The 1,153,433-nt window shown below is 43.3% G+C and overlaps 2 protein-coding genes and 1 pseudogene across 2 annotated transcripts; 1 reads left to right on the forward strand and 2 right to left on the reverse strand.

Moving 5' to 3' along the window:
• Positions 1-34,644: 34,644 nt before the first annotated feature.
• Positions 34,645-924,791, reverse strand: GABRB1 (gamma-aminobutyric acid type A receptor subunit beta1). Its single transcript, XM_069744511.1, has 9 exons — positions 924,207-924,791; positions 923,973-924,064; positions 923,748-923,815; positions 632,670-632,890; positions 264,723-264,805; positions 109,852-109,989; positions 109,419-109,571; positions 86,795-87,045; positions 34,645-35,457 (listed from the first exon to the last, which is right to left on the reverse strand). The coding sequence occupies exons 1-9, from the start codon at positions 924,287-924,289 to the stop codon at positions 35,110-35,112; spliced, it is 1,437 nt and encodes a 478-aa protein (XP_069600612.1). The 5' UTR covers positions 924,290-924,791; the 3' UTR covers positions 34,645-35,109.
• A 58-nt stretch (positions 924,792-924,849) lies between these two features.
• LOC138656891 (uncharacterized) lies at positions 924,850-925,671 on the forward strand. The gene has a single exon (XM_069744232.1). The coding sequence runs from the start codon at positions 924,850-924,852 to the stop codon at positions 925,669-925,671; it is 822 nt and encodes a 273-aa protein (XP_069600333.1).
• A 174,816-nt stretch (positions 925,672-1,100,487) lies between these two features.
• Positions 1,100,488-1,104,417, reverse strand: LOC138656899 (uncharacterized; annotated as a pseudogene).
• Between the last annotated feature and the right edge of the window lie 49,016 nt (positions 1,104,418-1,153,433).

Consider the following 1,153,433-nt stretch of genomic DNA (forward strand, 5'->3'; position numbering starts at 1 on the left):
AAGGATTATGGAGGCCACTGTGCTCTTAGGAACCTTAAGTACTGCAGAAATTCTTTTGTAACCTTGGCCAGATCTGTGCCTTGCCACAATTCTGTCTCTGAGCTCCTTGGTCAGTTACTTTGACCTCATGATTTCTCATTTGTGAGGTCTTATATAGACAGGTGTGCGCCTTTCCAAATCAAGCCCTATCAGATTAATTATACACAGCTGGACTCCAATCAAGGAGTAAAACCATCTCATAGAGGATGAAATTTCAAAAATTTGCAAACATGTCTACATTTCTGTTTTTATCAGTCAAGATGGGATTTAGAGTGTACATTAATGGAAAAAATGAACTTCTTTGAATTTACCAATGGCTACTATGAAACAAAGAGTGAAAAAATTAAAGGGGTCTGAATACATTCCGTACCCACTGTACATGCATGTTGCTTGACAAACGGTAAGGTTACTAACATTGGAGTTAGGACTGTCCCAACTATGGTTGCCCTGGTGACGTGGGATGGCTTTCACATTTTTTTTAATAAAAAACATTTAATCATTATGTTTCTGTCTTTGTTTTTTTCTGTTTAGAGGCTAGTGTGAACATGTGCTTACATGCTGCTTGCACACCAGTTTATATCCCAGTTCATACTTCTGTCTGTTTGCATCATGTGCGTATAAAGGTGTAGCCTGACTTTATTTTGAGCTGGGCATTATTGATGTGGTCTCCCTTGGCTGTGTGTTGGGCTCAGTTCATCTCAGCCCCTATTTACATTCATGTCACTTGACAAATGGTAAGTTTTTTAATATTAGAGTTAGGACTGTCCAAACTACGGTCACCGTGATGAGGCGGGATGGCTTTTGCATTTTTTTTTTAGCAAAAAGCATATTAACTAAGTATCGTTTATTATTTTCATGCACCCTATTAATTTACTGGTGGGTATTTAATCATGATGTTTCTGTCTTTTTTTATTTTAAGTATTTCAAACCTAGAGGCCTGTTGGGACCTCTTTTTTGCTTGGTATGACTTCTCTGTGATATATCTTCCTGATACTAAGTGTCTGTAAGTGCAGTGCTTTTGCCAAGTCTAAAGCTTCTCACTGGGCCCCAGCAGAGTTTCTTTTGCCTAACAAGGTTCTATCTCAACCTTGGAATCATTTGTCCATGGACTTTAAGACAGATTTGCCTAATTCTGGTGGTAAAACTGTATACTATGGGTGGTGGTGGACAGTTTCAGAAAGATGGTTCACTTGGTTTCTGTATTAAAATTGCCTAAGGCTAAGCGTTTGACTACATTATTTATGTAGAGGGGTTCAGTTTATGGCTAGCTTTTGGTGTAGCTTTTGCTCCAGATTAGGAATTAAGATTTTATCCTCCCTAGGTTATTATCCTGAGACTAATGGTCAGACAGAGAGAACTAATCAAGAATTAGAACAATATTTAAATGTTTTGTTTCATCTAATCATGACGACTGGGTGGCTTTTCTTCTTCTGGGTGAGTTCACTCTCAATAACTGCACCTCTTCTGCTACCGGTACCTTTGATATGCCCACCAGGGCAGTGGCGTACTCAGAACTGGGTCAGACAGTTGTTTGGGGAAGTCTCGGGGCCATGACCCGACTCCGTAGCTCTGGCTGTGCCGTAAAATGGGGAATATGTATATGGGATTTAACGTGACGCCACCTGTGGTGTTCACCACAGATGGCCGACGCTGCTAAAGGAGACCGATGGGGCTGATGGTAACGCAGTTGGGATAGTTCTGCTCCCCACAGGTGGAGTGGGGCCCCAGGGCTATCAGTTCTGTTTATGTCAGGCTTCGTGTAACTTGTAGTGCAGGACTCAGGATGCAAGAGATCATTGGAGGACACAAGTACTGTAGTTTTCCTTTACTTGATGGTTGATAGTTAGTGATGAGCGAATATACTCGTTACTCAAAATTTCTCGAGCATGCTCTGGGTCCTCCAAGTATTTTTTAGTGCTCGGAGATTTCGTTTTTCTTGCCCCAGCTGAATGATTTACATCTGTTAGCCAGCATAAGTACATGTAGGGACTCCCTAGCAACCAGGCAACCCCCACTTGTACTTATGCTGGCTAACAGATGTAAATCATTCAGCTGTGGCAAGAAAAACTAAATCTCCGAGCACTAAAAAATACTCGGAGGACCCCCGAGCATGCTCGAGAAATCTCGAGTAACGAGTATATTCGCTCATCACTATTGATAGTACAGACCGGGGTACTGGTAACAGATTGTAATGGAGAGCGGGCAGCCTGGAAGCAATTTTTGGTTACACCTGGCCAGGTAGGTATGGAGGCCTTCCTTCTGCGCTGTCCTACCTTTTTTCTTGCCTAACAGCTCACCCTCCTGCTGCTAACTGTCTCTCTCTGTTTTTAAAAACTAACCATTGCCCGCATGGCAGGCACCTCGAGCGTATCACAGGTGCCGCTCCTTTGTGTCGGCTCCAGGCTCTGGTATGCTGCTGTGGCGCCGGGTATTAGATCAGGCCAGGAAACATGCAGTCCCCTGCCCTCCGGACTTCGGTATCTGGTTCCTAGCGCTCAGCTTTTGGGCGAGTTTTATCACAGCTCCACTTCCCAGGTTCTGTTCTACTTCTCTCCTACTGACACCTGGTAAGGGGACCCCTCCTTGCTTCCAGGCATGACATTACTCCCTGTGGCAACCGGACTCCTAGGGTGCAACATTCAACCTAGTGAAATTCAGTACTCCTGGACTGAGGAAACAAATATTAAACAAATTAACAAGTGAACACTCATAACTATTGTGATGCAGTGAACCATGATATAGCCAGCGAGTGCTGTATGTGCTCCACAGGATACGCATGGAGGCGTATCTGTAATGGTGATGGTGAAACAGTGACATCAGGATTGTAAATGGCCAATATGTGTCACACAGGGAGTCTGCGCTGTAAGCCTGAAGTAAGGTTGTTCTCAGACCTGTAGTCCCACAAGTATTTGCATTAGTTTATTTAAAAGGGAGGCTTGCAGAGTTAGTCAGAGAGCTGGGTGGGACTGGCTAACCACACACACCTCCCACCCAGGGGGTGGGGTTACAGGTTTATAATGTGACCATGGTGTGGTCACATGGTTGAGAGAGTATGGATCTGTTTGGTCCATGTGCAAGGTCCTGGAAGCCTATGTGTTGGGAGTGATATCTCCCTGAATAGCACACGGTTGGGTTTTGGCACTTAGCATCCTGTGTGTCGGACGGTCTCAGCTGGGGACGGACATACTGAAGAGCACACGGAGAGGTCACCTACAGAGCCTGGGACGACTTCTGTGTTGGCAAAGCCAGGACTGACAAGGAGTCAGCGGGAAGAGATTAGCTCCTGGAAGGTAACCCCAGACAAGGGGGGTTGTAATATACGGCAGGGAGGTTTATCTGCTACATGCACAGACTGGTGGTCCTGATATGTTCAAGGATGTAATGAAATAGACTTTATGTTATGTGGTTTATGCAGAGTTAATAAACTAAATAGACTGATTATGTGAGAAAACGTTCCTGTGTGCTTTAATCCTGTTGCCAAGCGCGTGTCCCCCAATGCACTCAGAGCTATCTCACATATGGTGGAGAATGCGGGCAATGGTCCAGAAGGCACGTGTGGAGGTGATTGCTGTAACTCCGCGGGGTTACGAAGTTTGCTGTGGATTGACAAGTCCATGAAGCTTACAAGCGTCTGGCTGGAACTCGGCGGGGTTACGAAGAGTTGCTCTGGATTGGCAGGTCCACGAAGTCTGCGGTGCGGAGCTATGCAGAGCCTTGCAGAGAAGAGCTACAGTTGCAGCAAGAGTTTCTGCAGCAGCAGCAGCTTGTGATCAGCACTCTGAGGTGCTGGCGGTTTGTAACTACAGCAGGAGCTGTGGTAGTGCCAGCAGAAGCTGGTGAGGTGTTGTGAGAGGACATTGGTCCAGATTGTGCAGACTCTTAAAGGGCCAGTGCCAACCTAAAGAGACTTTTTTGTACTGTGCCTGAGAGTACCGTGGGGAGTCCAAACAGGCAGTAACCCAAACAGGACAGGCAGTAATCCAAACAGGGATGGTTGCCAAAAAAGGGGTGGAGTCCCAAAAGGGAGTAATTGCCCAAAAGGTGGTGGAGTCCCAAAAGGTGGTAGTGGCCCTAAAGGTGGTGGAGTCCCAAAAGCGAGCGGTAACCCAAATAGGGGTGGTGGCATAAAATGAGGCAGCAGCGAATGCACCATTGGACTGTGGCCAGGAACAATGTAGTTCATGCTATGTAGGTCCATGCTGTTCTGTGGATTGCTAGGCCAATAAGGAGTCCCGGGAAGTGGTAGTTAACCAAAAAGGGGCGGAGCCTCCCAAAGTTAAAGGGGTGGTACAGACGGACATTTGCCAGGGACAATTGTACTATGCATGTCCAATCTGCCATAAGAACTACCCTCCCGGCCAGAGGCTATATGGGTGTGTTCTGGAGTTGAACGTAGAGGTAGAGGCTGTATTTGGTCTGGCCAATTTGGGGAGCTCGGTGACCCTAGTAAGGGCTGTGGAAGATAAATTTGTAATGTCCAAAAGGAAGATTGAGGTCACCTGCATCCATGGGGACACTAAGGTGTATTCAGTAGCCTGGGTGCAACGCGAGATGGTCAGGGGCAATACAAGTCTTGAGGCCGCCATAGTCTCAAAATTAGTCTGTCTGGTGATAGTGGGCTGAGACTCTAGGCTGTTCTCAGTCTTCTGAGAGGAGTGTGTTCTTCTACACATTAAGGCAGTAATACGTCCCAAAATTGATGGGTCAAACGTTGGGTTGACCAGTGGGAAGGGTGCCGCTGCCCAACTTACCTACATGATGCCACCTGACGTGTGCCATAAGATGACTGTCAGTGATGTGGTACATAAAACCTGTGACACCCATTAAGAGAGCAACTGGTGAGTTCACCATGTTGTGGGGTGTGAGACTGTCACCATCTGAAGGAAACGCCTCCTGCTGACTGGAGCCGCCTGTGATAGTGTAGACATTTGTGGCGGGGACACAAAACTTTGCCACAGTTGGGCCATGCTGGTCTTGCCTTGTGCTGAGGTGCTACTTCTGCTCCCTCTTTGTGGAGAGCTTTCTCCACTGCCTCAACACACTGAGCTGCTTTGTAAAGCACTAGCAGCACTGCTCTGGGGGGAATGGAGAACATGATGGAATGCACCAGTGTGTCTTGGTACTCCCGCATTTTACGCTCCCGGTTCAACTGTGTTATGAGTCTTTGTAAGTTGTCCTGGTAGCAATAATCAGCCGTGTTGAGAATGTGGGCAATGCGGTGGTCATTTCTCAGGCACTGCAGCATGAAATCAACCATGTGCTGCAGACTGCCAACTGGCCAAGAAACGCTGTCCACTGCTTGAGGCGTCATCTCTGCCTGCTCTGCATCGCCCCACTTTCGCTCTACATACTGAGTACTAAAGCATTGTGTACCTCCCTCCTCTGGACAGATGTCTTCCTCCTCCATTGACTCCTCATTCTCCTCGCAAAGTGTCCCCTGCCTAGGCTTTTGTGAGGAACCACATTGCGCAGACTGTCCAGAAGCAGATGGCATTTGTAACTCCTCATCCTCCACCTCTTGCACAACCTCCTCCCTTAGCGCTTGCAGTGTTTTTTCAAGCAGGCAGATAAGGGGAATAGTTATGCTGACTAGTGCATCATCTGCACTCGCCATCCACGTGGAATCGAAGGCACGCAAAACGTGGCAGATGTCCTTTATAGAGGCCCACTCAGTGGTGGTGAAGTGTGAACGGAGCGCAGGGCTACTTGTTTGCACCTGATGCAGCTGGTACTCTATTACTGCTGCCTGCTGCTCACACAACCTCTCCAACATATGTAACATTGAATTCCACCTGGTGAGTAGGTCACATATGATGCGATGTTCCGGAAGGCGGAATCGGTGTTGCAGAGCTGCAATGCGCGATCTTGCCATGCTGGAGTGCCGCAAGAGAGCACACTCTATGCGGACCTTGTGCAGCAGTGCATCAAGATCCGGATAGTCACTCAAAAAACTCTGCACAACCAAGTTGAGCACATGTGCCAGACAGGGGATGTGAGTGAGGTTGCCTAGGCCCAGAGCTGCCACCAGATTTCGGCCATTGTCACACACTACCATGCCTGGCTGGAGATTCGCTGGCACAAACCCCACGTCGGTCTCCTGCTTGATGGCATTCCAGAGCTCCTGCACTGTGTGGCTTCGATTACCCAAAGAAATTAATTTCAATACGGCCTGTTGACGTTTGGCCACGGCTGTGATCATATCGGTTGTAACAGGTAAGCGTTCACGGGTCCATGTGGAGGTAGACTGTGATGGCTCTTGCAGCGCTGATTCAGAGGAACTGGAGTATGAGGAGGAGTCAATGTGTACAGACTGGATTCCTGCAACCCTTGGAGTTGGCAGAACACGTACAGTGCCACTCTAAAGATCTGTACCCGGCTCCACAACTGTTGTGAATTCTGCTCTTGGGTTCCCTCCAGTGGTTGTAGGTGGGAATGCAGTTCTCTCCGAGTCACAGTCCTGGCCAGGTGTATCTGCTAATTGCTGTTCTGACTGGGATATTTAAGTGTGCAGGATTCATTAGCCCTTGCCAGTTGTCAATGTTTCTTTGGAAGTATTGGATCTCTGCCTGGCCTCACCTGCCTAGCTGCCAGTTCAGCAAAGATAAGTGTTTATTTCTTTTTCTGAAGCACACTTGCTGTGTGCTTATTTTCAGTGCTGATCTTTTGTTTCTATTTGCTCCAGATTTGACTGTGTTAGTTGATTTTCTCAGTCTGGTTGGATTCTCTGGAGTTGCAGTTATACTCTCCACATCTTTAGTTAGGTGGTGGAGTTTTGTATTTTCTGCTGTGGATATTTTTGTAGTATTTTTATGCTGACCGCTTAGTATCCTGTCCTGTCCTTTTCTATTTAGCTAGAAGTGGCCTCCTTTGCTAAGCCTGTTTTCTGCCTGCGTGTGTCTTTTCCTCTCCAACTCACAGTCATTATTTGTGGGGGGCTGCCTATCCTTTGGGGGTCTACTCTGAGGCAAGATAGTTTTCCTATTTCCATCTTTAGGGGTATTTAGTTCTCCGGCGGTGTCGAGGTGTCTAGGTTTTGTTAGGCACACCCCACGGCTACTTCTAGTTGCGGTGTTAAGATCAGGGTTTGCGGTCCATATAGTTACCACCTACTCCAGAGAAAGTTTTCATGCTGCTCCAAGGCCACCTGATCATAACAGTACAACTGGCCAATAATGAGTTAAATGCATCTCAGAAGAAAGGAGGAAAGGTCTTGAGCCATTTTTTTTTCTTCAGTCTACTTTGTCTTTTCCTCCCTCTTAATCTCTGGGTGGCTGAAGAGCCTTGTGCTAGCATGAATGTTCAGGAATTAGCTTCTCGTGTAGACCAGCTTGCTGCTAGGGTACAGGGTATTTCTGATTTCATTGTTCAGACTCCGGCTTTAGAACCGAAGATTCCTACTCCTGATTTGTTTTTTGGTGACAGGTCCAAATTTTTGAGTTTTAAAAACAACTATAAACTGTTTTTTGCATTGAAACCTCGATCCTCCAGATCCATTCAACAAGTTAAAATCATTATCTCCCTGCTCGGTGGTGATCCACAGGATTGGGCATTTTCCCTGGAATCTGGGGATCCTGCTTTGCTTAATGTAGACTCTTTCTTTCAGGCGTTAGGATTACTGTATGATGAACCTAATTCGGTGGATCAAGCGGAGAAGACCTTGTTGGCCCTGTCTCAGGGTCAAGAGGCGGCAGAATTGTATTGACAGAAATTCAGAAAATGGTCGGTGTTGACTAAATGGATGCTTTGGCGGCAATTTTCAGAAAGGGTCTTTCTGAATCCGTTAAAGATGTTATGGTGGGGTTTCCCTCCAATCTGAGTGATTCTATGTCTCTGGCCATTCAGATTGACCGGCGCTTGCGGGAGCGCAGAACTGTGTGCGCTATGGCGTTTTCCTCAGAGCAAATTCCTGAGCCTATGCAGTGTGATAGGATTCTGTCTAAAACAGAACGAAAAGGTTTCAGACGTCTCAATAGGTTGTGTTATTATTGTGGCGACGCTTCCCATGTCATTTCTGTCTGCCCTAAGCAGACAAAGAGGATCGCCAGTTCATTTACCATCAGTACTGTACAACCTAAATTTCTGTTATCTCTGTCCTTGATCTGTTCATTGTCATCATTTTCTGTCATGGCGTTTGTGGATTCAGGTGCTGCCTTGAACTTAATGGACTTTGACTTTGCTAGGCGTTGTGGTTTTCCCTTGCAGCCTTTGCAGAACCCTATTCCTTTAAGGGGCATTGATGCTACACCCTTGGCTAAAAATAAGCCCCAGTTTTGGACACAGGTGACCATGTGCATGGCGCCAGCCAGATTGTCGATTTCTGGTGTTGCATAATTTGCATGATGCTATCATGCTGGGTTTTCCGTGGTTGCAGGTACATAATCCTGTGTTGGATTGGAAGTCCATGTCTGTGACTAGTTGGGGTTGTCAGGGGATTCATAATGATGTTCCTCTGATGTCTATCGCCCCTTCTTCCTCTTCTGAAATTCCGGAGTTTTTGTCTGATTTTCAGGATGTATTCGATGAGCCCAAGTCCAGTTTCCTTCCACCGCACAGGGACTGCGATTGTGCTATTGACTTGATTCCAGGCTGTAAGTTTCCTAAGGGCCGACTTTTCAACCTGTCTGTACCTGAACATACCGCCATGCGGAGCTATATTTAGGAGTCTTTGGAGAAAGGGCATATTCGGCCATCTTCTTCACCGTTAGGAGCGTTTTTTTTTTGTTGTTGCTAAAAAAGATGGTTCCTTAAGACCCTGTATTGATTATCGCCTCTTGAATAAGATTACGGTCAAGTTTCAATACCCGTTACCTTTGCTTTCCGATCTGTTTGCTAGGATTAAGGGAGCTAGTTGGTTTACTAAGATTGACCTTCGGGGGGCGTATAATCTTGTTCGTTTTAAGCAGGGTGATGAATGGAAAACTACGTTTAACACACCCGAAGGCCATTTTGAATACCTTGTGATGCCATTCGGACTCTCTAATGCTCCATCTGTTTTTCAGTCCTTCATGCATGATATCTTCCGGAATTATCTTGATAAATTCTTAATTGTATATTTGGACGATATTTTGATTTTTTCCGATGATTGGGAGTCTCATGTGCAGCAGGTCAGGATGGTATTTCAGATCCTTCGTGACAATGCTTTGTTTTTGAAAGGGTCTAAGTGTCTTTTTGGGGTGCAGAAGGTCTCCTTTTTGGGCTTTATTTTTTTTCCCTCGTCTATAGAGATGGATCCGGTTAAGGTTCAGGCCATTCATGATTGGATTCAGCCCACATCCGTGAAGAGCCTTCAGAAATTTTTGGGTTTTGCTAATTTTTATCGCCGTTTCATTGCTAATTTTTCCAGCGTGGTTAAACCCTTGACTGATTTGACGAAGAAGGGCGCTGATGTGGCGAATTGGTCCCCTGCGGCTGTCTCTGCCTTTCAGGAACTTAAATGTCATTTTACTTCTGCTCCAGTGTTGCGTCAACCAGATGTTTCTCTTCCGTTTCAGGTTGAGGTTGACGCTTCTGAGATTGGGGCAGGGGCTGTTTTGTCTCAGAGGGATCCTGTTGGTTCCTTAATGGAACCGTGTGCCTTCTTTTCCCGTAAGTTTTCACCTGCTGAACGTAATTATGATGCCGGCAATCGGGAGTTGTTAGCTATGAAGTGGGCGTTTGAGGAGTGGCCACATTGGCTTGAGGGTGCTAAGTACCGTATTGTGGTCTTGACCGATCATAAGAATCTGATTTACCTCGAGTCTGCCAAACGGTTGAATCCTAGACAGGCTCAATGGTCCTTGTTTTTCTCTCGTTTTGATTTCGTGGTCTCGTACCTTCCGGGTTCTAAGAATATTAAGGCTGATGCCCTCTCTAGGAGTTTTTTGCCTGATTCTCCTGAGGTCTTGGAACCGGTCGGTATTCTGAAAGAAGGGGTGGTCCTTTCTGCCATTTCTCCTGATTTACGACGGGTTCTTCAGGAATTTCAGGCTGACAAACCTGACCGTTGTCCTGTGGGGAAATTGTTTGTTCCTGACAGATGGACTAGTAGAGTGATTTCTGAGGTTCATTGTTCCGTGTTGGCTGGTCATCCTGGCATTTTTGGTACCAGAGACTTGGTTGGTAGGTCCTTTTGGTGGCCTTCTTTGTCGCGTGATGTGCGTTCTTTTGTGAAGTCCTGTGGGACTTGTGCGTGGGCCAAGCCTTGTTGCTCCCGTGCTAGTGGGTTGCTTTTGCCTTTGCCGGTCCCTGAGAGGCCCTGGACGCATATTTCTATGGATTTTATTTCCGATCTTCCTGTTTCCCAGAGGATGTCGGTTATCTGGGTTGTTTGTGACCGATTCTCTAAGATGGTTCATTTGGTGCCTTTGCCTAAATTGCCATCTTCTTCTGATTTGGTTCGGTTGTTTTTTCAGCATGTGGTCCGTTTGCATGGTATTCCGGAGAATATTGTGTCCGACAGAGGTTCCCAGTTTGTTTCTAGGTTTTGGCGGGCCTTTTGTGCCAAGCTGGGCATTGATTTGTCTTTTTCTTCTGCATTTCATCCTCAGACAAATGGCCAGACCGAGCGAACTAATCAGACTTTGGAGACTTATTTGAGATGCTTTGTGTCTGCTGATCAGGATGATTGGGTGGCTTTTTTGCCATTGGCCGAGTTTGCCCTTAATAATCGGGCTAGTTCGGCTACTTTGGTTTCGCTTTTCTTTTGTAATTTTGGTTTTCATCCTCGTTTTTCTTCTGGGCAGGTTGAGCCTTCTGACTGTCCTGGTGTGGATTCTGTGGTTGACAGGTTGCAGCAGATTTGGGCTCATGTGATGGACAATTTGGTGTTGTCTCAGGAGGAGGCTCAACATTTTGCTAACCGTCGTCGGTGTGTTGGTTCCCGCCTTCGGGTTGGGGATCTGGTTTGGTTGTCTTCCTGTCATGTTCCTATGAAGGTCTCTTCTCCTAAGTTTAAGCCTCGGTTTATTGGTCCTTATAGAATTTCTGAGATTATTAATCCGGTGTCTTTTCGACTGGCGCTTCCGGCCTCTTTTGATATCCATAATGTCTTCCATAGATCTTTGTTGCGGAAATATGTGGAGCCCGTGGTTCCCTCTGTTGATCCTCCGGCCCCTGTGTTGGTTGATGGGGAGTTGGAATATGTTATTGAGAAGATTTTGGATTCTCGTTTTTCGAGGTGGAGGCTTCAGTACCTTGTCAAATGGAAGGGTTATGGCCAGGAGGATAATTCTTGGGTTTTTGCCTCCGATGTCCATGCTGCTGATTTGGTCCGTGCCTTTCATCTGGCTCATCCTGATCATCCTGGAGGTCCTGGTGAGGGTTCGGTGACCCCTCCTCGAGAAGGGGTACTGTTGTGAATTCTGCTCTTGGGTTCCCTCCAGTGGTTGTAGCTGGGAATGCAGTTGTCTCCGAGTCACAGTCCTGGCCAGGTGTATCTGCTAATTGCTGTTCTGACTGGGATATTTAAGTGTGCAGGATTCATTAGCCCTTTCCAGTTGTCAATGTTTCTTTGGAAGTATTGGATCTCTGCCTGGCCTCACCTGCCTAGCTGCCAGTTCAGCAAAGATAAGTGTTTATTTCTTTTTCTGAAGCACACTTGCTGTGTGCTTATTTTCAGTGCTGATCTTTTGTTTCTATTTGCTCCAGCTTTGACTGTGTCAGTTGCTTTTCTCAGTCTGGTTGGATTCTCTGGACTTGTAGTTATACTCTCCACATCTTTAGTTAGGTGGTGGAGTTTTGTATTTTCTGCTGTGGATATTTTTGTAGTATTTTTATGCTGACCGCTTAGTATCCTGTCCTGTCCTTTTCTATTTAGCTAGAAGTGGCCTCCTTTGCTAAGCCTGTTTTCTGCCTGCGTGTGTCTTTTCCTCTCCAACTCACAGTCATTATTTGTGGGGGGCTGCCTATCCTTTGGAGGTCTACTCTGAGGCAAGAGTTTTCCTATTTCCATCTTTAGGGGTATTTAGTTCTCCGGCTGTGTCGAGGTGTCTAGGTTTTGTTAGGCACACCCCACGGCTACTTCTAGTTGCGTGTTAAGATCAGGGTTTGCGGTCCGTATAGTTACCACCTACTCCAGAGAAAGTTTTCATGCTGCTCTAAGGCCACCTGATCATAACACACAACATTTACCCAATCTGCAGTGAGGGAAAGATATCGTCCCTCTCCATGGTTACTGGTTCACGCACCGGTGGTCAGGTGGAACTTGCTACTGACGGCGTTTAGTAGCGCATGTTTAATTTTTCCCTCCACATGCTTTTGCAGGGCAGGGACGGCTTGCCTGCTGAAATAAAAGCGGCTGGGCACATTGTATTGTGGGACTGCCAATGCCATGAAGTTATGGAAGGTGTCAGTCTCCACCAGCCTGAATGAGAGCATTTCAAGGGACAGTAGTTTTGCAATGCCAGCATTCAGAGCCTGTGCTCCGGGGTGGTTTGCCAAGTATGGGTGCCTTTCCTCCCATGCCTGTGCTACCGATGGCTGTAGACTGGCCTGGGAGTGTGAGGATGACAGGGAACATGGTGCTGTGGGTGGAATGACACTGTGTGTCTGTACAACAGTGCCAGAGGTTCTTCCATGGCGATCCTGTGAGGAAGCTGAACCAACTGTGTGTGAGCTGGAGGAAGAGGCTACAACACGAGCTGAAGAGGTGGTAGGTGGCGCTGTAAGTCGGCCTGGGTCTTCAGTGTGTCTTTGTAACTCCACCACGTGCTTGGTCTGCACATATTTCCACATATTTGTGGTACTGAGGTTGCTGACACTTTTCCCTCTTTTCACTTTCTGATTACACAGCTTGCATTTGACAAAGCAAATGTCATCTGCAACTGTGTCAAAAAAGGACCAGGCATTGCAAGTCTTGGGAGCGCCCATTTTGGGTTTTGGAAGAGGCATGCTCCTTATGGGTGCCGAAGTGGAGGCTACAGGCAACGGAGTCTGCCCCCTCCCTCTCCCTCCTTTTTTGGCTGTTCAGAGAATCTCTTCCTCAGAGTTGCTCCCACCACCTTCCTGTACCTCACGCCATGATGGGTCAAGGACCTCATCATCTACACTACCCTCTTCAAATGACTGCTTCTCCTGGGTATTCTCAACAGCACAGTACGCACCAGAAAGTGGCACCTGAGTCTCATCATCAGATGCGTACTGAGGTGTGCTGACCATAGGCACTAGCCCACCCGCCTCTTCAGATTCAGAGAGACAAAGCTGTTGTGCATCACTGCATACTACCTCTTCTTCAAATTCTCGAATGCTGCTTGGCTGGTCCCCTCTTTCCAAGCCAACAGATTCAGAGAGCAGAAGTAGAGATGACTCCTGTCCAGGGCTCTCTGACTGGCTGGGCAATTTGGCAGGGGGTGAAGGGACAGATGGGTGCTCTTCAGTGCTCTGGACCTGAGAGGATCTGGAACTAATTGAAGTCGATGCATTAGCTGCCATCCATCCGACAATGGCTTCAATTTGTTCGCCCCGCAGCAGTGGGGTACGTGAGCTCCTACAAAGCTGCGCATAAAGGACTGTTACCTGGTAAAACTGGGGGATGCTGAGTCACTGGTGCCCGTCTCAGGCACAGAATCACCACGTCCTCTCCCTACAGAAACTCCACGACCAAGTGCCTTACTCCGTGCCTTCTTCATCTTGGTATACTGATAAAGATAGGCTTAAAAGTAGTAAGGGCTTAGTGTGCTTATTCCTGAACAGCTGCTAGCAGGTATAAGACACACTAATTTTATAAAGTGTGGACTAGACTTTAATATGAGCTGATGTGGCCTACACAACTGTAAAGTGGAGTGTTTGGTGAACTTTAATAACTTTTTGTTTTTTTCACAAAAATACACTGGATGTGCCCAAAGATGTAAAACCGATAGTATCATAAACTTTTTGTAGCTAGTACAATGCAGGAAGGTAACCTACAATGCAATAGATGAGGCTCCAAAAAAATAGGCTAATACTAATCTGGCTGGGGCTGCAGCGCACAAGCCAGCAGAAAGGCTCCTCTATCTACTCCTATATAGTGTTTTCAAGCAATCTAGCTGGATACGGATGGAACCACACTAATAGGAGAAATCAGGAAAAATGAACTGCACTAATGCAAAAAAGGACAATGTATGAGGCAGTGACGCATGCCGAGCGGACTACAACCGGAGGTGGCTGCAGAACACACTACAGCGTGAGCTGCACTCAAACACAGAGACCTCGCAGACAGCCATGAACAGCGCTGCAAGCCTGCAGAAAAGCTCGTCTATCTACTCCTATATAGTGTTTTCAAGCAATCTAGCTGGATACGGATGGAACCACACTAATAGGAGAAATCAGGAAAAATGAGCTGCTCTAATGCAAAAAAGGACAATGTATGAGGCAGTGACGTACGCTGAACGGACTACAACCGGAGGTGGCTGCAGAACACACTACATCGTGAGCTGCACTCTCACACAGAGACCTCACAGACAGCCGTGAACAGCGCTGCAAGACAAAAGAAAGCTTCTCAATTCTCACACAGCGGTTGCTAAAGTAGCCTGGGTAAAGCACAATAAAGCAAATCGCTAGCTCAAACTGTCCCTATAAGTCAGAACAGCAGTGTCCTGTCCCTAAGTATTTTCACAGCAGAGTGAACCCAAAATGGCGGCGGCGGCTTTTATAGTGCATTATGACATCATTTCAGCACCCAATCACAGCCATGCCATTAGTTAACATGCCTATCGTGCATAACAGGATGTGCCCACACTTCTTAGGATTCCTCATTGGCTGAATAAAATCAAACTGGCTCATTGCATTATGGGAACTTCCGATATCGGTATTCAATGTTCTAAAAGTATCGGAACTCAGTATCGGAACTCCGATACCGCGAATATCGGCCGATACCCGATACCCGATATTGCAGTATCGGAATGCTCAACACTACTTCAGAGTCCTAGTAGTCTTCATATTTTTCTACACGGACCCTGGCATATTGTAGGCAGGCTTTTTGTGTGCTGGGGTTTAGGAGATGCTTTTTTATGGACGGCACTCATACATGTCAGTTCTCTGCAGTGTATGCCATATTGCATCACAGGGAACACTCAATCCAGTTTGGTTTTCTACTTCTTTAGCAGTAGTTTACTGGCAAGTCAATTTTCTTCAACCCCTTCTCATCAAAGGATGTTCTGTTTAGTTATTGACTTCCATGGTCCGCCTGGATATCTCTGTGAGATAGTTGCAATTCCATATTTTTGTATCACTTTTTAACTAGTATCCTGACTGATAAGTAAAGCTATTCAGATTTTCTTGTAGTATTTACATTCCTTGAGCTAAAAAAAATCTTTCTCAGGACATTTCTCTTGCATGTGGTGGCATTGATGACAGCTTGAAATGGGAAGGGGTTTTCTTGTTAGTCAGCTGTCTTCAATTTAATGAATAATTGGACTTACCTGTAGTTGAATTCTTGTTAATTTTATTTTGTAGTCTAAACTTTGACTTTGCTTATAAAACTTTAATTGGGGTACACGCATGTTTTCAACATGGTCTTGAATGAATTTTTTAGGAAAATTACGTTATTGGTTATGCAAAATAAGATATCTCATTTGCAATTAATTTGTTGAAATATTTTGTAGTATGGTATGCCATAGAAAATGCAAACTGTTGGAGTGTACTCATTTTTTCTGAGCACTACAAGTGGAAGGAAAATGTTCCGAAATTGAATACAAAAACAAACCCTCACTTGTATTACCAGATTCTGAGACCCGTAACATTTCCATTTTTGTGGTTGCTGGAGCTAGGCGAGTGCTTGTTTTTGTGCCCTAAGTAACATTTTTATTGATACCATTTTTGGAAAAATACAAAGTTTTGATTGCTTATTACATTTTTTTGCGGTGTTGCATCAACCAAAACCTTGAAATTTTGGCGTTTCAATTCCCATTCTTGTTACATTATTTTCTGATTGGGTTAATTAATTTTTATATTTTGATAAAGCATATTCATATAGATGTGTAGATAGCAAAATATGTTTGTTTTATGTCTTTATATTTAATGTGAGAAAAGGGGTGTGATTTGAATTTGATTTTTGTTAATGTTTTTAAAATCTTGTCTCACTTTGTTTTGTTGTGCCCTTAGGGAACTTAATCCTGCTATCATCTGATTGCTTGTACTGTATACTGCATTAGTATTGCAGTATTGTAATGACAGGTAGAGGTCTGCCGTAGATCCCGGCTGTCATTGCAACCCAATGGGACCCCTCAATGGTGTCATGGTAGGGTTGATAAGCACTTAGAATGACACAGCCCCTACCCGGGCAGTATGCTTGTTAGAGATTGACAGTGGCATTTAACAGTTAACAGCAGTGGGCAAAGCTCAGGTCCACACGCTGCTGTTAGTGGCAGATGATGCCTAACTAACACAGCCATCGTATAATGCAGGCTCAAGTTCTGAGCCTGCTTCAATCACAGGGACCTGATATATGACAGAATAGCATGTCATATGCCAGGAACGGATTAAAGTGGATATTTTTTTCCCAGGGCACAGATACATTTATAGTTTGATGCAAGAAACGCAGCAGAGTAACAACATGATTTTATCCTTGCCTTCTTTGGATATCCTGTGTTAATATGAAAGAATAAAGATTACATTTTTTTACTTATTTATGTGCTCATCTAGTTTTTTAAGTTTTTTACGCCATTTACAGTTTGTCAGAGGTCCTGGATTTATGCATATGTTTATGGGTCGAGCTCTTTATCCACACGGTGAGGCTTTTCTACCTTTTTTTGTACATTTATAGTCACGGTAATTGTTGCACGTTTTCCAGGAAAATATTATAACCATTAATAATCATTTTGAAAACTGCATTGACCGCAGAGTGGGAAGGTTGGCTCCCTGTTCATTTTAATAACTAAGCCAGCACTCTAAATGCCTATACATTGGACATGACTGAAAAGGGGGCTAGTTTTTATATTAAAATGAGAAGAAAAGGCTTTTAGCATTGTTCTGTTGTCTAGGAAAATGGTCTCTCTCTTAAGGTACCGTCACACTAAGCGACGCTGCAGCGATATAGACAACGAGCCGATTGCTGCAGCATCGCTGTTTAGGTCGCTAGGAGACGTCAAACACCGGCAACAGCTGAGCGATGCAGGAGCGATCCAGTGACTCACTTATCGTTCTCGCTGGTTGTTGCTCCATGAAAAACCATTGCAGGCATCGTTGCTTTTGCTGTCAAACATGACGAATCACGCCGACCTGACGACCAAATAAAGTTCCGGACTTTCAGCGACGACCAGCGATGTCACAGCAGGATCCTGATCGCTGCTGCGTGTCAAACACAACGAGATCGCTATCCAGGACGCTGCATCATCACGGATCGTTGTCGTTCTCGTTGAAAAGTTGTTCAGTGTGAAGGTACCTTTAGGATTGCTAATTCCATTAAAGGTACCTTCACACTGAACAACTTTCCAACGAGAATGACAACAATCCGTGATGTTGCAGCGTCCTGGATAGCGATATCGTTGTGTTAGACACACAGCAGCGATCAGGATCCTGCTGTGACATTGCTGGTCATCGCTGAAAGTCCGGAACTTTATTTGGTTGTCAGGTCGGCGTGATTCGTCATGTTTGACAGCAAAAGCAACGATGCCTGCAATGGTTTTTCATGGAGCAACAACCAGCGAGAACGATAAGTACGTCACTGGATCGCTCCTGCATCGCTCAGCTGTTGCCGGTGTTTGACGTCTCCTAGTGACCTAAACAGCGACGCTGCAGCGATTGGCTCGTTGTCTATATCGCTGCAGCACCGCTTAATGTGACGGTACCTTAAGTGGCACTATAGCTAAACTCCTCATCCTTGATGAAGAGGCAATTGGCATATTTAATTTCCTAGGCCTATAAGCCTCCTCACATTGGCATGTCAGGCATGTCAATCTCCACTAGGAGAAAGGTTACTCCTTATATTTTTCTTTTCCACAAATTGACTGCAGACTTGTATCCTAGAGCCCAACAGCCCCTTTAACAAAGTAACAACACAGACAACTGCAGCAATATCTATGAGGTCAACTAACGAAATAAAATAACAAGAACATTCGGACTCAGTCCGTTTCATTAAGTAAAGCAGTTTTAATTCCTTTTTTTGTATGTACAATATTAATACCCTATAGACAAAATGCATTTAAAATCTCTGAACAACCCCCATAATAACAACATTGTAGTGAAATATGTACAGAATTTACAGGAATGTGTACACGACTGACTGCTCGTCATCAAAGCCGCAGCGGCTTGCAGTCCATACATTGCATGTCCCTCTGGGAATGATTGGTTATTCATAGACGTAGAACGTTTCTTTTCTTCACAGAACTCCTGTCCTGTTACAAAGTTCTAGCAATCTTACAATCCATTAAAAAAACATTCCCCATTAAATGATTTACAATTTTCATAACATAGCCGATTTTTACAAAGAAATTCAATTTTGCAATAATGACCTTCAATGTGTAAAACCATCACATTCTGAGGAACGAAGAAAAAAAAAATAGAGGAAACTTTATTACATATTTGTTCCGACATTACCTTTTTCATAGAATACTTTATTCTTTGAAACTCAATTTAAGTGGATATAATTCGCTAAATTGTTTTTATATGTAGTCAGTTCTCTTGGGTTGTATTTCCCCCTTAGCCAGCAAACACCTTTCGTTTTCAGATTGCTCAATGTTTTTCCCTTACATAGAACTATCTATTTTAGTCTTTGCAAAAAAAAAGAAGGTATCTCAGCATTTTACGCAAAACGTTGTCCTCGTTCACCTCGTAGTGAACAAGTTCTTTAGACGTAATATTGTAATCTCTATTCTCTGTTCACCACTGTTCCCATTAAGTTGTGCACACTGGTAAGAGAGAGTTATAACCACACACTGATAAGTGTGAACACGCCCAATAGTAGATCGAAGATCTGCAAAAATTTGAGCTTTTAAAGGGTTGTCCGGCCTTAGGCTACAAATCTGCAGTCACTCTATATGACTGCAGACTTGTGAATCCTCACATCGCGTGCACTGCACACTGTGAGGATTCTCCAGTGCTGGCGTCGAAAGCAGCGGGAGCACGCGTCTATACATGCAGTCACATGCCGACTAGAGGTCTATAGCTTCGCTCAATGCAAGTGTATTGCGCAAGGTCAGACAAAGTCTAGTCAGACTGTGACCGTAAGTACGCTAATCAACTACTTGCAGTCACATTACCACCTACTTCTTGCACTGGATTTATAAATCTGACAAATCTGCAGTCACATAGTGTCTAAGGCCAAACAACATTTTTAACTTTATCATTTCCAGAGCTCACAAGTTAGACTGGCGCCACATGTCCAAGATTCAAAGTCCAAGTGCAGAATCTGATGTCCAGACTGAAAGAGGGTCTCCTGCCCTGAACTCTATAAAGTTGTTGTGACCATACATGTCATCGTCTGCTCTCAGACTGTGAATGTCGGATGTATGAAGCTGGCCTAACAGGGAACAATCCTGTTCACATCAGCACTTTTCGCAGTTCTGTCACAGTTCTGCCTTTATGCCAATAATAGTGTAGTTTGCAGAAATATTTTTACCAAATTTTGCAAAGGACTCATTATACCGATCCCATCATGCCTTTTTGCTAATTTTTACGCAAAGCCAGGACACAAAATCTGAAATAAAAATGTTCCTTGGTTAAGAACTCCAACATATTACAATCAAAAAGAGTAAAAAAAAAAAAAAAAGCAAACAATTCCCCAGATTCTGAAGGTTACTTTAGCATTTAAAAGATGTAAAAGAATACAAAATCTATGAGCAAAAAAATATGCAACTGATCTGGTGTGCAAATGTGCAAATGTAAATTAGAGTAATCTCGATCAACTAAGAACGTGTCTGCGGATTATGTAATAGCAGAAAAAAGTGATTGGAAGAAAATATTAAAAAACCTTGTTTGATATGATATCACTCCATGCTATGTCCAATTTACAATTTTTCAATTTTGTTTTTCTGTATTTTAAAATTTCCTGCATACCAGTAACTGTAGTTGTAGTAGTAGTAGTAGTAGTAGTGTAAATGTTCCTACCCGTGCTTTTTTTTTTACTTACCTGTTAATACTACAATTATTTGATCATTTTCAATACATTATGGTATTTTTTAATTTTTTGGATAAACTTCCCATATCCAATACAAGGCAGAAGAAAGGCATAACTCGGGGCGCATAGATTTTTAAATCTTCTATGTGTAAGTGTACAAGATTAAACATTACTCATCATATTAAACTACATCAAGCCTCAGAAAAATATATTTGAGCACATATATCTGAGCACATAAAATGACGGAGATATGAACAGCCATATAGGCTATAATGGGTATGTGTTCTATTTATGAAAACCCGGATAGAACAGGTATGTGAAGCATCTATAAAAATAAAAAAAGGATCAATTCAGCCTCTGTCTCCTGTGTTAGGCTACTTTTACACTCGTTGTGAAAATTTGGCATGATGTGGGCAGCTGATGCAGTTTTTCAACGCATCCGCTGCCCATTCTAAAGTCCGGGGAGGAGGGGGCGGAGTTCCGGCTGCACATACGCGGTAGGAAATGGCAGACGCGATGTTCGAAAAAACGTTCCCTTTAACGTTTTTTCATGCTGACGGTGCGCCAAAACATGACGCATCCAGTGCATGACGGACACGACGTATGGCAATACGTCGCGATCCATTGGCAATACAAGTCTTTGGGCAAAAAACGCATCCTGCGGGCACATTTGCAGGATCCGTTTTTCCACCAAAATGACGCATTGCGACGGACGTCACATGACGCAAGTGTGAAAGTAGCCTTAGAGATAAGTATCCCAGGAGACTTCAAGGGTGGACAGTATGTGGCCTGGGTGTGTTTTACGGAGTGTGCACTGGTCTGGCTTCAAGGTGAAATAATTTGCAATAGTTCAAATGGGGAAGTTCTTCAGCACCAAAGGAAAGCGGTTATTTTGCCCAAACAATTACTTTTAATGTTCATAAGGGACCCTATAAAAAAATTAAAAAAATTAGACACCTTTTACTTGCTGTTGATACCAACACTTCTTGGTGCCCAGCATTGTATTTTTATGACTTTATACATTTTCTAATGCTGTCAGTGTATGATCTCGGGAAACTGCGTCCATTTATAGGGTCTAGTTACACCTTTAAATGAAGGAATTAGATTTATGGTGCATTTAGCCCATATAATAAACTATATAGTCATGCTCGTGACCTATAATATTCCTGCACTTCACTGTAACTACCACTACTTCTAGCACTGCTACTACTTCTACTACTACTAGTACTAGTACCACTACTACTACATCTACTACAACTACAAAATTAATAGCATGAGGTGGTATCATCTTTTTCAAAGCAGCACTGCCATATATGTAAGGTGTAAACCTCGCTTCTCTCCAGAAATTGTCAAAAATTCCACGTCAACACAGAAAAAACTTTATATGCCCTTAGTTGTCCGGCGTCAGTCTCCACTCACCCTGACCTTATTTTAGCAGTCAGTGAAACAACACTTAGATTGTCATTGTCTGATGTCCTGATGCTGCCGTATGATAATGTTCACACTGAGACATGGAGCATTTCCAGCACTGTGATCACAGCAACACTGAGCACATATATCATTGGATGTGTTCTTGTACAAAACCCAAATGAAATGCATACGGGTCATTAGGTTTCTGACACTGCCGTGATATGACTGTAAGACATATTGTCTATTTGCTGTGGTCGATCTTGGCAGAATAATGCCTTGGATTGCATGGGTAATAGAGGGCTTTAGAAAACACACGGCTCTATGATATTCTGCTATTCTTCATAGAACTATTATAATAGATAGTAATGGCATCCTTAGAATCTCATATATTTGGGACTTGAATTTTGGATATTTTGGGGGAAATAATAGGTTACAAAATTAAACTATTCAAGGTTACATTGTAATTCCACCCATTATTTTTCACAAAGCAAATTCCTTGAAGCACATCTGTGACTAAGCATGTACAAGAAGCTTTATTTCACAATACTTGTGGGTGCAGCCCACCCAATGGTAGCGGCAGAGCGATGCCTGGGCTATATGTGAATGCACCTCAAAGCCAGAGGCCAACATATCTTTACAAGAAAGTACTTGTATTCCAAGGAAATAACAATTCTGAAATGTATTTTCTCATAAAACTAGTTCTGATGTTCCTCTGTTATTAATCCTGGAGATTAATAGCTGCATTGACAACTGGGTGTTATCATTTCAATGGTCCTGTCAGCATTGATATGACAATGTCAGATTGTGTAGGGTCACTTCCCCAAGTGGTAGCACCTACTTGTCAATTTATTCATACATTTCTAGGCCAAATAACAGAGGAACACCACAATGTAGACTTCTAAGTAAAATGCTCCAGAATTGTTATTTCATAAGTAATATACGTATTTACTAAAATAGACATGTCGAAAGAGATGACGGTCCTCTGTAATGTTACAGTATATGCACATGGCAAACAATAGCATGGGCTATATGTAGATAAGCCTCAAGGCTAGAAGTTGTTATTTTCTGTGAGCTTTGAGCAAAGCAATGTGCATAGAACCAGCATAAAGCCATAAAGCCACCATGTGCTGCCATAAAGGAACAGGCCAGGTTTTGTTTTCCATCATATTGATACTGAACCAATACAGGTCTCATGGACTTTGATAGCAGGCCTGTATGGCTTTGCATGGCATAAATTGCGGTCACGTGCATTAGCCTGAAGAATCGCAATGTATACTGTTTAACTGTGTTAAAATACATATGTTATTAAAAGGAATGTCTGTAATAAAGTCAGAGCACTGTTTACTTCACTAACAAATAAAATACTAGACTTAAAATGATCAAAACAAGGCAGTGATATTGCGCTGGCCCACAGGTTTGTTTTGACCGTGCTGAACAAACCACCAAATTCTATGCTATGCTGGCACAAGAACCATGTTTTGGAGGTTTGGTTCATAACCCGCCATTATGGATCTCATGCTGGTGCCCAATACTACTGTGACAACCACAATGTATGTATAACATCTAGGAAGTCTCCAACTGGGAGTTTGACATCCACATCTTGGTCAAGTCACTGGTTGGGAGACATTACTGTAGACCTGTGTTTCTCAAACTCCAGTCCTCACGGCCCCAACAGATCAGGTTTTCAGGATTTCCTTAGTATTGCACATGTGAGAGGACATGTGGAAATTTCTGATGCCTTGATAATAATTCCATCACCTGTGCAATGCTAAGGAAATCCTGAAAACATGATCTGTTGGAGGCCATGAGGACTGGAGTTTGGGAAACACTGCTGTAGACTAATCTGCAACACCGATTGGTCAAGGGGTCCATTTTATAGGCATATCCTGTACCTCCTCCTATAGCACAGTTAGAATATTTCACACATTATTTCATTACAAAATGTTAGCCCAATAACAATTATTTCATTGGTGGAATGGCGTGAATTTACGAGAGACTACATGTTTTCCTCCTTCTCTGTACTCAGCAGAATTCTAATCTACAACGCTTTGAGCTGAAGAGTTGACTAAATTGTTATAGGCAGGTTGATAGCAGTTGTCAAGCAGTTTGCCCCAGGTCTACAGCTCAAGGCTTGATTAAAACTCCATATACCAATTATAATACCTGTGTGTGACCAGTTATGAACAAGTTAGCAATGTCTTCTTTCCCTAGTGTTAGTATACTTGGGTATGCTAACTAGAGATTAAGTTTATTTCAATAGAATGAGGAGAATAAGCAGCTGCCCAACAAATCTGGCAGTAGCTTATCTCCGGTGTGTTGCAATTTACCATGCCTGATCCCTTCTTCCACGATTGTATACTGCGGGGTTACAGTTGCAAATTCATGACATTTATTGCCCATCCCATCCAAATTGGCTGGTTGAACTGTATCTGAATTTTATTGCCAGTTAACATGGGAACCAAATTGCCTGTCAATGTTGTAAATCTATGGTCAGTGAGTGTGGAAATGCACAAGAAGTGGAATTTCTCTGCCAATATTAGCAGTCAGTATATCCATTGTCATGCTTCGCTGACACAATGCCTTTTCTCACCAATTCTGTCTGAGACTGGATGCAAAAAGGAGGAGATTCATAAAATTTTCATGAATACTTCTACTTACTCATAAAAAACTGCATGAAAATACAGTGTATACGGAACCATCTTTTGTTCTGCTCCCTCTTTTTTGGACTCTTTAATGTTCCTCATACATTTAGCTTACTTAAATGTATCGGACTAAATTTAATTCAGACAAACTTGTAATTTGAAAGCTACCTCCACATAGGATTGATCCACTGCAGACTTTTCACAGTGGAAAATAAATCTACAATGGCTTAAATAGTTGCCGATTTTATTTTGGAAGTTAGGATTTATTTCAGATTCCTTTTTTTTACATCAAAAAGGGTAAAATCAGCTGTGAAAATCTACTAAAGAAATTGCCTTGTTGTGCAATTCAAATCCAATTTCCACTGCAGATTTTCTCGCGTGTGGATGAGGTTTTGTAAAATCTAATCCACAATGCTGGTATTATAATACACTGCAGTTTTTCCACCCAAAAAGTATATAGAGAAAATTCGCCATGTGTTATCGTCATATGCACACCTTCTGGATGGAGTTGTCTTTGAAAGAACATAAACAATGGGGTTCTGGTCCTGGTTCAAGTTCGGGTACAGTTCTGGTATCTGAACCGAAATTTGAAATCTAGTTCGGGTCGGGTACCAGAACACAAACTTCCTTGGATCTGCTCATCCCTAGTTATATGTTACCATTTTAAACAGATCTGTTTCTAGGTCAAAAGTTTTCCATTTTTGCTCCTATCTTCTCCCACTGCTCCCCTGAGCATCCCTTTTTTTTCATGCACCATACGATGACAGAGATATTAGGCATTTTAATTTTACGCATTTTTTTTAATCTTTATCAAGGATAATGATGCAGAGCAGCCTAAAGACTTGCCCCCCCATGAACATAAAAAGGATCACTACTTATGATCTCTGGAACTGTATGTCGGATATAAACAAGAAAAAAACTCAACATAATACTCAGGGAGCAGTGGGAATAAAACAAGATAAAAAATCTGGTCACTTTTGACTTGGGACAGGTCTTCTTTAAGTCTTATCTACATGGTACAATATTCACAGCTTGTTAATGCCCTGTAGTACATGGAAGCCTCCTTTGTTCTGATTGCATCTAATCTCCTTCTTGCCACTTAAAATATAACTCCTTTGACTCCTCTACAGAATTCTGTGCCAAGCTGTTTCCATAATTCATTCATTTTTGCACGTACGGCGAGTTACCTGAATTTTCGGCATGAAAATGAACAATTTATAGAATAACATTATAAGGAAACATTTTTGGATCCAAGCCTGGATTTTGGCTAGAAAACATAAAAAATTGCATTGTGTCTGCTCTGCATGGAACGGTCTCATGCAGTTCCCCCTTACTATGAATGGTAGCTTCAAGATAGAATCTTCCTTGGCAATTGTCCCCCATTTTCTTGTGAGGAGAGGTTTAGCAAAGCTGCACCCAAAGGCAGTGTCGTAACTTGAAGCTCGTGAACCCCTGTGCAAAATCTCCAATGGGGCCTCCAGTTATGCCCCCGCTCAAAGGGTTTGGTCTTAAATGTCATGAATTTTGCTGTCTAAATGTTGATAAGTATGAAACATTAGACAATAAAGTTTAATCCTTCCAATGCTTAGTGCAATTAAAAAGGGTTACACTGTATTTTCATTTTTCATGGAAATGTATTACTGCTGTATAAGGCACTATATTCAGCCATGATGTGCAACAAGGGTGAGATATCTAGTGTATTGGAGTTAGACATAGTATTAGATTCTTATTGTTTTCCATTAACTGATCTAATCTAAGCTGGTGCTAGTTATTCTAAAGGATCTATCTAAACGATTAACATATATTTACAAAAATAGCAGCTGTGGAAAATCTGGGAGGTAATAATTCATTATTGTAGCACAGTGGATAGGGTAAGAATATACACAGTATTATTGTGTCTTGATATTCAATTTCTAAGCTATAACAGAGGTCCCCTACCTGTGGCTTGGGAGCCACATGGGGATCGTGGGCCCATGATGTCTAGATAGTTTACGAGTTTGGTGCAGTAGCACCAAGTCTAGCAAGCAGCTATGAAGGAAGGTCTCCAGATGGTGATTTCTGTAAGTAGCCCTGCACAGAAGAAAAGATCTGGATGTGCTCAAGCTGGCCCAGAAGGGCATATGAATATGGTGGGCGGGAGATAGGATGATAATGCCAGTTAAAGGGTGGATGAAGGTGGATACTATAGTGTGGTGGGAGTGCTTGATGCAAAAATAAAGCGGGAACACTTGAATATAAGTATACTGTTTATAACAGTGTGTGGCACAAGGTCTCAGTGTGGCTTCTGTGGGGGAAATTTTACTGTTATACCAGTAATCCGGGACTTGGGGCATCACCCGTTTGGATGGGGGAAGAAGGGAGGTGGCACTGGATGTTGCTCACGGCCATTTCTTCGAGATTAATGTGGCTCTCAATGTAAGAAAGGTTGGGGACCACCGAGTTTAATATTGTTTGAGGGCTAGGGGAAATCAATCACCTTATGTTATTGACTTATCTACCAAAACATGTTATTTTCCTAATCTGTTTAATTTTCTGATTGTATATGCTTCTATTCTTAATTTTCCTTTTCGTGAGTATGGACATTGATGTCTTGCCAAAACTGCTGCGAGTTGCGAAAGTCCTAGAGATTTTTTTTTACAGTATGAACCTAATAGTATCAAGGATAAGAAAGAAAATGACTTGTGGACCCATGAGTGTTGTGAGCATGCTGGACTTCGGAGAGATTTGTGGACATGCTCTGTGATATGTGCTGAGGTCACTGTGCAGGGAAGGAATGGAGAAGTATCAACTATTGTCATTTGGTTTGTCTGCCTCCAGCTTTACAATTGAGGTATAAAGTATGCCCTCATCTGATGAAATGACTAATTTTACACCAACTGTGCAAAGCAAAAAATTATGTAAAACAAGAAGCGTTTACACCATGAATGCAATTATTTGCTTAAAATATTGCTAGAACGGCTTCACTGGAAAACCACATCACTGTTTCCCTGAAAAATGTAATCAAAGTTCAAACTTGTTTTTTCATGGCATGAACTTTCCTTAAATTTAGACTACAAATGAGAAAATCCACATCAAGCCTGTAAGGATTAGGGAGTATTGCTGCTATAGTGTGTGAAGAGGAGTCGTTAAAATCTTACTCGCTTTTATGTAACTTCTGGTCATTACACAAAAATATTCCAACAGGCAAAAGTGGTAAAATACTATTAAGAATTCAAAGTTAAATTGGGCTTACATATTCAAGATCCTAAAAAGACTGGTCATATATTTTAATATATGAATGACATTTTACCAGTTACTTTTAACACAATACAATAATTAATGGGATGAATCAAGAACATTATGTTTTAATAATTAAACCCAGATGTGATTACAATATGAGGATTTCAGTGCAAGAGCCAGGGGTGTGACGCGGACCTGGGCCGGACAGGTGAGTAATGAGGTATTATAAATTTCTTTATATTTACATATTATGTTCATTATGCTTTGGGGTGTAGAAGATGCGATAGGGAACAGACGAGTGACAGTGAGGAGTGGAGCGGCCGCTGAGGTGAGCAGTAAGGTGAGTACAAGGATTTTTTAAAATTTTTGATGGCCTTCACTGTTCATTGGCCGCCATTTTGCTGAATCTGTACTAAAAGGAATTACAGATTTGGAAAAAAAACATTTAAGTAAAATTCAATCCAACTCGAACTTATATTCTCATCTCTAGTAGATATCTTAGATGAATATCCTAGAACCATCTAAGCCGTCAGTGGAGCAGTGAATATACATTTGTTCTCTAAACTATAAGTGTTGAAATAAATGTGCTACAGTCTACAGTATATGGATATTGGGCCGGCTGCTGTGTGTCACATAGATTATTCCCCACTGCTGCTATGAGGCCTCTGACACCACTGAATTTGTGCTTTATATCAGTTCTCTAATCGGTGACCTTTACAACAGCTACAGCATTGTGTCTGCGGGACTCTTATTCATATGACACATCCACAGAGTGAAATCTATGGTGCTGCGAATATGTCACTCTATTAATCCTCATCCTGTATTTCCTTTTACTGTCTAGTTTTAAGACTAAAATCATGAAATTCCTAGATCTTGCCAAGTTTTTGTTTTTTTATGGTAAGGTGACCAGACCACATCCCGGAGATCACTTAAGCCCTGCATTTACAAACAATTATAGATTTGGGCCCTTGGTCTATGTTACCATGTTGAGCTTTTGGTGAGTTTTTGATGCTACAGAAGTTCTGCACCATTTCTGCATCTATTATTAAAATTAGGTTACTTGTGTTTTTCCATTGTATTTGTTTTCCTAAACTTGCGTTTTTATCACGTTTTTGATGCTGCCTTATTTGTCTCTGTTGGGTGTGTCATGCTGTAAATAAAGTTTATTTGCAGTAACTTCTATGATGTTACCGCTCGACACTGAAGCTGCGCTCAGATGCTCGGATCAGTGTCTCCTGGATGCTAGGCTGAACGGTCGCAACATGCCACCATTCAGCAAGGAATCCAGATAAAGCAGAGATGGATTACGGTGTGGGACAAATGGATTATCGTTGGACAGGTGACGAAAATTTATTTTATTATTTTTAGTTTTACAGTAATAAATGGGAAAATGAGGGTGGGGTGTGTTTATTTCAATTAAAGGACATTATTCTCGCAGTGGTTATTTTTACGATATGATTATGGGGTTAGTAATGGGGGCATCCTACAGATGCCTCTCCATTACTAATCCCAGGGTTTGAAGTCAGATGACAATGCAAAGTTCAGATCAATCCCAACCTTATTACCCTACTTGCCACTGAACCATGGCAAGTGGGAAGGGCAAGGCTAAGCACCAGATTTGGTGCATCTTATGGATGCGCCATTTCTGGGGCTGAGAGGGCTAGTATTAGTAACCTGGGAGGGGGCCAATATCCATGGCCCCTTCCCTGGCTATTAATATCAGCCCACAGTAGTCTGTTTAGCCTTTGCTGGTTAGAATTTATAGGGGGACTCTATGCCATTTTTATCCGGAGTTCCCATAAACTAACCAGTAAAGGCTAAGCAAACAGCTTATTAATAGCCTGGGAACCTTTCAGAAAATTGTCCCCTTTCCCAGATTAGTAACATCAGCCCCCAGTCATGAGCTTTTCTTCTGCTGGTTATAAAAATTACGTGAGATCACACACCAATTTTTTTATTTGATTCTTGATTTTACACACGATGTACACAGTGGGTGCTGAATACAACTCCCATTATTGCCATCTGGTCATGCTTAGCTCAAGGAGACAAAGCGACAATGGTCAGAGCTGTCTTCAGTACCTGGCTCCTGGGAACTGCGCAAATTATACCACTTTTTTGCAGGTGTGTCACACTGATGACACACGGATGTCACCAATGTGGACATGTGCAGTACGTTTTGAGGCTCGAGATGCTGATAAAAAATGGATATGCCTGCAGGTCCATGTGAAAACTTGACATGTGAGCACGACCATTGAATACAATGGGTGTGCGTGTGTCCGTATTTGTGGTCCTTATTAAACGGACCACATGCGAACATGAAAAACTGAAGCTTGAAGAATAAAGCATGCATGCTTTTCTAATCCTGGAGAACCATAAAGTGAATTGGATTGAAAAGTAAGAACAATGTAAATTTATTTCTGCAAAAGATTAGTTAAGATTTTTATGCCATTAATTTTCCATTATCCAAATGTTATTTATTTTTTCATAAAATTAGCCAACCATTACTACATTACTACTACTAAAGTATTGATTAATGTAATGTAATATGATAATACAACATGTAATCAATTTATTTTTAATTGAATGTTTCATGAATATATAATTTTATTACCATTTTTGATACATACAATTATAGATTATATTATGCACCATTACATTTTTGTATTATCACATTGCATTTACGCTATTATTATTAGGACTATTAGTTACAATACCATGCACATAGTATAATATTTTATTTATTTTCTGGATTTTTTTAAATTATGGCAGATTTATTGCAGTTAGAGTACACTCACTAGAATTTAAAACAGCCTTGACTGTGTTTTAATGGGGTGCAGAGATAGCCCTGGTGCTAAAATGCCCCTCTGCCATATATGACAATTAGTAGGTGCAGCCCCTTACAGATATTGCTGTCTAGAACCGCCCATTTTCTACAACTTCCTTTTCATACTACAGTATGCTGTATGCCACTTATTTAGGTAGGTATCTTTTTTAATTGTGTCTAATGGGGAAAAGAGCTGATGTTAATATAGCCATAAAAACTGTGATTGTTGTTTTCCATAGAAGCATTTCTAGAATATTTTACCCAAATAAATAAAAAGAAACAATCTTAGCAAAATGATAATTACTACATGGAAAAGATAGTAAGGAGCGTTTTTTCTGAGCAGAGTAAATCAGTAATAGTGTAAAGTTAGAAGGAAAGCTTCTCACTTGCTAGGTGACAGGCATTCCTAAAAATAAATAAAAATAAATAAATAATTGGATAAATCACAGGGATTGATAGAAAAAAATGTATTAAAAACAAAACACGTTTCAGCTGTATCCAGCCTTCCTCAGGTGTCTCTCTTTTTGACTTAGACACCTGAGGAAGGCTGCATACAGCCGAAACGCGTTGTATTTTTCATAATTTATTTGTTCATCAATTCTTTTTGGGAGCGCCTGTTAACTGGATCTTCTTTTAGCAAAATGATAATAAAATATGTTGTTTGCTGCATATGTTATATGTTTGGTCTTGTAGCAGCATTGTGCTGCACCAACTATAAAATAACAACTTTGCCTAAAATGGGTTGGATTTGTGTCTCCCCATAATCAATGTAGATGCATTCTTTATGTCCGATTTGAGTGGAGGGTTACCGATGTGATTTTTTTATGTTGACATCACAATCCAGGTTTCAGTACTGCATATGACTTGCAAATTGGCATTGAAGAATTAGTAACAAAAATTTGCAGGAACCTACAGTGCAGTGCATATGAAAAGGATCTTACAAAACCTCATTTAAATGCAGTTGACAAATTTTTGATGGAAATGGTATAGGTTATGGCGACATTCAAAGTAATGTCCATAGTTTTAGTTTTTGCTATGTGTTTTAATAGTAATGCATAACTTGCTTATTATTTGCGCAAATAAAGGTAAAAAAATCAGGCTGGGACAAAGGGTAGGCAAAACTAGGCAATTGCCTATACCTTTTACCTAGGGAGCCATGGTAGAGAACAAAATTATTAAGTTATTTAAAAAAAAATCCTCAACTATATTTTTACTCATAAATGTACTCTTTTATGCTGTGAAGTCAAAATATGTTTGTCTATGGGACTTCTTGTAGATGACAATGTAATTTTTGGGGTTCACATTTACATTTTTGAGGTGCAGCAATCTAGGACAAGGCTGTAGGAATAATTCTAAACCGAATGTGGTACCAATTTATATAAGAGCTATAAACAAAAGTAGAAAATTTGTGAAATCAGTCATTTACATTTACAATACCGGTATTGGGCAAAATATAGTCTTTAAAATAAATGGTTCTACAAATTGAGCGATATTTATCGATACAGAAACCTAACTTATGATACCAGGTCTGTTAAAACTGTAAAATCTTCAGTACAGGTACTGATGGCTTATACATTAGGTACATTTGTTCCTGCTGTATAGCAAACACATTTGTCATTTAAATGTGTCAGTGACCCTGCAAAATATCGGCACCGTGTACATATTAAAAAAATAACAAATAACTGTAACCCTAATATCAGCTCAAATTTGCCTTTATGTCTTATTGATAAAAACAAATATATAAAAATGAGTTTTCTCTTGACTATATTACATTTTTACATTTTATATGTATGTGAAATGTGACACTACTGATAAAAAAAAGTCTACACACCTTTAGTAAAATTACAGGTTCTCATGTAAGAGCCAGAAAACAAAAACATATCTGCTCTAACCTTTTTCCAATGTTGAAGTGACTTGACAACCAATAAAACTACAGAGTTAAACAAATGTATGGTGAGATTTTTATTGGGGAAAATTTTTAGATAAAATTAAAATTATCCCTCTACAGGTGCATACAGTATTTGTGCACAAGGTTCCCTAAATTTCATTTTTTTTAAATAACTCTTTGCAAACTTTTCATTCATGGACTTCACACTTAAAAAAAAAATGACTTCAGAGGTCATTTTACGACATATTCATTGAGGTCGTCCATTATGTATTCCATGTCAGAGAGGTCAGGAATTTGAGTGCAAACAAAAACCCAAACGAGATAACAGGTTTGGTATAAATGTGTGAAAACCAAAACAAAGCAGACCTAAAAATTAGGTTTTAGTTATGTATTAATCTAAAAAAGCTCAAATATATAAAAATAAATTGGTGAGTGGATCAAACATAGGTGCAAAATAGTCATAGGTCAGGTGAAATATTACAATAAACAAGAAAAAGATAACCAGGGAATAGAAAGCTAATACTCAGTTTCCCTACCTGGCAACGGAGGTTGGCATCCTAAGGGGAATCGAAGGGTCCCAACCTCCGATGCCAGGTAGGGAAACGGAGTATCAGATTTCTATTCCCTAGTTATCTTTTCCTTGTTTAATGTAATATTTAACCTGACCTATGACTATTTTGCACCTATGTTTGATCCACTCACCGATTTGTTTTTATATATTTCTTAGCTTTTTTAGATTAATACATAAAGCTAATTTTTAGTTCCGTTTTGGTTTTAACGAGTACAAAACAAGACTTTGGCTACACTTCTCTTAGCTACTCTTCTGTTCTGATTGGGACTTACTTTTGGTTCATGTAAATTCTAAAGGTGAAATTTATCTTAATTTTTGATTTTCTAAGATTGACAAAAATTTGGCTAAAATAAAAAAATGGTATATAATATAAAAAACATTATCTACTTGAAGAATCCTATGTTTCCCCAGTGCTGCTGATCTCTGGTTCCCTGCCGGTCTCCGTTTATTTAATCGCATCAATCAAATGCCCAATACCCATGTCATGTACCCATTCAACCCATGGGCCTGGGTGATCTCATACCAGCCACCTCTAGACCAGGTTGGAGAACCCATGGAATTTACTAGGTCTGTAATGTTTTTCATATTTCCTTTCATTTACTTTGTGTAGGCCTCATTCAGAAGTCTGTGTATTGGATCTGAGTTTCATCAGTGATTGGTCAGTGTGTCAGATTTTACCATTAGTGTGTCATCAGTGATTTTCTGGTATGGAAAAAAAATACATTGCAAAGTTCGTCCTATGCATTACAATGTTAATCAAGGACAGCACACAAACTGCAAACTGATGCCATTCATTTGCTTTCCGTGATCTTTTAAAGAAACGTCTGCGTGTTTTTTTTGCAGATACAAGGAATAGCACCATAGACATTACCGGATACATGTTCTATCCATGAAAAACATGAATAGAACACGTACATGAAAAAAGCACATCTGAATGAGGCCTTGAACAACCTTTTATCAACCCATAAAAAAATCCTTTTAATAAAGGATAAAAATTTGAGTTATCACACAAATAGTGTCAAATCCACCAACAACTCAACAGAAAAAACAGCACTGTGAAAAATACAAGTTGGAGCAAGCCACTTGCATCTTGATCTTGACCAACCAGTCTCACCAACAATCCTTAAAGAAGAGAGGCAGCCATCCAAAATTGAAGTGTTTTTTACATTCACCTGTTGTTGCAACATTTCAACTTCTGTTGAAATCTTTTTCAAATCCTGATATACTTGGCAAGAAAGTGAATAAACAGAGCTGCCTGACTTCTGTTTGGATATCCTGCACCCATTTCTGAAATCAAGAACACATTTTGTGCGGACAACCGACAATAATACAAATACTGGATTGTGGTAATGAATAATTGGTTGGTGTGAAAAGGTGTGTGTATATATATATATATATATATATATATATTTATTTAATCTGCATGGGAGAACATCAGTTACCAGAGTTTTTTCTCGCTTTACAGTGGGCTATTGTGGTAAGGAATGTAAATCTTCAGCAATTAATCCAGCTGTGGCTCCTATCAACTATTCCCTCCTTGTTTCACCTGACCACAACAAGCTTGGAAAATTTAGCTTTTTCCCATGGCTTGTCATTTTCATTTAAGGCTGTCAGAATGTACAATTAAAGCTCCACCACAGTTATGCTACAACACTGTAAGTATACCAATATATTGGATATGTTTACGGGACAGACTCGAAAATGCATATTTTCCTTGGGTGCCAAAACTATTGATCCCACAACTCATTATTAACTCTGTTACTTGTTTCATCATTCTGAGTGCTCTTTAGGCTCTTTTGTAGTGTACTGCGATGGCATTTCAGTCATTTAAACTGACTTTGTCAATCAAAGAGTTTAAAGGGGTTTTGGCAGTGAACATTCATTTTTTAGCATAGAATATATTCCCTTCTACGTTAGATAATGATGAACCCATCTAAGATAAGTTTATACCCTTCGTATGCTTACCTGGTATATTGTATTGACCGTGACAATGATATGTCTTTGCATTTGGTGTCCAGTTACCAAAAGTGTTGAAAAGTAGCTGTAAACCTCAACTTGACTTTAATGGCATTTTCTGTATTCGTAAAAAACAATGACTTGATGTGTAAAAAAGGCTTTTCAGATAAATCTATTGAAAGTATAAAATGTGTGCAGACTGGTGTCCTAATCTTTTCACTGCAACGTGTTGCTGAGATTTTCCTTTTTGCAGTCAAGAGGTTAGGACTGAAAGACAATGTTTAATATATGTATAAAGCTTTTTCTCACCATAATGTATTGGAGTCATTTCTGTCTTCCAGTTCAGAAGACAACAAATTATTTTCAGTAAAAGCTAAGATCTTGCTTTCTAAAGAACCTACTGGTTGAAAATTAAATGTAGTGTGCAAACACCAAAATCATTTTAATGGCTGAATATCTTACCTTGAATTTGCAGCACTATTGCTAATGCAGTCCCTTCAGGATCAGAAAAATAGAACTAATGTCTTCAAAAGGGTGATCTAACTGCATAAGTTAGTGTACATAATAGAGCCAATACACAACATTAAAGAAAGTAAATGCAACAGGGAATATCATTCTCGACCATCTGTCTATACCATTGACATCAGTCAAATCAGGAATTTTAATTTTCATTTGGGAGGCGCTTCTCCTTAAGCGCCCTTTTTTGTGAACTATGTGCCTATCCAGAGTGCTTCTGCTGTACATATCTCTATTGGCGATTGGCTTGCGATACTGGATGCTTGCACTGTCGTAGGAGAACATGGTGGCTCGTGGATCAATGGTACTAGTTAAGACTTCTGACCCGCTGACTTCATTTCGGATCTCGAGAGTTGTGAGCAGAATGTTTCCATGTGAATCAACCTGTGAACAAATAAGCAATCAATATAGTAATCAATATAGAAAAGCATTTTATATATTAATGCATGCTATTCTATTCTTACTTTTACAAACATTTATCTCTTCATGAAGCTAATTACAAATTACATAGAAAAACATTCTTGTAATTTAAGTACACTAATTAACCGTATCTGTTCATAATATTCTATTGTACATGTTGTAGCATGGCTAAAGGGTTTGTAGTCGATGGGAGGTATGTGCCACATAAGTGCCTGGTTGCTGTAATGTAGCCCGGAGTATTCCTTTCTTGCACATAATCTTGTATATGTGTTTCAGGACCTGTGGTAATGTCAGACCACATGGCTAATCATGTGATGGGTTACTGGGTGGGGTTAGCTCTTTATAAGACTGGCTAATTCCTTTACACAGCAGATATGTGTGGAGGTGAAACCCTCCTGAGTGTGTTACGGCTTCAGGACTGAGCCGGATGAACTGGACACTTGCTTTTCTTTGCCTGAACCAAAGGCCCATTTTGCTTTCTGTTATTTGCCACATGGTTTATGAAGCAATAAACCCAGTCAACTTTAAAGGAACACGTCTCCTGAGTGTCAGCCGTCGCAGCTGAGTGAGTGAAATCCTTACAATTGGTGGTAGACGTGCGAGCAGCGTTCCCAGCGGAGACGTGAGTTTATTTTTGAATGTCCTGGGTCAAGGCTGTTGCAAGCCAGCAAGCATTGCCGGAGAAAATGGAGGACCTGCTGAAACACTTGGTCCAGATGCAGTCACAGCAGGAGAAAAGGCAGAGCCAGCAGGAGCAAAGGCAGCAAGAGACCAACAGGCTGTTGATGCAGCAGATACAACAGAGCCAGCAGGAGCAACGGCAGAGTCAGCAGGAGCAACGGCAGCAGATGCAGCAGAGCCAGCAGGAGCATCAGCAGCAGATGCAGCTTCTGGCAACCGCCATCCAGGGCAAGGCGAGCGCCCCAACCCCAGGTTTGGCTGATGACACCAACGTCCGGAAGACGGTAAGACGCGCATTGCAGAAAATGACTCCCGGGGATGATGTTGAGGCCTTCCTGACGGTGTTTGAGAGGGTCGCTGAGAGGGAAAAACTTCCGCCAGAGCAGTGGGCAGAGGTACTTGCGCCATACCTGACGGGAGAACCTCAGAAGGCGTACTATGATTTGACCTTGCAGGATGCCAAAGAGTATCACAAATTGAAAGCCGAGATTCTCGCACGTTTGGGGGTGACACTGACTGTCAGGGCACAGCGAGTTCACTCCTGGGGCTATCACCAGGACAAACCACCTCGTTCCCAAATGTTTGATCTGTTGCACCTGGTCCAGAAATGGCTGCAGCCAGAATCCTCTGCGCCTGCACAGATGGTAGAACGGGTGATGATGGATCGGTTTGTCCATTCCCTCCCGAGGCCTATACAGTCTTGGGTTGCCCAGGGTGATCCCCAGAATGCCGACGAGCTGATCGGACTGGTTGAGAGATACCAAGGGTTGGAAGGCTCCTTCGGGAGGCAGCCCATGCCGTACTGGGGGTCCCAAAAGGCAGCTGAGTCCCAAAAAGGGGTGGTGCGTCCAAGGTCACAAAGGGCGGGGGAGGTGGTGCCCAAGGTCCCCACGGGTGATATTATTTGTTGGAGGTGCCAAAAGCCAGGACATATAGCTGCCCGTTGTTCCCAAACCACTGAGCAGATGGACTGCAGCATGGGACGCCGTTGTTCATACTATGCGTATCCAGCCTGTAGTGTGAACTCTCCATCCAACGAGGGACCTCAAGCGTGTCCCGTAAAGGTGAACGGTCGAGCAGTATCGGCACTGTTAGACTCGGGGAGCCTAGTGACCCTGGTGAGGGCCACTTTTCCTCTCCACCTGCTCCCAGGAAAGAAGGTCGGAGTGCGGTGCATACATGGTGATGCAAAGGACTACCCTATGGCCAGGGTGGACATTGAAACGGCATGTGGCACTGAGTCCCACATAGTCGGCGTGGTTCAGGACTTGTTGCACCCTATAATTATTGGCCGGGATTTCTGTTTGTTTTGGGATTTGTGGGGAAATGGTTCTGAGCTCCCTGACAGGGAACCAGTGAACCCTGGAAGGGTATCGCCACACCCAGAGGCAGACAGTTTTCCTTTTTGTGTTCTGGTTGGGGACGAGGAGGAAGCATCCCCTACATCTGACATTCTGGAGTTAGAAGTTACCGGTGAAAATTTTGGGACTGCCCAACATAGGGACCCCACTCTGAGGGAAGCCTTTAATAATGTCACAGTTATTGACGGGGTGGTACAGGAGCCGGGGGCAGACACAAGATTTCCCCATTTTCTGTTGAGGGGGGAGTTGTTGTACCGTGTCACGAAAATACGGGAGGAGTTGGTAGAGCAGTTGATAGTGCCGGGTCCGTATAGACGGAAAGTGTTGGACATGGCCCATTCACACATCTTGGGTGGACACCTGGGGGTGGAAAAAACGCAGGAACGGGTTGTGCAGAGGTTCTATTGGCCTGGGTGTCACCGGGAAATAGTGAACTATTGCAGGTCCTGCCCTACATGTCAGCTAACTGCTCCTACTCCTCATTTCCGGAACCCCCTTGTGCCACTGCCCATTATTGAGGTACCGTTCGAGAGAATTGCCATGGACTTGGTCGGTCCCTTAGTTAAATCAGCTTGGGGCCATCAGTATATATTAGTCATCCTGGACTATGCCACACGCTATCCTGAGGCAATTCCCTTGAGAAATTCTTCCTCAAAAAGCATAGCCCGCGAGTTGGTCCATGTCTTTTCCCGGACAGGTCTGCCAAAGGAGATCCTGACTGACCAGGGTACACCTTTCATGAGCAAGGTGATGAGGGAGTTATGCAAAGCCCTGAAGATCTCCCAGTTGAGGACCTCGGTGTACCATCCCCAGTCAGATGGCCTTGTTGAGAGGTTTAACAAGACCCTAAAGAGCATGCTGAGAAAAGCTATAGAGAAAGACGGTAGAGACTGGGATTGTCTCTTACCCTATCTGATGTTTTCCATTCGTGAAGTTCCACAGGCCTCCACAGGGTTCTCACCGTTTGAGCTTCTATATGGCCGACATCCACGAGGACTCCTGGATATAGCCAAGGAAACCTGGGAGGCCGAAGTCACACCCCACAGAAGCGTCATTGAGCATGTGGCCCTGATGCAGCAGAGGATTGCAAAGGTGATGCCTATCGTGAAAGAACACCTTCTCCAAGCACAAGAAGCTCAAGCCAGGGTCTACAACCGGTCTGCAAGAGTGAGGCAGTTCAATCCGGGAGACCGAGTTCTTGTGTTAGTTCCAACGGTGGAAAGCAAGTTCTTGGCCAAATGGCAAGGGCCATATGAGGTTGTCGAGAAACTTGGTGAGGTAAATTATAAAATTCACCAACCAGGAAGACGGAAACCATTCCAAGTTTACCATGTCAACCTCATCAAGCCATGGCAAGATAGAGAGCCGACAGCAACTCCATCATTGTTAAGCAACCCAGAAGGTGAGGTTGGAGCGGTTACTATAGCAGAGACGCTATCAAAGACCCAGAAACAGCAGTGCCGGGAGTTACTCCAGAAAAACAGGGACCTGTTTTCAGAATTGCCAGGATACACGAAGGTCATAGAGCACGAGGTCCAAATGCTTTTTTTGGAAGTGCATTTGAACAGCAAGGTTGATTGCTGTTGAGGGGAACTAGGAAAAAAAAAAAAAAAAAAAAAAATCTCTATAAATCTTCAGCATAGCGAGTGTGAGCGAGCTGAGTGTGACCAGAGCGTAAGTGTGGACGGCGGTAAGTGTGACTTGTGATTCAGTGAAGAGGTATTTGGAAAGCCTTTAACAAATACCTGTGTGAATTGGTGTGAGTTGCTGAATTGGGGGTAGCTATATTCATAAGGGTTAACTTAGGGTGGGGGCTCATAGTTAAGGGTTTATAAGGGGCAGCTGTTTGGGGCTCAAGTCCTTTTTGGAAGTGCATTTGAACAGCAAGGTTGATTGCTGTTGAGGGGAACTAGGAAAAAAAAAAAAAAAAAAATCTCTATAAATCTTCAGCATAGCGAGTGTGAGCGAGCTGAGTGTGACCAGAGCGTAAGTGTGGACGGCGGTAAGTGTGACTTGTGATTCAGTGAAGAGGTATTTGGAAAGCCTTTAACAAATACCTGTGTGAATTGGTGTGAGTTGCTGAATTGGGGGTAGCTATATTCATAAGGGTTAACTTAGGGTGGGGGCTCATAGTTAAGGGTTTATAAGGGGCAGCTGTTTGGGGCTCAAGTCCTTTTTGGAAGTGCATTTGAACAGCAAGGTTGATTGCTGTTGAGGGGAACTAGGAAAAAAAAAAAATCTCTATAAATCTTCAGCAGAGCGAGTGTGAGCGAGCTGAGTGTGAGCTGAGTGTAAGTGTGGACGGCGGTAAGTGTGACTTGTGATTCAGTGACTTTGGAGTCAGGGAGTTTTCAGGGGAGGAATTACTGAATTGCTGTCTGATTTTTATTAATACTTTGTATTTATTTTTTTTTTTTTTATTGAACTGTTCTGTCTGGTGCAATCCCCATTAGGAAATGTGCTCCACGATTGTTAATGCCATCCAGTGCACATCTTGCCACATGTATGCAGTCCTTGAGCAGCCGATCGAGGGTGCATACTGCTGTGCGAGATGTGAGCACGTTGTGCATTTGGAAACCCAGATTCTGACTCTAAATGTGCAGCTGGCAACACTGAGATCCATAGACAACATGGAGAGGAGTCTTCTGCTCACGGAGCAGACGCTCAATGGGACAGATGAGGGGGGGATGGTGGGATGGAGCTGCAGGACAATGAAGTAGCAAGCTGGGTGACAGTTAGGAAGCGGGGTAGAGGGAAGAGTGCCAGGGAGGCTAGTCCTGATCTGGAACACCCCAATAAGTTTGCTAAGTTGGCAGATGAGGGGGGTGCCAGTACAGGGGTAGCACTGCTGCAGCCAGGCATGTCCTCTGAAAGCCGGAGGAGTGACTGCTCCAGTAAGGAGGGAAATAGGAGAGCAGGGCAGGCCAGACAGGTGCTGGTAGTGGGCGACTCAATTATTAGGGGAACAGATAGGGCAATCTGTCACAAAGACAGGGATCGTCGAACGGTGTGCTGCCTACCTGGCGCTCGAGTCCGACACATCGCTGATCGGGTGGACAGATTATTGGGAGGGGCTGGTGAGGACCCAGCGGTCATGGTGCACATTGGCACTAATGACAAAGTTAGAGGTAGGTAGAAGGTCCTTAAAGATGATTTCAGGGAATTAGGCTGCAAGCTGAAAGCAAGGACCTCCAACGTGGTATTTTCCGAAATACTGCCGGTACCACGTGCCACGCCAGAGAGGCAACGGGAGATTAGGGAGGTTAATAAGTGGCTCAAGAATTGGTGTAGGAAAGAGGGGTTTGGGTTCCTGCAGAACTGGGCCGACTTCTCAGTTGGCTACAGGCTCTACGCTAGGGACGGGCTGCACCTCAATGGGGAGGGTGCAGCTGTGCTGGGGGAGAGAATGGCTAGAAGGTTGGAGGAGTGTTTAAACTAGGAATTGGGGGGGAGGGTATTCATTTTATAGGAGGGGAAGATAGTGCAGACAGAGTCCTGGGCACAAATAAGGAAGTTGGGGGTGGCGGTGGCATGGGGGGTGGGGTCAGAACAGTTAATAATTTAAGAAATAGAAGTACAGAGAGGAACATAAAGTGCATGTATACTAATGCCAGAAGCCTCGCCAACAAAATGGATGAATTAGAACTAATGTTGTTGGAGCATAATTATGACATGGTGGGGATATCTGAAACGTGGCTGGATGAGAGCCATGACTGGGCTGTTAACTTGCAGGGCTATAGCCTGTTCAGAAATGACCGTACAGATAAGCGAGGGGGAGGGGTGTGTCTATATGTAAAATCATCCTTAAAACCCATCCTGCGCGATAATATAGGTGAATTTAATGAAAATGTAGAATCCCTGTGGGTGGAGATAAGGGGAGGGGGAAAAAATAATAAATTACTGATAGGGGTTTGTTATAAATCTCCAAAAATAATGGAAGCAATGGAGAATATCCTCGTAAAGCAAATAGATGAAGCTGCGACTCAAGGAGAAGTCATTATTATGGGGGACTTCAACTACCCTGAAATAGATTGGGGAACAGAAACCTGCAGTTCCAGCAAAGGTAATCGGTTTTTGACAATTATGAGAGACAATTACCTTTCACAACTGGTTCAGGACCCAACAAGAAGGGGGGCACTGCTAGACCTAATATTAACCAACAGGCCAGACCGCATATCAAATATAAGGGTTGGGGGTTACTTGGGAAATAGCGATCACAAAATAATACGTTTTCATGTATCCTTTAAAAAGATGTGTAGTAGAGGGGTTACAAGGACACTAAACTTCAGGAGGGCAAATTTCCAACGGATGAGAGAGGATCTTGGTGCAATTAACTGGGACGATATCCTGAGACACAAAAATACACAGAGAAAATGGGAGACGTTTATTAGCATCCTGGATAGGACCTGTGCACAGTATATACCGTATGGGAATAAACATACTAGAAATAGGAGGAAACCAATATGGCTAAATAGAGCTGTAAGGGGCGCAATAAGGGACAAAAAGAAAGCATTTAGAGAATTAAAGGAAGTAGGTAGTGAGGAGGCATTAAATAAATACAGAAAATTAAATAAATTCTGTAAAAAGCAAATCAAGGCAGCAAAGATTGAGACAGAGAGACTCATTGCCAGAGAGAGTAAAAATAATCCTAAAATATTCTTTAACTACATAAATAGTAAGAAACTAAAAAATGATAGTGTTGGCCCCCTTAAAAATAGTCTGGGTGAGATGGTGGATGAGGATGAGGAAAAAGCCAATATGCTAAATGACTTTTTTTCATCAGTATTTACACAAGAAAATCCCATGGCAGACAAAATGTCTAGTGATAAAAATTCCCAATTAAATGTCACCTGCTTAACCCAGCAGGAAGTGCGGCGGCGTCTAAAAATCACTAAAATTGACAAATCTCCGGGCCCGGATGGGATACACCCTCGAGTACTGCAGGAATTAAGTACAGTCATTGATAGACCATTATTTTTAATCTTTAAAGACTCCATAATAACAGGGTCTGTGCCACAGGACTGGCGTATAGCAAATGTGGTGCCAATATTCAAAAAGGGAACAAAAACTGAACTCGGAAACTATAGGCCAGTAAGCTTAACCTCTACTGTGGGTAAAATCCTGGAGGGCATTCTAAGGGACGCTATACTGGAGTATCTGAAGAGGAATAACCTCATGACCCAGTATCAGCACGGGTTTACTAGGGACCGTTCATGTCAGACTAATTTGATCAGTTTCTATGAAGAGGTAAGTTCCGGATTGGACCAAGGGAACCCAGTGGATGTAGTGTATATGGACTTTTCAAAAGCTTTTGATACGGTGCCACACAAAAGGTTGATACATAAAATGAGAATAATGGGGATAGGGGAAAATATGTGCAAGTGGGTTGAGAGCTGGCTCAGGGATAGGAAACAAAGGGTGGTTATTAATGGAGCACACTCGGACTGGGTAGCGGTTAGCAGTGGGGTACCACAGGGGTCAGTATTGGGCCCTCTTCTTTTTAACATATTTATTAATGACCTTGTAGGGGGCATTCAGAGTAGAATTTCAATATTTGCAGATGACACTAAACTCTGCAGGGTAATCAATACAGAGGAGGACAATTTTATATTACAGGATGATTTATGTAAACTAGAAGCTTGGGCTGATAAATGGCAAATGAGCTTTAATGGGGATAAATGTAAGGTCATGCACTTGGGTAGAAGTAATAAGATGTATAATTATGTGCTTAATTCTAAAACTCTGGGCAAAACCGTCAATGAAAAAGACCTGGGTGTATGGGTGGATGACAAACTTAAATTCAGTGGCCAGTGTCAGGCAGCTGCTACAAAGGCAAATAAAATAATGGGATGCATTAAAAGAGGCATAGATGCTCATGAGGAGAATATAATTTTACCTCTATACAAGTCACTAGTTCGACCACACTTAGAATACTGTGCACAGTTCTGGTCTCCGGTGTATAAGAAAGACATAGCTGAACTGGAGCGGGTGCAGAGAAGAGCGACCAAGGTTATTAGAGGACTGGGGGGTCTGCAATACCAAGATAGGTTATTACACTTGGGGCTATTTAGTTTGGAAAAACGAAGACTAAGGGGTGATCTCATTTTAATGTATAAATATATGAGGGGACAGTACAAAGACCTTTCTGATGATCTTTTTAATCATAGACCTGAAACAGGGACAAGGGGGCATCCTCTGCGGTTGGAGGAAAAAAGGTTTAAGCATAATAACAGACACGGATTCTTTACTGTAAGAGCAGTGAGACTATGGAACTCTCTGCCGTGTGATGTTGTAATGAGTGATTCATTACTTAAATTTAAGAGGGGACTGGATACCTTTCTGGAAAAGTATAATGTTACAGGGTATATACACTAGATTCCTTGATAGGGCGTTGATCCAGGGAACTAGTCTGATTGCCGTATGTGGAGTCGGGAAGGAATTTTTTTCCCCAATGTGGAGCTTACTCTTTGCACATGGGTTTTTTTTGCCTTCCTCTGGATCAACATGTTAGGGCATGTTAGGTTAGGCTATGGGTTGAACTAGATGGACATATAGTCTTCCTTCAACCTTAATAACTATGTAACTATGTAACTAACAGAGCCACATGTGCGGGTGAATGTGAAACCTTATCGTATTCCTGAGGCTCGTCGAGAAGTTATCTCCAAGGAAGTGGAGCGTATGTTGAGGCTTGGGGTCATTGAGGAATCCAAGAGCGGTTGGTCGAGCCCAATTGTCCTGGTCCCAAAACCTGATGGAGAGTGGAGGTTTTGCAACGACTATCGGAAGTTGAATGAAGTCTCCAAGTTCGACGCTTATCCCATGCCCCGTATTGATGAGCTCATCGAAAGGCTTGGGCACGCCAGATATATATCCACCTTGGATTTGACAAAGGGGTATTGGCAGATCCCCATGGCACAGGAAGCCAAGGAGAAGACGGCCTTTTCGACACCTGATGGATGCTTCCAATATGCCCGGATGCCGTTTGGCCTACAGGGAGCTCCGGCGACCTTCCAGAGGGCTATGGATAGAGTCCTTGCACCCCATAAGGCCTACGCTGCTGCGTACCTAGATGATATCGTCATCTTTAGCCCGGACTGGGAGAGTCATCTGGAGAAAGTCCAAGCGGTGTTGGATGCTATAAGAGAGGCCGGATTTACTATAAACCCGAAGAAGTGCGCCTTGGGTAAAGAAGAAGCTAAGTACCTTGGATACATAGTGGGTCATGGAGAAATAAAACCCCAAATCAATAAAGTGGAGGCAATCCAAACATGGCCAAAACCAGTTTCCAAGAAACAAGTTAAAGCCTTCCTGGGAATCGTGGGATATTACAGGAGGTTCATCCCAAACTTCGCCACGATGGCTGCGCCTCTGTCTGACCTGCTAAAAGGGACAAAATCAGTAATGGTTAAGTGGTCCGAAGAAACAGAGTCAGCCTTCCAAGAAATGAAAAACGCTTTGTGTAAGCAACCCGTTCTGATGGCCCCAAACTTCAAGAAAGAGTTTATTCTTCAGACAGATGCCTCAGATGTTGGGGTGGGAGCAGTCCTTTCCCAAGAACTACATGGGGAGGAGCATCCTGTTCTCTATCTGAGTAGGAAGCTGTCCTCATCTGAAAAGAACTACTCAGTCGTCGAGAAGGAGTGCTTAGCCATAAAATGGGCAGTGGACACATTGCGGTACTATCTGCTGGGACGTAAATTTAGACTGGTATCTGACCATGCCCCGCTTAGGTGGATGAGAGAAACGAAAGGAAGAAATGCTAGAGTCACCCGTTGGTTCTTAGCCCTGCAGGACTTCAGTTTCCATGTGGAACATAGGGCCGGAAAGCTGCACGGTAATGCGGATGCCCTATCGAGAATCCCTTGTTTAGTGGGGGAAAGTGCCAAGCCCCACGGCTTTAGGCAGAGGGGGGAGGTATGTAGCATGGCTAAAGGGTTTGTAGTCGATGGGAGGTATGTGCCACATAAGTGCCTGGTTGCTGTAATGTAGCCCGGAGTATTCCTTTCTTGCACATAATCTTGTATATGTGTTTCAGGACCTGTGGTAATGTCAGACCACATGGCTAATCATGTGATGGGTTACTGGGTGGGGTTAGCTCTTTATAAGACTGGCTAATTCCTTTACACAGCAGATATGTGTGGAGGTGAAACCCTCCTGAGTGTGTTACGGCTTCAGGACTGAGCCGGATGAACTGGACACTTGCTTTTCTTTGCCTGAACCAAAGGCCCATTTTGCTTTCTGTTATTTGCCACATGGTTTATGAAGCAATAAACCCAGTCAACTTTAAAGGAACACGTCTCCTGAGTGTCAGCCGTCGCAGCTGAGTGAGTGAAATCCTTACAATGTAGAACAAAAAAAATAATAAAATGAGTAATACTCACCTTCACTGATCCTCCGTTGCTCGTATATTGACACTTAACGTGACCCAAATGGACTCAATGTCCAAGACCTATTTCAATATACCATAAGTGATCTGAAATACTCACTGAGCCAGGCACTAGCTGAGCCGGATCCCCTCTCTGAACAGTGACTAGTTGAATGTAACTTTTCCTGTGTAGCAACATGAGACCAGCAGCAACCAGCTAAATATTGAAATGGCAGCTTTAGGAGATCAGTAAGGGTGAATATTACTGCTATTTTTTAACAGCCTAAGCCCTGTTAAAAAAATATATGTAATCTGCTGGACATTAGAGTTTGTTATCTTCCTGAAATACTGTATAAATTCCAAAATAATTGATACTTTTGCTTATCAAGGCACTGTTGAATTAAGGATAGGCAAATGAGCAGCTTATCCATCCACAATGTATAAAAATTAGTTCATATCTTATGACTAAAGGCAATTGGACGCCAGAAACATGTCAAGTTTTTATAAATACTGAATCTTTAATAAAGCATGGACTCATTTTTATACATTGTGGACAGATGTGCAGCTCATTTCCCTATCCTTGAATCTTCGGCTGAACTTCACCAGCAGGACCGACAGCCGACACACAGATTCTAACCTCAAATATTCCCCCCTCTCTCCACTGTTGAAATACTGTATTTTTGGAATATAAGGTGCACTCTTTAGCAAGTAAAAATCTTGCTGAAAAGTGTGTATTCTTATTGACCGTAGGCAAATTCCAATGACTAAACAGAAAACTGTCAGCGTCCTCCCAAGCACTGAATGAAGTGTCATCTCACTCTACTTTCTCAGGACTGATCTATTTGATCAGTACAAGGCAAGGGAGAAAACTGAAATGATCTGCACTTCACAGATGCTGCAGGTCCTGATTAGTTGAAGGACCTTTTAGGTCACGTAATCACTCACATGCTTAGAAGGAATTTGAAGATGTGTGTGTACATCCAGCAGAGCTGTGTGTGTATATAGATGCAGCAGAACTGTGTGCCTATAATGCAGCAGGGCTGTGTGTGCAATTACGGTAAATGCAGTAAAGCTATGAGTGTGGGTTTGCATCAGTGCAGATGAGGTGGGAGATTTACATATCCTGCTTTATGAAAGATCAAGTACCATACACTAAATTAGAATAGCTACAAAAGTTGAGGAACACCAAACATCTGCAAAGGCTTGAAGACTCAAAAAGAAGGATTATTTAACACATATTCAGTATGATGTACAGAAGACTTTATTAAAATAAATTACTAGTGGCATTAGTTCCTTGGGAACAGAAAAACATTTTTTTTTGTGATTTCAAACTTTGAATGCTAGGGTAGTATTTAGTAGTTCTTAAAAACGTTTTATTAGACTACACTCCTTTAACCCCCCACTCTTTGTCCCCATTCACCTATCCTCTTGATCTCCCACCTTTTGTAATCTTGTCTCTGTTTTCACTGCTGGCCTACATCACTTTTTTCTAACTTATCCAAACAGTTGGAGTTCTACAATGAATTTGACTTGTGAAACACTCTCTCTTCTTTGTTAAGGTACCTTCACACATAACGATATTGTTAACGATATCGTTGCTTTTTGTGACGTAGCAACGATATCGTTAATAAAATCGTTATGTGTGACAGCGACCAACGATCAGGCCCCTGCTGGGAGATCGTTGGTCACTGAAGAAAGTCCAGAACTTTATTTCGTCGCTGGACTCCCTGCTGACATCGCTGGATCAGCGTGTGTGACACCGATCCAGCGATGTCTTCACTGGTAACCAGGGTAAACATCGGGTAACTAAGCGCAGGGCCGCGCTTAGTAACCCGATGTTTACCCTGGTTACCATCCTAAAAGTAAAAAAAACAAACACTACATACTTACCTACCGCTGTCTGTCCCCGGCGCTGTGACGTCACCGCTCTGCTTTCCGGCCGCTGTGCTCACACAGACAGTACAGGAGGAATGCAGAGCACAGCGCTGGAGGACAGACAGTGGTAGGTAAGTATGTACTGTTTGTTTTTTTTACTTTTAGGATGGTAACCAGGGTAAACATCGGGTTACTAAGCGCGGCCCTGCGCTTAGTTACCCGATGTTTACCCTGGTTACCGGCATCGTTGGTCGCTGGAGAGCGGTCTGTGTGACAGCTCTCCAGCGACCAAACAGCGACGCTGCAGCGATCCGGATCGTTGTCGGTATCGCTGCAGCATCGCTTAATGTGAAGGGGCCTTTAGATCACATAATTTACAGATTGGATTCTAACTGCACCATTCACGGCTGGACTGGGACTAAAATTCAGCCCTGGCATTTGAAGTTACACAGGCCCACTTGTCACATGGTGACTGTATAATATCTTTGTACACTTGTAAGCAGGGCCGGTTTTAGGCAAAGTGGGGCCCTAGGCAAAGTTTAAAATGGGGCCCCAAATACTAACATATCACACATCACACAAAAGTATTTTGGTTGTATTTATAAGCGCTGAGTTCAGGCCGCTAAATGAGTTTGATCGACAATACTGAAGTTGTTCAACGCTTGTTTCCTGGCCTCTTTCCACCAGCTGAGGAATAATGATGGGACAGAACGATCACTAATAGATCACTAACAGATCACCATACAGTATCATGTTATCATCAGCACATCTACAGTTTACACCGGCGATGTGCTGTTGAGAACAATGATTTTTGTTCCAGGAAAAACAATCTGAATATGCAGCATTTTACTTGTTTAGTAAAATACACCCCATAGTCCTCCATATATTAGAATGTGCACCACAGTCCTCCATATAGTATAATACATTCCCTATAGTCCTCCATATATTAAAATACACTGCTCAGTCCTCCATATAGCATAATACACTCCTCATAGTGCTCCATATAGTATAATGCAGGCCTGCACAACCATATAATATATCACAACATTTTATTGAACACCACAAAAATAGTTAAAATACAACAAAGTGTAAAACACCCCTATACATCCAAATAGGTATGCAGCAAAAAACATAGAATATACACCTATCGGCTAATGTAAACACATACACCACATGCTAACAAATATATATGTGCCCAGAACAATAAAAAGATCGACATAGTACATGGTATATTCAATAAAGAAAGAACTGTAAGAATGTAAATACAATTCCTAGAAGCTTCCCCTGACGAAGCCGCCGTGGCGGCGATACACGTGGGGCTTTCTCCTCACCCCCCTCCTTGGTATATGCCAGTCACTTATGACAAACATATTTGCAGCATCACTCTAGCCTTTTGGCTTTCAGGCCCCCTTCTACTCTACTCTAGATTCAGCTGAGTATTTGGTTAGCGTGATGTCGCTTCTATTATCAATAGGGGAGCTCTGATCCTTTTATCCGGACTACATCCCACATGTGCTGTATTCTGTCAGCTTCGCTTAGACACTTATGTGTCAATAGCCTTAATAACATATATGTTCTTGTGCCATCTAGGGTATATTTGTTCACCATTAGGTGATCTAGGAATTGTATTTACATTCTTACAGTTCTTTCTTTATTCAATATACCACGTACTATGTCGATCTTTTTATTGTTCTGGGCACATATATATTTGTTAGAATGTGGTGTATGTGTTTACATTAGCCGATAGGTGTATATTCTATGTTTTTTGCTGCATACCTATTTGGATGTATAAGGGTGTTTTACACTTTGTTGTATTTTAAGTGTTTTTATGTCTATTTTTGTGGTGTTCAATAAAAAGTTGTGTTATATTTTCTATATTATATGGTTGTGCAGGCCTGGTTTAGTCCATTCTTTTTTCTCTCTCTTTAGGTCATATATATTAGTGGACTAGGCATTGCACCCTCTTTATACTTGAGATACAGCTAGAGTGCACCCTTAACCTATATACTTTATGGCATATAGTATAATGCACCGCCATAGTCATCCATGTAGTACAATTCACTTCCCATAGTATAATGCACCCCATAGTTCTTCATATAGTATAACGTATTAGGATAACGAAATTAGGATTATTTAGTCTAGAAAAAAGACGACTGAGGGGCGATCTAATAACCATGTATAAGTATATAAGGGGACAATACAAATATCTCGCTGAGGATCTGTTTATACCAAGGAAGGTGACGGGCACAAGGGGGCATTCTTTGCGTCTGGAGGAGAGAAGGTTTTTCCACCAACATAGAAGAGGATTCTTTACTGTTAGGGCAGTGAGAATCTGGAATTGCTTGCCTGAGGAGGTGGTGATGGCGAACTCAGTCGAGGGGTTCAAGAGAGGCCTGGATGTCTTCCTGGAGCAGAACAATATTGTATCATACAATTATTAGGTTCTGTAGAAGGACGTAGATCTGGGTATTTATTTTGATGGAATATAGGCTGAACTGGATGGACAAATGTCTTTTTTCGGCCTTACTAACTATGTTATGTATTCCCTATAGTCCTCGATACAGTATAATGCAGCCCACATATAGTATAATGCAGCCACCACCCTACAGAATATAATGCAGCCACCCCAGAATATAATGCAGCCACCTCAGAATATAATGCCGCCACCCCAGAGTATAATGCAGCCAACCCATAGAATATAATACAGCCCACCTCCCCATAATATATAATGTAGCCCCCATAGAATATAATGCAGCCCCCCATAGTATATAACACGGCCTCCCCCATAGAATATAATATACCCCCCATAGTATATATATCACAACCCGCATAGCAGATAACACAGCCCACATAGCAGTATACAGCACAGCCCACGTAGCAGTATACAGCACTGCCCACATAGCAGTATACAACACAGCCCACATAGTACTATACAGCAGAGCCCACACAGTAGTATATAGCACAGCTACATAGTAGTATACAGCACAGCCCACATAGTAGCATACAGCAGAGCCCACATAGTAGTATACAGCAGAGCCCACATAGTAGTATACAGCAGAGCTCACATAGTAGTATACAGCACAGCCCACATAGTAGTATACAGCACAGTCCATCATTTCTTAAGGACACCACAGATGTCCTGAAGAAATTGGATGGTTTACATTTGGAGAAGAATATGTCTCTGGTCACCTGTGATGTCGAATCGCTATATACTTCGATTCGACACCAGGATGGCCTAGATGCAACATCTTTTTTTTCTTGCAAATAGTGGTTTGGATCATGATTTGTGTAGTTTTTTGGTTAAGGCTTTGGATTTTGTTTTTACACACAATTTTTTTATGTTTCGGGATTCTTTTTTTCTTCAATTACAGGGCACCGCAATGGGGGCGTCTTGTGCGCCCTTTTACTATAATTTGTTTTTGGGTTTATGGGAGAGGGAATTTTTTCAGACTAGTTCACACCTTTTGAGCCATAAGGTGGTCTCATGGTGGAGATACATCGATGATGTTTTGATGGTTTGGCAGGGAACACAGGAAGAACTGGATGTATTCATCAATGTATTAAATTCTAATGTCAAGAACATTAAGTTGACATACAAGTATGAGACCAGAAAAATTGACTGGATATCTCTATTATGGTCGGAAATGATGGTACTGTTTATACAGACTTATTTAGTAAGGAAACGTCTGTTAATTCCCTTCTGCATTCGTCTTCACAGCACCCATACCATTTAATCAAAAACATCCCTACTGGACAATTTCTGCGTGCCAGAAGAATTTGCTCTAGCGATGAATTATTTGAGAAACAGGCCCAGGATTTGTGCACACGGTTTAAGGATCGTGACTATGTGAAGAAGACCATTTGTCGCTCCTACCAAAGGGCACATTGTAGTCAAAGGAACACTCTATTGCAGAAACAAAAGAAGGACAAAAATCTCGATCAGGTACGTTTTGTGTTGGACTTCCATTCCAGGAGTGATGATGTGAGGAGGGCCATTAATAAATACTGGTCGGTCCTTATGACAGACAAACTTCTGGCTAAATGTGTGGGACCACGCCCCTTTATTTCCTTTAGGCGTTTTCCTAGCTTAAGAGATCAGCTGGTGCATAGTCACCACAAAGGTCCTGGCCCAAATTTCATTTATGGTGCTCAGGGTCCCAAGTGGGGATGTACTAGTTTCGGCAAATATTTAGCATGCTCTAACATTGATACGGCCTCTGATTTCTCTGATTCAAAAGGTGATAAGGTTTACCAGATTACCCACACCATCACATGCACAACCAAAGCTGTGGTGTATCACGCAACCTGCCCGTGCGGTCTCATTTATGTTGGGATGACCACACGTGAGTTTCGTAGAAGGGCAAGTGAACACGTTTTAGACATTGAGGGGGCATTGGCTGTGGACGACCCTCAAAGATTAAAATCCATCCCGAGGCACTTTAAGGCCCTGCATGGGTGTGACCCTAATGGGTGGTGGTAATTGGAAGAGGATGCTGGCCCAGGGCGAGGCTAGGTGGATTTACTAGCTGGATACTATCATGCCCCTGGGTCTTCCTACCGGTATAGCCCTTGGGGTTGGATTCAGTATACAGGTCTTCATATTTAGTAATGGGTTGTTACTAGAATATTAGGTTTTGCATTCTTTGGTTCCTGGTTTTTAGCTGGTTTTTATTTTCATTTATTTTTAATTTTTTTTGTTTGTTATATTATTTTGTTTTTACTCTATAGGACCTTGGTGTTGGTACTTGATATTGAATTTGGAGAATTGGAACAGAGCGTTATCGGTGTTGGATTTATCATCGCTATACATTGGACTTTTTGATCTTCAATAAACTCTTTTAACTATTTGATGTTTATGGCTATTTCTATATGTATGTGTTGTGTGTTTGTGCCCATGTACTTACCATGCAACTTTTATTAATCATATGTATCTTTTCACATTTTGCACTTAATATATTGTTCTATCGCTGGTATTTATCGGCGTATATGTAATGTACATTGTTATATATAGTGCACTATATTTGTGTCAATATATGATTTAGGGTGTTCTTAATGATTTTTTATATTTGGGTATAATCTATGTCTTTTTATGTATCTGTCTTTATTTGTTCTGTTTTAACAGTATTTCATTACAGATTCACATTTTTAGTCGGGTCACCGCGCACTTTATAGTTCACTTGCTACGCACTGTTGCATTGTCGCTGCCTCCAGTAATTTTGACTGGTTGGTGCGATTTAATTGCTATAGACTTGGGTCTTTTTAGCCGCGATCAATCACCTTGCTGTTATCTGTTTTAGCCAGTCCAGCGCATGCGCGGGTTACATTGTATATGTTAACTACAGATGGTGTATGCGCGCTGTCGGCAGCGTGGTGGTGACCATGGTTACGTGCTGGGGCGTACCGGATGCTGCGTGGGCTGTGTGTTATAGTGACTTACAGACGGAACTTGGAGGAGGTGGCGCCCGACATAGACACCGGAAGTTATTGCCGGATCATGTGTGCTGGATGTCACGTCAGCAGGCACTCCAGGTTAATGATAGTTGGTATATGCGTGCCGTCAGCGGCGCTTGGTGGCCATGGTTACCTTGCGAGGCGCACCGGATGTTGCGTCTGCTGTGTGCTATAGTGGCTTGCAGCCGGAACATAGAAGGTATGCGCTCTGCATGGATACCGGAAGTGATTGCCGGATTATGTGCGGTGGATGTTACATCAGCAGGCACCCCAAGTACGTAGTGCCTTTGTGATCGAATCCATGGTTTCTGATCACTGGCGCTTGCTCTGTTCCTCCCCTTCTCGTCTTCTGTTGATAGATGTTTCTGTGTCGGTCGCCTTAGGATCTCATTGCGCATGTGGACACAGGAGCATTTTATTATCTAATCAATCCAAGTACCATTCCTATTGGTCCTTAGGGACATACAGTGGGGCAAAAAAGTATTTAGTCAGTCAGCAATAGTGCAAGTTCCACCACTTAAAAAGATGAGAGGCGTCTGTAATTTACATCATAGGTAGACCTCAACTATGGGAGACAAACTGAGAAAAAAAAATCCAGAAAATCACATTGTCTGTTTTTTTATCATTTTATTTGCATATTATGGTGGAAAATAAGTATTTGGTCAGAAACAAACAATCAAGATTTCTGGCTCTCACAGACCTGTAACTTCTTCTTTAAGAGTTTCCTCTTTCCTCCACTCATTACCTGTAGTAATGGCACCTGTTTAAACTTGTTATCAGTATAAAAAGACACCTGTGCACACCCTCAAACAGTCTGACTCCAAACTCCACTAAGGTGAAGACCAAAGAGCTGTCAAAGGACACCAGAAACAAAATTGTAGCCCTGCACCAGGCTGGGAAGACTGAATCTGCAATAGCCAACCAGCTTGGAGTGAAGAAATCAACAGTGGGAGCAATAATTAGAAAATGGAAGACATACAAGACCACTGATAATCTCCCTCGATCTGGGGCTCCACGCAAAATCCCACCCCGTGGGGTCAGAATGATCACAAGAACGGTGAGCAAAAATCCCAGAACCACGCGGGGGGACCTAGTGAATGAACTGCAGAGAGCTGGGACCAATGTAACAAGGCCTACCATAAGTAACACACTACGCCACCATGGACTCAGATCCTGCAGTACCAGACGTGTCCCACTGCTTAAGCCAGTACATGTCCGGGCCCATCTGAAGTTTGCTAGAGAGCATTTGGATGATCCAGAGGAGTTTTGGGAGAATGTCCCATGGTCTGATGAAACCAAACTGGAACTGTTTGGTAGAAACACAACTTGTCGTGTTTGGAGGAAAAAGAATACTGAGTTGCATCCATCAAACACCATACCTACTGTAAAGCATGGTGGTGGAAACATCATGCTTTGGGGCTGTTTCTCTGCAAAGGGGCCAGGACGACTGATCCGGGTACATGAAAGAATGAATGGGGCCATGTATCGTGAGATTTTGAGTGCAAACCTCCTTCCATCAGCAAGGGCATTGAAGATGAAACGTGGCTGGGTCTTTCAACATGACAATGATCCAAAGCACACCGCCAGGGCAACGAAGGAGTGGCTTCGTAAGAAGCATTTCAAGGTCCTGGAGTGGCCTAGCCAGTCTCCAGATCTCAACCCTATAGAAAACCTTTGGAGGGAGTTGAAAGTCCGTGTTGCCAAGCGAAAAGCCAAAAACATCACTGCTCTAGAGGAGATCTGCATGGAGGAATGGGCCAACATACCAACAACAGTGTGTGGCAACCTTGTGAAGACTTACAGAAAACGTTTGACCTCTGTCATTGCCAACAAAGGATATATTACAAAGTATTGAGATGAAATTTTGTTTCTGACCAAATACTTATTTTCCACCATAATATGCAAATAAAATGTTAAAAAAACAGACAATGTGATTTTCTGGATTTTTTTTTCTCAGTTTGTCTCCCATAGTTGAGGTCTACCTATGATGTAAATTACAGACGCCTCTCATCTTTTTAAGTGGTGGAACTTGCACTATTGCTGACTGACTAAATACTTTTTTGCCCCACTGTATATACCTTTACTGGCCAGTACCCAACCACCCCTGGAGGAAGCATTTCATTGCGAAATGCGCGTCGGGAGTGGTGGGTCTCCAGGAGCGCTCCTTAGGTAATTATTGTTTATTACTATTTACACTGGTATTTATTTGCATGTTTGTACATGGTCACTTGGCACGACTATATGTTATGGTTTGCATTGTGATATAATTTGTCACTATATTTGGAGTTGTTTCCCTGGTTAGCCCACCTCTTTGCCTGTGCTGTGGTTTTTTACCTGTTACTACTTACCACTTTTTAAACCATTTATTAATAAAGTATATATGGATTTTATTGGCCTTGTGTGAAGGATGTTTTCTTCGGTGTTTGTAGCTGTTATTCCCTTCATGGTATATATATAGGATACATATAGGTGTTTACAGCCCACATAGTAGTATACAGCACAACCCACATAGTAGTATACAGCAGAGCCCACATAGTAGTATACAGCACAGCCCACATAGTAGTAGTATACAGCAGAGCCCACATAGTAGTATACAGCACAGCCCACATAGTAGTAGTATACAGCACAGCCCACATAGTAGTGTATAGCAGAGCCCACATAGTAGTATACAGCAGAGCCCACACAGTCGTATACAGCAGAGCCCACACAGTAGTATACAGCACTGCCCACATAGTAGTATATAGCACAGCCCACATAGTAGTATACAGCTACAGTAGAGCCCACACAGTAGTATACAGCAGAGCCCTCATCTCCCCCCGAGAATTGCCCCACAGTCCAGTAAAAAAAAAAAAAACACACTCCTCACCTCACCTCATGCCCACGTTGCTCTCTGCTCATGTCTCGGCGGCTGCCGCTGCACTGCCTGGGACACAGTGAGTGCACGTGTCAGAGGCAGAGCGGGGAATGATGGGAGAGGAAGCGTCAGCAGACGCTCTCTCCTCCATCATTGCATTGAACTGTACCGGCGTCATAGAGTCATAGATGCCGGAATAGTTGAATACGGCGGCGCTGGGGGGGAAGGGTGAGTCGGCGTGCAGCGGCCCACTACTGGCACTGGCCCTTCTGGCATTTGCCAGAACTGCCCGATGGCCAGTCCGGCCCTGGCACCATTACACTCAAACTATACTCACTAAAATAACAAATGACCAACAAACTGCTAACTCTGAAGGCCACGTTTGTCACTTGTTGCATTGTTATTTTTATTTAATAGAATCTTGGTGCCTCAGACGCACGTTCAGTAAAAAATCTGTTGCTGTGCAGGAGATTCCTCCCACACGGCAACAGTTAACAGCCACCAGCCAATCACAGGCCGGCAGCTCACGTCAGTGTGCACGTTACCGGCGTATGACGTCACTATCATACGCCGGTTTGTGCCTCAGCTGAATCGAACAGAGGGCACTGCTGGATCTTGGCCAGGTAAGGAGAAACTTTTTTTGTAAAGCCACAGTATGTGGAGCATTATACTACTATGGGAGCGCATTATACTGCTATGGGGGTGCATTATACTGCTATGTGTGTGCATTATACTGCTATGGGGGTTCATTATACTGTTATGGGGGTGCATTATACTACTATGGGGGAGCATTATACTGCTATGGGGGTGCATTATACTGCTATGGGGGTGCATTATAATGCTATGGGAGTGCATTATACTACTATGTGGGAGCATTATACTGCTATGGGGCTGCATTATACCGCTATGGGGGTGAATTATACAGCTATGGGGGTGAATTATACAGCTATGGGGTAGCATTATACTACTATGGGGGTGCATTATACTGCTATGGGGGTGCATTATAGCTATGTGAGTGCATTATACTACTATGGGTGAGCATTATACTGCTATGAGGCTGCATTATACTGCTATGGGGTGAATTATACAGCTATGGCGGTGAATTATACAGCTATGGGGTTGCATTATACTACTATGGGGGTGCATTATACTGCTATGGGGGTGCATTATACTGCTATGGGGCTGCATTACACTATCTACCACTTTGGGGATGCAGTATACTACTTTGGGGTGCATTATAATACTATGGGGGTGCATTATACTACTATTGGGTGCATTATACTGTTTTGGGGTGCATTATACTATATATGACTATGGGGTGCATTATACTACTATGGGGCTGCATTATACTGCTATATATGACTATGAGGTGCATGATACTATTATATATGACTATGGGGGTGCATTATACTTTATGTATGACTATGGGGGTGCATTATACTACTATATATGACTATGGGATACATTATACTATTATGGATAACTATGGGGGCAATGTGGAGAGACATGAGGCAGAGTTGGAGGACACTTGGGGTCCAGAATGTGGGACATTATTACTGTAGGGGCTAATTAAAGAATATTATTTTTGAGGATACTGTTTTCATTGTGGTGGACGAAGAGGTTCTGTTATTGTGCAGGGCAACATTGTCGCTTTTTTTCTTTAACTGGCGTAGTGTAGAGGTTGGGGAAGAATTGGAGAATATGCTCTAGATAACTGTGTTATTTTCTGTAGAGATGAGTCCTGGCTGGAAGAAGTGATGGTGGTTTGCACTGGATGATGATGAAAAGCGAAGATGAAGGACTTCAACTAGAGATGTCACCAGTGAGTCAGTGTGTTACCTTTACACTGACACTATACGCTGTAAACTTTATACAGAACTAATGTGTTTAATGAAACTGGCGATCATTGTAGTAGTGTAGTGTCATACACTGACACTATATACAGAGCTCCTATGTATAATGTCACTGGTTATCACTGTATTATCTGTACAGTATACACTATATACAGAGCTCCTATGTATAATGTCACTGGTGATCACTGTATTGCCTGTACACTATAGACTATATACAGAGCTCCTGTGTACCATGTCACTGCTGATCACTATATTACATGTACACTAACAATATATGCTGTGTACTATATACAATTATATATTTATTAATGATTGGTATTGTAGTATTCGGTTGGTATGTGGTAGTAATATTTGGTCCGGCCATGGTGTGGCCATATTTGTCCCTTGTATGTGCTATTATTCGGTAACTATGTTGTTGTAATATGTGGTCCGGATGTGGTGTGGTGGTATTTGTCTCTTGTATATAGTATTATAAAGTAGGTCACCATGTGGTAATATGTGGACCGGCCATGGTGTGGCCATATATGTCCCTTGGATGTGGTATTATTCGGTCTCTATGTGGTGGTAATATGTGGTCTGGTCACAGTGTGACAGTATTTGTCCATTGTATGTGGTATTATTGTTCATTTTAAAAAATGTATCTGACACATTCCCATAAAGAAATATAAATAAAAATATACCAAAAAAAGAGTATTGGATATTTTAACAAATATTTAATATGTTAGAGTAGAGTAGGGTCTGGCCAAAATAGTCTAACCAAGTTGTGGTGGAGGCTTTAAAAAAAATCTTTTAGCCAAAACAAAAGCTGCTGGCTATGTATATGATCCGATGTTAGATGGGAACTGATAATGTGTGATTGGTGAGGATGTGGTGCAGGTGTGGAGTTTTCCTATGAGTGGGCGGTGGGACTGTGGAAGGTCGAGGGTTGGAGGTGGAGCTTGGGCGGAGTCTCAAGGGGGCCCGAAAATTTTGCCAGTATAGGGCTCCGAAATTCCTGGTGGCAGCCCTGCATGTAGCAATAGCATTATTTATATATTTTTAATTTCCAATTAAAGAATGTTACACAACTCTCCCGAATCTGGGCTTTGCTTCCCTCACCCCTTTCTGCTGAACTCTGTTGTACTCCTTGTTCGGCTTTGTAGATGGCCCAGCATGTTACCATGTTATACCACATCTACCTGGGCCTATATAAGGCCTACTAAGACACACACCTAACTTTTAGTGTTCTTGAGTCCTGTCTACCTGCTGCCTCCAGTACCTTTGCTACCCTCTTCCCAGTCTCCTGTCTACCTATGGCCTCCAATGCTTCTACTACATGTTTCCTGGGTGCTTCACCTGCCTGCTGCACTGAAGCTTGTGACTCATGTGCCCTCCTGGACATTGGGCTTGGAGGATCCACCTCACAAGGTAAGCCAAATCACATTATTAGACAAAATAGGATTGAAGGGAGAAATGGAAGAGATTTTTTCAAGTTTAAATTTCCTTTAATTCATAACAGTCTGAGTTCAGTTTTTACTTTATAATTTCATTTAAAAATGTTCTTTTCGCACTTATAATAATAATAATAATTTTTATTTATGTTTTTATTGATTTGTTCACCATGGACATTTAGATTATAAGTCAGAGAAGTGAGCTATTACAAACCAGAGAAAAGTAGTGTGATATTTCGAGGTAAACCTGTTATTTTCTTGGCTGGAAGAATATCTCGAGTAGGTGAAGGTGATATTTTGTCTAATAAATACTACATTGATTTTAAAAGAGTCAGCAGAAACATAATAGAGATGAATAGACAATCAGTTGAAGACTGAATTTATAGTAGAGTGTCAGGTGTAGCACCCCTAAAGACTGAGAAATAACTTTGGCTACAAAATGTACTGCATTGCAATGATAATTGAGGAAACCTACTACTGGTGGACCAAGAGCATGAGTTTAATTAACTTTATATTTTGATGTGTCATATTTTATATCATGTTAAGGCCTCGATCACACCTGCGTTTAAAAAATTGCTTTGGTTTTCATCCAGAAAAGTTGGATGAGTGAAATCCATTTTGTATTCTACATGTCATGCGAGTGCTATGGGAGTGTATGATTTTTTTCTCACTTAGCATTCGTATGACATGTATTCAATGCATTTTTTTCTCTGTAACTATTATTCTACAATCATTTAAAGACCATTTACAGTATTCTATGCTGCAGAATGCGAATATATGCGTAAAAATTGTCTGTCATACAGAAGGTCCATGTGCCATCCATTTTTTTTCTCACACCGATTGACTTGCATTGGCCAGTCTTGTCCGATATATGCGGCTACTCGTAGCATGCTGTGATTTTTTCTTATCCAGATTCCAGCTGACAAAAAGAAATGCAGAACAGCACTGACTCATTGAATAACATTGGTACAAGTGCAATCCGATTTTTTTATCGGAGTGCACTTGTCCGATTTATACACAGATGAGAGCGAGCTCTAAAGGTGTTTTCCATCCCTTTCTGCTATTTAACATGTAGCCCTGTAAGATAGAAAAGTAATAACATAATGATCCATCAATCCTCCATCACACTCAACCACTAGCTAGGTCACTGTTGTCTTCCCTCCTTCTCTTCATGCATAGTCAGCATTTGACTGCTGCAGCCAATCAGTAGCTGGATTGGTGACCAACTCTCTGGTTGGGGTACCCTGCCAGTCATGTGGAGAAGCACAAATTAGCTAGGAGAATATATGTTATTTATTATTTTTATAGCACACTTGGGTGGAAAATCCATTTAAGGTTGCATATGTCTATAGAAGTAGAACAAAACATTAGATTACACAAAGGATAATTTTAATTATCAGGGTAAGCTAAAGGACAATGTGCTATATCAAAATTCAAATTTCATAGCCAATATCATCTGTCTTTTTCTAAAAATGTTTCTGGACGGATCATTCAATATGACTGATACTGAGACAAAGGGGCTGGCTTGACTTGTGAAGTGGTTGAGGCCAATAGCCGGGCTCCTTATTATGTGCCAACACACACAAAGTGGTTGGGAGCTCTGTGAATATAGAAGTGGAACTACTGGGAGACAGATAGCAGATTCAAAATTGGGAAAATGGGACAAATTGATGTATAATATTAATTCAATAATTTTCAATTTGCAAAACATAACATTCTAGATCCCTAAACAACCACTTTAATACACCCAGAATTAGCTATGATGTACGGCAAATGTTTCTCAATTGCTTAGATGGGTATGCTCAAATTATCTAATTGCTTTAATTAGTAAGACAGCATGAAAATAAGCAAATTTGCAATTGACTTGTTTTTTTCTATCTGCTGTCATTCTCCTGCAATGAGAGCTTTCATCTCTTGTACTGTACAGCTTGTTTCCATGGAGATTGGACTCCAAACCCTTGCAAGAGTGCACAAAAGTTACATTCCTGATTTCTATATAGCAAATAGCAGCTCCCCCTTCTTCTCAGCTCCTGACAAGTGCTACTATAAATCTTGCAAAATCACCAGCCCCGCAGCTTTCAAAACAGGCTTCCCAGTCACCACTTTCAGCTCTTGCTGTCTGAAGCTGTGGGCTTGTTCAAATGCCTTGTATCTCTATGTGTAAGTAAAGTGATAGCAGTATAAACTTAGAACAAACCACTAATAGCTGAATGTGTTATGGCAGAACTTGTGCTGGGTTTTATAATTCAACTAATACTACAGTTCTACTGTTCACCAGAGCTGCAATTAACAGAAGACTGCCCATCCTGCTAGAAACCAGTAAGTAAGAGGACTGTAAGGATTTGAACCCAGGACCTTAGTGCTGCAAGGCTGCAGTGCTAACCACAGAGCCACTGTGCTGCACTATTTCTAATCCTAACAATATGGGCACCATGTTGCAGTTAGTGCAGCAAGAATGCGTTCATGTTTCGGGTGCTTCCATGAGATCCAAGGCCATGGTGTGCTGGTAGCGAGGTAACACTCAAGTTTGCTTCCTCCATCCCCTTCCACCAACCATGGACAGATAGGGGATCACTATCCTTTACATCTCCTGACTGTTGCGTGCCCATCATCTCTTCCTCCTCATCCTCCTCCATATGTTCCTCGGTTCCTGCATGTTCACTAACAGTTTGTCTGGTACCATGAGCCCCCCTCGCTCACCGTAATCCACTCTCCCATGGCACCCGCCTGTGCAATGACAGTTTGAAACTTAGAGATATCATTATCCTCCTCTGCTTCCTCCTCTTCCTCTGGGACCACTGACTCCTCCAGCAGACTATTCAAAGTGTGCTCCACCATGTACATGACCGGAATACTGATGGTAATGAAGGCATTGTCAGCACTAACCATCTTATTAGCCATGTTGAAACTGTGCAGAAGGGTACAGAGATCAGCAAGCGTGATTTGCACCATATCTGTACTGTGTTGGCCCAGGCTATGCAAAATGACATACTGCACCAGGGCTCGTTGCTGCTGCAATATGTGCAGAGTGGAATTCCACTGTGTCGGCACATCATATATCAACTTGTTAACAAATAGGCCGAAAGACCTCTGTAGTGTTGCAAGTTGATGATCTGCTGGGTGTTAACGGTGGAAGTGAGCACACTGTGACCATGTTTTCTGCAGCAGCACATCCAGGCTGGGATAGTGACAGAGAAATTGCTGTATCACCAGGTTGAGGACGTGAGCCATGCAAGGCATGTGTATGAGGTTGCCCCGGTGTAGGGCCGCCACCAGGTTTGCACATTTATCACACAAGGTCTTCCTTGGCTCCAGGTTCAGTGGAGACAGCCATTGCTCTACGTTCACCTGGATATCTGTCCACAACTCTTGAGCTGTTTGACTGCAATCTCCAAGGCATATTCATTTAAGCACTGCTTAAATAGAATTTTAGAGTTTGAAGGGACCTCAAGAGTCATCGTGTCCAACCCCTTGCTCAATGCAGGATTCACTAAACTATCTCAGACATATGTCTGTCCAGCCTCTGTTTGAAGACTTCCCTTGAAGAACTCACCACCTCTCATGGCAGCCTGTTACTCTCATTGATCACCCTCACTGTTAAAAAGTTTTTTCTAATATCTAATCTGTATCTTCTCCCTTCCAGTTTGATTCCATTGCTTCTCATGTTTCCATGTGCAAATGAGAATAATGATGATCCCTCTACACTCTGACAGCCCTTCAGATATTTGTAGACAGCTATTAAGTCTCCGCTTAGCCTTCTTTTTTGCAAGCTAAACATTCCCAGATCCTTTAACCGTTCCTCATAGGACATACTTTGCAGTCCGCTTATCATCTTGGTAGCTCTTCTCTGAGCTTGCTCCAGTTTTTCATTTTAAAATGTGGTGCCCAGAACTGGACAGAGTATTCCTGATGAGTTCTGATCAAGGAGGAGTAGAGGGGGATAATTACTTCACGTGACCTAGACAGCATGCTTCTCTCATCCTAGCACTGTTTTTTTTTTTTTTTTGCTGCTGCATGTTGACTCATGTGCAGTTTGTGATCTATTAGTATACCCAAGTCTTTTTCACATGTGCTGTTGCTTAGGTCTATTCCAACAATTCTATAGATGTAATTTTCGTTTTTCTTGCCTAGATGTAGGATCTCCCTGTTAACACATTAAAGACCAGAGGTATTTTTGTTTTTGCATTTTCGTTTCTTGCTCCACTTCTTCCCAGAGCCATAACTTTTTACTTTTTTGGTCAAAATGGCCATTTGAGGGCTTATTCTTTGCGGAACAATTTGTACTTTTGGACAACCATGTTGATGTTCACATATCACGTACTGGAAAACGGGAAAAAAAATTCTAAGTGCGGTCAAATTGCAATCCCACAGTTTTTTTACCATGTTCACTAAATGCTAAAACTGTCCAGTCATTATGAATCTCCAGGACAATACAAATTCATAGACACTAAATATGTATAGGTTATTTTTTATTTAAGTAAACGCCAAAATTTTGAAATAACAATAATTACATAACACATAAAATCAGTACATGTAAATGGGAATACAGACACAAAAAGCTGAAAACACAATTCATATATCAAATGCCAACAGAATGGAAGAAGCTACCGCGAAACGTGCGTCGGGGCCCGATCTGCTCTCACAGGTCATGTATCATGCTACTTCTCAGCCTTTTCCTTGTTCCAATTACATGTGTTAGTATGTCATGCAGCTAAACCTGCCCATTTGTGTATTTAATTAAGCACTTGGCACTTTAATCTTGCATCACTGTATACATTCATCTTTATTTACTGCAGTCCCAGGCTTGGATATTTTATCTACAGTAAATATAGCATTTATTTGCATTAGCTGGAGACTTTAAATTGATATATTGGTACATAGTAAGCACACTAGTGCATGAGTATTACTATGGTTTGCACAAATTGATTTTGAATAATACTACATGCGCTTTGTTGAAATGTATTTCTAATGGGGCTACTATATATTGAATTAGGGATCTCAATTAATTTAGGATGGTGTATTAATTGAATATTGTGTCTTTTTTAAGTGATCTATTTATGGGTACACATAAATCCAATGGAAATTGTTAATTTATTGACTTTATAAACTTTATAGGAGTATAGTACCCATATTGACTAAAATTCTACCTGTCTTATTGACCCATTCTATTGGCATTTGATATATGAATTGTGTTTGCAGCTTTTTGTGTCTGTATTCCCTTTTACATGTACTGATTTTATGTGTTACGCAATTTTTGTTAAATAAAACTTATATATAGTTATTTCAAAATTTTGGCGTTTACTTGAAATTGTAGGATGCATTGATATTGGAAGTGCCAGCAATCTAGGCCTAGTATTTTTGACATTTGGTCTTTTTTATTTAAGTGGTGAAAATAATCCCAAAGTTTGTAAAAAGCAAAATTGTGCCATTTTCTGATACCCAGAGTGTCTCCATTTTTCGTGTTCTGGGGTTGGGTGAGGGCTTATTTTTTGCGTGCTGAGCTGACTTTTTTAATGATACCATTTTGGTGCAGATACAATATTTTGATCTCCCGTTATTGCATTTTAATGCAATGTTGTGGCGACTAAAAAAACTTAATTCTGGTGTTTTGACTTTTTTCTCGTTACACCGTTTAACGATCAGGTTAATTTTTTTTTATCTTGATAGATCGGGCGATTCTGAATGCGGTGATACCAAATATGTGTATATTTGAATTTTTTTATTGTTTTATTTTGAATGGGGCGAAAGGGGGGTGATTTGAACTTTTATATATACAGAGTGGGCCATTTATATGGATACACCTAAGTAAGATGGGAATAGTTGATGATATCAACTTCCTGTTTGTGGCACATTAGTATATGGGAGGAGGAAAAATTTTCATGATGGGTGGTGACCATGGCGGCAACTTTGAAGTTGGCCATTTTGGATCCAACTTTATTTTTTTCAATGGAAAGAGGTTCATATGACGCATCGAACTTATTGAGAATTTCACAAGAAAAACAATGGTGTGCTTGGATTTAATGCAACTTTATTCTTTCGTGAGTTATTTACAAGTTTATGACCACTTATAAAATGTGTTCAAAGTGCTGCCCATTGTGTTGGATTGTCAATGCAACCCTCTTCTCCCACTCTTGACACACTGATAGCAACACCGCAGAAGAAATGCTAGCACAGGCTTCAAGTAGCCATTGTTTCAGATGCTGCACATCTCGTATCTTCACATCATAGACAATTGCCTTCAGATGACCCCAAAGATAAAAGTCTAAGGGGGTTAGATCGGGAGACCTTCTTGATCATTCAACTGGCCCACGATGACAAATCCACTTTCCAGGATACTGTTCATGTAGGAATGATCGGACCTGACACCCATAATGCTCCAGACCTCTGGTTGTCATGCCGACCCATCGGTGAACCGCGATCATGTGACGGGGTCGCCAATGGGCAGATTTAATAATGCGCTTCTGGTAAGGGTGAGTTAAATGCCGCTCTCAGAGATCGCGATTCCACCCACGGCTGTTGCGGGCACATGTCAGCTGTATATATGAGATGTTATGTGACTGGATAGATGTGGGCCCAGCACTGGAGCCCACACCAAAGAGGGGTAGTTCAACATCGGTGTACTATTACGCCCGATGTCAGAAAGGGGTTATATACCATTCTATTAGTTGCTGCCCATTGTTCAAGCTTATCTAGATCCTTCTGAATCCATTCTTTGTCTTCTCTAGTGTTAAGGTACCGTCACACTCAGCAACTTTGGAACGATAACGATAGCGATCCGTGACATTGCAGTGTCCTGGATAGCGATCTCGTTGTGTTCTGACACGCAGCAGCGATCTGGATCCTGCTGTGACATCACTGGTCATAGCTAGAAGGCCAGAACTTTATTTCGTCGCTGGATCTCCCGCTGTCATCGCTGGATCGGCGTGTGTGACGCCGATCCAGTGATGTGGTAACTGGTAACCATGCTAAATATCGGGTTACTAAGCGCAGGGAAGCGCTTAGTACCCCGATATTTACCCTGGTTACCATTGTAAATGTAAAAAAAAAACACTACATACTCACATTCCGGTGTCTGTCACGTCCCTCGCCATCAGCTTCCCGCACTGACTGTGAGCGCCGGCCGTAAAGCACAGCGGTGACGTCACCGCTGTGCTCTGCTTTACGGCCGGCCGGCTCTTACAGTCAGTGCGGGAAGCTGACGCCGGGGGACGTGACAGACACCGGAATGTAAGTATATAGTGTTTTTTTTTAACATTTACAATGGTAACCAGGGTAAACATCGGGTTACTAAGCACGGCCCTGCGCTTAGTAACCCGATGTTTACCCTGGTTACCCGGGGACTTCGGCATCGTTGGTCGCTGGAGAGCTGTCTGTGTGACAGCTCTCCAGCGACCACACAAGGACTTTCCAACGATCACGGCCAGGTCGTATCGCTGGTCATGATCGTTGGAAAGTTGCTGAGTGTGACGGTACCTTAAGCTATCCCTCCTAGCTTTTTGTCGCCTGTAAATTTGATTAGTTTACCTTCAATTCCCTTATCTAGATCATTCACAAAAATGTTGAATGACACTGGGGCCAGGACAGAGCCTTGTAATACCTCACTTTAAACACTCTTCCAATTGGATGTGCAACTATTTATTACCACTCTTAGTAGGATCACTGAGCCAGTTATGAATCCACCTAATCGTAGCCTTGTCAATCCCATACTTGGAATGCGTGTCTCATTAAGGGAAAGTTTGAAGGCGCACGTGGAGGCCCTAGAGGAGGTAGTAGAGGCAGAAGCATTGGAGAAAGTTTAAGATACAGAAGTTTGTCCCACAAGCCTTGGAAATTTCAAGACTTCTGGATCAGCCCCTTCGCTGCCTGCCTTTGCAGCCACCAGACACCCAGCGCCCAGTCGGCGAGATGTAACGCCCCTTGCCATGCTTGCTCATCCACGTGTCAATGGTGTAATGCACCCTGTCAGACATAGATTTTTCAAGGAACAGGTGATGATGTCTGAAACATGCTGGTGTAGCGCAGGCACAGCTTTCTGAGAGATGTAATGGTGACTGGGAAACTGATACTGAGAGACTACAATGGTCATCAGCTTTCTGAAACCATCTGTATTCACCAGACAGAAAGGCAGCATTTCCATAGCCAACAGACTGGAGATGGTGAAGCTCAAGCTCTTAGTTCTGGCATGTGTAGTAGGTAAAAATCTTTTACGTGACCACAACTGTGGGAAAGAGGGATGGCTGCTGTGCTGAGAGAGGGGGGAGTACTGTGTACATGACAAACTGCTGGTGTCGCTAATTCTTAAGGGATTTATGGAAGCTCAGGGTCTGCTGAAATTTATTTATTTTTTCCTTTGGTCCAGCAAGAGTTAATGTCAGTCTCTTGCTGGCAGTCTCTTTTAGGTTTATCGGCTGATGTTCGTTGGTAACTACTCCCACCTCCATTTAAATTGGGACATGACCCATCAGCTGATGGTTGGTTATAGAGTTTTCTTCTTTGCATATCAGCTAGGTGTGTGGAGCCCACCAGTGACTGTGGTATTGCTGCTACTGTAGTTCTGTTATCCTGTTGATGTTTACTCTGCTGTTGGGGAGTTTATCAGATTCTGAGCTGAGTAGAATCCTTTTTGTCTGTCCCTTTTGTCTCTTATATCATCTGCAGTGGTGAAGCTAGCATCCTTGCCGACCAGTTCACTAGCCAGGGTTAGTAGAGGTGATAGTCAGGGACTAGGCATGTGGTGGCAGAGGGGGGGAAGGACCCACATTGGGCATAAGGAAAGCTTAGGGACAAGCACATGTTTATGTCAGGAGGAGTCCCATCCCCCACTCCTGATCATTAGGGCCTTCCTCTCTATTTTCCATCCCGTTGTACTCAAATGCTGTGTCGTTCGCCGTACATACCCCTGTCCCAGCCTGACAGCTGGACTGTGAGTGAGGTACAGGTGGAGATGTTATGGTGAATTGAGAAAGATGTGATGTATTTGGTGTCTGCGTGCCTGTGGGTTCACACCAAGTGGGATGATGAGTGAGAACCTCATCATCATCCTCTCTGCTCTTTCCACTCCTCACCCTATGGTCTCACTCTGAGTCTCATCAGAATCACCTCCACCTCCGGGGGTTAAATTAAATGGTGACGAGGATCTAGATTCTGCTCGGACTCTGCTTTATCCCTTCCCAGATCCACTTAAAATATTTTGGGCATTGGTGCAGATGCTTTTTTCCTCTTGCGTCTCTGAATCTTTGGAGCAGACCTCTGATACCCTTGTGAAAATCTTTGCAGATTCGCCCATCTGTGGTTCCCCATAGTCAGTTAGGTGGTTGGAGAGTTGTGACGACAGGGAAATCAAGAGTAATTGGGATGCCACCTCTGAGGACTGTTCTGTGTGTGAAGCAGTGCTTGCCGTCTACTGGAGCACATGCTCTTTCTGCCCCTCATCTATAAGGTGTGCCATTGTGCAGCTTCCAAAGGAAAGGAGTTGAGTAGTCCATCCAGTAACTAAAGTTGTCAGTTGCCTTTGGATAGGACAAACCAGTGTTTGCTTAGTAGAGCTTTAAGTAACATTACCACCTACCCAACGTACACCTTGAATACCGCGCCTATTCCCCCTCCACCACTTTTTACCACTCATGTTGGATTTACCCTTCCTTTAATTTAACCAGCTGTTTCAGAACCCTAGGCCCAGACCTGTCAGTCATTTGTCACTAAATTAACAATCAGTATTTATTTGCTGAGATAGTATGACTGGACCACAGAGTTAGCACAAAGTATTTATATGCTGAAATGTGGACTGGTGGCTGGACCACACAATTAGCACAAAGTATTTAGATGCTAAAATCTGGACTTTTGGCTGGACCAGACAATTAGCACAAAGTATTTAGATGCTAAAATCTGGACTGGTGGCTGGACCAGACAAGTAGCACAAAAGATTGATATGCTGAAATGTGGACTGGTGGCTGGATCACATAATTAGCACAAAGGATTTATATGCAGGAGGTGGCGACAAGTTGCTCTACCACAGAATCAGCACTCCAGATTTATATGCTGGAAGGTCGATATGACATAGGATCCTATCTAGCTGAGAATAAACTGCTTAGCTAACTATCTGACTACTTGCAGCAGTCTCACTGTGCTGTTACGCTTACAAAATGGCACCAAAGTCACATATCCACTTTTTATATGGAGAGGGACATGTGACTTCGACAGCCAATGACACAAGCCCTTATGTTTGGACATTGTGGATGGTTTCTGCTCCCAGATTGGCTGCCAAAATCCCCACACATTAATTTGATTAAAAAAAAAGAATAACAGTCTGAGGCTCCTCTGTCCTCTTCCCACACACTCCCTTCATTAAACATGTCCTCCCCCGATCATCATACAGCACCACTATCCTAGCAAAAGTCGTAACAAAGCATTAGAGGAAACTTGATCATTTACTGAACTTGGCCTGAATGTTGCCTAATTTGAGGAAAATGTTCGGGAACGTGAACATGAATCCGAATGTGCAATGTTCATGCCGTATTTGAGATTGGCCAACATTTTCAGAACAACTTCGCTCATCTCTAATTGTTAGCCTCAATAGGGACAGTGATGATGATGTTTATAAAGCGTTGAGGAAGCAATAGCGCTATATAAGTGAGTAAAATAATAAATAAATTTGACTAAAATTTGACTTTAATTTTATGTAGAACCAAAGCCTAACCTGTTAAAAGGTTGTCTTATCAGATCAACACCTCATTCAAATCAAACTTTCCGAGTACCGAGTACCGATCAACTACATAAAAATTAATTGATGCTCATTTATTGGCCTGTTTACACAGGCCGACGAATTTTGATGATGACAGACTAATCTTTAAGACTGCCAAAAGTGTAGATATTTATGTGGACAGTGTGATGCAGTGACCCCTGTGACAGCTAGGGGGCGCTGTGAGTGCTCCTTGGGATGTGCATGGAGGCATATCTATTGTGATAATCGTGGTGAAACAGTGACTGGCTGTGTTGTGAATGGCCGATATGTGTCGCAGAGGGAGTCTGCATGGTAAGTCTGATGCAATGTTGTTGTTCTGGGACCTGTAGTCCCTCAAGAGTTTATATGTATGGTGTAGTTGTAAGGGAGACTTACTAGGCTAGTTGTGTGAGATGGGCGGGACAAACTAGCCACACATCCACACTCCCACCCAGGGGAGTGTTTAAGGGTATATGCAGCTCCCCAGAGTCCTGGTCGTTGCAGTAATGTCGCTCTGCCACTAAGGGGTGTGATGTTACGTCTGATTGCACTAAAGGAGTTCATCTGACCAGGTATCACAGTCACACACTACACTTCACACTCCGGCCACCAGGGGGAGCAAAGGGCTCTATGTATTAGGCCACTCCTCACACTTGGGTAAAACTGGGGGTTGGATAGGAAGTTAGTCAGAAAGCAGCCTGGGAGAGTTCCAGGGAGGATCTGTCAGGGGTGGGATCCTGGCAGTGACCTAGCGAAAAGGACAGATCGTTACTACCTTGCGGCGGCATCTTAAGGAAGGACACGAAGCGAAGTATATTGTGGAGAAGTGAGAAACGAGATCACAGCAAAAAGGCGATAGAACCAGTAGGAGTCATGCCTCGAGATCGGCAACATCCTACTGAGGCACGTAGCCGATGGCCGGAACGCCGAGGAAGTATTGGGCTCCAAGCATTACTTCAAACAGCGGCAGGACAGTTAATTATAGGTTGGCTGTCTCACCTAAATCACCTAAGCAGACATAGGAGGCAATTGTGGGAGAGGGGCATCTCTAGGGTCCCAGAATAACTCCAGGCCTACCTGTCATACGGGTGCGTCCTGGCCATATCATCTGGGGGACGGAGAGAGAAAGAACATCAGAACAAGTACGACAGTTGTGAGGACTATCCCGTGGTGCTCAGCAGGGAAGGACTACAACACCCAGGCGCTAGTAGGTAGGCACTGATTTCCACGTGCAAAGGGAACTCTGGATGTGCCTTCGGACCAGCCGGTCTCAGCCAGCCCTGTTAGCAGTGCTCTGGGTTGCGGATCCCGAAGTCTTCAGTAAAGAGGTAAAGAGACTGCACCCTCTGTGTCCTCGTTATTGACTGCACCTCACATCATCACCATCTATACTACTGGTAAGCCCTGGGGAAACACTTCACCTGTGGGAAGGTATTCCATCCAGCTGCCATAACATCACCCCAGTGGACCCATAAGCAGCGTCAGTCACTCTGACCGAATACCACAGGTGGTGTCATGAACACTTGACAAACTTACATTGGACGCCCCTTAGCAGGGTCACGGACTGGGTCTAGCCACCGTGACAACCCCAGGACCGAGACAGAGAGGCCCGGTACCGAGTATCCCGCGGCCCTGCATCTGGGGGCGATCCATATATAATGTGACCAGGGTGTGGGTCACATATTCCTGTGTGGTTCCAGTGGAAGGTCCTGGAGAGCCTGTGTGTTGGGAGGTCCTGGGAGTAGGACCGGATCCCTGAATAGCACACTGAACCACCTATGTTGGATTTTCTGGGAGTATGAGTCCTGAATAGAACATGGTGGTGCTTTGGACCTGGTGGCCTGGGGTGTTGGACAGAGGTCCTGAATAGCACCTGGACAGGTCACATGCTGGAAGTATGTGTTGGATTTCCTGGGAGTAGGAGTCCTGAATAGCGCATGCTGGTGTGTTGGATTTCCTGGGAGTAGGAGTCCTGAATAGCACACTGAACAACCTGTGTTGGATTTCCTGGGAGTAAGAGTCCTGAAGAGCACATGGTGGGACTTTGGACTTGCTAGTGGTCTGGGGTGTTGGTCTGACATCCTGAATAGCACCCGGACAGGTCATATGCTTGGGGTATTGGACTGATGTCCTGAATAGCACCTGGACGGGTTATATGCCTGGGGTGTTGGACGAGGTCCTGAATAGTACCTGGACAGGTCATATGCCTGGGGTGTTGGACGAGGTCCTGAAGAGCACCTGGACAGGTCACATGTGCGGTTCATGTGAGGAGGAGACTTCCTGAAGAGCACATGCTGGAGTGTTGGGAGGTTCTGTGAGTAGGACCGGATCCCTGAATAGCACACAGTGACTGTGGTTCTGGATGGTCTATGTTGGGGGAAGCTACCGTCCTTTGGTGGGTCTGGACTGACTAAGATATGCCGCCCAGGTAAGTTGGTGATCCCTGTGAGGCAGCTTTCCTGGAGGAGTGGACTGACGAGGAGTCAGCAGGTGGAGCAGGAGCTCCTGTCAGGTACCTATACAGACTGTTCATGCTTGTGATGTTCCATGATCTGTGTGGTCTCCCACAGTGACTGAACGGAGTGAGGTTCGGCGTGTTTAGAGACCGCGACCCAGTGTCATATGCGCTGTATGTGAATTGGGACATTGGTGAAGTGTACGGCGTACGGACACCCATGGTAACTGGGCGAACGAGAGGTCCAGCATGTTTAGTGTCCATGAAAAAAAGCCGTAAATGAAGTGTTTAAGACAAAGCTGCAAGTTAATATCACCAGTTGGTGCCTATTGTGTTTGATGAAATGTATAATGTGAACTGTGCATAACCCGGTTTATGACCCTTTAATAAACCATATTGACTGTTTAGTGTTCAAAAATCATGCCTGACTACGTCAATCCCGTGCCAAGCGAGTGTCCCCCAATACACTTAGTGAGAGCAATCTTACAACAGAAAAAATGGACCCCTCTACTATGTCCCTTTGGTCTAAATTAGAATATGGGAAGGTGTTCTCCCATGTAGAAAACACCTATAATTATACTACAATGTACTCACAGGTTCCATTTTTTTGTTTATTATAGTTCACCAGGCTAATAAAATGCACTCATGGAAAAAGCTTTTTGTCATAAGGACATAGTAACATAGTAACATAATTAGTAAGGCCGAAAAAAGACATTTGTCCATCCAGTTCAGCCTATATTCCATCATAATAAATCCCCAGATCTACGTCCTTCTACAGAACCTAATAATTGTATGATACAATATTGTTCTGCTCCAGGAAGACATCCAGGCCTCTCTTGAACCCCTCGACTGAGTTAGCCATCACCACCTCCTCAGGCAAGCAATTCCAGATTCTCACTGCCCTAACAGTAAAGAATCCTCTTCTATGTTGGTGGAAAAACCTTCTCTCTTCCAGACGCAAAGAATGCCCCCTTGTGCCCGTCACCTTCCTTGGTATAAACAGATCCTCAGCGAGATATTTGTATTGTCCCCTTATATACTTATACATGGTTATTAGATCGCCCCTCAGTCGTCTTTTTTCTAGACTAAATAATCCTAATTTCGCTAATCTATCTTGGTATTGTAGTTCTCCCATCCCCTTTATTAATTTTGTTGCCCTCCTCTGTACTCTCTCTAGTTCCATTATATCCTTCTTGAGCACCGGTGCCCAAAACTGGACACAGTACTCCATGTGCGGTCTAACTAGGGATTTGTACAGAGGCAGTATGATGCTCTCATCATGTGTATCCAGACCTCTTTTAATGCACCCCATGATCCTGTTTGCCTTGGCAGCTGCTGCCTGGCACTGGCTGCTCCGGGTAAGTTTATCATTAACTAGGATCACCAAGTCCTTCTCCCTGTCAGATTTACCCAGTGGTTTCCCGTTCAGTGTGTAATGGTGATATTGATTCCTTCTTCCCATGTGTATAACCTTACATTTATCATTGTTAAACCTCATCTGCCACCTTTCAGCCCAAGTTTCCAACTTATCCAGATCCATCTGTAGCAGAATACTATCTTCTCTTGTATTAACTGCTTTACATAGTTTTGTATAATCTGCAAATATCGATATTTTACTGTGTAAAATACCACATGTTTTTATCTCAAAAGACCCTGCATCCAGTCTAAGAGCAGAAAAGAATAATGTGTGCCAAAGATGCACCTGCAGAAACCACTCATCAAAAATGAGTGCTTGAATGGAACAAATGTATGTATAAGCATCACTGATTACATCCTGAGCTAGGCATGAAGAGGTAAGATCAAAGGCAAACAATCATTAAAATATATAAAAACAATTAATTTAAGAATATATGCTCAAAAGAGATGTTAGTGGGTTATGTTTCACCACAGCTAAAGCTAAACCCTATTATTTTCTGAGGCCATTCTCCAGGAATGTAATATAAGATTGCTATGACTTTTTATTTATGACTCAATATACAGAATTTAGAGTATCTCCGCAGTTCTTGACTAGGAAATATTATCTATTAATATTTCCACAGTTCTCTCAGCTGGCTTAGTTTTATGGTTTAGTAAATTAATTTTCAAATATATAAGTGGATACAAGAAGAAGAGGAGAGTCCCTCATTTAGCACCTCCAACATTTAGACAAAGTGTTGAGTACAGTACCAGCAGAGCTATTGTTAATATACAGACTAAGCCCAACATTAGGTTTCTTACTTGTACCTTTGTTTCTCTTTTTGTCTGCTTTTGCCCCTCTGTGCTTCCAACTGCTCAGAGCAGATTGAACAAACATGCTGTTATATGCTGTATATAGATAGAGCAAGTGAAGTAAGTGTTGAACACGTCACCAATTTTCTAAGCAATATATTTCTGAAAGTGCTATTGACATGAAATTCTCCCCAGATGTCGCTTACAACCCATCCAATCCACACAGTCAAAGCAATCAAACCTTAGATGTCCATAAATTAAGCCATGTGTAACAATGAGAAATGACACAGGGAAGAAGTATTGAACACAAAAAGAAAGAGAGGTGCAAAAAGCCATGGAAAATCAAGACACCAACTGAAATCTATCAGTAATTACAGTAATTATAACACAGTCCTGCCACTTATTGAAACATAAAATCAGCTGGTTTAACTGACAGCCTATAAAAAGGTGTCTAATTACCAAGGTGCCACACAAGAAACATCTCATGATGGGTAAAACAAATGAGGTTCCTCAAGAAATTTGCAACCTTATTGTTGTAAAACATACTGATGACATTGTTTACATTAGAATTTCTAAACTACTGTAGGTTACAGTGAGCACTGTTGGGGTCATAATCCGAAAGTGGAAAGAACATAATTTAACCATAAACCGTCCATGACCAGGTGCTCCCCGAAGGATTTCTGACATAGGAGTGAAAATAATTATCAACAGAGTTGTCCAAGAACCAAGGACCACCTGTGAAAACCTACAGAAAGATATGGAATCAGCAGATACAATTGTTTCAAAGAAAGCAATAAGTACTGCACTCAACCTCAATGGCCTGTATGCACGCTCACCACGCAAGACTCCATTGCTGAACAAAAAGCATGTTCAAGGGCATTTAAAGTTTGCTGAACAACATTTAGACAAGACAGTGAAATACTGGAAGAATATAGTCTGGTCAGGTGAGACCAAAATTGAACTCTTTGGCTGCCATAATACACACCATGTTTGGAATCCAAAAGGTACTGCATATCACCCCAAAAAACTAAAAACAGCTTACCAACAGTGAAGTTTTGATGTGGGAAAATCATTGCATGGACCTGTTTTCACAAACAGTACTTCCAAACTTCATTTAATTGAAGGAAGGATGAATGGACAAATGTACCAAGATATTCTTAATAAAAATCTGCAGCCATCTACCAGGATGATGAAGATGAAATGGGCATGGACATTTCAGCAAGACACTGATCCATAACACACAGCCAAAAAAACTCTCAATTGGTTTCAGAGAAAGAAAATAATGCTGCTAGAATGGCCCAGCCAATCACTTGACCTGAATCCAATAGAAAATTTATGGAAAGAAGTAATGCCCAGCGTTCATAGAAGGATCCCACAGAACCTTCAGAATTTAAAGATTGTTTATGTGGAAGAATCACATCTGAGCAACGCATGTGACTAGTTTCTCCATATAGGAGTCGTCTTAAAGCTATCATCAACAAAGGCTTTTATATTAAGTATTAAATAGATTTCAGTACGTTTTGAATACTTAACTTATGGATATCCACAGTTTGATTTCTTTGCCTGTGTGGATCATATGTGTTGTTACAGACATCTAGTGAGAATTTCATGTCAATAACAACTCAATAAATATATTTACTTGGAGAATTGGTAATGCATTCAATACTTATTTCACCCGCTGTGTACTTACTGTATATATATATATATATATATATATATATATATATATATACATATATACAGTATATATACACTGCTCAAAAAAATAAAGGGAACACTAAAATCCCACATCCTATATATCACTGAATTAAATATTCAAGTTGTATATCTTTACTCATTACATAGAGGAATGTGTTGAGAACAATAAAACCTAAAAATGATCATCGTAAATCACAACTAATATCCCACGGAGGTCTGGAGTTGGAATGATGCTCAAAATCAAAGTGGAAAATGAAGTTACAGACTGATCAAAATTCAGTGGAAATGCCTCAAGACAAGGAAATGATGCTCAGTAGTGTGTGTGGCCTCCACGTGCCTGTATGATCTTCCTACAGCGTCTGAGCATGTTCCTGATGAGGCAGCGGATGCTCTCCTGAGGGATCTCCTCCCAGACCTGGACTAAAGCATCTGCCAACTCCTGGACAGTCTGTGGTGCAACGTGACGTTGGTGGATGGTGCGAGACATGATGTCCCAGATGTGTTCAATCGGATTCAGGTCTGGGTAACAGGCGGGCGAGTCCATAGCTTCAATGCCTTCATCTTGCAGGAACTGCTGACACACTCCAACCACATGAGATCTGGCATTGTCCTGCATTAGGAGGAACCCAGGGCCAACCGCACCAGCATATGGTCTCACAAGGGGTCTGAGGATCTCATCTCAGTACTTAATGGCAGTCAGGCAACCTCTGGCAAGCACATGGAGGGCTGTGCGGCCCTCCAAATGCCACCCCACACCATTACTGACCCACTGTCAAACCGGTAACATAGTAACATAGTAACATAGTTAGTAAGGCCGAAAAAAGACATTTGTCCATCCAGTTCAGCCTATATTCCATCATAATAAATCCCCAGATCTACGTCCTTCTACAGAACCTAATTGTATGATACAATATTGTTCTGCTCCAGGAAGACATCCAGGCCTCTCTTGAACCCCTCGACTGAGTTCGCCATCACCACCTCCTCAGGCAAGCAATTCCAGATTCTCTCTGCCCTAACAGTAAAGAATCCTCTTCTATGTTGGTGGAAAAACCTTCTCTTCTCCAGACGCAAAGAATGCCCCCCTGTGCCCGTCACCTTCCTTGGTATAAACAGATCCTCAGCGAGATATTTGTATTGTCCCCTTATATACTTATACATGGTTATTAGATCGCCCCTCAGTCGTCTTTTTTCTAGACTAAATAATCCTAATTTCGCTAATCTATCTGGGTATTGTAGTTCTCCCATCCCCTTTATTAATTTTGTTGCCCTCCTTTGTACTCTCTCTAGTTCCATTATATCCTTCCTGAGAACCGGTGCCCAAAACTGGACACAGTACTCCATGTGCGGTCTAACTAGGGATTTGTACAGAGGCAGTATAATGCTCTCATCATGTGTATCCAGACCTCTTTTAATGCACCCCATGATCCTGTTTGCCTTGGCAGCTGCTGCCTGGCACTGGCTGCTCCAGGTAAGTTTATCATTAACTAGGATCCCCAAGTCCTTCTCCCTGTCACATTTACCCAGTGGTTTCCCATTCAGTGTGTAATGGTGATATTGATTCCTTCTTCCCATGTGTATAACCTTACATTTATCATTGTTAAACCTCATCTGCCACCTTTCAGCCCAAGTTTCCAACTTATCCAGATCCATCTGTAGCAGAATACTATCTTCTCTTGTATTAACTGCTTTACATAGTTTTGTGTCATCTGCAAATATCGATATTTTACTGTGTAAACCTTCTACCACATCATTAATGAATATGTTGAAGAGAACAGGTCCCAATACTGACCCCTGCGGTACCCCACAGGTCACAGTGACCCAGTTGGAGACTATACCATTTATAACCACCCTCTGCTTTCTATCACTAAGCCAGTTACTAACTCATTTACACACATTTTCCCCCAGACCAAGCATTCTCATTTTGTGTACTAACCTCTTGTGCAGCACGGTATCAAACGCTTTGGAAAAATCGAGATATACCACGTCCAATGACTCACCGTGGTCCAGCCTATAGCTTACCTCTTCATAAAAACTGATTAGATTGGTTTGACAGGAGCGATTTCTCATAAACCCATGCTGATATGGAGTTAAACAGTTATTCTCATTGAGATAATCCAGAATAACATCCCTCAGAAACCCTTCAAATATTTTACCAACAATAGAGGTTAGACTTACTGGCCTATAATTTCCAGGTTCACTTTTAGAGCCCTTTTTGAATATTGGCACCACATTTGCTATGCGCCAATCCTGCGGAACAGACCCTGTCGCTATAGAGTCCCTAAAAATAAGAAATAATGGTTTATCTATTACATTACCTAGTTCTCTTAGTACTCGTGGGTGTATGCCATCCGGACCCGGAGATTTATCTATTTTAATCTTATTTAGCCGGTTTCGCACCTCTTCTTGGGTTAGATTGGTGACCCTTAATATAGGGTTTTCATTGTTTCTTGGGATTTCACCTAGCATTTCATTTTCCACCGTGAATACCGTGGAGAAGAAGGTGTTTAATATGTTAGCTTTTTCCTCGTCATCTACAACCATTCTTTCCTCACTATTTTTTAAGGGGCCTACATTTTCAGTTTTTATTATTTTACTATTGATATAGTTGAAGAACAGTTTGGGATTAGTTTTACTCTCCTTAGCAATGTGCTTCTCTGTTTCCTTTTTGGCAGCTTTAATTAGTTTTTTAGATGAAGTATTTTTCTCCCTATAGTTTTTTAGAGCTTCAATGGTGCCATCCTGCTTTAGTAGTGCAAATGCTTTCTTTTTACTGTTAATTGCCTGTTAAATGCTGAAGGATGCTGCAGGCAGCAGATCACTCTCCACGGCATCTCCAAACTCTGTCACGTCTGTCACATGTGCTCAGGGTGAACCTGCTTTCATCTGTGAAGAGCACAGGGCGCCAGTGGCGAATTTGCCAATCCTGGTGTTCTGTGGCAAATGCCAAGCATCCTGCATGGTGTTGGGCTGTGAGCACAACCCCCATCTGTGGACGCCGGACACTCAGACCATCCTCATGGAGTTGGTTTCTAACAATTTGTGCAGACACATGCACATTTGTGGCCTGCTGGAGGTTATTTTGCAGGGCTCTGGCAGTGCTCCTCCTGTTCCTCCTTGCACAAAGGCTGCGGTAACGGTCTTGCTGGGTTGTTGCCCTCCTACAGCCCCCTCCACGTCTTCTGGTGTACTGGCCTGCCTCCTGGTAGCATCTCCAGCCTCTGGACACTACGCTGACAGACACAGCAAACCTTCTTTCCACAGCTCGCAATGATGTGCCATCCTGGATGTGCTGTAATACCTGAGCCACTTGTGTGGGTTGTAGAGTCTGTCTCATGCTACCATGAGTGTGAAAGCACAACCAACATTCAAAAGTGACCAAACCATCAGCCAGAAAGCATTGGTACTGAGATGTGGTCCCCACCTGCAGAACCACTCCTTTATTGAGTGTGTCTTGATAATTGCCAATAATTTCCATTTGTCGTCTATTCCATTTGCACAACAACATGTGAAATTGATTGTCAATCAGTGTTGCTTTCTAAGTGAACAGTTTGATTTCACAGAAGTTTGATTTACTTGGAGTTATATTCTGTTGTTTAAGTGTTCCCTTTATTTTTTTAAGCAGTGTATATATATATACAAGTATATATATATATATATATATATATATATATTTGTATATATATATATATATATATATATATATATATCTACATATATAATTGTCTAAGGGTTTTTCTGTCTGTCTGTCCTGGAAATCCTGGCGGCCTCGACCAATCAGAGACGGGCACAGCATGGCGACAATGATGTCATAAAGGTTGCCTCGACCAATCAGCGACGGGTACAGTCTGCCGCGAATTCGCCTCGACCAATCAGCGACGGGCACAGTATCGACGTAGATGTCATAATGGTTGCCATGGCGACGATGATGTCATGAAGGTTGCCTTGATCAATCAGCGACGGGCACAGTCTGCCGCGAATTCTGGAATCATCATTGTCCATATACTACGGGGACATGCATATTTTAGAATACCCGATGCGTTAGAATCGGGCCACAATCTAGTCTACTATATAATTATTTAAGGGTCACTTCCATCTGTCTGTCTGTCCAGGATATTCATTGGTCGCAGCCTCTGTCTGTGATGGAAATCCAAGTCGCTGATTTGTCTCGCCAGCTGCCTGTCATGGCTGCTGCGACCAATCAGCGACGGTCACAGTCCGATTAGTCCCTCCCTATACCCTGCAGTCAGTGCCCGGCACCCGCTCCATACTCCCCGCAGTCAGTGCCCGGCGCCCGCTCCATACTCCCCACAGTCAGTGCCCGGCACCCGCTCCATACTCCCCTCAGTCAGTGCCCGGCACCCGCTCCATACTCCCCGCAGTCAGTGCCCGGCGCCCGCTCCATACTCCCCGCAATCAGTGCCCCGCACCCACTCCATACTCCCCGCAGTCAGTGCCCGGTGCCCACTCCATACTCCCCGAAGTCAGCGCCCGCTCCATACTCCCCTCCGGTCACTGCTCACACAGGGTTAATGCCAGCGGTAACAGACCGCATTATGACGCGGGTAACTCACTCCATTACCGCCGCTACTATTGATGCTGCCTATGCAGCATCAATAGTAAAAAGATCTAATGTTAAAAATAATAAAAAAACAAAAAACCTGCTATTCTCACCTTCGGTAGTCCAACGATGCCGCCAGCTTCCGGTCCCAGAAATGCATTGCGAAATTACCCAAAAAACGTAGCGGTCTCGCGAGACCGCTAAGTGATCTGGGTAATTTCGCAATGCATCCTGGGAACGCAAGATGGCGGCAACCGCGCGCATCACCAGAGGTTCGCTGCATCTACGCTGGATCCCGCCGGGTGAGTATATAACTATTTTTTATTTTAATTATTTTTTTAACAGGGATATGGTGCCCACACTGCTGTATACTACGTAGGCTGTGTTAGATACCGCGTGGCTTCTATATACTACCTGGCCAGTGTTAGATACTATGTGGGCTGTGTTCTATACTGCGTGGGCTGTGCTATATATTACGTGGTCAGTGTTATATACTGCTTGGGCTGTGTTATATACTACATGGCTGCTATATACTACGTGGGCAGTGTTATATACTACATGGCTGTGTTCTGTACTGCGTGCTATATACTACGTGGCCACTGTTAGATACTATGTGGGCTGTGCTATATATTACATGGGCTGTGTTATATATTACATGGCCAGTGTTACATACTACATGGGCTGTGTTATATACTGCGTGGCTGCTATATACTGCGTGGCTGCTATATACTGTGTGGGCTGTGTTATATACTACATGGGCTGTGTTATTTACTGCATGGCCTATATTAACTGAAGACACAAAAGAGAATAGTAAAACCAAAAACACTCAGTTTGAAAAAATGTTGCAGTAATCCGCAAGTGCTAGTAAAAGATGTAAAAAACAGGGTATTTGGTTGATACGTTTTTTGCAAAAAATGTATACTAAGCTGCTCTACCAATCTTCACGGTATACCCTTATCAGAGCAGTCCTAACTAATGTATGCAATCCCTATCTGATGTATTTAAAAACCTGATCATCTGTATATAACCTGTGTGAACAGGGTTCAGAGAGGAAAAATCCATGTGTGCATACAGGGTAGAACAGCTTTTGTGCAGATAGCCCAAGAGGAGTGGTGGAACTCCCCAGTCTTGTAGACACAAGAGAACAATTATGGAAACAGGAACACATGGGCTACTTGCACAGTGAACAAGTCTGTATGATCATGTTCACACACCACCAAGAAACCTGAAGACACAAAAGAGAATAGTAAAACCAAAAACACTCAGTTTGAAAAAATGTTGCAGTAATCCGCAAGTGCTAGTAAAAGATGTAAAAAACAGGGTATTTGGTTGATACGTTTTTTGCAAAAAATGTATACTAAGCTGCTCTACCAATCTTCACGGTATACCCTTATCAGAGCAGTCCTAACTAATGTATGCAATCCCTATCTGATGTATTTAAAAACCTGATCATCTGTATATAACCTGTGTGAACAGGGTTCAGAGAGGAAAAATCCATGTGTGCATACAGGGTAGAACAGCTTTTGTGCAGATAGCCCAAGAGGAGTGGTGGAACTCCCCAGTCTTGTAGACACAAGAGAACAATTATGGAAACAGGAACACATGGGCTACTTGCACAGTGAACAAGTCTGTATGATCATGTTCACACACCACCAAGAAACCTGAAGACACAAAAGAGAATAGTAAAACCAAAAACACTCAGTTTGAAAAAATGTTGCAGTAATCCGCAAATACCCTGTTTTTTACATCTTTTACTAGCACTTGCGGATTACTGCAACATTTTTTCAAACTGAGTGTTTTTGGTTTTACTATTCTCTTTTGTGTCTTCAGGTTTCTTGGTGGTGTGTGAACATGATCATACAGACTTGTTCACTGTGCAAGTAGCCCATGTGTTCCTGTTTCCATAATTGTTCTCTTGTGTCTACAAGACTGGGGAGTTCCACCACTCCTCTTGGGCTATCTGCACAAAAGCTGTTCTACCCTGTATGCACACATGGATTTTTCCTCTCTGAACCCTGTTCACACAGGTTATATACAGATGATCAGGTTTTTAAATACATCAGATAGGGATTGCATACATTAGTTAGGACTGCTCTGATAAGGGTATACCGTGAAGATTGGTAGAGCAGCTTAGTATACATTTTTTACAAAAAACGTATCAACCAAATACCCTGTTTTTTACATCTTTTACTAGCACTTGCGAATTACTGCAACATTTTTTCAAACTGAGTGTTTTTGGTTTTACTATTCTCTTTTGTGTCTTCAGGTTTCTTGGTGGTGTGTGAACATGATCATACAGACTTGTTCACTGTGCAAGTAGCCCATGTGTTCCTGTTTCCATAATTGTTCTCTTGTGTCTACAAGACTGGGGAGTTCCACCACTCCTCTTGGGCTATCTGCACAAAAGCTGTTCTACCCTGTATGCACACATGGATTTTTCCTCTCTGAACCCTGTTCACACAGGTTATATACAGATGATCAGGTTTTTAAATACATCAGATAGGGATTGCATACATTAGTTAGGACTGCTCTGATAAGGGTATACCATGAAGATTGGTAGAGCAGCTTAGTATACATTTTTTGCAAAAAACGTATCAACCAAATACCCTGTTTTTTACATCTTTTCCTAGCACTTGCGGATTACTGCAACATTTTTTCAAACTGAGTGTTTTTGGTTTTACTATTCTCTTTTGTGTCTTCAGGTTTCTTGGTGGTGTGTGAACATGATCATACAGACTTGTTCACTGTGCAAGTAGCCCATGTGTTCCTGTTTCCATAATTGTTCTCTTGTGTCTACAAGACTGGGGAGTTCCACCACTCCTCTTGGGCTATCTGCACAAAAGCTGTTCTACCCTGTATGCACACATGGATTTTTCCTCTCTGAACCCTGTTCACACAGGTTATATACAGATGATCAGGTTTTTAAATACATCAGATAGGGATTGCATACATTAGTTAGGACTGCTCTGATAAGGGTATACCGTGAAGATTGGTAGAGCAGCTTAGTATACATTTTTTGCAAAAAACGTATCAACCAAATACCCTGTTTTTTACATCTTTTACTAGCACTTGCGGATTACTGCAACATTTTTTCAAACTGAGTGTTTTTGGTTTTACTATTCTCTTTTGTGTCTTCAGGTTTCTTGGTGGTGTGTGAACATGATCATACAGACTTGTTCACTGTGCAAGTAGCCCATGTGTTCCTGTTTCCATAATTGTTCTCTTGTGTCTACAAGACTGGGGAGTTCCACCACTCCTCTTGGGCTATCTGCACAAAAGCTGTTCTACCCTGTATGCGCACATGGATTTTTCCTCTCTGAACCCTGTTCACACAGGTTATATACAGATGATCAGGTTTTTAAATACATCAGATAGGGATTGCATACATTAGTTAGGACTGCTCTGATAAGGGTATACCGTGAAGATTGGTAGAGCAGCTTAGTATACATTTTTTGCAAAAAACGTATCAACCAAATACCCTGTTTTTTACATCTTTTACTAGCACTTGCGGATTACTGCAACATTTTTTCAAACTGAGTGTTTTTGGTTTTACTATTCTCTTTTGTGTCTTCAGGTTTCTTGGTGGTGTGTGAACATGATCATACAGACTTGTTCACTGTGCAAGTAGCCCATGTGTTCCTATGGCCTATATTAACGCATCGGGTATTCTACAATATGTATGTATGTTTATAGCAGCCACATGGTATATACCACAGGCCACGTAGTACTCCTATATACTACGTGGCCTGTACTATATACTATGTGGCTGCTATATACATACATACATATTCTAGAATACCCGATGCATTAGAATCGGGCCACCATCTAATATATATATATATATGTATATATATATATATATATATATATATATATATATATATATATATATATACACACACTGCTAAAAAATAAAGGGAACACTAAAATCCTACATTCTAAATATCACTGAATGAAATATTTCAGTTGCAAATCTTTATTCATTACATAGTGGACAGCATTGAGAGCAATAAAACATAAGAATGATCAATGAAAATTAAAATTAATATCCCATAGAAGTCTGAATTTGGAATGATACTCAAAATCAAAGTAGAAAATAAAATTGCAGGCTTATCCAACTTCAGTGGGAATTCTGCAAGACAAGGAAATGATGCTCAATAGTGTGTGTGACCTACACATGCCTGTATGACCCCCCTATAACTCTATAACCCTATAACTGGGCATACTCCTAATGGGGTGGCGCATGTTCTCTTGAGGGATCTCCTCCCAGACCTGGATTAAAGCTACAGTCGACTCCTGGACAGTCTGTGGTGCAATGAGACATGATGTCCCAGATGTGCTCTATTGGATTCAAGTCTGGGAAATGGGCAGGACAGTCCATAGCATCAATGCCTTGGTCATGCAGGAACTGCTGCCACACTTCAAACACATGAGACCTAGCATTGTCATGCATCAGAAGGAACTCAGGGCAAACTGCACCTGCAAATGGTCTCACAATGGGTCTGAGGATCTCATACCAGTACCAATTGGCAATCAGGGTACCTCTGTCTAATACATGGAGGGCTCCAATTAAATGCCTCCCCACACCATTACTGCCCCACTGTCAAACCATTCATGGTGGGGGATGGATGTTGCAGGCTGAACATCTCCAGACTCTCACGTCTGTCACATGTGCTCAGTGTGAACCTGCTCTCAACCATGAAGAGCACATGATACCAATGTTGAATCTGCCAGTCTTGGTGTTCTCTAGCAAATGCCATCACCCTGCACAGTGTTGTGCTGTAAGCACAAACCCCACTTGTGGACGTTGGTCCCATATACCATCTTCATGGAGTCTGTTTCTGACAGTTTGAGCACACATATGGAGTTAATGGCGTCCTGGAGGTCATTTTGCATGGCTCTGGCACTGCTTCTCATGTTCCTTCTTGCACAAAGGAGGAGATAGCGGTACTGCTGCTAGGTTATGGCCCTCCTACGACCCCCTCCTTGTTTCCTGGTGTATTGACCTGTTTCTTGGTATCTGCTCCATGCTCTGGATACTGTGCTGAGAGGCACAGCTACCCGTCTTGCCACAGCTCGCATTGATGAGCCATCCTGGATGAGCTGCACTACCTGATCAACTTCTGTGGGTTGTAGACACAAATATATAGTGTATGTAAACTTCTGGTTTCAACTATATCTATATAGTCATATGTTTTAGATTTCTGGGAGCATAGTCACTACCATAAGCACTGTTGTCGAGTGTGAGCACAACACAGTTGATGTCAGCGCTACACGTGCAACAGAGTGGCGACAGCATGCATGGTTTTCTCTGCCACGTGAAGGCGGCTCACCACAGCACAGTTAAACTGAGGTTTTAGCTGACTCAAAAATCACTTCAATCAACATTGCATGCATAGTTCCATGAATCACTGAAAGAGAACACAGCTGTTAGCGAGCATGAGAGTGAGAGCATGCTCAGCTAAGGATGACAGGATACCTGCACTGTCCAAGATAGAACTCAGACATTGGAACCTACCGAAGGATGGCTCCAATGGCAACAGATGGTAAATACAGCTTGAGGGGATTCATCTCTAGGCATTCAGTACTACTCAACTATAAAAATTTGTAAAATACTTAATTTGGCACACTTTATTAACAATTTATATAGATTATTGTGAAACCTATATAGAAAGATTACAGCAGTTATGCATGTTCATATTTTTAAATATCTATGTATGTACACATATGCTTTCGTCACCATTCATTGATAACCATGAACCGTAAAAATTCAATTTAAAGTTTCTTATCACCTGAACTTTGTTCATTTCCAGTTTGTTTTTTTCATTAGTCGCTTTTTCCGCCTTCTCTGCTGCTTTCTTCTGAAGTTGTGGGCCTTTTCCAAAGAAGATGTAGTTCACAAAAGCGTATTCCAGCAATGCCAAAAATACAAATACAAAACAACCCATCAAATAGATGTCAATAGCTTTGACGTAAGGGATCTTTGGTAGGGTCTCTCTGAGATGGGTGCTGATGGTTGTCATTGTCAGCACAGTGGTTATTCCTGGAAAACAAGTTTTACAATGTGTAATAAATTCATATATTTCTCTAGGTGAAGTTCTAGTTTAAAGCCAATTATCCCCCTATGTCCTCCTGATTGTGTTTTCTTAAATATACAAAACCTGTAAAATGTTATCCATCAAAGCTATGACGCCATGTGCACACGTTGCGCATTAGGCTTAGGAAATTTTGGTGCGGATTGTGCATCTCTTGGCAGAAAACGCAGGTGCGGATTTGACGTGTTTTTTGTGCAGATTTTGTGCGGATTTTCTGCAGATTTTTTGCCAATTTACTGCGTTTTTTACCCCTGCGGATTTCTATAATGGAATGGGTACAAAAATGTTGCAGATCTGCAAAAAAGAAGTGACATGCTACTTCTTTTAATCCGCAGCGTTTCCGCACGGAATTTTGCGCACCATTAGCACAGCATTTTTTTTACCATTGATTTACATTGTACTGTAAATCACTTGCGGATCTGCAGTGTTTCTGCACTGCAAAAAACGCTGCGGATCCGCAGGAAATCCGCAACGTGTGCACATACCCTTAGTTAGTTAACATGCATATGTAAATTCATACACATATAAGTACTAAATTGGTACTTTGTGAAATGTTTCAAGTGAACATGTTAACTCACCTAACATAGTTGTTTTATTAAACATTTTAATAAAATTTTCCTCAAACTTTTTTCTTATAACTCTGTATTGTGCGTTTTCTCTGCTGTTCCTCCACCATACATGTATGAATATAATGACTAAAAGGCATTAATTAGGTGGCTCCTTGCACACCCCAGTCAGTAATGACATTATAGGAGAGGGCCATAGATTATTTATACATATTCAGAAAAGATAACAGAGGAATTGCACAATTCAGAGGTTTAAGAATATTAGCGTGAGACCTTAAAAATAAGGTCTGTTTAACACGGAGGAGAATCGCAGAAATGTTCCCTGAACAGTGATCCGTATGTCATCCATGTGCAATGCGAGGATGTGATTTTCTCACATGTAAGCATCCGTGTGACATCCGAATGGCATCTGTATGGCGAGATTTTCTCGCCGGCTTGCAAAATGGATATATAATGGATCCATGGCCTCAAATACTCGTGAAAACATATACAGTATATATATATATATATATATATATATGTATATATATATATATATATATATATATATATATATATATATATATATATATATATATACACACCGTATATACTCGAGTATAAGCCGAGATTTTCAGCCCAAATTTTTGGGCTGAAAGTGCCCCTCTCGGCTTATACTCGAGTCACGGTCGGCGGTGGGGTCGGCGGGTGAGGGGGAGAGGGCGCTGAGGCATACTCACCTAGTCCCGGCGGTCCTGACGCTCCCCCTGCCTGTCACACGGTCTCCGGGTGCCGCAGCTCTTCCCCTGTTCAGTGGTCATGTGGGACCGGTCATTAGAGAAATGAAAATGGACTTCACTCCCATAGATGTGGAGCCGCATATTAATTTCTCTAATGAGCGGTAACGGTGAGGAAGAGGCTGCGGCACCGAAGACCAGCTGTCCGGGGGAAGGAGCGGGACGCCGGGAGCAGGTAAGTATTTCATATTTACCTATCCCCGTTCCACACACTGGGCGCCGCTCTGTCTTCGCGTCCTCTAGCACTGACTGTTCAGGTCAGAGGGCGCGATGATGCATATAGTGTGCGCGCCGCCCTCTGCCTGATCAGTCAGTGCGGAGAGACTGCGAGATGGGACGCTGGGAGCTGCAAGCAAGAGAGGTGAGTATGGCATTTTTTTTTATTGCAGCAGCAGCAATGGTACAGATTTGTACATCTATGGGGCAATAATGAATGGTGCAGAGCACTATATGGCACAACTATGGGGCAATAATGAATGGTGCAGAGCACTATATGGCACAGCTATGGGGCAATAATGAACGGTGCAGAGCACTATATGGCACAGCTATGGGGCAATAATGAACGGTGCAGAGCACTATATGGCACAGCTATGGGGCAATAATGAACGGTGCAGAGCACTATATGGCACAGCTATGGGGCAATAATGAATGGTGCAGAGAACTGTATGGCACAGCTTTCTATGGTACATCTATGGGGCAATAATGAACGGTGCAGAGCACTATATGGCACAGCTATGGGGCAATAATGAACGGTGCAGAGCACTATATTGCACAGCTATGGGGCAATAATGAACGGTGCAGAGCACTATATGGCACAGCTATGGGGCAATAATGAACGGTGCAGAGCACTATATGGCACAGCTATGGGGCAATAATAAATGGTGCAGAGCACTATATGGCACAGCTATGGGGCAATAATGAATGGTGCAGAGCACTATATGGCACAGCTATGGGGCAATAATGAACGGTGCAGAGCACTATATGGCACAGCTATGGGGCAATAATGAACGGTGCAGAGCACTATATGGCACAGCTATGGGGCAATAATGAACGGTGCAGAGCACTATATGGCACAGCTATGGGGCAATAATGAACGGTGCAGAGCACTGTATGGCACAGCTTTCTATGGTACATCTATGGGGCAATAATGAACGGTGCAGAGCACTATATGGCACAATATATGTAAAAATAGAGATAGAATGGCACCAGGTGTTTCCTCCACAGATAAAATATAACGTGGAGTTTGCCCAAACCTCAAATCAACAGCGCTGGAATATGGATCAAAGGAGGCTCAGTTTAGAACCACTGTGGCATGCAGTAAACAATAGCATTAGGGTGGTGCTCAACATTAAAGAGCAATGAAGATCCACAAAATGAAGAAAAATGAAGTGGCACTCACCCGATATTGCTGTATGGAAAATGTCCTTTATTCAGAGTATACACTCACAGACATCTGGTGGAGAGGCGGCTTGGTAGGAAGGAAGGTGCAAGGGGAGGCAAGAGGACGACGGCCGTTTCGCGCCTGCGCGCTTCAACGGGACCCGTTGAAGCGCGCAGGCGCGAAACGGCCGTCGTCCTCTTGCCTCCCCTTGCACCTTCCTTCCTACCAAGCCGCCTCTCCACCAGATGTCTGTGAGTGTATACTCTGAATAAAGGACATTTTCCATACAGCAATATCGGGTGAGTGCCATTTCATTTTTCTTCATTTTGTGGATCACTATATGGCACAGCTATTGGGCGATAATGAACGGTATGGAGCATCTATTTTTATTTTTGAAATTCACCGGTAGCTGCTGCATTTTCCACCCTAGACTTATACTCGAGTCAATAAGTTTTCTCAGCTTTTTGTGGCAAAATTAGGGGGGTTGGCTTATACTCGGGTCAGCTTATACTCGAGTATATACATATATATATATATATATATATATTAGTAAAGACCAAAAGTTTGGACACACCTTCTCATTTAAAGATTTTTCTGTATTTTCATGACTATGAAAATTGTACATTCACACTGAAGGCATCAAAGCTATGCATTAACACATGTGGAATTATATACTTAACAAAAAAGTTTGAAACAACTGAAAATATGTCTTATATTCTAGGTTCTTCAAAGTAGCCACCTTTTGCTTTGATGACTGCTTTTCACACTCTTTACATTCTCTTGATGAGCTTCAAGAGGTAGTCACCGGGAATGGTTTTCAATTCACAGGTGTGCCCTGTCAGGTTTAATAAGTGGGATTTCTTGCCTTATAAATGGGGTTGGGACCATCAATTGTGTTGTGCAGAAGTCTGGTGGATACACAGCTGACAGTCCTACGGAATAGACTGTTAGAATTTGTATTATGGCAAGAAAAAAACAGCTAAGTAAAGAAAAACGAGTGGCCATCATTACTTTAAGAAATGAAAGTCAGTCAGTCCGAAAAATTGGGAAAACTTTGAAAGTGTCCCCAAGTGCAGTGGCAAAAACCATGAAGAGCTACAAAGAAACTGGCTCACATGAGGACCGTCCCAGGAAAGGAAGACCAAGAGTCACCTCTGCTACTGAGGAGCACCTCGGATTAGAGACCAGGTCAATGCCACACAGAGTTCTAGCAGCAGACAAATCTCTACAACTGTTAAGAGGAGACTTTGTGCAGCAGGCCTTCATGGTAAAATAGCTGCTACGAAACCACTGCTAAGGACACGCAACAAGCAGAAGAGACTTGTTTGGGCTAAAGAACACAAGGAATAGACATTAGACCAGTGGAAATCTGTGCTTTGGTCTGATGAGTCCAAATTTGAGATCTTTGGTTCCAACCACTGTTACATGGTTACATAGTTACATAGTTAAGGTTGAAGGAAGACTATAAGTCCATCTAGTTCAACCCATAGCCTAACCTAACATGCCCTAACATGTTGATCCAGAGGAAGGCAAAAAAACCCATTTGGCAAAGAGTAAGCTCCACCTTGGTGAAAAAAATTCCTTCCCGACTCCACATACGGCAATCAGACTAGTTCCCTGGATCAACGCCCTATCAAGGAATCTAGTGTATATACCCTGTAACATTATACTTTTCCAGAAATGTATCCAGTCCCCTCTTAAATTTAAGTAATGAATCACTTATTACAACATCATACGGCAGAGAATTCCATAGTCTCACTGCTCTTACAGTAAAAAATCCGCGTCTGTTATTATGCTTAAACCTTTTTTCCTCCAGATGTAGAGGATGCCCCCTTGTCCCTGTTTCAGGTCTATGATTAAAAAGATCATCAGAAAGGTCTTTGTACTGTCCCCTCATATATTTATACATTAAAATAAGATCACCCCTTAGTCTTCGTTTTTCCAAACTAAATAGCCCCAAGTGTAATAACCTATCTTGGTATTGCAGACCCCAAGTCCTCTAATAACTTTGTGTTAGGGCTAGCGGAACGCACCAAATAATAAGACAGATAGAATATGGTGCGTTCGCAGCCCGGGGTCCACCGTGCAGAGATGGAACCTGCTGCCAAGTAATGACGGACTATATGGCGGTACTCATAAGTATACACACGTGGGTTAAACTTCACCCAGCGTGAAGGAAGCGATCCTGTTGCGTCACAGGACCGCGGTACCGCACATAGAGCGCGAGCAAGTAGTCAGCGAACTCAACCCTAACTAGGATTGAAGTCCGATTAGACCCTTGCTGGCACAACACCGCAACTGGGTGTGTAAGGAAACTAAATAGCCATATTAAGGCACAAGAGTGCATGCGGTGCCGCACTGACGAACACCACTAACCACCCAGGCTTGGGTAAGGAAAGCACAGAGGAAGTGCACGGCGCCGTACTGGCGGTCACAGCAACTGGACGCTGTAATGTGTGATTCGTGCTGTAGGATAAGTCGGGCGCTAGATAGCAACCATACACCTTCCGCGAATAGACATTCAATAGGGTAGGGGTATCCAAGGACGACTTGCACTCACAACATACACACATTAACAATTGTACACTAGCGCATGGCCGTGCAGTCATGCGCAGTTTATATAGTTGCAGCACAGGAAGTGGCCACAGAAACTTTGCCCTTCCAAGACCTGCCAAGAGGACCAATGGAATGGAATGTGCTGCAGAGCCTGAGCACATGACCCTCGATCTCCAACGGGAGATCTTGCCCTGGGCATGCTCAGTGTGTGCAGACAAGGACTTAGTCCCAGAGAAGTCCGCTCGCTGCTGACCAGCACTGACTTTAATGGCAGGAGCTGAAGAAGCAGCAGTAACTCTCTGTACAGAGTGAGACTGAGCAAGACGCTGGGACCGACGTCCCTGCTGAGCAGACTCCACTGCGGCTGGATAAGAATGGGAGACCGCAGCGGAGATGGCTCGAGATTCCCCCTGTGCAGAAGTGGAAACTCGAGACCTAACATTACCCCCCCTCCTTGGGCCCCCCCGTCCTTGGGCCTCGCTACGCTCGAAGGCAGCAATGAGCTGTGGGGCCCGAATGTTTTCAGCAGGCTCCCATGACCTGTCCTCTGGGCCATAACCCTTACAATCCACCAGATAGAACTTTTTGCCGCATACCACCTTGCACCCCAAAATAGCGTTCACCTCGTAATCGTCTGTAGACGAACCCGATGTCCCGGCAGATGACTCGGAAAACCGACACATGTATACGGGTTTCAAGAGGGACACATGAAAGGTGTCGGTGATACCCAAGCGTGGAGGAAGAGCCAAACGGTAGACCACAGGATTAACCTGTTCGAGAACCTTGAAGGGACCCAAGTAGCGAGGAGCAAACTTAATGGACTCAACTCGCAGCCTGATGTTACGGGCGGAGAGCCACACCAAGTCGCCAGGAGCAAAGGTCGGAGCGGGGCGCCGATGAACATCGGCGGAGAACCTCATTCTCTCCTTGGAGGCCCGAATGGCATCCTGCGTGCGGTCCCAAATGTCCCATGCCTCCACAGCCCAGTCTGCCACCCTGGAGTCAGCAGAAGACACAGGCATGGGCACAGGAACACGCGGATGCTGGCCGTAATTTAGGAGGAATGGAGTCTGACCGGTGGAGTCGGCTACGGCATTGTTAAGTGCAAACTCTGCCCATGGTAGCAAAAATGCCCAGTAATCCTGCCTGGCAGAAACAAAATGTCGTAAATATGTGACCAAGGTCTGGTTGGCCCTCTCTACCAACCCATTCGTCTCGGGATGATATGCCGAAGAGAGATTCAACTCAATACTGAGTAGACGACAAAGCTCTCTCCAGAATCGAGACGCAAACTGGGGACCCCGGTCACTAACAATTTTGTCTGGCATACCGTGTAGGGGAAAGATATGCTTGACGAACAAGACAGCCAACGCCCGTGCAGAAGGTAGCCGTGGAAGAGGCACCAAGTGCACCATTTTGGAAAAATGGTCGGTGATCACCCAGATAATGGTGCAGTTACGAGACTTGGGTAAGCCCACCACAAAGTCCATCCCGACCATCTCCCAGGGCCTGTCCGCCACCGGCAGAGGATAAAGCAAACCAGATGGCCGTTGCCGAGGAGTCTTGTTCTTGGCGCAAGAGACACACGCCCGAACATACTCTGCGACATCACGAGCCATATGCGGCCACCAGTACATCCTCGCCAGTAATTCAGATGTCCTTTTGGTACCAAAATGTCCACCCACCCTGGACGAGTGTGCCCAAGAGAGAACCTCCGGTCGCAAATTGGATGGAACAAAAGTCTTGCCCGGGGGCACAGACTCTAGCGAAACCGGGGCCACAGTTCTCAAGCTCTCGGTGGGGACAATAAGCCGAGGCTCCTCCTCCGCAGATGACACAACAGAGCGAGAGAGAGCGTCGGCCCGAATGTTCTTCTCCCCAGAAAGAAAATGGAGGGTGAAATGAAACCGGGAGAAGAATAAGGACCATCTGGCCTGGCGAGAATTCAACCGCTGGGCTGTCTGCAGGTACACCAAATTTTTATGGTCTGTGAAGACTTGGAAGGGAAAACGTGCTCCCTCCAAGAGATGTCTCCACTCCGAGAAAGCCAACTTCATGGCTAGCAACTCCCTGTCCCCGATGGAATAATTCCTCTCTGCTGGTGAGAAGGTCTTGGAGAAAAAGAAGCAAGGATGCTTCCGACCTTGAGCATCCTTTTGGAAGAGGACTGCTCCAGCACCAACAGAAGAGGCATCCACCTCCATGATAAATGGCTTATCAACATCGGGGCGATGTAGGATGGGAGCGCTAGCGAAGTGTGACTTTATAGAGTTAAAGGCCTTGGAGACCTCCTCAGACCACAATTTGGGATTCGCCCCCTTCTTGGTGAGGGCAACCAAGGGAGCTACCAAAGTTGAGAAGTGCGGAATGAACTGGCGATAATAATTAATGAACCCCATAAAGCGCTGCACCGCTTTAAGAGAATGGGGTTCCTGCCAGTCCATCACAGCCTGTAGTTTGGCAGGATCCATAGCCAATCCCTGGGCAGAGATGATGTAGCCTAGGAAAGGTAAGGACTCCTGCTCAAACATACACTTCTCCAACTTGGCATAGAGGGAGTTTGCCCGTAGGAGGTCGAAGACTTTGCAAACATCTCTCCGGTGGGAGTCAATATCTGGAGAGTAGATGAGAATATCATCCAGATAGACTATGACCGAGGTGAAAAGCATATCCCGGAAGATATCGTTCACAAAGTCTTGGAAAACGGCTGGGGCATTACAGAGCCCGAAGGGCATCACCAGATATTCATAGTGCCCATCCCTGGTGTTAAAAGCCGTCTTCCATTCGTCCCCCTCACGGATGCGAATCAGGTTGTAAGCACCCCGCAGATCTAGTTTAGTAAATACCCTTGCTCCCCGAAGCCTATCGAAGAGCTCAGATATCAAGGGCAAAGGATACTTGTTCTTAACGGTGATGGCGTTAAGACCCCTGTAGTCTATGCATGGACGCAATTCCCCATTCTTCTTCTGCACGAAGAAGAACCCTGCCCCAGCAGGTGACACTGACTTCCTAATGAATCCTCTTGCCAGATTTTCCTGGATGTACTGTGACATTGCCTCCGTCTCCGGGAGAGATAGCGGATAGACTCGACCCCGGGGAGGCTCAGCACCAGGCAAGAGATCAATAGGACAGTCATAGGGGCGATGGGGCGGAAGGATCTCCGCCGCCTTTTTGGAGAACACGTCTGCATAAGACCAATACTGCTTGGGGAGAGAGGAAAGATCTGCGGGTACCTCTGTAGTTGAAACCTGAACGCACTCCCTCTGACACCTACCCCCACAAGATTCGCCCCATCCCAGGATTCTGCCAGAGGACCACTCGATATGAGGAGAGTGGTACCGTAGCCAAGGTATTCCCAACAGGACCTCATCAATTCCCTCAGGAATGACGAGCAGAGATATAATCTCCTGATGAGATGGCGACATGGACAGAGAAAAAGGGATGGTCTGGTGTGTTATCTGTGAGGGCAGTGCCGACCCATTCACCACTCGTACCGTTACTGGTTGAGCTAGCATAACCAGGGGTATTGCGTGACGTTGGGCGAAGGCAGAAGACATAAAATTGCCCTCCGCCCCAGAATCCACGCAGAGCTCTACCGAGTGGTAGAATGAGCCTATAGTAATTGTCCCCTTAAATGACAATTTAGAGGCAAACGTCGCCGTGTCTAGTGTACCTCCACCTACTACCACTAGACGCTGACGTTTCCTCGACCGCTGAGAACATCTGGTGGCTAGATGTCCTGACTGCTGGCAAACATGACAGACCTTGAGTGCACAAGCGGTCCGGGACTTAGATCCCGCTTGTGACACTTCCCTGGCCTCATGTGACTCAGGAACCAGGACCGGAGATTCCAGAGGTTTGGCGAAGGTAGGAGCCAGCCGAAACCTCTGCCTACACTGGGCTCGCTCTAACCTCCGCTCGTTAAAACGGAGGTCAATTCGAGTGGAGACAGTTATTAACTCCTCCAGTGTGGCAGGAATCTCCCTAGTGGCCAGAGCGTCCTTAACGTGGTCAGCCAGGCCCCTCCAAAATATGGGGATAAGAGCTTTATCCGACCAATCCAGCTCAGAAGCTAAAGTGCGGAATTGGACGGCAAAATGACTGACCAAGGACTCACCCTGAGTTAATGCCAGCAGTTGGAGCGCAGTATCATGGGTGACTTGAGGTCCTAAAAAGACCTGTTTCAGAGTGCTCAGAAACAGCGGAGCACTCTGCACCACATGATCACCACGCTCCCACAGCGGCGTAGCCCATTCCAACGCCCTGTCCGACAAGAGAGACACTATAAATCCCACCTTTGCCCGCTCTGTGGGAAAACGTGCAGCCAGGAGCTCGAGGTGAATAGAGCACTGACTCACAAATCCCCTACAAAACTTGCTATCACCGGAAAATTTTTCTGGCAGCGGGAGGCGAGATAATGTCGGAGCAGGGGTGGCAATGGACAGGGTTGCTGCAGCCACGATAGCAGCCTGTACAGCAACTGCGGTAACATCCACAGCTGAGGTTGCGCTCTCAAGAGCCGCCAACCTACCCTCCAGCTGCTGGATATACCGCAAGGATTGCTGTTTGTCCGTCATTACTAGCCAGACCCTGGCGCTAGTGTAATGTTAGGGCTAGCGGAACGCACCAAATAATAAGACAGATAGAATATGGTGCGTTCGCAGCCCGGGGTCCACCGTGCAGAGATGGAACCTGCTGCCAAGTAATGACGGACTATATGGCGGCACTCATAAGTATACACACGTGGGTTAAACTTCACCCAGCGTGAAGGAAGCGATCCTGTTGCGTCACAGGACCGCGGTACCGCACATAGAGCGCGAGCAAGTAGTCAGCGAACTCAACCCCAACTAGGATTGAAGTCCGATTAGACCCTTGCTGGCACAACACCGCAACTGGGTGTGTAAGGAAACTAAATAACCATATTAAGGCACAAGAGTGCATGCGGTGCCGCACTGACGAACGCCACTAACCACCCAGGCTTGGGTAAGGAAAGCACAGAGGAAGTGCACGGCGCCGTACTGGCGGTCACAGCAACTGGACGCTGTAATGTGTGATTCGTGCTGTAGGATAAGTCGGGCGCTAGATAGCAACCATACACCTTCCGTGAATAGACATTCAATAGGGTAGGGGTATCCAAGGACGACTTGCACTCACAACATACACACATTAACAATTGTACACTAGCGCATGGCCGTGCGGTCATGCGCAGTTTATATAGTTGCAGCACAGGAAGTGGCCACAGAAACTTTGCCCTTCCAAGACCTGCCAAGAGGACCAATGGAATATGCTGCAGAGCCTGAGCACATGACCCTCGATCTCCAACGGGAGATCTTGCCCTGGGCATGCTCAGTGTGTGCAGACAAGGACTTAGTCCCAGAGAAGTCCGCTCGCTGCTGACCAGCACTGACTTTAATGGCAGGAGCTGAAGAAGCAGCAGTAACTCTCTGTACAGAGTGAGACTGAGCAAGACGCTGGGACCGACGTCCCTGCTGAGCATACTCCACTGCGGCTGGATAAGAATGGGAGACCGCAGTGGAGATGGCTCGAGATTCCCCCTGTGCAGAAGCGGGAACTCGAGACCTAACATTTTGGTTGCTCTTTTCTGCACCCGCTCTACTTCAGCTATGTCTTTCTTATACACCGGAGACCAGAACTGTGCACAGTATTCTAAGTGTGGTCGAACTAGTGACTTGTATAGAGGTAAAATTATGTTCTCCTCATGAGCATCTATGCCTCTTTTAATGCATCCCATTATTTTATTTGCCTTTGTAGCAGCTGCCTGACACTGGCCACTGAATATGAGTTTGTCATCCACCCATACACCCAGGTCTTTTTCATTGACGGTTTTGCCCAGAGTTTTAGAATTAAGCACATAATTATACATCTTATTACTTCTACCCAAGTGCATGACCTTACATTTATCCCCATTAAAGCTCATTTGCCATTTATCAGCCCAAGCTTCTAGTTTACATAAATCATCCTGTAATATAAAATTGTCCTCCCCTGTATTGATTACCCTGCAGAGTTTAGTGTCATCTGCAAATATTGAAATTCTGCTTTGAATGCCCCCTACAAGGTCATTAATAAATATGTTAAAAAGAAGAGGGCCCAATACTGACCCCTGTGGTACCCCACTGCTAACCGCTACCCAGTCCGAGTGTGCTCCATTAATAACCACCCTTTGTTTCCTATCCCTGAGCCAGCTCTCAACCCACTTACACATATTTTCCCCTATCCCCATTATTCTCATTTTATGTATCAACCTTTTGTGTGGCACCGTATCAGAAGCTTTTGAAAAGTCCATATACACTACATCCACTGAGTTTCCTTGGTCCAGTCCGGAACTTACCTTTTCACAGAAACTGATCAAATTAGTCTGACATGAACGGTCCCTAGTAAACCCGTGCTGATACTGGGTCATGAGGTTATTCCTCTTCAGATACTCCAGTATAGCATCCCTTAGAATGCCCTCCAGGATTTTACCCACAGTAGAGGTTAAGCTTACTGGCCTATAATTTCCGAGTTCAGTTTTTGTCCCCTTTTAGAATATTGGCACCACATTTGCTATACGCCAGTCCTGTGGTACAGACCCTGTTATTATGGAGTCTTTAAAGATTAAAAATAATGGTCTATCAATGACTGTACTTAATTCCTGCAGTACTCGAGGGTGTATCCCATCCGGGCCCGGAGATTTGTCAATTTTAGTGAATTTTAGACGCCGCTGCACTTCCTGCTGGGCTAAGCAGTTAATTGGGAATTTTTATCACTAGTCATTTTGTCTGCCATGGGATTTTCTTTTGTAAATACTGATGATACATCCACAATTTCACCCAGACTATTTTTAAGGGGGCCAACACTATCATTTTTTAGTTTCTTACTATTTCTGTAGTTAAAGAATATTTTATATTCTGTCTCAATCTTTGCTGCCTTGATTTGCTTTTTACAGAATTTATTTAATTTTTTGTATTTATTTAATGCCTCCTCACTACCTACTTCCTTTAATTCTCTATATGCTTTCTTTTCGTCACTTATTGTGCCCCTTACAGCTCTATTTAGCCATACTGTGTCTTTGTGCGATGCAGAAAAGGTGAACGGATGGACTCTACATGCCTAGTTCACACCGAGGAGCATGGAGGAGTTGTGATGGTGTGGGGGTGCTTTGCTGGTGACACTGTTGGGGATTTATTGAAAATTGAAGGCATACTGAACCAGCATGGCTACCATAGCATCTTGCAGCGGCATGCTATTCCATCCGGTTTGCGTTTAGTTGGACCATCATTTATTTTTCAACAGGACAATGACCCCAAACACACCTCCAGGCTGTGTAAGGGCTATTTGACCAAGAAGGAGAGTGATGGGGTGCTACGCCAGATGACCCGGCCTCCACAGTCACCAGACCTGAACCCAATCGAGATGGTTTGGGGTGAGCTGGACCTCAGAGTGAAGGCAAAAGGGCCAACAAGTGCTAAGCATCTCTGGGAGCTCATCAAGAGAATGCCAAGAGTGTGCAAAGCAGTCATCAAAGCAAAAGGTGGCTACTTTGAAGAACCTAGCATGTAAGACATATTTTCAGTTGTTTCAAACTTTTTTGTTAAGTATATAATTCCACATGTGTTAATTCATAGCTTTGATGCCCTCAGTGTGAATGTACAAGTTTCATAGTCATGAAAATACAGAAAAATCTTTAAATGAGAAGGTGTGTCCAAACTTTTGGTCTGTACTGTATATATATTTATATTTCATAGGGAGTTAGGTAGTAGGATAGCTGATAATTCAATTGCTGGGTTCTGTAAAATCATTGCAGAACCCGAGAGGATATGAGGCATGGTTGACATACAGTAAACCATTGCATATCTGTTAGATTTTTATATGTCCCTCACTAATAATGTTAGTAGTGTGTGTGTGTGTAAAATTTTTGAGCTGTAGGTGCTAAATTAAAGGATTAATTCACGGAAAAAACTGTCGTGGGCTCCCGCACAGTTTTCTTCACCAGAGAGAGAAAGCCAGTGAGTGAGGGCAGATATTAATAGCCTAGAGAGGGATCATGGTTATTGCCTCCCCCTGCTAAAAACATCTGCCCCCGGTCACCCCAGAAAAGGCGCATCTGTAATATTCGCCTATTCCAGCACTTAGCCTCTCTCTTCTCATTGCCCTGTAGCCGTGGCATATGAGTAATAATGGGTTAATGTCAACTTACTATTGTAAGGTGACATTAAGCCTGGTTAATAATGGAGAGGTCAATAAGACACCTCTCCATTATTAATCCAATAATATGAAAGAGTTAAAAAAAATACACACGTTAAGAATAAAGCCTTTTAATGAAATAATTAAACACACAGGTTTTCCATCGTTATTACACTCTCAATCTAAGCAAAGCCCTCGTTCTCCTGTAAAAAATACAAAATAAAAAAGCAACAATATCCCATACCTCTCTGCCGTACAGTCAAGTCCCACGCTGTAATCCATCTCAAGGGGTTAGTTTACAACCGGGATTGGTGCTAATGCTACCGCCCCGACTGTAAATAAACCACTGTGTAATGAATGAAAAGCTGCCTGCGCAGCCTCCCTGCGTAACTTTGACAAGACAAGACGTTAGCACTACTGAAAGGGGGTGCACAGGTAGGATTCCACGCCGTACATATAGATAAGAAGAACCTGGCACTCAACTTAAGTATATGATGCACTTAATTTATTCGTAGTACCAATAAAACGTTTCAGTCAAAAGGGACTGTGAGGTGCCAAGGGGAGAAGTACTAGAAAACAGATATGTTTCTCCCCGTTTCATTTCATATGTATCACGGTATTGATTGTGAAGCTGCTTATTTCTCTGTAATCCGGTCCTGGTTTCTTTAGTGATCAGCCTGAAAGCTCTGGTGCTTCCCTTCCACACATACGATCCAGCTTTTGCTTCAGCTGATATAATCAAGGAACTGCTGGGATCTCAGTCTCTCATCTGCTGGTCTGGGAGCTGACACAGTAAGGTTGCACAAACTTCTTTCTTGTTGTGTAGGTTTATTTTGCAGTTAGTATCTTGTTGTTAGTTAGTGGCCAGACGGCCTTAGACATTTTATTTCATGTTTGGCACGTGTAACATTGTACGGCAAATGTGTACAATAAATACACCTGACACATACCTGTGTGGAACTCGCTAGCCTGCTATTGTTCGTTGTGACTGCATAGCCACCTGCTTGGGCCAAAGCAGAGATCCCTGATGAGCTATATTCCCACAAATGGTTTTGAGAATGCAGATAAAGTGCTCTGTGTATGTCCTGGCTGAAAGCTCATGTGCTTTTGAAGAGCCAAGAGTCCAGTAATATGGAGGAACTAGTGAAACAGTTATTGCAGGCAAATGTGCAACAACAGCAGACCAATACTTACTTCCAGCAAGCCCTGGACCAGCAAAACCAGATTCAGCAAGAGCAGTTGAATGCAATAAAGCAGGCTTTGATTCGGCAGCCCCGAGATGAGAGGCATCATGCACAAAGTGTTGCTGGTGCACGGAAAGCCGTACAAAAAACCCTGCTTAAAATGACTGCTGACGATGATGTAGAAGCGTATCTCACCGTATTTGAACGTATTGCAGAACGTGAGCATTTACCGGTGGACACGTGGGCTGAAGTGGTTGCGCCATTTCTGAGTGGAGATCCACAAAAGGCCTATTACGATTTAAGTGGAGTGGATGCTATGGACTATACCAAATTAAAAAGCGAAATCCTGGCAAGGCTGGGAGTAAACACATATGTATGAGCACAGAGGGTACATTTATGGACTTTTGTGGAAGATCAGCCAGCCCGCTCACAAATGCATGATCTTATCCATCTAGTAAAAAAATGGCTGCAACCAGAGATTTTGACATCTGCAGAGATGGTGGAACATGTTGTTCTAGACAAGTACCTGCGGTCCTTGCCCCCTAAGTTACAGAGGTGGGTTGGACAAGGTGACCCATATACAGCCGACCAGTTGGTGAATATGGTCGAACGCTACAATGCTTCCGAAAGCCTACTCCAAGGGACGTTATCACCTCGCTGGGCTCCCAAGAAATCGCCAGAAAATACTGCGAGACCTACTTCATCTTCAAAAGAAGAGAACGTTGCAATAAAGGGTAGCAGACCCACAAAGAACTATGGAGGCAGTACAGTCTCACAGCAATTCAGCAGACCCTATCAGGCGTCTCCGGCGAGGAAGCAAGGACCTATACAATGTTGGCGATGTCGCGGGCTTGGCCATGTAGCAGCTAACTGCCCAATGACTACAGAGCCAATGGACTGTAACGCTATGAGACGCCTTTCGTTATATGTACAGTCAGTCTGTGTTGCAGAGGTCCTCACAGGAAATGAACGACACGTGTGTTGCCTCGAGGTCGACGGCCATAGTGTGAATGCCGTCTTGGATTCCGGCAGTCAAGTAACTCTGGTACATGCCAGTTTGGTGGACCCTAGAGCCCTAACGAACTCAACCCTGGGCATTAGTTGCATCCATGGCGATATAAAAAACTACCCCACTGCCTGGGTCACCCTTGCCACGCCAGTAGGAACCAAAAGACATCAAGCGGCAGTCCTAAAGTCTATGGGACATGATGTAATATTGGGGAGAGACTTTCCCTTATTTTGGGACTTGTGGAACCTTAAAAATGGCATGAGCACTCTAGTTGAGGAGGGTTCCGTGGGGCTAACCCCTGAGCTATTGCAGCAAGAGGGGGGGGAGTCCATCTCAGAGGTAACTCCAGAATCTGTAGACTCACCTCTGGCTGTATATGCAGGCGACGCAAGTGAAGTAGAGGAGGCTATAGAAATGCCAGGTCTTGAGGTGGCCCGTGGTAAGTTCGGGACCGCTCAACACCAGGACCCTACTCTGGCAAGGGCATGGGAAAATGTAAAGGTCTCTGAGGGAAGACCATTGTACCCAGGGGCTCAAAATGAGTTCCCACACCTAGCTGTGCAACAGGGTATGCTGTATCATATAGACAAAGTGCTATAGACAAAGTGCGGGGGGTGGCGGTAGAGCAACTAGTGGTGCCCAAGTCCTTTCGCCAGGTAGTTTTGGAACTGGCACATAAACATCCCTTGGGGGGACACCTGGCCGGAGAAAAAACAAAACACCGTATTCTGCAGCGTTTCTTTTGGCCGGGTCTAGGGGGGGACGTGACCCGGTATTGTCAGTCCTGTCCTACGTGTCAATTGACCACACCTATGTCACATTTTAGAAGCCCCCTTGTGCCCTTACCAATAATAGAGGTGCCCTTCGAGAGGATAGCAATGGATATAGTGGGTCCATTAGTTAAATCTGCCAGGGAACATCAGTACATTTTGGTAGTACTAGATTATGCCACTCGTTACCCTGAAGCAGTGCCTCTGCGGAATGCCAATGCGAAAGCAATTTCAAAGGAGCTTGTTAATATGTTTTCTCGCATCGGCATTCCGAAAGAAATCCTAACAGATTAGGGAACCCCCTTTATGTCTCGAATACTTAAGGACTTGTGTAAGCTACTAAAAATCTCCCACTTGCGTACTTCAGTATATCACCCTCAGACTGACGGGTTGGTGGAGCGATTTAATAAAACCCTGAAGGGAATGTTGAAAAGGGTGGTAGATAAGGATGGGAGGGATTGGGATGCTCTCCTACCATATCTCCTGTTCGCTATACGGGAAGTACCCCAATCCTCCACAGGCTTTTCGCCTTTTGAGTTAGTTTACGGGCGATGTCCTAGAGGCCTGTTAGATATTGCTAAAGAGACTTGGGAACAAGAGGTGACTCCTTATCGCAGTGTAATTGAACACGTAATGCTTATGCAAGATAGAATTGAGGCGGTCATGCCAATAGTTAAAGAATGTTTAGAACGTGCGCAACAGGCCCAAAGCACGGTATATAACCGAGCGGCTAAAACACGAGTCTTTCAACCCAGAGACAGGGTGTTAGTATTAGTACCCACTGTAGAAAATAAATTTCTTGCGAAGTGGCAGGGCCCATACGAGGTGTTGGAGAGAATAGGTGAAGTGAATTATAAGATATATCAACCAGACAAGAGGAAAACCGAACAAATCTACCACATAAACTTGCTTAAGGCCTGGCGGGATAGGGAGAGTCTAATGACAAAAGCCACCCTTAATGATGGACCTAGTAGGGCACCCCCATCTGTGGTAAATGACCCCCAGGTAGCATTGCCAGAGGTGGGTATTGCAGAGACACTATCCGAAAGTCAGAAACGAGAGACTAAGGAATTTATACAGAAAAACGCAGAGGTTTTTTCAGAGCTTCCTGGTCGTACTCACTTAATTAAGCACGACATTGTTACTGATCCACAGGTCCGTGTACGACTAAAACCATATCGAATTTCGGAGGCTCGGAGACAAGCCATTGCCCAGGAAGTCGAGAAAATGTTAGAACTTGGAGTCATTGAAGAGTCCCGGAGTGATTGGGCTAGCCCAATCGTGCTAGTGCCCAAACCCGATGGGACTATTAGGTTTTGTAATGATTTTCGGAAATTAAATGAGGTATCAAAATTCGATGCCTACCCGATGCCGAGAGTTAATGAACTTATAGAGAGACTGGGTTCGGCCAGGTACATATCTACTATCGACTTAAGAAAAGGTTATTGGCAGATTCCCCTCACGGATTCAGCCAAAGAGGAAAAAGCCTTTGTAACGCCCCAGGGACTGTTCCAGTATGGTGATATGCCATTTGGGTTGCATGGTGCTGCAGCCACCTTCCAACGTCTAATAGATATTGTCCTTAAACCCCACGTCCGGTATGCGTCCGCATACTTGGACGATATCATTGTCTTTAGTGATGACTGGGACACACATTTGTCAAAAGTACAAGCCGTCTTAGACTCGATAAAAACTGCTGGGTTAACTGCCAATCCTAAGAAACGTACCTTGGGATTGGAAGAGGCTCGCTATCTGGGATATAGCATAGGGCGAGGAGTCGTAAAGCCACAGACCAATAAAGTGGACGCTATTCAGAATTGGCCACGACCGGTCAACAAGAAACAGGTCGGAGCCTTTTTAGGGATCGTTGGCTATTATAGGCGCTTCATTAAAAATTTTGCCACCATCGCGGCCCCTCTCACAGAGCTTACCAAGGGCTCAAAATCTATCACAATAAAGTGGAACGCAGAAGCAGAGAAGGCCTTTCAGTATTTGAAAACGGTCCTCTGTGACCAACCAGTGTTGGTTGCCCCTGACTTTAAACGGGAGTTTATTGTCCAAACGGACACCTCTGGTGTCGGCCTCGGTGCAGTGTTGTCACAGGAAGTGAATGGCGAGGAACACCCAGTAAGCTATCTGAGTAGGAAGCTTACCAGGGCAGAAAAGAATTATAGCGTGGTTGAGCGCGAAGCCCTGGCTGTGAAATGGGCCCTATTCACCTTACGCTATTATTTACTAGGTCGCCAATTTAGGCTAGTAATGGACCATTCACCCCTAACATGGATGTCCCGCGCAAAAGAGGGCAATACGAGGGTGACACGCTGGTTCTTGGCATTACAACCTTTTAACTTTTCCGTTGAGCACATGGCAGGCGCAGCGCACGGGAATGCAGATGCGTTATCCAGAACACACTGCTTAGTGACTCATCGTGTCCGACCCTACAGGCTCGAACAAAGGAAGGGGGTATGTGAGATGCCAAGGGGAGAAGTACTAGAAAACAGATATGTTTCTCTCCGTTTCATTTCATATGTATCACGGTATTGATTGTGAAGCTGTTTATTTCTCTGTAATCCGGTCTTGGTTTCTTTAGTGATCAGCTTGAAAGCTCTGGTGCTTTCCTTCCACACATACGATCCAGCTTTTGCTTCAGCTGATATAATCAAGGAACTGCTGGGATCTCAGTCTCTCATCTGCTGGTCTGGGAGCTGACACAGTAAGGTTGCACAAACTTCTTTCTTGTTGTGTAGGTTTATTTTGCAGTTAGTATCTTGTTGTTAGTTAGTGGCCAGACGGCCTTAGACATTTTATTTCATGTTTGGCACGTGTAACATTGTACGGCAAATGTGTACAATAAATACACCTGACACATACCTGTGTGGAACTCGCTAGCCTGCTATTGTTCGTTGTGACTCCATAGCCACCTGCTTGGGCCAAAGCAGAGATCCCTGATGAGCTATATTCCCACAGGGACCCTCATCAGTTATGTACTGACGTAGTCGATAGAAATATGCATCATAAACTTAAGATGAGTGCCGGGTTCTTCTTATCTATATCCCGGCCTGACCGGACATGAACTCTGTAGCATGGGAAAGTTTCTGAATATTTTCCCATGCTGTCAAGTTCACCGGGGCTCAAGCAGGGAGTCTGCGCAGCCTCAGTGACATCAGTTGAAGCCTGACCCGCGGTGAACTTGACAGCGTGGGAAAATGTTCAGAAACTTTCCCACGCTAATGATTTCATGTCCAGTCAGGCAGGGAGGCTGCGCTGGCAGCTTTTAATTTATTACACAGTGGTTTACAGTCAGGGCAGTAGCATTAGCACCGCTCCTGGTTGTAAACTATTTAACACCTTAAGATGGATTGCAGCGTGGGACTTGACTGTAAGGTGGTTAGGTATGGGATATTGTTGCTTTTTTTCATTGGAATTTTTACAGGAGAATGAGGGCTACGCTTTGATTCAGAGTGTAATAAAGATGGAAAACCTGTGTGTTTAATTATTTCATTAAAAGACTTTATTCTTAATGTGTGTGTATTTCTTTAACCCTTTCATACTATTGGTTTAATAATGGATAGGTGTCTTATTGACAACTCTCCATTATTAACCAGGCTTAATGTCACCTTAGAATAGCAAGGTGACATTAACCCTTTATTACTCCATATGCCACCTCTACAGGGCAATGGGAAGAGAGAGGCTAAGTGCCGGAATAGGCGCATCTTACAGATGCGCCTCTTCTGGGGTGGCTGGGGCAGATATTTTTAGCCAGGGGGGCCAATAACCATGGTCCCTCTCAAGGCTATTAATATCTGCCCTCACTCACTGGCTTTCCCTCTCTGGTGAAGAAAACTGTGCGGGAGCCCACAACAGTTTTTTCCGTGAATTAATCCTTTAATTTAGCACTTACAGCTCCAAAATTTTACACACACACACACACACACACTACTAACATTATTACTGAGGGACATATAAAAATCTAACGGATATGCAATAGTTTACTGTATGTAAACCATGTCTCATATCCTGTCAGTGACACACATATATATATATATATATATATATATATATATATATATATATATACATACACACCTTTACTATGTGTATATATCTATTCTATCTATTATATTTTAACCTGTCAGTGTGATTTTACATTACACTGCACTGAATTGCCGGGTTTTCTAAAGGACACCGGTGCGTATTTCTTGCAGGTCACACTGATGGTCCGTGTGGTGTGAAAGTTTTTCTCGCACCCACAGACTTTCATTGTCGAGTCTCGGCTGATATATGGTGCAAATAGCAGCATGCTGCGATTTCACTCACACGTATAATACGGCCGGGAAAAAATACAATGATGGGAGCTGCCCCCAAAATTTACATTGGTCCGAGTGCTATGCTATGTTTTATAGCATAGCATAGCACTCGTCCATATTATACTATAGTGTGGCTCCGGCCTCAGACTCTTACTCATGGATATGAGTATGAGTAAGACCACGTTCACACGTTCAGTATTTGTAAGCTAAAATCAGGTGTACAACAGTCAGAGTAAAAGTATAATAGAAACACGTCACCACTTCTGCATTTTTCAACCACTCCTGGTTTTGGCTTACAAATACTGTTGTTAAATACTGAACAAATGTTTGAATGTGGCCTATGGCTGGGTTCACATTGCGTTAACAGCAGCCCGATAAACTCACGCGTTAGCGGGCTGCTGTTAACGCAAGTGCCGATATGTCAGCTCGCTAGCGCAGATAGAGCTAGCAGATGCTCTATCTGCGCTAGCAGTGACGGACCCGGAAATGCTGCAGCCCGCGTCCCAGGGTCCGTCACTCAATGACGGCACATCGCTCTAGCGCACACCCATTGTGGGCGTGCGCTAGTGATGTGTCCACCATAGGACTTAATGGCGGTGTTAACGGACTGCATTACACTGCGTTACGCCACGGTATAACATAGTCTGTCTAACGGACGCCAAAGACGCAATGTGAACCCAGCCTAAGGGTTGAAGGGACTCAAAATGCATAAGATGAATATGCATGTAACACTTTTTTAATGGATTTACACAAAAAATATTAAAATAATAGATTTTTTAATTTGTGGTGGCAGTCCTGCAGGATTCCACTTTTGTCAACTAAAAAATGGCTTTGTTTGCTTGGAGCCCTACACTTGGCACTGGATTAATAAATGCCCACAAGCTGTGTCTGAGCAGTGGTGATGCATAACAGAATGGAGTGGCCTTATCCAGAATTTTTTTTATCATAGTAAATACAACGAACCAAGGATGTGATGAGAATTTTACCGGTTACATCAGGAATCCCTTTTTCAAACTAAACTTTGTCAAAAGTTTCGTTGATTTTATAAGATGAGATTTTAGCCTGTCATTGGCAAATGATATATAGCGCGCTTTCTAGCCAAAAGCTATTCCTTCCAATTTCCCATACACGTGCATGCTTGTCAGTCACTTCTAGTGACTGCTCATCTACGCTAAGAACATGAGGATGTGGCATGTTCCAACCCAACAGCTCAAATTATCCTTCCTTTTCTCAACAACTTAGGGCAAAGTTGGAACATCACTGTAAATATTAGTCATCTGGTCTTGCCACAATCACAGTTTTGGCTGACATTAATCTAATGTGTATGGCGCCCTTGTTCAGTCAGAAACTAAAACATTTTCTTTGCAAGATAATATTCAAGACTGTAAGTGAATATACCACATTAAATGACAATTTCACTTCGCACCTGTTGTCTTTACCACATTAGAGTTGTATTGTGCCTAAAGAAATGAGACTCCTCTCTATGGTGTATATCTATGCTAAATTATGGTATCCTCAATATGTGCGCATACATATTAGTTTTTATATATCACCATCTGTGCTTCATTTTTAATGCATAGAAAATTACCTAAAGCGACTCTTGCAGCTGATGCATCATAGTTGATCCAGAAAGATACCCAGGAAAGAATAGTAATCAGTGTAGAAGGCATGTATGTCTGCAGAATGAAGTAGCCAATGTTTCTTTTAAGACGAAAACTCAATGACAATCTAGGATAAGAACCTGAAAATAATAACAAGACATCAAGGGTGCAGCCAGAATTATTACATCCCCCAAAACAGCAAAGGATGCACAGTATTGCCATATAGCAGGTCTTCTGCGAGACGAAGGACCCACATTGTAGGTACTATGGTAGGTACTGTATAGTCTTCCTCTACAGAAATGAACACATCTAATGTTGGTTTCCTCAACCTCCGGCTGCTGCCACTATGGTTACACCCATGTAACACATAGGTGGGACTTGGCCTACCCCAATATTACTTCCAACGTGGTGAAATCTTACCAGTGGAGAACACAACTTTCTTTGACACCATCTTGTAATCAACAATTGAAAATTGAGGCAGCTCAATCTTTTCCACCCCTGTGATTGCTTTATCTCCTCCATTCCAGTAGAACTCTATGTCGTCTGTTGTATAACCATCTGTAAAAGAAAAGAAATATAAAGTTATAAGTATTCATAAAATAATAATGTTACTAATATATACAATCCTCAGCTTTATATATTCATTGTTAAAATTAGAGGATGTAATTGCCGAATAAACAAGGTACATAGAATACAAATAGATGCGGCTCAGAAATGTTTGCATTGTGCTCGAGTGGTTTCTGTCATGTGTGGTGATGTATGATGACATTTTGCACTACCAGGTTGAGGGAGACAGAAGTGCCCTGCAAGCTGTGGATGGCAATCTGTAACACTGGAGGCACAGATGGTCATCTTGCATTTCTCTGTCCTCTCTGCCTCATACCTTCCTTTGGGTCTAGCAGAACATACCATTTGCGCACTTGGAGCCACAAAAATAAATAAATGCCTTCTGTTGCTTGACTGTTTATTTGTTGATACAGGCAGTCAGTTCGTTCTGCTTAAACTAGGGTTTGCTGCATTGCGTGGAACAATTAGATTTGCGGACAGCCTGGTCTAACTGCTGATAACATCCAGCTCAATGGTAGCAGAAGGTCCCTTTCGTAATTTTTTCCTTTATTGAAATTGCTCCAGATTGTATGGGACTCTACTTAAGATAGATTGCTGTTGGCCTAAATTTACTTGAACTATGACTTCTTGATGAAAAGTTTTATAATTTCAATTGGTTCATTATAAAGAAAGTAAGTTGTATCCTTGCCCAGGTTCATTTATCCTTGCTGCTGATCAGCCTTGATTTGTGGAAAGCGCTCGTTTTTTAGCTGATTGGATTATGTTAGTATCAATGCAATCAAAACTAGCAGCGCTACTACCCTCTTACTGTTTAGGGCACTCTATGACAGGAACCCTACCCTCTTCTAGGTGCCTTCAAGGTATATACTAGGTATAGACTAGGAGGAGGTCATGTGACCAGGCTCAGCATGTAAGTTAAGTATGTGTATATATATATATTTATATATATATATATATATATATATATATATATATATATATATATTTTTATATATATATATATATATATATATATATTTTTATATATATATATATATATATATATATATATATATATATATATATATATATATATATATATATAGCACCCCAGGAATCCGGATGCCACAGTGGTATTGCCTGCCTCCCGGGGATGGTGATGCCATGCCTGAAAACGAGAAGGAATCCTCTTAGCAGGCAACACAAGCATGCAACACTTTCTTGACTCCAGGCCAGAAGGGGAGCTCTAAACTCGGTTTCAGGGTAGCTCTCTATAAGTTCTGGTCTGGAGGAGGAGTTAAGTCAGTCTGTGTGAGACAGTAAAGGGAAAGGAAGCATGAAAGGAGAGGAGCCTGGGAGTGGAGCTGCGATTGAGCTCACCCCCAGGACTGAGCGCAGGAAATCGGACACCGGAGGTTGTGTGGGAACTGTATGCCCCACAGCAGAAACCAGAGGACAGGAGATTGCAGGTCTCCTGGCCCATCTAACACCCAAAGGCACCGCAGCAGATTAGAGCCCGGAGTCACCATGAGAAAAGGACACCTGTAAAAAGGCTCGAGCTGCCTGCCATGCGGGTAGTGTTCCACCTGAGGGACAGATTGAGAGAGGAACTTGAGGAGAACTACAAGCATCAAGAATTGAGAATTCAGCGTAAAAAGGAGGCTTCTAACCCCACCTGGCTAGAGGGATTCCAAACCACTTCCAGGCTGCCCGGATTTCAAAGATCACCTGTAACCTGTGCCCTGGACTACAATTTTACCAGTAAAAGGTAAAGAGACTGCAAATCCTGTGTCCTTCAATTATTTCCTGCACCCAACATCTACAACCCTTCATAGACTGTCCTGGTAGCCCTGGGGCCTCCGCTCCGCCTGTGGGGAGCAACATCATCTAAACTGCATTACCATCGGCCCCAATGGATCCCTTTAAGCAGCGTCGGCCTTCCCTGGCTGAGAACCACTGGTGACATCACAAACATTACTACATTAGACTTTATTTCCACTTCCATTCATCTCATTTAACTGGACTCCCAGGGCCACGGACGGGACCACTGCCACAGTGATCACCCCTTTAAGTACCGTCGGCCCCGACCAGGGTATCCCATGGCCCTAGTGGGTGCTCCATATATCTTATATATACTTAACATGAATCCTTATAAAAAGTACAGTGACTAATAGAACAGCTTTGGTGACCAAAATATTAACAAACATTTCATGGTCCAGAGATGTCCTTCATTACTTACTAACCTTCATTCAATACAACTTGTATCATTCTTGTATAAAATAATACACCATTGAAACAAATTGTCCCATCCAACATATTTATTATGGTAGTCAACATATTTATTATGCTATAGCTACAGGATATGCTATACATATATGATAGATGCAGGTCTCACTAGAGGGACTAAGATTTACTGTATCTCAAAATATGAAATGAATATGCAAGATGGCATTATCCCTTTAAATGGGTTCTTCCTCTTCCATAGAGAAATACTGACAAAAGCCAGCTAATTTACATATTAAGAAAAATGTGGATTTCTCTGGAATAAGACATTGGATTGCAGATGTAAAGATATAATTTTTTTCAATTTTCTGTGAACCACATGCCCAATAAGGTCAATAAACGATGCGAGTCCCATGTCCACTATGCGTGCACCAACACCCGCGGTTTACCTGTGGTGACGGACATGGTCTTTCCATACTTCAGCATGTCAATTTATCTTGCAGAGACGCGAGGCTCCGGAAGATAAATCTCACCCATAGAATGGATTGGACGTGGTGATTCTGCACGATTCAAGGAACACATGCGGAATCACCTGCGTTCAAAAGCAGGGCTACAAAACCATAAGTAAGATGATGGGTAAGAAGGAGACAACTGTTGGTGGAATAGTAAGAAAATGAAAGAAATACAAAATGACTGTCAATCGACATCGTTCTGGGACACCATGCAAAATATCACCGCGTGGGCTACCCTTGATCATGAGGAAGGTGATAGATCAGCCTAAAACTACACGGGTGGAAATTTTTAATGATCTCAAAGCAACTGGGACCACAGTCACCAAGAAAACCATTGGTAACACATTACGCCGTAAAGGTTTAAAATCCTGCAGTGCCCACAAGGTCCCCCTGCTCAAGAAGGCACATGTGCAGGCCTGTCTGAAGTTTGCCAATGAACACCTGGATGATTCTGTGAGTGATTGGGAGAAGGTGCTGAGGTCAGATGAGACAAAAATTGAGGGTTGTGGCATTAACTCAACTCGCCATGTTTGAAGGAAGAGAAATGCTGCTTAAGACCCAAAGAACACCGTCCCCACTGTCAAGCATGGAGGTGGAAATAATATGTTTTGGGGGTGTTTCTCTGCTAAGGGCACAGGACTACTTTACCACATCAATGGGAGAATTGATGGAGCCATGTACTGTAAAATTCTGTGTGACAACCTCCTTCCCTCCACCAGAACATTAAAAATGTGTCGTGGCTTGGTCTTCTAGCATGATAATAACCCAAAAACATACAGCCAAAGCAACAAAGGAGTGGCTCAAGAAGAAGCACATTAAGGTCTCGGAGTGGCCTAGCCAGTCTCCAGACCTTAATCCCACAGAAAACGTATGGAGGGAGTTGATGATGAAGTCTTAATGATTTAGAGATGATCTGCAAATAGGAGTGGACCAAAATTCCTCCTGACATGTGTGCAAACCTCATCATCAACTACAAGAAACGTCTAAATGCTCTGGGCTGTGCTTGCCAACAAGGGTTTTGCCACCAAGCATTAAGTCTTGTTTGCCAGAGGAATCAAATGCTTATTTCTGACAGCAAAATGCAAATACATTTATATAATTTATTCAATGTGATTTTCAGGATTTTATTTTGATGTTCTATCTCTCAATGTTAAAATGAACCTACCGTTAAAATTATAGACTGTTCTTGTCTTTGTCATTGGGAAAACTTACAAAATCAGCAAAGGATCAAATACTTATTTCCCCCACTTTATGTGTGCATGTAGTAGAGCCCTCAATATTTATGAGCTGCCGCCTATCTGACACTAAATGACAGTTTTCTCCCTGTGCACTGTATTGCTGTTTTTTTCTTCATTGTAATGTGTCATGTACGGACTCAGTGTCAGACTGGGTTGCCAAAGGCCCACCAGTAACCAACTCCAGGGTCCTACTTTTCAACTACATGCAAATGTGATATTATCCTCATCTACAAATTATTTCTCACAGAAAATGATTGCAATTACACATATTTTGTTATACACATGTTTATTTCCTTTATGTGCATTGGAACAACACAAAAAAATTGAGAAAAAAAGGCAAATTGGCCATAATTTCACACAAAACTCCAAAAACAGGCAGGACAAAATTCTTGACACCTTTTCAAAATTGTAGTTAAATAGCTTTGTTTCAAGCATGTGATGCTCGTTTAAACCCACCTGTAGCGAGTAACTGCTGTGAGCAATATGAAAATCTCACCTGAAAAAGGTGAGAAATCGACTCAGTCTTTGCATTGTGTGTCTGTGTGTCCTGAACTAAGCATGGAGAACAGAGAAGACAAGACAAGAAAAAAATTGTTGAAAGTATCAAAAACTCAAGCTTATAAGTCCATCTCTAGAGATCTTGATGTTCCTTTTTACACAGTGCACAACATAATCAGGAAGTTTGCAACCCATGACACTGTAGCTAATCTCCTTGGACATGGACGACATAGAAAAATTAATAAAAGGTTGCAATATAGACTGTTTGCTGGATAAACAGCCTCAGTCAATTTCCATAGAAATTCAAGCTGTCTTGCTGTTATGATCAGGTGGCCTTGGAGCAGCATGAAATGACCTTCGCTGGAGCAGTGGTAACTATACTGACCGCAAACCCTGATCCTATCACCGCAACTAGAAGTAGCAGTGGGGTGTGCCTAACCAGAGCTAAACACCTCGACACAGCCGGAGAACTAAATATCCCTAAAGATGGAAATAGGAAAATTCTCTTGCCTCAGAGTAGACCCCCAAAGGATAGACAGCCCCCCACAAATAATGACTGTGAGTAGGAGAGGAAAAGACACACACAGACTGAAAACAGGGATAAGCAAAGGAGGCCACTTCTACCTAGAAAGGAAAGGAAAGTACAGGATACTATGCGGTCAGCATAAAACACTACACAATATCCACAGCAGAAAAATACAAAAACTCCACCACCTAACTAAAGATGTGGAGAGTATATCTGCGACTCCAGCGAATCCAACTAGACTGAGAAAAACATCAGGCACAGTCTAGCAGGAACAAAATAGAAACAAGATAGCACAGAAAATAAACACACAGAAGTGTGTCAAAAACAAAATGAAGCAAACACTTAACTTAGCTAAATTGGCAGCAAGCAGGAGAGGCCAGGCAGGACCAACACTTCCAAAGGAACAATGGACAACTGGCAGGGACTAAAGAGTCCTGCAAAGCTATATACCCCAGTCAGCTTTGCAATTAGCAGATACACCTGTCCAATCCTGCAGTCCAGGCACAACTGCATTACCCTCTACAACCACCGGAGGGAGCCCAAAAGCAGAATTCACAACAGTACCCCCCCCTTGAGGAGGGGTCACCGAACCCTCACCAGAGCCCTCAGGCCGATCAGGATGAGCCCGATGAAAGGTACGAACCAAATCAGCAGCATGGACATCAGAGGCAGAAACCCAAGAATTATCCTCCTGGCCATAACCCTTCCATTTGACAAGGTACTGAAGCTTCTGCCTCAAAAAACGAGAATCCAAAATCTTCACAACAACATATTCCAACTCCCCATCGACCAACACAGGGGCCGGAGGATCAACAGAGGGAACAATGGGCTCCACATATTTCCACAACAAAGATCTATGGAAGACATTATGAATAGCAAAAGAGGCCGGAAGCGCCAGGCGAAAGGACACCGGATTAATAATCTCAGAAATCCTATAAGGACCAATAAATCGAGGCTTAAACTTAGGGGAAGAAACCTTCATAGGAACATGACGGGAAGATAACCAAACCAGATCACCAACCCGAAGCCGGGAACCAACACACCGACGACGGTTAGCTCCTGAGACAGCACCAAATTGTCCACCACATGAGCCCAAATCTGCTGCAACCTGTCGACCACAGAATCCACAGCAGGAAGGTCAGAAGGCTCAACCTGCCCAGAAGAAAAACGAGGCTGAAAACCAAAATTACAAAAAAAAGACGAAACCAAAGTAGCCAAACTAGCCCGATTATTAAGGGCAAACTTGGCCAATGGCAAAAAAGCCACCCAATCATCCTGATCAGCAGACACAAAGCATCTCAAATAGGTCTCCAAGGTCTGATTAGTTTGTTCAGTCTGGCCATTTGTCTGAGGATGAAATGCAGAAGAAAAAGACAAATCAATGCCCAGCTTGGCACAAAAGGCCCGCCAAAACCTAGAAACAAACTGGGAACCTCTGTCGGACACAATATTCTCCGGAATACCATGCAAACGTACCACATGCTGAAAAAACAACGGAACCAAATCAGAAGAAGAAGGCAATTTAGGCAAAGGCACCAAATGAACCATCTTAGAAAATCGGTCACAGACAACCCAGATAACCGACATCCTTTGGGAAACAGGAAGATCGGAAATAAAATCCATAGAAATATGTGTCCAGGGCCTCTCGGGGACCGGCAATGGCAAAAGCAACCCACGAGCACGGGAGCAACAAGGCTTGGCCCGTGCACAAGTCCCACAGGACTGCACAAAAGACCGCACATCACGCGATAAAGAAGGCCACCAAAAGGACCTATGTTGTGAGTTCTGTTTTTGGGCTCCCTCTGGTGGTTACTTATGGTACTGGGTGACTTGTCTTTCCTGGGTTTCTGGGTTCCACCTGTTCCATCAGCATATGGGAGTTTCCTATTTAACCTGGCTTTGCTGGCATTTCCTCGCCGGTTATCAATGTATCCAGTGTGTCTTGTTACCTCTGCTCCCTGCTCCTAGAACCTTCTGGACAAGCTAAGTTTGGATTTTCCTGTTTTGTGTTTTGCTTAATTTGGTTTTTAGTCCAGCCTGCAGTTATGTGATTCTCTGCTGCTGGTTGCTCTAGTGGGCTGAAATTGCTTTTCATGTACCATGAGTTGGCACATGAGTTCAAGTAATTTCAGGATGGTTTTTTGAAGGGTTTTTCGCTGACCGCGCAGTTCACTTTTGTATCCTCTGCTATCTAGCTTTAGCGGGCCTCATTTTGCTGAAACTGTTTTCATACTACGTATGTGCTTTCCTCTCATTTCACCGTCATTATATGTGGGGGGCTGCTATTTGCTGTGGGGTATTTCTCTGGAGGCAAGAGAGGTCTGTGTTTCTTCTGATAGGGGAAGTTAGATCTTCGGCTGGAGCGAGACGTCTAGGATCATCGTAGGCACGTTCCCCGGCTACTTTTATTTGTGTGTTAGGTTTAGGGTCGCGGTCAGCTCAGGTTCCATCGCCCTAGAGCTTGTTTGTATCTGTGCTTGTCATTTTTGTGATCCCCTGCCATTGGGATCATGACAGACCTACCAACCAAGTCTCTGGTACCAAAAATACCAGGATGACCAGCCAACACAGAACAATGAACCTCAGAAATCACTCTACTAGTCCATCTGTCAGGAACAAACAGTTTCCCCACAGGACAACGGTCAGGTTTGTCAGCCTGAAATTTTTGAAGAACCCGTCGTAAATCAGGAGAAATGGCAGAAAGGACCACCCCTTTCTTCAAAATACCGACTGGTTCCAAAACCTCAGGAGAATCAGGCAAAAAAACTCCTAGAGAGGGCATCAGTCTTAGCATTCTTAGAACCAGGAAGGTACGAGACCACAAAATCAAAACGAGAAAAAAACAAGGACCATCGAGTCTGTCTAGGATTCAACCGTTTGGCAGACTCGAGGAAAATCAAATTCTTATGGTCAGTCAAGACCACAATACGGTGCTTAGCTCCCTCAAGCCAATGTCGCCACTCCTCAAACGCCCACTTCATAGCCAACAACTCCCGATTTCCGACATCATAATTGCGTTACGCAGGCGAAAATTTACGGGAAAAGAAGGCACACGGTTTCATCAAGGAACCAACAGGATCCCTCTGAGACAAAACGGCCCCTGCCCCAATCTCAGAAGCGTCAACCTTAACCTGAAAAGGAAGAGAAACATCCGGCTGGCGCAACACTGGAGCAGAAGAAAAACGACGTTTAAGTTCTTGAAAGGCAGAGACAGCCGCAGAGAGCCAATTCGCCACATCAGCGCCCTTCTTAGTCAAATCAGTCAAGGGTTTAACCATGCTGGAAAAATTAGCAATGAAACTATACTGACCGCAAACCCTGATCCTATCACCGCAACTAGAAGTAGCCGTGGGGTGTGCCTAACCAGACTAGACACCTCGACACAGCCGGAGAACTAAATATCCCTAAAGATGGAAATAGGAAAACTCTCTTGCCTCAGAGTAGACCCCCAAAGGATAGACAGCCCCCCACAAATAATGACTGTGAGTAGGAGAGGAAACGACACACACAGACTGAAAACAGGGATAAGCAAAGGAGGCCACTTCTACCTAGAAAGAAAAGGAAAGTACAGGATACTATGCGGTCAGCATAAAACACTACAAAATATCCACAGCAGAAAAATACAAAAACTCCACCACCTAACTAAAGATGTGGAGAGTATATCTGCGACTACAGCGAATCCAACTAGACTGAGAAAAACATCAGGCACAGTCTAGCAGGAACAAAATAGAAACAAGATAGCACAGAAAATAAACACACAGCAGTGTGTCTAAAACAAAATGAAGCAAACACAACTTAGCTGAATTGGCAGCAAGCAGGAGAGGCCAGGCAGGACCAACACTTCCAAAGGAACAATGGACAATTGGCAGGGACTAAAGAGTCCTGCAAAGCTATATACCCCAGTCAGCTTTGCAATTAGCAGATACACCTGTCCAATCCTGCAGTCCAGGCACAACTGCATTACCCTCTACAACCACCGGAGGGAGCCCAAAGTCAGAATTCACAACACTTGCAGGCTTAGGGTGCATCAGTGTCATCATGTCTTTGTCAGTGGGTAAACTTACAAAATCAGCAAGGGATCAAATAATTATTGCCTTCATGGCATTTCCATCATTTTCTGGGAAAAATACTTCATTTTCTGCAACGATTTTAAGGGTGCCAACACTTTTGGTCATGACTGTATAATGATGAACTGGCTAGATTGTTAAATTAATAAGATGCCGCCTTTGTGTGTATAGTACATAGTGATTCAAGTATATAGTGTCAAATACTGCTCATATTAGAAGATAGTGGTCCACTCTTGCACAGGGGCCCACCGGAGGATTCTCGAGTTCTCCTGAGGGCCAGTCCAAGCCTGTATGGTACTATACAATATTACTTATTTCCTACATTACATTCCCATTGTAAATATCTCCTCTTAGACTGCAAAGGTATTACATATTCAGATGTATGGTGAACAACTCCACCTATTTTCTATGTGAATTTGGAAATGGAAGATTTGAGAATTTTGTTCTTTGCCTCCTACTGTTTCTGTAAACTGTGTGAGAACCAATACGAGCCAAACAAAAGTATTTCACTACCCATTATATAATGGAATGCAGATGTAATTGTATAATCAGCTTTCATTTCATTTTAGCGGACGCCTATATTATTAATGACTGTAGGACAGGAATCTCGCCTTTCATGTGTCAGAAGTGAATTCTCCGGGCTCACAGCAGATTCTGCGCCTACAATGTGTTTTCCAGTCTGCTGCCAAAGCAGAGAGGAACGCTCAGGGTGTCATTAAATGTGACGTCCTGCTGGAAGTTTTGTTAGGAAACCAGAAAAGCAAAGCCCAATCCATTGGATATAGATTGTTTAATTGAGGATTTGACACCATTTTGTCACATTGGGTATAAAACATACCAGGGAAATACGTTCATAGAGAATAGAACAAAAAAAAAGGAAAACATTATCATAAAAAATCTATCTAATATATGAGGGGTAAATAAGAAAATATATAAGATCCAGTATTATTAAAAGTGCCCTACAGTTGCGGCAAATCAATGTACAGTAATTAGTTGTACATTGAAATATTATACTGTTCACCAATATTATGCATCGATCCCTCACTGTTCTCAAGATCTCTACTGTCATTTAGTGGGAACCTTTATTGTTCAATCAAGGGGACAAAAATCAGTGAAGGTCATGGGATAGATACATACTTGTAAGATTCGGTATGGGCAGTGATGAGAGGCAGGGGCACAACTATAATAGGTACAGGGGTTTGCAATCGCACCCAGCCCTGGAGCCTAGGAGGCCCAAAAGTCTGCTTTGGCCTATATAAAAAGACCACTATTAGTAAAGGTTTGCAATAATTGGGGGCCCCATTGGATGTTTTCCATTGGGGCTCATGAGCTTCACGTTACGCAACTGAAGAGATGTCTGTCCTGCAACAAAGAGGTCTGTCCTGCCACTCTGTTATCATCAAATAACCAGGACAGATACATAGCTTCTGGAAGCAAATAATGCATTTTTATATAAACTGCAAGCAGAGATTTTGGTAATGAATTGATATTAAAAGTATAACTTTGTACACCCTAAATAAGTTTCAACTGCTCAAACTGTAATTTCTCATTGCTTCTTGCTAGCTGCGCTGAAGGCAACCTGACTTTGGGTATGACTGCATTCTGCAGATCAAAGGGCAGTGCCTCTCTCTTCACTGGGCATTTGTCAGGTGCCCTTGGGGTCATCTCCAGTAAGTTATAGGATCTTTTACGTCTGATTGTTTTGACATAGGCATACTAAGAAAGCTAATCTTCGGTTGCATAATGATACGCTAGTGGTTTATGTCACCCAAAAACTATTGACAGGTTTCCATAAGAGCAGCATAAAACAGCACCCTGGACATAACAGCTCATGCCACAACATTTTGGATAAAACCTTATGAATACTTTATCAGTGCAATAAACTATCAGGCTACTCGTAGTCTGGCACTCAGAAATGGGAAACTACCAAAAGTCTGGTGAAACTTTTAATAAGCCATATGTGCAACAGCCAGGCAACATTTTGGCTCCACAGAGCCTTTGTCAAGCCTTTCTGTGGAGCCGAAATGTTGCCTGTTGCACAAGTGACTTATTAAAAGTGGACTTGTGATAGTTTCCCATTTTTGATTGCCACCTACTTTCTTTATCTTTATATTATCTGTTTTTTGTGCAGCAATCAGTGGGCAGGCACCTATCCTTAAGGCCTCCTTCACATATCCATGATTGCAGCATGTGACATCCATTTTTTTCACGGATACCACACGAACCCACTATAACCAATGCTGCAGTGCACGTCCGTTTTTTTCTGGCAGCATGGATGACAAGAGCCAATACAAGTCTATGGGTGACAGACTGATGGAAAACACTGAGGGCACTGGTAGGAGAGTATCGGTTTTTCACAAATATGTGAAGGAGGCCTAACTCTGTAGCTGTTGCTGCATTCTACCTATCTATCTATTTAGCTATCTATAGATATATCTATCTATCTATGTCTACCAATCTATACCCCATCAAAATGGGACAATTAGAAGAGGAAAAAGAGGTAAGATGGTCTCGTATCAGAGGTTTCTTCTGAAAATGGTCCTAGAGACTGTGGACTCATATACAACCCTTTCTTCTATCTCTAATGATTAATTCATGGGCATGCGTACATGTGCAACTTGTGCAGCCACACAGGAGCCCAAGGGTAAGCAGCCCACTTTCACCTCCAAAGCAGCAAACCGCTTCTGTCAAAAACACATGACTGGCCTGCAAAGGGTCCATCTACTGATCTTGCACAGAAGCCCTCCTCTGTCCGTGTCCACTCCTGGACTGATTATATATTTATTGGATATAGGACTAGCCCACCAGCATACCCGGGAATCCTCCAGGGTCTTGGATATTTATTTCGTAACGGCCCAACATAACACAACCCAGTTTGAACCTGACTTTGGAGCAAATGACCATCACTAGATTCTACTACTCAAATAGCCTATTAGATCCTACTGATCGGCATGTTCAGGGATAACGATGAAGATAACAGTGCAGATATAAGTGGGCGTGCTCATGTTATGTACAGATGGGCCCAATGATATTTAGTGATATTGATTGGATTTTCTTGGTCCTGATTTGATTAACTTACCGTAAATTTATTTAGTTGTACTAGCTAAAGAGCCCGGCGTTGCCTGGGCATAGTAAATATCTGTGGTTAGTTATAGCACCTCACTTCTCTTATTTTCCCATCACGCCTCTCATTTTCCCAATCACATCTTTCATTTTCCCCCTCACATCTCTCATTTTCTCCCTCACACCTCTCATTCCCCCCTAACACTTGTCATTTCAACCTCACATCTGTCATTTTCTGATCACTCCACTATTTTTCCTCACTCCTCTGATTTTGCACTCACACCTTTTCATTTTCACCTCACACCTCTCATTTTCACCTCATCACCTCAGTATATACATGTTTGTCATCTCCCTTATATAAAGTATACATCTGTATGTCATCTCCTGTATATAGTATATACCTGTACATCATCTCCCTTGTATATAGTATATACCTGCTGTGTGTCATCTCCCCTATATATAGTATATATCTGAATGTCATCTCCTTCTATATATAGTATATACCCGTATGTCATCTCGTCTTGTATATAGTATATACGTGTGTCATCTCCCCTGTATATAGTATATATCTGTGTGTCATCTCCTCCTGTATATAGTATATACCTGCATGTCATCTTCTATATATAGCATATACCTGTATGTCATCTCCTCCTGTATATAGTATATACCTTTAGGTCATCTGCTCCTGTATATAGTATATACCTGTGTGTCATCTTCTCCTGTATATAGTATATACCTGTATGTCATCTCCTCCTGTATATATATGTACCTGTATGTCATCTCCTCCTCTATATAGTATATACCTGTGTGTCATCTCTCCTGTATATAGTATATATCTGTGTGTCATCTCCCCTGTATATAGTATATACCTGTGTGTCATCTCCTCCTGTATTAGACCTCGTTCACACGTTATTTGCCCAGTATTTTTACCTCAGTATTTGTCAGCTAAATTGGCAGCCTGATAAATCCCCAGCCAACAGGAAGAACTCCCCCTGGCAGTATATATTAGCTCACACATACACATAATAGACAGGTCATGTGACTGACAGCTGCCGTATTTCCTATATGGTACATTTGTTGTAGTTTGTCTGCTTATTAATCAGATTTTTATTTTTGAAGGATAATACCAGACTTGAGTGTGTTTTAGGGCGAGTTTTGTTTGTCAAGTTGTGTGTGTTGAGTTGCGTGTGGCGACATGCATGTAGCGACTTTTGTTAGATGAGTTTTGTGTGGCAACATGCGTGTAGCAACTTTTTGTGTGTCGAGTTGCATGTGACAGGTTAGTGTAGCAAGTTGTGTGCAGCAAGTTTTGCGCATGGCGAGTGTTGTGAATTACAGGAAGCCAAAAGTACTAATGATTCTCAATAGAGGGAAAAAAGAAGTTCTGAGACCATTTTTTTTTTTTTGCACTGTGTTTTGCCTTTTTTTTCCCCTAGATATTTGGGTGGTTCAGTACACAGGTGTAGCGATGGACATTAGAAGTCTGTCTTCATTTGTGGATCAGCTCTCGGCAAGAGTACAAAAGATTCAAGACACTATTGATCAGAAAGCTATGTTGGAACCAAGAATTCCTATTCCTGATTTGTTTTTTGGAGATAGAACTAAGTTTCTGAGTTTCAAAAATAATTGTAAATTATTTCTGGCCTTGAAACCTCGCTCCTCTGGTGATCCAGTTCAACAGGTTTTGATTGTTATTTCTTTTTTGCGCGGCAACCCTCAGGACTGGGCATTTTCTCTTGCGCCAGGAGATCCTGCATTGAGTAATATCGATGCATTTTTCCTGGCACTCGGATTGCTGTACGATGAACCTAATTCAGTGGATCAGTCAGAGAAAAATTTGCTGGCTCTTTGTCAGGGTCAGGATGAGATAGAGGTATATTGTCAGAAATTTAGAAAGTGGTCCGTGCTCACTCAATGGAATGAATCTGCGCTGGCAGCTATGTTCAGAAAGGGTCTCTCTGAAGCCCTTAAGGATGTCATGGTGGGATTTCCTATGCCTGCTGGTTTGAATGAGTCTGTCTTTGGCCATTCAAATCGGTCGACGCTTGCGTGAGCGTAAATCTGTGCACCATTTGGCGGTATTACCTGAGCTTAAACCTGAGCCTATGCAGTGCGATAGGACTTTGACCAGAGTTAAACGGCAAGAACACAGACGTCTGAATGGGCTGTGTTTCTACTGTGGTGATTCCACTCATGCTATCTCTGATTGTCCTAAGCGCACTAAGCGGTTCGCTAGGTCTGCCACCATTGGTACGGTACAGTCAAAATTTCTTCTGTCCGTTACCTTGATCTGCTCTTTGTCATCGTATTCTGTCATGGCATTTGTGGATTCAGGCGCTGCCCTGAATTTGATGGACTTGGAGTATGCTAAGCGTTGTGGGTTTCTCTTAGAGCCCTTGCAGTGTCCTATTCCATTGAGAGGAATTGATGCCACGCCTTTGGCCAAGAATAAGCCTCAATACTGGACCCAGCTGACCATGTGCATGGCTCCTGCACATCAGGAGGTTATTCGCTTTCTGGTGTTGCATAATCTGCATGATGTGGTCGTGTTGGGGTTGCCATGGCTACAAGCCCATAATCCAGTATTAGATTGGAAATCCATGTCGGTGTCCAGCTGGGGTTGTCAGGGGGTACATGGTGATGTTCCATTTCTGTCAATTTCGTCATCCACCCCTTCTGAGGTTCCAGAGTTCTTGTCTGATTACCGGGATGTATTTGATGAGCCCAAGTCCGATGCCGTACCTCCGCATAGGGATTGTGATTGTGCTATCAATTTGATTCCTGGTAGTAAATTCCCAAAAGGTCGACTGTTTAATTTATCCGTGCCTGAGCACGCCGCTATGCGCAGTTATGTGAAGGAATCCCTGGAGAAGGGGCATATTCGCCCGTCATCGTCACCATTAGGAGCAGGGTTCTTTTTTGTAGCCAAGAAGGATGGTTCGCTGAGACCTTGTATAGATTACCGCCTTCTAAATAAGATCACGGTTAAATTTCAGTACCCCTTGCCATTGTTATCTGATTTGTTTGCTCGGATTAAGGGGGCTAGTTGGTTCACCAAGATAGATCTTCGTGGTGCGTATAATCTGGTGCGAATCAGGCGAGGAGATGAATGGAAAACTGCATTTAATACGCCCGAGGGTCATTTTGAGTATCTAGTGATGCCATTCGGACTTGCCAATGCTCCATCAGTGTTTCAGTCCTTTATGCATGACATCTTCCGAGAGTACCTGGATAAATTCCTGATTGTGTACTTGGATGACATTTTGATCTTCTCGGATGATTGGGAGTCTCATGTGAAGCAGGTCAGAACAGTTTTTCAGGTCCTGCGTGCTAATTCTTTGTTTGTGAAGGGATCAAAGTGTCTCTTTGGTGTGCAGAAGGTTTCATTTTTGGGGGTTCATCTTTTCCCCTTCTACTATCGAGATGGATCCTGTTAAGGTCCAAGCCATCCATGATTGGACTCAGCCGACATCTCTGAAAAGTCTGCAAAAGTTCCTGGGCTTTGCTAATTTTTATCGTCGCTTCATCTGCAATTTTTCTAGTATTGCCAAACCATTGACCGATTTGATCAAGAAGGGTGCTGATTTGGTCAATTGGTCTTCTGCTGCTGTGGAAGCTTTTCAAGACTTGAAGCATCGTTTTTCTTCTGCCCCTGTGTTGTGTCAACCAGATGTTTCTCTTCCGTTCCAGGTCGAGGTTGATGCTTCTGAGATTGGAGCAGGGGCTGTTTTGTCGCAGAGAGGTTCTGATTGCTCAGTGATGAAACCATACGCTTTTTTTTCCAGGAAGTTTTCGCCTGCTGAGCGAAATTATGATGTGGGCAACCGAGAGTTGCTGGCCATGAAGTGGGCATTTGAGGAGTGGCGTCATTGGCTTGAAGGAGCTAAGCATCGCGTGGTGGTATTGACTGATCATAAGAACTTGACTTATCTTGAGTCTGCTAAGCGGTTGAATCCTAGACAGGCTCGTTGGTCGCTGTTTTTTGCCCGTTTTGACTTTGCGATTTCGCTCTAAAAATGTGAAGGCGGATGCTCTGTCTAGGAGTTTTGTGCCCGACTCTCCGGGTTTGTCTGAGCCGGCGGGTATCCTCAAGGAAGGAGTAATTGTGTCTGCCATCTCCCCTGATTTGCGGCGGGTGCTGCAAAAATTTCAGGCTAATAAACCTGATCGTTGTCCAGCGGAGAGACTGTTTGTCCCTGATAGGTGGACCAATAAAGTTATCTCTGAGGTTCATTGTTCCTTGTTGGCTGGTCATCCTGGAATCTTTGGTTCCAGAGAGTTGGTGGCTAGATCCTTTTGGTGGCCGTCTCTGTCGCGGGATGTGCGTGTTTTTGTGCAGTCCTGTGGGATTTGTGCTCGGGCTAAGCCCTGCTGTTCTCGTGCCAGTGGGTTGCTTTTGCCCTTGCCGGTCCCGAAGAGGCCTTGGACACATATCTCTATGGATTTTATTTCTGATCTTCCCGTTTCTCAAAAGATGTCAGTCATTTGGGTGGTCTGTGATCGCTTTTCTAAGATGGTCCATCTGGTACCCTTGTCTAAATTGCCTTCCTCCTCTGATTTGGTGCCATTGTTGTTCCAGCATGTGGTTCGTTTACATGGCATTCCAGAGAATATCGTTTCTGACAGAGGTTCCCAGTTTGTTTCAAGGTTTTGGCGAGCCTTTTGTGGTAGGATGGGCATTGACTTGTCTTTTTCCTCGGCTTTCCATCCTCAGACTAATGGCCAGACCGAACGAACCAATCAGACCTTGGAAACATATCTGATTATGTTATATCGCTACACTCATCAGGAGGGCGTTAAACTAGAAGAAGAGGGGACGGGAAGAAAAACATTAGACGCGAACAAAGAAGACCCAGGAAAACATACTCAGAAGGGAGGTAAGAACATTTCTAAAACAATCCACAGCGAGGAGATTGGAACAAAACAAAATCCTCTAAACTGCATGCTCGCAAACGCCAGAAGCCTGACAAACAAGATGGAAGAACTAGAAGCAGAAATATCTACAGGTAACTTTGACATAGTGGGAATAACCGAGACATGGTTAGATGAAAGCTATGACTGGGCAGTTAACTTACAGGGTTACAGTCTGTTTAGAAAGGATCGTAAAAATCGGAGAGGAGGAGGGGTTTGTCTCTATGTAAAGTCTTGTCTAAAGTCCACTTTAAGGGAGGATATTAGCGAAGGAAATGAGGATGTCGAGTCCATATGGGTCGAAATTCATGGAGGGAAAAATGGTAACAAAATTCTCATTGGGGTCTGTTACAAACCCCCAAATATAACAGAAACCATGGAAAATCTACTTCTAAAGCAGATAGATGAAGCTGCAACCCATAATGAGGTCCTGGTTATGGGGGACTTTAACTACCCGGATATTAACTGGGAAACAGAAACCTGTGAAACCCATAAAGGCAACAGGTTTCTGCTAATAACCAAGAAGAATTATCTTTCACAATTGGTGCAGAATCCAACCAGAGGAGCAGCACTTTTAGACCTAATACTATCTAATAGACCTGACAGAATAACAAATCTGCAGGTGGTTGGGCATCTAGGAAATAGCGACCACAATATTGTACAGTTTCACCTGTCTTTCACTAGGGGGACTTTTCAGGGAGTCACAAAAACACTGAACTTTAGGAAGGCAAAGTTTGACCAGCTTAGAGATGCCCTTAATCTGGTAGACTGGGACAATATCCTCAGAAATAAGAATACAGATAATAAATGGGAAATGTTTAAGAACATCCTAAATAGGCAGTGTAAGCGGTTTATACCTTGTGGGAATAAAAGGACTAGAAATAGGAAAAACCCAATGTGGCTAAACAAAGAAGTAAGACAGGCAATTAACAGTAAAAAAAGCATTTGCACTACTAAAGCAGGATGGCACCATTGAAGCTCTAAAAAACTATAGGGAGAAAAATACTTTATCTAAAAAACTAATTACAGCTGCCAAAAAGGAAACAGAGAAGCACATTGCTAAGGAGAGTAAAACTAATCCCAAACTGTTCTTCAACTATATCAATAGTAAAAGAATAAAAACTGAAAATGTAGGCCCCTTAAAAAATAGCGAGGAAAGAATGGTTGTAGATGACGAGGAAAAAGCTAACATATTAAACACCTTCTTCTCCACGGTATTCACGGTGGAAAATGAAATGCTAGGTGAAATCTCAAGAAACAATGAAAACCCTATATTAAGGGTCACCAATCTAACGCAATGGTTAGCACAGCAGCCTTGCAGCGCTGGGGTCCTGGGTTCGAATCCCACCCAGGAAAACATCTGCAAAGAGTTTGTATGTTCTCTCCGTGTTTGCGTGGGTTTCCTCCGGGCACTCCGGTTTCCTCCCACATTCCAAAGACATACTGATAGGGAATCTAGATTGTGAGCCCCATGAGGGACAGTGATGATAATGTGTGCAAAACTGTAAAGCGCTGCGGAATATGTTAACGCTATATAAAAAATAAAGATTATTATTATAAACCCAAGAAGAGGTGCGAAACCGGCTAAATAAGATTAAAATAGATAAATCTCCGTGTCCGGATGGCATACCCCCACGAGTACTAAGAGAACTAAGTAATGTAATAGATAAACCATTATTTCTTATTTTTAGGGACTCTATAGCGACAGGGTCTGTTCCCCAGGATTGGCGCATAGCAAATGTGGTGCCAATATTCAAAAAGGGCTCTAAAAGTGAACCTGGAAATTATAGGCCAGTAAGTCTAACCTCTATTGTTGGTAAAATATTTGAAGGGTTTCTGAGGGATGTTATTCTGGATTATCTCAATGAGAATAACTGTTTAACTCCATATCAACATGGGTTTATGAGAAATCGCTCCTGTCAAACCAATCTAATCAGTTTTTATGAAGAGGTAAGCTATAGGCTGGACCACGGTGAGTCATTGGACGTGGTATATCTCGATTTTTCCAAAGCGTTTGATACCGTGCCGCACAAGAGGTTGGTACACAAAATGAGAATGCTTGGTCTGGGGGAAAATGTGTGTAAATTTGTTAGTAACTGGCTTAGTGATAGAAAGCAGAGGGTGGTTATAAATGGTATAGTCTCTAACTAGGTCGCTGTGACCAGTGGGGTACCGCAGGGGTCAGTATTGGGACCTGTTCTCTTCAACATATTCATTAATGATCTGGTAGAAGGTTTACACAGTAAAATATCGATATTTGCAGATGATACAAAACTATGTAAAGCAGTTAATACAAGAGAAGATAGTATTCTGCTACAGATGGATCTGGATAAGTTGGAAACTTGGGCTGAAAGGTGGCAGATGAGGTTTAACAATGATAAATGTAAGGTTATACACATGGGAAGAAGGAATCAATATCACCATTACACACTGAATGGGAAACCACTGGGTAAATCTGACAGGGAGAAGGACTTGGGGATCCTAGTTAATAATAAACTTACCTGGAGCAGCCAGTGCCAGGCAGCAGCTGCCAAGGCAAACAGGATCATGGGGTGCATTAAAAGAGGTCTGGATACACATGATGAGAGCATTATACTGCCTCTGTACAAATCCCTAGTTAGACCGCACATGGAGTACTGTGTCCAGTTTTGGGCACCGGTGCTCAGGAAGGATATAATGGAACTAGAGAGAGTACAAAGGAGGGCAACAAAATTAATAAAGGGGATGGGAGAACTACAATACCCAGATAGATTAGCGAAATTAGGATTATTTAGTCTAGAATAAAGATGACTGAGGGGCGATCTAATAACCATGTATAAGTATATAAGGGGACAATACAAATATCTCGCTGAGGATCTGTTTATACCAAGGAAGGTGACGGGCACAAGGCGGCATTCTTTGCGTCTGGAGGAGAGAAGGTTTTTCCACCAACATAGAAGAGGATTCTTTACTGTTAGGGCAGTGAGAATCTGGAATTGCTTGCCTGAGGAGGTGGTGATGGCGAACTCAGTCGAGGGGTTCAAGAGAGGCCTGGATGTCTTCCTGGAGCAGAACAATATTGTATCATACAATTAGGTTCTGTAGAAGGATGTAGATCTGGGGATTTATTATGATGGAATATAGGCTGAACTGGATGGACAAATGTCTTTTTTCGGCCTTACTAACTATGTTACTATGTTACTATGAGATGCTTTGTTTCTGCTGATCGGGATGACTGGGTGTCCTTTTTGCCTTTGGCTGAGTTCGCCCTTAATAATCGGGCCAGCTCGGCTACCTTGGTTTCGCCATTTTTCTGCAATTCTGGGTTCCATCCTCGTTTCTCTTCAGGACAGGTTGAGTCTTCGGACTGTCCTGGTGTGGATACTGTGGTGGACAGGTTGCAGCAGATTTGGACTCATGTAGTGGACAATTTGACCTTGTCCCAGGAGAAGGCTCAACGTTTCGCTAATCGCAGACGCCGTGTGGGTCCCCGACTTCGTGTTGGGGATCTGGTTTGGTTATCTTCTCGTCATATTCCTATGAAGGTTTCCTCTCCTAAGTTTAAACCTTGTTTCATTGGTCCGTATAGGATTTCTGAGGTTCTTAATCCTGTGTCTTTTCGTCTGACCCTTCCAGATTCTTTTTCCATACATAACGTATTCCATAGGTCATTGTTGCGGAGATACGTGGCACCTATGGTTCCATCTGTTGATCCTCCTGCCCCGGTTTTGGTGGAGGGGAATTGGAGTATATTGTGGAGAAGATTTTGGATTCTCGTGTTTCTAGACGGAAACTCCAGTATCTGGTTAAATGGAAGGGTTATGCTCAGGAAGATAATTCCTGGGTTTTTGCCTCTGATGTCCATGCTCCCGATCTTGTTCGTGCCTTTCATGTGGCTCATCCTGGTCGGCCTGGGGGCTCTGGTGAGGGTTCAGTGACCCCTCCTCAAGGGGGGGTACTGTTGTGAATTCTGTGGCAGAGCTCCCTCCTGTGGTCACAAGTGGTACTTCGGCTGATTCTCTCTGTGAGCTTCTGTTGGTGGAGGGAAGTGGTACTGCGGCTTCTGAGTTTCCTCCCTCAGGTGATCTGGTGAGGTCGTTAGGTGCTTCTCTACTTAACTCCACCTAATGCTTTGATCCTGGCTTCCTGTCAATGTTCCACTGTTGGACTTGCTTTTCCCTGGATCATTCCTGTGGCCTGCTGCTCTGCATAGCTAAGTTCTTCTTTGCTATTTGTTTGCTATTTTTTCTGTCCAGCTTGTCTAATTTGTTGCTGGAAGCTCTGGGACGCAAAGGGTGTACCTCCGTGCCGTTAGTTCGGTACGGAGGGTCTTTTTGCCCCCTTTGCGTGGTTTTCTTTAGGGTTTTGTGTAGACCGCAAAGTTACCTTTTCTATCCTCGATCTGTTAAGAAGTCGGGCCTCACTTTGCTGAATCTATTTCATCTCTACGTTTGTCTTTTCATCTTAACTCACAGTCATTATATGTGGGGGGCTGCCTTTTCCTTTGGGGTATTTCTCTGAGGCAAGGTAGGCTTATTTTCTATCTTCAGGCTAGTTAGTTTCTCAGGCTGTGCCGAGTTGCATAGGCAGAGTTAGGCGCAATCCACGGCTGTCTCTAGTGTTGTTTGGAGAGGATTAGGGATTGCAGTCTGCAGAGTTCCCACGTCTCAGAGCTCGTTCTATGATTTTGGGTTATTGTCAGATCACTGTATGTGCTCTGACCGCTATGTCCATTGTAGTACTGAATTGCCTTTCATAACAGGCGAGTTTTGCGCGTGGCGAGTTTTATGTGTGGTGCCTTTTGAGTATGTGCAAGTTTTGTGTGAGGCAACTTTTGCATGTGTTGCAACTTTTGTGCATGTGGCAATTTTTCCGCGTGTGCAAGTTTTGCGTGTGGCGAGTTTTCCATGAGGTGAGTTTTGCACTTGTGGCGAGTTTGGCAAGAGCCTAGTTTTTGCATGTGGCGAGCTCTGCGCGTGGCGAGTTTTGAGTGGCGACTTTTGTGTTTAGACTTTTATGTGGTGAGGTTGGTGTATTTGTGGTGAAATGTGTGCTGAGGGTAATATGTGTTCAAGCACGTGGTAGTGTGTGGCGCATTTTGTGTGTGTTCATATCCCCATGTGTGGTGAGTATCCCATGTCGGGGCCCCACCTTAGCAACTGTACGGTATATACTCTTTGGCGCCATCGCTCTCATTCTTTAAGTCCCCCTTGTTCACATCTGGCAGCTGTCAATTTGCCTCCTACACTTTTCCTTTCATTTTTTCCCATTATGTAGATAGGGGCAAAATTGTTTGGTGAATTGGAAAGCGCCGGGTTAAAATTTCACCTCACAACATAGCCTATGACGCTCTCGGGGTCCAGACGTGTGACTGTGCAAAATTTTGTGGCTGTAGCTGCGACGCCTCCAACACTTTTCCTTTCACTTTTTCCCCATTATGTAGATAGGGGCAAAATTGTTTGGTGAATTGGAAAGCACGGGGTTAAAATTTCACCTCACAACATAGCCTATGATGCTTTCAGGGTCCAGACGTGTGACTGTGCAAAATTTTGTGGCTGTAGCTGCGACGCCTCCAACACTTTTCCTTTCACTTTTTCCCCATTATGTAGATAGGGGCAAAATTGTTTGGTGAATTGGAAAGCACGGGGTTAAAATTTCACCTCACAACATAGCCTATGACGCTCTCAGGGTCCAGACGTGTGACTGCAAAATTTTTTGGCTGTAGCTGCGACGGTGCAGATGCCAATCCCGGACATACACACACACATACACACACACATTCAGCTTTATATATTAGATAACGTGTTCTTTATATTGTCTCTATTTTTTTTTAGACTTAAATAGAGAAAAAAACCTCACATGGTAATCAACTCCCCAGGATGTTGAATCTTGGAAAATGTAGGAAAACTTGCTAAATACCAGACGATGCCAATCTGGGTAATCTCTAATTATACGTCCAGTGGACTTGTGAATGATAAAACCTATATTCTGTGTTGACTCAGAGGAAGCATTGCAGAGGGCTATGGTAAACGAATCCGCTCTTCCATGTCCTTAATATGCTAATGTTTAATTTCCTCTGACAGATTAATACAAGCCTCCGTATGCTTCACTGAGACTAATTGATGGGAATATTTCAGTTACCAAGAGAAGTGTTTTAAGTCTAGATCATTGATTTTAGAGATTAATTATTTAATAAAAAGCTAAATAGTAAAGCTTGAAAAAATTCACCTCCAGCTCCTGGGATAAAATTTCCAAATTTCTTTATTCGAAAAAACATTAAAATTCCATTAAGGACTCCGGGACAGAAAAACATCAGACAGATGAAAGAGCTCTTTCATCTGTCTGATGTTTTTCTGTCCCGGAGTCCTTAATGGAATTTTAATGTTTTTTCGAATAAAAAAATTTGGAAATTTTATCCCAGGAGCTGGAGGTGAATTTTTTCAAGCTTTACCATGTATTCACGTCTGACCAGGATGGCCCTCCGTGCACCGGTGTTTCATTAGGTGAGCTGGCTTTTTTTCTCTTTTTGTCCACAAAAAGCTAAATACATGTAGAAATTTCCTGTCCTGCATTATAGTTTTGTACAAAATGTAATTATTTTATTTTATTTTGCAGTTTAAAAACTAAAGGAAATTTGTTTTCCCCAAGGGGCAATTGGGATGGTTCCGGATATGAAATGTCTGTAATAGGGCCTTGATAAGTAGAATAGTTTGCTACCTGTTACATTACTTTTATTAAGGTAGATAGACTTTTGTTAATGTGATAATACTAATTATAGATACTTACAGTGGGGCAAAAATGTATTTAGTCAGTCAGCAATAGTGCAAGTTCCACCACTTAAAAAGATGAGAGGCGTCTGTAATTTACATCATAGATAGACCTCAACTATGGGAGACAAACTGAGAAAAAAAAATCCAGAAAATCACATTGTCTGTTTTTTTAACATTTTATTTGCATATTATGGTGGAAAATAAGTATTTGGTCAGAACCAAAATTTCATCTCAATACTTTGTAATATATCCTTTGTTGGCAATGACAGAGGTCAGCACTTTTAGACCTAATACTATCTAATAGACCTGACAGAATAACAAATCTGCAGGTGGTTGGGCATTTAGGAAATAGCGACCACAATATTGTGCAGTTTCACCTGTCTTTCACTAGGGGGACTTGTCAGGGAGTCACAAAAACATTGAACTTTAGGAAGGCAAAGTTTGAACAGCTTAGAGATGCCCTTAATCTGGTAGACTGGGACAATATCCTCAGAAATGAGAATACAGATAATAAATGGGAAATGTTTAAGAACATCCTAAATAGGCAGTGTAAGCGGTTTATACCTTGTGGGAATAAAAGGACTAGAAATAGGAAAAACCCAATGTGGCTAAACAAAGAAGTAAGACAGGCAATTAACAGTAAAAAGAAAGCATTTGCACTACTAAAGCAGGATGGCACCATTGAAGCTCTAAAAAACTATAGGGAGAAAAATACTATATCTAAAAAACTAATTAAAGCTGCCAAAAAGGAAACAGAGAAGCACATTGCTAAGGAGAGTAAAACTAATCCCAAACTGTTCTTCAACTATATCAATAGTAAAAGAATAAAAACTGAAAATGTAGGCCCCTTAAAAAATAGTGAGGAAAGAATGGTTGTAGATGACGAGGAAAAAGCTAACATATTAAACACCTTCTTCTCCACGGTATTCACGGTGGAAAATGAAATGCTAGGTGAAATCCCAAGAAACAATGAAAACCCTATATTAAGGGTCACCAATCTAACCCAAGAAGAGGTGCGAAACCGGCTAAATAAGATTAAAATAGATAAATCTCCGGGTCCGGATGGCATACACCCACGAGTACTAAGAGAACTAAGTAATGTAATAGATAAACCATTATTTCTTATTTTTAGTGACTCTATAGTGACAGGGTCTGTTCCGCAGGACTGGCGCATAGCAAATGTGGTGCCAATATTCAAAAAGGGCTCTAAAAGTGAACCTGGAAATTATAGGCCAGTAAGTCTAACCTCTATTGTTGGTAAAATATTTGAAGGGTTTCTGAGGGATGTTATTCTGGATTATCTCAATGAGAATAACTGTTTAACTCCAGATCAGCATGGGTTTATGAGAAATCGCTCCTGTCAAACCAATCTAATCAGTTTTTATGAAGAGGTAAGCTATAGGCTGGACCACGGTGAGTCATTGGACGTGGTATATCTCGATTTTTCCAAAGCGTTTGATACCGTGCCGCACAAGAGGTTGGTACACAAAATGAGAATGCTTGGTCTGGGGGAAAATGTGTGTAAATGGGTTAGTAACTGGCTTAGTGATAGAAAGCAGAGGGTGGTTATAAATGGTATAGTCTCTAACTGGGTCGCTGTGACCAGTGGGGTACCGCAGGGGTCAGTATTGGGACCTGTTCTCTTCAACATATTCATTAATGATCTGGTAGAAGGTTTACACAGTAAAATATCGATATTTGCAGATGATACAAAACTATGTAAAGCAGTTAATACAAGAGAAGATAGTATTCTGCTACAGATGGATCTGGATAAGTTGGAAACTTGGGCTGAAAGGTGGCAGATGAGGTTTAACAATGATAAATGTAAGGTTATACACATGGGAAGAGGGAATCAATATCACCATTACACACTGAACGGGAAACCACTGGGTAAATCTGACAGGGAGAAGGACTTGGGGATCCTAGTTAATGATAAACTTACCTGGAGCAGCCAGTGCCAGGCAGCAGCTGCCAAGGCAAACAGGATCATGGGGTGCATTAAAAGAGGTCTGGATACACATGATGAGAGCATTATACTGCCTCTGTACAAATCCCTAGTTAGACCGCACATGGAGTACTGTGTCCAGTTTTGGGCACCGGTGCTCAGGAAGGATATAATGGAACTAGAGAGAGTACAAAGGAGGGCAACAAAATTAATAAAGGGGATGGGAGAACTACAATACCCAGATAGATTAGCGAAATTAGGATTATTTAGTCTACAAAAAAGACGACTGAGGGGCGATCTAATAACCATGTATAAGTATATAAGGGGACAATACAAATATCTCGCTGAGGATCTGTTTATACCAAGGAAGGTGACGGGCACAAGGGGGCATTCTTTGCGTCTGGAGGAGAGAAGGTTTTTCCACCAACATAGAAGAGGATTCTTTACTGTTAGGGCAGTGAGAATCTGGAATTGCTTGCCTGAGGAGGTGGTGATGGCGAACTCAGTCGAGGGGTTCAAGAGAGGCCTGGATGTCTTCCTGGAGCAGAACAATATTGTATCATACAATTATTAGGTTCTGTAGAAGGACGTAGATCTGGGTATTTATTATGATGGAATATAGGCTGAACTGGATGGACAAATGTCTTTTTTCGGCCTTACTAACTATGTTACTATGTAAACGTTTTCTGTAAGTCTTCACAAGGTTGCCACACACTGTTGTTGGTATGTTGGCCCATTCCTCCATGCAGATCTCCTCTAGAGCAGTGATGTTTTTGGCTTTTCGCTTGGCAACACGGACTTTCAACTCCCTCCAAAGGTTTTCTATAGGGTTGAGATCTGGAGACTGGCTAGGCCACTCCAGGACCTTGAAATGCTTCTTACGAAGCCACTCCTTCGTTGCCCTGGCGGTGTGCTTTGGATCATTGTCATGTTGAAAGACCCAGCCACGTTACATCTTCAATGCCCTTGCTGATGGAAGGAGGTTTGCACTCAAAATCTCACGATACATGGCCACATTCATTCTTTCATGTACCCGGATCAGTCGTCCTGGCCCCTTTGCAGAGAAACAGCCCCAAAGCATGATGTTTCCACCACCATGCTTTACAGTAGGTATGGTGTTTGATGGATGCAACTCAGTATTCTTTTTCCTCCAAACACGACAAGTTGTGTTTCTACCAAACAGTTCCAGTTTGGTTTCATCAGACCATAGGACATTCTCCCAAAACTCCTCTGGATCATCCAAATGCTCTCTAGCAAACTTCAGACGGGCCCGGACATGTACTGGCTTAAGCAGTGGGACACGTCTGGCACTGCAGGATCTGAGTCCATGGTGGCGTAGTGTGTTACTTATGGTAGGCCTTGTTACATTGGTCCCAGCACTCTGCAGTTCGTTCACTAGGTCCCCCCGCGTGGTTCTGGGATTTTTGCTCACCGTTCTTGTGATCATTCTGACCCCACGGGGTGGGATTTTGCGTGGAGCCCCAGATCGAGGGAGATTATCAGTGGTCTTGTATGTCTTCCATTTTCTAATTATTGCTCCCACTGTTGATTTCTTCACTCCAAGCTGGTTGGCTATTGCAGATTCAGTCTTCCCAGCCTGGTGCAGTGCTACAATTTTGTTTCTGGTGTCCTTTGACAGCTCTTTGGTCTTTACCATAGTGGAGTTTGGAGTCAGACTGTTTGAGGGTGTGCACGGGTGTCTTTTTATACTGATAACAAGTTTAAACAGGTGCCATTACTACAGGTAATGAGTGGAGGAAAGAGGAGACTCTTAAAGAAGAAGTTACAGGTCTGTGAGAGCCAGAAATCTTGATTGTTTGTTTCTGACCAAATACTTATTTTCCACTATAATATGCAAATAAAATGATAAAAAAACAGACAATGATTTTCCGGATTTTTTTTTCTCAGTTTGTCTCCCATAGTTGAGGTCTACCTATGATGTAAATTACAGACGCCTCTCATCTTTTTAAGTGGGGGAACTTGCACTATTGCTGACTGACTAAATACTTTTTTGCCCCACTGTATATTTTGGGGTATTGTTTTAGTGCGCAATGTTAATTTTTTGCATTGTAGATTAATTGCTGTACTGTTCATCTTCAGGAAAAAAACAAGAATATACCTAAAGGGTAATCTGTTTAACAATAATGTGTGTTATTGTAATTAATATCTTCATATACTACATATTTCTCTACTTTTAAAATATTCTTGTCATTTCAAATATATCTTCAGAAAAAGCAACCACATAAGGAATGATACTATTGTAAGCATTATGTCTTGTTTTTACCGACTGCAGGCTATATATCTACTTTTATGTTCTCCCTGAACTAGTGGGAGAAGAATAGATGCTGTGATGTCTCCCATGTACAGTACCAAGAAACAGAGGGATTCCTGCTTTTCTTACCTGGGTTTAGGACTTATTCAGAACTAACAGCAGCTAATATACATCTGTCTGGAGGAATTCATACAGCAGTACTGAGCTGTGTGACTGTAATTCCAGCTCCTGGATTAGCTAATTAATTCACTAACTGCAGCATGGTTTACCTGTTTCTGTCTCTGCTTGTTTTGCCACCCTGCTCCACACTCCTCCACCCTCTCCTCTCCATAGGCTTTAATACTTAGTAGTAATATGACACTTCACTGTGCTGGTTGTCTGTCTTTCTTTGACCAAGAAGGATTTTAGTAAATTTTTTGGGGGTGAATGGTGAGTTCAGGACACATGGGGAGGGGAAGACATGTCTCATAAGTGGAGAAACAAGAACATTTCTCAGATAGGATATATGCAGAATATATTTCAAAATTGCTTGAACTATTGATTTATGCAAATTGTGTTGAAATGACAGTGACCATTTACATTAATATTGATGGCACATTATAAAGGTTGCATAATCATGACAATTCCATTTCGAAAATTAAGCAGGCAATTAAGCAACTAGCTGAGCAACGCAGAACTTATGTAACCCCTGGTGATCAGCTGTTTTGGCAGAGGGAAGCTGCGGCTCCGAGCACAAAGAAAATGTAAAAATAGAAAAAAAAAATCTAAATCAATTATTCCATTAAAATTTATTAAACGATCTCATTCTTTTTTAAGATATCTAAGATATTACAGCCCAGTTAACGTCAAGGACCCAGATATTTTTTGTCTTTGAGCACCAAAAAAAATACATTGTAATTTGCAGGTGAAATCGGTCTTAGCAGTGAAAATTGGTCACTCATTCTCTTATATGCAACCTAATAAACATCTGGCTTCTTATATATGAAGAAATTAGCATTCTTAAATATTGGATCCCTGTGCAGGTGCATAAGCAAAACATATAATATTTTTCCTCGATGAATGAATTTTCGAAATAATTGAAATTACCCCAAATATATATCATAATTAAAATAAAAAAAATCAAATATATAATGGGTGTTGATCATAAAAACAATGATTGAATAATAATAATAAACTAAGTCTATTGACCACCGATACCTATAAAAAGATGCACTTCCTACTAATAGTTTATGCTTTTACTATTTAACATTATTACTACGTGCTGCACCACTCTGCATTTGCTAGAAGTTCATGTACCTGTTTATATTTAATAGACAGCAAGCATTTAACATGTAACCGGGACGATGTGTGCGCAGTGTACTGATATAAAGTCCAAAAATCAGCAAGCATGAAGAATAAATTAGACCTCTTCCCGGGAGAGGGTGTTCCCTTCCACTGAATTGGCTTTCAGATATGGTTAGAGAGCTCTGATTTTCAGCTGCCATGCTGTTTCTGACTTAAAGATAACTCAACCATTTCACGTAATGCAGCTGGCTGACAATTTTGGCTCTTACAGACAGTTACAACAACAGAAAAATGAATGACCTACTAAAATCAACCATTGTCAATCCCATATAGAACCGACTAAGAGAAATCAATAAAAGTATCTGTGCTGTAAAATGCTTTTGCAGAAGCTGCTCTCTTCTCCTTTTTTGCTCTATTTGTCACGTTAACTCATTTATTTAGAGCAGCGCTGTCTTGACATCTTGTAATATATTGTACTGGTTTATTTAATGTGACAAGGCCTTGGTTTCACTTACTGGTCATAAGAGAGGTGTAGTTGTAATCTTTATCAAGGCAAGATAAAAGTTATTAGTCGTGTGCCTGCATATTTTATACGCGTCTATTACAACTATAGGGTGAGCGATAGTTGAACAATACTGAAAACAAGCAATTTTGCTGCAAACATTTGTGACGAGACTCAAGGAAGAGTTCCTGAGTTTTGTGTATACATAATGAAATTACACAATGTAAATGTAAATAACGCGATAGAACTAGGAAACTTACACCCAAGTGTTCCCAAAGAGATTAGGCCGGGTTAACATTAGTGTATGTGTGCGCAGCGTATATGTAACACCTCAGGGTCCTGGTTGTTACAGTGGCATTGCTTTCCTCACGGGGAGAGTGATGTCACGCTTGGAAGCGAAGGAAGATCTCATTTTATCAGGTAATCACAATGCACACAACATGTTCACACTCCAGGCCAGAAGGGGAGCTCACAGCCCGGACTAAGGGGAACTTCCCTAATATAGAGTCTGGTCTGGAGGGAAAGTGAGTTAGTTAGTGCCTGACAGTAGACTAGAGCAGTCTGAGGCAGAGAGACGTGTTTGGGGCCGTGCAGTCAGAGTTGCTGCAGCTCCAGGATTAAGAGATACCAAAGGAAGAACAGTGTTAGTGAGCATGCAGGAGAGTGGAGCACAGGAGAGTGACACCAGGGGAGAATAGCAGCATTTGGGCTACCTCCCTGGCCGAGCGCAGATTCCGGTAGCCGGAAGACCGAGGTTGTGTCGGACTCCAAGAGGCACAGCAGAAACTGGTAGGACAGCTGGATTATTATAAGTAACCTGTCCAACCTAATACCCAGGAGGCACAGTGGCACATAGTGCCTGGGTCGTGATAGAGACCCTGTAAAAAGGCTCGCGCCACCTGTTATATGGGTTTGTGTCCCAACCTTCATGGAGGACAGAGAGAATTGTGAGGATCTTGCCAGAAGCCAAAGGCAGTAAGGGACTACAAGATCATCATGCTAATAGAAAGGCTCCAAAAAAACTCCACCTAGTAAAGGGGACTCTGAATTTGCTTCCGAGCCGAACGGAATCTGCCTGTACCTGTGATCTGGTGCCCTGGACTGCGGTTGCCTGAAGCCTTCAGTAAACCAGGTAAAGAGACTGCAAGCCTGTGCCCTCCGTTCTTTACTGCACCACTCACCAACCTCATCTACACACCAGGAGTCCTGGGGACCTGCTTCATCTGTGGGAAGTTATACCATCTAGCTGCCATAACATCACCCCAGAGGACCCCTTTAAGCAGCGTCGGTCCCCACTGACCAAACACCACAGGTGACATCACGAACACAAACTTTGTTCCAAATTCGCTTTTAAAGACCTTCCCTTTTATTTGGGCACCCAGGGACATGGACCGGGTCGCAGCCACTGTGACATCCCCTTTAAGTACCCCTGGCGGGCGACTCATATACCTGTGTACGTCTTGCATACATATATTTAACATTGTGTATGCATGGCCATGCACTTGCATATGCTCGCATGCGGATGCATACACATGCGTTGTTTCGCGGTGTGCGGCGAACGCAACATGCTGCATTTTTTGAGGGGTCAATTTAGCGTAGACTTACGCATGAGGCTTAGTGCGTCAAAACAACGCATTACTGTCTATGGGAACACATTGGTACGCAAGGACATGCGTTCTTCACAATAATCATATCCAGGAAATGATGTCACCACCTGCAAAATCCCTGCTGTATTAAAGGGGGTCTGGAGACAGGAAGTCCATTACCCTCAAGACTCTAGATGCGAGCACAAGACTCTGGATGTAAGTATAGAAGCTTTGAAATGTCTGTCTGTCTCTCACTGCATTCTGTACTCTGTACTTATGTTTTGTTTTCTGTTCCTTCTAGACTGTGCGGATTTCCTGTCCTGGACTCTTTGCCTAGATTTCTCATTCCTGTCCATGATTACCTGTCGTGGATTGCTCCTGTGTCCCTGTGTAAGTATGAGTGTGTGTACTTTTACTATGTTGCTCTGCCCAGTCTCACACTCCACCCAGTTTCACATCCTTTGTCACTTTGTGTCTTATGTTTTCCTATTTTTTCCTTGTAGACTGTGCGGTGCTGCTGTCATGGTGCTGTGCTGCTGTTCTGGTGCTGTGCTGCTGTCATGGTGCTGTGCTGCTATCACGCTTCTGTGCTGTCTTAGGCTTGGTTCCCATTGCGTTAATGGGAAAGCGCTAACGGACAGCGTTGCACGGCGAAATTAACGCCGTGCAACGCGTCCGTTAGCGCGCCCATTCACGGCAATGGGAACTCGCAGCACTAGCGCGTGCCATGTTCGGCATGCGCTAGCGACGCGCCGGTGTTTCCTGGCGCGCCGCTGACGCTGCTTGCAGCGTCCGAGGCGCGCCCGCGGTCCGTTCCCCGCTCTCGCAGATCGGGGATCTGCGAGAGCGGGGACGTTACTGCGACCCCTAGCGCTAAACGGATTGCACTAACGCAATGTGACCCTAGCCTAATGTGCTGTTGCACTACTGCCTGTAATGTAAGTATTGGGCTTCAAATTTTTTTGTTTTTGCTTTGGCTACATTGTGTTTGGCTCTTTTATACAAGTTCAATTTTTCTCATCTGTTCTTTTCTGTAGTGTTTCACTGACTGCTGCCTGCTCTTCAAACATGTCCTCCAGTGAAGAACTGACCGCTTCCCAGGGTGGACATGACAATGATTATGTAATCACATTTGATATACTGATTGGTATGTATTGACTGGCAATACTACACATGTGGTAAATCATGTATTTTCTTTACAGCAACCTTCCAGTGTGGAAGAGCAGGAGCAGTCAAGTGGAAATGAATCTTCCCAGGGTCCTTGGGTTCAAATTCCTGAGGAGGAAAGATGGGGTGTAAGTATTCTTTTCATTATCACACCTGTAATTGTATTTTTTTTTTTCAGTTTTGTATCTTTAAAACTATATGACTTATTAATTTTTTTCTTATTTTATTTGATCTAAAGGTTCGACAACGTGAGGAAGGTCAACATGTCATTCACAGTGACCTACTCATTACACTGGTTCAAGAGCGTGTAGCGTTGTGGAACCCCCGTGATCGTAATCATTCCGACTCAGTATTGATTCGACGACTCTGGGAAGGAGTGGCCAGATCGCTGTTGAATGATTGAAACCATGCAAGGCCACAAGTTAGAAAGGATTTTCATAAGTATAGCAATGTGGTCTTATGTGTCTGTTTAGCTGTAAATGTTGGTGTCTTTTTTGTACAATTACTTTTTTTCCTTCCCCCTTCACAGTGAAGAGAGTAAAAGTTTGTTGGCCTTCAATGAAGGATCGCTTCAATAAGGATATCAGACAGGAGATTCAGGTTAAAAGTGGTGCTGCTCCAAAGCTCTCGAAATTTAAATACAACCATATGCTTTCTTTTCTTAGGTTTGTGTTTTCTCAGTTAACGTGAATATCTTTTCTGTTGTCTTACTAAAAATTTTTTATAATTTATATACCTAGTAATGTTTTTCTTTCATTTTCCACACAGAACCTGGAGCAGCACTATACAACCTGGATCTTCCTCTGTTGGAGCGGTCCCTCATCGACTAGCCAACGAACTGTCCCAATCATCCACCAGCGATGGAGCAACCAAGCAGGCTTCACAGTCTGGGGAACAGGCAGCAGGTTCATCAGGTTTTCCCCTCTCCCAGCCCTCTGCCACTACTTTTCTTGGGACTTCACGTCAGCGGCAGAGGGCCTGGGAGAGGTTAGTCATGCCCAAGTGTATTCACTTAAGCTCGATCTTCCAGGATGGGATGAAGGTGATTTAAGATATTCTGGTGTTGTGAATTCTGTTGTCGAACTCCCTCCTGTGGTCGTGAATGGTACTTCGGCGAGTTCTGTCCATGGACACCCTCTGGTGGCTGTGAGTGGAGCTGCTGCTTCTGAGGTTCCTTACACAGGTGACGTGGTTTATCCTTTGGTTGGCTGCTCTATTTAACTCCACTCAGATCGTTACTCCATGCCAGCTGTCAATGTTCCTGCATTGGTTCAGTTCGCTCTTGGATCTTTCTGGTGACCTGTCTTCTCCAGCAGAAGCTAAGTTCCTGATAGTTATTATTTGTTCATTGTTTCCTTGTCCAGCTGGTTATCATGATTTTGTCTTGCTAGCTGGAAGCTCTGGGATGCAGAGTGGCATCTCCGCACCGTTAGTCGGTGCGGAGGTCTTTTTGCACACTCTGCGTGGTCTTTTGTAGTTTTTGTGCTGACCGCAAAGATACCTTTCCTATCCTCTGTCTGTTTAGTAAGTCTGGCCTCCCTTTGCTGAAACCTGTTTCATTTCTGCGTTTGTGACTTTCATCTTAACTCACAGTCAATATATGTGGGGGGCTGCCTTTTCCTTTGGGGAATTTCTCTGAGGCAAGGTAGGCTTTATTTTCTATCTCTAGGGCTAGCTAGCTCTTAAGCTGTGAAGAGGCGTCTAGGGAGTGTCAGGAACGCTCCACGGCTATTTCTAGTTGTTGTGATAGGATTAGGGCCTACGGTCAGCAGAGCTCCCACATCCCAGAGCTTGTCCTGTGTGAGTTTAACTATCAGGTCGTGCCGGTTGCTCCTAACCACCAGGTCCATAACAGACTGGACAGTGGGTTCACTCAGGTGAACACACTTTTCCAGGATGTCCACAGACACCTTGACCACCTGGAAGCCGATCTTAAGAGACCGGCGAGACTTTTTTTTCAGCAATAGAGTGAGGCGTGTTGGAAAACCTTATGCCTGAACTCCAGCTGAATGTCATGCAGGCTTGCCAGGCTGCTTACAGTCAGGCATTACAGCAGCAGTCCAGAAGCTATCAGCCGCAGGCTGGATTTTGCGAGCATCAAAAAGCACAGCATCACTGGCCTGTTCCCCCAGTTCACAGTTACACCATGCTCCAGGGTGCAGCAGCCCTGCAGCAAGCAGCATCCACCATGCTCCAGATTGCAGCACCCCTGCAGCAAGCAGCATCCACCACGCTCCAGTGTTCAGAACCCCAGCAGCAAGCAGCATCCACCACGCTCCAGAATGCAGCAACCTTGCAGCAAGCAGCATCCACCATGCTCCAGAGTGCAGCACCCCTGTAGCAAGAAGCAACCACCATGCTCTAGAGGGTAGCACCACACCAGCACACTGATACAGAGGCCAAAACTCCCACTCATTCAACAAAGAAACACAGAAAGACTCCGACTATTGACTCAGCGCCGCACTGAAAAATGAAGACCCGGAGCAAGAAATCTTGCCTAAAAATGGTCCTACCACCTCCACCCTCACCTCCCAATGTGCCTCTGTCTAATATGTCACTACGTTCTCCTAGATCTGTCCCTTTCAATTTGTCTATCCCTTCCCACAGTTCAACTGCTAATGTGTCGTCTACTCCCAATGTGTCCAGTCCCATCCAGGAGCCAATACTTCATTTTATTGCCCCTTCCCCTGTAACCCCCTTCATCATTGAATGTTACCCAATCATCACAGCTCCACACCCCCAAGGTCCACAATATTTCACCGTCATACAGACATCGAACATAAAACTAATTGTTGTTTAATGCAAAGTAATCAGATAGTTATGGTTGTTGTTAAATAAAATGTTTATTTTGCTTGCACAATCCATGCGTTTTCTTTGTCTCTTTATGTGAAAACACACACATGTGTGAATTGTATTGTTGAGTCAAGCTGTAACGGGTGTTTAACTCAAGGTGTCTTATTAGTAGTAAAGTCAGCAAACATATAACATTTACTTAAAGTGTATTAAACCATATCGTCTTGCCATGCAAGTCGTCCAATATCTGAAACAAAGTAAGCAGCAAACTTAACCCTCATCTGGGCAACTTCCACTGTAGTCCTCAGAGGGTGATCACAGTAATCCTGCAAAGTGCTAGAAACTGGTTTGTCAAGTTCTAATTGTTGTCGCTCTTTTGCTAGGATGTAATTGTGCATAACAACACACACTTTGACCACATCATCAATTGTATGAGTTTTTAGATTAATTGCTGTTCCCAAAATGCGCCATTTAGATGCCAGCAAACCAAAGGCACACTTCACAGTTCTTCATGCCCATGTCAGTCGGTAGTTGAAAATCCTTTTGGTGTGATTCAAGTCCCGACTCGAGTATGGTTTTATGAGGTTGGCACACATTTGAAATGTCTCATCCCCAACCACAGCAAACGGCATTGGCGGTCCTTCAGTGCTTGGAAGAGGTTGTGGTGGTGGAAAATTAAAATTATTACCATACAAATATTGGCCTATGTCAGAGTTTTTGAAAGTCTGTGAGTCATTTCCTCATCCAAATGAGCCAACGTCAACGGCGACCAATCGACACTCAGCATCTGCAATCGCCATGAGAACAATCGAAGTGTATTTTTTGTAATTGAAATACTCGGATATACTTCCAGCAGGTTTCAGAATCCGAATGTGTTTGCCGTCCACAGCCCCCACAGCGTTTGGAAAATTACAAATTTCCTTGAAGTTTGCAGCATTTTCCAGCCAGAGTTCAGTTGTGGGTTGGGGGAGGAATTCTGCACGCAGCATGTCACATAAAGCACTAACAATCCCAGAAAGGGTGGACAATCCAATCCGGAATTGAAAATGTAGAGATCTTAAGGTCTCTCCGGTAGCCAGGAATCTGCTGAACAGAAAATGGAAAAAAAAAGGTACATGGCTGTTATAACAATAATACAAACGACATGTGTTTATTTTTCAAAATTATGCACCTCTGGTCACCAACAGACATTCCTCAGCAGAAATTGCTGGATGTAGTTGTGTGTCCTGCCTGGTGATGGATCCTCAGACACGTTGCAGCAATTCATCGAAGCTCTGTTCCGACATCCTTGTGAATTAGAAAAACTTCTCCGGGTTTTCACGCAGCTCCGTGTACAACGTGTGTTAGAGTGGTAGGCTCCACGGCTCTCTCGGACTTCAACAATGGGGTGTTGCCAGTAGCGACGACGACTTCTTCTCCGTCTTGCTCTTCTTCTTTCTTCTTCACAAGCCACAGCAAAGGCAAAAGCCAATTTCAATTCCAAATCCAGATTACGATAGCTCTCCATGCCAAGATCCATCTTGCAGCTGGATAAAGCAGCAAAAGATGAGGATTTCATCTCTGTAGGGTCTATATACCCAGATTCCCAATGAGACACGCCCATTGGGTGTTGCTTTTGTCATGGAAATTTCTGGGAACAGCATTTGCCGCATTACAAAACTCTTTGAAAATTCAAAAGCATGCGCTGAAAAAATACGAACGCATGCAAAAACGTATACAAACGCAAGCGCACGCAGCATTTTATTGGCATCATGCGTAAGCTGATGCGGATAAAAAAACGCAGCACAACCATGCGTTTGAATGCATTTTGGCATCCGTTTGCACATGCAGATGAGATGCTAATGTGAACTTAGACTTGTGTGCTGTTCAGTTTATTCTGATAGACTTTCAGCCATACATGGACATTTATGCAATGGTAATATACTTAGTTCTATCATCTATTGTATTTGTTATACTTTGCTGCCATCTACTGGCCATTACTGTATTACACTGTAATATTTTGTTATGGTACTTTCCTATAATACCTCTCTGTCTATAGCTCCTCCTATCTTTTTCCTTCTCTTCCTGTTCATACTCCGTGCCATCGTAGAACACACATGTGCTGCAGAGCCAGAGAAAGGATTCTCTTGTTACCTGGAGCTTCTATTATCTTTAATCTGGTGCTTCTATAACAGCTCTAACCTACAGTCCTCACTCCTACCTCATCTTCATTTCTTCATTTTCCCTGACGTCTCATCTCATCAAGGTACTGTAAATAAAGTCTGTTTGAACTCATCACTGCATCATCCTTTCGGACCACCACACGCAGCTGATAAGGACTAGGAGCACAGGTTGGCGAGTAGCGCTATCCGCCATTGTTTATACAGAGTATTGTGATCACATCCCTCACACACATCTCATCCACGTATATTGGTGGCAGAATAACTTGGTTTGGTTATATCTGCCTTCAGTGTAAAATAAATTTACACACTATGATCACACTCTATAAGTGTTGCTAATATTAGAAAAGTTCCACTGTAGATTTTCTCCTAAAAATATTGCCCTCTTTGATCAGTTGTAAGTTTGGTTTCAGAAGTGTATATTGAAAAATGGAACAATCGGGACCACAAACTGCAGAGATGATTGGCTCAGTGTGCAGCTCTTTGTACTCTTCCGCATTGCGGACATGTGCTGGAGTTGACTTTGCATTGCATATATTAGTCTGGTCTGTAAACTGGATCAGAATAGTGCTTGCTGTGATTTTTTTTTATCCTTGAAGACCATCTGTTCATGTGGAAAATCAACCATGCGCACTGTCAAATTGGCTTTAATGTGTCTTTTGTGCTCTCTGTGTGTGGTCTGTTATATGCTCGTCTGAACACGCCCTAAAGCAGGATAATAAAAGGAGCACTCCAAGAAAAAAAATATTGCATTAACTGCTTGCAATGCAGAAAAAGTAGTTATGGATTATTCTCAACATTGAAAGTTATTACCCATCCACAAAACAGGTATTTACACATTAAAACTCAAATGGATGAGACCCCCACTAATTGAACAAGGTCCTGATATGCCCTGCATGAATGAGACTGCTCCAATTATTGTCAATTATACTTGCGTAAAAAGCAGAGCGCTGCACAGGCCCACCGAGAAAATTACTAGTAGAGATGAGCGGATCAGGCAAAACTTTGAATTTGCCTGTTCTTGCATTTTTTGTTCCTGGGAAATTTGATTTGTGGAGAAGTTTTTGTATGTGAATTTAATATCCCCTATTACGATCTCAGATTCTTCAGTTCCCATAGCATTTTAAATATGATATGATAAAAAAAAAAAATAAATTGTTATACTTACTACTGACCTCTTCAGCCCATCTGCTACTCACTGCCAGCCATCCATTCCTCATCACATCTTCAGATCGACATTGGCAGGGGTGAAATTCTTGTACTCGGTGGCTAGGCTGAGGCTTCTGGGTTTGCTAGGCCCAGAAGGGTTCTGCCCATGTGCCCACAAACACAGCAGCATCATATGTCTCGACATGGGCCGCAACCGTTGTGGGCGCGTGCGCAGAGGCCTAAGGATTTCACCACTGCCGACATCGATTCAAAGATGCGATGAGGAACCACTAAGTGGTGGTGAAGAGAGGAGGAGCTGAAGAGGTGAGTCTAAGAATTATTTTTTGGTTCAGAATTTAATGCTTCAGAAAAATGTTGGCTGTCCTTTGCTGAATCCATGCGAATAAGAATTTTTGCAAAATTCAAGTACACTTTATTTTTTTACAATGGATGTATATGCATTATTTCTTTCTTTTTGCTCTCAAAATTTTGTTTATGCAGAACCATATTCAGTGGTAGCATTAGGTTCTTTTTTTGTGACTTGATAAATTGTTTCTATTGGTGAACATTACCCACAATCAGAGTTACTGAATTATTAAGTAACTTATGTGATTCGTTCTTATGAGAGCACTGATTTGAAGAATAAATAGAGACAGTGACTTTTGACGCCACCTTGGCAAATCCTTACCTAGATCTCTCACTAGTCTCTATACACCATGCCTGGGAGCACAGGGAATGGTGGAAGACGTAAACGTGTTGCCATTGAAAAATAATGGGTTGAGATAATGCTTTTTTTTATATACGAGACACTTGGATGCACAAAAAAATCTTTAACAAAAACTATACTACCGTATTTTTCGGACTATAAGATGCACCGGACCATAAGACGCACCCAAAATTTGTGGTGAAAATAGAAAAAAAGATTTTTATAAGATGGGGGTCCATCTTATTGTCCAAATTTAAGGTATCTTACCTGAGGGCTGGCGGTGGTACAGCAGGGTCACAGCAGGCATGGTCCCTTCCTCAGGATGAGTCCAGTCCGGTGTCGGCGGTGCTGATGTTTGGTGTGGGCTGTGAGGAGTGCACCTTAGCAGGGTCCTTTCCTGCTAAGGTGGGCGATGCCGTGACTTGGTGTCCAAGGGGGGTTGCGGCAGTGGTGTGGCGGCAGCAGAGGTGCGGCGATGCTGAGGAGTGGTGGGCAGTATGGCGTGCACCTGAGCAGGGTCCCTTCCTCAGGTGAGGTAACACTGCAGCCCGGTATCCAAGGCGAGCAGCAGAGCCAGGTTAATCAAGTGTTTCTCAGTGGCGGCAGTCAACTTCCTGAGGCCATGAGTGCGCAGATTGAGTACTCTGCTTACATTTTCCAGAAGCCGAGATCTCAATTTGCGAACTCAGCTTCAGAAAAATGGTGATCTCAATCTGTGCACAAGCATCCTCCCGTGGTCATTTTCCTGAAGCCCCAGGAGGCAGAGAACTCAATCTGCACATGCATGGCTGCCGCCATGGATAAACCTGTGATTCACCCTGCTCTGCTCACCGTTGACACCGTGCAGCGGTGTCACCTCACCTGAGGAAGGGACCCTGCTCAGGTGCATGCTGTACCGCCCACCGCGCCTCAGCATCACCGTACCTTTGCCATCGCACCACAGCACTGCTGCAACCAACCGGTAAGCCTGCGTTCGATCTATAAAACGCACACCCATTTTCCTCACCATTTTTCTGGGGAAAAAGTGCGTCTTATAGTCCAAAAAATACGGTAACTGGATCAGCTTTGTTATGGGAATAACCGTACATTATGAGTTTTTCCAGAATTTGCCCCAGCAAGTAAAATATGTGTGGAAGTATTATAAAGTACTGTTATTCAACAATAAGGTAACAGGATTAACTGGAGCTTATACAGCTTTTACATCCTTACGACCACCTCTATTAATATAGGAACTTCTTGCCAATTGAAAAAAACACACTATTGCATTACCCAGAATTTTCAACTGTAGATATAAATTGTGCCTTCATTTCTATGACAAGCAGAAAAATGATTTCTCACCAGGCAATACAATATAGTAGGTAACTAAATGTTCTTACTTGATGAGCATATTCTAAATTTAAATTAAACTGGCAAATTCCAATATTTCGTCTAATTTATTTCCTAAAATTAAGTCTTTTGTGCAAACTGTTTTTTTACAGAAAAAAATCAATGAAATTCTGTGATCTCATTTCTATAGTCTCCCCTGGACATGGCTGCCTGCTGACAACATGCCAAGAGAGCTGTTACTCACTGAGGAAACATGTTATCCGACAATTCTGGCTTTCTTTTTTCTCAATTGCTAAGCAAGGCACGATTATATAGACTAAAATCCATTTATCCATTTAAAGTGAACCTGTCACCAGGTGCACTTCTCTCAACATGGCAGAGAGAAGTACGCCTGTGCAGGAGCGCGATGCTGGACACTGTGTGGATGACATAAGATGCGTCATCCACATGAAGCAGGGAAGGAAAACGGCGATCGCAAGAAGAGAGAAGGTGTCTGACCAATACCAGCAATGCCCATCGGACCCAACTTCCCAGTAGGTGAGTATAATCAAAGGTCTTTTTCTTTTCTTGCAGTAGGTGAGTATAATTAAAGGTCTTTTTCTTTTCTTGCAGGCCAGATAGGGGGCAGATATACAGCATATTAGAATGCTACACATGTGGGCTTACAGGTACTGTCCTTACCTCATATGGAAAAAACTGGCGACAGGTTCCCTTTAAGGGCTTGCTTCCAGGTTTTATTATAGAACATATTTAAACCAGATTTAGCTTATGAACCTTTTTTTTTTTTAGAAAATATTATTAATGTCCTGTTTTGTCATTTTGTTTGTCCCAATCGATAAACATCAAAAATACATATAAAAGAAAAACAAGCCCTAGCCCATATCACATACTGTATGAGTCCAAGGCTACATTGTAGGAAAAATAGGGCTAGTAAAAATATGATTGTCAACGTGCTTTCACTGAAGTCATACTATAATCATGAGATACTTGAAAGTATCGGTATCGGATAGTATCGGCCGATACCCGAAAAGTATCGGATATCGCCGATACCGATACCCGATACCAATACAAGTCAATGGGACACCAAGTATCGGAAGGTATCCTGATGGTTCCCAGGGTCTGAAGGAGAGGAAACTCTCCTTCAGGCCCTGGGATCCATATTAATGTGTAAAATAAAGAATTAAAATAAAAAATATTGATATAATTACCTCTCCGGAGGCCCCTGGACATCATCGCTGGTAACCGGCAGGCTTCTTTGTTTAAAATGAGCGCGTTTAGGACCTGAGAATGACGTCGCGGCTTCTGATTGGTCGCGTGCCGCTCATGTGACCGCCACGCGACCAATCAGAAGCCGCGACGTCATTCGCACGTCCTAAATTCCTAGAATGAGGAGTTTAGGGCCTGAGAATGATGTCACGGCTTCTGATTGGTCGCGTGCCGCTCATGTGACCGCCACGCGACCAATCAGAAGCCACGACGTCATTCTCAGGTCCTAAACTCCTCATTCTAGGAATTTAAGACCTGAGAATGACGTTGCGGCTTCTGATTGGTCGCGCGGCGGTCACATTAGCGGCACGCGACCAATCAGAAGCCGTGACGTCATGGAAGTACCTAAACGCGCTCATTTTAAGCAAAGAAGGCTGCCGGTTACCAGCGGTGATGTCCAGGGGCCTCCGGAGAGGTGAGTATATCAATATTTTTTATTTTAATTCTTTATTTTACACATTAATATGGATCCGATACCGATTCCCGATATCGCAAAAATATCGGAACTCGGTATCGGAATTCCGATACCGCAAGTATCGGCCGATACCCGATACTTGCGGTATCGGAATGCTCAACACTAATGATGACCTAATGACCTTAATGTAATATAGTTTACATTTTTTATTATAATTTTTTTTCATTTTTTTTAATCATTATTTCTGTTTCCTTAACTTATTTAAGATTTACCGTATAACTTTTTCTAAAATTTAAAAGAACATTTTAGGACAAATGTTATAAATCTTTTACTAATAACAATTGTTTAATTTGGTAAAAGGATTCCAGTATTGTTTCTGATGCCAAGGATGGGCCATCAGCATGTTATGGTATGGTAGGGAGCTCCAACATGGACCACCAAAGATCAGAATTCGTTCATTTTCAGCTTTCTTATTATCCAAGAACTGTGTATGTGTTTGTTCCTGGTACTGTAGCTCCTGCACCCTTTCTTCCTTAGATCACCATGATTACACATTAATGGTTTGTCCTAGGTAGAAGTCATCAATGTTTTCTTCACGAGAAGATTTCAGCAAATTCATAACATTAAGAGACTATTATTCTTTTGATAAAAACTTCAATATCATAGATTTTTTTTGTTTATTACAATAGGTAAAGTTTTACTGGGTAAAGTAGCTTAGGCTCTGTTCACATCTCATTCTAAGTCTATGGGGACATCTAGCACTGTTGGTGACTGTCGTGTGGCAGATCCGACACTTCAATATTATAATTTTTCTATTTCTAAGATACAAAATAAAATCTGTAATTAACAACACAGATGTGAATTCATCCTTAGAGGTTAGTGCTGCTACTGTACAATATAAGAGCTTCATCAATTAAACCCAAGCATTTGTGTGCTCTTTGTGTTTGCATTGGCTTCCTTCCACTCTACGAGAACATTATTATCATAACCTTAGAGATTTAATTAACCACATCTTAAATATAAGATGGCTTTATTTCTACCGATATATTTGGTTTGTTTAAATTTTCAGGTGTTATGTAAAAAAAATCTTCACAGGGTTGATTGCTTTGGTAAGCCCATTGTCAGTTTACCTATCATGCAGTTCTGAATTAATAGAGGGAGCTATCTCTCTTTGGAGGCCCTAGTTCTTATGTAACTTACGGTAATTTCCCCAAAGGTGGCACTGCAGAGAAAGGGAAAACTTCCTATTAGGAATCTAGACATATTATGGCTTATTGCTTAGGTTCCTAACAATAGGACACCTGCGATTAGCCAATTCTTGAAGAACTGTTCTTACAAAGAATGAAGTTTGAGTACTTAATCTTTATAAATCCAGCATTAAAACAACATGGAGCATAATGTCCTTTGCATGTATTCCCATCACTCGCTGCATCGGATTTTCTATATGTGTATGCTGCTCCACTCCTTAACTAATATATTTGTGTGTTTTTACTAAAGAATATTATTATTAGAGCTTCTCTCTTTATTCCTTATTATCATTGTTTCCCTGGCCAAATTTCAGAACATGCACCCTGCTGAAATAATTATTATTTTACAACACATTTTAAATGAATGTCACCGCTGGATACACGTGCTTGCTGGCCAAACACTTGAAAAGATTTCATTCAAAGACTTCCGATGGTAATCCTTCACATTGCTATAGGAATGTTATTCAACCTACACACTTACTCTGGATGCTGCTGGGAAAATGTTTGAATTAGGACTAATTAATGGAATGATTCTGTCTGAAACATAATATTTTCTTGGCCATGGATACTGCCATTTATTTTTTTGCATATCTTTGTCTCCTTCTCTGAGAATTCTGTATACGGGTGGACTATTACTTTAAATGATGCCTCCTGCAAATGATCACATTTCTAGGTCTGTACTAGTTCCAGTACCCAGAGCATACTTACCAACCAACACTTTAAAGTAAAAATTTGGAACATTTAAGCCCTGCCTCAAGGACTATCCTCGAAAGAAACCCCAAATGACCAGGAATGCTTTAGATTTAATAATCATTTCTCTTTTACAGACTGGTTTTTGACACTATCCCAGTACCGTCCTTGAAATGCATTAGGCAAATAAGGGCCCCTACCATACTTCTTTATACCTCTGATATCAATGCGTTTTTTTTCTAGAATCTGCTTGGAAGAAAAAGAGTAAATTGTGCATTACATGTGGTATTACACAGGGATCCTGACTTGCTTTAAATGACAAATATATCTATCATAAGGCACTAAGGGCTCACTATGTTGCTGTATGTATCCAGGATTCTGACACGGTCTCCCTTGCTGCAATTTCCCTTGGTGGCTTACAATTCTCCCATTCCACGAGACCCACAAACAGACCTGGTGGTGGAGTCGGCATACTCCTGTCCCCACAATGCACTTTCCAGGTCATCCCCCCAGTTCCATCACTCTCATTTCCTTCTTTTGAGGTTCATAACATCAGGCTCGTCCGTCCCCTCTCCCTCAGAGTAGCGTTCATATATCGGCCCCCAGGCTCGCCCACCCACTTCCTTGACCACTTCTCAGCCTGGCTGCTGCACTTCATGTCCTCAGAACTCCCAACCCTTATCCTGGGAGACTTCAACATCCCCATAAATAGTCCCACCTCCACATCTGCATCCCAGCTTCTATCACTAATCACTAGTGTTGAGCGATACCGTCCGATACTTGAAAGTATCGGTATCGGATAGTATCGGCCGATACCCGAAAAATATCGGATATCGCCGATACCGATATCCGATACCAATACAAGTCAATGGGACACCAAGTATCGGAAGGTATTCTGATGGTTCACAGGGCCTGAAGGAGAGGAAACTCTCCTTCAGGCCCTGGGATCCATAGGGATGTGTAAAATAAAGAATTAAAATAAAAAATATTGATATATTCACCTCTCCGGCGGCCCCTGGACTTCACGCTGGTAACCGTCAGGCTTCTTTGTTTAAAATGAGCGCCTTTAGGACCTGCGAATGATGTCGCGGCTTCTGATTGGTCGCGTGCCACTCATGTGACCGCCACGCGACCAATCAGAAGCCGCGACGTCATTCGCAGGTCCTCAATTCCTAGAATTAGGAGTTTAGTGAATGAGAATGACGTCGCGGCTTCTGATTGGTCGCGTGGCGGTCACATGAGCGGCACGCGACCAATCAGAAGCCGCGACGTAATTCGCAGGTCCTAAAGGCGCTCATTTTAAACAAAGAAGCCTGCCGGTTACCAGCGTGAAGTCCAGGGGCCGCCGGAGAGGTGAATATATCAATATTTTTTATTTTAATTCTTTATTTTACACATCCCTATGGAACCGATACCGATACCCGATACCACAAAAGTATCGGATCTCGGTATCGGAATTCCGATACCGCAAGTATCGGCCGATACCCGATACTTGCAGTATCGGAATGCTCAACACTACTAATCACTTCTCTCGGCCTCTCACAGCTCTCAATCTCTGAAACACACAAGGATGGTAACACCCTTGACATGGTCTTTGTCCGGCTCTGTTCAATCTACTACCTAGAAAACTCACCACTTCCCCTCTCTGACCACAACATTCTTTCCTTCACGCTCACAATTCCTCCCCCACCCCAGCACACTCCTACCTACCACACATTCAGAAATCTACAAGCCATTAACTCTCATACACTTTCAGACTCCCTACACTCATCATTGTCCCCAATCTCCTCTTTTTCCTGTCCTGATCTGGTGGTACATCACTACAATGACAGTCTCAGAAGCACCCTGGACCAAGTAGCTCCCCTCACCTTCAGAACCTCCAAGCACAGAGTAAAAGAGCCCTGGCTCACATTGCCAACTTGACTTCTCCAGTGATGCTCTAGAAGTGCTGAACGCTTATGGAGGAAAACTCACACCCCAGATTATTTCATCCACTACAAATTTATGTTAACAACCTATAACTCTGCCCTTCACCTCGCCAAACAGACCTACTACACCACCCTGATATCCTCACTATCCAACAACCCCAAGAAACTTTTTGACACCTTTCACTCACTCCTCAGGCCAAAAGCACTAGAACCTATCACAGACGTTTGTACTGCTCCACAAGCTTGCTTCATTTGATTACTCAGATAGAGGTGCAATCCTCTAATTTTATTCACATAGCTACAAAGTTAACTCTCTGGATATGCTTTATTGAGTATATAATTTGAACTTCCTCCAAGGTACAGTAGGTTTCACTACTATTCAAAGCAACAAACTATTTTGGCTATATATAATAATGAGGCATAGGCTATTATTAAAGGGGTGGTTCAAAACCTAACAGTGAACCTAATATCTAACTATTTAATTTTGAAACCAGACTATTTTCGTAATGTTCACCAACCAAAAATTCCCTATTGTGCCCACAGTGTTTTAATTTACTGTGTTTTTTTTCCACTTACAATGTAGTTTCATTTGAGTCTTCCAGCATGCTCTGGAGATTCTGAAACAGAATGTAATCAGTGGGGCAGGGCTACTGTCACTCAAAACTGCTTTTGCCCTGAAATGGGTCATCATCAGGGGAATAGCGGTGCAGTCACTACTCACAGCTGCTATCATCGCCCTGAAAATGGACATCATCATTTATTGGGCTTAGTCTACTATTTTTCTACTGAGCATGAACTGGTTGTCAATTATGACACATGCTCAGTATGCTCTCCCTGCTTACAATGTTCTTTCCCTTTCAATGCACATAGGCAGTGTGTCGCAATATGCCTCTCTTTGGCTTTAAAAGTTGGTAGATATGCCTTTATGTGACTATCTCATGCACTATGACCCGACCTATTCCACCACATATTTTTTTCTTTTGAAGAGAGCGCTCAATTTATACTTCTGCCATGGGCCCCAATTATTTCTGTGTGCAATGCTGATGGTGATTACATTTCACAAAATACATCAGCTTAGGAAAGATGGTCTAGCCTCATGAAATTGAACTGACTCTGCTCCGCATCTTATCTAAGTGCAGCAAGTGAGGGATCACTAACGAAGAACTGCTGTGCACTAACACACAGTCTCCCTTGCCTTCTGCTTGTGATAGGTTCCTCTCTGTTAGCTCTCAGTAGGAGCAGGCAGGGTAGAATGATGTGGAACAACATTTTATAGGATACACTAGAGCAGGGGTCCCCAACCTGTAGTTCGGGAGCCACATGTGGCTCGCAGTCCCATTAATTTTGGTTCGCGGCTGTCTGTCAGCTTGATGAATTAGCTCCAGTTCTAGCAAACAGGTATGAAGAGCAAATCTGAAAATGGTGAATTTTGTGGGCAGCTCTGCACAGAAGAGCAGATCTGGACGCACACATCCTGGTCTTAGGGGTTTTGAGATGATTTAAATATGATACGCTGGAGACAAGATGATACCACCTGTCAGAGGAAATGTTTCAAGCTGGATGTGACAGTGTCTTGGGAGTGGTTTACAGGAGAATACTGAATGGGGGTATTGTGGGAACCCCTGGATCTTAGTATACTGCTTTGATGCAATTTTTGTGGAAAAGCTTTGGTTAACCATTATGCCTGTAATAGGGGCTGTTGTGAGGGGGGCGGGAGCTGAATGTGGCTCGCGACCCACTCTCAAGACTGGATGTGGCTCCCGACCCTCTCTGAGCTGAATGTTGCTCTCAAGGTCAGAAACGTTGGGGACCACTGCACTAGAGATACATACTGCAGTCAGCACGCACAGTGTATCAACTGATCAACAGTGTATCACACTAACTACTACTATTACTACTGGTGAGTTAGCACAATAAGTAAAAAAAAATATTGTAGTGTAACTTAAAGTTTACCTTAATATAGTTGATATTTCATTATATATGAATACTTTTTCTGTGTTCTGTTTAGCAATGATTCCGTTATATATATTTATTACTCTATTCAGTAATGTAAGAATCTTATATAAAAATCTTGTATAAAAACAATGGATTGAACTGCATTGGTTGGAATGATTCATGCAATGTTTAATAAATGTAGACTTGAAGCTGAAACTCTTATAATTTTATTTCTGTTTTATGATATTACTATCAAAATATAAAAGTCATGGTGCCCCTTGGTGATCTGTTTCAAGAAATTTCAAAGATATCTTTCAGGAACTTTACATTTAAAAGAGATGTATTTTTCTATAAAGAGCACCTGTAGAATCAGATAGCTGAGCAAACTCTGAATAGCAGAGTTTTACTTGTTTGAAATGTTTCATATTTGATGATCACTTTTGTCTAGTAGATGTGCCTTCATTTTCCTACATAGTTAACTCAAAGTATTCAAAATTGATTCAGCCATCTAATTGGGTCAGAGCTGAGAGTTCTGGCTGTTAATTATTTCATTATTAAAGGGCTGTGTTGTGAAGACAATTTTTTCTAAATTCTGATGATCAGCGATTATTGCTTAAATAATCCATAGCCAGCCACTAGTGATGAGTGAGTGTGCTTGTTACTCGAGTATTCCCGGGCATGCTCGGGTGTTCTTTGAGTATTTGGGTGTGCTCGTAAATTTAGTTTGTGTCGCTGCAGCTGCATGATTTGTGGCTGCTAGACAGCCTGGATACATGTGGGGATTTCCTAACAAACAGGCAGCCCCTGCATGTGTTCAGGCTGTCTAGCAGTCACAAATCATGCAGCTGTGGCGACAATTACGAGCACGCCCAAATACTCGGAGAACACTCGAGCATGCGTGGGAAAACTCGAGTAACGAGCATACTAACTGATCACTACCAACCACGTATTTCACCTCCAGTGAACTTGCTCCAAAAAAGTAGCATTACACGCTGGTTAGTTAATGAATGGTCTACAACTAAGCATAAATATCCATGAGCCATAACTGTAGAAAAAAAGACATCCAAAAATTTACCAAACTGAGGTTCTTAGTTTAACATTCTGATCAGACTGTATGAAGTGGGTCCCTAACCTAAAAGGTGTGGCGTCATATGCCGACCACTATGAAAAGTGACAGTGCACCAGGAGGGGGAATGACCTGGTGGTCCACAGCACCTATGATGCTATCCAAAGACCCGTTGGCACAATGCCACACCACCCAACAGGCACACCACCATAGCAGCATCAATATATGTTTTTAGGGTATGTGTTCCATGTATTTTTTCCTACAGGTATGACATATTGCTTGGATTAACACTCCACCCATTTGACCCATGTGTTTTTAAATTAGCAGGAGGCTGCCAGAATGGTTCGGCCTATTTTTGCTCTCAGATCACAGTCTGAGAACATGTGGGAGGTGAGTTTTGTATAGATTTATTCATTATTCACTCATATTGTTGCTGCGTGAAGGCCATTGCTGCTTTGATAATGTGTCTGTGGTATGGTATGGCCTGGAGCCAGGGCCACCATCATGGCACTACCACCCTTACTGGTGTATGGGGCCTGGTGAGCAGAATCAAAGAGGGGAGTCCAGACTGTGTGAGACACGCTGATGCCCCTCTTTTTCTTCTGCTCAGTGGACCCCGGATTATGAGTGCAGTGCCCCAAATCTCAGTTTAGATTTTTTTTAAAAAAAAAACCTTTACTTGTGAGTAGGGGTCGGATTGGTGAAGTCATTCAGTTGAAGTATATTGAGGAGCGACATGGAGGGACAAGGCTAAATGAGCTACAGATAACCAGGGAGAAGGAAATACAAGGAAAGAAAGAAAAGAGCGGGAGATAGAAAAGATGGAAAAAGTGCCAAGAGACAGAGAGGCAGGGCTCACCAGAGTTAGAGACAGAAGACAAGAGAAAGGCAGGAAACACAAGAGAGACAGGTGAGGGGTATGTATAGAAGACACTTGCTGACTCTTACTCGACGTACCCCCTTTTTTGCTGCACTGTAGTCCCTCTTGTCTGGCTGCAGTATATTGGCAATGCATGCCAGTACTGCTTGTCATTTATGATAAATTGAATGTATTATTGTGTGTCCTTTTCTTCAGCTTATGATGTTATAGGCTGTCAGAATAGGACGTAATCGCGTATTGGGGCTGTTGACTGCCTCATGCTAGTAGGACAACATAAGTAAGGATATGGATTAAGTGATATGTAATCTCCATATATGCACAGGGATGTTGCCTGGGATTTTGGTTTTCCCAGTATACCTTAACTCAGTTGTCTGATTGCCTATGATGAATTACCTTTTAACCTGTAACACCTTTTTGTACATTTGGTGTTTTTGAAATGCTGAGGCACTGGCACTTTATGAATAGAATTTTGAAAAACATTTTTCCATGATCCAGCCCCCATGTCTGCTATACACTTTTTTGGATGAGCTGGTTATCCTGTTCCCACCGAGCCTTTCATTTTTTTCCTTGCCTTTATTTATATAATGTCCCTTTTTTGTCAATATAAGTATTTTTTTAATAAACTTTGTACTAATTTTTGAAAGGATTGTTGCTCCTTGTTTTTGGTATTTAAATGGTTATGATGGAGTGTTCATAATACAGTTGGCCTATTTGAGACAGCAGGCCTCAACATTGATAATTTTATGCCACTGTTATATCTGCTCTAGGATTATTGTTTTCATAGAATGGGATTTGGCTGGTTCTAGCTGGTTCAGGGGAACCGATTGTTCAAACTGCAGCGTGTTCCACGATTCGGTTCTGTGTGCAACCTATTTGAACTCACATTCAGTTGAAGTATATTGTGGTACAAAAAAGCCACCAGCTTCAAGCACTGCAATAGTTAACATCCACCAGCCAATCAGAGGCCAGCAGCTGAAGTTCTGACCCTCCATTGATTTACATAGTAAAAGTCACTTACCGAGCACAAAGCACAGCACAATGCAGAGAGTCTGAAGAGTGGTGAAGTCAGTGAGAGGAGGAGTGGAATGGTGCGGGACATTGGAGAAGATGACGGTAGATGTTTTTTCATACAGAGGCACCACATGCACAGACACACGGTTTAACCTCTTGTCACTAATTCCACCCATCGGCGCCCTTGTCACATGACTGCGGGTTGCCAATGGGTTAGCATGACAACCCAGGGTCTGCAGCAGACCCCTGTGCTTATCATTGTCGGTTTGCTATTAGTGCCGCCCAGCAGTCTTCGCTCATAGCAAGTGAGCATCTCTGCTACATAGAACAGGGCTGAAGCCCCACAATAGTTAGCACAGGCAATCAGATGATCGCAGCTTCTAGTCTCCCATAAAGACTATTGAAGCAAATGAAAAGTTAAAAAAAAAATGTTTTTAAAAATATTAAAAAAGTAAAAACATAAAAGTTTAAACCACCCTCCATTCGCCCGATTCAAAATAAAACAATTAAAAAAAATTAAAAATACACATACCTGGCAACGCCATGTTCAGAATCGCCTGATCTATCAATACATAAAAAGAATTAATCCGATCGGTAAACGGCGTAGTGAGAAAAAAAGTCAAAATGTCAGAATTACGTTTTTTTGGTCGCCGCAAAATTATATTAAAATGGTCGATTAAAAGATCGTATCTACACCAAAATGGTATAAAAAAAAACGTCCGCTCGGCGCGCAAAAAATGAGCCCTCATAAACCCCAGATCATGAAAAATGGAGACACTATGAGTCTCGGAAAATCACACATTTTTTTTTTTAACAAACTTTAGATTTTTTTGTCATCAATTAAATAAAAAAGAACATTCAGCTCTGGCAAAAATTAAGAGACCATTGCAAACTTTTCTGTGAACAGAACCAGACCCCAATAAAACAATCCTTATCTAAGAACTGGCCCAATATTTATGGACATAACTGTTTATCACTCATGGTAATTCTGCTTCATGTCACCTGTCTTAGGTTAGGTTCACATTGCGTTAGTGCAGTCTGTTTAGCACATACGCTAACGGACTGCGTTAATGCAATTGCCAAAAAGGGATCGTGTTATGCTCTATCTGCGCTAGCGGGAACGGACCCAAAAACGCTGAAGGCAGCGTTCGAGGGTCCATCACAAAATAACGGCACATCACTAACGCATGCCAATAATGGCATGTGTTAGCGATGCGCTACATAATTGCGGTCAATAGGTGCGCTAACGGATCCGTTACATAGCGTTAGTGCCACTATGAAACGGATTCCGTCAGCGGACACCCACTAACACAATATGAACCTAGCCTTATCCATGCTTTTTCCCTATTTTTTCTCTATGCTATGTTGTGCATAAATATGTGATTCTTCAGAATTTGTTTTAGTCTTTGCCTGATGAAGAGACTTGTGTAGTGTCGAAAGCTTGCAATTTGTTACCATCTTTTCAGTTAGCCATTAAAAGGTATCAACCACTGAGGACTCTCAATTCTAAATATTTCTCCATTGTATCAGGCATTATTCTGAATTCAAACCTTGTGTCCAGGGTTGCCAACATGACTCTTTCTTTTTTTCTGGACAGCTTATCTAGGTTTATATAATTTTGGCTTTTCTGGCTCATTGTCTCTGCTTTATTATGTGATATATATATATATATATATATATATATATATATATATATATATATATATATATACACAGTATATATATTTATATAGAGAAGGAAATAATTATTTGAACCCTTGCTGATTTTGTAAGTTTGCCCACTGACAAAGATATGAACAGTCTATAATTTTAACGGTAGGTTAATTTTAACATTGAGAATATAGAATATCAAAAATAAAATCCAGAAAAAAAATCACATTGTATAAATTATATTAATTTATTTGCAATTTAATTCTAAGGAGCTTTCTAAGGATGTCAGGGACAAGATCATAGACCTGCACAAAGCTGGAATGGGCTACAAAACCATATGTAAGACGCTGGGTGAGAAGGAGACAACTGTTGGCGCAATAGTAAGAAAATGGAAGAAAAACAAAATGACTGTCAATCGACATTGATCTGGGGCACCATGCAAAATCTCAATCCCTTGGGGGGTATCCTTGATCATGAGGAAGGTGAGAAATCACCCTAAAACTACATGGGGGGAACTTGTTAATGATCTCAAGGCAAGTGGGACCACAGTCACCAAGAAAACCATTGCTTACACATTATGCCATAAAGGTTTAAAATCCTGCAGTGCCCGCAAGGTCCTCCTGCTCAAGAAGGCACATATGCAGGCCCATTGGAAGTTTGCCAATGAACACCTGAATGATTCCGTGAGTGATTTGGAGAAGGTGCTGTGGTCAGATGAGAAAAAAATTGAGGTCTTTGGCATTAACTCAACTCGCCGTGTTTGAAGGAAGAGAAATGCTGCCTATAACCCAAAGAGCACAATCCGCACTGTCAAGTATGGAGGTGGAAGCATTATGTTTTGGGGATATTTCTCTGCTAAGGGCACAGGACTACTTCACTGAATCAATGGGAGAATGGATGGAGATATGTACTGTAAAATCCTGAGTGACAACCTCCTTCCCTCTGCCAGGACATTAAAAATGGGTCATGGCTGGGTTTTCAAGCAAGACAATGACCCAAAACATACAGCCAAGGCAACAAAGGAGTGGCTCAAAAAGAAGCACATTAAGGTAATGGAGTGACCTAGCCAGTCACCAGACCATAATCCCATAGAAAACTTATGGAGGGGGTTGAAGCTCCGAGTTGCCAAGCGACAGCCTCAAAATCTTAATGATTTAGAGATGATCTGCAAAGAGGAGTGGACCAAAATTCTTCCTGACGTGTGCGCAAACCTCATCACCAACTACAAAAAACGTCTGACTAGACACAGAAAATCTGGAGCTAAACAACCACCAATTAGATCACAAAAAAGTTTTTTAATGGTACAATAGTATTAAAAATGTACAAAAAGATCACATTTATCACAGAACAATTGTGAGAAAACAGAGAAGTTCAAATGAGGTTCAGGTACACCCAGAAAGTGTCACATCAAGAACATCATGACATAGTAATCACAAGGATATAAGAAACCGCTTTAAAAAATATATAGTGCCATATAAAGTGGCAGATCAATGTTGCATAATATGGGGTAACAGAGTCCCCAATACTACATGCAAGAAATAGTGAAGGTATCATAAATTTTAAGAGTCAGTGACCACTAAATCACTATATGTAGTTAGGGGATTAGTATTTCTATCATCTATTCTCACCCATGTCAGTGACCATAGATGCAAGCACGCACCCCCTGAAGCATCCCTAGATCAACACCTTGTCGTCTAATGGTTAGACGGAGACCTGGAGAGGCGTACAAGCCACAGTGTCTTGCACCCACTGTGAAATTTGGTGGAGGATCGGTGTTGATCTGGGGATGCTTCAGCAAGGCTGGAATTGGGCAGGTTGTTCTTTGCGAAGGATGTATGAATCAAGCCGCATACAAGGTTATCCTGGAAAAACAGTTGATTCCTTCTGCTCAGGCAATGTTCCCCAACTCTGAGAACTGGTTTTTCCATCAGGAGAATGCACCATGCCACACAGCTAGGTCAATCAAGTTGTGGATGAAGAACCACCACATCAAATCCCTGCCATGGACAGCCCAATCTCCAGACCTGAACCCCAATGAAAACCTCTGGAATGTAATCAAGAGGAAGATGGATAGTCACAAGCCATCAAACAAAGAAGAACGGCTTACATTTTTTAGTGTGAAAGACTGATGGAAAGCATGCCAAGACGCATGATGAAAGTTGTGATTAAAAATCATGGTTATTCCACAAAATATTGATTTCTAAACTCTTCCTGAGTTAAAACATTAGTATTGTTGTTTCTAAATGATTAGAAACTTGTTTTGTTTTTTTGCATTAATTGAGGTCTGCAAGCAATGCATTTTTTTGTTTTTTTTGACCATTTCTCATTTTCAAAAAATAAATACAAAAGTTATTACTTGAAACTTCGGAGACATGTTGTCAGAAGTTTATAGAATAAAAGGCCAATTTACATTTTACTAAAAAATATACCTATAAAGAGAAAAATCAGACAAACTGAAAATTTTGCAGTGGTCTCTTAATTTTTGCCAGAGCTGTATATATGGTAAACTTTATTATTGCACCTTATATATATGATAAACTTTATTATTGCACCTTATTTGGCGTCGTTATATTTATTCCTTGATTCATAGTGTTAATTGCCACATCATTTGTGTTGATTACCATATTATTGCACTACTTTATTTTTTGGTGCCTATTACAGACTCCATATGTTGTATTTCCGCATGTACACCCATATAACTATTTAGGGCTATACTTATATGCCCCTTTTGTAGTGTGGTGGGTGTTATACTAATAGCAGTACACATTGTGTATGTCAGCTTTGTTTTTTCCTGTTTTTAATTGTTTTTAATAGTGCATGTTTTTTGTCTCAATAGAATATTATCTACTATATAATTGTCTAAGGGTCACTTCCGTCCGTCTGTCTGTCTGTCTGTCACGGATATTCATTGGTCACGGCCTCTGTCTGTCATGGAAATCCAGGTTGCTGATTGGTCGTGGCAAAACGCCCACGATCATTGCCACGATCAATCAGCGACGGGCACAGTCCGGCGGCAAAATGGCCGCTCCTTCCTCCCCGCAGTCAGTGCCCGCTCCATACTCCCCTCCAGTCAGCCCTCACAGAGGGTTAATGGCAGCGTTAATGGACCGCGGTGTAACGCACTCCATTACCACAGCTATTATCCCTGCATACGCAGCATCAATAGTAAAAAGTTGGTCACGCAGGGATAATAGCTGTGGTAATGGAGTGCGTTACACCGCGGTCCATTAACGCTGCCATTAACGGCGGCAGGTTCTGGTGCCAAGGATGCTATGTGAGAAGGACCTTCCATGACATCATGGTCATGTGACCGCGATGTCGTCACAGGTCCTGCGCTCATACCCACCCTGGGACTGAAAGCTGCCGCGTGCACTGCACACAGGTGTCAGGACTTCAAGGGGCCTTCGGAAGGTGAGTATATGTTTATTTTTTATTTTAAGTCTTTATTAACCACGCATATAGTGCCCACATGGCTATATACTACGTGGGCTGTGTTACATACTGCGTGGGCTGCGTTATATACTACATGGCTGCTATGTACTACATGGGCAGTGTTATATACTATGCGGGCAATATTATATACTGCGTGGGCTGCGTTATATACTACATGGCTGCTATATACTATGTGGGCAATGTTATATACTGCGTGGGCTGCGTTATATACTACATGGGTGCTATATACTACGTGGGCAGTGTTATATACTGTGTGGGCTGCGTTATATACTACATGGCTGCTATATACCACGTGGGCAGTCTTGTATACTATATGGGCAGTGTTATATACTGTGTGGGCTGCGTTATATACTGCATGGCTGCTAAATACTTCGTGACCAGTGTTATGTACTATGTGGGCAATGTTATATACTGCGTGGGCTGTGTTATATACTGTTTGGGCTGTGTTATATACTGCGTGGCCACTGTTATATACTGCATTGGCTGTATTAATGCATCTAGTGTTTATACTGTATATAGGCGTACTTATCCCTTTTTATGCTCTTTTCCATATTTTATATCAGTTTTTGCTTACGGATTTAGCACCTGTTTTTCATACGTGCTGTGAGTCTTTGTTTGTGTTATACAATATTTTTCACTGATACATTGTAAAACCATAATAAAGCATTCTGACTATAAGTGATACATGTCTGCAGTCTATAATTCTGATATGAAGACTGCATTCACTATAAACTTGTAACATGATGATAATTACAGTCAAAATAATCTGCTCAAGTTTCTTCAGTTTCAAACAAATTATGGCCGCCTTAAATTTTTTGTTACGTTCAGGTAAAAAAAGTGCCCTATTTTTATGGACTGTCTTGAAATTTCAGGACAGTTGTCAACCCTGCTTCTGTCATTCCTGTCCATACCAGTTCCCTCAGTAAACGGTGCTTGTGTAGTGACTCAGTCCAGACTGGGTATGCCCTTTTAAGTTAACCCTGGACCATGAGTAGCTTCTGTATACTGCAACTCATTCCTAAGTTATCCTCTTACTCTTCCTCAGGTATGTGTTTCAGTGTCCTATTAAGTGCACTTTTCATTTGTAGTGTTGCTTTATATATTAATCTCACAATGTGAAGTCTGACACAAGAATTGAGTAACCCCCGGAAGAAGCATGGAGGATCAGAAGTAGGGGGACATGACCGGTGCAGGTTGCCAGTGACCAGGTGATTGGGGATTTTGGGAAAAGGCAGGGAGAACAGCAAGGAAGGAGGAGGGAGGTAGTAAAGGATTGACAAAGGGGAAATGACATAGGGGAAGTGACCTAGGCATGGGGAGGAGGGAGATCAAGGGGGATAAAAGGACGCAGGGAGGAACCATAACCCTCTTTCACTCCCAGGACGGCTGGACAACAAGCCCCACCCACCCATCCCAGAGGAGGAGAAGAACGACTGGGTCGCAGTGGCCGGATCAAATATTCAAATAATGATATGAAGGATACTTATGCAAACGTGTTTAATTTGGCAGTTACCTTTAAGCCCAGGGGAAGGGCAATCAAACGCCATGGTTCCCTGGAGATTTCCCCCACAGGAGTTTTTTCCTCTCCTGACTGGTGGCGGATGGCTCTTCGTGAGCCTGAGGTTCTGTTATAATGAACGGAATAATGATTTGAGCACTGGTGCTGGTGGGTCCTCGAAGCTGGCAAAAAAGTTCGGTATGGGGGAGTTCTTGCACTGCGGTGCCCCCCCTACAGTGGATGGTTACAGGTTGTTGGTGGTTTGGTGAGACTTGGGTGATACTCGATGAGGCAAATCAGGGTCACATTATCATGGGACCCGGAGGGCCACCCGATGTTGGAGGTTGGGTGCGTGGTACCGATGGGTGGGTACCTGAAGATGGAAGTCAGGTACAGGTTTAATGGTGTGGAGGCAACCTCTTCCCTCAATTCATGGTGCTTCCGAGCCTGGAGGAAAACGCGGCTGGAAGTAAGGCTGGGAGGGAAGAGGCAATGCCGATGGTTTAATCACCAGACCAGGATTGGGTTAACTTTGAGGGCCCCACCAAGTGTCTTTAATTATTATTATTATTATTATTATTAATAATAATAATAATAAATTGGCTGCTGTGGCCATTATGATCCAAAAGTACTGGTGTGGCGTGTTTATTCAAGGGAAAAAGGGGGAAGGTCACGGAGAGTCAACCTTGCGAAGGTCAAGAGTTATACTATTGGTCAATGACCCTGTTACCAAGGTTCAATAGGAGGAGCTACCTCCACTCTCTGTGGAGACAAGACAGAGATCTGGAAAGATGTGACCCAGAGCAGATCTTTGGTGAGGGTTCTCCTAACCCCTCCAGACTCCAAGTCTGGAGGTTCATCCTTCTCTTCATCTCAAGACTTATAGCCAGGCCTAATACCTTGTGTCGTCCCCTGACTTCTACAGCCAAGACAGCTAAAGGCTTTTAACCCTCTTAACCCTGAATCCCCGCTGTCCGGTTTAAGGCGTGTTTCTCCAGCATTAGGTTACACTAAATGAGTACAGAAGAACCTATTGCTCTGCTTGTTGAGGAAATCAAGGGTCCTCCACCTCACTGCAAATTATCCGTTATTTACTTTAAGTATATTTCTGCACGTACCGTGACCAGCTGAGAAAAGGAATACGGGATTTCAGGTCTGTACATCGCGCATCACCCCTACTCTGGAACTCTCTACCACAACACATCAGACTCTCGCCTACCATCAAAACCTTCAAAAAGAACTTGAAGACCCACCTCATTCAACAAGCCTACAACCTGCAGTAACCACCGATCGACCAAACCGCTGCACGACCAGCTCTACGCTCACCTACTGTAATCTCACCCATCCCTTGTAGATTGTGAGCCATTGCGGTCAGGGTCCTCTCTCCTCCTGTACCAGTTGTGACTTGTATTGTTCAAGATTATTGTACTTGTTTTTATTATGTATACCCCTCCCCACATGTAAAGAGCCATGGAATAAATGGCGCTATAATAATAAATAATAATAATAATATATTCCCTCTTCTGCCTTTATACTACCATGAGACTTTGAACTCTCTTATAATTACCTGCAAGTACTGCTTCTAACTAAAACAGGTTCTTAAAGCTCCAGAACCTCAATTCTGTGTCAGAATCCAACCCTGAACTGCATTGGCCATGGAATCCCCACGTGAACTGTAAACTACTATTTCCATGTTATATCTCCCCGTTCTGCTGAAGTAAAGCAGCTGTTATCTCCGAGACCTGTTGTCTGTGGTTATTCAATCGGCTGTGGACACTGTGTGGGGGTGGATAACAGGGAACGGAATAGCTCAATACCAGGCTTTCATGAGTAAGTCTCTTCTGGACCCCAAAGAAGCTGCTGAAGGCTCATACTATGAGCTGGTGTATTCTCAGTCCACACTGACACAATAATTGCTCCTACGGTCCCACAGAATCTCTTCCAGCTAAACAGCTTTGCTTTCAGTGGAAACACTTAAGCTTAAAGGGAACCTGTCACCCCGAGAATCGCATTCTGTAATGCTGTAGATAAGCCCCCGATGTTACCTGAAAGAGGAGAAAAAGACGTTAGATTATACTCACCCAGGGGCGGTCCCGCTGCTGGTCCGGTCGGATGGGTGTCTATGGTCCGCTGCGGCACCTCCTGTTGTGAATTCTGTTGTCGAACTCCCTCCTGTGGTCATGAATGGTACTTCGTCGAGTTCTGTCTATGGGCTCCCTCTGGTGGCTTTGAGTGAAGCTGCTTCTTCTGAGGTTCCTTTCACAGGTGACGTGGGTTATCCTTTGGTTGGCTGCTCTATTTAACTCCTCTCAGATCGTTACTCCATGCCAGCTGTCAATGTTTTTGCATTCGTTCAGTTTGCTCCTGGATCTCTCTGGTGACCTGCCTTCTCCTGCAGAAGCTAAGTTCCTTATAGTCTTATTTTGTTCTCTGTTTTCTTGTCCAGCTGGTTTTCATGATTTTGTCTTGCTAGCTGGTAGCTCTGGGATGCAGAGTGGCCCCTCCGCACCGTGAGTCGGTGCGGAGGTCTTTTCTGCACACTCTGCGTGGTCTTTTGTAGGTTTTTGTGCTGATCGCAAAGTTACCTTTCCTATCCTCTGTCTATTTAGTAAGTCTGGCCTCCCTTTGCTGAAACCTGTTTCATCTCTGCGTTTGTGACTTTCATCTTACTCACAGTCAATATATGTGGGGGGCTTCCTTTACCTTTGGGGAATTTCTCTGAGGCAAGGTAGGCTTTATTTTCGATCTCTAGGGCTAGATAGTTCTTAGGCTGTGACGAGGCGCCTAGGTCTGGTCAGGAGCACTCCACGGCTATTTTTAGTGTGTGATAGGATTAGGGCTTGCGGTCAGCAGAGCTCCCACATCCCAGAGCTCGTCCTGTATGAGGTTTAATTATCAGGTCTTTCCGGGTGCTCCTAACCACCAGGTCATAACAGTACCACGCCTTTGGCCAAGAATAAGCCTCAGTACTGGACTCAATTGACCATGTGCATGGCTCCTGCACATCAGGAGGATATTCGCTTTTTGGTGTTGCATAATCTGCATGATGTGGTCGTTTTGGGGTTGCCATAGCTACAGGTCCATAATCCAGTGTTGGATTGGAAATCTATGTCTGTGTCCAGCTGGGGTTGTCAGGGGGTACATGGTGATGTTCCATTGCTGTCAATTTCGCCATCCACTCCTTCTGAAGTCCCTGAGTTTTTATCAGATTATCGGGATGTATTTGAAGAGCCCAAATCCGGTGTCCTACCTCCTCATAGGGATTGCGACTGTGCTATTAATTTGATTCCTGGTAGTAAGTTTCCTAAGGGCCGTCTGTTTAATTTATCTGTGCCAGAGCACGCCGCTATGCGGAGTTATATAAAGGAATCCTTGGAGAAGGGTCATATTCGTCCGTCGTCGTCACCATTGGGAGCAGGGTTCTTTTTTGTGGCCAAGAAGGATGGTTCTTTGAGACCTTGTATTGATTACCGCCTTCTTAATAAGATCACAGTCAAATTTCAGTATCCTTTGCCGCTGCTGTCTGATTTATTTGCTCGGATTAAGGGGGCTAGTTGGTTCACCAAGATAGATCTTCGTGGTGCGTATAATCTTGTGCGAATTAAACAGGGTGATGAATGGAAAACGGCATTTAATACGCCCGAGGGCCATTTTGAGTACCTGGTTATGCCATTCGGGCTTTCTAATGCTCCATCTGTGTTTCAGTCTTTTATGCATGGCATCTTCCGAGAGTACCTGGATAGATTCATGATTGTATATTTGGATGACATTTTGGTCTTTTCGGATGATTGGGAGTCTCATGTGAAGCAGGTCAGAATGGTGTTCCAGGTCCTTCGTGCGAATTCCTTGTTTGTGAAGGGGTCAAAGTGTCTCTTTGGAGTTCAGAAGGTTTCATTTTTGGGTTTCATTTTTTCCCCTTCTACTATCGAGATGGACCCTGTTAAAGTTCAGGCCATTTACGATTGGATTCAGCCGACATCTGTGAAGAGCTTACAGAAGTTCCTGGGCTTTGCTAATTTTTATCGTCGCTTCATCGCTAATTTTTCCAGTATTGCTAAACCGTTGACTGATTTGACCAAGAAAGGTGCTGATGTGGTCAATTGGCCCTCTGCGGCTGTAGAGGCTTTTCAGGAGTTGAAGCGTCGTTTTGCTTCTGCCCCTGTGTTGTGCCAGCCAGATGTTTCGCTCCCTTTTCAGGTTGAGGTTGATGCTTCTGAAATTGGAGCAGGGGCTGTTTTGTCGCAAAGAAGTTCTGATGGCTCGGTGATGAAACCCTGTGCCTTCTTTTCTAGAAAATTCTCGCCTGCTGAGCGCAATTATGATGTGGGCAATCGGGAGTTGTTGGCCATGAAGTGGGCATTCGAGGAGTGGTGACATTGGCTTGAAGGAGCTAAACATCGTGTGGTAGTCTTGACGGATCACAAGAATTTGACTTATCTCGAGTCTGCCAAACGGTTGAATCCTAGACAGGCTCGATGGTCGCTCTTTTTCTCCCATTTTGATTTTGTGGTTTCATACCTTCCGGCATCTAAGAATGTGAAGGCTGACGCCCAGTCAAGGAGTTTTGTGCCAGACTCTCCGGGTGTTCCGGAGCCGGCGGGTATTCTTAAAGAAGGGGTAATTTTGTCTGCCATTTCCCCTGATTTGCGGCGTGTGCTGCAAAAGTTTCAGGCTGATAGACCTGACCGTTGTCCTACGGAGAAACTGTTTGTCTCTGATAGATGGACTAGTAGAGTTATCTCTGAGATTCATTGTTCAGTGTTGGCTGGTCATCCTGGAATCTTTGGTACCAGAGATTTGGTGGCTAGATCCTTTTGGTGGCCTTCTTTGTCACGGGATGTGCGTTCTTTTGTGCAGTCCTGTGGGACCTGTGCTCGGGCTAAACCCTGCTGTTCTCGTGTCAGTGGGTTGCTTTTGCCCTTGCCGATCCCGAAGAGGCCCTGGACGCATATTTCCATGGATTTTATTTCTGATCTCCCTGTTTCTCAAAAGATGTCGGTCATTTGGGTGGTTTGTGATCGCTTCTCTAAGATGGTCCATTTGGTACTCTTGTCTAAATTGCCTTCCTCCTCTGATTTGGTGCCATTATTTTTCCAGCATGTGGTTAGTTTGCATGGCATTCCAGAGAACATCGTCTCGGACAGAGGTTCCCAGTTTGTTTCGAGGTTTTGGCGGTCCTTTTGCGCTAAGATGGGCATTGATTTGTCTTTTTCTTCGGCTTTCCATCCTCAGACTAATGGCCAAACCAAACGAACTAATCAGACTTGGAGACATATCTGAGATGCTTTGTTTCTGCTGATCAGGATGATTGGGTGTCCTTCTTGCCTTTGGCTGAGTTCGCCCTTAATAATCGGGCCAGCTCGGCTACTTTAGTTTCTCCTTTTTTCTGTAATTCTGGTTTCCATCCTCGTTTCTCTTCAGGGCAGGTTGAGCCATCGGACTGTCCTGGTGTGGATGCGGTGGTGGACAGGTTGCAGCAGATTTGGACTCATGTGGTGGACAATTTGACATTGTCCCAGGAGAAGGCTCAACGTTTCGCTAACCGCCGGAGTTGTGTTGGTCCCCGACTTCGTGTTGGGGATTTCGTTTGGTTGTCATCTCGTCACGTTCCTATGAAGGTTTCCTCTCCTAAGTTTAAGCCTCGTTTCATTGGGCCATACAAGATTTCTGAAGTTCTTAATCCTGTGTCATTTCGTTTGGACCCTCCAGCTTCTTTTGCCATCCATAATGTGTTCCATAGGTCGTTGTTGCGGATATACGTGGCGCCTATGGTTCCCTCCGTTGATCCTCCTGCCCTGGTGTTGGTCGAGGGGGAGTTGGAGTATGTGGTGGAGAAGATTTTGGATTCTCGTGTTTCGAGACGGAAACTCCAGTACCTGGTCAAGTGGAAGGGTTATGGTCAGGAAGATAATTCCTGGGTTTTTGCCTCTGATGTTCATGCTGCCGATCTGGTTCGTGCCTTTCATTTGGCTCATTCTGATCGGCCTGGGGACTCTGGTGAGGGTTCGGTGACCCCTCCTCAAGGGGGGGTACTGTTGTGAATTCTGTTGTCGAACTCCCTCCTGTGGTCGTGAATGGTACTTCGGTGAGTTCTGTCTATGGGCTCCCTCTGGTGGCTTTGAGTGAAGCTGCTTCTTCTGAGGTTCCTTTCACAGGTGACGTGGGTTATCCTTTGGTTGGCTGCTCTATTTAACTCCTCTCAGATCGTTACTCCATTCCAGCTGTCAATGTTTTTTGCATTCGTTCAGTTCGCTCCTGGATCTCTCTGGTGACCTGCCTTCTCCTGCAGAAGCTAAGTTCCTTATAGTCTTATTTTGTTCTCTGTTTTCTTGTCCAGCTGGTTTTCATGATTTTGTCTTGCTAGCTGGTAGCTCTGGGATGCAGAGTGGCCCCTCCGCACCGTGAGTCGGTGCGGAGGTCTTTTTTGCACACTCTGCGTGGTCTTTTGTAGGTTTTTGTGCTGATCGCAAAGTTACCTTTCCTATCCTCTGTCTATTTAGTAAGTCTGGCCTCCCTTTGCTGAAACCTGTTTCATCTCTGCGTTTGTGACTTTCATCTTACTCACAGTCAATATATGTGGGGGGCTTCCTTTACCTTTGGGGAATTTCTCTGAGGCAAGGTAGGCTTTATTTTCGATCTCTAGGGCTAGATAGTTCTTAGGCTGTGACGAGGCGCCTAGGTCTGGTCAGGAGCGCTCCACGGCTATTTTTAGTGTGTGATAGGATTAGGGCTTGCGGTCAGCAGAGCTCCCACATCCCAGAGCTCGTCCTGTATGAGGTTTAATTATCAGGTCTTTCCGGGTGCTCCTAACCACCAGTTCATAACAGCCTCCCATCTTCATTCCAAGACGTCTTCTTCTGATCTTCAGCCACGGCTCCAGCGCAGGCGTACTTTGTCTGCCCTGTTGAGGGCAGAACAAAGTACTGCAGTGCGCAGGCGCCGGAAAGGTCAGAGAGGCCCGGCGCCTGCGCACTGCAGTACTTTGCTCTGCCCTCAACAGGGCAGACAAAGTACGCCTGCGCCGGAGCCGTGGCTGAAGATCAGAAGAGGATGTCTTGGAATGAAGATGGGAGGTGCCGCAGCGGACCAGAGACACCCATTTGACCGTACCAGCAGCGGGACCGCCCCTGGGTGAGTATAATATAACGTCTTTTTCTCCTCTTTCAGGTAACATCGGGGGCTTATCTACAGCATTACAGAATGCTGTAGATAAGCCCCTGATGCCGGTGGGCTTACCTCACCCGCGATTTTCGGGGTGACAGGTTCCCTTTAATTGTGGAGAAATACTTGAGCATTCTGCATCTCCTGGCCTTTGACTTTGGCTGTACTCTTAAGACTGTTACCTTGCTCACTGACACACCTCGCATTGTTTATATATGACCCTACTTGCAATGAGCAGGTCCTTATGACAGTATATGTGGTCCTTCTACCCTCCCCAAACTCTCTACTGCCAAACTCTCTATTTTAACCACCTGTCCTGTCATGACCTCTCACCCTACTATTGTACTGGTGCAATAATGCCACAATTCTTACCAGCAAGTTAGCATTGGGCTCCTTGTGGATGTGCACTGACCCATGGCAGTTCCTCCCTCTCAAAGCTGACAACCAAGAATTGGTGGGACTGACTTATTTGGTGTTTGCATCCACCTGAACTGGAGATATTAGTTGGATGCTCTGAGAAATATAAAAATAATGCTGGGGTGTCAAAACTAGAGTAAAGCAGCGATATTCAGACAAAGGAGCTACACATGTATTATATAGTTCAATTGAAAAATTACAACAATTTGCCTGTTTGGAATCAATTATGGCATTTGAGTGGTTGAGAAGCAGGGATTGTAGATATCTATGCTTCCTCAGAAGCACACTCCAAGATGTTCTTTCCCCTGTGCAGTCTTACTGACGTTACTCTAGTCTACACCATAAAACCTTTAAACAAAGGTATAGTTACCTTGCAATGCACTACAGGGTTAAAGTATAGAAAATACTGCTTGCTTCATTGATTTAACACGGATAAGCTCAAAATTGTGCAAATTCAGCCAAAGCAAAAAACGCTGGGCTTTCTTGGACTAATTGTTTGAGCTCTTCACGCGATTTACAAGTCATGATTTATGTGATTGAGCTATGTTTTTGGGAGGGGTTAGCTCAGCAACTATAATCATCATAGGATTTTGATATTTTTGATATTTTTTCAGGAATATTCCATGGACAAATAATATTTGGTATGTGGCACTAGTCAGCAAATTCATTAAAATTCAAACTCTGCATACACCATTGTTAAAGCATTATTCTGAATTCATTAACCTTCTCGGTGTCCTGATTTGTGATGTGGCGATGCATTATATCTTAGACATGAATGTTTATTTAGTCATTTACACTACTCACTGTATAAGTTGCTGCTTTGTAATGCGGTGCTAAGGGCACGGGTGCTGCTGGCCATGCGCTTTCTGGAAGGACATATCTAATGCACTGTGGTGCACATTATTTAGTGCTGAACAGGCTTCGCCTCTGTTGTTGTGTACAAGCTGGTGTGACCTGCAGCTAAATAAAGGAAGCACAAGATGTTCGGTACCATTAGTTATTCTTTGTGGCATGCCTTTGTCACTGATAAAGGATGCAGGAGATGTTCAGAACCATTAGCTATTCTTCCTAGCATGCGTTTGTCACCAGGATAGAAAATGTGCCAACTGTGGAGTGTGAGTTCAATAACAATTTTCTTGCTTTTTATTTTTGACGGAGCAAACATTATATTAATCCTATTCTGCAATTATACAAAGCATATATATATTTTTCCTGATAGAGAAAAAATACAATTCCAGGTCTGACAGGGTTTTTGTGGATAAATGTATTGATTTGAAAACTTACGGTAATATTTCATATCACGCCATGATAAATGAAGCTCTTGGGCACATTCTATTGTGTTCTGATGCCATTGAAAACCAGAGGGCATTATATAATGAGAAACTATTGATGCGTCCTGTTGAGAAACCCTGACAAAGTGTCTAAAAAAATGTTTCTGCACCACAACATGTGGATTTGCCTATTATAATTTTGATATGTAAAATAAGAAGAAAAAGGGAGGGAATCGGCTCACCGAACCAGCAACGAATGTTAGGCGCAACAGGATTCCATTTTCTGTGTAGTGTATGGTATCTCGCCACCCAAAGAGAATATGAAAGACAATCCAGTACATAAATGGTAAAATCCAGCACCATGAGAGTTAAGAGTAAACGTCAGCACATTTCTGTATGGGTGTGTAGGCAATTGACCCTCAATACCAATGATATCTTTTCTTGTATAAATTAGAGAACTCTAGTGTAGAAGCCACATGCAGATTAGACTGAAGTCATTGTGGGTGTGACAGTGCACATCAGAGAGCCAGTCCAGGGAGTTGACACCCCCCCATTGCTCATCCAGCTAATTTGCATATGACTTCTAGAATAGATATCTTAGCACTGGCACATCAGATTTCTATAAAAAAAAAGGTATGACTTACTTTGGGTGACAAGTTTCTATACATCCATACCAATAATTCCATATCTAAACAGGTGCTCAAGGGTTCCCTGAGCAAATTTGTATTAGTCCATATAAAAAAATATGGAAATGTGCTGGAAGTTAGAAAAAAATGTTGGGTTTCATGTGTAACCAGTAACCACTTTTAGCTTTGGCCACAAGTGGCTACATCTGAAACGCATACTTTTTTTTTTAAGACTTCTAACACATTTCTAAATGTGTTTTTTATTTAGAAAAAAATAGAATTTGAGAGTTTTAACTCTTTTAACCCTAGAATTTACCATTTATTTTTTTGATGGTCTGATATGATTTTGACTTTGAGTGCTAAAATATTTGAACCAAAAGATTCATCAAGGATGTCCACTATCATGATAAAATAATAAAGCCTATACTCACCTCCTGTATCGGCTGTTGACACTCGCTCTCCTCGGGGCTCTCGTGCGGTGTTGTGACATGTGACGCAAGTGACCAATCAGCGCTGATGTCACTGTCTCCGCCTTCAGACATACTGAACATGAAGAAGAAGCCAGAGATCAGCTGCAGCCCGCACTTCCTCTTTGTGTTCATGTTATCGTACAGTGCTGATAATGAAAGCCTATTGCTTAGATCATTGAAAGTGGAATTAGAGGATTCCCCAGTGGGGCCAAGTTATGCCACAATAATGGATATTACTATTATTATAATAAATTTCTACATATCCTCTGGGCCATAGTATGCTGCAATGGTTCTATGGGTAAATACCTTCACAATATGGAGACTGATGCTGCTTGCTATTATTATTGCAATTAACGTGGTGGAAGTCTGAGAGTAAACCTCTGTGTGCACTAAAGTACATTACACATCCATAACAGGCTATGGAGTCTGAGCTATATAATAGGTATATTAACCTCCTTACACCTCAAGCCAGTGTTCACCTTCCTGACCAGGCCAAATTTTATAATTCTGACCAGTGTCAATTTATGTGATAATAACTCTGGAACTCTTCAACGGATCCCACTGATTCTGACCTATTGAATGTCATGAAAGTGGTAAAAATTTTTCAATGCAAAGACATTTGATATTGTACCACATAACAGCTTTAAGCCTACAACCTGCAGTGATCCTCAGTCTACTGAACCGCCGCAAGACCAGCTCTACCCTCTCCTACTGTATCCTCACCCATCCCCTGTAGACTGTGAGCCCTCGCGGGCAGGGTCCTCTCTCCCTCTGTACTTGTGTGTGCCTTGTATTGCTCATGTTTATTGTACTTGTCTATGTATGCCCCTTTTTCACATGTAAAGCACCATGGAAGAAATGGCGCTATGAAAATGAATAATAATGATAATTATAATTATACTGAAGGTACAGAAGCAAGGACTGGGAGAAACTATATGCAGATGGGTAAGGAATTGGCTAAAAGGCAGAAAACAAAGAGTCGTCATAAATAGTATCTTATCTAAATGGGATATAGTCAGCAGTGGGGATCGTAGTTATTTGTACTAGGACCGATTCTTTTGTAACCTCTATTAATGACCTAGTGGATGACATTTAGAGTAGCATGTCAGTCTTTGCAGATGACACCAAACTTTGTAGGATACTAAAATCTGACCTTGACATTACAATGTAACAATATGATCTGGATAAGATGTCTGAATTGGAAAACACTTGGCAAATGAGGTTTAATGATGATAAATGTAGAGTAACGTACCTAGAATGGAGTAATACTATTGCTGCATATACATTAAATGGGAATATACTCGAGACTACAGAACAGGAGAAGGACTTGGGTTTTCTGGTTACAAGTAAGCTGAACAGAAGTACTCAATGTCAAGCAGCAGCTGGAAAAGCAAACAAGATTTTAGGATGTATAAAAAGAGAGATAAAAGCCTGCAATCCCAACGTATTATTACCCCACTATAAATCACTGGTGAGGTCACATCCAGAATATGGGATCCAGTTTTGGGCTCCACAGTTTAAAAAGGATATTCGGATATTCAGAAGTTAGAGTCAGTTCAAAGGCGGCAATTAGATTATTACAATGGATAGAAGGCCTCTCATATGATGAGAGAGTGGAAAGGTTGCGCTTGTTTAGCTTAGAAAAAAAGACACCTCAGAGAAGATCTCATTTACATGTATAAATGTATGTGTGTGGTCAGTACAAAGGACTTGCACATAACTTATTCCCTCCAAAAATCATACTAAGGACCAGGGGGCACTCATTAGGGGTGGAAGAAAGGCAATTCCAGTGGCTAAATAGGAAAATGTTCTTTACAGTTAGAGCAGTCAGACTATGGAATGTCCTACCACAAGAGGTAGTAATGGCAGACACTACAACAGCTTTTAAAAAAGGGCTTGATGAGTTGGTGGAGAAAGGTTGAACTTGATGGCCCTACGTCTCTTTTCAACCTATGTAACTATGTAACTATGGAATATGACTTGCGTTTATTTGTGAAAATATCAGAAATTTGTCAAAAACATTGAAAATGTCCACAATTTTAAAACTTTTAATTCTTATGCCCTTAAACCAGAGAGCTATGTCACACAAAATAGTTAATACCATATACACTCGAGTATAAGCCGACCCGAGTATAAGCCGAGGTGCCTAATTTTGCCACAAAAAACTTGGCATACTTATTGACTCGTGTATAACACTAGGGTGGAAAATGCAGCAGCTACTGGTAAATTTCAAAAATAAAAATAGATACCAATAAAAGTAAAATTAATTAAGACATCAGTAGGTTAAATGTTTTTGAATATCCATATTGAATCAAGAACCCCATAAGATGATCCATACAAAATAAGCCCCATATAATGCTCCATAAAGTTCATGATGGGCCCCATAAGATGCTCCATACAAAAATATGCCCCATATAATCCTGCATAAAGGTTAATGATGGCCCCATAAGATGCTCCATAGAAAAATATGCCCCATATAATGCTGCACAAAGGTTAATGATGGCCCCATAAGATGCTCCATATTAAAATATGCCCCACATAATGCTCCATAAAGGTTAATGATGGCTCCATAAAGTGCTCCATATTAAAATATGCCCCATATAACGCTGCACAAAGGATAATGATGGCCCCATCTTATGATGCTCCATAGAAAATGTGCCCCATATCATGCTCATCGTATAAGTGCAGTTTATTATGATATGATTACTGTATATCTGCTGCTGCAATACAAAAGAAAAAAATTGCATACTCACCTCTCGTTGCTGCCCGCTGCTCCTCAGCGTAGCTGGGTCTCTGCAGTGACTGTTCAGGCAGAGGGCACACACTAACCACATCATCGCACCCTCTGATCTGAACGTCACAGCCAGACCAGGAAGACACAGCGTGGCGGTGGAACGGGGACATATGAATATCGCAAGTGTCAGTGTCCTGAGCAAGTGGAGGCACAGGCACCTGGCCCCCATAGCGCGCTGGTGTCCCCGCCTGCTCAGGACATCGGCACTTGCCCCGGTGCCAACGCTGACCCCTGGCCCTGTCAGCAGCCACCGGAACACTTACTGAGGCTGCAGGGAAGCGCGGACATGTTCTGGAGATGCCGGGGACCTTCTCACTGGGACCGTGATTCATGTATAAGCCGAGGGGGGTCTTTTTCAGCCAAAAAAGGGGCTGAAAAACTCAGCTTATACACAAGTATATGGAAGGGGATGAGGAAACCAGCCCTTTAAGAATTGGTTATGTTACATGTGTTGGACAAATTTATTATGCTACTGCTACATTATTATGTGTATTACCATTCCCCAGATGCGTGTTTGTTGGTACTGCTACACTACTTTGTGTATTACCATGTCATACATATTGCTAATGTTCTTTTTCCCTTCTTTGTGTCTGTTGAATAGAGAAACTGTAGTGATGGAGTTTGGCCACTAGATGGGGGCATCATGTAGTTAGTTACTAGTTAATGTAGGAGGGGTTGGCAGCAGGATAGAGAGGGGGAACTTCCTCATTTAGATCGTAGGAGCCTGGGTGCCCAGCAGTCCATACAGGCTTAATTGCCCTGGGACACTAGCTTCCACCGTGCAATGTTGTGCAAGGAAGAGCCCAGCTATTGATGGCATCGTTAGAGAACAGCGAGGTGTTATGATAGGCAATTCAGTACCACAATGGACATAGCGGTCAGAGCACATACAGTGATCTGACAATAACCCAAAATCATAGAACGAGCTCTGAGACGTGGGAACTCTGCAGACCGCAATCCCTAATCCTCTCCAAACAACACTAGAGGCAGCCGTGGATTGCGCCTAACTCTGCCTATGCAACTCGGCACAGCCTGAGAAACTAACTAGCCTGAAGATAGAAAATAAGCCTACCTTGCCTCAGAGAAATACCCCAAAGGAAAAGGCAGCCCCCCACATATAATGACTGTGAGTAAGATGAAAAGACAAACGTAGGGATGAAATAGATTCAGCAAAGTGAGGCCCGACTTTCTTAACAGAGCGAGGATAGGAAAGATAACTTTGCGGTCTACACAAAACCCTAAAGGAAACCACGCAAAGGGGGCAAAAAGACCCTCCGCACCGAACTAACGGCACGGAGGTACACCCTTTGCGTCCCAGAGCTTCCAGCAAAACAATTAGACAAGCTGGACAGAAAAAACAGCAAACAAATAGCAAAGAAGAACTTAGCTATGCAGAGCAGCAGGCCACAGGAATGATCCAGGGAAAAACAAGTCCAACACTGGAACATTGACAGGAAGCTAGGATCAAAGCATTAGGTGGAGTTAAGTAGAGCAGTACCTAACGACCTCACCACATCACCTGAGGTAGGAAACTCAGAAGCCGCAATACCACTTACCTCCACCAACAGAAGCTCACAGAGAGAATCAGCCAAAGTACCACTTGTGACCACAGGAGGGAGCTCTGCCACAGAATTCACAACATTACCCCCCCTTGAGGAGGGGTCACCGAACCCTCACCAGAGCCCCCAGGCCGACCAGGATGAGCCACATGAAAGGCACAAACAAGATCGGGAGCATGGACATCAGAGGCAAAGACCCAGGAATTATCTTCCTGAGCATAACCCTTCCACTTAACCAGATACTGGAGTTTCCGTCTTGAAACACGAGAATCCAAAATCTTCTCCACAATATACTCCAACTCCCCCTCCACCAAAACCGGGGCAGGAGGGTCAACAGATGGAACCATAGGTGCCACGTATCTCCGCAACAATGACCTATGGAATACATTATGTATGGAAAAGGAATCTGGAAGGGTCAGACGAAAAGACACAGGATTAAGAACCTCAGAAATCCTATACGGACCAATGAAACGAGGTTTAAACTTAGGAGAGGAAACCTTCATAGGAATATGACGAGAAGATAACCAAACCAGATCCCCAACACGAAGTCGGGGACCCACACAGCGTCTGCGATTAGCAAAACGTTGAGCCCTCTCCTAGGACAAGGTCAAATTGTCCACTACATGAGTCCAAATCTGCTGCAACCTGTCCACCACAGTATCCACACCAGGACAGTCCGAAGACTCAACCTGTCCTGAAGAGAAACGAGGATGGAACCCAGAGTTGCAGAAAAATGGCGAAACCAAGGTAGCCAAGCTGGCCCGGTTATTAAGGGCGAACTCAGCCAAAGGCAAAAGGACACCCAGTCATCCTGATCAGCAGAAACAAAACATCTCAGATATGTTTCCAAGGTCTGATTGGTTCGTTCGGTCTGGCCATTAGTCTGAGGATGGAAAGCCGAGGAAAAAGACAAGTCAATGCCCATCCTACCACGAAAGGCTCGCCAAATCCTCAAAACAAACTGGGAACCTCTGTCAGAAAGATATTCTCTGGAATACCATCTAAACGAACCACATGCTGGAAGAACAATGGCACCAAATCAGAGGAGGAAGGCAATTTAGACAAGGGTACCAGATGGACCATCTTAGAAAAGCGATCACAGACCACCCAAATGACTGACATCTTTTGAGAAACGGGAAGATCTGAAATAAAATCCATAGAGATATGTGTCCAAGGTCTCTTCGGGACCGGCAAGGGCAAAAGCAACCCACTGGCACGAGAACAGCAGGGCTTAGCCCGAGCACAAATCCCACAGGACTGCACAAAAGTACGCACATCCCGTGACAGAGATGGCCACCAAAAGGATCTAGCCACTAACTCTCTGGTACCAAAGATTCCAGGATGACCAGCCAACACCAAACAATGAACCTCAGAGATAACTTTATTCGTCCACCTATCAGGGACAAACAGTTTCTCCGCTGGACAACGATCAGGTTTATTAGCCTGAAATTTTTGCAGCACCCGCCGCAAATCAGGGGAGATGGCAGACACAATTACTCCCTCCTTGAGGATACCCGCCGGCTCGGACAAACCCCGGAGAGTCGGGCACAAAACTCCTAGACAGAGCATCCGCCTTCACATTTTTAGAGCCCGGAAGGTACGAAATCACAAAGTCAAAACGGGCAAAAAACAGCGACCAACGAGCCTGTCTAGGATTCAACCGCTTGGCAGACTCGAGATAAGTCAAGTTCTTATGATCAGTCAATACCACCACGCGATGCTTAGCTCCTTCAAGCCAATGACGCCACTCCTCGAATGCCCACTTCATGGCCAGCAACTCTCGGTTGCCCACATCATAATTACGCTCAGCAGGCGAAAACTTCCTGGAAAAAAAAGCGCATGGTTTCATCACTGAGCAATCAGAACCTCTCTGCGACAAAACAGCCCCTGCTCCAATCTCAGAAGCATCAACCTCGACCTGGAACGGAAGAGAAACATCTGGTTGACACAACACAGGGGCAGAAGAAAAACGACGCTTCAACTCCTGAAAGGCTTCCACAGCAGCAGAAGACCAATTGACCACATCAGCACCCTTCTTGGTCAAATTGGTCAATGGGTTAGCAATACTAGAAAAATTGCAGATGAAGCGACGATAAAAATTAGCAAAGCCCAGGAACTTTTGCAGACTTTTCAGAGATGTCGGCTGAGTCCAATCATGGATGGCTTGGACCTTAACAGGATCCATCTCGATAGTAGAAGGGGAAAAGATGAACCCCAAAAATGAAACCTTCTGCACACCAAAGAGACACTTTGATCCCTTCACAAACAAAGAATTAGCACGCAGGACCTGAAAAACCATTCTGACCTGCTTCACATGAGACTCCCAATCATCCGAGAAGATCAAAATGTCATCCAAGTACACAATCAGGAATTTATCCAGGTACTCTCGGAAGATGTCATGCATAAAGGACTGAAACACTGATGGAGCATTGGCAAGTCCGAATGGCGTCACTAGATACTCAAAATGACCCTCGGGCGTATTAAATGCAGTTTTCCATTCATCGCCTTGCTTAATTCGCACCAGATTATACGCACCACGAAGATCTATCTTGGTGAACCAACTAGCCCCCTTAATCCGAGCAAACAGATCAGATAACAATGGCAAGGGGTACTGAAATTTAACCGTGATCTTATTAAGAAGGCGGTAATCTATACAAGGTCTCAGCGAACCATCCTTCTTGGCTACAAAAAAGAACCCTGCTCCTAATGGCGATGATGACGGGTGAATATGCCCCTTTTCCAGGGATTCCTTCACATAACTGCGCATAGCGGTGTGCTCAGGCACGGATAAATTAAACAGTCGACCTTTTGGGAATTTACTACCAGGAATCAAATTGATAGCACAATCACAATCCTTATGCGGGGGTAGGGTATCGGACTTGGGCTCATCAAATACATCCCGGTAATCAGACAAGAACTCTGGTACCTCAGAAGGGGTGGATGACGAAATTGACAGAAATGGAACATCACCATGTACCCCCTGACAACCCCAGCTGGACACCGACATGGATTTCCAATCTAATACTGGATTATGGACTTGTAGCCATGGCAACCCCAACACGACCACATCATGCAGATTATGCAACACCAGAAAGCGAATATCCTCCTGATGTGCAGGAGCCATGCACATAGTCAGCTGGGTCCAGTACTAAGGCTTATTCTTGGCCAAAGGTGTAGCATCAATTCCTCTCAATGGAATAGGACACTGCAAGGGCTCCAAGAAAAACCCACAACGCTTAGCAAACTCCAAGTCCATCAAATTCAGGGCAGCGCCTGAATCCACAAATGCCATGACAGAATACGATGACAAAGAGCAGATCAAGGTAACGGACAGAAGAAATTTTGACTGTACCGTACCAATGGTGGCAGACCTAGCGAACCGCTTAGAGCGCTTAGGACAGTCAGAGATGGCATGAGTGGAATCACCACAGTAGAAACACAGACCATTCAGACGTCTGTGTTCTTGCCGTTCAACTCTGGTCAAAGTCCTATCGCACTGCATAGGCTTAGGTTTAATCTCAGGTAATACCGCCAAATGGTGCACAGATTTACGCTCACGCAAGCGTCGACCGATCTGAATGGCCAAAGACATAGACTCATTCAGACCAGCAGGCATAGGAAATCCCACCATGACATCCTTAAGGGCTTCAGAGAGACCCTTTCTGAAAATCGCTGCAAGCGCAGCTTCATTCCATTGAGTGAGTACGGACCACTTTCTAAATTTCTGACAATATACCTCTATCTCATCCTGACCCTGACACAAAGCCAGCAAATTTTTCTATGCCTGATCCACTGAATTAGGCTCATCGTACAGCAATCCGAGCGCCAGGAAAAACGCATCAATATTACTTAATGCAGGATCTCCTGGCGCAAGGGAAAATGCCCAGTCTTGAGAGTCGCCACGCAAAAAAGAAATAATAATTCTCACTTGTTGAGCTGGGTCACCAGGGGAGTGAGGTTTCAAGGCCAGAAACAGTTTGCAATTATTTTTGAAATTCACAAACTTGACTCTATCACCATAAAACAAATCAGGAATAGGAATTCTTGGTTCAAACATAGACTTCTGAACCACCAAATCTTGAATCTTTTGTACATGTATAACGAGATTATCCATTGAAGAGCACAGACCCTGAATGTCCATGTCCACACCTGTGTCCTGAACCACCCAAATGTCTAGGGGAAAAAAAGGCAAAACACAGTGCAAAGAAAAAAAAATGGTCTCAGAACTTCTTTTTTCCCTCTATTGAGAATCATTAGTACTTTAGGCTTCCTGTACTGTTATGATAGGCAATTCAGTACCACAATGGACATAGCGGTCAGAGCACATACAGTGATCTGACAATAACCCAAAATCATAGAACGAGCTCCGAGACGTGGGAACTCTGCAGACCGCAATCCCTAATCCTCTCCAAACAACACTAGAGGCAGCCGTGGATTGCGCCTAACTCTGCCTATGCAACTCGGCACAGCCTGAGAAACTAACTAGCCTGAAGATAGAAAATAAGCCTACCTTGCCTCAGAGAAATACCCCAAAGGAAAAGGCAGCCCCCCACATATAATGACTGTGAGTAAGATGAAAAGACAAACGTAGGGATGAAATAGATTCAGCAAAGTGAGGCCCGACTTTCTTAACAGAGCGAGGATAGGAAAGATAACTTTGCGGTCTACACAAAACCCTAAAGGAAACCACGCAAAGGGGGCAAAAAGACCCTCCGTACCGAACTAACGACACGGAGGTACACCCTTTGCGTCCCAGAGCTTCCAGCAAAATAATTAGACAAGCTGGACAGAAAAAACAGCAAACAAATAGCAAAGAAGAACTTAGCTATGCAGAGCAGCAGGCCACAGGAATGATCCAGGGAAAAACAAGTCCAACACTGGAACATTGACAGGAAGCCAGGATCAAAGCATTAGGTGGAGTTAAGTAGAGCAGTACCTAACGACCTCACCACATCACCTGAGGTAGGAAACTCAGAAGCCGCAATACCACTTTCCTCCACCAACAGAAGCTCACAGAGAGAATCAGCCGAAGTACCACTTGTGACCACAGGAGGGAGCTCTGCCACAGAATTCACAACAGCGAGGCAAGTAATACAGTGGGAAAGCACAAAGGCAGAGACAGTATGGGAGGCACAGTTGGCTTCATCATGTGGCAGCTTATAGCCTGGGTGGATGTCCTCAGCATTGGGGAGAAATGGTTGCAAAGTAAATCACTTGACATAGCGGACACAGAGCTGGAGTGTGCTGAGTCAAAGTGTAGTACTGGAGGACAGATCACTAACTAAATGTCAGCTAGCTGCGGAGACAGTAACTCCTTTGTCCAGTACAAAACAGTTCAAGAAGGGACTGACCGCTGTGGAGCTGGATTGGCAGGACTTAGAAGAGACCTGTGGTACGGTCCGTCTCGAGCACGTACAGAGTGAGGGGAAGGAGATGAAAGGGAAATAAGCTAATCAATCTAATGGCGTTCTCACTGATGATGCTGTAAGAATTGTAAATGTGCTGAAGAAAAGTAAAGTTATTTGTTTGAAAATTCAACCAGACTGTGTCTCCATTGTTATATGACCCACTGATACAGGCTCACAAGAAGAAAGGAGTGATCCTGATGGTGAGGAAGAGAGAGATGCAGGTACATGTGAAGAAGGACAGAGTGTGCATGTTTTGAGAGGCCAGGGCACCGAGGTACCAGAGAGTTTAGCCACGACGACAGCCCTGGCCCAGCTCTCTACATATATATGGTAAATAATATTATTTACCACATGTGTACTTTACATCTGCATAATTTTTGAAACATTATTTTTTTATTAGGGAGATAGAAGGCTTAAAAGTTGTTCAATATTTAGAAAATTATTTTTTTTAGGGACCAAATCACATTTGAAGTGACTTGGAGGGCCTATGTGACAGAAAATACCCAAAGTGACGCCATTCTAAAAACTGCATCCCTCAAAGTCCTCAAAACTACATTCAAGAAGTGTGTTAACCCTTCATGTGATTCACAAGAATTAATGCAATGTGAAAGGAAAAAATAAACATTTTACTTGTTTTCATAAAAAAGTATGATGAGCCTAAACAGAGAAAATCCCCCACAAGTGACCCCATTTTGGAAACTAGACCCCTCGAGGAATGCATCTAGATGTAAGTTGAGCACCTTCTACCCCTGGGTGCTTCACAGAAGTTTATAACATAAAGCCATGAACATAAAAAAGTCATATTTTTCCCACAAAAATGTTCTTTTTGCCCTAATTTTTTTTATTTTCACAAGGGTAACAGGAGAAATTGCACCATAAAATTTGTTGTGCATTTTCTCCTGAGTACGCCGATACCCATATGTGGGAGAAATCTACTGTTTAGGCGCATGGCAGGGCTCGGAACAGAAGTAGGACTATTTGATTTTTTTAACGCAAAATTGGCTAGAATAGTTAGCAGAAGCTATGTTGGGTTTTGCAGAGCCCTGTTGTGCCTAAACAGTAGAAACGCCCCACAAATGATGACATTTTGGAAATTAGACCCCTCAAGGAATTTATCTAGACATGTGGTGGCTTGGGTACTTTGAACCTGCAGGTGCTTCACACAAGTTTATGATGTTGAACTGTGAATATGAAAAAATATGTTTTTCCCGGAAAAATTTTGGTTTTGCACCAAATTTTTAATTTTTCACAAGGGTAACAGTAGCAAAATGTACCCTACAATTGGTTCAGCAATTTCTCCCGAGTACACCAATACCACATACTGTATGTGGTTGAAAACTACTTTTGAGACACAGTGCAAAGCTCAGGAAGCAAAAAATATCATGTTGGAGTTCAGATTTTGCTGGAATGGTTTGAGGGTGCCATATCACATTGGCAGAGCCCCTGAGGTGCCAGAACAGTGGAAACCCCCCATATGTGATTTAATTTTACAAGCTACATCTCTCAATGAATTCATCTAGGGGTGCAGTGAGCATGTTGACACCACATGTGTCTCACAGAAATTTATACCAATGGGCAGTGAAGAAAGAATAATTACATTTTTACCACTAAAATGTTGTTTAGCCCCAATTTTTTTATTTTTAGAAAGGCTAATAGGATAAAATTGAAGTCTAAGTTTGTTGTGCAATTTCTCCTGAGTACACCAATAACATTCATGTATTCGGGAACTACCTTCAAGTCACAGTACAAAACTCAGAAGGGAAGGAGCGCCATAACTTGGTGCAGAGTTTACTGCTATGGTTTGCAGGTGCCATGTCCCAATCGGAGAGCCCCTGAGGTGCCAGAACAGCATAAACAACCCCCCATAAGTGACCCAATTTTACAAACTACACCTCTCAATGAATTCATATAAGGGTTCAGTAATTACATTGACACCACAGTTGTTTTACAGAGTTTTATACCATTGGATACTGAAGAAAAAATAATTACATTTTTGACACAAACATATTGTTGTAGCCTCAGATTTTACATTTGCACATGGGGAGATTACAGCCAAATTTGTCAATTTCTGCTGAACATGGATATACCCCATATATGGCTGTACAATACTGCTTAGCCACATGGTGAGACTCGGGAAGGACGGAACGCCATTTGCTTCCTGGAGCGCATATTTTCCTACAACAGACTTCATATACAGAGCCCCTAAGTGCTAGAAGAGCAGGATATCCCCTCAAGTGACCCCATTTTGGAAATTATACCCCTTTGTGAACTTATCTACATGTGTAGTGATGATTTGACTCCATGGGTCTTTTGCAGAAATAAGCAGCAGTAGTGCCTATACATTGTAGTGTGCAGTACTTTGTAGTGCCCAGTACGTTATGCTATAGAAATGCCAAACATGTTGATGCTACACGTGGTTTAGTCACACTGTGGGGCGGCTCAGAAGTAAAAGGGGAATTTGGATTTGGGAGTGCAGAATTCTCTGGATTTCTTTTGGGGTGGTGAAGAGCCATAGCGCTTTTCCAGAACCTTTGTACTACCAGCAACGTGGAAGCCCCCTTAATTTCCATTAACAAATGACAGACCTGAGTGAGGACTTCCTTTTTGGGGAGACTGAGTTGAAGCTTTTATTGGGAACATTTTACATAACATTTGGGTTCATATTTATCCAGCCCTCTACGCTGAGCAATTACTTCAGGGTTTCCATTTAAATCCCCGAATGACATGATTCAGGAGAAACTACCCAGGGAGCCATTCACTATAATGGGGCAGCAGAGTTTTTCTGTGTCTGTCTGGCCTCTGTTCAGCAGTGTCCTTCTTTTCAGAGGTGCACAAAACTGTGTCTGACAGCACTTTTATGAAAGCCTAAAAAGACGGACACCGCTGGATTATAGACCAGACAACATCCAAAGTACAGTAACTCCATCTGCCTCATTATAGGGTATCTTCCATCAGTTTTTCTGTTTCAATAACTTAGAGATTCTCACAGAAACCCCGCTGTAAGAGCTCAGTGTGGAGCGCAGGATAAATGTGAGCCGAGCCTTACTGCGATCTTTGGGAAGTGGAACAAACCAATAGCAGGTCAAAACATGGTTTTATTTATCTTTATGCCATTCTTTGTATGGTATAAGTGGTTAGGTGACTTTATTCTTTGGGTCAGTGCGATTACAGGGATACCAGATTTATAGCTTTTTATGTTTGTCTGCTGTCACACAATAAAAAAACGTTTTTTTTTGCAAAAAATAGTTTTTGAATGGCCATGTTTTGAGAGCTACAATTTTTCAATATTTCTGTGAAAAAAGTCATGTGAGGGCTTGTTTTTTGTTGGACGAGATGAGGTTTGTATTGATACCATATTTGGGGACATGACTTTTTTTTATAGCTTTTTATTCTGATTTTTGGGAGTCAGAATGACAAAAAATAGCAATTTAGGAATTGTTTTTTAATTTTTTTATGCTGCTCTGCTTGTAGTAAAATTGATAAGGCAGCTCAATTCTTTGGGTCAGTACGATTACAGCGATACCACATGTATATAATGTTTTATGTTTTGGTGTTTTTACACAATAAAAACTTTTATAGAAAAAAATATTTTTGCATCACTTTAATCTACATTTTTTATTTTTCTGCTGATGGAGTTGTATGGTGGCTTGTTTTTTTTTGCAGGACAAGATTTCATTTTTAGTTATACTACCGTATATACTCGAGTATAAGCCGACCCGAGTATAAGCCGACCCCCCTAATTTTGCCACAAAAAACTGGGAAAACTTATTGACTCGAGTATAAGCCTAGGGTAGAAAATGCAGCATTTACCGGTGAATTTCAAAAATAAAAATAGATGCTCCATACCGTTCATTATTGCCCCATAGATGCTCCATATACAACTGTGCTATATAGAATGCTCTGCACCGTTGATTATGGCCCCATAGATGCTCCTTATAATGCTGTGCCATATATGCTCTGCACCTTTGATTATGGCCCCATAGGTGCTCCTTATAATGCTGTGCCCCATTTATGCTCTGCACCTTTATGGCCCCATAGGTGCTCCTTATAATGCTGTGCCCCATATATGCTGTGCACCTTTATGGCCCCATAGGTGCTCCTTATAATGCTGTGCCCCTTATATGCTCTGCACCTTTATGGCCCCATAGGTGCTCCTTATAATGCTGTGCCCCATATATGCTCTGCACCTTTATGGCCCCATAGATGCTCCTTATAATGCTGTGCCCCATTTATGCTCTGCACCTTTATGGCCCCATAGGTGCTCCTTATAATGCTGTGCCCCATATATGCTCTGCACCTTTATGGCCCCATAGGTGCTCCTTATAATGCTGTGCCCCTTATATGCTCTGCACCTTTATGGCCCCATAGGTGCTCCTTATAATGCTGTGCCCCATATATGCTGTGCACCTTTATGGCCCCATAGGTGCTCCTTATAATGCTGTGCCCCATTTATGCTCTGCACCTTTATGGCCCCATAGGTGCTCCTTATAATGCTGTGCCCCATTTATGCTCTGCACCTTTATGGCCCCATAGGTGCTCCTTATAATGCTGTGCCCCATATATGCTCTGCACCTTTATGGCCCCATAGGTGCTCCTTATAATGCTGTGCCCCATATATGCTCTGCACCTTTATGGCCCCATAGGTGCTCCTTATAATGCTGTGCCCCATTTATGCTCTGCACCTTTATGGCCCCATAGGTGCTCCTTATAATGCTGTGCCCCTTATATGCTCTGCACCTTTATGGCCCCATAGGTGCTCCTTATAATGCTGTGCCCCATATATGCTCTGCACCTTTATGGCCCCATAGGTGCTCCTTATAATGCTGTGCCCCATATATGCTCTGCACCTTTATGGCCCCATAGGTGCTCCTTATAATGCTGTGCCCCATATATGCTCTGCACCTTTATGGCCCCATAGGTGCTCCTTATAATGCTGTGCCCCATATATGCTCTGCACCTTTATGGCCCCATAGGTGCTCCTTATAATGCTGTGCCCCATTTATGCTCTGCACCTTTATGGCCCCATAGGTGCTCCTTATAATGCTGTGCCCCTTATATGCTCTGCACCTTTATGGCCCCATAGGTGCTCCTTATAATGCTGTGCCCCATATATGCTCTGCACCTTTATGGCCCCATAGGTGCTCCTTATAATGCTGTGCCCCATATATGCTCTGCACCTTTATGGCCCCATAGGTGCTCCTTATAATGCTGTGCCCCATTTATGCTCTGCACCTTTATGGCCCCATAGGTGCTCCTTATAATGCTGTGCCCCTTATATGCTCTGCACCTTTATGGCCCCATAGGTGCTCCTTATAATGCTGTGCCCCATATATGCTCTGCACCTTTATGGCCCCATAGGTGCTCCTTATAATGCTGTGCCCCATATATGCTCTGCACCTTTATGGCCCCATAGGTGCTCCTTATAATGCTGTGCCCCATATATGCTCTGCACCTTTATGGCCCCATAGGTGCTCCTTATAATGCTGTGCCCCATTTATGCTCTGCACCTTTATGGCCCCATAGGTGCTCCTTATAATGCTGTGCCCCTTATATGCTCTGCACCTTTATGGCCCCATAGGTGCTCCTTATAATGCTGTGCCCCATATATGCTCTGCACCTTTATGGCCCCATAGGTGCTCCTTATAATGCTGTGCCCCTTATATGCTCTGCACCTTTAGGGCCCCATAGGTGCTCCTTAGAATGCTGTGCCCCTTATATGCTCTGCACCTTTATGGCCCCATAGGTGCTCCTTATAATGCTGTGCCCCTTATATGCTCTGCACCTTTATGGCCCCATAGGTGCTCCTTAGAATGCTGCTGGTGCTGCCATAAAAAAAAAAAAAATCATATACTCACCTCTCTTCTCAGGACGCCGGCGCTTTCAATAATTACCTGCTCCTCTGCGGCTCCGTCTCCAGCACTGACGCTCAGCAGAGGGCGCGCACTGACTACGTCACAGCGCCCTCTAACCTGAGCGTCACTGCTAGAGGACGCTGCAGACGGAGTCGGAGCGAGGAGCAGGTAATTATAGCGCTGCGCTCCCCTTACCTGCTGCGGCGCGGTCCCTGCAGTCCCTGGCTTCTCCGGCGCTGCAGCTTCTTCCTGTAATCGAGCGGTCACATGGCACCGATCATTTACAGCAATGAATATGCGGCTCCTCCCCTATGGGGGTGGAGCTGCCTATTCATTTCTGTAATGAGCGGTGCCATGTGACCGCTCAGTGCAGGAAGAATCTGCAGCGCCGGAGAAGCCAGGGACTGCAGGGACCGCGCTGGGAGCAGGTAAGTATGATTACACAGCCCCCGCTCCCCCTCCCCTGCTGACACCCGGGTATATGACTCGAGTATAAGCCGAGAGGGGGACTTTCAGCCCAAAAAAATGGGCTGAAAATCTCGGCTTATACTCGAGTATATACGGTATTTTTATTTAGACTCGTCTTTTTGATTGCGATTCATTCCACTTTTTGTTCGGTGGTATGATGAAAAAGCATTTTTTTTGCCTTATTTTTATTTATAGTTATAATTTTTATTTAATTATTATTAGCATTTTGTAATTAGTTTTTTTTATTATTTTTACAATTTTTTTAAAAAAAGTCCTTAGTCACTCCTATGAGACTTTCACTTTTGCAGTCAGATCACAGTTGTAAAGAATCGCAATGCACGAGCATTGCAATGCTTTATAAACTGTCAGTGCTGCACTCACAAGCTTGTTAGACCAAGCTCTACGCATGGTATAACAAGCTTGTAAGCAAGAGGAAGTGAGGGCACAACAAATGGATAATGGGATCACCAACTGCACATTTAAGGGCTCATACTCACTTGGGCGAAACTCGGATGAGTCTCGCACGGCAATACCCGGTGCTGCTGTCGGCACTCAGATCAGTGTGCGGCCACATAGGAATACATGCGACCGCACGCTCCGCTCCTCTGTGCCGAGTACAGTGCCGGGTGTTGCCGTGCGAGACTCATCCGAGTTTCGATCAAGTGAGAAGGAGCCCCAAGTTAAATATGCAACTAAGAAATAAGTGTGGAAAACCATACAGATGGCACGACATAAGTCATATTTAGATCAAGAAGTGTTGTACAGAAACAGTATATATAAAAATCAACTCTATTATAACAATGTAAAACCAGACATTACATTAAAAAAGATGCCTCAAGCCAAACAGAGGGAAAACAGATGCAGTGAACACATATTGCATCATTAATATTGCAATTCAAGAATCATTACTCAAAGAGTAAAGCAACCAAAAAAATAAATACTAAACCAGTGATGTATAAGAGGAATCATCAAAGCATGGGAACAGCTCCAATACAGTATTATGATATCTACATAAGAAACTATTTAAGGCTACGTTCACATTAGCGTCGCGTCGCTGTTGCGTCGGCGACGCAGCGGCGACGCAGCGGCGACGCGCCCCTATGTTTAACATAGGGGACGCGTGCGTCTTTTTGCACGCGTTTTCCGACACGTGCGTCGTTTTAGACGCTAGCGTCGGACGCAAGAAAACGCTACAAGTTGCATTTTTCTTGCGTCCGATTTCGGCAAAAAACGACGCACGCGTCGCAAAACGCGCGCGTTTTTGCGCGCGTTTGCGCGCGTTTTTCCGTGCGTCGCCGCTGCGTCGCCGACGCAACAGCGACGCGATGCTAATGTGAACGTAGCCTAATAGGGTATTCACAATCCCCTTTGAAATTGAAGACCATAGGAGCCACAGTATTGGGGTAAAGGTTAATTTATTCACATAGACCCTATTGTGTCACTGATAACCTGTGAAACCATTGGCATTCAATATAAAAAATTGCCCACGACCTGCTGATTACTGGTGTTGCCCAGGATATAAATACAAAAGACAGATAAAGTGTATGTGCCAGTAGATGGTTATTGGAGGAAAATTCCCCTTCATACACTTTCTATCTGAGGAGTATTCTGATGCAACTTCTAATAGAGGATTGCACACTCAGTGGAAAAAATTAGATAATTTTTCAGCATACATATTACCTATGGCTAGAAATCACAGCTGATATGTGGATGGTAGCTACACATTGTCTGCCCCAGGAAGAAAAATCAGCGAAACATGCGTCGGGGTGAGTGTGCAATCCAGGCACAACCCTGTGGTAAATGTGTAAATCAATAGGGCTGCTGCAAAACCCACTGGAATCCCCAGAACATGTTGAAGGTCTTTTGTTGACGTGATTTTACAGCGCCGCCCACGAACATCCAGTACAGACCGAGAAAAGTAGGTTTTAAAAACTTTATTTGCTATGCGTTTCAGAGCAGTTCCTGTTCCTTCTTCAGGCGGGCACATATCATGTGTGATTGTTACAACCATTACATACAATGCAGTGATAGTTGACTAGCAAATCAAATGCTAGACACAACAGGTGGAAATCCAATTATACAAATGAACCTCGTCTCCAATCTTGGTCATCAGCAAATACCATAAGGCTGTATAAATATTACCGAACCTCTGACGAGGTGTACAAATTTCAAAGATTTGTAAGCAAGAACCGCAAAAATTCCAATCACAACACTTAAAAGCAACTGCTGGGCTATGGATTCCTTCTAAAAAGTTGGTAACTAAACCTTTCTTAAAGGGAGTATGTCAACTCAAGCTGTCAACCCAAGCTAAACCCGTAGACTCGTAGAGGATGTATCCCCTATAATAATTGCACCTTTTCATTCTAATCACCACTTCCATTCTACAGAAACTAAAGACTTACCAAGTAAGGTGATTACGGTGCTTTGGTGCTTAGAGAATCACTGCACTATTCCGCCTACTACTTTTACATGCCCCGCCTACCTGGTTGGTGATTGACAATGCTGGGGTGCCTGGAGAGAACACTTTCTGCAAAAAAACACTCCATTGCTTTTATACAGATACGGACTGAGACTAAATTTCAGCCCAGGCATTTGAAATCACACAGGCCCATGCTTTCACTGGCCCCATGCCCCAGATGGGATATATTACTAATATTACCCTGGATGGAGGAAAGCAAGATTTACTGCAAGGGGTAAGTGACGGAGTCAGCTACTTTGTGCTTCATCACAACTTTTAACACTATGGGTGTCTTGAGAACACCAATTCTGTTAACAAGGTAGCAGACAAGGCAGCTCACGACCAGACAGGCCCTTCTGGCATTTGCCAGAATTGCCAGTTGACCAGTCCAGCCCTGGCTCTTAATATGACCTTGGTTCTTCAAATCTCATTTATATTTTCACAACTAGCAATATAAATGGCTGCGCTAAATATATAAGTAAAGGCAAGATTATTTTTTTTTTCTCACAATCATTGGGTGACCTTGGTGAACTACAGAAAATCAGCCATTGTTGTGAGATGAAGGAATTTTAGTGCAATCACTCAGCTCATCTGTGCTACCAATTTCTCACTTGTCATTCACAGTTTATTTTGATGGAGCATTACATGTAATCTAGTTCCACTGTAGAACTGTAAATGGTGGCGGTAAAATAATAACATCTTTTTATTTATTGTGCCGGATTATGTTTCCTGCAAAATCACAATGCAGGGAATGTTCTTATCAATCTGATGCCGGCTACTTTTCAACAGAAATAAATTACAGTTACAACTTTACAAGCTTTTGTTTTCGGCTCACATAGATTTTTTTGGCTCTTGATTTTCATTTAGATTGTACATTATAACAAATTTGAAAAGTTTTCTGTTCATGCTTGTTTCAAGATTTATTTTTACATGCTTACATTTATTTCTGAAAGTTCAAGAGACCACATTAATATAATGACAAACTTCAAACAAGTACTTTTGAAGTATTAAAATTAACAGGTCTCTATATGACAATCAAAGACTTCTCTCTATCATCCCAACGCCTTCCCTGGGCAATAGGGCAAAAATAGGAAGTAGGTAATAGACAGCCATCAAAAGGAAAGATCCATCACCAGATTTTACAACACCAACTGTATATATCATTAATTAGAACTCGGACCTGATGATACTGTTGTGCTTACTTTGAAAATCAGAACGTGTGTATAACTATATTTGAAGATTTCTTGCTAGATATTAAAACTAGCATTTCGTAAGTATAAATTCAGGTCAACGATCTATATATAAATGTATGTAGTTTATATTGCGAAATCTGTAGACAAATTTACTTTAACCCCTTAGTGACAGAGCCAATTTGGTACTTAATGACCAAGCCAATTTTTACCATTCTGACCACTGTCACTTTATTAGGTTATACCTCTAGAAAGCTTCAACGTATCCCACTGATTCTGAGAATGTTTTTTCATGAGATATTGTACTTCATGTTAGTGGTTAAATTTCTTTGATATGACTTGCATTTATTTATGAAAAAAAATGGAAATTTGGCAAAAAAATTTAAAATTGAGCAATTTTCAAACTTTTAATTTTTGTACACTTAAATCAAAGAGAGATGTTACACAAAATAGTCAATAAGTAACACTTCCCACATGTCTACTTTATATCAGCACAATTTTTGAAGCATATTTTTTTTGTTAAGAGGTTATAAGGGTTAAAAGTTGACCAGTGATTTTTCACTTTTCCAACAAAATTTGCAAAACCATTTTTTTAGGGACCACCTCATATTTGAAGTGAGTTTGAAGTGAGTTTGGGGAGTCAATATAACAGAAAATACCCAAAAGAGACAATACCCAAAATGTACCCCTCAAGGTGCGCAAAACCACATTCAAGAAGTTTATTAACCCTTCAGGTGCTTCACGAGGACGAAAGCAATGTGGAAGGAAAAAATTAAACATTTTAATTTTTTCACAAAAAAGTTTACTTTGGAACCATGCTTTTTTATTTTCACAAGGGTATCAGGAAAAAATGAAACATAAAATTTGTTGTGCAATTTCTCCAGAGTATGCCGATACCCAACATGTGGTGGAAATCCACTGTTTGGGCACATAGCAGGGCTCAGAAAGGAGGGAGCACCGCTTGACGTTTTGAACATAAAATTGGCTGGAATCAATTGCGCGCTCCATGTCGCGTTTGGAGAACCCTGATGTACCTAAACAGTGGAAACTCCCCAATTCTAACTTAAGCCATAACACAGCCCTAACCCCAACCCTAACCCCAACACACCCCTAACCCTAACCACAACCCTAACCTCAACACAACTGTCAACCAAGACACAACCTTAACCTTAGCCCAACCCTAACCCTTGCTCTAACCCTAGCCCCAACCCTAACAGTAGCCCAATCCTAACCGTAGCTCTAACCCTAACCCAAGCACCGATCCTAACCCTTGCCCAACACTAATCCTAGCTCTAACCCTTGTCCAGCCCTAACCCTAGCTCTAACCCTAGCCCCAACACTAAACCTAGCCCATCCCTAACCCTAATTGAGAAATGGAAATATTTTTTACATTTTATTTTTACTTAACTAAGGGAGTGATAAAGGGGTTTGATTTACTATTTTTTTTTTATTTTGATCAATTTTATAGGGTCTATCACAGTGATCAAAATGAACCAATAGGAGGAATCTCCTATTGTTGCCAGGTGCCAGCTGGCAGATCTCGGTGGGCGCACTGCGCATGCTGCTGCCATTTTCTTCCCAGAAGAAGATGCCGAGGGCTAGGGGACATCACCGAGGGATGCATTGGTGCCAGGGGGCTTGGGGAACCCCATTTCTCTCTCCTCTGATGTGCTAGATCATATCAGAGGAGAGAGAAATAAATAGGAAATCAGACTTTTTTTCCGCTGTCGCCGTTATTCCACGAATAACGGTGATCGCAACATTGGGGACATAAAAACTGACCTGAATCATGTTCTCTGGGGTCTCAGATACCCCTGGTAGCCAAGATCCCAGAGAATTTCCAAAGCTGGGGGCGCTATAACCTTACTTCTCAACACCGTTAAAAAGCAGCGCTGAGGAATAAGTACCCTTAACTGCCGCCATTAAAAGACATATCGGCAGACGTTAAGGGGTTAATTACATTTGAGCTGCCAATAGAATAGAGAAGTCTAGGTGGTCCACACTTTACTCTGCACTGACGCTCTAAAATGTCAATGCAGAGTAAAGTGCTTGCACAAGATTGTGCAGCTTTGGAGGTGGGGAGATGGCTGTGAGACACAGCCAGACTCCCCAGAGAGATGATAAATATGGTTTATTGCCATCTTTATCTTCTTGATTGCTGAACTAGCACTTGTTTATACAGATTAGGAAGTACAGACAGTGCTTCCTCCTGCAGACCCAATGATCACATGATCGCTGGGTGTGAAGAGGGAATAGGAGCTGTTGGTTTCTAGGAAAACCAGTCAGGTCTGCTATGCAGGTAGGAGGCTGATTTTCATCTGTAAATGGGTCTTATATACTAGCCCCAGTTATAGGTGAAATCAGCAATAAAAATATTTATTAATATGTTTAAACACCCCCGAAAGTTCTATTGAGACCTTATGAAGAACACAAGGTGTGAAATCAATGAAAATAATAAATAAATAAAATAAAAAATAAAATAGAAAAAAAAGAATAAGTAAATATTAAAAAATGTTAAAAAAGATTTACTGTCCGAATTGCTGTTTCTACGTCAGTCTTCATAGAAAAACATATGTCCAACATAGAAAAATAGCTTTTACTGAAAGCAGAATGCAATATGCAAAATGTTTTAGTAGTCCTTTGTTGTCATAAATAAAATAAGCAATGAAAAAGTGCCAAAGAAAGACATATTTTCTATTTTTCTTTACATTTTCATCTGATATCAGACAGAAAAGGAACATAGAAATCAAGTCCCTTGTATTATAAAAAAAAGAGGCAAAAATTATTTTAATACCTGAATGACAATATTTATTAACCCCTTTCTGACCTTTGACGGGATAGTATGTCTGAGGTCAGATCACCTGCTTTGATGCAGGCTCCGGTGGTGAGCCCGCATCAAAGCCGGGACATGTCAGCTGTTCAAAACATGTGCCAGCCATAGTGGCGGGTGAAATCGTGAAACTGCTCAGTTATGGAGCTGCACAGCACTGCTCTGTCTACTAAGTAATCTTCGTGGCCATGTACTGGACATCTTCCCAATATTGATTTGAATAGAGGGCGGATGTGGAGTACCCAGCGTTGGCCACTGTACAGTCAATGGAGAAGTGCTGTGTAGCTCTGTAACTGAGCAGTTAGTCCACCTCCAACATTGGGAACAGATGATTGCCTGGGGTGCCAGGTGTAACATCCCCACATATCAGACATTGATGATTTCTCATAAGGATGAGCCATCAGTGTAAAATCCTTGGTAACCCCTTCATACAATTTATTCTTTTATTCAGCTGAAATCATAGAATCATAATGTTGGAAGTGACCTCCAGGGTCATCGTGTCCAACCCCCTGCTCAAAATAGGAGTCACTAACCCATCTCAGACAGTTGTCTGTCCAGCCTTTGTTTGAAGACTTCCATTGAAGGATAAGTCACCACCTCTCGTGGCAGCATGTTCCACTTATTGATCACCCTCACTGTCAAAAAGTTTTTGGTGGCGCAGTGGTTAGCACCACAGCCTTGCAGCGCTGGAGTCATGGGTTCTAATCCCACCCAGGACAACATATGCAAAAGAGTTTGTATGTTCTCTCCGTGTTTGCGTGGGTTTTCTCCGGGCACTCCGGATTCCTCCCACATTCCAAAGACATTCTGATAGGGAATTTAGATTGTGAGCCCCATTGGTGACAGCGATGAAAATGTGTGCAAACTGTAAAGCGCTGCGGAATATGATAGCGCTATATAAAAATAAAGATTTATTTATTTTATTTATTTTTTCTAATATCTAATCTGCATCTTCTCCCTTTCAGTTTCATTTCATTGCTTATCGTGTTTCCATGTACAAATGAGAATAAGGCAGGTGTCACACTTGCAACTGCAATGCGAGAAACTCGCACGAGTCTCTCGCCTCAATACCCGGCATTGCCGCCGGCACTCGGACCGGAGTGTGCGGCTGCATGTATTTTTATGCAGCTGAACGCTCCGGTCCTGAGTGCATTGAGGCGAGAGACTCGCGTGAGTTTCTCGCATTGCAGTTGCAAGTGTGACACCGGCCTAAGGATGATCCCTCTACACTGTGACATCCCTTCAGATATTTGTAGACAGCTATTAAGTCTCCTCTAAGCCTTCTTTTTTTGCAAGCTAAACATTCCCAGATCTTTTTCAAATGGAGAACCCTTTTAACTAGTAACTTCAATATTAGACATAACTAGATATATGGTACTTGATATTTATGGTTAAATATATCAGAGCAACCCATTATCGACCATCTAAAATATTACCATGCCACAATGGGAGAAACCTAACAATAGAAAGCAATTCTAACCCTTCACATTAGGGTGAGCAAAGTGCTGAGTCGATTGTAAGTTATGGTTCATAAAATAAGATTATTACCAGTTCTTCCCTTTCCTTTCGTCTCAGCAAACATAGATTTGTTAATGTCACCCCAAGGATAATGGTGGCTTAACGGTTATATCTGCAAACTTTAAAAGTCCAAAAATACTTTGGAGAAATTCAGGTAATGTGAAACTAATCATCTGAGTAGATTAGAGGATTTACTGGTACTTTAAACTTCCTTTGAGGCTTTCTCTCCATATCCAGGTTTTATAGAGTCTCTTTACTGCTAAGCAGCATGGTATTGTAGAAACGGAATAAGGACTTAAATAAGATTCAGTACAGCTGTGTATCGGGGGAAATTCACATGTATTCACTATATTCACTGCAATTATATTGAGTTGTAATAGATATACTTGTCTCTTATTATATGTCACATGCCAAAATAAATTTTTCCAAAATTATGTCTCTTTTAAAACATTTATAGGTCTAAATAATTTACATAACATGCTATGGATAGGTTGAAAAGCAGAGAAGAAATCCAGCTGCTGTGATCCAATAAAGGTAGAAAAGACTTTATTAAGTAATCCACAGATATGTGACAAAACACAAAAACAAAATACAACGCCTTTGGGATCAGTTGTGATCCTTCTTCATGGTAGGGGGAGTTAGCCGGATTTTTCTTTTTCCGTGTCTTCTTTCAACCTTAAAATTGAAACTGTATATTTGCAACGGCCAAGGAGTTAGACGTAAATAATGTTCTCCCGGATTTTCTATTCTATTTCTATTGGATGGCTTACTCTTCACTCACAGCGGTTTCCTTATCACTAGCATAGGTGATAATAGGTTGGTGTCCAAACTCAATGATCTCCAGCCAACTTGGTAAGGCTGGTTTCACATTTGCGGTTGTGTCCGCAGAGTTTGTGCCGCAATTTTCGGCATGCGTCGTGTATTCCTATCTTTAACATTAGAGACCCAGGTGTCTGAGATTGGTTGCGTTTTGCCGCGTTTGACGACACATGCATGGTTTCGCTGTCTGCGGTTTGGCGCGGTAAACGCTACATGTAGTAATTTTAGAGGCGTCAATTTGCTGCCTAGAAATGTATGCGGTTGTTAACAGAAGGAATGCGGCAAAAAAAACGCATTACGGTCAATGCGAACGCATGCGTTCGCAAACACATGCGTTTGCTTGCGTTTGTGAATGCATGCGCTGCACCACAGGAAAACATGTCTAGACACGGATTAGCCACCCCCACATACAAACTGATAAAAGGAGGGAGTGGGCATTGAAAGGTCACTATACAGCAGAATGGGAAGCAGACCAGACACAGGAAAGCACCTTGGAGGAAACAAGACTCTGAACAATGTGAGTATATCCTAGCCAATGCCTTTATTTTCTATTTTCTGTCTCTATATGTCCTAATTTCTGCCATTTTTTTCTTTCTGCATGCATCAGAATGTCATCTTCTTCTGAGGAGCAACGGCTTGGGCCTGCACAAGGTGGAAATGTCAGTGAAGTGAGTACTCGTCTCAGATTGGTAAGTATTCACTGTCACATCTACACATGTCAAATTTTTTTTTTCTTTTTTTTAGAGCAGTTCTTCCACAGCGGCAGAGGCAGCGTGGACATGGTCAATTCTTGAATGTTCATTTCTTTACTGTCCTCTTTCTTTACCTTTTTCTTCTTGACTCCTTTTTTTCTTGACTTTCAATATTCATGCCAGTTTTCTGTCTCTGTTTTCTTTCTTTTCCTTATGTTAATGTCTCCAACATAAATGTCTTTATTTATTTTTTAGGTTCCAGAACGGGATGAGGACCTCATTGAAAATGAACTGCTAATCTCTCTGGTCCATGAGCGAGTCCCGTTGTGGGACACCAGGGTTCCACAGCACTTGAACAACATGACGATCCGGCGGCTATGGAATGAGGTGGCCAAAGCAATGGGGGATGGCTGGGACAAAGCCCCGACTCGGGTCCAAAGTGCATTTTGTAAGTATTGCAATGCGGTGTGCTGCAGCAGTGACCTTGACCGGGATCACACAACTGTGTGTGATGAGAGAAACTCAGCTCAAAAAATCAGGAGTTTCTCTCATCACACACAGTTGTGTGATCACGGTCAAAAGTGCATTGTCTAACCATTATTTATATTTTTCAACAGTGCTCAAAGTCAAAACACGTTGGCGTTCGATGAAGGATCGCTTCAACAAGGACCTTCGTCAAGAGAGCCGTGTTCCTAGTGGTTCTGGAGCAAGGATCTGCAAATACAAATATCACCGGTCCTTGCACAGAGAACATAAGAATTTTTTGTGGTGTAATGGGTTGTGTTGGATTGCTTAATCTGTATTTTTCTATTGCACAGGAGTTGGCGCTTTACTATTGTAAATGTTTTGTATTAATGTGTTTTTTTTCTTCTTTTTTCACAGCACCTGGAGCAGCACTCTTGACCCTGGTTCTGGAGCGGTCCTTCATCAAACAGCCATGGACCCGTCCCAGCCTTCCAGCAGTGCTGCAGCAAGTGGGCCTGCCACACAGACTGGAGACCACGAAGCTGGTCCATCAGCTGTTCCCCTATCTCAGTCCGTTGCCTCTTTTTTGGGGGGCCCTTCCTGGCAGCGGCAGAGGGCCTTGGACAGGTCACTCATGCCCGAGTTTTTGCACTTGAGGTCGGTCTTTCATGATGGATTCAAGGCGATGGGTGACAGACTGGATAGTGCCATGAACCATATGAATACACTTATCCAGGAGGTCACCAAAAGCCTTGATCAAGTGAAAGCCGACCTTCAGAGGCCAGCACATCATTTTTTCAATCAAATAGAGAAGGGTATGTCGGAACACCTTACTCCTGATCTCCTGCTTAGTGTCATGCAGGCCTGCAATGCTGCTTACGTGCTATGCAGCAGAGTTGGTATATTCAGCAGACAGTGGTGGCATATCCACCTGTGCCAACACTGTCACGCTTGACCTCAATGCCAAGCTCTGTTGCATACCACTGCACGGCCACCTCCATTTCAAGCACTGCTGGACACCACTACAGCACCACCACCATGCTGAGTGCTGTTGAACAGCCCACCACCACCACCATGACAACTGCTGCTCCTGCTTGGACCTCCTCCACTGCCACCACCATGCAGCAGGACCCTGGCATGGCCTTCCGCTCCACCACCACCACGATGCAGTAGGAAACAGGCATGGCCTTCCCCACCACCATGTAGCAGCAGGACCCTGGCATGGCCTTCCACTCCACCACCACCATGATGTAGCAGGACCCTGGCATGGCCTTCCACTCTATGAACACAATGGACCCTGGCATGACTGTCCGCTCTATGAGCACAATGGACTCTGGCATGGCTGTCCGCTCTACGAGCACAATGGACTCTGGCATGGCTGTCCGCTCTATGAGCACAATGCAGCCGCCGTACCCTGACAGGTCGCCCACCATGACCAGGCAGCAACAAATGAACCCACCGAGGCTCCCCAGACAACGTAGATCCCAAAAAGGGCAAAAAATAAAAAGCAGCGTACTATCTGTATTCCTCCCCCATCACCTCCCAATGTGTCTGTAATGTCAGGTGTCTCACCCTTCCAGTGTGTCTCAGGCCTCTCATGTGTCAAGCCCCATCCCCAAACTCCCAGACCCCACTACTTCTGCCCCTTCTCCTGCCACCCCTGCGTTGTCCACACTTAGCCAGGCCTCACAGCTACACACTCCCCAGTTCTGTCACTCTACCCCAAGCAGGCACAGTTAAATTTTTTTTGTTAAAAAATAAATAATAATGTTTTTTGCCCCCAGTAATGTTTCCTTATTTGTGTTTTTCGCTGCCGGCAACACACACCGTGCGCCTAATAAAACACTGCGCCGCACATTATATTTTTTTGCCAACGCTTAGCTCCAGTAGTTATTAAGTACAACACTGCAGCTTTGTGTGTTTGATATAGAGCTATGAGATGGCAAAAAATATATAATTTGTATTTTCTCCATAATCTCTTCAGTCTGATTAATCTGTGTAGCAGAGAAAATGGCGGTAATACAAAGCAGAACTATACTCAACAGGTCATGTGTCATAAATAATGAGTTCATGATGCACAAAACTCTGCGTCTTGAACTCATTATTTATGATACCTGACCTGGTGAGTAGAGAACTACCTTGTATAAACTCCATTTTTTCTTCAGTGTACATAATCTATTTCACACAAACTGAAAAGATAATGGAGGTCATTCAAGGCATATCTATACTCACCTGGACATGTGTCAGAAATAGTGAATTCATGAGGCTGTTATATGTGCATCATGAACTTATTATCTATGACACCTGACCTGATGAGTGTAGATCTGCTTTGTATTATACCTTTATCGTCTCTTCAGTCTGCTTCCAATAGATACTGCAGAACAGAATCAGGACGTAATGACGTCAACTTTCTTATCACTAGCAACCTAAGTGGTTTTTAGAGGAAATGCATAGGAGACTCGGTCAAGATATCAAAACATGAAGTTTATTAACAAAAAATATTAGTAACATTTAAAACATAACTGGTACAGACCCAAACCCAACAGGACATTTTACACAATATTGTCTTGCTATGCCACACGTCCAATATCAGAATCAAAATAGGCAGCAAATTGGTCCTGCATGTGGCCAACTTCAACAGTTGACCGCAGCGGGTGATGCTGGTAATCTGGCAATGGGTTTGCAACTGGTTCATCCAGTTCAATGTTGGGTCGCTCCTTAGCTATTATGTAATTGTGGAGAACCACACAGGCTTTGACCACCTTTTCGACTGTCTCCATTTTTAGATTAATGGCTGTCACAAGAATGCGCCATTTTGAGACTAGAATCCCAAAGGTACACTCTACTGTTCTTCGGGCCCTGGTCAGTCCGTAGTTATAAATTCTTTTAGTGTGGTTCAAGTCCCGACTGGAATATGGCTTCAGTAGGTTTTCACACATCTGAAAGACCTCATCCCCAACCATATCAAATGGCATTGGCGGGCCTTGAGTGTTGTGGAGAGGTCGTGGCAGTGGAAAATTAAAATTTTTGCCATACACACGTCGGCCCATATCATATAGTTCTTGAAAGTCTGTGAGTCATTGCCACGACCAAAAGCTCCAATGTCCACGGCGATGAAGCGTCAGTCCGCATCTGCTATTGCCATGAGCACAACAGAAAAATATTTTTTGTAGTTGAAGTACTTTGATCCAGTTCTGGCGGGTTCAGTAATGAGTATGCGCTTTCCATCCACCGCTCCCAAACAGTTGGGGAAATCACACACACTCCAGAATTTTTCTGCAATTTCCATCCACATGTCCACCATGGGCAGGGGTATAAATTCATCCCGGAGAACGTTCCACAAAGCCAGGCAGGTGTCCGCAACTATTCCAGACAGAGTGGAAATTCCAAGCCGGTACTGAAAGTGGAGGGATGATAAGCTCTCTCCGGTTGCCAGAAATCTGAAATAAAAAAATAAAAAATTTCAATCAATTCCATTTGTGGTGGTGTTTAGCTAAAGACATAAAGGAAAATACAAATAATACATGGCAGACCAACAATAATTATGACTGGCATTTGTTTAGAATTATTACGTACCTTAATGTAACCAGGAGACGTTCCTCTGCTGGAATCGCTCTACGGAGCTGGGTGTCCTGTCTCCGGATGGCTCCTTGGACACGACCAAGCAAATCCCAAAAAGAGTCTCGAGACATCCTGGTATAGTATATTCCATTATTCCATTATTATGGCATTAAGCTCGCCATATAGTGTGTGATAGGCTCCACGGCTCTCCCGGAGTTCAATAATGGGGTGTCTCCAAAAACGCCTATGCCGTGTCCTTCTCCGTCGTTCTCTATTTCTTTGTTGCTACCAAGCAAACGCACAGGCATTTAAATCCAGGTTGAAATAAAAGCTCTCCATGTGAAGATCCATCATGAAACAGGATACAGTAGCAAACTGTTAAGATTTCAGCAGTCCAAGGATCTATATATTGAGATCCCATAATACACGCCCACTGTAGTCCCATTGGCGGTGTCTGTTTATCTAGATTTTTCTCCAGTTACATTTCCCACCATGCGCACAGAAAATGCAAATGCATGCAAAACGCATACAAAAGCGTGAAAACGCCACTTTTTTTTAACCGCATGCGTTACCTTATGCGTCTAAAAAACGCTGCGCTTGTACGCGTTTGCATGCGTTTTTTCGTAAATTTGAGGTTGCGGATTAAACACTGCGGATTGTAACACAAATGTGAAACTAGCCTAATTCAGCTCAATCTATTCAATGTGCTGAACTTGGCTTAGATACCATGCTAAACCAGTCACACTTATATGAAGCACTGCTGGTCCCTTCAGTTTAGTGATCAGTGGGGGTACTTGTAGGTGGACAAGGATCCATCATCACCTACCTTATTGATAGGTCTTCAAATGAAAGTCTTGGTATTCCCTTTTAGGTGGCTCACATTTGCCAATTTCTAGGAGAGGTTCTGAGGGAGATTCTGACATTATTTTGAATGACCACTCCTTTTTTTTAATCAACGACAGGCCTTTTCAAGCAAACTTCTCACCCATAAAGGTGTATCTCAATGCTTGGACTTTATAATGGGACTTTCCAGCATTTTAAAGAGGAAACCTTCCAGGAGTCCATACTTTCTGGGAGGTCTCAGGTGATTTTACAACTTGAGTCAAAAATGAAGTTAGGTAATATTTGAGGGACCTTTTCATGCGTGAAATTACACACTATTGTATTTATAGAGCTGTTGTGGTGACTACTTATGTAAATAGCTCAAAATTAGCCTTATTTTAAGTAAATCAGATTTTCCTGAGCAATATGAGCCAATAAGAATATTATTATCCAGGAAAGCAGTATTTAGAAAAAGTAGGAGCCAGGTCCTAAATAAACCCTTTTTTACCCAACAAGAAAACATCAGAAAACATAAATTATTCCTAACGTCACTGTCAAATGATTCATTTATTTTTTTCTCCGAAAAAGCCTTTTTGGAAAGCTACATAATAATCAAAGGTGTATATTTTATGTGCTCCCAGTTAAATTGTTGAATGCCTCATATATTCTACCTGCAGTGCCTCCTGTTTTTATTGGCACAATCTGTCATGAATGTTGAGTTGGAAAAGAAAGATCGTTATCTTAAAGGTTACATTACGTGTCTGGAAAACTGAATGATGCACAGTCTGAGATCATTACTAGATATTCTCCTCCACAGACTAAAATGTAGTGAGCAACGTCATGAAAAGATAATGTTTGAAAAGTCTGCATAGGTTCATCCACAATGCGCTGCCTGGCATTAGATCCTTCCCTGTGTCGGTGGATGTGCTAGGAATAATGCCAACGTTATGCCAACGTAAACCACACGGCCTAATGTAAGAACAGGGAAGATGCGTTGTCTTACTTGATAATGTATTTCCAAAGAATCATGTAATATGCTAGATTTAGATGCCTTGAAAGAATCAAAGTGTAACTGTAACAGTGGATCTGTAAATGGGAGCAATGCAAGATTTTAACACACACTTATCGGTCACAATCTATACGCTTTTAATAAAGTCCATACCAAATGCCTCCACAGTAATGGGAGTTTGACAGACCTCTTAAAAGGGTTGTTCCAGACTTGTCTATTGATGACCTGTACTTAGACTAACTCATCAATATCAGATTGCTGAGAGTCTGACACCTGTGACCCTAACTGAGTAGACATCAGCAGGTCCTGCAGCCGGCGGCGGTGCAGTGTATGGGCACATCTATGTACACCGCACAGAGGCCCTTCTCACTACTGCAGCTCAAATTCCAATTAATTTAATGAAGCACTTCCATCAAAGTTTTTATCCCCATAATATATTGCAAACATCACATTATATAGCACTGTGTACTTACAATTGCTCACTTTGCTCTTCTACCAAGCTAATTATTCTCTTTTCAATTTGGTCTATAACATCACAAGATTAAAAACTGACTAGCTAAATCCTTTTAAACTCTATTTAGAAACAAGAAGTCAATTTTCCCTGCATGGCTCATGAGTCATCACTGCAAAGGTCCCTTGCAGGAGGGGGGAGCAGCTAGATAAGGGGTTGAAGAGGGGAATGATTAGTGCAAGGACAAGAGACTTCCTGTTTCTACATAGAGCAGAGAAAATAGAAGAATTTCCTGTGTACAAAGGCAAAATGAACAATCGTAAGTACATAGTGCTATATAATATGATTATTGCAATTTATTAAGAAGATAACCACACTTAATGGACGTTTGTGTCACTAGACGAAGAGTGGCCTCGCTCCATACAAGTGTATGGAACAAGGCCATGCCCACTAGTTGGGTTCTGGCCAGGAGTATATATATATATATATATATATATATATATATATATATAAAGCATATGTACCTGCAGATCCCGGCTTAGAAATCGGCAAATCTCACACAGAGTGACTCCAGTGAAGGAAGGAAGAAGTGTGTGATAATGTACCATGTCATATCAGAGACGTCCATGAAAATGAAAGTCTACTCTCTGCTGTATATAGTCCCACAGAAGTTATTGTTCAGTAAAAATAGATTTATACAGTATATGAACCACATGACCTTTCTCATCTCAGTCTCAACACATTTCCCCCTAAAAATACAATGAAATGTAGTCAAAATGAAATAAAGGCTGTAAAATTGTATTAGCATGTAAATATAATTCCGACCACTCTCCCACTGTTTTGATCTCAGCTAATTACTAAAACTGGGGCTGGGTCCTAAGCTCCCCATTTTTCTTCACTGAAGACCTTGGTGAATAGGAGTTTTAATAAAATGGAAATCCAGGGTGTCAGTTGCTGTTCCAATCAGTGAGTATTCGACTGACAGAAATAGTTGACTACCTAGGGTGTCTCCTTAAGCCCAGCAGAAAGCCACCATGGTGGAGCTGCCTCCACAAATCTGGTGGTATAAAACGGCTGTCTTCTTATGCAGGGGTGTAGCTGGAGAGGCAACTGGAGCCTAAATAAGAGGGAGGAGGTCAATCAGTCAGGATATTTAGAAACAGGGCTGGGGCACTAAACCTTTGACCTTGGTTTTTGGGTAGCTAAGTAAGAGATAGGGGGCAAGGGCTGACTTTGGCCTTGAAATCAGGGCACAAGCAAAATTAAGCAAATAAACTACTTTATACACATCCCATGTAGTGGCCGCTTTGGCCTTAGTGAAGCTATTTCCAATATTTATCATTTACATTTGCGAAGAACACATTTGCTTTTGCTGTAGTAAAGGAACATTTAATTTTTTTTGGTTAGTTTATTAAATATTCATGGGATTGAGCAGCGAAAGAAGTGAAACGTATGTTGTAAAGTAAGTCAAAAAAATGTGTGGCAACATAAAAGTGTGCAGATTCCTGGCATTTTTCCTAGAACTAAAATTACACAGGAGTAACAAGATGTCAGCCACTTTTTCAGCATTCTGAGATCATTTATTTTTTTTACACAAAAAGAGATTGAAACTCCTCATAATTGTTTATCTTAATTAAATCAAAACAGTCTCTGAGCAGCAATAGCCTTACAAGAAGCAAATAACTGTTTTAAATTGTTTTGGCTTTATAAGACGGGATGTTTAGCTGCTGATGAGCATAATTTGTCCAGAAGCCAATTAGTATGTGATTTATTGTATTGTATTCCAAATTTGACATTTTCCATTTTTCAGAGTTTTCACATTTGACGGCTTCAATAGACCTGATTTGTGTAGTATTTAAGAATTTAAACACATATTGCTGTCCTGTGCTATCTGCGCTTTTCCGCAGCCACAGTTGGTCACATGAAAACCATCAGTGGGATGACTCATATGCAGCTTGCCATTAATTTCCACTGTGAACAAACTTACTGCAGTCATTATCACGCAGGATATGAGAATTGGTTTTCACTCCCAGGTAGCGAGGAGAGACAGAACACTTTCAGCCATCTGCAATTTACTTGCATTTAAGTAGAGGAAACAAGGTATAAAAGAAATACAGTTTGAGAAATTGGCTAAAAATACAATTTAGCTTTGCCGCTACATTTATATAAAAGAAAGTTGATTTCGGTGAATATGCCGCTCATAATATAATTGGAATTTGTAATATTATTCCAGATGGATCATTTTCTCATGTTTTTTTATATGATCTTTGCTTGTATTCATTAATATGAACCTTAAAGGGAATCTGGCAGTATTGCAGTCAATTGCACTGCCGGTGCCGGGAATGGTGGTCATGTGACATCAAGTATATGATAAGCATACTCCCGGCCACATTCTGACTAGATGTGCTCAATGCAAGTATACTGAGCGAGAAGGGTCATAGTCTAGGCGTGATGTGGCCAGGAGTATGCATATTACATACATATGGTAACATTACTGCCATTCCTGCAGGGGAATTCTCACAGCATGCAGTGCGTGCAAGGTGAAGATTCACTAGTCTGTAGTGACATAGGGTGACTGCAGATTTGTAGTTGAAGACCAGGCAACCCCTTAGGCTACATTCACACTAGCGTCGCTATGCGTCGTTTTGTAGAAAAAACGCATCCTGCAAAAGTGCTTGCAGGATGCGTTTTTTCTCCATTGACTTGCATTAGCATCGCATTGCGACGCTTTGCCACATGTCGCAACCGTCGTGCGACGGTTGCGCCGTGTTGTGGCAGACCATCGGCTGCAAAAAACGTTACATATAACGTTTTTTGCTGCCGACGGTCCGCCATTTCTGACCGCGCATGCGCGGCCGGAACTCCGCACCCACCACCCCGCACCTCACAATGGGGCAGCAGATGCGCTGGAAAAATGCATCCGCTGCCCCCGTTGTGCGGCGCTTTCACTGCTAGCGTCGGAACGTCGGCCCAACGCACTGCGACGGGCCGAGTACGACGCTAGTGTGAAAGTAGCCTTAAAGAATCTGGTCAGAACTAGTGACAAAACTAGTCCCTTATGTTTTTTAGCTTTATCTGAAAGTCTTGCCATATAGGCATCCTATAGTACTGCAGAGCGCGGACTTTTTTGATTGTGCTTTTAATATTAGTATAACTATACTATTTTATTCATAGTGGCCCATTATCTGTGATTTTATCTATATACTTTGATATTATTACAATTCTTTGTATTATTCCCCACTCTAGTCTCTACATACGAGCAATCCCAGCTGTGTTACGTACGCCCTAGACGGACTCCCTAGTATTCTCTCCACTTATCAGGTAACCACCCACCGTGTATGTTTACTATAGAACCCTGTTAGGTTAAGCGCAGGTACATATACTGTAGTATACAGTTCATTTGTGTATAATTCCCCATTCTTTCTCCTCTGTGTGGTGAGGGGAAGTACCCGCAGCTACCGTCATCCATCTCACTAGCGCCGCTAATACACTAGTGTATCTTTTTTAAACATGGGTCTAGGTGTTAAACACTATAGAGGGCTAGTTAGCCAGGGTATTTAGCAAGAAATAGTCTAATGCTGGTGGGCTGGAGGCAGAGGTGTATCTAGGTTTTCTGGCACCCAGGGAAAGAATTCAGTTTGGCGCCCCCCTTCAATGAAATATGCGATTTGCACAATTAATCCTGTATCGATGAGCCGCTCACCCTAATGATCTCAATGATCAGTGAAAAACTGAGAGAAACAGGAAGAGAAGCTCGATGTCACAGGACCATAAGTATGAAAGACGCATATGAGTGAAGTGTCCATGTGACGACTACTGGAACCTGCAGAGCTGAATCCTGACATTGCAGCTTCTGAATTCTCACAATGAATGCACTGCACAGTTTTAGGATTCTCCCTTGCCGGTGGACAATCATGTCAGCACAAGCATGCGATTTGTATACTTCTGACCACATTCCGACTAGACGTGCCCGGCCTCGCTCAGTTCATTGTCATTGACTGACGCCACACATGTCTAGTCGGCACGTGACCGCACGTATGTAAAATCGCCAGCACGAGAGAATTCTGACAGCGTGCAGTGCGCACTGTGAGAATTTAGAAGTCTGCAGTCACAAAGAATGACTACAGACTCATTACAAACCTGGACATCCCCTTTAATGCTCCTAACATAAATAAAAACATGAGAGTTAGTTGGTATCACAAATAACATTTACATCCAGGTACTTTATGGATGACATAGTCTCTGGAGTTGTTCTCCTTTTCTTCATCTTGTCCAGACCCCATGATGAGTTTTCTCAGCCACAGCCGTCTCTGCAGACTTCCATCTTCTCTGCTCTTTTGCAGAAAATCTCCACATGATGCCCTTAAAGATACAAGTGTCATTATAATGCTCCTGAATAAAAAAACTGCCCCTCACTATTTTGTCTGCACAAAATATGACCCCCACACTGTCACTCTTATGGTACATGCTCTTCACACTGACCTCTCCTTTTAATACTGGCCCCCTCTTCTCACTATCCTCTCATACTGTGTCCCCCCTATAGGGCCCAGTATTTATACTGTACTATCATCACACTCCCCCTCCTTGGTATACTGTCCCCTCCTGGCTGTGCCCTTACACGGTCCCCCCATGCTACGCATGCACACATCCCATCACCCTCAATCCCTGTACTCTGTCCACATATATTTTTCACATCGCTACTCACACTGTGTCCGCATATATTCTCCCACTCACTCCCCATACTGTCTGTACCCCTCACCCTTACTGTTTCCTCATATATGCCCACCATTTCCCCATACTGTTTCCTCATACATGTTCCCATTCTCCAGTACTGTTTCCTCATACATGCCCCCCATTCTCCTGTACTGTTTCCTCATACATGCCCCCCATTCCCCGTACTGTTTCCTCAAGCATGTTCCCATTCTCCAGTACTGTTTCCTCATACATGCCTCCCATTCCCCAATACTGTTTCCTCATACATGCCCCCATTCCCCTGTACTGTTTCCTCATACATGCCCCCATTCCCCTGTACTGTTTCCTCATACATTCCCCATCCTCCTGTACTGTTTCCTCATACATGCCCCCCATTCTCCTGTACAGTTTCCGCATATATGCCCCTCATTCTGTTTCCTCATATATGCCCCCCATTCCCCCATACTGTTTCCTCGTACATGCCTCCCATTCCCCCATACTGTTTCCTTGTACATGCCCCCCATTTCCCCATACTGTTTCCTCATACATGCCCCCCATTCCCCCATACTGTTTCCTCATACATGCCCCATTCCCCTGTACTGTTTCCTCATACATTTCCCCCATCCTCCTGTACTGTTTCCTCATACATGCTCCCCATTCTCCTGTACTGTTTCCTCATATATGCCCCCCATTCTGTTTCCTCATATATGCCTCTATTCCCCCATACTGTGTCCTCAAACATGCCCCCATTCCCCTGTACTGTTTCCTCATACATGCCCCATCTCCCCCTTTGCTACTCATTGTGTGTCCTCAAACCTTCCCCACACATTCAATCCCCCATCCCCACTACAAATCTCCCCACTCACAATAAATAACCCCACCCTCACTCCAAATCTCCCCCACACATTAAATCCACCATCCCCATGACAAATCTCTCCCCACACATTAAATCCCTCATTTCCACTCCAGATCACCCCACACACAATAAATACCCTCATCCCCACTCAAATTCTCCCCACACACATTGAACACACCCATCCCCACTCAAATTCTCCCCCCAGACAATAAATCCCCCTATCCCCACTCACATTAAATAACCCCCCTGCACCTTCGGCGTCTTCAGCTCCACTGGAGCACTTAACACCGATCTGCATCTCTGGCTCTGCAGTGCCGGCGAGTGACGTCAGCAGCCTGATCACATGACATGATCTGACCCGGCGGTCAGAGCCTCAATTGTACTTGCTTCTGTAAGATGCGAGTACAATTGATCGCTGGGAGTCGGCGCGCTGCAGCTTCTCTGTGCTGGCTGTCAGCTTGAAAGTCGGCACAGAGAACAGCTGACTTCCAGTCTGGGGGGCAGCAGACTGTAGCCACCGGGAGACACTGTGGATCGCCGCATTAGACGGTCTGACTGCACTCCCCTGCCAGCTCTGCCTGGGGCACATGCCCCAGGTGCCCCCCCCCCTAAGTACACCTCTGGCTGGAGGGCATGGGGGACCTATCGGGCTCCCTTTAAGGTAGTATTAATTTCTGATAAAGTTATGTCATACACTAGCAATATGCCATCACTGAAAGATATAAATATCTCTTTAAAGGGAATCTATCACCAGGTTTTTACCACATAAGGTAGATATAAAAACCCTGATGACAGCAAAGTGTAACTTACTAGGCTACTTGCTTCCAGTAACTGATACATCACTGGAATAAGGGACTCTGCCTCTATATGATGCTGCTCTCTGATGGGGTAGTAAAACCTGTTGGTGACAGATATTCTCTTTAAGGCTAGTTTCACATTTGCGTTAGAATCCACAGCGTTTAATCCGCATCCGCAAGTGCAGGAAAAAACGCATATAAATGCGTATAAACACGGCGTGTTCTCAGATGCATGCGTGAATGCATGCGGTTAAAAAAACGCAGCATTTGTACGCGTTTATATGCGTTTTTTCCTGCGTTTGCATTTTTGGAGCGCATGGTGACAAATTTTACAGGAGAAAAATCTAGATAACCAGACACCGCCAATGTGACTACAGAGGGCGTATATTATGTCTATATATCTTTATATAGACCCTTGAACAGCTGAAATCTTCAGATTTTGCTCCTGTATCCTGTGTCATGATGGATCTTCATATGGAGAGCTTTTATTTCAACCTGGATTTAAGCATCAAGCTGTTTCTTGCCTGTGCATTTGATTGGGAGCAAGACAGAAATCGCGAAAGATGGAGAAGGAGACGTCGTAGGCGTTTTTGGAGACACCCCATTATTGAATTACGTGAGATACGTAGAGCCTATCACACGCTGTATGGCGAGCTTAATGCCAACACGGACAAATTCCCGGAATATACAAGGATGTCACAAGACTTGTTCCGGGATTTGCTTGCTCGTGTCCAAGGAGCCATACGGAGACAGGACACCCAGCTACATAGAGCGATTCCACCAGAGGAAAGTCTGCTGGTTACATTAAGGTACGTAACAAATCTATACCAATGCCAGTGCTAATGTTGTGTGTTCAGACAGGTATTTTTTGGGGGTATTTTCATTTATGTCTTTAGCATGACAACACCATAAATAGAATTGATTGTAATTGTTTTTTATTTCTTTTTTTCTTCCAGATTTCTGGCAACCGGAGAGAGTTTATCATCCCTCCACTTCCAATACCGGCTTGGAATATTCACCCTGTCCGGAATAGTTGCGAACACCTGCCGGGCTCTGTGGAATGTACTCCGGGATGAGTTTATACCCCTACCCACCTTGGACATGTGGATTGGAATTGCAGACAAATTCTGGAGTGTGTGCGATTTCCCCAACTGTTTGGGAGCAGTGGATGGAAAGCACATCCGCATTATCAAACCAGCCAGAACAGGATCGGAGTACTTCAACTATAAGAAATATTTTTCAGTTGTGCTCATGGCAATAGCCGATGCGGACTGTCGCTTCGTCGCCGTGGACATTGGAGCTTTTGGCCGTGGGTACGATTCCCAGACTTTTAAGAATTCTGATATGGGCCGCCGTGTGTATGGCAAAAAATTTAATTTTCCACGGCCACGACCTCTCCCCAACACTCAAGGTCCACCAATGCCATTTGTTATGGTTGGGGATGAGGCCTTTCAGATGTGTGAAAACCTACTGAAGCCATATTCCAATCGGGACTTGAACTACACTTAAAGGATTTTTAACTACAGACTGACCAGGGCCCGAAGAACAGTTGAGTGTACCTGTGGTATTCTAGTCTCAAAATGGCGCATTCTTGCATCTGCCATTAATCTAAAAATGGAGACAGTCAACGAGGTGGTCAAAGCCTGTGTGGTTCTGCACAATTACATAATGGCTAAGGAATGGCCCAACATTGAACTGGATGAACCAGTTGCACACCCACTGCCCGATGACCAGCATCACCCACTGTGGTCAACAGCTGAAGTTGGCCACATGCGGAACCAATTTGCTGCCTTTTTTGATTCGGATATTGGACGTGTGTCATGGCAGGACAATGTTGTGTAAATGTCCTGTTGTGATTTTATCTGTACCAGTTATTTTCTTAATGTTACTAAGATTTTTCGTTAATAAACTTTAATTTTTGGTGTCTTGACCGTGTCTCCTATGTATATCCTTTACAAACCAAGACTGTCCTCACACTAGCAGTATTTGGTCTGTTTTTAATATCAGTATTTGTAATCCAAAACCTGGAGTGGGTGATAAAGGCTGAGGTGCTAGATATGTAAATATTACAATTTTCCTCTAATTGTTCCACTCCTTGTTTTGGCTTACAAATACTAATATAAAATACTGACCACATACTGCTAGTGTGACGGCAGCCATGTTGTTTTAGTGGTAAGGTTGTTGACGTCATTGTGTCCTGATTCTGTTCTGCAGTATCCATTGGACACAGACTGAAGAGAAATTGCCTGTCATACAAAACAGATCTATACTCATCAAGTCAGGTGTCAGAAATATTGAATTCATGATGCACATATAACAGCCTCATGAATTCACTATTTTTGACACATGTCCAGGTGACTATTGATATGACATGTATGACCACCATCGTCCCTTCACTTTGTGTCAAATAGATTACGTACACAGAAGAGAAAATGGAGGTTATACAAGGCAGTTCTCTACTCACCAGGTCAGGTGTCCTAACTAATTAGTTTTTGGACACATGACCTGTTGAGTATAGTTCTGCATTTGTATTGCCACCATTTTCTCTTCAGTCTGCAACACTAGTCACAGACTAAGCAGAAGGAAGAGATTATGGAGAAAATACAAGTATAAATTTTTGGCCCACCTCACATCTCTATACTAAAGACACACAAATCTGCAGTGTTGCATTTGCAAACTACTGGAGCTATGATGTGGCCAAAAAATAAAGTGTGCGGCGCAGTTTTTTATTTGGGGCATGGTGTGTGTTGCTGGCGGCGAAATACACAATTAACCAAACTTTTTTGAGGGCAAAAAACATTATTATTTATTTTTTTAACAACTATAAAAAAATTAACTGCGCCTGCTTGGGGTAGAGTGATGGAGACGGGGGGTATGTAGCTGTGAAGCTTGACTCACTGTGGACGACGCAAGGGTGGCAGGAGAAGGGGCAATTAAATTACTGGGGTCTGGCAGATCGGGGATGGGGCTCGACGCATGAGAGGGCTGAGAAACAATGGAAGGGTGAGACAAACATGACATTACAGACACATTGGGAGGTGAGGGGGGAGGAATAGAGATAGTCCGCTGTTTCGTTTTCCCTTTTTGGGATCAGTGCTGCAGTCTGGGGAGCTTCGGTGGGCTCTTTTCTTGCAGTCTTGTAATAGTAGCTGAACTGTCAGTCTCTTTGTCCCGCTGCTGCTGCAGCTGCATGGTTGCCGTTGGTGGTTGGAAGGCCATGCCAGGATCCTGCTACTGCATCGTGGTGGTGACGGTACAGAAGGCCATGCCAGGGTCCTGCAGCTGCATGGTTGCAGTTGGCGGTTGGAAGGCCATGCCAGGGTCCTGCTGCTGCATCATGGTGGTGGCGGTACGGAAGGTCATGCCAGGGTCCTGCTGCTGCATCGTGGTGGTGGCAGTACTTCGAAGGCCATGCCAGGGTCCTGCTGCTGCATCGTGGTGGTGGCGGTACGGAAGGTCATGCCAGGGTCCTGCTTCTGCATCGTGGTGGTGGCAGTATGGAAGGCCGTGCCAGGGTCCTGCTGCTGCATCGTGGTGGTGGCAGTACGGAAGGCCATGCCAGGGTCCTGCTGCTGCATCGTGGTGTCAGTGGAGGAGGTCCAAGCAGGAGCAGCGGTTGTCATGGTGGTGGCGGTGGGCTGTCCTACAGCACTCGTCATGGAGGTGGAGCTGTACTGGTGTCCGGCAGTGCTAGGAATAGAGGTGGCCGTGCAGTGGTATGCAGCAGAGGTCGGCATTGAGGTTATTCGTGACAGTGAAGGCACAGGTGGATATGTCGCCGCTGTCTGCTGAAAATACCGACTCTGCTGCGTAGCCTGCACGTAAGCAGCATTGCAGGCCTGCATGACACTAAGCTGGAGATCAGGAGTAAGGTGTTACGACATGCCCTGCTCAATTTGGTTAAAAAAATGATGTGCTGGCCTCTGGAGGTCAGCTTTTTCTTGGTCACGGCTTTTGTTGACCTCTTCGATACGTGTATTAATGTGGCTAAGGGAAATATCCATTCGGTCACCCAAAGCCTTGAGTCCGTGAAAAACCGAGCTCAAGTGCAAAAACTCGGGCATGATGCCTGACCTGCAACTGTCCACTCCCTCCCTTTATCACCTTGTATGTGGGGGGTGGCTTATCAGTGTCTAGACATGTTTTTCTCTGGTGCAACGCATGCGTTCATGAACGCAAGCAAACATGTGCTTGCGGCCGCATGCGTTCACATAGACAGCAATGCGGGTTTTTTTTGGCGCATTTGTGCTGCTAACAACCGCATACGTTTCTAGGTGGCAAATTGATGCCTCCAAAATTACTACATGTAGCGTTTACCGCGCCAAACCGCAGACTACGAAACAATGCATGCGTCGTCAAACGCGGCCAAACACAATTAAACACAGACCCTTGCCTTCCTAATGTTAAACATAGGAATACACAATGCATGCGGATTTTTGCAGATGAAATGCTGCGGACACAACCACAAATGTGAAACCGGCCTAAGTCAACTGAGTGTTTTAACATTTTAAGAAAGTCATTGGTGAAATAGATCTCTTCTAGAACTATTGCTACAATAACATATTCTGTTATATGGTAATTGAATTGTATGTGCACTTAAAATTCCCTATTCTCATTATTACTTGGTCATTCACCAATAAGCAGCGCACCTCTGACAGCTGGCTCTGCAATGAATCAGTAAAGAGTCAGCTGTCAGTCAGGGCTGGTGGTGTGGTTCCAGCCGCCGCTCTCTATACTGATCAGTCAGTGAAGCCTCTATGATTGAAAGCAGGGGGCTACCAGGAGGAATAAAGTTTATTTCCTCCCTGAAACCAAGCTTTTAGTGTGGCAGATGCACGGCTTTAGAATTCTATTACTTTACAGATTAAACCAATATTTACAGGTTAATATAATTTTTGACATGACAGGTTCAGTTTAAAGGTCCATATGCAGAATTCTATATTCGATCCAAAAATATATTTTTTGTATTGTAGACATGAGCTTTTACCCTACAGCGTACAGACGGTGGGAGCTGCTATTTTTGTGCTTAGGTGACACTCTTAAAACTTACTAACTTTAACTGTTCTGGAAGTTGAAGCCTTTGCCACTGTACAGGGTTGGTGCTGTGCAGTAACTACACAGAGTCTTTTTTCTGGAAGGCCCCCAGGGTAGATATGAAGGTTGAAAGACTTGAGGACAAGTTCATGATATCAAAGATCACTGAATTGAACAGAGAGAAATGTCACTTGGGGAAAGGAGATGCTGAGACACATTGAAAGATGCTTTACTTTTCTGATATTGATATTTATAGTGAAGTTTTATAGTACTACAAAGAATTATTAGATTTGTAAGGTTGACATGATATGAATAAACAAAGCTTGCAGGAATTATAAGTACTTGTTATAAGCCTTGATTTCAGAAAGTTCAAAAGAAATTGTGAATAATACTACATTTTAGAAAAAAAACACCTAATTATATTCTTCACTTAGAAATATATAAATAGATACAGTGGGGAAATAAGTATTTGATCCCTTGCTGATTTTGAAAGTTTGCCCACTGACAAAGACATAAACAGTCTATAATTTAAAGAGCAGGTTAATTTTAACATTAAGAAGTAGAATATCAAAAATAAAATCCAGAAAATGACATTGTATAAATTATATAAATTTATTTGCATTTTGCAGTGAGACATAATAATTTGATCCCCAAAAACCATTAAGATTTCTGGTTCCTACAGACCAGTTAGATGCTCCTAATCAACTCGTTACCTGCATTAAAGACCTCTGTCTTACATAGTCACCTTTATAAGAGACTACTATCAACAGACTCATTAATCAGTCAGACTGTAACCTCTACAACATGGGCAATACCAAAGAGCTTTATGAGGATGTCAGGGACAAGATCATAGACCTGCACAAAGCTGGAATGGGCTACAAAACCATAAGTAAGACACTGGGTGAGAAGTAGACAACTGTTGGTGCAATAGTAAGAAAATGGAAGAAATACAAAATGACTGTCAATCAACATCGATCTGGAGCACCATACAAAATCTCACCTCATGGGGTATACTTGATCATGAGGAAGGTGAGAGATCAGCCTAAAACCACACAGGGGGAACTTGTTAATGATCTCAAGGCAGCTGGGACCACAGTCACCAAGAAAACCATTTGTAACACATTACACCGTAAATGTCACAGGGCTACCGCGACAGAGAGGTTCCAGAGAAGCACAGCGCTCTGGGCCTCATTCACACACGATGAACAGAAGCTCTTCTCCTGAATTCTGACCTTGTTGTCTTGTGCCAGCAGGGCAGGAGTTAAACCTGGTTACTGAAGTTACTGAGATCTTGGTCTCTTAGCTGATTTGGTTTTTGTAATCTCCACTCCTATATAGACTAAGCTTTGACTACAACTGTTGTCAGTGATCAGTTCTGCCGCCTGGCTTGAAGTGGGAGGGAGCAGTGGTGTTTCGAGCTTGGAGGTTTATCTACAGAGATTGGTGTCTGCTGTTTTGGTTGCATGTTAAACCTGTTTTCCTTCCTTGTTTTTTCCTTCTCTTCCCTTCTCTGTGCTTCCTCTGTGGTAGTGTGAGCATTTGGTGAATTTTGAGATTTGAGTTACCTTGCCTGCATACCCCGTTTAATTGTTGTATTTATACACGGGTGCAGTCCACCTCCCTTGGGGGAGAAAGGGGGCCACTGATAGGGCCTGCACAGGAGAGAGGGATACGCTGGCGGCTCAGGCCTCCTAACCATTATAGGTACCCCTGAGATAAAGGAGAGTCAGGGCCCCTTTATAGTGGCAGGGACAGGCGCGGGTCCCAGTACGCTGTCCTGCCCCTTTATCGCCATTAACGGTGTGACAGTAATGGTTTAAAATCCTGCAGTGCCCACAAGGTCCCCCTGCTCAAGAAGGCACATGTGCAGGCCTGTCTGAAGTTTGCCAATGAACACCTGGATGGTTCCGTGAGTGATTTGGAGAAGGTGCTGTGGCCAGATGAGACACAAATTGAGCTCTTTGGCATTAACTCAATTCAATGTGTTTAGTGGAAGAGAAATGCTGCCTATGACCAAAAGAACACCGTCCCCACTTTCAAGCATGGAGGTGGAAACCTTATGTTTTTGGGTGTTTCTCTGCTAAGGACACAGAACTACTTCACTGCATCAATGGGAGAATGGATGGAGCCATGTACCTTAAAATCCTGAGAGACAACCTCCTTCCCTCTGCCAGGACGTTAAAAATGGATCGTGGATGGATCTTCCAGTAATACAATGACCCAAAACATACAGCCAAGGCAAGAAAGGAGTGGCTCAAAAAGAAGAACATTAAGGTCATGGAGTAGCCTAGCCAGTCTCCAGTCCTTAATCCCATAGAAAACTTATAGAGGGAGTTGAAGCTCCAAGTTGCCAAGCGACAGCCTCAAAATCTTAATGATTTAGAGATGATCTGCAAAGAGAAGTGGATCAGAATTCCTCCTGACTGCTGTGCTTGCCAACAAGGGTTTTGCCACCAAGTATTAAGTGAGAAATACTTATTTCTCACTGCGAAATGCAAATAAGTGTATATAATTTATACAATGTGATTTTCTGGATTTTATTTTTGACATTCTATATTCTCAATGTTAAAATTAATCTACTCTTAAAATTATTGACTTTTCCTGTCTTTGCCAGTGGGCAAATGTACAAAATAAGCAAGGGATCAAATACTTATTTCCCCCACTGTACATACAGTACAGATCAAAAGTTTGGACACACCTTCTCATTTCAAGATTTTTCTGTATTTTCATGACTATGAAAATTGTACATTCACACTGAAGGCATCAAAACTATGAATTAACACATGTGGAATTACATACTTAACAAAAATGTGAAACAACTGAAATTATGTCTTATATTCTAGGTTCTTCAAAGTAGCCACCTATTGCTTTGATGACTGCTTTGCACACTCTTGGCATTCTCTTGATGTGCTTCAAGAGGTAGTCTACGGGAATGGTTTTCACTTCACAGGTGTGCCCTGTCAAGTTTAATAAGTGGGATTTCTTGCCTTATAAATGGGGTTGGGACCATCAGTTGTGTTGTGCAGAAGTCTGGTGGATACACAACTGATAGTCCTACTGAATAGACTGTTAGAATTTGTATTATGGCAAGAAAAAAGCAGCTAAGTAAAGGAAAACGAGTGGCCATCATTACTTTAAGAAATGAATGTCAGTCAGTCCGAAAAATTGGGAAAACTTTGAAAGTGTCCCCAAGTACAGTTGCAAAAACCATCAAGCGCTACAAAGAAACTGGCTCACATGAGGACCGCCCCAGGAAAGGAAGACCAAGAGTCACCTCTGCTTCTGAGGATAAGTTTATCTGAGTCACCAGCCTCAGAAATCGCAGGTTAACAGCAGCTCAGATTAGAGACCAGGTCAATGCCACACAGAGCTCTAGCAGCAGACACATCTCTACAACAACTGTTCAGAGGAGACTTTGTGCAGCAGGCCTTCATGGGATAGCTGCTAGGAAACTACTGCTAAGGAGAGGCAACAAGCAGAAGAGACTTGTTTGGGCTAAAGAACACAAGGAGTGGAAATCAGTGCTTTGGTCTGATGAGTCCAAATTTGAGATCTTTGTTCCAACCATCGTGTCTTTGCGTGACGCAGAAAAGGTGAACGGATGGACTCTGCATGCCTGGTTCTCACCATGAAGCATGGAGGAGGAGGTGTGATGGTGTGGGGGTGCTTTGCTGGTGACACTGTTGGGGATTTATTCAAAAATTGAAGGCATACTGAACCAGCATGGCTACCACAGCATCTTGCAGCGGCATGCTAGTCCATCCGGTTTGCGTTTAGGTGGACCATCATTTATTTTTCAACAGGACAATGACCCCAAACACACCTCCAGGCTGTGTAAGGGCTATTTGACCAAAAAGGAGAGTAATGGGGTGCTGGTGAGATGGTTTGGGGTGACCTGGACCACAGAGTGAAGGCAAAAGGGCCAGAAGTGCTAAGCATATTTGGGAACTCCTTCAAGATTGTTGGAAGACCATTCCCAGTGACTACCTCTTGAAGATCATCAAGAGAATGCCAAGAGTGTGCAAAGCAGTCATCAAAGCAAAAGGTGGGTACTTTGAAGAACCTAGAATATAAGACATAATTTCAGTTGTTTCACACTTTTTTGCAAAGTATATCATTCCGCATGTGTTAATTCATAGTTTTGATGCCTTCAGTGTGATTATACAATTTTCATAGTTATGAAAATACAGAAAAATCTTTAAATGAGAAGGTGTGTCCAAACTTTTGGTCTGTACTGTATATATATATATATATATATTTTTACAATGATCTACATTAAAGAATAGCGAGTTATTCATAAAGAACTCGGCCCAGGGCAAACTCTTCCAGGTGTATTTTCAGTGCCCATTTTAATCCAGTCTTAGCTTCAAAATGGTATAGCATGGTTACACCGAATACTGAAGGTCATTAGAAAGCATTGATTGAAACCACAATGTTTCCTTGTAGATACATCCTTTACGGTAAACTTGGATAGGCATATAGGATGAAGAGGTACATGTAAGCTCAGAGAGACTGTCTGGAACACATTTTGTAGCTATGCACTAAAGAACGTAATAAAAGAAGATGGGATAAGTATTTAGGCAAGGGGTTGATGGGTCAATTTGGGGAGTATTTGTGAAAAAGGATAAAAATGCAAGAGTGATATCAGTTGGGAATGAATTTAAAGCTAAACACAACACAATAGTCCTCTTTATATAAAAGCTAAAAAGAAACCGTGAAGGAGAGCAATAGTAGTATGGTGGGAGGGATAGAAAATTCAATCTGCAGCATTAATAACATTTTTTTGCTAGTTTAGTTTTGGAAGCCACACAAGAGATAATTCTAATAGTAAAGGCAAAATCAATATGCGAAAGTTATCCATGTGATATGACCTAGTGCTGGCTGTTTTTTTCTCAAACAGCACACTGACCTATAGAGATTCATTCATCAGTTTTAAAACCAGGTCTCTGTCACCAATCCTTTTCTGATCTGTTTTTGGGGTTCAAATTCGGCCATTAAAGTCTATTGGCATGTGGGAAGGATAAGAAATGAGGCGCATTTTGCTCAATGGAGGTGAAAGCTGTACTTGGGTGTCAGTATTGGCATGTGAGACACACAAATGAAACTGAGAAGACTTACTTTGTACTCCAGAGACCCATTCAAATTTCAATGGATGTTACCCGATACATTTTTAAGAGTCAATGAATAAAATAAGTTCAAAGAGTCTACCTGCTTCAGTGGGAAAAAAAATTTGATGGGAAAAATTCTGAAGCAATGTGGATGCAACTAGGATGACACCGGAGAAAAAAAATCGGTCTGCCGTATGGATGGTAACACTAACATGGTATGTGTGAATTTAGCCTAAGAAAGAGACATAGGCACCAGAGAATCATATCTCAAACCTCCATTGATCCTAACCCAACCTTACCTCAGTACTATTGCAACTAGATAATCAAAAGTAGTATGTTTTACTTCATACCAGGAAAACCGCTAAGGACTAGTGACCATTATTCCTTTTTAGCCAATTCATACCTTACCAGCCATTCTCCAACATAAAAATGGTCAACCTAGCCCAACTATGCCCAAATGATTAAGTAGAACATTTGTAGGATGACCGGCTGAATACTTCCAGCTAAACACATATTTTTTTTGTTGCTGTTGTCATTTTGATGTCAAACTTGTTACTGTTTTCTTAAAAAACGCATGAAAAACGCATCCCTTGATTAAAACATCACTTCATCAACCTAAAAGCTGGTACCTGCTGTAAAGCGCTGCGGAATATGTTAGCACTATATAAATATTATTATTATTAGACTGTTATAATCTAATAATAATATTTATATAGTGCTAACATATTCCGCAGCGCTTCACATTTTTGCACACATTATCATCACTGTCCCTGATGGGGCTCACAATCTAAATTCCCTATCAGTATGTCTTTGGAATGTGGGAGGAAACCCACGCAAACATGGATAGAACATACAAACTCTTTGCAGATGTTGTCTTTGGTGGGGTTTGAACCCAGGACTCCAGCGCTGCAAGACTGAAGTGCTAACCACTGCGCCACCACAGTTACTAGTTACTAGTGATGAGCAAATATATTGTTACTCGAGATTTCCAGAGCACGCTCAGGTCTCCGAGTATTTTTTAGTGCTCGGAGATTTAGTTTTCATCGCCGCAGCTGAATGATTTACAGCTATTAGCCAGGCTGAGTACATGTGGGGGTTGCCTGGTTGCTAGGGAATCCCCACATGTACTCAGCCTGGCTAACAGCTGTAAATCATGCAGCTGCGGCGATGAAACCTAAATCTCCGAGCACTAACAAATACTTGGTGGTCACCCGAGCGTGCCCGGGAAATCTCAAGTAACGAGTATATTCGCTCATCACTAACTGTTATGTCAGCAAGACTGAAAAATCTGAGTCGTGAGGGGGTTAAACAACAACAAAAAATTATAACAACTTAGTTCACATGATCCATACAATGACTTTCATAAAAGGACGCCAGGTTACCTGGGGAATAAAATGTACTTGCGGCCAAAGGTAAATGTCTTTTTATACTCTAATATGACTCAGTGCAATTCAGTGCACAAGTTATATAACTGTTCTTGAGAAAAAAGCCTAAAGCAAAGTTAAAAGAGAATGGATTTTCAAAAACTTTTAATAACAGAGCCTTGAAACACATCCTGAATAAAAGAAAGGTTACAAAACAATCATTATTTTTAAAACGAGCTGGCGCTGCAATATGATCTCGGTGCGGCAGAGAAGAGCGACACGCTTTTTTGTATTTCTTTCTGTTAGTCTATCTGTTGTAAAATACATAAATAGAGAGGATTTGTCACAGCTCTGGCTGAACTTTATTATACTAGAACGCTTACATTGTATGCGTACTGCACTATTTGTACGAAATCAATAAAAATAAGGCAAAAATAGTCCTAAAAAGACATCCAGAGAGTCGCAAACATTTACAAGTCAACAATCTTAGAGCTTGTGATGGCGGTATATGCCATGTTCTTCCCTAAAAAGAAACGAAAAATGCTTAGTTTGTCACCACTAGATGGCTTCATAGACCACAGGATAGTTAAAGATCTTAGGTAGTTTGTCAGAACCTCATATTGTGTGCCTTGGTGAGCAAGTTAAAGGCTCTCAAATCAGAGAATGCTAGACTTGACTTACTATTTGGAAGGATGCCCTTGGCGGTTACAGATAATCTGTCAAGAAGCAATGGCTTTAACTCCTTCAAGCCGCAGCACTTTTTTTCGGTTTTGCGTTTCTGTTTTTCGCTCCCCTTCTTCCCAGAGCCATAACTTTTTATTTTTAGATCAATGTGAGCGCTTGTTTTTTGCGGGACGAGTTGTAGTTTTGAATGACACCATTGGTTTTACCATATTGTGTACTGGAAAATAGGAAAAAATTCCAAGTGCGGTGAAATTGCAAAAAAAGTGCAATGATCCCTCAGTGACCTGCCCCCTAGTTTACATAATGAATATATAAATATGAATATATATGCACATACGGAAAAAAAACCCTTCTGCGGGCAGTCACCGGCCATGTCGCCTGCGCTGCAGCATAGTCGCATGTTTATTGTGTTAATAATAAATGTGCTTGAGCTTATCCTGATAGTATGAAAAAAATCCATTTGAAAATGGCGCCCGCCGTGCCTGCGCAGAAGCAGCTATCGGTGTATATAGAGGTGATGCTAATACGCAGACGTCGGCGGCGCCATCTTGCTAGAGAAGTAGCAGCTATCCGATGACCTCTATACACTATTATAAATATATATACAGTATACACAGTAGAATGAAACTCCGCAAGGACAGGGTCCTCTCCCCTCTGTACCAGTCTGTCATTGTAAATTTGTTTACTGTAAACAATATCTACAACTCTGTAAGTACCGTATTTTCCGGCGTATAAGACGACTTTTTAACCCCTAAAAATTGTCCCAAAAGTCGGTGGTCGTCTTATACACTGGGTACGGGTGGACGGGAGCGATCCTGGATGGTTCCCAGGGTCTGGAGGAGAGGAGACTCTCCTTCAGGCCCTGGGATCCATATTCATGTAAAAAATAAAGAATAAAAATAAAAAATATGGATATACTCACCCCTCCGACGAACCCTGGCTCTCAGTGATGCAAGCATCTGCCTCCGTTCCTAAGAATGCAGTGAGTGAAGGACCTTCGATGACGTCGTGATCAGGTGACCGGTCACCTGACCGCTCACGTGACCGTGACGTCATCGAAGATCCTTCACTCTCTGCATTCTTAGGAACGGAGGCAGACGCTTGCATCACTGAGAGCCAGGGTTTGTCGGAGGGGTGAGTATATCCATATTTTTTATTTTTATTCTTTATTTTTTACATGAATATGGATCCCAGGGCCTGAAGGAGAGTCTCCTCTCCTCCAGACCCTGGAAACCACACGCCGTATAAGATGACTGGGTGTATAAGATGACCCCCATCTTATAATGCTGGTATATCCCAAATTCCATATTTTATATGGAAAAGTTGGGGGTCGTCTTATACGCCCAGTCGTCTTATACACCAGAAAATACGGTAACCCCTTTTCTCATGTACAGCACCATGGAATTTATGGTGCTATATAAATATATACTAATAATATATATATATATATATATATATATATATATATATATTTATACTATCAGGATAACCTTGAGCACATTTGTTATTAACACAGTAAACATGCGATTATGGTCCAGGCAGGTGCCGCGGATGACACCTGCTTTCAGAAGGGCTTTTTTTTCAGTATGTAAATATTCATTATGTAAACTAAGGGGCAGGTCAGTGAGGGATCAGTTATCTGTCATCAGTCTGAATTATGAATACCTAGTCAGAGCACCACATGAAGACCCCCACAGGCTGCCCCGGGGCACGAGCATATCATTAACTCAAAACTGTAAATAAAGATTAAACAACAACCACAAGACTGATTTCATCAACCCAGGTATCATATTAATTAGTATAACGGCACCAACATGATACTGTCTGTAGGTTACTGTGCACAATCCTGCTGTCAGGTTCCCTTTAAAGTTTGTAAAAACATAATTATACTTTCAACAAACCTTGCATGAATGCATTAATCAATACTACAGGCAATTTTAAGAAACTTTGCAATGTATCTTTTCAGAGTTCTCCGCTTATCAGACACTTCTTTCCTTCCCTCTGTCACCAAGGCTCATTATTCACTGTGAAAAAGCAGCTTAAGTTTGTCTTGCTTAGAGTAGACTGCAGGTGTCATGTGACAAAGTTCATTATCCTCTATGGAGAGTGTTGGGTGAGGAAGAGTGAAAATCAAGGAACGTAACAGACAGGGGCAGACAGAAAAAAATTGTGCAGAGCTCTGTAACAAGTGTTTTACCTCATATCAGAGGTTGATTCAGATCAAACCAGCTCAGCTCAGCTGTATAATGTCCATGTTGCCGATGCTCATCTCTGTGAGCTAAATTGAGAATAAAGAGCAGGCATTCTCCTTTTTGTGCTGTGTATGGGAGAAATCACTGCAGCTTGTCTCTTCCCCCAACAAACAATAGATTCCAAGCTAAAGATAGAGCACGTGGACAGGAAAGTGGTGAGAATGCAGGATAGGAGTCACATAATGGCCAGAAATGGTGTTATTACACATGTACACACAGGATACCTTATTCTTTAAAGCTAGCTCTACAAAGACATGTATGAAAAAATTGCATGCAAATGTAAAGTACGAAAGCAGGTGAAATAAGGATTGAACTCGTCACCAATTTTCTAAGTAAACATATTTCTAAAGTTGTTATTGACATTAAATTCTCACCAGATGTCAGTAACAACCCATCCAATCAGCACAGGCAAAGAAATCAAACCATTGATGTCCATAAATTAACCTATGTGTACTAATGAGAAATGGCACAAGGAAAAGTATTGAACACATGAAGAAAAAGAGGTGCAAAAAGCCATGGAAAATCAGACACCAGCTGACATCTATCAGTAATTAGAAAGCAGTCCTGCCACTATAAGCTGGCTCAACTGATCGCCTATAAAAAGGAGCCCCATTACCAAGGATCCACACAAGAAACAGCTCATGATAGGTAAAACCAGTGAGCTGTCTCCATATCTTCTCAACCTTATTGTTGCAAAACATACTGATGTCATTGGTTACAGAAGAATTTCTAAACTACTAAAGCTTCCAGTGAGCACTTTTGGGGCTATAATCTGGAAGTGGAATCATCACCAGCCATGACGAGGTGCTCCCCGCAACATTTAAGACATAGGAGTTAAACAAATTATCAGAAGAGTTGTCTAAGAGACAGGGACCACCTCTGGAGAGCTGCAGTAAAACTTGGAATTAGCAGGTTATTCTGCAGGATGCAATCTACCATGATGATGAAGATGAAACAATGGTAGACATTTCAGCAAGACAATGATTCCAAACACACAGTCAAGTAAACTCTCAATTGGTTTCAGAGAAATAAAATAAAGCTGTTAGAATGGCCCAGCCAATCACCTGACCTGAATCTCAGAGAAAATTTATGAAGAAAACTAAAGTTCAGAGTTCAAAGAAGGAGCCCACAGAACCTTCAGGATTTGAAGAATGTTTGTATGGGTTTAAGTCACACCTGAGCAATGCATGCCACTAGTTTCTCCATACAGAAGGCAACTTAACCCCTTCATGACCCAGCCTATTTTGACCTTAAAGACCTTGCCGTTTTTTGCAATTCTGACCAGTGTCCCTTTATGAGGTAATAACTCAGGAACGCTTCAATGGATCCTAGCGGTTCTGAGACTGTTTTTTCGTGACATATTGGGCTTCATGTTAGTGGTAAATTTAGGTCAATAAATTCTGCATTTATTTGTGATAAAAATGGAAATTTGGCGAAAATTTTGAAAATTTCGCAATTTTCACATTTTGAATTTTTATTCTGTTAAACCAGAGAGATATGTGACACAAAATAGTTAATAAATAACATTTCCCACATGTTTACTTTACATCAGCACAATTTTGGAAACAAAATTTTTTTTTGTTAGGAAGTTATAAGGGTTAAAATTTGACCAGCGATTTGTCATTTTTACAACGAAATTTACAAAACCATTTTTTTTAGGGACCACCTCACATTTGAAGTCAGTTTGAGGGGTCTATATGGCTGAAAATACCCAAAAGTGACACCATTCTAAAAACTGTACCCCTCAAGGTACTCAAAACCACATTCAAGAAGTTTATTAACCCTTCAGGTGCTTCACAGCAGCAGAAGCAACATGGAAGGAAAAAATGAACATTTAACTTTTTAGTCACAAAAATTATCTTTTAGCAACAATTTTTTTATTTTCCCAATGGTAAAAGGAGAAACTGAACCACGAAAGTTGTTGTCCAATTTGTCCTGAGTACGCTGATACCTCATATGTGGGGGTAAACCACTGTTTGGGCGCACGGCAGGGCTTGGAAGGGAAGGAGCGCCATTTGACTTTTTGAATCAAAAATTGGCTGCACTCTTTAGCGGACACCATGTCACGTTTGGAGAGCCCCCGTGTGCCTAAAAATTGGAGCTCCCCCACAAGTGACCCCATTTTGGAAACTAGACCCCCCAAGGAACTAATCTAGATGCATAGTGAGCACTTTGAACCCCCAGGTGCTTCACAAATTGATCCGTAAAAATGAAAAAGTACTTTTTTTTCACAAAAAAATTCTTTTAGCCTCAATTTTTTCATTTTCACATGGGCAACAGGATAAAATGGATCCTAAAATGTGTTGGGCAATTTCTCCTGAGTACGCCGATACCTCATATGTGGGGGTAAACCACTGTTTGGGCACATGGTAAGGCTCGGAAGGGAAGGAGCGCCATTTGACTTTTTGAATGAAAAATTATTTCCATCGTTAGCGGACACCATGTCGCGTTTGGAGAGCTCCTGTGTGCCTAAACATTGGCGCTCCCCCACAAGTGACCCCATTTTGGAAACTAGACCCCCCAAGGAACTTATTTAGATGCCTAGTGAGCACTTTAAACCCTCAGGTGCTTCACAAATTGATCTGTAAAAATGAAAAAGTACTTTTTTTTCACAAAAAAATTCTTTTCGCCTCAATTTTTTCATTTTCACATGGGCAGTAGGATAAGATGGATCATAAAATTTGTTGGGCAATTTCTCCCGAATACGCCGATACCTCATATGTGGGGGTAAACCACTGTTTGGGCACACGGCAGGGCTCGGAAGGGAAGGCGCGCCATTTGACTTTTTGAATGGAAAATTAGCTCCAATTGTTAGCGGACACCATGTCGCGTCTGGAGAGCCCCTGTGTGCCTATGCATTGGAGCTCCCCCACAAGTGACCCCATTTTGGAAACTAGACCCCCCAAGGAACTTATCTAGATGCATATTGAGCACTTTAAACCCCCAGGTGCTTCACAGAAGTTTATAACGCAGAGCCATGAAAATAAAAAATAATTTTTCTTTCCTCAAAAATGATTTTTTAGCCTGGAATTTCCTATTTTGCCAAGGATAATAGGAGAAATTGGACCCCAAATATTGTTGTCCAGTTTGTCCTGAGTACGCTGATACCCCATATGTGGGGGTAAACCACTGTTTGGGCGCATGGCAGGGCTCGGAAGGGATGGCACGCCATTTGGCTTTTTAAATGGAAAATTAGCTCCAATCATTAGCGGACACCATGTCACGTTTGGAGAGCCCCTGTGTGCCTAAACATTGGAGATCCCCCAGAAATGACCCCATTTTGGAAACTAGACCCCCAAAGGAACTAATCTAGATGTGTGGTGAGGACTTTGAACCCCCAAGTGCTTCACAGAAGTTTATAACGCAGAGCCATGAAAATAAAAAAAAAAAAATATTTTCTCAAAAATGATCTTTTAGCCTGCAATTTTTTATTTTACAAAGGGTAACAGGAGAAATTTGACCCCAAAAGTTGTTGTCCAGTTTCTCCTGAGTACGCTGATACCCCATATGTGGGGGTAAACCACTGTTTGGGCACATGCCGGGGCTCGGAAGTGAAGTAGTGACATTTTGAAATGCAGACTTTGATGGAATGCTCTGTGGGCGTCACGTTGCGTTTGCAGAGCCCCTGATGTGGCTTAACAGTAGAAACCCCCCACAAGTGACCCCATTTTGGAAACTAGACCCCGAAAGGAACTTATCTAGATGTGTGGTGAGCACTTTGAACCCCCAAGTGCTTCATAGAAGTTTATAATGCAGAGCCGTGAAAATAATAAATACGTTTTCTTTCCTCAAAAATAATTATTTAGCCCAGAATTTTTTATTTTCCCAAGGGTAACAGGAGAAATTGGATCCCAAAAGTTGTTGTCCAGTTTCTCCTGAGTACGCTGATACCCCATATGTGGGGGTAAACCACTGTTTGGGCACATGCCGAGGCTCGGAATTGAAGTAGTGACGTTTTGAAATGCAGACTTTGATGGAATGCTCTGCGGGCGTCACGTTGCGTTTGCAGAGCCCCTGATGTGCCTAAACAGTAGAAACCCCCCACAAGTGACCCCATTTTGGAAACTAGACCCCGAAAGGAACTTATCTAGATGTGTGGTGAGCACTTTGAACCCCCAAGTGCTTCACAGAAGTTTATAATGCAGAGCCGTGAAAATAATAAATACGTTTTCTTTCCTCAAAAATAATTATTTAGCCCAAAATCTTTTATTTTCCCAAGGGTTACAGGAGAAATTGGACCCCAAAATTTGTTGTCCAGTTTCTCCTGAGTACGCTGATACTCCATGTGTGGGGGTAAACCACTGTTTGGGCACACGTCGGGGCTCAGAAGGGAAGTAGTGACTTTTGAAATGCAGACTTTGATGGAATGGTCTGCGGGCGTCACATTTCGTTTGCAGAGCCCCTGGTGTGCCTAAACAGTAGAAACCCCCCACAAGTGACCCCATTTTAGAAACTAGACCCCCCAAGGAACTTATCGAGATATGTGGTGAGCACTTTGAACCCCCAAGTGCTTCACAGACGTTTACAACGCAGAGCCGTGAAAATAAAAAATCATTTTTCTTTCCTCAAAAATGTTTTAGCAAGCATTTCTTTATTTTCACAAGGGTAACAGGAGAAATTGGACCCCAGTAATTGTTGCGCAGTTTGTCCTGAGTATGCTGGTACCCCATATGTGGGGGTAAACCACTGTTTGGGTGCACGTCGGGGCTCGGAAGTGAGGGAGCACCATTTGACTTTTTGAATACAAGATTGGCTGGAATCAATGGTGGCGCCATGTTGCGTTTGGAGACCCCCTGATGTGCCTAAACAGTGGAAACCCCTCAATTCTAACTCCAACACACCCCTAACCCTTATCCCAACTGTAGCCGTAACCCTAATCACAGCCCTAACCCCAACACACCCGTAACCCCAACACACCCCTAACCCCAACACACCCCTAACCCTAACCACAACCCTAATTCCAACCCTAACCCTAAGGCTATGTGCCAACGTTGCGGATTCGTGTGAGATTTTTCAGCACCATTTTTGAAAAATCCGCGGGTAAAAGGCACTGCGTTTTACCTGCGGATTTACCGCGGATTTCCAGTGTTTTTTGTCCGGATTTCACCTGCGGATTCCTATTGAGGAACAGGTGTAAAACGCTGCGGAATCCGCACAAAGAATTGACATGCTGCGGAAAATACAACACAGCGTTCCCGCGTCGTATTTTCCGCACCATGGGCACAGCGGATTTGGCTTTCCATATGTTTACATGGTACTGTAAACCTGATGGAACACTGCTGCGAATCCGCAGCGGCCAATCCGCACCGTGTGCACATAGCCTAATTCTAAAGGTATGTGCACACGCTGCGGAAAACGCTGCGGATCCGCAGCAGTTTCCCGTGAGTTTACAGTTCAATGCAAACCTATGGAAAACAAAAATCGCTGTACACATGCTGCGGAAAAACTGCACGGAAACGCAGCGGTTTACATTCCGCAGCATGTCACTTCTTTCTGCGGATTCCGCAGCGGTTTTACAACTGCTCAAGTAGAAAATCGCTGTTGTAAAACCGCATTGAAATGCGCAGAAAAAACATGGTAAATCCGCCATAAATCCGCAGCGGTTTAGCACTGCGGATTTATCAAATCCGCAGCGGAAAAATCCGCAGAGGACCAGAATATGTGTGCACATACCGAAACCCTAACCCTACCCCTACCCCTACCCGTACCCCTAACCCTACCCCTAACCCTACCCCTAACCCTAGTTCTTACCCCAACCTTAGTGGAAAAAAAATTTTTTTAATTTTTTTTTATTGTCCCTACCTATGGGGGTGACAAAGGGGGGGGGGGGGTCATTTACTTTTTTTTTTATTTTGATCACTGAGATATAACCTATCTCAGTGATCAAAATTCACTCTGGAACGAATCTGCCGGCCGGCAGATTCGGCGGGCGCACTGCACATGCGCCCGCCATTTTGGAAGATGGCGGCGCCCAGGAAAGAAGACGGATGGTCCCCGGGAGGCCAGGTAAGTATAAGGGGGGGGAGATCAGGGCACGGGGGGGGCGTCGGAGCACGGGGGGGTGGATCGGAACACGGGAGGGTGGATTGGAGCACGGAGTGGGGGATCGCTGTGCGGGCGGGTGGATCGGAGCACGGGGGGGGAATCGCTGTGCGGGGGGGGATCGGAGTGCGGGGGGCTTTGATTGGAGCACGGGGGGTGTGATTGGAGCACGGGGGGAGCGGGCAGGAGGACGGGGGAGCGGAGCACAGGACCGAGGAGAGCAGACCACAGATCGGGGGGCTGGGGGGGCGATCGGAGGAGTGGGGTGGGTGCACATTAGTGTGTCCAGCCATGGCCGATGATATTGCAGCATCGGCCATGGCTGGATTGTAATATTTCACCATTTTTTTAGGTGAAATATTACAAATCGCTCTGATTGGCAGTTTCACTTTCAACAGCCAATCAGAGCGATCGTAGCCACGAGGGGGTGAAGCCACCCCCCCTGGGCTAAACTACCACTCCCCCTGTCCCTGCAGATCGGGTGAAATGGGAGTTAACCCTTTCACCCGATCTGCAGGGACGCGATCTTTCCATGACGCATATGCTGCATCATGGGTCGGAATGGCACCGACTTTCATGACGCAGCGTATGCGTCAAAGGTCGGGAAGGGGTTAAAGCTGTCATCACCAACCAAAGCTTTTGTACGAAGTATTAAATAAAGTTCAGTAAGTGTGTTCACCTATAGTTTGATTTATTTACCTGTGTGAATTGGATGGGCTGTTACCGATACCTGGTGAGAATTTTTTGATCAGGAGTTGATGCTTTTTGGTTGTTTTATGATAAATATTGAAGGCACTACCTCTGCTTATTTTATGATGCCTTCATTGCTTGCTGTTATTTGCCATAGGATTTAAAGTATTCTACGATTTTTAGATGCTCAAATTACAAACCCAATAATGTAGGGAGGGGGTAGTGATTTAGCTAGATTATATTTAACCCTTTAGCAACATATGATGTACAGGTACACCATGGTGATTATGGGGGTACAGCAACTGCAAAATGTAGAAGGTTGCAGGCGCAAATGCAGGGCGCAATTGTGGAGTGCTGAGAGCTACAGTGGCCTGTTAGGCCCTGCTATAAGCAGGATCTAGCTAGACTCTTGTCAATGTAAGACTGAGAGGTCTAAGAATTTCTACATTTCAGGCTATGTGCCTACGTTGCAGAATGTCTGCAGAATGTTCCTTAGCAAAACCGGATTCCCTGCGCATGAAATCCGCTTGCATTTTTTGCGCTGTTTTTTGTGCTGTTTTTTGCATTTTTCCTTGTTTTTTTCCGGAGCTTCCAAATGCAATAATATAGCGGCAAAACCACAAAAAATCCACAAAATTAATGAACATGCTGCGTTTTTTTTCCATGATGAGGAATGCATTAAAATGATGGGATGCTTAATATAAGCATTTTTAAGAGTTTTTCCAGCGGAAAACCACCATAAAAATGCGAAAAAAATGCTAAAAATCCTCAACGTGGGCACATAGCCTGAGTGTTACAATGCATTACAATAAACCAGTGGCCAGACTACTTAGTTATTCCCTTAACCCTGGAGGTATTTGCGTTTTCGTTTTTTGCTCCCCTTCTTCTCAGAGCCATAACTTTTTTATTTTTCAGACAATCTGGCAATCGGAGGGCTTGTTTTTTGTGGGATGAGTGGTACTTATGAACGACACTAATGGTTTTAACATATCATGTACTGGAAAAAGGGAAAAAATCTAAATGCCGTGAAATTGCAAAAAAAGTGCAATTCCGCAGTTGTTTTTTGTTTTGCTTTTTTTACCATGTACACTAAATGCTAATAGTGACCTGCCATTATGATTCTCCAGGTCATTACAAGTTCATAGATACCAAACATGTCTAGGTTCTTTTTTATCTAAGTGGTAAAAAATAATTCCAAAGTTTGTTAAAAAAAAATTTTTGCGACATTTTCCGATACCCATAGTGTCTCCATTTTTCGTGATCTCAGATTGAGTCAGCCTTATTTTTTGCGCACCAAGCTGATGATTTTAATGATACCATTTTGGTGCAGATACAATCTTTTATTTGCTTATAGTGATGAGCGAGTGTACTTGTTGCTCAGGTTTTCCAGAGCACGCTTGGGTGACCTCCGAGTATTTATGACTGCTCGGAGATTTAGTTTTCATCGAGGCAGCTGAATGATTTACAGCTACTAGCCAGGCTGAGTAAATGTCGGGTTCTTGGTTGCTAGGGAATCCCCACATGTAATCGAGCACGCTAGTAGCTGTAAATCATTCAGCTGCCATGATGAAAACTAAATCTCCGAGCAGTCATAAATACTTGGAGCTCACCATAGCGTGCTCGGGAAAACCCGAGCAAGGAGTACACTCGCTCATCACTAATCGCTTGTTATTGCATTTTAATGCAAAATTGCGGTAAAAAAACCCCGTAATTCTGGTGTTTTGACTTATTTTCTCGTTACGCTGTTTAGCGATCAGGTTAATTTTTTTATATTGATAGATCGGGTGATTCAGAATGCAGCGATACAAAATATGTGTATGTTTATTTTTTTTTTATTGCTTTATTTTGAATGGAGCAAAAGGGGGATGATTTGAACTTTTATATTTTTTTAATTTGTTTAATGTTTTTTAAAACTTTTTTTACTTTTGGCATGCTTCAATAGTCTCCATGGGAGACTAGAAGCTGCCATAACCTGATCGGCTCTGCTACATACATGCGATGATCAGATCACCTGTATGTATCAGAATTGCTCACTTGCTATGAGCGCTGACCACTGGGGGGTGCTCCTAACAATCCGGCAGTGACAACCATAGAGGTCTGCTGGAAACCTCTGGTTGTCATGCCAGCCCATCGAGGAACCGCATCCATGTGACATGGGTGCCGATGGCTGGGATTTCTAGTGCGCTTGCTGGAAGCGCATGTTAAATGCTGCTGTCAAGAATTTCACAACAGCATTTAACTAGTTAACAGCCGCGGGTGGATTGCGATTCTACCCGCGGCTGTTAGAGGCACATGTCAGCTGTTCAAAACAGCTGACGTTCCTGGAAAAGATGTGGGCTCAGTGCCGGAGCATACATCAAAGGGAGAGAGTCTGACATTGGCGTACTATTACGCCCGATGTCGGAAAGGGGTTAAATCTCATATTGGGACGAAGTGACAAAAAATTGCCAAAAAAAAATTTGAAAATAGTGTAAAAATTATAAAAGTGTAAAAATAAAAAAATAGATGCAAAAAAATGAAAGAATGTTTCATCTGTAAGTACATATTTTTTATGTGAAAAATAAATACAAAACTATACATTTTCGGTATCGCCGCACCTAGAACAACCCAAACTATAAGAATGTCACCTTGTTCCACCCATATTGTGCAAAACACAGAAAATAAATAATTGATGGAAAAACTGTTGTTTTTTCCTCATACTGCTGTAGAAAAGTGGAATAAAACTCATTAAAAAAGTTCTATGGAAAGAACAATAGCATTACTAAAAACAATATCTCAACCCCAAAAAAACATTCCCTGTCTCAGCTCTGTTGACAGAAAAATGTAAAACTTACAGCTCTCAAAATATACTGATGCAAATGGAAATAATTTTATATCAAAATTCTATTGAGTGTGCTAATGTACCAAGTCATAAAAAATAGCATAAATCTGGTAATGTTGTAATTGTACTGACCTGAAGAATAACCTTGTCTTATCTCATGCAGTGGGGAAAAAAGTAGTTAGTCAGCCACCAATTGTGCAAGTTCTCCCACTTAAAAATATGAAAGAGGCCTGTAATTGTCATCATAGGTAGACCACAACTATGAGAGTCAAAATGAGAAAACAATCCAGAAAATCACCTTGTCTGATTTGGCAAGATTTATTTTGCTAATTATGGTTGTAAATAAGTATTTGGTCACCTAAAAACATCCAAGATTTCTGGCTCTCACAGACCTTTAACTTCTTCTTTAAGAGGCTCCTCCACTCATTACCTGTAGTAATGGCACCTGTTTGAACTTGTTGTCAGTATAAAAGCTGATAATGTCCCTCGATCTGGTGCTCCACGCACGATTTCACCCTGTGGGGTCAAAATGTTCACAAGAAGAGTGAGAAAAAATCCCAGAACAACACAGGGGGACCTAGTGAATGACCTGTATCGAGCTGGGACCACCGTAACAAAGGCTACCATCAGTAACACACTATGACGCCAGGGACTCAGATCCTGCAGTGCCAGACATGTCCCCCCGTTTAAGCCAGTACATGTCCGGGCCCATCTGAAGTTGGCTAGAGAGCATTTGGATTATCCAGAAGAGTATTGGGAGAATGTCACATGATCTGATGAAACCAAAGTAGAACTGTTTGGTAGAAACAACACTCATCGAGGAGACAGAATGCTGAGTTGCATCCAAAGAAAACCATACCTACTGTGAAGCATGGGAGTGGCAACATCATGCTTTAGGGCTGTTTCTCTGCAAAGGGACCAGGACGACTGATCCATGTACATGAAAGAATGAATGGGGCCATGTATCGTGAGATTTTGAGTGAAAACCTCCTTCAATCAGCAAGGGCATTGAAGATGAAACGTGGATCGGTCTTTCAGCATGATAATGATTCCAAGCACACCGCCAGGGCAACAAAGGAGTGGCTTTTTAAGAAGCATGTCTAGGTCCTGGAGTGGCCTAGTCAGTCTCCAGATCTCAACCCCCTGGAAAACCTTTGGAGGGAGTTGAAAGTCCATGTTTCCTAGCGACAGGCCCAAAACATCACTGCTCTAGAGGAGATCTACATGGAGGAATGGGCCAACATACCACCAACAGTGTGTGCCAACCTTGTGAACACTTACAGAAAACGTTTGACCTGTCATTACCAAGAAAAGATATATAACAAAATATTGAGATGAACTTTTGTTAATGACCAAATACTTATTTTCCACCATAATTTGCAAAATAAATCTTGTCAAATCAGACAAGGTGATTTTCTGGATTTGTTTTCTCATTTTGACTCTCATATGACTCTACCTATGATGTCAATTACAGGCCTCTCTCAGCTTTTTAAGTGGGAGAACTTGCACATTTGGTGGCTGACTAAATACTTTTTTCCCCCACTATATATCACATTGTGAATTAGTGAAAAAAAAAGAATTCTTAAACTCACTTTTATTTTTTAATTTTCCCTCCCAAAAATTAGATTACGGCTAGTTTTACATTTATCTGATGTTCTACCTTGAGGTTCAGACTAACCCCCTGATGGAACCATTTACTATAGTGAGATAGACAGTCACTTTGGACTCTGTATGCCTTTACTGATTCTGTGTGCCTCTGTTCTGGCAGTGTCCCATATTTTTAGGCATACACAATAGCAAAGTTAACTACAAGTTCAAAGTAACTCTGCCTGTCTCATTGTAATGAATGGTTCTGTTAGGGGGTCCTTTTTCAATCCTTTAGACTAAAGCACTCAGACTAGAGAACAGAATAAATGTATGCCTAGCCATAAAGGCAATATAAAGATTGTTAATTCCTCTAAAATAGTACTAATAATAATTTTACTACATTCCATAAAAAGATATACCCCATTCAAGTCCACCATCGGTCAGTGAAAAATAGAGGGTTTTCACATTATTAATATCTCAAAGGCTCTGGAAAAGCGACATAGCTTTCCTTTATCCAACCCCCCCCCCAAAAAAAAAAATCTTCTCTCCTAAATAAAAGTAGCATCCCTCCCTTCTGAGCTTTTCAGTTTTGCCAAAACCACAGTTATCATATTCTTACATGGCACTGCTAAACTGGTAAGAACCCACTTACTAATTTACAGGGTATATGTGTGTCCAGAAGCACAAGCTTGGCACAATGTATTGGCCATTAGGCAGTCATATTTGCACTTTTCACTCTGTAACATCAACTACGATCTTATTTATAGAAAACGCTAGTGGGATCAAAATAGTTGTTGCAGCCATTGATGAGTTCCCAGAGTGCTATAATTTCCAAAATGGGGTCACTTGTGGAGAGGTTCTGCTGTTTTGGCACTTTAGGATTTCTGTAAACGACACTCGCAACCTACAAAACAAGAGAAAATACCAGCACCAGATTCCTTATTTCTCGCCACCATAATATATATATATATATATATATATATATATATATATATATATATAACCCTGTACGTAACCCCTTTTCTCATGTACAGCACCATGGAATTAATGGTGCTATATAAATAAATAATAATATTTCATCAGCCTGCATAAAAACACCGGTCAACAGCAGTAGTTTGGGTGCATGCCAGAAAAAGTTTTTAAGAAATTTTCCGTAAAGAGGAAAAAGGTGGCACTCACACTCCAAATAAAACATTCCTTTATTTCATAGCATAGGACCCGTTGAAATGCAGACAGCACGAAATAGCCGTCATTCCAAGAAGTGTTCCACTATTCTCCTGCTGCAACTTTTTTACAAGATGAAATAAAGGAATGTTTTTTTTGGAGGGTGAGTGCCACTTTTTTCTCTTTCTCGACAATGGCACTCACAAACTATTCCAGGAAAATCTGTTCTACAAAACTGAAATAACACTGTTTCCCATCTGAGACCTTCATCTCTTCTGAACCATTTTTTCCTACTACATTTGTGGAATTGCCACATTCAGATGAAATTGCATAACATATAGAGAGGTCCACTTATGTATATTAAACCTTTTTAAAATTAAGACTTTTGGACTAAAACTATATTTTCATGGAAAACATGCAATTTTTTTTGGTCCAATGGTATAACTTTCCATGAAATACATATGGTGCCAACATGCTCACTTCAGATGAATTTTTGGAGACATGTTGTTTTGTAAAATTAGGTACATTTTGAAGTGCTTTTCTGCTTTGGCACCTTAGGATTTTCCAACAACATACGAGGTATTGCAATGTACATGAGAAATTGTGTAAAAAACTGTGCCGTCCATTTTCTCGTACCCCTTAAGAAAATGAAAAATGTAGGGATAAATCAACATTTTGGTGGATAAACATAATTTTTTGAATTCAAAGCCCAATGTTATAAAATTCTGAAAAGCACTGTGAAGCAGTGAGGGGGATCACATGCAATGGTCGATATGTGTCCCCAGGATGTGAACGGAGTCTTATTAAAATCGCTGGAGTGCCTTGAAGTCACAGCACGACACCTGTGAATCACAAGGCAGAATAAAAGGAAGTGTGGATTGGGTCCAAGTAGTGACCCAGTCAGATTCTTAGGAAAACCTGTTAAGGTCTTTTATTTTTGGAGTGAACTACAAGATGGTAGTGTGGCGGTTCACTCTCTCCAGCTGAGTTTTGGCCACGATTCCATTTAAATCTATCAGTTTTTGCCTTGGGTGTGTCAGTTTGCAGTTTGCAAGCTGCAGAGCAGGTGTCTCTGTGCACCCAAGACTGTGTGAAGCTAACACAGAGGCAGGAATTTCAATGCGGCTGACGCACCCAAAAGACACAGTGATGCCAACATCCACGGCAACAGGTTTTGAGTTCTGGACTGTATATATATATGGAAACCCAAATGCGATCCACAGGATATCAGTCTTGCATGTGAGTCTGCAAATAAAGACATTGTTTATGTTGGTCATTTCTGTGGTCCCTGCCTATCTGTCACAATGCACCAACCCCGCTGCACTACAGCACCCATGTGATCAAGATGCTTACAACAAATTTTTAGAGGCATGTAGTTACCAAAATGGGGTCATTTGTGAGTAATTTATGTTTTAGCACTTAAGGGGCTTTGAAAATGGAATATAACGCCTACAATCTATTCTACCCAAAAAGACAAATAGCATTCCTTCCCTTCCAAGGCCAGCCACATTAGCAAACAGTAATTTCAGACCATTTCAGGCTACTTTCACACTAGAATTGTTTGGCCTCTGTCGCAATGCGTCGTTTTGGAGAAAAAAACGCATCCTGCAAAGTTGCCCGCAGGATGCGTTTTTTCTCCATAGACTTTCATTAGCGACGCATTGCAACGGATTGCCTGTGGGGTCTATAATTTCCTATTACCCTTTCCAAAAAAGGAAAAACATTGAGTCTACAACATTTTACTGAAAAAAAAATGTAATTTTTCATATTTTATTCCATTTTGTATTAATTACTGTGAAGCACTGACAGAGTTAACAAACTCCCTGAAAGCAGTTGTTAATTCTTTTGGGGGTGCCTTTTTTTTTTTAATAAAAATGGTGTATTGTTTTCTGACATATAGGCATCACAAAGTCACTTCAAAAGTGAAGCGATCCCTAAAAAATAGACAAAATAAAAATTAATCCAGCTCCAACGAACAAGCAAACTTCGTTATTCTCATAGCGCTGCCATTTAGCTATGGTAGCGTTATCCTAACATGAAGCTTTACTATATGTCCTTTGTATTCCATCCATGAGAATAAAGAAGATTGCATATTTGTTAGAGCCAGATTGTCTCCCTTATTTTCAACATTCACGTGCCAAGGCAGAGCCGTCATCTGAGCATCAAACAGAACAGAAGTAGTAATGGCGAGCTGGAACACCCCTCATTCCTAAAAAAAAAATAGGTTTTGTAAATTTGCAAAAAAAAAAAATGCAAGCCTTCCAACATTGTAAAAAAATAAATATAAATATGCTATTTATTAACCTTTTGTATGCTGCAGTATGTCTGCTTTAGTCACATAAAAATCCAAATTTTAAACAGTTAATTTTTTAAAATGTTTATTAAAAATCATATATATTTTTTAAAGCTATTTGTAGAGAATATTGACCTAAATTTACCAATAACATAATACTTTATTCAGTTAAAATGCTACAGTCATGGCAGAAAGTGTTGGCACCCATGAAATTGTTCCAGCAGATGACGTTTTTCTCCCAGAAAATGTTTGCAGCTACACATCTTTTGTTGTATACATGTTTATTTTATTGTGTGTACTGGAACAACACAAAATAAACTGAGATAAAAAGGCAAATTGGACATAATTTCACAGGAAGCCCCAAAAATGGTCCGGACAAAATTGCTGGCACCCTCCACTTAGTATTTGGTTGCACACCCTGGGGAATAAATAGCTGCAATCAATCACTTGCACCATGAAAATACAATTGCAGAATCAGGAGGACATAAAGAAGCATTTCAGAGTCATTAGCACATAAAGTGACACATGTCTGATTTTAACAGATTTGAACAACATGACCTGGTCAAGCAGGTGAAAACTGGCTAAGTGGTAAAGGAATACATAGTCTCAGTCATGTCAATAACCTTAAGAGCCATACAGTCAAAAGCAATAAGTGTACTGAAAAAGGTCTAGAATTGAGAGTCCTCAGTGGTTGATACCTTTTAATGGCTAACTGAAAAGATGGTAACAAATTGCAAGCTTTCGAGACTACACAGGTCTCTTCATCAGGCAAAGACTAAAACAGTCTTTGCCTGATGAAGAGACCTGTGTAGTCTCGAAAGCTTGCAATTTGTTACCATCTTTTCAGTTAGCCATTAAAAGGTATCAACCACTGAGGACTCTCAATTCTAAATATTTTTCTATCCACTGGCTAACACGGTACCAAGATATATTTCTTTCCTGAAAAAGGTCAACACCTTGTCTTTTGCCATCTTTTCACTTAAAAAAGTACAACCCCAGTTTTCTAAAAGTTGGGATGATGTATGAAATGTAGAGAAAACAAGAATGCAATGATTTGAAAATCTCTTATCATCATATTTTATTCACCACAGAACATAGATCAGAAAGTGAAAGTTAGACATTTTTCTATTTAGTTTGAAAACATTAACTCATTGAGAAATTGATGCATCATCTTGATGAAATATGCAAGGCCTCCCCTCACACAGATGTTGTCTGGATGGATCGAAAACCTTTACACACATGGTCAAAATTGTTGATACCCCTCGTTTAATGACAGAAAACCCCACAATGTTCACAGAAATATTTTGAATCTGACAAAAATAATAATAAATATAACATCTACACTATGAAAATGAACAAATGAAAGTCAGACATTGCTTATCAATCACTAAATGGTGGCCAGATTCTAACGCATTGGGTATTCTAGAATATGTATGTAGTTTATTTATGAAGTTTTCAGAATAATGCAATTTATACACAGGATTCGGCCGGCCGGGCACGACGAATTAGCGAAGCGTAGTTCAAATTTCGCACCAATTCGTGGGTGGACTGCAACTGTCACTGATTGTTCGCGGCTGGGCATGACAAATCAGTGAAGCCAGGGCCGGCTTCAGGTTTTTGAGGGCTTCGGGTGAAAGAGTCTTAGTGGGCCCCCCTCTTTACCACATACAATGATTCATGATGCACAGATATAGCAGAGAAAGTAGCATATAACACAGCCCACGTAGTATATAACACAGCCCATGTAGTATATAACAGAGCCACATAGTATATTGCCCAGCCACATAGTATATAGCACAGCCCACTTAGTAAATAGCACAGAGATGTAGTATATTGCCCAGCCACGTAGTATATTGCTGTTATGGACCTAGTGGTTAGGAGCACCCGGCACGACCTGATAGTTAAACTCACGCAGGACAAGCTCTGGGATGTGGGAGCTCTGCTGACCGCAGGCCCTAATCCTATCACAACAACTAGAAATAGCTGTGGAGCGTTCCTGACTCTCCCTAGATGCCTCTTCACAGCCTAAGAGCTAGCTAGCCCTAGAGATAGAAATTAAAGCCTACCTTGCCTCAGAGAAATTCCCCAAAGGAAAAGGCAGCCCCCCACATATATTGACTGTGAGTAAAGATGAAAGTCACAAACGCAGAAATGAAACAGGTTTCAGCAAAGGGAGGCCAGACTTACTAAACAGACAGAGGATAGGAAAGGTATCTTTGCGGTCAGCACAAAAAACTACAAAAGACCACGCAGAGTGTGCAAAAAGACCTCCGCACCGACTCACGGTGCAGAGGTGCCACTCTGCATCCCAGAGCTTCCAGCTAGCAAGACAAAATCATGATAACCAGCTGAACAAGGAAACAATGAACAAATAATAACTATCAGGAACTTAGCTTCTGCTGGAGAAGACAGGCCACCAGAAAGATCCAAGAGCGAACTGAACCAATGCAGGAACATTGACAGCTGGCATGGAGTAACGATCTGAGTGGAGTTAAATAGAGCAGCCAACCAAAGGATAAACCACGTCACCTGTGTAAGGAACATAAGAAGCAGCAGCTTCATTCACAGCCACCAGAGGGAGTCCATGGACAGAACTCGCCGAAGTACCATTCACGACCACAGGAGTGAGTTCGACAACAGAATTCACAACGGTACCCCCCCTTGAGGAGGGGTCACCGAACCCTCACCAGAGCCCCCAGGCCGATCAGGATGAGCCAAATGAAAGGCACAAACAAGATCGGCAGCATGAACATCAGAGGCAAAAACCCAGGAATTATTTTCCTGACCATAACCCTTCCACTTGACCAGGTACTGGAGTTTCCGTCTCGAAACACGAGAATCCAAAATCTTCTCCACCACATACTCCAACTCCCCCTCAACCAACACCGGTGCAGGAGGATCAACGGAGGGAACCATAGGCGCCACGTATCTCCGCAACAACGACCTATGGAACACATTATGGATGGCAAAAGAAGCTGGAAGGTCCAAACGAAATGAAACAGAATTAAGAACTTCAGAAATCTTATATGGCCCAATGAAACGAGGCTTAAACTTAGGAGAGGAAACCTTCATAGGAACATGACTAGATGACAACCAAACCAAATCCCCAACACGAAGTCGGGGACCAACACAGCGCCGGCGGTTAGCGAAACGTTGAGCCTTCTCCTGGGGCAATGTCAAATTGTCCACCACATGAGTCCAAATCTGCTGAAACCTGTCCACCACCGTATCCACACCAGGACAGTCAGAAGGCTCAACCTGCCCTGAAGAGAAACGAGGATGGAAACCAGAATTACAGAAAAAAGGAGAAACTAAAGTAGCCGAGCTGGCCCGATTATTAAGGGCGAACTCAGCCAAAGGCAAGAAGGACACCCAATCATCCTGATCAGCAGAAACAAAGCATCTCAGATATGTTTCCAAAGTCTGATAAGTTCGTTCGGTTTGGCCATTAGTCTGAGGATGGAAAGCCGAAGAAAAAGACAAATCAACGCCCATCTTAGCACAAAAGGACCGCCAAAACCTCGAAACAAACTGGGAACCTCTGTCCGAGACGATGTTCTCTGGAATGCCATGCAAACGAACCACATGCTGGAAAAACAATGGCACCAAATCAGAGGAGGAAGGCAATTTAGACAAGGGTACCAAATGGACCATCTTAGAGAAGCGATCACAAACCACCCAAATGACCGACATCCTTTGAGAAACAGGGAGATCAGAAATAAAATCCATGGAAATATGCGTCCAGGGCCTCGTTGGGACCGGCAAGGGCAAAAGCAACCCACTAGCACGAGAACAGCAGGGCTTAGCCCGAGCACAAGTCCCACAGGACTGCACAAAAGAACGCACATCCGGTGACAAAGAAGGCCACCAAAAGGATCTAGCCACCAAATCTCTGGTACCAAAGATTCCAGGATGACCAGCCATCACCGAACAATGAACCTCAGAGATAACTCTACTAGTCCATCTATCAGGGACAAACAGTTTCTCCGTAGGACAACGGTCAGGTCTATCAGCCTGAAACTTCTGCAGCACGCGCCGCAAATCAGGGGAGATGGCAGACAAAATTACCCCCTCTTTGAGAATACCCGCCGGCTCAGGAACATCCGGAGAGTCAGGCACAAAACTCCTTGACAGGGCATCAGCCTTCACATTCTTAGATCTCGGAAGGTATGAAACCACAAAATCAAAACGGGAGAAAAAGAGCGACCATCGAGCCTGTCTAGGATTCAACTGTTTGGCAGACTCGAGATAAGTCAAATTCTTGTGATCCGTCAAGACCACCACGCGATGTTTAGCTCCTTCAAGCCAATGTCGCCACTCCTCGAATGCCCACTTCATGGCCAACAACTCTCGATTGCCAACATCATAAATGCGCTCAGCAGGCGAGAATTTTCTAGAAAAGAAGGCACATGGTTTCATCACCGAGCCATCAGAACTTCTTTGCGACAAAACAGCCCCTGCTCCAATCTCAGAAGCATCAACCTCGACCTGAAACGGGAGCGAAACATCTGGCTGGCACAACACAGGGGCAGAAGAAAAACGACGCTTCAACTCCTGAAAAGCCTTTACAGCCGCAGAGGACCAATTGACCACATCAGCACCTTTCTTGGTCAAATCAGTCAACGGTTTAGCAATACTAGAAAAATTAGCGATGAAGCGATGGTAAAAATTAGCAAAGCCCAGGAACTTCTGCAGGCTCTTCACAGATGTCGGCTGAGTCCAATCATAAATGGCCTGAAGTTTAACAGGGTCCATCTCGATAGTAGAAGGGGAAAAAATGAAACCCAAAAATGAAACCTTCTGAACTCCAAAGAGACACTTTGACCCCTTCACAAACAAGGAATTCGCACGAAGGACCTGGAACACCATTCTGACCTGCTTCACATGAGACTCCCAATCATCCGAAAAGACCAAAATGTCATCCAAATATACAATCATGAATCTATCCAGGTACTCTCGGAAGATGTCATGCATAAAGGACTGAAACACAGATGGAGCATTAGAAAGCCCGAATGGCATAACCAGGTACTCAAAATGGCCCTCGGGCGTATTAAATGCTGTTTTCCATTCATCGCCCTGTTTAATTCGCACAAGATTATACGCCCCTCGAAGATCTATCTTGGTGAACCAACTAGCCCCCTTAATCCGAGCAAACAAATCAGACAGCAGCGGCAAAGGATACTGAAATTTGATTGTGATCTTATTAAGAAGGCGGTAATCAATACAAGGTCTCAAAGAGCCATCCTTCTTGGCCACAAAAAAGAACCCTGCTCCCAATGGTGACGACGACGGGCGAATATGACCCTTCTCCAAGGATTCCTTTATATAACTCCGCATAGCGGCGTGCTCTGGCACAGATAAATTAAACAGACTGCCCTTAGGAAACTTACTACCAGGAATCAAATTAATAGCACAATCGCAATCCCTATGAGGAGGTAGGGCACCGGATTTGGGCTCTTCAAATATATCCCAGTAATCTGATAGAAACTCAGGGACTTCAGAAGGAGTGGAAGGCGAAATTGACAACAATGGAACATCACCATGTACCCCCTGACAACCCCAGCCGGACACAGACATAGATTTCCAATCCAACACTGGATTATGGACCTGTAGCCATGGCAACCCCAAAACGACCACATCATGCAGATTATGCAACACCAAAAAGCGAATATCCTCATGATGTGCAGGAGCTATGCACATGGTCAATTGAGTCCAGTACTGAGGCTTATTCTTGGCCAAAGGCGTAGCATCAATTCCTCTCAATGGAATAGGATACTGCAAGGGCTCCAAGAAAAAACCACAGCGCCTGGCAAACTCCAAGTCCATCAAATTCAAGGCAGCGCCTGAATCCACAAATGCCATTACAGAATAGGATGACAGAGAGCAAATCAGAGTAACTGACAAAAGAAATTTAGACTGTACCGTACCAATGGTGGCAGACCTAGCGAACCGCTTAGTGCGCTTAGGACAATCGGAGATAGCATGAGTGGATTCACCACAGTAAAAACACAGCCCATTCCGACGTCTGTGTTCTTGCCGTTCAGCTCTGGTCAAAGTCCTATCACACTGCATAGGCTCAGGCCTATGCTCAGAGAATACCGCCAGATGGTGCACAGCTTTGCACTCACGCAAGCACCGATCGATCTGAATGGCCAAGGACATAGACTCATTCAGACCAGCAGGCGTGGGAAATCCCACCATGACATCCTTAAGGGCTTCAGAAAGACCCTTTCTGAAAATTGCTGCCAGGGCACACTCATTCCACTGAGTAAGCACAGACCACTTTCTAAACTTCTGACAGTACACCTCCGCTTCATCCTGACCCTGACACAAAGCCAGCAAGATTTTCTCTGCCTGATCCACTGAATTTGGTTCATCATAAAGCAATCCAAGCGCCAGAAAAAACGCATCAACATCACACAATGCAGGATCTCCTGGCGCAAGGGAAAATGCCCAGTCTTGAGGGTCACCATGCAACAAAGAAATAATGATTTTTACTTGTTGAACGGTGTCACCAGAGGAGCGGGGTTTCAAAGCTAGAAAACAGTTTACAATTATTTTTGAAATTCAAGAACTTAGATCTATCCCCAGAAAATAAATCAGGAATAGGAATTCTAGGCTCTAACATCGGATTCTGAACCACAAAATCTTGAATGTTTTGTACCCTTGCAGTGAGATGATCCACACAAGAGGACAGACCTTGAATGTCCATATCTACACCTGTGTCCTGAACCACCCAAAGGTTTAGCGGAAAAGAAAGACAAAACACAGTGCAAAGAAAAAAAAATGGTCTCAGAACTTCTCTTATCCCTCTATTGAGATGCATTAATACTTTGGGCCAGCTGTACTGTTATGGACCTAGTGGTTAGGAGTACCCGGCACGACCTGATAGTTAAACTCACGCAGGACAAGCTCTGGGATGTGGGAGCTCTGCTGACCGCAGGCCCTAATCCTATCACAACAACTAGAAATAGCTGTGGAGCGTTCCTGACTCTCCCTAGATGCCTCTTCACAGCCTAAGAGCTAGCTAGCCCTAGAGATAGAAAATAAAGCCTACCTTGCCTCAGAGAAATTCCCCAAAGGAAAAGGCAGCCCCCCACATATATTGACTGTGAGTAAAGATGAAAGTCACAAACGCAGGTATGAAACAGGTTTCAGCAAAGGGAGGCCAGACTTACTAAACAGACAGAGGATAGGAAAGGTATCTTTGCGGTCAGCACAAAAAACTACAAAAGACCACGCAGAGTGTGCAAAAAGACCTCCGCACCGACTCACGGTGCGGAGGTGCCACTCTGCATCCCAGAGCTTCCAGCTAGCAAGACAAAATCATGATAACCAGCTGGACAAGGAAACAATGAACAAATAATAACTATCAGGAACTTAGCTTCTGCTGGAGAAGACAGGCCACCAGAAAGATCCAAGAGCGACCTGAACCAATGCAGGAACATTGACAGCTGGCATGGAGTAACGATCTGAGTGGAGTTAAATAGAGCAGCCAACCAAAGGATAAACCACGTCACCTGTGTAAGGAACCTCAGAAGCAGCAGCTTCACTCACAGCTCACAGCCACCAGAGGGAGTCCATGGACAGAACTCGCCGAAGTACCATTCACGACCACAGGAGGGAGTTCGACAACAGAATTCACAACATATTGCCCAGCGACGTAGTATATTGCCCAGCCACATAGTATATTGCTCAGCCACGTAGTATATTGCTCAGCCACGTAGTATATTGCCCAGCCACGTAGTATATTGGCCAGCCACGTAGTATATTGCTCAGCCACGTAGTATATTGCCCAGCTATGTAGTATATAGCACAGACACATAGTATATAGCACAGACACATAGTATATAACACAGCCCACATAGTATATAGCAATGTGGGCACCATATCCCTGTTAAAAAAATAATTAAAATTAAAAAATAGTTATATACTCACCCTCCGTCGGCCCCCCGGATCCAGCCGAGGCGTTTACCGATGCTCCTTGTGACGCTCCGGTCCCAAGAGTGCATTGCAGTCTCGTGAGATGACTCGCGAGACCGCAATGCATGGACCGGTCACAAGAGCATCGCATGGAGCGGGAAAGCCCTCGGCTGGAAGGTAAGTATATAATGATTTTTTATTTTTTAAATTATTTTTAACATGAGATCTTTTTACTATTGATGCTGCATAGGCAGCATCAATAGTAAAAAGTTGGTCACACAGGGTTAGTACCAGCGTTAACCGAATGCATTACACCGTGGCATAACGCAGTCCGTTAACGCTGCCATTAACCCTGTGTGAGCGCTGACTGGAGGGGAGTATGGAGCGGGCACTGACTGCGGGGAGTAAGGAGCGGCCATTTTGCCGCCGGACTGTGCCCATCACTGAGTGGTCATGGCTGTTTTGCTGCGACCAATCAGCGACTTGGGATTTCCGTGACAGACAGAAAGAAAGACAGACAGACAGAAGGACAGACAGAAAGATGGAAGTGACCCTTAAACAATTATATAGTAGATGCTTCCACAGAATTAAAAAAAAAAAACTCATTAAATAGGCATGGACAGAAATGATGGTACCATTAACTTAATAATTTGTTGCACAACATTTTGAGGCAATCACTGCAATCAAATGATTCTTGTAACGGTCAATGAGACTTCTGCACCTCTTGACAGGTATTTTGGCCCACTCCTCAAGAGCAAGACCATGTGTGTATATAATGCTCAGCACTCATAATACCTTTCAAGATGTGTAAACTGCCTGTTCTAAATACACAAATTCAGCGGCATAACATCAGAGATTCAGGATATTGAATTATATGCTGATAACAAGCTGAATGTTACAACACAGCTGTCAGGTGACCTGGGACCAGGGGCTCCTTCCCTGTCCCTAACTCTAGGGGCACACTCTAGCTCATCCTATTCCCCGAGATACTTCTGAAGGTGAATATGGAATGGCCTCCACCCTTGCCTTATCTCCTGAATCAGCCCTCCGTCTGTTCTTTTCCCCCACCCATGGAAGAGGGGCGCTGCTGTGCATCACAGTACACCAACCCGACGAACAAGGCAACATGAACATGTAACTGAAAATACCAGGCATACAAATATTCACTCACATATAATAGAGGAATGCAGCAGGGAGTGGAGGATGGGGAAAAGCAAAGTAGGAGGAGAGAAGGGAATTATCACTCTTAAAAATCCACACAACAGTCACAGATAACTCCTCCAAACTCCTCAAATAACCACCAAAACACCTCTCCTCCAAGCCATGCAGCATAAGCTAACTCTGACGATGTGTCTCAATCAGGACCCAGATTATAAAGTGCATAGGAGTGGCTAACAGTGCACAGTTGATAGCTCAGACTCCCAGTGCTTCCAACATGGCCGATTAAGCCCTATTCTGCCAAAAGAAATTAACACAATTTAAAAACAAGGTGGAGTGCTTCTTTTCAGAGTAGGAGTAGGAGCAATCAGACAATTCTGACTCCTCTCTGTTGTGGTAACCCCATGAGACTGGATGGTCCCTCTCCTCTTAGGTCTGTAGGACACAGCATGCATGGTTTCCATAAAGAATCTCAAACTTTGATTAATCTGACCACAAAACAGTTTTACATTTTTCCTCAGTCTATTATACATGATCTTTGGGCCAGAGAAGATGGCAGCATTTCTGGATTTGGATGACTCCTGAAATCTTCTTTTGTATGATACAGCTGTAACTTGCATTTGTTGATGCGTGGCAAACTGTGTTCACAGACAATACTTTCTGACACTATTCCTTAGCCCAGTGTTCCCCAACTCCGGTCCTCAAGAGCCACCAACAGGTCATGTTTTCAGGATTTCCTTAGAATTGCACAGGTGATTGAATGCTTGCTTGTCCAGGTGATACAATTATCACCTTTGCAATACTAAAGAAATCCTGAAAACATGACCTGTTGGTGGCTCTTAAGGACCGGAGTTGGGGAACACTGCCTTAGCCCATGCAATGATTTGCTTGACAGAATCATGCCTGTTTAATGCATTGCCACCTGAAGGCCCATAGATCATGCACATGGATTCCTTCAGAATCTCTGATCTTTTGATGATATTATGTACTATACATTATGGAATATTTAACGTCTTTGCAAGTTTTCATTGCAAAACATTTTGCTAAAATTATTCCACAATTTTTAAATTGCAGTATTTCACAAATGAGTGAAACTCTGACTAGCTTTGCTTCTGAGCCTTTACCTCTCTAACATGCTCTTTTTATGCACAGTCATGTAATTTCTTTGAAAATTTACCTTTTAGCTGTTTTTCATTAGTACCACTTACTAATCCAGGCTTTTGTTAACGATGTCCCAACATTTATGAGATTTACTCTCTGTGTGTTTCTGCTTTCTCATTGTGGGCAAGTCGATCGAGTTCTGCCCTACCTTTAAAGATATATATTAATGGGTACCCTGCCTTTGTTACTAGTATATAGTATGTGTATATATCTGTGTAAATATATATACATGTACACTGCATGTGCTTAAACATAAATAAACTGAATATGTTTCTGTGTATTTATACTGTATACTTTATATACAGTACAGACCAAAAGTTTGGACACACGTCTCATTTAAAGATTTTTCTGTATTTTCATGACTAGCATTGACCTGGTCTCTAATCTGAGCTGCTGTTAACCTGTGATTTCTGAGGCTGGTGACTCGGATAAACTTATCTTCAGAAGCAGAGGTGACTCTTGGTCTTCCTTTCCTGGGGCGGTCCTCATGTGAGCCAGTTTCTTTGTAGCGCCTGATGGTTTTTGCCACTGCACTTGGGGACACTCAAAGTTTTCCCAATTTTTCAGACTGACACCTTCATTTTTTAAAGTAATGATGGCCACTCTTTTTCTTTATTTAGCTGCTTTTTTCTTGCCATAATACAAATTCTAACAGTCTATTCAGTAGGACTATCAGCTGTGTATCCACCAGACTTCTGCACAACACAACTGATGGTCCCAACCCCATTTATAAGGCAAGAAATCCCACTTATTAAACCTGACAGGGCACACCTATGAAGTGAAAACCATTCCCGGTGACTACCTCTTGAAGCTCATCAAGAGAATGCCAAGAGTGTGCAAAGCAGTCATCAAAGCGCAAAAGGTGGCTACTTTGGAGAACCTAAAATATAAGACATATTTTCAGTAGTCTCACACTTTTTTGCTAAGTATATAACTCCACATGTGTTAATTCATAGTTTTGATGCCTTCAGTGTGAATGTACAATTTTCATGGTCATGAAAATACAGGAAAATCTTTAAATGGGAAGGTGTATCCAAACTTTTGGTCTGTACTGTATATATATATATATATATATATATATATATATATATATATATATATATATATATATATATACATATACTGTATATTTATACACAGGTGTTTCTCACAAAATTGGAATATCATCAACAAGTTAATTTATTTCAGTTCTTCAATACAAAAAGTGAAACTCATATATTATATAGAGTCATTACAAGCAAAGTGATCTATTTCAAGTGTTTATTTCTGTTAATGTTAAATGATTATGGCTTACAGCCAATGAAAGTCATTATCTCAGTAAATTAGATTAACAAAAAACACCTGGAAAGGCTTCCTAAGCATTTAAAAATATCCCTTAGGGTACCGTCACACTATAACATTTCGATCGCTACGACGGTACGATTCGTGACGTTCCAGCGATATCGTTACGATATCGCTGTGTCTGACACGCAGCAGCGATCAGGGATCCTGCTGAGAATCGTACGTCGTAGCAGATCGTTTAGAACTTTCTTTCATCGCTGGATCTCCCACTGTCATCGCTAGATCGGTGTGTGTGACACCGATCTAGCGATCTAGCGATGCGATCCAGCGATGCGTTTGCTTGTAACCAGGGTAAACATCGGGTAAATAAGCGCAGGACCGCGCTTAGTTACCCGATGTTTACCCTGGTTACAAGCGTTAAACTAAAAAAAAAAAAACAGCACATACTTACATTCTGGTGTCCGTCAGGTCCCTTGCAGTCTGCTTCCAGCACTGTGACTGCCGGCCGTAAAGTGAAAGCAGAGCACAGCGGCTGTGCTTTCACTTTCACTTTACGGCCAGCAGTCACTGAGTGCGGGAAGCAGACTGCAAGGGACCTGACGGACACCAGAATGTAAGTATGTGCTGTTTGTTTTTTTTTAGTTTAACGCTTGTAACCAGGGTAAACATCGGGTAACTAAGCGCGGTCCTGCGCTTAGTTACCCGGTGTTTACCCTGGTTACCCAGGGACCTCGGCATCTTGGTCGCTGGAGAGCTGTCTGTGTGACAGCTCCCAGCGACCACACTACGATATACCTACGATCACGGCCAGGTCATATCGCTGGTCGTGATCGTAGGTAAATCGTATAGTGTGACGGTACCCTTAGTCTGTTTCAGTAGGCTCCACAATCATGGGGAAGACTGCTGACTTGACAGATGAAACACATACCATACAGATACAGACTTCCCAATCCCTGTCTGATGACAAATGCACTAGTAGGATGCAGCAGGCCTCCACTAATAAAGGCAAGAGGCAGCACAGGTGCAAGCTACTGATAAAAAGACAACCCCACACCTACCAGATTATGGAGGGGTTGGCTGCCTAGTAGAAAAAAAGTGCACACTAATTGGGCTTGCATAGGTTGCCAGTTACGCAGGTATGCAAAGTGTCTGGCTTGCAGCCTATTAATGGTGCCCATAGTATTATCAGGCGGGCTATCTAACACCATAATATGCACCACACAGGGACAGTTGCCCTAATGAATCAAGCCAACAAAAAGAGGCCTGGCTGCATCCTGCAAAAAATGATATGATAAAAAGTGCAAAAAATTAATGCATATGAAAAATACAATAAATTAGGTAGGTGAGGGGTTGTCTCTTTTATCAGTAGCTTACACATTTGCTGCCTCTTGCCTTTATTAGTGGAGGCCTGCTGCATCCCGCTAGTGCATTTGTCATCAGACAGGGTTTGGTAAGGCCGTACCTGTATGCTATGTGTTTCTTTCTATGTTAGCTGTTTTTGATATTAGTGTTAAAACTCGCAAGCATGAGGACCCTTGACGTTGGGTCGCGAGCTTATCTATTTTGGCCAAAATATTAACCAGTACCTCATTTAATGTATATATTATATTAATTTTTTGGAGTGTGGAAGGAAACTGGAGAACCTAGTGGAAACCCACCCAAACACAGGGAGAACATATAAACTCCTTGCAATAGTACTGTCACCATTAGTCTAATTGGAAGCAAAGTTTATTACTTATGTGTGCATTTTAAATTAGGGCCTGTTCACACTGTGTTTCTGCCTGTGGGTTCTGCCTGAATCCCCTATAGACCCATAGACTGCAATGACAGGAATGGAGTTTAAATGTGCTTCATGTGTGCTTTTATTTATTTTTTATGAAATTGTCCGTTTTATGGATACATTGCGATTTTGTAAGATAGGAAACTGTAAAGGGTTCTGTAAATGATTAATAGCTGCTACTCAAAGACAAGTTCTGTTAGGGTTGGCGGAACGCACCAAATATATAATTTATTAAATGGAATTGGTGCGTTCGCAACCCGGGATCCACCGTGCAGGAAAGCACCTGCTGCTAAATAATGGCGGCTCTATATGGCGGTATATACCAACTCTGTTAGCTTCACAGAGTAACTGCGAGAGGAAAGCTCTGTGCCCTGTTAGACTTTCACAGAGGCACAGGCCAACTACCCAGATGTGAGCAGTGAGTGGTCATGCATGCATACAAAACTCCTCGCCGGAGATGCCAGCATTCTAGGGGCTTATTTCAGCCGGGTCCCTGAACACATTCAAACACATGACCACATTGGCGCAAAGCATATAGCATAAGACGATACTAGCGCATGGCCGTGCGGTCATGCGCAGTTTATATAGTTGCAGCACAGGAAGCTGCTCATGAAGTTTTTGCCCTTTCAGGACCTTCCAGAAGGACCAATGGAAAGTGCTGCAGTACCTGAGCATGTTTTGCCCTTTCAGGACCTTCCAGAAGGACCAATGGAATGTACTGCAGCACCTGAGCATGTGACCGAACATGTGGCCCTCGACCTCCAATGGGAGACCCTGCCCTGGGCATGCTCAGTGTGAGTAAACAAGGACTTAGTCCCAGAGAGGCTCGCTCGCCGCAGATCAGTGCAGGGTACCATAGGAAAGCCAGAAAAGGCAGTAGTGACCCTATGCACCGAATCAGCCCCAGTGAGACGCTGGGAGCGACGTCTCCGCTGAGCAGAGCCAACTGCGGCCGATACCGAATGGGAGACCGCAGCAGACACGGATCGAGATTCCCCCTGTGCAGCAGAGGAAACTCGACTCCTAACATTACCCCCCCCTCCTAGGGCCCCCCCCTCCTTGAGCCTCACTACGCTCAAAAGCTGCGATAAGCAGCGGAGCCCGAATGTGCTCCACAGGCTCCCAGGTTCTATCCTCTGGGCCGTGACCCTTCCAGTCCACCAGATAATATTTCTTGCCACGTACCACCTTGCACCCCACAATAGCATTCACCTCAAACTCATCCGTGGATGAACCCGATGTCCCAGCAGATGACTCGGAAAACCGGGACAAATGAACGGGCTTTAAGAGGGAAACGTGGAAAGTATCGGTGATACCAAGGCGTGGAGGAATAGCCAAACGGTAGACCACAGGGTTGACCTGTTCCAGAACCTTAAACGGGCCAATGTAGCGAGGAGCAAACTTAGTGGACTCAACTCGCAGCCTGATGTTACGGGCGGAGAGCCACACTAAGTCACCAGGAGCAAAGACCGGAGCAGGGCGCCGGTGTGTATCAGCCGAAACCCTCATTCTCTCCTTGGAGGCCCGGATGGCATCCTGTGTGCGGTCCCAGATGTCACGTGCCTCCACCGCCCAGTCTGCCACCCTAGAATCGGTGGATGACACGGGCATGGGCACAGGGACATGCGGATGCTGGCCGTAATTAAGGAGAAAAGGAGTTTGACCAGTGGAATCGGCTACGGCGTTGTTCAGGGCAAATTCCGCCCAAGGTGGCAAAGATGCCCAGTCATCCTGCCTAGCAGAGACGAAATGTCGCAAATATGTCACCAGAGTCTGGTTGGTTCTCTCCACCAACCCATTTGTCTCGGGATGGTATGCAGAGGAGAGGTTTAACTCTATGCTGAGTAAACGGCAGAGCTCTCTCCAAAACCGAGATGCGAACTGGGGACCCCGATCGCTGACAATCTTATCAGGCATACCAAGCAAATGGAAAACGTGTTTAATGAACAACACCGCCAAGGCCCGTGCTGAGGGTAACCGAGGAAGCAGCACCAAATGCACCATCTTGGAGAAATGGTCGGTGACAACCCAAATAATGGAGCAGCCACGCGACTTGGGTAGACCCACCACAAAGTCCATCCCGACCATCTCCCAGGGCCTGTCTGCCACCGGTAGAGGGTAAAGCAACCCAGCAGGCCGTTGCTGAGGAGACCGATTCTGGGCGCAAGAAACGCACGCCTGAATATAGTCCTTGACATCTCGGGCCATATGGGGCCACCAGTATGTTCTCGCCAGAAGCTCAGATGTCTTCTTGGTCCCAAAATGCCCACCCACTCTGGAGGAGTGAGCCCAAGAGAGAACCTCCGGTCGCAAGTTAGCTGGTACGAAAGTCTTGCCTGGGGGCACAGACTCTAGCGAAACCGGAGCTACAGTTCTCAGGCTCTCAGAAGGGACAATAAGCCGAGGCTGCTCCTCCTCCTCCGATGACACCACGGAGCGGGAGAGAGCGTCAGCACGAACGTTCTTCTCCCCGGAGAGGAAATGGAGAGTAAAATGGAACCGGGAGAAGAACAGGGACCATCTAGCCTGGCGAGAATTCAGCCGCTGGGCCGTTTGCAGATACACCAAGTTCTTGTGGTCAGTGAAGACTTGGAAGGGAAAGCGAGCTCCCTCCAAGAGATGTCTCCACTCCGAAAAAGCCAACTTCATGGCCAGCAACTCCCTGTCCCCGATGGAATAATTCCTCTCCGCTGGTGTGAAGGTCTTGGAGAAGAAGAAGCAAGGATGCTTCCGACCTTGAGCATCCTTTTGGAAAAGGACTGCTCCAGCACCAACGGATGAGGCATCCACCTCCAAGATAAATGGCTTATCAACATCGGGGCGATGTAGGATGGGAGCGATAGAGAAGTGTGACTTGATCGAGAGAAAGACTTTGGAGACCTCCTCTGACCACAACTTGGAATTTGCTCCCTTCTTGGTGAGGGCAACCAATGGAGCTACCAAAGTTGAGAAGTGTGGAATGAACTGGCGATAGTAATTAATGAACCCCATAAAGCGCTGCACCGCTTTAAGAGAATGGGGTTCCTGCCAGTCCATTACAGCCTGTAGCTTGGCAGGATCCATAGCCAAACCCTGGGCAGAGATGATATAACCAAGGAAAGGCAAGGACTCCTGCTCAAACACACACTTCTCCAACTTGGCGTAGAGGGAGTTTGCCCGTAAGAGGTCGAAGACTTTGCGAACATCTCTCCGATGGGAGTCAATATCTGGAGAGAAGATGAGAATATCATCTAGATAGACTACGACCGAGGTGGTGAGCATATCCCGGAAGATGTCGTTCACAAAGTCTTGGAAAACGGCTGGGGCATTACAGAGCCCGAAGGGCATCACCAGATATTCATAGTGCCCATCCCTGGTGTTAAAAGCCGTCTTCCATTCATCCCCCTCACGGATGCGAATCAGGTTGTAAGCAGATCTAACTTTGTAAATACCCTCGCTCCCCGTAGCCTATCAAACAGCTCAGATATCAGGGGTAATGGGTACTTGTTCTTAACGGTGATGGCGTTAAGACCCCTGTAGTCTATGCATGGACGTAAGTCTCCAGTCTTCTTCTGTACGAAGAAGAACCCTGCCCCTGCCGGTGACACTGACTTCCTAATGAATCCTCTTGCCAGATTCTCCTGGATGTACTGGGACATTGCCTCCGTCTCCGGGAGAGATAATGGATAGACTCGACCCCGGGGAGGCTCAGCACCAGGCAAGAGGTCAATAGGACAGTCATAGGGGCGGTGAGGCGGAAGGGTCTCCGCAGCTCTTTTGGAGAACACGTCTGCATAGGGCCAATAGTGCTTGGGGAGAGAGGAAAGATCTGCGGGTACCTGTGTAGTAGCAACCTGAACGCACTCCCTCAGACATCTACCCTCGCAAGATTTACTCCAACCCAAAATTCTCCCAGAGGACCACTCAATATGAGGAGAATGGTAGCGAAGCCATGGTATCCCCAACAGGACCTCATCAATTCCCTCAGGAATGACTAATAGGGAGATTATCTCCTGATGTGATGGAGACACAGATAGCTTGAAAGGAATGGTTTGGTGGGTAATCTGTGAAGGTAGTGTTGACCCATTTACCACTCGAACGGTTACCGGCTTGGCGAGCATCACCAAGGGTATTGCGTGACGCTGGGCAAAAGCGGAAGACATAAAGTTACCCTCTGCCCCAGAATCCACGCATAGCTCGACCATAAGAGTGGATGGGCCTATGGTAATTGTCCCCTTGAAGGACAACTTTGAGGCAAACGTCGCCGTGTCTAGTGTACCTCCTCCAACTGCCACTAGACGCTGAAGTTTCCCCGACCGCTGAGGACCCTTGGAGGCAAGGTGTCCTGACTGCTGGCAAACATGACGGACCTTATGTGCACGGGCAGACAGACTTGGATCCCGCTCGTGTCACCTCTAAGGCCTCATGTGACTCGGATGCCTGGACTGGAGATTCCAAAGGTTTGGCGAAGGTGGGAGCCAGCCGAAACCTCTGCCTACACTGGGCTCGCTCCAACCTCCGCTCGTTAAAACGGAGGTCAATACGAGTAGATACGGCTATGAGCTCCTCCAGTGTGGCGGGAATCTCCCTAGTGGCCAAAGCGTCCTTCACATGGTCAGCCAGCCCCCTCCAAAATACGGGAATGAGGGTTTTATCTGGCCATTCCAACTCAGACGCTAATGTCCGGAAGTGAACAGCAAAATGGCTGACCATGGTTGAACCCTGAGTCAAAGCCAGCAGTTGGAGCGCTGTATCATGGGTGACTTGAGGTCCTAAAAAGACCTGTTTCAGAGTGTCCAGAAACCTAGGAACACTCCGCACCACATGATCGTTGCGCTCCCACAGCGGCGTAGCCCACTCCAACGCTCTGTCCGACAGGAGAGAGATTATGAATCCCACCTTTGCCCGCTCAGTAGGGAAAGGTGCAGCCAGAAGCTCGAGGTGTATACCACATTGGCTCACGAAACCCCTACAGGACTTACTGTCCCCAGAGTATCTCTCAGGCAAAGGAAGGTGAGATAGGGTCAGAACAGAGGTGGCAGTGGGTAAAGCTGCTGCAGCCACGCTAGCAGCCTGAACAGCTATTGCGGTAACATCCACCGCCGAGGTTGCACGCTCAAGAGACGCCAACCGGCCCTCCAGCAGCTGGATGTACCCCTGCAATCGCTGTTCATCCGCCATTACTTAGCCAGATCCTGGCGCTAGTATACTGTTAGGGTTGGCGGAACGCACCAAATATATAATTTATTAAATGGAATTGGTGCGTTCGCAACCCGGGATCCACCGTGCAGGAAAGCACCTGCTGCTAAATAATGGCGGCTCTATATGGCGGTATATACCAACTCTGTTAGCTTCACAGAGTAACCGCGAGAGGAAAGCTCTGTGCCCTGTTAGACTTTCACAGAGGCACAGGCCAACTACCCAGATGTGAGCAGTGAGTGGTCATGCATGCATACAAAACTCCTCGCCGGAGGTGCCAGCATTCTAGGGGCTTATTTCAGCCGGGTCCCTGAACACATTCAAACACATGACCACATTGGCGCAAAGCATATAGCATAAGACGATACTAGCGCATGGCCGTGCGGTCATGCGCAGTTTATATAGTTGCAGCACAGGAAGCTGCTCATGAAGTTTTTGCCCTTTCAGGACCTTCCAGAAGGACCAATGGAAAGTGCTGCAGTACCTGAGCATGTTTTGCCCTTTCAGGACCTTCCAGAAGGACCAATGGAATGTACTGCAGCACCTGAGCATGTGACCGAACATGTGGCCCTCGACCTCCAATGGGAGACCCTGCCCTGGGCATGCTCAGTGTGAGTAAACAAGGACTTAGTCCCAGAGAGGCTCGCTCGCCGCAGATCAGTGCAGGGTACCATAGGAAAGCCAGAAAAGGCAGTAGTGACCCTATGCACCAAATCAGCCCCAGTGAGACGCTGGGAGCGACGTCTCCGCTTAGCAGAGCCCACTGCGGCCGATACCGAATGGGAGACTGCAGCAGACACGGATCGAGATTCCCCCTGTGCAGCAGAGGAAACTCGACTCCTAACAAGTTCTTAGTTGCTAAACTTGAAATATGTGTATTAGAATTCTGTATATGAGGGATTACAGATGCTGGCCTTACTTCATATGGGAAAAACTTGGTGACCGGTTTAATGCTAAAGACAAAATACTAATTGGATTTCAATTTCTCTTTTGATCATTCGCTTTGCATTTAATTGATTGGTAAAAAAATTAAATAAATGAACACTTCTATCTTTGAAATTATTTTTACTTTGCAGTATTTTTTCCACACCTGCCTAAAACTTTTGCAAAGTACTGTAGTTAGCAAGCTTATTTCCATTTACACAGTGCTGCTCTTTAGATCACTCACCTTTTTACACTGTTGCTCTGCTTGTTCAAAATGGCCAAGAAAAAATCCAATAGGAATTTTCAATCACAGGAAAAAAGCAACACAAAAGCAACAGAAACACCAAAAAATCCAGGAAATCCCGACTGAAATGTGAAAAGAAAACAGAAATGTACTTACAGCTTTCAATTTCAAGTGTGCAGTTTTGTTCATCTAAGGGGTACCGGCGTAGATCCATCATGCATGCTGCTGTGGTTGTAATCCTAGAACAAAAATATAGAACATGTGAATGTGAATAATTTTAATATTCATTACAAGTGTATGTGCTGTAATTTGTCTAACATAGCATTGTCAAATGTCAAAATGTATCATCATTAGTGTTGAGCATTCCGATACCGCAAGTATCGGATATCGGCCGATACTTGCGGTATCGGAATTCCGATACCGAGATCCGATACTTTTGTGGTATCGGGTATCGGTATCGGATCCATAGGGATGTGTAAAATAAAGAATTAAAATAAAAAATATTGATATATCCACCTCTCCGGCGGCCCCTGGACATCACGCTGGTAACCGGCAGGCTTCTTTGTTTAAAATGAGCGCGTTTAGGACCTGCGAATGACGTCGCGGCTTCTGATTGGTCGCGTGCCGCTCATGTGACCGCCACGCGACCAATCAGAAGCCGCGACGTCATTCTCATTCCCTAAACTCCTAATTCTAGAAATTTAGGACCTGAGAATGACGTCGCGGCTTCTGATTGGTCGCGTGGCGGTCACATGAGCGGCACGCGACCAATCAGAAGCTGCGACGTCATTCGCAGGTCCTAAACGCGCTCATTTTAAACAAAGAAGCCTGCCGGTTACCAGCGTGATGTCCAGGGGCCGCCGGAGAGGTGAATATATCAATATTTTTTTTTTTAATTCTTTATTTTACGCGTTAATATGGATCCCAGGGCCTGAAGGAGAGTTTCCTCTCCTTTAGACCCTGGGAACCATCAGGATACCTTCCGATACTTGGTGTCCCATTGACTTGTATTGGTATCGGATATCGGTATCGATCATATCCGATATTTTTTTTTTTTTTTAAATTCTTTATTTATAATTTCAATAAACATAAGAAAGAACAAATTGAAATAAACAAACTCTCGTGTCATAAGTACATATGTTTTGTTGCATTACAACAAGTCGTAAGATAATCAAGAGAGATTTTATAATCGATATACACTCGTTAGATAATAACATTTGAGTATGCAAAACAAAGAACAAATTTCAGGTCCATGAAAATCAGCCTTAGATATCACAATGAGCTGTAAAAGAAAATTGTAAGGCTAGGGGGTGCAACAAAGGTGACTCACATCTTAAATGAAGTTGTTATTAAATGAGAGAGAGGAGGAGTGGACGGCAGAAAAAGTGGTTGGAGTGTGCTAAAAAGTTGGTGCAGACGCGGAGGCAGATCGGTCATCGCATCCTATTCAACAAGACCCAGAAGTGGGAGATGAAAAGGAGATCCAAGGGCGCCAAGTGGCACAAAATTTCTCATGGGATCGCGTTTCCCAACTGGACAGTTCCTCTAAGCGGTATAAGTCTTGGACTTTCAGGCTCCATTCATTAAACGATGGAGGGGTTGTTTTCTTCCAGTGTATTGATATCAAATGTTTTGCAGCTGCTAATAGAATAGGTAGTAAATCGTGCTTCTTTGGTGTAAAGGAGAAAGATGGAAGGGAGAGTAAGACATCTTGGGGCGTTAGGTCTCGATCCATTAGCTCCATGCTGTGTAGAGATTTGTTTATGTCCGTCCAGAATTGTTTTAAGTCCTGACAAAACCAGAATATATGAGCTAAGGAACCCATGGATCGAGAGCATCTCCAACACATCGGGGAATCCGTTAATCCCCAATGAAACAATCTTTCTGGGGTTCGATACCACCTAGAAAGGATTTTAAATGAGTTTTCTTGTAATAGGGTGCATCTGGAGAACCCGTGAGAATTGGCGAGTATCTGTTGGGCCTCCCGGGGGGACAATGTCACTCCTAACTCCGTTTCCCAAGAAGAGAGATATAAAGGTTTGAATTGAGTTGAGTTATTGAGGAGATTCGCATAAAGTTTAGAGACTATTTTGGTGATTGGGGATTTTAGCATCACCAGCAAATCGAGCCAGAGCCAGTCTGGAGAGTGACTAACCTTAGTTCTGAAATTTGTCAATATTCGATGTATGTGGTATTTTTGGAGGAAATTAGTGGGTTGTTTAGTAGCATTAATCGGCCAGTTATCTTTGCAGGGTGTTTGATTTGACAGGAAATGAGAAATTGGGGTGTCTGGGAGTGATGCCCAGAGTCCATAGATGTCTTCATATGTGGGGTCTACCAACCATGGAATGATCCCAATCGGAATGCTATCAAGAAAGTAACAGAATGGGAGCTGATTTGGTATAAGGGAGCGTCTTATAGATAAGGTGTTATGTAGGATCTCATCAAGTTTTTTACGTGGGCAATTGTAGGATGACCAGAGGTAAAGATCAACTTCCTCGCCTAACAGGGTAAGTTCTAGTTTTGTGTTAAAGTTTTCCGGATTAGGTTTTAGTAAGTTTAACCATCTAGCGAGGTGTATAGCTTTATAATAAGTTTTGACATCTGGGAGGCCGAGACCTCCCTTGCCTTTGGGAAGGGAGAGAATTTTAAAAGGGAGTCTGGCTTTTTTATATTTCCAAATAAATTGTGAGATCAGTTGGTTGGCTGAATGGAAAAATAAATTGGGAAGGTGTATGGGAACCATGTTCATGGTATAGAAAATTTTGGGAAATATGTAGGATTTAATGAAATTTATTCTTCCCATCCAAGATAAATAGGGTAGGTCATAAGTTTTTAGATCTGCTTGAAGCCGTGTCAGGAGGGGAGTGTAATTGCATTTGTATAGGGAAGAAGGGTTAGCTGTTAAATAAATTCCAAGATATTTTAGTTTTTCTGAAGACCAATTAAAGGGGGTGCTTTCTTTTAATTCAAGAATGTCTGAGAACCTTGCTGAGATATTTAGAGCTTCGGACTTATTTGCGTTTATTTTAAAATTAGAGATCTCACCAAAGTCCGCAAACAAGGACAATAATTTCGGAAAGGATGTTTTAGGGTTGGAGGTCAAAATTAAAAGTTCGTCTGCAAAAGCAGCTACTTTGACCTCCAATTTGCCCATCTCTAGGCCTTTGATCTCCTTATCCTGTCTAATCCTTTCCATTAAAGTTTCCATGACCATAATAAACAAGGAGGGTGAGAGAGGACAGCCCTGCCTGGTTCCATTAGTTATATTAAAGGGTTCAGAAAAAATACCATTTACCCCGACTTTAGCAGATGGGTCTACGTAGAGGGACATAATAGCGTCTATAAAGGCCACTGGGAAGGCAAATTTTTTTAGCGTGCAGACCATGTATCTCCAACTTATTCTGTCAAATGCTTTTTCAGCATCAGTCGACAGAATTGTCAATGGAGTCTTTGTTTTCTTTGCATATGAAATAGCGTGAAGAATTTTAGTGGAATTGTCTTTGCCTTCTCGGCCCCTCACGAACCCCACCTGGTCAGGGCAAATGACCCTGCTCAAAACACTACTCATCCTTGAAGCCAACACTTTAGCCCACAATCTCAGGTCCGTGTTGAGCAATGAGATAGGGCGGTAATTACTGCACAGGCTTTCATCTTTTCCCTCCTTTGGTATGATGGTAATGTAAGCCTCTAATGCTTGGCGAGGTGGGAGCTTCCCTTCTAAAAAGGAATTAAAAAGATTTACTAGGTGGGGAAGAAGGATATCAGAGAACATATCCGATATTTTTCGGGTATCGGCCGATACTATCCGATACCGATACTTTCAAGTATCGGACGGTATCGCTCAACACTAATCATCATGCAATGTGCATGAATGGAAGGAGATCTGGAATTCAGCAACATAACTGAACTGTATAACAATGTAGTAAGAATTGTTTGGAGATTGTACATTTTTTTTGAGCATCAAAAACTGTACGGAAGATTAAAAATATTAGATTCAAACATTAAGTCTTAGTTGGCCCAGATTAAGGCCGGGGTCACACTTGCGAGTGCAATGAGAGAAACTCGCATCAATATCCGGCACTGCCGCCGGCACTCGGGACCGGAGCGTTCAGCTGCATGTATTTCTATTAAGCTAAACGTTCCGGTCCAGAATGCCAGCGGCAGTGCCGTATATTGATGCGAGTTTCTCTCATTGCACTCGCCAATGTGACCCCCGCTTAACAGTAAGAAAGGTTCATCGGGGTCCCAAAGACAAGTAGCAAGCATGCTATAGATAAATATTATAAATACAGATAATACTTTATTTTGTAATTGCTTGAATAGATGTTTTTTATATGTTTTTGTCTATATTGTAGAATTTCCCTTGGGAATTCACAATCCCTGTCAGATTGGTTTATGATTTACTCATTATCTAAAAGCAACTGTGTAATCCAGTATACGAGTAGTAGTAAATTTAGAGTGCAAAGGAGGATTTTGAAAAAAAGTGTTAGAACACCCCTATAACTAAATTAGGCTACGTTCACACTAGCGTTCGGCTAGTGTGCGTCGCGCTAGCGTCGGGCGACGCAGCGGCGACGCACGCGTCATGTGCCCCTGTGTTTAACATGGGGGACGCATGCGTTTTTGCTTGTTGCGTTTTCCGACACGTGCGTCTTTTTTGACGCTAGCGTCGGACCAAGAAAATGCAACAAGTTGCATTTTTCTTGCGTCCGATTTTCGTCAAAAAACGACGCACGCGTCGAAAAACGCAGCGTTTTTGCGTGCGTTTGCACGCGTTTTTCGGTGTGTCGCGTCGCCGACGCACAACGCTAGTGTGAACGTAGCCTTACAAAATCTGATAATAACACAATTGCCACAGTGGGGAAAATAAGTATTTGATACACTGCCGATATTGAACGTTTTCCCACCTGCAAAGAATGGAAAGATCTTAAATTTTTATTGTAGGTACACTTTAAAAGTGAGTGACAGAATCTTTTAAAAAAAAAAAAAAAAAAATCGAGAAAATCACAATGTATGATTTTTACATAATTAATATACATTTTATTGTATGAAATAAGTATTTGATAGAATAGAAAAACAGAAATTAATATTTGGCACAGAAACCTTTGTTTGCAGTTACAGAGGTCAGATGTTTCCTGTAGTTCTTGACCAAGTTTGAACAGACTGCAGTAGGATATTTGGCCCACTCCTCCATACAGATCTTCTCCAGATCTTACAGGTTTCGGAGCTTTAGTTTCAGCTCCCTCCAAAGTATGATGTTTCCCATATATGCTTTAGGTGTAAGTGCAGAACTAACTATACATGGACATGCTCAGGTCAGTCCACAGCAAGTGTGTTCATGTGAAGGTGTTCATGCACTTATGGCCGATAGTTAACTCCATTTGCACATAGGTCAATGATTTGCATGTGCTTTATGGATCAGTAGAACATATGCTATTTTAGCTTGTCTCTATTTGCATTCAAACCAAAGGCTTATTTTGGAATGGAATTGTAACATGTTTTATGTGAGTTTGGAGAAGGAGTGAGGTTCTCTAGGGACAGATCCCCTCACTTTCTAAGGTATTTGCCACATTACACCTCGAAATGGTGAAGATCGTAAGGGATGGATTGAATGTAAATAGAATAAAAGGCTGTTCCTTCCGGAAGTCAACTTAGATATTGTGACATCACTCTTCTCAAGAAATTCTGACAGGCTTAGTAAAGATCTGCGCATCTGGAAGAACTCCATCAACGATATTCAATCAAGATTGCAGGAGAATTGTGGAATGGAATTCATGCCTGTATTGAAAGAAAGTCATTCCACCATCCATTGATCATATCAAGAAAAGAAGGAGGTGCTAAAAGAAAATCATGTGGAATGGCCCAACTATAGTTTGGGACACTGGTCAGTCCCATCACGCCAGATTTAATCTAAACTCTGTAGAAGTAAGCTGTGGGAGAGAAACGGAGAGACTGACAGGAGGAGGGGTGTACACAGGATAGTGACATGGGCCCACCTATGGACTGTGGGGGTGAAGCCATTCCAGAGTCTGAACAGTAAGATGACTTTGGGATAGATGGATACCATACCTTAAAATGTGCAATGAAATGAAAAGAGAATCCTGGGCCAAGAAAGAACCAAGAAAGATCAAGAAAAAAACAAGAAAGATCCAGAAAGAAGAAGATGGTGATTTCTGTGGATGGGGACGTTGGGTTATGGTAAATGGCAGGGAAGAGATGATGGCTACAATTGGAGATGTCTAGATACCTAAGTGCAGAATTAGACTTCATTCCTTCCTGAACTATTACCAGTTATGTTGGGGTTGAGTAGGCATATAAATCTCGGCACAACACTTCCCTCAAAGTTCATTGTCATGTTTTTGACAACAAAGGGATTGTAGAAGGGAATATCACACTGGGTGAGGAAGGAGAAAGCACAACAAAGGGGTGAGAGAGGCGGCAGCCTAAACACTAGTGAAGTGAGGAGTAAAGACCCCTAGGCAGATCTAAAATCACCCCATCTGCCCTAAAGGCTAGGGTCTGCACCTATCACGGAGCAGGAACCTCATCCCTGCCTGACCCTAGTGATATGCCCTGGTTAGGGAGAGGATGTGTGAAAAAATAGTCAGTGCCAACTACAACTAAAGACAGAAAGGGTACACAAGGGAACACTTAGCTTGAAGACCTCCAATATGTCACACCAGCAATCCTCCAAGTCTTCTGAGAAGGTACAAACCAACTATTAGTACTTCCAACTACACAGAGACAAGTAACAGTTAACACCAGCAACACACTGCAGAAACAGAATGAATATAAACCCTCAGCAAAGGTGTTTAATTAGTAGCAGAAGGTGTAGGTAACTGTTGGGTCCTAAATACAAAGGGATAACCACTTCACATAAGAGATACAAAAATGAAGTTCAGGGTCTGCGGTCAGTACAGGTACCACCTTCTCCAGAGTACGTCTCATGCTGCTCCTAGGCCACCAGATCATAACAGTACAACTGGCCAACAATGAGTTAAACGCATCTCAGAAGAAGGGAAGGAAAGTGCTGAGCCATTTTTTTTCTGTAGTCTGTTTTGTCTTTCCTTCCCTCTTTTCTTCTGGGTGGCTCAGGAGTTCTGCGCTGGCATGGAGGTTCAGGAATTGGTTTCTCGTGTGGACCAACTTGCTGCTAGAGTACAGGGTATTTCCGATTATATCGTTCAGACTCCGGCTTTAGAGCCTAGAATTCCAACTCCTGATTTATTTTTTGGGGACAGGTCCAAATTTTTGAGCTTTAAAAATAACTGTAAACTGTTTTTTGCTCTGAAACCCCGTTCTTCTGGTGATTCCATTCAGCAGGTTAAAATTGTTATTTCCCTGCTGCGTGGTGATCCTCAAAATTGGGCATTTTCCCTGGAATCTGGCAATCCTACTTTGCTTAATGTAGACACCTTTTTTCAGGCGCTAGGGTTATTGTAGGATGAACCTAATTCAGTGGATCATGCAGAGAAGACCTTGTTGGCCCTGTGTCAGGGTCAAGAAGCGGCAGAATCGTATTGCCAGAAATTTAGAAAATGGTCGGTGTTGACTAAATGGAATGAGGATGCCTTGGCGGCAATTTTCAGAAAGGGTCTTTCTGAATCCGTTAAAGATGTTATGGTGGGGTTCCCCACGCCTGCTGGTCTGAGTGATTCTATGTCTCTGGCCATTCAGATTGATCGGCGCTTGCGCGAGCGCAGAGTTGTGCACACTGTGGCATTGTCCTCCGAGCGGAGCCCTGAGCCTATGCAGTGTGATAGGATTTTGTCTAGAGCTGAACGACAAAGATTCAGGCGTCAGAATAGGTTGTGTTTTTACTGCGGCAATTCTGCTCATGTTATTTCTGATTGCCCTAAGCGTACAAAGAGAATCGCTAGTTCGGTTACCATCAGTACTGTATAACCTAAATTTCTGTTATCTGTGACCTTGATCTGCTCATTATCGTCATTTTCTGTCATGGCGTTTGTGGATTCAGGCGCCGCTCTGAACTTAATGGACTTGGAATTTGCCAGACGTTGTGGTTTCCCCTTGCAGCCTTTGCGGAACCCTATTCCTTTAAGGGGGATTGATGCTACACCGTTGGCTATAAATAAACCTCAGTTTTGGACACAGCTAACCATGCGCATGGCGCCAGCCCATCAGGAAGATTGTCGTTTTCTGGTGTTGCATAATTTGCATGATGATATTGTGCTGGGTTTTCCATGGTTACATGTACATAATCCAGTGTTAGATTGGAAATCTATGTCTGTGACTAGTTGGGGTTGTCAGGGGGTTCATGGTCACGTTCCTTTGATGTCAATTTCCTCTTCCCCCTCTTCTGAAATTCCTGAGTTTTTGTCAGATTTCCAGGATTTATTCGATGAGCCCAAATCCAGTTCCCTTCCACCGCATAGGGACTGTGATTGTGCTATTGACTTGATTCCAGGTTGTAAGTTCCCTAAGGGCCGACTTTTCAACCTGTCTGTGCCAGAACATGCCGCCATGCGGAGCTATATTAAGGAGTCTTTGGAGAAAGGGCATATTCGGCCATCTCCTTCACCATTGGGAGCAGGTTTTTTTTTGTTGCCAAGAAGGATGGCTCCTTGAGACCCTGTATTGATTATCGCCTCTTGAATAAGATCACGGTCAAATTTCAATACCCTTTGCCTTTGCTTACTGATTTGTTTGCTAGGATTAATGGGGCTAGTTGGTTTACTAAGATTGACCTTCGAGGGGCATATAATCTTATTCGTATTAAGCAGGGTGACGAATGGAAAACTGCATTTAATAAGCCCGAAGGCCATTTTGAATACCTTGTGATGCCATTCGGACTCTCTAATGCCCCATCTGTGTTCCAGTCCTTCATGCATGATATCTTTCAGAGTTATCTTGATAAATTCATGGTTGTATATTTGGATGATATTTTGATTTTTTCCGATGATTGGGAGTCTCATGTGAAACAGGTCAGGATGGTATTTCAGATCCTCCATAATAATGCTTTATTTGTGAAGGGGTCGAAGTGCCTCTGGAGTGCAGAAGGTTTCTTTTTTGGGCTTCATTTTTTCTCCCTCATCTATAGAAATGGATCCAGTTAAGGTTCAGGCCATTCATGATTGGATTCAGCCCACATCTGTGATGAGCCTTCAGAAATTCTTGGGCTTTGCTAATTTTTATCGTCGTTTCATTGCCAACTTCTCCAGTGTGGTTAAACCTCTGACCGATTTGATGAAGAAAGGCGCTGATGTGACGAATTGGTCCTCCGCGGCTGTTTCTGCCTTTCAGGAGCTTAAACGCTGATTTACTTCTGCCCCTGTGTTGCGCAGGCCAGATGTTTCTCTTCCATTTTAGGTTGAGGTTGACGCGTCTGAGATTGGGGCAGGGGCCGTTTTGTCTCAGAGGAATTCTGATGGTTCCTTGATGAAACCGTGTGCCTTCTTTTCTCGGAAGTTTTCGCCTGCGGAACGCAATTATGATGTCGGCAATCGGGAGTTGTTGGCTATGAAGTGGGCATTTGAGGAGTGGCGACATTGGCTTGAGGGGGCCAAGCACCGTATTGTGGTCCTGACCAATCATAAGAATCTGATTTACCTCGAGTCTGCCAAACGACTGAATCCTAGACAGGCTCGATGGTCCCTGTTTTTCTCTCCATTTTGATTTCGTGGTCTCGTATCTTCCAGGTTCTAAAATTGTTAAGGCTGATGCCCTCTCTAGGAGTTTTTTTCCTGATTCCCCTGGGGTTCTTGAGCCGGTCGGCATTCTGAAGGAAGGGGTGATTCTCTCTGCCATCTCCCCTGATTTACGACAGGTTCTTCAGGAATTTCAGGCTAATAAACCTGACCGCTGTCCAGTGGGGAAACTGTTTGTTCCTGATAGATGGACTAGTAAAGTGATTTCTGAGGTTCATTGTTCTGTGTTGGCTGGCCATCCTGGGATTTTTGGTACCAGAGATTTGGTTGGTAGGTCCTTTTGGTGGCCTTCTTTGTCACGGGATGTGCGTTTTTTTGTGCAGTCCTGTGGGATTTGTGCGCGGGCTAAGCCTTGCTGTTCCCGCGCTAGTGGGTTGCTTCTGCCTTTGCCGATCCCTGAGAGACCTTGGACGCATATTTCTATGGATTTTATTTCAGATCTTCCGGTTTCCCAGAGGATGTCTGGGTGGTTTGTGACCGGTTTTCTAAGATGGTTCATTTGGTACCTTTGCCTAAATTGCCTTCCTCTTCTGATTTGGTTCCGTTGTTTTTTCAGCATGTGGTTCGTTTGCATGGCATTCCGGAGAATATTGTGTCCGATAGAGGTTCCCAGTTTGTTTCTAGGTTTTGGCGGGCCTTATGTGCTAGGCTGGGCACTGATTTGTCTTTTTCTTCCGCATTTCATCCTCAGACAAATGGCCAAACCGAGCGAACTAATCAGACCTTGGAAACTTATTTGAGATGCTTTGTGTCTGCTGATCAGGATGATTGGGTGGCTTTCTTGCCATTGGCTGAGTTTGCCCTTAATAGTCGGGCTAGTTCTGCTACTTTGGTTTCGCCTTTTTTTGTAATTTTGGTTTTCATCCTTGTTTTTCTTCAGGGTAGGTTGAGCCTTCTGATTGTCCTAGTGTGGATTCTTTGGTTGACAGGCTGCAGCAAATTTGGGCTCATGTGGTGGAAAATTTGGTGTTGTCTCAGGAGGAGGCTCAGCGTTTTGCTAACCGTCATCGGTGTGTTGGTTCCCGGCTTCAGGTTGGGGATTTGGTCTGGTTGTCTTCCCGTCATGTTCCTATGAAGGTTTCTTCCCCTAAGTTCAAGCCTCGGTTTATTGGTCCTTATAGGATTTCTGAGATTATCAATCCAGTGTCTTTTCGTTTGGCCCTTCCAGCCTCTTTTTCCATCCATAATGTTTTCCATAGATCTTTGTTGCGGAAGTATGTGGTGCCCGTTGTTCCCTCTGTTGATCCTCCGGCCCCGGTGCTGATTGATGGGGAGTTGGAGTATGTGGTTGAGAAGGTTTTGGATTCTCAGTTTTCGAGGCGGAAGCTTCAGTATCTGGTCAAATAGAAGGGTTATGGCCAGGAGGATAATTCTTGGGTTGTTGCCTCCGATGTTCATGCTGACAATTTGGTTCGTGCCTTTCATTTGGCTCATTCTGATCGGCCTGGGGGCTCTGGTGAGGGTTCGGTGACCCCTCCTCAATGTTGTGAATTCTGCTCTCCGGCTCCCTCCGGTGGTTATGAGTGGTAGTGCTGCTGTCTTTGGATCGCAGCATTTATCAGGTGTGTTCACTTATTGCAATTTGGACTGGGCTATTTAGTCTTCCTTGATCTTTTAGTCAGTGCCACTTGTCCATTGTTTTTTGGAGGATTCACATCCATACCTGGTCTCTCCTGTTTTGCTGTTCATTTCAACAAAGATAAGTTCTGGCTTTGTTTTTGCTGTCCACAGGCTGTGGACCTTATAGTTCAGTGCATTTTCATGTTTTGACTTGTCCAGCTTGGTCTGTGAAGGATTTTTTGCAGCCAAGCTGTGTCTCTGGAGATGCAGATTTACCCTCCATGTCTTTAGTCAGATGTGGAGATTTGTATTTTCTGTGGTGGATATTTTCTAGTGTTTTAATACTGACCGCATAGTACTCTGTCCTATTCTTTCTTTTTAGCTAGAATGGCCTCCTTTGCTAAATCCTGATTTCAGTCTGCGTATGTCATTTCCCTCTCCTCTCACAGTCAATATTTGTGGGGGGCTGTCTATCCTTTGGGGATTTTCTCTGAGGCAAGATAGTTTTCCTGTTTCTATCTTTAGGGGAAGTTAGTTCTTAGGCTGTATCGAGGTGTCTAGGGAGTGTTAGGTACATCCCACGGCTACTTCTAGTTGCGGTGCTAAGTTCAGGGTCTGCGGTCAGTACAGGTACCACCTTCTCCAGAGTACGTCTCATGCTGCTCCTAGGCCACCAGATCATAACAGAGAGGCATGGAATGAATGAACCCATCTAAAGGCATTCACCTCTGATGCTGTAACCCACATCCTGTCCTCTGGACCATAACCCTTCCAGTGCACAAAGTACTACTGAAGATGGGAATCTCTCAACACAAAAGAAAAGAATATGCACACAGTGGGATCAACCTGATATAATAAATTTTAATTTATTTTAGAATAACACCTCACCACACAAAGGCAAAACAGAAAGGAACATATATTTAAAAACATCTAAAAACTAGACAGACCTACCCTCAACCCCCCACATATGAAAGCAAGGGTCTATAAATGAAAAAAATATACATATGCAAATACCGCAGAGAGCAGAACATACAAATTGGCAGATAAGAGACAATACATATATATAAGTTTAATTTCTGATGTAGCCAATTAGCATGCTGCCCCTACACAGACAAATATATTTGTAGAACCCTAAACAATAGCCTTACCTCCCAGTCCTGTCACAGGCCTGTGGCAAAAACGCAATACCATTCGCCAGGTTAATACCTGGTGTAGCCACAGCCTGTCCTAAGTGTAGCACCCCAAGCCATACGTTACCAAGCTAAATGTGAAGTCTCCTGCCACAAAAGATGATGATGTGTCTAAGTCCAAGAAGACCTTCCCCTGACGAAGACGCTCCAGTAGCGTCGATACGCGTGGGGCCTTCATCCCCCTTCCCCCCCCCTCCTCTATTTTGCCTTGGATTCGGTCCTGGACTCTTTCATCTATCCCAGCCGCACTTAGGTATATATACCTCCACCAGCTTGTTGTGCTCCTGCCCCATAGGCATTTCTTGGACTTAGACACATCATCATCTTTGGTGGCAGGAGACTTCACATTTAGCTTGGTAACGTATGGCTTGGGGTGCTACACTTAGGACAGGCTGTGGCTACACCAGGTATTAACCTGGCGTATGGTATTGCGTTTTTGCCACAGGCCTGTGACAGGACTGGGAGGTAGGGCTATTGTTTAGGGTTCTACAAATATATTTGTCTGTGTAGGGGCAGGATGCTAATTGGCTACATCAGAAATTAAACTTATATACATGTATTGTCTCTTATCTGCCAATTTGTATGTTCTGCTCTCTGCGGTATTTGCATATGTATATTTTTTTCATTTATAGACCCTTGCTTTCATATGTGGGGGGTAGGTCTGTAGTTTTTAGATGTTTTTAAATGTATGTTCCTTCCTGTTTTGCCTTTATGTGTGGTGAGGTGTTATTCTAAAATAAATTAAAATTTATTATATCAGGTTGATCCCACTGTGTGCATATTCTTTTCTTTTGTGTTGAGTGTGTACACTATATATGCACGTGGCTGATCCCTGTAGCTTACATATCTTTTGTGCGGTGCCCGCCTTTCTTTGCTTTTTAACTGAAGATGAGAATCAACAATCCTCGAAATCTGGAACTTATCATCATCAACGATTGGGGAAGGCAGCAGGGGAGAGGATTCAAGAGATTCAACATACTTCTTGAGCAGAGACCTGTGGAACACATTGTGGATTTTACGAGCTGGGGTAACTCAACATAATAATAATCTTTATTTTTATATAGCGCTAACATATTCCGCAGCGCTTCACAGTTTGCACACATTATCATCACTGTCCCCGATGGGGCTCACAATCTAAATTCCCTATCAGTATGTCTTTGGAATGTGGGAGGAAACCGGAGTGCCTGGAGGAAACCCACGCAAACACGGAGAGAACATACAAACTCTTTGCAGATGTTGTCCTTGGTGGGGTTTGAACCCAGGACTCCAGCGCTGCAAGACTGCAGTGCTAACCACTGCGCGCACCGTGCCACATGGAAAGCTGCAATGACAGCGGTTATTTTATAGGGGCCAATATACCTAGGTCCCAGTTTCCAGGAAGGGATCTTTAATTTCATATTCTTGGTAGATAACCACACAGTCATTCACATTTAGGTCCGGACCTGGTGAGCATTTTCTGTCAGCCATACCTTTGTACCTGTAATGACCTTCAAATTACTCTTAACCATAACCCCCCACCCCCACCCACCCCCCTCCTGGCACACTGAAGAGAGCAATGAAGCAAAATGTTCCTCTTCCGGAGCTCCTGAAGCCCCAACCCCGCTACAAGTACCAAATTGTGGATGGTAACTGTATGCGCCAAATAATATTGACCTGCTTGTGGATCATTTATGGTGATTATTAATAGCAAATTCTACCAGTGGCTAGTTGCCCAATCAATCTGGTTTTCAGAGAAAAAACACCTGAGGTAAGTCTCCAAATTCTGATTAGTGCGCTCGCTCTGTCCATTTGACTGAGGATGGAAAGCAAAGGAAAAGGACAGCTGCATCCCCAGTTGGGTACAGAATGCCTTCTAGAACTTAGAAACAAATTGGGTCCTCCGATCTGACACCACATTAGAGGGAGCCCCGTGAAACTTCACCATCTCATTAACAAAAATCTGACCAAGAGTCCTGGCATTCGGAAGTGCCAGCAAAATGATGAAATGTACCATTTTATTGAACCTATCCATAACCACCAAAACCACAGTCTTGCCTGCTGATAATAGTAGGTCAGTAATAAAATCCATGGACAAGTGTGTCCATGGTTTGCTAGGAATGGGTAGTGAGAGAAGAGGACAAGATAGACGGGTATGTGATACTTTAAAATGCATGCAAACACTGCAAGCCATCATCTGTTAAACCACATCCTGATGCAACTCTGGCCACCAAAAACAACGAGGTCAGGGTATAAGGCCGAGATGACTACCCACTTCTGCAAAATTGGGGCAGGGTCACTAGGACAGTCATATGCACAATGGGGGGCAAATACTGACACCTCTTCTCGGAAAATACAGCCTCAAAGCCAGACAAAAATGCTGGTCAGGTCCCCATAGATACTACAGAAAGTTAAATGTTTAGGCAGTTATCATGACAGTAATCTCCCCACTCCACAATTTCTCTGTATTGCCAATCCACAGATGGATTATGCTTCACCAACCAGGGTAAACCCAGAACAATTGGAGTGGGGAGACCCTCCAGGATAAAACAAGGAATTACTTCACAATTAAGAGACCCCACTATCAGTTTTATGTTATGTATAATCTGCATCAAGTGGTGATGAGTCAATGGCAAAAATAGGAATACGCTTAGCTAAACTAAAGCAAGCAAGCCCATGAGTTCTAGCAAACTCAGCATCAACCATACTCCAGCTCCACAAACACATACATTTTCTCATTCCTGCTCTCTATCACCACCTCTGCTGTCAGGACAAACTGAGAATTACAGGTTGAAGACGAACATACTCCACAATTATAAAACTCCTGTATCCCTATGATTAATCAAGTCTCTTTTTGTTTAGGAATCAATGGACAGGCCCCAATAAAATGTCCCTTTCTCCCACAAAAAACACATGGCCATTTTCTTGCAAATGTCAGGAGAGACATATGACACCTAACTGCATGGGTTCCTCTAACTCCACAAGTATATTTCACCCTGGACCGTCCCCATGACACAGGGGTATTGTCCCTGAAAGAGGGCTCAGTAGAGGGTGGTCTTACCTATCTATCCTGCAAGCATAGCCAAGGACATGGCAGCTTCCAATGACTCAGGAGTTTCATACACTGCCAATGCATCTTTAAGGGTATGTGCACACGTCAGGATTGCATCAGGATTTTGTCAGGATTTTTCATCAGTATTTGTAGCCAAAAGCAGGAGTGGGTGATAAATGCAGAAGTGGTGCATATGTTTCTATTATACTTTTCCTCTAATTGTTCCACTCCTGGTTTTGGCTACAAATACTGATGAAAAATCCTGACAAAATCCTGATGCAATCCTGACGTGTGCACATACCCTTAACCTTTCAGTAAGAGCTTGACAAAGTTGACTTCTAAGAGCCGGGTCATTCCATTTGGTATCGGTTGCCCACCTGCGGAATTCAGAACTACTGTATAAGTCTCCACTGAACGATTTCCTTGTTGAAGGTGATGGAGCCTGGATTCAGCCAAGGAAATACGGTCAGGATGCTTATAACGGTTTTCAGGGCTTTAGCCCTTATCTATAAGGACTGGAGACAAATAGAATCCTGTGGCAAAGAAAGACCCAGGATTGAGGATTCCTTGCAACAGTGAAATTACAATTCCCACTCGTTGCTCATCATCCCCAGAGGAGTGAGGACAAAGTTTGAAATACATTTTATATGTTTTTTTATATACAAAAACCTGTCCGTACCTCCTGAAAACCTGTCTGATAGGACAATTTTGGGTTCAAGATGGACCCACCTACTCGCAGAGTCCCCCATATTATGAGTCTGCAGTCGCTGCTATTGCTGCTGAACCTCAGAACGAAGGTTGGTCAAGTCCAGTGACAACTTCTGCAGCTGCTCTGCCAGCACAGAAACAGGATCCATGAAGGGGGTGTTCTCCATCAATGACATTCATTAGCCCTATTAGATAATATTTAGAGGGCTTATACCATTAGGAAAAACTCTTTAACCCCTTTCTGACATCGGACGTACTATCCTGTTGAGGTGGTATGGGCCTGTATGACCACCGACAGGATAGTACATCATCACCGATCAGCCGCGCTCACAGGGGGAGCACAGCCGAACGGGGCAGGGTGTCAGCTGACTATCCCAGCTGACATCCGGCACTATGTGCCAGGAGCGGTCACGGACCGCTCTTGCCACATTAACCCCCGACACACTGCGATCAAACATGATTGTAGCGTTTCGACAGCATAGGGAAGCATCGCGCAGGGAGGGGGCTCCCTGCGTGCTTCCCTGAGACCCTCGGAGCAATGCGATGTGATCGCGTTGCTCCGAGGGTCTATTACCTCCTCCTGCAGGGAGGTGGATTCCAAGCGTCTACTCAGAGCAGGTGCCAGGAAGCCTCCTGCAGTGCCTGTCAGATTGCTGATCTGACACAGTGCATTGCAAAGTGTCAGATCAGTGATCTGTCACTTAATTGTGATGTCCCCCCCGGGGCAATGTAAAAAAGAAAAAAAAAATTTACATAAAAAATCCTAAATAAAGAAAAAAAATATATATATATTGTTCCAATAAATACATTTCTTTATCTAAATAAAAAAAACAATAAAAGTACACATATTGAGTATCGCCGCATCCATAACAACCCGACCTATAAAATTGTCGCCCTTGTTAACCCCTTCAATGATCACCGTAAAAAAAAAAACAAGGCAAAAAATGACGCTTTACTATCATACCGCCAAATAAAAAGTGGAATAACACGCGATCAAAAAGACAGATATAAATAACCATGGTACCGCTGAAAACGTCATCTTGTCCTGCAAAAAACGAGCCACCATACAGCATCATCAGCAAAAAAATAAAAAATTTATAGTCCTCAGAATAAAGAGATGCAAAAATAATAATTTTTTATATAAAATATTTTTTATCGTATAAAAGCGCCAAAACATAAAAAAAGATATAAATGCGGTATCGCTGTAATCGTACTGACCCGAAGAATAAAATAGCTTTATCAATTTTACCAAACGTTTTTACCAAACGTGGAACGGTATAAGCACCCCCCCAAAGAAATTCATGAATAGCTGGTTTTTGTTCATTCTTCCTCACAAAAATCGGAATAAAAAGCGATCAAAAAATGTCACGTGCCCGAAAATGGTACCAATAAAAACATCAACTCGTCTCGCAAAAAACAAGACCTCACATAACTCTGTGAATCAAAATATGGAAAAATTATAGCTCTCAAAATGGGGAGACGCAAAAACTATTTTTTGCAATAAAAAGCGTCTTTTAGTGTGTGACGGCTGCCAATCATAAAAATCCACCAATAAAATGCTATCAAAGTAAATCAAACCCCCCTTCATGACTCCCTTAGTTAGGGAAAAATAATAAAATGTAAAAAAATGTATTTATTTCCATTTTACCGTTAGGGTTAGGGTTGGGGCTAAAGTTAGGGTTAAGGTTAGGGTTGGGGCTAAAGTTGAGGTTGGGGTTGGGGCTAAAGTTAAGGCTAGGGTTAGGGTTGAAGTTAGGGTTAGGGCTGGGGCTAAAGTTAGGGCTGGGGCTAAAGTTAGGGTTGGGATGGGGCTAAAGTTAGGGTTAGGGTTGGGGCTAAAGTTCCCTTCCAAGCTCTGCCATGCGCCCAAACGGTGGTTCCCCCCCAGATATGGGGTATCAGCATACTCAGGACAAATTGCACAACAACTTTTGGGGTCCAATTTCTCCTGTTACCCTTGGGAAATACAAAACTGGTGGCTAAAAAATAATTTTTGTGGAAAAAAAAATAATTTTTATTTTCATGGCTCTGCGTTATAAACTATAGTGAAACACTTGGAGGTTCAAAGTTTTCACAACACATCTAGATAAGTTCCTTAGGGGGTCTACTTTCCAAAATGGTGTCACTTTTGGGGGGTTTCAATGTTTAGGCACATCAGGGGCTCTCCAAACGCGACATGGCGTCCCATCTCAATTCCAGTCAATTTTGCATTGAAAAGTCAAATGGCGCTCCTTTCCTTTGAGCTCTGCCATGCGCACAAACAGTGGTTTACCCCCACATATGCGGTATTAGCGTATGCAGGACAAATTGCACAACAACTTTTGGGGTCCAGTTTCTTCTGATACCCTTGGGAAAATAAAAAAATGGGGGCGAAAATATCATTTTTGTGAAAAAATATGATTTTTTATTTTTACGGCCTCTACATTATAAACTTCTGTGAAGTACTTGGTGGGTCAACAACTTTTGGGGTCCAATTTCTCCTGTTACCCTTGGTAAAATAAAACAAATTGGACCTGAAGTAAATTTTTTGTGAATAAAAGTTAAATGTTCATTTTTTTTCAAACATTCCCAAAATTCCTGTGCAACACCTGAAGGGTTAATAAGCTTCTTGAATGTGGTTTTGAGCACCTTGAGATGTGCAGTTTTTAGAATGATGTCACACTTGGGTATTCTCTATCATATAGACCCCTCAAAGTGACTTCAAATGTGATGTGGTCCCTAAAAAAAATGGTGTTGTAAAAATGAGAAATTGCTGGTCAACTTTTAACCCTTATAACTCCCTAACAACAAAAATTGGTTCCAAAATTGTGCTGATGTAAAGTAGGCATGTGGGAAATGTTACATATTAAGTATTTTGTGTGACATATCTCTGTGATTTAAAGGCGTAAAAATTCAAATTTGGAAAATTGTGACATTTTCAAAATTTTCGCCAAATTTCCTTTTTTTTCACAAGTAAACGCGGGTAACATCAAAGAAATTTTACGACTATCATGAAGTGCAATATGTCATGAGAAAACAATGTCAGAATCATCAGGATCCGTTGAAGCGTTCCAGAGTTATAACCTCATAAAGGGACAGTGGTCAGAATTGTAACAATTGACCCGGTCATTAACGTGCAAACCACCCTTGGGGGTAAAGGGGTTAAAGACATAAAGGAATTAGAATGATAAAAAGGTATGGTGTAAGAAAAATAGCAAGAAAGCTCGGAGCATTTATGTCCCAGACACAATATGCTGTGCTTTTTGTTTAGCAGTAAGTAGTCATTTTCTGTTAACACGAGAATATCCAGTGTATGATGCACACATAGATTCAATGCTATTAAAGTTTGTAAAGTTTATCATGTGTCTGATGTTGGCCCTAAGGATGCAGTTCTATTATGAACGAGTAGAAGTGACTAGAACAAAAAGCTGTAGGCTATAAAGAAAGGCAACGCTTTCAAGTGCAGACTGCAAGAAAACAAAGCTGAAAAGGTTAGCAGGGGTTTGTGCAATGCAGATGCTGGAAAAAAAAAACTTTTATCTTATGTAACATTCACGCTCTTATCTCAGGCTGAATAATCTTGTCTTTTTAACTAATTAGTTCTGAAACAAATATGTACAAAATATCTGGGTTTTAGGTTGTGATAATGGAGAACGCAGAATATTTTCCTATGAAAGGCATGCTTTTATAAAATATAATGTTACAGACAAGGGCATTTTGGGCTACCGCCAAGGACCCAGAGCTCCTTTAGGTCTATAGCCAGATTGCACCCGTTATGAAAATGTTTTCCCCCAGCTTCCATGCCTGACATTGAAAATGACAGGGGAGCTGCAGGAATAAGTGTCACATTTTTTGCTGTCTACATGGCACAAATGGAATTCTTTTCATTCTATAATTAATATTATTTGTATACTTTACATCAAGGTGATATTTTACGCTAAGCCTTGCCCAGTTTTAAGGGTGACAACGAAGGTAAAACACTATTTTTTTGCACAAGCGATACCTACATTGAAGTACTTAACTTTTTTAATTCCACAATAATGACAAAGAGCAACATGGACGATACACCTTGCGCAGGCGTGTACTACGGAGGACATAGAATGAACTTCAATCCAATATTGCGGCCAGCATGCAGCCAGCGGGTAAGGAAAGGGTGAATCAAACACCTGAAAACTCCGCCCATATGACCAAAAACCGGTCCCGCCAAATTCAGGTGACAGGTTCCCTTTAAAGATTGATGCTGAACATTTGTTCCATGATAAATTTAGGCTGATGTTAGGTGCATACTAAAAGGAAACTAAAAATTGGTAGCAAATAAAGACGACATATTCATAAAAAATGGTTTCCTCCTTAGACATCTTGACATGTTTCAATAATGCTGTAATCACGGTGGATTTACTTAGATATTGAAAACATCAATGACAAAATAAAAGCTGATCCCAAAGGTTCACATTTTTGTACTGTAGTCGTTAAGGTTGAGACAAGATACAAGTTCTTTGGGTTCCACCTCCTTAAAAGTATGTACTGTATGCTCATCACAATTATTGACTTGCAAAGGTAGCTGTAAAGCAAGATTTATTTTATTACTCTTTATAAAACATGAGAAAACATAAAACATTTTATTTTTAGATTTTTTTTTCAGTGGTCTCATTTTTTATGCGTTTGCTTTGTTTCACATATATGAGAGATATGAGGGAAATACAAGATTGATTTAAAAAAAACAAACAAAAAACAAATCTACCTCTTTTGTAGCCCATGAGGGAAGTCTTGGAAAGGACATATTTCAGGGGTTTTACTAATAAGACAACCCCTTTGAAGGGAAACTATATTGTCAAAAACTTTTCAGAATACGGTATCATGTCCATATACGTGAGTAATAACCATATTTTAGGCCATTTCGTGACTTACATCCCGCATTTTCACCCACTTTCCCCACTGTGGGCCCTCTCTAATTTACAGTTGACTTGGAGCTGGTGGGTGGAGATGAACTGCTATGATCTCTTCCTAACGCAAGCCAGTGTTTCCCAAACTCCAGTCCTCATGGACCCCACGGGTCATGTTTTCAGGATTTCCTTAGTATTGCGCAAGTAGTGGAAGTATCATCAAGGCATCAGGAATTGTCTCACCTGGGCAACACTATGGAAATCCTGAAAACATGACCCGTGGGGTCCGTGAGGACTGGAGTTTGGGAAACACTGGTCTAGACAAACACAAAAAGGGATTCCTGATCTTTTTTCCTTTGGTAGCACACAGTCAGAAGCAGAAGAGGCATGGAGAAAATTATATAGTAGGACTGAGCAGTGTAGTGTGAATCCAGCACTCGGATAAGGTAGCTAGAATCTGTATGATCTGTTTTTCTGCTTCCCACTGTTTTTTTTCCACACTTGTAGCTTGACACCTCACTTTTCTGGCAGTTTACCTTATTTTGAGTAAGGGAGTTGAGTTTTTCAGAGTGACTGTTGAGATAAAAAACAGCTAACATAGAAAAACCTCAAAAAAACACATACCATAAGATACGGCCTTCCCAAAACCAAAACCCTGTCTTGATGACAATTGTATATCTAGCAGGATACAGCAGGCCTCCACAGATAAAGGCAAGGGACAGCACTGCTAGATGTGCATTTGTCATCAGACAGGGTTTTGGGAAGGCCGTATCTTGTGACTGTTGAGATCAACAGGTAGAGGGACACCGAAAAGCTGCTCATAAGTGGAGAAAGAAGCAGACCTCTCTGATAATGATATATTACAAAGTTTCTTATATTTGTCTGTACTATTGATTTATCTCATACAGTCATGGCCAAAAGTATTGACACCCCTGCAATTCTGTCAGATAATACTCAGTTTCTTCTTGAAAATGATTGCAAACACAAATTCTTTGTTATTATTATCTTCATTTAATTTATCTTAAATGAAAAAACACAAAAAGAAAGCCAAATTGGATATAATTCCACACCAAACATAAAAAAGGGGGTGGAAAAAAGTATTGGCACTGTTCGAAAAATCATGTGATGCTTCTCTAATTTGTGTAATTAACAGCACCTGTAACTTACCTGTGGCACCTAACAGGTGTTGGCAATAACTAAATCACACTTGCAGCCAGTTGACATGGATTAAAGTTGACTCAACCTCTGTCCTGTGTCCTTGTGTGTACCACATTGAGCATAAAGAAAAGAAAGAAGACCAAAGAACTGTCTGAGGACTTGAGAAACCAAATTGTGAGGAAGCATGAGCAATCTCAAGGCTACAAGTCCATCTCCAAAGACCTGAATGTTCCTGTGTCTACCGTGCGCAGTGTCATCAAGAAGCTTAAAGCCCATGGCACTGTGGCTAACCTCCCTAGATGTGGACGGAAAAGAAAAATTGACAAGAGATTTCAATGCAAAATTGTGCGGATGTTGGATAAAGAACCTCGACTAACATCCAAACAAGTTCAAGCTCCCCGAGGGTACAACAGTGTCAACCCGTACTATCTGTCGGCGTCTGAATGAAAAGGGACTGTATGGTAGGAGACCCAGGAAGACCCCACTTCTTACCCCGAGACATAAAAAAAGCCAGGCTGGAGTTTGCCAAAACTTACCTGAAAAAGCCTAAAACGTTTTGGAAGAATGTTCTCTGGTCAGATGAGACAAAAGTAGAGCTTTTTGGGCAAAAGCATCAACATAGAGTTTACAGGAGAAAAAAGGAGGCATTCAAAGAAAAGAACACGGTCCCTACAGTCAAACATGGCAGAGGTTCCCTGATGTTTTGGGGTTGCTTTGCTGCCTCTGGCACTGGACCGCTTGACTGTGTGCATGGCATTAAGAAGTCTGAAGACTACCAACAAATTTTGCAGCATAATGTAGGGCCCAGTGTGAGAAAGCTGGGTCTCTCTACGAGGTCATGGGTCTTCCAGCAGGACAATGACCCAAAACACACTTCAAAAAGCACTAAAAAATGGTTTGAGAGAAAGCACTGGAGACTTCTAAGGTGGCCAGCAATGAGTCCAGACCTGAATCCCATAAAACACCTGTGGAGAGATCTAAAAATGGCAGTTTGGAGAAGGCAGCCTTCAAATATCAGGGACCTGGAGCAGTTTGCCAAAGAAGAATGGTCTAAAATTCCAGCAGAGCATTGTAAGAAACTCATTGATGGTTACCGGAAGCGGTTGGTCGTAGTTATTTTGGCTAAAGGTTGTGCAACCAAGTATTTGGCTGAGGGTGCCAATACTTTTGTCTGGCCCATTTTTGGAGTTTTGTGTGAAATGATCAATGTTTTGCATTTTGCTTCATTCTCTTATGTGTTTTTTCATTTAAGACAAATTAAATGAAGATAATAATACCAAAGAATTTGTGTTTTCAATCATTTTCAGGAAGAAAATGAGTATTATCTGACAGAATTGCAGGGGTGGCAATACTTTTGGCCATGACTGTAGATACAGTAATATTAACAGAGGCAAAAAAGAAGGCAAAGGAGCATAAATTAACAAGGCAGCAATATATATATCACAATATTAACGCTCAATGTGGATCATGTAGAAACATGTGTAGATATGGAGTTAAACAGCATTTCCACATCAAATTATCGGAGTCAGGGCCAAACAAGTAAAGAAAATGTGGCTTAGGACCGTTCCCATAATAATCTTACTTAGATAAAACATGTATAGGAGAGACACTCATTCAATCCTTTTGGGGAGAGGGATTGTAATCTAAATATCCACACCACCTCCTGTTTCAGGATTGTTTTATCCAGGTCTCCTCCCCTTATTTTTGGTCGAACCAATTCAATCGTGGTGAAAGTGATGTCACCAGTGCGGTGGTCGTCCACCGGACTGGTACCATCACTTTCACTATGATTGAATTGCCACTTTTTCTTTACTTGTTTGGTCCTGACTCCAATAATTTGATGTGGATATGCTGTTTAACTCCATATTTACACATGTTTCTACATGATCCACATTGAGGGTTCACATTGTGATATATCTGTATTTTTGTATATATATATACACTGAGTGCAGAGTTATTAGGCAAGTTGTATTTTAGAGGATTATTTTTATTATTGATCAACAACTATGTTCTCAATCAACCCCAAAGACTCGTAACTATCAAAGCTTAATATTTTTGGAAGTTGGAGTGGTTTTTTTTTTAGATTTGGCTATCTCAGGAGGATATCTATTTGTGCAGGTAACTATTACTGTGCAGAATTATTAGGCAACTTAATAAAAACCAAATATATCCCCATCTCACTTGCTTATTTTCATCAGGTAAACCAATATAACTGCACAAAATTTAGAAATAAAAATTTCTAACATGCAAAAACAAAACCCCCCAAAATTAGTGACCAATATAGCTATCTTTCTTTATGATGACACTCAGCAGCCATCCATCCATAGATTCTGTCAGTTGCTTGATCTGTTTACGATCACCATTGCATGCAGCAGCCACCACAGCCTCCCAGACACTGTGCTGAGAGGTGGACTGTTTTCCCTCCCTGTAGATCTCACATTTTATGAGGGACTACAGATTCTCTATGGGGCTCAGATCAGGTGAGCAAGGGGGCCATGACATTATTTTTTCTTCTTTGAGATGTTTACTGGCCAGCCACGCTGTGGAGTAGTTATAGGCATCTTATGGAGCATTGTCCTGCATGAAAATCATGTTTTTATTGAACAATACCGACTTCTTCCTGTACCACTGCTTGAAGAAGTTGTCTTCCAGAAACTGGCAGTAGGTCTGGGAGTTGAGCTTCACTCCATCCTCAACCTGAAAAGGTCCCACAAGTTCATCTTTGCTGACACCAGCCCATACCAGTGCCCCACCTCCATCTTGCTGGCGTCTGAGTCGGAGTGGAGCTCTCTGCCCTTTACTGATCCAGCCTCTGGCCCATCAAGAGTCACTCTCATTTAATCAGTCCATAAAACCTTTGAAAAGTCAGTCTTAACATATTTCTTGGCCCAGTCTTGACATTTTATCTTATGTTTCTTGTTTAAAGGTGGTCGCTTTTCAGCCTTCCTTACCTTGTCCATGACCTGAGTATCGCACACCTTGTGCTTTTTGTTTCTCCAGTAACATTGCAGCTCTGAAATATGGGACAACTGGTGGCAAATGGCATCTTGGCAGCTTGATTTTCCTCAATTCATGGGCAGTTATTTTGCGCCTTTTTTGCCCAACACGCTTCTTGCCACCCTGTTGGCTATTTGCCATGAAACGCTTGATTGTTCGGTGATCAAGCTTCAAAAGTTTGGCAATTTCAAGACTGCTGCATCCCTCTGCAAGACATCTCACAATTTTGGACTTTTCAGAGCCCGTCAAATCTCTCTTCTGACCCATTTTGCCAAAGGAAAGTAAGTTGTCTAATAATTAAGCACACCTTATATAGGGTTTTGATGTCACCAGACAATACTCCGCTTCAGTACAGAGATACACATCACCTGTTTTACTTAATTGGTAGTTGGCTCTCAAGCCTGAACAGCTTGGAGTAGGACAACATGTATAAAAGTATCATGTGATCCAAAAAACAACTTGCCTAATAATTCTGCACGCAGTGTATATATTTTTTGCTACCGTATTGTTAATTTATGCTCCTTTGTCTTTTTGCCTCTATTAATATTACTGTATCTACAGTATGAGAGAGTAATAGAGTTTGAAATCTAGAATACTACCGATTTATGCAATGTTTGTTGATATTACAGTTCCAATATATATTGTTAAAGTACACAAAAAGTGCACATTATTCTGCAATAAACCTTCAAACCAACTTATTATGTATAGAAGTATCATAGCAATCCAGGATTATACTCTGGTCTCCCATGCAGCTGCCTAATATTTTTCTGGCCAATACCTTGGTTTTATATTACAGAAAAAGTTGGAGAGATTTTCACTTGAGCCAAAGCAAAGGCCTATGATAGACCAATGAGTGGCTGACCGAGCAACAAGAGTGTGTGGGAAGGAACAACTGTACAAAGTTGTTTGCACACAAATGCTGCTTATGAAATCAAATGATCACCGACCAACTTGCTCTATCATTCATCATCTTTCATTACAGGCAGATTATTGTCATCTGTAAATGAGCCTTAAGGCATCAACAAATCTTTAAACCCTTCATGACCTTGGGATTTTCCGTTTTTCCGTGTTCGTTTTTCACTCCCCTCCTTCCCAGAGCCATAACTTTTTTATTTTTCCATCAATATGGCCATGTGAGGGCTTATTTTGTGCAGGACGAGTTGTACTTTTGAATGACATCATTGGTTTTACCATGACATGTACTAGAAAATGGGAAAAAATTCCAAGTGCGGTGAAATTGCAAAAAAAGTGCAATCCCACACTAGTTTTTTGTTTGGCTTTTTTGCTAGGTTCACTAAATGCTAAACATGACCTGCCATTATGATTCTCCAGGTCAGTACGAGTTCATAGACACTAAACATGTCTAGGTTGTTTTTTTATCTAAGTGGTGAAAAAAAATTCCAAACTTTGCTAAAAAAAAAAAAAATTGTGCCTTTTTCCGATACCGGTAACGTCTACATTTTTCGTGATCTGTGGTCGAGTGAGGGCTTACTTTTTGCGTGCCGAGCTGACATTTTTATTGATACCACTTTTGTGCAGATACATTCTTTTGATCGCCCGTTATTGCATTTTAATGCAATGTTGCAGCGACCAAAAAAACGTAATTTTGGCGTTTCTAATTTTTTTCTCACTACATCATTTAGCGACCAGGTTAATGCTTTTTTTATTAATAGATCAGGCGATTCTGAACTCAGCGATACCAAATATGTGTATATTTTATTTTTATTGTTTTATTTTGAATGAGGCGAAAGGGGGGTGATTTAAACTTTTATATTTTTTTATTCATTTCATTTTTTTTAAACTTTCTTTTTTAATTTTGCCATGCTTCAACAGCCTCGATGGGAGGCTAGAAGCTGGCATAGCCTGATCGGCTCAGCTACATAGCAGTAATTATCAGATCGCTGCTATGTAGCTGAATTGCAGGCTTGCTATGAGCGCCGACCACAGGGTGACACAGCAATCCAGCATCAGTAACCATAGAGGTCCCAAGGACCTCTATGGTTACTATCCTGACGCATCGCTGACCCCCGATCATGTGACGGGGGTCAGCGATGCACACATTTCCGGCCACGCAGCCGGAAGCGGTAGTTAAATGCCGCTGTCAGCGTTTGACAGCAGCATTTAACTAGTTAATTCCACTTGTCGCTATTGCACGCACATGTCAGCTGTTCAAAACAGGTCAGGTCAGAAAGGGGTTAAGCCCTGTCTATTGAGCCCGATATCCTGCATCTTGAATTCGGAAACTCAATTTTAATAAATTAACAATTAATTTTAAAAAAACTACTCTCCTATGCTAAATTTTATCCATTTTGCTGTATATTTCAAATCTGATCATAGTAAAATGTCTCTCCAAATGTGTATATTTCTAGAACGAAAACAATTTTTATTGTTTAGTTCTTTTTATTTCATTTAAAATCTTGTCATATAAATTATTATACTTTTGTTACTAGACAGTAGACACTATACTTGTATATGGTGGTAAATAGTAATTGTCTTGCTATGCTTGCATCCATTTGAAAAACAAACACACAATTGTTTGTACCTTTAAGCGATATACCCGGTGTCTGTATTATTATCTTCCTTTTCATATGACCGCAGTGCTCGGTACTTAGTGAACAATTGGTCCAGACAAGCTGGAACACATGCAACATAATAGCAGCTAAAAGCTGAATCAAGCAGTCTGTGTTCTCTTCCTATGATTACTGAATAGTTGCAGAGTAGAATTTACTGTAGTAAACAAATTATTGTGCTGGAGAATGCATAGCAGGTAACTTTTTCACTGCTAGAACACGGATCTATCAAAGCATACATCCTCCATTCCATAGGCTTGTTGTTGGGGATAATAAAGCATTATCAAAGTGGTGCTGCTCAAAGGTTAATAAAATATAAATACCACCGCATCTTCCAGGATGGGATTAGGGTGCTTGGTGATAGACTGAAGAGTGGGTTCACCCATCAGTATCCACGACGTTGCCCATTCCAGCACCCCTGCAGCCATCAGTATCCGTGACGATGCCCATTCCAGCACCCTGCAGCCAGCAGTATCCATCACACTGCCCATTCCATCACCCCTGCAGCCAGCAGTATTCTCAACGCTGCCCATCCCAGCACCATGCCAGAACACTAGTACAGAGGCCATCACTCCCAGTCGGCCAAGAAAACAAAGAACAAGGAGTAAACCTCTTCCTGCCAGGACAAAGACCTGGAGTCACAAAAAACTTCCAAGATTGCACCCACCACCTCCACCCTCACCTTCCTTTGTGTCGGTGTCTGTCCCTTCCAGTTCGTATATCCATTCCCATGATTCCACTGTGTCATTTATCACCAATGTGTCCACTCCCATCCATGATCCAATCCTTCAATTTGTTGCCACTTCCCCTGTAACCCCTGCCTCATCAACTGCTACCCAATCCTCACATCTCCACACCCCAAAGGTCCACCCCATCTCACCCTCAGATAGACCCCGATCCTAAACCCAATCACCGCTGCAAACACACACAGGTGTGTATTGTATTGTTGATGGAACTTGTAAGTTTAACTGGAGGTATTTTATTATTTGAGTAAGCAAAAGTTACAGGTACATAGTAAAATTAAATGTAGATTTCAACATTAAAGGTACATTGTAAAATTACAGGTAAATTTTAAAATTACATGTACATTTGAGCAGGTACATTTTAACATTACATGGAAATTTTAACATTACAGAGACATTTTAACATTAAAGGAAAATTTTACTTGAAGGCTCAAACCATTTGGTTTTGCCAACTAAGCAGCAAACTTATCCCTCATCTGAGTAACTTCCACTGTATTCCTCAGCGGGGGATCTTGGTAATCATGCAATGAAACAGGTTCCTCAGGTTCTAAGTTTGGTCGCTTTTTTTTTACCAGGATGTAGTTGTGCAGAAGAACACAAACTTTCACAACTTCATCAATAGCCTCAATTTTTAGATTAATGGATGTTCCCAAAATGCGCCATTTAGAAACCAGCAATCCAAAGGCACACTCAACAGTTCTTCTTGACTTTGTCAGTCTGTAGTTGTAAATCTTTTTTGTGTGATTTAAGTCCCGACTTGAGTATGGTTTGATGAGGTTGGCACACATTTGGCATGCTTCATTCCCAGCCACAACAAATGGCATTGGCTGTCCTTCTGTGTTGGGAAGAGGTTGTGGCTGTGGAAAATTAAAATCATTCACATATAAACGTTGGCCCATATAAGAGTTTTTGAAAGTCTGTGAGTCATTTCCTTGTCCATAAGAGCCAATGTCCATGGTGACAAATCTACACTCAGCATCTGTAATCGCCATTAGAACAATGGAAAAGTATTTTTTAAAATTGAAATATTTGGTTCCACTTCCAGCAGGTTCCAGAATCCGAATGTGTTTGCCGTCCACAGCCACCACACAGTTAAGAAAATTACAAATTTCCTTGAATGTTTCTTCATTTTCAAGCCATATTTCAGTTGTGGGTTTGGGGAGGAATTCTTGCCGTAGAACCTGTCCTAAAGTATGGCAGGTATCTCCAATAATCCCAGAAAGTGTTGACACTCCAATTGAATTAAAACTGGAGGGATGACTAGGTCTCTTTGGTAGCAAGGACTCTGCAGAACAGAAAATGAGAAAAAAAATCAGTACATGGCTTTTACAAAAATCATATTCATGACAGGTGTTTCTTTTTCCAAATTACGTACCTCAGGGTGACCAAGAGACGTTCCTCAGCAGGAATTTCTTAACGGAGCCGTGTGTCCTGCCTGCGATGGTTCCTTGGACACATAGTAACAGGTCATAGAAACTCTGTTGTGACATCCTTGTGTAGTCATAAAACTTCTTAGGGTTTGCACGCAGCTCTGTGTACAAAGAGTGGTAGGCTCCACGGCTCTCTCGGAGTTCAAGGATGGGATGATGCCAATAACGACGACGTCTTCTCTGTCTTTCTCTTCTTCTTTGTTCTTGACAAGCCACAGCAAAGGCAGCAGCCAATTTTAATTGTAAATCCAGATCTTCATATAAGCTGTTCATGTCAAGATCCATCTTGCAGCTTGATACAGTAGCCAAAGAAAAGGATTTCATCAGTGCAATGTGTATATATATATATATATATATATATATATATATATATATATAATCACACACCTACTGGGTGTCTGATGTCAAGGAAAAGATACTGTGAAGTATTGGAAATATCTAAAAGCTCATAAGCAACGCAAACGGATGCCAAAACGCATACCAACACATGCAAACACAGCTACTTTTGGCGTCATGCGTAAGATGATGTGGATAAAAAATGTTGCATAAGCATGCATTTGCATGTGTTTTTGCATGCGTTTGTACATGCGGATGATACGCTGCAGACTCAAACTCTAATGTGAACCTAGCATAAGTGACTCTAGTTTGGCTCCATTGCTCACTGTAGTATTTTGGAATCAGAAATATAGCTGTCGTCTCATTTTTTTCCATGTAGGAAACTCATTTGAAGATCTGCTTGTTCATATTCACATTTCTGTATTAGGACACATTCATTAAAATCTAACACGCTCATCAGGAAGTGCATTAATCACTGATTTCCATTACATTAGAGATTAAATGACTTTGAACAGCAACAAAATAGCAAAGTTTGTCAGTTAATTTAGATGAGCTTTAAGCTATATTCACACATTTGTGTGTCAAGGACTGTTATGTATGGACTGTCTGGGGTCTCCTGACCCGAACCCCAACTTGACAGCCTCTTAGGCATATATGAGGATGTCAAGCTTGGGTCCGGAGATTTATTCTTGAACTGTGACACACTTGTGTGTGAATATAGCCTTAAAGGCGTTGTCCAGACGTTTTCTAAAAGTCTGCAAGTCTACAGACACTTTATGTGTCTGCAGAAATCTGAATCATCACAGTGCATGCAATGCACACTGTCATGATTCTCCATAATCACGTGACTGTAAGTATGTGATTTGCAATTGCTCAATATAAGTGAATTGAATTAGGCCAGGCATATCTATTTGGAATATGGCAGGAAGCATGCAAATTGCATACTGGCGATCATGTCACTGCCTGGTCTCGCCGCAGATACAGGAGAATCCTAACAATGGGCATTGTACACACAATGAGGATCCAGAATTCTGCAGTCTCAAAGAGTAACTTTATACTTTTAGCAAAAGACTGGACAACCCCTTTAACTTCAATGACTAAAAGGTCTGTGCACAAGTGTTCATAGCCCGAATGAATAGCTCCATGAACTTATATTCACTGTTTTACGATCACATTGCAAAATCTTGTTTTTCATTTGATCACATCTTTTAAGCAGATATCAAATTATAATATTAATTATCACTATATTATAATATAATCATTGGTCAGAAGCAAACCCCATCATGTAAATACTGGGTATAATTGTAGACGTAAAGAGGAACGAACAATTTTACGAACCATCTCACAATCATTGTTAAAATTGTTAAAGTGTAACAACTTTTTTTTTTATTTAAAGAGAATCTGTAATGCCACTGTAATACCGATTTCAATGATACATTTGCTGAAAAAAGTCACTTTGTGGTTCTTCTTTAATTACCATTTGACATTTTCTACTAATTAGATTTCGGTGCACAGGGGCCGGACTGTACACGGGGGTCTTCTTCTCCCAGTCTGTGATTTCCTCGGCCCCCTGTACCTGCCTCCAGTCTGTGAATAATTTGCCTCCTCTGTTTTAAATCTCAGCTGTGTTCTGTCATTCAAAGGCCGGTGGCAGATGAAGGGCGATGGGGAATCACAGACAGGGATAAAAAGACCCAGTGCACAGTCCGGCCCTTGTGCCCTGACATGTATTAAGCAGATAGCTTCAAATGGTGATTAAAGAACCACAAAGAAGATTTTTTAACCAACGGTATCAATCTGTATTATAGCCATGTCTTTACATTATAAAATCGTGCTGACAGGTTCACTTCAATAATTGATCATCCATTGAAATGTTGTGAATGTTTTTTCTTTAATCCATTGACTTATTTTGTTTCCTCCTCGTTCTTCTATGCTCCCTTTCCTTATGCACAGACATGGAAAGTATAAATATCATCTGAGCATGGCTCTGGGGAGCAGAGATGGTCTTAAAGTTATAAGGAAGTGGAATATATTACAACGATTCATAACTTTATACAGGCTGATCAAAAAGATGAGTTACTCTTTAAATGTAACAGTGTAAGCATTGAAAACTGATTGACTTCCTATTGGCAGTTTATCTGTCCATGTTAATAGAACCTTAGGCTTCTTTCACACTTCAGTTGTATGGCGTCAGTCTGCTCCGACATCGTGATGGATCGACAAATCCGTCAAAATTGTCAAGAAAACGGTTCTAACGGATCTGGTTTTTTTACGTATCCGTTACACAGATGCGTCAAAAAACGGATCCGTTAGAACCGTTGCGACCGTTTTTTACATCCGTTGTATGTTTTTTTGACGGATCCGTTTTTTTGAAATCTCAATCTCAATGTGATTGGCTATGCAAAGTACAGGGAAAATGTGACTGGCTACTGGAAACTGCTGGGAAACTATATATACAGTGTATTTACACCACATCTTTGAAAGGTTGTAGAGAAAGTGGCTTGTAGAGAAAGATGGAAGGAATACTGGCGACTATAGTGAAGATATGTGCGGATTTCAATTTTGAGGCTAATCGGTTGGCAGTCATCGTTCGGGACACGGAGGAAGAAAAACTGCGCATCCTGCGGCAGTGGCGGAAGAGAAGGCTGTGGATCCATCCTATCACAGCCCAACGCATGACCCGTGGCGTTTATTCTGCGCTGTATATCGAATTGAGGGAAAATCCTGAAAAATTTTTCAGCTATGTGCATATGAAAGCGGAAAATTTTGAAATTTTGTTGGGCCATGTTGGAGAATCAATACGGAGACGAGACACCCAGATGCGCTTCTCCATATCACCAGCGGAGCGTCTGATGGTGACTAGTCAGTAAGTTTTTCCTTTTTTTTTGATTCTCATTCATCAGACTTATAACTGTAATGTTGTTTTTGAATTTTTTTTAATTATTGTCTTTTCCTTTTGTTAACAGATTCCTTGCAACTGGAGAATCGTTTTCATCCCTACATTTCCAGTTCAGGCATGGGATATCCACCATCTCAGGGATTATCAGAGAGACCTGCCGGGCATTGTGGAATTGCTAACAGGCGGAATACATTCCAGAGCCATCACAGGAGAGGTGGCTGGAGATTGCCCACAATTTTGAAGAAATATGCCAGTTCCCAAATTGTGTTGGAGCAGTCAATGGAAAGCATATAAGGATTGTCAAACCTTATGGCTCTGGATCTGAATTTTACAATTACAAAAAGTACTTTTCTATTGTATTGATTGCCATAGCCGACGCACACTGCAAATTTATCCCTGTGGATATCGGTGCATATGGATGCGCAAATGACTCCCAGATATTTAAAACTTCACCAATGGGGAGTCGTTTGTATGGAGAGACATTTGACTTTCCGCTGCCTAGACCTCTCCCTGGAACCACCGGTCCACCACTGCCATTTGTGTGCGTTGGAGATGACGCCTTCCAGCTTTACTGACCCAGAGGAAGAAAATTTTTAATTATCGTTTAATATATATATAATAAGCGTGGTGTACTTATCCAAATGAAAATTAATACCGTATTTAGCAACTGGATAAAATTTAACCTTTATTAGGTATATACTAAAATGCCTATATGGCACATAAATATGAACCACAAAACAAAAAAAACATATATATACAAATGGGAACCTAGCGTGAAAAGTGCCCTGTTACCTACACAGAAAGGGGAAGGACAAGACAAGACTAACAATAAATACCGGACACTAAACAGCACCGACAAAATGTAATCACTGCCAATCTACATATGTTACCTTATGATCCCAGGAACATTTGTCTCCTTGGGATCACCAAATGTGGGCCAACGATAAGCAAGGTATGGGTATTAGACAACGGATGTGACCTTATGTTAGGTTAAACTCCTTGCAACCGTGTCTCTACAATCCCAAAATATTTTACCTTTGCTTATTGACTATAATAGGACAAAACAGTATCTATACTATATATCCCAAAACACTCCAAAGACACTTCACGTGTAAATACACAAATAAACGCTCCACATTTCGATTGGTGTCAGTGCAGTATAGCAGCCTATACAAGAAACACTAGACAAAAACCCATATGTAATGCAGTAATACATTTTAACACCAGGGTCAGGCATGAGGTGGACGGTGAGAGGGAAACGGCTTGTGACGGCAGCATTGAAAATGCGGTGAGATCCACCCATACATATGGGTTTTTGTCTATTGATTTTGGGTCTCATACAATGCAGCGTTTCTGAGCGAGTGCTCCACCGTCATTTAACCCTGTAAAGTGCCACAGGTTTACCCATAGGGAACACTCATGTATATCGTGAAATGAGTTATATGTATCCCAGTTTGACAGATGGGTAGTGTATTTAATTTTCTGTGGTATCTGTAAATGTGTTTCTTGTATAGGCTGCTATACTGCACTGACACCAATCGAAATGTGGAGCGTTTATTTGTGTATTTACACGTGAAGTGTCTTTGGAGTGTTTTGGGATATATAGTATAGATACTGTTTTGTCCTATTATAGTCAATAAGCAAAGGTAAAATATTTTGGGATTGTAGAGACACGGTTGCAAGGAGTTTAACCTAACATAAGGTCACATCCGTTGTCTAATACCCATACCTTGCTTATCGTTGGCCCACATTTGGTGATCCCAAGGAGACAAATGTTCCTGGGATCATAAGGTAACATATGTAGATTGGCAGTGATTACATTTTGTCGGTGCTGTTTAGTGTCCGGTATTTATTGTTAGTCTTGTCTTTTCCTTCCCCTTTCTGTGTAGGTAACAGGGCACTTTTCACGCTAGGTTCCCATTTGTATATATATGTTTTTTTTGTTTTGTGGTTCATATTTATGTGCCATATAGGCATTTTAGTATATACCTAATAAAGGTTAAATTTTATCCAGTTGCTAAATACGGTAATTATCGTTTAACCAGAGCACGAAGAGTTGTTGAATGTGCCTTTGGCATATTAACTGCTAAATGGAGAGTCCTGCTAACTGCAATTAAACTGCAGACTGAGACTGTTGATGATGTGGTGAAAGCGTGCGTGGTACTTCACAATTTTGTGTTATCCAAAGAACATGTTTCCCTGGAGGAAAATGTGTCAGAAACTACCTTGCGGGATTACCACAACACAAGTTTTCGCAGTCCAGTTGCAGTTTCCAGAATGCGGGACAATTTTGCAGACTACTTCATGTCTCCTCAAGGGTCAGTTGACTGGCAGTATGAAATGGTGTAAAATGTTTTTTTTTTTCACACTTGTAAATATACCATGTTTTTTGTTTTGGAACCAAACCTTTGTACTTTTACCTCGCAGTATTTTATGTTTTGTACTGGTACCCCTTTACACAATTTCTACTATTACCATAAGCTTGATGTTTTTTATACAGTTTAAAAAAAAAACAAGGAAAGACAATAAAAAAAATTTTCAACCAAAAAGTTTTATTTACAAGTTCTCATAATTTGGGGTGGAGATAGTAGCGGAGGGGCTGACAGGGCGGACCACGTCGATAGAGGGGGAGAGGACATCACAGGGTGGATCAGAAGTGGAATGGGTGGTGAAAACATGAGGTTGGGCATGGAGTTGAGGTACAGATGTGGACTGTGTGAGGTATGGTGAAGGTGTTGGTGGGATTGGGAATGGTGAAGTTAAAGGGGAAGAATGGAAAGGGGAAGGTAAAAACTGGGAAAGACTAAGGGGGAAGGAAGGAATGGCGAAGGAGGGTGGACGGGAGGATGGACGGGAGGAGGATGGACGGGAGAAGGATGGACGACAGGAGGATGGACGGCAGGAGGATGGACGGGAGGAGGATGGACGAGAGGATAGATGGCAGCTTGAGGGGGGAAAGGTTCTCATTTACCTAGAAATCCTTTAGTATCAGTTTATCACTGACTGCATGCATTTGTAAGCAAAATAATATACAGTATTACAGTGATGAAAATAAGTATTTGATATACTGTCGATTTTGCAAGTTTTCCCACCTACAAAGAATGGAGAGGTCTGTATTTGTATCGTAGGTACACTTCAACTGTGAGAGACAGAATCTAAAAATAAAAACTAGAAAATCATATGAATTCTAAATAATTAAATTGCATCATATTGCATGAAATATGTTTTTGATCACCTACAAACCAGCAAGAATTCTGGCTCACAGATCTGTTAGTTTTTATTTAAGAAGCCCTTCTACTCTGCACTCATTACCTATATTAATTGCACCTGTATAAAAGACACCTGTCCACACAATCAAAATTGTAGACCTGCACAAGGCTGGGATGGGCTGCAGGACAATAGTAAAACAGCTTGGTGAGGCGGTAACAACTGTTGGCTCAATTATTAGAAAATGGAAGAAACACAAGATGACTGTCAATCTTCCTCAGTCTGGGGCTCCTTTTAAGATCTTGCTTTGTGGATTAAGGATGATTCTGAAAAAAAGTCAGCCCAGAACGACCCAGGAGGACCTGACTATTGACCTGAAGAAAGCTGGGACCACAGTATCAGACATCATGGATTAAAATCCTGCAGGGCATGCAAGGTCCCCCTGCTCATGTCAGCACATGTCCAGGCCCTTTTGAAGTTCACCAATTACCAATTGGATGATCCAGAGGAGGCATGGAAGAAGGCCATGTGATCAGATGAGACCAAAATAGAGTTTTTTTGGCATCAACTCTACTTTCTGTGCTTGGAGGAAGAAGAAGGATGCGTATAACCCCAAGAACTCCATCTCAACCATGAAGCAACCGCAATACTTAGGGGGTGCTTTCTGCAAAGGGGACAGGACAACTGCACCATATTGAAAGGAGGAAGGATAGAGTCCTGTATCGCAAGATCTTGGCTAACAACCTCCTTCCCTCAGTAAGAGCAATGAAAATGGGTAGTGGCTGGGTTTTCCAGCATGACAATGAACCAAAAACACACAGCCAAGGCAACTAAGGAGTGGCTCCGTAAGAAGCATTTCAATGTCCTGGAGTGACATAGCCAGTCTCCAGACCTGAACCCAATAAAAAATCCTTGGAGGGAGCTGAAACTCAATATTGCTCAATTGCAAACAAAGGTTTCTGTATATAATATTAAGCTCTGTTTTTCTAAATGCTAATTTCATGCAATAAAAAGCAAATTAATTATGTAAAAATCATACAATGTGATTTTTTTTTAATTCTGTCTCTCACAGTTGAAGTGTACCTATGATAAAAAATTACAGACCTCTCCATTCTTTTTAGGTGGGAAGACTTGCAAAATCAGCAGTGTATTACATACTTATTTTCCCCACTGTATGAAGATGTGTATATACACAGATATAGATATATATTTATATATGCCATATTTTTCGGCCTAAGATGCACTTTTTTCCCTAAATTTTTTTTGGGGGAAATGGGGGTGAGTCTTATAGTTGGAACATGCTTACAAAATACTGTAGCGATGGTCCCGGTCCAATGCTGCAGGGCGATTCAGCCTCCCTTCCCAGGCTGGTGCTGAGTTTGTGCTCTGTGGTGCGGCGGTGGTGCTCTGTTGTGCGGGGAGCTCCGCCGGCAATTTCTGAAAGCCTGGGGGCCCTTCCAGATCCATTGCTGCGATGCGATGGCCTTTGGGAAAATGGCCACGGGGGGCTCCAGAGACGAGCTATTTTCCCAGAGGACACTGCATCACAGCAGATTGAGATCTCGGCAATGAGATCTCGTTCCGAGATCTTGGGACGAGATCTCATTGCCAAGATCTCAATCTGAGCATGCACTGCCACCTGTGGCCATTTTCCCAGAGGCCACCGCATTGCAGCAATGGATCTTTGGTGGCATCCGGGCTTTCACATAATGCCAGCGGAGCCCTGCTGCACCACAGAGCATCACCGCCGCACCTGTTGCAAAATGCCAGCAGAGCCCCACCGCACCACCGCCGAACCTGTCGCAAAATACTGGTGGAACAACCAGGAACCCCAGAGCACCACCACCGCAACAGCCTGGGATGGGATTTACCAGAGGCCACCGCCTAGACCACAGATGAACCCTTGTGACCACGCTCCTTATTGACCACTCCTCCTCCTTTGCCGATCCCCCGAGTAAGCTGAATTCAGACTGTAAGACGTACCCCCATTTGACACACTATTTTTTCTTCACCTATTTTCCTTCTGAAAATCTGGTGTGCATCTTATGGTCCAGTGCGTCTTATAGTCCAAAAAATACGATATATCTATATCTGTGTATATGTTATGCATATATTATTTATTATATGTTTTGATACCCCAGCCCCTAAAACGAGCCCCATTGATAATGCTTCATTTGAAGGCTTTGACAGTGACTGCTGCCTCTGCCCCTTGATGATGCATTGATTGAGTATGCCAGCATACACCATGATTCTCAATCAAAGAATCAATAAAAAGGAAGTAAAAAATAAAAAAAAGATGATAGTGTATTTGTGGTAGGATAGAAATTTAATATTTATAATAATATGTGGTATGTCTAAGTAGACCCCCCTTGTTGCAGAAATCATCATAAGTACAAAAAAAGCTACTTATTCAATGGTAATGTACCATTACCATTCGTCTGGACGAAGCATTCTCTGTGAAACGCGCATCGGGTGTGGTTGGACTCTACCAATGCCTTGTAAATTCCACTGGATTGTACTGGGTAACCTATGGCGGATATGGCTTTATAGATGCCAGGTCATAATAATATACAATAACCATAATATCCTCGTTCAACATACAATCCACAGTAATTAAACATTGGACGATCCTTCGGGGGCAACACTCACAAGCGTTAATTTTGCAACAGGGAACGGATGTATTGTAGTAGTGTTATTTAAGGTTTAATTATTTTTTTACATCCTCAATTTATGCAATTCTTAGTTATGTCACGGGGACGTAGCCAAAAGACTGCGTGACAGCAACGAGCATCTGTTCTCACCTTCTTGAATAAAATACTCTGTTATAACAATACTGGTAAAAATGTTTCCTATTCCTATGAGTTTAGTGTGGGAAGCAATATTTAACACAGCATGAATTGTTAATGCATGGCCTACACCGAATGATAGAAACCTTGTCATGAAATGTCCAATCCCTTGTGGCAAAAAAGGAAATTAAACTTTAATCTGTCTTCGCCTTTTCTTAACTGACATGATAGAATATAAATTCTAACCATGTACTAGGTTAGGAATTGGGAATAAGCCAACCTTTAAGAAATCTTAAATACACAGAAAGCGTAATACTACCAAAGTGAGTTTTCGAAATGCCAAGGAAAGATTGCTTACTTAACTTTTTATAGACTTGCACGGATAATCCTATTTTTGTTATTTACGTCTGACGGGGCTCAGATGCACCCGTTTATGTCTGATATGTTCTTAAAGATTCCTATCTTTGAGAAAGGATTTAAAATGTGTCATGGAAAAGTATTCCTGTGCCAACGGATTCTAAAAATTATCATTGCAGACCTCACAGGAGTTAACTCTAGGAAATTTTCATGCAAGATGTTCACTACTAGAAGAATCATTTCTTGATTTTATATCAATAAGTAAAGGCAATAGTGTTTACTATGTACTCTCTATTTTTTATATAAACTATTGCTTTTACTTATTTATTTACAACAGGGTATCTGCTAATTTTGTCTCTGTTTGGGGATTTGTCAGTTTAATGGTCAGCGTGAACATGCTTCTATTTTGGATGCATACCAACTTATACTCTAGTTCATTTTTTTCGGTTATGCTTCAGGTTTCTGTAGTTAGTACAGGTAAGGTTTGGGCTGACGTTTCTTTGAGCTGGACATAATGTTTATATGGCTTCCAATTTGCTAGATATCCATTCGGGACCCGGTCCTTCTCTGCCCTTAATCACACTGACGTCACTTTGATACATGGTAAGGTTTTAATTCTAAAGTTTAGGACTATCCTGATTGTGGTACACCTTGATGCCGGTGGGATGGCTTTTACGCTTTTTTTTTACCAAAAACGTTGTTATTTTTAAAGTTCAAAAACTTAGATTTGTCCCCAAAAAACAAATCAGGAGTAGGAATTCTAGGCTCTAAAGCCAGAGTCTGGACAACATAGTCTTGGATACTCTGTACTCTTGCAGCAAGATGATCCACACGAGAAAACAAACCCTTAACATCCATTGCAAAGCATATATCCTGAACCACCCAGATATCAAGAGGAAAAAAGAGACAAACCAGAGCACAGAAAAAAAAAATGGTTCAGAACTTTCTTTTCATTCTTTTGAGATGCATTTAATTCATTTTTGGCCACTTGTACTGTTATGATACGGTGGTTTAAGAGCAACATGGAGCGAGCTCTGAAGGAAGTGGTAACTGTACTGACCGCAGTCCCTAAGCTCAACACAACACTAGAAGCAGCCGTGGAATGCTCCTAACTCTTCCTAGGCATCTCGTCACAGCCTAAGAGCTAACTAACCCTAAAGATAGAAGCAGGAAAACTATCTTGCCTCAGAGAAAATCCCCAAAGGATAGATTAGCCCCCCACAAATAATGACTGTGGGTGGAGAGGGAAAAGACATACACAGAATGAAACCAGGATGAGCACAGGAGGCCAGTCTAGCTTGATAGATAGGACAGGATGGAATACTGTGCGGTCAGTATTAAACACTACAAAAATCCACGCAGAGTTTACTAAAAATCTCCACACTTGACTAAAGGTGTGGAGGGTAAATCTGCTTCCCAGAGCTTCCAGCAAGACAGAATTAATTCATACTGATAACGCTGGACAAAACATAGAAAGCACAGAACGGATAAGTCCACAATCTGTGAACAGAAAAGAGCAAGCAAGAACTTAGCTTTGCTGAACTGGTCAAGATAACAGGGAAATCCAAAGAGATGTGAATCCAACTAGGAACCATTTACAAGTGGCACTGGCTGAAGGACAGAGCCAGGCATAAATAGCCGAGCAGAAAAGACGATCAGTGGAAGCAGCTGAAGACAGCTAAATCCAAGGAGCAGCCATACCACTAGAAACCACAAGAGGGAGCCCAAGAGCAGAACTCACAAAAGTGCCACTTACAACCACCGGAGGGAGCCCAAGAGCGGAATTCACAACAGGTATCCATTCGGGACCCAGTCCTGCTCTGCCCTTATTCACGTTGATGTCCCTTTGACACATGGTAAGGTTTTAATTTTAAAGGTTAGGACCATCCTGATTGTGGTACACATTGACGCTGGTGGGATGGTTTTTATGCTTTTTTTTTTAACCAAAACGGTGTATACTAAGTACCCTACGTTATTTATATGCATATATATATATATATATATATATATATATACATACACATACATATACATATATATATATTGCTTCCACTTATTTACTTACTGCAGGGTATATGTTCATTTTATGTTAGGTTTTGCCTGTTTAATGACCACTGTGAACATGCTCCTATTTTGCATGCATACCAACTTATACTCCAGTTCATTTTTGTCTGTTGAGTTCCAGATCAGTGTGAAATAAAAAATGGTCATGTGCTCCATTTGAAGCTTTTATCCCCTAATATCATTTAGCAATACATCAGTATCACGGGACAAAATTGTGTGATTATACAGAGGTGTCTATGCCCCAGGACCGAACGCTGATGTGTTTATAAAGGCATTAAAAAATATTAGCCTTAAAAAAGGTTCCGTTTTTCTGTTCTGTGATCTGTAATGTTTTTCAATGAGGTTGTTACATGTAATTGATCTATAGTATAGTATAGTATTTTGATTACCTTTACTCACAACATGCTAATCTACTCACATTTCTTACCATATAATATAAAAAAATGAAAGCTTTTGACTTTTCCAGGTGCATTTTTTCCTCCCTCTTTAGTACAAAGAAATGAAACGCAAAATTACTGTAATTCACCTAAAGTCATAAGAATGCTAACCAGAACTCTGTGCTAATTCAGCCCTTGCAAAAGTAGTCATGCACACAGCGCTTTAACTAATAAAAGAAAGTTCGTTCATTTCAAGCTCACAGCAAGCTATTCATGAACAGGAGCTGAACTCGGGGGACTGGACGACCATAAAAAGACCAAAGCAATACTACGATTATCTGCAATTTAGTCAAATGCAGAGCACTGGAATTTTACATTAATAGAGGTACCGAATAGATTACCGAATTCTATCAGGTTATCATCCATCCTGTAGTGTTTCAACTGTTTAGGTAACTGTACTATTACTGTACTATTAACCCCTTTGTGACGAGCCAATTTTGACCTCAATGACCAGGTCAAATTTTTTAACTCTGACCATTGTAACTTCATGTGGTAATAACTCTGAAATGCTTCAACGTATCCCAGTGCTTCTTAGACTGTTTTTTTCGTGACACATTGTACTATATGTTAGAAATAAATTCAGGTTGATATGTTTTATGTTTATTTGTGAAAATATTGGTGAAAATATTGAAAAATATGCAATTTTTAAACTTTCCATTTTTATATCCTTAAACCAGTTAGTCACACTGTATACAATAATTAATAAATATCATTTCCCACATGTCTACTTTTCATCTGCATCTTTTCTCAAATAGCTTTTTATTTTGTTAAGATGTTAAATGGATTAAAACTTGAGAAGCAATTTCTCATTTTTTAACACTTTTACAAAACCTGTTTCTTCGGGGACCTATTCAGATTTTAATGGACTTTAAGGGGGGGCCTGTTATGATCCGGTGACCTTGGAGCAGCATGAAAACTTTCACTGGAGTAGGTGGTAACTATACTGACCGCAAATCCTGATCTTAACACCGCAACTAGAAGTAGCCGTGGGGTGTACCTAACAAGCCCTAGACATCTCGTCACAGCCGGAGGACTAAATACCCCTAAAGATGGAAATAGGAATACTACCTTGCCTCAGAGCAGAACCCCAAAGGATAGGCAGCCCCCCACAAATATTGGCTGTGAGTAGGAGAGGAAAGACACACACAGTCAGAAAACAGGATCTAGCACAAGAGGCCACTCTAGCTAAAATAGGAAAGGATAGGACAGAGTTCTGTGCGGTCAGTATTAAAACCCTTCCAAAAATATCCACAGCAGATTATACAAAAAATTCCTCCATCTAACTAAAGACGTGTAACGTATATCTGCAACTCCAGAGACTACTAAACTCAGAGCAGGAATACAATAAAAAAACAAGCACACAGCTTGTGTGCTATAGAAAAAGAAACAGACACTTATCTTTGCTGAATTGGCAGCTAAGCAGGAGAAGCCAGACAGGGATCCAACACTTCCCAAGAAACATTGACAACTGGTAAGGACTAATGAGTCCTGCAAACCTAAATACCCCAGTCAGAACTGCAATCAGCAGATATACCTGTCCAGGACTGCAGCCCAGAGACAACTGCATTACCACCTACATTCACAACAGTACCCCCCCCTTGAGGAGGGGTCACCAAACCCTCACCAGAGCCCCCAGTGTTGTGAATTCTGTGGCAGAGCTCCCTCTTGTGGTCACAAGTGGTACTTCGGCTGATTCTCTCTGTGAGCTTCCGTTGGTGGAGGAAAGTGGTACTGCGGCTTCTGAGTTTCCTTCCTCAGGTGATATGGTGAAGTCGTTAGGTGCTACCCTATTTAACTCCACCTAGTGCTTTGATCCTGGCTTCCAGTCAATGTTCTAGTATTGGACCTGTTTCCTCCTGGATCGTTCCTGTGGCCTGCTGCTCTGCATAGCTAAGTTCCTCTTTGCTATTTGTTTGCTGTTTTTTTTCTGTCCAGCTTGTTTATTTGTTTTTTCTGCTTGCTGGAAGCTCTGGGACGCAGAGGGTGTACCTCCGTGCCGTTAGTTCGGTACGGAGGGTCTTTTTGCCCCCTTTGCGTGGTTTTTGTAGGGTTTTGTGTTGACCGCAAAGTTACCTTTCCTATCCTCGCTCTGTTCAGAAAGTTGGGCCTCACTTTGCTAAGTCTATTTCATCTCTACGTTTGTCTTTTCATCTTAACTCACAGTCATTATATGTGGGGGCTGCCTTTTCCTTTGGGGTATTTCTCTGAGGCAAGGTAGGCTTATTTTCTATCTTCAGGCTAGCCAGTTTCTCAGGCCGTGCCGAGTTGCATAGGCAGTGTTAGGCGCAATCCACGGCTGCCTCTAGTGTGGTTGGTTAGGATTAGGGATTGCGGTCAACAGAGTTCCCACGTCTCAGAGCTCGTTCTTGTTTTTTGGGTTATTGCCAGGTCACTGTATGTGCACTGACCTCTATGTCCATTGTGGTACTGAATTACCTTTCATAACACCCCAGGCCGATCAGGATGAGCTAAATGAAAGGCACGAACCAAATCAGCGGCATGGACATCAGAGGCAAAAACCCAAGAATTATCCTCCTGGCCATAACCCTTCCATTTGACAAGGTACTGAAGCTTCCGCCTCAAAAAATGGGAATCCAAAATCTTCTCAACAACATATTCCAACTCCCCATCAACCAACACAGGGGCCGGAGGATCAACAGAGGGAACAACGGGCTCCACATATTTCCGCAATAAAGATCTATGGAAGACATTATACATAGCAAAAGAGGCCGGAAGCGCCAGTCGAAAAGACACCGGATTAATAATCTCAGAAATCCTATAAGGACCAATAAACCGAGGCTTAAACTTAGGAGAAGAAGCCTTCATAGGAACATGATGGGAAGACAACCAGACCAGATCCCCAACCCGAAGTCGGGAACAAACACACTGAAGACGGTTAGCAAAATGTTGAGCCTCCTCCTGAGACAACACCAAATTGTCCACCACATGAGCCCAAATCTGCTGCAACCTGTCAACCACAGAATCCACACCAGGACAGCCAGGAGGCTCAACCTGCCCAGAAGAAAAACGAGGATGAAAACCAAAATTACAAAAGAAAGGCGAAACCAAAGTAGCCGAACTAGCCCAATTATTAAGGGCAAACTCGGCCAATGGCAAGAAAGCCACCCAATCATCCTGATCAGCAGACACAAAGCATCTCAAATAAGTCTACAAAGTCTGATTAGTTCGCTCGGTCTGACCATTTGTCTGAGGATGAAATGCAGAAGAAAAAGACAAGTCAATGCCCAGCCTAGCACAAAAGGCCCGCCAAAACCTAGAAACAAACTGGGAACCTCTGTCGGACACAATATTCTCCGGAATACCATGCAAACGGACCACATGCTGAAAAAACAACGGAACCAAATCCGAAGAGGAAGGCAATTTAGGCAAAGGCACCAAATGAACCATCTTAGAGAACCGGTAACAAACAACCCAGATAACCGACATCCTCTGGGAAACCGGAAGATTGGAAATAAAATCCATAGAAATATGCGTCCAGGGCCTCTCAGGGACCGGCAATGGCAAAAGCAACCCACTAGCATGGGAACAACAAGGCTTGGCCCGCGCACAAGTCCCACAGGACTGCACAAAAGAACGTACATCACGCGACAAAGAAGGCCACCAAAAGGACCTACCAACCAAGTCTCTGGTACCAAAAATGCCAGGATGACCAGCCAACACGGAACAGTGAACCTCAGAAATCAATCTACTAATCCATCTGTCAGGAACAAACAGTTTCCCCACAGGACAGCGGTCAGGTTTGTCAGCCTGAAATTCCTGAAGAACCCATCGTAAATCAGGGGAAATGGCAGAAAGGACCACCCCTTCTTTCAGAATACCGACTGGTTCTAAGACCTCAGGAGAATCAGGCGAAAAACTCCTAGAGAGGGCATCAGCCTTAATGTTCTTAGAACCCGGAAGGTACGAGACCACAAAATCAAAACGGGAAAAAAACAAGGACCATCGAGCCGGTCTAGGATTCAGCCGTTTGGCAGACTCGAGGTAAATCAAATTCTTATGATCGGTCAAGACCACAATACGGTGCTTAGCTCCCTCAAGCCAATGTCGCCACTCCTTAAACGCCCACTTCATAGCCAACAACTCCCAATTGCCGACATCATAATTGCGTTCAGCAGGCGAAAACTTACGGGAAAAGAAGGCACACGGTTTCATTAAGGAACCAACAAGATCCCTCTGAGACAAAACGGCCCCTGCCCCAATCTCAGAAGCGTCAACCTCAACCTGAAACGGAAGAGAAACATCTGGTTGGCGCAACACCGGAGCAGAAGTAAATCGATGTTTAAGCTCCTGAAAGGCAGAGACAGCCGCAGAGGACCAATTCGCCACATCAGCGCCTTTCTTCGTCAAATCGCTCAAGGGTTTAACCACGCTGCAAAAATTAGCAATAAAACGGCGATAAAAATTTGCAAAACCCCCAAATTTCTGAAGGCTCTTCACGGATGTGGGCTGAATCCAATCATGAATGGCCTGAACCTTAACGGGATCCATCTCTATAGACGAGGGAGAAAAAATAAAGCCCAAAAAAGAAACCTTCTGCACCCCAAAGAGACACTTAGACCCTTTCACAAACAGGGCATTGTCACGAAGGATCTGAATTACCATCCTGACCTGTTCCACATGAGACTCCCAATCATCGGAAAAAATCAAAACATCGTCCAAATATACAATATAAGTCCGGAAAATATCATGCATGAAGGACTGAAAAAGAGATAGAGCATTAGTGAGCCCGAATGGCATCACAAGGTATTCAAAATGGCCTTTGGGCGTGTTAAACGCAGTTTTCCATTCATCACCCTGCTTAATACGAACAAGATTATATGCCCCCGAAGGTCAATCTTCGTAAACCAACTAGCTCCCTTAATCCTAGCAAACAAATCGGTAAGCAAAGGTAAAGGGTATTGAAACTTGGCCGTGATTTTATTCAAACGGCGATAATCAACACAGGGTCTCAAGGAACCATCTCTTTTAGCAACAAAAAAGAACCTCGCTCCCAATGGTGAAGAAGATGGCCGAATATGCCCTTTCTCCAAAGACTCCTTAATATAGCTCCGCATGGCGGTATGTTCAGGCACAGACAGGTTGAAAAGTCGACCCTTAGGAAACTTACAGCCTGGAATCAAGTCAATAGCACAATCGCAGTCCCTGTGCGGTGGAAGGAAACTGGACTTGGGCTCATCGAATACATCCTGAAAATCAGACAAAAACTCTGGAATTTCAGAAGAGGAAGAAGAGGAGATTGACATCAAAGGAACATCATTATGAACCCCCTGACAACCCCAACTAGTCACAGACATGGATTTCCAATCCAACACAGGATTATGTACCTGCAACCACGGAAAACCCAGCACGATAGCATCATGCAAATTATGCAACACCAGAAATCGACAATCTTCCTGATGGGCTGGCGCCATGCGCATGGTCACCTGTGTCCAAAACTGGGGCTTATTTTTAGCCAAGGGTGTAGCATCAATGCCCCTTAAAGGAATAAGGTTCTGCAAAGGCTGCAAGGGAAAACCACAACGCCTGGCAAACTCAAAGTCCATTAAGTTCAAGGCGGCGCCTGAATCCACAAACGCCATGACAGAAAATGATGACAATGAGCAGATCAAGGACACAGATAACAGAAATTAGGTTGTACAGTACTAATGGTAAATGAACTAGCGATCCTCTTTGTCCGCTTAGGGCAGACTGAAATTACATGAGAAGCATCGCCACAATAATAACACAACCTATTCTGACGTCTGAATCCTTGTCGTTCCGTTTTAGACAGAATCCTATCACACTGCATTGGCTCAGGAGTCTGCTCTGAGAACAACGCCACAGCGCACACAGTTCTGCGCTCCCGTAAGCGCCGGTCAATCTGAATGGCCAGAGACATAGAATCACTCAGACCGGAGGGCGTGGGAAACCGCACCATAACATCTTTAACGGATTCAGAAAGACCCTTTCTGAAAATTGCCGCCAAAGCATCATTATTCCATTTAGTCAGCACAGACCATTTCTGACAATACAATTCTGCCGCCTCTTGACCTTGAGACAGGGCCAACAAGGTCTTCTCAGCCTGATCCACAGAATTAGGTTCATCATATAATAATCCTAATGCCTGAAAAAAGGAGTCTACATTAAGCAAAGCCGGATTCCCAGATTCCAGGGAAAATGCCCAATCCTGTGTGTCGCCACGCAGCAGGGAGATGACGATTTTAATCTGCTGAATGGAATCACCAGAGGATCGAGGTCTCAGAGCAAAAAATAGTTTACAGTTGTTTTTAAACCTCAAAAATTTGGACCTGTCACCAAAAAATAAATCAGGAGTAGGAATCTTCGGCTCTAAAACAGGAGTTTGAACAATATAATCAGAAATACCCTGTACCCTAGCAGCAAGCTGGTCTACACGAGAAACTAATTCCTGAACATCCATGCTTGCACAAGGCTCCTCAGCCACCCAGAGATAAAGAGTGAAGAGAAGATAAAGCAGACAGAAGAAAAAAAAATGGCTCAACACCTTTCTTCCTTCTTCTGAGATGCATTTAACTCATTATGGGCCAGTTGTACTGTTATGATCCGGTGACCTTGGAGCAGCATGAAAATTTTCACTGGAGAAGGTGGTAACTATACTGACCGCAAATCCTGATCTTAACACCGAAACTATAAGTAGCCATGGGGTGTACCTAACAAGCCCTAGACACCTCGTCACAGCCGGAGGACTAAATACCCCTAAAGATGGAAATAGGAATACTACCTTGCCTCAGAGCAGAACCCCAAAGGATAGGCAGCCCCCCACAAATATTGGCTGTGAGTAGGAGAGGAAAGACACACACAGTCAGAAAACAGGATTTAGCACAAGAGGCCACTCTAGCTAAAATAGGAAAGGATAGGACAGAGTTCTATGCGGTCAGTATTAAAACCCTTCCAAAAATATCCACAGCAGATTATACAAAAAATTCCTCCATCTATCTAAAGACGTGGAACGTATATCTGCAACTCCAGAGACTACTAAACTCAGAGCAGGAATACAATAAAAAAACAAGCACACAGCTTGTGTGCTATAGAAAAAGAAACAGACACTTATCATTGCTGAATTGGCAGCTAAGCAGGAGAAGCCAGACAGGGATCCAACACTTCCCAAGAAACACTGACAACTAGCAAGGACTAATGAGTCCTGCAAACCTAAATACCCCAGTCAGAACTGCAATCATCAGATACACCTGTCCAGGACTGCAGCCCAGAGACAACCGCATTACTACCTACAACCACCGGAGGGAGCCCAAAAGCAGAATTCACAACAGGGGCCTATATATTGGAAACTCCCTAAAAGTGATGACATGTTAAAGACCCCACCATTTTTGTGCAATTTCTCCCGAATATCTTCATGTCCTATATGTCATCAGAAATGCCTATTTGGCAACACATCAGCGCTGAGAAGGCAGGAGCGCTATTTGTCTTTTGGAACACAGATTTTGGTTGAATAGTTTGCGGGTGACATTTGCAGAGTCCCTAAGGTGCATTGTAGAAATTGCACCTCTCAATGAATTGATATACAGCTGCAGTGACTATTTTATAACATTCGCACTACGCTTTACTTTGCAAATCTGTCAGTTTAGTGCCCATACATTGCACCCCCATACAGTGTAGCGTGTAGTGCCCCTATAGATTGTGCCTAGCTTGTGCTTTTGGAGACATGCATCCTGTAAATTGGGTGTCCCCCACTCTAATGCCAAACATGTCGACGCTTACTGCATTTTAGGCACAATGGGGCTCATAAAGAGGTAGGCATTTGGATTTGGGAGCACAGATTTCACTGGATTTTATCTGAGGGGGTGCCATGCCACTTTTCCTGTGTTCTACCAGTAACAGGGGATATTTAAAATGAGAGATGACTAGTGATGAGTGAATAGCGTTGTTGCTCAGGTCTCTCAGAGCATGCTCGGGTGATCTCCAAGTATTTGTTAGTGCTCAGAGATTTCTTTTTCGTGGCCTCAGCTGCATGATTTACGACTGCTAGCCAGGCTGAATATATGTGAGGATTGCCTGTTTGCTAGAGAATTCCCACATGTATTCAGGCTGTCCAGCAGCCATAAATCATGCAGCTGAGGCCACGAAAACGAAATCTCCGAGCACTAACAAATACTCGGAGATCACCCAAGCGTGATTGGGGAGACTCGAGCAACAATGCTATTCGCTCATCACTACAGATTATGGATCTGAGTGGAGGCTGGTTTTGTGCAATTCAGATAAAACCCATGACGGAACTTCTCACTGTCTTTTATACAGTAAAGTAATATGCTCTCATCATCATATGCTCCTTTATCTACACTATACATTTTGCTAGTATAAGATATATATTGAGGTGTATGTATTAGTGACTTGATATAAATTGAATAAGCTTTTATGCAGAACTATAAAGCACACAATTAAGAATACATTGGGATATTTTTGTTTCCAGTGGAACATTGTACGTGAGGTGCAGATGGTGCCGAGTTCATCTGCAGTGTTCAGTTTTGCATTTTCAAAGCTGTCAAGTTTTTTTACACCTCTTATCTACAAAGGTTCCCTTATCCAATAAAGGTCAAACACAGAGTATAGCAGTACCCAGTGGCGCTCGCTTTATTTACAAGCTTTTCAAAGGAACTAGATTTATTCAACCTAAATAAAAATAAAACTTTCTTTACTGGAGCACAATATAATCCACAGTCTTCTGATTAGGTGTGCAGCTAATTTAGTATACCCAAAAAGTAGAACAACGGCCTATCTGTATGACGCTTCCAAAACGAACCACAAAAATCCAACATATGCAAATACGGAAGCACTGGTCACAAATATAGTCCAAAAATACTTTATTAAGGATAATAAATTTATCCACAAATAGTGTAAAACAGTATATAAAAAATGGAGATGCACATGCAAAACCACAGTACTAGGTACAGGTACAGTATCACATCTATAGGTAAGTCTCTAACCTTGCATACACAGAGAATATATATAGAGCTATTGCACACACCATCTAGGTAATATCATTAAGGACAGCTGAACTAAATAAGATATACGGGCTACATTAGCAGCTACCAGTGAGACCAGAACAATGCTGCGCGTTCTATAACAAATGCCAGTGCACGCAAGTAAAGTTCTCATGACGCCCTATCAGACAATCCAACAGGTGATAGCCAAATGCTAGTGATTAGAAAGTGCTGCTGCATACACAGTACATATCTAAGCCCAACTCCATGTTGTATACAGATAATAGTAAGTAAAGGTGATACGTGACCTGTACGTGCTGTGAAGAGCCCCAACGCGCGTTTCGCGTTAGCTTTGTCCGAGGGTTGCTAGTATAGGTGTTAAAGTGTGGGGTTTTTATAGTCATACCTTCATTGGTGGGTGCGGCGTGTTAATGGCGCTCGCCACGCTGAGCCGAGTCCCAGCGCATGCGCAGGTCGGCGTCCTCGTCACTGTTCCACTTCCCCGTCTGACGCGTCAAGACGGGGGTGGAGCAAGCAACGTATTAGACGCGTTGCCATAGCAGCGCAAGGAATCAGTCAGCGGTGGAGCGCACTCACCACACTGTAATGTGCTGATTGTAACTGCGAAGGTGGGAAGACTGTGCAGACAGAGAGCACTAAAGGGCAAGTGTAGGGGGACGGGGACATCAGAATACTTCCAAGATGCCACTCACAAATTAAAAAGTGCACAGTGTTACTATATTAGATATACCTAACTAGTGGGTACATAGTCTGTGCGCCACCTACAGGTCACATATCACCCAACCCCAGCAAATATGCCATAGTTTATATAGGGGCAACTTAGACATATAAGTGTCGATTAATAAAAATATATAAATAAATAAGCTTACAAGAGTGAGTACTAGTGCAATTTGTTGCTAGTGCTTATGGAATTTAATCATTAATCATGTAAAATGTTATAAAAATTAAGTGCAAATGTAAACAGGGTCCTATGTGTGGAACCCAATTCTGTGAATGAATAAATATTATATTGAACATGAATTCCTGATATATTGATATAGTGACAACAAATGCTATGTAACATCAGACTTAATGTCCCCATAATTCTCTTATTTTCCATTGATGTAGATCAACTCTCTTCTTCTCCCTCATATACGACAAGATGTAGATATATAGTCCCTCTCCGGCCCGGACAGTACTTCTCCCAGGGATGCCAATGATCAAACCACTAGCAACAAATTGCACTAGTGTTCACTCTTGTAAGCTTATTTATTTATATATTTTTATTAATCGACACTTATATGTCTAAGTTGCCCCTATATAAACTATGGCATATTTGATGCGGTTGGGTGATATGTGACCTGTAGGTGGCGCACAGACTATGTACCCACTAGTTAGGTATATCTAATATAGTAACACTGTGCACTTTTTAATTTGTGAGTGGCATCTTGGAAGTATTCTGATGTCCCCGTCCCCCTACACTTGCCCTTTAGTGCTCTCTGTCTGCACAGTCTTCCCACCTTCGCAGTTACAATCAGCACATTACAGTAAACTTAAGCAACTCGTATTTGATTGTCAGAGGGATTATTAACATATGTCTCACAGATATCCACTCTATAATCTTAAAAAATAAACCTTTATTAAATCTTAATAAATATAAAAAACAACATACCAAACACCACAAGAAAGAAAAAACAACCAGGGGCGTGCCTACCCCTACACTGGCCTATCTATCCTTACCTATTTGCGGAGGTTGGCACCCTAAAAACCTGCGCAGTGGCGCCCCCGCTCCTCGACGGCTCTCCCTGCTCACCCTATGGGGCCCTATAGTGGCAGGGGGTGAGGAATATGGTGAATAGGCAGGTGAGAAAGAAAAGAGGCATGTATATAGTGTACAGATATTTAAACTGATTTTGCTATGTGCAATGGTAAACTTGGCCCTTAAGTGGGGATGCTAAATTCTACCTGTAGTTATCCTCAATCAGTATAGATGACTCAATGTAGTAGATAACTCGACCCTCCGATAGGTATGCTAAATAACAATTGCAATGTACTTAGTGGGCTTCATTGATATAACTTGCTATAATAGCTAAACTAATTTTCTGTTAGCACCCTTAGACTACAATTGTGGCTATCTATAGCTATATATTGTCAATATTTCTCCACATAGGGATATACTTATAAGGTAATATTTTTATCTCATAGATCTTAATATATCCATTATGTGCATATAGAGGTAAAGGACATGCACTCTATTAGACTAAACATACCTCACTCTAGGTGATGTAAATATGTATATACATAGGCCAGGAAGGTAAACTTATATCTATATATACAAAAAATGAAAAAAGAAACAGCAAAAAAAACCACACAAAAAAACACACCAACCACCCTAAAAATAGTATTAAACAGTCATGGTCATATGGCAACTTAGGATAACCATTATGTCCTTAATCCAAATTTTCAAGTCCACTGTCGACTTCCAGGGTATCTTGCCCATGTATACTCTGTACCAATTAGTAATAAATGAATCGTACCAGGTTAAAGTTAGTTACTCGACGCGTTTCCCCTCTTAGCCGAGGTTCATCAGGAGGAGGATATAAACTAGGTACTTATCTGCAAACACAGGTATGAGGTGCGTAGATTCAACACTGTGGTCGGGACAATCCCCTGTCTTGGTATGATGCCATAGAGCAGAACCCCCCGTGTCCCACTCTTATATAGAAGTGCTATCCCCAGTCTAAATCGTGTTACCCTCTGCATCACCATATTTCCGGTCTCCAGCAGCGCCTAAAAGTGACGAAAGCAAATCGGCGTGCGTGTCAGACCAACGTGTGTAGAGGATATGCGGTCCACGCCTCTTTGTGATGTATCCTGCCGTAAATACCTGAAGATGACGACACAGCGCAACGCCTAAGAATGACGAGGACAAATCCGCATGCGTGTCAGGCCAATGTGTGTAGAGGGCACGCGGTCCACACCTCGCTGTGATGCCTTCTGCCGGAGGCGCCCGAAGACGACGACACAAAACAGCCTGCGCGCCAAGCCACCGTGCATGGGAGGGGCGCACTCCACCCCCCGCTCTGCAGTGCTGCCGACACCCAAGCACAACATAGGTACCCGCCCACCACCGCCCACTATACAAAAATGGGGCGTATACCTAACGTAAGTTACATAGTTACATAGTTACATAGTTATTAAGGTTGAAGGAAGACTATATGTCCATCTAGTTCAACCCATAGCCTAACCTAACATGTTGATCCAGAGGAAGGCAAAAAAAACCCATGTGCAAAGAGTAAGCTCCACATTGGGGAAAAAAATTCCTTCCCGACTCCACATACGGCAATCAGACTAGTTCCCTGGATCAACGCCCTATCAAGGAATCTAGTGTATGTACCCTGTAACATTATACTTTTCCAGAAAGGTATCCAGTCCCCTCTTAAATTTAAGTAATGAATCACTCATTACAACATCATACGGCAGAGAGTTCCATAGTCTCACTGCTCTTACAGTAAAGAATCCGCGTCTGTTATTATGCTTAAACCTTTTTTCCTCCAACCGCAGAGGATGCCCCCTTGTCCCTGTTTCAGGTCTATGATTAAAAAGATCATCAGAAAGGTCTTTGTACTGTCCCCTCATATATTTATACATTAAAATAAGATCACCCCTTAGTCTTCGTTTTTCCAAACTAAATAGCCCCAAGTGTAATAACCTATCTTGGTATTGCAGACCCCCCAGTCCTCTAATAACCTTGGTCGCTCTTCTCTGCACCCGCTCCAGTTCAGCTATGTCTTTCTTAAACACCGGAGACCAGAACTGTGCACAGTATTCTAAGTGTGGTCGAACTAGTGACTTGTATAGAGGTAAAATTATATTCTCCTCATGAGCATCTATGCCTCTTTTAATGCATCCCATTATTTTATTTGCCTTTGTAGCAGCTGCCTGACACTGGCCACTGAATTTAAGTTTGTCATCCACCCATACACCCAGGTCTTTTTCATTGACGGTTTTGCCCAGAGTTTTAGAATTAAGCACATAATTATACATCTTATTACTTCTACCCAAGTGCATGACCTTACATTTATCCCCATTAAAGCTCATTTGCCATTTATCAGCCCAAGCTTCTAGTTTACATAAATCATCCTGTAATATAAAATTGTCCTCCTCTGTATTGATTACCCTGCAGAGTTTAGTGTCATCTGCAAATATTGAAATTCTACTCTGAATGCCCCCTACAAGGTCATTAATAAATATGTTAAAAAGAAGAGGGCCCAATACTGACCCCTGTGGTACCCCACTGCTAACCGCTACCCAGTCCGAGTGTGCTCCATTAATAACCACCCTTTGTTTCCTATCCCTGAGCCAGCTCTCAACCCACTTGCACATATTTTCCCCTATCCCCATTATTCTCATTTTATGTATCAACCTTTTGTGTGGCACCGTATCAAAAGCTTTTGAAAAGTCCATATACACTACATCCACTGGGTTCCCTTGGTCCAATCTGGAACTTACCTCTTCATAGAAACTGATCAAATTAGTCTGACATGAACGGTCCCTAGTAAACCCGTGCTGATACTGGGTCATGAGGTTATTCCTCTTCAGATACTCCAGTATAGCATCCCTTAGAATGCCCTCCAGTATTTTACCCACAGTAGAGGTTAAGCTTACTGGCCTATAATTTCCGAGTTCAGTTTTTGTCCCCTTTTTGAATATTGGCACCACATTTGCTATACGCCAGTCCTGTGGCACAGACCCTGTTATTATGGAGTCTTTAAAGATTAAAAATAATGGTCTATCAATGACTGTACTTAATTCCTGCAGTACTCGAGGGTGTATCCCATCCGGGCCCGGAGATTTGTCAATTTTAGTGATTTTTAGACGCAGCCGCACTTCCTGCTGGGTTAAGCAGGTGACATTTAATTGGGAATTTTTATCACTAGACATTTTGTCTGCCATGGGATTTTCTTGTGTAAATACTGATGAAAAAAAGTCATTTAGCATATTGGCTTTTTCCTCATCCTCATCCACCATCTCACCCAGACTATTTTTAAGGGGGCCAACACTATCATTTTTTAGTTTCTTACTATTTATGTAGTTAAAGAATATTTTAGGATTATTTTTACTCTCTCTGGCAATGAGTCTCTCTGTCTCAATCTTTGCTGCCTTGATTTGCTTTTTACAGAATTTATTTAATTTTCTGTAATTATTTAATGCCTCCTCACTACCTACTTCCTTTAATTCTCTAAATGCTTTCTTTTTGTCACTTATTGCGCCCCTTACAGCTCTATTTAGCCATATTGGTTTCCTCCTATTTCTAGTATGTTTATTCCCATACGGTATATACTGTGCACAGGTCCTATCCAGGATGCTAATAAACGTCTCCCATTTTCTTTGTGTATTTTTGTGTCTCAGGATATCGTCCCAGTTAATTGCACCAAGATCCTCTCTCATCCGTTGGAAATTTGCCCTCCTGAAGTTTAGTGTCCTTGTAACCCCTCTACTACACATCTTTTTAAAGGATACTTGAAAACTTATTATTTTGTGATCGCTATTTCCCAAGTGACCCCCAACCCTTATATTTGATATGCGGTCTGGCCTGTTGGTTAATATTAGGTCTAGCAGTGCCCCCCTTCTTGTTGGGTCCTGAACCAGTTGTGAAAGGTAATTGTCTCTCATAATTGTCAAAAACTGATTACCTTTGCTGGAACTGCAGGTTTCTATTCCCCAATCTATTTCAGGGTAGTTGAAGTCCCCCATAATAATGACTTCTCCTTGAGTCGCAGCTTCATCTATTTGCTTTACGAGGATATTCTCCATTGCTTCCATTATTTTTGGAGATTTATAACAAACCCCTATCAGTAATTTATTATTTTTTCCCCCTCCCCTTATCTCCACCCACAGGGATTCTACATTTTCATTAAATTCACCTATATTATCGCGCAGGATGGGTTTTAAGGATGATTTTACATATAGACACACCCCTCCCCCTCGCTTATCTGTACGGTCATTTCTGAACAGGCTATAGCCCTGCAAGTTAACAGCCCAGTCATGGCTCTCATCCAGCCACGTTTCAGATATCCCCACCATGTCATAATTATGCTCCAACAACATTAGTTCTAATTCGTCCATTTTGTTGGCGAGGCTTCTGGCATTAGTATACATGCACTTTATGTTCCTCTCTGTACTTCTATTTCTTAAATTATTAACTGTTCTGACCCCACCCCCCATGCCACCGCCACCCCCAACTTCCTTATTTGTGCCCAGGACTCTGTCTGCACTATCTTCCCCTCCTATAAAATGAATACCCTCCCCCCCAATTCCTAGTTTAAACACTCCTCCAACCTTCTAGCCATTCTCTCCCCCAGCACAGCTGCACCCTCCCCATTGAGGTAGCATGGGCAGCATGGTGGCGCAGTGGTTAGCACAGCAGCCTTGCAGCGCTGGGGTCCTGGGTTCTAATCCCACCCAGGACAACATCTGCAAAGAGTTTGTATGTTCTCTCCGTGTTTGCGTGGGTTTCCTCCGGGCACTCCGGTTTCCTCCCACATTCCAAAGACATACTGATAGGGAATCTAGATTGTGAGCCCCATCTGGGACAGTGATGATAATGTGTGCAAAATGTAAAGCGCTGCGGAATATGTTAGCGCTATATAAAAATAAAGATTATTTATTATTTTATTGAGGTGCAGCCCGTCCCTAGCGTAGAGCCTGTAGCCAACTGAGAAGTCGGCCCAGTTCTGCAGGAACCCAAACCCCTCTTTCCTACACCAATTCTTGAGCCACTTATTAACCTCCCTAATCTCCCGTTGCCTCTCTGGCGTGGCACGTGGTACCGGCAGTATTTCGGAAAATACCACGTTGGAGGTCCTTGCTTTCAGCTTGCAGCCTAATTCCCTGAAATCATCTTTAAGGACCTTCCACCTACCTCTAACTTTGTCATTAGTGCCAATGTGCACCATGACCGCTGGGTCCTCACCAGCCCCTCCCAATAATCTGTCCACCCGATCAGCGATGTGTCGGACTCGAGCGCCAGGTAGGCAGCACACCGTTCGACGATCCCTGTCTTTGTGACAGATTGCCCTATCTGTTCCCCTAATAATTGAGTCCCCCACTACCAGCACCTGTCTGGCCTGCCCTGCTCTCCTATTTCCCTCCTTACTGGAGCAGTCACTCCTCCGGCTTTCAGAGGACATGCCTGGCTGCAGCAGTGCTACCCCTGTACTGGCACCCCCCTCATCTGCCAACTTAGCAAACTTATTGGGGTGTTCCAGATCAGGACTAGCCTCCCTGGCACTCTTCCCTCTACCCCGCTTCCTAACTGTCACCCAGCTTGCTACTTCATTGTCCTGCAGCTCCATCCCACCATCACCCCCCTCATCTGTCCCATTGAGCGTCTGCTCCGTGAGCAGAAGACTCCTCTCCATATTGTCTATGGATCTCAGTGTTGCCAGCTGCACATTTAGAGTCAGAATCTGGGTTTCCAAATGCACAACGTGCTCACATCTCGCACAGCAGTATGCACCCTCGATCGGCTGCTCAAGGACTGCATACATGTGGCAAGATGTGCACTGGATGGCATTAACAATCGTGGAGCACATTTCCTAATGGGGATTGCACCAGACAGAACAGTTCAATTAAAAAAAAATAAAAATAAATAAATAAATACAAAGTTTTAATAAAAATCAGACAGCAATTCCTCCCCTGGAAACTCCCTGAATCCAAAGTCACTGAATCACAAGTCACACTTACCGCCGTCCACACTTACACTCAGCTCACACTCAGCTCGCTCACACTCGCTCTGCTGAAGATTTATAGATTTTTTTTTTTTTTCTAGTTCCCCTCAACAGCAATCAACCTTGCTGTTCAAATGCACTTCCAAAAAGGACTTGAGCCCCAAACAGCTGCCCCTTATAAACCCTTAACTATGAGCTCCCACCCTAAGTTAACCCTTATGAATATACCTACCCCCAATTCAGCAACTCACACCAATTCACACAGGTATTTGTTAAAGGCTTTCCAAATACCTCTTCACTGAATCACAAGTCACACTTACCGCCGTCCACACTTACGCTCAGGACACACTCAGCTCGCTCACACTCGCTCTGCTGAAGATTTATAGATTTTTTTTTTTCTAGTTATATGTCAAATGGACTTGGCCAAAGAAGTATACAATGCTCACCCATATTTGACATAGATAACTACTCCCCATTCAGGAGCATATATAGATAAACATATCTTAAACCGATGGGTATATAGAAGAATTTTACCGTCCCATCTCCTACTGTAATATACCGCCAAAAAGAGGCGTGTATATTAGCCCCTTGCTGCAAGATGTGCAGTAATAGAAAATATAACCGAACCAATACAATGTATATATATATAAGACCAAGATTCAGAGTAGAGCGGACATACATATGGGGAATATAAGGACAGAGGCACCAGAAGAGCATGCCAGTATAATACTTAGAGGCAAATACAAATACATATATTACCAAAATATAACTGGGAATTATGGATAGCTTAATTATCATTAACCCCTTAGTGACAGAGCCAATTTGGTACTTAATGACCAGGCCAATTTTTGCAATTCTGACCACTGTCACTTTATGAGGTTATAACTCTGGAACGCTTCAACGGATCCCGCTGATTCTGAGATTGTTTTTTTGTGACATATTGTACTTCATGTTAGTGGTAACATTTCTTCGATATTACTTGCGATTATTTATGAAAAAAACGGAAATATGGCGAAAATTTTTAAAATTTTGCAATTTTCAAACTTTGTATTTTTATGCCCTTAAATCAGAGAGATATGTCATGAAAAATAGTTAATAAATAATATTTCCCACATGTCTACTTTACATCAGCACAATTTTGGAAACAAAATTTTTTTTTGTTAGGGAGTTATAAGGGTTAAAAGTTGACCAGCAATTTCTCATTTTTACAACACCATTTTTTTTAGGGACCACATCACATTTGAAGTCATTTTGAGGGGTCTATATGATAGAAAATAATGAAGTGTGACACCATTCTAAAAACTACACCCCTCAAGGTTCTCAAAACCACATGCAAGAAGTTTATTAACCCTTTACGTGCTTCACAGGAACTGAAACAATGTGGAAGGAAAAAATGAACATTTAACTTTTTTTTGCAAACATCTTAATTCAGAACCATTTTTTTATTTTCACAAGTGTAAAAACAGAAATGTAACCATAAATTTTGTTATGAAATTTCTCCTGAATACGCCAATACCCCATATGTGGGGGTAAACCACTTTTTGGGCGCACCGCAGAACTTAGAAGTGAAGGAGCGCCGTTTGACTTTTTCAATGCAGAATTGGCTGGAATTGAGATCGGACGCCATGTCACGTTTAGAGAGCCCCTGATGTGCCTAAACAGTGGAAACTCCCCACAAGTGACACCATTTTGGAAACTAGACCCCTTAAGGAACTTATCTAGATGTGTGGTGAGCACTTTGAACCCCCAAGTGCTTCACAGAAGTTTATAACGTAGAGCCGTGAAAATAAAAAATCGCTTTTGTTTACACAAAAATGATCTTTTTGCCCACAAATTCTTATTTTCACAAGGGTAACAGGAGAAATTAGACCACAAAAGTTGTTGTGCAATTTCTCCTGAGTACGCTGATACCCAATATGTGGGGGTAAACAACTGTTAGGGCGCACCGCAGAGCTTGGAAGAGAAGGAGTGCCGTTTTACTTTTTCAATGTAGAATTGGCTGGAATTGAGATTGGACGCCATGTCGCGTTTGGAGAGCCCCTGATGTGCCTAAACAGTGGAAACCCCCCACAAGTGACACCATTTTGGAAACTAGACCCCTTAAGGAACTTATCTAGATGTGTGGCGAGCACTTTGAACCCCCATGTGCTTCACAGAAGTTTATAACGTAGAGCCGTGAAAAAAAAAAATTGCATTTTTTCTACAAAAATGATCTTTTTGCCCACAAATTTTTATTTTCACAAGGGTAACAGGAGAAATTAGACCACAAAAGTTGTTGTGCAATTTCTCCTGAGTACGTCGATACCCAATATGTGGGGGTAAACCACTGTTTGGGCGCACCGCAGAGCTTGGAAGAGAAAGAGTGCCGTTTTACTTTTTCAATGTAGAATTGGCTGGAATTGAGATCGGACACTAGAGTTGAGCGACCTTGACCTTTTTAGAGTCGAGCCGGGTTTTGCGAAACCCGACTATGTCCAAAGTCGGGTCGAGTGAAATCGGCCGATTATGACGTAAAGTCGGGATCGACCGAAACACGAAACCCAATGCAAGTCAATGGGGCAGCATAGTCGGCAGTGAGTGGGGGCCAGGAAAACACCTAGAGTGGCCATTTTAATGTCAAAACCATCCATTCTTCTTAATGAAGCTTGTCAAGCGTAATTTACCTTATAATAATTGGAAGGCATTTGAAATTGGGGGTCATTTGGCTAAAGTTGTGGGGGGTAGGGCTGGTTCAAGTAATTAGTGGGCCCAGGAAATCTGGACCACGTCACGGCAGTGGAGCAGGGAGAGGTAAGTATTTCAACTTTGCAAGTGCTGTGAACCTGAGCAAGCAGGGGGGGCCCACTCGTTGGCATTGGCACTGGCACAGGGCCCCTCAAAGTACAGCGGTGTGTTTGCACGGCGGGGGCGCCTCCCACCGGCAGCAACACTTTTGCGTACTATGAGAGGCCCTGTGCCAGTGACGTCGCCAACTAGTATTCCTCCCCCCACCTGATGAAGGAACCTGCACTTTCATCTGCACCTTCCTCTTTGTCCCCGTGTAAGGTGGTATGGTATGCGGGAAGAGCAACCTGACTTTCAGCAGGGTCACAATGTTGTTGTGTAGCGTGCACGGGGAATGTTGCGTTATGGGTCAATGTACCAGCAGACTCATCTATCACTGGCTGGGCAATGGGCACGATGAAGTGGAAACACAGATATAGGCCCAAAGAAGAAAGTGGGCTAAATGCAGTTCAAAATTGGTAACACAGGAATAACCAGGGGGCATTGCAGTGGAGGACAACTGGAATGAGAGGCTGACACAGAGAGTAGGGCCAAATCAGTAAGTAGTCGAAATGCAGTTCAAAATTGGCAACCGTAGTAAACAGGCGGCACAGCTTTGTTCAGTGGAGGAGAACAGCAAGGAGTGGCAGACACCGATAGTAGGCCCCAAACCAACTAGTACGCCAAATGCAGTTGTTCCATTTAACCACAATTTAATGAGAGCCTGAAGATAGAAGCTCAGGAAAGGCAACCTGGGGAACACCTTGGAGTGTAACACACCATCTCTCTCCACCCCATACCCATTTTGTATGGCCTAATGCAGTGTACTTTTCTACAACTACTAAACGAGAGTCGGAAGACCGAAGCAATGGCAAGGAAACCTGGGGAACACCTTAGAGTGTAACACACCCTCTCTCTACACCCCATACCCAATTTGAAGGCCTAATGCAGTGTAGTTTCCAAGAACTACTAAACGAGAGCCGGAAGATCGAAGCTCAGGAAAGGCAACCTGGGGAACACCTTGGAGTGTAACACACCCTCTCGCTACACCCCATACCCAATTTGAAGGCCTAATGCAGCGTAGTTTCCAACAACTACTAAACGAGAGCCGGAAGATCGAAGCTCAGGAAAGGCAACCTGGGGAACACCTTGGAGTGTAACAAACCCTCTCTCTACACCCCATACCCAATTTGTAGGCCTAATGCAGCGTAGTTTCCGACAACTACTAAACGAGAGCATGAAGATCGAAGCTCAGGAAAGGCAACCTGGGGAACACCTTGGAGTGTAACACACCCTCTCTCTACACCCCATACCCAATTTGTAGGCCTAATGCAGCGTAGTTTCCGACAACTACTAAACGAGAGCCGGAATATCGAAGCTCAGGAAAGGCAACCTGGGGAACACCTTGGAGTGTAACACACCCTCTCTCTACGCCCCATACCCAATTTGTAGGCCTAATGCAGCGTAGTTTCCGACAACTACTAAACGAGAGCCGGAATATCGAAGCTCAGGAAAGGCAACCTGGGGAACACCTTGGAGTGTAACACACCCTCTCTCTACACCCCATACCCAATTTGAAGGCCTAATGCAGTGTAGTTTCCAAGAACTACTAAACGAGAGCCGGAAGATCGAAGCTCAGGAAAGGCAACCTGGGGAACACCTTGGAGTGTAACACACCCTCTCGCTACACCCCATACCCAATTTGAAGGCCTAATGCAGCGTAGTTTCCAACAACTACTAAACGAGAGCCGGAAGATCGAAGCTCAGGAAAGGCAACCTGGGGAACACCTTGGAGTGGAACACACCATCTCTCTACACCCCATACACAATTTGAAGGCCTAATGCAGAGTAGTTTCCAAGAACTACTAAACGAGAGCCGGAAGATCGAAGCTCAGGAAAGGCAACCTGGGGAACACCTTGGAGTGTAACACAACGTCTCTCTACACGACGGAAGGGCTGATTCTTAGGAAGGAAGGCTGTTGGAAATAAGCATTGCGCGTCCGAGGGTGATTATATTCTTATTAGGTATATACTCACCCTCGGACGCGCCCTGCTTCTTTATTTGGAATGAATGTTTATTTGCAATGTGGTGTTGACTTTCTCTATTATTTTGGTAATTAATGATTTTATTATTTTCATTATTTTGCATCTTCTCGGCAATAATATAAAGAAGACGCGACAGGACAACACTCGGTGGATGCCATATGTGTGTTTTCAATTTAAAAAAACTTTCAGTTAACTACTTGCAGGAGAAAGTAATTGTAGCTGGTGGCCATTTTTAGTACTGTACCAGATTAGAGTTGTGTGTTTGTTTTTAATGTTAAAATGTCTGCATTTGATATCTCACCAGTATTTTCTTTTTTATAAGCAAAATACTTATTTTTATATTTTCTGATGTTGGTTCCAGGGGTACACGGCCAGCAGTGCCCTGGTCAGTGTAGTAGTAGTTGAAAGAATGGACCGCAGACAGGCATCGAAGGCCTAAAATAATAACACATGGCTGTAGGCAATTTTAAATTGGTTCCAGGGGTACACGGACAGCAGTGGTGTGGTCAGTGGAGGCCTAGTGGAAGGAGTGACCGCAGACAGGCATCGAAGGCCTAAAATAATAACACATGGCTGTAGGCAATTTTAAATTGGTTCCAGGGGTACACGGGCAGCAGTGACCTGGTCAGTGTAGTAGTAGTTGAAAGAATGGACCGCAGACAGGCATCGAAGGCCTAAAATAAAAAAATTGGGCTGGCTGTAGGCAATTTTAAATTGGTTCCAGGGGTACACGGGCAGCAGTGGTGTGGTCAGTGGAGGCCTAGTGGAAGGAGTGACCGCAGACAGGCATCGAAGGCCTAAAATAATAACACATGGCTGTAGGCAATTTTAAATTGGTTCCAGGGGTACACGGGCAGCAGTGACCTGGTCAGTGTAGTAGTAGTTGAAAAAATGGACCGCAGACAGGCATCGAAGGCCTAAAATAAAAAAATTGGGCTGGCTGTAGGCAATTTTAAATTGGTTCCAGGGGTACACGGGCAGCAGTGGTGTGGTCAGTGGAGGCCTAGTGGAAGGAGTGACCGCAGACAGGCATCGAAGGCCTAAAATAATAACACATGGCTGTAGGCAATTTTAAATTGGTTCCAGGGGTACACGGACAGCAGTGGTGTGGTCAGTGGAGGCCTAGTGGAAGGAGTGACCGCAGACAGGCATCGAAGGCCTAAAATAATAACACATGGCTGTAGGCAATTTTAAATTGGTTCCAGGGGTACACGGACAGCAGTGACCTGGTCAGTGTAGTAGTAGTTGAAAGAATGGACCGCAGACAGGCATCGAAGGCCTAAAATAAAAAAATTGGGCTGGCTGTAGGCAATTTTAAATTGGTTCCAGGGGTACACGGACAGCAGTGGTGTGGTCAGTGGAGGCCTAGTGGAAGGAGTGACCGCAGACAGGCATCGAAGGCCTAAAATAATAACACATGGCTGTAGGCAATTTTAAATTGGTTCCAGGGGTACACGGACAGCAGTGGTGTGGTCAGTGGAGGCCTAGTGGAAGGAGTGACCGCAGACAGGCATCGAAGGCCTAAAATAATAACACATGGCTGTAGGCAATTTTAAATTGGTTCCAGGGGTACACGGACAGCAGTGGTGTGGTCAGTGGAGGCCTAGTGGAAGGAGTGACCGCAGACAGGCATCGAAGGCCTAAAATAATAACACATGGCTGTAGGCAATTTTAAATTGGTTCCAGGGGTACACGGACAGCAGTGACCTGGTCAGTGTAGTAGTAGTTGAAAGAATGGACCGCAGACAGGCATCGAAGGCCTAAAATAAAAAAATTGGGCTGGCTGTAGGCAATTTTAAATTGGTTCCAGGGGTACACGGGCAGCAGTGGTGTGGTCAGTGGAGGCCTAGTGGAAGGAGTGACCGCAGACAGGCATCGAAGGCCTAAAATAATAACACATGGCTGTAGGCAATTTTAAATTGGTTCCAGGGGTACACGGACAGCAGTGGTGTGGTCAGTGGAGGCCTAGTGGAAGGAGTGACCGCAGACAGGCATCGAAGGCCTAAAATAATAACACATGGCTGTAGGCAATTTTAAATTGGTTCCAGGGGTACACGGGCAGCAGTGACCTGGTCAGTGTAGTAGTAGTTGAAAAAATGGACCGCAGACAGGCATCGAATGCCTAAAATAATAACACATGGCTGTAGGCAATTTTAAATTGGTTCCAGGGGTACACGGGCAGCAGTGACCTGGTCAGTGTAGTAGTAGTTGAAAGAATGGACCGCAGACAGGCATCGAAGGCCTAAAATAAAAAAATTGGGCTGGCTGTAGGCAATTTTAAATTGGTTCCAGGGGTACACGGACAGCAGTGGTGTGGTCAGTGGAGGCCTAGTGGAAGGAGTGACCGCAGACAGGCATCGAAGGCCTAAAATAATAACACATGGCTGTAGGCAATTTTAAATTGGTTCCAGGGGTACACGGACAGCAGTGGTGTGGTCAGTGGAGGCCTAGTGGAAGGAGTGACCGCAGACAGGCATCGAAGGCCTAAAATAATAACACATGGCTGTAGGCAATTTTAAATTGGTTCCAGGGGTACACGGACAGCAGTGGTGTGGTCAGTGGAGGCCTAGTGGAAGGAGTGACCGCAGACAGGCATCGAAGGCCTAAAATAATAACACATGGCTGTAGGCAATTTTAAATTGGTTCCAGGGGTACACGGGCAGCAGTGACCTGGTCAGTGTAGTAGTAGTTGAAAGAATGGACCGCAGACAGGCATCGAAGGCCTAAAATAAAAAAATTGGGCTGGCTGTAGGCAATTTTAAATTGGTTCCAGGGGTACACGGGCAGCAGTGGTGTGGTCAGTGGAGGCCTAGTGGAAGGAGTGACCGCAGACAGGCATCGAAGGCCTAAAATAATAACACATGGCTGTAGGCAATTTTAAATTGGTTCCAGGGGTACACGGGCAGCAGTGACCTGGTCAGTGTAGTAGTAGTTGAAAAAATGGACCGCAGACAGGCATCGAATGCCTAAAATAATAACACATGGCTGTAGGCAATTTTAAATTGGTTACAGGGGTACACGGACAGCAGTGACCTGGTCAGTGTAGTAGTAGTTGAAAGAATGGACCGCAGACAGGCATCGAAGGCCTAAAATAAAAAAATTGGGCTGGCTGTAGGCAATTTTAAATTGGTTCCAGGGGTACACGGACAGCAGTGGTGTGGTCAGTGGAGGCCTAGTGGAAGGAGTGACCGCAGACAGGCATCGAAGGCCTAAAATAATAACACATGGCTGTAGGCAATTTTAAATTGGTTCCAGGGGTACACGGACAGCAGTGACCTGGTCAGTGTAGTAGTAGTTGAAAGAATGGACCGCAGACAGGCATCGAAGGCCTAAAATAAAAAAATTGGGCTGGCTGTAGGCAATTTTAAATTGGTTCCAGGGGTACACGGGCAGCAGTGACCTGGTCAGTGTAGTAGTAGTTGAAAGAATGGACCGCAGACAGGCTTAGAAGGCCTAACATAACAAACTTGGGCTGGCTGTAGGCACTTTTAAATTGGTTCCAGGGGTACACGGGCAGCAGTGGTCTGGTCAGTGGAAGTCTAGTGGAAGGAGTGACCGCAGACAGGCTTCCAAGGCCTAACATAACAAACTTGGGCTGGCTGTAGGCACTTTTAAATTGGTTCCAGGGGTACACGGGCAGCAGTGGTCTGGTCAGTGGAAGTCTAGTGGAAGGAGTGACCGCAGACAGGCTTCCAAGGCCTAACATAACAAACTTGGGCTGGCTGTAGGCACTTTTAAATTGGTTCCAGGGGTACACGGGCAGCAGTGGTCTGGTCAGTGGAAGTCTAGTGGAAGGAGTGACCGCAGACAGGCTTCCAAGGCCTAACATAACAAACTTGGGCTGGCTGTAGGCACTTTTAAATTGGTTCCAGGGGTACACGGGCAGCAGTGGTCTGGTCAGTGGAAGTCTAGTGGAAGGAGTGACCGCAGACAGGCTTCCAAGGCCTAACATAACAAACTTGGGCTGGCTGTAGGCACTTTTAAATTGGTTCCAGGGGTACACGGGCAGCAGTGGTCTGGTCAGTGGAAGTCTAGTGGAAGGAGTGACCGCAGACAGGCTTCGAAGGCCTAACATAACAAAATTGGGCTGGCTGTAGGCACTTTAAATTGGTTCCAGGGGTACATGGGCAGCAGTGTATGGTCAGTGGAAGTCTAGTGGAAGGAGTGACGGCAGACAGTCTTCGAAGGCCTAACATAACAAAATTGGGCTGACTGTAGGCACTTTTAAATTGGTTCCAGGGTAACACGGCCAGCAGTGGCCTGGTCAGTGTAGTAGTTGTAGAAAGAAGGGACCGCAGACAGGCTTCGAAGGCCTAACATAACAAAAATGTCAAAACAATGGTATTGTCAGTGCCAGGCATTGAAGGATGTCAGCGGCTAGACTACACATTGGTGAAGCTGTGAGAGATAATTTTGCTAGTGGTAGAGCACTGTTTGAGCTGGGGGGGGGAACTGTCTTGTGGCCGGCGGTACAGGCACAGGGCCCCTCATATTACAACGGTGTGTCTGACGTTGGGTGCGCACCACCACCGCCAGAGACACTTTATTGTACTATGAGGGACCCAGTGGCAGTGCCGTCGACCAAAAGCGGCCACACCCACCTCTTCAGACAAACAGCACTCTCAAGGGTCCAAGCGCAAAGTGGCGATAGCACGGCCCCGTGTGGGGAGTTTGGCCATTTCGTGAGGTGGAAACATGTCGTATGCTGGACAATCAGGTGAAGAAAATTACGAGATTGGAAAAGTCATTCAGAATAGTCCACAGGCAAGACCTTTTCATAGGAAAGCTAGGTGTCAGCCGGGCAGGGTGGGGCAAAAGATTTTGAAATCCAGTTGTGGTTCATTTTAATGAAGGTTAGATCATCTACATTTTGGGTAGCCAGACGAGTCCTTTTTTCTGTTAGTATTGAACCTGCAGCACTGAATACTCTTTCTGATAGGACACTAGCTGCCGGGCAAGCAAGCTCCTGCAATGCATATTCTGCCAATTCTGGCCAGGTGTCTAATTTGGATGCCCAGTAATCAAATGGGAATGACGGTTGAGGGAGAACGTCGATAAGGGATGAAAAATAGTTTGTAACCATACTGGACAAATGTTGTCTCCTGTCACTTTGAATTGATGCTGCAGTACCTGTCCTGTCTGCGGTCATAGAAAAATCACTCCACAACCTGGTCAGAAAACCCCTCTGTCCAACGCCACTTCTGATTTCTGCCCCTCTAACACCTCTGGTCTGCTGGCCCCTGGAGCTCGTGTGAGAACGATCACGGGCGCTGTGTGCAGGGAATGCCAGAAGCAAACGGTCAACAAGAGTTGATTGTTTTGTTGCTAATATTAGTTCCAAGTTCTCATGTGGCATAATATTTTGCAATTTGCCTTTATAGCGAGGATCAAGGAGGCAGGCCAACCAGTAATCGTCATCGTTCATCATTTTTGTAATGCGTGTGTCCCTTTTGAGGATACGCAAGGCATAATCCGCCATGTGGGCCAAAGTTCCCGTTGTCAAATCTGCGGTTGTGCTTGGTTGAGGGGCAGTTGCAGGCAAATCTACGTCACTTGTGTCCCTCAAAAAACCAGAACCCGGCCTTGCCACGCCACCAATTTCCCGTGCCCCCGGGAAAGCTTCCTCATTAAAAATATACTCATCCCCATCATCCTCCTCATCCTCCACCTCCTCTTCGCCCGGTACCTCGTCATGTACACTGCCCTGACCAGACAATCGCTGACTGTCATCAAGGCTTTCCTCTTCCTCTGGTGCAGACGCCTGATCCTTTATGTGCGTCAAACTTTGCATCAGCAGACGCATTAGGGGGATGCTCATGCTTATTATGGCGTTGTCTGCACTAACCAGCCGTGTGCATTCCTCAAAACACTGAAGGACTTGACACATGTCTTGAATCTTCGACCACTGCACACCTGACAACTCCATGTCTGCCATCCTACTGCCTGCCCGTGTATGTGTATCCTCCCACAAAAACATAACAGCCCGCCTCTGTTCGCACAGTCTCTGAAGCATGTGCAGTGTTGAGTTCCACCTTGTTGCAACGTCTATGATTAGGCGATGCTGGGGAAGGTTCAAAGAACGCTGATAGGTCTGCATACGGCTGGAGTGTACAGGCGAACGGCGGATATGTGCGCAAAGTCCACGCACTTTGAGGAGCAGGTCGGATAACCCCGGATAACTTTTCAGGAAGCACTGCACCACCAGGTTTAAGGTGTGAGCCAGGCAAGGAATGTGTTTCAGTTGGGAAAGGGAGATGGCAGCCATGAAATTCCTTCCGTTATCACTCACTACCTTGCCTGCCTCAAGATCTACAGTGCCCAGCCACGACTGCGTTTCTTGCTGCAAGAACTCGGACAGAACTTCCGCGGTGTGTCTATTGTCGCCCAAACACTTCATAGCCAATACAGCCTGCTGACGTATGCCAGTAGCTGCCCCATAATGGGAGACCTGGTGTGCAACAGTGGCAGGTGCGGATGGAGTGTTTGTGCGACTGCGGTCTGTGGACGAGCTCTTGCTTCTGCAGGAGGACGAGGAGGAGGAGGAGGAGGGGGTGCGAACGGCTACAGACAACTGTTTACTAGACCGTGGGCTAGGCAGAACTGTCCCAAACTTGCTGTCCCCTGTGGACCCTGAATCCACCACATTTACCCAGTGTGCCGTGATGGACACGTAACGTCCCTGGCCATGCCTACTGGTCCATGCATCTGTTGTCAGGTGCACCTTTGTGCTCACAGATTGCCTGAGTGCATGGACGATGCGCTCTTTAACATGCTGGTGGAGGGCTGGGATGGCTTTTCTGGAAAAAAAGTGTCGACTGGGTAGCTCGTAGCGTGGTACAGCGTAGTCCATCAGGTCTTTGAAAGCTTCGCTTTCAACTAACCGGTAGGGCATCATCTCTAACGAGATTAGTCTAGCTATGTGGGCGTTCAAACCCTGTGTACGCGGATGCGAGGCTAAGTATTTCCTTTTTCTAACCATAGTCTCATGTAGGGTGAGCTGGACTGGAGAGCTGGAGATCGTGGAACTAGCGGGGGTGCCGGTGGACATGGCAGACTGAGAGACGGTGGGAGATGGTATTGTTGCCGCCGGTGCCCTAGATGCAGTGTTTCCTACTACGAAACTGGTGATTCCCTGACCCTGACTGCTTTGGCCTGGCAAAGATACCTGCACAGATACAGCAGGTGGTGCGCTAAATGGTGGTCCTACACTGCCGGAAGGGATGTTGCGTTGATGACTAGCTTCATTGGCCGAGGGTGCAACAACCTTAAGGGACGTTTGGTAGTTAGTCCAAGCTTTCAAATGCATGGTGGTTAAATGTCTATGCATGCAACTAGTATTGAGACTTTTCAGATTCTGACCTCTGCTTAAGGAAGTAGAACATTTTTGACAGATGACTTTGCGCTGATCAATTGGATGTTGTTTAAAAAAATGCCAGACTGCACTCTTTCTAGCATCGGATACCTTTTCAGGCATTGCAGACTGAGCTTTAACCGGATGGCCACGCTGTCCTCCACCAGGTTTTGGCTTTGCCACGCGTTTTGGGCAAGATACGGGCCCGGCAGATGGAACCTGTGGCGATGTTGATGCCTGCTGCGGCCCCTCCTCCTCCTCTGCTTCAGAACTGCTGCCGCCTGCACCCTGTTCCCCCAATGGCTGCCAATCGGGGTCAAGAACTGGGTCATCTAATAACTCTTCTTGTACCTCCTGCGCAACTTCGTCTGTGTCACCGTGTCGTTCGGTGGTATAGCGTTCGTGATGGGGCAACATAGTCTCATCAGGGTCTGATTCTTGATCAGCACCCTGCGAGGGCAATGTTGTGGTCTGAGTCAAAGGACCAGCATAGTAGTCTGGCTGTGGCTGTGCGTCAGTGCACTCCATGTCAGATTCAATTTGTAATGGGCATGGACTGTTAACTGCTTCACTTTCTAAGCCAGGGACGGTATGTGTAAAGAGCTCCATGGAGTAACCCGTTGTGTCGCCTGCTGCATTCTTCTCTGTTGTTGTTTTTGCTGAAGAGGACAAGGAAGTGACTTGTCCCTGACCGTGAACATCCACTAACGACGCGCTGCTTTTACTTTTACCAGTTTCACGAGATGAGGCAAAAGAGCTAGAGGCTGAGTCAGCAAGATAAGCCAAAACTTGCTCTTGCTGCTCCGGCTTTAAAAGCGGTTTTCCTAATCCCAGAAAAGGGAGCGTTCGAGGCCTTGTGTAGCCGGACGACGAACCTGGCTCCACAGCTCCAGACTTAGGTGCAATATTTTTTCCCCCACGACCACCTGATGCTCCACCACTACCACTACCCTCATTACCAGCTGACAATGAACGCCCCCGGCCACGACCTCTTCCACTAGACTTCCTCATTGTTTTAAAAACGTAACCAAACTAACGTTATTTGTTGCAGTCACACAACTTACACGGTGAGCTATAACTTCAGTATGATTTAGCTACCCCTTTACAGGTTGGTGAGACCACAGCGAAAATCAGGCCCAATGTTACACACTCTTTTTTTGGTGGCTGCAAATTAGAGAGATGCCCCACACGCAGGACTGTCACTGAAGCACAAATGTTAATATTAATGTCACACTATTATTTTTTTTTTATTTTTATTTTTTTCAGGAACACTTTAGAAACCCCCCCCAAAAAAAAAAATAGATTTTTGCAGGGAGAATTTAGAAAACAAATGTAACAAACTATATGCTTTCTATGGGCCACTGAGTGAGAGATGACGCACACAGGAATCAGGAGTGGCACACAAGCCCAGAGGCCAATATTTTTCTACCAATGATTGATGGAGTTATTTTCTCTGGTAGATTTTGGAACCCAAATCAAGGAAAAAAAATGTAGGCTTTCTATGGACCACAATTGGAGAGAGAGAGAGAGAGAGATGGCACACCCAGGAGTCAAGACTGGCACACAAGCAGAAAGGCCAATATTAATCTCCCACTGTTTTTTTTTTGTTTTTTTTTTTTTTTTTTTTTTTCAGGGAGACTTTAGAAAAAAAAATAATAAAAAAAATATGATTTTATCAGGAAGAATTTAGAAACCAAATAAAATAAAATGATTTTTTCAGGGAGAATTTATAAAACAAATAAAAACAAAAATAGGCGTTCTATGGCCCACTGACTGAGAGATGACGCACACAGGAGTCAGAAGTGGCACACAAACCCAGAGGCCAATATTTTTCTACCAATGATTGATGTAGTTATTTTCTCTGGTAGATTTTAGAACCCAAATCAAGGAAAAAAAATATAGGCTTTCTATGGACCACAATTGGAGAGAGAGAGAGAGAGAGAGAGAGAGAGAGAGAGAGAGAGAGAGAGAGAGAGATGGCACACCCAGGAGTCAAGACTGGCACACAAGCAGAAAGGCCAATATTAATCTCCCACTGTTTTTTTTGGTTGTTTTTTTTTTTTTTTTTTTCAGGGAGACTTTAGAAAAAAAAATAATAAAAAAAATATGATTTTATCAGGAAGAATTTAGAAACCAAATAAAATAAAATGATTTTTTCAGGGAGAATTTATAAAACAAATAAAACCAAAAATAGGCGTTCTATGGCCCACTGACTGAGAGATGACGCACCCAGGAGTCAAGACTGGCACACAAGCAGAAAGGCCAATATTAATCTCCCACTGTTTTTTTTGGTTGTTTTTTTTTTTTTTTTTTCAGGGAGACTTTAGAAAAAAAAATAATAAAAAAAATATGATTTTATCAGGAAGAATTTAGAAACCAAATAAAATAAAATGATTTTTTCAGGGAGAATTTATAAAACAAATAAAACCAAAAATAGGCGTTCTATGGCCCACTGACTGAGATGACGCACCCAGGAGTCAAGACTGGCACACAAGCAGAAAGGCCAATATTAATCTCCCACTGTTTTTTTTTTTTTTTTTCAGGGAGACTTTAGAAAAAAAAATAATAAAAAAAATATGATTTTATCAGGAAGAATTTAGAAACCAAATAAAATAAAATGATTTTTTCAGGGAGAATTTAGAAAACAAATAAAACCAAAAATAGGCGTTCTATGGCCCACTGACTGAGAGATGACGCACACAGGAGTCAGGAGTGGCACACAAACCCAGAGGCCAATATTTTTCTACCAATGATTGATGTAGTTATTTTCTCTGGTAGATTTTAGAACCCAAATCAAGGAAAAAAAATATAGGCTTTCTATGGACCACAATTGGAGAGAGAGAGAGAGAGAGAGAGAGAGAGAGAGATGGCACACCCAGGAGTCAAGACTGGCACACAAGCAGAAAGGCCAATATTAATCTCCCACTGTTTTTTTGGTTGTTTTTTTTTTTTTTTTTTCAGGGAGACTTTAGAAATAAAAATAATAAAAAAAATATGATTTTATCAGGAAGAATTTAGAAACCAAATAAAATAAAATGATTTTTTCAGGGAGAATTTAGAAAACAAATAAAACCAAAAATATGCGTTCTATGGCCCACTGACTGAGAGAGAGAGAGAGATGGAACGCTTAGTACTGGCACACAAGCCCAAAGGGCAATATTAATCTCCCTTTTTTTTTCCAGGGAGAATTTCTGAAACCCAAAAAAAAAATAAAATAGGCTTTCTATGGCCCACTATTTGTGAGAGAGATGGGACGCTCAGGACTGGCACAGATGGCACGCTCAGGACTGGCACAGAAGCCCAGAGGCCAATATTAATCTCCCTTTTTTTCTGGGAGAATTTATAAAACCAAAAAAATATTTAAATAGGCTTTCTATGGCCCACTATTTGTGAGAGAGATGGCACGCTCAGGACTGGCACAGATGGCACGCTCACAACTGGCACACAAGCCCAGAGGCCAATATTAATCTCCCTTTTTTCAGGGAGAATTTCTAAAACCCAAAAAAAAAATAAAATAGGCTTTCTATGGCCCACTATTTGTGAGAGAGATGGGACGCTCAGGACTGGCACAGATGGCACGCTCAGGACTGGCACAGAAGCCCAGAGGCCAATATTAATCTCCCTTTTTTTCTGGGAGAATTTATAAAACCAAAAAAATATTTAAATAGGCTTTCTATGGCCCACTATTTGTGAGAGAGATGGCACGCTCAGGACTGGCACAGATGGCACGCTCACAACTGGCACACAAGCCCAGAGGCCAATATTAATCTCCCTTTTTTCAGGGAAAATTGATAAAACAAAAAAAAAAATTAAATAGGCTTTCTATGGCCCACTATTTGTGAGAGAGATGGCACGCTCAGGGCTGGCTGGCACAGATGGCACGCTCAGGACTGGCACACAAGCCCAGAGGCCAATATTAATCTCCCTTTTTTTCTGGGAGAATTTATAAAACCAAAAAAATATTTAAATAGGCTTTCTATGGCCCACTATTTGTGAGAGAGATGGCACGCTCAGGACTGGCACAGATGGCACGCTCACAACTGGCACACAAGCCCAGAGGCCAATATTAATCTCCCTTTTTTCAGGGAAAATTTATAAAACAAAAAAAAAATTAAATAGGCTTTCTATGGCCCACTATTTGTGAGAGAGATGGCACGCTCAGGGCTGGCTGGCACAGATGGCACGCTCAGGACTGGCACACAAGCCCAGAGGCCAATATTAATCTCCCTTTTTTTCTGGGAGAATTTATAAAACCAAAAAAATATTTAAATAGGCTTTCTATGGCCCACTATTTGTGAGAGAGATGGCACGCTCAGGACTGGCACAGATGGCACGCTCACAACTGGCACACAAGCCCAGAGGCCAATATTAATCTCCCTTTTTTCAGGGAAAATTGATAAAACAAAAAAAAAAATTAAATAGGCTTTCTATGGCCCACTATTTGTGAGAGAGATGGCACGCTCAGGGCTGGCTGGCACAGATGGCACGCTCAGGACTGGCACACAAGCCCAGAGGCCAATATTAATCTCCCTTTTTTTCTGGGAGAATTTATAAAACCAAAAAAATATTTAAATAGGCTTTCTATGGCCCACTATTTGTGAGAGAGATGGCACGCTCAGGACTGGCACAGATGGCACGCTCACAACTGGCACACAAGCCCAGAGGCCAATATTAATCTCCCTTTTTTCAGGGAAAATTTATAAAACAAAAAAAAAAATTAAATAGGCTTTCTATGGCCCACTATTTGTGAGAGAGATGGCACGCTCAGGGCTGGCTGGCACAGATGGCACGCTCAGGACTGGCACACAAGCCCAGAGGCCAATATTAATCTCCCTTTTTTTCAGGGAGAATTTATAAAACCAAAAAAAAAAATAAATAGGCTTTCTATGGCCCACTATTTGTGAGAGAGATGGCACACTCAGGACTGGCACACAAGCCCAAAGGCCAATATTAATCTCCCACTGTATTTTTATCAGGGAGAATTTATACACCCCACAAAAAAAAATACAGAAAAATGAAAAGGCTTTCTATGGCCCACTATGTGAGAGAGATGGCACACACAGGGATGGCACTCTAGCAGAAATGCCAAATTGCCAATCTTAATCTCCCACCAAAAAAAAAAAAAAAAAAAAAACAGGGAATGTCCTACAATTACTATCTCCCTGCCTGCAGTAATCTCAGCCAGGTATGGCAGGCAGCTACTATCTCCCTGCCTGCAGTAATCTCAGCCAGGTATGGCAGGCAGCAATAAGGAGTGGACTGATGCACAAATGAAATAAAAAGTGTGGACAAACAAAAAAGATAGCTGTGCAGAAAGGAAGGAACAAGAGGATTTGTGCTTTGAAAAAAGCAGTTGGTTTGCACAGCGGCGTACACACAGCAATGCAGCTATCAGGGAGCCTTCTAGGGCAGCCCAATGAGCTACAGCGCTGAGGGGAAAAAAAAAAAAAAAAAAACTTCCACTGTCCCTGCACACCGAGGGTGGTGTTGGACAGTGCAAATCGCTGCAGCACAAGCGGTTTTGTGGTTAATGGACCCTGCCTAACGCTATCCCTGCTTCTGACAAAGCGGCAGCAACCTCTCCCTAAGCTCAGATCAGCAGCAGTAAGATGGCGGTCGGCGGGAACGCCTCTTTATAGCCCCTGTGACGTCGCAGACAGCAAGCCAATCACTGCAATGCCCTTCTCTAAGATGGTGGGGACCAGGACCTATGTCATCACGCTGCCCACACTCTGCGTTTACCTTCATTGGCTGAGAAATGGCGCTTTTCGCGTCATTGAAACGCGACTTTGGCGCGAAAGTCGCGTACCGCATGGCCGACCCCGCACAGGGGTCGGATCGGGTTTCATGAAACCCCGACTTAGCCAAAAGTCGGCGACTTTTGAAAATGTTCGACCCGTTTCGCTCAACCCTATCGGACACCATGTCGCGTTTGGAGAGCCCCTGATATGCCTAAACAGTAGAAATCCCCCACAAGTGACCCCATTTTGGAAACTAGACCCCCCATGGAACTTATCTAGATGTGTGGTGAGAACCTTGAATGCCCAAGTGCTTCACAGAAGTTTATAATGCAGAGCCGTGAAAATAAAAAAAATTTTTTTTTCCACAAAAAAGATTTTTTAGCCACCAAATTTTTATTTTCACAAGGGTAACAAGAGAAACTGGACCCCAAAAGTTGTTGTCCAATTTGTCCTGAGTATGCTGGTACCCCATATGTGGGGGTAAACCACTGTTTGGGCGCACGGCAGAGCTCGGAAGGAAGGAGCGCCGTTTTGGAATGCAGACTTTGATAGAATGGTCTGCGGGTATTATGTTGCGTTTGCAGAGCCCCTGATGTACCTAACCAGTAGAAACCCTGCACAAGTGACCCCATTTTGGAAACTAGACCCCCCAAGGAACTTATCTAGATGTGTGGTGAGAACTTTGAATGCCCAAGTGCTTCACAGAAGTTTAGAATGCAGAGTCGTGAAAATAAAAAATATTTTTTTTTCCACAAAAAAGATATTGTAGCCCCCAAGTTTTTATTTTCACAAGGGTAACAGGAGAAATTGGACTGCAATAGTTGTTGTCCAATTTATCCCGAGTACGCTGATGCGCCATATGTGGCGGTAAACCACTGTTTGGGCGCACGGCAGAGCTCGGAAGGGAAGGAGCGCTTTTGGAATGCAGACTTTGATAGAATGGTCTGTGGGCATTATGTTGCGATTGCAGAGCCCCTGATGTACCTAAACTGTAGTAACCCCCCACAAGTGACCCCATTTTGGAAACTAGACCCCCCAAGGAACTTATCTAGATGTGTGGTGAGAACTTTGAATGCCCAAGTGCTTCACAGAAGTTTAGAATGCAGAGTCGTGAAAATAAAAAATATTTTTTTTTTCACAAAAAAGATTTTGTAGCCCCCAAGTTTTTATTTTCACAAGGGTAACACGAGAAATTGGACCCTAGAAGTTGTTGTCCAATTTATCCCGAGTACGCTGATGCCCCATATGTGGGGGTAACCCACTGTTTGGGCGCACGGCAGAGCTCAGAAGGGAGGGAGCACCATTTGACTTTTTGAGCGCAAAATTGGCTGTCGTGTTTGGAGACCCCCTGATGTACCTAAACAGTGGAAACCCCCCAATTCTAGCTCCAACCCTAACCCCAACACACCCCTAACCCTAATCCCAACCTCATCCATAATCCTAATCACTAACCCTAACCATAATCACAACCCTTAACCCAAAACAACCCTAATGTCAACCCTAACCATAACCCTAATCAAAACCCTAAATCCAACACACTCCTAATCCTAATCTCAACCCTAACCTCAAACCTAACCCTAATCCCAATACACCCCTAATCACAACCCTAACCTTAACCCTAATCCCAAACCTAACCCTAATCCCAAGCGTAACCCTAATGCCAACCCTAACCCTAATACCAACCCTAATCCAAACCCTAACCCTAATCCCAGCTCTAACCCTAACTTTAGCCCCAACCCTAGCCCTAACTTTAGCCCCAACCCTAACCCTAGCCCTAGGGCTACTTTCACACTTGCGTCGTTTGGCATTCCGTCACAATCCGTCGTTTTGGACAAGAAACGGATCCTGCAAATGTGCCCGCAGGATGCGTTTTTTGCCCATAGACTTGTATTGCCGACGGATCGTGACGGATGGCCACACGTCGCGTCCGTCGTGCACTGGATCAGTTGTGTTTTGGCGGAGCGTCGGCACAAAAAAAGTTCAATGAAACGTTTTTTTGTACGTCGCATCCGCCATTTCTGACCGCGCATGCGTGGCCTTAACTCCGCCCCCTCCTCCCCAGGACATAGATTGGGCAGCGGATGTGTTGAAAAACTACAGCTGCTGCCCACGTTGTGCACAATTTTCACAACGTGCGTCGGTATGTCGGGCCGACGCATTGCGACGGCCCCGTACCGACGCAAGTGTGAAAGAAGCCTAACCCTAAGTTTAGCCCCAACCCTAACCCTGAATTTAGCCCCAACCCTAACCCTAAATTTAGCCCCAACCCTAGCCCTACCCCTAACCTAACCCTACCCCTAACCTAACCCTACCCCTAACCCTACCCCTAACCCTACCCCTAACCTAACCCTAACCAAACCCTAACCCTACCCCTAACCCTACCCCTACCCCTAACCCTACCCCTAACCCTACCCCTAACCCTAACCCTAACCCTACCCCTAACCCTACCCCTAACCTAACCCTAACCTAACCCTAACCCTACCCCTAACCTAACCCTACCCCTAACCCTACCCCTAACCCTACCCCTAACCTAACCCTAACCCTACCCCTAACCCTAACCCTAACCCTAACCCTACCCCTAATTTTAGCCCCAACTGCTGTTCTCCTGCCGGCCGGCAGATGGAGACAGATGGCGGGCGCACTGGGCATGCGTCCGCCATGTTCTGCTGCCGGCGGCCAGGAGGAGCAGCAAGAGGATCCAGGGACCTAGGTGAGTATGCTAGGGTCCCCGAATCCCCCTATTTCTCTGTCCTCTGATGTGCGATCACATCAGAGGACAGAGAATTACACTTTACTTTTTTTTTTTTTTTTTTTTTGCGGTCGCCGGTAAACAGTTAATTACCGGCGATCGCAAAACAGGGGTCGGTAATACCGTCCCCGATCGTGCTCTTTGGGGTCTCGGCTACCCCCGGCAGCCGAGACCCCAAAGATTCTCCCGGTGCCGGCCGGCGGGCGCACTGCGCATGCGCCCGCCATTTTGAAGATGGCGGCGCCCACCGGGAGACACGAGGAGCATCGGGGGAGCTAGGTGAGTATTGGGGGGCCACCTGGGACCCCTTTTCTCTGTCCTCCGATGTGCGATCACATCGGAGGACAGAGAAATTAAAAAGAGATTGCTTTTTTTTTTTTGTGATCGCCGGTAAACGGTTAATTACCGGCGATCGCAAATGCGGGGTGGGTTAAAAACCCCCCGAATCATGTTCTCTGGGGTCTCGGCTACCCTCGGCAGCCGAGACCCCGGAGAAAATCGGCCTCTGGGGGGCGCTATGGACTTTTTCCACAGCGCCGTTAATTAACGGAGCTGTGGTTTAAGTACCCTTATCGGCCGCCGTTAAAAGGCGTATCGGCGGTCGCTAAGGGGTTAAAGTACACATATGACATATTTAGAACAACATAAACATCAATGTTCTTTGCCCTTTTTGTATTTATTACCTTAGTAGTGAAAAATAAAGGGGGTTCATACAATATGGCTCCATTTGAATATCTCCCCACTCCAATGTAAAGGAAGAGAAAAGATAGATAGATACACTCTGCAATAAGAGCGGATAAATGGCAAATCCTGGTCTTTCCGACCGATATGAAATATAGGCTTTAGATATAACGGGCACATCGTAGACACATAGAAGAATATGGCCGAGCATGTGCTTGAACGAACATATTACAGGAAGCAACCAAAATGAGTCTGCTCATTAAGCCCCATGGGGGAGGTAGTGTCTAGTCTGTGGATCCAGCGTAGTTCTTTCTGCAGGATTCTTTTGTTCCAGTCTCCACGACGCACTGATGGTACTATCACCTCTATAACAGTGAATGATAGACAAGTCAAATCCCCCCCATGAATCTCTCTGACATGTCTAGAGATGGGTGTATCTCTCGCGTGGCGGATATCTCCTAGATGGTCACCAATACGCCTCCTTAGTTCTCTCTTAGTTTTACCTACATAACTCATCGGACACGTACATTGGAATAAATACACTACACCACTAGTTTTGCAGTTGGCAAAGTGTCTATTAAGATACACCTTCCCAGTGATAGTATTTGAGAAACTTTTGCCAGTCTTGATGTACCTACAGAATGAGCAATGGCCACATTTAAAAGTGCCAAGCTCCCTTCTGTCTAACCAGGTGCCCGTTCTAGGTGGTGGGGTGTACATGCTATGAACCAACTGGTCCCCGATAGATCTCCCCCTCCTGTAGGTTATTGCTGGGGTATCCGTAAGGAAGTCTTTAATCTCGCTATCCGCTTTTAAAATATCCCAGTATTTGGTGATAATAGCGCGGACCTCCCTTGAACAGCTATCAAAATTTCCAATGATACGTGTCTGCTTGTCATTCTTGGTCTCTCTGGGGGTCAAGAGGCTATTTCTGTTACATGCTTCTACTTTTTTGAAAGCCTCCTGAAGAACATTCCTGGGATATCCCCTGTCAAGAAATCTGTCCCTAAGATCTTTAGCCTCCCTATAAAAATTTGAGGGGTTGGAACAGTTTCTTTTAACCCTTAGGTACTGTCCCTTAGGAATCCCTCTGCGTAGACTGTGCGGATGACTACTGCCCCAGTCCAGCAGGTTGTTGGTTGCAGTTGGCTTTCTAAAGAGTGTGGTCTCCAAAAGACCCTCTGTACCTTTTTTAATGTTAATATCCAAGAAATTTATGGTTTGCCAATCAGTCTCGAAGGTGAACCTGAGGCCCAGATCATTTTTGTTAAGATCCTGGACAAACCTGCCAAATGATGACTCATCGCCTGCCCAGAAGACCAAAATATCATCTATGTAGCGCCCCCAGAAAATAATCTGGGGGCACCACCAGGCCGCACTGTCCTCCGTAAACACCATAGTCTCTTCCCACCAGCCCAGGAGCAAATTTGCGTAAGTGGGCGCACAAGGGCTGCCCATCGCAGTGCCCCTGAGCTGGTGGTAATAGATGCCATTGAAGAGAAAATAATTGTTTGTTAGTACAAATTCTAACAGTGTGCGGACAAAGTTGTTATGTGCATAAGTATGTAGTCCTCTAGATTTCAGAAAGAACTCCACTGCTTGTAGTCCCTTGTTATGGGGTATACTACTATATAAGGCCTCTACGTCAATCGAGGCCAATAGTATGTTTTCCTCCAATGACACCCCATCGATTTTCCTCAACAGGTCAGAGGTATCCCTGACATAAGATGGTAGTGCCGTAACAAACTGACGCAGTACCCTATCAATGTAGATTCCACAGTTCTGCGTGATTGAATCATTGCCCGACACAATGGGGCGTCCCTTCAAAGGGGATAGCCCCTTGTGCACCTTTGGCAATGCATAGAAAATAGGAACAGTAGGAGTTTTCTGAAACATGAAGTCCTTTTCACCTTTAGAGATAACACCAAATTCAAGTGCTTCAATCAGTATATCTTCAAGTTTTTTATTGAAGATATCTGTCGGGTCCCCTCGTAATATACCATAAGTTGTCCCGTCACTCAAGATGTCGTTACATATTTTTTTATACTTCTCATGATCCAGGATCACTATATTACCCCCCTTGTCGGAAGATTTAAATATCAACTCTTTATTTTTCGACAGATCTTCTAATGCTTTTCTCTCGAGATATGAAAGATTGTTATATCTTTTGTGTTTATCCTTATCTCGTAATGCCTTTAATTCAATAGTAACAAGCTTAGAGAAGATATCTATACTATTATTATCCGACAAGGGGGGCATTCTCGTGCTCCTAGGTTTCAGGTCTGTGAACGGGCCAAGACCCTCCGGTCTCTGGCCCTCCTCCAGAAGGTCAGCTAGGATCCTCACATCTGCCAAATCCTCCGTGTCTATCCCCATTGACAGACACTGTGCCTTATCATGTACCTTAAAAAAATCGCTTCCACTTTAGGTTTCTGCAGAACAAATTGACATCTTTGATCCACATAAAATCATCATAATGATTGGTGGGTACAAAAGAAAAACCTTTAATCAGGATTGATCTCTCAAGATCTGTTAGGACATATGAAGTTAAATTGATAATTCTATTATCCCCTTCAGATCTTTTCAATATTTGGAATTCCCGATACGATCTCTCAGATGGTAAGGAGTACCGAATTTCCTTCTCTCTAAAAAATGTCCACCTGATACTCCAAAAGAGGATCCAGAGGGCGCACCATCTGATGTTTGGAAATTGCTGCCCCCCCTTCCATGTCGTTTTTTTGATTTGACCCATCTCTCTCGTTGGGGTCTAATATTCAGAGGTCTTCTCTGATCCCCTCTCTCACTATCCGATATATCAGATGAGGAAATATCAGTACTCTCTGGTAGTTGGGGGTTCGTATCAGATGTTAAATTAGTAAATACTTTGTTGTTTTTAAAATCCCAATTATCTCTATTGAATTGTTTTTGTTTTCTATCCTTGATATCAGCTTGAAAGCGTTCTATATTTGTCTGCAGAATAGACTCTCTTCTATTAAAATCCGAATCACCTTTATGTTTAGAGATATTTTCTATCAATTCCGTCAGTTTTTTACTACTTTTTTCAAATGTTATTTTCTCTTCAACTAGTAATATCTGCATAAATCTGATAGAACTATCTATTAGTTCCTTTTCCCACGCCTGAATAAGTTCAGGGGTTCTGCTTCTACGTGCAGGCAGAATATTAATACGTAAACCTTTAGGTATGATTCGGTTTTTAATATAATTTTCGAGAGACTGAACCTCCCACCACGATTTAATATTGTCTCTATAGCAACCTGTAAGGTCGTGAAAGGATTCAGCCAGGTCCGATACCCTAGCCGATCCTCCACTCCCTGGATGTTCAGCAAACACATCCCTCGCATCCAAAGCCCATGTGTCTCTATTGATGGGACCCGACAAAAAGCCTGCCATCAAAAATCTGTAAACTTAAGCAACTTGTATTTGATTGTCAGAGGGATTATTAACATATGTCTCACAGATATCCACTCTATAATCTTAAAAAATAAACCTTTATTAAATCTTAATAAATATAAAAAACAACATACCAAACACCACAAGAAAGAAAGAACAACCAGGGGCGTGCCTACCCCTACACTGGCCTATCTATCCTTACCTATTTGCGGAGGTTGGCACCCTAAAAACCTGCGCAGTGGCGCCCCCGCTCCTCGACGGCTCTCCCTGCTCACCCTATAGGGCCCTATAGTGGCAGGGGGTGAGGAATATGGTGAATAGGCAGGTGAGAAAGAAAAGAGGCATGTATATAGTGTACAGATATTTAAACTGATTTTGCTATGTGCAATGGTAAACTTGGCCCTTAAGTGGGGATGCTAAATTCTACCTGTAGTTATCCTCAATCAGTATAGATGACTCAATGTAGTAGATAACTCGACCCTCCGATAGGTATGCTAAATAACAATTGCAATGTACTTAGTGGGCTTCATTGATATAACTTGCTATAATAGCTAAACTAATTTTCTGTTAGCACACTTAGACTACAATTGTGGCTATCTATAGCTATATATTGTCAATATTTCTCCACATAGGGATATACTTATAAGGTAATATTTTTATCTCATAGATAGTGTTGAGCATTCCGATACCGCAAGTATCGGTTATCGGCCGATACTTGCGGTATCGGAATTCCGATACCGAGATCCTATACTTTTGTGGTATCGGGTATCGGTATCGGATACATAGAGATGTGTAAAATAAAGAATTAAAATAAAAAATATTGATATATTTACCTCTCCGGCGGCCCCTGGTGAGTCCGCGGGTAACCGGCAGGCTTCGTTGTTCAAAATCAGCGCTTTTAGGACCTGAGAATCACGTCCCGGCTTCTGATTGGTCGCGGGCCGCCCATGTGACCGCCACGCGACCAATCACAAGCCGCTACGTCTTTGAAAGCCATTAACGCGCTCATTTTTAAAAATGAGCGCGTTAATAGCTTGCGGTGACGTCGCGGCTTGTGATTGGTCGCGTGGCCGCGACCAATCACAAGCCGCTACGTCTTTGAAAGTCATTAACGCGCTCATTTTTCAAAAATGAGCGCGCTAATAGCTTGCGGTGACGTCGCGGCTTGTGATTGGTCGCGTGGCGGTCACATGGGCGGCCCGCGACCAATCAGAAGCCGGGACGTGATTCTCAGGTCCTAAAAGCGCTGATTTTGAACAAAGAAGCCTGCCGGTTACCCGCGCTGAGTTCAGGGGCCGCCGGAGAGGTAAATATATCAATATTTTTTATTTTAATTCTTTATTTTACACATCCCTATGGATCCCAGGGCCTGAAGGAGAGTTTCCTCTCCTTCAGACCCTGGGAACCATGAGAATACCTTCCGATACTTGATGTCCCATTGACTTGTATTGGTATCGGATATCGGTATCGGCGATATCCGATATTTTTCGGGTATCGGCCGATACTATCCGATACCGATACTTTCAAGTATCGGACGGTATCGCTCAACACTACTCATAGATCTTAATATATCCATTATGTGCATATAGAGGTAAAGGACATGCACTCTATTAGACTAAACATACCTCACTCTAGGTGATGTAAATATGTATATACATAGGCCAGGAAGGTAAACTTATATCTATATATACAAAAAATGAAAAAAGAAACAGCAAAAAAAACACACAAAAAAACACACCAACCACCCTAAAAATAGTATTAAACAGTCATGGTCATATGGCAACTTAGGATAACCATTATGTCCTTAATCCAAATTTTCAAGTCCACTGTCGACTTCCAGGGTATCTTGCCCATGTATACTCTGTACCAATTAGTAATAAATGAATCGTACCAGGTTAAAGTTAGTTACTCGACGCGTTTCCCCTCTTAGCCGAGGTTCATCAGGAGGAGGATATAAACTAGGTACTTATCTGCAAACACAGGTATGAGGTGCGTAGATTCAACACTGTGGTCGGGACAATCCCCTGTCTTGGTATGATGCCATAGAGCAGAACCCCCCGTGTCCCACTCTTATATAGAAGTGCTATCCCCAGTCTAAATCGTGTTACCCTCTGCATCACCATATTTCCGGTCTCCAGCAGCGCCTAAAAGTGACAAAAGCAAATCGGCGTGCGTGTCAGACCAACGTGTGTAGAGGATATGCGGTCCACGCCTCTTTGTGATGTATCCTGCCGTAAATACCTGAAGATGACGACACAGCGCAACGCCTAAGAATGACGAGGACAAATCCGCATGCGTGTCAGGCCAATGTGTGTAGAGGGCACGCGGTCCACACCTCGCTGTGATGCCTTCTGCCGGAGGCGCCCGAAGACGACGACACAAAACAGCCTGCGCGCCAAGCCACCGTGCATGGGAGGGGCGCACTCCACCCCCCGCTCTGCAGTGCTGCCGACACCCAAGCACAACATAGGTACCCGCCCACCACCGCCCACTATACAAAAATGGGGCGTATACCTAACGTAAGTTATATGTCAAACGGACTTGGCCAAAGAAGTATACAATACTCACCCATATTTGACATAGATAACTACTCCCCATTCAGGAGCATATATAGATAAACATATCTTAAACCGATGGGTATATAGAAGAATTTTACCGTCCCATCTCCTACTGTAATATACCGCCAAAAAGAGGCGTGTATATTAGCCCCTTGCTGCAAGATGTGCAGTAATAGAAAATATAACCGAACCAATACAATGTATAAGATTTGCTTTCGTCACTTTTAGGCGCTGCTGGAGACCGGAAATATGGTGATGCAGAGGGTAACACGATTTAGACTGGGGATAGCACTTCTATATAAGAGTGGGACACGGGGGGTTCTGCTCTATGGCATCATACCAAGACAGGGGATTGTCCCGACCACAGTGTTGAATCTACGCACCTCATACCTGTGTTTGCAGATAAGTACCTAGTTTATATCCTCCTCCTGATGAACCTCAGCTGAGAGGGGAAACGCGTCGAGTAACTAACTTTAACCTGGTACGATTCATTTATTACTAATTGGTACAGAGTATATATGGGCAAGATACCCTGGAAGTCGACAGTGGACTTGAAAATTTGGATTAAGGACATAATGGTTATCCTAAGTTGCCATATGACCATGACTGTTTAATACTATTTTTAGGGTGGTTGGTGTGTTTTTTTGTGTGTTTTTTTTGCTGTTTCTTTTTTCATTTTTTGTATATATAGATATAAGTTTACCTTCCTGGCCTATGTATATACATATTTACATCACCTAGAGTGAGGTATGTTTAGTCTAATAGAGTGCATGTCCTTTACCTCTATATGCACATAATGGATATATTAAGATCTATGAGATAAAAATATTACCTTATAAGTATATCCCTATGTGGAGAAATATTGACAATATATAGCTATAGATAGCCACAATTGTAGTCTAAGGGTGCTAACAGAAAATTAGTTTAGCTATTATAGCAAGTTATATCAATGAAGCCCACTAAGTACATTGCAATTGTTATTTAGCATACCTATCGGAGGGTCGAGTTATCTACTACATTGAGTCATCTATACTGATTGAGGATAACTACAGGTAGAATTTAGCATCCCCACTTAAGGGCCAAGTTTACCATTGCACATAGCAAAATCAGTTTAAATATCTGTACACTATATACATGCCTCTTTTCTTTCTCACCTGCCTATTCACCATATTCCTCACCCCCTGCCACTATAGGGCCCTATAGGGTGAGCAGGGAGAGCCGTCGAGGAGCGGGGGCGCCACTGCGCAGGTTTTTAGGGTGCCAACCTCCGCAAATAGGTAAGGATAGATAGGCCAGTGTAGGGGTAGGCACGCCCCTGGTTGTTTTTTCTTTCTTGTGGTGTTTGGTATGTTGTTTTTTATATTTATTAAGATTTAATAAAGGTTTATTTTTTAAGATTATAGAGTGGATATCTGTGAGACATATGTTAATAATCCCTCTGACAATCAAATACGAGTTGCTTAAGTTTACAGATTTTTGATGGCAGGCTTTTTGTCGGGTCCCATCAATAGAGACACATGGGCTTTGGATGCGAGGGATGTGTTTGCTGAACATCCAGGGAGTGGAGGATCGGCTAGGGTATCGGACCTGGCTGAATCCTTTCACGACCTTACAGGTTGCTATAGAGACAATATTAAATCGTGGTGGGAGGTTCAGTCTCTCGAAAATTATATTAAAAACCGAATCACACCTAAAGGTTTACGTATTAATATTCTGCCTGCACGTAGAAGCAGAACCCCTGAACTTATTCAGGCGTGGGAAAAGGAACTAATAGATAGTTCTATCAGATTTATGCAGATATTACTAGTTGAAGAGAAAATAACATTTGAAAAAAGTAGTAAAAAACTGACGGAATTGATAGAAAATATCTCTAAACATAAAGGTGATTCGGATTTTAATAGAAGAGAGTCTATTCTGCAGACAAATATAGAACGCTTTCAAGCTGATATCAAGGATAGAAAACAAAAACAATTCAATAGAGATAATTGGGATTTTAAAAACAACAAAGTATTTACTAATTTAACATCTGATACGAACCCCCAACTACCAGAGAGTACTGATATTTCCTCATCTGATATATCGGATAGTGAGAGAGGGGATCAGAGAAGACCTCTGAATATTAGACCCCAACGAGAGAGATGGGTCAAATCAAAAAAACGACATGGAAGGGGGGGCAGCAATTTCCAAACATCAGATGGTGCGCCCTCTGGATCCTCTTTTGGAGTATCAGGTGGACATTTTTTAGAGAGAAGGAAATTCGGTACTCCTTACCATCTGAGAGATCGTATCGGGAATTCCAAATATTGAAAAGATCTGAAGGGGATAATAGAATTATCAATTTAACTTCATATGTCCTAACAGATCTTGAGAGATCAATCCTGATTAAAGGTTTTTCTTTTGTACCCACCAATCATTATGATGATTTTATGTGGATCAAAGATGTCAATTTGTTCTGCAGAAACCTAAAGTGGAAGTGATTTTTTAAGGTACATGATAAGGCACAGTGTCTGTCAATGGGGATAGACACGGAGGATTTGGCAGATGTGAGGATCCTAGCTGACCTTCTGGAGGAGGGCCAGAGACCGGAGCGTCTTGGCCCGTTCACAGACCTGAAACCTAGGAGCACGAGAATGCCCCCCTTGTCGGATAATAATAGTATAGATATCTTCTCTAAGCTTGTTACTATTGAATTAAAGGCATTACGAGATAAGGATAAACACAAAAGATATAACAATCTTTCATATCTCGAGAGAAAAGCATTAGAAGATCTGTCGAAAAATAAAGAGTTGATATTTAAATCTTCCGACAAGGGGGGTAATATAGTGATCTTCAATGGCATCTATTACCACCAGCTCAGGGGCACTGCGATGGGCAGCCCTTGTGCGCCCACTTACGCAAATTTGCTCCTGGGCTGGTGGGAAGAGACTATGGTGTTTACGGAGGACAGTGCGGCCTGGTGGTGCCCCCAGATTATTTTCTGGGGGCGCTACATAGATGATATTTTGGTCTTCTGGGCAGGCGATGAGTCATCATTTGGCAGGTTTGTCCAGGATCTTAACAAAAATGATCTGGGCCTCAGGTTCACCTTCGAGACTGATTGGCAAACCATAAATTTCTTGGATATTAACATTAAAAAAGGTACAGAGGGTCTTTTGGAGACCACACTCTTTAGAAAGCCAACTGCAACCAACAACCTGCTGGACTGGGGCAGTAGTCATCTGCACAGTCTACGCAGAGGGATTCCTAAGGGACAGTACCTAAGGGTTAAAAGAAACTGTTCCAACCCCTCAAATTTTTATAGGGAGGCTAAAGATCTTAGGGACAGATTTCTTGACAGGGGATATCCCAGGAATGTTCTTCAGGAGGCTTTCAAAAAAGTAGAAGCATGTGACAGAAATAGCCTCTTGACCCCCAGAGAGACCAAGAAAGACAAGCAGACACGTATCATTGGAAATTTTGATAGCTGTTCAAGGGAGGTCCGTGCTATTATCACCAAATACTGGGATATTTTAAAAGCGGATAGCGAGATTAAAGACTTCCTTACGGATACCCCAGCAATAACCTACAGGAGGGGGAGATCTATCGGGGACCAGTTGGTTCATAGCATGTACACCCCACCACCTAGAACGGGCACCTGGTTAGACAGAAGGGAGCTTGGCACTTTTAAATGTGGCCATTGCTCATTCTGTAGGTATATCAAGACTGGCAAAAGTTTCTCAAATACTATCACTGGGAAGGTGTATCTTAATAGACACTTTGCCAACTGCAAAACTAGTGGTGTAGTGTATTTATTCCAATGTACGTGTCCGATGAGTTATGTAGGTAAAACTAAGAGAGAACTAAGGAGGCGTATTGGTGACCATCTAGGAGATATCCGCCACGCGAGAGATACACCCATCTCTAGACATGTCAGAGAGATTCATGGGGGGGATTTGACTTGTCTATCATTCACTGTTATAGAGGTGATAGTACCATCAGTGCATCGTGGAGACTGGAACAAAAGAATCCTGCAGAAAGAACTACGCTGGATCCACAGACTAGACACTACCTCCCCCATGGGGCTTAATGAGCAGACTCATTTTGGTTGCTTCCTGTAATATGTTCGTTCAAGCACATGCTCGGCCATATTCTTCTATGTGTCTACGATGTGCCCGTTATATCTAAAGCCTATATTTCATATCGGTCGGAAAGACCAGGATTTGCCATTTATCCGCTCTTATTGCAGAGTGTATCTATCTATCTTTTCTCTTCCTTTACATTGGAGTGGGGAGATATTCAAATGGAGCCATATTGTATGAACCCCCTTTATTTTTCACTACTAAGGTAACAAATACAAAAAGGGCAAAGAACATTGATGTTTATGTTGTTCTAAATATGTCATATGTGTACTTTAATGATAATTAAGCTATCCATAATTCCCAGTTATATCTTGGTAATATATGTATTTGTATTTGCCTCTAAGTATTATACTGGCATGCTCTTCTGGTGCCTCTGTCCTTATATTCCCCATATGTATGTCCGCTCTACTCTGAATCTTGGTCTTACATATTGTGAGGTGCCAAGGGGAGAAGTACTAGAAAACAGATATGTTTCTCCCCGTTTCATTTCATATGTATCACGGTATTGATTGTGAAGCTGTTTATTTCTCTGTAATCCGGTCCTGGTTTCTTTAGTGATCAGCCTGAAAGCTCTGGTGCTTCCCTTCCACATACGATCCAGCTTTTGCTTCAGCTGATATAATCAAGGAACTGCTGGGATCTCAGTCTCTCATCTGCTGGTCTGGGAGCTGACACAGTAAGGTTGCACAAACTTCTTTCTTGTTGTGTAGGTTTATTTTGCAGTTAGTATCTTGTTGTTAGTTAGTGGCCAGACGGCCTTAGACATTTTATTTCATGTTTGGCACGTGTAACATTGTACGGCAAATGTGTACAATAAATACACCTGACACATACCTGTGTGGAACTCGCTAGCCTGCTATTGTTCGTTGTGACTCCATAGCCACCTGCTTGGGCCAAAGCAGAGATCCCTGATGAGCTATATTCCCACAAATGGTTTTGAGAATGCGGGCATAGTGGCTGTTGGACTGTGACTGCAGATAAAGTGCTCTGTGTATGTCCTGGCTGAAAGCTCATGTGCTTTTGAAGAGCCAAGAGTCCAGTAATATGGAGGAACTAGTGAAACAGTTATTGCAGGCAAATGTGCAACAACAGCAGACCAATACTTACTTCCAGCAAGCCCTGGACCAGCAAAACCAGATTCAGCAACAGCAGTTGAATGCAATAAAGCAGGCTTTGATTCGGCAGCCCCGAGATGAGAGGGATCATGCACAAAGTGTTGCTGGTGCACGGAAAGCCGTACAAAAAACCCTGCTTAAAATGACTGCTGACGATGATGTAGAAGCGTATCTCACCGTATTTGAACGTATTGCAGAATGTGAGCATTTACCGGTGGACATGTGGGCTGAAGTGGTTGCGCCATTTCTGAGTGGAGATCCACAAAAGGCCTATTACGATTTAAGTGGAATGGATGCTATGGACTATACCAAATTAAAAAGCGAAATCCTGGCAAGGCTGGGAGTAAACACATATGTATGAGCACAGAGGGTACATTTATGGACTTTTGTGGAAGATCAGCCAGCCCGCTCACAAATGCATGATCTTATCCATCTAGTAAAAAAATGGCTGCAACCAGAGATTTTGACATCTGCAGAGATGGTGGAACGTGTTGTTCTAGACAAGTACCTGCGGTCCTTGCTCCCTAAGTTACAGAGGTGGGTTGGACAAGGTGACCCATATACAGCCGACCAGTTGGTGAATATGGTCGAACGCTACAATGCTTCCGAAAGCCTACTCCAAGGGACGTTATCACCTTGCTGGGCTCCCAAGAAATCGCCAGAAAATACTGCGAGACCTACTTCATCTTCAAAAGAAGAGAACGTTGCAATAAAGGGTAGCAGACCCACAAAGAACTATGGAGGCAGTACAGTCTCACAGCAATTCAGCAGACCCTATCAGGCGTCTCCGGCGAGGAAGCAAGGACCTATACAATGTTGGCGATGTCGCGGGCTTGGCCATGTAGCAGCTAACTGCCCAATGACTACAGAGCCAATGGACTGTAACGCTATGAGACGTCTTTCGTTATATGTACAGTCAGTCTGTGTTGCAGAGGTCCTCACAGGAAATGAACGACACGTGTGTTGCCTCGAGGTCGACGGCCATAGTGTGAATGCCGTCTTGGATTCCGGCAGTCAAGTAACTCTGGTACATGCCAGTTTGGTGGACCCTAGAGCCCTAACGAACTCAACCCTGGGCATTAGTTGCATCCATGGCGATATAAAAAACTACCCCACTGCCTGGGTCACCCTTGCCACGCCAGTAGGAACCAAAAGACATCAAGCGGCGGTCCTAAAGTCTATGGGACATGATGTAATATTGGGGAGAGACTTTCCCTTATTTTGGGACTTGTGGAACCTTAAAAATGGCATGAGCACTCTAGTTGAGAAGGGTGCCGTGGGGCTAACCCCTGAGCTATTGCAGCAAGAGGGGGGGAGTCCATCTCAGAGGTAACTCCAGAATCTGTAGACTCACCTCTGGCTGTATATGCAGGCGACGCAAGTGAACTAGAGGAGGCTATAGAAATGCCAGGTCTTGAGGTGGCCCGTGGTAAGTTCGGGACCGCTCAACACCAGGACCCTACTCTGGCAAGGGCATGGGAAAATGTAAAGGTCTCTGAGGGAAGACCATTGTACCCAGGGGCTCAAAATGAGTTCCCACACCTAGCTGTGCAACAGGGTATGCTGTATCATATAGACAAAGTGCGGGGGGTGGCGGTAGAGCAACTAGTGGTGCCCAAGTCCTTTCGCCAGGTAGTTTTGGAACTGGCACATAAACATCCCTTGGGGGGACACCTGGCCGGAGAAAAAACAAAACACCGTATTCTGCAGCGTTTCTTTTGGCCGGGTCTAGGGGGGGACGTGACCCGGTATTGTCAGTCCTGTCCTACGTGTCAATTGACCACACCTATGTCACATTTTAGAAGGCCCCTTGTGCCCTTACCAATAATAGAGGTGCCCTTCGAGAGGATAGCAATGGATATAGTGGGTCCATTAGTTAAATCTGCCAGGGGACATCAGTACATTTTGGTAGTACTAGATTATGCCACTCGTTACCCTGAAGCAGTGCCTCTGCGGAATGCCAATGCGAAAGCAATTTCAAAGGAGCTTGTTAATATGTTTTCTCGCACCGGCATTCCGAAAGAAATACTAACAGATCAGGGAACCCCCTTTATGTCTCGAATACTTAAGGACTTGTGTAAGCTACTAAAAATCTCCCACTTGCGTACTTCAGTATATCACCCTCAGACTGACGGGTTGGTGGAGCGATTTAATAAAACCCTGAAGGGAATGTTGAAAAGGGTGGTAAATAAGGACGGGAGGGATTGGGATGCTCTCCTACCATATCTCCTGTTCGCTATACGGGAAGTACCCCAATCCTCCACAGGCTATTCGCCTTTTGAGTTAGTTTACGGGCGATGTCCTAGAGGCCTGTTAGATATTGCTAAAGAGACTTGGGAACAAGAGGTGACTCCTTATCGCAGTGTAATTGAACACGTAATGCTTATGCAAGATAGAATTGAGGCGGTCATGCCAATAGTTAAAGAATGTTTAGAACGTGCGCAACAGGCCCAAAGCACAGTATATAACCGAGCGGCTAAAACACGAGTCTTTCAACCCGGAGACAGGGTGTTAGTATTAGTACCCACTGTAGAAAATAAATTTCTTGCGAAGTGGCAGGGCCCATACGAGGTGCTGGAGAGAATAGGTGAAGTGAATTATAAGATATATCAACCAGACAAGAAGAAAACCGAACAAATCTACCACATAAACTTGCTTAAGGCCTGGCGGGATAGGGAGAGTCTAATGACAAAAGCCACTCTTAATGATGGACCTCGTAGGGCACCCCCATCTGTGGTAAATGACCCCCAGGTAGCATTGCCAGAGGTAGGTATTGCAGAGACACTATCCGAAAGTCAGAAACGAGAGACTAAGGAATTTATACAGAAAAACGCAGAGGTTTTTTCAGAGCTTCCTGGTCGTACTCACTTAATTAAACACGACATTGTTACTGATCCACAGGTCCGTGTACGACTAAAACCATATCGAATTCCGGAGGCTCGGAGACAAGCCATTGCCCAGGAAGTCGAGAAAATGTTAGAACTTGGAGTCATTGAAGAGTCCCGGAGTGATTGGGCTAGCCCAATCGTGCTAGTGCCCAAACCCGATGGGACTATTAGGTTTTGTAATGATTTTCGGAAATTAAATGAGGTATCAAAATTCGATGCCTACCCGATGCCGAGAGTTGATGAACTTATAGAGAGACTGGGTTCGGCCAGGTACATATCTACTATCGACTTAACAAAAGGTTATTGGCAGATTCCCCTCAAGGATTCAGCCAAAGAGAAAACGGCCTTTGTAACGCCCCAGGGACTGTTCCAGTACCGTGATATGCCATTTGGGTTGCATGGTGCTGCAGCCACCTTCCAACGTCTAATAGATATTGTCCTTAAACCCCACGTCCGGTATGCGTCCGCATACTTGGACGATATCATTGTCTTTAGTGATGACTGGGACACACATTTGTCAAAAGTACAAGCCGTCTTAGACTCGATAAAAACTGCTGGGTTAACTGCCAATCCTAAGAAATGTACCTTGGGATTGGAAGAGGCTCGCTATCTGGGATATAGCATACGGCGAGGAGTCGTAAAGCCACAGACCAATAAAGTGGACGCTATTCAGAATTGACCACGACCGGTCAACAAAAAACAGGTTGGAGCCTTTTTAGGGATCGTTGGCTATTATAGGCGCTTCATTAAAAATTTTGCCACCATCGCGGCCCCTCTCACAGAGCTTACCAAGGGCTCAAAATCTATCACAATAAAGTGGAACGCAGAAGCAGAGAAGGCCTTTCAGTATTTGAAAACGGTCCTCTGTGACCAACCAGTGTTGGTTGCCCGTGACTTTAAACGGGAGTTTATTGTCCAAACGGACGCCTCTGGTGTCGGCCTCGGTGCAGTGTTGTCACAGGAAGTGAATGGCGAGGAACACCCAGTAAGCTATCTGAGTAGGAAGCTTACCAGGGCAGAAAAGACTTATAGCGTGGTTGAGCGCGAAGCCCTGGCTGTGAAATGGGCCCTATTCACCTTACGCTATTATTTACTAGGTCGCCAATTTAGGCTAGTAACGGACCATTCACCCCTAACATTGATGTCCCGCGCAAAAGAGGGCAATGCGAAGGTGACACGCTGGTTCTTGGCATTACAACCTTTTAACTTTTCCGTTGAGCACAGGGCAGGCGCAGCGCACGTGAATGCAGATGCGTTATACAGAACACACTGCTTAGTGACTCATCGTGTCCGACCCTACAGGCTCGAACAAAGGAAGGGGGTATGTGAGGTGCCAAGGGGAGAAGTACTAGAAAACAGATATGTTTCTCCCCGTTTCATTTCATATGTATCACGGTATTGATTGTGAAGCTGTTTATTTCTCTGTAATCCGGTCCTGGTTTCTTTAGTGATCAGCCTGAAAGCTCTGGTGCTTCCCTTCCACATACGATCCAGCTTTTGCTTCAGCTGATATAATCAAGGAACTGCTGGGATCTCAGTCTCTCATCTGCTGGTCTGGGAGCTGACACAGTAAGGTTGCACAAACTTCTTTCTTGTTGTATATGTTTATTTTGCAGTTAGTATCTTGTTGTTAGTTAGTGGCCAGACGGCCTTAGACATTTTATTTCATGTTTGGCACGTGTAACATTGTACGGCAAATGTGTACAATAAAATACACCTGACACATACCTGTGTGAAACTCGCTAGCCTGCTATTGTTCGTTGTGACTCCATAGCCACCTGCTTGGGCCAAAGCAGAGATCCCTGATCAGCTATATTCCCACAATATATACATTGTATTGGTTCGGTTATATTTTCTATTACTGCACATCTTGCAGCAAGGGGCTAATATACACGCCTCTTTTTGGCGGTATATTACAGTAGGAGATGGGACGGTAAAATTCTTCTATATACCCATCGGTTTAAGATATGTTTATCTATATATGCTCCTGAATGGGGAGTAGTTATCTATGTCAAATATGGGTGAGCATTGTATACTTCTTTGGCCAAGTCCGTTTGACATATAACTTACGTTAGGTATACGCCCCATTTTTGTATAGTGGGCGGTGGTGGGCGGGTACCTATCTTGTGCTTGGGTGTCGGCAGCACTGCAGAGCGGGGGGTGGAGTGCGCCCCTCCCATGCACGGTGGCTTGGCGCGCAGGCTGTTTTGTGTCGTTGTCTTCGGGCGCCTCCGGCAGAAGGCATCACAGCGAGGTGTGGACCGCGTGCCCTCTACACACATTGGCCCGACACGCATGCGGATTTGTCCTCGTCATTCTTAGGCGTTGCGCTGTGTCGTCATCTTCAGGTATTTACGGCAGGATACATCACAAAGAGTCGTGGACTGCATATCCTCTACACACGTTGGTCTGACACGCACGCCGATTTGCTTTCGTCACTTTTAGGCGCTGCTGGAGACCGGAAATATGGTGATGCAGAGGGTAACACGATTTAGACTGGGGATAGCACTTCTATATAAGAGTGGGACACGGGGGGTTCTGCTCTATGGCATCATACCAAGACAGGGGATTGTCCCGACCACAGTGTTGAATCTACGCACCTCATACCTGTGTTTGCAGATAAGTACCTAGTTTATATCCTCCTCCTGATGAACCTCGGCTAAGAGGGGAAACGCGTCGAGTAACTAACTTTAACCTGGTACGATTCATTTATTACTAATTGGTACAGAGTATATATGGGCAAGATACCCTGGAAGTCGACAGTGGACTTGAAAATTTGGATTAAGGACATAATGGTTATCCTAAGTTGCCATATGACCATGACTGTTTAATACTATTTTTAGGGTGGTTGGTGTGTTTTTTTGTGTGTTTTTTTTGCTGTTTCTTTTTTCATTTTTTGTATATATAGATATAAGTTTACCTTCCTGGCCTATGTATATACATATTTACATCACCTAGAGTGAGGTATGTTTAGTCTAATAGTGCATGTCCTTTACCTCTATATGCACATAATGGATATATTAAGATCTATGAGATAAAAATATTACCTTATAAGTAGTGTTGAGCGATACCGTCCGATACTTGAAAGTATCGGTATCGGATAGTATCGGCCGATACCCGAAAAATATCGGATATCGCCGATACCGATATCCGATACCAATACAAGTCAATGGGACATCAAGTATCGGAAGGTATTCTCATGGTTCCCAGGGTCTGAAGGAGAGGAAACTCTCCTTCAGGCCCTGGGATCCATAGGGATGTGTAAAATAAAGAATTAAAATAAAAAATATTGATATGCTCACCTCTCCGGCGGCCCCTGGACATCACGCTGCTAACCGGGAGGCTTCTTTGTTTAAAATGCGCACCTTTAGGACCTGCGAATGACGTCCCGGCTTCTGATTGGTCGCGTGCCGCCCATGTGACCGGCACGCGACCAATCAGAAGCCGTGACGTCATTCGCAGGTCCTCAATTCCTAGAATTAGGAGTTTTTGTGAATGAGAATGACGTCGCGGCTTCTGATTGGTCGCGTGCCGGTCACATGGGCGGCACGCGACCAATCAGAAGCCGCGACGTCATTCTCATTCACTAAACTCCTAATTCTAGGAATTGAGGACCTGCGAATGACGTCACGGCTTCTGATTGGTCGCGTGCCGGTCACATGGGCGGCACGCGACCAATCAGAAGCCGGGACGTCATTCACAGGTCCTAAAGGCGCGCATTTTAAACAAAGAAGCCTCCCGGTTAGCAGCGTGATGTCCAGGGGCCGCCGGAGAGGTGAGCATATCAATATTTTTTATTTTAATTCTTTATTTTACACATCCCTATTGATCCGATACCGATACCCGATATCACAAAAGTATCGGATCTCGGTATCGGAATTCCGATACCGCAAGTATCGGCCGATACCCGATACTTGCGGTATCGGAATGCTCAACACTACTTATAAGTATATCCCTATGTGGAGAAATATTGACAATATATAGCTATAGATAGCCACAATTGTAGTCTAAGGGTGCTAACAGAAAATTAGTTTAGCTATTATAGCAAGTTATATCAATGAAGCCCACTAAGTACATTGCAATTGTTATTTAGCATACCTATCGGAGGGTCGAGTTATCTACTACATTGAGTCATCTATACTGATTGAGGATAACTACAGGTAGAATTTAGCATCCCCACTTAAGGGCCAAGTTTACCATTGCACATAGCAAAATCAGTTTAAATATCTGTACACTATATACATGCCTCTTTTCTTTCTCACCTGCCTATTCACCATATTCCTCACCCCCTGCCACTATAGGGCCCTATAGGGTGAGCAGGGAGAGCCGTCGAGGAGCGCGAGCGCCACTGCGCAGGTTTTTAGGGTGCCAACCTCCGCAAATAGGTAAGGATAGATAGGCCAGTGTAGGGGTAGGCACGCCCCTGGTTGTTTTTTCTTTCTTGTGGTGTTTGGTATGTTGTTTTTTATATTTATTAAGATTTAATAAAGGTTTATTTTTTAAGGTTATAGAGTGGACATCTGTGCAGCACATTACAGTGCGGTGAGTGCGCTCCACCGCTGACTGATTCCTTCGTGCTGCTGTGGCAACGCGTCTGATACGTTGCTGGCTCCGCCCCCCGTCTTGACGCTTCAGACGGGGAAGTGGAACAGTGACGAGAACGCCGACCTGCGCATGCGCTGGGACTCGGCTCAGCGTGGCGAGCGCCATTAACACGTCGCACCCACCAATGAAGGTATGACTATAAAAACCCCACACTTTAACACCTATACTAGCAACCCCCGGACGAAGCTAACGCGAAACGCGCGTTGGGGCTCTTCACAGCACGTACAGGTCACGTATCACCTTTACTTACTATTATCTGCATACAACATGGAGTTGGGCTTAGATATGTACTGTGTATGCGGCAGCACTTTCTAATCACTAGCATTTGGCTATCACCTGTTGGACTGTCTGATAGGGCGTCATGAGAACTTTACTTGCGTGCACTGGCATTTGTTATAGAACGCGCAGCATTGTTCTGGTCTCACTGGTAGCTGCTAATGTGGCCCGTATATCTTATTTAGTTCAGCTGTCCTTAATGATATTACCTAGACGGTGTGTGCAATAGCTCTATATATATTCTCTGTGTATGCAAGGTTAGAGACTTACCTATAGATGTGATACTGTACCTGTACCTAGTACTGTGGTTTTGCATGTGCATCTCCATTTTTTATATACTGTTTTATACTATTTGTGGATAAATTTATTATGTTTAATAAAGTATTTTTTGGACTATATTTGTGACCAGTGCTTCTGTATTTGCATATGTTGGATTTTTGTGCAGCTAATTTAGTATAGTACCTCTTAACTCTAACTACTGTATAGGTTAGTATTTAAAAAAAAAACAACACAAACAAACCAATGAAAAAGATAGTATGACTATAACATTTTACAGATGCAATATAGCTGAGATTGTTATTTTGCATATACCATGGGTGTCAAAAATATTGAAATCAAATTTTGAGGTGGACAGGTTTCTATTTAGCTGGAATTCCTGCACAGGTCTAAGAAAAAGCATCAATTATAAAAAATAAAAAAAAATCCCTGAATGTAGCACCTTTGGGTTTCTGAAGCATTTTTTCTGCAACCAAAACCTTCACTCTTGGTAGTTAAAACACTGAATATAAAATGCAGCTGTTTGCTACTTTTCTTGCTGCATTTTTTTTCAGGCAGATTACTCATATGAATTGTCTAAAGTACTTGTTAAAACACGATAAAGGGAAAATGCAAGCCTGTCTAAAATCATGATGCACTTTTATTAACTACATACAGACACATCTAAAATCACAGGTAATGAATGAGGTACACCTACCAAGGAAGTTATTTCATGGAGTAATAATAAATATGGGTAACTCAAATGGGAGATTAAACACAAATTTAATATATATAATAATATTTGGTATGTCTAAGTAAACCCCCCTTGTTGCAGAAATCATCATAGATAAGTACAAAAAAGCTAAATACTCAATGGTAATGTACCATTACCATTCGTCTGGACGAAGCATTCTCTGCGAAACGCGCATCGGGTGTGGTTGGGCTCTACAATGCCTTGTAAAGTCCATTGGATTGTACTGGGTAACCTATGACAGATATGGCTTTATATAGTCTTGCAGTGTTTTGTTAACCGCTTCATGACATGCGCCGTACATGTATTGCGCATTTCGTGTCTCCCCCTTTGATGTGGGCTCCGGCGGTGAATCATGATCCACCCGTGGCTGTTAACCCATTAAATGCCACTGTCAAACTCTGAGAGTGGCATTTAACACTCGCTTCTGGCAATCGTGACAGAAATTCCGCTCATCGGTGACCCCGTCACGTGATCGCGGGTCACCAATGGGTCGGCATGACAACCAGAGGTCTCTTGCAGACCTCTATGGTTGTCAATGCCAGATTGCTATGAGCGCCACCTGGTGGTCGGCACTCATAGCAAGTCAGCAATTATGCTACATACAGGCGATTTGATCATCGCCTGTAAGTAGCAAAGCCGATAGGGATTTGGCAGCTTCTAGTCTTCCATGGAGACTATTGAAACATGCCAAAAGTGAAAGAAATGTTTTTAAGAATATATATAAAAAAAGTATAAAGGTTCAGAGCACCCCCCTTTCGCCCCATTCAAAATAAAACAATAAAAAAATCAAACATACACATATTTGGTATCACCACATTCAGAATCGCTCGATCTATCAATTTAAAAAAAGAATTAAACTGATCGCTAAATGGCGTAATGAGAAAAAAATTCAAAACTCCAGAATTACGTTTTTTGGCTGCCACAACATAGCATTAATATGCGATAACCGGAGATCAAAAGATTGTATCTGCACCAACATGATATAATTAAAAACATCAGCTCAGCATGCAAAAAATAAGCCCTCAACCAACCCGAGATCATGAATAAAGGAGACGCTACGTGTCTTGGAAAATGACACAATTTTTTATTTTTCAACAAACTTTGTTGTTGTTGATTTTTTTCACAACTTAAAAAGCAACCAAGACATATTTGGTGTCTATAAACTCGTAATGACCTGGAGAATCATAATGGCAGGTCAGTTTTAGCATTTGGTGAGCTTGGTAAAAAAAATCCAAAAACTGTTGTGGAATTGCACTTTGTTTGCAATTTCACCGCACTTGGAATTTTTTTTCTTGTTTTTGAGTACGTAATATGGTAAAACCAATGGTGTTGTTCAAAAGTACAATGTGTCCTGCAAAAAACAAGCCCTCATGTGGCCATATTGACGGAAAAATAAAAAAGTTATGACTCTGGGAAAAATGGGAGCGACAAACAGAAATGCAAAAACAAAAATGGGCTTTGTCATGAAGGGGTTAATGTACATTACATTAAATATTTTGCTTGAGAGTGAGAGAGAGATTTTACTGCCCCCTAGCCCTTACTACAACCACTTTACAGCCACTTAACAGCATCAAAGTTCGGGTCACCATTGACTTATACTGGGTTTCAATTCAAATTTGGTTAGGGTTTTGGTACCCTAAACCAAACTTTGGATTAACGTTCCATGGGTCAGCTCATCTCTACCCACAACACAAGCAATTTTGCAGCTGTTCTGGCCAAGTATATTGTCTATATATCACGATTTGGCCATTGTCAAAATTGCTTGTACATTTTTGCTGCTTCCAACGTATCAGATACACCAAAAAGAACTAACTTCACAAAAGGGCGAATAGTAAAATATAACTTAATTTAATGGACAATAGTAATAAATCAAAGTCACATTGGTGAAGGGACACCTCAAACACAGAACAGAAGGTGGGTAGTCCAGAGACTAAGCATTTCAAGCGAAACGCGCGTCGGGTGTGGTGGGTCTCCAGGAGCGCTCCTAATTTGTAACTATACCTTGCTGTACCTATTGTTTATTAATTCTCATTAGTAGCTGTATATTATTATAGGTAGGTACATGACTAACTGCATATGGACACATGTCTGGATACTTGTTACTTACTATGTATTGACTCTTATCTTGGAGCCTCTCTGGACTACCCACCTTCTGTTCTGTGTTTGAGGTGTCCCTTCACCAATGTGACTTGTTTTATTACTATTGTCCATTAATAAAAGTTATATTTTACTATTGGCCCTTTTGTGAAGTTAGTTCTTTTTGGTGTATCTATATATTGCCCTTCATGGCCATTTATTTGGGATATTATTAGGTGTTATTCCAACATATCAGACTCAAGAACTGATTAGTCATTGGCTGCCTAATATATCTCAAATATTGTAAATTCTTGTCCCTTTAAAGATAATTTAAGGAAATAAAGACAATATAACTGGAAAAGGAAATAATTCTGAAAAGACCAAGGGACAAGGACTTGTGGTACAGTGAGAATCAGAATTCTGATTGTAGTTCATAACAACATTCACCACTTTTCTGTTCTCGTGCCCTTGAAAATTTCAAAAGATTTCAAAAGAAAGAACAGAATGTTGCTGGCTGTGAAGCAGTTTCCAGGCGAGAAGCTGGTAGAGGATTAAATAGTAGATTATGGATAATGTTTTCTTGCAGCTAAAGTCCATTTTCATTTTATTTCTACATCAGTGCGCTTACCTTGGGTTAAATCGGTTACCAAACCCAGAAAAAAAAAATCCAGCAGAACTTTAATAATCCGATTCACAGTGCAGAAGCTCTTGTGGTGTTCCAGATGTTTGATTACAAGCAGCTGTCATGAGACCACTATATCCAATCAGTGTCCATAGTGTTTACGTTCCTAACTACTAGTGTCATGGCCCCAAATTACTGAAGGGTGATGCCAGTAGTATGCACTTAGCTGCGAGGTCACTTGCTGCTGTGGCCATGTGTAGAACCCAAGATGAGAACGAAGACCAGGAAGACCAATGAGGCTTCAGCGCACTGATCGCTAATGTCAATCATTTAGATTCCACTGTCAATCACGGACAAAAACATTAAACCTCGTCACAGCCAGGCGACTTTTCAATTTTTAGTTTTTTTCCTCCCCTTCCTGAATGAGCCATACCTTTTTTATTTTTCCATCCACATAGCCATTTGAGGGCTTGTTTTTTACGGGACGAGTTGTACATTTAAATGGCATCATTCATTTAATCATGTGATGCACTAGAAAGTGGGAAAAAAATCCCAAGTGCGTTGAAAGTGCAAAATAGTGCAATTTCACAATTGTATTCTTGTTTTTTTATTTACCATGCTCATTATTTGATAAAACTGACCTGCCAAAATGATTCTCCAGGTGATTATGAATTCATAGACACTAAATATGTATAGATTTTTTTTATTTAAGTATTGAAAAAAAAATTGGAAATTTGCAAAAAAATAAAATCTGATTGTGTTACCGTTATTCAAGACCTGTAACACTTTCAATTTTCAGACTATGGGGCCAGGTGAGGGCTTGTTTTTTGCACCCTGAGCTGACACTTTTACTGATACCATTTTGAGGTAGATATGATGTTTTGAATGCCTCTTACTGAATTTTATTGCAATGTTATGGCGACCAATTGTGGAGTTTCAATTTTTTTATTCTTACGTTGTTTGCTAATTGTTTTAATTAACTTTATATTTTGAAACATTGGAATTTTACAAAACAAATGCAGCGATACGAACTATGTGCATTTTTTTTATTTGTTTAATTTTTAATGGGGGAAATAGAGAAGTGATTGGAACTTTCATGTTTTTCTATTTTTTTTTTAACCCCTTTACCCCCAAGGGTGGTTTGCACGTTAATGACCGAGCCAATTTTTACAATTCTGACCACTGTCCCTTTATGAGGTTATAACTCTGGAACGCTTCAACGGATCCCAGTGATTCTGACATTGTTTTCTCGTGACATATTGTACTTCATGACAATGGTAAAATTTCTTTGATATTACCTGCGTTTATTTGTGAAAAAAACGGAAATATGGCGAAAATTTTGAAAATTTCGCAATTTTCCAACTTTGAATTTTTATGCAATTAAATCACAGAGATATGTCACACAAAATACTTAATAAGTAACATTTCCCATATGTCTACTTTACATCAGCACAATTTTGGAACCAAAATTTTTTTTTGTTAGGGAGTTATAAGGGTTAAAAGTTGACCAGCAATTTCTCATTTCTACAACACCATTTTATTTTAGGGACCACATCTCATTTGAAGTCATTTTAAAGGGTCTATATGATAGAAAATACCCAAGTGTGACACCATTCTAAAAACTACACCCCTCAAGGTGCTCAAAACCATATTCAAGAAGTTTATTAACCCTTCTGGTGCTTCACAGGAATTTTTTGAATGTTTAAATAAAAATGAACATTTAACTTTTTTTCACAAAAAATTTAATTCAGCTCCAACTTGTTTAATTTTACCAAGGGTAACAGGAGAAAATAGACCCCAAACATTGTTGTACAATTTGTCCTGAGCACGACAATACCCCACATGTGGGGGTAAACCACTGTTTGGGCGCATGGCAGAGCTCGGAAGCGAAGGAGCGCCATTTGACTTTTCAATGCAAACTTGACTGGAATTGAGATGGGACGCCATGTTTCGTTTGGAGAGCCCCTGATGTGCCTAAACATTGAAACCCCCCACAAGTGACACCATTTTGGAAAGTAGACCCCTTAAGGAACTTATCTAGATGTGTGGTGAGCACTTTGACCCACCAAGTGCTTCACAGAAGTTTATAATGTAGAACCGTAAAGATAAAAAATCATATTTTTTCACAAAAATTTACTTTCCGCCCCCAATTATTTATTTTCCAAAGGGTAAGAGAAGAAATTGGACCCCAAAAGTTGTTATACAATTTGTCCTAAGTACGCTGATATCCCATATGTGGGGGTAAACCACTGTTTGGGCGGATGGGAGAGCTCGGAAGGGAAGGAGCGCCGTTTGACTTTTCAATGCAAAATTGACAGGAATTGAGATGGGACACCATGTTGCGTTTGCAGAGCCCCTAATGTACCTAAACAGTAGAAACCCCCAAGTGACACCATTTTGGAAAGTAGACCCCCTAAGGAACTTATCTACATGTGTGGTGAGCACTTTGACCCACCAAGGGCTTCACAGAAGTTTATAATGGAGAGCCGTAAAAATAAAACAAAAATTTTTTCCCCAAAAAATTATTTTTTAGCCCCCAGTTTTGTATTTTTCCGAGGGTAAGAGGAGAAATTGGACCCCAAAATTTGTTGTCCAATTTGTCCTGAGTACGCTGATACCCCATATGTTGGGGGGAACCACCGTTTGGGCGCATGGGAGGGCTCGGAAGGGAAGGAGTGCCATTTGGAATGCAGACTTAGATGGAATGGTCTGCAGGCGTCACATTGCGTTTGCAGAACCCCTAATGTACCTAAACAGTAGAAATCCCCCACAAGTGACCCCATATTGGAAACTAGACCCCCATGGAACTTATCTAGATGTGTTGTGAGAACTTTGAACCTCCAAGTGTTTCACTACAGTTTATAACGCAGAGCCGTGAAAATAAAAAATCTTTTTTTTCCCACGAAAATTATTTTTTAGCCCCCAGTTTTGTATTTTCCCAAGGGTCACAGGAGAAATTGGACCCCAAAAGTTGTTGTCCTATTTGTCCTGAGTACGCTGATACCCCATATGTTGGGGTAAACCCCTGTTTGGGCACACGGGAGAGCTTGGAAGGGAAGGAGCACTGTTTTACTTTTTCAACGCAGAATTGGCTGGAATTGAGATCGGACGCCATGTCGCGTTTGGAGAGCCCCTGATGTGCCTAAACAGTGGAAACCCCCCAAATTATAACTGAAATCCTAATGCAAACACACCCCTAACCCTAATTTCAACAGTAACCCTAACCACACCTCTAACCCTGACACACACCTAACCCAATCCCAACCCTATTCCCAACTGTAAATGTAATCTAAACCCTAACCGTAACTTTAGCCCCAACCCTTAACTGTAGCCTTAACCCAAACTGTAGCCCTAACCCTAGCCCTAACCATAGCCCTAACCCTAACTTTAGCCCCAACCCTAACTGTAGCCTTAACCCTAGCCCTAACCATAGCCCTAACCCTAGCCCTAACCCTAGCCCTAACCCTAGCCCTAACCCTAACCCTAACCCTAACCCTAGCCCTAACCCTAGCCCTAACCCTAGCCCTAATCCTAGCCCTAACCCTAGCCCTAGCCCTAGCCCTAGCCCTAACCCTAGCCCTAGCGGGAAAATGGAAATAAATACATTTTTTTAATTTTTCCCTAACGAAGGGGGTGATGAAGGGGGTTCGATTTACTTTTATAGCGGGTTTTTTGGCGGATTTTTATGATTGGCAGCCGTCACACACTGAAAGACGCTTTTTATTGCAAAAAATATTTTTTGCGTTACCACATTTTGAGAGCTATAATTTTTCCATATTTTGGTTCACAGAGTCATATGAGGTCTTGTTTTTTGCGGGACGAGTTGACGTTTTTAATGGTAACATTTTCGGGCACGTTACATTTTTTGATCGCTTTTTATTCCGATTTTTGCGAGGCAGAATGACCAAAAACCAGCTATTCATGAATTTCTTTTGGGGGAGGCGTTTATACCGTTCCGCGTTTGGTAAAATTGATAAAGCAGTTTTATTCTTCGGGTCAGTACGATTACAGCGACACCTCATTTATATCATTTTTTTATGTTTTGGCGCTTTTATACGATAAAAACTATTTTATAGAAAAAATAATTATTTTTGCATCGCTTTATTCTCAGGACTATAACTTTTTTTTTTTTTTGCTGATGATGCTGTATGGCAGCTCGTTTTTTGCGGGACAAGATGACGCTTTCAGCGGTATCATGGCTATTTATATCTGTCTTTTTGATCGCGTGTTATTCCACTTTTTGTTCGGTGGTATGATAATAAGGCGTTTTTTGCCTCGTTTTTTTTTTTTTCTTACGGTGTTTACTGAAGGGGTTAACTAGTGGGCCAGTTTTATAGGTCGGGTCGTTACGGACGCGGCGATACTAAATATGTGTACTTTTATTGTTTTTTTTTTATTTAGATAAAGAAATGTATTTAGGGGAAATAATATTTTTTTATTTTTTTTTCATTATTTAGGAATATTTTTTTTTACACATTTTGAAAATTTTTTTTTTACTTTTTTACATTGTCCCAGGGGGGGACATCACAGATCAGTGATCTGACAGTTTGCACAGCACTCTGAGCAGGCTCTGTGAAGCCACCTCCCTCCCTGCAGGACCCGGATCCGCGGCCATCTTGGATCCGGGGCTGGAGGAAGCAGGGAGGGAGGTGAGACCCTCGCAGCAACGCGATCACATCGCGTTGCTGCGGGGGGCTCAGGGAAGCCCGCAGGGAGCCCCCTCCCTGCGGGAAGCTTCCCTGCACCGCCGGCACATCGCGATCATCTTTGATCGCGGTGTGCCAGGGGTTAATGTGCCGGGGGCGGTCCGTGACCGCTCCTGGCACATAGTGCCGGATGTCAGCTGCGATAAACAGCTGACACCCGGCCACGATCGGCGGCGCTCCCCCCGTGAGCGCCGCCGATCGCGCTTGACGTACTATCCCGTCCGTGGTCATGGGGGCCCACCCCACCTCGACGGGATAGTACGTCCCATGTCAGAAAGGGGTTAAACTTTTTACTGTATTTAGTAGTTTCCTTAGGGGACTTGAAGCTGCATTGATGTGATCACTTGTGCTACACACAGCAGGGCATTAGCACTGCTACGTGTTGTGAAAATCATGATCTGTGGATGTCTGATAGACGTTGGCTTTCACATGAGTATCAAAATGACAGGCATGAGGGTCTTCAACAGACCCCTAGCTATCACAGCAACCCATAGGTGCCCTGCAGTCACATCAAGGGTGCACCGATGAGTGGTAGGAATGACGCGCAACCTGACGACGAATGTTAAATACTGTTGTCAGAGATTGTAAGCAACATTTAGAAGGTTAAAGGCACACGATGGCTGATTAAATCAGCCATCATTTGCTGGGAAGGATGCAGGCTTGGTGCATGTGCCTGCATCAAAGGCAGGGACACGACCTTGACATAACTGTACGCCAAATGTCTTGAAGGAGTTAAATGGATGGGTTGCTCTGCCACGATGCAACTACGGAGTGATAATTGGTTACTATTCTAGTTTGGGGAGTAGCTAAAGACCCTGTTACATCCATCTCAGTCTTCGTTCAGCCTTGGGCTGGGCTTAACAGGAGAACATAATTTTCCCTATATACGGCATTATTGTGGTATTGCAAACTGTTGTGTTTTGCAATGTGGTATTGCAAATTATAGAACCTGGGATAAAGATGTTACATGTTCATGTAGTCTAACTAGACTAACAAATAAAGTAAAAATAAAAAAAGTTTTAAAAAAATCACTCCGATTTTTAGAAATAAAAATTAGATATATTTAGTAATGCCACGTCTGTAACAGTCAGATCTATTAAAATATAAAATTAATTTACATTTATGATAACTATTGAAAAGAGAATAAAAATGTCAGAATTGTCTTTTTTTTTTGTCACTATGCCTCTCTATACACCTGCAATAAATAGCAATAAAACTGTCATATGTACTTCAAAATGGTATCAATAAAAACATCAGCTCACCCTTAACAAAAGCTCTCATACGGCTCCATGGAAAGAAAAATAAACATGTTATGGATCCCAGAAGATAGCAACAAAAAGCAAATTTTATTTTTAAAATTTCTGATTTTTTTTCACCACTTAAAGGGAACATATCAGCTCAGCAGGATTGTGCTGAGTAACCTACAGAAAGTGTGAGATTGGCGCCGTTATACTGATTAATATTATACCTTAGTTGATCTGTCTTGTGGTTGTTGCTTAATCTTTATTTTCAGTTTTGAGTTAATGATATGCTCGTGCTCCGGGGAGGGGCTGTGGGGGTCTTCATGTGGTGCTCTGATTACATATTCATCAGTATGGGCTTCTGACAGGTCACTGGTCCCTCAGTGACCTGCCCCTTATTTTACATAATGAATATTATATATATTGAAAAAAATCCTCTTTTGAAGGCAGGTGCTGGCGGCGTCACCTGCACTGCATCGTGATCAAATCTATAATGTGTATTTAATTATTTTCTTTGATGGTATCCCTAAATTCATAAAAAAATTAAATCAGTTTGAAAATGGTGCTGGCTGCTCCTGTGCAGTAGCAACTATCGGCGGCGCCATTTTGAGAAAAAAATTGCCTCCACCAATTTTAAAAATTACAAAGCGGAAAATGGTCTGATGCAAAGTTTGGACACTCTTGAGGATTTATGTGCTCCACAAACAGCAGCCATGGGTTTTTCATAGCAGCTGCCTAGCACTCTGAAAATGAAAATGGTGGAGGCCCACAAAGCAGGAGAAAGAAGAAGATAGCAAAGCTTTTTGATGTTGCCCTTTCCTCAGTTTGAAATGTAATTAAGAAATGGCAGTTAACAGGAAGAGTGGAGATTAAGAAAAGGGCTGGAAGACCAAGCAAAATTTCAGTGAGAGCTGCTTGTAGGATTGCTATAAAGGCAAATCAGAACCCCCTGCTTGATTGCAAAAGACCTTCATAAAGATTTATCAGACTCTGGAGTTGTGATACATTGTTCTACTTCTCAGAGACATCTGACAAATATAGCTTTCATGGAAGAGTCATCAGAAGAAAACCTCTCCTGCGTCATCATCATAAAAATCAGCTTCAGAAGTACGAAAAAGAACATCTAAACAAGACTGATGCATTTTGGAAACAAGTTCTGTGGACCGTTGAGGTTAAAATAGAACTGTTTGGCCACAATGAAGTATGTATGGAGATAAAAGGATACAGTATTTCAGGAAAAGAACATCTCGCCAACCATTAACCATCGGGGTGGACCAATCATGCTTTGGGGATGTGTTGCAGCCAATGGCACAGGGGAACATTTCACGAGTTGATACAAAAATAGGTTCAATGAAATTTTAACAAATTCTTGATGCGAACATAACATCACCTGTAAAATAGCTGAAATTAAAAGAGGATGGCTTTCACAAATGTATAATGATCCTAAACACATGTCAAAATCCACAAAACGCTACCTCAAAAAGCGCAAGCCAAAGGTTTTACAATGGACCTCACAGTCCCCTGATCTGAACATCTCTGGCTAGACCTCAAAATAGCAATACCTGCAAGACGACCCAGAAATCTCACCGATTCAAAATAACTATTAACATCTCTGTATTGTAATTATCTTCATTTCCCCGTATGAATGTCTTTTATGTGTTTTCCATGGTTTACAATATCTTCAGATTTTAGTCTATTTTTTATCATATAACAATCAATCAAGATAATACATGGGATCAGATCACCATTAATTTATAAATGTAGTGGTATTACACATACACATAGCCCTATTCCTCTGAACCAAGCAGAAATACAATTCCCACAGAAGCTAAAGTCAGCAGTGAAATGTTACCGTCCTTACATAATGCTGTAGTGAGGTTTCTGCAAAGCAGCGCTCATCATGAGACCCCTGACATAAGCTCTCCAGGGCAAACAAAAACTGCTGTACTAAAGCTGTGATAACATAAAACCAGCCATCAAAAAGTAAATGAACTGATGAGTAGTTAAAGGGACAAATAGGCCACTGATCTAAAAGTGTAAAAAGAAATAGCATAACAGCAGGAATATATAATGTCTACCTATAATGTCTACACTGTAAGGTTCAGGTTAATTTCTCGATGTAATTTTCTTTAAATATTTGCTAATAAAAAAAATGCTTGCAGGATAGAGTTCTAGAATTTAGATATTAAAGTTGAAAATACAAGTAAAAAATAAAAAATAAAATGTACACAAAAATAATTATTCTGAAAATCACCGCCAGTTGAAAAAATCTTTTACATGTTTTAATAATTTATATAGCCCACTATGGCTCAAGAGCTTTGCAGGCAAGATATTTAAAACACACCATCAGGGTATTTTTTTTCACTGCCGAGCTGGAGTGGTGCAACTAATCTAAGTTCCCTGCCCCTAGTCTCAGAGATGTATCTAGATTTTCTGGCACCTGGGGCAAGAATTCAATTTGCCGTCCCCCAAGCACATGCGTGATTTGCACACTTAAACCAGGGTCAGACTAACGTATAGCATCCGATGTGATAGCTTCGGATGCGATATGCTAAGGACCCTCGGCTCCTGCTCTGCTGCGAGTGGGAGCCGAGTATCATGTGTCTGTGTCTGTGAGAGGATCGGAGCACAGCTGTGGAGGAGGCAGAGAAAGTAATTTCTCTATGGCTGGTTTCACACTTGCGGTTCAAAACGCATGTGTTATGTAAACGCGTGCAAACGCTGCGTTTTTTTAAAACGCATGCGTTTTTGCATGTGGTGAAAAAACGCGGCGTTTTGACGAGTTTACATGCGTTTTTTCATGCGTTTGCGTTTTTTAAACGCATGCTGAGAAAAAAGTAAAAGTAAAAAACCCACTATAAACAGAAATAGTTAGGGTTAGGGGTAGGGGTAGGGGTAGGGTTAGGGGTAGGGATCATAACCCTAACCCTAACCCTAAAGGGATCCTAACCCTACCCCTAATCTTAAGCCTAAAGGGATTCTAACCCTAACCCTAAAGGGATTAGGGTTAGTGTTAGGGTTAGGGGTAGGGTTAGGATCCCTTTAGGGTTAGGGTTAGGGGTAGGGTAAGAATCCCTTTAGGGTTAGGGTTAGGGGTAGGGTTAGGATCCCTTTAGGGTTAGGGTTAGGGTTAGGATCCCTTTAGGGTTAGGGTTAGGATTCCTTTATCACCTTTATGGTGGGGGGTGGCATATTAGTGTGTTTTCTGGTTTTTTTTTAAAATAAAAACACATGCGTTTTTAACGCAAACAAACGCATGTGCTTAAAAACGTATGCGTTTACATAGACATTAATAGGTTTTTTTGCTGCGAAAAAACGCATGCTTCTACATACTTCCTCCTCACACATCTCCTGACTCCCCATACTGTCTGCACAAATCCCATCACCCTCGCTCCCCATACTGTGTCTGCAGACATCCCATCACCCTTGTTCACATACATTTTTCCCCTCACTACTTATGCTGTGTCTGCAAAGCTCCCCCCCACTCATCATACTGTGTCTGCACCCATACCTAACTCGCTCCCCATACTGTGTCCACATATATTCCCTGTTCCCTCCCCATGCTGTTTTTGCACCAATCTGTGGAGACACGGGGGTCAGTGAGCACCCCAGTCCGCTAGCCTAAACCGCATGAACCAGAGATCGTCCCACTGAATGACCGCTCTCCCTTTAACGTGGGCATATCGCTACTCAGACAACACAGGGTGAGGGTAAAACAGTGTGGTAATGCTTTATTGAACCACAAAACAGGCAGATAACAGTCCTAGCAAAATACCCCAAGATGGTGTACATTACAGTTTCTCACCCTTCCGCTAACTCACTGGGATAATGGCAGCTGTTACTTCAAAGCTTCCAGGGTTGACAACCCCACCTGTGGCATTTACATAGAGAGGAGGTAATGACAAGCGTATGAAGATTACAGTCCATTCAGGTACAAAAGCCTGTTGACCGGAGGGTCACAATCTGGCTTCATCTTCCAGGGTTGATTACCCCACCTGTGGCACACATACAGAGAGGAGGTAACGACAAGCATAGGAAGACGAAAGTCCATTAAGGTACAAGGCCAGTTCACTAATGGGTTACAACCTGGCTTTTCCAAACATCACCATGGAGCCAGGCGACCAGCAGGTCCCAATCCTGGCTTTCTCCAAATGTATCCATCATTCAGCGATGGTCAATGAAGCAGATGTGCATTCTTCCAACTGGGTCTGAGGTCCCCTAAGTTGGTATCCTGTAGAATAATAAATCTGTGATCCTCATGAAGGAGCCATGATGTATTGGCTGCTGTCCTGTCTCTGGTCCTTTGGATGTCTTGAGGTCTTGGCTGAATCTCTCTCTGTCTCACTCTCAGTCTCAGAGAGGTATATCACCTCTTTTTATGTTTAACAAGTGTAATTCAATCAGCATCACAGATAAGGGGAAGAATGGTGATGACCAAGTCGCATTGTTTGATTATGTAATCTATCTGCATAGATTTCTGCATAGATATCTGCTTTAAAAGTCAACAAACTATCTAGACAATGCATAATTAGCATATCAGTAAACATCAGTAGTCATTATGGTTAATAGCTGTGTCCTCAAATCTTCCCCATCACACTAAAGGTACTGTCACACTAGATGATATCGCTAGCGATCCGTGACGTTGCAGCGTCCTGGCTAGCGATATCGTCCAGTGTGACAGGCAGCAGCGATCAGGCCCCTGCTGTGATATTGCTGGTCGGGGAAGAAAGTCCAGAACTTTGTTTCGTCGCTGGACCTCCCGCAGACATCGCTGAATCGGCGTGTGTGACACCGATTCAGCGATGTCTTCGCTGGTAACCAGGGTAAACATCGGGTTACTAAGCGCGGGGCCGCGCTTAGTAACCCGATGTTTACCCTGGTTACCATCGTTAAAGTAAAAAAAACAACCACTACATACTTACCTACCGCTGTCTGTCCCCGGCGCTCTGCTTCTCTGCTCTGGCTGTGAGCACAGCGGCCGGAAAGCAGAGCGGTAATGTCACCGCTCTGCTTTCCGGCTGCCCGGCGCTCACAGCCAGAGCAGAGATGCAGAGCGCCGGGGACAGACAGCGGTAGGTAAGTATGTAGTTGTTGTTTTTTTTTACTTTAACGATGGTAACCAGGGAAAAAACTTCGGGTTACTAAGCGCGGCCCTTACACACAAAAAGTGTGACGTTGCAACGATATCGTTAACGAAATCGTTATGTGTGAAGGTACCTTAACACACACTAAATCTCTCCCCACACAATACATTCCCTCACCCTAATCTCCCCCACACACTAAATACCTCCACGTCACACTGAATCTTTGGTGTCTTCAGCTCTGGAGCAGTTACAATCCAATGTGCGCCTGTGCAGCAACAGAGAGTGATGTCAGGAGCATGATCACATGCCCTGATCACACTGCTGACATCACTTTGACCCAGCAATCAGAGCTTCAATTATACTTGCTTATGAAAGCCAGCTGGGAGTTCACTGGAAGCAGGCATGCTGCATCTTCTGTGAGCCAGCTGTCAGCTTGACAGATGGCTCAGATAAAGGCTGACACCCAGTCCGGGGGAGGCAGAATGCAGCTGCCGGAGGAGACACTTTGGACCACCGCATTACGTGGCTTGACGGCACCCCCTGCTGACTGTGCTCTGGTCAGATGCCCCCACTGTCCCACCCTGATATGACTCTGCCTAGTCTTATACCCACAGCCGCCGCCTTCATCTGTTATCGGCACTGCTCAGGTCATGCTTGAGCAGGTGGTGACCTACCGGATCACTCTAGTGTTTGCTGAAGCAATCCAGAAGTCACAATTCAATGTAAGTTCATGAAAGCAAGAACAAGGTCAGAACAAGACTCTTATAGACTTACACTGATAGCTTGTGACTGTTACCTCTAACTTCCTGTCAGTCAGAAGTTGTGGACGCAAGATGGCAGCATGGGACCAGAGCGATGATAGTGAGCAGCAGAAGGTGATGGTTGGTAAGTATATTACTAGGGTCAGGGAACTTAAATTAGTAGCACCTATTCTGGTGCTGAAATTAAAAAAAACACTAGAATGGTGCTTTAAAACTTTAGATATTTTCCAATATGATATGCAATCCTCATTTACACTGATACAATAAAACAAGGCACATGAAGTCAGTCTACAGGTTTATTCTGCATTAAAACACTCTTAGAGATACTGAGAATCAGAACACCACTGATCTATTATTGTAATCCTCAAAAATATGTAAAAAAAATACCAAATCCATGGTCCCGCAGTGGGATTTGAAGATAATTAGTCATAAAGAGTTTAACCCTTTCAGAATCTAGTTATTTTTCATTGTGTTCTTTTGTTTTTCTCCCTTTCCTTATCACAAGTGCAGTAGTTTTTTTGTTTTTCCATTGTCATAACCAATTGAGGATTTGTTCTTTGCAAAATGGATTGTAGTTGGGAAAAATAAAAACAATCCTCACATTACGATGTGTATTGTGAGGTAAAAATGACCTGACAGAATGATTCCAGGCCAGTATGATTACAGCGATACCAAACTTTCCTTATATACAGTATATCATGGATCCAAGTCAGAGAGTAGTTGTAGTAACAAGGACAAGTATGGCAGCAGGTTCAGCATTGGTGGATTAGCAGAATGGGGAATTTGTGTTGGCTGGAAATAGTTGTATACTGTGCTGGAAATGGGTGAAGTTAATGTAATATTGGTCTTGCATTTTGTTCATTGATTTTATGTTTCAGTAACAGCATTGTCATCTGCTGAGTTTCTTCCCAACCCACAATGGTTCTGGTGTGCCACCGTCCTTGTAAACATTGTTACTTATGTTGAGTACTGAAACCCTAGCATCAGCTCTGGCATCCAGCCTTTAAATCTACAATCTGCACAGATAATGCCCTTCCAGTATTATAAGTGCAGTTTACAAGGTTAGAAGTGCAGAAGAACTTTTCGTGACATGGTCATGTGACCAAAAGTTTTACACACCCTGCCGCAGCTTCAAATATCTGACAGAGAATGTGAAACCCTAGTAAGTCCTCTACAAAGTGTTTGTCTTATATAATGATGTGTATTTGTACGGTATATTTTGATGCATGTGTGTTATATACTGATGTGTATGAGTGTTATATACTGATGTGTATGAGTGTTATATACTGATGTGTGTGTCACTGAAGAAGAGGGCCCTTGTGCAAGAATATATTGGGCCCTTTGCAACCCAATAGCTCATTATAACACATCTTGCTTTAGAGGTGGAAATGGGTCTCCTTACCTCTTGGGCATCTGTGCGGCCACACAGGTTACACCAATGATATATCTGCCCTGGTGTGTGTTATATACTAATGTGAATGTTATATACTGATGTTTTTGTAGTATACTGATATGTGTGTCATATACTGATGTATGTGTTATATACTGAAATGTGCGTGTTATATACTGGTGTGTGTTATGTACTGATATTGTATGTGTGTGCTGTATACTGAGGTGTGTGTCATATACTGATGTATGTGTTATATACTGATACAGTATGTGCGTGTTATATACTGGTGTGTGTGTTATGTACTGATATTGTATGTGTGTGCTGTATACTGAGGTGTGTGTCATATACTGATGTATGTGTTATATACTGATATGTGCGTGTTATATACTGGTGTGTGTATTATATACTGATGTGTTATAAACTGATGTGTTATATACTGATGTGTGTGTTATATACTACATAGTAACATAGTAACATAGTTAGTAAGGCCGAAAAAAGACATTTGTCCATCCAGTTCAGCCTATATTCCATCATAATAAATACCCAGATCTACGTCCTTCTACAGAACCTAATAATTGTATGATACAATATTGTTCTGCTCCAGGAAGACATCCAGGCCTCTCTTGAACCCCTCGACTGAGTTCGCCATCACCACCTCCTCAGGCAAGCAATTCCAGATTCTCACTGCCCTAACAGTAAAGAATCCTCTTCTATGTTGGTGGAAAAACCTTCTCTCCTCCAGACGCAAAGAATGCCCCCTTGTGCCCGTCACCTTCCTTGGTATAAACAGATCCTCAGCGAGATATTTGTATTGTCCCCTTATATACTTATACATGGTTATTAGATCGCCCCTCAGTCGTCTTTTTTCTAGACTAAATAATCCTAATTTCGCTAATCTATCTGGGTATTGTAGTTCTCCTATCCCCTTTATTAATTTTGTTGCCCTCCTTTGTACTCTCTCTAGTTCCATTATATCCTTCCTGAGCACCGGTGCCCAAAACTGGACACAGTACTCCATGTGCGGTCTAACTAGGGATTTGTACAGAGGCAGTATAATGCTCTCATCATGTGTATCCAGACCTCTTTTAATGCACCCAAAGATCCTGTTTGCCTTGGCAGCTGCTGCCTGGCACTGGCTGCTCCAGGTAAGTTTATCATTAACTAGGATCCCCAAGTCCTTCTCCCTGTCAGATTTACCCAGTGGTTTCCCGTTCAGTGTGTAATGGTGATATTGATTCCCTCTTCCCATGTGTATAACCTTACATTTATCATTGTTAAACCTCATCTGCCACCTTTCAGCCCAAGTTTCCAACTTATCCAGATCCATCTGTAGCAGAATACTATCTTCTCTTGTATTAACTGCTTTACATAGTTTTGTATCATCTGCAAATATCGATATTTTACTGTGTAAACCTTCTACCAGATCATTAATGAATATGTTGAAGAGAACAGGTCCCAATACTGACCCCTGCGGTACCCCACTGGTCACAGCGACCCAGTTAGAGACTATACCATTTATAACCACCCTCTGCTTTCTATCACTAAGCCAGTTACTAACCCATTTACACACATTTTCCCCCAGACCAAGCATTCTCATTTTGTGTACCAACCTCTTGTGCGGCATGGTATCAAACGCTTTGGAAAAATCGAGATATACCACGTCCAATGACTCACCGTGGTCCAGTCTATAGCTTACCTCTTCATAAAAACTGATTAGATTGGTTTGACAGGAGCGATTTCTCATAAACCCATGCTGATATGGAGTTAAACAGTTATTCTCATTGAGATAATCCAGAATAACATCCCTCAGAAACCCTTCAAATATTTTACCAACAATAGAGGTTAGACTTACTGGCCTATAATTTCCAGGTTCACTTTTAGAGCCCTTTTTGAATATTGGCACCACATTTGCTATGCGCCAGTCCTGCGGAACAGACCCTGTCGCTATAGAGTCACTAAAAATAAGAAATACCGGATTACTCACCGGTAATGCTCTTTTATAGAGCCCACGACAGCACCCACTAGAGAGAGGGGATCCGCCCCTAGGAACAGGAAACCTACAGAGAGATAAAAGGGGCGGCCCCCCCTCGCTCCTCAGTTGTTTTACAGAGAATAGGAGGAACCGCCGCCAGGTTTTAGTTAACAGGTTCAGGTATATTCATATATATATATATATATATACATATTTACAACCTTATGCTACTTTCTTCTAATATTTACACCTCACCAAAGAAGCCCCACGTGCGACTATATACAGAAAAGGGAGGGATGTGAAAGGGTGCTGTCGTGGGCTCTATAAAAGAGCATTACCGGTGAGTAATCCGGTATTTTCTATTCGCCACGACAGCACCCACTAGAGAGAATTTCAGAGACTATAGACTGGGTGGGTTTACTGAGTCAAGGACCGATACCCCAAAAGTCAGATCAGAAGCAGAGGATAGATCTAATCTATAATGTTTATAGAAGGTATTAGGTGAAGACCAAGTTGCAGCCTTACATATAAGGTCTATTGGCACATTCGCCCTTTCTGCCCAGGAAGTCGACAAGGCTCTTGTAGAGTGTGCTCCTATATGCATTGGAGGATCTCTACCTCCAGCTTTATACGCCAGGATTATGGCCTCTCTGATCCAGCGAGATAATGTGTTCTTTGTCACTCTGGTACCTTTGGTTTTACCCTGGAAAGACACAAAGAGAGCCCTACTCTTCCTCCAGTCCCTGGTTCTCTCTAAATAGGCTAGCACAATTCTTTTTACATCTAGAGTATGAAGTTTTACTTCTTCTGGAGTTGAGTGGTTCTCATAAAAGGTAGGTAACAAGATCTCCTGGGCTCTATGAAAAGTAGTGGCTACTTTAGGAAGATAACAAGGGTCTGTTTTCAAAATTATCCTATCTGATGTTACAGATAAAAAGGGAGGATCTATAGATAATGCCTGGAGATCACTCACTCTTCTAGCAGAAACTAATGCCACTAACAATACCGTTTTCAAAGAAATATTTTTTAGTGAGGCTGTATGGAGAGGCTCAAACGGTGGCTGTGTCAATGCTTCCAGGACTATGGATAAATCCCACTGAGGAACCTGCGGTATGCTAATTGGTCTTGAACGCTCACAGGCAGATATAAATCGGGATATCCACCTATTACCCGCAACATCATAATTAAAAAGAGCTCCTAAAGCTGAAACCTGGACCTTCAGAGTGCTTACGGAGAGTCCTAATTCCAAACCTCTTTGTAGAAATTCCAACACTGGAAATATAGGAACTTCAGATGAAAGTTGTGCAGTATGGAATTGAAGAAATTTTCTCCAAATTCTAACATAAATTCTAGTAGTTGAAGGTTTTCTACTCTTCATAAGAGTGTTAATTAACCCACTAGAAAACCCCCTTATACTTAGTAACTGCCTCTCAAACTCCAGGCAGTCAGGTTCATGCCCTTTGCCTGAGGATGGAGGAATGGTCCCTGAGAGAGCAAGTCCTTGGACTGAGGCAGAATCCACGGGTCTGACACTGACATCGCCCTCAGCCATGAGAACCATGGCCTTTTGGGCCAGAATGGGGCTATTAACAGAACTCTTGCGCCTTCCTCCCTTATTTTTCTTATTACTATAGGTAATAGATTCCATGGGGGGGAAGCATAGGCCAGGTCGAATGTCCATGGTACCTGGAGGGCATCGAGTATGTCCGGCTTGTCCTCCCTGCATAGAGAGGCAAACCTCCTGACTTGATGGTTGGCTCTTGTGGAAAACAAGTCTATTTGAGGAACACCCCATCGAGCTGTTATTAATCTGAAAATCTTCCTGTTCAGCATCCATTCTCCCTGATGAAGAGTGTGACGGCTGAGGAAATCGGCATGAAAATTGTCTATGCCCCTGATGTGCACTGCTGACAAGGATAGCAGATGACCTTCTGCCAACTCCATGATGTCTGAAGCCACTTCTCTGAGTTTGTCCGACCTTGTACCTCCTTGATGGTTCAGATACGCCACCGCAGTGGTGTTGTCGGAGAATACTCTTGTGTGTGAGCCGCTGAGCTGAGGAAGAAAGTGAAGTAGGGAGTAGTATATAGCCCTCAACTCTTTGAAATTTGAGGAATTATTAAGTTCTGAACTGGACCAAAGACCCTGGACCCACTGATCCTGAAAATGTGCCCCCCAGCCTTCAGGACTAGCGTCTGTGGTCACTATACTAGAAGGGGTGATTACCCATAGAACCCCTCTCGAAAGATTTTTTCGATTCAACCACCACATAAGGGAGTGTACTACTTCTGACGTTAGGAAAACTGTTCTATCCAGACATCCTCTATTTTTAATGTCCTCATCCAATACAAATTTTTGTAGATGCCTAGTATGGAACTGCGCCCACTGGACCGCAGGAATGCACGATGTTAGAGAACCTAGTAGTGACATGACATTCCTTAATGACATACTACGCTTTCTGATCGCTAAGGACACTTTATCGAATATGGAAGTTTTCTTATCCTCAGGAAGCTTGCAAATCTGGTCAACTGAATCTAGAAGGAGCCCAAGGAATTTCTGACACGTTACTGGCTGGAGTCTAGATTTTTCCCAATTAACCAGCCAGCCCAGGTTTTGTAAGGATGACACTACCTCCTGTAACCTCTGCTCACACTGTAGGGAGTTCTTACCTACAATCAATAGGTCATCCAAATACGGAATGACCAAGGTATCTTTTACCCGTAAAAAGGACATTACTTCCAGTAGCAATTTAGTAAAAACCCTTGGGGCCATAGATAAACCGAAGGGCATTGCCCGGTATTGTAGATGACGAATTTGCCCTTCTATACAAACTGCTACTCGAAGAAATTGCTGATGTAAATGGTGTATAGGAATATGGTAATAAGCATCTTTAAGATCCAATACTACCATGTAACAGTTTGGAAATAGATTTTTTATGGCCGAACGTATGGATTCCATTTTAAATGTTTTGGGTCTTATGAAGGAGTTCAGTTTTCTCAAGTTAATTATAGTTCTGAAAGAGCCATCAGGCTTACTAATCAGAAATAAGGGAGAGTAAAATCCCCTCCCTATCTGGGAAGATGGAACCTCTACCAGCACTTGTTTGAGTAAGAGGGATTTAACTTCGGTTTCAAGTGCCTCTTGTTGAGGCCTGGATCTTAAGGTGGTAAGGAGGAAGGAGTCCGGAGGCCTTCTAATAAAGTCTAATGTGAGGCCTGAAGATATTAAATCAATGGCCCATGGATTAACCGTTATGTCTTTCCACTGCTTACTAAATTGTTTTAGTCTTCCTCCCACCGGTGAAATATAATCAGCGGAATTTATCTGCTGGCTTGAAGGGGCGCTTATTGAACAAATTTCCTCTTTGTTTGAAATCTTTGTTATTCCATCGGTCCCTGAAGCCTCCCTTCCTTCCGAATGGTGGTTTCTTGAACGCCCTTCTGTAAGAAGGAATAAAGGGATTAGGGAACCCCTTCTTCCTTTCACCTGCCTTAGTGAGAATTTCGTCTAAGACCGTTCCAAAGAGGTACTCACCCTGGCAGGGTATAGTACACAATTTAGCCCTGGACTGGGCATCCCCTTTCCAATTCTTTAACCATAAAGCGCGCCGTGCCGTATTAGTAAGGCTGGCTGTTCTGGCTGCTAGGCGGAGAGAGTCTATAGAGGCATCAGAAATGAAGGCTGCCGCCCCCTTAATCAAAGGAATAGAGGCACGTAGTTTCTCCCTAGATACACCACTCTTAATATTTTGGTCCAACTGCTCCAGCCAGACCAGCATAGATCTACTAGTGGACGTGGCTGAGATCGCCGGTTTAAATGCCGTGACACAAGCTTCCCATGACCTCTTAAGCAGAGCGTCTGATTTTCTATCCATGGGGTCAGGCAAGGAGCCCGCATCCTCTACGGGTAAGGAGGATCGGCGAGAAGTTGATGCTACAGCCGCATCCACTTTAGGAATTTTAGACCAGACTGCCAAGTCCTCATCATCAAAGGGGTACCGCCTCTTACATGATACCGGTACAAAGCCCTTCTGTCCTTTAGCCCATTCTTTTTTAACAAGGTCTTTAATGGCCTGATTCACAGGGAATACTTGGCCCTTTCGCTGCGATAAACCTGCGAACATGATGTCCTGTGGTGTCTGGGGATCTTTAGACTCTGACACCCCCATTGTTCCTCTTACAGCTTTAACCAAATTATTTACATTGTCTGTAGGAAAACAGACATAATCTTCCTCCTCCGAGGAATCCAATCTCTGAGAGATGTCTGAGTCCACCTCTCCACTTTCTGCTGATGTGTCGGCTATAGGTGAAAGAGTCCTTCTACTTCTCCTTTCCATATTAACCGCCGGACTACCCCTCAAGGACTGAAGCTCTTCCCGAATCATGAGACGTATGTCATTCATCCTGACCGAACTCTCCTGCTGTAAAGTGTTATCAATGCAATGTTGACATAGCTCCTTAACCCCTTTCTGCCATTAGACGTACTATTGCGTCCATGTGGGGTGGGCTTTACTTCCCAAGGACACAATAGTACGTCATATGCGCTCGGCAGCGCTCACGGGGGGAGCGCCGCCGATCGCGGCCGGGTGTCAGCTGTTTATCGCAGCTGACATCCGGCACTATGTGCCAGGAGCGGTCACGGACCGCCCCCGGCACATTAACCCCCGGCACACCGCGATCAAAGATGATCGCGATGTGCCGGCGGTACAGGGAAGCACCGCGCAGGGAGGGGGCTCCCTGCGGGCTTCCCTGAGCCCCCCGCAGCAACACGATGTGATCGCGTTGCTGCGAGGGTCTCACCTCCCTCCCTGCTCCCTCCAGCCCCGGATCCAAGATGGCCGCGGATCCGGGTCCTGCAGGGAGGGAGGTGGCTTCACAGAGCCTGCTCAGAGCAGGCACTGTGAAGCAGCCTGCACTCCTATCAGATCAGTGATCTGACAGAGTGCTGTGCAAACTGTCAGATCACTGATCTGTGATGTCCCCCCCTGGGACAAAGTAAAAAAGTAAAAAAAAAAAAATTTCAAATGTGTAAAAAAAATAAAAAAAAATATTCCAAAATAATGAAAAAAAAAAAAAAATATTATTCCCATAAATACATTTCTTTATCTAAATAAAAAAAAAAAAACAATAAAAGTACACATATTTAGTATCGCCGCGTCTGTAACGGCCCGATCTATAAAACTGGCCCACTAGTTAACCCCTTCAGTAAACACCGTAAGAAAAAAAAAAAAAAAAACGAGGCAAAAAACAACGCTTTATTATCATACCGCCGAACAAAAAGTGGAATAACACGCGATCAAAAAGACAGATATAACTAACCATGGTACCGCTGAAAGCGTCATCTTGTCCCGCAAAAAACGAGCCGCCATACAGCATCATCAGCAAAAAAATAAAAAAGTTATAGTCCTTAGAATAAAGTGATGCAAAAATAATTATTTTTTCTATAAAATAGTTTTTATCGTATAAAAGCGCCAAAACATAAAAAAATGATATAAATGAGGTATCGCTGTAATCGTACTGACCCGAAGAATAAAACTGCTTCATCAATTTTACCAAACGCGGAACGGTATAAACGCCTCCCCCAAAAGAAATTCATGAATAGCTGGTTTTTGGTCATTCTGCCTCACAAAAATCGGAATAAAAAGCGATTAAAAAATGTCACGTGCCCGAAAATGTTACCAATAAAAACATCAACTCGTCCCGCAAAAAACAAGACCTCACATGACTCTGTGGACCAAAATATAGAAAAATTATAGCTCTCAAAATGTGGTAACGCAAAAAATATTTTTTGCAATAAAAAGCGTCTTTCAGTGTGTGACGGCTGCCAATCATAAAAATCCGCTAGAAAACCCGCTATAAAAGTAAATCAAACCCCCCTTCATCACCCCCTTAGTTAGGGAAAAATTTAAAAAATGTATTTATTTCCATTTTCCCATTAGGGCTAGGGTTAGAGTTAGGGCTAGGGTTAGGGCTAGGGCTAGGGTTAGGGCTAGGGTTAGGGCTAGGGTTAGGGTTAGGGCTAGGGTTAGGGCTAGGGTTAGGGCTAGGGTTAGGGTTAGGGCTAGGGTTAGGGCTAGGGTTAGGGCTAGGGTTAGGGTTAGGGTTAGGGCTAGGGTTAGGGCTAGGGTTAGGGCTAGGGTTAGGGTTAGGGCTAGGGTTAGGGCTAGGGTTAGGGCTAGGGTTAGGGTTAGGGCTAGGGTTAGGGCTAGGGTTAGGATTAGGGTTAGGGCTAGGGCTAGGGCTACAGTTTGGGTTGGGGCTAAAGTTACAGTTAGGGTTTAGATTACATTTACGGTTGGGAATAGGGTTGGGATTAGGGTTAGGGGTGTGTCAGGGTTAGAGGTGTGGTTAGGGTTACTGTTGGGATTAGGGTTAGGGGTGTGTTTGGATTAGGGTTTCAGTTATAATTGGGGGGTTTCCACTGTTTAGGCACATCAGGGGCTCTCCAAACGCGACATGGCGTCCGATCTCAATTCCAGCCAATTCTGCGTTGAAAAAGTAAAACAGTGCTTCTTCCCTTCCGAGCTCTCCCGTGTGCCCAAACAGGGGTTTACCCCAACATATGGGGTATCAGCGTACTCAGGACAAATAGGACAACAACTTTTGGGGTCCAATTTCTCCTGTTACCCTTGGGAAAATACAAAACTCGGGGCTAAAACATATTTTTTGTGGGAAAAAAAAAGATTTTTTATTTTCACGGCTCTGCGTTATAAACTGTAGTGAAACACTTGGGGGTTCAAAGTTCTCACAACACATCTAGATTAGTTCCCTGGGGGGTCTAGTTTCCAATATGGGGTCACTTGTGGGGGGTTTCTACTGTTTAGGTACATTAGGGGTTCTGCAAACGCAATGTGACGTCTGCAGACCATTCCATCTAAGTCTGCATTCCAAATGGCGCTCCTTCCCTTCCGAGCTCTGCCATGCGCTCAAACGGTGGTTTCCCCCAACATACGGGGTATCAGCGTACTCAGGACAAATTGGAAAACAACTTTTGGGGTCGAATTTCTCCTCTTACCCTCGGGAAAATACAAAACTGGGGGCTAAAAAATAATTTTGGGGGGAAAGATTTTTTTTTTTAATTTTCACGGCTCTGCGTTACAAACTGTAGTGAAACACTTGGGGGTTCAAAGCTATCACAACACATCTAGATGAGTTCCTTAGGGGGTCTAGTTTCCAAAATGGTGTCACTTGTGGGAGGTTTCTACTGTTTAGGTACATTAGGGGCTCTGCAAATGCAATGTGACACCTGCAGACCATTCCATCTAAGTCCTCATTCCAAATGGAGCTCCTTCCCTTCCGAGCCCTCCCATGCGCCCAAACAGTGGTTCCCCCCCACATATGGGGTATCAGCGCACTCAGGACAAATTGGACAACAAATTGTGGGGTCGATTTTCTCCTGTTACCCTCGGGAAAATACAAAACTGGGGGCTAAAAAATAATTTTTGTGGGAAAAAATTTTTGTTTTATTTTTACGGCTCTCCATTATAAACTTCTGTGAAGCCCTTGGTGGGTCAAAGCGCTCAGCACACATCTAGATAAGTTCCTAAGGGGGTCTACTTTCCAAAATGGTGTCACTTGTGGGGGGTTTCTACTGTTTAGGTACATTAGGGGCTCTGCAAACGCAATGTGACACCTGCAGACCATTCCATCTAAGTCTGCATTCAAATGGCACTCCTTCCCTTCTGAGCCCTCCCATGTGCCCAAACAGTGGTTCCCCCCACATATGGTGTATCATCGCACTCAGGACAAATTGGGCAACAAATTTTGGGGTCCAATTTCTCCTGTTACCCTCAGGAAAATACAAAACTGGGGGCTAAAAAAATAATTTTTGTGGGAAAAAAATTTTGTTTTATTTTTACGGCTCTGCATTATAAACTTCTGTGAAGCACTTGGTGGGTCAAAGTGCTCACCACACCTCTAGATAAGTTCCTTAGGGGGTCTACTTTCCAAAATGGTGTCATTTGTGGGGGTTTCAATGTTTAGGCACATCAGTGGCTCTTCAAACGCAACATGGCGTCCCATCTCAATTCCTGTCAATTTTGCTTTGAAAAGTCAAACGGCGCTCCTTCCCTTCCGAGCTCTCCCATCCACCCAAACAGTGGTTTACCCCCACATATGGGGTATCAGCGTACTCAGGACAAATTGTACAACAACTTTTGGGGTCCAATTTCTTCTCTTACCCTTGGGAAAATAAAAAATTGGGGGCAAAAAGATAATTTTTGTGAAAAAATATGATTTTTTATTTTTACGGTTCTACATTATAAACTTCTGTGAAGCACTTGGTGGGTCAAAGTGCTCACCACACCTCTAGATAAGTTCCTTAGGGGGTCTACTTTCCAAAATGGTGTCACTTGTGGGGGGTTTCAATGTTTAGGCACATCAGTGGCTCTTCAAACGCAACATGAGGTTCCATCTCAATTCCTGTCAATTTTGCATTGAAAAGTCAAACGGCGCTCCTTCCCTTCCGAGCTCTCCCATCCGCCCAAACAGTGGTTTACCCCCACATATGGGCTATCAGCGTACTCAGGACAAATTGTACAACAACTTTTGGGGTCCAATTTCTTCTCTTACCCTTGGGAAAATAAAAAATTGGGGGCGAAAAGATAATTTTTGTGAAAAAATATGATTTTTTATTTTTACGGTTCTACATTATAAACTTCTGTGAAGCACTTGTTGGGTCAAAGTGCTCACCACACCTCTAGATAAGTTCCTTAGGGGGTCTACTTTCCAAAATGGTGTCACTTGTGGGGGGTTTCAATGTTTAGCCACATCAGGGGCTCTCCAAACGAAACATGGCGTCCCATCTCAATTCCAGTCAATTTTGCATTGAAAGTCAAATGGCACTCCTTCGCTTCCGAGCTCTGCCATGCGCCCAAACAGTGGTTTACCCCCACATGTGGGGTATTGGCATACTCAGGACAAATTGTACAACAATGTTTGGGGTCCATTTTCTCCTGTTACCCTTGGTAAAATAAAACAAATTGGAGCTGAATTAAATTTTTTGTGAAAAAAAGTTAAATGTTCATTTTTATTTAAACATTCAAAAAATTCCTGTGAAGCACCAGAAGGGTTAATAAACTTCTTGAATATGGTTTTGAGCACCTTGAGGGGTGTAGTTTTTAGAATGGTGTCACACTTGGGTATTTTCTATCATATAGACCCCTCAAAATGACTTCAAATGAGATGTGGTCCCTAAAATAAAATGGTGTTGTAGAAATGAGAAATTGCTGGTCAACTTTTAACCCTTATAACTCCCTAACAAAAAAAAATTTTGTTTCCAAAATTGTGCTGATGTAAAGTAGACATGTGGGAAATGTTATTTATTAAGTATTTTGTGTGACATATCTCTGTGATTTAATTGCATAAAAATTCAAAGTTGGAAAATTGCGAAATTTTCATAATTTTCGCCAAATTTCCGTTTTTTTCACAAATAAACGCAGGTACTATCAAATAATTTTTACCATTGTCATGAAGTACAATATGTCACGAGAAAACAATGTCAGAATCACCAGGATCCATTGAAGCGTTCCAGAGTTATAACCTCATAAAGGGACAGTGGTCAGAATTGTAAAAATTGGCCCGGTCATTAACGTGCAAACCACCCTTGGGGGTAAAGGGGTTAATATATGAGTCAGGTAGGGGCTCATTACATATCTTACACTGCTTATGTTTAGATTTTGACGTCCGCTTAGCCTATAAAAAAGACACAAGCAGAGGCGACTACTGTAAGAGATATGAAGCTATATATACACTTATCCGGAAAATAAAATATATACCGGCTGCAGAGTTGTCTGGTCGGCCTGGGGTTTGGAACGGGACGATTTTTTCCCTGATTTATCCGTGGAATCACTCATTTTTGAGTGTCCGCTGATTTTCTTATTAGCATCACCACTAGGCAGGATTACAACCTCCAGTGGGCGCTCAATATCTTCCTGAGACGACATGGTGCGCACAGTGCCATGTGTCTTCAGCCTTATATAGAGCCGTTCTTACAAGGGATACACGCCCCCATCTTTCCTCCCCCCTTTTTTTTTTACCTGACCAACTTTATTGGTCCTCTCCACCGCTGTTGAGCGCCAAGGCGTCCACGCCAGCACGCTCAGCTGACCCCGCATACCCGGAAGTTCCTCTTTACATCCGGGTACGCCGACCATACAGCGCCTGCATGTGCGCTCACGCGTCTTCCTTCTATGCTGCAGAGGAAGAGAAGCTCCTGCTACCGCGGCCGTTCATGCCCCACTGTGGCCGGAGGGTAAGCGCTTTCCATAGCGACACTTACTTGATGTGCTGACGGGGATTCTTTAGGCGGTGGAGCAAAAACCAACGGTCTCCCAACAGGGAGACTGTTGTGATCCCGGCATGCTGCTGATGTATCCAGATGAGGGGGGAACCAACAGGAACACCCGTCTCTGATGCTCGCTCTGGGGCCCCTGTCGCTTAACAGAGACGTACAGGCTGTGTTCCAGGCGAGCTTTTCCTCTTCTTAGCTGCAGAGATTCTCTCTGAGGGTTCCCTCCTTGGGAACAGGAAACCAACTGAGGAGCGAGGGGGGGCCGCCCCTTTTATCTCTCTGTAGGTTTCCTGTTCCTAGGGGCGGATCCCCTCTCTCTAGTGGGTGCTGTCGTGGCGAATAGAAAATAATGGTTTATCTATTACATTACTTAGTTCTCTTAGTACTCGTGGGTGTATGCCATCCGGACTCGGAGATTTATCTATTTTAATCTTATTTAGCCGGTTTCGCACCTCTTCTTGGGTTAGATTGGTGACCCTTAATATAGGGTTTTCATTGTTTCTTGGGATTTCACCTAGCATTTCATTTTCCACCGTGAATACCGTGGAGAAGAAGGTGTTTAATATGTTAGCTTTTTCCTCGTCATCTACAACCATTCTTTCCTCACTATTTTTTAAGGGGCCTACATTTTCAGTTTTTATTCTTTTACTATTGATATAGTTGAAGAACAGTTTGGGATTAGTTTTACTCTCCTTAGCAATGTGCTTCTGTTTCCTTTTTGGCAGCTTTAATTAGTTTTTTAGATAAAGTATTTTTCTCCCTATAGTTTTTTAGAGCTTCAATGGTGCCATCCTGCTTTAGTAGTGCAAATGCTTTCTTTTTACTGTTAATTGCCTGTCTTACTTCTTTGTTTAGCCACATTGGGTTTTTCCTATTTCTAGTCCTTTTATTCCCACAAGGTATAAACCGCTTACACTGCCTATTTAGGATGTTCTTAAACATTTCCCATTTATTATCTGATGTGTGTGTTATATACTGATATGTGCGTGTTATATACTGGTGTGTGTGTGTTATATACTGGTGTGTGTATTATATACTGATGTGTGTTATAAACTGATATGTGTGTTATAAACTGATATGTGTGTTATATACTGATGTGTGTGTTATATACTGATGTGTGTGTTATATACTGATGTGTGTGTTATACACTGATATGTGTTTGTTATATACTAATGTGCATGTGTTATATACTGATGGGTGTGTTATATACTGATATGTGCATGTTATACACTGGTGTGTATTATATACTGGTGTGTTATATACTGATGTGTGTTACATACTGATGTGTGTTTTATATACTGATATGTGTTATATACTGGTGTGTGTATTATATACTGATGTGTGTCATATACTGATGTGTGTTATAAACTGATATGTGTGCTATATACTGATGTGTGTTATATACTAATGTGTGTTATAGGTCTTCCACTACACCCAATCCAGTAGATGGACACCCAACCAGGAGTCCGTGTGAGACTCAGATAACTGAGTCTCTTCAGTATCACCTCTCCCCGGGGGTTAATGTCTGATGACGAGGGTCAGATGCTGTTTGGACAATACTTGTCCTGCCCCAGATCAAAGGTAAAACATTTTGGGTCATCTCTGCAAATTGCATCCTCTTGACTCTGTGAAGCTTTTGAGTACACTTCTGATGACCACAGCATAGAATGTGTGAACAGCTCTTGAGAATCACCCATGTATGGTTCCTTACAGTCAGTTGTACGGTTACAGAGTGGGGGAAGCAAGGTGAATTTGGGTGCTACCTCTGTGGACTGTACTGGGTGTGATATTGAAGTGGAGGAGAGGCCACTTGCAGCTGCGCTTGCCATCCACTTGAGCACATGCTCTTTCTGGGCCTCATCAACAAGGCGTACTGCTGTGTATCTTCCAAAGAATGGTAGTGGAGTAGCCCGTCCAGTAACAGAAGATTGTTGGTTCACTAGTGCTTTCACTAACCTTACCACCTACCCCACGTACACCTTGAACACCGATTCACAGGTTTGGCTAATTACCCCCATTAATAGTCAATGGAATGACTTCACTGACATTATTAACAAGCATTGGGGGATACCTTTGACTGGCAGAGTACTAAAAAATACTTTAGCAACGAAGCCTCTGATTACTGCGAAACAATCTGAAAATCTTTGTGATCTACTTGTCTGAAGTCACTACTCTCCTGAATCAAGGAATAGTCAATCGAGAAGTGAATCCTTACAAGGCTTTTTCCCTGTACATCTTGCAAAGCCTGTAAGAACCTTATCAAAAGTAAGGAATTTTACAGTTCAAATGGAAATCCTACATATAAATTCTGCCACTTACTAACCTGTGCCTCCAGAGGTGTGATTTGCCCTTGCTCAAAAATTTATATCGGAATGACCACATGGGAATTGAAGATCAGAACAAGGGAGCATATTCGGGATATAGAGAAGGCCAAAACCATACAAGATCTGGACTCCTTAAAGACTCAAGCCAAACACTTCCGTTTAGTTCACAACTGTGAGGCATGTAAGCTCAGAATAAAGGCTATTGATCAGGTCTCTCTTGGCCCAAGAGGTGGGGATTTGTCTACATCATTGGCCCATGTTGAAAGCCGCTGGATATATTGTTTAAACAGGATCGCCCCAGTGGGTCTCAATGAGAATTTTGCATTTAGTTCATTTCTTTAGGGTATCCCACACGTCTTTGAGGGGAGGGTTTTTCTTTAGTTTTCTCTTTTCTTTTCCTTTGGGTTGTGTTTTATTTTAAGTTACTGGGTGTTTTACTCAACTTATTTGTATTTTATATATTGATTACTGTTTCTTATTCCTAGATGTTATTCTTATGACTCATCCTGGCTCTACGTTGATGCTGTCCTGCTGAATTCCTGATACTACCTTTGAAAATTATAAAGATCAGAAGACGGCGTTTCCCGTCCTTTATTCCATTCCATATCATCTTGCAGCCAAATATATCTTGAACCCCTTCCTGACATGCGCCGTACTAGTACTGCTCTGCAGGAACGGATTCCCGCAAACCGCAGTACTAGTACGGCGGCACGATCGCGCAGCCTCACAGTGAGCGCCGCGGCGATTGCGTGTGGGTGTCAGCTGTATATAACAGTTGACACCCCGCAGCAATGCCCACGATCGGCGCTAGCGCCGATCATGGGCATTTAACCCCTCTGATGCCGCTGTCAGTAGTGACAGCAACATAGAGGAGCATCGCGCAGGGATGAAGGCTCCCTGCGCTCCCTACCAGAACAACGTGATGCGATCGCGTTGTTCCGGTGTTCCGGAAGGATTCCCCGTATCCAAGATGGCCATGGGGCTCCTTCCGGGTCCTAAAGTAAGGTGGCTAGCCGTCGCCTGCTCAAAGCAGGCGTCGGAAAGCCTCCTAAACTGCCTGTCAGATCGCTGATCTGACACAGTGCTATGCACAGTGTCAGATCAGCGATCTGATCTAATATAGTGATGTCCCACCCTGGGACAATGTTAGACAGTAAAAAAAAAAAAATCCCCAAATAAACAAAAAAAATATTTCCCAATAAATCCATTTATTTATGTAAATAAAAAAAAATAAAAGTACACATATTTGGTTTTGTCGTGTCCATAAAGACCCGCTCTATAAAACTATCCCACTAGTTAACCCCTTCAGTGAACACCCCCCAAAAAATAAATAAAAAACGAGGCAAAAAACAAAGCCTTATTATCATACCGGCGATCAAAATGTGGCATAACACGCGATCGAAAAGATGGATATAAATAAACATGGTACTGCTGAAAACATCATCTTATCCCACAAAAAAAAATCTGCCATGCAGCATCATCAGCAGAAAAATAAAAAAGTTATAGCTCTCAGAATAAAGCGATGCAAAAACATTTATTTTTTACATAAAATAGTTTTTATTGTGTAAAAGCGCCAAAACATAAAAAAAGATATAAATGAGGTATTGCTGTAATCGTACTGACCTGTAGAATAAAGCTGCTTTATCAATTTTACCACACGTGGAATAGTATAAACGCCCCCCCTGAAAGAAATTCAGAAATTGCTGGTTTTTGTTCATTCTGCCTCCCAAAAATCGGAATAAAAAGCGAGCAAAAAATGTCATGTGCCCAAAAATGGTATCAATAAAAACCTCAACTCATCCTGCAAAAAACAAGACCTCACATGACTCTGTGGGCCAAAATATGGATAAATTATAGCTCTCAAAATGTGGTGATGCAAAAACTATTTTTTTCAATAAAAAGCGTCTTTTAGTGTGTGACGGCTGCCAATCATAAAAATCCGCCAAAAAAATTCTAAAAAAGTAAATCAAACCCCCCTTCATCACCCCCTTAGTTAGGGAAAAATAATAAAATTTTAAAAAATGTATTTATTTCCATTTTCTCATTAGGGTTAGGACTAGGGTTAAGGTTAGGATTAGGGCTAGGGTTAGGTTTAGGGTTAGGGCTAGGGTTAGGGCTAGGGTTAGGGTTGGGGTTAGGGTTGGGGTTAAGGTTGAGGTTAGGGTTGGGGTGGAGTTTGGGGTTAGGGTGGGGCTAAAATTAGGGTTAGGGTTAAGGTTGGAGCTAAAGTTAGGGTTGGGGCTAAAGTTAGGGTTGGGGCTAAAGTTAGGGTTTGGATTACATTTACGGTTGGGATTAGGGTTGGGATTAGGGTTAGGGGTGTGTTTGGGTAAGGGTTTCAGTTAGAATTGGGTGGTTTCCACTGTTTAGGCACATCAGTGACTCTCCAAACGCGACATGGTGACCAATCTCAATTCCAGCCAATTCTGCGTTGAAAAACTAAAACAATGCTCCTTCCCTTCTGAGCTCTATCGTACACCCAAACAGGGGTTTACCCCCACATATGGAGTATCAGCGTACTCAGGACAAATTTGACAACAAATTTTGGGGTCCAATTTCTCCTGTTACCATTGGGAAAATACAAAACCGGGGGCTAAAAAATAATTTTTGTGGAAAAAAAAAGATTTTTTATTTTCACGGCTCTGCGTTATAAACTGTAGTGAAACACTTGGGGTTCGAAGTTCTCACAACACATCTAGATAAGTTCCTTGGGGGGTGTAGTTTCTAATATGGGGTCACAAGTGGGGGGGTTTCTACTGTTTAGGTACATCAGGGGCTCTGCAAATTCAACGTGATGCCTGCAGACCAATCCATCTAAGTCTGCATTCCAAATGGTGCTCCTTCCCTTCCGAGCTCTGCCATGTGCCCAAACGGTGGTTCCCCCCCCACATATGGGCTATCCGTGTACTCAGGACAAATTGGACAACAACATTTGGGGACTAATTTCTCCTGTTACACTTGGGAAAATACAAAACTGGGTGTTAAAGATAATTTTTGTGGAAAAAAAATGATTTTTTATTTTCACGGCTCTGCGTTATTAACTGTAGTGAAACACTTGGGGGTTCAAAGTTCACACAACACATCTAGATAAGTTCCTTGGGAAGTTTATTTTCCAAAATGGTGTCACTTGTGGGGAGTTTCAATGTTTAGGCACATCAGTGGCTCTCCAAACGCAACATGGCATCCCATCTCAATTCCAGCCAATTTTGCACTGAAAAGTCAAACGGCGCTCCTTCCCTTCCGAGCTCTGCCATGCGCCCAAACAGTGGTTTACCCCCACATATGGGGTAGCCGGGTACTAAGGACAAATAGTGCAACAACTTTTGGGGTCCATTTTCTCCTGTTACCCTTGGTAAAATAAAACAAATTGGAGCTGAAGTAAATTTTTTGTGAAAAAAAATTAAATGTTCATTTTTTTTAAACGTTCCAAAAATTCCTGTGAAACACCTGAAGGGTTAATAAACTTCTTGAATGTGGTTTTGAGCACCTTGAGGGGTGCCGTTTTTAGAATGGTGTCACACTTGGGTATTTTCTATCATATAGACCCCTCAAAATGATTTCAAATGTGATGTGGTCCCTAAAAAAAATGGTGTTGTAAAAATGAGAAATTGCTGGTCAACTTTTAACCCTTATGACTCCCTAACAAAAAAAAACGTTGCTTCCAAAATTGTGCTGATGTAAAATAGACGTGTGGGAAGTGTTACTTATTAAGTATTTTGTGTGACATATCTCTGTGATTTAATTGCATAAAAATTCACATTTTGAAAATTTCAAAATTTTCTAAATTTTCGCCAAATTTCCATTTTTTAAACAAATAAACGCAGGTAATATCAAATAAATTTTACCAGTATCATGAAGTACAATATGTCTTGAGAAAACAATGTCAGAATCACCGGGATCCGTTGAAGCGTTCCAGAGTTATAACCTCATAAAGGGACAGTGGTCAGAATTGTAAAAATTGGCCCTGTCATTAACGTGCAAACCACCCTCGGGGCTTAAGGGGTTAAGTATTTTTTACTAAATCTGCATTTTCCTTTTCCCAATCCACTTACTGTTATAGATTGCCTTAATTTATCTTTAATTCTTTCCCCATACTTTCAACATCACTTGTTTTCACTTTATGCCTTGTTGTTCTTTTTATTAATTTCATTATGGCTAATAGTGAATTTTTTGGCAGTTTCCTTGTGTCTCCAGTTCGCATGCGCCGCTTACCCAGTCTCGGATCTTGTGGCTTGCGGACCAGGGGGTGCATTGCGCATGTGCCTTCTCCATGACGGCAGCCGTGTGCTTTCGTTCCACGGAAGGTCCTCTCTGAGCGCCTGGACAGCTGTGCATGCGCCATACAAGTGGGGCATTTCCGGACTAATAGCGGTCACATGACCTATATGATTACACGCCCATCTTCACTTTTTCTTCTAATTGGACGAGTCACATATAAATAACTTGGTTAATCCGTCCCAACACAAGCCTCCTGAAGGACGGAACGTGCATTGGGGTGACAGGGACGCCTGGGTTACCTGATCATTTTGCAGTAAGTGTACTGTCTGCTTACTTTAGCATTTTTTAAGCGGTTAGATTTTTCATATTACCACTTTGGCTTGTATTTATTTTTATACGATCCTGTTCACATATTGATATGAAGTATACCACTTTGTTTACCAAACCTTGCTAGCAATACAAATGGATTATTTTTTTTCTCATTAATTCATATTTATGAATTTTTGCATTTTTTTTTCCTGAATTTATCAGGCTTTATTTATTAAAAAAAGGATCCGTCACATGTTTTTTATATGAACATTCCTATATTTGCATTATTTGTTTTGGCACATTGCACTTTAATCATATTGCAATGTCTTACTTTTTGCTCTTATAGATTGATGTTTTACTTGGAATTTGGTTGAAATTATTAACTGCATGTTCAAGTTATCTTGGTCCCTGCTATTTGGTTTCGAGCAGACTTTTAATATTTTATGTATGTCTAATAAAATTTAAGATTATTTTTGGATTCTACTCGTTTCATGGTGATTCAATCTCTCCCCCACATCTTGTGTTATACCTTGAACACCAAGCCTAAATTCCTTTCCACCACAGCTTCGCTTTTCCCAGGCATGTTGCTCAGATACTGTGGTAGGAGTACAGCATTTGCAACAAAAGATTAGATTTTAAACTTTGCACCACCTCTGCAAACAGTTACAGTAATTTCAGCTACAGTAAATTCCAAGGTGAAATTCGGCATGCTGTATCGCATTAGTAACAGAAGAAAGAATTGTTTGAGTGCGGATGAGGCCTGTATGACGAAGACTATACGCTACAAACAATTTGAAAGTCAGATGTCTCCAACTGTATGACATTACGAACAGAATAATTTTTTGTGGCCTCTGGATCAGGCCTCTATAACATACTAGATGCTACATATTATTTGAAAGTCAGGTCCCCTACTGAATGACACTAGGGACAGAAGAATTTTTGGTGGCCTCTGGATCAGGCCTCTATAACACACTAAATGCTGCAAACTATTTTAAAGTCAGGTTCCCTACTGTATGACGTTTAGCAACATAAAAAAATGTTTTGGTTATGTGCGTGAAATCTGCAGGCAGCTTAATTTCAACCCAACAAAATGACAAAGTGTGAGACGGCGGGCTGTCTAACTTTTTGCAACTGAAAAATTATATATTTTTTTAATGTGCCTTAGATCTGCAGACAGTTTCATATCACCACAGCACTAAATGACACGGTGGGATACAGCAGGCTGCTTCACATTTAGTGAAAAAATATTATTTAGAAAGCTATACTCATGCATGGATCACAATAGAAGCAGTGCACAATACACTTGTAGGACATGTGCCCTGCTAGGTTTTTCTGTGGGTATCAGTAATGGCAAAAAAAAATGCTTGAAGGTAAGTTTAACAGCCACACTGGACACTATCCAGCTACACTATCTGACTGATATACAAACACCTAGCTAATTAGCTAAAACTTTGTGGATTTTTCCTGTGCCCTAATTGGCTAGCCACAATGTGCACACAGACTGTTAGGAAAAAAAAAAAAGTTTACAATAACACTGCACCTCTAAGCACTGCAACACCCCTCCCCTCATCAAACACATGCAAAACGCTCATGATATACCACTATTATCGTTGCATAAGTGCTGAAAATACTTTTGTGGCAACGGAAATATTTTCTCGCATTTTTTACCGAATGTTACCGATTTTTACCAATTTTATAAAATTTTGCTGGTGCTTCCCATCACAAATCTGAATGTGCCATATTCCTGCCGAATTTATGTTTGGCGATCGTTTTACGAACAAATTTGCTCATCACTAGTTAATAGTTTTCTTCTTTGATCTCCCTAAAAATATGCATGATCGTCTGACCAACTTTTGTGCCATTGCCAGACATCCCTGGACTATGGCTAGATACCAATTGGTGGGTGGAACCAGACTGGCACAATTAGTTCTTGACTAATGAAGTGGATTAGCACAGCTTGGTTTGGTGTTTGCAATAGTGCAAAGTCTGGCAAGATATCTCTAGAAAATAACATACAGTATCTCTATAGAATATAACAAATTATATTAGCGCTACATCACTCATTCATCAACAAGGTTGGAGTGCAACTCGTTCTGGTGCCAACCTGGCAGGGTAACTCTTTTGTGCTAATTAGATTTAATTAAAAAGCGAGTCTTGAATGCTATATTTGTAACCGTTACTCACTCAGCGTAATTATTGGCATACAGTACATACCAGTGTGGGCATAATGTCAGTTTCAAAGTATGCCATTCAAAGCTTTTTTACACTGTATATTGCTGGAATTTCTTTGTTGACACCAAGTTATTTTGTGAAGGAACAAATTATGAAAGATTCTCCATTTTGTGCTTTGACTCCATTTTGTTGTTGGTTAAAGATAAATTCTGTTACTTACTTAGGTAGAAGGTTACAGCTGCTATGAAATAACTCTGTCCTGTTTCTCATTAAGATAACATTTTGTTATTCAGCTAGTCTATGGTTCATAATTGGTATAAAGACCTGGAGTATTCTAACTCGAGTGAGCCAGATAAGAGACTCGTGGGGGTATCGCTATACAAGACTGAGGCATCTGTTAATATGTTTTTCTATGCCAAAAAGACATGACCATATCTGTAGTTTCCATTTTTCCTGTATCCTCATGGGTTAAGTTTTTCCTGTATTCTTATAGGTTAAGAACTGTGAACGTGTTCTTATGCTGATTGGTTGAAGTATAATTTCTATGACTATGAAAAGTCAGACAATAAACGGGGGACCAGAGATCTGCTCGATCCCCCACACAGAGGCACGAGTCTCCGTCTGGTCATTTTCAGTTGCCGGCAACGCCCTTTAGATTAATTTGGAAATCACTGAGTCAACCGTGAAGGATCACTTTAGATCCTCCCTCAACAATTGCTTGGTAAATTCAGGAATAAAATGCACTACTTTATATCTATACAACATCTTGCACTATAACACTATCCCATAATATAGTACAATGTAGTACATTCAATTGATTTTACAAAATAAAATTCCATTGAATTTCTTCCAAAATTCCAATCCAAACTTCATGGAATCCCAATCCATATATTAGTTTCTTAAAAGTGTTTCCCGAAATTTAAATTCTCCTCTATTAATAGGTTAGTGGGTAACTGGATGACCATTGGGAATCTGATCACTGGGATTCCAGTGACCCTGGTAAATAGGACTCTTAACACTGTGGGACTATCAAAAATAGCCACAATCCCATAGACAATGAATTGAGCAGAGGATGAAAATTTGCACCTCAGTTTCACTAAAGACAAGACTCGACAGAGACATGTTCTTGGAACCAGTGGCTGTCGAATCCCTAGCGGCCAGCAAAACATCCTATTATTTAGTTGGGTAATTGGTTGATTTACGGAAAACCCCTTTAAACCCTCTATAATAAAAAACTATTCATAACTACCAGGGTAACAGGCATACAGTAGCAGCCGGTATGACTACACCAAATAAGGGAGGCAATCTCTGACATGTAGTGAATGATGGAAGATGAGAGTGGAAAAAATATTTCTAGACCACTAGTAAACTAAGGAAAAGAAGAAATTAAGCAAGAAACAAAGTGGAGAATAAAATAAATATTTTGCTATGGGGATCTATGATTACTTGCTATACCTCTACATGTATTACCTTAAATTTATGCTTTATGGAAGCTAGATCATTTCTTGTCTTAATTTGTTTTTGTATGATTTATTCTAAGCTTTAGTATACTTTTGGCTTTAATGGTCGTGCCTCAAGGGATTAGTCACATTCATCTCTGTACATTGTGATGCAAAATGTGAATGGAAAAAATGGCTATGCAAAAAGCAACCAAAAGAAAATGCTTTGCCTTTGGGTAAACAAATAGCACAAAAATGTTTTATTTAAAAGTGTCTAGTCAAATCAAGAAATCCGGAGGAAGTGACAGAGCAGCAGCTCTCACTTCCTCCAAAAGTCATATACGAAAGTGGTGTTCATTAAAGATTTCCCCCGACCCATTTATCACAGGACGCTGAAACTGCACATGTGTAGTGATACGAGTCTCTATAAGTTACCTGCCAATTCGAAACTCAGGACTGATAACGACCTTGATTTTACAGGTGCTGAAGTGATGTGAGTTTTGATAAGGGACCCAGTGGAATTCAGAGCAGGAATCAAGTTCCTTTACTTGAAAGGCCGCACACCAAAGGAGACGTTTGATGAGGTTTATGGTGATGATTCCTTATCATATGATGAAGTCAAGAACTGGCATCATCAATTCAAATGTTGTCAGACTTTGGTGCAAACAGCTTCAATTCCAGGGCAACCCCTCTCTGCAATTGATGAAGACACCATCCAGCAAGTGGAGGTCGCCATTTTGGAAAACAGCTGCGTAACCATTCGCCACCTAACCCAAAATATCAAGATTAGTGTGTGGTCCGAGAAAAAAATATCTAAGACTATCTTCACATGCATAAGGTATCCGCTCGCTGGGTTCCCGGCTGCTCACACCTTTCCAGAAGCAGGAATGAGTTGAATGCTCTCCGGCTCTATTCACAATGTGCCATGGAAACCAGGAGGACTTTTTCAACAGATTGATCACTCATGATGAAAGCTGGGTCCATCACTATGATCCTGAAACTAAAGTCCAGTCGATGCAACGGAAACATCATGACTCACCGCCTCCAAAGAAGGCAAGTTTGACCACATTCAAGCATACATTTTTTCTCGGATGTCTTTGGTCAGTGTGTCCATTTTTAACATCAGTGATTTTCTCGTATGGAATTAAAAAAAAAGAAAGAAAAATGTAAAAGTTTCTGTTTCCAATTACAACGCTAAAAACAGACCGCTCTCTACATCTGTGTGTCGTTTGTGATTTTTATGTACCAATCCACTTGTATAAGGTAATCATGATCCATAACTTAGATCAAAAGTGAAAATGTCTCCAAGATTTTTTGACAAACACAATGTCTGCAAAAACAAGTGGACATATAAAGAGCGGCATAGTCTATAATGGTTACATGTTCTATCTTTTAAAAACACAGATAGAACATATACATGAAAAATGGACGTCTGATTGAAGCCTTACCTGACATGGACAAATATTCCATTATTGCGAATATGCTTGGTACAAAAATACAGCTTGTCTATCAATCAGACGTGAATCTTTTGAATCATAAAGACAATTTATCATTTTGGTTTCTATTGTGAATGAGTCCTGAAATAAGTAACTTCTGAAGAAGAGTAGCATAATCGGACTTTTTAATATCAATACGCTAGTGTATTTTACATCAATTTAGACACATCAACCAATGGCTCAATACAGTTACATTGTAAAATATAATGTACCGTATATACTCGAGTATAAGCTGACCTGAGTATAAGCCGACCCCCCTAATTTTGCCACAAAAAACTGGGAAAACTTAATGACTCAAGTATAAGCCTAGGGTGGGAAATGCAGCAGCTACCGGTAAATTTCAAAAATAAAAATAGATACCAATAAAAGTAAAATTAATTGAGACATCAATAGGTTAAGTGTTTTTGAATATCCATATTGAATCAGGAGCCCCATATAATGCTCCATACAGTTTATGATGGCCCCATAAGATGCTCCATATTAAAATATGCCCAATATAATGCTGCAGAAATGTTGATTATGACCCCATAAGATGCTCCATACAGACATTTGCCCCCATATAATGCTGCACATGGCCGTATAAAATGCCCCATACAGACATTTGCCCCATATAATGCTGCACATAGCCGGATAAGATGCCCCATACAGACATTTGCCCCCAAATAATGCTGCACATGGCCACATAACATGCTCCATACAGATTTTTGGCCCAAAAGCTGTTGCTGCGATTAAAAAAATAAAAAAATTACATACCTTTCCCGTTCCACCGCTGACTGCCGCTGTGTCTTCCCATTCTCCGCACCGACGTTCAGGAAGAGGGCAGTGCGCACTAATTGCGTCACCGTGCCCTCTGACCTGAGCGTCATTGCAGAGGACGCGGAAGACACAGCGGCGCCGCCGATGGCATGAGGAGCAGGTGAGTATCGCGCACTGCCCCCCATCATACTTACCTGCTCCTGGCGCCGTCGCTGCAGATCTGTTCCCCGGCGCCGCATTTTCTTCCTGCACTGAGCGGTCACCGTTACCACTCATTACAGTAATGAATATGCGGCTCCACCTCTATGGGAGTTGGAGCCGCATATTCATTACTGTAATGAGCGGTACCATGTGACCGCTCAGTACAGGAAGAAACTGCAGCGCTGGAAGAAGCAGGGACGTGCAGGGACCGCACCAGGAGTAGGTAAGTATAATTACACAGCCCCCACTCCCCCTCCCGACCCTCGGGTGTGACTAGAGTTTAAGCCGAGAGGGGGACTTTCAGCCCAAAAAAGTGGTATATACGGTATATATGATATTTTGGTGAAAATAAAGTAAAGGTAATTTCATGGGATTACGGTATGCTCAGATTACAGCATAGTAAACAATTTATAGTAAAAATAGAATAAATTAAGCTGCAAGATTATGACTCATCCACCAAATAGCATGGGGTGCACCTGAAAGTACTCCCACGGGCAATATTAAATTAGCATATAATTTAAATATAGCTAACCATCTGGCTCTCAATAACACACTATCCTTTCAGTTCAAAAGGGAAATAATTATTCTATCACTGACATAGCATGAGTTGTCAGTGCCCAAAGCAAGGAAATAATTTGTACCTCCTAACCTGTAGACTGCTAGTGCTCGGAGTCTCTCCCTCCAGAACAATATTTGAGCCCCTTATTCGTCAAGTACATGCATTATATTTTAGAAAACACTGATGTCATTAAAGTAAGTCTAAGTTAACATGTCCATACATTCCCTTTCCCTGTTCCTATTAGAATAGTAAACTAAATTCATGTGCAAAAGTATCCATTTGCATTAGTGTCACCAATGTAAGCAGAGAGGACCCATGGATTATTTTGAGGCCCATTTACGTTCTCTTTTGCCCCAGTATTTAGAATGGGAGAAAAAGTTTTGTATGTTTGATTTTTTTTTCTGTTTTAAAAAATAACAAAACTGAACTCATATGGGAACTGTTATACTTGACCGCTTTATCACCTAGAGAGCAGCATCTGATGACAAAGTCATCTCTCTTGTTAGGTATTAGGCTAGGGTCACATTGCGTTAGTGCAATCCGTTTAGCGCTAGCGGATTGCGCTAACGCAATGTTTTCTATGGGGCTGCGGTCGGGGTCGCGGTAACGTCCCCACTCTCGCAGATCCCCGATCTGCGAGAGCGGGGAACGGACCGCGGGCGCACCTCGGACGCTGCAAGCAGCGTCCGCGGCGCGCCAGGAATCACCGGCGCGTCGCTAGCGCGTGCTGAACGTGGCACGCGCTAGTGAAGCGCGTTCCCATTGCCTTGAATGGGCGCGTTAACGGACGCGTTGCACGGCGTTAATTTCGCCGTGCAACGCTGTCCGTTAAACGCGGTCCCATAACGCAATGGGAACCCAGCCTTAAAGTTTGCAGTGAGCAGGCTCACTTACTGTCAGGGGATGCACAGCAGAAATTAAACAGATCCCACCGCTGGCACCTATTTGTCAGGAGAGCAATTCCTATTGTATAATTGACTGACGAGTGATGAATGTGGTGCCGGCAGTTTCCAGTTGTAGGCCAATTATTGGGAAACTCACAGTGAGCATATAGTATATACACTTTCGATTCCACTTTTGGTGTAGGTCTACTGTGTTTTATCAAGACTAAAGTCAGCATAGCCATTTAACAGGAAATTTTAGAGCACTTCATGCTTCCCTCTGCCAACAAGCTTTTTGGAGATGGAAATTTCATTCTCCAGCAGGACTTGGCACCTGTCCACACTGCCAAAAGTACCAATATCTGGTTTAAAAACAACAGTGTCACTGTGCTTGATTGGCCAGCAAACTCGCCTGACCTTAACCCCATAGAGAATCTATGGGGTATTGTCAAGAGGAAGATGAGAGACACCAGACCCAACAATGCAGATGAGCTGAAGGCTGCTATCAAAGCAACCTGGGCTTCCATAACACCTCAGCAGTGCCACAGGCTGATCGCCTCCATGCCACGCCGCATTGATGCAAAAGGAGCCCCAACCAAGTATTGAGTGCATTTACTGAACATACATTTCAGTAGGCCAACGTTTTGGATTTTAAAATAATTTTTCAAGCTAGTGTTATATAAAGTATTCTACTTTACTGAGATAATGCCTTTTGGGTTTTAATTGGCTGTAAGCCATAATCATCAACATTAACAGAAATAAACACTTGAAATAGATCACTCTGTTTGTAATGACTCCATCTAATATATGAGTTTCACTTTTATTTTTATTGAAGAGCTGAAATAAATTAACTTTTTTATGATATTCTAATTTTGTGAGAAGCACCTGTAAATGCACCATTTTTTGGTCTCATGCACTTAACTACGAATAAAACCAACAAGGACATGCTACATGAATGATACAACTGCCTCTACTAATAAAAATTTCCTTTCATAGCAAAATAATGTCATGGTGTTTTAATTTATGTATTAAAAACACTGAAACATACCAAAGTGGCATTTGAAAAAGACATACTGTACAGTAGTTCAATTCATCCATTATTTTCAAGAAAAGCTGAATACTATTAATTTTTGCAGGTTATTCAAAGGATACGGTTGTTATGCACATGCAAATGTAACAAATGAAAGATATGAATGCAAGAGTATAACTTATGTATTTCCTGTATAATTTTGTACAACTATTGTAAGGGCATTCCACAAAATGGGATTTTGACAATGCACCAATGTGGTCATCTAATATATAAAGCTGAATGTGTGTGTGTATGTGTGTGTATGACCGGGATTGGTATCTGCACCATCGCAGCTACAGCCACAAAATTTTGCACAGTCACACGTCTGGACCCCGAGAGCGTCATAAGCTATGTTGTGAGGCGAAATTTTAACCCCGCGCTTTCCAATTCACCAAACAATTTTGCCCCTATCTACATAATGGGGAAAAAGTGAAAGGAAAAGTGTTGGAGGCGTCGCAGCTACAGCCACAAAATTTTGCACAGTCACACATCTGGACCCCAAGAGCATCATAGGCTATGTTGTGAGGTGAAATTTTAACCCCGCCCTTTCCAATTCACCAAACAATTTTGCCCCTATCTACATAATGGGGAAAAAGTGAAAGGAAAAAAGTGTTGGAGGCGTCGCAGCTACAGCCACAAAATTTTGCACAGTCACACGTCTGGACCCCGAGAGCGTCATAGGCTATGTTGTGAGGCGAAATTTTAACCCCGCGCTTTCCAATTCACCAAACAATTTTGCCCCTATCTACATAATAGGGAAAAGTGAAAGGAAAAGTGTTGGAGCCAAATTGACAGCTGCCAGATGTGAACAAGGGGGACTTAAAGAATGAGAGCGATGGCGCCAAAGAGTATATACCGTACAGTTGCTAAGGTGGGGCCCCGACATGGGATACTCACCACACACGGGGATATGAACACACACACAAAATGTGCTTGAACACATATCACCCTCAGCACACATTTCACCACACATACACCAACCTCGCCACATAAAAGTCGCCGCTCAAAACTCGCCACATGGAAAAACTAGGCTCACGCAAAACTCGCCACAAGTGCAAAACTCACCTCATGGAAAACTCGCCACACGCAAAACTTGCACACGCGGAAAAATTGCCACATGCACAAAAGTTGCAACACATGCAAAGGTTGCCTCACACAAAACTTGCACATACTCAAAAGGTACTACACATAAAACTCACCACGCGCAAAACTCGCCATGCGCAAAACTTGCTGCACACAACTTGCTACACTAACCTGTTACATGCAACTCGACACACAAAAAGTTGCTACACGCATGTTGCCACACAAAACTCAACACACACAACTTGACAAACGAAACTCGCCCTAAAACACACACAAGTCTGGTATTATCCTTCAAAAATAAAAATCTGGTTAATAAGCAGGCAAACTACAAGAGCAACAAATGTACCATATAGGAAATACGGCAGCTGTCAGTCACATGACCTGTCTATTATGTGTATGTGTGAGCTAATATATACTGCCAGGGGGAGGGCTTCCTGTTGGCTGGGGATTTATCAGGCTGCCAATTTAGCTTACAAATACTAAGGTAAAAATACTGACCAAATAACGTGTGAATGCGGTCTAATACAGGAGGAGATGACACACAGGTATATACTATATAAAGGAGAGATGGCACACAGGTATATACTATATACAGGAGGAGATGACACACAGATATATACTATATACAGGAGGATATGACACACAGATATATACTATATACAGGAGGAGATGACATACAGGTATATACTATATACAGGGGAGATGACATACAGGTATATACTATATACAGGAGCAGATGACCTACAGGTATATACTATATACAGGAGGAGATGACACACAGGTATATACTATATACAGGTGCAGATGACATACAGGTATATACTATATACAGGAGATGACATACAGGTGTATACTATATATAAGGGAAATGACAAACATGTATATACTGAGGGGAAAATGAGAGGTGTGATGGAAAAATGAAAAGGTGTGAGCGCAAAATGAGAGGAGTGAGGGAAAATAGTGGAGTGATCGGAAAATGACATGTGAGGTCGAAATGACAAGTGTTAGGAGGGAATGAGAGGAGTGAGGGGGAAAATGAGAGGCGTGATGGGAAAATAAGAGAAGTGAGGTGCTATAACTAACCACCGATATTTACTATGCCCAGGCAACGCCGGGCTCTTCAGCTAGTAGACTATAAAGGTGTCAGCAGAATGAATATGCTCTGTCATGCATGATTTTTGGACATATAGTAGATTGCGTCTAGGTGTCTGCCTCCAGTTGGACGTATATGCCAAAAAATTATTCGCAGTATATACAATACTGTATATATGGGAGCTGTGAGGCCATCATACATTATATAGTGAGATGTGGGGGCAATCCCACTGTGTATAAGTAAATTTTGGGCATCATAATGTACAGTATATAGGAAGCTGTAGAGGCATCATATTTTATCTATGATAGCTGTGAGGGTCATCGTATTGCAAATAGTGAGATGGGGCAATCATATTGTATGTAAGGAGATTTTGGGAGCTGTGGGGGCCATCATACTTTATATAGTGAGATGTGGGGTCAATCACACTGTGTATAAGGAAATTTAGGGGCATCATAATGTACATAGAGAGCTGTAGAGGCCATCATACTGAAAATATGGGAGCGGTGGAGGCCATCATATTGTATATAGGGAGCTGTGAGGGGAATCATACTGTATATAGGGATATTCTGGGGCCATCATACTGTATATAGGGAGCTGTGGGGCCATCAAAGAGTTTATAGGGAGCTGTGGAGGCCATCATACTGTCATGCGTCTGGGTTTGAACGCTTGAGCCTGTGTTTTGCGGTTGGCTTCGCTATATGCCAATCCACAACTGATACTCCTCTTCTCTGGGTGTTTATTTCTGCTATCCTTGCTTCAGTCTTTTTAGGGTACCAGCTATTTTTCATTTACTAATTCGACTGCCTGATCATCTTTCGGGTGTGTTTATATACTTTCCACATGCTGGTGATAGTTTCAGTTGGATGTCCAGTCATACTGCTGTATCACACCTATCCTCAAAAAGCCCTCTCTTGACCCATCCTCTGTATCTAGCTATCACCCTAGATCACTTCTCCCCTATGCCTCAAAACTACTGGAACAACACGTCCATCTTGAACTGTTCTCCCATCTATCTTCCTGCTCCCTTTTCGACCACTTACAATCAGGCTTCCGGTCACACCACTCCAATGAAACTGCCCTAACTAAGGTCACCAATGACCTACTAACCACCAAGAGCAAGCGACACTACTCTATCCTCCTCCTCCTGGACCTGTCCTCTGCCTTTGACATAGTGGACCATTCCTTATTACTACAGACCCTCTCATCCCTTGGCATCACGGACTTGGCCCTATCCTGGATCTCGTCATACCTAACTGACCGAACATTCAGCGTCTCCCATTCACACACCACCTCCTCACCTCACCCCTATCTGTCGGAGTCCCGCAAGGTTCAGTTCTAGGGCCCCTGCTCTTGTTCATTTACACTTTTGGCCTGGGACATCTCATAGAATCTCACGGTTTTCAGTATCATCTCTATGCCGATGACACACAGATGTACATCTCTGGACCAGATATCACCACCCTATTAACCAGAATCCCTCAATGTCTATCCGCTATTTCATCCTTCTTCTCCGCTAGATTTCTAAAACTTAACATGGACAAAACAGAATTCATTGTCTTTCCCCATCTCACGTGACCCCCCCAACGAACCTATCCATTACAGTAAATGGCTGCCCACTCTCCCCAGTCCCACAAGCTCGCTGTCTCGGGGTATTCCTTGACACTGATCTCTCCTTCAAACCGCATATCCAAGCCCTTTCCACTTCCTGCCGCCTTCAACTCAAAAATATTTCACGGATCCATACATTCCTAAACCAAGAATCTGCAAAAACCCTAGTTCATGCCCTCATCATCTCCCGCCTCGACTACTGTAACCTCCTGCTCTGTGGCCTCCCCTCTTACACTCTCGCACCCCTCCAATCTATTCTAAACTCTGCTGCCCAACTAATCCACCTGTTCCCCCGCTATTCCCCGGCCTCTCCCCTCTGTCAATCCCTTCACTGGCTCCCCATTACCCAGAGACTTCAGTACAAAAGCCTAACCATGACATACAGAGCCATCCACAACCTGTCTCCTCCACACATCTGTGACCTCGTCTCCCGGCACTTTCCTGTACGCAACCTCCGATCCTCACAAGATCTCCTTCTCTACTCCCCTCTTATCTCCTCTTCCCAGATTCGCATACAAGATTTCTCTCGCGCATCACCCCTATTCTGGAACTCTCTACCACAACATATCAGACTCTTGCCTACCATCGAAACCTTCAAAAAGAACCTGAAGACTTACCTCTTCCGGCAAGCCTACAACCTGCAAGCCTACAACCGGCAAACCACTGCACCACCAGCTCTATCCTCACCTACTGTATCCTCACCCATCCCTTGTAGATTGTGAGACCTCGTGGGCAGAGTCCTCTCTCCTCCTGTACCAGTTGTGACTTGTATTGTTCAAGATTATTGTACCTGTTTTTATTATGTATACCCCTCCTCACATGTAAAGCGCCATAAAATAAATGGCGCTATAATAATATATAAATAATAATAATAATAATACTTTAAGCCAGTCAGTGAAAGGCCAGCTAGGATTTATCTCTCAGCTGTTTCTGTTCTTTACCCTGCACCTATCTTCATTTTCTTTATAGGAAGTAGACAACATATTCTCTAATAGTATGTACACTACCACGCAAAAGTCTAGAAATTTCCTTATTTTTTAAAGAAAAACACAGTTTTTTTCCAATTAAGCTAGCATTAAATGATTCAGAAATACACTATATCCATTGTTAATGTGGTAAATGACTATTCTAGCTGCAAACATCTGGTTTGTAATGCAATATCTTCATAGGTGTATAGAGGCCCATTTCCAACAACCATCACTCCAGTGTTCTTATGGTACTTTGTGTTTGCTAACTGTGTTAGAAGGCTAATGGATGGTTAGAATACCCTTGAGAACACTTGTGCAAGTACTGCATGTTAGCACAGCTGAAAACAGTTTGGCTGATTAGAAAATATATAAACCTGACCTTCCTTTGAGATTGTTGAGAATCTGGAGCATTACATTTGTTGGTTCCATTAAACTCTCAAAATGGCCAGAAAAAAAGAACTTTCATGTGAAACTCGACAGTCTATTCTTGTTCTTAGAAATGAAGGCTATTCCATGCGAGAAATTGCCAAGAAACTGAAGATTTCCTACAACGGTGTGTACTACTCCCTTCAGAGGAGAGCACAAACAGGCTCTTACCAGAGTAGAAAGAGAAGTCGGAGGCCCGGCTGCACAACTGTGCAACAAGACAGGTACATTAGAGTCTTTAGTTTGAGAAATCAACACCTCACAGGTCCTCAACTGGCAGCTTCATTAAATAGTACACGCAAAACGCCAGTGGCAACGTCTACAGTAAAGAGGCGACTCCGGGATGCTGGCCTTCAGGGCAGAGTGTCAAAGAAAAAGCCATATCTGAGACTGGCTAATAAAAGGAAAAGATTAATATGGGCAAAGAACACATACATTGGACAGAGGAAGATTGGAAAAAAGTGTCATGGACAGACGAATCCAAGTTTGAGGTATTTGGATCACACAGAACATTTGTGGGACGCAGAAAGACTCAAAAGATGCTGGAAGAGTGTCTGATGTCATCTGTCAAGCATGGTGGAGGTAATGTGATGGTCTGGGGTTGCTTTGGTGCTAGTAAAGTGGAAGATTTGTATAAGGTAAAAGGGATTTTGAATAAGGAAGGCTATCACTCCATTTTGCAATGCCATTCTATATCCTGTGGACAGCGCTTGGTTGGAGCCAATTTCATCCTACAACAGGACAATGAACCTAAGCACACCTCCAAATTATGCAAGAACTATTTAGGGAAGAAGCAGGCAGCTGGTATTCTATCTGTAATGGAGTGGCCAGCGCAGTAACCATATCTCAAACCCATTGAGCTGTTGTTGGAGCAGCTTGACCGTATGGTACCCAAAAAAGTGCCCATCAAGACAAATCAACTTATGGGAGAGGCTTCTGGAACCATGGGGTAAAATTTCTACAGATTACCTCAGCAAAATGACTGCTAGAATGACAAAGGTCTGCAATGCTGTAATTGCTGCAAAGGGAGCTTTCTTTGACGAAAGCAAAGTTTGAAGGAGAAAATTATTATTTCAAATAAAAATATTTTTTTTGAACCTTGTCAATGTCTGGACTAGATTGTAAATTCATTTGGCAACTCATTTGATTACTAAAAGTATGAGTTTTCATGGAAAACACAAAATTGTCTGGATGACCCCAAAATTTGGAACGGTAGTGAACTTAATCCTTTATTTTGTATTTTATGGTTTGTTTTACTCACTCTGAGATTTCTTTCTATTTCAGCACACAACTCTGCCCTCTGGTTCTTTAGGAGGAACATGAAGTGCTCAACACAGCCTTTCAGGCAGCATAGGTCCAAGTTGCCATGGTCTAGTCTGTGGTTAGTGCTTTTTTCTGCTCACACAGGAGCCACTAGTGACAAGATCTCCAGTCTGTACAGGAACTGGCAGGGTCAGTTGCAGTTTTTAATGTGTTACTTTTTTTTCCCAAGTGAGTTGCCACATAAGGCCGGAGTCACACTACAGCAAGATATGTCTGAGACTCGCAGGTTAAAAGCAAGCTCTGGCACCGGCACTCCGGAGCGGAGCATGCAACTCCATGTATTGCTATGCGGCCACACGCTCCGCTCCGGAGTGCCGGTGCCAGAGCTTGTTTTTAAATTGTGAGACTCGGCCATATCTCGCTCTGTGTGATCCCGGCCTAACACATACTGTTAATATGAGAGCTTTGGAAGCCGTCTTTATGTATATCAGAAGCTGTGAGACATCATACCGTATATAGGGAAGCTGTGAGTGCCATCATACCATATATAGGGGAGTTGTGGAACCATCATGCTATATAAAAGGAGCCGTGGGGCCTCATACTGTGTATAGGGAGCTGTGGGAGCCAACATACTATATATATATATTTTTATATATATATATATATATATATATATATATATATGCATATATATATATATATATATATATATATATATATTGCAAAACAATATTTGATGCCAGTCGTATTCAGAACCGAATCAGAACAAATTCTCTCAACTCTATTCTTAAGTTGCCCAGCAAACTCTTGTGGCGTCATTACTTTAGGACTTTTAAGGTCAACTCAGACAGCTGTATGTCTCTGAATATTAAGTAAGCTTTGTGTTCAGTTACCATGTGCTTTGGAGTTTGCCTCCCCATTCAGTTCTCTCAGCAGACTCATCATCTCTTCAGAAAACTCATATTTGTTTCTCTACTGTCTACATGTTTTTCCTGCCTCAGACCTGCTGGTTAACTATTCATCTGCTGCAACTATAAAAAAACTATTCCTTAGTGTATCTTCTCTACAAGCAAGTATTCAGTTTGCCTCATCATCACAAGGACCATTTTTCTGATGATAACGTACAACTCTATCTTTAACCATTTGTTTACTGAAAGTCATGGACTGAGTGAATATTTAGAAAATAACTGCAAATTTTGAATGCTTACTTATGCAAAAATCAGACAGCTATGGCAACATTTTGTGGCACATATTTTTTGATCACTTTCAGTATAAGACTAGGTACACATGTATTTTTTGCTGAGCCCTTGCATCGGTGTTTCCTTTTAAAACCCAACAAAATGTGATTGAGATGAAACCTGGGATGGAACTACTCACTATAATGAACCTGGTGGAGTCACTTTGAACTCCGTTTGGTCTCTGTTCCAGTGGTGTCTATCCCTTTTAGGCATCCACACAACTGGCATCAACGATACTTTTGTGAGCTACAAAAAAAGTTGCACGTCATATACAACCGACACCACTTAAATTTTCTCCGGTTGGGGGACATTATTCACTTATTCAAAGAGAATATAGCTCTTTAAAGACCTCTTTAAAACGTATTGATAGTTATGACAAGACTACTGATAACATGATGACTTGTAAAGTTGCTTCTTTTTTAGAAAGAGAAATCAACACCCAATTGCATATGGAAGTAGTGATCAAACTCTGCAGGTCCTTCTCAAAAAATTAGCATATAGTGTTAAATTTCATTATTTACCATAATGTAATGATTACAATTAAACTTTCATATATTATAGATTCATTATCCACCAACTGAAATTTGTCAGGTCTTTTATTGTTTTAATACTGATGATTTTGGCATACAACTCCTGATAACCCAAAAAACCTGTCTCAATAAATTAGCATATCAAGAAAAGGTTCTCTAAACGACCTATTACCCTAATCTTCTGAATCAACTAATTAACTCTAAACACATGCAAAAGATACCTGAGGCTTTTATAAACTCCCTGCCTGGTTCATTACTCAAAACCCCCATCATGGGTAAGACTAGCGACCTGACAGATGTCAAGAAGGCCATCATTGACACCCTCAAGCAAGAGTGTAAGACCCAGAAAGAAATTTCTCAACAAATAGGCTGTTCCCAGAGTGCTGTATCAAGGCACCTCAATGGTAAGTCTGTTGGAAGGAAACAATGTGGCAGAAAACGCTGTACAACGAGAAGAGGAGACCGGACCCTGAGGAAGATTGTGGAGAAGGACCGATTCCAGACCTTGGGGAACCTGAGGAAGCAGTGGACTGAGTCTGGTGTGGAAACATCCAGAGCCACCGTGCACAGGCGTGTGCAGGAAATGGGCTACAGGTGCCGCATTCCCCAGGTAAAGCCACTTTTGAGCTACAGAGAAGCAGCACTGGACTGTTGCTAAGTGGTCCCAAGTACTTTTTTCTGATGAAAGCAAATTTTGCATGTCATTCGAAAATCAAGGTGCCAGAGTCTGGAGGAAGACTGGGGAGAAGGAAATGCCAAAATGCCTGAAGTCCAGTGTCAAGTACCCACAGTCAGTGATGGTGTGGGGTGCCATGTCAGCTGCTGGTGTTGGTCCACTGTGTTTCATCAAGGGCAGGGTCAATGCAGCTAGCTATCAGGAGATTTTGGAGCACTTCATGCTTCCATCGGCTGAAATGCTTTATGGAGATGAAGATTTCATTTTTCAGCACGACCTGGCACCTGCTCACAGTGCCAAAACCACTGGTAAATGGTTTACTGACCATGGTATTACTGTGCTCAATTGGCCTGCCAACTCTCCTGACCTGAACCCCATAGAGAATCTGTGGGATATTGTGAAGAGAAAGTTGAGAGACGCAAGACCCAACACTCTGGATGAGCTTAAGGCCGCTATTGAAGCATCCTGGGCCTCCATAACATCTCAGCAGTGTCACAGGCTGATTGCCTCCATGCCACGCCGCATTGAAGCAGTCATTTCTGCCAAAGGATTCCCGACCAAGTATTGAGTGCATAACTGAACATTATTATTTGTTGGTTTTTTTGTTTGTTATTAAAAAACACTTTAATTTGATTGGATGGGTGAAATATGCTAATTTATTGAGACAGGTTTTTTGGGTTATCAGGAGTTGTATGCCAAAATCATCAGTATTAAAACAATAAAAGACCTGACAAATTTCAGTTGGTGGATAATGAATCTATAATATATGAAAGTTTAATTGTAATCATTACATTATGGTAAATAATGAAATTTAACACTATATGCTAATTTTTTGAGAAGGACCTGTATAGTCATAAAAATGACACCTTTTTGGTAGAGATCCAATATGCGAGTCATGAGACTTCTCGCCTTGAAGCAATATTCAAACCAGACTGGAAGTGCGGAGAAGGCGTGTCTTTGACAGGTTTTCAGCACACATCCAGCCTATAGATGATATACTAGAATTTTCATCACTGCCACATCGGATGTCTAGAAAAAATGTATAATTTTTATTGGGTTCAAATGTCTATACATATATACATACCCATATACCATTACTTTCTTCTGTAGTAACATTCTAACAGGTCCGTTTAATATGTATTGAATCAGTAATTCACATAGGGTGTGTAGACTTTAAAGTAGTTAGTTGTGTATTTGCTAGTTCTACTTAAAGAGAATCTGTCACCTAATTATGGCCCTATAAGCTTCAGCCACCGCCATCAGGCGCTTATCTACAGCATTCTGTAATGCTGTAGATAAGCCCCAGATGTAACCTGAAAGATAAGAAAACAAGTTATATTATACTCACCTGGGGGGGGGACCCCGGTCCGATGGGTGTAGTAGGTCCGGATCCGGAGCCTCCCATCTTCATGTGATGATGTCCTCTTCCTTGCTGCTGTCTCAGCTCCTGCGCAGGCATAATTTTCTGCCCTGTTGAGGGCAGAGCAAAGTACTGCAGTGTGCAGGCGCCGGGCCTCTCTGACCTTTCCCAGTGCCTGCACACTGCAGTACTTTGCTCTGCCCTCAATAGGGCCAAAATTTGGTGACAGATTCCCTTTAACCCCCTGTTTTCACCTTTCTGACCCTGCCAATTTTTACACTTCTGACCACTATTACCATTATGAGGTAATAACTCTGGAACGCTTCAACAGATCCTGATGGTTCTGACACTGTTTTCTCATGACATATTGTACTTCATGTTAGTGGTAAAATTTATTTGATATGACTTGCGTTTATTTGTGAAAAAAATGGAAATTTGGCAAAAAATTTAGAAAATTTTGCAATTTTCAAATTTTTTTTTTTGTTTTTTTTTCAAACTTTTATGCACTTAAATCAGAGAGTCATACCACACAAAGTAGTTAATAAATAATATTACCCACATTCATACTTTACATAAGCACAATTTTGGAATCAACATTTTTTTTCGTTAGAAAGTTATAAGGGTTAAAAGTTGACTAGTGATTTCCAATTTTTTCAACAAATTTTACGAAACCATTTTTTTTAGGGACCACATCACATTTGAAGTCACTTTGAGGGGTCAATATGAAAGAAAATTCCAAAAAGTGACACCATTCTAAAACCTGCACCCCTCAAGCTGATCAAAACCACATTTAAGAAGCTTATTAACCCTTCAGGTGCTTCACAGCAGCTAAAGGAACGTGGCAGGAAAAAATGAACATTTAACTCTTTAGTCGCAAAAATGATCTTTCAGCAACAATTTTTTTATTTTCACAATTGTAATAGGAGAAAATGGACCCCAAACTTTGTTGTGCAATTTCTCCTAAGTACACTAATACCCCATATATGGGGGAAAACCACTGTTTGGGCGCACGGCAGGGCTCGGAAGGGAAGGAGCACCTTTCGACTTTTTGAACGCAAAATTGGTTGGAATTGATAGCGGACACCATGTTGCATTTGAAGAGCACCTGATGTGCCTAAATATTGGAAAACCCCCACAAGTGACCCCATTTTGAAAACTAGACCCTTCAAGGAACTTATCTAGCTGTGTGGTAAGCACTTTAAACCCCCAGGTGCTTCACAGACGTTTAGAATGTAGTGCTGTGAAAATAAAAAAAATCACATTTTTTCCACAAAAATGATTTTTCAGAATTAATTTTTTATTTTCACCAGTGTAAAAGGAGAAAATGGACCACAAAAGTTATTGTGCAATTTCTTCTAAGTACACTGATACCCCATATGTGGGGGAAAACCTCTGTTTGGGCACACGGCAGGGCTCAGAAGGTAAGGAGCACCTTTTGACTTTTTGAATGCAAATTTGGTTGGAATTGATATCGGACGCCATGTCGCGTTTGAAGTGCCCCTGATGTGCCTAAACATTGGAAAACCCCCACAAGTGACCGCATTTTGAAAACTAGACCCTTCAAGGAACTTATCTAGCCATGTGGTGAGCACTTTGAACTCCCAGGTGCTTCACAGTAGTTTAGAACGTAGAGCCGTGAAAAAAAAATCACATTTTTTCCACAAAAATGATTTTTCAGCAATGATTTTTTTATTTTCACAAGTGTATAAGGAGAAAATGGACTACAAAAGTTATTGTGAAATTTCTCTTGAGTACACCAATACCCCATATGTGAGGGAAAACCACTGTTTGGGCGCACGGCAGGGCTCAGAAGGAAAGGAGCACCTTTTGACTTTTTGAACGCAAATTTGGTTGGAATTGATAGCGTACGCCATGTCACGTTTGAAGAGCCCCTGATGTGCCTAAACATTGGAAAACCCCCACAAGTGACCCAATTTTGAAAACTAGACCCATCAAGGAACTTATCTAGCCATGTGGTGAGCTCTTTGAACTCCCAGGTGCTTCACAGTAGTTTAGAAAGTAGAGTCGTGAAAAAAAAAATCACACGATTTTCTTTATTTTCACAAGTGTAAAAGGAGAAAATCGACCACAAAAGTTGTGCAATTTCTCATGAGTACCCGATTCCCCATATTTGGGGAAAACCATTGTTTGGGTGCATGGCAGGGCTCGAAATGGAAGGAGTGACGTTTTGGATTGCAGATTTTGATGAAATGGTCTGCAGGCGTCATGTTGCGTTTGCAGAGCCCCTGATGTGCTTAAACAGTGGAAACCCCTCACAAGTGACTCCATTTTGGAATCTACACCCCTGAATGAATTTATCTAGAGGCATAGTTTTATAGTATTAATTATAATGCTTTTTGTTTTACTGGTGTATGAATTTATAATGTGGTGTTATATGTAAGATGTGCGGGGTACATCAGATTTATAAAAGTGTGTTGTGCCAACAGGGTATAAACAAATTTTATTAATTTGTGGACGTGTGGTATGCTTTGAAGCAATCCTTAATGCAAAGGCCAGGTTTCTCAGGGAAGGTTTGACAATGGTAAATTGTGTCCATTCGGATTTCCCTCTTGGAGCATACTCTGCACCGTTTTTGTGATCGTCCTGTACTCGCTGTTTGGGGAACCTGTCCTGGGAAATATTGACCTGGGACAATATGGGCACTATCAGATTCAGAAGTACTGGGACCCTCACCTCCCTGAGTGCCAAACATTAGGGCCTTGATGACTACCTCTTGAAACTGAAGGAAGGTCCCCGTATTGCCTGCAGATCGGGACAGCACAAAAGCATTGTACAGTGCCATCTGTACAATGTGCACAGGCAATTTTTTGTACCATACTTTGGCTTTTTGCGTGGCAATGTATGGTTGGAGGACCTGATCTGAAAGATCCACACCCCCCAAGTACAGATTGTAATCAAAGATACAATCTGGCTTTGGGACTTGTGTTGTGGTCCCACGAACAGTGACAAGGGTGCTGTTGTCACGGTGTATGGTGGTCAGGATAAGGATATCCCTTTTGTCCTTATACTTGACCACCAGCATGTTGTTGCTGCATTGGGCTCTGCTTTCCCCTTTTCTCAGCATTTGCCCAATTAGCGGCTTAGGGAGGCCTCACTGATTTTTTCGCATGATGCCACATACACCTGTACCTCTGGCAGAGAGGGCCTTGAAGAGTGGGATGCTGGTGTAAAAGTTATCAATGTAGAGGTGATAACCCTTATCCAGCAGTGGGTGCAGCAATTCCCACACAATTTTCCCACTCACCCCCAGGACGGGGGGGGGGGGGGGCATTCAGGGGTGTTAATTTGGGTGTCCTTCCCCTAAATCTGTGGGTGTACCCTGAGGTACTTTCGCACAGTTTGTACAGCTTTATTCCGTACCTGGACCTCTTACTGGGCAGGTATTGTTGGAATTTTAGTCTCCCTTTGAAGCGAACGAGAGATTCATCAATAGCGATGTCCCTCTGTGGTGTGTATGCCTCAGCAAATTTTCTGCTGAAGTGTTCAACCACTGGCTGAATTTTATATGGACGATCAAAGTTAGGATCGTCTCGGGAAGGACACTGAGCATTATCATTATAATGCAAAAATTTATGGATCCCTTCAAAACGTTTCCTTGTCATGGCCATGCGGAATACAGGTGTACTGTAGAGAATATTAGTACTCCAGTATTGACAAATCTCTGTTTTTTTATTATGCCCATATGCAGCAAAATTCCCAAAAATGTCATCATCTTTACTGCATTTATAGGGGTCCATCTGGCGTATGGTGACGTTGGATTTTGGGTGAAAAATTATTGGGCATACAGGTTCGTCTGGGCCACCATAAGATTTATTATTTCATCACTGAAAAAGAATTTGAAGAAGTCAATTTCAGTGAGGCAAGTGGTGTCAAACTGGATTCCTGAGCTGCTGCTCAAATCCGGAATGACGGGCTGAAAATCTTCAGGGGTTGCAATCCATACAGGATCGATTGCTGCAGGAGGTGCCTGGGTCCTAGGGCACCTTGTTGGGGGTCCTTCTTCACTAGATGAGGAGGAGGAATAGAGGAATGTGGGATCTTCTTCACTGGCTGAATCCGTGTCGGACGCAAGGATGGCGTAAGCCTCCTCTGGTGAATAGCACCTTGTTGACGAATGGGCCATTTTTATTTTTTTTTCTCCAAACCCTGGGGATGTGTGTGTAAGTGGTGCTTTTACACGTGTAATGAGTGAGGCTTGTGAATAGGGTACTCTTTATTATAACAAAATGGAGAGAAAAAAGTAGAGAGATAAAATGTAGAAAAGAAAAAACTGAAAAGAAAAATCAGATGTTAAAAAAAAAAGTTTGTAAAAAAAAAATTAGATGTTCACTATTCACTACACTAATGCCCTCCCTATAAATTTACCCGCCGCAAATAATTATTTTTTACAAAAGAAAAACGGACGTCAGCAACAATGTGACGTACGCACCCCTAGTGCACTCGCTAAAAGGTTAATCGACGCAACTAATTCTTTTTTTTTTACAAAAGAAAAACGGACGTCAGCAACAATGTGACGTACGCTCCCCTAATGCACTTGCTAAAAAGTTAATCGACACAAATAATTATTTTTTTTTTACAAATGATAAACGGACGTCATCAACAATGTGACTTACGCTCCCCTAATGCACTAGAAATTACTCGGACGCTGACTAGACCTAATACACTACCTATAAAACTACTCTATACGATTTTGTTTGATAGGTCGTCACTAACGCTGTGACGCCAGCTATGCTACCTTGCTTCGTCTAAAACTACGCTGTACTAACTACTATAATTATTTTTTTCCCAAAAAATCAGACATCACTTAGACTGTGATGTCCGCTATACTAACTAGCTAAAAAGAGAAAAATCACGGTGGCGCAGCCTTTGATCAGCAGCGATACTGATCAGAGCACTGCAGACACAGGAAGAGCACAAATGCTCTGAGCAGGATGCAGCCCACACAAAAAAGCGCAAAAAAGTGCGCTAAAAATTCAATTGGAGGTGGGGGAGGGGGTACTGGAACAGGGAGGTGGGATGGGAAAGGGGGCGTCGCCAAACACTGACGTCGGCTACGCTACGTCTAAAACTACACTGCACTAACTACTATTATTATTTTCTAAAAAAAAGAAATCGGACGTCGCTTAGACTGCGAAGTCCGCTATGCTGACTATCTAAAAAAAGAAAAATTCCCATGGCGCAGTCTCTGATCAGCAGTGATACTTGTCAGAGCGCTGCAGACATGGTAAGAGCACAAATGCTCTGTGCGGGACGCCGCGCACGAGAAAAAAGCGCAAACAAAATGCACTAAAAATCAATTGGAGGGTGGTACTGGAACAGGGATGGGGGATGGGAAAGCGGTGGGGGAGATGCTACTGCTCTGCTGTGATCACAGGCCTCACACAGCAGGTAGGTGGCAAAAGAGAGCACACAGCACAGAGCACAAGCTGGAGCAGGACACTGCAGAAGGAGGCAGGAGATCGCTGGGTTGATCACACTGGCCACCAATGGATTCTTTCTCTCAAGGTACACAGAGGGGCTTAGAGTACCGTCACACAGTGGCACTTTGGTCGCTAGGACGGCACGATCCGTCATGTTCCAGCGATATCCTTCCGATCTCTCTGTGTCTGACACGCTACTGCGATCAGGGACCCCGCTGAGAATCGTACGTCGTAGCAGATCGTTTGAAACTTTCTTTTGTCGCTGGCTCTCCCGCTGACATCGCTGAATCGGCGTGTGTGACGCCGATTCAGCAATGTCTTCACTGGTAACCAGGGTAAACATCGGGTTACTAAGCACAGGGCCGCGCTTAGTAACCCGATGTTTACCCTGGTTACCAGCATAAATGTAAAAAAAACAAACACTACATACTTACCTTCCGTGTCTGTCCTCCGGCGCTCTGCTTCTCTGCACTGGCTGTGAGCGCCGGCCAGCCGGAAAGCACAGCGGTGACGTCACCGCTCTGCTTTACGGCTGACCGGCGCTGACAGTGCAGAGGAAAGCACAGCGCCGGAGGACAGACACGGAAGGTAAGTATGTAGTGTTTGTTTTTTTTATGTTTACGCTGGTAACCAGGGTAAACATCGGGTTACTAAGCGCGGCCCTGCGCTTAGTAACCCGATGTTTACCCTGGTTACCATTACCAGGGGACTTTGGGATCGTTGGTCGCTGGAGAGCGGTCTGTGTGACAGCTCTCCAGCGACCACATAGCGACACTGCAGCGATCGACATCGTTGACGTATTGTTGCAGCGTCGTTTCAGTGTGACGGTACCCTTAGATCACCGCTATGCACGTCAAATCTGAGGTAAAGATGGCGTGCAAGGCGGTGATCCCTATTTTAAATTAACCCCTTTGGCGCTGATTGGCTAGAAGCTATTGTTCAGCCAATCAGCGCCCTAGGGGTTAATCAGGTGAGGTGACATGGTGATCACCCCACCTACTGTGATGGCTGTGATTGGTGCTACGTCACTCAGCACAGATCACAGCCGGTCACATGCTTTTTTTTTCTTTTTTTTGAATAACTTTATTGTTTTATTGCTGTGATTGGCTGGTCAGAATTGGCCAGCCAATCACATGGATCGCAGATGTGGGGGGGCGGTGCAGCCCCACAGGGCTACGTGCGGAGATGGTCTGCTGTCATGGACAGCAGCCATCGGAACCCGGTCACCGCGCGATGCCGCGTGGTGACTGGAAAATGGCAGCGCCGTACTAGTATTGCGCTGGTCAGAAATGCACCTTCTGCAGCGCAGTACTAGTACGGCGGAGGTCGGGAAGGGGTTAAGCTAAGCACAGTAGTTTATCCTGTCTTTAGTTTTAGCAATAACATTTTATTTTTACTGTTTGTCAAATATCACGAAATTCTTTATCATAGACACTTCAGATTTCCAAGTAATGTTCCCTTGCAGACAAAGCTGTCTGACCTAATGATCCATTGACAGTAAAATATAATTTATATGGCCACTTGCGAGGTCAAATAATTTCATGTCCAGCTCATCCTTTTACATATGCCCCTAGTGTAAATGAGCAGCTCAAGGAAAGCAATTTTTGCTTTTTGCTTGTGGTTTGTGGCACACAGAGAAGTCATCTAGTTTTTTTGTAACACAAAATCAATTAGCTGTATATATGCACATCTCATTTTTACCACCTTGAAGACAAAACCATTTTGGCCATTAAAACCAATTTATTTGTAGGTCAACATAGTAGTATGAGGCCATTTTTTATATTAAAAGTTGTACTTTCTTCAGAGACACTCACTTACGCTGGTTTTGATTTTTTCGTCTTTGTGCTCAGCGTTTGATCCGCATGCGTCATGCATACATATATTTAACATGGTGTATGCATGGACATGCATTTGCATGCATTCGCGTACGCATGCATCATTTTGCAGTATGCGGCGGGGCGCGGTGAATGCAACATGTTGCATTTTTGGAGGCATGAAATATTGCGCAATTGTCCACATGTGGACGCTGGTGGATGATTGCATCAAAAAACACATTACTGTCTATGGGAACGCATTGGTACACAAGGACATATGTACACATGCGTTCAATACGCATACATACTTCACACTAATTATGTCCAGGAAATGATGTTACCACCCCCAAAAACCAAAGCTGATAAAAGGAATTGTGGAAATTGCAACGCCATTACTTTCAAAACTCTGGATCTGACAACAACACTAGCTATGTAAGTATAGAACCTTTGAAAATGTCTGTCTCACATTGTTGTGATTCAACGACTCTCGGAAGAAGTGGCCGGATCGCTGTTGCATGATTCGGACCGTGCCACACCATTTTTGTAAGTATTGCAATGTGGTGTGATGCGTCAGTGAAACTGTAAATGTAGGTGCATTGTTTTACAATTAATTTTTTCCTTTTTTTCCCCTTTCACAGTGAAGAGAACAAGAATGCGTTGGCACTCAATGAAGGATCGCTTCAACAATGACATGAGCCAGGAGAACCAGGTTAAAAGTGGTGCTGCTGAAAGCATAATAATAAGAAAATAAAAATACCACCGTAACCTTGCATTTCTGAGACCTGCGCATGCTACGTGAATGTGAGTATCTTTTGTGCTATTTTACTATTATTTAACCGTTTTTTTGTTTTTTACTAATGTTTTTCTTTTATTTTCACCACAGAATCTGGTGCAACACAACAAAACCTGGATCATCCTCTGTTGAAGCGGCCCATCATCGACCAGCCAACAAACAGACGCAGTCCCAATCATCCACCAGCGATGTAGCAACCTGTCAGGCCTCGCAGGCTGAGGAACAGGCAGCTGCTGGTCCATCAGGTTTTCCCCTCTCCCAGCTCTCTGCCACTGCTTTGGTTGGGTCTTCTCGTCAGCGGCTGAGGTCACTCATGCCCGAGTTTATGCACTTAAACTCGATCGTCCAGGATGGGATTAAGGTGCTTGGTGATAGACTGAACAGTGGGTTCACCCATGTGAACACACTTCTACAGGATGTCAACAAATGCCTTGACCACCAGGAAGCTGACCTTGAGAGACTGGAGTGACATTTTTTTTCTTCAATAGAGCAGGAAGTGTCAGAAAACCTTTCACCTCAATTCCAGCTCAACATCATGCAGGCCTGCCAGGCTGCTTACAGCCACGCATTGCAGCAGCAGCAGTCACAAACCTACAATCCACACGCCAAAGGATATTACCAGAAGCTGAACATTTACTTTCAAACTCCCACAGCACCAAACTATACTCCACCACCACCACCACCTCCAGTTCACAGATCCACTATGCTGCCGACTTCACCATCCCTGCAGCCAGCAGCATCCACCATGCTCCCAAGTTCAGCACCCCTGCAGCCAACAGCATCCACCACGCTCCCAATTTCAGCACCCCTGCACCAACAGCATCCACCACGCTCCCAAGTTCAGCACCCCTGCAGCCAGCAGCATCCACATGCTCCCAAGTTCAGCACCCCTGCAGCAAGCAGCATCCACGACGCTACCCAGTCCAGCACCATGCCAGAAGAATGCTACAGAGGCCACCACTCCCCTTCGGCCAAGAAAACAAAGTTCCAAAACTAAACAGTACCACCAGGACGAAGACCCAGGGGCAAAAAACCCTGCACCCTCACCTACCAATGTGTCTCTGTTGTCAAATGTATCACTACCTTCCCTTGTGTCTGTCCCTTCCAGTTTGTCTATCCATTCCCATGATTCCATCCATGATCCAATCCTTCAATTTGTTGCCCCTTCCCCTGTAACCAATTCCTCATCAACTACCACCCAATCCTCACAGCTCCACATTCCCAAGGTCCAGCCCATCTCACCCTCGGATAGATCCCGATCCTAAACCCCAATTTTTTTTTGTTAAATAGATGTTTATTTTCTTTGCACAATATCTGTGTTTTCTTTGCCTCCTTAAGTGCCGCCGCAAACACACACGTGTGTATTGTATAGTTGTGGGAACGTGTAATGGGTGTTTTACTAAAGGTATTTTATTATTTAATTCAGCAAACATTACAAGTATATTTATACATTACAGGTACATAAATCATTCAGCTACCGGGATGAAAACTAAATCTCCGAGCAGTTACAAATACTCGGAGGTCACCCGCGCTTGCTCGGGAAAACCCGAGCAACGAGTATACTAGCTCATAACTAGTGCTAATGTATCACACACAAATTAGATTACAAAAATACTTAAATACATATTGTAATGTTACAAAATAGGTAACAATGCAAGAGCGCTGAATACTTTTGCAAGAAACATTAGTGGCACCACCCCAGCAGTGAAATAAAAAACATTGGAGTGGTGATTTAAAATGACGGTCACGCTTTGATTAAAGCTTATTATAGAGTTGATTTATAAATAACCTGTTAATGATGTGACCTGTGTGCCCAACGATAACAGTATTGTTTAGGGTACAGTTACAATGGAGTTTTTGCATTGATGATTATGAGCTCTCAATATAATTTTCTCTTGTGGGACAAATGTTCCCCCAATACTAGTGTATACATGTGTCTTTATTACAATGCATTCTAAAATTTCACTCTTTAACGTCTGAAGGATTGGGTGATTTTTAATTTTTGCTTTTTCCGCAGTTTCTTTCAAGAGACATAACATTATTTTCTGTCGACATAGTTGTATGTTGGCTTGTTTTTTTGAGGAACAAATTGTAGTTTTAAATGACACTATTCACTTTACCACATATTGTACTTAAAAATAGGAAAAACATTCCAAGTGCTGTGAAATGGAGGAAAAAAAAGCAATTGTGCAATTTTTTTTTTTTTTGGGGGGGGAGGATTTTGCTTTGATAGCATTCATTGTGCTGTAAAATTATTTGGTAATATGATTTACCAGGTGATTAAGATTATTGTGATACAAAACTTGTATAGTTTTTATTTTTGAATTGATGAAAAATAATTTGTAAATTAAAAAAAAACATAAAATTGCTTATTGTCACCAATTTGTGAGACTCTAGAGGGCTAGACTATTGCAAGTCGTTTTTTTACTTATTTATTTTACTCACTTGTATATAGAGATGAGCGGTGTTCAAGTTGAACTGTTCCCCAATTTCAAATTTGAGCTGTTTTGGGCGGTGTTCGAGTCGTTCAACGAACCCGAACAATTTGCTTAAAATTCGGCTGTTCGAGTTTCTGTTCGATAACTGTTCGTTCACCAAAAGCCTAGCTTGATTTGCACATTAAAACTGTTTACCATTGTTAATAGACTGTTTCAGTGTATAGTGGGCGGGGTGGGGGATAGATCTGTGCTAAAATAATGCCGATCTCCATTTTTTTTTCTTTCCCGCATTTACAGTGGGGCGGTGCAGTCTCTCAGCCTATCAGCAGTGCACACACACAGCAATATGCATGTGATGCACACAAGCAAGGGCATGTGTCATTGGCTGTGTATGTCACATGTCCTTGCCCTATAAGAACCAGCCATTTGCCCCGTCACCACCATTTCCTTACTGCTGCAGCTTAGTGTTAGACGGCACCACTGCTGCTGTGGGCGCCATACAGACTAAGAGTGTTTTTTTGGAGCGAATTGTCAGAGAGATAGGTTTAGGGAGTCGGGAGGAGTCAGGACTAGTTGTAATATCAGCCTTTTTCAGGGTAGGTTACAGCAGTTCATAGCACTGTTTGCCAGGCAGGTCTGTGCCAGTGCTGTGCAAGTGTTTGTCTGTTGTCACAGCATTTGGTGTAATCTAACTCAGCCAATCCTTTTGGGCTAGTAGCATTGTCTGATCTGAGTAGCCCTCCTGTGAAGCTAGCTACACCGCCTGTGTATCTCAATTTTTACTGCATCTAACCCAGTTAATAGTTTTGGGCCTAGGAGCAGTGTCTGCACGTCAGCAGAGTAGCCCACCTGTGAAACTAACTACACCGCCTGTGTATCTCAATTTTCACTGCATCTAATCCAGTTAATAGTTTAGGGCCTAGGAGCAGCGTCTGCACGTCAGCAGAGTAGCCCACCTGTGAAACTAACTATACCGCCTGTGTGTCTCTATTTTCACTGCATCTAATCCAGTTAATAGTTTAAGGCCTAGGAGCAGTGTTTGCACATCAGCAGAGTAGCCCGCCTGTGAAACAAACTATACCGCCCGTGTATCTCAATTTTCACTGCCTCTAATCCAGTTATTAGTTTAGGGCCTAGGAGCAGTGTCTGCACGTCAGCAGAGTAGCCCGCCTGGGAAACTAACTATACCGCCTGTGTATCTCAATTTTCACTGCAGCTAATCCAGTTAATATTTAGGGCCTATGAGCAGTGTCTGCACGTCAGCAGAGTAGCCCGCCTGTGAAACTAACTACACCGCCTGTGTATCTCTATTTTCACTGCATCTAATCCAGTTAATAGTTAAGGGCCTAGGAGCAGTGTCTGCACGACAGCAGAGTAGCCCGCCTGTGAAACTAACTACACCGCCTGTGTATCTCAATTTTCACTGCATCTAATCCAGTTATTAGTTTTGGGCCTAGGAGCAGTGTCCGCACGTCAGCAGAGTAGCCCGCCTGTGAAACTAACTACACCGCCTGTGTATCTCTATTTTCACTGCATCTAATCCAGTTAATAGTTTAGGGCCTAGGAGCAGTGTCTGCACGTCAGCAGAGTAGCCCGCCTGTGAAACAAACTATACCGCCTGTGTATCACAATTTTCACTGCATCTAATCCAGTTATTAGTTTTGGGCCTAGTAGCAGTGTCTGCACGTCAGCAGAGTAGCCCGACTGGGAAACTAACTACACCGCCTGTGTATCTCAATTTTCACTGCATCTAATCCATATAATAGTTCAGGGCCTATGAGCAGTGTCTGCACGTCAGCAGAGTAGCCCGCCTGTGAAACAAACTATACCACCTGTGTATCTCTATTTTCACTGCATCTAATCCAGTTAATAGTTAAGGGCCTATGAGCAGTGTCTGCACATCAGCAGAGTAGCCCTCCTGTGAAACTAGCTACACCGCCTGTGTATCTCTATTTTCACTGCATCTAATCCAGTTAATAGTTAAGGGCCTATGAGCAGTGTCTGCACGTCAGCAGAGTAGCCCGCCTGTGAAACAAACTATACCGCCTGTGTATCTCAATTTTCACTGCATCTAATCCAGTTATTAGTTTTGGGCCTAGGAGCAGTGTCTGCACGTCAGCAGAGTAGCCCGCCTGGGAAACTAACTACACTGCCTGTGTTTCTCAATTTTCACTGTATCTAATCCAGTTATTAGTTTTGGGCCTAGGAGCAGTGTCTGCACGTCAGCAGAATAGCCCGCCTGGGAAACTAACTACACCACCTGTGTATCTCTATTTTCACTGCATCTAATCCAGTTAATATTTTAGGGCCTATGAGCAGTGTCTGCACGTCAGCAGAGTAGCCCGCCTGTGAAACTAACTACACCGCCTGTGTATCTCTATTTTCACTGCATCTAATCCAGTTAATAGTTAAGGGCCTAGGAGCAGTGTCTGCACGACAGCAGAGTAGCCCGCCTGTGAAACTAACTACACCGCCTGTGTATCTCTATTTTCACTGCATCTAATCCAGTTAATAGTTTAGGGCCTATGAGCAGTGTCTGCACGTCAGCAGAGTAGCCTGCCTGTGAAACAAACTATACCGCATGTGTATCTCAATTTTCACTGCATCTAATCCAGTTATTAGTTTTGGAACTAGGAGCAGTGTCTGCACGTCAGCAGAGTAGCCCGCCTGGGAAACTAACTACACCGGCTGTGTATCTCAATTTTCACTGCATCTAATCCAGTTATTAGTTTTGGGCCTAGGAGCAGTGTTTGCCCGTCAGCAGAGTAGCCCACCTGCGAAACTAACTACACCGGCTGTGTATCTCAATTTTCACTGCATCTAATCCAGTTATTAGTTTTGGGCCTAGGAGCAGTGTCTGCACGTCAGCAGAGTAGCCCGGCTGTGAAACTAACTACACCGCCTGTGTATCTCTATTTTCACTGCATCTAATCCAGTTAATAGTTAAGGGCCTAGGAGCAGTGTCTGCACGACAGCAGAGTAGCCCGCCTGTGAAACTAACTACACCGCCTGTGTATCTCTATTTTCACTGCATCTAATCCAGTTAATAGTTTAGGGCCTATGAGCAGTGTCTGCACGTCAGCAGAGTAGCCCGCCTGTGAAACAAACTATACCGCCTGTGTATCTCAATCTTCACTGCACCTAATCCAGTTATTAGTTTTGGGCCTAGGAGCAGTGTCTGCACGTCAGCAGAGTAGCCCACCTGCGAAACTAACTACACCGCCTGTGTATCTCAATTTTCACTGCATCTAATCCAGTTAATAGTTCAGGGCCTATGAGCAGTGTCTGCACGTCAGCAGAGTAGCCCGCCTGTGAAACAAACTATTCCGCCTGTGTATCTCAATTTTCACTGCATCTAATCCAGTTATTAGTTTTGGGCCTAGGAGCAGTGTCTGCACGTCAGCAGAGTAGCCCACCTGGGAAACTAACTACACCGCCTGTGTATATCAATTTTCACTGCATCTAATCCAGTTAATAGTTTTGGGCCTAGTACCACAGTTTGGCAACTCAGTTCTGCTCGGTTTTCATTCATCGGTTGTTGTGCCAACAACTACAGATGCAGAGTTGCCAATTAGTTAAGCACTAAAATGAGTGGCAAAAGGCCTGCTACTGGTGGAAAGGGGAATAGGCGTGTTGGAAAGGGAAAAAAAGGTTGTGTCCATGGGGTAGGTGGTAAAGCAACAGAAACATCTGCAGAAGAAAGACCATCTTCCAGCCAAAGTAAGATGTCTACTTATTTTCCTGGACAATCTGATATGATCCCTTTCTTACGACCATCGCTACAAGCATTGCCAAAAATTCCAGATGAGGCACAAAAACAGCAGGTGCTTGAACGGATATCAAGTGCTCCTTCAAGTGGGCTCTCCTCCATGTCAACTTCAAAATCATAACTACTCCAGTCCTCAGAGTTGTCACCCCAATCGCACTTGCTTCCTCACAGCTCCCAAGTCTCCAGCTGCCCGTCTGAGCATGGGGTAACACACATGGTTGAGTCTGTAGAGCTGTTTACGCATACTATAGCCTGGGAATCAGAGGTCTGCTGCAGAGATTCTGTGAATCCAGATGAGGAAATGATCTGCACTGATGCCCAGAATCTTTGTGAGTCTGATCCAGGCCCAGATGAAGAAGGTTCTCCTGTTGGTGGAGACAATGAGGAAGATGATGATGAGACTGAGATACCTGATTGGAACGAAAACTTGACTTTTCGGTCAGGGCAGGAAGAGGTTGGCTCTGAGGATGACGAGTGTGAGAACACACAGGATGATGATGATGAGGTTGTAGACCCCACTTACTGTCAACCCCCAGTCCGCCAGTGCATGAAGTCAGCAGAGGAGGTGGAGGAGGATGCTAGTGTCGAGTCTGACGACGAGGTAACGGTGCGCCTTCCTGGACAGAGATGGAGTATGGAAGCACGTCAACAACTGCATCCTCAACCCCAACTGTGCCTCAGACCAGAAGTCGTGGTGGCTCTTCAGGTCGCACGGGCTTTAAGCCTTGCATAGCCTGGGCATTTTTTGACATCGCAAAAGATGACCCAGCTCATGTTGTCTGTAAGATTTGTCAACAAAATCTCAGTAGAGGCCAAAAAAATCACTAGCTTGAGTACTTCATGCATGAACCATCACATGGAAATGAGGCATAAGTTGCAGTGGGAAGCTCAGTGTGCTATAATGCGGCCTAGTGGGCCGGGTCAACCACCGTCTGCACCATCAAGTGCATCCGCATCCTCTTAATCCTCTGTGACTGTGGGAACAGCAGTTGCACATGGTTTTGGATGCAGACCTTCCACCTCTTTACCCGCAACAGCCAGTGTGACTGGCAGGTCGTCAGGACATTTCCAAGTGGAAACATCTGCTGGTGTTGAGCGCTCTCCAACATCGACACCACATTTTGATCAAGGCAACATAACATCTCCACCTGCACCTTCCTCACAGACCAGCAGTTTGCCGGGGACACCGTACTCAACTCCATCTAAGCACGGCAGCCAGCCCTCAGTCCCTCAGATGTGGCCAAGTAAAAGACCATTTCCTCCTAGCCATGACAAAGCTAAGAGGTTGAATTTTTCCATCTGGAAGCTGTTGGCTACAGAAATGCTGCCTTTCCGCCTGGTGGACTCAGAGGATTTTCGAAACCTTATGTCCGTCGCAGTGCCCCAGTACCAGATGCCCAGTCGCCAATACTTCTCAAAGAAAGCTGTGCCTGTGCTACACCAGCATGTCGCACACAACATCACCGCTTCCTTGAGAAACTCTGTGTGTGACAGGGTGCATTTCACCACAGACACTTGGACGAGTAGACATGGACAGGGGCATTACATGTCAGTGACTGGGCACTGGGTAACTATGGCGACATCAGGAGAAGGGGCTGCTGTCCAAGTCTTGCCGTCCCCACGAGTTGCTTGTCGATCCTCTGTATCTAGAAGTTCCTCCACTGCTTCTGCCTCCTCAACCTCCTCTCGGTCCTCCACCTGCACCCAAAGCCTGTCTGGTAATGCCACCCGCGTTGTAACTGCGCAGAAGGAATCCTGCACACCTCCTCACTATGCTGTCACCAGGGCTCAACGGCATCAGGCAGTGTTTACATTGAAATGTCTGGGAAATGTGAGTCACACAGCTGAGGATTTGTGGTCAGCTCTGGAGACTGAGTTCCATCAATAGTTGTCTCCACTCAACCTGCAGCCAGGGAAGGCTGGGTGCGACAATGCTGCAAACCTGGGTGTGGCCCTTCGCCGGGGCAATGTCACACACATGCCTTGTATGGCTCACGTTTTGAACCTGGTTGTCCAGCAATTTTTATCCCACTGTCCCGGACTAGATGGGCTTCTGCGGAGGGCACGGTCGCTGTGTGCTCACTTCTGCCGTCCGCATCCTGCAGCTTGACGACTTGCATCTCTACAGAAGTCGTTGGGCCTGCCAGATCATCGGCTGAAATGTGATGTGCCCACACGGTGGAATTCAACTCTGCACATGTTGCAGCGACTGTGGCAGCACCGACGAGCCCTGGTGCAATACGTTATGACGTATAGCCTGGGCCAACGAGATCAAGAGGTGGGGCAAATCACACTGCAGGAGTTGTCTCAGATCAGGGACCTGTGCACCCTTCTGCACAGTTATGAAATAGCAATAAAGATGTTTAGTGCTGACGATGCCATTATCAGCATGACCATTCCGGTGATTTACATGCTGGAGCACACCCTACACAATGTTTGGAGTCAGGTGGTGGAACAAGAGGAGGAGGAGGAGGAGGAACAGGAGGAGTCGTATGCGGAGGGGATCATATCTCCAAAGTCAAGAAGTTTGGCAGCACCAAGGCGGCTGGCATTGGAGGCTGGGGGAGAGGGATTACCGAGGGCACATGGTAGCAGCCAAACTGTTGAGGAAGGTGCAGGAGGCGAGGAAGAAGTGGAGGACGAACTGGCGCTGGGCATGGAAGACTCATCAGATGAGGGAGGCCTTGATCAAATTTCTGTTGTGCGAGGTTGGGGGGAGAGGGCAGACGAAGGAAGCATGATTCTCACTTCACCACCACCAAGACAACAAGGACTTCATCCTCCTGGATGCGCAAGACACATGAGTACCTTCTTGCTGCACTACCTGCAACATGACCCTCGGATTGTCAGAATCCGAAGTAATGCCGACTACTGGGTTGCCACACTCTTATATCCCCGGTACAAAAGCAAATTTGGCAAAATAATTCCTGCCATAGAAAGGGATTCACGCATGCAGGAGTATCAGCAGAGACTGTTACAGAATCTAACATCTGCTTTTCCACAAAACACCAGTGGTGCACCTAGTGAATCTCTGAGTTCTAACTTGCCAAACGTGGGACTATCGAGTCATCACTCAAACCGTAACAGTAACATCGTATCTGGTGGTAACAGCAATTTTTTCCAATCGTTTCAAGATTTTTTTTAGACCATCCTTTGCAAGGCCACAGGAGACAAGAAGTCTGACGCACAGCCAACGCCTAGAGAGGATGGTACAAGAGTATCTCCAAGTTAACATCGATGCCATGACTGTGGAACTGGACCCTTGCTCATTTTGGGCTTCCAATCTTGAAAAATGGCCTGAGCTCGCCACTCACGCCTTGGAGATCTTGTCGTGCCCCGCAGCCAGCGTTCTCTCTGAACGTGTGTTTAGCGCAGCTGGTGGTGTGCTGACAGATAAGCGCATGCGGCTGTCCTGTGACAATGTAGACAGACTAACGTTCATCAAGATGAACAAATCCTGGATCTGCAAGGACTTTTCTACTCCTTTGTCATCTTGGGGAGACTAAAAGCTTGATGATTTTTGAAAATCACCTCACCAACAGTTTTAAAAAAAACTCTGGGGAAATTGATGGCACTTAAGTGGTGTCTGTGGCCGAATTTTTGGAAATAATGGAGACTCTTTTATTTAGTCCCCTTGCTGAGTTTTACATGACGTTGCCATCGTCAATTCCAGGTGGGAGGGGTCATCTGCAGAGTTGTTTCCTCATACTATGGCCTGGGATTCAGAGGTCTGCTCCAAAGCTTCAGTGTCTGCTAGTCAGCAGAGTAGCCCAGCCACCCACCGCCTGTTTACCTAAGTACTATTTTTAATGGCATCTGGCCCAGGAAATCCTTTTGGGCCTAGTAGAATTTGGTGCTACTCAGCAACATATACCACCCATGAAGCAAGCTACACCGCCTGTTTACCTAACTACTATTTTGTAATGGCATCTAGCCCAGGAAATCCTTTTGGGCCTAGTAGAATTTGGTGCAACTCAGCAGTGTACCCCACCCATGAAGCAAGCTACACCACCTGTTTTCCTAACTACTATTTTGTAACGGCATCTAGCCCAGGAAATCCTTTTGGGCCTAGTAGAATTTGGTGCAACTCAGCAGCGTACCCCACTCATGAAGCAAGCTACACCGCTTGTTTACCTAACTACTATTTTGTAACGGCATCTAGCCCAGGAAATCCTTTTGGGCCTAGTAGAATTTGGTGCTACTCAGCAGTGTACTTCACCCATGAAGCAAGCTACACCGCCTGTTTACCTAACTACTATTTTGTAACGGCATCTAGCCCAGGAAATCCTTTGGGGCCTAGTAGAATTTGGTGCTACTCAGCAGCGTACCCCACCCATGAAGCAAGCTACACTGCCTGTTGATCTAATTACTAATTTTTAACTGCATCTAGCCCAGGAAATCATTTTGTACCTAATAGCATTTTGTGCTACTCAGCACAGTACCCCACCCACTAAGCAAGCTACACCGCCTGTTTACCTAAGTACTATTTTTTAATGGCATCTAGCCCAGGAAATCCTTTTGGGCCTAGTAGAATTTAGTGCTGCTCAGCAGCGTACCCCACCCATGAAGCAAGCTAAACCGCCTGTTTACCTAAATACTATTTTTTAACGGCATTTGGTGCAGGAAATCCTTTTGGGCCTAGTAGCAATTTCTGCTACTCAGCACAGTACCCCACCCATGAAGCAAGCTACACCGCCTTCTTTCTTTCTCAATCTAACCCTCGGCTCTGGGGTGTCCACTCTCCCTCCAGCTCTCTCTCCAGCTCTCTCCTTCTCACAGGTGGACTACCGCGTGTTTTCACACTGTGGCGAATCTTTTTGGACCAGGCATAAGAAGTTGTCAAGGTAATGGATAATATGTGCCGCCTTACAAACGTCTATGAAGACACATTCGAGGAAGCAACTAAACACCTCAAATAATGAGAAGGATATGGAGCACCCCATGGGCAAACAGCGATCTATGTAGTATGCTCCTTCACAGAAGCAGCCCAATGGGAGGACACTATTCGGAGGCACAGGTAGTAACCGGAACACCCCCTCAATGTCTGTTTTGGCCATTAGGGTGCCCCTTACCAAATTCTTGACCCGCCTGATTGCCTTGTCAAAAGAGGTACAGTACATAGTACTGTACTTGGTTCCTCGTCGATGTTGTCGTTTACTGACCTGCCCCTTGGATATGACAAATAGTGGATTAGTCTGAATGTATTGGGTTTATTTTTTGGCACAACTCCCAATGGGGGTACCACTAGGTCTTCTAAGGAAAGTGTTCTGAATGGACCCGCCGCCATTCTACCTAAAGATATTTCTTTTTTTAGTCAAGACGTCTGGGTTTTGGTAGAGTGAGTTTAGATTTTTACTCCAGCCATTCTTGATTTTAGAAGGGCATGACATGCCTATATCTGTGTCTCCTCCTCCTTTTACTCCTCCACCTCTTTTCTTTTCACATGACTATATGTAGTTGTGACTTTTCCATGTATTTGTTGTGTCTTCTGAGCAGTTTGTCAGCTTATGGACACCTTTTAAGGTGTTTTCTATGTGTTTTCCATGTGTTTGTATGTGTTTGTATTTGCCTGCCATTAGTTTCAATGGGGTTCGACGGTATTCGTCGAACGTTCGACAAACATTTAGTCAAACACGTCCCTGTTCGATGAACCGAACCGAACCTGAACACTAGGGAGGTGGCTCAACACTACTTGTATAGTGTCATTAAATCCATAGTGCCTATTCAAACATTATCACTGTCCCCATTGAGACGCACAATCTAAATTCCCTATCAGTCTTTGGAGTGTGGGAGGAAACCAGAGAACCCAGAGGAACCCCCCCACAAACATGGAGAGAACATGCAAACTCCTTCCAGATATTGTACTTGGTGGTACAGTTGAAGAATTTTAATTGTCTTTTAATGTGTCAACATCCACCATTTCGGTACATATCTTTATATTTTATTTGTTCAATCAAGCAGTAATACAAAATGTTTTGTTTTTTTTACATTTTGCTATTTAAGTTTTTGAAAAAAGGTTCTGATTTAAACTTTTCTATATATTTGTCACGATTTCCCTGACCGCTGTCACCAATTGGTCAGGATTCACACCGTGACTGTCACCCCTACGTCACGGATTGAGGTGACTTTAGGCCAACAGACGGCTATCACATGTGCAGGGGGGCTTATCTTAGTTATCCCTCCACTCCACGATGTGATGAAAAACCACACACAAGGCTATTGACCTCTTAGTTTACAGCAGGGGCTTATTTTAGGTATCCCACTGCTTTTCTATATACCACGAACTGCAGGGATTTATGTATATCCCGCTTACAGTTCCACTTAACACTTGCAGCTCTCTGGCGCCCCCCTTACTCTCAGGTCAGATTAGGTACTGCACCTAGGGTAATTAGTCGCCAGACAGGCTGCCTGCTATGTACTGGCTATTGGGCACGCTGCAGCGACGCGATAAACTACTCCCACTTAGGCAGGAACAATAATTATCAACGCCGCAGTCGCTACAGCAGCACCCCAAAAGCCTGCACACGGTATCGCCGCCACCAGCTTCGATTAAACGGGTCCGAAGCTAACCCAACACAACAGTAGCATATTTCCCTTCAGAAGACTTAGGGTACGGTTTAGAACAGGAGAACGAACTAATATTAAATATTATATTCCATAAAAATTAGGCAGTGCTTTATCAAAAATATTTTATAAAGATGTTACAAATGAGACAATTGCAAATATGTACACGGGTAATTATAACATAAAGGGAATAAAGGAGAAAAGATAACACTCACATGTTCAAAGCATGGCAGGCACCCAGGCTAGGGCAGTTTTCCATACGTCCCAGCTCATGGGATGTACTCAGCTCTTCCAGGAAAATAGGACAAGAAAAAGCTGGGGATGCCTGCCAGACACTTAAAACCTGAAGGCTGTGACATCACAGAAAGGCTGTCTTATCCAGACCCTCCTCTCTCTACATTCTGAGTACTTCAATCTTAAATTTATCTACTTGCTATAACTTCGCTACAAAACATGTCATAGTCATAACGAACCCATAATTCATCTCGGATTAACGTGAGCATTCTAATGAGATTAAATATGTCCTATCTGGGATACATATTTACCAAGAAAACCCTACTTCTTTACCAGATGGAGTTAGAAGCCCGTGTTTCGGGGGATGGGTCGATACACCGAGTGAGAATACGAATATATATTTTTGTGGTCTTAACGTAAACCTGGTGCATACTATCGTACAAAACCCAAACAAAGAATCTTTCATGAATTTTGGAGCCATTTTTCCAGTTCCAGCTGGTGGAAGATTCTAACCTGGTCGTAAATACCGTTCGGCCATAAAACTTCTCTTCCCCCATACATTGGCAAAGCAGCTCTTGGCTGAGTGAAAGGGAAGGAATTTGAAGCTACAAACTGCTGCAGCATCACTCCAAGAAGGGGGGCTTAGCCCACGCAGGCTAGCAAGAAAACTACTTATGATATTTCATACCATATCGTGACAATATTTTTTATAAATATATCAATTTTTTTATTTTATTTTATTTAGTTTGTCCCCTAGGGGATTGGAACCTGTAATCTTTTGATCGCCTGTGCTATATACTGCATTATCATAGTATTGCACTCTATTATGAAATAGAGTATCTCATATGAAGACCAACCAGTAGCTGAGAGATCGGACATGGAAGATTTTGAGACCTTCAAAATGACCCTGACTCCTTTGGAAATCAATCGGCAACCCATGATAACACTGTCTGAGGTGTTGGTGGCCCCTGGAAGTGGTGGCTGCCATCTTGAAAACTTTTAAATGCAACTGTTATGATTGACAGCAACATTTAAAAGGTTAAACTGCTGCAATCGGAGCAACTAAGCTCCAATCGCATCAGTTATTGTGAAATGTCGACTATGTAACACAGCCAGTACTAGTGCTGCCTGGAGCAGTTACAGCTCTTGAGCCCGCTCCATACAGTGATAGTGTGCTCTGTACAGTTAAATTGGTCATTCCTAAGAGTTTTAAAGAAAGTTACCCCTCTTTGGACTCGACGGTGGGTCAGTGGTTAGCAAAGATATCTTGCAGCAGGCACGCTTAATTTTAATTTAAGCATTTTCGTTTTGTATTCTTCTTCCAAAAGCCATAACTCTTTTGCTTTTTTCATTGACATAAGTGTATGGGAGTTTGTTTGCTTTATATTACCTTTTTGGAGAGATATGGTGACAAAAAGGGCCAATTGTGTTGATTTGATTCTTTTTGCTTCACAGCATTTACCGTTCGAGCTAAATCATTTCAAATTTACATAGATCAGACTCTTACAGACTTTGCAAAATATGTTTTTTTTAAATTTCTTCACCTGATCGATACTAGAATATTGCCGAATATTGACAAAATGACAATTTCCTATTATGGTCTTCTGTGAAGCCCAGCTGCAGGTTGGGTGTTATAGGACAGCAAGGATGGCAGCCATAGCAATTGCAGCACAGTGACACTCTGCCATCGCTTTGCACAGGATGTCTGGTGTATCTGAAAAATAGCTGAAAGGGGTATTCCCATGTTATTAAATTGCTTTTGTTACAAAACATAAAAATAAGCAAGTTTGTAGTTGTTACCAACCATTTAATTTTTTTAGTATTTACTCTATTTAAGGTAAAAAAAATAAATCAACAATATATCAACATTATAAATGGCGGTTTATAATTTTTGTTTCATAAGACTTTGCAGTTGACTTGCTTTTTTATCTGCATTCATTTTCATGTTGTGAGTTCTTTTATCTTTAATAGTGTACAGCTGGCTTCCAGGGAGCACAGCCGCCAGACTCTGGCCGACTGTGCACAGTAGTTACATTCATGGAAAGAAGGTTAAGGGTTGGTCCGATACCTAAAATGTCTTTTCTAAATATCTATCTTTACACCCTAACCACTTTTGTAATTAGCTCTATTATAAAATACCGTACACTTTTCTCTACCTTATTTCAAAATGTGTTTTTCTTTTACTTTACTTTGTGATATTTTGTTTTGGGAGGACGTCACAGTAGGCTGGACCTGCACTCACTTCTCTACAACGTTTATTGTCCCAGCTGGAACAGGACATCATCATGGGGCAGAGCAGTAGTTACAGTACATACTACAGTTTCTTGCATTGCTGCCCTCTGGAGATGTCCTGGATCCATGGTCATGGTGATAAAATTCATTTGATATGTAACACAGGGCCAGCCCTCTGCTTTTGTCTCCAATTCTGCTGCCTCTAGAAGAAGACATAGTTGGGGGGTGGAGATAGAAGCACTAAGTGACCCCAACACCACCCCACAGATTCAAGCACCACATTTAGATTCTAGCAGATTCTAGCACTGCATTTAGCACTTCATTAATTTGTAGTAGCAGGATGTAGCTACTCAATAAAACTGAACTCAAGGAAGAGCTCCCACCCGCCAAACAACCAGGAAGTAAGGAGACTGCATAACTCTGAGCTGCTCAAGAGAAAACTTTATATTTAGCGTCATTATATTGTTGTATATATTTAAAAAAATAGGTTCTGAAGTGTAGTCAAATGAAGTTGACAGGATGTCTTATTGTGGACCCAACATATTTACGAACTCCCAATGTACTGTACTGCATGTAATATATTCTAAGTGAATACCAGGTAGACATTCCTTGAGGCATGCAATTACATAAGGAAATCTAATTTTAGATAAAAGAGGGTGTGCAGTGGAGTATTACACTGGATATAGGGGCTTTAGGGCAATTGTTCTGAGTGCTTCTTTTCGCTTGGATAACTTCTTACACAGCAACGAGAAGAAAATGTTAAGGAAAGCCTGAAATTGCTACAAAGAGTTCCATTAAAAATATTTCTACTGTGTGAGTCTCTTCTTCTTGTCTGTGTGCCATTTTGGGATGTCATCTTATAGAATGATAATAACCCTGGACATAAACTAATAGGACAAGCTGCAGATGAGTGGTGGAAACAATAATCTGACATTCTGAATACTTCCAAGTATTCTTAAAAGAGGTAAGATTGACTCTGTGAGTTAACATGAGGGCTGCATGAAAAATACAATGGAAACTGCCCACAGAGAACGCGAAGAAATATAATTGCACTTTAGACTTATAATTTAAAAGCTTCAAATGAATCCACAAATGTTTCTTTATGGTATACATTTTTCAGATCACGGTTTATAACTAATAATTTGTCGTGTTTGAGATGACGTTCCTGGATAACACCCTCCTTTTCTACCTTAGGAAAGTTTCTATGTTCTGGAGTTCACAGAAAGTTCAACTACGAGCAATTCAGCAAAACTGACTTTTTTTTCAGCATTTCTGGGTGAATTTCATTTTCACAGTAAAATAATTTACGTCTTTGCATATGAAATTTATATTTATCTGGACAAAGTCAAGGCTTAAAAGTACCGTAAGAGCATAGCTGGGATTTTTTTTTACTAGCTTCATTTTTTTAAAACCTATGGAATAACTTTGTTACTAACCATTTAAGTTTTTTTAGTATTTAATCCATCTAAGGTAAAAAATAAATCAATATTATAAATGTCAGTTTATAATTTTTGTTTCATAAGACTATATGGTTACCATGTGACACTATGAAGTTCCCAACATTGGAAAATTCCTCAACACTCATGGCCAATGTACTTATCCAAGACTTGGAAAATCCATTTATCCTGATTGGGGGGCTGTGCTAAGCGTCATCCCTTCAACCTCCTTAAAAAACTACTTTTCAATGCATGTTTTTAAAAAGACAGCTAAAATAGTTTCTATTTTACCCATAACTTTAAACTTATTTAACCCCTCACCAACATCTGCTGTACATGTAAGGCACAAGTTGGTAACGCTTCGTAGGTGACCCCGACCCATATCCAGCAGATAATGACTGTGATATACAGCCATTACCTGCCTCTAACAGCCACGGGTGGAGAAGAGCTCTGCCCGTGACTGTTAACTTGTAAAATACCACTATAAAACTCTGACAGTGGCACTATCAGTGTTCTGGCATGTGGGCACATCATTCTATTCGCCCATGATATGAACATAGGCATCAATGGGTTGCTATGACAGTCATGGTTCTGTCGAAGACCTCTGTGCCCGTGCCTGTTATTATGGACCTTCTTTAGAAATCCAGCCTGTGGTTGGGCTTCAAAGGAGACCGTGATGTTTAACTATATTCAGCAATATTGTGCCATTGCTGGATGTAGCACTAGTGGTCAGATCATTGCAAGTTCAAGTCAATTAAAAGGACTAATAAAAACAGCAATAAAAAAAAGGTTTCAGAAATAAGAAAAAAACACTAATAGTTAAAATCCCCCCTTTAACCGCATTAAAAATAAAGATAACAAAAATAAAAACTGTACATATGTGGTATCGCCGTATACATAAAAGTCTAATCTATTAACCCCTTGAACCAGGGTATTTTCGCTTTTTTTCGTTTTCATTTTTCACTCCCCTCCTTCCCAGAGCCATAACTTTTTTATTTTAACATCAATATGGCCATGTGAGGGCTTATTTTTTGTGGGACAAGTGGTACTTTTGAACGACATCATTGGGTTTAGCATGTCATGTACTAAAAAATGGGAAAAAAATTCCAAGTGTGGTGAAATTGCAAAAAATGTGCAATCCCACACTTGTTTTTTGTTTGGCTTTTTTGCTAGGTTCACTAAATGCTAAAACTGACCTACCATTGTGATTCTCCAGGTCATTCCGAGTTCATAGACACCAAATATATTTAGGTTCTTTTTTGTTTAAGTGGTAAAAAAAAATTCCAAACTTTGCTAAAAAAAAAAACAATTGTGCAATTTTCCGATATCCATAGCGTCTCAATTTTTCGTGATCTCGGGTTGGGTGAGGGCTTATTTTTTGCGCGCCAAGCTGATGTTTTTAATGATATCACTTTGGTGCAGATATATTCTTTTGATCGCCCTTTATTGCATTTTAATGCAATGTCTTGGCAACCAAAAAATTCTGGTGTGTCAATTTTTTTTCTCGCTACGCCGTTTAGCGATCAGGTTAATCCTTCTTTTTATTGATAGTTCAGGTGATTCTGAATGCGGAGATACCAAATATGGGTATATTTCATTTTTTATTGTTTTATTTTGAATGGGGCAAAAGGAGAGTGATTTAAACTTTTATTTTTTTAATTTTTTTCATACTTTTTGAAACATTTTTTTTACTTTTGCCATGCTTCAATAGCCTTCATGGGAGGCTAGAAACTGGCGCAACTCAATTGCCTCTACTACATAGAGGCGATGCTCAGATCGCCTCTATGTAGGAGAATTAAAGCATTGCTATGAGCGCCGTCCACAGGGTGTCGCTTACAGAAATTTGGCATCAACAACCACAGAGGTCTCAAGGAGACCTCTGGTTGTCATGCCGATGCATCACTGACCCCCGATCAGGGGACGGGGGTCAGCGATGCGCGCATTGCCAGCCCGATGGCCGGAAGCACTAGTTAAGTGCTGCTGTCAGCGTTTGACAGCGGCATTTAACTAGTTAATAGCAGCGGGTGAATCACGATTCCACCCGCCGCTATTGTAGGCACATGTCAGCTGTTCAAAACAGCTGACATGTCCCGGCTTTGAAGCGGGCTCACCGCCGGAGCCCACATCAAAGCAGGGGATCTGACCTCGGACCTACTATCCCATCTGAGGTCAGAAAGGGGTTAAAATATAAAAAGTTAGCCTGATCAGTAAACAGGAAAAGAATCAAAACATCAAGCTTGAATTTTTTGATGGCTGCAATACCTCATAAAATGCTGTGAGAAGCAAAATGTCATATCTGTCCCCAAATGGCCTCAAGAAAAATGTAATCTCACCCAACACAAAAAATAAGCCAGCACACGGTTCCATCACTGAAAAATAAAAATGCTATGGGTCTTAAAAAATGGCAATAGAATTTAAAAAAAATATGTTTTAAAAATTTCCAATTTTTTTGCCACTAAAATAAAAAAAAACTTTGCAATGGCTGTAATCTCACTGATGAGGGGCATCATACTGCCAGGGCTGTTTTACCAATCAATGTACACTGGAAAAACAATTACCAGAAAACTATGTCAGGATTGCAGTATTTTTGCAATTTCTCCGTGCTTGAAATTTTCCACTATAATATGTGGTAAAATGAATGGTGTCATTCAGAGGTAGATATCGTCCTGCAATAAACAAGCCCTTACATGTCTATGTGAAAATAAAAAAGTTATGGCTCTTGGATGGAGGGGAGGAAAAAAACAAAAAAGCAAAAAAACGGAAATTAGCCATGTCTGGAAGAGGTTATATAAAGGCAGCTATAAATAGTTTCTGTTTTACCCATAACTTTACACTTATTTCATTAATTGCATATGATCGTGATTGCATTTTACTATTATACTTGACATAGTTGTATTTTGCATATACTGTGGCTAAAATGCAGTTGTGTGTTGTCAACATTCATGAAGGGTAACTATGAAATCTTTCCCTCTGGTTGTATTTTACGAGTATAAAAAAGTGACTCAAAACACCCCACGACAAAAGCAGAAAAAGAATATAGAACACAAAACCATGGGAGACAGGAACATTTTATGCCTAATAAAAGGAACAACATTTACAGCTTCTGTAATCCAACTTCTGGAGCATGAGGCTCAAGGAGAACATTATTAACAAGGACAGACCTCAAGGGTAAAATAAAACTTCATAAGGTGACTTAATAGCGTTATACTACATCACAGTAACTTCTCTACTCTTGTTTTTAAGGCTTATACTGTAGTGAGGTTACTGAAATTTCTTTATAACTATTAATTCATGTCATATAGAGTTTCTGTATGAATGTTGCAGAATAAGTTCTTATGCGTGTGCCTGAGAAATAACACTGTTTATGGGATTACTGCTCTCATGTCTTGCTCTCGCACTTGTCTACAATCATGAGTACCTTTGAGACCATTATACAACACTACTGAGCCCTGCAGCTGTGAATCCAGCGCTAGGGTAAAATAAAACTCTTACTAAAAAGCAACTTTGCTGCATGTGTGTGTATGGGCCTTACTTTAGCTCCGTGCTCCTTCCTCCTCCTCCCATCTCCATAGATTAATAAGAAGTTGAATACTGATCTATCAGTAAGCTGCCAGTTTGGTCTGCATTTGCATTATTCGAGAAGGTCAATGAGAAGCAATCAGTAAAAAGGAGTCAGAAAGTGAAAGGGTTAAGTCAGTAAGTTTATCTGGTGGTTAGTCAGGAGAATTGTCAGGAATCCAGTTAAGACATCCAAAAGACTATATATTGGCTGACAGAAGTGACAGGACAATAGGAATTTAAATAGAACCATGGGTAGAAATTGGCCACTAAATCCGTTTACTTATTCGTTTACAGATTGGCTCTTGTGATTGGCTGGTTGACTAGACCCCCTAATTGGCATATAGCTCTTACAAAACAACTGAGAGGGTATGTGCACACGTCAGGATTTCTTGCAGAAATTTTCCTGAAAATGTTTTTCATGTGTTTTTGATGCGTTTTTGGTGCGTTTTTTCCCAAATGCATAGAATAGCGGGAAAAATGCAGAAAATTCTCAAAATTAATGAACATGCTGCTTTTTTTTACCGCGATGTGTTTTTTCCCCGGAAAAAAAACGCATCATGTGCACAAAACATGCAGAATGCATTCTAAATGATAGGATGCATAATGTATGCGTTTTTAATGAGTTTTTATAGTGTTTTTATTGCGAAAAAATGCGAAAAAAACACAAAAAAAACTGAACGTGTGCACATGGCATGAAGCAGCTGAGTTTGAGACACACGAGCAGAGACTGATGAGTATGTGACAAAAGCTTTGTGTGTACTTCTGTTTCAGTGGCTCTCGTTGCCTCATCTCTGGGTGCGTAGTCTCAACAGAGCTTTACCTCACTGGACAGTAAAGGCCCCGTCACACTTAGCGACGCTAAAGCGATCCCGACAACGATACGACCTGTCAGGGATCGTTGCTGCGTCGCTATGTGGTCGCTGGTGAGATGTCACACAGTGCGATCTCCCCAACGATGCAGCAGCGATGCGGCGACCTGTAGCGACCTGTACAACGATGTCACATCGCAGCTATTTCATGACGATTAACAGACCTCAATGAGGGACGTCCTGTCATGAGGTCGTTGGTAAGGTGTCAAACACAGCGATGTGTGCTACCCAGCGGGACCTCAATGATCAAAAAAAGGTCCAGGCCATTCCGACACGACCAGCGATCTCACAACAGGGGCCTGGTCGCTGCTACGTGTCACACATAGCGAGATCGCTACTGAGGTCGCTGTTGCGTCACAAAACTTGTGACTCAGCAGCGATCTCGCTAGCGATCTCGCTATGTGTGACGGAGGCTTAAGCCCTTGAATAAATATGAATGGCATTGTTCTTGCTAGTCTTGTTGAGAGGGGAGTGCTGGAGTCAAAGACGTCTGATTCATTGAGAGATGGGACCTAAGTAACATTTGGGGCATAAGGTACATCGCAGCTCATCATGAATTTAATGAGTTTGCCACTGCACATTCTGTATCAGCTTCACCAATTTTGGCAGAATCGATGAAAAATGTAATGGAAATTCCAAAAGTCACATCTTTGAAAAATTACATCTTTGTACAGTACAGAGTTATGCAAAATTGTGTCCTGATCACTTTCACAGCTGTAGGGCTCATTTAAAATAAAAAAAATTGCACTAAGTCTTAGGGTACCGTCACACAGTGGCATTTTGATCGCTACGATGGCACGATTTGTGACGTTCCAGCGATATATCTGTGATGTTCCAGCGATCTCGCTGTGTCTGACACGCTCCTGCGATCAGGGACCCCGCTGAGAATCGTACATCGTAGCAGATCGTTTGAAACTTTCTTTCGTCGTCTAGTGTCCCGCTGTGGCGGCATGATCGCATGGTGTAACAAAGGTGTGCACGATATTGTATACGATGTGCGCATAGTAACCAACGGCTTCTACATCGCACATACGTCATGAAATTATCGCTCCAGCGTCGTACATTGCAAAGTGTGACAGCAGTCTACGACGCTGGAGCGATATTCTTACGATGCTGGAGCGTCACAGATCGTGCCGTCGTAGCGATCAAAATGCCACTGTGTGACGGTACCCTTAGGCCGGCATCACACTAGCGAGTTTTACGGACGTATGAGCGCATTAAATAAGTCCGTAAAACAAGCATTACACACGGCCCAATTATTCTCTATGCCCCAGCTCCTATCTGCCGTATTTTACTGATCTGTATTATACGGCTTTCTACGGCCGTAGAAAATCGCAGCATGCTGCGTTTGTCACCGTATTGCGCAAAAAAATCGCCAATGCAAGTCTATGGAGGCCCGAGAAATATGGATTACACACGGACCAGCAGTGTGACTTGTGAGAAATACGCAGCGGTGTTAGAGAGAAAAGCCGGCAATTCAGTGCGGTGTACAGTAAAATCACACTGACAGGTTAGAATAGAATAGGTGGAATAAATGTCTACACATAGAATAGGTATATATATATATATATATATATATATATATATATATATATGTCATTGAGACACATATATGTATATATACTAATATTTCTTCCAGCGCGAGATAGCTTAAAAGCCGGTAATTCAATTACCGGCTTTTGCTATCTCCTTCCTAAACCCGACATGATATGAGACATGGTTTACATACAGTAAACCATCTCATATCCCCCTTTTTTTGCATATTCCACACTACTAATGTTAGTAGTGTGTATGTGCAAAATTTGGCCATTCTAGCTATTAAATTAAAGGGTTAAATGGCGGAAAAAATTGGCGTGGGCTCCCGCGCAATTTTCTCCGCCACCTTCATTCGCGGTGAGGCGCCCTCTGCTGGATGTCCTCATATGAACTCGAGCCTGGGAACTTTTCTGAATTTTTCCCACGCTCGAAGGACATCCAGCAGAGGGCACCTCACCGCGAATGAAGGTAACTACAGGTCATTGACCTAGTTTCCATTCATTCGCTAGGGTTTTACAGCCACAAGCATAGCTGCATTATAGCAGAGCTCCTGGCTGTAAAAAAAATTAACCCCTTCAGATGGATTTACAACGTGGGATGTTACAGATCTACGGAAGGTATGTATATTGTTGGTTTATTATTTTTTCTTTGTCACAGAGTGAGGGTCTTCAGCGAGTGGATTGAGCGTACAATAACATATTACAACAAACGGTGTGTTTATGTCATTAAAATACTTTTTAATAATGTGTGTGTGTGTTTTTTAACTCTTTCATACAATTGGATTAATAATGGATAGGTGTCATAATTGACGCCTCTCCATTATTAATCTGGCTTAATGTCACCTTACAATAGCAAAGTGGCATTAACCCTTCATTACCCCATATCCCACAGCTACACGGGAGTGGGAAGAGAGTGGCCAAGTGCCAGAATAGGCGCATCTTACAGATGTGCCTTTTCTTGGGTGGCTGGGGGCAGATGTTTTTAGCCAGGGGGGGGGGGCAATAACCATGGACCCTCTCCAGGCTATTAATATCTGCCCTCAGTCACTGGCTTTACTACTCTGGCGGAGAAAATTGCGTGGGAGCCCACGCCAATTTTTTCCGCCATTTAACCCTTTAATTTAATAGCTAGAACGGCCAAATTTTGCACATACACACTACTAACATTAGTAGTGTGGAATATGAAAAAAATGGGGATATGACATGGTTTACTGTATGTAAACCAGGTCTCAAATCATGTCGGGTTTTTGAAGGAGATAGCAAAAGCCGGTAATTGAATTACCGGCTTTAAAGCTATCTAGCGCTGGATGAAATATTATATATATATAGACAGTATATATGTTTTTATTATTTTTTGAGCACATGGATCCCTTGTATATCCGTATGTCGGCTTTGCAAGCCTGCGAGAAAATCTCGCAGTACGGATGCCATACGGATTACATACGGAGGATGCCATGCGCAAAATACGCTGACACACCCTGCCTACGGAGGAGCTACGGACCACTATTTTGGGGACTTTTCAGCGTATTACGGCCGTAAAATACGGACCGTATTGTCTTACGCCGAGTGTGACGCCGGCCTTAGAAGTACAGTTAGCAGATAGGTACAGATGAAATGGCATTTTACATCAGGTACTGCAGGATTTATGGTATGGATCTGAATTCCTGATCTTTATGCTGGGGACAATTTTAACCACTTCATGAGCAGGCCTTTTTTCCCCCAATCCTGACCAGCCGCGTTTTAAGGTTTTATTATAGATGCACTTTAAATAACTAAAACACTTTCTTGTTCAGATATTAAAATAATGTCTGCTTTTTTTTCATGATACATGGGGCTTAATGTTTACTTTATTTTTATATCCCCTTTTTTCTAATAACGGGGAAAATATAAAGAAAAAACTGAATACATAAACCACTTCACGACATATGATGTGCAGGTACGTTATATGCCATGTATCACCCTTTGATGCAGGCTCAGACCTTAGCCCGCATCTTTTCCGACACATGACAGCTGATCTGATCAACTGACATGTGCCCCTAACAGAAACTGATGGAATCACGAACCATCCATGGATATTAATATGTTAAATGCTGCTGTCAATCTCTGACAGCAGCATTTAACATGTTCACGCCGGAAACAAGCCACTAACCATGCCCATCGGCACCAATGTCATATGAATGAGGGGCGCGGAGATGGCATGACAATTATGGGTCTGCAGAAAATCCTTGTGCTTGTCATTGCTGATCTGTTATGAGCGCTGTCCAGTGGCTGACGTTCATAGCAGATGAGCATTTCTACTACACATAGTAGGGTTGAATATTCCTGTGCGGAGATAATCTTATAAATGTTTCCCTGCTGTGTGCTGTGTAAGGCCGGTTTCACACATCAGTGGCTCCGGTACGTGAGGTGACAGTTTCCTCACGTACCGGAGCCACTGACACACGTAGACACATTCAAATCAATGCATCTGTGCAGATGTCATTGAATTTTTGCGGACCGTGTCTCCGTGTGCCAAACACGGAGACATGTCAGTGTTCGTGGGAGCGCACGGATTACACGAACCCATTAAAGTCAATGGGTCCGTGTAAAACACGTACCGCACACGGACGTTGTCCGTGTGCAGTCTGTGTGCCGTGCAGGAGACAGCGCTACAGTAAGCGCTGTCACCCCCACTGGTGCTGAAGCTGCCATTCATATCTTCTCTGCAGCAGCGTTTGCTATAAAGAAGATATGAATAATCCTTTTTTTTTTTTTGTTTCTCGCGTTTAAAATAAAGGTCCATGTCCCCACCCCCCTCCCACCCCCTGTGCGTCACGTGGGGCCGCTCATTTACAGTGATGAATATGCGGCTCCACCCCTATGAGAGGTGGAGCCGCATATTCATGACTGTAAACGGTGGCCCCACGTGACCGCTCATACAGTATAAGGTGCGGCCAGGACAGGAAGCAGCGCCAGCCAGCGAGGGAGCCGGGTGAGTATTTTAAGAACAGCGGGCGGGCGCACAGGGGGTGGGAGGAAGTGGGGACATGGACCTTTATTTTAAACATGAGAAACAAAAAAAAAAGGATTTTTCATATCTTCTTTCCAGCAAACGCTGCTGCAGAGAAGATATGAATCGCGGCTTCAGCACCAGATGCAGGGGACAGCGCTAAACTTTAGCGCTGTCTCCTGCACGGTGCGTGTGGTACCCAGTGGGCACACGGGTGGCACACGTGCCACACTGATGTGCCACAGAAACGCACGGGCACAAGGACACGGATAATTCCGGTACCGATTTTTCCGGTACCGGAATTATCTGGACGTGTGGGACTGCCCTTATGGCCGTGTCTGACCATACAGGGACATGGACTGATCATACCACTGCTCTTGGGCAGGGGAGGAAGCAAAATAGAGTAGTCTATTAAACCCATAATAAAATGTAAAAAACTGTAAAGCTAAGGTCGTGTTCACATGTAAACGTAAATGCTGCGTTCTTTCTGCTACTTTTTTCCTCTACATTTTATGCAGGTTTCCGCGCCACACAACGCAATAATAATCTTCTCTGATCACTGAGTGTTTGCTTTGTTTCTTTTCTGCATTTTCCGCTTATTTGATACGATTTTGGGGCAGATATGAAGCACAGTTTTTAACATTTTCTAATAGTACAGAAACGCTTTGATTCTGCTCTTAGAAATGCAATAGTTTTTCTTTTCATGCTTTTTTTTGTCAGAAGAAGCCCATGGAGAAAAAACGCACCAAAACTGCAGAGTTCAGCAGCATCTTTAGACCACAGAGGGCGGAGATTTCTTGATATCACATTCAGTTTGCTTGGACATTCAGACCTTCTTTACATGTAGTGTAAATGCTCTGTATTTTCTGCTGCTTTTTTTTTGCACAAAAATTGCTGTGTTTAACTGTCAAAGTGGAAGTGATTTCATGAAAACTGCGCCCCCTGTGCACCCAAGGACGCTGCTGAACTGTGCGGTTTCGGTGCTTTTTTTCTCTCTTGTCCTCTATGTGGAGCCTAAAAAAAGTATGTAAAAAACTGCAGCTACTTTATGTGCAGAATCAAAAGTTTTCTGTACTAAAAAAAAACACATTAAAAACGCAACTTCACATCTGCACCAAAAACCCATCAAATAAGAGGGAGAAGATTGTTTTTGAGTAGTTTAGTGAGAACATCTGCTGAAAACAAAAAACACAGTATTCCTGCGACGTGTGACCACGGCCTAACAGGCACAAAAAAAAAACCCTGATGTCGTAAAGCGAAACTACGTAAAGATGAGAAAGTTCAGGAGATTCTGACTGTGAAAGAAGGAACAAAAAAAATCCATAGGTCCCAACCAGAGAAGAGCAGAATGCACAGATGAGATCCCGCCAGCCTTGGCTAATAAAAAGTCACCCCAGGGACTCTGGAAGGTTAGAGATTTGCGACCTCCTGTCAAGATGCCAGGTACCACTGACCTGGTTACTGGACCAGAGACCCGTGAATTGATCCGCTCATCTCATGCTGTACATATACACACTCACACAAATACACAGAAACATAAAAGTAATAGTATATATCTCCATTACATGAACTGAGACACTAAATCCCGTTGATGCAGACTCCTCCCATTTCCTCATTTTAGTTTTGCAGCTGGTAGTGCTGAGCGATACAGTCCAAAGTGCTCCAGCTTCCTCCAATCAGCTCTCAGTAGTTATCTATCTTTCTCAGTGATAGAAAAGTAGTTACTCTGCTTTACTGACATGATGGAAATGTTTTTTTTTTGTTAGCAGCATATAGTCATTTCCTTTGTAATAATGATGTAATTTCTATGCCTGCTGCCTCTGAATACATACAGCCATGTAATGAACGTCAGGTTAGGTGTCAGCAGAATTTATTGCATCAAATAACACAATACTAATTATATCACTATATTTATAGTATAAGCTACATGCAAGCCTCCGTATGGTATTTTATTGAGTTATTGTACTTTTCCTGCAATTAGCCTGATGTCCTGAGAAAAAGCCAGCACCCCAGGCAAATGATCACACACAGGCAATCAATGCACAGTGGTACGTTAGCACCACAATCTGTCACAGCATCTCAGAATGTGCCCTAACCGAAGCAGCGTGAAACAGCAATGACTGCCCGCCTGACATGTGATCATACTGCAGCTCAGGGTTAGTGGCAGCGCCAGAAGTGCTAACATGACTGATACTGTTAGCATTGTGTTTTTTCCTGCATCTATCTCTGTTGCTTCTTTTTTTTTTTTAGCTTGCTATTGTCTTCATGCTTTTTGGTGATTTTTTTATTAAATACTCTACTATCCTCCACTCTATCTACTGATTCTCCCTTTGTGTTCTTTTAACGCCCCTTTCTTTTTCGCAATTTTGTTTTCTCTTCCCTTTCTTCTAAGAGCTATAACTTTTTTTTTCACTTTTCTGTCATTATAACATAACAAAAGGTTTTTTTTTACGCAGGGCGAGTTGTAACTTTGAACAAATTCACCATGTAATGTACTGAAAAACGGGACAAAAAAAACTCCTAGTGGTTTGAAAAAGTGAATAAAAACGAAAAAACGCTATAGTTTTTTTATTTTGTTTTTATAGTGTTCATTGTGTGATAAATATGACCTGGCTCTCCATAACGGTGATACAATAACTGATTAGTTTTAATTTTATTTGTATTGAACAAGGTATAAAAAAAAATTGAAAAGTTGTAATAACAAAATTTGGTGTTGGTTTCTGTTGCCATATTCTGAACCCCTCGATGACAATATATACATCAAGGGGTTCAGAATATGGCAACAGAAACCAAATTTTGTTATTACAAATTTTCTGAACATATTCACTCATCTATATTTCCTTTGATTCCAAGGGCGTTCGGCTATGTTCAGTGAATATTGCAAATACTGCAATCGTAATCTGACCCGAATATTGAAATATTCCTTCATCTCTAAAGAATGTATTACTGGCCATCCAACCTTACAGAGGTGAAAAAGAATACAATTAAATTAATTGGTGGTGCTCAAGGAAGCTAATAGAAAAAACAGCTTATGGTCAATGTAGAAATGTAACAGCCATTGAAATATACTTACCTGGAGATTACAGTGGTATCTAAAACTAAAAAAAGTAAAAAAAAAATTCTTGATTCAATTAGTCATTGATACAGCTTAACATGCTTTGTGAAAAATTACGGTTGGTTAAAAATAAAAAAAAACACTTAGCCTGGTACAGTTTTCTATATATTCTAGAACCAGTTTTGTGAGAAATTTTGTTGGTTTGAAATAAAAACTAAAATTGACCTGCTACAGGTGTATAAATTTGGTTGTTCAGAAATTGACTATTGTAATATATACTATAGAACATGGTTTGTATGAAATTTCATTAGTTTGAAATACAAAAAAACTAAATTTTAATGCAACAGGTGTACAAATTTGGTTGTTCAAAATGTGACTATTGTCATATGTACTGTAGATCCATCTTTGTGTGTAATTTTGTTGGTTTGAAATAAAAACCAAAATTGGCCTGTTACAGGTGTACAAATTTGATAGTTCAAAAATTGACTATTGTCATATATTCTGTAGAACTTAGTTTGTGCGAAATTTTGTTGGTTTGAAAAAAAGCAAAACAAATTTGGCTTGCTGCAACCAATTTGGTCCCTCAGTACTTGGTCCCCAACCATCACTATTTCTCCTGGTGTGGCGTTACCACCTTGTACAAGCACATGTCCAGGAACATCACCCATGTCCTTACCAATGTGATTATTGGGATTGTCTACCTAACGACCGACATGTGGACAAGCGCTTGTGGCCAGGGATGCTACATTTCCCTCATGGCACACTGGAGAACATTTCATCTATCCTTCCTGAGGTGGACGGGTCTACTAAAATGGTGCTATAGCAGAAGGCCATTGTGGAAAATATGTTGGAAAAATTTCCATCAGACAACGCTAGTGGCAGAGGGCAAGCTTCATCCTTGCCTAACCAAGGAGGAGAGATGAGGGAGACATGCACCAGGTACAGCTGAGTCTGGAGTACACTGTCAAAGGCCTGGGTTAATTTCATGACACCCTCCCAACATCCAGGCCATTATCACTGGGTAGGAGTAAAAAGTTTTTAAAGATGGTCAAGCAATACCGGGCTGATTAAACAAGCCTTCTCCTTAACTCCACTGGGTCTCAAAGCTAAACACCTGGCATGAGTTATCCCTCTATGCCTTTAAGATTTTGTGCTGCCCTGCTCTTTTCTGAGCGGGATTGTGATTATTTTGCCGCCGGGTAGGTCAAAACAGATAGGCAGTTTGGCTTTCAAAAGAAAGTGCTGACAGGCTCACTCTGATAAAAATGAACAAAGCTTGGATTAGCCCCAACTTTTCCACACCACTAGATGACAGCAGCACATAAAGTATTTTTAGTCTTCAATATTTGAATGAGACCCTCCAGTTGTTGCCTTTAAGGGTTTATGGATGACTGGCTGACCCTACTTATAATTTTTTTCTGACTTTGCACTGAGCAGAAAGCCTTTATGAGTGTAGAAGTGCCACAACTACACGTTCTTAATTTTTTTTATGAGGGCCTCCAGTTGATGCCTTCAAGGGTGTATGGTTAACCCTGCTTGTAATTTTTGGAAGGCTTTGAACTGTGTTCAGAGCTTTTACTGTATGAGTGTAGAAGTACCGCAACTACACTTTATTCAGAATATTTGAATGAGGTACTACAGTTGGTGCCTTAAAGGGTGTATGAATGACCCTGCTTTTACTTTTTGGCAGGCTTTCCACTTAGTGCATAGCCTTTATAACTCTAGCAGTACCACTACTTGACAGTTTGAACATAATGCGTATGAGGCAGTCCTTTATGTCTAATACAGGGTTTACCTGAGTTCCTCTTCCATCATAGTTTGCAGTTCTTGCTTCCTTTATAAATTACAGTGAAATTTCCAATGTTTTAATAACCATGTCAATTTTGGTTTATTTAAATCATTCTTTTTTCTAATTCTTTTAAAAATTTCCTTTATATACAAGTCATTATTAGGGTTGAGCGACCTTGACTTTTTTAGGGTCGAGCCGGGTTTTGCGAAACCCGACTATCTCAAAAGTCGAGTCGAGTGAAATCGGCCGATTATGGCGAAAAGTCGAGGATCGACCGAAACACGAAACCCAATGCAAAGTCAATGGGAATTTTTTTTTCTCTCTCTCTCTCTCTCTCTCTCTCTCTCTCTCTCCATCCCTGAACTGAAAAGCTGGTGTTACACAGTGCAAATCGCTACAGCGCACAAGCAACAACATGACGATAGGCGTCCACGCCCCTAAGACCTCTGTCATCACTCTGCCCACGCTCCTTCATTGGCTGAAAAAAATGGCGACGAGCGCGTCATACGAAACGCGACTTTGGCGCGAAAGTCGCGTACCGCATGGCCGACCCCACACAGGAATCGGGTCGGGTTTCATGAAACCCGACTTTGCCAAAAGTCGGCGACTTTTGAAAATGAACGATCCGTTTCGCTCAACCCTAGTCATTATACAAGAAAGGGTTTACAAACATTTTTTTCCTGTAAACTCCAATTTCTCGTTGATTTTGAATGTTTTATTGACAGTGCTTAACCCCTTAACCCCCAAGGGTGGTTTGCGCGTTAATGACCCGGCAAATTTTTACAATTCTGACCACTGTCACTTTAGGAGGTTATAACTCTGGAACTCTTCAACGGATGCTGATGATTCTGACAAAGTTTTCTCATGACATATTGTACTTCATGATAGTGGTAAAATTTATTTGATATTACCTGCGTTTATTTGTGAAAAAAACTGAAATTTGGCGAAAATGTTGAAAATTTCGCAATTTTTATGCCCTTAAATCACAGAGATATGTCTCACAAAACACATAATAAGTAACATTTCCCACTTGTCTACTTTACATCAGTACAATTTTGGAACCCAAATGTTTTGTTAGGGAGTTATAAGGGTTAAAAGTTGACTAGCAAATTCTCATTTTTACAACACCTGTTATGATACGGTGGTCTAGGAGCAACATGGAACGAGCTCTGAAGGAAGTGGTAACTGTACTGACCGCAGTCCCTAAGCTCAACACAACACTAGAAGTAGCCGTGGAATGCTCCTAACTCTCCCTAGGCATCTCGTCACAGCCTAAGAGCTAACTACCCCTAAAGATAGAAGCAGGAAAGCTATCTTGCCTCAGAGAAAATCCCCAAAGGATAGATTAGCCCCCCACAAATAATGACTGTGAGTGGAGAGGGAAAAGACATACACAGAATGAAACCAGGATGAGCACAGGAGGCCAGTCTAGCTAAATAGATAGGACAGGATGGAATACTGTGCGGTCAGTATAAAACACTACAAAAATCCACGCAGAGTTTACAAAAAATCTCCACACCTGACTAAAGGTGTGGAGGGCAAATCTGCCTCCCAGAGCTTCCAGCAAGACAGAATTAATTCACACTGATAAGCTGGACAAACATAGAAAGCATGGAAAGGATAAGTCCACAATCTATGGACAGAAAAGGGCAAGCAAAAACTTAGCTGAACTGGTCAGTATAACAGGGAACTCCAAAGAGATGTGAAGCCAACCAGGAACCATTTACAAGTGGCACTGGCTGAAGATAGAGCCAGACTTAAATAGCCGAGCAGAAGAGACGATAAGTGGAGGCAGCTGATGACAGCTAACTCCAAGGAGCAGCCATACCACTAGAAACCACAAGAGGGAGCCCAAGAGCAGAACTCACAAAAGTGCCACTTACAACCACCGGAGGGAGCCCAAGAGCGGAATTCACAACCAACACCATTTATTTTAGGGACCAAATCACATTTGAAGTCACTTTGAGGGGTTTATATGATAGAAAATACCCAAGTGTGACATAATTTTAAAAACTGCACCCCTCAAGGTGCTCAAAACCACATTCAAGAAGTTTATTAACCCTTCAGGTGTTTTACCTCAACTGGATAGTACGTCATATGGCAGAAAGGGGTTAAAGTAGAGTAGAAATGTGACACCATTGTTCTCAGCAGCAATCTGGAAGTCAAAGATGCTTCCCGGGGTCTTCCCCATGCTGTTTTCTTTACATTCAGCTCTTTCTTCATCCATTTCCACATTTTCCCTGCTCCCAGACTTCCTTGTAGACAAAATGCTCAAAATTCTTCGATTTCCCATTGACACTCCCATTATACTCATTACTTCGCATCTGAATATCAGGAATTGCTGTGTTCGAATAACGTGCATCTGAAAATTTTAGCTCTCACTGATCTCTATTGCTAAGTAATATATAAATTACAGTTGTGCCATGTGACACAATGCTTCCCTATTGGGTGTTCAATTTGGTAACACGCCAAAACCCCCGGATGAAAATTGCTTCAAATGCCATACTGAGCAATATATTTAATATCTCTTTATTAATTTTTTTTTTTGTATTTATTTTTACATCTTAGGCTGCTTTCACACATCAGTTTTTGCCATTCGTCACAATCTGGTGAATTTAAAAAAAATGCCGCCGGATCCGTTTTTTCTCATAGACTTGTATTAGCGAAAGATTGTGACAGATGGCCGCATGTTTCATCCGTCGTTCGCTGGATCCATAGAGAATTGTTTATCCCGCGGCCGGAGAAAACGGACATAGTAATGTTTTTTGTGTTAGTTGAAAAAACAGACAGCGATGGCTCTGTCACCATCCGTCATTTGCTAGAATGGAAGCCTATGGCGCCAGATCGTCAAATGATGGAATCCGGCGATGGATTCTGTTTTTTTTTTTAAACTGAGCATGCTCTAATTTTTTTAGGATCCAATTAGCTGGATCAGCTGGTCGGAAACGGCGAAAGAACTGATCCGTTGCATCAGTTTTTCACAATCTGCGACGGATCCGTTTTTTTCAACATTCGACGGATTGTGACTAATGGCAAAAAACTGATGTGTGAAAGCAGTCTTAAGGTACCGTCACACATAACGATATCGTTAACGATATCGTTGCTTTTTGTGACATAGCAACAATATCGTTAAGGAAATCGTTATGTGTGACAGCGACCAACGATCAGGCCCCTGCTGGGAGATCGTTGGTCGCTGAGGAAAGTCCAGCACTTTATTTCTTTGCTATATCTCCCGCTGACATCGCTGGATCGGCGTGTGTGACGCCGATCCAGCGATGTCTTCACTGGTAACCAGGGTAAACATCGGGTTACTAAGGGCCGCGCTTAGTAACCCGATGTTTACCCTGGTTACCAGCGTAAACGTTAAAAAAACAAACACTACATACTTACCTTCAGCTGTCTGTCCCCGGCGCTCTGCTTCTCTGCACTCCTCCTGCATCCTGTGTCAGCGCCGGCCAGCCGGAAAGCACAGCGGTGATGTCACCGCTCTGCTTTCCGGCTGACCGGCGCTGACAGTGCAGAGGAAAGCAGAGCGCCGGAAGACAGACAGCTGAAGGTAAGTATGTAGTGTTTTTTTTTTTAACGTTTACGCTGGTAACCAGGGTAAACATCGGGTTACTAAGCGCGGCCCTGCGCTTAGTAACCCGATGTTTACCCTGGTTCCGGGCACCTCGGGATCGTTGGTCGCTGGAGAGCTGTCTGTGTGACAGCTCTCCAGCGACCAAACAGCGACGCTGCAGCGATCGACATCGTTGTCAGTATCGCTGCAGCGTCGCTTAGTGTGACGGTACCTTTAGTCCTGACCTTTGCTTTGCTCATCCTCTGTGCAGGATCTATTTCCAGATTTACAGCCACAGTCTTCTTTGTAATGCTATGCTCACTCTGTGTTTGTCTGCAAAAAGGATTGACATCTAAAAAATATGCATGGACTTCTGTAAATCCACTGATTGCAATGATTTCCTTGATGTAGGTGGAGTTAAGGATTTAAGGTAAAAGTGGAATATAAGCATTATACAATTAGTACTTTTTATGCAGAGGTGTATCTAGGTTTTCTGGCACTCATGGCAAGAATTCAGTTTGACGACCCCCCAAGGACATATGCGATTTGCACACTTAGTCATGTTCCAATGACCTCCTCTTCCTAATGCTCTCAATGTTCTGTGAAAAACTGAGAGAAGCAGAAGAGAAGCTCGTTGTCACAGGACCATAAGTATGAAAATCGCATATGAGTGAAGTGTCCATGTGATGACTACTGGAACCTGCAGAGCTGAATCCTGACATTGCAGGGCTTCTGAATTCTCACAACTCATGCACTGCACACTTTTAGGATTCTCCCTTGCCGGTGGACAGTCATGTCAGCACAAGCATGTGATTTGTATACTTCTGACCACATTCCGACTAGACGTGCCCGGCCTCGCTCAGTTCATTTTCATTGAGTGAGGCCACACATGTCTAGACAGCACGTGATCACACGCATATAAAATCACCAGACTCCTGACAGCGTGCAGTGCGCACAGTGAGAATTCAGAAGTCTGCAGTCATATAGAATGACTGCAGACTCATTACAAACCTGGACATCCCCTTTAATGCTCCTAACATAAATAAAAACATGAGAAATAGTTGGTATCACAAATAACATTTACTTCTAGTTACTTTATAGATGACGTCGCCTCTGTAGTCATTCTCCTTTTCTTCATCTTGTCCAGACCCCATGATGAGTTTACTCATCCACAGTTCGTCTCTGCAGACTTCCATCTTCTCCGCTCTTTTGCAGAAAATTTCCACATGATGCCCTTAAAGATACAAGTGTCATTATAATGCTCCTGAATAAAAAATTGCTCCTCACTATATTGTCTGCACAAAATATGATCCACACACTGTCCCTCTTATGGTACATGCTCTTCACACTGACCTCTCCTATCCATATCGGCCCCCTCTTCTGTCCTCTCACACTGTGTCCCCCTATAGGACCCAGTATTTATACTGTACTCTCATCACACTCCCCCTCATTGGTATACTGCCCCCTCCTGGCTGTGCCCTTACACTGTCCCCCCATGCTATGCATTCACACCTCCCATCACCCTTACTCCCCGTACTCTGTCCACATACATTTTTCACATCGCTTCTCATAATGTGTCCGCATACATTCCCCTGTTCGCTCCCCATACTGTCTGCACCCATCTGTTTCCTCATATATGCCCCCCATTCCCCTGTACTGTCTCCTCATACATTCCCCCATTCTTCTCTACTCATTCCTCATACATTCCCCCATTCTCCTGTACTGCTTCCTCATACATGCCCCCATTCCCTCGTACTGTTTCCTCATGTATGCTCACCATTCCCCCATACTGTTTCCTCATACATGCCTCTCATTCTCCTGTACTGTTTCCTTGTACACGCCCCCATTCCCCATACTATTTTCTCATATATGCCCCCCATTCCCTCATACTGTTTCCTCATACATGCCCCCATTCCCCAGTACTGTTTCCTCATACATGCCCCCCATTCCCCCTTACTGTTTCCTCATATATACCTCCCATTCCCCTGTACTGTTTCCTCATACATGCCCCATCTCCCCCATTGCTATTCATTTTGTGTCCTCAAATCTCCCCCACACATTAAATCCCCCATCCCCACTACAAATCTCCTCCCACACAATAAATAACCCCATCTCTACGCCAAATCTCTCCCACACAATAAATCCCCCATTCTCACTCCAAATCTCCCCCTCACACATTAAACACCCCCATCCCCATGACAAATCTCCCTCCACACACATTAAATCCCCCCAGACATTAAATCCCTCATCCCCACTTCAATTCTCCCCACATACAATAAATCCCCCCATCCCCACTCAAATTCTCCCCACACACATTAAACACACCCATCCCCACTTCATATCTCCCCCCACATTAAATCGACCAACCCCACTCCAAACCTCTCCCCCACACATTAAAAATTGCATCCCCATGACAAATCTCCCACCACACACATTAAATTCCCCCACACAATATATACCCCCATCCCCGCTCAAATTCTCCCCCCACACAATAAATCCCCCTATCCCCACTCACATTAAATCCCCCTTGCACCTTCGGTGTCTTCCGCTCCACTGGAGCACTTACCACTGAACTACGTCTCTGGCTCTGCAGCATCGGCAAGTGACGCAGCAGCCTGATCACATGACATGATCACGCTGCTGGCGTCGCTCTGACCCAGTGTTCAGAGCCTCAATTGTACTCACTTCTGTAAGATGCAAGTACAATTGATCCCTGGGAGCCGGCACGCTGCAGCTTCTTTGTGCCGGCTGTCAGCTTGACAGTCAGCACAGAGAACAGCTGACTCCCAGTCCAGGGAGCGGCAGAATGCAGCCACTGGGAAGACATTGCAGATCGCCGCATTAGGCGGCCTGACAGCACCCCCCTGCCGGATGCTCCTGGGGCACATGCCCCAGCTGCGCCCCCTAGATATGCCTCTGCTTTTATGAAGAATTTTATATTTTTTCAGCTGACTTATCCAACGGAGACACCATACAACAATATACAGTAAGGTCCAAGGTGGACAACGTACTGTACATACCAAAACTGATTCAGCAACAGATTGGTTAATACTAAAAGTAAAACCAGTTCTGTACGAATTCTTAATGCTAGTCATCTGTAAATAATTCTTCAGCTTACCAACTGTGAATAATTTCCAAACTCACCATGAAGTAGCAAAAAAAATGAGAGAAAAGGAGATTAAATGAACAAAAGAGAAATTCACACGTGAGTTATGTTCCTCTTGCTCATGAAATGCGTACATAATTTTAATCAATTTAACCTTTTCTGTAGTAACTATATTTGGATGACATGTTTACCGTATTGATGTGATAACTCATTTAAATACCATGAATAATCTTTACATTTTTGCTAGAGAAGCAATAAGCTGGACCTGTTTGACATATCAGAAATGTTACCTTTCCATTTTGATGCAAATAATTTCATGGTTTGGAGGTCTAGTTATTATGCTGCTAATGAACCATGCTTCTATTAAAGTCTGGTTTAAAACAGTGAAACGCATGGCACCATTATCACTGTACCAAAACACCTGTTGTCTAATTTTATAGAGGATGTTTTTTGAGGCAAAATAGTATAGATACAAATCAACTGCTTTCCATACTATAATACATGTTGACGACCCATTAGGGTGTCCACAATGATGCCCTAATACAGTGCTCCCCAACTCCAGTCCTCAAGAGCCACCAACAGGTCATGTTTTCAGGATTTCCTAACTATGACCCAGGTGATGGAATTGTTTCCTGTCTAGATGATGGAATTCTCACCTGGGCAATACTAAGGAAATCCTGAAAATATGACCCATTGGTGGCTCTTGAGGACCGAACTTGGGGAACACTGCCCTAATAGGTCCTAATTTGTGTCGAGAGGTCACAAACTGCTGGTGGACCTTAGCGGCAGCAAAACCAGATGAAAACACCTGAAGGTGAATATCTGATAGGGGACAGGGGACTTGGATTTTAAGCACCACTTCAGTGGAGAGGTGCTTAAAGCAGTGGTACAAGAAATTTCTGTATTTAAAAAAAAACAAAAACATGATTTTTTTATCATGAAAATGCTTCATTGCATGCATCCAAGACTCCACTGTTTGGCTACCCAGTAAAAGCATTAAAGATGAAAAAAATGACATGGCCCCTTCCTCATCTGACCTAAATGGGAGAATTACGATGACAGAAAACAGTTGCCTCTCTGAACAGTGTTTTGAAGGCTGTGGTTGATGATAACCAAAAAGTTGTTTGTCAAAAAATTAAGAAACTATGACAAACACCATGGATGGAAGGGATATGATGATGGGATTGACAAGGCTATGGATAGGTGGATTCATAACTGGCTCAGTGATCATAGTCAAAGAGTGGTCATAAATGGTTGCACATTCAGTTGGAAGAGTGTTTCAATTGGAGTACCACAAGGCTCTATACTGGCCTCATAATTGTTCATCATTTTTATAAATGATCTAGGTAAGGGAACTGAAGGTAAACTAATCAAAATTTGCAGATGATGAAAAGCTAGATGGAATAGCTAGCACTAGAGAAGACAGAGAAAGGATTCAGAAGGATCTAGATAAGCTTGAACAATGGGCAACAGCTAACAGAATGGTATTTAACAGGTAGAAATGCAAGATTCTTCATCTGGGCAAGAATCATTAAAATTACATCTACAGAATGGGAGGAATAGAACTAAGCAACAGTACGTGTGAAAAGACCTGGCTATATCAATAGATCACAAACTGCACAGGAGTCAACAGTGTGATGCAGCAGAAAGGCAACACACAGTTCTAGGATGTATTAAGAGAAGCATAGAGTATGGATCTCATGAATTAATTATTCCTCTCTATTCCTGCTTAGTCATGTCTCATCTGGAATACTGTGTCCATTTCTTGGCACCAATAGTGTACTTTCTGTTCTCTTTTTGTATTCTTACTCAAATAGTTTCTGCAGAGCTACCATTTTCTGAAGCTTGGATCTCCGAGGAGATACATGTTTTCTTAACATACAATGCAATACCTCCTCCCCCTCTTGTTATTTCTGTTTCTAGCAGCATATCAATGATCAGGCAGAAGAGGAGGCCTTACATGCCTTAGAGGAACTACTAAGTGAACAGGAGCCTGTTGCTACAGGTATGTTTCCTCGGACAATATACCCACGCTCCACCCTCCACCTCCACCTTGACAAGGTTTTCCTCCCTTGTCAGTCTGCCCAGCAGTTGACATATTTACCAGACTGGTCATGGATGATTTCAAACAGATATCTGAAACATGGGGAAAGGATAACCTTATGGCCTTACAACGAACTGCCTTGAGAGAACTTAAAAGCTATGATGATATAGTCATAAAGCCAGCTGACAAGGGGGGAAACATAGTAATATGGCCACAACATCTATATGAAAAGGAGGCTCTCAGGCAGTTAAGAGACAAAAAGACCTACCTCTGTTTAGATCGTAGCCCTTAGACAGCCTTCTCCTCAGAACTAGAGATGATATTACATCAAGCTTTTGAGAAGGGAATTATCCCCAAAAAGTTTTTGGAGGGGCTGTTAACTAAATTTCCTAGGGTTCCTACAATATATTTCATACCAAAGATCCACAAGGATCCACTTGATCCACCTGGCCGACCCATCGTGTCCGGCATTGGAGGGCTGTGCGAACCCATATGCAAATTTATAGATCATTACCTGAAGCCGTTAGTAGAGTCGCTGCCCTCCTATGCTCGGGACATGATGGATGTTTTCGCCAGGATTGATGGTATGACCCTTGATCATGGTATGCTGCTCGTTACAGCTGATGTCGAGTCCCTGTACACATGCATCCAACATCGTGATGGGCTGGAGGCGTGTCGCTTTTTCCTCTCCAACAGCACCTGGGATGGCCCTATGTGAGATTTCATACTGGAACTGCTTCAATATAGTTTGACTCACAACTTTTTTGTTTTTCAGTATGTTTTTTATTTTCAGAAGTGTGGCACTGCCATGGGGGTGGCCTGTGCGCCCTCCTTCGCTAACCTCTTTCTGGGTTATTGGGAGAGGGGGTTTTTTGGCGGGGAGGGTGCCCGGGCTGCGGACCATGTGCAGTGCTGGCTACGGTATATATATGACCTTTTCATCATCTGGCAGGGAAGTGAACAATTGCGGCTATTTATGGATAGTCTAAAATCTAACATATTCAATATTAAACTGACGTATAAATTTAGAAGGACCGAGGTGGACAAAAATATTTTGAGAACATCCACCTTTTCGTCGGCGGATGGTACCAGGAATTTTTCTATCAAGCAATATATCATGTGTGCCACCACACAGGTGATATATTACGCGACATGTGGATGCCCCAAAATATATATTGGGCTAACATCGCGCCAATTGAGGATACGCACACGTGAACATGTGCGAGACATTCAGGCAGCAGCTACAGTGACTGACCCGACCCTCTTAAAAACAATCCCACGGCACTATAAAATGTTCCATCAGAGTAACCCCAAATCATTTAAGGTGGGAGGTATACAACACATCCAGTACGGTATTCATGGCGGAGATATTAAGCATTTGTTAGCCCAAAAGGAGTGCAGATGGATTACTATTTTGGGGACTATGTCCCCAATGGACTCAATGACTCACAAGGATTTGCCTCATATTTATAGAATAATTAATATCCTTCTGTCCTTGTGTGTACATGCTACCTTCCTGCCACCAGTATGATTTTAATGGCTATTTTATTTTTAATCTGTCTTGTGCACTCACGTGTTGTCTTTTTCTTTCTATTAAGTGATGAATTTTATTGATTCCCTCTATTTAATGTGACTTCAAGTGGTATCTCCAGGATAGATGAAGAGTCCTTTGTCTTTCTTCCTCTGGATGGACACTATAAGGCTTGCCACAACATTGAAGAAATGAGGTGCTGCGGTTTGCATCTAAAAATGGACTTGATTATAGTGCAATACATGTAATATGTTATTTTGGTTCTTCTCTCTTTATTTTCTTATGTAGGTCTTTAATATATAGATTTATGCATTATACATGTCCGCGCATGGAATTGATATACAAAAGTGATGTACGGTATATAACTGGGCATTTGTACTTACAGATAGAAATGCTCACTCCATAATACGTCCAATATGTATCCATCCACGTAATGCAGCTAATATGCATCTTCACTTAGAATTAGCCTTGATGTGCTTGCGCTGTGTCCTCCCTGTCTGTTTTGGTCCTGCGCATCGGCACTGCGGTGTGTGTACCTCGTTGCGTGGTGACGGCTAGGCGCCGGCTGTCCCACGTGACCGGGTCTGGACTGGTGACGTCGGTGTGCAGCGGCGAACAGCTTCGCGGCCGCATGCATGCGCATCAGGCACTCTGTCAATTGGCGTTCCCTAATCACATGACTAGTAAGCCGGATATAAAGACAGGGACTCGTACCTCTCTAAGCCACGCTCCCTGAAGAAGGAGATCCATACCGAAACGTACGTTGGGGAGTGAATCCCAACTTACTCTGCTCAGCACCATGACGGGTAACAGTATATAACCATATCTATTTGATTTTGTTACTGTCTATGTATGTGTGGTACTTAGAAAATGTTGATGTAATATCTGAGGCTAAGTGGGCCGGTTTGTGATATTGATTGGTAGCCGGGTGCACCTGTGAGATTTATATGGCCCCCCCGACCTCCCAGTAGAATCAACTTATTAACCAGCAGTGAAATAATACCCATAGCAGCAACTTTACTCTATGCCTACCTTTGGTGCTCAGCATTGTTAGTGGCACTCATTATCTTGGATTTTTATCATTGACCCAGTATGTATACCTTTCCTTGATATTGCTCTATACGTTGCTTTTTTAAGCTTTTGTAATTAATTGATTTTTGTGTGATTTACGAGTTTAAATAAAATAATGTCCACTATATATGTCAAACTAGCATTGACTCAGTTTTTCTTTGTATATACTATGTAATTGTGAGTCGCTAACATCACAATATGCAATTAGCATAAAGATGCAAATGAGTGCATCGCTGTATATGTAGCTAAAATGGCTTGGAGAATGTTTTTATTACTAATAAATAAGTTGTAGCCTGCAAGGTTTGTATTTCAATCATGTGTATCATCCCACCAAGTTTTAGTGATGCCTATGACATCATATCTCTCTTGCTGTGTTAGCAGCTTCAATTCTCATTGCTTGTTTCCCATGCTCTGTGCATTTGTATAGACACATTTTAGTTTGTAGTTGTTTTTTCTTGCTACTCTACCTTGAGTGAGAATTTGTTGTTTTTGTTCTCTATTTCCAATTCTAATAGCAGGGTTTTCAAAAGAATTCATTAGCTCATATTTTTTCCAAGCCGTATGTATTTCCCATCCAAATTGCTTTAGTTTAAAGCTACGCTGATAAGTGTAGCAAGGCGTTGTCATTCCGGCTTCAGACTCTGTTCACACTTGGGAGTCTGTTGCTTAGCCTGAGTGTGGGTGTCGATGGTGGTTTGCTCTCTGATGTTTAGCTTTGCAGGAGTTAACTTTTGATTAGTGTCAATTGTAGGCTGAGGCTGCTGGAAAAAACCTTCTCCCTTTAAGTATGGCTCAGAACATTCCTGGATGCCGACTATGGCATATGCGTGCTTCTTGCTTACCGGTCCTGTGTTGGAGTAGCTGTTCATAGTTAAATCTTAGTTTGGAGAATGGTGAAGTATACTTTGTTGTTTGTTCATTTTCCTATTTGTATTGTGTTCTCTCCACATACTTATTGTGTTGTCCTGATAGTTTGCATTGTAGTGCAGTTCACTTTATCCCTGCTGGTTTTATCAGTGTTTTCCTTTATGGTTCACCTCCTGGGTTGGCGGTTGGGGGTTTAGCTCAGGGCTGAACAGGAGATAGGGATAAGTCGGTGACTCAGGACTCCCTATCATCAAGGGTACTCCTGAGTTATGGAAAGGCAGTTCAGGGGCCCAGGTTCCTTATTTACTGTTTTCCCATTGCTCCCCGTGACAGGCGTCTACCAAAAATAAGTTTCCCTATTTTCATAAGATGCAACATACCTATAGCAAGGAGTCCATCAAACAGGTAATCACTCCATGGTCAAGAAGCCCAAAACGTTGCTCACGGCACCATTGACGTAGCCACTTGTCCACCTGCAGAATACTGTTTAATCTCCTTGGTCATGTCCATCCACTGGGAGGATGAATGAGAAGACGACCTGCGCTCTTAGTTCCTGCACTCTCCAGCCTAGGTCTTCAAAGACTCTGCATATTGTTCCTATATGTAGTAGTGGGCATGGCTAGCACTGAAAAGTCTTGATATCCTATAAGACACTGTTATTCCTGCTGCACAGGGGGAATCTCAAACCATGTCCACTGCGGTCCCCCATTGTCCTCCTGCCACAGTGGAACTTGCTCAGCAAGACATCGATCTCAGCGTCTGGCTCAAGGTGATACTGTGCACTTGGGTACTGCTGCCTTTCCAGGCTCTGCCTTTGTAGCCAGCACTGTTCAGCAGCGAGCAGGTGTTTCAGGGACTAAGTCCTGCTTTTCCCACACTAAGCATGCCCACAGGACGAACTCCCATTGGAGGTCGGGGGTCACATGCTCAGGTCCTGTTGTGGCTCCTATTGGACCATCAGTATTCCCGGAGCGCTACTGCTATAAAAGGTTTGCATGCGCTAGTGTAAACCTATTAACTTGTGTGTGTGTGGATGAATGCCTGTTGATGGATGAAAGCTCCAAATCATTCCCATCCCTAGTGTTGTTGCCTGCTCGTGAATGGCTTAGCTACCTAGCCCCCGACAGTGCTATCCTGCACAATTGCACAAGTTGCTGAATCCAGTTAGTAGTGACTGCCAGAGCGGCGCCGTGAGCAGATAGTGCGCTTTCCTAGCCCTAGTTAGGGTGGTTTGTGACGTCCGCCAGAGTGTCGCTGCATGCACTCCTGTGCGGAAAATATTTACTTTAGTTTCCCTGGCACCGCAGTAGCGGTGATGAGCACAAGGGATCTAGAGGGACTCTTACCCTGAGTCTTAGGGCAGAGTTCTGTGTCGCCTTGCTTGCGCTTTCTGTGCGGTATCGCGGCTCTGTGATTCAACAGGGTTTGCTTCCTTCATATCGGGTGAAGCTAATCCATTTGTGTACTCACATTATACCGCCATATAGTCGGAAATCCTCATCTTGCACAAGCTTGCATTTCTGGCACGTAAAGTTTGTCTTTTCCTCTGGCAAGTCATATAGCACACATTACAGCACAGCATATGGGTAAACTCCTTCTCCATGTTGAACAAAACAAATTTCTGTGTAATCACCCCAAAGGTTGAAGATTTCTTTCAAGCAGCTCGATCCAGCTACACCCCAAGATCCTAAGACTTGCGGCAACTCTTCACTCTTCCCAGAATGCATCAGGAATATGCAAATTATCACCCTCTAGCTTCAATTCCTTTAAAAAGACATCGAAAAACTGGAGTAAGTTCAGAGAAGAGCTACCAAGATGGTGAGCGGACTGCAAAGTATGTCCTACAAGGCACGATTAAAAGACCTGGGAATGTTTAGCTTGCAAATAAGAAGGCTTACAGGAGACATAATAGCTGTTTTCAAATATCTGAAGGGATGTTGAGGGATAATCCTCATTCTCATTTGCACATGGAAACAAATGAAGCAATGGAATGAAACTGAAATGGAGAAGATACGTATTATATTAGAAAAACTTTATGACAGTGAGGGTGAGGAATCAGTGGAACAGGATGCCACGAGACGTGGTGAGTTCTCCTTCAATAGATGTCTTCAACCAGAGACTGGACAGACATCTGCTTGAGATGGTTTAGTGAATCCTGCATTGAGCAGGGGGTTGGACATGGTGACCATGGAGGTCTCTTCCAACTCTAACATTTTATGATTCTATGATTCTAAGGCTTGTGACTGTTACTGAAAAGAACAGGGGAATTTATTTTTCACTGATTTTTTTTAATGTCAGAAATGTATGTTTGCACATTGAAACATTGAATTGTTTGGCTATTATTCCCACTTTAACAGATGAAAGTAAACAATTGAGATAATATAAAACTGTATTTTTCACTTAGTTATCCAATAATTCTCATACACATAGATATTTTCCAAAGAAAAACAAAACCTCACTTTTACATTCTTAAATATTCAGATTTCTTCTTTAGTAATCTTTTGGATTGACTGACAGCACTGTAATTTTTCAATAATAAAATTAAACCCTTTCCGACATGTGGCATAATAGTATGGCGCTGATCCCGCACCTTTCCAGGCTAATGACAACTGATCTATACAGCTGATATGTGCCCGCAACAGCCGGGGGTGGAATTGCAATCCACCTGTGGCTGTTAGCTGGTTAAATAACACTGTTAATCTCTGACAGTGGCATTTAACTCGTGCTTTTTGGAAGTGAGTCGCTAATCCTGCCCATTGTTGACCCCATCACATGATTGCGAGTCCCTGATGGGTCGGCATGACAACCAGAGGTCTGCAGCAGACCTCTATGATTGTCATTGCCAAATTGCAATGAGCACCGCCCCATGGTCGGCGCTCATTGCTGGTGAGCATTTTTGCTACACACAGGCTATCTGATTATCGCCTGTGTGTAGCAGAGGCAATCAAAGTATTGCAGCTTCTAGTCTCCTATGGAGACTATTGAAGCTTGCGAAAAGTTTCTAAAAAGTTTTTAAAAATATTTAAAAAATAACATTTCATATCACCCTTTAAAATGGTGATGGAGCGACATGCAAGACAATGCAAGGCAGGTGAGTAAGATATGTTTACATGCATGTTTTATATTTATAAGTGCCATTCTTGTAACTGTATATGTATATTGGTATTAACCCTCCGTCACATACAATATTCGGACTAACGAGTTCACATACAATGTGCCTGTCAGGCGCCTGCTGGAAAAATACCTATAATATCTAATGTTTGCAATTTCAGTGCTCTAAAAGTGATCAGTGACCTTCATAGGGATGTAATAAAAGAGACTACACATAATCAGTTGCAAAAAAACCATTTACTAAACATAAAACTAATAACTATGAAATACAAACTTTTCAAAACTCCCGCCAAATAGTCCCCAGTTCGACTCTCTCAAAAAAATGTACAAAGAAAATTTTTGAACACAAACTTAATTTTAAGGTACCTTAAGTACTATTAAAAACATATTCAATCAGAAGTAGATGCTGAGGTTTCCCCAGAAAAGTCACACTTGCAGAGCAAATAGCAAGAATTACAGACCATTTTTGCATGTGTCAGGCAAATTGCTTTATGACATTTGAGACATTCATAATTTGAAAGCCTTCTGGTTCCGCTTTCCGTTTGGCAGGTGGTGCATCTCCTTCTTTTGTGAGGTGGTGCAGATGGTGACTTTTCACCATCTTCTGGGCGGAACCTTTTGAGCTGAACTTGAAGGCGAGAGGGGATACCGATTGTTTTCACGCTTCTCCTGCGTAGCTCTCCAAGTACTAGTTCATGGGCCAATTTTTTCAGATACAATCGTCTACGGAGTGGTTCAAGCTTGTTTTCAAGATAAATTACTTGTGAATTTATACCACCCAAATTCAACATAGCAAAAAATATGACCATTGGCCAGCGTTTGATGTTTCTGCTGACGTTGAAAGTGGAGCACATCTGATCTGCTGTATCCACACCCCCTTTGGTGGCATTGTAAAATGTAATTATCTCCGGTTTTTTTTCTGCCCCAGTCCCAGGATCGATGGCAGCATCATCATGAAGTGTTGATAGAAGAAGTACGATTTTTTTTGGCATGTGGTACATAGGAAACTAAAGCCTTTCCGTTATGGAATGCAAACATACTGCTGTACTGTTGTCTCTCTTTCACACTTACAAACTGTGGCGGCAATTCCCTTTTGTTTTTTCTTACAGTTCCCACATATGACAGCTTCTGAATTTTCAGATAATCAATCAGATCACAACTTGTAAACCAATTGTCAGCTGTAATATTGCGACCCGATCCAAATAAGGGTTCAGCCAGTCTTTTTACAACATCAATGGGTTTGTTGCTCACACAGTAAGGACCTTCTGGTTGTTTTCCTGCATAAACTTCCAGGTTGTAAGTGTAGGTCTTACTGGCATCAACAAGGGCATAAATTTTTATTCCATATTTGTTTGGCTTTGATGGAATATATTGACGAAAGGCACATCTACCACGAAAACCAGGGAGCATTTCGTCAATAGTGAGATTCTCTCCAGGGTAATAACTTTGTTTACAGTTTACAACAAATCTTTGAAATATATCACGAATTGGAGCAAGTCGGTCATGTGTTTTGCGTTCGGTTCGGGTAGTTCTGTCGTCAAACCGAAGGCAACGAATTAGAATCTTGAATCTGTTTATGGACATAACAAGGCTAAATTTTTCAACTCCATCCCCATCTTTACCCCAAAGTTCTTCCAAACTTTGTCTATTTGTCCTATAAGCTCCTGCAAGGTACAGTAATCCAAAAAAAAGCACGCAGTTCTATTTCATCTGTGGGCTTGATGGTTCTGTTGCAGATGTACTTGTCCTTTATAATGTCTATATATTGGTTGGTATATGTGACAATAGAGTCCAGAATGTCATCTGTAAATATACTGTTCCAGCATTCAACTGCAGTTTTTGCATTACGTGCAGTTCCTATTACTGCAGGAAGGTGAGTAATAATGTTTAAAGGTTCCCTACGTTTTTTCTGGAATGGCTTCTTGTTCCATTTAGTATTTTTATCTTTTCCAATATAATATGATCCAACTTCTTCATCCTCACCACTGTCACCATCTTGCTCTGCTTCAGAATCCAGGACACATTCTTCCACCTCATCATGAGAATCAATCTCACTTTCCTCTCCTAAATCCTCATTCAGTGTGAGGTCTCTATCATCTAACAGCATGTTTGTTACTTCCTCAACATCAAGTTGTTTGGATAAATTGTACATTTTCCTCTCCATTTCAGCAGATAATCTGAAGCAAGAGAAGGAATATGTTAGGGAACTACTGTATATGCCTGAGCAGCACACTTTCTTTTATAAAATCTCCCTTATTTCTATGAAATATCCTCACATTTTGTGCTATACATTCATAAAACAAGCTAAATAAACTATTGTGATGAATAAAAACATAAAATACCAACCTTACTGAATGTGACGTATTCACATACAATGAGCCTGAGAGATCTGTGCAGCTATATCCTCTCCCCTGAAACTCTGAAATCCAACTGTGATATCAGGTTTCACAGACCTTCAAGAGACAGGAGACTACCTGGAGGGAGGGGGTTTCCTCACAATCTGGTGAGGAAGGAGAAATGAAAGTATAAGAGAAGCGCCTGTCAGATCAGTTGTATGTGACGGAGGGTTAACTTCATACATGGCATTTTTTTGATTAGCAATTTATATATTTGTATATTTTTTGGCTCTTAGGAGTGTGCTCCCTGGTCCAGGACCTATAAATGATAGCTTTACTAGTGTAATATCACCATACACTTATTTTATGGTCCTGCACATTGGAGGCCACTTCCTTTTTGAGCTTTTTTTTATTATTATTTTTTTCTATTTATTATTCGTATTGTTTCTGCCATGTATGTGGTATGTGGACAGTCTCTGTGAACATTCAATATTTTTTGTATTGTTTGCACATTTCTTACTCACCTGCTCTGCATTGTCTTGCATGTCGCTCCATCACAATTTTAAATGTTTTTAATTGTATTTTGCTGTCTAACTTGGCATTGTTGTTAATAAAGCCGCTTTTTGATATATCATCGCCTTGTGTGCACTATACTTTGCGCTCTTTCTTCTCATCTTTTTACGTTTTGGTCGGGTACTGAGTAGCACCTGGCTAATTTGATTAATTTCATTGGATTAAGTGGTGCCCACTTTTTTCTTTCTATTTTCAAGTTCATATCAACCCCTATTCGTACCATTCACAATAAAGCAATAAAAAAATTAAATATACACATATTTGGTATAGCATTTAGAATCACCTGATCTACCAATATAAAAAAAGAATTAACCATCGCTAAAAAAATTAAAAAAGCCAGAATTATGTTTTTTGGTCTCCGCCACACTGCAGAAAAATGCAATAATGGGAGATGAAAACATCGTATCCATCTACAACAAAATGGTATCAATAAAAACATCAGGTCAGCATGCAAAAAATAAGCCCTCACCCATCCCAGATCACAAAAAATGGAGATGATACAGGTCTCTGAAAATGGCGCCATTTTTTTTTTTAACAAATTTTGGATTCTTTTTTTCATTACCTAAATAAAAAAGAACCTAGACATGTTTAATGTATGTGAACTCATAATGACCTGGAGAATCATAATGGCAGGTCAGTTTTAGCATTTAGCGAACATGGTAAAAAAAACAAAATAATAAAAAGCTGTGGAATTGCAGTTTTTTGCTATTTCACCACACTTGGAATTGTTTTCTCATTTTCCATGATATGTTAAAACCAATGGTGTTATTCAAAAGTACAACTTGTCCTGCAAAAAACAAGCCCTAACATGGCCACATTGACCGGAAATCAAAAAAAGTTATGGCTCTGGGAAGAAGGGGAGCAAAAAACGAAAATTCAAAAACTCAAATAACCCCGGTTCGTAAAAGGGTTAATAACACTGGTCAACACAAAAAAAATCATCAGCAAAGGTAATATGTCTGCTTTATGGAGTTTGATGTGCTGATTCCAAAAATATGCTTAGTTTTGCTCTATCACGTCAAGTTTCTAAGATAGAAGTATTTTTGTTATTACATTATTTTTGCATTTTCAATGTACTGTATTTTTTGCTTTGTAAGACACACTTTATTTCCCCCAAATTTGGGGGGGAAATGGGGATGCGTCTTACAAAGCGGATATACCACTTACAGGCTGGGATGAGGGGGTGTCCGCCGCCCGCCACCACTGTCACCTCGCCCGCCACCGCTGCTGCCCCATGTGATGCTGGAGGCTCCGATGCTGCGGGGGGCTCTGGCGACATTTTGTGAAAGACCAGAGCCCCCTGGCACTTCTTCCATGCGTTCCTGTATGACTGACTCCGGGAAAATGGCCGCCGGAATCTCGGGAGATGAGATTTCAGCGCTGAGATCTCATCTCTCGAGATTCCGGCGGCTATTTTCCCGGAGTCAGTCATACAGGAACGAATGGAAGATCTCATCTCCTGAGATTCCGGCAGCCATTTTCCCGGAGTCAGTCATACAGGAACGCAAAGAAGAAGTGCCGGGGGGCTCTGATTTTTCACAAAATGTCGCCAGAGCCCCCCGCAGCACCGGAGACAGCCCTGCAGCACCGGAGCCCCCCTGCAGACCCCCTCATCCCAGCCTGCAGCACAGGAGCCCCCTGCAGACCCCCTCATCCCAGCCTGCAGCACAGGAGCCTCCTGCAGCATCGGAGCCCCCCTGCAGACCCTGTCATCCCAGCCTGCAGCACAGGAGCCCCATGCAGCACAGAAGCCCCCCTGCAGACCCCCTCATCCCAGCCTGCAGCAATGCTCCACTCCTGCCTCCAGCAACGACCCCTGGACCCTGATCCACCGCAACCACAACCCCTGGTAAGTAATAAGACGCATGGATTATAAGACGCCCCACCAATTTATTAAAAAAAGTTTTGTCCTATTTTTCTCCTCAAAATTTGGGGTGCGTCTTATAATCCGGAGCGTCTTACAAAGCGAAAAATACGGTATGTGGTTTTTCCTATGTTATTCCCAGTTCTTTGCTTGTTTTACTTAATTGTGAATTTTCTTAGAGGGGCAATATCATTAAAAGTTTTAGTGAGTTTTATGGGAAGGAGTATTGACAATGCAGTCAACCAATGACTGCTTCTCGGAAAGTCACATGTTTTGTGGAGGAGCGAACTGTTATCAGGCGGTAAGATTTGAGTCAGTCAGGATGGTGATGGCAGCAAGGACTGGTATGTGAGACTCTGACAGGAGACAGGCCTCTACAGGGACAGGAGACCTGCCACAGGGAGATAGAAGGAAAGGCAGCAGACAGCCGCCATTGTGAGAGGGTTTTCACTGCATTTCTGGGAGGGCAAGTCACCACAGAGGGAAGAAAACAGCTCAGCCACTGAGGTGTAACTGAGTGAGGGTCTCCTGTTGTGAATTCTGTGGCCAAGCTCCCTCCTGTGGTCGTGAGTGGTACTGCGGCTGGTTCTGTCTATAAGCTTCCTTTGGTGGATGAGAGTGGTACTGCGGCTTCTGAGTTTCCTTCCTCTGGTGATGAGGTTAAGTCGTTAGGTGCTGCTCTATTTAACTCCACCTGGTGCTTTGATCCTGGCCTCCAGTCAATGTTCTAGTATTGGTCTTGCTTCCTCCTGGATCGTTCCTGTGGCCTCTCTATCATGCATAAGCTAAGTTCTGCTTGTGTTATTTTTGTTTGCTATATTTTCTGTCCAGCTTGCTATATTGGTTTTTTCTTGCTTGCTGGAAGCTCTGAGACGCAGAGGGAGCACCTCCATACCGTTAGTCGGTGCGGAGGGTCTTTTTGCCCCTCTGCGTGGTTGTTTGTAGGTTTTTGTGTTGACCGCAAAGCTATCTTTCCTATCCTCGGTCTATTCAGTAAGTCGGGCCTCACTTTGCTAAATCTATTTCATCTCTGTGTTTGTATTTCATCTTTACTCACAGTCATTATATGTGGGGGGCTGCCTTTTCCTTTGGGGAATTTCTCTGAGGCAAGGTAGGCTTATTTTTCTATCTTCAGGGCTAGTTAGTTTCTCAGGCTGTGCCAAGTTGCATAGGGAGCGTTAGGCGCAATCCACGGCTGCCTCTAGTGTGGTGTGTTAGGATTAGGGATTGCGGTCAGCAAAGTTTCCACGTCTCAGAGCTTGTCCTATGTTTTTGGTAAATGTCAGGTCACCTTGTGTGCTCTGAACTTCAAGGTCCATTGTGGTTCTGAATTACCTGTTCATAACAGTACTGGAGGCCCAATGTACTAATGCTTCTCAATAGAGGGAAAAGAGAAGTTCTGAGACCATTTTTTTTTCTTTGCACTGTGTTCTGTCTTTCTTTTCCCCTTTACATCAGGGTGGTTCAGAACACAGGTGTGGACATGGATATTCAGGGTCTGTCCTCTTTGATGGATAATCTCACTATAAGAGTACAGAACATTCAAGATTTAGTGGTTCAGAATCCTATGTTAGAACCTAAAATTCCTATTCCTGAGTTATTTTCTGGAGATAGAGCTAAGTTTTTGAATTTTAAAAATAATTGTAAACTGTTTCTGGCTTTGAAACCCCGCTCCTCTGGTGACCCAGTTCAACAAGTTAAAATCATTATTTCTTTATTACGTGGCGACCCTCAAGACTGGGCATTTTCCCTTGCGCCAGGAGATCCTGCATTATGTAATATTGATGCGTTTTTTCTGGCGCTCGGATTGCTGTACGACGAACCTAATTCAGTGGATCAAGCAGAGAAAAATTTGCTGGCTCTGTGTCAGGGTCAGGATGAGATAGAGATTTATTGTCAGAAGTTTAGAAAGTGGTCCGTGCTCACTCAATGGAATGAATGTGCGCTGGCAGCTATTTTCAGAAAGGGTCTCTCTGAAGCCCTTAAGGATGTCATGGTGGGATTTCCTATGCCTGCTGGTCTGAATGAGTCTATGTCTTTGGCCATTCAGATCGGTCGACGCTTGCGTGAGCGTAAATCTGTGCACCATTTGGCGGTATTATCTGAGCATAAACCTGAGCCTATGCAGTGCGATAGGACTTTGAACAGAGCTGAAAGGCAAGAACACAGACGTCAGAATGGGCTGTGTTTCTACTGTGGTGATTCCACTCATGCAATCTCCGATTGTCCTAAGCACACTAAGCGGTTCGCTAGGTCTGCCACCATTGGTACGGTACAGTCGAAATTTCTTTTGTCCGTTACTTTGATCTGCTCTTTGTCTTGCTATTCTGGCATGGCATTTGTGGATTCAGGCGCTGCCCTGAATTTGATGGACTTGGAGTATGCTAGGCGCTGTGGGTTTGTCTTGGAGCCCTTGCAGTGTCCTATTCCATTGAGAGGAATTGATGCTACGCCTTTGGCCAAGAATAAGCCTCAGTATTGGACCCAGCTGACCATGTGCATGGCTCCTGTGCACCAGGAGGATATTCGCTTTCTGGTGTTGCATAATCTGCATGATGTGGTCGTGTTGGGGTTGCCAAGTCCATAACCCAGTATTAGATTGGAAATCAATGTCTGTGTCCAGCTGGGGTTGTCAGGGGGTACATGGTGATGTTCCATTTCTGTCTATCTCATCATCCACCCCTTCTGAGGTCCCAGAGTTCTTGTCTGATTACCGTGATGTATTCGATGAGCCCAAGTCCAATGCCCTACCTCCGCATAGGCATTGTGATTGTGCTATCGATTTGATTCCTGGTAGTAAGTTTCCTATGGGTCGACTGTTTAATTTATCTGTACCTGAGCACGCCGCTATGCGGAGTTACGTGAAGGAGTCTTTGGAGAAGGGTCATATTCGCCCGTCATCGTCGCCATTGGGAGCGGGTTTCTTTTTTGTGGCCAAGAAGGATGGTTCGCTGAGACCTTGTATTGATTACCGCCTTCTAAATAAAATTATGGTCAAATTTCAGTACCCCTTGCCGCTGCTGTGTGATTTGTTTGCTCGGATTAAGGGGGCTAGTTGGTTCACCAAGATAGATCTTCGTGGTGCGTATAATCTTGTGCGTATCAAACGGGGCGATGAATGGAAAACAGCATTTAATACACCCGAGGGCCATTTTGAGTACCTGGTTATGCCATTCGGACTTTCTAATACTCCATCAGTGTTTCAGTCCTTTATGCATGACATCTTCCGAGAGTACCTGGATAAATTCCTGATTGTATACTTGGATGATATTTTGGTCTTCTCGGATGATTGGGAGTCTCATGTGAAGCAGGTCAGAATGGTGTTCCAGGTCCTGCGTGCTAATTATTTGTTTGTGAAGGGGTCAAAGTGTCTCTTTGGTGTTCAGAAGATTTCATTTTTGGGGTTCATTTTTTCTCCTTCTACTATCGAGATGGACCCTGTTAAAGTTCAGGCCATTTATGATTGGACTCAGCCAACATCTCTGAAGAGTCTGCAGAAGTTCCTGGGCTTTGCTAATTTTTATCGTCGCTTCATCGCTAATTTTTCTAGCATTGCTAAACCGTTGACTGATTTGACCAAGAAGGGTGCTGATGTGGTCAATTGGTCTTCTGCTGCTGTGGAAGCTTTTCAGGAGTTGAAGCGTCGTTTTTCTTCTGCCCCTGTGTTGTGCCAACCAGATGTTTCGCTTCCGTTCCAGGTCGAGGTTGATGCTTCCGAAATTGGAGCAGGGGCTGTTTTGTCGCAGAGAAGTTCTGATTGCTCAGTGATGAAACCTTGCGCCTTCTTTTCCAGGAAATTTTCGCCTGCTGAGCGAAATTATGATGTTGGCAATCGAGAGTTGCTAGCCATGAAGTGGGCATTCGAGGAGTGGCGTCATTGGCTTGAAGGAGCTAAGCATCGCGTGGTGGTCTTGACTGATCACAAAAACTTGACTTTTCTCGAGTCTGCCAAACGGTTGAATCCTAGACAGGCTCGTTGGTCGCTGTTTTTCTCCCGTTTTGACTTTGTGGTTTCGTACCTTCCGGGCTCTAAAAATGTGAAGGCGGATGCCCTGTCTAGGAGTTTTGTGCCCGATTCTCCGGGTTTGTCTGAGCCGGCGGGTATTCTCAAAGAGGGGGTAATTTTGTCTGCCATCTCCCCTGATTTGCGGCGGGTGCTGCAAAAATTTCAGGCTAATAGACCTGACCGTTGCCCAGCGGAGAAACTGTTTATCCCTGATAGGTGGACGAATAAAGTTATCTCTGAGGTTCATTGTTCGGTGTTGGCTGGTCATCCTGGAATCTTTGGTACCAGAGATCTGGTGGCTAGATCCTTTTGGTGGCCATCTCTGTCGCGGGATGTGCGTTCTTTTGTGCAGTCCTGTGGGATTTGTGCTCGGGCTAAGCCCTGCTGTTCTCGTGCCAGTGGGTTGCTTTTGCCCTTGCCGGTCCCGAAGAGGCCTTGGACACATATCTCTATGGATTTTATTTCGGATCTCCCCGTCTCTCAAAGAATGTCGGTCATTTGGGTGGTTTGTGATCGCTTCTCTAAGATGGTCCATTTGGTGCCCTTGTCTAAATTGCCTTCCTCCTCTGATTTGGTGCCATTGTTTTTTCAGCATGTGGTTCGTTTACATGGCATTCCAGAGAACATCGTTTCTGACAGAGGTTCCCAGTTAGTTTCGAGGTTTTGGCGAGCCTTTTGTGCTAGGATGGGCATTGATTTGTCTTTTTCCTCGGCTTTCCATCCTCAGACAAATGGCCAGACTGAACGAACCAATCAGACCTTGGAAACATATCTGAGATGTTTTGTTTCTGCTGATCAGGATGATTAGGTGTCCTTTTTGCCTTTGGCTGAGTTCGCCCTTAATAATCGGGCCAGCTCGGCTACTTTGGTTTCGCCGTTTTTCTGCAATTCTGGGTTCCACCCTCGTTTCTCTTCAGGGCAGGTTGAGTCTTCGGACTGTCCTGGTGTGGATACTGTGGTGGATAGGTTGCAGCAGATTTGGACTCATGTAGTGGACAATTTGACTTTGTCCCAGGAGAAGGCTCAACGTTTCGCTAACCGCAGGCGCTGTGTGGGTCCCCGACTTCGTGTTGGGGATTTGGTTTGGTTGTCATCTCGTTATATTCCTATGAAGGTTTCCTCTCCTAAATTTAAGCCTCGTTTCATTGGTCCATATAGGATTTCTGAGGTTCTTAATCCTGTGTCTTTTCGTTTGACTCTTCCGGCTTCTTTTTCCATCCATAACGTGTTCCATAGGTCATTGTTGCGGAGATACGTGGCACCTGTGGTTCCATCTATTGATCCTCCTGCTCCGGTTTTGGTTGAAGGGGAATTGGAGTATATTGTGAAGATTTTGGATTCTCGTGTTTCGAGACGGAAACTCCAGTATCTGGTTAAGTGGAAAGGTTATGGTCAGGAAGATAATTCCTGGGTCTTTGCCTCTGATGTCCATGCTGCTGATCTGGTTCGTGCCTTTCAGGTGGCTCATCCTGGTCGGCCTGGGGGCTCTGGTGAGGGTTCAGTGACCTCTCCTCAAGGGGGGGGTACTCTTGTGAATTCTGTGGCCAAGCTCCCTCCTGTGGTCGTGAGTGGTACTGCGGCTGGTTCTGTCTATAAGCTTCCTTTGGTGGATGAGAGTGGTACTGCGGCTTCTGAGTTTCCTTCCTCAGGTGATGAGGTTAAGTCGTTAGGTGATGCTCTATTTAACTCCACCTGGTGCTTTGATCCTGGCCTCCAGTCAATGTTCTAGTATTGGTCTTGCTTCTCCTGGATCGTTCCTGTGGCCTCTCTATCCTGCATAAGCTAAGTTCTGCTTGTGTTATTTTTGTTTGCTATATTTTCTGTCCAGCTTGCTATATTGGTTTTTTCTTGCTTGCTGGAAGCTCTGAGACGCAGAGGGAGCACCTCCGTACCGTTAGTCGGTTCAGAGGGTCTTTTTGCCCCTCTGCGTGGTTGTTTGTAGGTTTTTGTGTTGACCGCAAAGCTATCTTTCCTATCCTCGGTCTATTCAGTAAGTCGGGCCTCACTTTGCTAAATCTATTTCATCTCTGTGTTTGTATTTCATCTTTACTCACAGTCATTATATATGGGGGGCTGCCTTTTCCTTTGGGGAATTTCTCTGAGGCAAGGTAGGCTTATTTTTCAATCTTCAGGGCTAGTTAGTTTCTCAGGCTGTGCCGAGTTGCATAGGGAGCGTTAGGCGCAATCCACGGCTGCCTCTAGTGTGGTGTGTTAGGATTAGGGATTGCGGTCAGCAGAGTTTCCACGTCTCAGAGCTTGTCCTATGTTTTTGGTAAATGTCAGGTCACCTTGTGTGCTCTGAACTTCAAGGTCCATTGTGGTTCTGAATTACCTGTTCATAACAGTCTCCACAGGAAGAGAACCTGAAAGCAGCCAATACCACACTGAGAAACTGCCTGTCTGCAAATGTTCATCTGTAAGGAATATGTAATTAAATAGATAAACATGTGCACAGCTTGTGGAGTGTGGTGCCCAGGTAGGTTCCAACACCTTAGCAATATGAAATGAAACCTGGCACTCAACTTGTACGTGAACGCGGTTTTATTTACCAGCAACAAAAAAACGTTTCGGTCGTTAATCTGACCTTCATCAGTTACGTATAGATAGTGTTGTCTGTAGTGAGTGTACGCTCCTGTGGTGGACACCGTGTCACGTCACATCACAAGCCAGCGGTTACCGGTCACATGCCCGGTCTCTTCTCATAACAGGGAAAACATAGCCCTTCGCTCACAGGAGCGTACACTCACTATAGACAACACTATCTATACGTAACTGATGAAGGACAGATTAACGACCGAAACATTTTTTTGTTGCTGGTAAATAAAACCGCTTTCACGTACAAGTTGAGTGCCAGGTTTCATTTCATAATACATCTGTAAGGAATAGGCTGACAGTAAAATCAGTCCTAAACACAAGCTGCCTCTGTCATCTCTGGGGAAATAACTACATATAGCCGGTCGGCTCATCGCCTTTTTTTTAGTTTGTCACCACCATTGAACTGAATTTACTCTACTATTTGATCTGATTTAAAGGAGGAAAATGCCCTGACAGTGTACCAATCATCCGAACAGATTCTGCTATGTGTGTGGTTCTTTTACACCAAAAGGCCAAGTATGTTCAATCACTCATGATATATTGAAAACATGTACCAGATGTACTTTAAGTGTCTACTTGGTGATGAAGACAAAAGCTGGGCCCCTCATGTGATATGCTCAAGTTGTTCAAATGGTCTTCGTGACTGGTTGAATATGAGGAAAGTGGCTATGCCATTTGCTGTTCCCAGTATTTGGATAAAACTCAAAAATAATAGTAATTAATACTTCTCTTGTTTTGTCAAACTGAAGGGCATTTCTACAAAGAACAAACATAAGATTAATTACCCTGAATCTGAATCTGCGATTAGGCAAGTTCCACATAATGGTACCTTGCCAGTTCCTGTACCACCATTGTCTGGATTGGTTGAAAATGAAGTAGAATATGAAGACTATGGAGCTGAAGCAACTGGTGAAGACATGGAGACCGCAAGTCAATATGAATATGTACCTGATGGAGCAGTCGAGCAGCCAGAACGCTTTACTCAACATGAAATAAATGACCTCATCAGAGACCTTTCATTGTCAAAGGATAAAGCTGAACTTCTTGCATTTAGGTTGAAACAGAAGAATCTTCTTCATGATGATGTCAAAGTGTTTAGCACAATTTTTCACAGTTGATGAACCAACGGTGTACTGTAACAATGTGAATGGCCTCTTTGAAGAGCTGAATCAAGAGTATTTTGTTGCAGATTGGCAACTGTTAATTGACTTAGCCCAGAAAAGTTTGACAGCTGTGTTGCTTCACAATGCAAATATTAAATAATTAATCCCTATTGCTCATTCATGTCAGTTAAAGGAAAGTTATGAAAATCTGTCAGTTGTTTTGGATGCTATACAATATAAGCGCCATCAATGGAATATCTGTGGAGATTTGAAAATGATTGGTCTGCTAATGAGAATGCAAGGAGGTTTCAAAAAATATTGTCGCTTCTTGTGTTTATGGGACAGTAGATATACAGTAGAGCATTATGTTCGTCATGATTGGGGACAGAGAAACATCTATACTCCAGGTAGAGACGATGTTCAGCATAATCCTTTAGTTGCTCCAATAAAAATCTTTCTTCCTCCACTACATATAAAGTTGGGATTGATTAAAAACTTTTTGAAAGCCATGGCAAAGACAAATTCACAAGGGTTCCAGTACAAGTCACAGAAATTCTCCAGCATTTCACTAGCAAAACTGAAGGAAGGGGTATTTGTTGGTCCTCAGATCAGAGAGCTTATGAGAGATGATGTGTTTGAAGGAACTCTAAATGATAAGAAAAGCTTCTCTGAAGAGACAATTTGCATATTTCCCAAAGGACCATTGCAGGTTTGTCTCCTCACCTCGACATGCTTATCATGTCACTCTCCACAAGGAGAAACGATACTTCTTGGTTTCTTTTTGCATTAAAACATTGTAGAAAAATCTTAGTATAATAACATTTTGTCATGATCTTACGTAATTAATACAGTTATGTTAAATCTGAAGCTCCATGCTAGCTGAAAAATATTTCCTTTTCTTTATTGTGTCTTTGCACAATGTGCTCATGAGTTGACTGAGGATGCCCTGTGGAACAGTTAATGACCTTCAAGATGCCTAATATGAAGGTTACTTTTCTTGTCACTTTCTAGTTGATCTCTATATCGATTGTGACACTGGTGACCAATCTATGCCTGTAAAGATTCTTTACTTGCTATGCATTTACAACCCCTGGCAACAATTATGAAATCACAACATTTAGTGGATGTTCTCCAAGATTTTTTACTTTGTAGCAAAGACGCAAACACAGATATGACATGAAACAATGAATGTTTATTAGCCGAACATTCTGGCTGCATGAAACATGCTTTATTGAAATGAAAGTAAAATAATTATTTTATCTCTTTAATGATGCGGTCTACTTTGAACTAAGGGACTGACATGTGTCAATGTATGCAATAATTTTTTTCAGACAATTACGCAAACTTTCAGTTTTTGAAATTTGAACATTTTCCGCATCTAAAAAGGACAATAAAAAAGCCACATTCACACATTTAATATTTGTCAGTATTTTACATCGGTATTTATGTGCCAAAATGGGTGAAAAGGGAGTGGGTGAAAAATGCAGAAGTGGTGATGTGTTCTTAATACACTTTTCCTCTGATTATTCCACTCCTGACTTAGGCTTACAAATACTGATGTTAAATATTGACCGAATACTGATTGTGTGAATGCAACCTTACAGAGAAATATTGTAATTGAAAGATTGACACCTGTTCTTTGTTTTGGAGACACTAATGGTTTTGTTATACAAATGCTGATGAAATACTGATCAAAAATACTGATGTGTGAATAAAGCCTAAGGGTACCGTCACACAGTGCAATTTTCATCGCTACGACGGCACGATTCGTGACGTTCGAGCGATATAGTTACGATATCGCAGTGTCTGACACGCTCCTGCGATCAGGGACCCCGCTGAGAATCGTACGTCGTAGCAGATCGTTTGAAACTTTCTTTCGTCGTCTAGTGTCCCGCTGTGGCGGCATGATCGCATGGTGTAACATATATCGTATACGATGTGCGCATAGTAACCAACGGCTTCTACATCGCACATACGTCATGAAATTATCGCTCCAGCGTCGTGGATTGCAAAGTGTGACAGCAGTCTACGACGCTGGAGCGATATTGTTACGATGCTGGAGCGTCACAGATCGTACCGTTGTAGCGATGAAAATTGCACTGTGTGACGGTACCCTAAAGGTACCTTCACACATAACGATTTAGTTAATGATATCGTTGCTTTTTGTGACGTAGCAACGATATCGTTAACAAAATCGTTATGCGTGACAGCGACCAACGATCAGGCCCCTGCTGGGAGATCGTTGGTCGCTGGGAATGATCAGGACCTTTTTTTGGTCGCTGATCACCCGCTGTCATCGCTGAATCGGCGTGTGTGATGCTGATCCAGCGATGTGTTCACTGGTAACCAGGGTAAATATCGGGTTACTAAGCGCAGGGCCGCGCTTAGTAACCCGATATTTACCCTGGTTACCATTGTAAAAGTAAAAAAAAAAACAGTGCATACTCACATTCCTGTCACGTCTCCCGGCGTCAGCTTCCCGCACTGACTGTGTCAGTGCCGGCCAGCCGTAAAGCAGAGCACAGCGGTGACGTCACCGCTCTGCTTTACGGCCAGCGCTTACACAGTGCAGGGAAGCTGACGCTGGGGGACGTGACAGGAATGTGAGTATGTACTTTTTTTTTTTTTTTACTTTTACAATGGTAACCAGGGTAAATATCAGGTTACTAAGCGCGGCTCTGCACTTAGTAACCCGATGTCTACCCTGGTTACCCGGGGACTTCGGCATCGTTGAAGACAGTTTCCCCGGATCGTTGGTTGCGGGAGAGAGCTGTCTGTGTGACAGCTCCCCAGCGACCACACAACGACTTACCAACGATCACGGCCAGGTCGTATCGCTGGTCGTGATCGTTGGTAAATCGTTTAGCGTAACAGTACCATAACACAGAGTTAATTAATAATTTAGATAAATCAATATTTAAAATATGTCTTCTTTTTCAAGACATTTATTTTAAAATAGTGTATCCTATAGTTTAGGACATTACAAGAGTAATAACTACATTTTTAGTTCTTACAAATTTCAAGAACATTTTAGGGGACCAATTTAGTTTGGAAATTATTTTTAAAAGAACTATGTTAGAAATTGTACAAAATATCACCCAGTTTTTAAAAACAACAATCTTTAAAGTGTTCAAAAAGCCATCTGGAAGGTTTCTGTTAATCTTTTAAGATTAAATATTTTTTTCTTTAATAAAGCAGTTATATTATGTTATAAAGAAATCTAATATATAATTGCCTAGAATACTACTTCCTGCAATTTGTGCCAACTTCCGTGGCTTTGTCCGGAGATAATGTCCGGAGCTAATGTCCGGAGCTAATGTCCGGAGCTAATGTCCGGAGATAAGTGACGTCAACAGTGTCCAGTGTCTGATTGGTTGCCGCCTGCTGCGAGCGACCAATCAGAAACGTGCCGTACTGTGACACACTCCGCCCACCATTTTGGTGTGATTTTTGAATTTTTACCTCACAGCAAGTTTCTACTGCGTGGAGGCGGGCCCAGTGACGTTGCTCTTCAAGCTCCTGCCGAATTTCGTCAAAAAAATGATAATACCATTTACCAAAACTATATATATTTAGTTGTGAAGTGGTTCAGTGACATTTTCACACCAATTTTGAACTTTTGTTTGGTGTTTTCTCCATATACTGCCTATTATTTTTGTTCTTTCTTACTATTATTTATTAATTGTATTATTCTTACATTTGAATAAATAAAGTATATATGGATTCTAGACTCCCGATTCTTTAGAATCGGGCTGCCATCTAGTATAACATAATATAACATTAACATAAATTAACACTTGAAATAGATTACCCTATAATGACTGTATATAATATATGAGTTTCACTTATTGTATTGAAGAACTGAAATAAATTAACTTTTTGATGATATAATTTTGTGAGAAACACCTGTATACTACAACTGTTCTGTCATTTTTAGAAAAACTCCAAACATGGCCATTGGATCCATCTTGAAGCAGCATTCCCACTAACATTTTTATTGTTTAAATGTATGTGTACATGCATGTAATGTAGTGTGCTTGTATTAATATGCTCACCTACCGCTGCTATCGCCGGTGTCCAGCGCCGGTCTTCTCCTCATCTGAATGACATTACTGCTCTGCAGAATTCTCCAGGTCGACCCGGAAATAACTTCTACAATGTAAGCCTATGTAGCACCAGAACAAGGTTCCATAGGCTTTCATTGTAACGGCATCTTGAGGCTCACACATTTTTTTTGGAAACTCCTTTTTTTAAAGATGTTTTCAGGTACCATTTCAGGTTTGCCGAGATGTTAAAGTGCCAAATATAAGAAGCAACTCCCAAAACACTCAATTGTAGAATTTACAGCCTTGAAGATATACAGTATTTGAGTGGTGAAATGAGTATTTTGACCTTACAGGTATTAAAATGTAAAAGATTGTGGCTGAGAAAACAAAAACTCAATTTATTTTCTAATATGCAGACTTAATTAAAATTAGTTCTGTTTTCAAAAGCAATAACAGTGTTTTCACAAGAACTGAAAGCACCCCAAAATTTGCTACAGAATTTCTCCAAAATCAGAAAAAAACACTCATGAAATCATAAGGGTGTAGTTAGTGTTTGTGACCCTCTAAGGGTCACACAGGCCAAGATGTATTGCACCCCTGAAGGTGGCAGGAGTCAGGAGACCTAATTTTATGATCTACACCCATTAAGGCATTTATCAAGGTGGGTAGTTCATTTTTGACACTAGGCGTGTTTTAAAAAATGAATGTGCAGTGATTAGCGCAAAGAAAAAATTTCAATTTTTCCAAAGGTATGCTATTTCTTTCGAGAGAATCAATACTATAGGGGAAAGAATCCTGCACTGCTGCAACACCTGAGCCCAAATATCCACTGTGTGTGATTACCACGTCAAATACACCACCCTTTCAGATTCACGGATGCCAAACCCTGTAAGCAATTGCATAAATCCATGTACTGAAGAGAAAAAAGGGTGGCACTCACCGTTTTTAAAATTCAATCTTTATTGTGACGATTTAAAACATCTTTGCACTTTGCATAAGCCAAGTTTTCTAGGACAACTATGATAGGCGTTGTGATCCTCCCGCTATGCGGGATAGATCCCAAGCATTGTTTGGTGCTGTTGTCTCCCATTCGGGTCCGGTTGCTGCTTAGCACAGACGTCAGTCCCAGCATCTTGCTCAGGCTCGTGGTATATGTTTGGTTACTGCTGGCTCTCCAGCCAAGTCTATGGTAACCAGTGATATGCAGGTGCAGCTTTGTGCAATGGAGTTTAAATCCAGAGATCACCTTTCTGAGCATGTCCATGATGTCGCACCTTCTCATTGGTGGTCAGACGTTAGCTGCTCTGATGATGTGGCTGTTCCAGATTGGCCTGTGGGCAATGTCTGCGCGACTGGGCATGAGTGTTTGGGGTGGAGCTTAGTGTATAAAAGGCTCCCAGTGGCACACGCAGGCACGCTAGTGTCATCTATGTATTGGTGTGTGGGTGGATACTCTACCAAGCTGTCTGCACGTTTGTGTGTTTGCCTTTGCTTTTAGCCTGTACACATTGGCAGGCCGGTTGCATACTTATGCGGTTTTGTACCCATGGCTCTCCACCTGAGTTTCTAATCTGCTACATGCTTTGGGTGCCGGTCAGGCATGGGTTCAGTAGTGTCAGGACTGGGGTAACTAGCCACTTGGCTTAGCATCTGTTTCATTCTTGTGCGCGGTTAGCACAGCCCAGTTACAGAGCAAGCTCAACCCTTATGCTATACTACTTAGTGATGGTGACAAGGTATTTATTTGACCTAGCGTCATAAGAGTTCTTTCTATTGGCTCAGTATTAATTCGTGTGTGTGGTTCACACAGTTTAGTTGCAGATCAAGCCTAATCCACGTGCTAAAGTCCCTGTGACGTGAACAGGGTTTACCACTTAGCACACTAAGTGCAGTACCTCATGGTGAAGGAACTGAGCTTGGTACTCAGTGTTCCGATCACACTGTGTGGTGTTAATACAGTGTGTTTATGGTAACGCTCGCTGTTTTGGTCTATAATTATAATAGAACAAGCCCAAAATGAAAGATAAGTGTCTGATTTTCTCCAACATGCTCTCAACCACAGTGGGGGAGCCTACAAAGGAGAAGTGTATCTAGAAAATGCGCATAGGACACTCCCACAAACTAGATCCATAGAAAAAAACAATGGAGTACATGTCCATAGTTAAACACGTTACAATTTTAAGTCACAAATCACAACAATTAAATATATACAAATTAGTTCATGCAAAAATAAGAACTATTTCAGACAGAGAGAAACCAGGTAGCACAGACCAAAACACAGTGTGGATCACAGCCGATGGTATATACAAACGTAAGGTGCATAGTGCAAAAACAGACATGCATGAGACCGGGGGTATAATTAATCCGTATGAGAAGATCACTTAGCCCTGTACACAGGCTCCAAAAGTCACTAGATAAACAGTCACCGTCCACTGACGAAGCCGACGCGAAACGCGCATTGGGGCTACGGTGTGGATCCTCCTTGATGGGTTAGAACCCGGAGTGTGAGTGACTGTTTATCTAGTGACTTTTGGAGCCTGTGTACAGGGCTAAGTGATCTTCTCATACGGATTAATTATACCCCCGGTCTCATGCTTGTCTATTTTTGCACTGTGCACCTTACGTTTGTATATGGCATCAGCTGTGATCCACACTGTGTTTTGGTCTGTGCTACCTGGTTTCGCTATGTCTGAAATAGTTCTTATTTTTGCATGAACTAATTTGTATATATTTAATTGTTGTGATTTGTGACTTAATAAAATTGTAACGTGTTTAACTATGGACATGTACTCCATTGTTTTGTTCTATAAATATTCACACTAGCAGCAGGGTTCTACTCTGCATGGTGGACCCCGGGTTGCGATTGCACTTTATTTTTATATTTTATTTAGTGCAATCTGCCAACCCTAACAAAGTATCATAGTTTGTTTTCTTATCCTCAAGTTCTACAATTTTGGGGGTTTTGGTTGTATACTTTCTAGTACGGAATTCCCCGTACAGTATAAATGATATCTTAAATTAGTTCTCTGGGCCATGGCTGTTTATTGCTGTCTTTTTAGCATGCTGAATACTAATAGCATTTAACACTCGCACTGTTATCATTTTGCTTTGCTTGCCTGTTTGAGTGGCTGTCACATGATTGTTAATATGCGACTTGCGGCTACATTTAGACTAGCTTCTCTTCCTGCTTCGTGGAATGTATGTTGATTATTGAGAAGCAGAAAATTAAGCTAGTCGGCACTACAGCACACGTAAGCAAATCATATATGTGAAGTCAAGTGATGATCACTGGAACTTCCAGGCAGAGCGGATTACTAGCAGCATATTACTGTTAGAACTAGCAGACTACAGTGCCTGATCAATATTCGCCATGGTCAGGAAAACCTGTTTAACTTTATTTCTGTGGTTTTTATTTTCATTGCAATTCAAACTTTCTGGACAATAAAACCGTCCTAAGTAAAAAATAAAATATATATTACGCCTAATACTGCAAACAAAAAAATTGAGTATATATAATGTCCCGCAAAGCATGGTAAAAAAATTAGACAATTTTTATTTAGAAAATATCACATACAAATGTAAAATCCAAAGAACATTGTAATACAGACATAAAGAGGGAATATGGAGGAGAACTGAAGGTAGGCTAGGGAAAGTGAGGGAGACAATATACACGCAAAAGGGGCAGAATCAGAGTAACATTCATTATATGCAGTGCCCAATAACATAGGGAAGTTGTAAGTAACAGGAAAATGCACAAGGACAATGCCCAATAGCAACTACCAACACTGCAGTAAATCACTTCTGCTTACCCATTATCAAAGGATGGCTCCCCCTGCTTGCCCAGTGGCCAGTGATCTTTGGATTTTACATTTGTATGTGATTTTTTCTAAATAAAAGTTGTTTATTTTTTACCATGTTTTGAGGGACATTATACACTGCTCAAAAAAATAAAGGGAACACTTAAACAATAGAATATAATTCCAAGTAAATCAAACTTCAGTGAAATCAAACTGTCCACTCAGGAAGCAACACAGATTGACAATCAATTTCACATGCTGTTGTGCAAATGGAATAGACAACAGATGGAAATTATAGGCAATTATCAAGACACACTCAATAAAGGAGTGGTTCTGCAGGTGGGGACCACAGATGACATCTCAGTACCAATGCTTTCCGGCTGATGTTTTGGTCACTTTTGAATGTTGGTTGTGCTTTCACACTTGTGGTGGCATGAGACGGACTCTACAACCCACACAAGTGGTTCAGGTAGTGCAGCTCATCCAGGATGGCACATCAATGCGAGTAGTGGCAAGAAGGTTTGCTATGTCTGTCGGTGTAGTGTCCAAAGGCTGGAGGTGCTACAAGGAGACAGGTCAGTACACAGGAGATGCAGAGGGGGCCATAGAAGGGCAACAACCAAGCAGCAGGTCTGCTACCTCAGCCTTTGTGCAAGGAGGAACAGAAGGAGCACTGCCAGAACCCTGCAAAATGACCTCCAGCAGGCCACAAATGTGCATATGTCTGCACAAACAGTTAGAAACCAGCTTCATGAGGATGGTCTGAGTGCCCGACGTCCGCAGATGGGGGTTGTGCTCACAGCCCAACACTATGCATGACACTTGGCATTTGCCACAGAATGCCAGGATTGGCAAATTCACCACTGGCACCCTGTCCTCTTCACAGATAAAAGCAGGTTCACACTGAGCACATGTGACAGACGTGACAGAGTCTGGAGATGCCGTGGAGTGTGATCTGCTGCCTGCAACATCCTTCAGCATGACCGGTTTGGCAGTGGGTCAGTAATTTTGTGGGGTGGCATTTCTTTGCAGGGCTACACAGCCCTCCATGAGCTTGCCAGAGGTAGCCTGACTGCCATTAGGTACCGATATGAGATCCTCAGACCCCTTGTGAGACCATATGCTGGTGCGTTTGGCCCTGGGTTCCTCCTAATGCAGGACAATGCCAGACCTCATGTGGCTGGAGTGTGTCAGCAGTTCCTGCAAGATGAAGGCAATGAAGCTATGGACTGGCCCGCCTGTTCCCCAGATGTGAATATGATTGAACACACCTGGGAAATCATGTCTCGCACCATCCACCAACGTCACGTTGCACCACAGACTGTCCAGGAGTTGGCAGATGCTTTAGTCCAGGTCTGGGAAGTGATCCCTCAGGAGACATTCTGCCTCCTCATCAAGAGCAAGGCCAGGTGTTTTAGGGAGGTCATACAGGCACGTGGAGGCCACACACACTACTGAGCATAATTTCCTTGTCTTGAGGCATTTCCACTGAAGTTGGATCAGCACGTAACTTCATTTTCCACTTTGATTTTGAGCATCATTCCAACTCCAGACCTCCGTGGGATATTAGTTGTGATTTACATTGATAATAATAGGTTTTATTGTTATCAACACATTCCACTATGTAATGAATAAAGATTTACAACTGGAATATTTCATTCAGTGATTACTAGGATGTGGGATTTTAGTGTTCCCTTTACTTTTTTAAGCAGTGTATACTTCAATTTTTTTGTTTGCATTATATTTGGGAGTTGTTCATTTAATCCACCATTATTGCATGTTTACTCTGGGAAGGTGATATTTTTCCACTCTTGACCACAGTGTCACATTGTGCTTGATGATTGCATTGATTTTGCCTAATACTGCCTAGACCTCCTTCACACCTACTAAAGAACTCTGCCCTAAACATCTGAAGATGTTCTGTGCTATCTGAAACCAAGACTTGGGAGGCAGACAATTTAATTCCTATGAAGGGATTACCCATCTTTGGAAAATATTTTACCTTGCATACATGCATGAATTTTTGGCTAAAAATAGTTTATGCAATTTGCGTTTATTAAAAATATGAGCACTGTTTGCAATCTATAGCTTGTGTGTTGCATCTTTTGCTGGCTGCAGAATAACTTAAATGAGAATCTGTCAGCCAGCCGACAGACCACATCAAAGTTGAATGTGCAGGGAAACAAGGAGCCTCAAAAAACAAACGGTGCAAAATTTTTATTGCAGCGCAACTGAAAAAATGATTTTTAGCCTCCAAATCATGCATTTACAAAATGTTCCTAAAAGGTAGACAAGCCCTTCATGCTGTGAAATGGGATGTCTACTGGTTAGGCATGACTGAAAGGTTTGAGTGCCCATGACCTAGAGGAAAGTCCACCAATTGCCCTACAGTGGACCAATTTTGTTAGTTAACAACTGTTATATATTGGGATACCCTAAATGATCTGCTATTTTGGAAATTCTCAGTTGTCAAGCTTTCAGAGTTTAGCCTTTGTGAAAGTCAATGGAAGCCAATCCATTTACCAGATCCCAGGGGTTGCCCTGGCTTTCACTCTCTAACTCCTGTATGGGGATCAATATTTACACAGGGACCACAGCCCAAGAGTTAGCTGCTGTTTGATGGTGCAGACTGGCAGGATTGGTTAGATGACTGGGTCAGAACCAAGAGAGCAGATTAGGTACAAAATGAGAAGATGCAAGGATAGTCAGGAAAACAAGCCGAGGTCAAAACAGAAAGCAAATAATCTAGACAGGAGCTGAACAAACAGGATTAAACCAGAGGAGCACAAGGCTACAACTGGCAACTTCCAGCAGTAAGCTGGAAGCTTTAAGGTGTGGTGCTTTCCATTTGGCTGAAACAGTGAGTTATAACTTCAGCTGAACATCATACACACCTATATTTTCAGACTGGACAGCACTAGATGTACAAGCCACCGTAATCATAGTGGTTGGACAGTCCTTGCTTTAACCAGAGATTCTGGTTACGACTTCTCTGCCATCACCAGTGCTGCCCGTAGAATGAATATGAATATTCTTTCAATAACCAATTTCCAGAACTGACTTTTGACTTGTTGCTTAATATATCTCCCCATTGATATTTGTTCTTGCAATAATAATATTAGTGAATCAGTTTTAGTAAGTTCAGTGGTTTTAATGTTTTGGGTGATCAATGCCTCTATTTATCTATATCTTACTTACATATCTATGCATTATTTTTCATTTTTATTTTACATCACTGCCTTTCACTTCCTTTTGTTTTTCTAGTCTTTCCCAGTGCATATATAGATTTTGCTTTGAAATAACCGACATTAATTGATTCACTGCTGCTTGCCATGGGGGCAGCTTATTATATACACATATAAAAATTAGTATACAGTATTAGAAAAATACACCACTCCAGTATCTCACTGTAAATTGTCACACAGTAAAGGAATGGAAATGAGTTGCATCTGTGTCCCTGCTTGTATTATGGCTTGTACCTTAAGGCAGGTTCCCAGCAGGGGGCTCCCAGAATACATGGAGAGATTTTACATTCATTGATAAATATTTAACAGCAACTTCATTATCTTCTCCCATTTGAGGATATATTTAAAACTTCATTGCATTTGCAGCATTGTACACTTGGCAGATCTTGAAAAATTAATTTTAGTTATATCTACTGGGAAGCGACTCATTCCATTTCAGAACATTTTGCAATGATTCGCTTTTCTCTTTAAAATGTCATTTTCTCATTCAGCCCTAACTCCATCAAGCGTTCTCCATTTTAACACTGGCCATCTATTTTATGCCTGCAGTACCCGGTAGTGTATCTTTTTGTACATGTACAGCATGTACAAAAGCTGAAAAAACTTGACTAAATTTGAAGGCTATATTCACACATGCTATCTCATTACATGTTTACTGCATTTTTTCCAAAATCACACCTGCAAAAATAAAACGCTAAAACAGCTCAATACTATTACACCTAAGTGGAATCTTTTTTTGTAAAACATGATATTTTAAGAAAGCCTTTGATATACAGTATATGGACATTGCATAACATAAAGGTCCCTGCGTAACACATTTATCACAATCAGTAAAAAAACTGTTGGAATCCAGCAGATCTGTTTGTTTTGTTGTTTTCTTTCCCTTCTTCCAAAAGCCACGCATTTTTTATTTTTCCGTCAATATGGCTGTGTAAGATTAGCTTTTTGTGGAACGAGTTGTACTTTTGAATGACACTATTGACTTTACAATATAATGATATTTTTTTTATTTTTATAGCGCCAACATATTCCGCAGCACTTTACATTTTAAAGGGAACGTGTGTATAGAATAAAGACATTACAGAATAACGCATAAAATCAACAGATATCAAAAGGAGTGTGGACCCTGCTCTCAAGCTTACAATCTATGGTGCTCATGGTGATCTCATTAATGTCACTGCAGTTCATCATTACGGCTCACAGTGAAGTGTGGGAAAGCAACCTCAGTGACCAGCGATAAGCTCATTAACATCACCGTTAGTTACTGAAGCTGTGCTTGCAGCACCTCATTCTTTTGTGGTTTTCAGCATGGATGGTCACATCATGGCACCGTCCAGGTTGTAAAACACATATTGCAAGTACATATTGCCAGCATTGATTACGACATGGGACATCTTCACTTCGAATATGGATGGATATGGCTGTATAATATTTTCCATTTTTACAGGGGACAAGGACTTCTATGGAATGGGTGTAAGGGGAGTATTTTTGTTGTTTATTATTTTCTGTTTTTAACAGAGGACAAGGCCTTCAGTCTTATGGGTGTAAGGTGAGTATAACTTTGTTATTTTTAAATAAATTTGCAAAACAGGGTGTGAATTTTTATTTTAAATAAAGAACTTTGTTCTGTGTATTTTTTATTTAAAATATGACTTTGGGGTTAGTAATGGATAGGTGTCTTATAGACGCTTCTCCATTACTAACCTGTGGGCTTGATATCACCTGACAATACCAAGGTGACATCAACCTCACAAATATTACCCCACTTGCCACCGCCAGAAGAGCCAGGCTAAGCACAAGAATTGGCACATCTAATAGATGTGCCTTTTCTGGGTCAGTTTCGGGCTGCTATTTTTAGGCCGGGGGTCCAACATCCATTGCCCCTTACCAGTCTAAGAATACCAGCCCCAACTGTCTACTTTAGTTTTTTATTTATTTAAATAATTAACGCTTGGGGACCCCTCTATTCTCGATTACCAGCCATGATAAATCTGACAGCTGAGGGATGCAGCCTGTAGCTGTCAGTTTTGCCATACTGGTTATCAAAGATAAAAGAGACCCTATGTCATTCTTTTTATTTATTTATAGCGCAGGTGCTGGCTGATGAATACTCCCATCAGCGGAGCTTTTTCTCTGTTTTCAGTGACAGCAGGAAAAGGCTGATGGGAGTAGTATTCTCTCATCAGCCGATGCCTCTGACCAGAGGTAAACTTTTTACTACCGGTCAAAGCTGTTGGCTCACACTGTCATTGGCATGGCAATCACAGCTCTCTAACTGGTGGTAATGATCTTACCACCGATCACAGGCAGTGTTTGCTGCACTGTCATGCAGATGACATTATGGAAAACAACCGATGTTCAGGCCCCCCATTCATTGGAATGGAGTCCATATTTGGAAGAACTTGATGAACCTAAACATCCCGGGGTTCGTATATGACTAGTGGTGAAAAAAATTCAAACATTTGTATGAAGTAGAGTTTTGCGTTTGTCACCATTTTCCGAGACCCGTAACATTCTCATTTTTGACAGCGATTGACTGCAGCATTTAACATGTTAACAGCCATGGGTGGATTGCTCAGTGCTAGAGCCCACATCAAAGGGGGAGACCCGACATGAGTCATACATGTATGGCGCATGTCATGAAGGCGATAACATCCACCAGTGGGGGCTGATGGGGGATGCTCGTCATCTACAAAGGCACTACAAGAAGGCTGCAAAATTTTTCAGTAGCGATGTCATCTCCTTCATATTTATCTTGGAAAATATACTCACAAGGATGCAGTAGGAAATGTTGGAAGAACCGCAATCTGCACAACGTTCATCGCCACCCTGGGACCATTGAGGCACCTCAATTTCAATGTTATGTGCAGAAAGATATACACAAGGGGGATAAATCAGCAGCAGGTAGATGTGGAGTAGGTCATTATCCCAGGTATAGGCAAGAAATGAGGCTGAGTTAGTTAAATTCAAGTTGACGATGTTTGTCCCCCCAAAAAAAAAACCAAGCACTAATAGTGTTTGTAAAAGAAACCAAAAGGATATTCAATCATGATGGAGAACATGGCATGTTTGCTTGATTGCTTATGAGTCGACAGTTGTATTGTTAGCATCAAGTAAAGAGATGATTATTTATGATAATTCTTTCAGACCTTCTTTGTAAAAGGAAACTAGAGAAATGTTTTCTTACTTCTAAAAGGAAGTCAACATTGGCACATTACATTATGCTGGATTCCTTGCTCAATGAAGCCTTCACCAAGAAGATGTCTGCCGAATGCACAACTGACCAAGAGACCCCTCTCTTCACTCTTCCTTGGAGTCAACACTATGCCAGTGGTAGGGCTAGAACAATTATCCAAGGCTATAGCAGTGATTACAAAATATATGACATGACATGTTTCTGTTCTACTATGCTAACATAACGCACTTCGGCAAATAGATGCACTGCCTGAACAGCCAGGTTCAGTGATACCTGTTCTCCTTCCTTTAGAAGATACCCTGATCCCCGACCCCATAGATTGGGCAAGTTCAAGAACTGGCCAAGTTTGCTATGGGCATACTGTCATATACATCTTTCAATACACTGTCAGAAAGGGTATTCTGCACAGCAGTTGGCAGCGGACCGGATTGTTCTCAACAAGTGTGGAAAGCTGTCATGTGTCTGGGTTAAAATCAAAAGACCAGCTAGGATTTATCTTTCTGCTGTCTATGTTCTTTACGTTGCACCTATCTTCTGGCTGTTTTTTAGAAAGTAAGCAGTATATTCTCTACCAGTATGTTCTTAATCCTTTATTTTGTATTTCATGGTTTGTTTTACTCACTCTGGGTTCTCTTTCTATTTCAGCAAACTTTGCCTTCTGTGGGTAATTTGCACTCTGCTCTGCTCTCCGATTCTTTAGGAGGATCATGAAACACTCAAAAGCCTTTCAGGCTGCATAGAGCCAAGTTGCCATAGTCTGGTGTGTAGTAAGGGCTCTCAGCACAATAGCTCTGAGGAGAGCGAGTGCCAACACCACAGGAATGGCGCCCACAAAGGGAGATGAGTATAAGCATTTTAATTTTATTGGGGCCAAGCGTGCGTTATGAGAAGGGGTTGACCTAGTTATGTCTTGTTCATTATCATCATTAGGAAAGGCCAGGTGATGCAAATTTCCCTTCTTTATAAAAACCCAGCCTCCTCTAACCTTGTGAAAACAGCAGTCATGGGTTCTTCTAAGCAGCTGCCTAGAACTCTGAAACTGAAAGTGGTGGCGGCCCATAATAGCAGGTCCCGTGGACGATTGAGATTAAGATAGAACTCTTTGGCCACAATGATCAAAGGTAGATGTGGAGAAAAAAGGGCACATAATTTCAGGATAAGAACATCTTGGTAACCATTAGTCATGGGGGTGGATCAATCATGCGTTGGGGTTGTGTTGCAGCCAATGGCACATGGAACATTTCATAGGGTAGAGTAAACAATGTATTCAATGAAATTTCAACAAATTCTTGATGCATATATAACACCATCTGTAAAAAATTTGAAGCTGAAAAGAGGATGGCTTCTACAAATGGATAATGATCCTAAGCACACTTCAAAATCCACAATAGACTACCTCAAAAAGTGAAAGCTAAAGGTGATGGCCCTCACAGTCCCTTAATCTGAAAGTCTGTGACTAGACCTCAAAATAGCAGCACATGCAAAACGACCCAGGAATCTCACAGAACTGGAAGAATTTTCCAAGGAAGAAAGGATGTCCTGGATACGTCTGTGTGTGGAGGCTCTTGAAGCAATTACTCTAGCTGTCATTAACTCCTTGTGAATCTCCCCAAAATTTTTGAATTACTTTGTCTTAACAATCCTTTCTAGGCTATGGTTATCCTAGTTCCATGTGCACCTTTTTCTACCACATTTTTTCCATCCACTCAACTTTCCATAAATATGCTTGAATATAGCACTCTGTGAACAGCCAGCTTCTTTAGCAGTGACCTTTTGTGGCTTACCCACCTTGCGGAGTGTGTCACTGACTGACTTCTGGACATTTGTCAAGACAGCAGTCTTCCCCATGATTGTGGAGCCTACTGAAGCAGACTAAGTGTTAGGGCTGGCGGAAAGAACCGAGTATAGATAGGTAGCTGCAAGGTGCGTTCACAGCCCAGGGTCCATCACAGCCTGTAGCTTGGCAGGATCCATAGCCAATATCTGGGCAGAGATGATATAACCTAGGAAAGGCAAGGACTCCTGCTCAAACACACACTTCTCCAACTTGGTGTAGAGGTAGTTTGCTCATAAGAGGTTGAAGACTTTGCAAACATCTCTCTGGTGGGAGTCAATATCTGGAGAGTAGATGAGAATATCATCCAGATAGACTACGAACGAGGTGGTGAGCATATCCCGGAAGATGTCATTCACAAAGTCTTGGAAAACATCTGGGGCATTACAGAGCCCGAAGGGCATCACCAGATATTCATAGTGCCCATCCTGTTGTGAATTCTACTTTTGGGCTCCCTCCGGTGGTTGTAAGTGGTAATGCAGTGGTCTCTGGGCTGCAGTCCTGGACAGGTGTATCTGCTGATTGCAGTTCTGACTGGGGTATTTAGGTTTGCAGGACTCATTAGTCCTTGCCAGATGTCAATGTTTCTTGGGAAGTGTTGGATCACTGTCTGGCTTCTCCTGCTTAGCTGCCAATTCAGCAAAGATAAGTGTCTGTTTCTTTTTCTATGGCACACAAGCTGTGTGCTTGTTTTTTGATTGTATTCCTGCTCTGAGTTTAGTAGTCTCTGGAGTTGCAGATATACGTTCCACGTCTTTAGTTAGATGGAGGAATTTTTGTATAATCTGCTGTGGATATTTTTGGAAGGGTTTTAATACTGACCGCACAGAACTCTGTCCTATCCTTTCCTATTTTAGCTAGATTGGCCTCTTGTGCTAAATCCTGTTTTCTGACTGTGTGTGTCTTTCCTCTCCTACTCACAGCTAATATTTGTGGGGGGCTGCCTATCCTTTGGGGTTCTGCTCTGAGGCAAGGTAGTATTCCTATTTCCATCTTTAGGGGTATTTAGTCCTCTGGCTGTGACGAGGTGTCTAGGGCTTGTTAGGTACACCACACGGCTACTTCTAGTTGCGGTGTTAAGGTCAGTATAGTTACCACCTACTCCAGTGAAAGTTTTCATGCTGCTCCAAGGTCACCGGATCATAACACCATCCCTAGTGTTAAAAGCCGTCTTCCATTCGTCCCCCTCATGGATGGGAATCAGATTGTAAGCACCCCGCAGATCTAATTTAGTAAATAGGTAAACCACAACAAGAAAAGACCCTTAAATTCTTTTTATTAGATATACACTAAAATACTCATAATACCCAGGGCTGGGTAAAGCTGTACAAATTGGGTCAAAAATGTGAAAATAAGGGTATAAATTCCTAGAGTGACCCTGAAGGGCTCCTAGTAAACTAGCCCTTCCTGACAGTGGAGGTTGGTACCCTAGAATCAATATGGCGCCCGCACTCCTCGTCGGCTGTCCCTCCTGACCCTCAAGTGTCCCTAACAGCTATCCACACCCAAACCCAACACCATTCACACAAGGCTCTAACTAACTCAAAAAATTGCAAAAAAATGCGATAAGTATCGAACTGGAGCCTCAACATTTTTTTTTACTGTTTCGTGATTACATAAAGTCACCCTCAATACTCAGGCCAATATAAATGATAAGTTAGATAGATACTTACTGCATTAGCACCTGATAACCAAGACATAACCCAGTATCATTATGGTCCCATTAGATATTGAGGTCACCACTGATATCACAGACATGCATACTGGGTGAATCAAAATCAATATCAACAAATCATTGGTTTCATAGTCTCATCAAAGTGCCCTAAAATGGGGACAAATTAATACCGCACTGTTGTGGAAAAAGCTTGCTAAATAAGCCAAAATAGGTTAAAAGTCACAACCATATTAGGCTCAATGTCCACGTACCAACAACAGCACAACCTGGTGCCATAGTATTCAAGTCATGGTTCATAATGCAGTAAAATATCTTGCAAAGAACAGCATAATAGGTCACTTATTCGGATCATATAGAGTCATTTGTCACAGTGTTCTTGTCCCGTCCCTACGCGTTTCACCCTTTCCCATAGGGGCTCATCAGTAGACTGTAGATAGGAGCACGCGGAAGTGGCTGTAGTGATTAATGACATCTAATCAACCTTCGCTTGTTAAAATGAAGGTGGATGCGAGTTGATACTGCTATGAGCTCCTCCAGTGTGGCGGGAATCTCCCTAGTGGCCAAAGCGTCATTCACATGGTCAGCCAGCCCCCTCAAAAATTCCTGGGATGAGGGCTTTATCCAGCGACTCCAGCTTGGATGCTAAAGTCCGGAAGTGGACAGCAAAATGGCTGACCATGGACGAACCCTGAGTCAATGCCAGCAGTTGGAACGCCGTATCATGGGTGACTCGAGGTCCTAAAAATACCTGTTTCAGAGTGCTCAAAAACCAAGGAACACTCTGCATCACATGATCGTCGTGCTCCCACAGCGGCGTAGCCCACTCCAACGCCCTGTCCGACAGAAGAGAAATAATGAATCCCACCTTTGCCCGCTCTGTGGGAAAATGTGCAGCCAGCAGCTTGAGGTGTATACCGCACTGGCTCACGAAAACCCCTACATGATTTACTGTCACCAGAGAATTCCTCTGGCAGCAGGAGGTGAGATAAGGTCGGAAAGGGTGGCAGTGGTTAAAGTTGCTTCAGTAGCAGCATGAATAGCTATTGAGGTAACATCCACAGCTGAGGTTGCACGCTCAAGAGCCACCAACCTGCCCTCCAGCTGCTGGATGTACCCCTGCAATTGCTGTTCGTCTGCCATTACTTAGCCAGACCCTGGTGCTAGTATACTGTTAGGGCTGGCGGAACGCACCAAGTATAGATAGGTAGCTACAAGGTGCGTTCACAGCCTGGGTCCTCTGTGCAGAGATATCTGCTTGAAAGTAATGGCGGATAAACTCTGAGCTTACACGTGGGTTAAGCTTCACCCGTGTGAACTGGAAGCGATCTTTGTTGCCTCACAGAGTCGCTCTGTACACAAAACTATTACCCTAACAAGGGTTGTGCTTGCTCTGGAACTCTTCTGTGCTAACCGCACACATGAAGGAACCAGATGCTAAGACAAGGCTTATTGCCCCCACTGATGCTAGCTGCCTGCCTGAGTGTACAGTCCCAAAGCTACAGCCTCACACCACATATGCATAGAGTGGTATAGTATCCACTAGCATAAGACAAACACATTTGATACTAGCGCATGGCCGTGTGGCCATGCAAGCCTTTTATAGTTGCAGCTCTTCAGAACCTTCCTGGTGGACCAATAGGAGCTGCTACAGGGCCTGAGCGTGTGACCCCCGACCTGCTATGAGAGGTCCTCCCGTGGGCATGTTCAGTGCGTGAAAAGCAGGACTTAGTCCCAGAAAAGCCTGCTCGCCGCTGACCATTGCTGGCTACAAAGGCAGAGCCTGGAAAGGCAGCAGTAACCATTCACACAGTATCAGGCTGAGCCAGATGCTGGGACCGACATCTCCACTGAGCAGCTTCCACTGCGGCTGGAGGAGAATGGGAGTCCGCAGCAGACATGGTTCGAGATTCTCCCTGTGCAGTGGTGGGAACTTGACACCAAACACTAAGGGACCTTTTTAAATGCTTAGGAAGCCTTTGCAGGTATTTTTGTTAATTATTCTAATTTACAGAGGTAATGACTTTTGGGTTTTCATTGGCTGTAAGCCATAATCATCAACACTAACAGAAATAAACACTTGAAACAGATCACTCTATTTGGGTACACCTTGTCATAGTGGGATGGCTTTAACACGTTTTTGATCAAAAGAATGTCAACTAAGTACATTATGTTTTTTAAATGTATCACTATTGTTTATTTACTGCAGGGTATCTACTCATTGTTTTTATTTTAGGTTATATTTGTCTGTTAATGGTCACAGTGTGAATGTGCACCTACACATTACACTTATACCAACAGCAATGCTGGCCCATGTTTTCAGTTTTGCTTTAGCTCTCTGTACTTACTTTGCACATTGGGGGGGGGGTGTCCCCCACACCATTGGGCTGTGCACCTAGTCTACTTAGCTTTCCACAAGCAGGTGTAAAATACAGTGAGGCGCAGGTCATTCTTCTATTTTGAGGCCTACTGGCACATAGCGAGGTGAGATACTAGAGTTAGGGACCATCCTGATTGGTTACACCGTGTTGCAGTGGGGTGGCTTTCACTCTTTTTTGATTAGCACTGTTATTTTACATGTATTGTTACTATTTATTTACTTGTTGCAGGGTCTTTTGGTTACACTAATATGTGCAAGTCCATAAAATAGTTAGCATTTTTAATAATTTTTATTTTTTATTTAGTTTGCTGTAAAAAAAGTTATTTAAGTTATTTAATTCCAAACACTAATATTTGATAAATTTTGTTTCATTTTCAGTAACTTGTAGACAAACTGTATTGAAAATAAAGCTGTAAAAGTCTCAGCTAACATGTGAAAACATAATACAATGAATGTCAGGTATGCAATTGTTCATGGAAATTAAAGTAATAATTGTTTCTACGTCTGTACACAGTCAGAGATGAAAGGTACTGCAATTTATCATATTATCTTTATTTTAAAGCAGATTAAAACACAACACCCTGATTTAAACTGCCAAGCATTCGACAGGTCATATTTAATTTCTTTTCAGGGATGTAACTATAAAGTTTCCAAAAGTTGCAGTAAAACCTGGTCCTGGTCATAGAGGTGGCCAAATGGCAAATCTTCTGTTCAATCTGCATTCATACAACTGTATTTCACAGTCCATTTATGTACTGCAATGTCGGGGCTGATCTCAGGTTTCCTGAACCAAACTATCATATTATTTATCGAATTAAAATCTCATCAGATCTGCTCATCTTTAGAATAAAGTAAATGGTAAATAACCATTTTCTGCACTTCTCTTGGAAAATATAAATACAGTAGATATGAATTGCTTTGCAACTTAGAACTAACTAACAGAATCTGCAAAATGATTCAATCTTATAAAATTACATTCATGGCAGCAGGCTCTGAACATAATACAGAGATCTAAATATCTAATTTCATAATCACACATTTTATTTTACACTCGTATATGAATCTGTTCATTTCACAATAGAGCATTTCATCATAGGTTCCCAGAAGGTTGAGGGTGTACTTTGTCACCTACAGTATTACTCTAATGGAAGACTCCAATGTATGCCACTGGGCATATAGTGGCACATGTCCTCCATAGGCTGCCATTGGAAGAAATACACTTTTTTCTTGCCTGACTTTGTATGTAAAGCAATAGTGTAGTCTTTTATACCACAACATACAATAACACAAAAGTATGCTGAGGTGTACTTCCTCAATGAATTCCGAAAAGTCACTCTTTTTGCATACTTTGGGTTAACAGGTTCCTTTGAGTAAGTATTTTGCAGGTTAGGGCCCAATGTTGCAAGCAAATACTAGTAAATAAATAAAAAAAAATAAAAAATAAAAATAGTGTTGATACATTATGTAAATATAACTTTATTCAAAATCATCATTAAACAAGACTGGAGAAGCTAAAGACCAGAGTAGATGATACGAATTGATCAATTCAGCCCACACTGGATTAATAAGTCCACATACTAACTGGAAGAAATAGTGGGATGCTGCTGACATAGTGGACTTCCATAAGTAAGAAGAAATTATAGTTTTAACACTTTAAACTATATACATGCATGAGGGAACTTGTCTAAAAGTGTTCGAATTAGTTTTAAAATTCTTTATTGCTGTTGACCTTTTTAGTACCAATGAGACAGATAACAGATGTAAAACTAAATTGGGAAAATAAAAATTTGGCACTTGCTTCTGTATTTTGCTTTGTTTCCTTCATAACAAATACTATACTGTATATGTACAGTTGAAACCAGAAATTTACATACTCTACGATTACTATGCCTTTAAACAATTCTAAACTGCCCTTTATGATGATGATGTCATGTGTTTGGAAGCTTCTGATAAGAGACACACCCGTGGATGTATTTTAATGCACACCTGAAACACACTTCTTTGTAAAGCATCATGGGAAAGTCTAAAGAAATCAGCCAAGAGATCAGGAAAATAATTGCGGACTTGCACAAGTCTGGCTCATCTTTGGGTACATTTTCAAGATACCTGTAGATGCCTGGTTCATCTGTACAAACATTTGTATGCAAGTACAAACAAGATGGGAATGTCCAGACATCATACCGCTCAGGAAGGAGACAGGTTCTGTGTCCCAGAGATGAACTTGCTTTGGTCCAACACGTGCATATCAACCCAAGGACAAAAGCAAAAGACCTTGTGAAGATGATGGCAGAAGCTGGCAAGATTATGTCAATATCCACAGTGATACTGTATCAACAGTAGCTGAAAGGCCACTCTGCCAGGAAGAAGCCATTACTCCAAAAGAAACATAAAAAAGACAGGTCAATGTTTGCCAATGTACACAGGAACAAATACTTTAATTTATGAAGACATGTCCTGCTCTCTCATGAAACTAATATTTAACTTTTTGGATATAATTACCATCGTTACATTTGGAGTGAAAAGGGAGAAGCTTGGAAGCCTAAGAACACCATCCTAACTGTGAAACACGGGGGTGGCAGCATCATGTTGTGGGGTTGTTTTGCTGCAGGAGGGACTGGGGACTGGTGCCATTCACAAAATAGATGGCATCATGAGAAAAGAAGATTATGTGACAATAGTGAAGCAACATCTCAAGACATCAGCCAGGAAGTTAAAGCTTTGGCGGAAATGGGTCTTCCAAATGGACAATGGCCAATAGCATACTACCAAAATGGTAACAAAGTGGCTGAAGGATAACAAAGTCAATGTTTTGGAGTGGCCATCACAAAGTCCTGATCTCAATACTATTGAAAATTTATGGGCATAGCTGAAAAGGCAGGTGTGAGCAAGGCGACCTAGTATTGTCCGTAGGAATGGGCCCAAATTCTGACCAACTGTTGTGAGAAGCTTATGGAAGGACATCCCAAACGTTTGATCCAAGTGATTCAGTTTAAGGTCAATGGTACCAAATATTAATGAAATGTATGTAAACTTTTGACTTTGCAGTAAGTAATAAAAATGCCTTAAAACATTCTCCGTCTCTCATTATTCTGGCATGTGCAAATTATTAATAATTACGGTAATCCTAATTGATCTAAAACGGGAAAGGTTTATTCTGATTTTATGTCAGATATTGAGAATAACATGCATGTGTGTCTTTTTATGTAGTGTATGTAAACTTCTGGTTTCCACTTTTTTTTGGAAGTGCATTTGGACAGCAAGGTGGATTGCTGTTAAGGGAACTAGAGAAAAAAAAAATCTATAAATCTTCAGCAGAGCGAGTGTGAGCGAGCTGAGTGTGACCTGAGCGTAAGTGTGGACGGCGGTAAGTGTGACTTGTGATTCAAGGACTTTGGAGTCAGGGAGTTTCCAAGGGAGGAATTACTGAATTGCTGTCTGTTTTTATTAATACTTTGCATTTATTTATTTTTTATTATTTTAATTTAACTTTTCTGTCTGGTGCACTCCCCATTAGGAAATGTGCCCCACTCTTGTTAATGCCATCCAGTGCACATCTTGCCACATGTATGCAATCCTTGAGCAGCCGATCGAGGGTGCATACTGCTGTGCGAGATGTGAGCACGTTGTGCATTTGGAAAACCAGATTCTGGATCTAAATGTGCAGCTGGCAACACTGAGATCCATAGACAATTTGGAGAGGAGTCTTCTGCTCACGGAGCAGACGCTCAATGGGATAGATGAGGGATGGTAGGATGGAACTGCAGGACGGTGAAGTAGCAAGCTGGGTGACAGTTAGGAAGCGGGGTAGAGGGAAGAGTGCCAGGGAGGCTAGTCCTGATCTGGAAAACCCCAATAAGTTTGCTAAGTTGGCAGATGAGGGGGGTGCCAGTACAAGGGTAGCACTGCTGCAGCCAGGCATGTCCTCTGAAAGCCGGAGGAGTGACTGCTCCAGTAAGGAGGGAAATAGGAGAGCAGGGCAGGCCAGACAGGTGCTGGTAGTGGGGGACTCAATCATTAGGGGAACAGATAGGGCAATCTGTCACAAAGACAGGGATCATCGAACGGTGTGCTGCCTACCTGGGGGTATTCATTTTATAGGAGGGGAATATAGTGCAGATAGAGACCTGGGCACAAATAAGGAAGTTGGGGGTGGCGGTGGCATGGGGGGGGGGTTAGAACAGTTAATTTAAGAAAGAATAGAGGTGCAGAGAGATACATAAAATGTATGTATACCAATGCCAGAAGCCTCGCCAACAAAATGGACAAATTAGAACTAATGTTGTTGGAGCATAATTATGACATGGTGGGGATATCTGAGACATGGCTGGATGAGAGCCATGACCGGGCTGTTAACTTGCAGGGCTATAGCCTGCTCAGAAATGGCCGTACAGATAAGCGAGGGGGTGGGGTGTGTCTATATGTAAAATCGTCCTTAAAACCCATCCTGCGTGATAATATAGGTGAATTTAATGAAAATGTAGAATCCCTGTGGGCGGAGATAAGGGGAGGGGGAAAAAAATAATAAATTACTGATAGGGGTTTGTTATAAATCTCCAAAAATAATGGAAGCAATGGAGAATATCCTCGTAAAGCAAAAAGATGAAGCTGCGACTCAAGGAGAAGTCATTATTATGGGGGACTTCAACTACCCTGAAATAGATTGGGGAACAGAAACCTGCAGTTCCAGCAAAGGTAATCGGTTTTTGACAACTATGAGAGACAATTACCTTTCACAACTGGTTCAGGACCCAACAAGGAGGGGGGCACTGCTAGACCTAATATTAACCAACAGGCCAGACCGCATATCTATCTATATATATAATTGTCTAAGGGTTTTTCTGTCTGTCTGTCTGTCCTGGAAATCCCGCGTCTCTGATTGGTTGAGGCCACCAGGTCTCGACCAATCAGCAACGGGCACAGCATGGAAAACATTTGGGGCATTACAGAGCCCGAAGGGCATCACCAGATATTCATAGTGCCCATCCTGTTGTGAATTCTGCTTTTGGGCTCCCTCCGGTGGTTGTAAGTGGTAATGCAGTGGTCTCTGGGCTGCAGTCCTGGACAGGTGTATCTGCTGATTGCAGTTCTGACTGGGGTATTTAGGTTTGCAGGACTCATTAGTCCTTGCCAGATGTCAATGTTTCTTGGGAAGTGTTGGATCACTGTCTGGCTTCTCCTGCTTAGCTGCCAATTCAGCAAAGATAAGTGTCTGTTTCTTTTTCTATGGCACACAAGCTGTGTGCTTGTTTTTTGATTGTATTCCTGCTCTGAGTTTAGTAGTCTCTGGAGTTGCAGATATACGTTCCACGTCTTTAGTTAGATGGAGGAATTTTTGTATAATCTGCTGTGGATATTTTTGGAAGGGTTTTAATACTGACCGCACAGAACTCTGTCCTATCCTTTCCTATTTTAGCTAGATTGGCCTCTTGTGCTAAATCCTGTTTTCTGACTGTGTGTGTCTTTCCTCTCCTACTCACAGCCAATATTTGTGGGGGGCTGCCTATCCTTTGGGGTTCTGCTCTGAGGCAAGGTAGTATTCCTATTTCCATCTTTAGGGGTATTTAGTCCTCTGGCTGTGACGAGGTGTCTAGGGCTTGTTAGGTACACCACACGGCTACTTCTAGTTGCGGTGTTAAGATCAGGATTTGCGGTCAGTATAGTTACCACCTACTCCAGTGAAAGTTTTCATGCTGCTCCAAGGTCACCGGATCATAACACCATCCCTAGTGTCAAAAGCCGTCTTCCATTCGTCCCCCTCATGGATGGGAATCAGATTGTAAGCACCCCGCAGATCTAATTTAGTAAATAGGTAAACCACAACAAGAAAAGACCCTTAAAAATTCTTTTTATTAGATATACACTAAAATACTCATAATACCCAGGGCTGGGTAAAGCTGTACAAATTGGGTCAAAAATGTGAAAATAAGGGTATAAATTCCTAGAGTGACCCTGAAGGGCTCCTAGTAAACTAGCCCTTCCTGACAGTGGAGGTTGGTACCCTAGAATCAATATGGCGCCCGCACTCCTCGTCGGCTGTCCCTCCTGACCCTCAAGTGTCCCTAACAGCTATCCACACCCAAACCCAACACCATTCACACAAGGCTCTAACTGACTCAAAAAATTGCAAAAAAATGCGATAAGTATCGAACTGGAGCCTCAACATTTTTTTTTACTGTTTCGTGATTACATAAAGTCACCCTCAATACTCAGGCCAATATAAATGATAAGTTAGATAGATACTTACTGCATTAGCACCTGATAACCAAGACATAACCCAGTATCATTATGGTCTCATTAGATATTGAGGTCACCATTGATATCACAGACATGCATACTGGGTGAATCAAAATCAATATCAACAAATCATTGGTTTCATAGTCTCATCAAAGTGCCCTAAAATGGGGACAAATTAATACCGCACTGTTGTGGAAAAAGCTTGCTAAATAAGCCAAAATAGGTTAAAAGTCACAACCATATTAGGCTCAATGTCCACGTACCAACAACAGCACAACCTGGTGCCATAGTATTCAAGTCATGGTTCATAATGCAGTAAAATATCTTGCAAAGAACAGCATAATAGGTCACTTATTCGGATCATATAGAGTCATTTGTCACAGTGTTCTTGTCCCGTCCCTACGCGTTTCACCCTTTCCCATAGGGGCTCATCAGGGGACTGTAGATAGGAGCACGCGGAAGTGGCTGTAGTGATTAATGACATCTAATCAACCTTCGCTTGTTAAAATGAAGGTGGATGCGAGTTGATACTGCTATGAGCTCCTCCAGTGTGGCGGGAATCTCCCTAGTGGCCAAAGCGTCATTCACATGATCAGCCAGCCCCCTCAAAAATTCCTGGGATGAGGGCTTTATCCAGCGACTCCAGCTTGGATGCTAAAGTCCGGAAGTGGACAGCAAAATGGCTGACCATGGACGAACCCTGAGTCAATGCCAGCAGTTGGAACGCCGTATCATGGGTGACTCGAGGTCCTAAAAATACCTGTTTCAGAGTGCTCAAAAACCAAGGAACACTCTGCATCACATGATCGTCGTGCTCCCACAGCGGCGTAGCCCACTCCAACGCCCTGTCCGACAGAAGAGAAATAATGAATCCCACCTTTGCCCGCTCTGTGGGAAAATGTGCAGCCAGCAGCTCGAGGTGTATACCGCACTGGCTCACGAAAACCCCTACATGATTTACTGTCACCAGAGAATTCCTCTGGCAGCAGGAGGTGAGATAAGGTCGGAAAGGGTGGCAGTGGTTAAAGTTGCTTCAGTAGCAGCATGAATAGCTATTGAGGTAACATCCACAGCTGAGGTTGCACGCTCAAGAGCCACCAACCTGCCCTCCAGCTGCTGGATGTACCCCTGCAATTGCTGTTCGTCTGCCATTACTTAGCCAGACCCTGGTGCTAGTATACTGTTAGGGCTGGCGGAACGCACCAAGTATAGATAGGTAGCTACAAGGTGCGTTCACAGCCTGGGTCCTCTGTGCAGAGATATCTGCTTGAAAGTAATGGCGGATAAACTCTGAGCTTACACGTGGGTTAAGCTTCACCCGTGTGAACTGGAAGCGATCTTTGTTGCCTCACAGAGTCACTCTGTACACAAAACTATTACCCTAACAATGGTTGTGCTTGCTCTGGAACTCTTCTGTGCTAACCGCACACAGGAAGGAACCAGATGCTAAGACAAGGCTTATTGCCCCCACTGATGCTAGCTGCCTGCCTGAGTGTACAGTCCCAAAGCTACAGCCTCACACCACATATGCATAGAGTGGTATAGTATCCACTAGCATAAGACAAACACATTTGATACTAGCGCATGGCCGTGTGGCCATGCAAGCCTTTTATAGTTGCAGCTCTTCAGAACCTTCCTGGTGGACCAATAGGAGCTGCTACAGGGCCTGAGCGTGTGACCCCCGACCTGCTATGAGAGGTCCTCCCGTGGGCATGTTCAGTGCGTGAAAAGCAGGACTTAGTCCCAGAAAAGCCTGCTCGCCGCTGACCATTGCTGGCTACAAAGGCAGAGCCTGGAAAGGCAGCAGTAACCATTCACACAGTATCAGGCTGAGCCAGATGCTGGGACCGACATCTCCACTGAGCAGCTTCCACTGCGGCTGGAGGAGAATGGGAGTCCGCAGCAGACATGGTTCGAGATTCTCCCTGTACAGTGGTGGGAACTTGACACCAAACACTAAGGGACCTTTTTAAATGCTTAGGAAGCCTTTGCAGGTATTTTTGTTAATTATTCTAATTTACAGAGGTAATGACTTTTGGGTTTTCATTGGCTGTAAGCCATAATCATCAACACTAACAGAAATAAACACTTGAAACAGATCACTCTATTTGGGTACACCTTGTCATAGTGGGATGGCTTTAACGCGTTTTTGATCAAAAGAATGTCAACTAAGTACATTATGTTTTTTAAATGTATCACTATTGTTTATTTACTGCAGGGTATCCACTCATTGTTTTTATTTTAGGTTATATTTGTCTGTTAATGGTCACAGTGTGAATGTGCACCTACACATTACACTTATACCAACAGCAATGCTGGCCCATGTTTTCAGTTTTGCTTTAGCTCTCTGTACTTTGCACATTGGGGGGGGGGGTGTCCCCCACACCATTGGGCTGTGCACCTAGTCTACTTAGCTTTCCACAAGCAGGTGTAAAATACAGTGAGGCGCAGGTCATTCTTCTATTTTGAGGCCTACTGGCACATAGCGAGGTGAGATACTAGAGTTAGGGACCATCCTGATTGGTTACACCGTGTTGCAGTGGGGTGCAAGTCCATAAAATAGTTAGCATTTTTAATAATTTTTATTTTTTATTAAGTTTGCTGTAAAAAAAAATTATTTAAGTTATTTAATTCCAAACACTAATATTTGATAAATTTTGTTTCATTTTCAGTAACTTGTAGACAAACTGTATTGTGAAACATGTGAAAACATAATACAATGAATGTCAGGTATGCAATTGTTCATGGAAATTAAAGTAATAATTGTTTCTACGTCTGTACACAGTCAGAGATGAAAGGTACTGCAATTTATCATATTATCTTTATTTTAAAGCAGATTAAAACACAACACCCTGATTTAAACTGCCAAGCATTCGACAGGTCATATTTAATTTCTTTTCAGGGATGTAACTATAAAGTTTCCAAAAGTTGCAGTAAAACCTGGTCCTGGTCATAGAGGTGGCCAAATGGCAAATCTTCTGTTCAATCTGCATTCATACAACTGTATTTCACAGTCCATTTATGTACTGCAATGTCGGGGCTGATCTCAGGTTTCCTGAACCAAACTATCATATTATTTATCGAATTAAAATCTCATCAGATCTGCTCATCTTTAGAATAAAGTAAATGGTAAATAACCATTTTCTGCACTTCTCTTGGAAAATATAAATACAGTAGATATGAATTGCTTTGCAACTTAGAACTAACTAACAGAATCTGCAAAATGATTCAATCTTATAAAATTACATTCATGGCAGCAGGCTCTGAACATAATACAGAGATCTAAATATCTAATTTCATAATCACACATTTTATTTTACACTCGTATATGAATCTGTTCATTTCACAATAGAGCATTTCATCAAAGGTTCCCAGAAGGTTGAGGGTGTACTTTGTCACCTACAGTATTACTCCAATGGAAGACTCCAATGTATGCCACTGGGCATATAGTGGCACATGTCCTCCATAGGCTGCCATTGGAAGAAATACACTTTTTTCTTGCCTGACTTTGTATGTAAAGCAATAGTGTAGTCTTTTATACCACAACATACAATAACACAAAAGTATGCTGAGGTGTACTTCCTCAATGAATTCCGAAAAGTCACTCTTTTTGCATACTTTGGGTTAACAGGTTCCTTTGAGTAAGTATTTTGCAGGTTAGGGCCCAATGTTGCAAGCAAATACTAGTAAATAAATAAAAAAAAATAAAAAATAAAAATAGTGTTGATACATTATGTAAATATAACTTTATTCAAAATCATCATTAAACAAGACTGGAGAAGCTAAAGACCAGAGTAGATGATACGAATTGATCAATTCAGCCCACACTGGATTAATAAGTCCACATACTAACTGGAAGAAATAGTGGGATGCTGCTGACATAGTGGACTTCCATAAGTAAGAAGAAATTATAGTTTTAACACTTTAAACTATATACATGCATGAGGGAACTTGTCTAAAAGTGTTCGAATTAGTTTTAAAATTCTTTATTGCTGTTGACCTTTTTAGTACCAATGAGACAGATAACAGATGTAAAACTAAATTGGGAAAATAAAAATTTGGCACTTGCTTCTGTATTTTGCTTTGTTTCCTTCATAACAAATACTATACTGTATATGTACAGTTGAAACCAGAAATTTACATACTCTACGATTACTATGCCTTTAAACAATTCTAAACTGCCCTTTATGATGATGATGTCATGTGTTTGGAAGCTTCTGATAAGAGACACACCCGTGGATGTATTTTAATGCACACCTGAAACACACTTCTTTGTAAAGCATCATGGGAAAGTCTAAAGAAATCAGCCAAGAGATCAGGAAAATAATTGCGGACTTGCACAAGTCTGGCTCATCTTTGGGTACATTTTCAAGATACCTGTAGATGCCTGGTTCATCTGTACAAACATTTGTATGCAAGTACAAACAAGATGGGAATGTCCAGACATCATACCGCTCAGGAAGGAGACAGGTTCTGTGTCCCAGAGATGAACTTGCTTTGGTCCAACACGTGCATATCAACCCAAGGACAAAAGCAAAAGACCTTGTGAAGATGATGGCAGAAGCTGGCAAGATTATGTCAATATCCACAGTGATACTGTATCAACAGTAGCTGAAAGGCCACTCTGCCAGGAAGAAGCCATTACTCCAAAAGAAACATAAAAAAGACAGGTCAATGTTTGCCAATGTACACAGGAACAAATACTTTAATTTATGAAGACATGTCCTGCTCTCTCATGAAACTAATATTTAACTTTTTGGATATAATTACCATCGTTACATTTGGAGTGAAAAGGGAGAAGCTTGGAAGCCTAAGAACACCATCCTAACTGTGAAACACGGGGGTGGCAGCATCATGTTGTGGGGTTGTTTTGCTGCAGGAGGGACTGGGGACTGGTGCCATTCACAAAATAGATGGCATCATGAGAAAAGAAGATTATGTGACAATAGTGAAGCAACATCTCAAGACATCAGCCAGGAAGTTAAAGCTTTGGCGGAAATGGGTCTTCCAAATGGACAATGGCCAATAGCATACTACCAAAATGGTAACAAAGTGGCTGAAGGATAACAAAGTCAATGTTTTGGAGTGGCCATCACAAAGTCCTGATCTCAATACTATTGAAAATTTATGGGCATAGCTGAAAAGGCAGGTGTGAGCAAGGCGACCTACAAACATGGATCAGTTACGCTAGTATTGTCCGTAGGAATGGGCCCAAATTCTGACCAACTGTTGTGAGAAGCTTATGCAAGGACATCCCAAACGTTTGATCCAAGTGATTCAGTTTAAGGTCAATGGTACCAAATATTAATGAAATGTATGTAAACTTTTGACTTTGCAGTAAGTAATAAAAATGCCTTAAAACATTCTCCGTCTCTCATTATTCTGGCATGTGCAAATTATTAATAATTACGGTAATCCTAATTGATCTAAAACGGGAAAGGTTTATTCTGATTTTATGTCAGATATTGAGAATAACATGCATGTGTGTCTTTTTATGTAGTGTATGTAAACTTCTGGTTTCCACTTTTTTTTGGAAGTGCATTTGGACAGCAAGGTGGATTGCTGTTAAGGGAACTAGAGAAAAAAAAAATCTATAAATCTTCAGCAGAGCGAGTGTGAGCGAGCTGAGTGTGACCTGAGCGTAAGTGTGGACGGCGGTAAGTGTGACTTGTGATTCAAGGACTTTGGAGTCAGGGAGTTTCCAAGGGAGGAATTACTGAATTGCTGTCTGTTTTTATTAATACTTTGCATTTATTTATTTTTTATTATTTTAATTTAACTTTTCTGTCTGGTGCACTCCCCATTAGGAAATGTGCCCCACTCTTGTTAATGCCATCCAGTGCACATCTTGCCACATGTATGCAATCCTTGAGCAGCCGATCGAGGGTGCATACTGCTGTGCGAGATGTGAGCACGTTGTGCATTTGGAAAACCAGATTCTGGATCTAAATGTGCAGCTGGCAACACTGAGATCCATAGACAATATGGAGAGGAGTCTTCTGCTCACGGAGCAGACGCTCAATGGGATAGATGAGGGATGGTAGGATGGAACTGCAGGACGGTGAAGTAGCAAGCTGGGTGACAGTTAGGAAGCGGGGTACAGGGAAGAGTGCCAGGGAGGCTAGTCCTGATCTGGAAAACCCCAATAAGTTTGCTAAGTTGGCAGATGAGGGGGGTGCCAGTACAAGGGTAGCACTGCTGCAGCCAGGCATGTCCTCTGAAAGCCGGAGGAGTGACTGCTCCAGTAAGGAGGGAAATAGGAGAGCAGGGCAGGCCAGACAGGTGCTGGTAGTGGGGGACTCAATCATTAGGGGAACAGATAGGGCAATCTGTCACAAAGACAGGGATCATCGAACGGTGTGCTGCCTACCTGGGGGTATTCATTTTATAGGAGGGGAATATAGTGCAGATAGAGACCTGGGCACAAATAAGGAAGTTGGGGGTGGCGGTGGCATGGGGGGGGGTTAGAACAGTTAATTTAAGAAAGAATAGAGGTGCAGAGAGATACATAAAATGTATGTATACCAATGCCAGAAGCCTCGCCAACAAAATGGACGAATTAGAACTAATGTTGTTGGAGCATAATTATGACATGGTGGGGATATCTGAGACATGGCTGGATGAGAGCCATGACCGGGCTGTTAACTTGCAGGGCTATAGCCTGCTCAGAAATGGCCGTACAGATAAGCGAGGGGGGTGGGGTGTGTCTATATGTAAAATCGTCCTTAAAACCCATCCTGCGTGATAATATAGGTGAATTTAATGAAAATGTAGAATCCCTGTGGGCGGAGATAAGGGGAGGGGGAAAAAATAATAAATTACTGATAGGGGTTTGTTATAAATCTCCAAAAATAATGGAAGCAATGGAGAATATCCTCGTAAAGCAAAAAGATGAAGCTGCGACTCAAGGAGAAGTCATTATTATGGGGGACTTCAACTACCCTGAAATAGATTGGGGAACAGAAACCTGCAGTTCCAGCAAAGGTAATCGGTTTTTGACAACTATGAGAGACAATTACCTTTCACAACTGGTTCAGGACCCAACAAGGAGGGGGGCACTGCTAGACCTAATATTAACCAACAGGCCAGACCGCATATCTATCTATATATATAATTGTCTAAGGGTTTTTCTGTCTGTCTGTCTGTCCTGGAAATCCCGCGTCTCTGATTGGTTGAGGCCACCAGGTCTCGACCAATCAGCAACGGGCACAGCATGGCGACGATGATGTAATAAAGGTTGCCTCGACCAATCAGCGACGGGCACAGTCTGCCGTGAATTCGCCTCGACCAATCAGCGACGTGCACAGTATCGACGTAAATGTCATAATGGTTGCCATGGCGACGATGATGTCATAAAGGTTGCCTTGACCAATCAGTGACGGCACAGTCTGCCACGAATTCTGGAATCATCATTGTCCATATACTACGGGGACATGCATATTCTAGAATACCCGATGTGTTAGAATCGGGCCACAATCTAGTATATATATAATTGTCTAAGGGTTTTTCCGTCTGTCTGTCTGTCCTGGAAATCCCGCGTCTCTGATTGGTCGAGGCCGCCAGGCCTCAACCAATCAGCGACGGGCACAGTATCGACGTAGAAACCCGCGTCTCTGATTGGTCGAGGCCACCAGGCCTCGACCAATCAGCGATGGGCACAACGACGATGATGTCATAAAGGACGTAGACATCCCGTGTCTGATTGGTCGAGGCCTATCAGCAACGGGCACAGTATCGACGTAGATGTCATAATGGTTGCCTCCACCAATCAGCGATGGGCACAGTCTGCCGCGAATTCTGGAATCATCATTGTCCATATACTACGGGGACATGCATATTCTAGAATACCCGATGCGTTAGAATCGGGCCACAATCTAGTCAAATATAAGGGTTGGGGGTCACTTGGGAAATAGCGATCACAAAATAATAAGTTTTCATGTATCCTTTAAAAAGATGTGTAATAGAGGGGTTGCAAGGACACTAAACTTCAGGAGGTCAAATTTCCAACAGATGAGAGAGGAAGTTGGTGCAATTAACTGGGACGATATCCTGAGACACAAAAATACACAAAGAAAATGGGAGACATTTATTAGCACCCTGGATAGGACCTGTGCACAGTATATACCGTATGGGAATAAACATACTAGAAATAGGAGGAAACCAATATGGCTAAATAGAGCTGTAAGGGGCGCAATAAGTGACAAAAAGAAAGCATTTAGAGAATTAAAGGAAGTAGGTAGTGATGATGAATTAAATAAATACAGAAAATTAAATAAATTCTGTAAAAAACAAACCAAGGCAGCAAAGATTGAGACAGAGAGACTCATTGCCAGAGAGAGTAAAAATAATTCTAAAATATTCTTTAACTACATAAATAGTAAGAAACTAAAAAATGATAGTGTTGGCCCTCTTAAAAATAGTCTGGGTGAAATGGTGGATGAGGATGAGGAAAAAGCCAATATGCTGAATGACTTTTTTTCATCAGTATTTACACAAGAAAATCCCATGGCAGACAAAATGACTAGTGATAAAAATTCCCAATTAAATGTCACCTGCTTAACCCAGCAGGAAGTGCGTCGGCGGCTAAAAATCACTAAAATTGACAAATCTCCGGGCCCGGATAGGATACACCCTCGAGTACTGCAGGAATTAAGTACAGTCATTGATAGACCATTATTTTTTATCTTTAAAGACTCCATAATAACAGGGTCTGTACCACAGGACTGACGTATAGCAAATGTGGTGCCAATATTCAAAAAGGGGATAAAAACTGAACTCGGAAATTATAGGCCAGTAAGTTTAACCTCTACTGTGGGTAAAATCCTGGAGGGCATTCTAAGGGATGCTATACTGGAGTATCTGAAGAGGAATAACCTCATGACCCAGTATCAGCACAGGTTTACTAGGGACCGTTCATGTCAGACTAATTTGATTAGTTTCTATGAAGAGGTAAGTTCCGGACTGGACCAAGGGAACCCAGTGGATGTAGTGTATATGGACTTTTCAAAAGCTTTTGATACAGTGCCACACAAAAGGTTGATACATAAAATGAGAATAATGGGGATAGGGGAAAATATGTGCAAGTGGGTTGAGAGCTGGCTCAGGGATAGGAAACAAAGGGTGGTTATTAATGGAGCACACTCGGACTGGGTAGCGGTTAGCAGTGGGGTACCACAGGGGTCAGTATTGGGCCCTCTTCTTTTTAACATATTTATTAATGACCTTGTAGGGGGCATTCATTATAGAATTTCAATATTTGCAGATGACACTAAACTCTGCAGGGTAATCAATACAGAGGAGGACAATTTTATATTACAGGATGATTTATGTAAACTAGAAGCTTGGTCTGATAAATGGCAAATGAGCTTTAATGGGGATAAATGTAAGGTCATGCACTTGGGTAGAAGTAATAAGATGTATAATTATGTGCTTAATTCTAAAACTCTGGGCAAAACCGTCAATGAAAAAGACCTGGGTGTATGGGTGGATGACAAATTCATATTCAGTGGCCAGTGTCAGGCAGCTGCTACAAAGGCAAATAAAATAATGGGATGCATTAAAAGAGGCATAGATGCTCATGAGGAGAATATAATTTTACCTCTATACAAGTCACTAGTTTGACCACACTTAGAATACTGTGCACAGTTCTGGTCTCCGGTGTATAAGAAAGACATAGCTGAACTAGAGCGGGTGCAGAGAAGAGCGACCAAGGTTATTAGAGGACTGGGGGGTCTGCAATACCAAGATAGGTTAGTACACTTGGGGCTATTTAGTTTGGAAAAACGAAGACTAAGGGGTGATCTTATTTTAATGTATAAATATATGAGGGGACAGTTGTTATTACCTGGTGGTCAGGACAATAATGGACCTGGTGGTTAAGAGCACACGGAATGACCTGATAGTTACTGATAATAAGGACGAGCTCTGGGACGTGGGAACGCTGCTGACCGCAATCCCTAAACCTATCAAACACACTAGAAATAGCCGTGGATTGCGCCTAACGCTCCCTATGCAACTCGGCACAGCCTAAGAAACTAGCTAGCCCTGAAGATAGAAAAATAAAGCCTACCTTGCCTCAGAGAAATTCCTCAAAGGAAAAGGCAGCCCCCCACACATAATGACTGTGAGTAAAGATGAAAATACAAACACAGAGATGAAATAGATCTAGCAAAGTGAGGCCCGACTCACCGAACAGACCGAGGATAGGAAAGGTTACTTTGCGGTCAGCACAAAAACCTACAAAAAGACCACGCAGAGGGTGCAAAAAGACCCTCCGCACCGACTCACGGTGCGGAGGCGCTCCCTCTGCGTCCCAGAGCTTCCAGCAAGCAAGACAACAAATTAAATAGCAAGCTGGACAGAAAAATAGCAAACCAAAGAAATACAAGCTGGAACTTAGCTTCTGATGGGAAGACAGGTCACAAGAACGATCCAGGAGTGAACAGACCAATACTGGAACATTGACAGGTGGCATGGAGCAAATATCTAAGTGGAGTCAAATAGAGCAGCAGCTAACGAATTAACCTCGTCACCTGTGAAACTCAGAAACACCCACCAGAGGAAGTCCATGGACAGAACCAGCCGAAGTACCATTCATGACCACAGGAGGGAGCCCGACAACAGAATTCACAACAGACAGTACAAAGACATTTCTGATGATCTTTTTAATCATAGACCTGAAACCGGGACAAGGGGGCATCCTCTGCGTTTGGAGGAAAAAAGGTTTAAGCATAATAACAGACGAGGATTCTTTACTTTAAGAGCAGTGAGACTATGGAACTCTCTGCCGTATGATGTTGTAATGAGTGATTCATTACTTAAATTTAAGAGGGGACTGGATACCTTTCTGGAAAAATATAATGTTACAGGGTATATACACTAGATTCCTTGATAGGGCGTTGATCCAGGGAACTAGTCTGATTGCCCTATGTGGAGTCGGGAAGGAATTTTTTTCCCCAATGTGGAGCTTACTCTTTGCCACATGGTTTTTTTTTGCCTTCCTCTGGATCAACATGTTAGGGCATGTTAGGTTAGGCTATGGGTTGAACTAGATGGACTTATAGTCTTCCTTCAACCTTAATAACTATGTAACTATATACACACACACATATAGCGGGGAAAAAAGTATTTAGACGGCCACCAATTATGCAAGTTCTCCCACTTAAAAAGATGAGAGAGGCCTGTAATTGATATCATAGGTAGTCCCCAACTATGAGAGTCAAAATGAGAAAACAAATCCAGAAAATCACCTTGTCTGATTTGGCAAGATTTATTTTGAAAATTATGGTGGAAAATAAGTATTTGGTCATTAACAAATGTTCATCTCAATATTTTGTTATATATCCTTTGTTGGCAATGACAGTGGTCAAATGTTTTCTTCAAGTCTTCACAAGGTTGGCACACATGGTTGGTAGTATATTGGCCCATTCTCCATGCAGATCTCCTCTAGAGCAGTGATATCTTGGTCTTGTTGCTGGTCAACACGGGCTTTTGACTCCTTCTAAATGCTTTCTATGGGGTTGAGATCTGGAGACTGACTAGGCCACTCCAGGACCTTCATATGCTTCTTACGAAGCCACTCCTTCATTGCCCTGGAGGGGTGCTTGGGATCATTATCATGCTGAAAGATCCATCCATGTTTCAGCTTCAATGCCCTTGCTGATGGAAAGATATTTGCACTCAAAATCTCACAATACATGGCATCATTCATTCTTTCATGTACACGGATTAGTTGTCCTGGTCCCTTTGCAGAAAAACAGCCCTAAAGCATAATGTTGCCATCCCCATGCTTCACAGTAGGTATGGTGTTCTTTGGATGCAACTGAGCATTCTGTCTAATCCAAACACGACAAGTTATGTTTCTACCAAACAGTTCTACTTTGGTTTCATCAGACCATATGACATTCTCCCAATACTCTTCTGGATAATCCAAATGCTCTCCAGCAAACTTCAGATGGGCCCGGACATGTACTAGTTTAAGTAGGGGGACACATCTGGCACTGCAGGATCTGAGTCCCTGGCAACGTAGTGTGTTACTGATGGTAGCTTTTGTTATGGTGTTCCTAGCTCTTTGCAGGTTATTCATTAGGTCCCCCGTGTGGTTCTTGGATTTTTGCTCACTGTTCTTGTGATAATTTTGACCCCACGAGGAGAGATATTGCATGGAGGAGCCCCAGATCGATGGAGATTATCAGTGGTCTTGTATGTCTTCCATTTTCTTATTATTGCTCCCACAGTTGAATTCATCACACCAATCTGCTTGTCTTTTGCAGATTCAGTCTTCCCAGCCTGGTGTTTGGAGTGTGACTTTTTGAGGATGTGGACAGGTGTCTTTTATACTGATAAGAAGTTCAAACAGGTGCCATTACTACAGGTAATGAGTAGAGGACAGAGGAGCCTCTTAAATACATAAGTTACAGGTCTGTGAGAGCCAGAAATCTTGCATGTTTTTAGGTGACCAAATACTTATTTTCCCCCATATTTTGCAAAATTAATCTTGCCAAATCAGACAAGATTATTTTGTGGATTTGTTTTCTGATTTTTACTCTCATAGTTGTGGTCTACCTATGGTGTCAATTACAGGCCTCTCTCATCTTTTTAAATGGGAGAACTTGCACAATTGGTGGCTGCCTAAATACTTTTTTCCCTACTGTATGTGTGTGTATATAAAGTTGAACTAGAATTTTACATGCACTATATAAAAAGACACATATGCATGTATTTCTCATTATCTAACATATTTGTATAAAAGTTACAGTTCCTCCACTTAGTGTGATGAGTGGCATCTCAGCCATCCAATCTGTCGTAGGGGCCTGCTGACGTGTCAGAATTGTATATATTGTATAGATAGCTCAGCTGTCATAACTGAGGCTAGGGCGGTTGTACTGAGTGGTCAGTGTTGTGAGTGACAGTCCAGTCACCCAATGTGCCAATGGAAGACTTAGCTCAGTGGTGCATGTTTGCCTTGTTCAGTGTATTTGTTATTCAATGTTCTTTCTCTGATCTATTGATTACTTACCTTCATGCTTGCCTCTTACCATTCGTTTGCCCAGTCCCTTTGCCTTGATCCACTACCTTCCTGGAATTTTGTCTATGCCTTTCCCTTACCCTTTTGTTTATGATGAGCCCTCTTAATATTTGGTCTCTGACCTCTTGACTACTGAGCTTCATGGTTTCAGCATCAAAGTATATAGATATTGATATCTATCTATCTATCTATCTATCTATCTATCTATCTATCTATCGATGTACAAAAATAAACAGTGGGGGAAATAAATATTTGATCCATTGCTGAGGCTTGTTAAGGAGGTTGTCATCCAGGATTTTACTGTACATGGCTCCATCCATTCTACCATTGATACATTGATACATAGTCCTGTGCCCTTAGCAGAGAAACACCCCAAAAATATATTGTTTCCACCTCTATGCTTGAGAGTGGGGATGGTGTTCTTTGGGTCATAGGCAGCATTTCTCTTACTCCAAACATGGCGAGTTGAGTTAATGCCAAAGACCTCAATTTTTGGTGCTTATTGGCAATCTTCAGACAGGCCTGCACATGTGCCTTCTTGAGCAGGAGGACCCTGCGGGCACTGCAGGATTTTAAACTTTTACGGTGTAATGTGTTACCAATGGTTTTCTTGGTCCCAGCTGCCTTAAGATCATTAACAAGTTCCCCCTGTGTAGTTATAGGTTAATATCTCACCTTCCTCGTGATCAAGAATACCCCACGAGGGGAGATTTTGCATGGTGCTCCAGATCGATGTCGATTGACAGTCATTTTGTATTTCTTCCATTTTCTTACTATTGCACCAACAGTTGTCTCCTTCTCACCCAGCATCTTACTTATGGCCTTGTAGCCCATTCCAGCTTTGTGCAGGTCTATGATCTTGTCCCTGACATCCTTAGAAAGCTCTTTGGTCTTGCCCATGTTGCAGAGGTTAGTCAGACTGAGTCTGTGGAGAGGAGTCTTTTATAAAGGTGACTATGTAAGACAGCTGTCTTTAATGCAGGTAATGAGTTGATTAGGAGCGTCTAACTGGTCTATAGGAGCCAGAACTATTAATGGTTGGTGGGGGATCATAAACTTATTTCTCATTGCAAAATGCAAATAAATTTATATAATTTAATAAATGTGATTTTCTGGATTTTTTTTATATTCTATCTCTCAATGTTAAAATTAACCTACCCTTAAAATTATAGACTGTTCATGTCTTTGTCAGTGGGGAAACTTACAAAATCAGCAATGGACCAAATACTTATTTCCTCCACTGTATCTATATGACTCTATATAGTTACAATTTATGTTATTTTTTGTGCAGCTACTGTGGACTTACTTTAGCAAGATGAAGCAACATTTCAGCTGTGACAAAACACTCTGGGATCGCCTTTGCTGGGGTCAAAGGACACGTGGTTTGTGCATTGAATCTGAGGCGTACAGCAGGTTTCTGAGCAGGCTGACCTCAGGTCAGATTTATTAACGTGAAAGCAACACAAAAAACAAAACATAAAAATAAACCCTAGCCTTTCCGGCACTAACTAAACAAATACGTTGCTATCTCAACAACTGGGGGGCTTCTCCCACCCAGCTAACATCATACAGATCTTGAGCAGAGCTCTTCACTCACGTTTGTCTCACACAGGCAGGCAATCTGTGTGCCCCAGGCAGACACTGGAAACACCCAGCTGGTCATCTTTTATTCCTGCAATCATTAACCCATTAGCACCCTGAAGATACTGAGTGGCCTAATTCACATAGGACAAACACCTGGGCGAGATATACCTGCCTCCATCTACCACACCAGCATGAGTCTTACATATCCCCCCCCCCCCTTGCTCAGACCACTCCGGTCGAGCAAGAACACTTTTGAAACAGTGCACTCGGGATAGGGCATCGGCGTTCCCCATCTGCACCCCAGGTCGGTGCTCCACCGTAAAAGAGTAAGCCTGCAGGGCAAGGAACCACCTGGTTACCCGACTATTACGGTCCTTGTGGAGGTGCATCCACTTGAGAGGGGCATGGTCTGTGACCAGCCTAAACTTCCTACCAGCCAGGTAATACTTGAGGGAGTCGAGAGCCCATTTAGTGGCTAGGCACTCTTTTTCAACCACGGCATACCTCTGCTCATGTACATTCAGTTTCCGACTGAGATAGAGGACCGGGTGTTCGACTCCGTCCCTCACCTGGGAAAGTACAGCTCCGACACCAGTATCAGAGGCATCAGTTTGTACCACAAACTCGCTGCTGAAATCAGGAGTCACTAGTACGGGCTGAGAGCACAAAGCCCGTTTCAGGCTGTGGAAGGCCTCTTCAGCAGCTGAGGTCCATTTTACCATGACGGAACCCTTCCCCTTGGTACGATCCGTCAAGGGAGTAGCCATGGCTGCAAAATTGGGTATGAACCGGCGATAATAGCCGGCAATCCCCAGGAAAGCCTGCACTTGTTTCTTGTTCACTGGTTGTGGCCAGCCCTGAATTGCCTGTATTTTGTCGATCTGGGGTTTAACCACTCCTCGGCCAATCACGTAGCCCAAGTATCGGGCTTCTTCAAGCCCGATGTGGCATTTCTTGGGGTTTGCCGTTAAACCTGCATCTCGCAGGTCATCAATCACGGCTTGTACCTTCTGGAGATGAGTTTCCCAGTCCATGCTGTAAATTACGATGTCATCCAGGTAGGCAGAAGCGTACTGTCTGTGAGGCCTCAAGACTCGATCCATCAATCTCTGGAACGTTGCGGGAGCTCCGTGAAGTCCAAACGGCATATAGACATACTGGAACAGACCTTCCGGTGTAGCAAATGCCGTCTTCTCTCTGGCCGCCTCGGCCAGAGGAATCTGCCAGTACCCCTTTGTTAAATCCAGGGTCGTAATGTATCGGGCTTTACCAAGCCGGTCGATCAACTCATCGACCCGGGGCATAGGGTACGCATCAAATTTAGAAACTGCATTCAGTTTCCTAAAGTCATTACAAAACCGGATGGAGCCATCCGGTTTAGGTATCAACACAATTGGACTGGACCAGGCGCTGTGTGACTCCTCAATGACTCCTAAGTCCAACATTGCCATCACTTCCCGGGAGACGGCTTCACGGCGGGCTTCCGGAATCCGGTAGGGCTTCACATGAACAGTGACGCCAGGCTCTGTGACAATCTCATGTTTCACCAACTTCGTCCGGCCAGGTTTTTCGGAGAAAAACTGTCGGTTCTGTAACAAAAATTGCTTAACCTCAGATTTTTGTCGTTCTGAGAGAGTCTCAGCAACCTGCACCTCTGGTACAGTAGGTGAACAAACCGGACGGGGCAGATCCGCCGTTAGGGCAGAGCGGTCTTTCCAGGATTTTATCAGATTCACATGATAAATCTGTTCCGGTTTTCTCTTACCCGGCTGGTACACTTTATAGTTCACTTCACCAACTCTTTCTCGGACCTCAAATGGGCCCTGCCATTTCGCCAGGAATTTACTATCCACCGTAGGGATTAGGACCAACACCCTATCGCCGGGTGCAAATGTACGGACCTTAGCGCCTCTATCATAACTTTGCCTCTGGGCTCCCTGGGCCTGTAACATATGGTCCCTAACAATGGGCATGACAGCGGCAATACGATCCTGCATTTGTGTTACATGGTCGATCACCGTTTTAAAGGGAGTGACTTGACCTTCCCAGGTTTCTTTTGCGACGTCCAGCAGTCCCCAGGGACGACGGGCGTACAACAGTTCGAAAGGCGAAAATCCTGTGGAAGACTGGGGAACTTCCCTAATGGCAAACAGCAAATAGGGTAACAAGTAATCCCAGTTCTTCCCATCTTTGTCTATCGCCTTCCGGAGCATCTGTTTTAAGGTTTTGTTGAAGCGCTCAACCAGGCCATCTGTTCGAGGGTGATAGACAGACGTACGCAACGGGTCTATTTGTAAGAGCCTGCAGAGCTCCTTCATTACCCTCGACATAAAGGGAGTCCCCTGGTCGGTGAGTATCTGTTTTGGAATTCCCACCCGACTAAACACTTGTACCAATTCCTTGGCGATCGTCTTGGTAGCTGTGTTACGCAAAGGGACGGCTTCCGGGTAACGAGTGGCATAGTCCACGATGACGAGGATATGTTGGTGCCCACGTGCGGATCGGGGAAGGGGCCCAACCAAATCCATCCCAATTCTCTCAAAAGGGACCCCGATGATAGGAAGGGGGTACCAAAGGGCTACGGAACTGAGATTTAGGGGCCGAGATTTGGCACTCTGGACAGGACTCACAATAGTTACGCACATCACAATGTATTCCAGGCCACACAAAACAATGCAATATCCTTTCTGTGGTTTTCTGTACCCCCAGATGTCCCCCCATTATATGTCCGTGGGCCAAATCCAGTACCTTCCGCCGATAAGGTTTGGGTACCACTAACCGTTGCACTGTGTCTTCCCCTTTTTTTTCTACCTGGTAGAGCAAATCATTTTCAAGAACCATATACGGGTACGCTAGCCTAGTGTCAGGTTCTACGGGTACCCCATCTATCATTTTTACATTTTTCCTAGCCGGAGTCAGGGTAGGATCTTTCATTTGCTCGCTGTGGAAGTCATCCACCTGGACTCCCAAATCTGGCAGGCAGGGTGCCGGATGGCTGTCTGCCTCCGCCTCTCGCTGAGGTTCCTCAGTTTCCCCTGTTTCCCCCGCCATGACGGAGAAGGGGTACTGAAGGTTAGATTCACTAACCTCCCCAGCAACATCTTCCTGTGGGGTCTCCTCTAGGGACTCGGGACCTCCAGATGGCATGGGAGAAGATTCACGGGTACAGCTACCGTGAAGGAGTAACTGATTCTCCCACAACTGCCAGAAATAGGGAAAATCCCTGCCCAGGATTACATCATGTAACAATGCGGGAACGAGTCCCACTTTGTGCTGCACTGACCCATAGGGAGTAGAAATCCATATGACCGCTGTTAAGTACGAGCGGGTGTCACCATGCACACACGTCACAGAAAACTTGTCAGACGGACCAGACGGAAGTGCCACCAGACTAGCTTTCACCAGAGTCACCACACTTCCAGAGTCTAGTAATGCCACAACATTTTTCCCATCAACAGATAATTCACACAGGTGTTTCACTGTATCATTTTGACCCGCATTCACACTCACTAGCTGTGTAACCAAAGACATGCGTTTTCTAGAGTCTATAACGTCGCACTGCATGGGTTCAGCGGTAACAGGACAGTTCGCAGAAACATGACCCTTCTCATGGCAGCGGAAACACCTAACAGGTCCCCTACTGAGACCACCGTCCAATACTCTTGGTCTCGGAGTGCGAGCAGTCCCGGACTCCTCCCCCACAGTTTTAAGCGATTTTCCTTCACCCGTGGTCCCTGGAACAGTCTTACCGGTTCCACGAGGAGGAGGCACAGTCCGGGGTTTGGCGGTGTCGTCGGGAAGTCCTTCTGCCACGGAATAACGCTCGACCAACTCCACAAGTTGATCCGCTGTCGTGGGATTTCCTTGGCTTACCCACCTTTTCAGCGCTGGGGGTAGTACTCTCAGGTACTTGTCCAGGACAACCCGCTGGATTATTTTGGGTATTGTCAGTACCTCGGGTTGCAGCCATTTCTTTGTCAAGTAGATCAGGTCGAACATCTGAGACCGCGCTGGTTTATCTTGCTGGTATGTCCACTGATGTACCCTCTGTGCACGGACAGCCGTCGTCACACCCAGCCGGGCCAGGATCTCAGCTTTCAGCTTCTCAAAGTCCTGAGCGACCTCCGGGTCCAAATCATGGTAAGCTTTTTGGGCCTCGCCGTAGAGAAACGGGGCAATCAAATCGGCCCATCGTGCCTTCGGCCACTTCTCTCTCAATGCCGTCCGCTCAAAAGTTGTCAGATATGCCTCAACGTCATCTTCTGCAGTCAGCTTTTGCCAGTATCGACTCACATGGATCCTTCTGGACTCTGCTTCCGGATCAGCGTCAGGCATGCTCACCAGGCGCTGCGCCACCTGTTGGAGAAGTTGGCGGTCTGCAACCGTCATGTCCAGTAACTCCTTCAGCTGTGCGGCCATCAAGCGATTAGCTTCGTGCTGTGCGGCAGTGGCCTGCTGCTGTACGGCAGTGGACTGTACTAAGGCTTTCACCACGTCTTCCATGCTGTCGCCTGTGCCACGGTATGCCCGCGTTCTCCACCACAATGTGACAAAACACTCTGGGATCGCCTTTGCTGGGGTCAAAGGACACGTGGTTTGTGCATTGAATCTGAGGCGTACAGCAGGTTTCTGAGCAGGCTGACCTCAGGTCAGATTTATTAACGTGAAAGCAACACAAAAAACAAAACATAAAAATAAACCCTAGCCTGTCCGGCACTAACTAAACAAATACGTTGCTATCTCAACAACTGGGGGGCTTCTCCCACCCAGCTAACATCATACAGATCTTGAGCAGAGCTCTTCACTCACGTTTGTCTCACACAGGCAGGCAATCTGTGTGCCCCAGGCAGACACTGGAAACACCCAGCTGGTCATCTTTTATTCCTGCAATCATTAACCCATTAGCACCCTGAAGATACTGAGTGGCCTAATTCACATAGGACAAACACCTGGGCGAGATATACCTGCCTCCATCTACCACACCAGCATGAGTCTTACACAGCTCTAAACCTCTATTATTCTGACCTATAAGCCTTCCTACCATGTAGGACATCCAGTCGCTTTGACAAGTAAATCATCTTGCTTCCAATATTGTTTTTATTCTCTGTGTTACATTAGGTGTCAGACTGATGGTGCCATTAACAAGTTGTGCTTTGAAGAAGGAGGCTGATGGTGTCTGCGCTGAACTTGCATGAACTGAAATTCCTTGGCTCTTCGCAATGAATATGAATATATCAATGTTATGTCTGATGCTGTGCTCCATTACATCTACAGCATGTCTGATATGAAAAAAAAACAAATTATAACATTTTATAGTCCTTAATATTATTTTGTCAAAGTTGGGTTTCATGAAACCCGACCCGACCCCTGTGTGGGGTCGGCCATGAGGTCGGCGATCTTCTGATCTGGAATCAGAATTCCGATACCGAGTTCCGATATGTTTAAGATATCGGGAATCGGTATCGGAATTCATATTTAAGTGTAAAATACCAATCACAAGCCGCGACGTCATCTAAGGTCCTTCAGGCGCTAATTCTTAGGAAGGAAGCGTCCGAGGGCGCGTCCGAGGGTGAGTATATTCCTAATAGGTATATACTCACCCTCGGACGCGCCCTGGTTCTAACCCGCAGCCTTCCTTCCTAAGAATCCGCGCCTGAAGGACCTTAGATGACGTTGAGGCTTTTGATTGGTCGCGTGACGCCCATGTGACCGCTCACGCGACCAATCACAAGCCACGATGTCATTGAAGGTCCTTCAGGCACGGATTCTTAGGAAGGAAGGCTGCCGGTGAGAACCAGGGCGCGTCCGAGGGTAAGTATATCAATATTTTTTATTTTGATTCTTTATTTTACACTTAAATATGGATCCCAGGGCCTGAAGGAGAGTTTCCTCTTCTTCAGACCCAGGGAACCATTAGAAACCCAATGCACTGCATTGGGTTTCGTGTTTCGGCCAACCCTGACCCCGACTTTTCTATAGGATCGGCCGATTTCACTCGACCCGACTTTTGAAAAAGTCGGGTTTCGTGAAACCCGACCCTATAAAAAGAAAAGTCGCTCAACCCTAATCCATATGGATAAATGTATTTATTTATTTGGATGGTGATCAATGCATAGACTTCTTGAAGATTAGCATCATATTATTCTCTGGAATACACATTCCTTGCACAAGTTATAACCTCCTGCTGCTTTTAATCATATTTGGAACCTAACACATAGGAACCGAATACAAACTATATTGGGATCAGTGATACCCATGTCGCAACGTCATATCTGTTCATGTAGACTATTTTCCAATGTCTTCTGAGCTCAGAAACTTTTTGGTGTACTAGTGTGTCAATGAACATTGAGCTCTATGCTGAGATGAATAATTTTTCTAGTCTTATGGAGTGTGATAGAAAATTTGCAGTTTAAGGTGACACATTATTATCACACTAGGACTGTAGCCATAATGCCATCACATATTCATAGGCCATACTGGTGCTGCTGGACAGAACTACATGTGATTAATAGACACGTGATTAACAAAAATGAGCAAATCTTTTGAAATTCAAATTCGCCTGCCGGACTTTTAAAAAAAAAGTTGAATTGCAAATACTTTAATTTCCCTTAAAAGATGTGTATAATAGTCTGAGGTTTCCCATAACTGTACCCAATTACCGTATATACTCGAGTATAAGCCGAGATTTTCAGCCCATTTTTTTGGGCTGAAAGTCCCCCTCTCGGCTTATACTCGAGTCATATACCCGGGTGTCGGCAGGTGAGGGGGAGCGGGGGCTGTGTAATCATACTTACCTGCTCCCAGCGCGGTCCCTGCAGTCCCTGGCTTCTCCGGCGCTGCAGATTCTTCCTGCACTGAGCGGTCACATGGCACCGCTCATTACAGAAATGAATAGGCAGCTCCACCCCCATAGGGGAGGAGCCGCATATTCATTGCTGTAAATGATCGGTGCCATGTGACCGCTCAATTACAGGAAGAATCTGCAGCGCCGGAGAAGCCAGGGACTGCAGGGACCGCGCCGCAGCAGGTAAGGGGAGCGCAGCGCTATAATTACCTGCTCCTCGCTCCGGCTCCGTCTGCAGCGTCCTCTAGCAGTGACGCTCAGGTTAGAGGGCGCTGTGACGTAGTCAGTGGCCGCCCTCTGCTGAGCGTCAGTGCTGGAGACGGAGCCGCAGAGGAGCAGGTAATTATTGAAAGCGCCGGCGTCCTGAGAAGAGAGGTGAGTATGTGATTTTTTTTTTTTTTATGGCTGCACCAGCAGCATTCTAAGGAGCACCTATGGGGCCATAAAGGTGCAGAGCATATAAGGGGCACAGCATTATAAGGAGCATCTATGGGGTCATAAAGGTGCAGAGCATATAAGGGGCACAGCATTATAAGGAGCACCTATGGGGCCATAAAGGTGCAGAGCATATATGGGGCACAGCATTATAAGGAGCACCTATGGGGCCATAAAGGTGCAGAGCATAAATGGGGCACAGCATTATAAGGAGCACCTATGGGGCCATAAAGGTGCAGAGCATATATGGGGCACAGCATTATAAGGAGCACCTATGGGGCCATAAAGGTGCAGAGCATATATGGGGCACAGCATTATAAGGAGCACCTATGGGGCCATAAAGGTGCAGAGCATATAAGGGGCACAGCATTATAAGGAGCACCTATGGGGCCATAAAGGTGCAGAGCATATATGGGGCACAGCATTATAAGGAGCACCTATGGGGCCATAAAGGTGCAGAGCATATAAGGGGCACAGCATTATAAGGAGCATCTATGGGGCCATAAAGGTGCAGAGCATATAAGGGGCACAGCATTATAAGGAGCATCTATGGGGCCATAAAGGTGCAGAGCATATATGGGGCACAGCATTATAAGGAGCACCTATGGGGCCATAATCAACGGTGCAGAGCATATATGGGGCACAGCATTATAAGGAGCACCTATGGGGCCATAAAGGTGCAGAGCATATATGGGGCACAGCATTATAAGGAGCACCTATGGGGCCATAAAGGTGCAGAGCATATATGGGGCACAGCATTATAAGGAGCACCTATGGGGCCATAAAGGTGCAGAGCATATAAGGGGCACAGCATTATAAGGAGCATCTATGGGGCCATAAAGGTGCAGAGCATATATGGGGCACAGCATTATAAGGAGCATCTATGGGGCCATAAAGGTGCAGAGCATATATGGGGCACAGCATTATAAGGAGCACCTATGGGGCCATAAAGGTGCAGAGCATATAAGGGGCACAGCATTATAAGGAGCATCTATGGGGCCATAAAGGTGCAGAGCATATATGGGGCACAGCATTATAAGGAGCACCTATGGGGCCATAATCAACGGTGCAGAGCATATATGGGGCACAGCATTATAAGGAGCATCTATGGGGCCATAATCAACGGTGCAGAGCATATATGGCACAGCATTATAAGGAGCATCTATGGGGCCATAATCAACGGTGCAGAGCATTCTACATAGCACAGTTGTATATGGAGCATCTATGGGGCAATAATGAACGGTATGGAGCATCTATTTTTATTTTTGAAATTCACCGGTAAATGCTGCATTTTCTACCCTAGGCTTATACTCGAGTCAATAAGTTTTCCCAGTTTTTTGTGGCAAAATTAGGGGGGTCGGCTTATACTCGGGTCGGCTTATACTCGAGTATATACGGTAACTTAAAGATATGTAACACAATTACAGCCTTAGTAATATCAAAATAACTTCACTGCTGTGCTGTTGAACGTGACCAGTACAGTTTCTTTAGTGTTTGATGACTTTTTCTACCTATCTATATGGCTAAGCTGTGACATTCTCTTACTATCAGGATTCACCACAAAATGATTGCTGCCTTCCCTGCCTCGGCTTTTATACAGGCTAAAGTAGTTCATTCTGATTGGCTGTGCTATACCATGTGAGCTTTACTTCACAACAGGATTGGTAGTGATAAAAATCTGGAAATGTTCACAATTTGTATTTCCTTTACGTAAATGACCAAGCCATAATTAATTTTAGTTAAGTGCTGTATTATAGGATGATATATGTTTAGATCTCTTTTGACCCTTTTTCTAGATATAGTTCTTAAAGGCGATGTCAAGATTCGAAAAATGTTCTCCATTCATTGTTTGCCCCTTTGAATGTGCCACTCTTATATTTGCTGTGCATTCTCAATAAGTTAATTCTGGTAGTAGTCTTTGAAAATGTAGGAACATTGTGGCCATTGTGTTTTTTGTTTGTAACTGTAGTTTTTTTTACAGATTTTCTATTTGTACTTATCTTTTTTATAAGTATGCTTAATAAGAGCCTTTTAATAACACGCCAACCTCTACTCCTCTATTATGTCATCTGTGGACCACGATCACTTCTATTATAGGCTGAATATTTATGTCTTGTGCATGTTATATGCCATTGCTTTGATCATCTACTTGCGTAATTTGTTAAAAGTCAATAAAATGAAGAAAAACTGTTTGTGACATGTCAGATAGCCCAAATAAAATGCATTTTGAGCAACATTATGTTTAGTAAGAAAATAAACAGGATAACATTAAATGTTTTGAAAGTCAATTGAATAATTGTACATTGAGAATAGTATAATTTGTAAATGTAGAAATATAGAACTGCAGCTCTGTCCATGATTTAATCCTAGTGAATTCCGTGTAAGTCACAGAACACACAACTCACGAGTACTTAACCCCTTAATCCCATATGACGTACTATCCCGTCCAGGTGACCTGGGACTTAATTCCCATGGACGGGATAGTACGTCATATGCGATCGGCCGCGCTCACGGGGGGAGCGCGGCCGATCGCGGCCGGGTGTCAGCTGCCTATCGCAGCTGACATCCGGCACTATGTGCCAGGAGCGGTCACGGACCGCTCCCGGCACATTAACCCCCGGCACACCGCGATCAAAGATGATCGCGGTGTGCCGGCGGTGCAGGGAAGCATCGCGCAGGGAGGGGGCTCCCTGCGGGCTTCCCTGAGACGATCGGTACACGGTGATGTGCTCACCGTGTACCGAGCGTTTTCTCCCTGCAGTCCCCGGATCCAAAATGGCCGCCGGGCTGCATCCGGGTCCTGCAGGGAGCACTTCCGGGTCAGGATCAGGCTGCAGCTGCAGCTCTAATCCTGCCCGGCTGTATGTCAGATCACCGATCTGATAGAGTGCTGTGCACACTGTCAGATCGGTGATCTGTGATGTCCCCCCCTGGGACAAAGTGAAAAAGTAAAAAAAAAAATTTCCACACTTGTAAAAAAAAAAATAAAAAAAAAATTCCTAAATAAAGCAGAAAAAAAAAAATATTATTCCCATAAATACATTTCTTTACATAAAAAAAAAACAAAAAAACAATAAAAGTACACATATTTAGTATCGCCGCGTCCGTAACGACCCGACCTATAAAACTGGCCCACTAGTTAACCCCTTCAGTGAACACCGTAAGAAAAAAAAAAAAAAAACGAGCCAAAAAACAACGCTTTATTATCATAACGCTGAACAAAGAGTGGAATAACACGCAATCAAAAAGACGGATATAAATAACCATGTTACCTCTGAAAACGTCATCTTGTCCCGCAAAAAACGAGCCGCCATATAGCATCATAACCAAAAAAATAAAAAAGTTATAGTCCTCTGAATAAAGCGATGCCAAAATAATTATTTTTTCTATAAAATAGCTTTTATCGTATAAAAGCGCCAAAACATAAAAAAAATGATATAAATGAGGTGTCGCTGTAATCGTACTGACCCGAAGAATAAAACTGCTTCATCAATTTTACCAAACGCGGAACGGTATAAATGCCTCCCCCAAAAGAAATTCATGAATAGCTGGTTTTTGGTCATTCTGCCTCACAAAAAAATCGGAATAAAAAGCGATCAAAAACTGTCACATGTCCGAAAATGTAACCGATAAAAACGTCAACTCGTCCCGCAAAAAACAAGACCTCACATGACTCTGTGGACCAAAATATGGAAAAATTATAGGTCTCAAAATGTGGAGACGCAAAAACTTTTTTGCTATAAAAAGCGTCTTTTAGTGTGTGACGGCTGCCAATCATAAAAATCCGCTAAAAAACTCGCTATAAAAGTAAATCAAACCCCCCTTCATCACCCCCTTAGTTAGGCTAGGTTCACATTGCGTTAATGGGTTAACGCTAACGGACAGCGTTGCACGGCGAAAATGTCACAATTAACGCCGTGCAACGGGTCCGTTAGCACAACCATTGACAGCAATGTGATTTTCAGGTGTAGCGCATCGCTAGAGCGTGCCATTTTCGGCTCGCGCTAGCAAGGTGCCATTCTTTTGTGGCGCGCCTCAGACGCTGCTTGCAGCGTCCGCGGCGCGCCCGAGGTCCGATCCCCGATCTTCCAGAGCGGGGACGTTAACGCGACCACTAAACACGACACCTAAAAAGACATTGTGTTAGCGCAATCCGCTAGTGCTAAACGGATTTCCCTAACGCAATGTGAACCTAGCCTTAGGGAAAAATAATAAAATTAAAAAAAATGTATTTATTTCCATTTTCCGGTTAGGGTTAGGGTTAGGGCTAGGGTTGGGGCTAGGGTTAGGGTTTGGATTACATTTACGGTTGGGATTAGGGTTGGGATTAGAATTAGGGGTGTGTCTGGGTTAGGTGTGTGGTTAGGGTTACAGTTGGGATTAGGGTTAGTGGTGCGTTTGGATTAGGGTTTCATTTATAATTGGGGGGTTTCCACTGTTTAGACACATCAGGGGCTCTCCAAACGCGACATGGCGTCCGATCTCAATTCCAGCCAATTCTGCATTGAAAAAGTAAAACAGTGCTCCTTCACTTCCGAGCTCTCCCGTGCGCCCAAACAGGGGTTTACCCCAACATATGGGGTATCAGCGTACTCGAGACAAATTGGACAACAACTTTTTGGGTCCAAGTTCTCTTGTTATCCTTGGGAAAATAAAAATTTGGGGGGCTAAAAATCATTTTTGTGGGAAAAAAAAGGATTTTTATTTTCACGGCTCTGCGTTGTAAACTGTAGTGAAACACTTGGGGGTTCAAAGTTTTCACAACACATCTAGATAAGTTCCATGGGAGGTCTAGTTTCCAATATGGGGTCACTTGTGGGTGGTTTCTACTGTTTGGGTACATCAGGGGCTCTGCAAATGCAACGTGACGCCTGCAGACCAATCCATCTAAGTCTGCATTCCAAATGGCGCTCCTTCCCTTCCGAGCTCTGCCATGAGCCCAAACAGTGGTTCCCCCCCACATATGGGGTATCAGCGTACTCAGGACAAATTGAACAACAACTTTTGGGGTCCAATTTATTCTGTTACCCTTGTAAAAATACAAAGCTGGGGGCTAAAAAATCATTTTTGTGAAAAAAAAAAGAATTTTTATTTTCACGGGTCTGCGTTATAAACTGTAGTGAAACACTTAGGGGTTCAAAGTTCTCACAACACATCTAGATAAGTTCCATGGGAGGTCTAGTTTCTAATATGGGGTCACTTGTGGGGGGTTTGTACTGTTTGGGTACATCAGGGGCTCTGCAAATGCAACGTGACTCCTGCAGACCAATCCATCTAAGTCTGCATTCCAAATGGCGCTCCTTCCCTTCCGAGCTCTGCCATGCGCCCAAACAGTGGTTCCCCCCCACATATGGGGTATCAGCGTACTCAGGACAAATTGGACAACAACTTTTGGGGTCCAATTTATTATGTTACCCTTGTGAAAATACAAAACTGGGGGCTAAAAAATTTTTGCGAAAAAAAATAAATTTATTTTAACGGCTCTGCGTTATAAACTGTAGTGAAACACTTGGGGGTTCAAAGCTCTCAAAACACATCTAGATAAGTTCCTTAGAGGGTCTAGTTTGGTGTCACTTGTGGGGGTTTTTAATGTTTAGGCACATCAGGGGCTCTCCAAACCAACATGGCGTCCCATCTTAATTCCAGTCAATTTTGCATTGAAAAGTCAAATGGCGCTCCTTCCCTTCCGAGCTCTGCTATGCACCCAAAAAGTGGTTTACCCCCACATATGGGGTATCGTCGCACTCAGGACAAATTGCACAACAACTTTTGTGGTCTAATTTCTTCTCTTACCCTTGGGAAAATAAAAAATTGGGGGCGAAAAGATCATTTTTGTGAAAAAATAAGATTTTTTATTTTTACGGCTCTGCACTATAAACTTCTGTGAAGCACTTGTTGGGTCAAAGTGCTCACCACACATCTAGATAAGTTCCTTAAGGGGTCTACTTTTCAAAATGGTGTCACTTGTGAGGGGTTCCAATGTTTAGGCACATCAGGGGCTCTCCAAACGCAACATGGCGTCCCATCTCAATTCCAGTCAATTTTGCATTGAAAAGTCAAATGGCGCTCCTTTCCTTCCGAGCTCTGCCATGCGCCCAAACAGTGGTTTACCCCCACATATGGGGTATCGTCGCACTCAGGACAAATTGCACAACAACTTTTGTGGTCTAATTTCTTCTCTTACCCTTGGGAAAATAAAAAATTGGTGGCGAAAAGATTATTTTTGTGAAAAAATATGATTTTTTATTTTTACGGCTCTGCATTATAAACTTCTGTGAAGCACTTGTTGGGTCAAAGTGCTCACCACACCTCTAGATAAGTTCCTTAAGGGGTCTACTTTCCAAAATGGTGTCACTTGTGGGGATTTCAATGTTTAGGCACATCAGGGGCTCTCCAAACGCAACATGGCATCCCATCTCAATTCCAGTCAATTTTGCATTGAAAAGTAAAATGGCGCTCCTTCCCTTCCGAGCTCTGCCATACGCCCAAACAATGGTTTACACCCATATACGGGGTATCAGCGTACTCAGGACAAATTGGCCAACAATTTTTGAGGTTCAATTTCTTCTCTTACTCTTGGGAAAATAAAAAATTGGGGGCGAAAAGATCATTTTTGTGAAAAAATATGATTTTTTATTTTTACGGCTCTGCATTATAAACTTCTGTGAAGCAATTGGTGGGTCAAAGTGGTCACCACACATCTAGATAAGTTCCTTAGGGTGTCTACTTTCCAAAATGGTGTCACTTGTGGGGGGTTTCAATGTTTAGGCACATCAGTGGCTCTCCAAACGCAACATGGTGTCCCATCTCAATTCCTGTCAATTTTGCATTTAAAAGTCAAATGGCGCTCCTTCCCTTCCGAGCTCTGCCATGCGCCCAAACAGTGGTTTACCCCCACATATGGGGTATCAGCGTACTCAGTACAGATTGTACAACAATGTTTGGCATCCATTTTATCCTGTTACCCTTGGTAAAATAAAACAAATTGGAGCTGAAATAAATTTTGTGTGAAAAAAAGTTAAATATTCATTTTTATTTAAACATTCCAAAAATTCCTGTGAAACCCCTGAAGGGTTAATAAACTTCTTGAATGTGGTTTTGAGCACCTTGAGGGGTGCAGTTTTTAGAATGGTGTCACACTTGGGTATTTTCTATCATATAGACCCCTCAAAATGACATCAAATGAGATGTGGTCCCTAAAAAAAAATGGTGTTGTAAAAATGAGAAATTGCTGGTCAACTTTGAACCCTTATAACTCCCTAACAAAAAAAAATTTTGGTTCCAAAATTGTGCTGATGTAAAGGAGACATGTGGGAAATGTTACTTATTAAGTATTTTGGGTGACATATCTCTGTGATTTAAGGGCATAAAAATTTAAAGTTGGAAAATTGCGAAATTTTCAAAATTTTCGCCAAATTTCCGTTTTTTTCACAAATAAACGCAAGTTATATCGAATAAATGTTACTACTAAAATGAAGTACAATATGTCACGAGAAAACAATGTCAGAATCGCCAAGATCCGTTGAAGCGTTCCAGAGTTATAACCTCATAAAGGGACAGTGGTCAGAATTGTAAAAATTGGCCCGGTCATTAACGTGCAAACCACCCTCGGGGCTTAAGGGGTTAACAGCCACAAGGACATGACATCATATTGGTTGTACTCAACACGATATTCATGTACAGAACTACTGTATATGTCAAATGTTACATAAACCAATTGACCTAACTGCATAAAACACAATAACTGCAGAGTGGTACCTTAAAAACCTCTAGAAAATAGGACTGTACGAAGCAAAAATCCAATCCCTTCTGTAGGTCATCAATAGAAAGTACATAAAGAATTTATTTATGACCAAAATAGAAATGGCATGTTTCAGCCAGTGTAAGTGATATATGTATTGTGCAATACATGAAAGTACAGGACAAAACAATATCCACAATTTTTGTATTGAAAATAAAATCAGATTTTTCTAGATATAGATATATGGTGGAGCAATTCACTATAGACTAGAATAGAAGTGATCAAATCACACTTTTATTAAGTAATCTACCTGTAAAAGAAATCCATTTTTGATTCAATAAGAGTAAGAATAATATTGTACAGGTGCCCTGTTTTAATCAGTACTGAGTAATGGGGTGGGAGACATGAACACTATTTGGGATCCCACACAAGTTCTTCAATGCACATAGATTGTTAGCTCAATGGCCAGCCATCCTACACTATCATGTTGTCTAATCGCACAAACTATTATGTTGGGCTGCAAAGTCAATGAAGAGTTATGGTAGCTGTATCAGAAGTTAGGAAATATATTGGATCAGCTTAGTACAGGTCCCGGTGGCGGAATTTTTGAGGTTATGGTTCAATCTGTAACTTAACTCCTAAGCTTTCAATTTATTCTTTCTATATCTTGCTTTCTGGGATATTAAATGGAATTTGTCAGCAGGCTTTTGCTATTTAATCTGAGGACAACATGATGTAGTGCTTAAAATACTGAGGTTAAAACACTGACTTCTGCAATGTGTCACTTATTAAGCCGTGTGCTGTTGCTTACTTACAATGAATGTTTAATCACCTGCAGATTATCACTGCCCGGACTAGGTCTCGCATGCCTGTTATAACGACCATGCCCCCTTCTCTGATAAGCACCTCACTGTCAATAGATAAGGTTCATACAGAGCTTGGTGTCATAACTGTTGCACCCAGTAAAGTAAGTGATACATCATTGGATTTAGGGTCTTTTTGCCTACATTACGCTGCTTTCAGATGAAGAAGCAAAAACCTGCTGACGGATTCCTTTTAACTCACTGAGTTAGTCTTACCTTGTGGGTAGACAAATGATGCATGAACCTGGGACAATTGGGTGGTGATATCGTCAGAAAAACTATGAGAGCATGATCACATTTTCTAGACTTGGTGCTGAAAGTTTTGCATGTATTTTATTGCTGATTTTACAAATTTTCTTGTGTATGTAACATATGAAAGAACTATCCATCCCTCATACTTTTGTGACTTCTTTGTTTGATACCCTGTAGGTCTCTGTACACCAGGCCCTTTAGAGATGGTGCCTTTTCCCATGTGATGGAGACAAGGCACCGTAGACAGATGTAATCAATTCAGGCGTACATGTATAAGGTCCAGTGGGGACCAGGAAAAGAAGCAGCAGGAGTGAAGGTGGTTATTCTGTTTTTTTTTTATTCTGCGTAGAGGATTTTTTTTTTACGGATTTCTGTTTTTCTCAACAGGTACATATTCAGGAGCAAAATATCCCTCAAAATAGTTACTTACGACATCCTTACCAAACTTAATGGAGAAAATTCACCAAGAGTCCACATCCATTCCGAGACTTGAAATGTCATGCCGAAAATTTAAAATAATTTCACCACAGGTCAATATCTGAATGAAAAATGTCCAGTGTGTGGATAGATGTTTTACTGTATTCCTCTGTGGATTTTCCATTTTTAAAATCTAGCTAAAAAATCTCTCGTAGTTCCATCCCATGTGAATACACTTTGAGTCACATGTGTGTCACAAATTTGAGCCACTGCCAATTAATCACGTTCGATGGGGTTTTTTTAAAAACTTTTTTGCAAAAATGCTTTGATGTTCAGTTCCAATGTCTTTTGTGAAGGAGAGAAAACACAGTCCAGTGTCTTTTTATTTCCTCCTTGCAATTAGTTTCTGCAAAATTGGGAATTTAGATTGAAGCTCTTAAAGGTCAATAAAGGAACTTCATAACCAAAATGAATAAGATAGTAGTTCATGCATCTCAATTTACTTTGAACAGCTTAAGAGTTATCAAGAAGTAAGTTTCATTTGTTGATGTTTTTAAATTGGGTTTCTGTTATGACCTCATTTTTCGTTGTTCTGGCCTATACACAGTATATAAACAATATATCGAACACCCCTTTTTATAAAAATCATTTTTTACATAAATTTTTTTTTTAAAAATAGTAGACAACTGAGTATTCCTGCATTCATTGCTACTTAAAATTATATGAGTTGGAAAACATGTTTTATAATATGCTGTGTGCACAATTAGTAGGGAAGTGAATATTTTGCCGATATCATCATTTTTATGCAGATTTTTCAATTCCAAGCTGTATAAACTTGAATGCTTATTGGATGAAGAAGATCAGGTGATGTGCATTGGTGTAATGAGGGAGGGTACAAACTAAAAATACAACACCCTTTATCAAGGTCTGCAGAATTATTAGGCAGATTGTTTTCCTCGGCCAAAAAGAGATTCAACTGATTGCTAAAATTATTAAAAGTCTCACAGAGAAGGTAGCTCTCTTGAAATTGCTAAAATATTAGGCACAAAAAGGACCAAAAAGGTACATAAAGTAGGTATCAAGATCCACATGAGGTAGGTATCATATTTCAACGTTTCGGCTATAGCATTAGCCTTTATCAAGAGATACCAAAAGGATGTGACTCGAGTGCTCAGGAAGGTCCGGAGTGCGCACTCCGGACCTTCCTGAGCACTCGAGTCACATCCTTTTGGTATCTCTTGATAAAGGCTAATGCTATAGCTGAAACGTTGAAATATGATACCTACCTCATGTGGATCTTGATACCTACTTTATGTACCTTTTTGGTCCTTTTTGTGCGCATTTTGCTTGAATACGAAATGAAATAAATTTACATTTCTAATAAATTTCACCATGTTTGGAAAAACAGTGTGCCGGATTTTTTTCGAGACTATTAAGATATTTTTCCTGAGCATCTGTATATAACAGTCTGAGCCACTCCTTATCTGCTCTGCATGTAAAATATTAGGCAGTAATCACAGAACCATCAAAAAACGTGTTACAACTAGATAAATGTATTGAGAAAAAAGACGCACATTAACTATCAAAGTTTTGAGAAGAATGAAACCTGAAGAAACCAGGAAGCCATTATCCTCAAGTGCTGTCATATTCCAGAACTGTAACCTCCTTTGTGTGCCCCGAAGTGCAAGATGTTCAGTGCTCAGAAACATGGCCGAGGTAATGAAGGCTGAAACTCGATCACAAGTGAACAAGACACCAAACTTGAAACGTTAAGACAGGGACAAGAGATATCTGAAAAGAGGTTTTTAAAAGTTTTTAGGGAATGATGAGATAAGAGTAACACTTGAATGACCAGATGGATGGACCAGTGGCTGGATCAGTAACACCACACAACTCAACTTTAACTCAAACACCAACACTGTGGAGGTGAGGGTACTGCTATGGGCTGGTATTATTAAAGATAAGCTAGTTGGATCATTTTTGCGTTGAATATGGACTCAAATCAACTACAAAACTTACTGCCAGTTTTTATAAAATATTTATTCAAGCTGTGGTACATAAAAATGTCTGCAACTTTTTAGAAAACCATGATTTTTATGCACGACAATGCCTCATCGCAGTCTCCACTGTTTGGCTAACCAGTAAATGTCTTAAAGGGTATCTGTCAGTAGGATCATCCCTTATAATCTGACTATATGGGCATATAGATTAAAGGCAGTTGAATTAAATGATACCTTGGTATCTGTGCTCCGATGCCTTATTCCAGAGAAATACACATTTTTCTTAAATATAAATGATCAGTTTGGGCCGGACACTGATCTGCATGAGAATCTGCCTCTAGAGTTTATTTTAATGAAAGAGGTTTCTCTCAATGCTTCACCTTCCATCTCACTGGCAGCCATTTTTACAATAAAGCAGGGCTGTGAGAGCTGCAGCTGCTAATGTGTTTGCAAAGAGACAAAGTTCAGTTCTACTGTTCTGTGTTAGTTATTTGTCTCACACTGGTAATTCCCCTTTTATTTATTTATAAGTTCTGGAGGCAAATTCTCAGGGAGATCTGTGCCCAGTCCATAACAACTCATTTACATATTAACAAAATGATGACTGTTTTGGAATAAGACATTGGTTTACAGATTATGTAATTTTGTCTTAAGAAAGAAACTGGTTCGGGGTCAAAATGTGTTGAAAAATAAACTGCAACATAATTTTACCAAATCTACTTTTGGAGTCCACTATATTTCTAGCTGCGCAGCAGCCTCATCCATGGCATCCCCCTCCTCTGCGCCAAGAAATTATTAATATTAAAATAAACAACATTTAGTTGTACAAAAGTTCTGCACAGTAAAAGTTGACCAATAATTTTGCACAAAGAGGCATTAGAAAGACAAAAACATAATTTTACTTTCTTAAATAAATATTCAGGCTTCAGGTTTATTAACCTTTTGGATTGTCTGCACTTATTCATTAATAAAATGAATCATCAAAATACAAATTGCTAATAATTGTGCAAACAAACTAGTTTAATTATATTGGGATAGAGTATATAAAAACTTACCGTATATAAATTTGTTGTTTATATCATGAACTCTGTAAAAGAAACCACCAATATTCAATCTTATTGTGGTGTACTACTGCGGTGCTGGAGCAGTTCAAATATTGGTGTCGTAGTCTCAATTTGTGAATAATAATTTAAAGACTGAAGTGTTAGAGAAGTGGATGGTAGGCATGAACAAAAAAATAATAAATATGGAATTATTTTTTAAATGCATTATTTTTACAAGAGTTTACTACGAAGTATAATTGACATGTTGTTATGTCAATGCATTGAGTCAATTTATTATACTTTATGATGCCTAGCTACTTTTGAAAAAAAAGAAATAATCTCGAACAAAAAAAATCTTTGTTTTTTGGGGTTGTCATATTTTGTAAGCCTTAACTTTTAATTTTTTCTGTTCACAGTGCTTTTAGGGGGCTTTTTTGTACAGTGAGTTGCTATTTTTATTGCTACCCTTTTGGGATACATATAGTACAACTTTTTGATCACTTTTTATCTCATTATTACATTAAACTGCATGTAATAAATATTGTTGAGTTAAAGGCATAAAGTTGTTAAGGCAAAAAGCGATTATGATGTGATTGTTTCCATCAACATGCACATGTGGTGAAAATTGTTGGTACCCCTCGTTTAATATCAGAAAAACCCACAATGGTCACAGAAATAACTTGAATCTGACAAAAGTAATAATAAATAAAAAATCTATGAAAATGAACAAATGAAAGTCAGACATTGCTTTTCAACCATGTGTGAAGGGTTAAACTAAGATCAAAATTAAAGCAGGCTTCATTTTGTGCTTTTCGACTCTATCTTGCTGTTTTGAGATACATTTTGTGTTACTAGGTAAAGTTCACAGCTGTTACGGGACCTTGATTGTTTCAACCTGGACAGGACATGAGACTGAGGGTGTATTGTTCTACGAGACTTTGACGTACAGACTGTCACTGCATTCTTATAGGCTAAGAACTGTGAGCGTGTTCTTATGCTGATTGGTTGAAGTATAACTTCTATGATTATGAAAAGTGATACACAATAAACGGGGGCCAGAGATCTGTTCGATCCCCCTAAACAGAGACACACGTCTCCATCTGGTCATTTTCAGTTGCCGGCAATGCCCTGTGGATCAATTTGAAAATCACTGTGTCAACCGTGAAGGGTCACTTCAGATCCTCCCTCAACACATGCTTCCACAGAGTAAAAAAAATAAAACTCATGAAATAGGCCTGGACAGAAATTATGGTACCCTTAACTTAATATTTTGCTGCACAACCTTTTGAGGCAATCACTGCAATCAAATGATTCCTGTAACTGTCAATGAGAATTCTGTACCTCTCGACAGGTATTTTGGCCCACTCCTCAAGCCTCAAGAGCAAACTGCTCCAGTTGTCTCGTGTTTGAAGGTTGCCTTTTCCAGATGGCATATTTCAGCTCTTTCCAAAGATGCTCAATAGGATTTAGGTCAGGGCTCATAGAAGGCCACTTCAGAATAGTTAAATGTTTTCCTCTTAGCCATTCTTGGGTGTTTTTAGCTGTGTGTTTTGGGTCATTATCCTGTTGCAAGACCCATGACCTGAGACTGAGACCAAGCTTTCTGACACTAGGCAGCATATTTTTCTCTAGAATCCCTTGATAGTCTTGAGATTTCATTGTACCCTGTACAGATTCTAGACACCCTGTGCCAGATGCAGCAAAGCAGCCCCAGAACATAACAGAGCCTCCTCCATGTTTCACAGTAGGGACAGTGTTCTTTTCTTGATATGCTTCATTTTTCCGTCTGTGAACATAGAGTTGATGTGCCTTGCCAAAAAGTTCCATTTTTGTCTCATCTGTCCATAGGACATTCTCCCAGAAGCTTTGTGACTTGTCAACATGCAAATTCTAGTATGGCTTTTTATGATTTGGTTTCAACAATGGTGTCCTCCTTGGTCATCTCCCATGAAGTCCGCTTTTGCTCATACAATGACGGATGGTGCAACCTGACACCGATGTTCATTGTGCTTGAAGCTCACCTTTAATCTGTTCAGAAGTTTTTCTGGGCTCTTTTGTTAACATTCGTATTATCCGTCTCTTTGATTTCTCATCAATTTTCCTCAAGGGGCCACGTCCAGGGAGGTTGGCTACAGTCCCATGGATTTTAAATTTCTGAATAATATGTGCAACTGTAGTCACAGGAACATCAAGCTGCTTGGAAATGGTCTTATAACTTTTACCTTTAACATGTTTGACTTTATTAACTTTCTTTCTAATCAACTCTTTCCACATCATGTCACCAAACAGCACAGTGAGCATCTGTAGCCCTATATACAGGCCCTGTCACTGATTCCAAGATTGTAGACACCTGTGATGCTAGTTAGTGGAAACACCATGATTTAACATGTCCCTTTTGTCACATTATTTTCAGGGGTACCATCATTTCTGTCCAGGCCTATTTCATGATTTTGTATTTTTTTTTTATTCTGTGGAAGCATGGTTGAAAAGCAATATCTGACTTTCAGTTGTTCATTTTCATAGATCTTTTATTTATTATTACTTTTGTCAGTTCAAGTTATTTCTGTGACCATTGTGGGTTTTTCTGTCATTAAACGAGGGGTACCAACAATTTTGACCACGTGTGTATGTTGATGGTAACAATCACAACATAATCACTTTTTGCCTAAGCAACTTTATGCCTTTAACTTTAACAATATTTTTTACGTACATTGGAATGTAATAATGACATAAAAAGTGATCAGAAAGTTGTACTGTATGTATCCCAAAAGGGTAGCAATAAAAATAACAGCTCACTGTACAAAAAAGCCCTCTAAAAGCACTGTGAACAGAAAAAAAATTAAAGTTAGGGCTTTCAAAATATGACAGCCAAAAAAAAACAAAAAATTTTTTTGAGATTATTTCTTCTTTTTTTTTTGCAAAAGTAGCGAGACACAATAAAGTATAAATTGACTCTCATTGCATTGACATAACAACATGTCAACTATACTTCATAATGAACTCTTGTAAAAATAATGCATTTAAAAAATAATTCCATATTTATTAATTTTTTGTTTATGCCTACCATGCACCTCTCTATAACTTCAATCTTTAAATTATTATTCACAAATTGAGACTTCTACACCAATGTTTGAACTGCTTCAGCACCGTAGTAGTACACCACAATAAGATTCAGGCTTTTTCTATCACTATGTGGAATGAACTAAGCAAGACATGATAGGGAAGACAATGTGGCCATTTTTTATGTCATTAATCCATTAGCTGAGTCTTTAGCAGTGTATAAAATGTTGCCTTACATTTTTTTTGCGATCCTCATGAATTGAATTGCAAACTGTTCAAATTCGTGGGAACCTGCGAATCTGACTAAATTTTACTGCCAGTTTATTCTCAGTGACTCCATCCACTTATCTATAATACCTTTCCCACAAAGAGATGAAAAAACAAGCCCACATATAACTATATCACCAAAAATATTTTTTAAAAAGCAACGGCTCTTTGAAAATGACAATAAAAAAGCAAATACAATTGGTATGTCATAAAGTTCAAAAAGCTGGCTGTGACACCAAGGGGTTAATTTTTGAAATGTCCTTATACTGTCATTCATTTTATCATTTTTTTCACAAACATATTAAATGCAACTGTAAACGATAACTCAGAAAAGACATCTGGACTTTTTACAGATGCCAAAAAACATGACATTCGGCTCTTGGCAGCTGAACACAAACTTGAAATGCCGCCACAACCAAATTAGTACTGGAGCTGTATTGAGCAGGAGTTAAAGGAAATAAACACATAGCGAGAAAAACAGTAAAAGCATTTAATCAAAGATTTTAATTAAATATTCTAAAAATTGAAAGTTATACTGACATTTAATAGATGTACAGTGGGAAAAATAAGTATTTGATAGTTTTCCCACCCACAAAGAATGGAAAGGTCTGTAATTTTTATGATAGGTTATCGAAAAATAACAAACAGAAAAACACATTGTATGATTTTTACATAATGAATTTGCATTTTATTGCATGAAATAAGTATTTGATACAATAGAAAACAGAACTTAATATTTGGTGCAGAAACCTTTGCTTGCAATTGCAGATGTCAGACATTTAGTGTAGTTCTTGACCAAGTTTACACACAGTGCAGCTGGTATTTTGGCTGACTTCTCCAGATCTTTTAGGTTTCGGGGTTGTCACTCAGCAACATTGAGTTTCAGCTCCTTTCAAAGATTTTCCATTGGTTTCAGCTCTGGAGACTGGCAAGGCCACTCCAGGACCTTGAAATGCTGGCCAAAATCTCACAAGACATGACCTCATCAATCCTTCCTTCAATACGGCGCAGTCATCTTGTCCTCTTTGCAGAAAAGAAACCCCAAAATATGGTGTCTCCCTAACCATGTTTCATGGTTGGGAGAGTGTTCTTGGGGTTGTATTCATCCTTCTTATTCCACCAAACATGGTGAGTGGAGTTGATATAAAAAAAAAATTAATTTGGTCTCATCTGACCACATGACCTTCTCCCATGCCTCCTCTGAATCATCCAGATGGTCATTGGTGAACTATAAATGGGCTTGGACATGTGCGGGCACTGCAGGATTTCAATCCATGATGACATAGTGTGTTACTAACGATAATGTTTGAGACTTTGGTCCCAGCTCTCTTCAAGTCATTGACCAGGTCCTGCTGTGTAATTTTGGGCTGATTCCGGACTTTTCTCAAAATCACACTTACTCCACGAAGTGAGATCTTGCATGCAGCCCCAGACCGCGGAAGACTGACAGTCATCTTTTGTTTCTTTTATTTTCTACCAATTGTGCTAACAGTTGTTGCCTTCTCACCAAGCTGCTTGCCTATTGTCCTGTAGCCCATCCGAGCCTTGTGCAAGTCTACAATTTTGTCCCTGGTGTCCGTAGACAGCTCTTTGGTCTTGGCCATGGTGCAGAGGTTGGAGTGTGATTGTGTGGACGTGTCTTTTATACAGGTAATGAGTTCAAACAGGTGTAATTAATACATGTGATGAGTGCAGAGTAGGAGGGCTTCTTAAAGTGAACCTGACAGCAAGATTTTGCTAAGCAAGCTACAGACACTGTCAGTTTTGCACTATTATATTGATTAAAATGATACCTGGGGTGAAGAAATCTTTCTTGTGTAATCAGTGTTAGAAGTTTTAAGCTAATGAGATGCTCATGCTCCAGCGCCGGACTATAGGCAGAGTCGTATATTCCTGCTCTAAGCCAGAGAAACCAAGGAAAGACCTGATTTTCAAGAATAATACCTGAGCTTGGACACAAGTAATTCGCATATATTCTGGTTCATATCTTCCTGGACATGGGACAGGTTTGTCGGACATTTAAGAAGTTTTAGGGTTCTCTTTATGTAAATACTTTTATGCCCAAAAAAGACAAAAGTATTCTAGACGTGATACCTTTATTGGCTAACGAGAAAATATATATTTGCAGCTTTCAGAGCGCAGAGATCATTCATAAGGCAGGTTTACATATGAGTTACTAAAACAAGAGGACAATATTTAAGACATTTGTGCAAGAGGTGGAAGGGATGATGTCTCTTAAAGATAAGCCAAGGTTATCAAATGAAGGGTTTTGTTACAAATGCAGAGGTAATGGGGTGATGGCTCAGTGATCTGAAGTCAGTCTAGTGGAGGTGTGAAGTGTGTCTACAGGTGCTTCTCACAAAATTAGAATATCATTAAAAAAGTTAATTTATTTCAGTTCTTCAATACAAAAAGTGATTACAAACATAGTGATCTACAGTATTTCAAGTGTTTATTTCTGTTAATGTTGATGATTATGGCTTAGGCTACTTTCACATTAGCGTCGGATTCGGCCCGTTGCATTGCGTCAGGCCGAGATTCTTGATGTGCCACACAACGGGTGCAGCAGATGCATTTCTCCGGCGCATCCGCTGCCCCATTGTGAGGTGCGGGGAGGTGGGGGCGGAGTTCCGGTCACGCATGCGCGGTCAGAAAAAGCAGTCCGTCGGCAGCAAAAAACGTTACATTCAACGTTTTTTGCTTCCGGCGGTCCGCCACAACACGGCGCAACCGTTGCACGACGGTTGCGACGTGTGTCAATACATCGCAATGCATCGGTAATGTTACTCTATGGGGCAAAAACGCATCCTGCAAACAACTTTGCAGGATGCGTTTTTTCCCCTAAACAACGCATTGCAACGTATTAAAAAAAAGCTAGTGTGAAAGTAGCCTAACAGACAATGAAAACCCAAAAGTTATTATCTCAGTTAATTAGAATACTTTCTAAGCTTGAATCTTCTGCACAAAAACCGGCATCTCCTGGCAGAAGCTGCAGCCGCGGATTTGCCGCCTTTTTTATGTGGATTTTGTGTGGTTTTTATGCGGAATTGATGCAGATTTTGTGCGGATTTTCTGCGGATTTTGCCACTGCAGATTTTTATCATGGAGGGGTGCAGAAATGCTGCAGATCCGCACAAAAGAAGTGGCATGCACTTCTTTGAAATCCGCAGCAATTCCGCACTGATATTTCTGCACCATCTGCACAGATTTTTTTTAACCCATTGAATAACATTATACTGTACATCACAGTGCAGACTGCAGCGTTTTTGCGTGGAAAAATCTGCTGCGGATCCGCAGCAAATCCGCATCGTGTGCACATAGCCTAAAAACTGCAGCAAAATCGCACCAAAAACTGCATCAAATCTGCACCAAAACTGCATAAAAAACTGCATCATAACTGCATCAAAAAAATGCATCAAAACTGCATCAAAAACTCATCAAAACTGCACCAAAAACTGCATCAAAACTGCACCAAAAACTGCATCAAAAACGCATTAAAAACTGCACCAAAACTGCATCAAAAACTACATCAAAAACTGCATCAAAAAAGCATCAAAAACAGCATCACAAACTGCATTAAGGCTATGTGCACACGTTGCGGATTAGGCTTAGGAATTCTGGTGCAGATTCTGACTCTCCTGGCAGAAAACGCACCTGCGGATTTGTCGCATTTTTTGTGCAGTTCCGCAGCATTTTTTGTGCGTTTTTGCTGCGGTTTTCCTGCGGATTTGCTGCATTTTTTACCCCTGTGGTTTTCTATAAATCAGAATGGGTACAAAAATGCTGCAGATTCACAAAAAAGAAGTGACATGCTACTCCTTTTAAACCGCAGCGTTTCCGCAGCGGATCTTCCGCAAAGTGTGGACAGCATTTTTTTTTCTCATTGATTTACATTGTTCTGTAAATCCATTGCAGATCTGCAGCGTTTCTGTACCTCAAAAACGCTGCAGATCCGCAGAGAATCCGCAATGTGTGCACATACCCTAAAACTGCATCAAAAACGCATCAAAATTACACAAAAAACTGCATCAAAACTGCACCAAAAACTGCAAAAAAACAGCACCAAAAACGGCATCAAAGACACAATAGAAACTGCACCAAAACTGCATCAAAGCGCATCAAAAAGGCACCAAAACTTCATCAAAAATGCATCAAAAACTGCACCAAAACTGCATAAAAAATGCATCAAAACTGCACCAAGACCTGCATAAAAAAACGCATCAAAAAGACACCAAAAACTGCACCAAAACCTGAATCAATACCTGCACCAAAAACTGCATCAAAACTGAACCAAAACTGCATCAAAAACCACCAAAATCGCACCACAAATTGCATCAAAACTACATAAAAACGCATCAAAACTGCACCAAAAACTGCATCAAAACGGCACCAAGAACTTCATCAAAAACGCATTTAAAACTGCATAAAAAATGCATTAAAAACTGCACCAAAACTGCATAAAAAACACATCAAAAACTGCACCAAAACTGCATCAAAAAGACACCAAAAACTGCACCAAACACTGCTTCAAAACTGCAACAAAACTGCATCAAAAACCGCACCAAAATCTGCACCAAAACCGCACCAAAAACTGCATCAAAACTGCATCAAAAACTGCATCATAACTGCACCAAAAATTGCATAAAAACTGCCCCAAAAACCACACCACAAATTGCATCAAAACTACACCAGTGTTTGATGCAGGTTTTAATGGTAGTTTTTGGTGCCGTTTTGATGCAGTTATGAAGCAGCTTTAAATGCGGATTTTGATGCAGTTGTTAGGGGTCGAGTTCCCGCTTCTGCACACGGGGAATCTCGGGCCGTTTCTGCTACGGTCTCTAATTCTTCTCCTGCCGCATTGGAACCTGCTCAGCGGAGACGTCAGTCCCAGCGTCTTGCTCAGTCCCACTCTGTACAAAGAGTTACTGCTGCCTTTCTGGCTTCTGCCATTGAGGTCAGTGCTGGGCAGCGGCGAGCGGACGCTTCTGGGACTCGTTGTGGGACACTCGTGGATTTCTGCGGATCAGGGAGTATATTTGTTTGTTATTTTAATATTTTTTACAGATGACACTGGCTTCAGGGAACAAAGTGACAAATGATGGTGACTAAGTATGACTCTATGTTATATGTACCGTATGTCTATATGTATGTATTGTATGTAATGTATGGATGTACTGTATGTAGTATGTATGTATGTAGCATGTATGTTGTATGTATGTTGTATGTATGTATGTTGTATGTATCTAGTATGTAGTATGCATGTTGTATGTATGTAGTATGTATGTATGTTGTATGTATGCAGTATGTATGTAGTATGTATGTTGTATGTACAGTGGGGCAAAAAAGTATTTAGTCAGTCAGCAATAGTGCAAGTTCCACCACTTAAAAAGATGAGAGGCGTCTGTAATTTACATCATAGGTAGACCTCAACTATGGGAGACAAACTGAGAAAAAAAATCCAGAAAATCACATTGTCTGTTTTTTTATCATTTTTTTTGCATATTATGGTGGAAAATAAGTATTTGGTCAGAAACAAACAATCAAGATTTCTGGCTCTCACAGACCTGTAACTTCTTCTTTAAGAGTCTCCTCTTTCCTCCACTCATTACCTGTAGTAATGGAACCTGTTTAAACTTGTTATCAGTATAAAAAGACACCTGTGCACACCCTCAAACAGTCTGACTCCAAACTCCACTATGGTGAAGACCAAAGAGCTGTCAAAGGATACCAGAAACAAAATTGTAGCCCTGCACCAGGCTGGGAAGACTGAATCTGCAATAGCCAAACAGCTTGGAGTGAAGAAATCAACAGTGGGAGCAATAATTAGAAAATGGAAGACATACAAGACCACTGATAATCTCCCTCGATCTGGGGCTCCACGCAAAATCCCACCCCGTGGGGTCAGAATGATCACAAGAACGGTGAGCAAAAATCCCAGAACCACGCGGGGGGACCTAGTGAATGAACTGCAGAGAGCTGGGACCAATGTAACAAGGCCTACCATAAGTAACACACTACGCCACCTGTTATGAAAGGTAATTCAGTACCACAATGGACATAGAGGTCAGCGCACATACAGTGACCTGGCAATAACCCAAAAAAAACAAGAACGAGCTCTGAGACGTGGGAACTCTGTTGACCGCAATCCCTAATCCTCTCCAACCACACTAAAGGCAGCCGTGGATTGCGCCTAACGCTCCCTATGCAACTCGGCACGGCCTGAGAAACTAGCTAGCCTGAAGATAGAAAATAAGCCTACCTTGCCTCAGAGAAATACACCAAAGGAAAAGGCAGTCCCCACATATAATGACTGTGAGTTAAGATGAAAAGACAAACGTAGAGATGAAATAGATTTAGCAAAGTGAGGCCCAACTTTCTGAACAGAGCGAGGATAGGAAAGGTAACTTTGCGGTCAACACAAAACCCTACAAAAACCACGCAAAGGGGGCAAAAAGACCCTCCGTACCGAACTAACGGCATGGAGGTACACCCTTTGCGTCCCAGAGCTTCCAGCAAGCAGTAAAAAACAAATAGACAAGCTGGACAGAAAAAAAACAGCAAACAAAATAGCAAAGCGAAACTTAGCTATGCAGAGCAGCAGGCCACAGGAACGATCCAGGAGGAAACAGGTCCAATACTAGAACATTGACTGGAGGCCAGGATCAAAGCACAAGGTGGAGTTAAATAGAGCAGCACCTAACGACTTCACCACATCACCTGAGGAAGGAAACTCAGAAGCCGCAGTACCACTTTCCTCCACCAACGGAAGCTCACAGAGAGAACCAGCCGAAGTACCACCTGTGACCACAGGAGGGAGCTCTGCCACAGAATTCACAACAGTACCCCCCCTTGAGGAGGGGTCACCGAACCCTCACCAGAGCTCCCAGGACGACCAGGATAAGCCATATGAAAGGCACGAACAAGATCGGGAGCATGGACATCAGAGGCAAAGACCCAGGAATTATCTTCCTGAGCATAACCCTTCCACTTAACCAGATACTGAAGTTTCCGCCTTGAAACACGAGAATCCAAAATCTTCTCCACAATATACTCCAACTCCCCCTCCACCAAAACCGGGGCAGGAGGATCAACAGATGGAACCATAGGTGCCACGTATCTCCGCAACAATGACCTATGGAATACGTTATGTATGGAAAAAGAATCTGGAAGGGTCAGACGAAAAGACACAGGATTAAGAACCTCAGAAATCCTATACGGACCAATAAAACGAGGTTTAAACTTAGGAGAGGAAACCTTCATAGGAATATGACGAGAAGATAACCAAACCAAGTCCCCAACCCGAAGTCGGGGACCCACACAGCGTCTGCGAATAGCGAAACGTTGAGCCTTCTCCTGGGACAAAGTCAAATTGTCCACTACATGAGTCCAAATCTGCTGCAACCTGTCCACCACAGTATCCACACCAGGACAGTCCGAAGACTCAACCTGCCCTGAAGGGAAACGAGGATGTAACCCAGAGTTGCAGAAAAACGGTGAAACCAAGGTAGCCGAGCTGGCCCGATTATTAAGGGCGAACTCAGCCAAAGGCAAAAAGGACACCCAGTCATCCTGATCAGCAGAAACAAAGCATCTCAGATATGTTTCCAAGGTCTGATTGGTTCGTTCGGTCTGACCATTAGTCTGAGGATGGAAAGCCGAGGAAAAAGACAAGTCAATGCCCATCCTACCACAAAAGGCTCGCCAAAACCTCGAAACAAACTGGGAACCTCTGTCAGAAACGATATTCTCTGGAATGCCATGTAAACGAACCACATGCTGGAAAAACAATGGCACCAAATCAGAGGAGGAAGGCAATTTAGACAAGGGTACCAAATGGACCATCTTAGAGAAGCGATCACAGACCACCCAAATGACTGACATCTTTTGAGAGACGGGAAGATCTGAAATAAAATCCATAGAGATATGTGTCCAAGGCCTCTTCGGGACCGGCAAGGGCAAAAGCAACCCACTGGCACGAGAACAGCAGGGCTTAGCCCGAGCACAAATCCCACAGGACTGCACAAAAGTACGCACATCCCGCGACAGAGATGGCCACCAAAAGGATCTAGCCACTAACTCTCTGGTACCAAAGATTCCAGGATGACCAGCCAACACCGAACAATGAACCTCAGAGATAACTTTATTCGTCCACCTAACAGGGACAAACAGTTTCTCCGCTGGGCAACGATCAGGTTTATTAGCCTGAAATTTTTGCAGCACCCGCCGCAAATCAGGGGAGATGGCAGACACAATTACTCCCTCTCTGAGGATATCCGCCGCTCAGATACACCCGGAGAGTCGGGCACAAAACTCCTAGACAGAGCATCCACCTTCACATTTTTAGAGCCCGGAAGGTATGAAATCACAAAGTCAAAACGGGCAAAAAACAACGACCAACGAGCTTGTCTAGGATTCAACCGCTTGGCGGACTCGAGATAAGTCAAGTTCTTATGATCAGTCAAGACCACCACGCGATGCTTAGCTCCTTCAAGCCAATGACGCCACTCCTCGAATGCCCACTTCATGGCCAGCAACTCTCGATTGCCCACATCATAATTTCGCTCAGCAGGCGAAAACTTCCTGGAAAAGAAGGCGCATGGTTTCATCACCGAGCAATCAGAACTTCTCTGCGACAAAACAGCCCCTGCTCCAATCTCAGAAGCATCAACCTCGACCTAGAACGGAAGCGAAACATCTGGTTGACACAACACAGGGGCAGAAGAAAAACGACGCTTCAACTCTTGAAAAGCTTCCACCGCAGCAGAAGACCAATTGACCAAATCAGCACCTTTCTTGGTCAAATCGGTCAATGGTTTAGCAATATTAGAAAAATTGCAGATGAAGCGACGATAAAAATTAGCAAAGCCCAGGAACTTTTGCAGACTTTTCAGAGATGTCGGCTGAGTCCAATTATGGATGGCTTGGACCTTAACAGGGTCCATCTCGATAGTAGAAGGGGAAAAGATGAACCCCAAAAATGAAACCTTCTGAACACCAAAGAGACACTTTGATCCCTTCACAAACAAAGAATTAGCACGCAGGACCTGAAACACCGTTCTGACCTGCTTCACATGAGACTCCCAATCATCCGAGAAGATCAAAATGTCATCTAAGTACACAATCAGGAATTTATCCAGGTACTCTCGGAAGATGTCATGCATAAAGGACTGAAACACTGATGGAGCATTGGCAAGTCCGAATGGCATTACTAGATACTCAAAATGGCCCTCGGGCGTATTAAATGAAGTTTTCCACTCATCGCCTCGCTTAATACGCACAAGATTATACGCACCACGAAGATCTATCTTGGTGAACCAACTAGCCCCCTTAATCCGAGCAAACAAATCAGATAACAATGGCAAGGGGTACTGAAATTTAACCGTGATCTTATTTAGAAGGCGGTAATCTATACAAGGTCTCAGTGAACCATCCTTCTTGGCTACAAAAAAGAACCCTGCTCCTAACGGCGACGATGATGGGCGAATATGCCCCTTCTCCAAAGACTCCTTCACATAACTCCGCATAGCGGCGTGCTCAGGCACAGATAAATTAAACAGTCGATCTTTTGGGAATTTACTACCAGTAATCAAATCGATAGCACAATCACAATCCCTATGCGGAGGTAGGGTATCGGACTTGAGCTCATCAAATAAATCCCGGTAATCAGACAAGAACTCAGGAACCTCAGAAGGGGTGGATGACGAAATAGTCAGAAATGGGACATCACCATGTACCCCCTGACAACCCCAGCTGGACACAGATATGGATTTCCAATCTAATACTGGATTATGGACTTGTAGCCATGGCAACCCCAACACGACCACATCATGCAGATTATGCAACACCAGAAAGCGAATAACCTCCTGATGTGCAGGAGCCATGCACATGGTCAGCTGGGTCCAGTACTGAGGCTTATTCTTGGCCAAAGGCGTAGCATCAATTCCTCTCAATGGAATAGGACACTGCAAGGGCTCCAAGAAAAACCCACAACGCCTAGCATACTCCAAATCCATCAAATTCAGAGCAGCGCCTGAGTCCACAAATGCCATGACAGAATACGATGACAAAGAGCAGATCAAGGTAACAGACAGAAGAAATTTTGACTGTACCGTACCAATGGTGGCAGACCTAGCGAACCGCTTAGTGCGCTTAGGACAATCAGAGATAGCATGAGTGGAATCACCACAGTAGAAACACAGCCCATTCAGACGTCTGTGCTCTTGCCGTTCAACTCTGGTCAAAGTCCTATCGCACTGCATAGGCTCAGGTTTAAGCTCAGGTAATACCGCCAAATGGTGCACAGATTTACGCTCGCGCAAGCGTCGACCGATCTGAATGGCCAAAGACATAGACTCATTCAGACCAGCAGGCATAGGAAATCCCACCATGACATCCTTAAGGGCTTCAGAGAGACCTTGTCTGAAAATAGCTGCGAGCGCACCTTCATTCCACTGAGTGAGTACGGACCACTTTCTAAATTTCTGACAATATACCTCTATTTCATCCTGACCCTGACACAGAGCCAGCAAATTCTTCTCTGCCTGATCCACAGAATTAGGCTCATCGTACAGCAATCCGAGCGCCCGGAAAAATGCATCGATATTACTTAATGCAGGATCTCCTGACGCAAGAGAAAATGCCCAGTCCTGAGGGTCGCCACGCAAAAAAGAAATAACGATCCTAACTTGTTGAACTGGGTCACCAGAGGAGCTAGGTTTCAAAGCCAGAAATAGTTTACAATTATTTTTGAAACTCAGAAATTTAGTTCTATCTCCAAAAAACAAATCAGGAATAGGAATTCTCGGTTCTAACATAGAATTCTGAACCACAAAGTCTTGAATACTTTGTACTCTTGCCGTGAGCTGATCCACACATGAAGACAGACCTTTAATGTCCATTGCTACACCTGTGTCCTGAACCACCCAAATGTCTAGGGGAAAAAAAAAGGCAAAACACAGTGCAAAGAAAAAAAAATGGTCTCAGAACTTCTTTTTTCACTCTATTGGGAATCATTAGTACTTTGGGCCTCCAGTACTGTCATGAAAGGTAATTCAGTACCACAATGGACATAGAGGTCAGCGCACATACAGTGACCTTGCAATAACCCCAAAAAAACAAGAACGAGCTCTGAGACGTGGGAACTCTGTTGACTGCAATCCCTAATCCTCTCCAACCACACTAAAGGCAGCCGTGGATTGCGCCTAACGCTTCCTATGCAACTCGGCACGGCCTGAGAAACTAGCTAGCCTGAAGATAGAAAATAAGCCTACCTTGCCTCAGAGAAATACCCCAAAGGAAAAGGCAGCCCCCACATATAATGACTGTGAGTTAAGATGAAAAGACAAACGTAGAGATGAAATAGATTTAGCAAAGTGAGGCCCAACTTTCTGAACAGAGCGAAGATAGGAAAGGTAACTTTGCGGTCAACACAAAACCCTACAAAAACCACGCAAAGGGGGCAAAAAGACCCTCCGTACCGAACTAACGGCATGGAGGTACACCCTCTGCGTCCCAGAGCTTCCAGCAAGCAGTAAAAAACAAATAGACAAGCTGGACAGAAAAAAACAGCAAACAAATAGCAAAGAGGAGCTTAGCTATGCAGAGCAGCAGGCCACAGGAACGATCCAGGAGGAAACAGGTCCAATACTGGAACATTGACTGGAGGCCAGGATCAAAGCACTAGGTGGAGTTAAATAGAGCAGCACCTAATGACTTCACCACATCACCTGAGGAAGGAAACTCAGAAGCCGCAGTACCACTTTCCTCCACCAACGGAAGCTCACAGAGAGAACCAGCTGAAGTACCACTTGTGACCACAGGAGGGAGCTCTGCCACAGAATTCACAACAGCCACCATGGACTCAGATCCTGCAGTGCCAGACGTGTCCCACTGCTTAAGCCAGTACATGTCCGGGCCCGTCTGAAGTTTGCTAGAGAGCATTTGGATGATCCAGAGGAGTTTTGGGAGAATGTCCTATGGTCTGATGAAACCAAACTGGAACTGTTTGGTAGAAACACAACTTGTCGTGTTTGGAGGAAAAAGAATACTGAGTTGCATCCATCAAACACCATACCTACTGTAAAGCATGGTGGTGGAAACATCATGCTTTGGGGCTGTTTCTCTGCAAAGGGGCCAGGACGACTGATCCGGGTACATGAAAGAATGAATGGGGACATGTATCGTGAGATTTTGAGTGCAAACCTCCTTCCATCAGCAAGGGCATTGAAGATGAAACGTGGCTGGGTCTTTCAACATGACAATGATCCAAAGCACACCGCCAGGGCAACGAAGGAGTGGCTTCATAAGAAGCATTTCAAGGTCCTGGAGTGGCCTAGCCAGTCTCCAGATCTCAACCCTATAGAAAACCTTTGGAGGGAGTTGAAAGTCCGTGTTCCCAAGCAAAAAGCCAAAAACATCACTGCTCTAGAGGAGATCTGCATGGAGGAATGGGCCAACATACCAACAACAGTGTGTGGCAACCTTGTGAAGACTTACAGAAAACGTTTGACCTCTGTAATTGCCAACAAAGGATATATTACAAAGTATTGAGATGAAATTTTGTTTCTGACCAAATACTTATTTTCCACCATAATATGCAAATAAAATGATAAAGAAACAGACAGTGTGATTTTCTGGATTTTTTTTCTCAGTTTGTCTCCCATAGTTGAGGTCTACCTATGATGTAAATTACAGACACCTCTCATCTTTTTAAGTGGTGGAACTTGCACTATTGCTGACTGACTAAATACTTTTTTGCCCCACTGTATGTATGTAGTATGTATGTTGTATGCATGTATGTAGTATGTATGTTTGTGGTTTTTGTTTTACATTCAACACATTAGCCAGATGATGGGACTACTACTGTCCCATCATTGGCTAATGTGTCAATCACTGTCACTGTAGCAGGCATAGCCCGATGGGACTTGTAGTCCCATTGGACGATGCTGCACACAGACACAAAGACCCCGAGAGGCCCGCACAGACCCCCGGCAGGCCCGCACAGGACCCCAAGAGGCCCGTACAGACCCCCGGCAGGCCCACACAGACCCATGAGAGGCCTGTACAGGCCCCGGCAGGCCCGCACAGTCCCCGAGAGGCCCGTACAGACCCCCTGAGGCCCATACAGACCCCAGGCAGGCCCGCACAGACCCCCGAGAGGACCATACAGACCGGGCCTGCACACACAGACATGTACAGTCTCCGCCCATGCACCGCCCACACTCTTCCCCCCTCCCGAACTGGATGTACAAGGAAAGAAAGGGTTTATTTTCATTCCGATATTTGGGTCCCATTGACTTGCATTGGTTTCCGGTATCGGAATCGGCATACCCGATATTTTTGGGGTATCGGTCCAATCCAATCCGATCCGATATTTCTGGATATCGGAAGGTATTGCTCAACACTAGTAATGACTCCATATAATATATGAGTTTCACTTTTTGTATTGAAGAACTGAAATAACTTTTACTGTTTGCTGATAATTCTAATTTTGTGAGAAGCACCTGTATATAGTGAGTCATAAACCCAGGTGTTAGAGTTACGTCTTTTTGAATTTTGTGAATTCCCAGCTTGTTCATTTTTGTTCGTAAAATTAATTTTAATTATTAAGAATTTTAAATCTGTTGTACTGTGTCCAGGTCCAGAGAAATGTTTCCCACAGGTGTGTCCAGCTCATTCCTTATATATAATGTGTCTGTGTAAATTCATCTTTGTTTGCAGTTTTTGTTTAGATTCCTCAAAATAGGTTTCTCCAGGGCACCTCGTACACTGTATCATGTACAGAGCACTGGAGGATGTACATGTGAAGAAATCCGTGATTTTCTAGTCCTGTTGTATTGGGTATGCGGAGACTGTTGGTAAAATGTGGGTAGAAGTCCTGCATTTTTTACAGGCTCTGATGGTGATACTGTGCATGTGGTCAGGGGCAAATTTATGTAGGAGGTGTTTATTTAATATCTATCACTATTCTATTGTTTTTTTTTTCAATGTTTACAGCTTTAAATATATAACTGGGACTCTTCATATGAAATATGCTTTAATCGCTTTAAAATAGATTGGCCACTTTATAGACACAAAAATCTTCTGATGCCTAAACTGAAGTTGGGATAGACACATAACCAATCACATGGCATAATGATGGCCTACCACAATCTTTATAATATAGGAGCAGAGATCTTACTGGCACAATTATGGACAGCCATTAGTTACATGGCAGGATTGCAGTACGACACTAAGGCTTTTTTCAGCAAAACATTTAATGCGCTTTTCCACCTTTGTTCATTAAGTGCAAAAAATCTTTGTATCTTTGTTCTGCATAATCAATAATTTGGCATGAGAATTCCTAAACCATAAATAGAGATAAGCAAATTTCTGAGTGCAATAGAATTTCACTTGAATATACAAAAAATAACCACCAGACGGCTTGGCGCCATTTTGCTGAATCATAGTTGGCCGGCAAGAGTTTAAATTAGACTATTAGGCTAAAACATTGCATAACTTGATTAATCCTCCCATCCCTTATGAATTCAAATTCATCAGGCTGTAAAGCCTATAGATTAAACTGTGAGGGAAAGTTATCAATATTATAATTTCATAACCTAGTCTTGAACAAAAAGGGAACTAGAGTAAAATTAAGTATATTCCTCTTTTGTTGTCCAGCGGTTGTGCCAGATTTAGTGGTTATTTTAAATAAACACCCCAATTAAAGTTTGTATCCTCTTTATTTTATTGCAGCCATATTATATAGCACTGTGTACTTAAATTGCTCATTTTGCTTGTCTACCTAGTTATTTCTACTTTATTCCATTAGGTCTATGAAATCACATGTTTGAAAATAGACTAGCGTATTCCTTCTAAGCTCTATGTAGAAATAGGAAGCCTCTTTTACCTGCATAAGTCATCTACCTCTTCAATTCCTGACTCAGCTCCTTCCCTCCTTCCCGCTGCCAGGGACTTTGCGTTGAGGTAGAATAAGGCCGGCGTCACACTCAGCGTATAAAAATACGGTCCGTAATTTACGGCCGTAATACCCTGAAAAGTCCCCAAAATAGTGGTCCGTATCTCCTCCGTAGGCAGGGTGTGTCAGCGTATTTTGCGCATGGCATCCTCCGTATGTAATCCGTATGGCATCCGTACTGCGAGATTTTCTTGCAGGCTTGCAAAACCGACATACGGATATACAAGGGATCCATGTGCTCAAAAAATAATAAAAACATACGTACTGTCTATATATATATATATGTTAGTTAGACACATATATATATATATACAGTGGGGCAAAAAAGTATTTAGTCAGTCAGCAATAGTGCAAGTTCCACCACTTAAAAAGATGAGAGGCGTCTGTAATTTACATCATAGGTAGACCTCAACTATGGGAGACAAACTGAGAAAAAAAAATCAAGAAAATCACATTGTCTGTTTTTTTATCATTTTTTTTGCATATTATGGTGGAAAATAAGTATTTGGTCAGAAACAAACAATCAAGATTTCTGGCTCTCACAGACCTGTAACTTCTTTTTTAAGAGTCTCCTCTTTCCTCCACTCATTACCTGTAGTAATGGCACCTGTTTAAACTTGTTATCAGTATAAAAAGACACCTGTGCACACCCTCAAACAGTCTGACTCCAAACTCCACTATGGTGAAGACCAAAGAGCTGTCAAAGGACACCAGAAACAAAATTGTAGCCCTGCACCAGGCTGGGAAGACTGAATCTGCAATAGCCAACCAGCTTGGAGTGAAGAAATCAACAGTGGGAGCAATAATTAGAAAATGGAAGACATACAAGACCACTGATAATCTCCCTCGATCTGGGGCTCCACGCAAAATCCCACCCCGTGGGGTCAGAATGTTCACAAGAACGGTGAGCAAAAATCCCAGAACCACGCGGGGGGACCTAGTGAATGAACTGCAGAGAGCTGGGACCAATGTAACAAGGCCTACCATAAGTAACACACTACGCCACCATGGACTCAGATCCTGCAGTGCCAGACGTGTCCCACTGCTTAAGCCAGTACATGTCCGGGCCCGTCTGAAGTTTGCTAGAGAGCATTTGGATGATCCAGAGGAGTTTTGGGAGAATGTCCTATGGTCTGATGAAACCAAACTGGAACTGTTTGGTAGAAACACAACTTGTCGTGTTTGTAGGAAAAAGAATACTGAGTTGCATCCATCAAACACCATACCTACTGTAAAGCATGGTGGTGGAAACATCATGCTTTGGGGCTGTTTCTCTGCAAAGGGGCTAGGACGACTGATCCGGGTACATGAAAGAATGAATGGGGCCATGTATCGTGAGATTTTGAGTGCAAACCTCCTTCCATCAGCAAGGGCATTGAAGATGAAACGTGGCTGGGTCTTTCAACATGACAATGATCCAAAGCACACCGCCAGGGCAACGAAGGAGTGGCTTCGTAAGAAGCATTTCAAGGTCCTGGAGTGGCCTAGCCAGTCTCCAGATCTCAACCCTATAGAAAACCTTTGGAGGGAGTTGAAAGTCCGTGTTGCCAAGCGAAAAGCCAAAAACATCACTGCTCTAGAGGAGATCTGCATGGAAGAATGGGCCAACATACCAACAACAGTGTGTGGCAACCTTGTGAAGACTTACAGAAAACGTTTGACCTTTGTCATTGCCAACAAAGGATATATTACAAAGTATTAAGATGAAATTTTGTTTCTGACCAAATACTTATTTTCCACCATAATATGCAAATAAAATGTTAAAAAAACAGACAATGTGATTTTCTGGATTTTTTTTTCTCAGTATGTCTCCCATAGTTGAGGTCTACCTATGATGTAAATTACAGACGCCTCTCATCTTTTTAAGTGGTGGAACTTGCACTATTGCTGACTGACTAAATACTTTTTTGCCCCACTGTATATATATATATTAATATTTCATCCAGCGCGATATAGCTTAAAAGCCGGTAATTCAATTGCCGGCTTTTGCTATCTCCTTCCAAAACCCGACATGATATGAGACATGGTTTGCATACAGTAAACCATGTCATATTCCCATTTTTTTTGCATATTCCACACTACTAATGTTAGTAGTGTGTATGTGCAAAATTTGGCCGTTCTAGCTATTAAATGAAAGGGTTAAATGGCGGAAAAAATTGGCGTGGGCTCCAGCGCAATTTTCTCCGCCAGAGTAGTAAAGCCAGTGACTGAGGGAAGATATTAATAGCCTGGAGAGAGTCCACGGTTATTGCTCCCCCTGGCTAAAAACATCTGCCCCCAGCCACCCCAGAAAAGGCACATCTGGAAGATGCGCCTAATCTGGCACTTGGCCACTCTCTTCCCATTCCCGTGTAGCGGTGGGATATGGGGTAATGAAGGGTTAATGTCACCTTGCTATTGTAAGGTGACATTAAGCCAGATTAATAATGGAGAGGCGTCAATTATGACACCTATCCATTATTAATCCAATAGTCTGAAATGGTTAAAAAAAAAACACAAACACTTTATTAAAAAGTCTTTTAATGAAATAAAAACACAGGTTGTTTGAATATTTTATTATTCTGGTAATCCCCCTGAAGACCCTCGCTCTGTGACAAAGAAAAAATAATAAACCAACAATATACATACCTTCCGAGGATCTGTCACGTCCCACGATGTAAATCCATCTGAAGCGGTTAATTTTTTTTACAGCCAGCAGCTCTGCTATAATGCAGCTGTGTTCCTGACTGTAAAACCCCAGCGAATGAATGGAAACTAGGTCAATGACCAGTAATTACCTTCAATTGTGGTGAGGCGCCCTCTGCAGGTTGTCATCATATGAACTCGAGCCTGGGAACTTTTTTGATTTTTTCCCACGCTCGAAGGACATCCAGCAGAGGGCGCCTCACCGCGAATGAAGGTAACTACAGGTCATTGACCTAGTTTCCATTCATTCACTGGGGTATTACAGTCAGGAACACAGCTGCATTATAGCAGAGCTCCTGGCTGTAAAAAAAATTAACCCCTTCAGATGGATTTACATCGTGGGACGTGACAGATCCTCGGAAGGTATGTATATTGTTGGTTTATTATTTTTTCTTTGTCACAGAACGAGGATCTTCAGGTGGTTTACCAGAATAATAAAATATTCAAACAACCTGTGTTTTAATTTCATTAAAAGATTTTTTAATAATGTGTTTGTGTTTTTTTTAACCATTTCAGACTATTGGATTAATAATGGATAGGTGTCATAATTGACGCCTCTCCATTATTAATCTGGCTTAATGTCACCTTACAATAGCAAGGTGACATTAACCCTTCATTACCCCATATCCCACCGCTACACGGGAATGGGAAGAGAGTGGCCAAGTGCCAGATTAGGCGCATCTTCCAGATGTGCCTTTTCTGGGGTGGCTGGGGGCAGATGTTTTTAGCCAGGGGGGAGCAATAACCGTGGACCCTCTCCAGGCTATTAATATCTTCCCTCAGTCACTGGCTTTACTACTCTGGCGGAGAAAATTGCGCTGGAGCCCACGCCAATTTTTTTCCGCCATTTAACCCTTTCATTTAATAGCTAGAACGGCCAAATTTTGCACATACACACTACTAACATTAGTAGTGTGGAATATGCAAAAAAAATGGGAATATGACATGGTTTACTGTATGCAATTACTGAATTGCCGGCTTTTCTCTCTAACACCGCTGCGTATTTCTCGCAAGTCACACTGCTGGTCCGTGTGTAATCCGTATTTTTCTGGCTTCCATAGACTTTCATTGGCGATTTTTTTGCGCAATACGGTGACAAACGCAGCATGCTGCGATTTTCTACGGCCGTAGAAAGCCGTATAGTACGCATCAGTAAAATACGGCAGATAGGAGCTGGGGCATAGAGAATAATTGGGCCGTGTGTAATGCGTATTTTACGGACATATTTTATGCGCTCATACGTCCGTAAAACTCGCTAGTGTGAGGCCGGCCTTAAAGTTCTAATTATGACTCATGCAGGGAGAAGAGATTTCTCATGCAGAGAAAAGAAGTAACTGGGTAGAAAGGCAAAATGAGCAATTGTAAGTACACAGTGCTATATAATATGATGACTGCAATATATTAAAAGGATACAAATTTTGATGAGAGTGTGTGCTTCTTTAACTCCAGAAAACAGATGGAGATGAAATGATAGATGTTTCCTATTGTCTTTAATGTAGTCAATCCTTTTATGTACCAATCTGGGTGAACCACCATTTTATGTCTTCAGATTTCAACAAATACATCCATTTCTTTCAATTCTTTTTAGATTAACAAAATGGTGCTATGCACCCACCGTAATCCATAACTTCTATTTTCTTAGAAGGGCATCTCTTTTCTTCCTAGGAATAATTTTCAGCTTCTAATGTTCAAAATTCAATCTTCTCTATGAAGGAGATCTAATCATATCACAATAACCAATCACGACATTTCCTAAGTGAATAAGACTTTCGTTAGGTTGCAAAAATGGCTCAACGTGATGCACAATTTTTGGCCGGTGGCAAAAAAAAGACAGGCTCACTGGTGTCCATCGTTTAACATTTCTTTGTCCATTATATAAATTATATATAAATGTATTCCTTTAAAGTTCTACATATCTGAACCCTGCCTTATTGTACAATGCAGTTTATTTTATTTTATTGGTAAAGTTGATTGTTATGTATGACTTACTATTTCATGATGCATAAACGGGGTTATCCAAGACTATATAATTTTTTTTTTACTGTGGGCTTAAGAACTAACAGGCAGTAGTTGCCAATTAATAAATCTCTGCCAGCACAGAGTGGTCACTTACTGCTCCTGCTGGAGATGCAGCTGCCTTCACTAAAGTTACTATTAGTGTTGAGCATTCCGATACCGCAAGTATCGGGTATCGGCCGATATTTGCGGTATCGGAATTCCAATACCGAGTTCCGATATTTTTGTGATATCGGGAATCGGTATCGGGATTAAGATTAATGTGTAAAATAAAGAATAAAAATAAAAAATATTGATATACTTACCCTCTGACGCGAACTGCTGCAACCGCCTTGCTTTCGTTCCGAAGAATGAGCGCGTAAAGGGCGCTTCGATGACGTCGTGGCTTGTGATTGGTCGCTGAGCGGTCATGTGACCGCTCACGCGACCAATCACAAGCCGCGACATCATCAAATGTCATTAACGCGCTCATTCTTCGGAACGAAAGCAAGGCGGTTGCAGCGGTGACGACCAGGGCGCGTCAGAGGGTAAGTATATCAATATTTTTTATTTTTATTCTTTATTTTACACATGAATATGGATCCCAGGGCCTGAAGGAGAGCTTCCTCTCCTTCAGACCCTGGGATCCATTACAGGATACCTTCCGATATTTGTGTCCCATTGACATGTATTGGTATCGGATATCGGTATCGGCGATATCCGATATTTTTCGGATATCGGCCGATACCATCCGATACCGATACTTTCAAATATCGGACGGTATCGCTCAACACTAGTTACTATAGAAGAAGAACGACATTCCTTTTGTTTCTAGGTGCACAAATAGGGTATAAGCCAGTTACATATAAAAAAGTCCAAGAATCCATCAGTCTATTTTGTATGTTTATTTATAGTCTGAAGTAAGTGTACAAAATATTTTGGTCGTCAGACCTTCATCAGCCCAATGGGCTGATATCCTCAGCGACGGAAGTTGCGATCCTACAGACTGCCACAGGCTCAGTTTTTCCAGGCACAAGCTAATGCTTAAAATAAAAAGAGCTGGACACGCGTATGCTTTATGTTTGAATCTCTCTGAACCTGTTGACTTACTTAGTGCATAACTGATGAAGGTCTGACTACTGAAATGTATTGAACACTTGCTTCACACTATAAAAAAAATTAACCAAATAGAGTGCTAGATTCTTGGACTTTCACTGATGTCACGTCATGGCTTCTCTTCCACTCGGCTCTGTCAACGGTGCATGACTGCTGATGTCATGCTGATGCCGGCTCCATGGTTACTAATTGCAGAAAACCGGCTGTCAATCAACATGACATCGGCAATCATGCCCCATCAACAGAGCAGAGTGGAAGAAGAAGACATGCATTTACATGCAGAACCAAATCCCTGCCCTAGACCTATGTTTTTTTCTTAATGTCAATTATCAATATGCTGCATTTTTTTTTTAACCATAAAATTTTTATTTTATTAAACATTTTAGAACAAAACAGGGTCTTACAAGCATTTAGTTTCTGTATAGAATGCATGAACAGTAAACGATATAAACAATATAGACGATATAAGGCCATCAATGACCTTAATTCTACAAAGACGTAAATGACAAAGACAAGACAATAAGGGGTAGAGGGAAGGGAGGAAAGAGAGAGGGGAAAAAAAAAAAAAGGGAAAAACCTCAGTTAAATCGATTAATCAAATCCGAACTCAGTCGCACTACAGGTCGGATCCCGCTGCATAATAATCCCACGGGGACCATATAGCCTGGAAGCGCACCACCGAGTCATTTAGTAAGGCTGTAAGGTGTTCCATCCTTCTGACATCCATGATCCGTCCAAGGAGGATCTGAAGCGAAGGGGGACTCGGCTGTCTCCAAAGACGCGCAATCAGGCATCTGGCCGCCGTAAGGATATGTTGCAATAATCTATTGGAAAGTTTGCCCATACCCGGCGCCCCGTGACCCAGGAGAAGCACTAGTGGGTTTAGTTCTATGTCTGCATGCAATACCTTATCTATGAGGGACTTAACCTGACCCCAAAAGGGCACAATTTTTGGGCATGACCAAAATATGTGGACAAGAGACCCAGTGCTTCCCCCACATCTCTAACAGGAGGGAGGGATAGAGGGATTCAGTCCATGCAGAAACTCTGGAGTGTGATACCAGTGCATTAGTATCTTATAGATATTTTCTCTATAGAGAGTACACACTGATGATTTTGCGGCATTCCTCCAAATGACAGACCACTCTCGGGGAGAAATACGCCGCTCCAAGGCGGCCTCCCACTTGCGCATATACAGAAAAGATTCACCAGACCCATCCTGTGGATCCGATAAAATGTTGTAAATTTCTGAAATCAGACCCCTGGTGTTCACACCTCTCCTGCAAATTTTCTCGAAATCCGTGGGGATAGAAGCTCCCGCTTTACCATATAGGGAGTTAGCAAAATCTCTAATTTGTAGGTATTGAAAGAATTCCCTGTTGGAAATCGAGAAATGTTGCTTAAGATAATCAAAGGAGTGAATCTCCATGGTCTCCCCGTCTATAATGTCCGCAAATCTAAATAGGCCTGCTTTAAGCCAAGGGTGAACCATAGGAGATTCTAAACTGCCTGGGAGCTGTGGATGATAGATGAAGGACACCAGGGGGGAGCAAGGTGACATGAGGGCGAATCTCCGTGTGCAGGTGTTCCAAATGTCACGAGTGGACTGCATGGGGCCTAGAAGGGGTGGAAAGGACTTACATTGTGCTGGCGACCATAAAAGAGAGTTGGGGTGTATTGGGGCAAGCCATAATTTCTCTATTTCATTCCACCTGCTGTAGGCCCATAGGGACGTCCAGCAGGGGATTCTCCTCAGGTGTGTAGCCCAGTAGTATTTACGAATATTTGGCACAGAAAGCCCTCCCCTGGTCTTATGAGCTGTGAGAACCTCCTTAGCCACTCTATGGCGCTTTTGTTGCCATATGAACCTAATAATAGCCGCCTGAAGGGACTTCAGTTCCGAGACCGGAACTCCAACTGGGAGGGTCTCAAAGGCGTAGATCAATCTGGGTAAAAGACTCATTTTTACCGCCGCTATCCGACCCATCCACGAGAGAGGAAGTGATTGCCATTTAGTTAGGCGGGCTTTTGATTCTTTAAAGAGGGAGGGGAAATTTAGTTTGTAGAGGGTCTCATATGAGGACGTAATATTCACCCCCAAATATTTCACAGCATCCTGTTTCCACCTGAATTTAAAATTCAGGCGTAGATGGTCCCATACCTCAGGGGGGATGTTCAGCGGCATATCCAGATAGGTCCCCGTATCTCCTCAAAGCCCTCATGAGGTTCGGAAGGGACACGTGGAGATTAGTAAGCGTCAATAGAACATCATCCGCAAATAGTGCGATATTAAAAGATTTACTCCCAACCATCACCCCAGAGATATTGGGGTCCCGTCGTATGGACGCTGCCAGGGGCTCTATGCAAAGGGCAAACAGAAGAAGCGACAAAGGGCACCCCTGCCTGGTGCCATTTGATATAGTGAATGGTTTAGATGTACAGAGAGGAAGTTTTATGGCCGCTGTAGGGTGGTTATATAGGGATCTCAGTGCGGACAAAAATCCCCCAGAAATGCCAAAGACCCGCATCGTACTAAAAAGGAATGGCCAGGAGAGGCGATCGAAAGCCTTCTCGGCGTCGAGGCTCAGTACTAATGTTTGCAATTTCTTTCGGTTCGAGATGTCCACCAAGTCGACAACCCTCCTAGTGTTATCACCCCCCTGACGGCATGGAATAAAGCCCACTTGGTCTTTATGAATAATCGAGGGTAGCCATTTATTAAGTCTGGAGGCCAGCAGCTTGGTGAACACCTTCAAATCCGAATTCAAAAGGGCTATTGGCCTATAGTTTGCACAGTCCAAGGGGTCCCTAGGCGGCTTTGGAAGGAGGATGAGGTGGGAATGTAGCATTGTGGATGGGATTGGGTCGCCTTGCAAGAAGGAGTTAAATACCGAGGTCATGTGAGGAAGAAGTGTTTTGGCGAATGTCTTATAGTAAAAATACGTCAGACCATCAGGGCCAGGTGATTTTCCCATGGGTAGGGACTCCAAAACCTCCTCTACCTCTTCGGGGGATACTGCGCTATTTAAAGATTCAATCGCCTCACTAGGTAGTGAGGGGAGATCTAAGGTAGCAAGATAGTCTCCAATAGCCCCTGAACCCTGGGAACCATCAGCCGATGGGGGACCGAGATTGTACAGTTTTTTGTAGAAATTATAAAAAATGTCAGCTATGGCATCAGGGTGATAGTGCGTCACCCCTGCAGCGTCCCGTAAGGCCTGAGGACATGAAGCCGCGCAGCGTTCCTTCAGCTGGCGTGCCAGGAGGGTATGTGCCTTATTGCCCCTTTCATAGAATTTCTGTCTAGAAAAAGTTAGCAGCTTCTCCGCCCCCGCCACCGCCAGATCTTTTAATTTTTCCCTTAGTCTGACCAGCTCTTTCAAAGCGGCCAGAGAGGGAGATTCAGTGAGTTTCCTCTCATGAAGCTTTAATTGAGAAGTCAAATGTGCCCTCTGGACCCCTGCGGATCTCTTGGCCCTGGCGCCCTCCCTAATACAATGGCCCCTCATCACCGCCTTATGTGCTTCCCACAGAACTCCCAGGGAGGAGACCGAGCCCGTATTGAGCTGGAAGAATTCCTCCAGTTGCTTATGCAGTGAGGCCCTAACTTCCGGGTCCTTGAGTAGAGATTCATTTAAGCGCCAGTGGCCAAATCTAGGTCGTGAGTGGGTTCCCTCAAGTTCCATGATCACAGGAGCATGATCTGACCAAGTAATGGAGCCCAGTTCCACCCCCCCCCCAGCCTCCTAAGAATAGCAGAGTTTACAAAGAAGTAATCGATCCTGGTATGGGTCCGGTGTGGGTGCGAAAAGAAGGTGAAGGCCCCCTCTCCAGGGTGTGCCACCCTCCATGCGTCAAAGAGAGCCTCAGATCTTATAATCCTCCGGAAGCCCAAAGACAGCTTCTTTACAGAGTCAGAGGGCGGCAACCCCCCGAGAGAGAGCCTGTCAAATGTTTCAGAGAATGGAAGATTGAAATCCCCACCCACTATCGTTGCCGCGCGGGGAAGCCCCCCCACTAGTGAGAATACCCCCCTCAAAAAGCGAATCTGTCCCTCATTCGGGGCATAAATGTTAGCGAGAATATGAGGAGAGCCCCCCACCTTTGCCTCTAGGATCACGTAATGTCCCTTAGGGTCAGAGTGATTTCCAGTGACTTGTATGGGGCAGTTTTTTGCAATCAGGATTGCAACCCCCCCTTTTTTAGAATTCGTGCTTGCTAGGTATTGTTGGGGAAATAAGTGGGCGGCAAACTTAAATGAGCCTGTAGAGTCAAAGTGGGTCTCTTGGATAAAGGCCACATCTGCCCTAGTGGAGCGCAGCTCCTGTAACAGCAATTTCCTCTTGCGGGGAGAATTAAGACCCCGCACGTTAATAGATACAATACGTGTCATCTTAGTTGTATTGAGTGGAATGTAGTGCAGGTGTCGGGACCGTTACCTTTGAAGGTGTAGGTTAACATAGAGGTTATCTCAGCGCGGCTGGTCCACCAGATGAATGCTGTCAAGGAACGAACCGAGGGTGAAAACGAAATTTGGATGGTTGGGTAGGATAAAAACAGCAGGGAAAAGGGAAGACATAGACACTCAGTTAGTAAATTACATATCCAAAAAGTGAAAAAACATAGAAGAACAAGTGAGAACAATACCCGGGGTTTAATACGGAGAGGGATCCCCTGAGGAAACCCACTCTTGGCTCGGAGGGCCAGAGTGGTAGAAATAGTAGGTCTCAATATCAATCCCAGGGAAGCCCTAGGATAGGTGGAAGTCTCCGAATCCGAGAGAGCCAGTCCATCACCAGCCAGCCGCCCCTCCAACGTGAAGAAAGGGGCAACTGAGAAGCAACTGAAGTGGCCCTGGTGGAGCCCCCGCCACCCGCCTTCCCGGGTGACCTGCTTCAATTGTTTCAGTAAATGATGCGGCTCCAGACACACAGGGGCAGCACTGTATCCATCCCTCGGCGGGGTTTGGATGTCCCATTTCCAGCGTCACAGGCCAAAAAGCAGAGGGGCCAATCAGATAGGGGGACTTAGGGAAAAAGAGAGTATGCGGCCCGTTCTAAACAAGCCTAAACTAAGAGTCAAGTCAACGGGCACGGGGGGAAGACGGGGCGCAGCCACCCCTCCCCCCACCTCCCCCACGCGCCCCGCGCCTTCCTCTCCCCATCTTGGTCCACACCAGCGGAGGGGGAGCCCCAGGGACATGCAGGACCCATGGCGGAATGTCAACCGCTGGGATCTCTAGGGTTGTACAGAAGGATGTCACATCAGCAGGGGTGCGCAGAGACGCAGACTTTCCATCCTTCCTGGCTGTCAGGGCAAATGGGAACCCCCATCTATATTTAATTTGGTGTTCCTGGAGTATTAACAACAGGGGCCTGAGGTGTCTCCGCTTCTGCAGGGTAATACGGGAGAGATCTGGAAAGAGCTGAACCTCTGTTCCCCGAAATGAGGGGATCTGGTTCCGGGTCCTGGCTTTGGACATGATCAATTCTTTAGTAGTAAAGTCGTGAACACAGCATATAATATCTCGGGGTTGAGTAGACCTGTTCTTAGGCTGTAGCGCCCTATGTGCTCTGTCCAACTTAGTTATATTGGTTGAAGGTGCACCCAGAATGTTATTAAAGATGTTCTGCAGGATCAGATCAGGAGATTCAGAGTCCTCTACCTCAGGCACTCCTCTCACACGAATGTTGCATCTGCGTCCTCTATTGTCCAAATCCTCTAAGTGGGACTGCATTTCCTCCATCACTTTTTGTTGTGAGGACACTAGCTGGTGAATTTCTGTCATGTGTTTTCTTGTGGAGTCATGTTCCTCTTCCAGGGCTTCTATCCTCCCATTTAAGTGTTGTAAATCTTGTCTTACATTGGCTATTTCTGCCCTGCATATGTCTTTGACCTCACTGATAAGGATCTTAAAGTCCTCTTTAGATGGTAGGGATGCCAGAATAGACTGCCAGTCTTGGGAGGGAGGGGGAGGCCCCCTGAAGCTGCCAACAGGCTGTGAGTTAGGAGGATAGTTAACTGAAGAATGTGGATGATGAGAGGAGTAGTGTCCCTGATGGGGTTGGATATAGGCAGTGTCCTGTGTAATATTCCGTCCATGGGCCTCCTGATGTGAAGAGGAGCTGTTTGTTTGTGTGAGCTGATAAGATGGGTGTAGGAAGGGGGGCCCCACATCCCCCCTCCCCCTCACCTCCTGGCTGCTGTCAGCAGCGGTGCTGGTCTGGTCTCCATGAAGTTCAGCTCCTTCTGTGCACGGCTCTTCCCCCGATGTAGAGGGGGAGATCTCCTCCTCCTCCCCGCAGCCATCTGCCTCCTGAATGCTGTCCTGATGCAGAGTGTCACGCTGGGAAACCCCCTCCTCACCAACCTGCCTCTGTAAAGATGGTGCCTGAGTATCTCCCTGGACCTGTTCAAGGCCCAGGAAGGTGTCCAGAGCTGTCCGCTGCGCTGGCTGGTCCACCGCTGGTTGCTGTGTGTTTCTAGGTTTCCTGGGCCCCATGCTGACTGTGGAACCCGGTGATACAGGGTGATATTATGCTATTTATAGCTGGAAGATGGCAGGAGCTCCCTCACCACACGTCTGCTCAGCTCGGCATCCGGACACGCCCCCAATATGCTGCATTTTAATTTCTCCAGTAAGATAAATATTTACTGTAGTTAATGAGCTGAAACAGAACCCTTGAGTGCAAAAGTTCTCTGAATACTGGCCTTTGCCATAAGGTATTATTTCACTCTGCTGCTTTCCTTGGGTCTATCCAGCTTTGTTATTTAATAGATTTTCATTAATCTTTTGTTCCAGAGATGAAGAAAAATTGAGAAGAGTCCCAAAAAAGACTGGAGTAATTGACTGACATATCTTGGTTCACTAGATAAATATGTGGAAACATATGGCATTGAGTAAAATCATTTACTGGGCTATTGATATACTTTCTTTGCAGACCCTTTTGCATTTTTGTCTTGATATGTATTATACATGTAACATTTCCTGTTGTTTCCATATCAAAGTGTATGGGCCCAGAGATGTCCTAGTTAATTTAATATTAAAGAAGTAATTCAATCATATATAAAGTGGTGAATTAATTAAAAAAATAAGTATATATATACAGTTATGCTGGCACCCTTGAAATTATTCCAGAAAATGAAGTATTTCTACCAGGAATTTACAGCATTTGCATGTGTTTGGTTAACACATGTTTATTTCCTTTGTGAGTATTGGAACAACCCAAAATACAACAAATTGGACATAATTGGACATAATTTCACACAAACACCCCAAATTGGTCTGGACAAAATTGTTGGCAATTTTCCAAAAATGTGGGTAAAGAACTTTGTTTCAAGAATTCAATGCTCAAACAAACTCACCCGTGGCAAGTAACAGGTGTGGGCAATATGAAAATCACCTCTGAAACGAGAAAAAAGTTGACTCAATCTTTGCATTGTGTGTCTGTGTGTGTCACACTAGACATAGAAAATACAAAGAGGAGAATATAACTGTCTGAGGACATGAGAACCAAAATTGTTGAAAAATATCAACAATCTCAAGTTTATTAGTCCATTTCCAGAGACCTTGATGTTCCTTTGTCCACATTACTACCCTTGGCACTCTAGCTAATCTGCCTGGACGTGGACAGCAGAGAAAAATTGATAAAAGGTTGCAACGTGGGATTGGTTTTGTGTAAAATATTGTCCAATTTTCCCTTTTTCTCCATTTTTTTCTGTTGCTCCATTTTTTTCTGTTGCTCCAGTACACACAAAGGAAATGAGTGTGTAATTACAATAATTTTAGGGTAGAAATACTTCATTTTACAGAACAATTTCAAGGGTGTCAATACTTTTAATCATTACTGTATATATTATGCAAAATTTTAAAAGATTACCAGCTCATCCTAACAGAATAAAGTGTGAACAGTTACAAGCTACTATGACTGCATACTATACAAACAAAAGAAAACAACAGCAGCCTTTATATGCTAAGATGTATGCAAAGATGTATTGAATATGTGAAATTTTGACTGCATTCATTAGCTACATAGAATACAATTATAAAACGATGGTACATAGTGTACAAATTGGCAAATTCATATGAGCACACCAGCTATGACATGGCGTACCTTGATGAAGTGGCAGAAAATGTAAATAAAACATATTTTGTATGCTTCCTCTTTGTTTTGGAGACATTAGATAGTAAAGTTTAGATGATAATTCCCAATTTAACATGGATTCATCTCTGGGAGTGTTTACTTTTTCCTTTGCATGATGTAGCCCAAACATAATCAGGTAGTTTCATGCAGAGAAAAAAAATATGTCCAGCTCTCATCTCACAGCAATTACAGTGTGGAGAAGAGGGAAAAGAGCATCTCTACTTTTATCCCAGACACACAGCTCTGCTCTCCTTCCAGCTTTTGTAATTACAGATAATGCAGAGCGGTGTATGTAATAACACAAAGCTCTGCTTTCCTCCCCTTCACACTGTCAGTGCTGTGAGATCAGAGCTGCAGAGTTTCACATGCATCACTCAGCATCTATTTCATTTACCAAAGCATTATTCCCCAAAGCCTGGGACAGGCACGTGTATTGCGATTATTGTTCAGCTCTTGTTATGGACTGACCTGGCTTGGAGTAGAGATATTGCAACTACTAGGGGCAGCACCGGCAGGTAGCACAGTCAGGGATAGCCAAGGAGTCAATACACAGGATCAGCAATGTAGTTTGAAGGAATAAGCAGTACTCATGGTCAGGAAAGCCAGAGGTTGATATCGGGAACAGAAGTGTAATTTGAAGGAATAAGCAGTAATCATAGTCAGGAAAGTCAGAGGTTGATATCAGGAACAGCAGTGTCATTTGAAGGAATAAGCAGCAATCGTAGTCAGGAAAGCCAGAGGTCGATATCAGGAACAGCAGTGTCGTTTGAAGGAATAAGCAGCGGGTGGAAGGAAGCTTGACTAGAGGCTGGTAGCTCAATAATCACACAAGTAAAGGAGAGCAAGGCCAGGTTTAAATAGGGTGTGTTATAAGGATGAGTCAATCAGGAACTCAGGGTGGTAACCAACAGGAAACTCAGGGTGGAGACATCAGCAACAACATAGGTACAAGTATTTGGGTTAGCACGGAACTGTCCAGATCAAAGTTAAAAGCTGCCATCTGGTGCACAAGAGCTGCTGGGTTTGAATCCTAACAGCACTCCTTCTCCTCCGCCACTTGGGATCACAGCATGTGTTAACAGTGAGATCTCAATGTCACGTGGTCACCTGGTTAGACACACCAGTCTTATCAAATTATATAGAGAAAGCTGGTTCTGATCTTCCTTTGAGGCATTTCATTTGTTTTCTTGGTGTGCTGCTGCCTACTCATGATTGGACAACATCATCCACAGGAAAAAGAAAACACTCCCAGAGAGGAATCTCTGCTAATTCTCCCTTGGTTATAGTGGAAACTAGCATATATACTTTACAAGCTAATAACTTTGCAATAAAGATGAGAAAAAAAAACAAATACATTGTATCCAGGTCTTTAGCCACTTTATAATAATAATGTGACCAGTTTAGCATGTAAATAATGGTGAAACTTCCTCTTTAACATGTAGAATCATAGAATAGTAGAGTTGGAAGGGACCTCATCTGGTCCAACCCCCTGCTCAAAGCAGGATTCACTAAATCATCCCAGACAGATGCCTGTCCAGCCTCTGTTTGAAAACACCCATGGAAGGAAAAATCACCACCTCTCGTGGCAGCCTGTTCCACTCATTGATCACCCTGTCAAAAAGTTTTTTCTAATATCTAATCTGTCTCCTCCCATTCAGTTTCATCCCATTGCTTCTAGCCTTTGCTTGTGCAAATGACAATAAAGATGATCCTTTTACAATGTGACAGCCCTTGAGATATTTGTAGACAGCTATTAAGTCTCTTCTCATTCTTCTTTTTTTGCAAACTAAACATTCCCAAATTCTGTAACCGTTCCTCATAGGACATGGTTTGCAGACTGGTCACCATTCTGGTCACTCTTCTCTGAACTTGCTCCAGTTTGTTGATGTCTTTTTTAAAATGTGCCCTAAACTGGACACAGTATTGCAGATGAGGTCTGACCAAAGAGGAGTAGAGGGCAATAATGACTTTGTGTCACCTAGACTGTATGCTTCTGTTAATACATCCAAGAATTGCATTTGCCTTTTTTTGCTGCTGCATCACACTGTTGACTTATGTTCAGTTTATGATCTATTAGTATACCCACATCTTTTTCATATGTGCTACACCGATACTCCATATGTGGTGGAAAACAACTGTTTGGGCGCTTTGAAGGGAATGAGCACCATTTGACTTTTGGAGTATAAAATTGGCTGGAATTGATAGAGGATGCTATTCTGTGTTTTACAGTAGACCCCACATAAGTGACCCCACTTTGTAAACTACACCCCTGAAGGAATTTATTTAGGGCTGTGATTAGCACCTTGAACACTAAGGTGCTTCACAGACTTTTTATAACATTGAGCTGTGAAAATGAAAAAATAAAATTTTTCCCACAAAAATGTTTTTGCCCCAAAGTTTTCATTTTCACGAGGGTAACAAAAGAAAATGGGACATGCAATGAATTGTGCATTTGATCCTAAGTATAATGACACCACAACTATAGTGCAAAACTACTGTTTGGACAGAGGGCAGAGATATGAAGGGAAAGAACACCAATTAAAAATGGAGTTTAAAATTTACTGGAATAGATCGTATTACATTTTTTACCAGAAAAATGTTCATTTAAGACTCACATTTTACATTTTCACTAAGGAATATGGGTAAAAATGGCACCAAAATTTGTCACACAATTTCTGCTGAATATGGAAATACCCCTTATGTGATTGCTATGTGACTCTTGGAGCACAGATTTTCCTAGAATAGTTTGCGGACTCCATATACAGAGCCCCTAAGTGCTAGAAGAAAAAAATTCCTCTTCAAGTGACCCCATTTTGGAAATGGATACCTCTTGGGGATTTATCTACATGAGTAGTGACAATTTTACTTTATGGGTGTTTTCCAAAAACAAGCAGCAGTGGATGTTGTCTAGTAAAAATTGCAAATCTGCCATTGTAGTGCCCGTATGTTGTAGTGCCAGTACATTATGACTAGCTCATGCTTCTAGAGTCATGAACCTGTAAATTAAGAGTGCTCCCATTGCGATGGCAATGCCAAACGTGTGGACACTAAATGTGGTGCACATTTAAGCTCAGAAGGACGGATCAATTCGGAATTGGAAATGCAGAATTTGCTGAATTTTTTTTTTTGGGGGGTGGGGGGGCATTCACTTTTCCAGAGCCTGTGTGTTACCTGTAACGTGGAAGCCTCCTACATTTCCATTAATAGATGACGGACCTGAGTGGGGACTTGCTTTTTTGGTTGACTGAGTTAAAGATTTTGTTGGGAATATTTTACATAAAATTTTGAATCATGTTTTTCCTGTGCTTTAAGCTCAGCACGTACATCGAGGTTTCCATCTAAATCTACAAATGACGAGATTTAGATGAAACCCCTGAGGGATCTATACACTATAAAGAGGCAGTCAGTATTACTCTGGACTCCGTTTGGCCTTCGTTCAGCGGTGTCCTTGTTTTAAGAAGTGCACAAAGCTGTGGCCTAACGCGCTTTTATGCATGCCTAAAAAGATGGACACCTCTGGATCATAGGCTAGACATCATCCACAGTGCCTCCATCTGCCTCAATACAGGGAACCTTATGCAATGGGTTTCATCTGAATCACATATTTCAGCGATTTGCACAGAGACCCTGGTGCAAGTGCTCAGTGTAGTGCGCAAGATAGATGTGAACCGAGCCTTACTGAGATCTTTGGGAGGCAGAATGAGAAAATTAATTTGTTGTATTTATCTTTTACGCCATATCTTGTGCAGCGTAATTGATTATACAACTTAATTCTTCGGGTCGGAGTGTTAGGGTCAGCAGATTGCACTGAGTAAATTTAATTGAGAAGTGCAATCACAACCCGAGTCCACCGTGCAGAGATGTGAAACTGCAGCTAATCTGAACAATGGCGGAACGCACAGCGGGCGATTGCTAGCATGCACTGAGTTAAATGTCACTAAGTGAACTACACACAAAGCTGTGTCACTCGCACACAGAAACGGAGTAGATGCTCTGCAATACAGCTGTATCACTCGCACACAGTACCGGAATAGAAATGACACAAGATACGATCCCTGTTAACCTCACAGGGGATCGAAACCCGAACATGGGGTAAATAGCAAACAGTGGTCACACAGTCAGCAAAAACACAGACAGAACGTTGCTCGCAGACCAATCCGAAGCTGCCACATCACCAGAGCAGCTGAAGACCGGCCACCAATGAGACGTCACCACATCACGAGCATGCTCAGTAGAGTGAATTCTGGACTTAGCCTCCAGAGCGTTCGCTCGTCGCTGCCTACCACTGATTACCATAGGCTTGGCTGAAGAGACATTAGTAACCAGACAAACAGCATGAGCCTGAGCAAGACGCTGAGACTGACGTCTATGCTCAGCAGCACCCACAGTGGCCAAAGATGAATGGGAGACCACTGATGCAGGCGAGGCTTGGGATCCACCCTGTGCAGCGGGAGAATCCAGGCGCCTGAGATGGTGCTATTACAATGATACCAGATTCATATCTTTTTTATGCTTGTCAACTATCACACATTAAAAGTAACTTTCTTTTTAAAGCAAGGTTCTGCATCACCATATTTTGAGAGTTATAATTATTCTACAATATTTCTGCTGACAGATTCATGTGAGGGCTTGTTTTTTGTGGGACAAGTTTGACGTTTTTATTGGTACCATTCATGGGCAAATAATATTTTTAATTTTTTTCTATTCCAATTATATAATTTTTTCATGCTTTGCTGCTTTTACACAATGAAAACTATTTTATGGAAAATAGAATTGTTTTTGCATCACTGTATTCTTTGAAGTACAGCTTTTATAATTGTCCACTGATGGAGCTGTATTGTAGCTTGTTTTCTGCGACACAAGATGATGTTTTCAGTAATCCCACTTTTATTTACATTAATGTTTTTGAAAGCGTTTAATTTCTTTTTTTTCCCGATGGTGATAAGTTATTTATTAAATCTTTTTAACGATGTTCACTGACATAGTTAACTTGTGTGACAATTTCACAGATTACGTTGTTACAGATGCGGTGATACCAAATATTTGTACTTTTTTCTTTTCTTTTTCTTTTTACATAATTTGTATTGATGGGTATGATGTTTTTCTTTTCTTTTTTTTATTCTTTGGGGATTTTTAAACAAATATTTTTGCACTTGTTTTTACTTTTTTACTTTGCCCCTCTGTGAGACTTTAACGTTTATCACTCTGATCGCTGGAATAATGCATTGCATTGCAAGTGTTTCACTGACAGAAGCCTCTATGCCGTGCTCTCAGCATGGTCTAACAGGCCTGCCATAGCTGGCAGACCCTGGGGTCATCATGATGACCGCAGGTTGCCATGACCATGATCTGGCCTGTGCAATGATCGTGCCTGAGAGGAAGCCCCCTCCACCTCTCAGCCTCCTAAGGCTGTGTGCACACGTTGCGGTTTTTTTCGCGGTATTTTCGAGGTTTTTCCCAATAAAAATGCTATAAAACCGCAAAAAAACGCATACAATAAGCATCCCATCCTGGTAACTTGAATACTTTTGGTATGCACTTTGCATTTGAGATTGAATATGTAGTTCCGGGTGTTAATAATTTGTAATGATACAATGTATGGATATATCATCTCTTTGGGGTAGCTAATACCTTATATATGGCTATACTCTATATTGTAGACATGATTCTGTAGTGGCAGTTTTTTGGTATTGTTTTCTCCATTTGTTTATATTTATGTAATCAATAAAATTTACTATTTTTTTAATCTTATTTGGCGTATGCTTCCGTAGTTTGTAGGAATATATGCTATACAATATGGTTGTGAGTATTTATTCTAGAATTTTTTGGAGCTACTTCTATCATTTTTTACTTTCCTACCATAGCAGAATGCAGTTTGGTACATGATACATTTCAAACAATATTTAAGTCAAAGAAAGACGTCTGCAAACGACATTAGAGTCTCATGAATGACATACACAGGTAAAATTCTGCTGCACGCAAAGAATTGACTGGATATTCATTATTAAAGCGGATCTGTCAGACATTACCCCTGAAGAAGCCACATCTAGTGGTGATACACGTGGGGTCTACGCTCCCTGTACCATGGGTGCTATATACAGGTCCCTGTTTGTATTATTGTGTGCTAGTAATTTTTATTTGCTTTTTCCCCTGGATTCTTATAGTGCATTTGGATTTATTGATGCTACATATGTACTACTAATAAGGTTTCATTAACCCCTTCCCGACCTTTGACGCATACGCTGCGTCATGAAAGTCGGTGCCATTCCGACCCATGACGCAGCATATGCGTCATGGAAAGATCGCGTCCCTGCAGATCGGGTGAAAGGGTTAACTCCCATTTCACCCTATCTGCAGGGACAGGGGGAGTGGTAGTACAGCCCAGGGGGGGGGGTGGCTTCACCCCCTCGTGGCTACGATCGCTCTGATTGGCTGTTGAAAGTGAAACTGCTAATCAGAGCGATTTGTAATATTTCACCTAAAAAAATGGTGAAATATTACAATCCAGCCATGGCCGATGCTGCAATATCATCAGCCATGGCTGGACACACTAATGTGCACCCACCCCACCCCTCCGATCGCCCCCCCAGCCCCCAGATCTGTGGTCCGCTCCCCTCCGTCCTGTGCTCCGCTCCCCCGTCCTCCTGTCCGCTCCCCCCGTGCTCCAATCACACCCCCCGTGCTCCAATCAAACCCCCCCGCACTCCGATCCCCCCCGCACAGCGATCCCCCCCGCACAGCGATCCCCCCCCGTGCTCCGATCCACCCGCCCGCACAGCGATCCCACACTCCGTGCTCCAATCCACCCCCCCATGCTCCGATCCACCCCCCGTGCTCCAATGCCCCCCCCCCGTGCCCTGATCTCCCCCCCTTATACTTACCTGGCCTCCCGGGGACCGTCCGTCTTCTTTCCTGGGCGCCGCCATCTTCCAAAATGGCGGGCGCATGTGCAGTGCGCCCGCCGAATCTGCCGGCTGGCAGATTCGTTCCAGAGTGAATTTTGATCACTGAGATAGGTTATATCTCAGTGATAAAAATAAAAAAAAGTAAATGACCCCCCCCTTTGTCACCCCCATAGGTAGGGACAATAAAAAAAATATATATTTTTTTTTCCACTAAGGTTGGGGTAAGAACTAGGGTTAGGGTTAGGGGTAGGGTTAGGGTTAGGGTTAGGGGTAGGGTTAGGGTTAGGGGTAGGGTTAGGGGTAGGGGTAGGGTTAGGGGTAGGGGTAGGGTTAGGGGTAGGGTTAGGGGTAGGGTTAGGGTTAGGGGTAGGGTTAGGGTTTCGGTATGTGCACACGTATTCTGGTCCTCTGCGGATTTTTCCACTGCGGATTTGATAAATCCGCAGTGCTAAACCGCTGTGGATTTATGGCGGATTTACCGCGTTTTTTCTGCGCATTTCAATGCGGTTTTACAACAGCGATTTTCTATTTGAGCAGTTGTAAAACCGCTGCGGAATCCGCAGAAAGAAGTGACATGCTGCGGAATGTAAACCGCTGCGTTTCCGTGCAGTTTTTCTGCAGCATGTGTACAGCGATTTTTGTTTCCCATAGGTTTGCATTGAACTGTAAACTCATGGGAAACTGCTGCGGATCCGCAGCGTTTTCCGCAGCGTGTGCACATACCTTTAGAATTAGGCTATGTGCACACGGTGCGGATTGGCCGCTGCGGATCCGCAGCGGATTGGCCGCTGTGGATTCGCAGCAGTGTTCCATCAGGTTTACAGTACCATGTAAACATATGGAAAGCCAAATCTGCTGTGCCCATGGTGCGGAAAATACCGCGCGCGAACGCTGCGTTGTATTTTCCGCAGCATGTCAATTCTTTGTGCAGATTCCACGGCGTTTTACACCTGTTCCTCAATAGGAATCCGCAGGTGAAATCCGGACAAAAAACACTGGAAATCCGCGGTAAATCCGCAGGTGAAACGCAGTGCCTTTTACCCGTGGATTTTTCAAAAATGATGCTGAAAAATCTCATACGAATCCGCAACGTGGGCACATAGCCTTAGGGCTAGGGTTGGGTTGGAATTAGGGTTGTGGTTAGGGTTAGGGGTGTGTTGGGGTTACGGGTGTGTTGGGGTTAGGGTTGTGATTAGGGTTATGGCTACAGTTGGGATTAGAGTTAGGGGTGTGTTGGGGTTAGTGTTGGAGTTAGAATTGAGGGGTTTCCACTGTTTAGGCACATCATGGGGTCTCCAAACGCAACATGGCGCCACCATTGATTCCAGCCAATCTTGTATTCAAAAAGTCAAATGGTGCTCCCTCACTTCCGAGCCCCGACGTGTGCCCAAACAGTGGTTTACCCCCACATATGGGGTACCAGCATACTAAGGACAAACTGCGCAACAATTACTGGGGTCCAATTTCTCCTGTTACCCTTGAGAAAATAAAAAATTGCTTGCTAAAACATCATTTTTGAGGAAAGAAAAATGATTTTTTATTTTCACGGCTCTGCGTTGTAAACGTCTGTGAAGCACTTGGGGGTTCAAAGTGCTCACCACATATCTAGATAAGTTCCTTGGGGGGTCTCGTTTCCAAAATGGGGTCACTTGTGGGGATTTCTACTGTTTAGGCACACCAGGGGCTCTGCAAACGCAACATGACGTCCGCAGACCATTCCATCAAAGTCTGCATTTCAAAAGTCACTACTTCCCTTCTGAGCCCCGACGTGTGCCCAAACAGTGGTTTACCCCCACACATGCAGTATCAGCGTACTCAGGAGAAACTGGACAACAACTTTTGGGGTCCAATTTCTCCTGTAACCCTTGGTAAAATAAAAAATTCTGGGCTAAAATATTATTTTTGAGGAAAGAAAACGTATATATTATTTTCACGGCTCTGTGTTATAAACTTCTGTAAAGCACTTGAGGGTTGAAAGTGCTCACCACATATCTAGATAAGTTCCTTTGGGGGTCTAGTTTCCAAAATGGGGTCACTTGTGTGGGGTTTCTACTGTTTAGGCACACCAGGGGCTCTGCAAACGCAACGTGACGCCCGCAGACCATTCCATCAAAGTCTGCATTTCAAAAGTCACTACTTCCCTTCTGAGCCCCCACGTGTGCCCAAACAGTGGTTTACCCCCACACATGGGGTATCAGCGTACTCAGGAGAAACTGGACAACAACATTTGTGGTCCAATTTCTCCTGTAACCCTTGGGAAAATAAAAAATTCTGGGCTAAAAAAATTATTTTTGAGGAAAGAAAACGTATTTATTATTTTCACTGCTCTGTGTTATGAACTTCTGTGAAGCACTTGGGGGTTCAAAGTGCTCACCTCACATCTAGATAAGTTCCTTTTGGGGTCTAGTTTCCAAAATGCGGTCACTTGTGGTGGGTTTCTACTGTTTAGCCACATCAGGGGCTCTGCAAACGCAACGTGACGCCCGCAGAGCATTCCATCAAAGTCTGCATTTCAAAACGTCACTACTTCACTTCCGAGCCCCAGCATGTGCCTAAACAGTGGTTTTTCCCCCACATATTGGGTATCAGCGTACTCAGGAGAAACTGGACAACAACTTTTGGGGTCAAATTTCTCCTGTTACCCTTGGGAAAATAAAAAATTGCGGGCTAAAAAATCATTTTTGAGAAAAGAATTTTTTTTTTTTTTTTTCATGGCTCTGCATTATAAACTTCTGTGAAGCACTTGAGGGTTCAAAGTGCCCACTATACATCAAGATAAGTTCCTTGGGGGGGTCTAGTTTCCAAAATGGGGTCATTCGTGGGGGATCTCTAATGTTTAGGCACACAGGGGCTCTCCAAACGCGACATGGTGTCCGCTAATGATTGGAGCTAATTTTCCATTTAAAAAGCCAAATGGCGTGCCTTCCCTTCTGAGCCCTGCCGTGCGCCCAAACAGTGGTTTACCCCCACATATGGGGTATCTGCGTACTCAGGACAAACTGGACAACAACATTTGTGGTCCAATTTCTCCTATTACTATTGGCAAAATAGGAAATTCCAGGCTAAAAAATCATTTTTGAGAAAAGAAAAATTATTTTTTATTTTCATGGCCCTGCATTATAAACTTCTGTGAAGCACCTGGGGGTTTAAAGTGCTCAGTATGCATCTAGATAAGTTCCTTGGGGGGTCTAGTTTCCAAAATGGGGTCACTTGTGGGGGAGCTCCATTGCATAGGCACACAGGGGCTCTCCAAATGCGACATGGTGTCCGCTAACAAATGGAGCTTGGGGGGTCTAGTTTCCAAAATGGGGTCATTCGTGGGGGATCTCCAATGTTTAGGCACACAGGGGCTCTCCAAACGCGACATGGTGTCCGCTAATGATTGGAGCTAATTTTCCATTTAAAAAGCCAAATGGCGTGCCTTCCCTTCTGAGCCCTGCCGTGTGCCCAAACAGTGGTTTACCCCCATATATGAGGTATCGGCGTACTCGGGAGAAATTGCTCAACAAATTTTAGGATCCATTTTATCCTATTGCCCATGTGAAAATGAAAAAATTGAGGCGAAAAGAAATTTTTTGTGAAAAAAAAGTACTTTTTCATTTTTACGGATCAATTTGTGAAGCACCTGAGGGTTTAAAGTGCTCACTAGGCATCTAGATAAGTTCCTTGGGGGGTCCAGTTTCCAAAATGGGGTCACTTGTTGGGGAGCTCCAATGTTTAAGCACACAGGGTCTCTCCAAACGCGACATGGTGTCCGCTAACGATGGAGATAATTTTTCATTCAAAAAGTCAAATGGCGCTCCTTCCCTTCCGAGCCTTACCATGTGCCCAAACAGTGGTTTACCCCCACATGTGAGGTATTGGTGTGCTCAGGAGAAATTGCCAAACAAATATTAGGATCCATTTTATCCTGTTGTCCATGTGAAAATGAAAAAATTGAGGCTAAAAGAATTTTTTTTGTGAAAAAATAGTACTTTTTCATTTTTACGGATCAATTTGTGAAGCAGCTGGGGGTTTAAAGGGCTCACTATGCATCTAGGTAAGTTCCTTGGGGCGTCTAGTTTCCAAAATGGGGTCACTTGTGGGGGAGCTCCAATTTTTAGGCACACGGGGGCTCTCCAAACTTGACATGTTGTCCGCTAAAGAGTGCAGCCAATTTTTCATTCAAAAAGTCAAATGGCGCTTCTTCCCTTCCAAGCCCTGCCGTGCGCCCAAACAGTGGTTTACCCCCACATATGAGGTATCAGCGTACTCAGGACAAATTGGACAACAACTTTCGTGGTTCAGTTTCTCCTTTTACCATTGGGAAAATACAAAAATTGTTGCTGAAAAATCATTTTTGTGACTAAAAAGTTAAATGTTCATTTTTTCCTTCCATGTTGCTTCTGCTGCTGTGAAGCACCTGAAGGGTTAATAAACTTCTTGAATGTGGTTTTGAGTACCTTGAGGGGTGCAGTTTTTAGAATGGTGTCACTTTTGGGTATTTTCAGCCATATAGACCCCTCAAACTGACTTCAAATGTGAGGTGGTCCCTAAAAAAAATGGTTTTGTAAATTTCGTTGTAAAAATGAGAAATCGCTGGTCAAATTTTAACCCTTATAACTTCCTAGCAGAAAAAAATTTTGTTTCCAAAATTGTGCTGATGTAAAGTAGACGTGTGGGAAATGTTATTTATTAACTATTTTGTGTCACATACCTCTCTGGTTTAACAGAATAAAAATTCAAAATGTGAAAATTGCGAAATTTTCAAAATTTTCGCCAAATTTCCGTTTTTATCACAAATAAACACAGAATTTATTGACCTAAATTTACCACTAACATGAAGCCCAATATGTCATGAAAAAACAATCTCAGAACCGCTAGGATCCATTGAAGCATTCCTGAGTTATTACCTCATAAAGGGACACTGGTCAGAATTGCAAAAAACGGCAAGGTCTTTAAGGTCAAAATAGGCTGGGTCATGAAGGGGTTAAGGTCATGTTTTGATTTTTAAAAAATTTGTTATTTATACTTGGAAACATCACATGGCATCTCTTTTATTGCATTAGTTCATTGTCATCTCTTTCCAGACTTCTCACATTAATAAATCATTTGTTGGGTTACCTAAAATGTGTACATTGGTGGGTGTTTTTTTTCTCCTTACATGGATACACTCATGGTTGTATTCAAGTCTTTTTGGCTTTTTAAATGTTTTTATCATGTATGTATTTATCTATTTTGTGAATAAAACAAACTTCTGTGAATAAAACAGACTTATATTGGTGTGCATGATCTAATTTGTGGAGCCATTCGCAGCATGCTCTGCTTGTTTTCTCATTCCGAGTCAGCATAAGAAAAAAAATCGCTGATCTGCACTGCCCCATAGAATAATATTGGATCAAGTGCTCTGCGATAAAACATCTCATTGCACTCGTCCGAGTTATACGCTAATGTGAGTGAGCCCTATTAGTGACTTTTTTTATTTGCATATTATTATTTAATTCGAAACACCGTGTCTGCGAATTGAGATACTGATTTGGTTTTTCTCCTAAGTCATATTGCACGACTCGTTAAAGGGTTGATTGTAAAACTTGTAGGATCGCTACTTCCAAAAGTTGGCGCTATAGAGTTTAAGTCCTCTTTTCCTCAGAAGAGGCAATTTGCATATTATATTTCCCAGAGGAGCATTGCACGGCGAATAAGCCTCCTTACCTTGACAAGCCAGAGATGGCATGTCACTCTCCATAAGGAGAAACGTTACCTCTTAGACCCCAGTCCAGAGCCTCTCACCTAGCCAAATCAGTTCTCATGCTTCGCACTGACCAGGGCCAACAGCCCGAAACACCGTGTCTGCGAATTGAGATACTGATTTGGCTTTTATCCTAAGTCTTAATGCACGACTCATTAAAGGGTTGATTGTGACTTGTAGGATCGCTACTTCAAACAGGTGGCGCTATAGAGTTTAAGTCCTCTTTTCCTCAGAAGAGGCAATTTGCATATTTAGTTCGAGCCATTTTAAAGTAACATTTTTTCACAATTGTATTCCAGTACCTAATGGAGTACAACATCCTAATCTTAATTTTATTTTTGAGCAGTCAAAGACTAAAGTGTGATACTTTAATAATAATTACAAGAAAAAAGAGCAACTTTAATTTTGCACAAACCATTAAAAATTACTTTGAAAAAGCGCAAATGATCAATCCAGGCTTTAGTATTTAAGACAGTACTGTTTATTATATAACTACCTACAAAATTTAAAATAAAAGACTCGAGGAAATGGCAATAGCAAATTATGCTTCATGCAACCAAACTTCACTTCCATTCAATTTATATTTCCAGTGATTAATAAAAGGATCAGCCAACAGCAGTTGTGTAGTGCCCATTATGAAATTATTTCTTAGTTTTTCCTTTGTTTATTAGGATAATGTGCTCTTGGCTTTTTCTGTTTATATTCTCACAGGGAACCTTAGAATTTAAATCATTAATTCTGCTATTTTTTTTTTTTTTTAAAAAAGCTTGTTTAGTGGCCTTTTGGTTCAATGTCAAAAGACATTAGAGGAGATTTATAAGGCTAAACGTGCCAACATTTTGTGCCCAAAAACTGATATTACTTGAACCACAATTATTATGTGATCTCGGCATTTTTTGCACTTAGTCCAACGAGCTGGTGTCTCTTGAGCCTAAAGACAACCAAGACATTTTATTCAAATTTGTGGCACAAAGTAAACCAACTAATAGGTGGTATAAATTTAGACTAGACAGTCTGAAGATCCACCAGAGTTATGAAACATCATAAACCTCTTAGGTAAATTTGATGCATTTTAAGATTGTCTAATCTAAGTTTACACAGTCTAAACATTAGACAATATTGATAAATATGCCAAAATGTGTTAACCTAAGTATGCAGGCCATCATTTGTAACTGTGATAGAATATAATAAAAATTACATTTATAATATTACATATGTCTCCATGCTCTGGTGGCAAACCACCCTGCTATATGGCTGCTACTGGCAAAGTTACTGGGTGGCTCATGCATAATGTGCCTGGCTGCTGTTACAAGGGCTTACTAGGTGAGGTGGATCCTATAAGCCCAAGGTTCAGTAGGCACATGGGCCACCGCATCGGTGCAGCAGGTTGGTGAGTAGAGACACTGGAAACCGTAGGTAGACAGCTGGAACATAGAAATCACAGACAAATGGAGGTAGTGAGGAAATCACAGGCAATCAGGTGAAGTGGAGAAAACTGCAGGCAGGTAGAGGATGTCAGGAAACCACAGGCATGCAGAGGAGGTCAGGAAACCACAGGCAAGCAAGTGGAGTGTAGGAAACTGCAGTCAGGTGGAGGATATCAGGAAACCACAGGTAAGCAGGTGGAGTGAAGGAAACCGCAAGCAGGTAGCAGGTAACACTCTCTAATAAATGGAGAGATGTCAACCAAGGAAGCAACACACATCCAGTAAGAAGTCCTGAAAACCGCAGGCAGTCACAGAAAAGGCAAAGATATCCAGGGACAGGTAGCCAACAGAATTCTGGATTCACTATAAGTCACAGACAGGTAGGAAGAAGCACTAGAAGCCACTGGTCTACTTGCACACCCAAACTGCAAGTCTAGATTCAATACCAAAGCCGAGGTATGTGTCTTTAAGCCCTTAAATATGCCCAGGTAATTAATTACAAGGAAGCACATCTGCAAAGCCCAACATGGAGCGCCAGAAAGATAAGCAGACAGGGCCAGATGAAGAAGAGCCCAAACCAGGGACGTGTGTAACAGCTGCCCAGCTAGGATTACTGGTGGAGCTGTGGGTCACTCAGGATATTTGTCTGACCAGCAAGGTATGGCCATTCTCCTGATTCCTTCACTGGTTTGGCCTATGGACTGGTTGATCATTTTGTGGCCTTCATTTCTGTCTGACTACTTGGATTCTGACCTGCCTTACTCTGATTATATTTTTCATTTTTATGCTGTCACAGTTATAAATTCATCATGATTCAGACCATGATTTTTTCAGCTCACTCCACTGATCATTATTTACTCTGTAGCGATAAACTGGGAGCTTCTGCAGTGAGCACCAGATCCTTGTTTCAGGATACTAGTGTCCAGTGGCAAGTTTGTCCATGGAAACCCCTTCTGAGCTGAAGGACTGTTAAACATAGTTTGTTTTACTATATTTGATACAGTTACTATCTTATTATATCTGCATGTGCTTTTTTTCTCTGAGAAGCGTATTTAGTACACAAGAGGTCTAAGAAAAGATTTTCAATACTGAAAACTGTTTCCTTGGTAACATGTCAAAGAAAAGTAGCAATGACATTGCGCAAAAAAGTGAAACAAATGGAAGCAATAATAAAAGTGAAGCTGATTTTTTAATAGTACTGGAGATGTTTGATACATTTTAATTTATAGTAATCTTTATAAATGTTTAACATTGATGTTAATATTTTTTCTCATATTCGTCCTGCTTGACAGTGTATGAATTGTGTAAGTAAAAGCTGTTTAAGAAATGGAAAATACCAAACGTAGATACCTGTTATACTTTTATATTTGATTTATTATTCTTTCATTACAGCATCTAAATATTTCACAATGCTCTTCAGCTCTACAAAAACCTTTTTTTTTGCCATTACTACCTGTAGTCACAACATGATAACAGTATCGTAACCTTTGTAAAATCTTGCAAATTTCAACACATTTTTTTAGATTTTAAACAAGAAAAAAAAATCATTAACAATCATATGAGTAGAAAGGTAAAAATTCAAGTGCACATCATCTGGGCATTAAACAATACAAAATATACCAATTCCAAACAATGTGGAAGGGTGGAAGTAGAGGGGTCCCTTTAACAAGCCATCTGAGGGTTTGGGGCTAAAGGTCCCCTCATGTATAGCGGAAAACTAATGGATATCTTTCTACAGAGCAGTACATCAAACAATTGTTCCAACTGTTTGATTAATAATGAGAGGTGCGAAGCGGCCAATCGAAGCACCACCAGCTGCCATTATGGGCATTAGTGACTAAGGTAATGAACCTAATGGGAACAAATAGGTGAATCATTATAATTACATTTTATAATGTTAATTTAAAACATGTAAAATGTAGAGAAAACACTTCATTTGGGGTTACATAGTAATAGACAGAAATAACAAAAACAGTGGAAACAGTGGTTATTATTTACAATAGGTACACCGTTGTGACTAAGTGTTGGCACCCTTAAAATTCTGCAATAAAATGAAGTACTTTTACCAGAAAATGATTTCAATTACAAGTTTTGTTATACACATGTTTATTTCCTTCCTGTGTATTTTAACAACACAAAAAAACCTGAGAAACAAAGGCAAATAGATCATAATTTTACACAAAACCCCCAAAATTGGGTTGATACCCTCAACTAAATAACTGCAATCAATTGATTTTTTTATAACCATCAAAAAGTTTCTTACACCTCTCAATTGGAATTTTGGACCACTCTCCTTTTGCCGCCTGTCCGTCCAGTTTTCTTCTATAAACAGTACAGAGCAAAAGTTTGGACACACCTTCTCACTCTTGGCATTCTCTTGATGAGCTTCAAGAGGTAGTTTTCACTTCACAGGTGTGCCGTGTCAGATTTAATTAGTGGGATTTCTTGCATTATAAATGGGGTTGAGACTATCAGTTGTGTTGTGCAGAAGTCTGGTGGATACACAGCTGATAGTCCTACTGAATAGACTGTTAGAATTTGTATTATGGCAAGAAATAAGCAGCTAAGTCAATAAAATGAGTGGCCATCATTACTTTAAGAAATGAAGGTCAGTCAGTCCGAAAAATTGGAAAAACTTTGAAAGTGTCCAAAAGTGCAGTTGCAAAAACCATCAAATGCTACAAAGAAACTGGCTCACATGAGGACCGCCCCAGGAAAGGAAGACCAAGAGTCACCTCTGCTTCTGAGGATAAGTTTATCCGAGTCACCAGCCTCAGAAATAGCAGGTTAACAGCAGCTCAAATTAGAGACCAGGTCAATACCACACAGAGTTCTAGCAGCAGACACATCTCTACAACAACTGTTAAGAGGACACTTTGTGCAGCAGGCCTTCATGGTAAAATAGCTGCTAGGAAACCACTGCTAAAAGACAGGCAACAAGCAAAGGAGACTTGTTTGGGCTAATGAACACAAGGAATGGACATTAGACCAGTGGAAATCTGTGCTTTGGTCTGATGAGTCCAAATTTGAGATCTTTGGTTCCAACCACAGTGTCTTTGTGCGACGCAGAAAAGGTGAACGGATGGACTCTACATGCCTGGTTCCCACCGTGAAGCATGGAGGAGGAGGTGTTATGGTGTGTGGGTGCTTTGCTGGTGACACTGTTGGGGATTTATTCAAAATTGAAGGCATACTGAACCAGCATGGTTACTACAGCATCTTGCAGCGGCATGCTATTCCATCTGGTTTGCGTTTAGTTGGACCATCATTTCTTTTTCAACAGGACAATGACCACAAACACACCTCCAGGCTGTGTAAGGGCTATTTGATCAAGAAGGAGAGAGATGGGGTGCTGCGCCAGATGACCTGGCCTCCACTGTCACCAGACCTGAACCCAATCGAGATGGTTTGGGGTGAGCTGGACCGCAGAGTGAAGGCAAAAGGGCCAACAAGTGCTAAGCATCTCTGGGAACTCCTTCAAGATTGTTGGAAGACCATTTCCAATGACAACCTCTTGAAGCTCATCAAGAGAATGCCAAGAGTGCAAAGCAGTCATCAAAGCAAAAGGTGGCTACTTGGAAAAACTTAGAATATAAGACATATTTTCACACATTTTGTTAATTATATAATTCCACATGTGTTAATTCATAGTTTTGATGCCTTCAGTTTGAATTTACAATTTTCATAGTCATGAAAATACAGAAAAATCTTAAAATGAGAAGGTGTGTCCAAACTTTTGCTCTGTACTATAAGTTTGATGGAGCTTCTGGCTGAGACCAGACATCAGAGTTGAGGTAAGGGCACTTCATGTTGTTACTACACGTTAAGGCCTCTAAGGCCTCGTGTCTTTACTCTAGAACAGGACTTCGGTCTCAGGTTATGGCACTAGTAACTTGATGACGTTATGATGTGCCGTGGCCTCCAAGGCATGGTAGTGGCCAGATCTCTTTTTTAGAGTCAAGTGTATAACAAATGTGCACAGCGACTAAAGGGTGTCAGGGTAAGTTCCCAAACCATAACTAAATATAAAACAGAACCCAGCACTCAACTTTGAAGTGAGGTTTAGGTGATTTTATTCAATCCCAAATAGTAGCATTAAACGTTGCGGTACCCAACAGGAGACCTTCGTCAGTAACAGTAGAAATATACATAGATATATTACATATCAATAATACAAAAGGGAAAAAAAGAAAAAGAAAACAGAACATAAGGCAAACAAAGTATATATAAGAAAATATACATATATTTATATATTTTTATTGTAGCAAATCAGTGAATAAAGAGGGTGCTAGTATAGAAGAAAATGTATCGAGGCACAATAAAAGAATATGGATAAAGATGACATAGCATACTAAGGGATATGGTATAATAAACAGTGATACCGAAGTCAAGGGGTGCAGTAGTGAAAAATGCCTATAACAAGAATCGAGTGCTTAAAGTTACTGAATGGTCATAAGAGGTGGACTAGGTGGAGAAGTTGAGAACCTACCAATAGGCTATATTGCAGCCTGGTAAATACCATACACACAGGGCGGATGCAGCCTGGATAAAAAATATTAATATAGATATGGGCCTTGTATGAGAGAAACAACATCTGCAATGTGTAGGAGAACGGGGGTTAACTTTTACCTTGAATGTTGCTGCAGACGCGGCATCCACCGCTGGTCTGAAGCAGTGTCGGGAGTGCCCGTTTATAAGGCTAGGGGGGGACTGGTGTTGTGAGAGCAGCATAATGAGGCCGGCTGAAGAGTCGGATATGCGCTGAGTGTCAGGCAAAATACTAGCGTTCCACCGCTATAGGCAGGAAGCGGAAGTGACATAATCAATATGGCCGTGCGTTCCACCAATGTTTTCTATGCATTCCACACATTAAATGGCGGTAACAGGATATACTGTGTGCGGACTCGATTATGTGTACACGTTCTCCTAAGATATGGGCAATTTAATTATGAGGACACATTGTCATATAGGAGAAGTAGCAGGAAAAGGTGAAAATGATAATTGTAGTGCAAAAATAGTTAAGACAGGGACATAGAACTATCCAGAGCAGGGTGGTGATGTACTATTTGTTAGGATATATAGGTGCTCGTGACCGACTGTGTCCGGTGGTCAATAGAGGCAACTCCAGGAAAATATAAAAAATAGTATTAGTGACAATGAATACCAACATTTGCATATATTCATATAAATGCCATGTTCATAATCTCTGTTCTGTCCTTTGGGAGCAAGTGTCTCCAACGTATGGATCCAATACGCCTCTCTTTTTTTTAATAAAGAGATCCTATCACCACCTCGTCTTGGTGGTGGTGCAAAGTCAATCACCCGATATTTAAGTTGTGACCAATAGCCTATTGGTAGGTTCTCACCTTCTCCACCCAGTCCACCTCTTATGACCGCTCACTAACTTTAAGCACTCGATTCTTGTTATAGGTATTTTTCGCTACGACACCACTTGACTTCGGTATAACTGTTTATTATACCATAGTATGGTATGTCTTCTTTATCCATATACTTTGATTGTGCCTCGATATATTTTCTTCTATACTAGCACCATCTTTGTTCACTGATTTGCTACTATGAAAATATATAAATATATGTATGTTTTCTTATATATACTTTGTTTGCCTTATGTTCTGTTTTATTTTTATTTTTTTCCCTTTTGTATTATTGATATGTAATATATCTATGTATATTTCTACAGTAACTGACGAAGGTCTCCTGTCGGGACCAAAACGTTTACTGCTACTATTTGGGATTGAATAAAATCACCTACACCTCACTGCAAAGTTGAGTGCCGGGTTCTGTTTTATATTTGTTTTAGAGTGAAGACACCGACATACCACTGTGGAAATAAGGGGCCCATAGGCCAGATTGCACTAGAGGCACTTGGATTGCCAGAACAAGATAGCAGTGAGGTGAGTATTGTGTTTTTATTTATTTAACCTTTTGTTATCTGTCTACTGTTTAACAAAATGGTGGCTGCAGCTGGCTGCCATTTTGCTGAATTCACACATTGCAGAATATGTATGTTTTAGATGCAAATAAAATTCAATTCCACTCGAACACTTTCACCCATCTCTACTAATTAGCATACATTGTAAAATAAAACTTTTATTACACTTTGTGAAAGCTTTGTTTTATTCTAATGAAAAAAAAATCATTGAATTTCTGCAAGATGTACTGTATGTACAAAATATCAGAAGACAGTTGGTTTCTGGAGTATATCACTTGAAAAAAGAATTCAGAAAAAGTTTCTTAGTGAATAACATAAGCCATCCTTCGGAAGTGCTCCTGTGTAACCCAACGTAGATAGTCTTTGTTTGGAAAACCGTTTACAATCTCATTAACCTTCACAATATAATTGGATGGCATTTAAAAAGAAGCACCTTGCAGTATTTTGTACCAAATTTGTAAAGACGCGACACCTGCTTTCCTATGTTTGTAGTGTAGTTGCTAAATACCCATAATACCTCCCAACGGAGTCACATCACATCTTGATTCTGGAAACGTTCCAGTAGCTATAAGATTGTTTATTATTGCTTACGTGGATTGAGCCTAATGAATTTTTCATTCCCACACTATCGAGGATGACTTTTATTGAATGTGTGCATTTTTCCATGGAAAATATATGGGGCTGAATTAACTATCTGGGTAAACATACAATTTTGAAAGTTTTTGTTGAGTCATATACAATGCAGAATAAGTAAGGAGATTTAAGAGGTTAGAAATGATAAAAAAGGTAGAAACATATAATTATCTTTTTGCAGAAGATGACCACTAATTATATAACACGTATTTCACCGAGTTTCTTCTCAGTGACCAAAGAACGTGTATACTCTGTTAGGGCTAGCGGAACGCACCGAGTAAATAGAGATGTTTTTATTGATATTGGTGCGTTCACAGCCCGGGGTCCACCGTGCAGGAGCACCCGCTGCCAGCAAATGGCGGCACCATATGGCGGTATGGACTAACTCAGTTAATTCACCGAGTAGCCGTGAAAGAAAAGCACTGTGCCCTGTTAGACTCCACAGAGGCACAGGCTAACTGCCCAAACAGAGAGCAGTCAGTGGTCACGCATTGTAAGACTCATGCTGGTGTGGTAGTTGGAGGCAGGTATATCTCGCCCAGGTGTTTGTCCTATGTGAATTAGGCCACTCAGTATCTTCAGGGTGCTAATGGGTTAATGATTGCAGGAATAAAAGATGACCAGCTGGGGGTTTCCAGCGTCAGCCTGGGGCACACAGATTGCCTGTCTGTGTGAGACAAACGTGAGTGAGAGCTCTGCTCAAGAATTGTGTGCTGGGTGGGAGAAGCCCCCCAGTTGTTAAGTTAGCAACGTGTTTGTTTAGTTAGTGCCGGACAGGCTAGGATTTATTTTTATGTTTTGTTTTTCTGTGTTGCTTTCACTTTAATAAATCTGACTTGAGGTCAGCCTGCTCAGAACACCTGCTGTACGCCTCAGATTCAATGCACAAACCACGTGGCCTTTGACCCCAGCAAAGGCGATCCCGGAGTGTTTTGTCACATTGTGGTGGAGAACGCGGGCATACCGTGGCACAGGCGACAGCATGGAAGACGTGGTGAAAGCCTTAGTACAGTCCACTGCCGCACAGCACGAAGCTAATCGTTTGATGGCCGCACAGCTGAAGGAGTTAGTGGACATGACGGTTGCAGACCGCCAACTTCTCCAACAGGTGGTGCAGCGCCTGGTGAGCATGCCTGACGCTGACCCGGAAGCAGAGTCCAGAAGGATCCATGTGAGTCGATACTGGCAAAAGCTGACTGCAGAAGATGACGTCGAGGCATACCTGACAACGTTTGAGCGGACGGCATTGAGAGAGAAGTGGCCGAAGGCACGATGGACCGATTTGATTGCCCCGTTTGTTAGGAGACGAGTTTCCTCTGCTGCACAGGGGGAATCTCGATCCGTCTCCGCTGCGGTCTCCCATTCTCCTCCAGCCGCAGTGGAGTCTGCTCAGCAGGGACGTCGCTCCCAGTGTCTTGCTCGCTCTCACTCTGTACAGAGAGTTACTGCTGCTTCTTCAGCTCCTGCCATTAAAGTCAGTGCTGGTCAGCGGCGAGCGGACTTCCCTGGGACTAAGTCCTTGTTTGCGCACACTGAGCATGCCCAGAGCAAGATCTCCCGTTGGAGATCGAGGGTCATGTGCTCTGGCTCTGCAGCGCATTCCATTGGTCCTCTTGGCAGGCCCTGGAAGGGCAAAGTTTCTGTGGCCACTTCCTGTCCTGCAATTATATAAACTGCGCATGACCGCACGGCCATGCGCTAGTGTACAACTGAATACGTGTGTTTGTTGTGAGTGCAAGTCGTTTATTAAATACCCCTACCCTATTGTATGACTGTTCGCGTATGGAGTATGGCTGCTATCTAGCGGCCGACAAATCACTCAACGTGTCACACACGTATCAGCGTCTATTGCTGTGACCGCCAGTGCGGCGCCACGCGCCAGTAGTGCGCTTCCTGACCCACGTCTGGGTGCTTAGTGGTGCCTGCCAGCACGGCACAGTTCGCACTTCGGTGCTCTAATTATTAGAGTTGCCTAACACACCCAGTTGCGGTGTTGTGCCAGCAAGGGTCTAATCGGACTTCAATCCTAGTTGGGGTTAAGTTCGCTGACTGCTTGCTCGCCTTCTATGTGCGGTACCGCGATCCTGTGACGCAACAGGATCGCTTCCTTCACGTTGGGTGAAGTTTAACCCACGCGAGTATACTTATGAGTACCGCCATATAGTCCGTCATTACTCAGCAGCAGGTTCCATCTCTGCACGGTGGACCTCGGGCTACGAACGCACCGTACACTATCAGTCTTATTACTTGGTGCGTTCCGCTAGCCCTAACATTACACTAGCGCCAGGGTCTGGCTAGTGATGACGGACAAACAGCAATCCCTGCGGTATATACAGCAGCTGGAGGGTAGGTTGGCGGCTCTCGAGAGCGCAACCTCAGCTGTGGATGTTACCGCAGTTGCTGTACAGGCTGCCAGCGTGGCTGCAGCAACTTTGTCCATTGCCACCCCTGTTCCGACATTTTCTCGCCTCCCGCTGCCAGAAAAATTTTCTGGTAATAGCAAATTTTCTAGGGAAATCGTGAGTCAGTGCTCTATTCATCTCGAGCTTCTGGCTGCACGTTTCCCCACAGAGCGGGCTAAGGTGGGATTTATTGTGTCTCTATTGTCGAACAGGGCGTTGGAATGGGCTACGCCGCTGTGGGAGCGTGGCGATCATGTGGTGCAGAGTGCTCCTCTGTTTTTGAGCACTTTAAAACAGGTCTTTTTAGGACCTCAAGTCACCCATGACACTGCGCTCCAACTGCTGGCATTAACTCAGGGTGAGTCCTTGGTCAGTCATTTTGCCGTCCAATTCCGCACTTTAGCATCAGAGCTGGAATGGTCGGATAAAGCTCTTATCCCCATATTTTGGAGGGGCTTGGCTGACCATGTAAAGGATGCTCTGGCCACTAGGGAGATTCCTGCCACACTGGAGGAGTTAATAACTGTCTCCACTCGAATTGACCTCCGTTTTAACGAGCGGAGGTTAGAGCGAGCCCAGTGTAGGCAGAGGTTTCGGCTGGCTCCTACTATCGCCAAACCTCTGGAATCTCCGGTCCTGGTTCCTGAGTCACATGAGGCCAGGGAAGTGTCACAAGCGGGACCTAAGTCCCGGACCGCTTGTGCACTCAGGGTCTGTCATGTTTGCCAGCAGTCTGGACATTTAGCCACCAGATGTCCTCAGCGGTCGAGGAAACGTCAGCGTCTAGTGGTCGTAGGTGGAGGTATACTAGACTCGGCGACGTTTGCCTCTAAATTGTCCTTTAAGGGGACAATTACTATAGGCTCATTCTCCCACTCGGTAGAGCTCTGCGTGGATTCTGGGGCGGAGGGCAATTTTATGTCTTCTGCCTTCGCCCAACGCCACGCAATACCTCTGGTTATGCTAGCTCAACCTGTAACGGTACGAGTGGTGAATGGGTCGACTCTGCCCTCACAGATAACTCACCAGACCATCCCTTTTACTCTGTCCATGTCGCCATCTCATCAGGAGATTATTTCTCTGCTCGTCATTCCAGAGGGAATTGATGAAGTCCTGTTGGGAATACCTTGGCTATGGTACCACTCTCCTCATATCGAGTGGTCCTCAGGCAGAATTCTGGGATGGGGTGAATCTTGTGGGGGGTAGGTGTCAGAGGGAGTGCGTTCAGGTAGCTACAACTGAGGTACCCGCAGATCTTTCCTCTCTCCCCAAGCAGTATTGGTCGTATGCAGACGTATTCTCCAAAAAGGCGGCGGAGACCCTTCCGCCCCATCGCCCCTATGATTGTCCTATTGACCTCTTGCCTGGTGCTGAGCCTCCCCGGGGTCGAGTCTATCCGCTATCTCTCCCGGAGACGGAGGCAATGTCACAGTACATCCAGGAAAATCTGGCAAGACGGTTCATCAGGAAGTCAGTGTCACCTGCTGGGGCAGGGTTCTTCTTCGTGCAGAAGAAGAGTGGGGAATTGCGTCCATGCATAGACTACAGGGGTCTTAACGCCATCACCGTTAAGAATAAATACCCTTTGCCTTTGATATCTGAACTGTTTGATAGGCTTCGGGGAGCAAGGGTATTTACTAAATTAGATTTGCGGGGTGCTTACAACCTGATTCGCATCCGTGAGGGGGACGAATGGAAGACGGCTTTTAACACCAGGGATGGGCACTATGAATATCTGGTGATGCCCTTTGGGCTCTGTAATGCCCCAGCCGTTTTCCAAGACTTTGTGAACGATATCTTCCTGGATATGCTTTCCACCTCGGTCGTAGTCTATCTGGATGATATTCTCATCTACTCTCCAGATATTGACTCCCACCGGAGAGATGTTTGCAAAGTCTTCGACCTCCTACGGGCAAACTCCCTCTATGCCAAGTTGGAGAAGTGTATGTTTGAGCAGGAGTCCTTACCTTTCCTAGGCTACATCATCTCAGCCCAGGGATTGGCTATGGATCCTGCCAAACTACAGGCTGTGATGGACTGGCAGGAACCTCATTCTCTTAAAGCGGTGCAGCGCTTTATGGGGTTCATCAATTATTATCGCCAGTTCATCCCGCATTTCTCAACTTTGGTAGCTCCCTTGGTTGCCCTCACCAAGAAGGGGGCGAATCCCAAATTGTTGTCTGAGGAGGTCTCCAAGGCTTTTATCTCTATAAAGTCACACTGTATCATACAATTATTAGGTTCTGTAGAAGGACGTAGATCTGGGGATTTATTATGATGGAATATAGGCTGAACTGGATGGACAAATGTCTTTTTTCGGCCTTACTAACTATGTTACTATGTTACTATGTATGTTACTTCGCTAGCGCTCCCATTCTTCATCGCCCCGATGTTGATAAGCCATTTATCATGGAGGTGGATGCCTCTTCTGTTGGTGCTGGAGCAGTCCTCTTCCAAGAGGATGCTCAAGGTCGGAAGCATCCTTGCTTCTTTTTCTCCAAGACCTTCGCACCAGCAGAGAGGAATTATTCCATCGGGGACAGGGAGTTGCTAGCCATGAAGTTGGCTTTCTCGGAGTGGAGACATCTCTTGGAGGGAGCACGTTTTTCCTTCCAAGTCTTCACAGATCACAAAAATTTGGTGTATCTGCAGACAGCTCAGCGGTTGAATTCTCGCCAGGCCAGATGGACCTTGTTCTTCTCCCGGTTTCATTTCACCCTCCATTTCCTTTCTGGGGAGAAGAACATTCGGGCCGACGCTCTCTCTCGCTCCGTTGTGTCATCTGCGGAGGAGGAGGAGCCTCGGCTTATTGTCCCCACCGAGAGTTTGAGAACCGTGGCCCCGGTTTCGCTGGAGTCTGTGCCACCGGGCAAGACTTTTGTTCCATCTAGTTTGCGACCGGAGGTTCTCTCTTAGGCGCACTCATCCAGGGTGGGTGGACATTTTGGTACTAAAAGGACATCAGAGTTACTGGCGAGGACATACTGGTGGCCGCATATGGCTCGAGATGTCGCAGAGTACGTTCGGGCGTGTGTCTCTTGCGCCAGGAACAAGACTCCTCGGCAACGGCCAGCTGGTTTGCTTTATCCTCTGCCCGTGGCTGACAGGCCCTGGGAGATGGTCGGGATAGACTTTGTGGTTGGCTTACCCAAGTCTCGTAATTGCACCATTATCTGGGTGATCAACGATCATTTTTCCAAAATGGTGCATTTGGTGCCTCTTCCACGGCTATCATCTGCACGGGCGTTGGCTGTCTTGTTTATCAAGCATATCTTTCGCTTACACGGTATGCCAGACAAAATTGTTAGTGACCGGGGTCCCCAGTTTGCGTCTCGATTCTGGAGGGAGCTATGTCGTCTACACAGTATTGAGTTAAATCTCTCTTCGGCATATCATCCCGAGACGAATGGGTTGGTAGAAAGGGCCAACCAGACCTTGGTCACATATCTGCGACATTTTGTTTCTGCCAGACAGGATGACTGGGCATCCTTGCTACCGTGGGCAGAGTTTGCACTTAACAATGCCGTAGCCGACTCCACCGGTCAGACTCCATTCTTCTTAAATTACGGCCAGCATCCGCGTGTTCCTGTGCCCATGCCTGTGTCTTCCGCTGATCCCAGGGTGGCAGACTGGGCTGTGGAGGCACGGGACATTTGGGATCGCACGCAGGATGCCATTCGGGCCTCCAAGGAGAGAATGAGGTCCTCCGCCGATGTTCATCGGCGCCCCGCTCCGACTTTTGCCCCTGGCGACTTGGTGTGGCTCTCCGCCCGTAACATCAGGCTGCGAGTTGAGTCCACTAAGTTTGCTCCTCGCTACTTGGGTCCCTTCAAGGTTCTCGAACAGGTTAATCCTGTAGTCTACCGCCTGGCTCTTCCTCCACGCTTGGGTATCACCGACACCTTTCATGTGTCCCTCTTGAAACCCGTATACATGTCCCGGTTTTCCGAGTCATCTGCCGGGACATCGGGTTCGTCTACGGACGATTACGAGGTGAACGCTATTTTGGGGTGCAAGGTGGTACGTGGCAAAAAGTTTTATTTGGTGGATTGGAAGGGTTATGGTCCAGAGGACAGGTCTTGGGAGCCTGCTGAAAACATTCGGGCCCCACAGCTCATTGCTGCCTTCGAGCGTAGCGAGGCCCAAGGAGGGGGGGGCCCTAGGAGGGGGGGTAATGTTAGGAGTCGAGTTTCCTCTGCTGCACAGGGGGAATCTCGATCCGTCTCCGCTGCGGTCTCCCATTCTCCTCCAGCCGCAGTGGAGTCTGCTCAGCAGGGACATCGCTCCCAGTGTCTTGCTCGCTCTCACTCTGTACAGAGAGTTACTGCTGCTTCTTCAGCTCCTGCCATTAAAGTCAGTGCTGGTCAGCGGCAAGCGGACTTCCCTGGGACTAAGTCCTTGTTTGCGCACACTGAGCATGCCCAGAGCAAGATCTCCCGTTGGAGATCGAGGGTCATGTGCTCTGGCTCTGCAGTGCATTCCATTGGTCCTCTTGGCAGGCCCTGGAAGGGCAAAGTTTCTGTGGCCACTTCCTGTCCTGCAATTATATAAACTGCGCATGACCGCACGGCCATGCGCTAGTGTACAATTGAATACGTGTGTTTGTTGTGAGTGCAAGTCGTTCATTAAATACCCCTACCCTATTGTATGACTGTTCGCGTATGGAGTATGGCTGCTATCTAGCGCCCGACAAATCACTCAACGTGTCACACACGTATCAGCGTCTATTGCTGTGACCGCCAGTGCGGCGCCACGCGCCAGTAGTGCGCTTCCTGACCCACGTCTGGGTGCTTAGTGGTGCCTGCCAGCACGGCACAGTTCGCACTTCGGTGCTCTAATTATAAGAGTTGCCTAACACACCCAGTTGCGGTGTTGTGCCAGCAAGGGTCTAATCGGACTTCAATCCTAGTTGGGGTTAAGTTCGCTGACTGCTTGCTCGCCTTCTATGTGCGGTACCGCGATCCTGTGACGCAACAGGATCGCTTCCTTCACGTTGGGTGAAGTTTAACCCACGCGAGTATACTTATGAGTACCGCCATATAGTCCGTCATTACTCAGCAGCAGGTTCCATCTCTGCACGGTGGACCCCGGGCTACGAACGCACCGTACACTATCAGTCTTATTATTTGGTGCGTTCCGCTAGCCCTAACACCGTTTCTCTCCGGCGAGGCCCAAAAAGCTTACCATGATTTGGACCCGGAGGTCGCTCAGGACTTTGAGAAACTGAAAGCTGAGATCCTGGCCCGGCTGGGTGTGACGACGGCTGTCCGGGCACAGAGGGTACATCAGTGGACAAACCAGCAAGATAAACCGGCGCGGTCTCAGATGTTCGACCTGATCTACTTAACAAAGAAATGGCTGCAACCCGAGGTACTGACAATACCCGAAATAATCTAGCGGGTTGTCCTGGACAAGTACCTGAGAGTACTACCCCCAGTGCTGAAAAGGTGGGTAAGCCAAGGAAATCCCACGACAGCGGATCAACTTGTGGAGTTGGTCGAGCGTTATTCCGTGGCAGAAGGACTTCCCGACGACACCACCAACCCCCGGTCTGTGCCTCCTCCTCGTGGAACCAGTAAGACTGTTCCAGGGACCACGGGTGAAGGAAAATCACTTAAAACTGTGGGGGAGGAGTCCGGGACTGCTCGCACTCCGAGACCAAGAGTATTGGACGGTGGTCTCAGTAGGGGACCTGTTAGGTGTTTCCGCTGCCATGAGAAGGGTCATGTTTCTGCGAACTGTCCTGTTACCGCTGAACCCATGCAGTGCGACGTTATAGACTCTAGAAAACGCATGTCTTTGGTTACACAGCTAGTGAGTGTGAATGCGGGTCAAAATGATACAGCGAAACACCTGTGTGAATTATCGGTTGATGGGAAAAATGTTGTGGCATTGCTAGACTCTGGAAGTGTGGTGACTCTGGTGAAAGCTAGTCTGGTGGCACTTCCGTCTGGTCCGTCTGACAAGTTTTCTGTGACGTGTGTGCATGGTGACACCCGCTCGTACTTAACAGCGGTCATATGGATTTCTACTCCCTATGGGTCAGTGCAGCACAAAGTGGGACTCGTTCCCGCATTGTTACAGGACGTCATCCTGGGCAGGGATTTTCCCTATTTCTGGCAGTTGTGGGAGAATCAGTTGCTCCTTCACGGTAGATGTACCCGTGAATCTTCTCCCATGCCATCTGGAGGTCCCGAGTCCCTAGAGGAGACCCCACAGGAAGATGTTGCTGGGGAGGTTAGTGAATCTAACCTTCAGTACCCCTTCTCCGTCATGGCGGGGGAAACGGAGGAAACTGAGGAACCTCAGCGAGAGGCGGAGGCAGACAGCCATCCTGCACCCTGCCTGCCAGATTTAGGAGTCCAGGTGGATGACTTCCACAGCGAGCAAATGAAAGATCCTACCCTGACTCCGGCTAGGAAAAATGTAAAAATGATAGATGGGGTACCCGTAGAACCTGACACTAGGCTAGCGTACCCGTATATGGTTCTTGAAAATGATTTGCTCTACCAGGTAGAAAAAAAAGGGGAAGACACAGTGCAACGGTTAGTCGTACCCAAACCTTATCGGCGGAAGGTACTGGATTTGGCCCACGGACATATAATGGGGGGACATCTGGGGGTACAGAAAACCACAGAAAGGATATTGCATTGTTTTGTGTGGCCTGGAATACATTATGATGTGCGTAACTATTGTGAGTCCTGTCCAGAGTGTCAAATCGCGGCCCCTAAATCTCAGTTCCGTAGCCCTTTGGTACCCCTTCCTATCATCGGGGTCCCTTTTGAGAGAATTGGGATGGATTTGGTTGGGCCCCTTCCCCGATCCGCACGTGGGCACCAACATATCCTCGTCATCGTGGACTATGCCACTCGTTACCCGGAAGCCGTCCCTTTGCGTAACACAGCTACCAAGACGATCGCCAAGGAATTGGTACAAGTGTTTAGTCGGGTGGGAATTCCAAAACAGATACTCACCGACCAGGGGACTCCCTTTATGTCGAGGGTAATGAAGGAGCTCTGCAGGCTCTTACAAATAGACCCGTTGCGTACGTCTGTCTATCACCCTCAAACAGATGGCCTGGTTGAGCGCTTCAACAAAACCTTAAAACAGATGCTCCGGAAGGCGATAGACAAAGATGGGAAGAACTGGGATTACTTGTTACCCTATTTGCTGTTTGCCATTAGGGAAGTTCCCCAGTCTTCCACAGGGTTTTCGCCTTTCGAACTGTTGTACGCCCGTCGTCCCCGGGGACTGCTGGACGTCGCAAAAGAAACCTGGGAAGGTCAAGTCACTCCCTTTAAAACGGTGATCGACCATGTAACACAAATGCAGGATCGTATTGCCGCTGTCATGCCCATTGTTAGGGACCATATGTTACAGGCCCAGGGAGCCCAGAGGCAAAGTTATGATAGAGGCGCTAAGGTCCGTACATTTGCACCCGGCGATAGGGTGTTGGTCCTAATCCCTACGGTGGATAGTAAATTCCTGGCGAAATGGCAGGGCCCATTTGAGGTCCGAGAAAGAGTTGGTGAAGTGAACTATAAAGTGTACCAGCCGGGTAAGAGAAAACCGGAACAGATTTATCATGTGAATCTGACAAAATCCTGGAAAGACCGCTCTGCCCTAACGGCAGATCTGCCCCGTCCGGTTTGTTCATCTACTGTACCGGAGGTGCAGGTTGCCGAAACTCTCTCAGAATGACAAAAATCTGAGGTTAAGCAATTTTTGTTACAGAACCGACAGTTTTTCTCCGAAAAACCTGGCCGGACTAAGTTGGTGAAACATGAGATTGTCACAGAGCCTGGCGTCACTGTTCATGTGAAGCCCTACCGGATTCCGGAAGCCCGCCGTGAAGCCGTCTCCCGGGAAGTGATGGCAATGTTGGACTTAGGAGTCATTGAGGAGTCGCACAGCGCCTGGTCCAGTCCAATTGTGTTGATACCTAAACCGGATGGCTCCATCCGGTTTTGTAATGACTTTAGGAAACTGAATGCAGTTTCTAAATTTGATGTGTACCCTATGCCCCAGGTCGATGAGTTGATCGACCGGCTTGGTAAAGCCCGATACATTACGACCCTGGATTTAACAAAGGGGTACTGGCAGATTCCTCTGGCCGAGGCGACCAGAGAGAAGACGGCATATGCTACACCGGAAGGTCTGTTCCAGTATGTCTATATGTCGTTTGGACTTCACGGAGCTCCCGCAACGTTCCAGAGATTGATGGATCGAGTCTTGAGGCCTCACAGACAGTACGCTTCTGCCTACCTGGATGACATCTTAATTTACAGCATGGACTGGGAAACTCATCTCCAGAAGGTACAAGCGGTGATTGATGACCTGCGAGATGCAGGTTTAACGGCAAACCCCAAGAAATGCCACATCGGGCTTGAAGAAGCCCGATACTTGGGCTACGTGATTGGCCGAGGAGTGGTTTAACCCCAGATCGACAAAATACAGGCAATTCAGGGCTGGCCACAACCAGTGAACAAAAAACAAGTACAGTCTTTCCTGGGGGATGCCGGCTATTATCGCCGGTTCATACCCAATTTTGCAGCCATGGCTACTCCCTTGACGGATCTTCCAAGGGGAAGGGTTCCGTCATGGTAAAATGGACCTCAGCTGCTGAAGAGGCCTTCCACAGCCTGAAATGGGCTTTGTGCTCTCAGCCCGTACTAGTGACTCCTGATTTCAGCAGCGAGTTTGTGGTACAAACTGATGCCTCTGATACTGGTGTCGGAGCTGTACTTTCCCAGGTGAGGGACGGAGTCAAACACCCGGTCCTCTATCTCAGTCGGAAACTGAATGTACATGAGCAGAGGTATGCGGTGGTTGAAAAAGAGTGCCTAGCCATTAAATGGGCTCTCGACTCCCTCAAGTATTACCTGGCCGGTAGGAAGTTTAGGCTGGTCACAGACCATGCCCCTCTCAAGTGGATGCACCTCCACAAAGACCGTAATAGTCGGGTAACCTGGTGGTTCCTTGCCCTGCAGGCTTACTCTTTAACGGTGGAGCACCGACCTGGGGTGCAGATGGGGAACGCCGATGCCCTATCCCGAGTGCACTGTTTCAAGAGTGTTCTTGCTCGACCGGAGTGGTCTGAGCAAGGGGGGGGATATGTAAGACTCATGCTGGTGTGGTAGTTGGAGGCAGATATATCTCGCCCAGGTGTTTGTCCTATGTGAATTAGGCCACTCAGTATCTTCAGGGTGCTAATGGGTTAATGATTGCAGGAATAAAAGATGACCAGCTGGGGGTTTCCAGCGTCAGCCTGGGGCACACAGATTGCCTGTCTGTGTGAGACAAACGTGAGTGAGAGCTCTGCTCAAGAATTGTGTGATGTTAGCTGGGTGGGAGAAGCCCCCCAGTTGTTAAGTTAGCAACGTGTTTGTTTAGTTAGTGCCGGACAGGCTAGGATTTATTTTTATGTTTTGATTTTCTGTGTTGCTTTCACTTTAATAAATCTGACCTGAGGTCAGCCTGCTCAGAAAACCTGCTGTACACCTCAGATTCAATGCACAAACCACGTGACCTTTGACCCCAGCAAAGGCGATCCCGGAGTGTTTTGTCACAGCATGCACACAAAACTCCTCGCCGGAGGTGCCAGCATTCTAGGGGCTTATTTCAGCTGGGTCCCTGAACACACTCTCACGTGACCACACTGGCGCAAAGCACATAACAAAAGACAATACTAGCGCATGGCCGTGCGGCCATGCGCGCCTTAAATAGTTGCAGCACATATAGGACCTTCCTAGAAGGACCAATGAGAGGCTGCCACAGAGCGTGAGCACCTACAGGGCCTTCCTGAAGGACCAATGACCTTGCTGCAGTATCTGATCATGTGACCCTTGATCTCCACTGAGAGATCTTACTCTGGGCATGCTCAGAATGTGAAAAGCAGGACTTAGTCCCAGAAGCGTCTGCTCGCCGCTGCCCAGCACTGACTTCAATGGCAGAACAGTAGATATATATATATATGTCACCTGAGATAGACGGTATATGAGATATCCACATATACTGAATAGTGAAATATGTGCATTGTGTGTCCTCTATTGTATGTTTATATCCATATCATACTGATTGGTCCCTATTCGTGGTTTTTTGTAATATGTATTTATATATCTTTTTCCTATCTGTATTTTTATATGCATATGTTTTTTATATATATTTTTGTTGTTCTGGTGTTCCACGATATATGATTCGGCTTAAATACAGGTCCTTCTCAAAAAATTAGCATATAGTGTTAAATTTCATTATTTACCATAATGTAATGATTACAATTAAACTTTCATATATTATAGATTCATTATCCACCAACTGAAATTTGTCAGGTCTTTTATTGTTTTAATACTGATGATTTTGGCATACAACTCCTGATAACCCAAAAAACCTGTCTCAATAAATTAGCATATCAAGAAAAGGTTCTCTAAACGACCTATTACCCTAATCTTCTGAATCAACTAATTAACTCTAAACACATGCAAAAGATACCTGAGGCTTTTATAAACTCCTTGCCTGGTTCATTACTCAAAACCCCCATCATGGGTAAGACTAGCGACCTGACAGATGTCAAGAAGGCCATCATTGACACCCTCAAGCAAGAGGGTAAGACCCAGAAAGAAATTTCTCAACAAATAGGCTGTTCCCAGAGTGCTGTATCAAGGCACCTCAATGGTAAGTCTGTTGGAAGGAAACAATGTGGCAGAAAACGCTGTACAACAAGAAGAGGAGACCGGACCCTGAGGAAGATTGTGGAGAAGGACCGATTCCAGACCTTGGGGAACCCGAGGAAGCAGTGGACTGAGTCTGGTGTGGAAACATCCAGAGCCACCGTGCACAGGCGTGTGCAGGAAATGGGCTACAGGTGCCGCATTCCCCAGCCCAGATAAAGCCACTTTTGAGCTACAGAGAAGCAGCACTGGACTGTTGCTAAGTGGTCCCAAGTACTTTTTTCTGATGAAAGCAAATTTTGCATGTCATTCGGAAATCAAGGTGCCAGAGTCTGGAGGAAGACTGGGGAGAAGGAAATGCCAAAATGCCTGAAGTCCAGTGTCAAGTACCCACAGTCAGTGATGGTGTGGGGTGCCATGTCAGCTGCTGGTGTTGGTCCACTGTGTTTCATCAAGGGCAGGGTCAATGCAGCTAGCTATCAGGAGATTTTGGAGCACTTCATGCTTCCATCGGCTGAAATGCTTTATGGAGATGAAGATTTCATTTTTCAGCACGACCTGGCACCTGCTCACAGTGCCAAAACCACTGGTAAATGGTTTACTGACCATGGTATTACTGTGCTCAATTGGCCTGCCAACTCTCCTGACCTGAACCCCATAGAGAATCTGTGGGATATTGTGAAGAGAAAGTTGAGAGACGCAAGACCCAACACTCTGGATGATGAGCTTAAGGCCGCTATTGAAGCATCCTGGGCCTCCATAACATCTCAGCAGTGTCACAGGCTGATTGCCTCCATGCCACGCCGCATTGAAGCAGTCATTTCTGCCAAAGGATTCCCGACCAAGTATTGAGTGCATAACTGAACATTATTATTTGTTGGTTTTTTTGTTTGTTATTAAAAAACACTTTTATTTGATTGGATGGGTGAAATATGCTAATTTATTGAGACAGGTTTTTTGGGTTATCAGGAGTTGTATGCCAAAATCATCAGTATTAAAACAATAAAAGACCTGACAAATTTCAGTTGGTGGATAATGAATCTATAATATATGAAAGTTTAATTGTAATCATTACATTATGGTAAATAATGAAATTTAACACTATATGCTAATTTTTTGAGAAGGACCTGTATGTACCAAATGTATGCTCCGGAAAGTGCTTTGTTGCTGCCCCTATGTGATTGAGCTACTGATAACGGGACATGTCTATCCTTATGGATAGTAGAATATTAGATGTGCCATTGTTCAATATACACCGCTGTTGCTATGCGGTCTGCTGTACACTGTGCATAGCGGTATTCCTGTTCCATACCAAGATGGCTGCATGATACAGCCTCCTGTACCAATGTGGCGCCGGATCGACGCTATGCGCATGTGCATGCGCGTCATTTCTGGTCTCGGACGCTGCAGAGCTGGTGACCCTGGATCACATGGGCCCATGTGTTTCTGGTGTCGCCGCACTGGATGCGCCGGTGACTAGCTTTGATGACGCAATAGGAAGGGGCTTTTTTGGCACAAATCCGCATCTCCTGGGAGCTATAAAATAAATCCATGAGTACAATATGGCAACCCTTGAAAAAGGCATCTGCCAAAACGCGCGTCGGGGTGGGCGCGGTAGTGAGTACACAGTGACCCATATTTCCATCTACGGGTATGTACCATCTTTACATCTAATACTGATTGTGATACATGTTATCCATATTATTTGACAGCTATATTTTTATAATTATGGTATATTGTCCCTAATATCGGGTATTCATATGTATACCTACCTGTGCCCTGTTTATGCGTGCTGAGGTTACCATGGGGGATCCATTCCCTGCTGTTTGTTCACCTGTTATTTCCAATAAAGATTTATTGTTTATTTGCATATAACTGGACTCTAGACTGCTTTTTCTTCCTTCCTTGGTTTGTGATGTTATATTGTATTGTATTGCAGTTTGTCCATCACAGTCCGACCCAGTGCTAGGATTTAGTCTGTTTACTTTACAGTATTTATATTTATGATTTTGTGTTATACGTACTGGTATGTTTTCTATTACTTATTATTGGTTAATGCTCAGAATGTGAAAAGCAGGACTTAGTCCCAGAAGCGTCTGCCCGCCGCTGCCCAGCACTGACTTCAATGGCAGAAGCAGGAAATGCAGCAGTAACTCTTTGCAAAGAGTCAGACTGAGCAAGACGCTGGGACCGACATCTTTGCTGACCAGGCTCTACTGCAGCAGGAGAAGAATGGGAGACCGCAGCGGAGATGGCCCGAGATTCCCCGTGTCCCCACGCTTATGAGCCCTAATTCTAAATAGCAAGAGCACAAGAAGAGGATTCGGAGATCCTCCAAAAATGAGAAAAAACAGCAAAACACGGCAGAGATGCTCACCTGCCTAGGCCTCTTTTATGTGCAGCAATGTGCCAAGCAGCCACCCCCTCCATTAGTTTGGTAGGTTGTGAGTGGCTGCCTCATCGGTTATGCTGCACCCGTGTAGTCTCCATCTTAACCACATGGGTCCACTGCATCCTGATAGTGCATTTGTTTAGAGGCCTAGGCAGGTAAGCATCTCTGCCGTGTTTTGCTGTTTTTTCACCATCGGAAACCATCTAACTTGAAGGAGATGGGGCAGTTTTGCCCTGAGGAATAGGCAAAAATCCCAGTGGCAAGATGTGGAACGCTCATAGAGACTTATCCAAAGCGACTTGCAGCTTTTATTACCTCAAAAGGAGCCTCTACAAATTTAGTGGGTTGATTAATTATGGAATTAATTAGGAAACCAAATGTTCATAGTTGTAGGCATGTTCTTTACATGTAAAATTTCAGGTTGTGTTATAGCAAAGCACAAAAAATGCCAAAGCGGTAAATACTTTTGCAAGCCACTGTAAGTCCAAATGCCAAAAACAAAGCAAATTTTAAAGTGTAACCCCTCCTTCTAGAAAAGTTATATTTCTATATATTTCTTAAAGTTTATATTTTATAGGCTCTGCACAGTGTTGCTAATTGGTGAATGTCCGGGTCCTAAGACCCTCACATATCGATCAAAACACCACTTTGAAGTGCACAGCTCCTTTATAAGCTTCATTCACAGAGTGTGTACAGGCTCAATCATAAGTCTGTGGATTTGTTCATTCCCTCTCTTAACTCACAGAGATATGTAGAGACGTGTAGACTTACTATTGAGACCTTACATTGGACAACAACTGCACAACTCAGATCAGTGCTTTGATCGATTGGTGGATGACTATGGACCTGGATCCCAACCCATCAGCAACACTATGCAGTGCCTGTAATATATCATATTTCTAATACAGTACAATGACAGTTCAGTTACACGTAAAGAATTCATAAAAAAGGAGGAGATCTAAATCCTTTTCATTCCACCACTGGTTCATATTGTTCTATAGCACATACCAAGGGCAGTCTGAGGACAGACACAAAGAAACATAAAAGAAGCCTTGAAAATTGAAGAAACCATAACTAAATATAAGGGGAGGAACTTATTAATAAACTTTTTGTTCCCAGACATGTCCTCTAAGTTCCTGTCTATCTGATTTAAAGGTAATCTGCCAGCAGGTCTTTGCTATGTAATCAGAGGATACCATGGAGTAGGAGTTAAAACACTGAATTCAACAATGTGTCACATGTCAGACTGTGTGCTGTCGTTTACTCATACTGAAGGTTTTATCACCTGGTGATTATCATTGTCCAGACTATAGCAGCCATGCATGTTAGTCCGACTCTGCCCCTCCTGTGATAAGCAGCTCACTGTCAATAGACAATGTACATACAGAGCCTGGCGTGGGCCAGGTTAGCTTTCTCAGCTTTGCTGCATTGCTAAGTGTGCCACAAATAAAATACTAAATTACAAATTGGGCATAAAAATAAATTTTAAAATAAATCTTGTAGTTTGTTTTAGAAAAGGCAAAAAAAGTTCCTCAATGTTTAAATGTTAATTCGGTTGAAAATGAGATAATGTCATGCATGGAAGAGAAACAAATACAATGCGCATCTACCTCCATGTCCCACTAGACTGAAATAATGAGATATAAATTCCATCTCTTAAATCCATTCCCTTGATTAGAAAAGCAAAGATGAGCTGAAGGAGAGGATATGAGGACACGTTGCCTAGGATAAAAAGGACAAGCTTCGCCCCCCGCTCAGCACCATTACCCATAAGGGAAACCTAAAGAATGTTAAACTCCACTTCAAGCTGCCACAAGGGGAACGTAACACTCTTGTTCATTATGGCTCAGTGAATGCACTAGTTCTGTTCCGTGTCAATTTAATGAAAACTCAGTACAGTAAAGTTAAGGCAAATCTTACATAATCCCATTCCCTTCCAACATTTATGTGTCTCAAATTATTCTCAGTGCCCTGCTGGCAACTGTCTCTGTTTATAACATGCTGCACAGAAAAACAGAGCTTTTGTCTTCCCGTAATTAACTAATTTATTTATAGACCGGCAATTAATTTATGCATTCATGTTTGATTAATGCTTACTGAATAGTTTTAATAAAAGTTCAATTTCATCAGTAGGACAAGCAATCTAAATTGCAAATGTTTTGCTATTTTGCTGCTGTATAAACCTAACATATTTATGTGGAACTGGGGAGAAAAAAGGAGCATAAGAAGAGCAAAAAAGTATTTATTTATATAATCAGATGAAAAAAAAGACTTAAAGGGGTTTCCGAGAATAGAAAAATTAAAGAAAGAAAGAAAATGTCATTGTGAATAAATCCCTAAATATCTTTAATTTTATTTTACTCACTTATTTAGCACAATTAATTCCACAGCGCTTTACATACTTGGCATCATCATCATTGCCCCCATTAGGGCTCACAACCTAAATTCCCTTTCAGCATGTCTTTTGGAGTATCCCAAAGAATCCCACACAAACACAAGGAGAACATACAAACTCCTTTTAGATGTTGTCCATGGTAGGATTTGAACCCAGGACCCCCAAAGCAACAATTCTTAACCACTGAGCCACTGTGCTGCCCTTTGTCTCTGGCAAAAACCTATCCTAGAATGTTAGGACAGCTCAGGTACTCGTGATTAACTGCAGTAGAAAGCTCTTCTGCGGTGACCTGGAGGTAAGCGATAACACATGCCATCAAGCTGTCTCCAGGTCACAGCAGTGGAGCTTCTAAGGTAACGTTCACATTTGCTTTGTTGGGCGCAGCGTCGTCGATGCAACCCACAACGCATACACACAACGCTGCATTTTTTGACGCATGCGTTGACATAAAATAGTAATGTTCATGAATTTTGGTGCAGGGAAAACGCTACAAGTAGCGTCGTCTGCGCCCTGTCTGGTGCGTCAAATTGACGCATGCGTCGTAAAACGCAATACAACGCATACCGGCGCATGTCCATGCGCCCCCCATGTTAAAGATAGGGGCGCATGACGCATGCGTCGGTATGTGTCGACGATGCTGCGCCCAACAACGCAAATGTGAATGCAGCCTTACCGCACATGCTCAAAGACACGTGAACTATCCTACCATTCTAGGATCGTTTTTTTTCAGTGTAATAAGATGGCATCCAATTTACTGTATAATGATTACCTCCATAGTCAAAATTAATGTGATCGTCAATTGAATGCATTCAGGAATTTATTTACAATGACATTTTCTTTCTTTAGATTTTTTTTTTATTCCCAGGGAACCCCTTTAAAGGGAATCTGTAAATATAATGAACTCTTCTAATCTGTCTATATGGGCAAGTAGGTCGCAGAAAGGTAAACAAAATGATACCTTGATATCTTCAATCCGATGTCTTATTCCAGAGAAATCCAAGTTTTTCTTAATATGTAAATGAGCTGTTAATGTTAAGATCTATGGGCAGGACAGAGACCTTCCCCAGAATGTGCCTATAGATCATGTTTTAAATGATAAGGAGATTTACCAGTGTGATATATATAGTTTAGGAGAGCAAACTGTCATTCATGATATGTCTCACAATGTAACCACTCTGGAGACAGATTGTCAGGAAAATATGTTGTTTTCGGGGGCCCTGAGGACAGGGGTTGGGAAACACTGGTCTAAATATTCGGAGTGGAGACCTTGCATCAACGAGTTTTCCCTTCCCCTAGAAATCCCAGCTTGTCTATGTATGTATGGTCAGCAATTTATCTGACATGATGACATTTAATACTAAACTGAATGTCTAGCAGTATTTTCCCTTAAGACAAGAGCTGAGCACACAGGGTTCAGGAATATAGACACATTGCTGAAAAATTGGTTTGCGTCGTCATTTTCTGAAGCCAATAACTGTTTTATGTTTCCATCAATCTTCCTGTTTAGGTGATTGTTTTTTTTTGTGTGCTGAGCTGGTGTTTTATTGACATTATTTTTTGGGAATATAAGCAGTTTTGAGCACTTTTTATTGGCTTATTGGGGGTAAATGTGTGACCCAAAAAAATAAAAGTCTATTTTTTTCTTTTTGACGTATAATTTAAAAAGCATTATGTTTGAATTGTACAGATCAGAGTTTCATTGAGATGATGATACCAAATATGTTCAAAACATTTTTCATTTCTTTATTTTTGAAGTGAGAAAAGGGTTGATATTTGAACTTTTTAATATTTGTAAAGCACTTTTTTAAAATTCATCCTTTTTTCATAGTCCCCCTATGGGACTTGTACCTGCAATCATTTGATTGCTTATTTCAAACAGAGTAATACTACAGTACTGCAATATAAAGAAGTGTTATTGATCTGTGAAGTGAAGACACAGACTCTGCTTCATAAGAGCACCAATATGGTATCTATACACACATCTGGAGGATTTCCCATCATATGTCACTATATAATCTATTCAGAATAACAACAAAAAAATGTGCCAGAGTATCAGCCTTAAGGTGCATTTACACTGCAGGATTATCATGAATGATCATTCTTAGGAATACTCGTTTCATGATAACCGTGTAGTCTAAAAATGCTGTTGATCACCAAACAAACGGTTTGCACAAAAGATCATCTTTTTTGGCAGCGCATTGTCCTATACATTGCAAACCTATCACAGATCATTCAATTCGCATCTGAAGAGTGTTCTTCCTGTTTAAGCAGACTAAGGCTGGGTTCACACTACGTTATGGGCGTCCGTTAGACGGACTACGTTACACCGCGGCTTAAACGCGGCGTAACGTAGTCCGTTAAGGCCGCCATTAATTCCTATGTCAGACGCATCGCTAGCGCATGCCCACAATGGGCGTGCGCCAGGGATGTGCCTTCATTGAGTGACGGACCCTGAGACGCGAGCTGCAGCGTTTTCGGGTCCGTTCCTGCTAGCGCAGATAGAGCTAGCAGATGCTCTATCTGCGCTAGCACGATGGAGAATGTCGGCACTTGCGTCAGCAGCCCGTTCACGTATGTGTTGAATGGGCTGCTGTTTAATGCAATGTGAACCCGGCCTAATAAATAACTAGCAATCAGAAAACAAGTAGTGGATCAGCGGTTGTTTAGTGCCGCCAGACAGCTAGTGTAGACAGACTATAACAGAGAAAGAAAACGAGTGGAAATGAGGCAGTGTGCTCAGGTTGCCCAGGAATTACTCAGTATCAAATATAATCTGTGGTAAGCCATGACACATGTCATTGAATTTATACTAAGGATAAAGCCATGGGTAAAACTAGATGATGACTACAAGTGTTTTATCATTACCATCTGTCATGCCCGCAAGTGGAGCACATGTTTCGTGGCCCCAATGTGCCATGGGGCCGGACTTGCTTAGTGGTTGAGTAGCTAATCAGCTGCCTGGTGTTTACTGGAGCTCCCGATGGTGGAGTCAGACTTGAGCTGCAGATAGCTGTCAGGAGCAAATCCTAGGCAGTACCCAGGAACACAGTCGCTGATCCCAAGGATCAGGTTCACTGGATGGGCATACGGTACTAGAGTCATTGAGAGGCAGTATTCGGAGACTAATAGATCAGCTGGACAATGTATACTTCTCGGATAGGTTCTCATTTAGACACACAGGTATCACTAAATGGTTTAGGTACTGCCAATGGAGCTTCAGGGTTACGTACAGTACAGACCAAAGTTTGGACACACCTTCTCATTTAAAGATTTTTCTGTATTTTCATGACTATGAAAATTGTACATTCACACTGAAGGCATCAAAACTATGAATTAACACATGGGGAATGATATACTTGACAAAAAAAGTGTGAAACAACTGAAAATATGTTTTATATTCTAGGTTCTTCAAAGTAGCCACCTTTTCCTTTGATGACTGCTTTGCACACTCTTGGCATTCTCTTGATGAGCTTCAAGAGGTAGTCACTGGGAATGGTTTTCACTTCACAGGTGTGCCCTATCAGGTTTAATAAGTGGAATTTCTTGCATTATAAATGGGGTTGGGACCATCAGTTGTGTTGAGCAGAAGTCTGGTATATACACAGCTGATAGTCCTACTGAATAGACTGTTAGAATTTGTATTATGGCAAGAAAAAAGCAGCTAAGTAAACTTACTTTAAGAAATGAAGGTCAGTCAGTCCGAAAAATTGGAAAAACTTTGAAAGTGTCCAAAAGTGCAGTTGCAAAAACCATCAAACGCTACAAAGAAACTGGCTCTCATGAGGACCACCCCAGGAAAAAAAGACCAAGAGTCACCTCTGCTTCTGAGGATAATTTTATCCGAGTCACCAGCCTCAGAAATCGCAGATTAACAGCAGCTCAGATTAGAGACCAGGTCAATGCCACACAGAGTTCTAGCAGCAAACACATCTCTACAACAACTGTTAAGACGAGACTTTGTGCAGCAGGCCTTCATGGTAAAATAGCTGCTAGGAAACCACTGCTAAAAGACAGGCAACAAGCAAAGGAGACTTGTTTGGGCTAAAGAACATAAGGAATTAGACCAGTGGAAATCTGTGCTTTGGTCTTATGAGTCCAAATTTGAGATCTTTGGTCCCAACCACCATGTCTTTGTGCGACGCAGAAAAGGTGAACGGATGGACTCTACATGCCTGGTTCCCACCGTGAAGCATGGAGGAGGTGTGATGGTGTGGGGGTGCTTTGGTGGTGACACTGTTGGGGTTTTATTCAAAATTGAAGGCATACTGAACCAGCATGGCTACCACAGCATCTTGCAGTGGCATGCTATTCCATCCGGTTTGCGTTTAGTTGGACAATCATTTATTTTTCAACAGGACAATGACCCCAAACACACCTCCAGGCTGTGAAAGGACTATTTGACCAAGAAGAAGAGTGATGGGGTGCTACGCCAGATGACCTGGCCTCCACAGTCACCAGACCTGAACCCAATCAAGATGATTTGGGGTGAGCTGGACCTCAGAGTGAAGGCAAAAGGGCCAAAAGTGCTAAGCATCTCTGGGAACTGCTTCAAGATTGTTGGAAGACCATTCCCAGTGACTACCTCTTGAAGCTCATCAAGAGAATGCCAATGCAAAGCAGTCATCAAAGCAAAAGGTGACTACAATGAAGAACCTAGAATATAAGCCATATTTTCAGTTGTTTCATACTTTTTGCTAAGAATATAATTCCACATGTGCTAATTCATAGTTTTGATGCCTTCAGTGTGAATTTACAATTTTCATAGCCATGAAAATACAGAAAAATCTATAAATGAGGTGTGCCCAAACTTTTGGTCTGTACTGTACATACTAAACTAGACTGCATGGATGATACTGTATAAGGGAAACACTATAATAGACTAAGGACTATTAGACTAAGGCACTAATAGACTAAAGGACAGTCCAACATACAGTTGCACACGCAAACTACCACTAAATAGCTATTAGGGCTGCTCAGGCACCTCCCTATTGGGGAGGGTGTGTTTTATACAAGATGCCTCCCAGCTATTCGCTGGGGCATCTTTGCAGGCGCATGCTCTGCTCCTTTAAGAGCAGAGGAGAGCGCACGCGTACTAGGCGTGCTGCCTAAAGTCAATGCAGCATGCACAGGAGAAGGAGGGAGAGGAGCGTGAGGATGCTACCGTGGCAGTATGTCAGCTTCCCCACTTGGAGAGAGCAGGGAAATTATGCAGAAGTGCCGCTAATGGATGTTACACCATCAAAACATTCAGAAACTCTATTGTCATCTTAAATTTTATTAGCTCAGAAGTGAATTCACTCTTTCCCTTTTGAAATTATCCCGTGACATAAATGGGTTACCCTATTCTTTAAAATTGACAGTCTATCCTCTAGAATAGTATAAGCAAAGGAGATGGGGCACTATTAAAAATGACACCATCTCTTTGAACGGCAGTAGGGTAGTGCCGAGAGTTAGGCCCCATTCCTAATGACCTAAGACTAACATCCTTAATAATTCGAACCTACCACTCCAAGACTTCACTCGGGCTGCACAAGTTCTTTTGCATTACGCCAGACAATTCGATTACTTCCCAGTAGTCACAGTTTTAGGGGTGCCCTAAAAATGCATTTCTTTAGCCTGGCCTAACACCTCACTTCAAAAATCCCTTTTTGCCATTTCCAAATCTTCCTCAAAATATGGTTCCTTGTAATATCTGTTTACACAACCTCCATGCACTCAATAGCACTCTGTTTTGGAACTTGCACAGATACTGACTGGGTACTGGTCCAGGCAGTGTTATTTGAGTACCCTATTTATTATATTGATAACTGGACCATACAAGTGGAAGAATTCTTTTACGGTTTACCTCTTGTCTCTCTCAATTCCTCATAGATTGTAAACTTGTAAGCAAGGCCCTCACTCCTTACTCCTCCTATGTATCATTCTGTAATGTCAGATATTGTCTGAATTATAAAGTGCTGCAGAATATGTTGGTGCTACAAAGATATTACTATTTATTAGTATGGGCCATCATTTTCACAGATCTGGAAAACCGTAAATTTAGAAATGTGATTTTTGACTTGACTGTAGTTTATAACCTCGTAGCTATATAAAATGCAAACAAAAAAAGTTTCCGGATGTTTGGATTCCTGCCACATAAAATGTCTTCAGCAGTCATCAAAAGATCCCGATACTGAGGAAGATCAGTGTTCATTCACTTTAACAAATCATATTTCTCTTAAGACACCGCAAAGATGAAACAATTTTTCTAAAGCACCACATGCAATCTTCCCAGTAAATGGAATTCTACCTTGTGTAAATTTGAGAGACTGCAAAGAATGGCCATTAGTGACTGTTATGTTATATGCATTCCCTGAAATGTAAGAGATGATAACCTAACAAGAGATAATTCTAAATTGCAGCTTCCCTTTGAAGAGATGATTGCTTCTTTTTTCATATCGGCTATGACATCGCTGATATTTTTCCTATTATTCATCCTTATCTCTTTAACCCATATAGGACCATTTGTGGCTTTAGGACTGCAATTTTTTTTTTCATATATTATGAATCAGACCTTTTTTTTTTTAATTCTCGCTCTAAATTAAATTATTTTTATGTGAATCAAGTTGTATATTCAAAGTTATCATATTAAATATACAACTGAAAAGAAAACAAAACAATTCCTTCAAGTTCTTTTTTTCACACTCTTCATGACCTTTACAAGGGATTCCCTCAATTTTATGACGCTGAGATTATGCTTCATCATAGCATTGTAGAGGCTAACTGCCGACATCAGTTTTCTCCAATTTTGACAGTTGCATCTTGACTACTGTCTGCTGCATTACGACCCAACTGCAGCAACTGATACTGATATCTTCAATAATGAGAGAAGAGTCAATCAACGATTATGGGGATGATAATGGAACTGAGAAAAAATATATTGGTGATGTTTGTCTCAAGCTAATATTTGATGAATATAGTAATGCAGACAGTGATGAAATATTGACATAACACGTGACTGATAATTGTGAACAAATATTAGCTATATAATGCTACACTGACTACATACTATTGAGACTATTCAAAAACGTGGAGGTGAAGGTAGAAAGAAATGTTGGTGAAATAATTCAGTGCTTAGACATTTTTTTGAAAAATAACTGTTTTTCTTGGGACGTAGAACCACCATTAACTTCATAATCACAACATGGAGGATTATATGAAAGAACTGACATAACGAATCCAAAGAGGTCACATAGTACAGTATTGTCAAACTAATAATAAACAAAGAGACCTCTATTGTTTGCTCAACACAGTCTCTCTTCAACATAAGCCTGCAGGTGTTGCATATTCCAACATATATTATTTCTTATCAAAATATAAAATGGCATGCTGATCAAATAACCAATCATACAAAACTACACATTATTATCAATTCAGTCTTTTAAGGACAAATTTTTCTTTGTGTTTGCTTCCAAATGTGCCGTAACTAGGTTTTCACATTTCCAGCTTCTAAAAAAAAATGCCAGAATAGGTCACCCTCTAAGTAGCGCTTTCCAGATGTATTGCTCTGTGCAACTACACATATTTTCCCGACTATAAGACGCACTTTTCCCCCCAAAAAAATGGGAGGGGGGGTAATGGAGGGTGCGTCTTATAGTCGTAATGCAGGCTTACTGGCAGTGGTGTGGCGGCGGTGGCAGAGGTGCGGGGATGAGGAGGTGGTATGGCGTGAACGGGGTCCCTTCCACAGGTGAGGTGATGCAGCAGCCCGGTATGCAGCAGAGCCGGGTTAATTACCGCTTTATCGGTGGCGGCGGCCATCTTCCTGAGGCCGCACGTGTGCAGATGGAGTGCTCTACTTCCCGGGGCTTCAGGAAAATGGCCGTGGGAGGCCGCGTGTGCACAGATGGACATTGTGTTAGGGCTAGCGGAACGCACCAAATAATAAGATAGATAGAGTATGGTGCGTTCGTAGCCCGGGGTCCACCGTGCAGAGATGGAACCTGCAGCCAAGTAATGACGGACTATATGGCGGTACTCATAAGTATACACACGTGGGTTAAACTTCACCCAGCGTGAAGAAAGCGATCCTGTTGCGTCACAGGACCGCGGTACCGCACATAGAGCGCGAACAAGTAGTCAACGAACTCAACCCCAACTAGGATTGAAGTCCGATTAGACCCTTGCTGGCACAACACCGCAACTGGGTGTGTAAGGAAACTCAATAATAATTTTAAGGCACAAGAGTGCATGCGGTGCCGCACTGACAAACGCCACCAACCACCCAGGCTTGGGTAAGGAAAGCACAGAGGAAGTGCACGGCGCCGTACTGGTGGTCACAGCAACTGGACGCTGTAATGTGTGATTAGTGCTGTAGGCTAAGTCGGGCGCTAGATAGCAACCATATACCTTCCGCGAACAGACATTCAATAGGGTAGGGGTATCGAAGGACGACTTGCACTCACAACATACACACATTAACAATTGTACACTAGCGCATGGCCGTGCGGTCATGCGCAGTTTATATAGTTGCAGCACAGGAAGTGGCCACAGAAACTTTGCCCTTCCAAGACCTGCCAAGAGGACCAATGGAATGTGCTGCAGAGCCTGAGCACATGACCCTCGATCTCCAACGGGAGAACTTGCCTCAGTGTGTGCAGACAAGGACTTAGTCCCAGAGAAGTCCGCTCGCTGCTGACCAGTACTGGCTTTAATGCAGAAGCTGAAGAAGCAGCAGTAACTCTCAGTACAGAGTGAGACTGAGCAAGACGCTGGGACCGACGTCCTTGCTGAGCAGACTCCACTGCGGCTGGATGAGAATGGGAGACCGCAGCGGAGATGGCTCGAGATTCCCCCTGTGCAGAAGCGGGAACTCGAGACCTTTCATTACCCCCCTCCTAGGGCCCCCCCCTCCTTGGGCCTCGCTACGCTCGAAGGCAGCAATGAGCTGTGGGGCCCGAATGTTTTCAGCAGGCTCCCATGACCTGTCCTCTGGGTCATAACCCTTCCAATCCACCAGATAGAACTTTTTGCCGCGTACCACCTTGCACCCCAAAATAGCGTTCACCTCGTAATCGTCCGTAGACGAACCCGATGTCCCGGCAGATGACTCGGAAAACCGGGACATGTATACGGGTTTCAAGAGGGACACATGAAAGGTGTCGGTGATACCCAAGCGTGGAGGAAGAGCCAAACAGTAGACCACAGGATTAACCCGTTCGATAACCTTGAAGGGACCCAAGTAGCGAGGAGCAAACTTAGTGGACTCAACTCGCAGCCTGATGTTACGGGCGGAGAGCCACACCAAGTCGCCAGGAGCAAAGGTCGGAGCGGGGCGCCGATGAACATCGGCGGAGCACCTCATCCTCTCCTTGGAGGCCTGAATGGCATCCTGCGTGCGGTCCCAAATGTCCCGTGCCTCCACAGCACAGTCTGCCACCCTGGAGTCAGCAGAAGACACAGGCATGGGCACAGGAACACGCGGATGCTGGCCGTAATTTAGGAGGAATGGAGTCTGACCGGTGGAGTCGGCTACGGCATTGTTAAGTGCAAACTCTGCCCACGGTAGCAAGGATGCCCAGTCATCCTGCCTGGCAGAAACAAAATGTCGTAAATATGTGACCAAGGTCTGGTTGGCCCTCTCTACCAACCCATTCGTCTCGGGATGATATGCCGAAGAGAGATTTAACTCAATACTGAGTAGACGACAAAGCTCTCTCCAGAATCGAGACGCAAACTGGGGACCCCGGTCACTCACAATTTTGTCTGGCATACCGTGTAGGCGAAAGATATGCTTGACGAACAAGACAGCCAACGCCCGTGCAGAAGGTAGCCGTGGAAGAGGCACCAAGTGCACCATTTTGGAAAAATGGTCGGTGATCACCCAGATAATGGTGCAGTTACGAGACTTGGGTAAGCCCACCACAAAGTCCATCCCGACCATCTCCCAGGGCCTGTCCGCCACCGGCAGAGGATAAAGCAAACCAGCTGGCCGTTGCCGAGGAGTCTTGTTCTTGGCGCAAGAGACACAAGCCCGAACATACTCTGCGACATCACGAGCCATATGCGGCCACCAGTATGTCCTCGCCAGTAACTCAGATGTCCTTTTGGTACCAAAATGTCCACCCACCCTGGACGAGTGTGCCCAAGAGAGAACCTCCGGTCGCAAACTGGATGGAACAAAAGTCTTGCCCGGGGGCACAGACTCTAGCGAAACCGGGGCCACAGTTCTCAAGCTCTCGGTGGGGACAATAAGCCGAGGCTCCTCCTCCTCCTCCGCAGATGACACAACGGAGCGAGAGAGAGCGTCGGCTCGAATGTTCTTCTCCCCAGAAAGAAAATGGAGGGTGAAATGAAACCGGGAGAAGAATAAGGACCATCTGGCCTGGCGAGAATTCAACCGCTGGGCTGTCTGCAGGTACACCAAATTTTTATGGTCTGTGAAGACTTGGAAGGGAAAAAGTGCTCCCTCCAAGAGATGTCTCCACTCCGAGAAAGCCAACTTCATGGCTAGCAACTCCCTGTCCCCGATGGAATAATTCCTCTCTGCTGGTGAGAAGGTCTTGGAGAAAAAGAAGCAAGGATGCTTCCGACCTTGAGCATCCTTTTGGAAGAGGACTGCTCCAGCACCAACAGAAGAGGCATCCACCTCCATGATAAATGGCTTATCAACATCGGGGCAATGTAGGATGGGAGCGCTAGCGAAGTGTGACTTTATAGAGTTAAAGGCCTTGGAGACCTCCTCAGACCACAATTTGGGATTCACCCCCTTCTTGGTGAGGGCAACCAAGGGAGCTACCAAAGTTGAGAAGTGCGGAATGAACTGGCGATAATAATTAATGAACCCCATAAAGCGCTGCACCGCTTTAAGAGAATGGGGTTCCTGCCAGTCCATCACAGCCTGTAGTTTGGCAGGATCCATAGCCAATCCCTGGGCAGAGATGATGTAGCCTAGGAAAGGTAAGGACTCCTGCTCAAACATACACTTCTCCAACTTGGCATAGAGGGAGTTTGCCCGTAGGAGGTCGAAGACTTTGCAAACATCTCTCCGGTGGGAGTCAATATCTGGAGAGTAGATGAGAATATCATCCAGATAGACTACGACCGAGGTGGAAAGCATATCCCGGAAGATATCGTTCACAAAGTCTTGGAAAACGGCCGGGGCATTACAGAGCCCGAAGGGCATCACCAGATATTCATAGTGCCCATCCCTGGTGTTAAAAGCCGTCTTCCATTCGTCCCCCTCACGGATGCGAATCAGGTTGTAAGCACCCCGCAGATCTAGTTTAGTAAATAAATACCCTTGCTCCCCGAAGCCTATCGAAGAGCTCAGATATCAAGGGCAAAGGATACTTATTTTTAACGGTGATGGCGTTAAGACCCCTGTAGTCTATGCATGGACGTAGTTCCCCATTCTTCTTCTGCATGAAGAAGAACCCTGCCCCAGCAGGTGACACTGACTTCCTAATAAATCCTCTTGCCAGATTTTCCTGGATGTGCTGTGACATTGCCTCCGTCTCCGGGAGAGATAGTGGATAGACTCGACCCCGGGGAGGCTCAGCACCAGGCAAGAGATCAATAGGACAGTCATAGAGGCGATGGGGCGGATGGATCTCCGCCGCCTTTTTGGAGAACACGTCTGCATAAGACCAATACTGCTTGGGGAGAGAGGAAAGATCTGTGGGTACCTCAGTAGTAGCAACCTGAACGCACTCCCTCTGACACCTACCCCCACAAGATTCGCCCCATCCCAGGATTCTGCCAGAGGACCACTCGATATGAGGAGAGTGGTACCGTAGCCAAGGTATTCCCAACAGGACCTCATCAATTCCCTCAGGAATGACGAGCAGAGATATAATCTCCTGATGAGATGGCAACATGGACAGAGTAAAAGAGATGGTCTGGTGTGTTATCTGTGAGGGCAGTGTCGACCCATTCACCACTCGTACCGTTACTGGTTGAGCTAGCATAACCAGGGGTATTGCGTGACGTTGGGCGAAGGCAGAAGACATAAAATTGCCCTCCACCCCAAAATCCACGCAGAGCTCTACCGAGTGGGAGAATGAGCCTATAGTAATTGTCCCCTTAAAGGACAATTTAGAGGCAAACGTCGCCGTGTCTAGTGCACCTCCACCTACTACCACTAGACGCTGACGTTTCCTCGACCGCTGAGAACATCTGGTGGCTAGATGTCCCGACTGCTGGCATACATGACAGACCTTGAGTGCACCTGCGGTCCGGGACTTAAATCCCGCTTGTGACACTTCCCTGGCCTCATGTGACTCAGGAACCAGGACCGGAGATTCCAGAGGTTTGGCGAAGGTAGGAGCCAGCCGAAACCTCTGCCTACATTGGGCTCGCTCTAACCTCCGCTCGTTAAAACGGAGGTCAATTCGAGTGGAGACAGTTATTAACTCCTCCAGTGTGGCAGGAATCTCCCTAGTGGCCAGAGTGTCCTTAACGTGGTCAGCCAGGCCCCTCCAAAATATGGGGATAAGAGCTTTATCCGACCAATCCAGCTCAGAAGCTAAAGTGCGGAATTGGACGGCAAAATGACTGACCAAGGACTCACCCTGAGTTAATGCCAGCAGTTGGAGCGCAGTATCATGGGTGACTTGAGGTCCTAAAAAGACCTGTTTCAGAGTGCTCAGAAACAGCGGAGCACTCTGCACCACATGATCGCCACGCTCCCACAGCGGCGTAGCCCATTCCAACACCCTGTCCGACAAGAGAGACACTATAAATCCCACCTTAGCCCGCTCTGTGGGAAAACGTGCAGCCAGGAGCTCGAGGTGAATAGAGCACTGACTCACAAATCCCCTACAAAATTTGCTATCACCAGAAAATTTTTCTGGCAGCGGGAGGCAAGAAAATGTCGGAGCAGGGGTGGCAATGGACAGGGTTGCTGCAGCCACGCTAGCAGCCTGTACAGCAACTGCGGTAACATCCACAGCTGAGGTTGCGCTCTCAAGAGCCGCCAACCTACCCTCCAGCTGCTGGATATACCGCAAGGATTGCTGTTTGTCCGTCATTACTAGCCAGACCCTGGCGCTAGTGTAATGTTAGGGCTAGCGGAACGCACCAAATAATAAGATAGATAGAGTATGGTGCGTTCGCAGCCCGGGGTCCACCGTGCAGAGATGAAACCTGCTGCCAAGTAATGACGGACTATATGGCGGTACTCATAAGTATACACACGTGGGTTAAACTTCACCCAGCGTGAAGAAAGCGATCCTGTTGCGTCACAGGACCGCGGTACCGCACATAGAGCGCGAGCAAGTAGTCAGCGAACTCAACCCCAACTAGGATTGAAGTCCGATTAGACCCTTGCTGGCACAACACCGCAACTGGGTGTGTAAGGAAACTCAATAATAATTTTAAGGCACAAGAGTGCATGCGGTGCCGCACTGACGAACGCCACCAACCACCCAGGCTTGGGTAAGGAAAGCACAGAGGAAGTGCACGGCGCCGTACTGGTGGTCACAGCAACTGGACGCTGTAATGTGTGATTAGTGCTGTAGGCTAAGTCGGGCGCTAGATAGCAACCATACACCTTCCGCGAACAGACATTCAATAGGGTAGGGGTATCCAAGGACGACTTGCACTCACAACATACACACATTAACAATTGTACACTAGCGCATGGCCGTGCGGTCATGCGCAGTTTATATAGTTGCAGCACAGGAAGTGGCCACAGAAACTTTGCCCTTCCAAGACCTGCCAAGAGGACCAATGGAATGTGCTGCAGAGCCTGAGCACATGACCCTCGATCTCCAACGGGAGAACTTGCCCTGGGCATGCTCAGTGTGTGCAGACAAGGACTTAGTCCCAGAGAAGTCCGCTCGCTGCTGACCAGTACTGGCTTTAATGGCAGAAGCTGAAGAAGCAGCAGTAACTCTCAGTACAGAGTGAGACTGAGCAAGACGCTGGGACCGACGTCCTTGCTGAGCAGACTCCACTGCGGCTGGATGAGAATGGGAGACCGCAGCGGAGATGGCTCGAGATTCCCCCTGTGCAGAAGCGGGAACTCAAGACCTAACACATTGCGGCGGCCATTTTCCTGAAGCCAAGTTTGCAGATTTAGATCTCGGCTTAAGGAAAATGGCCGCCGCGATCCCCATCTGCGCACACACGGCCTCCCGCGGCCATTTTCCTGAACCCCTGGGAAGCAGAGCACTCCATGTGTGCACGCGCAACCTCAGGAAGATGGCCGCCGCCACCGATAAACCGGTAATTAACCTGGCTCTGCTGCTTACCGGGCTGCTGCATCACCTCACCTGTGGAAGGTAGCCTGCTCACGCCATACCGCTCATTATCCCCGCACCTCTGCCGTCGGTGACACTAGGCCGTGGCATTGCCCACCTAAGCAGGAAGGGACCCTGCTCAGGTGCACGCCGTACCGCATCACCCCTCCTCTGCTGACACCATGCCTCCTGTGACCGTGCTCTGCCACCGCCAGCCCTCAGGTAAGATACTGTAAATTCGGACAATAAGATGGACCCCCATCTTATGAAAAAATATTTTTTTCTGCAATTTTCACCCCAAATTTGGGGTGCGTCTTATAGTCCGGTGCGTCTTATAGTCCGAAAAAATATGCATACATATAATGTGCATACATTCAAAATTAGTTTACATATCTACAAAATAGGTGATAAATGTTGGATCAATGGGGGAACCTGTCTATTCAACTGACAAAATGCAGATCTTATCTGGTTTCTGCCAGCCCTAGAAATTTGGAATGGACTGTCACACCATCCAAACAACCAATCACTGCAAGGCATCAGTTTTTACTACTGAGCCACTTCATCATCTTTCATCTTTCAATGTATAGTAGATATAGAACTTTCAATGTAGAGTATGTGGTACATGAACACCACCAAGTTGCACATACTAGACTGGAAAATGTTAATAAAACCTAGTCCCTTCCTTTTTGAATAAAAAATTTTTAAAGTGTAAGAAACTTGAAGTTGATAAGTTACTAAAGAACTTGTGTTTGAACTTTGTGGCTGAGTTACAATGACATTACACACTTCACATATTTGCTCTCTTTCATGCCAATTTTCATTATTTTGGTAAATATCAAGTGCTCGACTTTGTGATAATTAAACTCGGATACTTATCCCCTCTTAAGCTCAGCACATCCATCTTAAAAAAAAATAAGAAAATAATGATAAATCACTTACATGATGCACCATGCTGACAATTTTGACGCTAGAAGAATCTGACTGATTAAGAGGACAAATTCATTGGTCTCACAGCAGACAGAAATATTTTCTTTTTTTAGCTGAAGCACCTCTTGAAATTGCCAGTGAAAATTATGCTTAATGCCTTTTACATTTGATTTCCTCTTTACTTTCCTATGCAAATTATAATGATTTGCATTGCATTTATCTCCTGCAACTTTAGCTGGCATATAACTGAAATTATCATTTACATTTTGTAGTGATGTCACATGATTGCTCCCAGCTAGAACATTGTTATTTTGCTTTATTTTTCTTTCAGTTACTTTTTTATAACATTACATGCACAATTTTTACCAGTTCTACTACTGATGAGAAAAGTTTCAAGCCTGAGAGTAAAGGGGGTAGCCACAACTTTTTTACCAATGGCGTATCCAAGTAAAGGCCATCAATATAGGATTGTTCAATGTGTGACACCCGGCATGTCCACCGATCAGCTGTTACTAGTGGCGGCCGGAAATTCTGGGATGCTGCCAGTACTCAGCAACTTTGTCATTTCTATAGTGGCCAAGGTTTGGTACGGCAGATCCACCCCCTATTTGAAAAAATTTGGGATGAATCTGTAATACCCGCTCATAGCCACTATAGTATTGACAAAGCTGCTGTGTTGGCTAAACCCAACAACTTCCAGTTTCCGTTTGTATCAGCTGATCGACGTAAAAAAATGTACGGCACTTTTGGATATGAAGGGACACAAGTAGAATCCTGATCCACTAGTGGTATGAAAAAGATACTTGTCACTCAATAAATACATTCAGCAGGAGTGTCTAACTAAATGTGGAATATCCAGAAAAGAATAAGATGTTTCGGTCAACAAGACCTTCATCAGTCCTCTGGATCATAAGAAACTGCAAACGGCAGCACTCAAGGAAAGTCTGCGGCATCCACCTCTTAGACATGAAGCGCTTCATATCTAAGCAGTGGATGCTGTAGACATTCCTTCAGCCCTGCATTTGCAGTTTCTTATGTTCCAGAGGACTGATGAAGGTCTTGTTGACCGAAGACTCTTAATCTTTTATGGATAGTCTACATTTAATAAAAAAAACTCCTGTTGAACGTATTTAATGAGTGCCAAATATCTTTTTAAGTAACAGCTGATCAACAGGGGTGCCGAGTATTGCACCCCCACCAACAGATATTGTTGGACTATCCTAAAGTAGGCCATCTATAAAAAAGAAGATATTAATCTCTGTAACATACAATTTTATGTTTACAATTTTTAACATTAATATAGAATACAAATTTGACCTCCCCTCAACCAAATATAAAAAATATACAGTATTAAGTATTCACTTTCTCATAACCCTTAAATACACCGAGCACTCAAAAGTCTGTACGGTAGATATAGTCCAAACAAGGTCCAGTGGCCTCTATATGTTCATCATATATCAGACCAAAAACGTGATAATTTATGACGAGAAATGTATCCTACCTTAGTCCATAAAGAACAGTTCCATCTGGATGAAGACGTATCATTCTATTCTTCACAGTAACTCCATGGACAAATGATCTTTTATCATTGAGAAAGTATGTATCGGGAACCCAGAGCTGATCAGCGACCCTGTTATCCAATGTAAGGTTAAGTGGAATTCCTGAATAAGAAAGTCTTTTGTCTCTCCACGACTGCTGAAAATACATAGTGAGCGTATAGTCCTAAAAAAAAGCAAAAAGAAAACACATTCAAATTTTAATTTTCATGTTTATCACAATGCGATTAACACTGTATGTTAAAGGAGTCTGTCACCCACAAAACACTAACTAAACCACTTACATACAGTAGGTATGCAGGATATTGAGACTCTATAAAAAAAAACATACATTTAGTATAGATTTTAGTAGTTTAGTTGGCATAAATAAACTATTTATTTAGAATGCAAATGATGGGGCTACGATGTCCTCTTGGTGTGGCCAAGGAACTCCCTATCAATTTACATACTGAACATTATCATATCTCTATTGACATCGCACTTTACAGCAATGTTGACTTAGTATTATTGTGGGCTCTCATCATTCGATCCTGTCAGCAGTGGTGGATAGGGGCTAACAATAAGCGCAGGCAATGGTATTTTGTGAGTCCACCTGCAGTAGGCGCTGCATTAATAAAAATATGACAGTCTTCAGTATGCAAATTGAAGGGCTGTAACGGTGCACTGGAGCCCCTTTATTTGCATTTGAAATACATCATTTTTTTTACCAATGAAACCACTAAAATCTATGTTACAGGTATGATTCTTATATGGATTGACTCCCCTAGATACCTGTATAACTTATTTAAAGGGAATCTGCAAGTAGGATTGTTATGAAAATTTGGTTTGGATAAATCTATCCCTGTGTGTGCTGTGGCCATTCCCAAATTAGTCTGAGTATTTGAGCGCTTAAGAATGACACTGTACACCCACGGTGACAAAATAGCATTCCATCAATACTGAGGCTTTATTGTACATACATGTTTTTATAATTGCTTATAGAAAGGGGTGGTTAGTTAATTACCATATGGTCAAGCTCCTCTTTTATTGGCTATCTAAATATATGAAATATTGTGATCAATGGCATCAGGCTGATTAAGCATTTAAAGTATAACTGTAGTTTTTTTCTGAAACTAAGTTAAAAATTGAGACATTGACTGACTCAGCATTTGGCACATCTTTTTTGCCTTGAAAATACCAAACAGTCTGTCCGGTTTATGTCAGCCATTTTAAGCAATTGATTATAGTGTATATATTAGCTGTGAGTATATATGATTATATATACAAGTGAGATCTATTTGAAATATACTGTATATACTGTATATATTTCCATCACAGGATGGGAATGTAGGAAGCTGAATAAAATGATATCTAGATACATCTTATGTCTTATTCCATGGAAATCCATGTTTTTATATGCAAATTAGCTGTTAACCCCTTCCCGACCTTTGACGCCACGTAGGCGTCATGAAAGTCGGTGCCAATCCGACCCATGACGCCTATGCGGCGTCATGGAAAGATCGCGTCCCTGCAGACCGGGTGAAAGGGTTAACTCCCATTTCACCCGATCTGCAGGGACAGGGGGAGTGGTAGTTTAGCCCAGGGGGGGTGGCTTCACCCCCTCGTGGCTACGATCGCTCTGATTGGCTGTTGAAAGTGAAACTGCCAATCAGAGCGATTTGTAATATTTCACCCATTATAACGGGTGAAATATTACAATCCAGCCATGGCCGATGCTGCAATATCATCGGCCATGGCTGGAAATACTAGTGTGCCCCCACCCCACCCCACCGATCGCCCCCCCACCCCCCCGATCTGGCCGGTACACTGCTCCGGCTCCCCTCCGTCCAGTGCTCCGCTCCCCCCCGTGCTCGTGTCCGCTCCCCCCGTGCTCCAATCACCCCCCCGTGCTCCAATCACCCCCCCTGCACTCCGATCCACCCCCCCCCCGTGCTCCGTTCCACCCCCCCGTGCTCCATTCCAGCCCCCCCATGCTCCGTTCCACGCCCCCCGCGCTCCGTTCCACCCCTCCCGCGCTCCGATTCCCCCCCCGTGCTCCGATCCCCCCCCCGTGCTCCGATCCCCCCCCCCGTGGTCCCCTCCCACCCTATCATACTTACCGATCCAGCCGTGGTCCCGTCCGTCTTCTCCCGGGCGCCGCCATCTTCCAAAATGGCGGGCGCATGCGCAGTGCGCCCGCCGAATCTGCCGGCCGGCAGATTCGTTCCAAAGTGCATTTTGATCACTGAGATATAATCTATCTCAGTGATCAAAATAAAAAAAATAATAAATGACCCCCCCCCTTTGTCACCCCCATAGGTAGGGACAATAAAAAAATAAAGAAATTTTTTTTTTCCACTAATGTTAGAATAGGGTTAGGGTTAGGGGTAGGGTTAGGGGTAGGGTTAGGGGTAGGGCTAGGGTTAGGGTTAGGGGTAGGGTTAGGGGTAGGGTTGGGGTTAGGGGTAGGGTTAGGGGTAGGGTTAGGGCTAGGGTTAGGAATGTGCACACGTATTCTGGTCCTCTGCGGATTTTTCCGCTGCGGATTTGATAAATCCGCAGTGCTAAACCGCTGAGGATTTATGGCGGATTTACCGCGTTTTTTTCTGCGCATTTCACTGCGGTTTTACAATTGCGATTTTCTATTGGAGCAGTTGTAAAACCGCTGCGGAATCCGCACAAAGAAGTGACATGCTGCGGAATGTAAACCGCTGCGTTTCCGTGCAGTTTTTCCGCAGCATGTGTACAGCGATTTTTGTTTCCCATAGGTTTACATTGAACTGTACACTCATGGGAAACTGCTGCGGATCCGCAGCGTTTTCCGCAGCGTGTGCACATACCTTTAGAACTAGGCTATGTGCACACGGTGCTGATTTGGCTGCGGATTCGCAGCAGTGTTCCATCAGGTTTACAGTACCATGTAAACATATGAAAAACCAAATCCGCTGTGCCCATGGTGCGGAAAATACCGCGCGGGAACGCTGCGTTGTATTTTCCGCAGCATGTCAATTCTTTGTGCGGATTCCGCAGCGTTTTACACCTGTTCCTCAATAGGAATCCGCAGGTGAAATCCGCACAAAAAACACTGGAAATCCGCGGAAAATCCGCAGGTAAAACACAGTGCCTTTTACCCGCAGATTTTTCAAAAATGGTGCGGAAATATCTCACACGAATCCGCAACGTGGGCACATAGCCTTAGGGTTAGGGTTGGAATTAGGGTTGTGGTTAGGGTTAGGGGTGTGTTGGGGTTAGTGTTGTGGTTAGGGGTGTGTTGGGGTTAGGGTTGTGATTAGGATTATGGCTACAGTTGGGATTAGGGTTAGGGGTGTGTTGGGGTTAGTGTTGGAGTTAGAATTGAGGGGTTACCACTGTTTAGGCACATCAGGGGTCTCCAAACGCAACATGGTGCCACCATTGATTCCAGCCAATCTCGTATTCAAAAAGTGAAATGGTGCTCCCTCACTTCCGAGCCCTGACGTGTGCCCAAACAGTGGTTTACCCCCACATATGGGGTACCAGCATACTCAGGACAAACTGCGCAACAATTACTGGGGTCCAATTTCTCCTGTTACCCTTGTGAATCTAAAAAAATGCTTGCTAAAACATAATTTTTGAGGAAAGAAAAATGATTTTTTATTTTCACGGCTCTGTGTTGTAAACGTCTGTGAAGCACTTGGGGGTTCAAAGTGCTCACCACATATCTAGATAAGTTCCTTGGGGGGTCTAGTTTCTAAAATGGGGTCACTTGTGGGGGGTTTCTACTGTTTAGGCACACCAGGGGCTCTGCAAATGCAACGTGACACCCGCAGACCATTCCATCAAAGTCTGCATTTCAAAAGTCACTACTTCCCTTCTGAACCCCGACGTGTGCCCAAACAGTGGTTTACCCCCACATATGGGGTATCAGCGTACTCAGGAGAAACTGGACAATAACTTTTGGGGTCCAATTTCTCCTGTAACCCTTGGGAAAATAAAAAATTCTGGGCTAAATAATTATTTTTGAGGAAAGAAAACGTATTTATTATTTTCACGGCTCTGCATTATAAACTTCTATGAAGCACTTGGGGGTTCAAAGTGCTCACCACACATCTAGATAAGTTCCTTTCAGGGTCTAGTTTCCAAAATGGGGTCACTTGTGGGGGGTTTCTACTGTTTAGGCACATCAGGGGCTCTGCAAACGCAACGTGACGCCCGCAGAGCATTCCATCAAAGTCTGCATTTCAAAACGTCACTACTTCAATTCCAAGCCCCGGCATGTGCCCAAACAGTAGTTTACCCCCACATATGGGGTATCACCGTACTCAGGAGAAACTGGACAACAAATATTGGGGTCAAATTTCTCCTGTTACCCTTGGGAAAATTAAAAAATTCTGGGCTAAATAATTATTTTTGAGGAAAGAAAACGTATTTATTATTTTCACGGCTCTGCATTATAAACTTCTATGAAGCACTTGGGGGTTCAAAGTGCTCACCACACATCTAGATAAGTTCCTTTGGGGGTCTAGTTTCCAAAATGGGGTAACTTGTGGGGGGTTTCTACTGTTAAGCCACATCAGGGGCTCTGCAAACGCAACGTGACGCCCACAGAGCATTCCATCAAAGTCTGCATTTCAAAACGTCACTACTTCACTTCCGAGCCCCGGCATGTGCCCAAACAGTGATTTACCCCCACATATGGGGTATCAGCGTACTCAGGAGAAACTGGACAACAACTTTTGGGGTCAAATTTCTCCTGTTACCCTTGGGAAAATAAAAAATTGCAGGCTAAAAGATCATTTTTGAGAAAATAATTTTTTTTTTTATTTTCATGGCTCTGCGTTATAAACTTCTGTGAAGCACTTGGGGGTTCAAAGTCCTCACCACACATCTAGATTAGTTCCTTTGGGGGTCTAGTTTCTAAAATGGTGTCATTTCTGGGGGATCTCCAATGTTTAGGCACACAGGGGCTCTCCAAACGTGACATGGTGTCCGCTAATGATTGGAGCTAATTTTCCATTTAAAAAGCCAAATGGCGTGCCATCCCTTCCGAGCCCTGCCGTGCGCCCAAACAGTGGTTTACCCCCACATATGGGGTATCAGCGTACTCAGGACAAACTGGACAACAATATTTGGGGTCCAATTTCTCCTATTATCCTTGGCAAAATAGGAAATTCCAGGCTAAAAAATCATTTTTGAGGAAAGAAAAATTATTTTTTATTTTCATGGCTCTGCGTTATAAACTTCTGTGAAGCACCTGGGGGTTTAAAGTGCTCAATATGCATCTAGATAAGTTCCCTGGGGGGTCTAGTTTCCAAAATGGGGTCACTTGTGCGGGAGCTCCAATGTTTAGGCACACAGGGGCTCTCCAAACGCGACATGGTGTCCGCTAACAATTGGAGCTAATTTTCCATTCAAAAAGTCAAATGGCGCGCCTTCTCTTCCGAGCCCTGCCGAGTGCCCAAACAGTGGTTTACCCCCACATATGAGGTATCGGCGTACTCGGGAGAAATTGCCCAACAAATTTTATGATCCATTTTATCCTACTGCCCATGTGAAAATGAAAAAATTGAGGCGAAAAGAATTTTTTTGTGAAAAAAAATTACTTTTTCATTTTTACAGACCAATTTGTGAAGCACCTGAGGGTTTAAAGTGCTCACTAGGCATCTAAATTAGTTCCTTGGGGGGTCTAGTTTCCAAAATGGGGTCACTTGTGGGGGAGCACCAATGTTTAGGCACACAGGAGCTATCCAAACGCGACATGGTGTCCGCTAACGATGGAAATAATTTTTCATTCAAAAAGTCAAATGGCGCTCCTTCCCTTCCGAGCCTTACCATGTGCCCAAACAGTGGTTTACCTCCACATGTGAGGTATTGGTGTACTCAGGAGAAATTGCCCAACAAATTTTAGGATCCATTTTATCCTGTTGCCCATGTGAAAATGAAAAAATTGAGGCTAAAAGAATTTTTTTGTGAAAAAAAAGTACTTTTTCATTTTTACGGATCAATTTGTGAAGCACCTGGGGGTTCAAAGTGCTCACTATGCATCTAGATAAGTTCCTTGGGGCGTCTAGTTTCCAAAATGGGGTCACTTGTGGGGGAGCTCCAATTTTTAGGCACACGGGGGCTCTCCAAACGTGACATGGTGTCCGCTAAAGAGTGGAGCCAATTTTTGATTCAAAAAGTCAAATGGCGCTCCTTCCCTTCCAAGCCCTGCCGTGCGCCAAAACAGTGGTTTACCCCCACATATGAGGTATCAGCGTACTCAGGACAAATTGGACAACAACTTTCGTGGTTCAGTTTCTCCTTTTACCATTGGGAAAATAAAAAAATTGTTGCTAAAAGATAATTTTTGTGACTAAAAAGTTAAATGTTCATTTTTTCCTTCCATGTTGCTTCTGCTGCTGTGAAGCACCTGAAGGGTTAATAAACTTCTTGAATGTGGTTTTGAGTACCTTGAGGGGTGCAGTTTTTAGAATGGTGTCACTTTTGGGTATTTTCAGCCAAATAGACCCCTCAAACTGACTTCAAATGTGAGGTGGTCCCTAAAAAAAATGGTTTTGTAAATTTCGTTGTAAAAATGACAAATCGCCGGTCGAATTTTAACCCTTATAACTTCCTAACAAAAAAAAATTTTGTTTCCAAAATTGTGCTGATGTAAAGTAAACATGTGGGAAATGTTATTTATTAACTATTTTGTGTCACATATCTCTCTGGTTTAACAGAATAAAAATTCAAAATGTGAAAATTGCGAAATTTTCAAAATTTTCGCCAAATTTCCGTGTTTATCACAAATAAATGCAGAATTTATTGACCTAAATTTACCACTAACATGAAGCCCAATATGTCACGAAAAAACAATCTCAGAACCGCTAGGATCCGTTGAAGCGTTCCTGAGTTATTACCTCATAAAGGGACACTGGTCAGAATTGCAAAAAACGGCAAGGTCTTTAAGGTCAAAATAGGCTGGGTCTTGAAGGGGTTAAGATCTATGGGCTGGAAACTGATCTGCATGAAAATCTGTTTACAAAGATTATTATAAATAGCAGGTGATGTAACCAATATGAGACATCTAACTAACACAATACAGCAGAACTGAACTTTGTCTTCTTACAAGCACATTTGCTGCAGCTCTCACAGCTCTGCTGTATTGAAAAAATATTGCAACACTGTCGTCTGCATGTGAAATGGAAGCTAAAGTAGAGAGGAACCTGCAGATGTGTCAGTTGTAATCACACACAGCTCTCCAGTGAGATCAGGAGAGCAGAGAGTGACCATTACATATCACACTGGTAACTCCCCTTTTATTTTGAAATATTCCCTGGAGGCAGATTCTAATGCAGATGATTGTCTGCCCCAAAGTTCTGAACAGATCATTTTCATATTAGAAAAACACAGATCTCTTAAGAATATGACATCAGCCCGCAGATATCAAGGTATCATTTTATTCAGCTTTCTATGACCTGCATGTCCATGTAGACTGCTTAGAAGGGTTGATCCTACTGACAGATTCCGTTTAATTTGTATTTGGGAAGGAAACAGATGCCATTGGAAGTATATACTGTATAATGTGGTAAGTTTACAGTTTACAAAAATTTAATTTGCCCACAATTTTTCAGGAGACTGGATGCCTTTCTTGAAAAATATACCAGTAATATTAGAGGTTACAGATAGTAAATTCTATGATGGAACGTTGGTTCAGGGTTCTTGTCTGATTGCCATATGTGGACCTGCGAAGAAATTTTCACGCCTCATATGGTACAAATGGCATCCGTCTTATAAGGTTTTTGCCTTCATTGGGGTCAACAAAATAACACATCTAGGTTCAAGATCAACACAGAAACGTATCACCAAGTGTCAAAACTAACTCTACCTAGAGTATTGTTAGCTGAACAATGATCAGTTGCTATGCGTTTGATTAGACAGTTGCACTGAAATAATATGGAGCCTACCCTCAATAAAAAACTTGAACTTTTCCTAAAGGAGGTCAAAAGACAGAAGATATGCTAGGTGTCAAGTTCCTGCTGCTGCACAGGAGGAATCTCGAACCATTCTCCTCCAGCCGCAGTAGAGCCTGCTCAGCAGAGACATCGGTCCTAGCGCCTGGCTCAGACAGATGCTGAGCGTTTGGTTACTGCTGCCCTACCAGGCTCAGCTAATATGACCAATACTGTTTAGCGGCAATCAGGCATCTCTGGGCCTAAGTCTGGCTTTTCTCTCTGAGCATGCCTAAGGGAAGATCTCTCATTGGAGGTCGGAGGTCACACACTCAGGTCCTGTAGCAGCTCCTATTGGTCCACCAGGAAGGTCCTGAAGAGCTGCAGCTATAAAAGGTTTGCATGGCCGCTCGGCCATGCGCTAGTATAAATCAGTATTTGGTGTGTGTGTGTGTGTGGATGTATGCCTGTTCTGGTAAAAGCTCCGAATCATTCCCTTCCCTAGAGTTGTTGAATGCTCGCAAGTGTTGTAGCTGTCTAGTGCCATATAGTGCCATCCAGCACCAAACAAAAAATATACTGCGTCTATCCTGCAGTGACCGCCGCTGCGGAACTGTACGCACTCCGTGCGGCTATCTTTAGTGTCTCCTAACAATCCATCAGTGTAGGGTGGGAACTCCCGTTTGATCCCAGCATCTGACTCAGGGCATCCTCAGGCAGTATAGTGAGGGTGAGTTGTAGGGATCCCACTAGTATCCATTTGCTGCGCCCTGTGAATGCTAACTGGGTACAGCGTTATCTTTAATCTCGGCGACTCTGTGAAGCAATAGAGTTTGCTACTATACAGACCGGGTGATGGTACCTGTGTCTATTCAGGCGTAGTACCACCATATAGTGCCACCGTCTACTAGCAGCATAGTAACATAGTAACATAGTTATTAAGGTTGAAGGAAGACTTTAATTCCATCTAGTTCAACCCATAGCCTAACCTAACATGCCCTAACATGTTGATCCAGAGGAAGGCAAAAAAAACCCATGTGGCAAATAGTAAGCTCCACTTTGGGGAAAAAAATTCCTTCCTGACTCCACATACGGCAATCAGACTAGTTCCCTGGATCAATGCCCTATCAAGGAATCTAGTATATATACCCTGCAACATTATACTTTTCAAGAAAGGTATCCAATCCCCTCTTAAATTTAAGTAATGAATCACTCATTACTAGGGTTGAGCGACTTTTCTTTTTATAGGATCGGGTCGGGTTTCACGAAACCCGACTTTTTCAAAAGTCGGGTCGAGTGAAATCGGCCGATCCTATAGAAAAGTCGGGGTCGGCCGAAACACGAAACCCAATGCAGTGCATTGGGTTTCTAATGGTTCCCAGGGTCTGAAGGAGAGGAAACTCTCCTTCAGGCCCTGGGATCCATATTTAAGTGTAAAATAAAGAATCAAAATAAAAAATATTGATATACTTACCCTCGGACGCGCCCTGGTTCTCACCGGCAGCCTTCCTTCCTAAGAATGAGCACCTGAAGGACCTTCGATGACGTTGCGTCTTGTGATTGGTCGCGTGAGCGGTCACATGTGCATCACGCGACCAATCACAAGCCGCGACGTCATCTAAGGTCCTTCAGGCGCTGATTCTTAGGAAGGAAGGCTGCGGGTTAGAACCAGGGCGCGTCCGAGGGTGAGTATATACCTATTAGGAATATACTCACCCTCGGACGCGCCCTCGGACGCTTCCTTCCTAAGAATTAGCGCCTGAAGCACCTTAGATGACGTCGTGGCTTGTGATTGGTCGCGTGACCGCCCATGTGACCGCTCACGCGACCAATCACAAGCCGCGACGTCATCGAAGGCCCTTCAGGCGCTCATTCTTAGGAAGGAAGGCTGCCGGTGAGAACCAGGGCGTGTCCGAGGGTGAGTATATCAATATTTTTTTATTTTTATTTTTTATTTGACACTTAAATATGAATTCCGATACCGATTCCCTATATCTTAAACATATTGGAACTCGGTATCGGAATTCCGATTCCAGATCAGAAGATCGCCGACCTCATGGCCGACCCCACACAGGGGTCGGGTCAGGTTTCATGAAACCCAACTTTGCCAAAAGTCAGCGACTTCTGAATCTCGCCGACCCGTTTCGCTCAACCCTACTCATTACAACATCATACGCCAGAGAGTTCCATAGTCTCACTGCTCTTACAGTAAAGAACCCGCATCTGTTATTATGCCTAAACCTTCTTTCCTCCAGACGTAGAGGATGCCCCCTTGTCCCTGTCTCAGGTTCTACTCCTGCACTGTGGACCCCGGGCTGCGAACGCACCTATACTCTCTCTATATTTACTCGGTGCGTTCCGCCAGCCCTAACAATATGTGTATTGCATATATTGGTATTTGTGCATCTTGGGGTAATGCAGAGTGGTGTAAGTCTTCCCAAACTATTAGGTTGGGTATTATTCTAGAACTAGTCATGTCATGCAACATTTGGATAAATAATGAATCATAGAGAAAAATGTTATATAACTGTGGGAATCATCATCAATTTTTTTTCTACATTAGCCATATTAACAAAGTATATTTCACTGATATAAAAGCAAATAAAATAAATGCAAATTTTGCCAGTATGATAAAAGATAAAATATAGAATTTAAATTACATTCTATCAGGGCCGGACTGGCCATCTGGCAATTCTGGCAAATACCAGAAGGGCCTGTCTGGTCTTGGTTTGCATTGTCTGCTACGTTGTTAACAGAATCGTGTTCTCAAGACACCTACACTGTTAAGAGTTGTGATGGAGCACAAAGTCGCTGACTCCGTCACTTACCCCAGCAGGCCACCAGTAAAATTACAAATATTGGTCTTGTAGTAAATCTTTCCTTCCTCCATCCAGGGTAATATTAGTAATATATCCCATCTGGTGCTTGGGGATGTGGACAGCATGGGCCTGTGTGATATCAAATGCCAGGTTTGACTATCAGCCCCAGTCCATACCTGCATTCTATGTGTGTTTTGATCTATTTGCTTTTAAATACAGTATATGGGTTTACTTAGTACAAATGCAACTTCCCGAATTTTATTCTAAAGATTTTTTCCACAGAGTTTATTAATGGCTGAAGCTGATGGACTGTATTTTTTTCAAACACATTATTTTATTACTTTTCTGAATTAATGTATTTCAGTTTTATCACTTCAGTTTTCCAATACTCTAATGTTTGGAGGTTCATGTTTTATTTTTTGCTGCCGCATTAATTCTGTAATTCAAACTATACACATAAAATAAAAGTGTAAATCTTTGAACCTCTGTTAAGATAAGGAAGGGTTGTTTGAAGGGCACCAAATATATAAAAGGCAGCAAATGCGCTGTGAACTTTTAATAATGAGCGCTTGATTTAGATTAGCATAATAAATGCCATTGACGAAACATCATAAATATTTGCTACATGCACAAATCTGAATGACAGAACACACTTCAAATATCTGAATTTCACATAATTACTGAGTTAAAAGTCACTCATACATACTTTTCTACACTGTCAAAATCTAGGGCAATGACAAAAGTCATTAAGAAAACATAGATTCCAAATTTTATGTATGAAGAATAAAAGAACTGAAATATTATTCAATATCAATCTCAAGGTCCAACATTTCAGTTTAAAGCAAAAATTTATATTTTTCACATTTTATAGCACTGTCTTATCTGAGTTCTTATTGATTCTCACTTCATTTCTCAAGAATTAAATAACTTTACTTTCAAGATAGAAGCCTCCCCATTAAACATCTAAGTGACTGGAATGATATCTCATGAACATTCATCCCCGAACCTAATTTACTGGAGACGTTTGGACCATACCATTTCTAAACTGAGGAACCAAGGTGGTGAAGAGTTTAAAAATAATGTAAATACATCCTCATTAAAGCAGTTTGCCATTGACCCCACCGGAACCATTCTCGATAGCTAAGGGCCACTTGTTTACAATCGGAAAAGTGTACAGTAGCCCGTTTTCTAAACGTACCGTACAAATGAGAACTCTAGAATTTAGGCAAATTTGAGGAATATTCTCGTTATAGAAGTAGAACATTGGTTCTACCCAGTCCATAAGTAATCAATTGGCTTCTCTGAGTTTGAAAAATGTCACAAAAAGAATCAGCCATGATTTTGGGCTATCCTACCTGTTTACTCTTTTGTTTCCTCCCTTGCCCAGGAGCTGTGGTGTGATCAGACCATGTTCCTGTACGGTCAGACACGGCCATTACACAATACACAGCAGGGAAACATTTGTAAGATTTATTATATCTCAGCACAGGGACAATATGTTTTAACGCATTGAGCTGTTAAAAATTATTATTTCCAAAATCTATTGATTAAAATTAGCTTTGTTTTGTGGGACATCCCTTTTAAGTGTTGATATACTGTATAGTTTTGTGGGAAAATATTCACTACATCTTGTGTTTTAAACATTTAATCTTCTGCTCTTTCTGCTATTTTTGGTCTGATGGGCGGTCCTATCAGTGATTGACAGCTTTTTTTGTATAAGTGTGGATAATGAGATTGCTGTCAATCATTGATAGGACCGCCCACTGGATCAAAAATCCCAGAAAGAGCAGAGGATTAAATTATTAAAACCCAGATTATACTGGATCCTTCCTTACTAAACTATGCATCAATCTACTCGGCTCCTCCTGCTCTATAACATGACGCCTGCAGACTGTACTGCATTTTCATGCTGACTCATTTCCTTTAAGACTGGTGCTTCATACGGCAGTCTTAAAATGCAGCAAACTAATTAAGAAGCGCATGCCACCTAATGCATTTCGTTGGATCTTATCAATGGCGTATGCATGCATGTGCCAGAAATGTTACTCTAGTCAGGGACTTGAAAAACATCTCTGGCATAAGAAATGCTGCCACTATTGATTAACACCTTGTCCTGCCTCAGCTCCTTCGCAGCTCCTCCCATTTTGGCAGAAATACACAAAACTTACATTAAAAAAATACAATTTGAAAAATATTTGTTGCACATTAATTTAGCGACTTTTCAAAGTATTTTACACCATTTTTCTAGTTTAGAGAGGAGGATAAAATGGAGGATGGATCTTTTTCTCCTCTGTCGAAGGCACCAATATTGGTTTCCGAAATTGATGAAGAAAGAAATCCAGGAGTTGACCTGTAGAGAATTTTGTTTTTTAATTGTCAACACCGTTCGCAAACTTTGGTTTTGGTTTCCAAAATTGATGACGAAAGGAATTCAAAAGGTGATGTGTAGAGAATTGCGTTTTTTTAATTGTCACCACATTTCAAAGTTCACAGACTTCTGCATCAGGACAAACCGTATATAAATGTGGTTTGTCCTGAAGAAGAAGTCTGTGTACTCTGAAAACTGGAGACAATTAAAAAATGCAATTTTCAACACATCGCCTCTCGGATTCCTTTCATCATGAATTTTGGCAACCAATATCCAATATCAATCCTGCATTTTATCTTTCCCTCTGAATGCTTCCTTGGATCTGCACCAGATGGCTTTCTGAGCTTTTCATGCTATTGTGGTCCCATAAACTTAAAAGATGAGCACATCCCTGCATCTACCGCTGTCCCATCCTATATTCGGGTGAGAACCTATTTTGCACTATTGTATTTCAGTTTTCCCATTGAATATTTCTTGTTTAAAGACTTTTATGAATCGGGACATCAGCGTGTTGGTGAGGTACAAGGACCAGCACCCTATGGAGTGTGTCTTTTTTTTATCTCCTTCCATCTCCAAAACCACATGTTTTCAAAATGGACAAATCTATTAACAAAGCCATGTTGCAATTAATTTTCCATTTTGATGTCAGTTCATATCAATGCAACAGTCGGAATCATTGAACTAGTGAATGTTTTACTACATAGATGATTTGTGTCTGCCAGAGCTGTGTGTCACTGTTTGTGTCACTCTAAAACATTATTAGTGATTTATTTAAAGGAGTTTTCCTGGATTTTACAGAATTGACCATGAATAAAGGAATTTTATAAAATTAAAAAATAATTATCTACTGACTTTAGCGGTGACATTTGCATGCATGAAAGGTGACTGCTAAGGTTGTTTATTAGCTGCAGTAATCAACTGAACAATGAACAGGATACCATCATTGATGGACCACTAGAGCAGCGACATTAGAGTAATTAAAGAAGCACTCCTATCAAAATTTGTATCCTAGAAATATATTGTACTCATGTTATATAACACTGTGTACTTCCACTTGCTCATTTTAGCTTTTAACCCAGCTAATTCTTCTGTTTTCTATTACCGTATATACTCGTCTATAAGCTGAGTTTTTCAGTACTTTTTTTGTGCTGAAAAAGCCCCCCTCGGCTTATATTCGAGTCATTGTCCCAGAAGATGGCGGGGGAGCAGCGGGTCACATGAGGCAGGAGGCGGCTGCTGTGGCTAAAGCCTGTGCCCACTGCTAAAGAGAAATGAATATTCCATACACTGGCAGTGAATATTCATTTCTCTTATATCACGCACAGTATATGCCGCAGCCACCGGCTTCCAGAAGCTGCCGGGCTATCACCGGTGCGCTACTTAAGAGTTATGAATATTCACCTCTCTCCACTACTGTAGGCATAGAGTGGAGTGAATATTCATTACCTTAATGAGCAGGGACATGTGATCGCTTGGCCGGAAGAGCTGCTGGCACCAGAACAAGATGTAGCGATAGCGTGCAGGGAAGGAAAGTAGGATTTTTTTTCTTTTTTTATGCTTTTATCATGGGGGCCATGCATACAAGGATAGGGAAGAGGAACCATGCATACCAGGATAGGAATGAGGAGCCATGCATACCAGGATAGGGATAAGGAGCCATGCAGACAAGGATGGGGATAAGGTGCAATGAAGACAAGGATAGGGATGAGGAGCCATACATACAAGGATGGGAATGAGGAAACATGTATACCAGGATAGGGATGATGAGCCATTCAGGCAAGGATGGGGATAAGGAGCCATGCAGATAAGGATGGGGATGAGGAACCATGTATACCAGGATAGGGATGTGTTGTGAATTCTGTGGCTGAATTCACTCCTGTGGTCACAAGTGGTACTGCAGCTTCTGAGCTTCCTCCCTCAGGTGTTCTGGTGAGCTCGTTAACTGCTTCATTACTTAACTCCGCCTGATGCTGCTATCCTTGCTCCTTGTCAATGTTTCAGTGTTGGATCTGAGCTTCTCCTGATTGTTCCTGTGACCTGCTGCTCTGTATAGCTAATTGCTTTTTGCTTTTTTGTTGTTTTTTTTTCTGTCTTTTGTCTTTTGTTTTGCTGGAAGCTCTGAGACGCAAAGGGTGTACCGCCGTGCCGTTAGTTCGGCACGGTGGTTTTTTTTGCCCCCTTTGCGTGGTTTTGCTTTAGGGTTTTTTGTAGACTGCAAAGTTCGCTTTACTGTCCTCGCTCTGTCCTAGAATATCGGGCCCCACTTTGCTGAATCTATTTCATCCCTACGTTTTGTCTTTTCATCTTACTCACAGTCATTATATGTGGGGGGCTGCCTTTTCCTTTGGGGAATTTCTCTGGGGCAAGTCAGGCCTATTTTTCTATCTTCAGGCTAGCTAGTTTCTTAGGCTGTGCCGAGTTGCCTAGGTAGTTGTTAGGCGCAATCCACAGCCGCTTTTAGTTGTGTTTAGGATAGGATCAGGTGTGCAGTCTACAGAGTTTCCACGTCTCAGAGCTCGTTCTTGTATTTTTGGGTATTTGTCAGATCACTGTGTGCGCTCTGATCGCTAAGCACACTGTGTTTCTGGATTGCCTTCATAACACCTGTCATTAGCAAACATAACAGGGATGATGAGCCATGCATACCAGGATAGGGATAAGGGGACAATGCATACCTGGCTTATACTCGAGTCAATAGGTTTTCCCAGTTTTTCGTGGCAAAATTATGTGCCTCTTCTTATACTCGGGTTGGCATATACACAAGTATATACGATAGGTCTATGAAATCACGTTATTAAAAACTGACTAACTGAATCCTTCTAAGCTGTATGTAAAAACAGGAAGTTTCTTTTCCTTGCATGAATCATAAGTCACTGCAAAAGTTCCTGGCAGGGGGAAGGAGGGAGCATCTGGGTCACAAGAGGGGAATGATAAATGCAGGAACAAGAGACTTCCTTTTTCTACAAAGAGTGGACAATCTAGAAGAAATAGCTGGGTAAAAAGGCAAACTGAGCAATTGCAAGTGCACCGTGGTTATAAAAAAAGCACTTACGAGGATAAAAAATTTGATGGGAGTGCTTCTTTAATATCTATTGAATTTATAATGCTTCTTACTCGAGACAATTTTGTGATATCCTGGACATGTTCTCCAATGCTTAAACATCAGGATGGCTGTGAATATTTCAGTATTGTAAATTAAATTCCTTCTCAGAGCAGGCATAAACTTCTACAACTGTAGAGGAAGACAAGAAATCCATAATATCATCCTTGGTTTAAAATGTTAAACAAGCACATAAGGATATAATGTTTGGTGTCTGTTTGCTCCTGGCCATGAATTATCAGTGCTAGAGGCCATGCAGTATGACCAGATATTGAAGGATTAAATGAGGTGCTTTCATTTAAAATTCCATCACTAAAATGCAAGACTTTAACCTCCAGGTCCAATGTCCTGATTAGTGTTGAGCCACCTCCCTAGTGTTCGGGTTCGATTAGTCGAACAGGGACGTGTTCGACGAAATGTTCGTCTAACATTTGACGAACACCGTCGAACCCCATTGAAACCAATGGCAGGCAAACACAAACACATACAAACACATGGAAAACACATAGAAAACACATTAAAAGTTGTCCAAAAGCTGGCAAACTGCTCAGAAGACACAACAAACACATGGAAAAGTCACAACTACATATAGTCATGCAAAAAGAAAAGAGGTGTAGGAGTAAAAGGAGAAGGAGACACAGATATAGGCATGTCATGCCTTTCTAAAACCAAAAAAGGCTGGAGTAAAAATCTAAACTCACTCTACCAACACCCAGACGTCTTGACAAAAAAAAAAAAAATATATATATCTTTAGGTAGAATGGCGGCGGGTCTATTCAGAACACTTTCCTTAGAAGACGTAGTGGTACCTCCGTTGGGAGATGTGCCAAAAAATGAACCCAATATATTCAGACTAATCAACCATTTGTCATATCCAAGGGGCAGGTCAGTAAATGACAACATCGATGCGGAACCAAGTACAGTACTATTTACTGTACCTCCTTTGACGAGGCAATTAGGCGGGTCAAGAAGTTGGGAAGGGGCACCCTAATGGCCAAAACAGACATTGAGGGGGCATTCTGGTTACTACCTGTGCCTCCGAATAGTGTCCTCCCATTGGGGTGCTTCTGTGAAGGAGCATACTACATAGATTGCTGTTTGCCCATGGGGTGCTCCATATCCTGCTCACTATTTGAGGTGTTTAGTTGCTTCCTCGAATGTGTTCTCATGGACGTTTCTAATGCGGCACAAATTATCCATTGCCTCGACGACTTCTTATGCCTAGGCCCAAAAGATTCGCCACAGTGTAAAAAAAAACACGCGGTAGTCCACCTGTGAGAAGGAGAGAGCTGGAGGGAGAGTGGACACCCCAGAGCCGAGGGGTTACATTGAGAAAGAAAGAAGGCGGTGTAGCTTGCTTCATGGGTGGGGTACACTGCTGAGTAACACTAAATTCTACTAGGCCCAAAAGTGTTTCCTGGGCTAGATGCCGTTACAAAATAGTAGTTAGGTAAACAGTCGGTGTAGCTTGCTTCATGGGTGAAGTATGCTGCTGAGTAGCACCAAATTCTATTAGGCCCAAAATGATTTCCTGGGCTAGATGCCGTTACAAAATAGTAGTTAGGTAAACAAGCAGTGTAGCTTGCTTCATGGGTGGGGTACGCTGCTGAGAAGCACCAAATTCTACTAGGCCCAAAAGGATTTCCTGGGCCACATGCCGTTAAAAATAGTACTTAGGTAAACAGGCAGTGGGTGGCTGGGCTACTCTGCTGACTAGCAGACATTGAAGCTTTGGAGCATACCTCTGAATCCCAGGCCACAGTATGAGTAAACAACTCTGTAGACGACCCCACCCACCTGGAATTGACGATTGCAACGTCATGTAAAACTCAGCAAGGGGACTAAATAAAAGAGTCTCCATTTTTTCCAAAAATTCGGCCACAGACACCACTTAAGTGGCATCAATTTCGCCAGAGTTTTTTAAAACGGTTGGTGAGGTGATTTTCAAAAATCATCAAGCTTTTAGTCTCCCCAAGATGACACAGGGGTAGAAGAGTCCTTGCGGATCTAGGATTTTTTCATCTTGATGAATGTGAGTCTGTCTACATTGTCACTGGACAGCCGCGTGCGCTTATCTGTCAGCACACCATCAGTAGCGCTGAACACATGTTCAGAGAGAATGCTGGCTGCGGGGCATGACAAGATCTCCAAGGCGTGAGTGGCGAGCTCAGGCAATTTTTCAGGATTGCAAGCCCAAAATGAGCAAGGGTCCAGTTCCACAGTCATGGCATCGATGTTAACTTGGAGATACTCTTATACCATCCTCTCTAGGCGTTGGCTGTGTGTCAGACTTCTTGTCTCCTGTGGCCTTGCAAAGGATGGTCTAAAAAAAATCTTGAAATGATTGGAAAAAATAGCTGTTACCACCAGATACGATGTTACTGTTACGGTTGAGTGATGACTCGATAGTCCCATGGTTGGCAAATTAGAACTCAGAGATTCACTATGTGCACCACTGGTGTTTTGTGGAAAAGCAGATGTTAGATTCTGTAACATTCTCTGCTGATACTCCTGAATGCGTGAATCCCTTTCTCTGGCAGGAAGTATTTTGCCAAATTTGCTTTTGTACTGGGGATCTAAGAGTGTGGCAACCCAGTAGTCGGCATTACTTCGGATTCTGACAATCCGAGGGTCATGTTGCAGGTAGTGCAGCAACAAGGCACTCATGTGTCTTGTGCATCCAGGAGGACCAAGTCCTTGTTGCCTTGGTGGTTGAGAGGTGAGAATCATCCTTCCTTCGTCTGCCCTCTCCCCCCAACCTCACACAACAGAAATTTGATCAAGGTCTCCCTCATCTGATGAGTCTTCCATGCCCAGCGCCAGTTCGTCCTCCACTTCTTCCTCACCTCCTGCATCTTCCTCAACAGTTTGGCTGCTGCCATGTGCCCTCGGTAATCCCTCTCCCCCAACCTCCAATGCCAGCCGCCTTGGTGCTGCCAACCTTCTTGACCTTGGAGATATGATCCCTTCTGCATATGACTCCTCCTGTTCCTCCTCCTCCTCTTGTTCCACCACCTGACTCCGAACACTGTGTAAGGTGTGCTCCAGCATGTAAATCACCGGAATGGTCATGCTGATAATGGCATCGTGAGCACTAAACATCTTCGTTGCTATTTCAAAACTGCAGAAGGGTGCATAGGTCCCTGGTCTGAGACCACTCTTGCAGCGTGATTTGCCCCAACTCTTGATCTCATTGGCTCAGGCTATACGTCATAACGTATTGCACCAGGGCTCGTCGGTGCTGCCACAGTCGCTGCAACATGTGCAGAGTTGAATTCTACCGTGTGGGCACATCGCATTTCAGCCGGTGAACTGGCAGGCCCAATGACTTCTGTAGAGATGCAAGTCGTCGAGCTGCGGGATGCGAATGGCGGAAGTGAGCACACAGCGACCGTGCCCTCTGCAGAAGCCCATCTAGTTCGGGATAGTGGGATAAAAATTGCTGGACAACCAGGTTCAAAACGTGAGCCATACAAGGCACGTGTGTGACATTGCCCCGGCGAAGGGCCTCACCCAGGTTTGCAGCATTGTCGCACACAGCCTTCCCTGGCTGCAGGTTGAGTGGAGACAACCATTGATGGAACTCGGTCTCCAGAGCTGACCACAACTCCTCAGCTGTGTGACTCACATTTCCCAGACATTTTAATGTAAACACTGCCTGATGCCGTTGAGCCCTGGTGACAGTGTAGTGAGGTGGTGTGCAGGATTCCTTCTGTGCAGTTACAACGTGGGTGGCATTTCCAGACAGGCTTTGGGTGCATGTGGAGGACCGAGAGGAGGTTGAGGAGGCAGAAGCAGTGGAGGAACTTCTAGATACAGAGGATCGAGGAGCAACTCGTGGGGTCGGCAAGACTTGGACAGCAGCCCCTTCTCCTGATGTCACCGTAGTTACCCAGTGCCCAGTCACCGACATGTAACGCCCTTGTCCATGTCTACTCGTCCAAGTGTCTGTGGTGAAATGCACCCTGTCACACACAGAGTTTCTCAAGGAAGCGGTGATGTTGTGTGCGACATGCTGGTGTAGTGCAGGCACAGCTTTGAGAAGTAGTGGCGACTGGGCATCTGGTACAGGGGCACTGCGACGGACATAAGGTCTTGAAAATCCTCTGTGTCCACCAGGCAGAAAGGCAACATTTCTGTAGCCAACAGCTTGCAGATGGAGAAATTCAACCTTGTAGCTTTGTCATGGCTAGGAGCAAATGGTATTTTACTTGTCCACATCTGAGGGACTGAGGGCTGGCTGCTGTGCTTAGATGGAGTTGAGTAGGGTGTCCCCGGCAAACTGCTGGTCTGTGAGGAAGGTGCAGGCTGAGATGTTATGTTGCCTTGATCAAAATGTGGTGTCAATGTCGGAGAGCGCTCAACACCAGCAGGTGTTTCCACTTGCAAATGTCCTGACGACATGCCAATCACACTGGCTGTTGCGGGTAAAGAGGTGGAAGGTCTGCATCCAAAACCATGTGCGACTGCTGTCCCCACAGTCACAGAGGATGAAGAGGACGCAGATGCACTTGATGGGGCAGACGGTGGTTGAGCCGGCCCATTAGACTGCATTGTAGCACAGCGAGCTTCCCACTGCAACTTATGCCTCATATCCATGTGACGGTTCATGCATGAAGTACTCAAGCTTGTGATTTTTTGGCCTCTACTGAGATTTTGTTGACAAATCTTACAGACAAAATGAGTTGGGTCATCTGTTGCGATGTCAAAAAATGCCCAGACTATGCAAGACTTAGAGCCCGTGCGACCTGAAGAGCCACCACGACTTCTGGTCTGAGGCACAGTTGGGGTTGAGGATGCAGTTGTTGACGTGCTTCCAGTACTCTGTCTCTGTCCAGGAAGGCGCACTGTTACCTCATCATCAGACTTGTCACTAGCATCCTCCTCCACCTCCTCTGCTGACCTCATGGACTAGCGGACTGGGGGTTGACAGTAAGTGGGGTCTACAACCTCGTCATCATCATCCTGTGTGTTCTCACACCCGTCATCCTCAGAGCCAACCTCTTCCTGCCCCGACCAAAAAGTCAAGTTTTCGTTCAAATCAGGAACCTCAGTCTCATCATCATCTTCCTCATTGTCTCCACCAACAGGAGTTACAGTTTGGGAACGAGGGTCTACATTATGCTCAGAACCTTCTTCATCTGGGCCTGGATCCGACTCACAAAGATTCTGGGCATCAGTGCAGATCATTTCCTCGTTGGGATTCACAGAAGCTCTGATTCCCAGGCTATAGTATGCGTAAACAGCTCTACAGACTCAACCATGTGTGTTACCCCATGCTCAGACGGGTAGCTGGAGACATGGGAGCTGTGAGGAAGCAAGTTGTGATGTTGAAGTTGACATGGAGGAGAGCCCACTTGAACGAGCACTTGATATCCGTTCAAGCACCTGCTGTTTTTGTGCCTCATCTGGAATTTTTGGCGATGCTTGTAGCGATGGTCATAAGAAGGGAATCATATCAGATTGTCCACAAAAAAAAGTAGACATCTTACTTTGGCTGGAAGATGGTCTTTCTTCTGCAGATGTTACTGTTGCTTTACCACCTACCCCACGGACACAACCTTTTTTTCCCTTTCCAATACGCCTATTCCCCTTTCCACAAGCAGCAGGCCTTTTGCCACTCAAATTAGTGCTTAACTAATTGGCAACTCTGTATCTGTAGTTGTTGGCACAACAACCGATGGATGAAAACCGGGCAGAACTGAGTGGCCAAACTGTGGTACTAGGCCCAAAACTATTAACTGGATTAGATGCAGTGAAAATTGAGATACACAGGCGGTGTAGTTTGTTTCACAGGCGGGCTTCTCTGCTGATGTGCAGACACTGCTCCTAGGCCCAAAACTAATAACTGGATTAGATGCAGTGAAAATAAAGATACACAGGCAGTATAGTTTGTTTCACAGGTGGGCTACTCTGCTGACGTGCAGACACTGCTCCTAGGCCCTAAACTATTAACTAGATTGGATGCAGTGAAAATAGAGATACACAGGCAGTATAGTTAGTTTCACAGGTGGGCTACTCTGCTGACGTGCAGACACTGCTCCTAAGCCCAAAACTAATAACTGGATTAGATAAAGTGAAAACTGAGATACAAAGGCGGTATAGTTTGTTTCACAGGTGGGCTTCTCTGCTGACGTGCAGACACTGCTCCTAGGCCCAAAACTAATAACTGGATTAGATGCAGTGAAAATAGAGATACACAGGCGGTATAGTTAGTTTCACAGGCGGGCTACTCTGCTGACGTGCAGACACTGCTCCTAGGCCCAAAACTAATAACTGGATTAGATGCAGTGAAAATAGAGATACACAGGTGGTATAGTTAGTTTCACAGGTGGGCTACTCTGCTGATGTGCAGACACTGCTCCTAGGCCCTAAACTATTAACTGGATTAGATGCAGTGAAAATTGAGATACACAGGCGGTATAGTTTGTTTCACAGGTGGGCTTCTCTGCTGACGTGCAGACACTGCTCCTAGGCCCAAAACTAATAACTGGATTAGATGCAGTGAAAATAGAGATACACAGGTGGTGTAGTTAGTTTCACAGGTGGGCTACTCTGCTGACGTGCAGACACTGCTCCTAAGCCCAAAACTAATAACTGGATTAGATAAAGTGAAAACTGAGATACACAGGCGGTGTAGCTAGCTTCACAGGAGGGCTACTCAGATGACTATCAGACAATGCTACTAGGCCAAAAGGATTGGCTGAGCTAGATTACACCAAATGCTGTGACAAACACTTGCACAGCACTGGCACAGACCTGCCTGGCAAACAGTGCTATGAACTGCTGTAACCTACCCTGAAAAGGGCTGATATTACAACTAGTCCCGACTCCTCCCGACTCCCTAGACCTATCTCTCTGACAATTCGCTCCAAAAAAACACTCTTAGTCTGTATAGCGCCCACAGCAGCAGCGGTGCCGTCTAACACTAAGCTGCAGCAGTGAGGAAATGGTGGCGACGGGGCAAATGGCTGGTTCTTATAGGGCAAGGACATGTGACATACACTGCCAATGACACATGCCCATGCTTGTGTGCATCACATCCACAGTGCTGTGTGTGTGTGCACTGCTGATAGGCTGAGAGACTGCACCGCCCCACTGTAAATGCGGGAAAGAAAAAAAAAATGGAGATCGGCGTTATTTCAGCACAGATCTATCCCCCGCTCCCTCCGCCCACTATACACTGAAACAGTCTATTAACAATGATAAATAGTTTTAATGTGCAAATCAAGCTAGGCTTTTGGTGAACGGACAGTTATGGAACAGAAACTCGAACAGCCGAATTTTAAGCAAATTGTTCTGGTTCGTCGAGCGACTCGAACACCGCCCAAAACAGCTCGAATTTGAAATTGGCGAACAGTTTGACTCGATCACCGCTCATCTCTAGTCCCAATTTATTCAAGAGAACAATGACTTGAAAAGAAACCAGGACAACTTGTACTTTGTAAATACAGTTCATTGTACAAGTAACTTGCACTGTAATGCATGAATTAATGGAAAAAAATCTATACCAAAGTTAGATATTGATGTGGTACCCTTTTATATTTATGTGCATTAATCTGCATCGGAAATTGGAATTTCATTGGAATGTTCACATTGTAGATATAAACAAAATGCAGCAAAAACACAAAACTCATATAGAAAAGGAGTAAATAAAAATATAAAACAGAGAAGAATCTGCAATAAACTTTAGATTCCGCAAAATTTTTACTATACTGACTGCATTACACTCCCTAGTCATTTTCTCAAGCAGCTTTATCAGGTAGTCATCTAGAGTGGCATTCCTATAGTCTTGAAGGAGTTATGTAGCTGCCTGCTTTGCCTTGACTCTGTGGTCCAACTCATCCCAAACCATGTCAATTGAGTTGAGGTCAAGTGATTGTGAAGGTCATGCCACCATTTGATGAAATAATGCATCCCTCTCTTTCTTGGTTAGAAAGCCCTTATATAGCTTGGAGATGTATTTTAAGTCATTTTTCTTTTGCAACTAAAATGGTGATTACACTAAGTGCAAATCAAATGGTATACCATGTGGTTGCAGAATTCTGTGGTAGCCATGCTGGGTATGAGTGTCTGGAACTTGGAATAAATTCCAAAATGTATCATAAGCAAATCACCCCGACACTATCACACCTCCTCTTTGATGCGGCATAGTGTGCACTATTCCCCTTAATACTAACAGCTCATCTGTTCGGTGTCACGCAATAACATGATTGTTGGTACCAAAGAACTTCAAATTTTGACTTATTTGACTACAGTACAGAGATCCACTGACCCAAGGTCCATTACTTGTGCAGCTTGATCCAAACAAATCTTTTTCTTGTTTGCAGTCCAACTGGCTTCTCTGCAGAAATTCAACCATAAAGACTCCTCACAGTCTTCCGCTGATAGTTGAGGTTGAAATGTGTTTGCTATTTGATGTCTCTCCATTGTTTATGAGGACTGTTATTTCAAAGGGCTGTCATTTTGCAGTTTCTAAGGTTGGTAACTCTGATGAGCTTATCCTCTGCGGCAGATGTAATTCTTGGCCTTCATTTCCTGTGGCTGTCCTTATGACAGCCAGTCTCATCATGGCAATTAATGGTTTTCATTATTGTACTTGAGGACGCCTTCAAGGTTCAAGCAATTTTCTGGATTGACTCACTTACACGTCTCAAAGGAATGATCGACTGTCATTTCTCTTTACCAAGTTAGGTTGCTTCTGCCATATTCTGGCTTTGAACATTTATGACATAGGGGTCAGCATTGTGTGGAACAATGAACCAACACTGCCTCTACAAAAGACACTTAATGGACGCAAGCTTTCTGAAAAGGCAAGTAGTTTCACAATGAACTTTTACGAATACATGCTTGATCATTGAAAGCCATTCCAGGTGACTATTTGATGAAGTTGCTTGAACGTATATAAGGCTGTAATTAGTAAAAGGAGGGTACTTTGAGGAATCTCAAGTTGAACTATATAATCCTTTGTGCTCCTTCATGGTTTTTCTGCCTGCTGTCTGAATCTACAATATTCACACTTCAATAAGTACAAGACAAACCAAGACAAACCATTGATTGAACACATATGTGCAAACTTTTGTCAGGTACTGTATATGCCTGATTGGACTGGCCCACTAGCGCTCAATGGGATCCTCTAGTTTTCCCATGTTTTGATGATGTCATTTGGAATAGTCTTTTAAGTCATTGCTTATCATTGATGAGGAAAAATGAAAGCTGTGCTCTGATTGGTTGTTATGGACACACACTTTGGAAGCTGGATTAAGAAAATCTTTTCTGCTCACAGCAGTCAATAGCAGCACATAATCCATTAATTTCTAACCAATCTAAGAGCACCAAAATCATCCACCAAAGGTCACCCAAAGGGGTCAAAGTATGGTGCAAGAAAAAGTCTGTGGTGTCACTGTTTGTGAAAAAACTGTACGTGATAGATTTTTTTTCAATATTTTTGTTCAGTGATTGAATGTATATAAAAATCACCTTTTACTTTTCTAACATTTTTACCCTTGCAGACCTGTCACCAGGAGGAACTGTACCCTTTAAAAGTAATTATAGGTACTATTAACATTTCAATTTATGTTTGGAAGTATATCTGAAACTCTTTAAGACACCGTAATATGGATCCAGTAAAGTATTTTAGTATAAAGCTGTTTTGTAACATAATATATTCATAATTCCAAAATGCTTTAAAACTTTATAGTCCAGATTCTTTAAGACCAGCAACAGCAGTCTTGATAGAGAGAAATGTTGGCATAAGATACTCCTGATTCGTTAAGAATGACATATGTACCTTCAAGCACCTTGCCACAAGTGTTACTCTAGTAATTGACTGGAATAATATTTCTGTCGTTAACTGAACCACAGCTTGCCATGAATTAGATAAGCTGTTGTGTCACGCCCCGGAGGAGCCAGGAAAAATTGGCATGAAAACTCAGTGTTCAGAATTATGGTGTAATTGCTTTGATTAATCAAGACTTACAGTATGTCTTTTCTTCAATAAGAAAAATAGGTTCAATAGGTTTTTGTATATTGCTTCATTTTTTAATTTGGCTTTTTAATAACATATCACATCAGTTATCACAACTCTACGGTACTACTTACTCTACATAAGATCCTATTTTCCAGGCCCTCTGCAGTTTTACAGTACTTAAAGGGGTTGTCCACTACCTTTTTTAAGTCTCCTAGTTCTCTCTAGTGGCTGCTGCCAATTACTGGATGTTGATTGACATCAGTGGTTACAGGATGTTCTCTCCCACAGCCAGAAAAAAGCAAGGAGACTCACTGTAACATTGACAGCTGTACTGAACAAGGCTGAAGAGCAATGGAGGTCCAGTTGGGGGAAATATGCTTTTTAATTTTAAGATAATCATAATTGTAGTTCAACGTAAACAATGTTTGGCAGAATTTGGAAATAAATCAAATAAATAAAAATGTTATTAAAAGGCATGACTCTTCAGATTAAAATTGAAAATAATAATACTGTGAAGCATTTAGGACCTCATTTATAAAGCATTTACTAAGAGATATGACAGATATGGAAAATCCTACTTTGTGAAACGAACGCTGAATTACTACTATACAAAGAAGCCTACAATCATCTAGGAAATAAAAGCTTCTTCCTCGTGTTGAATATCTCTGAATGGCATCATCTTGACTTTTTCAGTTTTATGAAAATTACTGAAACTTAACACAAAGGGAAAAAGTAATAATCTATCAACTTGGTCCTTTCAAGCCTTTTTGCTGATCCTGGAAATTGTCATCTAATGCAATACAAATAAGACTTGTTCTTCTTTGTGTCTACAAAGTAGATTGTATTTACAGTAGCTATCTGAAATCAAGGAGAAGATTTAGAAGCTATGGGATAAGTGGTGACTTGGGATGCCAACTTGATGTCACGCACAGTGTAGGAAAGGTTAAGTGCAACACAAAGTGAAAACAGGAAAGGGAACCAGACACTAGGGAAGGGGGGAATGGAGACCCCTATACAGATCTAACATCACCCTGTTTGCCCTATCGCCCCTATATTGGTTCCGTACCTATTGCTGAGCAGGATACCTAATCCCTGTCTGAAGCTGGCAATAAGCCCTGCACCATTAAGGACAGGATGAGCGCTAGTTAAGCCCCACTACTGCTAAAGACAGCTAGCATACACAAAACCAGTGAACACTTAGCTTGAGTAGACTCAGAGATAAACACCAAAGTCCTCCAAACTCCAAAGAAGACGCTAACCGAGTGCTGCAGCTCCAAGCCTCAACAGGGAAGTGCAAATAGAAAATATCACCCTTGCTTGCTAGCAGCAAGCAGGAAGTACATCAACAATAAGGTCCAGGTGTGGCCATTAGCAGCGGGGGAGGTGGACACTCATCTGCAAAGCAAACTACAGAGGCATTCAGTAGACAGATGCAGTGCAATGGTCTGCAACCTCTGACACATCCGTGACACTCGACTTTTTATTTTATGTTTTTTTGGACAGCTTTTGAAAAAAATCAATATCAATATATCAAAAACTAAAAAAAAAATAATTTTATCTCAGTACACATTGGAAAACCATAACAAATCATTAAGATTATAAAAAACACATGTCTATAGCCCATTCTTCTGATATGAAGACAATAGTGGTATTCACTGTGAATTATAAATTTAAAATTACAGGTATAAAAATCTCACAAATTCAGCTTCAAAAAAATGAACAATGCAAAAAAGTTCCTTATTTTTATGAACTGTCCTAGAATTTCTGGATGGCTGGCAACCCTGGTAGTGACAAAGCACTTGATGCTGGAGATGGTTGTGCACTCAGACATCATCTCATGACAATGCAGGTACGAGCAACACCGTCACCCCATTCTTAATTACTTCAATCACTGAATCTCTTCTTTCTTTCTTGAGAGCATTATGAAGGTACAGAAGATCCATTTTTACTATTCAACAGTTTGTTTCAATTCCATAAAGCAGCCATTTTTACAAATCATATAGATATCTAATATTTACTTGAAAAATAAAAAGGGTATTCCCATCTTGTGCACATATGTCAAATATGCCATAAAGGTATAGTACAGTATATGCAAGTCCTAGTAATCTGATCCACATCTCTCTCGAGAACTGGGCCCATTTGTGTGCCGCTTTCAACCAAGAGGTGCTTAGAATTTCTGTAAAAAATTAATGGAACTCAAACTAATTTCAAAGACGGCTGGCTCCTTCAGGGACCTGTTTTCAAGACAGATGCAGGTCCCATTGATGGCATTTGTATCTACAATGCAATTAACCCATTACTTGCCAAATTAAAATTTTGACAAGTACGGATTTTTCAGAAAAGGGCATCCCAATATTCAATTAAAAATGACAATGACATGATTTCCTATTTTGAAAACATTCATTTTACAAACACAACACAACAAATTGGACCTAATTATAAAAATAATAAAATCTTAGTTGCTAGAAGCTAAAGATTAGGCGTCCCAAAAAAAGGACATTGGTAGAAAATGGGTTAAGGACACAAATATATGGTATGGTAAGACCACTTTAAATTTTAATATATTATTTGAGATAGCAAAATAAAATAAAGTGCTGGCTCATAAGTTGATATACGTGCAATTCGTAAGAGCATGTTCACAATGTGACCAATTCATAAACAAAGCCCAAGAAAAAAAAACCGAAATGAGCATATACCATAGCGTAAGTAAATAGTAATAGTTCATGTAAATAACATATGGTACTTACTTAACACTATTTTGATTAAAAAAAACAAAAGCCACCCCACCGCGGCAAGGTGACTCAATCGGGATGGTCCTAACCTGTCTCTGGTATTAAAGCCAACCTCAATGTGAATAAAGGCAGAGCAGGACAGGGGCCTATTCAGCCACCTGTCCATGGGAAGCTGTATATATACTATAGACAGTATATATATATATATATATATATATATATATATATATATATATATACATTATTATTTGATATAAAAAGCTTCTCTTAAATGTTCCCAATGTTTTTACTTTTACAAATGAACCATGACTATGAAAACAATTTACAACCTTATACACTGTGCTCCATTGTTCAGTAATGCTCTACATGTTGCTTCTGTAGAAACAAGGACGGCATACATATAACCTCTGCAAAGAGACAGAACGTACAAATGTTAACCTTGTTGCACAATGTTTTCCTCTCAGCATGTATCTGAAAATGATTAAACGTGAAGATGACCAGTCTTAACTTTTATAAAATATTACAGAAAATACAGTAAAAGTGGCTGTGACAATTTCTGTGTGTGTCATTTCATTTATAAAGATTTGTCAAGAACACAGCCACCTTCCTGCTGGTGCAGCCAAGATGTTTTTCATTTGCCTGAGGAGTATTTTACACTTGATCTGGGATGGCATGCCTGGGTTAACTACACCTTTTTATGCCGCTTGCTTGATATACTGTAATTTACGCAAGAAGACAGAAAAACAGGCTGGCTTTTTCTTATTTTGTTGGTATGAAAGAAAAAAACATTTGCAAAAACAAGGCAGAAAACTAGAAAGAATAATGATTTGTGTAAGCAATTGAAAAGCGGGCTCACCAAATGATACTGTCTTTCTTCTCTTCCTAAAACCTTTTGTACTTTATTAGACTTTCTTATTGCCTTCAGACTACAATGTGTTCATATGCATAAAAGAAAGAATAAAACAAAAGCTTTCCAGCTATTTCCTCCATTCGTTTAGCGACCTGGATGTATACAGTGGAGACAAGAGGCCCCTCTTCTTGACTCGAGAAGGTCCCAGGTCTCTGATCTCCATCGAACCAAGATTGCTAATGGCTGTAATATTTAAGTTGTAAGAATCTACACTACATTAAAAATTAATATCAAGAATAATGGTAGTAAGAATTAATACCATCCGTGAGTCAGGATGTGAAGCTCTTCACTTCTTTCTTATATATCTAATTTAAAGAGTGGAATGGCAGCAAAAAGACTTAAAGAACCACTCCGGCAGGTTTTCTTTTATTGCAGCACTAAAGTGGTGGCACTCATCTAAGTTCAGCGCCCTTAGTATTATACTCACCAGCCCTTGTCTTCAGCTGAGCTCGGTGCTGCTCTGCTCGTCTTCTGCAACTTGTGACCTGTCGGATCAGTGTTCGATGGACAAGCCGGAGGTCACTGCTCAATGTAAGTATATGAAAGCCAGAATGAGGACAGAACAAGGTTCTCACAGACTTGAAGTGAGAGCTCGTGACCGCTACCTCTAGCTTCTGGTCAGTCAGAAGCTGCAGATGGGGACTTGAGCGGTGCCAAGAAGAGCAGAAGACAGTGGCTGGTAAGTATATTACTACAGTTAAGGAACTTACATTAGTGGCAGCACTCCGACACTGAAATAAGAAAAATGCTCGAGTGGTGCTTTAAAAATGAATGATGACATTTATATGAGAATTGCCAAGTGCTACCTTGTAAGAAATATGATGGCTAGTGAAGGTTATTGTGATGATTAAATATTAGACTTAAGATGTGGCAAAAAAACCCAACACAGCCTGTGTACAATAAATACAGCTCTGATACAAATTAAGAGACCGCCACATCAAAACCCTGTCATGGACAGCCCATTTTCCAGACCTGAACCCCAATGAAAACCCCTGGAATGTAATCAAGAGGATGATGGATAGTCACAAGCCATCAAACAAAAAAGAACTGTTTAAATTTTTGTGCCAGAAGCAGTGTGAAAGACTGGTGGAAAGTATGCCAAGACGCATGAAAGCTGTGAATAAAAGTCATGGTTGTTCCACAAAATATTGATTTCTGAACTCTTCCTGAGTTAAAACATTAGTATTGTTGTTTCTAAATGATTATGAACTTGTTTTCTTTGCATTATTTGAGGTCTGAAAGCACTGGTTTTTTATTCATTTTGACCATTTCTCCTTTTCAGAAAATAAATACAAAATGTATTGCTTGGAACTTCAGAGACATGTTGTCAGAAGTTTATAGACTAAAAGAACAATTTACATTTTACTCAAAAATATACCTATAAAGAGAAAAATCTGATAAACTGAACATTTTGCAGTGGTCTGTTAATTTTTGCCAGAGATGTATATCACCAAGTTGTCAATTCACATTCTACTAGGAAGAATAACCGAGGCACTGCATGATGCAAGCTACTAACAAGTGTTTGTATTAGAACAGACAGGTTAAGTGAAATTATAGATCCTTGTAATTAAACAGGGTTCACACATACTGACACATGATCACAAAGAAGTGCCTAGCATGGTGATGTGTCATTGTAAAGGCTCATTCACGAGACCTTATTTTCGTTCCGAGTGCTGACATTAAACGAACAGCACTGTGACCAACATTCAATGGTGCAATGCAGATGAGCGATTTTTTCCACAGACCGAATCTGCATGTGAAATAATTCACAGCATGCACTATTTTCTTCTATAAATCAGATGAGACTTACACATTAAATTCTGTGGTTGTGAAAAAAAAATGAATGCCACAGTACAGCATTATACATTGAACAGGTTACATTACAATTCTGTTAGATAGTAAATGGCCCTGTAAATGATTAATAGCTATTGCTGCAAAAAAAACAAAAAAAAAAAACAGATTGATTACGAACTGCACAAGGATGAAAATTGAGAAAAATATCATCTGAGTTTTCTGGATGAAACTCTGAATGATTTTTTTTACACGTTCATATGAAGCTTGCCTTTGTATCATGAGGTAGACCTGTTCCCTTTTTATTGTAATAGTTCTCTGTAGTCAATATCTTACTCAAGCTATAAAGAAGATTGTCATGGTTAAACATGTGATCAAGTTAATGACACCTAAGGATGTCCTGTATCCACATACAGTGGGGCAAAAAAGTATTTAGTCAGTCAGCAATAGTGCAAGTTCCACCACTTAAAAAGATGAGAGGCGTCTGTAATTTACATCATAGGTAGACCTCAACTATGGGAGACAAACTGAGTAAAAAAAATCCAGAAAATCACATTGTCTGTTTTTTTAACATTTTATTTGCATATTATGGTGGAAAATAAGTATTTGGTCAGAAATAAAATTTCATCTCAATACTTTGTAATATATCCTTTGTTGGCAATGACAGAGGTCAAACGTTTTCTGTAAGTCTTCACAAGGTTGCCACACACTGTTGTTGGTATGTTGGCCCATTCCTCCATGCAGATCTCCTCTACAGCAGTGATGTTTTTGGCTTTTTGCTTGGCAACACGGACTTTCAACTCCCTCCAAAGGTTTTCTATAGGGTTGAGATCTGGAGACTGGCTAGGCCACTCCAGGACCTTGAAATGCTTCTTACGAAGCCACTCCTTTGTTGCCCTGGCGGTGTGCTTTGGATCATTGTCATATTGAAAGACCCAGCCACGTTTCATCTTCAATGCCCTTGCTGATGGAAGGAGGTTTGCACTCAAAATCTCACGATACATGGCCCCATTCATTCTTTCATGTACCCGTATCAGTCGTCCTGGCCCCTTTGCAGAGAAACAGCCCCAAAGCATGATGTTTCTACCACCATGCTTTACAGTAGGTATGGTGTTTGATGGATGCAACTCAGTATTCTTTTTCCTCCAAACACGACAAGTTGTGTTTCTACCAAACAGTTCCAGTTTGGTTTCATCAGACCATAGGACATTCTCCCAAAACTCCTCTGGATCATCCAAATGCTCTCTAGCAAACTTCAGACGGGCCCGGACATGTACTGGCTTAAGCAGTGGGACACATCTGGCACTGCAGGATCTGAGTCCATGGTGGCGTAGTGTGTTACTTATGGTAGGCCTTGTTACATTTGTCCCAGCTCTCTGCAGTCCATTCACTAGGTCCCCCCACGTGGTTCTGGGATTTTTGCTCACCGTTCTTGTGATCATTCTGACCCCACGGGGTGGGATTTTGCGTGGAGCCCCAGATCGAGGGAGATTATCAGTGGTCTTGTATGTCTTCCATTTTCTAATTATTGCTCCCACTGTTGATTTCTTCACTCCAAGCTGGTTGGCTATTGCAGATTCAGTCTTCCCAGCCTGGTGCAGGGCTACAATTTTGTTTCTGGTGTCCTTTGACAGCTCTTTGGTCTTCACCATAGTGGAGTTTGGAGTCAGACTGTTTGAGGGTGTGCACAGGTGTCTTTTTATACTGATAACAAGTTTAAACAGGTGCCATTACTACAGGTAATGAGTGGAGGAAGGAGGAGACTCTTAAAGAAGAAGTTACAGGTCTGTGAGAGCCAGAAATCTTGATTGTTTGTTTCTGACCAAATACTTATTTTCCACCATAATATGCAAAAAAAATGATAAAAAAACAGACAATGTGATTTTCTGGATTTTTTTTTCTCAGTTTGTCTCCCATAGTTGAGGTCTACCTATGATGTAAATTACAGACGCCTCTCATCTTTTTAAGTGGTGGAACTTGCACTATTGCTGACTGACTAAAAACTTTTTTGCCCCACTGTATATATTGTATATATTGTAGGAAAGGCAGGTAGGCTAGGGTTAAATCCAAGTACTACAGGTCCTGATTATGTGCACCTGGAAAGCTATGACTAGAACCAGGCCATGTGTTCACTGGTCACCCAGCTGGGGGAAGCTGAGCAGAGTGAGTTGTGTTGGACGTGGAGAGAGACAAGCCAGAATCTCTCTGAAAATAGACTGCACAGGCCATGTGCCCCATCTGCAAGTAAGGCTACTTTCACACTTGCATCAGTACGGGCCCGTCGCTATGCGTCGGGCCGACGTACCGACGCACGTTGTGAAATAATGAACAATGAGGGCAGCGGATGCAGTTTTTCAATGCATCTGCTGCCCCATTGTAATGTCCGGTTAGGAGGGGGCTGAGTTTCGGCCGCACATGCACGGTCAAAAATGGCGGACGCAACGCACAAAAAAAGTTACATGCAATGCAGCGCTAAAGCAAGTCTATGGAGAAAAAACACATCCTGCGGGCAACTTTGCAGGATGCGTTTTTTCCCCAAAACTACGCATTGCGACGTACGTCACACAACGCAAGTGTGAAAGTAGCCTAACACTGCCTGCTATGGACGAGAGCCATTTTGTGTGACTGAACTGAGACTAGCTCAGCTGTATATGAGTAGCCATGGTTTTGTTTTTGGTATTGTACAAGAAGAGGAAATAAACATTATTCTGCTTTCAATATAAAAAAACAGTGGCTTCATGTTCCAAACAGCTACCCGAGAGTGTGAATCCTTACAATATATACATAATACCATAGTACTGAGCAACAGCATTAACCAGGTGTGGGGCAAATGCTGCAAAGTAAGAATATTTTCAAAACTAGAAGTGATAATAGTTTATTTTTATCAATTAACAAATGCAAAGTGAAAAAACATAAAAGAAATCTAAATCAAGTAAATATTTGGTGTTTTCATCCATTGCATTCAGAATAACATCAATTCTTCTAAGTAAATTTGTAGACAGTTTTTGAAGGAATTTGGTAGGGGAGGTTCTTCCAGGCATCTGGGAGAACTAACCACAGATCTTCTGTGGCTAAATAGTTATGAAAATCACGCTGTTTCTTCTCGTAATCCCACATATATTTTATATATAGAGTTGCGTGAAAAAATGTTTGCCCCCTTCCTAAATTCCTATTCTTTTGCATGTATTAGACATGCAATATTAGGCTGAATATAGGCTGAACTGGATGGACAAATGTCTTTTTTCGGCCTTACTAACTATGTTACTATATTAGAAAAACATAATACAAGTAAACACAAAATGCAGTTTTTAAATGAAGGTCTTTATTATTAAGGGAAAAAGAAATCCAAACCTACAGGGCCCTGTGTGAAAAAGTGATTCCCCCTAAATCTAATAACTGGTTGGGCCACCCTTAGCAGCAACATCTGCAATTAAGTATTTGCAATAACTGGCAATGAGTCTTTTACAATGCTCTGGAGGAATTTTGGCCACTCATCTATACAGAATTGTTGTAATTCAGCCACATTGGAAGGCTTCGGAGCATGGATCACCTTTTTATGGTCATGTCACAGCATCTCAGTTGGATTCAGGTCAGGAGTTTGACTAGGCAATCCCAAAGTCTTAATTTTGTTTTTCTTAAGCCGTCCAGAGGTAGAATTGCTGGTGTGTTTTGGATCATTGTCCTGCTGCATAACCCAAGTGCGCTTCAGTTTGAGGTCATGAACACATGGCCGGATATAACCCTTCAAGATTTTTTGGTAGATAGCAGAATTCATGGTTCAATTTACTACAGCAAATGTTCTAGGTCCTGAAGCTGCAACACAGCCCCAAACCATCACACTATCACCACCATATTTTACTGTTGGAATAATGTTTCTTTTCTGAAATGCTGTGTTACTTCTACGCCAGATGTAATGGGACAAACACCTTCCAAAAATTTCAACATTTTTCTTATCAGTCCACAGAGTACTCTTCCAAAAGTCTTGAGGATCATCAAGATGTTTTCTGGCAAACTGATCGTTTTATTGCTCAGCAGTAGTGTTGAGCATTCCGATACCGCAAGTATCGGGTATCGGCCGATACTTGCGGTATCGGAATTCCGATACCGAGATCCGATACTTTTGTGGTATCGGGTATCGGTATCGGATCAATAGGGATGTGTAAAATAAAGAATTAAAATAAAAAATATTGATATATTCACCTCTCCGGCGGCCCCTGGACATCACGCTGGTAACCGGCCGGCTTCTTTGTTTAAAATGAGCGCCTTTAGGACCTGCGAATGACGTCGCGGCTTCTGATTGGTCGCGTGCCGCCCATGTGACCGGCACGCGACCAATCAGAAGCCGCGACGTCATTCTCATTCACAAAACTCCTAATTCTAGGAATTAAGGACCTGCGAATGACGTCGCGGCTTCTGATTGGGAGACCGCAGCAGACACGGATTGACTCCTAACACCGGCCTTGGGAGGATGGTGGTAACTATTCATTTGACTAACTGTGCTGCATGAAAAGGGAGGATCAAACTGACCTTAATCAGATCGGAGTATTCAGGGAATCTTCTGCGCAGTTCTGCAGTTCCTTCTCTTGTCTCAGCACTCTGTTGCTGTAAGACGCGGGGCACTCCGAGTAGGGTGCTATTTGTACACCCCGCTTGTCCCAATTTTCTACATCCTCTCCCCACCAAAACCGTCCATAAAGTGCTTTCCTCCCGCACGCGGACACCACATGGACCATTCGTCTAGCTTGCGACAAATACGCACACATTTTCCTTATTTTAGTCCACCATTCAATGGCGAAAAGAAGTGAGAGATGTAAAGCCATATGGATGTCATACAGATACATAGGTGGGAGAAAATTGCATCATTGCATTGCAACGCATTACACACGGATGACCATATGGAGAACACTCATGCGACTCTCAGCAGGGAGACTCGCACCGAATTATCGCACATTAAGTGTGACCCTGGCCTTATACTGTTTTCCAGCTCTTCTGCAAACAAACTGCATTCTGTTTCAGACAAGTATTTAAAATTTTGCCCCATCAGTCAAAATGATGTGTTGCTGTTTGTATGCACCCCAGTTCCTATGCTTTCATACATTGATGAGTAGCTTGGTCTTGTTTCCAAGCTGAAGATATGGCCGAACAGTAGATGAGCGCAGCTGGATCTCACTGGCTGCTGTCAGTATTGAGCTGATAGCATTTCTGGACATTTTCCCATTTTGAAGTGTATTAAGCATTATGTGTCATTCATCAACTGCACAAAGTTTCCTTGGCTGAGCACTTAATAAAGTTCCCAATGTTCCAATTGCTTGGTGTCTTCAATGCATGATAATACACAAATATACTTATCCATCATGCAATACCCTCAGGAAAGCATCTGATTGGCTCCAAATTTATTCTGCAGTAGGACAATGGCCCCCATACATAAAGCCAATGTTATTAAAAACCATCTTCAGTGTTAAAAAAGTCATGGAAGTGATGGTATCGCCCCCACAGAGCCATGATCTCCACATACTTAAGCATGCCTAGGGTTACATGAAGAGACATTACCTGATACCTGAAGAAGGATTTACACAAGCCTACAAAGATGTTTGGAACATGGTCACACCGAATATTAATTTGATTTACATTTCTCTTTTGTTTATTCATTTCGCATTTTGTTAATTGATAATTGGTGAAAAATAAACTTTTAACTCTTCCCGATACACATATATTTATGCAGCTTACCATGTACACTTGCACGCAGTGTTTGAAGAAAATCAGCATGGAAGTTGTGCCAAACATTTTAGAAAATTAACCACAGATCTGTGGAGGCTTGTGCAAATTCTTCTTGTAATCTCAGACACCTGATGTTGTTGAGATCAGGGCTCTGCCGGGGTCATATAATCACTTCCAGGACTCCTTGTCCTTCCTTACACTGAAGATAGTTTTTAATGACATTGACACATCTTAGGCTGGTTTCACATTTGCGTTTTTTTCTTTGCGTTTTTGCGGTAAAAAACGCAAAAAAGCATGCGTTTTTTTCCTACACTTAACATTAAAAACGCATGCGTTTTTTTGCATGCGTTATGCCGCGTTTTTCCACCGCATGCGTCTTTTTTATGCATGCGTTGTGTTGCAGAAATGCAACATGTAGTAATTTTAGCGGCGTTTTTTTTGCCGCAAAAAACGCATGTGTTTTTTTGCGGCAAAAAAACGCATTGCTGTCTATGTAAATGCATGCGTTTTTAACCACATGCGTTTGCATGCGTTAAAAACGCATGTTTTTATTAAAAAAACACACTGATAAACCACCCCAAACCATAAAATTGATAAAGGGATCCTACCCCTAACCCTAACCCTACCCCTAACCCTACCCCTAACCCTATCCCTACCCCTACCCCTAACCCTAATCCCTTTAAAAGTAGGGTTAGGGTTAGGGGTAGGGGTAGGGTTAGGGTTAGGGGTAGGGTTAGGGGTAGGGTTAGGGGTAGGGTTAGGGGTAGGGTTAGGATCCCTTTAGGGTTAGGGTTAGGATCCCTACCCCTAACCCTACCCCTAGCTCTTTCTGTTTATAGTGGGTTTTTTACTTTATTTTGATGATTGGCAGCTGTCACACATTTATCTGCATGCGTTTGAAAAACGCAAACGCATGAAAAAACGCATGTAGATGCGTTAAAACGCCGCGTTTTTTTTCACCACATGCAAAAACGCATGCTTCAAAAAAATGCGGCGTTTGCACGCGTTTACATGCGTTTTTTCACCATGCGTTTTTTTTTAAACGCAAGTGTGAAACCAGCCTAAGAAACCGCTGTAAAATCTTTCTTCAGAGAAAAAGTACAGTGTCGAACACATAAATAAAAGCTGTAAACATTTTATAGACATAGATTACAAAACCAATATTTGCAGCATTTCCTTGGTGTTCTGAGAGCCATTGTCTTTTGAACTTTTAACTAAATCACGATAGCTCCTCAGTTCTTAGATGATAAATGCTAATAAAGATATTGTTCAGTGGGGTTGTTTTGTGGAACAGATAAGGGGTTTATGAAAAAATCCACCATGTATTGTTGACACATATTTTATCATTTACAATGAGTAATTTGAAAAAAATGTGATAAGATGCCAATTTTGAAAAATATAATGATAATGGCAGTAACAATATGGAACAGACAGACTATACTAGCTATACTAACTACAGTATGTATTTCAGCATGATAATATTCTTAGTTAATTCTTCTTAGTATATCATATTCTATATTAATGTATGAAGGATTCCCATACAGAATCACTCAAATTATCAGGTTACTGGGTTGTCCGTTACTCCGACAACCCCTTCTAAATCTGTAAGTTTGCCCCAAGTAAAATAATAACAACTATACCACCTGCAGTGCATCGTTCTAGCTGTGTCGGCACTGACTCCCAGGGGCTCCCGTAACATAACAATTTCACGGGAGCCCCTGGGAGTCAGTGCAGACACAGCCAATCAGCGTTGGCTTCATTTTCCCCTACTTTAGACAAATCAGATATCTGGAGGAAGTCAGAGCTGCGACTGATATCTCACTTCCCTCGAATGTCAATTACTACCATAGGAGAGAAGTGTGAAGCCTGTGCTGATAGGCCACAGGGATCCTTTGGCATTGCAATGTCCCATGAGCCCCATGAGCCCCAGGAGACCAGTGCCGACATCTATGGAACAGAGCTAACACTGAAGGTGAGCATAGCGAATGAGAACGGGATGTCCAAGTAGTGGACATCCCCTTTAATAATAGCACCATGTTAAGGGAAATTCAAATTGTTTTAAACCTGTTTACTTGCATTAAAAAGTTCAAAGTTAGTACAACGCACAGATGCGCACAAAATTACATATTTTTGCAGTTTGCACTAGCATTGACACTTTTTCAAAAAGCAGTCTAAGCAAGAGGGTTATGGCCTTGACTGATTTACTAGATTTTATGACAGAAATTGTTCTATACTATAGTAGAAACCTGAACTATAAACAAGTCTACAAGCTGTAGTGGGCGGTGTTCACACCGTGTGGTAATGAGACAGTGACCCAGCAACAAAAATGTCTTTTAATGTCCAAAAAGTAACAAATGAAAAGCAAATGGTGTACTCCAGATCGTAGCCGGTGTGTCAAAAACAGTCCGTATGCAAGACCTGTTGCACCACCATGTCACGCTGAAGGGGCACCAGGCGTTCGCTTCCCTTGGCTCTGTGTTGACTGCACACACAAGCTGGATGTTGCAGAGCCACCTGTTCTGCACCTTGCAAACGAACAATGACACACCCAAACCTTTGCTGCAGCGTTTTTAAATGGAATCTATGGCCATGAGCCACTTGCAAGACCTGGCTGGAGAGAGTGAACTGCCCCACTACCATCCTGAAGTTCACTTAAAAAATGACAACTTCATGTACTTACAATTCATTATCAGGAAAATGGCATCATAACAACCAGACAGACGTAATCACAATTTTAAAAAAGATACAAAACTTTTGGTCGCCACTGCAGCTACAGTAAAGCATTAAACAAATACACCAGACAGTAATGTGTTGACCAACTACAGCAGTAAAAAAGATATTTGCACTGTAATAGCCTGCGAATAATACAAAGATTCAGTTGATAAGGGGAGAGAAATAGAAGATCTAGCAACAACAGTGCCAGACTCAGTGTGATTGATCAGTGATATGATATAGCTGCTATCTGTCATGTTGCTATTGAATTTCAATTACCCATATTTTCTGCATTACTTAGTACACTATAAAGCAGAAGCATGCCAGCACAATATCTTATACAGAGAAAAATCTGAAATCAGTGTTAGTCAGAGACAATGTTTAAAAACGGGCAAGGAAATGTTTTACTTCACAGAAAGAATCAGCTGTGATACCAGGCTTTGCTGTCTGTATAATCTTTTGCTTCCTCTTCTAACCATAAGCTGTGCTTTGTGCCGACCTTGTTCTTATATTGTCAGATATGCCCATTACACAGTACACGGCAGGGGCACATTTATAAGATTATTTCAGCACAGAAACATTTTTTTACACATCCATTTGTTATTTTAAGATCTATTAAATGAAATGTACCCCTTTAATTGTGAAATTCTGTGTTTGAAAACCTGCTTTACTAATGCAATTTGTCAACTGTATATAGTAAGTCACACATCTACTGTGGTCTGCTGCTGAATTTTGCTTTCTGTAATTGTACATACCTATGTAGCATTTCTTATTACAACCTTTTTTGGAGAGTTTAATTGGGGTTGAAAAGATTGTCAAAACTGAATTATAGTTGTGAAGAATGTTGGAGATATAATTTCATGTCAATCATTTGTATCCTATTTAGCATGGGATTATAAAACCCCCTCGTTTTGTGCAACTGTAACAGGACTTCTGGCTCAGCAGTGGGGCCCAGTCATCTCAGCTTCAAAAAAGAAATTCCCACCCCCACCTACTAGCTGGTATCAAATTCCTATAGGAAGGCCCCCTGTAGATATCATGCAGTCTAACTGCTTTGTTGCGTCAACTATGACGAGGAGAATATGAACTTATCGTATACTATGGTCAAATACCGGTTACATTTTCAAGATCTCTGGAATGGACTTAAAGCATTCCAGGGTCTCTATCCAGTCTAGCACCACAGGGTGCGGAGATGCATAGAATGGCTAGTAGGAGCCAGGTAGAAAAGCTGTGATTGGTCTCAATGCATAGCAGGCTAGATCCGATGGCACCAAAACTTCCTCCCTAGGATTCTCCATTAAGGAGTTGTGGACCATCTTAGGTTTTGGAGTTTTTAGCTGCTAGAGACAAGGGGAGGAGATTTAGGTCAAGCCCAGAGGGCAAGAGGGGAGAGATCCAAAGGTGATAAAGGCTAGTGTAAAGGTACCTTCACACTGGCCAACTTAACAACGATATCGCTAGCGATCCGTGACGTTGCAGCATCCTGGCTAGCGATATCGTTGTGTTTGACACGCAGCAGCGATCTGGATCCTGCTGTGACATCATTGGTCGGAGCAGAAAGTCCAGAACTTTATTTCGTCGCTGGATCTCCCGCAGACATCGCTGAATGGGCGTGTGTGACGCCGATTCAGCGATGTCTTCACTGGTAACCAGGGTAAACATCGGGTTACTAAGCGCAGGGCCGCGCTTAGTAACCCAATGTTTACCCTGGTTACCAGCGTAAACGTAAAAAAAACAAACACTACATACTTACATTCCGGTGTCTGTCCTCCGGCGCTCTGCTTCTCTGCACTAGCGCCGGCCGGCCGTAAAGCAGAGCACAGCGGTGACATCACCGCTGTGCTTTCCGGCCGGCGCTTACACAGTGCAGAGAAGCAGAGCGCCGGAGGACAGACACTGGAATGTAAGTATGTTGGGTTTGGTTTTTTTTACGTTTACGCTGGTAACCAGGTTAAACATCGGGTTACTAAGCGTGGCCCTGCGCTTAGTAACCCGATGTTTACCCTGGTTACCAGGGAACTTTGCATCGTTGGTCGCTGGAGAGCTGTCTGTGTGACAGCTCTCCAGCGACCACACAGCGACGCTGCAGTGATCGGGATCGTTGTCTAGATTGCTGCAGCGTCGCTAAATGTGACGGTACCTTTAGGCCTCTCGCTGTCTCTGTCATGCTTGCGGTTCACTTCAAAAGAGGGGGCAATGTCAAGTACCTGCTGTGAAGGAACTAGGAACCAGTTTTTTATTAAAGTGGTAAAAAAATCCAAAGTTTGTTAAAAAAAAAATCCCCATTTTCCAAGTCCCGTAGCGTCTTCATTTTTCCTGATCTGGGGCTGGGTGGGGGGTTATTTTTGGTGTGCCGAGCTGACGTTTTTATTGATACTAATTTGTGTAGACACGATCCTTTTATCTCCCGTTATTGTACTTTAATGCAATGTTGCGGCAACAAATAAAACATAATACTGGCGTTTTTAGTTTTTTTCTCGCTATGCCGTTTACTGATCAGATTAATTCTTGTTATATATTGATAGATCTGGTGATTGTGAACACGGTGATACCACATATGTGTATTTTTTTATTTAAACTTTAATATTTTATTATTTTAATATTTTTAAAAACATTTTTTTCTTACTTTTCACCTGCTTCAATAGTCTCCATAGGAGACTAGAAGCTGCAATCATCCGATCGCTTGTGCAACACAGAGCAGGGCTGAGGCCTTGCTCTATGAAACTAAAATGCTCACTTGCTATGAGCGCCGATTGCTGGGCAGCGCTCATCGCAATCCGCTCATGACAACCACAGGGGTCTGCTGCATTCCCTGGATTGTCATGCCAACCCATCGGTGACCCACGGTCATGTGAACCGGGCTCTGATAGGCAGGACTGGTGACGCACTTCCGGCGCGATCACATTAAATGCCGTCATGAGAGATTGACAGAGACATTTAACAGGTTAACAGCCCCGGGTGGATCATAATTCCACCCACGGCTGTTAGGGGCACATGTCAGCTGATGAATTCAACTGACATGTATCGGGAATGATGTGGGTTCAGTGCCAGAGCCCACATCAAAGGCAGAGACCCGACATGCATTGTACAGGTATGGAGCATATCGTGAATGGGTTAAGGAGTTAGATAAAGTCTTAGGAGACCTAACAGTGTTATCCTACTCTTTATAGGGCAATTAGAGGCTTTGCAGTATTACTATTTGTGCTATTTCTATTCAATTTTGACTCAATTAGAATTTATAATGAATGGATAATTTGTAATTCAGTGCTCTCATATACATAAACCTATGAATACATCTAAGAAAGCATTTTACAGCAAAACAATTCTACAATTAGAAAGGATAAAGTACTGCTAGAATCATAGGTATAAGAAATACAGTATGTTCATTTGTAAAAAATTGGACCTGCTTTTAAGCCAATATTATTACTATTTATTAGAGATCAGTTGAATAGTTGAATCAACTTGGAGTCGAATTTCCTAAATTTAGATCCTGCTAATTTGAGCAATTTGAGATTCAATTTGTGTGGATCACAAAAAAAATGCCTGGCTCCTTTTCATACGCTGAATATTACAGCAACCAGAGATAATTGATTTATCAACTGCTGTACACTGCATAGGCAGGAAAAAAGATAAAAAAGATCCTAGCATGATGAAGTGAACTTTGTCGCTGCCTAATCAGGGCACAGTAGCTGATGACAAGCTCATCTCGACTACTGCATTCAGCTTAGGCAGTAAAATGCATGGCAAAGGCTGCCCTGGGCTCTTCCACAGCTCCCACCTCTCTTCTCTGAAGTTTTGAGAGAGTAGAGGGGGGAAATATTTGGAATTTCGATATATAAAAAACAAAACAAATACTGATGGAATAAATCATATGTTTTTACATACTAGTTAGGACTAGAATTGGGGATAGTGATAGCACAAAGGATAGGATTAAAGTGAACCTGTCATCAGGATTTTGCAAAGTAATCCACAGACACTGTCAGGTTGGTGCTGTTACACTGATTAAAATGATACATGGTGTTAGGGCTGGCGGAACGCACCGAGTAAATATGGAGATAGTATAGATGCGTTCGCAGCTGGGGGTCCACCGTGCAGGAGTGGAACCTGCTGCTAGTAGATGGCGGTACTATGCCTGAATAGATATGGGTTCAGTCACCCGGTCTGTATAGGAGCGAACCCTGTTGCTTCACAGAGTTGCCGGGATTAAAGGTAACACTGTGCTCTGTTAACCTCACAGAGGATCACAGCTCTCGAATGGAGCAGGTAGCATACAGTGGTCGTTCAGTCAGCAACAGCACACAAACAACTCCTCTCCGGAGGTGCCGGAATTCTAGTGGCTATACTGCTGACCCTGAGGACATGCTGACACAGACCACAAAGTAGCTAAGCTCATAAACATAAGTTGATACTAGCGCATGGCCGTGCGGTCATGCAAACCTTGTATAGAGAAAGCTCTAGAGGACCTTCCTAGTGGTCCAATAGGAATTGCTTCAGAACCTGAGCATGTGACCCCTGACCTCCAATAAGAGGTCGACCCTTGGGCATGCTCAGTAGCGGAAAAGCAGAGATTTTTCAGTCTCTGAAACTCTATAGTAAAAATATTCAACCACAAAGCTAAAACATTATGGGTCCTGAAAAATGGCGACACAAGCAAAATTGTATCTGTTTTTAACAAATTTCTACATTTGTTTTATATTATGTAAATAAAAAAATAAATTATGCAAGCTAGGCTGGCGGAATGCACCTAGTAAATATAGAGATAGTATAGGTGCGTTCGCAGCCCGGGGTCCACTGTGCAGGAGTGGAACCTGCTGCTAGTAAATGGCGGCACTATATGAGGGTACTAGCCTGAGTAGACATGGGTACTGTCACCCGGTCTGTCTAGGAGCGAACTCTGTTGCTTCACAGAGTCGCCGGGATTAAAGATAACACTGTGCCCATTAAGCATTCACAGGGCGCAGCAATTAGATACTAGTGGGATCCCTGCAAATCACCCCCACTATGCTGGTGGTTGATCCCGCTCTGACCCTCGGTGGCTTTTGAGCCTGCGCCTGAGGCAGATGCTGGGATCAAACGGGAGTTCCCACCCTACACTGACGGATTGTCAGGAGACGCTAAAGATAGCCGCACAGAGTGCATACAGTACCACAGCGGCGGTCACTGCAGGATAGACGCAGTATATTTTGTGCCTGGTGCTGGATGGCATTATCTGGTGTTAGACAGCTACAACACTCGCGAGCATTCAACAACTATAGGGATGGGAATGATTCGGAGCTTTCACCAGAACAGGCATACATCCACAAATACTGAATTATACTAGCGCATGGCTGTGCGGCCATGCAAACCTTTTATAGAGGAAGCTCTCCAGGACCTTCCTAGTCGTCCAATAGGAGCAGCTATAGGACCTGGGCAGGTGACCCCGACCTCCAATGACAGTTCGTCCCTTGTGCATGCTCAGTAGAGGAAAAGCAGGAATTAGTCCCAGGAGCTTCTGCTCGCCACTGAACAGTGCTGGTTACAATGGCTGAGCCTGGAAACTCAGCAGTAACCAAGCGCACAGTATCTGACTGAGACAGAGGCAGGGACCGACATCTCAGCTTAGCAGGCTCCACTGTGGCTGAGGAAGAATGGGAGACCGCAGCAGAGGTGGCTCGAGATTCCCCCTGTGCAGCGGCGGGAACTCAGCACCTAACACTAGGGATTTCCATAATCATAGTGTAATGGAGAATCATTCTGTCAGTGTCATTCAAAACTACATCTTGTTCCACAAAAAACGAGAAAATAAACAAATTTTGGCTCTTAGAAGAAGGAGAGGAAAAAAAAGTTGCCAGTTTGTTAAGGTGCTAAAGACCCTTAAAGTATAGTCAATATGAAAACTGACTACATTATTAAACATCTCTCAGTGAAGAGAACTTTACACCTCTAAGCACTGTCTGATCATTATTAAAGATTTTTAGTGTTAAAAATAATTTCCTATAAATTGGAAAAAAATACAATTAATTAGAAATGTTAGGTTTCTATTGCTCATTGAATTCTAGCTAAATATCACATACAGCGTATTATAAGTGTCCAACCTTGTATTACAATTGCTTGCTGTACAGAGTATATTGCCTCAGCAGCTTGATGTCTTAGACTTAGAGAAAACACACTGTGAAAAACAAATCCAGAAGGAATTTGAAAAGTCTAACACTATGACCTTCACCAGTAAAAACTAGACATTTCAAAATGACCCAAGGCATCTACTGTGGCATTCTTCTGTAAAGCAGCAGAGAAATTGGTTGTAAGACACAGTAATTGAAAATAGTATAAGTCAATCCGCTATTGATTTCTCATAACAGCGCTTATTTGATAAGTTTTGTACAGCAGCATTTCCTTACTGAACAAGAATTAAAATTAGTTATTAAGTGAAAAGATTTAAACTGTTGCTAAAGTTTCAGTGTGATCTTGTAGAATTAAAGGGAAACCCTGCCAAAATATATAAATTCTTCACTAAGTTTTTATATTACCCTTGTAACCAATTAAAGGATATCACATTTGATGGTAATGACAGGGATTCACAGGCTCCATAACACAGTGGGAATTGCAGCATTAACTCCAAAGTCAAAGCATCACATGAGAATTCATGCATTTAAATAGAAGTTACTGCACCAACAGGTTCCTTAAAGTGAACAAGTACTTAAAGAGAACCTGTCAGGTCCCCTGTGCCCTCCAACCCAGAAGCATTCACCTACAGTTGTGCTCAAAACTTTACATACCCCGGCAGAATTTTTACTTTCTTAGCCTTTTTTTAGAGAATATGAATAACACCAAAACATTTTCTCGACTCATGGTTAGTGGTTGGGTGAAGCCATTTATTGTCAAACTACTGTGTTTTCTCATTTTAAATCATAATGACAACCCAAAACATCCAAATGACTCTGATCAGAAGTTAACATACCCAATTTCTTAATACCGTGTATTGCCTCCTCCAACATCAATGACAGCGTGAAGTCTTTTGTGGTAGATGTGGATGAGGTTCTTTATTTTCTCAGATGCTAAAGCTGCCCACTCTTCTTGGCAAAAAAACTCCAGTACCTGTAAATTCATGGGCTGTCTAGCATGAATTCTGCGCTTGAGATCTCCCCAGAGTGGCTTAATGATATTGAGGTCAGGAGACTAAGATTGCCCCTCCTGAACCTACACTTTGTTCTGATGTAGCCAATGACAGGTCGACTTGGCCTTGGTGTTTTGGATCGTTGTCATGTTGGAATGTCCAAGTACGTCCCATGCGCAGCTTCCAGGCTGATGAATGCAAATTTGCCTCCAGTATTTACTGATAACGTGCTGCATTCATCTTTCCTTCAACTTTAACTGAGTTTCCTGTAGCTCATACCTCCTGAAAACATCAGTGATCCACCTCTGTTCCTTTCATCATAGGCTTTGTTGACCTCTCTCCAAATGTAAAGTTTATGGTTGTGGACAAAAAATTCAATTTTTGTTTCATCACTCCAAATTACCTCTTTCCAGAAGTTCTAGTAGTATAATGAACCCCCATAGTCATATACAGTATAATGCAGTGCAATAGTGGTATAATGCAGCCTCATGGAGGTATAATGCACCCCCATACCAGTATAATGCACCACCATACCAGTATAATGCATCCCCATAGTAGTATATTGGACTCCAATACCAGTGTAATGCACCCCCATACCAGTATAATGCACCCTCATAATGCGGCTCAACTAAAAAAAAAAAAAATTTCCTTACCTGGCCGAGGTCCAGTGGTGTCCTCAGCTACGATTCATAACAGGAGCGCAGCATCGTTCCGACGTATGACAATGACGTCATACGTTGGGGATGTGCGTGTTGATGTCAGCTGCCGATCTGTGATTAGCTGGCGGCTATAAACTCTTGCCGTACGGGAAGAATCTCCTGCATGGCAACAGATTTTAACTGATCGTGCGTCTAAGGTCTGTTTTGGGACTTCAGGGACTCTGAGAATGTGGCATGGCACCTTCAAACCATTCCAGCAAAATCTGAACTCCAATATGGCACTTCTTCCCTTCTGATCTTTGTGCCGTGTCTCAAAAGTAGTTTTTTGACCAAATATGGGGTATCAGCATCAGGGCCGCCATCAGGGCATTACTGCCCTTACTGGTGTATGGGGCACGATAAGCACAGGGGGTCCACTGTGGGAAAATATATGTAGAACACTGTGAATTCCCCTTGGAGTCAAATCAATGCGTTTTGAGATTTGGAATGCAAATACAGCCTTTTGTAATATTTAAAATGACTTATTTTGGTAAAATAAAATGCAAGCATGAAAAAACTATTAACAATTCTGTAGAAAATTGATAATTTTAGTAAAAGAAAATTTTGGATTGATGATCATAAAAAGTGATGATTGAGCACAAAAATGCTCTGGTGCTCGTTACTGGAATCGTTACTGGAATTGAGCAAATCTTTATGCTCTGGTGCTCATTTCGAGTAATGAGCACAATGGAAGTCAATGTCAGAATACCACTGAAATGGATGGAGACACTGCTGAAATGGAATGGGAAGAGCATAGGGATGACCCCTGGGCACAACTCTGACTCCTAGGTTGCTGCTGGGAACAATGTTGTGAGAGTATTGTGCCATTTTTACAGACTGATATATATATATATATATATATATATATATATATATATATAAATTTGAAGATAAAATGGATTTTGCAGGAAAAAAGGTTAGAAATATTCTTTCCTGTATAATGAGTTGTATATAAAGGAACATTAAAGAGAGAAAGAAAAAACCTGTCATCTCTCACCATATTTCCCTGTCGATTTTAGCAATAAATAAATTAACAATTGAAAAAAAATGACGTTGGGTTCCCTCTAGTTTTAATAACCAGCTAAGGCAAAGCAGATAGCTGTAAGCTGATATTACCAGGCTGGTAAGGTATATGTTTATTGGACCTTCAGCCTAAAAATACCAGTCTGCAACCACCACAGAACTTGCATATCACTTTATATGTGCCAATTCTGGCAACTTTTCTCAGCTCTTCCCGATTGCCTTGATGCCATGGCATTCGGGATAATGGGATTTGGGTTTGATGACATCTGGAATTTGTAAAAAATTACAACTCACCTCAACACTGACATCAACTTCTGAGGTTAATATTGGAGAGGTGTCTGTCAGAGACCCCCATTACTAACCCAGTAAGAAAAAGGAAAAAAACAGACACAAAAATCCTTTATTCGCAAAAGCACACATATGGCACCAGGGATTTTTGTCCTCGTTCTCCCATATATTACAAAAAAAAATCCCAAACAGTTCTGATCTAGTCCAATGACCCCACCATTTCCCATGTCATTTGAAGAGCATGAAGCACCGTAACGATGCTCCATAGGCTTTCACAGCCGAAACTGCCATGCACGCTACTCGGCGAGACCGGCCAGCTATGGATTTTATATAACCTCAGTGATGTCAGTGAGGTTACATTAGTTCACAGCTGTCTGGGTCTCATGGAGCACCGTGACTGGCAGTTTGGCTATCCGCGTGTTCTGGTGGAATTGCTGTAGTACATCGGATTGCCACACTGTCTGGAAACCTTGAGGCTATGTGCCCACGTTGCAGAATCTAAGCAGAATTTTCCTCATCAAAATTTTACACCCTTGCCAGGAAATCCGCTCGGGTATTTTTTGCTTTTCTTCGCGGTTTTGCAATGGTTTTCTCTTGTATTTGTTGCGTTTTTCTCACGTTTTTTATGAGTTTTTTTCATGCATCCCAATACAATTCTATAGCGGCGAAAGGTTACTAGAGTTTCTAGCTGCTGGGAATCTTGGACGCTGTGTAACCTTACTTCACATTCTCCAGGTGTCCCAGCAGCTGTGAACTCCAGTAACAGTAAAGTCTCCCTTAAGGTTTCTGGGTCTCATAGCTGCTATGAGACCCAGTGACTGTGAACTCTGATAACTTTAAGGTTAACGGAGCTCACAGCCTCTATCTCCTAGTCTTACAAAGTCCAGGTATAAAGTGGTGACCCTTGGCCGGCCATTATGTTTCTTACTGCCTGCATTAAGAGAAAACCTGCGCTATCATGTGTGACACCATGACTGTAAGTGTGCAGTATGTAAAATGGCAATTCTTTTGTTGTTGCTTGATTCTCACAAATCAAATCTCAGATTGTTTGAATTCACGTTTAACCATGAATTTTAGAAATGTCACCTCAACGGATCGAGCCACCATCTCTAGTTATTTCCTTTAAGCAGCCTTTAACCATTTCCATGACAGTAAGCTAATGACGATTCAGGTGTGATCGATGGGAAAACCTATTTTTTTCATCTTCCTGCAGTGCAATCACTGGAGAAATTAAGCATTGCACATTGGCCTTTTAAATCCATCGGTTGTCTGTTTAAAGCAGGACAGTACAGATCCTCCACATCAAGTAACAATCTTTGTAACCGTTTTCCACACTGGCCAAGAGATATGGAACCTGAACAGAGGATTTCAATTAAAACTTAGAATTGGCTAATATGGGTATGTGAAAATGGATGCTGTAAAATAAATATATCCTCTTTGTTGCAAAAGTAACAAGTGATATAGCATTTGTTTGAATATTATAGAATTTTTTTCTCATCAGTAATCATGCTGTCGTTTGTAGGTTTCTGAATTATTGTATCATTTTGCTTTTGTCATTTTATTTCCTCTAGATTAATGTTTCTGGCTGATTATGTAAAACTATAGCCAACCACTCTGCTCTGCTCCTCCATACAATGGACTACAGTGTACAATGGTAAAGATGCAAATGAAGTGCAGGCTTCAGCTTCTCCAGCGCTGACGGTATCCCCCATTGGTAATGTTATTCTTGAAGTTTGACTATCTCCTACTCCAGTTGCTCATTGATAGTTTTCTTTCTATACAGTGGCAAAAACACTGTAAATCACCAGCAGGGGTTATTTTAGCTGGATCTCAAAGATATTGAGGACTACATATCAGCAGCTCATTACTGAGAGGACAAGCAGCGCTGCAGCAGATAAAACAATCAAAACTACTGCAGGAAGCCCAGTCAGTAATGCAGCATTAGAATCAGAGTCTGTGGCCCTATTTTATGCTGCTCTCAGATGCGGCAGTTAAAGCCTGGTGACAAACTTCCTTTAAGAGAAATGGAAGGGATTAAATTAAAGCTACACGTGCATCTCACTAAATTAAAATATCATCAAAAAGTTAATTATTTCAGTTCTTCATTACAAAAAGTGAAACTCATATATTATATACAGTCATTACAAACCTAGTGATCTATTTCAAGTGTTTCTTTCTGTTAATGTTGATGATTATGGCTTACAGCCAGCAAAAACCCAAAAGTCATTATCTCAGTAAATTAGAATAAATAACAAAAAACACCTGCAAAGGCTTCCTAAGCATTTAAAAAGGTCGCTTAGTTTGTTTCAGTAGGCTCCACAATCATGGGGAAGACTGCTGACTTGACAGATGCCCAGAAGGCAGTCAATTACACACTCCACAAAGAGGGAAAGCCACAAAAGGTCATTGCTAAAGAAGCTGGCTGTTCACAGAGTGCTGTGTCCAAGCATATCAATGGGAAGTTGAGTGGAAGGAAAAAATGTGGTAGAAAAAGGTGCACAAGCAACTGGGATAACTGCAGCCTTGAAAGGATTGTTAAAAAAGGCTATTCAAAAATTTGGGGGAGATTCACAAGGATTGGACTGCTGCTGGAGTCACTGCTTCAAGAGCCACCACACAGATGTATCCAGGACATGGGCTACAAGTGTCACATTCCTTGTGTCAAGCCACTCATGACCAATAGACAACGCCAGAAGAATCTTACCTGGGCCAAGAAGAAATAGAACTGGACTGTTGCCCAGTGGTTCAAGATGTTGTTTTCAGATGAAAGTCATTTTTGCATTTCATTTGGAAATCAAGGTCCCAGAGTCCGGAGGAAGAGTGGAGAGGACACAACGCAAGCTGCTTAAGGTCTAGTGTGCTTGATTGGCCAGCAAACTTGCCTGACCTTAACCACATAGAGAATCTATGGAGTATTGTCAAGAGGAAGATAAGAGACACCAGACCCAACAATGCAGACGAGCTGAAGGCTGCTATCAAGGCAACCTGGGCTTCCATAACACCTCATCAGTGCCACAGGCTGATCACCTCCATGCCACGCCGCATTGATGCAGTAATTGATGCAAAAGGAGCTCTGAGGAGTTTTGAGTGCATTTACTGAACATACATTTCAGTAGGCCAATATTTCAAATTTTAAAATCATTTTTCAAGTATGAAGTATTTCAATTTATTGAGATAATGACTTTTGGGTTTTCATTGGCCGTAAGCCATAATCCTCAACATAAACAGAAATAAACACTTGAAATAGATCACTCTGTTTGTAATGATTCTATGTAATATATGAGTTTCACATTTTGTATTGAAGAGCTGAAAAAAATGAACTTTTTGATGATATTCTAATTTAGTGAGAAGCACCTGTATGCTAAATGTCATTGTATGCAAAAAGATACAAAATCTTGCGGTTGCTATCGAGATTGAATGACTGTTCAAAGAAGTGCATCGTCTAAAGCTGAGGACTGATAATCCGCTAAAATTTCATCTTTATCTGGAACTAATAGCTATATAACTACAAGAATACGCAGCATTTGGTCATGAAATGTTCACTCTCCTCAGGTATAAGTATAGGATAATATAGTTCTAATCCAAAATGACAAGTCGGATTGGACAGGAGTTTATCAGGCATCTGGTTATAACACTAGCTCAGAATCAATGTAGTAGTCTCGGAGTCCCATAATCCACGTACACAGCTATTGATAGCGCTGGACGACAGCCAAGAACAAATGTAAGGGATGAATGGAATTGTTATGGCCCTGTGATTCTATTAGGCACAAGTTTCATAACTAAAATTCCTATACTGAATACAGAAATCCCTTAGGTTCGTATTTAATATCTCTGATAGATATTATGGATGCGGCCTGAGCCACTGTTACAAAGCTGTTTGGTTCACAGACAGAGATTGCAGCAAGCGGACCCCTCTAAGAGGTCCACATGCTTCACCAGAGCTTATGAGCAATGGTTGTTCACCTTATATTAATATGATCACTTTTATAACCATCAGCAGATTTTATGGAAGCAGATTTCTACCTGACTACCATAAGCAAGACGTCAAATGCACTTCAGCACAGTAATGCGGCAGCCACATTTATATATTGATCTAAAAACCAATGATTGTTATTTCATGTTGCATAATGCAATTTACATGGAGAAATTTACTGTCATCTCTGAACATCCTTTGTATCACTGCTATTCACTTGTTATTGGTTGCTATGGTTACCAGCATAACGTTATTTCAGTTACGTGAGAGATTGGCTGTCATGATTACATTAATAATAACTTAGCGCTGATGTTTGTTAATTCAACCCGGAAATGATGTTGATTTTCTAGGGTTTTATGTATTAAATCGTTTTTTCTATTTAACCATTCACAGTTAATTTCTGTATGAAGACTGAAAAACCCTAATTCTGGCAAACATTATTACATCTATCTATCTATCTATCTATCTATCTATCTATCTATCTATCTATCTATCTATCTATCTACAGTCATGGCCAGAAGTATTGACACCCCTGCAATTCTGTCAGATAATACTCAGTTTCTTCCTGAAAATGATTGCAAACACAAATTATTTGGTATTATTATCTTCATTTAATTTGTCTTAAATGAAAAAACACAAAAGAGAATGAAGCAAAACATTGATTATTTCACACAAAACTCCAAAAATGGGCCAGACAAAAGTATTGGCACCCTCAGCCTAATACTTGGTTGCACAACCTTTAGCCAAAATAACTGCGACCAACCGCTTCCGGTAACCATCAATGAGTTTCTTACAATGCTCTGCTCGAATTTTAGACCATTCTTCTTTGGCAAACTGCTCCAGGTCCCTGATATTTGAAGGGTGCCTTCTCCAAACTGACATTTTTAGATCTCTCCACAGGTGTTCTATGGGATTCAGGTCTGGACTCATTGCTGGCCACCTTGGAAGTCTCCAGTGCTTTCTCTCAAACCATTTTCTAGTGCTTTTTGAAGTGTGTTTTGGGTCATTATCCTGCTGGAAGACCCATGCCCTCTGAGGGAGACCCAGCTTTCTCACACTGGGCCCTACATTATGCTGCAAAATTTGTTGGTAGTCTTCAGACTTTATAATGCCATGCACACGGTCAAGCAGTCCAGTGCCAGAGGCAGCAAAGCAACCCCAAAACATCAGGGAACCTCCGCCATGTTTGACTGTAGGGACCGTGTTCTTTTCTTTGAATGCCTCTTTTTTTTGTCCTGTAAACTCTATGTTGATGCCTTTGCCCAAAAAGCTCTACTTTTGTCTCATCTGACCAGAGAACATTGTTCCAAAACATTTTAGGCTTTTTCAGGTAAGTTTTGGCAATCTCCAGCCTGGCTTTTTTATGTCTCGGGGTAAGAAGTGGGGTCTTCCTGGGTCTCCTACCATACAGTCCCTTTTCATTCAGATGCCGACGGATAGTACGGGTTGACACTGTTGTACCCTCGGAATGCAGGGCAGCTTGAACTTGTTTGGATGTTAGTCGAGGCTCTTTAGCCAACATCCGCACAATCTTGCGTTGAAATCTCTTGTCAATTTTTCTTTTCCGTCCACATCTAGGGAGGTTAGCCACAGTGCCATGTGCTTTAAACTTCTTGATGACACTGCGCACGGTAGAACATTCAGGTCTTTGGAGATGGACTTATAGCCTTGAGATTGCTCATGCTTCCTCACAATTTGGTTTCTCAAGTCCTCAGACAGTTCTTTGGTCTTCTTTCTTTTCTCCATGCTCAATGTGGTACACACAAGGACACAGGACAGAGGTTAAGTCAACTTTAATCCATGTGTACTGGCTGCAAGTGTGATTTAGTTATTGTCAACACCAGTTAGGTGCCACAGGTAAGTTACAGGTGCTGTTAATTACACAAATTAGAGAAGCATCACATCATTTTTCGAACAGTGCCAATACTTTTGTCCACCCCCTTTTTTATGTTTGGTGTGGAATTATATCCAATTTGGCTTTAGGACAATTTTTTTTGTGTTTTTTCATTTAAGACAAATTAAATGAAGATAATAATACCAAATAATTTGTGTTTGCAATCATTTTCAGGAAGAAAATGAGTATTATCTGACAGAATTGCAGGGGTGTCAATACTTTTGGCCATGACTGTATCTATCTATCTATCTATCTATCTATCTATCTATCTATCTATCTACCCAACCATTCATTCATTAAGAAATATTCTGTCTATTTTTCTATCTGAATAAATTACTATCTATATCGACTAAAGAAATAGCAGCACCAAATAAATGTTATATGTGATTATTGATATGAAGCGCTCTGGGGTAAGCTACTCAGTGTAGGCCATGGGTATTTGCAACCTTTTAACCTAGGAGCATACACTCTATGGACAAAAATATTGTGACATCTCCACATTACAACTACACTAGTGTTCAAAATATTAGCAGTCCAATATGACTAACCAGATTAATCACTGTTTTTGGTATAAATTATATCACCACATGTCAAACAATTTAACAGTTGGTGCAGTGGATTCTAAGAAAACCAACAGACTCCGCATTCATGATCTACATATTTTTGAGTCTGTGTGTTAGAATAATTAATTGAAAGGCAGTGTGTTTAAAATATTAGCAGTGTGGTGTTCAATTAGTGAGGTCAATCATTCTGTGAAGACATTGGTGTGAATCAGATGGCCCTAATTTAAGGGTGAACCCAGGACATGTTGTACATGCATTTCTCCTTGAAAGCCTGAGAAATATGGGTCGTTCAAGACATTGTTCAGAAGAACAAAATACTTTGATTAAAAAGTTGATTGGAGAGGGTAAAACTTACAAAGAAGTGCAGACAATGATCGGCTGTTCAGCTAAAATAATCTCCAATGCTTTCAATTGGAAAGCCAAACCAGAGATGTGGAAGAAAATAGAAGACTACCATTCGAATGGATGGAAGAATAGCCAGAATGGCAAAGTCTCAGCCAAGGATCAGCTACAGGATGATCAAAGACAGTGTCAAGTGACCTGTGAGTAATGTGACAGAAGACGCCTGTGTGAAGCTAATGTCTTAGCAAGAAGTCCACGCAAAGTCCCACTGCTAAAAAATAGACATGTACTGTAGCATATACAATTTGACAACAAACACATCAACTGGCCTAAAGAAAAATGGAGAAACATTTTGTGGACTAATAGTAGTAAAATTGTTCTTTTTGGGTCCAAGGGAAGGAGACAGTTTGCCAGATAACCCCCAAACTCTGCATTCAAGCCACAGTACACTCTGAAGACAGTGAAGCATGGTGGTGCAAGCATCATGATATGGACATGTTTCCCTTACTATGGTGCCCGACCTATGTACCACATACCAGGGATCATGGACCAGTTTGCATATATTAAAATGCTGGCCATGGTCATGTTGCCTTACGCTGAAGATAATATGCCCTTGAAATGGGTGTTTCAAGAAGACAATGACCCTAAACACACCAGTAAACAAGCAAAATCTTGGATCCAGTCCAACAAAATTGAGGTTATGGAGCGGCCAGCCCAATCCTTGGTCCTTAATCCAACAGAACACTTGTGGGGTGACATTAAAAATGCCAATTCTGAGGCAAAGCCAACAAAATGCCAAAAAATTGTAGGTTGTAGTACAAGCATACTGGGCTGGAAGAACAGTTGACAGGTGAAAGAAGTTGGTTGACTATATGCAACATAGATGTGAAGCAGTTCTAAAAAACAGTGGGTATACAACTAAATATTAGGTTAGTGATTCACAGTAATGCTAAATCGTCATGAAAAAATAGTACATATTGTGAATTTGTAAAGACAAATGCAGACACTGCTATTTTGTAGAACAGCCTAATGTTCATTTTTTGTTATTTTCCACAAAGTAGTTAAAAATTATATACATTCCTCTTCATGTTTTGAATTAGAAAACAGTGTGCAATGTTCCCAATGCATGGAAATAAAAACTACTACAAAGACTTTGTGAATAACTCTTATGTTTTTACCACACTGCTATTATTTTGAACACTACTGAATATGAACTTTTATGATATCCCTTTCTAAATTTAAAAGTATTAATTTGGAGTCGGTCTTCACCTTGCAACTATAAAAGTTTCCAATCTTCTGGGAAAACGTTCTACAAGATTTTGGAGGTGTCTGGCGGAATATATGAGCATTCATTCAGAACACTTATAAAGTCAGGGACTTTGGGCCAGAACCCCCATTAATACTCATCTCAAGGTAGTTTGATAGGGATTGAGGTCAGTGCTTAGAGATGTTCTGCAATGCCAAACTCACCAAACCATGCCTTTATGGACCTTGCTTTGTGCACTGGGGAGAGTCATCTTGTAACAGAAAAGGGCCTTCCCGAGACTGTTCCCACAAATCTGGAGCTACGATTGTCCCAAATGTTTCCTTTCACTGGAGCTAAGGGGCCTTAGCCGACCACGGAACAACAAGTCCCTCCTTCACAATAGTTTACATTTGGCACATTGCAATCAGGTAGGTAACTTTGGCCTGTGATTGCCATACCCATACCCAGTCTATTAAACTGCCAGATAGTCTGAGCTATCAAAATATAAAGTATATTAATCCAATTGGTAAACGGTGTAACAAGAAAAAAAACCTGAACATCAAAATTATGTTTTTTCGCCATGGCAACATTGCAATGAAATACAATAAGAGGTGATCAAAAAATCGTATCTACCTCAAAATTGTATCAGTAAAAACATCGTCTCAAAAAAGCAAAATATAAACCCTCACACAGCCGAGATCCCGAAAAATGAAAATGCCACGGGTCTCAGAAAATAGTGACAAAAACTCATTCTCACCTGGAGAATCATTTTGCCAAATGAGCTTTTCCATGTAGTGAACAAAATGTAACCAAAAAAGTAAAAAAGAAGCAGCGCAGCCCACAAAGGAGACCCAGTGTGTATTAGGTCCTTAACACCGGATAAACTGCTATGAACGGGAGGTGCTCGCGTATAGAAAAAAGAAGAAACATCTAGCAGCAATGAGATAAAACGCGGCAACACTCACCAGACCTGTGGTTGAAGTCTGTCTTTATTGCGATATGTGTACAAACATCTTCACGACACGGGGGAGTGAAACAAAGGGAGAGGTGAGCAGGGAAAGGACGACGGCCATTTCACGCCAACACCGGCGCTTCTACGGGTCCAACTGTGGAATTGCACTTCTTTTCAATTTCAACACATTTGGAATTTTTTTCTCATTTTCCAGTACATTGTGTGGTAGTATATATGGTGTCATTCAAAAGTACAACTCGTCACGCAAAAAACAAGCCCAAATATGGACAGAAAAATAAAAAATGTTATGGCTCTTGGAAAAAGGGAGGTAAAAACAAAAAACTGAAAATTGCCATGTCATGAAGGGGTTAAGCTTCTGAGCTGTTTATTTACCATTTTATGGATCCAAATCAAAGTCAGGTTTTTAAACAATGTACATCACTTATACTCAGAATAGTATGATTTCTGGGAGACCAAACACTTGGAATGGCACCGATCAGAAAAACTGGTTATCCAAGTCCTCTATAAGGGTGGCGATCTCTAATACTTCATTGATTCTTCTAGAGGAGAAGTTGCATATCTTATCACTAATATTTATAGGCAAAAGTGCCTATAGCTTTGTCAAAAACATGTCTGTACTCATTGGAAAATAGAAAATAACCACGACAGTACACACAGTAATCTGATATCTCTTGCTTTACTGTGTAGGTTGGGACAGAGTGGGCAGAGATATAATGACATGTGATGGATTCATTGTACTATTGGATGTCTATATAAGGTAATATAGTAAACCTATATGTCACAATACCCAGTATTAATGCTGCAAGGGAAACTGCACCCAGCAGCAACAGAGCTAGACCAGACACCGGGTAACTAACGTGATCACCAATGGGACCTTCCACATGAGACAGGTAAAGCAAAAGGACCTAAGATCATGTGACAGAGTGGGAGGTGGTAAGGGGGCAGAGCCAGATGCTGGGGAAACAGAGAAGGAACAAGCATAAAAGAATAGTGAAATAAGCAGAGGTCGTAGCCAAGAGATCACAAAATAACAACAGGGAGAGTCAGGGAATAGTCAGAAGCCAAGCCAGGAGTCAGTAATCCAGGAAAATGAATAAAGCACGTGACAGCAAGATACTATGCAAGCCAGCACACACTTCAGAAGTCAAGCATACAGTCTGCAGAAAACCCAACAGCTGTCAAGGATACCAGGTTAGGAGCGTGTATAAATAGCCCTCCCATCTTGAAAGAGAGGCTAACAATATTAACCCTGAGAGCACAGGACATTAACCATGACACTATATAGCCAGATGAGGATTACTATGCACTTCCACTTTTAATTGCATTTTTTTCCTGTGGAAGAGAGATACTCAGTCACTTTCTTTTTGCAAATAAATGATCACTAGGTACATTAAGAAATTAATACACACATTATTTCTTTTCTAGATAATTACAGCTTGTTAATCGTTATACAGTTATAGACACAAAAAAATTATTTTCCAATAAAAACTTTTGTTTCTATAAAAATCTTGCATATAAAACACCACTCCAATGTTTTTTTTTATTTTACCGCTGGAGTGATGCCAATAAGCTAAGCTCCCTGACCCTATTATTATACCTACTAGCCGCTGTCTTCAGCTCTTCTCGATGCTGCTCTGGTCATGAGGAGCCATCTTGTGATCACAGCTTCTGATTGATTGGAAGTCAGAGTTGATGGTCACAAGCTCTCAGTATAAGTCAATAAGGGTCTCATTCTGGCTCTCAGAGACTTACATTCAGTTGTGACTTCTGGATCACTCAGAAAAACATTGAGCAATCTGGCAGGACACAAATTGCTGTAGATCATATGGAGTGGTGTCAAAAACAGCTGAAGAAGACAGCTGATAAATTTGAGAATAAGAGCAGGTAGTGTAAATTAGTAGCACTACTGCAATGTTGCAATAAAAAAATGCTGAAGTGGTACTTTAATGAAGCACATCCATGAAAATTTTTATTCTATTAACATATTCCTGATTAAGCCTTTCTACTCAGTTAATTCTTCTGTTGTCAATTAGCTCTATGCTATCACATGATTAGAAACTGACTAGCTGAATACGTCTAAGCTCTATGTAGAAATAGTAACATAGTAACATAGTTATTAAAGTTGAAGGAAGACTTTAAGTTCATCTAGTTCAACCCATAGCCTAACCTAACATGCCCTAACATGTTGATGCAGAGGAAGGCAAAAAAAAACCCATGTGGCAAAGAGTAAGCTCCACATTGGGGAAAAAAATTCCTTCCCGACTCCACATACGGCAATCAGACTAGTTCCCTGGATCAACGCCCTATCAAGGAATCTAGTATATATACCCTGTAACATTATACTTTTCAAGAAAGGCATCCAGTCCCCTCTTAAATTTTAGTAGGGAATCACTCATTACAACATCATACGGCAGAGAGTTCCATAGTCTCACTGCTCTTACAGTAAACAACCCGAGTCTATTGTTATGCTTAAACCTTTTTTCCTCCAGACGTAGAGGATGCCCCCTTGTCCCTGTCTCAGGTGTATGATTAAAAAGATCATCAGAAAGGTCTTTGTACTGTCCCCTCATATACTTATACATTAAAATAAGATCACCCCTTAGCCTTCGTTTTTCCAAACTAAATAGCCCCAACTGTAAAAACCTATCTTGGTATTGCAGACCCCCCAGTCCTAACTAATGGCTCATGGAACAAAACATAGAGATTTTGGGTCCATGGCCTGGAAACTCCCCAGATCTTAATCCCATTGAGAACTTGTGGTCACTCATCAAGAGACGGGTGGACAAACAAAAACCAACAAATTCTGGCAAAATGCAAGCATTGATTATGCAAGAATGGACTGCTATCAGCCAGGATTTGGTCCAGAAGTTGATTGAGACCATGCCAGGGAGAATTGCAGAGGTCTTGAAGAAGAAGGGTCAACACTGCAAATATTGACTTGCTGCATTAACTCATTCTAACTGCCAATATAACCTATTGGTACTCATAATATGATTGCAATTATATTTCTGTATGTGATATAAACATCAGACAAACACTAATAAAAACGAGAGGTCAGCAGATCATGTGAAAATATAATTTCGGTGTCATTCTCAAAAATTTTGGCCATGACTGTACATTGTGCATTACGCAGAAGAAGCAAAGCTAAAAATATCAAAGTACAGCTAGCAAAACTTACTACTTTATCTTAACTCAAGGTGGTGGTATATACACTGCTCAACAAATAAAGGGAACACAACGTAACTACAAGCCAATCTGTTATGATCTGGTGGCCTTGGAGCAGCTTGAGACGTACTCTGGAGAAGGTGGCACCAGTACTGACCGCAAACCCTGAACTTAGCAGCGCAACTAGAAGTAGCCGTGGGGGGTACCTAACGCTCCCTAGACCCCTCGACACAGCCTAAGAATTAACTACCCCTAAAGACAGAAACAGGAAATCTATCTTGCCTCAGAGAAAATCCCCAAAGGATGGACAGCCCCCCACAAATATTGACTGTGAGAGGAGAGGGAAATAACATATGCAGACATGAAATCAGGATTTAGCATAGGAGGCCATACTAGCTAAAAAGAAAGGATAGAACAGAGTACTATGTGGTCAGTATTAAAACACTAGAAAATATCCACCACAGAAAATACAAAACACCACATCTGACTAAAGACATGGAGGGTATATTTGTATCTCCAGAGACACAGCTAGGCTGCAAAAAATCCTTCACAACAAAGCTGGACAAGACAAAACATGAAAAATGCACAGAACTATAAGGTCCACAGCAGGTGGACAGCAAAAACAAAGCCAGGACTTATCTTTGAAGAAAAGCACAGCGAACAGGAGAGACCAGAAGAGATGTGAATCCTCCAAAAACAATGGACAACTGGCACTGACTAAAGGAACAAGCAAGGCTATATAGCCCAGCCCAAATTGAAAAAATAGATACACCTGATAAATACTGCGATCCAACTACCGCAGCACTACCACTCATAACTGGAGGGAGCCCAAGAGCAGAATTCACAACAGTACCCCCCCTTGAGGAGGGGTCACCGAACCCTCACCAGAGCCCCCAGGCCAATCAAGACGAGCCAAATGAAAGGCACGAACCAAATCGTCAGCATGAACATCGGAGGCAACAACCCAAGAATTATCCTCCTGGCCATAACCCTTCCATTTGACCAGATACTGAAGCTTCCGCCTCGAAAAACGAGAATCCAAAATCTTCTCAACCACATACTCCAACTCCCCATCAATCAACACCGGGGCCGGAGGATCAACAGAGGAAACAACGGGCACCACATACTTCCGCAACAAAAATCTATGGAACACATTATGGATGGAAAAAGAGGATGGAAGGGCCAAACGAAAAGACACTGGATTGATAATCTCAGAAATCCTATAAGGACCAATAAACCGAGGCTTGAACTTAGGGGAAGAAACCTTCATAGGAACATGACGGGAAGACAACCAGACCAAATCCCCAACCCGAAGTCGGGAACCAACACACCGACGACGGTTAGCAAAACGCTGAGCCTCCTCCTGAGACAACACCAAATTGTCCACCACATGAGCCCAAATCCGCTGCAGCATGTCAACCACAGAATTCACACCAGGACAATCAGAAGGCTCAACCTGCCCTGAAGAAAAACGAGGATGAAAACCAAAATTACAAAAAAAAGGCGAAACCAAGGTAGCAGAACTAGCCCGATTATTAAGGGCAAACTCGGCCAATGGCAAGAAAGCCACCCAATCATCCTGATCAGCAGACACAAAGCATCTCAAATAAGTTTCCAAAGTCTGATTAGTTCGCTCGGCCTGGCCATTTGTCTGAGGATGAAATGCGGAAGAAAAAGACAAATCAATGCCCAGCCTAGCACAAAAGGCCCGCCAAAACCTAGAAACAAACTGGGAACCTCTATCGGACACAATATTCTCCGGAATGCCATGCAAACGAACCACATGCTAAAAAAACAACGGAACCAAATCAGAAGAGGAAGGCAATTTAGGCAAAGGTACCAAATGAACCATCTTAGAAAACCGATCACAAACCAACCAGATAACCGACATCCTCTGGGAAACCGGAAGATCTGAAATAAAATCCATAGAAATATGCGTCCAAGGTCTCTCAGGGCCCGGCAAAGGCAGAAGCAACCCACTAGCGCGGGAACAGCAAGGCTTAGCCCTAGCGCAAATCCCACAGGACTGCACAAAATAACGCACATCCCGCGACAAAGAAGGCCACCAAAAGGACCTACCAACCAAATCTCTGGTACCAAAAATCCCAGGATGGCCAGCCAGCACAGAACAATGAACCTCAGAAATCACTTTACTAGTCCATCTATCAGGAACAAACAGTTTCCCCACTGGACAGCGGTCAGGTTTATCAGCCTGAAATTCCTGAAGAACCCGTCGTAAATCAGGGGAGATGGCAGAAAGAACAACCCCTTCCTTCAGAATGCTGACCGGCTCAAGAACCCCAGGGGAATCAGGAAAAAACTCCTAGAGAGGGCATCCGCCTTAACATTCTTAGTACCAGGAATGTACGAGACCACAAAATCAAAACGGGAGAAAAACAGGGACCATCGAGCCTGTCTAGGATTCAGCCGTTTGGCAGACTCAAGGTAAATCAAATTCTTATGATCGGTAAGGTCCACAATACGGTGCTTGGACCCCTCAAGCCAATGTCGCCACTCCTCAAATGCCCACTTCATAGCCAACAACTCCCGATTGCCGACATCATAATTGCGTTCCGCAGGCGAAAATTTCCGAGAAAAGAAGGCACACGGTGTTAGGGCTAGCGGAACGCACCAAATAAAAAGACAGATAGTGTATGGTGCGTTCGCAGCCCGGGATCCACCGTGCAGAGATGGAACCTGCTGCTAAGTAATGACGGACTATATGGCGGTACTCATAAGTATACACACGTGGGTTAAACTTCACCCAGCGTGAAGGAAGCGATCCTGTTGCGTCACAGGATCGCGGTACCGCACATAGAAGGTGAGCAAGTAGTCAGCGAACTCAACCCCAACTAGGATTGAAGTCCGATTAGACCCTTGCTGGCACAACACCACAACTGGGTGTGTAAGGAAGCTGAATAACAGTATTAGGGCACAAGAGTGCATGCGGTGCCGCACTGACGAACGCCACTAACCACCCAGGCTTGGGTAAGGAAAGCACAGAGGAAGTGCACGGCGCCGTACTGGCGGTCACAGCAACTGGACGCTGTAACGTGTGATTAGTGCTGTAGGATAAGTCGGGCGCTAGATAGCAACCATACACCTTCCGCGAACAGACATTCAATAGGGAAGGGGTATCCAAGGACGACTTGCACTCACAACAAACACACGTAAGCAAATGTACACTAGCGCATGGCCGTGCGGTCATACACAGTTTATATAGTTGCAGCACAGGAAGTGGCCACGGAAACTTTGCCCTTCCAAGACCTGCCAAAAGGACCAATGGAATGTGCTGCAGAGCCTGAGCACATGACCCTCGATCTCCAACGGGAGATCTTGCCCTGGGCATGCTCAGTGTGTGCAGACAAGGACTTAGTCCCAGAGAAGTCCGCTCGCTGCTGACCAGCACTGGGTTTAATGGCAGAAGCTGAAGAAGCAGCAGTAACTCTCTGTACAGAGCGAGACCGAGCAAGACGCTGGGACCGATGTCCCTGCTGAGCAGACTCCACTGCGGCTGGATAAGAATGGGAGACCGCAGCGGAGATGGCTAGAGATTCCCCCTGTGCAGAAGCGGGAACTCGAGACCTAACACACGGTTTCATCAAGGAACCATCAGAATTCCTCTGAGACAAAACGGCCCCTGCCCCAATCTCAGACGCGTCAACCTCAACCTGAAATGGAAGAGAAACATCCCGCTGACGCAACACAGGGGCAGAAGTAAATCGGCGTTTAAGCTCCTGAAAGGCAGAAACAGCCGCAGAGGACCAATTCGTCACATCAGCGCCTTTCTTCGTCAAATCGGTCAGAGGTTTAACCACACTGGAGAAGTTGGCAATGAAACGACGATAAAAATTAGCAAAGCCCAAGAATTTCTGAAGGCTCTTCACAAATGTGGGCTGAATCCAATCATGAATGGCCTGAACCTTAACCGGATCCATTTCTATAGATGCTGGAGAAAAAATGAAGCCCAAAAAAGAAACCTTCTGCACTCCAAAGAGGCACTTTGACCCCTTCACAAATAAAGCATTATTACGGAGGATCTGAAATACCATCCTGACCTGTTTCACATGAGACTCCCAATCATCGGAAAAAATCAAAATATCATCCAAATACAGTATACAACCATGAATTTATCAAGATAACTCCGAAAGATATCATGAAGGAATGGAACACAGATGGGGCATTAGAGAGTCCGAATGGCATCACAAGGTATTCAAAATGGCCTTCGGGCGTATTAAATGCAGTTTTCCATTCGGCACCCTGCTTAATACGAATAAGATTATATGCCCCTCGAAGGTCAATCTTAGTAAACTTGCTAGCCTCCTTAATCCTAGCAAACAAATCAGTAAGCAAAGGCAGAGGGTATTGAAATTTGACCGTGATCTTATTCAAGAGGCGATAATCAATACAGGGTCTCAAGGAGCCATCCTTCTTGGCAACAAAAAAAAAACCTGCTCCCAATGGTGAAGAAGATGGCCGAATATGCCCCTTCTCCAAAGACTCCTTAATACAGCTCCGCATGGCGGCATGTTCTGGCACCGACAGGTTGAAAAGTCGGCCCTTAGGGAACTTACAACCTGGAATCAAGTCAATAGCACAATCACAGTCCCTATGCGGTGGAAGGGAACTGGATTTGGGCTCATCGAATACATCCTGGAAGTCTGACAAAAACTCAGGAATTTCAGAAGAGGGGGAAGAGGAAATTGACATTAAAGGAACGTGACCATGAACCCCCTGACAACCCCAACTAGTCACAGACATAGATCTCCAATCTAACACCGGATTATGTACCTGTAACCATGGAAAACCCAGCACAATATCATCATGCAAATTATGCAACACCAGAAAACGACAATCTTCCTGATGGGCTGGCGCCATGCGCATGGTCAGCTGTGTCAAAAACTGAGGTTTATTTTTAGCCAACGGTGTAGCATCAATGCCCCTTAAAGGAATAGGGTTCTGCAAAGGCTGCAAGGGGAAACCACAACGTCTGGCAAATTCTAAGTCCATTAAGTTCAGAGCGGCGCCTGAATCCACAAATGCCATGACAGAAAATGATGATAATGAGCAGATCAAGGTCACAGATAACAGAAATTTAGGTTGTACAGTACTGATGGTAACAGAACTAGCGATTCTCTTAGTACGCTTAGGGCAATCAGAAATAATATGAGCAGAATCGCCGCAGTAAAAACACAACCTATTCTGACGCCTGAATCTTTGACGTTCAGCTTTAGACAAAATCCTATCACACTGCATAGGCTCAGAGCTCCGCTCAGAGGACAACGCCATAGTGTGCACAACTCTGCGCTCGCGCAAGCGCCGATCAATCTGAATGGCCAGAGACATAGAATCACTCAGACCAGCAGGCGTGGGGAACCCCACCATAACATCTTTAACGGATTCAGAAAGACCCTTTCTGAAAATTGCCGCCAAGGCATCCTCATTCCATTTAGTCAGTACAGACCATTTTCTAAATTTCTGGCAATACGATTCTGCCGCTTCTTGACCTTGACACAGGTCCAGCAAGATTTTCTCAGCTTGATCCACAGAATTAGGCTCATCATACAATAACCCCAATGCTTGAAAGAAAGAATCAACATTAAGCAAAGCAGGATTGCCAGTTTCCAGGGAAAATGCCCAATCCTGTGGGTCACCACGCAGCAGGTGATATGATGATTTTAACCTGCTGAATGGGATCACCAGAAGACCGGGGTCTCAATGCAAAAAACAGTTTACAGTTATTTTTGAAACTCAAAAATTTGGATCTGTCACCAAAGAATAAATCAGGAGTGGGAATCCTAGGTTCTAAGGCAGGAGTCTGAACAATATAATCTGAAATACCCTGTACCCTAGCAGCAAATGATCCACACGAGAAACTAAGTCCTGAACACTCATGTTATTACTAGGTTCCGCAGCCACCCAGAGATTAAGAGGGAGGAACAGGCTAAGGAAAAAAAAAGGCTCCCTTCTTTTGAGATGCAATTAACTCATTGTGGGCCAGTTGTACTGTTATGATCTGGTGGCCTTGGAGCAGCATGAGACGTACTCTGGAGAAGGTGGCACCTGTACTGACCGCAAACCCTGAACTTAGCAGCGCAACTAGAAGTAGCCGTGGGGGGTACCTAACGCTCCCTAGACCCCTCGACACAGCCTAAGAATTAACTACCCCTAAAGACAGAAACAGGAAATCTATCTTGCCTCAGAGAAAATCCCCAAAGGATAGACAGCCCCCCACAAATATTGACTGTGAGAGGAGAGGGAAATAACATATGCAGACATGAAATCAGGATTTAGCATAAGAGGCCATACTAGCTAAAAAGAAAGGATAGAACAGAGTACTATGTGGTCAGTATTAAAATACTAGAAAATATCCACCACAGAAAATATAAAACACCACATCTGACTAAAGACATGGAGGGTATATCTGTATCTCCAGAGACACAGCTAGGCTGCAAAAAATCCTTCACAACAAAGCTGGACAAGACAAAACATGAAAAATGCATAGAACTATAAGGTCCACAGCAGGTGGACAGCAAAAACAAAGCTAGGACTTATCTTTGAAGAAAAGCACAGCAAACAGGAGAGACCAGAAGGGATGTTAATCCTCCAAAAACAATGGACAACTGGCACTGACTAAAGGAACAAGCAAGGCTATATAGCCCAGCCCAAATTGCAAAAATAGATACACCTGATAAATGCTGTGATCCAACTACCGCAGCACTACCACTCATAACCACCGGAGGGAGCCAAAGAGCAGAATTCACAACACCAATCACACATTTGTGAAATCAACCTGTCCAGTTATGACACAGCACCAATTGTGAATCAATTTCTCCTGCTATTGTGCAAATGGAACAGACAACTGGTAGAAATTATAGGCAATTAGCAATGCAATAAAGGATTGGCTCTGCAGGTGGAGACCACACATTATTTCTTTGTTATCATCCTTATTGGCTGCTGTTTTGGTCAATTTTACATTTTGTCATTGCTCTCACCCATAGATGTACCGTAGAAACTGACAGAAGTTGCTTAGGTAGTGCAGCTCACCCAAGATGGCACATCAACGCAATCTGTGGCAAGAAGGGTAGCTGCGTCTGTCAGATCAGTGTCAAGAGCATGGATCAGATACCAGGAGACAGGCTAGTCCACCAAGAGCCATAGAATTGCAACAACCCAGCAGCAGGACCACTACCGCCTCCATTGTGCAAGGAGAAACAGTGTCAGAGACCTGCAAAATGACTTCCAGTAAGCCACTAACATCCACGTGTCTGCTAAAACTGATGGAAACAGACTCCCTGACTTCCAATAGGTACTGGGATGAGATATTCAGACCCATTGCGAGACCATATGCTGGTGCACTGGGCCTTTGGTTCTTTCTGATTCATGACAATGCTAGATCTTGTCTTATCATTGATACTATAAACTCCTCTGCTCGTTCCCCAGACTTGAATCCAATCAAGCATATCTGGGGCATCATGTCTTGTTCCATCCACCAGCCATGTTGCACCACAGACTGTCCAGGAGTTGACTGATGCTTTAATCCAGGTCTGTGAGGAGATCGCTCATGCCACAGTTCTGTTGTTGGTTGTCCTGGGACCTGGGACTCCTTCCCTGTCCGTAACGCTAGGGGCACCCAGATTACTTCTGATGGTGAAGATGCTGGGCCCACGTACCTTGCCTTAGTCCTGAATCCACTCTCAGTCTGTACCCTTCCCCCACCCAGGAAAGAGGGGAGCAGTAGTGTACCATAATACACCAACTAGACTATCTAGGTAATATGAACAGGGGTAAAGGAAAATACCAATCATACAAATATACTCACACATACAACAGAGGTACACACTGGGGAGTGGAGGATGGGGTAAAATTAAAGAAGGAGTAAAAGGTGAATTAGCACACACCCAAAACCTAGAAACAGTGACAGATAAATCCACCAAAAGCCTACTCAAATAACAATCATTAACCAACAACCTCCAGTAATGCAGCAAACGAACGCTCTGACAATGAGTGCTTTCCAGGGTCCAGATTATATAGGAGATGGAAGTGGCTAACAGTGAACAGCTGAGCCTTAATGCAGGAAAGCTTCCAGGATCTCTCAACTGAGCAGATTAATCCCTGCATTGCTAAAAGAAACATACACCATTTAATACGAGGGTGAAGTGCTTCTAATCTGTGCAGGAGAAGGAGAAATCAGACACCGTGGTCTTCTGGTTCCTCTTTGTCGCGTGACAGCTCAGGAGCACATTATCTGGACCATGCCCAGGCATTGTAGGGAGGCCATACGGCACATAGAGGCGACTTACACTACTGTGAAGTTTGATCAGCCTGTAGTTTGATTTTCCACTTTAAGTATCATTCAAAATCCAGACCTCCATGGGATATTAATTTTGATTTACATTGATCATTTTGTGTTTTATTCTTCTCAACACATTCCACTATGTAATGAATAAAGATTTGCAACTGGAATATTTAATTGCGTGATATCTAGGATGTGGCATTTTAGTGCTTCCTTTATTTTTTGAGCAGTGTATGTCCAGTGGGGAAAATATGTTTTGATACACTGCTGATTTTACAAGTTTCCCCCCTACAAAGAATGGAAAGGTCTGTAGTTGTTATAGTAGGTACACTTCAACTGTGAGAGACAGAATTTAACACTAGAACAACCAATGGAGTCATTTTGATTCTTTGCAATTTTTATTTCTCTTCTGTGACTACATTTTTCCAAATTCCAGCTTGAGACTCGGTGAGTTTTACTCATTTAGGATGCGAAAAAAGATTTTGTGACAATAAATAATTATTTTAAAAAAGTACCTTTTTTCAAAATTTACCTTTAATTACCAAAGAGAGTCATTTTGACTCACTACTATCTTGCTAGTCTTTGTCGCTAAATGTTATTATTTCTTTTAGTTTCATTTTCTTCTATGTTTAGAATACTGTAAATGTTGGCTTAGACTTAGAATAATTAGCATTTTTGTAAATATACTTGACATACACAGGACATATACAGGACATCCGACAGTGAACCAGTGAACTCTCGAGTGGACTACATCTACAACTAATATGGCTAAAAGAAGTGCGCTAAAGCCTGACGATATTCTTGCTATTTTGCATTCTATACATTGTATATACTGTACATCCTATACATTCTATAAATTAAAGTTACAACAATACCAAGAGCAAGAAACTCTAAAAATAAACGAAAACAAGGTAGTTCTAGGGGGGTGACCAGTCCGGTAGTGCTAGTGTTAAAAAATACATCCAGAAAATCACATTGTATGATTTTTACATAATTTGCATTTTATTGCATGACATAAGTATTTGATACAATAGAAAAATAGAACTTAATATTTGGTACAGAAACCTTTGTTTGCAAGTACAGAGGTCAAACGTTTCCTGTAGTTCTTGACCAAGTTTGCAGACAATTTTGCCCCAATCATCCATATAGATCTTCTCCAGATCTTTCAGGTTTTGGAGCTGTCACCGCACAACATTGAGATTCAGCTCCCTCCAAAGATTTTCACTCCAGGACCTTGAAATGCTTCTTAAGGAGCCATTCCTTAGTTGCACTGGCTGTGTGTTTTGGGTCATTGTGACGCTGGAAGACCCAGCCACAACTCATCTTCAATGCTATTACTAAGGGAAGGAGGTTGTTGGCCAAAATCTTGTGATACATGACATCATCTATTCTACATTAAAAACAGGGCAGTTATCTTGTCCCCTTAACAGAAATGCACCCCCAAAGTATGATGTTTCCACCACAATACTTCATGGTTGGGATGGTGTTCTTGGGGTTGGAATCATCCTTCTTCTTCCTACAAACACGATGAGTGGAGCTGATACAAAAAAGTTCTATTTTGGTCTCATCTGACCATATGAGCTTCCCCATGCCTTCTCTGGATCATCCAGATGGTCACTGGCAAACCCTTAAATAAGCCTGGGCATGTGCTGGTGTGAACAGGGTGACCTTGCATGCCCTAGAGGATTTTAATCCATGAAGGTGTAGTGTGTTACTAACTGTAATGTTTGGTTCCAGCTCTCTTCAGGTCATTGATCAGGTCTTCCCTTGTAGTTCTGGGCTGATTCCTGACTTTTCTCAGAATGATCCTTAAACCACGAGGCGATCTTGCATGGAGCCCCAGACCGAGGGAAGATTGACAGTCTTCTTGCGTTTCTTCAATTTTCCAATAACTGCACCAACAGTTGTTGCCTTCTGCCTATTGTCCTATAGACCATTCCAGCTTTGTGCAGGTCTACAATTTTGTCCCTGGTGTCCATAGATAGGTCTTTGATCTTGGCCATGGTGGAAGGGTTGGAAAACGATTAATTGAGTGTGTGGACAGGTGTCTTTTGTACAGGTAACAAGTTCAAACAGGTACAATTAATACAGGTAATGACTAATGAGTGCAGAGTAGGAGGCTTCTTAAAGACAAACTGAACAGGTCCGTGAGAGCCAGAATTCTTACTGGTTGGTGGCGATTAAATACTTATTTCATGCAATAAAATGCTAATTAATAATTTAAAAATCATACAATGTGATTTTCTGGTTTTTATTTTTAGATTCAGTCTCTCAAATTTGAAGTGTACCTATGATAAAAATTACACACCTCTCCATTCTTTGTAGGTGGAAAAACATGCAAAATTACCGTATATACTCGAGTATAAGCCGAAGAGAGTATAAGCCGACCCCCCTAATTTTGCCACAAAAAACTGGGAAAACTTATTGACTCGAGTATAAGCCTAGGGTAGAAATGCAGCATTTGCCGGGGAATTTCAAAAATAAAAATAGATCATTATTTCCACATAGCTGTGCCATATAGTGCTCTGCACCGTTCATATTTCCCCATAGCTGTGCCCCATATAGTGCTCTGCACCGTTCATTTTGTCCCATAGCTGTGCCCCATATAGTGCTCTGCACCGTTCATTTTGTCCCATAGCTGTGCCCCATACTGTGCTCGGCACCATTCACTACTGCCCCATATCTGTGCCCCATATACAATGCTCTGCACAGTTCATTTTGTCCCATAGCTGTGCCCCATACTGTGCTCGGCACCGTTCATTATTGCCCCATATCTGTGCCCCATATACAATGCTCTGCACCGTTCATTTTGTCCCATAGCTGTGCCCCATACTGTGCTCGGCACCGTTCATTATTGCCCCATATCTGTGCCCCATATAAAATGCTCTGCACCGTTCATTGTGCCCCATACAGTGCTCTGCACCGTTCATTGTGCCCCATACAGTGCTCTGCACCGTTCATTGTGCCCCATATAGTGCTCTGCACCGTTCATTTTGTCCCATAGATGCTCCACATAAATCTGTGCCGCCGCTGCTGCTGCAATAAAAAAAAAACACATACTCACCTCTCTTGCTTGCAGCTCCCGGTGTCTCGTTCCGGCGTCCGGTCCCGACATCTCTGCACTGACTGATCAGGCAGAGGGCGCCGCACACACTATATGCGTCATCGCGCCCTCTGACCTGAACAGTCAGAGCGCAGACGACGGGAAGATGGAGGCGCCGGGAAGATGGAGCGGCGCCCGGCGGCTGGAACGCGGACAGGTGAATATTACATACTTACCTGGTCCCGGCGTCCGGCTCCTTCCCCCGGACAGCTGTCTTCGGTGCCGCAGCCTCTTTCTCTATCAGCGGTCACCGGCACCGCTGATTAGAGAAATGAATAGGCGGCTCCACCCCTATGGGAGGTGGAGCCGCCTATTCATTTTTCTAATGAGCGGTCCCACGTGACCGTTGAAGAGGGGAAGAACTGCAGCACCGAAGACCGTGGGACAGGCAGAGTGAGCGTCATGATCGCTGGGACTAGGTAAGTATGCCTCAGTGCCCTCACCCCCTCACCCGCCGACCCTGCCAACCACCTTGACTCGAGTATAAGCCGAGAGGGGCACTTTCAGCCCAAAAATTTGGGCTGAAAATCTCGGCTTATACTCGAGTATATACGGTACTTATTTTCCCTACTGTAGACCTCAGATGGAAATGACAGGATCAGCTCCACTAAATCTGTATGCATAAATATGTAAAGGCCAAGAAAATGTTTGATCTTTCTAGTTATACCTTCATTCATCCATTAGCACAATTTATAGCTACAATAAAGGGAGATGTTTGAAATCATAAATTAAAAATGAAACAGCCCTAACACCCACTGAACTCACAGAGTTAAATGGGTTGTGTAATTTGGACAATATTTTTTTGTTAGAAAAATCCAGCAATAAACTGATCAAAGGGTATCCGGCTACTTACAACACCAAGGTGGTCAGCTGTAATCTGTGGGGGAATTGACATTGGGTGATTAATTCCCCCTGCAGTGCCACGGCCCAAGAAATGAAGCATTATATTAAATTCAATTCAAATTAATGGATTGTTTGCGCAAAGAAAATCTGCTCATAATGAGCGGCGATCGATGATATAGCAAATTCGATAATTTCTCGTAAATTTTCATTTATACGGAGCTATCATCGGCACTACATGCAAATAAACGACCATGTATAAGAATTCACTAACAGTGGAAAGGAAGATTTATGTTCACATGCAGTTTAATAATAGTGGGTAGCCTAAAATAATGATTTTTATGTCCACCTAAAAGATGTGATTAAGATTCTAATAAGCTAATTTCTCATGTTTACAGGGGACAAACTTTTGCATGCATGTTCTTTCTGTTTATATGGACCTTAATTCACCTTGTATGTATCCTCCATTTTGACTAATAAATTAGGGTCCATAAAGGGGTTGTCCAGGACTTTCTGCACTGATGGCCTATCCTTAGTATACTGTAGGTCATCAATATCTGATCGTTGGGGGTGTGACAGTTTCAAAGCTGCTCAGCACATCTCTGTCAATAGTGGCCGCACAACAAGTGGCCAGGTTCCCTCTGCAGTTTATAAGAAGGAACCTGAAGAAATTTGCTCATCTCTATAAGTGACCAGATGGACTCTCTTACTGGGTCATTATGTCTCACTGGATCACAGTCACCTTAAATTTCATAACCAAGAATTCACTTAAAGGGAAACAGTCAGCAAGATTTTAACCGCTTTCTAAAAAAACAATTCAACTACTTATATTTGCATGCATCTCTTTAAAAAACAAGACCAGCAATACCTTTACATGACCAATCCAGTCCTCCGTTACTGAGAAATCTGTGTTTGAATTGATATGAGGCTGAAAGGCAAAGGTAGTTCACTCCAGCTCTACTGATTCTCCTCCTACTTGACTGATAGTCTATATGTTGTGTGAATTGTGGCAAAGTAGCTGTCAAGCACTGACTTCTCTGTGACGGAGGAACGGACTGCCATGTAAAACTATTGCTGGACTTGTCTCTGAAAGAGCTACAGTACAGACCAAAAGTTTGGACACACCTTCTCATTTAAAGATTTTTCTGTATTTTCATGACTATGAAAATTGTAAATTCACACTGAAGGCATCAAAACTATGAATTAAAAAATGTGGAATTATATACTGAACAAAAAAGTGTAAAACAACTGAAAATATGTCTTATATTCTAGGTTCTTTAAAATAGCCACCTTTTGCTTTGATGACTGCTTTGCACACTCTTGGCATTCTCTTGATGAATTTCAAGAGGTAGTCACCGGGAATGGTCTTCCAACAATCTTGAAAGAGTTCCCAGAGATTCTAAGCACTTGTTGGCCCTTTTGCCTTCACTCTGCGGTCCAGCTCACCCCAAACCATCTCGATTGGGTTCAGGTCTGGTGACTGTGGAGGCCAGGTCATCTGGCGTAGCACCCCATCACTTTCCATCTTGGTAAAATAGCCCTTATACAGCCTGGAGGTGTGTTTGGGGTCATTGTCCTGTTGAAAAATAAATGATGGTCCAACTAAACGTATACCGGATGGAATAGCATGCCGCTTCAAGATGCTGTGGTAGCCATGCTGGTTCAGTATGCCTTCAATTTTGAATAAATCCCCAACAGTGTCACCAGCAAAGCACCCCCACACCATCACACCTCCTACTCCATGCTTCACGGTGGGAACCAGGCATGTAGAGTTCATCCGTTCACCTTTTCTGCGTCGCACAAAGACACGGTGGTTGGAACCAAAGATCTCAAATTTGGACTCATCAGACAAACACACAGCTTTCCACTGCTCTAATGTCCATTCCTTGTGTTCTTTAGACCAAACAAGTCTCTTCTGCTTGTTGCCTGTCCTTAGCAGTGGTTTCCTAGCAGCTATTTTACTATGAAGACCTGCTGCACAAAGTCTCCTCTTAACAGTTGTTGTAGAGATGTGTCTGCTGCTAGAACTCTGTGTGGCATTGTCCTGGTCTCTAATCTGAGCTGCTGTTAACCTGCGATTTCTGAGGCTGGTGACTCGGATAAACTTATTCTCAGAGGTAGAAGTGACTCTTGGTCTTCCTTTCCTGGGGCGGTCCTCATGTGAGCCAGTTTCTTTGTAGCGCTTGATTGTTTTTGCAACTGCACTTGGGGACACTTTCAAAGTTTTCCCAATTTTTCGGACTGACTGACCTTCATTTCTTAAAGTAATGATGGCCACTCGTTTTTCTTTACTTAGAATTTGTTTTATGGCAAGAAAAAAGCAGCTAACAGTCTATTCAGTAGGACTATCAGCTGTGTATCCACCAGACTTCTGCTCAACACAACTGATGGTCCCAACCCCATTTATAAGGAAAGAAATCCCACTTTCTAAACCTGACAGGGCACACCTGTGAAGTGAAAACCATTCCCGGTGACTACCTCTTGAAGCTCATCAAGAGAATGTCAAGAGTGTGCAAAACAGTCATCAAAGCAAAAGGTGGCTACTTTGAAGAACCTAGAATATAAGACATATTTTCAGTTGTTTCACACTTTTTTGTTCAGTATATAATTCCACATGTGTTAATTCATAGTTTTGATACCTTCAGTGTGAATTTACAATTTTCATAGTCATGAAAATACAGAAAAATCTTTAAATGAGGTGTGTCCAAACTTTTGGTCTGCACTGTACATACACATATAAACAGTTCAATCCTGCTAATAGATTCCCTTTAACCCCTTTCCGACATCGGGCGTAATAGTATGTCTCTGTCGGACTCCCCCTGTTTGGTGCGGGCTCCGGCACTGAGCCCACACCTTTCCTGGCACATGGCAGCTGATTTAAACAGTTGACACACGCCCGCAACATCTGTGAGTGGAATCGAGATCCACTCGTGGCTGTTAACTAGTTAAATGCTGCTGGCAATCTCTGACAGTGGCATTTAACTCAGGCATTCCGGAGGCGTGCCCGAAATCCCGCCCATCAATGACCCTGTGATCGCGGGTCACCGATTGGCTGCAATGACAACCAGAGGTCTCCAGCAGACGTCTATGGTTGTCATAGCCAGATTGCTATGAGCGCTGCTCGGTGGTCGTCGCTCAAAGCATTTCTGCTACATACAGGCAATATGATCATCCCCTGTATGTAGCAGAGCTGATCTAAGTACTGCAGCCTCTAGTCTACCATGGAGACTATTGAAGCATGCCAAAAGTTAAAAAAGGTTTTTAAAAATAAAAAAATATAAAAGTTCAAATCACCCACCTTTCACCACATTCAAAATAAAACAATAAAAAAATCAAATATGCACATATTTGGTATCACTGCATTCAGAATCGCCCAATCTATCAATATAAAAAAATTAAGCCAATCCTTAAACGGTGTAACGAGAAAAAAAGTTAAAATGTCAGAATTACTTTTTTGGTTGCTGCAACATTGCATTAAAATGCAATAACGACGATCAAAAGACCGTATCTGCATCAAAATGGTATAATTAAAAATGTCAGCTCGGCATGCAAAGAATAAGACTTCACTTAACCTTGGATCATGAAAAATGGAAACATTTTTTTTAACAAACTTTGGAATTTTCACTACTTAAATAAAAAGTACCTAGACATATTTGGTGTCTATGAACTCGTAAAGACTGGGAGAATCATAATTGCAGGTCAGATTTAGCATTTAGGGAACATGGTTAAAAAAAATACCCAAAAAACAACTGTGGGATTGCACTTTTTTGCATTTTCACCGCACTTGGAATTTTTTTCCCATTTTTGAGTACATGACATGGTAAAACCAATGGTGTCATTCAAAAGTACAACTCAGCTCGCATAAATCAAGCAATCACATGGGCATATTGACATCAAAATAAAAAAAAGTTATGACTCTGGGAAGAATGGGAGCAAAAAATGAAAATGCAAAATCGAAAATACTTCTGGACGTTAAGGGGTTAAACACCGTGAAAATCTCTGTGGCCTTTTAAAAATAAAGCCTACAATGTTAACGGTTGCAAAAAGAGGTCTCTGTAGCACATTAGACTATAAATAGGGCTGCAAGCAGGACTTTAGTCGGTGGCAGAGACCATTGAAAGGCAGAAGTTCCACGCGTTGAGGAGAACTAAGAACTAGGCCACAAATATGATGAGGTTCTCCAAAAAAAGAGTGCAACTAAGGGAAACTTTCAAGAAGGTCTGCAATAAAAGATGCAGCTGCAGGGATTATGATAAGAAGGGAGTAATTGTAGTGAACCTTAGTCAATCTTCTGTGAACCGCACCAGACATTCACCTGCTCGACCTTATGTGCCGCGTGCGTTTCAGGAAGAGATATCAGGGATACAGCAAAACACCCAGTCTTCAACCAAAGGCTGGGGTAAGGGACTCTGCCAGCACAGAATGACTGTTCAAACTCACTAAAACGCTCAGTGCATCAGGGCGGGGCTAATCATTTATATACTCCTTCCCACCTGCCTGGTTTCCCTAAATCTCCACCCTTCTATCTTCTTTGATTGACAGCTCCAGCTTCATAGAGCTAGAGAAAGGTGGAGATGGATGGAAAACAAGTAGGAAGATGTATTCAAATAATTGGCTGTGCCATGATGCACTTGGCTTGAAAAATCATTCAAAGTTTCTTTAAAGGGATTCCGTCACCAAGTTATCTGCTCGATCTGAGAACAACATGATGTGGGAGCAGAGACCATGATTCCAATGATGAGTCATTTACTTTACTGAGCACTGAAGATTTGTTTAAAAATTGTAATATATGCTGCAGACCTAGAAGTTCTCTGAATGTTGAGCACTGTATAATTCCACCTACACCACTGATTGGCAGCTTTCTCTGTATACCGAGCATAAGTAGAACATTGCCAATCAGTGTTGCGGGCGTAATAGGACTAATCCTCTAGTGATAATCTCCAGCTGATGAAACAATGACCAGATTATGAAATAGCTAATTTCATAAACAAACACACTTAAGAGTTCCAGATTTTTGTCAGATCTCTGATTTGTTACTCGGGATCTGGAAAGTGGTATAATGGGATGTATTGCAGTGATATCTGAATTTTTAGGATTTGAGTAAATCTAAAAATGAAGAAATTACGAATAAAAATTCTTGGCAAAATAATTTCTTTTTAAGATGTTTTAGGATCCAAGAGCTGAAAACAAAACTCTCAAATATATGCGACACGTTGTTCACACAGCAAAATGGCTTGGACAACATATCTTTTCTGCTTCATTGGTTCCATTAAAAGGGAAACACAATAGCAATAATATGGGAGCATATAAACGTATTGTGAAACACAAGAAGTATCACTGATTCAATTATGACCCTGAATATCTGCATTCTCTTGAAACCTACTTCTTTTAAATGCTGCAATCAGTTAAATTGTATTGTTTTGTCCCTGCATAAATGAGGATGCCGTAATGAATTTTTCCTACAAATTAAACTTGATCAATTTTCTTAGCTAATCAAATGACACAGAGACTAGTTTTCATTTAAATGCTAATGAATGAATATTCAGCTTCGTTAAGAAGGTCTAACTAATACTTTATGTCTTGTTGTCTCATTTGGATTCCATCATTTACCTATTATATTTTATCTAAGGTGACAAAACAAACTCGAACAACATAGGACATGTGCTGTACTAATCCTCCAACCCCCCCAAAACAAAATTCAGGCCATCAAAAGTGCCCCCAAACACTGTATGATACACCCACAGTGAATTCCTCCACAGTAACCTCCACATGCCAGTATGATGACCCTACTGTACTCCACCTTAATTCCCCAAGCAAAATATGGTGACCCCAATATAGTATGATCCCCCCACTGTGATTCCCCACACAGCACTCCATGCACTGTTTAATGGGCCTACATACAGTAAAATGGCCTCAGACCTCACCACACTGTATAATGGCCCCCACTAGCCCTCCACACAGTATGATGGACGCCACACTTCACACTGTGCTTGCATACAGTTTAATGGCCCCCACATAGCCCTCCATAAACTATAAAGGCTCCCACATAGCCCTCCAAATATTATAATGGCCTTCCACATAGTCATGTAAATATTATAATGCCCTCACATAGCCCTCTAAATATTACAATAGTTCCCACATAGCTCTCCATGTAGTATAATGCTCTCCATAGTCCTCCATATAGTATACTGCACCCTATAGTCCTCCATACACTATAATGCACTCCCCATATTCCTCCATACAGTATAACACATTCCCTATAGTCCTCCATACAGTATAATGCACTCCTCATAGTAATCCATAAACCATACAGTATAATGGACCTCCCATAGTCTTCCACACAGTATATTGCACTTTTCATAGTTCTTCATATAGAATACTGCACTCTCTATAGTCCTCCATACAGTATAATGCACTCCTCATGGTCCTCCATATAGCATAATGCACCCCATAGTACTCCATACAGTATAATGCACTCCTCATAGTCTTTCATACAGTATAATCTACTCCACATTGTCCTCAATACAGTATACTTTACTCCCCATAGTCTTCCATACAGTATAATGCACTCCTCATGGTTCTCCATATAGCATAATGCACTCCTTAGTACTCCATACAGTATAATGCACTCCCCATAGCCTTCCATATAGTATAATGTGCTCCTCATAGTCCTCCATACAGTATACTGCACTCCCCAAAGTCCCACATACAATATAATGTGCTCTCCATAGTCCTCCATACTGTATACTATAGTCTCTATAGTCTTCCATACAGTTTACTGCAGTTTCCAAAGTCCTCCATAGAGTATAGTTTAACCCCCATAGTCTTCCATACAATATAATGCACTACTATAGTTCATAGAGTATAATGCACTCCCCATAGTTCTTCACACAGTATACTGCACTCCCTATAGTCCATACTGAATACTGCACTCCTCATAGTCCTGCATACAGTGTAATGCACTCCACATAGTCCTTTATACAGTATAAACATAGTCCTTTATACAGTATAATGCACTCCTCGTAGTCCTCCATAGTCCATGACTAAAAGATCTTACGCTCTACAGAAGACAGAAGATTTGAACTATGGACTATTTATTTCAGCACACAGAAGGTGCATAAAGCATTAGACCGTTATACTAAGCAAAATGAAAATCCTTGAGCTGAAATTTGACAATAGGTGTTCAGGTTATGTTTATGGTGCATGATTCTACCCTACCATTAAGATAAATATATTTCTTTCAATATATTCTGCACTATTGATAGGCTTACTACTGTAATAATGCTTTAATCTGCATTTAACCTCCTACACATTTAACCATGTTTAGACATTCAAATTACATAGTAAGCAAAAACAAACAAAAGGCAAAAGCCTACTCCAATTTAGATACTCTAAAACAGAGCAGAGTAGAAAAAACAGCTGTCACATCAGTTCAAACTGTACGATAATTGAGCCAATTAATATTGCTTAGAATATATTAAGATTTAGTATTGTCCAAAGTTTTCTAACTCACATACTACATGTTCACTCTCAAACATTATGATTATAATTAGCGATGAGCGAATACATTCGGCACTATTCGTTACTTGCACGAATCGTATGGTATTTGGGCTATTTGTTACTCGGTGAGTAATTAGGTATTCGACTCGGCATATTCGATTGACCTGCCCAGCATGTTTGGCACTTTATTTGCAGCCAATGAACATGCTGGGCTGGTTTGTCAATCACCATAATGTTGGCGCCATCTTTGGTCTGGCATTACTGTAATTGGCAGGCCTTCCAGGATCGTAGGGACTATTTAAAGGCTGCCGGAACCCATCTTGCGCTCACTGCAGCCAAAAACAGCATAGAGAGAGTGTAGTTTCAGCATAGGGAGAGTGAAAGTAGCATAGGGAGAGTGATAGGAGGTTGTAGTGAGCATTATTTATTCCAAAAAGCTCTTTTAAGAGCTGAAGATTGTGAAGCGATTACTTGTTTGTTAGGTGCGGATTTAAGTAGGAGGGTTGGTGAAAGGCAGGCACCTGGGTGTTTTTATCATTGCAAGTACATGCTGAAGCTTTCTGCTATTTTCCACTTTAAATGCCTAATATTTGTCTAGCAGTTCTGCGACTGGTGCAATCTGGGTATAGATAATCATGTGTGATAATTTAGCAGGTGCAATAATCTTCACTACTCCACTTTTGGAGTGTTTCAGCAAGACGAATGAAAAAAAATCAAAATTTTCTATTGGTTTAACCCCTTAGTGACAGAGCCAATTTGGTACTTAATGACCAGGCCAATTTTTGCAATTCTGACCACTGTCACTTTATGAGGTTATAACTCTGGAACGCTTCAACGGATCCCGCTGATTCTGAGATTGTTTTTTCATGACATATTGTACTTCATGTTAGTGGTAACATTTCTTCGATATTACTTGCGATTATTTATGAAAAAACGGAAATATGGCAAAAAATTTTAAAATTTTGCAATTTTCAAACTTTGTATTTTTATACCCTTAAATCAGAGAGATATGTCACAAAAAATAGTTAATAAATAACATTTCCCACATGTCTACTTTACATCAGCACAATTTTGGAAACAACATTTTTTTTTGTTAGGGAGTTATAAGGGTTTAAAGTTGGCCAGCAATTTCTCATTTTTACAACACCATTTTTTTTTAGGGACCACATCACATTTGAAGTCATTTGAGGGGTCTATATGATAGAAAATAATGAAGTGTGACACAATTCTAAAAACTACACCCCTCAAGGTTCTCAAAACCACAGGAACTGAAACAATGTGGAAGGAAAAAATGAACATTTAACTTTTTTTTGCAAACCTCTTAATTCAGAACCATTTTTTTTATTTTCACAAGTGTAAAAACAGAAATGTAACCATAAATTTTGTTATGCAATTTCTCCTGAATACGCCAATACCCCATATGTGGGGGTAAACCACTTTTTGGGCGCACCGCAGAACTTAGAAGTGAAGGAACGCCGTTTGACTTTTTCAATGCAGAATTGGCTGGAATTGAGATCGGACGCCATGTCACGTTTAGAGAGCCCCTGATGTGCCTAAACAGTGGAAACCCCCCACAAGTGACACCATTTTGGAAACTAGACCCCTTAAGGAACTTATCTAGATGTGTGGTGAGCACTTTGAACCCCCAAGTGCTTCACAGAAGTTTATAACGTAGAGCCGTGAAAATAAAAAATCGCTTTTGTTTACACAAAAATGATCTTTTCGCCCACAAATTCTTATTTTCACAAGGGTAACAGGAGAAATTAGACCACAAAAGTTGTTGTGCGATTTCTCCTGAATACGTCGATACCCCATATGTGAGGGTAAACCACTGTTTGGGCGCACCGCAGAGCTTGGAAGTGAAGGAGCGCCGTTTTACTTTTTCAATGTAGAATTGGCTGGAATTGAGATTGGACGCCATGTCGTTTTTGGAGAGCCTCTGATGTGCCTAAACAGTGGAAACCCCCGACAAGTGACCCCATTTTGGAAACTAGACCCCTTAAGGAACATATCTAGATGTGTGGTGAGCACTTTGAACCCACATGTGCTTCACAGAAGTTTATAATGTAGAGCCGTGAAAAAAAAAATTGCATTTTTTCTACAAAAATGATCTTTTTGCCCACAAATTTTTATTTTCACAAGGGTAACAGGAGAAATTAGACCACAAAAGTTGTTGTGCAATTTCTCCTGAGTACGCTGATACCCAATATGTGGGGGTAAACCACTGTTAGGGCACACGGCAGAGCTTGGAAGAGAAGGAGTGCCGTTTTACTTTTTCAATGTAGAATTGGCTGGAATTGAGATTGGACGCCATGTCGCGTTTGGAGAGCCCCTGATGTGCCTAAACAGTGGAAACCCCCCACAAGTGACACCATTTTGGAAACTAGACCCCTTAAGGAACTTATCTAGATGTGTGGCGAGCACTTTGAACCCCCATGTGCTTCACAGAAGTTTATAACGTAGAGCCGTGAAAAAAAAAAATTGCATTTTTTCTACAAAAATTATATTTTTGCCCACAAATTTTTATTTTCACAAGGGTAACAGGAGAAATTAGACCACTAAAGTTGTTGTGCAATTTCTCCTGAGTACATCGATACCCAATATGTGGGAGTAAACCACTGTTTGGGCGCACCGCAGAGCTTGGAAGAGAAAGAGTGCCGTTTTACTTTTTCAATGTAGAATTGGCTGGAATTGAGATCGGACGCCATGTCGCGTTTGGAGAGCCCCTGATGTGCCTAAACATTAGAAATCCCCCACAAGTGACCCCATTTTGGAAACTAGACCCACCATGGAACTTATCTAGATGTGTGGTGAGAACCTTGAATGCCCAAGTGCTTCACAGAAGTTTATAATGCAGAGCCGTGAAAATAAAAAATATTTTTTTTTCCACAAAAAAGATATTGTAGCCCCCAAGTTTTTATTTTCACAAGGGTAACAAGAGAAATTGGACGCCAAAAGTTGTTGTCCAATTTGTCCTGAGTATGCTGGTACCCCATATGTGGGGGTAAACCACTGTTTGGGCGCACGGCAGAGCTCGGAAGGAAGGAGCGCCGTTTTGGAATGCAGACTTTGATAGAATGGTCTGCGGGTATTATGTTGCGTTTGCAGAGCCCCTGATGTACCTAACCAGTAGAAACCCTCCACAAGTGACCCCATTTTGGAAACTAGACCCCCCAAGGAACTTATCTAGATGTGTGGTGAGAACTTTGAATGCCCAAGTGCTTCACAGAAGTTTAGAATGCAGAGTCGTGAAAATAAAAAATATTTTTTTTTTCCACAAAAAAGATATTGTAGCCCCCAAGTTTTTATTTTCACAAGGGTAACAGGAGAAATTGGACTGCAATAGTCGTTGTGCAATTTATCCCGAGTACGCTGATGCGCCATATGTGGGGGTAAACCACTGTTTGGGCGCACGGCAGAGCTCGGAAGGGAAGGAGCGCCTTTTTGGAATGCAGACTTTGATAGAATGGTCTGTGGGCATTATGTTGCGATTGCAGAGCCCCTGATGTACCTAAACTGTAGTAACCCCCCACAAGTGACCCCATTTTGGAAACTAGACCCCCCAAGGAACTTATCTAGATGTGTGGTGAGAACTTTGAATGCCCAAGTGCTTCACAGAAGTTTAGAATGCAGAGTCGTGAAAATAAAAAATATTTTTTTTTTCCACAAAAAAGATATTGTAGCCCCCAAGTTTTTATTTTCACAAGGGTAACAGGAGAAATTGGACTGCAATAGTTGTTGTCCAATTTATCCCGAGTACGCTGATGCACCATATGTGGGGGTAAACCACTGTTTGGGCGCACGGCAGAGCTCGGAAGGGAAGGAGCGCCTTTTTGGAATGCAGACTTTGATAGAATGGTCTGTGGGCATTATGTTGCGATTGTAGAGCCCCTGATATACCTAAACTGTAGTAACCCCCCACAAGTGACCCCATTTTGGAAACTAGACCGCCCAAGGAACTTATCTAGATGTGTGGTGAGAACTTTGAATGCCCAAGTGCTTCACAGAAGTTTAGAATGCAGAGTCGTGAAAATAAAAAATATTTTTTTTTTCACAAAAAAGATATTGTAGCCCCCAAGTTTTTATTTTCACAAGGGTAACAAGAGAAATTGGACCCCAGAAGTTGTTGTCCAATTTATCCCGAGTACGCTGATACCCAATATGTGGGGGTAACCCACTGTTTGGGCGCACGGCAGAGCTCAGAAGGGAGGGAGCACCATTTGACTTTTTGAGCGCAAAATTGGCTGTCGTGTTTGGAGACCCCCTGATGTACCTAAACAGTGGAAACCCCCCAATTCTAGCTCCAACCCTAACCCCAACACACCCCTAACCCTAATCCCAACCTGATCCATAATCCTAATCACTAACCCTAACCATAATCACAACCCTTACCCCAAAACAACCCTAATGTCAACCCTAACCATAACCCTAATCATAACCCTAAATCCAACACACCCCTAATCCTAATCTCAACCCTAACCTCAAACCTAACCCTAATCCCAATACACCCCTAATCACAACCCTAACTTTAACCCTAATCCTAAACCTAACCCTAATCCCAAGCGTAACCCTAATGCCAACCCTAACCCTAATACCAACCCTAATCCAAACCCTAACCCTAATCCCAGCTCTAACCCTAACTTTAGCCCCAACCCTAGCCCTAACTTTAGCCCCAACCCTAACCCTAGCCCTAAGGCTACTTTCACACTTGCGTCGTTTGGCATTCCATCGCAATCCGTAGTTTTGGACAAGAAATGGATCCTGCAAATGTGCCCGCAGGATGCGTTTTTTGCCCATAGACTTGTATTGCCGACGGATCGTGACGGATGGCCACACGTCGCGTCCGTCGTGCACTGGATCAGTTGTGTTTTGGCGGAGCGTCGGCACAAAAAAACGTTCAATGAAACGTTTTTTTGTACGTCGCATCCGCCATTTCTGACCGCGCATGCGTGGCCGTAACTCCGCCCCCTCCTCCCCAGGACATAGATTGGGCAGCGGATGCGTTGAAAAACTACAGCTGCTGCCCACGTTGTGCACAATTTTCACAACGTGCGTCGGTATGTCGGGCCGACGCATTGCGACGGCCCCGTACCGACGTAAGTGTGAAAGAAGCCTAACCCTAAATTTAGCCCCAACCCTAACCCTAAATTTAGCCCCAACCCAAACCCTATATTTAGCCCCAACCCTAGCCCTAACCCTAGCCCTAACCCTAGCCCTAACCCTACCCCTACCCCTAACCCTACCCCTACCCCTAACCTAACCCTACCCTTAACCCTACCCCTAACCCTACCCCTACCCCTAACCTAACCCTACCCCTAACCCTACCCCTAACCCTAACCCTACCCCTAACCTAACCCTACCCCTAACCCTACCCCTAACCCTACCCCTACCCCTACCCCTAACCCTACCCCTAACCCTACCCCTAACCCTAACCCTAACCCTACCCCTAACCCTAACCCTACCCCTAACCCTACCCCTAACCCTAATTTTAGCCCCAACTGCTGTTCTCCTGCCGGCCGGCAGATGGAGACAGATGGCGGGCGCACTGGGCATGCGTCCGCCATGTTCTTCTGCCGGCGGCCAGGAGGAGCAGCAAGAGGATCCAGGGACACAGGTGAGTATTGTAGGGTCCCCGAATCCCCCTATTTCTCTGTCCTCTGATGTGCGATCACATCAGAGGACAGAGAATTACACTTTACTTTTTTTTTTCTTTTTTTTTGCGGTCGCCGGTAATTACAGTCGTACAGTTAATTACCGGTGATCGCAAAACAGGGGTCGGTAAAACTGACCCCGATCATGCTCTTTGGGGTCTCGGCTACCCCTGGCAGCCGAGACCCCAAAGATTCTCCCGGTGCCGGCCGGCGGGCGCACTGCGCATGCGCCCGCCATTTTGAAGATGGCGGCGCCCACCGGGAGACACGAGGAGCATCAGGGGAGCTAGGTGAGTATTGGGGGGCCACCTGGGACCCCTTTTCTCTGTCCTCCGATGTGCGATCACATCGGAGGACAGAGAAATTAAAAAGAGATCGCTTTTTTTTTTTTCGATCGCCGGTAAACGGTTAATTACCGGCGATCGCAAATGCGGGGTGGGCTAAAAAACCCCCGAATCATGTTCTCTGGGGTCTCGGCTACCCCCGGCAGCTGAGACCCCGGAGAAAATCGGCCTCTGGGGGGCGCTATTGACTTTTTCCACAGCGCCGTTACGGCGCTGTGGTTTAAGTACCCTTAGCGGCCGCCGTTAAAAGGCGTATCGGCGGTCGCTAAGGGGTTAAAAAATAGCGTATCTTTATCTAGCAGTTGTACGACTAATGCAATCGGGGTAGAGATAATCTTACGTGACAATTTAGCATTTACAATATTCTTCATTACTCCGCATTTGGAGTGTGTCAGCAAGGCGAATGAAAAAAAAATCATAATTTTCTATTGGTTTAAAAAATAGCGTATCTTTATCTAGCAGTTGTGCGACTGGCTCAATCTGGGTACAGATAATACTACGTGACAATTTAGCAGGAGCAATAATCTTCATTACTCCACATTTGGAGTGTGTCAGCAAGGTGAATGAAAAAAAATCATAATTTTCTATTGGTTTAAAAAATAGTGTATCTTTATCTAGCAGTTGTGCGACTGGTGCAATTGGAGTAGAGATAATCTTACGTGACAATTTAGCATGGGCAATAATCTTTATTACCCCGCATTTGGAGTGTGTCAGTAAGGGAATTGAAAGGAAGTAAAAGTTTCACCATTGCACAATGTGCCAAGATTTCACAAAGTACAAAACATTAGCCACGTGGGGTATACATATATGACCACTAAGTAATTGTTGCAGAAGCAGGAGGAGTAGGAGGTGATTTCATGAACAAAATGGGATTGGAAGGCAAGGGATGGATGTGAAAACAACGTCCCAAACAAAACATTTGTGCTGCTTTTACATTACATTGCTGTCATCCGTAGGGCTTACAGTCACAGAAAATCCAGCCCTTGTTCAATTTTAGAATAGTTAGCCTGTCTGCATTTTCCGTTGACAGGCGTGGGCGCCTATCCAAAAGCTAAAATAAAAACCCACTCAGAAAATACACTTGCAGCAGGGCATGGCAACACCTCAAAGGTGTAGGAGAGGTCGGGCCAAATGTGTAGCTTGGACAACTAATAGTTAAAGTGCACTGAAGAATAAGGAAGGACACTAGTTTGGTCACTTAAGTAGTCCTTCACCATCTTGGTCAACTTCTCTCTCCTCACCATAGTTACACCACAGATAGCCCTTGCTGATGTGACAGTCTCATGTAAATGTGGCAGTTGGTGGACATTTCCTTCCCCCAGTCGCACCTGGTGTGCTTGGCCCTCCCCTGTAATCCTTGTAGGTGAAAAGAGCCGGTACCTCTGCCAGCAGCATTGTCTGAGGGTAATATTTTTAGCAAGTCTTTCTCAATGGCCCTCTGGCAAACATGCACTGAAAATGACACATCGGCCTACGACATGAGAGAAGCAAATTTCTCCTTGTACCATGGGACAAGAAAAGTGCACAGCCAGTATTTTGTGTTGGATAAAATGTGTTTCACTCAAGGGTCTTGGGAAAGGCATCTGGACATGAACTCTGCTAAGTGTGGCAGACTACAAAGAGTCAAACGTTCCGTGTCCTCACTAGAAAGAATAACCATCCTCTCCTCCTCAAGACGCATAGCCTCCTTCTTCTCCTCTTCAGGCCATCCATGCTGGACAGGCATGAGGCTGGGATTGGGAGTCCGCTCCGCAGTGCAGTGCAGACCAAAAACTCATGTTCCACCTCCTCCTCATGTTCCTCGTTATCACCCAATGTGGCTTGAGAATATTTTGTGAGGCTGGGCTGTGTGGTATCAGCCATTGTAAAATCTTGCTCCATAGACACCAGCTCGCAGGGCCGGACTGGGACTAAAATTCAGCCCTGGCATTTGAAGTTACACAGGCGCATGGTGAATATATGTTTGTGCGCTGCCAATCGCAGTATGCTGCCATTGTTCTCATGCCGATTCAGCATGAGAAAATAATCGCTGAACTGCTCTGCCCCATAGAATAACACTGGGCCGAGTGCTATACGATAAAATATCAGATAGCACTACTCCCCAAACAAACTTCACTTTATTCACACTCCGCAGATCCAGTGTCTACAGTTCTGATGTCATATCAATAGTGCTGCAGCCAATCAGGGAGCTCAGCAGCTAATCCTCTGTAGCACTACTGACGTAATGTCAGAGATGCAGACAATAATAGACGCCAGCGCAGCAGAAGTTTGTATTCTTTTACAATACACTGCAGAGGGGTAAGTCTTCAATTGTATATATGCATGTGCAATATAATATATATGCATATTATATTTGTTTTTTAAGCTGACTGTGAAGTATAAATGATAAGTTAACTTAATTCTGGCTTTTCATACGATTACAAAGATATCAAATTTATATATATTTTTCTTTACATTTTTCGTTTCTACAAATAAGAAATGAAAAAAAAAATCATTGACCATTAACTGTAATTTTTCTGTTTAGACTTGCTATTGTTATACAGTTGGGTTAAAGGGTATCTCCAGCTCTGTTTATTTCCACATTGGGAACTGATTGGTGCTGATATCCTGTGTGAAACCATACCCACAAGACACGGCCATGATAGCTGCCATTCATGCATCTGTCCTGTCAGGTATCTGTAGAATGTCTTCAATGCTGCTCACCTCCCAATGCAGAAGTAAACAGCGCTGAACAAACACTTTAGGGTATGTTCCCATGGTCAGTAAACGCTGCGGGTTGGACGCTGCGTATACCTGCAGCGTCCAGATGTTACAGCATAGTGGATGGGATTTCAAGAAATCTCATGCCCACTATGCGTGCACCGGCGCCTGCGGCTTCCCTGTGGAGACAGGTATGTGGGGCGTCTCTCCAGACCGCAGCATGTCAATTTCTCTTGCCAAGACGTGAGTCTCCACAAGATAAACATCACCCATACCATGTATTGGACGTGGTGATTCCGCACAGTTCAGTGAACACATGCGGATTCACCTGCGTTCAGAAGCCGGCAGCATTTTGGACACAGCGGACATGCACTGCGTCCAAAGCACTGCCTAATACTGAATGTTTACACATACCCTTAAAGTCAACCTGACCATTGATATCTGCTGGGTGACCCATGGGCAGCATGTGTCCGGCACTGGCTGTATGATCTAAGTCAGGTATGTTTGTCTCTGAAACGCTGCGGCATCACAGAGAAAAACATGTCTGGCTTCACCCCTCCGGTTGCCAATGACTGGTGTATTTTTCTGTACTCGCACGCAGGAAGCAACTTGTCGCTCAGTGGGAGCGGATAGGGAGAAGCCACCAGGGACCTGCCTGTCTGACTAGTCACCCGTGTGGCCTTGGTCCTTGGTGGCTTTTAAAGTATGTTTTTCCCTGTAACGCAGCAGCATTTCAGAGTCAAACATACCTTCCTGGACTCATACAGCCAATGTCTGACACATGCAGCCTGTGGAACCAGCAGCATGCATCAGCCATCAGACTCCCTTTAAGATTTCATAGGTGCTATCGCATTGGGAGTGCAGTGAAATTAACATCTGTGTATGCTTAGTGGTGCTGACAGGAGCAGCGGACATGTCTCACACCGTTTGCACTTTCCAACATATTTGTTTTATATCATCCCTCTGCATTTTTGTGCAGGCGCAGTTCGTGGCCCTGCGTGTTATGGACCTGGTGGTTAGGAGCACCCGGAACAACCTGATGGTTAAACTCACACAGGACAAGCTCTGGGAAGTGGGAGCTCTGCTGACCGCAACCCTAATCCTATCACACAACTAGAAATAGCCGTGGAGCGTACCTAACACGACCTAGACGCCTCTTCACAGCCTAAGAGCTAACTAGCCCTAAAGATAGAAAATAAAGCCTACCTTGCCTCAGAGAAATTCCCCAAAGGAAAAGGCAGCCCCCCACATATATTGACTGTGAGTAAAGATGAAAGTCACAAACACAGAAATGAAACAGGTTTCAGCAAAGGGACGCCAGACTTACTAAACAGACTGAGGATAGGAAAGGTATCTTTGCGGTCAGCACAAAACCCTACAAAAAGACCACGTAGAGTGTGCAAAAAGACCTCCGCACCGACTCACGGTGCGGAGGTGCCACTCTGTATCCCAGAGCTTCCAGCTAGCAAGGCAAGGTCATGATAGCCAGCTGGACAAGGAAACAATGAACAAATAATTAACTAGCAGGGACTTAGCTTCTGCTGGAGTAGACAGGTCACCAGAAAGATCCAGGAGCGAACTGAACCAGTACGAGAACATTGACAGCTGGCATGGAGTAACGATCTGAGTGGAGTTAAATAGAACAGCCAGCCAAAGAATAAACTACGTCACCTGTGGAAGGAACCTCAGAAGCAGCAGCTCCACTCACAGCCACCAGAGGGAGTCCATGGACAGAACTCGCTGAAGTACCATTCATGACCACAGGAGGGAGTTCGATAACAGAATTCACAACACTTGCGGCCATGAACTGCACCTGCGCAAGTGACATACACGTTATCACTATTCCTGAGTATGCGTAGTAACGACACAGTGGGAATAGCGGAGATGTGTATGTCACTTGCACAGGCAGCAGCACAGCACTGAGACAGTCTCTTCAGCACAGCATCATCTCGTGGGATCTCGCTGGGCCCTTGTTTGCCATATTTTGCCCTGCTAGTACTTTGATTTTGTTTCCTGCCTGGAAGCAGAGGAGTCATAGACAGAACTGCAGCTAAAGGAGGGACTGTTACGTTCCAGGACCTGTGACATCAGAGGCGCTTGGCTCCGCAGGCAGAGCGCGGGACATTCTGGACTGATTTTGAGGCCCGGACTTTGCAGTGTGGCTGAGGGGGGGAGGTGGCGGTGAGATTGCCAGGTCGGGGCAGCAGAGGCATTGCTTGTCCCCCTCCCCCCGCTGGACCGAGTTGGCTTCATTAGGAGGCTGACGAGAGGTGTCGCAGGCTCCGTATCTGAGCTGCTGGCGGAGGAGAAGGCTGTGAGGTGAGTGGGGACTGTAGTGTAGGGTGTTGGGCCCAGGCCAGAGTGACACTGCCGCGCTGCCTTATGAGATTTGGGGACAGCGGCCGGAAGTCCTAACTGGCGATTATTATATTAGATGTTTGACTATTATCCTTATCCCTTTGAGGAGAATTATAACTCCCAGCATGTACAGAAGCTCCTATGGCATGCTGGGAGTTATAGTTCACCACAGGAGTGGTGATTTTCTTTTGAGTTTGGGTACGTTTCTACGGTTAGTAAACGCTGTGGATTGGATGCTGTGTACAGCCGCAGTGTCCAACCCGCAGCGTTTAGATGTTACAGCATAGTGGAGGGGATTTTATGAAATCTCATTTCCACTATGTGTACAAAGACGCCTCCGGCCTCCCTATGTAAACGGACATGCGGGGCTTCTTTCCAGACCGCAGCATGTCTATTTATCTAGCGGAGACGCTCAGTCTCTGCAAGATAAATAGCACAGTGCAATGTATAGGATGCGGTGATTCCGCACGGTTCTATGAACACATGCGGAAACACCGCACATACAGAAGCCTGCAGCGCTTAGGACGGAGCTGCGTCCCAAGCGCTGCTAATATGACCATGGAAACATAGCCTTAGGCTGGGTTCACACTGCGTTAGTGTGACCCGTTAAACGGACTATGTTACACCGCAGCATAACGCGGTGTAACGTAGTCCGTTAACGCCACCATTACTTCCTATGGCGGACGCATCGCTAGCGCACGCCCACAATGGGCGTGCGCTAGCGATGTGCCATCATTGAGTGACGGACCCGAGACACGGGCTGCAGCGTTTCCGGGTCCATCACTGCTAGCGCAGATAGAGCTAGCGGATGCTCCATCTGCGCTAGCGTTGTGCCAACGTCGGCACTTGCGTTAGCGCAGTCCATTTAACGTATGTGCTGAACGGACTGCACTAACGGTGAGCTCCGAAACGTACGTCAGGTGTGCTCGGAGCGTTTGGCTGTGTACGGCATCAGGTAGTTACACATGTTTTGTACTGGTTTTGCAATGTTATGTTACTATGTGCGCTGCCTGGGGCATTGATTTTTTACACTACTTATAATGGGTCCCACATTATATGGATTATACCTATTGCATTGTATTGATGCCGTCGCAGTTAATCTGCTCTGAGCCTGTGAGCACTTTTACCGACATGTAGTGCGTGTTTTGCCTTTCCCTGTTGTCCATTCACCTGTTTTACAGCTCTTTATACGTGTATTTTTGTATTAATAAAACTATTTTTCTGGGAAGTTTTGACTGCTAGTGCGGGTTGTTGTGTACCATATGGTTGGCAGTTGTTTTCCTGACATATGTCTGGATACACATGCATTGAGGCACCTTCATGATTCTTTCATAATTATATAAGGCTATCTCTGCATGACTATGTACTTAACAATCTCCTTTTACTAACATAGTGTGAACATGGCCTTAGTGGTGTGGGAGCAGAGTGGACACAGCTTTTTTTTTCTTCTTAATTCTATTAATGATTGCCTTTCAACAGCTTCTTTTCTCCTAGGTAAAACTACAGGGCTTTCTGTGCTTCTGCTCAAGACATTCGTTTATCAGCAGCTCGTAAATCTTTTCTGTCCCAGGTCCCTACCACTGTGCTGGACAGGAGGAAGTGGGCGGTCTGATGTCCTGATAACAAACAGCAGTAAAGGTACCTTCACACATAACGATATTGTTAACTATAGCGTTGCTTTTTGTGACGTAGCAACGATATCGTTAATAAAATCGTTATGTGTGACAGCGACCAACGATCAGGCCCCTGCTGGGAGATCGTTGGTCGCTGAATAAAGTCCAGAACTGTATTTCGTCGCTGGACTCCTGCTGACATCACTGGATCGGCGTGTGTGACACCGATCCAGCGATGTCTTCACTGGTAACCAGGGTAAACATCGGGTAACTAAGCGCAGGGCCGCGCTTAGTAACCCGATGTTTACCCTGGTTACCATCCTAAAAGTAAAAAAAAACAAACAGTACATACTTACCTACAGCCGTCTGTCCTCCAGCGCTGTGCTCTGCTCTCCTCCTGTACTCGCTGTGAGCGTCGGTCAGCCGGAAAGCAGAGCGGTGACATCACCGCTCTGCTTTCCGGCCGCTGTGCTCACAGCCAGTACAGGAGGAGTGCAGAGCACAGCGCTGGAGGACAGACGGCTGTAGGTAAGTATGTACTGTTTGTTTTTTTTTACTTTTAGGATGGTAACCAGGGTAAACATCGGGTTACTAAGCGCGGCCCTGCGCTTAGTTACCCGATGTTTACCCTGGTTACCGGCATCGTTGGTCACTGGAGAGCGGTCTGTGTGACAGCTCTCCAGCGACCAAACAGCGACGCTGCAGCGATCCGGATCGTTGTCGGTATCGCTGCAGCGTCGCTTAATGTGAAGGGGCCTTAAGTGCAAGTGGCAGAGTCCGAGCAGCACAGAAGAGCAGAGGGCCTTCCCTCCCCCCTGCCTGTCTCAGTTACCTCACTGCAGCTTGTGATCAGGACATCAGACAGCAGCCACAAACTTCATCCTGTGTGGCAGGCGGCAGTGATTTTAATAGAGCAGGGAGATCGCTTCTGACTGCAGGAGCTGACAGCATGAAGACAGCAAAAGATCGAGCGGCCCACTACAGGGACCGGCCGTTCTGGCATTTGCCAGAACTGCCCGATGGCCAGTCCGGCCCTGCCAGCTCAGCATTCAAAGCTTTGATATTCTGCAGTGAACATTTTAATAGACAGAGCAGCGGGATGGTTACACTGACAAAACATCATCAGCATTCACCATCATGGTGCAGTAGATCAAGTTTTGAAGAACCTTACAAATGTCATTGATCCACACCCACTTAGCAGTTTTTATGTGTCGGAGCTGAGTATTACTCTTACAGGAATTGAGAAGCTGGTATTCAGACACTGCTCTCTGCTGCTCACTAAGCCTTGCCAACATATGAACCACCTACCATCTCAACACATTTATCTAACTATCCCTGTGTTGCCCATTCCAAATTTTCTTCACATCCTTGTATCTTGTTCTCACACGCTTTATGCATTTAATAGCCCTCTGTGTTCTGTACTTTTACACACACTGGTTGGTAACCGGTTCATGCAGCATTACATGAACACCCAATTTCTTACATTATGGCTGGTCAGAACAATGAAAGCAATTGTTACCATCCACCTTTCGTGTCGCCCCTATTTCCTCATAGATTGTAAGCTTGCGAGCAGGGCCCTCATTCCTCTTGGTATCTGTTGTTTATGTGATTACTAGTGTTGAGCATTCCGATACCGCAAGTATCGGGTATCGGCCGATATTTGCGGTATCGGAATTCCGATACCAAGTTCCAATATTTTTGCAATATCGGGAATCGGTATCGGGATACATATTCATGTGTAAAATAAAGAATAAAAATAAAAAATATTGATATACTCACCCTCGGTCGCGCCCTGGTTGAAACCGCTGTAACCGGCAGTCTCCCCTCCTAAGAATGAGCGAGTGAAGGACCTGCGATGACGTCGCGGCTTGTGATTGGTCGCGTGAGCGGTCACATGAGCGGTCACGCGACCAATCACAAGCCGCGACGTCATCGAAGGTCCTTCACCCTGCATTCTTAGGAACAGAGGTTGCCGGTTACACCGCTTATAGCCAGGGTCCGCCGGAGGGGTGAGTATATCGATATTTTTTTATTTTTATTCTTTATTTTTTACATGAATATGGATCCCAGGGCCTGAAGGAGAGTTTCCTCTCCTTCAGACCCTGGGAACCATTGCAGGATACCTTCCGATAATTGCGTCCCATTGACTTGTATTGGTATCGGATATCGGTATCGGCGATACAATCCGATACCGATACTTTCAAATATTGGAAGGTATCGCTCAACACTAGTGATTACTGTTATTCTGTAATGTCTTTTATTGTCTGTACAAGCCCCCTCTAAAATGTAAAGTGCAGTGGAATATATTGGCACTATTGAAATAAAATGATTATTATTTATTATTATTAAAGGTCGAATAATAGGGTGTTGGCAGGTCAAAAATCAGTCGGTGATGAGGCAAATTAAAGCACTGGTGCAGCAAAGCTAGTCTGCCGAAAGCCTGAGATGACTTTTGGAAATGGGCGCTGACACGCCGTACCTTGGCAAGTAGGTCCAGCAAGTCATGGTATGTTTTTAAGAAATGCTGTACAACCAAGCACAGCACATGGGCCATGCATGGAATGTATTTACCAGCTTGATGAGCTTTAAAGCCGCCACCAAGTTACACCCATTATCGCACACAATCAGACCTGGTTGGAGGTTCAGCAGGGAGAGCCATTGATCGGTCTGTTCTTTTATCACCTTCAACAGCTCACCTGCATTGTAAATTTTATTACCTAAAAAGATGAGCTTCAGCAGAGCATGCTGCCGCTCTGCCAAGGCGGAGCTGCAGACCTCCCAGCTGGGGAGTGATGGGAAGGATACTTTCAGTGAGGAGGAGGAGGAGAGATAGGAACTGTAATACAAGGAGACTGAAACTTGATGGAAGTTGACCGCTATTCTTGATGTGGGTAATAAGTGTGATGTCCCAGCCTCCACCAGGTTCAGGGAGTGTGCCATAAGGGAAATGTAGCATCCCTGTCCACAAGAACTTGATCACGTATCTGTGGTAAAGTCGACCTTCCCTGTGACTGCGATGGCCAGAGCATGGTTGATAATGTGTAACACGTGCTTATTAGTGATGAGCGAGTGTGCTTGACACTCAAGATTTCCTAGCATTTTCGGGTGTTCTCCGAGTATTTTGGGCGTGCTCGGAGATTATGTTTGAGTCACCACAGCTGCATGACTTGCGTCTGCTAGACAGCCTGAATACATGTGGGGGTTGCCTGTTTGTTAGGGACATAGGGAAAAATATTTGGCTTTCCCATTGACTTGTATTGCATTCGTTATTCGGTAAGAATACAAGGATATTACAAATGATTAGTGTCGATTTTCCAGAATCCAAATATTTCACTATTCGATCATCACTAATTATAATATTCAAGTTTTAAGTTCACGTCCCATGAGCTTAGAGAATTAATGTTCATTCCATATACTGCAATACAGGTGTATCCTTTTCTACTTCACCTATTGGATCAACGTTTCCTTAGATGAGTGTCATAAGATGACCAGAATAGACAACTTGTTTCACCATACTCTGTCAAGAGATGTTTATGCCATATGTGTGGTCACCAAATTGTGCAAAGACTTTCAGCCTGTCAAAGTTTTTGCATACATGGTGAGAAATGAAATTAAATTAATGAAATAAATTAATCAAATTTGCAGAAAGATAAGGGTGGACATATCAACAGATTCCACAGTACAGACAGCATAAATTATATAATAATAAAGCAACCATGTTTTACCAATTACAAATAACCCCTAATAATTTTCTTTTTTTTTTTACACAGAGAATCCAATAAAAATCAATGGCGTTTATTTCCTTTAATACAAACTGTTTTAAGGATTAAAGACTAATCTCCCTTTGTAATTTCCCCACGGACCCTACATATGGTATCTATAAGCCCAATAAACAGATGGAAAATCTTACTAATCAATAATTTTGAAACCATACATTATTACTTTAATTTACATGCGAAAAATACAGAACGTTAGTTTTCCTCATTTCTGAAATTAGCTGGCAGAAATCATAAAATAGCAAAACGAAAAAATGTTCCGAAGGCTTTAATGCAGGTGAATACTGATATCCACTCTCAATGTGTTATCTGCTGAACAATTCAATGAACCCTTCAACCCTTATGGAATTAGTTTTTGAGTGTTTGTGGAATTTCATCTGTAGAGAAGCTGATATGCAAGGCAGCAGTGCAAAGACATAAAAGATTGATCGCACGCTTTGAATATACAATTAGGCATCTTAGGCATGTTGGAAAGGAAGTCATTTGAACTGGAGGAAGGATAGTGATCTTGTATTAGACGAAGTAAAATAATTAGTTTCCAGGTCAAAGAAAGCAGTCAAAGGATTAATTAATCTGTGACGCATCAAATTTCAGACACTGTCGTGGGTTTACCAATACAACCCTCCTATCCTCAGTGCACTGACCCCTCCCCCCCAATTAAAACGGCATGTCATTTCCATTTTTTATTTTTAAATTAAACTCCTAAATTGTCTCGGCTGCTTGGGATGCCATCGGAATGAAAAGAAAGCTGGAATGAATTGATATAGATTCTAATGTTCTGATCTTTTATCTAGCTGCTTTGTTGGTTCTCTTATGTATTTCCACCTTTGAAGTTCTTCTTGAAGAGTCCATGACTTGACTTGCAAAGTATTCATAAAATCTGATGACAAAATTATACTAGAAGTTACTGTTTGAATGTAGTAAAAATGAACCCAGTATTATCTCCCTCGCACTCAGAGCACCATTAGGAATACATTTATTGTCTGTTAGAGAAGTAATGCCCCTATGATATCAATACAATTACTTTGATGTATGTTTCTTCTAAATGATATTTGTATTTGAACTGAGTAGCACATAATGAGGGTATTTTCTTCCTTGCCTGGAAAATTACTTTAAGGGGTTGTCCAATTTATATTTATTTTAAGAAATGTATCGGGACATGATTTTGTAGGACTTTGTAGGATTTTGTACAGGTTTTACATTTTTGTGAAGAGCTGCCCACTTATTATCGCAGTCTTCCCCATAGACTGCACAGAACTTCTGCTCTCAGAAAACCAGTCGATAGAGGGACATATTTCCAGACCTATCAACTGTTTCTCATTGAAAAAAACGTTCTTATGACAGTCTGATGGACAGATCTTTTCACATGATCTTACATTAATAGCCATTTAAAATACCTCCACCGACCTAACAACACCCAGCGAAATGCACAGGTCAGCAGACAGGAAAGCACAGCTCAGCAGACAGGAGAGTACAGCTCAGCAGACAGGAGATCACAGCTTAGCAGACAGTAGAGCAGAGCTCAGCAGACAGGAGCGTACAGCTCAGCAGACAGGAGAGCACAGCACAGCAGACAGGAGATTACAGCTCAGCAGACAGGAGAGCACAGCTCAGTAGACAGGAGAGCATAGCTCAGCAGACAGAAGAGTACAGCTCAGCAGACAAGAGAGCAGAGCTCAGCAGACAGGAGAGTACAGCTCAGCAGACAGGAGAGCACAGCTCAACAGACAGGAGAGCAGAGCTCAGCAGACAGGAGAGCAGAGCTCAGCAGACAGGAGAGCAGAGCTCAGCAGACAGGAGAGCACAGCTCAGCAGACAGGAGAGCAGAGCTCAGCAGACAGGAGAGCAGAGCTCAGCAGACAGGAGATAAGAGCTCAGCAGACAGGAGCGCACAGCTCAGCAGAAAGGAGAGCAGAGCTCAGCAGACAGAAGAGTACATCTCCTATCTGAGCATGCACACAGTCTTGAGTAGAGATTCAATAGAAAGCATAGGCTTCTTAGCCCATGCTTTCTATCTATACCCCGTGTTGTGCGGGCACTCAGACAAGAGTTGGGCTCTCCTTTCTGCTGATCACTGATGGTGGAGGTGTCTGTACCTGGACCAATCTGCAGACAATCCATCTGCGTACTAAATATGAAAAATCAGATATAAAGTTCAGTCACTCAACATTTTTGGGGAATACTGATCTATGGCAAAACTGGGTGTGAGAATAATGGTAAACTTTTACTTAATAATATATTCTAGACTGCAATATTTGAAACATTGTATAACCAAATTTTGAACAATTATTAAAAGTCCCAATTTGTGTTACATTGCGAGAGTAATGTATTTTCAGCAACTTACCATTACACGGATTATGGTCACACAGGGAAATATATTTCAATATGAAGATTTTGATTAATGAACAAAAATTAATGTCACATGTAATGAAGGAATTTGGTTTTAGAAAGATTCAATTAGAATATATTCTCTAAGGCAATCTAATATATTTTCCATTATTTTGTAAAGCCATCTCTATCCAAAGACAATAGTCTACAGAGTTCTAAATGACCATTAAACTTTTGGAAATTACTTTAAATTATCTAGTCTCTTTAAGGACAGCCTGATATACAGAAATTAGTGCCCATGAATGTCATAGACCAACGGGCACACACTTACTAAGCAGTTAGTGACAGTTTTAACACACTCTGAGTCAACATGGTAACAAACTGGAAGCGACAAATTTAAAGTATGTCAAAATGTATGGATCTTTGTAACTGGTGGTTAGTATTGAAAGTAGTGAGAAAAATAGACATGGTTTCCAGGAAGATGACATTAAAAGAGAAGTAGATTTGATTTTACCTGTTTAAAATGTTTAAAATGTAAAATATTTATTAGAAGGAGTACAGATATTTTCTACTTTGATATTATCTCTTTAGTTTAAAAAATAATGTAAGATGTAATGATGTCCGGTGACTGTAAAATCAGAATTTTAATTTTCTGGATTTTTAGGGGGAGAATTTGAAACAGTGTATATGTAGAACCTTCTTTGCTGGCTGCAGCAACCAATCACATTTTTCTCTTAATAATGTGCCTTGAATAAAGCATGGTCAGCTGTATTTAGAGCTTTCATAGCAGTAGTCGGCCATCCTACTGTCTCTATGGCTAGGCCACCAATCAGAATGGGAAATCAGGCACCCTCATTTTGGAAAAAGGGACTTGCATCTATTAGATATTAATGTCATATTTTGAGGATTACATACTTAAAAAAAAGTTCATAATTTCAAAAAAACAAATACTTTTTTTGATAAATTCAGCTCAATTCAATTTTTTATTAAAAATTCTGCTTTGCTCAACACATGGCTGTTAGCTGAATAATCCAGCCATCATCCACTGGAAAAAATATGGGCTTGGCGTGCAAGCCCACATCATAGGTAGGGAGACGGCTTATGGCGAACATAGTATGTCATAAGTTGTTAAGGGGTTAAAGTACAGTGTGGGCCATTTATATGGATATACCTAAATAAAATGGGAATGGTTGGTGACATCAACTTCCTGTTTGTGGCATATCAGTATATGGGAGGGGGGAACTTTCAAGATGGGTGTGACCATGGCGGCCATTTAAAGTTGGCCATTTTGGATCCAACTCTATTTTTTCAAAGGGAAGAGGGTCATGTGACACATCAATCTAATTGAGAATTGCACAAGAAAAACAATGGTGTTCTTGGTTTTAAGGTCACTTTATTCTTTCATGAGTTATTTACAAGTTTATGACCACTTATAAAATGTGTTCATAGTGCTGCCTACTGTGTTGGATTGTCAATGCAACCCTCTTCTCCCATTCTTGAAACACTGAGAGCAACACCACAAAAGAAATGCTAGTCTAAGGGGGTCAGATTCCTTGTAGGAATGCTCGGACCTGACACCCATAATGTGGTGGTACACCATCTTGCTGGAAAAACTCAGGGAACATGCCATCTTCAGTGCATAAAGAGGGCAACACATCACCATGTAGCAATTTCAGATATCCAGTGGCATTTAGGTTTCCATTGATAAAGAATGGCCCCACTATCTTTGTACCCCATATACCACACCATACCATCAATTATGGGTATCATGTCCTAGCATTCCTACATGAACAGTTTCCTGGAAAGAGGATTGGTCATAGTGTGCCAGTTGAATGGCCACCAAGGTCTCCCGATCTGACCCCCTTAGACTTTTATCTTTGGGGTCATCTGAAGGCAATTGTCTATGCTGTGAAGATACGAGATGTGCAGTATCTGAAACAACGAATATTGGAAGCCTGTGCTAGCATTTCTTCTGCGATGTGGCTATCAATGTGTCAAGAGTGTGCGAAGAGGGTTACATTGACAATCCAACACAATGGGCAGCACTTTGAACACATTTTATAAGTGGTCATAAACTTGTAATTAACTCATGAAAGAATAAAGTTTCATTAAAACCAAGCAAACCATAATTCTTCTTGTGAAATTCTCAGTAACTTTGATGTGTTACATGACCCTCTTCCCATTGAAAAAATAAAGTTAGATCCAAAATGGCCGACTGCAAATTGGCCGCCATGGTCACCACCCATCTTGAAAAGTTTCCCCCCTCCCATATACTAATGTGCCACAAACAGGAAGTTAATATTACCAATCATTCCCATTTTATTTAGTTGTATCCATATAAATGGCCCACCCTGTACATACAGGTAAAGAAGGGAGAGTAATATCACATGAAAGTTCACATAATGATAGCAATGCAACAAATGCGCATTTCACATCAAGCTTCATCAGGGGCTATAAATGTGTATATATACAGTTAGGGCCAGAAATATTTGGACAGTGACACAAGTTTTGTTATTTTAGCTGTTTACAAAAACATGTTCAGAAATACAATTATATATATAATATGGGCTGAAAGTGCACACTCCCAGCTGCAATATGATAGTTTCCACATCCAAATCGGAGAAAGGGTTTAGGAATCATAGCTCTGTAATGCATAGCGTCCTCTTTTTCAAGGGACCAAAAGTAATTGGACAATGGACTCTAAGGGCTGCAATTAACTCTGAAGGCGTCTCCCTCGTTAACCTGTAATCAATGAAGTAGTTAAAAGGTCAGGGGTGGATTCCAGGTGTGTGGTTTTGCATTTGGAAGCTGTTGCTGTGAGCAGACAACATGCGGTCAAAGGAACTCTCAATTGAGGTGAAGCAGAACATCCTGAGGCTGAAAAAAATGAAAAAATCCATCAGAGAGATAGCAGACATGCTTGGAGTAGCAAAATCAACAGTTGGGTACATTCTGAGAAAAAAGGAATTGACTGGTGAGCTTGGGAACTCAAAAAGGCCTGGGCGTCCACGGATGACAACAGTGGTGGATGATCGCCGCATACTTAATTTGGTGAAGAAGAACCCGTTCATAACATCAACTGAAGTCCAGAACACTCTCAGTGAAGTAGGTGTATCTGTCTCTAAGTCAACAGTAAAGAGAAGACTCCATGACAGTAAATACAAAGGGTTCACGTCTAGATGCAAACCATTCATCCATACCAAAAATAGACAGGCCAGAGTTAAATTTGCAGAAAAACCCCTCAAGAAGCCAGCTCAGTTCTGGAAAAGTATTCTATGGACAGATGAGACAAAGATCAACCTGTACCAGAATGATGGGAAGAAAAAAGTTTGGAGAAGAAAGGGAACGGCACATGATCCAAGGCACACCACATCCTCTGTAAAACATGGTGGAGGCAACGTGATGGCATGGGCATGCATGGCTTTCAATGGCACTGGGTCACTTGTGTTTATTGATGACATAAGAGCAGACAAGAGTAGCCGGATGAATTCTGAAGTGTACCGGGATATACTTTCAGCCCAGATTCAGCCAAATGCTGCAAAGTTGATTGGACGGCGCTTCATAGTACAGATGGACAATGACCCCAAGCATACAGCCAAAGCTACCCAGGAGTTCATGAGTGCCAAAAAGTGGCACATTCTGCAATGGCCAAGTCAATCTCCAGATCTAAACCCAATTGAGCATGCATTTCACTTGCTCAAATCCAGACTTAAGACGGAAAGACCCACAAACAAGCAAGACCTGAAGGCTGCGGCTGTAAAGGCCTGGCAAAGCATTAAGAAGGAGGAAACCCAGCGTTTGGTGATGTCCATGGGTTCCAGACTTAAGGCAGTGATTGCCTCCAAAGGATTTGCAACAAAATATTGAAAATAAAAATATTTTGTTTGGGTTATGTTTATTTGTCCAATTACTTTTGACCTCCTAAAATGTGGAGTGTTTGTAAAGAAATGTGTACAATTCCTACATTTTCTATCAGATATTTTTGTTCAACCCTTCAAATTAAACGTTACAATCTGCACTTGAATTCTGTTGTAGAGGTTTCATTTCAAATCCAATGTGGTGGCATGCAGAGCCCAACTCGCGAAAATTGTGTCACTGTCCAAATATTTCTGGCCCTAACTGTATATATATATATATATATATATATATATATATATATATATATAAAGAACCTGAAAACCTACCTCTTCCGACAAACCTACAACCTGCAGTAACCACCGATCGACCAAACCGCTGCACGAGCAGCTCTGCCTGTGCCTATTGTATCCTCACCCATCCCTTGTAGATTGTGAGCCCTCGTGGGCAGGGTCCTCTCTCCTCCTGTACCAGTTGTGACTTGTATTGTTTAAGATTACTGCAGTTGTTTTTATTATGTATATGTAGGATGCTAGCAGGTGCATAGGATGCAGTGACACACAGGAGGCAGAGCAGGGGTTAACAGGGATTTTATGTAACACAATAATAAAGCAGGGGGTATTATTGTAAAGATAACAACAGTTCAACTTATCAATCTCTGGGCCTTGGTAAGCGGTAGCGGGAAGATCCCTCGGTAGCACCGCAGGTGGTGCAAGAATTCTCCAATCTGGTCCCGCAGAAAGGCGAGGCACTTGCTTCTTGTGGTGATGAATCCTCTTGGTCCTTCAGCACGTGGTCTCCTGGTCCGGTTACGAGATGTTGTAGAGGTGTTGGTCCACAGCATGGTGGATGTAGCAAACAGTTCAGCAAACAAGGCCGCAGAAGTAGTATGCTGTCCAGCGGTCAAAGCCACAGGAACAGTCCGGCACTCAGTAGGCAACACAGGGATAGGACTGAGCGGTGCCTCTGCAGTGGTGAGCGAAACGATGCTCTGAAGTCCGTACTGGTCATTGAACGGTGCGGGGAACTCTCTGGGCCCTGGGTTGTCAAGTCGGGATGGCACTGTTAAGGCTATATGCACACGATGAGGATTTTCTGTGGATCCGCAGCAGATTTTTCCACGCAGAAACACTGCAGATCCACACTGTGATTTACAGTACAATGTTTTTCAATGGGAAAAAAAAGCTGTGCAGATGGTACGGAAAAATCAGCGCGGAATTGCTGCGGATTTCAAAGAAGTGCATGGCACTTCTTTTGTGCAGATATGCATTGTTTCTGCACCCCTCCATGCTAAAAATCCACAGTGGCAAAAACCGCAGAAAATCCGCATCAATTCCGCATAAAAAACGCACAAAATCCGTACAAAAACCGTGTCAAATACACAGCTGCGGATTCTGCCAGGAGATGCGGATTTTGTGCAGAAAATTCTGTACCTCTTTTCCTACGTGTGCACATAGCCTTACCAGGTGAGAAGACACGGATAGCTGGCATGGGTAAGTCGAGAGGGTGTCAACCATCTCTGTGCTCTGACGCTGGTTCTCCGCTAAAAGTCTCATCTCATCTTCCCTTGCACACCGCTATTTAAGTTGGTCCTGCCTCCATCAATCAGGTGTCCTGAACTGCTCTGGTCAGAAATCTCTTCATCCCGAAATAATGGTGACAGCCCCAACAGTTCTGGCCCAGACATGCAAGAGGGACGCTTAGCCTGGCTCTCCTCCCTACATTTACCCCTCCTCACATGTAAAGCACCATGAAATAAATGGCGCTATAATAATAAATAATAATAATAAGATATATATTGTATGTAGACTAGTGCCCCCCCACCATAAAAAACGTTTTCTAGAAGTTACATTTCAATTTTAGGTACTGAATTAAAAGGAGTTGTTCAAAACTACAATATTAATGATATATTCCTTAGGTCATCAAAATTAGATCAACGATGGTTTGATAATTGGTACCCATGCTCATCTGCTGTTGGGCAAGTATCGCGGCCTCAAAAAGTGCCCGATGTATGGAGCCAGAGCTCCATAGCTCACACTTTGTAATGGCCTCTCTTGGATACCGACGCTCAGCTGCCTTTTACAGTCATGTGGACAAACAAATCCGCGTTGGCTTTACATGCTGTAATATTATATGATAAAAACATGGAATAATGTGTTTATATTAAATTCTGTATTCCACCTTCAGACCTGATGGGAATTTAATCGGGATTCATTATAAACTGCTAGGTGGAATAAATTCATACCACAACAGAAAGTGATGAAAAATAGCCTTTTTTTCTAGACATCATTATTATAATACATCTAAAACCCATTACTGTGAAAGATTTCACCTGCCATTGTGGTCAATGGCGCTGATCTCCGCCACGTAGCAAAACAGATACCTCTAATTACAACACTCTCATTAAAAGTAATTTCCAATCCTGAAACAAGTCTATTGCTTAATTTACTAACACTAGAAACTTAATCAAATACATGTTACCTGTCAGAAAGCTGGAGAGTTTATGAGGCGAATCTGAGACATTAGCGCACAGTCACTGCTTCTTCTTTACTTTATTAATCCACTGAGCAAATAAAATACTTCTGTATGTGGGCGCTTATCCTTGGAATATACTGTACGTCTAATGTGATTTATATTGTAGAGGTAAGCCATGTATATGGCAGGTGTATATGAGCATTAAAGTAGTTCATTAAATAGCGTTTTCAATGTCTTAAGACTTTTTTTAAGTACTTAAAAACTTCTTAACATTTAACCAAAAGTGTCTTCCTGACAATTCTCTATCAGGCTTTCACCAATACTGGAAAAAAAAACAGCAATTTTCTGTAAGTTGATGTTGCACTGGCAGATTTTGAGTTTTATCTATAATATTTTTACAGTAGTTTTTGGTATTAAATTATGAATTCCCTTTAATTATGGTATATACAAAAGTAGCTGCAGTTGGACTTAGCATTAAAGAGGTTGTCCACTACCATTGATGATGACCTATCCGTAGCCAGCTTACAGCAACTGCTTGTTTCTCCCATTAGAGATGACAGAACCGGAACTTAAAAGTTCAATGTTTGTACCGGACATTTAGTGTCCAGTGCTAAGCACCGAACACGGACTTCTCCAGGAAATCCGCTGCAATGTTCAGAGTTCCGGGGAAAGTTCGCTGCAGAGAGAGAGATTTTCCAGCTCAAAAGTTCAGGTCCTCTTTACATTCAATGGGGTTCAGGTTCTAGTTCGGGTACAGTTCTAGCCCCCCACCTTTGGAATAAAGTTTGGGTCGGCTACCAGAACATGAATTTCCAGGAGTCCACTCATCCCAGGCAAACATTACTGCCAGAGATGATAACCATCAATAAATCGTCAGGAGATCCAGCTCAACAGAGAAAAAAAATTATTTCTAATTTTTTGAGCTGAATATTTAAAGCTGACTATTTAAAGGGAATCTGTTAGCAGATTGTTGCTATGTAATCTGAGGACAGCATGGTTTAGGGGTTAAAACTCTGAATTCAACAATGTGTCACTTATCAGGCTGTGTGCTGTGTTTACTAACAGTGAATGTTTTATCACTAGGAGATTATCGTTCTCAGGTCTGATGTGCACATGACTGCTAGGCTGACTCCACCCCATCCTGTGATAAGCAGCTCACTGTCAATAGACTACGAATATACAGAGCTATGCACTCATGCATTTCACTCAAAGCAACATATGCTGTGGCTCAATTTTTTTTAGGATTTTATGTACATATAGAGCCTGGTAAGGGCAGGAGAAGCTTTCTCAGTTCTGCTGCCTTCTACATCTAAATTTGTTGTGTCACAACTGCTGCACCCAGTAAATTAAGTGATCCATCTTTGGATTCAGGGTCTATTTCCCTATATTATGCTGCATGTAGATGAGGAAGTAAAAACATGGGGACAGATTCCCTTTCACTAAAAGATATCCTGCCACATAAGATGAAATCAGTATTTAAATGATACATGGTAGGTGGGTATGATTTTGCATTGGAGCCATAAAGCATCAAATCTCCGCTGACTCAGGCTGCCGTCACACTATCAATATTTGGTCAGTATTTTACATCAGTATTTGTAAGCCAAAACCAGGAGTGATAAATACAGAAGTGGTGCATATGTTTCTATTATACTTTTCCTCCATTTGTTCCACTCCTGGTTTTGGCTTACAAATACTGATGTAAAATACTGAGCAAATACTGCTAGTGTGATGGCAGCCTCATTGTTCAAACAACCATCAAAATGAGTACATACAGTATCTATACAGTAGATTATTAAGAGTATGGAAAGCCTTGGGCTTTCATATTTGGGATTTTGGCTGTAAATTTGAACAATGGAGTTTTTATGAAGAGGTAAGCTATAGGCTGGACCACGGTGAGTCATTGGACGTGGTATATCTCGATTTTTCCAAAGCGTTTGATACCGTGCCGCACAAGAGGTTGGTACACAAAATGAGAATGCTTGGTCTGGGGGAAATTGTGTGTAAATGGGTTAGTAACTGGCTTAGTGATAGAAAGCAGAGGGTGGTTATAAATGGTATAGTCTCTAACTGGGTCGCTGTGACCAGTGGGGTACCGCAGGGGTCGGTATTGGGACCTGTTCTCTCCAACATATTCATTAATGATCTGGTAGAAGGTTTACACAGTAAAATATCGATATTTGCAGATGATACAAAACTATGTAAAGCAGTTAATACAAGAGAAGATAGTATTCTGCTACAGATGGATCTGGATAAGTTGGAAACTTGGGCTGAAAGGTGGCAGATGAGGTTTAACAATGATAAATGTAATGTTATACACATGGGAAGAAGGAATCAATATCACCATTACACACTGAATGGGAAACCACTGGGTAAATCTGACAGGGAGAAGGACTTGGGGATCCTAGTTAATGATAAACTTACCTGGAGCAGCCAGTGCCAGGCAGCAGCTGCCAAGGCAAACAGGATCATGGGGTGCATTAAAAGAGGTCTGGATACACATGATGAGAGCATTATACTGCCTCTGTACAAATCCCTAGTTAGACCGCACATGGACTACTGTGTCCAGTTTTGGGCACCGGTGCTCAGGAAGGATATAATGGAACTAGAGAGAGTACAAAGGAGGGCAACAAAATTAATAAAGGGGATGGGAGAACTACAATACCCAGATAGATTAGCGAAATTAGGATTATTTAGTCTAGAAAAAAGACGACTGAGGGGCGATCTAATAACCATGTATAAGTATATAAGGGGACAATACAAATATCTCGCTGAGGATCTGTTTATACCAAGGAAGGTGACGGGCACAAGGGGGCATTCTTTGCGTCTGGAGGAGAGAAGGTTTTTCCACCAACATAGAAGAGGATTCTTTACTGTTAGGGCGGTGAGAATCTGGAATTGCTTGCCTGAGGAGGTGGTGATGGCGAACTCAGTCGAGGGGTTCAAGAGAGGCCTGGATGTCTTCCTGGAGCAGAACAATATTGTATCATACAATTATTAGGTTCTGTAGAAGGACGTAGATCTGGGGATTTATTATGATGGAATATAGGCTGAACTGGATGGACAAATGTCTTTTTTCGGCCTTACTAACTATGTTACTATGTTACTATGTTACAGGGCCTCGTATTGTCTCCAAACACCAAGATGGTCACAGAGCTCAAGGAAAATCTACTATATAATTGTCAAAGGGTCACTTCCGTCTGTCTGTCTTTCTGTCACGGATATTCATTGGTCGCGGCCTCTGTCTGTCATGGAAATCCAAGTCGCTGATTGGTCGCGGCAAAACAGCCACGACCAATCAGCGACCGGCACAGTCCAGTGGAAAAATGGCCGCTCCTTCCTCCCCGCAGTCAGTGCCCGCTCCGTACTCCCCTCCAGTCAGCCCTCACACAGGGTCAATGCAAGCGTTAATGGACTGCGGTGTAACGCACTCCATTAACGCAGCTATTAACCCTGTGTGACCAACTTTTTACTATTGATGATGCGTATGCGGCATCAATAGTAAAAAGATCTACTGTTATAAATAATAATAAAAAAAAGGTTATTCTCACCCTCTGCGGTCACGTCCTCTCCTCAGCAGTGCAAGCGGCAGGTTCCGGGGCCAAGGGTGGTATGCGACAAGGACCTTCCATGATGTCACGGTCATGTGACCGCGACGTCATTACAGGTTCTGTGCTCATCCAACCCTGGCACCAGAAGCTGCCGCGTGCACCGCACACAGGCGACAGGACTACAAGGGGCCCTCAGTAGGTGAGTATATGTTTATTTTTTATCTTAACTCTTTTTAACCCATTACATATGTGTCTGGGCAATATACTGCGTGACTGGGCAGTATACTACGTGGCTGTGCTGTATACTACGTCGCTGGGCAATATACTACATCGTTGGGCAATATACTATGTGGCTGGGCAATATACTACATAGCTGGGCAATATACTACGTGACTGGGCAATATACTATGTGACTGGGCAATATACTACATGACTGGGCAATATACTACGTGGCTGGGCAATATACTACGTGACTGGGCAATATACTACATGGCTGGGCAATATACTACGTGACTGGGCAATATACTACATGACTGGGCAATATACTACATGACTGGGCAATATACTACGTGGCTGGGCAATATACTACGTGACTGGGCAATATACTACATGGCTGGGCAATATACTACGTGACTGGGCAATATACTACATGACTGGGCAATATACTACGTGGCTGGGCAATATACTACGTGGCTGGGCAATATACTACATGGCTGGGCAATATACTACGTGACTGGGCAATATACTACATGGCTGGGCAATATATTACATGGCTGGGCAATATACTACGTGTCTGTGCTGTATACTACGTGGCTCTGTGCTGTATACTACGTTGCTGTGCAATATACTACGTCGTTGGGCAATATACTATGTAGCTGGGCAATATACTATGTGACTGGGCAATATACTACGTGACTGGGCAATATACTACATGGCTGGGCAATATACTACGTGACTGGGCAATATACTACATGACTGGGCAATATACTACGTGGCTGGGCAATATACTACGTGGCTGGGCAATATACTACATGGCTGGGCAATATACTACGTGACTGGGCAATATACTACATGGCTGGGCAATATACTACGTGGCTGGGCAATATACTACGTGGCTGGGCAATATACTACGTGTCTGTGCTGTATACTACGTGGCTCTGTGCTGTATACTACGTTGCTGTGCAATATACTACGTGACTGGGCAATATACTACGTGACTGGGCAATATACTACGTGGCTGGGTAATATACTAAGTGGCTGGGCAATATCCTACGTGGCTGGGCAATATACTACGTGACTGGGCAATATACTACGTGGCTGGGCAATATACTATGTGGGCTGTGCAATATACTACGTGGACATGCATATTCTAGAATACCCGATGCGTTAGAATCGGGCCACCATCTAGTATACAATAAGCTTCTCAGATGTCTAAGGAGGATCACTGCTGATTTGTACATCTGTAACTTACTAACCTGTTATTGAAATGTGAAGGATGTACAGGAGTGACATCAGACTATGCTCTGCTCAAAGTATAATGAAAATGTATGCTACCGTATGCCATGTTAAGCAGCACTGATGTATGTATCTAATAAAACCCAGCAAGGGTACATATTAATTGAACCAATATATAAAGAAAATGTGCATATTAAAACTAAAACGAGCTACTTGATTAATTACCCCTTGACTGAAACAGTCACAGTTATTAATTAATAATAATGATTTTTGACGAACCCATAGCCTGTGCGATGGAGCGCAATATTATAACAGGTAAATTATCTACTGTTGTTACGTGCCTATGCATTTGGCTTTGTACATGGGTTTCTATTATCGTGAAATTTGTAGAATAAATTGCTACAAATTATATCTGCAGATGTAAACCTGCTATGAGAAGATAAACTTGTTATATGCTGTATTAACCTTTAATACAATTTTAATTTTTAAGAGCAGAATCTACTTACTGATATCTTAAAGGGAATTTGGCAGGTGATTTTACAGTATGATACTAATGGTATCCTATAATAGGACTTGGGCAGCCCTTTCTGAATATGTAACTTTTATTGCTGTCGCTTCTCGGGTTTTCTTGCTGTAAGCACAGGAGTATTTACAGCCGTGCGCCTACTGGTAACGCGTATTTAAATTCACAATAAATATACACTGCTCCCCACACCCCAAATTCCCTCTGCACCAGGGTCAGTGATAATAAAATATTTTAACCCCTTCAGATGGATTTACATCGTGGGACGTGACAGATCATTGGAAGGTATGTATATTGTTGTTTTTTTATTTTTCCTTTGTTACAGAGCGAGGGTCTTCAGGTGGATTGAGAGTACAATAAAATATTATAACAACCTGTGTGTTTATTTCATTACTTTGCAATATTTTGTGTGTTTTTTTAACCATTTCATGCTATTGGATTAATAATGGATATGTGTCATAATTGACGCCTCTCCATTATTAATCTGGCTTAATGTCACCTTACAATAGCAAGGTGACATTAACCCTTCACTACCCCATATCCCACCGCTACACGGGAATGGGAAGAGAGTGGCCAAGTGCCAGAATAGGCGCATCTTCCAGATGTACCTTTTCTGGGGTGGCTGGGGGCAGATGTTTTTAGCCAGGGGGGCCAATAACCATGGACCCTCTCCAGGCTATTAATATCTGCCCTCAGTCACTGGCTTTACCACTCTGGGGGAGAAAATTGCGCCAATTTTTTCTGCGATTTAACCCTTAAATTGCCTTTAACCTTTAAATTTAATAGCTACAGGCAATTTAAGGGTTAAATCGCGGAAAAAAATCCGCCAGAGTGGTAAAGCCAGTGACTGAGGGCAGACATTAATAGCTGGATGTCCTCAAATGACTTCGAGCGTGGGAACTTTCCTGGAAAGCTCCCAGGCTCGAGTTTATCAGCCCAAGCTTCTAGTTTACATAAATCCTCCTGTAATATAAAATTGTCCTCCTCTGTATTGATTATCCTCCTGAGTTTAGTGTCATCTGCAAAATTGAAATTCTACTCGGTATGCCCCCTAAAAGATCATTAATAAATATGTTAAAAAGAAGAGGGCCCAATACTGACCCCTGTGGTACCCCACTGCTGTGACCCAGTCTGAGTGTGCTCCATTAATAATCACCCTTCATTTCCTAACCCTGAGCCAGTTTTTAACCCACTTACACATATTTTCCACTATTCCCATTGTTCTCATTTTATGTATCAAGCTTTTGTGTGGCACCATATCAAAAGCTTTTGAAAAGTCCATATACACCCCGTTCACTGCATTTTCTTGGTCCAGTCCAGAGCTTACCTCTTCATAGAAGCTTATCAGATTAGTTTGACAGGAATAGTCCCTAGTAAACCCAAGTTGATATTGGGTCATGAGGTTATTCTTCTTCAGATACTCCAGCATGCAATCTCTTAGAATGCCCTCCAGGATTTTACCCACAGTAGAGGTTAAGCTTACTGGCCTATAATTTCCTAGCTCAGTTTTTGTCCCCTTTTTGAATATTGGCACCACATTTGCTATACGTCAGTCCTGTGGTACAGAACCCGTTATGTTGGTCTATAATACTCCTAAAAAGCATTTAAAAATGTTTCTGTATTCAATTAGTAATCCAGTGTTACTGTACATGCTTAGTGGGCAACAAGATAACAAGGTTGCCAGCATCTCGTGGGACTCCTGAGGGAGTGACCAGAGGAATATTGGAACCAGACCAAGCTGCTGCAACAGTGGAGTTGGCAGTAGCCTGTGGTTCAGAACTAATTCCTCTAGGATCTTCAGCTATTGTGTTGCAAAATGGACACCTGGCATGAGCTGTTCCTCTATGCCTCGGAGGTGCTGTGCTGCTCTGCTGCTAGAGACTTGCCTGAGCAGGATTTAAGTGCCACCAGGGGGGGTCATAATGGACAGGTTCTTTCGCCTTTGCTGCTAATTTTGGGCAGGATTTACACTTAGTGCATAGCCTTTATGAGTCTAGAAGTACCACTACATTACAATTTAAGCAAAATGTGTATGAGGCCCTCTTTTATATCTAATACAGGGTAAATCTGAGTCCCTATTTTTTGGGACTTCTTGCTTCCTTCATAAAGTATACTGAAATTTCAATTAAAAAAAAAACTATTTTGGTTTAAAGTATATATTTTTTTTAATAATTTTTAAATGTTGCCTTATACACAAGTCAGTACACAGGAAAAAATGTTTCCTAACATTTTTTTCCTGTAAACTCCAATTTCTCAACAATGTTTTATTGTCAGTCCTTAAACTAGAGTAAAAAGTTTGACACCATTGTCCTCAGCAGCAATCTGGGAGTCAGAGATGCTTCCCCATGCTTTTTTCCTTCTATTCAGCACTTCTTCCATATATTTGAACATTGTCACTGCCCCTCAGACCTCCTTGTAGGGCCTGCCGGAAAAATGTTCTGCTTTCCCATTGACTCCCATTCTACTCGTTACTCGAAAGGAGCTTCTGACGATTAGAATATGCTTGGTTCAAGTCACGAGCATCTGAGCATTTAAGTGCTTGCTCATCTCTAGAATTTAAACAAATGAAGGTTCAATAAAACAAAAATAAAGCACTACAAATACAGTTTCAATACATTTATCTTTCTAATAAAACTATTATTTAGTATGGCAATATAAACCAGTTTTTTTTTGCAAAGTTCTAAACATCTGTATTGGTTAGAATGATTCCAGTATCGTAATATTGTAATCCTTCTAACCTGAAGAATCATGTGGCCAGGTAATTTTTACTGCTCATTAAACACCATAAAATTTCACAATAAATATAAAAAACTTTTTTGTTTAATGGCAAACTTAATGGTGTCATTTAAAACTATTCCTCGTCTCACAAGAAACAAACCCTACAGCTGTATCATTAGAAAAAAAAATATTATGGGCTTTGTAAAAGTGGACAAATGAAAGTGCAAAAAATTGCAGTCCTGAAAGAGTATCTCATGTGTGTGTCTATACACATTATTTTAGAGAACTGTAAGCAACTACTCATTAATATTTTTACTAGATAAGACATCGTTCCTAAGCAACTTCCAAAAAGAAAGGAGTTGGGTTCAGATTTCCGAGTTGTGGCATCCTGGGATGTTGAGCGAGTAAAGTTCAGGGTCTGTATGGTAGACCAAGTATTCGTATATGTTACTGATCAGGTTTGTCACCCTGAACATCCAGTGTTTATCACGCTGTAATCCGCATGACAGCATGAGAAACACCGGTGCCTCTGTTCGGCAGTCATATCATTACCGCTGGTCATAGAGCTGTGGTTTCCATGCTGTCAAATGACAATGTGAGCCAGCAGCTATAACTGGAGGTAAAAATGTTACTGCCGGGCACAGGCATCGGCTAATGAGAGAGTACTACACTGATCAGCTTATACCTGCTGCCACTAATAACAGCAAGAGGAGGCACCGCTGATGAGTGTATTCATCACCCAGTGCCTATGCTATAAATAATTACAAAAAAAAAATCACGTGGGTTTTTTTCTAGTTTTCACAATCAGCGCAGGCAAAACTCACAGCTGCGGGCTGCAACCCTCAGCTATAAGCTTTATCATGGTTGGTTATCAAGAATATAGGGGTCCTGCTTTTTTTAATTATTAAATAAAGAAGTTGAAAAAGTGATTTCAGGTCTCCCCTTTTTGACAAGCAGCCAAGCTAAAGCAAACAGCTGAGGTCTAGTATTCTCAGATTGGTAGAGGGCCATGGATATTGCCCCCCCAGCCTAAAAATAGCAACCCACAGCAGCCCCAGAAAAGGAGCATCTATTATTTTCACCAATTCTGGCTCTTTGCCCGGCTCTTCCCACTTTACTTGGTGCTGTGGCAAGTGGGCTAATGGTGGTGGGGTTGATGTCAACTTTGTAATGTCAGCTAACATCAAGCCCACAGGTTAGTATTGGATAGGTTAATAATATAATAAACACATCCCACAATGGACAACAATAAAGTGGATCTCACACACATACTAATAGTATAGTGTTAGGGAAAATACCCGTGCTAGAAATCCTTCAGATAAATCTAGGACACTCCAATATAACATATAGAACACCCAGAAAGAAGCACATGGAGTACATGTCCCAAAGTATAAAATATACGTTTTTATTTTAACAATATTTAAAAACACAAGGTCATGAAGTCATAATATATACAGAACATACAATAAGGGAAGCTAGGGATAGCACTGAAAACGTTAAAAGGACGGTAGACCAAAGTATGTCGCTAATACAGTTTATGATAACAATGCCATTAAGTGCAAATTTTAAGGTAAAGATGCCACCACATCCAGAAGTCTACTGGTGTGAAACTACACCTCCCCAAGTGGGGTGCCGCTATCCAAAAAACGGCCTATATCATATTTAAAGCGGTTCAGTGGCTCTTACCCATATAATCGATCTCTGGTCTACAGGGGTCACCGCCGCAGCCCCAACGCGCGTTTCGCATAGGCTTCATCAGGGGGCAGTGTGGTGCATAGCACTGGGCCTGATTACATAATGCCTGGTCTTCCGGATCCGATGCACCTAATCTCGTCGCCCTCATGCCATCCACATGCCGAATACTCGTGAACAGAGATTCAATATCTGCTGTCACCAGGAACATGTCCCCCTCCACGACAAGGCCACCGACCCGTTTAAGGACGTCCGTAGTGTCCCTGACATAGGAGGGCAGCATCTCCACCTGTGGTTCTATGTAATTTCGCATAGGCGAGTGATAGTTATGAGGGTTTCACTTCTACCTGTTGTCCAGTGCCTAGTGCGCATGTCTTCCATGGTCTGCGGCTGGGGCATTGTGGGCAGCACCCTGTAATGACGTCTGCGGGTCAGTAGCGTCATCAGTACGCGACTGTGAGCCGCAGCGCCATGTTGGATGCGGCCCGGAATGCACTTCACGGCGGGACTAATGGGGGACATGCGCCGCAAATAGGCGCACTGGATCCGGAAGACCAGGCATTATATAATCAGGCCCAGTACTATGCACCGCACTGCCCCCTGACGAAGCCAACGCGAAACGCGCGTTGGGGCTGCGGCGATGACCCCTGTAGACCAGAGATCGATTATATGGGTAAGAGCCACTGAACCGCTTTAAATATGATATAGACCGTTTTTTGGATAGCGGCACCCCACTTGGGGAGGTGTAGATTCTCACCAGTAGACTTCTGGATGTGGTGGCATCCTTACCTTAAAATTTGCACTTAATGGCATTGTTATCATAAACTGTGTTAGCGACATACTGGGGTCTACCGTCCTTTTAACGTTTTCAGTGCTATCCCTAGCTTCCCTTATTGTATGTTCTGTATATATTATGACTTCATGACCTTGTGTTTTTAAATATTGTTAAAATAAAAACGTATATTTTATACTTTGGGACATGTACTCTATGTGCTTCTTTCTGGGTGTTCTATATAGTATTGGATAGGTGTCTGTAAGACACCCTCACTACTAACCCCATAGATAGATTGTAAAAAAGACACAACCACAATTAAATCCTTTAATTTAAATAATGACAGACTCCTTTATTTGAAATAAAAATAAAAAACACAGTTATTCTCACCTTTATGCCTAATCTATTGAAGCCCATGTCACCTGTAAAAGCCAGAAAATAACAAACAACCATAATACTCATGTTTAACCCCTTCACCCCAAAGCCTGTTTTCACCTAAGTGACAGGGCCAATTTTTACAATTCTGACCACTGTCACTTTATGAGGTCATAACTCTGAAACGCTTCAACAGATCCCGGTGATTCTGACACTGTTTTCTCGTGACATATTGTACTTCATGATAGTGGTAAAACTTCTTCGATATGACTTGCATTTATTTGTGAAAAAAACAAAAATTTGACGGAAATTATGAAAATTTAGCAATTTTCAAACTCTTAGTTTTTATGCCCTTAAATTAGAGAGTTATATCACATAATATAGTTAATAAACAATATTTCCCACATGTCTGCTTTACATCAGCACAATTTTGGAAACATCATTTTTTTTTGTTAGGACGTTATAAGGGTTAAAAGTTGACCAGCGATTTCTCATTTTTGCAACAAAATTTGCAAAACCATTTTTTTACGGACCACCTCACACTTGAAGTGACTTTGAGGGGTCTATATGACAGAAAATGCCCAAAAGTGACACCATTCCAAAAACTGCACCCCTCAATGTACTCAAAACCACATTCAAAAAGTTTATTAACCCTTCAGGTGCTTCACAGGAATTTTTTGAATGTTTAAAAAAATTGAACATTTAACTTTTTTTTCACAAAATTTTTACTTCAGGTCCAATTTGTTTCATTTTACCAAGGGTAACAGGAGAAATTGGACCACAAAAGTCGTTGTACAATTTGTCCTGAGTACGCCGATATCCCATATGTGGGGGTAAACCACTGTTTGGGCACATGGCAGAGCTCGGAAGGGAAGGAGCGCCATTTGACTTTTCAATGCAAGATTTGCTGGAATTGAGATCGGAGCCCATGTCACGATTGGAGAGCCCCTGATGTGCCTAAACAGTGGAAACCCCCACAAGTGACACCATTTTGGAAAGTAGACCCCCTAAGGAACTAATCTAGATGTGTGGTGAGCACTTTGAACCTCCAAGTGCTTCACAGAAGTTTATAATGTAGAGCCGTAAAAAAAAATTTATATTAATTTTCACAAAAAATGATCTTTTTGCCCCAAATATTTTATTTTCCCAAGGGTAAAAGGATAAATTGGACCCCAAAAGTTGTGCAATTTGTCCTGAGTACGTCGATACATCATATATGGGGATAAACCACTGTTTGAGCGCATGGCAGAGCTCGGAAGGGAAGGAGTGCCATTTGACTTTTCAATGCAAAATTGGCTGGAATTGAGATCGGACGCCATGTCGCATTTGGAGAGCCCCTGACGTGCCTTAACAGTGGAAACCCCCCACAAGTGACCCCATTTTGGAAAGAAGACCCCCTAAGGAACTTATCTAGATGTGTGGTGAGCACTTTTAACCCCCAATTGTTTCACTAAAGTTTAGAATGTAGCATTGTGAAAATTAAAAAATCATTTTTTCTTTCCACAAAATTATGTTTTAGCCCGCAATTTTTTTTTCCCAAGGGTAACAGGAGAAATTGGACCACAAATGTTATTGTCCAATTTGTCCTGAGTACGCTGATACCCCACATGTGGGGGGGAACCACCGTTTGAGTGCATGGCAGAGCTCGGAAGGGAAGGAGCACCGTTTGAAATGCAGACTTAGATGGAATGGACTGCAGGTGTCATGTTGCATTTGCAGAGCCCCTGATGTACCTAAACAGTAGAAACCCACCACAAGTGACCCCATATTGGAAACTAGACCCCCCAAGGAACTTATCTAGATGTGTTGTGAGAGCTTTGAACCAACAAGTGTTTCACTACAGTTTATAACGCAGAGCCGTGAAAATAAAAAATATTTTTTTTTCCACGAAAATGATATTTTATCCCCTATGTTTTTATTTTCCCAAGGGTAACAGGACAAATTGGACCCCAAAAGTTGTTGTCCAACTTGTCCTGAGAACGCTCATACCCCATATGTTGGGGGGAACCACTGTTTGGGTGCACGGCAGAGCTCGAAAGAGAAGGAGCGCCATTTGAAATGCAGACTTAGATGGATTGGTCTGCAGGCGTCATGTTGCATTTGCAGAGCCCCTGATGTACCTAAACAGTAGAAACCCCCAACAAGTGACCCCATATTGGAAACTAGACCCCCAAAGGAACTTATCTAGATGTGTTGTGAGAGCTTTGAACCAACAAGTGTTTCACTACAGTTTATAACGCAGAGCCGTAAAAATAAAAAATATTTTTTTTTCCACGAAAATGATATTTTATCCCCTATGTTTTTATTTTCCCAAGGGTAACAGGACAAATTGGACCCCAAAAGTTGTTGTCCAACTTGTCCTGAGAACGCTGATACCCCATATGTTGGGGGGAACCACTGTTTGGGCACACAGGAGAACTCGGAAAGGGAAGGAGCCCTGTTTTACTTTTTCAAAGCAGAATTGGCTGGAATTGAGATCGGACGCCATGTCGCGTTTGGAGAGCCCCTGATGTGCCTAAACAGTGGAAACCCCCAATTATAACTGAAACCCTAACCCCAACCCTAACCCTAGCCCTAACCCTAACCCTAGCCCTAGCCCTAACCCTAGCCCTAACCCTAGCCCTAGCCCTAACCCTAGCCCTAACCCTAGCCCTAACCCTAGCACTAACGGGAAAATGGAAATAAATACATTTTTTTACATTTTATTATTTTTCCCTAACTAAGGGGGTAATGAAGGGGGGTTTGATTTACTTTTATAGCATTTTTTTGGCGGATTTTTATGATTGGCAGCTGTCACACACTAAAAGACGCTTTTTATTGCAAAAAATAGTTTTTGCATCACCACATTTTGAGAGCTATAATTTATCCATATTTTGGCCCACAGAGTCATATGAGGTCTTGTTTTTTGCGGGACGAGTTGACGTTTTTATTGGTAACATTTTCGGGCAGATTACATTTTTTGATCGCTTTTTATTCCGATTTTTGGGAGGCGGAATGAACAAAAACCAGCTATTCCTGAATTTCTTTTAGGGGGGGCGTTTATACCGTTCCACGTGTGGTAAAATGGATAAAGCAGTTTTATTCTTCGGGTCAGTACGATTACAGCGATACCTCATTTATGTAAGTTTTTTTATGTTTTGGCGCTTTTACACAATAAAAACTATTTTATATAAAAAAATAATTGTTTTTGCATCGCATTATTCTGAGAGCTATAACTTTTTTATTTTTCTGCTGATGATGCTGTATGGCGGCTTTTTTTTTGCGGGACAAGATGACGTTTTCAGCGGTACCATGGTTATTTATATCTGTCGTTTTGATCGCGTGTTATTCCACTTTTTGTTCGCCTGTATGATAATAAAGCGTTGTTTTCTGCCTTGTTTTTTTTTTTTTTGCGGTGTTCACTGAAGGGGTTAACTAGTGGGATAGTTTTATAGAGCGGGTCGTTACGGATGCGGCGATACCAAATATGTGTACATTTATTGTTTTTTTTTTATTTACATAAATAAATGGATTTATTGGGTTTTTTTTTTTTTTTTTTTTATTTGGGGATTTTTTTTAATTTTTTTTTACACATTCTATTTTTTTTTTTTTTTACTTTCTAACATTTTCCCAGGGTGGGACATCTCTGTATTAGATCAGATCGTTGATCTGACACTGCATAGCACACTGTCAGATCAACGATCTGACAGGCAGCTTAGCTGGCTCTCCAGCGCCTGCTCTCAGCAACTCTCAGCAGGCGCCGGCTAGCCAGGTCACTTCATGACCCGGAAGGAGTCCGGCGGCCATCTTGGATCCGGGGACTCCTTCCGGGTCACCGGAGCAACGCGATCTCATTGCATTGCTCCGGTGGGAGAGCGCAGGGAGCCCCCGTCCCTGCGCGATCCCCCTCTATGCCGCTGTCACTACTGACAGCGGCATCAGAGGGGTTAAATGCCCGCGATCGGCGATAGCGCCGATCGTGGGCATTGCTGCGGGGTGTCAGCTGTCATATACAGCTGACACCCGCACCCGATCACCGCGGCGCTCAGCGCGAGACCGCGGTGATCGGTGCGCCGTACTAGTACTGCTGCTGGCACTAATGCAGTGCCGGCAGCGCAGTACTAGTACGGCGCATGTCACGAAGGGGTTAAACCTACTCCACTGATGCCCATGTCTCCTGGAAAAGAATAAAAATAATAAACAACCACATCCCTCATCTGTTTGACGTGAAGATAATCCATATTGTCCCATGAGGATCCGTGTTCTCACTTAGCGAGCGGTGCCATATGTTAGGTCACCCGAGTTCCTCCGCTTTGAACTCCAGGTAACTTTCTCACAGCATCTCAGCACTACACACCGCAAGAGTGGTTATGCTTCTGTGTCAGTGTGAGCAGTCGCATCACTGATGTGACTGTTATCCAAATCATCTGGATCTTCATGGAAAAGTTTGGATTATCTTCACATTGGACAGGTGAGGGTTATAGTTGTTTATTATTTTCTTTTTTTCCAGGGGACATGGGCTTCAATGCATTAGGCATAAAAGTGAGTGTAACTTTGTTTTTTATTTTTATTTCACATAAAGTAGTGTGTGTTATTATTTCAATTAAAGGATTTTATTCTGGCTGTCCTTTTTTTACAATCTAAGGCCGCCGTCACACATGCGAGTTTTACGGACGTAAGAGCGCAGAATCTACGTCCGTAAAACTCGCAAAAAATACGGCACAATTATTCTCTATGCCCCTGCTCCTATTTGCCGTATTTTACTGATCAGTATTATACGGCTTTCTACGGCCGTACAAAATCGCAGCATGCTGCGTTTGTCACCGTACTGCGCAAGAAATACGCCAATGAAAGTCTATGGAAGCGTGAAAAATACGGATTACACACGGACAAGCAGTGTGACTTGCGAGAAATACGCAGCGCTGTTAGAGAGAAAAGCCGGTAATTCAGTGCGGTGTACAGTAAAATCACACTGACAGCTTACAGTAGAATAGGTAGAATAAATGTGTACACATAGAATAGGTATATATATATATATATGTCAGTGAGACACATATATGTATATATATTAATATTTATTCCAGCGCTAGACAGCTTGAAAGCCGGTAATTCAATTACCGGCTTTTTCCTTCTCCTTCATAAAACCCGACATGATTTGAGACATGGTTTACATACAGTAAACCATGTCTTCTCTCCATTTTTTTTGCAGATTCAACACTACTAATGTCAGTAGTGTGTATCTGCAAAATTTGGCCGTTCTAGCTCTTAAAATAAAGGGTTAACTGGCGGAAAAAATTGGCGTGGGCTCCCGCGCAATTTTCTCCGCCAGAGTAGTAAAGCCAGTGACTGAGGGCAGATATTAATAGCCTGGAGAGGGTCCACGGTTATTGGCCCCCCCCCCTGGCTAAAAATATCTGCCCCCAGCCACCCCAGAACAGGCACATCTGGAAGATGCGCCTATTCTGGCACTTGGCCACTCTCTTCCCATTCCCGTGTAGCGGTGGGATATGGGGTAATGAAGGGTTAATGCCACCTTGCTATTGTAAGGTGACATTAAGCCTAATTAATAATGGAGAGGCGTCAATTATGACACCTATCCATTATTAATCCAATTGTAGTGAAGGGTTAAATAAAACACAAACACATTCTTTAAAATTATTTTAATGAAATAAAAACAATGGTTGTTGTAGTATTTTATTCAACGCCCAATCCAGTCACTGAAGACCCTCGTTCTGTGAGTAAAGAAACATAATAAACCAACAATATACTTACCCTCCGCAGATCTGTAACGTCCAACGATGTAAATCCTTCTGAAGGGGTTAAAACATTTTGCAGCAAGGAGCTGTGCTAATGCAGGCTGCTCCTCGCTGCAAAACCCCAGGGAATGAGGCTAAAAATAGATCAATGATCTATATTTAGCATCATTTGCGGTGAGGCGCCCTCTGCTGGCTGTTCATAGATCGTGGGAAATTACCTAGAAAGCTCCCTGGCTCCCTGGCTTTCTAGGTAATTTCACACGATCTATGAACAGCCAGCAGAGGGCGCCTCACCGCAAATGATGCTAAATATAGATCATTGATCTATTTTTAGCCTCATTCCCTGGGGTTTTGCAGCGAGGAGCAGCCTGCATTAGCACAGCTCCTTGCTGCAAAATGTTTTAACCCCTTCAGAAGGATTTACATCGTTGGACGTTACAGATCTGCGGAGGGTAAGTATATTGTTGGTTTATTATGTTTCTTTACTCACAGAACGAGGGTCTTCAGTGACTGGATTGGGCGTTGAATAAAATACTACAACAACCATTGTTTTTATTTCATTAAAATAATTTTAAAGAATGTGTTTGTGTTTTATTTAACCCTTCACTACAATTGGATTAATAATGGATAGGTGTCATAATTGACGCCTCTCCATTATTAATTAGGCTTAATGTCACCTTACAATAGCAAGGTGGCATTAACCCTTCATTACCCCATATCCCACCGCTACACGGGAATGGGAAGAGAGTGGCCAAGTGCCAGAATAGGCGCATCTTCCAGATGTGCCTGTTCTGGGGTGGCTGGGGGCAGATATTTTTAGCCAGGGGGGGGCCAATAACCGTGGACCCTCTCCAGGCTATTAATATCTGCCCTCAGTCACTGGCTTTACTACTCTGGCGGAGAAAATTGCGCGGGAGCCCACGCCAATTTTTTCCGCCAGTTAACCCTTTATTTTAAGAGCTAGAACGGCCAAATTTTGCAGATACACACTACTGACATTAGTAGTGTGGAATCTGCAAAAAAAATGGAGAGAAGACATGGTTTACTGTATGTAAACCATGTCTCAAATCATGTCGGGTTTTATGAAGGAGAAAGAAAAAGCCGGTAATTGAATTACCGGCTTTCAAGCTGTATAGCGCTGGAATAAGTATTAATATATATACATATATGTGTCTACTGACATATATATATATATATATATATATATATATATTCTTTTCTTTTTGGGACACATGGATCACTTCTATAGCGGTATGTTGGTTTTGCAAGCCTGCGAGAAAACCACGCAGTACGGATGCCATACGGATTACATACGGAGGATGCCATGCGCAAAAAACGCTGACACAGCCTGCCTACGGAGGAGCAACGGACCATTTTTTTGGGGACTTTTCAGCGTATTACGGCCGTAATATACGGACCGTATTGTTTTACGCTGTGTGTGACGCCGGCCTAACTATGAGGTTAGTGATGGGGGCATATTTTAGATTCCTCTCCATTACTAACCCCTAGGCTATAAAACAGCTGATATCAACCCCACAACTATTACCCCACTTGCCAATGCAACAGGGCAAGTGGAAAGAACGAGGCTAAGCACCAGATTTGGTGCATATTTTTGTCTGGGGGGCAATGTTCATGATCCTTTACTGGGCTATTAAAATTGACCTACAGCTGTCTGCATAGATTTTAAATTTATTTATTTATAGCAGATGTGCTGGCTGATGAATACTCCCATCAGTGGTGTCTGTTCTCGCTGTTATCAACGACAGCAGGCACAGGTTGATGAGGGTAATGCTCTCATAAACCAACCTGTGGTCGGCAGTAAGCTTTTTACCACCAGTCACAGCTGGTGGCTAATGATCTTACTGCCAATCAGAGCCCATGTTTGCCCCTTTGTCATGCAGATGACAGCGTGGCAAACAGATGATCTGGCCCCCCATTTCTCTGAATGGGGTCCAAGTAACATTCTGGTACCCAAACTGAATTTTTGATTAGATGCTCGGCTGAACCCGCAGGACCAAAAAATACTCAGGTTCACCCATCACCACTCTTGAGCCTCAACCTAAATTGCTGTTTTTTGCCTTGACATGCAAATATGCTCAATGGCATAAGCTGATCTATTGTAGGGCTTCAATCTGAGTACAATCCGACAAAACATTGGATCGCACTCAGACTGTGCACATGTCCAAGGGTTTTCTATTTGAACCTCATGCAGCCATATTGTTCATCGCTCGACTCCTGATCTGTCTGAATAATAAAGAAAAGCAAAAGCAATATCCAGCAACTACCTGTACTAGCAACTCGTGTATCACAAATGCCCATTAAAGTGACTGGCAGGTACTGAGGTCCTTTTCAATATAAGCAAAGTATTCTGCCTCCATTTTCTTCGAACCTGTAATAACATCTGATTCTTTATCTTTCAGACAGAGACAACCTAATAGGAAGAAACACTTGGCTACGTAAGCCTGTTTGATGAACACGTTCAGTGAACCTCGTAAGACTTCTGGGGAAAAAAAAATGTCACCGTAATTGAATGCCAATTAATGACTTAACCATAGCAAGACACTTTATTGGCACCGACACTATAAACAAAGCTCGATCTACGCTGCTAAATATTACAGCTTGAAATACTCCCGTGTATCTCACATATACAGAGTGTGAATGTAATCCGCCGGCATGCGATGTGTGCCCACACTGATTATGTGTGGCTTTATGCAGGGCAAAAGGACAACTGCCAATCTGAATGACTGTGACCTTCAGACCTGAGATGCTGAATATTTATGCAAATGAAGCTCCATAGTCTATTAATCCCGAAAGTAGAGTCTGGAATCAAAGTCAAATATTATGACTTTAGTTTCAATGGAATGACGGAGAATTATTGAACAGTGTATGAATGTAATGATTTACAGCCAGACATTTCTCCAACAGGAATACATTCTAAATAGTGGAGGTAAAAATATTACACACCACTATGTATAAAAACAAACATAAATGTATAATGTACATACAGTACATAAAAAAATCACATTTCTAAACTTGCTTATAAAGTCCCCAATGTCAGAGGTGTATGGAAAGTTGTGACTAAAGGGCCCGATTCATTTGCATTTTTTTTTTTAAGTTGCTTTTCTTTTTAATGTTTTGCGGTAGACTTAACTGCTTTTTGCTCCAAATTCTTCAAATTTGAGCACGTGGGTTCAATAATTTTGCACAAAAAAAAAAAAAATGCTGTTTTTTTACGTCATTAAGTTGTTTATGCTTTTTTTTAGCGCATGATCCTTTTAAAATGTTGCATGAAACGGTAACATTTGCGTAAAAATTTCAAAGAAAAAATACATTTGCTCAAAACTTTTTAAAAAGTCGCAAATAACCACCCCAAAGATCTGAATTATAAACACCACACACACACACAATGGTGAACAGAAAAAATAGACAAATAAGTAGAACATAGACTACAAAAAAGAATCAACTTAAAATAACAATTTGGCATAAAAGAAGAAACAGACTCAAAACACGTGGAAATGTAATATTGAACTGGGCTTATAGTGTATTCATTGAGACATTATGTTAAAAGCCCATTTATTTAAAAGGGAGCAACTGATATCAAGGCCACATAAGACAAAAGCAAAGGATCCTCTCTGATGGCACCACTTTTTACTCCACTTCCGTATTTGCATTCTCAGGTTAGAGCCAGGAGTCAACTGACCTTCTTTCTTGTTGGCTATCTCTATACTAACTGGATTGCCATGTTAAAGGGAATCTGTCACCAGGTGTTTGATGCCCCGTCTAAGAGCAGCGTAATGTAGGTGCGAAGACCCTGATTCCTATGATTTGTGACTTACTGGGCTGTTTGCTGTCATTTTGATAAAACCAGTGTTTTTCTTCTGCCCCACCCATAAGTTTCTGCCCATGCAGAGGGTACACAGAAAGCTGCCAATCAGTGCTGGGTGTGGGGTTTTACAGAGCTCATAAACATGCTTAAGTACCTGGCAGCAGGTTTACTAGTCCTATAATAATAAACTATAAAAACTACACTAAACTGCATAGTAAGTGACACATCACTGGAATGGGGGATTTCTGACTCTATACATTATGCTGCTCTCAATTTAGGTGATAAAAACGTGGTCTTTAAGGGGTCACTATCTATCATGATCCATTATTATATAATATTGTATTATAACATATACTGTATTATTTAAGCCACTGTGTGGCACTATTATTTTTGCAGGAACTATAGTTATAAACTAATATTTCTGTTGCTGGATTTTTTTTATTTAGCACCAATATTCCGACGTATAATATTTGGGGGCATGATGATGCTGCAAGAACTATAACAGGAGCAAGTGGGGTAGCATTTAAGGAGGGTGACATTGTAAACTCCTATTTGTTACATATTAGTGATTGCCTATTAGTAATGAGCTAATGTGTTATCCGAGCATGCTCATGTGCTAAGAGAGTGTCTTCGGTGTGCTCAAAAAATATGTGAAAGTTCCCGCGGCTGCATGTCTATTTGTTAGACAATCCCTGTATGTGTAGCAGCTGTTAAACAGCCATGAGACATGCAGCTGCGAGGACTCGAACCTAATATTCGAGAACGCCTGAAGACACTCGGTTAGCAGCTGAGCATGGTTGGATACCACCTTATCCGAGCACGTTAGCTCATCACTACTGCCTATGTCTCCGATTGTTGTATGAAAAAAGAAATTGGAAGGTTTTTAGTGTCAAGATAGTGAAGCAGAACTCACAAATCATGATGGAGAATCCGGTGGAATAATGTTGTGAGAATTTGCCATTTGCTGTCTAATTGGACCATTGAGCAGAAAGCAGTCCAGTTCTGTGCTACGTGGCACCTGGTGAGGGGTGATTTAGCATTTTACCAATAGTGGCCTGGGTCTGACAGAGTTATACCATTTAGTAAGTGGGCTGGCAAGACGATGGCTGAAGTGTCAGCCAAGGAACCAGTGTTAGGTAAGGGTGGTAGACCAGAGAGAGGCTATATTCAGTTCCAGTAGAGTGGTTGGGGAATTCCTTGTTGGCTAGTAGAGAATGAAGTGGGATCTGGCCTGGATAATCCCTTGGAGTGTTGTCTTGTATTATTGTGGACAAGTAGATGGTACACGTATTAGGACTGTATGTGAAGCAGGAAAGAAGTGGGCTTGTGTTGTAGAGTCTGTCTGCAATGTAACAATGGTGTTGGTGACGGAGACTTGTCTCGAGCACAAGATGGGTGCAAGCTATTGCGGTGGTCAAGGTCAATGACTACATTTCATTAGGGAAGAGCTCGATTTATCTACTAGCAAAGGTGTGCCCCATTTTTGGGCACTGCAATGTAATACGTATTACACATCCACATTGGAGGACATTGTAAACACCTTGGAACTGTTTAAAGAGAATCTGTGGGCAGGGTATTGCCAATTAATCTGAGAACAGCTTGATGTAGGTGCAGAGACCCTTACTTTATTTATGTGTCACTTGCTCGTGCTGGACTGTTTGTTCTTGTGTCAATCAAATCAATGTTTTATCAGAGGGAGATTATCACTAGAGGACCATCTGTCTCATGTCATGTAGTCCTCCTGCTCTGTATAACGATGCCCTCCAACACTGATTGGCAGCTGTTTTGCCAATGTAAAGTGTACACGGAAGGCTGCCAATCAGTGGTGTGGGCGGGATTATAGAGAGCTCAGCATTCAGAGAACTGCTAGATCTGCAGCACATAAAACAGAGAATTCATCAAAACTGCAGCAAGTAGACCAGTAAATGTCACGTCAAGTGTCTTGTTTGGAAGCCAGAAGCCCTCCGGCCACTAAGGGGCACTAGACCTGTGGGGCAGCCACTAAGTCATACCTCACCACCACACATGTACTGAATCTGGTGTCTATTAGCTGGTAGAATAATCCCAATTGAAATAAATTGTCCGGGTTGAATTTTACCGCACCGTCCAACATTTTAATCCCACTATTCATATATTTTAAATGCTCTCTTTGTTTTAAACAAGAACACTCCAAAAACTGCAAATAACCCCCCTGTTTGAAGTTATACTCTATTTATTCACACCCCAAACATATGACATCCAAGTCCTAATGTACTGGCTTCACTAACGAACATCATTTTAAAGGAGAAAATATAATATACATGTAATACAGAGTTATATACTTGGGTTTATGGATTTTTTTTGGAAAACGAATCAACACGCATGTTATAAATGTGCTAAGCGTGAAATTGACAGTCTCACACAAGCCGCATGTTCCAATTTGAATGTAAGCTTAGTAGAAAATGCAGCACTTTTAATTCATGTCACATTGTTTTGGAGAACTGTGCTGTTTGTATTCATTGCACTCTGCTCCTCTGACTTCAAGGCATGCGGGAAAATCAATTGAAGTTACTGACAAATAGAGACTTTTGTATGTGTTTCCAATAGTCATCTGGCTAGAGAAATGTCAGAAAAACGACTTTGTCTTCACCTCCGCATGAAAATGGATAAAATGAAATTTACATTTTGCTCTTATTATGAATCATTTTTCAAATTGCCAATTAAAGTGGTTCACTAGATTAGATATTGTGTTATGACAATAGATGGGAATTCTTTTAAACACATTGGTCCAGATTCATCATTTGTATAGGAGGGATAGCTAATACTAGAGAAGAGAGAGATGATTCAAAAAGATATAAATAAACTGGAGCAGTGGGCTGCAACTTACAGAATGGTTTTTAACAGGGAAAATGCAAAGTACTACATCTGGGCAATAAAAATGAAAAAAGCATATACAGAATGGGAGGAATAGGGCTAAGCAACAGCACATGTGAAAAAGACTTGGGTATACTAATAGATCACAGACTGAACATGAGTCAACAGTGTGATGCAGCAGCAAAAAAGAGCAAATACAATTCTGGGATGTATTAACAGAAGCATACAGTCTAGATCACGTAAAGTCATTATTGCCCTCTACTCCTCTTTGGTCAGACCTCATCTGGAATACTGTGTCCAGTTTTGGGCACCACATTTTAAAAAAGACATCAACAAACTGGAGCAAGTTCAGAGAAGAGCAACCAGAATGGTGACCGGCTGGGTTAAGCAGGTGACACTTAATTTTTGCCATCACTGATCATATTGTCTGTCATGGGATTTTCTTGTTAAAATACTGTTGAAAAAAGTCATTTAGCATATTGGCTTTTTGCTCATCCTCATCTATCATTTCACCCAGACTATTTTTAAGGGGGCCAACACTATCATTTTTTAGTTTCTTACTATTTACGTAGTTAAAGAATATTTTGGGATTATTTTTACTCTCTCTGACAATGAGTCTCTGTCTCAATCTTTGCTGCCTTGATTTGCTTTTTGCAGAATTTATTTAATTTTTTGTATTTATTTAATGCCTCCTCACTACCTACTTCCTTTAATTCTTCAAATGCTTTCTTTTTGTCACTTATTGCGCCCCTTACAGCTTTATTTAGCCATATTGGTTTCCTCCTATTTCTAGTATGTTTATTCCCATACGGTATATACCGTGCACAGGTCCTATCCAGGATGCTAATAAACGTCTCCCATTTTCTTTGTGTATTTTTATGTCTCAGGATATCGTCCCAGTTAATTGCACCAAGATCATCTCTCATCCGTTGGAAATTTGCCCTCCTGAAGTTTAGTGTCCTTGTCCTACTACACATCTTATTAAAGGATACTTGAAAACTTATTACTTTGTGATCACTATTACCCAAGTGACCCCCAACCCTTATATTTGATTTATAAATTTGCTTGAAAAAAAAATGAAGGTTTTTCCACCAACATAGAAGAGGATTCTTTACTGTTAGGGCAGTGAGAATCTGGAATTGCTTGCCTGAGGAGGTGGTGATGGCGAACTCAGTCGAGGGGTTCAAGAGAGGCCTGGATGTCTTCCTGGAGCAGAACAATATTGTATCATACAATTATTAGGTTCTGTAGAAGGACGTAGATCTGGGGATTTATTATGATGGAATATAGGCTGAACTGGATGGACAAATGTCTTTTTTCGGCCTTACTAACTATGTTACTATGTTACTATGTTACTATGTAAATATTGCTAATACATTTTAACCATTCTAACATCGTAACAAAATAAAAGAACATTTGAACAAGGGTGTTGAGTGCTGGCATAAAGTAGGCATGTGGGAAATGTTTATTAATGGGAATTTGTCACGAGGATATTGCCACCCCATCTGACAGCAGCATAACAGAGGGGCAGAGACCCAGATTCAAGCAATGTATTACTTATGCTGCTTTCACACTTCCGTCTTGAGACGGTCGTCATAATGCATCGGCGTGACGTATCGACGGACATTGTAAAAAGATTGCCAAATGGATGGAACGCATCCAGAAACCTGACGGATCCGTCGAATCTGGTAGTACGTGAATTTTAATGCAAAAAAAATTCTGGAGAGAGAGAGAATCCTTCCAGGCATGCTCAGAATGAAAAAACGGGATACGTCGCTAGATTCCTGTGTTTGACGGTCAGCGACGGATCCTGTGTCCATAGGCTAGTATAGCCAACGACGGACAGCGCAGGACCCGTCGCTGACTGATTTTCCGATGTGCAAACAAAACGTTCCTCTGAACGTTTTTGCCGCCCGACGGACTGCTATTTTCCGACGGATCCAGTGCACGGAGGATGAAACTGATGGCCATCCGTCACAATCTGTCGCTAATACAAGTCTATGGGAAGAAATAGGATCCTGCAGAAAAATTTGCAGGATCCTGTTTTTTCAAAACTCGACGGATTATGACGGGAGGTAAAAGACGGAAGTGTGAAAGAGGCCTTACTGGGCTGCATGCTGATATTTTGATGAAGTCACTGTTTTGTCTATTGCAGATCTTTGAATGTTAAGCTCTGTGTACCCCCACCGACACCACTAATTTTCGCTATCATATTGGTGCTTTAAATCTCCTGCTTACTCCACATATGCATAGATACAGTGGGGCAAAAAAGTATTTAGTCAGTCAGCAATAGTGCAAGTTCCACCACTTAAAAAGATGAGAGGCGTCTGTAATTTACATCATAGGTAGACCTCAACTATGGGAGACAAACTGAGAAAAAAAAATCCAGAAAATCACATTGTCTGTTTTTTTAACATTTTATTTGCATATTATGGTGGAAAATAAGTATTTGGTCAGAAACAAAATTTCATCTCAATACTTTGTAATATATTCTTTGTTGGCAATGACAGAGGTCAAACGTTTTCTGTAAGTCTTCACAAGGTTGCCACACACTGTTGTTGGTATGTTGGCCCATTCCTCCATGCAGATCTCCTCTAGAGCAGTGATGTTTTTGGCTTTTCGCTTGGCAACACGGACTTTCAACTCCCTCCAAAGGTTTTCTATAGGGTTGAGATCTGGAGACTGGCTAGGCCACTCCAGGACCTTGAAATGCTTCTTACGAAGCCACTCCTTCGTTGCCCTGGCGGTGTGCTTTGGATCATTGTCATGTTGAAAGACCCAGCCACGTTTCATCTTCAATGCCCTTGCTGATGGAAGGAGGTTTGCACTCAAAATCTCACGATACATGGCCCCATTCATTCTTTCATGTACCCGGATCAGTCGTCCTGGCCCCTTTGCAGAGAAACAGCCCCAAAGCATGATGTTTCCACCACCATGCTTTACAGTAGGTATGGTGTTTGATGGATGCAACTCAGTATTCTTTTTCCTCCAAACACGACAAGTTGTGTTTCTACCAAACAGTTCCAGTTTGGTTTCATCAGACCATAGGACATTCTCCCAAAACTCCTCTGGATCATCCAAATGCTCTCTAGCAAACTTCAGACGGGCCCGGACATGTACTGGCTTAAGCAGTGGGACACGTCTGGCACTGCAGGATCTGAGTCCATGGTGGCGTAGTGTGTTACTTATGGTAGGCCTTGTTACATTGGTCCCAGCTCTCTGCAGTTCATTCACTAGGTCCCCCCGCGTGGTTCTGGGATTTTTGCTCACCGTTCTTGTGATCATTCTGACCCCACGGGGTGGGATTTTGCGTGGAGCCCCAGATCGAGGGAGATTATCAGTAGTCTTGTATGTCTTCCATTTTCTAATTATTGCTCCCACTGTTGATTTCTTCACTCCAAGCTGGTTGGCTATTGCAGATTCAGTCTTCCCTGCCTGGTGCAGGGCTACAATTTTGTTTCTGGTGTCCTTTGACAGCTCTTTGGTCTTCACCATAGTGGAGTTTGGAGTCAGACTGTTTGAGGGTGTGCACAGGTGTCTTTTTATACTGATAACAAGTTTAAACAGGAGCCATTACTACAGGTAATGAGTGGAGGAAAGAGGAGACTCTTAAAGAAGAAGTTACAGGTCTGTGAGAGCCAGAAATCTTGATTGTTTGTTTCTGACCAAATACTTATTTTCCACCATAATATGCAAAAAAAATGATAAAAAAAACAGACAATGTGATTTTCTGGATTTTTTTTCTCAGTTTGTCTCCCATAGTTGAGGTCTACCTATAATGTAAATTACAGACGCCTCTCATCTTTTTAAGTGGTGGAACTTGCACTATTGCTGACTGACTAAATACTTTTTTGCCCCACTGTATGTATATTTTTCAGATGTTATGAGAGCTATCTTTGAACCTGGAGTGCCATGTAGCCTTGATTCCTCCCATGATAGATGGCAGCAACGCCCCATGGATCTCGCTGACTACATTGGATTCTTTCAGTTCTCTGTCTATCATTTGATTTATACTTTTTTGTCCAGTAACTTTGTAACTGCAAATGAGGATTTAAATGTAAATATGGGCATTGCAGGTTAAGACAGAACTATATAAGACTATTGTTGAATATAGTAAATGCATTCACACACTGACAGACTCTCTTCTACCTCTGTCCATAATATCATCACTCTGCGACACAAGCACACGGACTGCTAACTAAAGCATCACACACTCTCATGATCTTTCCACTTTATCTCCTCTCTCGTGCTTAACAGAATGAGAATTAATAGACAACCCTAGAACACCATCTTTACAAAAAGTGGCGGCAAGTGTCTAGGGTTGAAGAGCCGTGCCAAGAAGCTGTGTTCACCGGAAGACTTAGCACAGTCAAGTAAGCAGTTTTCAAATTCAAGTTGGCCCTCATCTCTGCTAAACAGAACAACACATTAGTCATATATTCACTATTGTACATCATCAAACAGGTATTAAAGGGAATCTGTCACACCCTGGGACACTTTAAAGCTATTACTATGGGCATACAGGTAATGGAATTTTTTAACATAGTCTTACCTGTATGGCTCAAAGCTGAGGTATGGATGTTGAGAAATGCACTTTTAATATTTTACGTTAATGATTTCTACCAGGCTTCAGGGTGTTTGATGCCTGGAAAAAAATCTCTGCCTCCTCTCTTCATTACAATACCACTCCCCTCCCATGCATGTCACACTGCCCTGTGATCTTCTCCGCAGGCGCTGGCGAGTCACTGCTACTGTACAATGACTCACTAGCACCTGTGCAGAAGCAGAATGAAAGCACTGCCAATAAAAGGGTGAATAAGGTGCCCTTAACCACACAAGTACACATGTGGAATTACAATGCCACAACTGCACATTGGAAGATGAGATCTCATTCTGCGCATGCGTCGCCTCCGGTGGCCATTTTCATGAAGATCAACTCATCATTACAGCAATGGAAGTGCCAAGGCTCCGGCCTTCCACAAAACTTTGGCAGAGCCCCCGTACCACCCATCATCTGCAACACATGCCGTGCACCAGCCAGGGGTGGATGTGCTGGGGCTCCAGGATTTCCAAAAATGCTGGCGGAGCCCAACACCACTGATCATCTGCCAAACTACCGCGCATCAGCATAGGATGGGTGTGTGGGGGCTTTCACAAAATGGCAGAGCCCCCGCACCACCGAGCCTGCTTCACCAGCCTGGGATGAGCTAGACCACCAAACACCTCCTTAGATCCTGCTCCACCAGTGCTCCCTATCACACCCTACCCCCTGATAAGCTGATTAATTCAGACTGTAATATGGACCCTCATTTGACGCATTAATTTTTTTCCCTTTTTTTCTTCTGAAAATTTGGAGTGCGTCTTATGGTCCAGAGCGTCTTATAGTCTGAAAAATAAGGGAAAATAATTATTTGTGCTTTAAAAATAAATAAAACTAATAATAAAACATACATATAGAAATGCTTACACATTACTTTTCAATACACTGAGCATACAAAGAATGCAGTTTGCATTGGTGCACTACAATACTTTCATATGAAGGTATATCGTTAGCAATTGTTAGACCTGCATTTCCATAAAGTGCATTATTTGCTAGATATATAGCTATATTTCTCTCCACATATGCAGGTACAGTGTCCTACCTAAAGATTTCAAGCTCATATGCTGGAAAACAAGATTTCAGTCCTGCGCATTTCAGCTTTTTTATAGCACCGTACTCTACTTCACTACATGTTAAAGCTTTTGCACTGTTTGTGTGCATTCCGCTCTGTGCCATTTTAAAATGTCATCATTTTCTCCCTTGGGCTATATAAAATAACAGAATGTCATCTAAATGTTCCCCACTATGAAGACTAGCTCTAGCACATACAAAATTGAAATCAAACGGAAGTCTGTTCTCTTACAGACCACCAGAAGATGTCTTGTACATTTACCATTCACATAGCTCTGCTCTTTTATTATTAACAAATGAAGCTTTAAAAATAGAATATTCTCTACATAGCGAGACAGACAGTGGAGCAGGTTCACCTTCTCAAGGCCATTATTTCCAGACTAAATCGAGAACACTGTGTAATAACATCACATAATATTGAAATGCATCAAACACACCTGTCATACTTGATGACATTTTGTATTTCATGCAGTGTAAGTTACTCCTGCCCCATATTTCAAGCTTCTATGTCAAATACCTTAAGGAGGTTGTCCACTACTTGACAACCTCGTCTCATTCCCAATATTCTTCCCTGTTAAAATAAAAACATCTATACTCACCTCTAGTGCCAGGGGCATTCCAACGGTGTTGGCCCTCGCATTCCCGGAGCTCAAATGAGGTTGTTACGCCTTGCTAGCCCTGTGCCCAATCAGTGCTGGTGTCACTGTCCCCACCTCAGGAGGCATTGAATATCAACAGGAAGTCAGGAAGCTGCAGCTGCACTCTTACTTCTTCTTGATGTTCAATCTATCCGAAGACGGCGACAGTGATGCAACCGCTGATTGGGCACAGGGCTTGGGTGACGTAACCACCGAGAATGCGACTGCTGACACCACTGGTGCATTGCCAGCACAGGAGGGGAGCATATGAGTTATTTATTATAATGGGGCCAAACATAAGCAATGAGAAGAAGATGTCTAAGTAGTGGACAATGTCTTTAACCCCTTAGTGACAGAGCCAATTTGCAGCTTAATGACCGAGCCAATTTTTACAATTCTGACCACTGTCACTCTATGAGGCTATAACTCTGGAACGCTTTAACTGATGCCAATGATTCTGAGAGTGTTTTTTTCATGACATATTATACTTCATGGTAGTGGTAACATTTCTTTGATATTACTTGCGTTTATTTATGAAAAAAATGGAAATATGGCAAAAAAAATGTAAATTTAGCAATTTTCAAAATTTGAATTTTTATGCCCTTAAATCAGAGAGATATGTCACACAAAATAGTTAATAAATAACATTTTCCACATGTCTACTTTACATCAGCACAATTTTGGAAACAATTTTTTTTTTCCTTAGGAAGTTATAAGGGTTAAAAGTTGACCAGCGGTTTCTTATTTCTACAACAAAATTTACAAAACCATTTTTTTAGGGACCACCTCACATTTAAAGTCACTTTGAGTACATGACAGAAAATACCCAAAAGTGACAACATTCTAAAAACTGCACCTTTCTAGGTGCTCAAAACCACATTCAAGAAATGTATTAACCCTTTACTTGCTTCACAAGAACTGAAGCAATGTGGAAGGAAAAAATTAACATTTAACTTTTTTTTATAAACATTTTACTTCAGAACCAATTTTTTTTAGTTTTACAATGTAAAAAGAGAAAATGAACCACAATGTTGTTGTGCAATTTCTCCAGAATATACCTATACCCCATATATGGGGGTAAACCACTGTTTGTGCGCACGGCAGAGCTTGGAAGAGAAGGAGTGCCGTTTGACTTTTTCAATGCAGAATTGGCTGGAATTGAGATCGGACGCCATGTCGCCTTTGGAGAGCCCCTGATGTGCCTAAACCATGGAAATCACCCATAAATAACACCATTTTGGAAACTAGACCCCATAATAAAGTTATCTAGATATGTGGTGAGCACTTTTAACCCCAAAGTGTTTCACAGAAGGTTATAACGTAGAGCCGTGAAAATAAAAAAATCATATTTTTTCAACAAAAATGATATTTTTGCTCCCAAATTTTTATTTTCACAAGGGTAACAGGACAAATTAGATGTCCAAAGTTGTTGTGCAATTTGTCCTGAGTGTGTCGATACACTATATGTGGGGGTAAACTACTGTTTGGGTGCACGACAGAGCTTGGAAGAGAAGGAGCGCGTTTGACTTTTTCAATGCAGAATTGGCTGAAATTGAGATCGGTTGCCATGTCGCATTTAGAGAGCCTCTGATGTGCCTAAACAGTTAAAACCTTCCACAAGTGACACCATTTTGGAAACTAGACACATTAAGGAACTTAGGTAGATGTGTGGTGAGCATTTTGAACCCCCAAGTGCTTCACAGAAGTTTATAACGCAGAGCCGTGAACATAAAAAATATTTTTTTTCCTCAAAAATGAATTTTTAGCCCGCAATTTTTTATTTTCCCAAGGGTAGCAGGAGGAATTGGAACTCCAAAGTTGTGCAATTTGTTCTGAGTGCGCCGATACCCCATATGTGGGAGTAAACCACTGTTTGGGCGCACAGCAGAGCTCTGAAGGGAAGGAGCGCCGTTTGACTTTTTCAATGCAGAATTGGCTGGAATTGAGATCGGACGCCATGTTGCGTTTGGAGATTCCCTGACGTGCCTAAACAGTGGAAACCCCCACTATTGACCTCACTTTGGAAACTAGACTCCTTAAAGAACTTATGTAGATGTGTGGTGAGCACTTTGAACCCCCAAGTGCTTTACATAAGTTTATAACGCAGAGCTGTGAAAATAAAAAAATCCTTTTTTCCTTAAAAAAAATTTTTTTTATTTTCACTAGGGTAACAGGAGAAATTGGACCCAAAAAGTTGATGTCCATTTTGTCCTGAGAATGCCAATATCCCATATGTGGGGGAACCACTGTTTGGGCACACATCGGGGCTCGGAAAGGAAGTAGTGATGTTTTAAAATGCAGACTTTGATGGAATAGTCTGCGGGTGTCATGTTGCATTTGCAGAGCCCCTGATGTGCCTAAACAGTAGAAACCTCTCACAAGTGACCCCATTTTGGAAACTAGACCCCACAAGGAGCTTATCTAGATGTGTGGTGAACACTATGACCTCCCAAGTGCTTCACAGAAGTTTATAACGTAGAGCCGTGAAAATAAAAAAATAATATTTTTTTTTAGCAAAAATGATTTTTCACCCCCAAATTATTACATTAACAAGGGTAACAGGAGACATTGGACCACCAAACTTGTTGTGCAATTTGTCCTGAGTACTCTCATACCCCTATGTGGGGGGACCACTGTTTGGGTGCATGGTAAAGCTCGGAAGGGAAAGAGTGCCGTTTTGGAATGCAGACTTTCGTAAAATGGTCTGCGGGCATCATGTTGCGTTTGCAGAGTCCCCGATGTGCCTAAACAGTAGAAACCCCCACATGTGATCCCATTTTGGAAACTAGACCCCCCAGGAGCTTATGTAGATGTGTAGTGAGCAATTTGAATGCCCAAGTGCTTCTCAAAAGTTTATAATGCAGAGCTGTGAAAAGAAAAAATCATTTTTTTCCACAAAAATAATTTTTAAGCCCCCAATATTTTATTTTCCCAATTTTGTTATCCAATTTGTCCTGAGTACACTGATGCCCCACATGTGGGGCTAAACTACTGTTTGGGCGCAGAGCAGAGCTCAGAAGGGAGGGATCACATTTTGATTTTTTGAACGCAAAATTGGCTGGAATCAATGGTGGCGCCATGTCACGTTTGGAGACCCCCTGATGTACCTAAACAGTGGAAACGCCCCAATTCTATCTCCAACCCTAACCCCAACACACCCCCAACCCTAACCATAACCCTAGTCACAACCCTAACCATAACCCTAATCACAACCCTAACCCCAACACATCCCTGACCCTAATCCTAATCCTAACCCTAACCATAATCCCAACCCTAACCCTAATTTCAACACACTCCTAACCATAATCCCAACCCTAACCATAACCCTAACTCTAATCTCAACCCTAACACTAATCCCAACCCTAACCCTGATCCCAACCCTAACCCTAATCTCAACTCTAACCCTATTCCAAACCCTAATCCCAACCCTAACCCTAATGCCAACCCAACCCCTAACCCTAATACTAACCATAATCCTAATCCCAACTCTAACCCTGACTCTAATTTTAGCCCCAACCTTAAAACTAGCTTTAGCTCAACTCTAACCCTAATGGGAAAATGGAAATAAATACACTTTATTTATTTTATTATTTTTCCCTAACTAAGTGCATGATAAAGAGGGTTTACTTACTATTATTTTATTTTGATCACTGTAATAAGGTCTATCACAGTGACCAAAATGAACCAATAGGAAAAATCTTCCTATTGTTGTCGGGTGCCTCCCGGCAGATCTCTGCACTGCGCCCGCCATTTTCTTACCAGAAGATGATACCAGCAGCCGTGCGAGGAAGCAAGAGGACCCAGGGACACGGGAGAAACTGGTATCAAGGGGCAATCGGAGTCCCTATTTCAATGTCTTCTGATGTGCGATCACATTAGAGGACAGAGAAATTAAATGGCAAATTGCGCTTTTTTTTGCAGTCGCCATTATACGGTTAGTAACGGCGATCGCAACCCGGGGGTTGTTAAAAACCAACCCGATTCATGTTCTCTGAGGTCTCAGTTACCCCCAGCAGCCAAGACCCTGAAGAAAATCTGACTCTGGAGTGCCAGCGCCAAAGCTTGGTTTTCACATGCGAGACACGGACGTGTTTCTCGCATGTGTAATCCCGGTCTTAGATCCTACCTCATGCTGTCCTAAGATTAAATAGCAAAATCCTTCTGATGGATTCCCTTTTATTAAATTTGATTGAAATGTAAAAACAATTTTGGTTTTACCATAATTCGAATGTTCGGCTATTTGATTTGCGTGAATTCAGCAAACTGGCAGCTGCAGTTATTCAACGTCATGATAAGACTTAAAGATGCACACAGTGATGTCTCATCATGGGGTTAATAAAGAGTGTTCTTGCAGCATGTGGCAGAGTGGCTTTTGGCTCCCCTCAGGGTCTAGAGCCCAGATGTGACTGAGACCTCCACATTCCCTATAGTTACGCCCCTGGCCAAACCAGTTATATAAATTTTCCTCAAGTGTTCCATGAAATATATTCATATACTAAATAGAAAACACAAAGGTAATGTCTATTAATTTATCATGCATGCCACGTTCCCTTTTTAGATGGTCGTTTACCGCATGACATTTCAGGTGTCAGGAAGAATTAATTTTCTTGGCTGCTCAGTTTCTTGATGCTTCCTCTGCTGGGATTTAAAGTTTATCTACTTGTTTATTTATGTGCTTTACAATGTCTGCGCCTAGGGCAAGAAAATATGTTTGTCAAGTCCTATGAAATGTGTCACATCCATTCAGGTATCAATGGTATTTCAGTGGAACATTAAAGTCACCAAAAGCCAGGCCAATGAGTAGTATTACTTCCAAGCTCCTATAATGGGAACATGTATAGGTTTATTTTACAAATGTAGATCTCTTACTGAAGCTTCAATCGGACTGAAAGAGGGTTGAAAAATCTGTTCCTGTTAACACTCTTAAAAGAGAGACTGCCCCTTTAACTTATGTGTTTTTATCCCTCATCTGAACTTATGCTTAGTGTATTTGTCCATGTTCTATGATCTGTTCATTTTTTTCAATGCATTCTGTATATGCTGTGTGTCTGTATAAAATGCTGATACATGACCACACTGAAGCAGTCAAGTTAGTTAGGGGTTAAGTATGGTTGGTGAGTACTTAATGCTTATGTTAAACTCGCCTAAGTTATTTAGGTGCTGTTTTCTCGCCACTCGGGTCAGTTTCAGGGAGAATGTAGACTAGCTAGGTGATATGCTACTTGTTTTGGCTGACTTGTAAATGGATAGAGGTAACAATTGAATGTAATTGTTATACCAGGTTTCAGAGGGGAGATTAATTTATGGAAGGTCATGGGCAAAAGAAACTGTGCCCACTCGTAAGGAAAGGAGAAAGAGGCCACCTGAGCTGAGAGTAGTCCCATACTGAGACAAGAACCAAGCAAGAGTAGAGATCTGACATAGTGTCTTGGTGGAGAGTAGGGTTGAGCGAAACGGATCGTTCATTTTTAAAAGTCGCCGACTTTTGGCAAAGTCGGGTTTCATGAAACCCGACCCGACCCCTGTGTGGGGTCGGCCATGCGGTATGCGACTTTTGCGCCAAAGTCGCGTTTCAATGACGCGAAAAGCGCCATTTCTCAGCCAATGAAGGTGGACGCAGAATGTGGGCAGCGTGATGACATAGGTCCTGGTCCCCACCATCTTAGAGAAGGGCATTGCAGTGATTGGCTTGCTGTCTGCGGCATCACAGGGGCTATAAAGGGGCGTTCCCGCCGACCGACATCTTACTGCTGCTGATCTGAGCATAGGGAGAGGTTGCTGCCGCTTCGTCAGAAGCAGGGATAGCGTTAGGCAGGGTCCATTAACCACCAAACCGCTTGTGCTGTAGCGATTTCCACTGTCCAACACCACCTTTTGTTTGCAGGGACAGTGGAAGCTACATTTTTTTTTCCTCAGCGCTGTAACTCATTGGGCTGCCCTAGAAGGCTCCCTGATAGCTGCATTGCTGTGTGTACGCCGCTGTGCAAACCAACTGCTTTTTTCAAAGCACAAATCCTCTTGTTCCTTCCTTTCTGCACAGCTATCTTGTTTGTTTGTCCACACTTTTTATTTAATTTGTGCATCAGTCCACTCCTTATTGCTGCCTGCCATACCTGGCTGATATTACTGCAGGGAGATAGTAATTGTAGGACAGTCCCTGTTTTTTTTTTTTTTTTTTTTTTAATTCTCCCTAAAAAAAATAAGTTGTGGGAGATTAAGATTGGCATTTCTGCTAGAGTGCCATCCCTGTGTGTGCCATCTCTCTCACATAGAGGGCCATAGAAAGCCTTTTCATTTTTCTGTTTTTTTTTTTGTGGGGTTTATAAATTCTCCCTGATAAAAAAAAACTGTGGGAGATTAATATTGGCCTTTGGGCTTCTGTGCCAGTCCTGAGTGTGCCATCTCTCTCTCAAATAGTGGGCCATAGAAAGCCTATTAATTTTTTTTTATTGGGTTTCTAAATTCTCCCTGAAAAAATAAAAAAAAATCAGTGGGAGATTAATATTGCCCTTTCTGCTTGTGTGCCACTCCTGACTCCTGGGTGTGCCATCTCTCTCTCTCAAATAGTGGGCCATAAGAAAGCCTATTTTTTTTTTTATTTGGTTTCTAAATTCTCCCTGAAACAATCATTTTTTTTTATTTGGTTTCTAAATTCTTCCTGAAAAAATCATTTTATTTTATTTTGTTTCTCAAGTCTCCCTGAAAAAATAAAAAAAAATCAGTGAAAGATTAATATTGCCCTTTCTGCTTGTGTGACAGTCTTGACTCCTGGGTGTGCCATCTCTCTCTCTCAAATAGTGGGCACTGGGCCATAGAAAGCCTATTTTTTTTTATTGGGTTTCTAAATTCTCCCTGAAAAAATCAAAAAGGAATCAGTGGGAGATTAATATTGCCCTTTCTGCTTGTGTGCCACTCCTGACTCCTGGGTGTGCCATCTCTCTGTTAGGACTGGCGGAACGCACCAAGAAAGGTGATATAGATGCGTTCGCAGTCCGGGGTCCACCGTGCAGGTGAAAACCTGCTGCTAGTAAATACAGACTATATGGCGGTACACTAAAGTATATACACGTGGGTTCAACCTCACCCAGCGTGAAGGGAGCAATCATGTTGCGTCACAGGATCGCGGTACCACACCTAAAGCGAGAGCGAGTAGTCAGCGTACTTAACCCCAACTGGGATTGAAGTCCGATTAGACCCTCGCTGGCACTACACCGCAACTGGGTGTGTAAGGAAACTAAATATAAATATATAAATGCACAGGAGTGCGAGCAATGCCGCACTCACGGACGCCACCAACCACACTGGCTTGGGTATGGAAAGCGCAAGGCAAGTGCACGGCGCCGTACAGGCGGACACAGCAAGAGAACGCTGTAATGTGTGTATCGTGCAGATGATTAGTCGGGCGCTAGATAGCTACCAACATCCGCGAGCAGACAACAACTCTAGGGAGGGATATTTAGGAGCTTTCATCCATCGACATACATTCATCTACACACACACATATAACATTATGAGACAATACTAGCGCATGGCCGTGCGGTCATGCGCAGTTTAAATAGTTGCAGCACAGGAAGTGGCCACAGAAACTTTGCCCTTCCAAGACCTGCCAAGAGGACCAATGGAACGTGCTGCAGAGCCTGAGCACATGACCCTCGATCTCCAACGGGAGATCTTGCCCTGGGCATGCTCAGTGTGTGCAAATAAGGACTTAGATCCAGAAACGTCCACTCGCCGCTGCCCAGCACTGGCTTTAATGGCAGAAGCAGGAAAAGCAGCAGCAACTCTTCGCACAGAGTCAGACTGAGCGAGACGCTGGGATCGACGTCCCTGCTGAGCAGACTCCACTGCGGCTGGAGGAGAATGGGAGACTGCAGTGGAGACGGATCGAGATTCCCCCTGTGCAGCAGAGGAAACTCGACTCCTAACATTACCCCCCCCTAGGGCCCCCCCCCTCCTTGGGCCTCGCTACGTTCGAAGGCAGCAATGAGCTGCGGAGCCCGAATGTGCTCAACAGGCTCCCAGGACCTGTCCTCGGGGCTATAACCCTTCCAGTCTACCAAATAAAATTTTTTACCACGCACCACCTTGCACCCCAAAATAGCGTTCACCTCATAATCGTCCGTAGACGAACCCGATGTCCCAGCAGATGACTCGGAGAACCGGGACATATACATGGGTTTCAAGAGGGACACATGAAAGGTGTCGGTGATACCCAGGCGTGGCGGAAGGGCCAAACGATAGACCACAGGATTAACCTGCTCGAGGACCTTGAATAGGCCCAAGTAGCGAGGAGCAAATTTAGTGGACTCAACTCGCAGCCTGATGTTACGGGCGGAGAGCCACACCAAGTCGCCAGGAGCAAAGGTCAGAGCGGGGCGCCGATGAGCATCGGCGGAGGACCTCATTCTCTCCTTAGAGGCCCGAATGGCATCCTGAGTGCGGTCCCAAATATCCCGTGCCTCCACAGCCCAGTCTGCCACCCTGGAGTCGGCGGAAGACACGGGCATAGGCACAGGTACCCGTGGATGCTGACCATAGTTGAGGAGGAATGGGGTTTGTCCAGTGGAGTCGGCTACGGCGTTGTTCAGTGCAAACTCTGCCCATGATAGCAAGGATGCCCAGTCATCCTGCCTGGCTGAAACAAAATGTCGCAGGTATGTGACCAAGGTCTGGTTGGCCCTCTCTACCAACCCATTCGTCTCGGGATGATAAGCGGAAGAGAGATTCAACTCAATACTGAGAAGACGACAGAGCTCTCTCCAGAACCGAGACGAAAACTGGGGACCCCGGTCACTGATAATTTTGTCTGGCATACCATGCAGGCGGAAGATATGTCTAATGAACAACGCTGCCAAGGCCCGTGCAGAAGGTAACCGTGGTAGCGGCACCAAATGCAACATTTTTGAGAAATGATCGGTGATGACCCAAATGATGGTACAGCCGCGAGACTTGGGCAAACCCACAACAAAGTCCATCCCGACCATCTCCCAGGGCCTATCTGCCACCGGCAAGGGATAGAGCAAACCAGCTGGCCTTTGACGCGGAGATTTATTTTTGGCGCAGGAGACACACGCCAGAACATAATCCCTGACATCCCGGACCATATGCGGCCACCAGTACGTCCTCGCCAGTAGCTCAGATGTCCTCCTTGTCCCAAAGTGTCCACCCACCCTGGACGAATGAGCCCAGGAGAGAACCTCCGTTCGCAAATTAATGGGCACAAAAGTCTTGCCCAGAGGCACAGACTCTAGCGAAACCGGCGCCACGGTTCTCAGGCTCTCGGAAGGGACAATAAGCCGAGGCTCCTCTTCCTCCTCCTCAGTTGACATAAGGGAGCGAGAGAGAGCGTCAGCACGGATATTCTTCTCCCCGGCGAGATAATGAAGAGAAAAGTGGAACCGGGAGAAGAACAGGGACCATCTGGCCTGGCGAGAATTTAGCCGCTGAGCTGTCTGCAAATAGACCAAATTTTTGTGGTCCGTGTAAACTTGGAAGGGAAACCGCGCACCTTCCAGAAGGTGTCTCCACTCCGAAAAGGCCAACTTCATTGCTAGCAACTCCCTGTCCCCGATGGAGTAGTTCCTCTCCGCTGGCGTGAAGGTCTTAGAGAAGAAGCATGGATGCTTCCGACCTTGAGCATCCTTTTGGTAGAGGACTGCTCCAGCACCAACGGACGAGGCATCCACCTCCATTAGGAATGGCTTATCCACATCGGGACGATGTAAGACGGGAGCGCTAGCAAAGTGGGACTTAATAGAAGTGAAGGCCTTGGAGACCTCTTCCGACCACAATTTGGGATTCGCTCCCTTCTTGGTGAGGGCTACCAAGGGAGCTACCAGAGTTGAGAAGTGGGGAATGAACTGGCGGTAATAGTTAATGAACCCCATAAAGCGCTGCACCGCTTTAAGAGAATGGGGCTCTTGCCAGTCCATCACAGCCTGTAGTTTGGCAGGATCCATAGCCAATCCCTGGGCGGAGATGATATAGCCCAGGAAAGGTAAGGACTCCTGCTCAAACACACACTTCTCCAACTTTGCATAAAGAGAGTTTGCCCGTAGGAGGTCGAAAACTCTGCCAACATCTCTCCGGTGGGAGTCAATATCAGGAGAAAAGATGAGAATATCATCCAGATAGACTACAACCGAGGTGGAAAGCATATCCCGGAAGATGTCGTTGACAAAGTCTTGGAAAACGGCAGGTGCATTACAGAGCCCGAAGGGCATCACCAGATACTCATAGTGCCCATCTCTGGTGTTAAATGCCGTTTTCCACTCGTCCCCCTCACGGATGCGAATCAGGTTATAAGCACCCCGCAGATCTAGTTTAGTAAACACTCTAGCTCCCCGAAGCCTATCGAAAAGCTCAGATATCAACGGCAAAGGGTACTTGTTCTTAACTGTGATAGCATTAAGACCCCTGTAGTCTATGCATGGACGTAGTTCTCCATTCTTCTTCTGCACGAAAAAGAACCCTGCCCCAGCAGGTGACACTGACTTCCTGATGAACCCTCTTGCCAGATTCTCTTGTATGTACTGAGACATTGCCTCCGTTTCCGGGAGAGATAATGGATAGACTCGACCCCGGGGAGGCTCAGCACCAGGCAAGAGATCAATAGGACAGTCATAGGGGCGATGGGGCGGAAGAGTCTCCGTTGCCTTTTTGGAGAACACGTCTGCATAAGACCAATATTGCTTGGGGAGAGAGGAGAGATCTGCGGGTACCTCTGTAGTAGTAACCTGAACGCACTCTCGATGACACCTGTTCCCACAAGATTCACCCCATCCCAGAATTCTGCCTGAGGACCACTCGATGTGAGGAGAGTGGTACCGTAACCAAGGTATCCCCAAGCAGACCCTCATCAATTCCCTCAGGAATGACGAGTAGAGATATAATCTCCTGATGAGATGGTGACATGGACAGAGTAAAAGGGATAGTTTGATGTGTAATCTGTGTGGGCAGTGTCGACCCATTCACCACTCGTACCGTTACTGGTTGAGATAGCATGACCAGAGGAATTGCGTGACGTTGGGCGAAGGCTGAAGACATAAAATTGCCCTCCGCCCCAGAATCCACGCAGAGTTCTACCGAGTAAGAGGATGAGCCCAATGTTATTGTCCCCTTAAAGGACAATTTGGAGGCAAACGTCGCCGTGTCTAGTGCACCTCCACCAACTACCACTAGACGCTGACGTTTCCTCGACCGCTGGAGACATCTGGAGGCAAGATGTCCAGACTGTTGGCAAAGATGACAAATCTGGAATGCACGAGCGGTCCGGGACTTAGATCCTGCTCGAGACTCTACCACAGGCTCATGGGGCTCAGGAGCCTGGTCTGGAGATTCCAAAGGTTTGGCGAAGGTGGGAGCCAGCCGAAACCTCTGCCTACACTGGGCTCGCTCTAACCTCCGCTCGTGAAAATGGAGATCAATACGAGTGGATAGAGTTATTAATTCCTCCAGTGTGGCGGGAATCTCCCTAGTGGCCAGGGCGTCCTTAACGTGGTCAGCCAGCCCCCTCCAAAATATTGGAATGAGGGCTTTATCCGACCACTCCAGCTCAGATGCTAAGGTGCGGAAGTGGGCGGCAAAATGACTGACCAAGGACGAGCCCTGAGTCAATGCCAACAATTGGAGCGCCGTATCATGGGTGACACGAGGTCCCAAAAAGACCTGTTTCAGAGTGCTCAGAAACAACGGAGCACTCTGCACCACAAGATCGCTACGCTCCCATAGCGGCGTAGCCCACTGCAACGCTCTGTCCGACAGAAGAGACACTATAAATCCCACCTTAGCCCGCTCTGTAGGGAAACGAGAGGCCAGAAGCTCGAGATGGATAGAGCACTGACTCACGAAACCGCTACAAGACTTACTGTCACCAGAGAATTTCTCTGGAAGCGGGAGGCGAGTTAGAGTCGGGACAGGAGCGGCAGTGGACAAGGTGGCTGCAGCAACACTAGCAGCCTGAACAGCGACAGCAGTGACATCCACAGCTGAGGTTGAACGCTCAAGAGCCGCCAACCTTCCCTCCAGCTGTTGGATGTATTGCTGTGAACGCTGATCGTCCATCATTTACTAGCCAGACCCTGGCGCTAGTATTATGTTAGGACTGGCGGAACGCACCAAGAAAGGTGATATAGATGCGTTCGCAGTCCGGGGTCCACCGAGCAGGTGAAAACCTGCTGCTAGTAAATACAGACTATATGGCGGTACACTAAAGTATATACACATGGGTTCAACCTCACCCAGCGTGAAGGGAGCAATCCTGTTGCGTCACAGGATCGCGGTACCGCACCTAAAGCGCGAGCGAGTAGTCAGCGTACTTGACCCCAACTGGGATTGAAGTCCGATTAGACCCTCGCTGGCACTACACCGCAACTGGGTGTGTAAGGAAACTAAATATAAATATATAAATGCACAGGAGTGCGAGCAATGCCGCACTGACGGACGCCACCAACCACACTGGCTTGGGTATGGAAAGCGCAAGGCAAGCGCACGGCGCCGTACAGGCGGACACAGCAAGAGGACGCTGTAATGTGTGTATCATGCAGATGATTAGTCGGGCACTAGATAGCTACCAACATCCGCGAGCAGACAACAACTCTAGGGAGGGATATTTAGGAGCTTTCATCCATCGACATACATTCATCTACACACACACATATAACATTATGAGACAATACTAGCGCATGGCCGTGCGGTCAAGCGCAGTTTAAATAGTTGCAGCACAGGAAGTGGCCACAGAAACTTTGCCCTTCCAAGACCTGCCAAGAGGACCAATGGAACGTGCTGCAGAGCCTGAGCACATGACCCTCGATCTCCAACGGGAGATCTTGCCCTGGGCATGCTCAGTGTGTGCAAATAAGGACTTAGATCCAGAAACGTCCACTCGCCACTGCCCAGCACTGGCTTTAATGGCAGAAGCAGGAAAAGCAGCAGCAACTCTTCGCACAGAGTCAGACTGAGCGAGACGCTGGGATCGACGTCCCTGCTGAGCAGACTCCACTGCGGCTGGAGGAGAATGTGAGACCGCAGCGGAGACGGATCAAGATTCCCCCTGTGCAGCAGAGGAAACTCGACTCCTAACACCCTCTCTCTCAAATAGTGGGCCATAGAAAGCCTTTTTTTTTTTTATTTGGTTTCTAAATTCTCCCTGAAAAAATCATTTTATTCTATTTGGTTTCTAAATTCTTCCTGAAAAAATCATTTTATTTTATTTTGTTTCTAAAGTCTCCCTGAAAAAATTAAAAAAAATCAGTGGGAAATTAATATTGCCCTTTCTGCTTGTGTGCCAGTCTTGACTCCTGGGTGTGCCATCTCTCTCTCTCAAATAGTGGGCCATAGATAGCCTATTTTTTTTTAATTTGGTTTCTAAATTCTCCCTGAAAAAATCATTTTATTTTATTTGGTTTCTAAATTCTTCCTGAAAAAATCATTTTATTTTATTTTGTTTCTAAAGTCTCCCTGAAAAAATTAAAAAAAATCAGTGGGAGATTAATATTGCCCTTTCTGCTTGTGTGACAGTCTTGACTCCTGGGTGTGCCATCTCTCTCTCTCAAATAGTGGGCCATAGAAAGCCTATTTTTTTTTATTGGGTTTCTAAAGTCTCCCTGAAAAAATTAAAAAAAAACAGTGGGAGATTAATATTGCCCTTTCTGCTTGTGTGCCAGTCTTGACTCCTGGGTGTGCCATCTCTCTCTCTCAAATAGTGGGCACCGGGCCATAGAAAGCCTATTTTTTTGTTTTTTTATTGGGTTTCTAAATTCTCCCTGAAAAAATCAAAAAGAAATCAGTGGGAGATTAATATTGCCCTTTCTGCTTGTGTGCCACTCCTGACTCCTGGGTGTGCCATCTCTCTCTCTCAAATAGTGGGCCATAGAAAGCCTATTTTTTTTTTATTTGGTTTCTAAATTCTCCCTGAAAAAATAATTTTATTTTATTTTGTTTCTAAAGTCTCCCTGAAAAAATAAAAAATAAAACAGTGGGAGATTAATATTGCCCTTTCTGCTTGTGTGCCAGTCTTGACTCCTGGGTGTGCCATCTCTCTCTCTCAAATAGTGGGCCATAGAAAGCCTTTTTTTTTAATTGGGTTTCTAAAGTCTCCCTGAAAAAATAAAAAATAAAACAGTGGGAGATTAATATTGCCCTTTCTGCTTGTGTGCCAGTCTTGACTCCTGGGTGTGCCATCTCTCTCTCTCAAATAGTGGGCCATAGAAAGCCTATTTTTTTATATTGGGTTTCTAAAGTCTCCCTGAAAAAATAAAAAAAAAAACAGTGGGAGATTAATATTGCCCTTTCTGCTTGTGTGCCAGTCTTGACTCCTGGGTGTGCCATCTCTCTCTCTCAAATAGTGGGCCATAGAAAGCCTTTTTTTTTTTTATTTGGTTTCTAAATTCTCCCTGAAAAAATCATTTTATTTTATTTGGTTTCTAAATTCTTCCTGAAAAAATCATTTTATTTTATTTTGTTTCTAAAGTCTCCCTGAAAAAATAAAAAAAAATCAGTGGGAGATTAATATTGCCCTTTCTGCTTGTGTGACAGTCTTGACTCCTGGGTGTGCCATCTCTCTCTCTCAAATAGTGGGCCATAGAAAGCCTATTTTTTTTATTTGGTTTCTAAATTCTCCCTGAACAAATAAAAAAAAAAAGTGGGAGATCAATATTGACATTTCTGCTTGAGTGACAGTCCTGCGTGTGTGCCATCTCTCTCATTTGGTGCCACCGAAAACAGAGTGTGTAACATTGTGCCTGATTTTCCTTGCGGTCTCATCCACCTGTAAAGGGATATCTAAATCATACTGAAGTTATAGCTCACCGTGTAAGTTGTTTGACAGCAACAAATACCGTTACTTTGGTTACGTTTTTAAAACAATGAGGAAGTCTGGTGGAAGAGGTCATGGCCGTGGGCGTTCATTGTCAGCTGGTAATGATGGTAGTGGTAGTGGAGCACCAGGTGGTCGTGGGAAAAAAAATATTGCACCTAAGTCTGGAGCTGTGGAGCCAGGTTCGTCGTCTGGCTACAGAAGGCCTCGAACGCTCCCTTTTCTGGGAGTAGGAAAACCGCTTTTAAAGCCGGAGCAGCAAGAGCAAGTTTTGGCTTACCTTGCTGACTCAGCCTCTAGCTCTTTTTCCTCCTCTTTTGAAACTGGTAAATGTAAAAGCAGCGCGTCGTTAGTGGATGTTCACGGTCAGGGACAAGTCGCTTCCTTGTCCTCTTCAGCAAAAACAACAACAGAGAAGGATGAAGCAGGCGACACAACGGGTTACTCCATGGAGCTCTTTACACATACCGTCCCTGGCTTAGAAAGTGAAGCAGTTAACAGGCCATGCCCATTACAAGTTGAATCTGACATGGAGTGCACTGATGCACAGCCACAGCCAGACTACTATGCTGCTCCTTTGACTCAGACCACAACATTGCCCTCGCAGGGTACTGATCCAGAATCAGACCCTGATGAGACTATGTTGCCCCGTCACGAATGCTCTACCACCGACTTACACGGTGACACAGACGAAGTTGCGCACGAACTAGAAGAGGAGGTTATAGATGACCCAGTTGTTGACCCTGATTGGCAGCCATTGGGGGAACAGGGCGCAGGCGGCAGTAGTTCTGAAGCGGAGGAGGAGGGGCCGCAGCAGGCATCAACATCGCAACAGGTTCCATCTGCCGGGCCCGTAGATGGGACAAAACGCGTGGCAAAGCCAAAAACTGTTGGAGGACAGCGTGTCCATCCAGTTAAAGCTCAGTCTGCAATGCCTGAAAAGGGATCCGAGGCTCGAAAGAGTGCAGTCTGGCATTTTTTTAAACAACATCCAATTGATCCGCACAAAGTCATCTGTCAAAAATGTTCAACTACCTTAAGCAGAGGTCAGGATCTGAAAAGTCTGAATACAAGTTGCATGCATAGACATTTAACCACCATGCATTTGCAAGCCTGGACTAACTACCAAACGTCCCTTAAGGTTGTAGCACCCTCGGCCAATGAAGCTAATCACCAACGCTACATCCCTGCCGTCACTGTAAGGCCACCATTTTCCGCACCACCTGCAGTATCTGTGGAGGTTTCTTTGCCAGGCCAAAGCAGTCAGGGTCAGGGAATCAACAGTTTCGCAGTAGGAAACACTGCATCTAGGGCACAGGCGGAAACAATACCGTCTCCAACCGTCTCTCAGTCTGCCATGTCCACCGGCACACCCGCTAGTTCCACGATCTCCAGCTCTCCAGTCCAGCTCACCCTACATGAGACTCTGGTTAGAAAAAGGAAGTACTTATCCTCACATGCGCGTACACAGGGTTTGAACGCCCACATAGCTAGACTAATCTCGTTAGAGATGATGCCCTACCGGTTAGTTGAAAGTGAAGCTTTCAAAGCCCTGATGGACTACGCTGTACCACGCTACGAGCTACCCAGTCGACACTTCTTTTCTAGAAAAGCCATCCCAGCTCTCCACCAGCATGTTAAAGAGCGCATCGTCCATGCACTCAGGCAATCTGTGAGTCCAAAGGTGCACCTAACAACAGATGCATGGACCAGTAGGCATGGCCAGGGACGTTACGTGTCCATCACGGCACACTGGGTGAATGTGGTGGATGCAGGGTCCACAGGGGACAGCAATTTCGGGACAGTTCTGCCTAGCCCACGGTCTAGGAAACAGTTGGCTGTAGGCGTTTGCACCCCCTCCTCCTCCTCCTCGTCCTCCTGCAGAAGCGAGAGCTCGTCCACAGATCGCAGTCGCCCAACCACTCCATCCGCAGCTGCCACTGTTGCACACCAGTTGTCCCATTATCGGGCAGCTACTGGCAAGCGTCAGCAGGCTGTATTGGCTATGAAGTGTTTGGGCGACAACAGACACACTGCGGAAGTTCTGTCCGAGTTCTTGCAGAAAGAAACGCAGTCGTGGCTGGGCACAGTAGATCTTGAGGCAGGCCAGGTAGTGAGTGATAACGGAAGGAATTTCATGGCTGCCATCTCCCTTTCCCAACTGAAACACATTCCTTGCCTGGCTCACACCTTAAACTGTTGTGAATTCTGTGGCAGAGCTCCCTCCTGTGGTCACAAGTGGTACTTCGGCTGGTTCCCTCTGTGAGCTTCCGTTGGTGGAGGAAAGTGGTATTGCGGCTTCTGAGTTTCCTTCCTCAGGTGATGTGGTGAAGTCGTTAGGTGCTGCTCTATTTAACTCCACCTAGTGCTTTGATCCTGGCCTCCAGTCAATGTTCTAGTATTGGACCTGTTTCCTCCTGGATCGTTCCTGTGGCCTGCTGCTCTGCATAGCTAAGTTACTCTTTGCTATTTGTTTGCTGTTTTTTTCTGTTCAGCTTATCAATTTGTTTTTTTTGCTTGCTGGAAGCTCTGGGATGCAGAGGGTGTACCTCCGTGCCGTTAGTTCGGTACGGAGGGTCTTTTTGCCCCCTTTGCGTGGTTTTTGTAGGGTTTTGTGTTGACCGCAAAGTTACCTTTCCTATCCTCGCTCTGTTCAGAAAGTTGGGCCTCACTTTGCTAAATCTATTTCATCTCTACGTTTGTCTTTTCATCTTAACTCACAGTCATTATATGTGGGGGCTGCCTTTTCCTTTGGGGTATTTCTCTGAGGCAAGGTAGGCTTATTTTCTATCTTCAGGCTAGCTAGTTTCTCAGGCCGTGCCGAGTTGCATAGGGAGCGTTAGGCGCAATCCACGGCTGCCTTTAGTGTGGTTTGAGAGGATTAGAGATTGCGGTCAACAGAGTTCCCACGTCTCAGAGCTCGTTCTTGTTTTTTTTGGGTTATTGCCAGGTCACTGTATGTGCGCTGACCTCTATGTCCATTGTGGTACTGAATTACATTTCATAACAGTACTGGAGGCCCAAAGTACTAATGATTTCCAATAGAGTGAAAAAAGAAGTTCTGAGACCATTTTTTTTTCTTTGCACTGTGTTTTGCCTTTTTTTTCCCCTAGACATATGGGTGGTTCAGGACACAGGTGTAGCAATGGACATTAAAGGTCTGTCTTCATGTGTGGATCAGCTCACGGCAAGAGTACAAAGTATTCAAGACTTTGTGGTTCAGAATTCTATGTTAGAACCGAGAATTCCTATTCCTGATTTGTTTTTTGGAGATAGAACTAAATTTCTGAGTTTCAAAAATAATTGTAAACTATTTCTGGCTTTGAAACCTCGCTCCTCTGGTGACCCAGTTCAACAAGTTAGGATCGTTATTTCTTTTTTGCGTGGCGACCCTCAGGACTGGGCATTTTCTCTTGCGTCAGGAGATCCTGCATTAAGTGCATTTTTCCTGGCGCTCGGATTGCTGTACGATGAGCCTAATTCTGTGGATCAGGCAGAGAAGAATTTGCTGGCTCTGTGTCAGGGTCAGGATGAAATAGAGGTATATTGTCAGAAATTTAGAAAGTGGTCCGTACTTACTCAGTGGAATGAAGGTGCGCTCGCAGCTATTTTCAGAAAAGGTCTCTCTGAAGCCCTTAAGGATGTCATGGTGGGATTTCCTATGCCTGCTGGTCTGAATGAGTCTATGTCTTTGGCCATTCAGATCGGTCGACGCTTGCGCGAGTGTAAATCTGTGAACCATTTGGCGGTATTACCTGAGCTTAAACCTGAACCTATGCAGTGCGATAGGACTTTGACCAGAGTTGAACGGCAAGAACACAGACGTCTGAATGGGCTGTTTTTCTACTGTGGTGATTCCACTCATGCTATCTCTGATTGTCCTAAGCGCACTTTGCGGTTCGCTAGGTCTGCCACCATTGGTACGGTACAGTCAAAATTTCTTCTGTCTGTTACCTTGATCTGCTCTTTGTCATCATATTCTGTCATGGCATTTGTGGACTCAGGCGCTGCTCTGACTTTGATGGACTTGGAGTATGCTAGGCGTTGTGGGTTTTTCTTGGAGCCCTTGCAGCGTCCTATTCCATTGAGAGGAATTGATGCTACGCCTTTGGCCAAGAATAAGCCTCAGTACTGGACCCAGCTGACCATGTGCATGGCTCTTGCACATCAGGAGGTTATTCGCTTTCTGGTGTTGCATAATCTGCATGATGTGGTCGTGTTAGGGTTGCCATGGCTACAAGTCCATAATCCAGTATTAGATTGGAAATCCATGTCTGTGTCCAGCTGGGGTTGTCAGGGGGTACATGGTGATGTCCCATTTCTGACTATTTCGTCATCCACCCCTTCTGAGGTTCCTGAGTTCTTGTCTGATTACCGGGATTTATTTGATGAGCCCAAGTCCGATACCCTACCTCCGCATAGGGATTGTGATTGTGCTATCGATTTGATTCCTGGTAGTAAATTCTCAAAAGGTTGACTGTTTAATTTATCTGTGCCTGAGCACGCCGCTATGCGGAGTTATGTGAAGGAGTCTTTGGAGAAGGGGCATATTCGCCCTTCATCGTCGCCATTAGGAGCAGGGTTCTTTTTTGTAGCCAAGAAGGATGGTTCACTGAGACCTTGTATAGATTACCGCCTTCTAAATAAGATCACAGTTAAATTTCAGGACCCCTTGCCATTGTTATCTGATTTGTTTGCTCGGATTAAGGGGGCTAGTTGGTTCACCAAGATAGATCTTCGTGGTGCGTATAATCTTGAGCGTATTAAGCGAGGCGATGAGTGGAAAACTGCATTTAATATGCCCGAGGGCCATTTTGAGTATCTAGTAATGCCGTTCGGACTTGCCAATGCTCCATCAGTGTTTCAGTCCTTTATGCATGACATCTTCCGAGATTACCTGGATAAATTCCTGATTGTGTACTTAGATGACATTTTGATCTTCTCGGATGATTGGGAGTCTCATGTGAAGCAGGTCAGAACGGTGTTTCAGGTCCTGCGTGCTAATTCTTTGTTTGTGAAGGGATCAAAGTGTCTCTTTGGTGTTCAGAAGGTTTCATTTTTGGGGTTCATCTTTTCCCCTTCTACTATCGAGATGGACCCTGTTAAGGTCCAAGCCATCCATAATTGGACTCAGCCGACATCTCTGAAAAGTCTGCAAAAGTTCCTGGGCTTTGCTAATTTTTATCGTGGCTTCATCTGCAATTTTTCTAGTATTGCTAAACCATTGACCGATTTGACCAAGAAAGGTGCTGATGTGGTCAATTGGTCTTCTGCTGCGGTGGAAGCTTTTCAAGAGTTGAAGCGTCGTTTTTCTTCTGCCCCTGTGTTGTGTCAACCAGATGTTTCGCTTCCGTTCCAGGTCGAGGTTGATGCTTCTGAGATTGGAGCAGGGGCTGTTTTGTCGCAGAGAAGTTGTGATTGCTCGGTGATGAAACCATGCGCCTTCTTTTCCAGGAAGTTTTCGCCTGCTGAGCGAAATTATGATGTGGGCAATCGTGAGTTGCTGGCCATGAAGTGGGCATTCGAGGAGTGGCGTCATTGGCTTGAAGGAGCTACGCATCACGTGGTGGTCTTGACTGATCATAAGAACTTGACTTATCTCGAGTCCGCCAAGCGGTTGAATCCTAGACAAGCTCGTTGGTCGTTGTTTTTTGCCAGTTTTGACTTTGTGATTTCATACCTTCCGGGCTCTAAAAATGTGAAGGCGGATGCTCTGTCTAGGAGTTTTGTGCCCGACTCTCCGGGTGTATCTGAGCCGGCGGGTATCCTCAAAGAGGGAGTAATTGTGTCTGCCATCTCCCCTGATTTGCGGCGGGTGCTGCAAAAATTTCAGGCTAATAAACCTGATCGTTGCCCAGCGGAGAAACTGTTTGTCCCTGATAGGTGGACGAATAAAGTTATCTCTGAGGTTCATTGTTCGGTGTTGGCTGGTCATCCTGGAATCTTTGGTACCAGAGAGTTAGTGGCTAGATCCTTTTGGTGGCCATATCTGTCGCGGGATGTGCGTACTTTTGTGCAGTCCTGTGGGATTTGTGCTCGGGCTAAGCCCTGCTTTTCTCGTGCCAGTGGGTTGCTTTTGCCCTTGCCGGTCCCGAAGAGGCCTTGGACACATATCTCTATGGATTTTATTTCAGATCTTCCCGTCTCTCAAAAGATGTCAGTCATTTGGGTGGTCTGTGATCGCTTCTCTAAGTTGGTCCATTTGGTACCCTTGTCTAAATTGCCTTCCTCCTCTGATTTGGTGCCATTGTTTTTCCAGCATGTGGTTCGTTTACATGGCATTCCAGAGAATATCGTTTCTGACAGAGGTTCCCAGTTTGTTTCGAGGTTTTGGCGAGCGTTTTTTTGTGGTAGGATGGGCATTGACTTGTCTTTTTCCATGGCTTTCCATCCTCAGACTAATGGCCAGACCGAACGAACCAATCAGACCTTGGAAACATATCTGAGATGCTTTGTTTCTGCTGATCAGGATGACTGGGTGTCCTTTTTGCCTTTGGCTGAGTTCGCCCTTAATAATCGGGCCAGCTCGGCTACCTTGGTTTCACCGTTTTTCTGCAACTCTGGGTTCCATCCTCGTTTCTCTTCAGGGCAGGTTGAGTCTTCGGACTGTCCTGGTGTGGATACTGTGGTGGACAGGTTGCAGCAGATTTGGACTCATGTAGTGGACAATTGGACTTTGTCCCAGGAGAAGGCTCAACGTTTCGCTAATCGCAGACGCTGTGTGGGTCCCTGACTTTGGGTTGGGGACTTGGTTTGGTTATCTTCTCGTCATATTCCTATGAAGGTTTCCTCTCCTAAGTTTAAACCTCGTTTTATTGGTCCGTATAGGATTTCTGAGGTTCTTAATCCTGTGTCTTTTCGTCTGACCCTTCCAGATTCTTTTTCCATACATAACGTATTCCATAGGTCATTGTTGCGGAGATACGTGGAACCTATGGTTCCATCTGTTGATCCTCCTGCCCCGGTTTTGGTGGAGGGGGAGTTGGAGTATATTGTGGAGAAGATTTTGGATTCTCGTGTTTCAAGGCGGAAACTCCAGTATCTGGTTAAGTGGAAGGGTTATGCTCAGGAAGATAATTCCTGGGTCTTTGCCTCTGATGTCCATGCTCCCGATCTTGTTCGTGCCTTTCATATGGCTCATCCTGGTCGTCCTGGGAGCTCTGGTGAGGGTTCGGTGACCCCTCCTCAAGGGTGGGTACTGTTGTGAATTCTGTGGCAGAGCTCCCTCCTGTGGTCACAAGTGGTACTTCGGCTGGTTCTCTCTGTGAGCTTCCGTTGGTGGAGAAAAGTGGTATTGCGGCTTCTGAGTTTCCTTCCTCAGGTGATGTGGTGAAGTCGTTAGGTGCTGCTCTATTTAACTCCACCTAGTGCTTTGATCCTGGCCTCCAGTCAATGTTCTAGTATTGGACCTGTTTCCTCCTGGATCGTTCCTGTGGCCTGCTGCTCTGCATAGCTAAGTTACTCTTTGCTATTTGTTTGCTGTTTTTTTCTGTCCAGCTTGTCAATTTGTTTTTTTTGCTTGCTGGAAGCTCTGGGACGCAGAGGGTGCACCTCCGTGCCGTTAGTTTGGTACGGAGGGTCTTTTTGCCCCCTTTGCGTGGTTTTTGTAGGGTTTTGTGTTGACCGCAAAGTTACCTTTCCTATCCTCGCTCTGTTCAGAAAGTTGGGCCTCACTTTGCTAAATCTATTTCATCTCTACGTTTGTCTTTTCATCTTAACTCACAGTCATTATATGTGGGGGCTGCCTTTTCCTTTGGGGTATTTCTCTGAGGCAAGGTAGGCTTATTTTCTATCTTCAGGCTAGCTAGTTTCTCAGGCCGTGCCGAGTTGCATAGGGAGCGTTAGGCGCAATCCACGGCTGCCTTTAGTGTGGTTTGAGAGGATTAGGGATTGCGGTCAACAGAGTTCCCACGTCTCAGAGCTCGTTCTTGTTTTTTGGGTTATTGCCAGGTCACTGTATGTGCGCTGACCTCTATGTCCATTGTGGTACTGAATTACCTTTCATAACATTAAACCTGGTGGTGCAGTGCTTCCTGAAAACTTATCTGGGGTTATCCGACCTGCTCCTCAAAGTGCGCGGACTTTGCTCACATATCCGCCGTTCGCCCGTACACTCCAGCCGTATGCAGACCTATCAGCGGTCTTTGAACCTTCCCCAGCATCGCCTAATCATAGACGTTGCAACAAGGTGGAACTCAACACTGCACATGCTTCAGAGACTGTGCGAACAGAGGCGGGCTGTTATGTTTTTGTGGGAGGATACGCATACACGGGCAGGCAGTAGGATGGCAGACATGGAGTTGTCAGGTGTGCAGTGGTCGAAGATACAAGACATGTGTCAAGTCCTTCAGTGTTTTGAGGAATGCACACGGCTGGTTAGTGCAGACAACGCCATAATAAGCATGAGCATCCCCCTAATGCATCTGCTGATGCAAAGTTTGACGCACATAAAAAATCAGGCGTCTGCAGCAGAGGAAGAGGAAAGCCTTGATGACAGTTAGCCATTGTCTGGTCAGGGCAGTGTACAGGACGAGGTAGCGGGCGAAGAGGAGGAGGACGAGGAGGATGATGGGGATGAGTATATTTTTAATGAGGAAGCTTTTCCGGGGCCACTGGAAATTGGTGGCGTGGCAAGGCCGGGTTCTGGTTTTTTGAGGGACACAAGTGACGTAGATTTGCCTGAAACTGCCCCTCAACCAAGCACAACCGCAGATTTGACAACTGGAAGTTTGGCACACATGGCGGATTATGCCTTACGTATCCTCAAAAGGGACACAAGCATTACTAAAATGATGAACGATGACGATTACTGGTAGGCCTGCCTCCTTGACCCTCGCTATAAAGGCAAATTGCAAAATATTATGCCACATAAGAACTTGGAACTAATATTAGCAACCAAACAATCAACTCTTGTTGACCGTTTGCTTCAGGCATTCCCAGCACACAGCGCCCGTGATCGTTCTCACACGAGCAGCAGGGGGCAGAACAGAAGTGTTAGAGGTGCAGAAATCCGAAGTGGCGTTGGACAGAGGGGTTTTCTGACCAGGTTGTGGAGTGATTTTGCTATGACCGCAGACAGGACAGGTACTGCTGCATCAATTCAAAGTGACAGGAGAGATTTGTCCAGTATGGTTACTATTTTTCATCACTTATCGATGTTCTACCTCAACCGTCATTCCCATTTGATTACTGGGCATCCAAATTAGACACCTGGCCAGAATTGGCAGAATATGCATTGCAGGAGCTTGCTTGCCCAGCAGCTAGTGTCCTATCAGAAAGAGTATTCAGTGCTGCAGGTTCAATATTAACCGAAAAAAGGACTCGTCTGGCCACCCAAAATGTTGATGATCTAACCTTCATTAAAATGAACCAAAACTGGATTTCGAATTCTTTTGCCCCACCTTGCCCGGCCGACACCTAGCTTTCCTATGAAAAGGTATTGCCTGTGGACTACTCTGAATGACTTTACCAATCTCGTAATTTGCAGCAGCTGATTGTCCAGCATACGACATGTTTACACCTCCCTAAATTGCCAAACTCCCCACACGGGGCCGTGGTTTTGCCACTTGGCGCAAGCACCCGTGAGAGTGCTGTTTGTCTGAAGAGGTGGGTGTGCCCGCTTTTGGTCTACGGCACTGCCACTGGGTCCCTCATAGTACAATAAAGTGTCTCTGGCGGTGGTGGTGCGCACCCAACGTCAGACACACTGTTGTAACATGAGGGGCCCTGGGCATGTACCGCCAGCCACAAGAGAGTTCACCCACCCCCAGCTCAAACATTGCTCTACCACTTGCACAATTATCTCTCACAGTTACACCTATGTTTAGTCTATGCGCTGACATCCGTAAATTACTGCCACTGACAATACCATTGTGTTGACATGTATGATGGTACTTAACATAGTCAGGGGCAGTGTCCTATATTTACCCAAGTAAATACTTTGTGCCAAATTACTAGGTCTGAAACTACGCAGAGGAGCCCAACCCTGTACCTAATGATTGCACCCTTTTGGTTTTTCTTTTTGTTGTAATGCGAGACATTAACATGTATTGATTTTTTGGGACTACTAACTGGCAGACACTCATTACAATCGGCCGCCGCTGACAACACCAAAGGTGCCCACTGCCTGTGTACCCCTGCAAGAGAATTCAAAGTGCCTACAGCCCAATTTTATTATGTTAGGCCTTCGAAGCCTGTCTGCGGTCCCTCCTTCCACTAGGCCTCCACTGACCAGTCTACTGCTGCCCGTGTATCCCTGGAACCAATGTTAAAGTGCCTACAGCCCTAATTTATTACCTTAGGCCTTCAAAGCCTGTCTGCGGTCCCTCCTTCCACTAGGCCTCCACTGACCAGTCTACTGCTGCCCTGCCCGTGTACCCCTAGAACCAATGTTAAAGTGCCTACAGCCCTAATTTATTATGTTAGGCCTTCGAAGCCTGTCTGCGGTCCCTCCTTCCAATAGTTCTCCACTGACCAGACCAATGCTGGCCGTGTACCCCTGGAACCCAGCTGAAAGTGCATGGAGCCTCCTTTTTTTCTTTGTTTTATATTTAGAAAGCCCAGATGAACTACGATGTACCACGGTTCAAGCTACCCAGTCGACATTTCTTTTGCGAGAAAAGCCATCCCAGCCCTCCACCGGCATGAAAAAGTCTGCATTGTCATAGCACTCAGGCAATCAAACAGTAGAAAGGTGCACCTGACAAGAGACGCATGGACCAGTAGGCATGTCCACAAAAAGTTACGTGTCCATTACGGTGCACTGGGTTAATGTGTTGGATGCATGGTCCACAGGGGACAGCCTACAAAGTCTGTCTGCAGTCCTTAATTCAAATTGTCCTCCGCTGACCACACCACTGCTGCACGTGTACCCCTGGAACCAATTTTAAAGTGCCTACAACCTAATTTTGTTATGTTAGGCCTACTACGCCTGTCTGCGGTCCCTCCTTCCAATACTCGTCCACTGACCACACCACTGCTGCCCGTGGACCCCTGGAACCTATTTTTAATTGCATAGAGCATCCTTTTTTTAATAGTAGGCGTACAAAGTCTGTCTGCGGTCCACTATTGAAATTGTCCTCCACTGACCAGAGCAATGCTGCCTGTGTACCCCTGTAACCTTTTTTAAACTGCAGTGAGCCACATTTTTGGTTTAAGGCCTACTACCTGTGTCTGTCTGCGCCACTCAATACAGCTGTCCTCCTTTGAAAAAAGCAGAGCGTCAATAGTCTTGTTTTCAGCCTCTGGGAATTTTAAAACTGCATTGGGGCTACTACTTTGGTAGGGCCTACTAACGGTGTCTGCCGCCCCAAGGTGTGCCCCAGGTTTCCTCTCCATTGCTTCGATCTTCCGACTCTCGTTTAGTAGTTGTTGAAAACTACACTGCATTAGGCCTACAAATTGGGTATGGGGTGTAGAGAGACGGTGTGTTCCACTCCAAGGTGTTCCCCAGGTTTCCTCTCCATTGCTTGGGTCTTCCGACTCTCGTTTAGTAGTTGTTGAAAACTACACTGCATTAGGCCTACAAATTGGGTATGGGGTGTAGAGAGACGGTGTGTTACACTCCAAGGTGTTCCCCAGGTTTCGTCCACATTGCTTCGATCTTCCTACTTTCGTTTAATAGTTGTTGAAAACTACACTGCATTAGGCCTACAAATTGGGTATGGGGTGTAGAGAGATAGTGTGTTACACTCCAAGGTGTTCCCCAGGTTTCGTCCACATTGCTTCGATCTTCCTACTCTCGTTTAGTAGTTGTTGAAAACTACACTGCATTAGGCCTACAAATTGGGTATGGGGTGTAGAGAGACGGTGTGTTACACTCCAAGGTGTTCCCCAGGTTTCGTCCACATTGCTTCGATCTTCCTACTCTCGTTTAGTAGTTGTTGAAAACTACACTGCATTAGGCCTACAAATTGGGTATGGGGTGTAGAGAGACGGTGTGTTACACTCCAAGGTGTTCCCCAGGTTTCGTCCACATTGCTTCGATCTTCCTACTCTCGTTTAGTAGTTGTTGAAAACTACACTGCATTAGGCCTACAAATTGGGTATGGGGTGTAGAGACGGTGTCTTCCGCTCCAAGGTGTTCTCCAGGTTTCTTCTCCATTGCTTCAATCTTAAAGCTCTTGTTTAGTAGTTGTTGAAAACAACACTGCATTCGGCCTACAAGTTGGGTCTGGGTTGTAGAGACGGTGTCTTCCACTCCAAGGTGTTCTCCAGGTTTCCTCTCCATTGCTTCAATCTTCATGTCCCTCTTAAGTAGTTGTTGAAACAACACTACATTAGGCCTACAAGTTGGGTCTGGGTCGTAGAGACGGTGTCTGCCGCTCCAAGGTGTTCTCCAGGTTGCCACATAATCGAAGCTGCATAGAGCCTATTTTGTAATTTTACGCCTACAAAGTCTTTCTGCGGTCCCTCCTTCCAATTGTCCTCCACTTAGCACAACAATGCAGAACATGTACCCATGTAACCTTTTTTAAACCAGCGTCGAGCCAACTTTGTGGTTTAAGGCCTACTTGTAGTGTCTGGCTGCGCCACTCAATACAGCTGTCCTCTTTACAAAAAATGACCTACAATTATCTGGTTTTCAGCCTATCGGAATTTTAAAACTGCAGTGGGCCTACTAGTTGGGTTGGGGCCTTCTATCTTTGTCTGCCGCTCTTTGCTGTTCTCCTACAGTGAACAAAGCTGTGCCGCCTGTTTACTACTCTTGCCAATTTTGAACTGCATTTAGACTACTTACAGATTTGGGCCTACTCTCTGTGTCAGCCTCTCATTCCAGTTGTCCTCCACTGAACAAAACAATGCCCCCTGGTTAGTCCTGTTACCAATTTTGAACTGCATTTAGCCCACTTTATTCTTTGGGCCTATATCTGTGTTTCCTCCTCATCCTGCCCATTGCCCAGCCAGTGATAGATAAGTCTGCTGCTACATTGACCCATAACGCAACATTCCCCGTGCACGCTACACTGCAAGATTGTGACCCTGCTGAAAGTCAGGTCCCCCTTCCCGCATACCATACCACCTTACACGGGGACAAAGAGGAAGGTGCAGATGAAGGTGCAGGTTCCTTCATCAGGTGGGGGGAGGAATACTCGTTGCTGGCGACGTCACTGGCACAGGGCCCCTCATAGTACGCAAAAGTGTTGCTGCTGGTGGGAGGCGCCCCCACCGTGCAAACACACCGCTGTACTTTGAGGGGCCCTGTGCCAGTGCCAATGCCAACGAGTGGGCCCCCCCCTGCTTGCTCAGGATCACAGCACTTGCAAAGTTGAAATACTTACCTCTCCCTGCTCCACTGCTGTGACGTGGTCCAGATTTACTGGGCCCACTAATTACTTGAACCAGCCCTACCCCCCAAATGACCCCCAATTTCAAATGCCTTCCAATTATTATAAGCTAAATTACGATTGACAAGCTTCTGTAACAAGAATGGATGTTTTTGCCATTAAAATGGGCAGTGTAGGTGTTTTCCTGGCCTCCACTCACTGCCGACTATGCTCCCCCATTGACTTGCATTGGGTTTCGTGTTTCGTTCGATACCCGACTTTTCGCGATAATCGGCCGATTCCACTCGACTCGACTTTTAAGATAGTCGGGTTTCACGAAACACGGCTCGACTCTAAAAAGGTCAAGGTCGCTCAACCCTAGTGGAGAGATGAAGCCATGAGGTTGGGCAAGGAGGAACTAACACCAGAGAATTCAGCGAGATGTAATCACCAGGAGAGTGGAAACATCTGATGGTACATCTGAGGGAGCTAAAATATAAGATTCACCGCACACTCTTTATTAACACAAAATTTAGTGTGAATTTATTTTACACCTCCCCCCTTTCAATATATACCATGCATCTTATAACATCCCTTTGTCATTCAATATCCTTATATTTTATTACACCACATTTTATCTATCGTGCCCACCACTTTCTACTTGTACGCATAGTATTTTTTGATGCCTATTACTAGCAGCAGGGTCTGCGACTTGTTTACCGGTCGGCATAGCAATGAACTGACATGCGCACTACATACAGCATAGTTGTGATACGTCACTTCCGGTTCTCACCGCGCACTTCCGGTGCGGCGGCTGGGAGCTCTCCCTTAAATAGAATCCAAGCCGGATCATGCTCACGCCGGTCACAGCAGGGCGCGGGAGCGCCGCTCACTACTCAGGACATTGCAGGTAATATGGGGCATCCCAGGCAACCCCCGATTTATTTTCTCCTATTAGGACCGGTCTTACATACACTATTTACCCCTACAGATTCAGATCATTGGCTGCTTCATGTGGACATTTACACCCTAATAGGTACCATATTCATTTCCATGGGCACATTTTCTTTACTTTCACATATGCTAATTCGCTTTTCACTATTCTCTACAGTGTAAGATTAATACTACTGGGACAATCCCCTTCTACCTATCACTATCTATACTGGAATACGGTAATTACTACTCTACCTCAGTATGCTATTATGGGGAGTATTTACAGGTCATATGTTTGGGATGACAGATGGATCTAGTCATATGTCTTCAACCCTCTCTATTAGCCCGCTGGTTGTTTTGTCTTTTGGATTGATGCAGTATTCACAGTGTCACTTTTACCCACAGGGCACTCAGGATCGTTACGTTACCCTGTCTCACCATATCTCGATGTTACATTCTGACTCGTCACTTATATTGCGATTTATCTCTACCACTGACATTGATATATGGCAGTAGCTTTAGGTGGACCTATAAAGTCTATTGTAAAACCAGGAGGACCTTTTTCGCCGATGTTTATGTGATATGTGTGTTTCGCCATTGTTTACTATCATTTATTCATTTATTTATGTTTTGTGTGTTTTTTCTTTGTTCACAGCGATCACGTGACAAAGGCTCTGGTTGAGCCGAAACGTTGTAAAAAGATCGCATGAGTTGTATATTCTGTTCCGCTCCCAGATTGTGTGTAAAATAAATTCACACTAAATTTTGTGTTAATAAAGAGTGTGCGGTGAATCTTATATTTTACCATATTTGAGACCTTTGGTCTATTACACCAGCACCTCGTTCTCCAAGGCTGAGTGCACACCATAATCTTTCCTTTATACATCTGAGGGAGCTGACAGGTGAAAAGCCACAGATGAGCAGCATTGCAGCCAGTAGTGATCATACTATAAGTCAAGCGTAAGCAACTGCAGAACAGGGTCCGAAAAACAAGTATGTGAGAAAGTGAGAGAGAACCTGGATATAATTAATAGATCCCCAATACCATCACAAAAACAACTCTGGCACCTAGTTCCTGCATGTGCATAAAAAAGTGGTAATTGAAAAGATTCACTGATATGCAATTGCTTAAATACTTAACCCTCCATCAGGCGCACGTCTGGCCCTCATGAGTTCAGGAGCAGTGCGCCTGACAGGCACAGGTTGTAAACCCACCTTTAATATCTAATTACCTCAATTTCATGACTAATTTCATGAATAATAAGTGACCCTCAAATGGGTGTATTAAATTGATTACACAAAATCAAGTGTAAAAGAAACACTTAATAAACATATTAAAACAAAAAGTACCACATTTCTCAACTACTACCAAATAGCCTTCGGTTTTCATGACATGGCTATTACTATCATGACTATTACTAAACATTAAAATTCGGGGGAAAAACGTTATGGTAATGCACTCACATGCTACTTGATTATTTTTCACTCAGATTCAGAAGTTACATGCTCAGCAGAAGAAGCACAATTACTCTTAGAGAAGTAAGGCTGGAAGGATATATTTGCATGGTAAAGGCAGATCGTGTTGTGACATTTTTTGCATTCAAAATTTGACATTCTTCTGTCTCCAATTTCAATGGTGCACGTGGTGCATCTACGTCTTTTGGGAGTTGGGAGATGTGGTGATTTTCTTCATCATCTTTGGGATGAAATCTTTTCAGCCGGTCTTGCAGGTTAGAGGGGATTCCACTCGTCTTCAGACTTCTTCAGCATAAGCTCTCCACTCACCAGTTCATTAGCCAATGTTTTAAGGTAAATTCGAGAGTCCTCAGTGGTTGATACCTTTTAATGGCTAACTGAAAAGATGGTAACAAATTGCAAGCTTTCGAGACTACACAGGTCTCTTCATCAGGCAAAGACTAAAACAAATTCTGAAGAATCACATATTTATGCACAACATAGCACAGAGAAAAAAAAAAGGAGGGGGAAAACCATTGATAAGACAGGTGAAATGTCACTCTCTTCCCTGCATTCAGTGAGGGGTCACCTTCATCATCATTTAATGGCAGATTCTAAATTTCTTCAACATGAAGGGGGTTAGATAAAACATATATTTTACTGGCCATTTTAAGCAGATAATCTGAAGCAAGCAAGAGTACGCGTTAGGGCGCAATGTGTTGTAGAGGCTCCACACCTGACTCTCCACTGCTTCCTTGTGCTTTTTGTTGAGAGGGCTGAGGCCAATCACTCAATCCAGTGGTCTTCTGACATCTACTTTGACATTAGTGCTAAACTCAGTGATTGGCTTCAGCAGTTGAGTTGTAGACAAGAAATCTCCACTGCAGCCCATTTAACAAAACGTTACTATACTGGTGGAGCCTAGCTGGAATGTAATGGTGGGAGGAGCACAAGCAGGGTGGTGGCAGAAGTCTTTGGAAGTAGTAATGGGCCCTGTAGGAACAATCCAGAGAGAAGTGAAAACAGTCTGTGTAAGGCTAAGGTCACATTGCGTTATGTGACCGCATTTAACGGACTACGTTACACCGCGGCATAACGTGGTGTAACGTAGTCCGTTAATGCCGCCATTGCCTGTAATGGCAAACGCATCGCTATCGCACGCCATTGGGCGTGCGCTAGCGATGTGCCGTCATTTGAGTGACGGACTGCGAACGCTGCGCTAGTGGGATCGGCTAACACGATCCCTTTTGTGACATTGCGTTAGCGCAGTCCGTAGCGCTATGCACTAGACGGACTGCCCCAACGCAATGTGACCCTAGCCTAAGACAGTTCTCAGTAGCTGGAGACAGTAACTAGACTAAACACTATACTCAAGCAACGAATGAGAGTACCATGTGGCTTTAAAGGGACTTTGTCAGCACAGAATGACTGCTCAAACTAAGTCCTGTTGCTCGGTGCTTCGTATCGCGGCCAATCATTTAAATACAACTTCCCACCTGCCTATTTTGCATCTATCTCCTCCCTTCTCTTGCTTTATGAATTCAGAGCTGCCAATCATATAAGGTGAGAGGGTAGAGATACAGGGATAACAAGCAAGTTTGAAGGTGTGTTAAAATAATTGGCCCCGCCATGAAGCACCGAGCCGAGAGACTTAGTTTGAACAGTCAGTCTGTACTGACAGAATTCCTTTAAGCCAGCCTAAACAGGAAGCAAGATGGCTCCTCCAGATTCAACAGCGTCCATGTTACTAAAGAGCAATTGCAAAAACGTAATGGCAACCTCTATTGGTAAGGAGTGGAAATGTATCACAATTTGTCAACGTGAATAATGGCAGCCCCTAGTTGTCAATCGACAGAGACAACAGAATCCTGACACAAAGACTGTCAGGAAGCATTTGAAAGGTGGCTCTAACATGGCTGGTGTGAGACTCCCTTTAATGCTGACTGTAGTTCAGGCAACATGATATGGCTGATTGCTTCCGTTTAATTGGTCTTGGCTGCAATACTGTACAGTGCATGGGTAAAAGTGAGTTTTTTTCTTGTCGAATTTAGACCTTTTAACCTTATAAATCAATCTTTGCTTTAAAATCCCCACATCTTACTATGTATAGTCATACATCATATAAAATGTGCAAAGCAAGGCCATAACTCCATCTTCTACATCGGCCTTGGAGAGGAGACAGCAGCTATCTTCCTCATGGCCAGTGAATCTGCACAGGACTACCCCTTCTCTTAGAAACTTCAATTGGAAGTAATAGACTGGAAAGCATTAACATTTTTCCTTTTAATGGTTGCATTAGGACATTGACATTATTATTATTGTATGCCTGTATATTATGATGTGAAATCGTACAGGAAGGAACAAAACTACAAAATTATAGAAACAGAAGCATAGTCACTTCCAAACTCACAGTATGGAAAAAATTCAACGCAATTTTATACTGTATCATAGGATAAAGGAAAATATGATTTTAGGTTGTTGATTAATCATAGCCTCAAATATATTTATATATAGAACGGGATGACATTTGCTCATCTTGAACACAGAAACCTAGTTAAGATATACGCAATGGCACCGAATTTTGAGATAAATTCTTTTGACATGTTTACAGCTATGGCGGGTATTCTCTTATGAAATACTAGCTCTAAACAGTACTTTATCTGTCAAGCAATGAGCATTTCCAGAAGTTACAAACAGAAAAATCTACACCAAATATATCCCTCTGGCCACCAGAGCTAATCTTTCCTGACATTTTGCAGTGGTTTTACAGCTCATGGAAGAGCTACAAAGTGCGAGGTAACTCGAAATCTCAATTTTGTAGTTTCTATAACATCTAACAGTAACAAGGTTCTCCCAAGCAGTCATACATTGACGTTCACCTACACTATAAACGTCATTGTACAGTTGAAATAATTTGGCAAGTATATTGTATTACTTGCTGTTCACTGATCCTGATTAATAACCTTTTACATGGTATGATGATGGAGAAAACTAAGAACAAACAGTCATACATTTTTTTTCTGATTGTTGGCCAATATATATCTGAGATCAAGCAACAAGAGATTGCATCACTTATGTTAGCAGCTGACGTTTCGTCGACCGCTGGGGACATCTGGTGGCAAGATGTCCTGACTGCTGGCAAACATGACAAACCTTGAGGAAGCGTCAAAAGTTTCAGAGGGACTCCGATGATTACGCCAACAACAGACTCTACAAATGGACCGATTCTTCCTCCTCCACCTGGCGCCGTCCACGATACCCACGCAGAAATGGATCGTACAGCTCGGAAAGCGACTCTTCAACCACCTCCAACCGCCAACGTTTTTTATCCAAGGGACGCAGAGGGGGACATCATCAAGGAGACCCACAAGGCGATCCAAACGAAAGAATGACAACATGATCACAGGTGAAACCACAAACCTAGTGATCAATATATCGGATCAATTTCTCTCCCCTGAAGAATTTTCGGTTCTGCAGAAAGGACTTTCCTTCTGCCCTACACCGGCTTGGGACGCTTTCCAGTTAAAAAAGGACCTTGAATGTTTCTACCGGACGGTCAGATTAAAGACTCATTTCGGCTTGAATAAGTCTAGCACTCGTGATCCAGTACCCCCCGTGGAGGGTGATGTGGTTCCTTCACTAGCTATTTCCTCTCTTGGCCTCTTCAACCGGATCAACTTTTGTCCACCTCGGACATACCATGCCACCAAAACTTTTATCTCTCTGGTAGACCAGGAGATTAATTCTCTCACTCACCGGAAACGCCTTGGTCTTTTTCCATCACATTCTAATATTTCTCCCACTAAGAAACAAGCACTTTCCTCTCTTCACGCCAATAAATCTATTATTGTAAAACCGGCTGACAAAGGGGGAACTATTGTAATAATGAACCGTGTACTGTACATGAATGAGATTAATCGCCAGTTGTCAGACACCAATACCTATGGTATTTTACCAAGGGATCCGGTCACCAATATTAGTCTTAAGATTCGCAGAGTTATTGACATGTACCTTGCACAGCATACTATTGATCACAAAACAGCTACCTTCCTCGTCAATCCTCACCCAATCACAACGGTTTTTTACATTCTACCAAAGATTCATAAGTCACTTGAAAACCCCCCCGGCAGGCCAATTGTGGCCTCGATGGATTCTGTCTTGTCTCCCCTCTCTGTCTTTCTGGAAAAGGTCCTAACACCACTGATCAGATCAACTCGGTCCTTTCTCCTAGACACTGGGCACTTTCTCAATGTGATTAAACAACTTGGCACAGTTCCACCTGATAGCACCCTTGTTACTCTTGATGTAAATAGCATATACACATCTATCCAACACACCAAGGGCATTGATGCCACGAGGTACCTGCTATGCCAATCCTCTATGTCGGAAGATGCTATCCAATTTTGCCTTGATTTGCTTCATCTTGTACTTTTTGAGAATTACTTCCTGTATGAGGATACGTTCTACATTCAGAAGTGCGGCACAGCAATGGGTTCGAACGTTGCGCTGGCTTATGCTAATGCTTTTATGAATTACTTTGAAATTACCTATGTATTCACCAACAGTCTCTTTACACGGCATGTGTTGGGATATCACCGCTATATAGATGACATCTTTCTCATTTAGACAGGCACCTCTAATACGCTAACATCTTTTCATGCTTATTTAAACTCGATTTTCCCTGAATTACAATTTACCATCCACCATGACACTGAATCAGTGCCTTTTTTGGACAACAAGGTTTCGAAGGACCTCTTGGGAGGCCTATCCACGGATGTCTATTGTAAGCCCACGAACTGTAACAGTCTTTTACATTACACCAGTTGTCATCCTCGTGCTATGAAAAACAGTCTGCCACGATCTCAGTTTAACAGGGTTGCCCGCATTGTCTCTGACACCAGTACTCTGAATGACAGGTTGGATACAATGACACAGAAATTCCGGACTAGATGTTACCCTTCAAGACTCCTCATTGAGGAGAAGACACGGACTCTTTCACCTCCATCTCCTCTTCCAGGCAATAGACCTACTGAGAGGGTTCCATTTGTCCATGTCTTCCATCCACTAATGCCCAAGGTCTATTCTATCATTAGGAGACACTGGCCCCTTTTAGCGAAGGCATATCCTGACATCCCCCTTTCAGGGAACCGGCCCTTATGTGTAGCAAAAGACCCTCTAACATTAAGGACAGGCTTGTCAGGGCGGACATAGGCAGTATGCGCCCCGCCACTATACAGACACACCTTACCACCCGACGTCATGGTACTTTCCCTTGCCTAAGCTGCGCACCATGTTCTAACATTACAAAATCTGATTGTATAATCCACCCTATGACTGGTAAATCCTACCCCATACGGGGTTTTTTCACATGTAACTCCAACTTCGTTGTTTATTTGGTAAAATGCCCCTGTGGGCTCCTCTATGTGGGGGAAACCACACAACACATCAAGGACCGCATTGCCAGTCACAAATCCACCATCAGATGTGGCAAAAATTGGCTACCCCTACCAGACCATTTTTTGAAATCTAGGCACACAGTGGCCCAACCCAAATTTCAAGTTATTGAGCATGTCCCCCGTCCCAGGCGAGGGGGTGATCATGTCAAACTACTCAAGTCACATGAGACCTATTGGATCCATAAATTGGATACCCTGGCCCTTAAGGGACTCAATAGGGAGATTTACTGGTTGTTGTAAGCATTTGTGAATTTCCTTGGATTTTTTCAATAGTAACCTTTTTTCCATCCTTTTTCAGACTCGTTAATTAAATGTGACAGTAGATCCACTTTTCTTTGTGAAACTAGGTGAGTTATCCTCTTCCTCGCATACATACACCAACATATGTTCATTATCCAGACAGTACATACATTCCAATTATATATGTATATTTGTATGTGTATGTATCTTTGGTACGTACACATATATGTATGCATGACCTCCTCTATTCCTATTAATTCACACATATATATAAATCCCCCCCCTTTTGTTTATCGTTTTTTTTCATTTTTTCTTTATCTTAGGTTTGAAATACCATCCATGCAGCTTCTGTACCGCTTTCTATAAATTGGCCTATCCCCCCCTTTCAGTATACCATGCAACTTATACCATCCCTTTGTCATTCAATATCCTTATATTTTATTACACCACATTTTATGTATCGTGCCCACTACTTTCTACTTGGACGCATAGTATTTTTTGATGCCTATTACTAGTAGCAGGGTCTGTGACTTGTTTACCGGTCGGCATAGCAATGAACTGACATGCACACTACATACAGCACAGTTGCGATACGTCACTTCCGGTTCTCACCGCGCATTTCCGGTGCGGCGGCCGGGAGCTCTCCCTTAAATAGAATCCAAGCCGGATCATGCTCACGCCGGTCACCCCATCCCAAAATTCTGCCTGTAGACCACTCAATATGAGGAGAGTGGTACCAAAGCCAAGGCATCCCTAACAGGACCTCATCAATTCCTTCAGGAATGACGAGCAGAGATATAACCTCCTGATGAGATGGCGACAAGGACAGAGTGAAAGGGATGGTCTGGTGTGTAATCTGTGAGGGCAGTGTCGAACCATTCACCACTCGTACAGTTACTGGTTGAGCTAGCATTACCAGGGGTATTGCATGACATTGGGCGAAGGCAGAAGACATAAAATTGCCCTCCACCCCAGAATCCACGCAGAGCTCTACTGAGTGAGTGAATGAGCCTACTGTAATTGTCCCCTTAAAGGACAATTTGGAGGCAAACGTTGCCATGTCCAGTGTACCTCCACCTACTACCAGTAGACGCTGACGTTTCCTCGACCGCTGTGAACATCTGGTGGCAAGATGTCCAGACTGCTGGCAAACATGGCAGACCTTGTGTGCAGGAGCGGTCCGGGACGTAGATCCCGCTCGTGACACTTCCATGGCCTCAAGTGACTCAGGGACCTGGACTGGAGATTCAAAAGGTTTGGCGAAGGTGGGAGCCAGCTGAAACCTCTGCCTACACTGGGCCCGCTCTAACCTCCGCTCGTGAAAACGGTGGTCAATACGGGTAGACACAGCTATTAACTCCTTCAGTGTGGCAGAAATCTCCCTTGAGGCCAGAGCGTCCTTCACGTGGTCCGCCAGCCCCCTCCAAAATATAGGGACAAGGGCTTTATCCGACCACTCAAGCTCAGATGCTAGGGTAAGGAAGTGGCTGACCAAGCAAAATGGCTGACCAAGGACGAGCCCTCAGTCAATGCCAACAGTTGGAGCGCTGTATCATGGGTGACTTGAGGCCCTAAAAAGACCTGTTTCAGAGTGCTCAGGAACAGCGGATAACTCTGCACCACATGATCGCCACGCTCCCACAGCAGCGTAGCCCACTCCAACGCCCTGTCCGACAGGAGAGACACAATAAACCCCACCTTGGCCTGCTCTGTAGGGAAACGAGAGGCCAGAAGCTCGAGATGTATAGGGCACTGACTCACGAAACCCCTACAAGACTTACTATCACCAGAACATTTTTCTGGCAGCCGGAGGCGAGATAGAGTCGGTACAGGGGTGGCAGTGGACAAGGTGGCTGCAGCCACGCTAGCAGCCTGAACAGCAACTGCGGTTACATCCAGAGCTGAGGTTGTGCGCTCGAGAGCCGCCAACCTACCCTCCAGCTGCTGGACGTACCGCAAGGATTGCTATTTGTCCGTCATTACAAGCCAGACCCTGGCGCTAGTGTAATGTTAGGGCTAGCCAAGAGTGTGCAAAGCAGTCATCAAAGCAAAAGGTGGCTACTTTGAAGAACCTAGAATATAAGACATATTTTCAGTTGTTTCACACTTTTTTGTTAAGTATATAATTCCACTGTTATAATCCGGTGACCTTGGAGCAGCATGAAAACTTTCACTGGAGTAGGTGGTAACTATACTGACCGCAAATCCTGATCTTAACAGCGCAACTAGAAGTAGCCGTGGGGTGTACCTAACAAAACCTAGACACCTCGTTACAGCCGGAGGACTAAATACCCCTATAGATGGAAATAGGAATACTACCTTGCCTCAGAGCAGAACCCCAAAGGATAGGCAGCCCCCCACAAATATTGGCTGTGAGTAGGAGAGGAAAGTCAAACACAGGCAGAAAACAGGATTTAGCACAAGAGGCCACTCTAGCTAAAATAGGAAAGGTTAGGACAGAGTTCTGTGCGGTCAGTATTAAAACCCTTCCAAAAATATCCACAGCAGATTATACAAAAAATTCCTCCATCTAACTAAAGACGTGGAACGTATATCTGCAACTCCAGAGACTCCTAAACTCAGAGCAGAAATACAATCAAAAAACAAGCACACAGCTTGTGTGCCATAGAATAAGAAACAGACACTTATCTTTGCTGAATTGGCAGCTAAACAGGAGAAGCCAGACAGAGATCCAACACTTCCCAAGAAACATTGACAACTGGAAAGGACTAATGAGCCCCGCAAACCTAAATACCCCAGTCAGAATTGCAATCAGCAGATACACCTGTCCAGGACTGCAGCCCAGAGACAACTGCATTACCACCTACAACCACCGGAGGGAGCCAAAAAGCAGAATTCACAACATCCACATGTGTTAATTCATAGTTTTGATGCCTTCAGTGTGAATGTACAATTTTCAGTCATGAAATTACAGAAAAATCTTTAAATGATGTGTGTCCAAACTTTTGGTTTTCACGAATATTTGCCATGAATCCATTACATGTCCATTTTGCAAGCTGGCGAGAAAATCTCGCCATACAGATGCCATACGGATGTCACACGGATGCTTATATGCAAGAAAATCGCATCCTCGCACTGCACACAGATGACATACGGATCACTGTTCAGGGAACATTTCTGCAATTCTTGTCTTTTTAAAACAAACCGATTTTTTATACGTTGTGTGTGACTCCAGCCTTACAGAGATAATGCCCTTTCTGACATCATTTTTTTCACATCATATTCAGCTGATTGCCTTTAATTAACTTTTCACATGCCAAGTAAACAGTTTATTTTAGATTGGACTTTTCCATTTGTTAAAAGGATTATCCACTTCTTGGACAACTCATTCTTAATCACTGTATTAATTAATAACAGGACGTGCTCACCTCTGGTGACATTGCAGTTCTTGAAACATTGCTATGTCTAGTGAGCCCTGCAACCAGGGTCGGTCTGAACAGTTGCGGTGCACGTCTTGATCAATACTGAAGAGTGTGTCATAGTCAGTATGTGCTCGTCGACCTGCAGAGATGGAGGACGCCGCCGCCAGGAGCGCAGGAAGGTGAGAGGAATATTTTCTTTCTTCTCTCGCTCTCTCTCTCTGGAGGGGGGGGGGGGGAGCAGGATGGATATACATACGGGGGGCAGGACAGGACAAGGGGCAGGACAAGGGGCCAAGATGGATACATCATGCACATATGGGGCAGCAGGAGCAGGACAAGGGGCCAAGATGGATACACATACGGGGGCAGGGCAGGACAAGGGGTCAAGATCGATACACATTCGGGGGCTAGGATGGATAGACATACGGGGGCCAGGATGGATACACATATGGGGGTCCAGGATGAATACACATATTGGGGCCAGGATGGATACACATACGGGGGCCAGGATGGATACACATACGGGGAGCCAGGATGGATACACATACAGCAGACCAGGATGGATACACATACGGAGGGACAGGATGGATACATATGGGTGGCTGGATGGATACACATGGGGGCCAGGATGGATACATATGAGGGACCAGGATGGAGATATGGGGGGCAGGACAAGGGGCCAGATGGATACATATGGGGCCAGGATGGAGATATGGGGAGTAGGACAAGGGGCCGGATGGATATATGGGGGGCCAGGATGGAGATTCTCTGACTTCCTCCAGATGTCAGTTTTGTCAGAAAATCAAGAGTGAAGTGGATGCTGATTAACTGTAGAGCTTGATGACATAAGGCCAAATGAGCCCTCGGAAACTAGGTGCCGTCATCATTGGAACGGCGTTGGCCCAAGAGGTGATGTTACGCTATTATTATTTTACAAAGGGAAAGTATAATAATTGAGAAAAGGTTGTACATGTTGTGGACAGCCTCTATAAGCAATGACTCAACTGAATGACTGTCCATGTATGAATGGAGTCTGCCAGAGCAATAGTAACTGGGGTGGAATGGCGCTTTAAGAAACAATTTGCTTACCAACAAAAAAAACTCAATTCAGATGCATAGAACTGAATTTTTAGCTGCAGATATTTCTGCAACAAATATGACACGTGTGGATTTTCCCTAAATAGCTCTGACAAGTCACTATCCATATGAAGCTGTGAAAATCTTGCAAACGTTAATTTTGTACAATCACGAACTGTATAGGAAACATCTGCGACAAGATATAAATTCCTAAGCCATTTAGTGCTTTTTATTGTACAGAATCCAGTATTAGATAATAGAAATGGTAAAAAAAAAATCCTCCTGTGAGCACATGGATAGCTCTTTCTGCTTCGTTGTTTTTACAAGATGTCTACTTACATAAATCCCTCCGGACTTAAACTTCTTTTTAAAATCAACATCTGAAGTACAATTACGTTGCGGACCTTGTTGCTGAATTGAACATTTCTATTCAAGTCTATTTTTACTTTGACTATCCTAAAAGGAATAACACGCAAGAAGGTTATACTGAGGTTAGATGTGATGGACAATAATATCTATATAAGATCTGTGCTTATAGAACAGCATGCTGCACACTAATTTACAGTTTATTCAGGGAAATATTACTGAATTTTTTTTGCATGAGTAACTAAAGTACTATGTGCATACACACCGCACTTACAGTCTATGAGAATAGGTAAATGGTGTAGAAAATGAAAGAAGCATGTATCGGGAGTAATGTGGCTAAAAAATAGTGTGACCTAGTTTAACTCTTGCTTATTAGTATTAGGCCGGCGTCACACTAGCGAGTTTTACAGACATTTGAGAGGCGCAGAAAATTCGCATTGCACACGGATCAATGATTTTCTATGGGGCAGCTCCTATCTGCCGTATTTTACGCATCCGTATTATACGGTATTGTATGGCCGTAGAAAATCGCAGCATGCTGAGTTTGTCAGCGTATTGTGCAAAAAATATGCCAATGCAAGTCAATGGGGGCGAGAAAAATACGGATTACACACGGACCAGCAGTGTGACTTGCGAGAAATACGCAGCGGTGTTCTATAGAAAAGCCGGCAATTCATTGCGGTGTACAGTAATATCACACTGACAGGTTAGAATAGAATAGCTATAATAAATGTCTACACATAGTATAGGTGTATATATATATATATGTCAGTGAGGCACACATATTTATATATATATATATATATATATATATATATATATACTAGATTGTGGCCCGATTCTAACGCATCGGGTATTCTAGAATATGCATGTCCCCGTAGTATATGGACAATGATTCCAGAATTCGCGCCAGACTGTGCCAGTCGCTGATTGGTCGAGGCAACCTTTATGACATCATCGTCGCCATGGCAACCATTATGACATCATCGTCGCTGTGCCCGTTGCTGATTGGTCGAGGCCTGGCGGCCTCGACCAATCAGAGACGCAGGATGTCTACGTCCTTTATGACATCATCGTCGCTGTGCCCGTTGCTGATTGGTCGAGGCCTGGCAGCCTCGACCAATCAGAGACGCAGGATGTCTACGTCCTTTATGACATCATCGTCGCTGTGCCCGTTGCCGATTGGTCGAGGCCTGGCGGCCTCGACCAATCAGAGACGCGGGATTCCTACGTCGATGCTGTGCCGGTCTCTGATTGGAGCCGGGATTTCCAGGACAGACAGACAGACAGACAGACAGACGGAAAAACCCTTAGACAATTATATATATAGATATGTATTTATATTTCATACAGTGCTAGATAGCAGAAAAGTCGGTAATTAAATTGCCGGCTTTTGCCATCTCCTTCCCAAACCAGACATGATATGAGACATGGTTTACATACAGCAAACCTTTTCATATCATTTTTTTTTTGCATATTCCTCACTACTAATGTTAGTAGTGTGTATGTGCAAAATTTGGTGACTCTAGCTGTTAAAATAAAGGGTTAAATCGCAGAAAAAACTGGCGTGGGCTCCCGCGCAATTTTCTCCGCCGGAGTAGTAAAGGCAGTGACTGAGGGCAGATATTAATAGCCTAGAGAGGGACCATGGTTATTGCCCCCCCTTCCCTGGCTAAAAACATCTGTCCCCAGCCACCCCAGAAAAGGCACATCTGGAAGATGCGCCTATTCTGGCACTTGGCCACTCTCTTCCCTGTTATGTCTGCTAATGAAAGGTGTAATGAAGGCAATCCAGAAACACAGTGTGCTTAGCGATCAGAGCGCACACAGTGATCTGACAAATACCCAAAAATACAAGAACGAGCTCTGAGACGTGGAAACTCTGTAGACTGCACACCTGATCCTATCCTAAACACAACTAAAAGTGGCTGTGGATTGCGCCTAACCACTACCTATGCAACTCGGCACAGCCTAAGAAACTAGCTAGCCTGAAGATAGAAAAATAGGCCTGACTTGCCCCCAGAGAAATACCCCAAAGGAAAAGGCAGCCCCCCACATATAATGACTGTGAGTAAGATGAAAAGACAAAACGTAGGGATGAAATAGATTCAGCAAAGTGGGGCCCGATATTCTTAGACAGAGCGAGGACAGTAAAGCGAACTTTGCAGTCTACAAAAAACCCTAAAGCAAAACCCACACAAAGGGGGACAAAAAAGACCCACCGTGCCGGACTAACGGCACGGCGGTACACCCTTTGCGTCTCAGAGCTTCCAGCAAAACAAAAGACAAGCTGGACAGAAAAAAGGCAACAAAATAGCAAAAAAGCACTTAGCTATACAGAGCAGCAGGTCACAGGAACAATCAGGAGAAGCTCAGATCCAACACTGGAACATTGACTAGGAGCAAGGATAGCAGCATCAGGTGGAGTTAAGTAACGAAGCAGCTAATGAGCTCACCAGAACACCTGAGGAAGGAAGCTCAGAAGCTGCAGTACCACTTGTGACCACAGGAGTGAATTCAGCCACCGAATTCACAACAGTACCCCCCCCTTGAGGAGGGGTCACCGAACCCTCACCAGAGCCCCCAGGCCTACCAGGATGAGCCGCATGAAAGGCACGAACAAGATCGGGAGCATGAACATCAGAGGCAAAAACCCAGGAATTATCTTCCTGAGCATAACCCTTCCATTTAACCAGATACTGGAGTTTCCGTCTAGAAACACGAGAATCCAAAATCTTCTCCACAATATACTCCAATTCCCCCTCCACCAAAACCGGGGCAGGAGGCTCAACAGATGGAACCATAGGTGCCACGTATCTCCGCAACAATGACCTATGGAATACATTATGTATGGAAAAGGAGTCTGGGAGGGTCAGACGAAAAGACACAGGATTGAGAACCTCAGAAATCCTATACGGACCAATAAAACGAGGTTTAAATTTAGGAGAGGAAACCTTCATAGGAATATGACGAGAAGATAACCAAACCAGATCCCCAACACGAAGTCGGGGACCCACACGGCGTCTGCGATTAGCGAAAAGTTGAGCCTTCTCCTGGGACAAGGTCAAATTGTCCACTACCTGAGTCCAGATCTGCTGCAACCTGTCCACCACAGAATCCACACCAGGACAGTCCGAAGACTCAACCTGTCCTGAAGAGAAACGAGGATGGAACCCAGAATTGCAGAAAAATGGAGAAACCAAGGTAGCCGAGCTGGCCCGATTATTAAGGGCGAACTCAGCCAACGGCAAAAAGGACACCCAATCATCCTGGTCTGCAGAAACAAAACATCTCAGATATGTTTCCAAGGTCTGATTGGTTCGTTCGGTCTGGCCATTAGTCTGAGGATGGAAAGCCGAGGAAAAGGATAGGTCAATGCCCATCCTACCACAAAAGGCTCGCCAGAACCTTGAAACAAACTGGGAACCTCTGTCGGAAACAATATTCTCAGGAATGCCATGCAACCGAACCACATGCTGAAAGAACAAAGGTACCAAATCAGAGGAGGAAGGCAATTTAGCCAAGGGCACCAGATGGACCATTTTAGAAAAGCGATCACAGACCACCCAAATGACTGACATCTTTTGAGAAACGGGAAGGTCAGAAATGAAATCCATCGAAATATGTGTCCAAGGCCTCTTTGGGACCGGCAAGGGCAAAAGCAACCCACTGGCACGAGAACAGGAGGGCTTAGCCCTAGCACAAATCCCACAGGACGGCACAAAAGTACGTACATCCCGTGACAGAGATGGCCACCAGAAGGATCTAGCCACTAACTCTCTGGTACCAAAGATTCCAGGATGACCAGCCAACACCGAACAATGAAGTTCAGAGATAAGTTTATTAGTCCACCTATCAGGGACGAACAGTTTCTCCGCTGGACAACGATCAGGTTTATTCGCCTGAAATTTTTGCAGCACCCGCCGCAAATCAGGGGAGATGGCAGACACAATGACTCCTTCCTTGAGGATACCCGCTGGCTCAGATAAACCCGGAGAGTCGGGCACAAAACTCCTAGACAGAGCATCCGCCTTCACATTTTTAGAGCCCGGAAGGTACGAAATCACAAAGTCGAAGCGGGCAAAAAATAACGACCAACGGGCCTGTCTAGGATTCAAGCGCTTGGCAGACTCGAGATAAGTCAAGTTCTTATGATCAGTCAATACCACCACGCGATGCTTAGCTCCTTCAAGCCAATGACGCCACTCCTCGAATGCCCACTTCATGGCCAGCAACTCTCGGTTGCCCACATCATAATTACGCTCAGCGGGCGAAAACTTCCTGGAAAAGAAAGCACATGGTTTCATCACTGAGCAATCAGAACCTCTCTGTGACAAAACTGCCCCTGCTCCAATCTCAGAAGCATCAACCTCGACCTGGAACGGAAGAGAAACATCTGGCTGACACAACACAGGGGCAGAACAAAAACGACGCTTCAACTCCTGAAAAGCTTCCACAGCAGCAGAAGACCAATTGACCAAATCAGCACCCTTCTTGGTCAAATCGGTCAATGGTTTGGCAATGCTAGAAAAATTACAGATGAAGCAACGATAAAAATTAGCAAAGCCCAGGAACTTTTGCAGACTTTTCAGAGATGTCGGCTGAATCCAATCCTGGATGGCTTGGACCTTAACTGGATCCATCTCGATAGTAGAAGGGGAAAAGATGAATCCCAAAAATGAAACTTTCTGCACACCGAAGAGACACTTTGATCCCTTCACAAACAAAGAGTTAGCACGCAGGACCTGAAAAACCATTCTGACCTGCTTCACATGAGACTCCCAATCATCTGAGAAGATCAAAATGTCATCCAAGTAAACAATCAGGAATTTATCCAGGTACTCACGGAAGATGTCATGCATAAAGGATTGAAACACTGATGGAGCATTGGCAAATACGAACGGCATCACTAGATACTCAAAATGACCCTCGGGCGTATTGAATGCAGTTTTCCATTCATCTCCTTGCCTGATTCTCACCAGATTATACGCACCACGAAGATCTATCTTAGTGAACCAACTAGCCTCCTTAATCAGAGCAAACAAGTCAGATAACAATGGCAAGGGATACTGAAATTTAACAGTGATCTTATTAAGAAGGCGGTAATCAATACACGGTCTCAGCGAACCATCCTTCTTAGCTACAAAGAAGAACCCTGCTCCCAGTGGTGATGACGATGGGCGAATATGTCCCTTCTCTAGGGATTCCTTCACATAACTGCGCATAGCGGCGTGTTCGGGCACGGATAAATTAAATAATCGACCTTTAGGGAATTTACTACCAGGAATCAAATTGATAGCACAATCACAATCCCTATGCGGAGGTAGGGCATCGGACTTGGGCTCTTCAAATACATCCTGATAATCAGACAAGAACTCTGGGACCTCAGAAGGGGTGGATGACGAAATCGACAAAAATGGAACATCACCATGTACCCCCTGACAACCCCAGCTGGATACCGACATGGAATTCCAATCCAATACTGGATTATGGGTTTGTAGCCATGGCAACCCCAACACGACCACATCATGCAGATTATGCAACACCAGAAAGCGAATAACTTCCTGATGTGCAGGAGCCATGCACATGGTCAGCTGGGCCCAGTACTGAGGTTTATTCTTGGCCAAAGGTGTAGCATCAATTCCTCTCAATGGAATAGGACACCGCAAAGGCTCCAAGAAAAACCCACAACGTTTAGCATAATCCAAATCCATCAGATTTAGGGCAGCGCCTGAATCCACAAACGCCATGACAGAAAACGACGACAAAGAGCATATCAAGGTAATGGACAGAAGGAATTTGGACTGTACAGTACCAATGACGGCAGACCTAGCGGACCGCTTAGTGCGCTTAGGACAATCAGAAATAGCATGAGTGGAATCACCACAGTAGAAACATAGCCCATTCAGACGTCTGTATTCCTGCCGTTCCACTCTGGTCATAGTCCTATCGCACTGCATAGGCTCAGGTTTAACCTCAGGCAATACCGCCAAATGGTGCACAGATTTACGCTCGCGCAAGCGTCTACCGATCTGAATGGCTAAAGACAAAGACTCATTCAAACCAGCAGGCATAGGAAATCCCACCATGACATCCTTAAGAGCCTCAGAGAGACCCTTTCTGAACAAAGCTGCCAGCGCAGATTCATTCCACTGAGTGAGTACTGACCATTTCCTAAATTTCTGACAATATACTTCTATATCATCCTGACCCTGGCACAAAGCCAGCAAATTTTTCTCAGCCTGATACACTGAATTAGGCTCATCGTACAGTAATCCGAGTGCCAGGAAAAACGCATCGACACTACTCAATGCAGGGTCTCCTGGCGCAAGAGAAAATGCCCAGTCTTGAGGGTCGCCGCGCAAAAAAGAAATAATAATCAAAACCTGTTGAATAGGATTACCAGAAGAATGAGGTTTCAAGGCCAGAAACAGCTTACAATTATTTTTGAAACTTGGAAACTTAGTTCTATCTCCAAAAAACAAATCAGGAATAGGAATTCTTGGTTCTAACATAGATTTCTGATCAATAGTATCTTGAATCTTTTGTACATTTCTAACGAGATTATCCATTGAAGAGCACAGACCCTGAAAATCCATGTCCACACCTGTGTCCAGAAACACCCAAATGTCTAGGGGAAAAAAAAAAAAAAAAAAGTGAACACAGAGCAGAGAAAAAAAAAAAATGATGTCAGAACTTTTTCTTTCCCTCTATTGAGAATCATTAGTTGGCTCCTAGTACTGTTATGTCTGCTAATGAAAGGTGTAATGAAGGCAATCCAGAAACACAGTGTGCTTAGCGATCAGAGCGCACACAGTGATCTGACAAATACCCAAAAATACAAGAACGAGCTCTGAGACGTGGAAACTCTGTAGACTGCACACCTGATCCTATCCTAAACACAACTAAAAGTGGCTGTGGATTGCGCCTAACCACTACCTATGCAACTCGGCACAGCCTAAGAAACTAGCTAGCCTGAAGATAGAAAAATAGGCCTGACTTGCCCCCAGAGAAATACCCCAAAGGAAAAGGCAGCCCCCCACATATAATGACTGTGAGTAAGATGAAAAGACAAAACGTAGGGATGAAATAGATTCAGCAAAGTGGGGCCCGATATTCTTAGACAGAGCGAGGACAGTAAAGCGAACTTTGCAGTCTACAAAAAACCCTAAAGCAAAACCCACACAAAGGGGGACAAAAAAGACCCACCGTGCCGGACTAACGGCACGGCGGTACACCCTTTGCGTCTCAGAGCTTCCAGCAAAACAAAAGACAAGCTGGACAGAAAAAAGGCAACAAAATAGCAAAAAAGCACTTAGCTATACAGAGCAGCAGGTCACAGGAACAATCAGGAGAAGCTCAGATCCAACACTGGAACATTGACTAGGAGCAAGGATAGCAGCATCAGGTGGAGTTAAGTAACGAAGCAGCTAATGAGCTCACCAGAACACCTGAGGAAGGAAGCTCAGAAGCTGCAGTACCACATGTGACCACAGGAGTGAATTCAGCCACCGAATTCACAACACTTCCCACTCCCCTGTAGCGGTGGGAAATGGGGTAATAAAGGGTTAATGTCACCTTGCTAATGTAAGGTGACATTGAGCCAGGTTAATAATGGAGAGGTGTCAATAAGACACCTATCCATTATTAATCCAATAGTAGTAAATGGTTAATAATACACACACAGATTAGGAATAAAGTATTTTATTGAAATAAAGACACAGGGTGTTGTAATAGTTTGTTATACTCTCAATCCAATTGAAGACCCTTGTCACCTGAAACAAAGTTAAAATAAAAATTCAACAATATCCCATATATTCCGTCGTTCACTCTTGTCCCACGCTGTAAATCCATCTGAAGGGGTTAAATAATTTTACAAGCAGGAGCCTGCTAATGCAGCCACCCCTGCCTGTAAAAAATGGGGAATGAATGAAAAGCAGGGGAACGTAGCTACCTAGACTTGGGGTGCTGCGCCCCCTGCTGGCATAACCTCATATGAACTCGAGCGTGAGAAAATATTCTGAAAAATTCTCACGCTCGAGTTCACCAGGCAGGGCAGGGACGGCTGCATTAGCAGCAATTGTAAAATTATTTAACCACTTCAGATGGATTTACAGCGTGGGACAAGACTGAACGACGGAAGGTATGGGATATTGTTGATTTTTAATTTTAACTTTGTTTCAGGTGACAAGGGTCTTCAGTTGGATTGAGCGTATAATAAACTATTACAACACCCTGTGTCTTTATTTCAATAAAATACTTTAATCCTAATCTGTGTGTGTTTTATTAACCATTTACTACTATTGGATTAATAATGGATAGGTGTCTTATTGACACCTTTCCATTATTAATCTGGCTTAATGTCACCTTACAATAGCAAGGTGACATTAACCCTTTATTACCCCATATTCCACTGCTACAGGGGACTGGGAAGAGAGTGGCCAAGTGCCAGAATAGGCGCATTTTACAGATGTGCCTTTTCTGGGGTGGCTGGGGGCAGATGTTTTTAGCCGGGGAAAGAGGGGGGGCAATAACCATGGTCCCTCTCTAGGCTATTAATATCTGCCCTCAGTCACTGGCTTTACCACTCTGGTGGAGAAAATTGCACGGGAGCCCATGCCATTTTTTTCCACGATTTAACCCTTTATTTTAACAGCTAAAGTCACCAAATTTTGCACATACACACTACTAACATTAGTAGTAAGGAATACGCAAAAAAAGGGTATATGAAAAGGTTTACTGTATGTAAACCATGTCTCATATCCTGTCGGGTTTGGGAAGGAGATAGCAAAAGCCGGCAACTGAATTACCGGCTTTTCTGCTACCTAGCGCTGTATGAAATATACATATAAATATGTGTTTGTCTCACTGACATATATATATATATATATACAGTGGGGCAAAAAAGTATTTAGTCAGTCAGCAATAGTGCAAGTTCCACCACTTAAAAAGATGAGAGGCGTCTGTAATTTACATCATAGGTAGACCTCAACTATGGGAGACAAACTGAGAAAAAAAAATCCAGAAAATCACATTGTCTGTTTTTTTTATCATTTTATTTGCATATTATGGTGGAAAATAAGTATTTGGTCAGAAACAAAATTTCATCTCAATACTTTGTAATATATCCTTTGTTGGCAATGACAGAGGTCAAACGTTTTCTGTAAGTCTTCACAAGGTTGCCACACACTGTTGTTGGTATGTTGGCCCATTCCTCCATGCAGATCTCCTCTAGAGCAGTGATGTTTTTGGCTTTTCGCTTGGCAACACGGACTTACAACTCCCTCCAAAGGTTTTCTATAGGGTTGAGATCTGGAGACTGGCTAGGCCACTCCAGGACCTTGAAATGCTTCTTACAAAGCCACTCCTTCGTTGCCCTGGCGATGTGCTTTGGATCATTGTCATGTTGAAAGACCCAGCCACGTTTCATCTTCAATGCCCTTGCTGATGGAAGGAGGTTTGCACTCAAAATCTCACGATACATGGCCCCATTCATTCTTTCATGTACCCGGATCAGTCGTCCTGGCCCCTTTGCAGAGAAACAGCCCCAAAGCATGATGTTTCCACCACCATGCTTTACAGTAGGTATGGTGTTTGATGGATGCAACTCAGTATTCTTTTTCCTCCAAACACGACAAGTTGTGTTTCTACCAAACAGTTCCAGTTTGGTTTCATCAGACCATAGGACATTCTCCCAAAACTCCTCTGGATCATCCAAATGCTCTCTAGCAAACTTCAGACGGGCCCGGACATGTACTGGCTTAAGCAGTGGGACACGTCTGGCACTGCAGGATCTGAGTCCATGGTGGCGTAGTGTGTTACTTATGGTAGGCCTTGTTACATTGGTCCCAGCTCTCTGCAGTTCATTCACTAGGTCCCCCCGCGTTGTTCTGGGATTTTTGCTTACCGTTCTTGTGATCATTCTGACCACACGGGGTGGGATTTTGTGTGGAGCCCCAGATCGAGGGAGATTATCAGTGGTCTTGTATGTCTTCCATTTTCTAATTATTGCTCCCACTGTTGATTTCTTCACTCCAAGCTGGTTGGCTATTGCAGATTCAGTCTTCCCAGCCTGGTGCAGGGCTACAATTTTGCTTCTGGTGTCCTTTGACAGCTCTTTGGTCTTCACCATAGTGGAGTTTGGAGTCAGACTGTTTGAGGGTGTGCACAGGTGTCTTTTTATACTGATAACAAGTTTAAACAGGTGCCATTACTACAGGTAATGAGTGGAGGAAAGAGGAGACTCTTAAATAAGAAGTTACTGGTCTGTGAGAGCCAGAAATCTTGATTGTTTGTTTCTGACCAAATACTTATTTTCCACCATAATATGCAAATAAAATGATAAAAAAACAGACAATGTGATTTTCTGGATTTTTTTTTCTCAGTTTGTCTCCCATAGTTGAGGTCTACCTATGATGTAAATTACAGACGCCTCTCATCTTTTTAAGTGGTGGAACTTGCACTATTGCTGACTGACTAAATACTTTTTTGCCCCACTGTATATATATATATATAGACTGTATATATATTTTAATGAATATTTGAGCCCATGGATCCATTGCATGTCCGTTTTGCAAGCCGGCGAGAAAGTCTCGCTGTACGGATGCAATGCGGATTACATACGGAGGATGACATGCGCAAAATATGCTGCCACACCCTGCCAACGGATGACATACGGATCACTATTTTGGGAACATTTCTGAGTAGTACAGCCGTAAAAAACGGACCTTATTTTCATACGCCTAGTGTGACGCCGGCCTTAGAGATGCTACATTTAAATTAGCCGACATCACCAAATTTCTCCCCAAAATTTGATTCACGGCAAACAATTTTGCGGAAATCACATACATAAAAGTCCCAAACTGCCTGGAAAATATGTGCAGAACACTGTGAGTTCCCATGGATTCAATTGAACATGGTTTGAGCTCTGAACTGCAAACACAGCCTTTTTAACCCCTTCACACCATGGCCATTTTCCATTTTTTCATTTTTGTGTTTTCCTTCCTTCCCAGAGCCATAACTTTTTCACGGGACGAGTTGAATGACACCATTCATTTTACCACATAGTGTACTGAAAAGCAGGAAAAAAAATCCAACTATGTTGAAATTGCAAAAAAAAGTGCTATTTCACAATTTATTTTAGGTTTTTTTACTATGTTCAGTACATGATAAAACTAACTTAGCTATATAATAGTAATAATAATAATCTTTATTTATATAGCGCCAACATATTCCGTAGCGCTTTACAGTTTAACAAACTGTAAAGTATAATGTATAACTGTAATGTATACTTTTTTTATTTTAGTGGTGAAAAAAAATTCTGAAATTTGCAAGGAAAAAAATGTTGTTTTTGATGCCATTATCAGACACTACTTACATTCTTGTTTTTCGGTATATGGGGCTGTGTGAGGGCTTATTTTTTATGTCATGAGCTGACATTTTTAGTGACACCATTTTGGGGTAGATACCATTTTTTAATTGCCTCTTTAACACATCTTATTGCAATGTTGCGGAAGCCAAAAATAAGCACTAATCTGGTGTTTTGTTTTTTTTGCATTTAGCCGTTTATCGTTTTGATAAATTTATTTTATATTTTGATAGATTAGGCTTTTACAAACACAGTGATACCAAATATGTGTATTTTTATTTATTTATTATTATTATTTATTTATATAGCACCATTGATTCCATGGTGCTGTACATGAGAATGGGTTACATACAAGTTACAGATATCACATACAGTAAACAAACTAACAATGACGGACTGATACAGAGGGGTGAGGACCCTGCGAGGACCCTGCCCTTGCGGGCTTACATTCTACAGGATTATGGGGAAGGAGATAGTAGGTTGAGGGTTGCAGGAGCTCCGGTGTTGGTGAGGCGGTAGCTTCGATAGTGATGAGGCGGCAGCGGTGTCAGTGCAAGCTGTAGGCTTTCCTGAAGAATTTATTTATTTTTTCAATTGGACAAAAGCGGAGTGAGTGATTTGAACTTTTGTGTTTCTGTTATTATTTTCAGATTTTCATATTTTTTGTAAAAAATGTTTTCACTTTTTGCTGTTCTTAATAGTCCCCTTAGGGCAGGGGTCCCCAACTCCAGGCCTCGAGGGCCTCCAACAGTGCAGGTTTTCAGGATTTCTTTAGTATTGCATCGGTGGTAATGTGATCATCTGCACAGGTGATGATTCCAACCCCTGTGCAATACTAAGGAAATCCTGAAAACCTGCACTGTTGGCGGCCCTCGAGGCCTGGAGTTGGGGACCACTGCCTTAGGGGAATTGAAGTTGCGATCATCTGATCACTTGTGCTATACATAGCAGTGCATCAACATAAATTGTAACAAAAAGCCTGGAAATTGTGCTGATTTAAAAAAGGATCAGAAGATAAGAGGATAAAGTAGCTTATTGTCAACACGCTTCAAAGTCAAAACTGACTCCTTCCTCACCACGTTTTCACATCCTTTCCATCCATGTGGATTCATTTTGGAATCAGCAGCGGACATGATATCCACAGTTTTCCAGATTCATGTAACAACTTGAACATGGCTGTGAAAACAGAGAGGGAACATCACTTTCTGTGAGAAATAATGGAGGCTTAGTGTCTTCCAGCAAGCCTGTGAGTATTATTATTATTTATTATTATAGCGCCATTTATTCCATGGTGCTTTACATGTGAGGAGGGGTATACATAATAAAAAGAGGTACAATAATCTTGAACAATACAAGTAACAACTGGTACAGTAGGAGAGAGGACCCTGCCCGCGAGGGCTCACAATCTACAAGGGATGAGTGAGGATACAGTTGGTGAGGATAGAGCTGGTCGTGCAGTGGTTTGGTCGATCGGTGGTTACTGCAGGTTGTAGGCTTGCCGGAAGAGGTAGGTCTTCAGTTTTTTTTTTTAAGGTTTCGATGGTAGGTGAGAGTCTGATATGTTGTGGTAGAGAGTTCCAGAGTAGGGGTGATGCGCGAGAGAAATCTTGTATGCGATTGTGGGAAGAGAAGATATGAGGGGAGTAGAGAAGGAGATCTTGTGAGGATCGGATATTGCATGCAGGAAAGTACTGGGAGACGAGGTCACAGATATATGGAGGAGAAAGGTTGTGGATGCCTTTGTATGTCATGGTTAGGCTTTTGTACTGGAGTCTCTGGGTAATGGGGAGCCACTGAAGGGATTGACAGAGGGGAGAGGCTGGGGAATAAGGGGGCAGACAGGAGGATTATTCGGGCAGCAGAGTTTAGAATAGATTGGAGGGGTGCGAGAGTGTTAGAGGGGAGGCAATAGAGCAGGATGTTACAGTAGTCAAGGTGGGAGATGGTGAGGGCATGGACTAGGGTTTTTGCAGATTCTTGGTTTAGGAATGTACGGATCCGTGAAATATTTTTGAGTTGAAGGCAGCAGGAAGTGGAAAAGGCTTGGATATGCAGTTTGAAGGAGAGATCAATGTCAAGGATTACCCCGAGAAAGCGAGCTTGTGGGACTGGGGAGAGTTTATTGTAATGGATAGGTTAGTTGGGGGGGTCGCATGAGATGGGGGAAAGACAATGAATCCTGTTTTGTCCATGTTAAGTTTTAGAAATCTAGCGTAGAAGAAGGATGAAATAGCGGATAGACATTGAGGGATTCTGGTTAGTAGGGTGGTGATATCTGGTCCAGAGATGTAGATCTGTGTGTCATCAGCATAGAGATGATACTGATAACCGTGAGATTCTATGAGCTGTCCCAGGCCAAAAGTGTAAATGGAGAAGAGCAGGGGCCCTAGAACTGAACCTTGCGGGACTTCGACAGATAGGGGGCGAGGTGAGGAGGTGGTGTGTGAATGGGAGACGCTGAATGTTCGGTCAGTTAGGTATGATGAGATCCAGGATAGGGCCAAGTCTGTAAAGGCAAGGGATGAGAGGGTCTGTAGTAATAGGGAATGGTCCACTGTGTCAAAGGCAGAGGACAGGAGGAGGAGGATAGAGTAGTGTCGCTTGCTCTTGGCGGTCAATAGGTCATTGGTGACCTTAGTTAGGGCAGTTTCAGTGGAGTGGTGTGACCGGAAGCCTGATTGTAAGCAGTCAAAAGGGGAGCAGGAAGATAGATGGGAGGACAGTTCAAGATGGACGTGTTGTTCCAGTAGTTTTGAGGCATAGGGGAGAAGTGATATAGGGCGAAAGCTAGATACAGAGGATGGGTCAAGAGAGGGCTTTTTGAGGCCAGGTGTTATTGAGGCATGTTTAAAGCTTGAGGGGAAAACACCAGTTGTTAGTGATAGGTTGAAGAGATGGGTTAGAGTTAGGATGAAGACTGTGGCGAGGTTGGGATGAAGTGGGAAGGTATTGGGTCAAGTGCACAGGTGGTGAGATGCAATCTTGAGAGTAGAGTGGAAAGTCAATCTTCTGTAATGGTGAAGTTGGTTTCCGAGGTGGAGGGCTGGGTAATTGGGAGGAAGGGCTCTGGGGGATGTCAACTAAAACTGTCTCTGATGTTCTCAATCTTCTGCTTGAAAAATGATGCAAAGTCTTCAGCTGAGGTGAGTGGGGATGGAGGAGGTGCTGGGGGACGGAGGAGAGAGTTGAAGGTGTTAAATAACTGTTTAGGGTTGTGAGACAGGGAGGATATGAGAGATAAGAAGTAGGTTTGTTTAGCTGTGGCGAGTGTGGTCTTGAAAGTAGAGAGGGACTTTTTGAATGCGATAAAGTGCTCATTGGAGTGGGATCTTTTCCATCTCCGCTCTCAGCCCTGGAAGCTCGCCTCAGTTCTTTGGTCAGGCTGGTGTGCCAGGGCTGTCTGTTGATTTCACGAGCTTTGGTAGGTGTGAGAGAGGCCAGAGATTCCAAAGCTGCAGCTATTGTAGTGTTATATAGAGCGGCAGCCTCATCCGCGTTGTGTAGTGAACATCTGTGAGAGGGAGGAGGGATTCAGAGAGTGAATGTAGATCAAGGTGTTTAAGATTTCTGCGAGGGTGTGCAAGTTTGTGGGGTGGGGATTGTAGACAAGGAGAGAGGAAGAGAATGTGAGTAGATTGTGGTCAGAAAGCGGAAGAGGTAAGTTAGAGAGGTTAGATAGGGAGCAGAGGCAGGTGAAAATGAGGTCCAATGTGTGACCATCTTTGTGAGTAGCTGCAGAAGACCATTGAGTGAGGCCAAAGGAGGAAGTGAGAGATAGAAGTTTAGTGGCAGCTGAGAGGGAAGTGTCAATGGGTATGTTGAAGTCGCCCATGATGATAGTGGGGATGTCCGCAAAAAGAAAATGAAGTAGCCAGGTGGCGAAGTGGTCAAAGAAGGTGGCTTGCCCTGGGGGGCAGTAAATGACAGCCAGTTGGAGGTTGGTGGGGGCATAGGTGCGCACAGAGTGCACCTAAAAGGAAGGGAGGGTAACAGAGGGTGGCAAGGGATTGGGGTGAAGGAGCAGGTACCTGACAGGAGAAAACCAACTCCTCTGCCATGCTTGCTGTTGGGGCTGAGTGTGTGTGAGAAAGGTGGAAGCCACCATAGGAAAGTGCAGCAGGAGAGGCTCTGTCAGAAGGGGTGAGCCAGGTTTCAGTGATGGCGAGGAAGGAAAGTTTGGTAGTAACAAAAAGATCGTGGATGTAGGGAGGTTTGTTGCAGACAGAGCGAGCGTTCCACAGAGCTCCTGTTAGTGGGACTGGGTATGCCATTATTTCTCAAAAGAAAGCATAATCCACAAGATTCTAAGTTAGTAACTGCACCACCAGCAACTTGACAAGATGCAAGTTTTGTTGGCAAATCAGTAAATGAATGGACGTGTACGGGCTTCTCCTTACCACACAATTGGTGATTGGCATTTTGATGGAGAAAGAGAAGAAGTTGTACTTGGAGTACCATACACAGTAGAGGAGAATGACGGTGATAATGGTGGAGAGGATGACACTGAACGAACAGGTGCTACCTAAAAATGTGGCTAGGCTGACAGAAAGATGAGCATGGTGAGGAGTGGGAGAAGAACAACTTGAGGCTTGCTCCGATTGCGGGTTTTATCGAACACAGAATTTTCATAATTATCATCATCATCAATGACTCAGCTGACACATGGTTCTGAGTGTGAAAAGGACAGGGCTCCTTGCCCCCTTCCCTAATCCCCCCTGAGGTTTGCCCTTTCTCCGAGGGCTGCTGTCACAGTGTCCCTACCACCTTGGCTCACAGAACCTGCAGCAACAGATATTGGCATTAGAATCAAGTTTGTCCATGTCCTTAACCACCAAGACTGACTGTTCTGTTTTCCTGGTATAGTATGTTTTTTAGCCCCTAGGGTGGTGTAGGTTAGGGCAATTTGGGGTGGAATAGAAATAGATGTCATTGACAGATTGGAAATTTTGCTCTACACATTAACCATTATAACTGTGAAGGAGGTGGACAGATCAGAATACCGGCTTCAGATGATGATTTCATATTTAGAGGCTACATCATGCTGCTGTGATTGAGATGAGCGATTGAACATATACTCCATTACAACCTTTGCTTCCATCTTGCTAAGAGGTTGCAAAAAAACAAAAACAAATATGACTTGCGTTGGGTACGACGACTGTGAAGTATTACCCCTTCCTCCCACGTCACCAATCCGTGACGTCACTACACAGGTCCAGCTCTCCGGCGCCCCCTTTGTCTCTCAGGTCAGTAAAGGAACTGCACCTAGAGCAAATGGCCGCCGGGGAGACTGCCCTGTTACCCACACTGGGTATTCTAAGATTCGCAATCAGAGTAAAAGGATCAGCCCAAAATTAATTTATGATTTAATTGCCTTAAGGGCGCACTAGATAATTACAAGAAATATACAATCACAATATATCAAGAGTTACAGTCAGAGTACAATATAACAACAATAATACAAGGCTTAAAGGTATAAAGCTGGAGGTCAATTTACCAGGTTGAAGGTCGCTTGTGGAAGCTGGGGGCGCGCAGCATTCCGCAGGTCCAAATCTTAGTTGCCGGGCAGCCCCCAGAAAGCATGTGCTTGCTCCCCTCTGGCTGGCATACCCTGTTACTTAAGATATCATCATCATGTTCTTCTGTGGAGTGAGTCCCTCCCAGTGACCTCAGCTTCTTCTTATACTTGGCTGAGCCCCCCTGCCTGCTGCTGGGTGGGCTTAGCAGTCTCCACCCCCTCTGCCTCCCTGCAAGATTTATTCCCATATCTAATAAATGGGATAACTTCTCTCAGGATGATCGGATCAGCACACGGGCAGTACCAGCGCCTGTGGTTTGTTCTGCCGGTCGTACTGGGATTAAATATTTTCTCATGTCTGTTGCCCATGCCGTGTTTGGGTTTAGCATATATATTGGACAAAAGTATAACATTAAAATTATTTCTAAACTTTGTTCATAAACTTAACTGATTGTTGGTTTAAAATTGTCCCACACGTGAGAAAAAAGCTTAACCCTAAATAGATCGATATGTAATTACCGTATATACTCAAGAATAAGCAGAGATTTTCAGCCCATTTTTTTAGGTTGAAAGTGCCCCTCTCAGCTTAAACTTGAGTAATTTTCCCAGGGGGTCAGAGGGGGAGGGGGAGCGGCAGCTGCCAAATCATACTCACCTGCCATTAATGAGCGGTACCAGTGACTGCTGAATGCAGGAACAAGCTCCCGGCGTCAGAAACCATCGCATTGGAGAAGCAGGGACCGGGCCGGGAGGGTAAGTATAACGGGGGAGGGTGAGCACTGCGATATTCACCTGTCCCCGTTCCACTGCCGCACGCCGCTGTATCTTCCGCGTCCTCTGGCTGTGATGTTCAGGTCAGAGGGCGTGATGAAGTGGTTAGTATGCACGCTACCCTCTGCCTGAACTGTCATTGCAGAGAGACGAAAGACAGAGCGGCGCGTGGCAGTGGAACGGGGACAGGTGAATATAGCTTGTGCATGTTTCCTCACCTGCTCAGGACAAGAGGTGAGTATGTCATTGTTTTTTTATCGCAGCAGCAGCATATGGGGCAAATGTTTCAATGGAGCATCTTATGGGGCCATAATAAACTTTTATGCAGCATTATACGGGGAACATTTTCTATGGAGCATCTTATGGGGCCATAATCAACCTTTATGCAGCATTATATGGGGCATAATATTATATGGAGCATCTTATGGGGCCATAATCAATCTTTGTGCAGCATTATATGGGGCAAATGTTTCCATGGAGCATCTTATGGGGCCATAATCAACCTATAACCATAATCAGCATTATATGGGGCATATTTTTGTATGAAGCAAACTTAACATTTCAGAAAGTCAAATGGCGCTCCATCCCTTCCGAGCCATTTTCTCCTGTTATCCTTGTGAAAATAAGACTGTTTGGGTCTAAATTAAAATTTTTGTGAAAAAAATTAAGTGTTCATTGTTTCCTTCCACATTGCTTCAGTTCCTGTTCCTGAAGGGTTAATAAACTTCTTGAATGTGGTTTTGAGAACCTTGAGGGGTGCAGTTTTTAGAATGGTGTCACTTTTGGATATTTGCTGTCATATAGACTCTTCAAAGTCACTTCAAATGTGATGTGGTCCCTAAAAAAATTAGATTTTGGATTTTTTTTGTTTGAAAAATTAGAAATCACTAGTCAACTTTTAACCCTTATAACTTTCTAACAAAAAAAATGTTACCTAAATTGTGCTGATGTAAAGTAGACATGCGAGAAATGTTATTTATTAACCCCTTAATCCCATATAACGTACTATCCCATCAGGGTGTCCTGGGACTTAATTCCCAGGGAAGGGATAGTACGTCATAGCGGTCGGCCGTGCTCTTGGGGGGAGCACGGCCGATCGCGGCAGGGTGTCAGCTGACTATCGCAGCTGACATCTGGCACTATGTGCCAGGAGCGGTCACGGACCGCCCCGGCACATTAACCCCTGGAACACTGTAATCAAACATGATTGCAGTGTTCCAGGGACATAGGGAAGCATCGCGCAGGGAGGGGGCTCCCTGCTTGCTTCCCTGAGACCCTCGGTACAAGGCGATGTGCTCACCTTTTACAGAGCGTCTCCTCCCTGCAGGCCGCAGATCCAAAATGGCCACGGGGCTGCATCTGGGTCCTGCAGACAGGTGGTTTACCAAGCACCTGCTCAGAGCAAGCGCTGGTAAGCCAGGAGCAGTGCACGTCAGATCGCTGATCTGACATAGTGCATTGCAAAGTGTCTGATCAGCGATCTGTCCTTATAACATGATGCCCCCCCTGGGGCAATGTTATTGTTAAGGGCTGGTGTAACACACCAAGTATATAGTGAGATGATATTTGGTGCGTTCACAGCCCGGGGTCCACCGTGCAGGAGAGAACCTGCTGCTGGCAAATGGCGGCACTATATGGTGGTAGAAGCGAACTCTGTTACTTCACAGAGTCGCCTATAAAGAGAGCACTGTGTCCTGTTTAGTTCACAGGAGAACACAGCAACTGCTGAGCAGATAGCAGTCTGTGGTCACGCAGTCAAAGAGGCACTCATACAATCTCCTCACTGGAGGAGTCGGTTTTCTAGTGGCGTATTTCAGCCGGGGTCCTGAATGCATACACACAATTTCCTCACCAGAGGTGCCGGTATTCTAGTGGCTTATTTCAGCCGAGCTCTGAATACACACATGTATGACCACATTGGTGCAAAACTCATGACATGAATTGATACTAGCGCATGGCCGTGCGGTCATGCGAACCTTTTATAGCTGCGGATTAGGGGTGTGTTTGGGTTAGAGTTTCAGTAAGGATTGGGGGTTTTCACTGTTTAGGCACATCAGGGCTCTCCAAAAGAGACATGGCGTTCGATCTCAATTCCAGCCAATTCTGGGTTGAAAAAGTAAAACAGTGCTCCTTCCCTTCCGAGCTCTTCCCTGCGCCCAAACAGGGGTATACCCCTACATATGGGATATCAGCGTACTCAGGACAAATTGGACAACGACTTCTGGGGTCAAATTTCTCTTGTTACCCTTGGGAAAATAAAAATTTGTGGGGCTAAAAAACGATTTTTGTGGGAAAAAAAGATTTTTTATTTTCACGGCTCTGCGTTATAAACTGTAGTGAAATACTTGGGGGTTTAAAGTTCTCACAACACATCTAGATAAGTTCCTTGGGGGGTCTAGATTCCAATATGGGCTCAATTGTGGGGCGTTTCTGCTGTTTAGGTACATCAGGGGCTCTGCAAATGCAACGTGATGCCTGCAGACCAATCCGTCTACTGTAAGTCTGCATTCCAAATGGCGCTCCTTCCCTCCTGAGCTCTGCCATGTGCCCAAAACGGTGGTTCCCCCCACATATGGGGTATCAGCGTACTCAAGACAAATTGGACAACAACTTTTGGGGACCAATTTCTCCTGTTACTCTTGGCAAAATACAAAACTGGGTGTTAAAGATAATTTTTGTGGAAAAAAATGATTTTTTATTTTCACGGCTCTGCGTTATTAACTGTAATGAAACACTTGGGGGTTCAAAGTTCTCACAACACATCTAGATAAGTTCCTTGTGGGGTCTAGTTTCCAATATATGGTCACTTGTGGGGGGTTTCTACTGTTTAGGTACATCAGGGGCTCTCCAAATGCAACGTAATGCCTGCAGACCAATCCATCTAAGTCTGCATTCCAAATGGCGCTCCTTCCCTTCCGAGCTCTGCCATTTACCCAAACGGTGGTTACCCCCCACATATGGGGTATCAGCGTACTCAGGACAAATTGCTCAACAACTTTTGGGGTCCAATTTCTCCTGTTACCCTTGGGAAAATACAAAACTGGGGGCTAAAAAATAATTATTGTGGAAAAAAAAGAATTTTTATTTTCACGGCTCTGCGTTATAAACTGTAGTGAAAAACTTGGGGGTTCAAAGCTCTCACAACATCTATATATATAATTGTCTAAGGGTTTTTCCGTCTGTCTGTCTGTCTTTCTGTCTCTCTGTCTTTCTGTCTGTCTGTCCTGGAAATCCCGACCCTCTGATTGGTCGAGGCCGCCAGGCTTCGACCAATCAGCAACGGGCACAGTGACGATGATGTCATAAAGGACTTTGAAATCCCACGTTTCTGATTCAGCGACGGGCACAGTATCGACGTAGATGTCATAATGGTTGCCATGGCGACGATGATGTCATAAAGGTTGCCTCAACCAATCAGCGATGGGCACAGTCTGCCGCGAATTCTGGAATCATCATTGTCCATATACTACGGGGACATGCATATTCTAGAATACCCGATGCGCTAGAATCGGGCCACAATGTCTGTCTGTCTGTCCAGGAAATCCTGCGTCTCTGATTGGTCGAGGCCGCCAGGCCTCGACCAATCAGCGACGGGCACAGCGACGATGATGTCATAGAGGACGTAGACATCGCGCATCTCTGATTGATCGAGGCCGCCAGGCCTCGACCAATCAGCAACGAGCACAGTATCGACGTAGATGTCATAATGGTTGCCATGGCGACAATCATGTCATAAAGGTTGCCTCGACCAATCAGCGACGGGCACAGTCTGCCGCGAATTCTGGAATCATCATTGTCCATGCATATTCTAGAATACCCGATGCGTTAGAATCGGGCCACAATCTAGTATCTAGATAAGATCCTTAGGGGGTCTACTTTCCAAAATGGTGTCACTTGTTGGAGGTTTCCATGTTTAGGCACATTAAGGGCTCTCCAAATGCAACATGGCGTCCCATTTCAATTCCAGCCAATTTTGCATTAAAATGTCAAACGGCGTTCCTTCCCTTCCAAGCTCTGCCATGCACGCAAACAGTGGTTTACCCCAACATATAGGGTATCAGCGTACTCAGGACAAATTTCACAATAACGTTTGGGGTACAATTTCTTCTGGTACCCTTGGGAAAATAAAAAATTGGGGGCAAAAATTTCATTTTTGTGAAAAAATATTATTTTTTATTTTTATGGCTCTACATTATAAACTTCTGTGAAGAACTTGATGGGTCAAAGTGATCACCACATATCTAGATAAGTTCCTTAGGGGGTCTACTTTCCAAAATGGTGTCACTTGTGGGGGGGTTCAATGTTTAGGCACATCAGGGGCTCCCCAACACAACATGGCGTCCCATCTCAATTCCAGCCAATTTTGCATTGAAAAGTCAAATGACACTCCCTCCCTTCCGAGCTCTACCATGCACCCAAACAGCAGTTTACCCCCACATATGGGGTATTAGCATATTCAGGACAAATTGTACAACAACGTTTGGGGTACAATATCTTTTGGTAACCTTGGGAAAATAAAAAATCGGGGGCGAAAAGTTCATTTTTGTGAAAAAATATTATTTTTTATTTTTATGGCTCCACATTATAAACTTCTGTAAAGTACTTGGTGGGTCAAAGTGCTCACCACACATCTAGATAAGTTCCTTAGGGGATCTTCTTTCCAAAATGGTGTCACTTGGGGGGTTTCAATGTTTAGGCACATTAGTGGCTCTCCAAACGCAACATGGCATCCCATCTCAATTCCAGCCAATTTTGCATTGAAAAGTCAAATGGCGCTCTTTCCCTTTCAAGCTCTGCCATGCACCCAATGAGTGGTTTACCCCCACATATGGGGTATTGGGGTACTCAGGACAAATTGTACAACTTTTGGGGTCCATTTTCTCCTGTTTCCCTTTGTAAAATAAAACAAATTGGAGCTGAAGTAAATTTTTTCTGAAAAAAAATTAAATGTTAATTTTTTTTTAAACGTTCCAAAAATTCCTATGAAACACCTGAAGGGTTAATAAACTTCATGAATGTGGTTTTAAGCACCTTGAGGGGTGCAGTTTTTAGAATGGTGTCACACTTGGTTATTTTCTATCATATAGACCCCTCAAAATGACTTCAAATGTGATGTGGTACGTAAAAAAATGGAGTTGTAAAAATGAGAAATTGCTGGTCAACTTTTAACCCTTAAAACTGCCTAAAAAAAATGTTTCAAAAATTGTGCTGATGTAAAGTAGACATGTGGAAAATGTTACTTATTAAGTATTTTGTGTGACATATCTCTGTGATTTAAGGGCATAAAAATTCAAAGTAGGAAAATTGCGAAATTTTCAACATTTTCGCCAAATTTCCATTTTTTTCATAAATAAACACAGGTAATATCAAAGAAATTTTACCACTATCATGAAATACAATATGTCTTGAGAAAACATTGTCAGAATCACCGGGATCCGTTGAAGCGTTCCAGAGTTATAACCTCATCAAAGGACAGTGGTCAGAATTGTAAAAATTGGCCAGGTCATTAACGTGCAAACCACCCTCGGGGATTAAGGGGTTAAATATTTTGTGAGACATGTTTCTCTGATTTAATGTCGTAAGTTTGAAAATTGTGAAAATTTTCAAAATTTTCACCAAATTTCCATTATTTTCACAAATAAATGCAAGTCACATCGAAGAAATTTTACCAGTATCATGAAGTACAATATATCACAATCTTAGAATCCGTGGGATCCGTTGAAGCGTTCCAGAGTTATAACCTCATACAGATACAGTGGTCAGAATTGTAAAATTTGCCTTGGTCATTAAGGTCAAAATTGGCTTGATCATTAAAGTGTTAAGGTGTAGTTGATGCAGTGTAGCACAGATGTATTAATTCACAGTCACACACTGAGTGGTCATGATAAGACACTATAATAATTCACTGTATATCACTTGAATCTTGGATTTCTATTCACAGACTGAGGCTACCACTCCTTAATACTGTACTTGTTCATTGAAGTATTACACCACAATCACATTAAGCCTCTTTCCAGCCCTATCCTCTGTGCTCTGAGGTCCTATCCCTGTACTGCCTGTAATAGCCCTTCAGACCGGCTGTGCTACACCATGTGGTTGGATTGCTGCAGGGCATTAAGGGGAAGACCCTGCTGCCATGCCAGATGCCATTAGCCTGCTCGCTGAGTGTGCAGCAAGTGTGAGATAGTGATAGGCATTTTTTTCATAACTGCAAACAGCAAATCTCATCTCAGATTGTTCAAATTTGCATGAAACTGTGGATTTCAGGAAATTCGACTCAGATCAGTCTTCTCATTTCTAATTATTAGTACTCAATTTTACTTTTTTTTAAGAAGTATATTAAATTACCCCTATTTGTACTGTACATTGTCATAAATACTAGTGGAGAGTTTTAAGGAGAAACTGAAACCAAATTTCACAATATAAATGGCATACATTAGATCTCATAGACCTGTTGAGGCTTTTATACAGTGGGGCAAAAAAGTATTTAGTCAGTCAGCAATAGTGCAAGTTCCACCACTTAAAAAGATGAGAGGCGTCTGTAATTTACATCATAGGTAGACCTCAACTATGGGAGTCAAAATGAGAAAAAAAAATCCAGAAAATCACATTGTATGTTTTTTTAACAATTTATTTGCATATTATGGTGGAAAATAAGTATTTGGTCAGAAACAAACAATCAAGATTTCTGGCTCTCACAGACCTGTAACTTCTTCTTTAAGAGTCTCCTCTTTCCTCCACTCATTACCTGTAGTAATGGCACCTGTTTAAACTTATTATCAGTATAAAAAGACACCTGTGCACACCCTCAAACAGTCTGACTCCAAACTCCACTATGGTGAAGACCAAAGAGCTGTCAAAGGACACCAGAAACAAAATTGTAGCCCTGCACCAGGCTGGGAAGACTGAATCTGCAATAGCCAACCAGCTTGGAGTGAAGAAATCAACAGTGGGAGCAATAATTAGAAAATGGAAGACATACAAGACCACTGATAATCTCCCTCGATCTGGGGCTCCACGCAAAATCCCACCCCGTGGGGTCAGAATGATCACAAGAACGGTGATCCCAGAACCACGCGGGGGGACCTAGTGAATGAACTGCAGAGAGCTGGGACCAATGTAACAAGGCCTACCATAAGTAACACACTACGCCACCATGGACTCAGATCCTGCAGTGCCAGACGTGTCCCACTGCTTAAGCCAGTACATGTCCGGGCCCGTCTGAAGTTTGCTAGAGAGCATTTGGATGATCCAGAGGAGTTTTGGGAGAATGTCCTATGGTCTGATGAAACCAAACTGGAACTGTTTGGTAGAAACACAACTTGTCGTGTTTGGAGGAAAAAGAATACTGAGTTGCATCCATCAAACACCATACCTACTGTAAAGCATGGTGGTGGAAACATCATGCTTTGGGGCTGTTTCTCTGCAAAGGGGCCAGGACGACTGATCCGGGTACATGAAAGAATGAATGGGGCCATGCATCGTGAGATTTTGAGTGCAAACCTCCTTCCATCAGCAAGGGCATTGAAGATGAAACGTGGCTGGGTCTTTCAACACGACAATGATCCAAAGCACACCGCCAGGGCAACAAAGGAGTGGCTTCGTAAGAAGCATTTCAAGGTCCTGGCGTGGCCTAGCCAGTCTCCAGATCTCAACCCTATAGAAAACCTTTGGAGGAAGTTGAAAGTCCGTGTTGCCAAGCGAAAAGCCAAAAACATCACTGCTCTAGAGGAGATCTGCATGGAGGAATGGGCCAACATACCAACAACAGTGTGTGACAACCTTGTGAAGACTTACAGAAAACGTTTGACCTCTGTCATTGCCAACAAAGGATATATTACAAAGTATTGAGATGAAATTTTGTTTCTGACCAAATACTTATTTTCCACCATAATATGCAAATAAATTGTTAAAAAAACAGACAATGTGATTTTCTGGATTTTTTTTTCTCAGTTTGTCTCCCATAGTTGAGGTCTACCTATGATGTAAATTACAGACACCTCTTATCTTTTTAAGTGGTGGAACTTGCACTATTGCTGACTGACTAAATACTTTTTTGCCCCACTGTATTTACTTTGAGAATCTATGTTAAAATGGCTGTATAATCCTTTCTAAAAGTTTAACTCAAACTCCTCCCACTTCCTCAGTGTTTCTCCTTCCAGGGGTTGCTGAGATCTCACACTGCTCAGTACAAGCTGCCACTGTCTGGCAGGCTTGGTGGGTGTGGATTAAATACATTTGTACTCATTGGCTCTATCTATAGCAAGATCATAAAATGGTAATCCTAAAATCAGGATGATAAAGTTATTCTGAAATGGATTTTCAAATTAAATACACTAGAAATGAGTAAAACCATGGCCATTGGATTAGAACCCTGCGAACCTCCTCTGACCTGTCGGTATCACTGGTACCTTTTCTGATTAGTAGGTCCAGCGAAACATCATCATTATGGAGAGCATGTGTGACAAAAAGACGTGACTACTAATCAGGACAGGCACTGGGATGCCAAAAGGTAAGATGAGGTTCGCAGGGCTCTGGTCAGTGGTTACAGAGTAATAACATGACAACTAGATTTGGGTCCCATAAATACAGTTATATGAAAAAGTTTGGGCACCCCTATTAATCTTAAGCTTAATGTTTTATTAAAATTGTTTTTTTTTTTCCAACAGCTATTTCAGTTTCATATATCTAATAACTGTTGGACACAGTAATGTTTCTGCATTGAAATGAGGTTTATTGTACTAACAGAAAATGTGCAATCTGCATTCAAACAAAATTTGACAGGTGCATAAGTATGGGCACCCTTATCATTTTCTTGTTTTAAATACTCCTACCTACTTTTTACTGACTTACTAAAGCACTTTTTTTTTGGTTTTCTAACCTCATTGAGCTTTGAACTTCATAGCCAGGTGTATGCAATCATGAGAAAAGCTACTTCAAGTGGCCACTTGCAAGTTGTTCTCCTGTTTGAATCTCCTCTGAAGAGTGGCATCATGGGCTCCTCAAAACAACTGTCTAATGATCTGAAAACAAAGATTATTCAACATAGTTGTTCAGGGGAAGGATACAAAAAGCTGTCTCAGAGATTTAACCTGTCAATTTCCACTGTGAGAAACATAGTAAGGAAATGGAAGAACACAGGTACAGTTCTTGTTAAGGTCAGAAGTGGCAGGCCAAGAAAAACATCAGAAAGGCAGAGAAGAATGGTGATATCAGTCAAGGACAATCCTCAGACCACCTCCAGAGAGCTGCAGCATCAACTTGCTGCAGATGGTGTCACTGGGCATCGGTCAACTATACAACGCACTTTGTACAAGGAGAAGCTGTATGGGAGAGTGATGCGAAAGAAGCCGTTTCTGCAAGCACGCCACAAACAGAGTCGGCTGAGGTATGGAAAAGCACATTTGGAGAAGCCAATTTCCTTTTGGAAGAAGGTCCTGTGGACTGATGAAACCAAGATTGAGTTGTTTGGTCATACAAAAAGGCATTATGCATGGCGGCCAAAAAGCACAGCATTCCAAGAAAAACACTTGCTACCCACAGTAAAATTTGGTGGAGGTTCCATCATACTTTGGGGCTGTGTGGCCAATGCCGGCACCGGGAATTTTGTTAAAGTTGAGGGACGCATGGATTCCTCTCAGCATCAGCAGATTCTTGACAATAATGTTCATGAATCAGTAACAAAGTTGAAGTTACGCAGGGGATGGATCTTTCAGCAAGACAATGATCCAAAACACCGCTCCAAATCTACTCAGGCATTCATGCAGAGGAACAATTACACTGTTCTGGAATGGCCATCCCAGTCCCCAGACCTGAATATCATTGAACATCTGTGGGATCATTTGAAGAGGGCTGTCCATGCTCGGCGACCATCAAACTTAACTGAACTGGAATTATTTTGTAAAGAGGAATGGTCAAAAATACCTTCATCCAGGATCCAGGAACTCATTAAAAGCTACAGGAAGCGACTACAGGCTGTTATTTTTGCAAAAGAAGGATCTACTAAATATTAATGTCACTTTTCTGGTGGGGTGCCCATACTTATGCACCTGTCAAATTTTGTTTGAATGCAGATTGCACATTTTCTGTTAGTACAATAAACCTCATTTCAAGGCAGAAACATTACTGTGTCCAACAGTTATTAGATATATGAAACTGAAATAGCTGTTGCAAAAAAAAACAATTTTTATAAAACATTAAGCTTAAGATTAATAGGGGTGCCCAAACTTTTTCATATAACTGTATTTTTGCTGAATTCTAAAATCTACCATTCTCTTCAGATCTATTTAATAATGGTCAGTTTGTACTGTGAAAGCTGGTGACAAATTCTCTTTTAAGTCGAGCTTCCTTCCTCTATATAAAGAATGCTAAAGTGTATGCATTGCAAGACACTTTTATGTGTTTTTACTATATCTAAGTTCCCAGTTTCGTTTTTTTTATCGATGCTCCGAATTTGTCCAAAAAGTCAAACTTTTACAGAAATCACCCTCAAAACCTATCATCTATTAATGTAAAGTTTTTAGAATTTTGGGCTTTGGACACAATGATGGAAACCCTCCAGTCCCAGTGAAAATAACGAGATTGATGCAGCACAGTTGTATCAGCTGATTTTCTTTTTGCTAAGACATGGTAGGTCAGAAATTTACCTCTAGTAAATATTTCAATAAGATGTAGAATATCAATGATGAAGAAAGGGTTAAATTAATCAGATGAGCAACTAAATAAAATCTGATTCATTTTTGTTAGCCTTAAGCCTTTTTTAGGTTTAGCTTAGAATACAAGGGAATTGCAGTGCTTAGTATAAATGAGTACACCCCAACAGACTTGTCAGAAAACCTTTAGTTTCGTCTAGAATCAATATTTCCTGTGTGATACCATACTGCAAAATACTCCCAAAAATATAGACCACTGGTTGCAAAAAAAAAGATTTTTTATTTATCACACCCAAAAACGTAATTTTCCTAACAAATTCATTCAAGACCGTATTGCAAAAATGAGAGCTTCCCAATAAAAGTGTTTGGAACAAAGCTAAAGTTTGCACTACAAAATTATAAGTAACAAGAATTCAACCAAAGAAAAAAATACCGGGAGGAAATGAACTTTATCCCCTCGGCAATTTTTGGCTTTGAGTTTCAGTTATGGCTCAGTGTATAGAGAGCAACGGCTGTTACCGTGCCCCTGGCAGTGACTGACAGCAGGCTCATCATGAGGGCAGGCTGTCAGTCAGTGCTCAGGGAGCAGATACAGTTGCCCCACTCTATACACAGAGCAGTGACTGAAACTGTGCAGGCATTCCCCTGTTGAACGCCGAACTCTGCTGGGGAGAACAAAGTTAATTTCCTCTAGGCAGCGGGGCTCTAAATGTGGGTGCGGGGCAGGATCAAAATACTATTCACACAATGAGGTCAACTCTGACACATGGTAAGGTTTTTAATATTAGACAGTTTAGGACTATCCCGAACGGGGTCACCTTGCCGACAGTGGGATGGCTTTTATACTATTTTTCATCAAAAAAAGTATTACTAAGAACCATGTGTTATTTAAATGCACTTTTGTTTTTTACTTATTTAATTACAGCAGGGTTTATGTTTATTTTGATTCTTGTAGGTTTTTCATGCTTTATGGAAAATGTGAATATGCATTTATGTGTTGCATGCACACCAACTCAATCCAAGCTCATTTTTTTGTGTTTTTTCAAAAAGCTATTAACCTGCAGATGAACCCCATATCTGAAGGTTAATAGAGTTTTTTCACATGACAGATTCCCTTTAAAAAAGTAAGCGCCTGCCCATTTTATGCTGGCAGCAATGGCACAACATGGAAGAGAAATGTCACAAGACCTGAGAAATAAAATATTTTTTTACACTGTAAAGGTGCAGGTTACAAGAAGAGCAGCAAAGCTTTGCTTATCAGTCGAAATACTATAGCAAAAGTGATACACAAATTAATAAAAATGGATCTGTCCTCTCACAGTGACATCAGGGCTGAATACAGAAGTTAACACCTAAACACGAGCGTCTTCTAATGAAAACAGTTGAAAAATATTAACATGCATGTTCACTGTAGTTAACTAATTTAAAAAGCCAACCCGGTGTGAGCGATTCCTGTGACACAATGCAGCGTATAAAGAATGGCGTGCACGGACGTTGTTCACGGAAAGTTTCTTCTAAAGCTCATGCATAAAAATGTCAGCCTACAATTGGCCAGGACCCATGCTGAAAAATGTTACGACTACTGGGACTCTATACTCTGGAGTGATTAGAACATGATAAATGTTTTTGCAACTGATGGCTTCAAAGCTGTATGGCGTCACAAAGGTGAGAAGTACAAAGAAAAATGGTGCCTACAGTGGAGCATGGTGGTGTTAATGTCCGCATGTGGAGCTTCATGATCTCTACTGGTGTCCAGGAGCTACGTTTTATTAACTGTATCATGAATTCAGAGATGTACTATTTCATAGGTAAAGAGAAGATAATACCCATCCCTCCTTGCTCTTGGCAGTTGTGCCCTTTTCTGAAACGCAAATCCCTCACTTGTTCAGCTCATGCAAATATGGAATGGAGGAGATGAAAATAGAATAAAAATCTTGTCTGTTATTAGTGCATCGTTTCAGGCAATACTGCCCTTAATCATAGCAAATATGTTGGCGCTATATAAATAAAATTATTATTATTATTATTATTAATTGGACTTTAATACAACTGGTTGGGTGAGCTGATGAAATCCTAGCATTTGCAGGCCTTTTCCGACATGACAATGACCCAAAACACACACCAATTACATTTATGAAGAAGAACAAGGGAAAGTCATTCAGTTGCCAAGCATGTGTCCAGATCTGGACCTAAATGAACATCTATGTGTTATTCTGAAGAGAGAATTTGACCATCACTCTCCATCCAGTATCCAGGCTCTAACAGAGGTAGTTCTTGAAGAATGGAAAAAGATAGACGTTACAATGTGTCGACAACTTGCTAATTCCATGCCTAGAAGATTTGGTGCTGTCCTTAAAAAATCATTGAGGTCATACAAAACATTAGATGCATTAGTTTTTATGCGAGGTGTACTAATTTCTGCATCAATTAATTTTAGTAAATCTGAAGATTTTGTAACGGAAGTTATATTACTAACCTTACTTTCATGTTATGAGTTAAAAAAAGTTCTATGAAACTCAGTCTTCTAAAATGTTGGAAATAGTTCACGTATTCAGTGACCTATTGACTAAAATCTTACTTTTCAAAGGTGCATGCACTCATTTTTGCTGAGCACTGTATATAGGTCTTAACACAAAAATATTGGGATATAGATTCATTGTGCTTTGCCAGGTTTTACTTTGATTGCATTTGCCTTTTCAAATTAATTTTATTCATGTTTAAAGTTTATTTTCTTTATCTGTCATATATTTCATAAGGAACAGTTATTTCTAGTGCAAAAGATGCTATGTTTCCTCCAGATTTGTGATAACTTTCATGTAATTATCCAATGAACCTCGACTCAATCGTAAGACTTGTGAAAGTTCCCTCTGGTTCTAAATATAGAAAGTGGGTTGATATCTCATCATTATTTCATAAAGGTAGCTCTTCAAACAAGTCCTTGTATATTTGGATCTTTGCAAAAAAAAGGAGTTGGCATATTTCAGTTTATTATAAAGCAACAATAACAATAATACAGAGTTCTAGAAAATGATGCAATAATACATTTATGTTCTACGAGTCTTTCCAATGAAGAGAATATTGGGCAATTGGGGAAAAGATAGATAGATAGATAGATAGATAGATAGATAGATAGATAGATAGATAGATAGATAGATATCGCTCCAATATTTACCAAAGCAAGTGGTCTTTATTTAGTCCACATGAGCCTTATTCAAGAGAAGTCCTCAAATGGACTGAAACATTGCCATTATGGTAGAGTAAACAACACCTTTTGTACTTATTACTGGAGTGCTGTGCTTTTTTTTGTATATATATATATATATATATATATATACATACATATATACATATATATATATGTATATACATATATATATATATATATACAGTTAGGTCCATATGTATTTGGACAGAGACAACATTTTTCTAATTTTGGTTATAGACATTACTACAATGAATTTTAAACAAAACAATTCAGATGCAGTTGAAGTTCAGACTTTCAGCTTTCATTTGAGGGTATCCACATTAAAATTGGATGAAGGGTTTAGGAGTTTCAGCTCCTTAACATATGCCACCCTGTTTTTAAAGGGACCAAAAGTAATTGGACAATTGACTCCAAGGCTATTTCATGGACAGGTGTGGGCAATCCCTTCGTTATGTTATTCTCAATTAAGCAGATAAAAGGCCTGGAGTTGATTTGAGGTGTGGTGCTTGCATTTGGAAGGTTTTGCTGTGAAGTAAACATGTGGTCAAAGGAGCTCTCCATGCTGGTGAAACAAGCCATCCTAAAGCTGCGAAAACAGAAAAAACCCAACCGAGAAATTCCTGCAATATTAGGAGTGGCAAAATCTACAGTTTGGTATATCCTGAGAAAGAAAGAAAGCACTGGTGAACTCATCAATGCAAAAAGACCTGGGCCCCCAAAGAAGACAACAGTGGTGGATGATCGCAGAATAATCTCCATGGTGAAGAGAAACCCCTTCACAACAGCCAACCAAGTGAACAACACTCTCCAGGAGGTCGGCGTATCAATATCCAAATCTACCATAAAGAGAAGACTGCATGAAAGTAAATACAGAGGGTTCACTGCACGGTGCAAGCCACTCATAAGCATCAAGAATAAAAAGGCTAGACTGGACTTTGCTAAAAAAAATCTAAAAAAGCCAGCACAGTTCTGGAAGAACATTCTTTGGACAGATGAAACCAACATCAACCTCTACTAGAATGATGGAAAGAGAAAAAAATGGCGAAGGCGTGGTACAGCTCATGATCCAAAGCATACCACATCATCTGTAAAACACGGCGGAGGCAGTGTGATGGCGTGGGCATGCATGGCTGCCAGTGGCACTGGGTCACTAGTGTTTATTGATGATGTGACACAGGACAGAAGCAGCCGAATGAATTCTGAGGTATTCAGATCCATACTGTGTGCTCAGATCCAGCCAAATGCAGCAAAACTGATTGGTCGTCATTTCATACTACAGATGGACAATGACCCAAAACATAAAGCCAAAGCAACCCAGGAGTTTATTAAAGCAAAGAAGTGGAATATTCTTGAATGGCCAAGTCAGTCACCTGATCTTAACCCACTTGAGCATGCATTTCACTTGTTAAAGACTAAACTTCAGACAGAAAGGCCCACGAACAAACAGCAACTGAAAACCACCGCAGTGAAGGCCTGGAAGAGCTTCAAAAAGGATGAAACACAGCATCTGGTGATGTCCATGAGTTTAACACTTCAGGCAGTCATTGCCAACAAAGGGTTTTCAACCAACTACTAAAAATGAACATTTTATTTAAAATGATTGAATCTGTCCAATAACTTTTGGTCCTTTTAAAAACAGGGTGGCACAGGTTAAGGAGCTGAAACTCCTAAACCCTTCATCCAATTTTAATATGGATACCCTCAAATGAAAGCTGAAAGTCTGAACTTCAACTGCATCTGAATTGTTTTGTTTAAAACTCATTGTGGTAATGTCTATAACCAAAATTAGAAAAATGTTGTCTCTGTCCAAATATATATGGACCTAACTGTATATATATATATATATATATATATATATATATATATATATATGTATATACATATATATATATGTATATATGTATGTATATATATATATATATATATATATATATACAAAAAAAAGCACAGCACTCCAGTAATAAGTACAAAAGGTGTTGTTTACTCTACCATAATGGCAATGTTTCAGTCCATTTGAGGACTTCTCTTGAATAAGGCTCTGAAATCTGAAAGATCTAGAGGAGATCTGTATGGAGCAGTTGGCCAAAATCCCTGCTGCAGTGTGTGCAAACTTGGTCAAGAACTACAGGAAATGTCTGACCTCTGTAATTACAAACAAAGGTTTCTGTACCAAATGTTACATTCTGTTTTTCTATTGTAAGAAATACATATATATTAAGTATTTGATACACAGCCGATCTTGCAAGTTTTCCCACCTACAGAGAGTGGAAAGGTCTGTAATTTTTATAGTAGGTACTCTTCAACTGTGAGAGAGAAAATCTTAAATAAAATCCAGAAAGTCACAATGTATGATTTGTATGTGCTTAATTTGCATTTTATTGCATGAAATATGTATTTCTTACAATAGAAAAACAGAATGTAACATTTGGTACAGAAACCTTTGTTTGTAATTACAGAGGTCAGACATTTCCTGTAGTTCTTGACCAAGTTTGCAAACACTGCAGCAGGGATTTTGGCCAACTGCTCCATACAGATCTTCTCTAGATCTTTCAGATTTTGGGGTGGTCGCTGAGCAACACTGAGTTTCATCTCCCTCCAAAGATTTTCAATTGGCTAGGCCAATCCAGGACCTTGAAATGCTTCTTACGGAGCCACTTTTTAGTTGCCCTGCCTGTGTGGTTTGGGTCATTGTCATGCTGGAAGACCCAGCCATGACCCATCTATCAGTCATCTTCAATGCTCTTACTGAGGGAAGGAGGTTGATGGCCAAAATCTTGCAATACATGAGCCCATCCAATCTCCCTTCAATATGGTGCAATCCCAGGTAGTTCTGGGCTGATTTCTGACTTCTCTCAGAATCATCCTTACCCCACGAGGGGAGATCTTGCTTGGAGCCTCAAAACGAGGAAAATTGACAGTCATCTTGTGTTTCTTCTATTTTCTAACAATTGAGTAAGCAGTTGTTGCCTTCTTGCCGAGCTGCTTGACTATTGTCCTTTAGCCCATCCCAGCCTTGTGCAGGTCTTCAATTTTGTCCCTGGTGTCCGTAGACAGCTCTTTGGTATTGGCCATGGTGGAGAGGTTAAAGTGTGATTGATTGATTGATTGAGCAAATTTGTGAGAGTCAGAATTCTTACTGGTTGGTAGGTGACCAAATACTTATTTCATGCAATAAAATATAGTTTAATGATTTTAAAATCATACATGGTGATTTTCTGTTTTTTATTTTTAGATTCTGTCTCGCACAGTTGAAGTGTACTTGTAGGAGGGTGGTGCTGTTATGAACAGTAAGGAACACGCTGTTATTTTAAGAGACTGCATCCCCTTGTCTGGCTTGATAGAATGTTCTCCTCCCCTGCAATAGACTGTACAATGGACTGGACTGTGCAGATGGCAGGGGTGGAGCCTGAACTGTGTGTGTGAGCTAAGGCTGCTGGAGAGAGAACTTTGTGCTTATAGCTGCAAGAGAGAAGAACTGTGTCCTGATATAGCTACAAGAGAGGACCCACCGCCTGTAACAGAGTGAATTTGTGAGATTGGACAGACTTTTCTGGGTGCAGCGAGGGTGGCTGTCCTGTGTTAGTTCGAGGAGCCACGAAGATACCGAGAAAGGGATTTACAGCGTCCAGGAGCACCTCCAGGACCCAGAAGCAAGGAGAAGACCACGTTTCACGGAGCTGGCAGAAAGCCGTACGCACCACCGTACTAGATTGCTGGGGGCCCCCCAGGACTGGATCTGAGTCCCCAACATCACCATAAGTTTGTTCCTGTTTTGTGCACATTTCAGGGCCTAGTGTAGGCTTCAGTAGTCAGTACACACAAGCCATGAGGCCTGCTTAGTAAAGGCCAGGGAGGTTATACGTAGAGTAGCATCATTATTTGTTTATTGTTTGCATTTATTTGTGTGACGTATGTTGATTCTGTAACAGTTGGAGCACCGTGCTATTTTACGGACAAGCTAAAGAATAAAACTCTTGTAAATTATCTTTTGCCATTGCATACCCCTGTTTTCATCTTCCTCACCCACTTCATTCCTTGCCTTCCAATAAATCTACCCTTTGATGTTTGCACCTCATCTTGTGTATGGTAGTCTTCCTGCCCCGTGGTGGTCCCCCGGCCATCGCTTCATACCTATGATACTATGATAAAAATTACAGACCTCTCCATTCTTAGTATGGGGGAAAAACATGCAAAATTGGAAATGTATCAAATACTTAACTTGCCAACTGTATATATATATATCATATTAAAGTAGGTGCATTTTTACAAGCTGTGAATGTTTAACTTGCAAAAAGGAGCTTCAATCAGTGCGGTAGTTGTATGAATACACTAAAAAATGGTAAGAATAGACACATTAAAAGGGCACAACAGCTTCCCAGTTTGAAAAATAAAAAAGGGGAGATCCAAAATGGGGTCAATAAACTATTAGGTATATATATGTAAAATATGCTGGCTATGTGGTCACATGCGGACGTGCAAACTAAATGGCTAAATTAACGAAATACTGCAAATGCATGTCACAATATGTGATTCCATTTCATTGGCTAAATAGGCTCAAGGAAGTAATATGAGAATTTATCTGAATAGGATTCTGAGTGAAAGTGTGGCACCCACCCCGACGCACGTTTCAATAGATCCTTCGCACTGATGCACAATGCTGATTGACACCGGTATCATTTTTCACATATGTATTTAAACATGGAAGTGTAAATGAGGCCTAAGTGTAACATTTCTATAAACTATTTATGCAATTTTTCAAGAAAAGAAACATTTTTCTCATAAAGGGCTTATCTTTACCTCATTTAATTTTTGCAACATTACAATAACAAAATATAGTCCAAACTAAATGCAAAGCTGCAGCCAACATGGTCACAAACTCTGCACAGCACATACAGTATATACTATAAATCATGCCGCACCAAGGAGGACAAAAAATTTGCCTGATACTTATGGTCATTCCTATGGAAAGGCCGTCAATTTTTTCTGTGCGGGTTAACACATCTTCCTATGTATTCCTGACATAATGTAAGCGCAGCTGATAACGCCATACTGTGCAAAGACATACCATACTAGGCGAGTGTGGATTGCCAAGTTTTTAATTAACTCATATATTTCAGGGAGGTCTAATATTAAAAATGGCACAGCACATAAAAGATGCTACCCCGCTTTTATGGGAATTTAAAGTATTGACTAACACTGATATGTGAGGAAGTCTTCTTTAATGCCAAAGTGAAACGAAAGGAGGGAACTCTATTGGACAGCATTATTTTCAAACATGTAAATGAAAAAACATATATCAATAATCAATATTTTAATATAACTGCAAAAAAACAAAAAGGAAAAGTGTACAACCAAAATTATAATAGTCATGTAAGCCCACCCGTGACCCAAGCTTTATACTAGAACCTTTTTCCTGACATACAAAGCTTGACTGCATCTAAATGACCTGTGTACTTCTGGCAAGCTAAATAATATATGCATCCTGCCAAATACTGGAACTACAGGAATTATCTGGTGCATAGAAAGTTCTTTATGCTTGATTCAGCACTTCTGTAAATGTCCTAAAAAAGCCTAAGATACTTTTTAATGGTGTAGGGAAAAAAAATTCTGTTACCAAGCTTTGTCTATATTCCTGCATTGACGTATTTTATTGAATTACCTATAAAAAGAATAAATGCAATAAAAAAGATACAAACGTATGAAACAATTTTTTTTTTTACTGAGAACACAATATGTGATATTTCAGAAGAAACGTTCAAAACTGTTCAGTAAGTGTGCAGTGTAAGATTAATATGGACAATTATTTTATACATTACTAAAACTGAGCAAATATTTTTTCATAAACATTTGGAGATAAAAGCAGTATTAAAAAGTTGTTTTTTTTAACTTCCTTTTTCATTTTGCCCAAGGGGTGAGATATGATCAAATAAAGAGCATATACTGTACATTTCCCAATCCTCCAGTCATACCAGTAGTATCTCTGGTGCTCCTCGTCAGACACTCTACATGTTGATGGGCAGATTCAGCACAAATCAATTGATTCTTTCAGCTGTTAGTCCAAAGTTCACTCTGGTGGTAGGGAATGTTTTGTGACATCAGGTCAAAGGGGTTGTCCAGGACTATTTTATTTTACTATGGATCTAAAAATTAACATGCAAGTTGATGCTAATCGAGGCAACTACATGTCTGTTCTACCCGACGACCGCACTGAGCGGTCACCGTCTGCTTGAGATTTAACTGCTCCATGTCAACAAAGCACCTGTTCCTCTTCTGGGCTGCTCTGTTGATGGGGTATGAATGTCGACGTCATGCTGATTGACAGCCTTCTCCCCACAGGTAGGCAGTTGGGAGTCTGCTGTCAACCAGCATGACAACAGCAGTGATGCCCAGTCAACAGAGATGAGGGGAAGTGAAGCTATAGCTCTGTCAATATGAGGGCAGTGGAAGCTGCTGAATTTCCAGCAGGAGCAGTCAATGACCTGTCTGTGCTGGCAGAAATCGGTGTCGGGCACAGCAGGCATGTAGGTAACACCTTCCTGCCTGTTAGTTCTTAAAAAAAGGTATAGTCTTGGATAATCCTTTTAAACTGAACATCATAACATTTCCACAGCTGACCTATTAGAATTTATTTTCAGTATAAAAATTTTATGTCATATATATTAACCCCCCCCCCCAGCCAATGGTAGACATCTGGGAGGAGTTGGCAAAACTTCTGTGAGCCAACAAATCCTTCCAAGAATCCAGGTATAGGGGATATCAAAACAGACAGGGCATGGTGAGAGGTGAGGACAAGGCAAAAAACAGGTAGTGACTGAGAAGGGAAATAATGGCTACACAGGAAAATATTTCATCCGCGTGTTGGATGTGCGGTGATATTTTTACTCCTGAAAACCAGACCCAAATGGATGGCATGCATGTCTACTGCCCACGGTCTATTCATTTATTCAGAATTATTACCGAGCATATTCCAGTGTACAACAAATGACAATTTAGATTTATAATATGACTAGCTAAAGAGCCCGGCTGTTATGACGCGGCGGTTTAGGAGCAACATGGAACGAGCTCTGAAGGAAGTGGTAACTGTACTGACCGCAGTCCCTAAGCTCAACACAACACTAGAAGTAGCCGTGGAATGCTCCTAACTCTCCCTATGCATCTTGTCACAGCCTAAGAGCTAACTACCCCTGAAGACAGAAGCAGGAAAACTATCTTGCCTCAGAGAAAATCCCCAAAGGATAGATTAGCCCCCCAAAAATAATGACTGTGAGTGGAGAGGGAAAAGACATACACAGAATGAAACCAGGATGAGCACAGGAGGCCAGTCTAGCTTGATAGATAGGACAGGATGGAATACTGTGCGGTCAGTATAAAACACTACAAAAATCCACGCAGAGTTTACAAAAAATCTCCACACCTGACTAAAGGTGTGGAGGGTAAATCTGCTTCCCAGAGCTTCCAGCAAGACAGAATTAATTCATACTGATAAGCTGGACAAATATAGAAAGCACTGAACGGATAAGTCCACAATCTGTGAACAGAACAGAGCAAGTAAGAACTTAGCTTTGCTGAACTGGTCAGGAAAACAGGGAAATCCAAAGAGATGTGAATCCAACCAGAAACCATTTACAAGTGGCACTGGCTGAAGGAACAGCCAGGCCTAAATAGCCGAGCAGAAGAGAAGATAAGTGGAGGCAGCTGATGACAGCTAACTCCAAGGATCAGCCATACCACTTGAAACCACAAGAGGGAGCCCAAGAGCAGAACTCACAAAAGTGCCACTTACAACCACCGGAGGGAGCCCAAGAGCGGAATTCACAACACCCGGCGTTGCCTGGGCATAGTAAATATCTGTGGTTAGTTATAGCACCTCACTTCTCTTACTTTCCCATCACGCCTCTCATTTTCCCAATCACATCTTTCATTTTCCCCCTCACATCTCTCATTTTCTCCCTCACTCCTCTCATTCCCCCCTAACACTTGTCATTTCCACCTCACATCTGTCATTTTCCGATCACTCCACTATTTTCCCTCACTCCTCTCATTTTGCACTCACACCTTTTCATTTTCACCTCACACCTCTCATTTTCACCTCAGTATATACATGTTTGTCATCTCCCTTATATATAGTATACACCTGTATGTCATCTCCTGTATATAGTATATACCTGTATGTCATCTCCCCTGTATATAGTATGTACCTGCTGTGTGTCATCTCCCCTGTATATAGTATATACCTGTATGTCATCTCCTCCTATATATAGTATAGACCTGTATGTTATCTCCTTCTATATATAGTATATACCTGTATGTCATCTCCTCCTGTATATAGTATATACCTGTGTGTCATCTCCCCTGTATATAGTATATATCTGTGTGTCATCTCCTCCTATATATAGTATATACATGTAGGTCATCTGCTCCTGTATATAGTAAATAGTAAATACCTGTGTGTCATCTCCTCCTGTATATAGTATATACCTGTATGTCATCTCCTCCTGTATATAGTATATACCTGTATGTCATCTCCTCCTCTATATAGTATATACCTGTGTGTCATCTCTCCTGTGTATAGTATATATCTGTGTGTCATCTCCTCCTGTATATAGTATAGACCTGTGTCATCTCCTGTATTAGACCTCGTTCACACGTTATTTGCTCAGTATTTTTACCTCAGTATTTGTAAGATAAATTGGCAGCCTGATAAATCCCCAGCCAACAGGAAGCCCTCCCCCCTGGCAGTATATATTAGCTCACACATACATATAATAGACACGCATAGGCAGCATGAATAGTAAAAAGTTGGTCACACAGGGTTAAGAGCAGCGTTAAAGGAGTGCGTTACACCGCGGTCAACACTGCCATTAACCCTGTGTGAGCGCTGACTGGAGGGGAGTATGGAGCGGGCACTGACTGCAGGGAGGAAGGAGCGGTTATTTTTCCGCCAGACTGTGGCCACCGCTGATTGGTCGCGGCAGCCATGACAGGCAGCTGGCGCGACCAATCAGCGACTTAGATTCAATGACAGACAGAGGCCTCGACCAATGAATATCCGTGACAAAAAGGACAGACAGAAGTGACCCTTAGACAATTATATAGTAGATAGTTGATAGAAACGTAGATAGATAGATTGAGGCCCACTGTATGTTGGTATTACTTGCATGCAGTAATTAATTTGAAATGCTGTTCCTTTAACATACTGTACAAGCTATTAAAACGCAATTTCAAAATTAAAATGTATAGAAAAAAATAGATCATCCATAACTATTCTTGACAGAATAAAACAGCATGCTCAGTAAATATGCAAAATAAACTATCCAAATTGTTTATGAGGTAGTAAAACACTGGTGGAAGAATTCGCCGTCCGAGTATTGAAGTGTGCCCACAGATTGATTTATGTGCTTAGTTTACTTAATGAAAATGGAAAGTAAGATTGAATATTGTACAGCGTTTAAGGAGTGGGAGTCCAGCAGTATTAAATCAGCTGGGCTGGGAATTTAAATAGAAATGTATGTGAAATAGTAGAAGGATGAACAAAATAATCATGTTTTTGTCCCCGGCACTCATACATCTTCATTAGAACAGCTTGTCCCCAGAGCAAGTTCTCTTATAGGAAAAACTAGAACCCCATGTCCTGGGAATAAAATAATTTAGTAATTTTGCTTCAATTGCAAATGTCTTTATGGCTTATTGCAGGTCCATTTCCTGAACTTAGTACAACATCAAATTTATGGGCTGAACTCGAACGTGGAAATTGAATCTACTATGTTGCAGAGGAGGCACAAAAAGAGATGTTGTCCTCTCTGTGGTGTTATTCAAACTTAAAGGGGTTCTCTCAGAATAGAAAAAACAAGAAACTATAAATAAATTCCTACTTTTAATTATCAAATCAACGTGCTTGCTGTGGATACTTGCTGATCTAAAATTAGTGTAACCTGGGGAACTGAGGAAAGAAGAGGCTGCTCACACTGATATCCACCATGTTTATGTGATCTAATACTAGAGCTACCAGGAATGCTGAGGGAAAAAGTGGATGCTCCCGCTGCTATGCATCCTGTCTTTGTGAACTGGAACTGAACTGAATGGAGTGAACTGAAGTGGAGCTAGCAAGGATGATTAGGTAATAAAAGGCTGATCACAATGCTGTCCAACATGACTATCTTAACTAGTGCCGGAGATATTGGGGTGCTGAGGTAAGAAGAGGTGGCTCACACTGCTGTCCACCCTTTCTTTCTAATCTAATACTGAAAATATCAAGGGCGTTAAGGTAAGAAGAGGCTCCTCGAAAAGCTGTCCACCCTATCTTTCTGATCAAATACTAGAGATACCCCAGGGATGGTGAGTTGAAAGAGGCCACTCACACTGCTGTCCATGTCTTTCTGATGTAATATAGGAGACACCAGGGGTGCCCAGGAAAGGAAAGGCTGATCATACTGCTGCAAAACATGTCTTTATGATCTAATACTGGAGATACCAGGAGTGCTGAGGTAAGAAGAGACTGCTTACACTGCTGTCCACCCTGTGTTTCCGATCAAATACTGGAGATAGCAGGGGTCTTGAGGTAAGAATAAACTGCTCACACTGCTGTCTACCCTGCATTTCTGATCTAATACGGAAGGTACCAGGAGTTCTGAGTTAAGAAGAGGCTGCTAATAACACTGTCCACCAAGTTTTTCTGATCTAATACTGGGAATACTAGGAGTGCTGAGGTAAGAAGAGGCTGCTCACACTGCTGTACACCTTGCCTTTCTGACTATAAATGGTACAGCTATCTCTAGGTTACTGGAGTTGAGCATGACACTTCACATACTCACAGATCCATACATTCTAAGACAGGTTTGTGACATTGTAACATCAGTGTAACAGGATAGCTGCCATTTTGTTTGTAATTTACATATTTTTATTAGTTATTTTTCAATTCCCATAGAACCCTTTTAAATGGTTCTAAACCCCAACATTACTATTTACAGTTAGGGCCAGAAATATTTGGACAGTGACACAAGTTTTGTTATTTTAGCTGTTTACAAAAACATGGTCAGAAATACAATTATATATATAATATGGGCTGAAAGTGCACACTCCCAGCTGCAATATGATAGTTTCCACATCCAAATCGGAGAAAGGGTTTAGGAATCATAGCTCTGTAATGCATAGTGTCCTCTTTTTCAAGGGACCAAAAGTAATTGGACAATGGACTCTAAGGGCTGCAATTAACTCTGAAGGCGTCTCCCTCGTTAACCTGTAATCAATGAAGTAGTTAAAAGGTCAGGGGTGGATTCCAGGTGTGTGGTTTTGCATTTGGAAGCTGTTGCTGTGAGCAGACAACATGCGGTCAAAGGAACTCTCAATTGAGGTGAAGCAGAACATCCTGAGGCTGAAAAAAAAGAAAAAATCCATCAGAGAGATAGCAGACATGCTTGGAGTAGCAAAATCAACAGTTGGGTACATTCTGAGAAAAAAGGAATTGACTGGTGAGCTTGGGAACTCAAAAAGGCCTGGGCGTCCACGGATGACAACAGTGGTGGATGATCGCCGCATACTTAATTTGGTGAAGAACCCGTTCACAACATCAACTGAAGTCCAGAACACTCTCAGTGAAGTAGGTGTATCTGTCTCTAAGTCAACAGTAAAGAGAAGACTCCATGACAGTAAATACAAAGGGTTCACATCTAGATGCAAACCATTCATCAATACCAAAAATAGACAGGCCAGAGTTAAATTTGCAGAAAAACACCTCAAGAAGCCAGCTCAGTTCTGGAAAAGTATTCTATGGACAGATGAGACAAAGATCAACCTGTACCAGAATGATGGGAAGAAAAAAGTTTGGAGAAGAAAGGGAACGGCACATGATCCAAGGCACACCACATCCTCTGTAAAACATGGTGGAGGCAACGTGATGGCATGGGCATGCATGGCTTTCAATGGCACTGGGTCACTTGTGTTTATTGATGACATAAGAGCAGACAAGAGTAGCCGGATGAATTCTGAAGTGTACCGGGATATACTTTCAGCCCAGATTCAGCCAAATGCTGCAAAGTTGATTGGACGGCGCTTCATAGTACAGATGGACAATGACCCCAAGCATACATCCAAAGCTACCCAGGAGTTCATGAGTGCCAAAAAGTGGAACATTCTGCAATGGCCAAGTCAATCTCCAGATCTAAACCCAATTGAGCATGCATTTCACTTGCTCAAATCCAGACTTAAGACGGAAAGACCCACAAACAAGCAAGACCTGAAGGCTGCGGCTGTAAAGGCCTGGCAAAGCATTAAGAAGGAGGAAACCCAGCGTTTGGTGATGTCCATGGGTTCCAGACTTAAGGCAGTGATTGCCTCCAAAGGATTTGCAACAAAATATTGAAAATAAAAATATTTTGTTTGGGTTATGTTTATTTGTCCAATTACTTTTGACCTCCTAAAATGTGGAGTGTTTGTAAGAAATGTGTACAATTCCTACATTTTCTATCAGATATTTTTGTTCAACCCTTCAAATTAAACGTTACAATCTGCACTTGAATTCTGTTGTAGAGGTTTCATTTCAAATCCAATTATGCTGTAATGTCTATTGTCTGTACAAGTCCCCTCTATAATTTGTAAAGCGCTGCGGAATATGTTGGCGCTATATAAATAAAAATTATTATTATTATTATTATTATATTATAATGTGGTGGCATGCAGAGCCCAACTCGCGAAAATTGTGTCACTGTCCAAATATTTCTGGCCCTAACTGTATATTAATGACATGGAACTAGTGTTCAAGTACCCCAATGTTAGTATGCCCAGCCCTCCATCCTCACCTCAGAAATGAGAATACAGATAATAAATGGGAAATGTTTAAGAACATCCTAAATAGGCAGTGTAAGCGGTTTATACCTTGTGGGAATAAAAGGACTAGAAATAGGAAAAACCCAATGTGGCTAAACAAAGAAGTAAGACAGGCAATTAACAGTAAAAAGAAAGCATTTGCACTACTAAAGCAGGATGGCACCATTGAAGCTCTAAAAAACTATAGGGAGAAAAATACTTTATCTAAAAAACTAATTAAAGCTGCCAAAAAGGAAACAGAGAAGCACATTGCTAAGGAGAGTAAAACTAATCCCAAACTGTTCTTCAACTATATCAATAGTAAAAGAATAAAAACTGAAAATGTAGGCCCCTTAAAAAATAGTGAGGAAAGAATGGTTGTAGATGACGAGGAAAAAGCTAACATATTAAACACCTTCTTCTCCACGGTATTCACGGTGGAAAATGAAATGCTAGGTGAAATCCCAAGAAACAATGAAAACCCTATATTAAGGGTCACCAATCTAACCCAAGAAGAGGTGCGAAACCGGCTAAATAAGATTAAAATAGATAAATCTCCGGGTCCAGATGGCATACACCCACGAGTACTAAGAGAACTAAGTAATGTAATAGATAAACCATTATTTCTTATTTTTAGTGACTCTATAGCGACAGGGTCTGTTCCGCAGGACTGGCGCATAGCAAATGTGGTGCCAATATTCAAAAAGGGCTCTAAAAGTGAACCTGGAAATTATAGGCCAGTAAGTCTAACCTCTATTGTTGGTAAAATATTTGAAGGGTTTCTGAGGGATGTTATTCTGGATTATCTCAATGAGAATAACTGTTTAACTCCATATCAGCATGGGTTTATGAGAAATCGCTCCTGTCAAACCAATCTAATCAGTTTTTATGAAGAGGTAAGCTATAGACTGGACCACGGTGAGTCATTGGACGTGGTATATCTCGATTTTTCCAAAGCGTTTGATACCGTGCCGCACAAGAGGTTGGTACACAAAATGAGAATGCTTGGCCTGGGGGAAAATGTGTGTAAATGGGTTAGTAACTGGCTTAGTGATAGAAAGCAGAGGGTGGTTATAAATGGTATAGTCTCTAACTGGGTCGCTGTGACCAGTGGGGTACCACAGGGGTCAGTATTGGGACCTGTTCTCTTCAACATATTCATTAATGATCTGGTAGAAGGTTTACACAGTAAAATATCGATATTTGCAGATGATACAAAACTATGTAAAGCAGTTAATACAAGAGAAGATAGTATTCTGCTACAGATGGATCTGGATAAGTTGGAAACTTGGGCTGAAAGGTGGCAGATGAGGTTTAACAATGATAAATGTAAGGTTATACACATGGGAAGAGGGAATCAATATCACCATTACACACTGAACGGGAAACCACTGGGTAAATCTGACAGGGAGAAGGACTTGGGGATCCTAGTTAATGATAAACTTACCTGGAGCAGCCAGTGCCAGGCAGCAGCTGCCAAGGCAAACAGGATCATGGGGTGCATTAAAAGAGGTCTGGATACACATGATGAGAGCATTATACTGCCTCTGTACAAATCCCTAGTTAGACCGCACATGGAGTACTGTGTCCAGTTTTGGGCACCGGTGCTCAGGAAGGATATAATGGAACTAGAGAGAGTACAAAGGAGGGCAACAAAATTAATAAAGGGGATGGGAGAACTACAATACCCAGATAGATTAGCGAAATTAGGATTATTTAGTCTAGAAAAAAGACGACTGAGGGGCGATCTAATAACCATGTATAAGTATATAAGGGGACAATACAAATATCTCGCTGAGGATCTGTTTATACCAAGGAAGGTGACGGGCACAAGGGGGCATTCTTTGCGTCTGGAGGAGAGAAGGTTTTTCCACCAACATAGAAGAGGATTCTTTACTGTTAGGGCAGTGAGAATCTGGAATTGCTTGCCTGAGGAGGTGGTGATGGCGAACTCAGTCGAGGGGTTCAAGAGAGGCCTGGATGTCTTCCTGGAGCAGAACAACATTGTATCATACAATTATTAGGTTCTGTAGAAGGACGTAGATCTGGGTATTTGTTATGATGGAGTGTGGGCTGAGCTGGATGGACAGATGTCTTTTTTCGGCCTTACTAACTATGTTACTATGTTACCTGTTCCTTACTGTAACAAGGAGCTTGTCTTTCTGTTACATAATCTTGGGTTTGTACTATATTAGAAAAAAGATGCAAACTTGTCAAAGTAGGCTAGTTTGTTAAAATCTGATTCAGACCATGGCTAATGAAGCTGAAAGGTTCTTCAATTCTTCTCTCTCCAGGAGCACACTGCTCCTTAACTTCCCAACTTCTTTATTGCTGGAGGTGGGTGCACCCGCTTGACTGTCATTTCAGGCCTGGAGCATTACTCGAGCCACTGGAATGAAGTATAAAAGCCCTCATAAGAACTCAACGGGGAGTAAGAAGCTGTGAGGACAACTACTCTACCTTGAAAGCGGCTTGGTGAATTGGAATATGGGTGAGTTTCATCTGGATCTCAAAATGGGGTTTGATTGAGATGAGCTGAACTCTAGAATTTCTCATAGTCTGTTGTACATGCCCACGAGCTGTTCTACAGAAATAAATGGAGCTCAATAGAGGTGGTCAGGTAGACTAGATCAGGAGCTACCTTGCATTCTCCAGAACCGACATGGCCTCAGTGTAAACAGTACATGTTCAGCCACTTCTCCAAGATAGTGTTGCTGGTCTGTCTCCTTGGCAACAAAAAGTAAATAATGAAACAAGCAAAAAGACATAATTCAAGCATGAAGACAGATCGATAAAGCAGGTAAATTGTAAACTTGCTTATTTTCATGCTATCTATGTAACTATTCCATTTTAAAGGGAATCTATTGAAACAAATAACCTATATAAACTTTTTTTAATGGCAATACAGGTTATAGACTTCTGAAAAAAGACCTACCTCTATGTCTCATATCAGATGCCTTGCTGATAAATCATCTGTTATCACTTTATGTAAATGACATACAGGTAGGAATTTTTTCATCAGTCTAAAACCTGTATGCCATATTAATAATTTAGATAGGTCAAATGTGGTGACAGATTCCCAACAACATGGGAATGACCCTTTAAAGCATTTTGGTTGCCAACCCTGCACCAGAACTCATCTACAAAATACAGAACTATACAGAACTATGAATATGGGTTTTAATAAACACTCTACACATAAAGGGTAGAATATAGTATGCAGGAGAGTTTGACAATTGATTTAATTTATTGCAATGCGATGCGTGATGCCCTTGTATATTACCACCAATATCAGTCATAAAATTTGATAAAGGGCTCATTCACATGTCAGTTTTTTTCAAGCATAAGAAATAATCACAGTTTACATTGTTGATTTCGGTCAGTTTCATCAGTTTTACCAGCGTTTGTTGCGAGTTTGATCAGTTTTTCTCTTATGTTTATTAAAACTTTCTCCCACTTCTATCAAAAGTCCATGAAGATCGGACTACACTAAGATGGTATACAAGTGCTGTCTGATTTTTTCACAAACCCATAGACTTACATTGCCAAGTTTGATCCTACACATGGGCCAATAATGAATATGTCTCCGCGATTCTGCGTGGACTGCTCGCTCTGCAAAAAATCATGGACGTGAACAGCCCTATTCACAATTATATACGAGTGCTTTCTGTAAATAACATGGATAGCAAAATACTGACGTGAGTGAGCCCTTATGGTTTTGTAGAAGTGCATAAGAACATAATGTTTGAACACATATACTGGAACACAGCATATTGCAGATCTGGGTAAGGCATAAATAACAATTTTATTTATAATAATTGTATTTATATAGCACCAACATATTCCACAGCACTTTACAGTAAAGTGGGGACATGTACAGACAATAAAGATATCACAAAGTAACATATAGTTCAACAGTTACAGAAAGAGGGAAGGCCCTGCTTCTCGCAAGCTTACAATCTGTAAAGAAATAGGGGAAACGCAATAGGTAGAAATAGGATGGTCTATGGCCATCATTATAATAAATGGGGTATTTCAAATAATGCTGCATGATCCAGACATAGGACAGTATATATCAAGGTACAGTTTCCAAGTGCTATTGGGTGGAGGGAGGATGTGAACACATATGAATAAGAAGGACCAGATTCTGAGTAAAATTTGGAAGGAGGGAACAAGGGAGAGTTAGGCTAGGTTCCCATTGCGTTAGGGCAATCCGTTAGGCGCATAACGCTAGCGGATAGCGCTAACGCAATGCTTCTATAGGGTCGGCGTTCTCCCTCCCCGCTAGCGCAGATCCCCGATCTGCGCTAGCGAGGAACGGGCCTCGGACGCACCTCGGACGCTGCAAGCAGCGTCCGAGGTCCGTCACAAAAGAACGGCACATCGCTAGCGCGTGGCGAAAATGGCATGCGCTAGCGATGCGCTTCAGCAAAAAATAACATTGCTGTCAATGGGTGCGCTAACGGACCCGTTGCACGGCGTTAATTGCGACATTTTCGCCGTGCAACGCAGTCTGTTAGCGTGCACACATTAACACAATGGGAACCTAGCCTTAGAGAGTTAAGTTAGTGAATTGAGTTCATAGACCTGTCTAGAGTCATGTGTTTTAAATAACACATAAAAACGTGGGGTCTGTGTATTAGTCGGATCATCCATGATAGTGCATTCCAGAAAAATGGTGCAGCATGAGACAAGTCATGGAGATGGAATTGGAAAGTTCAGATCATGGTAGATGTTAGTCTTTAATCATTTTCAGAAAAGGGAGCCTGGGTGAGGTGATGGATAGAGATGAGGGAGGAGATATAAGGTAGTGCAGAACTGTGGAGATTTTTTTGGGGTGAGAGAGATATATTTGTGCTGTATTCTGCATCAAATGGGTAACCAGTGCAATGAATGGCACAAAGTGGAAGCATCGGTGAAGTGCCTGGACAGAAATACAACTCTGGCTGCTGCATTCAAGATGGAATGGAGAGAAGAAGGTTTGGTTAGAGGGAGAATGATCAGTACAAAATTGCAGTAATCTAGAAGAAAATTAATAAGATTGACAGTAAGAGCTTTTGTAGTTTCAAAGGTTAAAAGGTCAACTTTTTTAAAAAGGAAGGTAACATGAGCTAGTGAGTGATTGGATATAGGGAATAAAGGAAAGTTCTGCTTTAAAGTTATGGTTGAACGATCCAAGGCAATTGTAATTCCTGGTATAAGTAAGGTAATAGAGGGAGGAAACACAAGAAGTTCAGTTTTGGAGAGACTCTGATTCAGATGGGAGGGCATGATGTTAGACACAGTGGATAGATAATCACTGCTAATTTGTATTAAGGTGTGGGTAATGTCAAGAGAAGTGGTATATAATTGGGTGTCATCAGCATAGAGATGATACTGGAAACCAAATCAGCTGATGGTTTGTAAATAGGGGTTGTGCATAGAGTTAAGAGGAGGGGGCCTACGACTAAGCCTTGAGGAACCCTGATAGTAAGTGGAAGATTAGAGGAGTAATAGCTGGCATAAGATACAGTGCAAGTAATAGTCTGATAGGTAGGAGGAGAACCAAGAGACAGCAATATCCTTGAGGCTGATAGAGTGGAGAATAGTGAGGAGGAGATGCTGATCTACATTGTCTAATTGTCAAATGAAACAGAGAGATCCAGGAGAATAAGCAGGAAGTAGCTACCATTAGATTTCACTGTTAGCAGATTGTTAGAGCCTTTAGAAAGGGCAGCTTTAGTAGAGTGTAAAGAGCGGAAACCAGATTGTAAAGGGTCAAGAAGATCTGAGAGATAGCAGATTAGACGAGAGTGGACCAAGCATTCCAGGAGTTTAGAAAGGAATGAAAGATTAAAGACATGCCTGCAGTTAGCAGTACATTTCTGGTCAATGGATGTTTTTTAAGTAAAGGTGTTATGACCGCATGTGTGAATGAAGAGTTAAAGATTCCTGAAGAAAGAGAGATGTTAAATATTTTTATTAGATAGGTAGTGACAACTGTGATGAAAAACTGAAGGAGATGTGAGGGAATAGGATCATATGTGCATTGTCATGCCTTTGCAGAGGGATGCCCGGTATGCGATGCAAAGGGAGGGGATGAAAGAACTTTTAAAGGAAAGCCCTGATGATAGGAAGAGGGGGAAGATGGTGACCCCTTAACTCTCATTTATGCAGAAACCTGTGCTCCCTATCACCCTAGATAGGTCCTTCCCACGTGCGCTGTCACGTGCCTAAGCCCTAACTGACCTTGCACCTTCCCCTGGCTAGTGTGTGGGACAGCAAGACATTAGGATGTAATTTTCCACACAACCTGGGGTCAGAAGTTTTCTGTGGATTTTTTCAGTTTAAGTGCAGAGGGACAAACCCCAATGAAGTGACCCCCTCTTACCTCAAAAGTAACAAACCTTCATTCTAATGCGGACCACAGAAGGCTTGAACTGAACAGAGGCCATCCCCAACTGCAGGTTCATTAGGACACACAAGAGGGCTTTCACCCCTAGAGAGTACTACAGGTGGATGGGTTATCACAGGTATATCTTTAAAGGCATACTGTATGCAGGGTTGTGCTGAGTAACTTACAGTCAGTGTCAGGTTGCCACCATTATACTGATTAAAATGATACCTTGGTTGATGACACGGCTCCAACCTGAAACTGCCTGTAGGTTACTCAACACAATCCTGCTGACAGGTTCCCATTAAGGCATCTTTCAATCTGAATGGCTAAGGCCATAGCAGTCTCTAATGATTTAGAAGTTTCATAAAGGACTAGAGTGTTCTTTAGCCTTTCTCCCTGACAAAAATAGCTTCTAAGGGCCAGATCAGTCCACTTAGTGTCAGTGGCTCATCTACGAACTCCGAACAGAACTCCCCCTGCTGAAGCTTACGTAACTTAAAATCAGCGAGGAAGACCTGGTCACAGTCATCATAGATGAGGCCAGGGCCAAAAAAAAATCATCTACCGACCGAAGAGGCTGTGAGTTAGCAAAGAAAAGACCCAGGATTGGGAAGTAGGAAAACAACTATCTCCACCTGCTGTTCATCACTCCCACAGGAAGGAGAAAATAACCTGAAATAAAGTTACAGGCTTCCTTGAACTTTACAAATTTATCCCATCCCCAAGACAACTGGTCTGGCAGGGACACTTTCGGTTCAGGCTGAGTCTGGCTAACAGTCTAGACCACCAGACCTGCAGTATGCTGATGCTGCTGCTGCACCAGCCACTAAAGACCACAGATCTATCATCATTAGAGACAGAGTCTGCATTTGTCTTGCAAGCACTACAATATGGTGGGCTACCAGCTATAATGTCACACCAAGGCAAGGAGATGCCCATTGTGCAACAGAAAGTGAGTGGCTGAGGGATCTGGTAAAGGAAAGCTCTGATGATAGAGAGAGGGGGAAGATGGTGACCACTCACCTCTCACCTTATGCTGAAACCTGCACTCCCTATCCCCTGGCTATTGTGCAGGACAGCAAGACACTAGTCTTACTTCTGCAGTAAAGACAACACAGGGAATGAGACAGACTGGGGAAAACGTACAAACAAATAGAAATCCACAAGCTTCAAAGAAACACAGCAGTTTCTCCAAGAACACCTTCTCCAGAGTAGTCAGGCACAGGATAATAATACTATACTGTAGTTGCATGGGAGAAAGCCAGAAGCAGGTGTACCTTCCTGTGCTTCCTCTCTCCTGAACACTAAGCACATGTGTCACATGCGGCACCCTGACAGTTATTCATGTTCACTAATGCTAATGTAATGTGAGGTTCCCTAATGTTCATTAATGTGTGTGATGTATTGTAATGTGATACATTTGTTATATACTGTGTTATGAACTGGTGGTTTAGGAGCAACATGGGACGAGCTCTGAAGGAAATAGTACCTGTACTCACCGCAGTCCCTAAGCTCAACACAACACTGGAAGTAGCCGTGGGATGCTCCTGACACTCCCTAGGCACCTCGTCACAGCCTGAGAACTAAATACCCCTAAAGATAGAAACAGGAAAACTATCTTGCCTCAGAGAAAATCCCCAAAGGATAGATAGCCCCCCACAAGTAATGACTGTGAGTGGAGAGGGAAAAGACATACACAGAATGAAGCCAGGATGCAGCACAGGAGGCCAGTCTAGCTAGATAGATAGGACAGGATGGAATACTGTGCAGTCAGTATAAAAACTACAAAAAATCCACACAGAGTTTACAAAAATCTCCACACCTGACTAAAGGTGTGGAGGGTAAATCTGCTTCCCAGAGCTTCCAGAATCACTGAATTAATCCATACTGACAAGCTGGACAAAACATAGAAAGCACAGAATGGATAAGTCCACAACCTGTGGTCAGAAAAGAGCAAGCAAGGACTTAACTTTGCTGAACTGGTCAGGATAACAGGGAAATCCAAGAGAGATGTGAATCCAACCAGGAACCATTGACAAGTGGCACTGGCTGAAGGAAAGAGCCAGGCATAAATAGCCAAGCAGAAAGACAATCAGTGGAAGCAGCTGCAGACTGCTAAATCCAAGGAGCAGCCATACCACTTAAAACCACCGGAGGGAGCCCAAGAGCAGAACTCACAAAAGTGCCAATTACAACCACCGGAGGGAGCCCAAGAGCGGAATTCACAACAATACTGTGTGTAAACTTAGGGAAAGTATAGGACCATAGGGGGATTAGAATAGAGTGGGCATTAGAGATAGAGAATAGGATAGATAAGAGCATTAGTTTTGGCACAGGCAACAGGGAGTTAAGTAGATGGGAGGGGCACCGAGCACAGCAGCACAGAGCAGGAAGATATAGGACAGACACTTCCTGGTTCTTTCATATACCCGGGCAGTCTGCCCAATTGGCAGAACACATACAGTGAGACAGTTACAGGCTGTGGGGGGTAAGTTTGCAGATGGCAGTAAGGAGCCACCCGGCTGAAGAATATTGCAGTTGGGCACCAGCTCAACAGGACCATCCCCAAGAAGGATCCGGGATCTATGACCAGGGCGGGAACAGCTGAGGTGACATTCCCAACACCTTTCCCTATTGGAACTGAACAAGGGGCTGACAGGGAGCTTGTGATGCTGAATTTACAAATGGGACACAAACTGTCCAAAGAAGCTGTCCACATTGCAGAGGAAAGAAAAGTGCAGACAGGACAGAGTCTGGCTAGAGGTACGGCCATGAACGCCAAGAGTAAAGCGTCGGAAATGACAGACATACTAGAGTCTGCCCTTATGGCAGCGGAAGGGAAAGTACACGAAATGCTGCCCTGTGTGAACTGTGCTGCTGATGTGAAGAATGCAGATAAGCTGTCTCTGTGTTTGAGCTGTGCTGTCTGTGAGATGAATATGCTGCTGTCTAGTAAAGGAAGTTAAGCTGTTGGAAAAAGATCTAATCTCTGAAGTGATTTGTGGAGCTCATGAATGCAGAGACGGCATGACAGCAGTTGAGGGGAATCTGACAGAGCCTGTGAGGGAGCTGTGGTGCATGCTGCACATGCAGCACAAGGGACTTTATCTTTTCATGTGCAAGCTGCCAGGGTGCTCACTGACTGTTGCTTAGTGAATTCACCCATGACTACCACCCTGTGCCACCTTGTTACACAGGTTTAAATAATGAAAGGGGAGTATTTCCAACAAGAAGCAGCTGACAGGAGAGCCAATAGAAAAACTTAGCAGAGTTAGAACAATGAATTCTTAACCCCTTCCATACCACAACAAAAATATAACCCTGTTTAACTGATGAATGGCTGTGTAGATTTCAATGAGGACCTGTTCTCAGCTAATCGCTGAGATCTTCTAATCCTGGATGTACTACAGGGCCAAGCAGAGTGCAGCATATTCATGACAGCCTAGTAACTTCTTCTTCTGTGATAGGTTCAAAGGTGGTAGTGAAGAACTTGAGGTATGGGAGGGATGGAGATCCAGGCTCTGAGGGGATTGTGCAAAAATGTCCTGACGGATATGCTTGATTTTGTTTAGGAAATAAGTGGTGAGATCGTCAGTGGTGAGGTTGGTGATGGGGGCCTTTTCTTTTGGGCTCAGGTGGGAGTGGAATGTTTTGAAGAGTCATTTTGGATTGTCAGCTGGTGATATGATAAGGGTGGTGAAGTAGACTTGTTTGGGTATAGGGAAAGCAGAGTTATAAGTTTTGAGCATGAACTAGTGGATAAAGTATTGTGCAAACAGCAATTTTTTTCCCACTGACACTTGGTAATGCTGGAGAAAACATACTTGTAGTGTGTGCCAGTGTTTGCCATCATCTATGAAGAGTCTTTCTGTGTTTAGCAGGTGTTACGTAATCCATGGCACATATGTGTTATATCAAGATAGAACATCTATCCATTATAGTTTATGAGGCTGTTAACATGTCCGTGAATTTTTGCGGACTGTGTTTCCGCTTTTTACTGACATCAGGCATGAAAAGTGCCAATTCAAGCCTGTGAGTCTGTGAAAATAATGGACAGCACATGGTTGGCATCAGTGCTCTGTCTATGTGTGTACATTCTAATTTATATTGGTCGACATTGACTGTTAGGATTGCTACTTCCAATAGGTGGCACTAGAGTTCTAGTTCTCTTCCTCTCTGAAGAGACAATTTGCATATTTCCCAGAGGAGCATTGCGGCTCCTCATCTCGACATGCTGAACATGTCACTCTCCGCAAGGAGAAATTATACTTCTTGGATTTTGGATAGGGGAAACCTTGTAATTTATCCATACGCTAAAAACACTAATAAAACATTGATGGTAAAATCAAATAGATTGATCAAACACTGATGAAACACAAATCAAAAACACCGCCATTTTTTGCATATGTGAAAAAATCCGAAAGTCTGAATGTGCCCTGTGAAGTAAGAGAGGTAAAGTTCTAATTTGCTACAAGTGAAATCACTCATCAGCTCTGCTATTCACTTCAGGTTTTTAACAGATGAATGAATTACATAAAATAAATCATCTGAAATAAAAGGTATGCCATGTACAAAACCTTTTTTATGGAAACAGTTATGATAGCACAGGTGAAGACACAATGCGGTACGCTCGTTTTCTTTTTTTTCTACCCCCTACCCACTGTCTTATTGATACCGTAAAACATACAGTACATGTGTTCTCACTGAGCATCTCTCCATCAGTCATGTCTCTGTGACTCATCTGTCGAAGGGTGGAAGAGAGGGTAGCTGGACAGCCATGTGTTTGCGAGTGTTGCAGTTATGACTTATTTCAGAAAAGCTGCAGATGAAAAGCGCTCTGACAAAGTAAAATAATTTTGATAAAACACCACCAGATCTTAGAAAGTGATTCTCCTGAAATTTTTAACTTCATAAAAATATATTAGAACATTTTAGGAATACATACTGTAAGTAGGGAGTGAGAGAAAAAGGTCTATCTGTAGGTGTTACCAAGCACACCAGGAGCACATGGTGCCCCATACTATGGCCCCCAAAAAGGGTGTTAACAACCAAATCTTTGATCCTCTCACGAAATACAGATGCATTTAATTGAAATACGCTTACTAAGTCAAGCATTATGACTAAGGTTATGAAAGACTTGTAACAATGGGGGAATAAAGCAAAACCACAAGGTAGAAATATGGAAACTCACTCTAATTGTACTTTAAGAGGCTCCACTTCCCTCAGATGATGATCACTTAGGTCTGAATCTTTTCGGCAATTTCAATATAATTTTGATGTAGATGACATAGATGTGGACTTTGGTCACATCAACCGCTAACTTAACAGTACATGAGAACTTTATTAGAGAATTAGTTATGGCCTCTGCTAACCAAATGGAACTTAATTAAAGCAAGAAAATGGACACTCTGGAACAATCCAACGATAACATTAACATTAAGATGGGAGAAACTGTTGATGAGGTTTCATTTAAACAGGACGCCATAGAAAAAGAAAATACCACTTTGAAAGAAGAGATTAACGCCTTAACCCTCAAAGCTTTTTTTAATTTTTTCATTTAGTTTTTCGCTCCCCTTCTTTCCAGAGCTATAACTTTTTTATTTTTCCATCAATATGGCCAAGTGAGGGCTATTTTTTGCGGGACGAGTTGCGCTTTTGAATGACACCATTGGTTTTACCATGTCGTGTAACAGAAAACGGGAAACAAATTCCAAGTGCGATCAAATTGCAAAAAAAGTGCAATCCCACACTTGTTTTTTGTTTGACTTTTTTTGCTAGGTTCACTAAATACTAAAACTGACCTGCCACTATGATTCTCCGGGTCATTACGAGTTCAAACGCACCAAACAAGTCTAGGTTTTCTTTTATCTAAGTGGTAAAAATGTTTTAAAAAATTTGCTAAAAAAAATAAATAAATTGAACAATTTTTGATACCCGTAGCGTTTCCATTTTTCATGATCTCGGGTTGGCTGAGGGCTTATTTTTTGACATTTTTAATTATACCACTTTTGTGCAAATGCGTTCTTTTGATCGCCCGTTATTGCATTTTAATGCAATGTCGTGGCGACCAAAAAAATGTAATTTTGACATTTTGATTTTTTTCTCACTATGCCGTTTAGCGATCAGGTTAATCTTTTTTTTATTTATTGATAGATGGGGTGATTCTGAACGCTGCTTTGATTTTTTTTATTGTTTTATTTTGATTGGGGCGAAAGAGGGGTGATTTGAACTTTTATATTTTTTAAAATATTTTTAACACAATTTTTTTTTATAATTTTGGCATGCTTCAATAGCCTTCATGGGAGGCTAGAAGCATCCACTACTCGAACGCCTCTGCTACATAGAGGCGCCTCTGGTACATAGAGGTGATACACAGATCACCTCTATGCGGCAGAATTACAGGCTTGCTATGAGCACCGACCACAGTGTAGTGCTCATAACAATCTGCCACCAACAACCATAGAGGTCTCGAGGAGACCTCTGGTTGTGATGGCAACGCATCGATGACCCCTGATCACGTGACGGGGTCAGCGGTGCGCGTACGTGTGGCTGGCAGCGCTTGTTAAATGCCGCTGTCAGAGTTTGACAGCTGTAGTTAACTAGTTAATGGGCATGGGCGGATCGCGATTCCACATGTCACGGCTTTGAGGTGGGCTCACCGCTGGAGCCCACCTCAAAGCGGGGGATACTGCCAGCTGACGTACTTATTCCGTCAGCTGGCAGAAAAAGGGTTAAGTAACTAAAATTAAGACTACCAGACATAGAGGACAGAAACAGAAGAAATAAATTTAAAATTCAGGGCAATTCCTGAAAATGTCTCGTCCTTCATCAAGGATGTAATACAAAAGAGCTACCATCAACAACACCAGATAGTGACCACAGACTCCCGAAATCTACATTTCTTTCCAAAGAAACCCCTAGAGAAGTTATCTCAAAAGTTCACTTCTATTACATTAAAGAACAACTATTGGACTATATGAGGAAGAATTCCAACCTGTTGACACCATTTGAAAACATCAGAATTTATACAGATCCTTATAAAGAAACTCTGAAACTAAGGTAATCATTTGCGAACATAACAAACATCTTGAGAACTCAGAACATCTTATACCAATGGGGATTTTCCACTAAGCTTATCATATTCTAAAAACGGTCAACTCATATAATCCAAGACATGAGAGCAGGAAGGGGATTCCTTGCACAACACAATCTGCAATTTCAGAAAATAGATCAAGAACCTTCTCAAGAAAAGAGAGATGGTGACACTTGAACTTAATTTACCTTTTCACTTTTCGGTCTATACTTTGTCAACCTTTCTTTAAAGGTAACTGTTATAGCTATCTAGTCTAAATGTTTAGTTTACATTTTTTTTATAAATTAAGGTTAAAGTTATGGCTTTGAATACCAAGGAACAGGTATCTGGTCTAAATGTTTAGTTTACATTTTTTTTTTTATAAATTAAGGTTAAAGTTATGGCTTTGAATACCAAGGAACTCAACAGCCCTATGAAATGATATCTCGCTTGGAAGAACGTAAAATCATGCAGTTCTGATAGCACTCCAGGAAACAAAATTTTCATCTATCAAACCCCTTAAATTTTCACATAACAATTAACCACATATTTATAGTTCATACATAGAGAAAAAAGAACAGGAGTACTCATGGTAAAAATGGATAATGTTATGTTTGAATTTATTTCGGAAACCAAAGATAACAATGGTCACTTTCACATCCTTATTTGCAAAATAAAAAATAATGAAAGCACAATAGTAATTTTAAATGCCCTCAATAGGGGTCAGATTTCGTTTAAAAAAAAAAATCATGAAAAAAGTAAAAAAAAAACACCAGGCAGGAGAATTCATTGTCATAGGGGACTAGACCAACTTGTAGACACTACAGTTATTGTCAGATACAAGATATTTACATAAAAAAAACTGGTTAAATCAAGAAAAATTCTATGATTATTTCAGATGTTGGAATGCGTCCCCTACATTTTATTCAAATAGACATCACACTGTCACCAGAATAGTTAGTTTTAACAAATATTCATTCACTACTAGAAATGAAAGAGGTCGTCATAGGAGTTCGTCATAGGAATCATGACATGGTCAGACCATGTCCCAGAATTCTTTTCATTTTTAACTTCTAACAATTGTGAGGGAACCGGAATACAAAAATGCAATTAATTACTATTAAAATATACACTTTATAAAAATAAAAATGAAAACTCTTTAAATAATTACTTCAACAAACATACTTCAGAAGAAATTAATGGCAGAAAAAATCAAACAACAAATTTTAAAAACAAAAGTCACACATTCCCAAAAATCAAAGAATCCTCTATCACACCAAAAATACATCTCTGAAGCCTTCGCTCTGTATTACTATGCATTATTTAATCCTAAAGATAATATGGATGTACAACAACCCAAAGAAATAGAAATAAACAACTTTGTGTCTGGTATTCAACTCCCAGTACTGAAAGAATTACAATTAGCTTGTTTAAACGTCCCCTTTTCGGGCACAGAAGTCGAGACCGCATTACATAAATTAAAAGAAAATTAGGCCCCAGGTCCTAATGGCTTCTCAAATGACTATTACTCAAATTTCAAAAATATCCTATCTACTCCCTTGACTATTTTTTTTAATTAAAGATTAAAAAAATGCTATATGAGAACCTACAAACTAATACTATATTGATTTCCAAGGAACAAACTGATCTCACATAAATCTCGAATTACAGGCCAATATCCTCTCTTAATTCAGTTATCAAAGTGTTAGCAAAAATTATATCAAATAGATTATCGGAATTTATACCTAGCCTGATAAATACAGATCAAGTTGAGTTTGTAAAGGACAGACAAACATCAGACGGTACCAGGAGAGCCTTAGACTTGATTGTACACATAGAAAAAGTAAAAATTCCATACTGAAAAAGCATTTGATAACATTAACTGGAGCTATATGATATTGATTGCCAAATTTTTAATGCCATCTCAACCTTATACACATGTCCATCAACTAATGATTTGATAAATAATCTCCCTTCTAAATTTTTTAACATGGCACAAGGCAAGCCGATCATGGAGCATTTTGTGGACGCTATCAGGATAAATAATTTAATCGTAGGCATTCTGATCAAAGAAAATACAAGATAACCCTTTTTGCTTTTGATATTTTAATGTTAACTTACCCATTGTACTCTATTCGGGAACTAACCAATTTAATTGGAGCATTCTCTAAAATTTCATATCATAAAATTAACCCAAGTAAATAAAAAATCTTAATTTTTAACCTAGAGCCACAGACAAGAATATAATCAAGAATAAATTCCCTTACACATGGGAAAAAAACCAAGGGATCAATTTTACTAAACAAGATTGTATAAATAACTCCATACAATATCAATAAGGAAATACAAGAAAGCATTTCTAAGATAGAAAAGGTAGAAACGTCTTGGTTGGGAAAAATAATTATATATAAAATGTCTCTGCTTCTAAACGGATTATATATAAATGCAAATTAAATGAAGGCATGAGTGTCCCCAATTTAAAGGCATACCACCTTACTAATTTAGTCTTGCAGAGAAACTCTTCTGGGTTGAATTGGAGAAAAAATTCAATAAGTACTTACCGTTTTTACCAATGGTTTTGTCATTTCTTTTTGACAAATTGTTAGATTTACCTTTACGTCCGGCCATCAAATCACGTTAATTAGCATGGAAATTGCTATTTAATACAACAAATTCTTACATCTTACTAGTCAATCTAGAAAATACCACTATTTAGACTCTCAAAATTTCTCAAATTTTGACTATATATTATGGGAGAAAAAAGGGATCAAGGATTTTTCTGGCATAACTGAAATTCCCTTTTGGTTATGTCTAGAGAAATAACACTTTGCGAAACAAAAAGCATGTACGCAGAATTCAAGGAAGATAATTTATTTACAAAACAAAGGTAAATGAATAACAGGGAAAAAGATGTAGGTACCCAATTCTCCACAGAAAGATGGCGAAAAATTTGAAAATAATATAGTCAAACTTTAACGAGGTGGCATTTTACACCGATAAGGATGCACAAGGCATTCTGAATCTTGCTGGAAATATTGTGGACTCAAAGGAAGCCTATATCATATACTCTGGGAATGTTCATTAATAGTAAATTTATGGAAACAAGTATTTGAATTACTGAACAAAGTAATGTAGACATTTCTTATTCTCCTCATTTAGCACTTCTTTCATTGAAAGCCGAAGGCCTATTTCCCAAACATAGCTACCCATCTTTTTTTTTGGATAAAAAGTTACTTAGAACAAATAAGTATCCATTTGCTGCACCCTGTGACTGCTAACAGGGCACAGCGTTACCTTTATTCCCTGCCACTCTGTGAAGCAACAGAGTTCGCTCCTATACAGACCGGGTGAAGGAACCCATGTCTATTCAGGCTAGTACCGCCATATAGTGCCGCCATTAACTTTCAGCAGGTTCCACTCCTGCACGGTGGACCCCGGGCTGCGAACGCATCTTTACTATCATTATATTTACTCGGTGCGTTCCGCCAGCCCTAACAAAGTTAATGGTCAGAAGTAAAAAACGTTAGTAGATTGGGACAAAGGGACTAGGCAAATGAATAGAATCAAAAGGCACTCTCTGAGGTTAAGCAGCAAAAGATCAGAACATCAGAACACAAAAGCTAAAGGCATGCACACCACCAAGCAAAGCTATGACTGATAATGGTCTGACTATTGACAGCCAGCTAAATATCCAGTCAATCACCCAGAACGAGTGACATTTTGAGGACACCCAGCAGACCTGGTCAGATTGCGCTGCTGGTAATTCCTAAATTAACATGGAGATAGTCTTAAGTAAGCGGCTGGGCTATCCCATACACAATACTGACAGCCCAATACAGCCCTGCCATCAACTTGGCAGCAGAGCTGTCACTCACGGCGTCCCTAGGACACAGTAAAAGGTGGATTTGTGACACTTCTGGAAATAATTAAATGAAACTAGCCAATTTGAGTTTCAAAGCATTCACTTTTCTCTAGTGGGAATACTTACATGTGGAGGATTTGCTAGAGAAAGTTCCATAACCAAAAATCTGTTTTATTTATCGGAATAGTATTGTTTTGATGACCAGGCATATTGAATTCTGCAAGTCCAGTTCTGATGTATGGGAAAGTCAGGGACATTTTCTACAAAAATCTTCCCTGTAGAAATATGTGTCAAGGCTTGATGACGTTTTCTTTGCATGGATTCATTTGAAGAAATATTGATAATTATGTAATATGTGTGCGCTCTGGTCAATAAACACATTATTATCACATCCCAGATAATGTATTGTACTTCTTACACTACATAACTCATAAAATTATAAAAAAAACATTTCACTTTCAACCTAAATTTTATTCACTGGCTTGCAAATCGCACCCCAAATATTACATCCATATAATTATACATTTTCCACTTCACAGCTTTCAGAATAGCTTAAACTATCTCCTTACTTCTAATTGTGTTAATCTCTCTGCTAATTATGCTGATCTGATTCAGTAGAAAGCTACATTAAAGAAAATACGACTGCAGCCTGGAACACTGAGAGCAAGGAGCTGAGTCTATTGTGACTAGTCCTGACAGAGAGTCTGACATGATTCTATGAGCAACATGAAAGAATTATCATATTTTCCGAAAACTCAAGATGGTAACATTATAGCAGAAGGCCATATTAATCGAGTCTTGCCGTAGGAATACCCATATTAAAACACACGTGGAAAAATTAGCACAAAATATTTTTGTTACGATTTACAAGGTAAAATCAGATTGCTAAAAATGATGGGGCTGATTTTTTAACACTGGGGTCCTGTGTGCAAGTCTTAAGCCAGTGTCCCACTTGCAACTGCAATGTGAGAAACTCGCGCGAGTCTCTTTTTAATAAAAAAATATTTTTTTATATAACACTTTTGTTTTATCAGCATTTATTGGATTGATTTGCTTTTTTTCATCTCAATGGGAGCACCCTTTATATGGCTTGTTTCACTTTAATCGGCTTTGTAGGAACTCCCCATGGAGGAAATTTCCGCAGTATACCAGATTCGCTGCACCCACTGGAGTCCGATATAGTGAAAATCCACTATTGGTTCAGTATTTGGTCAGTATTTTCAATCAGAATTTGCAAGCCAAAACCAGGAGAGGAACAATCAGAGGAAAAGTATAATAGAAATATGTCATCACTTCTGCATTTATCACCCACTCCAGGTTTTGGCTTACAGATACTGACCAAATACTATCCAAATATTGAACATGGTCTAAACATGAAAAACAGGAAAGATTTACTGATGCAACAGCAGGTCCTTTTATCCTGAGGAGTTCCATTAAAGAGAAGCTAAATTTATTTATTTGTTACTCAGCACCTTTGTCTCACTAACCATAGATCCTCTAGACCAGATTTTCAGTCTGACTGTATGTATTTTATTTAATTTATTTAAATAATTGAAAAAAAAGGGCGTGGGGACCCCTCTATTCTTAATAACCAGCCTTACAGAAGCTGACAGCTGAGGGTTGCAGCCCCAGCTGTGAGTTTTGCCTGTCTGGTTATAGAAAATACAGGGGAACCCACACCGGGTTTTTCATTCATTTATTTAGTTATTGCGCAGGCAGTGGGTGAGGAATACCCCCATCATCCGCTCCTGCTGTCACTGTTATTAGCGGCAGCAGGTGTAGGTTGATGGGAGTAAAAGTCCCAAAAGCCCCAACTGCTGTCATTGTTCTGATATGAATTTAACTCTCATCATTCTCCTCTGCTCGCACCGATCAAAGAAAGAGCGGGGGAGAATGAAGAGAGCCGTGTACAGTATCCGGCGCCAGGGAACAGCGCTTACTGTAGTGCTCCTTCCCTGCCAGCTATCCGTGTGGTACTGATGTGGCACACGGTTGCCACATGTGTGCCACAAGTATTACACACAAGGACACACGGACACACGGACATGGAAGTCTTTGGTACTGTGTTTTCTGGTACCGGAAATAAATGGACCTGCGAAACCGGCTTACTGTGTATGGCAGGCAATCCCCACATGTATATTGGCTGTCCTAACAGCCGCAAAATATGCAGGTCAGAGACTCAAGCATGGCGCTCGAGCACCCACTTTACTCTCTCAAGCAGTGGAAAGCAAGCTCGCTCATCACTATTTGAGAACTTTGATACCATTTTGGGGTACACATAATGATAGAGCATTTTTTACAGTGTTTTTTCACCCATAAATAGCATGGTTTTGCTATGATTTTGACCAAAGCGTTTATACTGCCAAGAGAGCCGGTATCGGCTGCACAAAAAACGCTGCTAAAACTCTGCGAACATGTGAAGTGTGACATTTCTCTTGCTTCCAAATCACAATCCAAGGCCTCATTCACACATTGCATATTTGTTGAGCATTTTACATCAGTATTTCTAAGCCAAGGAGTGGAACAATCAGAGGAAAACACTTCTGCATTTATCATCCAGTCCTGGTTTTGGCCTACAAATACTGTGGTTAAATACTGACCCAATACTGAGCATGTGCACATGACTTTACTTGCTGCCTAATGTATTTAAACCCTGGACTGTGATTTCAATATTATGGCAACTTGGACAAAAACTCCTTGCCCATTATACCGATGTCATCCACCAAGAATATCTTGGAATTTTCATTGGTATGTGATTAGCGTTGGACAGTCATCAAAATAAAGCATGCCTTGCTACTACAGTATGTTAATGTACAGTAATCTAATCAATAAGTTCTCAATTTCTGATTTTTTTGTAACACATTATTCTAAAATAATTGACAAATTCCATTCTGGCTTCACAATTTCTAAAATAAATCAAACTTACAAAAAAACTGCAAAAAAATATTGCATCTTAAAGAACGTTTCCTGGATTAAAATAGTGTAGATGCAATGAGTAACATCACGACTATCGCCACCATGCTTAGAACAGTCTTAGATAAACCCCTTTAGGAAACAATCTCTGGGACTCCCATGAAACTGTATCTGTTGCTAAGTGATCCTCGCCTGGTGGGTGCCCCAGAGCATTATATGAATGCCACATGTTACAGCACATTGCTGTCATAGAAAAGAGCATCGGAGTGTATTCAGCTGCAGAAAATAGCACTATCATTAGCATATAGAAACTGTATTGATTTATCTCCACTGCTGTGCTGGTAAAAATTCCTGACCATTAATGTTCTTATTTATCGCAATCCTATATCCACTCCAATACTGGCCAGATACATAATCATTTTAATAGATTTTTTTAGACCATGCAGAAAAAGCAAATTCTGATCTTCAGCAAACAGTCGGCATTTATAATTTACAATGATCCTTATGTTTATCCCTGATGATAATAATGCACGGCGTTGAACAAAAGCACAGATGTAAAAGCCTCCAACATGACAGAGGGTGTACTTCTTTAACAGCATTGCAGTGCTCCATGCTATTTAGCGTAAGGTTCTTCATCCATTTGATTGGCTGCTGCAAAATCAGTATATACAACTTTAATGAGGGGCCTTCTACATGGACAGCCCCTGTTTAATAAATCAGAAAATATCAACAATGTTTACAGTACTCTGCTCTTACAGCCCTATCATTATAGCGATGTTCCCAGTGGGTGATGTGCTCTTGTTGTGCAACACTACTCGCTGCAGTCAATCAGCTGCTGGTGATCGGTTGCCACTCACCAATGTTCCATGTAAAGATAAGCAACATTTTCATTTCATCCCAATCTCAAAAATGTGTGCAATCAAGGATCTCTCAATCTTCTCTGTCATCAGTTTTGAGTAAACGCGCTCTACAATAATTTCTTCATTGCATTGGAAAAAAATAATTAAGCTTTATCTCCATTGCAATAATCTACATGTAATATATAATACATCTTCTACCATAGTCACATTTTGTGATCGAAGCTCGAGGAAGGGAGAACTTCACCGAAAGGTCACACAGCTGTGCCCATGCTTATTTCTCCTCAGTGTATTGAAGATATGAAGGTCTGCCATTTTACAAGCCCATTGAAAGCAATGTACTGATTTCAAAGTTTGTGCCTCACTCTATGGTCTGTTTGTGTTGTGAATGTAACACACACTCACGGGTAATGGAAAAAGGGAAGTCTTACTACAGGGAGACGTCGAACCCATAAACAACTGGTCCCTGTATAGACTAAAAAGACCAAAGACACACAACTCTAAAACACCACTTTGGACCTTGCTCCCTAGAAGCCCACTGAGTAGTTTCTTGCACCACTTGAGAAAACAGGGGAGGCCACAACACGCTGCCAACAAGAGGAGAGGAAAATGTGCAGGAAGGTATGAAAACCCAGAACTCTCTGCAAAAACTCATCTGGTGTTTACCATGCAAGGTAAACCCTTAGGTGAAAGGCTAGATCTTCTATACTCAAGTCCACCTAGATGTATAGCCAGCAAGGAAGCACAGTGAAGGGTGAACATATAAAACCAAATCCAGAGTGTGATAGTGCAGACCAAAATGGGAAACTGGAAAACACCTGGAGAGGAATGAACGAAGAAGGGGGAACAAAGACATTTGGAACTATCAGCATTTGGATAGGAAAAAAAAGGCAATAACTCAGTAAACAGAGGAACTGACCATGGAGCAACAGGTCAGTGGATTGAATCCCCAATCTGAGCCATGACAGTGTGAGCCCAAAGTCTCTCTTACGATGAAAACCTAAGGTGCCTTTTTCTGACACTTTGTAGACTTAAATTGTAAAAGCCACTTCCAGGTCATGCAGAGTGTAATGTGACCCCTAGAAGTGACATCACTGAGGATAGAAGAATGGCACCAGACACCACAGAGATCAGCAGTAAGAGAATATATTAAAACACACTACATTACATGCACATACTGCATACACAGATTTCATAAACCAAAATATAGATGAGAGTGACTCTTTCATGAAGGCTTTGAGAGCCCTGCATTGAAACCAAGGAACTTATGATTGAATGCATGCAGAGCGATGTTCTGTATGTACATATAGAGTATTTAGTTCATACACCTCTCTGCATATGATTGAGCAGAAGTTATATCTTGGTTTTATTGAAAGTTGGGGGTCTTAGGACCCAAACTCCCACTCATCAACAATACCTAAGCTACGACACACCAAAAATATCTTGTTGTTTAGTTTAGTAATCTAATAAATAATGCGCAAAATTGAGAAAAGAATAGAAGGATTAAGAACATGATTGGTTGGAGGCTCCACCCATAAAGCCAGAAGAGTGGTCATCATTCATCATGGCTTTGCATTGCAATCCTTTTGGGTTGGACCATTTTTGATACATTTCAAAGAAGAATCATTTCAAGAAAAATGACATTTACTCTGGTATAAATACTGTTTCTGTTTTATGCCATGTCTTAAGAATTGCTCAAATCCGTAGCTCATGCAGGCAAATTGTATTTTGTGGATCCCATCACTGCACTGGGAGAACTTTGATACACACATAGCAATTCTGGACAAACTTTCAGAAACAATAACATAAGGGAAAACCAGGAGAAATTGGAATGGATGCCGCAATCAGAATATGTCCATTCCAAGCGAGCCACAGAATAAACAGTATCTGACTTATGACGGCCGAAGGGAAAAATACACTGATGTTTATTTTTCACTTAAGCAAAGTCAAAGACGGCTTATAGGCTCCTCTTCAGTCGAAGTCAACAAGTTATTTCTAGACAAGAAATATTTAATCTCTCAAGGTAACTTCGAGCAATGACTGGTAGACATTAACTGGCACAGAAATGTCACATATCACCAGCCTGGGATTGATGATGAAGTATTCCAAATTCTACTGCATCCTTGTGGAAATGAGGTCTAGTTAGTGTATGTCGTTTCACATATATCCAAACAAAATTTACATTATTGATGTAAAGCAAATACCAAGGGGACTAAATAGAAGTTGGGCTTAGAGTAAAGTTTATCAAACTTTCAATATAATGCTGAGCCCTTAAAAATGTTCTTGACAGTTTAAAGGGCTTGTTAGTAGGCACAATAAAAGAATGAATTCGATGATCTCTCAAAGTCAGTATTCCCTTTCCTTTTGGCAGCCTTGAATATCATCCAGCCCCTTTCAACCACATGACTGCATATGCTCAAAAATGATAGCCTCTTTCCTCAAGTTGACCAGTGATCTGCCAATACGTATGGGAAGAAGCTCCATGTGTGGCTGTGATGACGCTTCACAGCTTTCTGGAAAATATAACAATTTTGGAAACAGGTAACCACTCCCCACTCATTTTTCTACTTTTAGACAAACTCTTTAATCAATATTTTATCATTATTATATCCTGTGGCATAGTTGTCTATTAGGTCCATGTTATAAGCAGATCAGTAGACAGACCTGAGTGTCGACCTTTTTTCTACTTGCACAGCTAATCCCTTAAAGAAGCACTCCCATCAAAGTTGCTATCATCTTAAAGGGAACCTGTGACCCCGTCTTTTCAGATTGAGATAAAAATACTGTTAAATAGGGCCTGAGCTGTGCGTTACAATAGTGTATGTAGTGTACCCTGATTCCCCACCTATGCTGCGAAATACATTACCAAAGTCGCCGTTTTCGCCTGTCAATCAGGCTGGTCAGGTCAGGTGGGCGTGGTGACATCGCTGTTTCTTCCCCAGCTTTCCGTTGGTGGCGTAGTGGTGTGCGCATGTCCAAGTGCCAAATCCACTGGGCGCACGTGAAGAAAAAGCGCGCGATCTGCGCTATTACCCTTGTCATCGGTGGGGGCGGCCATCTTCCTGAGGCCGCGCGTGCGCAGATGGAATGCTCTGCTGCATGGGGCTTCAGGAAAATGGCCGCAGGATGCCGCGCATGCGTAGATGGACATCTCGGCGGCCATTTTCCTGAAGCCGAGATGCAAACTCGGCTATGGGAAAATGGCCGCTGCGATCTCCATCTGCGCACGCGCGGCATCCCGTGGCCATTTTCCTGAAGCCCCGTGCAGCAGAGCATTCCATCTGCGCACGCGCGGCCTCAGGAAGATGGCCGCCCCCACCGATGACAAGGGTAAGGGTATGTTCACACGTTCCTGATTTCCATCCTTTTTTTTTTCAGGACTGTTTTTTAAAAAACTGCAGCTCTTGGCAGAAAACGCAGGTCCTTTTTTTGGTCCTTTTTTGATGCGTTTTTTGATGCGTTTTTTGATGCGTTTTTTTATCCTTTTTTTATGCAGTTTTCTATGCAGAGTCTGTGTGTTTTCTAGGAAGTTTTTTAGGGTTAAAATGGCTGAAAATACCCTAACCCTACCCCTAACCCTAACCCTACCCCTAACCCTACCCCTACCCCTACCCCTAACCCTAACCCTACACCTAACCCTACCCCTAACCCTATTCTAACCTTAGTGGAAAAAAAAAATTCTTAATTTTTTTTTATTGTCCCTACCTATGGGGGTGACAAAGGGGGGGGTGTCATTTACTATTTTTTTTTATTTTGATCACTGAGATAGATTATATCTCAGTGATCAAAATGCACTTTGGAACGAATCTGCCGGCCGGCAGATTCGGCGGGCGCACTGCGTATGCGCCCGCCATTTTGCAAGATGGCGGCGCCCAGGGAGAAGACGGCCGGACGGACACCGGGACGCCGGGTAAGTATAAGGGGGGGAGATTAGGGCACGGGGGGGCATCGGAGCACTGGGGGGGGGCATCGGAGCACGGGGCGGTGGGATTGGAGCACGGGGGGGTGGGATCGGAGCACGGGGGGGCAGCCACACTCCGCCATGCACTTCCGCCCGCTTCCCCGCACTTCCTGCTGCAGCGGTTCTGCACCACAAACCGCAGTAAAACCCGCAGATATTTTTTTCATCTGCGGGTTTTACTGCGGGTTTGACCTCACAATGGAGGTCAATGGGTGCAGAACTGCTGCGGCTCCGAAAAAAGAAGTGACATGGTACTTCTTTTTTCCCGCAGCTATTCAGCGCGGCTTTTTTTTTATTTTCCGCATTGTGGGCACAGCAGTTCCTGTTTTCCATAGGGTACAATGTAATGTACCCTGCATGGAAAACAGCTGCGGACCCGCAGCGGGAAAATCGCGGCAATTCCGCATGAAAAAAAGGATCGTGTGAACATGGCCTAATAGCGCAGATCGCGCGCTTTTTCTTCACGTGCGCACAGTGGATTTGGCACTTGGACATGCGCACACCACTACGCCACCAACGGAAAGCTGGGGAAGAAACAGCGATGTCACCACACCCACCTGACCTGACCAGCCTGATTGACAGGCGAAAACGGCGACTTTGGTAATGTATTTCGCAGCATAGGTGGGGAATCAGGGTACACTACATACACTATTGTAACGCACAGTGCAGGCCCTATTTAACAGTATTTTTATCTCAATCTGAAAAAACGGGGTCACAGGTTCCCTTTAATATATTGCAATCATCATATTATACAGCACTGTAACTGTGTACTTACAATTGCTCATTTTGCCTTTCTACTGAGCTAATTTTTCTCTTTTCTCTGCTCTGTATAGAAACAGGAAGTTTCCCGTCCCTGCATTTATCATTCCCCTCTTCAACTCCTGACCCAGCTGCTCCACTCCTCACTTCTGCCAGGTACTTTTACAGTGGCTCATGATTCATAAAGGGAAGTTTGACATTCTGTTTCTAGATAGAGCTTAGAAGTATTCAGCTAGTCAGTTTTAAATCACGTGATGTCATTAACCTAATAGAAAACAGATAAATTAACTTGGTACAAAGGCAAAATGAGCAATTGTAAATACACAGTGTAATGTAAAATGATGACTGCAATATATTAAGAGGATACAACTTTTGACTTCTTCTTTAACCCCTTACCGACCTCTGCCGTAATATTATTGCGGAAGTCGGTACCCCTGCTTTGATGCGGGCTGCGGCGGTGAGCCCGCATCAAAGCCAGGATATGTCAGCTGTTTTGAACAGCTGACATGTGCCCGCAATAGCGACGGGTGGAATTGCGATCCACCCGCTGCTATTAACTAGTTAAATACCGCTGTCAAACGCTGACAGCAGCATTTAACCGCTGCTTCGGCCATGAGCGCATTGCCGACCCCGTCACATGATCAGGGGTCAGCGATGCATCGGCATAGCAACCAGAGGTCTCCTTGAGACCTCTATGGTTGCTGATGCCGGCTTGCTGTGAGCGGCACCGTGTGGTCGGCTCTCATAGCAAGCCTGTAATTCAGCTACATAGGAGCGATCTGATGATCGGAGCTTCTAGCCTCCCATGGAGGTTATTGAAACATGGCAAAAGTAAAAAAAAAGTTTTAAAAAAATGAAAAAAATAAAAAAATAAAAAAGTTTATGGGAATGTGCACACGATGTGGATTTTGCTGCGCAGCAGTTTCCCATGAGTTTACAGTACATTGTAAACCTATGGGAAACAAAAAACGCTGTGCACGTGCTGCGGAAAAAACCCTGCGGAAACGCAGCGGTTTACATTCCGCAGCATGTCACTTCTTTCTGCGGATTCCGCAGCGGTTTTACAACTGCTCCAATAGAAATCCGCAGTTGTAAAACCACAGTGAAAATCGCAGAAAAACCGCAGTAAATCCGTGATAAATCCGCAGTGGTTTTCCACTGCGGATTTATCAAATCTGCTGAAATCTGCTTCAGAAAAATCCGCAGTAGACCAGAATACGTGTGCACATAGCCTAAATCACCCCTTTTCGTCCCATTCAAAATAAAACAATAAAAAAATCAAACCTACACATATTTGGTATCGCTGCATTCAGAATCGTCCGATCTATCAATAAAAAAAAAGCATTAACCTGATCACTAAACAACGTAGCGAGAAAAAAATTTGAAACACCAGATTTACGTTTTTTTGGTCGCCGCAACATTGCATTAAAATGCAATAACGGGTGATTAAAAGAACTTATCTGCACCAAAATGGTATCATTAAAAATGTCAGCTCGGCATGCCAAAAAAAAGCCCTCACTTGACACCAGATCACGAAAAATGGAGATGCTACGGGTATTGGAAAATTGCGCAATTTTTTAAATGTATTTATTTTATTTTAGCAAAGTTTGGCATTTTTTTTTACCACTTAGATAAAGCGTAACCTAGACACGTTTGGTGTTTGATGTCAATTTTAGCATTTAGTGAACCTAGCAAAAAAGCCTAACAAAAAACAAGTGTGGGATTGCACGACATGCTAAAATCAATGATGTCTTTCAAAAGTGCAACAAGCCCTCACATGGCCATATTGACGAAAAAATAAAAACGTTATGGCTCTGGTAAAAAGGGGAGCGAGAAATGAGAACGCAAAAACTGAAAAGGGCAAGGTCTTGAAGGGGTTAAAGCTAAACCCAAAGCCCTAAGTTTTATAATCTTTTAGGGAACTGCGATTCATCCATTTTATTGTAAGTTTTTGCCCAATGCTGTTATGTCTTCTTCAAATACTGGTGCCTATTATGCCTCGTGTTTTCATTGGGGTGTTCCCAGAATCAAAAGTTATCCCTTAATTTACTAATCATTGGGTGTCTGATCATTGGTACTCATTTGATCCTGAGGACTTTAAGAACTGGCTCCGCACAACCATTCCTTGAATGGAGTGGAACTGAGCATTTTTAATTTCTGCTCAACTTGTAGCCTATGTGAATGTCGGTGAAACCCATGTACAGAGCTCGACTATTTCCAATGGTTGCAAAGACAATAAATGGGGCTTGGTTTTCAGATTCACTGGGGTCCCACTCTTTATCCCAGCAACGAGCAGTTGAAATAAAATAAACTAAGATGTGTCTTTTGGTAAACCGGGTTCACAATTAGACAAAAACCGATGCAGAAAACAGAACCCTTCACACAACAGTACAATAAAAGTAGAAAACCTTAATTAAAGAATACCATATTTTTCGGACTATAAGAAGCATCGGACCAAAAGACGCACTTAGGTTTTAGAGGATGAAATTAGAATGAAAAATTGAAGCAAAAAAATGTGGTCAATTCTGTGCTTAATATCCCTTATCCTGGTATATATGGTCCCCTCATCCACATCCTAGTATGCATGGCCCCCTCATCCCTATCCTGGTATGCATAGCCCCTCTCATTCCCATCCTGGTGTGCTTGGCCCCCTCATCCCTATCCTGGTATGCATGGCCCCAATCATCCCCATCCTGGAGTGCATGGCCCTTTCATCCCTATCATGGCATGCATGGCCCCCCATCCTGGTGTTCATGACCCCATTATCCCCATCCTGGTGTGCATGGGTCCCCTCATCTTATCCTTTTGTGCATGGCGCCTCATTCCTATCCTGGTATGCAAGGCCCTTCTCATCCTCATCCTGGTATACATGGTCCCATCCTTATCCTGGTATGCATGGCCCCATCAGTAAAACATTAAAAAACCCCAAACCATTACATTTACCTTCCTGCGCTCCCTCTCAGCATCTTGTTCCAGTGCCAGCAGCAGCTTTATGCTTGTAAGCAGCACATGGCAGTGACATCATGTGCTGCCTACAAGCCAAAGCTGTCGCTAACAGTGTGTTGCTACTAAACGGAATGAATATGGGAGTGGAAAGCAGTGAATATTCATTCCTTTTGGTAGCGGGGACACGTGAAAGCACAGCAGCGGCAGGAAGCCAGCATCTACGGCTAACACTGTGCGCGCTAATAAAGAGCAATGAATGCTCATTGCTCTCCACGCACATTGTCCCAGCATGGAGATCAGTGAGTATTCTGGCAGCTGTCCTTGGCTGGTAAGCAGCACATGATGTCACTGCCACGCGCTGCTTATAAGCATAAAGCAGATGTAGGCATCGGAAAAAGACGCCGAGAGGGAGCTCAGGGAGGTAAGTATAATTTTTTTTATGTTTTTCCGATGGAGCCCTGCATACCATGATGGGGATGGGGGCCAATCATCCAGGATAATGATGGGGCCATGCATACTAGGATGCGGATGGGGCCAATCATACCAGGAAAAGGATGGTACCATGTATACCAGAAAAATTCACAATAAACAAATATTGGTGTGCAATTAATTAGCTAGCTCACAGAATAAAAACCCAGCTGCTCAATAAAATTATGTTAACTTTATTAATATAAAATACTGGTGCACACACAACTCAATACCATCACCAAGAAATAAAAAAATATTACAACAGAAAAGGCCGAGGATGGTGCCTGGCCCTACTCTAAGCCTCAACAAACCCTACCTGTTTGCGGATGTTGGCAACCTTAATCTTGCGCAATGCCCCTGCTCACTGTGGACTGTCCCTTCTATCCCTTATTGCCCCTGTAGGGATAGGGTAAGAAAAATCCTTATTTATAATAATGAACTATGAGGAGGGAACAGGAATGGTCCAAATCAAGATGAGGGGCCAATTATTATACTGACCCTACTCTGTCGCTACCTCACAGCGGAGATTGGCACCCTAATTTGGAAAATGACGAGAATGGCACCCCCGCTCCTCGACGGCTGTCCCAAACAAAAAACCTAACATGATAACTAGTGGCAGGGATGTTGATGAACCTAAAGTGTTACACTGCTCTGATGTAGCCTGTTAGATAATATAAATTATGGGAAAGCATATAAATAATGAAGGAAGGTTAGCGGAGTTTAATAATAAATAGCATCAAGGTCATGCTAGTGCATAAACATAGATATTCATGACAGAAACAACAATGTAAATCAGAGTAAAGCCCCCCTACAGGCGCCTCTTGATATCGCTCCCCCAAATAAATCCTCTACAGTTAGAGTTCAAATATACATTTGAAATCACCTCCATAGTTCCCACGATAACATTGACCCATAGAACATGTATATAACAAATTAACTCGACGTGATTCCCCTCTCAACATGAGGTCCATCAAGAGTATACTTGTTAAAGAAAGCAACTTAGCTTAGTCATCATAATACATCCATAACGTTATAGTCATCAGGTCACAAGGCGAGTCCCCTCTCGATAAAGTGCCATGTATACCAGGATGGGGATAGGGGCCCTGCATACCAGGATAAGGATGGGGCCAATCATACCAAGATAAGGATGGGGCCATGCATACCAGGATGCTATTTTAGAAAAATGAATATTCACTGCCCTCCACGCTCATGGGCCTGGAACGCAGTGAATATTCATTTCTCTTTATCAGCAGGCACAGGAGTTAGCCGCAGCAGCCAGCTCCTGCCTCCTGTGACCCGCTACTCCACTGCTGCCACTCCCCACCTTCCCACCACAGCCAGAGCAGGTACATCCAGACTATAAGATGCACCCCCCATTTTCCTCCACATTTTTTGAGTTAAAAAGTGTGTCTTATAGTCCGAAAAATACAGTACATTAAATATAAACAATATAGGGAATTGAAGTCATGAAAGAATTAATAGACAATCTATTGCCAACTAATTAGAAAACCGGTTACAGCTCATTACCAAAAATAATGAAAAAATATGTACAGTTATGTGAAGAAGTGTTTGCTTCCTTCCTGATTTCCTACTCTTTTGCATGTTTGTCACAGTTAAATGTTTCAGATCACCAAACAAATATAATACTAGACAAAGATAACCCAAGTTAAACACAAATTGCAGTTTTTAAATGAATGTCTTTATTATTAAGGGAAAAAGAAATCCAAACCTACAAGGACCTTTGTGAAAATGTGAATCCCCCCCCCCCTTTAAACATACATTAACTGTGGTTTATCACATTTTTGGGAAGCTGGGTTTAAATTACCTAGTCACAGCCTGATTACTGTCACACCTGTTCTCAATCAAGAATTCACTTAAATAGTACCTGACTGACAAAGAGAAGCCTATGAATCATTAAGTTTATATATACAGTACAGACCAAAAGATTAGACACACCTTCTCATTTAAAGATTTTTCTGTATTTTCATGACTATGAAAATTGTACATTCACACTGAAGGTATCAAAACTATGAATTAACACATGTGGAATTATATACTTAACAAAAAAAAGTGTGAAACAACTGAAAATATGTCTTATATTCTAGGTTGTTCAAAGTAGCCAGCTTTTGCTTTGATGACTGCTTTGCACACTCTTGGCATTCTCTTGATGAGCTTCAAGAGGTAGTCACCGGGAATGGTTTTCACTTCACGGGATTGCCCTTTCAGGTTTAATAAGTGTGATATCTTGCCTTATAAATGGGGCTGGGACCATCAGTTGTGATGTGCACAAGTCTGGTGGATACACATCTGATAGTCCTACTGAATAGATTGTTAGAATTTGTATTATTGCAAGAAAAAAGCAGCTAAGTACAGAAAAATGAGTGGCCATCATTACTTTAAGAAATGAAGGTCAGTCACTCCGAAAAATTGGGAAAACTTTGAAAGTGTCCCCAAGTGCAGTGGCAAAAACCATCAAGCGCTACAAAGAAACTTGCTCACATTAGGACCGCCCCAGGAAAGGAAGACCAAGAATCACCTCTGCTTCTGAGGATAAGTTTATCCGAGTCACCAGCCTCAGAAATCGCAGGTTAACAGCAGCTCAGATCAGAGACCAGGTCAATGCCACACAGAGTTCTATCAGCAGATACATCTCTACAACAACTGCACTTTGTGCAGCAGGCCTTCATGGTAAAATAGCTGTTAGGAAACCACTGCTAAGGACAGGCAACAAGCAGAAGAGACTTGTTTGGGCTAAAGAACATAAGGAATGGACATCAGACCAGTGGAAATCTGTGCTTTGGTCTGATGAGTCCAAATTTGAGATCTTTAGTTCCAACCACCGTGTCTTTGTGCGAAGCAGAAAAGGTGAACGAATGGACTCTACATGCCTGGTTCCCAGAGTGAAGCATGGAGGAGGTGTGATGGTGTGGGGGTGCTTTGCTGGTGACAGTGTTGGGGATTTATTCAAAATTGAAGGCATACTGAACCAGCATGGCTACCACAGCATCTTGCAGCGGCATGCTATTCCATCCGGTTTGCATTTAGTTAGACCATCATTTATTTTTCAACAGGACAATGACCCCAAACTCACCTCCAGGCTGTGTAAGGGCTATTTGACCAAGAAGGAGAGTGATGGAGTACTACACCAGATGACCTGGCCTCCACAGTCACAAGACCTGAACCCAATCGAGATGGTTTGGGGTGAGCTGGACCGCAGAGTGAAGGCAAAAGGGCCAACAAGTGCTAAGCATCTCTGGGAACTCCTTCAAGATTGTTGGAAGACCATTCCCGGTGACTACCTCTTGAAGCTCATCAAGAGAATGCCAAGAGTGTGCAAAGCAGTCATCAAAGCAAAAGGTGGCTACTTTGAAGAACCTAGAATATAAGACATATTTTCAGTTGAACTTTTTTGTTAGTATATAATTCCACATGTGTTAATTCATAGTTTTGATGCCTTCAGTGTGAATGTACAATTTTCATAGTCATGGAAATACAGAAAAATCTTTAAATGAGAAGGGTTGTCAAAACTTTTGGTCTGTACTACATATATATATATATATATATATATATATGTACCGTATATATATATATACACTTGAATAATAAATAAAAAAAATAAAAATTATATATATACATATATACATATATATAAATATATATAAATTTATTTATTTTTTTATTTATTTATGTATTATTCAAGTGTTTTTTTTTACAATGTTTACGATGAGTTCAGTGATGGTTTTATTATTGAGACATAGTGATTTACATACTATGTGTTTATCTAATGCCATCGCGTGCAACCTGATTTAATCTTATATTGCATCGTAATCATTTAATGAGCTGTATATACATATTTTTTCATTAGTTTTGTTAATGAGGTGTAACCAGTTCACAGATTAGTTGGCGACAGATTTTTACTTTTTCAAGACTTCTCTCCCTTATATTGTTTCTTTTATGTATTCTTTGTACTGCTTTTCTACTATCATTATACTATGGTGTGAAGGGTTCTGTTTTCTGCGTCGGTTTAAGTTATCTAAAAGTTTCCCTTCTTAGAAAACTTCTTTAAATATTCATTTATTCACCTCATTTGAGGTTTAATGGACATCCTATATTTCATTGACTGAAGGTTGATAATTTTAAAAGAGCAAGGACAACATCTGCAGAGAGAACATTCAAACTCCTTGCAGAAGCTGTCCTTGGTGGGATTTGAATCCTGAACCCCAGCAATGCAAAGAATCAGTGCTAACCACTGAGCCACCATGCTGTTCAATACAAAATAGGTCCCAACTTCTGATGAAAAGAGAATGGCTTCCACAACTTCTTCTACAGCTTCTTTATAACAAAGAAAAAAATAACAACAGATGCTTCTGATAAGAATGGAAACAATCCTCCCTGACTGTTCTAGTTCTATACCGTAATATAAAGCTTTATTATCTGAGGGATTTTTTTTTTATTTTAATGTTCTTCCTACTATCATATTCATCCTATCCTGACATAAGTACATTGTCTAGGGCAAAGTTTAGCAATGGCAATCGTACAATGGCCTTCGGAGGTCATGTTTTAAGGATTTCTCATTTATTGATGATCACTGGTCGCACTAACTTATAGCACCAATGAAATCACATGTTTAAAAAATGGAGAATTCTGTTAGGGGTAAAGTTAAAATATCTGTTCTACGGTAAAAATGTTAACAGTCCGGGAATAAACAAGATTACAGTCTCTCCAAAAATATCTAACATTTATCAAAATTTCTAAAGTCTGATTTCTTGATGTGCTCCAATGTCACCATCAATCCTAAAAAACATGTGTGGACTAGAATCCAAAGAATAGTTCAGAGGAGATATGGCTATTGTCAGCCTCTTCAAAGTTTCCCTGTGGAATGATTTCATTGTCTTTTAGATTATAAGATGAGGTTAAGATCTTCTGACCAAAGGATGCATAATACAATATTAACTTTTACATCAGCGGAGCGCACAGTAATTAAGTTTCAATTTTCAATTGCACTGAGACATAAAAGACTTGTTAGTTATGAACAATCCCTGTTTGTCAAAAATGCCAACTGGAGATCAAATGATTTTAAAGGGTATGCAGGGGTCGTGTGTCCATGTAAACAGTATTTATACACTGAGGGTACCGTCACACAGTGAAATTTTGATCGCTACGACGGCACGATTCGTGACGTTCGAGCGATATATCCGTGACGTTCGAGCGATATCGCAATGTCTGACACGCTCCTGCGATCAGGAACCCCGCTGAGAATCGTACGTCGTAGCAGATCGTTTGAAACTTTCTTTCGTCGTCTAGTGTCCCGCTGTGACGGCATGATCGCATGGTGTAACATATATCGTATACGATGTGTGCATAGTAACCAACGGCTTCTACATCGCACATACGTCATGAAATTATCGCTCCAGCGTCGTACATTGCAAAGTGTGACAGCAGTCTACGACGCTGGAGCGATATTGTTACGACGCTGGAGCGTCACGGATCGTACCGTTGTAGCGATCAAAATTTCACTGTGTGACGGTACCCTGACACTTGTTCTATGGAGTAGTTTTCCTACTCTGGGATGCGAAAAGGATTGCAAAGGGAATCAAAAAACAATCCTGGTGCATTTTCCAGAGAGGCAACAAGCATCATGGTTACAGAGTATGTTTGAGAGGTAACAAACTTGGACAAACATATAAAGGTAAAATACAGCAATAATTTAATATTGGCTAGAATTTGCTTGTACTTGCAACTTTCTTCTGGCAAAGACTTCAGCTGCACCTCCTTATCTCAGACACAGTTTCTTTGTGTCCTTCACAATGCAACACAACAAACATCTACAGTACTTGTAACAGCTCCTTTTCACAGTGGCCCCTTTCACACACAGATATATCTGGCTGTCTCTGATATGTTAATTCTGTTTCTAATCAAGACTCAGACCTAACACTCTACTCACCTGGCAATCTTCACAATTAGGGATACATCTCTATGTTCCCCTCTGAGTTGGAAGTCCTTACTTTCTCTGTAATGGTGGCTCACTTATCCATATGGAATTATCTCTTCAATTTGATACAGACTATGTCAAATGCAGTTCAAGTTAACCCTCCATCACATACAACTGATCTGACAGGCGCTTCTCTTTTACTTTCATTTCTCCTTCCTCACCAGATTTTGAGGAAACCCCCTCCCTCCAGGTAGTCTCCTGTCTCTTGAAGGTCTGTGAAACCTGATATCACAGTTGGATTTCAGAGCTTCAGGGGAGAGGATATAGCTGCACAGATCTCTCAGGCTCATTGTATGTGAATACGTCACATTCAGTAAGGTTGGTATTTTATGTTTTTATTCATCACAATAGTTTATTTAGCTTGTTTTATGAATGTATAGCACAAAATGTGAGGATATTTCATAGAAATAAGGGAGATTTTATAAAAGAAAGTGTGCTGCTCAGGCATATACAGTAGTTCCCTAACATATTCCTTCTCTTGCTTCAGATTATCTGCTGAAATGGAGAGGAAAATGTACAATTTATCCAAACAACTTGATGTTGAGGAAGTAACAAACATGCTGTTAGATGATAGAGACCTCACACTGAATGAGGATTTAGGAGAGGAAAGTGAGATTGATTCTCATGATGAGGTGGAAGAATGTGTCCTGGATTCTGAAACAGAGCAAGATGGTGACAGTGGTGACAGGGATCTTGAAAACAAGCTTGAACCACTCCGTAGACGATTGTATCTGAAAAAATTGGCCCATGAACTAGTACTTGGAGAGCTACGCAGGAGAAGCGTGAAAACAATCGGTATCCCCTCTCGCCTTCAAGTTCAGCTCAAAAGGTTCCGCCCAGAAGATCATGGTGAAAAGTCACCATCTGCACCACCTCACAAAAGAAGGAGATGCACCACCTGCCAAACGGAAAGCGGAACCAGAAGGCTTTCAAATTATGAATGTCTCAAATGTCATAAAGCAATTTGCCTGACACATGCAAAAATGGTGTGTAATTCTTGCTATTTGCTCTGCAAGTGTGACTTTTCTGGGGAAACCTCAGCATCTACTTCTGATTGAATATGTTTTTAATAGTACTTAAGGTACCTTAAAATTAAGTTTGTGTTCAAAAATTTTCTTTGTACATTTTTTTGAGAGAGTCGAACTGGGGACTATTTGGCGGGAGTTTTGAAAAGTTTGTATTTCATAGTTATTAGTTTTATGTTAAGTAAATGGTTTTTTTTGCAACTGATTATGTGTAGTCTCTTTTATTACAGCCCTATGAAGGTCACTGATCACTTTTAGAGCACTGAAATTGCAAACATTAGATATTATAGGTATTTTTCCAGCAGGCGCCTGACAGGCACATTGTATGTGAACTCGTTAGTCCGAATATTGTATGTGACAGAGGGTTAATAAATGCTCCTCTGTGGCCCTAACTGTGTTGGGGAGAGCTGTATTAACCCCGTCCCGACATGCGCCGTACATGTACTGTGCATGTTGTGTCTCTCCCTTTGATGTGGGCTTTGGCGCCGAGCCCACATCTTTCCCAGCACATGTCAGCTGTATTAAACAGCTTACATGTGCCTTAACAGCTGCAGGTGGAATCGAGATCCACCCGCGGCTGTTAACTTGTTAAATGCCGTTGTCAAACTCTGACAGTGGCATTTAATGTGTTCGCGCTTAAAGCGTGTCACTAATCCCGCCTATTAGCGCGTGTGTCACATGACCGCGGGCCGCCGATGGGTTGGCATGACAACCTGGGGTCTGCAGCGGTTGTAAGTTTAAATCACGCCCCATTCGCCCCATTCAAAATAAAACAATTTTTAAAAAAATACACATACTTGGTATCACCGCATTCAGAATCACCTGATCGATGGATTTATGAATATGAAGAAAGAACCTGATTGGTAAATGGCGTAGCGAAAAAATCAAAACGCCAGAATTAAATTTTTTTGGTCGCCGCAACATTGTATTAAAATGCAATAATGGGTAATCAAAAGATTATATCTTCACCAAAATGGTATCATTAAAAATAATAGCTCGGCACGCAAAAAATAAGCCCTCACCCAACCCGAAATCACGAAAAATGGAGACTCTACGGGTCTTGGAAAATTACACAATTTGTTATTTTTATTTAACAAACTTTGTATTTTTTTCACCACCATAATGCCAGGACAGTTTTAGAATTTGGTGAATGTGGCAAAAAAAATTAAAAAAATTGTGGAATTGCTTTTTTTTTGGCAATTTCACCCCACTTGGAATTTTTTCCCGTTTTCCAGTACACGATATGGTAGACCCTGTGGAGTCTTTCAAAAGTACAACTAGTTCCGTTAAAAAAAAAAGCCTTCACATGGTCATTTTGGTGGAAAAAGAAAAAAATTATGGCTTTGGGAAGAAGGGGAGTGAAACGTAGAAGCGTAAAAACGAAAAAGGGCTATGGCGTGAAGGGGTTAATCACTTTTACTAGCATTGTCACAAATATTTCGGCATATCTGTTATCTCCCTCACTGCTTCTGCCTTGCAGGTTGTGTGTTCCCTCTCAAGGAAATATCATATGAGAACTCTGTACACACATAAGGGGTATGGACAAGCAAGTTATTGGTAACTCCATACTCCCCATGACTTATCATTTCACACAGGAATGTCAGCGTGTTAGTTCACATGCTACCATCCTCACAAACAACCGAGTCTATGCTCGGATACTATCTCCCACCAAGAAGCACGGATACCCACCTATCCGACTTGATGGCCATATATCTTTGATTAAACAGCGACTGATGAAGGTCTATATGACCGAAATGTTTGTTGGTACTACAAATAAATTTGAGTGCATCATATATACTTAAAGGGACTCTGTCACCTGAATTTGGAGGGAACAATCTTCAGCCATAGGGGCGGGGTTTTCGGGTGTTTGATTCACCCTTTCCTTACCCGCTGGCTGCATGCTGGCTGCAATATTGGATTGAAGTTCATTCTCTGTCCTCCTTAGTACCTTTTATAGCTGCAGCATGTACAGGACCTTCCCAGAAGGACCAATGGGAGGCTGCCACAGAAGTTGAGCACCTTCAGGACCTTCCTGTAAAACCAATGGGATCTGCTGCAGTATCTGAGCATGTGACCCTCGATCTCCATCGGGAGATCTTGCCCTGGGCATGCTCAGAAGGGGACAAGCAGGACTTAGTCCCAAAAGCGTCTGCTCGCCGCTGCCCAGCACTGGCTTCAATGGCAGAAGCTGGAAAAGCAGCAGTAACCCTATGCATAGAGTGAGACTGAGCAAGACACTGGGACCGACATCTCTGCTGAGCAGACTCCACTGCGGCTGGAGAAGAATGGGAGACCGCAGCGGAGATGGTTCAAGATTCCCCCTGTGCAGAGGTGGGATCTCGACACCTAACAGAAGGCATCAAAACTATGAATTAACACATATGGAATTATATACTTAGCAAAAAAGTGTGAAACAACTGAAATGATGTCTTATATTCTAGGTTCTTCAAAGTAGCCACCTTTTGCTTCGATGACTGCTTTGCACACTCTTGGCATTCTCTTGATGAGCTTCAAGAGGTAGTCACCGGGAATGGTCTTCCAACAATCTTGAAGGAGTTCCCAGAGATGCTTAGCACTTGTTGGCCCTTTTGCCTTCACTCTGCGGTCCAGCTTACCCCAAACCATCTCGATTGGGTTCAGGTCTGGTGGCTGTGTAGGCCAGGTCATCTGGCGTTGCACCCCATCACTCTCCTTCTTGGCCAAATAGCCCTTACACATCCTGGAGGTGTGTTTGGGGTAATTGTCCTGTGAAAAATAAATGATGGTCCAACTAAACGCAATCCGGATGGAATAGCATGCCGCTGCAAGATGCTGTGGTAGCCATGCTGGTTCAGTATGCCTTCAATTTTGAAAAAAAAAACAGTGTCACCAGCAAAGCACCCCCACACCATCACACCTCCTCCTCCATGCTTCACGGCGGTCCTCATGTGAGCCAGTTTCTTTGTAGCGCTTGATGGTTTTTGCCACTGCACTTGGGGACGCTTTCAAAGTTTGCAGAGTTTTTTGGACTGACTGACCTTCATTTCTTAAAGTAATGGTGGCCACTCATTTTTCTATACTTAGCTGCTTTTTTCTTGCCATAATACAAATTCTAACAGTCTATTCAGTAGGACTATCAGCTGTGTATCCACCAGACTTCTGCACAACACAACTAATAGTCCCAACCCCATTTAAAAGGCAAGAAATCCCACTTATTAAACCTGACAGGGCAAACCAAAGTGAAAACCATGCCCGGTGACAACCTCTTGAAGCTCATCAAGAGAATGCCAAGAGTGTGCAAAGCAGTCCTCAAAGCAAAAGGTGGCTACTTTGAAGAACCTAGAATATAAGACATAATTTCAGTTGTTTCACACTTTTTTGTTAAGTATATAATTCCACATGTTAATTCATAGTTTTGATGCTTTCAGTGTGAATGTACAATTTTCATAGTCATGAAAATATAGAAAAATCTTTAAATGAGAAGGTGTGTCCAAACTTTTGGTCTGTTCTGTATACAGAATAATACAAAAACTGAGGATTACACCCAGTATAGAAGAGATGAGAAGTGGTACTGTGCAATGAATATATACAGAATAATACAGGTACTGAGGATTACACCCAGTATACAGAACAGGAGAAGTGGTACTATGCAGAGTATATATATAGAATAATACAGGTACTGATAATTACACCCAGTACAAATAACAGGATAAGTGGTACTGTGCGCAGTGTATATACAGTCGTGCTCAAAAGTTTACATTGCCCTGCATAATGTTTGCTTTCTTGGCCTTTTTTCAGAGAATATGAATGATAACAGCAAAACTTTTCTCCACTCATGGTTAGTGGTTGGGTAAAGCAATTTGTCAACCTATTGTGTTTTCTCTTTTTAAATCATAATGACACCCCAAAACAACCAAATGACCCTGATCAAAAGTACACAAACTCCATTTCTTAATACCGTGTATTGCCCCCTCTTACATCAATGACAGGTGGAAGTCTTTTGTGGTAGCTGTGGATGAGGTTTTTTATTTTCTCAGATGGTAAAGCTGCCCACTCTTCATGGCAAAAGGCCTCCAGTTCCTGTAAATTTCTGGGCTGTCTAGCATGAACTGCACGCTTGAGAGCTCACCAGAATAGCTCAATGATATTGAGGTCAGGAGACTGAGATGGCCACTTCTGAACCTACACTTTGTTCTGCTGTAGCCAATGACAGGTCGACTTGGCCTTGTATTTTAGATAGTTGTCATGTTGGAATGGCCTAAGTACGTCCCATGCGCAGCTTCCGGGCTGATGAGTGCAAATTTGCCTCCAGTGTTTGCTGATAACATGCTACATTCATCTTTCCTTCAACTTTGACCAAGTTTTCCGTGCCTTTGTAGCTCACACTTTCCCAAAACATCAGCAATTCACCTCCGTGCTTCACAGTAGGAATGGTGATTGTTTCCTCATAGGCCTCGTTGACCTCTCTCCAAATTTAATGTTTATGGTTGTGGCCAAAAAGTTCAATTTTGGTCTCATCACTCCAAATGACCTTGTTCCAGAAGTTTTAGGCTTGTCTCTGTGCTGTTTTGCGTAATGTAGGCAAGATACTTTCTGGCATTTGTGTAGTAATGGCTTTCTTCTGGCGACTTGACCATGCAGCCCAGTTTTCTTCAAGTGACTTCTTATTGTGCATCTTGAAACAGCCACACTGCTAGTTTTCAGAGAGTCAGGCATTTCAGCTGATGTTATTTTTGGGTATTTCTTTGCATCTCGAACACTTTTCCTGGTAGTTGGTGACAAAATTTTTGTTGGCCTACCTGAATGTGGTTTTGTTTTTACACAGCCCCTGATTTTTAATTTGTTAATCCCAGTTTGAACACTGCTGACTGGCATTATTAATTCTTTGGATATCTGTTTGTATCCCTTTCCTGTGTTATACAATTCAACTACCTTCTCCCGTAGTTCCATTGACAATTCTTTTGCTTTCCCTATGACTCCCAATCCAGAAACGTCAGTGGCTAGATGAAAGATGCAAGAGTCTGTCTGGATCCAAGAAACTCACTCAGCTTTTATGTACACACAATGATTACAAGCAAACAGCTCACAGTTGAGGATGTTACCTTTAGTAGCCAAACCCATCTGTGTCAACTTCTGTGCATGTTATCAGGTCAAAATCACCAGGGTATGTGAACTTTTGACCAGGGTCATTTGGATGTTTTGGTTGTCATTATGATTTATAAAGAGAAAACAGTAGTTTGACAATAAATCGCTTCACCCAACCAATTCCCATGAGTGGAGAAAAAGTTTTGGTGTTATCATTCACATTTTCTGAAAAAAGAAAGCAAACATTCTGCCGGGGTATGTAAACTTTTGAGCACAACTGTATTATACACAGTGATATATATTATATTCTTGTATATCCACAGCCCCAAGCTACAGTATATACTATTACATACACAGCTCCATGCTATGTACTTGAATATACACAATTCCACATTATATATTATGTATACACAGTTCACTTCCCATAAAATATTATATACACAGCTATACTCTGTACTATAAAAACAGTATAGAGCATACCGTATGCAGTTGTGTATATAGCTTACAATGTGCAATTGTGCCTATGCATACAGTATATATTGTGGAGTCCACACTATATATTGTATACACAGCACCACACTATATATTTTATAATTAGTGCTTTATCAGAGAGGATCATGTATTCTCTCAGAAAGACAAATCAGTGTTCAAATCAGATTCTTCAATGCCGCCACAGGGAGCAGCGGGTGGTGAACCAAAAGTATGCCACTTGCACACGTCGTCATATGGTGGTAAGATGGTCGCGACTTCAATCTATACTAGTGTATTGAGCTAGGCCAGACAAATCTAGTCGGAATGTGGTCAGAAGTAAGAAAATCACATACTTGTCACATGACCGTTTGTTCCCAATGCCAGGACCAGAGACTCCCCACAGTGCGCTGCAGACTTTTAAACGAAGACTGTACAGCCCCTTTAAATTTACGGACGGTTGGCACCCCAGTTTGTAGATGACAGGTTACCCTTAAAACACCTTTTCCTTTTCTTCTTCCCACATAAGATAAACAATTACCTTGCCACAAAAATAAACTTTCATAAAATGATAGAAAAGAGTTACTCAACGAGTTATCTATAACCCCCTAAAAAAATACTATATAATACAATCAGTTTAAAATAAAATGCATAGAATTCAGTCCATTTTGGTCTCTTTCGGTAAAATTCTGGTTGCGCTATCACTGTGTATAGAGACATTTATCAGGTTATGTTCAATATTTTTAACAGACCGTTTGAGTGCCCCATAAATTCCAGCCATTAAGTCATCAAGTGCCGCAATAATTTTTTAATGCTACCAATACATTTAATCCAGGACATCTGTCTCTTAGGAGCATTATCTCTCCAAGAAATGAGAACAAATCAATATTCAAAATATAGGTCTGTAAAACAAATGAAATGAGATGTTTACTTAACCTGACTTACATTTCCATTGCACTGCATCAATCCAGTCCAATAGCCCCCATGGTTAAGAAGCCGCATACGGCTGTGGGGTGTTTGTCTGTTTCCCTTGCTGTGAGCAGAAATGAATACCTTTGTGTGGGAAATATTGGGGTTATCATAGTATTATTCACACTATAAATGTGTAACTACACCATTAACAGAAATCTGATAACATCTATGTGCGTCATTATTTCCTTGGTAATTTTCCACTAATTTTTGTCACACCATGAAATGCTGATCCCAGTGACGGGTAACGATAAGCATTTTGGTGGCCCGGGGTGTACAATTTCATTCATTCATACACTTTTGTCCAGTTCTTGACTGTCCAGTGCTGGAATTCTCCACTATGGGAATGAATTCTAAACTGATGCAACTTTTCTTGCTGTCTCTTGTAGGGATCTATCACGCTGCAACTTGGTTATAGTTGGCAATCAGCAGCAGTCAGATGTAGGATGCCAAAAAGAATTTGCAAAATAAAATGGAAGAATGCATGATCATTGCATCTTGTGATAAGATTTTAAACATTAAAGTGTGTTCATAAAATATGATGACATGTCAGAAGCATATGACATAAATAGGACCCCAACGGATCCCCCCCAACAAAGCTCTTAGCCTCAAATACGTATTTCACTCTACCGCTGAGTCTTTGCCGCTGCCAACGGTGACTGGCTAGCTGCAGCACTGACATCACGTCCTCAGCATAGCAGCCAATCAGTGCTCAACACTTTATGCTAAACTGATCTCCGGGATAAACTTTAACCAAAAGTGGACAAATCCTTTGAAGAAGTTGTCCACTACTTGGACAACTTCTTGGCATACCCTTCGCTGGGCCCCGATAAAATAATAAAGCTTATCCTAAAACTTTTTGTCCTATGAAAAAAATAAATCTTGTGAGGTTGCACCAAATTTCAAAAATTATGGAAGTCTATTCATGCTGAACTCCAAAATCTCTTTGGGATTATATTTCCACTCACGCATATTTTAGACACTACTCAATATAAATTCCCAAAACACGTAAAGGCTAATGTTGGTAATCTGGGCCTCAGCTACCAGAAAACGTATCCTGCAACATTGGCTGAAGCCACTACCACCACCAAAATCACTCATACAATCCAAAATAATGTTCCTTTTTCGGATGGACTGGCTTGATACCCTAACCAGCAAGGAAAAATTAAATGGGAAATTTTTACGTATATGGTCACTGTTCATACCATCGCTCACTCAAGACACCAGAGACAAACTCAGGACACAATTCGGTAACACTCAGTGGTACCTTCTTCAAACAATTAGCGGATTCACTCCTATACCTTGAAACCTTGACTTAATAAATGAATGTGGAGAAGTTAGGGAAGAGGGGGAGGTTGGGAGAATAGTGGGGGGTTATGTTTATGCTGCTCCTTCAAAGATATGTTCAACCTTTCCTTCTATCATGCTCTTAAACTCTGTTTCTTTAAGAATATGTACAACTTTCCTTTTTGTTATGCTTTTAAACTCAATAAAAAGAAGTTGAAACAAAAATAAATCTTAGCTTCTCTTACACATTATACAGTAAATTATGGACGGCACAATGATGATATCCATTTTTTTTCACGGGGCAACCGAATTGCATTGGCGAGTTTGATAAGCTACATGGATCAAAGTCGTACATCTCTCCATTGTTTTCTAGACAATCATTCTGCAGAAATAGGGACACGTGAAAAGGTGATTGGTCCGTGATCTACATCGAGCAATAACAGATAGCACATGCATGGACCAAAATATTGATATTATTATAATATTTGAATTAGAACTATTTAAGATAATATATATACATGAAAAAAGAGATCTTTCACATGACAAACCATAAGCCTCAAGCTTTGAACATCAGAAGGTTATTATTTAGAAGATGGCGTGGGCATCAAAAAGTAGAAGTGTTTTTTTTTGAGTAATGGAGCTTTGCAGATAAGCACATCCTTAGCCTAAGCCATTTACAGCAAATACATCATGTATAACCAATTTCTTGAAACAAAGAAACATACAAAAGTAACGTTTCTATAAAGAAGCAGCGTGATTATGACCCGCTAGCTGCATAGGAGGCCTCTTACGTTATTTTTTATGATGAACGATTGTGCTATCCAAAGAACCTAGCAAGTTCAACTCAATTTTATACCAGAGTGGAAAACTTGATATATCTGTAGTCTGATTGGTTGCTTGGGTATCACCACCCATGTTCGTTGATATCATGTTGATTTTAAATTTGAGGCCCAATATGGATGTGATCAGGGTGGGGAGAATGTATCTGTGACCATACTATATACTGTATACATGTAACAGACTATATATCTTATCACGGATGGTGGCATCTGTCTTGGACTGAGGTGTCAGGGGCCCTCCAGTAACATTGACCCAGTGTTAGGGCTAGCGGAACGCACCAAATAATAAGACAGATAGAGTATGGTACGTTCGCAGCCCGGGGTCCACCGTGCAGAGATGGAACCTGCTGCCAAGTAATGACGGACTATATGGCGGTACTCATAAGTATACACACGTGGGTTAAACTTCACCCAGCGTGAAAGAAGCGATCCTGTTGCTTCACAGGACCGCGGTACCGCACATAGAGCGCGAGCAAGTAGTCAGCGAACTCAACCCCAACTAGGATTGAAGTCCGATTAGACCCTTGCTGGCACAACACCGCAACTGGGTGTGTGAGGAAACTCAATAACAATTTTAAGGCACAAGAGTGCATGCGGTGCCGCACTGACGAACGCCACTAACCACCCAGGCTTGGGTAAGGAAAGCACAGAGGAAGTGCACGGCGCCGTACTGGCGGTCACAGCAACTGGACGCTGTAATGTGTGATTAGTGCTGTAGCCTAAGTCAGGCGCTAGATAACAACCATACACCTTCCGCGAACAGACATTCAATAGGGTAGGGGTATCCAAGGACAACTTGCACTCACAACATACACACATTAACAATTGTACACTAGCGCATGGCCGTGTGGTCATGCGCAGTTTATATAGTTGCAGCACAGGAAGTGGCCACAGAAACTTTGCCCTTCCAAGACCTGCCAAGAGGACCAATGGAATGTGCTGCAGAGCCTGAGCACATGACCCTCGATCTCCAACGGGAGATCTTACCCTGGGCATGCTCAGTGTGTGCAGACAAGGACTTAGTCCCAGAGAAGTCCGCTCGCTGCTGACCAGCACTGGCTTTAATGGCAGAAGCTGAAGAAGCAGCAGTAACTCTCAGTACAGAGTGAGACTGAGCAAGACGCTGGGACCGACGTCCTTGCTGAGCAGACTCCACTGCGGCTGGATGAGAATGGGAGACCGCAGCGGAGATGGCTCGTGATTCCCCCTGTGCAGAAGCGGGAACTCGAGACCTAACATTACCCCCCCTCCTAGGGCCCCCCCCTCCTTGGGCCTCGCTACGCTCGAAGGCAGCAATGAGCTGTGGGGCCCGAATGTTTTCAGATGGCTCCCATGACCTGTCCTCTGGGCCATAACCCTTCCAATCCACCAGATAGAACTTTTTGCCGCGTACCACCTTGCACCCCAAAATAGCGTTCACCTCGTAATCGTCCGTAGATGAACCCGATGTCCCGGCAGATGACTCGGAAAACCGGGACATGTATACGGGTTTCAAGAGGGACACATGAAAGGTGTCGGTGATACCCAAGCGTGGAGGAAGAGCCAAACGGTAGACCACAGGATTAACCCGTTCGAGAACCTTGAAGGGACCCAAGTAGCGAGGAGCAAACTTAGTGGACTCAACTCGCAGCCTGATGTTACGGGCGGAGAGCCACACCAAGTCACCAGGAGCAAAGGTCGAAGCGGGGCGCCGATGAACATCGGCGGAGGACCTCATTCTCTCCTTGGAGGCCCGAATGGCATCCTGCGTGTGGTCCCAAATGTCCCGTGCCTCCACAGCCCAGTCTGCCACCCTGGAGTCAGCAGAAGACACAGGCATGGGCACAGGAACAAGCGGATGCTGGCCGTAATTTAGGAGGAATGGAGTCTGACCGGTGGAGTCGGCTACGGCATTGTTAAGTGCAAACTCTGCCCACGGTAGCAAGGATGCCCAGTCATCCTGCCTGGCAGAAACAAAATGTCGTAAATATGTGACCAAGGTCTGGTTGGCCCTCTCTACCAACCCATTCGTCTCGGGATGATATGCCGAAGAGAGATTTAACTCAATACTGAGTAGACGACAAAGCTCTCTCCAGAATCGAGATGCAAACTGGGGACCCCGGTCACTAACAATTTTGTCTGGCATACCGTGTAGGCGAAAGATATGCTTGACGAACAAGACAGCCAACGCCCGTGCAGAAGGTAGCCGTGGAAGAGGCACCAAGTGCACCATTTTGGAAAAATGGTCGGTGATCACCCAGATAATGGTGCAGTTACGAGACTGCCACCGGCAGAGGATAAAGCAAACCAGCTGGCCGTTGCCGAGGAGTTTTGTCCTTGGCGCAAGAGACACACGCCCGAACATACTCTGCGACATCACGAGCCATATGCGGCCACCAGTATGTCCTCGCCAGTAACTCAGATGTCCTTTTGGTACCAAAATGTCCACCCACCCTGGACGAGTGTGCCCAAGAGAGAACCTCCGGTCGCAAACTGGATGGAACAAAAGTCTTGCCCAGGGGCACAGACTCAAGCGAAACCGGGGCCACAGTTCTCAAGCTCTCGGTGGGGACAATAAGCCGAGGCTCTTCCTCCTCCGCAGATGACACAACGGAGCGAGAGAGAGCGTCGGCCCGAATGTTCCTCTCCCCAGAAAGAAAATGGAGGGTGAAATGAAACCGGGAGAAGAATAAGGACCATCTGGCCTGGCGAGAATTCAACCGCTGGGCTGTCTGCAGGTACACCAAATTTTTATGGTCTGTGAAGACTTGGAAGGGAAAACGTGCTCCCTCCAAGAGATGTCTCCACTCCGAGAAAGCCAACTTCATGGCTAGCAACTCCCTGTCCCCGATGGAATAATTCCTCTCTGCTGGTGAGAAGGTCTTGGAGAAAAAGAAGCAAGGATGCTTCCGACCTTGAGCATCCTTTTGGAAGAGGACTGCTCCAGCACCAACAGAAGAGGCATCCACCTCCATGATAAATGGCTTATCAACATCGGGGCGATGTAGGATGGGAGCGCTAGCGAAGTGTGACTTTATAGAGTTAAAGGCCTTGGAGATCTCCTCAGACCACAATTTGGGATTCGCCCCCTTCTTGGTGAGGGCAACCAAGGGAGCTACCAATGTTGAGAAGTGCGGAATGAACTGGCGATAATACTTAATGAACCCCATAAAGCGCTGCACCGCTTTAAGAGAATGGGGTTCCTGCCAGTCCATCACAGCCTGTAGTTTAGCAGGATCCATAGCCAATCCCTGGGCAGAGATGATGTAGCCTAGGAAAGGTAAGGACTCCTGCTCAAACATACACTTCTCCAACTTGGCATAGAGGGAGTTTGCCCGTAGGAGGTCGAAGACTTTGCAAACATCTCTCCGGTGGGAGTCAATATCTGGAGAGTAGATGAGAATATCATCCAGATAGACTACGACCGAGGTGGAAAATGTGGCACCCCTAGGGGTATTTGCCACAAAAATAGTTACTGACAGTAAATACAAATACTAAATTAGCAAGACTGCACTACCACCTCCGGCCAGAAGGGGAGCTCCAGAGACTCCCCTTGATCCATTCTGGTCTGAGAGAAGAAATGGCAGTTGGGCCAAGGAGCTGAAAGTGAGAGGTCATACAGTTGAATATCTAACAGCCCTGTGACTGTTACCAGGCCTAAATCACCGGCCTGAGGAGAAGAGGGATAGAGAAAAAGGACATTGTGAGAACCGGGTAGCATTAATCACTACCCAGAACAGGCGCAAAGACGGATACCGGATCCGTGGCTGTATTCATTATAGTGAATATATATATATAGGTGATATCAGCTTCACTAGGGCCGGACGCAGCAACAGACACAGAGTTTAGCGGTACTCCCGGAGGGGGTAAGCTGATAAAAGGACTCGGGTTGCCCGTCGAACCAGGACCCGGAGGGGACAGATTGGGCCGGCAGCCAGTTCACATACAGCAGCAGGGCCACACAGAAATTGCGCACAATAAGAGGCGAAGACCCCGGCAGGGTCAAAGTAACTCAGAGTTCCCATACAGACTCCGGTGACAGGACTGGTTGTAAATCCTTTTATGTTAAAGTAAACTGGTTAAACGTTTCAGTGCCTCAGACTTTCATTTGGACAATAGCTATCTATCCAGGATCAGGATCATCACCCCTGAGAGAACCTGCTGCTGATCAAGTAAGTGCCTGCTCCCTCACGATACCCCTTACACTGTGCATTGCCTGAGGCTACAGCACCGGGTCAAGCCACCCGTGACATCCCCCTCAAGAGACAGACTCCATTGGTCCGGTGCTGGGTATCCCGGTCTCCTGGGCGTCACAATTGGCGTCACGAACAGGATCTAGCCAGCCCATATACCGGGTATTGTGTGCCGTGATTGGAGCCCAAAACTGTGAAAACTGGGATGAAAAATCTTGAAAATTGACTTTATTAAAGAAAAATCCATTCCCCATTGAAAACTATTGAAAGTGACTTTTCCCCATTGGTTATAATGGAGTAAAGATGGCCGCCATCCCCTGAGGTAATCACTTCATAACTGTTAGGCACGAGACTGTTAATTGAGCTACGCCATCACCTGAGCCCCAGTCTAACTGAAAAACTTCAGAATCCGCCATTACAGAGCGCGGTGGGTGGGAGCAGCAGGGGGCGTGTCATTGTGGGCGGCACCAAGCTGAGCGCTCTGACATCAGAGCAAGGGGAAAATCGATCCTGCTGCACAGCGGAACGAATCTACACTATCCCGACGGAAGCGGAGGACCGGAAGGGTCCGGATTAACTAAGGGGCCACAGTATGTCGCAGCACGGAGACGCCGCAGCACTCGGCCACGCTAATGCAGCTGAAAGACAGAGTGTCAATAGAGAGTCCGGCAGCGCAGCGGTGCAAGGAGTGGCGCCCATCATGCCGGTGCTGATGCCATATACCCCGGGTGGCCCATGGCTTCCAATGTATGAAGGTGAGCCTAATACCCTTGACGATTTCAGAGAAAAGATGCTGGCCCATTTTGACATGTTCCCTGTGGGTGAAGTTCAGCGTTTTAGTCTCCTGATGATGCAGTTAAGTGGCCATGCTAAGCGAGAAGTCACAGCATGGGCAGCTGATCTAAAAGGCACTGTTGAACGCATATTTGCTGGATTAAAAGCTACATTTGAAACCACGGCCAGCAGCAAAGCTAAAATACGATTCTTTAGTTGCAAACAAAAAGCTAATGAGGGCGTGAGAGACTTTGCCTTAAACCTGCAGGAAGCCCTTAAATCACTTACACTGGCTGAACCCATTTTTAACACCGGAGCGGATAAACTGCTAAGAGATCAATTTATTGAGGGACTCTACACCCCTTCTCACCGGGGGCATGTGAGCATGCTTGTTTTTAAGAACCCTGAATTGACATTTGCCCAATTAAAGGAGAGCGCTATACGTCTCCAGCTGGCAGAGGCACCTCGGGATCAGGATCCTGCGCAACCCATGGCAGAGGCACCTCAACAACAGGGAGTGCCAGTGACATCAGCTATGTCTGGGGCCATTGCTAAGCCCCTGGGGCCCAGTACTAATGAGGCTCTTCAACAAAAGCTTGACTCTTTAGCTGATGTTGTTGCTTCAATGGCTAAAACCATGCAGGAGATGAGAGGACACAAGATGGAGTTGGCAAACTGTAGAGAGGATGTTCCATGGATGAGACCCCGGAGATACCCGACATGGAGAGGACGACCCCGCGACCGCTACCAACCGGATGGACAGCCCATTTGCCGCCGTTGCCAGCAGCCGGGCCACTTTGCACGAGATTGTGATTTAAACGGGAATCCCCTGGGAATGCGGGCCGCTTCGCAGGAATGAACTTTCAAGGCCCAACACCCTGGCACGACAGGTACATCGGAGGACGACCCATTATCCCTATCGTGCTGGACGGAATTCCCCTCAACGCTTTGCTGGACACAGGTTCCCAGATTTCATCTATACCGTATATCCTTTATAAGAGGTACTGGGCTGATGCAGATATTGATAAAGGGCCCTCTGATGTTGAACTAGATATATGGGCCAGTAATGGTAAGTTGGTACCGAAACTAGGATTCAAGGAGATGACCATAAAGATTGGTAAAGTAGAACTGAAGAAACAGGGTATAATTGTTGTTGATGTTGACCGGCGGAACTGTGAACCAACTGTATTGATAGGAATGAATGTGTTAGAGAACTGCTTTTCCGAAGTCATTTCTGTCTTACAGCAAATTGCTGAAACTGCCCAATCCTGCCAGCAGAGAGTTCTCCGGAGGGAAATAAAAGTATTGATGTTAAGGCAACAGGTAGAAGTTGCAGGTGGAGAAATCGGCAGTGTGAGGGTAAGTGATCCAACGTCTATTGTAATCCCACCAAAAACAGAAATGCTGGTATGGTGTAGAGCAGCCATTGGTACTAAGGGACGAGATTATCAAGCCTTAATAGAACCAGTGTACACCGACAGCAGGCCCACTATACTCACAGCACGAGGGATAGTCGAGGTACACCGGGGACGAGTGCCGGTACGACTTTTGAACTGTGGAGAGGAAGAGGTCACTTTGCCAAGGTATGCTACAATGGCAAAGCTATATACTGTTGACAACAATGCCATCACAACCATTGAGCCCTTAGAACCAACCTGTCAGGTGGAAGGCAATGGCTCAGATGGAGAAATGGAGGATTGGTGCTAACAGCTACACGTGGGCATAAATTCAACACCTACCCATCAAAAACAAGGGGTGTATAGGCTAGTGACGGAATATGAACAAGTCTTCAGTAAACACCCATTGGACTTCGGACGGATAGAAGGGGTAGAACACACAATCCCCACAGGTGACCATCCCCCAATAAAAGAAAGATATAGACCCATACCGCCCGCTCACTATCAATGTGCAAAAGATATGCTGAGGGAAATGAAACAGGCCGGGGTAATAAGAGACAGCTGTAGCCCCTGGGCGGCCCCTCTAGTGATTGTCAAAAAAAAGGACGGAACCATGAGAATGTGCGTAGACTACCAGAAGATTAATAACATCACCCATAAAGACGCCTACCCCTTGCCTAGGATAGAAGAGTCCTTAACTGCTTTGAAATCTGCTAATTATTTTTCCACCTTAGACTTAACAAGCGGGTATTGGCAAGTCCCTGTGGCTGAGAGAGATAAGGAAAAGACGGCATTCACCACACCAATGGGTCTATGTGAATTTAATCGCATGCCGTTCGGACTCTGCAACGCATCCGGTACCTTCCAGCGGCTGATGGAATGCTGCCTCGGACACAAGAACTTCGAGACCGTCCTCCTGTACCTAGATGATGTGATCGTCTACTCAAAGACTTACGAACAACACTTAATAGACCTGGCAGAAGTGTTCGAAGCCTTATCCAGGTATGGCATGAAAGTCAAGCCATCCAAATGTCACCTTCTCAAGCCAAAGGTACAGTACCTGGGACACATCGTGAGTTCGGAGGGAGTAGCACCAGATCCCGAGAAAATAAGTGCCATAAGGGATTGGCCAAGACCTACCAGCGCAAAAGAAGTGAGACAATTCCTGGGATTGGTGGGTTACTATCGCAGATTTATAAAAGGATTTACCAAGTTGGCAGCACCCTTGCAAGACACCTTGGTAGGGCAGACGAAGAAACCTTCAAACCGAAACCCTCCTTTTCAGTGGAACGACGAAAGGGAAGACTCCTTTGAACAACTAAAGAAGGCACTAACCGGAGAAGAGGTTCTGGCATACCCAGATTACCATAAACCTTTCATCCTCTACACCGATGCCAGTAATGTGGGACTAGGAGCGGTGCTGTCACAAAAGCAAGAAGGTCGGGAGAAAGTCATCGCCTTTGCAAGTAGAAAGCTCCGGCCTACTGAAAGAAATTCAGAAAATTACAGCTCCTTCAAATTGGAACTACTGGCAGTAGTTTGGGCTGTGACGGAGCGTTTCAAACACTATCTGGCCGCTGCAGAATTTATTGTCTATACTGACAACAATCCGTTGACCCACCTGGACACAGCCAAATTAGGTGCGTTAGAACAGCGATGGATAGCCCGGTTATCTAATTACAACTTCATAATCAAGTATCGAGCAGGTCGCAAGAATGGAAATGCCGATGCCCTATCCTGGATGCCACACTTGAGAGATGTAGAAGAGGAAACGGGGGAGCTTGAAGAAATTGAACTACCAGCCTTCCATCGTCCCAAGGCAAAACATCATCAGTCAAGTACCTATCAGAAACAACAAGAGGTGAATTTTAATCCGTTAGCACACCATAGATGGGCTGACACCCAAGACAGCAATCCGGCTGTGAAGTTGGTGAAGGAACTGTTGACTGAGCAAAGTGCATATCCCTATGAGGATGCCCCAGAAGAGACCCATCAACTCTGGAAAGAGAGAGGCAAAATGTTCCTGTATCAAGGGAAGCTCTGTAGAAGATACACCAATCCGAAAACACATGAATTGGTTTGGCAGATTATTGTGCCTAAACAAGATGTGAAGATGGTCCTCGAAGCTTACCATAATGGTGCTGGTCACTTCGGTTGGAAAAAGTTAGAAGTACTTCTAAGAGAAAGATTTTATTGGGTCGGGATGAGAAAATCAATCGAACAGTGGTGCAGAAATTGTGGCCCGTGTAACCTCAGAAGAAACGATCAAAAGAACCAAAGAGCACCGCTGCAGCCCATAATCACCAAACAACCACTTGAACTTGTAGCCATGGACCACGTGAAGTTGACACCAAGCCGGTCCGGCTATGTCTATGCCTTGACCATCGTGGACCATTATTCACGTTTCTTGGTAGTAGTACCCGTAAAAGATCTGACAGCAAAAACAGCAGCCAAAGCGTTCCAAACGTACTTTTGTAGACCCCATGGATATCCGGAACAGGTTCTCACCGACCAAGGTACAGCCTTTGAATCAGAGATCTTCAGAGAATTCTGTAATATGTATGGTTGCAAAAAGATCCGGACGACGGCCTATCATCCACAAACAAACGGCTTATGCGAGAAGATGAACCATATTGTAATAGACCTACTAAAGACTTTACCTGAGACAGAAAGGAATCAATGGCCAGAGAAATTGCCTGACTTGGTGGATCTGTATAATCATGTCCCGGTGAGCTCCACCAACTGCACCCCAGCTTACCTTATGCGTGCAAGACCCGGCCAATTACCAATCGATCTAGAAATGGGAATTCTGAAACCAGACGCAGAAGTTCAAGACTCCAATTGGGATATCATACGGCAAAAGCAGTATCGCCAAGTGCAAGAGAGTGTGGAAAGAAGCCTTCAGCAAACTAGAGAAAGACAAGAGCGAACTTTCAACCAGAATGCTCTAGCGACCCCATTAAGACCGGGTGACCAAGTGCTCAAGAGAAATCGTCGAACCAATAAACTGGACAATCAGTGGGAAGCCGTACCCTACACAGTTTTACCAACAAGAGTGGATAATCCTAAAATGTGTCTCATTAGCAAAAACGGAGGCTTAACATCTGTACTAGTGTCAAGAGACAATCTTAAATTATGTCCGGAAGCATTGAAAGAGCCAGACGTTGTCCAGCCAGAACCAGAAGTTATTCAACCCATACAGGTTCAACCAGTAAAGGAAAAAGAAGAGGAAGTGTATCACACCTGTATAGGAGACTTTCCCAAAACCCTACTAACATACCATGGTGCAGTAGTGGTTCCCATGGTGGCCTTTTACCCAACACCGAACCCAATACCAGAAGTCCCAAGACAGGAAGAGGCTGACCCCGTACTACAGGAGGTTCCAGGCCAGGAAGAACAGATTCCTGGTCAGAGTAATCCCATTCACGGTGGACTTGCCAACTCCATAGTTATGGAATTATCTTTAGCAGAGCAGGCAGATACTACATCCGCAGTAGACAGTAGTACACCACATGAAGAGACACCGCTATTACGTAGATCACAGCGTAGTACCCAGGGTCAATTACCGGCCAGGTATGCAGATTACCAACTATAAAGCTCATAATGTGAATTGTATATATGTTATGCCGTATATAGTTAAACAGAAAATGTAGTATAGTCATTGCTATCAGTCTGCAACGTTTAAGCCCAGTGCCTACAGAGACTTGTCTGTATGAACTTATTGCATATTCTTGAACTTTTTATCAGCCCGGAGGCACTAAATCAAAGCTCCGGAAAGACTGCTTTTTGAACTTTGCTTTTTGCTCTTTTTGAACTTTCTTTAGACTTTATATTGATAACTCCGTTGGAAAAATGGAACTAAATTCCTGGACACTAAGTACAGTGCCGTTCCTAATACCTTCAAGGATAGAACTGTATTAATGGACGCTATTTGAAGTGACTTTTTACAGAACTCTATTTTTGTTTCCTTGAGTGGTTTTTGTAACTTTTCATTTTTAAGACTCTGTACATATTAATTGTTATTTCAAAATGTTATTGTCCCACAGTCCCGGAGTACTGTTCTTAACTAAGGGGGAATGTGGCACCCCTAGGGGTATTTGCCACAAAAATAGTTACTGACAGTAAATACAAATACTAAATTAGCAAGACTGCACTACCACCTCCGGCCAGAAGGGGGAGCTCCAGAGACTCCCCTTGATCCATTCTGGTCTGAGAGAAGAAATGGCAGTTGGGCCAAGGAGCTGAAAGTGAGAGGTCATACAGTTGAATATCTAACAGCCCTGTGACTGTTACCAGGCCTAAATCACCGGCCTGAGGAGAAGAGGGATAGAGAAAAAGGACATTGTGAGAACCGGGTAGCATTAATCACTACCCAGAACAGGCGCAAAGACGGATACCGGATCCGTGGCTGTATTCATTATATATAATACAGCAACCGGAAAAACGTGAGGTGATATCAGCTTCACTAGGGCCGGACGCAGCAACAGACACAGAGTTTAGCGGTACTCCCGGAGGGGGTAAGCTGATAAAAGGACTCGGGTTGCCCGTCGAACCAGGACCCGGAGGGGACAGATTGGGCCGGCAGCCAGTTCACATACAGCAGCAGGGCCACACAGAAATTGCGCACAATAAGAGGCGAAGACCCCGGCAGGGTCAAAGTAACTCAGAGTTCCCATACAGACTCCGGTGACAGGACTGGTTGTAAATCCTTTTATGTTAAAGTAAACTGGTTAAACGCTTCAGTGCCTCAGACTTTCATTTGGACAATAGCTATCTATCCAGGATCAGGATCATCACCCCTGAGAGAACCTGCTGCTGATCAAGTAAGTGCCTGCTCCCTCACGATACCCCTTACACTGTGCATTGCCTGAGGCTACAGCACCGGGTCAAGCCACCCGTGACATCCCCCTCAAGAGACAGACTCCATTGGTCCGGTGCTGGGTATCCCGGTCTCCTGGGCGTCACAAAAGCATATCCCAGAAGATATCGTTCACAAAGTCTTGGAAAACGGCCGGGGCATTACAGAGCCCGAAGGGCATCACCAGATATTCATAGTGCCCATCCCTGGTGTTAAAAGCCGTCTTCCATTCGTCCCCCTCACGGATGCGAATCAGGTTGTAAGAACCCCGCAGATCTAGTTTAGTAAATACCCTTGCTCCCCGAAGCCTATCGAAGAGCTCAGATATCAAGGGCAAAGGATACTTATTTTTAACGGTGATGGCGTTAAGACCCCTGTAGTCTATGCATGGACGTATTTCCCCATTCTTCTTCTGCACGAAGAAGAACCCTGCCCCAGCAGGTGACACTGACTTCCTAATGAATCCTCTTGCCAGATTTTCCTGGATGTACTGTGACATTGCCTCCGTCTCCGGGAGAGATAGCGGATAGACTCGACCCTGGGGAGGCTCAGCACCAGGCAAGAGATCAATAGGACAGTCATAGGGGCGATGGGGCGGAAGGATCTCCGCCGCCTTTTTGGAGAACACATCTGCATAAGACCAATACTGCTTGGGGAGAGAGGAAAGATCTGCGGGTACCTCAGTAGTAGCAACCTGAACGCACTCCCTCTGACACCTACCCCCACAAGATTCGCCCCATCCCAAGATTCTGCCAGAGGACCACTCGATATGAGGAGAGTGGTACCGTAGCCAAGGTATTTCCAACAGGACCTCATCAATTCCCTCAGGAATGACGAGCAGAGATATAATCTCCTGATGAGATGGCGACATGGACAGAGTAAAAGGCATGGTCTGGTGTGTTATCTGTGAGGGCAGTGTTGACCCATTCACCACTCGTACCGTTACTGGTTGAGCTAGCATAACCAGGGGTATTGCGTGACGTTGGGCGAAGGCAGAAGACATAAAATTGCCCTCCGCCCCAGAATCCACGCAGAGCTCTACCGAGTGGGAGAATGAGCCTATAGTAATTGTCCCCTTAAAGGACAATTTAGAGGCAAACGTCGCCGTGTCTAGTGCACCTCCACCTACTACCACTAGACGCTGACGTTTCCTCGACCGCTGAGAACATCTGGTGGCTAGATGTCCCGACTGCTGGCATACATGACAGACCTTGAGTGCACCTGCGGTCCGGGACTTACAGGTCCTTCTCAAAAAATTAGCATATAGTGTTAAATTTCATTATTTACCATAATGTAATGATTACAATTAAACTTTCATATATTATAGATTCATTATCCACCAACTGAAATTTGTCAGGTCTTTTATTGTTTTAATACTGATGATTTTGGCATACAACTCCTGATAACCCAAAAAACCTGTCGCAATAAATTAGCATATTTCACCCATCCAATCAAATAAAAGTGTTTTTTAATAACAAACAAAAAAACCAACAAATAATAATGTTCAGTTATGCACTCAATACTTGGTCGGGAATCCTTTGGCAGAAATGACTGCTTCAATGCGGCGTGGCATGGAGGCAATCAGCCTGTGACACTGCTGAGATGTTATGGAGGCCCAGGATGCTTCAATAGCGGCCTTAAGCTCATCCAGAGTGTTGGGTCTTGCGTCTCTCAACTTTCTCTTCACAATATCCCACAGTTTCTCTATGGGGTTCAGGTCAGGAGAGTTGGCAGGCCAATTGAGCACAGTAATACCATGGTCAGTAAACCATTTACCAGTGGTTTTGGCACTGTGAGCAGGTGCCAGGTCGTGCTGAAAAATGAAATCTTCATCTCCATAAAGCATTTCAGCCGATGGAAGCATGAAGTGCTCCAAAATCTCCTGATAGCTAGCTGCATTGACCCTGCCCTTGATGAAACACAGTGGACCAACACCAGCAGCTGACATGGCACCCCACACCATCACTGACTGTGGGTACTTGACACTGGACTTCAGGCATTTTGGCATTTCCTTCTCCCCAGTCTTCCTCCAGACTCTGGCATCTTGATTTCCGAATGACATGCAAAATTTGCTTTCATCAGAAAAAAGTACTTGGGACCACTTAGCAACAGTCCAGTGCTGCTTCTCTGTAGCTCAAAAGTGGCTTTACCTGGGGAATGCAGCACCTGTAGCCCATTTCCTGCACACGCCTGTGCACGGTGGCTCTGGATGTTTCCACACCAGACTCAGTCCACTGCTTCCTCAGGTTCCCCAAGGTCTGGAATCGGTCCTTCTCCACAATCTTCCTCAGGGTCCGGTCTCCTCTTCTCGTTGTACAGCGTTTTCTGCCACATTGTTTCCTTCCAACAGACTTACCATTGAGGTGCCTTGATACAGCACTCTGGGAACAGACTATTTGTTGAGAAATTTCTTTCTGGGTCTTACCCTTTTGCTTGAGGGTGTCAATGATGGCCTTCTTGACATCTGTCAGGTCGCTAGTCTTACCCATGATGGGGGTTTTGAGTAATGAACCAGGCAGGGAGTTTATAAAAGCCTCAGGTATCTTTTGCATGTGTTTAGAGTTAATTAGTTGATTCAGAAGATTAGGGTAATAGGTCGTTTAGAGAACCTTTTCTTGATATGCTAATTTATTGAGACAGGTTTTTTGGGTTATCAGGAGTTGTATGCCAAAATCATCAGTATTAAAACAATAAAAGACCTGACAAATTTCAGTTGGTGGATAATGAATCTATAATATATGAAAGTTTAATTGTAATCATTACATTATGGTAAATAATGAAATTTAACACTATATGCTAATTTTTTGAGAAGGACCTGTAGATCCCACTTGTGACACTTCCCTGGCCTCATGTGACTCAGGAACCAGGACCGGAGATTCCAGAGGTTTGGCGAAGGTAGGAGCCAGCCGAAACCTCTGCCTACACTGGGCTCGCTCTAACCTTCGCTCATTAAAACGGAGGTCAATTCGAGTGGAGACAGTTATTAACTCCTCCAGTGTGGCAGGAATCTCCCTAGTGGCCAGAGCGTCCTTAACGTGGTCAGCCAGGCCCCTCCAAAATATGGGGATAAGAGCTTTATCTGACCAATCCAGCTCAGAAGCTAAAGTGCGGAATTGGACGGCAAAATGACTGACCAAGGACTCACCCTGAGTTAATGCCAGCAGTTGGAGCGCAGTATCATGGGTGACTTGAGGTCCTAAAAAGACCTGTTTCAGAGTGCTCAGAAACAGCGGAGCACTCTGCACCACATGATCGCCACGCTCCCACAGCGGCGTAGCCCATTCCAACGCCCTGTCCGACAAGAGAGACACTATAAATCCCACCTTAGCCCGCTCTGTGGGAAAACGTGCAGCCAGGAGCTCGAGGTGAATAGAGCACTGACTCACAAATCCCCTACAAAATTTGCTATCACCAGAAAATTTTTCTGGCAGCGGGAGGCGAGAAAATGTCGGAGCAGGGGTGGCAATGGACAGGGTTGCTGCAGCCACGCTAGCAGCCTGTACAGCAACTGCGGTAACATCCACAGCTGAGGTTGCACTCTCAAGAGCCGCCAACCTACCCTCCAGCTGCTGGATATACCGCAAGGATTGCTGTTTGTCCGTCATTACTAGCCAGACCCTGGCGCTAGTGTAATGTTAGGGCTAGCGGAACGCACCAAATAATAAGACAGATAGAGTATGGTGCGTTCGCAGCCCGGGGTCCACCGTGCAGAGATGGAACCTGCTGCCAAGTAATGACGGACTATATGGCGGTACTCATAAGTATACACACGTGGGTTAAACTTCACCCAGCGTGAAAGAAGCGATCCTGTTGCGTCACAGGACCGCGGTACCGCACATAGAGCGCGAGCAAGTAGTCAGCGAACTCAACCCCAACTAGGATTGAAGTCCGATTAGACCCTTGCTGGCACAACACCGCAACTGGGTGTGTAAGGAAACTCAATAACAATTTTAAGGCACAAGAGTGCATGCGGTGCCGCACTGACGAACGCCGCTAACCACCCAGGCTTGGGTAAGGAAAGCACAGAGGAAGTGCACGGCGCCGTACTGGCGGTCACAGCAACTGGACGCTGTAATGTGTGATTAGTGCTGTAGGCTAAGTCGGGCGCTAGATAGCAGCCATACACCTTCCGCGAACAGACATTCAATAGGGTAGGGGTATCCAAGGACGACTTGCACTCACAACATACACACATTAACAATTGTACACTAGCGCATGGCCGTGCGGTCATGCGCAGTTTATATAGTTGCAGCACAGGAAGTGGCCACAGAAACTTTGCCCTTCCAAGACCTGCCAAGAGGACCAATGGAATGTGCTGCAGAGCCTGAGCATATGACCCTCGATCTCCAACGGGAGATCTTACCCTGGGCATGCTCAGTGTGTGCAGACAAGGACTTAGTCCCAGAGAAGTCCGCTTGCTGCTGACCAGCACTGGCTTTAATGGCAGAAGCTGAAGAAGCAGCAGTAACTCAGTACAGAGTGAGACTGAGCAAGACGCTGGGACCGACGTCCTTGCTGAGCAGACTCCACTGCGGCTGAATGAGAATGGGAGACCGCAGCGGAGATGGCTCGAGATTCCCCCTGTGCAGAAGCGGGAACTCGAGACCTAACACCCAGGGGGCCAGGTCCAGCTACTTAAAAATATTACATTATCCACATTTATAATTTATCTCTGCTTCTATACAACAATAAAACGGATAGTTTGCTACATGATTGATGAATGATGACATGCTTTCTGTACATACAGTCATAGCCAAAAGTGTTGGTATCCTTCAAATTGTTCCAGAAAGTTAAGTATTTCTCCCAGAAAATTTTTGCAATTATGCACGTTTTGTTATACACATGTTTATTTCCTTTGTGTGTATTGTAATAACACAAAAAAAAAAATGAAAAAAGGCAAAGTGGACATAATTTCACACAAAACTCCAAAAATGGACTGGACAAAATTGTTGTTGTAGCCAATCCGGGTAAAAACAAAAATACCTCTTTATTTTGCGATAATGCAACGTTTCGATCAATTGTAGGTCTTTTTCAAGTATGGTATACATTTTTCCTATTGCATTCTGATATCTGAAGTGCTGTCGGCTGTTGCTATTGTATTTTGTTGACAAAATTGTTGGTGTCTTTCCAAAATTGTGGGTAAACAACTTTGTTTAAGCCTGTGATGCTTGTTCAAACTCACCTGTGGCAAGTAACAGGTGTGTGTAATATAAACATCACTCCTGAAACCAGATAAAAAGGGGAGAAGCTGACTGAAGTGACTAAAGTGAAAAAAGTGTATTGTGCCAACTACTGCTCATTTGGGGGATGAGGGCTCACTCCTGCACAGGGGCCCACTGCAGGAGACACCTGTTCCTTTATGGGCCAGTCTGAGCCTGAATAGCAGTTAAATGTTTTTTATGAAAATTTCAAAGTGGTGACCTTGGTGGCCTGGTAGAAGAAAGCAGGAAAGGCTGAGCTCCTGACGACAGATCAAATACTGAATGTCTATCCATCTATCCATACTGAATGTCTATCCATGGGCATCACACACGCCGATCCAGCGATGACAGCGGGTGATCCAGCGACAAAATAAAGTGCTGGCCTTCTAGCTCTGACCAGCGATGTCACAGCAGGATCCTGATCGCTGCTGCGTGTCAAACACAACAAGATTGCTATCCAGGATGCTGCAACGTCACGTATCGCTGTCGTTCTCGTTCAAAAGTTGCTGAGTGTGACGGTACCTTTAGGGTATGTGCACACGTCAGGATTTCTTGCAGAAATTTTCCTGACAAAAACCGGACATTTCTGCCAGAAATCCGCGTGCGTTTTTTTCGGGTTTTTTTCATGCGTTTTTGACGCGTTTTTGGTGCGTTTTTGGTGCGTTTTTCCCAAATGCATAGAATAGCGGGACCAACGCAGAAAATCCGCAAAATTAATGAACATGCTGGGTTTTTTTACCGCGATGCGTTTTTTTGCGCAAAAAACGCATCTTGTGCACAAAACATGCAGAATGCATTCTAAATGATAGGATGCATAATGTATGCATTTTTAATGAGTTTTTATAGCGTTTTTACCGCGAAAAAACACAAAAAACCCTGAACGTGTGCACATAGCCTTAAAATATCAGGGGGGTGAGACACAGATCAGTCCTGTGTGGAATGATGATGTGTTCACAGCATCTCAGAGAGAAAGAAGAGTATATGGACTATGCTATCCTCTGTATGCTGGATTGTTGTACTTTTATCCTGTTACTGAACTGCATTCGTGTTCTGGACTATTTTATCCTTTGTGTGGTGGATCATATATGGACCTTTGGTATTTTTGCCTAAATAAAGGTCTTGGAGTTGCTCACTGTTCTCTTGCTCTGTTGATTGTGTGGTATCGGAGAAGGACCCTGTGACACATTGTGGACATGTTGCGGATTTTTTTCACGTTTTTTCTGCGTTTTTCGCTGTGAAAACGCTTAAAAAATGCTCCCATTATTTTTAATGGAATTCCGCATTGTTGTGCCCATGCTTCTTTTATTCTACAAATATAATTGTATTGGGACGCTCCGGAAAAAAACACGAAAAAAACGCGAGTGGATTTCCTGCGAAAGGAGTCCGGATTTGATCAGGAAAATTCTGCAAACATTCTGCAATGTGGGCACATAGCCTTAGGGTTCAAAATAATTCCCCTGATGTACGATTTCCCACAATATTAGAATACCACTCCTAAAAAAGTGAATTTTTATACAAAGTGTCTGATGGCAACACCAGTTCTTGAAAAACTGACAAGAAATGTAGCCATGTTGTTTGTTAATTTTCCTCTGAGCAACTGGTGATAAACTGTTACTAATTATCATTTTAAAACCTGCTCATACTTAACGTCACTTCTGACAAGTTTGCAATTGCTATTACAACTGATTTGCTCATATATAGCCGTATATATACAGGGTGGGCCATGTATGTGGATACACCTAAATAAAATGGGAGTGGGTGATGATATCAACTTCCTTCTTGTGCCACATTAGTATATGGGAGGGGGAAAATTTATCAAGATGGGTGGCGACCATGACGGCCATTTTGAATTCAGCCATTTTGGATCCAACTTTATTTTTTCCAATGGGAAGAGGGTCATGTGACACATCAAACTTATTGAGAATTTCACAAGAAAAACAATGGTGTGATTGGTTTCAACGTAACCTTATTCTTTCATGAGTTGTTTACAAGTGTTTCTCTTTGTTTACAGCCATTGACATGTCGCAGAGGTTAACACGTGAGGAGCGGATAGAAATTGTGTTGATCTCTGGTGAACATATTACCCGGGTCATTGCAGCAGATTTCAATGCAAGACACCCTGTGCAAGATAGCATGTTATTTAGGTGTATCCATATAAATGGGCCACCCAAAAAAGTTTGCCTCATCACTGAACATAATGTTCTGTGTAAACTAAAGGTCCTGTTCCAATTTTTGTTTTACCCATTCTGCATATGCAGCGCGCCGATCCGGGTCATCCTCTTTGAGATGCTGCAGCAGCTGGATTTTGTAAGGTGCCATTTGTGAGTAGCTAATATCCATCGAACGGATGTTCGACTGATGCCAGATCGGCGCGCTGAATTTGCAGAATGGGCAAAACAAAAATTGGAACAGGACCCTCAGTTTACCAGAACATTATATTCAGTGATGAGGCAAACTTTTCTGGGTGGGCCATTTATATGGTGGAGGACTCGGCCAATGGGACCGAGATGCAATGGGCAATTGATCGGTGTCTCGGGCCACATGCAAAATAAAAGAATGGAATTGAAAACCCATTTCACAATAAATGGAACTTATCCAACTGGTGCCCTGTAAAAGAAAAGATTCTAAGATCTGCCATAAATCTGTAAGGAACATATTAATATCCATTGGAATTTGTATCATGGTGTTCTCATTGTACACAAAGGAAATGGCACTATTAAATTCTAAAAATAAAGCTTTTGCGAATCAAGTCAGTAGAAATGTCCCTAGTACAATAAACAGGCCATAAAACAGTTTGTTTTTTTGGTGAGCCTATTATTGTGTCAAAACCTGATCCCACTACAGGATTCCATAGTGGTCTCCATGGGTCAGTGTAACCCTGTAAATCGTCATCAGAATCTCCCCTGCTCTCTGTATAAATATACCCGTGAGTGCGAAATCAGTCAGTAGAGGAAATATATATTATTATATACAACTAGATGGTGGCCTGATTCTAACGCATTGGGTATTCTAGAATATGTATCTATGTATGTATATAGCAGCCACATAGTATATAGCACAGGCCACGTAGTATATAGGAGCCATGCAGTATATAGCAGACAAATACTACATGGCCTGTGCTATATACTATGTGGCTGCTATATACATATTGTAAAATACCTGATGCATTAATACAGGCCACGCAATATATAACAGTGGCCACGCAGTATATAACACAGCCACGTACTATATAACACAGCCCACGCAGTATATAGCAGCCACGCAGTATATAACACAGGCGACGTAGTATATAACACAGGCCACGCAGTATATAACAGTGGCCACGTAATATATAGCCCAGCCAACGCAGTATACAGCACAGCCCACGACACAGCCCACATAGTATATAACACTGCCTATGTAGTATATAGCAACCACGCGGTATCTAACACAGCCCACGTAGTATACAGCAGTATGGGCACCATATCACTGTTAAAAAAAATAATTAAAATAAAAAATAGTTATACAGTATACAGGGATCCAGCGAAGCTCCGGCGATACGTGCACGGCTGCCATCTTCCGTTCCCAGGATGCACTGCGGAATTACCCAGATGACTTAGCGGTCTTGCGAGACCGCTAAGTCTTCTGGGTAATTTCGCAATGCATCGCCGGGAACGGAAGATGGCAGCCGGCGCGAGCGGTCCGGCGGACTACGGAGGGAGAGAATAGCAGGTTTTTGTTTTTTTTATTATTTTTAACATTACATTGCCTATGCGGCATCAATAGTAAAAAGTTGGGGACACACAGGGTTAATAGCAGCGGTTACGGAGTGCGTTACCCGCGGCATAACGCTGTCCGTTACCGCCGGCATTAACCCTGTGTGAGCGGTGACTGGAGGGGAGTATGCGGGCACCGGGCACTGACTGCGGGGAGTAAGGAGCGGCCATTTTCTTCCGGACTGTGCCCGTCGCTGATTGGTCGTGGCTGTTTTGCCGCGACCAATAAGTGACTTGGATTTCCATGACAGACAAAGGCCAGGACCAATGAATATCCGTGACAGACAGAAGGACAGACAGAAAGACGGAAGTGAACCTTAGACAATTATATAGTAGACTAGATGGTGGCCCGATTCTAACACATCGGGTATTCTAGAATATGCATGTCCACGTAGTATATTGCACAGCCCACGTAGTATATTGCCCAGCTACGTAGTATATTGCACAGCCCACGCAGTATATTGCACAGCCCACGTATTTTGCCCAGCCACGTAGTATATTGCACAGCCCACGTAGTATATTGCCCAGTCACATAGTATATTGCCCAGCCACGTAGTATATTCTCCAGCCACGTAGTATATTGCCCAGTCACATAGTATATTGCTTAGCCACATAGTATATTGCCCAGCCATGTAGTATATTGCTCAGCCACGTAGTATATTGCCCAGCCACGTAGTATATTGCCCAGTGACGTAGTATACTGCCCAGCCATGTAATATATTTCCCAGCTATGTAGTATATTGCCCAGTGACGTAGTATATTGCCCAGTGATGTACAGTAGTATACAGCACAGAGCCACGTAGTATATTGCCCAGTTACGTAGTATATTGCCCAGTCACGTAGTATATTGCCCAGTCACGTAGTATATTGCCCAGTCATGTAGTATATTGCCCAGTCACGTAGTATACAGCACAGAGCCACGTAGTGTATTGCCCAGTTACGTAGTATATTGCCCAGTCACGTAGTATATTGCCCAGCTATGTAGTATATTGCCCATCCATGTATGTCGCAGGTTTTAAAAAAAACAAAAAAAATATACTCTCCTTCCGAGGGCCAGTTGTAGTTCGATCACATGACCGTGACGTCATGGCAGGTCCTTGTCGCGCAGGACCTGTGATGACGTCGCGGTCACATGACCGTGACGTCATGGCAGGTCGTTCTCGCGCGGGGCCTGTGATGACGTCACGGTCAAATGGCCGTGACGTCATGGCAGGTCCTTCTTGCGCAAGCGCGCAGGGCCTGTGATGACATCGCGGTCACATGACCGTGACGTCATGGCAGGTCCTTCTTGCGCAGGCGTGCAGGGCCTGTGATGACGTCGCGGTCACATGACCATGACGTCATGGCAGGTCCTTCTCCCATACCACCGGAACCTGCCGCTTACAAAGAGCGGTCACCGGACCGTAGCCAGGAGCCGGAAAGGCGGTGGAAGGTGAGTATATAATGATTTTTTATTTTTTTTATTATTTTTAACATTAGATGTTTTTACTATTGACGCTGCATAGGCATCATCAATAGTAAAAACTTGGTCACACAGGGTTAATAGCGGCGGTAACGGAGTGAGTTACCCGCAGCATAACGCGGTCCGTTACCGCTGGCATTAACCCTGTGTGAGAGGGTGACTGCGGGGAGTATGGAGGGGGCGCTGATTGCAGGGGAGGGACTAATCGGACTGTGGCCATCGCTTACTGGTCGCGGCAGCCATGACAGGCAGCTGGCGAGACCAATCAGCGACTTGGATTCCATGACAGACAGAGGCCGCGACCAATGAATATCCATGAGAGACAGAAGGACCGACAGACAGAAAGACGGAAGTGACCCTTAGACAATTATAGTGTAGATAGGTTATAATGACACTACATTATATACTGTATATATATATACATGGACATCTAATGTTCGGATGATGGTGATAGAAGTAAATGTATCATCATTTTTGTATTCTCAACCACTTGTGGGAGGTTTCATGGAAGCAAAACTCCCTCTTTACTGGGCAAAACTTGGACAAGAAGAGTAAATAAGTCGTCTAAGAATGAGGTTCTGTTTCAACAGGTGCTAAAGAAAACATCGAAGGTAACAATAAAATGTAACAGTATTGCTGTTCTCATTGCACACACAGGACATACCATTACTGAGTTCTAAAAATGTTTTTGCGAATCGAGTCCATTTAAATACTTTTATGGCCAAAAATGACAAAAGTGTTCTCGTTGTGATACCTTTCGTAGTTTTTGGCCATGAAAGTATTTACAGCGATTTTTCTGGCACAATACAATTTTTTTATAGTGCAACATGTGAATCGAGACAGAAGAAATGTACTTAAAAGCAAATTATTAGTCACCAGTTTGGGCAAAGAATGAAAGATCTGTTTCAACAGGTGCTAAAGAAAACATCCTACAAGATAACAATAAAATGTAACACCATTGTATAACATTGTACTTTGTGCAAACAAAATGTGGACACCTATATTCAGGGGGTTTTGTACCTCTAGTTACATAATAAATGTAATAATAATGACCCAATTAAATAGCATTTTTTTTTTTAAGAGAACTGATATTTCGTATGGATCTAGTAAAATATTGACACACACGAGCTTTACTCATACGACAGAGTTCCCTATACAGTAAGGCCCCTTACATACTACAGGGCCCTAGAGATGTGACACCAAACCACACTGCTGTCAATGCATCACTACAACATTGTTTCTTTTTTTTCAGCACTGGTGTGGTGCCAATAATCTAAGGTCCCTGACCTTAGTCCTAAACTGACCATCCGCCATCTTCACCTTCTATCGGTGCAGCTCTAGTCCCAGACCGCCATCTTGTGACTGTCCGGAAGTCACAAGCTCCCAATGACAGTATATGAGAGCCGAAACAAGGCCCTCATAGACTTCCATTGAAAAGTGACCCCCGCCTCGCTCAACCAAAGACTGAAGCGATCCGGCAGGTCACAAACTGCTGGAGACCAACTGGAGCCGCGGTAATAGAAGGGAGATGACGGCAGCTGGAAAGGGGGCAGGAGATCTGGATTAGAAGCACCATTCCGGCACTGCATTAAAAAGTAACACTGGAGTGACACTTTAACTCTAGGATTGTAGGTTTGTGACTTGGTCATATCTTTATTAAACCGTTTTGCCTTCGGCTCAGTGCATTTTGAAGGCTTGTAGGAACTTAGTGAAACTTTTACAAGCTCTGGACAAGAAATCTGAACATCTGGGATATAGATACAACGCAAAAACAAAATGAAGTAGTCCAATATATAGTAAAATGAGTGCTAATGCTAGCATATAATAATAATCTAAGGCATATTGCCTCCAAACTGGATGGTAATCTCTGAGCACTGTGCACACTCAACAAATGTCAAACAACTTGCATCACGCTCACAATTCGACTATCTCACTAGGTGACTACAATAGGTGCAGATACATCGGACGAGTGCTATCTGATGATTTATCGGCCCAACGTTATAATATGGGACAGTGCAGATCTGCGGTTTTTTTTCCCTCAAGCTGATTCAGCATGCTGCGCAAATCAAATGGCAAAAGCACCCATTCAAGTTTATGGGGGCGTGGAAAACATCGGACTGCACTCACACAATGGAGAAGATAGAGAAATTATGTTCTACATCTTCTCGGCACCTGTGCTGCAAATTCAATCATCTGAGCGAAACAATCCAAATGCTAAGCTGGCACTCCGATAACACGCGGATCAGAGTTTGAGCCCAGCCTCATTTACATAATCGGCCCAATTCTCTCGCATGAGAGACTCATCGCTCGTGTGACCCCGGCCTAAGACCACCTTCACGCGTTCAGTGTTTGGTCAATATTTTAGATCAATATGTGTAAGCCAAAACCCACAATCAGAGGAAAAGTATAAGACCGGGGGTCACACGGCCCTATATTGTCTCATGCAAGAGAATCGGGCCGACTATGCTAATGACATGCGTTTGAGCCGAGGGTCAGTTTACGGTGATCCAATTCTCTTGCATGAAAGAATTAGAGCACAGGCGTGGAGAAGATGGAGACCTTAATTTCTCCATCTTCTCCATTGTTTGAGTCCGTAGATGTTTCACACGCATTCACAGATGTCTATGGCTACGTGTTATCCGAATTCCGGAGCATGCTAGTTGGTCTGTAGATAAAATGCCCCATAATATAACATTGGTCCGAGTGCGATCTGATAAAACATCAGATAGCACTCGGGCCATATCATACGCCTCTGTGAGCGTATAGAAACGCGTGCACCACTTTTTTGGCTTACACGTGCTAATGTAAAATACTGACCAAATACTGAACGTGGGCTCAATACTATAGACCAGAGGTCCCCAACTCCAGTCCTCAAGGCCCACCAACAGGTCATGTTTTCAGGATTTCCTTTGCATTGCACAGGTGATGCAATTATTACCTGGGCAAGACTAAGGAAATCCTGAAAACATGACATGTTGGTGGGCCTTGAGAACTGGAGTTGGGGACCCCTGCTATAGACAATCACATTGTCTTCTGCACATGCTGTATGTCAGGCAAGCTGAGAAATCCTAGTGCTGTCCACGGTGCTGAAGTAGTAGACCAGCCCCCAACTCTCCACACATAGATGGAGACATTTCCATCCATCAGAATTAATGTCCAGAGATGTAATTAGCAATCACCATCTCCAGTGCAATTAGTCACAACACGGGCAGCTAAGTGAAGCCATCAAATCCTCTGGAGAGAGGAACCAAGTTGACACAAAGTTGCAGGCGAAGCCTCCGAGCTTCCTTCTCCCATCCTCGGTGTCATCATCCCAAGGATGTACTCACCATGTTGACTTCTGAGACCATATCTATGCTGGCTATGGTTATCCTCATCCCCACATCAACAGGAGGGCCTGGGGAGAAGAAGAGGCAGACGTGTCATCACAGCAGCAATATGCAGAGTAATTCAGGATCCATCTTTTTTTTTTTTTCTATGACATTTTACCTTGTGGCTGTGATTATTGTGGGTGCATGAGATGTTCATACATTTATCACTAGTGGTGTCATTACCTCCAAAGTCTGGCCTCAGTCGGATGTCGTATCCCTTCAGCAATCTGTCCACCGTCTCTTTCACATATGACATGTTGCTTGGCTCATTAACACTAAGGAGAAGAAGAAGTATGGATCCTGGAGTCAGCACCGACATGACAGGCATCAGACCCAAGTCCCCTCCATCATCCCCAATATTCTACATGGACAGGGTAGCAATTAAGGATATGCAGATCTCTCTGCAGCACATCTCACCTCTGAGCACAGCACACCATGGCAATCAGCATAGGGAACGACACAATCCGGAAAGATCCTCCTCGGTTCTGCAGAGTCCACATTACTTTAAGTTGATAGCAAAAAAAAAAATAAAATAAAAAAAAATGTTCCTTAATGAGAGAAGATTCAACGAATGCAACTAAAGTCTGAAGCCAGGCGATAATTCCTAATAGAGAGGAGCATGCGCAGTGCGGGCAGCATCCACACGGACTGGGGAAGATTGAAAGGAGGGGGCAGTGGGGAGGAAGGGGGGGGGGGGGCACAGAAAAAAAAAAAGATGAAAAAAATGTCCAAGTCTCCAAAGGGTTAAAAGTTGAGTCTCGCTCTCAGTCCATGCAGGCCGGTGAGAGGGTGGTCGCAGGGCTCCGGTGCAGGCTCAGGGATGGGGGAGATGTGTGAGCATGGCTGGGACTGAGAGCTGAGGTGCTGGAGGACGTGCCGGCCGGGCGCCGCTGCTGGGGACGAGCCGTCAGCGTCTCTCCTTCCCTGAGCACGGTGCAGCCATTCCCCGGGAAGCTGCAGTGGCGGCGGCGGAGGAGACGGGCTCTACCTGATCACGATCTCTCCGATGCTGGGAGGGGGCTGGAGGAACACCACACAAACCAATTACTTCTGCTCTGCTATGTGGATGCAGGAAAGCTGGCCTAGAGACTGGGGCTCCTCACACGGAGAGAGGAGGAAGGCATCTCCTCCTCATCCTCCTCAGCGTCAGTGTGTGCTGCTGTGCGGGACACCTCTGCCTGTCCGACCGTCCACCTGTCCGACCGTCCACCTGTCCGACCGTCCACCTGTCCGACCGTCCACCTGTCCGACCGTCCACCTGTCCGACCGTCCACCTGTCCTGTCCTACCATCCGTCCACCTGTCCGACCGTCCACCTGTCCGACCGTCCGTCCACCTGTCCTACCGTCCGTCCACCTGTCCTACCGTCCACCTGTCCTGTCCTACCGTCCGTCCACATGTCCTACCTTCCACCTGTCCTACCGTCCGTCCACCTGTCCTACCTTCCACCTGTCCTACCATCCATCCACCTGTCCGACCGTCCACCTGTCCGACCGTCCACCTGTCCTACCGTCCGTCCAACTGTCCTACCGTCCACCTGTCCTACCATCCGTCTCCCTGTCCTACCGTCCGTCCACCTGTCCTACCGTCCGTCCAACTGTCCTACCGTCCACCTGTCCTACCATCCGTCTCCCTGTCCTACCGTCCGTCCACCTGTCCTACCGTCCGTCCAACTGTCCTACCGTCCACCTGTCCGACCGTCAACCTGTCCTACCGTCCGTCCACCTGTCCTACCGTCCACCTGTCCTACCGTCCACCTGCCCTACCGTCCGTCCACCTGTCCTACCGTCCACCACAGTCCTACCGTCCACCTGCAGGATTGGGTCACCGTGAGCACAAGTGTCTGCACACAGCATGCAGTGTGTGCATGTGATAGATTATAGATAGATAGAAGGATAGATAGATAGGGGGATAGATAGAAGGATAGATAGATAGATAGATAGATAGATAGATAGATAGATAGATAGATAGATAGATAGATAGATAGAAAAAAAAACACAAAAGTGAAAATAGAAAAATAGAGTCGGGTGCAGAGCCCCCCAGGCATAGACCAAACCATTATGGGACTGTGGAAGGTTCGCTTGATGGAGGCAGAGCTGAGGTGGAGCCTGGGTGGAGTCTCAAGGGGGCCCCGAAAATGTTGCCAGTATGGGGCCCCGAAATTCCTAGTGGCAGCCCTGTATCTATCTATCCCATATCTATCTATCATCCATCTATTCCATATCTATCATCCATCTATTCCATATCTATCTATCAATCCAAAAAACGGAGGCAGCACACCATTAGTAGTGGAAAAAGCAGGAGCTACTTTTATTAGCCCATCTCAGCAACGTTTCGGTTCTGGTAGATGTGAACCTTTTTCAAGCTTGAAACGTTGCTGAAATGGGCTAATAATAGTAGCTCCTGCTTTTTCCACTACTAATGGTGTGCTGCCTCCGTTTTTTGGATTGATAGATAGATATGGAATAGATGGATGATAGATATGGAATAGATGGATGATAGATAGATATGGGATAGATAGATACAGGGCTGCCACTAGGAATTTCGGGGCCCCATACTGGCAACATTTTCGGGGCCCCCTTGAGACTCCACCCAGGCTCCACCTCAGCTCTGCCTCCATCAAGCGAACCTTCCACAGTCCCATTGCCCTTTCTTGGAAAAACTTCCCTTCTGCACCACGTCCTCACCAATCACACATTACCAGTTCCCATCACCAGATCACATACATAGCCAGTAGCTTTTGTATACTATTTTGGCCGGGCTCTACTCTACTGTAACTTATTACACATTTGTTAAAATATTCAATACAATTTAGGTATATTTTTATTTTTCAATTTTTAAAATAACCAATAATACCACATACAAGGGACAAATACCGCCAACCATGACTAGACACCATATTACCACCACATAGTGACCTATAATACCACCTACAAGGAACAAAGACCGCCACACCATGACCAGACCACATATTACCACAGCACAGTGACCGATTACTACAATACTGATCATCGATAAAATAAAACACAATACTAATATCACCATAAGTGCCATTATACACAGAAGATCTGTATTTAGTATACAGTGTCAGTGTACAGGTAATACAGGGATCACTGGTGACATTGTACACAGGAGCTCTGTATATAGTATCAGTGTACAGGTAATACAGGGCTCACCAGTGACATTGTACACAGGAGCTCTGTATATAGTGTCAGTGTACTAGTAATACAGGGATCACCGGTGGACAGTGGACAGATAATACAGTGATCACCAGTGACATTATACACAGGAGATCTGTATATAGTGTCAGTGTAAAGGTAATACAATGATCACTCATGACATTGTACACAGGAGCTCTGCATATAATATACAGTGTATACTGTGTGTGTACACGTCATACACTGAATCACCAGTGACGTCTCGAGATGAAGTCTTCCATCTTTACTCTTCAGCTTCAACCAGCACAGACCTCCATCACTTGTTCCACCAAGGACTCATTTCTGCAGGAAATAACAGTTTTTTAGAGCACTGCTTGCAGAGCACATTACTTAATTTTTCCCGACTTCTACACTACACCAGATGAAGAAAAAAAGGTGACATAGTGTCGCTCAGTAGAGTAACGGAACTCCCTTCATTGAAAACAGTATCCTCTAACAATAAAATACATCACTATGGTAATAATAACCCTTGATTAGCCTCGAAAGTAGCCCCCTTGTGTTTCATTCTTGGCTCCAGCCATGTTCTCCCATCCTGCCTCCATATGAGCTCCAATCCTGCCCCATATGAGCTGCCTTATTACCTCATCTGAGCTCCCATTCTGCCCCATATGAGCTCCCATTGTGCCCCATATGAGCTCCCTTCCTGCCGCCATATGAGCTGCCATCTTTCTCCCACAATAGCTGCCATCCTGCCCTCATGAGTTCCTGTTCTGCCCCATATGAGCTCCCATCCTGCCCCATATGAGCTTCCATCCTGCCTCCATATGAGCTCCCATCCGCCCCCATATGAGCTCCCATCCTGCCCCCATATGAGCTCCCATCCTGCCCCCATATGAGCTCCCATCCTGCCCATATATGAGCTCCCATCCTGCCCCCATATAAGCTCTCATCCTGCCCCCATATGAGCTCTCATCCTGCCCCCATATGAGCTCCCATACTGCCCCATATAAGCTCTCATCCTGCCCCCATATGAGCTCTCATCCTGCCCCCATATGAGCTCCCATACTGCCCCATATGAGCTCTCATCCTGCCTCCATATGAGCTCCAATCCTGCCCCATATGAGCTGCCTTGTTACTGGAGCGCCCCCAGACACAGGGCCACGAGTTCTCGGTACCGGGCCTCTCTAGTTCGGTTCTGAGGCTGTCACGGTGGCTAGACCCGGTTCGTGACCCTGCTAAGGGGCGTCCAATAAAAGGTGATAGGAGTCTGTCAAGGTTTCATGACGCCACCTGTGGTGTTCGGTCAGAGTGACCGATGCTGCTGTGGGGTCCGCTGGGGTGATGGAATGGCAGCTGGATGGTATACCTTCCCACAGGTGAAGTGTGTCCCCAGGGCTTCCCAGTAAGGTGGATGGTGATGGTGTGAGGTGCAGTCAATAACGAGGACACAAGGTTGCAGTCTCTTTACCTCTTTACTGAAGACTTCAGGATCCTCAATCCAGAGCACGCTTAACAGGGCTATCTGAGACCGGCCGGTCCGATGGGCACATCCAGAGTTCCCTTTGCAGGTGGAAATCCGTGCCTACCACTAGCGCCTGTGTGTTGTAGTGCTACCCTGCTGAGCATTCGGAATAGTCCTCACAACTGCTGTTCTCGTTCGTTCGTTATTTCTAATTCTCTCTTGCTTGTTCCAGATGTTACTAGTTTCTCGTCCCCCAGGTATGTTATGGCTAGGACGCACCCGTATGACGGGAAGGCTCGGAGCTTTTCCGGGACCCTAGAGACACCCCTCTCCACGCGTTGCCCCCTATGTCTTCTTAGGAAATTTAAGGTAGACAGCCAACCTATAATTAACTGTCCTGCGGAGTTCGAAGTAAGGCCTATAGTCAGTTACTCCCGCGGTGTTCCGGCCACCGGCTACGCGCCTCAGTAGGATGTTGCCTCGGTCTCACGGCACAACTCCTACTGGTTCTCCTTTGTGCTTGATCTCGTTTCTCACTGTTCCACAATATCCTTCCCTTCGTGTCTCTCTCTTAGGATACCGCCGCAGGGTGTGCAGGCGCGGTTCCGTTACGTTCTGCTCTGTTCGCTAGGCACCTGCCAGGTTCCCACGCCTGACAGGGACCCCCTTGTGTCTTCTCCCTGCAACACCCCCTGCCACGGGATGTTGCCTGAATCCAACCCAGTCAGCTTCTGACTAACTTCCTATCCAACCCCTAGTTTTACCAGTGTGAGGAGTGGCCCAATAAATAAAGCCTTTTTCTCCCCCTAGTGGCCGGAGTGTAAAGTGTAATGTGTGCTGGTGATACCTGGTCAGTAGAATTCCTTCAGTGCCATCAGACGTACCATCACTCCCCTTAGCGGCAGAGTGTCATACTGCAGCGACCAGATCTCTGGGGCGCTGCATTACCTCATCTGAGCTTCCATTGTGCCCCATATGAGCTCCCATTGTGCCCCATATGAGCTCCCATTGTGCCCCATATGAGCTCCCATTGTGCCCCATATGAGCTCCCATCCTGCCGCCATATGAGCTGCCATCTTTCTCCCACAATAGCTGCCATCCTGACCTCATGAGCTCCTGTTCTGCCCCATATGAGCTCCCATCCTGCCCCATATGAGCTTCCATCCTGCCTCCATATGAGCTCCCATCCTGCCCCCATATGAGCTCCCATCCTGCCCCCATATGAGCTCCCATCCTGCCCCCATATAAGCTCTCATCCTGCCACCATATGAGCTCCCATTCTGCTCCATATGAGCTCCCATCCTGCCCCCATATGAGCTCTCATCCTGCCACAATATGAGCTCCGAACCTGCTCCCATCCTGCCCCATATCAGCTCCCATCCTGCCCCCATATGAGCTCCCATCCTGCCCCATATGAGCTCCCATCCTGCCCCCATATGAGCTCCCATCCTGCCCCCATATAAGCTCTCATCCTGCCACCATATGAGCTCCCATTCTGCCCCATATGAGCTCCCATCCTGCCCCCATATGAGCTCTCATCCTGCCACAGTATGAGCTCCGAACCTGCTCCCATGAGCTCCCATCCTGCCCCATATCAGCTCCCATTCTGCCCCATATGAGCTCCCATCCTGCACCACATGGGTTCCCATCCTGCTCCATGAGCTCCTATTCTGCCCCATATGAGCTCCCATCCTGTCCCATGAGCTCCCATCCTGTCCCATGAGCTCCCATCCTGCCCCCATATGAGCTCCCATCCTGCACCCATATGAGCTCCCATCCTGCACCACATGGGTTCCCATCCTGCTCCATGAGCTCCTATTCTGCCCCATATGAGCTTCCATCCTGTCCCATGAGCTTCCATCCTGTCCCATGAGCTCCCATCCTGCCCCCATATGAGCTCCCATCCTGCACCACATGGGTTCCCATCCTGCTCCATGAGCTCCTATTCTGCCCCATATGAGCTTCCATCCTGTCCCATGAGCTCCCATCCTGCCCCCATATGAGCTCCCGTCCTGCCCCCATATGACCTCCCATCCTGTGGCTTTCACTACAAAAAGAAAGTTAAAAAAATTCTCCTTAACTGGCCACGGCCCAGCGGTGCCCTCTCATTTATTTGAGGTGTGGATGCGCCGACACATGACAGTGACGTTATACGCCGGCGACGTGTGCGCCGCTGTCGGCTGCTGGCCTGTCATTGGCTGGCAGCTGGTAACTATTGCTGTGCAGAAATCCAGTGGCTTTCTGTATTGCAATATATTGCAACTGAATGTGCCTCCTCAGATGCACATTTATTTGAAAATTGCGGGCTAGGAAACCAGATTGCAGCACCACTTCTTGACAGTTCAGGCAACTGCCTGCTATTTTTACAAGCAGTGTCACTGAACCGGTGAGAGCCCCCTGAATCCCACCACTGCAGTCAGTGTCTTAGGGTATGTTCCCATGGTCAGTAAACGCTGGGGGTTGGACGCTGCGTACATCCGCCATGTCTAACACGCAGTGTCCAGATGTTACAGCATAGTGGATGGCATCTGAAGAAATCTCATCTCCAGTATGCGTTCACGGACGTCTCCGGTTTCTCTATGCATACGCACATGTGGAGCATCTTTCCAGACGCAGCATGTCAATTTAGCTTCGGAGACGCTCTGTCTCTGCAAGATTAATATCACCGTCCAATGTATTGGACGTGGTGATTCCACATGGTTCAATGAACACAGTTGGAATCACCAATGTTCAAAAACCGGCAGCGCTTTGTTCGGAGCGGATATGTGCTGTGTCCAAAGCACTGCTGGTTTCTGCCTGTGGAAACATACCCTTAGGGTATGTTTCCATGGTCAGTACTTGCTGTGGAGTGGACGCGGCGTCCAACCCGCAGTGGCCAGATGTTACAGCATAGTGCAGCTTCCCTGTGGAGATGGACATGCAGCGCGTCATTACAGACAGCAGCATGTCAATTTATCTTGTGGAGATGCTCAGTCTCCCAAAGATAAATGTCCCCGTACACTGTTTTGGATGTGGTGATTCCGAACGGTTCAATGAACACATGCGGAATCAGCACGTACAAAAGTCGGCAGCTCTTTGGACGAAACGGACATGTGCTGCGTTCAAAGCGCTGCCGATTACTGACCGTGGGAACATACCCATATATATATATAAACTTCACACCTGTGTCTTGCCTCTCTGTTGTGTTTTCTGTCTTCTTACATCTTTTCACTCTCCCGCTCTGATTTTTATATTTCCTTCTGCCTCCTCTTCCTGCTTGTCTCTGGCTCCACCCCTGACATTGAGCCCCGCCCCTCCATGGCTCTTCACAGTGTGAGAGTTGTGACGCTGCTGGAAGGGAGGGATCAGATGATTCTGCTGCTGACTGCAGGTGCGGGGGTGAGTCACAGCGTGCGTGACTGTGTGCCCCTGCTACACTGCAGCCGGCAACTCTCTGCACGGCCGCGCGCACTGCCAGCGCTCTGCTCCAGTCCTCGCTAATATGCAGAGACGGAAGGAGCAGAGAATGAGTGCGCACAGCCGCGCTGATACCCGGCGTTCCAGCACGCCGGCTTAGTACCAGGTGAGCAAAAGTGAGGGGCCCGCTCGGTGCCCCTCTCTGCTCAACGGGCCCCATATGCCAGTAAGGGCAGTAATGCCCTGATGGCGGCCCTGGATAGATAGATAGACAGACAGACAGACAGACAGATAGATAGATAGATAGATAGATAGATAGATAGATAGATAGATATGGGATCGATAGATAGATAGATTTAGAATAGATAGATTTTTTTAGATAAATATTGAGTAGATAGATAAATGATAGATAATACAAGTAGATAGATAGATACAGTAGATATGAGATAGATACATACATACATACATATATTGTGAATAAATGGAACAGCATAATACCAACTGGCGGGTGCTCTGGCCTACTCAGCAATGTATCCAATACTTGCCCAAATCCAGACAAAGGTGAAAAAAAGAGGCCAGCACTCCATAGGCTTGAGAAAGGCACAGTGTGAGCCAAAACGTCGTCATGCTATGTGGGTCTGAATAAAATCCACCTTTTTTCACCTTGAAATCTATGGAGTGCAGCATTCCTTTTTTACCTATGCCTAGATAGATACATAGATAGAAAATAGATACAGTTGTGCTCAAAAGTTTGCATACCCTGGAAGAATTTTTGCTTCCTTGGCCTTTTTTTCAGAGAATATGAATGATAACACCAAAACTTTTTCTCCACTCATGATTAGTGGTTGGGTGAAGCCACTTATTGTCAACTACTGTGTTTTTTTTCTTTTTAAATCGTAATGACAACCCAAAAAATCCAAATGACCCTGATCAAAAGTTAACATACCTTGGTGATTTTGCCCTGATAACATGCACACAAGTTGACACAAATGGGTTAAATGGCTACTAAAGGTAACATCCTCACATGACCTGTGTGTATGCATAAAAGCTGAGTGAGTTTCTGGGATCCAGACAGACTCTTGCATCTTTCATCCAGCCACTGACATTTCTGGATTGTGAGACATGGGGAAAGCAAAAAAATTGTTAACGGATCTACAGGAAAAGGTAGTTGAACTGTATAAAACAGGAAAGGGATGCAAAAAGATATCCAAGGAATTGATAATGCCAGTCAGCAGCATTCAAACTGTATTTATCAAAAGGAAAATCGGGGGCTCTGTAAAAAAATAAAAACGGTCAGGTAGACCAACAAAAATGTCATCCACAACTGCCAGGAAAATTGTTCGGGATGCAAAGAAAAACCCACAAATAACTTCAGCTGAAATACAGGACTCTCTGAAAACTAGCAGTGTTGCTGTTTCAAGATGCACAGCAAGGAGGCGCTTGAAGAAAAATATGGATGCATGGTCGAGTCGCCAGAAGAAAGCCATTACTGCACAAATGCAACAAAGTATCTCGCCTACAATACGTAAAGCAGCACAGAGACAAGTCTCAAAACTTCTGGAACAAAGTAATTTGGAGTGATGAGACCAAAATTGAACTTTTTAGATACAACTATAAACGTTACATTTGGAGAGAGGTCAACAGGCCTATGATGAAAGGAACACCATTCCTACTGTAAAGCACGGAGGTGGATCGCTGATGTTTTGGGGATGTGTGAGCTACAAAGGCATGGGAAACTTGGTCAAAGTTGAAGGAAAGATGATTGCAACACGTTATCAGCAAATACTGGAGACAAATTTGCACTCATCAGCCCGGAAGCTGCACATGGGACATACTTGGATGTTTCAACATGACAATGATTCAAAACACAAGGCCAAGTCGACCTGTCATTGGTTACAGCAGAACAAAGTGTAGGTTCTGGAGTGGCCATCTCAGTCTCCTGACCTCAATATCATTGAGCCAATCTGGGGAGATCTCAAGCATGTAATTCATGCTAGATAGCCCAGGAATTTACAGGAAATGGAGTTTTTTTGCCAAGAAGAGTGGCAAAAAGAATCTGAGAAAATAAAGAACCTCATTGACAACTACAGTACCACAAAAGACTTCAAGCTGTCATTGATGTTAGAGGGGGCAATACACAGTAATAAGAAATGGGGTATGTGAACTTTTGATCAGGGTCATTTTGATGTTTTGGGTTGTCATTATGATTTAAAAAGAGAAAACACAGTAGTTGGACAATAAATGGCTTCACCCAACCACTAACCATAAGTGGAGAAAAAGTTTTGCTGTTATCATTCATATTCACTAAAAAAAGGCCAAGAAAGCAAAAATGTTTCCGGGGTATGTAAACTTTTGAGCACAACTATAGGTAGATATGGAATAAAGACAGGCATCTGGGTGGGTGTTCTGATCATTGCAATTACATGCTGCAGATCTCTGCTATTTTCCACTGTGTTGTATAGTAGTTATTACTAAGAACAGACTGTGTGATTAAAATATACAAATCAGCTATTTGTAGAAGGAAATAAATATTAGGTAGTAAGTAACAGCATATAAAAAATAATTTCATTTGGAGCTACATAATATTCCTGTCTAGCAGCCTATTTTGTTTTACACAAAATAATAATTGTCAGTGTCAGCATATAGTAACAACTATTCTTTAATCTAATTGATAAATAATATTCATTGTCTATTGCTAAAATACTTAATATTTGTCTATTAGTTGTGTGACTGGTGCAAAACCTCTTGAGCTACGGAAACGTCACTATTTCCCATTAATTTGCCTGAGTCTGCTGTTGGCATGCCTCATAAAGGTGATTTTAAAAAAAATCCCCCCCCCCAAAAAAAAAAAATATTTGTTTAAAAAAATAGCGTTGCTTTATTTAGCAGTTGTGCGACTGGCGCAATCCGGGTACAGATAATCTTACGTGACAATTTAGCAGGGGAGAATAATCTTCATTACTCAGCATTTGGAGTGTATTGGCAAGACGATTTAAAAAAAAATTCATAATTTCTATTGTTTTAAAAAAACTGCGTTTATTTATCTAGCAGTTGTGCGATTAGCGTAATCCGGGTACAGATAATCTTACATGACAATTTAGCAGGGGGTAATTATCTTCATTACTCCACTGTCAGTGTGCGTCTGCAAGGGAATGAATAGGGAGTACAAATTTCATCATTGCACAATGTGCCATGTTTTCACAAAGTACAAAACATTAGCCACGTGGGGTATACATACATAACCACTAAGTACTTGCTGATTTAATGAGCAAAATGGGTATGAATGGTAAGGGATCGATGATAAGACATCTTACCCCCAAAAATATTTGGGCTGCTTTAGACATTAGATTGCTGTCATCCATAGGGCTTACAGCCCTCGTTCAATTTTAGAAGAGTCAGTATGTCTGCATTTTCCGTTGACAGGCGTGTGCGGCTATCGGTTATGATTGCACCAGCCAAACTAAAAACCCGCTCAGACAACACACTTGCAGCAGGGCATAGCAGCACCTCCAAGGTGTAGAAGGGGAGGTCGGGCCAATTGTGCTGGGACAACCAATAGATATAGGGCACAGAAGAATAAGGAAGGACGCTGGTATGGCAACTTAAATAGTCCTTCACCATCTTGGTCAACTTCTCCCTCCTCATCATAGTTACACCCACAAATAGCCCTTGCTGATGTGACAGTCTCATGAAAATGGCCCAGTTGGTGGACATTTCCTCCCCCCTGAATTGCACCTGCTGTGGCCCTCCCCTGTAATCCTTGTGGGTGAAAAGAGCCTGTACCTCAGCATTATCTGATTGTAATCTTTTTAGCAACTCTTCCACAATGGCCCTCTGGCATTCATGCACTGAAAATGTCCTGTCTGCCTCCGACATGAGAGAAGAAAATTTCTCCTTGCACCATGGGTCAAGAAAGGTGCACAGCCAGTATTTCATGGTGGACAAAATGTCTTTCAAGCAGGGGTCTTGGGAAAGGCATCTGGACATTAACTCTGCCATGTGCAGCAGACTGCAAAGAGTTAACGTTCAGTGTCCTCACTAGGAAGAACAATAAGCATCTCCTCTTCACGACCCATAGCCTCCTCCTCCTCCTCTTCAGGCCATCCATGCTGGGCAGGGATGAAGCTGGGATTGAGAGTCCCCTCTGCAGCGCAGAGCCAAAACTCCTGTTCCTCCTAATCATCCAATGTGGCTTGAGAATATTGTGTGAGACTGGGCTGTGTGGTATCAGCCACTGTAAAATCTTTCTCCATAGCCACCGGCTCAGCACTCAAAGTTTCCTCTTTGAGATTCTGCAATGAACGTTTTAATAGACAGAGCAGCAGGATGGTTATGCTGACAATAGCGTCATCAGCGTTCACCATCTTGGTGCAGAACTCAAAGTTTTGAACAACCTCACAAATGTCATCGATCCACACCCACTCGTCAGTTGTTATGTGTGGAGGCTGAGAGTTACTCTGGCATTGAGAAGCTAGAATTCAGACACTGCTCTCTTCTGCTCACAAAGCCTTGCCAACATATGAACTGCCTACCACGTCAATCCATTTATCTAACCATCTCTCTGTTGCACATTCAAAATTTTCTTCATAACCAGGATCCATGTATAATAATCTTTATTTTTATATAGCGCTAACATATTCCGCAGCGCTTTACAGTTTTGCACACATTATCATCGCTGTCCCCGATGGGGCTCACAATCTAAATTCCCTATCAGTATGTCTTTGGAATGTGGGAGGAAACCGGAGAACCCGGAGGAAACCCACGCAAACACGGAGAGAACATACAAACTCCTTGCAGATGTATGTATCTTGCATGTATCTTGTTCTCATACGCTTTATGCATTTAATAGCCCTCTGTGTCTGTACTTTTACACACACTGGTTGGTAAACAGTTCATGCAGCGTTACAAGAACACCCAAATTTTTACATTATGACTGGTCAAAACAATGAAAGCAATTGTTACCTTCCACCTTTTGTGTCTCCCCTATTTCCTCATAGATTGAAAGCTTGTGAGCAGGGCCCTCATTCCTCTTGGTATCTGTTGTTTTTGTGATTATTGTTATTCTGTAATGTCTTTTATTGTTTGTTGGCACTATAGAAATAAAATTATTATGATTTATTATTATTATTGTTATGATTAAAGGTCAAAATATAGCGTGCGGGCAGGTCACAAATTAGTCGGTGATGAGACAAATTATAGCGCTGCTGCCGCAAAGTTAATCCGGCAAAGGCCTGAGATGACTTTTTCAGATGTGCGCTGACACGCCGTACCTTAGCAAGTAGGCATGGCAAGTCAGGGTATGCTTTAAAAAAATGCTGTGCAACCAAGTTCAGCACGTTGGCCATTAATGGAAAGTGTTTATCAGCTTGCCGAGCTTTAAAACTGCCACCAAGTTACACCCATTATTGCACACAACCAGACCTGGTTGGAGGTTCAGTGGGGAGAGCTGTTGATCTGTTCTGCTATCACCTTCAACAGCTTGGCGCATTAAGAACTTTACTACCTAAACAGATGAGCTTCAGCAGAGCGTGCTGCCGCTTTGCTAAGACAGTGCTGCAGATCTCCCAGCTAGGGAGTGATGGGGAGGCTACATTTGGTGAGGAGAAAGAAGAGGAGAGACAGGAACTGTAATATGAGGAGACTGAAGCCCTGATGGAAGTTGGGACTAGAGATGAGCGAATTTGCTCGGGTTCCCTCTTATTCGGCAAGCTATAGCGCTTGCCGAATAAGCTGCGCCCCCTGCTGGATGTCCTCATATGACCTCGAGCCTGGGAACTTTTCCCACGCTCCAGGGACATCCACCAGGGGGCACATCACAGCGAATGAAGGTAACTATAGGTCATTGACCTACATTACCTTCATTCGCTAGGGTTTACAGCCACGAGCACAGCTGCATTAGCAGAGCTCCTGGCTGTAAAATATTTTAACCCCTTCAGATGGATTTACAACGTGGGACGTTACAGATCTACGGAAGGTATGTATATTGTTGGTTTATTATTTTTTATTTGTTTCAGAACGAGGGTCTTCAGCCAGTGGATTGAGCGTACAATAAAATATTAAAACAAACGGTGTGTTTAATTCATTAAAATAATTTTTAATAATGTGTTTGTGTTTTTTTTAACTCTTTCATACTATTGGATTAATAATGGATAGGTGTCAGAATTGACGCCTCTCCATTATTAATCTGGCTTAATGTCACCTTACAATAGCAAGGTGGCATTAACCCTTCATTACCCCCCATCCCACCGCTACACGGGAATGGGAAGAGAGTGGCCAAGTGCCAGAATAGGCGCATCTTCCAGATGTGCCTTTTCTGGGGTGGCTGGGGGCAGGTGTTTTTAGCCAGGGGGGGCCAATAACCATGGACCCTCTCCAGGCTATTAATATCTGCCCTCAGTCACTGGCTTTCCCACTCTGGCGGAGAAAATTGTGCGGGAGCCCACACCAATTTTTTCCGCGATTTAACCCTTAAATTTAAGAGCTACAGCGCTGAAATTTTGCACATACACACTACTAACATTAGTAGTGTGGAATATGCAAAAAAAGGGGGATATGACATGGTTTACTGTATGTAAACCATGTCTCATATCATGTCGGGTTTTGACAGGAGAAATGAAAAGCCGGTAATTGAATTACCGGCTTTTCTGCTATATCGCGCTGAAGTTAATATAAATATATATATATATGTCTGAATGACATATATATATATATATAAAACGAAACCCGACTTTTCAGTAGAGATCGCCGACCGCCGACCCGATCCCAGAGTGGGATCGGGTCGGATTTCACGAAACCCGACTTTGCTAAAAGTCGGCGACTTTTGAAAAGTGCCGATCTGTTTTGCTCAACCCTAGTGTGCATGTGATAGGTATGAGATAGTTAGATAGCTAGACACATATGATATAGATGGGTTATGCACATCCATTCTATGATGTATTGAACATAGTATCTTGTGAACCTGGTGAAAAAGTAGATATGGAATATATAGATATAGAAAAGTAATATGGAAGAAGAGTCCAGATACATTTTTCAGTAGTTTATTATAAAACATATATGCGCATAAAAGCAACATTTTGGCACTCAGGCTTTTGTCAACCTGCATATGGTAACTTAAACCATTTAACAAACCCCCAAAACCAGTGTTTTGATGCCAGCAACCTCCAATGCCCTGGATACATCATAAGACACTATATAGGAACAAAGTATGATGGATGTAGATTCAGGCAAGATGCAGAGCTTACATAGAAAACATGAGCGTGGTGCAACACAGTCATAAATCTATTTGAATTAAATAAATTGCAAATTTATATATGGGATCGGTCAGCACAATGGATATCCTTGTAAAGACAGTAAAACCTATGTAGATGATAGACAGATAGATAGATAAAAGGACAGACACACAGTAGAAGGCATCTGTGCAAGAACCGTATATGGGCCCATTATACAGACTAATTGTTCATCATAATGCACCTGTTTGTGTGTCAGTGAAATAAGCCCCTTGAAGGTGGAATAGGGCCCTTTTAACAGCAGCTGCACAAGCTGCACCAATGGTTTGTCTGCCTGGATTTGCATTAGGCAGACAGGCTTTGGGCCAACTAGAGGACTTCAGCTGACATTGGCATGCCCTTCGCATGTGGCGCATAACTTCATTGCAATGTGTCGCCCATCACCCAATGCCGGCTATATTGGAGGAAGAGGACATCGCACTTTTTGTAAATCGGCAATATGGGGGACAATATTACAGGATGAAGAACATTATTACAGGATGACGGCCAGGATGGGGGACATTATTACAGGGTTAGGGCCAAAATGGGAGAAGTTATTACAGGCTAGGAGCCAGAACGGGGAACATTTTACAGAGAGGAGGCAATGATGGGGGACATTATTACAGGATGGGGGACATTATTACAGGATGGATGCCAAGATGAGATTGGGTCCAGAATTAAGACAAACATTATTTTTTGGGGTCATATGGAAGCCATAATTACCGTTAGAGGATAATTAGGACAATATTACTGTAAGGGAGGTCAAGAAAATTGTAGCAACTAAATAGCATTCAAAATAAAATATGAAAAATAGGTGAAAGATATTTACTACGAAAAATGCTGTTCTATGAAAAGTAAAGTATACAGAACAATGACACATTTGACAAATCCTGATGTGCTGGCCAAATACTCATCGTGTGAAAGTGGCCTAAGATAGGAACCAAGAGAGCATGTAAACTCCATCTAACACTTTTCCCCGATCCTGTTACAATGTGTATGTGTACTCACGCATGCATGTGCAAGTGTGTGTTTACTGGTGTATATGTGTGTACTTGTATATTGTGTCTACTCATGCATGCAATCGTGTGTGTGGATGTGTCCTTGAATATATCTGTGTGTATATGTATGAGTGTGGAAAGCTATAAACCACGCACTCCTCAATTAGGATTTTCTAATTTCTTTTTCACTTTTACAAGAATGAGTCTGTGAAAAGTGACTCAATTTACTATCATTATTAAACAAAGTAAATTAATTAAATCAATATTTAGCCCTCTCCTGTCAATATTTAGTAATTGAACCTGAAAGCCTCTGAGTATAGTCCCCTCTCTGTCTGTCTTACACTGATTTACCTGTAAGATATTGAAACACATTAACTTTGTTAGTTATTCTTCCCTTCTAGTGCTTTACATTGAATATCATTGTCATACATTTGTTTTAAGCGTTCTTCTTAGTAAAGATTATTTTTCCATAAAACTAGCTAATGCATAATCACCCTGCCTGTTGCCCTCTCTTTGACTCCTGTCGCCCCCAATGCTCTCATATAATCACCCTGCCTGGTGCCCTCTCTTTACCTCCTATTGCCTCCAATATTCTTATGTATAACTAGATGGTGGCCCAATTGTAACGCATCGGGTATTCTAGAATATGTATTTATGTATGTATATAGCAGCCACATAGTATATAGCACAGGCCACGTAGTATATAGGAGCCATGTAGTATATAGCAGACAAATACTACGTGGCCTGTGCTATATACTATGTGGCTGCTATATACATACTGTACATATTGTAGAATACCCGATGCGTTAATACAGGCCACGCAATATATAACAGTGGCCACGCAGTATATAACACAGCCACATACTATATAACACAGCCCACGCAGTATATAGCAGCCACGCAGTATATAACACAGGTGACATAGTATATAACACAGGCCACACAGTATATAACACTGGCCACGTAATATATAGCACAGCCCATGCAGTATATAGCAGCCACGTAATATATAACACGGCCCATGCAGTATATAGCAGCCACGTAGCATATAACACCGCCCACGCAGTATATAACAGTGGCCATGTAGTATATAGCATGCAGTATAGAACATAGCCCTCGTAGTATATAGCACAGCCACGTAATATATAGCACAGCCCACGCAGTACATAACACAGCCCACATAGTATATAACACTGCCTATGTAGTATATAGCAGCCACGCAATATCTAACACAGCCTACGTAGTATTTAGCAGTGTGGGCACCATATCCCTGTTAAAAAAATAATTAAAATAAAAAATAGTTATATACTCACCCCTGGGATCCAGCGAAGCTCCGGCGATACGCGCACAGCTGCCGCCATCTTCCGTTCACAGGATGCACTGCAAAATTACCCAGATGACTTAGCGGTCTCGCAGGACCGCTAAGTCTTCTGGGTAATTTCGCAATGCATCGCTGGGAATGGAAAATGGCGGCGGACTACGGAGGGTGAGAATAGCAGGTTTTTTTTATTATTTTTAACATTATATTTTTTTAATATTGATGACGCATAGGCAGCATCAATAGTAAAAAGTTGGGGACACACAGGGTTAATAGCAGCGGTTACGGAGTGTGTTACCCGCGGCATAACGCGGTCCGTTACCGCCGGCATAACCCTGTGTGAGCGGTGACTGTAGGGGAGTATGCGGGCGCCGGGCACTGATTGCAGGGAGTAAGGAGCGGCCATTTATTTCCAGACTGTGCCCGTCGCTGATTGGTTGTGGCTGTTTTGCCACAACCAATCAGCGACTTGGATTTCCATGACAAACAGAGGCCGCAGCCAATAAATATCCATGACAGACAGACAGAAGGACAGACGGAAGTGACCCTTAGACAATTATATAGTGGATCACCCTGTCTGTTGCCTTCTTTTTACCTGCTGTCACCCCCAATGCTCACATATAATCACCCTGCCTGGCTCCCTCTCTTTATCTCCTATCGCCTCCAATAGTCTCATGTATAATTCTCCTGCGTGGTGCCCTCTCTTTGCCTCCTGTTGCCTCTAAAGGTACCGTCACATTTAGCGACTCTGCAGCGATATAGACAACGATGCCGATCGCTGCAGCGTCGCTGTTTGGTCGCTGGAGAGCTGTCACACAGACAGCTCTCCAGCGACCAACGATCCCGAAGTCCCCGGGTAACCAGGGTAAACATCGGGTTACTAAGTGCAGGGCCGCTGTAACGGGGTCTACTGGGCTGTAGTACCTCTTTCAGCCCGCCCCCTCCCCCCCGTGATTCAGGAGGTCCACTCTGCTTTTGCTAGATTCTGAATGAAGGACGCTGGCAGGAATTTCTTGATTACATGAGAGCATATAAAAGCTGACTGCTTCTCCACGTATTTCCAGTCTAAAGAACACACTTTATTCACAGCAAACAGAATATATAACACAGATACACAGGGCAGGCCAATAGGAAAACAGCAGGCCAGACTTACATTGCAATAGCCGCAGGGGGCCGGAGCCTGCCGATATTTACTGTGGGAATTACAAAGGTGGGGGAGGTCAGAAAGAGAATATCTTGTCCAGGGGCGCAGCCTGTGGACTGATGCATTTCACATGGAAACTATATTATACATACATATACTGCATAACTGTTGTGAATTCTGTGGCAGAGCTCCCTCCTGTGGTCACAAGTGGTACTTCGGCTGATTCTCTCTGGGAGCTTCCGTTTGTGGAGGAAAGTGGTACTGCGGCTTCTGAGTTTCCTCCCTCAGGTGATCTGGTGAGGTCGTTAGGTGCTTCTCTACTTAACTCCACCTAATGCTTTGATCCATGCTTCCTGTCAATGTTCCAGTGTTGGACCTGTTTTTCCCTGGATCATTCCTGTGGCCTGCTGCTCTGCATAGCTAAGTTCTTCTTTGCTATTTGTTTGCTATTTTTTCTGTCCAGCTTGTCTAATTGTTTTGCTGGAAGCTCTGGGACGCAAAGGGTGTACCTCCGTGCCGTTAGTTCGGTACGGAGGGTCTTTTTGCCCCCTTTGCGTGGTATTCTTTAGGGTTTTGTGTAGACCGCAAAGTTATCTTTCCTATCCTCGCTCTGTTAAGAAAGTCGGGCCTCACTTTGCTGAATCTATTTCATCCCTACGTTTGTCTTTTCATCTTAACTCACAGTCATTATATGTGGGGGGCTGCCTTTTCCTTTGGGGTATTTCTCTGAGGCAAGGTAGGCTTATTTTCTATCTTCAGGCTAGTTAGTTTCTCAGGCTGTGCCGAGTTGCATAGGCAGAGTTAGGCGCAATCCACGGCTGCCTCTAGTGTTGTTTGGAGAGGAGTAGGGATTGCGGTCTGCAGAGTTCCCACGTCTCAGAGCTCGTTCTATTATTTTGGTTTATTGTCAGATCACTGTATGTGCTCTGACCGCTATGTCCATTGTGATACTGAATTGCCTTTCATAACAGTACAGGAAGCCTAAAGTGCTAATGATTCTCAATAGAGGGAAAAAAGAAGTTCTGAGACCATTTTTTTTTCTTTACACTGTGTTTTGCCTTTTTTTTCCCCTAGACATTTGGGTGGTTCAGGACACAGGTGTAGCAATGGACATTAAAGGTCTGTCTTCATGTGTGGATAAGCTCACGGCAAGAGTTCAAAATATTCAAGACTTAGTGGTTCAGAATTCTTTGTTAGAACCGAGAATTCCCATTCCAGATTTGTTTTTTGGAGATAGAACTAAATTTCTGAGTTTCAAAAATAATTGTAAACTATTTCTGGCTTTGAAACCTCGCTCCTCTGGTGACCCAGTTCAACAGGTTAGGATCGTCATTTCTTTTTTGCGTGGCGACCCTCAGGACTGGGCATTTTCTCTTGCGTCAGGAGATCCTGCATTAAGTAATATCGATGCGTTTTTCCTGGCGCTTGGATTGCTGTACGATGAGCCTAATTCAGTGGATCAGGCAGAAAAAAATTTGCTGGCTCTTTGTCAGGCTCAGGATGAGATAGAGGTATATTGCCAGAAATTTAGAAAGTGGTCCGTGCTCACTCAATGGAATGAATCTGCGCTGGCAGCTATATTCAGAAAGGGTCTCTCTGAAGCCCTTAAGGATGTCATGGTGGGATTTCCTATGCCTGCTGGTTTGAATGAGTCTATGTCTTTGGCCATTCAGATCGGTCGACGCTTGCGTGAGCGTAAATCTGTGCACCATTTGGCGGTATTACCTGAGATTAATCCTGAGCCTATGCAGTGCGATAGGACTATGACCAGAGTTGAACGGCAAGAACACAGACGTCTGAATGGGCTGTGTTTCTACTGTGGTGATTCCACTCATGCTATCTCTGATTGTCCTAAGCGCACTAAGCGGTTCGCTAGGTCTGCCACCATTGGTACAGTACAGTGAAAATTTCTTCTGTCCGTTACCTTGATCTGCTCTTTGTCATCGTATTCTGTCATGGCGTTTGTGGATTCAGGCGCTGCCCTGAATTTGATGGACTTGGAATATGCTAAGCGTTGTGGGTTATTCTTGGAGCCCTTGCAGTGTCCTATTCCATTGAGAGAAATTGATGCTACGCCTTTGGCCAAGAATAAGCCTCAATACTGGACCCAGCTGACCATGTGCATGGCTCCTGCACATCAGGAGGTTATTCGCTTTCTGGTGTTGCATAATCTGCATGATGTGGTCGTGTTGGGGTTGCCATGGCTACAAGCCCATAATCCAGTATTGGATTGGAAATCCATGTCGGTGTCCAGCTGGGGTTGTCAGGGGGTACATGGTGATGTTCCATTTCTGTCAATTTCGTCATCCACCCCTTCTGAGGTTCCAGAGTTCTTGTCTGATTACCGGGATGTATTTGATGAGCCCAAGTCTGATGCCCTACCTCCGCATAGGGATTGTGATTGTGCTATCAATTTGATTCCTGGTAGTAAATTCCCAAAAGGTCGACTGTTTAATTTATCCGTGCCTGAGCACACCGCTATGCGCAGTTATGTGAAGGAATCCCTGGAGAAGGGGCATATTCGCCCGTCATCGTCGCCATTAGGAGCAGGGTTCTTTTTTGCAGCCAAGAAGGTTGGTTCGCTGAGACCTTGTATAGATTACCGCCTTCTTAATAAGATCACTGTTAAATTTCAGTACCCCTTGCCATTGTTATCTGATTTGTTTGCTCGGATTAAGGGGGCTAGTTGGTTCACCAAGATAGATCTTCGTGGTGCGTATAATCTGGTGCGAATCAGGCGAGGCGATGAATGGAAAACTGCATTTAATATGCCCGAGGGTCATTTTGAGTATCTAGTGATGCCATTCGGACTTGCCAATGCTCCATCAGTGTTTCAGTCCTTTATGCATGACATCTTCTGAGAGTACCTGGATAAATTCCTGATTGTGTACTTGGATGACATTTTGATCTTCTCGGATGATTGGGAGTCTCATGTGAAGCAGGTCAGAACGGTTTTTCAGGTCCTGCGTGCTAATTCTTTGTTTGTGAAGGGATCAAAGTGTCTCTTTGGTGTGCAGAAGGTTTCATTTTTGGGGTTCATCTTTTCCCCTTCTACTATCGAGATGGATCCTGTTAAGGTCCAAGCCATCCATGATTGGACTCAGCCGACATCTCTGAAAAGTCTGCAAAAGTTCCTGGGCTTTGCTAATTTTTATCGTCGCTTCATCTGCAATTTTTCTAGTATTGCCAAACCATTGACCGATTTGACGAAGAAGGGTGCTGATTTGGTCAATTGGTCTTCTGCTGCTGTGGAAGCTTTTCAAGAGTTGAAGCGTCGTTTTTCTTCTGCCCCTGTGTTGTGTCAACCAGATGTTTCTCTTCCGTTCCAGGTCGAGGTTGATGCTTCTGAGATTGGAGCAGGGGCTGTTTTGTCGCAGAGAGGTTCTGATTGCTCAGTGATGAAACCATGCGCTTTTTTTTTCCAGGAAGTTTTCGCCTGCTGAGCGAAATTATGATGTGGGCAACCGAGAGTTGCTGGCCATGAAAGTGGGCATTCGAGGAGTGGCGTCATTGGCTTGAAGGAGCTAAGCATCGCGTGGTGGTATTGACTGATCATAAGAACTTGACTTATCTCGAGTCTGCTAAGCGTTTGAATCCTAGACAGGCTCGTTGGTCGCTGTTTTTTGCCCGTTTTGACTTTGTGATTTCGTACCTTCCGGGCTCTAAAAATGTGAAGGCAGATGCTCTGTCTAGGAGTTTTGTGCCCGACTCTCCGGGTTTATCTGAGCCGGTGGGTATCCTCAAGGAAGGAGTAATTGTGTCTGCCATCTCCCCTGATTTGCGGCGGGTGCTGCAAAAATTTCAAGCTAATAAACCTGATCGTTGTCCAGCGGAGAAACTGTTTGTCCCTGATAGGTGGACGAATAAAGTTATCTCTGAGGTTCATTGTTCGGTGTTGGCTGGTCATCCTGGAATCTTTGGTACTAGAGAGTTAGTGGCTAGATCCTTTTGGTGGCCATCTCTGTCGCGGGATGTGCGTACTTTTGTGCAGTCCTGTGGGATTTGTGCTCGGGCTAAGCCCTGCTGTTCTCGTGCCAGTGGGTTGCTTTTGCCCTTGCCGGTCCCGAAGAGGCCTTGGACACATATCTCTATGGATTTTATTTCAGATCTTCCCATTTCTCAAAAGATGTCAGTCATTTGGGTGGTCTGTGATCGCTTTTCTAAGATGGTCCATCTGGTACCCTTGTCTAAATTGCCTTCCTCCTCTGATTTGGTGCCATTGTTCTTCCAGCATGTGGTTCGTTTGCATGGCATTCCAGAGAATATCGTTTCTGACAAAGGTTCCCAGTTTGTTTCGAGGTTTTGGCGAGCCTTTTGTCGTAGGATGGGCATTGACTTGTCTTTTTCCTCGGCTTTCCATCCTCAGACTAATGGCCAGACCGAACGAACCAATCAGACCTTGGAAACCTATCTGAGATGCTTTGTTTCTGCCGATCAGGATGACTGGGTGTCCTTTTTGCCTTTGGCTGAGTTCGCCCTTAATAATCGGGCCAGCTCGGCTACCTTGGTTTCGCCATTTTTCTGCAATTCTGGGTTCCATCCTCGTTTCTCTTCAGGACTGGTTGAGTCTTCGTACTGTCCTGGTGTGGATACTGTGGTGGACAGGTTGCAGCAGATTTGGACTCATGTAGTGGACAATTTGACCTTGTCCCAGGAGAAGGCTCAATGTTTCGCTAATCGCAGATGCCGTGTGGGTCCACGACTTCGTGTTGGGGATCTGGTTTGGTTATCTTCTCGTCATATTCCTATGAAGGTTTCCTCTCCTAAGTTTAAACCTCGATTCATTGGTCCGTATAGGATTTCTGAGGTTCTTAATCCTGTGTCTTTTCGTCTGACCCTCCCAGATTCTTTTTCCATACATAACGTATTCCATAGGTCATTGTTGCGGAGATACGTGGCACCTATGGTTCCATCTGTTGACCCTCCTGCCCCGGTTTTGGTGGAGGGGGAATTGGAGTATATTGTGGAGTAGATTTTGGATTCTCGTGTTTCAAGACGGAAACTCCAGTATCTGGTTAAATGGAAGGGTTATGCTCAGGAAGATAATTCCTGGGTTTTTGCCTCTGATGTCCATGCTCCCGATCTTGTTCGTGCCTTTCATGTGGCTCATCCTGGTCGGCCTGTGGGCTCTGGTGAGGGTTCGGTGACCTGTTGTGAATTCTGTGGCTGAATTCACTCCTGTGGTCACAAGTGGTACTGCAGCTTCTGAGCTTCCTCCCTCAGGTGTTCTGGTGAGCTCGTTAACTGCTTCATTACTTAACTCCGCCTGATGCTGCTATCCTTGCTCCTTGTCAATGTTTCAGTGTTGGATCTGAGCTTCTCCTGATTGTTCCTGTGACCTGCTGCTCTGTATAGCTAAGTGCTTTTTGCTTTTTTGTTGCTTTTTTTCTGTCCAGTTTGTCTTTTGTTTTGCTGGAAGCTCTGAGACGCAAAGGGTGTACCGCCGTGCCGTTAGTTCGGCACGGTGGTTTTTTTTTGCCCCCTTTGCGTGGTTTTGCTTTAGGGTTTTTTGTAGACTGCAAAGTTCGCTTTACTGTCCTCGCTCTGTCCTAGAATATCGGGCCCCACTTTGCTGAATCTATTTCATCCCTACGTTTTGTCTTTTCATCTTACTCACAGTCATTATATGTGGGGGGCTGCCTTTTCCTTTGGGGAATTTCTCTGAGGCAAGTCAGGCCTATTTTTCTATCTTCAGGCTAGCTAGTTTCTTAGGCTGTGCCGAGTTGCCTAGGTAGTTGTTAGGCGCAATCCACAGCCGCTTTTAGTTGTGTTTAGGATAGGATCAGGTGTGCAGTCTACAGAGTTTCCACGTCTCAGAGCTCGTTCTTGTATTTTTGGGTATTTGTCAGATCACTGTGTGCGCTCTGATCGCTAAGCACACTGTGTTTCTGGATTGCCTTCATAACACCTGTCATTAGCAAACATAACAGTACAAGGAGCCCCCCCCCATATATAATGACTGTGAGTAAGATGAAAAGACAAAACGTAGGGATGAAATAGATTCAGCAAAGTGGGGCCCGATATTCTAGGACAGAGCGAGGACAGTAAAGCGAACTTTGCAGTCTACAAAAAACCCTAAAGCAAAACCACGCAAAGGGGGCAAAAAAAACCCACCGTGCCGAACTAACAGCACGGCGGTACACCCTTTGCGTCTCAGAGCTTCCAGCAAAACAAAAGACAAGCTGGACAGAAAAAAAGCAACAAAAAAGCAAAAAGCACTTAGCTATACAGAGCAGCAGGTCACAGGAACAATCAGGAGAAGCTCAGATCCAACACTGAAACATTGACAAGGAGCAAGGATAGCAGCATCAGGCGGAGTTAAGTAATGAAGCAGTTAACGAGCTCACCAGAACACCTGAGGGAGGAAGCTCAGAAGCTGCAGTACCACTTGTGACCACAGGAGTGAATTCAGCCACAAAATTCACAACAGTGACCCCTCCTCAAGGGGGGGGTACTGTTGTGAATTCTGTGGCAGAGCTCCCTCCTGTGGTCACAAGTGGTACTTCGGCTGATTCTCTCTGGGAGCTTCCGTTTGTGGAGGAAAGTGGTACTGCGGCTTCTGAGTTTCCTCCCTCAGGTGATCTGGTGAGGTCGTTAGGTGCTTCTCTACTTAACTCCACCTAATGCTTTGATCCATGCTTCCTCTCAATGTTCCAGTGTTGGACTTGTTTTTCCCTGGATCATTCCTGTGGCCTGCTGCTCTGCATAGCTAAGTTCTTCTTTGCTATTTGTTTGCTATTTTTTCTGTCCAGCTTGTCTAATTGTTTTGCTGGAAGCTCTGGGACGCAAAGGGTGTACCTCCGTGCCGTTAGTTCGGTACGGAGGGTCTTTTTTCCCCTCTTTGCGTGGTTTTCTTTAGGGTTTTGTGTAGACCGCAAAGTTATCTTTCCTATCCTCGCTCTGTTAAGAAAGTCGGGCCTCACTTTGCTGAATCTATTTCATCCCTACGTTTGTCTTTTCATCTTAACTCACAGTCATTATATGTGGGGGCTGCCTTTTCCTTTGGGGTATTTCTCTGAGGCAATGTAGGCTTATTTTCTATCTTCAGGCTAGTTAGTTTCTCAGGCTGTGCCGAGTTGCATAGGCAGAGTTAGGCGCAATCCACGGCTGCCTCTAGTGTTGTTTGGAGAGGAGTAGGGATTGCGGTCTGCAGAGTTCCCACGTCTCAGAGCTCGTTCTATTATTTTGGGTTATTGTCAGATCACTGTATGTGCTCTGACCGCTATGTCCATTGTGATACTGAATTGCCTTTCATAACACATAACATATTCTTGGTGCTGGGTGTTCTGTAACAGTCGCGCTTAGTAACCCGATGTTTACCCTGGTTACCATTGTAAATGTAAAAAAAACAAACACTACATACTTACATTCCGGTGTCTGGTCACGTCCCTCGCCTTCAGCTTCCCGCACTGACTGAGCACCGGCCGTAAAGCACAGCGGTGACGTCACCGCTGTGCTCTGCTTTGCGGCCGGCCGGCGCTCACAGTCAATGCGGGAAGCTGAAGGCGAGTGACGTGACCAGACACTAGAATGTAAGTATGTAGTGTTTGTTTTTTTTACATTTACAATGGTAACCAGGGTAAATATCGGGTTACTAAGCGCGGCCCTCCGCTTAGTAACCCGATGTTTACCCTGGTTACCAGTGAAGACATCGCTGAATCGGCGTCACACATGCCGATTCAGCGATGTCAGTGGGTGATCCAGCGACGAAATAAAGTCCTGGACTTTCCCCAGCAACCAACGATCTCCCAGCAGGGGCCTGATCGTTGGTCGCTGTCACACATAACGATTTCGTTAACGATATCGTTGCTACGTCACAAAAAGCAACGATATCGTTAACGATATCGTTATGTGTGACGGTACCTTAATGCTCTCTTATATAATCACCCTGCCCGGTGCCCTCTCTTTGTGTCCCATTGCCTCTTCTGCTCAGATCACTTTCAGTTTCAGAGCCACTTTGATCTAAATCTGGCAATTTTTTGAGTTTTGAAAAACTCTTTTTTTTTGTTCCACTGATGTTTTACACGTCATAAAAAGGTTAAAAGCTTGTATTCGGTTATAGTGAGTAATGATTGCTATAAATGTAGATGTACAGTAGATTTTTTGAAGTGAGAGGTTTTTACTTCCACATTGCGGAGTCACACTGGCTGTCATCTTGGCGGTAGATTTTAAAATAAAATGTTGCTTTACTTTACATTAAACAGAATCACACAAATGTGAATAATGAATATTGACAAAGTGGCACAATATAGTAAAGTAAAGCTCAAAACATGTTGATCAAAACTGGATCAATTTATTAGAATCCAGAGAAAAGCAAAAACCCCATGAGGCGGATGCCAATAGCTCCATATTAGGGGATCTCTTTATTCCCCTTATTTCCTTGTAGATGCAAGCAGAACCCTCATGCCTAATGTAACTGCTTAATCTGTCCTACCTTGTATTGAATTTATTGTCTGTATATGTCCCCACTTAATTGTAAAATTCTGGGGAATATGTTGGCGCTATATAAAATAAAATGAATATTATTACCTCTTTCTCGACTCCACATATAGAAATCAGACTCGTTACCTGGATCAATGTCCCATCAAAATCTAATACCCATAAACTGTAATATTACATTTTTCAACAAAGGCAACCAGACCTCCTTATGCTTGTGTAGTGCATCAACCAAAATTATACACAGTAAGTGTGGTCGCACTAGTGACTTGTATAAAGGCAAACTATCTTCTCGTTTGAGCATCTTAGCCTCTTTTTGGTGGCACTGAGGGCACATGAAGAATGAATAGCTTTGAGTATATGTGTGTAGTTAAAGACGATGTCCACTAGTCAGACAACCACTTCTGAACCCCTATGTTTTTCCCAGTAAAATAATAACACCTGTACTCTCCTCCTGTGTCGGCACTTTTCCAGCGGTGTTGGCACTGACTCTCCCAGGTCTCGTGCGACATAACAATGCGAGATGAAAAAACAAGAAATGGAGTAATATACAAAATATATCAAAAAACTTTATTGAACAATTATAAATACATATAGAAAAGCACTGTTCACAAAAAATAACACAAAAGGAACATATGAGCCTAGTAAAACGCATTGGTCCAAGGCACATATAATGGTATATATGTAGTCATAATCAAAACATCGTGGTAAAAATTATAAAGATAATTGGTCCCCAGATACATACACACCAAGGCAGTAATATGAAAAGCTTGGCTCACTTGACCCAGGTGTCATGGCTGTCAACCAGGGCCGGACTGGCCATCTGGCAATACGGGCAAATGCCAGAAGGGCCTGTCTGGTCATGGGCCGCCTTGTCTGCTACGTTGTTTCAGAATCGGTGTTCTTAAGATACCCATACTGTTAAAAGGTGTGATGGAGCACAAAGTTGCTGACTCCGTCACTTACCCCAGCAGGTCACAGGTATCATTAGAAATATTGGTCTTGTAGAAAATCTTCCTTTCCTCCATCCAGGGTAATATTAGTAATATATCCCAACTGGTTCATGGGGACGGAGACAACATGGGTCTGTGTGATTTCAAATGCCAGGACTGAATTTCAGCCCCAGTCCGTACCTGCTGTCAACTCTTAGAATTCTTCCAGAAGATCCCCTATGGTTCTGAGTTCCTGGAATAAGAGTAGGTGGAGATTATGTCCTTTCTGTAGAGACAGTCATGTGGATGCAGACTTAACTAGTTATATTCCTGATGGTATATTTTCCCTTACAGCCCCTATCCCCATTCAGATTTGCTCTTCTGTGTGGGGCTACTCACAAAAGTCACGGTCTGAAGATTTGCTCTTCACAGCTGTTTGCTAAACTTGGTGCTAATGCATCAGGCTAACAAACAGCAGTGAGCCACACATTACGAGTCCACGAGGCATATGTAGCTCCTCAGCCACAGGTTGGGGACCCCTACTCTAATACATGGTGCGTCAGATTGGACTGTAATCTCATGGTGAAAGGTTCCCTTTAAGTATTTTTATATCGTACAGTAGGAACTATTCCGCTCTTCTGAAGAGAGGAGTCTCAGAGCTGCTCCATGGGGAAATTGGGAAATCTTTGAAATGTAAATCTGAGCATATGTCGAATATGAAAGAATAAATATAATAAAAACAAAATTCTATTGTTAAAATCTTTTATTAGCAGACCCTATGTAGGACAACATCCGTGCATACACTGCCACTTGCTTCACAGATTGTAAACATTTTATTCAATAATGATTCTCCAAACTTCATAAAAGCATCTAATTGGTTGTCAGCCTTGTACATGCAAATTAATTTTATAAAACCATAATTGCAACCTGAAATTGAACTTTGAGGATCTAGCTCTAATGAACGTAGGAGCAAAAGCATAAAAAATATTCTTTACGTATCTAGTATATGCTAGGAAGTTTGTAAGTTTTAAATATTATATGGCCCTTTGGAAAATATAGTTGTAGCATTTTTTAAATACAATCTTGCCAAGGGTCTTGGAAAATACCAAACCGTGCCATGCTTATCTGCTGTTTCCAGCACTGGCAGCTCCTTTTCCAGAAGTAATGTCATCTCCATTCTTTTCACAGTACTGCTGGGGTCTATGATTGGCTGCAGTGGTTAGGCGACTACAACAGCGTGTCATTGCATGTTTCTCTGGTGACTCGCTGTTCTACTTACCTAAACATCAAAACAAGATACTGTCCCTCATTGACTCCTTTATTAGAAAAAAAGTTCCCACGCAGATCCACCGTAGTCTAGCAATTCACACGAACTTCCCCATCCATATTGATAAAACCACTGTGTTATCTGATACCGATCTAGCAGTTCTCTGAATGTTGAGCTCTGTATAACCCCGCCTCCATCACTGATTGCCAGCTTTCTCTGTACACTGTGCATAGGCAGGAAGCTACCAATCAGTGGTGGGGTTGAGGTTATACAGAGGTCATAAATATGGAAGACTACATGGTAGCAGGATTTTCCTAATCATTGTTTTATTGGCAGAAGATTACATCAAACAACACATCGCTGTAATAAGGGTCTCTATCTCTTCGTTATTCTCTGAGATTAGGAGGCAAAAAACGGATGACAGATTCCCTTTTCTTAGTTATTTTGCGTGACATAACTCTTTGATTTAAGAGAATAAGCGTTTAAAAAATTGCAACATTTTCCAAATTTTCGACAAATTTCCGATATTTTCACAAATAAATGCAAGTCATATCGAACAAAGTTTACCATTATCATGAAGTACAATATGTCACAATAAAACCGCAGAATCAGTGGGATCCGTTGAAGCGTTCCTGAGTTATTACCTCATAAAGTGACAGTGGTCAGAATTGTAAAAATTGGCCCGGTCAGGAAGGCTTGGGGGTGAAGGGGTTAAAAGGACCTGTCAACAGATCGAAAGCAGCCAGTTGTTTTATTCCCACTGATTCTCTGAGTATTCTCTCTTTTTTGTTTCTCTTAAATCTGCCATATGGTTCCATAATTGCCTTTTATGTTTAGTGTTATTTTGTTTTTGTGTTATTTTGCAACAGTACATGGCTCACAGGATTCCCTGAGGGCATGTCTTAAGGCTGATCTGCATTATTGCCCAGGGAGCCATGCCCCATTTGGATGGGCCTCAAAAATTAGCACCAAATAAAAATGCCCATATCTATGGTACTGTATGACAGATTTCTGAAAAACAAGAAACTGAACACTCAGTGGAACAACGGGAATGAAATAATAGTAAAAACTGGACATGTGATCCGTGACAGCTCCTTAAGTGGCATATCCCTCTTGTCTTTTCCTCTTTGTTCCAAGACCTATACCCTTTTTTATTTTTCCTTCAACACACGCATACGAGGGCTTGATTTTTGCTTGACAAATTGGAGTTGTGAATGACACCATTCAATTTACCATACAATATATTGGAAAGTAGGAAAAAAAATGACAAGAATAGTGACATTGCACAGGGATTTCATATTGAGAGCTGGTGATAAGAAGATGTGATGATGACTGGATGGGTGACAGTGAGGAGCGCAGGGGCTGGAGAGGTATCAGGTTTTTTTTATTTGTTATCCTTCTGATGACCCTTTCAGGTTTAGAAAAATGGTGGCCAGCAGCCGCCATCTTGCTGAATATGCGTCAAAGGTAGAGTTATGAAAAATTAGCATCTTTGTGATGACAGATTTTTGAAAAATTCTAATGCAATTCAATTCTGATTGAATTTGTTTGCTCAAATCCTTGGTTCAAATCCCACCTGGGACAATATCTGCCTGGAGTTTGTATTTTCCTCTTTGCTTTCATATTGATAGTCATATAGACATTGTAGTGCAGCGGTATCCACGCTACGCAGTGATGAGGCAGTTACCCAGGAAAATTCCAAAACAAAAGTCTCTTTAATGCTCAACTCACAAAAAATACACAGCACACGATATCCTCCGGATCACAGCCGGGAAATATATCCTCCAGATTACAGCCAAAAAACATGCCAGTCCACCTCCAAGACTGGTTGCCGTGGGTGCCGTATATGCTGTGGGTGCCAGGACTTTCAGCTCTCTTGGCTGTTTGGCTCCACTTGCCTGTGTTGCCTCACACAGGTTGAGCTCTGCCGAGCCTTCTGCAAAAACCAAAATGACACTGACACACCCAACTCTCAGCTTCAGGGGTTTTTACAAGCAACCTGTGGCCTTAATACGCCTCTGTGTGCCTCACATACCCCCCCACGGTTCAAACCTGAACACTTGTCACCCCACATGGGCGCGTGACAGGGCATCTGCAGGACCATGTGACACCCTCGCCTGACACTGTACTAAGAAACCAAAGTAAGGACCGGAACCATTCATCCCTCCCCTTTACATTTCTCCTCCATACTTTGTTACCTGACCAACCACCTCCCCGGGTGGCAGACGACATGCCCCCTTTCCTGATTGACAGTAGACTTGGCCCAGTTTCTGGTGGCCTCGACCCATTTTACTCTGACCCCCGTCCACATCCTTGGCCGGTGCCAGAACGTTCCTCTTGCATATGTCCCTAGTGGCCTCTGTGACCACACACTCCCAGTTCCTCCAGACTTTCTTTTTATTTGCTAAATTTTGCATGTGTTCCTGGAACTGGACTGTCCTGAACTTACCAGGGGACATTTCCAGCTCTGGGTTTGGTGGGGTCTCCTCGACCTCTCATGCCAAAACCTCTAGGGGAAACCAATTGGGGTTATGCTCTGTGCCTAGGTTGGTGACCCCTATGGCAAGTATCCCTGACTCGGGATCTTCAGGTTCTGTAACTGAAACACCATTTACTTTGCGTGGGTTAACTCTGGTCTCCCACAGAGACCAGAACAGGGGCAAGCCTCATCCCAACACAGTCCAATATGGAATAGTCTTAACCCCTTCACCCCAAAGCCTGTTTTCACATAAGTGACAGGGCCAATTTTTACAATTCTGACCACTGTCACTTTATGAGGTTATAACTCTGAAACGCTTCAACGGATCCTGGTGATTCTGACATTGTTTTCTCGTGACATATTGTACTTCATGGTAGTGGTAAAACTTCTTCGATATGACTTGCATTTATTTGTGAAAAAAACTAAAATTTGTCGGAAATTATGAAAATTTAGCAATTTTCAAACTCTTAGTTTTTATGCCCTTAAATTAGAGAGTTATATCACATAATATAGTTAATAAACAACATTTCCCACATGTCTGCTTTACATCAGCACAATTTTGGAAACATATTTTTTTTTTGTTAGGGAGTTATAAGGGTTAAAAGTTGACCAGCGTTTTCTCATTTTTGCAACAAAATTTGCAAAACCATTTTTTTTATGGACCACCTCACACTTGAAGTGACTTTGAGGGGTCTATATGACAGAAAATGCCCAAAAGTGACACCATTCTAAAAACTGCACCCCTCAAGGTACTCAAAACCACATTCAAAAAGTTTATTAACCCTTCAGGTGCTTCACAGGAATTTTTTGAATGTTTAAAAAAATTGAACATTTCACTTTTTTTTCACAAAATTTTTACTTCAGGTCCAATTTGTTTCATTTTACCAAGGTAACAGGAGAAATTGGACCACAAAAGTCATTGTACAATTTGTCCTGAGTACGGAGATACCCCATATGTGGGGGTAAACCACTGTTTGGGCACATGTCAGAGCTCGGAAGGGAAGGAGCGCCATTTGACTTTTTAATGCAAGATTTGCTGGAATTGAGATCGGAGCCCATGTCACGATTGAAGAGCCCCTGACGTGCCTAAACAGTGGAAACCCCCACAAGTGACACCATTTTGGAAAGTAGACCCTCTAAGGAACTAATCTAGATGTGTGGTGAGCACTTTGAACCTCCAGGTGCTTCACAGAAGTTTATAATGTAGAGCCGTAAAAAAAAAAATTCATATAAATTTTCACAAAAAATGATTTTTTGCCCCAAATTTTTTATTTTCCCAAGGGTAACAGGATAAATTGGACCCCAAAAGTTGTTGTGCAATTTGTCCTGAGTATGCTGATACTTCATATATGGGGATAAACCACTGTTTGAGCGCATGGCAGAGCTCGGAAGGGCAGGAGCGCCATTTGACTTTTCAATGCAAAATTGGCTGGAATTGAGATCGGACGCCATGTCACATTTGGAGAGCCCCTGACATGCCTTAACAGTGGAAACCCCCCACAAGTGACCCCATTTTGGAAAGAAGACCCCCTAAGGAACTTATCTAGATGTGTGGTGAGCACTTTTAACCCCCAATTGTTTCACTAAAGTTTAGAATGTAGCATTGTGAAAATTAAAAAATCATTTTTTCTTTCCACAAAATGATGTTTTAGCCCGCAATTTTTTTTCCCAAGGGTAACAGGAGAAATTGGACCACAAATGTTATTGTGCAATTTGTCCTGAGTACGCTGATACCCCATATGTGGGGGGGAACCACCGTTTGAGTGCATGGCAGAGCTCGGAAGGGAAGGAGCACCGTTTGAAATGCAGACTTAGATGGAATGGTCTGCAGGTGTCATGTTGCATTTGCAGAGCCCCTGATGTACCTAAACAGTAGAAACCCCCACAAGTGACCCCATATTGGAAACTAGACCCCCCAAGAAACTTATTTAGATGTGTTGTGAGAACTTTGAACCAACAAGTGTTTCACTACAGTTTATAACGCAGAGCCGTGAAAATAAAAAATATTTTTTTTCCATGAAAATGATATTTTATCCCCTATGTTTTTATTTTCCCAAGGGTAACAGGACAAATTGGACCCCAAAAGTTGTTGTCCAACTTGTCCTGAGAACGCTGATACCCCATATGTTGGGGGGAACCACTGTTTGGGGGCACAAGAGAACTCGGAAGGGAAGGAGCACTGTTTTTCTTTTTCAAAGCAGAATTGGCTGGAATTGAGATCGGATGCCATGTCGCGTTTGGAAAGCCCCTGATGTGCCTAAACAGTGGAAACCCCCAATTCTAACTGAAACCCTAACCCCAACCCTAACCCTAGCCCCAACCCCAACCCTAACCCTAGCCCTAACCCTAGCCCTAACCCTAGCCCTAACCCTAACCCTAATGGGAAAATGGAAATAAATACATTTTTTTACATTTTATTATTTTTCCCTAACTAAGGGGGTGATGAAGGGGGGTTTGATCTACTTTTATAGCGGTTTTTTGGCGGATTTTTAGGGTTGGCAGCTGTCACACACTAAAAGACGCTTTTTATTGCAAAAAATAGTTTTTGCATCACCACATTTTGAGAGCTATAATTTATCCATATTTTGGCCCACAGAGTCATGTGAGATCTTGTTTTTTGCGGGACGAGTTGACGTTTTTATTGATACCATTTTCGGGCAGATGACATTTTTTGATTGCTTTTTATTCCGATTTTTGGGAGGCGGAATGAACAAAAACCAGCAATTCCTGAAATTCTTTTAGGGGGGGGGCGTTTATACCGTTCCACGTGTGGTAAAATGGATAAAGCAGCTTTATTCTTCAGGTCAGTATGATTACAGCGATACCTCATTTATATCATTTTTTTATGTTTTGGCGCTTTTACACAATAAAAACTATTTTATATTAAAAAATAATTGTTTTTGCATCGCTTTATTCTGAGAGCTATAACTTTTTTATTTTTCTGCTGATGATGCTGTATGGCGGCTTTTTTTTGCGGGACAAGATGATGTTTTTAGCGGTACCATGGTTATTTATATCCGTCGTTTTAATCGCGTGTTATTCCACTTTTTGTTCGCCTGTATGATAATAAAGCAATGTTTTCTTGCCTTGTTTTTTATTTTTTTTTTTTGCAGTGTTCACTGAAGGGGTTAACTAGTGGGATAGTTTTATAGAGCGGGTCATTACGGACGCGGCGATACCAAATATGTGTACTTTTATTGTTTTTTTTAAATTTACATAAATAAATGGATTTACTGGGAAATGTTTTTTTTTTTTATTTGGGCATTTTTTTTTTTTTATACATTCTATTTTTTTTTTTTAACTTTCTACCATTGTCCCAGTGTGGGACATCACTGTATTAGATCAGATCATTGATCTGACAGTGTGCATAGCACACTGTCAGATCAACGATCTGACAGGCAGTTTAGCTGGCTTTCCCGCGCCTGCTCTCAGCAACTCTCAGCAGGCGCCGGCTAGCCAGGTCATTTCATGACCCGGAAGGAGTCCGGCAGCCATCTTTGATCCGGGGACTCCTTCCGGGTCTCCGGAGCAACGCGATCTCATTGCGTTGCTCCGGTGGGAGAGCGCAGGGAGCCCCCATCCCTGCGCGATCCCCCTCTATGCCGCTGTCACTACCGCAGCAATGCCGATCATGGGCATTGCTGCGGGGTGTCAGCTGTCATATACAGCTGACACCCGCACCCGATCACCGCGGCGCTCAGCGCGAGACCGTGGTGATCGGTGCGCCGTACTAGTACTGCTGCTGGCACAAATGCAGTGCCGGCAGCGCAGTACTAGTACGGCGCATGTCACGAAGGGGTTAACCACTCCCACCACATTTTTAAAGTCTCCACAAGGTGTGGAAAAATTAACCTCTAAAGTCGGGTACTCCCTGAGTTCCCCATGTATACCCATCACCTCCACTTTCCGTCCTTTAGGGTTGTCCCCGGCAACAAGGGACCTATGGACCAAAGTCACTAAGCTACAGAGCCCTCACGAACCGGTCGACCACCACCCTCTCTACCATCCAAGCAGTGGTCAAAGTCTCAGGCTGGCACCATTTCTCCACCAACTGCAATAAGTCACATGCCGGAGACCCCTCAGCAACCTATGGTCTTAATACGCCTCCATGCGCATCCTGAGGGGAACACACAGTGACACTCACGTGTGACATCGGTCACTGTCTCACAGCATAATGATAATGATAATGCTCTGGGTGTGAATTTTTTTTCTGACTACTTTTTGTATAGACATTTTTATAAAACTTGGATAATGCCTTAAAACACTTGATTTAACAGTTACAAAGTAAAAAAAAATCACAAAGATTGTTTTATACTTTAATGGAAAGGTTTGCATGGTATTTTCTTTTAGAAGTATTTAATAACGTTGCAGATTTTTGTGTGTTGGAGCTACAATTGTTTGCTTAATTTCTAGAAGTCAAATTTTGCAGAAGAAAGTAAACCTTCCAAAGCAGTATTGCTCATTTATTTATCTCACTTATATAGCACCATTAATTCCACAGCGCTTCACAAAAATCATCAGCGCTGTCCCCATTGGGGCTCACAATCTAAATTCCCTATCATTATGTATTTGGAGTGCGGGAGGAAACCAGGGAACCCAGTAGAAACCCATGCAAACGCAGGGAGAACATACAAACTCTTTGAAGATGTCCTTGGTGGGATTTGTACCCAGGACCCTATCGCTCTAAAGCTAACAACTGAGCTACCATGCTGCTTTAGATGCTTTAGGTACATTTTGCAAAATGATAATTTCAGAATTTTGCCTTTCTGTGTTTTTCCTAATACTGCTGGCTGGTGCAGTATGTATGGTTTTTATGAGTCATTATTAAGATAGTTATATATATATATATATATATATATATATATATATATATATATTTTTTTTTTTTTTTTTTTCCAGTTTTCTATTTGAGTGCTTTAGCCCTTTTTCTGCCTTGGGCTTCAATAAAATGTTCATTTTTGTCAAACAGAAATAAAATCAAGTATAGCGTAAATTTTTTTAAAAAAAACATTATTTATCCCGATACCCAAACTTTCTGAAAATAAACAGTTACTTTTAAAAATGCCACCTAGCACTTAAACCCCATTCTTGGCATACATGCATGTGACATATTGGATGCAAGTGTATGGGTTAGGCTCTGCTTGCAACTTCCACAATCACAGATGACTCCAGTTGGGGGATATAACTGCTTAACCCTGCGGTCAGTTGTAAACATGAAATCTAAACTGTTTAACAATGGGGGCCACATTCTGTCACCCCTTCATCCCATTGAACAATAGTGGGGTGTTAATTGGTTAAAATGGCAGCAATTGGCCAGTTGAAGATAAAAAGCAATGTTCCAGCTTCTTTGGTAAAATTATAAATCTTTTATTGGACAAAAATCAGTGAGGTGATCAAAACGCGTCACTTGTTACGTCCTGTCTTCTCATCCTTCCAGGAGCATCCACTTGTTTTTAAAACGTTTCCAATAAAGGATTTAAAATTTTACCAAAGGAGCTAGAACATTGCTTTATTTTTCCATTGATTGTCCATGTCTGTCCAGGTACAAGTTCCTCACACCTGTTTTTAATTTTCTGTGAGCTGGCTTTTTATTTTTCATTTGATCCAAATGAAGATAGGTAGAAAACAAGTGTAAGGAGGTGGAACACAAGAAGAGTCCGGGGGCGGTTACCTTCTCTACTCCGTGCCTGGAACCATTGAGCTGTGCTATAGGTTCCCCAGGGAGCAGACTAGGAGACTGGGACAGGAAGGAAGCCAGGCAGAGAGCGGGAAAGGCACACACGCAAGTGGCAGAACAGCGTGTGCAGCGGTCAGGGCAGGATGCAGCTGGGTTCCGGAGAGAGAGAGAGAGAGCTCCCGATCTGAGGACAAATGCAGGGAGATTGCCCAGAAAGACTGCATCTTGTGAGTACATGAAAGTGGACTCTGCTGTGACTGGAGAGGGGCGCCTTGACACCCGTGCAGATATATTGGCCCGTGCAGAGACTGTGACCCCTGGTATCCACGGTATCAGAGCAAAGCCCCTGATTGCTGTTAAGAGACTTAATGATAGACTGAGCATCGTTTCCCCAGGATAGGCTGTGCTTCAAAAGCTAAAGACTCATAGCCTGTGCATATCACATTAACTCCTGAAACCCCAGCCAGCGGGCTCATAGAGACTACTCAGCCCACGGACAACAGAGGGACGACATGTGCCGCTGTTTTTCGGTGCCTACGTTGGAGAAGATGACCCTTCAAGCAAGTCCTCATCAGACTGATAAGTGTTCTTTTTCTCAAGAAATCCCGCTTAAATCTGTTACACTGTTTGACTCCCATATTTGTTATCTTTTCAGTTCATATTCTACTGTTTTCTGCCTGCGAGGAGAATATTGTCCCTGTTAATAAATTCCCCCAACAGTTGGTTTGTCTGTTACGTGGTGACATACTCTACCCTGCACCCTATTACACTTGGCATAGTCGACAGGATGTCACACAGTAGCGCGGAAAGGGCAGACCAAGCAATTGGGGGAGGCCCCAGGTCTAGCATCTCCCTGGGAGCCATGTTAGTTAACCTGCCAAAATTCTCAGGGAGCGATGTCATGTTGTGAAGTTGGACGGAGCACATCTGAAGGATGATGCGGATGCATCCTATGACGCAGGCTCTGCAGGCAGAAATAGCTGTGATGGCCCTAGTGGGGGATGCACGGGACTCTGTTATGCTCAGACCCCCCCCCCAGGCGAGAGATACCCTGGACAAAATATTACGTATACTTGAGGAGATGCATGGGGACCCCACTGACGTAGGGAAGCTGCGCATGCGACTGTTTCACCGGGTACAAATAGAGGGGGAGACCGTGACGCAATATATGAATGCCCTGCAGGAGCTTCATACTGCCATCATACGGAAGGATGGTGTAGTTGTGGGGTCAATTGACGTTGTGCTGCGAGACCAACGGGTGACAGGCTTGCGAGATGTGTTGACGAAACAGGCCTTGCGAGAGCGCATGTGCGTAAAGCCAGATATGACTTTCTTTGAGGTCGGGAGTGAGCCACGCACGCGCGAGCAAGAGCAAGAGCAAGGGGTGATAGTGCCAGTGGGGAAGGTCTGGAGCGGGGAGGTAACTGCCCCTCAATGGGTAGAAGATTTGAAAAAGGAGGTTAAGCAAGTCCGTGAGGAAGTGGCTGAATATAAGAAGACCCCTGCTGCAGAGTACAGCCCTCCGGTGCGAGAAAGAGAGACCGGCCCCCAAAGTGAGACTAGTGCCGCTTGGCGAAGAATACTGCCTACATGCTACAACTGCGGAGCTCCCAGTCAAAATGAAGAGGAGGCGATGTGGACCCAAGTTTCCCAGCTGAAGATAAGGAGAATGTGGGAGGAGATTGAGAGTCTGGGGAAAGCCCTTACTGCCTTTTTGGGGACCAGCGGCATACCCCGAGGTAATGTGCGGAAGCTGCCAGAAAGGGACCTCCATTCGAGAAGACCACCGAATTGCTTTACTACCTTGCCCACCATGAGTTCCTGAAGAAGGAGAGAAAGTGCCAAGTGTACCTGCAATGCTCGTTTTCGAGGTCCTCGTCGATGAGAAGGAGGAACCACTAATATCATCCCCTGAGGTGAAGAGTGTGCTGGCTGTCAGCTCACAAGATCCTGATCGGACGGAGGACATGGAACAGCTGTGTGAGATGGGGCGTGTGGCTGAGAAGCCCTGGGAAGTGATGCCCGCAGAGCCCGGCGCAGATGATGAAGAATCCGGCTTGCATGGTTTTAATTCATCTGATTCTACTTTGGACAAGAATGCTCCTGTCAAAGAGAGGGGGAGCTATGGGGAAGAATTACTTGTACTGAGCCAGCAAACTGAGGAGCCCTGCAAGAAGTCCCTAAAGTTTCCGATAACGACAAGGAAAAGGACGAATCGTCTATGCAAGCATCTGCTAGTAGCAAAGCCAAAAAGAAGAAGAAAAAGAAGAAGAGGACAGTGGATGCCGTTGGAAAATCTAATGTGACAACACAAAATTAGTCTGAGGAATTTTCTTCTATGGCTGCTGACGAGGTAGAGGAAGAATATCTCAACCTGACTGATGAACAACTCCTAGACCATTTAGTTTGGCAGTATGTGAAAGAAGAAAGGCAGAAGGAGATGCGAGAATTGCAGGTATCTGACTCCCCTCAAAAGAACAAAGAGAAGCACGAAGAGTCCTTGCCCGTGGAATGGCGAGCTTCAAGAGAGGGGGAATGTAAGGAGGTGGAACACAAGAAGAGACCGGGGGTGGTTACCTTCTCTGCTCCATGCCTGGAACCATTGAGCTGTGCTATAGGTTCCCCGGGGCAGATTTGGAGACTGGGACAGGAAGCCGGGCAGAGAGCGGGAAAGGCGCGCACGCAAGTGGCAGAGCAGCGTGTGCAGCGGTCAGGGCAGGACGCAGCTGCGCTCCGGGGAAGAGAGAGGGCTCCCGATCAGAGGACAAATGCAGGGAGATTGCCCAGAAAGACTGCATCTTGTGAGTACATGAAAGCGGACTCTGCTGTGACTGGAAAGGGGCGCCTTGACACCCGTGCAGAGACATTGGCCCGTGCAAAGACTGTGACCCCTGGAACCCACGGTATCAGAGCAAAGCCCCTGATTCTTGTTAAGAAACTTAATGATAGACTGAGCATCGTTTCCCCAGGATAGGCTGTGCTGCAAAAGCTAAAGACTCATAGCCTGTTCATATCACATTAACTCCTGAAACCCCAGCCAGCGGGCTCTTAGAGACTACTCAGCCCACGGACAACAGAGGGACGACAAGTGCCGCTGTTTCTCGGCGCCTACGTTGGAGAAGATGACCCTTCAAGCTGTCCTCATCAGACTGATAAGTGTTCTTTTTCTCAAGAAATCCCGCTTAATTCTGTTATACTGTTTGACTCCCATATTTTGCACTGTTATCTTTTCAGTTCATATTCTACTATTTTCTCCCTGCGAGAATATTGTCCCTGTTAATAAATTTCCCCAACAGTTGGTCTGTCTGTTACGTGGTGACATACTCTATCCTGCATCCTATTACCCAAGAAAGTGGAAAGTTGCACTTAATGGTCATGCCCAGTATGCCCCGAGCACCTGCATTTGGTTTGAACAGTTATTTTGGGTTGAGAGACTCCCTTTAAAAGCCTTTGTTGGCAAGTGTTTGTGTTTTTATTTTATTTTGCAAAAGCTGCTGATATGCCCTATGGAACTGTGTAGATTACATATTAAGGTCAGCCTGTCTATGGAATTTAGTAGATGGACCTGTTATGTAGAGTATGCTTGTTATACCACCCCAGAAACATTTCCTATGGTATGTAGAAGGCAGTTCCTAGTTCTATCAATTCCTTTCTAGTAATGTACAAAGCTGGAAGCAGTATATAAATAAAAGATTGATTACATTTAAAGAAATGGAAAAAATTAACATGCAGCAGTCGGTCGGTAACTACATCAATACAATAAGACTAGCATAATTGAGTTTGAAAAGATCGGTTAATGACTGACTCTTGCTGCGCATTTATACATTTTAATACTGTTCCTAACTTTATTGTGACTTTATGAGTCCTTCAGGGATTTGTGTGGTTTGCATTATGTTTTCTCTTCATGGTTTTAATGCTCATCTTTCTGTTAATTGTCATACCTTGCATAACCAAGTTATGATTAATTCTGAAAGTAATTAACGATTTTATGCCCGGGAAGGACTCTTTCTACAATCTGACATTACCTCCTGTGAATATTTCTTTCTCAGGAAGATTATGAATAAAAAGAAAGAAATGTATTATTTATTATTACAGTTTCTTCTTTGGCTATATGTTAAATATTAAATCTGAAAAAACTATATTTATTTTAGAGATTATGGGATATTTTGCAAATCAAATTCATGAGGTTCACCAAATTATTTCCAAAAATTTGATTTGCAGAAAGTTACCATGAATCATCATTACTGTTATCCTTTTAATTGAGCAGAAAAATGTGTAAAACTCTAAGGTCTTATAGGGCGGTTTTGAAGTTCTTTAGAGCTCTTAAAGAAGTCCTCATATCCAAATGTTTATTTTCCTAATATATTGCAGCCATTATATTATATGACACTATGGACTTATAATTGCACATTTTGTCTTTCTACTCTACGCTAATTCTTCTGTTTTCCATTGGATCTATGACATCACATGATTAAAACCCGACTAGTTGAATCCTTCTAAGCTCTATTAGAAACAGGAGGTCAATTTTCTATGCACAAGTCTTAAGTCATTGCAGAAGCCTATGGCAGGGTCAGGGGCGGAATATCTGTCAGGATATGAAGAAGGGAGTGATAAATGCAGGAACAAGATACTTCCTGTTTCCACATAGAGCAGAGAAAACAAAAGAATTAGCTGGGTAGAAAGGCAAAATGGGCAATTGTAAGTACATAGTGATATATTATATGTTGACTGCATTAACCCCTTCATGACCCAGCCTATTTTGACCTTAATGACCTGGCCGTTTTTTGCAATTCTGACCAGTGTCCCTTTATGAGGTAATAACTCAGGAACGCTTCAACGGATCCTAGCGGTTCTGAGATTGTTTTTTGTGACATATTGGGTTTTATGTTATGGTAAATTTAGGTCGATAATTTTTGCGTTTATTTTTGAAAAAAATGGAAATTTGGCGGAAATTTTGAAAATTTCACAATTTTCACATTTTGAATTTTTATTCTGTTAAACGAGAGAGTTATGTGACACAAAATAGTTAATAAATAACATTTCCCACATGTTTACTTTACATCAGCACAATTTTGGAAACAAAATTTTTTTTGCTAGGAAGTTATAAGGGTTAAAATTTGACCAGCGATTTCTCATTTTTACAACGAAATTTACAAAACCATTTTTTTTAGGCACCACCTCACATTTGAAGTCAGTTTGAGGGGTCTATATGGCTGAAAATACCCAAAAGTGACACCATTCTAAAAAATGCACCCCTCAAGGTGCTCAAAACCACATTCAAAAAGTTTATTAACCGTTCAGTTGCTTCACAGCAGCAGAAGCAACGTGGAAGGAAAAAATGAACATTTAACTTTTTAGTCACAAAAATGATTTTTTAGCAACAATTTTTTTATTTTCCCAAGGGTCAAAAGAGAAACTGGACCCCAAAAGTTATTGTACAATTTGTCCTGAGTACGCCGATACCCCTTGTGTGGGCGGAGCCACTGTTTGGGCGCGCGACAGGGCTCGGAAGGGAAGGAGCACCATTTAACTTTTTCAATGAAAAATTGGCTCCAATCTTTAGCGGACACCATGTCGGGTTTGGAGAGCCCCTGTGTGCCTAAACAATTGAGCTCCCCCACAAGTTACCCCATTTTGGAAACTAGACCTCCCAAGGAGCTTATGTAGATGCATAGTGAGCACTTTGAACCTCCAAATGCCTCACAAATTGATCCGTAAATATGAAAAATCTACTTTTTTTCACAAAAAGTTTCTTTTAGTCTCAATGTTTTCATTTTCACATGGGCAACAGGATAAAATGGATCCTAATTGTGTTGGGCAATTTCTCCTGAGTACACCGATACCTCATATGTGGTAAGGCTTGGAAGGGAATGAGCGCCATTTGACTTTTGAATGAAAAATTTACTCCAATCGTTAGTGGACACCATGTCGCGTTTGGAGAGCCCCTGTGTACCTAAAGATTGGAGCTCCCCCACAAGTGACCCCATTTTAGAAACTAGACCAGCCAAGGAACTTATCTAGAATCATAGTGAGCACTTTGAACTCCCAGGTGCTTCACAAATTGATCCGTAAATATGAAAAAGTACTTTTTTTTCGCAAAAAATTTCTTTTAGCCTCAATTTGTTAATTTCCACATGGGCAGCAGGATAAAATGGATCATAGAATTTATTGGGCAATTTCTCCTGAGTACACTGATACCTAACATGTGGGGGTAAACCACTGTTTGGGCACACGGCAGGGCTCGGAAGTGAAGGAGCGCCATTTGACTTTTTGAATGAAAAATTAGCTCCAATCGTTAGCGGACACCATGTCGCGATTGAAGAACCCCTGTGTGCCAAAACATTGGCGCTTGCTCAGATGTGATCCCATTTTGGAAACTAGACCTCCCATGGAACTAATCTAGATGTGCAGTAACCACTTTAAACCCCCAAGTGCTTCACAGAAGTTTATAACGCAGAGCCGTGAAAATAAAAATCATTCTTCTTTCCTCAAAAATTATTTTTTAGCCCGCAATTTTTTATTTTCACAAGAGTAACAGGAGAAATTGGACCCAAAAAGTTGTTGTCCAGTTTGTACTGAGTATGCTGATACCCCATATGTGGGGGGAACCACTGTTTGGGCACACGTTGGGGCTCAGAAGGGAAGTAGTGACGTTTTGGAATGCAGACTTTGATGGAATGGTCTGCGGGCATCATGTTACATCTGCAGAGCCCCTGATGTGCCTTAAAAGTAGAAACCTCCCACAAGTGACCCCATTTTGGAAACTAGACCCCTCAAGGAACTCTAGATGTGTGGTGAGTAGTGTTGAGCATTCCGATACTGCAAATATCTGGTATCGGACGATATTTGCTGTATCGGAATTCCGATACCGAGTTCCAATATTTTTGTGATATCGGAAATTGGAATCGGAAGTGTTCCCAGTCATCTTCGGCGTGTGTGGTGTGTATGGTTCCCAGGGTCTGGAGGAGAGGAGTTTCCTCTCCTTCAGACCCTGGGAGCCATCCAGGATACATTCCGATATTTGTGTCCCATTGAATTGCATTGGTATCGGGTATCGGCGATATCCGATATTTTTTGGATATAGGCCGATCCCATCCGATACCGATACTTTCAAATATCGGAAGACATCGCTCAACACTAGTGGTGAGCACTTTGAACCCCCAAGTGCTTCACAGAAGTTTACAACGCAGAGCCGTGAAAATAAAAAATCATTTTTCTTTCTGCAAAAATTATGTTTTAGCAAGCAATTTTTTATTTTCAATAGGGTAACAGGAGAAACTGGACCCCAATAGTTGCTGCCCCATTTGTCCTGAGTATGCTGGTACCCCATATGTGGGGGTAAACCACTGTTTGGGTGCACATCAGGGTTCGGAAGGGAGGGAGCACCATTTGACTTCTTGAACACAAGATTGGCTGGAATCAATGGTGGCTCTTATGATAAGGTAATTCAGTACCACAATGGACATAGAGGTCAGAGCACATACAGTGACCTGACAATAACCCAAAAACATTGAACGAGCTCTGAGACGTGGGAACTCTGCTGACCGCAATCCCTAATCCTCTCCAACCACACTAGAGGCAGCCGTGGATTGCGCCTAACGCTCCCTATGCAACTCGGCACAGCCTGAGAAACTAGCTAGCCTGAAGATAGAAAATAAGCCTACCTTGCCTCAGAGAAATACCCCAAAGGAAAAGGCAGCCCCCACATATAATGACTGTGAGTTAAGATGAAAAGACAAACGTAGAGATGAAATAGATTTAGCAAAGTGAGGCCCGACTTTCTGAACAGAGCGAGGATAGGAAAGGTAACTTTGCGGTCAACACAAAACCCTACAAAAACCACGCAAAGGGGGCAAAAAGACCCTCCGTACCGAACTAACGGCACGAAGGTACACCCTCTGCGTCCCAGAGCTTCCAGCAAGCAGGAAAAAACAAATAGACACGCTGGACAGAAAAAACAGCAAACAAAATAGCAAAGCAGAACTTAGCTATGCAGAGCAGCAGGCCACAGGAACGATCCAGGAGGAAACAGGTCCAACATTAGAACATAGACTGGAGGCCAGGATCAAAGAACTAGGTGGAGTTAAATAGAGCAGCACCTAACGACTTCACCACATCACCTGAGGAAGGAAACTCAGAAGCCGCAGTACCACTTTCCTCCACCAACGGAAGCTCACAGAGAGAATCAGCCGAAGTACCACTTGTGACCACAGGAGGGAGCTCTGCCACAGAATTCACAACAGTACCCCCCCTTGAGGAGGGGTCACCGAACCCTCACCAGAGCCCCCAGGACGACCAGGATGAGCCATATGAAAGGCACGAACAAGATCAGGAGCATGGACATCAGAGGCAAAGACCCAGGAATTATCTTCCTGAGCATAACCCTTCCACTTAACCAAATACTGGAGTTTCCGTCTTGAAACACGAGAATCCAAAATCTTCTCCACAATATACTCCAACTCCCCCTCCACCAAAACCGGGGCAGGAGGATCAACAGATGGAACCATAGGTGCCACGTATCTCCGCAACAATGACCTATGGAATACGTTATGTATGGAAAAAGAATCTGGAAGGGTCAGACGAAAAGACACAGGATTAAGAACCTCAGAAATCCTATACGGACCAATGAAACGAGGTTTAAACTTAGGAGAGGAAACCTTCATAGGAATATGACGAGAAGATAACCAAACCAAATCCCCAACACGATGTCGGGGACCCACACAGCATCTGCGATTAGCGAAACGTTGAGCCTTCTCCTGGGGCAAGGTCAAATTGTCCACTACATGAGTCCAAATCTGCTGCAACCTGTCCACCACAGTATCCACACCAGGACAGTCCGAAGACTCAACCTGCCCTGAAGAGAAACGAGGATGGAACCCAGAGTTGCAGAAAAACGGCGAAACCAAGGTAGCCGAGCTGGCCCGATTATTAAGGGCGAACTCAGCCAAAGGCAAAAAGGACACCCAGTCATCCTGATCAGCAGAAACAAAGCATCTCAGATATGTTTCCAAGGTCTGATTGGTTCGTTCGGTCTGGCCATTAGTCTGAGGATGGAAAGCCGAGGAAAAAGACAAGTCAATGCCCATCCTACCACAAAAGGCTCACCAAAACCTCGAAACAAACTGGGAACCTCTGTCAGAAACGATATTCTCTGGAATGCCATGTAAACGAACCACATGCTGGAAGAACAATGGCACCAAATCAGAGGAGGAAGGTAATTTAGACAAGGGTACCAAATGGACCATCTTAGAGAAGCGATCACAGACGACCCAAATGACTGACATCTTTTGAGAGACGGGAAGATCTGAAATAAAATCCATAGAGATATGTGTCCAAGGCCTCTTCGGGACCGGCAAGGGCAAAAGCAACCCACTGGCACGAGAACAGCAGGGCTTAGCCCGAGCACAAATACCACAGGACTGCACAAAAGAACGCACATCCCGCGACAGAGATGGCCACCAAAAGGATCTAGCCACTAACTCTCTGGTACCAAAGATTCCAGGATGACCAGCCAACACCGAACAATGAACCTCAGAGATAACTTTATTCGTCCACCTATCAGGGACAAACAATTTCTCCGCTGGGCAACGATCAGGTTTATTAGCCTGAAATTTTTGCAGCACCCGCCGCAAATCAGGGGAGATGGCAGACACAATTACTCCCTCTTTGAGGATACCCGCCGGCTCAGATAAACCCGGAGAGTCGGGCACAAAACTCCTAGACAGAGCATCCGCCTTCACATTTTTAGAGCCCGGAAGGTACGAAATCACAAAGTCAAAACGGGCAAAAAACAGCGACCAACGAGCCTGTGTAGGATTCAACCGCTTGGCAGACTCGAGATAAGTGTAGAACCCGATGTATGGAAACCAATACCAATATATAAAATGGAGAAAATATATATATATATATAATAAAAATAGTAAAAATATATAATATATATATATATGAAAAATATTGATAAATAATATGGAGATGGAAAAAATTATATAAAAATTATAAGAAGACCAAAAATATAATAAAATGCCTTTATTCAAGTAGATATATATATATTTTTACACATTTTCACATATATATTTATTATACATATAGGATCTATATGAGCTTTTTGTTATATTTTGCATATCTTATGTTTTCTATCTCCAATTATTGTATGGCATTTTTTCCTGTATTTACTTATCCTCCTTGTATGTCCATTTTTTATTGCTAATTTTTGCTGATATTATTTTTGTATATGCGTTCCTCCAGCTACAGGCACATATGTTGTTACCATTTATTGCCCATTGTATATCTACTTGAAGAAAGGCATTTTATTATATTTTTGGTCTTCTTATAATTTTTATATAATTTTTTCCATCTCCATATTATTTATCAATATTTTTCATATATATATATATTATATATTTTTACTATTTTTATTATATATATATATATATATATATATATATATATATATATATATTTTCTCCATTTTATATATTGGTATTGGTTTCCATACATCGGGTTCTACACTATTAATCTACCAAATGGTCTGCCATTCAACCATTAAGTAGTGGTTTCTGTTTCACTCATACATATATATATATATATATATATATATATTTTGGGTTTTATTTTGGCCCTATTTTTTATTTATTATTTTTTATATTTTATTTTTTACTATTTATTTATTCTTTGTCTGCTACTTCTTTCTTATGATCAGTCAAGACCACCACGCGATGCTTAGCTCCTTCAAGCCAATGACGCCACTCCTCGAATGCCCACTTCATGGCCAGCAACTCTCGATTGCCCACATCATAATTTCGCTCAGCAGGCAAAAACTTCCTGGAAAAGAAGGCACATGGTTTCATCACCGAGCAATCAGAACTTCTCTGCGACAAAACAGTCCCTGCTCCAATCTCAGAAGCATCAACCTCGACCTGGAATGGAAGCGAAACATCTGGTTGACACAACACAGGGGCAGAAGAAAAACGACGCTTCAACTCTTGAAAAGCTTCCACAGCAGCAGAAGACCAATTGACCACATCAGCACCCTTCTTGGTCAAATCGGTCAATGGTTTAGCAATACTAGAAAAATTGCAGATGAAGCGACGATAAAAATTAGCAAAGCCCAGGAACTTTTGCAGACTTTTCAGAGATGTCGGCTGAGTCCAATCATGGATGGCTTGGACCTTAACAGGGTCCATCTCGATAGTAGAAGGGGAAAAGATGACTCCCAAAAATGAAACCTTCTGAACACCAAAGAGACACTTTGATCCCTTCACAAACAAAGAATTAGCATGCAGGACCTGAAACACCGTTCTGACCTGCTTCACATGAGACTCCCAATCATCCGAGAAGATCAAAATGTCATCCAAGTACACAATCAGGAATTTATCCAGGTACTCTCGGAAGATGTCATGCATAAAGGACTGAAACACTGATGGAGCATTGGCAAGTCCGAATGGCATTACTAGATACTCAAAATGGCCCTCGGGCGTATTAAATGCAGTTTTCCATTCATCGCCTCGCTTAATACGCACAAGATTATACGCACCACGAAGATCTATCTTGGTGAACCAACTAGCCCCCTTAATCCGAGCAAACAAATCAGATAACAACGGCAAGGGGTACTGAAATTTATCCATGATCTTATTTAGAAGGTGGTAATCTATACAAGGTCTCAGCGAACCATCCTTCTTGGCTACAAAAAAGAACCCTGCTCCTAATAGCGACGATGACGGGCGAATATGCCCCTTCTCCAAGGACTCCTTCACATAACTCCGCATAGCGGCGTGCTCAGGCACAGATAAATTAAACAGTCGACCTTTTGGGAATTTACTACCAGGAATCAAATCGATAGCACAATCACAATCCCTGTGCGGAGGTAGGGTATCGGACTTGGGCTCATCAAATACATCCCGGTAATCAGACAAGAACTCTGGAACCTCCGAAGGGGTGGATGACGAAATAGTCAGAAATGGGACATCACCATGTACCCCCTGACAACCCCAGCTGGACACAGACATGGATTTCCAATCTAATACTGGATTATGGACTTGTAGCCATGGCAACCCCAACACGACCACATCATGCAGATTATGCAACACCAGAAAGCGAATAACCTCCTGATGTGCAGGAGCCATGCACATGGTCAGCTGGGTCCAGTACTGAGGCTTATTCTTGGCCAAAGGCGTAGCATCAATTCCTCTCAATGGAATAGGACACTGCAAGGGCTCCAAGAAAAACCCACAACGCCTAGCATACTCCAAGTCCATCAAATTCAGGGCAGCGCCTGAATCCACAAATGCCATGACAGAATACGATGACAAAGAGCAGATCAAGGTAACGGACAGAAGAAATTTTGACTGTACCGTACCAATGGTGGCAGACCTAACGAACCGCTTAGTGCGCTTAGGACAATCACAGATAGCATGAGTGGAATCACCACAGTAGAAACACAGCCCATTCAGACGTCTGTGTTCTTGCCGTTCAACTCTGGTCAAAGTCCTATCGCACTGCATAGGCTCAGGTTTAAGCTCAGGTAATACCGCCAAATGGTGCACAGATTTACGCTCACGCAAGCGTCGACCGATCTGAATGGCCAAAGACATAGACTCATTCAGACCAGCAGGCATAGGAAATCCCACCATGACATCTTTAAGGGCTTCAGAGAGACCCTTTCTGAAAATAGCTGCGAGCGCACCTTCATTCCATTGAGTGAGTACGGACCACTTTCTAAATTTCTGACAATATACCTCTATCTCATCCTGACCCTGACACAGAGCCAGCAAATTTTTATCTGCCTGATCCACTGAATTAGGTTCATCGTACAGCAATCCGAGAGCCAGGAAAAACGCATCGATATTACTTAATGCAGGATCTCCTGACGCAAGAGAAAATGCCCAGTCCTGAGGGTCGCCACGTAAAAAAGAAATAATGATCCTAACTTGTTGAACTGGGTCACCAGAGGAGCGAGGTTTCAAAGCTAGAAATAATTTACAATTATTTTTGAAACTCAGAAATTTAGTTCTATCTTCAAAAAACAAATCAGGAATAGGAATTCTCGGTTCTAACATAGAATTCTGAACCACAAAGTTTTGAATATTTTGTACTCTTGCCGTGAGCTGATCCACATATGAAGACAGACCTTTAATGTCCATCGCTACACCTGTGTCCTGAACCACCCAAATGTCTAGGGGAAAAAAAAGGCAAAACACAGTGCAGAGAAAAAAAAATGGTCTCAGAACTTCTTTTTTCCCTCTATTGAGAATCATTAGTACTTCTGGCCTCCAGTACTGTTATGATAAGGTAATTCAGTACCACAATGGACATAGAGGTCAGAGCACATACAGTGACCTGACAATAACCCAAAAACATTGAACGAGCTCTGAGACGTGGGAACTCTACTGACCGCAATCCCTAATCCTCTCCAACCACACTAGAGGCAGCCGTGGATTGCGCCTAACGCTCCCTATGCAACTCGGCACAGCCTGAGAAGCTAGCTAGCCTGAAGATAGAAAATAAGCCTACCTTGCCTCAGAGAAATACCCCAAAGGAAAAGGCAGCCCCCACATATAATGACTGTGAGTTAAGATGAAAAGACAAACGTAGAGATTAAATAGATTTAGCAAAGTGAGGCCCGACTTTCTGAACAGAGGGAGGATAGGAAAGGTAACTTTGCGGTCAACACAAAACCCTACAAAAACCACGCAAAGGGGGCAAAAAGACCCTCCGTACCGAACTAACGGCACGGAGGTACACCCTCTGCGTCCCAGAGCTTCCAGCAAGCAGGAAAAAACAAATAGACAAGCTGGACAGAAAAAACAGCAAACAAAATAGCAAAGCAGAACTTAGCTATGTAGAGCAGCAGGCCACAGGAACAATCCAGGAGGAAACAGGTCCAATACTAGAACATAGACTGGAGGCCAGGATCAAAGAACTAGGTGGAGTTAAATAGAGCAGCACCTAACGACTTCACCACATCACCTGAGGAAGGAAACTCAGAAGCCGCAGTACCACTTTCCTCCACCAACGGAAGCTCACAGAGAGAATCAGCCGAAGTACCACCTGTGACCACAGGAGGGAGCTCTGCCACAGAATTCACAACAGGTGGCGCCATGTTGCATTTGGAGACCCCTGATGTGCCTAAACAGTGGAAACCCCTCAATTCTAACTCCAACACTAACCCCAACACACCCCTAACCCTAATCCCAACTCTAGCTAAGCTATAACCCTAATCACAACCCTAACTCCAACACACCCCTAACCACAACCCTAATCCAAACACTCTCCTAATCCCAACCCTAACCCTAATCCTAATCCCAACCCTAACCCTAATCCCAACCCTAACCACAACCTTAACCCCAACACACCACTAACCCTAACCATAACCCTAATTACAAGCCTAATCTTAACCCTATTTCCAACCCTAGCCCTAATTCCAACCCTAACTCTAATTCCAACCCTAACCCTAAGGCTATGTGCCCATGTTGCAGATTCGTGTGAGATTTTTCCGCACCATTTTTGAAAAATCCACAGGTAAAAGGCACTGCGGATTTCCAGTGTTTTTTGTGCGGATTTCACCTGCGGATTCTTATTGAGCAACAGGTATAAAACGCTGCGGATACGGCACAAAGAATTGACATGCTGCGGAAAATACAACGCAGCGTTTCCGCACGTTTTTTTCCGCACCATGGGCACAGCGGATTTGATTTTCCATAGGTTTACATGGTACTGTAAACCTGATGGAAAACTGCTACGAATCCGCAGCGGACAATCCGCTGTGGATCCGCAGCCAAATCTGCACCGTTTGCACATAGCCTAATTCTAACCCTAACCCTAGTTCTGACCCTAATTCTAACCCTAACCCTAGTTCTATCCCTAACTCTAGTGGAAAAATAAAAGTAAATATATTTTCTTTGTTTTATTATTGTCCCTACCTTTGGGACTGATAAAGGGGGGTTCATTTACTATTTTTTTATTTTGATAACTGTGATAGGTTTTATCACAGTGATCAAAATGTACCCGGAACGAATCTGCCGGCCGGCAGATTCGGCGAGCGCACTACGCATGCACCCGCCATTTTGGAAGATGGCGGTTCCCATCGACAAGACGGACGGACATCAGGAGACTCGGTAAGTATGAGGGGGGGAGATCGGAGCACAGGGGGATCGGAGCCCAGAGGGGGATCGGAGCACGGGGGTGTGGGATCGGAGCACGGGGGAGCAGACAGGAGGACGGGGGGGAGCGGAGCACAGGACGGAGGACTGGGTAGGAGATCGGTGGGGTGGGGTGGGGCACATTAGTATTTCCAGCCATGGCCGATGATATTTCAGCATCGGCCATGGCTGGATTGTAATATTTCACCAGTTTTCATAGGTGAAATATTACAAATTGCTCTGATTGGCTGTTTCACTTTCAACAGCCAATCAGAGCGATCGTAGCCATGCGGGGTGAAGCCAACCCCCCTGGGCTGAAGTACCACTCCCCCTGTCCCTGCAGAGCGGGTGAAATTGGAGTTAAACCTTTCACCCGATCTGTAGGGACGCGATCCCTCCATGACGCCACATAGGCGTCACAGGTCGGATTGGCACCAACTTTCATGACGCCTACGTGGCGTCACAGGTCGGGAAGTGGTTAAGAGGATACAAAGTTTGATGAAAGTGCTTCTGTAAAAGCATAATTCCTTCAAAATTCAAAATGACCCCAAAATGTAAATGAATCATAACTAGTGGTAATAGACTGTTTAACACAAAGTGTTAATAGATACTAAAAAGGCTATCTTAAATGTAAAAACGGTCCAAAAAATATCCATTTTTGTGAAACATGCAGGTATTTATGCACAGAATATGCACACAGAAGAATGTATGGCTTTTTCAAAGTTATGGTTGAAAAATGTATCCCTGTTTGTGTAATAGAAAAAGGTTTGTTCTTTGGTAAAGGAAGGTTCAATAGCTTTTTAACAAGCCGTCTACAAATTATCTTTGTTTTGGGATGAACAGACAGCAACCATGCCAGCAGCCCCCAACCCACAGAGGAAGCTCATGCAAAATGGGTGTTGGTGCTGCTGGTATAGCTGATCCACACAGGTTAAAGATGGGTATGGTGGTCACCTTCAAAAACAGTATTACTAAGATCTCTGTGTTGTTTAAATGCATTTTTGCTTTTTGTTTGTTTAGTTACAATAGTGTTTATATTGCTTCTGGTACGTTTTGGATGCTTTATGGCCAAAGTGAACATGAGTTTATGTGCTGCATGTATACCAACTTAATCGAGCTCAATTTTTGTGTTTTTTTCTTGTATTTTTGCATTCTGTGCAAGCTGGAAAAAACATTTAAAGGCTTCCCTAGACTGGTGTCCACAGATCAGGACCAAGTCCTTTTGTCTGCCTTATTTACACATTGAGGTCAACTCTGACACATGGTAAGATTTTTAATATTAGCAAGCTTAGGACCGTCCCTATCAGGGTCACCTTGTCGACGGTGGGATGGCTTTTATGCTTTTTTTTTTAATCAAAAACAGTAATACTAAGATTCCTGTGTTATTTTAATGCATTTTTGTTTTTTGCTTGTTTAGTTACAGTAGAATTTATTTTGCTTGTTGTAGGTTTTGTGCGCTTTATGGCCAAAGTGAACATGCGTTTATGTGCTGGATGTATACCAACTTAAATCAAGCTCAATTTTTGTGTTTTTTTTTGTTTTTTCAATATTAAAACAGGTCAAGTAGCAAAAAATAAAGGTGTGTCTGGCTGCAGATACATACTTACGCTTGGACCGATGTTGGTATTTGATCCCGCCCACATATCGCCTCATTCTACCTAAGAAGTTTGAAATGCAGCCGCGATCTAACCATTTGCCAATAATGTTACAGCAATATTGCTTGATGTGTATTAGACAGAGTGTTGTTGATATACGTTAGTCCTTATAAATTGAAATGTTTTATGGAGAATATATAACAATATATAACAATAGGCTCTCTGCATGTAATATAATATATATATATGAAATTGTTAATCTATTGTTAAAAGATGAGTATGTCAGCTACTATATGTTTAAGGGTTGCTGTCATTTATGGGCTAATAGTATTCCAGTAAGTCTAGCACAGGTATGGATAGGTTAATCGAGGGAGCAAGTCTCCGAAACGCGCGTCGGGGCTGACGTGCGACTTTGGACCCCCACTTTCTCGGCAATTAAGGTAATTTCCCTGGAGATAATCTTCCCCTTTTTTATATGACATATGAGTGAAGGTCAACTATTACGGGTGCATACTTAATGATAAGCTAATGGAGTTAGCTGCCTCATTACTGGCATGAATATAACTGTGACTTGATTAGGCTTTGGGCAGGTGTAATCTGAACGTTGATGCACTGCAATATATAACTAAATATCGTACTGTTTCAATACATATTTTTTTGCAGTGGGATATCCCATATTACCTTCAATATCTTTATGCCGAATAATAAATATGGGATATATGTTGAAAAACAATATTGAATGTGGAGGGTTCTGATCCGTTTTTTTGCACGATTGTACTTTCTGCTTGTACTTTGCACATGTCCTTCAGTAGTCCCAATTTATGTCCTATGTAATAAAGATTTTTGCATTTACCCATTTGATCGGTGTCGCATTTTTGTGGTTTCCACAATCCTCTCTCTTCTAACAAGTAACAGGCTATGGTAAACTAAAATCCTCAAAAAATCAGCAAAGAAGTCATATATGATGTCACTGTCCCCCACTCAAATAGTTCCTATTATTTAAACCATCAATAAATCATGGAGTACATAAAGTGCCAGTGGATATTTTCAATATATGTTCCCACTATAAGGATAATCCCTGATATGACAATCAATAAATATATATCCACTGTAATAGATCAGGCAACATGCCCACTAAGTCTATTATAGATAAGTATATACAGACTATGAATGAAATACACTCTTAAAGATCATATTGAAAATGTTTGAAGAGAATCATCTCACCCATATTTGACCTATGTCGATCAGCTATGCCAGCAGCCTCAATGCGCGTTTTGCATGAGCATCCTCGGGGGGCTATAATTTTCTCTGTGTTCTGTCACCTATAAATATATCTTCTCACAGCTGTCTGGTGTTTAGCATCTAAACCTGCAAAATGTATCCCTGTTTGTGTAATAGAAATTGTGTAACATCCTCTGAGGAAGCCCACGCAAAATGGGAGTTAGGATTGCTGACATAGCTGGTCCACACAGGTTGAAGATGGGTAAGGTGGTCCCCTTTATGTACCAGAGAGTAAATAAGAATTTCTGTTGCGCTAAAAACAATCACCATAAATTGCACTTAATAAAGAATGAAACATCATATATAACATGTGATGATCATCAATATATGAAGTATTGGGTACAATGAATAGATGATTTTTCGTGTTGTTTGTTATCCAACATATGCTAATAATCATAACAATGTAACAGTTATATAATGAAAGAAAAGCCTTGGAGCAAATATGATCAGTCTTTCCGTTTTTAGCTCAGTTTAAAATTGTTTTGACAAGAAAAAGTTTACAGATATCAATCAAATACTTTTAATATAAATGAGGATTTTCCCCTTGATTGGTGGTGCAGCATGTTGGTAGCAGTGTCACAGTAAGGCCGGTGTCACACTTGCGAGTGCAATGCAAGAAACTCGCGCGAGTCTCTCACATCAATACCCGCCACTGCCGCCAGCACTCGGGACCAGAGCATTCAGCTGCATAGAAATACGTGCAGTCGCTCACTCTGGTCCCGAATGCCGGCGGCAGTGCCGGGTATTGATGTGAGAGACTCGCGCGAGTTTCCCACATTGCACTCGCAAGTGTGACACCGAGCATACCTTTAGAAGAGTCTTGTCTGTAGATCCTATGTTAACACATGCTATGGAGTGAATGGCTGTGTCCGTGAGTACGCAGAACCGAAGACTGAGGATGCTGTTGCGGACTGGCAATGGAACAGTGAGAACCAGAAGGATGAGAAACGCTGTGCATGTTGAGCCAGGAGTGCTCCGTCAGGTAGCGTCCCTGGATACCAGAATCCAAGATGGATGGCGGCACTGAGATGGTGTGGTGTGACATCACAAGGTACAGATGCCTGGAAATGCCAGAATTGAAAAACCTACGCGTTTCGGGGAAGCTCGGTTCCCCTTCTTCAGGGTAATGTGCTCCTGTGTATGCAGGAGGGCATTTTTACGTTCAGAAAAAAACGCACTCCTGAAAAGATCTCTGATCCCTCGGAAATATGCCAGTTGCAGAGAATCCTATAGTAATCATTTGATCCATATTTAGCATTAAGTCAATATACAGCTCTGGCAATAATTAACAGACCACTGCAAAATTTTCAGTTTTTTTTCAGGATTTTTCTCTTTATATGTATATTTTTGAGTAAAATGTAAATTGTTCCTTTATTCTCTAAACTACTGACAACATGTCTCAAGTTCCAAGCAATAAATTTTGTATTTATTTTCTGAAAATGAGAAATGGTCAAATTAACAAAAAAATACATTGCTCGCAGACCTCAAATAATGCCAAAATAACCAAGTTCATAATCATTTAGAAACAACAATACTAATGTTTTAACTCAGGAAGAGTTCAGAAATCAATATTTTGTTGAATAATCATGATTTTTAATCACAGTTTTCATGTGTCTTGGCATGCTTTCCACCAGTCTTTCACACTGTTTTGGGGTGACCTTATGCCACTCCTGGTGCAAAAATGTAAGCAGTTATATGTTTGATGGCTTGTGACTATCCATCTTCCTCTTGATTACATTCAAGAGGTTTGCAATGGGGTTCAGGTCTGGAGATTGGGCTGACCATGACAGGGATTTGATGTGGTTGTCCTTTATCCACAACTTGATTGACCTAGCTGTGTGGCATAGTGCATTGTCTTGCTGGAAAAAATAGTCCTCCGAGTTGGGGAACATTAACTGAGCAGAAGGAATCAACTGTTTTTCCAGTATAACCTTGTATGCGGCTTGATTCATACATCCTTCGCAAAGAACAACCTGCCCAATCCCAGCCTTGCTGAAGCATCCCCAGATCATCACTGATTCTCCACCAAATCTCACAATGGGTGCAAGACACTGTGGCTTGTACACCTCTCCAGGTCTCCGTCTAACCATTAGATGACCAGGTGTTGGGCAAAGCTGAAAATTAGACTCATCAGAGACCTTATGGTCTTTGGCAAACTTCAACCTGGCTTTCCTTTGCTTCTCATTGATGAAAGGCTTTTTTCTAGCTTTACATTATGTGAGTCTTGCCTATGAACTGTTATGAACTGTTCTTGCCATGCACTTCACCCCAGCTGCCATTTGCCATTCCTTTTGCAGGTAACTTAATGTCATAATGCAGTTGCTGAGTGACATTCGAAAAAGATGACGGTCATCCCGGTCAGTGGAGAGTCATTTTTGCCCTCTGCCAGTCTGTAGATTTGTTGTCCCCAATGTCTGCTGCTTGACCATGTTGTAATGGACTGCCGTCTTAGAAATTTTAAGGCAATATGACACTCACTGTGTCCCTCTGCTAGTAAAGCCAAAATTGAGCCCTTCTTTTTCTCACTCAAGACTTTTCTTCCTTTGGCATGGTTAAAAAAAAAATTCATTCCTATTACTTTATGGATATTACTAGCACTTGTTTTACCATCCAGCTTGTCCTATTGCAAGAAGATTGTGAACACCACAGCAGTGTTTTTTATATTTTCCTTCTTTAAATAAGAATTGGTTCAGGTGATCACCTAATCAGAAGCACATTAAGTAGAATGAGGTGTACTCTGGTTGGAATTCAACTGACACTGGAATGGAATGGCTGTCAGACATGTAGAGAAGCTGATTTTTATAAAATTATGCAGTGGTCTCTTAATTTTTGCCAGAGCTGTAAGTCAAAGTGTGAATATGTAAAGGGTCTTAAAAAGCAAAGAGTTCAATATCAAAGCTGAGACCTTTTGGTGCTAAACTTTCCAAGAAAAATATCCATTTTGATTCAGCTCTAGACATGCAGCTGATGTAATTGCTCCTCTCCAATGACTATGAATTATCTGGATACCAGAAAACTCAAGACCCCTTGTGGACTGATTGTGTAACTCCTTGAAATGTCTAGACAGAGGTTGACTCTAACAGCTATACACCAACTGCAAGCTGTCACCTTCCATCATGGCTACTTACGTAATATACCAAAAAGCCAATTCACCCAAATTCGGCAAAACTGTAGTCGTGTAACAGACTATATGGAAGTTGCCCAATTTTTGAAGAAACAATTTATGGAAAAAGGATATTCGACAGAACCAATGGAGGCCACGCTTAAAGAGGTACAAGAGATGTCAAGATCTAAACCAATCCATAATAATAAGATGATACAGAAACCCTTAATTATAAAGAAACAAGTACAAAAGGTTTACATTATCACCGAATATCACAATAATGGTGGAATCTTTAAGAAAATTATTAAAAAATACTGGTATATCCTCAAGGGAGACAAAACTTTTGGGAATCTATTACTAACACATCCAGGATTCGTACATAGAAGAGCATAGAAGAGCATCAACATTGGGCTTAAAAATTTCTTCCACCAACAAAGGCTCTAATATGATTGCAGAAGAAACGATGGTTGAATCATGAACCTTAGGTGGCTTATTTCCATGCGGCTTTTGCACATGTTGTAGACAATGCCATGTAGGAAACCTTAGTATAGCTTCCAAAATTCTGAAGGCAAGGAGACATATTTCATTAAAGATAAAATCACATGCTCCACTATGGGAGTAATATATATCATAAAATGCCCATGTAATAAAATTTATGTGGGACGAACCAAAAGAAAATGAACCCAGAGGATTAAAGAAAATCTAAATAACATCAAAAATGGTTTTGAAGGTCATCCTCTTTTCGAAAGCTCTTAGAGAAGCCTTAGATAATTTTTTAAACAAACTAAACCATGACTATGGGATGGTGTTTACTACTACTACCAACTCAACATGCATACAATTTCTCAATCTCACAATATTAGTGGATCAGAATAGATTGATCACTAAGAGCTTCCGAAAAGAGGTTGACTCTAACCGCTATATAGCAACTACAAGCTGTCACCTTCCATCATGGCTACTTAATATGGCTACTTGTTTTTAAAATGCATGTCACCTGATGACTAGTGTTTTCCTCCTTCATTGCGGAGACAAAAGGATCTACTAGTGCTGTGGATGCAATTCTACACACCACTCAATATTTAATGTGTCCGTTTAAATAGTGACTACATGGTTTTTATGCAAATTTGAGTAAAGGTAAGGTATCAGAGTGCTCAGACATTTTTTTTAGCTTCATGCTGAAAACACAGTTTAGAGTCTGTTTTGTAAATCATAAAATTTCCCCCATTTTCCTTTTATACTATGGCTATCCAATTGCTTAATGGTAAAATATGCTTGTCCTCCAAAAGCATTCCAGCATACAAATTGACATGCTTGCTAGCATAACTCAGGCCCAGTTGGTTCATTTTCCTCACACAAGTTGCAGTGCTTGATCACTCTGAGCTTGCACATGTTGCTGTTCTTCCACTGTTGCATCCTGGTGAGTGTTTTTTCCAAGATCAATATGAAGGGGAAGGTCTCATTCATACAAATGTTGTCCCGCGTTAAATTTTTAGTTTACAATGAGTCACCCAGTGGGAGATTTTCTTCTTGATACACAGCAACAACTCATTCTCAGTATGGAGGCTTTGTCCTTTATGTGTTCAAGCTGTAAAACCGCTTGGTAATGCTTTAAATCACATGAATGTTAAAATGAGGGGTGTGTGTGGAATCAATGCTGTCTCATGTGGCTGTTGGGATGGTGCCATGTCTGATGAATAAGATGCAGAGGAAGTGTCACGCAGTCTTCGCTACATTTCAGGGTAGTCATGGTGCATGACTGTCACTCAAATAATTCACCAAGTTGGCTTTCATACTAATGTGTTATCCATAGTTGCTGCTCCTTGGTGTACAGTGCAGTGTAATTTTGAGCTAAAAAAAGTTGAAATATTGGCCAATGTACCCCTGTATGGGAGGTCACAGAGTGGAATTCTCTTTCTGGCGAGAACTAATGAAGGTTGAGGATCTTCCAAAAGGACTGAGTTCTTGCCCTCATTTTTTGAAAGGCAGCTGACTCAATAAGGTGGTAAAGCAGCGATTGCACCACCAATTACTTGACCAGCAACAGAGGAGGATGAGTGCTATAGGGACTACATGTAGATGACAATGACATTGATGATAATACCAACCAGATACTATTGGGGATGTCGAGCGCCCGCTAGGACCGTGGGGTAATCAGAACCGGGACGGTTCTTAAAGGGATGTGTTACAGTGGCAGTGACTCGGTCCGTGGCCCAATAAAAAAGGGGTTAAAGTGTAATGGGAATAAAGTCTAATGTAGTAGTGTTTGTGACTTGTGGCTGCTCCTGGCACCTAGTGCCAGGTGCCAGCTGTCAGAATCAGCTGACACGCGGTGGCGATCGGCCGTGATCTCCCCGTGATTGCGGCCGATCACTGAGACATACTATTTTGTCCATGGTCAGATTTGCCCGGGTCACATGGATGGAATAGTATGCCTGATGTCAGAGAGGGGTTAAACTTTAACAAATTGTTTAATCACACTTTTCCAAACCAGGTAAAATATGAACAGCATTTATAGAAATGCTATGTAGAGTGCACAGGATGGCCCACAAGCCTAATGCAATAACAGCATGCCAGTAGTATCGGTGTGGTTTGTACGTGTCTCCAGTTGAAAAATGTAATTAGGCATGCCAAAACAAACATTCACAGTAAAATGTTTCAGTTTAAAATAATAGATTTCTAAATATTTTATTATGCAAACTAAATCCCACTGGCCAAAAAGATGGAGTAACAGGAACTGCTAGGTAGGTTCAAAATGTGGCAACAGCCCACATTATAGTTGTGGGGTGTATGGTTGCAAAGCAGGACTTTATTAGTCCTATACAAGTATGCAAGTATGCAAATTTAAAACTTTTTATATCTTTTTTTTTGTTTTGTTTTCAATCTTTACTCTGTTCTCCTCTTCGCTATAACCAATAATGCTATGCTGGTAGCTAGGTACATACATTGAAAGGAAGGTTATTTTCAACAGACCCCAGACATTTTTTTATTATTTATTTATCTTGACAAAAATCTGTAACAACAAAAAGCACACACCCAGAAAAGAATATGAATATGCATCAACAGCATACATTATTGTATACAGTTGCTAAATTGGCTTGATAAAAAGTATGTGTAAAGTAAAAAAAATATATTTAAAGGGCCACTGTCACCCCCTCCAGCCGTTATAAACTAAAAGAGCCACCTTGTGCAGCAGTAATGCTGCATTCTAACAAGGTGGCTCTTTTAGTTTTGTGTTCATGTATTACTAAAATAAAGCGCTTTGAAACTTTTCAAAAATACCTATCTTTGTCCACAGAGGCGGGTCCTCAATCCCCAGCTTGAACGGTACTCTGCCGTCACTCGCATCTTCAGGGGCTTTCGGCGCTGCCCCCTCCACGCTGTTTTCTCTTCAAAACCGGCGCCTGCGATGTGTAAAACTTTGTGGGGCAGGCGCAGTAAGCTCTGGCGGTCTGACGTCCCAGCCAGGCTTGCAGACTGCGCCTGTGCTGGCTGTGCGGCCACCCACCTCGGGAATCCCTGCCCCGCACTGTGTTATGCATTATGCACAGTGCGGGGCTAGGATTCCTGGACATGCGCACTGCATGTGTCAGACTGTCACCCAGGTCCCCCGCCTTACAGCCTCTGTCTATTCAGCTGATCGTCCTGGCGATTGCTATGAGTCACCAGCCTCAGAAATCGCAGGTTAACAGCAGCTCAGATTAGAGACCAGGTCAATGCCACACAGAGTTCTAGCAGCAGACACATCTCTACAACAACTGTTAAGAGGAGACTTTGTGCAGCAGGTCTTCATGGTAAAATAGCTGATAGGAAACCACTGCTAAGGACAGGCAACAAGCAGAAGAGACTTTTTTGGGCTAAAGAACACAAGGAATGAACATTAGACCAGTGGAAATCTGTGCTTTGGTCTTGATGAGTCCAAATTTGAGATCTTTGGTTCCAACCACCGTGTCTTTGTGCGACGCAGAAAAGGTGAACGGATGGACTCAACATGCCTGGTTCCCATCGTGAAGCATGGAGGAGGAGGTGTGATGGTGTGAGGGTGCTTTGCTGGTGACACTGTTGGGGATTTATTCAAAATTGAAGGCATACTGAGCCAGCATGGCTGCCACAGCATCTTGCAGCGGCATGCTATTCCATCCGGTTTGCATTTAGTTGGACCATTTAGTTGGGTGCAGTTGGACTCAAATGGTTCTGTACACTGTGGCCTCTGTTCACACATTATAGCTAGCACTGGGCAGCCAGCCATAGGGCGTCATTAATAGGCTGAGAACCAGATGCTCTGCATTCCTTGTGTGAACACGCCACATACAGAGTATATATTTTAGTGGATTGGAGTGCCAAACAGCCAATCCCTGATTGAAGGCTGGCTGTTTCATTTGGTATTGCACCTGTGCAGTTGCCATTTTACTTGGGTCCTCTGCACCCTGTCAGTGCAATTGTATTGAGGCCCATTTAGACAGGTAAGCATCTCTGTCAATTTCACAGCTAGCAACTCCCTGTTCCCGATGGAGTAATTCCTCTACATGGGAGTAAAGGTCTTTGAGAAAAAGAAGCAAGGATGCTTCTGACCTTGAGCATCCTTTTGGAAGAGGACTGCTCCTGCACCGACAGATGAGGCATTCACCTCCATTATAAACGGCTTATTTACATCGGGGCGATGTATAATGGGAGTGCTAGCAAAATGGGACTTAATAGAGAGGAAGGCCTTGGAGACCTCCTCCGACCACAATTTGGGATTTGCTCCCTTCTTGGTGAGGGCAACCAAAGTTGAGAAGTGAGGAATGAACTATCAATAATAGTTGATGAACCCCATAAAGCGCTGCACCACTTTGAGAGAATGGGGTTCCTGCCAGTCCATAACAGCCTGTAGCTTGGTGGGCTCCATAGCCAATCATTGGGCCGAGATGATATAGCCCAGGAAAGGCAAAGACTCCTACTCAAACATACACTTCTCCAACTTCACATAGAGGGAGTTTGCCCGTAGGAAGTCGAAGACTTTGCAAACATCTCTCTGGTGGGAGTCTATATCTGGAAAATAGATGAGAATATCATCCAGATAGACTACAACCGAAGTGGAGAGCATATCCCAGAAGATATCATTCACAAAGTCTTGGAAAACGGCTGGGGCATTACAGAGCCCGAAGAGCTTCACCAGGTATTCAGAGTGCCCATCCCTGGTGTTAAAAGCCATCTTCCATTCCTCCCCTACACGGATGCGAATCAGGTTATTAGCACCCAGCAGATCTAGTTTAGTAAATACCCTTGCTCCCTAAAGCCTATCAAAGAGCTCAGATATCAGGGACAGTGGGTACTTGTTCCTAACGGTGATGGCGTTAAGACCCCTGTAATCTATGCATGGATGTAATTCTCTGTTCTTCTTCTGAACGAAGAAGAACCCAGCCCCTGCAGGTGACACTGACTTCCTAATGAATCCTCTTGCTAGATTCTCCAGAATGTACTGAGACATTGCCTCCATCTCCAGGAGAGATAATGGGTAGACTCGACCCCGGGGAGGCTCAGCACCAGGCAAGAGGTCAATAGGACAGTGATAGGGGTGGGGAGGCGGAAGGGTCTCCGCAGCCCTTTTGGAGAACACGTCCGCATAGGGCCAATATTGCTTGGGGAGAGAGGAAAGATCTGCGGGTACCTCAGTAGTAGCAACCTGAATGCACTCCCTCTGACTTTTATCCTCACAAGATTCACTTCATCCCAAAATTCTGCCTGTGGACCATTCTATATGAGGGGAGTGGTGCCATAGCCAAAGTATCCCTAACAGGACCTCATCAATTGCCTCTGGAATGACGAGTAAAGAAATAATCTCCTGATGAGATGGCGACATAGATAGATGGGATGGTCTGGTGTGTTATCTGTGAGGGCAGTGTTGACCCATTCACCACTCGTACAGTCACTGGTTTGGCGCGCATCACCAGGGGTATTGCGTGTCGTTGGGCAAAGGCAGATGACATAAAATTGCCCTCCGCCCCAGAATCCACGCAAACTAAATCCCACTGGCCAAAAAGGTGGAGTAACAGGAACTGCTAGGTAGGTTCAAAATGTGGCAACAGCCCACATTATAGTTGTGGGGTGTATGGTTGCAAAGCAGGACTTTATTATTCCTATACAAGTATGCAAGTATGCAAATTTAAAACTTTTTATATCTTTTTTTTGTTTTGTTTTCAATCTTTACTCTGTTCTCCTCTTCGCTATAACCAATAATGCTATGCTGGTAGCTAGGTACATACATTGAAAGGAAGGTTATTTTCAACAGACCCCAGACATTTTTTTATTATTTATTTATCTTGACAAAAATCTGTAACAACAAAAAGCACACACCCAGAAAAGAATATGAATATGCATCAACAGCATACATTATTGTATACAGTTGCTAAATTGGCTTGATAAAAAGTATGTGTAAAGTAAAAAAAATATATTTAAAGGGCCACTGTCACCCCCTCCAGCCGTTATAAACTAAAAGAGCCACCTTGTGCAGCAGTAATGCTGCATTCTAACAAGGTGGCTCTTTTAGTTTTGTGTTCATGTATTACTAAAATAAAGCGCTTTGAAACTTTTCAAAAATACCTATCTTTGTCCACAGAGGCGGGTCCTCAATCCCCAGCTTGAACGGTACTCTGCCGTCACTCGCATCTTCAGGGGCTTTCGGCGCTGCCCCCTCCGCGCTGTTTTCTCTTCAAAACCGGCGCCTGCGATGTGTAAAACTTTGTGGGGCAGGCGCAGTAAGCTCTGGCGGTCTGACGTCCCAGCCAGGCTTGCAGACTGCGCCTGTGCTGGCTGTGCGGCCACCCACCTCGGGAATCCCTGCCCCGCACTGTGTTATGCATTATGCACAGTGCGGGGCTAGGATTCCTGGACATGCGCACTGCGTGTGTCAGACTGTCACCCAGGTCCCCCGCCTTACAGCCTCTGTCTATTCAGCTGATCGTCCTGGCGTTTGCTATGAGTCACCAGCCTCAGAAATCGCAGGTTAACAGCAGCTCAGATTAGAGACCAGGTCAATGCCACACAGAGTTCTAGCAGCAGACACATCTCTACAACAACTGTTAAGAGGAGACTTTGTGCAGCAGGTCTTCATGGTAAAATAGCTGTTAGGAAACCACTGCTAAGGACAGGCAACAAGCAGAAGAGACTTTTTTGGGCTAAAGAACACAAGGAATGAACATTAGACCAGTGGAAATCTGTGCTTTGGTCTTGATGAGTCCAAATTTGAGATCTTTGGTTCCAACCACCGTGTCTTTGTGCGACGCAGAAAAGGTGAACGGATGGACTCAACATGCCTGGTTCCCATCGTGAAGCATGGAGGAGGAGGTGTGATGGTGTGAGGGTGCTTTGCTGGTGACACTGTTGGGGATTTATTCAAAATTGAAGGCATACTGAGCCAGCATGGCTGCCACAGCATCTTGCAGCGACATGCTATTCCATCCGTTTTGCATTTAGTTGGACCATTTAGTTGGGTGCAGTTGGACTCAAATGGTTCTGTACACTGTGGCCTCTGTTCACACAGGATGCATTATAGTTAGCACTGGGCAGCCAGCCATAGGGCGTCATTAATAGGCTGAGAACCAGATGCTCTGCATTCCTTGTGTGAACACGCCACATACAGAGTATATATTTTAGTGGATTGGAGTGCCAAACAGCCAATCCCTGATTGAAGGCTGGCTGTTTCATTTGGTATTGCACCTGTGCAGTTGCCATTTTACTTGGGTCCTCTGCACCCTGTCAGTGCAATTGTATTGAGGCCCATTTAGACAGGTAAGCATCTCTGTCAATTTCACAGCTAGCAACTCCCTGTTCCCGATGGAGTAATTCCTCTCCATGGGAGTAAAGGTCTTTGAGAAAAAGAAGCAAGGATGCTTCTGACCTTGAGCATCCTTTTGGAAGAGGACTGCTCCTGCACCGACAGATGAGGCATTCACCTCCATTATAAACGGCTTATTTACATCGGGACGATGTATAATGGGAGTGCTAGCAAAATGGGACTTAATAGAGAGGAAGGCCTTGGAGACCTCCTCCGACCACAATTTGGGATTTGCTCCCTTCTTGGTGAGGGCAACCAAAGTTGAGAAGTGAGGAATGAACTATCAATAATAGTTGATGAACCCCATAAAGCGCTGCACCACTTTGAGAGAATGGGGTTCCTGCCAGTCCATAACAGCCTGTAGCTTGGCGGGCTCCATAGCCAATCCTTGGGCCGAGATGATATAGCCCAGGAAAGGCAAAGACTCCTGCTCAAACATACACTTCTCCAACTTCACATAGAGGGAGTTTGCCCGTAGGAAGTCGAAGACTTTGCAAACATCTCTCTGGTGGGAGTCTATATCTGGAAAATAGATGAGAATATCATCCAGATAGACTACAACCGAAGTGGAGAGCATATCCCAGAAGATATCATTCACAAAGTCTTGGAAAATGGCTGGGGCATTACAGAGCCTGAAGAGCATCACCAGGTATTCATAGTGCCCATCCCTGGTGTTAAAAGCCATCTTCCATTCCTCCCCTACACGGATGCGAATCAGGTTATTAGCACCCAGCAGATCTAGTTTAGTAAATACCCTTGCTCCCTAAAGCCTATCAAAGAGCTCAGATATCAGGGACAGTGGGTACTTGTTCCTAACGGTGATGGCGTTAAGACCCCTGTAATCTATGCATGGATGTAATTCTCTGTTCTTCTTCTGAACGAAGAAGAACCCAGCCCCTGCAGGTGACACTGACTTCCTAATGAATCCTCTTGCTAGATTCTCCAGAATGTACTGAGACATTGCCTCCATCTCCAGGAGAGATAACGGGTAGACTCGACCCCGGGGAGGCTCAGCACCAGGCAAGAGGTCAATAGGACAGTGATAGGGGTGGGGAGGCGGAAGGGTCTCCGCAGCCCTTTTGGAGAACACATCCGCATAGGGCCAATATTGCTTGGGGAGAGAGGAAAGACCGGCGGGTACCTCAGTAGTAGCAACCTGAATGCACTCCCTCTGACTTTTATCCTCACAAGATTCACTTCATCCCAAAATTCTGCCTGTGGACCATTCTATATGAGGGGAGTGGTGCCATAGCCAAAGTATTCCTAACAGGACCTCATCAATTGCCTCTGGATTGACGAGTAAAGAAATAATCTCCTGATGAGATGGCGACATAGATAGATGGGATGGTCTGGTGTGTTATCTGTGAGGGCAGTGTTGACCCATTCACCACTCGTACAGTCACTGGTTTGGCGCGCATCACCAGGGGTATTGCGTGTCGTTGGGCAAAGGCAGATGACATAAAATTGCCCTCCGCCCCAGAATCCACGCAAAGTTCTACCGAATGAGTGGATGAGCCTATGGTAAAGGACAGTTTGGAGGAAAACATCGCCATGTCTAGTGTACCACTAGACGCTGACATTTTCCCGACCGCTGGGAACATCTGGTGGCAAGATGACCTGACTTCCGGCAGACATGACAGACCTTGAGTGCATGTGCGGTCCGGGACTTAGATCCCGCTCGTGACAACTCCATGGCCTCATGTGACTCGGGCACCTGGACCGGAGATTCCAAAGGTTTGGCTAAGGTGGGAGCCAGCCGAAACTTCTGCCTACACTGGGCTCGATCCAACCTTTGTTCGTTAAAACGAAGATCTATGCGAGTAGACACAGCTATTAGCCCCTCCAGTGTGGCGGGAATCTCCCTAGTGGCTAAAATGTCCTTCACATGGTCAACCAGCCCCCTCCAAAATACAGGGATGAGAGCTTTATCCGACCACTCCAGCTCAGATGCTAAAGTCCGGAAGTGGACGGCAAAACCATGGCTGACCATGGATGAGCCCTGAGTCAATGCCAACAGTTGGAGCGCCGTATCATGGGTGACTTGAGGTCCTAAAAACACCTGTTTCAGAGTGCTCAAGAACAGCGGAGCACTCTGCACCACATGATCGCCATGCTCCCACAGCGGTGTAGCCCACTCCAACGCCCTGTCTGACAGGAGAGATATAATGAATCCCACCTTTTCCCGCTCTGTGGGAAAACGTGCAGCCAGGAGCTCGAGGTGTATTGCGCACTTGCTCACGAAACCCCTACAAGATTTACTATCACCAGAGTATTTATCTGGCAGCGGGAGGCGAGGTGAGATAAGGTCAGAACATTGGTGGCAGTGGACAAACTTGCTGCAGCCATGCTATCAGCCTGAACAGCTACAGCGGTAACATCCACAGCTGAGGTTGTGTGCTCGAGAGCCGCCAACCTGCTCTCCAGCTGCTGGATGTATCACAGCAGTTGCTGTTCATCCGCCATTACTAGCCAGACCCTGGCGTTAGTATACTGTTAGGGCTAGCAGAACGCACCAAGTAATAGAGAGATTGATACGAGGTGCATTCGCAGCCTGGGGTCCACCGTGCAGAGATACGTGCTGCAAAGTAATGGACACTGAGCTCACATGTGGGTTAAACTTCACCCCGTGTGAAATGAAAGCGAGCTCTGTTGCCTCACAGAGTCGCGCTGTACACAGAGAATAATACCCTAACTAGGGTTGTGCTTCCTCTGGAACTCTTCTGTGCTAACCGCACACATGAAGGAACCAGATGCTAAGCCAAGGCTTATTGCCCCCACTGATGCTAGCTGCCTGCCTGAGTGTACAGGACCAAAGCTAAACAGACTCACACCACATATATACTGAGTGGTAAAGTATCCACTGGCAACAGCCAAACACAAATAATACGAGCGCATGGCCGTGTGGCCATGCAAACCTTTTATAGTTGTAGCTCTCCAGGACCTTCCTAGTGGACCAATGGGAGCTGCTACAGGACCTGAGCGCGTGACCCCCGATCTCCAATGAGAGGTCTTCCCTTGGGATTGCTCAGAAGGAGAAAAGCAGGACTTAGTCCCAGGAGCGCCTGCTCACAGTCGAACAGTACTGGTTATAAGGGCTGAACCTGGAAGGACAGCAGTAACCAAACGTGCGGTATCTGTCCAAGCCAGGCGCTTGGACTGACGACTCCACTGAGCAGGTTCTATTGCGGCTGGAGAAGAATGGGAGACTGCAGTGGACATGGTTCGAGATTCCCACTGTGCAGCGGCAGGAACTCGACACATAACAGTACATGTCCCAAAAGTCAGCATCTGCCTCAGGTCACTTTATCCAAGTGGATGAAGTATAAATGTCATATTGCGCTATTGTAAGAAGTATTTAAAACAATTTAAAACTTTTTTTTTAATATGCACATTTTGTGAGGTAGACAGTTGCATTTGCATATCTGCAATGTTAGGAATTTGCCTTTGCCTTTAAAAAAAAATTAACAAATTGACAAAAAGAATTGCAAATAAAAATTCATAAATCTGTGACAGAAATATAATAGACAGAGAAGAGATCTTAGACTATAAAATTCAAATTTTTATTTAGATTATATATTACAAAATATAGTGAAATCATGTAAAAGGCAAGGATACACCAAATTAATTACAGACATTTGGTTGCATCTTTGTCAGACTTACAATATACACAAATATGTGTGAGATAGGACTAAATAATAAATAGTAAATGCTAGTACAATAAATTATTACCCTCTTCTTTTTATAACAGTCTGTAAACTTCTGAGAAGTGAGGAGACAATTGCTGGAGTTTAGGGAGAGTATTGTTGTCACATTTTTGTCTGTAGGATTTTAGCAGTCCTGGATCTTCTTTGATTATTTGTTGGATTTTTCATTTCAAAATGCCCCATATGATTTTTATTGGTGAAAAATTTGGACTGCAGTCAGCAAGTTCATTGCTTGAACTTTTCTTCTGTGAAGCCATGCGGTTGTGATGGATGCAGTATGAGATTTATCATTGTCTTTCTGACATATTGATATTTATGGATGAGAGCGTCTGTTGCTCAAAAACCTCTATATAATGCTCAGCATTGATAGCGCCTTTCAAGATGTATTAGTTGCCCATGGTATAGGAACTAATGCAAAACCAGTTGCATCAGTCACGCAGTTGAACTGTGCGCTAGACATAGCATGCGTGGTTTCCATAAAGGCTTTCAAATTTTGATTTATCTGACCACAAAACAGTTTTTCATTTGCCTCAGTTCATTTTAAATGAACTTTGACCCAGAAAAGATGGCAGGGTTTCTGGATTGTTTTGATACATGGCTGCTTCTTTGCATGATAGAGCATTAACTTATATTTGTGGATTGCATTGCAAAAGTTTGTTCATAGAAAATTATTACTGGAAGTATTTCTAAGCCCATGCAGTGATTTGCATGACCGAATCATGCCTATTTTTAATGCAGTGCTGCCTGAGGCTCCATGGATCACAAGAATCTTATATTGACCATCAGCTTTGTCCCTTCTGCATATGAATTTCTCCAGAATCTCTGAACATTTTGGCATTTTGCACTGTAGATGGTTGGATATTCAAAGTCTTTTAAATTTTACATTGAGGGACATTTTTCTGAAATTGTTCAACAATTTTTATATACAATTGTTCACAGATTGGCGAACCTCTGACCATCTTGGCTTCGGAGAGACTCTGCCTCTCTAGACAGAGTCATGCGAAATTTGACCATCTTGGTGTTATTAATTAGTACCACTCACTTTTCCAGCCCTTTGTTAACCTTTTTCCACTTTTTGAGATGTATTGCTGTCATCAATTGAAAATGGAAAAATGTCTAAAATTCGCTTTCTGATGTGTGTTCTGTGTTCTATTGTGAATAAAATATGGATATACGAGATTTCCAAATCATTGCATTCTTGTTTTCTTTACATTTGTGTATATTTGTACACTTTTTTTCAATTGAGGTTGTACCTGTAGAACCTGTGGAACCTGTAGAACACAGTCATGATCTTTGGTGAGTTGAGATACCTTGCCAACCATTACATTTATACCATTTATTCAGCTTTCTGAAGTATTTTACCGTGTTTCCCCGAAAGTAAGACCCCCCCGAAAGTAAGGCAGGGTGGGGGGTTTCAGGGGGTCCGCCAATGTAGGGCACCCCCCGATTGTAAGGCAGGGTAGCGGGAGGGGGGGGGGGGGCGGGGAATGTAAGGCTGATTGGCCGATCAGCCTGTTCGTCACAGGCTCCCTAGTCCCTGCTGGCCATCAGCTCGAGCTGTGATTGGCAGTAAGCCGGCTCGCAGCTGATTGGCCAAATCAGCTGCGACGTCACCGCCTGCAGGCTCGCTCCGATTGGTCCAGCTTCCCCGGCATCCGAATCGTCAGCCCGGCACCGCAGAGGAGATCGAAACAGAAGGAAAGTAACGGTAAGTTCCGAAACTCTCTCTGTGTGTGCGTGTGTGTACGGTATGTGTACCGTATGGGTGCCGTATGGGGCTGTATGTGTCAGTGTGTGTACGGTACCGGTACGATATGTGTGTGGGTGCCGTGTGGGGCTGTACCGGTACCGTATGTGTCAGTGTGTGTGGTGGCAGAGTGGGGGGCAGAACCACTGTATGGCGAGGCTGCAGGAGGGAGGATGGGGTGGATGCCGGACTCTCAAACAATGGGGAGGCACCAGGGGATGCCGTACTGTACCATACAACAATGGGTAGGCTGCAGGGATACTGTATGGGGAGGGTTGCCGGACTGTAATAATAATGGGGAGGCTGCAGGGGATGCCGTACTGTACCGTACAACAATGGGGAGGCTGCAGGGATACTGTATGGGGAGGGATGTCGGACTGTACAACAATGGGGAGGCTGCAGGGATTGCTTGCTTGTTGAACAGTCTACCGTAATGTAAAGTACCGTACTGTAAAACAGATACGGAACCAGAAACAATGCTGATACCGTATATTTTTACCCCCAGATGAGCTCTTCCGGTCCCGGTAAAAGAAAAAGCTACTCTGTGGAGTACAAAAAAGGGATAGTGGAGGAATCTCGGGGCAAGAATCTTGCGGAATTCTGCAAACAAAAAATGCTGGCTGAACGTTTGGTCCGCAAATGGCGAGCTGATTATGATCACCTCAGTGAACGAGCGGAGACCGGAAAGGCTAAAATGCGTAAGGTTGGATGTGGTCGGCAACCAATGTTTACTGAGCTGGAAGCCCTGGTCTCTGAGTGGGTTGCTGACAGGAGAGCGAAGATATTGGTGGTGACCAGGGCTCAGATTCAGGAATTTGCTCTTGCAAGTGCACCACAGTTTGAGATTTCCCCTGAGGAATTCAAGGCCTCACAGCACTGGGTGGATAACTTTCTTGAACGCAATGACCTGTCTCTGAGAAGATCCACCACACTCTTTAGGGTGGAGGATGCAGAAATAGTGAAACGTGCTTTTGCCTACAAAAAGTTTGTGGATGACACTGACTTCACAAAGTACAGTCTCTCCAACATGATTGCCATGGATGAAACCGCAGTGTATATGGGTCAAGCTGCTCAAACCACCATTGACCAACGAGGTGCCTCCTCCGTGTACGTTCCCTCCACTGCATATGAAAGTGCACGTGTCACCTGCATTTTGGCAATTCGGCTGGATGGCACTAAAGTCCCACCGCTACTCATTGCAAAGGGCAAGAAGGACAAGATTGAGAGGGTGTCTGGCATTTATGTGCTGGAAACTGAGAAAGCCTGGGCCACACAAGCGGTTATAAGGAAGTGGCTTGATTTAATGCTGCCGCTTGTTATGCGAGGCACCCAAAGAGGGATGCTGATCTGGGATGCAGCCAGCACACACCGCGCCAAAGACATGAAGAACTTTCTTCATGAGTGACGAATCGACCAGATCATGATTCCGGCAGGGATGACGGCTTATCTCCAGACTCTGGATATCGCCATAAACAAGCCCTTCAAGGACAATCTCCGTGCCGAGATCAATGACTACATTGAGAACAGAATGGAGAGAAATGTGCGTGGGAACTTTGTGAAGCCCAGACTGCCAGAGATCGTGAATTGGGTCAAGAATTCATGGGCTAAGATCACGGACATTTGCATTCAAAATGCCCTACGAGCTGGCTACCTGGACAAGACCTGCTCATTTCTGGACAGTCCCGTGGCTACACATGAGCGATATGGCCCAATGATTCTGCAGGAACTTGAGTCCCAAGCAATTCCAGAGGAACCTCAAAACTTGGATGTTTATGATGATGTTCCAGAAGAGGATGACATGGTTGTCCTTGAATAAATCTTGCTTTATGTTACGGTGTTACATACGGTATTGAGACTGTTCGTTACTGTTCATTGTTTTGCATGTTATACATGAAAATACCGTAATGATACGGAACTTTAGTACGTAACAAGATATTCTTGAGACATTTGTTTGATTATTTGTTTGACCATACTGTTCAGCCTGTTAATAAATGTTAATTTTATTGTTAAAAAAAATTGTCATTTTTTTTTCCCAATGTAAGGCCTCCCCCGAAAGTAAGGCAGGGTGGGACTTTTGGGGGTAAAATTAATGTAAGACAGGGCCTTACTTTCGGGGAAACACGGTAGGCATTTTAGCTCTACTGTGTATTGGCAGAGCTAAGCACTGTATTAGCTGTGTTTAGTTTTATAGATCTGAACACTTTATACTCAATAATGTTTATCAACTGGGGAAGATTTTTTTTTTTAGAAAGAATCAGTCTATTTTACTTTCTAATAAAATAAGATGGTAGATTCTGAAAGCAGAATGTTAAATAAAATCTTTCAAGAAATCATGAAATTATAGGCGGTATGTTATTGCTTTATATATGCAAGCTCTTTTATTTATAAAAAAAATTGTCATTTACTTACTTTTGTAAATACATTGCTTTGAATAAAATGTCTAATCTTCTCGTACAGCCAGTGTTTTTATTAAGCAGCACAGCTGATTAGCTTCTAGTCATACCCCATCTAGGAGGCTTCATAGGCCCCTCACTGCTCTCTACATACACATAGCCCTATTTGTCAGGGGGAAGGACAGGGACCACACAAAAGCATCTAAATGTAACAGAGTAAAAACACTCCTCTTTTTTGACCAATACCACTAATGACAAGCGAGAATGGGTGAAAATAAGTTTCTGATTGACATGGACTGTTCTTATAATAAGAGTGTATTCTTTGCCTTTCTCTAGCAGAATGTTACTGGATCACCAGTGATCTACTGATAGCTAAGCTGGTTTCTTGTGCCATCACCGTGGGCTCAGATTGTTTCACAGAATTTTCTAATTTATCTAGTCAGCAATCTGGCCATACCTACAGTAGTGTTCAAAATAATAGCAGTCCAATACGACTAACCAGATTAATCACTATTTATTGGTGCAGTAGAAAACAAACAGACCCGGCATTCATGATCTGCATGTTTTTGAGTCTGTGTATTAGAATAATTAATTGAAAGGGGGGTGTTCAAAATAACAGTGTGGAGTTCAATTAGTGAGGTCAATCAATCTGACAAAAAAACTCTATCATATATCAAACTGTATTGGGCTAGTAAGTAGAATAATCATATAAAACCCAAAGAAATTTATTAGAATATCTAAAATGCCACCAACCTGTGGCTACACCTGAAAAAACAAAACACAAAAAAAACACACCATGCAAAATAAGTGTAGGGGAACAAGACAATCCCTAGATGATAGCTGTACTGATGGCTGCCTATCAGCGGGGGTTGGCGCCCTAGGGGGAACGTTGTGGCGCCCCCGCTCAACGATGGCTTGCCCTAGGGTCCCTGGATAGCCCAAGTAGATCCACTGGGTCCCTCTACCCACACAATCGGGAATAAACTAAAGGAACCCCTTGACAGCTAGACAAATAACACACCTACAAATAGGGAAGCCTATACCCCAACACTGTGAATATAAAAACCAATGAGAACATGTGGTGGGCTCATGACGGGTGTATATGATCTCCAATATGCACCTAGACGATCTTGCAAAGAACCAAAGATTTTGATACTGATATCTGTTATGCAAGGGTACCAATATAGTGGGTCACAAACAGCCTGATACCTGCTGAAAATAAATCACAAAATAGACAAGCTGCCTGATATATACACATTTTCCATATATTCATGAATCCATATGCTGCAAACACAGCACCAAGACCCCTGTTAACAGCGCTCTATGATATGTAAAGAGCTGTATAAATGGTACTCATCATCATGTGCCACACCGTCAGCCCACTGCCATAAATCGCCTCAACGCGTTTCGCCCCTCTGGCTCATCAGGAGGCCCGATAAAGATGTCATGTGTCTCGATAGTATAAGATGAGGGTGACACCCTCATCTTATACTATTGAGACACAGCTCTTTACATATCATAGGGCACTGTTAACATGGGTCTTGGTGCTATGTTTGCAGCACTCTGAAGACAGTGAAGCATGGTGGTGCAAGCATCATGATATGGGCATGTTTCTTTTACTATGGTGCCCGACCTATGTACCACATACCATGGATCATGGAGGTATTTTCATTTTTGCATTTTTGTTTTTCGCTCCCCTCCTTCCCAGAGTCATAACTTTTTTCTTTTTCCATCAATATGGCCGTGTGAGAGCTTCTTTTTGCGGGGCGAGTTGTACTTTTAAACGACAGCATTGGTTTTACCATGTCATGTACTAGAGATCGGGAAAAAAATTCCAAGTGCTGTGAAATTGCAAAAAAGTGCAATCCCACACTTATTTTTGTTTGGCTTTTTTACTAGGTTCAAGAAATGCTAAAACCGACCTGCCGTTCTGATTCTCCAGGAGGTCATTACCAAACATGTCTAGGTTCTTTTTTTTCTAAGTGGTGAAAATTTTTTTCAAAACTTTGTGCCATTTTCTGATACCCGTAGCGTCTCCATTTTTCATGTTCTCGGATTGGTTGAGGGCTTATTTTTTGCGTGCCAAGCTGATTTTTTTTAATAATACCATTTTGGTGCAGATACAATCTTTTGATCGCCCGTTATTGCATTTTAATGCAGTGTCACGGCAACCAAAAAACTTAATTCTGGTGTTTTGACTTTTTTCTTGCTACATCGCTTAACGAATAGGTTAATCTTTTTTTTATTTATTTTTTTATTGATAGATCAGGCTATTCTGAATGCAGCGATACCACATACCGTTATATGAAAAAGTTTGGGCACCCCTATTAATCTTAAGCTTAATGTTTTATAAAAATTGATTTTTTTGCAACAGCTATTTCAGTTTCATATATCTAATAACTGTTGGACACAGTAATGTTTCTGCCTTGAAATGAGGTTTATTGTACTAACAGAAAATGTGCAATCTGCATTCAAACAAAATTTGACAGGTGCATAAGTATGGGCACCCCACCAGAAAAGTGACATTAATATTTAGTAGATCCTCCTTTTGCAAAAATAACAGCCTCTAGTCGCTTCCTGTAGCTTTTAAAGGGTTCCTGGATCCTGGATGAAGGTATTTTTGACCATTCCTCTTTACAAAACAATTCCAGTTCAGTTAAGTTTGATGGTCGCCGAGCATGGACAGCCCTCTTCAAATGATCCCACAGATGTTCAATGATATTCAGGTCTGGGGACTGGGATGGCCATTCCAGAACAGTGTAATTGTTCCTCTGCATGAATGCCTGAGTAGATATGGAGCAGTGTTTTGGATAATTTTCTTGCTGAAAGATCCATCCCCTGCGTAACTTCAACTTTGTCACTGATTCATGAACATTATTGTCAAGAATCTGCTGATATTCAGAGGAATCCATGCGTCCCTCAACTTTAACAAGATTCCCGGTGCCGGCATTGGCCACACAGCCCCAAAGCATGATGGAACTTCCACCAAATTTTACTGTGGGTAGCAAATGTTTTTCTTGGAATGCTGTGTTTTTTGGCCGCCATGCATAACGCCTTTTTGTATGACCAAACAACTCAATCTTGGTTTCATCAGTCCTCAGGACCTTCTTCCAAACAGAAATTGGCTTCTCTAAATGTGCTTTTGCATACCTCAGCCGACTCTGTTTGTGGCGTGCTTGCAGAAACGGCTTCTTTCTCATCACTCTCCCATACAGCTTCTCCTTGTCCAAAGTGCATTGTATAGTTGACCGATGCACAGTGACACCATCTGCAGCAAGTTGATGCTGAGGTGGTCTGAGGATTGTCCATGACTGATCTCACCATTCTTATTCTCTGCCTTTCTGATGTTTTTCTTGGCCTGCCACTTCTGTACCTGTGTTCTTCCATTTCCTTACTATGTTCCTCACAGTGGAAATTGACAGGTTAAATCTCTGAGACAGCTTTTTGTATCCTTCCCCTGAACAACTATGTTGAATAATCTTTGTTTTCAGATCATTAGACAGTTGTTTTGAGGAGCCCATGATGCCACTCTTCAGAGGAGATTCAAACAGGAGAAAAACTTGCAAGTGGCCACTTTAAGTAGCTTTTCTCATGATTGCATACACCTGGCTATAAAGTTCAAAGCTCAATGAGGTTAGAAAACCAAAAAAAGTGCTTTAGTAAGTCAGTAAAAAGTAGGTAGGAGTATTTAAAACAAGAAAATGATAAGGGTGCCCATACTAAGCTACAGGAAGCGACTAGAGGCTGTTATTTTTGCAAAAGGAGGATCTACTAAATATTAATGTCACTTTTCTGGTGGGGTGCCCATACTTATGCACCTGTCAAATTTTGTTTGAATGCAGATTGCACATTTTCTGTTAGTACAATAAACCTCATTTCAAGGCAGAAACATTACTGTGTCCAACAGTTATTAGATATATGAAACTGAAATAGCTGTTGCAAAAAAAAACTATTTTTATAAAACATTAAGCTTAAGATTAATAGAAGATTAATAGGGGTGCCCAAACTTTTTCATATAACTGTATGTGTATGTTTGATTTTTTTATAGTTTTATTTTGAATGGGGCAAAAGGGGAGTGATTGGAACTTTTACATTTTTTAAATTTTTTTTATATTTTTAAAAACATTTTTTTTAACTTTTGGCATGCTTCAGTAGTCTCCATGGGAGCCTAGAAGCTGCCATAACTTGATCGGCTCAGAGTTACATACAGGCGATAATCAGTTTGCACATATGTAGCTGATTTACTCATTTGTTATGAGCGCCGACCACTGGGCGGCGCTCACAGCAAGCCTAAAGTGACAACCATAGAGGTATCCAGTAGACCTCTGGTTGTCATGCCAACCCACTGGTGACCCATGATCACATGATGGGGGTCACCGATGGGCAGTGGCCGGGAAAGTTTTGGGCTCACCGCCGGAGTTGGTGTCGGACAGAGTCCGACATTGGCGTTCCCAATGCATGGAAAGAAAAACTAGTATAAAGATTTTTTAATTTTCAGGTTTTTTTTTTTAGCAATAGAATCTCTCAGTATGGCTGCAGTCTGGCACGCTGGAAGCATTTCTCTCTCTCCTTAGCTAGGATCACACGCAGTGAAAGCCTGCCGCCATGTCACTGTCTGCTTCGTGCCACGTGCATGAGAAGCAGGGAGAAGAGAAAGAACACATCAGGAGGCAGGGCCCAGAGTCACACTGTCAACGGCACAGGATGCCCAGCAGGCCCACATACAGGGCCGGACTCGGGCAAGAAAGCAGCCCTGCCACACAATTCCCAGCAGCCCCCGTACGATAACACTCCCCACCCCCGATCAGTGAATTTGGCCTTACTCAGTCATGCCCCTCATCACTCTCTTAAAAGAGTTTTTTGAAGAGCCTCATGTAAATGGCTCCAAGGTGCTCATGATTGACCACAGCTCTATTTACATGGAACTCTTCAGAGCACTGTTTCCCAGGATCGTGGGGGTCCCAGCGATTTGAAAGGTATCACCTATCCCAAGGAGAGAGGTACACTTGGAATAACCCATTTAAACAGGTTTTCCAAGATTTATTTTTAACTGACCTCAATTCCATCCACTATGCTGTAACAGCTGGACTTTGCGGGTTAGATGCTGCACACGTACGCAGCCGCAAAACCGGAGAGTTTACTGATGGTGGGCTCATACCCTTAGAGGTTGTAGTATATGGCAGAAGGTAAGGAATTTTGAATATGTCTATTGAACTGAGGTCGGGAACAGAAACAGAGTAAAGGGGTCTTGTGCTAGAATTCTGTATAGGACCCCACCTAAAAATAACACATCATAACATAAAAACAAGTTGTATACACATAAGCACCATACACACATGGCTGACACATCACACAAGCACCATGTCTACACATCACACAAGCACCATGCACACACGTCACACAAGAACCATGCACACACATCACACAAGCACCACACATACACATCACACGAGCACTATTCACACACGTCACACAAGCACCATGTACACACGTCATACAAGCACAAAGACCAAATTTCAAGAAGTTAAACCTCCATTCTTAAAACGTTATGCCACATGTGGGTCATTGTGTAGTTGCTCTGAGCCTGGGGACTCCGTACTGCTCACAAACAGAGAGCAGTCTGCGGAGTCTCCCATATTAACCATGCCGCACACATCATGAGAAGAGGAGCAGGAGAGTGAAGCAGAGTGATCTCTGAGTATTTCTTAGTGTTCGGTTAGTTTTCATCGGGCAGCTGAATGATTTGCAGCTACTAGACAGCTTGATTACATGTGCGGATTCCCTAGCAACCAGGCAACCCCCACATGTACTCAGCCTGGCTAATAGCTATAAATCACTCAGCTGAGGCAATGAAAACTTAATCTCGGAACTAGGGTTGAGCGAAACGGGTCGGCCATTTTCATAAGTCACCGACTTTTGCCAAAGTCGGGTTTCATGAAACCCGACCCGATCCCTGTGTGGGGTCGGCCATGCGGTACGTGACTTTCACACCAAAGTTGCGTTTCAATGACGCGAAAAGTGCCATTTCTCAGCCAATGAAGGTGGACGCAGAGTGTGGGCAGCGTGATGACATAGGTCTCAGTCCCCACCATCTTAGAGAAGGGCATTACAGTGATTGGCTTGCTTTCTGCGGCATCAAAGGGGCTATAAAGGGGCGTTCCCACCGACCGCCATCTTACTGCTGCTGATCTGAGCATAGGGAGAGGTTGCTGCCGCTTCGTCAGAAGCAGGGATAGCGTTAGGCAGGGTACATTAACCCCCAAACCGCTTGTGCTGTAGCGATTTCCACTGTCCAACACCACCTTTTGTTTGCAGGGACAGTGGAGGCTACATTTTTTTTCCTCAGCGCTGTAGCTCATTGGGCTGCCCTAGAAGGCAGCTGCATTGCTGTTTGTACACCGCTGTGCAAACCAACTGCTTTTTTCAAAGCACAAATCCTGTTGCTCCTTCCTTTCTGCACAGCTATCTTGTTTGTTTGTCCACACTTTTGACTTTTTTGTGCAGCAGTCCACTCCTTGTTATTGCTGCCTGCCATACTTTGCTGAGATTACTGCAGGAAGATAGTAATTGTAGGACAGTCCCTTTTTTTTTGTTGTTTCGTTATATCTCTTCAAGCCACTTTCTGCCACAGAAAATATACTCTAATACAGTGGCCCAGATTTATTCACTAGTCTCCCTGAAGAAAAATAAAAAAAGGGTGCAGATTAAAATTGGCAAATCTGTATCAGTGGCAGTTCTGTGTGTGGCATCTGTGTCTCATTTTCTGGCACAGAAAATATACAGTCTAACAGTGGGCCTGATTTCTTGCCCATTCTCCCATAAATAAAAAAAAATAGTGGGAGATTAAGATTGGCATTTCTGCTTCAGTGCCACTCCTGTTTGTGCCACCTGTCTCAAATTTTGTGCCACATTAAACCTAGTGTGTAATACTGGGCCAGATTTCTTTTAAATTCTCCCTGAAAAAAAAAATAGTGGGAGATTAAGATTGGCATTTCTGCTTCAGTGCCACTCCTGTGTGTGCCACCTGTCTCAAATTTTGTGCCACATTAAACCTAGTGTGTAATACTGGGCCAGATTTCTTTTCAATTCTCCCTGAAAAAAAAATAGTGGGAGATTAAGATTGGCAATTCTGCCTCATTGCCAGTGCTGTGTGTGGCATCTGTCTCTAATTTTGTGCCACAGAACATATACTGTATAAGAGTGGGCCACATTTCTTCAATATCCTCCCAGAAAAAAATAAAAAGGGGGAGAATTTTTGGTAGTGTCTGCATCAGCGTCAGTCCTGTTAGTGGCATATCTGTCTGCCACTGAAGCTGTGTACTGTTATACATTGGGCCTGATTTTCCCTGCAGTCTCACCCACCTATAAAGGGGTATTTAAATCCAACAGAAGTTTGAGTTCACCTTCTAACTGGTTTTACAGTAACAAATACCGTTAGTTTGGTTACATTTTTCAAACAATGAGGAAGTCTGGTGGAAGAGGTCGTGGCCGTGGGCGGTCATTGCCAGCTGGTAATGATGGTAGTGGTGGTGGAGCATCAGGTGGTCGTGGGAAAAGCAATATACACCTAAGTCTCGAGTTGTTGAGCCAGGTTCGTAGTCTGACTACACAAGGCCTCGAACGCTCCCTTTTCTGGGAGTAGGAAAACCACTTTTAAAGCCGGAGCAGCAAGAACAAGTTTTGGCTTTCCTTGCTGACTCAGCCTCTAGCTCTTTCGCCTCCTCTTCTGAAACTGCTAAATGTAAAAGCGTCGTTAGTGGATGTTCACGGTCAGGGACAAGTCGCTTCCTTGTCTTCTTCACCAAGAACAACAGAGAAGGATGCGTCAGGTGACACAACTGGTTACTCCATGGAGCTCTTTACACATACCGTTCCTGGGTTAGAAAGTGAAACAGTTAACAGGCCATGCCCATTACAAGTTGAATCGGACATGGAGTGCACAGATGCACAGCCACAGCCAGATTACTTTGCTGTTCTTTTGACTCAGACCAGAACATTGCCCTCGCAGTGTACTGATCCAGAATCAGACCCTGATGAGACTATGGTGCCCCGTCATGAACGCTATACCACCGGCTTACACGGTGACACAGACGAAGTTGCACACAAGATAGAAGAGGAGGTCATAGATGACCCAGTTGTTGACCCCAATTGGCAGCCATTGGGGGAACAGGGTGCTGGCGGCAGTAGCTCTGAAGCAGAGGAGCAGGAGCTGCAGCAGGCATCAACATCGCAACAGGTTCCATCTGCCAGGCCCGTATCTGGCCAAAAACACGTGGCAAAACCAAAACCAGTTGTAGGACAGCATGGACATCCGGTTAAAGAAGCTCAGTCTGCAATGCCTGAAAAGGTATCCGATAGTAGAAAGAGTGCAGTCTGGCATTTTTTTAAACAACATCCAAATGATCAGCGCAAAGTCATCTGTCAAAAATGTTCAACTACCTTAAGCAGAGGTCAGAATCTTAAAAGTCTAAATACAAGTTGCATGCGTAGACATTTAACCACCATGCATTTGCAAGCCTGGACTAACTACCAAACATCCCTTAAGGTTGTAGAACCCTCGGCCAATGAACCTAGTCAGCAACGCTACATCCCTTCTCTCACTGTAAGCCCACCATTTCCCGCACCACCTGCAGTAAATGTGCAGGTTTCGTCGCCAGGCCAAAGCAGTCAGGGAATCACCAGTTTTGTAGTAGGAAACACTGCATGTAGGGCACCAGCAAGAATACCATCTCCAACCCTCTCTCAGACTGCCATGTCCACCGGCACCCCTGCTAGTTCCACGATCTGCAGCTCTCCAGTCCAGCTCACCCTACATGAGACTCTCGTTAGGAAAAGGAAGTACTCATCCTCGCATCCGCGTACACAGGGTTTGAACGCCCACATTGCTAGACTAATCTCATTAGAGATGATGCCCTACCGGTTAGTTGAAAGCGAAGCTTTCAAAGCCCTGATGGACTACGCTGAACCACGCTACGAGCTACCCAGTCGACACTTCTTTTCGAGAAAAGCCATCCCAGCCCTCCACCAGCATGTAAAAGACCGCATCGTCCATGCACTCAGGCAATCTGTGAATACAAAGGTGCACCTGACAAGAGATGCATGGACCAGTAGGCATGGCCAGGGACGTTACGTGTCCATCATAGCACACTGGGTTAATGTGGTGGATGCAGGGTCCACAGGGGACAGCAATATTGGGACAGTTCTGCCTAGCCCACGGTCTAGGAAACAGTTGGCTGTAGGCGTTCGCCCCCCTCCTCCTCCTCCTCGGCCTCCTGCAGAAGCGAGAGCTCGTCCACAGACCGCAGTCGCACAACCACTCCATCCGCAGCTGCCACTGTTGCACACGAGGTGTCCCATTATGGGACAGCTAGTGGCAAGCGTCAGCAGGCTGTATTGGCAATGAAGTGTTTGGGCGACAACAGACACACTGCGGAAGTTCTGTTCAAGTTCTTGCAGAAAGAAACTCAGTCATGGCTGGGCAGTGTACATCTTGAGGCAGGCAAGGATAGGATAGTGATAACGGAAGGAATTTTCTGGCTGCCATAGCCCTTTACCAACTAAAACACATTCCTTGCCTGGCTCACACCTTAAACCTGGTGGTGCAGTGCTTCCTGAAAAGTTATCCGGGGTTACCCGACCTGCTCCTCAAAGTGCGCAGACTTTGCACGCATATCCGCCGTTCGCCCGTACACTCCAGCCATATGCAGAACCATCAGTGGTCTTTGAACCTTCCCCAGCATCGCCTAATCATTGACGTTGCAACAAGGTGGAACTCCACACTGCACATGCTTCAGAGACTGTGTGAACAGAGGTGTGCTGTTATGTATTTGTGGGAGATTACATATACACGGGCAGGCAGTTGGATGGCAGACATGGAGTTGTCAGATGTGCAGTGGTCGAAGGTACAAGACCTGTGTCAAGTCCTTCAGTGTTTTGAGGAATGCACATGGCTGGTTAGTGCAGACAATGCCATAATAAGCATGAGCATCCCCCTAATGCGTCTGCTGATGCAAAGTTTGATGCACATAAAGGAGCAGGCGTCTGCAGCCGACGAAGAAGATAGCCTTGATGACAGTCAGCCATTGTCTGGTCAGGGCAATCTACAGGACGAGGTAGCGGGCGAAGAGGAGGAGGACGAGGAGGATGATGGGGATGAGCATTTTTTGAATGAGGAAGCTTCTCCGGGGCCAATAGAAACTGGTGGCATTGCAAGGCCGGGTTCAGGGTTTTTGAGGGAGACAAGTGACGTAGATTTGCCTGAAACTGCCCCTCAACCCAGCACAACCGCAGATTTGACAACTGGAACTTTGGCCCACATGGCGGATTATGCCTTATGTATCCTCAAAAGGGACCCACGCATTATTAAAATGATGACCGATGACGATTACTGGTTGGCCTGCCTCCTTGATCCTCGTTATAAAGGCAAATTGCAAAATATCATGCCACATGAGAACCTCGAACAAATATTAGCAACCAAACAAGCAACTCTTGTAGACCGTTTGATTCAGGCATTCCCAGCACACAGCGCCGGTGATGGTTCTCACATGAGCTGCAGGGGGCAACAGGGCAGAGGTGTTAGAGTTGCACAAATCAGAAGTGGCATTGGACAGAGGGGTTTTCTGACCAGGTTGTGGAGTGATTTCACAATCACCGCAGACAGGACAGGTACTGCAGCACCAATTCAAAGTGACAGGAGACAACATTTGTCTAGTATGGTTACTAACTATTTTTCATCCCTTATTGATGTTCTCCCTCAACCGTCATTCCCATTTGATTACTGGGCATCCAAAATAGACACCTGGCCTGAATTGGCAGAATATGCATTGCAGGAGCTTGCTTGCCCAGCAGCTAGTGTGCTATCAGAAAGAGTATTCAGTGCTGCTGGTTCAATATTGACCGAAAAAAGGACTCGTCTGGCTACCCAAAATGTTGATGATCTAACCTTCATTAAAATGAACCACTCATGGATTTCGAATTATTTTGCCCACCTTTCCCGGCTGACACCTAGCTTTCCTATAAAAAGGTCTCGCTTGTGGACTGGTCTTACTGACTGTTCCAATCTCTTAATTTGCAGCAGCTGTTTGTCCAGCATACAACATGTTTACACCTCCCTAAATGGGCTAACTCCCCCCACGGGGCCGTGGTCTCACCACTTGGCGCAAGCACCCGTGAGAGTGCCGTTTGTCTGAAGAGGTGGGTGTGCCTGTTTTTGGTCGACGGCACTGCCACTGGGTCCCTCATAGTACAATAAAGTGTCTCTGGTGGTGGTGGCGTGCAACCAACATCAGACACACTGTTGTAACATGAGGGGCCCTGGGCCTGTACCGCCGGCTACAAGAGAGTTTCCTTCCCCCCAGCTCAAACACTGTTCTACCACTTGCAAAATTATCTCTCACAGCTCCACCAATGTTTAGTCTATGCGCTGACATCCTTCAATGCCTGGCACTGACAATACCAATTTGTTGACATGTATGATGCTAGTTAAAATAGTCAGGGTCAGTGTCCTATATTGACACCAGTAAATACTTAGCGCCAAATTACTATGACTGAAACTCAGCAGAGGAGCCCACCCCTGTACCTAAGTATGCCACCCTTTTGTTTTTTGGTTTTGTTGTTTTGCGAGACATTAACATCTATTTATTTTTTGGGAGTACTAACTGTGTCAGACATTCCTTCCAATCGTCCTTCGCTGACCACACCAATGCTGCCTGTGTACCCCTGCAAGATAATTCAAACTGCATTGAGCCTAATTTTTTTTTATTTTAGGCCTACTAAGTCTGTCTGCGGTCTGTCCTTCCAATTGTCCTCCGCTGACCACACCAATGCTGCCTGTGTACTCCTGCAAGATAATTCAAACTGCTTTGAGCCTATTTTTTAAAATTTTATTCCTACTAAGTCTGTCTGCGGTCCCTCCTTCCATTTGTCCTCCGCTGAGCAGACCGATGCCGACCGTGTACCCATGTAACTTTTTTTCATCCTGCAGTGAGCCTACTTTGTGGTGTAAGGCCTACTAGCAGTGTCTGTCTGCGCCACTTAATACAGCTGTCCTCCTCTAAAAAAAAAAAAGGCAAAAAAGGCTGATTTTCATCTTGTCAGAATTATAAAACTGCATTGGGGCCACAAGTTTCGTTGTGGTCTACAAACTGAGTTTTCCGCTCCAAGGTGTTCTCTCTGTTGCCTCTCCCTCGCTTCTATCTTGAAGCTGTTGTTAAGTAGTTGTTGAAACAACACTGCATTAGGCCTACAAGTTGGGACTGGGTTGTAGAGATGGTGTCTGCCGCTCCAAGGTGTTCTCCTGGTTGCCTTTCCTGAGCTACAATCTTCAGGCTCTTGTTAAATAGTTTTTTAATCGAACAACTGCAGTGGGGCTATTAGTTTGGTTGGGGCCTACTAACAGTGTATGCTGCTCCGTGCTGTTCTCGAGGTTTCCTGTCCTGAAATTCCATTTTCAGGCTCTCGTTAAGTAGTTGTTGAAACAACACTGCATTTGGCCTACAAGTTGGGTCTGGGTTGTAGAGACGGTGTCTGCCGCTACAAGGGGTTCTCCAGGTTGCCTCTCCCTAGCTTCTATCTTGAAGCTCTCGTTAAGTAGTTGTTGAAACAACACTGCATTAGGCCTACAAGTTGGGTCTGGGTTGTAGAGACGGTGTCTGCCGCTCCATGGTGTTCTCCAGGGTGCCTCTCCCTAGCTTCTATCTTCAAGCTCTTGTTAAGTAGTTGTTGAAACAACACTGCATTTGGCCTACAAGTTGGGTCTGGGTTGTAGGGACGGTGTCTGCCGCTCCAAAGTGTTCTCCAGGTTGCCTCTCCCTAGCTTCTATCTTTGAAGCTCTCGTTAAGTAGTTGTTGAAACAACACTGCATTTGGCCTACAAGTTGGGTCTGGGTTGTAGGGACGGTGTCTGCTGCTCCAAGGTGTTCTCCAGGTTGCCTCTCCCTAGCTTCTATCTTCAAGCTCTTGTTATGTAGTTGTTGAAACAATACTGCATTTGGCCTACAAGTTGGGTCTGGGTTGTAGGGACAGTGTCTGCCGCTCCAAGGTGTTCTCCAGGTTGCCTCTCCCTAGCTTCTATCTTTGAAGCTCTCGTTAAGTAGTTGTTGAAACAACACTGCATTAGGCCTACAAGTTGGGTCCGGGTTCTACAAACGGTGTCTTCCGCTCCAAGGTGTTCTCCAGGTTGCCTTTCCCTAGCTTCTATCTTCAGGCTCTCGTTAAATTGTTTTTAATATAACACTGCATTTGGCCTACTTGTTTTGTTGGCCCTACTAACGGTGTCTGCCGCTCCTTGATGTTCTCCTACACTGAACAAACCAGTGCCGCCTGTTTACTTCTATTACCAATTTTGAACTGCATTTAGCCTACTTACTGATTTGGGCCTACTCACTGTGTCAGCCTCTCATTACAGTTGTACTCCACTGATCAAAGCAATGCCCCCTGGTTAGTCCTGTTACTGCATTTAGCCCACTTTATTATTTGGGCCTATATCTGTGTTTCCTCCTCATCCTGCCCATTGCCCAGCCAGTGATAGATGAGTCTGCTGGTACATTGACCCAGAACACTACATTCCCCGTGCACGCTACACAGCCAGAATGTGACCCTGCTGAAAGTCAGGTTCCCCTTCCCGTGTACCATACCACCTTACACGGGGACAAAGAGGAAGGTGCAGATGAAAGTGCAGGTTCCTTCATCAGGTGGCAGGGAATACTCGTTGGTGACGTCACTGGCACAGGGCCCGTCATAGTACGCAAAAGTGTCGCTGCCGGTGGGAGGCGCCCCCGCCGTGCAAACACACCGCCGTACCTTGAGGGGCCCTGTGCAAGTGCCAATGCCAACGAGTGGGCCCCCCCTGCTTGCTCAGGATCACAGCACTTGCAAAGTTTAAATACTTACCTCTCCCTGCTCCACTTCCGTGACGTGGTCCAGATTTCCTGGGCCCACTAAATACTTGAACCAGCCCTACCCCCCACAACTTTAGCCAAATGACCCCCAATTTCCAATGCCTTACTATTATTATAAGGTGAATTAAGATTGACAAGCTTCAGTAACAAGAATGGATGTTTTTGCCATTAAAATGGGCACTGTAGGTGTTTTCCTGGCCTCCACTCACTGCCGACTATGCTCCCCCATTGACTTGCATCGGGTTTTGTTTTTTGGTCGATCCCCGACTTTTCGCGATAATCGGCCGATTCCACTCGACTCGACTTTTGAGATAGTCGGGTTTCGCGAAACCCGACTCGACTCTAAAAAACTAGAAGTCGCTCAACCCTACTCGGAACACTAACAAGCGTGCTCGGGAAAACCTGAGCAACGAGTACGCTCGCTCATCACTAGTGTTGAGCGATACCTTCCGATATCGGAAAGTATCGGTATCGGTTTGGATCGGCCGATATTCAAAAAATATACCGATACCCGATCCCAATGCAAGTCAATGGGACCAAAATATCGGAATTAAAATAAACCCTTTCTTTCCTTGTAGGTTCATTCTACATGAAGGAAAACAACTAAGAATAATGTAGGATGTATGGGGGAGGTGGCGGAGACATTAAAGGCAATGCGGATTAGTCCAATCAAATAGAATAGCATGATTTTTTTTTTTTTTAAAGACGTTCGGATTGAAAAAGATATTGACTATGTAAATTTTTTTTTATTTTGTAGATATTGATGTTTCACTATTCCACGACCTTCCCCTTCTTTTTTTTCCTTTTCCCACACTTTCATCTTCATCATCATCAGCATCTTTGACATCAACTTCTTCACCTTATTCATCTTCTTCTTCATCTTCTACCTATTTTTTTTTTTTATTACATTCTTCATATTCATTTTCTTCAACTATTATTATTCTTCCTATTCTACATATTCTTTTTATTCCACTGTTATTATTCTTCCTATTCTACTTCTTCATCATATTCTCATTTGTGACAGCCTCAGGCATTCCCGTAGTTGTTATCTATAAAAGTTGGAAGATTACACCTTCCGTTCTGCCAGTCACAAAAGTTACATTTGTCCGCCTTCAGTTTGGCCTGCAGCATCAGGCTTTATCCAGGGGCACCACGAGGAGGAACGGACTCACCCCCATACACTGCTTAGTCTTCTTCTGCATATAATTTAGATAATATCTTTTGCTCTGATATTAAGTCTTATGCTTAATGTTCTTCTGCTCTTTGTTCTGCAGCCTCTTGTTCTTCTGCTTCTCGGTCTTCCATGTCGTCGTCTCCAGGGTCGTCGTCTCCAGTGTCGTCATCTCCGCCGTCGTCGTCTCAGCCGTCGTCGTCTCCGCCGTCGTCGTCTCTGCCGTCGTCATCGGGGTGGTCTTCCGGGTCGTCGTCGTCGTCATCGGGGTGGTCTTCCGGCTCGTCGTCATCAGGGTGGTCTTCCGGGTCGTCGACTTTAGGGTCTTAAACTTGGAAATGTAGCAGAAGGTACAAGAAGGCTGAGAAAATGCCAAGAACCAGCTGATGGAACTGGAACTCGGATGGCTACCCGAAGGTTCAAGAGCCTATGGAACTACCGAGGACCAGCTGACGTTACTGGAACCCGGTTACTAAGCAGGAGGTACCCGTGCTAAAAAGCACTACCAAGGACCGCCTGACGTTGGCGGAACTCGGATACCCAGAAGGAGGCACCTAAGCCAAAGGCTCTGCCCGGAACCAGCTGACGTTACTGGAACCAGGATGGGGAGCAGAAGGTACAAGAGCAAAAGACACTGCCGAGAACCAGCTGACGGTACTGGAACCCGGATGGGTAGCCGAAGGTCCAAGAGCCAATGGAACTACCGAGGACCAGCTGACGTTACTGGAACCCGGTTACTAAGCAGGAGGTACCCGTGCCTGAAAGCACTACCAAGGACCACCTGACGTTGGTGGAACTTGGATACCCAGAAGGAGGCACCTAATCCAAAGGCTCTGCCCGGAACCAGCTGACGTTACTGGAACCAGGATGGGGAGCAGAAGGTACAAGAGCAAAAGACACTGCCTAGAACCAGCTGACGGTGCTGGAACCAGGTGGTGGACCCGAAGGCCCACAGGAGAGGAGAGAACAGCTAGGCCGCGAGGCAGCCGCAGTTACCGAACCCCAACAGTCCTACAGGGGGAGCTGGGCCTACTGGCACTACAGAACCAGCCTTGACTACCAGTTCACGCAGCCCACATAGGAAGCTCCTAAACTGGAGGCACCCTGGAGTTGGCTAACTCGACCGCACCACGACGGGGCAAGCATAGGCGTCTCAGTGAGCTTGACACAACCCGGAAACAGCTGACGGTGCTGAAACCAGGCTTGGCACGAGGGAGTACCTGTGACAAGAACACTGCCGAGAACCAGCTGGCGGTGCTGGAACCCAGATGCGTTGCCCCAGTGTGCAAGAGCCAATGGCACGACCGAGGACCAGCTGACGGTGCTGGAACCCGGTTACTAAGCTGTAGGTGCCCGCGCTTAAAAGCACTACCAAGGACCGCCTGGCGTTGGCGGAACTCGGATACCCAGGAGGAGGCACCTAAGCCAAAGGCTCGGCCCGGAACCAGCTGACGGTGCTGGAACCAGGTGGTGGACCCGAAGGTCCACAGGAGAGGAGAGAACAGCTAGGCCGCGAGGCAGCCGCAGTTACCGAACCCCAACAGTCCTACAGGGGGAGCTGGGCCTACTGGCACTACAGAACCAGCCTTGACTACCAGTTCACGCAGCCCACATAGGAAGCTCCTAAACTGGAGGCACCCTGGAGTTGGCTAACTCGACCGCACCACGACGGGGCAAGCATAGGCGTCTCAGTGAGCTTGACACAACCCGGAAACAGCTGACGGTGCTGAAACCAGGCTTGGCACGAGGGAGTACCTGTGACAAGAACACTGCCGAGAACCAGCTGGCGGTGCTGGAACCCAGATGCGTTGCCCCAGTGTGCAAGAGCCAATGGCACGACCGAGGACCAGCTGACGGTGCTGGAACCCGGTTACTAAGCTGTAGGTGCTGGCGCTTAAAAGCACTACCAAGGACCGCCTGGCGTTGGCGGAACTCGGATACCCAGGAGGAGGCACCTAAGCCAAAGGCTCGGCCCGGAACCAGCTGACGGTGCTGGAACCAGGTGGTGGACCCGAAGGTCCACAGGAGAGGAGAGAACAGCTAGGCCGCGAGGCAGCCGCAGTTACCGAACCCCAACAGTCCTACAGGGGGAGCTGGGCCTACTGGCACTACAGAACCAGCCTTGACTACCAGTTCACGCAGCCCACATAGGAAGCTCCTAAACTGGAGGCACCCTGGAGTTGGCTAACTCGACCGCACCACGACGGGGCAAGCATAGGCGTCTCAGTGAGCTTGACACAACCCGGAAACAGCTGACGGTGCTGAAACCAGGCTTGGCACGAGGGAGTACCTGTGACAAGAACACTGCCGAGAACCAGCTGGCGGTGCTGGAACCCAGATGCGTTGCCCCAGTGTGCAAGAGCCAATGGCACGACCGAGGACCAGCTGACGGTGCTGGAACCCGGTTACTAAGCTGTAGGTGCCCGCGCTTAAAAGCACTACCAAGGACCGCCTGGCGTTGGCGGAACTCGGATACCCAGGAGGAGGCACCTAAGCCAAAGGCTCGGCCCGGAACCAGCTGACGGTGCTGGAACCAGGTGGTGGACCCGAAGGTCCACAGGAGAGGAGAGAACAGCTAGGCCGCGAGGCAGCCGCAGTTACCGAACCCCAACAGTCCTACAGGGGGAGCTGGGCCTACTGGCACTACAGAACCAGCCTTGACTACCAGTTCACGCAGCCCACATAGGAAGCTCCTAAACTGGAGGCACCCTGGAGTTGGCTAACTCGACCGCACCACGACGGGGCAAGCATAGGCGTCTCAGTGAGCTTGACACAACCCGGAAACAGCTGACGGTGCTGAAACCAGGCTTGGCACGAGGGAGTACCTGTGACAAGAACACTGCCGAGAACCAGCTGGCGGTGCTGGAACCCAGATGCGTTGCCCCAGTGTGCAAGAGCCAATGGCACGACCGAGGACCAGCTGACGGTGCTGGAACCCGGTTACTAAGCTGTAGGTGCCCGCGCTTAAAAGCACTACCAAGGACCGCCTGGCGTTGGCGGAACTCGGATACCCAGGAGGAGGCACCTAAGCCAAAGGCTCGGCCCGGAACCAGCTGACGGTGCTGGAACCAGGTGGTGGACCCGAAGGTCCACAGGAGAGGAGAGAACAGCTAGGCCGCGAGGCAGCCGCAGTTACCGAACCCCAACAGTCCTACAGGGGGAGCTGGGCCTACTGGCACTACAGAACCAGCCTTGACTACCAGTTCACGCAGCCCACATAGGAAGCTCCTAAACTGGAGGCACCCTGGAGTTGGCTAACTCGACCGCACCACGACGGGGCAAGCATAGGCGTCTCAGTGAGCTTGACACAACCCGGAAACAGCTGACGGTGCTGAAACCAGGCTTGGCACGAGGGAGTACCTGTGACAAGAACACTGCCGAGAACCAGCTGGCGGTGCTGGAACCCAGATGCGTTGCCCCAGTGTGCAAGAGCCAATGGCACGACCGAGGACCAGCTGACGGTGCTGGAACCCGGTTACTAAGCTGTAGGTGCCCGCGCTTAAAAGCACTACCAAGGACCGCCTGGCGTTGGCGGAACTCGGATACCCAGGAGGAGGCACCTAAGCCAAAGGCTCGGCCCGGAACCAGCTGACGGTGCTGGAACCAGGTGGTGGACCCGAAGGTCCACAGGAGAGGAGAGAACAGCTAGGCCGCGAGGCAGCCGCAGTTACCGAACCCCAACAGTCCTACAGGGGGAGCTGGGCCTACTGGCACTACAGAACCAGCCTTGACTACCAGTTCACGCAGCCCACATAGGAAGCTCCTAAACTGGAGGCACCCTGGAGTTGGCTAACTCGACCGCACCACGACGGGGCAAGCATAGGCGTCTCAGTGAAGTTGACACAACCCGGAAACAGCTGACGGTGCTGAAACCAGGCTTGGCACGAGGGAGTACCTGTGACAAGAACACTGCCGAGAACCAGCTGGCGGTGCTGGAACCCAGATGCGTTGCCCCAGTGTGCAAGAGCCAATGGCACGACCGAGGACCAGCTGACGGTGCTGGAACACGGTTACTAAGCTGTAGGTGCCCGCGCTTAAAAGCACTACCAAGGACCGCCTGGCGTTGGCGGAACTCGGATACCCAGGAGGAGGCACCTAAGCCAAAGGCTCGGCCCGGAACCAGCTGACGGTGCTGGAACCAGGTGGTGGACCCGAAGGTCCACAGGAGAGGAGAGAACAGCTAGGCCGCGAGGCAGCCGCAGTTACCGAACCCCAACAGTCCTACAGGGGGAGCTGGGCCTACTGGCACTACAGAACCAGCCTTGACTACCAATTCATGCAGCCCACATAGGAAGCTCCTAAACTGGAGGCACCCTGGAGTTGGCTAACCCGACCGCACCATGACGGGGCAAGCATAGGCGTCTCAGTGAGCTTGACACAACCCGGAAACAGCTGACGGCGCTGAAACCAGGCTTGGCACGAGGGAGTACCTGTGACAAGAACACTGCCGAGAACCAGCTGGCGGTGCTGGAACCCAGATGCGTTGCCTTGCCTATTAAAGATTGTCTTCCTAGAGCCCCAACTAGCGGTGTTGGAGCAAAGGGTAAGCAGGGGGAGATGAGTGTAGGCCGAAGCCTGCACTGGAGGCAGCTTTGTGTCTGCGTTGCGTTTGCAGGACACTTTGCCGGCTACACACTGGGGGAACAGCTGGCGTTGCTGAACCCCACTAACACAATGGCGTGTGTTTTTCTCTGTGCAGCTAGCACTTGCGGGCAAAAACTAGCGATGTTAGAGCCCGTGTTGAAACAGGAGGAGGAGGAGAGGAGCAGAGTGTAGGCCGAAGCCTAGTTGAACCAATTTCAAAGGAAACCTTTAACCCCCCCCTCAGGTGTTACAAAGTACAAGAGACACACCTTGTGCAGTATTAATGCTGCACAAGTGAAAGGTTGCTCTATTTATTTGTCTACTTGCACACGCTGAATGAAAGACATACACAATTTACCCCATTCTACAGTCAAACTGTAGTGGATGCGTGACTTGGTTTTTTGATGAGACGCAGCACAGGTGTCCAAAATAACGCCTTGGTGCTTGGCGCAGCTTCCTGAGCGTTGTTATTTGCTGTACAGGAGTCTGCGCTCTTGTGTTATCCCTTGGCAATGCCCTGTTAGCGCTGCCCATCTTATGACATCATTTCATGTTGGCCGGTGCGGTTAACGATGGCCATAAATCCCAGTCCCACAGTGTCTTTTCATAAAGCCACACTGCGGTGCTGGGATTCGTGGCCTTGAGCAGTAAATATTTTGGCCGCTCACACACGTCCTCCTTACACCTGCTTCAGACTGGGCGGCCTCTGCTGATCCCTTCTCGCATGCCGCGGCCATGAGGCTGCACAGTCTGAAGAAGGCGGAAGGAGATGAGTTAAGACAGGCGAAGATATGCACTGCTCGTGCCCATCAATCACACCCTCGCAGTCAAAATAATTAAGACAACGAGGAGCATTTTATTCAGGCAGGGCGGACGAACAGGCGCAAGTAGCCAACCAATGATGTCAGAAGACGGGAAGCGCTACCAAGGGGGGTGCTGCGTATCATTAGAAAGGAAAGTCACACCTCAGGGACAGTGGAATGGTCTCAAAGAGACACATTATGTACGTGTTGAGTTCCACGTGGGCAAGGAGAAAACATCAGCCACCTTGTACAAATGCAGCAGTACTGCTGTACAAGGTGGCTGTTATACATAGAAACACCTGGGGGTGGTGGCCAGGCTCCCTTCAATTTCAGTTCATGTGCCTGCGTGGCGTTTGCAGGTCACGTTGCAATCTGCACAGCAGGGGAACAGCTGGCGTTGCTGAACCCCACTAACACATTGGCTGGTGTTTGTCTCTGTGCAGATCGCATGTCCGGGCAAAAACTGGCGGTGTTTGAGCCCAGGGTCAGCAGGAGGAGGAGAGGAGCAAAGTGTAGGCCGAAGCCTGCACTGGTGGCAGCTTTTGTTCTGTTGTGCCAGCGTGGCTTGTGCTGGACACGTTGCCGACTACACAGCAGGGGAACAGCTGGCGTTGCTGAACCCCACTAACACATTGGCTGGTGTTTTTCTCTGTGCAGCTAGCAGTTCCGGGCAAAAACTAGCGGTGTTTGAGCCCAGGGTCAGCAGGAGGAGGAGAGGAGCAGAGTGTAGGCCGAAGCCTAGTTGAACCAATTTCAAAGGTTACCTTTAACCCCCCCTCAGGTGTTGCAAGGTACAAGAGCCACACCTTGAACAGCATTAATGATGCACAAGTCAAAGGTTGCTCTATTTAATTTTGCTCCTTGCACACGCTGAATTAAACACGTACACTATTTAGCCCATTATACTGTCAAACAGTAGTGGAGGCGTGACTACTAGTCTTTTTAAGGAGACGCAGCACAGGTGTACCAATTTACACCTAGGTGCTGTGCGCAGATTCCTTACCGTTGTTATTTGCAGAACAGGAAACTGCGCTCTTGTGTTATCCCTTGGCAATACCCTGTTAGTGCAGGCCGTCTCATGACCTCATTTCATGTTGGCCGGTGCGGTTAACGATGGCCATAAATCCCAGACCCACAGTGGCTTTTCCTAAAGTCACACTGCGGTGCTGGGATTCGTGGCCTTGTGCAGTAAATATGTTCGCCGCTCACACATGTCCTTACACCTGCTTCAGACTGGGCGGCCTCAGCTGATCCCTTATCGCATGCCGCGGCCATGAGGCCACACAGTCAGAAGAAGGCGGAAGGAGGGGAGTGAAGACAGGGGAACATATGCACTGCTCGTGCCCATCAATCACACCCTCGCAGTCAAAATATATGAGACAACGGGGGGCGTTGTGTCGGGCAGGGGGGACGCACAGGCACAGCCAGCCAACCAATGATGTCAGGAGACGGGCAGCGCTAACAATGGGGGTGCTGCGTGTCATTAAAAAGGAAAGTCACACCTCAGGGACATTGTAATGGTCTGTAATGAGACACATTTTGTACTTGTTGAGTTCCACGTGTGCAAGCAGAAAAAGTCAGCCACCTTGTACAAATGCAGCAGTACTGCTGTACAAGGTGGCTGTTATACATAGAAACACCTGGGGGGGTGGGGGGCAGGCTCCCTTCAATTTCAGTTCATGTGCCTGCGTGGCGTTTGCAGGACACGTTGCTAGCTACACAGCAGGGGAACAGCTGGCGGTGCTGAACCCCACTAACACATTGGCTGGTGTTTTTCTCTGTGCAGCTAGCATGTCCGGGCAGAAACTGGCGTTGTTTGAGCCCAGGGTCAGCAGGAGGAGGAGAGGAGCAAAGTGTAGGCCGAAGCCTGCACTGGTGGCAGCTTTTGGTCAGTTGTGCCAGCGTGGCTTGTGCTGGACACGATGCCGACTACACAGCAGAGGAACAGCTGGCGGTGCTGAACCCCACTAACACATTGGCTGGTGTTTTTCTCTGTGCAGCTAGCATGTCCGGGCAGAAACTGGCGGTGTTTGAGCCCAGGGTCAGCAGGAGGAGGAGAGGAGCAAAGTGTAGGCCGAAGCCTGCACTGGTGGCAGCTTTTGGTCAGTTGTGCCAGCGTGGCTTGTGCTGGACACGATGCCGACTACACAGCAGGGAAACAGCTGGCGTTGCTGAACCCCACTAACACATTGGCTGGTGTTTCTCTCTGTGCAGCTAGCATGTCCGGGCAGAAACTGGCGGTGTTTGAGCCCAGGGTCAGCAGGAGAGGAGCAGAGTGTAGGCCGAAGCCTAGTTGAACCAATTTCAAAGGTTACCTTTAACCCCCCCTCAGGTGTTGCAAGGTACAAGAGCCACACCTTGAACAGCATTAATGATGCACAAGTCAAAGGTTGCTCTATTTAATTTTGCTCCTTGCACACGCTGAATTAAACACGTACACTATTTAGCCCATTATACTGTCAAACAGTAGTGGAGGCGTGACTACTTGTCTTTTTAAGGAGACGCAGCACAGGTGTACCAATTTACACCTAGGTGCTGTGCGCAGATTCCTTACCGTTGTTATTTGCAGAACAGGAAACTGCGCTCTTGTGTTATCCCTTGGCAATACCCTGTTAGTGCAGGCCGTCTCATGACCTCATTTCATGTTGGCCGGTGCGGTTAACGATGGCCATAAATCCCAGACCCACAGTGGCTTTTCCTAAAGTCACACTGCGGTGCTGGGATTCGTGGCCTTGTGCAGTAAATAGGTTCGCCGCTCACACATGTCCTTACACCTGCTTCAGACTGGGCGGCCTCAGCTGATCCATTATCGCATGCCGCGGCCATGAGGCCACACAGTCAGAAGAAGGCGGAAGGAGGGGAGTGAAGACAGGGGAACATATGCACTGCTCGTGCCCATCAATCACACCCTCGCAGTCAAAATATATGAGACAACGGGGGGCGTTGTGTCGGGCAGGGGGGACGCACAGGCACAGCCAGCCAACCAATGATGTCAGGAGACGGGCAGCGCTAACAATGGGGGTGCTGCGTGTCATTAAAAAGGAAAGTCACACCTCAGGGACATTGTAATGGTCTGTAATGAGACACATTTTGTACTTGTTGAGTTCCACGTGTGCAAGCAGAAAAAGTCAGCCACCTTGTACAAATGCAGCAGTACTGCTGTACAAGGTGGCTGTTATACATAGAAACACCTGGGGGGGTGGGGGGCAGGCTCCCTTCAATTTCAGTTCATGTGCCTGCGTGGCGTTTGCAGGACACGTTGCCAGCTACACAGCAGGGGAACAGCTGGCGGTGCTGAACCCCACTAACACATTGGCTGGTGTTTTTCTCTGTGCAGCTAGCATGTCCGGGCAGAAACTGGCGTTGTTTGAGCCCAGGGTCAGCAGGAGGAGGAGAGGAGCAAAGTGTAGGCCGAAGCCTGCACTGGTGGCAGCTTTTGGTCAGTTGTGCCAGCGTGGCTTTTGCTGGACACGTTGCCGACTACACAGCAGGGGAACAGCTGGCGTTGCTGAACCCCACTAACACATTGGCTGGTGTTTCTCTCTGTGCAGCTAGCATGTCCGGGCAGAAACTGGCGTTGTTTGAGCCCAGGGTCAGCAGGAGGAGGAGAGGAGCAAAGTGTAGGCCGAAGCCTGCACTGGTGGCAGCTTTTGTTCTGTTGTGCCAGCGTGGCTTGTGCTGGACACGTTGCCGACTACACAGCAGGGGAACAGCTGGCGTTGCTGAACCCCACTAACACATTGGCTGGTGTTTTTCTCTGTGCAGCTAGCAGTTCCGGGCAAAAACTAGCGTTGTTTGAGCCCAGGGTCAGCAGGAGGAGGAGAGGAGCAAAGTGTAGGCCGAAGCCTGCACTGGTGGCAGCTTTTGGTCAGTTGTGCCAGCGTGGCTTGTGCTGGACACGATGCCGACTACACAGCAGGGGAACAGCTGGCGGTGCTGAACCCCACTAACACATTGGCTGGTGTTTCTCTCTGTGCAGCTAGCATGTCCGGGCAGAAACTGGCGGTGTTTGAGCCCAGGGTCAGCAGGAGAGGAGCAGAGTGTAGGCCGAAGCCTAGTTGAACCAATTTCAAAGGTTACCTTTAACCCCCCCTCAGGTGTTGCAAGGTACAAGAGCCACACCTTGTGCAGCATTAATGCTGCACAAGTAAAAGGTTGCTCTATTTGTTTTGCTCCTTGCACACGCTGACTAAAACACGTACACTATTTAGCCCATTATACTGTCAAACAGTTGTGGAGGCGTGACTTGTCTTTTTAAGGAGACGCAGCACAGGTGTCAAAATTTGCACCTAGGTACTGGGCGCAGATTCCTGAGCGTTGTTATTTGCTGTACAGGAGTCTGCGCTATTGTGATCCCTTGGCCATGCGCTGTGAGCGCTTCCTGTCTTCTGACCTCATTTCATGTCGGCCGTTGCGGTTAGCGATGGACATGAATCCCAGACCCACAGTGTGTTTTCAAAAAATCACACTGCGTGGCTGGGATTCGTGGCCTTGTGCAGTAAATAGGTTTGCCGCTTACACATGTCCTTACACCTGCTCCAGACTGGGCGGCCTCAGCTGATCCCTTATCGCCTACCACAGCCAGGAGGCCGCACAGTCTGAAGAAGGCGGAAGGAGATGAGTTAAGACAGGCGAACATATGCACTGCTCGTGCCCATAAACCACACCCTCGCTGACAAAATAAATATGACAACGAGGGGCGTTGTTTCTAGCAGGGCGGATGCACAGGCGCAGCCAGCTAACCATGATGACAAAAGACGGGAAACGCTACCAAGGGGGGTGCTGCGTATCATTAGAAAGGAAAGTCACACCTCAGGGACAGTGGAATGGTCTCAATGAGACACATTTTGTACGTGTTGAGTTCCACGTGGGCATGGAGAAAAAGTCAGCCACCTTGTACAAATGCAGCAGTACTGCTGTACTAGGTGGCTGTAATACATAGAAACACCTGGGGGGGTGGGGGGCAGGTTCCCTTTAATTTTAGTTCCTGTGCCTGCATGGCGTTTGCAGGTCACGTTGCCGGCTACACAGCAGGGGAACAGCTGGCGTTGCTGAACCCCACTAACACATTGGCTGGTGTTTTACTCTTTGCAGCTAGCATGTCCGGGCAGAAACTGGCGTTGTTTGAGCCCAGGGTCAGCAGGAGGAGGAGAGGAGCAAAGTGTAGGCCGAAGCCTGCACTGGTGGCAGCTTTTGGTCAGTTGTGCCAGCGTGGCTTGTGCTGGACACGATGCCGACTACACAGCAGGGGAACAGCTGGCGGTGCTGAACCCCACTAACACATTGGCTGGTGTTTCTCTCTGTGCAGCTAGCATGTCCGGGCAGAAACTGGCGGTGTTTGAGCCCAGGGTCAGCAGGAGAGGAGCAGAGTGTAGGCCGAAGCCTAGTTGAACCAATTTCAAAGGTTACCTTTAACCCCCCCTCAGGTGTTGCAAGGTACAAGAGCCACACCTTGTGCAGCATTAATGCTGCACAAGTAAAAGGTTGCTCTATTTGTTTTGCTCCTTGCACACGCTGACTAAAACACGTACACTATTTAGCCCATTATACTGTCAAACAGTTGTGGAGGCGTGACTTGTCTTTTTAAGGAGACGCAACACAGGTGTCAAAATTTGCACCTAGGTACTGGGCGCAGATTCCTGAGCGTTGTTATTTGCTGTACAGGAGTCTGCGCTATTGTGATCCCTTGGCCATGCGCTGTGAGCGCTTCCTGTCTTCTGACCTCATTTCATGTCGGCACATTTTGTACGTGTTGAGTTCCACGTGGGCAAGGAGAAAAAGTCAGCCACCTTGTACAAATGCAGCAGTACTGCTGTACTAGGTGGCTGTTATACATAGAAACACCTGGGGGGGTGGGGGGCAGGTTCCCTTTAATTTCAGTTCCTGTGCCTGCATGGCGTTTGCAGGTCACGTTGCCGGCTACACAGCAGGGGAACAGCTGGCGTTGCTGAACCCCACTAACACATTGGCTGGTGTTTTACTCTGTGCAGCTAGCATGTCCGGGCAGAAACTGGCGTTGTTTGAGCCCAGGGTCAGCAGGAGGAGGAGAGGAGCAAAGTGTAGGCCGAAGCCTGCACTGGTGGCAGCTTTTGGTCAGTTGTGCCAGCGTGGCTTGTGCTGGACACGATGCCGACTACACAGCAGGGGAACAGCTGGCGGTGCTGAACCCCACTAACACATTGGCTGGTGTTTCTCTCTGTGCAGCTAGCATGTCCGGGCAGAAACTGGCGGTGTTTGAGCCCAGGGTCAGCAGGAGAGGAGCAGAGTGTAGGCCGAAGCCTAGTTGAACCAATTTCAAAGGTTACCTTTAACCCCCCCTCAGGTTTTGCAAGGTACAAGAGCCACACCTTGTGCAGCATTAATGCTGCACAAGTAAAAGGTTGCTCTATTTGTTTTGCTCCTTGCACACGCTGACTAAAACACGTACACTATTTAGCCCATTATACTGTCAAACAGTTGTGGAGGCGTGACTTGTCTTTTTAAGGAGACGCAGCACAGGTGTCAAAATTTGCACCTAGGTACTGGGCGCAGATTCCTGAGCGTTGTTATTTGCTGTACAGGAGTCTGCGCTATTGTGATCCCTTGGCCATGCGCTGTGAGCGCTTCCTGTCTTCTGACCTCATTTCATGTCGGCACATTTTGTACGTGTTGAGTTCCACGTGGGCAAGGAGAAAAAGTCAGCCACCTTGTACAAATGCAGCAGTACTGCTGTACTAGGTGGCTGTTATACATAGAAACACCTGGGGGGGTGGGGGGCAGGTTCCCTTTAATTTCAGTTCCTGTGCCTGCATGGCGTTTGCAGGTCACGTTGCCGGCTACACAGCAGGGGAACAGCTGGCATTGCTGAACCCCACTAACACATTGGCTGGTGTTTTACTCTGTGCAGCTAGCACTTCCGGGCAAAAACTAGCGGTGTTTGAGCCCAGGGTCAGCAGGAGGAGGAGAGGAGCAGAGTGTAGGCCGAAGGCCGAAGCCTGCACTGGTGGCAGCTTTTGTTCTGTTGTGCCAGCGTGGCTTGTGCTGGACACGTTGCCGACTACACAGCAGGGGAACAGCTGGCGGTGCTGAACCCCACTGACACATCACCTAGTGTTTTTTCTGTGTAGACAACACTTCCAGGTGGCAACTGACAGTGTTGAAACCCAGGGAATCAAAGAGGAGCAGAGTGTAGGCCGAAGCCTGCAGTGGAGCAAGTTGAAAGGGAACCTTTAACCCCCCCCCAGGCATTTGTTGCTGAAAGAGCCATCTTGTACAGCAGTAATACTGCACATGGAAAATGGTGGCTCCGAAAATTATGCTCCTTGCAAACGCTGAAGTACACACTCATATAATGTGTCCCCTCACACCGTCAAACCATCCCGGAAGTGGGACTTTCCTTTGTAATGTGACACAGCACAGCCGTCATTCCAACCCCCTTGGTGCCGGGCGCCACCTCCTCAACGTTGTTTGGTTCTGTCACGGAGCCCGCGCTGTAATGTTATCCCTTGGCCATGCACAGTTAGCGGTGCCCGTCTTCTGACATCATGTAGGTGTCAGGCTGGCAGTGCCTGTGCGTCCAAGCTGCCCGAGATCCAACCTTGCAGTGTCATCTAATGTAGTCCCACTGCGGGCCAGGGATCCATGGGCATGCGCAGTGCATATCATCGCCTCTCACTCACCTCCTTCCTGCTTCTTCAGACTGTGCGGCGTCACGGCCGTGGCATGCTATTAGGGATCAGCTGACGCCGCCTAGTCTGAAGAAGCGTGAAGAAGGGGAGTGAGAGGCTAGTATATGCACTGCGCATGGCCATGGATACCAGGCCCACTGTGGGATCACATTAGACGACACTGCGAGGTGGGATTTCGGGCAGCGTGGACGCACAGGCGCAGCCAGGACGACAACAAATGATGTCAGAGGACGGGCAGCGCAAACTGTGCATGGCCAAGGGATAACATAACAGCGCAGGGTCCATGACAGAATCAAACAACGCTAAGGAGGCAGCGCACGGTGCCAAGGGGGTAGCAATGACGGCTGTGCTGCGTCACATTACAAAGGAAAGTCCCACCTCCGGGACGGTTGGACGGTGTGAGGGGACACATTACATGAGTGTGTAGTTCAGCGTTTGCAAGGAGCATAATTTCAAGAGCGACCTTTCCCTTGTGCAGTATTAGTGCTGCACATGGTGGCTCTTTCAGTAACAAACGCCTGGGGGGGGTCAGGTCCCCTTACATTTTAGTTGTGCCAGCGTGGCGGTCGCATGACACATTGCCGGATACACAGCTGGGGATCAGCTGACTTTACTGAACCCCAATAACAGAGGAGCGACTGTTGACTGTGCACACAGCACTTCCAGGCACCAACTGGTGGTGTTAGAGCCCAGGGACAGCAGGAGGAGCAGATTGGAGGTATTGCCACACACACAGCTGGGGATCAGCTGACGTTACTGAACCCCAATAACAGAGGAGCGACTGTTGACTGTGCACACAGCACTTCCAGGCACCAACTGGCGGTGTTAGAGCCCAGGGACAGCAGGAGGAGCAGATTGGAGGTATTGCCGCACACACAGCTGGGGATCAGCTGACGTTACTGAACCCCAATAACAGAGGAGCGACTGTTGACTGTGCACACAGCACTTCCAGGCACCAACTGGCGGTGTTAGAGCCCAGGGACAGCAGGAGGAGCAGATTGGAGGTATTGCCGCACACACAGCTGGGGATCAGCTGACGTTACTGAACCCCAATAACAGAGGAGCGACTGTTGACTGTGCACACAGCACTTCCAGGCACCAACTGGCGGTGTTAGAGCCCAGGGACAGCAGGAGGAGCAGAGGAACAGAGTGTAGGCCGAAGCCTGATTGGAGCAAGTTGAAAGGAAACCTTTAACCCCCCCCCCCAAGACGTTTGTAGCTGAAAGAGCCATCTTGTGCAGCACTAAGGATGCAAAAGGAAAAGGTTGCTCTTTTAATTATGCTCCTTGCAAACACCGAAGTAAACACTAAAAATGTGTCCCTTTATACCGTTAAACCGTTCCGGAGGTGCGAATTTCCTTCGTAATGGGACACAGCACAGCTGTCATTCCTATCCCCTTGATGCCGTGCGCTGCCTCCTCAGCGTTGTTTTAAGCTGTCACGGAGTCTGCGCTGTTCTGTTAGCCCTTGGCCATGCCCAATTAGCGCTGCCTGTCTTCTGACATAATTTGGTGTCAGGCTGTCAGTGCCTGTGCGTCCACGCTGCTCCAGATCCCACCTCGCAGTCTCATCTAACGTAATCCCACTGCGGGCCTTGGAACCATGGGCATGCACAGTGCATAACCTCGACTCTCACTCCCCTCCTTCCCTCTTCTTCAGACTGTGCGGTGTCACGGCCGTGGCATGCTAGGGATCAGCTGACGGCGCACAGTCTAAAGAAGGCGGAGGGAAATGAGCGAGAGCCCGAGGGGAAGATATGCACTGCGCATGCCCATGGATCCCAGGCCCGCAGTGTGACTCAATCAGAAGACACTGCGAGGCGGGATCTCGGGCACCGCGGCCGCACAGGCGCAGCCAGCCTGACACCAAATTATGTCAGAAGACAGGCAGTGCAAATAGGGCATGCCCAAGGGATAACAGAACAGCGCAGGCTCCGTGACAGCTTAAAACAACGCTGAGGAGGCAGCGCATGGCACCAAGGGGGTAGGAATGACGGCTGTGCTGCGTCACATTACGAAGGAAAGTCCCAGCTCCGGGACGGTATAACGGTATCAGTGAACACATTTTATAAGTGTTAAGTTCGGCGTGTGCAAAGAGCTAAAAAAAAAGAGCTACCTTTTCCTTGTGCAGCATTACTGCTGCACAAGATGGCTCTTTCAGTAACAAACGACGGGGGGGGGGGGACAGGTTCCCTTACATTTAGGTTGTTGTGCCAGCGTGGCGGTCGCAGGACACATTGCCGGCTACACAGCTGGGGATCAGCTGACGTTACTGAAACCCAATAACACTGGGTCGTATGTTTTTACTGTGCAGCCTGCACTTCTGAGCCGCAACTGGCGGTGTTGGAGCCCAGGAATAGCAGTTCAGGTGGTAGAAAGATGAACACAGCAGGAGACCTGGATGACACCCAATTACTTAATCAGGCAGAGGAGTGGCAAATTCCTGCGAGATCCAGGCCTGGTTCATTTTCAGGAAAGTAAGCCGGTCAACGTTATCGGAGGATAGTCGCATGCGACGGTCTGTTAGTACACCACCTGCGGCACTAAAGACACATTCCGATAAGACACTAGCCGCAGGGCAAGCCAGCACCTCCAATGCATACTGGCTTAGCTCTGGCCATGTATCCAGCTTAGAGACCCAAAACTTGAACGGGGAAGAGCCGTCTGGGAGTACAGTAAGAGGGCAAGCCATGTAGTCTGTCACCATCTGACGGAACCGTTGCCTCCTGCTGACTGGAGCCGCCGGTGATGGTGTAGACATTTGGGGCGGGCACACAAAAGTGTGCCAGAGTTGTGCCATACTGGGCTTGCCTTGGGCAGAGGCACTGCTTCTGCTCCCTCTTTGGGCAGAGCCTCCCCCACTGCCTCGACGCACTGAGCTGCTTTGTAAAGCACTAGCAGCACTCCTCTCAGTTGGACAGGAGAAGATGATGGAATTCACCAGTGTGTCGTGGTACTCCCGCAATTTACGCTCCCGGGTCAACGCAGGGATGAGGTTTTGGACGTTGTCCCGGTAGCGAGGATCGAGGAGGGTGAACACCCAATAATCAGGCATGTTGAGAATGTGGTCGATGCGGCGGTCGTTTCTCAGGCACTGCAGCATGAAATCCACCATGTGCTGCAGAGTGCCAACTGGCCCAGAAACGCTGTCCCCTGCTTGAGACATGATCTCTGCCCGCTCGTCATCACCCCACCCTCGCTGTACACACTGACCACTGGACAATTGTGTCGCTCCCTCCTCTGGACGGAGCTCTTCCTCCTCCATTGACTCCTCCTCATCCTCCTCACAAATTGGCCCCTGCGTACCCCTTTGTGAGGAACCACGTGGCGCTGACTCTCCAGAAGCTGATGGAAAAGGTGACTCCTCATCCTCCACCTCTTCCACCACATCATCCCTTAACCCTTGCAAAGTTTGCTGAAGCAGGCAGATAAGGGGGACAGTCATGCTGACTAGTGCATCATCTGCACTTGCCATCCGCGTGGAATAATCAAAAGGACGCAAAACCTGGCAGACGTCCTTCATAGTGGCCCACTCTGTGGTTGTGAAGTCTGATCGGCGCTGACTGCGACTTCTTTGCGCCTGATGCATTTGGTACTCCATAACTGCTTGCTGCTGCTCACACAACCGCTCCAACATATGTAACGTGGAATTCCACCGGGTAGGTAGGTCACATATGATGCGGTGTTCCGGAAGGCGGAATCGGCGCTGCAGAGCAGCAATGCGGGATCTGGCCAAGCTGGAACGCCGCAAGTGAGCACACTCTAGGCGGACCTTGTGCAGCAGGGCATCAAGATCCGGATTGTCCCTCAGAAAACTCTGCACAACCAAATTGAGCACATGTGCCAGACATGGGATGTGAGTGAGGTTGCCAAGGGCCAAAGCTGCCACCAGATTTCGGCCATTGTCACACACTACCATGCCTGGCTGGAGATTCGCTGGCAGTAACCACACATCGCTCTCCTGCTTTATGGCATTCCAGAGCTCCTGCGCTGTGTGGCTTCGATGCCCCAATGAAACTAGTTTCAAGACGGCCTGCTGACGTTTGGCCACGGCTGTGCTCATGTCGGTCATAGGTAAACGTTCACGGGTCCATGTGGGGGTGGACTGTGACGGATCCTGCAGAGAGGAATCAGAGGAACTGGTGTAAGAGGAGGAGTCGATGCGTACAGACTGGATTCCTGCAATCCTTGGAGTGGGCAGGACACGTCCTGCGCCACTCGCACGATCTGTACCTGGCTCAACAACATTAACCCAATGGGCAGTGAGGGAAACATATCGCCCCTGTCCATGCTGACTGGTCCACGCATCGGTGGTGAGGTGGACCTTGCTACTGACGGCGTTCAGTAGCGCATGTTTTATGTTTGCCTCAACATGCCTGTGCAGGGCAGGGACAGCCTGCCTGCTGAAGTAAAAGCGGCTGGGCACCTTGTACTGTGGGACTGCCAATGCCATCAAGTCACGGAAGCTGTCAGTCTCCACCAGCCTGAACGAGAGCATTTCCAGGGACAACAGTTTGGCAATGCCTGCATTCAGAGCCTGTGCTCGGGGGTGGTTGGCCGAGAATGCCCGCCTTTTCTCCCATGCCTGTACTACCGATGGCTGTAGAGTAGACTGGGAGTGTGAGGATGACTGGGAAGGTGGTGCTGTGGGTGGAATTACACAAGGTCTCTGGGAGGAAGCCAAACCAGCTGTGCGTGAGCTGGAGGAAGAGGCAACACGAGCTGAAGAGGTGGTAGCTGCCGCTGTTGGTTGGCCTACATCTTCAGTGTGTTTCTGTAACTCCACCGCGTGCCTGGTCCGCACATGTTTCCACATATTTGTGGTATTGAGGTTGCTGACATTTTTCCCTCTTTTTACTTTATGATGACACAGCTTGCATTTGACAAAACAAATGTCATCTGCAACTGTGTCAAAAAAGGACCAGGCACTGCAAGTCTTGGGAGCGCCCTTTTTGGCTTTGGAAAGAGACAGGCTCCTAACGGGTGCCAAAGTGGAGGCTACAGGCTCCGCAGTCTTCCCCCTCCCTCTCCCTCTTTGGCCCGTAAGAGGAAGCTCTTCCTCTGAGCTGCTCCCACCACCTTCCTGTTCCTCACGCCACGATGGGTCAAGGACCTCATCATCTCCACTACCCTCTGCCACCAACTGCTCCTCCTGGGTAGTCTCAGCAGCACAGTACGCACGAGAAAGCGGCACCTGAGTTTCATCATCAGATGCGTACTGCGCTGTGGTCACCGGAGGCACTGGCCCACCTGCCTCTTCAGAGTCAGAGAGAAAAAGCTGTTGGGCATCACTGCACACTGCCTCTTCTTCCATTTCTCCAATGCTGCTTGGCTGGCCCCCTGTTTCCAAGCCAAGAGATTCAGAGAACAGAAGTAGAGACGGCTCCTGTCCTGGGCTCTCTGACTGCCTGGCCAATTTGGCAGGTGGTGAAGAGACAGATGGCTGCTCTCCAGTGCTCTGTGCCTGAGAGGATGTGGCACTAACTGAAGTCGATGCCGAGGCGTTAGCTGCCATCCACCCGACAACGGCTTCAATTTGGTCTTCACGCAGCAGCGGTGCACGGCGCTCTCCGACAAAGCTGCGCATGAAGGACTGTTCCCTGCTGAAACTGAGTGACGACGAGTCACCGGCGCCCGCAGCAGGCACAGAATCACCACGTCCTCTCCCTGCTCCTCTCCCTGCTCCGCGCCCACGCCCACGTGCCTTACTCCCTGCCCTCTTCATCTTGGTTGACAGATAAAGATAAGCAGAAAAGTACTAAGGCCTTAATGTGCTTATTCCTGTAATGCTCCTCCTAACAGGTGTAAGAAACACTAATGTTGTAAATTGTGGACTAAACTTTATTATTTTTCAAATGTGGCCTACACAAGTGTTAAGTTGTGTTTGGTGAACTTAACCTTTTTTTTGGTGCAGATCGGGCTACAGAGCTAGTTTAAATCACACGGAGACCGTGCAGACAGCCGTAAACGGCGCTGCAAGGCCAAAAAACCCTCCTCTAGGTTATCCTATATAGTGTTTTTCCACTATTTAGCTGGATACAAGTGGAAAGACACTAATAGGAATTTTTTTTTTCAAATTTTAAACTGGCTGCACTATTTGAAAAAAAGGAAATTGTTTTTCAAGGTATGAGGCAGTAACGCACCCTGAGCTGAATCCAACCGGCTATGGCTGCACACAGACTACAGGGCGAGCTGCGCTCACACAGAGACCGTGCAGACAGCCGTAAACGGCGCTGCAAGGCCCCAAAAAAACCCTCTAGGTTATCCTATGTAGTGTTTTTCCACAATTGAGCTGGAGACTGGTGGAAAGACACTAATAGGAATTTTTTTTTTTTCAAATTTTAAACAGGCTGCACTATTTCAAAAAAAGGAAAATTTTTCTCAAGGTATGAGCCAGTAACGAACCCTGAGCTGAATCCAACCGGCTATGGCTGCACACAGACTACAGGGCGAGCTGGGCTCACACGGAGACCGTGCAGACAGCCGTAAACGGCGCTGCAAGGCCAAAAAACCCTCCTCTAGGTTATCCTATATAGTGTTTTTCCACTATTTAGCTGGATACGAGTGGAAAGACACTTATAGGATATTTTTTTTTCAAATTTTAAACAGGCTGCACTATTTGAAAAAAAAGGAAAATTTTTCTCAAGGTATGAGCCAGTAACGAACCCTGAGCTGAATCCAACCGGCTATGGCTGCACACAGACTACAGGGCGAGCTGGGCTCACACGGAGACCGTGCAGACAGCCGTAAACGGCGCTGCAAGGCCAAAAAACCATCCTCTAGGTTATCCTATATAGTGTTTTTCCACTATTTAGCTGGATACGAGTGGAAAGACACTAATAGGAATTTTTTTTTTCAAATTTTAAACAGGCTGCACTATTTGAAAAAAAGGAAAATTTTTCTCAAGGTATGAGCCAGTAACGAACCCTGAGCTGAATCCAACCGGCTATGGCTGCACACAGACTGCAGGGCGAGCTGGGCTCACACGGAGACCGTGCAGACAGCCGTAAACGGCGCTGCAAGGCCCTAAAAACCCCCTCTAGGTTATCCTATGTAGTGTTTTTCCACAATAGAGCTGGAGACTGGTGGAAAAACACTAATAGGAAATTTGAGAAAAAATGTGCAGCAGGCTGCACTAAGAGCAAAAAAGAACAACTGTGTGAGGCAGTGTGAACCCCCCCTGAGCTGAATACAACCGGGTATATGGCTGCACACAGACTACAGAGTGAGCTGCACACACACACACACACAGAGACCTTGCAGAACGCTGTTAAAACAGCGCTGCAAGGCAAGAGCAAGGTGAACAGTGAAGAACACACAGCGTTTTGCTAAATTAGCCTTTGGAAAGGAAAATAAAGCAATTAGCAAGCTCAACTGGCCCTCAGTTAGAACACAGCGTCCTGTCCCTAACTGAAATCACAGCAGAGTGAGCGCAAAATGGCGGCAGCGCTTTTTTATAGTGCAGAGTGACATCATTTCAGCAGCCAATCCCAGCCTTGCCAGTACTTACATGCCCACCATGCTAAACAGGATGTGCCCACACTTTCATTCATTCCTCATTGGCTGCTGCGTTCAATTTGAATTCTGGGAACTTCCGATTCCGGTATCCGATACGCGGGAAGTATCGGAATTCGGTATCGGAATTCCGATACCGCAAATATCGGCCGATACCCGATACTTGCGGTATCGGAATGCTCAACACTACTCATCACTAATTGTGACCCCAAATCATTTGGTAACCTTCAGATTTGATGATGCCTTGCATGCAGTCAAGGAACCCAGTGCCAGAGGCAGCAAAGCAATCCCAAAACATCTTTGGACCAGCACCATATTTAGCTGTAGGTATTATGTTCTTTTCTTTTCCTTAAACAGTAGAATAATGTGCTTTAAAATAAAATCTCTATCTTGGTCCAATCTGTCCATAAGAGGCTTTCCCAGTAGGATTTTGGCTTACTCATATACAATTTGACAAACTACAGTCTACTTTTTTATGACACTGTGTCTGCAGTGGGGCTTCTTCCATTGCGTTTAATTTAATTCAAATGTCGACAGATAGCACTGACAATGATGCACCCTGAGCCTGCAGGAGCTTGAATTTCTTTGGAACTTGATTGGGGCTGCTTATCCACCATCCAAACAATCCTGCTTTGCAACTTTTCATCAATTTTTTTATGATGTCCACTTCCAGGGAGATTAGAGACAGTGCCATGGTTTGTAAATGTCTTGAGTATGTTGCTCACCATGTACAAAAGAACATTAAGATCTCTGAAGATGGACGTATAACATGGAGATTGTTGATATTTTTTCAACAATTGTAGCTCTCAAATACTCGGTTATCTTCCTCTCTTTATGTTCTGCGTGCTTAGTGTGGCACACACAGACACACAATGCAAAGATTGAATCAACTTCTCCCCTTTTGTGTCATTTTCTTATTGAACAAACCGGGTGAGTTTGTACCGCTGTTCTTTAATGCATAGAATTTAAATAAATTGTTATACTGTACTTACCTTCCCTCCATTATGGCGTCCTCTTCAAGAGCTGGCAGATGACAATGTGGCACCCCTAGGGGTATTTGCCACAAAAATAGTTACTGACAGTAAGTACAAATACTAAAATAGCAAGACTGCACTACCACCTCCGGCCAGAAGGGGGAGCTCCAGAGACTCCCCTTGATCCATTCTGGTCTGAGAGAAGAAATGGCAGTTGGGCTAAGGAGCTGATAGTGAGAGGTCATACAGTTGAATCTCTAACAGCCCTGTGACTGTTACCAGGCCTAAATCACCGGCCTGAGGAGAAGAGGGATAGAGAAAAAGGACATTGTGAGAACCGGGTAGCATTAATCATTACCCAGAACAGGCGCAAAGACGGATACCGGATCCGTGGCTGTATTCATTATATATAATACAGCAACCGGAAAAACGTGAGGTGATATCAGCTTCACTAGGGTCGGATGCAGCAACAGACACAGAGTTCAGCGGTACTCCCAGAGGGGGTAAACCGATAAAAGGACTCGGGTTGCCCGTCGAACCAGGACCCGGAGGGGACAGATTGGGCCGGCAGCCAGTTCACATACAGCAGCAGGGCCACACAGAAATTGCGCACAATAAGAGGCGAAGACCCCGGCAGGGTCAAAGTAACTCAGAGTTCCCATACAGACTCCGGTGACAGGACTGGTTGTAAATCCTTTTATGTTAAAGTAAACTGGTTAAACGTTTCAGTGCCTCAGTCTTTCATTTGGACAATAGCCATCTATCCAGGATCGAGATCGTCACCGCTGGGAGAACCTGCTGCTGATCAAGTAAGTGCCTGTCCCCTCACGATACCCCTTACACTGTGCATTGCCTGAGGCCACAGCACCGGGTCAAGCCACCCGTGACATCCCCCTCAAGAGACAGACTCCATTGGTCCGGTGCTGGGTATCCCGGTCTCCTGGGCGTCACAATTGGCGTCACGAACAGGATCTAGCCAGCCCGTATACCGGGTATTGTGTGCCGTGATTGGAGCCCAAAACTGTGAAAACTGGGATGAAAAATCTTGAAAATTGACTTTATTAAAGAAAAATCCATTCCCCATTGAAAACTATTGAAAGTGACTTTTCCCCATTGGTTATAATGGAGTAAAGATGGCCGCCATCCCCTGAGGTAATCACTTCATAACCGTTAGGCACGAGACTGTTAATTGAGCTACGCCATCACCTGAGCCCCAGTCTAACTGAAAAACTTCAGAATCCGCCATTACAGAGCGCGGTGGGTGGGAGCAGCAGGGGGCGTGTCATTGTGGGCGGCACCAAGCTGAGCGCTCTGACATCAGAGCAAGGGGAAAATCGATCCTGCTGCACAGCGGAACGAATCTACACTATCCCGACGGAAGCGGAGGACCGGAAGGGTCCGGATTAACTAAGGGGGCACAGTATGTCGCAGCACGGAGACGCCGCAGCACTCGGCAACGCTAATGCAGCTGAAAGACAGAGTGTCAATAGAGAGTCCGGCAGCGCAGCGGTGCAAGGAGTGGCGCCCATCATGCCGGTGCTGATGCCATATACCCCGGGTGGTCCATGGCTTCCAATGTATGAAGGTGAGCCTAATACCCTTGACGATTTCAGAGAAAAGATGCTGGCCCATTTTGACATGTTCCCTGTGGGTGAAGTTCAGCGTGTTAGTCTCCTGATGATGCAGTTAAGTGGCCATGCTAAGCGAGAAGTCACAGCATGGGCAGCTGATCTAAAAGGCACTGTTGAACGCATATTTGCTGGATTAAAAGCTACATTTGAAACCACGGCCAGCAGCAAAGCTAAAATACGATTCTTTAGTTGCAAACAAAAAGCTAATGAGGGCGTGAGAGACTTTGCCTTAAACCTGCAGGAAGCCCTTAAATCACTTACACTGGCTGAACCCATTTTTAACACCGGAGCGGATAAACTGCTAAGAGATCAATTTATTGAGGGACTCTACACCCCTTCTCACCGGGGGCATGTGAGCATGCTTGTTTTTAAAAACCCTGAATTGACATTTGCCCAATTAAAGGAGAGCGCTATACGTCTCCAGCTGGCAGAGGCACCTCGGGATCAGGATCCTGCGCAACCCATGGCAGAGGCACCTCAACAACAGGGAGTGCCAGTGACATCAGCTATGTCTGGGGCCATTGCTAAGCCCCTGGGGCCCAGTACTAATGAGGCTCTTCAACAAAAGCTTGACTCTTTAGCTGATGTTGTTGCTTCAATGGCTAAAACCATGCAGGAGATGAGAGGACACAAGATGGAGTTGGCAAACTGTAGAGAGGATGTTCCATGGATGAGACCCCGGAGATACCTGACATGGAGAGGACGACCCCGCGACCGCTACCAACCGGATGGACAGCCCATTTGCCGCCGTTGCCAGCAGCCGGGCCACTTTGCACGAGATTGTGATTTAAACGGGAATCCCCTGGGAATGCGGGCCGCTTCGCAGGAATGAACTTTCAAGGCCCAACACCCTGGCACGACAGGTACATCGGAGGACGACCCATTATCCCTATCGTGCTGGACGGAATTCCCCTCAACGCTTTGCTGGACACAGGTTCCCAGATTTCATCTATACCGTATATCCTTTATAAGAGGTACTGGGCTGATGCAGATATTGATAAAGGGCCCTCTGATGTTGAACTAGATATATGGGCCAGTAATGGTAAGTTGGTACCGAAACTAGGATTCAGGGAGATGACCATAAAGATTGGTAAAGTAGAACTGAAGAAACAGGGTATAATTGTTGTTGATGTTGACCGGCGGAACTGTGAACCAACTGTATTGATAGGAATGAATGTGTTAGAGAACTGCTTTTCCGAAGTCATTTCTGTCTTACAGCAAATTGCTGAAACTGCCCAATCCTGCCAGCAGAGAGTTCTCCGGAGGGAAATAAAAGTATTGATGTTAAGGCAACAGGTAGAAGTTGCAGGTGGAGAAATCGGCAGTGTGAGGGTAAGTGATCCAACGTCTATTGTAATCCCACCAAAAACAGAAATGCTGGTATGGTGTAGAGCAGCCATTGGTACTAAGGGACGAGATTATCAAGCCTTAATAGAACCAGTGTACACCGACAGCAGGCCCACTATACTCACAGCACGAGGGATAGTCGAGGTACACCGGGGACGAGTGCCGGTACGACTTTTGAACTGTGGAGAGGAAGAGGTCACTTTACCAAGGTATGCTACAATGGCAAAGCTATATACTGTTGACAACAATGCCATCACAACCATTGAGCCCTTAGAACCAACCTGTCAGGTGGAAGGCAATGGCTCAGATGGAGAAATGGAGGATTGGTGCCAGCAGCTACACGTGGGCATAAATTCAACACCTACCCATCAAAAACAAGGGGTGTATAGGCTAGTGACGGAATATGAACAAGTCTTCAGTAAACACCCATTGGACTTCGGACGGATAGGAGGGGTAGAACACACAATCCCCACAGGTGACCATCCCCCAATAAAAGAAAGATATAGACCCATACCGCCCGCTCACTATCAATGTGCAAAAGATATGCTGAGGGAAATGAAACAGGCCGGGGTAATAAGAGACAGCTGTAGCCCCTGGGCGGCCCCTCTAGTGATTGTCAAAAAAAAGGACGGAACCATGAGAATGTGCGTAGACTACCGGAAGATTAATAACATCACCCATAAAGACGCCTACCCCTTGCCTAGGATAGAAGAGTCCTTAACTGCTTTGAAATCTGCTAATTATTTTTCCACCTTAGACTTAACAAGTGGGTATTGGCAAGTCCCTGTGGCTGAGAGAGATAAGGAAAAGACGGCATTCACCACACCAATGGGTCTATGTGAATTTAATCGCATGCCGTTCGGACTCTGCAACGCATCCGGTACCTTCCAGCGGCTGATGGAATGCTGCCTCGGACACAAGAACTTCGAGACCGTCCTCCTGTACCTAGATGATGTGATCGTCTACTCAAAGACTTACGAACAACACTTAATAGACCTGGCAGAAGTGTTCGAAGCCTTATCCAGGTATGGCATGAAAGTCAAGCCATCCAAATGTCACCTTCTCAAGCCAAAGGTACAGTACCTGGGACACATCGTGAGTTCGGAGGGAGTAGCACCAGATCCCGAGAAAATAAGCGCCATAAGGGATTGGCCAAGACCTACCAGCGCAAAAGAAGTGAGACAATTCCTGGGATTGGTGGGTTACTATCGCAGATTTATAAAAGGATTTACCAAGTTGGCAGCACCCTTGCAAGACACCTTGGTAGGGCAGACGAAGAAACCTTCAAACCGAAACCCTCCTTTTCAGTGGAACGACGAAAGGGAAGACTCCTTTGAACAACTAAAGAAGGCACTAACCGGAGAAGAGGTTCTGGCATACCCAGATTACCATAAACCTTTCATCCTCTACACCGATGCCAGTAATGTGGGACTAGGAGCGGTGCTGTCACAAAAGCAAGAAGGTCGGGAGAAAGTCATCGCCTTTGCAAGTAGAAATCTCCGGCCTACTGAAAGAAATTCAGAAAATTACAGCTCCTTCAAATTGGAACTACTGGCAGTAGTTTGGGCTGTGACGGAGCGTTTCAAACACTATCTGGCCGCTGCAGAATTTATTGTCTATACTGACAACAATCCGTTGACCCACCTGGACACAGCCAAATTAGGTGCGTTAGAACAGCGATGGATAGCCCGGTTATCTAATTACAACTTCATAATCAAGTATCGAGCAGGTCGCAAGAATGGAAATGCCGATGCCCTATCCCGGATGCCACACTTGAGAGATGTAGAAGAGGAAACGGGGGAGCTTGAAGAAATTGAACTACCAGCCTTCCATCGTCCCAAGGCAAAACATCATCAGTCAAGTACCTATCAGAAACAACAAGAGGTGAATTTTAATCCGTTAGCACACCATAGATGGGCTGACACCCAAGACAGCAATCCGGCTGTGAAGTTGGTGAAGGAACTGTTGACTGAGCAAAGTGCATATCCCTATGAGGATGCCCCAGAAGAGACGCATCAACTCTGGAAAGAGAGAGGCAAAATGTTCCTGTATCAAGGGAAGCTCTGTAGAAGATACACCAATCCGAAAACACATGAATTGGTTTGGCAGATTATTGTGCCTAAACAAGATGTGAAGATGGTCCTCGAAGCTTACCATAATGGTGCTGGTCACTTCGGTTGGAAAAAGTTAGAAGTACTTCTAAGAGAAAGATTTTATTGGGTCGGGATGAGAAAATCAATCGAACAGTGGTGCAGAAATTGTGGCCCGTGCAACCTCAGAAGAAACGATCAAAAGAACCAAAGAGCACCACTGCAGCCCATAATCACCAAACAACCACTTGAACTTGTAGCCATGGACCACGTGAAGTTGACACCAAGCCGGTCCGGCTATGTCTATGCCTTGACCATCGTGGACCATTATTCACGTTTCTTGGTAGTAGTACCCGTAAAAGATCTGACAGCAAAAACAGCAGCCAAAGCGTTCCAAACGTACTTTTGTAGACCCCATGGATATCCGGAACAGGTTCTCACCGACCAAGGTACAGCCTTTGAATCAGAGATCTTCAGAGAATTCTGTAATATGTATGGTTGCAAAAAGATCCGGACGACGGCCTATCATCCACAAACAAACGGCTTATGCGAGAAGATGAACCATATTGTAATAGACCTACTAAAGACTTTACCTGAGACAGAAAGGAATCAATGGCCAGAGAAATTGCCTGACTTGGTGGATCTGTATAATCATGTCCCGGTGAGCTCCACCAACTGCACCCCAGCTTACCTTATGCGTGCAAGACCCGGCCAATTACCAATCGATCTAGAAATGGGAATTCTGAAACCAGACGCAGAAGTTCAAGACTCCAATTGGGATATCATACGGCAAAAGCAGTATCGCCAAGTGCAAGAGAGTGTGGAAAGAAGCCTTCAGCAAACTAGAGAAAGACAAGAGCGAACTTTCAACCAGAATGCTCTAGCGACCCCATTAAGACCGGGTGACCAAGTGCTCAAGAGAAATCGTCGAACCAATAAACTGGACAATCAGTGGGAAGCCGTACCCTACACAGTTTTACCAACAAGAGTGGATAATCCTAAAATGTGTCTCATTAGCAAAAACGGAGGCTTAACATCTGTACTAGTGTCAAGAGACAATCTTAAATTATGTCCGGAAGCATTGAAAGAGCCAGACGTTGTCCAGCCAGAACCAGAAGTTATTCAACCCATACAGGTTCAACCAGTAAAGGAAAAAGAAGAGGAAGTGTATCACACCTGTATAGGAGACTTTCCCAAAACCCTACTAACATACCATGGTGCAGTAGTGGTTCCCATGGTGGCCTTTTACCCAACACCGAACCCAATACCAGAAGTCCCAAGACAGGAAGAGGCTGACCCCGTACTACAGGAGGTTCCAGGCCAGGAAGAACAGATTCCTGGTCAGAGTAATCCCATTCACGGTGGACTTGCCAACTCCATAGTCGTGGAATTATCTTTAGCAGAGCGGGCAGATACTACATCCGCAGTAGACAGTAGTACACCACATGAAGAGACACCGCTATTACGTAGATCACAGCGTAGTACCCAGGGTCAATTACCGGCCAGGTATGCAGATTACCAACTATAAAGCTCATAATGTGAATTGTATATATGTTATGCCGTATATAGTTAAACAGAAAATGTAGTATAGTCATTGCTATCAGTCTGCAACGTTTAAGCCCAGTGCCTACAGAGACTTGTCTGTATGAACTTATTGCATATTCTTGAACTTTTTATCAGCCCGGAGGCACTAAATCAAAGCTCCGGAAAGACTGCTTTTTGAACTTTGCTTTTTGCTCTTTTTGAACTTTCTTTAGACTTTATATTGATAACTACGTTGGAAAAATGGAACTAAATTCCTGGACACTAAGTACAGTGCCGTTCCTAATACCTTCAAGGATAGAACTGTATTAATGGACGCTATTTGAAGTGACTTTTTACAGAACTCTATTTTTGTTTCCTTGAGTGGTTTTTGTAACTTTTCATTTTTAAGACTCTGTACATATTAATTGTTATTTCAAAATGTTATTGTCCCACAGTCCCGGAGTACTGTTCTTAACTAAGGGGGAATGTGGCACCCCTAGGGGTATTTGCCACAAAAATAGTTACTGACAGTAAGTACAAATACTAAAATAGCAAGACTGCACTACCACCTCCGGCCAGAAGGGGGAGCTCCAGAGACTCCCCTTGATCCATTCTGGTCTGAGAGAAGAAATGGCAGTTGGGCCAAGGAGCTGATAGTGAGAGGTCATACAGTTGAATCTCTAACAGCCCTGTGACTGTTACCAGGCCTAAATCACCGGCCTGAGGAGAAGAGGGATAGAGAAAAAGGACATTGTGAGAACCGGGTAGCATTAATCACTACCCAGAACAGGCGCAAAGACGGATACCGGATCCGTGGCTGTATTCATTATATATAATACAGCAACCGGAAAAACGTGAGGTGATATCAGCTTCACTAGGGTCGGATGCAGCAACAGACACAGAGTTCAGCGGTACTCCCAGAGGGGGTAAACCGATAAAAGGACTCGGGTTGCCCGTCGAACCAGGACCCGGAGGGGACAGATTGGGCCGGCAGCCAGTTCACATACAGCAGCAGGGCCACACAGAAATTGCGCACAATAAGAGGCGAAGACCCCGGCAGGGTCAAAGTAACTCAGAGTTCCCATACAGACTCCGGTGACAGGACTGGTTGTAAATCCTTTTATGTTAAAGTAAACTGGTTAAACGTTTCAGTGCCTCAGTCTTTCATTTGGACAATAGCCATCTATCCAGGATCGAGATCGTCACCGCTGGGAGAACCTGCTGCTGATCAAGTAAGTGCCTGTCCCCTCACGATACCCCTTACACTGTGCATTGCCTGAGGCCACAGCACCGGGTCAAGCCACCCGTGACATCCCCCTCAAGAGACAGACTCCATTGGTCCGGTGCTGGGTATCCCGGTCTCCTGGGCGTCACAACTTCAATGTGCATGAGATGAGAGCGAATGACATCACTGCCATGTGCCCTCGGTCGCGTGCATGCCGACATCAGTTGCTGCCTTCTGATTGGTCATCAGCATGTATTGCAGCACATCGACCCAGTGGATGTGTGCGCCGCAGTACACTTCAGCCAAATATACGTCCACGGACACACATATCCAGTGGAAATTTGTCTGAAGCGGCCGGTTGTGACCTTTGCAACCACGATTGTTACTCCACTGAATGCAGTCCTCTCCTCTGAGACCTGCTCCTGTATCAAGAACTGCGTCCTGTCTTACACTGAAGCAAATGTAGCGGAAACTGTGCATGTTTTATTTTATTTAATCTGCATGTCAGACATTTATGCCATAAAAATGTCTAAGCTGAGAATATCCCTTATATCCTCTCCATACGAATACCAGGTAAACAGACTACTTCTAGGCCATTTACTTTGCCATATAGCGCTATTTGCAAAAAAATGTGTCTCAGTTGGCAGAAATATCACATGTGAAGTCAGTGAAATATTAAAATGTATATTGTGTGAAAGATGTCTACAAGCGCTGTTGGTTTCATCACATCACTTTATGTACACTATACATGTTGGCTCAGTGTTTGCTGCTATAAGATGAATTCCCTGCAAACATATACTGCTGTGTCTTCAGAAATCTCATGCATATTTTAGTATAGCAACTCAATATTACAACTATTTCCAATTCATGAAGAGTATAGAAAAAGTTGATTGAAAATAGAGAAATGTTTTGTGAATTCTGTGGCAGAGCTCCCTCCTGTGGTCACAAGTGGTACTTCGGCTGATTCTCTCTGTAAGCTTCCGTTGGTGGAGGGAAGTGGTACTGCGGCTTCTGAGTTTCCTCCCTCAGGTGATGTGGTGAGGTCGTTAGGTGCTGTTCTACTTAACTCCACCTAGTGCTTTGATCCTGGCTTCCTGTCAATGTTCCAGTATTGGACTTGTTTTCCTCCTGGATCGTTCCTGTGGCCTGCTGCTCTGCATAGCTAAGTTTTCCTTTGCTATTTTGTTTGCTTTTCTTCTGTCCAGCTTATCTATTTGTTTGCTGGAAGCTCTGGGACGCAGAGGGTGTACCTCCGTGCCATTAGTTCGGTACGGAGGGTCTTTTTGCCCCCTTTGCGTGGTTTTTAGGGTTTTGTGTTGACCGCAAAGTTACCTTTCCTATCCTCGCTCTGTTCAGAAAGTCGGGCCTCACTTTGCTAAATCTATTTCATCTCTACGTTTGTCTTTTCATCTTACTCACAGTCATTATATGTGGGGGGCTGCCTTTTCCTTTGGGGTATTTCTCTGAGGCAAGGTAGGCTTATTTTCTATCTTCAGGCTAGCTAGTTTCTCAGGCTGTGCCGAGTTGCATAGGTAGCGTTAGGCGCAATCCACGGCTGCCTCTAGTGTTGTTGGATAGGATTAGGGATTGCGGTCAACAGAGTTCCCACGTCTCAGAGCTCGTTCTATGTTTTTGGATTATTGTCAGATCACTGTATGTGCTCTGACCTCTATGTTCACTGTGGTACTGAATTGCCTAATCATAACAGAAATGCTAATATTTATGCAGATTTGTTCCTATTTTTAGATATAGAAATTCCTTTACTTTTTACTAATTTCGATGATAGGCTTTTAGTGGCACTGACATTTTTATGAGTACATTCTGCTATATTGTAATTGTAACACCAAGAAGGAAAAGTCATGCAATTATAGATATCAATGGATCGATAGACATGCTAGTGATATGCAAATGATGAAAAAATAGAAACAATATTTTAAAAATCTCTTGATTTTTTTAACCCCTTAGTGACCATGCCAATTTTGACCTTAACCTGTTCCCAACATGCGCCGTACTGCTCTGCAGGAACTGAGTTCCCGCAAACCGCACTACTAGTACGGCGGCACGATCGCGCGGTCTCACATACAGCTGACACCCCACAGCAATGCCCACGATCGGCGCTAGCATTTAAGCCCTATGATGCCGCTGTCAGTAGTGACAGCGACATAGAGGGGCATCGGGTTCTGGAAGGAGTTCCCAGATCCGAAATGGCCACGGGGCTCCTACGCTGAGGTGGCTTGCCGGCGCCTGCTCTCAGGCACTGCCCTCCTGCACTGCCTGTCAGATCGCTGATCTGACACAGTGCTATGCAAAGTGACAGATCAGCGATCTGATGTAACATAGTGATGTCCCACCCTAGGACAATGTTATAAAGTAAAAAAAAATCCCCAAATAAAGAAAAATAAAATAAATAAATATTTTCCAATAAATCCATTTAATTATGTAAATAAAAAAAACATTAAAAATGCACATATTTGGAATCGCCATGTCCGTAACGACCCGCTCTATAAAACTATCCCACTAGTTAATCCCTTCAGTGAACACCGCAAAAAAAAAAAAAACGAGGCAAAAACAATGCTTTATCGTCATACTGCCGAACAAAAAGTGCAATAAAATGTGATCAAAAGATGGATATAAATAAGCATGGTACTGCTGAAAATGTCATCTTGTTCTGCAAAATAAAAGCCACCTTACAGCGTCATCAGCAGAAAAATAAAGTTATAGCTCTCAGAATAAAGTGATGCAAAAACAATTATTTTTTATATAAAATAGATTTTATTGTTTAAAGGCGGCAAAACATAAAAAAAGATATAAATGAGGTACCATTATAATCGTACTAACCCGAAGAATAAAGCTGCTTTATCAATTTTACCAATCCTGGAATGGTATAAACGCCCCCCGTAAAAGAAATTCAGGAATTGCTAGTTTTTGTTCTTTCTGCCTCCCAAAAATCGGAATAAAAAGCGATCAAAAAATGTCATGTGCCCGAACATGATACCAATAAAAACGACAACTCGTCCTGCAAAAAACAAGACCTCACATGACTTTGTGGGCAAAAATATGGATAAATTATAGCTCTCAAAATGTGGTGATGCAAAAAACTTTTTTTTGCAGAAAAGCGTCTCTTAGCGTGTGACAGCTGCCAATCAAAAACCCGCTAAAAAAACCTGCAATAAATAGTAAATCAAACCCCCTTTATCACCAGCTTAGTTAGGGAAAAATAATAAGATTAAAAAAATGTATTTATTTCCATTTTCCCATTAGGGTTGGGGTTAGGGTTGGGGCTAACGTTAGGGTTAGGGTTGGGGCTAATGTTAGGGTTAGGATTGGGGCTAAAGTAAGGGTTGGGGCTAAAGTTAGGGTTAGTGTTGGGGCTAAAGTTAGGGTTAGGGCTGGGGCTAAAGTTAGGGTTGGGGCTAAAGTTAGGGTTGGGGCTAAAGTTAGGGTTTGGATTATGTTTACGGTTGGGTTAGGGTTAGGATTAGGGATAGGGGTATGTCAGGGTTAGGGGTGTGGTTAGGGTTATGGTTATGGTTGAGATTAGGGCTGATATTAGGGTTATGGGTGTGGTCAGGGCTATGGTTAGGGTTGGGATTAAGGTTAGGGGTGTGTTCGGGTTAGGGGTGTGGTAAGGGTTATGGTTGGGATTAGGCATAGGGGTGCGTTGGGGTTAGGGTTGGAGTTAGAATTGGGGGGGCTTCCACTGTTTAGGCACATCAGGGGCTCTCCAAATGCGACATGGCATCCGATCTCAATTCCAGCCAATTCTGCGTTGAAAAAGTAAAATGGTGCTCCTTCCCTTCCGAGCTCTGCCGTGCTCCCAAACAGTGGTTCCCCACCACATATGAGGTATCAGCATACTCAGGGCAAATTGGACAACAACTTTTCGAGTCCAATTTCTCCTGTAACTCTTGTGAAAAAAAAATTTGTGGGCTAAAATATCATTTTCATGGAAACAAATATATTTTTTTATTTTCACGGCACTGCATTATAAACTTTAGCGAAACACTTGAGGGTTCAAAGTTCTGACAACACATATAGATAAGTTCCTTGGGGTGTCTAGTTTCCAATATGGTGTCACTTGTGGGGGTTTCTACTGTTTAGGTACATCAGGGGCTCTGCAAACTCAAAGTGACGCCTGTTGTGAATTCTGTGGTCAAGCTCCCTCCTGTGGTCATGAGTGGTACTTCGGCTGGTTCTGTCTATGAGCTTCCTCTGGTGGATGTGAGTGGGGCTGCGGCTTCTGAGTTCCCTTCCTCAGGTGACGAGGTTAAGTCGTTAGGTGCTGCTCTATTTAACTCCACCTAGTTCTTTGTTCCTGGCCTCCAGTCAATGTTCCAGTATTGGTCTAGCTCTCTCTCCTGGATCGTTCTTGTGGCCTGTCTGCCCTGCATAAGCTAAGTTCTGCTTGTGTTACTTTTTGTTTGCTATTTTTTCTGTCCAGCTTGCTATATTGGTTTGTCTTGCTTGCTGGAAGCTCTGGGACGCAGAGGGAGCACCTCCGTGCCGTTAGTCGGTGCGGAGGGCCTTTTTGCGCCCTCTGCGTGGTTGTTTGTAGGTTTTTGTGCTGGCCGCAAAGCTATCTTTCCTATCCTTGGTCTATTCAGTAAGTCGGGCCTCACTTTGCTAAAATCTATTTAATCTCTGTGTTTATATTTTCATCTTTACTCACAGTCATTATATGTGGGGGGCTGCCTTTTCCTTTGGGGAATTTCTCTGAGGCAAGGTAGGCTTATTTTTCTATCTTCAGGGCTAGCTAGTTTCTCAGGCTGTGCCCGAGGCGCCTAGGTCTGGTCAGGAGCGCTCCACGGCTACCTCTAGTGTGGTGTGATAGGATTAGGGATTGCGGTCAGCAGAGTTCCCACGTCTCAGAGCTTGTCCTATGTTATTAGTAACTATCAGGTCACTTTTGTGTGCTCTTAACCACCAGGTCCATTGTGTTTCTGAATCACCAGTTCATAACAGACGCCCGCAGATCATTCCATCAAAGTCTGCATTCCAAAACAGCGCTCCTTTTCTTCCGAGCTTTGGCATGCGCCCAAACAGTGGTTCCCCCCCACATATGGGGTGTCAGCGTACTCAGGACAAATTGGACAACAACTTTTGCAGTCCAATTTCTCCTGTTACCCTTGTGAAAATAAAAATTTGTGGGCTAAAATATCATTTTAATGGAAAAAAATATATTTTTTATTTTCACGGCTCTGCATTATAAACTTTAGCGAAGCACTTGGGGGTTCAAAGTTCTCACAGCACATCTAGATAAGTTCCTTGGGGGAGTCTAGTTTCCAATATGGTGTCACTTGTTTGAGTTTCTACTGTTTAGGTACATCAAAGGCTCTGCAAATGCAACGTGATGCCACAGACCATTCCATCAAAGTCTGCATTCCAAAACAGCGCTCCTTCCCTTCCAAGCCCTGATGTGTGCCCATACAGTAGTTTTCTTCCGCATATGGGGTCCAACTACAACAACTTTTGTGGTCTAATTTCTCCTGTTCCCCTGGGGAAAATAAAAAATTGCGGGCTAAAAGATCATTTTTGTGAAAAAAATATGATTTTTTTTACAGCTCTACATTATAAACTTCTGTGAAGCACTTGGAGGTTCAAAGTGCTCACCACACATCTAGATTAGTTCCTTAGGGGGTCTGCTTTCCAAAATGGTGTCAATTATGGGGGGTTTCCACTGTTTAGGCATATCAGAAACTCTCCAAACACGACATAGTGTCCAATCTCAATTCCAGCAAATTTTGCATTGAAAATTCAAATGGCGCTCCTTCCTTTCCGACCTCTGCCATGTGCCCAAACAGTGGTTTACCCCTACATATGGGGTATCAGCGTACTCAGGACAAATTGTACAACGACTTTTGTGGTCCAATTTCTCCTGTTACCCTTGGTAAAATAAAACAAATTGGATATGAAGTAAAAATTTTGTGAAAAAGTTAAATATTCAATTTTTTTAAAACATTCCAAAAATTCCTGTGAAGCACCTGAAGGGTTAATAAACTTTTTGAATGTGGTTTTGAGTACCTCGAGGGGTGCAGTTTTTAGAATGGTGTCACTTTTGGGCATTTTTTGTCATATAGGCCCCTTCACTTCAAGTGTGAGGTGTTCCCTAAAAAAAATGGTTTTGCTAATTTTGTTGTAAAAATGAGAAATCGCTGGTCAACTTTTAACCCTTGTAACTTTCTAAAAAAAATTATGTTTCCAAAATTGTGCTAATGTAAAGCAGACATGTGGGCAATGTTATTTATTAACTATTTTGTATAATTATGACTAATTTAAGGGCATAAAAACTAAAAGTTTAAAAATTGCAAAATTTTCACCAAATTTCTGTTTTTATCACAAATAAACACAAGTCATATCAAAGAAACGTTACCACTATCATAAAGTACAATATGTCTCGAGTAGTGTTGAGCATTCCGATATCGCAAGTATCGGGTATCGGCCGATATTTGCGGTATCGGAATTCCGATACCGAGTTCCGATATTTTTGTGATATCGGGAATCGGTATCAGGATTAAGATTCATGTGTAAAATAAAGAATAAAAATAAAAAATATTGATATACTTACCCTCGGACGCGCACTGGTTGTCACCGCTGCAACCGTCATGCTTCCGTTCCTAAGAATGAGTGCGTTAAGGACTTTCGATGATGTCGCGGCTTGTGATTGGTCGCTGAGCGGTCATGTGACCGCTCACGCGACCAATCACAAGCCGCGACGTCATCGAAGGTCCTTAACGCGCTCATTCTTAGAAAGGGAACCATGGCGGTTGCAGCGGTGACAACCAGGGCGCGTCCGAGGGTAAGTATATCAATATTTTTTTTTTTTTTATTCTTTATTTTACACATGAATATGGATCCCAGGGCCTGAAGGAGAGTTTCCTCTCCTTCAGACCCTGGGAACCATAGAGGATACCTTCCGATATTTGTGTCCCATTGACTTGCATTGGTATCGGATATCGGTATCGGCAATATCCGATATTTTTCGGATATCGGCCGATACCATCCGATACCGATACTTTCAAATATCGGACAGTATCGCTCAACACTAGTCTCGAGAAAACAATCTCAGAATCACCAGGATCTGTTGAAGCGTTTCAGAGTTATGACCTCAGAAAGTGACAGTGGTCAGAATTGATAAAAAGTGGCCTGGTCAGGAAGTTGAAAAAAGGCTTCGGGGTGAAAAAATAGAAAAAATATTTTAAGAAAACTCTTGATTTGTTAACCCCTTAGTGACCATGCCAATTTTGACCTTAATGATGAAGCCAAATTTTACAATTCTGACCAGTGTCATTTTATGTGGTAATAACTCTGGAACGCATGGGCTGACATACCACATGTGCAGCGAGTGCGTCTTGCCCGGAGGTCGAGGTGGGCCCCTGCAGGGTAGCTAATAATGAGGGCAATCTGGCCTGTTTATCCATCCCCAAGGCTCTGGGGGGCCCTTGGCCAGATTGACCTCATGTGCGGTGGGCAGGGAGAGATCCCTGCTGCCTACAAGAGAAAAAAGCAGCGGAGTGGAGCTACAGGGATCTGTCCTGCCCACGCTTCCTCTCATATGGACAGCAGCGCTGCTGGATGATGTACGTAATCATTCAGTGGCTGCTGTGTCAGAGAGAGGAAGTTGCCAACAGTGATGCTTCAGCTGTGGGAATTCATGCGGACAGGTGAGAGGTGCTGTGTGTGTGTTTTGTTGTATGTATGTGTGTTGTGTATGTGTCTGCATAGATGAGTGGTGTTGCGCTTATGTGTGTAGAGATGAGTGGTGGTGTGTGTGTGTGCGTGCATGAGTAGCTCTGCAGGGGAATGTGCAGAGAGGTGAATGGTGCTATGTGTGTCTATGTGTGTAGGTGGAGGAGAGGACAATGATTGGGTAATGGGGGAAGGCAATGATGGGGTGATGGAGAGAACAATGATGGGGATGGTGGGGGAGGAGGAAATTATGGACTTGGTGGAATGGGCAATGATGGTGATGGGGGAGAAGGGAATGATGGTGGTGGTGGAAAGGGCAATGATGGAGATGGTGGGGGAGGAGGAAATGATCGACTTGGTGGAATGGGCAATGATGGGGTGGCAGGGGAGAAAGCAATGATGGGGGTGGTGGAAAGGGCAATGATTGAGTGGTGGCAGAAAAAGCAATGATGGAGGTGGTGGAAAGAACAATGATGGGGTGGTGGGGGAGAATGCAATGATGGTGGCAGTGGAAAGGACAATGATAGTGGTGGAAAGGGCAATAATGGTGGTGGTGCGGGAGGAGGAAATAATGGAGGTGGTGGAAAGGGCAATGATGGGGATTGTGAGGGAGGAGGAAATGATGGAGATGGTGGAAAGGGCAATGATGGGGGTGCGGGAGAAGGTAATGATGGAGGTGGGGAGAAGGCAATGATGGTGGTAGTGGAAAAGACAATGATGGGAGTGGTGGGGAAGAAGGTAATGATGGAGGTAGTGGAGGAGAAGGCAATGATGGAGGTGGTGGAAAAGGCAATGATGGGAGTGAGAGAGATTGTAATGATGGGGTGGTAGGGGAGAAAGCAATGATGGAGGTAGTGGAAAGAGCAATGATGGTGGTGGAATGGGCAATGATGGGGATGTGGGGGAGGAGGAAATGATGGAGATGGTGGAAAAGGCAATGATGGGGGTGCGGGAGAAGGCAATGAAGGAAGTGGGGAGAAGGCAATGATGGTGGTAGTAGAAAAGACAATGATGGGAGTGGTGGGGAAGAAGGCAATGATGCAGGTGGTGGATGAGAAGGCAATGATGGAGGTGTTGGAAAGAGAAATGATGGTGGTGGTGGAATGGGCAATCATGGGGATGGTGGGGTAGGAGGAAATGATGGAGATGGTGGAAAGGGCAATGATGGGGGTGCGGGAGAAGGCAATGATGGAGGTGGGGAGAAGGCAATGATGGTGGTAGTGGAAAAGACAATGATGGGAGTGGTGGGGAAGAAGGTAATGATGGAGGTGGTGGAGGAGAAGGCAATGATGGAGGTGGTGGAAAGGGCAATGATGGGAGTGAGAGAGAGGGTAATGATGGGGTGGTAGGGGAGAAAACATTGATGGAGGTGGTGGAAAGAGCAATGATGGTGGTGGTGGAATGGGCAATAATGGGGGTGGTGGGGGAGGAGGAAATGATGGAGGTGGTGGAATGTGCAATGATGGGGTGGGGGAGAAGACAATAATGGGATGTGGGGGGAGGAGGACAATGAGGGGTGTGGGGGATTGGAATGGGAGGAAGGGGTACTTATAATGGACTTAGGAACAGGGAGAGGTGGAGGAAGACATTATTATCGGTATTATGTCTAACACAGTCCCTTAGTATATACTGTACTCACTTATTATGTATAACACAGTCCTTTAGTATATAGTGTACTCACTAATTCTGTATAACACCATCCTTAGTTACATAGTTTCCTATTTTATTATGTATAACACCGTCCCTTATTACATACCATCCTCTCTAGTTATATATGGTGCCGCCCATTATTATATAGCTTCCTCTGCTGTTATGCACAATTCTATCTCTTACATAGTGTATTCTTGTTAATTTTATTATTCACAGCTCCCTCTTATTACATAGTCCCCTCTCTTTTTAGATATAAAATGACTGCTGATGGAGGAGCCGGCGACCAGACGACCAGTCCATCAGCTCCTCCATTAGAAAAGAAGCTTGCGCATGCTCCATTAGCCATTATTGCATTATACATCTAACGAGACAGGACGGTATGTAATAAAAAACAAGGCTCTGTATAATCCAATATGTAAAGGACGGTGCGGTACATAGCAAGAGAGGGCACTGTGTAATAAGGAACAGCAATATACATAATAAAGAAGAATATGTAATATATACATGTATGTTATGATGCGGTGGTCTAGGAGCAACATGGAACGAGCTCTGAAGGAAGTGGTAACTGTACTGACCGCAGTCCCTAAGCTCAACACAACACTAGAAGCAGCCGTGGAATGCTCCTAACTCTCCCTATGCATCTCGTCACAGCCTAAGAACTAACTACCCCTAAAGACAGAAGCAGGAAAACAATCTTGCCTCAGAGAAAATCCCCAAAGGATAGATTAGCCCCCCACAAATAATGACTGTGAGTGGAGAGGGAAAAGACATACACAGAATGAAACCAGGATGAGCACAGGAGGCCAGTCTAGCTTGATAGATAGGACAGGATGGAATACTGTGCGGTCAGTATAAAACACTGCAAAAATCCACGCAGAGTTTACTAAAAATCTCCACACCTGACTAAAGGTGTGGAGGGTAAATCTACTTCCCAGAGCTTCCAGCAAGACAGAATTAATTCATACTGATAAGATGGACAAACATAGAAAGCACTGAACGGATAAATCCACAATCTGTGAACAGAACAGAGCAAGTAAGAACTTAGCTTTGCTGAACTGGTCAGGAAAACAGGGAAATCCAAAGAGATGTGAATCCATCCAGAAACCATTTACAAGTGGCACTAGCTGAAGGAACAGCCAGACCTAAATAGCCGAGCAGAAGAGAAGATAAGTGGAGGCAGCTGATGACAGCTAACTCCATGGAGCAGCCATACCACTTGAAACCACAAGAGGGAGCCCAAGAGCAGAACTCACAAAAGTGCCACTTACAACCACCGGAGGGAGCCCAAGAGCGGAATTCACAACAGTACCCCCCCTTGAGGAGGGGTCACCGAACCCTCACCAGAGCCCCCAGGCCGATCAGGATGAGCCAAATGAAAAGCACGAACCAAATCGGCGGCATGGACATCGGAGGCAACAACCCAAGAATTATCCTCCTGGCCATAACCCCTCCACTTGACAAGATACTGAAGCCTCCGCCTCGAAAAACGAGAATCCAAAATCTTCTCAACCACATATTCCAACTCTCCCTCAACCAACACCGGGGCAGGAGGGTCAACCGAGGGAACAACGGGCACCACATATCTCCGCAACAAAGATCTATGGAAAACATTATGAATGGCAAAAGATGCTGGAAGAGCCAAACGAAACGACACCGGATTAAAATTTCAGAAATGTTATAAGGACCAATAAACCGTGGCTTAAACTTAGGGGACGAAACCTTCATAGGAACATGACGAGAAGACAACCAAACCAAATCCCCCACACGAAGCCGGGGACCAACACACCGACGGCGGTTAGGAAAACGCTGAGCCCTCTCCTGAGACAACGTCAAATTGTCCACCACATGAGTCCAAATCTGCTGCAGCCTGTCCACCACAGAATCAACACCAGGACAATCAGAAGGCTCAACCTGCCCAGAAGAAAAGCGAGGATGAAAACCAAAATTACAAAAGAAAGGAGAAACCAAAGTAGCCGAACTAGCCCGATTATTAAGGGCAAACTCGGCCAAAGGCAAGAAAGACACCCAATCATCCTGATCAGCAGACACAAAGCATCTCAAATAGGTCTCCAAAGTCTGATTAGTTCGCTCAGTTTGGCCATTAGTCTGAGGATGAAACGCCGAAGAAAAAGACAAATCAATGCCCATCCTAGCACAAAAGGACCGCCAAAATCTAGAGACAAACTGAGAACCTCTGTCAGACACAATATTCTCCGGAATGCCATGCAAACGAACCACATGCTGAAAAAACAATGGAACCAGATCTGAGGAGGAAGGCAACTTAGGCAAAGGTACCAGATGGACCATTTTAGAGAACCGGTCACAAACAACCCAGATAACAGACATCTTCTGTGAAACAGGAAGATCCGAATTAAAATCCATGGAAATATGCGTCCAGGGCCTCTCAGGGACCGGCAAAGGCAAAAGCAACCCACTAGCGCAGGAACAGCAAGGCTTGGCTCGAGCGCAAGTCCCACAGGATTGCACAAAAGCACGCACATCGCGTGAAAAGGACGGCCACCAAAAGGACCTAGCAACCAAATCTCTGGTACCAAAAATCCCAGGATGACCAGCCAACACTGAACAATGAACCTCAGAAATTACCTTACTTGTCCATCTATCAGGAACAAACAGCTTCCCCACAGGACAGCGGTCAGGCCCATCAGCCTGAAATTCCTGAAGCACCTGCCGCAAATCAGGAGAGATGGCAGAAAGAATCACCCCTTCCTTAAGAATGCCAACCGGCTCAAGGACTCCAGGAGAATCAGGCAAAAAACTCCTAGAGAGGGCATCAGCCTTAACATTCTTAGATCCCGGAAGATATACGAGACCACAAAATCAAAACGGGAGAAAAACAGGGACCATCGAGCCTGTCTAGGATTAAGCCGCTGGGCCGACTCGAGGTAAATCAGATTCTTGTGATCGGTCAGGACCACAACGCGGTGCTTAGCTCCCTCAAGCCAATGTCGCCACTCCTCAAATGCCCACTTCATAGCCAACAACTCCCAATTGCCGACATCATAATTGCGTTCCGCAGGCGAAAACTTTCTGGAAAAAAAGCACACGGTTTCATCAAAGAACCATCAGACTCCCTCTGAGACAAAACGGCCCCGGCCCCAATCTCAGAAGCGTCAACCTCAACCTGAAAAGGAAGAGAAACATCCGGCTGACGCAACACAGGGGCAGAAGTAAATCGGCGTTTAAGCTCCTGAAAGGCCTCAACAGCCGCAGAGGACCATTTCGTCACATCTGCGCCTTTCTTCGTCAAATCAGTAAGGGGCTTACCACACTGGAAAAGTTGGCAATGAAACGGCGATAGAAATTAGCAAAGCCCAAAAATTTTTGAAGGCCCTTCACAGATGTGGGCTGAATCCAGTCATGAATAGCTTCGACCTTAACAGGGTCCATTTCTATAGACGAGGGAGAAAAATTAAAACCCAAAAAAGAGACCTTCTGAACTCCGAATAGGCACTTAGACCCCTTCACAAACAAAGCATTATCACAAAGGATCTGGAACACCATCCTGACCTGCTTCACATGAGACTCCCAATCATCGGAAAAAATCAAAATATCATCCAAATATACGACCATGAATTTATCAAGATAATTGCGGAAAATATCATGCATGAAAGACTGGAACAGAGATGGAGCATTAGAGAGCCCAAATGGCATCACAAGGTATTCAAAATGGCCTTCGGGCGTATTAAATGCAGTTTTCCATTCGTCACCCTGTTTAATACGAACAAGATTATATGCCCCTCGGAGGTCAATCTTAGTAAACCAACTAGCCCCCTTAATCTGAGCAAACAAATCAGTAAGCAAAGGCAAGGGGTATTGGAATTTAACCGTGATCTTATTAAGAAGACGATAATCAATACAGGGACTCAAGGAGCCATCCTTCTTAGCAACAAAAAAGAAACCCGCTCCCAATGGTGACGAAGAGGGCCGAATATGCCCCTTCTCCAAAGACTCCTTAACATAACTCCGCATGGTGGCATGCTCTGGTACAGACAGATTGAAAAGTCGGCCCTTAGGGAACTTGCAACCAGGAAACAAGTTAATAGCACAATCACAGTCCCGATGCGGTGGAAGGGAACTGGACTTGGGCTCATCAAATACATCCTGGAAATCCGACAAAAACTCAGGGACCTCAGAAGAGGGGGAAGAGGAAATTGACATCAAAGGAACGTCACTATGTACCCCTTGACAACCCCAACTAGTCACAGACATAGTTTTCCAATCCAGCACCGGATTATGTTCCTGTAACCATGGAAAGCTCAGTACAACAACATCATGCAGGTTATGCAACACCAGAAAACGGCAATCTTCCTGATGTGCTGGAGCCATGTACATAGTCATCTGCGTCCAGTACTGAGGTTTATCCTTGGCCAAGGGTGTAGCATCAATACCCCTCAAAGGCATAGGGCTCTGCAAAGGCTGCAAGGAGAAACCACAGCGCCTGGCGAATTCTAAGTCCATTAAGTTCAGCACAGTGCCTGAATCCACAAATGCCATGACAGAAAAGGACGACAATGAGCAAATCAGGGTCACAGATAAGAGAAATTTAGGCTGTATAGTACTAATGGTAACAGACCTAGCGACTCTCTTAGTACGCTTAGGGCAATCAGAGATAACATGAGCCGAATCACCACAGTAAAAACACAGCCTATTCTGACGTCTGAATTCCTGCCGCTCTATTCTAGTCACAATCCTATCACATTGCATAGGTTCAGGACTTTGCTCAGAGGATACTGCTATATGGTGCACATCTTTGCGCTCGCGCAGACGCCGATCAATCTGAATAGCCAGAGACATAGATTTGTCATACAATAATCCGAGCACTTGAAAAAATGCGTCTACATTCAATAATGCCGGATCCCCTGTTTCAAGAGAAAAAGCCCAGTCCTGAGGGTCACCACTGTTATGAACTGGTGATTCAGAAACACTATGGACCTGGTGGTTAAGAGCACACAAAAGTGACCTGATAGTTACTGATAACATAGGACGAGCTCTGAGACGTGGGAACTCTGCTGACCGCAATCCCTAATCCTATCACACCACACTAGAGGTAGCCGTGGAGCGCTCCTGACCAGACCTAGGCGCCTCGGGCACAGCCTGAGAAACTAGCTAGCCCTGAAGATAGAAAAATAAGCCTACCTTGCCTCAGAGAAATTCCCCAAAGGAAAAGGCAGCCCCCCACATATAATGACTGTGAGTAAAGATGAAAATACAAACACAGAGATGAAATAGATTTTAGCAAAGTGAGGCCCGACTTACTGAATAGACCGAGGATAGGAAAGATAGCTTTGTGGCCAGCACAAAAACCTACAAACAACCACACAGAGGGCGCAAAAAGACCCTCCGCACCGACTAACGGCACGGAGGTGCTCCCTCTGCGTCCCAGAGCTTCCAGCAAGCAAGACAAACCAATATAGCAAGCTGGACAGAAAAAATAGCAAACAAAAGTAACACAAGCAGAACTTAGCTTATGCAGGGCAGACAGGCCACAAGAACGATCCAGGAGAGAGCAAGACCAATACTGGAACATTGACTGGAGGCCAGGAACAAAGAACTAGGTGGAGTTAAATAGAGCAGCACCTAACGACTTAACCTCGTCACCTGAGGAAGGGAACTCAGAAGCCGCAGCCCCACTCACATCCACCAGAGGAAGCTCATAGACAGAACCAGCCAAAGTACCACTCATGACCACAGGAGGGAGCTTGACCACAGAATTCACAACACACCACGCAGCAAGGATATGATGATCTTTACTTGCTGAATGGGATCACCAGAAGAACGGGGTTTCAAAGCAAAAAACAATTTGCAGTTATTTTTAAAGTTCAAAAACTTGGATCTGTCCCCAAAAAACAAATCAGGAGTAGGAATTCTAGGCTCTAAAGCCGGAGTCAGGACAACATAATCTTGGATATTCTGTACTCTTGCAGCAAGTTGATCCACACGAGAAAACAAACCCTGAACATCCATGCCAGAGCATATATCCTGAACCACCCAGATATCAAGAGGAAAAAAAAAAGACAAACTAGAGCACAGAAAAAAAATGGTTCAGAACTTTCTTTTCCTTTTTTTGAGCTGCATTTAATTCATTTTTGGCCACTTGTACTGTTATGATGCGATGCTCTAGGAGCAACATGGAACGAGCTCTGAAGGAAGTGGTAACTGTACTGAGCGCAGTCCCTAAGCTCAACACAACACTAGAAGCAGCCGTGGAATGCTCCTAACTCTCCCTATGCATCTCGTCACAGCCTAAGAGCTAACTACCCCTAAAGACAGAAGCAGGAAAACTATCTTGCCTCAGAGAAAATCCCCAAAGGATAGATTAGCCCCCCACAAATAATGACTGTGAGGGGAGAGGGAAAAGACATACACAGAATGAAACCAGGATGAGCAAAGGAGGCCAGTCTAGCTTGATAGATAGGACAGGATGGAATACTGTGCGGTCAGTATAAAACACTACAAAAATCCACGCAGAGTTTACTAAAAATCTCCACACCTGACTAAAGGTGTGGAGGGTAAATCTTCCCAGAGCTTCCAGCAAGACAGAATTAATTCATACTGATAAGATGGACAAACATAGAAAGCACTGAATGGATAAGTCCACAATCTGTGAACAGAACAGAGCAAGTAAGAACTTAGCTTTGCTGAACTGGTCAGGAAAACAGGGAAATCCAAAGAGATGTGAATCCATCCAGAAACCATTTACAAGTGGCACTAGCTGAAGCAACAGCCAGACCTAAATAGTCGAGCAGAAGAGAAGATAAGTGGAGGCAGCTGATGACAGCTAACTCCAAGGAGCAGCCATACCACTTGAAACCACAAGAGGGAGCCCAAGAGCAGAACTCACAAAAGTGCCACTTACAACCACCGGAGGGAGCCCAAGAGCGGAATTCACAACATATGTATACAGTGGGGCAAAAAAGTATTTAGTCAGTCAGCAATAGTGCAAGTTCCACCACTTAAAAAGATGAGAGGCATCTGTAATTTACATCATAGGTAGACCTCAACTATGGGAGACAAACTGAGAAAAAAAAATCCAGAAAATCACATTGTCTGTTTTTTTAACATTTTATTTGCATATTATGGTGGAAAATAAGTATTTGGTCAGAAACAAAATTTCATCTCAATACTTTGTAATATATCCTTTGTTGGCAATGACAGAGGTCAAACGTTTTCTGTAAGTCCTCACAAGGTTGCCACACACTGTTGTTGGTATGTTGGCCCATTCCTCCATGCAGATCTCCTCTAGAGCAGTGATGTTCTTGGCTTTTCGCTTGGCAACACGGACTTTCAACTCCCTCCAAAGGTTTTCTATAGGGTTAAGATCTGGAGACTGGCTAGGCCACTCCAGGACCTTGAAATGCTTCTTACGAAGCCACTCCTTCGTTGCCCTGGCGGTGTGCTTTGGATCATTGTCATGTTGAAAGACCCAGCCACGTTTCATCTGCAATGCCCTTGCTGATGGAAGGAGGTTTGCACTCAAAATCTCGCGATACATGGCCCCATTCATTCTTTCATGTACCCAGATCAGTCGTCCTGGCCCCTTTGCAGAGAAACAGCCCCAAAGCATGATGTTTCCACCACCATGCTTTACAGTAGGTATGGTGTTTGATGGATGCAACTCAGTATTCTTTTTCCTCCAAACACGACAAGTTGTGTTTCTACCAAACAGTTCCAGTTTGGTTTCATCAGACCATAGGACATTCTCCCAAAACTCTTCTGGATCATCCAAATGCTCTCTAGCAAACTTCAGACGGGCCCGGACATGTACTGGCTTAAGCAGTGGGACACGTCTGGCACTGCAGGATCTGAGTCCATGGTGGCGTAGTGTGTTACTTATGGTAGGCCTTGTTACATTGGTCCCAGCTCTCTGCAGTTCATTCACTAGGTCCCCCCGCGTGGTTCTGGGATTTTTGCTCACCGTTCTTGTGATCATTCTGACCCCACGGGGTGGGATTTTGCATGGAGCCCCAGATCGAGGGAGATTATCAGTGGTCTTGTATGTCTTCCATTTTCTAATTATTGCTCCCACTGTTGATTTCTTCACTCCAAGCTGGTTGGCTATTGCAGATTCAGTCTTCCCAGCCTGGTGCAGGGCTACAATTTTGTTTCTGGTGTCCTTTGACAGCTCTTTGGTCTTCACCATAGTGGAGTTTGGAGTCAGACTGTTTGAGGGTGTGCACAGGTGTCTTTTTATACTGATAACAAGTTTAAACAGGTGCCATTACTACAGGTAATGAGTGGAGGAAAGAGGAGACTCTTAAAGAAGAAGTTACAGGTCTGTGAGAGCCAGAAATCTTGATTGTTTGTTTCTGACCAAATACTTATTTTCCACCATAATATGCAAAAAAAATGATAAAAAAAACAGACAATGTGATTTTCTGGATTTTTTTTTTCTCAGTTTGTCTCCCATAGTTCAGGTCTACCTATGATGTAAATTACAGATGCCTCTCATCTTTTTAAGTGGTGGAACTTGCACTATTGCTGACTGACTAAATACTTTTTTGCCCCACTGTATGTGTGTGGCTATATACTGTATACTGTATATACAGTATATAGCTTTGTCGCCAAAAAAGGAAGGGGGCCCAGACAAAATTCTTGCATAGGGGCCCCAAGCTGTCAGTGTCTGCCCCTGCTGGAACAGATCAACAGCTCCCACTGATTCTGAGAGTGTTTTTTCAAGACATATTGTACTTCATGATAGTGGTACAATTTGTACGATATAACTTGAGTTCATTTGTGCAAAAATGGAAGTTTGACAAAAACTATGCAACTTTCAAACATTTAACTTTTATGCCCTTCTCACACCATCTCATTTAAAGATTTTTCTGTATTTTCATAACTACAAAAATTGTACATTCACACTGAAGGCATCAAAACTATGAATTAACACATGTGGAATTATATACTTAACAAAAAAGTGTGAAACAACTGAAATTATGTCTTATATTCTAGGTTCCTTAAAGTATCCACCTTTTGCTTTGATGACTGCTTTGCACACTCTTGGCATTCTCTTGATGAGCTTCAAGAGGTAGTCACTGGGAATGGTCTTCCAACAATCTTGAAGGAGTTTCCAGAGATGCTTAGCACTTGTTGGCCCTTTTGCCTTCACTCTGCGGTCCAGCTCACCCCAAACCATCTCGATTGGGTTCAGGTCTGGTGACTCTGGAGGCCAGGTCATCTGGCGTAGCACCCCATCACTCTCCTTCTTGGTCAGATAGCCCTTGCACAGTGTTCTGTCTTCATACACGTTGATACGGTGTGTGATCCGACATACGGCATAAACCACTTCTGTCTCCCAAATAAGCAGACTGTTCTCTGTAGTCTAACTTGTTTATTGGTAAACATGAGCGCGGTAAAACTATAAGAATACAAATGATTTGGGTAAGTATTGGGCAAATAATAACACGACTGCAACTAACAGGGAAAGCATACAGGATGATGCAACTTCTATATATAACTACATACAGCAGGTAACTGATAATCACATTTCCTGTGTACTGGCTGCTATACAGTTAATCACACTCTGTACAACATTACAAAGCAAGAACAGGGATAATGATCTTACCGGATAAACTTAACCAGGATGGGAAGTAAGGGAGGTAGTTCAACACAGCAGATTAACACGTGTGTCCAAGGAAATACACAGAGAGAAAATGGGAAATTTCCCTATCCCATGATACCTTGGTGAATCCCAGAATGCAACACTCAAATTATTACTGAAAAACACAGGTAATAAATTTAACCACCACTGGGTGGTGCTATAACACAGCAAACCAACACTATAGTACCAAAACCTTTAGTGCATGATACAAACATCCTGTCCTTCATTTAGAATGACAGAACACACACCCTGGAGGTGTGTTTGGGGCCATTGCCCTGTTGAAAAATAAATGATGGTCCAACTAAACGCAAACCGGATGGAATAGCATGCCGCTGCAAGATGTTGTGGTAGCCATGCTGGTTCAGTATGCCTTCAATTCTGAATAAATCTCCAACAGTGTCACCAGCAAAGCACCCCCACACCATCACACCTCCTCCTCCATGCTTCACGGTGGGAACTAGGCATGTAGAGTCCATCCGTTCACCTTTTCTGCATCGCACAAACACACGGTGGTTGGAACCAAAGATCTCAAATTTGGACTCATCAGACCAAAGCACAAATTTCCACTGGTCTAATGTCCAATCCTTGTGTTCTTTAGCCCAAACAAGTCTCTTCTGCTTGTTGCCTGTCCTTAGCAGTGGTTTCCTAGCAGCTATTTTACTATGAAGGCCTGCTGCACAAAGTCTCCTCTTAACAGTTGTTGTAGAGATGTATCTGCTGCTAGAACTCTGTGTGGCATTGACCTGGTCTCTAATCTGAGCTGCTGTTAACCTGCGATTTTTGAGGCTGGTGACTCGGATAAACTGATCCTCAGAAGCAGAGGTGACTCTTGGTCTTCCTTTCCTGGGATGGTCCTCATGTGAGCCAGTTTCTTTGTAGTGCTTGATGGTTTTTGCCACTGCACTTGAGGACACTTTCAAAGTTTGCCTAATTTTTCGGACTGACTGACCTTCATTTCTTAAAGTAATTATGGCCATTCGTTTTTCTTTACTTAGCTGCTTTTTTCTTGCCATAATACAAATTCTTACAGTCTATTCAGTAAGACTATTAGCTATGCATCCACCAGGCTTCTACACAACACGACTGATGGTCCCAACCCCATTTATAAGGCAAGAAATCCCACTTATTAAACCTGACAGGGCACACCTGTAAAGTGAAAACCATTCCCGGTGACTACCTCTTGAAGCTCATCAAGAGAATGCCAAGAGTGTGCAAAGCAGACATCAAAGCAAAAGGTGGCTACTTTGAAGAACCTAGAATATGACATATTTTCAGTTGTTTCACACTTTTTTGTTAAAGGGACACTGTCACCTGAATTTGGAGGGAACAATCTTCAGCCATGGACGCGGGGTTTTGGGGTTTTTGATTCACCCTTTCCTTACCCGCTGGCTGCAATATTGGATTGAAGTTCATTCTCTGTCCTCCATAGTACACGCCTGCGCAAGGCAAGATTACCTTGTGCTGGCATGTACTACGGAGGACAGAGAATGAACTTCAATCCAATATTGCAGCCAGCATGCAGCCAGCGGGTAAGGAAAGGGTGAATCAGACACCCAAAAACCCCGCCTCCATGGCTGAAGATTGTTCCCTCCAAATTCAGGTGACAGTGTCCCTTTAAGTATAAAATTCCACATGTGTTAATTCATAGTTTTGATGCCTTCTGTGTGAATGTACAATTTTCATAGCCATGAAAATACAGAAAAATCTTTAAATGAGAAGGTGTGTCCAAACTTTTGGTCTGTACTGTATGTCACATAAAACAGTTACAAAATAACATTAAATAACACATGTCTACTTTACATCAGCAAAATTTTTGAAACAATTTTTTATTTGTTAGAAGTGTTACAGGTTTACCAGCAAGTTAACATAGAGAAACTAAAAAAAACACATTATAAAAAGCAGACTCACCAAAACCTTGTCAAATGACAAATGCACTAGCATGGTGCAGCAGGCCCCCCACTGATAAAGGCTGGAGCAGCACAGGTGCAAGCTACTGATGAGAACAATCACCCACTCACATAAATAATGGAGGGGTGGCTGCCTAGTAGCAAAAATGCACACAGATAAGGCTTGCAAAAGACCCTGTTCATCCATTTTGGCCAAAATTTTAACCAATACTTCATTAAATGTATTATATACATTAATTTTTCATCTTTTTATTGCACTTTTTATCATTTTTTGCAGGGTTTGGCAGGACCCCTAAATGTTGGCTTGGTTTTTGTGTGGTGTATTTATATGTATTGCTGGACGGCCCACCTGCTAATACTATGGGCGTGATCAATAGGTTGTCCAGACACTGTGCATCACACTTACCTGTGTGAACAGGGTCTTATGCAAGCGTTATCTGTGCATTTTTGCTATTAGGCAGCCGCAAAACCGCACAGAGAGCGCAAGCAAGGCAACACAGAACTCTGCCCCAAGACTCAGGGTTGAGTCCCTCTAGATCTCTTGCGCTCGACACCGCTACTGTGGTGCCAGGGAATCAACTAAACTAAACATGTACCGCACCGGAGTGCGTGCAGCACCGCACTGGCGGACACCACTAACCACACTAACTAGGACCAGGAAAGCCCACTATCTGCACACGGCACCGCTTTGATGGTCGCTGCTAACTAAATTCAGTATCTTGTGCTAATGTGCAGGATAGCACTGTTGGGCGCTGGGTAGCTCTACCATTCGTGAGTAGGCAACAACACTAGGGATGGGAATGGTTTGGAGCTTTCATTCATCGACAGGCATTCATCCACACACACAAGTTTACACTAGCGCATGGCCGAGCAGCCATGTAAAACTTTTATAGTAGTGGAGCTCCGGGACCTTCCTGATGGTCCAATAGAAGCCGCAACAGGACCTGAGCATGTGACCCCCGACCTCCAAAAGGAGGTCATCCCATGGGCATGCTCAGTGTGGGAAAAGCAGGACCTAGTCCCTGAAACGCCTGCTCGCTGCTGATCAGTGCTAGCTACAAAGGCAGAGCCTGGAAAGGAAGCAGTAACCAAGCGCACAGTATCAGCTTGAGCCAGATGCTGTGATTGGCGTCTCTGCTGAGCAGGTTCCACTGTGGTTGGAGGAGAATGGGAGACCACCGTGGACATGGTTTGAGATTCCCCCTGAGCAGGGGTGTGAACTTGACACCTAAGATATTAACCCTTCAGTTGCTTCACAGGAACTGACACAATGTTGATGGAAAAAAAGAACATTTAATCTTTTTCACAAAATACTTTACTTTAGACCCAAGCTTTTAGACCAAAATTTGTTGCAAAATTTTTCCTGAGTATGCCAATACCCCATATGTGGGGGAAATCTACTTGTTGGGCTAATGGCATGGCTCAGAAGGGAAGGAGCACTGTTTGACTTTTTTAATGCAAAATTGGCTGAAATCGAGAGCAGATGCCATGTCGTATTTGGAGAGCCTAAACAGTTGAAACCTCCACATGTGACCCCATTTTGGAAATCAAACTCATCAAGGATTTTATCCATGGATATCGGGAGCATTTTGAAACACCAGGTATGACACAGAATTTGATAACATTGGGTTGTCATATTGAAAACGTCATCTTTAGTGTTGAGCATAACTGCTCGCTACTCCAGTTTGCATCGGGTGCTCGGGTATGCACTGAATGTCGTGGGTGCTCAGGAGACATGCTCAAGTCCCTGCCCCACGTGTTTTGTGGCTTTTAGACACCAAAAAAGGTGGGGATCCACAATACTCTGTGCCTACCCAAGCACTCTAAACAAACTCAAGTAGTGAACACTTGCGCTCAACACTAGGCATCATATTGTTATTTTTTTTACTTTTGAAAAAACCCAATTCTAACTCCAATCTTAACACAACCCTAGCCCCAACCCTAAAACAACCATAACTTCAACCCCAACCCTATCACAACTGTAATCCCAGTACTAACACTAACCCCAACCCTTACCACAACTGCAAAGAATGGAAAAAAATAAACTTTTTTATTTTTAAATTTTTACCTAACCAACAGTATTACAAAGGGTGATTTCATTTACTATGTTTTTATTTTCATCACTGTGATAGGGTCTTTCCCAGTGATCAAAAGGAACAGGTAGGAAAAATTTACTATTGTTGCCGGAGCGACCAGGGAATGGCTTAGGTATCTGGGGGGGGGGGGGCTTGGGGAACCACATTTCTCTCTTCTCTAATATATTGCATCATATCAGAACAGGGAGAAATTAATTTTAAATCTGACTTTTTTTTTATTTGATTGCAAAGGTGTAGAGTCAGAGATTAAGGTAACAGGTCCCATAAAGCACCTCCCCACTCCGCCACCAATGGGTTAGGTAATAAACAATGATGAGTGCTGTACTTTAGAGATGTGACTTAACAGGAAGCAATTTCAAAGATAGATATAAAACTAATAATTTTTTTGCGGACCATTTTCATTACAGAGTGGAAAAATAGCGATATTCATCCCTGATATCTTATATTTTTAATGCCAAATCTAAGGACAGCCATGGAAACTAACGAGGCTTAACTATAATTGGGCCACTTTTTTTAAATTAAGGTGCATGACATTTGGCAGATGCTCTAATAGAAAATAAACAGACATCCATCATAGATAAAGGAATATGTTTGATAGGTTTTGTGTCAGTCATGGAAAAAAAAACAGCTTGTAAAAACTGATGATGGTTCTGGTGGTGTATTCATGTACTGTCACCAGAACCACCTTTAGTACATGAGTACATCACTAGAACTGCCATGAGTACAAGAATACATCAACAGACCCATCATGAGTACATGACTGCATCACCAGAACCAACATCAGTGAATTAATACGTCAACAGAACCTACATCAGAACATGAATACATCATCAGAAACACAAGTACATGCATAAATCGCAAGAACCACAGAAGTGCTTGAATACAAGAACCAAGTTTAGTACAATGATCAACTGTAATATCAAGTCAGCCCATATCCTATTGTATTGCATGAACCTACAATCCCAAAACTCTCAGTGTATCCTTAACAATGGTATGGAGATACTGGGAGTTGTTGTTACCAGCCATCATTAGATTGCGGACAATACAGGAACCACAGTACTGATGAGTAGAGATGAACAAACGTTTCAAGGTTCTTTTTGGTGCGGCAAACATCCTGATGTTTGCTGAACATGTTCACCAAACGGTTCGTCGAACACACCCGAACCCCATTGAACTCAGGGAGATGCAAAACCATAGACAACACCTTAAGGGGGGCCTAAAAGCTTTCCACACAGCTTAAATTAGGGGCAGACACCAGGAAAAGTGGCACCAGTTGACCTACAAATTGTATAATTGCGCAACATGGATACATGGGACAGGGCCTGGGACAATGGATGAGTGACAGGTGCAGGCCTTGTGTACTGGGAGGTCTACTAAATTCAAGCAACACACATGAAGGAGATGCAACTTGGAGTCCAAACTTTTCCAAAAATTAGGGGCAGACCTGAGGAAAAGTGGCATCAATTGACCCACAGTAGAAATTTGATAATGGCTCAGCATCTGTCAGCTATGGCCATTCATGAGGTATCATGGTTTTGGGCCAGCATTAATATTTTTTTCTTTAAGTTTAAATTAAGACGTGGTGGGTGAGGGACTGTTGTAAGCCAGCTTTGCTGGGATCCCTAATACCACAATAGCTCAAATTGCTTTTTTGCTCAGCCACATTCAGGTGGCACAAATATCAGTTTAGTTTTTTCAATTACTATTGTTAGAAACCCTTAAGAATAGTAACACAGGTATTGGACTGAAAGTAAGTGCAGGTCTGATGGTCTGGGAGCCCTACTGCTGCAGGCAACACATATGATGGAGATCCCACTTGGAGTACAAACATTTCCAAAAATTATTGCCACGCACCACTAAATTGTAATCAATTTTCGCAGAGTAAAATTGCGCAGCTTTTTGACAAATTCTGTTTATGGACGGGTTACTCAACTTCCTTTCTTTGACAGCAGCACAGCGGTATTATTATTATTTATTGTTATAGCGCCATTTATGCCATGTCACTTTACATGTAAAAAAGGGTTATGCATAAAAAAAAGTATAATAATCTTAATACAAGACATCGACTGATAATGGAAGAGAGGACCCTGCCCATGAGGGCTCACAGTCTACAAGGGATGGGTGAGGATGCAATAAGTGAGGATAGAGCTGTTTGTGCAGCTGTATGATGAAGCAATGGTCACTGTAGGTTGTAGGCTTGCTGGAAGAGATGGTTCTTCAGGTTTCTTTGAAGGTTCCCATTGTAGGCGAGAGTATGATATGTCGGGGTAGAGAGTTCCAGAGTAGAAGGGTTGTACAGAAGAAATCTAGTATGCAATTGTAGGAAGAGGAGATAAGTGGGGATCTTGTGAGGACTAGAAGTTGTGTGCAGGTAGGTACCAGGAGACTAGGTGACAAATGTATGGACGAGACAGGCTGTGGCTGGCTTTGCATGCAATGGTTAGGGTTTTGAACTGGAATCTCTGAGTAATGGTGAGCCAGTAACAGGCTGGGGAATAGCGGGGGATAGCTGGATTAGTTGGGAAGTAGAGTTTAAGATAGATTGGAGCAGTGCAAGTACATCTAACTGGACAGAGACATGTAAGAGCAGCATGATGCAGACAGGGAATGAATATCAACCTTCAGTATCGTTGGGTCCTAAAGTGAGAGGGATATCGCTCCACAACAGAGATGCAAAAAATCAAGAAGGTGCTTGAGCTAATCGCAAAGATCTTTTACAGCTGGATCCAGGATGACTGTCACACCTGACATACCTGTGACACTACTACATGCATGAACCGGCACATGTGTGACCAACATGCAGTAGTCTGTGAATCTCACTGTGCTAAAATGTGGCCTAGAGGGTCTCGGTAACCTCCAGTCGCCCCATTAACTGCATATGCTGCTTCCTTCTTTGTCACCGTGGCAAGTGTTCTCACTCAGGTCTCTGGCCTCAGAACCTCCACTTATTTAGCCGCTACAATCGGAGTGAGAATGCATCAACTGTTATGGAAGTGTACATGCCTGCTGTTTTTGATAGATCTCAGACACCAAGCACATCTCATCTTTCCACAATAACATTCTCGCCTGGACCTCATTTACAGTCCAGCAGTTTGTCGTGTTCACCCTACTGCACCCTTTCTCAGCACAGCAGACAGCTCTTGGTCCTGCAGTTGTGGTCACATAAAAGATTGTTTCCTCCTATACATTGAAAAGCCTACAACTTGAAGTCCACCATTTACACTCTGTTGGCCACGGAAATGCTGCTTTTCCACCTGGTATATACAGACGCTTTCAGAATGGTGATGCCTGTCTCAGTCCCCCCAGTACTATTTTCCCAGTCACCATTACTTATTTAAGAAAGATGTGCCTGCACTACACCAGCATGTCACAGATGACATCACTTGTTCCTTGAAAAAAATCTATGTCTGCAGGGTGCATTTCACCTCTGACACCTGGACGAGCAAGCATGGGTAGGAGCATTATATCTCATTGACTGGGCACTGAGTGACTCTGGTGGCTGTGGGGGCAGGCGGGGAAGGGGCTGCTGCACAAGTCTTGGAATCCCCAAGACTTGCAGGTTGCTCGGAGATGGAGGACTAAACCAATACACAGCAAAGGATGGAGAACTAAACTACTAGACAACAGGGGTTGGGGAATTACTTACTAAACACCTAGGGTTTGATAAACCACTACACACCAGAAGATAGAGAACTTAACGACTTACTGAAGTTTCTGAAGCTGAGGGAAAAACTGGAGGAGGACGAGGAAGAAGAGGTGATAGAAGCGCAAGAGTCAGGCGATGAGGATGATAATGATCATCACTCTGTTGACCATGGTTGGAACCACCAACACACAATGGACTTGTACCTCATGGAAGCACCCAACATATGAGCACCTTCTTGCTGCACTATCTTCAATATGATTGCCATATTGTTAGGATTAGAAATAGTGCTAACTACTGTGTTGCCACTCTGTTAGATCCATGGTACAACAGTAAATTTTGCCTAGATGCTTCTCCCCCGGATAGGGATGCGTGCATGCTGGAGTATCAAAACACGCTTGTACACAATCTGAAAAGTGGTCTCTACCAAGACAGCAGTCAAGCACACAGTGTGCATCGCAGCCCTGAGAATGTTGAGTTGTCAACACAAAAACATTGGCAGCAGCAGCAGTGTAAGTGGCAGAAGCAATTTCAGTGAGTCGTTTCACACATTTTTTAAACTATCCTTTGCAACAGCAGAACAGAGTACAAGTCTGACACATAGTGAACTACTGTAGAGGTTGGTGCCGGAGTATCTCAACCTCAATATCAATGACATCAGGGTGGGTTCGGACCCTTTTGCATTTTGGTCTTCAAAAATGGAAGAGTGGCTTGAGCTCGCCTGTCACGCCTTGGAGATTTTGTCATGCTTGGTTGCCAGCGTTCTCTCAGAACGTGTTTTCAGCACTGTTGGTGGTGTCCTGATGGAAAAGAACATCCGACTGTCCCCTGAAAGTGTAGATTGACTAACTTTCATCAAGCTGAACAAGTCATGAATCTCCAATGACTTTTGCCCCCCAGTCGCAGACTGGGCAGACTAGGTGATGACGTAGTTTTTAATGTGCTGCATTGATTTTGTGTCTTTGCAGTATGTGACACCTTTGTCTTGTCTTCTGTACTTGCTGTTGCTACTGCTGCTGATATTACTTACAATTTTTTGAAATGTGGAGATTCCAGGTTGTGTTTCCATCAGGTGGCTTGCCTGTAGAGGAAGGGGTATCAGAGCCCCATTATACTATTTCTACTCTGGGGAAATTGATGACATTTTGCGGTGTCTGCCCCTAATGTTTTGAAATATTTGTACTCCAAATTGGGTCTCCTTCATGTGTATTGCCTGAATTTGGCAGGGCTCTCAGAGCACCAGGCCTACACCCAGGCTCGGACTGGCCCACCGGAGAACGGAGGATTCTCCGGTGGGCCCAGGCACTGACACAGGGCCCCCACTGCTCCAGGGCCCCCCCCACACTCGCCCGCCTCCTTCCCACCCACCCTCGTTGAAGACGATACTCAACTGACCCTGCTCCAGCGATGCCTGGTCTCCGCGTCTGCAGCTCCTCCTGAATGAGCGGTCACGTGGTACCGCTCATTAAGGTCATGAATATGCGCATATTCATGATGACCTTAATGAGCGATGTCACATGACCGCTCACACAGGAAGAAGAAGGAGTCGGGACAGAGGCAGAGGGATGTCGGCGCGGTTGCGGTGTGTGGGACAGGTGACGCCAGTCAGGTGAGTAAGCAGACACACAAGCCAGTGCGATCGCAAATTTACCTGGAGAGTCCTCAGATCAGCAGCTTAATTTGCACCCCGTTGCCTAGTGATGTACGCTACAGCCGGTACCCCGCTGCAATGCTGCACCCCCCACACACAGGGGCGCCACTGATCTCTTCCCCAGGAGCTGTCTGTACAGGGTTTCCCAGAGGCTTCTCACCGTCGGGCTCTCGGCAGCTGGTTTGGCACTGCTGTAGGAAGCTGCAGAGTGCGACTCTTCTCTCACGTAGGTGGGAGGGGTGAGGAGTGATCGCGGAGACCAGCGGTGTCTGAGTGTTATGAAGGGGGATGCAACGTTTCCGTGATGTCCAGCGAGAAGTCGCACCTCATGGGGAAGATAAGCCGCAGTCATGTATCACTGGTGCTGCTCATCTCCAGACTGTGTAGTCAGGGATTATATAGTCACAGTTTATATAATCACGGTCTATAAAATCAGGGATTATATAGTCAGGGATTATAGAGTCACGGTGTCTATAATCAGGGATTATAGAGTCACGGTGTCTATAGTCAGGGATTATAGAGTCACGGTGTCTATAGTAAGGGATTGTAGAGTCACGGTGTCTATAGTCAGGGATTATAGTGTCACGGTGTCTATAGTCAGGGATTATACAGTCATGGTGTCTATAGTCAGGGATTATAGAGCCACGGTGTATATAGTCAGGGATTATAGAGTCACGGACGGTGTCTATAGTCAGGGGTTATAGAGTCACGATGTCTATAGTCAGGGGTTATAGAGTCACGGTGGGCCTGGATTGAGTATAAGGGACGGGAGGGATGGGGGGTAGACAGGGGGATGTAGGAGGACATAAGCCGGCGCGCCATGAAGGAGCGGGAGCGGGGGGGGTTGTGGAGAGAAGCCATGCATACAGGAGGGGGGAATATGAACCAGAGCCATGCATTCAGGAGGGGGAATATCAGCCATGCATTCAGGGGGGGATATGAGCCAGAGCCATGCATTCAGGAGGGGGAATATGAGCCATGCATTCGGGGGGAGGGGGGGGAATATGAGCCAGAGCCATGCATTCAGGAGGGGGAATATCAGCCATGCATTCAGGGGGGGGGGGATATGAGTCAGAGCCATGCATACAGGAGGGGGAATATGAGCCATGCATACAAGGGGGGGGGGAATATGAGCCAGAGCCATGCATACAGGAGGGGGAATATCAGCCATGCATTCAGGGGGGGATATGAGCCAGAGCCATGCATACAGGAGGGGGAATATGAGCCATGCATTCGGGGGGGGGAATATGAACCAGAGCCATGCATACAGGAGGGGGAATATGAGCCATGCATACAGGATGGGGGGATATGAGCCGCCATGCATACAGGAGGGGGGGGTCATTATACAGTATTGAGCATCATGTGGGATCATTATACAGTATGGAGAACTGTGTGTGGCCATTATACAGTATTGAGCATCATGTGTGGCCATTATACAGTAAGGAGCATCATGTGTGGCCGTTATACAGTATGGAGCATATTTGTGGCCATTATACAGTATTGAGCATCATGTGCGGCCATTATACAGTGTGGAACATCATGTGTGGCCATTATACAGTATTGAGCATCATGTGTGGCCATTATACAGTGTGGAACATCATGTGTGGCTATTATACAGTAAGGAGCATCATGTGTGGCCATTATACAGTATTGAGCATCATGTGCGGCCATTATACAGTGTGGAACATCATGTGTGGCCATTATACAGTATGGAGCATCATGTGTTGCCATTATACAGTGTGGAACATCATGTGTGGCTATTATACAGTAAGGAGCATCATGTGTGGCCGTTATACAGTATGGAGCATCATGTGTGGCCGTTATACAGTATGGAGCATATTTGTGGCCATTATACAGTATTGAGCATCATGTGCGGCCGTTATACAGTGTGGAACATCATGTGTGGCCATTATACAGTATGGAGCATCATGTGTGGCCGTTATACAGTATGAAGCATCATGTGTGGCCGTTATACAGTATGGAGCATATTTGTGGCCATTATACAGTATTGAGCATCATGTGGGGCCATTATACAGTATGGAGCACTGTGTGGCCATTATACAGTATGGAGCATCATGTGTGACCATTATACAGTATGGAGCACCATGTGTAGCCATTATGCAGTATGGAGCATCATGTGTGGCTATTATGTGTGGCCATATTTCTTTTTGTTTATAATTATTGTATATAAAACAGTGTGATCAGCAGTGCTAAATGGGTGTGGTTCGGACGTGGCCTAAAATTTGCTTTATTCCTCCTTCCCTTCTTCAAAAGTTGGGAGGTATGGTACCGCATTTCCCAGATCAAGGCAAGTGCTGCTAATCCCATAGGGAATGAATAAGGCCGAACGCAGTGTTGCTGTAAGTGATCCGTTACGCGGCAGATGCAGAAAAAGTGCCGGATCTGCTGAAAAAGGCGACTTTCACAACAGCGATTCTTGCCAAAGTCACTGCCGATAGTGTCATACTCACCAATGGGGGAGGCAGCACTAAAAGTGCCTAGGACAGCAGAAACTTTAAATACGGCCCTGGGGGGCTACATTATATTCTGTGAGGGGATTGCATTATACTCAGGGTACTACATTATATTATGGGGGGCTACAATATACTCTATGGGGGGCTGCAATATATTCTGTGGTGGAACTGCATTCTCTCAGGGGACTACATTATATTCTGTGAGGGGGCTACCCCAACCCCTGCTACATGATTAAGACGTGAACTACCTTATATAATACCCTGATATTAGCGCTTTTTACCGCACAATTGGTGGTCTTGTATCTATTTCTATGTAGCTACATAGTGGGCCCCAAGAATGATTTTCTCTGGTGGGCCCAAGGTGCTCCAGTCCGACGCTGCCTATACCTGTCACTCATCCACCTTTTACTGATCAATGTGTAAGCTAGAAATGCTGGACCAAAGCCCTGTCCCAGGCCCTGCCCCATGCATCCATGCTGCACAATTATATGATTTGTACTCTGGGTCAGTTGGGAGGTTGGAGAGTTGTGACGCGGGGAAACAAAGGTAATTGTGGTGCTACCATTGAGGACTGTAATGTGTGTGATGTTAAGGTGGAGCAAGAGTAGCTATTAATGCCTCACTGTCAGCTCTTATGAACCACAGCCTATACCAAGGCCTAGCCTCTTGTCTCATGGCTGTGACCAGAGGTAAAAGGTTTACCTCTGGTCACAGGTGTCAGCTGATGGGACTACTTCTCCCATCAGCCTATGCCTGCTACTGCTAATAACAGCGACAGCAGGTTAATAATCCCATGAGCCTCATGGTGCAAAAGTCACATGGTACAGCGCTGAGCTGAGTAAATTCATGCAGTTCACCATGAGAAATTTCTCAGGGTGATAACGGTAATGTCCCTTAAGGATATGGTTGTTTTTTATTCTTTTTTTTAACAGGAGACCAGGGCTTCAAAGGAATGGGCATTATGTGACTTAATTTAAAAAAAGGCGTGGGGATCCCTCTGTTCTTGATAACCAGCCATGCTAAAGCTGACAACTGAGGGGTACAGCTCGCAGCTGTCAGTTTTGCTGGTCAAAAATACAGGGGAACCCACATAATTTTTTTATTCAGTCATTTATTTATAGCTTTATTTATTTATTTATTTATTTATTTACAGTTAGGGCCAGAAATATTTGGACAGTGACACAATTTTCGCGAGTTGGGCTCTGCATGCCACCACATTGGATTTGAAATGAAACCTCTACAACAGAATTCAAGTGCAGATTGTAACTTTTAATTTGAAGGGTTGAACAAAAATATTTGATAGAAAATGTAGGAATTGTACACATTTCTTTACAAACACTCCACATTTTAGGAGGTCAAAAGTAATTGGATAAATAAACATAACCCAAACAAAATATTTTTATTTTCAATATTTTGTTGCAAATCCTTTGGAGGCAATCACTGCCTTAAGTCTGGAACCCATGGACATCACCAAACGCTGGGTTTCCTCCTTCTTAATGCTTTGCCAGGCCTTTACAGCCGCAGCCTTCAGGTCTTGCTTGTTTGTGGGTCTTTCCGTCTTAAGTCTGGATTTGAGCAAGTGAAATGCATGCTCAATTGGGTTTAGATCTGGAGATTGACTTGGCCATTGCAGAATGTTCCACTTTTTTGCACTCATGAACTCCTGGGTAGCTTTGGCTGTATGTTTGGGGTCATTGTCCATCTGTACTATGAAGCGCCGTCCAATCAACTTTGCAGCATTTGGCTGAATCTGGGCTGAAAGTATATCCCGGTACACTTCAGAATTCATCCGGCTACTCTTGTCTGCTCTTATGTCATCAATAAACACAAGTGACCCAGTGCCATTGAAAGCCATGCATGCCCATGCCATCACGTTGCCTCCACCATGTTTTACAGAGGATGTTGTGTGCCTTGGATCATGTGCCGTTCCCTTTCTTCTCCAAACTTTTTTCTTCCCATCATTCTGGTACAGGTTGATCTTTGTCTCATCTGTCCATAGAATACTTTTCCAGAACTGAGCTGGCTTCTTGAGGTGTTTTTCTGCAAATTTAACTCTGGCCTGTCTATTTTTGGTATTGATGAATGGTTTGCATCTAGATGTGAACCCTTTGTATTTACTGTCATGGAGTTTTCTCTTTACTGTTGACTTAGAGACAGATACACCTACTTCACTGAGAGTGTTCTGGACTTCAGTTGATGTTGTGAACGGGTTCTTCTTCACCAAATTAAGTATGCGGCGATCATCCACCACTGTTGTCATCCGTGGACGCCCAGGCCTTTTTGAGTTCCCAAGCTCACCAGTCAATTCCTTTTTTCTCAGAATGTACCCAACTGTTGATTTTGCTACTCCAAGCATGTCTGCTATCTCTCTGATGGATTTTTTCTTTTTTTTCAGCCTCAGGATGTTCTGCTTCACCTCAATTGAGAGTTCCTTTGACCGCATGTTGTCTGCTCACAGCAACAGCTTCCAAATGCAAAACCACACACCTGGAATCCACCCCTGACCTTTTAACTACTTCATTGATTACAGGTTAACGAGGGAGACGCCTTCAGAGTTAATTGCAGCCCTTAGAGTCCATTGTCCAATTACTTTTGGTCCCTTGAAAAAGAGGACGCTATGCATTACAGAGCTATGATTCCTAAACCCTTTCTCCGATTTGGATGTGGAAACTATCATATTGCAGCTGGGAGTGTGCACTTTCAGCCCATATTACATATATAATTTTATTTCTGAACATGTTTTTGTAAACAGCTAAAATAACAAAACTTGTGTCACTGTCCAAATATTTCTGGCCCTAACTGTATTTATAAGCTATTGGCTGATGAAAACTCCCTCACTGCTATTAGTGGCAGCTATTAGTAGTACTCCCATCAGCTGACGCCTTTGTAACCAGAGGTAGACTTTTTACTTCTGGTCACAGCTGCAGGCTCACTCTGTCTTCTGACAGATGAGAGGTGCAGCGCTCTGACCGGTGGTAATAATCTTACTGTTGATCAAAGCCATCGGTGTTTCTCGTTCTGTCATGCAGATGACAGCGTGGTAAACACCCCATATTCAGGGTGCCAAACGTGAACAGTAACATGGAATTCCTGAAGAAGTCTGTGTTCGGGGTCCATGCCTCAAAAGTAGGTGTTTGGTATGGACCCCAAACTTTACTGTCTTGATGCACCCATCTCTACCACCCATATAAGGTATGATGTCCACCACAACCCCATATATAGGAGCAAAACAGCCCCCTATGTATAGTGTGATGTCTTCCACGACACTAAACTAAATTAATGAAGAATTAATTTTCTTTGTTGTTTTTTTAAATGTCAATTTATTGTCATGTCTCTGCTCTTTTTGCGTATATATTTGTGTTTCTACAGATACTTTGTTATACCTTGCCTGATAAAGACACCTAACAAGTCTTGAAAGCTTGCTTCATAACATCACTTATTTTATTTTTGTTAGCCATTAAAAGGCATCATAACTACAAAATTATTATTGTGTTTCTCCCACTGAGAAAAATGTATCTAGATGAATCTAGATATGTATATGCACAGAAAAAAAGAGACGGCAAATGCCAGCAGTTTTTTTTGAGCGTGTATGGTTGCTAAACTGAACTAGTAAAACAGTATGCAAAAATCAAAATGCATCTTTTTTTAAAATTAAAAAAAAACCAAAACACTTCTGGGTCTTTAGCACAAAGGACATGACAAGCTATGTAACTTAACGTTCCAAAACAAAGTACCTGTATCATGCCTATGTATTCGGGGATCATGTAAAGGGGAAATATTGCCTTCTTCTCTTCTTGCTCTACTTTTAATTACGCCCCACACAGTTACATGGAATACCACATCACAATAGTTTATTGTTTTTAATCCCTTCCTGGTATATTCATTTTGTACCAAGTGTATTTGTTGTGAATGTAATCTCCATTCCCCACCTTGCACCCCATGATTTAGCATATCTGTCCAAGATACGCTCAACTCTACTCAACAGCCATTCTGAGAGGGATTTTCGAAGTAAGCATCAGAGCTGCACTCGGTTTGCATGATACATATGTAAGTACATGCAAAAGTAAAGTAGTAACGTCCCACAGCTAGTGTATAATTGATTGTCCTTCATGCCTTATGTATTAATGACATTTGCGTTAATAAAGTTTCATATGTATTTGCTTTTTTCCTGAGTACAACGTTTAGAAAGGTTAGTTGGTATGTTGGTAGTATAAAGGCAGATCTCAATTAAATATACATGAACAGACATATAACAATCGATTAGTATAGTGAAAATATATTTATACATTGTGAAATGAAAGATTTAAAAAAGTCAATGTAAATCATATCTAACCATCAATGAACTATAAACTGCATAAAATATGTGTAATCACATTCTTACTTCTGTAGACCGGTTCTTGAAATCAATGTACTTTACGCTGAGTTTTTTTATGTAGAATGTAATTATGAAGTTATTCTTTCTGTTTATTGTATTTATATTCCTAAATATGAGCCAATATGAAAATAAAAATGTGCCGAGTATAGACTGAAAATGCAGAATACGATATTTTTAGTTTTATATTATGCAGATTGTTTTTACATGTATCTGAAATTTTAATGACATAACTGATCTTTTATATAATATTATATACTGGAATAACCTCAGAGTATTCCAGTATGGGGCTAGCAACCATTGGCTTGTGTGCTGCAGACAAAACATGTGTCTATAGTAGTTTTCTAGGCTCATTTCTATCTATTTTGCTACCTGAGGTAAAAATTTAAATGCTTCCACCCTCACCCCTTCAAGATTACAACACTAGGTATACACTGAAAATTTTCGCACCTCAGATGAACTTGTTACCTTGCTGTAGCAATATAGTGATGCTATTGCAACCAATATAGTCTTGCTGTATGATTTTGATGCACAACTGGCACAGTATAAATAACATATAATATTTCCCTGCTGAAAATACTTTGCTGGATTAGTATAGCAGGAATATTTGCCCACCTCAGATGGACTAGGTGGGACACAATTTTCCCTCACTGTGACTGGTTATGGGACATACTTTCCCACCCTCCCTGACAGGCTGGTGATAAGACCTTCCCTGCCCCCCTGGTTACCTTAGGAGCTGTGCTGATTATGGGGCAGCTAACACTGGCCATGTCACGGTCCATTGTGACAGTGGTTAGCTGCATGTGACCACCTTCCTTATGATCCCTGTGCTTCTCCCCATCCTCCCCTTTTATCTCAGAAGATATGCTAATCTTGGACCAGTTACCACCAACCAGGTCACCATCTATCAGGGTCTTTCAACCAATAGGCCGATTATTTAACTATATATACATTTATTATCTTTTTCTTTATTATTTATTTTTATGATTTTTTATGGTTGGTGCTTACACTTCCTCGGGGAAATATTATAAAATATATATATATTCAATCCTGTATATTTTTCTTTATCTGCCACATGCAAAATTGGTCTTTTTTATATGCAGATATTCATTTTTTTAATAATTTCCATTTTTATGCATACCTTGATAAGGGCACATTTATTGTATGCTTTTCTATTGTCATATTATTTCTAAATAAAGATATATCTTTTTATTGTGCATTTTCTTCTTTGGTGGTTTTTGGATCCGTTTAGATTAGGGTTCTACTCCCACTGTAGGGATTTATTTGGCGTTAACCCTGTTTTTTCGGTATCCTCACCCAGCACATGCATACATATACTGTTTTGCACTAGGAGGCGGATGCCGGTTCATATACGGTATTTTCCCTACTATAGGGTTACAAGTTTGCAGTTTTTCTGGCGCCTGGTAGCACCGTCCTGTGTACATGCACACACTTTTTGTGCATACCCTGCCCTAGATTTGCACTTTGTACTAGTTACCCTATACGATGCTATTGTCAAGCCTGTATTTTTTTAGGTGCATACTCCAGTGTGTATGTTCTTTTTATGTCATACACCTTATCCTCATATATGTACTTTTCTGTATATTTTCTTTTCTATATAATAAAGTTTAGTGTTTTTATAGTTATCTTTAGTGTATTTTATTCATCTGTTATGGGGCTATATGCTCTCTTGAATTTATAGGTTGATAGTGTAGGGGAGTTGTGCCCCTGTTGATCCCCGCTGGAGTGCAATGGGCATGTCCTATAGAAGGGATTTCTCTATTTCTGGTTACGTTCTCAGTGTCGGTATTCGTTATAAAAATATATTTCACTGTGACGACTAATTATGCCAGCATGTAGTGTGAAATGTATTTATTCCATGTTTTTATGTACTAATAAAATGTTCACATTGTAGCTTCCGCAATAAAATAAGGAAGCAGCCAATCTGTTTTCAATATAAAATCGCACCTGCCTCCTTTGTCCGATTAAACAATTACGAGAGTACTGCAGAAAATGGGATGGAAGAATCTACCAATCGCAGTAATAAAGGAAAACCTTTAAAGCCTATAAAATGAAATCTCTGTTTGAGCTCTAGGGATCAGAGAATAATTTTTAAATTACCGTAATTAAATTCTAAAATTTTACAAAAATTCTGCATTCTCCTAAATTCAATTATTGTGTGATTCACATGCAAGTTCAGCAATATTTTGCTGATTTGTTGGTAGGTGGGAAAAAGGTGCAAAAAATACTCACTTTACCGCTCACCTGTATAGGACAGGTCTTATGCATTGCTCCCTGCTGCCTCTGCATTTGGGATTTCGGCAACAAGTAGGCCCCTGACATCACAATACACGTCATGATTATTGTTGAGCGATACCTTCCGATATCCAGAAGTATCGATATCGGATTGGATCGGCCGATATCCAAAAAATATCGGATATCGCCGATACCGATACCCGATACCAGTGCAAGTCAATGGGACAAAAATATCGGAATTAAAATAAACCCTTTCTTTCGTTGTAGGTTAATACCTACATGAAGGAAAACAACTAAGAATAATGTAGGATGTATTGGGGGAGGTGGTGGAGACATTAAAGGCATAGAGGTTTAGCTAAATCAAATGGAATAGCAGGAATTAATTTTTTTTAAGACGTTCGGAGTTACAAAGATATTCACTATGTTAAGATTTTTTATATTTTGTCAGATATTTATGTTTCACTACTTCCATGCTCTTCACCTTCTTTTTTACTTCTCCCACACTTTCTTCTTCATCATCCTCAGCAGCAGCATCTCTTTCATCAACTTCTCCTTCACCTTATTCATCTTCTTCTTCTTCACCTTCTTCCTATTATTCTTTTTTTTTACATTCTTCATATTCTTTTTATTCAACTATTCTTCTTCATATTCTTCTTCTTCATCTTCTTCATCATATTCTTATTTGTGACAGGCATTCCTGTAGTTGTTATCTATAAAAGTTTGAAGATTACACCTTCCATTCTGCCTGTCACAAAAGCTTTACAACAGGATTTGTCAACGTTCAGTTTGGCCTGCAGCACCACGAGGAGGAACGGACTCACCCCCATACACTGCTTAGTCTTCTTCTGCTTATAATTTAGATAATATCTTTTGCTCTGATTTTTAGTCTTATGCTGAATGTTCTTCTGCTTTTTGTTCTGCAGCTTCTTGTTCTTCTGCTTCTTGGTCTTCAGGGTCGTCGTCTCCAGGGTCGTCGTCTCCAGGGTCGTCGTCTTCTTTGGGATGGTCTTCAGGGTCATCGTCTCCAGGGTCATCGTCTCCGGGGTCGTCATCTCCAGGGTCGTCGTGTTCTTCGGGGTGGTCTTCAGGGTCGTCGTCTTTAGGGTCTTGAACTTGGAAATGTAGCAGAAGGTACAAGAAGGCTGAGGAACTGCCGAGAACCAGCTGACAGTACTGGAACCCGGATGGCTACCCAAAGGTACAAGAGCCAATGGAACTTGTTGTGAATTCCGCTCCAGGGCTCCCTCCGGTGGTTGTAAGTGGCACTTTTGTGAGTTCTGCTCTTGGGCTCCCTCCGGTGGTTTTAAGTGGTATGGCTGCTCCTTGGATTTAGCAGTCTGCAGCTGCTTCCACTGATTGTCTTTCTGCTCGGCTATTTATGCCTGGCTCTCTCTTCAGCCAGTGCCACTTGTCTATGGTTCCTAGTTGGATTCACATCTCTTTGGATTTCCCTGTTATCCTGACCAGTTCAGCTAAGCTAAGTCCTTGCTTGCTCTTTTCTGTCCACAGGTTGTGGACTTATCCGTTCTGTGCTTTCTATGTTTGTCCAGCTTGTCAGTATGAATTAATTCTGTGTAGCTGGAAGCTCTGGGAAGCAGAATTACCCTCCACACCTTTAGTCAGGTGTGGAGATTTTTGTAAACTCTGTGTGGATTTTTTGTAGTGTTTTATACTGACTGCACAGTATTCCATCCTGTCCTATCTATCTAGCTAGACTGGCCTCCTGTGCTCATCCTGGTTTCATTCTGTGTATGTCTTTTCCCTCTCCAACTCACAGTCATTACTTGTGGGGGGCTATCTATCCTTTGGGGATTTTCTCTGAGGCAAGATAGTTTTCCTGTTTCTATCTTTAGGGGTAGTTAGTTCTCAGGCTGTGATGAGGTGCCTAGGGAGTGTCAGGAGCATCCCACGGCTACTTCCAGTGTTGTGTTGAGCTTAGGGACTGCGGTCAGTACAGGTACCACTTCCTTCAGAGCTCGTCCCATGTTGCTCCTAAACCACCAGATCATAACAGGAACTACCGAGAACCAGCTGACGATACTGGAATTCAGTTACTAAGCAGGAAGTACCCGTGCCAGAAAGCACTACCAAGGACCACCAGACGTTGGAGAACTCGGATTCCCTGAAGGAGGCACCTAAGCCAAAGGCTCTGCCTGGAACCAGCTGACGGTACTGGAAGCAGGATGGGGAGCAGAAGATACAAGAGCCAAAGACACTGCCGAGAACCAGCTGATGGTACTGGAACCCAGATGGGTAGCCGAAGGTACAAGAGCCAATAGAACTACCGAGGACCAGCTGACGGTACTGGAACTCGGTTACTAAGCAGGAGGTACCCGTGCCAGAAAGCACTACCAAGGACCACCAGACATTGGCGGAACTCGGATACCCAGAAGGAGGCACCTAAGCCAAAGGCTCTGCCTGGAACCAGCTGACGGAACTGGAACCAGGGGGACCTATTCAAGATTGTCTTCCAAAGAACCAGCTAATGGTGCTGGAACTCAGATAGGCAACAGAAGTTCCACAGGAAATTGCTAAGCCGCAAGCCGGCCGTAGTTACCGAAAACCCACAGTCCTACAGGGGGAGCTTGTCCTATTGGCACTATGGAATCAGCCTTGATTGACAGTTCCCGCAGCCCACATATCAAGCACCTAAACTGCAGGCACCATAGAGTTGGCTAACCCGACCGCAACCCGACAGGACAGCGTATTGGAGGCAAAGTGACCTTGACACTACCCAGAAACAGCCGGCGTGCTGGAACCGGCTGGGCAGGAGCGAGTACCCTTGCCAAAAACACTTCTGAGCAGTAACTGGCGGTTTTGGAGCCCAGGGATTACAGGAGAAACAGAGTGTAGGCTGAGGCCTAATTGGAGCAAGTTGAAAGGGAACCTGTAACCCCCCAGGCGTTTGTAACTAAAAGAGCCACCTTGTGCAGCAGTAATGCTGCACAAGGAAAAGGTGGCTCTTTTACTTATGCTCTTTGCACACGCTGAAGTTAACACTTATAAAATGTGCCCTCTCATACCGTGAAACCATCCCAGAGGCGGGACTTTCCTTCTTAATGAGATGCAGCACAGCCATCATTTGTACCCCCTTGGCGCCGGGCGCTGCCTCCTCAACATTGTTTGAATCTGTCCCGGAGCCTGCGCTGTTATGTTATCCCTTGGGCATGCGCAGTTAGCGCTGCCCATCTTCTGACATCATTTGTTGTCAGGCTGACTGCACCTGTGCAGCAGCGCTGCCCGAGATCCCGCTCCACAGTGTCTTCTGTTTTATTCAAACTGCGGGGCTGGGATTAATGGGCATGCACAGTGCATGTCTTCACCTCTCATTCATCTGCTTCCGCCTTCTTCAGACTGTGCGGCGTCAGCTGATCCCTAAGCGCATGCCACGGCGATTAGGGATCAGCTGACGCTGCACAGTCTGAAGAAGGTGGAGGGAGATGAGTGAGAGGTGAAGATATGCAGCAGGCAGCACTAATTGAAAAAAGACAATGGAACAGTATGAGGCAGTGACGCACCCTGAGCTGTCTACAACCGGCTGTGGCTGCAGAACAGACTACAGAGTGAGTTGCACTCACACAGAGACCTTGCAGACAGCTGTGAACGGCGCTGCAAGGCCTAAAAAAGCTCCTCTATGTACTCCTATATAGTATTTTTCCACAATCTAGCAGGATACGGATGGAAACCCACTAATAGGATAAATCAGGACAAAATGTGCAGCAGGCAGCACTAATTGAAAAAAAGACAATTGAACAGTATGAGGCAGTGACGCACCCTGAGCTGTCTACAACCGGTCGTGGCTGCAGAACAGACTACAGAGTGAGTTGCACTCACACAGAGACCTTGCAGTCAGCTGTGAACAGCGCTGCAAGGCCTAAAAAAGCTCCTCTATGTACTCCTATATAGTATTTTTCCACAATCTAGCAGGATACGGATGGAAACCCACTAATAGGATAAATCAGGACAAAATGTGCAGCAGGCAGCACTAATTGAAAAAAGGACAATGGAACAGTATGAGGCAATGACGCACGCTGAGCTGACTACAACCGGCTGTAGCAGCAGAACAGACTACAGAGTGAGCTGCACTCACACAGAGACCTTGCAGATAGCTGTGAACGGCGTTGCAGGGCCTAAAAAAGCTCCTCTATGTACTCCTATATAGTGTTTTTCCACAATCTAGCAGGATACAGATGGAAACCCACTAATAGGATAAATCAGGACAAAATGTGCAGCAGGCAGCACTAATTGAAAAAAAGACAATTGAACAGTATGAGGCAGTGACGCACACTGAGCTCTCTACAACCGGCTGTGGCTGCAGAACAGACTACAGAGTGATCTGCACTCACACAGAGATCTTGCACTTCTTAGGATTCCTCATTGGCTGAATTAAATCAAACTGGCTCATTGAATTATGGGAACTTCCAATTCCGGTATCCGATATTGAGAAAGTATCGGAACTCAGTATCGGAATTCCGATACCGCGAATATCGGCCGATACCTGATATTTGCAGTATCGGAATGCTCAACACTTTATTATACCACTGAACAAAAAGTGGAATAACACGCAATCAAAACAACAGATATAAATAACCATGGTACCGCTGAAAACGTCATCTTGTCCCACAAAAAACGAGCTGCCATACGCCATCATCAGCGAAAATATAAAAAAGTTATAGTCCTCAGAATAAAGCGATGCAAAAATAATTATTTTTTCTATAAAATTGTTTTTATCGTATAAAAGCGCCAAAACATAAAAAAATGATATAAATGAGATATCGCTGTAATCATACTGACCCGAAGAATAAAACTGCTTTATCAATTTTACCAAACTTGGAACGGTATAAACGCCCCCCCCAAAAGAACTTCATGAATAGCTGGTTTTTGGTGAATCTGCCTCACAAAAATCGGAATAAAAAGTGATAAAAAAAGTCACATGCCCGAAAATGTTACCAATAAAATCGTCAACTCGTCCCACAAAAGACAAGACCTCACATGACTCTGTGGACCAAAATATGGAAAAATTATAGCTCTCAAAATGTGGAGACGCAAAACTATTTTTTGCAATAAAAAGCATCTTTTAGTCTTTGACGGCTGTTAATTATAAAAATCCGCTAAAAAATGCTATGAATAGAAAAATAATAAAATTAAAAAAATGTATTTATTTCCATTTTCCCATTAGGGTTAGGGCTAGGGCTAGGGTTGGGGCTAGGGTTAGGATTAGGGCTAGGGTTAGGATTAGGGCTAGGGTTAGGGTTAGGATTAGGGCTAGGGTTAGGATTATGGTTAGGGTTAGGACTATGGTTAGTCTTAGGGCTAGGGATAGGGTTAGGGCTAGGGTTAGGGGTAGGATTAGGGTTAGGGTTAGGGCTAGGGTTAGGGCTAGAGTTAGGATTAGGGCTAGGATTAGGATTAGGGCTAGGGTTAGGGTTAGGGCTAGGGGTAGGGTTAAGGCTAGGGTTAGGGCTAGGGTTAGGATTAGGGCCAGGGTTAGGATTAGGGCTAGGGTTAGGGCTAGAGCTAGGGGTAGGGTTAGGGCTAGGGTTAGGGATAGGATTAAGGTTAGGGTTAGGGCTAGGGTTAGAGTTAGGGTCAGGGTTAGGGTTAGGTCTAGGGTTAGGGTTAGGGCTTGGGTTAGGCCCAGGGTTGGAGCTAGGGTTAGGGTTGGGGCTAGGATAGGGTTGGGGCTAGGGTTAGGGTTTCAGTTAGAATTGGGGGTTTCCACTGTTTAGGCACATCAGGGGCTCGCCAAACGCAGCATGGCGTCCGATCTCAATTCCACTCCAATTCTGTGATGAACAAGTAAAACAGTGCTCCTTCCCTTCCGAGCTCTCCTGTGTGCTCAAACAGGGGATTACCCCAACATATGGGGTATCAGCGTACTGAGGACAAATTGGACAACAACTTTTGTGGTCCAATTTCTCTTGTTACCCTTGGTAAAATAAAAATTTGAGGGGCTAAAAAACCATTTTTGTGGGAAAAAATGATTTTTTATTTCACGGCTCTGCGTTATAAACTGTAGTGAAACACTTGGGGGTTCAAAGTTCTCACAACACATCTAGATAAGGTCTTTGAGGGGTCTAGTTTCTAATACGGGTTCACTTGTGGGGAGTTTCTACTGTCTAGGTACATTAGGGGCTCTGTAAACGCAATGTGACGCCTGCAGACCAATCCATCTAAGTCTGCATTCCAAATGGCGCTCCTTCCCTTCCGAGCTCTGCCATGCGCCCAAATGGTGGTTTCCCCCCACATATGGGGTATCAGCGTACTCAGGACAAATTGGAAAACAACCCTTGGGGTCCAATTTCTCCTGATACCCTTGGGAAAATACAAAACTGGGGGCTAAAAAATAATTTTTGTGGGGAAAAATAACTTTTATTTTCACGGCTCTACGTTATAAACTGTAGTGAAACACTTGGGGGTTCAAAGCTCTCACAACACATCTAGATAATTTCCTTAGGGGTCAACTTTCCAAAACTGTTTCACATTTGGGGGGTTTCAATGTTTAGGCACATGAGTGGCTCTCCAAACGCAACACAGCATCCCATCTCAATTCCTGTTGTGAATTCCACTCTTGGGCTCCCTCCGGTGGTTGTAAGTGGCACTTTTGTGAGTTCTGCTCTTGGGCTCCCTCCGGTGGTTTTAAGTGGTATGGCTGCTCCTTGGATTTAGCAGTCTGCAGCTGCTTCCACTGATTGTCTTTCTGCTCGGCTATTTATGCCTGGCTCTTCCCTTCAGCCAGTGCCACTTGTCAATGGTTCCTGGTTGGATTCACATCTCTCTTGGATTTCCCTGATATCCTGACCAGTCCTGCAAAGTTAAGTCCTTGCTTTGCTCTTTTCTGTCCACATGTTGTGGACTTATTCGTTCTGTGCATTCTATGTTTTGTCCAGCTTGTTAGTATGGATTAATTCTGTTAAGCTGGAAGCTCTGGGAAGCAGATTTACCCTCCACACCTTTAGTCAGGTGTGGAGATTTTTGTAAACTCTGTGTGGATTTTTGTAGTTTTTAATACTGACCGCACAGTATTCTATCCTGTCTTATCTATTTAGCTAGACTGGCCTCCTGTGCTACATCCTGGTTTCATTCTGTGTATGTCTTTTCCCTCTCCACTCATAGTCATTACTTGTGGGGGGCTATCTATCCTTTGGGGATTTTCTCTGAGGCAAGATAGTTTTCCTGTTTCTATCTTTAGGGGTAGTTAGTTTTCAGGCTGTGACGAGGTGCCTGGGGAGTGACAGGAGCATCCCACGGCTACTTCTAGTGTTGTGTTGAGCTTAGGGACTGAGGTCAGTACAGGTACCACCTCCTTCAGAGCTCGTCCCATGTTGCTCCTAAACCACCAGTTCATAACAATTCCAGTCAATTTTGCATTGAAAAGTCAAACGGCGCTCCTTCCCTTCCGAGCTCTGCCATGCGCCCAAACAGTGGTTTACCCCCACATATGGGGTAGCAGCATACTCAGGACAAATTGCACAACTACTTTTGGAGTCCAATCTCTTCTTTTACCCTTGGGAAAATAAAAAATTAGGGGCAAAAAAGATCATTTTTGGGAAAAAATATGATTTTTTATTTTTACGGCTCTGCATTATCAACTTCTGTGAAGCACTTGGTGGGTCAAAGTGCTCACCATACATCTAGATAAGTTCCTTAAGGGGTGTACTTTCCAAAATGGTGTCACCTGTGGGGTGTTTGAATGTTTAGCTACATCAGTGGCTCTCCAAACGCAACATGGCTTCCCATCTCAATTCCTGTCAATTTTGCATTGAAAAGTCAAATGGCGCTCCTTCCCTTCCGAGCTCTGCTATGTGCCCAAACAGTGGTTCACCCCCACATATGGTGTATCAGCGTACTCACAAATTGTGCAACAACTTTACGGGGTCCATTTTCTCCTGTTACCCTTGGTAAAATAAAACAAATTGGAGCTGAAGTAAATTTTGTGTGAAGAAAAGTTAAATGTTAATTTTTATTTAAACATTCCAAAAATTCCTGTGAAACACCTGAAGGGTTAATAAACTTCTTGAATGTGGTTTTGAGAACCTTGAGGGGTGCAGTTTTTAGAATAGGTGTCACACTTGGTTATTTTCTATCATATAGACACCTCAAAATGACTTCAAATGAGATGTGGTCCCTAACAAAAATGGTGTTGTAAAAATGAAAAATTGCTGGTCAACTTTTATCCCTTATAACTCCCTAACAAAAAAAAATTGCTTCCAAAATTGTGCGATGTAAAATAGACATGTGGGAAATGTTACTTCTTAAGTATTTTGTGTGACATATCGCTGTGATCTAAGGGCATAAAAATTCAAAGTTGGAAAATTGCAAAATTTTCACCAAATTTCCATTTTTTTCACAAATAAACACAAGTCTTATCGAAGAAATTTTACCACTATCATGAAGTACAATATGTTATGAGAAAGCAGTGTCAGAATCATCAGGATCCGTTGAAGCGTTCCAGAGTTATAACCTCATAAAGTGACAGTGGTTAGAATTGTAAAAATTGGCCCGGTCATTAACGTGCAATCCACCCTTGGGGCTTTAGGGGGTTAATATCGGGTTTTTATGTTTGGCTGCTGTCACACATTAAAAATGCTTTTTATAGCAAAAAACTAGTTTTTGCATCACCACATTTTTAGAGCTACAATTTTTCATATATTGGCCAACAGAGTCATGTGAGGGCTTGTTTTTGCTGGACGAGTTGGCGTTTTTATTGATACCATTTTCGGACACTTGACATTTTTTGATTGCTTTCTGTTCTGGTTTTTGGGAGGCAGAATGTACAAAAACCAACAAATCAGGATTTTTTTTTTATACTGTTCCATGTGTGGTAAAATTGATAAGACAGTTTTATTCTTCGGATTAGTACAAATACAGCAATACCTCATTTATAGCTTTTTTAAGTTTTGGCACTTTTACACAATAAAAACTATTTTATAGAAAAAATAATTATGTTTGCATCACTTTATTCTGAGAGATATAACTTTCATTTTTCTGCTGATGGAGCTGTATTGTTGCTGTTTTTTGTGGGACAGGATGACATTTTCAGCGGCACAATGTTTATTTATATCCATCTTTTCTATCGCGTTTTATTCCACTTTTTGCTCAGTGGTATGATGATAAACCATAGTTTTTTACCTGTTTTTTTATTTTTTATTTTTATGGTGATCACTAAAGGGGTTAACTAATGGGACAGTTTTATAGGTCAGGTTGTTGCCGATGTGGCGATACCAAATATGTGTACTTTTATTGTTTATATTTTTTTCATACAAATATTGATATATATATATATATTATCATATGTTTTTTAATTATTTTTGATTTTTTAAAAATATTTTTACAATTGTTTTTTTACTTTTTTTAATGTTCTTACTTTGTTCCACTATTGGACTATCATTTTTTGCAGGCTGATCCCTTGTACAGCATGGAGATGCAGCAGCATCAATGTGCTGTCCAAACTGCCAGTTCTGCAGTAACAGTTCCTAGCTCTGGTGACCCGGATGTCATCATAACTATATCAGAAGTCAATAAGCAAAAGAGTCGAGCGCACTGCTAATAACAAATGCCAATAGATACAAAACTATGAGGGTGCGGAAGCAGCAATAAACATAAACTATGTAACAAAAAAGAAAAGCATTACTGCAAAAATAAGCACTCCATCAAAGAATACAAACAAAATAAATAAGATAAATAGACTGATTTTATTAACAGATCAAAAAAACACACTACAAAACGATAAAAACACAGTTAAAAACAAGTAGACAACATCACAACAACACAGGTGATAAAGACCATACCTAGATGTAATAAGGCGACTAAACACAGACCAATTGGCTCATGGGGTATATGCGCTAGTAATGCCTAGAAAAAATCAAAAAATCGTGCCATATAGGTCCCTAAAGAACCAATCAAAAAAAAAAAAAAAAATAAGGCACAAAGATTTAATCTATAACAATAAAAATAGGCAAGATATGAGCCAAAGAAAGGGCTGAGAAGCCACCAATATACAATAATATCACTAGATATTTAAAGCATAAATAGGAGGAAACCCCCCATAGTAATACAACCTGGTGGTACGATGTCCCCACGCGATGTCCCCACGCCCTGACGAAGCCTGGTCTGCCAGGCGATACGCGTGGGGACATCGTACCACCAGGTTGTATTACTATGGGGGGTTCATCCTATTTATGCTTTAAATATCTAGCATTAGGTATGGTCTTTATCACCTGTGTTGTTGTGATGTTGTCTACTTGTTTTTAATTGTGTTTTTATCGTTTTGTAGTGTGTTTTTTTGATCTGTTAATAAAATCAGTCTATTTATCTTATTTATTTTGTTCATAACTATATCAGGTCTCCATGGCAACTATCGGGACTCCGTGTCATGCCACGCAGTCTCCGATCCAAAGACAGAGGGGCTGTCATCACTCTGCCGGCTCCCAGAATGCTGCATTCAATATAGGGGGTTAAAGTGCCGGGAGTGGTATGTGACCACTCCTGTCACTTATTGCAGAGTGTCACCTGTCAGAATAAGCTGACACCCGATGGCGATCACTTGTGCACAGACCGCGTGAGCATGCGATCACCATGACATAATAATCTGTCACTGGTCAAATAGGTCAGGGATTAAAAACTGTAGCTTGTGTCACAAAATCAAGATTACCATAAATAGTCTTGAAACTGGTAAAAATTAGTCAAAGTTGATAATTTTTTCTTTTACATTTTTTGTGCCTTTTAAAAGCAAAAAATTGCATGATCCTTTAAAATGTCACACGTTAGTCTTCGACTGAACAAAAATAAAATTAAATAGATTCTGAACTCTAGTAGGGTATAGAAGTTCAATCACACAAAAAGACATTTCAAAAAGTCACAAATGATCAATTAGTCTAAAAAAAAAAAATGAAAAATCTCAACCGCATCAAATCCCAATAAAGTTAAATTACAAGGTGCAAATTAAAACAAAAAAGAATAAGGCACAAATAAAAAAGGCACATTTAAAAAAAAAGGCTCAAAGAAGATGATGAATCAGGGGGGCATCTTTTGTGTATTTTGTTAATTCACTAGTCAAGATAACTTTGCAATTTACTATAGGGCCAACTTACTACCTTTATTTATGTAATACTGGATCTTCATATGCCTATAAATAAGTGCACCTTCATGAATTTTGTTTAGTTTAGCTTTTTATACAGTTTGTGTAAAGAGGTTGAAAAGAACTAAAGCTTTAGAAATGAATTGAACATTTTGTAAAGCTACTGATTTGTTTACTAAAATTCCTGCAGTATTGTGAGAAAAATACAAATCTGACAGCATGAATAAAAAATAACGCATCACTTTACCAAATGGGAAATACTGTACAGCAAATTAATTAGACTTGCGAAACTAGAAAAAGTGTGTGCCAGAAGATGGCAGTATGTCTAATGGTCTTAGCTATAGAAATAGTTGTACTGAGTCACATTAAACCATAGTAAATTCTGCCAATGAAATACAGTTTTCAGCAAAATAAAGCCTTCTTAAATGATTTTCATAAATTTTAATAAGAAACCTGTTTTATTTTAGTGAAAAAGTCAAAAAAGGTTACTTTTTTAAATGAAATATTTGTAAAAATATCAAATAACAGAAATCATGTGCATGTCATCGAGTAGGTTGACACATTACTGCTGCTTACATTACTACTGATATTATTCTCTATATACAATAAGATTAAAAATATGTACTGTGCAAAAGTTTTAGGCAGGTGTGAAAAAAAATGTTGCTGAGTCATAATGCTGTAAAAAAAATAGAAGTGTTAATAGATTAAGTTTTATCATTAAAGAAATTTCAAAGAGATTGAGCAAAAGAAGAATCTAAATTAAATCAATGTTTGATGTCACCGCCCTTTGCCTTCAAAACAACATCAAACCATTAATTCCAGGTATACTTGCACACGGATTTTGTTGAAACTCGGCAGGGAGGTTGTTCCAAGCATCTTGGAGATCTCACCACTGATCTGTGGCTGTAGGCTTGTTCAAATCCTTCTGTCTATAATGTAATCCCACACAGACTCAATGATGATCATCATCACATCCAGGACTCCTTGTCCTTCACATTGAAGATAGTTCCTCATGACATTGGCTGCATGTTTTAGCTCATTGTCCTGCTGCAGAATAAATTTTAAGCCATTGATACATCTCCCTGATGGTCCTGCATGATGGATAAGTATCTGCCTATATTTCTCAGTATTGATGATGTCAAGAAATAGCCAACATTAAGGACTGTACACAGGGCCGCCATCAGGGCATTACAGCCGTGACTGGCGTATGGGGCCCGGTGAGCAGAGGGGGTCCGCATCGGGCCCCCTCTTACCTGCTCACCGGGCCCCTACCGGCTGCCGCAGGCTGAACCGGGCCCTTAGCGGCGGCCGGCGCTACAGCTGTACGCTATTGACGTGCGGGCCCGCACCCGCATGTCAATAGTTAACAGCCGCCAGCCGCAGCGTGCAGGTCGCCGGTGTCTGACGTCATTGTCAGTCGCCGGCGAGTGCACGGTGCAGCTGCGTGGAGAGAGGAGCGCGGCAGATAAGTAGAACTTTCTTTTATTTTTGAGAGCGGCGATGCAGGGTGGGTGGGGGCGGCGGGGGGTTGGGGCCCAGGGCAGTAAAGCTGGACACAGGGTGGGGGCCGGGGGCAGTAAAGCTGGACACAGGGTGGGGGCCCAGGGCAGTAAAGCTGGACACAGGGTGGGGGCCGGGGGGCAGTAAAGCTGGACACAGGGTGGGGGCCCGGGGGCAGTAAAGCTGGACACAGGGTGGGGGCCGGGGAGCAGTAAAGCTGGACACAGGGTGGGGGCTGGGGGGCAGTAAAGCTGGACACAGGGTGGGGGCCCGGAGGCAGTAAAGCTGGACACAGGGTGGTGGCCGGGGGGCAGAAAAGCTGGACACAGGGTGGGGGCCGGGGGGCAGTAAAGCTGGACACAGGGTGGGGGCCCAGGGCAGTAAAGCTAGAGACAGGGTGGGGGCCGGGGGGCAGTAAAGCTGGACACAGGGTGGGGGCCGGGGGGCAGTAAAGCTGGACACAGGGTGGGGGCCGGGGGGCAGTAAAGCTGGACACGGGGGGGCAGAGTGCTGGGCAGAGTGCTGGACAGAGATGGGGCAGAGTGCTGGACAGAGATGGGGCAGAGTGCTGAACAGAGATGGGGCAGAGTGCTGAACAGAGATGGGGCAGAGTGCTGGACAGAGATGGGGCAGAGTGCTGGACAGAGATGGGGCAGAGTGCTGAACAGAGATGGGGCAGAGTGCTGGACAGAGATGGGGCAGAGTGCTGGACAGAGATGGGGCAGAGTGCTGGACAGAGATGGGGCAGAGTGCTGGACAGAGATGGGGCAGAGTGCTGGACAGAGATGGGGCAGAGTGCTGGACAGAGATGGGGCAGAGTGCTGGACAGAGATGGGGCAGAGTGCTGGACAGAGATGGGGCAGAGTGCTGGACACTGATGGGGCAGAGTGCTGGACAGAGATGGGGCAGAGTGCTGGACAGAGATGGGGCAGAGTGCTGGACAGAGATGGGGCAGAGTGCTGGACAGAGATGGGGCAGAGTGCTGGACAGAGATGGGGCAGAGTGCTGGACAGAGATGGGGCAGAGTGCTGGACAGAGATGGGGCAGAGTGCTGGACAGAGATGAGGCAGGATTGGAAACAGATGGGGCAGAGTGCTGGACACAGATGGGGCAGGATTGCACACAGACTGGGCAGAGTGCTGGACACAGATGGGGCAGGATTGGACACAGATGGGGCAGAGTGCTGGACACAGATGGGGCAGGATTGGAAACAGATGGGCCAGAATGGAGACAGATGGGGCAAGATTGGAGACAGATGGGGCAGGATGGATACGATGGAGTCAGATGGGGCAGGATGGGGAGATCATATGGGGCAGAATGGATACTCATGAGGGCAGGATGGGAGAACATATGGCTGGAGCCTGGAATGAGACACACGGGGGCTAGGATGGCGAATATTACCATAGGGGCTAATTAAGGGATATTATTATTGCAGTGATGTATTTATTTTATTTTTTGAGTATACTGTTTTAAATGGGGGGGAGGTCCTGTTACTGTGTAGAGTGATACTATGTTGCCTTCTTCATGTGGTGTAATGTAGAAGTTGGGAAAATTAAGTAATGTGTTCTACAAGCGGAACTCGAGATAACTGTTTTATTTCCTGCAGAGACGAGTCCTGGCTGGATGAAGTGATGGCGGTCTGTGCTGAATGAAAGATGAAGGACTTCACCTAGAGACGTTACTGGTGAGTCAGTGTTACCTATACACTGACACTATACACTGTATACTATATACAGAGGTCCTGTGTACAATTTCACCAGTGATCACTGTATTACCTATACATTATATACAGAGCTCCTGTGTATAATGTCACCGGTGATCACTGTATTACCTGTACACAGACACTGCTTACTAATTACAGATCTCCTGTGTATAATGGCACAGATGGTGATAGTATTGTGGGGTTTTTTTTATTACTGATCAGTATTGTAGTATTCAGTCATTTGTGGTTATATGCGGTCTGGTCATGGTGTAGCGGTATTTGTTCCTTGTATTTTATATTATTCGATCACTGTGGTGGTAATATGTCATCTGGTCATAGTGCGGTGGTATTTGTTCCTTGTATGTAGTATTATAGGTCATTCTAAAAATTGAAAAATAAATAAAAATATACCTAAATTGTATTGCATATTTTAACAAATATTTAGTAGGTTACAGCAGAGTAGGGCCCGGCCAAAAGTGTCTACCGTGTTATGGTGGCGACTTAAAAAATCTTTTGGCCAAAACAAAAGCTGCCAGCTATATGTGTGATCTGGTGATGGGAACTGTCAATGTGTGATAGGTGAGAAGTGGAGATTTTCCAAGAGAGAGTGGTGGGACTGTGGACAGTTCGTGGGGTGGAGCCTGGAGGCGGGGCTGGGGTGGAGCCTGGGCGGAGTTTCAAGGGGGCCCCGAAAATTTTGCCAGTATGGGGCCCCGAAATTTCTAGTGGCAGCCCTGACTGTACACGCAGAATTGCCAATCCTTGCCAATCCTCTCCTTGTTCCTTCAAGACATCAGCTTCTGTTTTCTCTTTGTTGGCACTTCCTGCGCCAAATATGCCTCAATGCATGTTAAGATGTCATATTCTTGAAGTGAAGAAGATAAAAAATTGCTGATTATAATGTGTATTTATGCCATATCAAACTATTTATGCCATATCAATCCTATAAAGCTTGATCTCCACCAAGCCTTTGCTTGGTAAGTGAAGAAAAAAATAGTATAAATGTAACAGACATTCATCAAATGTGCCAGAAAAATGTTGCATAAAAGTTGTACGTTTTTATGCAACTTGTACTTTTAGGATTAATACATCAGCTTTGACTTTATTTCCTTTTGAAGAGTCGAAAAAGCTTAATGGGAAGGGCGTGGTCTTCTATGGCCTGAAATATTCACTATAATTTGCACCAGAAAATGGCATGCATTATGGCAGAAATGTTCTCCAAATTATGGCTGCAGTATTTTTTTTCTATTCTGATGCACACACAGCACAAAATGAATTTGGCGCATCTTCCTCCAGTGGAGTGTTGAACTTAACTGGTATATAATATGTCAAAATAATAATAATTTACCCCTTTATGCTTCATTTAGCAAAAGTCATCTTTCATATGGTATATACAGTACCTAAAGCATTATCTAAATACCCAAGCAATAATTATTTATTATCAAGATTAAATGTAACAAAAAGTAACCAATAGGGTAATAATAATAGAATAGAAGGCTAGATCTAAAATCGATACAAAAAGTCTACACACCCCTCTTAAAACGCCAGGTTTTTTACATGTAAAAAATCAAACTCAGAAGACTCATTTCTGGACTTTTTCCACTTTTATTGTCACATTCTGTGAAATTCAATTGAAAAATAAACTAAAATCTTTGCAGGTGGAAAAAAGAAAAATAAAGAACTAAAATAATGTCTGCTAGGGTTGGCGGATTGCACTAAATATAAATTAAGATGAAGTGCGATCGCAACCTGGTGTCCACCATGTGGAGATGAAAAGCCGCAGCTAGTAAACAATGGCGGAAGTGTGCGGCAAGCCATCTTGAAAACACACGGGGTTAAATGTCACCCTGTGTGAATAGAAACTAATTACCCAACTCTGTTAGCTTCACAGAGGGGTAGAGACAGTAATACAGCTGTCCCTAGACAGTATGGCGCAGCTAGATGCCACGCTAGTGAAAATGGTGCTACGTCAAATCCCCTGTTAGTTCGCAGGTGAACGCAACCCTTTCTGGGGCAAAGAAACAGGTAGTGGACAATAACAGCGTATGCACACACACAAACTCCTCTCCGGAGGTGCCGGAATTTTAAGGCTATATGCCTACCCTGAGCACACAGCATATGCACACACACAAACTCCTCTCCAGAGGAGCCGGAATTCTAAAAGCTATACGCCTGCCCTGAGCACACACAAACAAGTCCACTCTATTGTAGTGTTCCACACACACATATAACATAAATGATCTTAGCGCACTGATGGATGAACCAAAAATCCTTTCATATACTGTGCCGATCAGACAGGACCTTGCTCGCGGGCCAATCCGGAGCTGGCACAGGACCTGAGCAGCTGATGACCGATCACCAATGGGAGGTTGCATGAGCATTCTTAGTAGAGCGAATCCTGGACTTAGTCCCAGGAATGGCAGCTTGCTGCTGTCTATTATTAGTTACCATAGCTGAACCTGGAGAGGCAGCAGTAACAATGTGCACAGCCCGAGTCTGAACAAGACGCTGAGACCAACATCTTTGATGAGCAGCATCCACTGCAGTCGAGACTGAATGGGAGACCGCAGAGGCTTTGGATCTATCCTGTGCAGAGGAATAATCCTGACTTCTAACAATGTGTTTACATAAAAATGTACACCATTATAGTAATATTTTGGAACACCCTTTGATTTTTTTACAGCATTCAGATAGGAATCTAATGCCATGGTACATCTAGAATTGGCAATCTTTGTCCACTCTTCCTTGCAGTTGGGCTCCAACTCTGTCAGATTGTGAAGACATCTCATGTTTGTAGCACCCTCTTCACGTTGACCCACAGATATTCAATTGGATTCAGGTCTGGGCTCTGGCTGGTCCATCCCAAAACTTTGGTTTTCTTCTGCCAAAACCATTCAGACATCTGAAGGATTTGTTGCAAAACAGACTGATGTTTGGAACAGTTGATAAATCGCTCCACTTTCACCGAGTTAAAGCTGCTGATAAGCAGCCCAAATCATAATGCTGCCTCCTCCATGCTTCACTGTGGCTGTGGGTATGGTGTTCCTTTGGTGATATGCAGTGCTGGCTTTGTGCCAAACATACCTTTTGAAATTATGGCCAAAAATGTCAACCTTGATCTCAACAAACCACTACTGTTATGAGATTGGTGATGCACAACTGAAAACCAAAGGCCGAGAAAGCACTGTCAGGAAACAGCAGGCAGTAGTAAAAGTACCTGCAAGTATCAGGTAGCTGATACTGAAGCTGGAGACTGAACTGGACTAAACAGCTAGACAGAATGCTACAACAATTAGTGAATGTTCCATATGGCTTTAAGTAAGCCCAAGCAGGAAACAAGATGACTTTCACAGGTTCATAATCTGCCATATTAGTGAAGGGCAATTGCTTCATACAAGATCAGCCTCAACTGGTAAGGATTGGAAATGCAATACAATTATCAAAGTGAGCAATAGCATCCACTCAATACACAGAAGGATAACAGGAATCCTGATAATCACAAGTTTCTCCGCATGCTTTTGGAAGACTTAATATAGGTTTTGGCAAAACATAGCTAGGGGTGGATATTTCACTTTATAGGAAAAGGCTTCTTTTGCCACCATACCCCACAACCCAGACATGTGAAGAACACAGGAGATTTTTGTCACATGCAGTACAAAAACAGTATTTGGCAGAAATTCCTGCAGCTTTAATGTTTCTGTAGGCCTCTTGGCAGTTTCCTAGACCAATTTTCCTCGTCTTTTCATGAATTTTTGAGGGATGTCTAGTTTTAGGTAATTACACTTTAAAAAAAAAAAATTAAGCCACTTCTTGATGACTGTATTCACAGTGTTCCTGATGCATTGGAAACAATTTTGTTACCTTCTCCTAAGTTTTAACTTTCAACAATGAAAACCATTTGCTGTGTTGTAAGCTATTAACAGACCATGGCTTTTGAAAATAACAGTTAAATCATACAGGAACAGCTAAACTTTATATTGGGTTAATCGGAGTCACTATAAATGACATCAGCGGTGTACTGTCTAGAGATGAGCAAACGTTCGGTTCTCCGAATGTCCCGATGTTCGCCCAACAAGTTCGCCAAAGAGTTTGACGATTGCACCCAAATTAATTTCAATGGGAAACCAAGCCAAACATATACATAACACCTTAAAGGGTGACAAAAAGCTTCCCAAGCAGCTAAAATATAAAATTGGCATCAATTGACCCACAGTCAAAATTTGCTAATGGCACAGCAGCAGTCAGCCATGCATGTGGTATTAGGGTCTGGGCCACAATTTACAGCTTTGAATTGAAGTTTAAATGAAGACCTGATGGTTAAGCGAATGTGTAAGCCTTCTTTGCTGGGAGCCATGATACCAACTGCAACAGGCTTTTTTTCCCAGCCACACTCAGATGGCACAAACATAAGGTTAATAGAGTGCTATTCGTTGAAAAATGTAAAGAAAGTAACCCAGGTATAAAAAATTCACAGTAATTAGATTTGTTGGGAATGTTAGTCAAAAACCTGTTCACAGAGAAATCCTAAATATTAAAAAACTAGATGGTGGCCCAATTCTAATGCATCGGGTATTCTAGAATATGGGTGTAGTTTATTTATGAAGATTTAAGAATAATGCAATGAATACACAGGATTTTCCGGGTAAAGTGTATACATTTCCATTACATTTTATTGCTCATAGAACTTAAAGGGACACTGTCACCTGAATTTGGAGGGAACAATCTTCAGCCATGGAGGCGGGGTTTTTGGGTGTTTGATTCACCCTTTCCTTACCCGCTGGCTGCAATATTGGATTGAAGTTCATTCTCTGTCCTCTGTAGTATATGCCTGCACAAGGCAATCTTGCTTGGATATTTGTTGGACAATACAAATATCTCGCTGAGGATCTGTTTATACCAAGGAAGGTGACGGGCACAAGGGGGCATTCTTTGCGTCTGGAGGAGAGAAGGTTTTTCCACCAACATAGAAGAGGATTCTTTACTGTTAGGGCAGTGAGAATCTGGAATTGCTTGCCTGAGGAGGTGGTGATGGCGAACTCAGTCGAGGGGTTCAAGAGAGGCCTGGATGTCTTCCTGGAGCAGAACAATATTGTATCATACAATTATTAGGTTCTGTAGAAGGACGTAGATCTGGGTATTTATTATGATGGAATATAGGCTGAACTGGATGGACAAATGTCTTTTTTCGGCCTTACTAACTATGTTACTATGTAATATTGCAGCCAGCATGCAGCCAGCGGGTAAGGAAAGGGTGAATCAAACACCCGAAAACCCCGCCCCTATGGCTGAAGATTGTTCCCTCCAAATTCAGGTGACAGTGTCCCTTTAATACAATTGAATGAAATTATTAAACAGATCATCAAAATATATAAACCATTACATGAATATATAACTGTATTTAAACAAAAGAAGTACATCGACTCCATAATATATTTGTTAACTATATCAACCCAAAATATTTTTGCACACCACATTTCTTGTGAATACCTTTTGACTACCTATAAGCAACTTTCCTTGTAAAGGGGTAGGAAGAACTTGCACCTTGACGTTGGATCTCATTTTAACTCTTGAAAATGCAGTGAAGAGTTGTCCATGACCAAAAACGGGCTCCAGTAGATATATGCCAACACGGTGTAGAGTTTGACCTTGTGACTTGTTTATTTTCATGGCAAAAGCTGGTTTTACTGGAAACTGTCGACGCCGAAGCCAAAATTGAAGACCGGTGTCCGAAGGACATAAATCAATGCGTGGAATGAACACTTCGTCTCCTTTTGCTGATTCAGTGATCATTCTTGCTTGAATGATGTGAGAATGTAGTCCAGCAACAATAAGGCAAATTCCATTACATAGACCATTTATTGTATATAGATTCCGCAGCAACATTACGATTGTTCCAACTTTGAGTTGTAGTCTGTGGGATGACATTCCTGATGGCGTAAAACTATTTAAAAATTCAACTGGATAAGTCTCTCATTCATCTTCATTGTCTACATCCACTGAATCATCACTTTTGTACAACTTATGCTCTCCAGGCATTCTATCCATCACACTGAAATTTAGCAGAGCCACGTCATCGTTCTTGTGACAGAGAATTGCATGAGAAGAGGACCTCTCAACACTGCTTTGGTCGTTCACATCAATTTCAATGCATTGTCCAAAACCATCACTTACAAAGCAGTCAGTGCAAAACATGTTTTCTGGTATTTCAATAATGTCTTCTCCAAGGTTGTATTCGTTGCTAAGTTCACAATAACCAAGTTTAAGAAGCCAGTTGCTATACTCTGGGTCAGAAGATCGCATGTTGTTAATTAGTTGGAGTTTATTAAACTGTTTCCAAAGCTCAGCCATTTTTAAGCTGGACTCGATAACATCTGTTCTTGTTCCATTTGGTATGACTGGAAGGCATTGCCTAAAATCTCCGCCAATGACAAAAACTTTACCTCCAAATGGAATTTCATTTTTTTCAGTAACATTTGTAGTCATTACTTCACGCAGAAGTCTGTCAGTTAAGCTTAAAGCGTATTTGCGTGCCATGGTGCACTCGTCAAGTATGAAAAGATTTGCGTTGTTTAACTGTCTTCCTGCAAATGTGTCTTGTTTTATTCTGGAAACGGAGATTTCGTTGACGGGAACTGGTATCCTAAAGAGTAAATGTATAGTGCGACTTCCTCATAAAACGTTTGCTGCAATACTTGTTGTAGCCAATGGCAATACGACTTTTCCCAACCCTCTAACTTGATGCATTAAGACTTCATAGAGGTAAGTTTTACTGCTGCCTCCTGGACCATCAATAAAGAAACATTTTGGCCTTGCATCTGCTTGGTTTTCTATAGCTCTCACAATAGTGTCATATGCAATCCGTTGTTGTACATTTAAGGAGTATCTCTTCTCTGTTGCCAACAATAATTCATAAGCTTCGTCATACTCTGGAACTTGTGGAACTTGAATTGCAGGCTGTGGCAAATTAACGTCTGAAAACGTTTTTCCATGCAGTAGTAAGACATTTTGGACATCTTGCATGGCATAAGATTCACAATTTTGACAATTTTTTCTTCTGTTGTGAAGACGTAAGCAGTAATCCTCGATTATATGTTCTTTGAAATTTGTCCAAAGTTGAGCCGGATTTGAAGGTGGTCCAAATACACAGATGTAGGCAAACAATTCATGAAGTTGCTTTGGCATATGTAGGGTAACTGCGTCTTCTAAAGTAAGTCTCCACACAGTATCATCCAATAGAAGTCCTAATGCCAAAGCTTTAAATGTATCGTGCAATACTCCGTTAACTGTTTTCAAATAGTCATAATTTGTAGCTCCTTTGACATGTAGTAGTAACAGCCGAAGGCAATATCTCTCTTGATCCTTGACACTAACAGTATACATGCGTCCAATTATTCTGCTAACTCCTCATTGTCTTGGATTCCAAGCTTTATTCCAAACGTAATGCTCTGGAATCTCTTGGTACAAATACTGCCTTGCATTTTCATCACGTTGGTTCAGCAGAAACCATTCCATTAATGTTGACATTGTGCTTAAAGTTTTTGAGAAATCTTTGACTTCAGCATCTTACAAGAAATAAAGCTGCTGTTGATTTGGTAAATGAATGGCTAAACGTATAATGGCATGGGACTGTGAATGCATTGGAAACGCAAATATCCTCCAAGCAGCTTCTGGAGCACTCACATATCTTGAGTCAACAAAAGTTGATGATTCATCATGATTGACTGTTTTCTGTTGTATTTCGATGTTATCTGTGTCATGCCCCTTGTAGATGTACTTGAAAAGATATTTTACACTTTTTATTGAAGTACAGATTTCTACAGTACGTTGTTGTGACAGTTGTAGCGTTTTGATAAGTACGGGTTGTATGGGACTATCCATGAGTTATTTATAATTTTTTTGTTGCAAACAATGTTATCAATGTGTTGTTGCCGGTAGGATGGGTAGCCATCAAAGCCTTTAACAGTGTGCTGTTTCAACTCCTTTGGAAACACTATTGTACACTTTCCATTTTCCATGCACGGACTTTTTGGATTTGCTACACCGCATGGGCCATGAACCATATGAGAGACTACAATATTATACAGTTCAGGATACTTTTCTTGGTTAGGAATTTCAGCCCACACTATGTTGTCGCGTTCTTCCTCCGTACGAAACTTGGAATCCGTGTCTAAGATAATTAGTATATTGTCTAAGATAATTAGTATATGCGCATGTGGGAGGCCTCGTTTCTGAAACTCTATGACGTGTACCATTGCTACTACTGTTCCAAAAAGACCATTTTTGATGTCTTTCAAAAGGCTGCTGAGTTTTAGTCGAAATATGCGTGCTACTAAGTCTGGCCAGTATTCAACTTTTTGCCGGGGTTTTAGATTTTCAGTAATTTCCGGCCATTTAGGATTACAGGTCATTGTCACAAAAGTGTCAGGTCTTCCATACTTTGTTACTATTGCCATTGCATCTTGATAATGCTGTTGCATGTTTCGGGGGCTACCTTCAAACGACAACGGGAGAATTACTGTTTTCCAATTGGAATTCCCTTTTGAATTGATTGCTTTTGCAAATGTTCTTGAAGAATGCAGTAGTCTTCAACTTTGTTGTTTTTGGTTCATTCTTATGAAATTTAGATGATTAGCTTCAATTTTAACATATGCGTCAACTAAGTACTGTTGTGTCAGTTTCCCACCGTTTAAAATAGGATTTAAGTAATTTCGGACAGACAGAAGAAAACTGTAGCGCTGCAGTTGTGTAATTCTTCTTGAAGTTCCTTGCTGGTTTAGGTTTTCATGCCACCCTTGATGACCTCTTGGAAAGAATAGCGGATACAGAAGAGCATCAAGGTTGCTGTGCAAAATGCTAATTCGTTGTGTCTTAAGAACCAAAGGGTTGTTTTGGTCTGGCTTAAGATGAACTAACATATCACTTTGAAAAGAAGGCTCTCCATCATCGTTTTGAAAAACAACTGCGACCTCACTTACTCGTGGTTTGTTGTAAAGTCGGGGATCCTGTTTACATTCTTGTTTAATGGCCATGACAATAGAAGACATTTCAGTACCATTTTGTATAGCCCTCTATTCCTCCTCAGCTTCAACGTCTTTTAGCATGCGATATGCAACAGCAAATGGGCTTATTTTTGAAGTACAGCAATTTGGTTCATCAGGTCAGCATCACACTTTTCATTTTCTTTCAAGTTCATCCTTTGTTCTGTAGCCTCATTTGTATCAATGATGTATAATTGTGCAAATTTTGGTGGTTGTCCTATTTCTGGGTAAAGTGTTCCAGTGCGGTGGTAGATCTGGCCGTGAAATTTAAAACAATATGGTCAGAATCCAGGGGGCGGTGCAATGTTGGCACCAGAAGCAAATGCATGAGAACTGTTGATGTTTCCGATATTTTCCACAAAATTTCTACTGTGTTGATGCTGTCCTTTCATCAACTGCTCAAACAGAACTGAGTAGTGAGGTCTTGGTAGCATAACTTTTCCTTTTTGGCAGCATTGAGTAAACTGATTGTCAGATGGTTTTTCATCAATGAAATTCAGAGAGTCGCATTTAGAGCAAACTGCATTCATATTCCCACAGTAGTGTTCAATAATTGTACTTTCATTGTCTGTTAAGCAATGTGCAAGTTGTTGAATATTGTCCTGGGCTTTTATAATAATAATCTTTATTTTTATATAGCGCTAACATATTCCGCAGCGCTTTACATTTTCATCACTGTCCCCGATGGGGCTCACAATCTAAATTCCCTATCAGTATGTCTTTGGAATGTGGGAGGAAACCGGAGTGCCCGGAGGAAACCCACGCAAACATGGAGAGAACATACAAACTCTTTGCAGATGTTGTCCTAGGCGGGGTTTGAACCCGGGACTCCAGCGCTGCAAGGCTGCTGTGCTAACTACTGCACCACCGTGGGCTGGGCTTGCCTTAGTTGGTAGAGCATTCGTTTTTTTATGAATTTGGTGATCATGTTGTTCCTGTCGTACGACAGTTTCTTGTGGTGTCTCCTGTTGGCGACGGTGTCTGTGAGATCTTGCATCCTGGGCTTGTCTGGCGGCAATTTGTTGTGGTGTCTCCTGTTCCGGATGTCGTCTCTGTGAATCAGCTACTTGTATCTCTCGTGTGGCAGTTTGTTGTGGTGTCTCCTGTTGGCGACGTTGTCTGTGATATTCCACATTCTGGGCTTGTCTAGCGGCAGATTGTTGAAGTGTCTGTTGCTCTCTTCGTTGTAGTTGCCTTGCTGCTGCTGCTGCTTTTCTGTCATCCTCATTGACATATTTTCGCTTACAACCTATTCTAAGATAGAAAGCGTAAATTGTGATAGTGTACAGTAAAGAAGTATCTGTTCAGCACGCTGTGACTGACAGGTAAGTCACATTCACTGAATACGTTCTGTCAGTCAAAGTGCCACGTAGTTCAGTCACGTTTAGTGAACACTTTCTGTCAGTCACAATGCAGCTGTTGATGCTGCCGATGCAGCATCAATAGTAAAAAGATATAATGTTAAAATAATAAAAAAATTAAAAAATCATGATATTCTCTTCTTTTCCTGCTCCTCACGATGCTCCGGTCCCATGTTTCGCTGATTGGTCATGGCCGGCTGCGACCAATCAGCGACATTCGCGCGGGATTTAAATCACGCGTCGCTGATTGGTCAGCGACCATCCCGGACCAACTTTTTGCTATTGATGCTGCCTATGCTGCATCAATAGTAAAAAGATATAATGTTAAAAATAATTTTAAAAAATAAATAAATAATCCAACAACATTAGAGCGGCATTTAAATCACGCTTCGCTGATTGGTCATGGCCGGCCGCGCCAATGTTGCTGAGGAGCAGGGACCGGAGGATCACGATGAGCAGGAAAAGCTGCCGCAGACCCCGGAAGGTGAGAATATCACGATTTTTTTAAATTTTTTATTACTTTTAACATTATATATTTGTACTATTGATGCTGCATAGGCAGCATCAATAGTAAAAAGTTGGTCTGGGATGGTCTCTGGTTGCGACCGGCCGTGCGCGACCAATCAGCGAAGCGGTGTTTACATCTCGCACCAATGTGGCTGATTGGTCGCGGCCGGCTGGGTGCGACCAATCAACGAAGCGTGGTTTAAATCCCGTGCCATAACCCGTGATGACGTAGAGGTCTCGCGAGACCGCTAAGTCATCTGGGTAATTTCGTAGTGCATCACTGGGAATGAAAGCTGCCGAGAGCATCGCGAGGAGCGGGAAAGCTGCGGTGGCGACGGAAGGTGAGAATAGCCTGATTTTTTATTTTTTTTTTATTTTTAACATTATATCTTTTTACTATTGATACTACATAGGCAGCATCAAAAGTAACAAGTTGGTCCGGGATGGGGCGACACACTGGCACTGACTTGAGGGGAGTAGGGATGGGCCAATTCGTGGCCGAACTAAGCCTGTCGCTGATTGGTCTCTGCCAGCCGGGATTTCTGTGCCAGGCAAACAGACGGAAGTGGACCTTAGACGATTATATAGATAGATACATTTTATTAATCAATCTATTTAAAAACTGGTGCACACAAAACCATCACCAATGAAAAACAATACCTTATAGAAAAAGGCCTTAGGGGGTGTCTAACCCTAAAGGCCTAACACTCTTTTGCACCCTACCTGACAGCGGAAGTTTGCACCCTATAACCTGCGCAGTGGCTCTCCTGCTCACTGTTGGCTATCCCTTCTACTCTTACATTCCCTATTTGGAAGCGGTAGAAAAACCAGAGTGGTATAACCATATGATAGGTTAAATTAACATGAGAGTCTATGGGCCAGAGGATATGGATGTTGTGTGCCAGAGGATATAAATCACCCTTGTTCTGACCCTGCCTCACAGCGGGGGTTGGCACCCTAAATTATTCACGACATGAACTAGATCGGGTTTACAAGTGGCGAAGTAAAACCTCTTCATGGGATACCTTATCAAAAAAATACACAGACCTTCCTCGGACTTCTCAATCTCCGTTTCAGAGCCAGAACACAGCAGCCCTTCTTCTACCTCAGCTTCTTTTTTAGGCCAACGACTGAGACTCCGCCAACAACAAAGAAGAGGACGAGATGGGGCGCAGACCGAATGGACAATCCAAATCTAACATGGACTACCCGCTCTCAGATATGAGCCCATTTGTCGTGAATAGCGGTGAGCGATACTTTACGATATCAAGAAGTATCAGTATCGAATTGGATTGGCCAATATCCAAAAAATATCGGATATCGCCGATACAGATACCCGATACCAATGCAAGTCAATGGGACACAAATATCGGAATGTAAATAAGCCCTTTCTGTCCTGCTACATCTTGTTCCGGAGGGGGGAAGAGTGTAGGTGGTGCATGGGCGGACACTGTGCGTGTCTGTGTGTGCGGGTGGGGTCTGTGCGGGCCTGCCAGGGATCTGTACGGGCGTCTCAGGGCTCTGTGTGGCCTGCCTGGGCTCTGTGCAGGCTTGCCGGAGCTCTGTGCGGGGTGCCAGGGCTCTGTGCGGCATGCGGGGGCTCTGTGCGGGCTTGCCGTTACTCTGTGCGGCTTGCGGAGGTGCTGTGCAGGCTTGTCGGGGCTCTGTACGGCTTGAGGGGGCTCTGTGCGGGCTTGTCGGGGCTCTATGCGGCTTGCGGGGGCTCTGTGTGGGCTTGCCGGGGCTCTGTATGGGCTTACCTTGGCTCTGTGCGGGCTTGCCTTGGCTCTGTGCGGGCTTGCGGGGTGTTGTGAATTCAGCTTTTGGGCTCCCTCCGGTGGTTGTAGAGGGTAGTGCAGTTGTGCCTGGACTGCAGGATTGGACAGGTGTATCTACTAATTGCAGGACTGACTGGGGTATATAGCTTTGCAGGACTCTTTAGTCCCTGCGAGTTGTCCACTGTTTTTGGAGGATTCACTTCCCTGCTGGTCTCTCCAGTTTGCTGTGCTTTTCTACAAAGATAAGTCCTGGCTTTGTTTTTGCTGTCCACCTGCTGTGGACCTTATAGTTCTGTGCATATTCATGTTTTTGTCTTGTCCAGCTTTGTCTGTGAAGGATTTTTTGCAGCCAAGCTGTGTCTCTGGAGATGCAGATATACCCTCCATGTCTTTAGTCAGATGTGGCGATCTGTATTTTCTGTGGTGGATATCTTCTAGTGTTTTAATACTGACCACATAGTACTCTGTTCTATTCTTTCTTTTTAGCTAGTATGGCCTCCTATGCTAAAATCTGATTTCATATCTGCGTATGTTATTTTTCTCTCCTCTCACCGTCAATATTTGTGGGGGGCTATCTATCCTTTGGGGATTTTCTCTGAGGCAAGATAGGTTTCCTGTTTCTGTCTTTAGGGGAAGTTAGTTCTGAGGCTGTGCCAAGGGGTCTAGGGAGTGTTAGGTACCCCCCACGGCTACTTCTAGTTGCGCTGCTAGGTTCAGGGTTTGCGGTCAGTACAGGGACCACCTTCTCCAGAGTCCGTCTCATGCTGCTCCTTGGCCACCAGATCATAACAGCGGGGTCTTTGTGCGGGCTTGCCGGGGCTCTCTGCGGGCTGCCGTGGGTCTGTGCAGCATCGTCCGATGGGACTACAAGTCCCATCGGACGATGCCTGCAACATTGACAGTGATTGACACATTAGCCAATGATGGGAGAGTAGTAGTCCCATCATCCGGCTAATTTGTTGAATGTTAAAAGAAAAAAATACTACATGCATACTACATACATACTACATACATACTGCATACAATATATTCATACATTACATACAATACATACGTACAGACATACAGTACATTAAACATAGAGTTCATACTCACTATTACTTGTCACTTTGTTCCCCGAAGCCAGTGTCATCTGTAAAAAAGATTAAAATAACAAACAACTAATATACTCCCTGATCCGCAGAAATCCACAAGTGTCCCACGACGATCCTCCATGGAGAACGACAGCATCACAAAAACCTGCATCAAAAACTGCACCAAAAACAGCATAAAAAAATGCATCAAAAACCACACCAAAAACCTGCATCAAAAACTACACCAAAAACCGCGTCAAAAACTGCATAAAAAACCACACCAAAAACCTGCATCAAAAACTGCACCAAAAACAGCATCAAAAAATGCATCAAAAACCACACCAAAAACCTGCATCAAAAACTATACCAAAAACAGCATCAAAAAAGCATCAAAAACCACACCAAAAACCGGCATAAAAAACCTGCATCAAAAACTGCACCAAAAACTGCACCAAAACTTGCATCATAAACTGCATTAAAACTGCACCAAAAACTGCATAAAAAACAACACCAAAAACCTGCATCAAAAACTGTGCACCAAAAACTGCATCAAAATTGCATCAAAAATCCCATCAAAAACCGCATAAGGCTATGTGCACACGTTGCAGATTTGCCTGTGGAATTTCCTGTGCAGATTCTGAATTTCTTGGCAGAAAATGCAGGTCAGAATCTGCTCCTTTTTTTGGTATGTGCACACGTTGCAGATTTTTGTGCGGATTTCTTCCTTTTTTTACCCCTGCAGATTTCATTATGGAATTGGTGCAGAAACGCAGCAGAACTGCACAAAAGAAGTGACATGCTCCTTTTTTTAATCTGCTGCGTTTTCAGTGCAGATTTTTCTCCACCATCCGCACAGCATTTTTTTTGCCATTGATTTACATTGTATTGTAAATCATATGCAGATCTGCAGCGTTTCTGCGCGGAAAAAAGCTGCAGTTCTGCAGGAAATCTGCAACGTGTGCACATAGCCTTAGGGTATGTGCACATGTTGCGATTTTTGCTGCGGATCCGCAGCGGATTTGACGCTGCGGATCTGCAGCAGTTTTCCATGCGGTGTACAGTACAATGTTAACCTATGGAAAACAAAAACCGCAGGCAGTGCACATGCTACGGAAAAATCCACGCGGATACGCTGCGGAAAAATAGAAGTAGCATGTCACTTCTTTCTGCGGATTCCGCAGCGGTTTTCAACCTGCACCAATAGGAAAGTGCAGTTGAAAACCCGCAGAGGAATCCGCAGAAGAAACCGCGTGAAAATCCCCAGTGAAAACCTCAGTGATTTTGCACTGCGGATTTTCCAAATCCGCTGCGGAAAAATCCGCAGCAAAATCCGCAACGTGTGCACATAACCTTAAAAGCCGCACCAAAAACTGCATCAAAACTGCACCATTTTTTTAATGCAGGTTTTGATGCAGTTTTTGGTGCAGTTTTAATGCAGTTTTTGGTGCAGCTTTTGATGCAGGTTTTTGGTGCGGTTTTTGATGCAGATTTTGATGCAGTTTTTGCTGTGGTTTTTGATGCAGATTTTGATGCAGTTTTTGGTGCAGTTTTTGATGCGGTTTTTGATGCAGTTTTGATGCAGTTTTTGGTGTAGTTTTTGATGCAGGTTTTGATGCAGTTTTTGGTGTGGTTTTTGATGCAGTTTTTGAAGCAGTTTTTGGAAATAAATAAATAAACGGAAAATGTGCATGATTTGAATGGAAACATGCATGAAAAAAACGGATTCGGAGGCCAGATTCATCATTTCACATCTCAGTTTCATCTAATTTTTGCCAGATCCATCGCTGTGCGTTTTTTCGCCGAACAGAAAAACCGTTCCTCTGTATGTGTTTTCCGTCCGGCGGAAACAGCTTTTTTGATGGATCTGGCAAAAAAACGGATGAAGCGTGTGGCCATCAGGCGCAATCCCGAACTCATACAACTCTATGAGAAAAAAACGGATCCGGCAGAAAAAAAATCCTGCAAATGTGCTTGCAGGATGCGTTTTGTACCCATAGACTTGTATTATCGTGCAATGGATCCATCGTGTTTTGACGGACCGTTGGCACGAAAATACGTTCAAGTGAGCGTTTTTTTGTCTGTCGCGTCCGCCATTTTCTACCGCGCATGCGCCACTGAAACTCCGCCCTCTCCTCCCCAGACTTCAGAATGGGCTGCAGATGCGTTGAAAAACTGCATCCACTGCCCACGTCGTGCACAGATTTCAAAATGTGTGTCAGTACATCGGCCCAACGCATAGCGACGGACCCGTACCGACGCAAGTGTGAAAGAGGCCTTAATGAGCATTGAATTTTTTAAAAAAAGGAGAAATATGGCGTGGGCTCCCGTGCAATTTTCTGCACCAGAGGGGGAAAGCCGAAGGCCGGGGGCCAATTTTGTAGCCTGCTATGAATATCAGCCCGCAGCTGTCTGCGTAGCCTTTACTGGCTATTAAAATAGGGGGACCCTCCCAAAAATATGACGTGGGGTACCCCTATATTTTATAGCCAGAAAGGCTATGCAGACAGCGGCGGGCTGATATTCATAGCCTAGAGGATGGCCATGGATATTGGCCCCCACGACTACAAATACCTGTCCGCAGCCGCCCAAGAAATGGCGCATCTGTAAGATGTGCCAATTCCGGCACTTAGCCCCTCTCTTCCCACTCCCGGGTAGCGGTGGGATATGGGGTAATAAGGGGTTAATGTCACCTTGCTATTGTGAGCTGACATTAAGCCGGGTTAATAACGGAGAGGCGTCAATAAGACGCCTATCCATTATTAATCCAATAGTAATAAAAGGTTAATAAAACACGGACACATTAGGAAATAAGTATTTTAATATTCTTCATTTCACCATACTTACCATACTTCAGCACCTGCAAAAAACGTAAAATAATAAACCATATACTACCTGTCCGCCGTAGTCCAATTAATAACGAGTGTCCCACGACAATCTCCCCTATAAAACAGTGACATCGGGTGATGTCACTGCTCTATAGGACCCTTAGAGACACACTGACAGGAGACAATGGTTCCTGCAGTGCATCACTGAGAGGTTAACTTAGGACAAAGTCTCACTTTATGGCAATTGCTGCGTGGGAAAATTTCTCATACAGCAATGCCAAAAGTGAGAATAGGGACTATTTTTTTTACAGCTTCGGAGGAATAGAGTGCGGAAGGATACCTTCATCCCGTCATTGTGTTCCTAGAGCCCCTAGAGAGCGGTTGCAACAGCTGATGCTGCCGTTCTCCATGGAGATCGTCGTGGGACACTCGTGGATTTCTGCAGATCAGGGAGTATATTGGTTGTTTGTTATTTTAATCTTTTTTACAGATGACACTGGCTTCGGGGATCAAAGTGACAAGTAATGGTGAGTATGAAATCTATGTTTAATGTACTGTATGTCTGTATGTATGTATTGTATGCAATGTATGAATGTATTGTATGTAGTATGTATGTAGTATGTAAGTAGTATGTATGTAGTATTTTTTTTTTTTTTACATTCAACACATTAGCGGGATGATGGGACTACTACTCTCCCATCAATGGCTAATGTGTCAATCACTGTCACTGTTGCAGGCATCGTCCGATGGGACTTGTAGTCCCATCGGACGATGCCTGCACAGTCCCCTGGCAGCCTGCAGAGAGACCCGGCAAGCCCGCACAGAGCCCCCACAAGCTGCACAGAGCCCCGACAAGCCCGCTCAGAGCCCCTGCAAGCCGCACAGAGCCCCAGCAAGCCCACACAGAGCCCCCCGCAAGCTGCACAGAGCCCCGGCAAGCCCGCACAGAGCCCCCGCAAGCCGCATAGAGCCCCGGCAAGCCCGCACAGAGCCCCGGCAAGCCCGCACAGAGCTCCCTCAAGCCGCACAGAGCCCCGGCAAGCCTGCACAGAGCACACACAAGCCGCAGAGCCCCCATGGTCACGCACAGACCCCACCCGGACACACACACACGCAGTCTCCGTCCACGCACCACCCACACTCCATTATAGTGCATTATATCGCAAAAATATCGGAACTCAGTATCGGAATTCCGATACAGCAAATATTGGCCGATACCTGATATTTGCAGTATCGGAATGCTCAACACTAGTCGTGAATATTTAATCACGAGCATCACAGAACATCAAGTCTGACAGAAAGGCTTGTCATTCTGCCCTTCGTACAAATATAGAACTTTTGATCTGGAGATGGGCCTCCAGCGTTTCTACCGTTCTCTAAGACTGAAAGTTCACTTTTCTAAACCTATGTTGAACTTACCCTCTTCATTATCTACCACTGATAATCCATACCGCCTCTCCATCACTAATCTGGGCCTCAGATCCAAAATCCTGTATAGACCACCCTTAGGGTCTAACGTCCTAGAAACCTTTATTGATTTCATACAGTCAGCATTTCATAAACTACAATCCGACATGGATAGGGGCAAACTAGATTATTCTTCGAATCTCACAGCAGTATACTATATATAGTATACTGAAGCGACACAGTGACCTGGGCATTCTAGATACAAAAACATGTGAACTCCTCACTTAACTAAACCCAGTCATCCCGTTTTTTTATATTTTGCCCAAGACCCATGGTGGCTGCCACTGACTCTATACTTTCACCCATTGCCATATACCTAGAAAAGATCTTAACACCCCTCATCAAAAATGGCAAGTCCTTTCTTTTGGACATGGGAGCATTACTTACCATCATTAAGTCCATTGGACAGGTCCCTAGGGACTCCTTACTAGTCTCCTTCGACATAAAGGACCTCTACACCTCCATTACCCATGAGACTGGCATACAGTGTGTCTGACGCTTATTGGAATCATCTAACTTCCAAAAGGACGAAACTGACTTATGCACAGATCTTCTGACTACAGTTCTGACACAAAACTACTTCATGTTTCAGGATGACTACTATTTACAGGTCCGCGGGACCGCGATGGGCTCGAACGTAGCACTCCCTATGCAAATTGTTATATGGCCCACTTCGAGGAAACTGTTGTATACATATGTCAATGGTTCCAGAACAACGTCATTACCTGGGAACGCTATATTGACGACATATTCTGCATATGGGAGGCACGTCCGAGTCCCTATCCATGTTCCGTCACTTTCTCAACAAGTCATGGCCGGGCCTATCTCACATGACCACTCCAGGATAAATTTCCTGGATACAATGGTCATAAAAGACGAGCAAGGCAGATTATCCACTGACCTGTATACAAAGACCACTGACCGGAATAGTTTGCTCCACTATACTAGCTTTCATCCAGTTGCCATGAAACGTTCAATCCCAAAATCTCAATTTCACCGTGCGAATAAAATTGTCTCAAATGAGACCACCCAGGTCTTCTGTTATTTCCATGGGCACCATTAAATTTACTTTATCTGATTAAGTTAAGTCTGAGTGCCGAGTTTTTTGCTATTATAAATTGATAAGGGTCCGGGAGGAGGATTAGTGGAAAATGACGTTCCTCACATTGTTGGGACTCTGAAAATTTAGTCATGTCGTTTGGTACTGGGCCTGATTGTGTCTTTTGAAGGATTTCGCATGGACCCCAAGAAGGTGCAGGCTATTGCTGATTAGGTCCAATCCTGAGATCTCAAGGAACTCCAGCGCTTTTTGGTGTTCGACAATTATCATCGTGAGTTAATTAAGGGGTTTTCATAGGTGGTTAAGCCACTTACAGATCTTACATGTAAGGGTGTGGATGGAAAAAATTGGTCTGAGGCTGCCAAGGAGGCCTTTTTGAAATTTTAAAAATGTTTTATGTCTGCTCCGATTCTGGTACAGCCAGATCCGTCGAAACCATTCATTGTGGAGGTGGACGCCTCTGAGGTGGGGGTGGGGGCAGTGTCGTCCCAGGGACCTGCCACTTTGACCAACCTCAAACCCTTCTTCTCTAGGAAGTTCTGTTCAGCGAAATTATGACGTGGACAATAGAGAACTTCTGGCAGTTAAGTTGGCTTTTGAAGAATGGAGGCATATCACTGTGATTACGGATCATAAGAATCTGGCATACATCATGTCTGCTAAAAGACTGACTCCCAGGGCCCGCTGGTCACTTTTTTTCCCAGTTTCAGTTTTCAATTACGTATTGTCCTGGGTCCAAAAATGTTAAAGCGGATGCGTTGTCCCAAAGTTTTGATCCTGTGTCTCCCCCAAGCCACCTTCTTCTCTTCTTCATCCTGGGTAGTGATAGCGGGGATATCATTGGAGTAGGAGCGAGAGATTGTTGGGGCTCAGTCTCCTAGCCCCTGCTTCCAAACCGGGGGAATAAATTGTTTGTCCCGGAACAATTTCGGCGGAGTCTCCTTCAGGAGTTTCATGAAACCAAGTGCTCATCCAGTTATTTCTGCCTCAATTAAAATGGTGGCTAGAGTGTTTTGGTGGCCTTCATGGGGTTCGGATATAAGAAAAGTTGCTCATTCCAAGGGCTCTCATGGCCGGCTGGGGAACTGTGCCTTTGCCGGTTCCTGATAGGCCATGGACTCACCTGTCTATGGACTTCATCACCAATCTCCCTCCGTCCAGGGGTGACACTGTGGTGTGGGTTGTGGTGGACAGGTTCTCTAAACAGGCTCATTTTAAACCCTTGGCATTACCTTTGGCAGAAACCTTGTCCAGGTTGTTTGTACAACATGTGGTCCGTTTGGATGGGGTACCCATGAATGTGGTGTCTGACAGAGGTGTGCAGTTTGTGGCTAAGTTTTGGAGGGAATTCTGTATGAAATTTGTTATTTCTTTGTCCTTCTCCTTTGCGTACCACCCCAAGAGTAATGGGAAGACCGAACGCACCAATCAGTCCATTGAACAGATTCTTAGATGTTTGTCCTCAGCTAGGCAGGAGGACTGGTATGATGTGTTGCCCTTGGCTGAATTCGCCTTTAATAATTGGGTGAGTCAGTCCACCAGTATGTCTCCATTTCTGGTCAACTACAGGTTTAGTCCACATTTTGGAGAGTTCTCCCAATTGGATTCTGGTTGTCCTAGGGCAGAGGGGTCTGTACCTCATATGAAAGAACTATGGGTTGAAGTCCGTTGCAATATCTCCAAAGCTCAGGGGAGTTATCATTTTTTTGCGGACAAGAAGGGAGTCTTGGGTCATGCATTTCAAGTGGGGGAGAAGGTTTGGCGTTCCACATGGAATATCAAACTCAAGGTTCCCTTGGCTAAATTGGGTCCAAAGTTTATTGGTCCTTGTGAGGTTGTGGAAAGAGTCAATCCAGTAGCATACAGGTTGCACCTCCCTCCCACGCTGATGCTGGCCAATGTGTTCCATAAATAGCTGTTGAAACCCTTGGGGTCAGTGGATGAGGGGTCAGTGGCAGCTGCTCCCCCGGTGTTGTTTGAGTGTCACAGGGAGTATGAGGTTGGACACATTGTGGATTCCCGTCTGGTACACCGCTCTTTATAGTATCTGATTCACTGGAAGGGGTATGGCCCAGAAGATTGGTCATGGGTTGCCGCCCACTCAGTTCATGCTGACCATCTGGTTTAGGCCTTTCATGCCAGACATCTTGAGAAGCCTGGGGATCCGGTGGCCCCCCGTTGAGTGGAGGGTACTGTCATGAATCTGCGGGCCGGTGCTCCAGGGGTTAATACTTGGAGCCTCTCCTTTGCTCTGGGAGGGGTTTATATGACTGCTGTCTGGCACCATTCCTTGTCAGTTATACTTCTGTTCTCGGCTGAGTTAGTTGACCCCTTGAGTGTCTGTGCATGCTTTGTTGTCTGATTCTCTGCTTTTGACCTGGTCCGTTTACTGTTGTGCTCTTGTCTTCTTATTTGGTACTGTGTATGTGTGTTCCTGGTTTCTGACTTCAGCTACGTCCCTCACTAATCTCCCGTCTATACCCTTGGTACTTTCACTGCTGCATGGTTTTGACTCTTGGCCTGACTTTGACTTCCCTCCTGTTTAGCCCTCATCGGCACCCCTTTCCCCCTTGCCTTCCAGCAGGTCCCCACTGCGCTCTGACCCCCTTCGGGAGTGTTGTGGCTGGCCCCGCCCTGGGTCCTCCTCCGGCAGTCACCGCTCTCTCCAGCGACCAAAGATCAGGGGAAAGACTTCGGCATCGTTGAAACTGTCTTCAACGATGCCGAAGTCCCCGGGTAACCAGGGTTACTAAGTGCAGGGCCGCGCTTAGTAACCCGATATTTATCCTTGTTACTATTGTAAAAGTAAAAAAAAAAAAAACTACATACTCACATTCCGATGTGTCAGTGCCGGCCGTAAAGCAGAACACAGCAGTGACGTCACCGCTGTGCTCTGCTTTACGGCCGGCGCTGACAGTCAGTGGCGGGAAGCTGACGGCGGGGGACGTGACAGACATCGGAATGTGAGTATGTAGTGTTTTTTTTTTTTTTTAACTTTTACAATGGTAACCAGAGTAAATATCGGCCCTGCGCTTAGTAACCCGATATTTTCCCTGGTTACACGCCGATCCAGCGATGACAGCTGGTGATCAGCGACCAAAAAAAGGTCCTGATCATTCCCCAACGACCAACGATCTCCCAGCAGGGGCCTGATCGTTGGTCGCTGTCACACATAACGAGATCGTTAGCGGGATCGTTGCTACTTCACAAAAAGCGTGACGTTGCAACGATATCGATAACGAAATCGTTATGTGTGAAGGTACCTTAACTGTTAATCTTTTTACACGCTTTAGGATTGATCCCTACAAATTTGTATTGTTTTCAACCTTGCCATATGGGTACATATTACACTTTATTATGATATGCATGACTGGTATTATGATGATTATAATATTGGAAGTCATTTAACTTTAATGTATCTATCCTTCGCACCAGAGCATTGTTTGTGCATATATACTGAATTGCAGCAGACAGGCAACTTGAATATTGGATTTAGGCATGTGGTTACTAATAAACCCATAATAACTTTTTTTTATTATAAGCCTTACCAACTGTTTGAGTTGTGAATAACTCTCCTTATCAGGTGCCAAAACAAACAATTGTATCACCAGACTATGTGCCTTTGTATATAAATCTATCAGATCCTGTATTATATATAATTATTTTGTGGTTCTATGGGGCTGTAGATATCTAATGGGGACTTTTTTTGTTTTTTAATTGTTTTAAGGTATTTTCGTCTGTTTGCTCATTTGAATAAAGTATTTAATTGTTTAAATTATTTGGTGATCTCCATGGTACTGTCATGTGTTCTTTTCTCTTTGTTTAACTGTTAGTCTTTTTACATGCTTTAGGATTGATCCCTACTATATTTCTGACTTTGTCCATGGTGCCCTCTGTCTTTTGTTTACGAATATCTAGGTGGCTTTCACGTGAATGGTAGTACAAAGGCTCTGGAAACACAAAATGGTCCTTGCCTCCCAAAAGAAATTCAGCTACTTCTGCGCTCCCAAATTCAAATGCCATTCTCTCTTTTGAGCCTCACAGTGTGCCTAAACCACAGAGATCACCACCTTTAGCATTTCTGTAGCGATGACAGCCTGCCTAATTTACTCGTGCATGTCTCCAGAAGCATGAGCTGTGCACCACAATGTACGGGGCACTACAATGTACTGGTGACTATAGCATAATGAACATTGCAATTGCAGTTTGCAACTTTCACTCAGCAACATCCACTGCTGCTTGTTTCAGGAATACACCCATGAAGATAAAATCATTACTACACCTGTAGATTAACTCCCAAAGGGGTATAATTTCCAAAATGGGGTCAGTTAATGGGGGATTCTGATTTTCTAGCCCCCAGGGACTTAGGGTATCATGCTGGGTGAAGGATAAGTAAGTGCACAACAACGGGAGAGGGAGGGGGAAGAAAAACACTAGGGAATTGGGGAGCTGAGACCCCTAGGCAGATCAAAAATCACCTGGTCTGCCCTACCTGTCCCTATATAGATTCTGCACCTATTGCCTAGCAGGCACCTATTCTCTGCCTGACCCTAGCAATAGGCCCTGGTTAAGGAAGGGATGGGCATGCACTAGTCAGTCCCCACTACAACTAATAACAAAAATGGTAGATGAATGAGGGGAACACTTAGCTTGAGAAGTCAACCGAGATTTCATGCCAGCAATCCTCCAAGAGTCCTCTGAGAGGGAACTAACCAACCGTTAGTACTTCCAACTAGACAGAGACAAGTTAGAGCTAACACTGCAAATACTGACAAGGTTTTATGAGCAGCAGGGGCCAATTATCAAACACCAGCTCCAACACGCCCGTCAGCATGCTGGTAGGTACCCATACATAACAACTGCATGTGGACCAGGTGCAAATGGAGAAAGACATGAGACAGAGAGATGCTGCCCAGCCTAATCTCATCTGCACAGCATGGATTGGTAAACAATGTGGAGGTGGAGGCTGAGGAGGAGGAACATGAGCTGGCTCAAAAGAGGCTATTACCCACACAAGCTTCGCCCCATCTCTCCTATGTGAATGGACTGAAGAGAGTAATGAGGAGTAAGAGATGGAGAAGAAGGGCTTGAGTCCTCTTCAAGGTGCAGGCAGGGATGTGTTGGCTGTAGGGTGCTTGGCACATATGGCAGATTTTATGCACAGCTGCATTTCCCATGACCCTAGCTTTACATTCATCTTGGCCAAAAAAGAGTATTGGTTGTTCACCCTGCTAGACTCACGCTACAAGGAGAACTTTGCAACTCTTCTTCCTAAGACACATAGATCTTCTAAAATGGTGCTAAACCAAAAAGCCATTGTAGAAAATATGTTGACAAAATTCCCATCAGACAATGCTAGTGGCAGGGGACAATCTTCCTTGCCCAACTAAGGAGGAAAGGGGGAAAGGGGAGGGAGACACACAGTGGGTACAGACCTGGGCAAATTTGGTGACAACCTCCCAGTATCCATGCCCTCATGACAAGGTATTTTTGACAAGGAAGGAAAAGATTTAAAAGATGGTCAAGCAATACCTGGCTGACCAAACCAGCACACTCCCTAATTCCTCTGTGACCTTCACAAATTTGGTCTAAAAATGGACACTTGGCATGAGCTGTACCTCAATGTCTTGGAGGGGTTGTGCTACCCTACCACTGGTGTCTTGTCTGAGTGGACTTTCAGTGCCACAGTCAGGACATAACAGACAGGTGCCTTTGCTTGTCAACAGAAAGTGGTAACATGCTCACTCTGATAACAATGAAAAAAGCAAGGCTTAGACCCAAGTTTTCCACACAACCAGATGACAGCACCACATGTTTTTAATGTTATATTTGAATTTGACCCACCAGTTGTTGCTAACTGTGGTCTATGGATGACCCTATTTTTTTGCAACAACACTAGCAGAACCACACTTTGTTCACAATATTTGAATTGGGCAATACAATTGGTGCTGTTTAGGGTGTATGGATCCGTAATGTAGAAAAAAATGGTGTGCACTCAGGTCAAGTTTTACGAGGTGCTGGCGTAACGGACCAGGATGGCCCCACAGCTAAATAGTAAAGATTCACCGCACACTCTCAAATGCTGGTTTGCAGACGTGTAATGACACTTTTATTCCAAGAAAATTTTGTCAGACAGAAAATATAACCACAAGCAGTGTAGAAGTGAAGCAAGGTACAACAACCCAACGTTTCGACCCTCCTGGGTCTTAATCATGGGGTTACTAGTGAAAACAAAAAGACATAATATAAGACACAATAAAAGACACTAAGCAATATATACATAATATACAATATGTACAAGGAATAATCGGCAATAGGATTTAAGCAGCATAAGTAGGATTACCAATAGTAGAATAGCAATAGAGCAAGACTAGGCTGCCAGCATTAGTTAGCATAAAACCAGAATCGAGTACCATATGGTATAAGATGGTAAACATACAAATATGACAGGCAAGTATTACCTTAGTAGGAGATGTCAGAGTAGATAAAGGAAGATGTAGGACCCTTAGATTTAGGGTAACCGAAACTGTAATGGATAACGGGAAAACTGTCAGTGGAGTAAGCAACTACATTAGATTATTATTTTTTATTTTTTATTTTTTATTTTTTCCCTTATTTTTTGCCCCATTTTTTCTGATCTGTAATATTATCTAATCAGGTTTCTAGTATGATCTATTTTGGGTAGCTTATACTTCTGTCCATTTTCTATTAGCTAGCTTTTGTCACGCATCATCCATCATGCAGGGCTCCTTTATTTATTGCCCCTTACATTTCCGTCGCCATGGTTACTGGGAGTTTACCACACATCCTTCCCAGCTACTATATGCCATCTAGGGCTAGTCATCCTTGTTCCCTCCCCTGCCTCTTCATGTCCGCCGCCTTGTTTTCACCTCCAGTCATGCGCAGTGTAACCTTTTCAGCCACGATACGTCACTTCCGGTCCCGGTGACGCACTTCCGGTCCGGCGGCATGGAAGCATTTATATCGCCGCTTCTGGCCTCACTGCACACATCAGACAGCCGCTCTCTGAGCAGGACGCGGATGCGCCGCTCTAGTACGCAGGACACCACACCGTCAGCAGGTAAATCATGAGATGTATACTTTACATGCCTCCTGGGTGACTAGCTACCATTAGCTATCTGACTGTGCCCAGATTTCTGCTCCATTAGACATCATCGCAGCTCTGTTACTTATGTGAATTTCCCACCCATGGGTCCCTACAGGTGTATTTCAGCTACTACAGTAGTAACTACCGATTTTAGTATTATCATTTTTTATAGCTACCCCCTCTAGTCAATTTAGTTGCTTACTCCACTGACAGTTTTCCCGTTATCCATTACAGTTTCGGTTACCCTAAATCTAAGGGTCCTACATCTTCCTTTATCTACTCTGACATCTCCTACTAAGGTAATACTTGCCTGTCATATTTGTATGTTTACCATCTTATACCTTATGGTACTCGATTCTGGTTTTATGCTAACTAATGCTGGCAGCCTAGTCTTGCTCTATTGCTATTCTACTATTGGTAATCCTACTTATGCTGCTTAAATCCTATTGCCGATTATTCCTTGTACATATTGTATATTATGTATATATTGCTTAGTGTCTTTTATTGTGTCTTATATTATGTCTTTTTGTTTTCACTAGTAACCCCATGATTAAGACCCAGGAGGGTCGAAACGTTGGGTTGTTGTACCTTGCTTCACTTCTACACTGCTTGTGGTTATATTTTCTGTCTGACAAAATTTTCTTGGAATAAAAGTGTCATTACACGTCTGCAAACCAGCATTTGAGAGTGTGCGGTGAATCTTTACTATTTAGGGTGTATGGATGACACTGCTTGTAATGTTTGGCAGGATTTGCACTTAGTGCATAGCCTTTATAAGTGTAGGAGTACCAATACGTGACAATTTGAACAGAATGTGTTTGACACCCTCCTTTATGTCTAATACAGGGTGTATCTGAGTCCCTAATTTTTGGCAGTTCTTGCTTCCTTCAAAAAATGAACTGAAATTTCCTATTTTCTTTAATTTAAAAAAATCAATTTTTGTTTGCTTAAATTATGTTTTTTACATCCTTTTTCAATTTTGCCTTTCATATTCATTATACAGGAAAACATTTTCTTAGCTTTTTTTTCCTATAAAATACAATTTATTTTCAGATGGGAATGTTTTATTGTCTGCCTTTAAAGTAAATTAAAAGTGTGACATCATTGTTCTCAGCAGCAATCTGGGAGTCAAAGATAATTCCAGGGGTCTTCCACATGCTTTTCTCCTTGTATTTAACACTTTTCTTATCCATTTCAACATTGTTACTGCCCCTAGATCCCTTTGTAGTGTCTGCCAGAAAAAAAGCTTGGATTTCGCATTGACTCCCATTATATTAGTTACTTGAAACGAGCATTAAAGTACTAGAAATTGCTCAGTTCGATCAATGAGCATCTGAGCATTTTACTGCTTGTTCATCTCTAAATGACAGTAATTTTGACCAGGGGTGCCCAAACTTTTAAAGCCAGTGTAGTCTTTTTTGCGGTGGTGACCTGTGACAACAGGATATTTTGCCACATTGAATTCTCAGAAATTGATGAGAGTATTTTTCGGTGTATTCAGGCTGCAACAAAAGTGATACTTTTGTATCTCTGTTATGATACAACTAATACAATATAATGTACAGTATGTTTGGTTTTGAAAAATGAATATGACATTTTGTCATGCTGTAGTTGCCATAGTAAAACTTTTATAGATGTTACAGTCGTTAATGATGTCTAGGAAAACTAAGGTTTAAAGAAAATCAGACGAAAGAAAAAGCAATGAATAAAATAAAATATTCCCGAAGGTAAAACTGTCATGAAGTTCAATATATTTCAACAATGCACTGGGTCTGCCTACATGTCTTTTGTTATTACATTGCAGTCTCTCAACCTCAAGAATTTCTTCATAAGATTTCTGACATTTTATGTATTTGTGGTCACATCTCTCAGTCTTTGCTGGTAGGTAAGTTATAGAGTGATCTATGTTAGTGACAGAAAATGTGATTAAACTCAACAGGATCTTGACACTAAAATTTCCGTTTTAATTCCGTCTATGACAATTTTCTGCACTTTTAAGATCTATGTCAGAGGAATGCACATAGGTCAGTTTTGTACTTAATAAGTAACATAAAGAGTAACATAACCCAATTTTGACATAAGGGCATACATTCACAAATGAATATAAATACATGTGTGCATGCAAACATAATGTATATACACACACACATGGGAAAATTAGCGTTTCATACACTAACGATTTTCCAAGTTTTCTTGCCTACAAACCATGGAGAGGTCTATAATTTTTATTGTAGGTACGCTTCAACTATTAGAGACAAAATTTTAAAATAAAGCCAAAATCCAAAATAAGATGGGCTACAGGACAATAGACAAGCAGCTTGGTGAGATGGCAACAACTGTAGGCACAATTATTAGAATATGGAAGAAACACAAGATGACTGTCAGTCTTCATTGGTTTGGGATTACATGCAAGGTCATCCCTCATGGATAATGATGATTCTGAGAAAGTTCAGGAATCAGACCAGAACTACAGGGGAGAAACTGGACAATGACCTGAAGTCCTATCATTAGGACTCATACTCATCACCGTAATAAAAAATGGTCTGATATCGGTCCAGAAAAGTGGGACAAGAGTCATGCGATTTTCTTGCGAGTACACTGTGATTTTTTTATATCCTAGTGTCCGAATAACAACCAGTTTACATGCGAATGCGATCCTATTCCAATGCGATTTTAACATGAGCTATTACATAGAGTAATTCTCCATGTCATTTGCACATAGTTTTAAAAGGAAATATTCTTCTACATATATAAATACAGTATATGTGTATACATATTTACAGTGAAGGAAATAATTATTTGATCCCTTGCTGATTTTGTAAGTTTGCCCCCTGACAAAGACATGAACAGTCTATAATTTTAAGGGTAGGTGAAATTTTTCTTATTGAGCCACTCCTTAGTTGCCCTGGCTGTTTGTTTCGGGTCATTGTCATACTGGAAAACCCAGCCCCGACCCATTTTCAATACTCTTATTGAGGGAAGGAGGTTGTTAGCCAAAATCTCGAGATAGATGACTCCATCCATCCTCCCTTCAATATGGTACAATCGTTCTTTCCCCTTTGCAGAAATGCACCTCCAAAGTATTGAGGTTTCTTCATGGTTGGAGAAGTGTTCTTGGGATTGTACTCATCGTTTTTCTACCTCCAAACATGGAGAGTGGAATTGATGCCAAAAAGTTATATTTTGGTCTCATGTGTCCATAATACCTTCTACCTTGTCTCCTTTGGATCATCTAGATGGTCATTGGCAAACTTCAAACAGGCCTGGACATTTCTCAGCCTTGTTCGGGTCTACAATTTTGTCCCTTGTGTTCTTAGACAGCTCTTTGGTTTTGGCCATGGTGGACATGTTGGAGTGTGATCGGTTGAGTGTGTGGACAGGTGTATTTATACAGGTAATGAGCTCAAAGAGGTGCAATTAATACAGGTAGTGAGTACAGATTAGGAGGGCATCTTAAAGTAAAACTAACAGGTTTGTGAGCGCTCCAATTCTTGCTGGTTGGTAAGTGATAAAATACATATTTCATGCAATTTAATTATTTAAACATCTTACAATGTGATTTTCAGGTATTTAATTTTACATTCTGTCTCCCACAGTTGAAGTGTACCTACAATAAAAATTACAAACCTCTCCATTCTACGTAGGTGGCAAACTTGCAAAATCAACAGCGTATCAACAAAATAACACCCAGAATAAAGTATTTTATTTGAACAAATGACACAGGCTTCTTTATTGACTCTAAATTAATCAAAAACACTTAAACTCACCTCGCGCCCAATCCACTGAAGACAAAGTCCCCTGTAAAAGAATAAAAATAGCAAACAACCATATTCCTCACCTATCTACCGAGAAGATAATAATCCAATTAGCCCTCGACACATCCAGCTTGCCTTCATCTAGATGGCAGGCTGCATTCTTTCATGATGGGACTATGCAGCCTGCCATCCAGCTGAGACACTGAGTTGTGCATGCTTGCTCAGCTCAGTGCCTTGTGGTGACATGCTAAAGTTGAAAAGAGTTCACATCTAGTGATGAGCGAACGTGGTCGCCACTACTCAGTACTCGCCCGAGTATCACTGTACTCGGCAAGCACCGAGTATTTTTGGGATTATTCGGAGGGAGCTCGGGTCTCCGCCCTGCAATTGTGGCACTCTGTAGAGCACCAATGACAGTGCAGGGATTGTCTGCCATGCACTGTAATGCAGCAGCCATCTTTGTTGTGGTATTACAGTGATTGGCTGGCCGCACAGCATCATCAGGTCTATAAGAGACCTGGCACCGCCCTGCTCGCCGCATTCTGCTCCGGACTTAGCGAGTGTAGGGAGAGCTGCTGCTGAGATAGGGTCAGAATCATAATTGTAATAGTTAATGTAGGTCTGCAACTGTTCAGTCCACAACTCCTGAGAAACCAACAGTCCTTTTTAGGGCTAATTTGTGGGTCCCGAGATTTCAGCGCTAGGTAGGCAGGGCACAGCATATCCAAATCAGTGCAAGGCCTGCAGGCACTGTAAGTGAGTACATAGTTCTCACTGCATACCTCCCAAAGCTCCATAACTGTCTGCTGCTGCTTATTTACTATATACCTAGCTGCAGATTTCATTGTTTTATATTTTTTTTCAAAAATTCAACAAAAACCAAAACAATTGTATACAGTCTGTTATGTCAGACTGAGGCCTGGTGTTTTAAAAATCATAGTTTCGCAGGAATACGTAGCATAGTTCTGTGTGCTAGCCTTGCTCTACTCTTTTTTTTTTTTTAATTTACAAAAAAGTAAAAAAAAATTTTTAATACAGTCTGTTATGTCAGACTGAAGCCTGGTGTATCTGTGTTTGAAAAATCGTATTTCTGCAGGCATATGTAGCATAGTTCTGTGTGCTAGCCGTGTTCAATTTTTTTTTTCATAAATTCACCAAAAAAAAAAAAATAATTTATGCAGTCTATGTCAGGCTGAATTCTTGTTGTCTCTGTTTTTGAAAAACTGTATTTCCGTCGGTATATGTAGCATAGTTCTGTGTGCTAGCCTTGTTCAATTTCACCAAAAGAAAAAAAATAATTTATACAGTCTATGCCAGATGGAAAAATCGTATTTCAGCAAACATACGTAGCATAGTTCTGTGTGCTAGCCTTGATCATTTTTTTTTTTTAAATTCACCAAAAACAAAAAAAAATTATATAGTCTCTCAGGCTGAGTCCTGGTGTATCTGTGTTTGAAAAATTTTATTTTTTAAGGAATACGTAGCATAATTCTGTGTGCTATCCTTGTTCTACTCTTTTTTTTAATTTTTTTTAAATTCACCAAAAAGCAAAAAAAAAAAATTAGTACAGTCTGTTATGAGGACTGGAGTATCTGTGATGGAAAAAGTGTGGCATAGTTCTGTGTGCTAGCCTTGTTCTACTCTTTTTTTTTACATTTTTGTAAATTCACCATTTTTTCTTTATTTGTTTTTTTATATTCACCCCAAAAAAAATAAAATAATTGATACAGTCTATTTCAGGCTGAGTCATGGTGTATTTGTGTTTGAAAAATTGTATTTTCGCAGGCATACGTAGCATATTTATGTGTGCTAGCCTTGTTCTACTCTTTTTTTTACATTTTTTTAAATTCACCAAAAGGCAAAGTAAAAATTAATACAGTTTGTTATGTTAGGCTGAGGACTGGTGTATCTGTGGTGGAAAAATTGTAATTTTGCAGGCGTATGTGGCACAGTTCTGTGTGCTAGCCTTGTTCTACTCTTTCTTTTTTTCTATTTGTTTTTTTTTTATATTCACCAAAAACCAAAAAAATATTTAATACAGTCTGCTATGTCAGGCTGAGGCCTGGTGTATCTGTGTTGGAAAAATCGTAGTTTCGCAGGCATACGTGGCATAGTTCTGTGTGCTAGCCTTGTTCTTTTTTTCTATTTGTTTTTTTTTTTAAATTCACCAAAAAGCAAAACAAAATTAAATGAAATTAAATGTTATGTCAGGCTGAGGCCTGATGTTTCTGTGTTTGAAAAATCGTAGCTTTTGCAGGCATACTTATCAGATATAATTTAGCTCCAAATAAATACATTAGTGTTGAGCTTTTGAAATAGTGTAGTAGTTCATTTAAAATGGGCAAGCCAAGGGGCAAGGGACGGGGAAGTGGACGTGATGCTGATGGTGCATGCAGAGGATGTGGCAAAGCTGAAAGTGGGCCACAACAAAGACCCACATCTTCTCGCACGACCTTCCTGTCCTAGTTTCTAGGGGACCACAGCACACCACTATTGAAGCCAGAGCAGTGTGAAATGGTTGTTGGTTGGATAGCGGATTATGCTTCCAGTCACTTATCCACCACCACCACCATGTCTTCCACACGGTCAAGTCTGAGTAGCCGTGAGTGTGGACCGAATATTCCTCACCCTGATCCTCCTTCCTCCCACCATGCTGAGTGCCCTGAGACAACTGATCCCACACTTGGACACCCAAAGAGCTGTTCAGTTTTACCTTAAAATATTCCGGTAAACTTGATGTGGGGCCAGATTAGATCGAATGCAACGATGCACAAAGCTTTGACCAGCCACGGTCACATGAAGGCAATGGTGGGAAAGTATCACAAGAGGTGGACGATGATGAGACACAATTGCCAGAAAGTCAGGAGAAGGAGCAGGGTGCGGATGTGGAAGACGAGGTGGTGGATGATATAGAGACTGACCTAACCTGGCTGGAGTACATGCAGAGCGAGGACAGCAGCACACATGGGGAAGGAGGCATATCACCCCAACAGGCAGGAAGAAGCAGTGTGGTGGCCACAGACAGAAGGTATGCATCCGTTTCCTGTAACAGAAAGTTGCCATTCCAAATGTTAGATCTTTCCGAGTCTGGTTATTTTTTAAAGACTCTGATGATAACCCCAAACAGGCCATTTGCAGCTCCTGCCATACCCGCATCAGCAGGGGTAGCAAAACTACCAGCCGGCCCACCACCAGCATGATCAGGCACATGGTAGCAAAGCACCCGACTTTGTGGGCCGAACCTCATGCTTCAGGAACACTGCAGGTGACCCCACTGCTTCTTCCACTGTTTTGCACAGAAGCCAATTGCCTGTCCACCATGCATGTGAAGATGCCTCTAGCCCTTCACCTGCTGTTGCCCACAGTCAAGCAGCACCATAATCAAGCCGGTCCACGTCCTGGTCCCAGGACAGCCTTCAGTTGTTTATACCCCAGTTACTGGAACACAAGCGGAAATACCCAGCAAATGCCACACAGGCCACAATCCTAAATTGTAACATTTCTTTCTGCTTGCATTCAAAATGTTGCCTTTTTGGCTTGTTGAGATGGAAGCTTTCCGCAACCTGATGGCGGCGGATGTCCCAAGGTACTCGGTCCCCAGTCGCCACTATTTCTCCCGGTGTACCGTACCAGCATTACACCAGCATGTGTCCCACAACATTACCCGTGCCCTCAACAATGCTGTTGCTGGAAAAGTCCACCTAACCATGGAAACGTGGACAAGTGATTGTGGGCAGGGCGGTACATCTCACTGACGGCACACTGGCTTAACATAGTGGAAGCCGAGACACAGTTGAACCTTAGGATGGAACACATCCTCCCCACACCGAGGATTGCGGGCCCTACGTCAATCCAGGTTGCGCCCATAGTCTACAGCTCCTGCATCTCCTACTCCTCTTCAGCCTCCATCTCTGAAATCAACACATCAGTCAGAAGCTGGAAGCACTGCAGCACTGCCTCAACCAAGTGACAACAGCTGTGCTGAAGGTAATCTGCATAGGTGACAAACCACACAATGCAGAGAAGTTGAGGACAGCGCTGAAAGAGCAGTCAGGTATTTGGATGACACCGCTGAACCTACAGCCAGGCATGGTCATGTATGACAATGGCCGGAACCTGGTGGTGGCTCTGAGGCAAGGTGAGCTCACACACATGCCTTGCTTGGCCCATGTGCTTAACCTCATGGTTCAACATTTTCTGAAAAGCTACCCGGAGCTGCCGGATCTTCTAGTGAAAGTACGCCATCTGCCTGCCCATTTTAGAAAGTCAGCTACAGCTTCAGTCACACTTGCTGTGCTTCAGCAGTGTTTGCAGCTTTTGACTCACCGACTGATGTGTGATGTCCCCACGCGCTGGAACTCTACGCTGCATATGTTGGAAAGGATTTGTGAGCAGAAGAGGACAATTGTTGACTACCAACATCAACAAAGCCATCAATATTCAGTTCAGACTCTACACATAATATCTCAGGAGTGGACATGGATGTCAGACATATATACCATCATACAAAACTTTGAGGACTGCACCAAGATGGTGAGCGGCGATGCCGCCTAAATTAGCAGCACCATCCTGCTTCTCAGCATTTTGAAAACCTCTCTGCTCACAATTAAAGAGGATGCATTGCAGGCAGAGCATGAGGACATGGATCAAGGAACCATAGAGGGGGATTACACTCAGCTCAGCCTCATGTCTTCCCAACGTGGATTGGTAGGCAATGAGGAGGAAGAACAGGAGCTATTTTCATGCGCTATAGATGGTACTACAAGCACAGCTATCACACAGTCTGTTCAGTGGGGATGGCCTGAGGATAGGGAGGAGGATGAGGAGGAGGACAGTATGGTCAGTCACCCTGTTGGTGAGTACACGGAAGTCTTGTCTGTTAGCAGTCTGGCACATATGGCTGACTTTATGTTGTGCTGCGTTTCACGTGACCTTCGTATTAAAAAATGTTTGGTGACACTCATTACTGGTTGGTGACATTTCTAGACCTACACTACAAGGAGAACTTTCAATCTCTTCTGACAGAGGCAGAGAGGTGTACTAAAATGTTGCAGTACCAGAGGGCCCTTGCAGTGGAATTACTTAGAAAATTTCCATGTGAGAATGCTGGCAGCAGACGTCAGAGTTAGTTGTACAACCAATAAGTCCAAACAAGAGAGACAGAAGTACAATCCAGCTCTGGCAGGGGAACAATGGCAAAGTTCTGGGACAGTTTTCTCAGACCCTCCCATCGTGCCGACACAGAGGCAAGGGGTGCTGTCACAAGAAGTGCAATGTTTGGGAAGATGCTTTTCAGATCATACAACTGTCCTCTGGGATTCCTCTGTGCCTTTTAACTATTGGGTATCGAAGCTGGACACGTGGCATGAACTGGCTCTCTACGCCTTGGAGGTCCTGGCCTGCCCTGCTGCTAGTGTTCTGTCAGAATGGGTTTTTAGTGCTGCTGGTGGAATTATTACAGATAAGCACATCTGCCTGCCAGCTGAAAATGCTGACAGGCTGACTCTTAGGGCGGTGTCACACTAGATAGCTTTACGGACGTATAAGAGGCGCAAAAACTACGCATTGCACACGGACCAATGTTTCTCTATTGGGGCAGCTCCTATCTCCTGTATATTTCTCAGCTGTATTTTACGGGCGTAGAAAATCGCAGCATGCTGTGTTTGTCAGCGTATTGCGCAAAAAATCTGCCAATGAAAGTCTATGAGGGGCGAGAAAAATACGGATTACACACGGACCATCAGTGTGACTTGTGAGAAACACAGTACGTACCGGTGTCCTATAGAAAAGCCGGCAATTCAGCGCGGTGTACAGTAAAATCACACTGACAGAATAGAATAGATAGAATAAATGTCTACACATAGTATACTGTAGGTATATATATTTATATATATATATTGTAGGGGTTGTACTCGCTCAGGTGCGGCGGATGATACTCAGGAGACACGTTCCATTAAAAGTTCACAGGTAATAATAATAATCTTTATTTTTTATATAGCGCTAACATATTCCGCAGCGCTTTACAGTTTGCACACATTATCATCACTGTCCCCAATGGGGCTCACAATCTAGAATCCCTATCAGTATGTCTTTGGAATGTGGGAGGAAACCCACGCAAACACGGAGAGAACATACAAACTCTTTGCAGATGTTGTCCTGGGTGGGATTAGAGCCCAGGACCCCAGCGCTGCAAGGCTGCAGTGCTAACCACTGCGCCACCGTGCTGCCCACGGTTTATTGCTCCATAAACCACATAGCAACAGGAACAGGTAACCAGTCTTACATCAGACAGTTGAATCCTCAATGTCCATAGTAGAGCTCCGCTCTCTCAGGTTTGTGGGCGCACAGACTGTGCTGTGTCCAGAATGTAGGCTCTCCAGCCTAAATATGGTCTCTGTGTGCTGTTCAGGACGTCTTTCCCCACGTGGAACCGTCCAACACACAGGCCACCCTGCAGTGTCCAGCCAGGACACATGGAAGTCTGTCCACCCTGACAGACTCCCAAAACACAAAACACTCACACCATGTGCTACACACCTCCATTATGTAGCCTGAAACCACACCCATTGGTGAGGTAACGTCACATGATTAGACATGTGGTTATGACATCACCACAGGTCCTGAAACAAACATAGATAGGCATGGTTATGCCCCTAACCCAGGGGTGAGGTATATGTGTAGCCAGACCCTCCCATCTCTCATAGCTACCCGTAACCCGGACCCAATTATACTACACAATTCCTTATTGCTTCATGTGTATTAAAGAAAACACTCTGGGTTACATCACAGCGACAAGCCTTCTCTGTGATACATACCTCCCGTCGACTATACAACCTTTAGCCACACTACAATATATATATATATATATATATGTCATTGAGACACATATATATATTTATATTTAATACAGCGCTAGATAGCAGAAAAGCTGGTAATTCAATTGCCGGATTTTGCTATCTCCTTCCCAAACCCGACAGGATGAGACATGGTTTACATACTGTTGGGTTTGGGAAGGAGATAGCAAAAGCCGGCAATTGAATTACCAGCTTTTCTGCTATCTAGCGCTGCATTAAATACAAATATCTATATATATAATTGTCTAAGGGTTTTTCCGTCTGTCTGTCTGTCTGTCTGTCTGTCCTGGAAATCCCGGCTCTCTGATTGGTCGAGGCCGCCAGGCCTCGACCAATCAGAGACCGGCACAGCATCGACGTAGAAATCCCGCGTCCCTGATTGGTCGAGGCCTGGCGGCCTCGACCAATCAGCAACGGGCACAGCGACGATGATGTCATAAAGGACGTAGAAATCCCGCGTCTGATTGGTCGAGGACGCCAGGCCTCGACCAATCAGCAACGGGCACAGCGACGATGATGTCATAAAGGACGTAGACATCTCACGTTTCTGATTCAGCGACGGGCACAGTATCGACGTAGATGTCATAATGGTTGCCATGGCGACGATGATGTCATAAAGGTTGCCTCGACCAATCAGCGACGAGCACAGTGTGCCGCGAATTCTGGAATCATCATTGTCCATATACTACGGGGACATGCATATTCTAGAATATCCGATACCCGATGCCGCCAGGCCTCGACCAATCAGCAACGGGCACAGCGACGATGATGTCATAAAGGACGTAGACATCCCGCGTCTCTGATTGGTCGAGGCCGCCAGGCCTCGACCAATCAGCAACGGGCGCAGCGACGATGATGTCATAAAGGACCTAGACATCTCACGTTTCTGATTCAGCGACGGGCACAGTATCGACGTAGATGTCATAATGGTTGCCATGGCGACGATGATATCATAAAGGTTGCCTAGACCAATCAGCGACGGGCACAGTCTGCCGCGAATTCTGGAATCATCATTGTCCATATACTACGGGGACATGCATATTCTAGAATACGCATACGATGATGTCATAAAGGACGTAGAAATCCCACGTTTCTGATTCAGCGATGGGCACAGTATCGACGTAGATGTCATAATGGTTGCCATGGCGACGATGATGTCATAAAGGTTGCCTCGACCAATCAGCGACGGGCACAATCTGCCGCGAATTCTGGAATCATCACTGTCCATATACTACGGGGACATGCATATTCTAGAATACCCGATGCGTTAGAATCGGGCCACAATCTAGTATATATATATATATATATATATATCTCACTGACATATATATATATATATATATATATACTGCATATATGTTTTCACGCATATTTGAGCCCATGGATCCATTCTTTGTCCATTTTGCAAGCCGGCAAGAAAATCTCGCCGTACGGATGCCATATGGATGACACACAGATAATTTTTGGAGAAAAAAATCACATTCTCGCTTTGAATGCGGATCAATGGTCAGCAACTTTTCTGCGTATTACGGCCGTATAAAACAGACCGCATTTCCCTACGCTAAATGTGACGCTGGCCTTATAAAAATGAACAAGGGCTGGATTGGGAAAGTCTTCTGTACACCACCAAGTGAAAACAGCAAAACATAAGTTCTAATACATTCTCTTTTTTGGGGAGGTGTATTCTCAGCACCTCTTCACAACCTCACATGGGTGTACAGTTCCAGATTTGGTCTGTTTGTTGTTATCCTTCTCCTTATCCTCATCCTCATCATCCACAACCAGTAGAGCACCAGGGTGAATGGATTCCGTGATGCCAAAGTCACAATTTTTTTTGTGCAAGGGTGTTTTTATGATGCCCGTTACTAATTAGAAACCCAAACAAATGTTACTCCCACAGGGGGAAATGTCATAAAAAAGAGATGAACTTCTAATATTTCCATTTTTTCTTATATTTTCCATTTTCCCTATCTCTGGATAGTCCTTTAATGAGGTAGTATATACCTCTACAGTAGAAAATTATTCAAAGAGTTTTATATTATATTTTTATTTATAGCCCTGTCTCTGAGTTGTTGCTAGGGACAAGCATATCTCGTTGGACACATTATGGCTTCAAATCTATGAACCTGTGTTTGCCCCTCCCTTTTGTTATTTACTTTCTTTGGTGGATTCACATTTTTTATTTATTTGTTTGATTTCATTATGATTTATCTTTATGTCTCCTCATTCTCCACCACTAGATCATCAGGCTTAATGTCTTCTGTGCCGCTACAGGCAGTCCATTTTTTGGCAAGGGTGTATATGATGCCCATAGTATATTTTTAAAAAATGTATCCCCCTTGGGGAAATGTTTGTCAGCCCATGCACTGCGTGTATGGGCATTACAAGTCTATGAGACACACTCCTTTACATTGGGCCTAGTTTTTAATGAGGCCTTCGGCAATGTCTCCTCATTCTCCACTACTAGATCACCAGGCTTAACGTCTTCTGTGCCGCTACAGGCAGCCCATTTTTTGGCAAGGGTGTCTATGATGCGCATAATGTATTTTTAAAAAATGTATCCCCCTTGTGGAAATGTTTGTGATCCCATACACTGCGTGTAAGGACATTACAAGTCTAGGAGACCCGCTCCTTTAAATTGGGCCTAGTTTCTAATGAGGCCTTCCTCTACCTCTCATCATTTTCCACCCCTAGATCAACAGGGTTCACGTGTTCCGTGCTGCTACGGACAGTCAATTTTTTGGCAAGGGTGTCTATGAGCCTATAGTGTATTTTTAAAAAATTTAACCCCCATGGGGAAATGTTTGTCAGCCCATGCATTTAGTGTATGGGCATTACGAGTCTAGGAGACCCTCTCCTTTGTAATAGGCAGTTATTGTATGAGGCCCTCCTCCATGTTTCTTCCAATGGTGGATTGGGGTGCGTGCAAATTTGGTTCAAGGCGGCCCTTGCATTCAATGCATAAGGGAACAGTATGGCAGGACCAACTGAAGAATGTGAAGTGGCTTTTACTGTGGCCATCCAGTACCTGGTTCAAAGGCTTAATGGGATGCATATGACTTGGTAGCAGGGCAGGCCTTGCAGGTAATACATAAAAAAACAGTATGGCAGGACCAACTGAAGAATGTGAAGTTGGTTTTCCTGTGGCCATCCAGTTCCTGGATTCAAAGGCTTATTGGGGTGCATAAAACTTGATAGCAGGGCAGGCCTTGCATTCAATACAACATTTTTTCAGGAAGCCCTCCTGTACCTCTCGTGCAGTTGCGCCTGCTCCATGTCCTTGGCATCTGCATGCACCATCATTAGCAGTTCCACTTTCCCAATTTAAGAAGCTGGCCTTGAACAAAAAATGGTATTACTTGTTGATACCTAGAGTGATTACTGCTTCTAGAAGAGGATTCCATTTGTGTCAACATATAATGGTGTAAGCAATAGGATTTCGGGGATTATCTGGAAACATTGGTCATTACTTGGAAGAGGTCATGCTAATGTTGAGGAATTTCAATTGTCACTACTTTTTTCCTATAGGAGGAATAAGAATTTGAAGGATGAATTGGTTTTGTCCGATATAGGTAGTTCTAAAAAAGACTTACAAACTACTTTGAGCCGCCCGAGCCTTGGTAATTTTCCTTGTTTTGGGTGTGCTTGTTGTAATAATATGATAAAAGTATGATAAAAGGGGCCTCTTTCTATAACCCCCAAACAGGAAAGAAATATGAAATCCGGAAACGGTATACGTGTACAAGTAGTTACGTGGTCTATGTCCTGAGTTGTCCATGTGGTCTCTTCTATGTGGGAGAGACCACTATGGAGGCGAAAGCAAGAATAAGTAAACATAAGAGTACGATCAGAACTGGATTGACGGAACTCCATAGATTGTAAGTCCGCAAGGACAGGGTCCTCTCCCCTCTGTACCAGTCTGTCATTGTAAATTTGTTTACTGTAAACGATATCTATAACCCTGTATGTAACCTCTTTCTCATGTACAGCACCATGGAATTAATGGTGCTATATAAATATATACTAATAATAACTTCCTGTAGCAAGACATTTCCATGATATGGGTCACTCCGTTAACCAATTGAGATATGGGGTTATTGATGATGTGCCTACTTTGAGACGGGGTGGGGATCGGATTACCCTTTTGAAAAAGAAAGAACTGAGGTGGATCTTAGAGCAGGATACTCTGCTGTCTCTGGTGTCCACCTGTTCTATCAGGATATGGGAGTTTCCTATTTAACCTGGCTTTCTTGTCATTTCCTCGCCAGCGATTAATGTAATCAGTGTGTTTTGTTACCTCTGCTTTCCGCTTCTGTAATCATCAGGACTAGCTAAGTTTTAGATTTTCCTGTTCCACGTTTTGTTTTATTTTTGTTTTAGTCCAGCTTGCAGTTATGTGATTCCTTGTTGCTGGTTGCTCTGGTGGGCTGATATTACTCCTCATGTTCCATGAGTTGGCACATGAGTTCAGGTAATTTCAGGATGGTTTTTTGTAGGGTTTTTCGCTGACCGCGCAGTTCACTTTTGTATCCTCTGCTATCTAGTTTTAGCGGGCCTCATTTTGCTGAATTTGTTTTCATTACTACGTGTGTGCTTTCCTCTCATTTCACCGTTATTACATGTGGGGGGCTGCTATTTCTGTGGGGTATTTCTCTGGAGGCAAGAGAGGTCTTTGTTTCTTCTAATAGGGGAAGCTAGTCCTTCGGCTGGCGCGAGACGTCTAGAATCATCGTAGGCACGTTCCCCGGCTGCTGCTAGTGTTGTGAATTAGGTTCAGGATCGCGGTCAGCTCAGTTTCCATCACCCTAGAGCTTGTTCTGTTTTTTGTGTGCTTGTCCTTTTGTGATCCCCTGCCATTGGGATCATGACAGGTAGGATCCTTGGCACATTTTTCCCAGCATCTGGAAGTGACACGGCGGGTTCTTGACGTCATGAGGGATTTCCCTTCCACCGCCTGGTCACGTGGACTGGCTGGAGATGATGTGCTGTATCTGGCCTGCGAGACAGTGCCCATGCGCCACTAATAGCGCTGCAGATTGCAAACAGGTGCTTGTCCCAGATAAATAATACTCAGCATACACACACAGTTACAGAGCACCCCCTCCCGAGAAAGCCCAACCCAAAACGCGCATCGGGGCTGCTTTCCAGGACATACACTGGCACATACTTTATGGGTATGATCAGTACCCCTTTCTAACCTCTTTTTTCTGGCTATGAACACATTTTGTGCCATATGAAGTCATGTTTGCCTGGAGGATATAACACTTTAAACCTCTGCGTTCTTTCTTGCACTTTGCTCTTTTTGGAATAACTTGCACATGATTAGATCCGCAGAGTAAATTCATATGGGTATACTGATTAACCCTTTGTGGTTACTACTGTGTCTTTTGTCCTTCGCACATGAGCTCTGGATGTACTTTGTCATTTGAGTCTGTATGTATTATTTACAAGTAAAGCAGAAAAAATAGAAGTGCACTCACCGGTCCAAAAAAATGAAAATCCTTTATTCAGAACATATGCAGGTGATTAAAGGGGAACGTGGAACAGAAGGACGATGGCCGTTTCGCGCTGCTGCGCTTCTACGGGTCCTGATACAATTGTGTTAATAAATAGAATCACTTTTTTAAATATAAAGAATTTGTGGTTGGACTTAATACTCCGTGAATTGTTGTAGGATCTATGTTGCTGGAGTGACCATAGTAATAAAGGTGTTGTCCCATTTATAGGCGATTTGCATTATATTCCTGAATGATATGTATCAGTGGAACCTGTTCTTAAAATATACAATGGTATAGTGTTGTAAAATACCCCACATGGACAGAATAACTGGCAAATATAAGGAACAAAAAAAACAACAAATACAAGGGACAAAAAACTCAGGGGACTAAAGATCGTAGACAATACCCAAAAGTTTTAAACTTTTGAGGCTCATGATCATCATGAGGTCTACAAGAATCCCCACCCATATAGAACATCCCCAATAGAAATATTGTCTCAAAAATAGCGAACATAAGTACTTTGCTAGAAAAAGCGTCCATGCAGGGCAAACAACACTACACATATATCGGCAGACATATAAATACAATACAGAGATAAGCATCAAGGGTGCATATGTCCATACATCAACATCTCCACAAGTAACATAGTAACATAGTAACATAGTTAGTAAGGCCGAAAAAAGACATTTGTCCATCCAGTTCAGCCTACATTCCATCATAATAAATACCCAGATCTACGTCCTTCTACAGAACCTAATAATTGTATGATACAATATTGTTCTGCTCCAGGAAGACATCCAGGCCTCTCTTGAACCCCTCGACTGAGTTCGCCATCACCACCTCCTCAGGCAAGCAATTCCAGATTCTCACTGCCCTAACAGTAAAGAATCCTCTTCTATGTTGGTGGAAAAACCTTCTCTCCTCCAGACGCAAAGAATGCCCCCTTGTGCCCGTCACCTTCCTTGGTATAAACAGATCCTCAGCGAGATATTTGTATTGTCCCCTTATATACTTATACATGGTTATTAGATCGCCCCTCAGTCGTCTTTTTTCTAGACTAAATAATCCTAATTTCGCTAATCTATCTGGGTATTGTAGTTCTCCCATCCCCTTTATTAATTTTGTTGCCCTCCTTTGTACTCTCTCTAGTTCCATTATATCCTTCCTGAGCACCGGTGCCCAAAACTGGACACAGTACTCCATGTGCGGTCTAACTAGGGATTTGTACAGAGGCAGTATAATGCTCTCATCATGTGTATCCAGACCTCTTTTAATGCACCCCATGATCCTGTTTGCCTTGGCAGCTGCTGCCTGGCACTGGCTGCTCCAGGTAAGTTTATCATTAACTAGGATCCCCAAGTCCTTCTCCCTGTCAGATTTACCCAGTGGTTTCCCGTTCAGTGTGTAATGGTGATATTGATTCCCTCTTCCCATGTGTATAACCTTACATTTATCATTGTTAAACCTCATCTGCCACCTTTCAGCCCAAGTTTCCAACTTATCCAGATCCATCTGTAGCAGAATACTATCTTCTCTTGTATTAACTGCTTTACATAGTTTTGTATCATCTGCAAATATCGATATTTTACTGTGTAAACCTTCTACCAGATCATTAATGAATATGTTGAAGAGAACAGGTCCCAATACTGACCCCTGCGGTACCCCACTGGTCACTTCGACCCAGTTAGAGACTATACCATTTATAACCACCCTCTGCTTTCTATCACTAAGCCAGTTACTAACCCATTTACACACATTTTCCCCCAGACCAAGCATTCTCATTTTGTGTACCAACCTCTTGTGCGGCACGGTATCAAACGCTTTGGAAAAATCGAGATATACCACGTCCAATGACTCACCGTGGTCCAGTCTATAGCTTACCTCTTCATAAAAACTGATTAGATTGGTTTGACAGGAGCGATTTCTCATAAACCCATGCTGATATGGAGTTAAACAGTTATTCTCATTGAGATAATCCAGAATAACATCCCTCAGAAACCCTTCAAATATTTTACCAACAATAGAGGTTAGACTTACTGGCCTATAAGTATAACTCAATATTCCCACAGAGAATTATCCCCAAGTAGAAGGGGACACATACAATAAATCCCTCAGAGATCAAAAGCAGAGTATATACAGTACATGTGTAAAAAAAAAATAATTGCTAAATAAATAAAATATATATATATTGTTTCAATAAATACATTTCTTTATCTAAATAATAAAACACAATAAAAGTACACATATTTAGTATTGCCGCGTCTGTAACGACCTGACCTATAAAACTATCCCACTAGTTAACCCCTTCAGTGAACACCGTAGAATATAAATAACGAGGGAAAGAAACGACGCTTTATTATCATACCGCAGAACAAAAAGGGGAATAACATGCAATCAAAAAGACGGATATAAATAACCATGGAACCACTGAAAACGTCATATTGTCCCGCAAAAAATAAGCCGCCATACAGCATAATCAACAAAAAAAATAAAAAAGTTATAGTCCTCAGAATAAAGAGATGCAAAAATAATTATTTTTTTATATAAAATAATTTTTATCATATAAAAGCGCCAAAACATAAAAAAATGATATAAATGAGGTATCACTGTAATCATTCTGACCCGAAGAATAAAACTGCTTTACCAATATTATCAAACGTGGAACGGTATAAGCGCCCCCCCAAAATAAATTCATGAACAGCTGGTTTTTGTTCATTCTACCTCACAAAAATCGGAATAAAAAGCGATGAAAAAATGTCACATGCCTGAAAATGTGTTATGATCTGGTAATTCAGTACCACAATGGACATAGAAGTCAAAGCACATACAGTGACCTGACAATAACCCAAAAACATAGAACGAGCTCTGAGACGTGGGAACTCTGCTGACCGCAATCCCTAATCCTCTCCAACCACACTAGAGGCAGCCGTGGATTGCGCCTAACGCTCCCTATGCAACTCGGCACAGCCTGAGAAACTAGCTAGCCTGAAGATAGAAAATAAGCCTACCTTGCCTCAGAGAAATACCCCAAAGGAAAAGGCAGCCCCCACAAATAATGACTGTGAGTTAAGATGAAAAGACAAACGTAGAGATGAAATAGATTTAGCAAAGTGAGGCCCGACTTTCTGAACAGAGCGAGGATAGGAAAGGTAACTTTGCGGTCAACACAAAACCCTACAAACAACCACACAAAGGGGGCAAAAAGACCCTCCGTACCGAACTAACGGCACGGAGGTACACCCTCTGCGTCCCAGAGCTTTCAGCAAGCAACAAAAAACAAATAAGCAAGCTGGACAGGAAAAAACAGCAAACAAAAAACAAAAGCGGAACTTAGCTATGCAGAGCAGCAGGCCACAGGAACTATCCAGGAGGAAACAGGTCCAATACTAGAACATTGACTGGAGGCCAGGATCAAAGCACTAGGTGGAGTTAAATAGAGCAGCACCTAACGACTTCACCACATCACCTGAGGAAGGAAACCCAGAAGCCGCAGTACCACTCTCCTCCACCAACGGAAGCTCACAGAGAGAATCAGCCGAAGTACCACTTGTGACCACAGGAGGGAGCTCTGCCACAGAATTCACAGCAGTACCCCCCCCTTGAGGAGGGGTCACCGAACCCTCAGCAGAGCCCCCAGGATGACCAGGATGAGCCATATGAAAGGCACGAACAAGATCGGGAGCATGGACATCAGAGGCAAAGACCCAGGAATTATCTTCCTGAGCATAACCCTTCCACTTAACCAGATACTGGAGTTTCCGTCTTGAAACACGAGAATCCAAAATCTTCTCCACAATATACTCCAACTCCCCCTCCACCAAAACCGGGGCAGGAGGATCAACAGATGGAACCATAGGTGCCACGTATCTCCGCAACAATGACCTATGGAATACGTTATGAATGGAAAAAGAATCTGGAAGGGTCAGATGAAAAGACACAGGATTAAGAACCTCAGAAATCCTATACGGACCAATGAAACGAGGTTTAAACTTAGGAGAGGAAACCTTCATAGAAATATGACGAGAAGATAACCAAACCAAATCCCCAACACGAAGTCGGGGACCCACACAGCGTCTGCGATTAGCGAAACGTTGAGCCTTCTCCTGGGACAAGGTCAAATTGTCCACTACATGAGTCCAAATCTGCTGCAACCTGTCCACCACAGTATCCACACCAGGACAGTCCAAAGACTCAACCTGCCCAGAAGAGAAACGAGGATGGAACCCAGAGTTGCAGAAAAACGGCGAAACCAAGGTAGCCGAGCTGGCCCGATTATTAAGGGCGAACTCAGCCAAAGGCAAAAAGGACACCCAGTCATCCTGATCAGCAGAAACAAAGCATCTCAGATATGTTTCCAAGGTCTGATTGGTTCGTTCGGTCTGGCCATTAGTCTGAGGATGGAAAGCCGAGGAAAAAGAAAAATCAATGCCCATCCTAGCACAAAAGGCTCGCCAAAACCTCGAAACAAACTGGGAACCTCTGTCAGAAACGATATTCTCTGGAATGTCATGTAAACGAACCACATGCTGGAAGAACAATGGCACCAAATCAGAGGAGGAAGGCAATTTAGACAAGGGTACCAAATGGACCATCTTAGAGAAGCGATCACAAACCACCCAAATGACTGACATTTTTTGAGAGACGGGAAGATCAGAAATAAAATCCATAGAGATATGTGTCCAAGGCCTCTTCGGGACCGGCAAGAGCAAAAGCAACCCACTGGCACGAGAACAGCAGGGCTTAGCCCGAGCACAAGTCCCACAGGACTGCACAAAAGAACGCACATCCCGCGACAGAGATGGCCACCAAAAGGATCTAGCCACTAACTCTCTGGTACCAAAGATTCCAGGATGACCAGCCAACACCGAACAATGAACCTCAGAGATAACTTTATTCGTCCACCTATCAGGGACAAACAGTTTCTCCGCTGGGCAACGATCAGGTTTATTCGCCTGAAATTTTTGCAGCACCCGCCGCAAATCAGGGGAGATGGCAGACACAATTACTCCCTCTTTGAGAATACCCACCGGCTCAGATAAACCCGGAGAGTCGGGCACAAAACTCCTAGACAGAGCATCCGCCTTCACATTTTTAGAGCCCGGAAGGTACGAAATCACAAAATCAAAACGGGCAAAAAACAGCGACCAACGAGCCTGTCTAGGATTCAACCGCTTGGCAGACTCGAGATAAGTCAAGTTCTTATGATCAGTCAAGACCACCACGCGATGCTTAGCTCCTTCAAGCCAATGACGCCACTCCTCGAATGCCCACTTCATGGCCAGCAACTCTCGATTGCCAACATCATAATTTCGCTCAGCAGGCGAAAACTTCCTGGAAAAGAAGGCGCATGGTTTCATCACCGAGCAATCAGAACTTCTCTGCAACAAAACAGCCCCTGCTCCAATCTCAGAAGCATCAACCTCGACCTGGAACGGAAGCGAAACATCTGGTTGACACAACACAGGGGCAGAAGAAAAACGACGCTTCAACTCTTGAAAAGCTTCCACAGCAGCAGAAGACCAATTGACCACATCAGCACCCTTCTTGGTCAAATCGGTCAATGGTTTAGCAATACTAGAAAAATTGCAGATGAAGCGACGATAAAAATTAGCAAAGCCCAGGAACTTTTGCAGACTTTTCAGAGATGTCGGCTGAGTCCAATCATGGATGGCTTGGACCTTAACAGGGTCCATCTCGATAGTAGAAGGGGAAAAGATGAACCCCAAAAATGAAACCTTCTGAACACCAAAGAGACACTTAGATCCCTTCACAAACAAAGAATTAGCACGCAGGACCTGAAACACCGTTCTGACCTGCTTCACATGAGACTCCCAATCATCCGAGAAGATCAGAATGTCATCCAAGTACACAATCAGGAATTTATCCAGGTACTCTCGGAAGATGTCATGCATAAAGGACTGAAACACTGATGGAGCATTGGCAAGTCCGAATGGCATTACTAGATTCTCAAAATGGCCCTTGGGCGTATTAAATGCAGTTTTCCATTCATCGCCTCGCTTAATACGCACAAGATTATACGCACCACGAAGATCTATCTTGGTGAACCAACTAGCCCCCTTAATCCGAGCAAACAAATCAGATAACAACGGCAAGGGGTACTGAAATTTAACCATGATCTTATTTAGAAGGTGGTAATCTATACAAGGTCTCAGCGAACCATCCTTCTTGGCCACAAAAAAGAACCCTGCTCCTAATGGCGACGATGACGGGCGAATATGCCCCTTCTCCAAGGACTCCTTCACGTAACTCCGCATAGCGGCGTGCTCAGGCACAGATAAATTAAACAGTCGACCTTTTGGGAATTTACTACCAGGAATCAAATCGATAGCACAATCACAATCCCTATGCGGAGGTAGGGTATCGGACTTGGGCTCATCAAATACATCCTGGTAATCAGACAAGAACTCTGGAACCTCAGAAGGGGTGGATGACGAAATAGACAGAAATGGGACATCACCATGTACCCCCTGACAACCCCAGCTGGACACAGACATGGATTTCCAATCTAATACTGGATTATGGACTTGTAGCCATGGCAACCCCAACACGACCACATCATGCAGATTATGCAACACCAGAAAGCGAATAACCTCCTGATGTGCAGGAGCCATGCACATGGTCAGCTGGGTCCAGTACTGAGGCTTATTCTTGGACAAAGGCGTAGCATCAATTCCTCTCCATGGAATAGGACACTGCAAGGGCTCCAAGAAAAACCCACAACGCCTAGCATACTCCAAGTCCATCAAATTCATGGCAGCGCCTGAATCCACAAATGCCATGACAGAATAAGATGACAAAGAGCAGATCAAGGTAACGGACAAAAGAAATCTTGACTGTACCGTACCAATGGTGGCAGACCTAGCGAACCGCTTAGTGCGCTTAGGACAATCAGAGATAGCATGAGTGGAATCACCACAGTAGAAACACAGCCCATTCTGACGTCTGTGTTCTTGCCGTTCAACTCTGGTCAAAGTCCTATCGCACTGCATAGGCTCAGGTTTATACTCAGATAATACCGCCAAATGGTGCACAGATTTACGCTCACGCAAGCGTCGACCGATTTGAATGGCCAAAGACATAGACTCATTCAGACCAGCAGGCATAGGAAATCCCACCATGACATCCTTAAGGGCTTCAGAGAGACCTTTTCTGAAAATAGCTGCGAGCGCACCTTCATTCCATTGAGTGAGTACGGACCACTTTCTAAATTTCTGACAATATACCTCTATCTCATCCTGACCCTGACACAGAGTCAGTAAATTTTTCTCTGCCTGATCCACTGAATTAGGTTCATCGTACAGCAATCCGAGCACCAGGAAAAACGCATCAATATTACATAATGCAGGATCTCCTGGCACAAGAGAAAATGCCCAGTCCTGAGGGTCGCCACGTAAAAAAGAAATAATGATCCTAACTTGTTGAACTGGGTCACCAGAGGAGCGAGGTTTCAAAGCCAGGAATAGTTTACAATTATTTTTGAAACTAAAAAACTTAGTTCTATCTCCAAATAACAAATCAGGAATAGGTATTCTAGGTTCTAATATAGATTTCTGATCAATAGTGTCTTGAATCTTTTGTACTCTTGCCGTGAGCTGATCCACACATGAAGACAGACCTTTAATGTCCATCGCTACACCTGTGTCCTGAACCACCCAAATGTCTAGGGGAAAAAAAAGGCAAAACACAGTGCAGAGAAAAAAAATGGTCTCATAACTTCTTTTTTCCCTCTATTGAGAATCATTAGTACTTTTGGCCTCCAGTACTGTTATGATCTGGTAATTCAGTACCACAATGGACATAGAAGTCAGAGCACATACAGTGACCTGACAATAACCCAAAAACATAGAACGAGCTCTGAGACGTGGGAACTCTGCTGACCGCAATCCCTAATCCTCTCCAACCACACTAGAGGCAGCCGTGGATTGCGCCTAACGCTCCCTATGCAACTCGGCACAGCCTGAGAAACTAGCTAGCCTGAAGATAGAAAATAAGCCTACCTTGCCTCAGAGAAATACCCCAAAGGAAAAGGCAGCCCCCACAAATAATGACTGTGAGTTAAGATGAAAAGACAAACGTAGAGATGAAATAGATTTAGCAAAGTGAGGCCCGACTTTCTGAACAGAGTGAGGATTGGAAAGGTAACTTTGCGGTCAACACAAAACCCTACAAACAACCACGCAAAGGGGGCAAAAAGACCCTCCGTACCGAACTAACGGCACGGAGGTACACCCTCTGCGTCCCAGAGCTTCCAGCAAGCAACAAAAAACAAATAAGCAAGCTGGACAGGAAAAAACAGCAAACAAAAAGCAAAAGCGGAACTTAGCTATGCAGAGCAGCAGGCCACAGGAACGATCCAGGAGGAAACAGGTCCAATACTAGAACATTGACTGGAGGCCAGGATCAAAGCACTAGGTGGAGTTAAATAGAGCAGCACCTAACGACTTCACCACATCACCTGAGGAAGGAAACCCAGAAGCCGCAGTACCACTCTCCTCCACCAACGGAAGCTCACAGAGAGAATCAGCCGAAGTACCACTTGTGACCACAGGAGGGAGCTCTGCCACAGAATTCACAACAAAAATGGTACCAATAAAAACGTCAACATGACTCTGTGGACCAAAATATGGAAAACAACCTGCTATAAAAGTAAATCAAATCCCCTTTCATCACCCCTTTAGGGAAAATAGTGAGATTTTTAAAAATTTATTTATTTCCATTTTCCCATTAGGGTTAGGGTTGGGGCTAAAGTTAGGGATAGGGTTGGGGCTAAAATTAGGGTTACGGTTGGGGCTAAAGTTAGGGTTAGGACTACAGTTAGGATTGGGGTCAGGGTTTGGGGCTTAGGGTTTGGGTTAAAGTTAGGTTTAGGGTTGGGGCTAAAGTTAGGGTTAGGGTTGGGGCTAAAGTTAGGGTTGAGGTTCAGGTAGGGTTGGGGCTAAAGTTAGGGTGAGGGTTGGGGTTAAAATTAGCGTTAGGGTTGGGGCTAAAGTTAGAGTTTGGATTACATTTAGGGTTGGGATTAGGATTGGGATTAGGGTTAGGGGTGTGGTTAGGGTTATGGTTGGGATTAGGGTTAGGGGTGTTTTTGGGTTAGGGTTTCAGTTAGAATTGGGGTGTTTCCACTGTTTAGGCACATCAGGGGCTCTCCAAACGCAACATGGCATCCGATCTCAATTCCAGCCAATTCTGCATTGAAAAAGTAAAATAGTGCTCCTTCCCTTCCGAGCTCTCCTGTGCACCCAAACAGGGGTTTACCCCAACATATGGGGTATCAGTGTACTCAGGAAAAATTGGACCACAACTTTTGGATTTCTCCTGTTACCCTTGGGAAAATACAAAACCGGGGGCTAAATAATTTTTTTTGTGGAAAAAAAAGATTTTTTCTTTTCACGGCTCTGTGTTATATACTGTAGTGAAACACTTGGGGGTTCAAAGTTCTCACAACACATCTAGATAAGTTCCTTATGGTCAAATTTCCAATATGGGGTCACTTGTGGGGGTTTCTACTGTTTAGATACATCAGGGGCTCTGCAAATGCAATGTGACGCCTGCAGACCATTCCATCTTAGTCTGCATTCCAAACGGCGCTCCTTCCCTTCCGAGCTCTACCATGCGCCCAAACGGTGGTTCCCCCCACATATAGGGTATCACGTACTCAGGACAAATTGGACAAAACTTTTGGGGTTCAATTTATCCTGTTACCCTTGGAAAAATACAAAACTGGGGGCTAAAAATAATTTTTGTGGAAAAAAAAGAATTTTTATTTTCACGGCTCTGCGCTATAAACTGTAGTGAAACACTTGGAGGTTCAAAGTTCTCACATCACATCTAGATAATTTCCTTAGGGGGTGTTCTTTCGAAAATGGTGTCACCTGTGGGGGGTTTCAATGTTTAGGCATATCAGGGGCTCTCCAAACGCGACATGGCGTCCCATCTCAATTCCAGTCAATTTTGCATTGAAAAGTCAAATGGTGCGCCTTCCCTTCCAAGCTCTCCCATGCACCCAAATGGTGGCCTACCCCCACATATGGAGTATGAGCATACTCAGGACAAATTGCACAAAAATTTTTGGGGTCCAATTTCTTCTGTTACTCTTGGGAAAATAAAAAATGGGGGTGAAATATCATTATTGTGAGAAAATATGATTTTTTATTTTTTTGGCTCTGCATTATATACTTCTGTGAAGCACTCGGTGGGTCAAAGTGCTCACCACACAGATAAGTTTTTTAGGGGGCATAGTTTCCAAAATGGTGTCACTTGTGGGGGATTTCAATGTTTAGGCACATCAGGGGCTCCCCAAACACGACATGGCGTCCTATCTCAATTCCAGTCAATTTTGCATTGAAAAGTCAAACTGCGCTCCTTCCATTCTGAGCTCTGCCATGCGCCCAAACAGTGGTTTACCCCCACATATGGGGTATCAGCGTACTCAGGACAAATTGTACAACAATGTTAGGGGTCCAATTTATATTGTTACCCTTGGTAAAATAAAACAAATTGGAGCTGAAGTAAATTTTTTTGTGAAAAAATGTTAAATGTTCATTTTTTTTAAACATTCCAAAAATTCCTGTGAAACACCTGAAGGGTTAATAAACTTCTTGATTGTGGTTTTGAGCACCTTAACATGTGCAGTTTTTAGAATGGTGTCACACTTGGTATGTTTAATCATATAGTCCCCTCAAAATGACTTTAAATGTGATGTAGTCCCTAAAAAAAATGGTGTTGTAAAAATGAGAAATTGCTGGTCAATTTTTAACCCTTATAACTCCCTAACAAAAAAATTTTGGGCTCCAAAATTGTGCTGATGTAAAGTATACATGTGGGGAATGTTACTTATTAAGTATTTTGTGTGACATATCTCTGTGATTTAAGGGCATAAAAATTCAAAGTTGGAAAATTGCGAAATTTTCAAAATTTTCGCCAAATTTCCATTTCCAATTTCCTCATAAAGGGACAGTGGTCAGAATTGTAAAAATTGGCCCGGTCATTAATGTGCAAGCCACCCTTGGGGGTAAAGGGGTTAAGATAGGCCAATGTCTACTCAGAATTTTTCTCATCATCCCCCATTGGTGATTAAATGTGGAGATATAACGGATTTTTACCATCCTTTGTGGTTACTGCAGTGTCTTTTGTTCTTTGCACACAAGCTCTGAATGTACAGTACTTTGTCATTTGAGTCTGTATGTATCAGTTGTTTACAATTGTGTTAATAAATAGCAGCACTTTCATATTAAACACATGAGCGTTAGACTGACAGGCACCAATTGAACTCAAAATCAAAGTGGAAAATCAAATTACAGGCTGATCCAATTTCAGTGGAAATGCCTCATGACAAGGAAAAGATGCTCAGTATTGTGCATGGCCTCCACGTGCCTGTATGATCTCCCTACTGTACAACGCCTGGTCATGTTCCTGATGAGGCGGCAGATGGTCTCCTGAGGAATCTCCTCTCAGACCTGGACTAAAGCATCCGCCAACTCTTGGACAGTCTGTGGTGCAACGTGACGCTGGTGGATGGAGCAAGACATGATGTTCCAGATGTGCTCAATCAGATTCAGGTCTGGGGAACAAGTGGGACAGTCCATAGCTTCAATGCCTTCATATTGCAGGAACTGCTGACAAGCTCCAGCCACATGAGGTCTGGCATTGTCCTGCATTAGGAAGAACCCAGGGCCAACCATACCAGCATATGGTCTCACAAGGGGTCTGAGGATCTCATCTCGGTACCTAATGGCAGTTAGGCTACCTCTGGCGAGCACATGGAGGGCTGTGTGGCCCTCCAAAGAAATGCCACCTCACACCATTACTGACCCACTGCCAAACCGGTCATGCTGAAGGATGTTGCAGGCAGCAGATCGCTCTCCAAGGTGCCTCCAGACTCTGTCATGTCTGTCACATGTGATTAGTGTGAACCTGCTTTCATCTGTGAAGAGCACAGGGCGCCAGTGGCGAATTTGCCAATCCTGGTGTTCTCTGGACACTACGCTGACAGACACAGCAAACCTTCTTGCCACAGCTCGCATTGATGTGCCATCCTGGATGAGCTGCACTACCTGAGTCACTTGTGTGGGTTGTAGAGTCCGTCTCATGCTTCCACGAGTGTGATAGCACAACCATCATTCAAAAGTGACCAAAACATCAGCCAGAAAGCATTGGTACTGTCTGTGGTCCCCACCTGCAGAACCACTCTTGTATAGAGGGTGTCTTGATAATTGCCAATAATTTCCATCTGTGGTCTATCCATTTGCCCAACGGCATGTGAAATTGATTGTCAACAGTGTTTCTTCCTAATTGGACAGTTTGATATCACAGAAGTTTGATTTACTTGGAGTTCTATTCTGTTGTTTGTGTTCCCTTTATTTTTTTGAGCAGTGTATATTGAGCATTTGACATTTGTTGTCTTAAAATAACGGCGATCTCCATTTTTTTTCCTTTCCCGCATTTACAGTGGGGCGGTGCAGTCTCTCAGCCTATCAGCAGTGCACACACCCATCAATGTGAATGTGATGCACACAAGCAAGGACATGTGTCATTGGCTGTGTATCTCACATGTCCTTGCCCTATAAGAACCAGCCATTTGCCCCGTTGCCACCATTTCCTACTGCTGCAGCTTAGTGTTAGATGGCACCGCTTCTGCTGTGTTCGCTATACAGTCTAAAAGAGTTTTTTGGAGCAAATTTTCAGAGAGATAGGTTTAGAGAGTCGGGAGGAGTCGGGACTACTTGTAATATCAGCCCTTTTCAGGGTACGCTAAAACAGTTCATAGCACTGTTTGCCAGGCAGGTCTGTGCCAGTGCTGTGCAAGTGTTTGTCACAGCATTTGGTATAATCTAGCTCAGCCAATACTTTTGGGCTAGTAGCATTGTCTGATAGTCATCTCAGTAGCCTGGCTGTGAAGCTAGCTACACCGCCTGTGTATCTTTATTTTTAATGCATCTAATCCAGTAAATAGTTTTGGGCCTAGGAGCAGTGTCTGCACGTCAGCAGAGTAGCCCGCCTGTAAAACTAACTACACCACCTGTGTATCTCAATTTTTACTGCATCTAACCCAGTTAATAGTTTTGGGCCTCATAGCAGTGTCTGCACGTCAGCAGAGTAGTCCGCCTGTGAAACTAACTACTCCTCCTGTGTATTTCAATTTTTACTGCATCTAACCCAGTTAATAGTTTTGGGCCTAGGAGCAGTGTCTGCATGTCAGCAGAGTAGCCCACCTGTGAAACTAAATACACCGCCTGTGTATCTAAATTTTTACTGCATCTAACCCAGTTAATAGTTTTGGGCCTAGTACCACAAATTGGGCACTCAGTTCTGCTTGGTTTTCATCCATCGGTTGTTTAGCCAACAACTACAGATACAGAGTTGCCAATTAGTTAAGCACTAAAATGAGTGGCAAAAGGCCTGCTGCTTGTGGAAAGGGGAATAGGTGTGTTGGAAAGGGAAAAAAAGGTTGTGTCCGTGGGGTAGGTGGTAAAGCAACAGTAACATCTGCAGAAGAAAGACCATCCTCCAGCCAAAGTAAGATGTCTACTTCTTTTCGTGGACAATCTGTTATGATTCCTTTCTTATGACCATTGCTACAAGCATCGCCAAAAATTCCAGATGAGGCACAAAAATAGCAGGTGCTTGAACGGATATCAAGTGCTCGTTCAAGTGGGCTCTCCTCCATGTCAACTTCAACATCACAACTACTCCAGTCCTCAGAGTTGTCACCCCAATCGCACTTGCTTCCTCACAGCTCCCAAGTCTCAAGCCGCCCGTCTGAGCATGGGGTAACACACATGGTTGAGTCTGTAGAGCTGTTTACCCATACTATAGCCTGGGAATCAGAGGTCTGCTCCAGAGTTTCTGTGAATTCAGATGAGGAAATGATCTGCACTGATGCCCAGAATCTTTGTGAGTCGGATCCAGGCCCAGATGAAGAAGGTTCTGAGCATAATGTAGACCCTTGTTCCCAAACTGTAACTCCTGTTGGTGGAGACAATGAGGAAGATGAAGATGAGACTGAGATACCTGATTGGAACGAAAACTTGAGTTTTCGGTCAGGGCAGGAAGAGGTTGGCTCTGAAGAAGACGGGCGTGAGAACACACAGGATGATGATGACGAGGTTGTAGACCCCATTTACTGTAAACCCCCAGTCCACCAGTCCATGAGGTCAGCAGAGGATGTGGAGGAGGATGCATATCGGCGAGTCCGACGACGAGGTAACGTTGCACCTTCCTGGACAGAGACAGAGTACTGGAAGCACGTCAACAACTGCATCCTCAACCTCAACTGTGCCTCAGACCAGAAGTCATGGTGGCTCTTCAGGTCGCATGGGCTCTAAGCCTTGCATAGCCTGGGCATTTTTGACCGAACTCATGTTGTCTGTAAGATTTGTCAACAAAATCTGAGTAGAGGACAAAAAATGACTAGCTTGAGTACTTCATGCTTGAACCGTCACATGGATAAGAGGCATAAGTTGCAGTGGGAAGCTCACTGTGCTACAATGCGGTCTAGTGGGCCGGATCAACCACCATCTGCCCCATCAAGTGCATCCGAGTCCTCTTCATCCTCTGTGACTGTGGGGCCAGCAGTCGCACATGGTTTTGGACGCAGACCGTACACCTTTTTACCCACAACAGCCAATGTGATTGGCAGGTCGTCAGGACATTTGCAAGTGGAAACAACTGCTGTTGTTGAGCGCTCTCCGACATCGACAATACATTTTGATCAAGGCAACATAACATCTCCATCTGCACCTTCCTCACAGACCAGCAGTTTGCCAGGGACACCCTACTCAACTCCGTCTAAGCACGGCAGCCAGCCCTCAGTCCCTCAGATGTGGACAAGTAAAAGACCATTTCCACCTAGCCATGACAAAGCTAAGAGGTTGCATTTCTCCATCTGCAAGCTGTTGGATACAGAAATGCTGCCTTTCCGCCTGGTGGACACAGAGGATTTTTGAGACCTTATGTCCGTTGCAGTGCTCCAGTACTAGATGCCCAGTCGCCACTACTTCTCAAAGAAAGCTGTGCCTGTGCTACACCAGCATGTCGCACACATCACTGCTTCCTTGAGAAACTCTGTGTGACAGGGTGCATTTCACCACAGACACTTGGACGAGTAGATATGGACAGGGGCGTTACATGTCGGTGACTGGGCACTGGGTAACTTTTTGCAAAAAACGTATCAACCCTTTTTACATCTTTTTACTAGCACTTGCGGATTACTGTGATTTTCTGAAACTGAGTGTTTTTGGTTCTACTATGCTCTTTTGTGTCTTCAAGTCTCTTGGTGGTGTGTGAACATTTTCCTACAGACTTGTTCACTGTGCAAGTAGCACATGTGATCCTGTTTCTATAATTGTTCTCTTGTGTCCACAAGACTAGGGAGTTACCCACCACTCCTCTTGGGCTATCTGCACAAAAGCTGTTCCACTCAGCATGTCCACATGGATTTTTCCTCTCTGAACCCTGTTCACACAGGTAATATACAGATGATCAGGTTTTTAAATATATCAGACAGGGATTGCATACATCAGTTAGGACTGCTCTGATATGGGTATATCACTGCTTCCTTGAGAAACTGTGTGACAGGGTGCATTTCACCACAGACACTTGGATAAGTAGACATGGGCAGGGGTATTACATGTCGGTGACTGGGCACTGGGTAACTACGGTGACATCAAGAGAAGGGGCTACTGTCCAAGTCTTGCTGTCCCCACGATCTGCTCGTTGATCCTCTGTATCTAGACGTTCCTCCACTGCTTCTGCCTCCTCAACCTCCACTCGGCCCTCCACCTGCACCCAAAGCCTGTATGGTAATGCCACCTGCGTTGTAATTGCGCAGAAGGAATCCTGCACACCTCCTCACTATGCTGTCACCAGGGCTCAACGGCATCAGGCAGTGTTTACATCGAAATGTCTGGGAAATGTGAGTCACACAGCTGAGGAGTTGTGGTCAGCTCTGGAGACCGAGTTCCATCAATGGTTGTCTCCACTCAACCTGCAGCCAGGGAAGGCTGTGTGCGATAATGCTGCAAACCTGGGTGCGGCCCTTCGCTGGGGCAATGTCACACATGTGCCTTGTGTGGCTCACGTTTTGAACCTGTTGTCCAGCAATTTTTATCCCACTCTCCTGGACTAGATGGGCTTCTGCAGAGGGCACGGTCGCTGTGTGCTCACTTCCGCCGTTCGCATCCCGCAGCTCAACGTCTTACGTCTCTACAGAAGTCATTGGGCCTGCCAGTTCACCGGCTGAAATTCGATGTGCCCACATGGTGGAATTCAACTCTGGACATGTTGCAGCAACTGTGGCAGCACCGACGAGCCCTGGTGCAATATGTTATGACGTATAACCTGGGCCAACGAGATCAAGAGGTGGGGCAAATCACACTGCAGGAGTGGTCTCAGATCAGGGACCTATGCACCTTTCTGCACAGTTTTGAAATAGCAACGAAGATGTTTAGTGCTGACGATGCCATTATCAGCATGACCACTCCGGTGATTTACATGCTGGAGCATAGCTTACACAGTGTTCGGAGTCAGGTGGTGGAACAAGAGGAGGAGGAGCAACAGGATGAGTCATATGTGGAAGGGATAATATCTCCAAGGTCAAGAAGGTTGGCAGCACCAAGGCGGATTACCGAGGGTGCATGGTAGCAGCCAAACTGTTGAGGAAGGTGCAGAAGGAGAGGAAGAAGTGGAGGACGAACTGGCGCTGGGCATGGAAGACTCATCAGATGAGGGAGACCTTGATCAAATTTCTGTTGTGCGAGTTTGGGGGGAGAGGGCAGATGAAGGAAGCATGATTCTCACCTCGCCACTAGTGTTGAGCGATACCGTCCGATACTTGAAAGTATCGGTATCGGATAGTATCGGCCGATACCCGAAAAATATCGGATATCGCCGATACCGATATCCGATACCAATACAAGTCAATGGGACATCAA

Source organism: Ranitomeya imitator, chromosome 1 (genome assembly GCF_032444005.1).
Source record: "Ranitomeya imitator isolate aRanImi1 chromosome 1, aRanImi1.pri, whole genome shotgun sequence".
Lineage (NCBI taxonomy): Eukaryota > Metazoa > Chordata > Amphibia > Anura > Dendrobatidae > Ranitomeya > Ranitomeya imitator.

Coding starts and splice junctions, on each gene's coding strand:
- GABRB1 (XM_069744511.1), bottom strand. CDS start 924,289: ATGTGGACTCTGCAGAACCGAGGAGGATCTTTCCGGATTGTGTCGTTC. Junction 924,065..924,206: donor ATGGTGTGCTGTGCTCAGAG/GTGAGATGTGCT, acceptor TCTTCTCCTTAG/TGTTAATGAGCCAAGCAACA. Junction 632,891..923,747: donor TGGTCTCAGAAGTCAACATG/GTGAGTACATCC, acceptor GCTTTTTTTTAG/GACTATACGCTCACTATGTA.
- LOC138656891 (XM_069744232.1), top strand. CDS start 924,850: ATGTGGATGCAGGAAAGCTGGCCTAGAGACTGGGGCTCCTCACACGGA.